General features: G+C 42.1%; 5 protein-coding genes and 1 long non-coding RNA gene across 18 annotated transcripts; 2 read left to right on the top strand and 4 right to left on the bottom strand.

The window, feature by feature from the left end:
- Positions 1–44828: 44828 nt before the first annotated feature.
- On the bottom strand, positions 44829–103424 carry MKX (mohawk homeobox; the record flags this gene model as incomplete). The annotated part of the gene is made up of 6 exons (XM_081229167.1): positions 44829–45078; positions 45184–45217; positions 92176–92511; positions 92939–93092; positions 101360–101519; positions 103237–103424. 6 exons carry the CDS (start codon positions 103422–103424, stop codon positions 44892–44894), a joined length of 1059 nt encoding a protein of 352 aa, XP_081085293.1. The 3' UTR covers positions 44829–44891.
- Positions 103425–180410: 76986 nt separating this feature from the next.
- Positions 180411–428518, bottom strand: ODAD2 (outer dynein arm docking complex subunit 2). 5 transcript variants are annotated; one of them, XM_081226942.1, is made up of 21 exons: positions 428460–428518; positions 363309–363571; positions 361746–361895; positions 358605–358762; positions 356317–356518; positions 355349–355455; positions 355041–355177; positions 352657–352773; positions 331874–332076; positions 330364–330462; positions 324544–324691; positions 306945–307091; positions 306333–306542; positions 302259–302501; positions 301798–301908; positions 298855–299009; positions 297598–297840; positions 279421–279535; positions 253668–253856; positions 252305–252526; positions 180411–180801 (listed from the first exon to the last, which is right to left on the bottom strand). In XM_081226942.1, exons 2-21 carry the CDS (start codon positions 363530–363532, stop codon positions 180688–180690), a joined length of 3294 nt encoding a protein of 1097 aa, XP_081083068.1. In that variant the 5' UTR covers positions 363533–363571; positions 428460–428518; the 3' UTR covers positions 180411–180687. The 5 variants fall into 5 exon arrangements, with proteins under 5 accessions (XP_081083068.1, XP_081083069.1, XP_081083070.1 ...); XM_081226943.1 differs by lacking the exon at positions 428460–428518 and adding an exon at positions 367328–367362; XM_081226944.1 differs by lacking the exon at positions 361746–361895.
- MPP7 (MAGUK p55 scaffold protein 7) lies at positions 428460–696936 on the bottom strand. Of its 6 annotated transcripts, none has more exons than XM_081226952.1 (20): positions 696779–696936; positions 679538–679607; positions 635792–635962; positions 599415–599533; positions 540721–540798; positions 538335–538415; positions 526906–527037; positions 518650–518731; positions 518029–518114; positions 514437–514511; positions 514055–514251; positions 513514–513578; positions 483772–483942; positions 451715–451795; positions 436052–436145; positions 434937–435045; positions 433477–433620; positions 431795–431953; positions 428821–428995; positions 428460–428576 (listed from the first exon to the last, which is right to left on the bottom strand). In XM_081226952.1, exons 3-19 carry the CDS (start codon positions 635826–635828, stop codon positions 428852–428854), a joined length of 1854 nt encoding a protein of 617 aa, XP_081083078.1. In that variant the 5' UTR covers positions 635829–635962; positions 679538–679607; positions 696779–696936; the 3' UTR covers positions 428460–428576; positions 428821–428851. The 6 variants fall into 6 exon arrangements, 5 of the variants coding, with proteins under 5 accessions (XP_081083078.1, XP_081083077.1, XP_081083076.1 ...); XM_081226951.1 differs by lacking the exon at positions 679538–679607 and adding an exon at positions 695475–695523; XM_081226950.1 differs by lacking the exon at positions 679538–679607.
- Positions 696937–836290: 139354 nt separating this feature from the next.
- On the bottom strand, positions 836291–854515 carry LOC308613433. Its single transcript, XR_014015251.1, has 3 exons — positions 854381–854515; positions 836895–837049; positions 836291–836378 (listed from the first exon to the last, which is right to left on the bottom strand). It is a non-coding gene; the product is annotated as an uncharacterized lncRNA (long non-coding RNA).
- Positions 854516–854622: 107 nt separating this feature from the next.
- On the top strand, positions 854623–939707 carry WAC (WW domain containing adaptor with coiled-coil). 2 transcript variants are annotated; one of them, XM_081226949.1, is made up of 14 exons: positions 854623–854887; positions 855698–855734; positions 857270–857465; positions 901383–901489; positions 907864–907979; positions 908573–908685; positions 912636–912944; positions 926104–926349; positions 927745–927867; positions 928633–928781; positions 931820–931938; positions 933444–933630; positions 934838–934965; positions 936548–939707. In XM_081226949.1, the coding sequence occupies exons 3-14, from the start codon at positions 857327–857329 to the stop codon at positions 936615–936617; spliced, it is 1806 nt and encodes a 601-aa protein (XP_081083075.1). In that variant the 5' UTR covers positions 854623–854887; positions 855698–855734; positions 857270–857326; the 3' UTR covers positions 936618–939707. The 2 variants fall into 2 exon arrangements, with proteins under 2 accessions (XP_081083075.1, XP_081083074.1); XM_081226948.1 differs by lacking the exon at positions 854623–854887 and adding an exon at positions 855044–855439.
- A 22011-nt stretch (positions 939708–961718) lies between these two features.
- Positions 961719–980711, top strand: BAMBI (BMP and activin membrane bound inhibitor). 3 transcript variants are annotated; one of them, XM_081229186.1, is made up of 4 exons: positions 974799–974867; positions 977833–977933; positions 978029–978316; positions 978744–980711. In XM_081229186.1, exons 3-4 carry the CDS (start codon positions 978079–978081, stop codon positions 979160–979162), a joined length of 657 nt encoding a protein of 218 aa, XP_081085312.1. In that variant the 5' UTR covers positions 974799–974867; positions 977833–977933; positions 978029–978078; the 3' UTR covers positions 979163–980711. The 3 variants fall into 3 exon arrangements, with proteins under 3 accessions (XP_081085313.1, XP_081085311.1, XP_081085312.1); XM_081229187.1 differs by lacking the exons at positions 974799–974867; positions 977833–977933 and adding an exon at positions 961719–961838; XM_081229185.1 differs by lacking the exon at positions 977833–977933 and having other exon boundaries at positions 974758–974867.
- Positions 980712–1153433: the final 172722 nt, after the last annotated feature.

Here is a 1153433-nt window from a genome sequence, read left to right on the forward strand (position 1 = left end):
CCTGTTGCGCAGGGGGAACCCCCACGGGTCCCCAGGCCATGCTTCTCTTAGGCAGTACTGGGAATGGCCCCAAGGGATTTATGCCTTCAAAGCTCTTTACTAAGCTGCGCTAAACCAAGTTAGGCCAGTTAGGGGTTTAAAAACCTCCACCTCTTCTTTTTTTCGCATCTCCCTTCCCAACACTCTCCTTCACCAGCAGCAAGCAGGAGGGTTCATTCATTCATTCATTCATTCACTCAGCAAAGAGCTGTTAAGTTTCTGCCATGTGCCAGCCTAAGGTAGGCACTGGGGATTCAGAGGTGAGCAACACAGCAGAGCTCTGCCCCTGGGAAGTCACCAGTCCAACTAGGAAGATGGGTTTTAAACACAGAAAAATGACAGTGTGAGAAGGAAGTTATGGGAGGGACAAGATCTTACCTCGCTCCAGAGGTCAGGGCAACGATGTGGGAGGTGATAGAGATCACCTAAATGGACCTAAGAGCCCAAGAGAAGCCAGCCGTCCCTGGGGACCATGCCCAGAGTCCTGTGCCCCCAAACCCTTCTGAAGTCCCCCGAGGCTGAGGGCTCCATGTGTGTCTTGGGCAGGGGATCTAATAAGATCTCATTTCACAGTCCCTCTCAATTTAAACTCTGGGGCTGTCACAGCCTTTGTTTATCTGCAGAATATTGACCAACCTGCAGGGTGATTTATTTTTGCAGGAGAAATGTCTGCAGGGTGTCCATCTCGTCTCTGGAGTTGCCAGCTCTCCCCACCATCTCCCCTTCCTCTTCAAAACCCCAGCTATGCCCAGAAGGGCCCCCAGAGTAACCAGTTAGAATTAGAATTCCTGACTGTTTTGTCCCAAGGGCATTGGATTTCAGAAACTAGGGCTGGGAAATGGGTTTTTGACGACTCTAACCATGGCTCCACTTATGTGGCCCCGCGGGATCAGTGGAGGGCCCTGTCTTCTAACACCCTTTTCTGGCGCTTCCGGGTCTCCTGACACGCAGACCCCCTAGACCTGCAGAGTCTGTGAAGAAGGGCAGGTGGATGAGAAGCGTTTTCCCAGCCTTGTCCATCTTGGGAAGGGGCTGCTTCGCCCCTGAACGCCCCCCAGCCCCGCTCCTCGCCTTGCTCCTGCCTCGGTCGCCTCCCGCTGAGACCCCTCAGGCACGTGGTGCTGACTGGGGCCGCACAGCCGCTTTGTCCCTTGCTGGGCGTCCCTTCATTTCCCTTTCCCAGGCCATCCCGGGGCGGGGGGGGCTCCTTCCCTCTAGCATCTCCTTGGATGCGAGTGAGAGGCTTTGCACAGGGACCCGGAGCTGGAGAGCCGTGAAAGGCATGTGCAAACGTGGCAAGTTTCCCTTTTGCGTTCTCCCGAAACATTTGACAAGAATTAAAGTTTCCCCCAGGGGCACCAGCTTCACATATTAAAACCAACCTTTTTTTCCTTCTTATAGTCTCTCTCTCCCTCCCTCAGTCTCGGATTCAAAGGGAAGGATTTCCTCTGAAATAAAGCCCCTCGCGGCCCACGCGCCCCCGAACGGCGGGGGGGATGGGCGGGGGCGCGTCCCGCGCGGCTCCGAGGCCCGGCCAAGGCGGAACCTGTTTTCTCTGGAAAAATAATAAAACGCGGAGTCGGTTTCTTTTAAAATGGCTTCTGTTTCACAGTTCAAGTTGAGCTTTCTGTCAGGAAATGAGTGCCGGTTAGGCCTCTACGGTGGAGGAAGGGGCGGGGACGGGCTCGCAGGGCGGGAGGCTGCTCGGCTGCCCTGGGTGGTCGGGCCCTTGCCTCGCCCCTCGAAGCCCGAGCGGAGCGGTCCAGGCGCCGCAGGGCCTCTGCTCACCGCGGGGCCGCAGCTGTGACCCTTCCCTCTGGCTGGGGTCACTTGGGCCGCTCTGGGCAGGGCTCACTTTAGGAGGCACAGGGTCCAGCATCACCAGGCAGAATATACGTCTGTGATGAAGCCAGGCAGCCACTGGATGTCGGCAGCCCGGGTCATATTAGGACCACGGGGATGGGCCAGTGAAAATCCCAGGCGTTCCTGGACAAGTCTGCTTCCAGGAAAGCAAAAATGGAAATCGGGGGCAGGGGACTGGGAGTGGAGGGGGGCGGGGAGGCTGAAGACAGAGGCGCAGCCATAAATATGCATGTCTGGGCAGTGTGTGTTTCAAATGGAATGTGAGCACGCATATGCAGGGTATACTGGAGGCTGTTTGTGAACATCCCCCAAAGGGCGGAGGGCTCGAACACACATTTGGAATGTTCATTGGAAACACATGCGCCATTAACAAAAATGAAAGCATACCTTAGACACGTTGAACGTGCACCCAGGCAATTAGCAAGCGGTTCCTTTCGATTTGATGGGCTGTGGCGCTCGGTCGCCAAGCCCTAACGCTGCAGCGGTGGTCAGATCCCTTTAAGCCCACGGAAGGCTCTCCAGAGCCGTGCCGTGGCTAGGGGGCAGCATGGAGGCGGGACTTGCTAGAGTCGATGTCCTAAGATTCCCGAGGGATCCCGATTGGAGACGGGATTTAGAAAGTGTTCATCCTACCTGAGAACTTCTTATAAGGTGCGTGCAGGGAAGCGTGTCCCTCAGGTAAGTGCACTTTCTCATGCTGAGCGTGTCTGTGTGATCAGCACCCAGAAGCCTCCCTCAGCTCCCTGCCAGGCACTGCTCTCTTCCTCTCATCATTATATCCTAAATTACAATTTTCTTGTCAGTCCCTAAAGACGATAATGGTTAATTTTGTGCCAGAACTTCAGGGCAGAGTGAGTTGAAGCCAGGGATGTGCTGTGCGCCCAGAGTCTTCCTCAGGCTCCCAGCGCCGCCCGGAGTACAGCGCGAACACCGTGGCCCCAGAATCTCTGCAGACTGCTAGCTCCTCAACTGCAGCGGCCCTTGGAGTTTTATGTGGTGCCTTAGCCTGCTGTAGCAGAACATCAAAGACTAGGTGTCTTGTAAACAATAGAAATTCGTTTCTCACAGTTCTGGAGGCTGTAAGTGCACCATCAAGGCACCAGCAGATTTGGTGTCTGGTGAGGACCTTGATTCTTGGTCTTCTCTCTTTCCTCACATGATGGAAGGAGTGAAAGAGGTCCCTATTATGTGGGCACTAATCCCATTCATGAGGGATCCACTCTCACAGCCTAATCACTTCCCAGAGGCCCCACCTCCTAATACCGTCTACTTGGGGCTTAGGATTTCAGCATAGGAATTTTGGGAGGACACTAACACTCAGTCCATACATATCGAGAGCCAACCAGGATCTCTGCTCTCCAGGAGCTTAGCAATCTACAGGGGGAGAAAGACAAGGAAACAGTAGGGTGTGGTCTCTGCTAAGGCTGTAGTTAGCACAGGGGAAGAGAAGTACCCAAAAGGGAGCACTTGGTCTTCAAAGTTTGAGGAAGGCTTCCTAGAAGAAGAAGAGCCTCCGCAGGGTCCTGGAGGACCACCAGGTGCAGAAGGGGTAGGTGGTAAGGAGAACAGAATTCAACGCAGTGAGAACAGCATGTGCAAAAATAGGAAAAGAGTGGAGCGAGGGAGGAGAGGTTAGCTGGGATCAGCTCATGAAGATCGCTTGTGCTCTGGGTGACCAGACGTCCTCATGTGCCCTGGGGTGGTCTCCACTTACACCTGCTGTCCCAGCATAACAGCCACCCTCTCCCCTCCTTCACTCTCAGTAGTGATTGGTTTGGACCCCAAAATGATACAGTCACCTCATTCAAGCCATGCCAAAGAATTTGAATTCAATCTTGAAGGCCTTTGAGGAGGGAAGAAACACAGTCACATTTGCATTGTAGAAATATGACTTTGGCCTCAGTAGAAGAAAGTTTTGGAGAAAAGAATGATATTTTAGGAGATTATTGCCTTCATCCAAGGTAGAGGTGATGGTGGCCAGGGTTAAGAGATTGATCGTGATGACATGAATTCAGAAGAGGAGTCACAAGAACTTGGTGTTTGTGTTTACTCTGTGTTCATTGGTCATTTATATATTGCCTTCTAAGATTTAACACTGGATTCTGCTGGCAGCCTGGTCCTCGGGTTCCAGGAGCACAGAAGCCTTGGAAGAGCGTGAAGGGAAGAGAATGAGAGCAGGCCCAGCTTGGTGTTTTCTGTCTCTGGAATGAAAAGCTTTCCTGTGCTGCGCCAGGTCCCAGCAGTGGCCTGGGTTGAGGCCAAGGTCGGGGCCGGGGCAGGGTGGTGCTGCTTTGGGGTGGTACAGACAGCTGGGTAGCACTGGGGTGCTTGGCAAAGACTTTGCCCTTTGACTGGGAGGTAGGTTCACATCCCATAAGGTTGAGGAATGTTACAGGCTTGTGAATTACATTTTTAAAAATATTTTATCAATACCTCTGAAGTAGCAAGAACTCCAGTCCATGCCACATGTGTTTTCCATGTGTGTTGCGACTGTAGAAACTAACCAAACAACTCTGTATTGAACTTGTCAGAATATAATCAAAAATTCTGCTAATTACTTCAGCATGAAGCCCACTGAGCTCTCTCCCTTAATCATCAGAAGCAGGTCCGTTAGTGAGCACCGCCACTCGGTAACAGCACTTTATTGTGTTTCTTGGACAACTGCAAAAGCTTATCTTTCACTGCAAGGTTTTCTCATTTTTGGAAACTTCGTCCCCATTACAGTCATCATTACTAGCTCATCAAGAGTGCAGTGCTGGGAAAGGTCCCATGCAAAGAAATTCCTGAAATGGGAATGGACATTCATATTGGAGTGGTGGTTTTTGCCAAAAAGTTAAATCGAGCAAATGAATTGATTATCCTAGGCTGCTGGCTTCATTGCCTGAGAAAGCAGCAAACACAAAAATCCGCCAGTGGGTCCATGCTATTTAGCACATTTGTTTTATCTCTGAAGGCCAATCATAATGACAGAAGAAAGCTGAAGGAGCTTTGAGCCCAGGAAGAAAAATTAAGAGGTTTTTAACGTTTTCAAAGAAAAACATTATTTCTCTCTAATCTTGCTTGTCTCTCAGTTCCCATTAAGCATCTGCACAGTGTGGGTGGGGGGGGAGAAGAAAAAAGAGAAAGTGAAAGCAGTTAAATAGCAAGTTCTCAAATAAAGAGAATGCATAATTATTTATACGAATATGAGAGAGCCTTAGTGCGGAGTCTGTAAATGTTTATATTTGGTTTTTAAATGAAATATGGTAAACCCTATTTACTATTCAGATTCCAAATTTACAAAACAGATTTTTTTGTTGTTATTGTTGTTAGTGGGAAGAGGAGTGGAAATGAGTCGGGATAGGAGTTTATTCACATTACATAAAAATTCTTTACTTTGCAAAATGATTCACTGAAATCTTTCTTTAAATAACAGCTCTGCTAGTGCATTTAATTTACCAAGAAAAATCAATTTTAAACAGAATTTTAGAAATAACGTCTGTGTTATGCAGTAAAAATGCAGTAGGCATTTTAAAATAAAAACAGACTGGGGTGAATAGGAAAATTAATTTGTATTCTTTGAATAAACTCTTACTAGGCAAGTATCAGGATGGTGGCCTAAAAGTGTAAGGGAAGGGTCATTGTGGAAGGAGAAAGTTGAAGGATTAGGTAGGATTAGTGAAGGGAGCGTGAATATAACTTTAAAAATTGGACATGATATCATCTAAGGAATGAGTTTTAGTAGGAGACCTTACTTCAGTAAAAGTAAACAAATGGATTTCTAGTTCAAGATGCAGATAACCTCCCCTGCATTTAAGCATGCAGGTATTGATAATTTTCCCTCCCTTCCAAATTCCCACTGAAATAACCAAATAAATATATAAAAGAGAAATCTGCATCAGTGTTTACGTGGTTTCTGCAAAAGCAAGTATGACGGAAAAGAGTGGTGAATGGAGGGAGAGTTGATCCTAATATTTTTAGACTGCAACTCCTGGGCAGATTAATAAAAGTTACTCGAGGGCTTCCCTGGTGGCGCAGTGGTTGAGAGTCCGCCTGCCGATGCAGGGGACACGGGTTCGTGCCCCGGTCTGGGAGGATCCCACATGCCGCGGAGCGGCTGGGCCCGTGAGCCATGGCCGCTGAGCCTGCGCGTCCGGAGCCTGTGCTCCGCAACGGGAGAGGCCACAACAGTGAGAGGCCCGCGTGCCGCAAAAAAAAAAAAAAAAAAAAAAAAAAAAAGTTACTCGAAAGGTAATATATATAATATAAAAAATTAGTAATTTGGATCAAAAAGCTTAGATTATTTCAACAGCAGTTTGGAGCTGGGACATATGACATAAAAGGCTATTAAGTGTCTTATTTTACACAAGGGAGGGGCAATGAGTAGATGCAATTTCTTTTTGCTTGATGTGACCAAGAATTTTGGCTCAAATATTATTGAAAGGCAACCTCCTATAGAACAAACATAGGAATAGAGAGAGGTAAAAAAAAAATTATAGTGTAAGTCATGTCAAAGGGAAAAATAAGCCTTTCTATTGGTCCTTTCAACATAGAGTGACAATTTGGGGCAAAGGCTGAAACTTAAAATCACAGGCAAATACTTGGGTGCTGGTGAGCATGAGATCCATAAAATGCATGTCCTTTTTCTAACATAGCATGTTAATGAGTTTTGGGATCTACAGATGTGGGCAGGCTTGACTAGGGGTGGAGAGCTCAGATATTACCTATGCAAAAGTAAATGCCCAATGTCAGCTTTACATGGTGAGGGAACAGTCCCCTGTGGGGGAAGGTGGTTTGTAAGGAATCTATAATGTCAGGATGACCAAAGAAGTTTGGTTATCCCTTCATCACCTCAAGTCTTCAGTAAAAGCTTTGTAGAAGGTCTGGAAGTAATTAAAAGTTTAGTATAAAATTTGGAGGGGTGGAGAGGTTGATGGGGGAATAAAGCGAAAGGGAATAGAGAAATATCTGGGCCAGGACAAAGCTGTGGGTATTGCACAGCCAAGGAAAGTGCTCAAGAGATGTCGAACGTGGAAGACACAGACAATCAGAAGCAAAATTTGTCATGAAAATGCAAGTGCCTATAAATTTGCCCAAATCGTGGAGAGGATGTTAGATTTCTCACTGACTGTGGTAGCAAGGGTCAATGGTTTTGTACTGTTTTCAAATATCAAGAAGTCGTGTGATATCTGTATACACAGTGTCTACAGTAGTAGAGTTAAAAAGATAAATCTATCAAAAAGTAAAATGAAAAATAGCCACAAAGCATTAAATAAGATATAAGAAGTTAGAGCAAGTAAAATAGTTATGTGAGTAGTTAAACTTGCTACTAAATGACAAAGACTCAGGACTTGCAGTTTATGGCAGAATAGAGTAGGTCATAGCCACCCAATGTCCTCACTACATTAACTAGAAAAATCCTGAAATTTTCCAAAATTATATATTCAAAGACAAAGGACAGTTGTGGAAACAGAACTAGATGAATTGGAATTCCAGTTCTGAGGTCATCTGGCAATTACCAGCTATATTTTTTGCTGAACCCATTTTCCAATTTGGTTTTTAAAAAAGAAGCTGACTATGTGTTGTTTACAAGAGACACATTTTAAATAGAAGACTGTTTACAAGAGACTTTATTTGTAAGGACACAGGAAGATTGGAAAAATAGGAAGACAAAAGAGAGATTCCATACAAACCCTAACCACAACCAGATTCCATACAAACACTAGTGTTTTGTATTCCATACAAAACACTAACAATTCACTAACACTACATGAATAGATGTAGTTCTAGTAATAGCAAACAATGGGATTTAAGGCAAGAAATGTTAATAAGGATAGACGGACATCCATGATAAAAGAGCCAATTCAGGGCTTCCCTGGTGGCGCAGTGGTTCCGAGTCCGCCTGCCGATGCAGGGGACGTGGGTTCGTGCCCCGGTCTGGGAAGGTCCCACATGCCGCGGAGCGGCTGGGCCCGTGAGCCATGGCCGCTGAGCCTGCGCATCCGGAGCCTGAGCTCCGTAACGGGAGAGGCCACAGCAGTGAGAAGCCCGCGTACCGCAAAAAAAAAAAAAAAAAAAAAAGAGCCAATTCATCAAGAAGGCATAATAATTTAAAGCCTGTATATACCTAATAGCTACAAAAGATATCAAGCAAAAGTTGATAGAACTAAAAGCAGAAATTGATAATCCACAATTATAGTTTGGAGACTTTAATACATCATTCTCAGTAACTGATCATAATTGATATAATACATAGAGAAAAAAACGAATAAAAACATGGAAGATCTGAACCCAATTGACAAATACTGTATAGAGCATCACACCCAACAACTGCAAAACACATTCTTTTCAAGTTTATGTGGAACATTTACCAAAATAGACCATATGCTGGATCATAGAGTAAGTCAGAAAATTTCAAAGGACTGAGAACATAGAGGAAATGCTCTTTGACCACAGTAGAATTAAACTTGAAATCAATAACAGAAACATAAGTAGAAAACCTCCAACTTCAATAACACATGTATCAAAAAAGAAATCACAGTAATAGTTATGAGACATTCTGATCTCAATAATAATAAAAATTTGGCATATCAAAACTTGTGGAATGCAGTTTCTGACCAAAGAGAAATTTCTAGTTTTAAATGAATATATTAGAAAAAGGAAGGTTGGAAATCAATGATTGAAGTCTCCATCTTAGGAAATTACAAAATAAAAAGCAAATTAAATCCTAAGTATATGGAAGGAAAAATAAAGCTGAAGCAGAAATCAATGACATAGATAGCAAAGATATAATGGAAATGAAATCAACAAATTGACAGTACATACCACTTAAGAAAACTAGTTAGCAATATCTATTAAAGGTAAACATGGGTATATCCTATGATCCAACAATTCTGCTCTTGGGATACATGCCAAGAATATTTAGTTTTTATGTCCTCTATAATAGGATGTATATAAGACATGAAATAGACATGTATAAGAATGTTAATAGTAACGTTTTTAATAATAGCCATAATGGAAACAACCCAAACTTCCATTAATGAAAGAGTTGATAAAGAAATTGTAGTATGGGTTTTAAATGGAATACTATATAGCAATGAAAAAGAATGACTATTGCTACATGTAGCAAGATGATGAATCTCACAGACATATTGTTGAACAAAATAAACAAGAATGAAAAGAGTACACGCCCTATGATTCCATTTAAATGAAATTAAAAATTAAGCACAACTAATCTACGGTAATAGAAGTGAGAATGATGTTTTCCTTGGGAGTTACTGACAAGGAGGATATGGCAGACATGAGGAGGTGCTGCCCAGACCCCCTTCAGGGAAGGACTTCTTGCTCCAGCCGCTGGGAGTGCCGTCAGTGAGCAGCCTTCAGCTGTTTATGTAAATCATACCTCAAAAAAAAAAAAAAAAAGAAGGAATAACAGACTCAAAATGAGTTTTAAAATGCAACTATATGCTGTTTTAAAAAGACACATCTCAAAATAAATGATAGGAAAGGTTTAAAAAATACATAACGGAAACATGGTGTATTGAAAGCACGGTATGTTTCCACTCTCTCCTGAAATCTCCCTGAAATGACTGTAAAAGAATATTCGAAAGGTTTAAATCCACAAGGACAAGAAGTACAGGATAGAAAACAATAGCAAACAATATATATATCAACAGTTTGGAAGCAGGAAAATGGTGACTGACTTAACAAAGTAGAGAGAAAGTTGAAATCTAAGCCTATAGGGCAGAGAAACCAACAGGAAGTGAGAGAGTTTCCACACATGGCTCCAGAAAAGCTCAGGAAGACAAGAGTATAGCAAGTGGCTGAGATCAGGAAGACTGTTTAAAAGTCCTTATGTTGAGCAGTTAGACTCCTGGATCCTTTCCCTGACCTCACATTGTCACGTCACTGCTCCCCATTTTCAGTAGAAGTCTGAAAGTTTTCTCTTTGGAGATGGTCCATCTGACAGTTTCCAAACTTGGGGATACCCCACACCGCAGAGAAGTGAGAGTGAGGTGTCATACTGAAAACAGAGGATCAGATGAAAGTTGACATCCTCAGTGGTGAGACCTTGGCCCCTTTCCTTCACTTGGGTCTCAGAAAACTAACAGCCAGCATGAACCGTCTAGCAAAAGATTAGTTAATTCCTTTCTGAGGAAACTGCCCAGCCCAAATGAAAAGACTGCTCTCACCCTTCCTTGCAAGATCCCTGTGTTCCTGAAGCCCAAGCAACTGGCCTTCAGCAGGACCCAACTGAGTCATCCAGTCAGCAGAGGAGTGCAGGCTGTTGGTTCTGAAGATTTTTTACATCACCTGGAGAGCTTTTAACCAATATTCCAACCTGTCCTCGAGGGTCCACCTACTCTGGGTTTTCCACTCCATTTGGGGGAAGGTTTAAGACAATACAATTTGAATGTTTAAAAATGTGTGGAGGGCACGTGACATCTGGATTATACCTATATGTAGAAAACAGCAAAATTTTAAAAGAGAAATATTTTTTAACAAATTGTAATGATGTTAAATGCTCCCTAATTTAATACATAAATCCTAATCGTTTTTAACAAAATAAGTCAGATGATCCTAAATTTCACCTGGAATAATAAATATAAAAGACAATACCTTACTTATCATGTAAGCTATTAAAATTAATCATAAATTTACAGGAATTAAAAGAGTGAGGCTCTGCTGCCAGAAAGGACAGTTCAGTATAACAGAGAAGAATTAAATATGAGACCTCCGCAGATGACAAAAGTGGCATTTTACATCAGTAGAGAAAGAGTAGATTGTCCCATGAATTGTGTTGGTAATCATTAGAAAAAGAAAAGGAAAATGATTTTATTCCTTTTTCAGCGGTTTATTAATGAAGAGTTGGCGAAAGCTGGGCACGCTGTGTCAAAGTTGGTAACCGTGACTGTTCCCAGCTACCTGAGCAAAGAAAACATGATCAAATGAGTTGCCAGCAAAGCCCCTCTCAGCTCAAATGTTCTGTAGTCACTCTAAACTAAGGTCGTTGCTGCTTTTGTCTGTCTTTTTCAAAGCTCAATTGAGTAGTGGCGTTTGGTAAGTCAAAATAGAAAGACAAAAGTAAAAATAAACTTGCCTTTCTCCCTTGAAGGAAGAGGAAAGAGACTGGGATGAGGCCGTTCCAGCCTCGAGGGCCTGAGGGACTTTGGAGCTTCTTGACATGCACTGTTTGTTTTCAATGGGAAATTACTCAAAATGTAATAAGGAAATATTTTGCTGAGTAAATAGATTCGTTTACATCTTGTGGCATGGACGGTTAAGAAGAACCTGGCTTTTTAGCTCACTTGGCTGAAACCCCCAACAAGAGGGATTTTTCTTTATACTAGTATTTCTGTCTTTCCAAGGGCTCTTCCTCCCCCTTCTTTTGAAATCAGATATTTTAAGATACTTGAAATCCAGGGAGGGAAAAGAGACTTTGTTCTACTGTGACAGGGAAGAAAATTATTAATGTTTTGTGGTCACAGCCTTTCCAGAACCCCTCCTGCCTGTCTTGAGAATCTAGCTTTGTCAGCTCAGAGTGCATGATGTGGAATTGAGGCAATGGGTGAGACAGACACACAACTGGACGAGCCAGGATGTGGGGTGTACGTTGGAAAGGACAAGATTATTCATGAGAAAGAAAACTGGAGCTGGAAGGGAGGGTGGACAGAGAGAGGAGGGAGAGGAGCAGGACTGGGGGCCGAGGTGAGGCAACCAGAGGCTTCTGGGCGACGGCGACCTCTGGGGCGAGTACTGAGAGTAGGGGGGACAGAGGAGACGCCACACAACTGGCTGCGCATTAGAAGTGCAGTTCTCTCTACGTCTTGGCAATTCTTCCTTAAGTAAAATTTGGAACTGATTTCATTTATATTTTTCAGCAGAGTGTGGTTCTTTGAATCAAAATGTATGTGCTGAAGCCAAGCCAAGTGGGTTTCAGTTCTATTTGGGTTACACCACAAAAGCCAAAGGTTGGATCACTCCTGGCCCTTTGCTCTCACTTCTCTCTGGGCCTTGCCCCATCTTTTTGCCTCACATAAGCGTTCTCCTGTTTCTTGCTCAGGGCCTTCTCTCTGCTGCAGGCTGCCCATCACTGATTCTTCTAATCCCAATACAGGTAAAAATATATTCAAAAATAGGAATCTTGAATACAACCAATATCACCTCATCTTTGCCCTCACTTGCAGCCTCTGAAGAAAGTTTGAGTTTGGCAATGATTATTCCTTTCAAAATGACTGCTGAATGGTCCCTACCACCTGGCCGGCATGATATTACTTTGAATCACAAAACCCAGGCTACAGTGGAAATGTTCCATGCTGGGTCCAAACACACAAGCACCCACTTAAGGGCAGTTGCCACGTATTACATTTATGCAACAAATAGTTACTGAGCACCAGGTGCCAAGCACTGTTCAAGTGCTAAGGATATAGCGCTACAGAGAGAGAAAGCAAAACAGAGCCCCAAATCCTGCTTTCATGTTGCTTACGATCTAGTGGATGCATACTAGATAGTGAGATAGTGGTGAATGCTAAGACCTAGAACTGAAGCAGGGATAAGGATCGGAAACGTCAGGATGGATGGAGGTGGTTGACATTTTAGACGGGGCGGCCAGGGAGCTCTCACTGAGGAGATACTTGAGATACTTGAGTAAAGACCTGGAGGACATAAGAAGGGAGAATTTCAATAGAGGGGACCACGAGGGGTGGCCGTGAGGCAAGAAGGTGACTGCCAGAGTGGCTGGGGGTGCTGAGTGAGGGGAGGGCAGCACGAGGTGCCTCAGAGAGGCTGCGGGGCTCATGTAGCTTATGATGAAGACTCAAGCTTTTTTCTCATGTGAGATGGGAAGCCACGGGAGGAATCTGTGAAGAGAGGGGACACGACGTGACTTAAACTTTAACAGGATCATTTTGGTTCCATTTTGAGAACAGACAAGGGAAGAAGCAAGGAGACCAGCTATGAAGCTTCTGTAGATGAGACAGGGTGGAGGTTTGCACCAGGGTGCAAACCCAGGGTGCAAACCCTGGTAGCAGTGGAGGTGAGAGAAACTTGATTCTGATTTACTTCCAAGGAAAAGCTGATGTGTTGAGGTAACTTCCTTCCATTCCTAGTATGCTGAGTGTTTTTGTCATTAAAGGGTTGCACTTTTCCAGTTTTTTTCCGCATGAATGGAGATAATCATGTGGATTTTTTCCTCCATTCTGTTAATGTGTTGTATCACACTAATTAATTTCTGTATGTTTTTAAAAAAAGTTTTATTAGAGTATAGTTGCTTTACAATGTTGTGTTAGTGTCTGCTGTACAGCAAAGTGAATCAGCTCTAGGTATACATATATCCCCTCTTTTTTAGATTTCCTTCCCGTTTATGTCCCCACAGAGCATTGAGTAGAGTTCCCTGTGCTATACATTAGGTTCCCACTAGCTCTCTGCTTCATACATAGTAGTGTATATATGTCAATCGCAATCTCCCAATTCATCCCATCCTTCCTTACCCCTTGGTAACCATAAGTTTGTTTTCTATTAATACATCTGTGACTCTATTTCTGCTTTGCAAATAAGTTCATCTGTACCATTTTTTCTAGATTGCACATATAAGCGATATTATATGATATTTGTCTTTCTCTTTCTGACTTACTTCACTCTGTATGATAATCTCTAGGTCCACCCATGTCTGTAAATTATTTCATTCCTTTTTATGGCTGAGTAATATTCCATTTGTATATATGTACCACATCTTCTTTAGCCATTCCTCTGTTGATGGACATTTAGGTTGCTTCCATGTCTTGGCTATTGTAAATAGCACTATTGTAAATAGTGCTGCATCGAACACTGGGGTGCATGCATCCTTTCGAACTATGGTTTTCTCCAGATACATGCCCCAGAGTGGGATTGCTGGGTCATATGGTAGCTCTGTTTTTAGTTTTTTAAGGAACCTCCGTACTGTTTTCCATAGCGGCTGCACCAATTTAGATTCCCACCAACCGTGTAGGAGGGTTCCCTTTTCTCCAAACCCTCTCCAGCATTTATTGTTTGTAGAATTTTTGATGATGGCCATTCTGACCAGTGTGATATTTTTGTATGTTTAAGTACCCTTATGTCTCAGGAATAAATCCCACTTAGTCATGGTGCATAATTTTTTAAATATGTTGTTGGATTTGGTTTGCTAGTATATTTTTGAAGATTGTTGCATTAGTACTCATCAGGGATATAGGTCTGCAGTTTTTTGTTTTGTTTTGTCTGTAGTGTCTTTGTCTGTGTTTGGTATCAGAGTAATGCTGGCCTCATAGAATGAGTTAGGAAGTGTTTCTGCCTCTTCAGTGTTTGGGAAGCATTTGAGAAGGATTGTTGTTCTTCTTTTTTTAATGTTTGGTATAATTCATTAGTGAAGCATCTGGTTCAGGGCTTTTCTATGTTGGGAAGTTTTGATTACTGATTCTGTTTCCATACTTATATGTTATAGGTCTATGCAGATATTCTGTTTGTCCTGAATTAATCTTGTTAGGTTCTGTGTTTTTAAGAATTTGTCCATTTCATCTAGGTTATCCAATTTGTTGGCATACAATTGTTCATAGTACTTTCTTATAATTCTTTTTATTTTTGTAGAATCAGTAGTATTATCCTCACTTTAATTTCTGATTTTAGTATTTTTAGTCTAATCTCCTTGTGTAATTAGTCCTCTAGTTAAAGTTATATCAATTTTGTTGATCTTTTCAATGAAAAAGACATTTGGTTTTGTTAATTTTTTCTATTTTTTTCTAGTCTCTATTTTATCTCTGTTCTAACCTTGATTATTTCCTTCCTTCCATTGGCTTTGGGTTTAGTTTGTTCTTTTCTAGTTGCTTAAGGTATAAAATCAGGTTGTTGATTTGGAATCTTCTTTTTAAATGTAAGTTTTTACAGCTATATATTTCCTTCTTAGCCCTGCTTTTGCTATATCCAATAAGTTTTGATATGTTGTGATTTTGTTTTCATTCATCTCTAAATATTTTCTAATTTCCCTGGTTATTTCATCTTTGGCTCATTAGTTGTTTAAGAGTGTGTTATTTAATTTCCACATATTTGTGAATTTTCCCATTTTCCTTTTGTTAGTGATTTCTAATTTCATCTAATTATGGCTGGAGAAGAAACTTTGTATAATATTTATCTTTTTAAATCTATGAGGATGCCTTGCATGTGACAAGTCACTTCTCTCTTGAATCTTCAAGATTATCTCTTCCTCTTTTCACAGTTTGATTATAATGTGTCTCTCTGGGGGTCTCTTTTAAGTTTATCATACCTGCAATTCATCCAGCTTCAAGTTTCTTGGGTTTGTAGATTCATATCTTGCATCATATTCAGGAAGTTTTTGGCCATTACTTCTTCAAATAATCTCTCTGCCCCTCTCTCTCTCTTCTCCTTATGAGACTCTCACAGTGCATGTGTCAATCTGCTTGATACATCCTGCAGGTCCCTTGGGCTCTGTTCACTTTTCTTCAGTCTCTTTTCTTTGTGTTTCTCAGACTTGATATTTTGGGGTTTTTTCTTTAAATTCACTTATCTTTCTACTGCCTGTTCAAATCCACTTTTGAATCTCTCTAGTGAATTTTTCATTTCAGTTATTGCAATTTTCAGCTCCAGAATCCTTCTTGTTTTGTTTTTTGTTTTCTATGTCTTTGATATTTACATTTTGTTCATACATCAGTTTCTTGAATTTGTCTATATCTTAGTTTATAGCTCTTTGAGAATCTTTAAGACAGTGTTTTAAAGTCTACTTCTGGTAAGTCGGCCATCTGATCTTCCTCATAGGTATTTTCTTTTGATTTTTTTTCCCTTGAATGGGCCATATTTTCCTGTTTCCTTGAGTGTCTTGTAATTTTTTATTTAAAACTGAACATTTGAATTTTATAATGTGGTAACTCTGGAAATAAGATTCTCCTCCTTCCCCAGGGTTTGCTTAAAAACATTCTCATAGGGTATGTCTGCCTGGGAATAGCCTGAAGCATAAACTTAAGACCTCCTCAGATTTTTTTCTGAGCCTGTGTCTTTCCCTTGGGCATGTGTAGTGACTTTATAAATTGCCCCACACATGTGGCTGCTTTTAAGTGTCCTAATCCTTAAATGTCAGCCTCCCAAAAAGGAAAAAGGAGAAAATGAAGGGGAGAGAAATAGGCTCTGTTTCTTAAATCCATTGGAAGACACTGCTGTCAATGGATGTGTCTTGCAATGGTGGTGGCCCACTTCTGGGTCTGCAACTTTATGATCAGAAACAGCAATCAGAGATCAGAACACAGGCCCCCAGTATCTGCGGGACAAGGTCCTTCTTGGCTACTCTGGTTCCCAGGATCTACTTCAGGAATGTTGGCATGGCTGCCTGCTATGGGGCTGGGGGCTGGGACCTTGGTAGCCGTCACCCTACTGAGAGCTGACATTGACTGAAATTAACCTCAGTTTACAAGCCAAGCCTCCCCTGGAAGCTGAAAGCTTTTGAATGGACTCAAGAGCTCCAAAATAGTTACATCAGACAGATTCGGATGGGACAATTGTCGTGGGGTGGAGAAGTGGATTTCTGGAGATTCCTACTCTACCATCCTCCCTGACGTCAGTCCTCCACTCTCTATTTTTATACTATTTCCAGCAATAGTGTCAATAAAATCAGGCTAGGAGTAATGATTGATTACTGTCTGATTCAGCAAAGAAATCACTCACATCATGAATGTCAGTTGATAATTTTGTTTATCTTGATTAAGAAAAAAGTGAAGCAACATAGAGTATGCCAGATCTTTACTTGTTTGGTAAAGATGTGAGAGATTTATTTGTTGAATTGGACAATAGTTTTTGAATACTGAGAGAATATTTTCCCCAATTTTTGTGCTATTCATAACATAACACTAAAAGGCACAACACTCTTGATTTTAACATTTAAGTATCTGCATTCTTAACATTGCCTTCTCGTTTTCTTAAATCTAGACCAGATCAGAAAACTATTTCTGTAAAGAACCACACAGTAAAGGTAAAAATATAAAAAAAGGAAAGTAAAGTGAAAATGGCTCTACAGGCCATACTGTCTCTATTGCAATGACTCGACTTTGCTGTTATAAGCACAAATTAGCAATAGATAACACATAAACATGGCCAAGTTCCACAGAAACTTTATGGATGCTAAATTTTGAACTTTATATAATTTTCACATCATGAAATACTCCCCTCAGTGAAATGCTGACTGCTCTTTCAATTGCACACACGCCCCAGCCCCGGACTTTCTTCTGTACCCCTCGACGCAGGTCTCCATACAACCCAGCACAAGCTGACATTCTCTTGTTCATGTGTAGTTTCTTGCTAACTCTCTTTCTCTCCATATCAGAATGTGAGCTTCTTGAGAACAGACACACCTTACAGTTAACTTCTTATCACCAGCACCCATAACAGTGCCTGGCATCTAGTAAGTGCTCATAATTAATTTTTTAAAGGAAGAATGGAATTTCAGTAGTAAACCCATATTCATCTTACCATTATTTTCATTCTAGTACATGTTTTAATGAAACAGAGCCAAAGAATATTACAAATGACGTGGAGAATTCTCACTGCATCTTCCTCCTAAAAAAGCTGCAAAGGGCCGTGCCCTGGGAGCCTGCCTCTGTCTGCAGGAGGTCCTATAGCTCCTCATGGAACGAAAGCAGTGTTTCAGCCAGGGCAGCTGCATAAGGCAATGCTCTGTTGGAAGTTGGTTAAAAACATTTGGGAGAAATGTTTTCCCTAGTGTTCACAGCTTAATGGAAGGTTGTTATTTTAAATGTGCTGTATGGGCCTCCCTGGTGGCGCAGTGGTTGAGAGTCCGCCTGCCGATGCGGGGGATACGGGTTCGTGCCCCGGTCTGGGAGGATCCCATATGCCGCGGAGCGGCTGGGCCCGTGAGCCATGGCCGCTGGGCCTGCGCATCCGGAGCCTGTGCTCTGCAACGGGAGAGGCCACAAGAGTGAGAGGCCCGCATACCGCAAAAAGAAAAAACAAAACAAATAAATGTGCTGTATGAGGCCAGTCATGTTCCTCGAAAGGGTTCTCCCTGAAACAGTTTGAAATGAGTTTCAGGCTGTCTGGGGACTTTTTTGATAGACACCAAATTTTGCAGTTCCTGACTTGGCCATGTTTGCTCAGAGAGACAGACTTGTGTGTCCTACTTGGTCATTGTGAGCCAGAGCTTCCTGAGAACCAGCCAGTTCCACGAGGGACTTCTGTGCGTGCCGGCCGATGCTTCGGCTGCCCTTTCAACGTGTTTCAAATCGATCTTCTGAGTCTAGATGGATCTGTTGACCTGTAGAACTTTGAATAGGTCACCGCAAGGCATGCTCTAACAAAAATTGTCCTTTTTAAAGCTCTCATACAAATTGTCACTGTCGTGATCTGGAATCATTTCCAAGCAGAGACAGAGCATCTTCAGTATTATTTGCCCCTTGCATCACACATTGCGGTTTATAGAGTAATGAAATATTGTTAGTTGGAACTTCAGAATTATCTAGATCCACAAGCATTCTTACAATTTGTATGTAATGTCTGCACTCCAGAAACATATAGCTTAAGCAGATCTTCCACAAGCGTCTCAACCTCATCAAGTTAAAAAAAAAAAGGGGGGCGGGGTCGGGGAGTCATCAGACCTTCCCTCCTAATCCCACTGACCTGGTTTTCATTCACTGTTCGCTAGCTCAGTCCTTCTTTAATTCTTCCTGTCACCCAAGCCAGAAAGCCCTCAGGATCACCCTCACGGCTTCTCTCCCTGACACCACACCCAGCCAACCAGAGGGTGCTGCCGTTTCTCCTGAACCATCCATTTCTCTCCATCCCCTCTTGCCCCGCCCAGCACAGGATGCCTTGACCTTCCAACTGGTCTCTGGGTCTCTAAACTACTGTATTTACTGTACCCCGAGGGTGTCGTGCTCCACCACTCCTGCGAGGCTGGCCTGCGCCCGCTGGAGGCCCGTTTCCCTCGCGCACTTTCTGAACGTCCTGGTGCCACAGCTCTCAAGGCCTCTCGGGACACCCGCCTGGCTGCTCCTGCCCCGCCATGCAGAGCCGAGGCTGCCCCTGGCGCTCTCCGGATCTCAGGCCTCCACCTTAGAGGCCGGCCATCCCCTGGGCCTCCGTGTCCAGCAGCAGCCTGGCCACACCGCCCGCCTCTGTCCTTACGCGCCCGTCTTCCTAGCGGGGCGGGAACCGTGTCCTCCGAGCCGCCCGGCGTTCCCGGTGGCGGCGGCCTCGCAGGAAGCCAGCGGAGAGACTCTCAAAGTCCACGACTGTCTTCTGGGCCCCCGGGCAAGGGGCGCTGGCCACACGCAGAAGGGGCGCCCCGTCTGGAGTCCTCTGGTCCCGGCCCTGGGCAGAATGGCACACAGCTGCCAGCCCCTCGCCGTCCACCAAGGGGAGAACGGAAACCAGGGCGGCCAAGAACGGGCAGGCGGCGCTCGCAGACCCGCGCCGCCGCGAGCTCCGCCTCCGGCGCTGCTGGGTCTCGGCAGGTGCCGCGGAGAGGCCGGAGGGTGGGAGCGGGGGAAGCACCGCAGGCCCGGAGGGCCCTCAGCACGCAGGACGCCGCTCCCGCCCTCACCCCACGTCCCCCAGCACCGCCCCGCTCCCCGGAGTGTGGCGGCCGAGGCCCCAGTTTCCCCGGACGGCCGGGCTCCGGCCTCCACCCGCCCCGCCGCTCCCGCCTCTCCGTCCTGGTGCCCTCGCAGCCTCCCTGTGTGACCGCTCACCTCCTCCGTCACCTCCGGGCCGAGGATCCGTCGGTAGCTTCCCTGTCCGAAACGTCCAGAGTGCTTATGTTCTCCTGACTGAACTCGGATTCATACGGGCCTAGGAAGAAACTCTCTGATAAGAAAAACACAGCAGTCCAAAGGCAGAGGGAACTTAACTTTATGAAAGCTTTATTGCAGAAAAAGGAAGTCAAGACTCTCAATAAAATTTAAGAAAATGTGGACCCTATGAAATAGGACTGAAATCGGTCCTCAAGCTAAGATTTCCTGAAAAAGCTAAACGGGGTAAGGAAGAATGCTATGAAATACAAGGTTAAATGAAAGATCCGAATTCCTCTCCCGGAATGATATCAAGTTGGTAATACGGAAGACAAGCTTAAAATATTTCTCAAAACGAAGAGAAAAGAAGGAAAAAATATTCTGAGAAAGTAGTTTTAGAGGCCATTTTTGTAAACTTAGTAAAAAGTTCTATATTTTGGTAAATGCAAGATGGAAAATTTATTGTAAAGTGGAGGGACCTTGGTTAAATTGCTGGGTTTTTTTTTTTTTTTTGAAGTTGGATTCCAAGCAAAATGTGAAAGTGTGTCATAGTTTGTGCCAGGAATTCTAAAAAACAATTGTGAATCAGATTCACCTGAGAACAGTTAAACAAACACACAAATTCATGAATCCTGTTCTCAGAGATTTTATTGAGTAGGTCTGGGACAGGGCCTGAGAATCTGTATTATTATTATTATTTTAAATGATCTCAGTTCATTTTTGACATAGCAGGTCAGGACCAGGGTTTTAAAACTACTGGTTTTTGGCTTCCCTGGTGGCGCAGTGGTTGAGAGTTCGCCTGCCGATGCAGGGGACATGGGTTTGTGCCCCGGTCTGGGAGGATCCCACATGCCGCGGAGCGGCTGGGCCCGTGAGCCATGGCTGCTGAGCCTGCGTGTCTGGAGCCTGTGCTCCGCAACGGGAGAGGCCACAGCAGTGAGAGGCCCGCGTACCGCAAACAAACAAACAAACAAACAAACGAAAAAACTACTGGCTTCCAGGAAAAGTTGCAGTACTGCACCACCTAGTGGCAACATACCCTAATTGCAGATTCTGTGGGGCAGAGTTTACTCTACTGCGCAAACATTAGTAACTGGCTGGAAATATCTGGAGAAGGAAGAAGGAGATCATTAAGTGAATTGGACAGGAGAAGGCAAAAGAAACACTAACTTCCATAATGAATCAAGTTACTGTCAGAAGGGGACTCTCATTTTGGCGAGAAACCCCAAGTCTGCCCCTGCCATAGACCTTCCTCTGTAGGGTCGTGCAGTCTCAGTGACTCACTGAATCCTTAAGATATTCAGACCTAAACGGTGGCAAAGAGATTTTTTCCTTGACTCCCTGAGAAAAATTCTCTAATCATGGTTGGGGATAACCAAAGGGAAATAAATGTAGAAAATACTGAAAGCAGTGGTAGTTTGTTCTCACAAGTAGAGCTTGTGACCCAAAGGTCACAGCCACATGTAGGATACCAGAGCATCACATCCAGCCTTGTTTTGAGACTTTCTTTTCTAGGTGTTAGTCTGAAAATGCTATGTTTAGCAACTACCATTTAGGAGCGGTCCTCTAGATACTAGACCCTGTGATACCAGACCAAGAAAAGCTGAGCCCTCTTCTACACCCAACTGGGTCCGCACTCTTAGTTCCAGTTTCCTTTCTGAGGCTCAAGTTCTTTCCCAAAGAAGTTGGCCCAGGAATCGCTCCATCTTTCCAGTGAGACTCCACCTAGCAACGGGGGTGCAGTCTAAGCCCTGTAGATTCAACAGTAAAACCATATTAAAACACAACACGATCCTGTCATTTTCATTCTACAAGATATCCAGATACAGTAAGGCAGAGTTTCCAGAAAGAAGTTTTCACACTTGAGCTGCTGGAGTTTTGCATAGTGTGTGTGTTATGTTTGCTTTTACCACCAGAGCACTGACTTCAACTCCGAGACAAAAATGCCAAGGAAAAAGGAGGAAAAGGAGGAGGAGGATGGGCAAATAATTAAAGAAAAGTGAGAACGTGAAATAGAAGAGTGGCGTCCAGTTAGAGAAACAGCCTGCTGTGTAGGCTATTTTGGGGGACAACAATGGCAGAAAAGAAAGTGAAATTTAATCCCAGGTTCTTTAGTGCTGTTGCGCTTTGAACTGAGAGGGCAGTGCTCTGGTTTAATGTGATCAGGAGCCTTCTGTCTGGGGTGAGATGCTAAAATCCACTGGCTCCTTTCTGAAAGGTCTTAATGAACCAGCTCGAAGCTGAGGCTGTTTCTCCATTGGCCAATGGCAAAAGTCTGGAAAATTCCAGACACTGGATAAACACACCCTTCCAGTGTATTTGGCTTTGGGGTGCGTGATATATGACGGTGGAGCTTTCAGTAGCAGGTCTCCTTCCTAACGATGTTTTTCTTAGGCTAATACACAGCCCCCTTGGTGCTCCTGCACATTTGAGGCTCTGGCGGCCACACTGCCTCAGAAGCTCGGCCGCTTCTTGCCACCTTCACCTGCTCGTGCGAAAGTTCCTCTGATGACCCTTAACAAATGTAAGCAGATGTAAGCAATAAAACTCTACTTCCTGTGTTCCCTGGAACCTATTTGTCATCACTAAGTAAAAGAACTTTAATATTTAATAAATATTTTGGCATATTATTTCTCTCCTGCTGTGGTTATGTGACAAATTCTATTTTTTGAGAAATCTGAAAATCAACTTTATAAGAACCAGCGTTGGTTCTAACTGAGAATTGCTGGGCTAGACACTCCAGTTGCCCAAAAGCAAATTCACTAAGCATCAGTTCACTCAGTGACTACTTTCTTGAATTAATGAGGATTGCCCCCTGATTTCGGTTGTGCCTGGGCTTTTGCACAGGTCTCCCACCCTACCTACCTCTGTCCTTGTCACTGCGGCTTTGAGATGCCTTCCTGTCTTTCCTACTCTGGCAGAGTTGACCGTTGGCCTGGGCTTCTGCAGCAGCATCTGCCGCTGCCTCTATCGTGGTTTAGAAAGAGGAGAGGTCCTTCTTCTTTAAGCACTGTTTGTCTTGGCTGATCCGTGCCCCGCAGCTGCTCCTGAGGCCCTGCCCTTCCATGGGCCTGGACCTGCCCCTGCTTCTGGCAGTGAAACCGCAGCAGACTAGCTCCCCTGGCTTGAAGGATTTAGGGCTGGGGCACAAGTCAAACTGGTCACCAGCCCACTTGGTGATTTGGAACACCAGCTCCAGTGATTTGCCCTGGTCCCCAGGGGGCCGGCAGGGCCGAGGCTGTTGGCTGTTCATGGCCACACTCAGGAGGCGGCCGCTCTGAGTGCCTTTCCGTCTCTCGCGGCGCTCACGAGTGGCTCCAGAGGGACAGGAGCCGTGCTGGCCTCCGCCCAAAGGTCCTTGCTCCCATGCAGAATTGGGTGAGTGCGTTTTGTCAGATCTCGGCTGGCCTTGGTTGGAATTGTCACACCCGCCTTCCCACGGCCCGGAGGACCCCTGCAGGGAGGGTCCCTCAGCCTCGGAAGTGAGCAGAGAGTCTTCAGAGAGGGGGAGGGTGGGAGACAGGAGTCAGGTGGGGCCTCTCCGGGAGGGAGAGCCAGGACGGGAGAAAGGGCAGAGGGCGGTGGAGAGAGAGCCACCAAGACAGAGTCCAGGGGCTTCAGCTCTGACTGAAGAGAAGGGCAGAGCCCTCCCGGTCCCAGCAGAAGGGGTGAGTGTGGAGGAGGTGGGAGTCCTGAAATGACGTCCTCACATCTCATTTTAAAGAAGTATATGTCTTTTTAAAATGTCATGTAAACCATTTTCAAATGCACAGTTGACATTAATTGCGTTCTCAATGTTGTACAACCATCACCACCGTCTATTTCCCCAAAGAGAAACTCCGTAACCGTTAAGCAGTGAATCCCTGTTGCCCTTCCTCCAGCCCCTGGTTAACCTATAATGTACTTTCTGTCCCTATGAATTCACTTATTCTAGGTACCTTAAGGGCAAGTGTACAATATTTGTCCGTTCGTGTTTGGCTTATGTTACTCAATGTCTTCAGAGTTCATCCATGTTGTAGCATGTGTCAGAATTTCACTCCTTTTTATGGCTAAATAATGTTCAATGTCTCTCTTTTTTTTTTTTTTTTTTTTTTTTTGCGGTACACGGGCCTCTCACTGTTGTGGCCTCTCCCGTTGCGGAGCACAGGCTCCGGACGCACAGGCTCAGCGGCCATGGCTCACGGGCCCAGCTGCTCCGCGGCATGTGGGATCTTCCCGGACTGGGGCACGAACCCGCGTCCCCTGCATCAGCAGGCGGACTCTCAACCACCGCACCACCAGGGAAGCCCCAATGTCTCTTTTTTAACCATTGAATTTTTCCCACTTTGGTTACCTTTGCAAAAAACACAGGGTCCTCGATGAGACGTGTGAAGCCACACATGTCATGAAAGCCTTTGCCTTAAGAAAAGACACTGGGGCTGGTGGAGAAGCAGCTGCTTGGAGCTCAGGCTGGGGAAGAAAAGAGTTGCTGGCTTAGGGAACCCACAAAGGTCTCCATCAAGAACTGACCACATTTGACCTTTTCCAGTTGGGCAAACTTGGAAGAGTGACCCAGTAAGGAGTTAATAATATGGAGAAAAGATGATTCAGTAACCATTTTAATCTTTGCCTACACCTTAAAGTAAAGAAATGTTCCTAATTTGTGGTTATTTGCAGCACAGTAAATCAAGCAAATGCCATGAGGTGCCAATAAAAATTTTTAAAAATCAGTCTTAAATAGCTAAACTCTCAACAGCAGCTCATAAAGTGACGCTTGGCAGTTGTTAGGTAGTTATGGTTAAATTGACAGTCCTTTGGGGAGTTAAGATATCCAAAAGCAGAGGTAGTTAAGACTATAGTGATAAATGGTTGGGCTTGTTGGTTAAAGAGATTTTATAGCACACATTTAAGCTTAACTGCCTGTGAGAAAGTGAACAGGAAATAGAGGTTATCACTTCTTCGTAGCCACTCCATTCATATTGACCTCAGGGGGTCTTGTGACATGCTAGGCAAGGCAAGACTGAGGCTATTTAAAGGAAGAAATCATTTGCAGGTAGCATGATACTGTCAGGCAGAAAGCGAGAGTGGGGTGTGGGTAGTGTTGGAGAGTGCTACAAATCTAGCAGAGGTACAAAAAACTTTACCAAAAAAGTAAAACTGAAATATCAGAACAGGAATTTTTAAGACTACAATAAAGAAAAATAATGCGAATGCAATTTCCCCTGAGACTTCTGGTAGAAGACGACAGTGCAGAGTTATGTTGATTTGACTCCTCTGCCAGGGCTCCCACAAGTACCAACAAGAAGAAGAGCAGAGGGCAAAGTTTCACCTTTGATGAAACGTGGCTTGGACCCAGCCACAGAAGATGAAGACTACGCGTTGTGTGCAGTGACACTTGGACCACATTGAGGGGTAATGTAAGAGTTGATGCATGCCTCTCTACGTCTCAAGCGGGCTGTAGATTGCTCTAAAAGTAAGTGAAACAAAATGCAAAAATAGCCAATGAATAATCCCTTACTTAGGAAGACAAGGGCTTGAGTCTTAAGCAGGCCACAGGAAAAGGGGTAAATCCCAAGGGGCATTTAGTTTCCTAACTGCAAGACTTACTTTCTCCTCTCAAGAAATGGACTAGAAGTGAGACAGGCCTGTAAAAAGAGAGAAAACAATGAGCCAGTTTGCAATTGCTGACCTGGGTCATTTGAACAAAGAAGTAATTTGTGAGTAATATTTCACTATGAGCATCTTCAATTCCTGCCCCTCCCGGGGAGAGGAGTTATGCCCTCTCTACAGACATGGAGCAGACTTGGTAAAAGCAGGAGGAGGGTGTTGCTCTGAACACATACGTGGACTGCAGCTGCCAGGGACCCTGTGTCTGCCCTGTCGCAACAGCCCTTCCTGAACAACGAGTAAATCAAAACAGAGAACTCAGGAACGGGGAAGTAGTGTACGAAAGGGCTCCTAGTCAGCACTAGACCCATTTCAGTAACTGGCAAAGAGTAGTAATAAGTATAAAAGACAAAAAGTGGGACCTGAATGTTATTCCCCAAAAGGAAAAAAGCAAACATAATGAGCAAAAAGCAAATGAAGAACCTGCATGAAAATAGATTTTCCAGGAAAAGTAGAACATTTGTGACAAATATTACTTTACATACTCAAAGAGGCTAAAAAGGAAATATGTCCTGGAAAGTAAGTTCAAAAAGATATAAATGAACACGCCAGCAGCACTGCTCCCAGGTTAACGACACTCAATAAAGCACTGCTTTTATTTTTTGCAGTCTTCATTTGAGAAAGGTGAGAAATACTGTTTTAAGTAAATGAGATCCATACCATTGAAAAAAAGATATAAATTATATAACTGTCACAGAGGAGAGAATAATAAGGACATGAAAAGTGAGCCTCTGAGAGCAGGAAAGAAAATAGAAGATAATTATAAAAAAATACAGAGATGTGAAGACAACCAAAGGATAATTTGACACTGTTAATAATAGGTATGAAAGATGGACACAGGGGATTTAACTATAATTCTACTATACTCTGTTAGTATACATTACTGATACTCAACACCTAGGAAAGTACCTGGAATAGCATAGTACATACATTTGAATAAATGTATGAGGCAAAATGGTAATTTTGAAGAAGATAACAGAAAAAGGTAACTTAAGAAACAATTCAGGGGAATTCCCTGGCTGTCCAGTGGTTAGGATTCTGTGCTTTCACAGCTGAGGGCCCGGGTTCAATCCCTGGTTGGAGAACTAAGATCCCACAAGCCAAGCTGTGTTGCCATAAATAAATTAATAAATTAATAAAAATAAAGACAACTATGGGGAGTATACAGAATCTTTCCATATTTTAAAAAAAGTAAAAAAAGAAATAATTCAGATACAAGAATTTTTTTCCTGAAATAAATTTGATTTCAATTTGGAGATTTTTTTTTTTTTTTTTTTTTGTGCGGTACGCAGGCCTCTCACCGCTGTGGCCTCTCCCGTTGCGGAGCACAGGCTCCGGACGCGCAGGCTCAGCAGCCATGGCTCACGGGCCCAGCCGCTCCGCGGCATATGGAATCCTCCCGGACCGGGGCACGAACCCGCATCCCCTGCATCGGCAGGCGGACTCTCAACCACTGCACCACCAGGGAGGCCCTCAATTTGGAGATTTAAAAGACAGAGAATGCTCTAGAATACTTCAGATATTGAATACATTCTAATTAAGTCACTCAACTTTAGGTGTGAACAAAGACTTGTACGGGCATTCAGGCCAAAAAACAAAAACAAAAACAAAAAAAACTACAAGTAATGTATCAGGGGAGATGAGGCTGGGATCAGAGTTCCCCACGATAATATCCAATTTGTCACTTAGTAGTGGAGAAATAACAAGATTTCCAAGGGCAAGAGTAAGACCCCAGACTTGTATTCTTATCTAGGTTATCATGAATGTGTAAGGGAACAGAAGACAGCTTCAACCTGAGGGAATACAGCATTCATGAGCTCATTTTGGAATGAAAAAAAATGACCAAATCCATCCAACCAAATGATAAATCAAAGCAGAGAACTCAGGAAAAGGAAGTAGTATATGAAAGGACTCAGTCAGCATTAAAGCTATTTCGGTAACTGTGGGAGTTAACGGTTTCAGAGAATAATTTAAGTAGCATAGATACTGACAATGTAAACTTAAGAAAATTGTTTAAATGGCATGTGCGAATGAGAGGAAGTTACTTTGTTTTTCATACTGAGGATCCAACAGAGAGTACTTAACGTGTGCAGCTCAAGGAATAGGGATTGGGAAGATGGCAGCCCAAGTGTGCCTCTTGCTGCCAGCTTCAGATGAGCTCCTCATGGAGGCTAAGCTTGAGTTCTCAGTCAGAGGCCGTGGGGTTGAGCAAGGACTTAGCCCTTGGAGGAGAGAGGGGGAGAGGGAGGAGGAGGACAAGGGGAGAGGGAAAGAAAGGAAAGAGGGAGGGAGAGGAGGGGAGGAAGGGAGGGAGGGGGGTAGTTTCTTTGTTTCCTCTGTCCAGAGTAGAACCTGAAGTGTTGGAGAGAAGAACCCCAAGGTGAGCGGCAAGCTCTAGCTCATGGAGAAAGTCTGGCTGGTGAACATACAGAGATCTCCGAGAAGAAGGCAACTAGACAGGGTGAGGTCCTGACCCTCAAAGTGCTGTGCGATTCCTGAGCAATTGGCTGAGTTCTTCCTACTTTTTGCAGAATTATGCAGCCTGGTGAGCAGAAGGGATGCCTCTGGGCGCCTTAGCAAGGGATGACAGTTTGCCACTGGGCAACCTCCTGATCCCAAGGGCTGAAAACGTCTGCCCCACCCCCTATCATAATCTTTCCACTGCTCAAGATGGACCTGGGCTTCTAATTGAAGAAAGTCTTGAGCATGCAATGAAAAATTGGTGATTGAGCAGCCAGATTGAGGAATAATAAAAATAATATCCAGAGCAGGCAGTTTCTACTGAAGCAACTGTTGGATGAGAACTACTAGAGATTGAAGATAAACAAACAAATATGCTCAAGGAGATTCAGTTGTAGCATCATACAACATTTTTTTTCCTGAAAGATATTTGCTACACACACTTATATATCTGATAAAGTATTCACATCCAGAATGTGTTAAAGAACACTTGAAAATTGCTAAGAAAAAACAAGACATTCCAATTTAAAACTGGGCAAAAAACTTGAACAGGCACTCCACAATATCCAAATAGTCAACACATATTGAAACACAAATTAAGTATTAGTGTTATATAATATTGATATGTTTAATATTATTTATTTTCATATTAAAAACACAACTTCAAACCACAATGAGTTGCCTCTGCAACTCTACCCTAATGGCTAAAACACTTAAAACAATTTGCTTCAAAAACTTTGTAGAGAAACTAGGTCTCTGATGTCCTGCTTGTAGAGATGCAGACTGGTATTGCTACTATAGAAAACTGTTTGATAATATCCACTAAAACTGAACATAACTCAACAAGTTCACTCCTACCTAGCAAAAAATATATAAAGTTACCAAAAGAAATGTACAAGAATGCTTATAGTAGCATTATTTGTCATGGCCCTGAAAATGGAAAACAATACAAATGTCTATTATCAGTAGGATATATTAATAATTTGTGGTATATTCACATATTGATGCAATAGTATATAGCAATAAAAAGAATGAACTGCTGCTGTATGCAACAGGATGGATGAATCTCACAAACACAATATTGAGTAAAAGAAGACAGAAACAACTGTGTAATTCTGTGATTCCATTTGTTTAAATTTCAGAAATGGACAAAAGTCAGAAAAATATTTACCTTTAGGGGGGCTTCTGGAATACTTTCTGTTCTTTATCTTGATCTGGGTGTTGGTCATGCAATTATATTCCCTTTGTAAAAGTTTATTGAATTGTACATCTATGGTTTGTAAAGTTTTCGATGCTACAATTTAATTAAAATGCTTAGAAAAACTCAATATCCATTTATAATAAAATCTTTTAGTAAATCAAGAATGAGAGAATATTGTCTTAAAATATGAAAAAGAATAACTATCTCAACCCAGTGTATGTTATTATATACAATATATTTTTTTTAATTTTACTTATTTATTTGTTTGTTTTTGCTGTGTTGAGTCTTCGCTTCTGTGTGAAGGCTTTCTCTAGTTGCGGCGGGCGGGGGCCACTCTTCATCGCGGTGCGCGAGCCTCTCACTATCGCGGCCTCTCCTGTTGCAGAGCACAGGCTCCAGACGCGCAGGCTCAGTAGTTATGGCTCACGGACCCAGTTGCTCCACAGCATGTGGGATCCTCCCAGACCAGGGCTCGAACCCGTGTCCCCTGCACTGGCAGGCAGACTCTCAACCACTGCGCCACCAGGGAAGCCCTATATACAATATTTAAACACTAGAAATGACCCCATTAATGTAAGAAAAAATACACCATGGGGCTGTCACCCCATCATTAAAAATTATTCTGGAGATGTTAGTCAATGCCAGAAGGTTAAGAAAAATAGAGTACAAATATCAGGGTCAGTAAATTTTCATTGTTTGGAAAAATATGATTGTATACCTGGAAATCAAAGTGAAACACCTGGAAAACTTACTTGAAATTTTCTAATTAAGGTGGCTAGCTAACAGAAATAATATTTAAAAATCAATAGTTTGCCTACAAACAAATGATAATTAAGATTACATAAAAATGGAAAAATCCCATTTACACTGCAACACAAAAATAAACACCAGTGAATAAATTAATAAGACATATGAAGAAAAATACAGTTGTTGAGAATCAAATGAAAGAAGAGGGACTTCCTTCTGGTTAAGAATGGTTAAGAATCCACCTGCCAATGCAGGGGACACAGGTTCAAGCCCTTGTCCGGGAAGATCCCACATGCTGCGGAACAACTAAGCCCATGTGCCACAAATATGGAACCTGCACTCTAGAGCCCACAAGCCACAACTACTGAGCCCACATGCCTAGAGCCCATGCTCCACAACAAGAGAAGCCACCTCAATGAGAAGCCCATGCACCGCAATGAAGGGTAGCCCCCTCTCGCCACAACTAGAGAAAGCCTGTGCACAGCAACAAAGACCCAATGCAGCCAAAAATTAATTGATTGATTTTTTTTAAAAAAAAAAGGAAAGAAGAAAATTGGACAATAAAATTCAGTATTGCAAAGTGTAAATTCATCTATATTTTCATGCGATCAACAAATACCAACACAATTTTGGGGGGAGTGGGGATCTGATAAAATAATTAACCATGTATATCTTTAGAAGTTAAGATGGGGCTTCCCTGGTGGCGCAGTGGTTGAGAGTCCACCTGCCGATGTAGGGGACACGGGTTCATGCCCCGGTCCAGGAAGATCCCACATGCTGCGGAGCAGCTAGGCCTGTGAGCCATGGCCGCTGAGCCTGCGTGTCTGGAGCCTGTGCTCTGCAATGGGAGCGGCCACAACAGTGAGAGGCCCGTGTACCGCAAAAAAAAAAAAAAAAAAAAAAAAAAAAAATTTGAGGTAAGAGCCAGGAAAATTCTGAGCAAAAAGAATAGTAATGAAGGATTCTATACTCACTACTGTAGTAAAAGACTGAATAAAGAGTTGAGAAGCAAATATTTAGATTAGTGGATTATCTAGTAAATAGTTTTGAGACACCAGCTAGATTTTCTTTTGCAGGAGTGGGAGTGTTTTTGGGGAGAGCTAGATATCTAGTTCACTTATTTATTTATTTATTTATTTAAATTAAGACTTTATCTTTTTAGAGCACTTCTAAGTTCACAGCAAAACTGAGGGGGAGGTACAGAGATTGCCAGTATTCTCCCTGCCCCGCCCCCACATGCGTAGCCTCCCCTATTTTTAACATCCTCCACCAGAGTGGTACATTGGTTACAACTAATGAACCTACAATTGAAGAACCTACAATGAACCTACATCATTATCACCCAAGGTCCATAGATTACATTAGGGTTCACTCTTGGTGTTGTACATTCTATAGGATTGGACAAATGTATAGTGATATGTATCCATCATTATGGTCTCATGCCCTAAAAAGTCATCTGTGCCCTGCCTGTTCATCCTGCCCTATCCCTGAACCCCTGGCAACCTCTGATCTTTATTCTGTCTCCACAGTCTTGCTTTTCCCTGAGTGTCATACAGTGGGAATCACACAGTGTGCAGCCTTTTCAGGTTGGCTTCTCTCACTTAGTCACACGCATCTAAGGTTCTTCCAGGTCTTTTCGTGGCTTGATGGCTCATTTGCTTTTAGTGCTGAATCATATTCCATTGTCTGGTTATACCACCGGTTATTTATCTATTAAATTGCTAAAAGATGTCTTGGTTGCTTCCAAGTTTGGGCAGTTGTGAATAAAGCTGCTATAAACATCCATGTGTAGGTTTTTGTGTGGACAAGGTTCCAACTCCTTTGGATAAATACCAAGGAGCACAATTACTGGTTCATGTGGTAAGAGTATGTTTATTTTTGCAAGGAACCACCCAGCTATCTTCCAGAGTGGCTGCACCATTTTGCATTCCCGCCAGCAATGGATGAGACTTCCTGTTGCTCCCTATCCGCACCATCATTTGGTGGTGTCAGTGTTCTGGTTTTGGCCATTCTGATAGGTGTGTAGTGGCATCTCATTGTGGTTTTAATTTGCATTTCTCTGATAACATATGATGTGAAGCATCTTTTCATATGCTCATTTGCCATCGGTATATCTTCTTTAGTGAGGTGTCTGTTAAGATCTTTGGCCCATTTTAAAATCAGGTTGTTTTCTTCTTATTATTTATTTATTTATTTTGTGGTACACGGGCCTCTCACTGTTGTGGCCTCTCCCGTTGCGGAGCACAGGCTCCAGATGTGCAGGCTCAGTGGCCATGGCTCACGGGCCTAGCTGCTCCACGGCATGTGGGATATTCCCGGACCAGGGCACGAACCCGTGTCCCCTTCATCGGCAGGCAGACTCTCAACCACTGCGCCACCAGACAAGCCCCCTTGTTTTCTTATTGAATTTAAGAGTTCTCTGTATACTTTGGATAAAAGACCTTTATCACATGTGTTGTTTGCAAATACTTTCTCCCAGTCTGTGGCTTGTCTTCTCATTCTCTTGGCATTGTGTTTCAGAAGTTTTTCATTTTAATGAAGCACAATTTATCAATTGTTTCTTTCACGTATTATGCCTTTGTTGATGTATCTAAAAAGTCATCACCATACCCAAGGTCATCAAGGTTTTCTCCTGTGTTATCTTCTAGGAGTTCTATAGTTTTACGCTTTATGTAAATGGATCTGTGATCCATTTTGAATTAATTTTTGTGAATTAGTGAAAGGACTGTTTCTAGATTCTTTTTTTTTCTTTCGCATGTGGATGTCCAGTTGTTCTAGCACAACTTGTTGAAAAGACTATTTTTTCTCCATTATATTGCCTTTGCTACTTTGTCAAATATCAGTTAACTGTATTTGTGTGAGTCTATTTCTGGGCTCTCTATTCTGGTGCACTGTTGAATTTGTCTATTCCTTCATCAGCACCACACTGCCCTGATGGAGCTTTATAGCAAGTCATGGAGTCAGGTAGTATCAATCTTCCCACTGTGTTCTTCAATATTGTTGGCTATTCTGGCACTTTTGCCTCTACATATAAACTTTAGAATCAGTTTGTCGATATCCACAACTTGGTGGGATTTTGCTGGGGATTGCATTGAATCTATAGATCAAAGTGGGAAGAACTGACATCTTGACAATATTGAGTCTTTCCGACCATTAACGTGGAACAATTTTTTTAGTTCTTCTTTGATCTTTGATTTTGTTCATCAGAGTTTTGTGGTTTTCCTCATAGAGATCTTATACATATTTTGTTAGATTTATACATAAGTATTTAATTTTTAGGAGTGCCCAGCTCAGGTTTAATGCCAAAATAAATTGCCAAGATTTAAACATACAAAAATGAACCAAAAGGACCTGCGCGGAAGGGGAGGGAAGATGCAGCACATCCAAAGGGAAGCTTCCAGAGTATGGGAGTGCGGAGTTCCAGAGTTTGGAGGAAGACACTAGAACTCACCAAAAAGATACCCCACATCCAAAGACAAAGGAGAAGCCACGATGAGATGGTAGGAGGGGCACAATCACAATAAAATCAAATCCCATAAGTGCTGAGTGGGTGACTCACAAACTGGAGAACACTTATACCACAGAAGTCCACCCACTGGAGTGAAGGTTCTGAGCCCGAAGTCAGGCTTCCCAGCCTGGGGGTCTGGCAACGGAAGGAGGAATTCCCAGAGAATCAGACTTTGAAGGCTAGTGGGATTTGATTGCAGGACGTCAACAGGAATGGGGGAAACAGAGACTCCACTAGTGGAGGGCACACACAAAGTAGTGTGCGCATTGGGACCCAGGGGAAGGAGCAGTGACTCCATAGGAGACTGAACCAGACCTGCTGCCTAGTGTTGGAGGGTCTCCTGCAGAGGTGTAGGGTGGCTCTGGCTCACCATTGGGACAAGGACACTGGCAGCAGAAGTTCTGGGAAGTACTCCTTGGCATGAACCCTCCTGGAGTCTGCCATTAGCCCCACCAAAGAGCCTGTAGCCTCCAGTGCTGGGTCACCTCAGGCCAAACAACAGGGAGGGAACACAGCCCCACCCATCAGTAGACAAGTGAATTAAAGTTTTACTGAGCTCTGCCCAGCAGAGCAACACACAGCTTTACCCACCACCAGTCCCTCCCATCAGGAAACTTGCAGAAGCCTCTTAAATAGCCTTATCCACCAGAGGGCAGACAGCAGAAGCAAAGAGAACTACAATCCTGCAGCCTGTGGAACGGAAACCACATTCAGAGAAAGATAGACAAAATGAAAATGCAGAGGACTATGTACCAGATAAACGAACAGGATAAAACACCAGAATAACAACTAAATGAAGTAGAGATAGGCAACCTTCCAAAATAAGAATTCAGAATAATGATACTGAAGGTGGTCCAGGACCTTGGTTAAAGAAGGGAGGCAGAGATCAAGAAGATACGAGAAATGTTTAACAGGAAAACAAATACCATATGCAAACATATATATATGGAATCTAAAAAAAAATGATTCTGATGAACCTATGGGCAGGAGAGGAATAAAGACGCAGACATAGAGAATGAACTTGAGGACACGGGGAGGGGGAAGGGTAAGCTGGGGCAAAGTGAGAGAGTAGCACTGACATATATACACTAGCAAATGTAAAATAGATAGCTAGTGGGAAGCAGCTGCATAGCACAGGGTACTTTGTGACCACCTAGAGGGGTGGGATACGGAGGGTGGGAGGGAGGCGCAAGAGGGAGGGGATATGGGGATATATGTATACATATAACTGATTCACTTTGTTATACAGCAGAAACTAACACAACATTATAAAGCAATTATACTCCAATAAAGATGTTTAAACAAAAAACTACACTTAAAATGTCAAAAAAAATGTTTAACAAAGACCTAGAAAAATTACAGAACAAACACAGAGATGAACAATACAATAAATAAAATGAAAAATACACTAGAAGGAATCAATAGCAGAGTAACTGAGACAGATGGGAAGACAGAATGATGGAAATCACTGCCATGGAACAGAATAAAGAAAAAGGAATGAAAAGAAATGAAGACAGCTAAGAGACCTCTGGACAACATTAAACACACCAACATTTGCATTACAGGGGGCCCAGAAGGAGAAGAGAGAGAGAAAGGACCCCCCCAAAAAATTTGAAGACATTATAGTCGAAAACTTCCCTAACATGGGAAAGGAAATAGCCATCCAAGTCCAGGAAGTGCAGAGAGTGCCAAGCAGGATAATGCCAAGGAGAAACACACCGAGACACATAGTAATCAAATTGACAAGAATTAAAGACACAGAAAAATTATTAAAAGCAACAAGGGAAAAACAACAAATAACATATAAAGGAACTCCCATACGGTTAATAGCTGATTTCTCAGCAGAAACTCTACAAGCCAGAAGGGAATAGCACCATATATGTAAAGTGATGAAAGGGAAGAAGCTAAAACCAAGATTACTCTACCCGGCAAGGATCTCATTCAGATTCGACAGAGAAATCAAAAGCTTTACATACAAGCAAAAGCTAAGAGAAATCAGCACCACCAAACCAGTTCTACAACAAATGCTAAAGGAACTTCTCTAAGTGGGAAACACAAGAGAAGAAAAAGACCTACAAAAAAAACCCCAAAACAATTAAGAAAAGGGTAATAGGAACATACATATCAATAATTACCTTAAGTGTGAATGGATTAAATGCTCCAACCAAAAGACGAAGGCTCGCTGAATGGATACAAAAACAAGACCCATATATATGCTGTCTACAAGAGAGCCACTTCAGACCTAGGGACACATACAGATTGAAAGTGAGGGGATGGAAAAAGATATTCCATGCAAATGGAAATCAAAAGAAAACTGGAGTAGCAATACTCGTATCAGGTAAAACAGACTTTAAAATAATGTTACAAGAGACAAGGAAGGACACTACATAATGACCAAGGGATCAATCCAAGAAGAAGATGTAACAATTATAAGTATATATGCACTCAGCATAGGAGGTCCTCAGTAAATAAGGCAAATGCTAACAGCTATAACAGAAAATTAATAAGGAAACACAAGCTTTAAATGACACAATAGACCAGATAGATTTAATTGATATTTATAGGACACGCCATCCAAAAACAGCAGATTATACTTTCTTCTCAAGTGCACGTGGAACATTCTCCAGGATAGATCACATCATGGGTCACAAGTCAAGCCTCAGTAAATTTAAGAAAATTTAAATCGTATCAAGCCTGTTGACCACCACGCTATGAGATTAGAAATCACAGGGAAAAAAACATAAAAAAACACAAACACATGGGAGCTAAACAATACAGTACTAAATAACCAAGAGATCATTGATGAAATCAAAGAGGAAATCAAAAAATACCTAGAGACAAATGACAATGAAAACACGATGATCCAAAACCTATGGGATGCAGCCAAAGCAGTTCCATGAGGGAAGTTTATAGCAATGCAACCCTACCTCAAGAAACAAGAAAAATCTGAAATAAATCAAAACTTACACCTAAAGGAACTAGAGAAAGAAGAACAAACAAAACCCAAAGTTAGTAGAAGGAAAAAAGTCATAAAGATCAGATAAGAAATAAATGAAATAGAAACAAAACAATACCAAAGATCAATAAATTTAAAACTGGTTCTTTGAGAAGATAAACAAAATTGATAAACCTTTAGCCAGACTCATCAAGAAAGACAGAGGGTAATGAAATCAATAAAATTAGAAATGAAAAAGGAGAAGTTACAATGGACACTGCAGAAATACAAAGCATCCTAAGAGACTACTACAAGCAACTCTATGCCAATAAAATGGACAACCTGGAAGAAATGGACAAATTCTTAGAAAGGCATAACCTTCCAAGACTGAACCAGGAAGAAATAGAAACTATAAACAGACCAATCACAAGTAATGAAATTGAAACTGTGATGAAAAATCTTCCAACAAACAAAAGTACAGGACCAGATGGCTTCACAGATGAATTCTATCAAACATTTAGAGAAGAGCTAACACCTATTCTTCTCAAACTCTTCCAAAAAAAATGCAGAGGGAGGAACAATCCCAAGCTCATTCTATGAGTCCACCATCACCCTGATACCGAAACCAGACAAAGATGTCACAAAGAAAGAAAACTGCAGGCCAATATCACTGATGAACAGAGATGCAAAAATCCTCAACAGAATACTAGCAAACAGAATACAACAGCACATTAAAAGGATCATACACCATGATCAAGTGGGGTTTATCTCAGGAATGCAAGGATTCTTCAATATATGTAAATCAATCGATGTGATAAGCCATATTAACAAATTGAAGAAGAAAAACCATATGATCTTCTCAATAGATGCAGAAAAAACTTTTGACAAAATTCAACACCCATTTATGATAAAAACCCTCCAGAAAGTAGGCATAGAAGGAACTTACCTCAACATAATAAAAGCCATATATGACAAACCCACCACCAACGTCATTCTCAGTGGTGAAAAACTGAAACCATTTTCACTAAGATCAGAGCAAGTCAAGCTTGTCCACTTGCACCAGTGTTATTAAAATAGTTCTGGAAGTTTTAGCCACAGCAATCAGAGGGAAAAAAAGAAAGAAATAAAAGGAATCCAAATCGGAAAAGAATAAGTAAAGCTGTCACTGTTTGCAGAAGACATAATACTATACATAGATAATCCTAAAGTTGCCACCAGAAAACTACTAGAGCTAATCAATGAATTTGGTAAAGTTTCAGGATACAAAATTATTACACAGAAATCTCTTGCATTCCTATACACTAATGATGAAAGATCGGAATGAGAAATGAAGGAAACACTCCCATTTACCATTGCAACAAAAAGAATAAAATACCTAGGAATAAACTTACCTAAGGAGACAAAAGACCTGTATGCAGAAAACTATAAGACACTGATGAAAGAAATTAAAGATGATACAAACAGATGGAGAGATATACCATGTTCTTGGATTGGAAGAATCAACATTGTGAAAATGACTCTACTACCTAAAGCAATCTACAGATTCAATGCAATCCCTATGAAACTACCAATGGCATTTTTCACAGAAGTACAATAAAAAATTTCACAATTTGTATGGAGACACAAAAGACACCAAATAGCCAAAGCAATCTTGAGAAAGAAAAATGGAGCTGGAGGAATCAGGCTCCCGGACTTCAGACTATACTACGAAGCTATAGTAATCAAGACAATATGGTACGGGCACAAAAGCAGAAATATAGATCAATGGAACAGGATAGAAAGCCCAGAGATAAACCCATGCACATATGGTCCCCTTATTTTGGTAAAGGAGGCAAGAATATACAATGGAGAAAAGACAGCCTCTTCAATAAGTGGTGCTGGGAAAACAGGACAGCTACACGTAAAAGAATGAAATTAGAACACTTCCTAACACCATACACAAAAATAAACTCAAAATGGATTAAAGACCTAAATGTAAGGCCAGACACTATCAAACTCTTAGAGGAAAACATAGGCAGAACACTCTATGACATAAACCACAGCAAGATCCTTTTTGACCCATCTCCTAGAGAAATGGAAATAAAAACAAAAATAAACAAATGGGATCAAATGAAACTTACAAGCTTTTGCACAGCAAAGGAAACCATAAACAAGATGAAAAGACAACCCTCAGAATGGGAAAAAAATATTTGCAAATGAAGCAACTGACAAAGGATTAATCTCCAAAATTTACAAGCAGTTCATGCAGCTCAATATCAAAAAAAACAAACAACTCACTCCACAAATGGGCAGAAGACCTAAATAGACATTTCTCCAAACAAGATATACAGATTGCCAACAAACACACGAAAGGATGCTCAACATCACTAATCATTAGAGAAATGCAAATCATAACTACAATGAGGTATCACCTCACACCAGTCACAATGGCCATCATCAAAATAATCTACAAACAGTAAATGCTGGAGAGGGTGCAAGGAAAAGGGAACCCTCCTGCACCATTGGTGGGAATGTAAATTGATACAGCCACCATGGAGAACAGTATGGAGGCTCCTCAAAAAACTAAAAATAGAACTACCATACGACCCAGCAATCCTACTACTGGGCATATACCCTGAGAAAACCATAATCGAAAAGAGTCATGTACCACAATGTTCATTGCAGCTCTATTTACAATAGCCAGGTCATGGAAGGAACGTAAATGCCCATCGACAGACAAATGGATAAAGAAGATGTGGCACATATATACAATGCAATATTACTCAGCCATAGAAAGGAATGAAATTTGCTTATTTGTAGAGATGTGGATGAACCTAGAGACTGTCATACAGAGTGAACTAAGTCAGAAAGAGAAAAGCAAATATCGTATATTAACGCATATATGTGGAATCTAGAAAAATGGTACAGGTGAACTGGTTTGCAAGGCAGAAATAGAGACACAGATGTAGAGAACAAACATATGGACACCGGTGGGGGAAAGCGGGGCGGGTGGTGGTGGTGGTGGGATGAATTGGGAGATTGGGATTGACATGTATACACTAATATGTATAAACTAGATAACTAATAAAAAAAAAAAAGAAAAAAGTGAACCAAAAAACTAATAGCAGAAAATTGGGTGAATCTTTTTACAATCTAGGCACTAACTATGTACCAGGTACTATTGTTGTAAATGCTCTTGTATATAATAACTAATTTAATCTCACAGCACTAGGAAGTATTATTATGATTCATATTAAAGATGAGGAAACTGAGGTTAAGTGTCTTGTCTAAGATTGTAGGGCTAGTAAGCAGAAGAGATAGAATTTGAACCTCAGCATTCTGGCTCTAGAGCTACACTGCTTCTATGATGACCAAATATATGTAGTACCTCTTATACACCCTGTGTATATGCACATGTGATGTTTAAGTTCTGAATTTTAAAAATATTATAAGGGAAGTAAAAAATATACTAAAAACTGGGAAAATATTTGCAACTTGTATTATAGACAAGGTACTGAAGTTTTAAATTTGCAAAGAGCTCATACAAATCACTAACAAATGGAAGAAAGAAAGGAAGGAAGGGAGGAAGGAAGGAAGGAACGAACGAAGGAAGGGAGGGAAACCAGACAGACAGATATAAACAGGCAGTTCACTAATAGAAATATCAAAGGCCAATAAGCTTATGCACAATATCATTCTTTAAAAAGTATAATTTAAAACAACGCTGAGATATCATTTTTTACTTACCACATTGTCAAGTACTGAAAAGTTTAGTAATATTCAGTGTTTTGACCAATTGGAAGAAAACAGACACTCACACCCTACTGTTAAAGTGTAAAATGGTAAAACTTTAAAATGGTAATTTGTCAACATCCATCAAAATGTTTAACGTACCTATCATTCGACACATTACTTCCACAGACATATGTGGCTGAAGACATATACACACAAGAAGGTTTACTGCATCAGTATTTATAACAGTGCTACTGAAACACGGTCTGCACAGCAGTGATAATCTACAGATGGCTTGTTATTAGTCTGCTGGGAGATCAGGGGCCAGAATGTAATCCAACTACACTTCTAAGAGCACTGTGAGTTCAGGTGACAATCTTTTTTCATAGAAATAATTTCTTGATTAAGAAAACAGTATATTGATTTGTATTTTGATGAAAGCTCCTTATCTCGATGTGAAACAGCACTTGGAATAGCACTAGTTTATAATAACTAAAAATTGGAAATAACTCTTAAGTCCATAGGGGTATTTGTTGGATAAATTTAATAACCTGAAACCAAAATCCTATGCATTCATTTAAAATAAGGAAAGCTACATATAGTATATATGTATATATACTGTATATGTATACACACACAGGATGGAGTGTAAAAAATGTTGCAAAGCAGTAGGAATATAGTACCAAGTACAAGATGAAAAAGCACAAGGTTGTATGTACATAGAGTTTCTGGAAGCACACACAAGACGTTGTGAACCATGGTTATCTTTGGGGTGTGGGATTGGGATCGTGGAGAGATAGGGCATGGGGCTTTTTATCTGTTTCCCTCTATACTGCTTCAATGTCTCTACAGCTAGCACAAGCTACATTTATAATGTTTGAAAACATGAATAAAAAATTTTTGTTTAGAAGTCATGAATCAGGTTCACTGCAGATCAAGTTTCCAGAAACTGGAAATTTGGGCTGAGATTTGTTTCAGAGGCTTATTGAGACAATCTTTACATGGGATGAATTTCCATGGAGTCATTTGTGTAAAGATGTAACAACACATCAGCTTGTTTTTCCAAACTCAGAAATCTTTTTCTCACCTTAAAAAAAAAGTTTATTATGGCCAATGCACACACCTCCCAAACCAAATTTTTAGTTCATCTCTAGGATGGGTCTCAAAGCTAGGAAGCAGTGAAGTCAGGACTCTATCCCAGCAGTGTGACAATCAATGACCTAATTCTGATCATAACTGTTATAAAGAAGCACAGGACCAAAAGACTCTGTACTCAAGAAGGCCCAAAGATGGTGGAACATAACAAGTCTTTTCAAAATCTAGGGGTCCTATATGCTTCATGGAAACCACAATTTATTCTGCCAAAAATTATGGGATATTAGGCCTTTCAGAGTCATCTGGAACTCATTAATAATCGTTAACATTTGTACAGTACCTTGCAGTTTGCAAAGCACTTTTCTATCCACTGTCTTACTTAATCCTCATAACAGACCTTTGGAGTAGGTAAATTTCATAGATCAAATTTTATAGATGCAAGCACTGGGTACAGAAGGCTTATGCTTAGTCCCCAAAGTCACTCAGAAGTGAAGAGGCAAAGCCAGGTTGCGCGGGCCCAAGTTCTACCACCACCCCACACTGCCTTCCAAGGCATGGTCGACCTAAGCGGCCCCAGACGGAAGAGTCTGCGCAGCTTGCTCTTATTTTCTGTGTTTATTTGCATGATGTTATGCCTTCGAGCTGGATGAGTTTAAAAGCAGACCGTGGCTGTTGCCACTGTTTGCTAAACATTGCTACTTGGAGCAGGCAGAGAGTACAGACAGCAGCTTGAGTTCTTAGTCATCTTGAACAGGATCAAGCAGGACAAAAAGAGGGGAAAGCAATTCTTGCTGTTCGTAATGAAGGCATTGCACACGCTGCGTTTTCTATGGGCATGTCTGTTCTTCCCTACCTGTGTTCTACTTTAAGCTTTTCTCCAGGAATTTCAAACTAATGACAATAAAATGATCTTTCTTGAAGTTCCAATTCTGATACCAACTTTTACCATTTCACTGCAATCTTTCAAGTCAGACAGCTTTCCTTTCTCAAGGCTCTTTATTAAACTACCCACATCTCATATTCCATTTATATTTCTACTTTCTTGCACATAAACCCTATATAAGGGAATTAAAATTATGTGATAATACCTTCCATTTATTGAGCACCTATTAAATGCCAAGCACTGTGGTAGGCACTTTATATATTGTATATTATCTCTGAACCCTGCAGCAAAGTGTACAGGGTATAACTCATTACTCTCACTTTGCAGATAAAGAAACTGAAGCTGAGAGTGACTGAGTCTGGACCCTACGGTAGTGAGTGGCAGAGCTGGGATGCAAACATACATCTGTTTAGCCTCAAAGCCAAGGTTCTCTCCAGTGCACAGCACCCGGTAATAATGCGTATTGTATTAGCTACTGGAAGAAGGTTTTTAATGAAAATGTTCATTCTAAAGTTATGTATTTTAACAGTTAGCATCATACTTTTCCTCGGCTCTTAAAGGGTGTGTTGGTGGTCTAAGGTGATGAAATTCAACCCTAATACAAATGCAGTGCCCCGATATCATATCCCTGACCAACCTAAGGAGAATTACGGCATATAATGGACCCTTCTGTTCTACTGGTCTTTCCACCTGGTCAACTCTCAAAGGAAAACAAAATTCATAAGATCATTGAGGTGTAGAAATTAACTTTTATTTTAAATCTGTCAAGAACTCCTGGCAGTTATTAAATTTATTAAAATGATTACATATGGCAAAACAAAGAATAGAGGTAATTCTATTTCTCTACAACATAAATTATGAGTTAGAGTCTCAGCAGCTGACTCAGCATTGTTGAAGATGCTTTTAAAGGATCGGGGAGACTTTGATTTCCAGAAAATGTGAAAAGCAGCAAAAGAAAAAATAAAGTAAAAGTAATTGCAATTGGGGCTATTATGCCAGGATGTGCTAATTATCAAATCGCCTTGATGTATTTATAGGCCAGACTCCAAGCTTTGGTATTTAAAAAAAATCATGTGAAGAGCTGTCCTATACTGGCTTGTCATCCATGGTTTATAACATAGAACAAATTTGTTGATTCTTTTTGAAAAGATGGTAAAAATGAATTATGACTAATTCACGTAAAAAAACAACCAGCATCCATTCATCTAGCTGAAATATGTAAAAACAAAAACAATTTTATTAAAATATTTAATACCAGAATAACTTATAATAGTATGAAAAAGAGTGAAGTACTTGTCCATAGTTTTCACTGACATGATCACATTTTCGAAAAATTGTTTTATAAAGATTCCAAAGTTTTATCATGGATCTGTAACTATTTAAGGATCTTGTAAACCAGAAGAACTCATACTTCATCTGATCATACAGTCATAACTTACATATCTTGCTTTGCACTTACTCTTACTGCAAACAGCAATTTAGAAAACAAAGTAAAAATATATATATGTACAAAATATTTTAATATCAAATTATTTTCATTACACTAAATAAACCCAATCCCCAAATGTTATGTTACATGAAAAAGTGTCCTACAATGTATATCAAGACTGATACTGTCCATATGTCAACTAGAGCAGCCTCTGGTTTTAAAAGCATTTTGCAAAATAAAGAAAAATGTCACCACGTGGCTGCACTGTTGGCTGTCATTCACACTCACAAAAACGCTTTCCAGTTTTAAAAAATATATATAAAATAGGTTACATACTCAGAAAAAACATCCCACCATAAAAGAGACAAATCCTTTTTACTTCTCTGAGCACAAATATTCTGTTATATTTGGCATCCCTACTGTTTATTCAAATTTCAAGCCTCCCCAAGCTGATTAGAATATTAACGTTTGATTGAAAAAGATCTTTCTTGATATTGATTATTCTCACTCCATGATAGTCTAATTTAGAAACCAAATGTTCTTTCTTTTAACACATGATTTCACCTTAATGTCCTATTTGGCAAAATTCAGAGACTGTTCAATGTTTTGTTTCCCATATGTTTTAAATTTAAAAATCAATTTTGTGTGTATATGTATATTCACATCGAGATACATTTCTTTTATTACCTTGTTCTCAATGCAATATAAGTTGTCCATCAGCAACTGTAATTTGAAATGGACCAAATAAGAGGTTTTTAGCTATTCCATATGAAAAACAGTTTCCATTACAAAAAACACTGAACTCTAATGCAAACAGGATTATGTTTTTAAACCTAAACTATAGTTTTAGTTTTATACGGGAACATTTCGAGTTATTTAGATAATAAACTTTTTGAAAACTTCGGCAAAACTTGAGAAAAAGAAAATCCAAATCAATTCTGAAGAGCATTGTGGTGTTTTCCAGCAGTGCTTAAAAACTTCTTTTCTGATCACATTCATTACCATTTTTCTTGAATGTACACATTATGTGATCCCCAAACCTTTTATTTTGGAAGTTTGTAACCAACCAGATATGCAGGCAAGATACGTGCATAAAATTCTCACTGTCCCTCTGCAAAGCACACTGAACAATTTTAAATACTTCAGAATTTTTTTTTTAAAGGAACATTTCATTTGGGCTGAACAGATTTGCAAGTTTTAACATGTGAATTAGTGAATACATTTCAAGGGCTTTCAGCAATTATGGTTTCAGTCCTGGCGTGGGTAGGTCCATCTGGAATGGCACTCACAGTCTCATGAGCATTGTGGTGTTGTCATTTTGAGGCACAGCTGCTCTACTATGCCCACGTTGCAGCTTATTTTCGGGAAAGCAAGGCACTTACTGTAATAGCAATGCAGACATTTTATGCATACTTGGAGTAACATAAAATAAGTTAATATTTTTGATTAAAGTGAGGTCTTATAATTTATACGTCTTTTATAGAAGCAACTAAATGATGTATTTAGGATGATTAAAAATAGGAAGAGGTTTGAAAAGGAGTCATTTTCACTCCTGCTCCAGCTCCTAGGGTGAGGGTTTATGAAAAAACACTGATGCGAAGAATAGCCAGCCATCGATCTGAAAAGTGACAAACTCTTAAAACTGCTGAACCAGGGGCACTTTGACTGTCTTCACTTCTGCAATGTGGGACGACTTCTGGATAATGCAGCTGGTGGTCCCCTGCAGCTTGTCTTTTCCCTGTGCGAGATTTGTTAAGGCCATGGCTGCATTGATCTCCTTCCAGTACGTGTCGTCCTTGCTCGGTCCCTTTCTATTAGCTGCACTAGATTTAAGCAGAACAGAAAGAAAATGATCAAACTCACTGCAGCGTACGTAGAGAAGACCACCACTGAAAAGCACAAATGGCAAATAAAAACATACCGCTCACCTGTCACCCTTACTGGATCTATTTTCCAGAGTGTCTGTAAAGAAAAGCAAAAATTTGATTACTTTTCTTTTTTGCTATCTTTTTGAATCTCAGGCCTTTCATCATTAATTACAAGGAATGAAAGTTCGTCAGGAAACATGTTGAAAATTGATTACACTTTTTTTTTTTTTTTTTACAACGAAGGTGTGAAAAAAAGTCTCTTTGCAAAGAAGCAGGAATAAGATGAGAATAGGTAATAAAGAATAAAAAGTGGATCTCATAAACATACTAACATCTGAGGTTAATTTGTTCTGAGACACTGATTGGGCATTTTGGTGAGAAGGGCGATGGCACAGGGAAAGAGTGCTGACTGTTCCGGGGCAGCTTCTTCTGGTCTCACCCCACTGCTCGCCGGCCGTGTGCCTTTGGGCAGATCGTGATGCTGCATGAGGTCTGGGGTACGGCCTCCCGAACTATAAAATAAAGGGGTTCCTAGATGATCTTCAGGGTGCCTGTGGCTCGGCAGTCTATGATTTCATGGAAATCAAACCTTCATCTCAGAAAAAGGACTGGCAGATAGTCCCCTCTGGCGAGTCAGCCGATGAATAACAGACCCAGTGCTGACAGCAACGCAGGATTCCTGGCGGATTGGAATGAGCAGGCACTGGTCTGTGAGCTCCGCACGGACCCCTCATCCTGCAGGACATGAAAGTCAGGCTTGCTGCTTCACTCAGAGCACGAATGTCTATCAAAACCACACCTTATAAAGGAAGACGAAATGGGTTCTTGATCTGGATTAACCCTCTCTGGGGGAGCTCCTCTGGCCAAAAGAACAAGGTATCAGGAACACAAAAACAGACCTGCTGGAGGGAAAGAGGGGCAGTGGCATGGCACGGGAGGTCAGAGCACAGAGTGGGGCTGGAGCTCCCAGCAGCCTGAGAGACACCAGAAACACAGCGGCTAAACCTCCACCACCAGCACCACCATCAACAGCAACAAACACCATTGAGAACCTACAGAACGAAGCCCTGCACCCCATACAAGAAGCACGAGGAACAGGGAGTTTGCTCACAGCATCTTTGAGCTCCACGGCCTGTGGAAAGCTGGCTTTTCCTGCCCTCAGTTCTCTCCCTTTGTTCTCCTCCCCTAACTCCCCGGCAGTGCTCAGAGCTAGTTTGCCGTGGTGCAGCCTGATCTCCAGCCCTGGGCCCCCAGAGGGTCGTGGAACTCGGAGAGACTTGGGGGGGGTTGGTCAGGGACATGATCATAATACAGTCCAACCAGGGCGACATTTCCCAGGGACGCGACCGTGTCGACAAGGCAGCTAAACCTTGATGCCCTCGATGGATGAAAAGAATCATGGAAAGCTGTTAACACACCCCGCGTCAGGCCAGGCAGTGTAGACCGGGAGATGGGAACGGTCACTGTGAGCTCTTTGCACAGCCCTTCACTCAGGGCCACCCTACCTACCCCGCCGAAGAAGACGAGCAAACACAACAAAAGTGCGTAGTGAATAAATGGCAAGGTTGTTACGAAAAGTAAATGAGATGAAGTGTGTCTGGCCCCAAATGGAACAATAAACGTTAGTCCCTTTGGTCTCCTTTCGTTTCAGGGATCTTTGGAAAAATAACTGGATTCCTGAGTCACTGGTCACCCTCTGGAGCCCTGCTAGCCTCTGGATCTTTTGGCCCCTACGAGGTAGGCCTGGATGGTTAGCTACACCTCTGCTGCTTGATAATTTTGGAATTATAATATTGCTTATGTAAACAGAAGAAAAAGAATGACAACTTTGAATTCACAGAACCCTCATAATCCTAGTTTACAGATCACGTCCTACATGTGGGCACAATTCCAAGAACTTTGTGTCTTAGCTTATTCAGCATTAGTGTCTCTGCTGTCTGTCAAGTCTTTCTCCGTTTGGTGCTATTAACTGCAAATCTTTGCTCAAAAATGACAGATACAAGGCACTACCAGAACAGAGAGTAAGTCAGTGCCTTTGTTTAGGACAAGAAAAGCTAACAATATTGGACATTTTACAGAGAGAAAAAAAAAAAATGAGTTAGGCCTTTGCTCAATTTTGCCCACAAATTGCAACAATTCTGTTGCCAAAGTGAAGCAATAGGTTATGGAGATATTTATCCAATGGAAAGACTTGGCAAAAGCAGAATAAGTTCCATGAAGGTTAAATAACATTAGGGAAATAACAAAACATAATTTAGAAAAGACCATGTAACTGATGCTCTGGCTTACGAACGAAGCTGTCTCGCATGTACACAGGGGACCAGCATCCGATTCCCCACCTGGATGGTCAACAGAGTGCAGACAACAGGAAGGAAGCCTGTGGCTGCCGACTCTGTAGGTGGAAGGAAGACACGTAGGTCCCTGGGAACGTCCAGAAGAGCTTGTTTAAGGTGAAGTGTGAACTAGGATGTTCTGCATCCCTGTGGCCGGCCAGACGCTGTGAGCACCAGCCCCCCGTGGCTGCCTGCCAGAATCCTGCTACCAAGAAACAAGTTTACTACGGCCAACCGTGAAGTTATAAAACTCTGCTTACTCTTGGGGTGTATGTGTTTTACAGTTTGGTGCCTATGAAAGTACCTTTGAAGTGTAAACACAGAGACCCCGCTCCCCGTTTGGGTATTCTTAATTAGTTTCACGAATTTCAACAATGTCCTCGCAGCGAAGATGAATCCTGTAATTTATTTCTAAGGCAGAGAGGGCACTTAGTTCAATGTCATTTGGTATGGATTCAGGTTCCTTTCCCAGCAACAGAAGAAAAGGCTTCATAAAAAGGAATGAAGAGAAGACACACTTTGCTTCTCTGTCAGTAGTAAATGTTAAAACAGCATGTAACGAAGTTCGACGTCAAAGATTTCAAACCAACAAGCAAAAGCTGACTACTGGGGGGTCAAAAGCTGCTTTGGGGGCATCTCCATGCCGAGGGTGGTTTTGGTGCACAACATAAATTGGTGCTGGGAGGGCGTGCTTCTGCTGCTACTGCTGGCAAGCTGCCCGCGTCGCTGGGGTTCTGTGCATCCACCTCCTGCAGAGCAGCGGTTCCCAGAAGCACCAGCAGAAGGAAGACAGCAGACAGGGGCCCTTTTACTCTGAAACATTTTTACTTTTGTAAGAAAGCAAAGGACTATAAGCATCTGGCAATCCGGGGAGACTGTTTTCTCTTCCTGATGCTGAGATGAAATCTGGGGAGACGCCCCAGCGGCTTTAGAGAATGGAGGTCGTTTGACGGGGACTCAGACAATTTACAATCCGCTCATTCTATTAAATGTGCTAAATGTGAAATGTTCTTTGTCATGTGTTCTTTTCCTTGGACGTATAAACTCACCGGCACTTATCTGGTTCAAGGATTATGTATCTCTTCGGCCAGTCGTCAGTATCTAAGCAGCGGTGGGTTTCTGGGCCACCACTCGACGCCACTTCAGCAGACAGGAGGTCTCTCACCAGCTCCCTCCAGAAGTGGCGCCCAGTAGCTCAAGAGAGGACGTGACAGGAGCAGGAAGGGGTCTGAGCAGAGGCCCGCCCGCCGTTACTGCCCAGGCACAGACCCGGGTCCGAGGCCAGCTCAGCTGCGTCTCTCACTCTGCAAGTAGCTTGGCTCTGCCGGTCCCACGTCTGAGCTAAAATGCCTTTTTAGATCCCAAGGTTCCAAAAATCAGCTACGCTGTCAATTATCATAAAAGCAACTGGTTGGCAGGAACAACTTACTGAACCAGCCAAAAGAGCGTGTTTTAAGACCAAAAAAGAAAAGGAATGAAAAAAGGAGATGCGTCGTTAGGAAAATCTTGGATGCTGTAAAACCCAAACCATGTTGAAACTTAAAATGGGGCTATCCTCAGTTTGGACATGTGTTTCCTTATAAAGTTAAGTAGAGAAACAATTATAAAGAAAATTCGGTTCTACTGCAACTCGAGATGTGCAAGCACAAAGCCCTGTGGGCAAAGTGTCCCTTCACGTTTGAGAAATGCAGTTGAGAAATATTCATTCTGATATATATTCCTGAGGTAATGATTCTAGTCATAAAAAGAGACAAAAATATGGTCAAATCTTTTGCACCGAGATTTGTTTTCAAATTTAATCAGTAAGTCCTGTTTTAAAATGTTCCACAAAATACTACTCACACCACTGAAAGGTAAATAAAATTAAGAAAACAAGTATTTTTAATTAAATAATCTAAAAATCATATATTATATGTTTCCCTAAATTAAAATGGAAAGAGAGTTCCAGACGCTTGACAAATGTGCCTTCTCACACTTGGTCGGTTTTGGAGCCGATGCTGCAGAGAGCAGATGTGGACAGCCAGGCTTTAGTGTTTCTGGTCTCGGGTCCCGAGAGACCCTGGCGCACAAGACCAGTTTCTGGAGCTATTTACGTACTTGGAACAACTGAGATAAAGCACGAGACTCTGGTGAGTCGGGTAGATATAAAGCCTCACTGAATATTCTGAAATACCGATCGCTCCAGATTTGCAGGAACTCACACCAGACAGCATCGACCCCGTCTCTCTCTACTTCCCCACACTCTGGATCTGGGCTGGGCTCACACACCCCTACACACTGGTTCCACCGCGGCTGGACATTTCTTTACTTTTAAAAATAGCATTTGTTGTTGTTCTCTAATAAGAAAGGCATGCAGGTTCGCTGCAGAAAATCCAGGAAAAAGTGTAAAAGAGAACATAGAGGGCACTGACGGATAACTCAAATTAATATTTGGATGTATCGATTCCCAAAGCAAGTTTATATACATTTTTTAAAAAGGAGTCATTTTGTACGTGTTTTATTTTAAGATTTTTTTTTTTGATGTGGACCATTTTTAAAGTCTTTATTGAATTTGTTACAATATTGCTTCTGTTTTATGTTTTGGTTTTTTGGCCGCGAGGCCTGTAGGATCTTAGCTTCGCCACCAGGGATCGAACCTGCATCCCCTGCATTGCAAGGCGAAGTCTTAACCACTGGACCGCCAGGGAAGTCCCTGTATGCGTTTTAGAACTTGCTTTTTCACTGAACTTCTACTTCTTCCTTACCCTTTTGTTAACAAATAAGATAATAATCTATCATTTGGCTTCCCCTGATGTGGCAATGTTTTTTTTTTTTGTTTTGTTTTTTTGTTTCTTGTTTTTTCGCCTGTGAAAAAGAAACAGCTTGAAAGAATTCAAAATCCAGCTTCGCCCGGTTTAAACTTGAATTTTGAGAGTCTCGAATGTTACAAGAAGGGGTTATCTTTAAAACAACAATTACTAGCATTTCATCATTTAAGCAATCTCAGTTGATAAAGCCACCTTCAAAGACCATGGCAAGGTCTAATGCATTATTTACATAGAAAGCCTATTAAAAACCTATTAAACACCTTTTCTATACCTTTTGCTAGTATTTTAGACCATAGAGATACAAAAAATGACTTTTTTTCCTCCTTATTATTCAATCTGTAACATCAAAAAACCAGTCCAGGGCTTCCCTGGTGGAGCAGTGGTTGAGAGTCCGCCTGCCGATGCAGGGGAAACGGGTTCGTGCCCCGGTCTGGGAAGATCCCACATGCCGCGGAGCGGCTGGGCCCGTGAGCCATGGCCGCTGGGCCTGTGCGTCCGGAGCCTGTGCTCCGCAATGGGAGAGGCCACAACAGTGAGAGGCCCACATACCGCAAAAAAAAAAAAAAAAAAAAAAAAAAAAAAAAAAAAAAAAAAAAAAAAAAAAAAAAAAAACCAGTCCAAATCACAGAATAGGAAATCTAAAGCTCCGTTGAGCTCATCCTCAGACTTTAAATGAGAGAGACATTTTAATAGATTTGATATCCCTAAAATCACTTTTGCATCGCCAGGACTGAATTACTGCTAAGTACCTGCTAGACAGCTGTTGCTGCATCACTTTAGGGGAAATGTCTGTGGTTATCCTCTCTTTGGGGGTAGTTAGAGCTTTTGAATAAGTAAAGATAAATCATCCCAAGTGATTTTGCTCAAAAAGGAAGGAAAAAAAAACCTACCCAACAACCTGTAACACTTATCTGTTGATGATTAAACTGCTTTTTCCAGTGCCATGGACTGAAGGTGAATTACACTTTAAAGCTTCAGCATGACAGGAAGAGATTGCACCAAAACTTGGTGAATATCAAGGCTATCGCTCATGGAAGGATTAGGGAAGCCTTTCGGAAGAGTGAAAATTATAAAATGAAACCCGCCTCATCTTCATGGATGGAGCTGGTATTTCTTTTCCCTTTGCAATATACTAGTTAAATTATTTATCCTGAGGCCTTAAAGAATGAGTGGCTTCCAAAATTATTTCAGAGTTTAAAGAAAATCTTTTCCAAAAATTAAGCCAGTGTTTCCTCCAGCCATGACTTCCACCATCTGGAGAAAGATTCTTTTCCTTCCTGCCACCTCTCACGTGGGCTGGCCTCTCACTATAGCTAATAGTGCCCAGATGTCCTGGATCCGCAGGGTCCCCACCGTCAGCTGCCTTTCTGTCAACGCATCCTCCTCTCTACCTCCTCCCAGGAAATAAAAAAATTAGAAACCACACCCCTCTATTCTGGACCAATAGTGAAGACTGAGGTAGCTGACACCTCAAAGCGTTCAGGATAGGTTATAGTTCCAGTAACAACAGCAGAACATCTTTATTGTTTCGGGAGCACCCATGACCATGGCTAAACCTCTTAAGTATCGATGGGCTCCCTATCAGTCAGGGAGCTCCAGAGCCTTCCTACGGCTCTTCTGATTATGCAGAGGAAAAAAACTTGAGGCTGATGGCTCCTTATTAATTCCCAGCTGAACCTTTGTTCTGGTAAAACGCACAGTTATTCTGACCTCATCAGTCTGGACTGGAGGACTAAAGGCACAGGAAGTGGGACCTGTAATTTGAATGTAACTTTTCAAATAAGCAGAGTACCACCCAATTAGAATGTCTCAACTCCACTTTTCATGTTTTCCACTAAAGATATTAAAGGTCCTCAATGCTAAGTTACTCTGTGCTCCGACTTTCTCACCTAGAAAGCAGGGCTAATCACACTAGACTCAGGTTATGAGGATTTCATGTTTTCTAAAACACTTAGAAGAAAGCTTAAGCATGTATACCAAGAACTATATAAATCCTTGTAAAAATTTCTAAAAATTGGGCTTCCCTGGTGGCGCAGTGGTTGGGAGTCCGCCTGCCGATGCAGGGGACACGGGTTCGTGCCCCGGTCCGGGAAGATCCCACATGTCGCGGAGCGGCTGGGCCCGTGAGCCATGGCCGCTGAGCCTGCGCGTCCGGAGCCTGTGCTGTGCAACGGGAGAGGCCCCAACAGTGAGAGGCCCGTGTACCGCAAAAAAAAAAAAAAAAAAAAAAAAATTAACCTCTCCTCTCACTGTATTTTTACATCTAGAATATGGGGCTGAATGTAGTGATCAGAAAACATAGTATTGTTCAGAGGTTTAATATGAAAACCATTATGTAAGGATGAAATATTTTAACTCTGGCCAAAGCCCATGAGCTCAGATTAATGCATTAATTGTGCAGAATCTATCATCTTCAAAGACAAAATGGCTTTTCTGATGCTACTTTGTGCCAGAGTACTATAACATGCCAAGACAAAGAATACTGGAGCCACATTAAAGAATATCCACTAACTTTAAGTGTCTAATGGATTTTGTTACTGCATTTTCTCAAGGGGAATATTGGAGATGTTACCCCAAATGTTTCATCCATGAAAGCTAGGTTTCTAGCCAAAGTCTCAGAAAATGACTTCCTAACTATACACAAGTAACTTCTGTGTGTGCCCGTGTGCTGCAAGGGGCATTATTGTTTATAGAAGTGCTCCCTTCCACATGCAAGTTGGGCTACTAGTTCTGAAAACAGGGTGGTCTTACTCTGATTCTTAGCTGAACTTTAATTTTGTCCCAGTGTCCCAACACTGACATTCATCCTCTAAGTTGTGCAATAGCACAAGGGCTACATAATAGCTGCCACACCACAGTTCTAGGAGGCTGATGTTTAATAAACATGTAGCTGAATAGTGTTAGGTTACAACGTACTAATACGACTTTCTTCAGCAAAAAAAGGCCTTGTAAATGGAAAAATGTGCATTTGCTCTAATCTAGAAACTGGCTGGAAAGTCTGGCTCCACCCATGTATTTTCAAGCTCTTCAGTATCTCTGAAAAATCATCAAAAAGTACTTTTGCTTTGATATATGAACTGAAGTGTATCTTTGAGTTGGCTCACATTATGGCCATGCTTTTCAAATTCCTTAAATTACCAGAAATGACACTTCAGACTAGGAGATCTTGCTGTTAAACCTGTCTGAACGCATTAACACCAGAAATGACACAACAAGAGAGGTGACGTTCGCCAACCCCTTGGATCTTTCAGAAGAGGTGCAAGTGACAGTTCTCTACTCACAGTTCATCTGCTGTACTTATTAATAGAAAAGAAGCAGATTTTAGACATAAGATGAACAGTATTACCAGTCCTTCTCCTACATTTCAGATACATTCTGATGCTCCTAATACACTTAAAATGTTAAAATTATACTTGGCATGTCAGTGTTCTATGTTCACACATTTCTACATTTAAAGGTTCTGTGATTTTCTGCTTTTAATTTCAGAAACAGTCATTTAACGTCTAAACTAGGGTGGGGAAGGACTTTCAAATGAAAATTGGGAAGATCTTTGTTCATGGTGTTGAAGGTGGGAGAAGCTGAAAAGCAGGGAGAGGCATAAAGATGAGGAAGAAGGCCTTGCAGGCCTGGGCTGTGGCTATGGGTCCGAGTGTCCCTAGTCTAGAAGTCTTCTGATGACCCGATCTGACCAAGAGAAGACCAGGTAATCACTAGGAATCTACACCCCAAACCATTCATTAAATTCCAGTGGTATATAGATCCTATTTCCCTGCTATCACCTAAATGTAGGATACAAGAAATTTCTAGAAGAGAGTAGGGGATAAGTTGCTTTCACCTAACAAGTTGATCTATTTGGGGAGAAAACAAAAACATTTCATAGATCAAACCCACCTTTTTGTACAATAATTTCTCTAAGGCACAGGATGTATCTTAGGACCATAAGAAAATAGCTGGCGGTTTCACTAGGAACAGGGCGTCGGTGAGTCATTTATGTGCGCCGCGTCTCAGGTTCACCTATAAAACAGGGATAACAGTAACCCCTCCTTCCCGGGCTTGCGGTGAGGATTAAATGAGGTGCCCAGTGTAAAGCTCGTGGAACAGAGCCTGGTGCACAGGAAGGGCTTCGGTGTCACGACTTCCTGAGTGAAGTGAAGCTGTCAGTCGACCTTTACCAGCTGAGGGGGCCACCCCAGGTCCCTTGGGGGTGCCGAGGGTCCTATGGCTCAGTAGGATCCGTCGGGGCTGCGTTTAATGAACCAAGTTCCTGATTCTACCTTCGTATCAGTAGCAGATATAACATTTGTATTAGGAAAATGCCATTCAGAAATGGGTGACTCTAGGTTCAAAATGCTTTTGTCTATTTTTGCTTAAACATGAATATAATACCACTTAAAAAATGCCTTTTCTTTGGGGGGGGGATGGTGTAATAAAAGTTTACTTGCATTACTTTCCCCAGGTATTACAGTGTTTGCTATGCTGTGATGTATATAGTTCAGGGAGAGTCATTACAAATACAAGCTGGAGGATAAAGGGACCCAAGATTTTCATTGTAATATATTACACAATACTTCAGGATAATCAAATCACCCTCATTCTCTTCTAACTGGAACAGCTATGGCAATAACAGACTGTTATAAGATCTGTGTTTTCTGTTTTGAAAATAAACACATAGGCCCAGCTCTATATTGCTGTGATGGTGGGGACTTTTATTTTTGGGAGTCTTATATTTTTTTAAATTTTCCTTTGGGAAACAGTAATCCAGATGGGGGTCATCAAAAAGTAATTATTCAACCTAATGTGGATTTTTTTTTCTTTCTAGGGTAGGATGAAAAGCTTTTATAAACTCAAGTAAACTTAGTTCCTGCTGCCCTTAGAAGAATATTTTGTTCAGGCCTGCCTCAAAAAGAACAGAGCGTGGTGTTATTATACATTGTGATGAGGTTTACAAACAGTTTTTGGTTATTTTTAATCTGTTATTTTTAAAGCAGCCCTGAGAGGTACCTGGAGCTAGATGATCTCTAAAGAGGAACAGGGATAGGGGAACAGAACCACCATGCAGACAACGTGGTCACCCCCAGGACCAAAATCACTACAGTAGAGCTCAGTGGTCAGGATGCTGAACTGAGCAGTGACAGGGTCCTGTCTAGGCCTGCTGGTGGCTTTGCTTTTGAACAAGAGCAGAAATGGCAGAGCATCTGGGACCAAAGGGCTGAACAGGATCAAAGTGCTAATGGTCATCACCTCGAAGCCACCCAGAGGTCCAGGGACAGGCTGAGAACTAGGAACGACCCTCGGCCGTGTCTGCTGGAGGGTGAGCTGAGCCCCTTCTTCCTGCAGAGCACGTGGGTCCCTCCTGTGCTGGGACCACCACCCGCCACCGACGACCCAAATTAGACACATAGGCTCCACGCTACAGCCTTAAGCAATGCAGTCTTCAGGAGGGGTGTTTCTATCACAAGATAGTAAAAATACAGTACTTAAACATGAAGCAAAGAAACTAAAGAAAGAAAGAGCAAACACTCTTAGGGTCTTAGATAAAAAGAAAAAATACCAGAGCTTGATGACTATCAGAAAGAAGAATGAGTATAGCATACAGAAAAGTTCTCGTAAAGCCATTTCATGGAAATTTAAATGCAGAAGAATGGCATGTTTGCATGACTTAAATATATTTAAATGCCAAGCAGCTGCCATACATAACGCCCTGTAAATGTCATAGCCTGTTTTAAAAGTAAATAAGATCCCTCAAAAATAAAAGAGGAAACATATTTGTTTTAATCATTAAAAATGACTGATTTAGAGAAATGGACAATGAATCCAATATTATTTTTGGACTAAAAGCAATCCTCCGTAATTCCTGATATTTTCTACCCTTTCACATACTTTCTGATGACTTCAGAGAGAAATATATTTTAGCCATCAGTTGTGTAAACTAATTTTAAACTAAACAAAAGAGAGACAGGGAAAAGCAGAAAGCTGTGCAAAACCAGAGAAGAGGATCAAAAATTACATTTGTAGGACCAACCAGATCCACTTAGTCACACTTTTGGGTTTGGTGATGGGATATATACTATATATACTCAAAAGTGATTTAAATATTAAATTCTCTCTAGACAACCAGAAGTAGGTGATGAATGAGCACTGTGAAGATCACAGTCACTGCCTTGAATCAAAGGACTACACAAAACAGCCTGGCTTTCACACTCGAGGGTAAACAAACTACATACTTTCATCATGAAAGCACAAAAACTTGCCCCTTCTTTGGGTAATGACAGCCAGGAAAATCCTAATTCCTTGCAAGATTCCCAGGCTCTCGCAGGCATATGGTCTCTCCCCTCCCTCGTGGTGACTCCCCACACTCAGAAGGGGAACGCAAAAAGGGCAGAACAGCTACTCACAGAAACTAAAGAGCTGGGAAGGCTCCTGAAACTACAGATGTGCCACAGCGTTGCTCACTGTATCCTCTGTTGTTTTAGGGGTCTGTCCTGTTAGACGCACCCAGTTAACAGCCAGCAGAAGTGAGCCACTCATTACGCATACGGTTTGCAAGTGGGTCCAAAGCCAGGGGAGCTAAAAGCATCTATTGAACAAGGGAGGAGAAACCGTCCTTCCCGGGCCACCACAATGGGAGCTGAACACAGGACGTTACAGACACACCGGAAGAAGTGAGCCATTGTTCCATTCAGGCCTCGGGAGGCATTTAATCACACAGCCTTCAGCACAAGATGGGAATAGGAGTTGGTCGGGCTTTTTAGAAAATATATTTCTCTTATTTTCCAAACTCTAAGTAACTGGATATATTATCCAACTGATTTTCAGCCTACTTTAGGAGACAGATACTGAATGATATCACTTATATGTGGAATCTAAAAAATAAACAAATGTGTACAGCAAGACAGAAGCAGACTCACAGACAGACAGAACAAACTAGTGGTTACCGGGGGAGAGGGAGGGGCAGGGGAAACTGCTGTGTATAAAATAGATAAGCAACAAGGGTCTATCGTACAGCTCAGGGAATGTGGCCATTATCTTGTAATAACTTTTAACGGAGTGCAATCTGTACAAATACTGACTCAGTATGCTGTGCACCTGAAACTAACGTAAATACTGTAAATCAACTATACTTCAATTTTAAAAATTGAATGATCTTCTTAGAAAAAAATAAAATCATGAGATTTAAAAAAATTAAAAAATAAAAGTTATTTTATTAGATAGCTTATTGGATAATAGATGATAGATTCTTACTTGGACAAAAGGATGCACAAAAATCCTTTCTTTCAAAGTGAAAGGCAAAGGAATCTGTATTTGTGCTGATTTATAGGACCCCCTGGAGAAGCATAAAGAAATGAAGGATGTGTAATGATGAAAATGCACCGAATTAATTATTCACGAGTAATCGTCATCATCATAAAAATAATTAGCAGGGCTAGGAAAAGCAGAAAGTGGGCCCAGAAATGAAAAAAAGATGATTATTTTTATACTGGAGAAAAAAAAAAGGAGATAATGGGAGTTGTGTGGGGCAAGTGTTGAAAGCATCTGTCAAAAGGCTGCTTGAGAAATGGGAGTCCCAGTTTATGATTAATTGAAAAATTATTCAAATGGAAATTCCATGCTAATGTTAGCAGTCTTTAAGACAGAGAAAGAGAATAACCCAATTAGTTACTCAAATTCCTACAGCTGCTTTTAATGGGATTAGTGCCCTTTTTTGGTTTATCTTGAATTGAGAAATTGAGTGCACCTGTTCACTGCTAATCAGTGTGAACTGTGAGGGGTGGAATCCACTTAATCACACTCTCCCCTGCAACAGTAACGTGCAATGGGAAGAGAGTAGATCTGGAACCAGAGAGCTCGGGGGTCTGAATCCCAGCACCGCTGCTTACTAGCATGTGGTTTGGGGAAAGTCGGTTAATATCTCTGCGTCTCATTTTTTTTTCTCATCTGTAAAATAGACACAAAATACGGAACAATGAAGACTGTTGCAGAAATTAGTAATAATCACTGCAAAACACCAGGCAGCCAGGAATTCTCAATAAAGAGCGGCTATAATTATTCCACAATTGCAAACTCTTTTTGTAGTGGCAGCAAACTAGGATGCAATGTTGAAGATTTACCCTGAAATGGAACAGATAATGAATAACACAACAATTCAAAATAGTTCTTTTATTTGAGTTGTCTCCCCTGGGTCACGGGCAGGCATGTTATGTCTCTGACACTCTAGCGTGGAAAATTCCCCAAAGGGCAAGACTGCATATTATGGAGACTTCAGTTTTGCAACGGATTTTGGAGAAGGTCACTTAAGTTGCTTAGTAGCCATAATATGCAAAACATTAGAATGGAGTCCTCGATGAGAGTGAGAACGCGCATACCAAGGCAAATTCCAGGATTATGTCAGCAACTGGTCTTTTGCTGCTCATTTTTGGGGTTGGCGCACGTAGCTGTTATTGGACTGGCAGCTTGCATGTGTTATCCACGCAATCATATAGGTATGCTAGCGTGTTTACTCTTAATTGCTCAGAGAAAGTTTGAAATTGTGAAGATCTTTACTCAAGATAGAATATGGCATTTGGATCTGGGGAAACAGCTTTGGAAAATGCCCAGTTTTTAAAAGACAGGTCTCTAATCTTTGTTATTAAAAAAGTTCTATGAAGAGCTCACTGACTGATACAATTCCACAAGGAAAAAAAGAACTACTTAAAACGTACATCACCTAAAAGACCTTAATTGTATCACTGCTTTATCCTAAGCAGCTGTACTTGGTATCCTTAAATCGGAGTAAGAATATATGGGTCATTTCAGTACTCCCAACATCTTACAAAGAGACCAACATTTATTAAAAAGTTCTTCCCACTGCACAGCAGAATGGGAGACATACTCAACTTCCCTTGGAATTTTTGTGCCATCTTTGGATGCCTGGTGCTCTCATAGAGAATGGATAACAACGCTACAGTGAAGCTGAACTTATCCAAGTGAAAACCAAAATTTTTTGAGTATCAAATGGAAAATTACACTTTGTACACAGCATTTTACCCTCCCCCCCCAGCTTTTGGGGGCATAATTAAGGTCCAGGTCAACTTATCACAATTCACAGTGGTGACAACAATATCTATCAAGCATTTTGCAAGTCATAAATGTGCAATTAATCTCATTTCCTTTTTGTGCACACTTATATCATTTTCCCCATTTTACAACTGAGACCCAGAAAAGCTGACTGACAGGTCCGAGGCTAAACTTACTAAACAATAGGGCTGATACTAGAAGCCCAATCTTTTAATTTTAAGTGCAATAGAATGGGCTCTTCTCCATGGTGTCTTCATTTACCGCTTTACAAGTTCATTGGTTGGTCCAGCAAACATTTACTGAACGCACTCTAAATGTCAGGCACTGTGATAGGCCCTAGAAATACAGTAAGTCCCCTACACACGATAAAGTTCTGTTTCGAGAGCACGTTTGTTAAGTCCAACGAAGTTAGCCTCGGTGCCCAACTAACACAGTCGGCTCTACGGTACTGTGCTGTAATAGGTTTATAATACTTCTCACACAACCCATAAAAATCAAACAAACAAATAAAACATTTTAATCTTACTGTACAGTCCCTTGAAAAGGACAGTAGTCCAGTACAACAGCTGGCATCCAGGGGCTGGCATTGAGTGAACAGGACAGAAGACTTACTGACTGGAGGAGGGAGAGCAGGTGGGAGATGGTGGAGCTGAAGCAGATCGTCAGCAACAGGAGACGCCAGCTACATCACCGCCGCCACGTCTTAGCAGTACCAGCTACATCACCGCCGCCACGTCTTAGCAGTACCAGCTACATCACCGCCGCCACGTCTTAGCAGTACCAGCTACATCACCGCCGCCACGTCTTAGCAGTACCAGCTACATCACCGCCGCCACGTCTTAGCAGTACCAGCTACATCACCGTCGCCACGTCTTAGCAGTACCAGCTACATCACTGCTGCTTTTACACTTGCTTCCAGCCAACCTGGGCTTGAAATAAAGATACTGCACTACTGTGGTCTACACAGTCCTGTACAGTGAAGTACACAAAAGCACGACCACTTGCAGAGGATGCACGCACGTGACAACTAACTCATGTGACCGGACACGTGAACACACGTTCGCATCTTTGAAAGCTCGCGACTTGAAGGTTCGTATGCAGGGGACATACTGTACGAATTACAGGTGGGTCTCACCCCAAGCAACTCACTGAGTAAATGACAAGGGCTCAGTGTGACTAGTGCTCTGGGGGCCCTGAGTGGAGCTCTGAGGTGGCACCCTCTGGGGCGGCAGAGAAGAGGACGTGGGCAGGTGCGTCCAGCAAGCACCCTCCTCCATTCATGCCTGCACCCAGCCAGCGTCACCACCATCTGAGCACCAGGACACAGTAAAGACGGGAAAGCACCGGCCAAGGTACAGATGAGTGGGGGCCACTGAGGCGAAGATGGGGAGCAGTGTTCCAGGTGAAGGGGCAAGCTGTATGAAATGGCAGGGCGATGCCGGCACCTGACCTCTGTGTCACATCTTTCTGTGCAGCTGAAACGAATGAGGCGTGCGAAGGGGCAGGTGGGAGATCAGCAAAGGCCGGGTGCTGCGGGGTTCCTGGGTTTGGGTGCCAGGAGGAGGAAGGTGAGTGCCACCCTGAAAGGATGTGTAACAGTGACGTGATCGGACATGGATTTCAGAACCATCCCCCTTGCCTTCGTGGAAGGTGAGATCAAGGCAGGAACTCAGGAGAGGAGTGGGGATGGAGGACGCAGCAGTGAGGACGCTCGCTCGGGGGCAGCCCTGCTGAAGGGTAGATGGGGTCTGGGAGCACGAGGCCGGAGCCTCTACCGCCTCTGGGTCTGCCTCCAGTGACTGGGTGGGTGGGGATTCTCTGAGTCCGGAAGGAAGGAGGGAGAGCACGTTTCAGCTTGGAGGGCACGGCCTTCGGGAGTCTGACGGTGACACGCTGAGAGTAGGAAGTGCTTTGAGGGCCTTCGAATGTGGATGCTGATGTGCTCAGGGATGCAGGACGTCGCCCTGAACAGAAAGGACTCAGCGTGGCCGCATTACATAGCAAGGTATTTAGAAACACTGTGATATTATCTCCTCAAAGTATTCATTGTAACATGGAAATCGATCAGCATATAGGTAAAAGAGGTATACAAATAACTAAATATGGATGGGTCTTACATGAATAATGTTTTAGCACATAGATCTAAGTATCTTCCCATATGCTGGCTAATATCCAGCATGTGATTAAAAAAAGTGTCAAATACCAAAGTCTTGAAAGATGAATTATTTAAAAAACTTTATTAGTCCCACCCTTTATCCATACTGCATTTGCTCTCAGAAGGAAATGTACACCCGAAGGGTGAGAAGGAAAGACAGAGTTTTCATAAGTGAAGGGACAGAAAGAGCAGAGCATGTAGCTGGCTCCCTGCCAGCGAGAGAACCCTGAAAAGCTAGAAGTTTCAAGGCAAGTCTCGACTAATCCACCTTTTACCAAAGTTCTCACTTAAAGTCCACTTTTGACATGAAATATTTAATAGGAACTTTATTTTAACCACGAAGTGCCCTTAAAAAAATGTAACATCAGATTCCATACTAGGCTAAAAGAACGTATTAGGTAAGTGAAAAGAAACATGTATTTTTTTTTAAAAAAAAGAAAGAAGAAAAAAAGGACTTGTGAAAAGCATAAAGCAGTTAATGAGGATTTCCACTGAAGACCGAACGGTAATGACAATGCAAAGTTTTTTTCCTATTGAGGACACGTGCTTCTTAAAGAATGGTAAGTCAGTAAAGTCCATTTTCTAGTGGCATATTTGGAGCCACAATTTTAATCTGTTGAAATGGCACAGAGACAAAAACCAAAATACAAATAAACAACAACAAAGAAACGTTTTCTTTTAGAAAGAAACTCCAGTTAATTGGCTTCCACTCTCGCGGTTTAAATTCAGCTCCTTAAGGGGGGAATAACTCCCTCAGGAAGGCAGCTTTTTGTTGGGTATGTGCATGATGTTCATTTGTCTTGCATCTAAAAATTAGAACATAACAAGCTTCTAATCATCACTTGTTAATTTGAAACAAAAAGAATTCTTCTTTTCCATTGAAAGCAGACTGTACTAAAAAAAAAAAAAGCAGCATTCTCCAAGGTCATATGCTGTTGGCAAAGCTCAAAAAACCCTTATAGTCCAACTTGCTTATGTTCAGCTGTGTTTACTTAGACTAAACTTGACAAAGTCTGCGTCTGATTATCCTGAGCAGTCATCTGCCCACAGATAAATAGATATTACACAAACTTCTGGAGGGAATGACATTTGGCCTCCATAATTTTGGAATAATTTACTACGTACCCTCAACTTAAAACACCAAAACTATCCGCAATATGTTTGGGGGATCGGAACATAAATATTTCATCTCACAGAGGGAGCAGTCTCCATGACCTTCATGGATTTTAGGGGATTTACTAACGAAGTGGGGAACTGCTCTGGGAGGTGTGGAGCTGTTCTGGAACAGGCAATTTCGAGGCAACATTTATTTCAGACTTTTCAATAACATCGAGATTTCAAGGGATTTCTGTAAACAAACTGTCACTTAAAGAAAAAACTTTCCATCAGTATTTCTGCATCAAGTCTCCAGAACAGAACATGCGTATAAAAATAAGAGTTAACTAAATTATTTCCAGAGACTACATGTTAGAGTAATGTTTACACTATTGGTAGAAAGCAAAAGCTCGGTGTTTTACCACTATTTCTTACACTAAATGCAAAATTTTGCTTTTGGAGTAATGTAAACCATTTCCGTGGCAGAGAGTCTGTTCCTGATTACCTTAAGAACGGATTCTGGCCCATCTTATTTACTTTGCTTGCTGTTATATTTACATAACAAAAGATAGACATACTTTCCTCTCCAAACTAAGATTGTTTCAAAGGTGGAAGTACTCATTATATCCCCCAGCGATCAATCAATGAACCAATCAATCAACAGATATTTACTGCATTGTGCTAACAGCCGGTAACACAGTAGTGAGCAAGGAGGAGATGCTTTCTGTCCTCTGAAGTTTGTCTAATGAGAAAAGTGATACGTTGAACACATACTGTCATTTTCTAGGTTGTTCATTTTACTTTATACAATTAGGAAGCACATTCCCCCACTGAAACTAACACATTTTTCCCCTGACTCCTGTCTTATTATTGAATTAAACTAGGGATGGGGTCCTTCATTTGGAATTGGTGGGTGTTTTGTATTGAGGGAGCCTCAGATACTCTGCTGTGCCAGCTCCCTCTAGCAGTTCTGGCTCTGTCTGTAATGGGGTTAGTTTCTGAGTGATTCATTTAACGCTCTCTATTTTGGCTTTTATTCTAATGTACTAAATTTGCTTTGATAAGCACTTTGTGAAGTGAAATAATGTAAACGACGGTACTGCTGCTATTGGAGCAGCTGCCACTCACGCCTAATAAGCAGGGGTTTCCAAATCTCCCTGAAAGGACTGAATCCACTGATAGACCTTATGGCACATTCTCCCATTGTTTTCTCTCATGATGCGTTTGCTTTGTCGGTTCACAAAAGTTGATTTTGCATATATAAATAAGGAAGGAATATGTTTTCAAATGTGCATGCCTTTAAAGATCATCTAACAAATCCAGAACACGTGCTGGAGACGGGAGTGTCTTCAGACTAGTATTTGTGAGAGAATACATTAAGGCCTCATTCGCTTTTAAGGCAAAACTGCATCCACAATCATTCTAGAAGGGGCAGGTTCCTCAAATTCAACATGTAGTCAGAGAAGGGAATCCAGGAAAATGAGGGAGTACGAAGTTCTCTTCCGAAGCCCAGCCACGTGACAAAGCCAGAAGCATCTCCAAAGCCACAGATGTACCAGCAAACCAGGTGAAGAAGGCTGCTGCAGCTTGAAAAAGTAACTTTACCACCTTAATATCTAGGTACCCTGAGAGCTGTCTAAAAGAGGAAGGTAAGTGGTGTTAGAAAACAAAAGGGACATTCAAATGACCACACATTTTACTTTTCAAGCATGGAGGGAAGGAGCAGTTGATAGACTTCAAGGAACAAAGACCCTTTGAGGAAGGGAGCTACTTGTGGGTGGCTTCTTAAAAAGGAAAAGTACATTTGCAAATCTTATCAGATTGGACCAAGACACAACTCTGCATAGAAACTAATACGGAAGCTCATTTTAAAAGGATACAAAACGCCTCCACACGCCAGTTACTGTACACGTGGGCAAGGCTATCGGGAGACCTTGTTACGTCTGACAAAGGAGCACGGCCACCAGTATCTCTGGATGTTCAGTTCATTCTCTAAAACGCAGACTTCCACACAGAAGCAACATTTATAGTTACGGATCACTGGCCGCAATCAGTTTGCAGAAGAGCTGCAGTTGAATCAAATTTATACGGCCCTCTCAATGTTAACCAAAGTAGACAAAAAAGGAAAGCTTTCACAACCAAAAATCTTGAAAAATGTCCTATATTTTTTGGTTTCATTTTTCCCAGAACTGAAACACCACAAAATAACACCACCTCAGTGCACTCACTCCAGCTCAGTCAGGAAGGGCTGAGGTACATAAACATTTTTTATTTCACTTTTTTACAAGACGGTGACCAACATTTTCTTAGCCTTCCAAAAAGCTTCAGGTTTGGAATACATTTTGGTTAAATGTCAGCAAAGGAATTTGCTCATCATTCAAGCAGCACTATTTCTTTCCAACCTTGGAGTATATGTAGGAACTGTGTTGTGAATGGAATTACAAAACAGCTCGGAGCCACAAAGGGAAATCCAGTTCTACAATTCTCAAGTGTTCTGTAGGGAAGCATTCTGTACAGGAGAAAACAGGAATAACAAGGGACATTTATCCCCACAATTTATCAAGTGCTTTCACAATTATTCTCAATAGCTGTGTGAGGTAGGGATTTTTTCTTTCCCTCATTTTATAAATACTGATATAAATCAGATAAGTTAGATGATTTACCTGATGTTTCTTAGTTACTGGTAGAGAAGAAAATCTGAACCCAGATCTTTAAAGCCTGAAACCATAATCTGAAGGTACTATAATTGAAGCCCAAAAGCCAGCATCACAAGTAATGGGAAAACACTAGAAGTATTGCCAGGAAGGTCAGAAACAAGACAAGAATGTGTACCACATTACTTGTGATATACAATTCAAGCAATAAGCCAGAGAAAAAATTCATGGCAAAAATTTCAGAAAGCAGGTAGAATCATTACTCTTTGAAAATAACATAATTGTATTACTGGAAAACACAAGAAAGTCAACTGAAAAAACTACCAAAAATGATAAGCAAATTCATGGTGGTAGCAGAGTACAATATTAACATACAGAAAGGAATGGCATTCTCATGTAAAAACAACAGTTAAAAAAAGTGATGGAAGAAAGGACCCTAATTAGGGTCTAGGACTAAACAAGAAATGTTCAAGACCTATTTGGAACATTTTAAACACGACTAATGGCCACAAAAGGAGACATGAACAGACATACCAAGCTTCTGCATAAGATGATTCTATATCTTAAAAAAATCAAATTTTCTATAATTAATTCATAAATGTAACACAATCCCAATAAAAATAACAAAACTTGGGCCTCCCTGGTGGCGCAGTGGTTGAGAGTCCGCCTGCCGATGCAGGGGATACGGGTTCGTGCCCCGGTCTGGGAGGATCCCATATGCCGCGGAGCGGCTGGGCCCGTGAGCCATGGCCGCTGGGCCTGCGCATCCGGAGCCTGTGCTCCGCAACGGGAGAGGCCACAACAGTGAGAGGCCCGCATACCGCAAAAAGAAAAAAAAAAAAAAACAAAAAAAAAAACAAAACTTTTTTTTCGAGGAGACAAGTTGATCCTAAAGTTAATAGTGGAAAACAAACAAGCAACAATAGCTAGAAAAACTATGAAAAAAGAAGATGGAGGAAGAAGAAGCATAGCCAGATTTTAAACATATTCTAGAGCCTCAATAGTTAAAACAGTGTGGGATTGTAGCCTGAGGAGAAACAAAAATCGAGACCAGAAAGATAAGAGAGACTCAACTTAAAATGTAGTATTTCCAACCAGGGAAGGAGGAGAAAGATCAATAAACAGTATTAGAATAACTGGGTAGCTCTACGGAAAAAAATAAAATGGGACATTTTCTTCACACTATATTATACCATTTCTCAAGCTAAGACACATTCCAAAGAAATAAAATATTTAAGGTACAAATTGAGACAGAGATACCAGAAGAAAACCTGGGATACTCCCTTTAGGGTTTTGAAGTGAGGAAGTTCTATCACTTAAAATCTAGCAGCCTAAGAAATATCAGTAAATGTAATTACATTTTTTTCAAAGGCTACATGGGGAAAAATCAAAAGGAGAATCAGTTTTTCCACATCCTCACCAACACTTGTTAATTTCTGTTTTTTGACAACAGCCATCTTAATTGGTGGGAAGTGGCATCTCTTCTTGGGTTTGTTTTTTTTAACTGAAGTCTAGTTGATTTATAATGTTGTGTTAGTTTCTGATGTACAGCAAAGTGATTCAGTTATACACATATATTTTTCATATTATTTTCCATTATGGTGTATTACAGGATATTGAATACAGTTCCCTGGGCTATACAGTAGGACCTTGTTGTTTATCTATTTTGTATACAGTAGTTTGCATCTGCTCATCCCAAACTCCTCATTTATCCCTCCCCCACCCCCTTTCCCATTGGTAGCCATAAGTTTGTTTTCTGTGTCTGTGAGTCTGCTTTTGTTTCATAAATAAGTTCATCTGTGTCATATTTTAGATTCCACATATAAGTGATATATGATATTTGTCTTTCTCTTTCTGATTTACTTCACTTAGTATCATAATCTCTAGGTCCATCCATGTGCTGCAAATGGCATGATTGCCTTCTTTTTTATGGCTGAGTAAAAGTATATATTGTGTATATATACATACCACATTTTCTTTATCTATTCGTCTGTCAATGGACATTTAGGTTGTTTCCATGTCTTGGCTATTGTAAATAGTGCTGGTATGAACACAAGGGTGCATGTATCTTTTTGAGTTTTCTGGAAGAAAACTCGAGTTTTCTCCAGATATAACCCCAGGAGTGGGATTGCCAGGATCATATGGCAACACTATTTTTAGATTTTTAAGGAACCTCCATACTGTTCTCCGTAGTGGTTGCAACAACTTACATTCCCACCAACAGTGTAGGAAGGTTCCCTTTTCTCCACACCCTTTCCAGCATTTGTTATTTGTAGACTTTTTAATAATAGCATTCTGACTGGTTTGAGGTGGTACCTCAACGTAGTTTTGATTTGCATTTCTCTAATAATTAGTGATGTTGAGCATCTTTTCATGTTCTTATTGGCCATTTGTATAACGTCTTTGGAGAAATGTCTAATTAGTAAGTCTTTTTTCCATTTTTAAAAACATTTTAATTTTATTTTTATTTTTTATTTTTTAAATTTTTATACAATTTTCAAAGGTTACTTATTAATAGTTATTACAAAATATTGGCTGTATTCCTGTGTTGTACAATATACACTTGAGCCTATCTTACACTTAATAGTTTGCCCACACCCCCCTCTACTGCCCCTCCCCCCTCCCTTCTCCCCACTGGTAACCACTAGTTTGTTCTCTATATCTGTGACTCTGCTTCTTTTCTGTTATATTCATCAGTGTGTTGTATTTTTTAGATTCCACATATAAGTGATATCATACAGTATCTGTGTTTCTCTGTCTAGCTTATTTACACTGCATAATACCTCCCAAGTCCATCCATGTGCTACAAATGCCAAATTCTGTTCTTTTTTATGGCTGAGTAATATTCTATTGTATACATGTACCACATCTTCTTTATCCATTCATCTGTTGATAAGACACTTGCTTCCATATCTTGGCAATTGTAAATAATGCTGCTATGAACACTGGGGTGCATGTATCTTTTCCAATTAGTGGTTTTGGTGTTTGGGGGATATGTACCCAGGAATGGAATTGTTGGGTTATATGGTAGTTCTAGTTTTAGTTTTTTTGAGAAACCTCCATACTGTTTTCCACAGTGGCTGCACCAATTTACATTCCCACCAACACTGTCAAAGGGTTCCCTTTTCTCCACATCCTCACCGACATTTGTTATTTGTGTTCTTTTTGATGAATAAAAGCCATATGATCATCTCAGTAGATGCAGAAAAAGCTTTCGATAAAATTCAATATCCAGTTAAGATAAAAACTCTCCTGAAAGTGGCACAGAAGGAACTACCTCAACATAATAAAGGCCATATATGACAAACCCACAGCTCACATCATACTCAACGGTGAAAAGCTGAAAGCATTTCCTCTAAGATCAGGAACAAGACAAGGATGCCCACTCGCACCACTATTATTCAACATAGTTTTGGAAGTCCTAGCCACAGCTATCAGAGAGGAAAAGAAATAAAAAGAATCCAAATTGGAAAGGAAAAAGTAGAACTGTCACTGTTTGCAGACAGCATGATACTATACATAAAAAATCCTAAAGATACCTTTTTCCATTTTTTAATTGAGTTTTTTTGTTGTTGTTGAGTTGAATAGTCTATATTTTATATAAAAATGGGGGAAAGAAAGAATTCACATTCATATTTGCTCTGAAATATATAAAGATTCTCTGTAAGGATACATTAAAAAAATACTTTAACAGTGTACTTGGACAAAATCCCTCTGTTACATGTTATATGGTACCCTGTATTTCTTCGTAGCATCTGGCACGCTTCTTTGTTCAATACTTGCCTTCCACAACATGCTGTCTGTGATGTTCACTGTTTTACATGCAATATGTAGCAGAAAGGGTTCTCAGCGGTTTTTGGTGAACAGACTGACTGACTGACGGGGAGAGAGGAATGTATCACATCAGAATGTTATCAGGATGCTAAACTGTCAGATCATCATAGCAGTCCCACTGGAAAGCAGGAAGAAAGATCCTGGTGAGTTAAGGGGTGGGCTCAGGGCTGCGTTATGACTTGTGGGCTCTATGGACTTCTGCCTTTGTGGACTCCTTCCTCCCTAAAAAACTCATCATACGTTCACTGTGATTGTACTCCCTTTTCTATTGATTTTAAAAGAAATGAAAATGGAAGCATTAAATTAAAGTGGGCTGCGCTACTGTGTGCAATGTGCAGCTGACCCTGGATGAGGAAAGAGCAGAGGAATGGGGGGGATTCCTCGAAGAAAGCAGGCCTAGGATGCCCAAGGCTGTGGTCCTGGGGATGAGAAAGCAACGTGAAGCATGCGTGAAGAGACGCAGAAGGAGCAGAGACCCAGCCGTCTGGAGCTCACCTCCCCGCTTCCGCACCACGTTTCTCTGCCGTCTCTGACAATTACACCACCGCAACCTGGCGACCACCGCATTAAATATGGGCTAGACCTGCAAAACTAACTTAGGTTTTGAATTTCAAAAAAAAATGAAAACAGAACTTTCTTCCCGCCCTACCCTAAATGTTCCTCTAGTTAATCCACTTGTTTTTCAAGGGAAATTAATTTTTTAAAAAACCATGTTTTTCTAAATGAAAGCTTGTCTCCCATTTTTAAAAAATTCGTTTGAAAGCACAGTGACTCATGTCATATGTGTACAGATTAAATTAAACTGGCCTCTGCATCATTCTATCAGAAATGAGCAGGTTAAACCAATGGCAACTTTGTGCCCTTAAAAAAATGGGTAAGTGGATGATGCCAGCCTTTATAAAATTTTTAAATCATGTTTTCCTACATTCTTTCCCTGAAGAGGGAAACTAGTACCTGTCTTCATTGATTTAAAGAAAAATTTTTTTAAAGCTTAAGAAATACTTCCAACCAGAGAATATTAAAGAATTTAACAGCTGGTATGGCATGTACACCAACCAATTCGAAGACACGTTGGCTGTAAAGACGGAGACACTGGTGCGCACTGTCGAATACTTAACACCTGCTGTAGGAAAAGCTTTGCTCCCAACTTCACATGCTTTCTCCCCTGATTCAGTTCACTGACCGTCACAAGGTCTTCGATTATCTACCTGAACCTACAGAACCTATATTTTTCTTGTGCACCATTCAGCTATGCATTTCTGTACTTCTTTAACACACACATGAAACCAACTCTACACCAGGTATGTTGGGAGCTGGAGATGAATGAGACAGAATCTATATTGTAGGGAAGTCAGAATCTAAGGAGAGTAGCAAACTACTTCTGTTCTTCACACTGATTTCTGAGGTCTGGTAACTATAATAAAACAAAGGTGAGCAGGCACATGAATATGGCTCTAGGCCACATGCATGAAGGACCCTGAAGACAGCAGGGTTTCCTGAAGGTCAACTCCACACCTTCGAGCTGTAACGAGGAGGCCTTTCACCCACTTGCCTCCTGCCACCACTAAGGCACTGTTTTCCAACAGGATTATACTGCACGCCACACATGCAAACCGCATAAGCAATGTTAAACTGTCTAGTAGACACGTGTGAAAAAGGAAAAAGAAAACACAGATTTAATAAAATATCTTCTTTAACTCAATACAGCCAAAATATTATCATTTCAGCATGGAAACAATATAAAAATTACCAATGAGATATTTCCCATGCTTTTCCCGCCATACATGTTAACACATCTTACTTTGGACTAGTCACATTTCAAGGGCTCTGTCACCTCACGTGGCCAGTGGCTGTCTTATCGGACAGCACACTTCTAAGCGACTCTACGTAGAATGGACACCTGAGCTGTTCCCTAAATCTCACAGTGATAGAGTGAATTCTGAGGAATCTTCAAAAGTACAGAAATGTCCGCAGTTTCCTATAGAATTCCTGTGAAAGCAGAGATTCCTAGAATCGTCCTACAATGAAAAAGTTGAAGATACGGTAGGGCTTGATTTGTCACCATGTATTTTGCTTCCTATTCTTAAACTCTGGCTTAAAGGAACCTCTTCTTCTGGATTCACTACTAATTGGTCACGAAGACCAGATGAGATTCCCCTCTTGCCAGTTTCCCTTAGTCTCTGTATTAGGGTGAGAGGGGCTACTTCTTGATGCTGCTGGCTCCACACACTTCAATACGTTCTTCTTCCCTTAAAGGCCCATCTTGTTCATGGGCCCCTGGGAGAAGGCTGGACAAACGTATAAAAGACTTAAACTAAATCCCACAGTAATCAATAAGTAAAGAATACTAGTTGAAAGACTCACCAGCACTACTCAACATGGGATCCACAGATCCCTTCAAGAGCCCATTCAGGCCTAACTGGTCAATAACCCCTGGCGTCTGACGACCCTTTGACCCTTAGTAGGCAGACCCTGATCCAGAAATAAGAGTCATTGCCCTGACACTCTCCGAGTTTCCCCTCTTCCCCCAGCTCTCTCCTTTTCAATTCCATCAACTTTCAAAGGTCCTTTCCCCCACAGCACTATGACGTTTTCTTGGATCTTTCTCCTCTCGATTTTCTTTGCTATTGTTCATTGTTTCTTTTATCTTTCTATCTCTGGCATCATTACTTCTTATACCTGGCATGTAATCGTATTTATACTTAATATCATTGTTCTGGATTATTCTTTCTCAAAATCAGATTCTCTAACTCTTTATCAAAATATATTTATCTGATACACAGTCAAATATTAAGATAGCCCTTCCTTCCCAGGAGAGAAATTTATATATAAATTGTCCCAAGTACCCAAATTTAAATGTCAGTGGTTAAAATAAAGCGGTGGACCCAGTGCCTTTTAACCCTGGCTGAGTCTTTTTATGAAGGCAGGAAGGACTTGCAGAGGCCAGTCGAATCGTGATAAGCTGGTTAGACAAGACAAAATGTGTCTGAAGCTGCTTCTTTGGTTTAACACTCTGACACTGCTTCCTCCCAGGCTTCCTCTAATTGATCAGGGAGTGGACTGAGGCATCAGGGACCACAGGCGGTGCCCACTGCTGGAAGGAAGCATGGACAGGGCGCCATGTCCAGTTTTAGGGTTTCTGCCTCTGCAATGCAACTTCAGAACTGCAGTGGGTACAACAACATCTCTGGTCTATCCCTAGCTCCAGGTCTCTTGTCAGTTTCTTAACATTTGTGTTCACCAGTGATATTTCCAAGTCCTATCACGGTACTGAAGAGGGAGTTTCCTTCAGAAATATGATAAATTCTAGCCCAATCATATCACTGCTTTCAAGTAGGATGAAAATCTTTTGCGACTGCTCAATCACAACTAAGAACAAGACCATACAGGCCAGAATACCCTGAAATAGAGGGAGACCTCAAGCAGTGGTACTTTGAAATCATGGACCAAGGAGGGGAGCTCCACCACTAGGGAAAAGAATTCATCTCTCAGAATAACATAGCTTCAAATTTAAATCAAATGAAAGAAATGATCTAAAAAGACTCCTAAAATCACTATGTACTTTATTATACAATTTTATGCCGTTTTCTACTCCTATACCATGTTTTCCACTTTTCCTGGGAGGGCTCCACACCGTCTCCCCAACTAGATACGACCCTGCAGCGGTCGTGAGCGTGCTCTGTGCCTAATCACTCCCTCTGCCCCAGAGAGCAACCCCAATTAAGTCCTCAACTCACACAGCCCCAGAAACCCCAGAGCTACCTCCAAATAGGGGGATTTTAGGAAATCTCTGAAACCCCTAAATAACAGGTGTAACGGAAGAAAGTAAGTTGCCATTTAATGACACAGATGTCTTATAAAGTGAAGGTTATGAACTGCGAGGCCCTTCTGATTTGCTTAGCACCTCAGGAGTGGGTCGAGCGCACCAAGTAGGGACAGAGGTTTGTAGCTGAAGCAGGAGGGAGCTGGATTACACAGCACTACATGGGGAGAACTTGGAGATTCTGGAGCAACTGGGGAATGAGGTGCTAAGCAGGAAAGGATCAAGGGGGAAGCCCGGAGCTGGGAGATTCTGTGCTGCCGTGGGGACCACGTGGTCCCGAGCAGGCAGGGAAGAGTCCCACGCGAAATGGCCAAGGCACGCTTAAGAACAAGGAAACGCAGTGCTCTCTAGGAAGCTGTGTGAACCGCTGGGATGCAGAGCCCTCCTTCATTGCCTCCCAATCCTCCATACAGCCCAGTACACGCACACACCTTCTGAGAGTGGGTGGGGATCTTCTGGCATTTGAGGAAGGGAGCACAGTGCACCTCTGAATCAACGTGATACAGAACAGGGACCACACGTGTGGGATGGCAGTGTGACCACAAACTGAACGCACTTTGGAAACTAAATGTTCCCGACATGCTTCAAAGACAGAACTCTTAGGCATCTTCAGAAATCTTCAGAAGGGTGTGAGCTTCCACAGCAGGAACCGTGTCCAAGAGAATCCGATTTAGATCCAAAGGATCAGAGTTACCCCTGCTGCCATCCCAGTTACAGAGAACTGTGGGGTGGGCAAGTGCTTGTTTGTTTCTCTGGAGAAGGATCCAAAGCTTTTTATCCAATTGTCAAAGCAGTCCATGTGCAAAACGAGGAACAGCTCCAAATAAGTTAAGAGTCACTGTTTTGGAGAGGCCGACTCCATAAATGATTATTTTTTTAAAAATCGGAGTACACCTAATGAGGATGGAAAACCCCGTAAACTCGAGTGGAAAGCGTCTGAACGAGAAGCTGAGAGACTCAGCTTCTCTTTCCGGCTCTGCCATTAGGTAGCTGTGCACCAGTGGGTCCCTCCCTCCCATCCTGCGAGAAAGCCGAGATCATCCTCCTTATCTGTACCTCACAGCGTTGTAGTGAGGACCCGGTAAAATGACAGATGCCCGCGCACTTGCTACAGTACACAGAGCAACACACTATATTATTAGATCTCATCTGGCATTAGATTCGCTAACCAAATACCAGAATAGCAAAAGTACAAAAATGACCTTAGTGAAAATATTTTTACAGTTCCATCATGGATATTATCCCCTTTTCTTGCCATAATAAATAATGGCATTCAGCTTTAAAGGATATTTTTATCATTGACCCAACTCTGGGAGTTTCACCGTGTCCCAGCCTCACTTTCCAACTTATTTTGTGACTCTTCCTTCCTCCTGCCACCTCCCCCTGCAGGTGCTCGCTGAACTTGTGCAGTCGCAAAGGAAGCTTTCCTGGTTTCTTCTGCGCATGGCAACACGCATGACATTGGATCTTACATAGGGATTAAATCATTCATGAGCAGAGCCCAAAGGGAGGAACAGCTCCAAACTAACAACCAGCCTTGCTGGTACTGCAACGTCCAGAAATTCAGAGTCACTTCTGCTACAGTTATAATTTGCAGTCTGTCTGGCACTGAGAAATTTAACTGCAGTCTCTGTGGTTTAAATAAAATGTATCTACAGTAACTTGGAGCCATGTTTTAAAATGTTCCATGTTATTTTAGTTCAAGGACAAGCTTTTAAAATTAAAAGAAAACTTGGGCTTTAATTATAGATTAAAAGTGAAAGGTTGTTTTTTTTTAAGGAATGCTATTGAGTCCCAATTCTGGAGAAAGCATTTGAAATAAAAAAAATTAGTTCTCCTAAAGTAACAATCTTTATTAATATAGGAAGATCAAAAACTGAGAGCATACACTCACACATAAAGACAACATTTTTGTGGTTTTTAAACTATGATAGTCACAGTTCATCTACTCAGTATTATATTTTCCAGTGATTTCAGTTGTATTTTATGACCAGGATGCAATATTTTAACAGGCAGTACTGCTGAAACAATGACAGACCTAATAAAAGGCAGTTGATAGTGTTGTTTACCCTTAAATGTTAGAAAAGCCTAAAGGAATCTAAATTTATGAAACACAGGAGTTGAGTTCTATTGTTCATACAACAAAAGGATTCACTGCAGGATTGTTTTAAAATACCAAGTGTCTGCGCTATCCTTAAAACTTGATTCAATTTAAATCTAATATTTTTAGAATGTATCTATTTAAAAATTCAACACACAAGTTTATTATATTCTGTGGATTTATACACAGTGGCCTAAAATAGCAACTTTAAGTCAAGTGCACCAGCAAGAGCAGTCAGCACAGGCCTAGACCCCAGGCTCCAGGCAAGGGCTGCGGCTCACGCCCTCGGTGCTCCGGGACCACTCAGGATGCTGCAGGAAGGAATCTGACTGCCGCCTGCTTGTTTGCTCAACAGACTTGCTGCCCCTTCCAAAGTCACAGCTCCCCCTACCCCATCAACCTTGTTCTGTGTGATTGTTTTATCTCGTTTCACCACATTTTTGGACTCCACAGCTCTCAGGAGGGTTGCTTCAGGCAGACGCTTGTCTCCCTCTGGCCACTTTTATGTCCCTGGATTCCCTCTCCTCTCTACAGAGACGGTCTATGCTCCTTCCTGGGATTCGAAGGCCTGAATGGCATCGCCTGCCCTACAGAGACGGTTCCATCCTAATGGCACCATCCACAGCCTCAAATGCCCATAGTGGGACTCGGAAAGAAAGAATCTGCAGTAAGACAAAGGAAGAGGTGAAATAAATTCTGGACTGAAAGTTGTAACCAAAGATGAAGGAGCCCCATGGCTGGTCCTACTCTTTGGAGTGGAGAAAGCATGAGGATGGCCCAGAGTATCCAAGGAGGCTCCCTTAAAACTCTCTCACGCATTCAGTCACTTGGTGATTTACAAGTTCTGCATGCAAAATACCCTGTGGGAAATGGTAATAATAATGGTATTTGCCTCACGAGGCGGTTATGAGGATTAAGTAAGAACATGCACGCCGAGGGCTCAGGGCAGGGCCTTACTGGTAAGTGCTCAGGAATCACCAGCCATTGTTACTATGATTATTATTATGGTCTTTATTGTGCCCTGGTGTAAGCTATTTTGACCATGCTCTTTTCATAGCGTCACAGGTATCAGCTGTCCTGAGATGAAGGCCTGCAGTGTTCGACGGAGACACGGATACCCACTAACTCTGGAGGACTGGAGGGGCAGCAGAGTACCTGTGTGATGGGCTGGGGCTTGAGCACAGCAAAAGGACACAGGCTCCTCTGGAGAGAGGTGAAAGGAGCCAGGAGGTAGAAGACCTCTCAAAGGTGAACCACCATCTGTGTAACTTTCCCCAGGTTTGGGAAAAGGTAAAAGACGGTGGTCAAGAGCAAAGTTTTAGCGTCAAACAGATCTGAGTCTGAATCCGGGCTCTGCAACACATGTGGGCAAATTCTGCTATTTAAGTGTGTTCTCTCATCCTCAAACACATATACCACGGAATCATTGAAGGGACTAAATAAATAACACATGTAGGTACAGGACAGTGCAGGCATATAGTGAGTGCTCAGTAAATAGCAGCTGTTGTTAGTAAGTGCAGTAAACATCCATCAGACCACTGTCTAGTCAGCTACCTTAGAAATACACTGTCAGCTGCCTGATGCCTGCCTGCATGTTACAGATAAAAGGTACGTACCCTTCAGAGAAGCAGGACTAACCAAATGTATAAAGAGAATAAATATGTGTGGGGTTTTTTGTGTGTGCTCACATGTAAATAAGTATTTAAATTTCAACTAATTTACTTAGACAAGATTTGATTACTCAGTTTACAGATTATCCATACCCAAAGCATTTACAGCAGTATCTTACTTACACTTTATAACTGACAGATCACACTAACGACCACGCTTATCATCTAAACATTTGAGGTTGAACGGGCAAAACCACATCCAAATCCTCCTGCTGTGTGATCTCTGCTGGGATAAGCAGAATTTTGCCCCCATAACTTTCCCCCCTAGTGTCACATCTGTGAATGTGTTATGTTACATGTTAAAAGGGACTTTGCAGATGGAACTAAGATTACCCATCAGTTGACCTTAAATGAAGGGTGGGCTCAATGTAATCATGTGAGCCCCTTAAACACAGAGCTTTTTCCTGGTTGGGGCCACAGGGGGAAGGAAGGCAGAGAAATTCAAGCCCAGAAGGACTGGACGTGCTGTTGCTGGACCAGAGAGAAGGAACGGGGCAGCTACTAGAAGCTGAGACGTTGTGGGGGGAGGGGGGAGGGGGACGGGGGGACCTCAGTCCTGTGACCACAAGGCAACGGGTTCCGCCGACAGCCTCAATACGCTTGTGAGTGGGTTCTTTCCCAGTACCACCAGGTAAGAAGCCAGTGTGACCAGCACCTTGATGTCAGCCTAGTGAGGCTCTGGGCAGAGTGTGCAGCTGTGCTGTGTCGGACTGCTGACCTGAGGTAATATTGATAATATTTACTGTTGTTTTAAGTTGCTAAGTTTGTGGTGATTTGTTATGCAGCAATAGAAAACCAAAATATAAGCATAAAACCAGTCTTTGATTTATAACCACAGTCATCACTTTTGAACCTGTCATGGTTAATTAATTAAAAAACAGCATACTCCATTCCTGACTGTGACATACAAGCTGCCGTTCCTGGCAATGGATGCGCCATGATCTCAAGCTAGTCTTCTGGCATCTGTCTTAGTTTCAGGGGCTTCACTTAATATTTTCTTAAAATAAGTGCTTGGATCTGTTGCTGCTCATTTAGCATCTCTAACAGAGGGTGTGCAGGATCACTGGAAGAGAAAACCCTTCAAATCCCTATATTCCAGGAAAAGCCTTGTGAAGGGATATGATGTCATGCCTAGCTAAGAACTGTGTTTGGATATTTCCTGCTTATGCAGCTGCCCGATGGCGAGATCAACTAGCGATACTATGTGAAGCTCTTGACCTCATCCTCATCAGAAGGATTCTAGTGCCTCAAAGGATATGCCAAAGCATTAGCTACGTGATCCAGGGAAAGAACCCCTCCTCCCCAGATTAACAGATACTGATATCTGTTATAGAAAGCAGATAAAAGTCGCTGTAAGCAGAGGACTCTGGGAATATTAGGTGCTCCAGCAAGAGAGGGTGCTGCTCTAGAAATGATAATGCGAACAGTGGCCCATTTTAAATTTATTAATGTTTAATCAGCACAGTGTCCACATGCTGACAGCTAGACAATCAAGCATATCCCTGAGGGAAAAAGAAAACTCATAGAAAAGTATTCTGTGGTCAGTCTACCACTGCCCAGAGACAGAAATATGGTGAAATATCAGTCAATTGAGCCACAGTCAAACAAACCGAGAAAGAATCTGGACAGCAGAGCCCTGAACAAAGACAAGGGACTTTATTGTTAAGAGACAGAAAAAGGGAAGGAGGGAGAGAGGGAGGATGGAAGGAAGGAGAGAAGAAAGAAGAAAGAGAGAAAAAGAAGGAAGAAAGATATTAGGGGGAAGACAAGATATTTTGACATTTTCAAAATAACTTGAATTTCAAATTTTAATATGTACTTTATTAATATATTTTTGAAACATAATAACCCTTTCCTTCCCATGTCATTATTTTATTTTGATGCATAACTTTAATTAAATACATCTGTAGCACTAGCTAAAAATTATTAAAATAATCCAGGTATGAAAGGGTAAGAATAATAATATGAAGCAAATGATTATTTAATGCTCCATTACTTGATAATTTTGCTAGAAGGAAAGATTGGCAAAAAAGAATGGAATTCTTAGCTTCTTGTTTTTACTTAAAAATTCCCAACAGTACTCACTCAAACAAAGAAGTTCAGTTTTCCACTGGAAAGACAAAAAGAAAAGTCACTGCTAGCGTGTCCTGCCACATGCCTCACTGCAGAGTAAAACCCACTTGGATTCTAATCACATTTCAAAAGTGTCGTATTTATTAGGTGCATGGCTGCCAAGTACCACTATATCATAGTGGTACAATTAGAGGCATTTTTTATTTAACTAAATTATATTTAGCTCCCTATTTCAAGCACTACTGTTTGGAAAGTCTTACCCATCATAACGTGTCATGTTTATGTACATGACACCCATCAGAAATTTTCCAGGAGTTCCCACATCCCACTCTGTACACAACAGCTCTATTTTTATTATTCCTTTGATACTCAGAATCTATGCCTAATTCTGAATGTGTGCAAATTCCCAGTGAAAACGGCCAGAAACAAAGGAAACATCTTTTATGATAAAATTATTTGCTAAAAGTCTGTACTATAGAGTACCCTTTAAGATGGTATACTGAATAAGCTTTATTTACTTCTCTCTCAAAATACCATTAAAATCACAGACTGTAAACTAAAAACAAATAAATGCCTAGCAGTCCTCGAAAATAATAATGGGTACCATCACCAAATCAGAAGAGTTGAGAAATTCATGGAAGATGAAATGCATATAGCATCAAGTTGGTGGGCAAATCCAAACAGAGAACCACAACTCAAAACAGGAGGAGGGTGAGACCACGGCACATGGTGAGCTGCCGCTCCCAGCAGGCACAGAAGATATTCCAGTTGAGAACAAGTGGGCCAGCAGGGGACTCCTGCTGGCCCACTTGTTGCCAGTCAAGGGACAGACATCGGAAGAGCTAGGCCATGCTTCCTTCCTGAGTCAATGAGGTGTCTCTGGGTCATCTGGCCCCAGGACACAGCTTCTGCGAATGTTCTTTAAACAGTTTAGGAAACCTCTCTAAAGAGGGCTCCTAGCATGAAGGCCATGAAGACGTGCAGAGTGGAGATTCAGGTAACTTCTGATCTCCACAGGCATCATGGCTGCTATGAAAAAGGAGCAGTAAGAAAAAAAGATGTTCTTGGAAAATAAAAACAAGACACCACAATTAAAACTGCAATAGAAAGGCTGATTAACAGAATGGGAGTGGCACAGTTGAAGACTAAGTTGGTGACCCGGGAGAAGAAGTTGAGGAAACCGTTCATAAAATAAAGAAGAAAGATGAAAAATGTGAGAGGAAAAGGAGAGGACCTGGGAACCCCGGGCCAAGATAATTTTACATGTGAATTCTTTTAAACCTTCAGGTATCGGGAAGAGCTGATCCATACTTCACTTAAACTTTTCTAGAGCAGAAAAAGATGAAATACTTTCCAGCTCATTCCACAAGACCAATATAACTTTAACATCAAAACTGTGCAAGCAGAACATGAGAAAAAAAAAAAAGGAATAGAACTTTTCCCAAGAATTCAAGGCCAGTTGAACACTAAGAAATTTACTCTAGATAGATTAAAAGAGGACAACAAGATGATGCTCTTAAAAACTGTGGAAGCAGCATTTGATAAATGCAACAACTCTATTTAGTTGTGTGTGTTTGGGGGTGGAGGGAACCCCTTATTAAATAATCTAGGAGTGGAAAGAGAATCCCTTAACTCGACAAAGTGTTTATACCAGAAGCTTTCCGTGAAAATTATACTTGATGGTAAAATATGAGGAAAATTCCCTTTAATGTCTGTCATCACTGCTATCACTCAACATTGTTTTGGAAAACTTGGTCAGTGCAGTGCGATAGCCGGAAACAAAGAGGGAGGGAAAGAGAGAGGAGAATAAATGCCTAAAACAGTTACTATTTGAAGTTAATATGCTTGTGCGTCCTTTGACAATCCAACTGGATATAAGGAAAATATACAAAACCCAACAGATTTCTATATATTAGTGATGGCTGTTACAAAATGTAATAGACAAGTCATCCACAATAGAAACAATAAGAACAGAATAAAAGATGTAGTTAACTTATGAGAAATATGCAGACCCTATGTAAAGAAAAACTACAAAAATTTGTTGAATATCATGAGAGGTGATCATAATAAAGGGAGAAATAAACGTTGTTTCTGAGTGGGAAGATCTTGATATAATAAGGATATTAAATTCAGTGCTATCCTAAATTAACTTCCAATGGAGTTTTTAAAACAATTTGTCAAACTTATTCGAAACTCCAACTAGAGAAGTACACTCAATTGTCTAGATGTGAGTATTTTGAAAAAAGTGAAAATAAAGTAGACACAGCCTGCCAGATGTCAACACGCACAACAAAGCTACAGTCCTGAAAACAGCGTGCTACTGACAAAGGAGTATCTTTTAAGCTGGATGGTATACAGTACAGTCTAGAAACGGACACACACACAAAGGGAAGCATTTCAAACCAGTAAGGAAAGGGGGAAGTACTCAGGACTCTGTGTGAGGACAGCTGGCTACCAGTCTGGAAAAAAAATCAGATCACTACCTCATACAATTTATAAAAGCATTTCAGGTAGATTCTGAGCATATAAGTGCACAATTAAAATAATAAGAGCAGTAGAAGAAAATGCAGAATCACGACACAGGACAGAAAGACCCCATGCAGATTTAACCCAAGGTCTCCTTCCTGGCCTCCTTCCCCACCTCAGGGCCCAGCACCCCAGACAGGTCCTCTACCTGCCACCAGGGGCTCCTGACACTCCTGAGAGCTGTTCCTCCCGTTGCTCAGAGCCCAAGTTCTGCTTCTAACAGAGGTAACACGGTCTGTATTTAACTCTGATGTTCAGTACGCTGTGGGCTTCCTTCTCTCCCTAGAAATCTCACAGAATCTCAGATTATCAGAGGTATTAAGGTACTCATGCATCATCTTATCACAGCCCTCATGTGATGGCTAATGGAGCCAAGGCCCTGGTTAATAAAGGTACTTGCCTTAGAACACATACCCAATTGCCAGCAGTTCTGGCTGAATTCAGAGCTCCTGATTTATAAGGCAATGCTCTCTGCTCTTTCCATGTTACAACTTCCTGGGGCTTAATCTACAAGTGGGTAATTTCAGGTCAGGTAGGAGGGAGGATGGAAAGAAAATCTGGATACAGAAAGTCCTTTTCCAAACCACAGATGAAGCAGCAGATACTTAACTATAGTAAAATATACATTAAACTTGTCACGCTTCCACTGGGCCTCCACCCAGACCATTACACTATCATTTTAATTAAAGCACCTGAGAGAATGAGGTCAAATATAGATGATTCCCTTTTCTGGGTCTCCTCTGAGCTTCCTACTAGCATTTCACCGAGTGTGTGTAAGGGGGCAGGGGTTAGGAACAGTATTTGGGGGTTGGTAATATGTCATGAAATCATAAAGTTGAGCTTTTTCATATTTTCCTAATGAGAGGAAAGTTACTGTAACTATAAACTAAAATTTTACTGCTTCAATCATAGCAACCATGAAATAGTCCTCAAACACCTTTCAAGATAGTTGAGAATTACTATTCCAGATGATTTATGTTTATACTTTTAAAAACACATTTTAAGACCAAATATAAATTTAAAAAAAATCTTCTGGAAGAAAAAAGTACACAGGTTAGATAAACGGGAGGTCCCACGGGTTGGGAGTAAATCTGAACTGGTACCATGATTTCCGAATAGGTCTAAAGTAAAGGAACCCAGGAGACACAGTAAAAACTAAAGACCAACTGCACTACTGACAAAGTTGTAAAAATACTCCTTGATCCATCTGGATAGAGTTAGCAGCCCAGAAGAGGAGTAAAGAAGGAAAAAATACAGCGAGACTAAATGCAACCAAGACGATAAAAGAAAATGCAAAACAATGATAACACTCAGCCTGGGCTGCAAACTAGAGAAGGCTGGTGGATTCTCAAGCAGCCGTTTAGCTCTGTGCTGGGAGAAGACATCACAGCAAAGGCACTTGGCACCAAGCAACTTCTGGTCAGGGATTTTACGTTTAGAAATGTAAGACCCAGTCACATTTAAGGGTTCTTGTTCTTGCCAGATACCCATCCTCTTGCCCTGAAGCCATGTGACAAGTGATCCTGAATACCACTCTGCCTTTTACACATCTGCTGTCTAAATCAGTGCAGAAACTGGAAGCAGCAACTCTGAATTCTGGCCTCAGCAAAAGGGTACGTTTTAGTGTCATAATGACAGTCCTGGCAGAACAGGGTATTCTTACTTCAAATGTCTCTGCCATACTGAGAGCTCTGTCCATCGTAACCTGAGTCTGGCTCGAGCAAGGGACTATCAGTTCTAAATTTTAAATACAGGGGCAACCATGTGAAAGCTTAAACAGCAACTGTTTCTTGGAAATCCCACTTTGTGAATGGTTGTCTCTGACTACTTTTCAGCACTTTAAAAGGTTTCCTTTTCATTTGCGTTGTTTTTCCATTTTAATTTCATCTCACTAAACTGGTCCTCTCAAAACCACTATTCTAAAAAACATTCTTCTCTTCATTTAAATGAAGCCTGATCAAAGGCAAAATTGCTTTATATAATGATACCAAAAAGGGAACACAGTCTTTCTGTCAAAGATGTCCATCTTGGTCACTATATCAAAGCACTGAGTCAGTGGGCAAGAGGCTGTTTCTAACCCCATCTGCAGTCCAGTGACTGTGGAAGACACCACACAAACCCACAGTGCCATCTGGCCACACAGCAAGGTGCTGCCCAATCTGTGGTATGGTGACATCTACAGTGCAATTTAGCTTTTCCTATGTGAAATTCAGTGAAGTGTCTGATCTGAGGAAATGCTACAGGTGAATCTGACCCCAGAGCACCTCAGTGTTATCTGGCACTGCAGCACCTTACTGGCCTGAGAAAAAGACTCAACACTGTGAGAAGTTGATGAGTGGTGTCGGTGCTTAAAGCTGAGTCCAATCTATCTTCCCCAAACCACTTTCCAATTGGGTTGTTAGTATCACTCACATTTTTTCAGACCACTTTCAGGTAATGACTCAAGGTCTCCAGGGTAGACCCAAGGTCTCCAGGGTAGACCCAAGGTAGGGGGAAGATACCACTGGTCGTTTTCAAAAGCCACTTTCTTTTCCCAACTATGTTCAATTCTACTACTACTACTGCTACACACAGACACACACACACACACCAAGACACTTTTGCCCAGCAGCAGTTAACTGTTAGAGATCTTCTACAAACAATTCCTCTTTCCCTTAGTAACACAGGTAAGACCAGATGTCTATTACAATCTATAATCTACCAACATGTGTGAAGACTTTTCCACTGCAGCCATTAAAATAGATTAGTTTTTGTAAAAAATGCACACACACACCTATCCTAAATTCTGAAAAGTTCAACACTAATGACAAGCTTTTTAAAATAAAAGTCAATTAAGTACCTGAAATTGCCAAAAGCCGTAGACTTACTGTACCAATGATCAGGATTGCATTTCCAAGCAACCCAGTAAACTTGCATACAAAAAAACCAACAATTTCAATGCCCAGTGTAGAACCCAAAGCAATTTCCTAATCTGCAAATTAAGGGATTGAACTGGAAGATCCTTTAGTGTTTAATGCTGAATTTATAAAAATCCTTGCCTGTTTTCCTCTTTAGTACAATGAAAATAAGATAAATTAGGTAACACAGAGAGGAAAGGTTCATTATGCAGCTGCTATTTAAACATGCCATCCTTCATTTAGACTGAAAACCATGAAAAAATTCAAATGTGAAAAAAACCGAAGTGAAAATTATTATTATTATTTTGCTTCCTCAAAACTCACAATTATAAATGATATAATTTCTAACAGAAAACAAGAACACAAGCTTCCAAAATTTAAAAGTACCAAACTTCAGGACTAGAAAAAAACACATATTTATTCTGAGTAAAAATTCTGTTACATCAACAAGACGAATTTTGACATAGAAAAATACCTGTTTAATTTTAGAAACAAAGTTGGGAGGCAGAAGGGAAAAACTAACAGTGACGCACCAAAAAAGAAAGAAAGAAAAGAAACCACTTCCACACTCATTAAATAGAATGTCTTGTTATTTCCACAGACAGTAACAACTTTTTGACATTCACTTCAGGCCCAGGCTGGAGAGGCGTCAACGGGTCTTATTTGGTCTTGTCAGTGTGTAAAGAGTTTACAAACCTGACTGAAGTTAGAATTAGTGGGAATTAGGCACTTATATTCCTTATACACAGGAGAAGGGGGAAAAAGGTCCTTTTATGCCAGCTTTGAGTTTGGCTTGAGCTTTTGACTTATTTAGAAGCCCTAGGGAATGAAAAGTCTCTTAATGGAAATACTGACACAGTCTTCAATACAGTGACATGAACCGGCACTTCTACGAAACTGCACCAGGTGTGACTGACCACTCCAGCCAGTCGAAATGCAGTGTCGGAAAATCAGTTACAACAGACGGAATGCCAGGAGACAGTCCTGCCAAAATATAGGGGATACCCCTGCACCATCAGATAAAATGTATGGGATCTTTACTCTTACATGTGGAGGAGAGAGAAAATGTAAAATTTCTGCATCGATGTTCTCCAATTCTATCATAGGATTAAAAATAGTCATTCTTAAAAAGCCAAAGTAGTCATGTCAACCCCGAGAGTGAATGGGGCAGAAGAGGGTAAATCATTGGATCTAAATCTGTGCTTTGTTTCTTAAATCTCACCCACAAGGCAGGGACCTAGATAAGTAGACAATAGATATATCATTACTTAGTGAAGTCAAATTCAGAAAAGTTCCCTTTCTTTTTATTTGCCTGTCTGCTATACTTTTTATTCCTCAGTGGATTTTCTTTAAACCCACTAAACTTTTCCATTTATCATCCTTGCATTTTCCTGAAAGTCACTCTTTTAACTTGAAAATTGGTTTAGTTTCATTTTATACTTTCTAAGTTTTTATTTCAACTCTCTTAAACATCTCAGTTTTAAGCTTCTGTTTACTTTTTTCTACCGGTTTTAACTTTTTTTGCATTTGCCTTTTTTTTTTCACCCATTTACTTATTCAGGACCATTTTCTTTCCCTTGTCATGTTCGCAGACACAGATCAACATATACATATGTACATTAAAATGTCTTTCATGATTTAAGAGGCAGACTAAATCATGAAAACACTAACTCGTTGACTTGAGAAACAGTTCCGGAGCAAATACATGAAAGACACTACTAGGTGCTAGGAGGACGATAAAAATGAATAAAATACCATTTCAGGGCCCCGGAGAGCTTTTAATACACACAAGGCAGCAAGTATCAACACGAAAGAAGAGACAGGATGCAGCTGCATTTCAGAGGCAATCTGTCTATATTCACACAAATTTGAAACGTGTTGCTGTCATTCTAAGGCACCACATGGAGGGAACACAATATAAAGGGACAAAAAACTCAGGATCAAGCACAGCCCTAAAAGTGCATACTTCTTCTAAGCTAGGCTGCCGTATATTTTTGATTTGTTTGTAAGCCAGGTTGTTGAATAGGGCTGTTAAGTCTCAGCTTCTACGTATAGACTTTCTCAGGCTCTCACATGATACCAAATAACAAACAAAGAAAAGTGAATGAAAAACTAACGCCTGAAGGAGCCAGCAAACTGCTTATGCCAACATGTGTTCTCTTTTTCTATTTCTGTCTGCCATGAATCTCTCAGTTTTTAACAGTAGGTGGAACACTTACACTTACACAGTTTCATTTAAATTTTGCAAGTGAATCCATAAAGAAAATTTACTTTCAAAGATCAAGCTGATATGCATTTCAGAAATCATCCATGTGAATGTGTTTCGCCATCATCATCACTGATAAACATTTAATAATCTATAGTGTTCAGAATATCATGCTTAAGTTTTTATAATTCTACCCCAAGCCTCCCCAAACCTCAGAATTTCTGTAAGTCTCATTTTGAAGGTTACTGCTTTGGAATAAGCCATTAGGAAAGATCCCTTTTAGAACGGCTATCAGAAAGTCATCGTCCTTCATTCAAAGGCATCAGGAGCAAGTTCAGAGTTGTGGTGAATCCTAAAATTACTGATTTGAAGGGTGGAAACATATAAAAAGCAACAGGAGGAGGGAGTTTAGAGAAGAGAGAGGATGCGGAGGCACACCTCACATGCTGTGTTTCATACTGTAAGTCTAGGAGAGCAGAAAATTCTATCTTTTAAAAATCGGTCCTTAAATTTCTATCTGGAAATTTCACTTAGGTGGAAAACCTCATTTCCAGATGGTATCTGATAGGTGAGGTATTATTGCAGTAAAGACACGGGACAAAAAATTGGATAACCTTTCAAGTATCCTTTAAATGTCACAAACTGGGCTGGTGATAGAGGGTTTTATTATTCTCTGCTGGAGTACATCAACAGTCATTTGCATGCCAGGAAAAGAATGTCTGGAATCATCCAACAGGGCTAAGCTTAATCTTTCACTAAAAACAAGGAAGTGACAAGCACAAAAAGGGAAATAAAAGAAGATGAAAGTATCCAAAGTCGACTTACTGGTCAACAAAATTCCAAAGAGAAACTAGCATGTACACAGAAACCCATGCTATCCTTAGCAGCTGGGTCTTGACAAAGCCTTCTGTCAACTACCATGAGGCTTTCTTTAAGCTACCCCCAAACACCTAAAACTGGTGAAAACAAATTAGGAATGATTATTCACCGTTCAAAAGGATCTGACAAGGCAGTTCTTTAAATCTTTCCTCTGCTTCACTTAAACTACGATTTCTTTGATGAGTAAGGCCCAGGGCTCCAGCGAGCCTAGAACGTTTTTGTTTGCGGTATGAAGGCATGAAAGGGCACCTCGCACATGAAGGACTTGTGCCCCAGAAGTTTACTGTGAAGTCAGCAGTTTAGAATGGAGAGCGCCATTTCGCCAAAGAAACTGTGCTATAAATTAGGGTTAAATCCCAGGCTAATGCAATGGTTTATTGAACTCACGAGCAACCCTGGCTTTCACTACTTACTGATAGTACCAGCTTAAATTCTAAAGTACACAAGTGTGCAGGAAGAGAACGAAAAAAGAACATCTCCACCACCCACCGGGGTCATCATTAGCCAAGAAAAAACATTTGGAAATGGCACTTAGCTTTTTGTCATTCTCCCAGATTTACTTTCTACTGCCTTGTTTGTCTTTCCCCAGTAACTAAAATCCCTAGTTCCCTCATTTTGCCCCATTTTGCAGGCCATTCAAATGGACTCCACCTCCCAAAGAGTCCTGTACACCACATAAATGACTTTTTTCTGTCCATCAAAATCTCCATTTCTGGGGCTTCCCTGGTGGCGCAGTGGTTGAGAGTCCACCTGCCGATGCAGGGGACATGGGTTCGTGCCCCGGTCCGGGAGGATCCCATATGCCGCGGAGCGGCTGGGCCCGTGAGCCATGGCCACTGAGCCTGCGCATCCGGAGCCTGTGCTCCGCAACGGGAGAGGCCACAACAGTGAGAGGCCCGCGTACCACACACACACAAAAAATCTCCATTTCTTCAGGGATATTCACCTCAGTCAAGTGGAGGGGAAGCTAATCTGATTAATTCACACTAACATAGAAAAGAGTTCTATCCGCCAATATGTTTTTTCTATACCAGATGTGTATAATTAAGAGGGATTTTAGGCAGTTTAATAAGATGAAGTTGAAACATTCAGCCCTGTGGGAGCAGAGTAAATTTATGAATTATATAAATTCATAAGCAGTGGGGAAGCAGTGGGGCTCAGAGAGCAAGCATTAGAGTGCACTAGCCATTTATAAGTCGGTCATTTGTGAGCTGCGAAAAGAAAGAACAGAATAGCAACTTGTCCTCGTGCCAGCAACAGAGCAGGGAAGTTCACACGTTTTATTTCAAGACTTGCCTGACAGTCCCCTCACCAAGTATACTTCTTAGAAATGTCTCCTTTCTCCCTCACTGAAGAAGGAAATTTAGTAGGCTTGGTTTAGGGTAAATTAAACTCAAGTCCAAGTTAGGAAAGCCTCTAGCGAGGATTCACTCTGGAAGATGCTACAGATGGCGGCTGGCTCCTTCATGGAGGGCCCCATCCGGGGAACATGAGCACTGAGTCAACAGGAGTGGAGGTACGTACGATGCTAGAGTCCTCATCCTGACACCTCAGAGAGCAGACCCACTCCATCGAATATCTGAAAATTACCATCCATTAACCTAACATGACGAAGAGGATTGTAATTTTAATTTAGGTGACTTCATTCAAAAGATGACACTCTGTGACTAGGTTTTCTTGTGTAATACTTAACTGTATTTAGAAGCAATAACCTTAATAATTCTGATCAATTCTAATGTTATAATTGCTGCTGTCAGAATACGTATTGAGAGCCTACCATGCCCCTGAAAAAAGAACATCTTTTCTTTTTTTTCCTGCATGTTGTGGGAGACTGCAGATTAGAGAGAAATATTTAACGTCTATGTAAAATCAATAAAAACATGTTTGTGTCTACTTGGATCGTGTCTAATAATATCTTCGAATAGGATTACTGCTTTATAATCTACCCTCCCTGCTAGAGTTTAACAAGTGAAATGAAATTCAGTGATACATTACCCTTCCAAACACCAACTCTTTCTTTCACTTGGCTTTTTGACTCCCTATATTTAGAGAAATGCATCATGGGATAGCAGCTGTCTTACAAAAATGGGTGGAAAAACGGATACGATTTCTCAGCACAGATAAACCAATAACTTGTATTTAAAGGTGATCTCTTCTGAAAAAAAAAAATTTAAAAGCCGAAATCTTTGTACTACTATAGAACTAGGGTGGTGGAGGGGATGGTGTTTGAGAGCAGACTTAGAAGGTTGCTGTTTGGATGAGGAAGGAAAGATACAACCAGAAGGAACTGAAGGGATTCAGAATAGCCTGTATGCCAGAGAAAACCAAAGCAGTTGTTCAGAAAGTATTTACTGAAATTCTCTGTTCCACCACTTATGCATGACTGCTAACCCAGATACAACTGCAGCAGCACTGTCACTCAATTTCCACAGAAGACAGCCATTTACTGTCTTCGTCTGAAATTTAGTAGACCAGTTTGAGACCAACCAGTCTTTCCTCATTCTCCATCCACAAACCCCAAAATTGTATTCTGTTCTTTTTAAGCTTATACATATGCACGAAAATCCAGATGTTTACGTGTCTAGGCTGCCATCTCATTGCTTGCATAACTAAAAGATAGGTTTGATTTAAAACTAGAATTTGGCAAATGAATAGTCCATGACACGGACCAAGTGCATTTGGAATGCTTTAATAAAAATACATGGCCAAGCTATTTCCCTTCGAAAAGCATCAACTATACAGGCATGCTAGTCCCTCTTTGACTTTACATTTACCTTGGAAAAGAGCATGGATTTTCAGAAGACCCAACACACTGGGGAAATTTCATAGGCACGTGACCTTGTTTTTACTGGGCAACATAAATTTACAAGAAAAAAATTTTTAAACAACGGTCCTTCAATTACACCCCCTCATCAAATTGTAACTTTCATTGTTTTTATCTTTCTTGTTTTTGTCCATACACACTTGTCATAATTATACTCAGTGTATCCACAATTAAAATTTTTTCACTTAACATTACAATATTTCCCATGTTGTTTCATAGTGAGTATCAGTATTACAAATAAAATTTTTGACTTGTATGCTATCTTAATCTGGTTTGGGATTAGGATAACATTTACATTTTTAAAAGTTGGGATACTTCCCATGTTTTTATATGTTCCAGAAAAATGTATAGAGCATAGGAATTAATTATTTCTTCAAAGTTTGAAAAAAAATCCAGTGGATCTATCAAGTTATCTATCAAGTGTTTTGGGAACTGAGTTTACTAAAAACCTTAATTTTTCCTGCATTAGTGGTCATTTAAACCTTTTCTTATTATGAATTAATAATTTAATTTGTGTGGATAATAGCAATTCACTTCATCCATACATTTGCATAGAGTATACTGTCAAACAATTGTGCATAGTACTTTATCATAATTTTTAAAAATATTTTTTAATAACTATATAATGATTGCTATATCCTTTATTTCCAACTTTAATTTGTGTCCATTTTTGCTTGAGTTTTTTACTACTGACTTCAAAGAGCCAACTCCTGATTTATTTATCTATTTTTCAGCCTTCCATTTTACCACTTTTTGTCTTCTGTTTATTCTTTTTCAATTATCTGTACTTGAATGACTTGGTTTATTTTCCTTTTTCTCAAACATTCTGAATTACTTACAAGTTCTGTCAGGTATTAGTAGATAGTTTTAAATTTTTCATGATTGGCTAACTTATCTTTTATTGCATCTTTTACTTCTTCCTAGACCCAATTTATTATTTACAAGGCTATGTATTTCTGAGTGTTTGGAGTTGTTTTCATTGTTGGAGTTGGAGATACAAACAAAATGAGATTAAGTCAAAAATGTATTGAGATTTCCTCTGAATCCTCATAGATCTTGTACGTATTTGTAGACACTTAAAAATCAGATATCTGGCTAAATAACCTTAAGGATATATTAAACAGACCAACTTTAAATTTCTTTATAAAGCTCTGTTCACATATCAAGCTCCTTGATGTTATAAGGACTAAATGTAGTAGTACTTGTGTAGTATTTAGCATAGAACCTAGCATATCACAACTACTCAATAAATGACTGGTGGCAATATGTGTAACAGTAGCGGTAACAGTCGTCTAGCAGTAGTTACGCTCCTCCAACCTCTTGTGCAGGCTCAGCTACACCACTGATCTGGAGAAGAGTAACTCGCTGTGTGTCCTTGGTTGGGGCTTTCTTATCTGTGACATAATGTGGCTGGGCTGCATGCCCCCTGAAGTTATTAATTCCAGGGGTAACATTTCTAAATCTCACTGCCTGGCATTTTCAGGCCCTGGAGTCTGCCTACACCAGAGGTAGGGCACACAGTCCTTTGTAATGAAGTCAAGACAGAATTTTACCAAACTTGCCACTCCATCTGAAAGCTGTGGACAGGTAGAAATTGATTCCTTATTTCTAGACTAAAAGCAAAAATTTCAAAGCTACTTATAGCCCTACTTGTGCATTTCAGGAATAAAAGTAAAATTTCCAAAGCAATTTAAGCCACGTTTCCTTCACAAATGTCTTGGCACCCATGCTAGTTTGTGTTCATTTTCCATCACTATAAGCAATCAAAGAATTTAAGAGAAAAGATGAAGTACAGAGTATTTGCATGGCTGGTTATAATCTGGGATATTCCTCCATTATAATTTATTCATAAAGCCAATACATATCTCCTCTAAGAATGTTTATCACTAAGATTAGAAAATTTTATTAAGGATGAAAACTTCCCAGTAAACCATCATCTACTAATGAGCGTATCTGCTAATTAAGAACAAAATGAAAGCTTTCAAACTGAATTATAGGCCATATGTACATAATCTGATGCACAAGCAATAAAAATTATGCCTTTACACCTGTCAAAAGAAAGCCCTCTGCTGCAGCTTTAATTCTGTTTTAAACAAGGTATCACAAAAAGCACAGACTTACCTGTGCGATAGACGAAATTGCCTTCGGTTTCTGACGATGAGGGAGATACCAACTCCTCCTCAAATTCATTGGAACTAAAAGATCCTGAATGGTTTCTCTGCCTTGTCTTTCCCATCATGGCAGCATTTGTGACCATGACGTGTCTCAAAGAGTCGTTAAGGTAACGATTCAACAAGCTGCTCTTGTATTTTGGGGGCGATACGTAGTCCTCATTGGCCCGTGACTCTGGCCTCACTCCAGCTTTTATGACTGAGCTCTCACTTTTAATCACAGGATGGTGAACTGGATTATTATAGCCTTCTTCATTCATGTGGTTTCGTGGAGGATTTTCTCCATCTAAGGGGGAAAAATATCAGGTAGTACTTACACATACTTTTCCCCAGCCACACAATTGTTACATTTAATGATTTAAAATATATATAGGAAGAATATTTAAAGTGTATAAAATTATCTTTGATATTTAAGATTAATTTTTAGGCAAAGGAAAGCAGGAATCTATATAATCTCTCCCCTTGGTATGTTAATTTTAATGAACTTCACAAAAAATGTTATTCTGGCACATGATAAATCTGTGAACAAGAGGAAGCAGCCATAATTTGGCTGGTCATTTACAGTATTGTAAAAGTAAAGTTACCTCATGCAATAAAAAAGAACCATTATGGCACCACCATGTTTTGTGGGATCAACCTTAAAAACAGCAATTGAAGTGAATGTCCCCTTACAAAGGCAGAGCAAAGAAAGCAAGATAAAAACACTAACAAACCTTCAGAACATGAGTCATCACTGCTTACACTCAGCCGCTCAGCGTTTCCTTGAACATACTTATTGTACAACTTTATTCTTAAGGCCCAGCTTAAATCTGGCTGTCGAACAGTATTCTTAAGCCGACGTCTTGCATTAGCAAACCAATTTGACACCTAAAAAAGTTTTATTTCTCAATTAACACAAAATAAAAACATTACCCATCACACAATTACTTTCCCAGAAAGGACCTAAGCCTCTCTCATAATCTCTGATCATTACATATTCTCATGACCTAACAGTATTGGACATTTATATCCATTCATTCATTCATTCAACAAATGTGCTGAGCACTTACTACACAGAATGAGCACTAACTGTATTCTGGGAATAAAAAAAATACTGAATTGCTTTGCCATAAAATGTTCAGTCTAGTAAGAAAGGTAGGAGAGTACACAAATAACTCTAGTATCTATTCACAACAGCCAAGACATGAAAGTAACCTAAATGTCCATCAACAGATGAATGGATAAAGATGTGGTACATATATACAATGGAATATCACTCAGCCATAAAAAAGAATGAAATAATGCCATTTGCAGCAACATGATGGACCTAGAGATTATCATACTAAGTGAAGTACGTCAGAAAAAGAAAGACAAATACCATATGATATCATTTACATGTGGAATCCAAAATATGACACAAATGAACCTAACTATGAAACAGAAACAGAATCACAGACATGGGGAAGAGACTGGTGGTTGCCGGGGGGAGGGGTCTGCGGGAGGGATGGACTGGGAGTGTGGGATGAGCAGATGTGAGCTTTTATATACAGGATGGATAAAACAAGGTCCTACTGTATAGCACAGGGAACTATATGCAATATCCTGTGATAAACCATAATGGAAAAGAATATAACAAAAAAGAATATGTGTGTGTGTATATATATATATATGTATAACTGAATCACTTTGATGTACAGCAGTAATTAACACATTGTAAACCAACTTCAATAAACAAATAACTAATATAGGAAAGAATGTGATAAATGGCTTAAGACGCATTAAAATATAATGTTACAGGAGTGCAACGGAAGGAGGGGTTACTTTGATGTCACTCAAGACTTCATGAAGAATTTAAGCTAGATTTTGAAGGAACAGGTCAGGGATAATGGGTAGGGAAGTGTGTTTCCAACAAAGAAGACACGGGAACAAATATAAGTCAAATTCCAGAGACACTGTGGTAGGTAACGAAGAAGGAAGAAAGAGATGCCCTTGAGTTATCAAACTTGTGTAAGAAGAGAAGATAGTGCCAATTTGAGAAAGTAGAATTGTTTGAGGGTGAAATGATGCGTTTGGTTTGGGAATGTCTAGTTTGAGGTACTAGAAAAGCATACAGGTGAAACGTGCAGCAAGAAAATAAAAATGGCATCTGAGATCTAAGGGCAAGGAAGATCAGATTTAGGTCAAATGCACAGAGGTGAGAGCTGAAGCTGTGAGAGCAGACAGAATGAAAAGAGGGTCAAGGACCAAACCCTGGAAACCTCCAGCAATTAAGGAGGTAGGAGCTGGCAATACAGTCAGAGACAGAGCAATCAGACAAGCAGAGAGAGAGAAAAAGGCCAAATAATACCCAGCTTTAAGCTAAAAACCTAGTGCTTCCAAATAGGTGATGGCAAAGAAATGAACACTGCAAAACAAGGTTAGTTCCATTGTTTTTGTTTAAGGTGCTACTGGATTTCTAGAGGCTAAAATGGCACTTGACATTTCTTTTTAAACATCAAGCTATCATCAGAATATATATATTAGGGCTTCCCTGGTGGCGCAGTGGTTGAGAGTCCGCCTACTGATGCACGGGACACGGGTTCGTGCCCCGGTCCGGGAAGATCCCACATGCCGCAGAGCGGCTAGGCCCATGAGCCATGGCCGCGGAGCCTGCGCGTCCGGAGCCTGTGCTCCGCAACGGGAGAGGCCACAACAGTGAGAGGCCCGTGTACCGCAAAAAAAAAAAAAAAAAAAAAAAAAAAAAAAAAAGAATATATATATTAAAAACATGGAAGGCCAATACTTGCCTTTAAAAGGATGAAAAGTGGAAAGAGGATTATGTTTTTCTACCCATTTGTTCTATAACATGACTCCACAGTATATTAATGGTTTGTGTGGTGATGCTTGCACTGGAATTTTTTTTTCTTTTTTAAATTTATACTATAAATACACAACTTTTGTACATTACTCAAGCCTTAATTATTGAATGAACCTGTGGTGAATCCTACATTAAAAATAAAAAAAACTATAATTTTTTTCTTTTTTCCCCATGGGTAAAACATGGTAGTCTTCCCCAGTTTATATACGCACAAACCATATCGTCTATAATATAATATATATTGAGTGTTACCTCCCTTTGTGTCTTAAGCAATGATAACTGTCCTCAAATTTATGTGCAGTGGTGTAATATCTTACCACGGCACTTCAGAAGCCTTAGACTCCACCAACGCCTCTTCCTGCCAAGCTGTGCTATTATTAGTATGCTTTAGTCTGAGGTCCTCCAACCTCTACAGACAGACAACTTCTGGGACTATTCATTCAACAAACACATACTGAGCAGCTCCTGTGCTTTAGCCCTGATATTAAGCGCTAGGAACAAATAAACTTTGTCCCCTGCACATACAGAAGGACTAGAAGTGAAGAGCTACACGTGATTAACTATGATCCATGGGTGAGCCTGCACTATGGAAGCATGAGAGGCCTGGTCCATTTCCTCTCAAACCTCCCTCTGTTCTCCAAGTCATGGCCAAAATGTTCGTCCATGTCCCATCAGTACCAACTGGGAGTTTTAGAACAGTATTTTTTCAAACTTCCCTATCTTCCATTCCATCCACTTGAACGGATCTTAACAACCATCATCAAATTCAAGTGCTGATGCACCGTTATGATTTAATTACTTACTTAACGTCTTCAAATCCTCATGTATGTCCTGTCATCCTCTAACCGTGGTATAATGGAAAGAGACCTGGTTTCCTGTTCTGACTTAGCCAAAGACAGGCTGTGTGAGTTTAGATACCTCATTCATCTTTTCAGAACTGCATACTTCCTGACATCCTTGCGAACTCTGAAAATTAAGATCTGTGAATGTCGTCCACGCTCTCCTATAAAAGTGTTCATTCATCTCCTTTATGGTTGGTACCAACCTGTCTTCTGCTCTTGACCGCTACTCTCCTCAGCAATCAGAGGTGTTTTATGTCCCTCTCTGTTCCTCTTGCACACAGAGGACAGCCTGCAACTTCCCCCATGCCTATGTCACTTATGTTTATTAGAATCCAACTCCCAAACTTTTTTTGTTACTTTCTTTACTAAACATCATATAATCCAGAGGCTAATCTTAAATCTTAACTGACCTTAACGCTTTTTTTTAAAGTCTTTATTGAATTTGTTACAACATTGCTTCTGTTTTATGTTTCGATTTTGTGGCCCCAAGGCCTGTGGGATCTTAGCTCCGCCACCAGGTATCGAACCCGCACCCCCTGCATTGGAAGGCAAAGTCTTAACCACTGTACCGCCAGGGAAGTCCCTGACCTTAACTCTTAATACAACCAACACACAGTACCGCATAGTGTAAAATCCAATTCTTATGAAACTCTTCATATTTTTATTAAAACGCGATGGACTTCAAATAAAAAAATCAATATACTTATAATTCTAACATACAAAAATAAGGACCTTTAAATGTCATGGTGGCATTAACTAGCTTTTCATATATTGGAGTCATATCGTTTTTTATGTTTTGTATACTCATAGCTCTTAACAGAGTATATTAATTATACATCAGAAGATTTTCCATAAAGGTTTGGTGGGGTCTAACAGGCTATTTCTAAACTCATTTCGTAAGTTTGACTGGCACCCAATCTACTAATAACATTTACTCTGCCAGTGTTTTATTATCAGCAATTTACAGTACAACCTAAGGGCTGGACATAGTCTGGGGTGTTGAATATCTTCTTGTGTTAAGTCATGCAAACAGCAGACAATAGTTGGTGAACAAATCTGCACGAGTATCATCTCACAAGTTTTTTTCTGATGAATTGATGCAAACGCCATCTGTTTCACTGAAGGTAAAGGCACCAGTTCAAATCTTCTACCTTTAACTTACTATGGATTCCTTCAGGTTATCATTCAAATCCTTTTGAAATTCTATTTTACATGAAACAGGCCTCCTTACCAAGGACAGGTTCTGCAACAGCATTTTAACGTCAAACTCAGAGCTTTAAAAACACTGCATTTTATAGCGAAAGCTTAGAGAACAAAATATCTAGAAGCTGGAAGAGAAAGCTAAGTAGTTTTCATCCTACGCAGCAGTGTTTATATTCATCACACTGGCAGAGCAATCATTATAGTAAACCCAAGGGGATACTCTGGCATCTGTCCCCCTTTGAACACACAGAATTAACAACGCAGATTCAGTCATTCAACTGAAATATCGAACACCTCACTTCTACCCCATGTAGTATGACACTGAGAATAACGTAGAAGGACCAATCTGAGATTTTGTTGAATATTTAACAGTAGCCATAATTCCTGCAGTTGATAAGTACACACACATCTCAGCAGAAGCAATCCATAGCAAGCAAAAGCTATGTCAACACAGGGGCAAAATCTTGCAACACAGATTTAACCAAATGGTACATGGCTGTAGCACAGGAATTGGAAACTTCTACTGTAAGAAAAGGGAGCATTAACATCCAATTGCTAAAATGTAGTCTCAAACTCCACTTGCATTGCACTCTGTAATGTGATCATAAAAAAAATCATCATTTCACTATTATAATCCAGAAAAAAGCATAAATATATTTTAAATATATACACATAAACAATGGGAAATATTGAAACCAGGTAAAGCCCCCATCTGCCCTTCTTTTAAAAAACTTCTTCAGGGGCAATTATTCCCTGGGTAAGCTCCATATCCTACAGTAATACAAAACCCCAATCGCGTATCTGTTATTCCACAATGAAGTTGGTTATATTTTGAGAGTAGAGAGTATATTTTTATAATGTTTGAACAACGGTCATAGGAACCAAGCAAAATGGAGTATTTCAGTTGGTTACAGTGAAAACACACACACACACAAATCATCTTCCTGTTAATTTTATAAAAATGCTTATATCTTAGTAGGAAGATGGCAGATTAATAATGCAAACAGTTATATAGTAAATTAAGACAAGTTCTAAGTCTAGTGAGTAGAAAAAAAATGAAAGCTGCATAAATACCTCTCTCTGCCTCATCTTTCAGGAATGAACAAAATGTAGTGTTGATTAATGTCCTTAGAGCTTCTGTTTATCAGAAAAAGTTACTTCTGTGGTCCTAAAAAAATTCCCTCATTAAAGTTTCAGCATTGTTTCTAGGCTTAATGGAGATTGCTGACCAAGTTTTACACCCTTCAGAGTAGCAAAATAAGGCAAAAGTACTGCTTATGAAAGGTCTGATAGCTTGACATACACCCAAAAGGGAAATATTTTTGAACATTTATTTTACCCTTCATAAGACACTCTTGTAGTTAAGGAATAATTATGCTGACAACTTAATATAAATTATGAGAAGCAGAGACAGGAGGTATTGTAATAAGCAAGAAATAGAGACTGGAGATAGAAATAAGGGGAACACTCCATATTTGTCTATTGACATAAAATATGACATATTTCCAGATATACTGAAAATAATAAGGTGAGTTATATGCTTGTTCTGTAGAACTAACATGTACCATTAAAGTTAATGAGCTGCCCTCTGTGTGTTCCCTACAATGAGATGGATTTTAAAACTAGAATATCTTAGTCTGATTTCAAGACATTCTCCAGTTTTCCACAATATGTTTGGGGAAGTCACATGGTGATTACAGTAGTATTCCCCAGTGAGAACCTATTCAGTCTGCAAACATGTATGAAGAGTTTACTATATGGAAAGTACTGGGCTGGGGTGAAATGGGAGGATGAAGATGAATAAGACATGATCACTCTTCTCAAGAAGGCTGACTCCACAGGAGGAATTTATTCACTGGGAGAACCTGATTCATGAAACAGGGGTCTAAATTGCAGGGCTCAAAAGCTTTATTCAGATCACAGCTTGATATTTTTCCCCCAGAAGTGAAATGTATTGACATAATTTATTTGGTTTCCACAGAGTCAGAATTTGCTTTGGATGTTTAATAAATGTCTGACTCATACAAACCCCTTATATTCATAAATATATATATATTTTCTTACACAGACATTCCATTGTGCCTAATGGAGAATAGGTGGGCCCAACCTGAATGGTATATAAGGGTCCCTTGGTTATTCTATACGTTTGATTTTTTCCATTTATCACTTTAAAGTTCCAGAAACCAACTTCATTTATTATAAAACTTGGAAATCATTAAATAGGTATCAATTATAATTATAAATAATTACCTTTCTTTGCCCCATTTAAAAATTACATATTTGCATGCATTTTTATTTGCTGAAGACTAGTGTGAGAGAAAATATAATGGGAAAGATTTTCATTACATGAACAAAAACTTCATGTAAATTAGAAAAATGCAATAGTCTTACCAAGATCTTAACGCAAAAAGAATTATTTGTATTTGAACTATCATTACAGGTAGAGAATAACTTGACTCTGTATTAGAATGACAGCTACTTGTATTGCAACTCAGAAAAACTACTACAGGTGAAAATTTAAATGTCTCTGCTAATGACAATACTTTTCGTAGCTAAAAACGTCCTAAATTTGTCATAAACATTTGTTGCTTTCTGTCTGAAAGAATGGCAAGTATTCAACATGGAACTATGTAATCAATAAGTTAATATTTTACTGTTGACATCAGAGTGAACTATTCAAATAGCTCTATAAATTAGTGTATTTTGAAAATAAATAGCATACCAGTTTAAAGTGAAATTTGAATATATGCATTTATTTTCTTAAGTTTTTCTGGCTGGAATTATTTATTTAAAAACTACTTTTGAAAATCACTGAAAGTTCATAGTTTTGTGTTAAACAGATATTAAGCCAAGAACACTAAATTAATTTTCCCCTCCAGTGCTGCAGCAAATCACTATTAATACTATTGCCTGTTAATATAAAGCAGAAGAGATGTTTGTTTTTCTCTACAACTGTATTCTTAAAATAAGCAGAAAAATGCATATTATAGTTTTAATAAGTCTGAGTACAAGTCAATTTTCATGCTTCATCCAACTTTCTAGTAATTCCTAAAATGATAATCTTAAATACTCTGGAAAGCAATTTTTATGTTATCTAGTAGTTAAACGTTCCCTGTTACTTCGGGGTTCTCACTTACTATACCTTTCATGGAACGACCAAAGTTTCACGAATGCAGCGGTGCAGTGCTGCGACAACGGACGAGATCTCTCAGCTCAGGTAGCTCCCCCTCTCCTCTTTCTGAGTGAATCTGCCCTGCCTGAGCGCATAAAAGTTCACGTCACTGCATTTATGAAAGGAAACTGGTGTGCCGGCCAGAGCACGTGGTATGGACCCGCGGCGTTTCCAGGCCCACCTCCACCCCTCAACACAGCCTTCTCCTGCCTTGGTTACATCACCTGCGAAAGGCTGACAGCATGTGCTCTACCTCACCGGGTTTTGCGAGCATCAGATGCCGCCACGGAGGGAAACCTGTGCACAGCAGTACTGCTCGCTAGAGATGCAGCAAGCTTAGGCCGCCCCTCTGCACTTGACCAGGTACCCGCCATCTGAGATCTGCCCCTTAACCCAAGGACAAAGACACCGCCAGCAAAGCCGCGTGGAGTCTAGCTAAGGCCCAGGGTGCCTCTTATTAAAAAAGAAAAACCTCCCAAACCCGCTTCTGGCCCTTCCAGCCCACCTACTAGCTCTGTCAGGAGCGGTCAACTTGAAAGGTATCCTGTAACTTGACCTTTAACATGGGGCCCCAATGTGGGGTGCCCTTCTGCCTGGTTTTCAAAGTGTGGTGCGGCCAGCAGCTTACGCATCACCCCAAGAACGTGTTAGAAATACAAAGCACCGTCCCCGGCCAGGACCTCCTGTGAACTCCGGGCTGGGTGGGGGGCGGCGGCAGCGTGTGTTTTAACGAGCCCTCGGGCGACCCCGACGCAAATCACTGCGGGGTAGTGCCCGCTTGGAGTCACGGCCGCGTGCATGGCCCGCACACCTTCTCAGAGCTCCGCGCTCGCCTTTGCCCTGCCCTCCTTAGCGAGCGCCACACGACCCCTGCTGCGCCAAGCCTCCGGGAGTCGGTCGGAGACGCAGAAACTCCCCAGACCACCGCTCCGGCCCTGGGCCCGCCCCGCACCAGCCTCAGGCAGAGCGGCGGCAGCGTCCGGACGGCCGGTCTCGGGCCCACCCGTGCCCAGTGGCGGGAGAAGCAGAGCCGCCGCTCAGCCTCGCCGAGGGAGGGCCGGGGCTCGTGGGCCCCGATTACCTGCACTAGCGTCATCTGCGAGCCCAGCGCCAGGAGAATCTTCTCCGTCTTGGTGGGGTACGGATTGTCGCGGTGCTTGTACAGCCACTGCTTGAGGGGCCGCGCCATGTCCTGCAGGGCCTGCCGCTTGTGCCTCACCTTCCCGCCATTCTGCCGGACCCTGGGACACCGGGAGAGGAGGGGTTCCCAGTGAGCCGCGCCGGCCGAGCGCCGCCCGCCGGGCCCCCGGGTTCGCACGCGCTTCAGCCCGCGCGCCCGGACGCGGAGGCCAGGCAGGGGTGGGAGCCGCACAGGGTCAGGGCGCGCGGGGCCGGCCCGGGTGGCACAGGACGGGCGTGGGGCGGCGAAGGCCACCAGGTTTATACGGAAAAGGGGGTAATCCTGAAGCCAGAGGTTAGAGGTTTAGGTGATCTGAAGGAAGCTCTTTTGTTATTCAAGCCACAGACCTGAGCAGCAGGGCCGGCACCGCCCCTCGCCCGCCTGCACCGCGCCCTCCAGGGGCCCTGGCCTCAGGGGATAAGTAGTGGCTGAGGCCAGCTCTCGAATGTTCTTTCAGGGGCTTCCCGTCGCCCACTGGACGTTGGGAACAAAGCAAGGAGTGATGGCCGCCCCGCTGCCCTGGTTCTCTTCAAGCTCTCCCCTGTACCCTTTGATCCTCGTGTAAAGGGGAAGCTTTCCAAGGAGGGGTTTGTGGAGGAAAGATGCAGAACCGAAAACAAAAACACACACGAAAAAGCGAAAAGACAAAACTCAAAACACTGTAGGGGGCTTTTCACAACAAAAGGGCGAGCTTAAAAGTATGGAAGGTCTGTCCCACCGGGTAACGTAAAAGGACCTCGGGAAAATCATATTCCAAGGAGGAAGAGCGGGAAGCAGCCTGGAGCCGGGCCTCGGCGCTGCGCTCCCCAGCGGCTCCGCGAGGGGTCGCCGCGCCGCCGCCCGCGCGCCCAGCCGCTCCGCGAGGCTTGCGCGCCTGCGCCGCAGCCTCCGGGACTTCTGCCTCTTTAAACACTTTGAAATGCAATTCCATCCATGAGGACTGGTAGTAACATTTTGACGAAACCTAATCTTTATTTCCTTAACCAGCAACGCCGCACAACAAGCAGCTGATGCAATCTTCCAGGTGGACCGGCCAGGACGGCCGCCCCTCCCCCCGCGGGGCGCTCCCGGAGCCGCGGGACGTGGCGGGGCTACAGACGGCCCTCCCCCGCAGCCGGAGCCGCCGGTGGCCCGCGAGCTCTCGCCCCCGCCCACCCCACCCCACCCCCGCAGCCCCTCAGGCCGCTAAACCGAAACCCGGCCCGGCAGGCCCGCGGCCCCCCCCACCCTCCGGGCTCGCGGCGGGCCCCGCCGAGCCGCGCGCGCGTCCGCGGCATCCTGCGGAGGGGCGACCTTCCCAACACCTTGGCCGATGCAAGGCCCTGTCGTGACACCAGGGGGTAAGCCCACGGGGCTGGCCTGACCTGGGGGGCGGGGGGGACCCCCAGGGGAGCCCCGACTGCTTGGCCCTGCTCTGCGCCCGGGCATCCCGCTCAGCCCTTTCTGCCTCCCCAGCGGCCGCGCCTCCGTACCCGCGGTCGGGAGAGAGGCACGTAACCCCCGCCCCCAGGTCCGGGCATCTGAGGACTAAGAGGAGGTTTCAGGTGTCCTCAGTTTCCAACGAGCCTCTTTGGAGCCCTTCTGACGAATCGACCCCCCACACTTAGAGCAACTACTCCCTTAAAATGAGAATGCTCGAACCCAGGAGGCGGAGACCACTCCTCCCGGAAAACTCGGGGGCCCTAAGGCGCAGGCCCCGGGTGTCACAAGCACGCCCAAGCCTCTCACCGCCCCCACCTCTCGCGGAGCGGGCGGGGGCCCCGGGAGGGTGCGCATACCCGGTCCTCCGGTGCCTCAGGCCCAGGTTGTCCTTGAGGGGCGCGCCGTCCGTAATGCCCACCTCGGGGCGAGCGTGCGTACTGTCCAGGACGCCGCCGTAGGGCCTGCCGCCCCGCTCCCGCTCCGGAGCCCCGCGGTCCTCAAAAAGCACGGCGCCGCTGAGCTTGTTGAAGACGATGGTGTTCATGGCGCGCGCAGGCAGGGCCGCGCGGCGCGGCCGCAGCGCCTTGGGGCCGGGCCGCCGGGAGCTCCGCAGGGCTCGGGTTCTAGGAGATCAAGATGCAGCACATTACTCGCCGAGAGCACTCACCCTCCTGAGCGTCCCGAGCCCCGAACCTGGCCGCGGCGCGGGGCTGCGGAGCCCAGGGGAGGAGCGGCGCCGCCGCACCTGAACGGGGGAACCCCCGCCTCCCCCTGGCTGGTTACACCGCTCCGCCGCAACGCCCGTCACCCGCACCCGAACGCTCCCGGGGCAGGTACCCATCCTCCTCTTAGCCCTGGCCACCCAGCCCCCAAAGAATCTCAACCGGCAACAGTTAACACGCGGGGGCGAAGCAAAGTGACTCCTCAAGGAGCCTTGCCTGAGGTGGTTTTAATCTGGATGAAGCCCGCTCCGGAAAGCGGAGGGCAGGCGCGGGGCCGCGCGGGGTTCTTCAGTCAAAACGGAAGACTAAAGCCTCTCAGAGCTCCCACTCGGGGTCGTAAGGAGGGGTTGGAAGAAAGGAAAAATTGGGGGGAACATGAACAACCGCTTTCGCAAGCCCCAGTCAATGAGTCCCAGGCCGCACTGGGATTTCGGGGATTTGCATGTTTTCTAGGTCCTGGATGGTTGTTTGGCTGAAACCCCTGCGTCCCTTTTCCGGCTACAGCCCCTGGCGTGGGGGTGAGGGCAGGATAGTTAGCAGATTCCAGAGCTAGAAAGTGAACTGGCCTCAGGGACAAATGCACCATGCCCTCCCCTCCCTCCGAGTCTCCTACCACCCTGCAGCCCGCTGCGGACGCGCTGGGTCCGGCCCCCCGCCCCCCACCGGGGCCGGTGGCCAGTGCTGTCCTCTTCCGCAGCGCGGGTGCGAGCCGCGAGCTCGGAGTCCTTCCACACCCACCCCTCTCTGGGGTCTCGGGGAACCATTTCAGAAGTTGCTAAGGCGTTAAAGAGCGGGAAGAGGCGCCGCGGTCCGCACACCGCCGGGCCTGCGGCTGCCCCCGTCGGGAAAAGCCGCCAGCTCACCTCCCGGGTCGTGGCGGCCCGGAGCCTCTGCCCGCCGCGCGTGAGCGTCGGGGGCCGGTCCGCGCCGCCGCGGAGCAGCCGGGTGACCGCCCGGAGGCGCGCAGCAGCCCCAGCCCACCCTACCTCCCCGCCTCGCGCCTGGGGGCAGCTCGCTTTGCTTCCGAGCTGCCCCCCGCCGCTCGGCCGGAGACCCCTCACCGAGCCCCGCCCAGGCGAGGGGCGCCACGCCCACGCGCCCACGCCGGACGCCCACGCGCCCACGCCGGACGCCCACGCTCGCTAAGGCCCCCCCCGCGCCCCGCCCTCCGGCCATCGCAGCAGCGGTCGCGCGCGACGTGTAGGGCTGTGACCGCAGAGATTAGACGACGGCCACCGTCAGTGCTCGCGGGGAGGTGAAGTCAGACCTCTGCTAGCTGCCCCCCGCAGACAGGTACGTGTCTGGGCAGTCCGTGCAGCCTCCGCGGCCGTGTGAGAGCAAAGGTCCGTGTTCGCAGCCCTCGTTCGAGGCGTCAGGAGGCGCCTTGTTTTTCCTTTTAAATCCGTGCGCTCGGTGATTTGCGCTCAGGCTGTTCTATTTGTGAAGCAACCCGTTCCCAGCCGCGCTGTTTGTCCCCACCTCAGCCCTGTCCTCCTGTCGGCCACGGCGTGTTTTCCCGGCCATTGCGCCGCGAAGCTTGCCACGCGGACCCTCCCCGCTGTCCCAAGCACACGCCGAGGTCGCAACCACAGACCCTGGCGCGGCTGCGTCTGCAGGCGGCAGGCGCGGCCAAGGGCCGAGAGCTGGGTCCCCGCGCGGTCCCCAACGCCGCCTCTCGGCTCCCGTGCTCCCCACTTACCCGGATTCACTCCACACTGTGGCTTGGGGAGCTCCCTCCCTGCGGAACCGCCCCGCCCCACGCCCGCGAACCAGGTGGGCTCCCCGGCTCCTCGCAGACCCTCGGGCCAGCCTCGGCCGCCGCCCCCACCCCCGCTTCGGGCGCGTCCCCAAGGGCCTCGGAGGGAGGTGGGGGAAGGGCGGGGAGAGCCCAGGCGCGCGGAGCAGAGGGAAGGAGCGGCTCGGGAGCCGTAGCGCGCCTCCCTTCCCGCGGCCCCGCGCCGGGACGCGGCGACCGCGGGCTGTACCGGTGGCGGGGGGGCCCGCGGCCGGCGGCAGGGCGGCTGGCTCTCCCGCGTCGAGGCTAGGCGCGCTCCCATCCCCGCCGCATGTTCTCCGCGCGGGCTCCAGCGCGCTCACCGCGGCCACCGCCGGCGTCGCGGCTTTATTTACCCAGACGGGCGCGCGCGGCCCGGGAACAGGAATAGCGAGGCCTTCTCATGTTTCCTGACTGCCCGGCCCAGCCGGCGAACATCCTGCGGTCGCGGTATCCATGTTCCCGGGCCGGCGAGAGGAATCCTCCGCGGGGACCGCTGTTAACCCTTGCGGAGGAGCCGCCGCCGCCGCCGCCGGGCAGCCCCCGGCCCGCTCCCGGCCCGCCGAGTGCTCCGCAGCCGGGCGCGGCTCCTGGAGCCGCCGGCCTCGCAGGCGCGCAGCGAAAGGGGCGATGGCCTTCGCACTTCGGGGAGCGACTGGAGGAGCCGCAGCAGCGCCCGGCGCGGGCTCTGGGAGCTGAGCGGCTGCGGTGCAGATCCCGTGTCTTAGCCGGCCCGAGCGCCTGAAATTTCACCACGCGTGGCTAGGCTGGAGGGGGCACTGCGACGCGCCCTTTTCCCCCCTCGCGGTTAGCTGGAGGGAGGTTAGTTAGAGCTCGGTTTGTACCCGTAACGCGTGAGAACTGGTTGCAGAAGGTGCTTGCGCCCCTTTTCTCGTGTCACTGGGCTTCTGCGTGTCACCAAGCCAGGCACGCAGTCACCTTCCAGAGCCAGCGCTAGAGAGGAGGGAGGCAAGGCGGGGTCGAGGCGGGCCCAGGTACTCAACCCACGGCGACCCAGGTGTGGGAGAGACGGCGAGTGCAGGCAGGGCCAGGATCTGCATGGAGCAAAGGGGAGGGAACTTGGAAGAATCCCGAGCCTGGACACAGTGCAAGGGGTAAGAATCCTATCAGATTCTCTTAGAGGTGATACTTGCCTTCCCACTATCACCCCAAATATGAGAGTAGCGAAAGCTGTGGTTTAGGTGTCACTGGAAGCTCGGAGCTTCTCGCAGCCTAGGTGATCGATCTTCTCGGCGCCGAGCGCACCAAGCCGTCCGCGTTCTCGCCGCGGGCCTCACTGCGGCAGTGACACCTTTCATCTCTTTTTAAAGAGCAAAAGTAGATTTCCCCCAAACCTGAAAGTTATGACATCATTTGTTCTTTTCTCCCCTAAGGGTGGCTGGCCATCCTGGCGCGGTGGTCCATCTAAGCCGCCTCCTTTTATTTGGCCTGGAAGTGGTTAAAATGTACAGTAAATCTGTTATTTCCAACACTAATCGCCCCCGAATTTTCCAGTATGTTATACCCCCAAAACGTGACTGCACACCGGGCAGGGGCACAGTCTAAAGCAGAAGGAGGCGTGGGTTTAAATTTTTGCGCATCTGGCAGATAAATACTGTCGTTTGATCCTGTTTCCAGATGTCCTTGGTTCTATTTTATCGTACGGTTGGTTTGCGGTTGTGGCGCTGCCGCATCTTGCCCTTGGCGCTGCTGCACTTAACTTCTGCAGGGTGGGTTCAGGGCAGACGTGCGTCTACAGACGTCGCCGTGGGGACTTAAAGTCAGGGATACATCATAAAATTTCAGCCACCGACTTGCAGCGAATAAGTTTCACAACAAAAGCAGATCTAAATTATAATTCAGAGGAGGAAAGAGATTGGTTCTCATCTAAAGACTGTGACTGATGGTGGTCACCAGACGTTATAATGAAACCAACTGTAACACGCCCCTCTGACATTTATTTTGCTCAGCTGTGCTGGATAAAGCGCCAGACATGTTTGCCGTTGCTAGCAATTTCACAGCATTCTACTGGCGTACCTAGCTGTTTGCTGTAGTATATAGGCCAATAGAGGACAAGTGAATTTTGTTGTTTTAGTCTTAACTGTATTTACTCAACTTTAAAATGCATTTTGAGGACTTTGATTTAAGGCATTTTTACATGTAATATCATTACAAATCTGATATATACAGCAAAAAGTCTCTGCAAAATATTTTAAATTTGTTATAGGAATAACATACACCTTAGTCTCAAATTAAGTCCCTGAAAAATTAATACATTTTAATTCATTTAGACTATAGTTTAATAATTAGAGTCCATTTTAAAAAATGAAAGAACAATGGAGGGTCCATTTTAAAATGAAATAGTGTGGGGCTTCCCTGGTGGCGCAGTGGTTGGGAGTCCGCCTGCCGATGCAGGGGACGTGGGTTCGTGCCCCGATCTGGGAAGATCCCACATGCCGTGGAGCGGCTGGGCCCGTGAGCCATGGCCGGTGAGCCTGTGCGTCCGGAGCCTGTGCTCCGCAAGGGGAGAGGCCACAGCAGTGGAAGGCCCAAGTAACGGCAAAAAAAAAAAAAAAAAAAGAAATAGTGTGGAGAATCTCTCTCTAATATACAAATGAGCATCTATTGTGTGATAGACCAGAATTTTATTTTTGCAAGTGTCACCCTCTATGCAAGAGAGAAATTCCTTCTTCCTTTTAATGCACAATACAGATCCATTTATCATTATCTTAAATTTCATCTCTTCCTAAAATGAATTTTACTCAGCTTCTTCTGCTATATTCCAGTCTCAGTATGTGAAATACCGTATTATAAGCCTCAGAAGTAAAGCTTTCAGTTTTAGAAAGCACTATCAGAAGATTTAAGAAAGTGTATGTAGTTTGTGGGCATCGGCCACATATGGGGGAAAAAACCCAAAACTTAGGTTACAAGTCACAAGACTTGAGCCCTGATCTTAATTCTGATTAATTTGATGTTGGTTTAGGCTGAATCTACTCAAGTGTAAAATGAAGATATTTAGTTTTCCACAAACTTGCCTTATGCTACTAAGATATTGTTTTTTCAATGTGAAAGTAACAATTGCTGTTGCTAAAACTCGAAAAATGTTAAGTAAGAGCATTTGGCAGAAATCTTAATCCAGTCTATTGGACTTTGAGTGTAGTTATAAATGTAAGTAATGTTAACTTTCTAATAAAGAAAAAAATAAGAAGCCTACATTTTAAGCCTTTTGATATTTTACCAAGGAACCTGACATTTCAGAACAAATATTGGTCAAAGTTTTTGAAAATAATGATTGCTTTTAAACTCTCTTTTCCAGTTATTACTTATAAGCAATGAAATGAATTACAAAGCCAGGGAATGAGTGTTGCTTCCCCTCCAAATGGTATAAAGTAGTAAATTTATGAACAAATAGCCGTTCCACCTCACACTCGGCCAGTTTGCCTTGTAAAGCTACACACTGGAGTGTGTAAGTGGACCAACAGAACAAGCAGTGAGAGACTCCGCTGCAGAAACATCCTGAGTGAACTAGGAAGATGGATGGCCCCGAAGTATCTCACTTTTGCTTTGTTTATAATTTAACTTTAATTGCATACATAGTACAGAATAAATGCTCTCAGCGAGGGCCTTCTCCATAAATGCGCCCTCAAACGTCAAAGAACAGAGCACAAGTGAGACTTCCTGTCCAGCCGGCTGCCACTCCTGAGAGGCAACGACCAGGAGGTGGGCATCCTTTCGACTTTTTTCCACACAGTCACGGACATGAATACAAACAGATCATTATCATTTTGTTGTGTGAGTTTTTGAAATCAGTGAGACCGTACTTTACATACGTGTACACACACACACAATATTAAATTGAAACTTGATTTTTCACTCCCTGATTTCATAGAGCACTTTCATATTGGTCCATATAAATGGAACTCCATCTTTTAAACTGGTACATAATGCTCCATAATCTGTTTATCCATTCCCTTATGAACGTTTCTGTCTTTTCAGTTTTCACTATGATAAACATTAAATACTCTTGTATATGATTCTTTCTGTACGTGTGTAAGTATTTCTCAAGGCATAACTACATAGAAATAGAATTGCTCAACTGAAGAAAACAGGATTTTAAAATTTGGATAGGTCCTTACAAACTTCCCCCCCAACCTCCAGCCCCACAAAGTCCCCGTTTCCTTACATGCTGTGTAGCATTTCATGTGTTTGGTCTTCATTATGTTTCCCTATATGATGAGTAAAGTAATGTCTCATTGTTTGAGAAACTTTTCATTTATTTATAAGCATTTGCATTTCTTAATTGAAGAAATTTGCTTATATCCTTTGCTTATATCCTTATTAGATGCCTTATTCATTTATAAAAGTTTCTTTAAAAAACACTTTTCCATGAAATATATACTTTATGTATTGACAATATGCATTGAGAAGACTGCCTTTTATCTAGTTTGTCTTTTGCCTTACAGAAGGCTTAAACATGAGTAAAGGTCAATAGATCTGTCTTTTTCTGTATGGAGTCTGGGTTTTGTGCCTTCCTCACAAAGGCTTTTTCTATATTTTCTTCTAATACTTTAAAAAATTGTTTTCACTCAGCTCCTTAATCCTTTTGGAATGAATTTGTGTATGTTGTAAGGGAGAAGTCGAATTTGATTTTTTTCTTCTCCAACTGAATGGTCAATTATTCCTATGGAATTTATTAAAGAGTTTCCCCCATCAATTTGAAATAACTTTCCTCATATATGTGGTGAATTCCTTTCCATATGTAGGTTGGTCTAACAAGGCTTTGAGAGATGTTGCACCCAATAGACTGTAATAAATTTAATCTTCACATTTTTAAAACCATCTTGCGCTCCAAAGACTTCCAATATTATTCTGTTTCTAATTTCAGAACATGTCAAGTATAGGAATAGTAATGTGCGTGGCCTGGTTATGTTTCCAATTTAGAAGGCTAATTCAATCTGTTCTAGGATGAAGGTGCCGTTTTTTCTGTTGTGGTCCTGCTCAGAAACAGGAGAGTAGTTTCAGGCAGCCATGTTCTTCAGAATAGAGTACACTGATTAGAGCTCTTCAAACACACCATGTAACCAAGTGACAACCAACCACCAGTAACATAAGGTTATTTGTAAAAGTGATGATTCCCTGCCATCCGTGATTTGAAAACGGAAATTCATCTTTCTTCTTGCTCAATTCCTTATGGAATATGAATTAATTTTTTTTCACAAAGCAGCCAGTCAAGATGAGAACCTTCGATATGATTGCAAATTAGGCAAACTCACTCTGGACAAAAATGCAAAAACTTTATCACTGAAATTTCTAGAAAACATTAGCTACGTATAAGTGCAGAAAGTACAGGTAATAAGCAGTCAGCAGAGCTGAGATCCAGGTGGGTTAATGTCTTTTTCTACTTCATAGAGCTTGAGACAGGGCTTGAAGTAGAAGACAGACCCTGCAGTCCTAACTAAGACTCCATCTTTTCTATTGATTCCAAAATATCTTCAGTAACTGCCAGCGAATACTGAGTCTTCACTACATGGGTCCTAAGGGGAACCTGGACAACATTTTGTCCTCAACATGTTCATTGAAATACAAGAATTTCTTGCAGAAGTTTATTCTAGCTTGAAAATCAATTTGACTTCACATCAAAAAGTGGCCATTTTAATAAATATAGTGAAGACTTTTCATCATAGGCTAGCATGACTCTGTATTTGGAACCTAAGGGACTTAAGGTACTCAATAGACTTTTGAGATTTAGTTACTGTATGTACTCCATGCTGTATCAGGCTTTTGGTTGAACCTCACCCCCTCCTGTCTCCATCCTCCCTGCTTTCATTTTCAGCCTCATTGCCTTCATCTCTGTGTAAGATTTTTTTTTTATTTTTATTGGAGTATAGTTGATTTACAATGCTGTGTTAGTTTCTGCTGTCCAGCAAACTGTGTAGGATATTTGAATAAGTTCACCAAAAGAATGCACGTGAACAAAAGTGATGTGTGCCACTTCTGCTTACTATACTTAAAAAGCAATTGCTTGCCCTTCTTTTTAGCCGCTCCCTGTTACCCTGTTACAGAGGGCTGGAACATGGATGTGGGAGTGGCCCAATCTGCCAATCAGATAGCAACCTGGAGAACAGCAGAGCCAGCGCAGGATGAAAAGAACCTGGGGCCTTGGATGGACCACTTGAGTGAGATCTCCTTGGCCTGGGCTCAGCAGATTATTTCTGTAAAGCGCCAGGTAGTAAATGCTTTAGGCTTTGCATGTCATAAAGTCTCTGTTCAGCTTTGCCATTTGTAGTGAAAAGTAGCTGTAGATAATCCTTGACTCTGAGTTGTGGGGAAGTTCCAGTAAAATTTTATTTAATGGACACTGAAGATTGAATTTTATGAAGTTTTCATGTGCCACAGAATATGCTACCTTCGATCTTTTTTCAGCCATTTAACGATATAGAAACTACTCTTACCTTACAAACAGGCAGCAAGCTAGATTTGACCCCAGGCTGCGTTGTTGTCTCCTACCCACACCCCCTGCACCGCCCTAGGCTACTGAGCCCTGGACTGTAGGGAGACAAGTAAACTTCCTTTCCTTTAAGTCACTGTATTTTGGGGTTTCTGGATAAAAGAACTTAGCCGGTACCCTATGTAATACACACCTGTGCAAAGATGGTCTCAGTCACCATGGGTGGACTTGGGTAAGTGCTTTTTACATGGCTCGAGGCTGCCATAAACAAGAACTGGAAGGAGATGGAGTGACAAACTGCCTTCCCCTCTCTTCCCCTTCGAGCATGCTGCGTATGTTTAGAGAATCAGTCTGACTATTTTTGCAGTAGTTTATGCCAGGTACTTTTCAAATTTTAACCACTTGTTTTTAAGGTATTGATATACCTTTAGACCCAGTATTGATATTTGGGTTTTGATACCTGCATTTTTTGTAGTCATGGAAAATAGTGATTTCCTGATAAGAATTGCTATTTTCTGGCTTAGCCTCCCCCCCCCAAGAAAAAACCCCACGAAATTTGAACCATTTTTTTCATTGTTTTCTTTTTTAATAATCAACAATAAATATTTATGGGGCAACTGCATGCAAAATCCTGCCAAGAACTGCATCAAATTTGATTTAAAAGACATGATCCTTGCCTAGTTTACAGACTGGTTAAGAAAACACAGGGAAACAAATATACCTCATCTAAAAAGTTGTAGGGTGTCTGATGTAAAGGTTGCTTGAATCCAGTAACCTGCAAATCATCTGTAGAAACGCACGAGGACCTTGAAAATGATAGAAGGGCCATTTGGTGTGTCTGCTAAAAATTTTGGAACTGTATTACAGACAGTCCTTCCCCAAAACGTGCAAAAAGAGATCATTATTTCAGAAATTTGAGCCTGTTTGAAAAACGGCATCTTCACCTCTTACATCAGACTTTTTCCAGTTTTATGCCTAAAACCTCTGGGTTTCAAGAGAGATTTTTAGAGCTTCTGTTGGAAAAAAACACAGTAAGAGTAAATAAATATCCTGAGGTTAGTGCACCATCTTTCTTTCTTCCCTTGTCCAGGCCTCCTCAAACCTTCCTCCACTTTTACACTTTTTGGAAAAGTATTGAAAGGAGAGAGAGGTGGAGGGGACAAGTTGTGGGTAACTCTGGCCCATGTATCTGGGCCACAGAGCCACGGGCAGGCAGCTGCACCTTGGACTACATTGTGATCCTAAGTAATTCACCTCCTCTTTGTTTTGGTATTCATTGAACTTTGTGAAGTGGGCTTTGGTGTTGTAGGCTACCACAAATATTGTTTAGAGGGGAGCTTGGACTATGAGAATGGGAAAAGGAGAAAGGTGCTATGCCACTTAATTGTTCCATTTAAATGACCCAGATTCTAGGGTAAGGGGAGCCATACAATAGCCAAGTAGCACAAATTCTTTTTCCCTGGACCTGCAGTAGTGGTCAGCTCAAAACATACGACCTCATTTTGCAACAACATGGATGGACTTGGAGGGCATTATGCTGAGTGAAATAAGTCACACAGAGAAAGACCAGTACTGTATGTTTTCACGTATATGTGGACTCTAAAAAATAAAACGAATGAATGAAAATAACAGAACAGAAATAGACTCACAGATATAGAGAACAAACGAGTGGTTACCATGGGGAGAGGGGTGAGACAGGGGTAGAGCCTTAAAAGAGGGACAAACTACCATGTATAAAATAAGACATAAGGATGTAATGTACAGCACAGGGAATATAACTTTATATAATAACTTTAGATGGAGTATAGTCTATAAAAATATCAAATCACTGTGTTGTACACCAGAACCTAATATAATATTGTAAATCAACTATAATTAAAAAAAAGACATATGTCCTAATACTACTCTTGCAGACTCTTATAAATGGGGGCATAATTAAGGATACTTTTATTTGCATAATACACATGTAGCAGTTACTACAGGCTCACACACTATTCTAGGAACTTAGCCCATATAATCCTTGCAGCCACCCTTTGGGGTAAGTACCCCTTAGAAACCATTCTGTAGAAGAGGACACCTAGGCATAGAATTGCCCCAAGTCACAGGTTGGTAACTGTGGAGCCAGGATCTAAATGGAATCAGGCAGATGCCAGAGCTTGTTTGCTGAGTTGCCTGACTCACTGCCTCTGTGCAGGTGCATAGGAAGGACAGAGAGAGCGAACTTTAAACACGTGCCGGCATAATTGTGGGCACAGCTGACTGTGTAGCTGCACCTTTTGGCTTCTCACTTAAGAGCAGGGCATTCAGTGCCAATGTGTTCATTTCCCTTCCGTACGTGCCCTTCATCCTGGGCGGGGAGAAAGTGGACTCTTAGGGTCACCTTCAAAATGACGTCCCTGACGTCCCTTGGCTCTGACATCGTGGTGAAAAGGCTATACTTCACGTGGACCTTCCTGTGTGAGCTCACACTCAAAAGCCAGTGACTTCTGAATCTTCTGCGGGTTCTCTAAATCTGGAGAGCATCCTTCCCACTGGGAATGAAGTGGTTCAGCAATGAAAAACAGCAGGCTGTAGACCAGCCAAGGCAGGCTGAAATAGTTGCTCTGTTGCAGGAGTGGACACAGCATGGTTTAAGCAGTGTATCTTGAGTGCAGTAAAAAGCAGCAGCTTTGATTAAGATGGCAGTGGCCCCTACAACTTCCTAATCCTGTCTTGCCGCTTTGTCTCTGTTATGTTTTGTTTCCTCTTGTTTTCCTTTGTCAGGCCTGCCTCTTACATTTGCATAGCCCAAGGCAAGAGTGCAAGTGAATGACCACATACCATATGTCTAAATATTTAAAAGTTATAAAATCAGCTAAAACACAGTTAAATAAAATATGTTCCATCCTACTACCTTGACAAATATACCATCAGAAGGAAGAATGGAAAACTATGTAAAGTTATGGGTTTTGGTGGAAAAATATCAAAGAGAAATCAGTGTAATTTTTATTGCATGTCCCAGTGTTTTGTTGTTGGACTGCAGATGTTTAGAAGAGTAATAAAATGAAAGAGACATAATTCATAATTTACTATATATTCCATTAAATTGATTTTTTTGTCTTCATTTCAGCAGAAATCATTAATGTGTCATTATAATCAATATTCCATCATAATTTGTGTTCTGAAGGATTACAAATAAAATGTAATTCTACTAAAAGTGTCCAAAATTTGAATATATTTTTTATCAATAATGTACATTAATATAAATATAGAAAAATTTAACGTTAAATTTATTTAATACATATTATTTATAAAATGCTATTTTTATTCTAAAATACTCAAAGTTACACATACAAATAGAAAAGAAAAATTATAAGTAATATAAGATTTTAAATAAAGCTGAAATTTTATTTAATTTTTTGGAAAATAAATTTGAAATATTTTATGCAAATAAAAGTATTTGCTAATGCATCTGGTCTTCAAGGTGAAGTATTAGTGTTAGATTCATAAATTATTTGTGTAGATCTATAGACTTACCAACCTAGGAGTGATATGAATTGTTTAATATTGCAAAATATCCCTCTGCTACCAGGTGCAGCTGTTGCAGAGAGTCGCTAAATATTCAATACCTGCAGAGCCACGCAGTGGCGAAGCAAGAAAACAATGCCAGGCCTCCTGGGAAACGATAGTGCATGAGGAAAGGCTACATTGCATTCGCGTGATCTGCCAGGTTGATTAATGGTCTTTTCTGCCTGCTCTTGGAAGCAGTGTTCTTATCAGCACAGCCAGAGCCTTTATGCCTTTTGGGTGTGATCACCTTTGACTTTGAGGACATACAGCAAGTGATGTGTGGAAGCATTTCCGTGGGTCCTCAGTGGCGCTGGTCACAAGAGCAGATGTTTGAGTTTAAGGTTGCACTGTATCCTGTTGAGCCCTAAATCCCAGATGACAGAGACATCATATGTTCTTTAAGTTCCGTGTGTGTGCGCGCGTGCACCCGTGTGTGATGTAGGACCTTTAAAAGAAGGGCTCAGGGCAGTGGCCCTTTGCCTTGGTTTAAGAGTAGTACTGGTTTGGGGAATGTTTTAAAATAAGTATTATTTATTGTCATACTTTTTACTTATTTTTTTAAAGTATTAAACTTGGACCCTCTGATGCAACAAAATGAAATCACTCTAACGGGAGCCTTTCCGTGAGTTTTCCCTCTGATGATCCTGCAGTCGTTAATACAAACCACAACTTCTGAAGTTACAGAAAGCAGAGTTATTTTTAAAGCCCTTCTGGGGGCGACATATATTTTTAACAGGGGCAATTATTTAAAAATCATCCTTTAGAAAATAATGTCTTCACTGAGGGTCAGAGGTTTATACACTTGGGAGAGGTCAGTTTTGCAAAGTCTTTCCTTCAACTTTCAACAGGACGAACAAGGAGACAGCTGGTTGGGGCCACTGCCTGTGGCGCATGGCTGCTACTTAACCACCTTGCTCACAGGCACTGTGGTCCCCATAGAAGGCTTTTTATTTCCTTCAGGGCCATTTTTTTCAGCATGTAGCCTATGAACCACCTTAAGTAGGAGTGCTTGTTAAAAATACATGTTCCAGATCTCAACTATACATGCTCCAAGTGAGGTTTTCTGAGCTTAGACCCTATAGCGATACTTACACAGATGCTTCTCAAACCAGGATTTGAGAAAAATTAGTCTAAATCAATGACCCTTAAGCTTTTTTTTATTATACTCCCTTATCATTAAAATATTTTTGGCAGGCGGATCTAATATATAGTCATTTATGTATAAACAGTATACATGTACTATTATGCTAATATATCATGTAAATAGTAAAACACAAAACAAAGTCTTCTAAAAGGCAAAAATAAAATGAACACTATTTTTAAATAATTTTGTTTTATCTCAATGATACAAAGTATTTTTTGCTCCCACCAAAATGTCACTGTTAATGAATAAATAATTAATAATATGATCAACAGGCTATTTTTAGTGAGAGCAATATAATTTGAATTGCTTTATACTTTAAAAACTCTTGATTTAATAATGACATAAAGATTGGGATTCAAGTTCAGGTGAATTAGAGACTTGTTTTTAATGTCATCTTTGAAAGAGATGCTTCAGGACAAGCCAGGTTCACACAGCAGAGGTGGATTTCTGACTGTATTTGTACCTGTTTTCAGTCTTATCCACAAAATTATATAAAGGGTTTGTCTTTATAAGTCTTCCTTGAGATCCATCAGTTCTTATAAATTTTTCACAAAGTATTACATTTTTACTTTCAAAAATTGACTTTAATAATTTGCTGAAACTCTTTGAGAGATTTTTAAATAGATTTGAAAATTCTGTTTCCAAGTTTTTTAAATGTGGTGAGTTTCAATAGGCAATACAGTCATTTTCAGGAACAAAATCACACGGTGATGGGTACATTTTTAATCATGTGTGTTTTGGAAAGCAGTAACTTTCTCATTGTTGTTAAATGTCATCTTTACCTGAAGGGGGCAGATAAAGAGTGTTTTATGGGTTTTGTTTTTAAATAAAGTGGATGCTCATAGAAAGTCACATTTCCCAAAAGATGAACAAATTACTGTGGTTTAAGGCAGAAGTTGAGGAGATATTAAGGAAATAGTGAAAATCATGAGACTGCCGAGAAATGGGCAAAAGCTAGATAATGTGAGGCCTGTATTTTATGCCCACGGCTTTCATTTCTATCCTAGAAAAACGGAGCAATCATAAATGGCAGTCATGGACACCCCCTTCACTGTGGGAGGGGAACAGGGCCTGTGGGATGTTTCTCAGCCCTAAGTGGGTAGATGGTGGAATCCACGCTGTGAGAGAGAATACTAACAGTGACCAGAGCTAATTGTAATGGGGCCCTTAGGGGCAGGCACGGTTCTAGGGCTTTCATGTGTTGCAGCACATCATTCAATACTCACACCAAAGTATCAGCCTTTTTATGGATGAGGACTCTGAGCTCAAGGTCACACAGCTGCTGAGAAGTGGATTCAGGAGTCCAGCAAGTCTGGGGATGACAGTCGTGGGTAATGAGGAATTACTGTGCTGTCTGGCCTTAGACCTACTCATCACGATTCAACTCTGCCTTCCCAGTCAGATGGAAGGGGTACTCGAGGGTACCTGGGGGCTGAATGCTACACACTCAGGAAGCAGACCTCCCTCCCACTGAAGGTGCCCTCTGCGGTCTTCAGTCTGCAAACAGTGTAGAGGCTAGAGTATCTAAAACCATCAGCTGAGCTTGTGGGGCATGGATTTCCTGAGGTCTACAAACTTCTTGGCAAGAATTCTCTGTCTGGTTGTTTAGGATATCATTTGCTTCAGAATGTGTTTCTTTAATTTCTGTGACATATATAGAGATGTAATATTAGTGACAGGGGCATTTTCTTTGATTGTTATAAATATTAGTTTGTGTTTTCTTGGACTGCTTCCTCCAAATGAGTCAATGTATAAGCATCCATTCTGTTCCAGGCGTTGTGTTGAGTCTTGAGATACAGCGGTTTCAAAGATCTGTCCCTTACTCTCAGGAAAATTGCAGTCTAGAGAGAAACAGGTTACGTGGGTATGTAGTTCATATAGCATGTTGAGGTTGTTTATAGGGACAAGTGGCTGTGCACAGACTTGGGAAGACAGAGAAGCCTTCCAGAAAGAATGGTTTGCAGTCGGCTGGGTGGAGTGGTGGCCTTCTTTCATTTGTTTATCACAGTACCTGAAAACGGATATCAAGTGCTCTCCCTTGTCACTCCCCACTTTCCGTCCCCATTGCCTCTTCGCAAATTTCCTCCTAGCCACACTTCTGTTTATTTTTTTCTTCCTTTCAGTAAGACAGAATTCCTTTCTTATCATCATCAGATGTATTATTAGCAGGAAACAGGATGGGAGGAGCAGATCTTCACCGACAGTCCTTACCTAGGGTGAAAAGTTCTCTGTTTGAATCCATGCAAATTTACTACAGTAATCAGTGCCAGGTGATAGAAAGGTCTAAAACGTTAAGGTCATTGAATCAAGGCACTCCTACCCTCAGCACACAATGTTTTTGTTCTTTGTTTTTTTAAAATAAAGAAATATGTGTTATTGTTACAAAAGCTGTATATGTGCCTTGAGAAAGCTAGAAAATAAGATAAAAATAAGAAAATAAAAGCACTGGATTCCTACCACTGGAGATTTTTTAATATCTTTTTTTTTTTTTTTTTTTTTTTGCGGTACGCAGGCCTCTCACTGCTGTGGCCTCTCCCGTTGCGGAGCACAGTCTCCAGATGCTCAGACTCAGCGGCCATGGCTCATGGGCCCAGCTGCTCCGCGGCATGTGGAATTTTCCCGGACCGGGGCACAAACCCGTGTCCCCTGCATCGGCAGGTGGACTCTCAACCACTGTGCCACCAGGTAAGCCCCTTTAATATCTTTTTGATTACATTTTCAGGTACCACATATATGTGTGTGTGTATGTATTTATTAAGATGAGATAATACTTTGCAAGTTGTTTTATACCCTGATTTTACAGGTTAATGATCTTTACCTCTAGAATTCAAAATTTTTGTTTGTCTGATAGTCTATCCATATTTAAATTTCCTCAGTTAACCCCAGAATACCCTTTAGAGCTAGTTTTTGCCCAAATTTGAGTCTAATTCAGGCCCACATATTGAACCTAGTTGTTATGTCCCTCGGTTTTCTTCTAATGTAGAATCATCCCTGATTTTTCTTCCCGTTACACACTTGACTTGGTGGATAGACCAGACCAAGGATCCCAGAGGATGATTAACCATCTTCATTTGTCTGGGTTCCTTCTGGTGCTGTCATTGAACTTTCCCTATTCCCTCTGTTTTCTTATGGTGAAAATTAAGTCTAAACTCTTGCTGGACTCACGTTAAACATTTTGACTAGACTATGCCACAGCCGATGGTTTGTACTTTATTATGTAGCACGACAGGAGGCACGGCAGCTGATGGTTCCACCATTCACGGGGCTAAATTTGACCACTGCATTAGGGTGATGAAAATCTGATTCCTCCATGAACTTACACTTAGGTTTTACTCCTGTGGCTAAAAGGAAATCTTCGCAGGGTTACTTTGGCACCCTGGGAATGTCAGATTCCCCATAAACCATGCACTTAATGCTTTTAACACCAGTTGACTACCCTTGCCTGGGTCAGTAATTTCATTAGGGATTGACAATGATTAAACTCTTTTCTCTTAATAGGTAGCATACTTCTGTAAAATAAAGCTTTCTCTCATTACGTGAAGTTTTTTTGTTTTTTGTTTTTTTTTGGTTACTATGAAATATAGTCTTACTGGAAACGTAGGATAAATGTTTCATTTTTCCCACTAGATACATGTTATCAAAGGAAGGAGGTGACCTAATAACTGCTTCAAATGATTACATATAAGTTGGAGGCTGCTTTCTTTTTTTTGAGTAGCATTATCTATTCATGGATTTTCAGTGATTCAATCAGTGCCCCTACATCCCTGTAACATTTTTGGCCTAAGAAGTTGTGAGTTGAATAATTCAGTATCAGTTGTTTTACTCTTTAGTGTTATTGAGGTACCGCCGAATCTACAATTTTATGAACATTTTGAAAAAATGAGATTGACCGAACAGTGAACATCGCCTTCATTACACATGACGGGTCACTCAGCCCAGAAAATGCCCTCCACCAGGTGTGGTGTCTAATGTTCAGTCTGTCAGCCTCAAGTGATTAAAGTGAATTTACTCTTGGAAAATGGGTTCACTGAGACTTAAAGAGAAACACCATTTCAAGAACTGTTCACCTGTACCACAGGCCAGACAAGAACTTTCTATTTGGGGAATTTTTTAAAAATTTAACACTGCGGCTATTGAACTTTATACTTTTTTCTTTCCTTTTTTAAAAAATGAGTTGCTGAATAGCCAACTGTTGGCTTAATTGCGCAGTTCATTACATAGCACATCCGTTGAAAAGAGCTTTATATTTGGCTATTATTCTGCTCTCTAAAGTGACGTTAAACCCACAAGAAAACGATAATGATAAACGTGTGAGTATGCACACAGACACAGACAGACTCACACGTGCATTGAGAGGTGTATTACTAAATTATAGAGTGACCAGTTGTCTCGGTTTTAGCGCTGAGAGTCACGTGTCCCAGTAAACCCTCCAGTCCCAGGCAAAATGGGATGGTTGGTCACCCTAAAGTTGTCAGAATGAGAAACAGCCTGGCATTCAAGCAACAGATCTCTGATGGATCTTCCTGGTCTTAACTCAAATGTTTAATGAAGTCTTTAATTCAAAAACAAATTGATATGTCAAACTGGCAGGAAAATTACCTTTTAAGTACATATGAATTGTTAGAAATATCAGGAATGCACTAAAAGTGTCTAAAACTGCCAGTATAAAAAGGGTCCGAGTATCTAACTACTTTAGAAGAGGTAAAATAGTTGCCAATGTTTTGAATATTTCAGCCAAAGCTTAGAAAATGGAATGGTGTGAGGTAAAATGTGCTTGAGCTGATTTTCGCTATGGAATTTTATTTATAGTAAGTACTATTCTATAGAGACTATTCATTGAATGTTAGATTGAAAGGGACCTTGAGAAGTTATAGAGTCTGTTTTCCACATCTAGTCAAGGCCACAATTAGACCATGATGGGATTCTACCCAATATATTTTTTAAATACCCTCAAAGAAGAGAATATTCTATTTTTAATTTTATATCTTACCTAAAATTCTCATGCTTTACAGGAGACTAATCTTTTTCTCTGGTTGATGCTAGTAATTGTGAACAGTAGGGCATCATTCTTTAACAAAAGTTTAGAGATTATTTTTCAATTCTCTTTCAGTATTTTAATTCTAGAAGGTTTTAATTTTTTTTCAAAATGTACTTTCAAACCCTTAGTTACACTTGTGGCTCTCCTCTAAATTCCTGAAGCATAGATATGGGTGTATTAACCAAGCAGGGCTGCAAGCAGAGGTTTTTCTTTGGGAGAAAACAATTTCTATTTTGTAATACAAGTTTTTATATTTGAATTATAGCACTCATGAAACTGACATTGTTTAAAACCCTTAATAAATTCATGTCTCAAGGAATAAAACTATTAGTTTAATTTATCAGAGTTTAATAGATTTTGTGGGATCTCCAAATGGTTCTACAGGTAGGACATCTGATTCTTAGGATTTATCACTAAAATCCCATTCTTCATCTCAGGACCAGAGAGGAACCCAATCCTGGATGCTTTCTAGTAAAAAAAGAAATTTTTTAAAGTATTTTGAGCCCATAAAAGGGAAAGAATATGATGCTATGAGACATACGTTTTAATTTTAGTCCCTTTTCTGGTTTCCAGATCTTTGACCTGAGTTATTGCATTTTGTGGGTGGTTTAGGGATCAGAAGAATTTTATTTAGGTGGTTAGTATTTTTGAGATGGAAAGCGCTAACTGAAGTTAAAGGGCATTTGCCACTTGATGTTAGTGTAGAAGAATTGAAAAACAGTTTTCCCAAACTTTAACATGCATGCAGAATCACCCGGAGGATCTTACTAAAATCCAGTTCTGGTGCAAGGTTGCCCAAGTTCTGTATTCCTAGCAAACTCCTAGGTGGTGCTGATGGTCCAAGGACTACACTTTGAACAGCAAGATTGTAAAGAATTTACCTACAGCCTAATTCAGCCTTTCTTTTCTTAACCTAGAAAAACAAATAGCATACAATGAGAAACTATCATTATAGAGAGAGGTGTGGACATGGGTAGGGATGAGAAAAAATACCTTTCTAGTACTATTGGTATAGTGAAATATTTGAATTTCTAATTAAAACTAATTAATAAAGCTACTGGTAAACTAATGAACAAAACTAGTAAAACTAATTAAGAAAGCTCTTTCTGTAGCGCAGTGACTAGAATGTGGATATAAATCTGAACACTATCTATAATGGCAGCTTAGCCCATAATTGCTTAGTGTTTTAGTTTGAATTTTTTTTTTTTAAATGTTGGGTGTAGGAGTTTATTAATTAATTTATTTTTTTGCAGTGCTGGGTCTTCGTTTCTGTGCGAGGGCTTTCTCTAGTTGTGGGAAGTGGGGGCCACTCTTCATTGTGGTGCGTGGGCCTCTCACTATTGCGGCCTCTCTTGTTGCGGAGCACAAGCTCCAGACGCACAGGATCAGTAGTTGTAGCTCACGGGCCTAGTTGCTCCGCGGCATGTAGGATCCTCCCAGACCAGGGCTCGAACCCATGTCCCCTGCGTTAGCAGGCAGATTCTCAACCACTGCGCCACCAGGGAAGCCCTAGTTTGAATTTTTAATCCACACTTTATAAGTAGAGTTAGACTTGTTTTATTCCCCTTTAAGGAAATGTATTTTTCTCTATTTTCTATCATGAAAATACCAAATCACTTTCTACAAAGAAACTTCACATACAGAAGTTTGGTATTGCAAATACTGTAAACCAAATAAAATTATATATTTTATACCCAAAGTTGGCATTTAGATCTTTTGAGCCAAGCCCCAATAGCCTTATTTCATGTAGTGCTTACTTCAATTCATGGTCATTTATTAATCCAGCGAAACTTATTTACTGAGCAGCTCTTTATTCATTTATTATACTTTTGGAATTTTTTCCTATTCTGTTAGGATTATTTGGTTGTGAGTGACAGAAAAAAAAACAAATCAAAATAGCTTAAACAAGATAGTAGTTTACGTCTTTCTTATAGCCAGGAGTCCACCTGGCATTCCAAGATGTCAGGGGTGTAGTAACCTTCTGCCTTGTTGCTTCCCAGTGCATGGCTTTTGGTCCTGAGATTATTATCTGGTCCAGAATGGCTGCTGGGGTCTCACCCATTACCACCACATCCCATCCAGAGGGCAGGGAGAACAGGAGAGAAAAATGCCTGCTTCCTCCACTCCCACACTACCTTTCTTTGGCTCCCATAGATGGTGTCTAATCGCATGGCCATACTTAGCAGAGGCAGGCTGGGAACTGTAGTCTTTATTCCAGACGGCCATGTGCCCATCTACAAAATGAGGAGGACAAGGGATGGAGGGATCCGAAGGCTGAATCTTGTGAATGACGTTTGATTAGGACATTGCCACGCCCATTCATTTACATAATGTCCACTGTTTATCTCTGTGCAGCGGTGGAGCTGAGTAGTTGAGAAAGAGATCATATGGGCCACAAAGTCTAAATCTTTTCTGCTGGCGCTTTACAGAAAATGTTTGCTGATTCCTGCTGTGAGAGAAAAGAGGGATAACTTGTAGCCCCTGTTACATTTCTTAAGTGATTGCCCTCTCTTCTCTCATCTTTAGCCAAGTTTAGCTCATTTACAAAATCCAGCAGCCTTTACAAAGTGCTAAGAAGTAGGGTCTGAGTTGCACTTACATTGGTACCGGATGTTAGGAGTAAGGTACCAAGACGTTCCCCCATATTACTGTCTTTATTTTATCAAGGTAAGATTTATAATTGTTAGACATTTGGGTCTTGTATCAGTCTGGCCAAAATGGATGCAAACAGAATCCACTTTAGCTAGGATAATCAGGAAGGGATTTATTACAGGACACTAAATGACACACAAAATCACTAAGAGCTTAGTTAGGGTGGCGAGAAGGGAGGTGCCAAATAAGTAAACTCTAGGTAGATTTTTCAGAAATGACTCTTAAGTACACCACAGAGCAGGACCACCAGAAGGGCTTCTCTCTTGTCCCTGATCCACCACCACTTCTGTGGCACAGTCAGGAAGCGCCGTGATTACGAGCCACCACTTCTGCTGGCTCCAGAACTAAGACTCACACAAGGAGTATCAGTGGCCTGCTCGGGGCCTCTGACACCCGTGGACCTTGTGTGTGGGCCTTGGAACATCTGCTGATGCTGGCACAAAACACTTCAGATGTCTCTGGGAGGAGGTCTGCAAGAAGAAACAGCAAAACTGCACAGGCAGGGCCTCTACCTTACTTCCAAATGCCAAATCTCACACAGGATGCATCTAATTTGTCAAATCTAAATTGCATTTAGAGAATTCAAGCTGCAAGGCAGTCTGGGAAATGTACGTCTTAGTTTTCCAGTTTCTGCAGCATGTGAAGGCCGACTAGAGAAAGGGTGGCGTGGCTGTTGGTCACCAGTACTTCATGCCTGTTCTGGAACTAGAACGGAAGCTCAGCATTTATGTGGGACGGTGTCCTTTTTCCTTGATTCTGACAAGTCAGTATGTTAATCTATCAACAGTCTCCCTCAACTTGATCAAACCATGAAAGTTTTATATTTTCAGAAGTATACCAAAATCAGGTGATCTTAGATTTGACATAATCATTTTTATCATTGAATTGGTGCCTTCATACATTTTTTTTTTTAGCCAGAGAACTTTCTTCATATAAAATATCCCTTGGAAACATTGTATACAAGTAAATAAATAAATAGCTACTCTCATTGAGGCAGCCACAGGGCCTTGTGGCAGAAGTATTTTGTGTTCCTCATATATTCCAGATGCTTGCTTATGTCTCCCAGATTTCCTTGCAGTTAGATTGGGACCATGTGACTACACTGGTTGTTTGTGGGATGAGAAGTAACTGTCTGTGGTATGACGCCGCTGAGACCCTGTGTTGTCACAACAGAGCCTGTCTCTCTTGACACAGTGGGCCTGGAGTCCTGCAGTCACCGCCTGTCTCTGCTGCTTCTCTCCCTGGGCCTACCCAACTCCTAAGGCAACTCCACCCAGCTGTTTCTGGGAAGCACAGTTTGTAAACCATTGGCTTTTTTTTATATATATAAATTTATTTTTTATTTATTTTTGGCTGCGTTGGGTCTTTGTTGCTGCTTTCTCTAGTTGCGGCAAGCGGGGGCTACTCTTTGTTGCTGTGCGCAGGCTTCTCATTGCAGTGGCTTCTCGTTGCGGAGCACAGGCTGTAGAGTGCAGGCTCATTAGTTGTGGCTCGTGGGCTCTTGAGCGCAGGCTCAGTAATTGTGGTGCACGGGGTTAGTTGCTCCGTGGCATGTGGGATCTTCCCGGACCAGGGGCTTGAACCCGTGTCCCCTACCTTGGCAGGTGGATTCTTTTTTTTTTTTTTTTGCGGTATGCAGGCCTCTCGTTGTGGCCTCTCCCGTTGCGGAGCACAGGCTCCGGACGCGCAGGCCCAGCGGCCATGGCTCACGGGCCCAGCCGCTCCGCGACACGTCGGATCTTCCCAGACCGGGGCATGAACCCGTGTCCCCTGCATCGGCAGGTGGACTCTCAACCACTGCGCCACCAGGGAAGCCCAGCAGGTGGATTCTTAACCACTGCACCACCAGGGAAGTCCCAACCATAGGCTTTTAACATGCCCTCTCCTCTGGTTTTGGGATGTAAAAAGCTATAAAAAATGAATATTACAAGTAGAGATAAATCCTGGAACAACAGAAGGGGGGTGGGGAGGGCAGGTTCTGATTCTCTACTGCACTTCGTAGAGAATTTATGTTTTACATATGGAACTTCCACTGCTCAGAAAGAGTGTAAAAACCATTGTTTTCACATTTTTAATGTATTATATATGGAATCCAGTTTCTTTTTCTGGAGAGAACATTGTTTGTCAAAGTGATATAATTTGCACTCATTTGAGTCCGGCTTTTCCATAGAAACAATGTTAATATAGAGACTAAGCTTGCTGAGTAAAAGCCCAATTTCTGAAATAAAAATTACTACAGGTACAATGTTTAACCAGATAGAAACAGTACAATTGATTAGCATATCAAAATAAAGTCATATTATTCAAATAAATGGGAAGATGTATTAGCCAAATCACAGCACATTTTATTTAATAAGGAACATGATTCTGGAACTAACCCATCAGCCCATGAGAAACAATCTCAACAAATAGGTCGCAAAAGTCAGAAGGGCTTCTCTGAAAGACTGACAGACCTTTGGATTGGAAGCTTAGGTCACAGACCCACTACTTGACTCATCCAGGGATCTGATGACTTTCTTCTCCTCATGAAACAAAACCCTGTAATACCCTTAGGCATCAGGGATCAAGCAGTTGATCTTCCTGATACATCAGAGGTCGGGCTGTGTCTCCGTCCGCTTCCTGGGGACTCGTGGTGGTCTCGCACGCCTGGAGGGTCAGGAGCAAAGGTGTGAGTGGACCGAGTGCAGCTCTCTCTGCTGTAACGGTGCGAGCTTCTGATCCATTCAGGCCTCAGCTCAGAGAGGTCCTCCCCGGCCACCTGGGCCAAAACACTATGCGCTTCTCCCCAGCACTTCCCAGGCCCCCGCTGTACCTTATTTTCTTCATATCGCTTATACCACTGACTGAAGTTAGGTTGTCTTTGTCCTACTTTCCCAGGAGCGTGTGAGCTCCAGGACGGAGAGCTTTCACTTAACGTAAGTGTGTCTCCAACAGAGACACGGCCTGGTACCTAGTAATGCACTCGGTGTTGTGTAGGTTTCCCTGGAGACTCGTTCTCAAATATCATCTGAGACGCACAGTTCTCTCAGTTGTATTCCTCCGTTATTTCACAGGGGCCCTGTTGATGGGCAGGGCCGTGTGGAGGGAGGGAAGCATCCTTGACCTTCTGGGATCAGGTCTCCGTCTTCAGTAGCCGGTGCCCCTGGGCTGTGACCTCCGCACGTGCTGCTGCATGTCCTCCCCCGACCACATCTCCCTGCCTTAGGTCGGACAGGATTTCTGAAATGGAAGAGAGTTGGGTGTTTCCCTTCCTCGAGGTCAGTCAGGCTCCGATATAACCTCTGTAGATAAGGCTCTTGAAAAGTAGTTTCTCTTGAGGGCAGGACAGATGCGCTGGGCATATTTAGAATGGCTGTTCTCTCCTCCCCCTGCCAGAAACAGGAGGGGAACTCCCTCTGGTATTTACTGTGAGAACCTGTAGGTAAAACCCAAGGCCCAACCCCACAAGGCAGGACCCCGCCCCCTCTGCCCCCTAACCCGCAGAGTTTTTAATTTTCAAACTTGTCCACATGGAGCCTCCAGCAACTTGTCAGTTACAGTTTAGGTTTCCTGCCATTGCACTGGTTCCCAAGGACATTTCCCCTGGTGGGATCCACCCATCTGTCTGCAGTTTTGGAGGTTTGCCCCGTGACCTCAGTTCTCTGATAGATTCTGTTTGTTCAGCTTTTTTCTTTTGAGTCGATGGGAGAGATGACTTCCAAGCTCCTTACATGCTGGGCTGGAAGCTGGAAATCCTTCGATATTTTTTTTTACAAATGAGTTGAATAAATGCTGTAGGAATGGACAGCTGTTGGTTGCTTCACTACACTTTGCTCTAGTTTTGCAAATCTGAACTGTATTTTAATCAATCACAACGTAATTGTACAGGAAGAGATGCACTTTCATACCAGTGAAAGGTGCTTCTTAAACATGATGATGATCCCCTATGATTGACTGTTTTACTACACCAGATTGTTTGCATACTACAGAAAGCAGCATGTGTAAGTTATATTACCCATTTTAGTCAATAACTCCCTAAACTAAAAGCGACATATTCGACATGTATTGATCATGGTATGGCTAAGCTACAGTAACAAATACTTCTTACGTATTAGAGGTGTACTCCTCTCTCACGGGCACAGTTTGGGAGGAGGTACTTGACCAGCACGGACGGCAAAAGAGCCTGTAGAGGCCTGCGTTCCTCCTGTGTTTGGCTGCGGCAGTGCTGTTCTGTCCACGTGCTTGAAATGGGCTCAGCTCCTTGTCCGCACTTCAGCCTCAAGAAAGGGAAAATCTAGAGAACAGGCAGTCTTCTTGTAAGTGATGCAGAACTTGCACAATCGCCTCTGCTCACCTCCACTGATGCACACTTAGTCCAGTGGCCAACTAACCGTGAGGGAGGCTGGGAAATGTAGTCTCTAGCTGTGTAGCTAGATATCGGGAGGATGGACTGAGGATCAGTTAGCCATCTGCTCGAGCACTGCGTGACTCTGTGCCTGGGGAGAACATAGCCTTGCTTAGAAGTTTTAAAATGCATTTTGAAGTCCAACAAAAGTCACTGTGTTTATAGGTGATATCAATATTAGTAACTTTCTCTTCTTAAAAGTAGGTTCAAATGAAAACCTTACACTAAATACACAGAAGACACTCTGGAAAATGCACTTTAGTGATTTTGTGGAGTTTCAAAGACTAATCAGTATGTAATGTGGATGCTTGCTGTTTAGTTAGGAAATACTGCAGGTGATCGAAATGTGAAGTGTGTGTGTGTGTGTGTGTGTGTGTGTGTGTGTGTGTTGTTGGGGCATGGTTTCAGATGAATCAGTTTTAACATAGTGTTCCATCTGAAGAAATACATACTGCAGTGGCCCAAAGTAACTTAAAAGGAATTTTAATATTTTATGTGCATTTCTAAAGAAATGTTCAGGAGATCTGTGTTATAACCCACACAATTATTTTTAAGATATTATCTGTCTTCCACACTTCTTTCGTTCTCCGCACGTTCCCAACGCCCACCTTTTATGGCTTCTGTCTTCTACCTCCTGCCCGCACCTCTGGCTCCTCCTTATTTAGATCAGTTTAGAATTGAGCTGCTTTTCATAGTTTCATTTCTGCTTTGCTCATCACCAGGACTGTCCTCAAGAAAGAACCCAGGGCTGACCCAGGAAGCAAAACCCCTTCCCTGTTCTTCATGCATCCCCCGTCTCCTAATTTTGCATCACAGAAATACCAAGAACTAGACTGGCACAGAAAGGGTGCCTGAGATGGGGGGTGGGGAGGAAGTCTGCACAGACGGAACAAGCAGGCTGTGAACGCTTATGCGTTAAAACGCCTTGTTTCCACCATACACGTGTTATTAGGAGCTCTCGTGAGGATAACGTGGACTGCTGTAACTCCAAAACAGATGGAAAGTCTCTCAGTTTAAAAATAGTCTCAAAGCTGGGTTTATACAGGTGTCCCACCTGAAGGCAGAGCTGAACAAATTAATGCTCACAGTGGACTGCAAAAGGCTAATCTGTAAAGTGCAAAGGGAAGGGAAGGGAACTAAAATTATTGAGCACTTACTCAAGTATTGTGTTAAGCTCTTTAAACAATGTCATGTCATTTACAACCCCCATTAACCCTTTAAACAATGTCATGTCATTTAAACCCCCATTAACCCTTCGGATCAGTGCTCTCAGCTTGGAGATCTACAGACCATATTGTTGCTAGTCCATGAGTGGTGAGATTTCAAAACGCTTGTGTGCTCACATCAAAAATAATATTAAAATGATTCACACGACATAGTGCAAATGCCTGACAATCAGCTCTTTGAATGTAAGTGCCTGACATTAAGCTTTTGATCACAGAAGCATCCATTTCAAAGACATCATCTCCTGTAAATAGATTGCCAGCTGTGTGACACGGTTAGTAGCTAAACAGCTAGATAAGGAACTAGGCTGACCCCCTTCCCATGAAATTCCCCTTTAGAAACTCCTGGGTAATCTCGATAACTGACTGCTGGAGTGATCCCACTTTTCCCTCCTGCACCCTAATTCCCACCTCATGTTTTAAATTTGCCAATAAAGAGTGAACCCATAAAACCCTAGGCACCCACCCTGAGACCCCAGTAAAGGCAGAGCCCCAGGTGCACGCTGCCTCTCTCTCTCTCTACCTGTGACCTTGCTGTGTGGTTCCGTACCCACCAGAACCTGTGAGTAATAAACCTTGTTTTTTCCAGTGCCCTGATGCTTGTTGCTGAGGTACATCTTGCAATCATAATAAGAATGACAAGGGCTGGTCCAGTCACTACATTGGCTCTCATTGGTAAATGTCTGGGGACCTTGCCATAGGTAACATGGGCCCTGGTGAATGCCCTCTGGCATTCCTGGGGATAGCATCACTGTCAACAGGATGAGACCAACACAAAACCCATGAGCATATTCTGGATCATCAGGAGGATTTATTTCATCATCAAATACTTGTAGCCAAAGAGTCACACAGTATCTCAGTGTGCTACTTTGATTGAGGTAGACTGGTGAGAAAGGCACAAAGGCAGACTTAATAAATGACACAAGTACGCCAAGTAGAGGGCAAAATATCTCATATTGTATGAGATGAATGATGGCTTTGCAGGAGTTTAGATTCAGAATAGGGCTAAGAGATTTGAGTCATCACCTGGCATGTGGTAGCAAAGTCATATTCTAAAGGACATGCATCATGGCAGTATCATGTTAATAACTGGGTACAAGCAAGACAGTATCATCACACTGTTAATGCTGTTTCTTTGAGTTTTGTTGTTTTTATGAGTATTGTAATAAATTTACAAATTTGTGTTGATTTATATCAGTGTGGTAAATTGGATTATTCTTCCCAATTTTTCAGTCCTTCTCTATTATGTTATTATACAGCCAAGCTTATGTCCTGTGCCTTTGCAGTACCTTCCACCAGAGAAGACAGAATGTTATAGGAGGCTGGGGAAAAAGCAACCTGTATTATGTGGCAGTGAAACATTGGCAAAACTGTCACTTTCTTATTTTTTTTAAGATATTTTTTAAAAATGAAATCTTTTATTCATAGGTTTTATTTATATAGCTTAATGCTATATAGTAGGGCATAAGAGTTTATAACTGTTATATCTTTTTTGGGGGGGGCTGTGTTGGGTCTTTGTTGCTGCATGTGGCTTTCTCTAGTTGCGGCGAGCGGGGGCTACTCTTCCTTGCGGTGTGCGGGCTTCTCATTGCGGTGGCTTCTCTTGTTGCAGAGCATGGGCTCTAGCCGCGCAGGTTCAGTGGTTGTGGCACATGGGCTTCAGTAGTTGTGGCTCGCGGGCTCTAGAGCGCAGGCTTAGTAGTTGTGGCGCACGGGCTTAGCTGCTCCGGGGCATGTGGGATCTTCCCGGACCAGGGCTTGAACTCGTGTCCCCTGCATTGGCAAGCGGATTCTTAACCGCTGCGCCACCAGGGAAGCTCCAAAACTGTCCCTTTCAATAACGTAAAGGCCAAAAAAATCATGTACCTAATGAACTTATAGCACTGGACAAGCAGGTTCTGAATCAGAATGTAGACCGTCTGGGCGGGCTGCAATTCACTGCGTTTGGTAAGGTACAACAAGAAAATGATGAGCTCAGAAAAGAATTGGCCAGTTTGTAAGCAAACTTGAGAGGGAATGTAGGAGGCTAGAAGTTCCAGCAGCTGTAGGGTTGATAAATAAAATTGTTCCTTGTTTCCAATCAGTAGAAGATAAAATTTTTAAATACCTTGTATTTGAAAGACCTACTAAAATAGCCTCAGGGAAATGACAAAATCCAGGTATAACCCCATTAAGACAAACCTCAGGGCAATGTCCGACAGTAGATACTTTTACCTGGACAAAACAACTTTGAGAAAAGTGGCTAAGTGCTCTTGATCAATATCTGGATTAAGAAGAGCCACATCTGCCCCCAATGTAGAGCACAGATTCTGAACTTGGAGCCTGACGCCGTGATTGGATGAGGCTTATGGCATGTTTTGAGAGGTGGGGAAGAGTGCACTGCATACGGGTGCAAAGTGAGAAATTACCGTGAGCGAGACTGTGGAACCATGCAGTGGCCCGGAGAGAGTACACAGAGGGTATTCCACTGCCCCATGGAAGCAGAACTTGGGTGGAATGTTAATGAACATGACACAAGATGAGGCTTTAAATATGTATGCATGATTTGGTTTGGTCTTTGCAGTCCCATGATACATCATTAAAAGAAACACTCAAAGCCAAACCAACCAAACAAACCCTAAAACCCATGCCTCGTGTTGCCTCTGGTCTCAGAATGAAGACGCAGGTGTGGGGAGCAGAATCCTTATCCAGTCCAGCTGAGATGAGCCCAACCCTACTGTGAATTGAAAACAAACTCAGGGTTTCCCTGGTGGCGCAGTGGTTGAGAGTCCGCCTGCTGATGCGGGGGACACGGGTTCATGCCCCGGTCCAGGAAGATCCCACATGCCGCAGAGCGGCTGGGCCCGTGAGCCATGGCTGCTGAGCCTGCGCGTCCGGAGCCTGTGCTCCACAACAGTGAGAGGCCCACGTACCGAACAAAAAAAAAAAAGAAAAAAAGAAAACAAACTCATTCATCAGTTGCTGAGACTTGGGGGTTGTCAGCTCTGCTGCATTTTTATAGTCGACCAACGCAAAAGGCATAAGAAGCATGAAAAACTTCATACCTAGTTTTATATTTACACATAACTCAGTAGCATTAAGTTAGAAAACATTTTGAATCAACACTAAGGTTCTATTTTTTAAAAGGTCTCCATATATTAAGTCTTAGAAACCCTGCCTTGGAGAGTCCTGTTTAACCCCATTTTATGGATGAGGAAACTGAGGCAACTCAAAGAGGTCACAGGGTCTGAACAGGGCCTGCCTGACTTCATCATGAAGATTTTTCTTTCTTTTCTTTTTTTAAAAATATATTTATTTATTTATTTTTGGCTGCGTTGGGTCTTCGCTGCTGTGCGCGGGCTTTCTCTAGTTGCGGCGAGCGGGGGATACTCTTCGATGCGGTGCGCGGGCTTCTCTTTGCGATAGCTTCTCTTGTTGCGGAGCATGGGCTCTAGGTGCACGGGCTTCAGTAGTTGTGGCTCACAGGCTTCTGTAGTTGTGGCTCGCAGGCTCAGTAGTTGTGGCTCATGGGCTCTAGAGCACAGGCTCAGTAGTTGTGGCACACGGGCTTAGTTGCTCTGCGGCATGTGGGATCTTCCTGGACCAGGGCTCAAACCCATGTCCCCTGCATTAGCAGGCGGATTCTTAACCACTGCGCCACCAGGGAAGTCCCAAAGGTTTTTCTGCTATATGCCTTACTGCTGCTTTTTATTAGCTTTAAGTAACTTCCCTTTTGTTTAGGTGATTATTAAATTAAAATTTGACATAAGAGCATACAGAGATCAAAGGAAAGACAAAAAAATGTCTCCCAAAAGGAAAGATAGAAAGGACAAAGATGAACTGCCAGATTCAAATGATGAGACCCGGCAGAATAGCTATGAGCAAACCCTAGAGTTATCCAAGCCCTGTCAGATCTTTTCACCGTCAGAGGACTGTGTCTCATGTGTCTCTACTCTTAGCAGCTAAGAACTGCTTTCAAAATACTTCAAAACCTGTGACCATTCACCAGTTTCGACGCTTATATCAGAGTGTGCAGCCTGAGAAAGGCCGCGCTGCGGGCAGTGTGGAGTGAGGCCTGGAAACCAAAGGGCAGACTCCAAAACAAGCAGGTTCTTTTCACGTTCAAGAGAGATTTTCTTGTTTAAGTTTTCCTCATTGGAGCATAATTTGAGTAGTTGCAGATGTGAATCGCATCAGGAAGTGGGGGAAACCCCTCTAGAGTATTATTTTTTCACATGGCTTGGTGTTAACAGGCCCTTTTAAACGTGGAAGAAACTCATAAGCTCCTTGGGATAGTTTTTCACACACTGTCTGTTTGGAACCCTGGCGTCAGTCAGGCCGTGGTGAGAATGTTTGCTTCCTTAAATCATTGCCTCTTTGGATGAGGAGAGACCCTAAACGCCACAGATGTGTCAGCAGCCCCAGGTCCGCCCTGTCTGTCTTGGAGGACCTGTGGTGAGTACACGGAGGTGAGTTGATAACAAGAATGTGTTGTTGATGAGCATTGCTTCCTCAAGGAAAGCTGGGGGAGTGCTCAGCAGTGGAAAGAAGAAATGGGAAAACTCATAAGAAAAGGGGAAGGTTAAATCTCTCCCCCAACCACTGATACCCAATTTCCATCACTTTAGAAAACTCCTTCTTTATTTCTGAGACATCTCAAAAGATGCCCACTTCTTAATTTACTGATCGTCTCTTGGGAAAAGGAATCCCCACTTTCATAGGACACCCTGGGACACAGTTGCTCTGGAAGCAGTTTTCAATCAGAAGGACAGTTACCCCATGGATTGGGGGTCTCTTTCAGGAGAAAAAGCACAAGCACCGTGGCTCAGGCTTGGGAGGTGGAACTCCTTCCAAAGGCCGTGCTTTGCAGCTCACTCACTGTCCTGGGAAGGTCCTGCTGAAGTTTGGAGTTTCTCTCCGTGAGTCCCCTGTCCTGGCTCTTTGTCACTGATGGCCTCTGGGACAGAGAGCAAGGGCAGGCTTTGTTCTGCAACATCCTCAGGAAATTAACACTTCAGTCACTCAAACCAACATCGATAAAAATCAAGGATTTTTTTTTGACACTACTGAGACTCCCACAGATACTTTAATTATTGATTAATGGATCGATTGCTCTTTCCACAATTGTAGATGTGGCCACTGCTCCATCTCTGCCTCTTCTACCTTCCCCCACTCTTTTCTCCGAGTGCTAGTTCAGTTCTTCGTGTCATGGGAATAAAGACGCAGAAAAGGAGGGTCGCTGGGAGTTTTGGAAGGAGGGAGGTATCAATCATCTTCTCAGTGTAGTTTTTGCAGTAGACTTTCTTTAAAACCCACGTCACATTGAGCTTCTAAGATGTTTGAAACAAACTGATAGGAGCAAAATGGATGTAAACATGCATTTTGACAATTTTAAAACATATTTGAGTGAAATATCACAATATTCTCAAAAGCTTCAAAATATATGTCTAATATTTTTTATTGAATTAGGCTTTGTTTTCTCTGATCTAAAGTTAGATGTGAATTGATTATAATAACTGTTAGATACTTGACAAAATGTGGCATATTTCTGTGGCATAAATCTGAAATTAACACTGAAACCGGATATAGTTATGTCTTATATGAGACACTGTACAGATCTTTGTCTTTAGTAATTCATTTTGGGTAGATATATTAGGTTCTTTTTGTTTTAAAATGCTTTCAAAATTATTCTTTACCAAGTATTTTAACTAATTTATTTATTTATTTATTTATTTATTTATTTTTTTTTTTTTTTTTTGCGGTATGCGGGCCTCTCACTGTTGTGGCCTCTCCCGTTGCGGAGCACAGGCTCCGGACGCGCAGGCTCAGCGGCCACGGCTCACGGGCCCAGCCGCTCCGCGGCATATGGGATCCTCCCAGACCAGGGCACGAACCCGTGTCCCCTGCATCGGCAGGCGGACTCTCAACCACTGCGCCACCAGGGAGGCCCAACTAATTTATTTTTATTAAAAATAAACTTTGTTGGAAAAAGGACAAGAAAATTCCCCACACAACCAGGTAGGATGAAAGAAAGAAAGAAGAAGAAAAGAGGAAGTAGGAAGGGACCGTGCGGCACCCCTGGTGGGGAGCTGAAGGGAAGGAGAGGTCGCCACATCAGAGAAGCCCCTCTCAGTGTGGAGATCAGCTGGGGCAGAAAAGGGCCTTTGGGGGATCAGAGGAGAACCCAGCAGGCGGTCTGTGGAAGGCAGGACAGAGTCAGGGCTGCATGCAAGGGCCCTGCCACAGCCCTGCGCTCCCCGGCCTGAGTCGTGTGTCTCCTGGTGCAGAGGGGCCAGGTGCTACAAAGTGGGGTTCGGAGAGCGAGCCCAGGGAGGGGACAGCTGCTGGCTGTGAAGAGACAGCCTGGGGAGTAAGGAGCCCCATGACCGGGAACGTTCTTGGAAGAAGCCCGGGACCACAGAACCAAGGCGCCATTGTTGAGTGGTGTGCAAGGAGCGGGGCGGCCGTAGCAAACCCCTGCCAGCCCACTGGCCTCTGTGTCCACGGGCACTGGAGGGCGTCCCACCAGAGCGAGCAGGTCCCAGTCTGCTGCAGCTTCCTGCCGGGATCTGCTGCTACAGGCACTTTGCTTACGCCCCAGTCATGGCCGCCTTATCCCTCCCCAGCCTGAGCAGGTACGTGCCCCCGTCAGCCGCAGCTTCCACCCCCTCTCACCTGAGGATGGCCCGCACGAAAAGGAGGGGCAAGACTAAAGCTGAGCCCCAGGGGCTGTGCAACTAGGGAAGAGGAATGGAAATCTCTCTGTGAAGCTGCACAAGCCACAGATTAAATCCCCATGGTCAGCTTGGTAAATCCTGGGTTTGTGGAATATCTGAATGGACAACGAGTGTTCCCACAACTGAAACCGGCCTAGCTTTAGCAGCAGTGGATGCTGGGGGCAAGTACATGAAGGAGTTGGGCTAGGTCAGAGCCTGAGCTGCCGCCATAGTGCCCACAGTGGGTCCAGAGACCAGCCTAGAGGTATCGGAGGGCCTCCTGGGCAGGCGGGGATTGACTGTGGCTCACTGTGGGAGCAAGAACACTGACAGAGGAGGCGCCAGGAAAATATCATTATTCAATTTTTTTTGTTGTTTTTTTATTTCATTTTGTTCTGTTGTTTTGGGGGGTTTTATTATTATTTATTTTTTATTTTCTTTTTTAAAATTATTAATATATTTTTATTCTATTTTTTATGATTTTGTGGGTTTTTTCTTTTTTTTGTTTTTGTTCTTTTGCTTTTTGTTTGTTTTTGATTTTTGTGTTTGTTTTATGCTTTCTTTGCTTTTTTTAGTTTGCCGCCTATTTTTGTTTTGTTTTTGCTACTTTTGTTTTTATTGTTTGTTTTTGTTTTTGGATTCTTTTGTTTGGTTCTCTTGTTTTTTGTTTTCTTTATTTCTTTTTTTGTTGTTTTTGTTTTTTTGGTTTGGTTTTGCTTTTATCATTTGCCTTGGCTTTTGTTTGTTGGTTTGTTTTTTTTTGTTTTCTCTCTCTCTCTTTTTTATTTAGTGGCCACACAGCTTGTAGGGTCTTGGCTCCCCAGCCAGGGGTCGGGCCTGAGCCTCTGGGGTAAAAACACCAAGTCTGAGACACTAGACCACCAGAGAATTCCTGGGCGCAGGGAATATTCATTGGCATGAGCTCTCCTGGAGATATCCATCTCAACACCAAGACCTAGCTTCACCCAACTGCCTGCAGGCTGCAGTGCTGGACACCTCATGCCAAACAACCAGTAAGACAGGAACACAGCTCCACCCATCAGCAGACAGGCTGCCTAAAGTCATAATAAGCTCACAGATACCCCAAAACACACCACCTGACACAGCCCTGCCCATCAAAGGGACAAGACTCAGCTCCACCCACCAGAGTGTAGGCACCAGTCCCTCCCACCAGGAAGCCTACACAAGCCCCTGGACCAACCTCACCCACCAGGGGGCAGACACCAGAAGCAAGAGGAACTATGACCGTGCAGCCTGTTGAAAGAAAACTACAAGCACAGTAAGTTAAACAAAATGAGAAGACAGAGAAATACATTGCCGATGAAGGAGCAAGGTAAAAATGCACAAGACCAAATAAATGAAGAGGAAATAGGCAACCTACCTGAAAAACAATTCAGAGTAATGATAGTAAAGATGATCCAAGATCTCAGAAATAGAATGGAGGCACGTATCAAGAAGATAAAAGAAATGTTTAGCAAGGACCTAGAAGAACTAAAGAACCAACAAACAGTGATGAATAACACAATAACTGAAATGGAAAATACACTAGAAGGAATCATTAGCAGAATCACTGAGGCAGAAGAACAGATAAGTGAGCTGGAAGATAGAATGGTGGAAATAACTGCAAAGGAGGATAAAGAGAAAAGAATGAAAAGAAATGAGGACAGTCTCAGAGACCTCTGGGACAACATTAAATGCACCAACATTTGAACTTTGGGGTCCCAGAAGAACAAGAGAAAAAGAAAGGATCTGAGAAAATATTGGAAGAGATTATAGTCCAAAATTTCCCTAATATGGGAAAGGAAATAGTCACCCAAGTCCAGGAAGTGCAGAGAGTGTGCACTTCAGGATAACCCAAGGAGAAACACGCCAAGACACACATTAATCAAAACAACAAAAATTAAATACAAAGAAAAAATATTAAAAAGCAGCAAGGGAAAAGCAACAAATAACATACAAGGGAATTCCCATAAGGTTATCAGCTGATTTTTCAGCAGAAACACTGCAGGTCAGAAGGGAGTAACAGGATATACTTAAAGTGATAAAAGGGAAGAACCTACAACCAAGATTACTCTACCCAGCATGGATCTCATTCAGATTCGACGGAGAAATCAAAAGGTTTACAGACAAGCAAAAGTTAAGAGGATTCAGCACCAACCAAACCAGCTTTTTAACAAATGCTAAAGGAACTTTTCTAGGCAGGAAACCCAAGAGAAGAAAAAGCCCTGCAAAAACAAACTCAAAACAATAAAGAAAATGGTAATAGGAACATGCATATCAGTAATTACCTTAAATGTAAATGGATTAAATGCTCCAACCAAGACACAGACTGACTGCATGGATACAAAAACAAGACCCACATATATGCTTTCTACAAGAGACCCACTTCAGACCTAGGGACACATTCAGACTGAAAGTGAGGGGATGGAAAAAGATACTCCATACAAATGGAAATCAAAAGAAAGCTGTAGTAACAATACTCATATTAGACAAAGTAGACTTTAAAATAAAGACTATTACAAGAGACAAGGAAGGACACTACATAATGATCAAGGGATCAATCCAAGAAGAAGATAAAACAATTGCAAATATTTATGCACCCAACATGCAAGTACCTCAATACATAAGGCAAATGCTAACAGCTATAAAAGGGGAAATCGACAGTAACACAATATTAGTAGGGGACTTTAACACCCCACTTACACCAATGGACAGATCATCCAGACAGAAAATAAGGAAACAGAAACCTTAGATTACACATTAGACCACATAGATTTAATTGATATTTATAGGACATTCCATCTGAAAGCAACAAATACACTTTCTTCTCAAGTGTACATGGAACATTCCCCAGGCTACATCCCATCTTGGGTCCCAAATCAAGCCTTGCTAAATTTAAGAAAATTGAAATTGTATCAAGCATCTTTTCCAACCACAACGCTATAAGATTAGAAATCAGTTACAGGGGAAAGAACTGTAAAAAACACAAACACATGGAGGCTAAACAAAATGCTACCAAATAACCAATGGATCACTGAAGAAATCAAAGAGGAAATCAAAAAATACCTAGAAACAAATGACAACGAAAACACGACGACCCAAAACCTATGGGATTCAGCAAAAGCAGTTTTAAGAGTTTGAATTTATAGCAATTCAAACTCACCTCAAGAAATAAGAAAAATCTTAAATAAACAACCTAACCTTACATCTAAAACAACTAGAGAAAGAAGAACAAATAAAACCCAAAGTTAGTAGAAGAAAAGAAATCATAAAGATCAGAGCAGAAATAAATAAAATAGAAATGAAGAAAACAATAGCAAAGATCAATGAAACTAAAAGCTGGTTCTTTGAGAAGATAAACAAAATTGATAAATCTTTAACCAGACTATCAAGTAAAAAAGGGAGAGGGCTCAAATCAATAAAATCAGAAATGAAAAAGAAGTTACGAATGACACTGCAGAAATAGAAAGGATCATAAGAGACTACTAGAAGCAACTATATGCCAATAAAATCGGCACCCTGGAAGAAATGGGCAAATTCTTAGAAAGGTACAACCTTCCAAGACTGAACCAGGAAGAAATAGAAACTATGAGAAGACCAATCACAAGTAATGAAATTGAAACTGTGATTAAAAATCTTCCAACAAACAAAAGTCCAAGACCAGATATCTTCACAGGTGAATTCTATCAAACATTTAGAGAAGTGCTAACACGTATTCTTCTCAAACTCTTCCAAAAAAATGTGGAGGGAGGAACACTCCCAAGCTCATTCTACGAGGCCACCATCACCCTGATACCAAAACGAGACAAAGATATCACAAAAAAAGAAAATTACAGGCCAATATCACTGATGAACACAGACGCAAAAATCCTCAACAAAATACGAGCAAACTGAATCTGACAGCACATTAAAAGGATGATACACTATGATCAAGTAGGATTTATGCCAGGGATGCAAGGATTCTTCAATATATGCAAATCAATCAAGTGATACACCATATTAACAAATGGAAGAATAAAAACCATATGATCATCTCCATAGAAGCAGAAAAAAGCTTTTGACAAAATTCAACACCCATTTATGGTAAAAACTCTCCAGAAAGTGGGCAGAGAGGGAAGCTACCTCAACATAGTAAAGGACATATATGACAAACCCACAACAAACATTATTCTCAGTGGTGAAAAACTGAAAAGATTTCCTCTAAGATCAGAAACAAGACAAGGATGTCCACTCTCACCACTTTCATTCAACATAGTTTTGGAAGTTCTAGCTACCGTAGTCAGCGAAGAAAAAGAAATAAAAGGAATCCAAATTGGAAAAGAAGAAGTAAAACTCTCACTGTTTGCAGATGACATGATACTATACACAGAAAATCCTAAAGATGCCACCAGAAAACTACTAGAGGTAATCAGTGAATTCAGCAAAGTTGTAGGATACAAAATTAATACACAGAAATCTTTTGCATTCCTATACACTAAAAACAAAAAATCACAAAGAGAATTAACTGAACAGTCCATTTACCACTGCAACAAAAAGAATAACATACCTAGGAATAAACCTACCTAAGGAGGCAAATGACCTGTATTCAGAAAACTATAAGATACTGATGAAGGAAATCAATGACTACACAAACAGATGGAGAGATATACCATGTTCTTGGACTGGAAGAATCAATATTGTGAAAATGATTGCACTACCCAAAGGAATCCCTATCAAATTACCAATGGCATTTTTCACAGAATTAGAGCAAAACATGTTACAATTTGTATGGAAACACAGAAGACCCCAAATAGCCAAAGCAATCTTGAGAAAGAAGAACGGAGCTGGAGGCATCAGACTCCCTGACTTCAGACTATACTACAAAACTACAGTAATCAAGACAGTATGGTACTGGCACAAAAACAAATATAGATCAATGGAGCAGGATAGAAAGCCCAGAGATAAACCCAGACACCTATGGTCACCTAATCTATGACAAAGAAAGCAAGAGTATACAGTGGAGAAAAGACAGTCTCTTCAGTAAGTGGTGCTGGGAAAACTGGACAGCTACATGTAAAAGAATGAAATTAAAACACTCCCTAACACCATACACAAAATTAAACTCAAAATGGACTAAAGACATAAATGTAAGGCTGGACACTATAAAACTCTTAGAGGAAAACATAGAGCAATTTTTGTCATAAATTGCAGCAAGATCTTTTGTGACCTACCTTCTAAAGTAATGAAAATAAAAACACAAATAAACAAATGGGACCTAATGAAACTTAAAAGCTTTTGCACAGAAAAGGAAACCATAAACAAGACAAAAAGGCAACCATCAGAATGGGAGAAAATGTTTGCAGATGAAGCAACTGACAGGGGATTCATCTCCAAAATATACAAACAGCTCATGCAGCTCAATATCTAAAAAACAAACAATGCAATCAAAAAACAGGCAGAAGACTTAAATAGACATTTATCCAAAGAAGACATACAGATGGCCAAAAAGCACAGGAAAAGATGCTCAGCATCACTAATTACTAGAGAAATGCAAATCAAAACTACAATGAGGTATCACCTCACACTAGTCAGAATGGCCATCATCAAAATACCTACAAACAATAAATACTGGAAAGAGTGTGGAGAAAAGGGAACCCTCTCACACTGTTGGTGGGAATGTAAATTGGTGCAGCCAGTATGGAGAACAGTATGGAGCTTGGTTAAAAAACTGAAAACAGAACTACCACATGACCCAGCAATCCCACTCCTGGGCATATAACTGGAGGAAACCATAATTTAAAAAGATACATGCGGGCTTCCCTGGTGGCGCAGTGGTTGAGAGTCCGCCTGCCGATGCAGGGGACACGGGTTCGTGCCCCGGTTCGGGAAGATCCCACATGCTGTGGAGCGGCTGGGCCCGTGAGCCATGGCCGCTGAGCCTGGTGTCCGGAGCCTGTGCTCCACAAGGGGAGAGGCCACAACAGTGAGAGGCCCACATACAGCCAAAAAAAAAAAAAAAAAAAAAAGATACATGCACCCCGGTGTTCTTTGCAGCACTATTTACAATACCCAGGGCATGGAAACCACCTAAACGTCCATCAACAGAGGAATGGATAAAGAAGATGTGGTACATATATACAATGGAATATTACTCAGCCATAAAAAGGAATGAAATTGTGTCATTTGCAGAGATGTGGATGGACCTAGAGACCATGATACAGAGTGAAGTAAGTCAAAGGAAAAAACAAAATCATATAATATCACTTACATGTGGAATCTAGAAAAATGATACAGATGAACTTATTTGCAAAGCAGAAACAGACACAGACATATGGATAGCAAGGAGGGAAGGAGGGGATGAACTGGGAGATTGGGATTGACATATATACACTACCATGTATAAAATAGGTAACTAATGAGAACCTACTGTATAGCACAGGGAACTCTACTCAATGCTCTGTGGTGACCTAAACAGGAAGGAAATCCAAAAAAGATGGGATATATTTATATGTGGAGCTGCTTCACTTTGCTGTACAGCAGAAACTAATACAACATTGTAAAGCAACTAGACTCCAACAAAAATTAATTTAAAACAAATCTTTCTCATTGAAAAATTTCAAATAACTCAGAGGTACATACGAAATATTCAGATCTCCCTGGTAACTATTTAACACTTTGGTGTATAGTTTTACAGGTGCATTTGTACACACATGGATCTTTAACAAGCTTTTCTCCCCTACTTTTCATTGGTACATAAAATTGACATCATTTTTCCAAACAATTACATAGTATTGTATGTACTAAAATTTATTTAGCTGTCTTCTATCAATTGGGTGTTTAGGTTATTTCCAGTTAATTTTCTATTGCAAACAGTGTTAAAACAAACAAGTGTATATGTATACATTTTTACACACCTTGAGAAATTTTTGCAGGAAAGAGTCCTAGAATCAAGTGATATACTAGATTAGATGTTATGCATTTAAAATTTTAGTAGATGTTTTCTAATTATTCTCCAAAACAATGTTACCAGTTTACAATTACATCAAAAATAGATTTAAAATTTTTCTGAAATACCTTTGGATTTTGGTACAATCATAGCCATTTACCATAAAAAGGACACCTTTAACACTTTCCAAGTCATATACTTTTTTTTTCTCCTTCCATTTACTAGGACTTTCAAGTGCATGTTCAATGAAAGTGGTGATATCAAGCATCCTTGTCTCGATCTTATTTTTAGTGGGACTGTTTCTGTAGTTTTACCAGCAAATGTAATATTTACTGTGGGTTTTGATAGATATCCTTTGTCAGATTAAAAGAGTCATATGGACTCAATGCTTGTGTCCCCCCGAATTTCATATGTTGAAGCCCTAAGCCCCAGTGTGCTGATGTTTGGAGGTGGGGCCTTTGGGAGGTCATTGGGTTTACATGAGGTCATAGGGCGAGGCACCCGTGATGGGATTAGTGTCCTCATAAGAAGAAGGGGTTTTGTCACGTGGGGACACGTGAGACAGTGGCCATCTGCAAGCCAGGAGGTGGGTCCTCACCAGAACCAGAGCATGCTGGCACCTTGATCCCAGACTTTTACCCTCAGGAACGCTGAGAAACAGATTTCTGTTGCTTAAGTCACCCAGTCAGTAATGTTCTGCTATGGCAGCCCTGCTGACTAATACAAGAGGCTTCTTTTGGCTCAGTCGGGGTGCTGTCAGCTGCAAGTAAGCAGAAAGCCCAGTTAAAACAGGCTGAACCTCTAAAGGCATCTGTTCCCTCCCTTAAGAACGTCAGCATTTCCAGGAATTCAGGGCTGGGTTCCTGTCTCTTTCCGCTCTCCAGCTCTCAGCTCGTTTTGTTCCCATCTAGGTGCTCCTGCCGTTCCTCACGGTCTAGACACTGCTGCCGCTGTTCCATGTGTCTGACTCAGAGAGCAACTTCCGAGGCAGAAGTGGGAGTATTTGTGACTTTTTCAGAGTGAGGAAGCCTTTCCAACCCCCTGAAGCATACTTACACTAATGTGTCACCATCCAAACTTGACTCATAAACCAAAGGCCACCATGATGAGCTTGCTTCAGTGAAGGCCTGCCCTTGGGTCTGGGGGAGTCCAGCCTTCCTGGAAGAATGATTGCATTAGTTACCTATTGCTGCCTAACAAATTACTCGCCAAATTTAGCAGGTTAAAACAGCAACCCTTCATCATTTCACACAGTCTGTGACAGTTGGACTCTGGGGTGCTTAGCTGGTGGTTATGGCTGAGGGGTCTTTGGTGAGGTTACATAAGGCTGTCAGACAGAGGCCCTCTTCCAGAACGGCTCACCACCGTGGCCTCCGGGGGCCTCTGTTCATGCCCTGGAGCCTCTCCATAGGGCTGCTCAGACGAGGCAATGGCAGGGAAGAAGCTGCACTGCTGTTTATGACATAATCTCTCAAGCCAGTCCCACTTCAGTCACTAGGTAGGCTCCACTTCTGAGAGAGAACAATCAGCTCTTGTGGACATATTTGAACACCACCAGGACTGCCATGAGAGGACAGTGAGTAAAGGTGGCCGTTCTTTTAGGAGGGAAGAAGTGCAGGTGACTGATGGCACAGCTAATTATTTTTTCTACCTTCCAGGCCTAGTTTGCTAGGGTTTTATCTTTTTTAATGATGCACACTCAAATTTTATCAAACATTTTTTCAATTATGGAAATAAGTCAGTTTTTTCTACTTTAATCTTTTGATGTGTTAGATTATGTTGATTTTTCTACAGTTGAAACACCTTGTTGCTAATAGGGTACAATCTTTTTTTTTTTTTTTTTGCGGTACACAGGCTTCTCACTGCTGTGGCCTCTGCCGTCGCGGAGCACAGGCTCCGGACGCGCAGGCCCAGCGGCCATGGCGCACGGACCCAGCCGCTCCGCGGCATGTGGGATCTTCCCAGACCGGGGCACGAACCCGTGTCCCCTGCATCAGCAGGCAGACTCTCAACCACTGCGCCACCAGGGAAGCCCAGGGTACAATCTTTAATGTCATTCTGTATTATTATTTTTTGTACAGTGCTGACTTGATTTTGCATCTGTATCCAAGGTGAGATCAATTTCTTCTTTAGGCCTCTATTGTCCTTATCTAGTTCTGGTGTCAAGGATAAACTAGCCTCATAAAATAATTTGGTTTTTTTTTTTTCTCTTTCTGTTCTCTGAGAAACAGGCTACGTCTAGCCGTCTGTCTTGCCCTTTGTTACCTTTGCTCAGCCCATTTTGCCTTGGGGATATCTTTCAATCTGAAAATTTGTCTTTCTTAAGTGTATGGGGCTTCTTTCACTGCTTTTCTTCTTTTAATAGCCAAATTTAGCCTCTGGCTCCATAAGGGTCCCACAGTTATAGTTTCCCTGCTTTATTTAGAGAACAGTTTTTCAGGCTTTATTCAGGTGAAAATGGCACAGTGTCTGTGGGGTCCTAGCTCAGTACTTCTGCAAGATTTGAAGTGAGTACCTGTCTAAGAGCGCATGGCTCACTTTAACCTTCAACCAAGGTTGCTGAGAGTGTTCTTGATGGGAAGATGGTAACTCACTCTCTGACAGTCCTCACCTACACCTGCTTGGGTTATGGACACTTACCTCTGGCTTCTTAAATACAATTTCATTTGCTTTCTGTCCTACAGACATTCTTCAGCATATGTGGTTTGATGATAATACTTGTCCTTGGTTTCTAGCACTGTTATGGACTCATTCCTTTTAGTGTTTATTCCCTTTGAAATTTCCATGAGATTCGGGGAGGAAAAACTACCTAAACCTCCACGTAGTTTTAGTCAGTCTGCCATTAAATGGTGAGTCTGTTGCTGCCACACAGTGTTCACATAGCACTTGTGTGCACAAGCATGTCTTCCGACGTGCCACTCAGAAACCAGTATCTTTTAAGATATGCGGTATAAAGGTAATATATGCATATTAGAGAAAACTTGGAAAATGCAAAAGCATGAAAGGAAGGAAAAAAGATCCAATCACCTCAAAACAGTGACTTTTATCAGGCTTGGGAATTTTCTTGTAATCCTATTAAATAAATATTTGTAATCATAATATATATATATATATATATATATTTGTATCTTTTAAATTTAGCCTTATACCAGAAGTGTCTTTTACTGTAATTGCTTGTTTTGTAATGATTATATTATTTTTTAAACCACAACTTCCATGGTTCTAAAGTCTTATTTTTAAAATTTATGTCCTTTCATGTTCTTTAGAACATGTTGTTCTATTATTTTACATGGATTTTTCTTTTAGTCCTTGAGTGGTGTTTCCTATGACCAAAGATTGCTCACCTTTTATCTTTCTATGATGCTTTCCATTATTTTCTTTGCTGTTAACTTGTTATTTCTTTACCATAGGCAACTCTACCAAGGTGTTCTCTTTCATCTGTTAGTGAGTCATCTTGATTCCCTTCTGACTTTTCCGAAATCTCAGAATGTCGAAGTGGGGTGTTGCTGTTCTGGCTGCTTTTTGGAAGCCTGAGGGTCTGGATAAAGAGGGAAAGTGCAGTGAATACCCAATCAACCATATTTAGTGAATGAGTTTGGGTCTCTCTTCTACAATTTAACATGAAGCCCTGTCATGGATTACTTCCATCCAGGCAGTGGCATTTCCTAGGCTCTTAGACAGGATGTAGCCCTTCAGCTAAGTCACTCCCTTCACTCCCACCAGCTTGCCCCAGGAGCTGTCCGTCCTCTTCTTTGGCTTCTTCTATAAAATAATAGTTTTATTAAAATATAATTCACATGCCATAAAATCCATTCTTTTAAAGTGTACAGCTCAGTGTTTTGGGTATATTCACAGAGTGGTACAACCATCACCACTGATTTTAGAACAGTTCCATTATCTCCAAAAGAAACGCTCGCCCCTTAGCAGTCCCTCCCCACTGCTCCTTCTTCCCCTCCTGCACCCTACTTTCCTGGGAATCACTCATCTACTTTCTATGGATTTGCACTTTCAGGACATTGTACGTAGATGCACTCGTGCAGTATATGACCTTTTGTGATTGGCTTCTTCCACTCAGCATGATGTCTTCAAGGTTCACCCATGTTTTCTGTTGCTGTTTTTACCTGTGACAGGAACTCTTAATGTGAGAGCTCTCCTCTTAGCAGATTCCTACGCGTGTACTGCGGTACTGTTGTCTGCAAGCGCAGTGCTGTACAGAAGCTCTCTAGAACTTACTTGTCTTGCATAACTGAAATTTATACACGCCGATGAGCAGCACTGCAGTTCTCCCACCCCAACCCCTGGGGCCCACTGTTCTATTATTTGATTTTATGGATTTGACTCTTTTAGACTCCTAATGTAAGTGGAATCATGTAGTACTTGTCCTTTTGTGACTGGTTTATTTAACTTGGCATGAGGTCCTCAGGGTCCATCCATGTTGTCACATATGGCAGGATCTCCTTCATTTTAAGGCTGAATAATATTCCATTGTATGTATACACCACATTTTCTTTATCCACATTGTAGCATGTAGCATGTGGATGTCCTTCATCTCTTTTTTAAAAAGATTTATTTATTTATTTATTTATGGCTGCGTTGGGTCTTTGTTACTGCGTGCGGGCTTTCTCTAGTTGTGGCGAGCAACAGCTACTCTTTGTTGCAGTGCACAGGCTTCTTATTGCAGTGGCTCCTCTTGTTGCAGAGCATGGGCTCTAGGTGCGTGGGCTGCAGCAGTTGTGGCTCGCTGGCTCAGTAGCTGTGGCTCGAAGGCTCTAGAGCACAGGCTCAGTAGTTGTGGCACGTGGGCTCAGTAGTTGTGGCTCATGGGCTCTAGAGCGAGGCTCAGTAGTTGTGGTGCACGGGCTTAGTTGCTCCGCGGCATATGGGGTCTTCCCAGACCAGGGCTCGAACCCGTGTCCCCTGCATTGGCAGGCAGATTCTTAACCACTGCACCACCAGGGAAGTTCCATCTTTTTTTATTTCCAAATACTATTCTGTTCTATAGCTATAGCACATTTTGTTTATTCAACATCAGTTAATGGGCATTTGGGTTGTTTCCACTTTTTACCTTTTTCTAATAATGCTGGGATGTCTCAGGGGTTTTAAGAGGGGGAAATCCCAAGGATTTTGGTCCAGGAATTATTAGACGGGCTGTAGGAGGTTCCCCTGGGTCTCTCCACTCCGTCTTCCTGCTCCTGCAAGTGGACTTGCCTTGTTCTCCATCCTCCTTTGCTTTCTGTCCTGGTAAATCCTCGTTTACTGCTCCCCGTCCCTCATGTTGACTGCTCGCAGTGTCTGCCGTGTCTTCTCCTGGTCAAGAAAATCGAGAACAGAGGGCCGAACACTTTCCCCTGTCACTGGCGAGATGCTGACAAAGGGCTCTTGCTTCTACAAGACTTTGCTGCTTTTCTTGTCTACACGCCTCTCCTCTATCCCAAACGAGCCTCTCCCCAAACTGAGTAGGATTCACAAGAATGTTTAGGATGCCATCAGCGCTCCTTTTTTGCTTCCCCACTGTCTGGAGAGCTAGGAACTCATCCAAATGACATAATTTATTGGTCTCTCTCTTGCCCTGACTACCACTTTTCAAGTACTATTATAAGAAGTTGACCTTCTGAGTGCTGGCTTTTTCCTTCTGTTTTTACCTAGTTTTGCTCATTTCATTAGTTTTAAAGGGAAGGACATTTTGCAAGTTGGCTTCACTTTTTCTGGGCAAGTCTTCAGGTGATTCTCCAAAAAAATTACAAATTATTTAATTGCTAGGTAATAGTCCAGTGAGTGAATGTAACATGATTTATTAAAGAACTCCCCCTATTTTTGGACCTTAAATTTGTTTCCATTTTTGGCTATTGTAAATAATGCTTGGAGGAGCAATCTTTGCAAAAATCTTTCTGTTTTGAGGTAATTTTCTTTGGCTAAACTGCCAAATGTGTAATTATCAGACCAAAAACTAGGATAGTTTTTAAGATCCTTGGAACATCTATGCCAAATTGTGTCCCAAAAAGATTGTTCTAATTTGCACTCCCACCAGCATGGGTTAAGCATGCCTCTCCGATCGAATCCTTGCTTTTACTAAAACAAAGCAAATCAACAAAATGCACAACTAACTTTTGTTAGAATTTATAGTGTTATGGGGGCTTAGAAAGAGTAGAGATAATTGCAGTTGCCTTAAAAGGCATAAAAGTGTGACAGTGCTATTGTTATTATTATTGTTGTTTTTTATATGTGTACTTTTAAATTATTTATTTCAACCAAAAAAGTAGAAAGTCGTTTGTTGGATCGGTGCGAGCTAGCAAGTTTGAGTATAATTAAGTAGATTTTTCAGAATCTTGACTTCATCCGGGCCACTTTTTAACAACTTTATCAAGGTAGACATATATACTGAAACATAGCATATTGCATATTTTAAAGTGTACAATTTGATGAATTTTGACATGTATACACTCGTGAAAGCATCACCAAATACAATCACCAAATACATCACCAAATACAATAATGAACTTTTCCATCACCCTCATTTTGGTTTTTTTAAAATTTTATTTATTTAATTAATTTAATTTATTTAATTAATTTAATTAATTTATTTTTGGCTGCGTTGGGTCTTCTTTCACGACGGTGGCCTCTCCCGCTGAGGAGCACAGGCTCCAGGCGCGTGGGCCTCAACAGCCCGCCACGGCTCAGCAGCTGTGGCACACAGGCTTTGTTGCTCCGTGGCATGTGGAATCCTCCCGGACCAGGACTCAAACCCGTGTCCCCTGCATTGGCAGGCGGACTCTCAACCACTGTGCCACCAGGGAAGCCCCACCCTTGGGTTTTCTTTTGGCCCTTTGTATTCTTTGCAGATCCTTCCTGCCCTCCCATTACCCCATTGGCTTTTTGTCACTAAAGATTAGTTGGAATTTTAGAATGTTTTAAGTACGTGGAATCATAGATCAGCTACTCGTTTTTGTCTGGCTTGTCTTCCAATCACCATAATTATTCTGAGAGTCATCTATGTCCTGTTTCCAGTTCAGAGCTATTCCAGAAAAGTTGCTGTGAGCATTTGTGCTATGCAGCTTGTGTAGGACATGTGCTTTCTCTTCTCTTGGGTAAATACCTAAGGTGGAAAGAGTCGGCCACAGGTGGGTGTATGCTTAACTTTTAAAGAAGCTGCCAAACTGCTATCCACAGTGGCTGCAGTGCGTCACATCCCACCAGCAAAGTATGAGTCCCCTGCCCCCTGCATCCTTACCAACACTTGGTGCAGTCAGTCTTTTGAGTCTAGAAATTCTAATTCTCACGGGTGTGTAGTGGATCTCACTGTGGTTTTAGCTTGCCAACTGGGTTACTTTGGTGCTGTAATGAAGCAGAGTTTTATAAGGGCTGTTCTGTCCCTTTGTAGTTTGGTGACATTGGGTAAATTATTTAATATCTCTGTGCCTTGGTTTAGGTCATCTAAAAAATAAAGATGATGAAAACTGTACTGCATACTTTAACAGAGTTGTTATTAAAATTAGTGGATGTAGTGAATGTAAAATGCTTTGTAGACTACATAAGTATTAGATATTATGATGATGGTTAAATTGCTGCATGATTTTAGGCAAATCACTTCAACTTATTTGACAATTACTTTCCAGCCCTATAAATTGAGGGGCTAAATAGGGTGACCTCTAAGTTTGCTTCAAGTACAAAAATGTTCTTGTCTAAAAAGTATACTGATGTTCCAATACCACATGTATGTAACACATTTATGGAAAGTACTCTTTAATGTGGAAAAAATGATAGCTAAACATTAAAAAACCATGTGTACTTTGTAATTTCTTGTTATCTTAACTATGCCAGATGTTAAAAGTCTACCACAGATTTCCATTCTTCTGTGTCCTATGTGGGGATAGTTAGTAATAAGTTATTCCTTTATTTCTGTAATTAATCTGATCCAAACAGAAAGCAATTTTAGCGTTTATGCAGAAACTCATCTCTTGTATTCAAAATCTTCAAAATAATGTGATAATTTCACTAAAAATCATGCAGTCAGTTCAAAATATTTTTGAAAAGTTTAAAAAACTGTATCTGTTTATTCAGATAAAGAGCTAGGCCAAATTTGGGGATGAGAAAAGGTCTAAGAACCACATTTATTTGGATTTGTATATAAATGAAATCACTTAAAGAAATACCTAACTGAAATTGAGAAGACCAAATGAACTGTAGTCTAAGCTATTAGGAAGATGCCAGGCTCCTTATTTTAATAATATCTGCCAAGCATCTGTTTTATTACTTAAAGTCAGGTAAACAAATAATATGAAATTTGATAGAATAGCAACTCAAACTTGACTGTCAAATTATTAAGAGATTTAAGAATATAGTGTCTTGTACCTAATTCATGTATGTCTTAGTAGTTGACTCAAATACATGTTTATTTCCTGATAATTTCAGTGTCTTCACTGATATATTATGATACAGTTTAATTGTGTGCTTGGATATATACTCACAGTATCATTTTTTCTTCACATTTCCTTGAATGTGTTATAATTTATCCATATTTCATAGGGTTTAACAGTCATATTTAGACAGATGATGGATGGTAGAAAGAAGGAGCCGAGTCCTTCCTTCCTATTCTCTGGTGTTTAACAAAATTACAACCATTGGTCTCTATTTCTGTTTAAAAATTCTATCTTTCCAACATTTTTTTTCATTTTTATTTATTTGTTTACTTATTTATTTTTGGCTGCATTGGGTCTTTGTTGCTGTGTGCGGGCTTTCTCTAGTTGCCGCGAGCGAGGACTACTCTTTGTTGTGGTGTGCAGGCTTTTCATTGCCGTGGCTTCTCTTGTTGCTGAGCACGGGCTCTAGGAACGCGGGCTTCAGTATTTGTGGCGTGTGGGCTTCAGTAGTTGTGGCTCGCGAGCTCTAGAACGCAGGCTCAGTAGTTGTGGCGCACAGGCTTAGTTGCTCCATGGCATGTGGGATCTTCCCGGACCAGGGCTCGAATCCGTGTCCCCTGCATCGATTGGCAGGCGGATTCTTAACCACTGCGCCACCAGGGAAGTCCCCAACATTTTTTAATTGAATATGTTTGGCATATAACATTGTGTACATTTAAGGTGTACAATTTGTTGCTTTGATACATTTGTATAATGTAATATGATTGCCATTGTAGTGATATTTATCACATTACATAATTATAATACAATATTGTTGTCTATATTTATTATACTGTACATAGATCTCTGTGGCTTATTTACTGCTCATTGCAGGTTCGTACCCTTAAACAATATTAGTCTTATCCCCCCACCCCCATCCCCTGGTAACTGCTATTTTGCTCTCTGATTTTTACAAGTTTGACATTTTTAGATTCTGTGTATATGGTTAATCATACAGTACTTGTCTTTCCCTGTCTCACTTATCTCACTTAGCATAATGTACTTAAAGTCCACCTGTGTTGTCACTAATGGCGGGGTATCTTCTTTCCTCATGGCTGAATAAAATCCCACTGTTTATATATACCAGATCTTTTTAAAATTTATTCATCTGCTGATGGGCAGTTAGGTTGTCTCCATATCTTGGCTATTGTGTATAATGCTGCAGTAAATATGGGAGTGCATATATCTCTTTAAAATACTGTTTTCATTTCCTTTGGGTATATACCCAGTAGTGGAATTGCTGGATCATATGGTAGATATATTTTTAAATTTTTGAGGAACCTCCATATTTTTTCCATGGTGATTGGACCAATTTACATTCCCACCAACAGTGTATAATTGTTCCCTTTTCACCATCCTCATCAGCATCTGTTGTCTCTTGTTTTCTTGATGATGGCCATTATAACAGGTGTGTGGTGATATCTCGTGGTGGGTTCAACTTGAATTTACCTGATGCTTAGTGATGTTGAGCATCTTTTCATGTGCCTATTGGCCATTTTGATATCCTCTTTGGAAAAATGTCTATTTAGTTCTTCTGCCTATTCTTTAATTGGATCGTTGGGTTTTTTGTTATTAAGTTATATGAGTTCTTTATATATTTTGAATATTAACCCCTTATCTGATATATGGTTTGCAAAAATATTCTCCTATTCCTTTTATTTTGTTAATTGTTTCTTTTGCTATGTGGGAGCTTTTGAGTTTGATCGTAGTTCAGTTTATTGATTTTTTTTTTTTTTTTTTTTTTTGCGGTACGCGGGCCTCTCACTGTTGCGGCCTCTCCCGTTGCGGAGCACAGGCTCCCGATGCGCAGGCTCAGCGGCCATGGCTCACGGGCCCAGCCGCTCCGCGGCATGTGGGATCCTCCCAGACCGGGGCACGAACCCGTGTCCCCTGCACCAGCAGGCGGACTCCCAACCACTGCGCCACCAGGGAAGCCCCAGTTTATTGATTTTTGTTCGTATTGTTTGAGCTTTTGGTGTCATTTCAAAAAAATCGTTGTCAAGACCAATACTGAGGACTTTTTCCCTACATTTTCTTCTAGGAGTTTTATGGTATCAGGTCTGTGTTTAAGTCTTTGATCCGTTTTGAGTTCATCTTTGTGACTGGTGTTGAGATTGGGGTCAAATTCCATTGTTCTGCATGTGTCTCTCCAGTGTTCCCAGCCTATTTATTGAAGAGACTATCCTTTCCCCATTGGGTGTTCTTGACTCCCTTGCTTAATATTAGTTAATCGTGTATGCTGAGATTTAATTCTGGGCTCTCTATTCTGTTCAGTTGGTCTATGTATCTATTTTTGTGCCAATATCATACTGTTTTTACTACTACAGCTTTGTAGTGTCATTTGAAATTGGGAAATTTTGTCCTTTTTTCTCAGGATTGTTTTGGCTATTCAGTTCCATGAAAATTTTAGGATTGTTTCTTCTATTTCTGTAAAGAATGCCTTTGGTATTTTTTGTGGGGGGGCGGGGGGGGCGTGTTGAATTTGTAGATGGCTTTGAGTAGTATGGACATTTTAACGGTATTATTTCTTCTAATCCATGAGTGTGAGATGTCTTTCCATGTGTTTGTCATCTTCAGTTTCTTTCAGTGAAGTCTTGTACTTTCCATTGTATAGAGCTTTCACTTCCTTGATTAAATTTATTCCTAAGTATTTTATTGTTTTTGATGCTATTGTTAATGGGATAGTTCTCTTTATTTCTTTTTCAAATGTTTCATCATTCATGTAAAGGAATACAACTAAGCAACTGATTTCTGTATGTTGATTTTATATCCTGCAACTTTACTGAAACTGTTGATTAGTTCCAACAGTTTTTTGGTTCACTCTTTGGGGTTTTCTATATATAAAATTGTATCATCAGCAAATAGCAGCAGTTGTACTTCTTCCTTTCTGATCTTGATGTCTTTTATTTCTTTGTCTTGCTAACTGCCCTAGTTAGGACGAGCAAACATATTGGATAGGAGTGTTGAGAGAGGGCATCTTTTTCTTCTTCCTTGATCTCAGGAAAAGTTTTCAATTTTCCTCCATTGAGTATAATGTTATCTGTGGGTTTATCATATATAACCTTTATTGTGTTGAGGTATTTCCAACATTGTATTTCACCATATCGTCATCTTTTTCTAGTCGCTGTCCTCTGTCACAGGGCTTGATGTTATGGGATTTGTTTTTTTCCAACAGTTGTAGAATTACAACGATGGCTCCAATTCTTTCTCCCTCCCTGTATTCACACCTTTTGCCCTCTCATTGCAAGTGGGCGGAGTGACTGCCTGCCCCTTAGGGCAGGTGAATGGGCTCAGGTGAATGCCTTGGTTAATGGGTGTTAGCTGACTTGACACAAGCCAAGTCTTGAAAAGGGATTGCATCTGTGGCTTCCTCTTAACACCTGTGCCATCACCATGAGAATATCTTTAGGCTAACCTGCTGGAGCATGTGAGAAATGTGAGCACAGCCAAGTCACCCCGGTCATGCCCAGTCAGCTGGATCAGCCAATGGCCACCTGACCCTCAGCTGTGTGAACTAGTCCAGCCAAGATCAGCAGGACCACTGAGCTAATCCTTAAGTCACCCCGGATGCATGAGCAGTGAACATTTCATGTTTTCTGCCAGTGAGGGTTTGTGGCTGTTTTTTATTGCAGTAGATAAGAACACATTAACTTAAGTCCCATTTCTAGGTAACTTCCCTTCATGTACATAAAAAAAAAATTTTAACTAAGCAGAATATGAAAATGTAATAATCTAGAACAAAAAATATATAGGTATCTTTTGGTGAAAATTTGCACCTATGTCAGGAATCTCCTGCACCATTGATAGTGAACAAGAAAAAGTTTCAGACTCATGTTGTTTGACAGGATGGATTTACTAATACCATCAGATCTTTTATCAGGTAGTATAAAAGCCAGAGTCAGAGTTTGATGCTTTTCTGACTTAAAAAAAATCAGGTAGGTTACTTAAAGAAAAATGGAGTTTCATTTTTAGTTCTAGGTGCAGTTAGATTATATAGTTCTTAGGCAGTGGTTCTCAACCCTGGTTGCATATTATAAGCAATGGGGGAGCATTCCAAAAATATCCATGCCCAGGCCCAACTCCAGGCCAACTGAGTTACCATTTCTGGGAATGAAGCCCAGGCTTATATATTGTTTAGCAGCTTTCCCAGGTTTGTTGATGCACAGCCTAGGCTGGCAGATGCAGCCCTAATTGGAATGATTGCATTATGTAGGCGAGAGTGCTAAACATTTCAGTCTGATCTCCAAAAGTAGACTTCTTACAAAAAACTTAGCGTTGGGTCACTTCTAGGCTTACAAGATACAGAACAGAATGTTTTTAAGATATGAAACATATAAACATCTAACTTGGGGGCCTTTTCTCCTGACATAGGTAGGAGTTAAATATCTTGTGAATATTCCCAACATTTGTTTTACTCTAACAATTTTGACCTGGTTTAAAGAGTACAGCACAATATTCAACAATCTCTTAACTTTCCAGAGCTTTTCACTGACAACTGCTTTTTAAGCATCTGAGTCTCTGCTTCTCTCAAGAACATACTAACCAGAGCTGAAACAAAGACAAGTACAGAGCCTCTAGAAATCAAGGACTGAAGGAAAGATCACAGGTTTGGAAAATGACAATGATAATTTCCCCTTCCACAGCAGGTTGAACTACTATTTGAATACTTTTAGTGTTAGTATTGCTTGCTAGGGTAAGAATTCTAGCTCCCAGTTAAGTTAGGCCTGGGTTCAAAGTCTGGTTGTATCACTTACTGATTTTAGTTTCATTAGTTTTAAAATGGAGGTATAGTAATGGTCACTTGCTCATGAGGTTCTTAGTTGAATCAAATAACGTAATGTGGGAAAGTATCCCGCCCAGTTCTCGGCACATAGTAGCACTCAGTAAATGTTGCCTATGATAATGATAGTAATTGCTTTAATTTCTGTTATAATACAAGGCAGTTGGTTCTGTTCTATTCTATTGGGCAGCTCTTTATTACAGTTAGGTAATTGTATATTTTCTTAGAACTTCCAATTACACTAATTTTCTTTTATGGAGTAACATGGAATAAATTTAATATCTCTTCCAACTGGGAGCCTTCAACTGTTTGGAAGAAATGTACAATGTTTTGTACTTTGGACGTTCCCTCCCCCCTTCTACTTTCTCCCTTCCTTTGGCAGATTGCCTCTGCTTCAGTACATGCAAAATCTTAAGAAAAAGATAAGCCAAATGGATTTGTTTGCTCAGTCTGCCCTAACAAAGCACCACAGACTGAGTGGCTTAAACAATAGAAATTTATTTTCTAACAGTTCTGGAGGCTACAAGTCCAAGATCAAGATGTCAGCAGGGCTGGTTTCTTCTGAGGCCTCTCTCCTTGGCTTGTAGACGGCCACCTTCATGCTCACATGGAATTCTCCCTCTATAGGTATCTCTGTCTAAATTTCCTCTTCTTATAAGGACACCAGTAATATTGGATTAGGGCCACTCTGATGACCTCATTATAACTTAATTACCTCTTTTAAGACCCTCTCTTCATATATAGTCATCACCTTCTGAGGTACTAGGAGTTACGACTTCAACATAGGAATGGGGGCAGGGAGGGCACAATTCAGCCCATAACACCAAGCTCCAGACTCTTCTTCCAGGACTTGGAATCTAGAGCACAATGACCAGGGAAAAACATGACAAGAGCTGATTCACTAGGACAGAAGTGTCCTGGAGGGTCTTTTTTGCATTAGATCCCCATGGCTGCCCTGTCTTGATTTCTGTCCTTCATGACATATCTTTCTCTTCTTTTCTATGAGTAACCCTGATACCATTGTGATAAAATCTTTTCTTTTCCCTTTAAAGCTAGCCAGAGTCTGTTGCTATTGTTCGCAATAAAAAGACTATAACTAATACCTACCCCTAAGTCCGTTCCCCAAATGTGTTTTCTAGACAACGGGTGCTGGAAACCAGGCTCATCCCTTGGAGGATCCTGTTACCAGAGCCAACAAGTTCCCAATTTCAGATGGAACTAAAGAAAACTCTCTAATTGAGTATGTGTGCCTGCAGATGTTTCACTTTACAATTGGATTAAATTATGTATATGTTTAATATTAATATGTGCTGTGAAAATATCAGGATAAAGTGCTCAATGATTTTTTTTAAAAAATTCTGTTTATCGGGCTTCCCTGGTGGCGCAGTGGTTGAGAGTCCGCCTGCCGATGCAGGGGACACGGGTTCGTGCCCCGGTCTGGGAGGATCCCACATGCCGCGGAGCGGCTGGGCCCGTGAGCCATGGCTGTTGAGCCTGCGCGTCCGGAGCCTGTGCTCCGCAACGGGAGAGGCCACAACAGTGAGAGGCCCGCATACCTCAAAAAATAAATAAATAAAAAATAAAAAAAATTCTGTTTATCATTGAAAACCCTTATTATAGACAAATAATCTGTTTTTGTTTGTTTAGTTTACAATTGTGATCCATGATGAAGACCAGAAAAAAAGCTGAGTTAGAAGCAGTTTTGTTGGAGCACAAGTTCTGTGTGCAAAGACAGGTGTTGCTTGGGAATAAAAGGTTACAATGAAAGGTCAAAGCCATAATGCTTGATTCACAGGGACTAGTTGGCGGTTCTGGCAGAGACTGCTAAACGTGTCTGATATCCATTTGCTCTCTTTTTTATGGTGTTAGACTGTTAGCTGTGCGCATGGCACCCAGAGTAAAGGTGGCATTTTCCAGCCTCTCCTGCCGTAGGGGTGGCTGTATGGCTGTGCTCACCCGGATGAGATACATGCACAAATCACATGTACAACCTCTGAGGTTTGTACCTTGCCCTTCTTTTTTCTAATTTTGAATCTGGTGGACTCCCCTGAGTTACACCTACAAGGGCAACACTCCAGAAGAGCACTAAGCTAAGAGAGAGAAAGAGCATGGACATCTGACGATTGTATGGGCCAGAGCTTTGGTACCAGCTTGGATATTTGTGTGATGCAGAAAATTAAGCATCTCTCTTCTTCCAGACTCTGTGTTTTTGTTTGACCTGCAACATATTTATGTCCTAAGTGTTATAGTGGCCATTAATATGCTTCCTATTCTTGATTAAGTATTGGGGTAATAAAGACCATTTCTATGACTTCCAGTGGTTTGCTAAAGAAACATGTGTTGCAGTCTAGTTGTTTTTGTTAATAGCCTGATTCTGTCAGTTCAGAGCCAAAATTAACTTAATATTTAATGTGGGAGATAAGAGAATTTCTTAAGAAAACCAAACTCTGGTGCAAACAGCTCTATCACTGTGTGTATGACTTTTCAAACACCAAATATTCAATTTTCTTCCATCTTGAGAGGAAAAAAATAATGACATCATATTGGGCACATTATAAAACCACATACATATGCTGTAACAGTGGGAATGCTTTCCAGAGTCAAATGCAACCAAAGAATGGAAACCATTTGCCCCTAACTCCCAAGTGGAAGCATACAACAGTCCAGCTTTTGAGTGTGTTATATTCCTTGATTTTGTCTTTGACAGAATGCTGAAAGTAGTCCTCAGTTGGAAATTTCTCTATAATTTCAATCCAGATATCCAGATCCATTTGTCAGAGCCAGAAAACATTTTCTGCCAGTTCTGACGATCTGTAATTGTGAGTTAGAGTTTTCTTATCTAGTAGAATAAAGAAGAAAAAAACAACACCATTTGGACCTGGACCCTGACCTAACACTTTATCTATTCATTTGTGATATTGATGTGGATTTTTGGTGAAAAGATTGCAAATGTTAAAATCCCTCAACAATTATATACTTCTTTTTTTTTAATCCTTATGAATCTTTTTAAAAAATTTACCTAAAAATGGATGGCCCCTATATACATCCAATGTTCAATTAGAGGATCTTGTATTCCAAAAGTTAAAGAAAAACTCAAAATCCTCTTTTTTTCCCAGAGTTTTCATTCTCAGATTCCTTAGGATGCAGATTCTTAACTGGGATCCATGAGTGGATTTCTGGGTCTGTAATGTGGATAGAAATGACAGGCAAAATTTCGAGAATACAGATCCATAGCTTTCATCAGATGTACACAAGTGTCTATGGCCTCCAAATAGGTTAAGAAGCTGTAAGGTATTGAATAATAAGTACTAAATAAGCGTCTAATATAAGCCTGGCTCTATAGCATTAGAAGATTAAAGCAGCTTAATCCTATTGGAATGACAAAAGCAGAACATCTGTTGCAGGAGTCCATGGTTTTCAAAACCTTGCTATTTTCCCTCAAGTGTACAAAATTCTGCTTGCTGTCTGTGATACTGAAGCCAGAGCCTCACAGAGGCTTAATGGAGACTATAACCCAAGATTGGGGTAAGAGTTTGATGTTTACTGCATCAGCTTCAAAGTCCAGCTGTAAATATACTATAGTTGAGAGATGGAGCAATATAATCTTTTCAAGCTTGAAAAAACAGTGATGCATAGCCAAATACTTTGAACTGTTTGCTTGTTTAAGAAGAAATCTATTTCAAGATTTGATTACCCTAACTCAGACAACTTTTTCATCACTAAGTCCTTTCAATTCCATATCATGTGTTTCAAATTTAGTCTGCATAACTTATTTTTGTTCTACTTTTCTGTCAAAAACAATGTGGAAATCCCAGGTTATATAATTGAGGTCTTGGAGAGGCAATATACATCTAGCCAACCAAAATAAAATGAAAGCTATTATCATGAAACATGCTTAAGGAAGTCTATCCTTTGTTCGGTTAAGAGTGCCAACATTTGTGATCTTAGGATGAAGTCAAAGGAAACTAAAATGGGTTTTCCTTAATGCAACCATGTGCAAAATCACTCTTTATCATAGCAGATGATCTGTAAAAATATTTGTGGATTTTTAAATACCCATGAGAAGAAATCAATTTAAAATATAACAAGAATGTATTGTTTTTATAATGTACGTGGAAGCTGAAGTCATTATATTCATCTTCCTTATTTGAGTTTATTATCAGCCCTATTAGACAAGCCAAGTGAAAGACTCTTCTGCAAACCCTCTCTCTCTAGGGCAGACACTGAAATGTTAATTTTTTCCTCTTTCCTTGCATCAGGTTGGTCACGCAGTTCATTTGAGTTACTGCTAGAAGGGAAATGCTGCATGGCTTTGGACTAATAGAATAACTAAAATCCATAGATTTTTAAATACACATATGAGGATATTCCAGGAAGAGGAGGTCACCACTGTGCAGAGTTGTGAAGCTAATGATAAGTTGAGTCGACTCGGAGATGTTTGGTTTGGCAATACCCGGGTCAATTTCGCTTTCCTGGTAGCGTGGTCCAGGAAGGGAGTGAGAGGCTCTTCTGATGACCACCTGATAGGATAAAGAAAACATTCCTCTGCGGGGGCATTGGGGGCAGTACAGAAGGGCTGACCTTTACTGGACTGGCTAATTCTGTAAAATTGCTACAACAATGCTAAATAAAATGAACAGCCTACAGACTCTAGCTGAGACTTCATGGAAACACCCAGGGAAAGAAAGAACAGAGGGCAGTCTTCCCAGTGTGCATGGAAGAAGTAAAATGTTTCCCTGAATTCTTCTATCATTGTCAACGTTTTGGATGGAAATATGCTATTAAAAAAAGATTAGCTCCGGTTTGCTTAGAAAGAATTCTCCCTGCAAATAATCCTGTGTGAGTTTTTAATATGTAGGGTTTACATTGTCAATCAGTTCTATTTGGCTGTTTTCAATATGATTTCTTTTTGACCCATGAATTATTTAGAAGTGGGTTTTAAAATTTCTGAATAGATTGATTTCTTGGCTATCTTTAGCTGTTGGTTGTATTTCTGATTTTAATGCATTGGGGTTTTTTTGTTAATAGTGCCTTAGAGTCAAGAATGTGATCAATTTTTTAAGATGTTCAATGTGTACTTGAAAATAATATGTATTTACTATATTTTTGTGGGACTAGCTACATATACAGTGTATATACATACATATCAGTTATGTCGAGCTTAATTCTGTTGTTCATATTTTCTCATTTCTTTCTAAATTTTGGTCTGCTCAATCCACTATGATCTATAATTGTAAATTGTTAATTTCCCCTTTGTGCTTCTGCTTGCTTTTTGCTGCATATATTTTGAGGCTGCATCTTTTTTGTGGGGGGAGGATAGGGAATCAGAATAATTATGTCTTCCTGGTGAATTTATCATTAAGTAAAGCAACTCTTGGTCTTTAATAATGCTTTTTTGCCCTTAAGTCTGTTGAGTATATATCAGCTTTCCTTTGATCTACATTTATCTGGTGTTGTGATCATCACTGGTTGCCTAATCAAAATCCATTTATCCCTTTTCCTTCCAATAGAAGCTCAGTTTTGCTCAGGTAGCCACCTGTTTCTCTTTCACACAGCTAAGTATCTCAGATTGGTTGGTCTACGGGTGAGCGCATTCTATTTTCCAGTTGGTTGGTTGTTGGGCATGAGATTCAGTGTCGGCCAAAATGCAGTGTGCTGACAGGCGGGGAGCCTCGGAAAGTGTCCTTCTTCTGAGTAGAGCCATGGTTTCCCCCGCCACCTGACGATGGCTGTTCCTCGTGTCACCCTGGGTTTGCTGCAGCCGTCTTGCTACAAGCCTAAAAGCCAACACAGAGCAGAGAGAAGGAAAGAACCCAGGTCCTTCATACAAACGTTTGCATAATTTCTTGTTGAGTATCCTTCTAATTTTTATGTGTAACTTCTCTTTTAGCGCCTTATATAAACTGAACAAACTGAATTTGCTCTGGACACAAACACAGAGGGCTTTTTTCTAAACTTCTTACGAGGTACATTCATCCACTTACATTTAGTAGTATATTTGCTCTTCTGTCATCTTATTTTGCTGTTTTAAACTTCTTTGCAATTCCTTTTGCTTTTTAATCTTCTGTTATATGTACTTGGTTTTATTTGCTTTTTTCCTTATATTTTTTGAAAATTCTGTTTTTTTCATTCTGCAAGAAGTTGCCTTTAAAAATAAGGCAAATTCTTGATGTTCCATGCCAGTTTGGTAAAAGCAAAACTTGATGCAGTCTAAATGTTACTAAGAATTAAATAAATTATCATACATACAAAGAATGGGTTGTTTATAAGCAATTGAAGTGGTAATTCACCTAGAAAAAATTTTAAGATATACTGCTAGATGATAAAAGTTGTTTGGAAACTGCACACTTGACCTTCCGTGACTTCCTTTAGTCTGTTCCTATTCCAATTGCATTTAGCAGAAATTCTGTTATGTTTCTGACATGTAATGCCCCCTTTTCCTAGTTTCCACAGCTAGTTCAGGCTGTCTCCCATTTTTGTATTCCTTTAGTCTTATCATTGGCCCAAGTGGTGGTGTAAGAATTAGGGTTTCTATTTTTCTAGGAAGCCTATTTTTTCCTTTAAAAACCAATGTCATGCTTTCTTTATTCATTCCTTCGATCAATATTAATGACCATTTACTAAGTGCCACATATTTAAATGTAATTGTAAGGCTAGATGTTTAAGCTTAACTATAAGATTATGTAATCTTTAAACTAAAAACCACCAAAGGAAGATACCGGAAGATAGAAGCTGCATAGACAATAAAAGCCCACAAGGGTAGCTTTGGCCAGGGATGAGTAACAGAGACAGTGTCTCCTTCATGCATTTGCTGTGTTTCAGCTGAGTGCTAAGTACCCTATTTGGTGGGTACTTAGTACTCAGTTGAAACACAGAAGAATGTTCAAGGAAAGTAAAAGAGACGAGTAAGTGTGAAGTTATGACGCATGACTTTTACTCAGTAACTTACCAAGGAAAAACTTCTGCCACTTCAAACGCCTTCAAAAACCAATAGCCTTAGTATCTGTGCCTCAGTTTCCTCCTCTGTAAAATGGGGTAATAAATATTACCAATCCCCCTAGGTCTAGTCTGAGGACTGAGTGAACACAGGTAAAATGGGATAACAATGATACCACTATTCTATAATGATATCATATATAACATATATTAATATACTATATAATGATTTTTTTGTTTCTTATAAGCACATCAACTTTAACTTCTTGAAATTAGGAAATTGATAACAGAGTTATTTTCTACTAATCAACACAAGTTGGTCTACAGACAAATCACAGGATGGAGCTTGATCTTACTGAAATTAAGGAGGTGATACACTGAGATTAAACTGAGGGGTTAAATCAGTGCACTTAAAGATAATCCGATGACATAGCCTTTAAATTTGTCAATATTTTCCTTGTTATGATGCTGGGAAAGAGAAAGCAGAAAGCATGAAACTGAAACTTCAGGATTGGGTCAGCAGCCTGAATTTGTACACCACAAACCACAGGGCAGTTATCGATGTGGAAAATCTGATGATCTTCAACAGGCCTGTCACAGGAAGCAGGTTCCTCTCCCAGAAGGTGTGGGTGGTGTCTACAGCTGCAGCATCCTCTGATTCAGGTTCTTGGACTCATATGTCTTTCTTTGCCACCTTCCCCAAAGCATTCAAGACCTCTCTGGCTGCCCGTTCTCTGCTTCACTGTGTGGCAGTCTCCGTGCCAGGAAAGCAAATGCTGCCTACGGGCTGGCGAATCGCCCTTCTGTGCTGTCCTGAGCCCTGAGCCCAGGGGGAAGGAGTGTGCCGGCCCCCGGAGCACTGCTCCTCATACCCCTTCCTCTTGTCATAGCGCACCGGCTGTAAAGCTTCTGGGGATCCATCCTAGCCCTTTGGCGTAGAACGCACAGATTTTCCTTATTTCTTTATGGACCTCAGCAAGGTGGTCAGCTTTTCAGGCAAGGATGAAGCCATGATGGCGGGCAGCGATCCATCTGGCTTGGTGTCATCCAGGGTTATTGAAATCGGAGCGTCCTCACCTTCGATGATCACACAGCCACGGTAATCCTTCTTCCAAAAGGCCTCCTATGGTGCCAGGCAACAGGCTTGCACGGAAAAATGTGAAATCCAGGGGTGGTTATTCAACCAAATGATAACATAGTCAATAATAACTTGGTTTTTATTAGTGCAGCCGATTAACTACTTTCTGATGTCTTTTATGTCTACCTACACTGTATTATCTGTCTCACTTTTGATGTGGTCCCTACACATTTGTTCATCCTTGGTGATCTGGCTGGACATCCTTTCTTAGTTCCCTAATTTGCCTTTCAGAACTTTGCATAGTTCCGTTTTGCCAATTTGGCAGGCTGTTCCCTGTCCTTCATGTCCCATACAGTTTGTTCACCTGCCAAAATTGTTTGTTTAAAGGCCATCCAGCTCTTTGGACTCCTTTCTTCCCAAGTCTTTTTTTTGCCAGTGCCCTAAACTTGCTGAAATTTGCTTTCCCAGAACTGATTATTTTTTTCCTCATCAGCTTCTTTCCTTTTCCTTAGGAAAGGAATTTTATGCCTTTTTTTATTATTACTTTCACAGAAGTTTCAGTTCTCTTTTAGTTCTTTATGAACTCTGCCATTATTGAAAATTGAATTAGAAAGGATCTTTGCCTTCTGATGCATTTTGTAACAATTAATTATCCCCAGTGGACTTTAAATCTATTTCGCAGTTTGTGTGTGACCTATTTTCTACAGCAAGTATCAGGATAGTTAGAAACCTGTCTGATCACTACACTGGAGTATTAGGATGCATGTCCTCATTGTACTTCTGTGTTGAATAAAACAAAATAAAGCAGCTGTAAATATGTATTTATACTGTTGGCTTATCTTAAAGACACTATAATAGCATGTCTTGAAAATTAAAAATTAAATTATCATCATAATCCCAGGAGCCAAAACAATGACTTATTTTTAACAGCCCCCTGCATGTTGACACACACACACACACACACACACACACACAGGCACTATTTCTACGTGTTCTTGGGAAGAAACAACCCAGAAATTTAAGAGGTGGCCACAAAATTCCTCTGAGGGGGAAAATGTAATTTTTGTAAAAACAATTTAAGGACTATTGATTCTGGAGAGATAGCCCTGAGGATTTGTCGTGGACGGGTTCAGAGTGAGGCACAGAGAATTAAATCCCTCTCTATCAGAGAAGGAAGAAACCTGTAGTAAGTAGCCTGCTATAGGCACACCTGCTGTAGTGTGACTTGTAGCTCACGCCATTGAGTGGAGACCTTTGACTTGTTCTGACCGATAGAATGCAGTGAAGCATTGGTGGACCAGTTGTTCCTAAGTTTCAAGAAGCCTTGGGTGCTTTTGGTTTTCCTCACGGAACCCACCCCAACCTCCGTTCACAAGGAGGGTGAGAGACTGCATTGGGCAGATTCAAGTCAGCCCATCTGTCCCGCTGAGGCCCTAGACATACGAGAGCCCAGCCTCTAAAAACAAAGCCAGTCTGCCACTGCCAGCAGACGCCTGAGGTGCCCAGCTGGGTCCAGTCCAAATTGCTGCCCAGCAGACTCACGAGCTAAATGCATAGTTGTTTGGAACGGGGGTGGGGGGTGAAGCAATAAAAGCTAATTGATACAGAAACCTTTAAATCTCTGAAGATAGCATCACTAGGGCCAGGAGTTGCTGCTGGGAATAGGCGAGACTCTGGGAAGAGACATAGGTGGTGAGGGAGAAAGAGCCCAACAAGGCAGGTGATGTCAGTGACAGGTTTTTGTTTTTTTTTTTAAATTGAAATATAGTTGATTTACAATATTGTGTTAGTTTCTGGTGTACAGCAAAGTAATTCAGTTATGTGTGTATATATATGTATTTTTTCAGATTATTTTCCATTATAGGTTATTAGAAGAGGTTGAATATAGTTCCTTGGGCTATACAGTAAATCCTTGTTGCTTTTTTATTTTATGTGCAGTAGTTTGTATCTGTTAACCCCATACTTCTTATTTATCCCTCCCCCCTTTCCCTTTGGTCTGTTTTCTTTGTGAGTTTCTGTTTTGTATAGATTCATTTGTATTATTTTTAATTCAACATGTAAGCAAAATCATATTTTGTCTTTCTCTGCTGACTTATTTCACTTAGTATGATAATCTCTAGGTCCATACATGTTGCTGCAAATGACAAGATTTCATTCTTTTTTATGCTTGAGTAATACTCCATTATATATAGAATGGCATATATACATATGAGACATTATATATATATATATATATATAATTTTTTTGATTATTCATCTGTTGATATGCACTTGGGTTTGTTTCTGCATCTTGGCTATTGTAAATAGTGCTGCTATGAACATTGGGGTGCATGTATTTTTTCAAATTATAGAGTTTTCTCTGGATAGATGCCCAGGAGTGGGAGGTTCTTGATGGAGAGAAGGGCTAGGAGACAGCGCTGAGGCTGCTCTCACAGAGGGACGCTTTCTTCAGTGCTGCTCGAACCCCAGAATCTTCCACAAATGGCTCCCACTCATACTTGTCTTGGATGGGTGGCATTTTTCAGAAATCAGAGAAAAGGAGTTGTGTTACATATCTGTGCTCACAAGGGCAGGAAGGGAGGAAGGAGAGGGGAGCAGCAGCCAGAGGTGAGGCTGGGAAGAACTGAACACTGAGAGGAAGCAAGCAATGACCAGAATCGTGAGGTGACTTGGAAGAATATGTCCTGCTCAGGAATTCCTGGAAATACTCAAAGAGTGTTGGGTTTGTCACTCTCTAGAGGTTCAAGCCAGTCTTGTCTAAATCTTAGTGGGTAAAATCACCCTCACAAACCAGAGGACTTTCAGCCACTAGGAGATGGCGTCGGGTTATACAGTTTCCCCGCCGTACATAACGTTTTGTGTTTCATTCATTTTGAAACTGTGTGGCGTATAAGTTCAGCTCCAGAATCAGTAAGAAGTAGTTTTCATCGCTTCATTGCTAACTTGCTTTTAATACATCAGGAATCAAAGGAAAAATTTCTCACCAACCAATGTGAAAAGCCACACAACAGCAAAGCAAGTGTGAAGTCAAAACTGAATTCTTGGATGTATTTGAAGGGAAGGGAGCAACACAGGCAAGATGTGGAAGCAGGGCCGTCCGGCATATGTGGGGGAAGAGAAACAGTTTAGCTTGGCCAATTACAGTGGGCAAGATTTTGAAATGCCGTACAATGTGTCTTTCCTCCTTAGTAGTTCCAGAACTGGTTTCTGTGTTGGTTGGTTTGGTCGGTTAGTTGGTTGTTTTTAAAACCCTGCAGCTTCCCCTCCATTGAGCCAAGAAGCTGAAGACAGTTTTTTTACAGGGAAGGGGAGACAGAACGCCACCCAGAACAAAAGAAACCCTTGCTCAGCTTTGAGTTTCAAACTGGACTTTTAATATAAAGTTGGTAGGTGCATCGTAGTCTCAAGAAATCAGACTTTCGGGCAGGAGTAGGGTGTTTTCTCAGACCTTTCCCAGCAGACTTCCTACATCACAAGCTTGCAGGCTTGGCTTCAGGGAGGACGAAGGCGAACATGTGTCCAGAAGTGCAGCCACACAGGGGAGAGTAAGCGCCTCTGTTCTGGGAGGGCTGAGCGCCGGGCAGAGGCGGGAAAGAGGCGCCCCCAATGCTGGGCCTACTTGGGAGCCTGTGGGACCTAAGAAGCCGGTAGAGGGCCGGGCGGGGTCCGGAGCCCGCCCAGCAGCAGGTGCGGCTCGGCGGCCGGAGCCCGGGCAGCCCCCGAGTCCCCGGCCGCAGCCCCGGGGTGCGGGGGAGGCAGCGCTGGACCGGGCGTCGCGCTGCCTGCAGGGGCCCTGGCGCCCGGGACCGGGGCGGGGACAGCCCCAAGAATGCGGCGTCCGCGCAGAGGCGCCGTTTTACGCTACTCGGGCCTTTAAAAGTCGTCTTTCCGCTTTCCTGACGTGTGATGGGCAACGATCGCATCTCTTTAAGGCGTGCAGCGCGACTCCTCCTGTAAATGTGCGCTGTGAGAAGATGGCCGCCGCCCAGCCGGAGGGGCTGTTTTCACCCCGGAGACCCGCCCCCCCCCGCCCCCCAGCTGGCAAGGTCACGTTCGGCCTCCGTCGGGGGAGGCGGGTAAAACTTGAAGCTACGCACGCTTTTGCACGTCGGAGTCAGCGCTGGCGGCTTTTCTGAGCGGAGTCCCAGCAGAGTATACGTGGAGGAGTGAGCGGGCCGAGACGAGGGCACGGAGGTCGTCCGTGAGGAGGCCGGGCTGCAGCTGACGGGGCGACAGCGGATGGAGGGCTTTCTCCCGGGGGACGCGATGCTCGGCGAAATGAGCCAGTCCCAAAGGCCGAACGCGGTCCGATCCCACTGCCGTGAGGCTGCGAAAGCGGGCGGAGTCGCAGAAGCAGAGCGCACGGCAGCGGCTGCCGGGGGCGGGGGTCCGAGTTCCGCCGCAGGACCAAGTGCTGAGATGGGCCGTGCGGTCCCGGCGGCGTGCGGTTCAGACGCGCTCACGGCAAGTGCCCCTCCGCTGCCATCACACACACACACGCACGCACGCACACACGCGACAGGCAGACTCCGGGAGGCGCTTTCGGTTTTCTGCTTTAACACCTTTGCTGGATCCTAGCTGCTGGGCGAGGGCGTCCTAGTTTCTGCTCTGCAACAAAGTGAGTCGGGCCTACGTGTGCATCTGCTCTGGGAGGTGTTGGTGCTTCTCCTGCCTGAACTGTGGTGCTCGCGAGACTGCTGTTTGGCATGACCAGACTCCTCAAGTCGCGCATGTTAAAAGCGTGCAGTTCTTTATGTATCAATCAAACCTCAACAACAAAGCTGTTTTAAAAAAAGAAAAAAGAATCGAGGGTTGTCTACAGCTCCTAAGGAATTCTTTCAGCCTAACTCTGAAACGTCAGTGCTCCGCCCAGAGGGCGTGAGTAAATACCCTTCCTGAGGAAGGCGCTCACATCGTTACCCTCCCGGGTGAAAGGGCCACGCAGCCAGAGTGGGCGCACGGGAGCGCACAGAGCACCCCTGGGCCCCGTGCAGGGTCTGCCCGTGTCCGAGGGGCGCACGTGTCCCCAGTGTCACGACGCTCCAGGCGGGAAGGAAGACCCGCCTTCCCTCCAGGCCTTCACCTCTGTTGTCGGAGCTCATGGTCAGTTCAGTTTCAGAGAATAATCCAAATAAACTAACATCGGATATTACAGTGGGGTCACTTGTCTTCTGTTTTAAATCAGCGTCAGCAGCTGTCTATTGCTTCAAACGGGACAAAATAATTAAGGTGCTGCCTTAATGTTTTACACCTTGCGAGTGCAGATTAGGAAGGACCATCAGAGCTGAAAAAAACAACACATTCCCTTCAAAGCAAAACCGGGGGCCAACCGTGACATCCTCCCCATGTGTCCACAAGGTTCAAGCAGTACACGGGTTGGTTGGGGCCAGCGTTTTTCTGCAGCGGAGGGGACGCATTTGCAAGCGGTCAGGGACCACGCTCGCCATCTTTATGTGCCTGGACCACATCCGCAGTGCAAACTGAGCAGATTCTTAGGGCAGCTCCCAGCCTAGAAATATTTCTCACAGCCCCAGCACAAACTTTTCAGAGCCCTTCAGCCTCTTTTTCTCTCTAAAAGTGCTGAATTGTACATGGGAGTTGCAGAAAACTCACATTTGCTTTTTAGCACAACCTAAACACCTCACAGTGGAACTTTTGAGAGTTGGGTTCATTTTTTAGGCCATTTTGGTAGATTTAGTGGCACCATTAAGAGACCTTACTGTTTTTCCAAAAGTATGACTGTATCTTCTTAAATGCCTAATTTGCACCCACTGAATCACACACTGGGAGAACTTGGCTCATTCAGAATTAAAAATATACTGTACTGGCTGAGGTAACTTGAGAGGATTCTTTGTCCATGAGTCAGTGACTGTGAAACTGTTGGGATGCTTAAAAAATAGAGTCCCTGCTAGAGACGCTGTGGAGTGTATCTCAAGTCCACTGACTCTGCTGGTAAGGATGCCCCGAACCACCTTTTCTTATTATAGGTTTGACTAGGTAGGCTTTAAAAATAATTTTATCCAAATCCAGCTATTCCACTCCTGGGTGTATACCCAAGAGAACTGAAAGCAAGGACTTGAACAGATGTTTGTGCATTCATGCTTATGTCAGCATTATTCACAATAGCCAAGTGATGGAAACAACCCAAGCGACCACCAGTGGATGGATGGATAAACAAAATGTTGTATGTGCACAGAATGAAATATTATTGCCCTGTAAAATGGAAGGAAATTCTGACATACGCTACAGCATGGATAAACCTTGAAGACAATGTGCTGAATGAAATAAACCAGACACAAAAAGACAAATATTGTATGGGTCCGCTTACATGAGGTAGCTAGGGAGGTCAGATTTATAGAGACAGAAAGTGGTTTCTAGGGGCTGGAGGAGGGGAGGTTAGGAGCTGGTGTTTAAAGGGTGCAAAGTTTCAGTTTGGGAAGATGAAAGCATTCTGGAGATGGATGGTGGTGATGGTTACACAGCAATGTGAATGCACTTAATCTGTTGCACTGTACAATTTAAAAAACGGTTGAAATGGTATATTTTATGTTGTGTATATTTTACCACAATAAAAAAACTAAAAATAACTGTACACAAAATATAATGTTGACCATGGTCTTCTAGATGAGTTGCCTTTGAAATTCATATCAATTTGAATTTAAAAAGGCATCACGCCAACAGAAATAGCATGACCTGGGAGGTCTGTCAGAAGGAGAAAAAGCACTAAGACACGATGCCTGATGATCTGGCATAACCCAAAGAAATAGTGAAAACTCACATAAATTGGAACAGTGTTGGTAAAAGAAACCCCTTAACCTAACCAAGTGTATAAGACTAAGACATACCAACATGGTACCCAGTGGCCACATAAATGTGGCTAGCCTGAATTGAACTGTGCTATAACTGTAAAATACCAACCTCAAAGATTTAGTGAAAAACAATGTAATATATTTCATTAGTAATTTTTATTCATTAAATGTTTAAATGATAATATTTGAGATACATTTGGTTAAATTAAGCATATTAAAATTAATTTCACCTGTTTTATTTTTACTTTTTTTTACTACAGCTACTAGAAAATTTTATTTTATATATGTATGCAATGTATGTACTTTATTGAAGTATAATTGACATATAACATTATATTAGTTTCAGGTTTACAACATAATGATTTGATATTTGTATATATTGTGAAATGATCACCACAATAAGTCTAGCTAACATCTGTCACCACACATAGTTACAAAAATTTTTTCTTGTGATGAAAACTTTTAAGATGAACTCTCTTAGTAACTTTCAAATATGCAGTGCAGTGTGATGAACTATAGTCACCATGCTGTACACTACATCCTGATGACTTATTTATTTTATAACACCCCACATCCCCACCTCTGGCAACCACTGAACTGTCCTCTGTATCTGTAAGTTCAGTTTTGTGGGGTTTTTTGGGGTTTTTTTAGATTCCACATATATGGATCATATGGTATTTGTCTTTCTGTCTGATTACACTTAGTGTAATGCCCTCAAGGCCCATCCATATTGTAACAAGTGGCACTACTTCATTCTTCAGTATGGCTGAATAACATTCCATTGTATATATTTACGGCACACTTTCTTTACCCGTCCATCAATTGATGGACACTTAGGTTGTTTACATATCTTGGCTATTGTAAATAACGCTGCAGTGAACAACGGGATGCATATATCTTTGAAAATTAGCATTTTAATTTTCTTCAGATAAACAGCCAGAAGTGGAATTGCTGGATCACGTGGTAGTTCTATTTTTAATTTTTTGAGGAACCTCCACACTGTTCTCCATGGCGGCTGCCCCAATTTACATTCCCACCAACAGTGCAGGAGGGCTCCCTTTTCTCTATATCCTTGCCAACACTTGTTATTTCTTGTCTTTTTGTTGATAGCTATTCTGATGGCTCTGAGATGATAATCTCATTGTGGTTTTGATTTGTGTTCCCTGATGGTCAGTGATGTTGAGCAGAAAATTTTAAATTACACAGTGGCTTGTCTTATATTTCTGCTCTAGAGGTATGTGGGGTAGTTCATGGTATAACAGCATAGAGGTAGAGTTCGTTTCATGACTATGGGCTCCTTCTCTAAGGTATAAGAGACCAACTTCTAAGACTTTGTCAGTTCTGATACCTTTCTATTCCTATTCCCTAGTCTTAGCCATCTACTTTACGGTAGGCCCAGTACAACAAACTGTTCATTGATCTCATTGCCTCTCTGTACTCTATTCATTGTACCCCTACCAGATTAACTTTTAGAAAACCCTTGTATACATTTTTTTGCCATGCCCAAAATCCAGTAACTACATCTGGGAAGTCTGCAGATTCCGGGTTTCCCAGAGATTCTGAATCAGTAGGATGGGGACAGGACCAAGACTTTGCATTTCAATGGATACCCCAGACTAGTATCATGCAAGAGGCTTGGGGGACACTGGCCTGTGGGATTAAGCTGATTCCTCAAAGTATTTCTCAAGGCTCTTTTTTTTTTTTTGCGGTACGCGGGCCTCTCACTGTTGAGGCCTCTCCCGTCGCGGAGCACAGGCTCCAGACGCGCAGGCTCAGCGGCCATGGCTCACGGGCCCAGCCGCTCCGCGGCATGTGGGATCCTCCCGGACCGGGGCACAAATCCTCGTCCCCTGCATCGGCAGGCGGACTCTCAACCACTGCGCCACCAGGGAAGCCCTCAAGGCTCTTTTTATCTTCATAAGCTGGTTAGTCCAATCTGTCTGAGGGGGAATGGGAAGCAAATACCTGGAGAACCTTTGGAAGAGAAAAGGCCTTTGTCCTGAGCAGCCTTCATACTTGCCTGATAGAGGGCAGGGAGTTGTCCCTAAAGGTGTCTCCAGCTCTGCTATTCTTTGACCCTAAACTTAATTATGATTATCTACATCCTCAGAGTAATTTTTCTAAGCTTCAGTCAGTTTGAGGAAGTCAACCTGTTGAATGCTGCATTTTGTAGTGCTGACATCATAATATGAATCTACATGAACCAAGATGGTTTTGACATGTGCTCTTTTTCATAAATTACTTTCCTTTTCTATTGATTAGCTCCAGGCATCTTTAGGGATGTTAATATCAGGACTTAAACTCTCATTCTAATAGATGAAGGTGATGACATTGCAGACTGATGAGCTGAAGACCATATCTGGCTCACAGTGTCTTTTTGATTTTTCCGCATGGTTGCTGTTATGGAACTGCATCCCCCACGCCCAAATTCATATGTTGAAGTCCTAACCTTCAATGTGACAATATTTGGAGATAGATAGGCCTATTAAAGAGATAAGTAAAATTAAATGACGTGTAAGAGTGGGGCCCTAATTCCATAGGACTAGTGTCCTTGTAGGAGGAAAAGACACCAGAGATGAATCTCTTTGTGAGCACATGACAAGAAGGTGTCTGTCTGCAAGCCAGGAAAGAGGTCTCATCATAAACCAACCTGTCAGCCCCTTGGTCTTAGACTTCCAGCCTCTAGCACTGTGAGAAAATAAATGTCTGTTGTTTAAGCCACCCAGTCTGTTGTATTCTGCTATGGCAATGAAATTGCCAATACTTAAAATTTGGGTGATTGCCTATAAAAATCTGAATTTCTCTTGAAAATGATAAGATCTGGCTACAATTAGCTAGAGATGAGTAGTAATTTGTCTGCACTCTCCACTTCTCCACAGTCTCCACCACTCCCTTATGTCTCCCAGACATGGAGGATAAAGGTCAATTGGCAGTTGTCTCAGTATTATTCTTAATCCAGCTCTTTTCACTCATTTACATTACTTGCCTTACCATTGTGGATTTAGGTTTGTAACTGATAATGTAACTAATCTATTGACAAAGGTCAATTTTCTTCCAATAATGAAATAGGATTTGCATTTAACTATCCACACTATCTTGTCTGAACTCGCTTTTGATATATAGTCATTTTTTTTTTTAAAGAAGATGTTGGGGGTAGGAGTTTTTTTTGTTTGTTTGCTTTTTTTAGATGTTGGGGGTAGGAGTTTATTAATTATTTATTTTTGCTGTGTTGGGTCTTCGTTTCTGTGCGAGGGCTTTCTCTAGCTGTGGCAAGCAGGGGCCACTCTTCATCGCGGTGCGCGGGCCTCTCACTGTCGTGGCCTCTCTTGTTGCGGAGCACAGGCTCCAGACACGCAGGCTCAGTAGTTGTGGCTCACGGGCCTAGATGCTCCCCTGCACGCGGGATCCTCCCAGACCAGGGCTCGAACGCGTGTCCCCTGCATTAGCAGGCAGATTCTCAACCACTGCGTCACCAGAGAAGCCCCAGGAGTTTATTAATTAATTAATTTATTTTGCTATGTTGGGTCTTCGTTTCTCTGCGAGGGCTTTCTCTAGTTGTGGCAAGCAGGGGCCACTCTTCATCGCAGTGCACGGGCCTCTCACTGTTGAGACCTCTCTTGTTGCGGAGCACAGGCTCCAGATGCGCAGGCTCAGTAGTTGTGGCTCACAGGCCTAGTTGCTCCACGGCATGTGGGATCTTCCCATACCAGGGCTCGAACCCGTGTCCCCTGCATTAGCAGGCAGATTCTCAACCACTGCGCCACCAGGGAAGCCCGATATATAGTCTTTCTTTATGAGCAAGCTAACCAGCTGTAGATTCTGAATATGTATGAACCATGCTGATATACACTAATATACCTTTCAATCATGAAAATAAATTAGGACATAAATCTAAACTGAAATGACAAATCTTAACTCCGAACATCATGGGCCAATTATGTATATGTAATCTGCAAAGGATGTCTTTTATCAACTAATGAATCAGGGTGGCATGAACTGGCAAAAGAAAAGCTCCCTTTTGTCTTGATAGATGCAAATAAAGAATAATTACTTTTACTTGAAATTTTGAAAAAACAATGGATTGGGAGTATAAAGATTCCATCTGTTACATAATTTCAAGTCAGCCATGAGAGCTGTGCATCAGAAACATTGAAATATTAACTTTACATCTTGCATTTATGGAAATTAAAGCATAAGGCATTTTAAGAGCCAGAAATGTAACAACCATTTATCAGAGAAAATGGGAGCAGAAGCTGGAGATACGGAAAGTAAAATGGAGGAAAAAAAGAAGGAAAACAATTGCTGGAATGATGGGAAATTAATGTAACAGAGCAGAAAAAAAAAGAGCACAAAGGAGAAAAACACGATGCTTTAAAGGAGAACAGAAGTCTATGAAACTGTACTATATTTATTTATTGGTTGGAAGTGTATTTCTATTAGACTAATTCAGGCAAAATATATAAAGAAACAGTAAATCCCAATATTGTTTGTCTTAGGCATCTACAACAATAAACGAATGGATCAAATTCATTCTTTTCAAAAAAACAGTGTGTAAAAAGCAATCTATCAATGACTTTTTGAGCTATTTCATTTGTCTGCTTTTGGTGCTCTTGGAATAGAATTCAGCTGCTTAGACAAAAAAAAGTTTTCAGAATTTACTTATGGGCCATTTCAGCATGCTTCAAGTACGCTGTACTACTATTAGTTGTAGTTGAAAGCTATTACAAATGTGCATTTTGTAGGTTAAAGTATATTATAGTGTTTTAGATGTTGAAGCGACCATTCTTTTGTCAAAAAAAAAATTATGTATGGGTTGTGTCTCCCATTTGTAAACTGAGGATCTCTCTCTTTTTTTTAAAACATCTTTATTGGAGTATAATTGCTTTACAATGATGTGTTAGTTTCTGCTTTATAACAAAGTGTATCAGTTATACGTATACATATGTTCCCATATCTCTTCCCTCTTGCATCTCCCTCCCTCCCTCCCTCCCTCCCTATCCCACCCCTCTAGGTGGTCACAAAGAACCGAGCTGATCTCCCTGTGCTATGCGGCTGCTTCCCACTAGCTATCTGTTTTACGTTTGGTAGTGTATATATGTCCATGCCACTCTCTCACTTCGTCCCAGCTTACCCTTCCCCCTCCCCATATCCTCAAGTCCATTCTCTAGTAGGTCTGTGTCTTTATTCCTGTCTTACCCCTAGGTTCTTCATAACATTTTTTTATTCTTAAATTCCATATATATGTGTCAGCATACGGTATTTGTCTTTCTCCTTCTGACTTACTTCACTCTGTATGACAGACTCTAGGTCCATCCACCTCATTACAAATAGCTCAATTTCGTTTCTTTTTATGGCTGAGTAATAATATTCCATTGTATATATGTGCCACATCTTCTTTATCCATTCATCCGATGATGGACACTTAGGTTGTTGCCATCTCCTCAGAATGGGAGAAAATATTTGCAAATGAAGCAACTGACAAAGGATTAATTTCCAAACTTTATAAGCAGCTCATGCAGCTCAATAACAAAAAAACAACCCAATCCAAAAATGGGCAGAAGACCTAAATAGACATTCCTCCAAAGAAGATATACAGACTGCCAACAAACACATGAAAGAATGCTCAACATCATTAATCATTAGAGAAATGCAAATCAAAACTACAATGAGATATCATCTCACACCAGTCAGAATGGCCATCATCAAAAAATCTAGAAACAGTAAATGCTGGAGAGGGTGTGGAAAAAAGGGAACGCTCTTTCACTGCCGGTGGGAATGTGAATTGGTACAGCCACTATGGAGAACAGTATAGAGGTTCCTTAAAAAACGACAAATAGAACTACCATATGACCCAGCAATCCCACTACTGGGCATATACCCTGAGAAAACCATAATTCGAAAAGAGTCATGTACCACAATGTTCATTGCAGCCCTATATATAATAGCCCAGAGAGGATCTCTCTTTTAAAGTATTAAAGTTATTAAAGTTAGTTATTAAAGTTAGTTAACTATTATTCTACAACATGTTTTCATGGTGAGGTTGCACCATAATTGAATTAACCAATTTTTCCCTAACATTTTTACCATTATAAATAATGACGTGGTGAAACACCCTTGTACATAAACCCTTGGGCATAATCCAAAGGGCACAAAAAATTAAAAAGCTTCTGGTGTGCGTTGCCAAATTGTCCTTGCAGAATAACTGTGCCCACTTAGATAGACCCTAGTATGATACGAGATTAGCTCTTTTACCAATTCTCCTGTATTTTAAATGAGATCACAAGTAGGAAGTACCTACTACAGTGACAGCATTAGGTAGCATCATATAAAATGCTGTTCTCTTTCTAATCCTTTCTCACTGAGGAAGAGAATCCCACATTTTACACTTAAGTACAGGAGGTACATAGGTGTTTTTTGGGCACTTAATGCATTTGAGGCAGTGAGGTTCTTAAATAAGTGGGTGTTCTTACTGTTCTCACTGAATTATAAGAATGGACATGGCCTATTCCATTCTTGTCTTTTATGGAATGTGATTACACACCTTCAGTTATTTGGACTATGAAATTTTCTTTATTATTTTTAACCTAATCTTGTTAGATGGCTGTCTGTTTATCAACAACTGAATTTCTCATTTTCCTAAGTGGAAATAAATTTTCCAAATATTTTGAATCATTGACTTTCGAGTCCATGCAAATGCCTTAGAGATACATAGTGGTAATTCCAAAATCTATCAAAATAATAGGATTTGCAATATCATTCCCTAAGACATCTAACCTTCCACTCACTTTCAGAACCTAAAGAAGTTTTAAAAAGAAAACTATTTTCACACAAGTCATCCTGAGAGGCAAAATAATAGTGACTACAAACAGCAGAATGATGACCAGGATTTCTAAAAGGAAACTTTCCAAGCTAAAGACAGTAGAAGATCAGAGAGTATCTATTTAAAATTCCTTCCACCTTAAACTCCTTTCAGACTGAAATAGCCAGCTATCATGAAGAACATATTGGATTCCCAGGATGTCCAGGGGAAGAATAAAACCTAAAACAGAACTCTGTCGCTGAAAACTTAGAATTAATGTCGTCAGCTTTAAAGCAGAAAACAACTATAAAACAAAACATCTTATACAAAAACTAAAGCAAAAAAAAAGTAAGTGCTCTCCCATGGAGAGAGAAAAGATGGTCTCTTTGCATGGAGTAGCAAAGAAATAGCGTGATCCTCGGCATGTTTGTTCTCTGACATCTCTGAGTGCTTTCACTCACTGCCTTTGACATTTTTCTAGTAAGGTCAGAATTTTCTGTTATGCCATCTCACACACACACACACACACACACAGCCAAAAATTGACCTTGAAATTCAGTTTCTCTTTTGTTTACTTTAAAGGTACTGCATTCCTGGTGCTCAAGAATTAAAAGACACAATTCTTAGCAATACACAAGATGATTTTCATGTTAGCTTACTGTATCTGTTTCCACAAGCTTAGTTTCCTTTAAAATGGTACTTTGCTCTTATTTTATGCATTTAGTAATCATGCAAACAAAAGCCCCAAGCTTGCATATGGTAAAGGAACAATCCTTCCCAACCATTCATCCAGTTCTTTGTGCTGCTTCTGTTTTTTGTTTGTTTTCGGCTGCTTCCCTCCACTCTCAGGAGCCCCTAATTCCAAGAATATTTAAAAATCTTAAAATGATGGTGAAATCTTCCTTTAATAATAGTGTAACAATAATATATTTATTAATTTTCTATAGCTGTCATAATCCATGATTTCTAGATGTGTTTTTAATGTTAGTAAAACACAGCTAACCAGTGACTTTAACATTAGAAATAACTACTGTTGAAAGCTAAAGGATTTACACTATTATTTAAATTCTATTCTTTGTTAGCACTGATACCATTTCCTTGTTTCTATTATCCTCTTTTATAACATCCTTTGAAAAGCAGTGAAGATGAATTGGTGTTTTACAAAACCTTAAAGTTCTCAGAAATGCCTTACCTTTTTATCGGAGAATCTATCACTGGTATAATTTTCATCCTGTACAGGCTTTTCATTTCATACAAATTATTTACATTTAATTCAGTTAAGTTTATGATCTTCTCCAAATTATGAAAAACATACACAGTACTTAATGTTTTTCAATAAAACCTTGCCTGCTCTTTAAAGCATTAAGTGAGGTTGCTGGTTTACTGAGTGGATGCATACAAAGCTATTTTCCTAGCTCGTTTTAGATGCTGGGGACGGTTAGTTCCCAAACATTGCAGCACACCAAGGTTACATATGTGATTCTTTTAAGTGGCTTCTAATGTTTCTATAACCTGATAAAATGCCATTAATCCTTTGTAGCCACTTTTTAAAAAGTATTGTTTGTGCTGAAAACAAGTTCAGAAATTCAAAGCAATTTTCTGTGAAGTAATATTACCCTTAAATCAGCATAAACTAATTCTTTCAATAAAAGTGTTGGTGAATCCTGTGAGGGAAATAAAACATCTAATTGTTTATACTTTGGAAATCCAAAAGTGAAAATCTCACTCATCGCTTATGTTTTTGTGATTTGCATTATCTGGTACAGTGACAGTTATACGTTGTCTTCTCAGATGTTTGATAGTTTTAGGAGAAACTTGGAATGACCTCGGGATGCTCTCTCTCAGCCCAGCTGCTTAACTCTGAATTATATTCCATAACAGTTTGTGAAATCAGCACATCTCCTCAGAGCTCTCTCGTGGGTTGCAAGCGATCAAACAAACAAAACCATAGTGTCAAGACAGTTAGATTGGTTTAACAGAAAGGGAATTCTAAAGACATTCATGAATGAATGCACAACGGGAAGGCCATGTCTTTATTAAAATCACCACAAATACAAAAGCATCGCCGACACACACACACACACACACACACACACACACACACACACACACACACACACACACACACACACACACACACACACACACACACACACACACACACACACACACACACACACACACACACACACGCTGTATACATATATTCCCAAATTCCTGGAAAATTATCACAAATATATTGGCTTTATATGTCATTACATGGCATATCCCTAAAATAGAACAAAAATACCCATACAATTTTTGGATGAACAGCATCCTTTGCATTTCTAAATTCCTGTGTTTTCAGACATTTGTTTGTAAAGGATTTGCTATGAAATGTTTCCCAGTTGAGGCCTCCTGGCCCTGGGAGTGACATGGCCTGTGTCGTGTAACATTTGGTAGCTATAATGTCCGTTCAAGTGTATCTCGCCTTTTCTATAGCAAGAGCCAACCTGCGAATGTTGGATATACAGCCAGCTGCGGCTTCCTGGAGATCCTGGTCAGGTGACCCCACCATATGCAGTAGAAGCTGCCACACACGGAGCATGGGGAGAAGGGAAATAAGAATAAAACCGTTAATCTAAACACGTAAAGTTAGACTATAAGAATGATGTTAAATATGAAATGCTTTTTAAGTCACCAAAAAAAAAAAGGCCGAGAAATTCCCCTGTGGCAAATGCAAATATAAATGGTACTTAATCAGATGCAGGAATTTCTCATGAAATTCTTACCTTTTTATTTAATGGAGCTGAGCTAGACCTGTTTCTCCCTCCTTTCTTCGGTCATCTAACTGCTCGAAATTTCTGCTTTGAAATTTCTCTTGCATCCTTTGTGGCTCTTCCACCTCCGGAGACAAGCCAGCAGTGTATCACGCCTAGACTGTTGGTGCATCCTCCGAGGCTTAATCTCTCTGCATTCCAGTCTACCCCATCATGTCACAACCTAATTATATCGGTCCCTTAATAGAGACTTTCCTTGACTCCCAATGCCAGCTAACTAGAGCCCAGTCTCTTAACCTGTCCTTGAAGGATTTCTGTGCTCTGGCCTCAGTTTACCTTTCTAGCCATTCATCTTTCTCCTGTTCCATCCTGTACTCCAAGGTCCCGCTTCCCCACTTCTTTTGCCTTGATTGGTGCCATTGCTCTACCTAAAATGCCCTCCCATCTCCTTCTCTGACTCTCTGTTATCCACCTTTCATGACCCAGCTAACTTTTCTACAAAGCCTCCACTGACTTCTGTCAAACAAAATGCCATTTCTCCCTCATCAGAACTCTCATAGTTGTTTACTCAAATGTCTGTTGCTATACTTGTATTCTTCCCTTTTTCACCGACTTGTATTAATGCTTTTTGTCCTACTTTAGATTGTAAACTCTGGAAGAATCTTGTAAAATCATACAGTGCCTGATACACAGTAGATGCCAAAAAAATTAATTAGAACTTTTAAAATCTATCAATTATAATTCTAACTAATAGTTCTGATGAAAGATTTAAAATGTAATTTGAATTGAACATTTTTCATACAGTAGCCTTTGAGTACAAATGTGGATAATGTCATAGAATGAGGATGTCTTGATAAGGAAAGAAATATTGTAAAGAAAAATATTGTGAAACATCTTAAATATGGCAGGCTTAGGAGTTTGGCTTTTATTCTGCAGGTAATAAAAGGAAGTTGTTGAAGCACATTCATCAGGAGAGTGACATGGTCATATTTGTATTTTAGAAAGATAAATTTTATGGCAACTTAATAGAATAAGGACTGTGGAGAGAGGGGACTGGTGGGAACTGCAACACATCAGGCCAGAGGTGATAAGAACTGAGTAAAGCAGAACCACGAACAGCATGGAAGGAATGAGTTCAAGGGATATTTAGGGACTAAACTATTCAACAGACGGCCCAAGGACAGCTGGTTATCCAAATAGAAGAAAATGAAAATGGTAATCTCATACATAAACACCCCTTCCAGGTAGATTGATGACTTAAATAAGAAAGCAAAACGTGAAACGTTTAGGAGGTTGTACAAGAGAGACCTTGATCACACTGGGGTATTGAAGGGTGTCTGGCCTCTCCGTTTCTTGACCTCCTCCTGTCAATGATCTTCACTACACTTTAGCCCCTGCTTCCAGGGTCACACCCTGGTTCTTGTTTTTCATCAACAGTCCAACCTCCAGACTCTGATAACAATTACTTCTCTTCCGATTTGGCCGTTGAACTTACTTGTTTGTTCTCAGCACGACCTCTAGTCCACTGGCCTGTGTACTTTTTCTTAAACCATCTCCTGTCTTCACTTCCTCCATAACCAGTTTAGATTCTACAGTCCATCTTTTCATTCATTATCTTACCGGTTTCTTAAGCCTCCTTATGACACCCATCCATTAAAACCATAACCTACTCTGTCTTCCCCGTGCCCTCACCTCTAACTGAGTCCTGCTGGAGACAATATGTGTGCAACATGGCAAATGAACCCTTCGTAAATCCAGCCCCAACGGGATCCTCTCACTGGATCCTCAAACCACTAACTTGTAGTTTGACTTGTGGCTTTTGAGTGACAAGCAGCCAGACCCCACTTTTGGGGTCTATAAAAACCACCCCCTGGCTCCTGTTGGTGGAGCCCTCCTAACCATTTTCAATTTGGTGCCGCCTGATGTGAATCAATGTTTGCTCAAATAGACTCTTGTAAATGCCTCCGTTTATCTTTTAAGAGTGTTACTGAGAGTTTTTCTCCAGCATCATTCAATAACCCAGGCACAGGATGTAGGACAGAGGACATATATTATAGGATTGTAATTCATTTGCACAGCCATGCGGTCTGGGCTGGGCTGGAAGGGAAGTGAAACAGAAGTGTACTGATAATCTGGGAGAATTAGGAAGAGAGACCTCAGTGAAGGAGGAAAACAGTGTGAGTGGGAATGAAGCATAGGAAGAAGTTGAAAAACAGGACATTATAGTCTGAGAATGGATTATTTGGAGTTTAAGATTTATAGATAAGGTTGTCTTGAGAATGGACAAAGTCCAGGATGTAGCTATGGGAATATAGGTCAGTATAAGATTGTTACACAGTTTTATACATACACACACACACACACACACACACACACACACACACACGACCACAATTTATATTCTCATTCTGTCTCTGTCTCTCTCTCTGCAGGAAGAGGAAATAGTGGAAAAGGAAGAACGGAGCAGTAGCAGCTCTCCTTGGCTACTGCAGCACGTAGCTTAAAAGTCCTTTTATAGCAGCTCACACTTGAACCCCTTTCCTAGCTTGCAACTTTCAACTCTTGATCTACAGTTTGGTATTTTTACCAATCTACTTATTTGTTTATGCCTCACCTTACTATTATATGAAAGTTTTTAAAGCAGATATGACGATATGAAATTTAGACGGTCTCTTCTGAATGCGCATTTAGCACAGACGTTCATCCACCACTTTTTTTCACGCCCCCACCTCATCACTGTAACCTTCCATCATCTTCACATGTGGAGCGCTCGCTGTAAACGTGGGGAGTTCACGCTGCCGCGCCATTACTAAACCATTAGCTGAGAGCATCCCAGCGTGACGTCGAGGGAGCCTGGATGCTCCTCTCTCCACAGAGGGGCCTGTTGTCCCCTTCATTCTACTTTCCAATCTTCAGATTAGTTATTTTATCAAAAACAGACGTTCCAATCAGTTTCTCGGCAAATTATATAATAACTTGAGGGTTTTCTCCCTCCTTTTCCCAAGTATAATAGATGATTAATATGGGTTCATGAGTTCCCTCGTTGATCCCACTGTCTTATAAGATATAGCATTAACATTCTCCCACCAGTCTAAATCACTTTAATAGACAATATTTATTACTGTATTATTTTTTTAAATTATAGTCATGTCATCATAATGAATAATGTCAGTTACCTATAGATGTTTCTGGGCCCTGGATTAGGGGGCCTGATGCCACCTTAAAAGCCTGATTTCTACAAGCAGATGGGATGTAGAAATGGTCCAGTGTCCAACTGCCCTGCATATGCTATTCAGAAAACTGGAGGACAACAGGGGCAGAGACTTGGTACGGAGAACTCACCTAAACTTGCCTTGCGGGGACAGCCTGCCTCACTCTGCTCTAGTCTTGGGCCTCTCCTGCAGCAATTTTTGTTGTTGTTTTTTTAAATCCAGGGAGAAGTGAAATGAAGCTCTAGCTGTGAACCCCAACTACCTGAGTGAGGAACCAGACGGCTCCTTACGCTGTCCAGCTCCTCTGGAGAAAAGGCAGTGTCAAGTAGTAGTCAAGGCCATGGTCTTTGAGGTTGCAGCTGCTTGGATTTGTATCCTGACTTCTCCACTTACTGGGTAAGTTACGGAACCTTTCAGCTCTGCCTTGTCATGTGTTTAATGGGATCACCTACCTCTGAGGGTCATCGTGAAGATGGGTGAGACGGTGCACACCTTTTAAAGGGCTTGACCACCTGTGTTCACAGGCTCTCTCGGTCTCTCTATCTTGTGACCTTTGTATGCCCCCCGCCCCCGCTTCCAGTTTTGTCTGATTGTTCCCTGAGGCCGTGTGTGAGGGGGAAACTGGAGAAGCACAGGCAGGGAGACTTTACACCAGAAAGGGCAGAGGATTCCTTGCGGAGAGAAGCAACAACAGATGGGGAGGAAGGGGGAAAGGCAGAGAGGGCAGAGGGTCCACCCGGTTTTGAAGAGAGGGTTTGGAGAGCTTGGAGTAGGGGGCTTATTTGGGAGAAGCTTCAGAGAGAGAGAGACTAAGTGGAACAAAGGTAGGAGATTTTAAAGAGCTTAACGGTGCTCTGGCTTCAGGAGAGAGGGAAACCAGGATAACAGTTAACTTTCAATTGCTCCTTGGCGGCCAGTCTTGTGTGTCTCGGACTGCATGTCCCAGTCACGAATGGACCATGAGGGGCTTGGCTTCATACAGGTTACGCACTCGAATCTCGTAAACCAAGGGCCCAGGACAAAGTAAGTGCTCCATAATTGCCATCCATGATCATGGTGATTTCTTCACCAGTTCCAAAGTCTGGTTCTGGCATTTATTCTTTGGAGCCCAGCCCTGGTTAGTTTGAGAAGAACAAGGAAGCAGGCATTTTGGCCCTGTGGTCCGTCTGCCCCTTTCAGCACTCGCTCCAGGCCCTACCTCGTCTCTGGTTGACGCCATGGGTACCAATGGTCCAGGCTTCACTTGGCCTCAGCCACTGCCACCGCTGCCTGGCACAGCTCCCTAAGAAAGCAGCCCATTGGCTGATGCCTGCCAAAAATGGGCCGGTGTTTTGCCCATGCTCCCCCTCAGACCTGGGTGTTGTTCTGTGGTTCCCTCTCCAGCTTTCCAAGAGTCGGGTGCATTTATTCCCAAGCCCTTGATGCCAGTTACATAATTTCAAATTATGTAAACCAGTGAACAGTGAGTGTGAGATGTCTGGCATGCTGTTGGCACCTGTGTCTGTGACAGAGCCTGTGGCGTGCTGGCGGCCACTGGAGTCTACTGGACAGGGCTGCTGGGAGGGCATGCCCTGTGCCGTCACACATGCTCCGTTAGAATACAGTGTTCAGTCGATGCCAGTACCGTTTTATGACCCAACTGCATAAATGACTCTGTCTGTTACCGAACTTCTACTCCTGAGTGCATCAGAAGGACTACTTCTCTTTGGGGAATTGATTTTGCCTCAGTTTCTTGCTCTCACCATGAGGTTTCCTTCCATATCCAGTATGGTGGTGAGTGAATGTTTAGCCTAAAAACTTGACCAGGGGAGCCCAGCAGTCCAGTGTTTTAAGTGACTGAAGTGTAGACAAGGGTGAAAGGTTTAAAAATAGATGAAAGGAGAAAAGCATGGCTTAGAAAGGTACATGTGGTAGAGGTGACAGCTGCCCCCTTAAACATAGCTTCAGTGACTCACTGGCCTCAGGCCACAGGCCACCTGATGTTTGTACAGCGTGAAATGGTTTTATTAGCTACCAAGCTTACGGGGTGCCAGGCACTGGGATTTTTTCTTTGTTGGTTAATCGTATCCTGCTCTGGCCCTTTTCCTTACCCAGGAACATTCTCAATCCAGGGTACAGAGTTGGAAGTGTAACGTTCTCTGCCTGATAAAGGTATGAAGGGCTTGATAGCTGAGAGGCATTCCTAGGACCCTCTTTGGGTGATGCTGCGCTCTGAATTTATTTTCCCTGAACTTTATTTGGCCGTTAATGAATGCTACTCATTGCATTGTTAATACATCCAGAGGCTATGTAGCTAATGCTGCTTTACAAATTGAGTAAGGATGTGCGACTTTCCCAAACCATTATCTGAACAACATGTGCTGTGTATGTGTCTTGGTTTTGAATTAGGCTCAGGAATATCTGTTTTTCTTAAGAGCTTCACAAGCAAACGAGGGCACCCAGGGCAATGCTTTAAAACAAATATAAACAGCCACATAATGGAAACTTAGCACAAAATCCTGCATTTGAGGGGCAGCTAACAGAAAGTAAAGAGCAGCATGTTTTCAGATCACTAACACACATGGCAAGGGGAAGGTGCTATGTGATACTTTGCGATCATTACTTAAAAGGAGTGCTCTCCTTAGGAAGGTGAGACGCAAACTGGGTACAAGTGATTATGGAATTGGTATGCATTTTTTTCCCAGTATATATTTTTTTGATTTGTAGACTTTTTCCAACTATAAAGACATTTTAAAATCTGATAAGGAGGAAAAACACCTCAGATTTACCTTTTTGAAGTGTTTGTTCCTTTCGAAAACTTTCCTCTTTCTCATCCTCCCCCTCCCCCAAACATACCCAGAGACCTTAAATTTATTGGGAGTTTCATATATACACTGAAGGAAAACCGGCTCCCTTGCTTTAGAACTTAATTGCACAGAGCACTTTAAAACATCGTTCAAACACATAACTTTTCACAGCGTTGGTGTGAACGAGGACACTGGGAGGTGCACCGAGAGTGGTCTGTGGACTGGGCGCACGAGTACTTCTTCCAGTGGCAAAGGCTTTGATCACAAGGCACATGCCCTCAGAATGCAGCTGTGACCGGAGCTTCACATCTCTGGGAAGGTGAGACGAAGGTAGCAAGGGAATCGGAGTCTGCGTCCAATTTCTACTTTTACAACTAACAGTTCATGACTTTATGTAATATTTCAGTTGTATGAAAAGTATGTATGAAAAGTACCAATTTGAGTGATAACAGATTTTCTTGTGGTTTGACTTGACACTGTTCGGGCGAACCCAGGCTGGGAATAGTTGTTCTCATTAGAGCCGGAGGAGCGCTGAAATACCTGCATGCACGCTGAGCTCAGCGGGTTTTCCAGAAAACTCTGGCGTTCCCAGAGCTGATCTGAACCCTTCTTCTGCTGTCAGTTTCCCGGGCACTGAGGTGAGGTTTGCGCGACCCAGGAACACACGATGCCTCTGGACCCTGTCCTCCGGGCCGGTGGCCTCCTGGCTGTCCGGCGGGCTGGGCTCTGCTGCAGAGGCTCTTGGTGGGTCCCGACCCCAACTCTGAGCCTTGGTAACTCATTTCACGTGGCAGCTCCCCAGAGCCATGGGCCTCAAAACCCATTTTACATTTGCTGGTTGGGGCAAAACTCTTGATTCTGCTTTTCGGTGAAGTGAAGCAAGGAGCTTGCCTTTGCATGGTGTCTGCTTGCCTCTGGGTGACAGGAGCACATGCCCTGTGATCCAAGGGCCATGTCCACAGATCTTGGGAGGGGTCTGCTGCTTCCATCCACTGCCCTTTCTATGTAGACGTTCCTTCACACTGGAGTAGGTTTGTCCTCTGGTTTTCCCTCAAGTTGTCTTTACATGAGCCTTCCACTAGAGTGCTGTTACACACACACACACACACACACACACACACACACACACACACACACACACACACACACACACACACACACACACACACACACACACACACACACACACACACACACACACACACACACACACACACACACACACACACACACACACACACACACACACGGGTCCGGTGTCCTGGGCGGGAGAAATAGGTCACATAACAAAGAGTGCCCTAACAGCCCTCTTCTACAGAATGCTAGAAATGGAGAATGACTTGGTTTCTGGCTGGATCAGGAGTTCATGGGACCCTGCTCTCTACTAGAGGAAAAGGAAGCGACAAGTCTCTGCACACCCTGGGCAGAAGTTCACAGTGTCACTTGGAACAGCTTCAAGTCACTCTTCCATTTTGCTTCCTATCCAATATAAAGAACATTTGTGTCTACGGAGGTTTCCCGGATAAGAATGCCAAAGAAAAGATAAGGTAAGGATGGATAAAAACACACACATGGACACGGTTGTTTAGAATTGCATTTTGCTATTGGGTAGATCAAAGTGACAAAGATAATTCTCTCGAGTAAAAAAGAAAAAAGAACATGCTCATAGATTATGGAATGTAGTGGCTGTGAGTTCACACCTTGGGTTCAGACAGTCTGGTTTTCAGTCTTATATTCTCCTCACTGTGTATGACCTGGGGTAACTTTCCCTGAGCCTCAGGTTTATTTCTTTTCTTTTTTTTTTTCATTTGTGTAAGTACATGTTTTTGCTTTATTGTGGCATACTATTCCAAGTAGGATTTCTACTGATACTTTTTTTTGAATTTTTTTACTTATTTTTTTATATAGCAGGTTCTTATTAGTCATCCATTTTATACATATTAGTGTATACACGTCAATCTCCCAGTTCATCCCACCACCACCCCACCCTGCCACTTTCCCCCCTCGGTGTCCATACGTTTGTTCTCTGTATCTGTGTCTCAAATTCTGCCCTGCAAACTGGTTCATCTCTACCATTTTTCTAGGTTCCACATATATGCATTAATATACGATATTTGTTTTTCTCTTTCTGACTTACTTCACTCTGTATGGCAGTCTCTAGGTCCATCCACGTCTCTACAAATGACCCGATTTCATTCCTTTTTATGGCTGAGTAATATTCCATTGTATATATGTACCATATCTTCTTTATCCATTCATCTGTTGATGGGCATTTAGGATGCTTCCAAGTCCTGGCTATTGTACATAGTGCTGCAATGAATATTGGGGTGCATGTGTCTTTTTGAATTATGGTTTTCTCTGGGTATATGCCCAGTAGTGGGATTGCTGGGTCATATGGTAGTTCTATTTGTAGTTTTTTAAGGAACCTCCATACTGTTCTCCATAGTGGCTGTATCAGTTTACATTCGACCAACAGTGCAAGAGGGTTCCCTTTTCTCCACACCCTCTCCAGCATTTGTTGTTCGTAGATTTTCTGATGATGCCCATTCTAACTGGTGTGAGGTGATGATACCTCATTGTAGTTTTGATTTGCATTTCTCTAATAATTAGTGATGTTGAGCAGCTTTTCATGTGCCTCTTGGCCACCTGTATGTCTTCTTTGGAGAAATGTTTATTTAGGTCTTCTGCCCATTTTTGGATTGGGTGGTTTGTTTTTCTAATATTGAGCTGCATGAGCTGTTTATATGTTTTGGAGATTAATCCTTTGTCCATTGATGCATTTGCAAATATTTTCTTCCATTCTGAGGGTTGTCTTTTTGTCTTGTTTGTAGTTTCCCTTGCTGTGCAAAAACTTTTAAGTTTCATTACGTCCCATTTGTTTATTTTTGTTTTTATTTTCATTACTGTAGGAGGTGGATCAAAAAAGATCTTGCTGTGATTTATGTCAAAGAGTGTTCTGCCTATGTTTTCCTCTAAGAGTTTTATAATGTCCAGTCTTACATTTAGGTCTTTCATCCATTTTGAGTTTATTTTTGTGTATGGTGTTAGGGAGTGTTCTAATTTCATTCTTTTACATGTAGCTGTCCGGTTTTCCCAGCACCGCTTATTGAAGAGACTGTCTTTTCTCCATTGTATATTCTTCTCTCCTTTATCAAAGATAAGGTGACCATAGGTGCGTGGGTTTACCTCTGGGCTTTCTATCCTGTTCCATTGATCTATATTTCTGTTTTTGTGCCAGTACCCTATTGTCTTGATTACTGCAGCTTTGTAGTATAGTCTGAAGTCTGAGAGCCTGATATCTCCAGCTCCATTTTTTTCCCTCAAGATTGCTTTGGCTATTTGGGGTCTTTTGTGTCTCCATAAAATTTTTAAGATTTTTTGTTCTAGTTCTGTAAAAAAACATGGCATTGGTAATTTGATAGGGATTGCATTGAATCTGTAGATTACTTTGGGTAGTATAGTCATTTTCACAATATTGATTTTTCCAATCCAAGAACATGGCATATCTCTCCATCTGTTTGTTTCATCTTTAATTTCTTTAACAGTGTCTTATAGGTTTCTGGGTACAGGTCTTTTACCTCCTTAGGGTAGGTTTATTCCTAGGTATTTTATTCTTTTTGTTGCAATGGTAAATGGGAATGTCTCCTTAATTTCTCTTTCAGATTTTTCATCATTAGTGTATAGGAATGCAAGACATTTCTGCATTAATTTCGTATCCTGCTACTTTACCAAATTCATTGATTAGCTCTAGTAATTTTCTGGTGGCATCTTTAGGATTTTCTATGTATAGTACCATGTCATCTGCAAACAGTGACAGTTTTACTTTTTCTTTTCCAATTTGTATTCCTTTTATATCTTTTCCTTCTTTGACTGCCGTGGCTAAAACTTCCAAAACTATGTTGAATAATTGTGTTGAGAGTGGACCTCCTTGTCTTGCTCCTGATCTTAGAGGAAATGTTTTCTGTTTTTCACCATTGAGAATGATGTTTGCTGTGGGTCTGTCGTATATGGCCTTTATTATGTTGAGGTGGGTTCTCTCTATGCCAACTTTCTGGAGAGTTTTTATCATAAATGGGTGTTGGATTTTGTCAAAAGCTTTTTCTGCATCTATTGAGATGATCATATGATTTTTCTTCTTCAATTTGTTAATATGGTTTATCACATTGATTGATTTGCATATATCGAAGAATCCTTGCATTCCTGGGATAAATCCCACTTGATCATGGTGTATGATCCTTTTAATGTGTTGTTGAATTCTTTTTGCTAGTATTTTGTTGAGGATTTTTGCGTCTATATTCATGAGTGATACTGGTCTGTAATTTCTTTTTTTGTAGTATCTTTGTCTGGTTTTGGTATCAGGGTGACCGTGGCCTCATAAAATGAGTTTGGGATTGTTCCTTCCTCTGCCATTTTTTGGAAGAGTTTGAGAAGGATGGGTGTTAGCTCTTCTCCAAATGTTTGATAGAATGCACCTGTGAAGCCGCATGGTCCTGTACTTTTGTTTGTTGGAAGATTTTTAATCACAGTTTCAATTTCATTACTTGTGATTGGTCTGTTCATATTTTCTATTTCTTCCTGGTTCAGTCTTGGAAGGTGATACCTTTCTAAGAATTTGTCCATTTCTTCCCGGTTGTCCATTTTATTGACATAGAGTTGCTTGTAGTAGTCTCTTAGGATGCTTTGTATTTCTTTTTTTTTTTTTTTTTTTTTTTTTAGTGGTATGCGGGCCTCTCAATCTCACTGTTGTGGCCTCTCCCATTGCAGAGCACAGGCTCCGGATGCACAGGCTCAGCGGCCATGGCTCAGCGGCCATGGCTCACCAGCCCAGCTGCTCCGTGGCATGTGGGCTCTTCCCGGACCAGGGCACGAACGCGTGTCCCCTGCATCGGCAGGCAGACTCTCAACCACTGCGCCACGAGGGAAGCCCAGGATGCTTTGTATTTCTGCGGTGTCTGTTGTAACTTCTCCTTTTTCATTTCTAATTTTATTGATTTGAGTCCTCTCCCTCTTTTTCTTGATGAGTCTGGCTAATGGTTTATCAATTTTGTTTATCTTCTCAAAGAAACAACTTTTAGTTTTATTGATCTTTGCTACTGTTTTCTTTGTTTCTATTTCATTTATTTCTGCTCTGACCTTCATGATTTCTTTCCTTCTACTAACTTTGAGTTTTGTTTGTTCTTCTTTCTCTAGTTCTTTAAGTGGCAGGTTAGATTGTTTAATTGAGATGTTTGTTGTTTCTTGAGGTAGGATTGTATTGCTATAAACTTCCCTCGTAGAACTGCTTTTGCTGCATCCCATAGGTTTTGGATCATCGTGTTTTCACTGTCATTTGTCTCTATGTATTTTTTGAGTTCCTCTTTGATTTCTTCAGTGATCTCTTGGTTATTTAGTAACATATTGTTTAGCCTGCATGTGTTTGTGTTTTTTACGTTTTTTTCTCTGTAACTGATTTCTAATCTCATAGCACTGTGGTCAGAAATGATGCTTGATATGATTTCAATATTCTTAAATTTACTGAGGCTTGATTTGTGACCCAAGATGTGATCCATCCTGGAGAATGCTCCGTGCGCACTTGAGAAGAAAGTGTAATCTGCTGGTTTTGGATGGAATGTCCTATAAATATCAATTAAATCTATCTGGTCTATTGTGTCATTTAAAGCTTGTGTTTCCTTATTAATTTTCTTTTTGGATGATCTGTCCATTGGTGTAAGTGAGGTGTTAAAGTCCCCCACTATTATTGTGTTAGTGTCAATTTCCTCTTTTATAACAGTTAGCAGTTGCCTTATGTATTGAGGTGATCCTATGTCGGGTGCATATATAATTGTTATATCTTCTTCTTGGATTTATCCCTTGATCATTATGTAGTGTCCTTCCTTGTCTCTTGTTAACATTCTTTATTTTAAAGTCTATTTTATTTGATATGAGTATTGCTCCTCCAGCTTTCTTTTGATTTCCATTTGCATGAAATATCTTTTCCATCCCCTCACTTTCAGTCTGTATGTGTCCCTAGGTCTGAAGTGGGTCTCTTGTGGACAGCATATATATATGGGTCTTGTTTTTGTATCCATTCAGCGAGCCTGTGTCTTTTGGTTGGAGCATTTAATCCATTCACGTTTAAGGTAATTATCGATATGTATGTTCCTATTACCATTTTCTTAACTGTTTTGGGTTTGTTACTGTAGGTCCTTTTCTTCTCTTGTGAAGTTCCTTTAGCATTTGTTGTAGAGCTGGTTTGGTGGTGCTGAATTCTCTTAGCTTTTGCTCATCTGTAAAGCTTTTGATTTCTCCATCAAATCTGAGTGAGATCCTTGCTGGGTAGAGTAATCTTGGTTGTAGGTTCTTCCCTTTCATCACTTTAAATATGTCATGTCACTCCCTTCTGGCCTGTAGAGTTTCTGCTGAGAAATCAGCTGTAAATCTTATGGGAGTTCTCTTGTATGTTATTTGTCATTTTTCCCTTGCTGCTTTCAATAATTTTTCTTTGTCTTTAATTTTTGCCAACTTGATTACTATGTGTCTTGGCATGTTTCTCCTTGGGTTTATCCTGTATGGGACTGTCTGCGCTACCTGCGTTTGGGTGGCTATTTCTTTTCCCATGTTAGGGAAGTTTTTGACTATAATCTCTTCAAATATTTTCTCGGGTCCTTTCTCTCTCTCTTCTCCTTCTGGGATCCCTATAATGCAAATGTTGCTGCATTTAATGTTGTCCCAGAGGTCTCAGGCTGTCTTCATTTCTTTTCATTCTTTTTTCTTTATTCTGTTCTGCAGCAGTGAATTCCACCATTCTGTCTTCCCAGGTCACTTATCCGTTCTTCTGCCGCAGTTATCCTGCTATTGATTCCTTCTAGTGTATTTTTCATTTCAGTTACTGTAGTGTTCATCTCTGTTTGTTTGTTCTTTAATTCTTCTATGTCTTTGTTAAACATTTCCTGCATCTTCTCGATCTTTGCCTCCACTCTTTTTCTGAGGTCCTGGATCATCTTCACTATCGTTATTCTGAATTCTTTTTTCTGGAAGGTTGCCTATCTCCACTTCATTTAGTTGTTTTTCTGGGGTTTTATCTTGTTCCTCCATCTGGTACATAGTCCTCTGCCTTTTCATTCTGTCTATCTTTCTGTGAATGTGGTTTTTGTTCCACAGGCTGCAGGACTGTAGTGCTTCTTGCTTCTGCTGTCTGCCCTCTGGTGGATTAGGCTATCTAAGAGGCTTGTGCCAGTTTCCTGATGGGAGGGACTGGTGGTGGGTAGAGCTGGCTGTTGCTCTGGTCGGCAGAGCTCAGTAAAACGTTAATCCGCTTGTCTACCGATGGGTGGGGCTGGGTTCCCTCCCTGTTAGTTGTTTGGCCAGAGGCAGCCCAACACTGGTGCCTACCTGGGGTCTTTGGTGGGGCCAATGACAGACTCTGGGAGGGCTCACGCCAAGGAGTACTTCCGAGAACTTCTGCTGCCAGTGTCCTTGTCCTCACGGTGAGACAGAGCCACCCCCCGCCTCTGCAGGAGACCCTCCAACACCAGCAGGTAGGTCTGGTCAGTGTCCCCTGGGGTCACTGCTCCTTCCCCTGGGTCCCGATGCACACAGTACTTTGTGTGCGTCCTCCAAGAGTGGAGTCTCTGTTTCCCCCAGTCCTCTTGAAGTCCTGTAATCAAATCCCGCTAGTCTTCAAAGTCTGATTCTCTGGGAATTCCTCCTCCCATTGCCAGACCCCCTGGTTGGGAAGCCTGACGTGGGGCTCAGGACCTTCACTCCAGTGGGTGGACTTCTGTGGTATAAGTGTTCTCCAGTTTGTGAGTCACCCACGCAGCAGTTATGGGGTTTGATTTTATTGTGATTGCGCCCCTCCTACCATCTCATTGTAGCTTCTCCTTTGTCTTTGGATGTGGGGTATCTTTTTTGGTGAGTTCCAGTGTCTTCCTGTCCATGGTTGTTCAGTAGTTAGGTGTGATTCCGGTGCTCTTACAAGAGGGAGTGAGAGCACGTCCTTCTACTCCGCCATCTTCGAGCCTCAGTTTTCTCATCAGTAAAATTAGGATTTGCAGTAATGCCATTTTCATGGGATAGATGTGGGGATTCAATGAGATGATGATGTAATGACGTGCTTATACTACATGCTCACAACGGATGACCCTTTCATTACTGCTGCTGTCGTGAACTGGAGGCTGGTTGCTGTTGGGTAGAGACGGGCAGATGAAATTTTCTGTCAGCTCACTGTCTCTGCTGGAGTTCCAGCTGGACTGATCCAAATAAGCAAGTTTATCTAATTACCTTGGAAATTAGTGGTAACAGGAGGTTCGTGGTGTCCTGTTAAGTGAAGAAAAACATAAGGCAAGGAAGTTGCACTAACACAAGTCTGTGTTCATTCTAATACATGATGAGTTCTGTTCAGATCAGAGTCCCCCCCTGAGTCAGTCTCTAGTCCACAAGGACATCAGACCCCCACGGGTGAACAAAGGCATATAGTAGATAATTAAAATGGGACAAATGCCTTGGATCTGGAATATATTCGCAATGGGAACTAGGAGAAGTTGGACGAATATGGAAATGGTCAGTGGAATTTTAAATATTCATGGAAAGGTAAGGCTAAACTATATAACTTATTAATTTATATTATAAAAAAACAGAGCTCACCCACACCTCTTGTGTTATTAGAATAATTGAATAAAACTTCTCTACCTCCTTCCCGCAAAAGACTATCCTAGAAACTCAGTTGCAAGGCTGGCCAGAACTCAAATGCATTTTCACTCAAGTGTTTTCCTTCCTATTGGGTTGGAAAATGTTAAGGGTAACTCAGTCTAAGTGAAGGAAGGTGGAGAAGATGGTAGAGAAGGGAAATAAACGGATAATTCAATATTTTAAATTATTACTATTAATCTCTTCCCCTGCCTGACCGTTACAAGATGTGATAAGAAAAAGATAAGTGCCCAGCCTGCAACTGCTCTCAGAGGAAGGCAGGGATGAGCTAGGAGAAGGTGCAATCTAGGATAAGGTCATGGGGAATGGGCATGGGAGGCCACCTGTGATGACCCCAAGTTTACTATTATCTGTAAGTTATATTTTTAAGGTTCTAGGGCCAAGGCCTGGCTCACAGTAACTGCTCTCCGGTTGTTATTAGCCCTTAGTACTCTAGTAGAAAACACACGTCAGGAGCTGTACACCCATCCCAACGCTAGTAACAAGTGACAGCGATGAAAAGTGTCTACAATTGGCTGGAGCAACTGACCCTCTCGAGAAGAGGTCAGGCTGCTCCTGGGCAGTGGAGGTTGGGTCATGTGCATGAGCACCTCTGTAGAAGAGAGGGCAGAGTTTCTCAGGAATAGGTCGGTGGGATAGAGTCTCTGAGTCCCTGTCAAGTTCTGCTTCTGTGATAGGTTCCAAGAGTCCTTTCTGGAGAAATCAGGGAGACCTGAGAGAGGGCTCACAGTCCTTGGGGGCTCTGGTGGCCAGAATATAGGCCAGGTGATGCAGAAGAAGGAAGAGACTGCTCTGTATTTTTGCTTTGAGTTTCACTATGGCTTTCCTCTGGTTCTTAGTAGCTCAAAGAACACTTTTGTGGGGTAAAATGACCTTGAAATAGAGCAGTCAGGAACTTCACCAATATGTGTTCAAACAAGACCAAGTATGATAGAATATGAGCTGGGCTTGTCAATATTCTATTTGAAGGTCTAGAAGACATTTGGAAGATATTTAAAAGGATAATCATACCCTCCAGTAGCTTCTTGAAAAATGTGCAAAGGAGGTGAACCTCTTAAGACTTACATGACTTCTTTCATACGTAATTTAACAGTTTGCTTTGGTATAGAATTCTAGATTGGAAGTAATTTTTGAGGAGTTGGAAGAGTTTTGAAGGCAATGCTCCATTTTCTTCTTGCTTCTGGTGTTACTGTTGAGAAGTCCAAAGTGATTCTTGATGTTGTGATCTCTGTCTCTCTCCTTCTTTCTCTTTTGAAGATTACAAAATCGTGCGTGTGTGTGTGTGTAAACTTAACGTCCTGAAATTTTACAATGCCGTATCTCATCGTAGGCCTGTTTTATCCACTGTATACAGGCACCTGATAGGCCCTTTCAATCTAGTGGTTCATGCACTTCAGTTCTGGGAAATTCTCCAATTACTTCATTCCATTTCCTCCTCTCCGTTTTCTCGATTATCTCCTTCTGAAGCCAGTCTTCCAAAGTTACGTCTTTTACATGGTTCTCTTTTTCTTAATCTTTTCCTATTTTCATTTCTTTATCTTTTTGCTTCACTTTCTAGGAGGTTTCTTTACCTTTATTTTCCAACTATTCTATTGAATTTGTGCTTCCTGAATGCTTTTTTTTAAATAGAGTCCTATTCTGGTTTCATGGATGTGATACCTTTTATATCACCTGAGGATGTTAAATTTTTTTCTTCTCTGTGCTACACTTTGTTTCTTCCAAGGATTGATTTGTTTGTTTCTGTTTGTTTCAGATTCTATCTTACAGGTTCAAGACATCCTTTAGATGCAGTTACTCATTGGATGATTGGAGATTTTGAGTATGTAGGTGGGGCTTGCTGACTTTGTGCTTTACTACAGGTTGATCGGGGTGGTCTCAGGGCCACTTACAATGGTGCTCTCTATGAAGACACCAGATTGAAGGGGGCTGAAATGCAGCCCTCACTTACTTACCAGTTCATGAACCCTGGTCAGAGGCTATGTCTTCCTGAAAGAAGGGATGCCTTTTTCCTCCCACAAAACTGTGATCTGCTTTTCAAGTCTGACATTAGCAAAGCTTCATCTACCCAGAGAAAATAACGTTTTCCAATCCACACAACAGTTTCCCACAGGCCAGCAGAGGCCCTGGGAAGGCTGGCTGAAGTTCTCCCCAGGTCAATATCTTGAGAGCTTTTGTGTTGAGCTGGTCAAATTATGCAAGAAAGAGCACTTCAAACTCTAGCCAGCAGAGTAAAGGATTGGCTTCGAGAGATCTTTGAGTGAGTAAGACAGAGAGCTCCATTCAGTGGAGCTTAATCTCCATCTTGGGTAGAGTAGCCACACCTCACAGTGGCTGCTGTCCTCCAGACCAGAGACACTGTTTTACCCTCTGTAGACAGATGTTGGGCTGGGGACAGCAGTGACTCTGTGGGGTGGAGTTGGACAGGGGGCTCTAGCTTTCACCCAGTCTTCCTTATTGGAGCCTGCACCCTCAACCCTACCAAACAGTTCCAGAGGTACTTAGTACTACTAGTTCCTGATATTTTGAGGCTTCCACGTTGTAAATTGGGTTTGGTCTCAGTTTTCCCCACTTTTGACTTTGCATTCTGATTCCTCAAATCTGCTGGGCAGTTGCCACTCTCCCACTGAATTTCAACATCTACAAATTTATTATCTTCTCCTCTGCAATTCTCCAATTTTCCTTGTCCCTGTTGGTTTTTTTTTTTAAGTTTCTTGAATATAATGTTGTTTGTTAGTAGATTTCAGAAGGAAGAAAAATTAAACTCAGGAGTTTAATTTGCTATCTTACTTGGAATAGTCCATAGGTTTCCTCCAGACTCTAAGAAAAATGCCCTCTTGTTATCAATTCTGGATACAGTGCCTGCATTTAACTTGTGTTTCTCCCTTTGGGAAGAGATTGAAAGTCCATGTGGCTGTCTGTGTCCTATTGTTAAATCACTTTTGTGAGAGAATATTTAGAAGTAGGTTTTTTTGGAGACAAGTTATATGTGTGTATATATGTGTGTATGTAAATTATATACATGTACGCAGTCATCCTTCAGTGTCCATAGGGTGTTGGTTCCAGGACCTGCCACAGATACCATAAATCCACAGATGCTCAAGTCCCGTAGTTGGTCCCCTGTAACTGTAGTTCCACATCCATGGATTTAACCAACTATTGAAAAAAATCTGCAAATAAGTGGACGCACAGAGTTCAAACTCATGTTGTTCAAAGTCAACTGTGTGTGTATACATATATATCATGAATATAAGTTGTACATAGGATGTATATTATATCAAGGAGTGGAATGATAAAATTTAAGTCTCCAGCTCTGACCTGAACTCTGACCATTTGACTGCCTAGTTGACATCTCCACTTGGATATAAAAATACACATTAAATTTTACATAGACAAAGCTGAACTGCTGATTCTCCCATCTGAAACCCGTTTTCTCACAGCCTCCCCATCTCAACTCATGTCAACTCATCTCTCCAGTTGCTTGGGCCAAAGACATTGCAGTGTCCTCAGCTTCCTCTTTTCTCATGGCCCTCATCCAAGACATGAACAAATCTGTTGGCTCCACCTTCAAAATGTGCCCAGAGTTGGACCTCTTTTGACTACCTCCACGGAGTGGTCTGAGTCACTATTCTCTGTTGCCTGAACGTAATAATTAGGCCAACTTTTTGATATGCAAAAAAGATCTGGGGCTGACTTTGAAGGTATAGCCTAGAGAAAACTAAATCACTCAGATTGGTAACTTAGGAGAATCTTTCCTTCTTTTAAGAAGAAAAGGCAGAGAAGAGAAAAAAAGGCAATTTAAGTGATCTGCTGGGAGAATGAGAACCTAGGTCAGAAATGTTAAAGGGACTTCCTTAAGCTGAAAAGAAATGGTACTAATTAATAACAAGAAAACATACCAAATAAAAAAAAAATCTCACTGGGAAAGGCAAATATATAGTAAAGGTAATGAATCAGTCACTTATAAAGCAAGCATGAAGGTTAAAGACAAAAGTAAGGGCTTCCCTGGTGGCGCAGTGGTTGAGAGTCCGCCTGCCGATGCAGGGGACACGGGTTCGTGCCCCGGTCTGGGAAGATCCCACATGCCGCAGAGCGGCTAGGCCCGTGAGCCATGGCTGCTGAGCCTGCGCATCCGGAGCCTGTGCTCTGCAAGGGGAGAGGCCACAACAGTGAGAGGCCCGCCTACCGCAAAAAAAAAAAAAAAAAAAAAAAAAAAAAAAAAAGACAAAAGTAAAATTAAATAAAACTACAATAATTAGTCAAGGGGTGCATACAATTAAAAGATATAAAAAGTGACATAAGTGATATATCACTTTTTATATCATATAAAAAGTGATATAAGACATGATGGGGGGAATAAAAAGTAGAGTTCTAGGGTGTGTTCAAATTTAAGTTGTTATCAACTTAAAACAGACCATTACATTATATGTCAACCTCACGGTAACCATGAAGCAAAAATTTATAGTAAATACACAAAAAGAAAAATGACAAAAGAACCTGAACATAACACTAAAGAAATGCATGTAACCACAGAGGAAGAGAGAGAAGAAGAAAGGAACAGAACTACAAACCAGAAACTACAAGCCAGAAAACAGCTAACAAAATGGCAGTAAATACATACCTATCAATAATTACTTCAAGTGTAAATGGACTAAATGCTCCTATTGAGGGGACTTCCCTGGCAGTCCAGTGATTCAGACTTCACCTTCCAATGCAGGGGGTGTGAGTTCAATCCCTGGACAGGGAGCTGAGAGCCCACATACCTCATGGTCAAGAAACCAAAACATAAAACAGAAGCAATATTGTAACAAATTCAATAAGGACTTGAAAAATAGTCCAATATAAAAAATTTAAAACATAAAAATAAATGCTCCTATTGAAAGACACAGAGTGGCTGAATGGATGAAAAAAACAAGACCCAACTATATGCTGTTTACAAGAGGCTCACTTTAGAAGTAAGGACACACACAGTGAAGCAAAGGGATGGAGAAAGATATTCCATGCAAATGGAAATGAAAAGAAAGTTGGAGTAGCTATACTCATATCAGATAAAATAGACTTTAAAATAAAGACTGTAATAAAAGACAAAGAGAACATTATATAATGATAAAAGGGTTACTCTAGCAAGAAGATCTAAACATTTATAAATATACACCCAACAGAGGAGCACCAAAATATTTAAAGTGAATATTAATGAGCCTAAAGGGACAAAGTGACAGCAATACAATAAGAGTGGGGGGACTTCCACACCCCACTTCCATAGATGGATAGATCATCCAGACAGAAAGCCAATAAGGAAACATCAGCCACAAATGACATAGGAGACCAGAGATTTAATAGGTTTATACAGAATATTCCATCCAAAAGCAGCAGAGTATACATTCTCAGGGCACATAGAGCATTCTCCAGGGTTGATCACATGTTAGGCCAGAAAACAAGTCTCAAGAAATTCAAGGAGCAACTCCTACAGAACACCTACTGAACGCTGGCAGAAGACCTCAGACCTCCCAAAAGGCAAGAAATTCCCCACGTACCTGGGTAGGGCAAAAGAAAAAAGAATAAACAGAGACAAAAGGATAGGGCCGGGGCCTGCACCAGTGGGAGGGAGCCGTGAAGGCGGAAAAGCTTCCACACACTAGGAAGCCGCTTCGCGGTCGGAGGCTGTGGGTGGCGGTGGGGGGGGAGCTTCGGAGCCACGGAGGAGACCGCAGCCACAGGGGTGCGGAGGGCAAAGCGGAGAGATTCCCGCACAGAGGACCAGTGCTGACTGGCACTCACCAGCCCAAGAGGCTTGTCTGCACGGCCGCTGGGGAGGCCAGGGCTGGGAGCTGAGGCTCGGGCTTCAGTCAGATCACAGTGAGAGGAGTGGGGTTGGCGGCGTGAACACAGCCTGAAGGGGGTTAGTGTGCCACGGCTGGCCGGGAGGAAGTCTGAGAAAAAGTCTGGAGCTGCTGAAGAGGCAAGAGACTTTTTCTTCCCTCTTTGTTTCCTGGTGCGCAAGGAGAGGGGATTAAGAGCGCCGCCTAAAGGAGCTCCAGAGACGAGCGCAAGCTGCGGCTGAAAGCGCGGACCCCAGAGATGGGCGTGGGACGCTGGGGCTGCTGCTGCTGCCGCCGCCAAGACACCTGTGTGCGAGCACAGGTCACTGTCCACGCCCCCTTTCCAGGGAGACTGTGCAGCCCACCACTGCCAGGGTCCGGGGATCCAGGGACGGCTTCCCCGGGAGAGTGCACGGCGCGCCTCGGGCTGGTGCAACGTCACGCCGGCCTCTGCCACCGCAGGCTCGCCCCGCACTCCGTGCCCCTCCCTCCCCCCGGCCTGAGTGAGCCAGAGCCCCCGAATCAGTGGCTCCTTTAACCCCGTCCTGTCTGAGCGAAGAACACATGTCCTCCGGCGACCTACACGCAGAGGCGGGGCCGAATCCAAAGGTGAGCCCCGGGAGCTGTGCGAACAAAGAAGAGAAAGGGGAATCTCTTCCAGCAGCCTCAGAAGCAGCGGATTAAAGGTCCACAATCAACTTGATGTACCTGCATCTGTGGAATACCTGAATAGACAACGAATCATCCCAAATTGAGGAGCCGTGTGGATGAATGGCTCTTGGTGCTGCAGCCAGGAGTCAGTGCTGTGCCTCTGAGGTGGAAGAGCCACCTTCAGGACACTGGTCCACAAGAGACCTCCCAGCTCCACATATATCAAACGGCGAAAATCTCCCAGAGATCTCCATCTCAACACCTTCACCCAGCTTCAGTCAACGACCAGCAAGCTACAGTGCTGGACACCCTATGCCAAACAACTAGCAAGACAGGAACACAACGCCACCCATTAGCAGAGAGACTGCCTAAAATCATAAAAAGTCCACAGACACCCCAAAACACACCACCAGACGTGGACCTGCCCACCAGAAAGACAAGATCCAGCCACATCCACCAGAACACAGGCACTAGTCCTCTCCACCAGGAAGCCTACACAACCCACTGAACCAACCTTAGCCACTGGGGACAGACACCAAAAACAACAGGAACTACGAACCTGCAGCCTGCAAAAAGGAGACCCCAAACAGTAAGATAAGCAAAATGAGAAGACAGAAAAACACACAGCAGGTGAAGGAGCAAGATAAAAACCTACCAGACCTAACAAATGAAGAGGAAATAGGCAGTCTACCTGAAAAATAATTCAGAATAATAATAGTAAAGATGATCCAAAATCTTGGAAATAGAATAGACAAAATGCAAGAAACAGTTAACAAGGACCTAGAAGAACTAAAGGTGAAACAAGCAACGATGAACAACACAATAAATGAAATTAAAAATACTCTAGATGGGATCAGTAGCAGAATAACTGAGGCAGAAGAACGGGTAAGTGACCTGGAAGATAAAATAGTGGAAATAACTACTGCAGAGCAGAATAGAGAAAAAAGAATGAAAAGAACTGAGCACAGTCTCAGAGACCTCTGGGACAACATTAAACGCACCAACATTCGAATTATAGAGGTTCCAGACGAAGAAGAGAAAAAGGGACTGAGAAAATATTTGAAGAGATTATAGTTGAAAACTTCCCTGATATGGGAAAGGAAATAGTTAATCAAGTCCAGGAGGGACAGAGAGTCCCATACAGGATAAATCCAAGGAGAAATAAGCCAAGACACATATTAATCAAACTGTCAAAAATTAAATACAAAGAAAACATATTAAAAGCAGCAAGGGATAAACAACAAATAACACACAAGGGAATCCACATAAGGTTAACAGCTGATCTCTCAGCAGAAACTCTGCAAGCCAGAAGGGACTGGCAAGACATATTTAAAGTGATGAAGGAGAAAAACATGCAACCAAAATTACTCTACCCAGCAAGGATCTCATTCAGAGTTGATGGAGAAATTAAAACCTTTAGAGACAAGCAAAAGCTGAGAGAGTTCAGCACCACCAAACCAGCTTTACAACAAATGCTAAAGGAACTTCTCTAGGCAGGAAACACAACAGAAGGGAAATACCTATAATAATGTACCCAAAACAATTAAGAATATGGGAATAGGAACATACATATCGATAATTACCTTAAATGTAAATGGACTAAATGCTCCCACCAAAAGACACAGATTGGCTGAATGGCTACAAAAACAAGACCCATATATATGCTGTCTACAAGAGACACACTTCAGACCTAGAGACACATACAGACTGGAAGTAAGGGGATGGAAAAAGATATTCCATGCAAATGGAAACCAAAAGAAAGCTGGAGTAGCAATACTCATATCAGACAAAATAGACTTTAAAATAAAGACTACTAGAAGAGAAAGAAGGATACTACATAATGATCAAGGGATCGATCCAAGAAGAAGATATAACAATTGTAAATATTTATGCACCCAACATAGGAGCACCTCAATACATAAGGCAAATACTAACAGCCATAAAAGGGGAAATCGACAGTAACACAATCATAGTAGGGGACTTTAACATGCCACTTTCACCAATGGACAGATCATCCAAAATGAAAATAAATAAGGAGACACAAGCTTTAAATGATACATTAAACAAGATGGACTTAATTGATATTTATAGGACATTCCATCCAAAAACAACAGAATACACATTTTTCTCAAGTGCTCATGGAACATTCTCCAGGAGAGATCATATCTAGGGTCACAAATCAAGCCTTGGTAAATTTAAGAAAACTGAAATTGTATCAAGTATCTTTTCCCACCACAACGCTATGAGACTAGATATCAATTACAGGAAAAGATCTGTAAAAAACAGAAACACATGGAGGCTAAACAATAAACTACTTAATAACGAAGTGATCACTGAAGAAATCAAAGAGGAAATTAAAAAATACCTAGAAACAAATGACAATGGAGACACGACGACCCAAAACCTATGGGATGCAGCAAAAGCAGTTCTAAGAGGGAAGTATACAGCAAAACAATCCCACCTTAAGAAACAGGAAACATCTCAAGTAAACAACCTGACCTTGCACCTAAAGCAATTAGAGAAAGAAGAACAAAAACCCCCCAAAGTTCGCAGAAGGAAAGAAATCATAAAAATCAGATCAGAAATAAATGAAAAAGAAATGAAGGAAACCATAGTAAAGATCAATAAAACTAAAAGCTGGTTCTTGGAGAAGATAAACAAAATTGACAAACCATTAGCCAGACTCATCAAGAAAAAAAGGGAGAAGACTCAAACCAATAGAATTAGAGATGAAAAAGGTGAAGTAAAAACTGACACTGCAGAAATACAAAGGATCGTGAGAGATGACTACAAGCAACTCTATGCCAATAAAATGGACAACCTGGAAGAAATGGACAAATTCTTAGAAATGCACAACCTGCCAAGACTGAATCAGGAAGAAATAGAAAATATGAACAGACCAATCACAAGCACTGAAATTGGAACTGTGATAAAAAATCTTCCAACAAACAAAAGCCCAGGACCAGATGGCTTCACAGGCAAATTCTATCAGACATTTAGAGAAGAGCTAACACCTATCCCTCTCAAACTCTTCCAAAATATAGCAGAGGGAGGAACACTCCCAAACTCATTCTACGAGGCCACCATCACCTTGATACCAAAACCAGAGAAGGATGTCACAAAGACAGAAAACTACAGGCCAATATCACTGATGAACATAGATGCAAAAATCCTCAACAAAATACTAGCAAGCAGAATCCAACAGCACATTAAAAGGATCATACACCATGATCAAGTGGGGTTTATTCCAGGAATGCAAGGATTCTTCAATATATGCAAATCAATCAACGTGATACACCATATTAACAAATTGAAGGAGAAAAACCACATGATCATCTCAATAGATGCAGAGAAAGCTTTCGACAATATTCAACACCCATTTATGATAAAAACCCTGCAGAAAGTAGGCATAGAGGGAACTTTCCTCAACATAATAAAGGCCATATATGACAAACCCACCGCCAACATCGTCCTCAATGGTGAAAAACTGAAACCATTTCCACTAAGATCAGGAACAAGACAAGGTTGCCCACTCTCACCACTCTTATTCAACATAGTTTTGGAAGTTCTAGCCACAGCAATCAGAGAAGAAAAGGAAATATAAGGAATCCAAATCGAAAAGAAGAAGTATAGCTGTCACTGTTTGCAGATGACATGATACTATACATAGAGAATCCTAAAGATGCTACCAGAAAACTACTAGAACTAATCAATGAATTTGGTAAAGTAGCAGGATACAAAATTAATGATGTGCAGGATACAAAATTAATGAAATCTCTGGCATTCCTATATACTAATGATGAAAAATCTGAAAGTGAAATCAAGAAAACACTCCCATTTACCATTGCAACAAAAAGAATAAAATATCTAGGAATAAACCTACCTAAGGAGACAAAAGACCTGTTTGCAGAAAATTATAAGACACTGATGAAAGAAATGAAAGATCATACCAACAGATGGAGAGATATACCATGTTCTTGGATTGGAAGGATCAACATTGTGAAAATGACTCTACTACCCAAAGCAATCTACAGATTCAATGCAATTCCTATCAAACTACCACTGGCATTTTTCACAGAACTAGAACAAAACATTTCACAATTTGTATGGAAACACAAAAGACCCCGAATAGCCAAAGCAATCTTGAGAACGAAAAACGGAGCTGGAGGAATCAGGCTCCCTGACTTCAGACTATACTACAGAGCTACAGTAATCAAGACAGTATGGTACTGGCACAAAAACAGAAAGATAGATCAGTGGAACAGGATAGAAAGCCCAGAGATAAACCCACGCACATATGGTCACCTTATCTTTGATAAAGGAGGCAGGAATGTACAGTGGAGAAAGGACAGCCTCTTCAATAAGTGGTGCTGGGAATACTGGACAGGGACATGTAAAAGTATGACATTAGATCACTCCCTAACACCATACACAAAAATAAGCTCAAAATGGATTAAAGACCTAAATGTAAGGCCAGAAACTGTCAAACTCTTAGAGGAAAACTTAGGCAGAATACTGTATGACATACATCACAGCAAGATCCTTTTTGACCCACCACCTAGAGAAATGGAAATAAAGACAAAAATAAACAAATGGGACCTAATGAAACTTCAAAGCTTTTGCACAGCAAAGGAAACCATAAACACGATGAAAAGACAACCCTCAGAATGGGAGAAAATATTTGCAAATGAAGCAACTGACAAAGGATTAATCTCCAAAATTTACAAGCAGCTCATGCAGCTCAATAACAAAACAAACAACCCAATCCAAAAATGGGCAGAAGACCTAAATAGACATTTTTCCAAAGAAGGTATACAGACTGCCAACAAACACATGGAAGAATGCTCAACATCTTTAATCATTAGAGAAATGCAAATCAAAACTACAATGAGATATCATCTCACACCAGTCAGAATGGCCATCATCAAGAAATCTAGAAACAATAAATGCTGGAGAGGGTGTGGAAAAAAGGGAACAACACTCTCTCACTGCTGGTGGGAATGTGAATTGGTACAGCCACTATGGAGAACAGTATAGAGGTTCCTTAAAAAACGACAAATAGAACTACCATATGACCCAGAAATGCCACTACTGGGCATATACCCTGAGAAAACCATAATTCAAAAAGAGTCACGTACCAAAATGTTCATTGCAGCCCTATTTATAATAGCCCAGAGATGGAAACAACCTAAGTGTCCATCATCGGATGAATGGATAAAGAAGATGTGGCACATATATACAATGGAATATTACTCAGCCATAAAAAGAAAGGAAATTGAGCTATTTGTAATGAGGTGGATGGAGCTAGAGTCTGTCATACAGAGTGAAATAAGTCAGAAAGAGAAAGACAAATACGATATGCTAACACATATATATGGAATTTAAGAAGAAAAATAAATGTCATGAAGAACCTAGGGGTAAGACAGGAATAAAGACACAGACCTACTAGAGAATGGATTTGAGGATATGGGGAGGGGGAAGGGTAAGCTGTGACAAAGCGAAAGAGAGGCATGGACATATATACACTACCAAACGTAAGGTAGATAGCTAGTGGGAAGCAGCCGCATAGCACAGGGAGATCAGCTCGGTGCTTTGTGACCTCCTGGAGGGGTGGGATAGGGAGGGTGGGAGGGAGACGCAAGAGGGAGGGGATATGGGAACATATGTATATGTATAACTGATTCACTTTGTTTATAAAGCAGAAAGTAACACACCATTGTTAAGCAATTATACTCCAATAAAGATGTAAAAAAAAAATTCAAGAAGGCTGAAGTCATATCAAGCATTTTTCTCTGACCACAATGGTATAAAACTAGAAATCAGTTATAGGAAGAAAATTTGAAAACCATACACATGGAGATTAAATAATATGCTACTGATCAATCAATGGGTCATTGAAGAAATCAAAGGAAAACATTTAAAAATACCTACAGACAAATGAAAACAGAAATATGATATACCAAAGTCTACGGGATGCAGCAAAAGCAGTTTTAAGAGGAAAGTTCATAATGATACAGGCCTACTTCAAGAAAGAAGACAAATTTTCAATAACTAATCCAACTTTGCATCCAGAGGAACTGGAAAAAGAAGAACAAATGAAGCCCAAGGTTAGTAGAAGGAAGGAAATAATAAAGATCAAAGCAAAAATAAATGAAATAGGGACTAAAAAGACAATAGAAAATATCAATGAAACTAAGAGCTGGTTCTTTGAAAAGATAAACAAAACTGACAAACCATTAGCTAGATTCACCAAGAAAAAAAAAGTGGGCTTAAATAAATGAAATCAGAAATGAAAGAGGAGTAACAACTAATAGTAAAGAAATAAAGAAGATCATAAGAGACAACTATGGACAATTATACACCAACGATTGAACAACCTAGAAGAAATGGATAAATTTCTAGAAACACACAATCTTCCAAGACTAAATCATGAAGAAATAGAAAATCTGAATAGCTTGATTACTAGTGAGAAGATTGAATCAGCAATCAAAAACCTCCCAACAAATAGAAGTCTAGGACCAGGTGGCTTACTAGTAAATTCTACCAAACATCCAAAGAAGATTTAACACCAATCCTTCTCAAACTATTTCCAAAAAAATAAAGAGGAAGAAATACCTCCAAACTCATTTTAAGAGGCCAACATTACCCTGATACCAAAACCAGAGAAGAATACCAGAAAAAAATTACCAGCCAGTATCCTTAATGAACATAGATGCAAAAATCCCCAACAAAATATTAGCAAACCGAATCCATCAACACATGAAAGGATCATACACCATGATCAAGTGGGATTTATTCCAGGGATGCAGGAATGGTTCAACATCCACAAATCAATGTGATTAACACATTAACAAAGCGAAGGATAAAAAATATCACCTCAATAGATGCAGAAAAAGCATTTAACAAAATTCAATACCCATTTATGGTAAAATGCTCAACAATGTGAATACTGAGGGAATGTACCTCAGCATAAATAAAGGCCATATATGACAAACCCACAGCTAACATCATACTCAATGGTGAAAAGCTCAAAGCTTTTCCTCCAAGATCAGGAAAAAGACAAGGATACCCACTCTCATCACTTTTATCAACATAATAGTATTGCAAGTCCTAGCCACATCAGTTAGGCATGAAAAAGAAATAGAAGCCATCCAAATTGGAAAGGAAGAAGTAAAATTGTCACTATTTGCAGATGACATACCACCATATATAGAAAACCCTAAAGAGTCCAGCAAAAAAAAATTTGTTAGAATAAATGAATTCAGTAAAGTTGCCAGATATAAAATCAATATACAGAAATCTGTTGTATTTCTATACACTAATAATGAACTATCAGAAAGAGAGATTAAGAAAACAATCCCAGTTACAACTGTGTCAAAAAGAATAAAATACCCAGGGATAACTTCAAACAAGGTGAAAGACCTATATACTGAAAACTATAAGACACTGATGAAAGAAACTGAAGAATAAACAAATAAGTGGAGGGGGCAAAGTCAAGATGGCGGTGTGGGATAACACTGAGTTAGCCTCTCCCCATAACTAGGGTGCCTGCCTGCTGCTGGTGGGGGACCCTCATGCCCAAGGAGATGGGAGGGACCCCCAGGTGAACCGGTAGGAAGTGGGGTACAGAGCGGGGAGGAGAAGTGGAGACCAGACTGCAGCGGCACCCCTGAGGCAGGGGAGATCAGGAGAGGCAGGCAGGAGGGACCCTCTGGGAGGAGCAGGAGAGGAGGGCATTTGCCCCACCCACTCGAGCCCAGGAAGCCAGCTGGGCTCCCAGGTGAGGTCCCCTGCCCTCTGAGACCAGGGGTGGGGGGCACACCTGGGCCCCTTCTGTTCCTTGAGCCTAAGCCCTGGCCCCCACAGCCCCCGGGCCTTTTCCAGCCCTGTGGGTCCTGAGCATTGGCCCTACCCACTGCCCAAACCTCACCCTTGCTCAGGCCCTGCCCTCCACAGCCAAGGCCTTTCCCCCTTTTTTTCCTTTCCTTTTTTTTTTTTTGTTTCTCTTTTCCCTCCTCCTCTCTTTTACTATTGTGGTACGGTTGTACCTTCCAGTTGCTGATTCATCTATATTTTAATCTTTATATTCTTTGTAATGTATCTGTTGGTTTCCTAGTCTAATTTTATTTTTTACTTTGTTATTTTCTCTCTCTCTCTCTCTCTCTTTTTTTTTTTTTTGCCACCCCACATGGCTTGCAGGATCTTGGTTCATAGGCGGGGGTCAGGCCAAAGCTCCTGCAGTGGGAGCGCTGTGTCAGAACCACTGGACTAACAGAGAACCTCAGACCCCAGGGAATATTTATCAGAGTGAGGTCTCATGGAGGTCCTCATAGCAGCACCAAGACCCAGCTCTACCCAGCAGCCTACAAACTCCAGTGATGGAAGCCTCAGGCCAAACAACCACTAAGACAGGAACACAATCCCACTCATAAAAAAAATAAGATGGCAAAAAATATGTCACAGATGAAGGAGCAACGTAAAAACCTACAGGACCAAATACATGAAGAGGAAATAGGAAGTCTACCTGAAAAATAATTCAGAGTAATGATAGTAAAGATGATCCAGAATCTTAGAAATAGAATGGGGGCACAGATTGAGAAAATACAAGAAATGATTAACAAAGATCTAGAAGAAGTAAAGAACAAACAGAGATGAACAACATAATAACTGAAATGAAAACTACACTAGAAGGAAACAATAACAGAATAACAGAGGCAGAAAGACGAATAACTGAGCTGGAAGACAAAATGGTGGAAATAACTGCCGAGGAGCAAAATAAAGAAAAAAGAATGAAAAGAATTGAAGACAATCTCAGAGACCTCTGGGACAACACTAAATGCACCAACATTCAAATTATAGGGGTCCCAGAAGAAGAAGAGAAAACGAAAGGGTCTGAGAAAACATTTGAAGAGATTATAGTCAAAAAATTCCCTAAGATGGAAAAGGATATAGTCACCCAAGTCTAGGAAGCACAGAGAGTCCCATACAGGGTAAACCCTAGGAAAAACACACCAAGACACACATTAATCAAACTAACAAAGATTAAATTCAAAGAAAAAATATTAAAAGCAGCAAGGGACGAACAACAAATAACATAAAAAGTAATCTCCATAAGGTTATCAGCTGATTTTTCAGCAGAAAATCTGCAGGCCAGAAGGGAGTCGTAGGATATACTTAAAGTGATGAAAGAGAAAAAGCTACAACCAAGATTACTCTACCCAGCAAGGATCTCATTCAGATTCGACAGAGAAATCGGGAGCTTTTCAGACAAGCAAAGGCTAACAGCACCACCAAACCAGCTTTACAACAAATGCTAAAGAAACTTCTCTAGGTGGGAAACACAAGAGAAGAAAAAGACCCACAAAAGCGAACCCAAAACAACTAAGAAAATAGTAATAGGAACAAACATATGGATAATAACCTTGAATGTAAATGGATTAAATGCCCCAACTAAAAGACACAGACTGGCTGAATGGATAAATACAAGACCCATATACATGCTGTCTGCAAGAGACCTACTTCAGACCTAGGGACACATACAGACTGAAGGTGAAGGGACGGAAAAAGATATTCCATGCAAATGGAAATCAGAAGAAAGCTGGAGTAGCAATACTCGTATCTGATAAAATAGACTTTAAAATAAAGACTGTTATAAGAGATGAGGGACACTACATAATGATCAAGAGATCAATCCAAGAAGAAAATATAACAATTATAAATGTTTATGCACCCAACATAGGAGCACCTCAGTACATAAGGAAAATGCTAACAACCATGAAAGGAGAAATCACAGTAACACAATAATAGTAGGGGACTTTAACACACCACTTACAACAATGGACAGATCATCCAAGCAGAAAATAAATAAGGAAACACAAGCTTTAAATGACACAATAGACCAGATAGATTTAATTGATATTGATAGAACATTCCACCCAAAAGAGGCAGAATACACTTTCTTCTCAAGTGCACCTGGAACATTCGCCAGGATAGATCACATCTTGGGTCACAAATCAAGCCTTGGAAAATTTAAGAATATTGAAATCGTATCAAGCATCTTTTCTGACCACAATGCTATGAGATTGGAAATCAATTACAGGAAAAAAAAAACTGTAAAAACTACAAATACATGGAGGCTAAACAGTGCACTACTAAATAACCAAGAGATCATTCAAGAAATCAAAAAGAAAATTAAAAATACATAGAAACAAATGACAACAAAAACATGACGACCCAAAACCTATGGGATGCAGCAAAAGCAGTTCTAAGAGGGAAGTTTATAGCAATTCAATTTCACCTCAAGAAACAAGAAAACTCTCAATCTATCCCTACACTTAAAACAACTAGAGAAAGAAGAACAAAGAAAATCTAAAGTCAGTAGAAGGAAAGAAATCATAAAAATCAGAGCAGAAGGGCTTCCCTGGTGGCTCAGTGGTTGAGAGTCCGCCTGCCGATGCAGGGGACACGGGTTCGTGCCCCGGTCTGGGAAGATCCCACATGCCGCGGAGCGGCTGGGCCCATGAGCCATGGCTGCTGAGCCTGCGCGTCCAGAGCCTGTGCTCTGCAACGGGAAAGGCCACAACAGTGAGAGGCCCGCATACCGCAAAAAAAAAAAAATTTACAATTCATATGGAAACACAAAAGACCCCGAATAGCCAAAGCAATCTTGAGAAAGAAAAACAGAGTTCGAGAAATCAGGCTCCCTGACTTCAAACTATACCACAGAGCTACAGTAATCAAGACAGTATGGTACTGGCACAAAAACAGAAATATAGATCAATGGTACAGGATAGAATGCCCAGAATGCCCAGAGATAAACCCATGTACATATGGTCACCTAATTTATGACAAAGGAGGCAAGAACATACAATGGAGAAAAGACAGCCTCTTCAATAAGTGGTGCTGGGAAAACTGGACAGCTACACGTAGAAGAATGAAATTAGAACACTACCTAATACCATACACAAAAATAAACTTGAAATAGATTAAAGACCTAAATGTAAGACCAGACACTATAAAACTCTTAGAGAAAAACATAGGAAAAACACTCTTTTGACATAAACCACAGCAAGATTTTTTTTGACCCACCTCCTAGAGTAACGGAAATAAAAACCAAAAATAAACAAATGGGACTTAATTAAACTTAAAACCTTTTGCACAGCAAAGGAAACCATAAACAAGACAAGAAGACAACCCTCAGAATGGGAGAAAATATTTGCAAATGAAACAACAGTCAAAGGATAATCTCCAAAATATACAAACAGCTAATGGAGCTCAATATCAAAAAAAGAACAATCCAATTAAAAAATGGGCAGAAGACCTAAATAGACGTTTCACCAAGGAATACATACAAATGGCCAAGAGGCACATGAAAAGTTGATCAACATCACTAATGATTAGAGAAATGCAAATCAAAACTACAATGAGGTATCACCTCACACCAGTCACAATGGCCATCATCAAAAAAATCTACAAACAATAAATGCTGGAGAGGGTGCGGAGAAAAGGGAACCCTCTTGCACTGTTGGTGGGAATGTAAATTGATACAACCACTACGGGAAACAGTATGAAGTTTCCTTAAAAAACTAAAAATAGAACTACCATATGACCCAGCAATCCCACTACTGGGCATATACCCTGAGAAAACCATAATTCAAAAAGAGACATGTACCACAATGTTCATTGCAGCACTATTTACAATAGCCAGGACACAGAAGCAACCTAAGTGTCCATCGACAGATGAATGGATAAAGAAGATGTGGCACATATATACAATGGAATATTACTCAGCCATAAAAAGAAACAAAATTGAGTTATTTGTAGTGAGGTGGATGGACCTAGTGTCTGTCATACAAGAGTGAAGTAAGTCAGAAAGACCAAACCAAATACCGTATTCTAATGTGTACATATGGAATCTAAAAATATATATATGTATATATATATATATATATATATATATGGTACCGATGAACCTAGTTGCAGGGCAGGAATAAAGATGTAGATGTAGAGGATGGACTTGAGGATACGGGGTGGGAGAGGGAAGCTGGGGCAAAGTGAGAGTAGCATCGACATATATACACTACCAAATGTAAAATAGTTGGCTGGTGGGAAGCAGCAGCATAGCACAGCGAGATCAGCTCAGTGATTTGCGATGACCTAGCGGGGTGGGATAGGGAGGATGGGAGGGAGACTTAAGGAGGAGGGGATATAGGGACATATGTATGCGTATGGCTGATTCACTTTGGTGTACAACAGAAACTATAACACAGTATTGTGAAGCAATTATACTCCAGTAAAGATCTATTTAAAAAAACAAATAAATGGAAAGATATTCTGTGATCATGGATTGGAAGAATTAATATTGTTAAAATGTCCATACTGTACAAAGCAGTCTACAGATTTAATGCAATCCCCCTCAAAATTCAAAGGGCAGTTTTGATGGGAATAGAACATTAATTCTAAAATTTGTATGGAACCACAAAAGACCCCAAATAGCCAGAGCAGTCTTGAGAAAGGAGGACAAAGCTGGAGGGGTCACACTCCTTGATTTCAAAGTATGCTATAAAGCTACAGTAATCAAAACAGTATGGTTTTGCATAAAAACAGACACAGATCAATGAAACAGAATAGAGAGCCTAGAAACAAATCTACACATATATGAACAATTAATTTACAACAGAAGAGTCAACAACATATACATGGAGAAAGAATGGTCTCTTCAATAAATGGTGTTGTGAACACTGGACAGCCATAGGCAAAAGAATGAAACTAGACTATTATCTTATACCGTACACAGAAATTAATTCAAAATGGATTAAATACTTGAATGTAAGGCCTGAAACTATAAAATTGCTAGAAGAAAACATAGGCAGTGAGGTCTTTGACAGTAATCTTAGTGATGCTTTTGTGGATTTGACTCCAAAGGCAAAGGAAACAAAAGCAAAAATAACCAAATGGAACTGCGTCAAACTAAAAAGCCTCTGCAGAGCAAATGAAGCCATCATCAAAATGAAAAAGCAATGTACTGAATATAAGCAGATACTTGCAAATCATATATCCAGTAAGTGGCTAATATCCAAAATATACAAAGAACCCATACAACTCAACAACATAAAAGCAACCTGATTAAAAAATGGGCAGAGGACCTAAATAGACATTATTCCAAAGAAGACATACAGATGGCCAACCGGCACATGAAAAGATGTTCAATATCTCTAATTATTAGAGAAATGCAGATCAAAACCACAATGAGATATCACCTCACACCTGTTAGAGTTAGAATGGATATTATCAAAAATACAACAAATAAGTGTTGGCGAGGAGGTGGAGAAAAGGGAACCCTCGTGCACTGTTGGTGGGATGTAAATTCGTGCAGTCACTGTGAAAAACAGTATGGAGATTCCTCAAAAAATTGATAGAACTACCATATGATCCAGCAATTCCACTTCTGCAATTTATCTAAAGAATGCAGAAACAGTAATTCGAAAAGATATATGCACCCCTATGTTCATTATAGATCATTTACAATAGTCAAGATATGGAAACAACCTAAGTGTCCATCAATGGATGAATGGATAAATAAGATATTTTATGTATACACACACACACACACACACACGCACACAATGGAATACTACTCAGCCATAATAAAGAATGAAATCTTGCCATTTGTGACAACATAGATGGACCTTGAAGGTATTATGTCCAGTGAAATAAGTCAGAGAAAGACAAAGACCACATGATGTCACTCATGTGAAATGTAAAAAACAAACAAACAAACAAAACCCCCCAAACGAACAAACAAAAACAAAAACTCATAGATACAGAGAAGAGATTGGTGGTTACCAGAGGGGAAGGGGGTTAGGAGGCAGGCAAAATGGATGAAGTGGGTCAACTGCATGATGATGGATAGCAACTAGACCTTTGGTAGTGATCACTTTGTAGTGTATACAGATGTTGAATTATAATGTACACCTGAAACTTATATAATGTTATATATATACCAATTTTACTTCGATAAAAATTTATGAAGATTCAATATGCAGCAGTTAGAAGAAATAGCTAATGTCAGAACTTCCAGCTTCTGAAGGAGACAAAATGGGATCATGAGTGCAGTGGGTGGAAACAGCCTGGAGAAGAAATGCTGAGATACCAGAGAGAATATGTTTCTACTGAATGTCGCTACAGGTAAGTTCGTAGGGACTGGAAGTTGAGGTATTCTCTGCTTATGACTTCCATTTTCTTTTTAATATAGAAGGCAAGTTCATGTGAGAAGTACCCCTACTTAACACATAGGCTTATAATGGGTAATTTCACATAAAAGTATTTTAAAACAATAAGAGACATGAACTCTTTATTAGAAAACAATTGCCTTAATTATAGAAAGGCATTTTCCATGGAAGGATTTTGTTTTGGTTTACAACTGGCTCTAGGAAATGCTAAGAATTTATAAAATCTGAGGTAAATCTATAGAATTGAATTATATCAAGCTAAGCAAGAATTCTGAATTGTTTAAAAATAAGGCCAGGCCAAGAATCATCTAAATATGGATATATTAAAATAGATAAAAATGTCCCCAGCATATCTGCACTACCAAATGTAAACTAGATAGCTAGTGGGAAGCAGACACATAGCACAGGGAGATCAGCTCGGTGCTTCGTGACCACCTAGAGGGGTGGGATAGGGAGGGTGGGAGGGAGACACAAGAGGGAGGGGATATGGGGATATACGTATACGTATAGCTGATTCACTTTGTTATACAGCAGCAACTAACACACCATTGTAAAGCAATTACACGCCAAGAAAGATGTTAAAAAGAAAAAAATGTCCACAGTATTCCTTAATTTTAGTCAGTCTAAATTCTTAATGTTATCTTGTCTGCATTTATATTTATCTCTAAAAATTGGCACATTATTAGAAGGAATTCAAAACCAAAAACATGTTAATATTTAAAATACCTCATTGGATAGAGAATTCATTCCCCATAGGAGTAAACATGGAAAGATATCCAGAGGAGACAAAGCCAAAGAGTTGAAAAGGAAAAAAAAAAACCTTTAGTTAAACCATTTTCCCAACTTTATTTTGATTTCTTTTTAGCTTTCAAAAGCAGATTAATATGGAAAAATAAAGCACAAGGCTGGAGAAAAGAGCCACAATTTTTCTTCTTCAGTGTCAAAGAAATAGCTTTCCCTGCTCCTACTAAATTGGAACTAAGCTCATAAGGTTGAAAATAAATGACTAATTTCTTGGGAAATAACCTTAAGTGAAAGATTCTTTTGGCCCAGTGATTGCTTTTCTGAAACTCCAGTTGACTTAACCTCATTCTCAAGGCCTCTTCTGCCCTCCCTTCCATCACACCCTACTGGTATCAAGTGTACCTAAAAGGCAGTCTCGGCATTTGCTACCCATCTCGGGAATGTTTTCCTTCTCTGATACAATTTGTGGGCAGGAATAAGTCAAAAGCGTGCTTCCTTCATTTCTTTTAAAAACTTCTCTCTGACGTCTAAGATCTTTAAAAATGGGACCTAAAAAATATTACCACAAAATTTCACAAAGTAATGTTTCTACCAACTTTGAAAAAAACTGTGATAACCCTCTAAAAAGTTTTAATATATAACTAACATGTTAATTTTCATCTTCTCGTTTTGCTAAAATTGTATAAAATGATACTCCTTAGTCTCATCTATATAAGAACTTCAAATTTCAGTGAAAGAAATGGAATGAGTTTTATAACAGAATGATCCTTCCCCTTCTGGCAAAGACCATGTTCATTTCAGAGCCCATCTTGCATTATTTTTACCAAGTTAGCTGTTCAGAACTGCAGGGTTGGCTCTAAGCATGGTATCTAGGCCAGCGATTAAATAAAAAAATTTTTTTCAGCAGTGGAACTCTTTTCCTTTCTTTAAAAAAAAAAAAAAATTTACCAAGTATTTATCACTATGAATTGATGTAAGAATTAACAATATAAAATCTCATTTCCAGGCATAAGCATATTCAGAAGCAAAATTTACACACATTTATCATAAAATAGTAAGTAGCAAGAGAAATATAATTTTATTAATCCTGGAGCTATCTTGCAATATTAATAAGAATATTAAGGACTGAAAGCTAATAGTACAAATTGGAATGATGAAATATGTCTCTACCAAATGCAGATGCATTTTTTGTATCAGGTATATTTCCTCTAATTTTTATTACCAGTGTCCTGAGTTGGAAGAACATTTAATTTAACATCTAGATGTACTATGTACAAGTAATACCTATATAATTTTTTGAAAACTGTTTGTTTCAATTTAAGTGGAAGCATTCCTTAGCTATGCAGTGATTCTTAGCATCTTTCTTTTAAATGTAGTTCTCAAAAACGGATAAATCCATTAAACTCTGAAAAGTTTTGATATATTTTCTTGCACATCTGAAATTGGTCATCAAACTTTATATGATTTAGTAATTTCTTTCTTAATACATAAATTCATATAATCTTTCTCAAGTTCTAGGAAGACTTAGCAATAGAAAGTCCCAGAAACTTTTAAAGAGTGGAAGAACTCTCTTCCTTTTTTCCCCTAAACAAAAACTCAACTTTTCTATGAAATTCACATAGATTGATACATAAACATCCTGTGTAAGGCAAAACGGAACGTTGGAAGGGAAAGCAGGGCATGGGTTCCTAGAGCTCTGCCTGTCCCTCTTGTCCCCCATACGGACCCTCAGGGTACTGTCTCCAGTTTTGTGATACACAACAAACCACTCATCTTCATAACCTTTGACCTCCTCACCTCTTTATTTCCGTTCTCACAACAGATCAGCTCCCTTTGCTGCTCCTTCCACACAGGTCTGCTCTGTCCACATTCGCTCCTCCAACAATTGCCTCACAATCCTAAAAACTGCCGTTCCCTCAGTTTTGATAGTCTCAGCTAGACATTTGGAAAGGAACAGTTTAAACACATGCCTGCTCAGTTTTAAATGAGTGATAGCTTTGCTTATGCTTCCTGGATTTCAAAATTTGTGTTTTTAGGCTAAATTTTTAGCTTACAAAATTTCAAATTATATAGCAAAGCGATACATTTTAGGCAGCACATTAGGATTTAGGAAGTTCTTCCTTAGGATTTAGGAAGGTCTCTGGGGCCCCCCTGAAATGATACGTGTAGAACCTTGTTTCTCTGTGGCCTGTTTCCGAATTCTCCTGAGGGAACTGGATGGGTCATATTCCTGAGCCTGTCCCAGGACCAACCCAGAGCTCCTGGTCAAACATGTTAATAAAGTCATCCTTTCGACCTTACTTTAATGTCAGTTTGGATCCAAGGTACTAAAGTAGCTTATTGTGTCAATACTTATTTTGTGTTAATCTAGCTTTCTTCAACGTTTATCTTACACTTTGGGCAAGATTTTCCTTTTTTTTTTTTTTTTTTTTTGCGTTACATGGGCCTCTCACTGTTGTGGCCTCTCCCGTTGCGGAGCACAGGCTCCGGACGCACAGGCTCAGCGGCCATGGCTCACGGGCCCAGCTGCTCCGCGGCATGTGGGATCTTCCCAGACCGGGGCACGAACCCGTGTCCCCTGCATCGGCAGGCGGACTCTCAACCACTGCGCCACCAGGGAAGCCCAAGAGTTTCCTTTTAAATTAATATCTTCTCTGTCACATCTCTTTGGATGACAGGTGGGCAGGTCTTTGTTTCCCTGTCTACCAGGAAAAGATGTTGCTGGTCACCTGCCATGTGATGTGGAAGGCACTGTGAGGAAGTCATGGCCCAGCCCTCGAGGCGGGTGGAGGGTGAGGAGTGAGGCGTGTGGCAGGCAGCCCAGCGCACAGCCCTCCCTCCGCCTCGGGCCAGAGGACCTAGCTTTCTGGGTTGTTACAAGCCCCGTGTCCCCAGACGCAAGGAACAGGTGGTGGGGAGGCCTCTCTCCCTTTTCACAAAGCAGAGCCTAGGCAGGACACAAGCTAAAGCTCAGGCGGGCTTTCCTCAGTTCATCACCACCCAACCTCCACCAGAGATGACGTTCCCCACCCACTCCACCATTACGGATCCAGGGAAGGCAGGGAGGGCGGGTACCCCGCAAGAAGGAAGGGGACCGTGACCAACATTCCAACCGGCGGTTAGTGCTTCACCGCGTGTGAGACACTATCAAAGCGCCATGTATGCACTAATTCACTTAATGCTCCCGACAAACCCGGAGTTATATATTATTAATTTCCTAGTGTTACAGATGAGGAAACTGCCGCATAGAGAGACTGAGTCACTTGCCCAAAGTCCCAGAGCTTGGGAAAGCCAGGATTTGAACGTCAGCTCTAGGTCCCACGCTCTCACCCGTCCCGAACACGGCCGCCCTTTTGTCAGAAGTGTGCGTGCAGAAGGAGCCGGTCTGGCCCGGACCCTGGGCCCCTGGCGCTGCACCCCCTCAGGCCGTCACGCCCACGCTCAGTGCCGAAATCTGCGGCCACAGTCAACTGGCTCCACTTGCAATGATTCCACTCAAAGGGCCTCTCTGTTTCTGCAAATGCTCCCCGTGGGTCCGCTGCAGACCAAGTGCAATCTGTGGGGAGCAGGCCCCGGCCGGGGCTGACCTGTTAGACATCCACCTCCACCGGCGATGCCCCGCTGTCCCCGCACCACTGTGGACGTGCAGTCCAGCACACTCAGAGCTTCTCCTGAAGGCTGAGTCCCTTCCTTTCTCTGCGAACCCTCAGAGGTTGGGCCAATCAACACCATCCTGACGCTAAGATGCTCTGCCTTTCAGCGCTGGCAACAAACAAGGCTGAGAAGGTTTTGAAATCGCTCGTCTGACCCTTCCACTCGTTCCCACTCAGACCCCTTTTTCAATACCCTTTTTAAATGTACTTGAGTCATTTTCTCTGGTACAAGATAAAGCTCACCAGTCCTTCTTTCCACTCTTCGGGGCACAATGACTGGATCTCTCTGGTTTAATATTCCTAACAGCTCATACTGTGTTCACAGACTGCACTCCACTGTGTACGTTGTTTTTCACATTGTTCCATAAGGTTCTTCCTAGTACTGACCCTGGAAGAGTGTTGCCAAGGAACAGCTGCTTCCTGTCTCTACTCTGTCTCCTGTCCCTGCCCCCTTGTCAGGTTCCCCAACCATCAACCATAACAAAGCGTCCCCGTCCCCGCCCATGTTATCGTGCCTCACACTCTCACACACACACAAACACACTTCTTTTGAATTGCTTTGGTGTAGAACTTTGTCACCAATGTCCTAGAAATCTACATAATGACCAGTTTGCTCCTTTTGGGGCAATCAAGGAGCCCATAAGTTTATCTGTGAGCACATTTCATGGATTACCCAAATATAGGTAACCAGCAATGCTAATTTTTCCCCTCCAGCTTTACTGCTTCATACGTAAGGCAAAACGACTTAATGATGCATTTCAAGAGGATGCGCTAACGGTGTGAATCTTACTCTCCACAGCCAGTGGTATGTTAAAGCTCTCGTGCAGTAAAACTAAACATCTCTTCTTCAGCCTGTCAGTTTACTCTGACATAGGCAGTTGCTGTGAAAATTATCCTAATGAGCATTAGAGGAATAAATAATAGAAATAATTTTTAAAATTATTTCAATAAAGTTGGAGGGCATAAGAAGAAAGTGTCAGTGCAAAATGGCTTTGCCAACTTGGCAATGGCAGGTGGAATCTGTGATGAAATTTTTACCTTAAATGCAACAGACTAGCTTTCTCCATTGCCCAGCCATGCAGGCTTTTCGCAGTTTTTTATGTACCACAAAATACATAATAGAGGGCAGTTAAATTCACTCCGAACCCCCAGCTACATGACCATGACGTATTTGGAGGTGACTCAGGTTCATTCCCAAACATGGTGCAATGACTTCTAAATTCACAGTCTGAGTTCCTGCTGCCAGTTATGACTGCCAAATGCTTCTGACAGTGCGGCCAGTTTGTGGTGTCCCTAAAAATCATCAGCAATTTGAAAACATTAGCACCCAGCCAATAGTCATACTTTGCAATGATTGCCTGTATTTATCACCTCAGTTTTCCAGGGTACAAACTGAAAAAAAAAATCAAAGAGAAAAATTAAACTTCTCTAGCGGCGGGGAAAATATAGACTTGAAAACCAACTGCATCAGAGGAACTCGGCCCTTTTCTATATTGTTCACAACTTAAACCATTTGAGCTCTGTGGCCGTGTAGAAGGAAAATATTGTAACACGTTTCCCTCTGTCAAATACTTTTGATTTGGTCTTCACATTTGCAGAATATTTTGATATTTGGATATTATGGTATGTGGCAGGACTGAAAATGGGGAGAGGTTCGTTGCTTCATTCGACAACTATTTACCATGTTCTGCTTCGTGGCACAAACTGTGCCTGGGAGTGCCGAAGTGGACGAGACAGGACGGCTCCTGTCATCAGGAGCCACAGTCTCCTGAAACCAACAATTCCATCACGACAGGGGGAAGAAGAGACGTACAAGTCTTCGGAGCGCACAGACGGGGCAGGACTAGAAGCAGACGTCCCCGAGGAAGCAGCGTGCATCTGAAACCTGGAAGACGGACGTGGACAACACGGTGTGGCGCGGGGATCTGAGTAGCATCCGAGGCAGAGGAGGAGCAGCGGGACCACCTGACAGGGACCTGCCGAGTGCAGAGGTGCCCGCGGAGAAGCGGCGCCGGCCCCGCACCCCCGCCCTGCCCTCCACTCGTACATCCTGGCTGGTGGCTGGCCCCAGGAGCAGGCTTTACTTCACACAACAGTAGACGATGCTTGCCACCAAGCCATGTCCCATGAGTATATTCATTTGAGTCCAAGATAAACAGTTTTCACACAAAGACCCTCAAACCCTAACCCTAACCCTAACCCAAATTTAGCGGTTTAAACAACCTAGAAGTTTGTCTTCCCTTGTGTAACGCCGTAGATGGTCCAGGGCTGGTAGCACGGCCCTGCCATCTTCAACGTGTTGGCTAAACTCTGAGTCCAAAGCTGCCCCAGTGGCCTCTATCCCTCAGCCTTCGAGTTAGGAGAGGGACCCAGGGATACGCTTGCATCCTTGACGGGGGGCAAGAAACAAAGTCGCCCACGTCACAGCTTCACACGTCCCATCCCGGAGAACTTAGCCCCATGGTCACAGCGAGAGTCAGGGAAGGCTGAGAACCGTATTCTGTGCTGTGCTGAAACCGTCCTTAGCCGTCCGTGCCCCAAGGTAGGCTGGGAGAGGGGCCAGATGGTGGCAGAGAGGCAGGCAGGACTCGGGTTCTGGGATTACACAAGGTCTTGCTCAAAGCAAAGGAAACCACGTTAGCGTTGTAGAAGGTGCAAGGGCAGATTGAGGAGAATCTGCTCGCAGAAAAGGCTGGATCAGGGGGACACCAGACAAGGCTTCCCAGTGGGTCTCCCATTTAATTACCCAGACAATCCAAATTCTGCATTCAGAGGACACACAGCTGAGTCATAAGGCCTCTGAAGAAATTGCCTGAGAGCTTAGGTTTCAACAGAAAGGTTTTGGTGGCTATAGACAGAAACCTGGAGTATCCTGTATCATTCAGCCTTCCCCCACAGTGACGCTCGGATGTGCTCTGAGTTTACGACGGTCACAGGTCCCAACAAAGAACACAGCCTGGGGTGCAGAGGTGGCCACACCAGCACAATCACAGATGTAGATACGAGTGTGGCCTGCGCCCTGGCCAAGCTGCAGGAGGACCGAGCCACTCTCGAGGGTGGCACGGACCCGCCAGCAGCCTCTCTGCAGAGCGTCAGATCCTGCCAAGGATGCAGGGCCCATCCACGTGGCACTCAGCCCCTCAGGAGAAATGCTGCTGGAAGCCAGCACCTCAGATTCTTGTCTACACTGAAAACGTGGAGGCCGAGGCCTTGAGCGCTGCTGTCTGAGTCGGTTCAGCACACAGAAAGGGGACTTGGCTCCAGGGAGGAGCACTTTAGAAAGACGCCTACCCCAGGCTCACAGCCTCCACCCGGCTTGGCAGGACTCTGCTCCTGATGAAAACAGCAGCTGCATTTGGATCCACCCCCAGCAGTCAGGCTCTTTATATATATGAATCTCTCTCCATACATTTCATTTTTCTTCTCCTCTCATCCTCTTTGTGTTATCATCCTTATACAAGTGGTGAAGACACAGCTAGGGAAGCTGGGTGGCTTGAAGCTGTACCCACAGCCAGGACTCAAACCCAGGTCTAGTCTGGCACCAGACACAGGCTCATTTCTCTGTACCCTGTGTTATTTATTTAATGAGTAGGTTTCTCCCTCAGATTTATCCATTTTCTGAATTGCATTACTGAACTAACTTTGGGATATCTGTCTAAATTATACTTGTATGTATTATATTATGTGTCTATGCCACCTAAAATGATTTCAAAACCTATCTAAATTTGCATACAAATCACTGGCTATATCCCGTAAAAAGTACGTCAGAAAATTCTGATGTTCTCCTTCTTGCAGAATGGCTTGCGGTAGGTAGCTTGGGTGCCTACGTGCTGTCAGGACCCTTGTTTTCATGGCTCGCTACCAAATCACGCGTTTTATAACAGCACATCACTTCTCTTAGGATTTCAATGAACATGAAACATACGGGTAAGCCGTACTAGTGGTTTTGATTTAATTATTAATGATAAGGGTTATCGATTGATTGATAATAATTAAGTTCTGATTAATCTATTAGTAATTTAATTGAACAGTTAGCAGAGCTAAAACTTGAAATGGTGCTGAAGCATGGAGGACCAATTTAATAAAAGTCACACCTAATGAGGATAGTTTAGTGAGTCACGACTCAGCCTGGGGCTTCTTTCACTTAGCCCACTGTTTTTGAGACTTGTTCGTGCTGTGGCACGTGTCACTGGTTTGTTCCTTCTTGTTGCTGAGTAGTATTCCACGGTACGAAGGCACCTACGGTTGTTGATCCACTCACCTGTTGAGGGGCATTTTGACTGTTTCTACGTTTGGGTGACTATGAATAATGCTGCTGAAAGTATTCACAAAGAGATCTTTGTGTGTATACACATTTTCGTGTTTCTCTTGGACAGGCACCTGGGAGTGGAGGGGCAAGGCTGTGTGGCATGCTTAACTTTCTGAGAAGCTGGCAAACTGTTTTCGGGGGGTGGGTGCCTGTATCATTTTGCATTTTTGTCAGCAGTGTGGGAGGGTTCTGGCGCCTCCACATCCTTGTCAGCACTTAACTATTGTCAGTCTTTTCAATTTTAGCCATTCTGGTAAGTATGTGGTTGTGTCTCATGAAGTTTTGGTTTGCATTTCCCTGATGGCTAGTGGTATTGAGCATCTTTTCATGTACTTGTGTTTGCCATCCATATATCTCTGCTGAAGTGTCCAGATATTTTGTGAATTTTTAATTGAGTTGTTTATCTTCTTTATTGAGTTGTAAGAATTCTTTATGTAATCTGAATAGTACAAGTCCTTTGTCAGATATGTAAAATATATATATGTATATATGTATACACATATACGTACATGGGGACTTGCCTTGGTTTTCCAGAAAAAAGTTGGACCCAGTGTGGCTTCAGTCAGGCTCTTGAGTGCCCCCTTCCAGGTCCCAAACAGTCCCACTGTGAGGATTTCCAGGACTTGTACAATCAAAGCTGAGGGCATATTCTGGCACAAGAAAGGTGTATGTCCAGATAGACACAGGATAATTTGTTGTCAATACACAATTTCACTTTAAGCAAGCCAGCAACTTTGTTGCCTCTCCCGGTCACAGGGAGAACACCACATTTCCACCTGTGCTGCCCTCTGACCACATGTCGGCGGCTCTCCCAGACCTGTCTCTAGGTGACCAGCAACACGTCCCAGATGGGTGTTGCTACCCTTCTTTGGCAAAGATGACAAGATTCAAAGAGGCTTTCATTTTTACTTCTCTTCATGCAAATTGGAATGAAAAATATTGGGTCAACATTCTGACAAGTGTAGTTTCATTGGCAAGTGACCATCTAAGAAAAAATACCTTGGCAAAAATACCTTCACAAAAACTTGATCAGATTTCCCCCCAATCAGAAAATCATGGTCTAGTGAAAAATATCAACATTTCCAGTAGTTTGTGTGCACATTTTAAGTTAGCTCTTATGATAAGCAGAGGTATAAATACTAAGCCACACATTGTAAAGAGATGCCCTCAAACTGCACGTCGGTTTTCCTTGCTGTAAATGGAGCATTAGAGGTGCTTTTCTGATTTTTTTTTCCTCCTCAGGGATTCAAACTTTAAACTTGGGTTATAAAGAATGTTAGCTTAAACTTTAGAAATATTTTTCTTACTTTTACTCACAGGTAAACAAAGACCTAGAGAATGAAGTGATTGAAACACTGAAAGCATATTGCAAACTAGGATATTATAAACAAGTCCAGACTTGTTAACCAGAAGCATAAGCCATTATGTTTGATCACTCCTTAACCACAGAAATCGTTGTTCTAATTTAAATACGCATACACTATAATTAAGCTGATTTCAAAAACATAACTTTTGTTGAGCACCTATACTTTTAAATTTGTGTCCAAAGACATTTCAAAGGGAGACATCTTACACCATGGCAATCAGTGGGTTGGAAAGTACAGAGATCACACCCTCTATGAACTGAAGAGTTTTGTAAATTTTTTAAATAAAAAACAAAAAACAAAAAAACAACGATTGATCCTGAAGGAGGTGAAAAAAAAGGAGCCTTAGAAGGGAATGTTAATGCATGCATATTTTTGGTACCTTAAAGACTTCAACGTGTTAATTCAAGCACTGTTTACTTTTTGTATATAACAGGATTGCTGTTTTCAAGGGTAAAACAGAAGATATTTTCTGAGTGCCAAAAACTACTTATTCATGAAGTCTGAAATACCATTATTATTATTAATTCTTATGTCTAGCATCTGTGAATAGCTTCTTATACGAGAAAACTATTTTGGGTCAGCTGGAGGCCAAAAATAATGAGCTGGCCTCCTGCCTTTGTGTATTGAGTCCAGTAGCTGCCAATTAATACAATTGATTTTTTTCTTTTTTGCTCCCAAGATAAATTTCAGAAAATGGAAACAAACATTTGTTGGTGCTTTTTATAAATTTCCAATGGAAACAATCTATTTCTCACAAGTTTAAAGACTGACAGCACCCGTAAGTAACCAAACAATTACAAGAAGCTGCCCGGTGTATTTCTGTGGTTTCAAAAAGGGGCCAAGTCGGAAGGAAAAAACATTCCCAGCATTTTCTGAAGCTAGATAAATACAGAGAAGAAATACAGATGAAACATGGAACTGCACTCTAGAACCCCTGCCAGATTCCTCGACTTTTTGGCAGGCTGATTGAATTTGGCAAATGTAACCAGTAGCAATCTTTTCCATTAAAAGGAGCAGCATATACTTTATTTTACCATACTGTTTGTGCATTTTTGACCCTCCCAAACTGGCTCTCTTTTTTTAGAAGGTGATTATTTCTGCAGAGTTGGCTGCAATTTCATTTATTTGAAACAGATCATTTATCACCACAAAAGCTGTGGGGCAGGGCTCCTGTTGAAGGGCTCCAACGGACCTACAGCTCGGCAGGAAAAGGGTCTTTTTCTGAGACCAAGAGATGCTTTAACGTGTTCCAAGAGCATCTTATGCCAACCTAGTGCCTTGATAGCCAAACCTATTTAAATTTGAGGAGTCCTGGACTGTACAGTTTAGACAAGATAAACTACCCAGTCCTGTCATTTTCTTTTATTTGTGATCAGAAAAACTGTAATGTTACCCTGATGTTCCTAATTTTGGTGACATGATTAGGTTAAGAGAAAGACTAATTCTCCAGCCTCGAATCTAAATTCTGTGGACTCCAACACCCCTTAACCCTACATTTTTTCTTATCTGGCAGTCATTCTATTGTAAAGTTATTAGGATATATGAGTAACAAGCTCTAAATATGTCAAGGTCATGGTTTCCGGCTTCACCCAACTCAGGAAGGGAGGCTCACACCTGAGAGGTCTTTCATGCTCTCAGATGGAAATGACTTCTTGTTTTTACCTTTCATTGATTTCCTCTAAACTAAACAAAAATTAAAAAACATTAGTGTATTCACCTTTCGCTGTGAAGTTTTTGAACACAACATGATGGACAGGTGTTTGGTTTTTAAACGGCCAAAAATTCAAGCAGCCTTTCTATAGTTGACAGTGACTTGGATATATTATTGTTCTGATGTTATCTGCCATCTTGTGCATCTTTCTTAATCATAAAGTAGCAGCTAATTTAAAGCAAAGGAAAAGCATTAGCTTGGTGTGAGTGCCAGATAAACCCTGTGGTTTCAATTTACAGTTTGGAGCCATCAGTGACAGATATAAAAATAAGAATCTGTAATTTGCCAAGTTTAAAATCCCAAAACCAACATGTGAATGCTTCACAGGTTTATATGTGCATAAAATGAAGACTGTTTTGCATAGGTTTTTAAATGGTGAAGGAGTGTCTTTTCTTAAACTTAGGTTGACAGTTTAATAGTTTAATCACAAAGTATCTGACAAAAAAAAAGCCAAAAGTTACTGTTTAAATTTCGGAATGCTAAATCCATACCAGCAGTTGGCAATAGCTAGATCTGGAATATTTTCAATAAAAATTATAAATAATTACCTCTCACATTTTATAATTTACATCCATTTAACTCACAGAGCTTGCCTTGTGAAAGAGTTCTTTAATAAAAATAAAATAATAATAATAAATAAAGCTGGCCAAAGCTGTTAGCAGGAATTTATAATTTTAACAAACAAGGCACAACATTTTAGAAGTGTTGGGTAAAATGCCCTCTATATGTCTTTGAAAGCCTTGCCATGATAATGTCATAACAAAAGTATATATAACTCTAAACACCGCCAATAATAACATGATAATACAGTGACTGTCCACTGAGCCAACAACTTCTCATGTTAGTTGGTCCGGAAATCTAAACCATGGCTTGACACATTCGTGTGCACCTTACACCGCCTTCCCAGCTCACCAAGAATGCCCTGAACTGTCCCTGTCCCTCACCCCCAGGGGCCGCCTTGGGAGCCATTTGTTAAGATACCACACTGTTTTCTTGTCCACAGTTGACTGGACTAAGGGTGGGTACTTTTCCCAAACTGGGCCAGTCAGATTCCTTTCCCTGAGATTTTTGAATTGAAAGTGAAAATAATATGTGACCTCTCTGGGTGACTGGAGAGGAAACCTACCAGAAACAGTGGAGACACATGTGGAGAAACACAGCCAGCTCACAGAGAAAGAATAAAACGGAACAGATACAGAAAGGAAGTGAGATGACAGATGAAAGAAAAGATTCTAAAAAGCATCTTTAGCTGGTCCTTTCTCCAGCGTCTTCCTAGGACTCTGCTGTTTTCTGGCCCGTGAACTCTGTCAAATGCCCGCATATCCCCTTTGGTGCCTTAGGTTATTTGAGTTGTGCTACTTGTAATCTATTGAATCCTAATGGATCCTGCATTCTATCTGTGGGACACGGGGCACATCACTGAGACTGTTGAACTAAAGCTTCCCCATCTTTAAAATGGGGACAGTAATGCCTGTGTCACAGGGTGACTGTGAATACAGTGAGGGTACCTAGCCCAGCAGAAAACACTAAGTAATTGGTTTCTGTTTTAAGAAGAGATTATGCTGTAATATACGTTTTATAAAAATATATACAGTTATTCATATTAACTGTTAGTCTAAGAAAAGCACTGCAATCTCATATTATTGTCTAATAGTCTAATATTTGCTAACTTTTCATTTAAGGGGTGACTCCAAATTATTTGGTGAAGTTTAAAATGAAAATGGGAAAAATAAATGCTGGAGAGGGTGTGGAGAAAAGGGAACCCTCTTGCACTGTTAGTGGGAATGTAAATTGATACAGCCACTATAGAGAACAGTATGGAGGTTCCTTAAAAAACTAATAGAACTACCATATGATCCAGCAATCCCACTACTGGGCATATACCCTGAGAAAACCATAACTCAAAAAGAGTCATGTACCAAAATGTTCATTGCAGCACTATTTACAATAACCAGGACATGGAAGCAACCTACGTGTCCATCAACAGATGAATGGATAAAGAAGATGTGGCACACAGATACAATGGAATATTACTCAGCCATAAAAAGAAACGAAATTGAGTTATTTGTAGTGAGGTGGATAGACCTAGAGTCTACAGAGTATGACAGTAAGTCAGAAAGAGCAAAACAAATGCCACATGCTAACACATATATATGGAATCTAAGGAAAAAAAAAAAGGTCATGAAGAACCTAGGGGTAAGATGGGAATAAAGACACAGACCTACTAGAGCATGGACTTGAGGATATGGTGGGGGGGAGGGTAAGCTGTGACTAAGTGAGAGAGTGGCATGGACATATATACACTACCAAACGTAAAATAGATAGCTAGTGGGAAGCAGCCGCATAGCACAGGGAGATCAGCTCGGTGCTTTGTGACCACCTAGAGGGGTGGGATAGGGAGAGTGGGAGGGAGACGCAAGAGGGAGGAGATATGGGGATATATGTATAACTGATTCACTTTGTTATAAAGCAGAAACTAACACATTATTGTAAAGCAATTATACTCCAATAAAGATGTTTTAAAAATAAATAAATAAACAGGAAAAAAAAGATAGAATGAAGGCCAGGGACCTTGAAATCATATTTTTAAGAAAGGAAAAAATCAAGCATTTGCCACATGATACAGTTAATTTGTAACTGTGTTCACTAAGGCTCAATTTCTGGAACATATGTATTAGCTATAAGCTATCATAAATCTCTCCTAGAAGTGAATTATTTGACTTGTAAACACCATTTCTCTGAAACCTACTGTAAGATCGAGTCATGAGGTGTTAAAAGATTTTGAACATTATATTCTGGTGGAGTTTTTTCAAAATCAGTCAGTGACTACTGGACTTTCTTTACCAGCACTAGCTAACACATCTATGCAAAATGCCCTTGTGAATTATTGTAATCAGACTTTCATAAAGGCCAAAACTTCCAAAACATTTTAGATTAAAAACTTATCAGTCAAACTATACATAAGCAGGTGTACATATTATATATATGCATGTACTTTCTGTGTATTCAAGTTAAAGCCATTATGAAATGTAGTATGACATACTGGCAAATCCTCAAAGATCAGAATTCAAGTCCGTTAATACACTGCTTTACCTTAGGTAATGGGCTTAATCTTTCTGAGCCTCTCTTTCCTCAGCTGTAAAAATGGGAATAATGCTGAGTATCTTATAGGATTGCTGTGAAGAATAAATGTGAGGTTTGGTTAAAAATAAAAAAATTTAAAAATAAAATGAAAATGGGCTGTGAGCAACTGTTATCACTATGATTATTTCCTTCTTTATAGTAGGGAAAAAAAGGTTTGTGAATGGACCCCTAATTCTTCCTGTTCCCTTAATCTCTCATCCAATCTGTAGCCAAGTCCTGTTTTGGGCGCCATGTTCTTGGGCACTGACTGCTTACCAGCCCCTAGAGGGCTTTTTGCTTCCACTCTTTCTGACCCACTTTCTACACCCCTCCAAGACAGATCTTCTAAAAACACAAATGGGATCATGTCACTGTTCTAATTAAACACTTTCAATGGCTTCTCAGTACACGAGAATAAAACCGCAATTCCTTTCTGTGTCCTGGCAGTCCCCGCGGAGTCCAGCCCCATCCAGCTCTCCAAACACATCTTGTGTCACTCTCCCTTCCCCCACTCAGCCTCAGCCACCCCGCTCTTCTTGCAGGTCCTTGCACACGCTAAGCACATTCCCACCTTATGTCCTCTGCACATTCTTGCTGTCTGTAAACTCTTCTCTCTTTATCCTGCATATCTTAGTTTAGATGCACCTGCTCCAAGATGCTTTCTCTGACTTCCTGGTCTAAAGTAGGTTAGCCCTCTCTACTCTTCATTCAACCCTATTTGTTTCCTTCATAGCATCAGCACACTGGTAAGTGTTTTGTCCATTTACTTGTTGTTGACCAGGTCCTTCCTATAGAGCCTAAGAGGGGTATGGAGCTCTTGGTGCTACCCTCTCCTCCTGAATTCTGGGAGTGGGAAGTAGAAGGCCAGGTCCTGCCTGTGTGTAGAATCGGTATACTCTATCTTTATTCTATTCCTTTGAAAAAAGGGGTACCCCTTCAAAGGTGGAGTCATTTCCTAAATCAGCACTAAACATATGCGGTCATTCTTGACTACACTTTTTAAGAGGTTTTGCCCCCAATGAGCAATGCATATTTTCCTTTGATTTCAATAAATTAATAACCAATATATCAGGACGAAGTAGGATGGAATCACCTCTTTTCACAAATAGTTATCCATCTTCTACCATTTGAAGGATTAATTTGTTAAAAGGAGAATTCAAAAGCATATAAAATTCTCTTTTAAAAGATTCTGTAAAACCATGGACCATTTCCAGACAGATTAACTTCAAGTAGAAATCAATTTCTCACAGTAAAATCTTTAAATAAATGTTAAATGATAAACTGAAAGTCAGACAATTGATCAGAATTCTGAATAAAAAATATTTATCCAAGTTTTATATTTGAACTTTCATCTGGCATGATATCACTGGAGTAAAAGTAATCACTTAATAATAATTATAAAACCAATTATACATATACTCTTTGAGCCAGCATTTCTTCTCCTCAGCATACACTCAATCAGTGCTGTGTCCACCAAAAACTCACGTCAAGGATGCTCATAGAAGCACCATTTGTAATAGATCCAACTCATTTTCACTCTAATAGGTAGAGGATTCTTAAAAAAAATGTTTCATGTTCAAATTATCCATTCACAAGTTTTTCAGAAGTTGGATAAATACTGTATAATTTGTAACTAAATGTCTGAAATTATATATAAAATAATATATATTCCCTAGAATAAATCAGAAACTAGTGTCTAAAATAAATTAGAAAAACATTTCTGGAATAAATTAGAAACTAGTGTCATAGTTAAAAAAAAAATAGGCTGAAGCCACTTGTGGAGTATAAAGTCTTAAAAATAAAATAGAAACAGCCTATCTGCACACAAATCTGTGCGTGAAAATCCTGAGGGTTAGGAAAAGATTCAGCTGAATAAATAATAATAATAATTTGTTTCCTTGGAAACCACTGCAGTGGATGAATACCATTATAGTAGTGCATGCTGTGGTGTGCTACCCAGTGTAACTGAGTGGAAAAGTAACTGACTGGCTGATGTGAAGTGGCTCTCCATATATATGATTACTTGAGAGGTAACTATAAACCTTAGCATTTAAACTTAATAAATTAATTAAGAATACTAGTAGGCTAAATGTGGACTAGTTCATCAAATTCCAGGATATTAGAACAAAAGGGTGTCCTTTTCAACTACGGTGTTAGCAACCTTAGGGAAAATAAAAGGCTGTTTTATACTGAGAGGAGAAGATTTAACGATTTTCTTGTTTAAAGGGGGGTCGGGATGAATAGGTGAAATACCTAAGAAGGGCTTAGAAAAGTTCTAGTGACCACATGTTCTGATCCCAAGTCAGGAATTTTAGCAATTTATATAAAAAGTTTTATACTCGCATAAAAATTACACCTAAGTCAACTTTTAGAAAATGTTTGAACTATATCAAATTTGAATAGCTAGTAAAGGCAACCAATCTGCAATATTTTCTGCAATCCTTTTTCTAAGTCTGCCGGAGAGGGTGTGCCTTATCCAGCGCTGCTCAAACTTTACCGTGGATATGAATCATCTGGGAATCTTGTTAAAATGCAGATTCTCATCCCGTAGGTCTGGTATAGGGTCTGAGGTTGTGCATTTCTAAGAAGCACCTCTGTGCTGCTCTGTGTCTGGGACCACACTTTGAATAGCAAGCCCTCAGTCCTCACGGCGCCAGGAGAGGCAGGCCCCAGACCAGTTGCCTCCAGGCCACAAATAGCTTTGTCCATTAACAAACATTGAATGTTTTCCTGATGACAGGAAAAAAGTTTAGGAAGCACTGTTCTATAGGACAATCATACAGCATATACTTTGATATCCTTTCAAAGGCAATTAAATTAACTGGATTGGCCAAGGGTCTGGCATACTGTGTCAGATCTTATATTCCTAGTTTCAAAGCTTATAGCTTTGAAGATAGTATTGTAAAGTAGGTAACAAATAAATTCAGGCCTCTCTCAGTTAGAGGAAATTATATTTTTATAGTATTAGCTGAAAGTCCTCCTTGTCTTGTCTTTGAGGAGCAAATAAAGTGTACTAGACAGACTGTCTTCACACTTGCAGAGGTGCTGCAAAGCCGAGTTCCACAACTACCTGCCCACCCTAATTCCATACGGACTGGAGCCACACTCTTCCTGTTCAGCATGATGTCACACACCGGTGCATTCCAAGTGTACAATCAGTATTTGTTGGGTGGGTTAAGCTTCCATGCAATGGATTCATCACCATCAGGTTTCTCTAACCTTTTTCTTTGAACAGGTTGACTTTTGAGCGTCAGAGGATGACAAATGTCACTGATTGTCTGGCACCCTTGCCATTGAAACTCATGGGGATCAGTGGTCCTCAAACTTCCCTGTGCTTCCCCATCACCTTAGGAACTTGGTTAAAACACAGTTTCCTGGTATGGCTCACGGAGACCTTGTGTCAGTCGATTTAGGGTGTGGCCAAGTCATGTACGTGTTTTCAAACAAGCCCCATATTGCTTTGAGACAAGTAGACTGTGGAGCATGCTTTGGGAAAGACTGCTGTAATGGACCACAGTGCACTCATGTGGCCCAGGAGTCACTGGTGGGGTTGCTCCCTGATGCTCAGGATATTGGGTGAGGAGATAGGAGAGTTCTGACTCATAAGAAGTCATATGACTTTAAGAATGGACACTCTTATTCATGATATACTAAGAGGCCTGAGACTTTTGCCCCAAATTTCCAGGTTCAGCTTAGATTTTCAATTTGATTTTTTTGATTAGGGATTTCTCCTTTTATAATGTCATAATTAGTGGCATTTATAATAATACCTAGAAGTATGCCCCTTGGTGGTAGGAGATGTTTTTAAAAGTAAAAATAATATAAAGATCTTGGACTTTTGGAATACAGCTCATGTAGACCTAAAAACTTGCTATAGATTCGTGAAAAGGTTTAAATTTAGCCCAAAACTTAATGGAACCGTATTTTATTTCCAATTTTCCTAATTCTAAAAATGTCAAGTATACACATACACACACAGAGCATAAAATGCCATTCATATTAGCTAAATTAAGCAATATGAACTAATATTACCTTTGGAAAATACAGCTACCCTTGTTAAAATCTATGTAAAGATTAGCAATGTAATTTTTTAATCACAAAATCCTCTGGTTTTACCTTTACATACTATAACTCTTTCTAGTAATAATGTTTAATTGGGATACACGAAGAATATGCAGGAGCCTCCAGGGCAGTACGAGAGGCTGGAAAATCATGAAGACGAAGGAGGAAAAGTACAGCACTGGGGACGTAATTCAAGAGAGGGTGTGAGGGCTGTGACCGGAGGGATGGGCGCCAGTCCACCACAAGACAAGCGTGCCCTCTGCCACATCCCGGCCCTGCCTGTGCATCCCAGACAGGGACGCTGCCTCGTAAAGCAGCTCCCCAGCCAGACTCAGCCCTTCGAACACAGCCTTCAGCACAGGCGCCCATGCCCACATGTGCCCCCGGGGACTTCACCTTGACCTTGCAATGGGAGTGAAGAGAACAGACCCTGGAACCAGATTTCTTGGGTCCTTTCCTTATGACCTGGATGATGTGGGGCAAGTTACTTAACCTCTGTGAGACCCCGTTTCTTCATCTGTAAAACGGAGAAAATGACAATTCCCATCTCATTGGATAATGGAGAAGATTGAAAGAATATATGTTTATGTGCTTTTAGAATAGAATCTGCACATAAGAAGCTGAATAAATGAAAATGATATCGCTTCCATTATTACCCAGCGCTTTTGCTTTACATGCAGCTGTCTTTCTCATCTTTTCCCACCTTTAGCTTTCAGGAAGGGGGGATCTGTTGTGCTCGGGGTCGGGTGGGAGTGAGGTAGCAGAAGCAGGGTGGATTCACTCTAGTGAAGCGGAGCTGGCACGGAAGAATACAAGCATCCTGTTAGCTCAGACCCTCCTAGGCACAGTCAATTTTCCAAAGTGCTCCGTGAATATTTCAGAAGACCACTGAATCACCTCAAGGGCAAAAGCATTGCCTAGAGCTCTCCAAGGAAAACTGAGACTCAAAAAAAGTCATTTTTAAGAGTCATTCTCATATCAGATTTTTATATGCACTAAACTTGTCAGAGTACAAAGAATTAAGATTTGAATTCTTAATTCCTACTGGAGAGATTCTTGTTTTGTAAACCTTTCTATCAAAGAAAAGCAAAGTGCTAAATAAATACGACAAGGATGGCTCCTACTGGGCTTCATAAACAACTATTAAAGGGCAGCATGGCCTAGCGCAGTAATTTTCAATTCTTTTTAAAGCAGCCAAAAGCTTTTTTGAAGCAATCTCATGCATAATTTCAATATACAAAATGGAAAAAATAACCACTCTAACTGAAGTAGGTGACTTCAGGGACTACTCCCTGCCCCCCTTCCCCAGGGCCTTGAGTACTAGGCGCTGATCTCTCCCTGGGGAAAACCCTAAGGGTCCATGAGGCGCGGTTTGAAATTCACTCATCTAGTGGAAACAGCACTAAACTATATATCACAATCATAAATGATGTTATGCCCTATAATGATTGTGTGGTTTTAGGAACTTCACCTACCTGGCCCTTTGTTTCCTCATCTTCAAAATGTGTGTTTAAAATGGATAACTCACCTCTACCAGCTATCACTTTCCATGAATTTATTATATCAGAGAAAATCTAAAAGGGAAATAAGAATTCTGCTTCATGCCAAGATAGGGTAACAGAGACTGGATATACCTTCCTGTCTCAAGTAATTTAAGAATAGAAAAAAGTAAAAAAACAATGGCTTTCAAGTCATCGGACATCAGACAACAAACAAAGCACAGTGATCATCGAGAAAAGGAAAACAAAAATGGTTAGCCCTAAGGGTGTCCCAGCCTGCTGCCTGGGGAAAGTCTGCTGCCTGGAGAGAGTTTACAGGTTGCAGTGCAGGAAGAGAGAACTCACACAAAGTGTGGCCACCTCCCTGAGTTGGGAGCCAGAGCTGGGAGTCTGGGGGACCATGATGACTAGAGTCCTCCAGGGAGATTACTGGAGAGGAAGGGCAGACTTCTGGAGCCCTGCATCAGTGCCCCTGGGTCTCCATTGCAGCACTGACCATGCCCTGTGTGTAAGGAGCCTACCTGAGGACAGGAAAAGGACACATGAAAGACGGAACAATCTCTGAAGGTCACACACAGTGAGGAATAGTGCCTAATCCCCCTACTCAGAGTGGAAGACTTCATAATTTACAGGGTGTCCGGTAGAATAAACATAAGGGTCTTACCTCAGAAGTGGGGAAGAATTAGCCCTACTCTAGTCCTGCCAACAAAGTATAAAGGCAAGAACTGAAAAGATCAACTTGTTTCACAGTAACATAACTGCATCCCAGAATGAAACTCAAGAATATTTATAGAAACACACACACACACACAAAAAGATATCCAACACTCAACACACTAAAATTCACTGTCTGATGTCCAATGATCCATGCAGCAATGATATTAGAACTGTAATTAGAACTGGATTTTGTATGTGCAAGAAGCCAGAGGAATGAATCACCATGTTAAGTAGGGACATGAGAGATGAACAAAAAGACACAGATTGAATTTTGAGAGGTGAAAATTATAGTATCTGAAATGTAAAACACACTGAGTGCAAATAAAGGCAAATAAAACATTGCAAAAAATTACTCTCCTTGAGGACATGGAAATATCCCAAATTAAAACACAGAGAAGAAAAAGGACTAAAAAAAACTAACGGCAGCTGTGGGAAAACCTGAAGTAGCCCAAATATCAGTGAAAATGTAGTTTCCAAGGACAGTAGAAAGAGAAGGGGAAAAGGAAAGTATTTGAAGAAATAATGGCTCGAAATTTTCCCAATTTGGTGAAAACTATGAGCCCACAGATCCAAGAAGCTCATCAAACCTCAAGCACAAGACACATGAAGAAAACGGCACCAAGGCACATCATAATCAAGTTGCACAAAATCAGTGAAAATAATGAAGTTTAAAAACCAGCCAAAGAAAAAAGACACGACATACAGGTGAACCAACATAAAGATGATAGCAGATTCTTCTCAGAAACAATGTGAGTGAGAATAAAATGGGGCAACATGTTTAAAGTTCTGAAAGGAAAAAAAAAGTTAATGTAAAATTCTACACCAAGCAAAAATATTTTTCAAAAACAAGGACAAAATAAAGTCTTTTCTAAATGTAACAAAAGCTGGAAGAATTTATCATCAATAGAAGTGTACTATAAGAATTATTAAAAGTGGAAATAAAAGGAACCCAAATCAGAAAAGAAGAAATAAAACTGTCACTGTTTGCAGATGACATGATACTATACATAGAGAATCCTAAAGATGCTACCAGAAAACTACTAGAGCTAATCAATGAATTTGGTAAAGTAGCAGCATATAAAATTAATGCATGGAAATCTCTTGCATTCCTATACAGTAATGATGAAAAACCTGAAAGAGAAATTAAGGAAACACTCCCATTTACCATTGCAACAAAAAGAATAAAATACCTAGGCATAAACCTACCTAAGGAGACAAAAGACCTGTATGCAGAAAGTTATAAGACACTGATGAAAGAAATCAAAGATGATACAAACAGAAGGAGAGATATACCATGTTCTTGGATTGGAAGAATCAACATTGTGAAAATGACTCTACTACCCAAAGCAATCTACATTCAATGCAATCCCTATCAAACTACCAATGGTATTTTTCACAGAACTAGAACAAAAAATTTCACAACTTGTATGGAAACACAAAAGACCCCGAATGGCAAAAGCAATCTTGAGAAAGAAAAACGAGGCTGGAGGAATCAGGCTCCCGGACTTCAGACTATACTACAAAGCTACAATAATCAAGACAGTATGGGACTGGCACAAAAACAGAAACATAGATCAATGGAACAGGATAGAAAGCCCAGAGATAAACCCACACACATATGATCACCTTATCTTTGATAAAGGAGAGAAGAATAAACAATGGAGAAAAGACAGCCTTTTCAATAAGTGGTGATGGGAAAACTGGACAGCTACATGTAAAAGAATGAAATTAGAACACTCTCTAACACCATACACAAAAATAAACTCAAAATGGATGAAAGACCTAAATGTAAGGCCAGAAACTATCAAACTCTTAGGGGAAAAACATAGGCAGAACACTCTATGACATAAATCACAGCAAGATCCTTTCTGACCCACCACCTAGAGAAATGGAAATAAAACCAAAAATAAACAAATGGGACCTAAGGAAACTTCAAAGCTTTTGCACAGCAAAGGAAACCATAAACAAGACCAAAAGACAACCCTCAGAATGGGAGAAGATATTTGCAAATGAAGCAACTGACAAAGGATTAATCTCCAAAATTTACAAGCAGCTCATGCAGCTCAATAACAAAAAAACAAACAACCCAATCCAAAAATGGGCAGAAGATCTAAATAGACATTCCTCCAAAGAAGATACACTGATTGCCAACAAACACATGAAAGGATGCTCAGCATCACTAATCAGTAGAGAAATGCAAATCAAAACTACAATGAGATATCACCTCACACCAGTCAGAATGGCCATCATCTAAAAATCTACAAACAGTAAATGCTGGAGAGGGTATGCAGAAAAGGGAACCTTCTTGCACTGTTGGTGGAAATGTAAACTGATACAGCCATTATGGAGAACAGTATGGAGGTTCCTTAAAAACCTACAAATAGAACTACCATACGACCCAGCAATCCCACTACTGGGCATATACCCTGAGAAAACCATAATTCAAAAAGAGTCATGTACCACAATGTTCATTGCAGCTCTATTTACAATAGCCAGGACATGGAAGCAACCTAAGTGTCCATTGACAGATGAATGGATAAGGAAGGTGTGGCACATATATACAATGGAATATCAGTCAGCCACAAAAAGAAATGAAATTGAGTTATTTTTAGTGAGGTGGATGGACCTAGAGACTGTCATACAGAGTGAAGTAAGTCAGAAAGAGGAAAACAAATACTGTATGCTAACACATATATATGTAATCTAAAAAAAAAAAATGGTTCTGAAGCACCTAGGGGCAGGACAGGAATAAAGATGCAGACGCAGAGAATGGACTTGAGGACACGGGGAGGGGGAAGCGTAAGCTGCGTTGAAGTGAGAGAGTGGCGTGGACATAGACACACTACCAAATGTAAAATAGGTATCTACTGGGAAGCAGCCACATAGCACAGGGAGATCAGCTCCGTGCTTTGTGACTACTTAAAGGGGTGGGATAGGGAGGCTGGGAGGGAGATGCAAGAGGGAGGGGATATGGGGATATACGTATGCATATAGCTGATTCACTTTGTTATACCGAAGAAACTAACACACCATTGTGAAGCAATTATACTCCAATAAAGATGTTAAAAAAATTAAAAAAGAAACATTAAAAGTCCTTTGGGCAGAAAGAACAGGACAGCAGATGAAAGTACGCATTACAGAAAAGAATAAATACTACTTTTTCCTATTTATTAAAATCTCTGTAAAGGATAACTATTTACAGCCGAAAGTAAGCACAATGTATTGTTGATTTTTTTTTAACATATGTAGGAGTCAAGTACATGGCAACAACAGCACAAAAGCTGAGAGGACAGAAATGGAAGTATGTTATATGATTCTTAAGCTATATGTTTCTAAGTATGCTATAACTTGAAGGTACACTATTGTGCTGAATAAAATATGTATACTGCAAAGTCTAAAACAACCACTGAAATACAGCAGAGAATCATAACTAATAAAGTGACAAAAGAGATAAAATGGAATAATAAAAAATTTAATTAACCCAAGAGGAGACAGAAGAAGAAAAGAAAGAATAGATGGGAAAAATAGAAAACGAGTAAGTTGATATATTGAAAGCCAGTCATGTCAATAGCACATTAAATGTAAACAGTATAAGTCCCCCCTCATACTTCCCCCTCAAAGGCAGAGATTGTGATTTGAATAAAAAAGCAAGCCCCAAATATACATTGCCTATAAATAGCCACTTTAAATAAAGATATACAAATAGGTAAATGGATATAAAAAGCTATCAAATTTAGCATACTAATACTAACCAAAGAAAAAGTAGTAGGTTTTCTATTAGTAGCAGAGATGGCAGATTCCAAAATAAAGAATATGATGAGGGATAAAGATCATGTCATAGTGATGAAGGATCACTGACAGGACATACTATTCTTAAATATTTATACACCTAATAAGAGAGCTTCAAAATATGTGAAGGAAAAAAGAGCTGATAGAACTGCAAGTAGGAATTGGCAAATCCACAATAATTGATGGAACAAGTAATGATAAAATCAATAAAGGTGTAGAATACCTGAACAACAATATTAACCAACTTTGTATTAAACTTTATAGGACACTTTACCCCAACCACATCAGAATACTCATTTTTTTTCAAGTGCACATGGAACATTAACAAGATAAACCATGTTCTGGGTCATAGAACAAGTCTCAAATGTTTTTAAAATATTCAAGTAATACAATGTGTGTTCTCTGACTACAGTGGAATTCAATTATAAACCAATAACAGAAAGGCCACTGGAAAATCCTCAAATACTTGGAAACTAAATATCACATCTCTAAATAATCCATAGATCAAAGAGGAAATCAAAAGGAAAATTAGAAAGTATTTTTAACTTAATAAAAATGAAGACACAGTTTATCAAAATTTCTGGGATGCAGTATTAGAGGAAAATTTGGACAACTAAGCACATTTATTAGAAAACAATAAAGGTATCAAACCAATTACCTTTGTTTCCACTTTAAGAAACTAGACAAAGAAGAGAAAAGGAAACCCCAAAGTAATCAGAAGAGAGGAAATAATAAAGATCACAAAAGAAATCAATGAAATAAAAATCAATAGAGAAAAATCAATGAAACAAAACTGGTTGTTTGAGAAGATCAATAAAATTGATAGACCTCTAGCCAGACTGATCAGGATAAAAAAGAAGACAAAAATTACCAATATCAGGAATGAAACTGGTGCCAAAACTACAGATTCTATATATATTAAAAGGATAAGGGAATATTTTAAACAACTTTAGGCCACTACGTTTGACAATTTAGATGAAATGAACTAATTCCTTGAAAGACACAAGATATCAGAAGAAATAGAAGAAATCTTCTCTCTCAAGAAGAAATAACCTGAACAACCCTATATTGATTAAAGAAATTGGATTTGTAGTTTTAAAACTTACAAAAATGAAAACTTTAGGTCCAGATGGCTTCACTTGTGAATTCTACCAAATATTTAAGGAAGAAATAATACAAGGGCTATTAAAACTCTTCAGGAAGATTGAATAGGAAAGAATACTTCCCAACTCACTCATTGAAGCCAACATTGCCCTGATAGCAAAACAGAGAAAGACATTGTAAGAAAAAAAAATACTATAAAAATGAATATAGATGCAAAACTCTAAGCAAAAATTCAGCAAATTAAGTTCAACAATGTATGAAAAGGACAATACATCATGACAGAGTGGGTTTACCTCAAGAATGCTGGGTTGGTTTAACATCTGAAAATGAATATAACTCTCCATAATAATAAACTGAAAAAGAATAAGATGATATCAATAGATATAGAAAAAGCACCTGACAAAACCAGCATCTATTCCTGATAAAAAATTCTCATCAAAGTAGTAATAGGAGAGAACTTCCCTAACCTGATAAAGGTTACCCATGAAAGATCTGTTGCTAACATTAAACTTAATAGTGAAAGACTGAATGCATTACCCTAAGATAAAGAATAAGACTAAGACATATGCTCTTACTGCTTCTTTCCAACACTGTACACAGCTTCTGGCCAATGCAATCAGGAAAGAAAGATAAATAAATGCATCTAAGTTGGAAAAGAAGAAAGTCTTTACTTGCAGATGACATGATTGTTTATGTGAGAGGCTGGCAAACCACAATCTGTCCTTGTATGGCTCACAGAAGGAAGAGTGGCTTTTGCATTTTCGTATGGTGGTAAACAACAACAATGGCAACAATAAAAGAAAGAAGAATCTGCAACATAGACTATATGCCACCCATAAAGCTTAAAATATTTAGTATCTGACCTTTTACAGAAAAAGTTTGCCTACCCCGGTCTATATAGAAAATATGATAGAATCTCCAAAAACCTACTAGAGTAAATAAGTGAGTTTAGCAAGGTTGTAGAATACAAGATCAGTATACAAAATCAATCACATTTCTTTATAACATCAATTAACAATCAGAAATTGAAATTTTAAAAGTACTATTTACAGTAGCATCAAAACATATTGATTACATAGGGAATAATCTGTACTGATTACATAGCGATTATGTGAAAAACCCATATGATGACACTACAGAATGTAGCTGAGAGATATGAAATAAGATCTAATTCAATGGAAAGATAGTCCTTTTTAATGGGTCACAAGATTCAATATTGTTAAGATACCAATTTTCCCCAAAAGATCTATAGATTTAATGTCATTCCAATCAAAAATGTTAGGAAGCATTTAATGTAGAGAATGACAAACTGATTTTAAGGTTCATATGGAAATGTAAAAGAACTAGAATAGCCAAAACAACTTTTAAAAGACAGTGAGGTAGGAATACTTATACTATCTAACTTTAAGGCTTATTTATTACAAAGCTACAGTAATTAAGACAGTGTGGTATTGGCATAAATATAGACAAATAGAACAAGGGAACAAAACAGATATGTATTCATTGATTTTCTTTCCAAAACTACAAAAGAAATTCAGTGGAGAAAGGGCAATCTTTTCAACAAATGATGCCCTTATGCCCCCCAAAATTAGCTTCAATTCCTACCTAGCATAATAAACAAAAATTTACCCAAAATGGATCATAGACTTAAATGTAAAACCCAAAGTTTTAAAACTTCCAGAAGAAAACATAGAAAATCCTTGTGACCATGTGTTAGACAAATATTTCTTAGATATAGCACCAAAAGCATGATCCATTTTTTAAAAAGATCAGTTAGATTTCATCAAAGCTAAGAATGTCTGCTCTTTAAAAGACACTGTTAAGAGAATAAAAAGACCAGCTACAAAGTGGGAGAAAATATTTGCAAATTATACATCTGGTAAAGAACTTACATCCAGACTATATACAGAACTCTCAAAACTCAATAATAAGGAAACAAATAATGAAATTTTAAGATGGTCAAAAAATGTGAACATTTTCCCAAAGTAGTTATAGAGCTAGCATATAAACACATTAAAAGATGTTCTACATTATTAGTCATTAGGAAAATTGAAATTGAAGTCATGAGATACCATTACATACCTATTCAGATGCCTCAAATAAAAAAGACTGAACACACCAAGTGTGACAAGGGCACCCCCATACACTGCTGGTGGAAATGCAAAATGGTACAGCCGCTTTGGAGAGCAGATTTGGCAATTTCTTCAAACGTTAAACACACACATACCATATGATCCAGCCACTCAATGGTAGGCATTTACCCAAGAGGGGTGAAAGCGCATGTCCACACAAGACTTGTACATGAATATCCACAGCAGCTTTGTTTGTAATAACCCCAAATGGGAAATAACTCACAAGTCCATCAACAAGTGAAAGGATAGCCAAATTGTGGTATATCCATACAATGGAATACTACTCAGCAATAAAAGAGTGAACTATTGATACATGTAAGAACAGAGATGAATATGAAAGCAATTAAGCTGAGTGAAAGAAGCCAAACAAAGAAATCAAGCACATACTGTATGATCCTATTTATGTTAAACTCTAGAAAATGCTAATCTATAAAAACTAAATCTATATAGATAGAAAGCAGATCAGTGGTTGCCCCAAGACAGAGAGGGGCAGGAAAGAAGCTTTACCAAAGGGTAGCAGGAAACTTGGTGGGATCATTATACTGATTTGGTACTGATTTCATGTGAGTATGTGTATGTACAATATATAAATATGTCAAAACTTACCAAATTGTATACTTCAATTATGTGCATGCATATGTCAATTACACTTTACTAAAGCTAGTATATTTTTAAGTTAAAAAACAAAAATGAAATAAGGAAAATGTTTGGCATATGAATAATATTAAGATTAAACAGGATAAACTAAAATCTAACTTACTGGAAACCTTAAGTAATCATAAAGTTCTTTCTCACTTTAAAGGAAAAGTTCAAATACTGTAATAAGAAAAAAGTCAATCAGAAACAAATCTGTATATGACTCTATGTGTGGTATTGTAATATATTCAGTGATATCTAATAGTCCTAACTAAGTAATTTAATTGCATATCATCAAGTGAACTAGATATTCCCAGCACTCCAGGGAATATCTGAAATGTGAGGAAAGTACTCAAAACCATAAAGTTACATGAAGCGTTTTAATTAACCAAAAATATTATAGTTCAATCAAACATTATGGAGACTTGCATATGGACAATGAGAGTTCCTGAGTAATCTGAGTACCTAAAGTCCATTTACTGGACTCAAAAGCATTAGTGATATTTTTCTTTCCCTGTGCCAGGCTTCAAAAACCAAGGGGTGTGTTAGCTTCTGGGTTCATCTTCTGGTACTGTGGGTGCCACTATGCACGATGAGTCTGGGAACAGCCAAGACCACCCTTTTAGCTCTACTCAAATTGAACCACTCTTCCGTCACTCTGCCACTGCTGGGAGTACTCCAGGTTGCATTTTCTGCAGTCTCTTCAATTCCCTGCCTTCCAGAAAGTTATGGTAGTTTTTACCTGCTTGGTATAGACATTTGCAAAACAAATCCAGTGTCACGATGGGGAAGGGAGTTTCATGATTCTTAAAGGTGCTCATCTTCTTTCTATTTGATCAGTTTTTCTGTCTTAGGAAAGGGCTTGTCTTGCTCAGTTTTTCTGCAACTTCTTCTATCACTCATTCTATCACTTTCCTATGTTACAGTTTTGTTATAATTAGCAAATGACTTTGGAATATCTCCTAGATGTCTCATATTTTCGATACAGCTGTCAACAGCTCTGCTTCCATGTTCGCAAGGTTTTGTAATGACACAGACCCTGGGCTGATACTTTGGAGAAGGAAGTCTGTGTGAAACCATAAAGAGGGTAAGGACTGGATTATTCCTACCCATTATATGCATCAGACCAGGGGGTTTATTAGTTCCTATAGAAGAGATGCTTGCCGGGAGAGCCTCTACCACAAGGATTGTTTTTCATAACTGACGGCTTAGCAGTATTCAAACACAAACCCTTTGGAAACCTACTCTTCCTTTGGCTTCTAGGGCTCCTGGTTAACGGGCTGACTTCCTGAGTTTGCTTTGACAGTTCTTCTTCCTGGTTTACATGCTCCGTGAGTAAAAATGTAGACATTTCCCAGGCTTCTCTAAACTCTCAGCCAAAAACGTCTTAACCACCCTCATTCACGGCTTAATACTGCTCCAATGACACTTCCGGAATCTGCCCTCTCTCCTGTCTCTAGACTATGCTGTGGAACAAGAAAACCACTAACCACCTGCTGAGAACTTGAACTGTGGCCAGTCCAAATTGAGATGTATCGTAAGTATAAAAACACACACCAGATTTTGAAGATTTAGTACCAAAAAAAGCTAATGTAAACTATTAGTATTTTATTATATTGATTCATGTTGAAATAATATCTTGGGTGTACTGGGTTAAATATATTACTAAAATTAATTTTTCCTGTTTATCTTTTCTTAAACTGGGGCTACTAAAAAATATAATATTACATATGCGGCTCACATTACATTTCTATTGGATAGCATTTGCTCTAGACCTAAAATTCAAACTGGCTGTTTAAACGGAACACATTCTGACTGCTGTGAGGTGATGCCTCACTGTGGTTTTGATTTGCATTTCTCTAATGATTAGTGATGTGGAGCATCCTTTCATGTGTTTGTTGGTAATCTGTATATCTTCTTTGGAGAAATGTCTATTTAGGTCTTCCACCCATTTTTGGATTTGGGTTGTTTGGGGTTTTTTTGATATCGAGCTGCATGAGCTGCCTGTATATTTTGGAGATTAATCCTTTGTCAGTTGCTTCGTTTGCAAATATTTTCTCCCATTCTGAGGGTTGTCTTTTTGTCTTGCTTCTGGTTTCCTTTGCTGTGCAAAAGCTTTGAAGTTTCATTAGGTCCCATTTGTTAATTTTTGTTTTTATTTCCATCACTCTAGGAGGCGGGTCAAAAAGGATCTTGCTGTGGTTTATGTCATGGAGTGTTCTGCCTATGTTTTCCTCTAAGAGTTTGATAGTGTCTGGCCTTACATTTAGGTCTTTCATCCATTTTGAGTTTATTTTTGTGTATGGTGTTAGGAAGTGTCCTAATTTCATTCTTTTACATGTAGCTGTCCAGTTTTCCCATCACCACTTATTGAAGAGGCTGTCTTTTCTCCATTGTATATTCTTGCCTCCTTTATCAAAGATAAGGTGGCCATATGTGTGTGGGTTTTGATGTAAAAAATAAATAAATAAAATTTAAAAAAATAATAAATGGAACACATTAGAAACTGAACTTAATTTATTCCAGACCCTCAAACCTGCTCCTTCTCTGTTACTACAGAATAAACACCAGTTGGCATTCACAGATACACTGCATAATGTCAGCTGCTACTGTTGAGGAAATTGTACAGGGAAAGAGCTAACTCTAGAATAAATTACTTATGAACAGGGTGATAGGATGACTCTGGTAATTGTCAAAGAACCTGTCCACATTGCTCATGGGCAGCTGCTGCAGGAATGTTTGCAGGACTAGGAAATAACTCTATACAGCTGTGCCTCAGTGTCCAAGGGGGAATGATTGGTCCCAGGACCCCCACGGATACCAAAATCCACGGATGTTCAAGTCCCTCATATAAAATGATGTAGTATTTACATATAACCTACACACATTGTTCTGTGTACTTTAATTTTTAAAATTTTTTATTGAGGTATAGCTGATTTACAATATTATATTAGCTTCAGATGTGTGACACAGTGATTCACAATTTTTAAAGATTATACTCCATTATAGTTATTATAAAATATTGGCTCTATTCCCTGTGCTGTACAGTAGATCCTTGTAGCTTATCTATTTTATACCTAGTAGTTTTGCCCCTTTTAAATCCCCACACCTATCTTGCCCCTCCCCCCTTCTTTCTCCCCTCCACTTACCACTAGTGTATTCTCTGTTACCTGTGAGTCTGTTTCTTGTCATATTCACTAGTTTGTTGCATTTTTCAGATTCCATATATAAGTGACAACATACAGTATTTGTCTTTCTCTGTCTTATTTCACTCAGCATAATGCCCTCCAAGTCCATCCATGTTGTTGCAAATGGCAGAGTTTCATTCTTTTTTATGGCTGAGTAATATTCCATTGTTTATATGTACATTGTGTAGATAAATATATCACATCCTCTTTATCCATTCACCTGTTGATGGACATTTAGGGTGCATCCATATCTTGGCAATTGCAAATAATGCTGCTATGAACATTGGGGTGCATGTATCTTTTCAAATTAGTGTTTTCATTTTCTTTAGATATATACCCAGGAGTGGAATTGCTGGGTCGTATGGTAGTTCTATTTTTAGTTTTTTGAGGAACCTCCATTCTGTTTTCCATAGTGGCTGCAACAATTTACATTCCCACCAACAGTGCAAGAGGGTTCCCTTTTCTCCACGTCCTCACCAACATTTGATATTTGTGGTCTTTTTGATGATAGCCATTCTGACAGGTGTGAGGTGATATCACATTGTGGTTTTGATTTGCATTTCTCTGATGATTAATGATGTTGAGCATCTTTTCATGTGCCTGTTGGCCATTTGTATGTATGTATGTATTTATTTATATTTATTTATTTATTTTTGCTTTTAAAAAAAATTTTTATTTTTTTACAAGTTTATTGGAGTATAATTGCTTTACAATGCTGTGTTAGTTTCTGCTGTACAACAAAGTGAATCAGCTATACGTATACATCTATCCCCATATCCCCTCCCTCTTGCGTCTCCCTCCCTCCCACCCTCCCTATCCCACCCCTCTAGGTGGTCACAAAGCACCGAGCTGCTCTCCCTGTGCTATGCGGCTGCTTCCCACTAGCTATCTACCTTACGTTTGGTAGTGTATATATGTTCATGCCTCTCTCTCGCTTTGTCGCAGCTTACCCTTCCCCCTCCCCATGTCCTCATAGACCTAGAGTCTGTTATACAGAGTGAAGTAAGTCAGAAAGAGAAAGACAAATACCGTATGCTAACACATATATATATGGAATTTAAGAAAAAAAAATGTCATGAAGAACCTAGGGGTAAAACAGGAATAAAGACACAGACCTACTTGAGAATGGACTTGAGCATTTGTATGTCTTTAAATCATCTCTGGATTATTTATAATACTGAATACAATGTAAATGCTATGTAAATAGCTGTAAATACAATGTAAATGCTATGTAAATAGTTGTAAATACAATGTAAATGATATGTAAATAGTTGCCAGCACATGTGGCAAATTCCAGTTTTGCTTTTAGGAACTTGCTGGAATTTTTTTTTCTGAATATTTTCGATCTGTGGTTGGTTGAATCTGCAGATGTGGAACCCATCAATATGAAGGGCAGTCTAAGCATTTGCCTAGAGAGGTGCTGTAGCATTTAGGAACAAAACAGTCAGGGATTTGCCAAAATAGTGGATAAAGTTCACATGCATTTGAAGTCAGAAATGTTAGCAGTTACACAACGTGACACATTCACTGCAGGGACCTTAACCACCCTGATGCGCCACATATTTTCTTGCCTTGTCTTGGCTACTGTTATCTTCCTCTTCACCTAGCCTGAAGTCTGGAGTAATTTTTGACTAAACACTTTCCTTTATTCCCCATATCCAAGCAACTACCAAACTGCACTGGCTTCTACCAACACCCACTACACTACATCCACATTTTTTACCTCAAAACCAAAGAAGGGACACAGGTCCTTATGCTTCCCCGACAGCCGCCTGAGGGAGAGCCCACCACGAGGCCAGCCTCTGTTCGTGACAGAGTAGCCTACAGTAAACTTACAAGAATCAGTTCTTTACACTTACCCTACAGTAGAAATAGCAGGTAGTCAGGAATGCGGATAGGCAAGACAGAGAGGCCCTTAACACACCCTTAGATGACCCGGGAAAGTGTCTCAAGGGCAACAGACCCAACTCCCTCTGTTTTCCTCTATCCTGTCCCCTCACCCTAATTGTTTTTATTGCTTTATTTTTTTATTTATATAAGCTGTGTGGGTGGGTGAACACAGTTTCAACATTTTTCATAGCAGAATACAATTCATAAATGATTTTGGATTACCTACTGACTTGTATTAGGAGAAATAATTGAGAGTTGCATATATACCTGGCATATATGTCAATTGAATGGTAACACGTAAACCTATTAAATTTGAAAACTTTCTGAGTAGTCTAGAAATTCTGCTTTTAAACTGACAATTGTCTAAGCATGTTACGTCAGACACTTTTATCAAGCTACTTAAATTTATAGCTGCATTTCTTTAAAAGTCTTTAGGTTGTGCATATTAGATTGTCCTTGTTCAATAACAGAATGTATAATTTTAAATTATAAAATCTTCTTTTTTGAAGTGTGAACATAATCACATAGAAGTGATGACATTTTTACCATTCTTTAGTAACTTGAAGTAAACATTCCAGTATATTTTTTATAATTAACTTTAAAAAATTAGTGCTTAGTTTAAAAGGTGCTTTTTATGCCAGTTTTTTGCTTGAAAAAATTAATATGGCCTATCTTTTGTGCCGTAAAAATGGATTTATAATGGAAAAGTTGACACATTTAAATGTAAACTGGGTTTAATTTCAGAAAAATTAACATCGTATTCTTCAGCTCTAATAGGTTTAAAGGATAAATTAAAATAATGGCCTCAAAAAATTACCAACTGGGGCTTCCCTGGTGGCGCAGTAGTTGGGAGTCTGCCTGCCAATGCAGGGGACGCGGGTTCGCGCCCTGGTCTGGGAAGATCCCACATGCTGTGGAGCAACTGGGCCCATGAGCCACAACTACTGAGCCTGCACGTCTGGAGCTAGTGCTCCGCAACAAGAGAGGCCGCGATAGTGAGAGGCCCGCGCACCGCGATGAAGAGTGGCCCCCGCTTGCCACAACTAGAGAAAGCCCTCACACAGAAACAAAGACCCAACACAGCCATAAATAAATAAATTAATTTAAAAAATTACCAACTGGCATTCTAAGAGTCTTATTCCTCCAAAGATGTTTCATATTTAGCATATATAAGTTTGACAAGATATGATTAACTTAAGATTTTATTAGCTTTTGTCTAAAAGACCAAGCTAACTTTGGGTATACATTTCAAAATGTAAATGCAGCTGGCTGTCAGAGGCTCCAAACTGAGGTAACAGACAGTAAAATTACATTGTACAAGGAAACAAGCCATAGAAGAGAACTAGAATTTGAAATCAATTTTTCCTAATACTTGTAAGCTGTTCACGTACTCTTAAGTATTTTTCTATCTGTTGTCATCAAAATATTCCACTCAGAATAAGCTCTAGGTGGTTTCCAATGTATAGATATATCAAAGTCTACATGCAGAAACTTTCCCACCTGGATATTAGTTAAAGGCAAAGAAAATTTGATGCACAGTTTTTTTTTTTTAAAAAAAAACATGTCTTTGAATTGGTTCTTTGCTTGTGGTTAAGACTGGCAACACTGTCTAGTTGCTGTTTGTCAGCTCCTTTGTTGTGCAGTTGGTGCCTATATTTTATTATTTAAGTGCTAAGTAAATAAAATATTAAACAGAATTATGAATACCACTGATTATTCCTGCACTATACATTTTCTTTAATCCAATTCAGATTATGGAACTTGTACTTATTTAACTGAGTACATTTTATAGTTTCCAATTTAGAAAAACTCTGTCTCCACGCAACTTTTCTGCAGCACAAATCATGATAATGATAACACACGGCTCATTTGCAGCCATGATGCAACAAGTGGGCAGTTTTGTGTGTTCAAATACCCCTTTCAGTAAAACCTTAACATCACTTAAGTTTCTTTCCAACCTACACTGACGTAACTTGAACTAAACCACAAAGTTGGTCAACAGTACCTTCACTGCGCCATTCTCGTGCATGGTGATGCAGTTGTCGGCATCTTCTGAAAGCTGGTACAAGGCTTGGGCCGTCGCTCTGTGCACGTTGGTGTCATTTGATTTCAGGTACCGCACTAATGGAGCCACTGCCTTGTGCTCGCCAAAGGCCACTCTGTTTCTGCCCCACGTAGAGCAACGTGAAATGGCTTCTGCTAGATGACGTCTCAGTTTATCATTATTCTGCACACGGAGAACAGATTACGGTAAGTGCATCATAATGACCCTGTGACGCTTATGCTCTAGGTGTTTATTACCCACTGGCTGCTCAGCTGGTGTCTTGATGGGAACTAGTATTCTGGCGGGTCACCAATGCATCAAGGTTCAATCCTGCATTTTCCTTTTATGAACTGAGTGGAGTGCATGCAGGTAAAGGCTATCAGGTGTCTGGTATTAGTTATTTGCTCAAGGCTCAATTTCCTTTTGAGTAAGTCTACTCACAACACAGAGCTACAGATCAGCGAGTGGCCAAGTAATAAAAACAACTAAGGAATACTGGACACTCTTAAGGGAGCCTGCCAGATAACTGGGGGAAGTGCATTAATTCTACTTCTTCACCTTAGGAATTCTTCCACATCAGGAATACACCTTGGTTCCCAAGAGGGAGAAGACAATGCAGCAAACGAGGACAGGTTTTGAGTCTGCCATTTTCCTTTCTGTATTGTTTACGCAGACCACATACTTCTTTTTGGATGTAATTACCTCATATAGGTATAATACAACTGAATAACACTAAAATTTTCTGTCTATTAATTGTACTGTTCTCTTGATTCAGGTCACAACTTGGTGTCCTTAACTGAAACTGGCAGATATTCTCAGGAATTTAGTATTAGACTGGCCCAAAAGTCTTCTAGACCAAGCAGGCTTCCAATCATTGAATTTCTGCTCCACGACTTTTCTGCCAAGTTCAAGCTATGCTCAAATACCTCTGGTCATGGTGAAGTCATTATCTCTCAGGGCTGCTTGTTCTATCTGGCACAACTCTGGGTAAACAATACAGCGATTGCCAAAATCTTCTAGCTCAAGAATGCCATCGACCCAAGCTTGCTAAGCTGGGAGAGGAGCGTTTAACTTCTAAAGCTGGCATGAACAATTATCTTAAGGCTCGTAATAACGACGATGGTGATGATTTCAGTTTGAAATACACTTTCACATTTATTAGCCTCAGAGAAACTAAAATGAATTCACTAAAACCTCATACCTCACCAGTGATAGATATTAAACTTGAATCCAGGTCTCTGGATTTTAAGCTCATTGTTTTTGCTACTACACCGTGATATCTTATGACAATATGCATTTTGAAATAAAAAGATACATTACTTACTGTATATGCTAGTTTGGACAGTAAAGGGACAACTCCATGATCTGTGATAAGAGCTAAATTTTCTTGATCTTTTGCTATATTGGTAATAGCAGCACATACACTCGCCAAAACTTCTTCATTATCTGATTTCAGTAAATTGACAACAAGTCCCAAACCACCGATAAAGGAACGAACCATCTCTCCAGCATCCTAGATAACAATAAAAATAAAGATGATATCAAAAATAAACCTACGTTTAGCATTTTTTAAAAAAGCACAAAGTAATGATAAGGCTGTGAGGTATACCTTCAGCATGAAAAAAATTCAGTTTATTTATAGGTTATATAAATATTTACATGTTATGTTATACACACATACATACATGTATGTATGTATGTATGTATGTATAACACATACACAGAGACAGTTCCGTTTCCACAAATGTGTACTGAACAACTATATCGTGAGAGTCGCTGTGATGACTACTGGGGATGTAGAAGTTAACAAAACACACTGAGTCTTATTATTGCAGTAGTTATGTTCTATTAAATCATCACAGAAACAGAATTAGCTAATACTGAACCATTGCTACTAGGGGAGATACAGGGCTAGCTTCCTGCAAGCCTCTGGTCACACTGTCATGAACTGATCAAAATATAACCTTGTTTTATGTGTGCTTCTGTGTAAAGACATCTCATTTCATATACGTTAACTCATTAACACTGAACCCATAGACAATACACTATATAACTCATGCCTGAAGGAAGCTTATCTAGCACATGTATTTTCTCCATAAGGCACATCACAGCTTTCTTGCACTTAGGAACACTAGACTGCACTTCAGTGCTATGCATGGGGGCCATTTTCAACAGTGAAACCAACAAAAAACACAAAAACGTGGAAAACGTGGCACTAAGCAGACTGCACAACGGAGGCTTATTGATGGTCCAAGGGCTGAGACGAGGGCAGAGCGTCAGCTTTGCTCAACCTCCACTGAGAGTGAGCGTGTCGGGCAACTTAAAATTTTACTTTTCTGTGCGTGTCCAAGAATGACTGAGAAAGTGCCCTGAGTGCTTATCTGGGAGTTACAAAAAACGTGAGCAAGGAGGTGACGCCCCAAATAGAATCCGCGAACAACATGGACTGTGAATCCCTCTTTAGCCACCATGTTGCTACAATCTAGTGGGGAAGACGGGCGTTAGGAAGCTACAAGTAGACCGAGTAGCATTGATGGGGAAGAGGGAAAGACACTACAAATACGTGTGACAAGGGACTCTCGGCTGGTGTAAAGATTCAAGGAGTGCCCCTCCACCATGATGTTTGCCAGCTGAGACCTCAGGGGTGAGGCGTTATCCAGCGTGAAGGGGATTCTGGGAGAGGAACCGAGAGTGGGAGACTAGGTACTTTCTTCTAGGTCAGGATGGTTAGAGCATAAAATAGGAGAGGGAGAACGGGAGAGCATGAGACTCGCTTCGGTGGCATTCGAAAGCCGCTGAAGAGGCTTATTAACTGTGTGTGGGGAAGCAGGAGAGGCGATTTTCTCCATTTTGCCTCATGGAAGGTCCCTCAAGATGGCAGGGTTGGGGCAAAGAATGGCGCTGGGAACTCAGGCTGTTTCACAAGTTCAGGTAACAGGTGGTAGTAGTTTGGAGGAGGTGATGGTCTGGCCTGGAGAGAAGGGTGTGGACTTCTGAGGATTAACTGGAGAAGATAAGGACGAGTGATTCAATTCCCATGCTTCTGACTTGACCTAGTGGTGTTGATAATGTTGGAAAGTGGGGTTTGGTTTTGTTTTCTTGGTGTGGGAACGGGTGGCGTTAGGTAACAGAAGAAGTCCCCACAAGACATTGAAGTGGAGGAATCCACTGAAGGAGTCAGTTGGCTTCGCGGGTCTGGGGCTCAGGAGTGAACCCCAGGCTAGAGGCAGAGACTTGGAAGTTATCAGCATAAAGGCCGTAACCGAGGTAGTAAGTGCGAAAGAGCGGGCTTTCTGTCCCGGTATGGCCGTGTGGGCAGAGACAAGGAATTCGTCAGAGGAGCCTGGAGATCGATGGCGCAACAGGAGCCACACCTCCCCTGGTGTTGGACAGCGGCTGCGTGGTGTCCACCAATTATTTGGCACCATGGTTTTCTCAAATGATAGACATTCACATCTTTTTGAGTACCAGTTACATGTCAGGCACTTTGTGCATGAATTATCTCAGTTAAACCTCCAAATAACCATGCAAAGTAGATACTGTTTTTCCATTTTTGATTTTAAAAACTGAGGTTCAAAGATGTTGAACCTCATAAACTAGATTTTATCACTCACGACGGCAGGGGCCGTGCCTCAGCAAACTCCGTGATCCTTGTACATCACGAGTCTGATCTCCTCATCCCCATACCTCCTCAGTCCTTCCATAGCTCCCCCACCCTGAGGATAACATCCCAACTCCACACATGCTTTACAGCCCTTCCCAGTGCACCCCTGGGTTCCCTGCCTCGCCCTCCCTAACTTGAGCCCCCTTCCCCAGCCCTACACACCCCCTAAGCCAGTGGCTCCCCAGAGGAGCTAATAGCCAGAATCTTGAAATGTTCTCTGAGAATGTACTTCAGCCAGTCTGTGCTGCAGCCTAGAAAAAAAAATCTGATTCTTTAAAAACTCTCCTGGTGAGTCTGAACTTCAACCAGTATTGGAAGCACTGTTTATGCATTAGTCCTTTGTTTCACGTCCTCAGATGTGCTGCCTGCGTGCCTCCATGCCTTTGCACATGCCCTTTTGTCTGCTTTCCCACTGGCTTGGGGATTCCTACACATCCTCAGCTACTAGCTAATGTGCCATTTTCTTTGGGAAGCCTTTCCTGAACCTCAAGTCTGAGTTAAGCCGCTCCTCCTATAATACCTGGTTCTTCTCTGTTTACTTTTTTATTTTTTAATTAATTTATTTTATTTATTATTTATTTTGGGGTCTCAGTTGCTGTGTGTGGGCTTTCTCTAAGTTGCGGCGAGCAGGGGCCACTCTTAGCTGGGGTGCCCAGGCCTCTCATTGTGGTGGCTTCTCCCATAGAGGAGCATGGGCCCTAGGCGCGTGGGCTTCAGTAGTTGCAGCACACAGGCTCAGTAGTTGTGGTGCACAGGCCTCGCTGCTCCGTGGCATGTGGGATCTTCCCAGACCAGGGCCCAAACCCGCGTCCCCTGCATTGGCAGGCGGACTCTCAACTACTGTGCCACCAGGGAAGTCCCTCTTCTCTGTTTATAATACGCTATGCAGTATTAGCTTATCTGTTTGCCTTTGACCTTGAACTGTAAGTTCCAGGAGGGCAGGGACTCTGTCTAGCTCAGTGTTATACGTCCAGTGCCTAAGCCAGTTTCTAGCAGTGAGTACATGCTCAATTAACATTTATTGAATTTGATTATATGCAAACTTGAAGCTATGGAAGGAAAATTTTCACTCCTAAGCTTCTAGGCGATGATGAAGGAAGGGCCTAAGTCAGGTTCTTCCCAATTTTAAGGGCAAAGCATCTTTGTCCACAACATGTTGCCTCTCCTGATTGCTAGGTGAGATGGTATCAGCAATATTGGTGGGCTTGTTCTCCATGTCAAATTTAAATATAATTTCTGATAGTTAGGACACACTTCCTAATTCTGATGTATCAATAAAATTATTTTGAAAATATTTAATTGCCATTTTTTCTAAAATTCTACAATAAAGGTTTTTAAGTAATACAAAAGAAATTATCTTTCTACATTGTCACCTTATTACACTTCTGTGCTTTAGGATGCAATCAAATCAAAAGATTATAAATGTGAATTTATTAACCTCTGGTCAAACATCCAACTTAATTTAATCCAAATTACTCTTTGAGGTAGTACTTGGTAGTGGTAGTTGTAGTAGTATTTCCACCTTATAGATGAGAAAAACCTCACAGAAATGAATATGTGAAAAGAAAATGGATAAGTGGCAGAAGTGGGGTTTGAATCCAGATACGCCCAACCTTTTCTAAGGGATGTTATATGCATCAATAATCGAATAAATTTATCAATTATATAATTAGCTAACAATTGTTTTCTTGAGAAAAAACTGGAGGAATTCCTGAAAGATGATGTTGGGCATAGTTTTTGAATCTCCCTATGGAAACAGAGCAAGTATTATAGCAAAACAAAAAAGGGATAACACATACAACAATATTCAGTGACTAGATATCTACACCAACCCCCAAATACAAGCTGATCAGGACAAGTTACCAAGCGCTACAAAGCCCACATGCTCTAAGAAACTCTGAAATCTGCAGGGGAAAAGCAAAGGGAAACCAAATTGCCTTTAGGTCTCATTGGAAAGCTCAGGAACAGCAACAGAAGCTGGGAGCTGACTTTTCAGGCTCTGATGGATGGAAAGACTAAAAGGACACACAGGTATGGTGGTGCTAGAATATTCTGTAGATCTGAGTCCCATGAATTCTTAAAACTGAAGCCCTGTCACAGGACAAAGCCAGCACTGAGGAGAAACTACTGGGGTTGCATCCTAATTGAGCAAGGCAAGGATAACAGGAAGAAGAGAAGAGAAAGTCCAGATAAAAAGAGGGCAAGAGAGCACAGAAGCCTGAACCTACTCTCCATCACTGTGAAAATAGCAGAAATGGCATCTTAAGAACCATGAACTTAAAAATGCTACCCTGGCCCACATCTCTCTCCTAAAAGACCATGAATACTCATTTCAATTAAAAATGCACAATATATTCGTGCCCCAGTCTGGGAAGATCCCACATGCCGCGGAGCGGCTGGGCCAGTGAGCCATGGCCGCTGAGCCTGTGCGTCCGGAGCCTGTGCTCTGCAACGGGAGAAGCCACAACAGTGAGAGGCCCGCGTACTGCAAAAAAAAAAAAAGCACAATATAAAAAAACCACAGTCAATTTCCATTTAGAGTTACTACAAGAAAAAAATGAAAAAACAAAAAAAAGAAAATCATAGAAAGTATGATTAGAATTATTAAAGCTCACAAATTAAAAACCCATTTTTAAAGATCCATAAAAAGTTAGAAATAAAATAAAAATTCATTTTGGAAATAAAGAGTAAACTAGAAGTAACACAAGAATGAATAAACAAAATGGGAAACATCTTTAAATATAGCAGCGGAAGAGTAACGAGAGTGATCGCATCTGCCTGCGACTCAAGAATTTCCTGAGGTGCGCAGGAGGAGACCCAGCGAGCCGGTGTCAGCGAGGTTGTGGGCGCGGCTCGCCAAGGTCTCCTAACGTTTATCATCTGTGGGACCGTGAAGTGTTACACTCAAGCCTACAGGCCCCTCCAAAGTTTATTTGTTTTGAAGGTGAGACTTCTTTTTCTTTTTTCCTTTTTAGCTTTAAAGATTTTAGAGGGCTTCCCTGGTGGCGCAGTGGTTGAGAGTCCGCCTGCCGATGCAGGGGACACGGGTTCGTGCCCCGGTCTGGGAAGATCCCACATGCCGCGGAGCGGCTGGGCCCGTGAGCCATGGCCGCTGAGCCTGCGCATCCGGAGCCTGTGCTCCGCAACGGGAGAGGCCACAACAGTGAGAGGCCCGCATACCGCAAAAAAAAAAAAAAAAGATTTTAGACACATGACTTCTTGCCTCACATAGTTTCTCTGGAAAGGAAGACAGTATATTTGAGGATGGAAAAAGTAATTATTCCACCAAGACTGTCTTTCACTAAATGCTAAGCAGCTGGGAAATCCACCACGTTTCCCACCTTCTCATGTGTCTTAATATCTAGTCTTTGCCAACTTCACCACTGGTACAATATGGGTTATAGACAATTCAAATACTAACCTGTAATGGAAAAATCTTTAATAATAATAATGATAATAGTAATAATAGTAATAGTAAAACAAAGAAAGAGAAAGACAAATACCATATGATATCACTTATATGTGGAATCTAAAATACGACACAAATGAACTCATCTATGAAACAAAAACAGAATCACGGACATAGAGAACAGACTGGTGGTTGCCAGGGGGAAGAGGTTGGGGGAAGGAGGAGTGGGAGGATGGGGTTAGAAGATGTGAGCTTTTATATACAGAATGGATAAACAACAAGGTCCTACTGTAGAGCACAGGGAACTATATGCAATATCCTGTGATAAACCCTAATGGAAAAGAATATAACAAAAAGAATGTATATATATATAACTGAATCACTTTACTGTGCAGCAGTAATTAACATAACATTGTAAATCATACTTAAATAAAAATAAATAAATAAATAATAGTAATACCATAACAACAGCCTAATTCTTTTACAGTTTACAAAGGACTCCTGCATACATTATCTCATCTGATGCTCACAGCTCTGCCTTAAGAAGACATGACATCCTCATTTTATAGACAGGAAGGCTAAAGGTTCATGCATAATGCATGACAAAACCAAAAAGCAACTTTGGATCTCCTGATTTCTCATTTAGTGTCTTTTCACTACACACTGTGTGCTTGGACTTGGAAGTGCCAACAGTTGAAGTTGTCACATTACAGTTAGTTTATAAACAGTCAGAAGAAGTTTCCCAATTTAGAGAGTTAATAATTCCAAAAGAGATGAAGCTACTTTGCCAATGACATTTCCCAAGACAAACAAAAACCATAATTGAAAAAGAGAATATGAAACACCTTCATGCTGCTATCAAAGTAAAGCTTGAATGATTGAATAAGTAGGAAAAGATGTCAAGTTCAAATTAAACAAAATTAAGTCAAATACACAAATGTGATGAAAATATAAAGTAGCAAAATATTTTTGTTTACAATTCAACTAATAGGAAAATATTAGGACAGATTATTATTTACGGATTAATGAATAAAACAGGAACCCGGATGTTTGGCACAGAGCAGGTAAAATAACAGACTTGAAACTCCCTCTCTTGCCTCCAGCAAAAAAGAACCGGCAGCTTTCTGAGGCAGTGAGGTACACAGAATGCAACTTTAAAGCACATGCAAGACAAGTGTAACATGACTTCAGAAAGAAAGTTTTGACCAGAAGGCTATAAAAACACTGCTCTGTGCCACACAGAGCCCATACAATGCATAATATAATATTTGAAAGAGATTTTAAAAGAGTACATTGCATATAAAAAATTTCAAAAATGCTACATTCACATTAGAATAGCATGTCAGAGAAACCAAAACTGAACAGGCAGATCTTGTCCTAAAGGTATATTCAATAAATTGCTTTTCAAATTCTAAATATACCTCTATATACTCAAGGAGAGCAGACAGTTTGTGTGGCTTTCACAATAAGACCCTTGTTCTGTTCCTGGTAGTTAACAAGTCCTACAGCTTAAATATATATATATATATATATATATATATATATATATATATATATATATATATATATATGATCTAGAATTACTTTACACTTTCAAATGTAGTTCTTCAAAAATCAAAAATAGAACATCACTGATCATTCCTTTCCTTCTGAACTGAAGGAACAATAAATTAACTTCCAGTGAAATAAATGACATGGTGGCTCACAGTCTAGATTTAGGTAGCAGAAAACGTATTAAACATTGAAGTTGGCTTTATCCAATTAATTCACAAGATAATTTTTTTTATTTTAATGGTTCTGATTTTTTTCTACTTCCTTAGCCTAATTTAAGATAATCTTTTAAAATATCAAGGTCAACTGTGATTTTCCGGTTTTACTATGTCCTGTGTTGATTCTGCTTTAGATGCCATATTCTGTTAATGAGGAGGTCTAATTTGTGAAGCACCATTGTGTATTCAGAGGCTTATGGAGGTAATTAAGTGACCTTCTTACCCAATGATGTATTTGAAAGAAGTCTGTAAGTACAAGGTGCTAAACAAATATAAGACATATTATCATAAAGTACCTATTGCATGTAAATCTGTACATATACATATGCATATCTATATTTAGAATTTTTCCCACTTGTAGTCAATAACCCACAGATTAAGATGGGTAAACCAGTTTCTGGTTAAGATCCAATCAGTGAGTTGTGCAGATCAGGCTAAGAATAATACTTGAAACCATAATCTTGACTGAAAAACATTAACTGTATGAAATACTACACCTCAAAAAACAAAAACAAAAAACAGGGAGTCTCTAATTTATCAAGAGGTTCTTTTCCAAAAGTTTACTTGTTGGGTCTGTTACATCATATATTTTTTTTTATAAATATGTGATTAGCTTCCCAGTTCATCAGATGAATCTCTTTAACTCATAATGAACATTATACTACCTGCAACATAATTTTCATGAATGTTCTTCTAACATTTGAAGCCAGCTACCTGGTCTCCCTAATTTTCTGTGTGTACCTTTAACTAATTTTCATAGTAAATGGTTTTCATCGGTCTTGCCTCTCATTTATCAAAGTTCCTCTGAGGACACACCGAGTTTAACACAGCTCCAGATGTGGTCTGACTAGAACAGAGACTGGCGGACTTCTTACCTCCTGAGATATCCGTGTGGAACCTCAGAAACGTAAGGTACTATTTTACGTTATGGGATTCAAAATAAATAAGATCTAGATCAGTGGTTCTCAGCCTTGGTTTCACATCATAACCACCTGGGGTGATTTTTTAGAAATCTGTATGCCAAGGTCTCAATCTCAATATACAGAACAAGGGTTAAGGCTCTTGCATGAGGATATTTTTTTTAAAGCTCCGAAGATGATGCGTATCTAGACTGGAGAATAACCAATCTGGATAATTATCAAATTGTGTTGCTATTACTTCCAAAATCATAGCATCAGTGCAAAAATGATTAACTTAAATGCCCAAGTGCTTGTGGAATGGTAGGGTAAGGATCCGATCGTCTATAACAACAGTGAGTACACTGGCAAAAAAGGGCAAAATCAACATTTTTGGAACTCTCCAACTTAATGAAAGGCTTGTAACTGGGGTGTTTATTCAAGAAAAACAGCTGAACTTCAGTAAGAACAGTGAGCTTTGTGGCATCTTGACTTTACCACCTTCCTCTCCCCAGCTCTGCAGTAGCCTTGAAAACCAATGGCCTGGAAACCATGGTATCTGTGAAAAACCTGCAGCCTGGCAGCCACAGGAGGGGGAAGAATGGGTTTGGAGCTCCCCCAAAAGCCTCATTACAAAAGAATGGTCACTGTTTGACCTGAATGGCAACTTTTAGGAAAAGCTCCAAAGGCTTGTCTTTACCTCAGGACTCATTTAACGAGGAAAGTCCCATCCTCAGGGTGTGTCTTAAAAAAAAAAAAAATCAGTGGCAATTATTGAACATAAAAGCTGTTTGAGATGGCAATATCAGTTGGGACAAACAAGAGGTTGGACCAAAACAAAATTTTAAAGGAAAATCTTGGAAATGTGAGGTCTATAGAGGGCTGCGCAAAACTCCACCATATTCCTGGGGCTTTAAAATGCCACAAGCAAGTGTAGGGATATGCACGTGCTCAGAAAAGACCTGAGGCAGCTGCGATCGCTTGTCTCTGCCTGACCGTGAGGCCCTACACGAGAAGCGAAGGGTAAGACAGATGTGTGAGCTGCTAGTGTTCAATGTCCGCCGTAGGATGTACACAGGGCCCCACACCAAACGGTAAGAAATCTAACGAGGCCGAGTGTTTGAGGAAACCTCCATCAACTCATTAGCTGTCCAATGAGCTAACTGAGAAGAAACCTCAGTGGTCAAACTGAGAAGGAACACAGATGGTACAGAATTAGTCACAGAAAGTCGATGACAAACAATAGCAAAAACAACAACAAACAGCAAGAACACAACCCCTGAAAAGGGGGGAATCTGATTTCCAGAGTTCCTAAATTATATTATTTTAAATATAAGGTTTCCAATAAGAAGTTATAAGACATAACAACAACAAAAAAAGTATGCCACAAAGTATGCCCCAGGGAAAGAAAGCAGTCAATAAAATCTGACTGTAAGGAAGCCTGTGCCATGTTGGACTTATTAGATAAAGACGTTAAATCAGCTATTATAAATATGTACAAGGAACTAAAGGAAACCATGCCTAAACAATTAAAGTTTGAGAACAATGTGTCAGGAAGTAGAGAACATTAATAAAGAGATTTAACTTATTAAAAAAAAAAGTCAATTAGAAATTCTGGAGTTGAAATGTTCAATAACCGAAATGGGAAGTTTACTATATGGGCCCAAAATCAGATGTGAGTGGGCAGAAAAGAAACTTGGTGAATTTGAAGATAGGTCAGTTCAGATTATCTAGTCTGAGAAGCCAAACAAAAAATGGAGAAAAATGAACACATCCTCAGAGACCTACAGGATACCATCAAGCATACCAACCTATGTATATGAGAGATCTGGAAGAAGAGAAAGGGACAGAAAGAATATTTGAAGAAATAATGGCAAAAGCTTCACAAATTTGAGAAAAAAAAATTTAACCTATATATTCAAGTATCTTAAGGAATTCCAACTATAATAAACTCAGATACACACCTAGACACATTATAATTAAAGTGCTGAAAGACAAAGAGAGAATCTTGAAAGTTGCAGGCTGCACTTGAAAGTTGTATGTGGCTATCATGTACAAGGGAACTTCATTAATACCAGTATCTGACTTCTCATCAGAAAGCATGGAGACATTTCCAAGATGGTGGACTTAGAAGCACCAGACACTTGTTCCCCCATGGAAACATTAAATAAACAACTAACAGACTGGCTAAAGTAACTTTATAGGAGCTCTGGAAACCAATTCAGAGATCTATAGTAAATAAACAAACACTGAACCAAGATAAAGTCACATTCACAACTTCAGGAAATTTCCTGGCAGTTTTACTTGCCCATGTCCCATCCCCTTCCTGGCAATGCTACAGGTCAGGAGGAAGCGGGCCAATTCCCAGTCCCCTCCCTTGACCAGAACAAGAGGAATAGAAACGACTTGCAACGCTCTGGCCTGTGGATGAGCTACCTGAGAGACTGGTCCCTGTCTCATGTGACTAAGAACTAAATGTGAAATTGTGGTGTATGCTGGACCTCAGGTGGCAGAAGCTGTGGAAGACAATGGTACTCATTGTGGGGTGTGAAAACTGCAGGGGGACTGCAGACTCACAGACACCTCAGGGCAAGAAGTTATAAGAAGAGGAATAAAATAGAACATTTAAGGCCCCAAGAAAAAACTGGGGTGAGACTCTTTGGGAAATTAAGACATTTAAAAGCAGCTATGAATATGGGGGAAATTTTAAGTAGATAGACACACTGGCCCAGATAAAACACATGCCCAGAAAAGATCTGAGAAGACTTTACACCTTTACCCTAGGTGATTCCAATAGGAATGACAAGAATGACTAGTGAAAGTCTTCCAAGCCAATCTGAAACGAGTAGCGGCTGTTTTTTCAAATGCCCGATTTTCAACAAAAAAACCACAAGATACACCAAGAAAAAGGAAAACATGGCTCACTCAAAGGAACAAAGTAAATCTCCAGAAACCAACCCTGAAGAAACAAATGCATCAGACTTACAGATGTATCAGGCAACGACTGTAAAACATCTATCTTAAGTATGCTCAAAATGCTCAAGGAATACACAAAGAATTAAACAAAATAAGGAAAATGATATAGAAATAACATGAGAATATCAGCAAAAAGATAGAATTTTTTTTAAAGAACCAAATACAGATTGTAGCACTGAAAAATATAATAACTGAATTGAAAAATTAACTAGAGGTATAAAATAACAGACTCAAATTGGCAGAAGAAAGAATCAGTGAACCTGAAGACAGGACATTTGAAATTACTAAATGTAAGGAGAAAAACAAAAAAGAGAGAGAGAGAGAGAGGGGCAGAGAGATTATTTGAAGAAATAGTGGCTGAGAACATTCCAAATTTGAGTAAATACATGGATATACAAACCCAAGAGGTTCAATATACTTTAGGATAAACTTAAAGAGACCTGATAAAGGTAAATAGAAAAATACAAATAGCAGTGTTGTAGTAATTTGGTTTGTAACCCTACTTTTTATTTTCTATTAAGATTTAAAAGACAAATTCATAAAAATTGTTATAAATCTATGTTACTGGGTACACAACATGTAAAGATGTAATTTGTGGCACTGGGAACATCAAGGGGGAGTGGGAAAGCGGAATTGTAAAGAAGTAGAGTGCCTGCATGCACCTGAAGTTGTTTGTGTCAATTTAAGGTGAACGGTCGTAACTTGAGGATAACATATGTAATCCCCATGGTAACCACAAAGAAAATATCTATAGAATACGCACAGAGGGAAAGGAGAAGGGAATAAAAATATGGCACTACAAAAAATCAACTAAACACAAAGGAGAGCATTAATGAATGAGGGGGAAAAGCCACAAAACATACAGAAAACAAATATTAAAATAGCGAAAGTAAGTGCTTCCCTATCAGTAATTACTCTAAATATAAATGGATTAAACTCCCCAATCAAAATACACAGATGGGCTGAATGGAAATTTAAAAAAAGATCCAGTATGATGTCTACAGAGATTCACTGTAGGTCTAAGGACACACATAGATTGAAAGTAAAAATATGGGAAGGTATTCCATGAAAAGTCAAAAACTACTTAAAAAGAGAAAGAAGGATGTATAATGGTAAGAGGGTAAATTCAACTAGATATAATACAATAATTATAAGCATTTGTATAAATCCCAAAAACATATGAAGCAAACATTGACAGAACTGAAGGAAGAAACAGACAGCTCCTTAAAAACAAGAGTGGGATACTTCAATACCCCATTTTCAATCATGGATAGGACAATCAGACAGAAGATCAATAAGGAAATAGAGGAATTAACCAACACTATAGACCAATTGGATCTAACGGACATATATAAAACACTTTACCCAACAACAGCAGAATATACATTTTTCTCAGTGAGCACAGAACATCATTCTCCAGGAAGACTATATTTTAGGCCACAAAATCAGTCTAACTTAAAAAAAAAAAAAGATTGAAATCATACAAAGTAACTTTCCTGAACACAATGATTGAATGAAAATAGAATTCCACAACAGAAGGAAAACTGGAAACTACACAAATATGTGATAATTAAGCAATACACTTGTAAATAACTATTGGGTTAAAGAAGACATCACTCTATTTCCTAAAGAAAAAAATAGAAAAACAGTAGAGAAAAGTCAATGAAACCAAGAGTTGGCTATTCAAAACAAAATTGACAAATCCTTAGCTAGATTAATGAAGAAAAAAAGAGAAGACTCAACTCAAATCCAAAATTAAAGAAGGGACATAACAATTTAGAGAAATAAAAAGGATTGTAAGAGAATACTATCAACAGTTGTATGCCAACAAATTGGATAACCTAGAAGAAATGGATAAATTTCTAGAAACACATAACCTACCAAGACTGGACCATGAAGAAACAGAAAATATGAACAGATCTATATAAGTTATAAGTAAGGAAATTGAATCAGTAATCAAAAACCTTCCAACAAAGAAAAGCCCAGGACAGGATGGTTTCACTGGTGAATTCTACTGAACATTTAAATAAAAATTAACAACAGGGCTTCCCTGGTGGTGCAGTGGTTGAGAGTCCGCCTGCCGATGCAGGGGACACGGGTTCGTGCCCCTATCCCGGAAGATCCCACATGCCGCGCAGCGGCTGGGCCCGCGAGCCATGGCCGCGGAGCCTGTGTGTCCGGAGCCTGTGCTCCGCAACGGGAGAGGCCACAGCAGTGAGAGGCCCGCGTACAGCAAAAAAAAAAAAATTAACAACAATCCTCAAACTCTTCCAAAGAATTGAAGAGGAGATAACACTCCCAAATGCAGTGTATGAGGCTAGCATTACTCTGATACCAAAGCCAAATAAGGACAGTATAAAAAATGAAAACTGCAGTCCTCAACAAAACAGTAGCAAACCAGATTCAATAGGATTACACATCATGACAAAGTGGAATTTATTCCTAGAAAGTATGGGTGGTTCAATACAAGAAAATCAATCAGTATACTACCCTGCATTAACAGAATAAAGGTTAAACCCACAAGAGCACATCAATTGATGCAGAAAAAGTATTTGACAAAATTCAACATCCTCATATGATTAAAAAAACAAGCTCAACAAACTAGGAATAGAAGAAAACAATCTCAACATAATAAAGGCCAAGGAGGAAAAACCCACAGCTGAGATCATACTCCATGGTGAAAGACTGAAAGTTTCTCTCCAAGATCAGGAACAAGACAAGTGTGCCTGCTTTCAGGGAATACAGCCAATATCTTATAGTAACTATAAATAGAATATAACTTTTAAAAATTGTGAATCACTGTGCTGTACACCTGAAACTTATATGATACTGTAAACAATTCTACATCAATTTAGAAAAATTAAAAACAAAACAAAACAAGCAAAAAAAGCTCTGTGCCCAGAAAGACAGAGGGACATAACGTTGCATCAGAAACTGGGGTCCAAACCCATGAACTGTGAGATGACACAGTTTCTGATGGTGAACAAGGGCAGTGTGTGGTCCTGGGAGTTCCTGGCTGAGGTGGAGATAATGATATGATTCACTCAATGGATGAGATTATTAGTTTAATAAAGTAACTGGAAACTGATCAACTGTACTTCCAAATAAAATGGTTACATGGTTTCATGAGCAGCTTATGGTTGGCACGCCTGTTTAGAACAGGCTATACCTTTTAGTCATTACTTTCCATTTTGTATATTACACCTCTGTCAACCTACCCCTTCCTAAACTAGCAACCTCCATTGTAGCCCCCTTTGGGGCTGAGAAGCATGGAATGGGAAACTGTAGCAGGACAGGAGGGGAATCCAGGTGAAAGCAACAAATGTGACCCACAGATACTGAAGACAACTTTGTCACACCCTCAGTTGTGTTTGGGCCTTCAAGTTCCCACTTGAAAATCCGGCACACAGAAAAAATACCTGTAATACAGTTCACTTTAGTTTATAGGATTTTAGAAACTGGGGGCCAGATGAGGAGCCTACTTTGAACTATTTGGTGACTTATTAAAAATAGGTGGGCTGCCAAACACGGATTACATTTTAAACAGGTTTTCAATGTTTTAAAAACCTACGCAGCCTTTTTGGCACACCGTGGACAGCTATACATTCTTTGGCCCAAGCGTGACCATGACCAAATCCAAGCTCCTAAGCCGTGTCCATGGCAGTCTTCTCAGTATAAAGTTACAGCCCTACACGCTCCTTTCCCAGGTTCTCTCTGGCTTCCAGATTGGGCATGGCTCATTGGGCAGCAGAAATTAAACAGAGTGTGATGTCAAATTCCTGCCTGGTTTGATCAGCTGTGTTTTGTCACACCTGTAGTGAGGAAGCTAAAATTGCCCAAGCTTGTATTTCAGCCTCACAGAAATTAACTTTTTCCTCGTCTCTTTTGGGGGATCATTCTCATACATCTTCTAACTGGCTTCTCTGTTTGGGGCAGACCCTCAGGTTGCTGGTTTTGAAATTACTAGAGATTTTTGTTTTTCCCTCTGAGATGAAAATTCACAACCAGACATTATTTTCTAAACAAGTAGCAAAATTAGGTTTAAGAAGGTTACAAGGCCAAGAGATCTCATGGATATATTACTGATTTGGAAGACAGATTGAGTTTTCTTCCTAATGCTACAGCTGACTTATTACACAGAGTATTTATTCTAAAATAAAATACCTGTTTCCCAACTAATTCAGAAGGAAGTGGTGACTACAAATTAGTATGAATTATGTGAATCACTTCTTATAAAAAGGCCAATATAAAAAGGCCAATAAATATATGTAAACTTCTACTTTTTTCTTAATAAAAACTTTTAAAAGTCATTAATGAAAAGAAATAGGATTAAATACTATCTTACAGCATTCATAAAAAGAAAATATTAAAAAACGCAGTGATATTTTAAGAAAGAAACATGATTCTTATAAATGCTGGCAAAAAGCTTGAAAGTAAGTGATGTAACACAATTATACATTCTTTATGTGAATTCTGTAATTTTTCAATATCTTATTTTTCATGGAGCACAAATGTGAGTTGATTTTCTGCAGCAGGAAATTTTGGTTCTTAAGAACAAAGAATTTAATACGTGGATCTTTGCCAGATTTAGTTGTTGCATTCTTTACATCACAAGTTCATAATACTGAACACCTGTTCAACCACTGTTTTCCTCCAAAAATGTGTTTGATCATTCAGCTGGAAAGGAGCAGCTTTTCACTTCCATTTACAAATCTCTCACACTTTTTACAAAGCAGCTTTTCATCTGCAGCCAGACTTGCAGCTCATGAATTTTACCAAAGAACAGAGGTCACATCTTAGGATCTCTGTCCTTTTTAGTAATCTTAACAGGAAAACAACAACAAACTTTCCTTAAGCCTTAAATAAAACCTTTTAAATAAAGCTACTTAGAAAAATATGCAGTGAATTTTTCGTAATTACTTCAGTTTTATTTCAGCCTCTGTAGTTTAGTTCTTGATAGACTGAAGAATACTGAGTAGTTTTTAAACTGAAGATGCTTATTTCCTATCTTAAATATTCTTTCAGGTTTAATATAAGACCATAAAACAGACTTACATTTCACACCCTGATTTTCGAATCATATAAGGAATGGACAGATATTATCAAGCAGGCAAAACATTTCTTTTTCACTTAGTACATCTTCTGTATCACTGATAAGTGACCAAAAACTATAATATACTGACTTTCTCCAGAATGAAGGAAAATTTTAAGTTTTCTAGTTGAGACACTGGCCTCCTGGTAAAAAAGTCAGTATTTCTTACTACAAAAATCCCACTGTCCATTTGTTCAATACATCTAATTACAACGCAAATACAATGCCAACTTATTTTGTGACTCTTCGTCACAATTATTCCACAATTCATTACTGAAATACTTTGCTGTCTCACTCATTCACTGATAGGTAGCTTTAAATATTTCCCAGCAAGAAAAGAGGCAATCCATCCAACACAAGTAATTTCCACATCTCATTTTCTTAACAGATCTGAAAACGTGTTCTAATGTATATGCTGCTAACAGTATAAAAAATGGGTAACATCTGTCTCGAACAGTTGACACCTCATCACATCCATTCCACATGGACACACACAGAGCGTGCTCAGATTGGCACAGCCCTTAGCTATCATTGACAGTGGCTGGTTTCTGCAGCATGACTGTCAGTGCCATCAATCCAGATAAAGAAATGGTTTATTTCTAAATGATGCCAACTCCTATGATTCATAAGTTAATAATTCTAAAGTGACTTGCGAAAGCATCTTACATGAAAAATGTGGAAATGCTTTCTTATAAAATAAAAGGAAATTTTCCCTAGAAAGCTGAGTCATTAACTTACCTGAAGCAGAGGGCGGGAGGGAGCGGAGAAGAGGGAAGAATGGGCCAAAATATCTGGCAAGATCTTTTCTGGTTCTGTTACTTTACTGCGAGCTGGATGCCCAGAATATTCAAAAAATGTTTCCTGCCTCTAGTCTCCCATAGAACATATACTCTTATTTGAAAACAATGTAAATTTACCTAAAACAGTAGAATATACAAAGTATATTCTTGAGGATGCTCAAGCATGAGGATGGGATGCTCATCTACTTGAGGATGCTAACTGAATATAACCAAGTGGGTTAAGTTTTGGATAGTGATGTAATATAAGACACGTGAGACCCTAAAGGAGTCCCAAGCATACATAACTTCAGTGCATACAGACATTTATAAGTATCTTTACCTATATTACTTTAGCTTATCAAAAAGGAAGTTGACTGTAAAATGTGCTAGTATTTTACATTTACCACCAAGGAAGAGAAAACACTGCCTGTTAACCTAGGGACACAATGTCAATTATAAAACATATCCCTAGGGAACTGTGCTCAAATTTCTACCAATAGGTCATAGGTAACTTTATTTTCTCTCCCTATATGAAGGAGCATTCTAGAAAGGCTCAAATGATGGAAGTTTTGCTTCATTTAACCTCACTCTTTTTTTTTTAACACTAGAAACTTAATTGCATAAATATTATGCATTTATGTTAAGATGCAAAACAATGGGCATACAGAATGTAATGAGCACCTGCACAGGGTCTGGCAAACAGTTAGTGCGAAACCAATGTTGTTGAAGTAATGACATTATCTGACATGCCTGGAGATTGAGTTAAATCATTATTAACTTTTAATCTTATGATATTCATGTACTGTCATGAAGCTCAAGGCAAAATGAAAATTTAAATGTAAATGCTTATGAAGTAGAAACCCAGTCTAACTACTAATTATTAAAACTATAACATGTTCTTCACCAGCATCATTTTATATTCTGGGGCTGTCTTTCGCAATTACTAAGAAGTAACAGAAGTTGTATCTCCTTGGGTATAATACATGGGTGAAAATGAGATAAAATCTCATTTAACCCCCAGATTACTATGTTTAGGTTAAAATTTGAATGAAAAACAAAACAAAACAAAACCCTATTCTATTCCTGATTTGTGATTAATTTTTGGTACGAGTATTGAAAAAACAAACCAACATTTTATGGATTTTAATTATTAATTTGGGTTAGTATGGAAAGGATTAATCAATAACATGTAAAATCTTTTCCAACCACAATGCTATAAGACTGTAAATCAACTACAAGAAAAAAACTGCAAAAAACACAAACGTGTGGAGGCTAAACAATATGCTACTAAACAACAAATGGATCACTGAAGAAATCAAAGAGGAAATCAAAAATACCTAGAGACAAGTGAAAATGAAAACATGACAATCCAAAATCTATGGGATGAAGCAAAAGCAGTTCTAAGAGGGAAGTTTATAGCAATACAATCCCACCTCAGAAAACAAGAAACATCTCAAATAAACAACCTAACCTTACACCTAAAGCAACTAGAGAAAGAATAACAAGCGAAACCCAAAGTTGGTAGAAGGAAAAATCACAAAGATCAGAGCAGAAATAAATGAAATAGAAATAAAGAAAACAATAGAAAAGATCAATGAAGCTAAAAGCTGGTTCTCTGAAAAGATAAGCAAAATTGATAAACCTTTAGCTAGACTCATCAGGAAAAAAAGGGAGAGATCTCAAATCAATAAAATTAAAAATGAAAAAGGAGAAGTTACAACTGACACCACAGAAACACAAAGGATCATAAGAGACTACTACAAGCACTATATGCCAATAAAATGGACAACCTGGAAGCAATGTACAAATTCTTAGAAATGTACAACCTTCCAAGACTGACCCAGGATGAAATAGAAAATATGAATCGACCAATCACAAGTACTGAAATTGAAACTGTAATTTAAAAACTTCCAAAAACAAACGTTCAGGACCAGATGGCTTTACAGGAGAATTCTATCAAACATTTAGAGAAGAGTTAGCACCTATCCTTCTGAAATTATTCCCAAAAATTGCAGAGGAAGGAACACTTCCAAACTCATTCTACGAGGCCACCATCACCCTGATATCAAAACCAGACAGAGATACCACAAAAACGAAAATTACAGGCCAGTATCACTGATTAACATAGACCCAAAGATCCTCAACAAAATACTAGCAAACCGAGTCCAACAACACATTAAAAGGATCATACACCATGATCAAGTGGGGTTTAGGGATGCAAGGATTCTTCAACATATGCAAATCAATCAATGTGATACACCATATTAACAAATTACAGAATAAAAACCATATGATCATCTCAATAGATGCAGAAAAAGCTTTTGACAAAATTCAACACCCATTTATGATAAAAACTCTCCAGAAAGTGGGCATAGAGGGAATCTACCTCCACATAATAAAGGCCATATATGACAAACCCACAGCTAACATCATTCTCAATGGTGAAAAACTGAAAGCGCTTCTTCTAAGATCAGGAGTAGGACAAAGATGTCCATTCTTGCCACTTTTATTCAACACAGTTTTGGAAGTCCTATCCACAGCAATCAGAGAAGAAAAAGAAATAAAAGGAATACAAACTGGAAAAGAAGAAGTAAAAGTGTCACTGTTTGCAGATGACATGATACCATACATAGAAAATCCTAAAGACACTACCAGAAAACTACTAAAGCTCATCAATGAATTCGGTAAATTGCAGGATACAAAATTAATACACAGGAATCTGTTTCATTTCTATACACTAACAACAAATGATCAGAAAGAGAAATTAAGGAAACACACATCAAAAAGAATAAAATACCTAGGAATAAACCTACCTAAGGAGGCAAAAGACCTGTACTTGGAAAACTATAAGACACTGATGAAAGTAACTGAAGATGACACAAACAGATGAAATGTTCTCGGATTGGAAGAATCAATACTGTCAAAATGACCATACTACACAAGGCAAGCTACAGATTCAATGCAATCCCTATCAAATTACCAATGGCATTTTTCACAGAACTAGGACAAAAAATATTTTAAATTTATATGGAAACACAAAAGACACTTTCCTTTGTGTTTTTCTTTACTTTTAAAATTGGCATAGTGAATATATAACCATATGCCAACTTATATAATTCTTGAGGTTTAGAACTTTTTGTAGAAGTTGCTTTTTCAAAAACAACTCTCCATTATTTGCATATCTTAGACTTGGAATATTCAAAACAATAGCCACTAGCTACATGTGGCTACTTAAATTAATTAAAACTTAATATAATTAAAAGTTTAGTTCCTCAGTCAGACTAGTCACATTTCAAAACCCACACATGGCTACTGGTTGCAATATCTGAAGAGTACATTTCCATTATCACAGAAATTTCTATTAGATAGAACTGTCTGAAACCACGGTTTGATTGGGATCTATATGAATAATGAGATACTATTTTTTAATATAAATGTGCTTTCTTTCCTCTTGCCTTTCTGAGCACATGACCTCTTTTGCACTTGACCCCTGAGGTATCCTTCTGCCTTGGGAAGATGAGTTTTGTTCTAGAAGTATGCAAGGAAGGAAACCAGTATAATATTCACCTCCTGGTCCTAGAAAATAGGAGTTTTCAAAAGGACAAGAATCTTGCAAATTAGGGTATTTTCTTGAGGAAAGATGTTTTAAATTTCCTTCTCTCCCATTTCAAGGGCCAGACCTGAAATACTAGACCAATAGTCTTCAAAATTCTTGCTTACATATCTCAATACATTTTTGAAAAGGTATGCATCCTCCTCATCTATTTCGAATTGACATCTAAAAATGTTCATCATAAATTTAGTCATAAAAGATGAATTTTGTGATATATTTGACATCAACTTTTGACTCTGCATATTTAATTAATTCAATTTATGGAAATGTCTTCTATACTATGTAATCAGAAAAGCCAGTCCTCCTTGTTGAAATAATCAGCCAAATTATACTTACTGTCAGCTAAGAAATGTGTGACTTCAAGTCTTTAAATTCACAGAAGGGTATTAATTCAGATCCCTTTGATAACTTTGTCACTTCTGAATTGGATGACAGAAAGATTGATAGATAGATAGAAAGAGAGAGAGAGAGATAAATAGATAGGTAAGTAGATAACAGATAGATAGATGATAGATAGATAGATAGATAGATAGACAGACAGACAGACAGGGAGACAGGAGATTGGGCATGTGTTTGTTGCCTGGATGAAGTAAGAAGTTGCCTTTTTCAGTGTTTCTTACCAGAAGTCCTTCCTCTCACAGGGCTCACCCTCAGGAGTTACGTATTCTAGAACTGTCCTTCTGCGTGGTGCTCCAGAAGTTTTTTACTCTACTTAGAGCAATGTGCTTATAAGGTTTAGGAACAGTGAGAGCTATGCTTTCTTCCTTCCTTCCATGCATCCTTTCTTCCTTTCTCCATCTACTACCTATACATACCCTCTCCATCTCTCTCATGCCTTTCCCATATTAGTCATTCCCTCGGCCTAAACTGTCTTCCGGATTTCATATTGGCTCCTTCTATTGATATTAACAGCTCAGCTTCCAGAAAGAACTATTAATCTTCTTTGTATCTATTTCTCCCCTTAATTCATTTCTCACCCCAGTACCATGGACTTAAACTCCCACCTCTCAACTGAAATGTCTATGACCGATGATCTCTTAATTTCCATATTTAATGTACTCTTTTCAGTTTTCAAAGGCAAATGACATCTTAGGGGCAAATGATACTGTTGAACACTCCTCCTTTCTTGGCTTTGCTTCCTTTCTTGTCTTTCTTGAAATTGCCCTCTCCTGGTGATCTCATCACACGTCGGTCTTCCTCTGTGACTGTTCTTTGTCACTGGTCTTCTCTTGTCGCCCACACCCTCTGCCATTCATCTTTGCTCAAGACTTCAACCACCTCCTACATACTGATGGCTCCCATATCTCCAGTCCAGAATCTCTCCTGACACCCAGATTCATATATTCAAATGACTGGACATCTATACCTGGATGAAAGCAAATCCCCCATCTTTTCCCCAAATTGTGTTCTTCCCATGTTTGGTAAAGGTTACTAACAAGGTTAGCAATTAAGGTTACTTGGTTGTCAAAGTTAAAACACTGAAACAAAAACAAAAATTCATACTCTCTCTCACCTCTTTATCATAGCCAACATCCAATAACTCACGAATTTCTGATTCTATTTCCCAATCATTTCTTGTATTTGCTCTTCCTCTTCACCCACACTGCCCCGTATTAGGTCAAACTCCAATTACCTTCCTCTGAATCATGGTAATAGCCTAATCAATCACCCACTCACACATTTTCTAGTGAGCCAATCTGCTTATGTCTCTTCCTTGTTCAAAACTCTTCAGATGTTCATGTTACCCAAATGAAAATGCATTCAGAAGTTCTTGGTAAGAGAAGTGAACAAGCAGAGATCCTCACGGGTCTGTCCTTCCCTCAGGAGTGGTAGGAAGGGAGCTGAGAAGAGTTCAAAGATGCTGAGTTGGTGGGAGTGGAGAGCAGTGGAAGGCAGGAGAGGTTCAGGAGAAATGGAGCTCTTTATGAGGGCTTGGGTGTAGACTGGCCTTGGGGCCAAGGGCTTAAACACAGACAAGATGGGTTGTTCTTAAAGTCTGAGTGTGGCTCAGTTTGGGTCGCTAGCAAAGGAGACCAGTTGGATATTTGGGACAGAAATCTGGGGCAAGAATAATGAATGTGGGAATGCTGGAATACCTTTTAAAGCCAATAATAGATAAATAGGCAGATTGGGAGTTGAAGTCCATACGAATACAGGACGCAGTTTACATGTAATAACAGCACTGACAGAAATGTTATCTATACAAAATGGTAACTCACCAATGATAATATTAAATTCATCATATTTTCAATGAAGATTGAGATTTAACCAGTATCTCTAACACCCTTCTCCAGGAAAAGGAAAGACTTTTGGCATGTTTTTACCTATTACCTTCCACTCCCTAACTTGCTTTCCGAATCATCTGGTAGTTTAGATTCAGATTGTTACTGTGACAACACCATCTGCTTTCATTTTACTTTATGCCATTACTTTTAAAGAAATTCTTTCTTAATAACCTGACAAAATTTGAAAGCCATATTACCAACACAAATTCATATTTAGCTATAAATTCTAATGATTTATTTGTTCATTATTGTTTCTATAACTCATGTTATTCTCTTCCTTAGAATCTTCTGTTTTGCTGGAAAACACTGTAATTTTTTTTCAAAGAAGACTCCTGGGGGATAACTTTCCTGAGTGCTGACATTTCTAAAGGCTCAATGTCTTTATTCTGTCCTTAGTCTACTCTCACTGGAATGCTAGTTTTGCAGGGTATAGAATTCCAGCATAAAAAGTGTTTCCCTCTAAAGACAGTAAAGGCTTTGTTCCTTTTTCTTGTAGAATTTATTGTGAATGATGTTAAGCCTAATACTGGTGTGATTCTTACTCTTATGTAACTTTTTCCTTTCCTTTAATTTCTGGAAACACCAAATTTGTATTTGTGTCTAGGCGTAGATAAATTCTTTTTCCCTACTTGGCACTAAATGGATCTTTTCAATCTGAAGACTAGAGTCTTTCTTCAACTCTTCAGCTTACTGAAACCACTCCCTCCCCCTTTAAAATAAAAATGACTGTTTCTTCTTTTCAATTGCTCTCTTTCTTTTTGTGTGCTTGCGATTCCTATTTAGTTTTTACTTTTACTTTACATTTTTAGCTATTTACTAGACCTTATCATCCAGATAATTACGTAGTCATATCCCAGCATCACACATAACCTAGTATTTATCTCTTTTATTAAATCTATCATTTTGTCAACTATATTTTTAATTTCCAAAAGTTCTTTCTTAATCTATGAATATTTCTTTTTTATTCAGGCTTTTTGGGCCTAGTAGTATCCCTTGGGTCATTCAGAGGATATTAATTTTAAAAATTTAAGGTTGTCTTCTGTTCTTTACATTATCTCTTTCCTCTGAAGTTAGTTCTGCTTATTAATCTTGGCTTGCCTCTGATACCATTAACCTTCCTTAAAGATAATTAAGATCCTTAAAGATATTAAAGATTCCTTAAGGAAGATTAAGGTCTTTCTTAAAGAATATCCTTGGGCTTCCCTGGTGGCGCAGTGGTTGAGAGTCCGCCTGCCGATGCAGGGGACACGGGTTCGTGCCCCGGTCTGGGAGGATCCCACATGCCGCGGAGCGACTGGGCCCGCGAGCCATGGCTGCTGGGCCTGCGCGTCCGGAGCCTGTGATCTGCAACGGGAGAGGCCACAGCAGTGAGAGGCCCGCGTACCACAAAAAAAAAAAAAAAAAAAAAAAAGAATATCCTTAAAGATATTCTTTAAGGATGTGTAGCAATCTTTCTCCAGTAGGCTTCTTTCTTGCTGCCTAAATAATATCATTTATATTTTGCATTTAAAAAATTTCTTTCGACCTTATATAATAGGATTATATTTTATGTCTGCTTCTGAAACTTGTTTTTATTTTGCTCAATATGTTTATGTGATGTATCGATATTGATGAACACATTGCTGAAATACATTCATTTTTCACTGTTGCATTGTATGACATGTTATGACTGTACTATCACCCTGTTGTCCATTTTCCTGTAGGTTGACATCTGAGGTGTTTTTATTTTTCCTTTTTTGTTGTTATAAAAAAATGGTTCCATTAACCAGTTTGTAATAAGTCTTTTCTACCATTGCTACATATCACAATTCACTTTTTACAAAAGATTACTTCTAGTCACAAATATTTAGGAAGATAGAGGCATGTTAAATTTATTACAGGAATTAAATGCTTTAAATAAAAATACTTTAGATAAAAATACTCAACAGAGAGAAATATCTCTAGCAACTAGGATCTTAAAGGGAAATCCCTAAACCTATAGGAAAAGAAATTTAAGTGAAGATAACAGAAATGGGCTGAAAAGAGATCCTCAAAGAAAATAATAAAATTTACAAATGAAGAGCTAAAAGACTTCAGAAACTTCCAGTTCACTCTTTTTTCATATAAAAATTTTATCCATAGGTTTTATATCTAGTCTTTATTGACAGATAAGAAAAGTGCGATTCATGAAATCATGTGACTTTTTCAAGGTAACAAAGAACTTAGTGATTTTTCACTGTAGTAATTCAGACAATAAATAACACAGAAGTCATCTTGAGCTTCTGAAAGTAGCAGTAATGCACTTTCTTTTCACCCAAGAGATAAGAACAGTCAACTTTCCTCCCCCTAATTTACCTGGGGTAGTGGTTTTGATTGCACCAGCCATGTAGAACATGGTAATAAGCACTGCCATCTTAGCCCAGTTTCGTTTTACATATCAAAACTGACCAGGAGAAGGTATTGCTCAAAAATTAGTTTGGCACAAACGTTCAGCACATTTTTACCCCAGATAAATCGGACCAAAAAGAAGTGAAAAGCAATTAGCGACCTGTGGTGACATTATTCCATATGGTATTAGAGACTCTAGAATGGACTGATTTGCAGTCTCTTCTCACCTTTGCATTCTGGATGCAGGGACAAAGGGCCCAGGCTGCACTGGCCTTCACGTCTGGGTGAGGACTGTTTAGTAGGGACCACAACAGACGAACTCCATCTAAGTGATCAATTATCCTAGTGTGAAACAAAAAAACAGAGGCAGAGACTGTAATTAGTACGTGAAAATAAAAATTTAAATGGCCTATCTAGTCACACAATTATAATTATTTTTTCTCCTTTTGACATTTTGCTCAGCTATTTTTTTTCAAAACTTTAACAACAGCAGGGACATAACATGCTGTTGAGTTGTCAGCTCTCTGATTTCAGTTTTAAACTCGTTGACACAGAAAGCAAGCTCCATGATAGTTACGATTCACATAAACTGAAAATCAAGCCATGTAATTCTTTAATTAGCTGTATACAGACTGTTACCTAAATGTAAAAATACTGGTTTCTTTCATATAGTAACATCTAAATACTTTCCAAGACAAATATTTATGGCTCAAAGCTGTGCAGTTACCTTTTCTATTTGGTCTGTGTTTAACTGACTTACCGTACTGCATGACACAGTTTAACCTCTTCCAGTACTAATCTAGCACTAGGAATTAAAATCAGTACAACACACTGCATCCTTTGTGGGGCACGAATAACACATAACTTGTTTTCCATGTGCTCTCTTCCCAGCAAGACCAACATTGCAGACTGTGTTATAGTTACTTAAACACACTGTAATCAAAATATCTTCTTGACTCGCTGAAAAATGAATTATCATCAGAGTCATCTCCACACCATCTGTCTTCTGTTTATATATCAATCAGTCCAGTGAGCATAACCCTGCATTAAGGTCCATCAAGTACTTGCAGTTGAGACGAAGGTCAAACAAAACTTAATATCCCTTACAAACATGGCTTTGTTCAGAAAGATAAACTCAGAGCATATGAAAAAAGATAAAGAACATCAAAATTCCTTTGATTTTGAACCTCAAGTTGAGTTAAATACATGTAGTACTTAGCCACAGATAGAATAAATACTACTAGCTTGGCACCATTCAAATTTTTTCCTGAAAATTGACATGAAAAAACTACATTTCTTGATTATCTGAGTATGCCAGGAAAAAAAAATGTATTATTCCAAAGGTTCCAAGTTGGATATGTTTTCCATAACCTTATAAAACAGTTGGTAATGCAAATAGCTTATAGTAAGATATAAACTCTCTCTTTAAAAGATAATCTTTAATAAGAAAAAAGCACACTGAGAAAGTATTTTAACCCAAAGTTTAACTAAATAGCTTTCTAAAACTAAAGCTTTCTGTCTGTATCATGCTGAGGGAAAATAAAGTTTTATTTCTTAATTTATAGAAACTATAAAGAAAGATACTGAACACACTGTACTTCACAATGAAGGAATTACTTTGCAAACTTAAAAAAGCTCACTGGTTCACATACGCCACTGAAAATGTAACTAGTGGAGATCCTTGGGTCTCTAGTTTTTCACAGGCAATTTCTCAAAGGACAATAGTGAATGTCAATCCACCCTACTCTCTCACTAATGTAGTAGTAATAGTTGCATTAGGAATATTGATCCATACAATGAGGGACATAGCTTGTCATCAGAGTGGAAGTCATCTGGCTGGCACATATTTTCAGTTAAAAAGAGGCATAATTCAACTCTGGATCCCCCCAGGAAAAATCTCACAATTAGCAATAAAAATTCACCATTCATTCTAAAACCACATATACTGTCCTTGACCGTCACCCCAAACCCTAGGCAATTCATCAGCTGCTTAGTTACAACAGATGAGGACTGTGACCCCATTACAGATGTCTTAAAAGACAGCACAGCACAGAGTAATTACCTTAGATGAGGAAAACATTAAAAAAAAACATTTGCAAACACAGGAACTAACGAAGTCATGGGTAGCAAACTTCAGTGTTTAATTTTGTCCCCCCATCTCCCTCATCCTCTGTATGGAGTCATATGCTGTGGATTTTCTTCAAATAACTCAAGTATCTCCCCCTACTTCTCTGTTCTCCCTGCCAGCACCCTAATCCTGGTCTCTACTACCTCATATCAGGATTGCTACAGTAGTTGCCTAACTTGGTTTTATGTCTCCAGTTTCTCTCAATTCCAATCCATCCCATAAATCCCTGGGAAATTAATCTTGCTGAAGGAGTTCTGAGAGCTTCTGCAGTATCTCCTTGCCAGCAGGGCCCCGGGGATATTCATTCTGTCCATCACACCACCCAGCACGTTCAGTCAATGCTTGGTGAACAGTTCACAACTGAGCGGTCACTCCCAGGAGACAGTCTCTGACAGCTTCCCGCTGCCTGCACGGTATTCACACCCCAGTTCCTGAATTCAGTATTTAACATTTCCAATGAGCTGGTTTATTCCTCCAAACTCCCTACATTCAGGTGTTTGCTCATAAAACTCTTTGGCCATCTACTAAACACTAAGTGCTAAGCATACGGAAGTAACAGATACAGTCAATTCTTATTACTCAGGGTAGTTCGCTGTATAAAGTCACTGAAAACAGTGACTTGGTAGATACCAAATCACTGCTCCTGGGGGAATATAAAGTTTTGTTCCTAAGAGCCTCTGGTGAGAATATTTTCGTTAACTGATCAATACATAATCTTGTTTTATGTGTGTTTCTGTTTAAAGACACCTTACTTAATACACATTGTTGATTCATTCATTAACACATTCATTAACACTGAACCCACGGGCAATCCAATACACACATTTTCTCCGTAAGGCATATCACAGCCCTCTTGCATTTTGGCACCATGCTTGGGGGCCATTTTAAACGGGAAGATCACCAGCTCAAAGGACGAAAATGCGAAAAACGTGGCACTAAATCTGTGAAGATGACACTTGTTTACAAAATGGGAGCGGAAACAAGAAGGCAGAGTATGGTCCTGTTCAACCCCAGCTGGAAACACGTGCACCAGGCAACTCAAATTTTTCTTGGCTCCACACGTGTCCGTGAATAACTGCAAAAGTGCTATAAGGATTAACGGGGGATTACAAATACATGTTAGCAAGGATGTGAATACACAAATACAGAATCTGCAGATAGTGAGGATTTTAATTGTCCTTTAGGAAACTGCAGCCTAGCGAGTGTGTTAAAGAGACCATAATAATCTATTCTGGTAAATGCTATAATACATGCGGGCATGGGGGTCCATGTGAACACAGAGGGGAGACACTGTTAACTCACAAGCCACAGAAATTCTCCCAGGACTAAGCCTTTGCCCTGCCATCTCCATCTTTTGCTGCAACAATCCACACTTTAAGGTCTACCATAAGACCTCTCCCCAAGTCCTCTGGCTTCTCCCTCCTCTGAGATTCTTTTGAGTTTTGCTGCCCTCGTTTCTAGCACTCATAACACACTGCTTTGCATTGTAGGCAGGTGCGTATGCTTCTTATCTCCCCAAGTACTGTGTAATCTCCTTGACAGCAGGAATCTGCTATTGCCCGCCATGCTCAGGGCAGCTCCCGCAGACAGTGAGGATTGGTTAAATGGACCTGAAACAAGACAGCCTTTGCCTACTCCTTTTTTGATGAATCAAAAATCTCTCCCAAAGAGATAGCTAGTGGGAAGCAGCCGCATAGCACAGGGAGATCAGCTCGGTGCTTTGTGACCACCTGGAGGGGTGGGATAGGGAGGGTGGGAGGGAGGGAGACGCAAGAGGGAAGAGATATGGGAACATATGTATATGTATAACTGATTCACTTTGTTATAAAGCAGAAACTAACACACCATTGTAAAGCAATTCTACTCCAATAAAGATGTAAAAAAAAAACTAAAAAAAAAAAAAATCTCTCCCAACACAAATAACATTCATTTTTAACCTCATACTTGGAAAGTGTATGTTCAAATTCAAAATCTAACCAGTAAACTTTTACTTGGAGTTGCCTCTAAGTTGAAAGTGCATTTTCATAGACCTTCTTTACAACTTTATTGCTTTTTGAATATACAATGCTGGGCTTGTAGGTGGTATTCATTACATCACTGCCCATTTTCAATGGGTCTATCTCCTTTTGTATAGTTCTTTAATTTGATTAGAATCTTGCTCTGAATTCACTTCCAGCAGTATGTTAACTCTTCCTGTTTTTATTGTCAATAGAATTTTACATTAATACTTTGATATTATAAAAACAAAATTGAACTATATGCTTCCAAAATCTTCAACTTTATTCAAAGAAATCAAACTGTGTGGCTGACAAAACAACAGTTCTTGAAAGATGACTACATATTCATATTCTGGCTCTTAAAAACAAACAAACAAAAAAGACACAGCTGCTTGTTATGGTTCTCAGTGTCTTTTGTTCTATTAACTCTTGTCAGGATTGTTAGCAAGGCTGGCTGGCTGGCCTGCCCACTGAGGCCACATATATGAACAAATGTGAACAGTTTGCACCCACATAGCCAGCACGGCTGAGGTTGCAGAGTTTCTTTCTGGCAATGCCAATATATCTATTTTGAAACCATAATTTTGCATCTTTTCTAAAAATTTCACGATATTTGCTGAAAATTATGCTGATAAATACTATATAGCTCAGCCTAAACGTGGTTATAGCCTAAAGGAACATGATGTTCTCAAGCCACATTATAAGATGCAACTGAAATCTATAGGTTTTAAAACCAAGTTGGCAACTCCACAAAAATGGAAACATAAATGGATGTCAGAATTAATGATTGCTGTGAAAAACTATGATTAGAAAAGAATTTTACATTTTCATTGAAATTCTCAGAGTTTTAATGTTTATATCTCTGGGTATTGAGACCAAATTGGGAGAAACGATGTGAATGTAGGAGACTCTGGAAACGCATGTCCAGTGTGTCCCGGAATTCCTTGCCTTTGGTAGAGTAGAAGGATAGTCTATCCTTTTATAGTTGTGCAAGCACTATAAGAGAAAAGCTTTCAAAACTTAGTTATTCATTCATACGAAAAGTTATGCATTCACAGAATAATATTAAGAGAGCCCAACAATTTTTGAGGTCCAGCTCATATTCAAATATTCCCATTTCTTTGCAAAACTTTCTTTAGAGCTTTTTAAAAAACAAACAAAACCTAGATTCAAAAGGGATCATACTCTGTATTTTTGATATATCTTTTTAGTCTCTTTTAATCTAGAACATTTTTATGACACTGACTCTTTTAAGAGATCAGGACTGTTGTAGAAAGTCCCACAGTTTGAGTTTGGCTGACTGCTTCCTCAAGGTGTCGTCTGACTTTCCCCTCTTTTCTCTGTACAGACCTTCCTTGACTTATCCATGTGGCTGCGTCCTAATAAACCCAGCACGAGTGGAAAACACATTTAACACACCTAAGCTACCGACCATCACAGCTTAGCCCAGCCGACCTGAAACATGCTCAAAACACTTACATTGGCCTAGAGCTGGGCAGAATCATCTAACACACAGCCTATTTTATAATAAAGGGCTGAATATCTCTTGTAATGTATTGACTACTGTACTGAAAGTGAAAACCAGAATGGCTGATGGGTAGAGAATGGTTGTGAGTGTTTGAGTTGTTTACCCTCCTGATCACATGGCTGACTGGGGGCTGCAGCTCACTGCCACCGCCCAGCATCATGAGAGAGTATTGGACTGCATATCCTACTAGAATTAAAACAGACCCAAATAAATGGAGATATACACCATATTAGTAGACTGGCGATCTCAACATTGTTAAGATTTCTACTCTTTCTAAATTGATCTATAGATTCTTAACAATTATTAAAATTCCGTAAAGCTTTAAGAAAAGATTTAGACAAGATGACTCTAAAATTTATATATAAATGCAAAACATCTAAGATAGCCCAAAGCATCTTAAAAAGTTGGAGGACTTAACACTCTTATTACAAAGCTATAGTAATCAAGATGGTGTGGGACTGACATGAGGACAGAAAAATAGATCAATGGAAAAAGGAGTTCTGAAATAGATCTGCTAATATACCGTCAACTGAATTTCAACCAAGGGACCAAAGCTAATCAACTGAGAAAGTGTTTTCAATAAATGATGCTAGATCAATTGAATATCATATGAAAAAATTAACTTGGACTCCCCTTTCCACACCACACTTAGAAACTCGTTTGAGGTATATCATATAATACACTAGCCATGAAAGTAAAATTGATAACTTTAACTTCATCAAATTAAAACTTTCTGCTGAAAAGACAGCCTTAATACTGACTGGGAAAAATCATTCCACAGCACATAAATCGAACAATGGATTTGTATCCAGAATATGTGAAGAACTTCTTCAAATTGCCAAAAAAGATAAACAATCCAAATTTAAAATGGACAAAAAACTTGAATAGACTACAAAATAACATATATACACATGAAGTAAGCACATGGAAAGTTATTCAACATCATTAGTTATCAGGGGAATGCAAATGAAATCTACAGTGACATACACTTTTACTGTTAGAAGGGCTAAATTAAAAAAAAAAGAGCAACATTAAATGCTGGCACCAATGGGAATGTAAAATTGTACAACCACTTCTGTATACTATTTGGATGTTTCTAATAAAGTTAAACTTCTACCCTATGACTCAGAAATTCCAATCCCAAAACAGGGCAAAACTAATCTATAGTGATGGAAATCAGAAAGTGGTTGCTTGGGGTGGGAGTGGGGACTGACTGGAAAATAGCATGAGTGCACTTTCTTGGGTGAAGGACATGTTTTATATCTTCTTTTGGCTGGTGGTTATATGAGTGTATACAATTGCTAAAACGCATCAAACTGAGCAATTAAGTGTTAAAATAACCTATAATTTTGAACAAAAAATTCAGACAAAAACCAACACATATTATATGCTTCCACTTGTTTCCAAATAGAAATAAAACTATTTAGGGAGGCATTCTCAAATATAAAATGATGAAAACAGAGTATGAATTACCATAAAAGGCAAGAGAGGGGCTCTCCCCAGACTGCAGGGCAGTGGGCACTGGGGGGCCGTGATAGGACAGGGAGCCCGGGTGTTTGTAGGGTGATGATGGTATTCTGCTTCTTGGCTTGGGTGGCAGGTACATGAGTCCTCCCTTTTCAAGGATTCACTAATGTGTACCTTTACATCATGCACCTTCCTTTATGTATATTATATTTCACAAATTAAAAGTTTTAAAAATGTATTTTAACTTCATTATAAACACACACACATACTCTCACACACAGGATATAGTACTGAAAAGCCAATTCATTCAGCTATGGAACTAAGCACACATCGCAACTGGATGGATGGGATATATAATGTGGATAAATAAAATCCGAATAATCCTCAAATTAAACATCCCCAGAGCTTGTTTTAAAATGAGAAAACTAAGATTCAGAAGATTAAATTATTCACATAATTAATTTTCATTTGGCATTTCAGTATCTCAGTTAAATCCATACGCTTTTAAAAGTATACAGATGAAAAACAAATAACAAAAAAATGTAAAAGGAAGGAATAATGCTCTTATTGATACAAACATATAAAACACATATTCTATTTTATATCTTGCATAAACCCTAAAATGTCACAAGGACTGGTTTTGTGGTAAATGAAATTTCCGGGCAGCCACAAAGAGATTAAATCTCTTTTGTATGCAAACAAGCATAGCTTTATTTTTTCCCCCTTTTTAAAAAGAACAAATAAACCCAATGTAAAAAAAAACTATGTAAATGCAACATAATTATGTTTAAACCACAGAAGACAGGAAATTTAGAGTTACAGATTCCATGGTAAGTTTTAATTCTATCCTTGTGTATATGTTTTATAAAAGAGTCTTTCATTACATGATCACATAACACTGGACTATGTAACAGTCAGTTCAGCAAATGTTTGTTTTACAATGTGTGGAAGGAAAATATTTTACAGGATAAATTGTAGGAAATTAGTATATTATTTAGGTAAACTGCCATGTAAAACTTCTTAGAATCATGGGCATTTACAGAATATTAATAGAAACATTTTTTCTTGATTATTTTCTAAAGAACATGAAATTTAACTCTTTTGTAGTCAGGCACTTATATCTGAAAGCTGACCTTTAGGTTTAAGGTTATTCTGAAGTAATGAAAAACTTAGGACATTAGAATTTTAGCATGTTTTGAATCATGTATGCCAGGAATTTTGTATTAAAGGCACAGCAGAGACTGAAATAAATCATGAGGATCTACAAGTTCCTAAAAAGTCTGAAAAACAGCCCTTATTATCACTCTTGGCATTTGCTAGGGTTCCTGACAACTCATATATCTGAAATTTGACTTTTTCAAAAGGAAAAGAAAAGCATTTATCCTGATTTTCCTGTATTAACTATATTTCAGGTTAACCAAATGGTTAGCAATCAACTCTAAGATAAACCTAGTAAAAGTATTAGATTATAAAGGTAAAGAAAAAATTCTCATGCCCTCCAAATGAAAAGATCAAATAACTCACAAAGAAACATGAATTCGACTAACATCAGACTTTTCCCAAAAAAGGTATGAAGTAAGACAACAATGGAGCAGCATTTTTTTAATTCAAGAAAGAAAGTGGGAACCAAGAATTTTATATCTAGCAAAGCTGTCCTCTGAGTATTTATAGGAAAATAGCTTCACTAGATATAAACATGTGCTTCTGCACAGCAAAAGAAACAATCAACAAAATGAAAAGGCAATCTATGGAACAGGAGAAAATATATGCAAGCCATACATCTGATACGAAGTTAATATTCAAAATACATAAGGAATTCATACAACTCAATGGCAAAATAAATAAATAAATAACTCAATTTAAAAATGGGCAAAGGAACTGAACAGACATTTCTCCAAAGAAGACATGCAAATGGCCAACAGGTATATGAAAAAATGCTCAAAAGCACAAATCATCAGGGAAATCCAAATCAAAACTACAGTGAGATATTGCCTTACTCCTCATTGGAAAGGCTGTTATTGAAAAGACAAGAGATAAAAAATATTGGCAAGAAGTGGAGAAAAGGAAATCCTTGCACACTGTTGGTGGGAGTGTAAATTGGTATAGTCATTATGGAAAACAGTATGGAGGTTCCTCAAAAAGTTGAAAATATAACTCTCATTTGATCTAGCAATCCCATTTTTATGGGTATATATCCAAAGGAAATGAATTCAGTAGCTAGAAAAGATATCTGTGCTCTTATGTTTATTATAGAATTATTTACAATAGCCAAGATATGGAAACAACCTAAGTGTCCATTGACAGATGAATGGATAAAGAAGTTGTGGTATATTTATACAATGAAATATTATTCAGCCTTAAAACAGAAAGAAATCCTGCCACTTGTAACACGGGTGAACTTGAAAGACATCATGCTAAATGAAATAAGCCAGACACAGAAAGTCAAATATTGCGTGAAATCACTTACATGTAGAGTCTAAAACAGTTGAACTTAGAGAAACAGTGATTCGAAGGGTGAAGGGGCTGGGAGTGGAGGAGATGGGGAGATGCTGGTCAAAGGGTACGAAGTTTCAGTTATAAGATGGATAAGCTGCAGAGACCTAGTGCCCAGCATGGTGACTGTATTAATAATAATGTATTGTATACTTGAAATTTGCTAACAGAGTAGATTTTAAGTGTGTTTGCCATACACCAAAAAAATAAAGTATCTTTGTGAGATGAGGTTGATTAGCTTGGTTGTTGTAATCATCCCACAAAGTATACTTATATCAGAACACCATGTCATACACCTTAAATATACATAATGTTTAAATTTGTCAATTATACCTATATAAAGCTGAAAAAAAGAAAGGTACTTTAAACATATAAAAACTTAGGGAATTCTGTACCCATGAGCCCTTTTTGAAGATTCTACTAGGGGATGAGCTCCAAAAATTAAACTATGACTGTAAAACTGCAGCAAAAACTGATAATAAGTATATGTGTATATCTGTTTGTTGGTCTAAGATTAAAACAGGGGCAGGGTCAAGGGTAGAATAATAATGTTCAAATTTTGCATGTTATGACAAAGTAGAAACAATGCACTTTACAGTGGAGAGGATAAGGAAGAGGGAAAGAGAAAAATGAAATAAGCCCACTGATTACTGTATAGACAATGGGTGGGAGTTAAAAGATACCAGCAAGAACTGAGAAACTAAATATCAAATAACTACATAACAGAAAGGAGAAAGCAAGCATTAGAAAAATGTACAGGTACAAAGACAGTGACTAGAATGAAACAAAAATGTAAACTTTTCTAAATAACACCAAAAAAAAATTAAAGAGCAAAGATTACAAATCTTACAGAGAAGAGCAAATATAAAAGAATATGAATAATTATAAAATATTATGACATTGTTGAGACCAAACATCAGTGAGTGTGAATGGGTTTAGCTCACTTATTAAAAATATTTTTAGCTTGGCACACAAAGCAAGACCCATCTATATACTGTATGAAAGGGCACACCTAAAAGAAAGTGGTTCAACAAAGACTAAAAATAAAAGGTAGACCAAGATATTCCAGGAAAATGGAAAAAATATGAAAGCAGGGGTAAAGATCCTTATATCAAAGTAGAAATATCAAGCCAAAACTCATTAAACATGACAAAGAAGAGCTCTTAAAAAATTAAAATCCACAATGCACAATGATTAGAAACATTTATGCACCCAGTAATATAGTGCCTGCCTTTAAGAAGCAAAAACTACATGAGTTGTAAGAAGACATAGGTAGAAGCGCACTAATAATTTTAATACACCATTTTCAGTATGAGACAGATCAAATGCATGAAAAATAGTAAGTAGAGATAGAAGGCTTACATAACTTAATAAAACAGATCTTAAGAATATACATCAGGACTTTCCTGGTGGCGCAGTGGTTAAGAATCCACCTGCCAGTGCAGGGGACACGGGTCCAAGCCCTGGTCCGGGAAGGTCCCACATGCCGCAGAGCAACTAAGCCCGTGTGCCACAACAACTGAGCCTGCGCTCTAGAGCCCACGAGCCACAACTACTGAGCCCACGTGCCACAGCTACTGAAGCCCTCACGCCTACAGCCTGTGCTCTGCAACAAGAGAAGCCACTGCAATGAGAAGGCCACGCACCGCAATGAAGAGTAGCCCCTGCTCGCCACAACTAGAGAAAGCCCATGTGCAGCAATGAAGACCCAACACAGCCAGAAAAAGAAAGAAATTTATTAAAAAAAAAAATATATATATATATATATATACATGAAACTCTACACTCTGTTGAAAGAGGATACATCTTCACCCCAAGCACCTATAGATGCTTTGTAAAAATTCATCATATATTGAGTCATAAAGAAAACACCAGTGAGTTCCATAAAAAGTGGAAATAAAACACTGACTAAACTGCAACATAGTAAGAAATATCTAACAAAAACAGAAAATAAAAAGGTTCCTCTTTGTGGAATTAAAAAAAAAATTCTATTAAACAACACCTGGCCTAAAGGGAAAATATAAACTGAAATTAAAGAACTTCTTAAAAATAATGATAATGAAATCACTATGTATCAGAATGTACAAGGGACATTTAAAGAAGTGCCAAAGAAAAACTCATAGGACAAAATATTTTTATTATTAAAAAAAGAGGGAATTCCCAGGCAGTCCAGTGGTTAGGACTCCATGCTTCCACTGCAGGGGGCCCGGGTTCGATCCCTGGTCAGGGAATTAGGATCCCACAAGCTGCATGGCACAGCCAAAAAAAGAAAGAAAAAAAAAAGAATAAAAATAAATATCTTCTCAGTTCAAAAAAATTAGAAAAATAGTTACAAAATAACCCCAAAAAAGGCAACATGGAATAAATATAAAAGAAATTTATGAGGTAGAGAATAAAAGAACAGTATATCTAATTAATAAAATTTTTTCAGAAAAAAATCAAAGTAGAGAAACTATACTAGATAACTTGATCATGGAAAAAACAGGAGAAAGCTCACATACACAAATATAAAATGACAAGTGGAAAACAACCATTGAAACGAGACAAAATTTAAAAATCATAAGACATTGTTTTGCAGATCATTATTTAAATAAATCTGATGACCTAAATGAAATTGATCATTTTATAAGGAAATGCAGATTGCCAAAACTGACCCCATTAGAGTAGAATGCATAAATAGATTAGATTTCATAGAAGAACTAGAGAAAACCAGTAAAGAACTAACAGAACACACACACACAGAGTAGGCCCAGATGACTGCACAGTATAATTCTATCAAAACTTTAAAGCCTAGATGGTCCTACTGCTCAATAAATTATTCCACAGTATTGAAATGAAAGAAAACTTCCTAATTCCTTTCGTGAAGCAGGTATAACATTGATACCTAAATCTGATAAAGATAGTTGTAAAAAAAAAAAAAAAAAGCAAGGAAGGAAAAGAAAACTACAGACCAATATAATTCAAGGATATCATTACAAAACTACTAAATAAGATTAGCAAACAGAATCCTACACCACATTAAGAAAATAGTACATCATGACCAAGTGAAACTTGTTCCCAGAATGCAAGGTTGGTCCAGTGTTTGGAAACCCATTAATATTATGCAACATATTGATAGATATAAGGGAAAAAATCATAATGGAGTATACGGAGCATAATCTCCATAAATGCTTAAAGAGAGATTTGACAAAATTCAATACCTATTTCTGATTTTAAAAACACTCTTTAAAAATAGAAATTGAGGGCTTCCCTGGTGGTGCAGTGGTTGAGAATCCGCCTGCCGATGCAGGGGACACGGGTTCGTGCCCCGGTCCGGGAAGATCCCACATGCTGCGGAGCGGCTGGGCCCGTGAGCCATGGCCACTGAGCCTGCGCGTCCGGAGCCTGTGCTCTGCAACGGGAGAGGCCACAACAGTGAGAAGCCCACGTACCACAAAAAAAAAAGAAATTGAGAGATTTTTTAAAGTATGATAAAACATATATACTTTAGTCCTCAAGACATTATTTTACATAATAGAACACCACTAGAGGCATTTCTACTAAAATCAGGAACAAGGCAAAGAAGCTATCTCCATTACTATTCAACACTGCAGTAGGGAATTAGCTAATGAAATTAGACAAGAGAAATCAATCTAAAGAATAAGAATTTATAAAGAAGAAATACAACTTTCTTGGGAATATCCTGGAGCAGAGTTCAGCAATTTTTTGGGTAAAGGGCCAGGTAGTAAGTATGTCTTTGTGGGTTATTTGGTCTCTGTAGCAACTATCGACTCTGCCATTGTAACACAAAAGCCACCAAAGACAATATATAAATCAATGAGTGTGAGTATGTTCCAATAAAACCTTATTTACAAAAACAGGATTTGGCCCATGTGCTGTAGTCTGTCAACAACTGTGCTAGAGAATCAACAATAAAGTGAACTCAAACAATAAGAGAATTCCATTAGGTAGCAGCATAGAGAATTAATATACAAAATTCAATAGTGTTCATAGAGACAATCAACTGAAGCACATAATGGCAGTAAAAAAACATTTATACCACCAGCGAGGAAGATTAAATACTTAGGAATGAACTGAACAAAAATGCACGAAATCCACATACAACAATCTTCAAATTAAAAAAACTAGACTTCAACAAATGAAAAGTTTCTATAATTTCACTGTGGTTATGTAGGGTGTTAAGGGAAGCTGGGTGAAGGGTATATGGGAACTCTCTGTCCCGTGCACTCTATACTTTTGCAACTTTTCTGTAAGTCTTACGCTATTTCAAAATAAAAGTTAAGTTGGTGGGAATGTAAATTGGTGCAGCCACTGTGGAGAACAGGATGGAGGTTCCTTAAAAAACTAAAAATAGAGCTAGCATATGATCCAGCAATTCCACTCCTGGGTATACACCCAGAGAAAACTCTAATTTGAAAAGATACATGCACCCCTATGTTCATAGTAGCACTATTTACAATAGCCAGGACATGGAAGCAACCTAAATATCCATCAATGGATGAATAGATAAAGAAGATGTGGTACATGTATACGATGGACTGCTACTCAGCCATAAAAAAGAATGAAATCATGCCATTTGCAGCAACATGGATGGACCTAGACATTGTCATACTGAGTGAAGTAAGTCAGACAAAGACAAATATCATATGATATTGCTTATATGTGGAATCTAAAAAAAAATGATACAAATGAACTTATTTTTACAAAACAGAAACAGTCTCACAGACTTAGAGAACAAACTTGTGATTACCAAAGGGGAAAGGAGGGGAGGGATAAATTAGGAGTTTGGGATTAACATCCACACACGACTACATATAAAACAGATCATCAGCAAGGACCTACTGTACAGCACAGGGAACTATACTCGATATTTTGTAATAACCTATATGGGAAAAGAATCTGGAAAAGAATATACATATATGACTCACTTTGCTGTACACCTGAAACTAACACAACATTGTAAATCAATGATACTTCAATTAAAAAATAAAAATTAAAAAAATTTTAAAAGAAAGTAAAGATCCTGAGGTGTGGAAAAGAAATTCTAGATATTTAAGTTTTCAGCATCAATACTTTTTAATTGTTTGAAATGTTATAGTATTTTATGAGAAAGTGACACTCCTCAAAACACAAGCGTTAACTGTTTTTTGCAAAGTTGATGTGATTTTTATATACTTGAAGGCCAAATTACCTCCAGATGAATTCTGTACGTATCAAATAGACATTAAAAAGTCAACAAGAAAAGAAAATTCAGCATGAATAAATCTACTTTTTCATGAACCTACTACGTTGGGATACCTGTTGCTCCATGTTAGTTCCTCAGGAAGGGTATAATTAATATGAAACTGTTTATACTGAGTCTTTAAAAGCAGTAGTCTGATGTACTGAGAAAAGTCAGTAGAATTTTTCTGAAATCATTGTTGTCTTAAAAATCATTTTTGACTCAGTAGCCAAACTGTTATTATTACGATGTTTCTTATTCTCACTGAGAAACAGATACAGGAAGAAAACTGTGCATACGAGCACACGGAGTTAATAAAACTCTGCTCTGAGTCTGTATGTTCATCCTCACATGCAACCTACATTTTAGCCATAGCCACAGACATATCATTAAAACATAACACTGCTAATCATTAAAACAAGTTCCTAACCTATGAATTATTTAAGCCTTACACAAGGCAAAGTTATTTCTCATTTCCTTACCATTTAACTTAAAAGCCTGAAGACTCAATAAATCCTGCAAATCTAGCAATAATAGCCATGTCTGATATATGATGCCAAATGTAATGTTGTTTGGATTCTTACCAACCTCAAAACACTGTTTTCTAAAACTGACTTTGTGTGTTTCTAAAACCATCTGTGGGAAAACCATATTCGCAAGTACAAAAGGAATCATCAACCTCCGTGTTACACAAGAAAGAACAGTTTAGTCTTCATCTTATGAGGCTTTGTCATAGAATTTGACACTTTTGATCACTTTCTCTCCTTAAACACTGTCTTCCCTTTGTTTCTTCAGTAACTCACTCTTCTGGCTTCCCTCACAACTCTGGCTGTTCCTTCTGCATTTCTTTATAGGCACCTCTTCTCTGGTCCATTCATTCTCCTTAAAGGATTGGATGCAATAGAATTCTGTTTTTGTCCTTCTCTTTTCCCTTTCTTTCTCTTCCTCACAATCTCACATATATTCATCACTTAAGTTACCAAATACTCGTAATGCTATATGCCCAGCCCACACTCTAACCTAAGCTTTAGACATGAATGAATATCCAATTGACTAGTTGCCATCACCACAGAGATGTCCCATGAGAACCTCAACGTGTACCCAACGTAACTGAACTCATCATTCATTTAGTGTACAATAAATGTTTGCTGAGTGCCTACCCTGAGCCTGGGACTGGGTTAGACAATGAATATATCATGACGAACAAACTGACTTTGTTTCTCCCCTAGTGAAGTTCATTCTGCCTTCACCAGTCCTCCAGCTATCATCTTCCCTATAACAGCAAGTACTACAATTATCCATCTAGCCACCCAAGTCAGAAAGCTAAATATCACTCATGACTCCCCCCACTTCTTCACAACTCGTGTTCATTCACTCACCTGGTCTTATCCATTCTCTCCCTTTATTTCTCTTTACTCTGTCATTTTTTTGTTCTTTGTATAATATATTCCACAGGCTTAGTTTAAACCACCTTTACCTCTGGCCGGCAGTGATCTCCTAAACAAGCTTCTCTGTTTCAGGTTATGCTTAAAACCCTTTAAAAACCTTCAATTGACTTTAAAGCAAAATTCAAATTTAGCATGATGCACAAAGGCCTGAATTATAATTGCCTATTGACATGCCTGTGCCACACCCTCAAAGCTCCTTGACTGCAGCTGAGAGGACCCCATTTAGGGTCCTCTTGTTCTCGATTTATAGCAAGTTAAATAACATGATTAATTTGATATAAGAGAAACACAGGGGACTTCCCTGGTGGCACAGTGGTTAAGAATCCGCCTGCCAATGCAGGGGACACGGGTTCGAGCCCTGGTCCAGGAAGATCCCACATGCCACCGAGCAACTAGGCCCGCGCGCCACAACTACTGAGCCTGCGCTCTAGAGCTCATGAGCCACAATTACTGAGCCCATGTGCCACAACTACTGAAGCCCGTGTGCCTAGAGCCTGTGTTCCGCAACAAGAGAAGCTACTGCAATGAGAAGCCCACGCACCGCAATGAAGAATAGCCCCTGCTCACTGCAACTAGAGAAAGCCTGTGTGCAGCAAAAAAGACCCAACACAGCCAAAAATTAATTAATTATTTTAGAAAAGAGAGAAACACAGAATGAAGGGACTCATCTATAGATGAGTACAGATACTGGACCCTCTGACTTTTTTCTGTATTTATGTATCATTGGTTTAAATTGTTATTCATTAAAGCTATTGCTATGTGAACGACACTAGCCAACATTTACCTAGCACTATCATGTATCGAGCATTTTACATATATTAATTCACTCAATCATTACAACAATCCAGTGAGATTGGTACCATGACTGTCCCCATTTTATATATTTGGTAGCCAAGGCACCAAGTAGTTTAATGATTTCCTGAAGGAAACATAGTTGGTAAGTGGTGAGACTGGCATTCCAGGCAATGGTTCCAGAATCTATACTCTTAACCATTATGCACTACTGTTCAGAATAAAATGATATTGTGCAAGGTACTAAACAAGAACTTTAATTTTTTTAAAGATGATACTTTTTTTTTTTTTTTTTTTTTGCGGTACGCGGGCCTCTCTCACTGTTGTGGCCTCTCCCATTGCAGAGCACAGGCTCCGGACGCGCAGGCTCAGCGGCCATGGCTCACGGGCCCAGCCACTCCGCGGCATGTGGGATCTCCCCGGACCGGGGCACGAACCTGTGTCCCCTGCATCGGCAGGCGGACTCTCAACCACTGTGCCACCAGGGAAGCCCAAAGATGATACATATTCATCATACAAATTGTATAGAAAATACAAAAAAGAAAGTAGAAAATATCCCAAATCCTACCATCCAGAAATAATAATTGTTAACAGCTAATATAAATTATTCTAGATATCTCTTTATGCCTACAGCTAGATAAAAGGATGTATGGATAGGTAAGAGAGATCGATAAATGGGACTTCCCTGGTGGTCCGGTGGGTAAGACTCCATGCTCCCAATGCAGGGGACCCAGGTTCAATCCCTGGTCAGGGAACTAGATCCCTCATGCATGCTGCAACTAAGAAGCCCGTGTGCTGCGACTAAAAATCTCACACGTTGCAACAGAGATCCCGTGTGCCACAACTAAGACCCAGTGCAGCCAAAATAAATAGATAAATATTTTTTTAAAAAGAGAGAGAGAGATAGAGATAGATAAATGGATGGATGGATGGATGGATGGATAGATAAAATTATGTTTTAAATACTATCTATTGATTTATTTATTGCAAGATAAAATTTGCACACCTACTCATCCACCCTTCACTTTGTCAGTTGTATTATTATATTATTGTTATCAATATCTGTAAAGTATAGATGATTCCCCTAATGATAATTCCCCCACTGTTTTGATTGATTACTGGCTATTTTAATCAAAACCCTCCAGCTCACCCGAGGGAACAATGTGCCTCTGTAATTCATGATTTGGTCACCCTGTGTTATTTATATGTAGGCACATTTCACTCTTCCGTCACTTGTGCACACCAGTTCTAAGAGATGACACCATTCCATACTCTCCAGTGTTCCCCTAACCCTCCCCAATAAAAGCTTTCAGCCTTCAGGGCCACTTACATCATACTCTCGGGCTCTACTGCACAAGCACCGACCGCTTTTGTGACATTGACAAGTAGAGCTCGGTTTCTTCCCACGAGGAGGTCCACGAGTGGCTGGATGCCACCACATTTGCGCACGGTGACTCTGCCCTCAGGCTCTCGGCAACACTCTCCCAACGCACCAGCTGCGTTCACGAGCACTTCTTCCGGCTGGTCAGTTAAAAGTCCCACCAAGGCTTCAATGGCTTTGTATTCCCGAAATCTAAGTTCACCACAAGCAGAAGAGGGTGGGAAGGGAGGGAAAGAGGCGAACAGCATTATTTTGGGTATAAAGTTAGCTGATAATAATGTTAGTGATAATACTGGTAGCTAAAATCTACTAAATGCTGACTGTATGCTCATTCCATCTTTATAGCCACCCTGTGATATGGATGCTGTTACAACCCTGTTGTCAAAAGGCTAATCTGAACCTTGGTAAACAGTGAAGTCAACATCCACACCCGACCTTCTGTGCCCTTAAGTGCTACACTGTACAACCCCTAAGACACTACAACTGCTTCCAGATCTGAGCGTCGACAATCCCACTGTGCTAAGGGTTTTCCCTCAGGTTACAGGAATTATTTTACACGAACAAAGCAAAACAAACCTTTTTGTGTGTCAAATAGAACATGTGAATTTCTTGTTAAAGAAAGTCATCACCCTGAAATGGGAAAGAGTTGCCCCAGAACAAACATCATAGAGTGTGTAAACTCTAAAAATATATAAAATATAAATTCAAAGATTAAAATCAATCAAATGGTCATAAAGTTTACAAATACTTTAAAATTCAATGAAATCGTATTTGAAAATGACTACACTTTAAGACTAACGTGGTTAGTTGGCATTTAGTTGACTAATTTATCTTTAGCAAAAGAAAAAGAATAAAACCACTTCCATTTCTAAAGATTCTGTGGGAAATTCATTCCCTCACCTTGATAGGTCTCTGCAGGAAATATCAGGGATACTTCTCATTTACATGGCTGCCCACATGCAAAACAGTCCATTGGCACTGGGAGCTTATGTCAGCGCCCCCTTTCTCCTACTGAGGCACAAAAACCATTGTCGGATGGTGGGATGGGAAGAATCCCTTAATTCTGCCAACTTAGTCCAGAATGTACAGCTTTGAAAACTATAGGAGTACCATTAGAATCAGCTCTTTATATAAAATAGCATGAAAATAGAAGAATGTGTTTTGATGGCCATATTTTAATACGGAACATTGAATGCCTTCGCTTACTTGGTCACATTCTCTTTGCTGATGGAACATTTCCATATTGCCCCTGTGACAGCGGCCAACCGTTCCTTATCGTCAGTGTTACTGAGCAGAGAAGCCAGGGGTCTGAGTCCTCCACACAGCCTAACCAGGTCACGGGTTTCGTCATCTTCTGCACACTACACAAAAGCCAAATTAGATGCAGTCACTGATCAAGGCGTATCAAGCTTTCAGTGACTGCTAAAGAGGCTGCCATTCTAGTAGCTATGAAACTTCTTTTCAGAGAGTATAATTTTCTGCAGGAGACATCAAATAAAATATAACTCGTCTATACTGGCAGCTATCTGACAGTGTCACTCTTCCTTTACGTGGTTTTGACGATGTCTAGAGGTTTCTACATACTTGGCAATCCTCCCAAGCCAGTTCTGGGGTAGCCTGGGCTTCCACCAAGACAGATGCAGAGGTTGGTAAGGAACCCAGAATACCACATGCATGGATGGGGGATTTCTGCAGTGCTGTAACCCAGAGCCTTGGGAAAACATAGTAGAGAAGATAGGTGAGTGATGGGGATTCAGTCAGATCTTTAATGACCCCCAAAATCTAAGAAGTGAGGAATTTCCCCAAAAGAGTTTCTATGCCCAGAGCAGTGGGTTATATCAACAGCAACTGACATGTTATTCAGACATGTTTATCCACATGCTTGTGTCAACCTTTGAAATAAATACAGGCTGCAGAGATGTTCCCAACAGATGATCCTTCCCAGTTTATAGAGCCAAAAGATGACAAGTTTAGCATAGGTTTGATATTATTCTAAGTGTACATTTGTTCTCTAAGGCCATGAACTGCATATCATGCATCATCCATGAGGGCCCCTACAAGAAATCCTCATCACAATGCATCACACAGCACCTGCCATGTTTACCTTCTATTAGTGACTTTCAGTTCTGCCTCAACTGCAACTTTAAAAAATGAATCACTATTTCTAACAGACCCTTAAAATATACTCATATGAGGCATATATACAAATCAAAGGGAACTCTTGTACGGTGTTGGTGGGAATGTAAATTAGTGCAGCCACTGTGGAAAACGGTACGGAGGTCTCTCAATAAACTAAAAAGAGAACTACCATATGACCCAGCATTTCCACTCCTGGGCATATATCCAAAAAATATAAAAATACTAATTCAAAAAGATACATGCACCCCAATGTTCACAGCAGCACTATTTATAATTGCCAAGAAATGGAAACAACCTAAGTGTCCATCAATAGATGAACAGAGTGGGAGGGAGACGCAAAAGGGAGGGGATATGGAAACATATGTATATGTGTAACTGATTAAATTTGTTATAAAGCAAAAAAATTAAATAAATAAATAAATAAATAAATAAATAATAATTTAAAAAAAAAACTAGGACTGAAAATCAGAGGGCCTTGTTGGAAGCATACAAAGAATATCTCATCTCCTCCAAAGGCAGGAGAGAAAAAAAAATATAGATGAACAGATATAGAAGAAGTGGCACATGTATATATAATACGTAGTGGAATACTACTCAGCCATAAGAAAGAACACAATTCTGCCATCTGCAGCACATGGATGGACTTGGAGGGCATTGTACTGAGTGAAATAAGTCAGAGAAAGATAAATATTGTATGCTATTGCTTACATGTGGAATCTAAAAACTACAGCAAACTAGTGAATGTAACATAAAAGAAGCAGACTCACAGATACAGAGAACAAACTAGTGATTACAGTGTGGAGAGAGGGGAGGGGCACCATGGGGTAGGGGAGTGGGAGGCACAGACTACTGGGTGTGAGACAGGCTCGGGGACGTATGTACAACACGGGGAAGACAACCAATATTTTGTAATAACTGTAAATGGAAAAGTAACCGTTAAAATTATATACAAATTAAAAATAAAAAAAGACTATTACATATCCCTGTTATGAGTGAGCTGTGTCCCTCAAAGCTCAGACGCTGAGGTCCTCACCCCTGTGCGTCCGAATGTGACAGAGGTAATCACGGTTAAAGTGATCTCCACTGCAGTGGGCTCGAATCCAGAACTCCTGGTGTCCTTCTAAGAAGAGGGTATTAGGGCACAGAGGAAGGACCGTGTGAAGACAGAGGGAGAATGACAGGGGAACATGAAGACATCCATCTACAAGCCACAGAGAGATTCCTCAGAAGGAACCAACCCTGCTGACACCTGATCTCAGACTTCCAGCTTCCAGAACTGTGAAGAAACAGATTGCTGTTGTTTAGGCCACCCAGTGTGTACAGTTATGGCCGCCCCAGAGAACTCATGCGACCCTCTGCTGACTGACCCGAACCCCTCTCTGACTCCATCCTTCTGGCACATTCTCTCACTCTGCACATTTTGAGATGCATTCTTCCAGGAGATCTACTCTAACTAGGCAGAAACTAGTGCTGTCAGTAGCCAGCCAAGTATGAATTTGTCAAAGCCATCTTTTCTTCCCCTTTACCATTCTATTTTTTTTGTATACTATGAAACTTGTAACCCACAAAAAGTTAATGAAGATTAAAATAAGCAAATTAATAAAAAGATAAAACAGGAATACGCACACAACACACACACACTCATGCATCTATCTTGTCTTGGTGGGAGATATATTTCCCGAGACCACTGTGTTTGGATAGGATATATGAAAGGCAATATAGAGGCACCATGTACATATCTGGCTATTTTACACCGAAGTACATCATCTTAGCAGACAGAGACATGTAACTGTCTTACAGAACTGTAAGTAATCAGACATGCCAGAGCAGATTTCTCTGTGACATTTAAAGGCATCTGCCATTACCACAGGACAGTGGTTCTCAGACCTATGTGTGCGTGAAAATCCCTAGGGGGTTCTTGTTAAAAATGCAGATTCCTGAGTCCCATCCCCAGAGAATGGAACCTCATGAAACAGCACCTTAAGCTCCACGAAGAAGAGACCGCCGTACCTGGTAGATGGCCCTGGCGCAATGCTTCTGCAGCTGCTCATTTTCACTATTGAGGTTCTTTACCAGATTTTCAATTATCCTTTCAGCTTTGATTGCAGCTCGGCAGTTTTCCTAGGAAAGTAAACTTTAATAGTTACATATTGCATAAATATGCATAAATATAAGTGTCTATTCACACATTTCTTAATAACTACACCAAAAAAACTTTCTCAGTAAATAAACACCCTAGTCCAAGTTTAACACACCGTTATAACAGTAAGAGAATTTAGTCAACATTTTCAAAACTATATCATCCAGGTATCAATGTAAGTAATTTTCCATTAGTTTGATCTTCTCTTTCAAACAGAAGGGTGACTTCTTAAAAAAAGTCCCTTAGCAGTCATGTTAACCTTAAAAGTTATGTTTCCGCTATAGAAAGTCAAGGTGAATGAGAGCAAGGCAAGCAGAGCTGGCGTGCACACCTCGGAGGCACATTCCTGCAAGGTCCCCACTACCGGGATGAGCATGTTTTCATGAGAGGTCTTCAGTAACCGAGCCAACAAAGGGATGCCCCCAGCTCTACGAATGGCTTCCTTATTTGCGGAGCTCCTGCTGCAGCTCCACAGCGCCAGGGCCCCGCAGCGGGCCACCTCCTCATTGCTGGCGTCGTACAGGCTCGGCTGAGCAGGTCCTCTGGCACGCTGCCTCCAGTCAAGCAGAGCGACCTACAAGAACAGATCAATACAACGTAAGCGGGAACCTTCGAGATAAGACTTAACCCACCCCGCAATCGCTGCAGGGTTGCTACCAAGCTCACCTCCCTCAGAAGTAAGAATCCTTTAAGAAATTTAACTTTTGTACCACACAGCAGTCAAAGAAACAAACAGAACCTTCGAAACACCTTCCTCCGGACTTGGGAGCTTTTACATTTCCTTCCCACAAGGAATTTAATCCCCCCCAAGAGAGTATTTTCTTAATACAGCTCTAACATTTACATTAGTAAGATTTGTAAAGCACACCCTCATCCCTGGTATCTCAGAAAAGTAGGCTCCCTAAAGCCAGGAGAACTTTGCAGTGAGAGCTGAATGGCCTGAACGCTCTTAAAACCACGAGGCCTCTTTGGAGGACATGGCCCTCCCCCTGCACTGTCGAAACCAACTAAACCAAACGCACAGCAGCCAGGATCCTTTCTCTTCTCTGCAGTAACCAGAGTCACCGAAGCCCCTGAGGGAGAGGCAATTTTCATGCATACAGCAGGGTGGCCGGGGAGGAAGTGAAGCCAGGCTTCCCAGAGCTGTCTTAATCCCACGCATAACCAGAGACCAGATCCCATGGATACTGCCCACTTAACCACGGCCACCATTTAGAAGGCAGTAGCCCGGACTGAGTCACTGATTCCTAACTCCAAACGCCTGGAGAGAGGACACTGATGTGCATCAGGAAGACACTCATGGTCTAATTAGTTATGGCTCAAGGACGGGGGTGAAGACGATTTACATGGCTTCCAGGTAACTACCGGGCCCAGGACAGCAAGACAATGGGCTTAGACACAGGGAAGACAGTCTTAAAGTACCTGTCTATGTACTAGTTACTCCCTCATTATCTGTACAAAGTCCAAACTCCGTAGCTCTTGGACAAGACTGTGTGTGATGCCCATGGTCCTCAATCTTCGTCTCTCACGACTCAGCCCACCTCACCCAAGGCCTGGCCACGTTACACCACTTAGTTTCCAAACATTCAGTGTTGTTTCCCAGCTCTGGGCCTTTACCAACATGGCTTCATCTTCTTTAAATGCTTTTGCCTGATGTGTCTGCCTGATAAATACCTACTCACCTTTCAAGACTCAAGAAAGGTGACATCTCTCTCCAGCCTCTCTTTATTTAAAAAAAAATTTTTTTTTTAAAATTTCTATCCTAGTTAATTAACTAATTCATTTAAATTTTTAAATTTTTCATTGAAGTATAGTTGATTTACAATATTATATTAGTGTCAGTTGTACAACATTCAGTAATTCTATAGATTATACTCCATTTTAAAGTTATTGTAAAATAATAGCTATATTTCCCTGTGCCGTACAATATATCCTTGTTGCTTAATTATTTCATATATAGTAGTTTGTACCTTTTAATCCCCTGTATGGTCCCCACCCCCTCCACTCTCCCCAGTGGTAACCACTAGTCTGTTCTCTGCATCTGTGTGTTTGTGTTTTGTTATATTCATTTGTTTCTTCACCCTTCTTCTCCAAGTAGAGTTTGTTGATCACCCCCCCTTAGTTCCTCCACTATTCCCAGTACTGACTTCCTCGAAATACCTAATATACTCACCATTATGCTTATATTTTTGCCCATATCCCCACGACCATGAGGCTGTGACATCACTGTGGTCGGGGACATACATTTATTTACATTTATATTTATACTTGTATTCCCACCACCTTGTTCTGTGGATCTACACCTCTAGAGGTATTTGAAATGGTTTTCAGTGAAAGGACTGAGGATACTCTACATACAGAGCAGCACATAAACTGGCCTCGGGACTGAACGGCCCTGGACGTGCAGTGCTCCCTGCCTGGGTGCACCCTCCCTGCTTGCTCAGGCGTCACACCTTCTGCCCAGTCTCATCGAGCTGCCCCTCCGGAGCCTGAATGCCATCTAGGTGCCCAGACCCCACTGTGGCCAGTGCCCTCCTGCCTGCTCTGATGCTGCTCTTGGTTCCCTTGCTCTGGGGCCATAATCAGCCCACGGCTTCATCTCTGTACTGTGTGATGTCCCTCATTTCCAGTCTTTGCTGGGGATTCTTGCCTGCGTGTCACATACTCCCCCCCCCGCCACATGTACCCAACCAAAAGTGGATCCCCAATCCTGGTTGAGAAGTCAGATGTGTTCCCAACCCAGCAATTTCAAGTTTACCCATTAATCGTCTTTCCTGTTCCTAATTTTGCTATTATTTAAAATTAAATTAAAATGTATGTCATTATTTTGATTACGTGACTGTAACTGTCCAAACTCCAGGCCCCTAAACATGACACGTAAGATGTCCATAAAAACATATGTTATGTTCTGTCTTTCATTCTTATGGGAGTAGTTTCAGTGGACTGCCACGTCAGCCTACCATACGATTTCATTATTTAAACAGGACAATGATAATCATAGTAATAACTACCTTTGCCCCCAGCGTTTCGTTATGAAAATTTTCAAACACACACACAAAGGCTGAAAGAATACAGCAACATCCACATACCCACCACCTGGATCCTATCATTAACATTCTTCCACATCTGTTTTACCGCATAGCTAACCATCTATTCACCCACCTATCCAGCCATGAGTCCACCTTGTTCTTGAGGCAAACGATGACAAGGTATGGTGCTCTACGGAGTACACGTGGAGAAAGTGAACACACGGAACCTCTGTCAGTACATTTCTGAACATGTTTCAGTGCGCACTTATTCACATTAAATCCATATTAATTCGGTAGATACTTATTAACTGTTTATATGTGTGAGGTTCTGGGCGAGGTGCTGAGGATGACACTAAGATGAGTAAGACACGTCTCTCATCTTCAGGACCTTAAAGTAGGGAAGTGGTGACAATCCAGCGTGATAAAAGCCGTGGTAGCGACTCAAGATCCAGTGAGGATACAAATGCACTTCCATACTGCACTTCATAAAGATCCCTCCTGCTGTGGCAGGGGCACTGAGCCTACTTTTTTCTTTCAGCGATAGTTATTGAAATAATCATTTTTTCTGAATATAAAAGTAATACAAAACAAACTGGCAAATGTAGAAAAGTAGGAAGGAAATTTGGTGGTCATTTCAGAGAAAACCCCTGATGAACAATTTTCTGTATTTATTTCAAGTGATTTTTCTATACTTGTTAGCTCTGGTCTTTAAAAGTTGGGATCATGGGTATCATCAGTTTTCAATCCTGTTATGATTTTATATAATATTAAACATTCCATGTTACTATATAAACTTCCAAAACACAATACTGACAACTGACAGCGGATGCTTCTTATGGATATGATGCATATTATTTTACTAACCTCATACTGTAAAACATGCTGTTTTCAATTGTCACTCCTCTAAGTAGCAATGAGATGAGTAAGTGCCTGCAGCTCTGACTGTCTCCATGGAGGACACTTCCTCATAGTGAGGTCACCACAGCAGAGGACATGGGCTACCAGACAAGTGTTCACCACACTTTTTTTTTTTTTAACTTTTTATTTTATACTGGAGTACAGTTGATTAACCATGTTCTGATAGTTTCAGACTGAGTGAAGTAAGTCACCACCCTCTAACCGACGCTGCGCACACACATGTATGTATCCCTACCTTTGGGACACGTAAAAATTACTTCTATTTGTTTAAATTTGTATTTCTTTGAAATATGAGGTTGAACATGTTTTTTGGCTACTTGCTAATGTAAATACACAAAAATAATTTTCAAGGACACGTTACACAAAAAGAAGATTCCCAGAGCACGCCCAGTGGTTATGTCCAGGAGGAGCCGGGAAGGACAGCGGGGTGCCCGCTGCCATGAATGGCACTTACTCACCAGTTTGGTGATGCCCCCGTGGCATCTCACCGCCTGCCAGGCTCTCTTAAACTTGGCGACGTTCGCAATTGTCTCAGCTGCCAAACATTTCAGGCTCTTATGTGGAGAGTCAAGAATATTAACCATGACTGGCAAGCCCCCAAGGTCAACGATATTACGTCTGATTTGAGGATTATGACTGATTTCCTTCAGGATTTTTAACGAACCAATCTAAACGAGAAGAAAAAGTTATAGATGAATGGGTGCTTAATGCATAACCAGTGCTATATTTTTTAAAAATTCCAAGCCTCCCTAAAATCTTTCCCCAATTAAGTTTTTTTAAGGGAACAGTTTCTATTCCCAGGTGTTGTACATATCCCCCCCGCATTTTCCTTCAATTAAGTAAACAAACGTTCATCATGTAAGAAGCACATGCTAATGGAAAAGAGCCAGAAAAGAGGGAAGAAAAGCGGAGAGTTGACAAGAGCAGCTAATAGCTAATAGCAGAAGCGGGTTGTCAGTAATAATAAAGACAAGGAACAAGCAGCAGGAAGGGCAGGCGCCCAGCACTGAGAAGAGAAGCTGGTGAAGGCGCGAACGAGGCTCCTCATCCACTGCGAGCCAGCCACTCACCTTACATTTGACTTCATCTGTCTCAAGTAAATTTATTAAAACGTTAAGGCCTCCAAAATCCCTGATCGCCAACTGGCAGGTCTCCTGCGCTAAGTTGTAGTCCTTCAATGCACACAATGCAATCACTGTAGCCGTCTGATTTCCTCGCTGCAAAGACGCAAGGCCACAGGAAGGTTAAATAAGCTCACACTCCCAAGGAAATTTGCTAAAGGGTGATGAATCCATGAACCGGGAAGTGTGTGTCCCCATACACAGCATGTTCAATTCTTTTAAGTTCTCTGAGTAGATTATAATTTGTTAAATGAATCATGCAGAGCTGAAGCACAAGAAAGCTGCGCAGGGCGTCATAAAATATTGCTCTGTCCGAGAGTCACCATGTAAAGGTGGTCTGTCTGCTTCAAACAGCTGAGACATTAGGTGGTATTAGGATATTAAATAGAGCCAGGGGGTGAGCCTTGAGAGGTGGTCTGAGGAACGTGAGTTTTACGTGGAGGTAATAGGCAGTCCCTGAACTGTGTACTCTGCAATGCAAACCGCGTCTGAAAATTATTCTTACACACGTACACAGAACAGTCTGGGACAGAGGAAACCTGGGGAAAGCAGAGCCACGTGGGAAGCAGCACAGCCATCCACACTGGGACCAAGAGTAAGTGGAGCGAGGGCGTGGGGCTGAGAAAGAGACGGTAGTTCCACTAAACCCGGGCCCGACCGGTGGGTGGACTGAGGAGAAAGACAGTGTCACTGTCGTGAACGAAACACTGGCCCACCAACATGCAAATCAGGGTCTGTTTAGCTAATCACCACAAGTGAAGAGTAGTGGGGAACTGCTTTTTTAAAAAACCCATGAGATTCAAAAATTTTTAATGATTGATCGGTGAATCAGGCCTGCCAGGAAATTAAATCAGAATTCATTGCAGGAATTCTTAAGCAATGTCCACTGATCATTAATGCTTTGAAAATCTTTGAAGAACACAGCATAGTACATATTACTTCTACTGCTATCGAGGGTGGTTGGTAAATAAGAGTCCCCAAAATAGTTCATAAGACACAAAAGCAACATTTCTAATGGAGCCAAGAATAAACTATTTTTGTAAAAGGTGTTCATAAACGACAGCCCTGGATTTCTACCTCAAAACATAGTAGCAATGGCCTCAAATAAATCTCTCTTTTTTGAGGGAAGACACCTTCAAATTATATTTATTATCATTTGCAAATCATTACTTTATATTGCTATATATTACATACATGTGTATGTACATAGATAGACTTAGCACAGAAAAATGGAAATTATCTTCAAGCTACCCACCCCCTCCTTCATATCACACAAAACATGCCAATCCTTTTGTGAATTCAACACAATATGTTTCTTTTAACGTAAGAAACTAAAGTGGGATCAGTAGAGGGTGAGCATCAGAAAGTGAAGAAGGAAACGCTTAGGCTCAGACTTCCTACTAACTCCTTTCCAGAACATTCCTTCCACTTCTCTCAAAATGCTATGAATGCCGTTTCTGCTTTCATTCTAACTTACCCTCTGGGTACTCCAGGCTGTTCTCCATATTCAAGATTAAGTTTAGAATGACAAGAGCCTTAATTTTGTTACTTACATTTAAAATAATAAGTTTGGTTCTTACAGCTTTTAGCATCTTTTTCTCGATATCAACAGCAATTTCAACACCACCGATTTCCCCATAGTGGGTTTTAAAACATAACGCAATACACCCTCTGTCACTGCTGTCAGACACAGGATCCCACACACCAGCACCTCTTAGAAAAAGGTAGCTCTTTTGTAAACCATAAGGAAGCATCTAAGTGCCAACCATAATTAAGGAAAATAATGCAGAAAAAAGAAAAGCAAAGAAAATAAGGGAAACAAGTCATTAAACAAGGCTCTTCTTCTGAATTTAAATGGAGAAAGGAAGCAGAAGGATCCTCCCAGGGCACCTGCAGGAACAGAGGTGGGCTCCTACAATAAAGGTTTGAAATGGAAGCCGAGGGCCTCAGGTCGAGAGGGCTCTTGAGACAGTGGCTCCAGACTCAAGCACAAGTAGGAGGCGAGAAGTCGTCCAACGGCCCTTCCGCCCCCCAGGCCCCTCCCTGGACAGGGATGTTCTGTCCTGACGTTCTCAGTCGCACGTGGTGGAGGACCTTCTTGACCCCTGCGCCTGCATTCTAGTTTCTGTGATGACAGCACTTTTCTACTTAGACGCTCAGCACAAGCTTTGCTCCTAGTTCAAGGGCTTCTCATTTGTCTCTTGTAGACTATTTCCACCGTTTGAGTTTTATTTCATTATTGACACTACAACTGACGACTTACATTTTTAAAAGTCATGTAACTGCAGCTGATGCCCGAAAGGTAAGGCCCTGTATTTTGCTGAATTATCTCTAGGCCAATTTTGAAGCCAAATGATGGAAAATTTACATTTATCATTAAGAAGTTAGATCCTTATAGAAAAAAATATTTTTTTCTGTAAATCATCAGCTTTTTCTGAAAATCTGGAAACATATTCATAGGCTTGAGGGATTTTTTTAGAACAGTTTTTTATGAGGGAAAGTTAGTTTTTCCACATTTCAGGATTTACTTCTACTCTTGTCACTGACCACACTCCCCAAAGGATTATAAATCTTTTAGAATGAATACCAGCGGATGGGAGCCAAAATATTCAATGTACAGAGCCGCAAATGTTAGCCAATTGCTATTCTTTAAATACCAGCTATGTCAAAGGGTTTTCAAATGTCCGTTCCACTTTGACCAGATGCCATAAACATCTTACTGAAGAGAAGTAGTGCAAATATGCGAATATGCTCCTTTTCAATTAAATCTCCCGAGAATGTAATTAGTTGCCAATACTTATTTTCACATTTTATCACGCATTTGCATTTGTGAGGTTTTAAGAGCTGGAGAAAAACGCAGTAAAATATTATTTTACTAGCTTCTGAAGGGTTTTGAAGAATGCTTCCAATAAGCTTTTCTACGTCTTGAATTAATGCAATTCTTTTGCTAGTTGTCCTCCATCCCCTGATGCTTCTCAGACATCTCCAGGCTCCACCGGCCTTTGGATATTTTACCAGCTCAGGTTCCTTTCCACGACCAGGAGGCCGACGTTCATGGTTGTGATCACGCTTCAAACATGCCGAGATCAGACGAATGTTGCTTTCTCTCACTTTCCTCAAAATTTCTTCTTAAAAGATGAATAGAGGACATTTTAAAAAATAATGTTTTTCCTGGATTTAAATAAAATCTTTGAAATAAAGAAGTATTACCCTATCCAGTATATAGAGTAATCCTCTCCCCTTACTGCTGATAAGGAAGAAATAAACATGACTAAGCTGAGATGAAGCATGTATTCAAGAGTAAAACAGGGAGAAAGCTGCCTGAAATCACTTCTGTATTCTTTCATTCAACAAATTTGCTTCCTATTTACTTAACTATTTGCCGAGTCCGATGCCAGGCTCTAGAGACATCCTGGTAAACAAAAACAGACGTGGTCTTTGCTTTTATGGAGCTCACAGTTCAGTGGAGAAGAATGATTTTAATTTTTTAAAGCCCATCCCAATAAATGGAAATTTTAAGTCCAAGAGGTACCATAAGGGAGAGGGGCAGACGGCCAGGGAAACCCACAACGGGGGCTTTAACCGGGCCAGGGCATCAGGGAAGTTTCGCCTGAGGAGAGAAGCCTGGGCAGAGGTCCGGACAGGAGGAGGCGCCGGCGTGACTGAAGGCCGCAGTCAAAGGAGTGGGTGCGGCCACGTGGGTGAGGCTAGGAGGAGGCCGGCGGCCCAGGTGAGCGGACAGGCCAGGCGGGCCACACGACCTGCTGGGCCAAAGGCCAGGCTGAGCACTTTTGCCTTTAGTTCACAACCGACAGAAAATATTCAAGGTGGCTGGTCTGGGGGTAAGGAGAGGGCTAACGGGAGCTGACTACATTCTTACACATCCCTCTGGCTGCAGAGGCCCCTGGCTGGAGCCGGCCAGCGTGGACAAGTGAGACCACTCCGATTACTGCAGGAATCGGAGCAGGGGACAAGGGGCTGGCAGGCCGAGGTGACCCATCGTGTGTTGAGTAACTCGGTTCCGAAAAGGGTGCCAGAAGCTAGGAGGTGGCAGTGCGATGGCCAGCACGCTCACAGGGCCATCCTTCCGGGCGTCCTGTCGGACCCAGTGAGACAGGATGGCAGGCAGAGGTGCGATGGGGAACAGAGGTCTCCTTCTCCTGTTCCCCACTGTCTGCAGTCAGGGGGCAGCGGGTGAGACCCGGTGAGGTGACACAGCCATCACAGCCGTCCAGCTGGCTTTCAATGTTCTCAGCATTTTTTCCTCCAAACATGCCACTCATAGAGCAAGAGCCGTGAACCCTGCCAACGACTGTTTATTAATGATGACAGAGCGGCTGGCGCCCGGCGCAGAGCTTGGCTCAGAGATGCTCTTCATCTCTCAGGAGTAGAAATGGTAAAGGGTCAGAGCTCCAAGTGAGTGGCATAGAACCACGTAAGTCAAGCTAGTAAAATATATTGCTTTGCCTTTGGTTTATTTGCAAGCCAATTTTATGCTGATAATTCAGCACTCATAAACCTAGGGCTCAAGAGATGAGACCAGAAGCAAACTCCAAGGAAAAAGAGAAGATGCTGTTCCAGAAGAAAAAAGAAATTAGACTCAGATTGTTGGATTGCAGGCTTGCTAAGAATTTTTTTTTTTTAAATCAGGAACGGGTAAGGAACAATTCAAGGATTCCCTACACATTCTTTTTAAACCACCACGGAACATTTACAGAAATTGATGATCTACTGGAATGTTGCTGCAATGATGAAAAATTTGTAGGAAATATAATAGTCTTTCTAAAAAGATTCAGAAGAATGAACTGAATAATTATGATAATTAATAAAAATATCTCAGTAAAGTGACTGGATACGAGGGTACCTGGATATTCAAAAATGAGTAACTCACCATACACTAAGAATAACAAATCAAAATATGTAATTTGAGAAAAGTTCCCATCCCATTATTGGCAAAATAATACTAGTAAAAATATCTATGAGTGAATCTCACAAGAAATGTGTTGTAAATATATGGGGGAAAAGCTATTAAGTTTTACTGAAGTATATAAAAGATTAAATAAATGAATGGTCATACCATGTTCCTGAATAGGATAATTCAATGTTGTTAAAATTGCAATTTATCCAGAAATAATTTACAAATTCATGTAAGCCAACCAAAATCCAAACAGCATTTTTTAGATTTTTTAAAAAATTTGATTCTCAAGATGATCGGGAATGGAAAATATGTAAAAAGTAATTTAAAATATTTTAAGAAAACTCTCTGACCAATCAAATATTAAAATATACCAAAGCTATAGTAATTAAACAGCATGGGGACATCCAAATAAATCAATGTAACAGAGAAAGATCTGGAAACAAGCTCTTAAAAGTGAAATGACAATATTTGATAAAAGTAGCATCTCCAATCACTGGAGGAAAGAATGGGGGAGCCAGTCATCTGGCTTTGACATATGACAAGCAGAGAGGAATTATTTGCACATAAAAAACAAAGGATTAATTTGCACCAAGAATCAAAAGACAACCACATAGGAAAATAGGCAAGGTATACAATACAATGGCTACTTGACGTATGAAAAAATTTATGAACCTCACTAGCAATGAGGAATAGGTAAATCCATATAAGATACATTTTCCCCCTATTAAACAAACAAACAAACAAAGACTGCAGATTAGAATTTAGAACAGTTAATCTCAATCCTAGGTGAGCAACTTTAACACCCTGGAGAGATTTTAAAGACCATCAATGCCCAGACCCCATTCCAAACCAATTCAATTAAAACTTCCATGAATGGTACCTGGGCACCAAGGTCTTTGTTTTGTTTTTAAGAGCTGGGCTGATTTCACTCTGTATCCGAGGTTAAAACCTTTGGTGTGTTACTGATAAGAGTGTAAACTGATGCTTGCTTTCTGTAGGGAGTATCATAAAAATTTTTACATAAACCAAGCTTGGTTGATCACTTTTCACTATTTCTGTCTGAAATAAAAAAAAATTAATGCAGTAATTAGACTTTACTGTGCATATATTCTTTTTCTTTTTTAACACAGCTCTACTGAGGTATAATTGATTACAAAAATACTGCACATATTTGATGTACACAATTTGATGAGTGTGAACATATGCATATACCTGTGAAACCAAGACCACAATCAAGACAATAAACATACCCCTCACCTCCCGAAGTTTCTTTATACCTCCCCCTTTTTGTCTGTTAATAACACTTAACGTGAGACCTGCCCTCTTAAATTTTTTAAGTGCACAAACAGCATTATTAACTATAGGTACTGTGTTGTATGGCAGATCTAGAGCTTATTCATCTTGCATGACTGAACTTTTATACCCACTGAACAACTGCCCGTTACAACTATCAACATTCGAAATGTGCATACTCTTTGATCCAAGCAATTCCACTTCAAAGAATCCATCCTACGGAAATAGTGTACATATCCAAAGCATATGTAAAAATATTTGCTGCAGCACTGTTGTAATTACATGATTTGGGGAGACAACCTAAAAACTTATCAATAAGGGAACTGTTAAATAAATTACTGATTTATGTATAATGAAATACTATGGAGCAACTAAAAGGAGTAAGGCTGATATGAAAGATCACCAAGACATAGCATTAAATACAAAAGGTACAATGTAGAATCACAGTCTGACTTCATTTTATGTATAAAAATCACATATGTGTATGTATACAAACAAACATGTGGAAGGGGGCTTTCACTTTTATTCCTCTGCATGGCTTGAATAATTACAATGAGCATATGTTAACGCATTATGTTATAATACTTTAATATTTTAAATACAGAAGAGAGTAAAGGATGGACCAGAAGAGGAACATAAGCTTCCGCTACGCTCTGTGTATCACAGAAATATCAGGAGGCCACAGCCAGCCAGGCCAAGAGCTGGGTTAGGATCCACAGCCCTTGTCAGCAGGAATCTCAAAGGTCAGCGGACCAAAAAGGGACAAAAGATTTATAGATATATATAAAATGAAACATCATTTATACCAAATCTGGTACCTCTTACTCCTTGACCCTTATACTTAGAAATTCTTCAGCATGCAAACTTCTGTAACAGGACTTGAATATGTGTTTTTAAAACAAAAAGTAAAGCAGCCTAGTGCATTATATAAATTGGGAACTAGGCAAAGCTTCTTTTCTCTATTTAGCCTCTCAAATAAATTTGGGGGGAAAGCATGCTTCGAGGAATAAAAACTATTTTTGTTGCAAATACATCAGGCGACAAGTTCCCTGAAAAGATCTATTACATTTTCAGATAATTACATTAAATTGCCTTAGATACCAACACTCCTTAGAGTCAGAAATCTTAATGAGTAGCTAGACAGCAGTGAGAAGGCTCTAATTATGCTCTAGCTGGACTAGTTAATAGTATGTGTCCATGAATAAGTGAATGGAGTTAAAGCTTAACAGCCCTTCCCAGAGATTTTTCATATTGTCATTTTTCAGTAGTTAAGTTGATGTGGTCGTATAATGCTGGCTAGGGGAGGTATACACTGTTACGATTCGATAGTGTATTTATCATAATCATCTAATTATCTTTGCTTTTTCTCTACTTCTCTTTATTTATGATAGCCAAGAGGCAAAGTGAGTTTAAAGCTCAGAACTGAAAACAAGTTACCGTTTTATTTGTAGAGCATGGATTCCCCTTTGGAGATGAGGCCCTCCATCACTCCCACCATCTCCTCTGTAATAAAAATAAAAGAGGACTAACCCTTTCTTAGTGGGCATTATAAACATACAAGTCACACACATCTGAATAAGTAAAATTCTTCTTTAAGAAAATGTAAGTGCAGACTCTACTGAGTAGAAATTTCATTAGAAGATGGAATTTAAATATCTTCTGATTAGTAACAGGTAATTTTTTTTCAGTACAAAAGTCCTTCTACTCTTTTTGTCTTAGAGACTATTTTTAAAATTAACTACATCACTACAGTAATCAAGACAGTATGGTACTGGCACAAAAACAGAAATATAGATCAATGGAACAGAATAGAAAGCCCAGAGATAAACCCTCGCACATATGGTCACCTTATCTTTGATAAAGGAGGCAGGAATGTACAGTGGAGAAAGGACAGCCTCTTCAGTAAGTGGTGCTGGGAAAACTGGACAGGGACATGTAAAAGTAGGAGATTAGATCACTCCCTAACACCATACACAAAAATAAGCTCAAAATGGACTAAAGACCTAAATGTAAGGCCAGACACTATCAAACTCTTAGAGGAAAACATAGGCAGAACATTCTATGACATAAATCACAGCAAGATCCTTTTTGACCCACCTCCTAGAGAAATGGAAATAAAGACAAAAATAAACAAATGGGACCTAATGAAACTTCAAAGCTTTTGCACAGCAAAGGAAACCATAAACAAGATGAAAAGACAACCCTCAGAATGGGAGAAAATATTTGCAAATGAAGCAACTGACAAAGGATTAATCTCCAAAATTTACAAGCAGCTCATGCAGCTCAATAACAAAAAAACAAACGACCCAATCCAAAAATGGGCAGAAGACCTAAATAGACATTTCTCCAAAGAAGATATACAGACTGCCAACAAACACATGAAAGAATGCTCAACATCATTAATCATTAGAGAAATGCAAATCAAAACTACAATGAGATATCATCTCACACCAGTCAGAATGGCCATCATCAAAAAAATCTAAAAACAATAAATGCGGAGAGGGTGTGGAGAAAAGGGAACACTCTTTCACTGCTGGTGGGAATGTGAATTGGTACAGCCACTATGGAGAACAGTATGGAGGTTCCTTAAAAAACTACAGATAGAACTACCATATGACCCACTACTGGGCATATACCCTGAGAAAACCATAATTGAAAAAGAGTCATGTGCCAAAATGTTCATTGCAGCTCTGTTTACAATAGCCAGGACATTAGGAAGCAACCTAAGTGTCCATCATCAGATGAATCGATAAAGAAGATGCGGCACACAGATACAATGGAATATTACTCAGCCATAAAAAGAAGCGAAATTGAGTTGTTTGTAGTGAGGTGGATGGACCTAGAGTCTGTCATACAGAGTGAAGTAAGTCAGAAAGAGAAAGACAAACACCGTATGCTAACACATATATATGGAATCTAAGAAAAAAAAGGTCATGAAGAACCTAGGGGTAAGACGGGAATAAAGACAGAACTACTAGAGAATGGATTTGAGGATATGTGGAGGGTGAAGGGTAAGCTGTGACAAAGTGACAGAGTGGCATGGACATCTATACACTACGAAACGTATAATAGATAGCTAGTGGGAAGCAGCCGCGTAGCACAGGGAGATCAGCTTGGTGCTTTGTGACCCCCTAGAGGGGTGGGATAGGGAGGGTGGGAGGGAGGGAGACGCAAGAGGGAAGAGATATGGGGACATATGTATATGTATAACTGATTCACTCTGTTATAAAGCAGAGACTAACACACCACTGTAAAAAAAAATTAACTACATCAGTGTGACAACGTATGTATTAACTTAAAGGCTGTTTCTCAGGAAAGTGGTTCTAATTCTTCTTCTTAACTACTGGAGTCCCTCTGGCTGCACAAGCAGTGACCAGTGTTTTCCATGTTGGAAGGGCTCTTCTTCACCATCACGGCACTACCACACGTTTCTCCGTCTCGTTACGTAAACGCCCAGCGCACTCTGCTACCGCCTCCCCAGACTGAACGCTGACGTCCTGTGTGGAGAAGTGCTCCATGTGTAACGAGCCTCTGACTCAAACAGGAGAGAAAATAGGAATGTTCAGCAGTGAGGCCTTCAGGCCCCCTGGGCACTGAATTTCTGGACAGAGGGACAAGCAATAAGCAGAGGCCCCTGGATGCCTTCCCGGCGCACAGCCACCTTCTGTGTGGCCTGGAGCGAAGTATTTCTCAGCTTTCCCACCAACGGAACAGGGATCACACGACCTGCCACTCCACACCCCAAACCCACGTAATGGGAAAGCAATTAACTGTAGTTGATTGCAAAGTACATCAAATTCCTCTGATGAAAAACCATATAACTCCCAACTGCCACTTAGAAGAACCCCTTAACCAATTAAGGTCGTGTGCGAGTGTGCGTGTGCGTTTTAATCAGTTCGTGGAAGATCATGAAGGAACAGAGCCCCACAAAAGCAGTCTTTTTTTTTTTTGCGGTACGCGGGCCTCTCACTGTTGTGGCCTCTCCCGTTGCAGAGCACAGACTCTGGACGCACAGGCTCAGCGGCCATGGCTCACGGGCCCAGTTGCTCCACAGCATGTGGGATCTTCCCGGACCGGGGCACGAACTCGTGTCCCCTGCATCGGCAGGCGGACTCTCAACCACTGCGCCACCAGGGAAGCCCCAAAAGCAGTCTTAAACAAAGGTTTTCAAGTCTGAAAATGTCTTTGCCAAGACTGCCCTTCCAGAGAGGAAATCCAAAACATTTCAGAAAGGGAGCCTGGAAAGTCTCTTCAGAAGCCTCCGGGGATTCCTGATGTGACTGTCTTCTAGACGTCACTCTGAAGTACAGCCCTGTCACTGCTGAGCTGGGGGCACCATCAAACACCTTCACTTCTCATGGCCTGAGATTCTGAGTTTGTGGATACATAACAGAAGAAGTACTAGCAAGGTCCCTGGCTCACGTGAAAGGTGAAATCAACACAGGTTTGATCACACAGTATAAATTAGTGAGGCACCACCCCTCACCAACACATGGTGGATGGGGGGGAGAGGATTAATATGTGATGCCCCTGCCACCGTGATCATAAGCTGTCACTCAGCAGTCCACGCCCACCACTCTCCACTGACTGACCTGTGTTCAGATGACATCATCACTCATCTAGAACTTGAAAACAAAGTTTGCCCAAGTATCATACTCCAGGCTGATACCACATTTCCGAACTTACATTAAAAACCCCATCTTGGGCTTCCCTGGTGGCGCAGTGGTTGAGAGTCCGCCTGCCGATGCAGGGGACACGGGTTCGTGCCCCGATCCAGGAAGATCCCACATACCGCGGAGCAGCTGGGCCCGTGAGCCATGGCCCCTGAGCCTGTGTGTCCGGAGCCTGTGCTCCACAACAGGAGAGGCCACAATAGTGAGAGAGAGGCCCGCGTACTGCAAAAAAAAAAAAAAAAAAAAAGCCCATCTTTCCCCAGTCTTCATACCTGGCCTTCCCAGCGCTAGCATGTAGGAACATTCAGTTGGAGGGAAAATTACTTTAAAAGTAAACGTTTTTCTCTTTTTGCTTCCAACTTCCCTATTTATCTTCCTTTAATTAATCTTTTTAATCCATTAACTGGTTGCATAAAATTACCAAATAAGATGTTACTTTCTTTAAGATTAAGAAAAAAAAGGCGAATGAAACAATCTACTTATAAGATGGCAAAATAATATTTAAAGAAAGACTGCCCATTTAACATAAATATTTTGATCCATAAACACTGCCTTAGTTGTATGTGTTAACTCAAGTGAGAGACAGCTACTTTCTGATTAGCTTTTAAGAGGTCACATTCAATCATGAATTAAAAAAACACGAACATGCCCACCTGCTCCACACTCGTTCCTAAGCCTTTCATTCCTCTGGGTCCCAAAATGATAGCCCCATTTCTAATGAATAATTGGAGCTTCAATCCTTTATTTCCAACTATTGTACAGGCCTTTCTATTTGGACATTTCACTGTCTTCAAACTTAAGCTGCCCCAAACCAGACCGCCCTCGCAAACTGGCCCGTCTTCTCTCTTGGCCATTTCTTGGCTGCTCCCAAGGACACTTGCCCTATTCCAAGTCCCCAACACACTCTATCAGGGCAACATGTCACTGGCTTCTGGTCTTCTCACTGGGATTCATTTGGCAAACCACCTGCTGCTGAACTCAGCTTTCTAAATGAATGCTTTCACCTTCCTGCTTCCCCAGGTGAGGTGGTGGTACACCTGGGGAAGTGGTCCCAGGGATGAACCCTGGATTCCTCCATTACTGCAGCAAATACTCAGGAATAAGCCCAGCCGAACGAGGCACTTGTGAGTAGGGGCAGACGTCTCCAAACCCACTTGCTGACATTATCCCAGCTGAGCCTGGAGCCGACGGTGCAGATAGCTTATCCTCAAGTAACAGCCCTAAGAAATGCCTAGAGGGGAGATAAAGCATGATTCTAGCCTCAGCCTCTGAGATCCCTTCGGACTGCCTGAAAACTCACCAACCATTTTCTAGTCTCCTCAATTTTCTCTTGGATTTCCTGATCCTATAGTATTAAATTCCATACGCAATCTACCTTCAAACCACATAGAAATGGATTCCAGCAGACTTTCAACTATGGGTCCAGAAATTCATTCTTCAGTTTAAGGATACTTACACTAAGGCACATGAAATGCAGATCTACTTATAATTATGACCTTTCAACATTTTATCTTGTGTTACTAAGGAGTACCTAGTTACATTAATATTAGAATACTTGTGATGAAGAAAGCCACCATTTCCAAACAACAAAAAATCCTCCAACTCTCCTATTTCACAAAGGGGTTCTCTACATTTCTGATTCAGAAGTGAGTGAAACTTACTGTATTTTTAGAGAGACTCACAGTATTAGTGTGGGGTGCACGCCTTAACAACTGTGTTGCCCAATCGCTGGGATGGATACAAAGCTAAATATTTTCATTGCAAGATTTTGAAGCAACCATGGACAGGGGAGAAAATAATATTCACATGAAGCAGGCAAATGCAGCAAGGAAACAGTATGTCTACAAGGAGAAGGGGGGCAGGAGAAGGAGGGGAAAGGGGAGGAAGAGAAGGTGGGGAAAGACATCAGCAGCAGAGGGAACAGAACGACTCAGGCTCAGAGGAAGGAAAAGCTGTTCGGAAGGACCTGAGAGCGAAGGGCAGCCTGGCCCCTCGGGAGCCTCGTTCTGTCACCGTCCCTCCTGAGCGGAGGATGGACAGTCCTGTGTTTACTAGGAAGACACCCTGCAAGACACAGAAATGAGTTTAGTACGGTCTCTCCACTCAGGGAGTAGCTGATAAGACATACAAGCTGTACTGTGAAAAGGAGCAGAAGGTAAGCGCAGAGGGCAGCAGAGTAAGGAGTTTAATACTTCATTCAGAATTAGGGTACGGAGTCACCGGCTGTGTGGGGAAACAGAGGTTGGAAGGTTGGTGAGTAAAAAGGCAGAGTGCCCATTAGTTTAAAAATTAAATTGTGTTCTATGACTCCAGATTAAAAGCATATATACAGATGCAAAACTTGCAGGTTGAAATGAACGTATGTCCAAGCCAAATAATTGAAGACTAAGTCCCTTTATGGCATGCCAAGACCTGAGCTCATAGCTCTGGATAAATACTAAGCTGTGTCATTCATTGACTTGTTTGGGTATTAATGAACGCATCAAAATTTTTCAACAATCACAGACATTGCTGCACTTGGAAAATGGTAAGTGGAGAGTCAGGTCAACGTGGACATTTCTCTGCTGGTTGAAATCTACATTTAAGGCATAATTTTGTAAATTACAACGTCAGGTGTATTACTTTGAGATTACCTAGAGACATTCAATTTTGCATTTCATAGACTTTCCGTATCCTTTTGTGTCTCCAGAGAAAAACATTTATCTGTGTTGAAAATCCTGAAATCATTTGTAGATATACTTTTTCTTTCATTGGCTATGTTAAGAATATTTACCTGTGGGAACTATAATAATTCCAAGCGATTTGCTGTCTGGCCCAAAGTATCACATTTGCACAAGATTTACTGATGGGTAAACTTGTGCAAGCTTGAGTAGCACTTCATCAATACATGCTTTCCTCAGCTGTTTTGGGACAGCAACAGTGCAGCCCTTTTTGACCCACTATCATACAGATTTATCCTAAATAGCTGAAAAACGCAAGCCCGTGATTCAATAATGAGACTACCACGAGACACTCTTAGCCGTGTCCACCGAGAGGGTATTGTGGAGAACGCTGCGTGCCACCTACTCACTGTCTGCCCCATTAAGTCCTCGGGGAGGAAATTCTTCCTGCTCGTAGCACCACGATCAGTTACACTCACTGGCAAGTGGGCTGTGTTTACCTTACGGTGGAAAGAGTCCCTCACTGTATTAACTCGCTGTCTTTCTGCCTTTTACCGCTTGCTAGAATCTTAAAGCAAAAGCTGAGGACCACCTTTGTGGGTGGTAAAGACTCCCCACCTTACCTGTCTATAATAACAATAGCAACAGAAACAATTACCACTGCCAACAGGTGCTGAGCCCCTGGTGCTACAGCACTTACGTGTGTCAGGTTTCATTGAATATTCATAATAATCCTAAAATGCGGGCTCTTTTATTTTGCCATCTTGACCAATGAGGAAACCAAAGCTTACAGAGGTCCGCCAGCACCCCAAGACCGCTGAGCCAGCGGGTGGCAGAAACCTGACTCAGCTGAAGTCTTTCTGACATTGAAGGTTGTGCCTCTAACTGCTCCATTATTCTGCCTTCTGGCCTGGCTGATGCCTCTGCCCCCTTTGGCTCTTTATTTCCTTTTACTAATGAAATAAAGTTAATAGACCAAAATTCTTTGCGTCAACACCAGGGCTCTTCCAAATCTTCTTCCAAAGGCCATGTCTGAGCCCCAGTGCCTGTCTGGCTCAAGTACTGGATGACAGAGATCTCTGCTGCCAGTTTTTCCCCAGAGGACATGCTCTTCATGAGTAGAGGCTATGGGCAGCCCTGTGGCTCGGGAAAGGTCAGGTGGGTCTCCTGAGTCTGGACATTGCTGCCGTGTGTGCTGGGCTGGCTGCTGCGCTGACTGGGTGGTTTGTGCACAAGGACTCCTGCCAAGGCAGGGGCAGGATCACAGGGATGGAATGCCAGCCTATACTCTACACGAGTGTTTCCAAATTCTGGCAGATATGAATCTTCCAGATTCCAGAATGAGAAACTGGAATTCCCAGAAATTCTCAGGAATTCCTGAAATCATGTTATTTCATATTTGTTCCTAAATTTTATTTACATGTTACTAAATAATAATGATGACCATAACAGTAAATTATGTCCATAATAAACAACAAACCATTTATTTATGGTAGACATGCTAAAAATTTCAGAGGTTTTCTGTAAAAAAAAAAAAACAAACTATATATTGCAATAACATGTAAAAATGATCTCCACCTGTTATCTGGTAACAGAAAACATTAGGAGAACATTAACACAAAATAAATGCTAGGGGCTTCCCTGGTGGCGCAGTGGTTCAGAGCCCACCTGCCGATGCAGGGGACACGGGTTCGTGCCCCAGTCCGGGAAGATCCCACATGCCGCAGAGCGGCTGGGCCCGTGAGCCATGGCCGCTGAGCCTGCGCGTCCGGAGCCTGTGCTCCGCAACGGGAGAGGCCACAACAGTGAGAGGCCCACGTAATGCAAAAAAAAAAAAAAAGCTAAATAAAAGCCATTTCAAAAATTGAAAGATGACATTAAAATATTTATCATTTATAAGATATTCTTAAAATACAATTTTAAAATACACAAAGCATTAATTGTCCTATCCAATAGTCTTGATTTTTGTTTCAGGACAAATATGCCAGATGTTAAAATTTTTTTCTTTCATTTTACATTGACATTGGTCAAATTGTTGACAGGCTTCCAAAAGCATATCCAAGTTAGGCGTTAGAGTTTGCATCATATATGCTCATTTCCTTTTTTAATGATGAAAATATTTTATCTGCCTGCCCTGATTCTGGTTGGGCCATTGAGGTCTATGCTGTTTTTGCTAATTAAGATTTTAGATCACTTTCTGGTTTCATGATGCAGTGTTGCACAACCCACATTCACATCTTCCTCTCTTTGCATTTCTTATGTTAAATTACTTGGAAAGAACAAATTGTAATACATAATATATACAATATAGTGAATATTCAAACACAAAACAATGCCCGGGTACATCCAAATGACATACCATTCAGATCTCCTAGCAAGCTCACCAAGGCTACAGAGAATCTACAGGTCAAAATTTCAAATCTAACGACTTACTCTGCTTTACAAATTGGTTATTTCTTAGAACACCACTAATAGGACTTGTATGAAGTATATGATGCATATTAGCAGATCATTTATTTTTGCAAGAATGACTTGCACATACACATTACTTAGAGCACGGCAACAGCTACAAGTGAGGCTGACCACCTAGGCTGTGACCACTTTACTCTTACTGGGTCCCGTCCTGATGCCTGGAAATGTCTACCTTCATCTTTGATTCTGCTGCCAGAATTTTCTTTTTTTAAAAACTTTATTGAGGGATAACTGGCAAATATAATTGTATCTGATGTGTACAATGTGCGGATTTGATACCCACGTACACTGTGGAATGATTACCGAGATAATCAACTGGTCTTGCTCTCCATGATGTCAGTAGATTCCTCTGAACCGGTAATGTCTTCAGGAAGATTATTAAATTTGAATTGTCAAATTTTAATTCTAACTTCCCGTTTTCCCAATTTCTTGACTAATTTTTCTTGGGATTCAGGATTCAGGAAAACATAAAAAACTTTTTCTGAGAAGTGCTGAGAATTGCCACTGAGACTGTGTCCACCAGGCAAGCAGGCATATTTTTCTTTTAGGAAAAGCTTTTTTGGCTTACTTATACCTGCCAGACTGTCCACGCAGAGGGCCTTTGTTGAATTCACCAAAATGTGCATATAGGCTAGTTCACCTGTCAGCTTGGGATGACCTCAGAGGCACAGGAAAAGCACCCTTTAGCAATTTAGGAGTCACATAAATATCTTGAACTATGCAAAGCTTAGCAAATGCAGGAGGACAAGATGAGGTAAGTCAAAATGTTGTTTTCACAAGTACTTCTGGGCTATCGCTTTAGACCTGGCCTCGCCATTTATCAATATCCACTATCCAATATCAGAAATGAATATTAATCTGGGCTTGGGTAAATCATTTTCCTTGCCCCACCCCACATTCAAGGACTTAAATACTGATACCCTGTTATATGGGCCATTTATTTATTTATGATTATAAAATGTTTTCACACATGGGCTATTACTTGAGAGTAATGGAAATGGACCAGTACATATTTTAAGCACCTACAATGTATCAGACACCACACCACATGCTTCAAATGTGCTTTCTCAGTCCTTAAAATAATCCTGTAGTGGGTATTACTAATTTCACTCCACGGGTTGGGAAAATAAAGGCTCAAAACCATAACTTTTCAACAGTCACATTGCTAGTAAGTGACACAACCTAGAATTTAGTCTAAGTCCAACTCCAAGACTCCTTGCTCCTTCCACCGCATCATACTGCAGATCATAAAATGGTGGCAAGTCACAATATCTGACAGCTGCCATGGCCCGCTGCCCGCTCCGCAGCTAGGGGAGAGGGCTGGTACCTGGCAGCCCAGCTGCTCCATGAGGACTAACCTCACTGTCCTCAGGGTAATAGGACCTTCCCCTGTGCACACTTAAGTAGTAACAGGGATACTTACTACCCTTACTTGAAAGAAATATACAGTCAACTTGGAAGCAGAACATACATTTTTAGGAAAACATTTTAAATAAACATTGCAAACAGAGTACAAAAGGTTTCTCTCTCACCTTCAAATATTTCACCAGGTTCTGAATTTGCCAGTATTCTGACGGCAAATCTCCATTTGCTTCCTGAAGGTAGTCAGGTGGTTCTTCATCGTCCTCACTCTCGGAGGAGCTCTCACTAATAATTTCCTCAATCTTTTCAGCACTCTTACTAAGAACAACAACAATGTATAATAAGTATGCTTATGCTACAGTATGGACATGGTTATAATGTTACTATTTCAGCAACATGTACATAAGCAATGGATAAGGTACCAACACCTTCTGAGTTCTGGAAGATCTTTGTTAATATCTATATGAGGAGGTGAGTAAACACGTCTCTGTAGCAGATGCATTTCAGAATTTTTGCTATGGGTGCAATAATAATAAAGAACATAGCAAGAAATGGCAAGGGTATTAGGTAAATGACTGAAGACTGCAACTTGTCATAGCAGTTGAATAACTTAACATGTGGTTATTTCTATGTACATTTCTTTTATTTACTTACTTAAAATTGAATACTATTAAAAATTCAGTGCTCCAGCCACACTGGCCACATTGCAAGTGCTCAATAATCATAGCTAGCTAGTGGCTACCGTACAGGACAGCTCAGAAATAAACCATTTCTATTACTGCAGAAAGTTCAGTTGGGCAGTGCTGCCAGTGCCCCAAAGGGAAGGCATTTATTCCCTTACCAAAAAGAGTTCACTTTATTCCTCACTGCTCTAGGGGCTTCTAACTCAAAATCAAGGTCACAGACACAGGCTAGTTCACTCAAGCCCTTGGGAACATAGTGAATCCATCCTTATCTTCTTTCTTTCTCTCCCTCCTTTTCTCTCTCCATCCCCCCAGGTGCTCTCTTCCATACAACTCTTTCCTAGTCTTTTCCATTTGGAAGCATAGTAGGAGGATGGGTAATTGTCAAGTTTCATTATTTTTAAGGTTCTACCATTCTCTTAATTTCTCAAAGGTTTTTCAGCACAGAGAGCTCCAACTCTTGTACTTTCACAAGTGCAGAATGGGGTTTCCCTGGTGGCGCAGTGGTTGAGAGTCTGCCTGCCAATGCAGGGGACACGGGTTCGTGCCCCGGTCTGGGAAGATCCCACATGCCGTGGAGCGGCTGGGCCCGTGAGCCATGGCCGCTGAGCCTGTGCATCCGGAGCCTGTGCTCCGCAACAGGAGAGGCCACAACAGTGAGAGGCCCGTGTACCACAAAAAAAAAAAAAAAAAAAAAGTGCAGAATGGTGCACCTGTGCTCTCTGGACCACAGTGTGGGGAAACCCTGAACTGAAGTGCCTGGAGCTGAGTTTCAGTCTTATGTAGCCTCTTGCCCAAAAGATGTCAGGAAACCTGCATTGGTTAAAGAGGAAAATCTGGTAGATCAGGTCTACCTAAAAATGAAGTAAAGCCCAATGTTCACTGCAGCATTATTTACAATAGCCAAGACATGGAAGCAACCTAAGTGTCCATGGACAGATGAATGGATAAAGAAGACATGATACATACATACAATGGAATATTAGTCATAAAAATAGAAGGAAATCCTGCCATTGGTGACAACCTGGGTGGACCTGGAGGGTATTATGCTAAGTGAAATCAGTCAGAGAAAGACAAATACTGTATGATTTCATTTATACGTGGAATCTAAAAATAAAAAACAAAAACAAAACAACAAGCAAACTCATACAAATCAGACTCGTGGTTACCAGAGGTGGAGGGAGGGAAATTGGGGGAAGGTGGTCAAACGCTACACACAGGTATCTGATAAGTAAGTGCTGGGGATGTGGTGTACAAAGAGATGACTACGCTAACACTGCTGTGTGGTGTATCTGAAAGTCGCTTAGAGAGTAAGTCTGAGGGTCCTCATCACAAGAAACAGAGTTATTTGCAACAACATAAGGGGATGTAAATTAACTGAGCCTATTGCAGTCATTTCACAATACACGTATGTCAAGTCATAGGGTGCACCATAAGCTTATACAGAGCTGTATGTCAATTACATCTCAATAAAACTGAAAAAAGCCACACACATACACACAAAGATATATCAGTTTTTTTGTACATAGCTAAAGCAATGCAGAAAGAGAACTACATGGCACTAAAGGCCTACATAAGAAAAGAGAAGTCTCAATTCAGTCATCTAAACTCACATCTAAAGAAACTAGAAAAAGAAGAGCAGGGCTTCCCTGGTGGCGCAGTGGTTGAGAGTCCGCCTGCCAATGCAGGGGACGCGGGTTCGTGCCCCGGTCTGGGAGGATCCCACATGCTGCGGAGCGGCTGGGCCCGTGAGCCATGGCCGCTGAGCCTGCGCGTCCGGAGCCTGTGCTCCGCAATGGGAGAGGCCACAACAGTGAGAGGCCCACATACTGAAAAAAAAAAAAAAAAAAGAAGAGCAAAACAACCCCAAAGAAAACAGAGAAAAGGAAATAATAAAGAGAATAAATCAATAAAATTGAAAACAGAAAAACAACTTGAAAAATCTGTAAAAAACAAAAAACTGCTCGATGAAAAGATCAGTAAAACTGACAAAGCTCTAGCAAGACTGACAAAAAAAGAGAAGACACAAATTTCCAGTACCAGAAATGAATGAAACGTAGCATATCACTACAGATCCTGCTGACAACAAAAGGATAATAACAGAAAACTATGAACAACTGAACATTAATTTGACAATTTAGATAAAATGGACCAACTCCTTTAAAGGTACAAACTACCGTAACTTAACCAATATGAAGCACATAATTTGAACAGCACTACAACTATTAATGGAATTAATTCATAATTTAAAAACTCACAGCCAAAGTCTCCAGTTCCAGATGATTTCACTGGAGAATTTTAACAGGCACAGAAGTACTAACACCAATTTTATACAATCTCTTCTAGAAAACAGAAGAGAAGGGAACTCATGTTATGAAGCCTGATATCAAAACCAAAGTGCAAACAAAAACAAAACACTGTTACTGAACATCCCTCATGAGTGTAGATGCACATATTCTTAACATACTATTAAGCACACATAATTCAGCTACATATAAAGAGAATGAACCCACCATGACCAAGTGGGGGTTATTCCAGGAATGCAAGGCTGTTTCAGTACTCAAAAATCAGCCGTTGTAATCCACCACAGTAACAGCCTAAAGAAGAAAAATGACATGACCATACCAATTGATGTAGAAAAAACATGTGACAAAATTCAACACCCAATGGTGATTAAAACTCTCAGAAAACCAAGAATAGAGGGGAACTTCCTCAACTTGATAAAGAATATCTGTACAAAAACTATCATCATACTTTCTGGTGAAAGACTAATGCTTTCCTCCTAAGATTGAGAAAAAGCAAGGACTTTGATCACTGATAGTCAACATAGTACTGGTGTTTCTACTTCTAGATGTAAATCTAACAAAACATGTACAGGACTTATATGCTGAAAACTATTACAAACTGCTGGTGAAAGAAATCAAAGGCTTAAATAAATAGACATACAGTGTTCATGGATTGGCAGAGACTACATAGTAAAGATATCAATTTTCTCAAAATTGATACAGAGTTTTAATGCAATTTCTATCAAAATCTTCAGTAAGTTTTTTCTATTAGATATAGCAAGGTCATTCTAAAATTTATGTGGAAAGGAAAAAAGCTAGAATAGGTCAAAACGATTTTGGGAAGAAAAATAATAAAGTGAGAGGAATCACTTTACCAGATTTCAATATTTACTACAGAGCTACAGTAATCAAGAACGTATGGTGTTGGCAAAGGGCTGGACATAAAAGTCAGCTGCACAGAATAAAGACCCAGAAATAGCCCCACACGAGTACACCCACCTGATTTTTGATTAAGGTGAAAAAGCAAGTCAAAGGTGGAAAGATAGCCTTTTCATCAAATGGTGCTGGAGAAATGACCTAGGTCAATGAATCTTGACTTAGGTCTGATACTTTATATAAAATTAACTCAAAATGGATCCCAGTCTTTAATATAAAATGTAGAATTATTGAACTTTTAGGAAGAAAACATTGGAGATAATCTTCAGGACCAAGGGCTTCGTGACATCAAGGCACAATCCATGAAAGAAAAAACTGATAAGTCAGACTTCATCAAAATTAAAAATTGTTCTCTGAGAGGCCCTATTAAGAGGATGAAAAGACAAGTTACAGAAAGGGAGAAAATATTTGCCAACTACATATACAACCAAGGATATCCTGGATAGATGAAGAACTCTCAAAACTCAACATTTAAAAAACAAATGATTCAACTAGAAAATGAGCAAAAGACATAAAGAGACATTTCACTGATGAGCATAAAGGGATGGCAATAAGCTCATGACAAGATGTTAACACCATGAGCCATTAGGGGAATGCTCAGACCACAATGAGCTATCACTACACAGCTTTTAGAACAGCTGAAATACAACACGCAACAATACCTAATGCTGGCGAGGATGAGGGGAAACTGAGTCTCTCATACGTCACTGGTGGGAACATAAAATGGTGCAGCCCGTCTGGAAAAGGTAGGCAGTTTCTTAAAAAAGCTAAATACTCAATTACTATCTATGTCAGCAACTGGGCATTTATCCTAGAGGAATGAAAACTTACATCTATACAAAAACCTGTATGTGACTGTTCATAGCAGCTTTATTTTTTAATAGCCAAAAACTGCAAACAACTAAAAGGTGCCTTAATATGTGAATAATTTAAAAAACTACCATTGCATGGTATATCCATACAATGGAATGCCACCCAGCAATTAAAAGGGACAAACTATTAATACATGCAACAACTTAGGTGGATCTCAAGGGTATTATGGTGTTGAAAAAAAGTCAATATAAAAAAATGTGTGAATCTATTTATATGATGGTCCAAAATGACAAAATTATGAAAATAGCCAACAGATGAATGGTTTCTAGGAAGTGGGAATGACAGGGGTTGTGGCTATAATAGGGCAGCAGGGGGACGTCTGTGTGGGGTGAACAGTGCTCTAGCCTGGTCGCCATGGTCATCACACAAACCTGCACGGGGTAAAATGACATTGAACTATACCTATACATTGTACCAGTATTAATCTCCTGGTTTTGATCTTGTACCACAGTTACATAGGATGTAGGATTTAAGCATTGGGAGAGGCTAGGTGAAGGGTCTATGGGACCTCTCTGCACTATCTCCACAACTTTCTGTGAATCTACAATTATTTCAAAATAAAAAGTTTTAAAAAGTTGTCAAAAAATTAATAGTTTATTATGTCTAACTCCCCAAAATGGCATACATGTTGTAGAGTGTCTTAAAGTTTGTTTTTTCCAAGTGTGCAAATTTAAAATGTGAAATTTCTGCCATTTCTGCCATTTCTTCCCACCACCACCTTAGAGTAAAAATGGCTGAACCTTCTCCCCAGATATGTCACTTCTGTCATCAAACTGAAAACTGGGTAAGAAGCTTATTAGTTGGCCTTCTATTAATGGCTGTTTTAATGAGAAATAACATTTATCACTTTAGAATTGGCAGTGACCAGTAAAGTAAGGCTAAGAAGGATGACAATTTTGTATGACATGATTATTCAGAGGCCAGAGATCAGGTAAGAGCCCAGTTTTGCTACCACTTTTTGCATTAAATATATTCATTTACAAAGAGTTAACTAATACCAGTAGATCACTGATTAAAGTAACGCCACATTAAAAGGATATTCTGTAAGTATACTTAAAGAAATCCAGTATTACCATTTTTACAGCATTCCTACTAACTGTCAATATAGATACCTTAGGACCCTAATGTGAAAGTAAAACACCATTAACCAGCATTAACTAGCCTGTTGCATAGGGGTGGCTTTAAAGAACTGGTCATGTTAACAGAAACTCACCGAATTAACTGTGCTTTTCCAGGTGAAGTAGATGGTCTGGACTTTTCAAGTCTTCCTCCATGTTTTTCTTCTTGGGTGTCTCTTAGTGAGCTTTTGCTCCTAAAGAAATATTAATTTTATTAATTACTTTATGCTAACAGGAAATTAAAATAGAAATGTATACAAATATTCCATCATTTTCATGCATCCAAATGATGTGTTTTCCTAACACAGAGAATGACTGTGAGCTCCAGTCTCATCTGACACCTGAGAGGTCCCTTTTGTCCTTCAAGCACAGCCATGCATTTTATGTAATGGAGAAACACTTTGTCCAGTATTTCTTTGTGCTAGAAACAGGTCTTCATAGGCTGCCATCATTGGGAAGGTCCTTCAGTCTGTCCTGGATCACTGTTGCCTGTTTTTCCACCTTGCCCACCTGACATTGCAGCAGGTCCTATGCCTGATTTTCTGGATATTCTCAAGCTTAGTCTACACCTTGGCATGTACTGGGTTTGCATTAAATACCTGTTTAGTGAATTCTTAATTGAAGAAAATAAGCACACGCAAAAAGCAGTATTTTATAATTCACTGCCCCATTAACAGAGTAGCCCATACATTTGTCATTTTCAGACTCACTCTTTCAAACAGGGCCACAAAGGTCAAACGCCCCAAAATCAGTGAGACTCAGAGGACCAAGCATGTCTCCTCCTTCCACAGGACTCCCCTGCCAGCTCTCTGAGTTTGCACCCAAAATACAATCACCTGTGGTTCTGAGAATCCCTGCAGGTGAGGGTCCCATGTGAGCAGCAGGGACCCAGTTCTTAACCCAATAAGGGGATGACATGGAATAAAAATAGGCTGTAATGTTTAACCTATTTGCTAAACTTTAAAAAGTGCTCTAGGTGCTTCTGACTGCTTACGTGTTGGTAACATTGGCCCTTCATCTTTGCTTTGGCACCAATTTACAGAGGGTCCTAAGTGGAACTAGGCTTGTATATTTCAGACATTCATCAAACCAGTGTCCACTTTACTCAGACCATTCATTCATATGTTTGTGGTTCTATCCTTTTTTATAGTATTTACTCAAAGTTCTGTTAATATACAAGATACCACGTCTATGAAGTTTTCCCTAATTAACTACACAGAATGGTACACTTAATCACATAATTTAAATCGGAATTCTTCTAACACTTACTTACTCAGGTCCCTACCACAATATTGACATTTCCCATGGGATTCCTCCATGTGTTTTTACCATCTTTTTCGCGTGTCATTTGCCCTGACTCACCGACCACATGGAAGTGAGTTGGGCTCTCCCCCCGTGGTGCTCTGCACACAAATGCTGTTAGACGTCCAAGCTTTCTGCCTGGAACATGAAGAGGGCAGGAAGGAACCAACGTGTATTATGGAGGAAGGTGTGAGTTATCTCCTCTGTAGTTTTCTCTGATGAAACTAAGTTATGTGAAAAGTAGGGCAACTGTGTGGTTAGCAAGGATGTATCAGAAAACCCATCATGTAAGTGTCTACATACTCTTTGGTATCAACAGTGGTCTTCCAGATTAATGTTGGCTCTAATCTCTTGGTCATCTGACTCCTTCCCAAACTGAGTTGCTTCTTCTCCAGTGCAATCCTGCGGGAAGCAGTGCTAGCTTTATGTAAAGCGGCTGCTTTCTCCTCAGGTGCCTCATTAGGCTGATCCTTTTCCTTTCGCTGTTCTTCATTGAATCTAACCTCCTTTAATTAAAAAAAAGAGCATATATTTACAGTGATATCACTTCTGAACTACCTCATGTTATCTGAAAATTAACCCTGGCGATAAATTCAGACAGGAAGTCTCAAGATGCTCTAACTTGTGTTCCTTAGCAACACAAATTGAATCTGGGCAACTTCAAGACCAAGGCCTCTATTGGAGTTAGGCTGACAGTAATGGGATGATCCTAAACTCACACCCCTGCTGCAGCCCACACGGATACAGCAGCAGGACTGGACCAACTCGCTCCCCACCACCACCAGAAAAAAATTACACTTAAACCCTGTAAAGACTGGGACACATCTTAGTCAAACTGCTGAGACCAAGGATAAAGAGACCACCTTGCAGACAGCCAGAAATAAAAGACAGATTATAGAGAGAGGAAGAAACATAACAATTAAAAGAGACTTCTCATCAGAGACAATGCAATCCACAAGACAAGGGAGTGATATAGTTAAAGTGATGAAAGGGAAAAAAAACCCATATCCTGCCAACCCAAAATTCTATACAGAGAAAAAAAATCTTTTGAAAATGAGGGTAAAATAAAGACTTCACAGATGAAAAAAAGCTGAGAGAATTCACTGCCAGAAGATCCAGGCTAAAAAAATTGTTCATGAAGCTCTTCAATCAGAAGGGATCTCATACGAGACAGAACATACATCTACACAAAAGAATGGAGAAATGGTAAAAATAAATATAAAAGCTTCTTTGTGATAAGGGGTTGATAGCATGTCAAAGTAAAATGTATGACAACAATAGTACAAATACAGGGAGAGGCATTCGAAGCACACTCTTGTAAGGCTCTTAGACTACTTATGAAACTGTATAATACTGTTCAAAGGCAGACAAGGTAAATTAGAGACATATATTATAAGCCCAACTGAGATGTTTTTTAAAAAGTATAACTGATGAACTAATTGCATATACAAAATGGAATCATTTCTAAAACTTCAGTTAAGTCAAAGGGGGAAGAAAAAGAGGAGAAAAAGAACAAAGAACAAATGGGACTAATAAAAGCAACAAGCAAAATAGTAAATTTAATTCAACTCTATCAGTAGGCACATTAAATGAAAATGATTTAAAAACGTCAATTAAAAGAAATCATCAGAGTGGATGAAAAAGGAAAACCCAATTATCTGTGGTCTAAAAGAAACCATTTTATATATAAAGATATAAATACACTATAAGTAAAAAGCTGGAGAAAAATATTCCATGAAACCAATAATCAAAAAAAGCAGGAAAGGCTACATTAAAATCAGACAAAATGGACTTCAAAACAAATAATATTATCAGAGAGAGAGAGACATATAATGATCAAGAGCCAATTACACCCAATTCTAACTGTGTGTTCACCGAACAATAGAATTTCAAAAGATTAAAGCAACAATAGAACTGGAAAAACAGATAAATCCACAATTAGGAGACTTCAAAACCCCCCTCAGTAATCAACAGAATGAACAAAACAAAACTTAATAAGAATATAGGGCTTCCCTGGTGGCACAGTGGTTCAGAGTGCGCCTGCCGATGCAGGGGACATGGGTTCGTGCCCTGGTCTGGGAAGATCCCACATGCCGCAGAGCGGCTGGGCCCGTGAGCCATGGCCGCTGAGCCTGCGCGTCCAGAGCCTGTGCTCCGCAATGGGAGAGGCCACAACAGTGAGAGGCCCGCATGCCGCAAAAAAAAAAAGAAAAAAGAACATAAAATACCTGAGGAAGGCTATCAATCACCTGGACGTAATTGACATTTATAGAACACACCACACACAGCAGCAGAATACACATCCTTCTCAAATGCACAAGGAAAAATTTACCAAAACAGACCATATTTTAAGCCATAAAACAAACATCCACAAATTTAAAAGAACTAAAATCATATACAACATTGTCTCATAATAAAATGGAAGTAAGCTACAAATCCCTAAGAAGATATATGGAAAATCCTCAGATATATTAATTTGCATGAAAACATACCAAAGTCTATGGGACACAGTTCATATGCTGCTTATAAAGAAATTTACAGCATAAAACTTTATATTACAAAATAAAGGTCTCAAATCGATGCCTAAGCTTCCAACTAAGAAATTAAATAAGAAAAGCAAATTAAACCCAGAGAGCAGAAGAAAAATTTAAAGAGCAGAAACAAAATAAAATAGAAAGCAAACAATAGAGAAAATCAATGAAACAAATAGCTATTCTTGGAAAAAGATCAATAAAATTTATCACTTCTTTCCAGACTAGTCAAGAATAAAAAGAAGATATAAATGACCAATATTACGCATGAAAGAGGGGTCATCACAGCAGAGCCTCCAGACATCAGAAAATAATAGTGGAGTGTTATACTTGATGCCAATATATGAAGTAAGTTAAATAAAATGTGCAAATTCATTGAAAGACATGAACCACCAAAGCTCAGTAAGAGAAAGAAATCTGAATAGTTCTATATCTACTAAAGAAATAAAATTCTCAACATAAAACCTTTCAACAAAGAAACGTAGAGATGGATTCCTTGGTGAATTCTACCAAACATTTAACAAAGAAATAAGATTTAACCTACATAAAGAATTCCAGAAAAAAGAAAAGAGTAGTGCATACTTCCCAATTCATTCTGAGGCCACATTACCCAGATACCAAAAACAGACAAAAACATTAAAAGATAACTACTAACCCATATCTTTCATGACCACAGATGCAAAAATCCTCAGCAAAATATTATCAAATTACATCTAGCAATGTCAAATAGGGTAAGACATCATGACCAATCCCAATCCCAGGATTAATATTAGTTCAATATTCAAAAATGAATGACCATATCAACAGACTAAAGAAGAAAAATCACGTGATCATCTCAAGATACAGTAAAATCACCACCCCCAAGTAGTAATAGGCTCATCTCCCATGGTTTAAGTTGAGGCCCCATGGGAAGCATGTAATAAAGCACCCTCCCCCTCCTAGCCAGGTGAGTGTCAGCAGAGGCCCAGTGGGGAGACCGAACTACCACCCCCTGCCCAGTGGTAACGAGGCACCCTACACCACCAGGTTCTCAATGGAGTCTAAGTGGGGAACTTGGATTTTTACATGCACCGTGTAGTACCCAGACCTACACCATGAGACCTACACTTAGAGAAGTCCTGCTAAAACAAAAGATTTAAATAAAATCCAAAGTTTCATAACGTAATCCAAAAATGTCCAAGACAACACAAAAAATCACTCATCATACCAAGAACAAGGAATGTCACAACCTAAATGAGAAAGGACGATGAATGGATGCTTATACCAAAGTAAAACGGATGATGAAATAATCTCAAATAGATGTTGGAATAAGATTTTAAAGTAACCATCATGAGGCTTCCCTGGTGGCACAGTGGTTAAGAATCCGCCTGCCAGTGCAGGGGATACAGGTTCAAGCCCTGGTCCGGGAAGATCCCACTTGCCACAGAGCAACTAAGCCCGTGTGCCACAACTACTGAAGCCCACACACCTAGAGCCCATACTCTGCAACAAGAGAAGCCACCGCAATGAGAAGCCTGTGCACCACAACAAAGAGGAGCCCCCGCTTGCCGCAACTAGAGAAAGCCCGCGCACAGCAATGAAGACCCAACACAGCCAAAAATAAATAAATAAAATAAATAGATTTATTAAAAAAAAAAAGTAGCCATCATAAAAATGCTTCGCTCATCAATTACGAAGACTTGAAACAAATGAAAAATCAGAAAGTCTCAGCAAATAAATAGATGATATACAGAACCAAATAGAAATTCTGAAAATGAAATTTACAAACCAAAATAACTCACTGGATAGCTCAGCAACAGGATGGAGAAGACATAGGAGAGAAACCACGAACCTGAAGACAAACAACAGAAATTACCCAATCTGAACAACAAAGAGGAAATATATTGAAAAAAAAATTTTTTTAATAAATAAACAGGGCCTCCAGATCTGTGGGACCATAGCAAAAAATCCAACCATCATGTAATCAGAGCACCAGAAGGAGAGGAGAAAGAAGGTCAGACTGAAAATGCATTCTAAGAATGTCTGAAATTTTCCCAAACTTGGAAAAAGACATAAATCTAAGATTCAAGAAGTTGAGCAAACCCTAAACAGAATAAACCCAAAGAAATTCCTGCCAAGACACATAATAATCAAACTCCATAAAACTAAGGTCAAAGAAAATTCTTAACAGCAATGAGAGAGAAACAATATTTTACCTATAAAGGAAAAACAATTAAAATAACAGCAGATTTCTCAGGAGAAACCATGGAGTCCAGAAAGACTGCAACAACATTTTTCAAGTGCTGAAAATAAAAAACTGTCAGCCCAGAATACCATATCCAGTGGAAATATTCTTCAGGAATAAAGGGGAATTCAAGATGTTCTCAGATAAAGGAAAACTAAGAGAATGTGTCACCAACAGACATACCTCAAAGAATAGAAGTTCTTAAACAGAAAGGATATGATAAAAGAAGGAAATTAGCAACACCAGAAAGAAAAGAACAGAAAGAATAAAAGCATGGGTACATACAAAAGACTTTCATTCTCCTCTTGAGTTTTCTAAATGATGTTTGATGGTTGAGGCACAAATTATAACATTGTCTCATACAGTTATCAATATGAAGGAAATAAAGGCAAATATAAATGAGAGAGGGTAAAGGGACTTAAAGGGAGATATGGTTTCTATACTTCACTCACGTGGTAAAATGTCACACCAGTAGATTATGATAAATTATGTACAATACAATATCTATAACAACCACCAAAAACTCTACACAAAGAGATACACTCAAAACACTATGGAAAAATCAAAATGGAATTCAAAAAAAAATGTTCAAGTAATCCAAAGAAAACCAGGAAAAAAAAAAGTGAAAGAAAACAGAAAACAGAAGGAAAAAGCAGAAAATGAAACTAAGCTGGCAGACTTAAGCTCTCACATATCAATAATTAAAAGTAAACAACTTAAACACACCAATGGATACATCAATATATAGAGTTTCAGAAAATGGATTTTACAAATGACTCAACTATATGCTGTCTACAAGAAACTCACTACAAATATAATGATATAGGTAGCTTGAAAGTCAAAGAAGGGAAAAAGATACACCATGCAAACGTTAGTTTAAAAAAAAGGTAGGAGTGGCTATATGAATAGCAGATTAAGTACCCTTCAGAAAAAAGAAAACCACCAAAGACAGAGAGGGACATTACATAATGATAAAATGGTCAATCAAGAAGACATAATCCTAAATGTGTATGCAGAGCTGCAAACACAAAAACAGATAGAACTAAGAGGAGAAACAGACAAATCTACAATTATTGTTGGAGGATTTCAAATCCTTCTCTCAACACTGATAGAAAATCAGCAAGGATATGAAGAACTCAACCACACCAAAAACCAAATTTATAAAGATTTAAGTTATTTAGAGTGTGCTCTCTGACTACAGTGGAATCAAACTAACAATGAATCACGTAATAGAAAAATCTAATGCTAAACAACAAACTTCTAAATAATCATGGATCAAAGAGGAAGTCTCAAGGAAAAAAATTTTTATTGAGGTACAGTGGATTTAAGGGAATTTTAAAAAATAAAACTGAATGAAAATGAAAACAGTGATAATATAACATCAAAATGTGTGACAGGTAGGTGAAGTTCTGTAAGGGCAATTTATAGCGCTAAATACTTACATTAGAAATGAATCAAACTCTCAAATCAAGAGTCTAAGCTGCCACCTTAAGAAACTAGCAAAAGAAGAGCAACATAAACTCAAAACAGGCAGAAGGATGTAAAAATAGATGCATCTCTGAACTGTCAGCGCTACGGTGAGAGCAGGACAGTGGAGACTGCCTTCCATCTTACTGCTGTCCTGCCCCAGAGAGGTGCTCACTTGTTTCTGAATGTCTTTGTCCAAAAGACAAATTCTCTATAGATGAATGTAGACTTAAGAGAATTCTTTCTTAATATTCACCCCTGAAATCACCAAAATCCCTTTCAATGCAAACATAACTAGATTAAATTAAATGTATGATTAAAATATCTAGAGAAATAAGAGTAAATGAAACTCTAAGTAAAAAGAAAAGAATAAATATCAAAGTGAAGAAGAAAAAAGAAAAATGGAGAAAAATCAATGAAACCAAAAGCGAATTCTGAGAACTGAGAAAACTGATGGACTTCTAGCCAGATGGATCAAGAAAAAATAAAACACAATGATTAATACCAGGCACGAAAGAGGTAACAATAGCTACAGATTCTACAGTTGTTAAAAGGTTAATAAAAGAATAAACAAGTTTATACCAATCAGTTCAACAACTTAGATGAAAGGGATGCATTCCTTTAAAGACAACCTAGCAAGCTCCCTCAAGAAGAAACAGGTAACCTGCATGGTCCTAGAACTAGTAAGGACATAGAATTTGTAGTTAAAAACCTTCCCACAGGGCTTCCCTGGTGGCGCAGTGGTTGAGAGTCCGCCTGCCGATGCAGGGGACACGGGTTCGTGCCCCGGTCTGGGAAGATCCCACATGCCGCAGAGCGGCTAGGCCCGTGAGCCATGGCTGCTGAGCCTGCGCGTCCGGAGCCTGTGCTCTGCAAGGGGAGAGGCCACAACAGTGAGAGGCCCGCCTACCGCAAAAAAAAAAAAAAAAAAAAAAAAAAAACCTTCCCACAAAGAACACTCCAGGCACGGATTGCTTCACTGGTGAATTCTACCAAACAGTTAAGACAGAAAGAATAGCAATTCTACACAAACTCTTCCAGAAAATTGAATGGGAGATAAAACTTTCCAACTCATTCTATAAGGCCAGTATTACTCTGATACCCAAACCAGACAAAGCTATTAAAGAAAAAAAACTACACATTGATAATCTTACATAGATGCAAAACGTCTTAATAAAATCTTAGCAAATTAAAATTTTAAAGTATATAAAAAGGAAAATACACTCTGAACAAATGAATTTTGTCCCAGAAATGTAAGGTTGGTTTATCATTTGAAAATCAATGTAATTCACCATGTTAAACTAAAAAAGGAAAAAAAGAACATGATAAATGCAATAGGTACAGAAATATCATTTGATAAAATCCAATATCCAATCCTAATAAAGTTCTCAACAACTTGGAATAGAGGGGAACTTCCTCAACCTTATAAATTTCACCTATGAAAAACCGACAGCTAACAATAATTAGAAACTGAAAGTTTTCCCTTTACCATCAGGAACAAGAAACCACGTCTATTCAATTCCGTACTGGAGGTTCCAGCTAGTGCATTAAGGAAAGAAAAATAAATAAAATCACTGAAATTGTAAAGGAAGAGGTAAAATGATCTTTATTTATAGACAATATGACTATCTACATAGAAGACCTTTTGAAATCTACAAATAAGGGACTTTAGCAAGGTTTCAGCGTATGAAATCAATATACAAAAATCAAGTGTATTTTTATATAGTAGCAACAAATAACCAGAAATTGACGTTTTAAACCTATGTTAAAAATAGCTCCCGGACGAGCGAGGAAGCTGGCGGAAGGGGAAGATGGCGGAAGAGCAAGACGCGGAGGTCACCCTCTTCCCCACAGATACACCAGAAATACATCTACACGTGGAACAACTCCAACAGAACACCTACTGAACGCTGGTGGAAGACCTCAGACCTCCCAAAAGGCAAGACACTCCCCCACGTACCTGGGTAGGGCAAAAGAAAAAAGGAAAAACAGAGACAAAAGAATAGGGACGGGACCTGCAGGGAGGTCTTCCTGCAGGGAGGGAGGGAGCCGTGAAGGAGGAAAGGTCTCCACTCACTAGGAGCCCCTTCGCGGACGGAGACTGCGGGTGGCGGAGGGGGAAGGCTTCGGAGTAGCGGAGGAGAGCACAGCAACAGGGATGCGGAGGGCAAAGCGGAGAGATTCCCGCACAGAGTATCGGTGTCGACCGGCACTCACCAGCCCGAGAGGCTTGTCTGCTCCAGCCGCCGGGGCGGCTGGGGCTGGGAGCTGAGGCTCGGGTTTCGGGTTTCGGTTGGAGCGCAGGGAAAGGACTGGGGTTGGCGGCGTGAACACAGCCTGAAGGGGTTAGTGCGCCACGGCTGGCCGGGAGGGAGTCCGGGGAAAAGTCTGGACCTGCCGAAGAGGCAAGAGACTTCTTCTTACCTCTTTGTTTCTTGGTGCGCGAGGAGAGGGGATTCAGAGCGCTGCTTAAAGGAGCTACAGAGACGGGCGCGAGCGAAAGCGCGGACCCCAGAGACGGGCATGAGACACTAAGGCTGCTGCTGCTGCTGCCGCCACCAAGAAGCCTGTGTGCAAGCGCAGGTCACTCTCCACACCTCCCCTCCCGGGAGCCTGTGCTGCCCGCCACTGCCACGGTCCCGGGCTCCACAGACCACATCCCCGGGCGAACGCACGGGCGCGCCTCGTGCTGACACAACGTCACGCCGACGCAGGCTCGCCCCGCCCCATGCCCCTCCCTCCCCTCGGCCTGAGTGAGCCAGAGCCCCCGAATCAGCGGCTCCTTTAACCCCGTCCTGTCTGAGCGAAGAACAGACGTCCTCCGGCGACCTACACGCAGAGGCGGGGCCGAATCCAAAGCTGAGCCCCGGGAGCTGTGCGAACGAAGAAGAGAAAGGGAAATCTCTCCCAGCAGCCACAGGAGCAGCGGATTAAATCTCCACAATCAACGTGATGTACCTGCATCTGTGGAATACCTGAATAGACAACGAACCATCCCAAGTTGAGGAGGTGGACTTTGAGAGCAAGATTTATGATTTTTTCCCCTTTTCCTCTTTTTGTGTGTATGTGTATGCTTCTGTGTGAGATTCTGTCTCTATAGCTTTGCTTCCACCATTTGTACTAGGGTTCTATCTGTCCGTTTTTTTGGTTTTGTTTTTCTGTTTAAAAAATTTTTTTTTCTTAATAATTATTTTTTATTTTAATAACTTTATTTTATCTTACTCTATTTTATCTTCTTTCTTTTTTTCCTACCTTCCTCCCTCCCTATCTCCTTCCTTTCTTTCTTCCTTCCTTCCTTTCTTTTAATTCTTTATTTCTACTTTTTCTCCCTTTTATTCTTCTGAGCCGTGTGGATGAAAGCCTCTGGGTGCTGCAGCCAGGAGTCACTGCTGTGCCTCTGAGGTGGGAGAGCCAACTTCAGGACATTGGTCCACAAGAGACCTCCCAGCTCCACATAATATCAAACGGCGAAAATCTCCCAGAGATCTCCATCTCAACACCAGCACCCAGCTTCACTCAACGACCAGCAAGCTACAGTGCTGGACACCCTATGCCAAACAACTAGCAAGACAGGAACACAACACCACCTATTAGCAGAGAGGCTGCCTAAAATCATAATAAGTCCACAGACACCCCAAAACACACCACCAGACGTGGACCTGCCCACCAGAAAGACAAGATCCAGCTTCATCCACCAGGACACAGGCACTAGTCCCCTCCACCAGGAAGCCTACACAACCCACTGAACCAACCTTAGCCACTGGGGACAGAGACCAAAAACAACGGGAACTACGAACCTGCAGCCTGCAAAAAGGAGACCCCAAACACAGTAAGATAAGCAAAATGAGAAGACAGAAAAACACACAGCAGGAGAAGGAGCAAGATAAAAACCCACCAGACCTAACAAATGAGAAGAAATAGGCAGTCTCCCTGAAAAAGAATTCAGAATAATGATAGTAAAGATGATCTAAAATCTTGGAAATAGAATAGAGAAAATGCAAGAAACATTTAACAAGGACCTAGAAGAACTAAAGATGAAATAAGCAACAACGAACAACCCAATAAATGAAATTAAAAATACTCTAGATGGGATCAATAGCAGAATAACTGAGGCAGAAGAACGGGTAAGTGACCTGGAAGATAAAATAGTGGAAATAACTACTGCAGAGCAGAATAAAGAAAAAAGAATGAAAAGAACTGAGGACAGTCTCAGAGACCTCTGGGACAACATTAAATGCACCAACATTCGAATTATAGGGGTTCCAGAAGAAGAAGAGAAAAAGAAAGGGACTGAGAAAATATTTGAAGAGATTATAGTTAAGAACTTCCCTAATATGGGAAAGGAAATAGTTAATCAAGTCCAGGAGGCACAGAGAGTCCCATACACAATAAAACCAAGGAGAAATATGCCAAGACACATATTAATCAAACTGTCAAAAATTAAACACAAAGAAAACATATTAAAAGCAGCAAGGGAAAAACAACAAATAACACACAAGGGAATCCCCATAAGGTTAACAGCTGATCTTTCAGCAGAAACTCTGCAAGCCAGAAGGGACTGGCAGGACATATTTAAAGTGATGAAGGAGAACAACCTGCAACCAAGATTACTCTACCCAGCAAGGATCTCGTTCAGATTGGATGGAGAAATTAAAACCTTTAGAGACAAGCAAAAGCTGAGAGAGTTCAGCACCACCAAACCAGCTTTACAACAAATTTTAAAGGAACGTCTCTAGGCAAGAAACACAAGAGAAGGAAAACACCTACCATAATGAACCCAAAACAATTAAGAAAATGGGAATAGGAACATACATATCGATAATTACCTTCAATGTAAATGGACTAAATGCTCCCACCAAAAGACACAGATTGGCTGAATGGATACAAAAATAAGACCCATATATATGCTGTCTACAAGAGACCCACTTCAGACCTAGAGACACATACAGACTGATAGTAAGGGGATGGAAAAAGATATTCCATGCAAATGGAAACCAAAAGAAAGCTGGAGTAGCAATTCTCATATCAGACAAAATAGACTTTAAAATAAAGACTATTACAAGAGACAAAGAAGGACACTACATAACGATCAAGGGATCAATCCAAGATGAAGATGTAACAATTGTAAATATTTATGCACCTAACACAGGAGAACCTCAAGACATAAGGCAAATACTAACAGCCATAAAAGGGGAAATCAACAGTAACACATTCACAGTAGGGGACTTTAACACCCTACTATCACCAATGGACAGATCATCCAAAATGAAAATAAATAAGGAAACACAAGCTTTAAATGATACATTAAACAAGATGGATATTTAATTGATATTTATAGGACATTCCATCCAAAAACAACAGAATACACATTTTCCTCAAGTGCTCATGGAACATTCTCCAGGATAGATCATACCTTGGGCCACAAATCAAGCCTTGCTAAATTTAAGAAAATTGAAATTGTATCAAGTATCTTTCCCACCACAACGCTATGAGACTAGATATCAATTACAGGAAAAGATCTGAAAAAAAATACAAACACATGGAGGCTAAACAATACACTACTTAATAACGAAGTGATCACTGAAGAAATCAAAGAGGAAATAAAAAAATACCTAGAAACAAAAGACAATGGAGACACAACGACCCAAACCTATGGGATGCAGCAAAATCAGTTCTAAGAGGGAAGTTTATAGCAATACAATCCTACCTTAAGAAACAGGAAACATCTTGAATAAACAACCTAACCTTGCACCTAAAGCAATTAGAGAGAGAAGAACAAAAAAACCCCAAAGTTAGCGGAAAGAAAGAAAGAAAGAAAAATCAGATCAGAAATAAATGAAAAAGAAATGAAGGAAACGATAGCAAAGATCAATAAAACTAAAAGCTGGTTCTTTGAGAAGATAAACAAAATTGACAAACCATTAGCCAGACTCATCAAGAAAAAAAGGGAGAAGACTCAAATCAATAGAATTAGAAATGAAAAAGGAGAAGTAACAACTGACACTGCAGAAATACAAAAGATCGTGAGAGATTACTACAAGCAACTCTATGCCAATAAAATGGACAACCTGGAAGAAATGGACAAAGTCTTAGAAATGCACAACCTGCCAAGACTGACTCAGGAAGAAATAGAAAATATGAACAGACCAATCACAAGCACTGAAATTGAAACTGTGATAAAAAAATCTTCCAACAAACAAAAGCCCAGGACCAGACAGCTTCACAGGCAAATTCTATCAAACATTTAGAGAAGAGCTAACACCTATCCTTCTCAAACTCTTCCAAAATATAGCAGAGGGAGGAGCACTCCCAAACTCATTCTACGAGGCCACCATCACCTTGATACCAAAACCAGACAAGGATGTCACAAAGAAAGAAAACTACAGGCCAATATCACTGATAAACATAGATGCAAAAATCCTCAACAAAATACTACCAAACAGAATCCAACAGCACATTAAAAGGATCATACACCACGATCAAGTGGGGTTTTATCCCAGGAATGCATGGATTCTTCAATATAAGCAACTCAATCAATGTGATACACCATATTAACAAATTGAAGGAGAAAAACCATATGATCATCTCAACAGACGCAGAGAAAGCTTTCGACAAAATTCAACACACATTTATGATAAACACCTGCAGAAAGTAGGCATAGAGGGAACTTTCCTCAACATCATAGAGGCCATATATGACAAACCCACAGCCAACATCGTCCTCAATGGTGAAAAACTGAAACCATTTCCACGAAGATCAGGAACAAGACAAGGTTGCCCACTCTCACCACTCTTATTCAACATAGTTTTGGAAGTTTTAGCCACAGCAATCAGAGAAGAAAAGGAAATAAAAGGAATCCAAATCGGAAAAGAAGAAGTAAAGCTGTCACTGTTTGCAGATGACATGATACTATACATAGAGAATCCTAAAGATGCTACCAGAAAACTACTAGAGCTAATCAATGAATTTGGTAAAGTAGCAGGATACTAAATTAATGCACAGAAATCTCTTGCATTCCTATACACTAATGATCGAAAAGCTGAACGTGAAATTAAGAAAGCATTCCCATTTACCATTGCAAAAAAAAGAATAAAATACCTAGGAATGAACCTACCTAAGGAGACAAAAGACCTGTATGCAGAAAATTATAAGACACTGATGAAAGAAATTAAAGATGATACAAATAGATGGAGAGATATACCATGTTATTGGATTGGAAGAATCAACATTGTGAAAATGACTATACTACCCAAAGCAATCTACAGATTCAATGCAATCCCTATCAAACTACCACTGGCATTTTTCACAGAACTAGAAAAAAAATTTTCACAATTTGTATGGAAACACAAAAGACCCCGAATAGCCAAAGCAATCTTTTTTTTTTTTTTTTTTTTTTTTTTGCTGTACGCGGGCCTCTCACTGCTGTGGCCTCTCCCGTTGAGGAGCACAGGCTCCGGATACACAGGCTCCGCGGCCATGGCTCGCGGGCCCAGCCGCTCCGCCGCATGTGGGATCTTCCGGGATAGGGGCACGAACCCGTGTCCCCTGCATCGGCAGGTGGACTCTCAACCACTGCGCCACCAGGGAAGCCCAACCAAAGCAATCTTGAGAACGAAAAATGGAGCTGGAGGAATCAGGCTCCCTGACTTCATACTATACTACAAAGCTACAGTAATCAAGACAATAGGGTACTGGCACAAAAACAGAAAGATAGATCAATGGAACAGGATAGAAAGCCTAGAGATAAACCTACGCACATATGGTCAGCTTATCTTTGATAAAGGAGGCAGGAATGTACAGTGGAGAAAGGACAGCCTCTTCAATAAGTGGTGCTGGGAAAACTGGACAGGGACAGGTAAAAGTATGAGATAAGATCACTCCCTAACACCATACACAAAAATAAGCTCAAAATGGATTAAAGACCTAAATGTAAGGCCAGAAACTATCAAACTCTTAGGGGAAAACATAGGTAGAACACTCTATGACATACATCACAGCAAGATACTTTTTGACCCACCTCCTAGAGAAATGGAAATAAAAACAAATGGGATCAAATGAAACTTCAAAGCTTTTGCACAGCAAAGGAAACCATAAACAAGACCAAAAGACAACCCTCAGAATGGGAGAAAATATTTGCAAATGAAGCAACTGACAAAGGGTTAATCTCCAAAATTTATAAGCAGCTCATGCAGCTCAATAACAAAAAAACAAACAACCCAATCCAAAAATGGGCAGAAGACCTAAATAGACATTTCTCCAAAGAAGATATACAGACTGCCAACAAACACATGAAAGAATGCTCAACATCATTAATCATTAGAGAAATGCAAATCAAAACTACAATGAGATATCATCTCACACCAGTCAGAATGGCCATCACCAAAAAATTTAGAAACAATAAACACTGGAGAGGGTGTGGAGAAAAGGGAACACTCTTGAACTGCTGGTGGGAATGTGAATTGGTACAGCCACTATGGAGAACAGTAATGGAGGTTCCTTAGAAAACTACGAATAGAACTACCATATGACCCAGCAATCCCACTACTAGGCATATACCCTGAGAAAACCATAATTCAAAAAGAGACATGTACCAAAATGTTCGTTGCAGCTCTATTCACAATAGCCCAGAGATCGAAACAACCTAAGTGTCCATCATCGGATGAATGGATAAAGAAGATGTGGCACATATATACAATGGAATATTATTCAGCCATAAAAAGAAATGAAACTGAGCTATTTGTAATGAGGTGGATAGATCTAAAGTTTGTCATACAGAGTGAAGTAAGTAAGAAAGAGAAAGACAAATACCATATGCTGACACATATATATGGAATTTAAGAAAAAAAAAAGTCATGAAGAACCTAGGGTTAAGACAGGGATAAAGACACAGACCTATTTGAGAATGGACTTGAGGATATGGGGAGGGGGAAGGGTAAGCTGTGACAAAGCGAGAGAGAGGCATGGACATATATACACTACCAAATGTAAGGTAGATAGATAGTAGGAAGCAGCCGCATAGCACAGGGAGATCAGCTCGGTGCTTTGTGACCTCCGGGAGGGGTGGGACAGGGAGAGTGAGAGGGCGGGAGACGCAAGAGGAAGGGATATGGGAACAGATGTATATGTATAACTGATTCACTTTGTTATAAGGCAGAAACTAATAATAAATAAATAAATAAATAAATAAAATAGATGAACAACAAGGTCCTACTGTATAGCACAGGGAACTATATTCAGTACACTGTAATTATGCATAATGGAAAAGAATATGAAAAAGAATATATATATATATATATATAAAACTGAATCACGATGTTGCACACCAGAAACTAACACAACACTGTAAATCAACTATACTTTGATTAAAAATTTTTTAAAAAAATTCGGCGATCTTAAAAAAAAGAAACGAAATTGAGCTATTTGTAAGGAGGTGGATAGACCTAGAGTCTGTCATACAGAGTGAAGTAAGTCAGAAAGAGAGAAACAAATACTGTATGCTAACACATATATATGGAATTTAAGGAAAAAAAATGTCATGAAGAACCTAGGGGTAAGACAGGAATAAAGATACAGACCTACTAGAGAATGGACTTGAGGATATGGGGAGGGGGAAGGGTAAGCTGTGACAAAGCAGGGGAGAGGCATGGACATATATACACTACTGAGCGTGAAGTGGATAGTTAGTGGGAAGCAGCCACATAGCACAGGGAGATCAGCTCGGTGCTTTGTGACCATCTGGAGGGGTGGGATAGGGAGGGTGGGAGGGAGGGAGACGCACAAGGGAGGAGATGTGGGAACATATGTATATGTATAGCTGATTCACTTTGTTATAGAGCAGAAACTAACACACCATTGTAAAGCAATTATACTCCAATAAAGATTTTTCTTTTAAAAAAAGCTCCCAAATAGGAAATATTTACAGATAAGTTTCACAAGAGATGTGTAAGACATGTGGACCGAAAGTTACAAAGCAATGCTGAGAGAAATTAAATAAGATGGAGAGACATGCTAAGTAATACTAAACAAATGGAGGGATATACTATGTTCCAGGGATTGGAAACCCCAATATTGTTAAGATGTCAGTTCTTAAATTGATCTATAGATTCAACACAAGATCAGTCATAATTCCTTCGGGGTTTTATGAAGAAATTGACAAGCTGACTATAAAATTCGAACGGACATGCAAACGATATAGAATAGCCAGCAACTCCAAAGAACAACAGCAACATCAGAGTATTGACACTACCTGACCCAAGACTTAATGCAAGTAAGTTGGTAATCAAGACAGTGTGGTTCTGGTATAAAAATAGACAAATAAATCAATGGAACAGAAATACACCCAGATAAATGGACAACTGTGCAAAGAAAGGACATTCTTTTTCAACAAATGATGCTGCAACAACTAGATATCTACATGGAAAAGAAAAAAATGAACTTTGATCCATACCTCATATCATGTACAAAAAATACATTAAATTGGATCATAGGCCTAAATATAAAACCTAACATTTAAAATCTTCTATAACAAAGCACTGGAGGGCTTCCCTGGTGGCGCAGTGGTTGAGAGTCTGCCTGCCGATGTGGGGCACATGGGTTCGTGCCCCGGTCCGGGAGGATCCCACATGCCGCGGAGCGTCTGGGCCAGTGAGCCATGGCCGCTGAGCCTGTGTATCCGGAGCCTGTGCTCCACAACGGGAGAGGCCACAACAGTGAGAGGCCCGCATACCGAGAAAAAAAAAAAAAAAAAGCACTGGAGAAAATCTTTGTAACACTGGGTTTGGTAAAGCTTTATTAGGTACAACACTATAAAAGAATAATAAGTTGGACTTCATCAAAATTGAGGACATTTGCTCTTTGAAAGACTCTTTTTGGAGAATGAAATAACAAGCTACAAACTGGGAGAAAATATTTATTTATAAATCCTGTACCTGAAAGAATATATAAGTCTATATGTATGTATGTATATCTAACAACTCAGTAATAAGAAACCAAACAACCCAATAAAAAATGGGCAAAAGATCTGAATATACACTTTACCACTTAAGATATATAAATGGCAAATAAGCATACGAAAGGATACATTCAAGTAATGCAAATTAAAACTCAGTGAGATATCCGTACACACCTATTAGAACATCTAAAATAAAGGACTGACTGTACCACTTATTGATGAGTATGTGGCACAGCTGTCAATCTCATGCACTGCCAGAGCGGATGGAGATGGTTATAACCCCTTTGGAAAGCAGTTTACGGATTGCTTAAAAAGTTAAACATATAACCACCATATAACCTTGCCATTTCAGTCTGAGGTTTTACCCAAGAGAAATGAAAGCATGTGGTCTGTAAAAATAAACACCCCAAAACAAAACATTAAAAACATAAGAGCCTAAATTTTAAAGATTTGTACAATGTTTGGAAGACTAAGTAAAGGAATATTTGCAGAAAGTGTGGTGGGGTGTATGAGAGAAAAGAAAATCAGCGGATCAGTCTCAGAGGCCCCAAGATCCAACCAGAAGTTTCAAAAAAAGAACAAAAAGATCAGAGAGGAAAAAAACGATTAAAGATATAATACAAAAATATTTTTCCAGTTCTGAAGGACATATGTCATCATTAATGAAAAACAAACAAAAACCAGCACCAACCACATCATCATGAAAATTACAGAACATCAGGGATAAGAGAAAATCCTAAAGCCTCATTATATGGGAAAAGCCAAAACAAACAGGTCACATAGGAAAAATGCCTTTAAAATTCTAAGTAAAAATTATTTTCAAACTGTCATTATAGAAACATCAACTGAGAGAGAAGAATAAAGATATTTTCAAACATGCTAACCCTCAATTTTTTTCCCTCCTATGTGCCTCTTTTACTCAGGAAGCACTACCAAAATGATGGTGTGGACCAACAAAAAGAAAACTGATGAGAAGGGCACTTCCTCAACAAGATAAAGGCCATGTATGGAAAGCCCACAGCTAACATCATATTCAGTAGCAAAAGCCTGAAAGCATTTCCCCTAAGGAGTAAGGAGTAAGACAAGAAATCTACTTTCACCACTTCTATTCAACATAGTCATGAAAGTTCTAGCCATGGAATTTTGCAAGAGAAATTTAAAACATCCAAATTGGAAAGGAAAAAGTAAACTATCTCTGGTCACAGGTGACTTGATCTAATATATAGAAAAACCTAAAGATTCAAAAGAAACTGAATTAAATAAATTCAGCAAAGTTGCAGGATTCAATTTTGAACTTCACATTCAAAAATCAAATCTGATTGTAACACTCAAAAATCAGTTGTATTTCTATACACTAGCAGTGGACAATCAAAAAGGAAACGAAGAAAACAATTCCATTTACAATAGCATCAAAGAGAATAAAATACTTAGGAATAATTTAACCAAGGAGTCAAAAGACTTATACAAATGAAAACTATAAAACATTGCTGAAAGAAGTTAAAGAAGACACAAACAAACGGAAAAACTTCCCATGCTCATGGATTAGAAGATAATATTGTTAAGATGACAGTGCTATACAAAGCAATCTACAGATTCAATACAATCCCTATCAAAATCTCAATGGTGTTTTTTGTGGAAATGGTAAAACCAAGCCTAAAATTCATATAGAAAATCAAGGCACCCCAAATAACCAAAGCAGTCTTGAAAAAACAAGGACAAAGTTTGAGGACTCACTTTGATTTTAAAACTAGTACAAAGCTATAGTAATCAAAATAGTATGGTACTGGTACACAGATAGACATACAGACCAATGGAACAGAATTGAGAGCCCAAGAATAAACCTTGAAATCTGTGGTCAGTTGACTTTTAACAAGGATGACAAGACCATTCAGTGGGGAAAGAACAGTGTCTTCAACAAATGGTGCTAGGAAAACTGAACATCCATGTGCTAAGGAATGAAGGTTGTCCCTTACACCATGTACAAAACCTAACTCAAGATGAATCAAAGACCTAAACTTGAGAGGACTAAAACTAAAAAATTCTTAGTGGAAAACTTAAGGGCAAATCTTTATTACCTTGGATTTAGCAATGTTCCCTTAAATATGATACCAAAAGCACAGGTAACAAAAGAAAAAATATATTAATTAGACTTTATCAAAATTTAAAATGTTTGTATACCAAAGGACACTATCAAGATGAGTAAAAAGATAACTCATACAATAGGGGGAAATATCTGCAAATCTTCTACCTGATAAGGAATTAATACCCCCAATATATAAAGAACTCTAGCTCAACAACAAGACAACTTAATTTTTTTAATGGACAAAGGACTTGAATAGACATTTCTTCAAAGAAGATATACAAATGACCAATAAGCACATGAAAATACGCTCAACATCACTAATTATCAGGGAAATGCAAATCAAAACCACAATGCAACACCATGTTCACCCTTATTAGGATGTCTATAATGAACACAAACATACACAGAAAATATCAAGTGTTGGTGAGTATGTGAAGAAACTGGAATCTTCATACATTGCATTGGGAATGTAAAATGGTTCAGCTGCTGTGGAAACAGCTTGGAAGTTCCTCCAAAAGTTAAACGGAGAATTACCCCCATATGACTGAGAAATGCCACCCCGATGTGTACACCCAAAAGAATTGAAAACAGGGACTCAGATATTTGTACATCAATATTCATAATATTTTTCACAATAACCAAAGGTGGAAAAACCCAGTGTCCATCAATAGATGAACAGATAAAATTTGGTATATACATATATGGAATATCATTCAGCCATAGAAAGGAATGAAGTTCGGATACAGGCACGTCACGGATGAACCTTGAAAACATTACGGTACGTGAAATAGGCCAAAAGAAAAGGACAAAATATTGTATGAGTCCACTTATATGAAATACCTAGAATAGGTAAATTCATGGGGACAGAAAGTAGATTAGAGGTTACCAAGAGCTGGGGGAGGAGGAATGAAGAGCTGTTGCTCAGTTTCAGAGGATGAAAAAGGTTTGGAAACAGTAGTAACGGTTGCACGACTTTGTGAATGTACTTCATGCCCCTGAATGATACACTTAAATAAATGGTTAACGTGGCAAGTTTTGTATTTTATGTATATATGTACTTTATGACAATAACAGCAGTGCAACAACGGAAAACTGGGGACCAGGAAACAAGGGATCAAACACCAGGAAACAAAAAGAATTCACAAAAGGATGACAAAGTGCCAGGATAAGAGCGACAGCGGTCTGACAAGAAACCAGAGCGCTCCACAAGCAGCGACATCAGAGAGACAATGGGCCTCATCAGTGAGCTCTGTGGGCTCTGTGGGAGTGCCCTCGGCCTGAGGATCAGCCCGGAGCATACGTGAACCACACTAGTGTTCCTTGCATATCATTTCTTACCTACATCAGCTTCAACCAAACTTTTTTTCACAAAATAGTATACTGACTGATGTTTTGTCCAGCACTATTTCACAAACCAAGGGAGACACAAAAGCACAGTTCTTATACACACGCAGTGGACACACTTATTAAGACAATCCAACTAGGTAGTAGTCATGGGATTCCCAGAAAGGATAAAAAGCATCAAAACATCCAGGCTTCATTAACAGACCTGAGTCCCTTGTTCTTAGTGTAATTAATTCAAAACGGAAAATGAAGAAGTCCTATTTAGAAAGCACTTTGAAATAGTACACCTGTCACCTAAAGAAAACCAGAAACATTCTTAAATTGCTACATTTACAGTATTTATTACTTTATATTGTGAGAAATACTCCAATAATTGAAAGTACTGTCCAAAACAAGGCAGAATTACTCTCCAATTTTTTATGCTATAGAAAGTTGTAGCCAAAAAGTATAATGCTATGAGAGCTCAAAAGAGACTGTAAAACTTACCTGTTGAGACATATTTTCGGAAAATATTGCTGATTTTTCTCTTAAAAGTGTGACAAGGTCTTTATAAATTTCTCCTTTTCTCTCATAATTAATTTCCTCCTCATTATCTGTTTTGCCCTTTGGAAGAAAAAGTTTGGTGCTATAGTTAATGGATGAGCAATGTAAGAACCTGATCAATACATCACAACCCAAGCACAAGTATTGTTTTCTTCTCTAAAGGATCCATGTGGTAGTCTTTATACACGAAATGTACAGGCACACCCTTCCCTTTTAATGTTACCTATTCATTCATTCGTTCATTCATTCATTCGTTCGTTCATTCCTTCATTCGTTCAGCAAGCCTTTACCAAGTGCCCCCTAGATGCACAGGGCACGCTGCTATCCAGCAGAGACCTGAAAGCTCCCTTCCCACTTCTCTCCTGTGAAAATGCATTATGACTTCAAGAGCTTTTGACGAAGTCATAGAAGGCCTCGAGGTTAGAATGTCACCACATAAAAGGCTGTTTCTGTTGGTCTCACCCTACCCCTGCTGTGTGTGGAGCAAGATTGCTATGGGCTCATTTTCTAGGGGTGGGACCTCTATGTGACCACCTGTCCCTCCACCCTCAGCCTCTGTCTCTCCTCTTCTTTCCGGTCCTCATTTCACTTTGCTTTCCTACTATTACTCTCCCTGCACCCTATATTTGTGTGTTTGCACATACATATACACATAAAAACTGTAGTGTTACATGTATAACTGTATATATATGTAAAACATACAGATACATGTAAACTGTAGTGTGTTACACATTTTCTTGTAATGACTGAACAGCTTCAGGTCCTTGTCTTTCATTCTTTAAACTGAGAGGAACACTCAGATGTTTCCATGTCAAATAAAGTTGTACGTGCGTCCATAGCCTTCTACAGAAACAAAGGGTCCTTGCCCCACTCTGGAAGGCCCAAGAGAACCATTCCTTTTTTTCTCTAAGCTCTTATTTTCCGGTTAGAGATTTCGCTTTTCTAAGTATCAAAGCAAACTGAAAGCAAATCATAGTTAAGCTGTCTGGCTCCTCCGTGCAGAAATAAGCCCAGGACCACGCTAATGGGACAAGCATGAAAGGCAGGTCGGAAGACAAGCCCCGCCGCCGAGAACACGGCCGCATGTCGAGAGCAGCCCAGGCCAAGGCTCCAATGGCGCCCTGCGATAGCTGGGCCCCCATTAAGGATCTGGACCCTCCCTGCAGAATTCTGCTGCGAGTCCCAGTTTTACATGGAAGACAGCAAGAGCCAGGTTTGCAGAGGAGGAAGCTGAGCTCCTTCTAGCCAAGTTCAGTCAGCAGACGTGAGGCTCAGTGCCAAGGTTTTAATCCAGAGGATCCAGAAGGCCATGTACCGTCTCTCTCAGGTCGAGGCCCACCGCCCACACTCTGCTTTGCGACCCTCGGGCCGGAAGCCTGCAGAGCTGTGTTTCTCCGCTGCCAGGCCGGCTGAGTCTCGGGCAGCAGGCGGGGAGAGGCCGGCAGGGGAGAGGCCAGCGGGGAGGCTGGACGAGGCAGAAGGGACGTCTCCCTCCCACGTCCTGTCAGAGCCACCCAGCAACGGCCCCTCACTCGGCAGTGGCAGTTGCTCCCAGTAGCGACAGTTGGTTCTCATTTCCTCTGGAAGAACCCAGAGGCCCAGAACCAGGCTCACCACGACCCCTCAGATATCCCACTAACAGCCGCCCCGGGCCCAGCCTCAGAGGCCCGGGCCAGGCGCTGCCCCATCCTGCCCCAGCCCCTGCACCACCGGCACGAACCGGGCGCTGCTCACTCCTCAGGGCCCCGGGGCCGGTTTCATGGAGACACCTGGGCTCCGAGGGGACCAGCAGGGCCTGGAGGTGATCATTCTCCAGATGTGTGAACCCCAGTTCTGTGGCGGAGCCCTGCCCACGCAAGCAGGGTACGCGCCTCAGGGGTCTGAGTCCCAGTCTGCGCGGGCCCTGCCCGGAGCCGCTTAGGCCCCAGACCGCGGAGGCCCCAACTCAGGGGGCACGTCCTCCAGGCTCCCGCATTTGGGGCCCCTCCCTGCTCTCCCGTCTGTCCCCTCAACTCTTCCAACTGCTTCCACATTACCTTGGTGCTCCTTTATCGACTTGTCTTTCCTTAAATACCTGTGTCATTAATCAGCAAACGGATTATGTTAAAGAGGCTGTAGTTAGTGGAACGGGTCACTTTGAAGGCCATTTCCTAGAATACTGACTTAAGGACCTACAAGTGGACACAGAGACAGCAAACACACAGCAAAGGGATCTGCATGAATCCCACAGAACATACTTCATTTTCTGTGGTTTTGGGATTCAATCCTGGAGACATGCCTGCACTGACGGAGACCAAAGTCAATGCGGTTTTTAAAAAATTACTTACACCATTTAAAAACACTCCTTCTTTGCTACAGGTAAGGCACAAAGTTTCAGCATCGTGTGGTTTCACCAGCACATAACAAATTTCCCCTTGAATTTGTCTCCAAGGTGGGGCTCGACATCCATTTGAAAATTCGTAATCTGAAACCAATTATCAATCAATTAAAAGGAGCTCCTTAACCTCAACTTGTAAAATAGGTGGGCTTCAAAAAAAAACAGGATTGAAATTTTAAGTTTTCATTTCTTATTTAATGTAGCTACTGAAGCATTTTGAAAATATAATTATGAAAATATATATAATATAAAGTGAACCTGAGGTGTACTCGATAGATTCCAAGACTGTCTGTTCTCCCTTTCCTGAGAACCGTTTAAGCAGCTCTATATCATTCTTAACAGTCCCTGGATTTAATCGTATTTCTCTGAAATAAATGTTTAGAAATTCATTTTAAATACTTTAAAACAGAATCTACAGAAAACACCATGAAAACATTTCATTATATCAGGGGGAATATCTTTTTTTTTTTTTTTCTGTACGCGGGCCTCTCGCTGTTGTGGCCTCTCACTGTTGTGGCCTCTCCCATTGCGGAGCACAGGCTCCGGATGCGCAGGCTCAGCAGCCATGGCTCACGGGCCCAGCCGCTCCGCAGCATGTGGGATCTTCCCAGACCGGGGCACGAACCCGTGTCCTCTGCATCGGCAGGCGGACTCTCAACCACTGCGCCACCAGGGAAGCCCGGGAATATCTTTTTTGTAATTAAAATATCAGTTAAATTATACAACAACAAAATTACAGTGAATTTTAACCAGGTTACAGTGTTATAACACTGTCAAAACAACAAAGAATCAGTGATTCGTATTGAATGCAACATTAAATATACTCATTTCAATATTCACTTCATTTCTTAATGAAAATTCCAAAGTACTAGGAAAGACAGGACAAATGAAGTTTTAAACTTGATAAACTCTACACGATAATTGCATTATAATTTTTAAATTTATCTAATAGCTTAAGAGACTTTGAAAGTAACAAGACCACTTAATGTCTTCAGAATTAGATGAAACTCCACTACAATGTTTTAGCCACGTTAACCGAAAATTGTACTGTTTAGAATTAGAAATCTTCATGCAATAACTAAAATTTTATTCCAAAAAATGTAATGTTAAATCAATAGCAACCACTTCCAAACTTTATTTTTCTTGTGTCTTTTCCCTAAAGCTCTGAAAGTACTTTTTATAACCAATTTTTAGAGGTTTCTTTTTGGAAAAAAAAAAAGACTCACAAGGAAATATTTTTCAGAGAACGATTGAGTAGGTGCAGACCCAGCTGCTTGAGTAGCAGGGCGATCTTCATCTTAATCTCACGTTCAGGATCATCATCTTTGGTAATTTTATCAAGAATAGTTAATACAGATGAGTCTTCATTTATTTCATTTATCATATTATAATCCAAGCCCAGGATTTTTGCTATGGGGCTTCTGTTTGCTGACCAAAAAAGTGAATTAAAAAAAAGTTATCCTCTTGTCTTCTATTGCAAGAACCATAAAGACTATCAAATCCTTTGCAGCCCACTCAAATGTGTTTCTATCATTAAGCTTTCTCTGATTGACCCAATTTGAATTAATCTCTACTTCTCAGATTTTACTGTACTTAGGAACTTTCTCACACCTCTTGAGATGTTTACCTTGTACTGTAATATCATCTCTATATGCTATCACCCTAATAGGACAGAAGCTCAGAGGTCTATTTTTTTTAAGTTGACTGTGGGGCATTGTTCAGAATATGCATTCAATCAATACATTCAGAATTGATTTGAAGATAGAGAAATACTGGTCTCCTTAGAAGAATGATCACTAGAACTGTGTGTGTGTGTGTGTGTGTATACCAGTGAACAGTATTCACAAATGCTTTCTCTCCAAAATAGCATGTTTTTCTCAGTCTACAGATCTACTGCCAATCTTTTCCACCTGTTTGAACTGCTTATATTTTCAATGTCTTTTGACATTCGTTGGGAAAACAAATCTAAGCAGTATTTACATACATGCCAGAATCACAGTGAAAATTTTAAATATCAACTTGTGATCAAGGCTGAAAGTTGAACCTAGAGATGTTGAAAACAGAATTTAATAAAGGCCAAAAAACTATATGGTTGAAAATGAGGGAGAAATGGGCAAAACCGTGTTTAGAAAGGAGGAATTCAACTCAGATGAAAATATATATGCATTTGCATGGGTTGGGGGATGCCTGTGGGACTAATTCAGAAAGCTTGACCTGATGGAAAGGAAGAGAAGCACAGCGATGGCACTAACGTTCCCCCAGGAAGCCAACGACCAGCAGGAAAGTCTCGGGGGAGCCCAGGAAGGAGGCCTGGGAACCAAGCACTTAGTGAACATCTCCACTCATCACCTTACAGCTGTCGTCTCTAAAGATTATGAAGATACTAGGTGAATTCTGGGGAAAGACACAAAGCTGACTTCCAAATTGCCAGGTACCACGCAATTTGGACCAAAAACTAAGAGCTGTACCTAGAACTCTTACAGAAAGGGCAAAATGCAGCAAAGGATACATATTTAGCCAGATTGGGCGTACAACACTCTATGTATTAAGTTTACATATTAAGTTGAATTTAATGAACAGCCGTGCGTCTATTGACTCTTCTTAAATTCACTTTTATTCTCAAGAGTTCAGCCCTCTCAGAAAAGTAACTTTGATGTACAGGGAGAGCAGTCAAGATGTAAAAAGAAGCTGCTGTTCTAAGGTTCACATCTTTAAAAAAAAAGGACTAACTTTCCACCTCACAGCCACGGACAGTGGCAAAGAATGATGACAGATGATGGACCTTATGCCTGGGACCCACTGGTCACATGATTCCAAAGAAGCAGAACACATATATGACATAATTACCTATTGTCAGGTATTTCTACTCGTAAGAAATACTTACAGCCCAATTATGGCAGGTGATCAATCACATTCATTTTTGCATGTTAGATGATTAGACAATAAGAACATTATATAACTTTAGTGAAGAGGAAAAATACTTCCCACTGAATGAATGTAGCTATTCACAGAAAGCTGTGTATTTCCACAATGCAAAGGGCTGAGACAAGAGGAAAGTGAGATTATTATGGGCTGTATGCTAAAGGAAGAGGCTACATTCATTTTAAAGGAAACAAATCACCATCCATCACAGCAGAATGCAAGAGGAGAGGGTGGATTCTGGTGCTGGCCCTGGACATCTGTTTTTTCCCCGAACATGAACCTTAAAGGCGTCAGGTCTCTCCAGGAGCTAAGAAGCCTCTCTTTAAACCACACACTAAAATTAGAAATCTCGAAGCTTACTAATGGTAAAGCATTAGGCTTTTCATTTAAAGTAGAAATCCGATATGAGCATAACATTTCAGCCAAAATCAATCCATGACATTTTAAAATCAATAAATCAAGTTGAACATAGTACTTTTTACCTTTTAGGTTAGAGAACTTTTTTCAAGAGACTGTAAGAAATGATTCCCTCCCCCGCCCCCAAGATTAAGTTTCTGAAAGTGCAAATCACAGACTAGAGTGTAAATATCACCTTCAATACATGCTTGTGCTTCCTTCAGCTTTGTATTTTTGGCAATATATAACACACATGACAGCTGCCCAAAGCTCCTAATTTTAATCTGTGGTACAGAGAGAAATAGCAAAGGCTGTCCATTTTTATCAGCTTCTTCTGACTTGACTGTTGTTTCACTAAAAAACGAAAACAAAAAAAATTTTTTTGAAAGCTTAAGGTTAACCTGGATGCCAGTAGAAGTTAAATTTAAGACATTTCAACAAATTATTTCCATGTCTCATGATAAAGCACAGAGAATATAAATACCTCGTTAGAAGCTCATCTATTTTCCCACTTTCATCCACACACAGGCCCTTAAATCCCCAGACTTATTAGCAACGTGATATACCCAGGAAGAAAATTTTTAAACAATTTCTTGACTACCTATGTGAACTCAGTCACAGTTTTTGGTTTTGTTTTTCTAATAATGCATTGGACATGTTTTTAAAAATCACTGGTTCTACAGAACCTTTCATGTTTTGTGGATTTCTAATGTTATTTAATTTATAAAATTTTTATACCACAGTAATTAGTGGTTAGGAATTTTCTTGGCTACTCTGTTTATGAGCAAAAAAGCTATGAAAAAAGACAAACTAGATCCCCTCAATGGATTATTTTCCCACTCCAAACCTCCAATTTGGTTTACTTTAGGATAACAAGCAATCTTTCTAACAAGGCTTTTTCCTGATCAGAAATTATTAGCTCTCCTAGATTGGTGTTTCTGCCCATTTTAACTTTTTTAGGTTGGCATTTCTAAAAGACTAAGATGTTTTTATGGCAGTGATACATCTCTAGATTTCTACCATTTACAACATTACCTAAACTGCCTAGCTTTTCACTGCATACTGATATCTCTGGCAAAACTGTCCACATCTTAAGACCTGATATTTTAAATTGTAACACAGATAAATAGCTGTGAAATGTTGACACTCGAGACAATCTACTACTATTTCATAAATGAAGGAGCAAAATGTTTTTAGGCTTGCCAGGGACGTGCATCATTTACAAAATGTATACCTTCCCAGGAATAAAGCTTTTGGAAGAACGCCCTAAGGATCAAGGAGCTTTCTTAGAGGGTTGCTCTGGGGCTGGCCGCTGGTTCTGAGCGGAGGAGGACAGGACAAAGTCACAGGCAGACTGAATGCCCACAGGACTAAGCTCCTGAACTTGAGAAGGTGAAACTCTTGGGGAGACCAGGAGAACAGCAGGGCATAGGACATTCTCATTGCTTCTGCCAGCGGAAGCCTGCAGCTGAACAGACACCAGGAGGAACTAAAACGCCAGTGATGGAGAGGATTGTCGAAAAGCAGCCTCCCGTTTCAGGCTCGTGGTCTGCCGGCCCTGAGGAAAGAGCTCTTTGGAAGAAAACTGCTGTAGCCACCTTGATAAGGCTAAGAAGAATGAAAGAAAGAATAAATGAAATCCACCGACCTGATCAAGAGACTTTTAAACTGGAACTGCAGGAGGGAGCTAAAAATACTCAGCTTATGCTATAGAGGGCAGGAAAAAAGGTCTGATTTATTTAAACCCCAATGTCAGGTTCCATGTCCAGAACATAGTAATTACTCCACAAATAAGTCTACAGGTGAGAAACTATTTAGTAATGCTCAGGGATGACAAAGAGTTCAATGACAGAACTTGGGGCCACTGACCTTAATACTGTGACTGTGAAATTTTACCAAAATACGATAATTATTGTCTCATAAAACAATACCATTTTAAGGCTGGAGATCACGTAATTCAGCCTTAGTGATACTGATCAGAAAACCAAGGACCAAAAAGGTATGAACTGTGTGTGAGGTGTGCATCACTAGAGGAGGACCCCTCGCTCAGGCGCCCTGTTGGCTCATCCACACAGAACTCGAACCGGCATATAAATTGGTCCTGACTCAAGTACGTAACTGAGACACAGCAGACTGCAGTTCACAACTGACATACAGCGATATTAAAGCAGACATGATGCAAAAATCATAGTTCTACCAAAGGAGAGAACAGGTAACATTTTCACAAAGCAATTCTGAACGCTCACCCAAGCTACATTCTAGAGACTCAAGCACCTCAGTTCTGTGCACCCCTCACACATGGTGTCACCACTGAGTGGTGTCACTTGTCCCTAATTTACAGTGACTTGGGCTTCCTTCAGAGGTGTTTTAGGAAGACTGTTAATCTCATCCTGTGTGAGAAGAACAAAAGCAATTGGAAATGGTGATAAGAGACCTCTGATTTCCATTCAAATGAAAGTAGAGATCTTTTCCGCTCAAAATCGAACGTGGAGAGGTGATACTACAGGATGAGCAGCTGCACATCGGGAACGAGTCTAAAGGAAATGAGTGAAGCAGGCCGTGCGGAAAGTCCTGTGTTTATCTAGTCAATTAATAACCATCTGCACAAAAGGAAAGAAGGTGGTGGGTGGGACGTACAACCTCCTCATTGTGTGACTAAAGGGTGGATTTCAACGTCATATGCGACAAGCCTAAATCAGAAGAAGGCTGATCACAACTGTGCCGACGGCTACAGAGACCGCGTTTGGAGATGCACAACATCCGCTGAGAAGTGAGGCCACAAGTATAAACACAGTCCCCAAAATATCTGCAGAGATCAACAAAAATTGTACCAGTATAGATACAACTGACTTGTTTTGGAACAAGAGGGCTGAGAGAATGTATATCCCCAAGAAGAATCTGCCCCTATTCTAAGCCATGCAAGGATATTACTGTTTGGTAGCAATGCGTCCAGAGCCTCTAGGCTTAAACTCCTCATGATGACTCGGCTGTCCACATGGACTTACAGACATGAATCCTGACAGTCGGCTTCCCCCACTTTACATGAACGAATACATGTGTTCTACGGTCCACCAGCTAAGCACACAGAGTGCATGAACCAAAGGGCGATGGGTGTGGCAGTGGGGCTGGTCCACAACACACTCCTCTTGCCTTCGAGGGCACCCCTGGGTCACCTCACTTCTCATGTTGCTGGACGTAGCAGACACCAAGTGGCTATGGGCTGCCGACAGTTCCTTGGGGTACGGTCAAGACCTGGATATGAAAGCATTTGGTATTCTCCATTATTACCAAAATCTCAGCTGTATCCTTTGCCTTCTTCGGGGCAGTCGGTGCCTACCTGGTTTTCATCAAGACACACAGGCATGGCTTCCTTCCTATGCAACAGGCGCCTGTTATCACACCCCTCTCATCCCTCCCAGCATCAAAGGTATCATCAACACAGGTCAGGAACAAGAATGACGGATAGAAAAGTTGGCCCACAGAAAAGCTGCGTATGGTAAATTTGACAGAAGGAAGACAATCAAGGGGTAGTTGGTTCAAAATATACATGGTGTCAAAATGTCAAAACATCCTGCTTGAGGGAACACTGTATCTAGAGACTGTATGCAGAGATACAAAAATAGAAATAAAGCAAAGAAAACTGGACAGGGATAGAGAAATAGTGATACATTATATGTATGTCAGCCCCCCTCACTAGGGCACAGATGTGATCACGTCTGCACTCGTACACAAAATTAGTACAGAGGCGAGATACAACAACAATCTTGATCTCTTCTGACATTTGCTTTAAATCCATCTTTGCACCAAGTAGTTCACATGTTTTTAATTGATTTTACAGATGAGTTCATCTTTCAAAAATTAGAAAAAACAATGTGTGATGCTACATTGAACTTAGGTGGGAGGAATGAAGCACTTTGGGAGAAAGTGACCATAAGCACCGTTAAAAATAGGATTAAAGAAAAAAGATTTCAGAAAATTCAGAGAGAAAATAGATCATGATACCAGAACTAAAGAGCTTTTGAAATACAGTTCAAGAATGGTTTTACAGTTCTAAAAATTAAATTCTGAGTTTATTCTCACAAATAATCCCAAAGGGAAAAAATGGAAAAGGCATCTATAGGAAACTTTGGCTAGTTAGAGAACTGTTTTTGAAAAGATCAGACTTTAAAAGTTCATAGGCAAAACCAAAGAGGGACAGAGATACAGAAAAGAGGATCAGAATGCCTGGAGTGACACATAAACTGAGGATGACCAAAAAAAAAGTATATATGAATTTATATAAATTTATCATTTACAATTGTAATTTATACTTATATATCAGTATTTCATATAAGTATAATATAGTTATATAAAACATATGTAATTTACATAAGATATACATTTAGCTATGTTCAAAAGACATAAACTGATAGCCCATTGTTTGAGGTGGAGGTAGGATTTTTTTTTTTAAATCTCAGATTGGAAAGTTCTCATTTGAGGACAGTGCTAATTGTTAAGAAGTTTCTCCCTTATATTAAGCAAAATGTACCACTCTCCCTCTGCCACCCCACAGATTTTACAGATTTAAATATCAGAAGGGATTTTGTCTATATCTGAGATCACAAAATCAATGCCTAGTGGCATCTGGCAGTTCATAGGAGTGGAAAGGCCAGTCACAAGGCAACAGCAAATGTTGGGAGTGTGGTGACCTGGAGAACACATCCCCTATGGAAAGAAAATTCAAATTTAAAAATTAGTGTGTTGGCCAAACAAAATATCCTCAGATTTCACCAGAGCGTCTCCGGTTTTCTGAGATTTCTGAGATTCACAGAGGTTAAGCGACTTGCCCCAAACCTACAACCAATCAATAAAAAACGTGCAACTGAAGATATTAAACTCTAGAAGCAATTCACTGGCTTACCTGACAACATAACCTGATCCAAAGGCTGAGGGGTCCAAATTGGTTTTCCATTCCAGTGGTTCTACAAAAACATAGTTTGCCTCTTGGGGATGTTTATAGATAAAACTCTCCACAAACGCAATAATTTCCTTCAGTATCGCCTCATTGAGAGGGGTAGTTTCCAGGGCCCTAGCCCCGTGCCCCGCAGCCGTCCACTGCGCGGACCTTGTCAGTGCCGCGCCCATGGGATCCCACGATGCTCAGACCGGAGCTCAGCGCGCACACTGCGTCAAGGCAGAGAGAGAGACAATAGCACCCACCTTTCCCCCAGAACATTTCTCACTTTCAAGATTTTAAGCTAGCACTTATCCACCCCGCATTCTGCTTATTCATCTTAGAGGTGGATTTTTAAAATTATCCAGTTGCTCTTCAATTCAATAAAATAGTTAACTTTCCCTGAACCAGCACTAAGTGAAACTGACGAGGACGTAAGGATTTTCCAATATCTGCCTGCCCTGGAATGAGTAACTTCTTTCTCATTTTCCTGGGCCTAAGAGAGAGAATTCAAATAGCTGGGCAGAAATTGGAAACAGGAAAGTCCAAGAGCGGAACAAAAAGAATTGGAGGAGGTTGGCATCAAGGCCTTTGGTTTGCAGCTCTGCTGGGGCCAGAGGTGAAGGGAGCGATGCTCTTTTGATCTGGGTCACACATTGTTTAGAATTATGCTATTAAACTGACTTCTGTTATTCTTTGTCATCATCGTACATCTGCATCAGTGCAATGATGGCTGATGAAAATGATCCCGAGAGCTCTGGATGTCCCCCAAGTGCCTTCTGAATTCATAAGAAACAGAATAAAAACATTAAGTGACACAGAATTTTAATTTTTTTCTGAAAATTGGTAAAGTACATATTGACCCTATTAATCAAAATATTTGAGCAGTTCAAATTCCATACTCCCTGCCCATATATCCTGCCCAGAATATTTTATTATAATTCATAACTTTCTTAAGAGCAAATGTGAGAACAAATGAGAATCTCTTTACCCTGTTTATCTAAATTACCAAGAGTCTAGCATTAAAATGTAAAACAGAAATTGAAATAAATTTTACTTTAGCTAAATAGAAATTAGCCTTTAAAAGAAGATCTTTGAAAAGATAATATTATCTGTAAACTTAAATAAGAGCCAAGCTAATAAATAAGTTCTGACATTAATACATAATGGACATTTAAGACTTTTTTTTCCAAATAATCTATACTTGTTTATTTTCTCATTTGTAATAACACTGATCATTAAAACCTTTCTTCTGGAATATTAGAGAATGGTTAAAAAAGTTAAATAAAGAATGTAATTAGCTTCCCCCTCGACCCATCATTATTACAAAAGCTCAGTACCAATATTCTACAGAAATGATTTGGAGATTTTACTTTCCATCCTGTACTAAATCCTGAAATACAGTAACAGGGACATCTAGATCAGAGGTGCTCAAATGGGCAGTGCTGGCCGCTGAGAAGCAGAGGAGAAGCACTGTCCAGATGTTTCATTATCAAAATGATAAGAATGGAACATTGTTAGCATTTAGTCACGAGGACCAAGAATGCCAGATGTCCTGCAATGTGCAGGACAGCCCAGAAGGAAGAATTATGCTGCGATCTCCAGCATCTAGTACGTAAACACTTCAGATAATTAATACCTGAGCCTACAACCTATCACTATTTTACAAATAATCATGAAGGATTTTTTCACAGTTTTAATATGCACTGAATTTTCCAGAACTGAAACTATTATATAAATCAAAGGACAGTTGTATATACTTCATTTTACACAGAACTTTACCAAGAGGTCAGCAGTTGGTAAAATCATGTCATTGACTGAAATGTTAGTCACACAATTTAAGTTTCAGTGACACGTCTGTATTTGGAGCTACTGCATACACAGTAATTCTGTGTAAGGCTAGAACAACTGATTACTTCATTATATATTCTGAAGATATATATATATATATATATATATATATATATATATATACTTGAGCATTTACATGCTGATACTTTATTACAATTATCTTCCTTTATTTTATATTTAGAGCACCATTGAGATTTAAAACTATGATTTTGATTTCAGAAGAGCAAAGTGGGCATTACAAACTATTTGTTATAAAAAGCAAGTATTGGATCAGATAAGGTTGAGAACAACTTATACATACACATACATATGTACATATATATGTCTGAAAAAGTGCTAGTGAAATAAAATGTACACCAAAAAATGTACGAATTTGTTGTGTGCAGTCATTTTAGTATTTCAGTGTTTTGTTTCTACTGCTAGATTCTGAACACATAAGCAGGTACTGATGTTTATGTGTGATACTGCTGAGTTTCCCAGTATTACGAGAATAAATGCAAATAGATTTATCTTATATGGAAAGGCTCAGGAGGACAGTTCTATTTGTTTTTAATCTTAAGTACAAACTTGTTTTGGTTTATAAAGCTGTATTGTATGCATCATTTCCTTCTTGCACCTTTTAAAAGAAAAATGTGAAATTACGCAAGGCTGTGGCAGTCAACATGCCATAGAGTAACTTCCTGGAAGACACTTACAAAGGAGCTACGACAGGCAAAAAGTCTTTTCATCATGATACATTTTTCTAGGAATGTGTGTAACATATTTGACTCTATTCAAATTGTTTTTCTGAGTATAATAAACCAGGATCTGCAGCGATGGACAGGCTTGATTTAAGAAGGCCTAAGAAAATCTTTGGGGGCCTATGAGCATCCAGAAGGCAAGTACAATATTATTTGAATATTATTCCAAAAATAAAAAGTGGAACAAAATCCCAAAGAAGAGAACACCATGTATAAAAGGTCTTTAACAACAACAACAAAAAGACTTCGGAGGCCCAACTGACTGAGTTTTTAAAAGAAAAAATAAGTAGTCTTGTATTTTTTTTCTTCTTAAGTATGAGAAATTTCTAATGGCCTCTTAATTTACCAAGAGGACCAAAGCTACAGCATTTACTCCACTAATTCCAGTGATGTTCCAAAATGGTCAGTATAACTCGGGTGAAAATTCAAACACTAACATTTTTTATCAAGACAGGCTGATGGGACGTTTCCACCCAGTGCCAATCCATCAGTTCTTTGGGCCTGAGAAACATGGTTACAATGAACACATGTGCATACATAGTACATACCTTTGAATTAACTGAAGATTTTAAAGTTTAACAATTACAGGGAAAAAAAGGTTTAGTGCATGTGTTTGTTGCCATAAATTAAGAATCACTTTACACTCATGTTCTCTACTCATCCAATGGATACAATTTGTTTTTCTTTTTTAAGGGTCCGTTGCAAGCCTCCAGGATCATTAATAAAATGAAACCCATTCGTGAATAATTTCTGTAACACCTGAGCAGAAGCAAAACCAAATTCTTTACGAGACTACAGGAATAAAAACGTCCACCCTAAGACCCAGAACCGTGGCTGGTGAAGCGGGTTAGGAGACAGTGCCTACACTGGCATCCCGAGAACGAGGAAGCTAGGCGGTGAGACCTACATAAAAATCAGTTTCCGAACTGCCCGGAACCGAACCTTGAATCCAGGCAAACTCAGCCCACGTGAAGACACGCGGCGACGGCAGCAAGCGGCCCCCTGACGGGCGGAACGCGCCGGTGCGGGAGGTTGGCTTCCCGGGCTGAGCGGGGAGGGGAGGCGGGAGGGCGGCAGCGAGCACGGCGCCGGGACGGAGGCAGAGCTGCAAAGGCGGAGGGGGAAGGGACAGGGGACGGGAGACGAGGGTGCGGCCCGGGCGGGCGCGCGGGCCGCGGCGACGGCGGCGGAGCGGGAGGCCCGGGCAGGAGCAGGGTGTCCGCGGGGAGGCAGGGCCGGACGGGCGCGGGAGAGGCAAGGGAGGGGGCGCACCTGGGGCCCGAGGAGAGAAGGGGAAGCCGGGGAGAAGGCCAGAAGCGGGGCCCGAGCGCGACTCCCGTTTCCACACCCGCGCGGACGGCGGCAAAGACACCGGCGTCCCCGGGCCGCACTGACCTGCAGCGCCCGGCTCGGCGCCCGCACCGCGCCCCACGCTCCGCCCGTGCGCCCGCCGGTTGCTAGGACGCCGGGTAAACAAGGCGCCGGGCCGCGCGCACGGCGTCCCGCCCCCAGCCGGCCCGCGCGCCCCCGCCCACGCCTCCCTGGAAACACGCCGTCCTCCTCCTCCCCTCCTCCTCCATCCCCTCCCTCCCCCTCCTTCCCCTCCCCCTCTTGGAGGGTGAGTCCCCGCTCAGGCCACAGGTAGGAAACGTTCACCTTCCCTAAGGCACAGTGAGAGGTTTTAGCAGATACTTCATGGTAGAACCGATAGCAAATGGAAAAGAGTCGTTAGAAACACCGTTTTGCTTCCCCACAGGCTTCCAGACAGGAGCCCTGTAGCGTTCCAGGAGGGCTTCTGTGTACCTGAAAGCTTCACTGGGTTCTCAAAAATAGCACAAGGCCTCTCACAGGATATTTGAGGTGCACATTTTTCTCTCCAGAAGGCAAATAAGCTAGAATTTTCGAACACTCACTGGAAAAGCAGAAACTGCCCTTGGATATAGTTCAGAGAACTGGAATGAAGTGAGAACACTTGCCCGTGCTTTTAAATGCCTTTTTTTACGTTTGTGGGTTAAGATGACCTTGATCCCACCAGCAGACACTGTACCAACAAGAGACCAACCTTGAAAAGCCAGAGGGGAATGAGGGAATGGGAAAAAAGAAAATATTTGGTTGAGAAAAAAGAGGGAATGAGCAGTGTACTGTCTTGGGGGTTGGAGTGTTTGGGGACAGTGCTGGACAACCCAGGGGGGAGAGTGTTTAGGAACTAGAACTGGATTGTTTTTCCTTAAAGCCAGGGAGGCAGATGTGTGAGGATGTTAGGTGTCACATGTCAGGGTAGTAGGCTGTCCCTGCTCAAAAACAGAGCCTTTCTGCAGACACATAAAGAAACAAGATCGATTTGTTTGGGGTTTTCTTCTCTTCTTGAGAGTGTGAAAGTTGTTAGGAGTGGAGTCGTTTTGCCCGAAGGGGACTCTACCTCCAGAGAAGCCTAGAGTTGCGAACACCAGAAAGGAAGATTACGTGCCAATAGGTATAAGGGCCCATTCAAAAAAACAAAAAAAAAAAGTAGAGAGATTACACTCGAAGACAGTCACAGCATCCTAGCTGTAGAGTTGATGCACATCACAAACTGGTGAAGGTAAACAAGCTGGTGAGGGTCCACCTTTCAGAGGCATTCTGGAGTGGTCCCGGAAGGAGGGAAACTTCTTTGGGTAATTTATTTCACTTGTGCATTTTAATCAGCTGTATAATATTGAGAGAGCGTTACTGAGGGCCCTATGTAGAAACTGGCCAGAGATCTACAAAGTTCTGGACAACTGACCTTGGTTTGCAAAGGAGGGAAAAGCCAGCACCAACCAAGATCTGAGCATTTGTGTCCTCATGTGCCAAATTCATGCCAAGGGGCAGAATCTCCCATTGCTTAATCTGATTGCAAAATTGGAACTTACTGGAATTTATTAACCTTGAGATTTTCCAAGAAAAAAAGCTTCTAATAATATTTAAATTTGTAGAATTCCCAGCTGGCTTCTTCCAGTTTTTTCTTGCCATGTGGAAGCACTGACGTGGCTGTCCCTCAGCTCTCAGTTTAACTGACCACTTCTCAGAGTGCTGATCACCCCACCAAAAGAAGCCTCCTGGGAGGACTTAACTAGTCTTTGTCTCTTTGCCTGTCCCCTACCACTGCAGTGAGCACCATGAAATAGGGACCTTTTCTGTCTCCTTCAAGTCTGTACCCCTAAGAGCTAGAAGAGACACTGACCCACGGAAGGAGCACAATTGAGGAATTATCTGGTCAAAGATGGCTTGCCACCTGACATTCTTTGTTGACCAGGTGCCAGAAAGGTGAGGCCCACATCTCCCTGGACACAACTGATGAACCAGTTTGATGATTCTGAGTGGCTGTGTTACAGGAAAGAACCTTCAACACAGAGACCACCCAGCCGTTTGCTGAGGCAGAGGTCTCTCCCCGCACTGCCTGCAGCTAGAACATGACCCAGTTCCGTCCAGTGGGACTTTAGAGAAGGTCTGCCACGGGCAGCTGAGACAAGCTTGAACATGTCTGACTCCCCCCACCGCTTTCTGTCAGCTGAATGTGCTCTCTGTGAGACCAGCCACCCTGGCTCAGGGCAGCTCAGCGCTCCTGGGGCACAGTGGAGGAGGCACGGATGCTGTGGCAGTATTTGCTATGGTTGCCTAACAATAGAAGTATACCGTCTCACAGCTCTAGAAGCTAGGAGTCCAAAATCAAGGTGTCAGCAGCGTCCGTTCCTTCTGGGGCTGTGAGGGAAGGATCTGTTCCAGGCCTCTCTTGGCTTGTGATGGCCACCTTCATGGTCCTGGGATGTCCTCCCCATATATCTGTCTCTGTGTGTAAATGTCCCCCTTTTCTAAAGACAACCGTTATATTGGACTAGGGCCTATCCTCATTAGCTCATTTTAATTTGCATTACCTCTGTAAGACCCTTTCTCCTCCAAGGTTTCATTCTGAGGAACTGGGACTTCAACATACGAATGGGAGTGGGGGACACAATAGCAAACATAACATTCTGTAAACGGGGGGCTCAGTGGGTTTCAGGGGCCCATTCATCGGTACTAGAGTGAGGCCCAGGGGTGTGAGGCAGCCAACAGGAGTATTTACAGGCCATAACCAGAAGAAGGTGACAGGCAAGGTTGGTCTGAGTGTCCAATACCTCCTCAATCAGGAAAGGACTGACAGTGGAACATCATAAACCAGGAAAGTACAATCACTGTATTGTGCAATCATGGAGTTAAGTCTCATTATGGGACCAGATTGCCTCTTAATGGAATTTTTCAGATTTCAACAGAATTCTGGTGATAGGAAAATTTGCACGAGGTCTGATGAAGTCCTAACAGCCAAATTCCCCAGGTCCAACCTTTCCTTACAGATCGAGACAATCAAAGAAGTTCAGCCTCAGCGGCCTTCTCAGTGATCTACTATGGACCAAGACCACGGGCAGAAATGAAATGGCTTTTTCTTTTTAGATTCTAACTTCCTAGATATTCATTTATTTGATAAGTGCTTTTTTGGATACCGGTGTGTGCTAGGCACTCTGTTGTTAGAACTGGGTTTTCCAATTCGAGTGCTGGCAAAAAAAAGAGTCCATTCAACTCTATGGAAAATCCCTGGAATAGAAGGCAGGCCAGCGACGGGGAGCATAGGAAGCAGAGAGAGAGAAGAGAATGGTGAGGTGGGCAGGATCGCAGAAGGCAGGGCCTTGAAGTCATGACAAAGAGTCATGCATCTGGAATTCTGTGCCTCTGAATCTCCCTCACCTATTTCTGTCCTCCTCTCACCCTGCTCCCCTCTGGCAACCACCTGTTTGTTCTCTGTATCTATAACTCTCTGTTGTGTTATGTTTTTCCATTTGTTTTGTTTTTTAGAGTCCACATATAAGTGAAATCATAAGTATTTGTCTTTCTCTGACTTATTTCACTCAGCATAATTCCCTCTAGGTCCATCCATGTTGCTGCAAATGGCAAGATTTCATTTTTTTTATGGCTGAGTAATATTCTATTGTGTGTGTGGTATATATACATCTTCTTTATCCATTCACCTATTGATGGGCATTTAGGCTGCTTCCATATCTTGGCTATTGTTGATCATTCTACAGTGAACACAGGCATGCATATTGTTTTTGTTTTCTTCAGATAAATATCTAGGAGTGGAACTGCTGGATCGTCTAAGTCTATTTTTACTTTTTTAAGGAGCCTCCATACTGTTCTCCGCAGTGGCTGCACCAATTTACATTCCCACCAACAGTGCACAAGGGTTCCCTTTTCCCCACATCTTCACCACACTTGTTGTCTTTTTGGTAATAGACCTTCTGACAGGTGTGAAGTGGTATCTCATTGTGGACTTGATTTGCATTTTCCTGATGATTAGTCATGTCGAGCATCTTTTCAGGTGCCTGTTGGCCGTATGTATGCCTTCTCTGGAAAAATGTCTATTCAAATCCTCTGCTCATCTTTTCACTAGGTTGTTTTTTTTTTGATGTCGAGTTGTATGAGTTCTTTGCATATTTTGGATATTAACTTATCAGATATATCATTTGCAAATATCTCCTCCCATTCAGTAGGTGGCCTTTTCATGTTGTTGATAGTTTCCTTTACTGTGCAAAAGCTTTTTAGTTCAATGTAGTCCCATTTGTTTAATTTTGCTTTTGTGTCCCTTGCCTGAGGAGACAGATTCAAAACAATTTTGCAGACTGATGTCAAAGTTTTCTTCTAGAAACTGCCTATGTTTTCTTCTAGAAGATTTATGGTTTCAGGTCTTAACATTTAAATCTTTAATTCAGTTTGAATTTTTGTGTGAGAGTATAGTCCAGTTTTCCCAGCACCACTTACTGAAGAGACTGTCTTTTCCTCATTGTATATCCTTGCCTCCTTCATCATAGATTAATTGCCCAGGTAAGTGTGGGTTCATTTCTGGATTCTCTATTCTGTTCCATTGATCCGTGTCTGTTTTTGTGCCAGTACCACATTGTTTTGATTACTGTAGCTTTCTTTGTAGTATAGTTTGAAATCAAGGAGTGTGATACCTCCAGCTTTGTTCTTCTTTCTCAAGATTGTTTTGGCTATTCAGGATCTTTTGTTTCCATACAGATTTTAGAATTATTTGTTCTAGTTCTGTGAAAAATGCCATTGATATTTTGATAGGGATTGCATTGAATCTGTAGATTTCCTTGGATAGTATGGTCATTTTAACAATATTACTTCTTCCAGTTCATGTACACAGTATATCTTTCCATCTGTTTGGGTCATCTTCAATTTCTTTCATCAGCATTTTATAGTTTTTTGTGTACAAGTCTTTTACCTCTGCAGGTAGGTTTATTCCTAGGTATCTTATTCTTTTTGATGTGATGGTAACTGAGATTGTTTTCTTAGTTTTTCTTTCTGATAGTTTGTCATTAGTGTATAGAAATGCAACAGATTTCTGTATATTAATTTTATATCCTGAAACTTTACCGAATTTGTCGATGAGTTCTAGTAGTTTTTTGTTGCTGTCTTTAGGATTTTCTATGTATAGTATTATGTCATCTGCAAACAGTGACAGTTTTACTTCTTGCTTTCCAATTTGTATTCCTTTTATTTCTTTTTCTTCTCTGATTGCCATGGCTAGGACTTCCAATACTATGTTGAATAAAAGTGGTGAGAGTAGGCAACCTTGGCTTGTTCCTGATCTTAGAGGAAATGCTTTCAGCTTTTCACCATTGAGTATGATGTTAGCAATGGGCTTGGCATGTACAGCCTTTGTTATGTTGAGATATGTTCCCTCTATACCCACTTTCTGGAGAGTTTTAATCATAAATGGATGCTGAAAGCTTTTTCTGCATCTATTGAGATGATCATATGATTTATTCTTCAAATTGTTAATATGGTGTATCACATTCATAGATTTGCAGATATTGAACCATGCTTGCATCCTTGGGATAAATCCCACTTGATGATGGTGTATGATCTTTTTAATGTATTGTTGAGTTTGGTTTGCTAATACTTTGCTGAGGATTTTTGCACCTATTCACCTATATTGGCCTGTAATTTCTTTTTTTGTGATACCATTGTCTGGTTTTGGTATCAGGATGATACTGGCCTCATAGAATAAGCTTGGTCAGCTTCTTGTTTGGACTTTGTCTTCACTATTTCCTTTCTGTAGTCTCAGTCTAGCCCTTTTGGTGAGAAAGGAGAGTGAAAGAAGAAGTAAAAGGACAAGAAATCTTCTAAATTGTCTGCCCTGTCATAAACTACCTTTGCATTTGTTGCATTAAGCCTAATCTGGCTCATTCTCTTGTGAATGTTTTTTCTTAGAATTTCAAAAATCTTGCAGTGTTGGTGCCCTTCCCACTATATTTTGCTCCATCCCAAAACAGCCTTCTTCCTTCTGACTACATTCTTGGGAATGTACAGTTCATACATTTACTTTCTGCTAAGGTCTTATAGCTGCCATCCCACCTCCTCCAACCCCCAGTGTATTTTTCACCCACAGCCAAAATCTGGCCCATGGAAAGCACTCACACATCATTTGCTCAGCAAACTCTATGGCACAGGTCAGTCCTATCGCAATAGATGCTTTCCTCCACTTTGCTGCCAGAGCCACTCTACTCTGTCTCTCACCCCCCAGGCTCGCCCACCATCTCCTCCCCCATTCACAACTGCACAGGATAAAGGACACATATTAAGCTTTCTGAGTAGTCTCCTTAAAGTCCTTCTTCTTCCTTCTGAACTGAGGTTGGGGGGCAGGTGAGTAGAAAAAAGATGGCTAGCACAGCTCTCTCCAAAAAGCTCTTCCCTGGAAATCCACTCATTTCCCTTCTATAACTTCAATATGGGTGAGTCAGGAAATTGACTTTCCAGTTATAACCTTTACAATTTTATATCTCAGCCTAGTGCCTTACTCTGGAATAAACTGTCTACTGTATCTTGAATCCCAATGTTCTGAATTAGTGAAACAACTTTAACACATTATTTCTTAGATATATGTACAAATTGTGGATGATTTCAGAGCAAATCAAGAATATACACTGCCTTAGAAAGTGAATGGATGGGGAAGAATTATTAGTGTTTTTATTTATATACCTCCTTATCTTCTGATGTGTTACAATGAGCCTGTGTTCCTATAGTAAATGATTAGGACTGTGTAAGAAACAACAGACATAGAACATATGAGTAATTTATATATATACAGATTATTCAAAATTAGGCCATATATCAAACATCAAAGGTCATTTCATATGCATTAATCAAAATGATTTTGATTCTAAAGTAAAAGTGGTGTAGGATTGCCTTAAACATTTTGACTTGAAGGAAACACAGAAGTGTTTTCATGGATCTTTTTCTCGTATATACATGTAGTACAATTGACTGGCCTTTTGATTGGAAAATCTGAGTGAGAAGATAATCAAAATGACAGAATCTCAAACTGAATTTGGGGAGGACTAAGGCAGGCATGTTGTGTGCTTCATTTCTGTATAAATGAAAAACTAAAAAATAAACCCATAGAGGTACATTCTCTTATCAGTTTGAGCCACACCTATAGAAATGATAAAAACTGGCCTAATTAAACCTGTATGCTACATCACTAAAATGACAGTGGGGAAAGAGAATGGGAGGGAAGATGAAATGGGTGAAACACGTCAACAAAATGTGGGTAATAGAAAACAGAAGGGTTGAAATGGCTTAGCCGAGAGGAGAAAGCTGAAACCTAAAAGCTTGAAGGGATCAAAGCCAATAAAAATAAAACATTTGCAGAAAAATAGACCCTGGAAAGACTCAGAACTTGGAGGCATCTCTAAAGGTGAAGAGTAGACCGAAAACAGAAAAAGAGCCTGAAAGCCTTGTTCAAGGAGGAGCTGGACTTATAAACCTTTTCCCCGACAGAGAGGTTTATCAGGGCGCCAGGAGCAGCTGAAAACACTGTACGGAAATCATGGAACTAAGTAAATATGGGCTCCCGGAATGCTGACCATCCCCGCCGCCCCTTCTCCTGGACCCTTCCTCGCACTGGCAACCCGACTTCCATCTTCAGGCAGAAGATCTGACACTGACCAGCATGAATGCAAAGATCTACAGGTGCTGACATCTGACAGTTCTTCCAGTCAAATAGACAGGTGTTGGAAGAGGGGACGTGTATGGGTAGCATGGGGCAGGAGTGGTGGCCACAGAATTATACCCTCTACTTCCAGAATAAAGAGTCAACAATAAACTCTAAAAAGAAAAACCAAGCCATAGCAGTTTAAGCATGTCATTTAGAAATTTGGAAATGTTGAGCCATACCAAAGACAAGTAAGAGTCTTGCCCATCACTGTGATTTTTAAGAAAAGAAAAAAAAAAAAAACAGGATCCAATCAACTGCTCAAGAAAAACCAGGGCCAACCACCTTGTGGAAAGGCTGTGCTCCATCATCCAGGCCTGGCTAATCATACACAGACTTAAGAGACCCAGTCCTGATGAACTCAGATATTGGAGAGGGCAAAGCTTCTGTGACAAGTAGCCAGTGCTGCAAGAATGCTGCAAGACACAGAGCCCCTAACTCAGTGGTACGCATGGCTCTGTACTCACAGACCTTCAGGTCGGTTGCAGTTCTTGTAGCCTGGCTCACCGAGGCGAGCCCTGCGTTAAGTGCTGTGCTTCAGGCTCTGCTTCTGGGCTTGGTTCCAGGCCTTATTCTGAACTCAGGCTCAGGGGCAGTGGCTACCTGTGGGATGTACTTGTTGTGGTGAGTCACTTTCATGGACATTCCAAGCCTCTGACTGCATCATGTCAACTGACATCCCATGGATCCAAAAAGTCACATGGCCAAACGCAAAGCCAAAGGTTGGGAGCTGTTATTTTGCCCACCATGAAATCATGGCAAGGGTGTGGATAATCTGACACCACTTCAACAGAGTGAAGAAATCACTGGAACTAATAATCTACTGAAGCACCCTTCTGCATGTATCATTCATCAGGTGGGTTCTAATTGTGGTCTTCATTCCCAGTGCATTATCATGGTGGTTCTGGCACCTTATCATATTCTCTATCCTCTAGCAGGAATATCTAAGGTTGTTTGCAAATAATTTAAACACATTGTAATCGTAAGTTAAAAAAAAAAAAGAATATCTAGGATGAATAGCCTAGTTAAGTGTTCTGATTTGCTTCTTTATTTTTATGCAATTATTCTGAGTCTTTAAAAAATCTTTTTATAAATTATTTTATTCAAAGTCTCTCTTTTTGGTTCTAAACTCTCTCTTTTATCTAAGTAAGAAGACAGAATACCATAAAAAAATGTTTAACCCCATTTTATGTCAAGTAGCACTTGGTCCCTGTTCTGGATTTTTTTAAAAGTAGAAACTCAGGGCAAATACACTGGAATGCAGGGAAAGTTATTTGATATAGAAAATGTGTAGTCTAGCCAAGAAGTGATTACTCCAGAAATCCTCATGGAGAATAAAGGATTTAATGTGAGACTTGATATTTTGGAAAAACAAACTGAGGATTAATAATATCCGGGTGATGTCTCCCAAAAACACCAAAGGAAACAGTGAAGACGTCTTAAAAGAATGGCTTCCAGATGCCTAGTAAATCATGTGTCTCTACCAAATGAGAACATGGCTTAAGGAGGATATTACTTATTTTGAGAAAAGAAGCATTGTTTGGGTGGCTAGTCGTCTTTTGCCGTTCAACTCTGTAATATTATTAAAGATATAGAAGCCAAGAGCGTTATCCTTTTTGAATAATGGAATGATGGATACCATTATTTGCAATGAAAATTAGTTCTACTGTTCAGTGTGATTTTTGTAAGAAAATAAATAAATTAGGGTTTTACGGTGAGATGATTTGTCTTCTTTGGTGACTGGAGTATATCTCGGAGTCTTGTAAAGTGGAAGAAGGATGATTGTAAAAAGGTAGGATGAGAAAACCGGGCTGAGGCTTAGTGCATAGGAACGTTTTTAGATACATAAATTTCAGAAACAATTTGGAATCTGGAAATTGATTTCCTATAAAGCATCTACACCCACAGACCCTTTGGCAAGAGTCCACGTGTTCCCAGTTTGGAAACCACTCATTGGTTCATTGATGGAGTGTCTCGTGCCCCATATTCCTCTGCCCTTTGCGGTCTTAGGTCACACCTTCCAATACATTCCAGTGTGGATTTGCACCAATCACAATGTGCCAGAACTTATTACCTATCAGAGTTGGGGTCCCGAAGAGCATTTATTGAGGTCGCTGGCATTGGTTTTCCATATTGAAATCTTCCTTTGACTTTCTCGGTGATTCATATTCTCATCCCTGTAATATTACCTGGCAAGTGTTTGGGCTTGAGCAATTCTGCTCTGGGTTTTGTCACTGGATTAGAAAACAACAGCAGCAGCAATAGCAGCAGGAACAAAACTAGTCTCTAGGGATCGCAAACAGATTGTAATCAGGTATCACAGAACAGAAATTAGAATGTGTGCATTCTCTCTGAGAGATATTGCATTTACTCAATTAAATTTCCTATAGAGGATTTTAAGCACAAATGGGCCATTTTGCAATTTCCATGAACTTTAAGTTCTTAAGGTTAAAAAAAAAAAAAAAAAGTCTAAATGAACCCGATTAATCTTCTGTTTCCTTCCTAACTGGCAAATCAGCTGAAGGAGGCAGAAGCGCAGATTAATAAACCATATGCAATATATTGCCAGCTGTCATTTGAGGAAACTATTTTTTCTTCTGTCTTATTGATTACCTAAGTGTTATGGTAACATCACAGGAGCTCTTTGGGATTAGGAAAGCCATGATGATTTTTCTCCCTCCTTTGCAAAATTGTCTACTTCCTTAGTTTCTGTAAACTCACTTTGTATTAGTTAAGATTAGGTTCTGGTGTGAGAAACAGACTCCAAAAACAGTGGCTTACGGAGGACAGAAGTTTATTACAACAAGAGTCTGCAGCAGTAGTTCAGCTCCGCAAAGTCCTAAGGGACCCAGGCTGCTCCTCCCCTGGGCAGGACCCCCATTTCCATGGTCTGCTCTATCTCCAGACATCAGGACCACATTCCTGCCAACAGGAGGTTGGAAAGCATGAAAAGGGGCAAAGGTCATGTACTGGCTTACTTTGAAGGAAACTGCCATACCACAATTCTACTTATATCTCAATGGCCAAAATTAATCACCTGGAACATTTTTGCTTTGTACATTTTGAAGCTATCGTAATAGGTACAAAGAAATTAAAATTTTTTTTTTTTTGGCCATGCTGCACCAAGTGGCATGTGGGATCTTAGTTCCTTGACCAGGGATAGAACCTGCACCCCCTGCACTAGAAGCACGGAGTATTAACCACGGAACCACCAGGGAAGTCTCTTGTTATCTTTTCTAAGGATCCGACCCTTTTATCATTATAAAGTTAACCTGTTTTTCTCTAGTAATGATTTATGCCTGAAAGTATATTTTTTATGATTTTAATAGAGGTACACCAACTTTCTGTTTGGTGTTTTCCTGGGATATCTTTTCCATCCTTTTACTTTCAACTTTTCTGGAAACTAACATTTTAGATATGTTCATTGTAACAGAATATAGTTGATTTTTAAAAAATACATCTGACAGTTTTTGGGATTGACATGTACACACTGCTATATTTAAAATAGATAACCACCAAGGATGTACTGTATAGCACGCAGAACCCTACTCAATAATCTGTAATAACCTAAACGGGAAAAGAATTTGAAAAAGAATAGATATATGTATATGTATAACTGAATCACTTTGCTGTACACCTGAAACTAACACAACATTGTTAATCAACTATACACCAATATAAAATAAAAAAAATTTTAATAAAATAAAGTAAAAAAATAAAAATATAGTCTGACAATCTTTGCATTGGATGAAGGCATTTAATTTATTTACATTATGTGAAATCTTATTTTGTGCTTTCCATTTGTCCCATCTTTCCTATGATTCTTTTTCTCTCCTCTGTTTCCTTCTATTTGAATTGATTAATTTTTTTTCTAACTCTGTTTTATCTACTATTATTTGGAAGTTGTGCACTCTGATACTGTTCCCCAAAAATAACAGGCATCATTAACTTATCAAAGTCTCAAGTTGATCAATGTCTTTGTCCACCTGCTGAGCCCTCATCCCTGTCAGAGTTGTGTCCCTTCTGGGATAACATGCTGTTGTGCTCATGAGTTTAAATTCTTTTAACCCCTTAAAACTGTGATATTGCTGCTTTATACAGTCATCATTTCATATTGTTTGTTTCTGTGCATATATTTACCAATTTCTCTGCTTTCCATTTCTTTTAAAAATAGAATCATTGAGGTATGATTGACATACAATAAACTGTACATATTAAAAGTGTACAGTTTGAAAAGTTTCAACGTACGTGAAACAATCACTACAGCCAGGAGAATGAATATATCGTCACCTCCAAAAGGTTTCTCAGGCCCCTTTTAATCCTTCACTCCTACCTCTTTATTTTATTGTTGTCGGTGGTATTTCAGGCAGGAGCCTAAATCCAAATCCTATTACTCTGTCATAGATATTAGTGAACATCTTTCTCCATATGTGTTTGTATCTCAGACTTTGGGTTTGTTTTTTTATTTAATATATATTTATTTATTTACCTGTTGTGCTGGATCTTCGTTGTGGCACGTGGGATCTGTTTTTAGTTGCGGCATGCAAACTCTTAGTTGCAGCAGGTAGGATCTAGTTCCCTGACCAGAGATCGAACCTGGGCCCCCTGCACTGGGAGCTCAGCGTCTTACCCACTGGACCACCAGGTAAGTCCCTGTATCTCAGACTTTGAATATGAGATCACTTTCCTTCTCTCTCTTTTACGCTCTTTAGATTTTCCCTTAGTGAAGGTCTACTAATGGCAAATATCCCTCAGTTTTTGATGGCCTGAGAATATCATCAGTTTGGCTTCATGCAGAAAAGATACTTTTTTCTAAGAATAGAGGTCTAGGTTAAAAGTAGTTTTCCCTTTGTACATTGAATGTATCACTTCACAGTCTCCTGGCTTCCGTTTTGCCATCAGGAAAGCCGCTGTTTGTTACTTCTTTAAAGATCTGCTCTTTTCTTTGGGGCTCTACACTTTCACTATGAATTTTCTAGTTGTGGGTTTCCTTCGTATTTATCTGCCTGATTTTCTCTGTGCCCTTGAATCTGACAGAAGACGCTTTTCAACAGTTCTGGAAAATTCTCAGCAACTTTAGTCTCACATAATACCTCTGCTCCCCTTCTCTCTTTTCTTCCTGAAGCTCCAATTAGGCACATATGTACTCTATCCACAAATTGTTTTACCTATTCTTCCATATATTGCATGTCATTTCTGTGCAACCTTCTGGATAATTTCCTCATGACTATTTATCTCTGAGAGCACTCTCTCCTCAGCTGTGTCTAATCTACTGTTAAGCCCGTCCATTGAGGGTTTATTTTGTTCATTTCAGTTATTAGGTTTTTCATTTCCAGGTGCTCTATTTGGTTCTTGCTCTAATTTGGTCATTTTATATAGTTTATTCTCTGTACAGATTTTCAAACTTTTATTTCTTTATACATGCTGAACATAATTATTTAATATTCTTATAATAACAATATCTGAAGTCTTGTATTCTTGCTGCTTCACAATCATGGTACCTTGTTTCCCTGTGTGTTGAATGGTTTTTTGCTGTGAGCTGCTCATTTCCCTTGGAAATTTGTTTTTCAAGGAATTCTTTGGGAACTGGGAAAAAAAGCTTCCACCAGAGAAGATTGACCTTTGCTTCTGCCGGATACCTAGGGTACTATATGTTTAAGACTACTTTAAACTACTGGTATCATCTTATATATTTGATCTGTAATTTTTCATTTAACAGTAAATCATGCAATGTCTGTCATTCTATACAAATTCACCTACTCACTATTTTTAATGTTGTATAGCATTCTATAATAAGGCTATATTATAATTTATTTAATCCTTCAACTGTTGACTTTTAAGTAGATATCACTGAAAATGTGTATCTTTATATACATAGCTTTACATGCTTGCATAATCATCTCTAATTTTATATATATGTTTATCCTCTAATCATATATGTTCACTTATTATTCAATAATATATATTGAATGTATTCATTTCAAATATATATAATATATACATCATATGTATATATATTCATTCCAGAAAGTTGGACTGCTATGGCAAAGAAAATGTGTATTTTAAAAATGTTTCATACATACTACCCATGACCTTCCAGAAAGATTCTATCAATTTACAGCCCACCAATATATACCCGTGCCCCTGACAATACTAGATGTTATCAATCTTTAAATTTTGCTGATCTGATGAGAGAATATTATTGTTTTAATCTGCTGATATCTTACTACTAATGAGGCTGAACATAATTTTGCTTACTTCTATTGACCACTTTTTTTTTTTTTTTTTTTTTGCGGCACGCGGGCCTTTCACTGTTGTGGCCTCTCCCGTTGCAGAGCACAGGCTCCGGACGCGCCGGCTCAGCGGCCATGGCTCACGGGCCCAGCCGCCCCGTGGCACGTGGGATCTTCCCAGACCGGGGCACGAACCTGCGTCCCCTGCATCAGCAGGCGGACTCCCAACCACTGCGCCACCAGGGAAGCCCTGACCATTTGCTTTTCTCTTCTGTATGATTGCTGTTCATTTATTTTGCCCATTTTTATAATTTTTTCTGAGTCATTTTCTTATTTGTAGATAGTCTCTGAACCTTACAAATTTTAACATCTTTCTTTTAAACATATGATCCAGGAATAACTCTTACAATGTAAATATGAACTACTATAAATTAGAATTGAAATGCTTTCATAATAGATACTGTTCTTGGGGCAAAGATATGCAGTGAATAATTGTTGTAAACAGTGTACATGGTGAGAGTCCCCTCCATCCATTCTTTGGTATTCTCAAATTTTACACCATGAATATTAGAGTGCTCTTTGTGACTACTTTTAGAATCTGTATTTTTTCATTTCCTGTTTCTGGTCATTACCTAAAGTGAGTGCTTTAGTTGAAGTGAGTGGGTATTTGAATTGAGGCAAAAGAGCCTACCAGTGGGTAGTGATTGTATATTTTACTGTTGAGAAAATTTAATCTGATTGCCTCCTCAATCTTTTAAAAAAGGGTTGGAGATTCATGTACAATAGTCATACTTACGGAGCTATTTCTAGTCAGGTTTCTAATGCTTTAGTAGAGATATACTTATTTTCAGAGACCCTAATTTTTTTTTTTAACTTCAAGTGTTTAGCATGTAACTAATTTTCACCAGATGGTTCCATCTTCATTATTTATCTAAAGCAGTAATATTTATATTTAAAAACTATTGTTGGAGAGAGATTATAGCATTGTTGGAATTTGAAGTTTTACTAATGCATATTTTACTGTTTTGGAAAATGTCTACTATTTCTAATGACTGTTCAAATCTCTGTTTCTTATGAAACTCATACTTGGCTTCTTCAGTTAATTCTTTCGGGCTATGAATTTTTTGAAAAGTTATTGGGAAAGCCATTTTCTGACAATTATAAAACAGTGACTACAGCTACTGATAATTTTTATAGATTTCTATGATGTGAGAGAAATTTGACTTTGCATAATGAAATAAACTGAAAATTATAGAAAGTTTTTTATTCTTCCATAGGAATGCTTTCCTTAATGATAGAATACATATGAAATGATATAACATCAAAGATATTTTTTAACTGCTTTGAATTCATAGTTTATATAGTGCATTTAAACCAGGAGCATTTACAACTTCTCCAACTCAAACTGGGTAAGTATTTAGAGGAGGAATGTGTAAATTTTTTAAAAAATAAAATCTATATGTTAAGAAATAAAATTGGTTAAGAATCATCAGGGCGGGCTTCCCTGGTGGCACAGTGGTTGAGAGTCCGCCTGCCGATGCAGGGGACACGGGTTCGTGCCCCGGTCCGGGAGGATACCACATGCCGCAGAGCGGCTAGGCCCGTGAGCCATGGCTGCTGAGCCTGCGCGTCCGGAGCCTGTGCTCTGCAACGGGAGAGGCCACAGCAGTGAGAGGCCAGCGTACCAGAAAAAAAAAAAAAAAGAATCATCAGGGCTTAGAAATTATATTTTTCAGAATTTTCCCAAGCAACTTACTGATAAACATGCTGAACAAACATATAAATTCATCTGATTCAGGATTGATCCAAAAGTTAAAAAGATGACAAAGTCTTAGCAAATTCTGTATTTCACTGACTATCTGATTTAAATAGTTTAAACATTCTTTGGCATTTAAATAAAGTCAAGTATTCTTTCTTTTTATTATTTTCAGAACATATAATTTAAGATTACAAAAGTTTAAAATATATTTTTAAAAACTCAGATCCATTTGATCATTCAAAATTAATAAAAGGAGACAGGGTGGTAGGGGAGGATGATACTGAATTGCCATCCATGCTTCAGTATGAAAATGGCCTGAAAGAATAAATGACTGCATATAATTGGCTTTCTCTAAATAAGTTACTAATAAGAACTATAAGCCTTGGACTTCCTCAGTTCAATGAAAGCATATTTAACTGCTGTGTTGTAAGAGATGCTGGTCCTTGTAATTGCTATAATCAGACTATTTGGAACCTGATGCATCCAAGTCAAAGTTACCTACCTAAATTATCAAGCAACTTCTGGAATTCTCTGGATTTAGGGGTAGTGTATCAGCCAGGGCCAGAAGAGATCAAGCTCAAAAGGGAGCCAACACAGTAAACAGAAGAAGAATTCAGAAATTCTGGTGTAGGAATCAGGTCAAATCAAAAGTAGGAACTTGGGCCTCTGGAATTACACCAATACAACCAAGATTACAGGGAAGGTGAGTAGGCAGAATTCAATGGGTTACACTTTTACCCCAGCCCACTATCAGAGAGATACTATCACAGAAAGAGGAGAGAAGAGGGCCTTACCTTGTAATGTGCCCCAAGGTGATATCTTCAGCTACCCTAAAGAGTCTTGAAAATATGTCCTAGTCTTAGTAAAACTGGAAAGCTAGCTTGTATAACTGACCCTAAACTTTATAACAATAAATGTGTCAGTCACATTAAGTATTGTGTTTGGCATACATAACTATTTACTATTATTTACATATCATGAAGACAATCATATACTTTTCTTTTTAAAATCTTTTCATGGTCTATGCTAAATATTTATTAGAAGCAACTTCTGTGACTATTTACAAACTAAATACCGTAATTTGTGTATTATTTGGCAGTGTGTAAGCAAAGAATCTTGTCAATTCTACATTTTGCTTTACAAAAATATTTAATTAACTTAGCTCTGTACTTAAATCAGTACATGCAAAGTTCAACAAGGCATGAAAATCAATAAGTAAAACTACATTTTAGGAAAACACTACCTTGGGGAGAAAATGTTGTAGTCTTCCATTTTCAAGCTGGCATTTACAACCAATTGAATTAACTTTCAATTGTCGATTTAAAATTAATTCAATCTGATCTAGAACCAAAATACTAACAAACTGCTTACATCTGCACAAGTTGAAGGAGCGGATGTTTCAGTCAATACCATTTTCTATATTTAAAACCAGAAAGTGACATCAACAGCCCTCAACAACTTACTCATTGTCGTAGTTTTGGTCTCCAAACACATCCGTTTAACATGTGCACTGAACTTTCAGCCCTGAGAATAGAATCCCAAACATTCACTACATACATATGTCTATGATTACTTCTGACCACAACAAAACTTTCAAGTGAAAGTGAAAAATAAGAATGTAAAAGGTTTGCTTCTCCATCTTGCTATTTTGTTTATAAGTACACACATACACATTAATATTAAATTCACAAAACAGGATACAAAAATTATATGTAAACTATGATTGCAACTATGTAAAAAATGCATATAAAAAAATGGGAGGCCAGGAATCCACTAAAATTGTAATAGTAGTTATGCTAGGGTTATAGAGCCACGGTGTTTTGCTTGCCTTTCTCTTGACTTTCCAAATGCTCTGCAATGTGGTGATACTACTGTAATTCAAAACTCCCTTGTCTTCTTTATTGAACACCCCTAAAGACTTTACTCAAAACAATACGTAGTGGGAGTTTGGAGGGGTAAGATGGCGGAAGAGTAAGACGCGGAGATCACCTTCCTCCCCACGGATACACCAGAAATACAGCTACACGTGGAACAACTCCTACAGAACACCTACTGAATGCTGGCAGAAGACCCCAGACCTCCCAAAAGGCAAGAAACTCCCCACATACCTGGGTAGGGCAAAGCGGAGAGATTCCCGCACAGAGGATCGGTGCCGAGCGGCACTCACCCGCCCGAGAGGCTTGTCTGCTCGCCCGCCAGGGCGGGCGGCGCTGGAAGCTGAGGCTCAGGCTTCGGTCAGAGCGCAGGGAAAGGACTGGGGCTGGCGGCGAGAACTCAGCCTGAAGGGGTCTAATGTGCCACAGCTAGCCGGCAGGGAGTCCGGGAAAACTCTGGAGCTGCCGAAGAGGCAAGAGACTTTTTCTTCCCTCTTGGTTTCCTGGTGCGCAAGGAGAGGGGATTAAGAGCGCTGCTTAAAGGGGCTCCACAGATGGGCGCGAGTCACGACTGAAAGCGCGGAGCCCAGTGACGGGCGTGGGACGCTGGGGCTGCTGCTGCCGCCGCCAAGAAGCCTGTGTGCGAGCGCAGGTCACTGTCCACACCGCCCTTCCGGGAGCCTGTGCAGAACGCCACTGCCGAGGTCCAGGGGCGGCTTCCCTGGGAGAGCGCACGGCGCGCCTCGGGCTGGTGCAACGTCACGCCGAACTCTGCCGCTGCAGCCTCGCCCCGCACTCCGTGCCCCTCCCTCCCGCCCGGCTTGAGTGAGCCAGAGTCCCCGAAGAGGCTGCTCCTTTAACCCTGTCCTGTCTGAGCGAAGAACAGACGCCCTCCGGCGACCTACACGCAGAGGCGGGGCCAAATCCAAAGCTGAGACCCAGGAGCTGTGAGAACAAAGAAGAGAAAGGGAAACCTCTCCCAGCAGCCTCAGAAGCAGCGGATTAAAGCTCCACAGTCAACTTGATGTACCCTGCATCTGTGGAATACATGAATAGACAACAAATCATCCCAAATTGAGGAGCCAGGAGTCAGTGCTGTGCCTCTGAGGTGGAAGAGCCAACTTCAGGACACTGGTCCACAAGAGACCTCCCAGCTCCACATAATATCAAACGGCGAAAATCTTCCAGAGATCTCCATCTCAACACCAGCACCCAGCTTCACTCAACGACCAGCAAGCTACAGTGCTGGACACCCTATGCCAAACAACTAGCAAGACAGAAACACAACGCCACCCATTAGCAGAGAGGTGGCCTAAAATCATAAAAAGTCCGCAGACACCCCAAAACACACCACCAGACGTGGACCTGCCCACCAGAAAGACAAGATCCAGCCTCATTCACCAGAACACAGGCACTAGTACCTTCCACCAGGAAGCCTACACAACCCACTAAACCAACCTTAGCCACTGGGGACAGACACCAAAAACAACGGGAACTACGAACCTGCAGCCTGCAAAAAGGAGACCCCAAACACAGTAACATAAGCAAAATGAGAAGACAGAAAAACACACAGCAGGAGAAGGAACAAGATAAAAACCCACCAGACCTAACAAATGAAGAGGTAATAGGCAGTCTACCTGAAAAATAATTCAGAATAATGATGGTAAAGATGATCCAAGATTCTATTTCCCAGATCCAAAATCTTGGAAATAGAATAGACAAAATGCAAGAAACAGTTAACAAGGACCTAGAAGAACTAAAGATGAATCAAGCATCGATTAAAAACACAATACATGAAATAAAAAATACTCTAGATGGGATCAATAGCAGAATAACTGAGGCAGAAGAACGGATAAGTGAGGTGGAAGATAAAATAGTGGAAATAACTGCTGCAGAGCAAAATAAAGAAAAAAGAATGAAAAGAACAGAGGACAGTCTCAGAGACCTCTGGGACAACATTAAACGCACCAACATTCGAATTATAGGGGTTCCAGAAGAAGAAGAGAAAAAGAAAGGGACTGAGAAAATATTTGAAGAGATTATAGTTGAAAACTTCCCTAATATGGGAAAGGAAATAGTTAATCAAGTCCAGGAAGCACAGAGAGTCCCATACAGGATAAATCCAAGGAGAAATACGCCAAGACACATATTAATCAAACTGTCAAAAATTAAACACAAAGAAATCATATTAAAAGCAGCAAGGCAAAAACAACAGATAACACACAAGGGAATCCCCATCAGGATAACAGCTGATCTATCAGCAGAAACTCTACAAGCCAGAAGGGAGTGGCAGGACATAATTAAAGTGATGAAGGAGAAAAACCTGCAACCAAGATTACTCTACCCAGCAAGGATCTCATTCAGATTTGATGGAGAAATTAAAACGTTTACAGACAAGCAAAAGCTGAGAGAGTTCAGCACCACCAAACCAGCTTTACAACAAATGCTAAAGGAACTTCTCTAGGCAAGAAACACAACAGAAGGAAAAGACCTACAATAACGAACCCAAAACAATTAAGAAAATAGGAATAGGAACATACATATCGATAATTACCTTAAATGTAAATGGACTAAATGCTCCCACCAAAAGACACAGATTGGCTGAATGGATACAAAAACAAGACCCATATATATGCTGTCTACAAGAGACCCACTTCAGACCTAGAGACACATACAGACTGAAAGTAAGGGGATGGAAAAAGATATTCCATGCAAATGGAAACCAAAAGAAAGCTGGAGTAGCAATTCTCATATCAGACAAAATAGACTTTAAAATAAAGACTACTAGAAGAGACAAAGAAGGACACTACATAATGATCAAGGGATCGATCCAAGAAGAAGATATAACAATTGTAAATACTTATGCACCAACCATAGGAGCACCTCAATACATAAGGCAAATACTAACAGCCATAAAAGGAGAAATCGACAGTAACACAATCATAGTAGGGGACTTTAACACCCCACTTTCACCAATGGACAGATCTTCCAAAATGAAAATAAATAAGGAAACACAAGCTTTAAATGATACATTAAACAAGATGGACTTAATTGATATTTATAGGACATTCCATCCAAAAACAACAGAAAACACATTTTTCTCAAGTGCTCATGGAACATTCTCCAGGATAGATCATATCTTGGGTCACAAATCAAGCCTTGGTAAATTTAAGAAAATTGAAATTGTATCAAGTGTCTTTTCTGACCACAATGCTATGAGACTAGATATCAATTACAGGAAAAGATCTGTAAAAAATACAAACACATGGAGGCTAAACAATACACTACTTAATAACGAAGTGATCACTGAAGAAATCAAAGAGGAAATTAAAAAATACCTAGAAACAAATGACAATGGAGACACGACGACCCAAAACCTATGGGATGCAACAAAAGCAGTTCTAAGAGGGAAGTTTATAGCAATACAATCCCACCTTAAGAAACAGGAAACATCTCGAATAAACAACCTAACCTTGCACCTAAAGCAATTAGAGAAAGAAGAACAAAAACACCCCAAAGTTAGCAGAAGGAAAGAAATCATAAAAATCAGATCAGAAATAAATGAAAAAGAAATGAAGGAAACGATAGCAAAGATCAATAAAACTAAAAGCTGGTTCTTTGAGAAGATAAACAAAATTGATAAACCATTAGCCAGACTCATCAAGAAAAGAAGGGAGAAGACTCAAATCAATAGAATTAGAAATGAAAAGGGAGAAGTAACAACTGACACTGCAGAAATACAAAAGATCATGAGAGATTACTACAAGCAACTCTATGCCCATAAAATGGACAACCTGGAAGAGATGGACAAATTCTTAGAAATGCACAACCTGCCAAGACTGACTCAGGAAGAAATAGAAAATATGAATAGACCAATCACAAGCACTGAAATTGAAACTGTGATTAAAAATCTTCCATCAAACAAAAGCCCAGGACCAGATGGCTTCACAGGCGAATTCTATCAAACATTTAGAGAAGAGCTAACACCCATCCTTCTCAAACTCGTCCAAACAATATCAGAGGAAGGAACACTCCCAAACTCATTCTACGAGGCCACCATCACCTTGATACCAAAACCAGGCAAGGATGTCACAAAGAAAGAAAACTACAGGCCAATATCACTGATGAACATAGATGCAAAAATCCTCAACAAAATACTAGCAAACAGAATCCAACAGCACATTAAAAGGATCATACACCATGATCAAGTGGGGTTTATTCCAGGAATGCAAGGATTCTTCAATATACGCAAATCAATCAATGTGATACATCATATTAACAAGTTGAAGGAGAAAAACCATATGATCATCTCAATAGATGCAGAGAAAGCTTTCGACAAAATTCAACACCCATTTATGATAAAAACCCTGCAGAAAGTAGGCATAGAGGGAACTTTCCTCAACATCATAGAGGCCATATATGACAAACCCACAGCCAACATCGTCCTCAATGGTGAAAAACTAAAACCATTTCCACTAAGATCAGGAACAAGACAAGGCTGCCCACTCTCACCACTCTTATTCAACATAGTTTTGGAAGTTTTAGCCACAGCAATCAGAGAAGAAAAGGAAATAAAAGGAATCCAAATTGGAAAAGAAGAAGTAAAGCTGTCACTGTTTGCAGATGACATGATACTATACATAGAGAATCCTAAAGATGCTACCGAAAAACTACTAGAACTAATCAATGAATTTGGTAAAGTAGCAGGATACAAAATTAATGTACAGAAATCTCTGGCATTCCTGTACACTAATGATGAAAAATCTGAAAGTGATATCAAGGAAACACTCCCATTTACCATTGCAACAAAAAGAATAAAATATCTAGGAATAAACCTACCTAAGGAGACAAAAGACCTGTATGCAGAAAATTAAAAGACACTGATGAAAGAAATTAAAGATGATACAAATAGATGGAGAGATATACCATGCTCCTGGATTGGAAGAATCAATATTGTGAAAATGACTCTACTACCCAAAGCAATCTACAGATTCAATGCAATCCCTATCAAACTACCACTGGCATTTTTCACAGAACTAGAACAAAAAATTTCAAAATTTGTTTGGAAAAACAAAAGACCCCGAATAGCCAAAGCAATCTTGAGAACGAAAAATGGAGCTGGAGGAATCAGGCTCCCTGACTTCAGACTATACTACAAAGCTACAGTAATCAAGACAGTGTGGTACTGGCATAAAAACAGAAAGATAGATCAGTGGATCAGGATAGAAAGCCCAGAGATAAACCCACGCACATATGGCCAACTTATCTTTGATAAAGGAGGCAGGAATGTACAGTGGAGAAAGGACAGCCTCTTCAATAAGTGGTGCTGGGAAAACTGGACAGGGACATGTAAAAGTTTGAGATTAGATCATTCCCTAACACCATACACAAAAATAAGCTCAAAATGGATTAAAGACTTAAATGTAAGGCCAGAAACTATCAAACTCTTAGAGGAAAACATAGGTAGAACACTCTATGACATAAATCACAGCAAGATCCTTTTGGACCCACCTCCTAGAGAAATGGAAATAAAAACAAAGATAAACAAATGGGACCTAATGAAACTTCAAAGCTTTTGCACAGCAAAGGAAACCATAAACAAGACCAAAAGACAACCCTCAGAATGGGAGAAAATATTTGCAAATGAAGCAACTGACAAAGGATTAATCTCCAAAATTTATAAACAGCTCATGCAGCTCAATAGCAAAAAAACAAACAACCCAATCCAAAAATGGGCAGAAGACTTAAATAGGCATTTCTCCAAAGAAGATATACAGACTGCCAACAAACACATGAAAGAATGCTCAACATCATTAATCATTAGAGAAATGCAAATCAAAACTACAATGAGATATCATCTCACACCAGTCAGAATGGCCATCATCAAGAAATCTAGAAACAATAAATGCTGTAGAGGGTGTGGAGAAAAGGGAACACTCTTGCACTGCTGGTGGGAATGTGAATTGGTACAGCCACTATGGAGAACAGTATGGAGGTTCCTTAAAAAACTAAAAATAGAACTACCATATGACCCAGCAATCCCACTACTAGGCATATACCCTGAGAAAACCATAATTCCAAAAGAGACATGTACCAAAATGTTCATTGCAGCTCTATTCACAATAGCCCGGAGCTGGAAACAACCTAAGTGTCCATCATCGGATGAATGGATAAAGAAGATGTGGCACATATATACAATGGAATATTACTCAGCCATAAAAAGAAACGAAACTGAGCTATTTGTAATGAGGTGGATAGACCTAGAGTCTGTCATACAGAGTGAAGTAAGTCAGAAAGAGAAAGACAAATACCGTATGCTAACACATATATACGGAATTAAAAAAAAAAAAAAGTCATGAAGGACCTAGGGGCAAAACGGGAATAAAGACACAGACCTACTTGAGAATGGACTTGAGGATATGGGGAGGGGGAAGGGTAAGCTGTGACAAAGCGAAAGAGAGGCATGGACATATATACACTACCAAACGTAAGGTAGATAGATAGTGGGAAGCAGCCGCAGAGCACAGGGAGATCAGCTCGGTGCTTTGTGACCACCTGGAGGGGTGGGATGGGGAGGGTGGGAGGGAGGGAGATGCATGAGGGAAGGGATGTGGGAACAGATGTATATGTATGACTGATTCACTTTGTTATAAAGCAGAAACTAATTAAAAAATTAAAAAAAAAAAAAAGAAAAGAAAAAAAAATACGTAGTGATCAATGTGCAGTTTTTTGGCAATTTAGTAGGAAAGGAAAAGAGACGTTCACCGCTCATCCCACATCGGAATTTCAAAGTCCCTTTGAATGCTCTTCTCCAGAATCCCTTCTGGGCTTTAGTACCAGGAAGGCTCTTCTTCCTTCCTTCCCTCTTCACAGCACCACATCCCTGCCACCTTACTGCTCAGCCTTTGACCTCCAGAATGCCACACCTTCCCTGTCAAGTTTCTTTCTCTTGAGATTATCTAGGAAGGTTTAACTATGCCTTACCTTCCGCCTCTACATTTGCTTATCAAACCCATCCCATCAAGGTGCTCAGAAAACAAAAGGATTTTGCAGTCACCAGGAACCCCCCTCATTATGTTTCTGAGTGTAAACTGGCCCGGTTTTTCCAAGAAGAGAATACAGCAATCTCTCTGAAAATGCAAAATATACGTACCTTTTGGCCTAAAATCCCACAGTTAGAAATCATCCTATAGGATTAGTCAAGAAAGTTCACCAATGGAAAATGTACACGAATGTTTACTGCAACAGCGTTTGTCGTAGCAAAAAACTGGAAATATCTCAAGTATCCACTGATACGGTACTGGTTTAAACAAATACAGTATATCCACGGGAAGGACTATTACACGGCTATTTTAAAAGAGTGAATGAAATCACACTAATCTAGAAAGCTCTCAAAATATATTGTTTTTTCTTTTAAGTCAAGATATTAAATAATCTTTAAGTATTTTTCAGAGGGTAAAGTGCAAGCTATCTACTAAACCAAAGACCCTAAGAAGTAAAAACAAGACTATGGAGGAGGACAGTTGGCCCAGCAATGAAGTCTCTTGGCCTTTATCAGCATACAGACTGAAGAGAAGGCAGGGGGCTTCCCTGGTGGCGCAGTGGTTAGTAATCTGCCTGCCAATGCAGGGGACATGGGTTCGAGCCCTGGTCTAGGAAGATCCCACATGCCGCGGAGCGACTGGGCCCGTGAGCCACAACTACTGAGCCTGCGCGTCTGGAGCTTGTGCTCCGCAACAAGAGAGGCCACGATAGTGAGAGGCCCGTGCACCACGATGAAGAGTGGTCTCCGCTTGCCACAACTAGGGGAAGCCCTCGCACAGAAACGAAGACCCAACACAGCAAAAATAAATACATTAATTAATAAACTCCTACCCCCAACATCTTCTAAAAAAAAAAAAAGAGGGGAGCAAGGCTTGAGAGGTCTTGCTAACTCTTCCAGCCCAAGTGCTGTGGCCATGTGATCTTCTTTCGGGAGATGGCGTTAGTGGTGCAAGTGGCTGATGGGACCACCACAGCAGGCAGTCACAAAAGCCAGCAGATCCCACCTCCACAGCTGCCCACAGGTTGCCCTGCTATGACCCACACGGGGCAGTACCTTGGCCAGGATGGGGGCAGGCTGAGACCTGCCACACGGGAGTGTCTGGTGAATTCGGCCACACTGTGCACTTTTCACTGCTTTGGCCTCATGTATTCCTGTTTCTTGGGGAGAAGCCAGATGGACCTGATTTTTCTGGTGAGTTACCATCACATATGACCTATGTTCTTTAGTTTCTTTCATTATATCCCTTTGAGATGCTGAAACATCAAACCTGTACTTTAACAAATAGCACCTGGACGTTCTCATCTCATTTCTTTGTGAAACAATCGCAAAACACTTTAGTAAAAAAGATTTATGACAACGCTTCTATTTTTTTGCATTTTATATGTCTGCTAAATTCCATTTTTTAAACATAGAGAAAGCCACTGGTCGAATTGCAATGTCTAGAAACGTTAACTTCTCCGTAAATATAAGGCCACTCAAATCTTGTTAAACTGATATTGTATTCATTGTGCCTTTTAATGCCCACGTTCCTTCCAAAGGACTTATAAAATGAAATCATCAAAAAGTTCCCAGCTGCACAAGTCTTTTGAAACTTTTCTGTTGTAACAGAGTCTGCGTTACACATTACAAAAACATGCAAGGGGGCTTAAAGATAGTTTAACAAAAAGACTAGAAAGGGAGACTCTCCAGGTGGCTTTTTAAGTGTGGAACATAATAAAACAGTGTTTGGAAAGTATTATGCCAAGACGTAATAACTAGAAAACAAGAAAGTCCATTTATAAGCTGAAGTGTAACTTTCAGTCATAAATAGAAGAAATGTTGAGAATGCAAGGGGGAAAAAAACCATGAGCACTTAATAAATGTGTAACAACTAGACTAAAAGCCTTCAGATGTAGAAGAGCAACATGACGGTATATTCTGGACCATCCTTCTGAAACTCTGCCTAAGGCTTTGAGTTATATGCTATATCAGTCAGGACCTCCTCAAGGAAGAGAAATCACTTGAGTATTTAAAACAGAGAGCCTGATGCAGGAAACTGGTTCCCCGGGGAAGGCAGAGCTGAAATGCCCAACAGCAGACAGGGAGACACCCCAAGCTTAACCCTAGCAGGAAGCCACCACCATCCCTGGGCCAGAGTGAGGATGCAAAGGGCATGGGTAACCCGAGGGGAGCTGGACGCGGCCCACCATTGCATCAGATGTTCCCAGGGACAGAAGGGAACAGGAGAGATACTGGCTTCTCCCTCCTTCCTCCCCGACCTCCTGCTAGTGTTTGCCCCGCCAGCCCCAGCTGGGGAACTAGCTCACAGGGTTCATCGTCCCGCAGTGCAGGGCAGCAGATAGATCCCAGGGCAAACGGGCCCAGGACCAGCACAAATGCTGTCTGCGTGAGCAGATGCACAACCTTCCTCCTTTATGTTCAGGGGAGAACCTCCCACGGGGAGGGACGTGCACAGCGCTAGGATGACCAGGGACTCTATCCTGCTGTGTGACACTTGGCTCAAAGCAAGTAGATTCACCCCTGACTGCTCCTTGTGTCTTGACAGTGTTTCTCTGCTGCATTACTTAAAGTAATATTTCAGTTTGGTCGTACACGTTTTTTAAAGGGCTCATTTGGCTTGTATTCTGGGTGACCTGCTGTAATTCATCCACTGACCTTTGGGCAGAGCACACTTTACAACCACACCAGAGGCAGGTTAAGAGGAAGCCCAGCTGAACAGCTGTCCATGACACCAACCAATGAGACATGCTAAGAGATCAATGGGGCATTAAAACATCGCTGGAAATGTCACTACCTGGGGGGAGAAAAAAAACCCCAAAAACCAAAAAAGGCCTTGCATTTCCCAAAATTCCTCCAAAGGAGATAGAACGCACTTTATCTGGTAGAACGCTTGAATCCACTTTCAGACACTGCCTCGTCCATGCCCTTAGCCAAAAAGTGCTCTTGGGAACAAATCGAAAACTAAATCCCAACAGCAAAGGAAATACGTTGACTCATATAATTTAAAAAAAGACGAGTCAAGGTGACCTTCAGGCGAGACTGGATCTGCAGCCCAGTGACATCCCCAGGCCCACGCCTTCCTCACTGTTGGCTCATGGCTGTTGAAGGACTGCCAGCGGCCTGTCTGCGAGGAGAGAGAAGACCTCTTCCCTCAACACAAGACCTTTGGGCCACCAACAATTACTGGCCAGGCTTGGGCTTCTTGGGAAGTACGTTTTCCTTAAAAATTTACTGTTTCATTCCCATTCATCTGGTCGCTACTGCATAACTTAAGGTGTTTGAAATGGACACAGGGGTGGGAGGGGTCAGGACTAAGCTTACTCACATTTCTGAGAAGTTCCTGCCTTCCTGCTTTCTCTGGCACCACCTCAGCTTGTGAAGGAGAATTAGCTCTTCCAGCTTTGAGAGGCTCCAAATGTTTGGGCCCCCCAGACACCACAGACAGCCAGTTCCCTAGGAAAGTATCTCTTAGCAAAGCCAGACCATGGAAACCTCTTAACCATTGTGGTAAGGACTGCTTATCGGTCAATTTAAATTCAAAAGGAAACATAAAAGGATACAAATAGATTATAAACATTTTATTTTATTCATCCATTCATCAGTAGTTTGGCACGAGGCCAAGGCTTTTTCTTCAAGTGTGGGTCTTTTCTCACATTAAACTTTAGACGTAATGCATTGAAGCATAAGATTTACAGTTTCTTTTATTCTGTTTTCTTTTGATGTGGAGTGAGAATTTAAAGGAACTTGTGATGTAGAGGAGAGAAAAATCCTTTTAAATTTTTACAATTTCCCCCAATTTTTATAGTTTGGAGCAATTTTTAAGCAGTTGACTTTTATCAAGTCTTTCCAAAGCATTTAATCTAGTTTTCCTAGGGAAAAAAAAAAAAAAACCCTCTACTGTCATACTCATAGTTCACTGGTTTCTGTAATCCTTTATTACTTACTAAATTATTATGTTACAATAAACATAACTGGCATAAATAAATTTAGGAAAAGACACAAGTAAGTTGGGCGGCCATAAAACTCAGTTGGTGGGAACAGGTGTGCTTGGTGGGTTAAGGGCAACACCTATACCCATGAACATTCTGAGGACCATGGGCTTCAGTCAAGATGTTTTACAGGAGAATGGAGCATATTAAGTGGCCAAACAATCAATTCAGCAGATTCTAGTTAAGACAGCAACTGCATTACATTCCCTTTCTGCTTTCAGAAAAGCCACCTGCAGCCTACGTTTGCTTGTACTGTTCACGTAAGACCTAACTCAAGGTCACTATATTCAAAATCTCCAAAATCCTGATTTTTTTTTTTTTTCCTACCAGATGTTAGTGTAACAGCCTTGGTAGAAATGTACTCAGAGTCCCAAAGCACAGTAGGAAGTATTTTAACCCACTCTTTGCTGCCATACACAAAGGTGTCCAAATTCCCTGCTTGGGATCTGTATGATTATCCTCATCACCTTCTAGCCTACCTTCTCAGCTCACACAGTTCCACATTTTTAAATCTTCTCTTTGTAACACCTCATTTTATGTTAATAAATTCCATATGCATTGTAAATATAATAGAAAAGACTTAAACTGGCTTAATCAACAAAGGAAGTATATTGACTCAAACCTCAGAGGAAGAGCAGGTTTTAGGCGAGGCTCAGAGATCCAGTGTATATCTGAGTAGATTGTGCATTGCTCAGAGGTGCCTGGGCAAGGGGGCAAGTGGGAGCTGGATCCAGCTCACCATCCATATGCCCAGACATGGATCTGGGTCTACCTGGAGGAAGGGGTGCCATTTTATTCACACAAAGGAACCTCTAATAGCAAAGCCATCTCCTGCAGGCTGGACTTTTCCAGTTCATCCACCCAGAAGTACCTTATGTCCTAACAGTGGGACCCCTGCCATCCCAACAATGTCAGCCAAGAATCAGTTTCTTTTTCCCTATCTGTTCTGCATTTTCCTTATGTCAGCAACATCCATAGGTTGGCTCCACTCATACTGAAGGCCAGCATCAACTCAGTCATCCTTTTTCTTGTCCAGCAGGAGACTGATTTCCCTAATCACTGACTAGGCTAACCTCATATTGGACCAATCTGGATCGTGTATCCATTGCTAAACCAATCACTGTGGCAGGCGGCTGAAATACACTGGTTGGCTAAGGTAGGCTTTACATCTGCCATTTTACTATTTTTCTTTCGTATGTCTTAATAATTTTTATTTCTCTGTTTCTTTAGTAGTACCTTCTTTTGTGTTAAATGACTATTTTCTAGTATACTATTTTAATTTCCGTGTTCTTTTAATATATTTTGTTGTTTTTTTGTTTTTGTCTTTTTAGTGTATTTCTTTTAGTGGAATTGCTTGTTTATCCATTCACCTACTGAAGGATATCCATTGTGATGTTAATTTCCATTTCCTTAACAACATATGATGTTGAGCATCTTTTCATATAATTATTTGCCATCTGTGATCTTCTTTGGTGAGGTGTCCAGCCCTTTTGCCTATTTTTCAATAAGGTGGTTTATTTTCTTATTTTTAAGAGTTTCTTGCATATTTTAGGTAACAGTCCATTACCAGGTATGTCTTTTGTAAATATTTTCTCCCAGTCTGTGGCTTGTCTTCTCATTCTCTTGAAAGTATCTTTTGCACTGCAGAAGTTTTTAATTTAATTAATTCTACTTTATGAACTACATTTTCCATAACCTGTGCCTTTGGTGTTATAGGTTGGTTTTTTACTGTTGAGTTTGAGAATTCTTTATATATTCAAGACTAGTCATTTGTCATATACGTGGCTTGCAAATATCTTCTCCCACTCTGTAACTTTTTAAAAAATCTTAACAGGGTCTTACACAGAGCAAAGACTTTAAAATTTTTAAGTTCAATTTGTCCATTTTTTCTTTTGGGGATCAAGGTTTTGGTATCAAATCTAAGAACTCTTCAGAGATGCTGAAGATTATCTCTTTTTATTTCCTAAAAGTATTTGTAGTTTCATGTTTTACATTAGAGACTATGATCTATTTTGAACCAATTTTTGTATAAGGTGTAAGACATAGGTCAAGATCTTTTTCTCTGGCCTATGGATGTCCTATTGCTCAAGCACCAATTGTTGAAATGCTCTCTCTCCTCAATGGAATTGCTTTTGCAACTTCCTCAAAAATCAGTTGAGCATACTTTTTTTTTTAGAAAGGACGATTTATTTTTTTAATTAATTAATTTATTTATTTTATTGTTATTATTATTATTATTTTTTTTTGCGGTACGCCGGCCTCTCACTGTTGTGGCCTCTCCCCTTGCGGAGCACAGGCTCCAGATGCGCAGGCTCAGCAGCCATGGCTCACGGGCCTAGCCGCTCCGCGGCATGTGGGATCTTCCCAGACCGGGGCACGAACCTGTGTCCCCTGCATCTGCAGGCGGACTCTTAACCACTGTGCCACCAGGGAAGCCCTTCTTATTTATTTATTTATATTTGGCTGTGTAGGTCTCCGGCTGCACATGGGCTTTCTCTAGTTGCGTTGAGTGGGGGCTACTCTTTTTGCGGTGCACAGGCTTCTCATTGTGGTGGCTTCTCTTGTTGTGGAGCACGGGCTGTAGGTGCACGGGCTTCAGTAGTTGTGGCTCATAGGCTCTAGAGTGCAGGCTCAGTACTTGTGGTGCACGGGCTTAGTTGCTCCGTGGCATGTGGGACCTTCCCGGACCAGGGCTCAAACCCATGTCGCCTGCATTGGCAGGTGGATTCTTAACCACTGCGCCACCAGGGAAGCCTGAGAAAAGGAAACTCTTGTACAGTGCTGGTGGGAATGTAAATTGGCGCAGCAACTATGGAAAACATTATGGAAATTCCTCAGAAAAAGGAATTTTTTCTACTATTCTAGAAATGCATCTCTGCAGTGTTATTTTAACACTATTCAATCTACTCCATCCTCAGCCCTTCCTAAGTCCCTTTTAGAAGTTGACCTCTGCTCCTAGCTCAGAAGACCCTGAATGGGAATTCATGTCAACCTTTTTCCTCTAACCTGTAAACTCTCCATCCTCTTCCTGTCATGATAGAAGAGGTATCCTTACTCCCAAATCAAATCCACCACTTCTCTGCTACACTTTCCAACGGCTTCCCATCTTACTCAGGGCAAAATCTAAAGCCCTGACCATTGCCTAAGAGGCCTTCCAAAATCTGCCCCCACTGCCTGTCTAACGTCTGACCCTAACACTCTCCCCTTGCTCATACTGCTCCAGGTATGCTCTTCCTCTTTCTCTTCTTCTTCTTCTTTTTGAAGTATGGCTGATTTACAATATTATATTAGCTTCAGCTGTACAGCACAGTGATTAGGTATTTTTATAGTTTATACTCCATTAAAAGTTATTATAAAATAATGGCTACAATTTCCTGTGCTTTATAATATATCCTTGTCACTTATCTACTTTATACATAATACTTTGTGTATTTTAATCCCATACCCCTAATGCGTCCCTCCCCCTTTCCTCTTGCCACTAGTAAACACTGGTTTATTTTCCGTACCTGTGAGTCTATTTCTGTTTTGCTATATATAATTTTTATTATTTATTAGATTTCATGTATAAGTGATTCAATACAGTATTTGTCTTTCTCTGTCTGGCTTATTTCACTAAGCATACTATTTCCTAGGTCCATCCACATTGTTGCAAATGGCAGAATTTCATTCTTATTTATGGCTGAGTAATATTTCGTTATATATACATATACATATATATAATGAAATATATATATTACGTCTTTTTTTTTTCCATTTGTCTATTGATGGACACTAGAGTTGTTGCTTCCATATCTTGGCTATTGTAAATACTGCTGCTATGAACATTGGGGTTCATGTATCTTTTCGAATTTGTGTTTTTGTTTTTTTCCAGATATATACCCAAGAGTGGAATTGCTGGGTCATATGGTAGTTCTACTTTTAGTTTTTCTGAGGAATTTCCATAATGTTTTCCATAGTTGCTGCGCTAATTTACATTCCCACCAACACTGTACAAGACTTCCCTTTTCTCAGGCTTCCCTGGCAGCGCAGTGGCTAAGAACCCACCTGCCAATGCAGGCGACACAGGTTTGAGCCCTGGTCTGGTCCAGGAAGATCCCACATGCCGCAGAGCAACTGAGCCCGTGCACAACTACTGAGCCTGCACTCTAGAGCCCACGAGCCACAGCTACTGAAGCCTGTGCACCTACAGCCCGTGCTCCGCAACAAGAGAAGCCACCACAATGAGAAGCCTGTGCACCACAAAAAGAGTAGCCCCCACTCAACGCAACTAGAGAAAGCCCGTGTGCAGCTGCAGACCTAACATAGCCAAATAAAAATAAATAAATAAATTTATTTTTTAAAAAAGAGTTCCTTTTCCTCCACATCCTCACCAACATCTGTTGTTGTGTTCTTTTTAATGTTAACCATTCTGACAGGTGTGAGGTGATATCTCACTGTTGTTTTGATTTTCATTTCTCTAACAATTAGTGATGTTGAGCATCTTTTCATGTACCTGTTAGCTATCTGTATATCTTCTTTGAAAAAATGTCTGTTCAGGTTTTCTGTCCATTTTTATTGTTTTTTGCTTAATGGAGTTGTATGAGTTGTTTATATATTTTGGATACTGACACCTTGTTAGTCATATCATTTGAAAATATATTCTCCAATTCTGTAGGTTGTCTTTTCATTTTGTCCATGGTTTCCTTTGCTATTCAAGTGCTTTAAAGTTCTATTAGGTACCTTCTTTTTTTTCTTTTAAAATTTATTTATTTTTATTTTTGCTGTGTTGGGTCTTCATTTCTGTGCGAGGGCTTTCTCTAGTTGTGGCAAGCAGGGGTCCACTCATCGCGGTGCGCGGGCCTCTCACTATCGTGGCCTCTCTTGTTGTGGTGCACAGGCTCCAGACACGCAGGCTCAGTAGTTGTGGCTCACGGGCCTAGTTGCTCCACGGCATGGGAGATCCTCCCAGACCAGGGCTTGAACCCGTGTCCCCTGTATTAGCAGGCAGATTCTCTACCACTGCACCACCAGGGAAGCCCTGGTCCCATTTTTTAATTTTAGTTTTTACTTCGTCTTAGAAGACAGATCCAAAAAAATATTCCTTTGATTTATGTCAAAGAGTGTTCTGCCCATGTTCTCTTCTAGGAATTTTATGGTTTCAGGTCTTACGTTTAGGTCTTCATTCCATTTTCAGTTTGTTTTTGTACATGGTGTGAAGAAATGCTCTAATCTCATTGTTTTACATGTAGCTGTCAGTATTCCCAATTCCATTTATTGAAGATTATCCTTTCTCCATTGTATATTCTTGCCTCCGTTGTCATATATTAATTGGCCATATGTGTGTGGGTTTACTTCTCGGCTCTTTCTCTTTTTTTAAAAAATAATTTTAGATTTATTTATTTTTGTACAATTATTTTTTTATTTTATTTTATTTTTAAAATATTTATTTATTTATTATTTATTTATTTTGGCCGTGCTGTGTCTTAGTTGTGGCATGCGGGATCTTTAGTTGCAGCATGCAGACTGTTAGTCACAGCATGCAAACTCTCAGTTGTGGCATGCATGCGGGGTCTAATTCCCTGACCAGGGACTGAACCCAGGCCCCCTGCATTGGGAGTTCAGAGTCTTACCCACTGGACCACCAGGGAAGTCCCTCTTTCTCTTTCTGAGAGTACATTATTAGTATTAGAAGAGCAACAGATTTCTGTATATTAATCTTGTATTCTGCAACTTTATTGAATTCATTTATTAGTTCTAAGAGTTATAAGGTGTAGTTACAGTTGCTTTTACAATTGTTTTCTTTGAATCCTCATACTGGCTTATGTAACGGGTTGATCCTCAGTCCTTACTATATATTTGCCTTCCCTGGTGAGATTTTTCCCTCTCCTACAGATTCTTATTTCCCACTTAGAGAACACCCTTTAACATTTCTTTTAGGGTAGGTTTTACTATTGATCAACTCTTTTAGAGTTTGCTTATCTGAGAAGTTTTTTGTCTCTCTTTCTCTTCTAAATGATAATCTTGCTGGGTAGATTATCATAGGTAGCATGTTTTTCCCTTTCAGCATTTTGAATACATAATACCACTCCCTTTGGGCCTGCAAAGTTTCTGCAGAGAAATCAGGTTGTAGCCTTATGGGGGTTCCCTTGTATATTGACTCTGTTTTTCTCTTGCTGCCTTTAGAATTCTCTTGTTAACTTTTGTCAGTTTAGTTATGATATGTCTTGGTGTGGGTCTGTTTCAGTTCATCTTGTTTGGGACCCTCTATGCTTTCTGTACATGGATCTCTCTTTCTTCAGGTTTGAATTTTTCAGCCATAATTTCCTCAAATACATTTTCAATCCCCTTTTCTCTCTCTCTCTCCTTCTGGGATCATATAATGTGAATGTTGGTATGCTTAATGTTATGTTAGAGATCTCTTAAATTGTTTTCATTTTTAAATTTGTTTTTTCTTTTTGATGTTCTGGTTGGGTGATTCCCATTATTCCAACTTTCCAGATCAGTTATGCATTCTTCTGTGCCACTTGTCTGCTACTCATTCCTTCTAGTGTGTTTTCTATTTCATCTATTAAAATCTTCATTTCTGTTTGGGTCTTTTTATATTTTCTAGTTCCTTACTAAAGTGTTCACTGTGTATATTAATTCTTTTCCCTAATTCAGTTAATATTTTTATTGCCTACTTTTAAAATTCTTCATCTGGTAGATTGTTTATTTCTCTTTCATTGTTTACACTTTCAGGGATTTTTCTCTTGCTCTTTCAATTGAGAGTAGTTCTTCGCCTTTTTATTTTGCATATCATTCCCCATCTCTATCAATTTAGGTGAAACAATTACCTATTGCAGTCTTGAAGGAGTGATCTTATGTGGGAGCATCCCTGTACAGACTGCATATGCCCAGTGCTTTTGGTGGGAGAGCTGGATTTGACATGGACAAAAGTCACATCTTTCCTCAGGGTGTGGGGCAGCTCTCACCTTGGTAGGGAGTGGAGATGGAAGTCGTGGGGTAAAGCTGGAGCCGGGTGTGAGGCAGGACTTCTCCTCGGCTCAGTGGCCATCACCACCCTATCAGGGACAGGGTCTGATCCCAAGTTGCTGGAGCAGAAGCCCTGAGTGAGGGTTGAGCCCGAGCTGGCTCTGTTCTCTTCAAGTGTTTGTGGCACCTGAGATCCAGAGCACGTGGGCTCGGTAGCTGCAGCGCACTGGCTTCTCTCTAGTTGTGGCATATGAGCTCCAGACACACTGGATCATTCGTTGCAGCACGCGACTTCTCTCTCGTTGTGGCACGAGCTCCAGAGCATGTGGGATCAGTAGCTCCGGCACGCAGGCTTCCCTCTAGTTGTGGCACATGAGCTCCAGCACACGCAGGATCTTTTGTTGCAGCACACAGACTTCTCTCTAGTTGTGGCTCATGAGCTCCAGAGCACGTGGGTTCAGTAGTTGTGGCGTGCAAGTTTCTCTCTAGTTGTGGCACAAAAACTCCAGAGCACACGGGATCTTTCATTGCGGTGTGTGGACTTCTCTCTAGTTGTGGCACATGAGCTCCAGAGCACACAGGCTCGGTAGCTGCAGCATGCGGGCTTCTCTGTAGTTGTGGCACATGAGCTCCAGAGCATGTGGGTTCAGTAGCTGTAGCATGAAGGCTTCTCTCTAGTTGTGGCACGTGAGTTCCAGAGCACGCGGGCTTGGTAGCTGCGGCGCGCGGGCTTCTGTCTAGTTGTGGCACATGAGCTCCAGAGCACGCGGGCTCGGTAGCTGTGGCGTGCGGGCTTCTGTCTAGTTGTGGAACGTGAGCTCCAGAGCACGCAGGCTCGGTAGCTGTGGCGTGCGGGCTTCTGTCTAGTTGTGGAACATGAGCTCCAGAGCACTCAGGCTTGGTAGCTGCAGCTTGCGGGCTTCTCTCTAGTTGTGGCACATGAGCTCCAGAGCATGTGGGTTCAGTAGTTCTGGCGCATGGGATTCTCTCTAGTTGTGGCACGAGCTCCAGATCACGTGGGCTCAGAAGCTGTGCCGTGCACACTTCTCTCTAGTTGTGGCACATGAGCGCCAGAGCACACAGGCTCAGTAGTTGCAGCCGCAGGCTTAGTTGCCCCCATGGCATGTGGAATCTTAGTTCCCTGCCCAAGGATTGAACCTGTGCCCCTGCATTGGAAGGTAGATTCTTAACCACTGGACCACCAGGGAAGTCCTAGTTCTAGGCACTTTTGATTTGAAATTTGGGGCAAGTAAATCTCCCAGGTTTCTGTAAGGAGCTGGATCTCCACAATCACAAAAATCAAATCAAACTGCAGTTTCTGTACCCAACTTTGTCCTCATTCTTAGAGATGACAGTCCAACTCATGTCCTGTGCATGAAACGGTGTCTGTGGGTGCCCAGCTCTGTCTCCCCACAAAGGCCTTGCGAGCTCTTGGTGCACTCCTGACGGGAGGACCACACTGACCTCAGCCCTACAGAAAGTACTCTGACCACCATGGACTGGAGGGCTGGCTTAGAGTCCATTCAACATCCACTGTGATAACCCCATTTAAAGATGACTTACATAAGCTTCACTTATATTTGAAGATTAGAGATTAAAAATTATTCTTAGGATGGAAGAAAATCTATTCAAATATGAGCAAGAAATCTGGAGTTTAAATTTGTATTAATTCACCTGAGGGGTGTGCGTGTGTTTGTGTAGGGGAAAGGGCTTGAAAATACACACAAATAGGACATCAGCTTCTGGAAGTCATTCTCCCAGCCAGTATATTTTACTTTATACTGTTAAATTAACTTGATGAAAATGTGTTTGGGTAAAAATAAGAGAACAAGAGTAGAGGATATTATTTATGAGTGTCAAAATTCACTATCTAGACAGACTTTTTCATTTGACTAAAGGAGCAGAAACCCACACGTCAGGAATAAAAATTTTTTTCACTGTGCTGCCGGCAACAGCCTGGAAGAATTCTGCAAAAACTCCGACTGTGAAGAAAGGTACTCCGACTGTGTCATGTCATTTGAGTCCCTGCCACTGTGCTTTGTGCCTTGGCATTATTTACCAGGCTGGTTCTAATTGCCTGAGCAGGGCTTCCATTCTATGTGGAAGAAATGATGTTTCTCTAGCCTCATTTTGCAGAACAAGCCAGATGTAGAATAGATACAGGCTCCGGAGGTCAGAGAACGGGTGCAGCATACACTTCCTCTTCTTGGGCAGCTGCACCCCAATTTCCTGTGTGCAGATCAGTGCTTCTGCAGTGTGGTCCCTGGACCAGCAGTACCAGCCTCACTTGGGCATGAGTTAGAAATGAAGATTCTCAGGCTCCACCCCAGACCTCCTTAATCAGACATTCCAGGGCAGGGCCCAGAAACCAGTATTTTAACAGGCTCTCTAGGTAATTCTGATGCTGCTACCATGGGGAACCCCTCCCTTCCCTAATCTCAGGCACCCCAAATCAGGGGTAGTACACAGAACCTGTGCTTGCCCAGTTAATGTCAGGACTTTATCCGAAGCTCCCAGAAGACTCCTGTTCTCCCAGCTGCCTTGGACTCAGTTCCTTGTACAGCTGGCTTGTAATCCCAAGTGGAGAACCTGTCTGAGAATCAAGCCAGTGAGTGGAAGAAAGCCGAGTGAGCTGCGCCAAGCCCTGTGCCTCGGGCAGAGAGAACCAGCTCCTGATAATACCGCTGGAGCCCAACATCAAGACCACTTCAAGCCAGCTCTGCCGTGGGCTATCCAGATACAAACGTGGATTACCTTTTTACTGAAGCCAGTTTGGCCTGGGTATCATGACACTTAAGACTGAAGGAATTCTAAGGAATAAAACATGCAAACACTATTCTAAGCCAGTCAGTGAAGTTAAGTGTTTTTAAAAACCACTAACCTAATGAGAACTCAGTCTTAGCAGAGAAGCTTGCCTCCTGATTTATGAAGAAAATTAAGGACACTTGACACTCTTATCAACGTGGCCCTTCTCTTCCTCCACTCTGGGATAAGGTGATGACTCCTGCGGCGGGCTTCCTCACCCCCTGTGCTGTTGACCCTATGCCTTCCCACGTCTCCCAGGACCTCGCTTCTTACGTCACTCTTTTCCCTACTGTATCCTCACCTCTCTGTCTCTGAAGCCTCCTTGCCTTCAGTCCATAAATATGCTCAAATCTCCCATCCTCTACGTACAGTCCAGCTTAACTGCCACTCTCATTCAAACCCTGCAAGTAAAGTAGCATCAATTTACTATTTCCATTGCCTCACCTCCTAACGCACTTCAGTGTGACTTCTCCCATCACCACTTACCTGCAAATGTCTCCACTAGGGTTACCGGTGCCTGCACCATGCTGAATCCAGTGGACATTTCTTGAGTCCTCTCTTGGGTCTGACATCATTAGTCATCCCTCTCTTCCTGGTATTTTCTACTTCCTTGGCTTCTCCAATATCACTCTCTCCTAACTCTCTTCACAGTTTTAGCTTTTCCCTCACCACCTCCTTTATACCTCCTCCTCTGTGTACCTGGTGGAAGTTGGCATTATCTGGGATGCGTTCTCAGCACATTGTTCCTCTCCATGGACAATCCCATCCATTCTCATGTCTCCACTAGCCCTGTGCTCCATGGATTCCAGAGTCTGGATACCTACCCCATTTCCCCCTAAGCTTCTGCCTCTGACAGCTGTCTACTCATCTCATAACCAACACATCCAAAACTGACCCAGTCATACTCCCTCAGCCCCATCAGATCTTCTTGCTACATTTTCTCATTCAGTTGGCAACACCACCACCACCCAGCCACTCAGGTTAGAAACTCGGTTCCTCCCTCTTCCTGACCCCGCACTTCTAATCCAGCGTGTGCATCCTACAGATTTTGCCCACCAAAGACTTCCGGAATCATGTTGCTTCTCTCCATCTCCACCGACTCTCCACATCGAAACAATAGTTTGGATTATGGTCAGTTTCCCCATGGATTAGGTCTTTCTTTTTCCCTTCAAATTAAGCATTTTACAAGCCTCCAGAAGGCCTAGTATGGAGACACAGACAAGCAAACTCCACTGCCTCCCATCCTGCTCAGTCCCCTTCATTGCCCCCCTATTGCTGACAACAGTGTTTCTCAAGTTGTCAACCCGAGAATGTCCTCACCAGGCTCACCTGGGGTACTTGTGACAGTGCTGATTCCGGAACCTTGCAACAGTCCTACCAAATCATACTCGCCAGCAGGTGCCTAGAAATTCTGAATTTTCACACGTGTCTCAGTGATATACACATTTAAAATTTGGAACCTTTGGCCCAGTGATACACCAGGACCCTCCTGACCCTGGCCCTTGCTCCTCCCATTTTCTTTCTTTCTCACTATTCCCTGACTTTAGCTCCATGCTTTTATAATCCCGAATGCCTGTATTACACTACACTGTCTCATTCCATGATTTTGCTCGTGCCGCTACTGAAATACCCAGACCCTGTCACTCACTCCACACCCCCACTGCCTGGTTCTCATATTTATCCACCGAGATCTTCAGCTCCTGTCTCCTCTCTTGCAGCAAGCCTTAAGGTCTTACCCTCCAAATCCTCTTCTCTCCCACATCTTTTCCCCTTCTGTTCAGCAGGCCAGATCCTCTCTTGAGCTTCCACATGTGTATCTCTATTATTGCTCTTATGCCAGTTCTCAAAATTCCTAATTTGTGTGCTTCATTCTCCCTCTACAACGTGAGCACCTTAAAGTCAGGGACTCTATGCTATTCAACCCACTAGTCATCATCCCAAGCACAGTCTGGGTAGATAGCAGGCACTCAAATGTTTCTTCCATAAATGAAGTGTGCATACTTGTTCTCCCTATCCTTGCTAGCTGTTTCTCTGCTACAGCTGTTTCTCTGCAGAGGGGCAAATGGTAAGAGAGCAGGGAGGAGGTGGAAGGTAAGATTAATAGTGACAGTGTTAAGGATGAACAGAAGGGAAGATGCTCATGGAAAAGGGGCCATTAAGGCCATTATAATGGTGGCGAAAGGAGATCATGAGCTTCTGAACAAAGAAGGTGGCAGAGAAGGTAGAGGTAATTTCCTTCTTTTCCTAGTTTGTTGAGAGTTTTTGTTATGAAAAGGTGTTGAATTTTATCAGATGCTTTCTTTGCATTTATTGAGACGTTCATGTGGCTTCTATCCTTCATTCTGTTAATATGGTTTATCACATTAATTGATTTTCATATGTTGAACCATCTTTGCATTCCAGCCATAAATCCCACGTGATCATGGTGTACGATCCTCTTCATCTGCTGCTGAATTCATTTGGCTAATATTTTTTTGAGGATTTTTGCATCTATATTCATTAGGGATATTGGTCTGTAATTTTCTTGTAGCATCCTTGTCTGGCATTGATACTGGGGTAATTCAGGTCTTATAAAATGAGTCTGGGGATTTCCCTGGTGGCACAGTGGTTAAGAATCCACCTGCCAGGCTTCCCTGGTGGCGCAGTGGTTGAGGGTCTGCCTGCCGATGCAGGGGACATGGGTTCGTGCCCTGTTCCGGGAGGATCCAACATGCCGCGGGGCGGCTGGGTCCGTGAGCCATGGCTGCTGAGCCTGCACGTCCAGAGCCTGTGCTCCGCAATGGGAGAGGCCACAACAGTGAGAGGCCCACGTACCACAAAAAAAAAAAAAAAAGAATCCACTTGCCAATGCAGGGGACACGGGTTCAAGCGCTGGTCCGGGAAGGTCCCACATGCTGCGGAGCAACTAAGTCCGTGCGCCCCAACTACTCAGCCTGCACTCTAGAGCCAGTGAGCCACAACTACTGAGCCCGTGTGCCACAATTACTGAAGCCCGCGTGCCTAGAGCCTGTGCTCTGCAACAAGAGAAGCCACCGCAATGAGAAGCCCGTGCACCACAGCAAAGAGTAGCCCCTGCTTGCCACAACTAGAGAAAGCCCACGCATAGCAACGAAGACCCAATGCAGCCAAAAATAAATTTATTTAAAAAATAATAATAAAATAAAATAATTTTAAAAAATAAAATGAGTCTGGAAGTGTTCCCTCCTCTTCAGTTTTTTGGGAAGAGTTTGAGAAGGATTGGCATTAATTCTTCTTTACATGTTTGGTAGAATTCGCCAGTGAAACCATCTGGTCCTGGGCTTTTTTCTACTGGGAAGCTTTTGACTATTGATTCAATCTCCTTGCTAGTTATAGGTCTGTTCAGACTTCCTATTTCTTCATGATTCAGTCTTGGTAGGTTACATATTTCTAGGAATTTATCCATTTCTTCTAGATTTTGTAGTTTTTTGGTATATGTAAAGGCCATGTAAGAAAAACCCACAGCTAATATCATAATCAATGGTGAAAAACTGAAAGCTTTTCTATTAAGATCACAAACAGGATAAGGATGCCCACTCTCACCACTTCTATTAAACATAGCATTGGAAGTCCTAGCTAGAACAATTAGATAATAAACAAACAAAAACAGAAACATAAAGGTGTCTTAGTCTGTTTCAGGCTGCTATAACAAACTAGCACAGACTGGGTGGCTTATAAACAGCAGAAATTTTTTGTTCACAGTTCTAGGGGCTGAAGTCCAAGATCAGGGTGACAATGTGATCAGGTAAGGGCCCTCTTTGGGGTTGCAGACTTCTCATTGTTATTCTCACATGATGGAAGGGGCTAGAGAACTCTGTGGGATCTCTTTTTTAAGAGACCTAATACCAGTCATGAGATTTCCAACCACACTTATGACCCAATCACCTCCCAAAGGGCCTACATTTGGGGTTAGGATTTCAACACACGAACTTTGAGGAGATACAAACTTTCAGACCATAGCAAAAAGGCATCCAAATTGGAAAGGAAGAAGTAAAATTGGTCCTGTATGCAGGTGATATGATCTTATATGTAGAAAACCTAAAGACTCCACACAGAAAAACTGGTAGAACTAGTAAATGGATTCAGTAAAGTTGCATACAACATACAAAAATCAGTTGCATTTCTATACACTAACAGCAAACTGAAAAGGAAATTAGGAAAACAATCTTTTTTACAGTAGCATCAAAAAGAATAAAATACTTAGGAATAAACTTAATTAAGACAGTGAAAGACTTGTACACTGTAAACTATAAAACACTGATGAAAGAAATTAAGGAAGACACAAACAAATGGAAAGACATCCTGTGTTCATGGATTGGAAGATTTAGTATTGTTAAAATGTCCATACTACACAAAGAGACCTACAGATTCAATGCAATCCCTATTAAAATACCAATGGTAATTTTTTTTCAGAAAAAAATTCTATAATTCATATAAAACTGAAAGAGACCCAAATAGACAAAACAATCTTTAAAAAGAAGAACAAAGCTGGAGGCATCACACTTCCTGATTTCAAAATGTATTACAAAGTTTTAGTAATTAAAACAGTATAAATACTAGCATAATGACAGACTTATAGATCAATGGAACAGAAGAGAGAACCCAGAGATAAATCCACACAAATATATGGTCAACTGATCTTTAACAAGTGTGCCAAAAATGCACAGTAGGGAAAGGATAATCTTTTCAACAAATGGTGTTTGGAAAACTGGATATCCACATGTAAAAGAATGAAATTGGACCCTTATCTAACACCTTACATAAAAATCAATTCAAAATGGATTAAAGATCTAAGCATAAAACCAGAAACTATAAAACTCCTAGAAGAAAACATAGGGGGAAAGCTTCATGACATTGGTCTTCACAATGATTTCTTGGATATGACACCAAAAGCACAGATAAGTGTGACTGCATCAAACTTAAAAGCACAGCAAAAGAAATCCAAGAGGGTGAAAGGCAATCAGTGGAATGGGAGAAAATATTTGCAAACCATATATCTGATAAGAGATTAAGTTCCAAAATACGAAAGGAACTCCCACAACTCAATAGCAAAAAAAAAAAAAAAAAATCCTGATTTAAAAATGGTCTCAGGACTTGAATTGACATTTCACCAAAGATTTACAAATGGCCAAGAGTATATGAAAAGATGTTCAATGTCACTAATTATCAGGGAAATGCAAATCAAAACAAAAGGGACAACTGCTGTGGATGTGGAGAAATCAGAACTCCCGAACTCCTTTGCTAGGAACGCAAATGGTGCAGCCACTATGGCAAACAGTATGGAGGTTCCTCAAAAAACTAATTATAGAACTACCTTATGACTCAGCAATCCACTTAGGGCTACTTATCCAAAAGAACTGAAATGAGGATCTTAAAGAGATTTCTTCCCTCCCACGTTTATAGCAGCACTATTCACAATAGCTAAGATGTGGAAACAACCTAAATGTCCATCGATGGAAGAATGGAGTTTTTTAAATGTGCTATATACGTACAACAGAATGTTATTCAGCTTTAAAGAAGATGGAAATCCTGCAATATATGACAACAGAAGTGAACCTTGAGGAAGCTATGCTAAGTTAAGCCAGTCGCAGAAGGACATATACTGCATGATTCTGCTTCTTTAGGGTATCTAAAATAGTCAATCTCTTAGAAGCAAAGAATAGAATGGTGGTTGTCAGGGGCTGCGGGGAGGTGGAAATGGGGAGTTGCTGATCAACAGGTATAATATTTCTGTTTTGCAAGATGAGTAATTTTAGAGATCTGTTTACAACATTGTGCCTATAGATAACAACAGTGTATTGTAAACTTTAAAATTTGTTAAGAGGGTAGATCTTAAGTGTTCTTACCACAATAAAATAAAAGAGGGAGGGAGAGAGTAGAGAGGATGGAGCTAAGAGATAGGATCCAGTGGCTGAATGTCTGTAGTGGGTGAACATACAAGTTTTCTATTCCTGTGTAACACTTACGACAAACTTAGTAGTTTAAAACAACACCCATTTTTAGCTCACAGTTCTGCAGGTCAGAAGTCCAGGCATGGCTGAGTTCTCTGCTCAGGTCTCCCAAGTCTAACATCAAGGTTTTAGCAGGACTTACTGCTCATCTCACTTGGAGCTCAGGGTCCATTTCCAGGCTCAGCTGGTTGTAGGCAGCATTCAGTTTTTGCAGTTGTAGGACCAAGGTCCTAGCTTTCTTGCTGTCAGCTGGGGACGGCTCTCAGGTCCTAGGGGCTAATCGTATTCATTGCTGTGTGGTCCCCTCCATCCTCAAAACCAGCAACAGAGAATCTCCTCATATCAAATCCTTCTCACACTTCAAACCTTTTTTATTTTATTTTTTCTGTCAGGAAAAGCCCAGTCACTTTTTAGGGGCATACTTGATTAGACCAGGGTAAATCCCTTTTTTTAAAGGCACCTGATTTGAAACCCTTAATTCCATCGGCCAAATCCCTTTATAGGAACACCTAAATTAGTATTTGATTGAACAATTGGGAGAAGGTGTAGTAGGTACACACCAGAGGGTGGGGATTCTGGGGGTCATCTCCAAATTTTGCCTAACACAGTAGAGAAGTGAGGGTAGACTGGGAGAGACCTAGCTGGAGACATTGGAGGGTCAGTGAAGCCTGACTAAGGCTGAAAACACAGAAGGTGGGAGAGTTTTGGTGGGAAGGTGAGCTCAGATTTAGAATACATGAGATAAAGAGTTTAAAAGAAAAAAATCTCAACGAAGCAATTTTTTGTATATAAGAATATCTCCTGCCAGCCTGCCTTACAAGGGCTGAGCCCCAACAGTATTTTCTTTCAGAGGAACAGAAAACTATTGGTGAAAAAATAAGCTATTAAAAGGAACTGATCTTTAGGGAATATGGGGATAAAATAATTATACTTTATAGAAATATTTTGCTCCTCTCAGCTCTCTGAAAGTTCTAAAGAATATTCTCTAACTCATAATGGGTATAAAATGTGCCTGAAGATGTTTTATTCTCTAATTCTTGAGAGAACCTGGCCCCAAGTTTTCATTACAGTTGGTATTTCCACCCCATGGCAGGAAATGGCAGTCTGCTGGATAACGGTGCTGTACCAGTGGAAGACCTCAGTGTGAGAGGTTGCAAGGTAATGTTCCTCCTTCCTCCAAAACCTATCCATAAGTCTAAACTATCAACTACCCAGGGCAGCACTTCCAGAGACTGAAACAGCCTTCCACTGTCTAGTTATATACTTTTCCATTATTCCTCCTACCTTCCCACGAATTCTTGAGATGCCAGGCATTGCAGGTGGGGGAGAAGCACAGTGTAACCAACCCTCTTCTCTCATCCTGCAGAGATGAGGACATAGGAGGCGACACACTTAAGGATAAATAACTGCACGGTAACTGGCCCATTGCTGATAGACATGTGCATGAGGTGCTGGAGAGATCAAGGATGGAAATGAAGGTCAAAATCCAGCCAGGGGACGGATCATGAAAGCCTTTTCATACGAGGACTGGCTTGTTTTATCTTGCTTTGTATTATAGATGCCTGGGAGCCAGTTCTCTATCTGTGGGGTTTCTTTTAATTTCAGAATTTGTCTCTCTTATTTTTTGTACAACTTTATTGAGGTAACATTTAGGTACAAGAAGCTGCATGATGCTTAAAGTGTATAGTTTGATCAGTTTTGAAGTCATTACCATAATGAAAATAACAAACGTAGTCATTATCCCCTGAAGTTTCCTCGCAGCCCCTGGTAATTCCTCTCTTCCTTCCCCTCATCCTGGCAATCACTGATCTGCTTTCTGTCATTATGGATTACCCTGAATTTTCTAAAGTTTTCTATAAATGAAACCATACAGTATGTTCTCTTGTCTAGCTTCTTTTATTCACCATAACCATCTTGAGATTCATCCATATTGTTGCATGTCTCATTAGCTTGTTCTTTCTTATTGTGGAGCTCTAGTCCATTGAGTGGATAAACCATAATTTGCTTATCCTTTTTGCCTGTTGATAGGTGTTTAGGTTATTTCCAGTTTGGGGCTATTTCAAATCATGCTGACATGGACATTTGTGTACAAGTTTTTATGTGAACTTATGCTTTTGTTTTTCTTTGATGAATATCTAGGAGTAGAATAGCTGCGTTGTGTGACAGAAGTATGTTTCACTTAAGAAACTGCAAACTTGCTTTCCAAAGTGGCTGTGCCATTTTGTCCTTCCCTCCAGCAATGTATGAGAGTCCCAGATGCGCCACATCCTTGCCACCACTTGGGATGGTCAGTCTTTTTCATTTCAGCCAACCTAAAGTCTGAATAGTGGTGTCTCATTATGGTTTCAATTTGCATTTCCCTGTTGACTAATGACATTGAGCATATTTTTATATACTTATTGGCCATATATATATATATTTTTTTTTTTCTTTTCTGAGGTATCTGTTCAAATCTTTTGCTCATTTTTTATTATTGAGTTGTAGACACTGAGGGGATGTAAGCAAGAGACTGCCATAATCAAATTTATGTTTTAGAAAAATCACTCAAGCAGGAAATATTGAGGATGAGTCACACCAGGGCCGGACTGCAGAAGAGAGGCCAGTGGGGTTATTGGAATAGGTCCAGCAACAGATGCTAAGATAGTGGCATTGGGTTAAGGAGAGACATCTCTGAGGTAGAACTGAGAGGTGCTTGTGACCATTTTTGCACATGAAAGTTAATCAAGGGAATCAAATTCAGTTGGAAATGAGGGTCTAGAATTCAAGAAAAATAATACCTATATAACACTCACTATGTGCCAAGCATAGCTCTGGGCATCATCACAGGTATTAACTCAGTTAACTAGTTATTTACACCTAAATTTGTCTGCTTCCTGCCTCCTCATCTCTGCAAGATGACCAAAGAAAAGGTTTAGTTATACTGGGTTCCTCTCCCCCTCATAACAATCCTAGTCAGGTGGGCGCTATTATTATTAACCCACATTTTACAGATGAGGAGACCGAGACACAGAGTGAATATTAAATGTATAGAAGACAGTACGGTTTAAAGGCTAGCAAAATGTGGTTTAGGCAGCAGGCGACTCGGACTTTAAAAGCTATATCTATCATATACTGGCTGCATAACCTTGGGCAAGTGTTTTAGACTATATGCAACTCCTTTTCAGATTGTTGTGAACAGTGAATGAGGATACATGTTAGCAGTTCCTAGAACAAAATATGTGCCCAACATGCTTTCCAGTAGATGCAGCCACAGGGAAGAATGAGATTGTCCAGGGAAAAGAACAAAGATGGGAAAAGATGGAACTGAAGAAGCATCACCTTGGTGGACAGAGTGTGAGGAATAAAGAAAAGGGAACTGGGAGAACACATGTTCGTAATACATCAGGACTACACAGTAGGACACAGATTAACCTCCTAGCTTTCTAACGAGGGCAAACGGGTACACATCTTGTACACTAGACTCTATGTCAAGACACACTTTCTACAAAATAAAGAACTTCTGGAATATATTGTAACCAAAGTTGAGGTGTGATATTTGTGAGGCATTCATTCATTTTTTAAAAAATTGAACTACAAGGCTTCCCTGGTGGCACAGTGGTTGAGAGTCCGCCTGCTGATGCAGGGGACACGGGTTCATGCCCTGGTCCGGGAAGATCCCACATGCCGCAGAGTGGCTGGGCCCGTGAGCCACGGCTGCTGAGCCTGCGTGTCTGGAGCCTGTGGTCCGCAACGGGAGAGGCCACAGCAGTGAGAGGCCCGCGTACCCCAAAAAAATAAAAACCTGAACTACAAAAGCACCATGTGCTAAATAAAAAACAATTCAAATAATACAAAAAGGTACGTACTAAAAAGCAAGACTTCTCAGTACCGCCACTCTCCCTAGGTGGACCACATTAACAGTTGGTTTGGCACCTTCATACCATTTTTTATATACCTTTACATACAAGAATGTAACATCCTTTCAGGTCTATACACATTATTAATATGTACATTATAATAAAATAATACAGAAAGAACCACCTCATATTTTACAATGGTAGCATCGTGGTCAAAACTATATTTTACAATTGTATATCATTCTCTCACTGCTAATACTAAGACTGATTATAATTTTTCCAAAATAAATTCTACCGCATTTGACATTCCTGTACAAATATGAGTTTGCAAATGAAACTGGTCTAGGGCCAAGTGTATTTTAAATTTTCAGGGAACTGCAAAATTGCCCTGCAAAAATGTTTTAGCAACTTGAAGCCCACCACTATAAAATAATAGCTAATATCTATTTAACATTAACCAGATACAAATACTGTACTGGGGGCTTTATGTAAAACATCTCAACAAACCCTACTGTGTTGTCCTGTTACTACTACTTCTGCTTTATAGATAAGGAAATGAAGGTGCAGGGAGGATGAGTAATTTGAATGAGGTAACATAGCTAAGAAGTGATATAGGAGTGATTTAAATCCAAATACTTTAAATGTATTATTGTCTGTAAGTTTTGCTGATTCTTTTACCTACCACTCTTGGTTTTATTCATAACTTCCTCTTTCATAAATTCATTTTCATTGCTGGAGTACATCTTTGAGTCTTTTCTTCCAGGAAGAATATAAGGGTGACAAAACTGGCTATGTCCTTGTACGCCTAAGTGAGTCTGTTTTATTGCCACTCTTGAATGATAGTCTAGCTGGTTACAGAATTCTAGACTTATACTCATTTCCCCACAGTACTTGCTGTGCCTTTGTTATCTAATATCCTATTGCACATGAGGCATTGGATGCCCAGCAGGTTTTTCATTTCCTTCTAGGTAATCTCACTCTCTCTCTTTCCCCCATTCTATCATGCTATGGGACTCTTTCTATTGCTGAGGTTCACAAATTTATGAAAGAATTACTTAGAACTTTAAAGTGATTCTATCTTCAATTTAGGTAAATATATTGTTTATTTCATGTTTTTAGCTTAATTTTCTCCTAATGAGAAACTGTACTACATGGATACTGGATCTCCTGGATCTACTTTCTTTTTTTTAAATTAAAATATAGTTGATTTACAACATCATATTAGTTTCAGGTGTACAACATAGCAGCTCAACATTTTTATAGCTATACTCCATTTAAAGTCACTACAAAATAATGGTTATATTTCCCTGTTCTGTACAATACAACCCTGTAGCCTATCCACTTTGTACATAGCAGTTTGTACCTTTCAATCCCCTCCTGCCTCTCACTCCCTCCATCTCCCCACTAGTAACAACCAGCCTGTTCTCTATACCTGTGAGTTTACTTCTGTTTTGCTGTAGTCATTCATTTTAATTTTTAGATTCCACATACAAGTGATAACATACAGTATTTGACTTTCTCTTTCTGACTTATTTCACTAAGTGTAACACCCTCTAGGTCCATCTATGTTGTTACCAATGGCAGAATTTCATTCTTTTTATTTATCTGTTGATGGTCATGAAGGTTGCTTCCATATCTTGGTTATTGTAAATAATGCTGCTATGAAAATTGGGGTGCCTATATTTTTTTGAATTAGTGTTTTCATTTTCTTCAGATATATACTTAAGAGTGCAATTGCTGGATCATATGGTAGTTCTATTTTCAGTTTTTTGAATCTCTATACTGTTCCCCATAGTGGCTACTACACTAACTTACATTCCCACCAACTGTGTACTAGGGTTCCCTTTTCTCCATATTCTCGCCAACATTTGTTATTTGTGTTCTTTTGGATGACAACTATTCTGACAGATATGAGATGATATCTAATTGTGATTCTGATTTGCCTTTCTCCGATGATTAGCAATGTTGAGCATCTTTTCATATGCCTATTGGCCGTCTGTATATCTTCTTTGTAAGACTGTCTATTCAGCTCTTCTGCCCATCTTTTAATTGGATTGTTTGTTTTTTTGATATTGAGTTTTATGAGCTGTTTATATATTTTGGATATTAACCCCTTATCAGTCATATCATTTGCAAATATTTTTTCTCATTCAGTAGGTTGTCTATTTGTTTTGTTGATAACTTCCTTTGCTGTGCAGAAGCTTTTAATTAGGTCCTATTTGTTTATTTTTGCTTTTGTTTCTTTTACCTTAGGAGAGAGATCCAAAAAAATATTGCTATGATTTATGTTATACAGTGTCTCCCTATGTTTTCTTGTAGGAGTTTTAGGGTTTCAGGTCTTACATTTAGCTCTTTAATCCATTTTGAGTTTGTTTTTGTATATGGTGTGAGGAAATGTTCTAATTTCACTCTTTTACATGTAGCTGTCCAGTTTTCCCAGAACTGCTTATTGGAGAGACTATCTTTTCTCCATTATATATCTCCTTTGTTGTGGATTAGTTGACTGTAAGTGCATAGGTTTATTTCTGGGCTCTCTATTCTGTTCCATTGATCTACGTGCCCATTTTTGTGCTAGTACCATGCTGTTTTGATTACTGTAGCTTTATGGTATAGTCAGACAGCATGATACCTGAAGCTTTGTTCTTTCTTCTGAAGATTGTTTTGACTCGTTGGGGTTTTTTGTGGTTCCATAAAAATTTTAGAATTATTTGTTCTAGTTCTAGTGAAAAATGTAACGGGTATTTTGATAGGGTTTGTATAAATTTGTAGATTCCTTTGGGTAATATGGACATTTTAACTATATTAATTCTTCCAATCCATGAACACAGGATATCTTTCCATTTCTTTGTATTATCTTCAGTTTCCTTCATCAATGGTTTATAATTTTCAGAGTATAGGTCTTTCACCTCCTTGGTTAAGTTTATTTCTAGATACTTTATTCTTTTTGATGCAATTTTAAATGGGACTTTTCTTGTTTTCTCTTTCTGGTAGTTCATTAATAGTGTATAGAATATAGCATATGTCTATATATTAAACTTGTAATCTGCAACTTTATTGAATTCATTGATTAGTTCTAATATTTTTTTGGTGGAGACTTTAGGGTTTTCTATATATAGTATCATGTCATCTGCAAACAGTGATGGTTTTTCATCTTCCCTTCCAATCTGGATGTCTTTTATTTCTTTTTCTTGTCTGATGTCCATGGCTAGGACTTGCAGTACTATGTTAAACAAAAGTGGTGAGAGTGGGCATCCTTGTCTTGTTCCTGATCTTAGAGGAAATACTTTCGAGTTTTCACCATTGAGTATGATGTTAGCAATGGGCTTGCCATATATGGCCTTTATTCTGTTGGGTTATGTTCCTCTATACTCACTTTCTTGAGAGTTTTAATCATAAATGGATGTTGAATTTTGTCAAAAGCTTTTTCTGCATCTATTAAGATGAACATATGATTTTATTCTTCACTTTAATGAGGTGTATCACATTGATTTACAGATATTGAACTATCGTTGCATGCCTGAATAAATCCCAATCATGACGTATGATCCTTTTTATATATTGTTGAATTTGTTTTGCTAATATTTTCTTGAGGATTTTTTGTATCTATATTTATTAGAGATACTGGCCTGTAATAATTTTCTTTAATCTTTTTTCTTTCTTCCTTTCTTTCTTCCATGTCTTTGTCTGGTTTTGGTATCAGGGTAATGGTGGCCTCGTAGAATAAATTAGGGAGTGTTCCGCTCTATTTTTTTGGGAATAGTTTCAGAAGGATAGGTATTAGGTGTTTATATGTTTGGTCGAATTCTCCTGTGAAGCCATCTGGTCCTGGACTTTTGTTTGCTGAGAGGTTTTTTTTAATACAAATTCAATCTCACTACTAGTGATCAGTCTGCTCAGATTGTCTTTTTTCCTTTTTCAGTCTGGGAGTTTGTATGTTTCTAGGAATTTTTCCATTTCTTCTAGGTTGTCCAATTTTTTTGGCATATAACTGTTCATAGTATTCTCTTATGCTTTTTTTGAATCTTTGTGGTATCAGTTGTTATTTCTCTTCTTTCATTTCTTATTTCATTTGTTTGGGTCCTCTCTTTTTTTTTCTTGATGAGCATGGATAAAGTCTTATCAATTTTTTCTTGTTTATTTTTTCAAAAAAAACAGCTCATGATTTCTTTGATCTTTTTTATTGTATTTTTGTTGTTCTCTATTTTTAAATTTCCTCTCTGATGTTTATTATTTCCTTCCTTCTGCTGACTTTGAGCTTTGCTTGTTCTTTTTCTACTTCCTTTAACTGGCAGATCAGCTTATTTGAGATTTTTCTTGTTTCTTGATGTTGGCTTATGTGGCTATAAACTTCCCTCTTAGAACTGCTTTTGCTGCATCCCATAGATTTTGGAGTGTTGTGTTTCCATTTTCATTTGTCTCAAGGTATTTTCTGATTTTCTGCTTTCTCTCTTCATTGACCCATTGTTTTTTGTTTTTTTTTTTTTTTTTTTTTTGCGGTAGGCGGGCCTCTCACTGTTGTGGCCTCTCCCCCTGCAGAGCAAGCACAGGCTCCGGATGCGCAGGCTCAGCAGCCATGGCTCACGGGCCCAGCCGCTCCGCGGCATGTGGGATCTTCCCAGACCGGGGCACGAACCCGCGTCCCCTGCATCGGCAGGCGGACTCTCAACCACTGCGCCACCAGGGAAGCCCGACCCATTGGTTTTTTAGTAGCATGTTTTTAGTCCCCACATGTTTGTTTTTCTCATTTTTCTTTCTGTAGTTGATTTCTAGCTTCATACCACTGAGGTTAGAAAAAATGCTTGATGTAATTTCTATCTTCTTACATTTGTTGAGACTTATTTTATGGCCTAGCAGGTGGTCTATCATGGAGAACTTTCTATGTGCACTTGAAAAGAATGTGTAATCTGCTGTTTTGGGATGAGATGTCCTGTAGATATCTATAAAGTCCAACTGGTCTATTGTGTCATTTAAGACAAATTTTGCCTTATTGATTTTGTGTCTGGATGATCTGTCCACTGATGTAAGTGGGGTGTTACAGTCCCCTACTATTATTGTTTTATTGTCAATTTCTCCCTTTATGTCTGTTAATATTTTCTTAATGTATTTAGGTACTCCTGTATTGGGTGCATATATGTTAATGACTGTGATATCCTCTTTTTGTATTGATACTTTTATAATTATATAGTGCCTTTCTTTGGCTTTTGTTATAGACTTTGAGGTGTATTTTGTATAATAGGAGTATAGCTATCCCTGCTTTCCTTCTGTTTCCATTTCCATTAAATATCTTTTTCCTTCCCCCTCACTTTCAGTGTGCGTGTCTTTAGCTCTAAAGTGAGACTTTTGTAAGCAGTATATGGGTCTTTTATTTAATCCAATCTGCCACCCTATGTCTTTTAACTGGAGCATTTTAATTGATACTTAAAGTGATTATTGATAAGTATGTACTTATTCCCATTTTGTTATTTGTTTTCTTGTTGCTTTTGGAGTTCTCTGTTCTTTTCTTCTTTTTGTTTCTTCCCTCATGGTTTGATGATTTTCTTTGGTGGCATGCTTGTGTTCTTTTTTTCCCGTAGTTTTTGTGTATCTATTATGGGTTTTTGATTAATGGTTACCAAGGAGTTCATATATGTTGACTGGAACTATATCTACTTGTTTTAAACTGGTAGTCACTTAAGTTCAAACACATTCTAAAAGATCTTCATTTTTTACTCCCTTTCCCCCCATTTTGTGTTTTTGATGTCATATTTTACATCTTCATGTTTATCCCTTCACTATTTATTGTAGTTTTAGATGATGTTACACTTTTTTCTTTTAATCTTTGTACTAGATTATTTAAGTGGTTGATTCTTTGCCTTTACTCCTGGGATTTTTCCTTTTCTACAGATACTTACTTCTTCTTGTAACCTTTTCTTTTCTACACAGAGAAGAACCTTTAACATTTCTTTTAGGGTAGGTTTAGTATTTATGAACTCTTTTAGTTTTTGCTTGTCTGAGAAATTCTTTCTCTCTCCTATTCTAAGTGACTATCTTGCTCTGTAGGGTATCCTAGGTTGCAGGTTTTTCCCTTTCAGCACTTTAAATATATCTTGCCACTCCCTTCTGGCCTGCAAAGTTTCTGCAGAAAAAGCTGATAGCCTATGGGGGTTCCACTGCATATAACTCTTTGTTTTTCTCTTGGTGATTTTAGAATCTCTCTTTAACTTTTGCCACTTTAATTATGACATGTCTTGGTGTGAATGTGTTTGCAGTCACCTTGTTTGGTACCCTCTGTGCTTCCTGTACCTGGATATCTGTTTCCTTCTTCAGGTTTGGGACGTTTTCAACCTAATTTCATCAAATACATTTTTGACCCCTTTCTCTCTCTCTCTTCTCCTTCTGGGACCCCTGTAATGTGAATGTTGGTACACTTGATGGTGTCCCAGAGGTCCCTTAAACTGTTCTCATTTTTAAAATTTTTTTACTTTTGCTGTTCTGATTGGATAATCTCCATTACTTTGTCTTCCAGATCACTTGTGCATTCTTCTCTATCACCTAGTCTCCTGTTAATTCCTTCTAGTGTGTTTTTCATTTGTTACTATATTCTTCATTTACGACTGGTTCTTTTTTACATTTTCTAGCACCTTGTTAAAGTTCTCACTGTGTTCATCTATCCTTTTCCTTAATTTAGTTAGCATTCTTACTGCTAATGCTTTGAACTCTTTATCTGGTAAATTTTATTGTTTCATTCGTTTTTTTTTTTTCAGGGGTTTTCTCTTTTTCTTTCAACTGAAACAAATTCCTCTGTCTTCTCATTTTGCTCATCTTTCTCTGAGTCTATGAATTTAGGGGAAATAGTTACCTATTCCAGCCTTGAAGGGATGTCCCCATATGGGAGCATCCCTGTACAGTTGCATATGCCCTGTAGCTTTGGTGGGAGAGCTGGATCTGATGTGAGCACCAGTCATGCTTCCTCCAGGGTGTGCTGGCACCTGTCATCTTGGTAAGAGTTGGGACTGGAGATGGACAGGCTAGAGCCATGGCCAGGTGTTTGTGCCAGGGCTTCTCCTCTGGTCAGTAGCCAACATCACTCTATTGCAGGGTTGGTTGTTCAGGTCCCAAGTTGCTGAAACAGAAGTCCTGAGGCTCAGGTCCAAGCTGACTCTCTTCTGTCAAGTGTGTATTCTCCTGTCTCTTAGCACCAGCACCCTCGCCCTAGAGGGGAGCAGCACTGGAGCAAGAGGGGCTGCAGTGGGTGCCTGGTGTGGATCAGGGTATGGACTGTGGCAGTCCTGGCCCCAGAGTCCTGGACCTCTCTGTAAGCACCTGTAATGGCTGTCCCTGCCCCATTCAGAGGCCATTCCAGGTCCAAGCCAGTTCCGTCCCTCACAACTGAGCACTCCTCTCCTCCATGGCTGCTGTCATCCTAGTGTGGAGCTGTGTCACAGAGCAAATGGCGCCTGAGTGGGCGCTCGGCTCAGGCTGGGGTATGCTGCAGGGTGGTTGGGGGAAACCGGCCAGAGTCCCGTGCAGTTTCAATCTGCTCTCTCTGCTTTGTTTCAGGAGTAAGCAAGTCTGTGCACTCTCCTCACAAGCGGAGTCTAGGTTTCTTACAGCCCTCCGGTTAGTCCCACTGATTTTCAAACCAGCTAAGGTGACTCGTCTTTTCAGTGTCAGACCCCAGGGCTGGGGTGCAGAATATGTGGCTCGAAGCCCTCATTCCCCAGGGGGAATCTTCGCCCACGTATCCCCCTCTTCTTCTGGGTCCCCTTCCAGGGGCACAAGTTCCGATCTGATCGCTTCTCTTTCCTTCCTACCCAATTCCGTGTGGATCTTTCTTACAGCCTTGGTTGCACAGGAGTCTTTCTGCCAGCCTCTAGTTAGTTTTCAGTGAGAATTGCACCACATGTAACTGCACTTTGATGTGTTCATGGGGAGAGGTTAGCTCTGTGTCCTCCTACTCTGCCATCTTGATCTCCTCCCTTTGGATTTACTTGCCATGTCTCACAATTTTTCTCAGTTTTCATCCTTATGCTATTAAAATTATGTTCTGGGAGAGTCTGTGATCTTTCAACTTAGTATTTGGGTCTGTAGTAATGTCTACTCTCATATAATCTCATTATATGTTTTTGGAAAATATTATCAACTTTAAAGCTATTTTCTTCTGCAGCAGTATCCCCAAGGATAGTACTTGATGCTCAGTCACATATTAATCATATCAAAGCATAATATTAAAACAGGATGAGTACAGCTCAAAGGGTGCAAAATAGATGGGATTTGAATAGCCATCCATCTGAAGCAGCAATAATCACTCCTATCATACTCAATGGTCTCTTTCTATAAGAGAGATTTTTGTGACATCCCTTCTGTTATCCTGAAAAAATTTCATTTCAGGATAACAGATATAGTGTAGTCTGCATAGTTAAAAAGAAACCCCAGGGACTTCCCTGGCAGTCCAGTGGTTGATAATCCACGCTTCCACTGCAGGGGGCACAGGTTCAATCCCTGGTTGGGGAACTAAGATCCCGCATGCCACGCAGTGCAGCAAAATAAAATAAAATAATAAAATGGAACCCCAGTGTAATATAAGGGAGAAGGAAAAGGAGAGCAATGGAAAGTAAAATAGCTCACATTGTGAGATGTAAATGCTCAAGCAGCAGTTCCCCAAAGACAGCAGTGATCACGTGCATGGGGAAGGTTCACACATCGTGGCATGGGTGTGTCCTGACATGCAATGTTGGAGACTGACAGCATGAGTGGTATTGCCATTAGTGACATGATGTTCCAAAATAGTGAAAAACTCTTGGTAAACTTCTGAAAAAATGAAATACTATCTTCCTTTGATTTACATGGTAGCGCATTCCTGGAAAAGTCAGTGTATATTACAACCTAGCCAAAATACCACTCATGTTATTCTTTCCGGAGTTGCTTGAGCCAGTGTTTATTTTTATTTTTTTTTCCTTTGGAAAAGCTTTTAAGGCAACAAGTTTTCCTGAGCTCAGTCTTTTAGTCCTAGTCCATAGATTCTGAAAGTTACATTGTTATTTTCTGAATAATCTACAATTTTATTTTTAGTTAGTCCATGATCAGAATACTTTTTTAAATTTTGAGTTTTTCTAAGAGGTCTTTTATTGGTGTTTACTTGTTATTCATCCTTAGTTCTGTTGGACTGTGGTCACTAGATGTAGTTTGAAGTATTTAAACATTTTGGAATTTAATGAGGTTTTTCTTGTAGCTTACTTGAGGACTGGGTTTTATAAGTGCTCAGTGTGGCTCTTGAATAGAAGGTATAATCTCAGTTTGCAGGAATAAGCATTCTTTCCATGGCTATGAGATTGGCTGAGGAACTGTGATACATGGACCTTCTATAACAATTTTCTTCAAGGTCTAAGAGAAGTATTTTAAAGATTATCAAATAACATGGTTTTATTGACTGCACTTCTCAAGGTTTTACCCTTTGTCTTCGATGCTCCTCCTTTTGTGGCTTATACCACTGATTACTAAAGAATTACTTTTTGACCCAACTGATAAACATTGAACTCAATTTTGATATTATTATTGTGCTTTCTGTTTTCTTATTTTTTTTTTTTGCTTTCTTTTTGTTTGCATCTGCCTGGCTTATTTTTGTCAATCCTCTTACTTTAAATCTTTCTCTCCTTGAAGAATATGGTTGATGTCCATTTTTGATGTAGTTGAAAAATGGTCTCAATACATGAGTTCATGGCATTTAAATCTGTAATAAGAGACCCATTTGGCCTTGTTTCTGTCATCTCATTTAATGGAGTCTCTTTCTGATTCCTCTTTGTATTTACTTTCAATTCCACAGATGATTGCCTTCAAATACTTTTTAAAAATTTAACTAATATTTAAGCACGTTTATATTTCTTCCTTCTTTCTTTCATCCTCAGTTGTTTTCGTATCTTCTAGATTCCTAAGAGCAATGTATTTCCCTAAGTTATTACTTTATGTTATATAGCTCTTCATTGACATGTACAATAATTACATTTTGTAGCCATTGTTATTTAAACATATTGCTATTTATGTCTTTTCTCTGTTTAAGTGGAGCCAGTGATAACAAACAGCTCACCTACTACTAACTAGCAAAGTGCCAGGCACAGAGCAGGGGCCCAATGAATGGAGCCTTTAGGTATTACTAATGCCCAGGTCAGATTAAACAGTTAAAGAGGTATTACTTTGTCCAAAATGGTAGACTCACAACCATGATAAATTTGGAAGCCCAAAAACATATGAACAACTTTCCCCAAACTTAAATTTTATCCATATTGTGGAGGAAAAAACGTGGAACCCAAGAAAAATAAAATTTAAATGGGATCTCTTGCTTTAGTTTTCACTACAAGTTCCAGAATGTTTTAAAACTCAATGCATCATTGCAGGGCACGTGACATCTTTGGAAAGTGAACGTAGATACTGGGAGTGGCCTAGGTTGTCATGGATACTGCTTTCCATTAGGAACGCTTCCAGCAGCAAGTAAACAACAGCTTAATATTAACACTTTTTAATAGAACATCTTTTCCAGTCTTACTGATATAATTAACATTGTGTAAGTTTTGTTTTGTTTTTTTTTTTTTTTCCCCGGTACGTGGGCCTCTCACTGTTGTGGCCTCTCCCGTGGTGGAGCACAGGCTCCGGACGCGCAGGCTCAGCGGCCATGGCTCACGGGCTTAGCCGCTCCGCGGCATGTGTGATCTTCCCAGACTGGGGCACGAACCTGTGTCCCCTGCATTGGCAGGTGGACTCCCAACCACTGCGCCACCAGGGAAGCCCAACATTGTGTAAGTTTAAGGTGTACGGTGTGATTTGATGCATGTATATATGATGAAATGATTACCACAATAAGGTTATTTAACACTTCCATCACCTCACATAATTACCCTGTGTGTCTGTTGATAACTCTTTTAGCTACTTTCAAGCATGTTACACACTGTGGTTAACTAAAGTCACCATGCTGTACATCACATCCCCAGAACTTATTCATCTCATAACTGGAAGCTTGTATCTTTTGACCAACCTCCCCCTTTTCCCTCCAAACCCTGGTAACTACCATTCTATTTTCTATTTCTGAGTTCAGCTTCTGTAGATGCCATATATAAGTGATAACATATAGTTATTTGTCTTTCTCTGACTTACTTTAGTTAGAATAATGCCCTCAAGACACATCCATGTTGTCACAAAAGGCAGAATTTCCTTATTTTTAACTGTTGAATAATCTTCATGTATGTGTGTGTGAGTGCATCCTCCCATTCTTCATTCATCTGTTGAGGGACACTTGCTGTTTCCTTGTCTCAGCTGTTGTGAATAATGTTGCAGTGAACATGGAACGTGGGAGTGCAGATCTCTTTTCAAAATAGTGATTTCATTTTCTTCAGATATGTACCCAGAAGTGGAATTGCTGGGTCATATGGCAGCTCTATTTTTAGTTTTTTTTTTTTTTTTTTTTTTTTTTTTCTTTTTGCGGTATGCGGGCCTCTCACTGTTGTGGCCTCTCCCGTTGCGGAGCACAGGCTCCAGACACGCAGGCTCAGCGGCCATGGCTCACGGGCCCAGCCGCTCCACGGCACGTGGGATCCTCCCAGACCGGGGCACGAACCCGTATCCCCTGCATCGGCAGGCGGACTCTCAACCACTGCGCCACCAGGGAGGCCCTATTTTTAGTTTTTTTAAGGAACTGCCACACTGTTTTCCATAGCGGCTGCCCCAATTTACATTCTCACCAACAGAGTGTAAAAGAACATTGCTTTTTCAGTAATTAGAGGAAGGAGGTCCCAGGATTTTTTTCAGCAGCTCAGTGATGTTATGGATTTAGGATCTTTTCCTTTTTCTACTCATTCATCTATAGATTGGCCTCAGTCGTCCACTGGTTTAGGGTTAGGGTTATGGCTGTCATCTTTGCAAGCACCTCAATATAACTGAAGCATCTCAAACAGGAAGCATGGGGGCAGGAGCATAAAAGGTTTTCACCTCATGCAGTTGTTTAAATCAGGGAAACAACTCTTACTCATGGCTCCTATGACAGACATTACCTCGAATTGGGTGGCATGACCAACTCAGATCCATCCTTGTGAAGAGGGGATTGTCATGATTGATTAGACCAATCATGATTCATCACTAAGGACTGGTACTCAGACAAAATAGAAACGTTGCATATTATGCTAAGTTTTTTGTATGTTTTTGATAATAGCCACTGTTTGAAGATCAGCCCACTATACAGGCATAGATAAATCAAGTTATATCTGACTAAAGCAACAGTGTTCTGAGAAAACTCCTTGTAAACTGCTGTGCATCAAAAGGATGAACAATCACTCCCCTAATGACCAAATCTCTCCTGTTTCCAGAACTGGCTCAAGTTCTAGAACCACCAGGAAGCACAACGCAGTGAAACAGTGTGGGATTGGAGGAAGCCTGACCACTGTTCAAGCCCCGATTCCTTACTCGTCCCCTGTTACCTTGGGCCAGGTACGGAAGCCAGCACCTTGGTTTTCTCAACTGTAAAATATGAAGCTACCACTCCCATACAAGGCAGCTATAAGGATTAAATGAAATCACAGACAAATCATACAGATGTCTGACGTTAGTAAGGACAGTTTGGTCTGGCGGTGAGCAGGCCCACGTAGGTGTATGTGAATAAGACAGCTGTTATAAAAGTAAAAATATTCCCTGCCCCCCAGAAGCTGAAGTGTAAGTGAGCACGCATTTGGAAAGGAAGTGCGGTAGCAGAAGGAAGGGCTGGGATACAATTAAGGGACATTTCTTTCAGCTGATATCAGTTATATTCTATACTAGTGGTTGCAAATAGAAATTGCTTCACTTTCCTGTTGAGAATCACCCAGTGAATTGTGGATGTATCATTTGGAAGTAACGGTATTTTTATAAAACAATAAAGCTGGTCATAGAAATTATTTAGGAAGCTTCCTGTGAATTTACTAACAGGAGAACTGTCTGTGTGGAGTAATTAAGAATATTTATGCAGCTACTCTTAAACTGTGGGGTGTGAGAGTGATCGCTGTGAAGCGAACTTACCATCAGCGAGCACGTCTAGCCCAGGTTTTGTTCCAAGCACATTACACGAATCAATTCTTTCATTTCATGCCCACAACAATCCTATGAGGTAAGCACTCTTATTATCTCCATTATTTTCTGGTGAGAAAACGACAGTGAGATTAAATGAGGTTATAAAACTCGTAATAGGCAGCATCTGAACTCAACACTCCAGATCCAGATCCCACGCCCCTAACTGCTACATCCTACAGCCTCTCAGTGGAAGCAGAGCTGGGCTAACTTGTTCAGCGGCTTAAGCAAGGCCAGTGCCACTTAGCCTGTCTGTATAAGCAGGTGGCAGTCTGTCCTCACATGCAGAGCTGGAAAAGTCGACTTTGCCTACCTGGAACAGGGGCAGAGGCTGTGGGTGACGCTTAATGCCTGATGGAGAGAGGCGGGGCGGGGTGTCCCCATCGTGGACGGGCTGGGACCAACCATCCCATTCTTTGCTCCACAGCTTGAAATGGCTGGACCGTGTGGGTAAGAGCAAGGCTAGTGAAGTCCACCTCTCCAACAACCTGGATGAAACCGATTAATGTTTGAAACAAATATGAAATTTAATTTTAGACAGAGCCAGTTCAAATATATCACTTGGTGTCATTTAAAAAACAATTTTTTCCACCATTGGAAACAGTGAAGTAGATACCAAGTGCAAGAGCCATCTTCAAGAGAGTACACACATAATTTGAAGATACTTTATTAAGCTCAAAGGTTTTCCATTACTTTTATAAACTCTTACTAGTCAAAAAGAAAATAAATAATAAAAATCTGTATCTTCAGGAAACTTTTAACAACATAATTTCGTTTTACATGTTTGTCAATTTTAAATTATTACAATTTAGATACATTAAATCATTACACAATACCAGGAAGGTCAGCCTTAAAGATATTGATAATGTCTATATTGGTAAGTAAAATAATGGTTAAAAAAAAAAGAAGATTCCAGCATGTTAGTAATGGGAATATAGAATTATCTTCTTGATCTTGGATTTTAAATATATGGACTTAAAAAAACCAATATTCCTGTTCTCTCAAATAGTGGCTGACACTGTCTCAGAAGCAAGCTGCCTAAAGAACTAGTCTGTCCTTGCTAGAGAGGGAGCTGAGGATGCATAAAGTACAGAATCAAGGGCCCTTTGCAACATTAATCAGAGGCCATGGAGTTGGCCCTGCCACATTAAATTTTAACCGAATCTCTTTCTAAGCATCAAGGTGGCCATGTAAACGTCACTTGCAAGACCACGTATGTATATTACCTGATAAAAGATTTTTCAAATTGCTGAAGTGCCTCTTTTCATTATTCAAAAAAATACTGCCCAGCTCTCGTGTAAAAAGGGAGACAGGCTGGACAAATATATTTCTATAACACCTCCACCACCACCACCAAAAAGGACTCCGTTTCTACCACGTTACACTATCTCTACCTCCGCAGGAAAGAATTGAGGCAATTGTCTGTAAATGAAAAAAAAAACAAAACCAAAAACAAACCATGTACTATTTCTGAACAAAGAATTTGGACTGCCTAAATTATAATTCATTTCCTAGGAAGTCCTGATTTTTCGGAAATTTCAGTCAATGTTCAAAGAGAATATTCTACCCAAACCACCTAAGGAAGATTTGTACTTTCTTAGACCAGCCACACAACTATAAAGTATGGCTTCAGTATTAGATCTGGCAACCCACCAACCCCTTTTTAAACTAAATTGCTTACTATTTAGTTAATTAACTTAGAACTTGCTGTTTGGATTATGCTGTCAAGTAACAATGTCTGGTTATCTAACTATTTAGCTGTGAGTGTGTATTAAGGTATGAAATTTGACACGTCTGAAGGAAACTCAGTGAGTGATGTTATCAAATGTGCACACAGAACACACCTGTGGATCTGCATATGAATAAAGGTCAAATATTTACATGGAATGTTGACCCTGACTTACAAAACTACTATCTTAAATTATGATGTCTTTACATACAATTTATTTAATGAATAGCCTCATTTGATAATTAAAAAAATATGCCTTTCAAATATTTCATAAATATATAAAATTTCACTACACTCTTCTTCTTTAAACAGGACATCTAAACTCTCTTTACAAATCAACAAAAAAGATTGTTTTTTCTGTTTGAAAGTCACAGATGCAATGATTTCTGATTGACAGGGTCTTACGGCATGCAAGAATGGGAGGACATGTTCTCTTATACAACTATGGACATTTCTGGTAGTTTGAGCTATATAATTTACTTGCTGAAGATGAGTAGCATCAAAGAAAAATGAGAGATCCCATCTAAATATTTACAACAAAAGAGTCTTTCTTAAACTTCTTTAAAAATGGCAAGATTAGGATGGTATCTGGCCAGTGTTAAGAAATATTTTGATGACAAAGAAATAAGTCAACATTACATGAAAAGTTTTCTAAAATATATCTTATAGTGCAATTTAAATATATTGTGATCAATTGCACACATTTGAAACATGATCACATTTTCTTTAACTGTAGCAGTAACATGTAAAACCTACTTTTAGAATAGGAATCATTCTTATAATTTATTGGGAAATCCAAAGCCAGATAACTGGCTCCAGAGTTTCTGGTGAGTCCAGAAATGTTGTCTGAGGATTTACAAATAAAAATGTCCTTTGTAATCTTACTTGCCCCAGAATATCACCATTCTTAAGCCACAAAGAAAGGTTTTTAGTTTCATAAATAATCATTTTTAAAAGCCCATCTTCCCTTATTAAACATTTGTTGAGTCACTGATATATGCACTCATAAGGCCTTCTCAAACTGCAACTGTGAATATATTGTGTATACGTAAGAAAAAGGGTGCACTTGCAGAATAGTAAGAGGACTCAGCCTTACTGCCAGCCCAGGCGCCTCTATGATGACGTCTGGAACTCCTGAAGACCGCGAACTGAACGCATTCAGCGGCTGACATGCAAACTCCAAGGCAGTGACGACGTCGGAGACCAGCTGAAGCACTGAACTCCCGTGTACATTCTCCAGCTATGTCTCTCTAAAAAGTTCAACCCCATTTTGGAGATAGAGCTACACAGTCAAGACAACCAGAAGGCTCAAAGCTTTGCTCAGAATATGGTACTGTGCAGATTTTGACTTTGGACCTTAAACTCAAACACTGTGCTTGAAATAAGGCTGTAAAAAGATACAAACAAAACCAACATTCAATTTTCACCAAGATTGCACATCTTAACAGTGATATAGATTAAAAAACCCTACCACCAAAATGGTAACTGATTTAATCATGCACTCTACAGAAAAGATAATTATGGAAATTTCCCTTAGTTATGAATGCAACCAGCTCACTGGAACCCAGTGGGTGTCTGTCTCCAGTTTGTCAAAAGTTGTTTTAAGCTCACTGAAGGCCATGGTGAGATCATCATTTACTATAGTTTTGTCAAAAAGATGACCATATTGACTTTCCATTATCTGGGCAGATTTAATCATTTCTTGAAAGTCTTCTTCCTACAAAAAGAAGTATTTTAAAAAATTGGTTAACCAGGCAATTTTATCACATCACGTCAATACAAATATTGCACAACTGGTTTATCTAATGTTGTTCTGTGTTCACTATTTCACCTCAGCCACGAAAGAAAATTATCCTCTTTAACTATAAATTCTTCAGAAGCCATAATTTCTAATACCCTCCTTCTCTATTTGCTTGTAACTAAACTGCCCTGACAAAAGTCAAAACTCCTGCCTTACCTAAATTTCAGGATAATTAGTCACTCTCTTATTACTACAGGGATATTTCAGTATTAAAGTAGAATTGTTTACCCTGAGGCTTTGCCTGCCTTGTTCACATTTATTCATAGCAAGGAATGTATAACAAACTAGTTTTTCAGAGTTGGATACATTTATGAAAGGACACTATGTCCTTCTACGTCTCAGTAAAAGTGGGAAGTGGGTCAGGGGCCCTTCATACTCACATTTTTGAAACCAGTAAGAATTTTAGTTGATTACAAAACAAGACTATATACATAAATGTGAGTTAAATCTTATGTTATCATTTATTATCTTCATTGAGAAATCTTCACATAGTATAATACTTTAATAAACAGTACAATAACTCTTTATACTGTGACATCCTGGAGTCTTTTCAGAGTCTACATTTCAATGTCATAGAAGATTTTCACAACAACAGAAATTTTAATTTTAGTGTTAATCCAGAGCCCTGAGTAATTAACCTCATATAACAGTACCTGTTCATTATGGTTATGTATTGTCAGTACTTTAGAAAAAACATATTTTCAAATACTGGGAATCAAAAACATTATCTGTACTTGGTACCCACAATTAATAGTTTACAAATTAATACAGACTAAAGTTAAAGATGAGTTAGTTAAGAGAGGGAGGGGAAAAAGCCTTCTGCCATTAAATTTCTCTGCTTTTTATTTTTGATCCTAAAGTAGAATACATCGTCTTACGGTTAAAAACAAAAAACAATGAAAGGCCCTACCAGAGTCATTCTAGTCACTAACAAACCACAGCTGCCATTTCTAATAACAGTCAAAGGAAATACAAATACAGATTGAATAATACAAGTCTACTTGTCCTACACCCGAAATGATGCTTTTTCTTTCACTATGCTAAATATGATGTTGATACAAACAGACAAGGTAAATTATTAAATTTTCATCTAGACTATTAATGAGTAATAGTAACTGACTTTGGTATTTTTCCCTTTAAAAATAAGGCTAGTTGAAAACTTAGTGGTCTAACTTTTTACATGTGCCTTCAAAAATTTTATAAGTACACATAATGGCATACAAAATAGCTCTGAGTCAGTGTAATATGAAGATCATTCACAGAAGCGCAGAAAGCAGTTACAGTGCAATCACTAAATACGTGCACCTAAATACAGTTCTGTCTCGCATGGGTGTTTGGATCACACCTTCATCTACTGCAGTCTCCCTAATGGAGTCACCACTGCACATATGATTTTAAGTCCTGCTTGTGTATTTTCAGTAAAGTATCCTCATACTCACCGTAAAGGGCTTTGCAGCACCTTGGTCATCTCTGCTTGAAATAATCTTTGCATTTTTTCTTGTCTCCCTCAAACGCTCTATTGATGGAGGCTTTATAAATATCACATAGGGCTTAAATTCTAGTGTCCTTAAGTGCTTCACTGTCTGCAATGAAGAAAATAAGTTTTCTTACACTTCTTCATAATGTTATGAGTAAGTTTTAAAACAAAACTGAATTCTCTAAGGAGAAAATTCCTTAAAATTATTTCCTAATTAAGGTTAGCAGGTCTTTCAATATATTGTTATTCAATCAGTTGTTGATAATTAAATGTAATAGACGCCTCTCAAAAGATGGAGAATGTAACTTGTCTTTAAAAATGCTTTGGGGCTTCCCTGGTGGCGCAGTGGTTGAGAGTCCGCCTGCCGATGCAGGGAACACGGGTTCGTGCCCCGGTCCGGGAGGATCCCACATGCCGCGGAGCGGCTGGGCCCGTGAGCCATGGCCGCTGAGCCTGCGCGTCCGGAGGCTGTGCTCCGCAACGGGAGAGGCCACAACAGTGAGAGGCCCGCGTAACGCCAAAAAAATAAAAAATAAAAAATAAAAAAATAAAAATGCTTTGAAATATGCCATAATTAACATTGAAGAGAAGCAGCTAAAAATACCAGAAAACTAGTTTTTAGATCTAATACCCAAAAGATGCTATGAGTTAACTTTCTTTACACGAGAGTCTTCCAACCATCCTGTTTAAGCCTCTTCCTGATCTCAGGTTGAGGTCTCCCTCCTCTTTCGTTCTGCCCTTCAGAGTCCCCTACAAAGGGCAAGCCCCCTGCTTTTCACGAAGCTCGTCAGCACTGCCTCTGGGTAACGAGGAGAATGCCGTGGGCTCTGGCTCTGCTGGGGGTCTGTGGTGAGACAGGGAAGTGAACTGCTTCACCCACTGGCACTCAGTCCACGTGACATGAGTTCCCAGGGTGCCAGGCAAGCTCTACCTGGCGACGCATACCTGGTAAAGTTCCTGTGAGATGCCCGCGGCTCTTGCCGGGCAGTTTACACTTCTAGAATATTTACAGAACCAAAATCAATGAAAGAGGACTGAGAACCAAAATGTCCATTGTCAAAAATTATGAACACTTATAACAATGCATACATGAAACACATTATACATATAATGCAACATATTTTTAAATACAAAATACACAGAAGAAATATCTAAGAGACATTATACTTGGCAAACACTGACTCTAAATATTAAGAGTTACAAACACAAATGTCGAGGCTTCCCCGACCCGTTTCCTAGTAACAACATGGGCTTTTCTTCCAGCAGAAACTTCTCAACTTACATTTAAATGCTTTTGTCACCTTAGGAAAGCCACCTATATGCCTAAAGTGAGTAGATTTCAGATTTACCCCATACTGAAATGCTCAAATGTGGTAGATTACATGGGCTTGAAGGGTGTTGAATAGGTCACTGTTCACTTACATGAGGCTGAACGTCCAACAAACAAACTTTGTTTTTAGCTAGAACAGACCGAACTGAGTCTATGCTTGTGCCGTAATAGTTGTTTTTATATTCACCATATTCAATAAACCTGTAGAAATTAGAATCATTTGTGAATTATATATACATATATATGGCAGACATAATTCATATATAAAAGATGTTTTTGCTGAACATGTAATTTTTAAAACTGTTTTTAATAAAATAACTAGGTCCAAGTACTCCAGAATGTCAATTTTAAAAAATCTTCTATTTTATTTTTTCAAATCAGTAACACTTGCTTGTATTACACTTAAGCAGAAAAAAAGTACTTTAGTCCAGCAGGACTCTAATGTTTTCCATCACCTCTTTTTCAGAACTAATGCAATGCAGTAAAACAGTGAATAAGCCAAACAATAAAAACTACTGAAATTTCACTGCACACGAAAGAACAACCAAGCTCAGCTTTAGAATTCAAGGAGGACTGGCTGGTGGCTAACGCGAGCAGGACAGCTGAGAATGTGCTATAAAAACTCAATCACTCTGCCAAACACGAAAAAAGCATTTCAATGTTTCAATAAAATCCCACAATCCCGCATTAGAACACACATTGCTCCCTGATACCCTAAAATATCCATGCATCAGCAAATGGAAAACTGGGGGCTGGGAGACTTAGCACTTGCTAGAGGATATGGTACAAGCAAGATGATTAACATTATTTTGGTTTTTTGAAGAGCCAATGAGAGAGAGGGAGGTACGTGGAAAAGACTGAACTAGGGATCTATTACACAGTTATTAGTTACTAAAATAAAGTTCTATCTAAATTCTACGTTAAGATTCAATTACTGGGGTAGGACAATCTCACAATAGTACACTAGCAAAATAATCCCGACACATTCAATTTACCAGATACACAACAGCTCTAGGTTATTAAAAAATTATAGGCAAAGATGGGTAAGAACCACTAACTGAATTATCTTTTTATCAGTTTCAAATATTATTATAAAAATGAAAATTCATTTCAAACGGAAGGAAATCCTCAGTTGTCTACAACTAGACATATGGGCACATGTTTAAAAACAATAGTTCCACAAAGATTCTAAAAGAAGTCCACATACTTGTTATTTTGTACATCGGTCTCAAACAAATGCTTGGAAATGAAGACATATTCAACACCATCACTCTCCTGGCTTCTTCTTGGTCTCGTGGTGTCTGTGATTTAATTAAAAAGAGTTCAGAAAAGTCTGCATCAGCCACATTAAGGAAAATACTAAAAAAAAATTATCATATATTTGATTAAAGGACTTTTCTTAAACAAGATTTTAAAACTTAAAAAGCAAATTAGGTAATAAAATATAGGAATCCCATTAATTCAGTTTTTCCACTGATATTAAAGTTATATTGATTTGAAGATGGATTCAAAATTAAGTTGCATTATGTTTATGCTATTAATTATTCTGAAGGGGCTTTAATATGTTAATTAAACAAAAATGGTATTTCAACCCTTGAGGAAAAACTCCTTTCTTTTGCAAATAATATGCTTATTATTGTCATTTATTGATTCCTTATTCATTGTAAGCAAGTCTACTGCCCACTAGGTTGAAAGGTAAACTCTAAAATTATTTTACTATTTTCTGCACAGGGCACATGGTGTATGCCATCAATGCTTTGTTTTCCCAATCAAAGTCAAAGACTTCTATGTGCTATTCATTCCTCCTTTGCAAAATCATAAACATCTTCTTGAAATACAAGTGAACTTCTAAACTTTCAGCAATTTTGCCTAATTATTTGCTACTGAATTATAATGGAACAGAAAATAACTTTAAAAACAAAAACAAAACCCTAAGGAACTGCAGCACTAATATGGCACGTGAAAAACGGACTACAGTCCATCCTTCCTGCTGATTACAACGAAAACTTCTGGACCCAAAACACCTACCTTTGTTTTGAGCACTTTGACAATAAAAAAAGCAGGTAGACTGTGGAAGAGAGTCAACCGCCCTGGGGAAGGGTTTAACTTTTATTTCCTTTTAGCTTTGCCCTAGGGGTGGGCTCATTCACAGAGCAGCATGGAGGAATGTGTGTCTAAATTACAATAGAAGCCCTGACTACCTGGTGAAAAGGACCAGGAAGAAAAACACCCCTGTGAGCTGAAGAGTGTGCAAGGAATCCAGGAAGGGAGAGAGCTAGAGAAAGAAATACTCTAATTCTGTGCACAAACCAACACTAGCCTAAGAATAACCCCTAAGCTGTACACATGCAGTCCAGACTCAAACCAGCACAGCAAAGTTTTAAGAAGTGAATTAAGATTAGAATACCCAAGTCTCAGCCTAATCCGTCAGTAGTGGAAGTACCGAACACACCCAAACCAACGGACAGAAGGCTTAGAGAACGGAGCTGACATCTGAACTATGCACACAAGTTGCAAACTAATCCCTGAACTACACATGACAGGGCAGACCCAAACCTACACAGCAGAAGTTTAGAGAATTGAAGTGAGATTTAAACCATAACTTACAGAAAATGAGTTAAAACTTGCAGTCTAAACATAAACTAGTCGGTTACTAGCTAAAATAAAACATCACTGTTCTCCAGAATATTATAACAGGACCTGGGGTCAATAGAACGTTGCATTCGTAATATTGGGATGCAGTGTTGTATTATTCAACAGAAAAGAACCGAGAAAAGGAGGAGCTTCAAGATGGCGGAAGAGTAAAGACGTGGAGATCACCGTCCTCCCCACAGATACATCAGAAATACATCTACATGTGGAACAACCCCTACAGAACACCTACTGAACGCTGGCAGAAGACCTCAGACCTCCCAGAAGGCAAGGAACTCCCCACGTCCCTGGGTAGGGCAAAAGAAAAAAGAAAAAACAGAGACAAAAGAACAGGGCCGGGACCTGCACCAGTGGGAGGGAGCCGTGAAGGAGGAAAGGTTTCCACACACTAGGAGCCCCTTCGCGGGCGGAGACTGCGGGTGGCGGAGGGGGAAGCTTCGAGGCCGCGGAGGAGAGCGCAGCCACAGGGGTGCGGAGGGCAAAGCAGAGAGATTCCCGCACAGAGGATCGGTGCCGACCGCCACTCACCAGCCCGAGAGGCTTGTCTGCTCCCCCACCTGGGCGGGCGGGGCTGGGAGCGCAGGGAGAGGACTGGGGTTGGTGGCGTGAAGACAGCCTGCAGGGGGTTAGTGCACCACGGCTGGCCGGGAGGGAGTCCAGGGAAAAGGTCTGGACCTGCTGAAGAGGCAAGAGACTTTTCCTTTCCTCTTTGTTTCCTGGTGCGCGAGGAGAGGGGATTCAGACCGCTGCTTAAAGAAGCTCCAGAGATGGGCGTGAGCCGCGGCTAACAACGCAGACCACAGAGACGGGCGTGGGACACTGGGGCTACTGCTGCCGCCACCAAGAGGCCTGTGTGCGAGCGCAGCTCACTATCCACACCTCCCCGCCCGGGAGCCTGTGCAGCCCGCCACTGCCGGGGTCCCGGGATCCAGGGACAACTTCCCCGAGAGAACGCACGGCGCGCCTCGGGCTGGTGCAACGTCATGCCGGCCTCTTCCGCCGCCGCAGGCTCGCCCCGCCTCCGTGCCCCTCCCTCCCCCCCGGCCTGAGTGAGCCAGAGCCCCCGAATCAGCGGCTCCTTTAACCCTGTCCTGTCTGAGCGAAGAACAGACGCCTTCCGGTGACCTACACGCAGAGGCGGGACCAAATCCAAAGCTGAACCCCCGGGAGCTGTGCAAACAAAGAAGAGAGGGAAATCTCTCCCAGCAGCCTCAGGAGCAGCGGATTAAATCTCCACAGTCAACTTAATGTACCCTGCATCTGTGGACTACCTGAATAGACAACGAACCATCCCAAATTGAGGAGGTGGACTTCGGGAGCAACGATATATATATATTTTTTCTCTTTTTCTCTTTTGTGAGTATGTATGTGTATGCTTCTGTGTGTGATTTTGTCTGTTTAGCTTTGCTTTTACCATTTGTCCTAGGGTTCTGTCTGTCCGGTTTCTTTTTTAACGTAAAAAAATTTTTTTAATAATTATTTTTTATTTTAATAACTTTATTTTATTTTACTTTATCTTCTTCCTTCCTTCCTTCCTTCCTCCCTCCCTCCCTTTCATTCTAAGCCATGTGGAGGACAGGCTCTTGGTGCTCCAGCCAGGCATCAGGGCTGTGCCACTGAGGTGGGATAGCCAACTTCAGGACACTGGTCCACAAGAGACCTCCCAGCTCCACATAATATCAAACAGTGAAAATCTCCCAGAGATCTCCATCTCAACACCAGCACCCAGCTTCACTCAACGACCAGCAAGCTACAGTGCTGGACACCCTATGCCAAACAACTAGCAAGACAGGAACACAACCCCACCCATTAGCAGAGAGGCTGCCTAAAATCATAAGGCCACAGACACCCCAAAACACACCACCAGACGTGGACCTGCCCACCAGAAAGACAAGATCCAGCCTCATACACCAGGACACAGGTACTAGTCCCCGCTCCACCAGGAAGCCTGCACAACCCACTGAAACAACCTTAGCCACTGGGGACAGACACCAAAAACAACGGAAATACGAACCTGCAGCCTGAGAAAAGGAGACCCCAAACACAGTAAGTTAAGCAAAATGAGAAGACAGAGAAACACACAGCAGATGAAGGAGCAAGGCAAAAACCTACAAGACCTAACAAATGGAGAAGAAATAGGCAGTCTACGTGAAAAAGAATTCAGAATAATGAGAGTAAAGATAATCCAATATATTGGAAATAGAATGGAGAAAATACAAGAAATGTTTAACAAGGAACTAGAAGAACTAAAGAGCAAACAGAGATGAACAACACAATAAATGAAATTAAAAATTCTCTAGAAGGGATCAATAGCAGAATAACTGAGGCAGAAGAACAGATAAGTGACCTGGAAGATAAAATAGTGGAAACAACTACTGCAGAGCAGAATAAAGAAAAAAGAAAGCAAAGATTTGAGGACAGTCTCAGAGACCTCTGGGACAACATTAAACGCACCAACATTTGAATTATAGGGGTTCCAGAAGAAGAAGAGAACAAGAAAGGGACTGAGAAAATATTTGAAGAGATTATAGCTGAAACTTCCCTAATATGGGAAAGGAAATAGTTAATCAAGTCCAGGAAGCACAGAGAGTACCATACAGGATAAATCCAAGGAGAAACATGCCAAGACACATATTAATCAAACTATCAAAAAGTAAATACAAAGAACAAATATTAAAAGCAGCAAGGGAAAAACAACAAGTAACACATAAGGGAATCCCCATAAGGTTAACAGCTGATCTTTCAGCAGAAACTCTGCAAGCCAGAAGGGACTGGCAGGATATATTGAAAGTGATGAAAGAGAAAAACCTACAACCAAGATTACTCTACCCAGCAAGGATCTCATTCAGATTTGACAGAGAAATTAAAATCTTTACACACAAGCAGAAGCTAAGAGAATTCAGCACCACCAAACGAGCTTTACAACAAATGCTAAAGGAACTTCTCTAGGCAGGAAACACAAGAGAAGGAAAAGACCTACAATAATAAACCCAAAACAATTAAGAAAACGGTAATAGGAACATACATATCAATAATCACCTTAAATGTAAATGGATTAAATGCTCCAACCAAAAGACATAGACTGGATGAATGGATATAAGAAAAAGACCCATATATATACTGTCTACAAGAGACCCACTTCAGACCTAGGGACACATACAGACTGAAAGTGAGGGGATGGAAAAAGATATTCCAAGCAAATGGAAACCAAAAGAAAGCTGGAGTAGCAATACTCATATCAGACAAAATAGACTTTAAAACAAAGACTATTACAAGAGACAAAGAAGGACACTACATAATGATCAAGGGATCAATCCAAGAAGAAGATGTAACAATTGTAAATATTTACGCACCCAACATAGGAGCACCTCAATACATAAGGCAAATACTAACAGCCAAAAAAGGGGAAATAGACAGTAACACAATCATAGTAGGGCACTTTAACACACCACTTTCACCAATGGACAGATCATCAAAAATGAAAATAAATAAGGAAACACAGCTTTAAATGATACATTAAACAAGATAGGCTTAATTGATATTTAAAGGACATTCCATCCAAAACCAACAGAATACACATTCTTCTCAAGTGCTCATGGAACATTCTCCAGGATAGATCATATCTTGGGTCACAAATCAAGCCTTGGTAAGTTTAAGAAAATTGAAATTGTGTCAAGTATCTTTTTCGACCACAACACTATGAGACTAGATATCAATTACAGGAAAAAAATCTGTAAGAAATACAAACACATGGAGGCAAAACAACACACTACTTAATAACCAAGAGATCACTGAAGAAATCAAAGAGGAAATCAAAAAATACCTAGAAACAAATGACAATGAAAACACAATGACCCAAAACCTATGGGATTCAACAAAAGCAGTTCTAAGAGGGAAGTTTATAGCTATACAAGCCTACTTTAAGAAATAAGAAACATCTCAAATAAACAACTTAACCTTACACATAAAGCAATTACAGAAAGGAGAACAAATAAACCCCAAAGTAGCAGAAGGAAAGAAATCATAAAGATCAGAGCAGAAATAAATGAAAAAGAAATGAAGGAAATGATAGCAAAGATCAATAAAACTAAAAGCTGGTTCTTTGAGAAGATAAACAAAACTGATAAAGCATTAGCCAGACTTATCAAGAAAACAAGGGAGAAGACTCAGATCAATAGAAAAAGAAATGAAAAAGGAGAAGTAACAACTGACACTGCAGAAATACAAAGGATCATGAGAGATTACTACAAGCAACTCTATGCCAATAAAATGGACAACCTGGAAGAAATGGACAAATTCTTAGAAATGCACAACCTCCCGAGACTGAACCAGGAAGAAATAGAAAATATGAACAGACCAATCACAAGCACTGATACTGAAACTGTGATTAAAAAATCTTCCAACAAACAAAAGTCCAGGACCAGATGGCTTCACAGGCGAATTCTATCAAACATTTAGAGAAGAGCTAACACCTATCCTTCTCAAACTCTTCCAAAATATAGCAGAGGGAGGAACACTCCCAAACTCATTCCACGAGGCCACCATCACTCTGATACCAAAACCAGACAAAGATGTCACAAAGACAGAAAACTACAGGCCAATATCACTGATGAACATAGATGCAAAAATCTTCAACAAAATACTAGCAAACAGAATCCAATAGTACATTAAAAGGATCAAACACCACAATCAAGTGGGGTTTATCCCAGGAATGCAAGGATTCTTCAGTATACGCAAATCAGGGCTTCCCTGGTGGTGCCGTGGTTGAGAGTCCGCCTGCCGAGCAGGGAACACAGGTTCGTGCCCCGCTCTGGGAAGATCCCACATGCCGCAGAGCGGCTGGGCCCGTGAGCCATGGCCACGGACCCTGCACGTCTGGAGCCTGTGCTCCACAACGGGAGAGGCCACAACAGTGAGAGGCCCACGTACAGCAAAACAAAACAAACAAACAAAAAAATATATATATATGCAAATCGATCAATGTGAAAAATCATATGATCATCTCAATAGATGCAGAGAAAGCTTTCAACACCCATTTATGATAAAAATCCTCCAGAAAGTAGGCATAGAGGGAACTTTCCTCAACATAATAAAGGCCATATATGACAAACCCACAGCCAACATTGTCCTCACTGGTGAAAAACTGAAACCATTTCCACTAAGATCAGGAACAAGACAAGGTTGCCCACTCTCACCACTATTATTCAACATAGTTTTGGCAGTTTTAGCCACAGCAATCAGGAAAGAAAAAGAAATAAACAGAATCCAAATCGGAAAAGAAGAAGTAAAGCTGTCACTGTTTGCTGGTGACATGATACTATACATAGAGAATCCTAAAGATGCTTACCAGAAAACTACTACAGCTACTCTATGAATTTGGTAAAGTAGCAGGATACAAAATTAATGCACAGAATCTCTTGCATTCCACTATACTAACGATGAAAAATATGAAAGTGAAATTAATAAATCACTCCCATTTACCATTGCAACAAAAAGAATAAAATATCTAGGAATAAACCTATCTAAGGAGAGAAAAGACCTGTATTCAGAAAATTAAAAGACAGTGATGAAAGAAATTAAAGATGATACAAATAGATGGAGAGATATACCATGTTCTTGGATTGGAAGAATCAACATTGTGAAAATGACTCTACTACCCAAAGCAATCTACAGATTAGATGCAAACCCTATCAAACTACCACTGGCATTTTTCACAGACCTAGAACAAAAACTTTCACAATTTGTATGGAAACACAAAAGACCCCGAATAGCCAAAGCAATCTTGACAAAGAAAAACGGAGTTGGGGCAATCAGGCTCCTGGACTTCAGACTACACTACAAAGCTACAGTAATGAAGACAGTATGTTACTGGCATAAAAACAGAAATATGGAACAGGACAGAAAGCCCAGAGATAAACCCACGCACATATGGTCACCTTATCTTTGATAAAGGAGGCAAGAATGTACAATGTAGAAAAGACAGCCTCTTCAATAAGTGCTGCTGGGAAAACTGGATAGCTACATGTAAAAGAATGAAATTAGAGCACTCCCTAACACCATACACAAAAATAAACTCAAAATGGATGAAAGACCTAAATGTAAGGCCAGACACTATAAAACTCTTAGAAGAAAAAATAGGCAGAATACTCTATGTCATACATCACAGCAAGATACTTTTTGACCCACCTTCTAGAGAAATGGAAATAAAAACAAAAATAAACAAATGGGGCCTAATGAAACTTAAAAGCTTTTGCGCAGCAAAGGAAACTGTAAACAAGACGAAAAGACAACCCTCAGAATGGGAGAAAATATTTGCAAATGAAGCAAGTGACAAAGAATTAATCTCCAAATTATACAAGCAGCTCATGCATCTCAATATCAAAAAAACAAACAACCCAATCCAAAATGGGCAGAAGACCTAAATAGACATTTCTCCAAAGAAGATATACAGATTGCCAACAAACACATGAAAGGATGCTCAACGTCACTAATCATTAGAGAAATACAAATCAAAACTACAGTGAGGTATCACCTCACACCGGTCAGAATGGCCATCATCAAAAAATCTACAAACAATAAATGCTGGCGAGGGTGTGGAGAAAAGGGAACCCTCTTGCACTGTTGCTGGGAATGTAAACTGATACAGCCACTATGGAGAACAGTATGGAGGTTCCTTAAAAAAGTAAAAATAGAACTACCATATGACCCAGCAATCCCACTATTGGGTATATACCCTGAGAAAACCATAATTCAAAAAGAGACATATACCATAATGTTCATTGCAGCTCTGTTTACAGTAGCCAGGACATTAGGAGGCAACCTAAGTGTCCACCGACAGATGAATGGATAAAGAAGATGTGGCAAAGATATAGAATGGAATATTACTCAGCCATAAAAAGAAACGAAATTGAGTTATTTGTAGTGAGGTGGATGGACCTAGAGTGTGTCATACAGAGTGAAGTAAGTCAGAAAGAGAAAAACAAATACCGTATCCTAACACATATATGGAATCTAAAAAAAAAAAAGGTTCTGACGAACCTAGGGGCAGGACAGGAATAAAGACGCAGACGTAGAGAATGGACTTGAGGACACGGGGAGGGGGAAGGGTAAGCTGGGACGAAGTGAGAGAGTGACATGGACATATATACACTACCAAATGTAAAATAGATAGCTAGTGGGAAGCAGCCACGTAGCACAGGGAGCTCAGCTCAGTGTTTTGCGACCACCTAGAGGGGTGGGATAGGCAGGGTGGTAGGGAGGCTCAAGAGGGAGGGAATATGGGGATATATGTATACGTATAGCTGATTCACTTTGTTATACAGCAGAAACTAACACACCATTGTAGAGCAATTATATTCCAATAAAGATGTTAAAAAAAAAAAGAAAAAGAGATCAGACATGATTATCAGAAGTGGTGGGAGGGTTTGGAGGTAGGTAGGGGGGGCAGGATGAAGGTGGTCAAAAGGGACAAACTTCCAGTTATAAGATAAATAAGTACTGGGCATGTAATGTACACCATGATGATTATACTTAACACTGATGCACTGTATAATTGAAAGTTGCTAACAGAATGGATCCTAAAATTTCTCATCACAAGGAAGAAAACTTTTCTTTCTTTGTCTTTTTTTTTTTGGTATCTGTATGAGATGATTCATTAACTGAACTTATGTTGGTGATCACTGTGCAGGATATGTAAGTAAACACCTTATGCTGTACACCTTAAACTTACACAGTGTTATATATCAGTTATATCTCAATAAAACTGAAAGACAAAAAATATAATTTTATCAGAAAAAGAATTAACAAAAATAGAAAAAAAGACAATAAAGAAAAACAAACAAAAATTTAAAATCTAATTACACTGATCAAGAAAAAAGAGAAAATCACCTATATAAAGAATGAAAACGGGGTTATTACCACAGAGCCTATGGATATTAAAAAGGATAAGAGAACATTATGTTCTTTTTAATGCCAACATATTTGATAATTTAGATGAAATGGACAAATTTCTTGAAAAATATAATGAATCAAAGTTGAAATAAGAGGAGACCAAAAAAATCTAAATGTCCCTGCATCTATTACATAAATCATATTTATTTTTTAAAACCTTCCCCAAAAGAAAGCTTCAGGCCTAGATGACAGATGATACCTGTCAATCATTCAAGGATGAAATAACACTCATCTTACATAAACATTTTTTGCAGGTAGGAGGAGGAATCACTGCTTAATTCATTTTTTGACATTAGTACAATCATAATAGCAAAATCTAACACATTAGAAAGTAAAAGTATAGACAAATATGCATCACATTTAGGCACAAAACTCCTTACCAATTTTAACACGTCAAATTCTATTTGTGTATATATATATATATAAAGATTCCAGATCATAAGAAAGGTTGGCTTAACATTGGAAAGTCAATGGAATTCATCCTATTAACAGAATGAAAGATAAGACACAATCATTCCAATATATGCAGGAAAAGAATTAGAAAAAAATTCAACACGCATCTGTGATAAAAGGTCTTGGCAAACAAAGGGCATCAATGAGTCAACATCACACTTAATGGTAATAGACTGAATTTCTCCTGAGGTCAGGAACATGGCAAGCCTGCTAAACAATAACACAACAAAATAACTTGAAATGGATCAAGACCCTAATGTAAAACCTAAAGCTATAAAACTTGTAGGAAAAACAGGAGGATGTCTTTGTGACCTTGAGATAGTAAAGCATTTTTAGATAGAACACAAAAAGCACAAAACATAAAAGAAAATATATGTGATAATTTATAGACTCTGTCAAAATTTAAAACTTTTGCTTTTTGAACAACACCATTAAGAACTGAAAAGGCAAGCCACACAGACTGGAAGGAAACATCTGTAACCCATTTATCAGATAAAGAACACTTTCAGAATATACAAAGAACTCTCAAAAGTCAGTAACAATCCAAATGGTAACATCACAGTCACGAGTTAAGTGCAAACTGAAGTGCAATGAGACATCACTACACACGTTGCACTGACAAAAATTTAAGACTGACTATACCAAGTGTCGACAAGGACATGGAGCAACTGGATCTTATATACACTGCTAGTCGGTTGTAAAAGGGCATAACCACTTTGGAAAACAGTTTCTTAAAAAACTGAACGTACAGTTACCATATGACTCAGCCATTCTACTTCTACTTATTTACCCAGGAGAAACAAATCAATATGTCCATCAAAAGACTTGAATACAATGCTCATAGCACGTTTACTTGTAATAGTCAGAAATGTGGGGAAACCCCCAAGTATCCATCAACAGGTGACTGGATGGATAGACAAACTGTGGTATTTCCATGCAGCAGACTACTCGGCAATTCAAAGGGATCAATTACTGATCTATGAAACAACATGGGTGAATCTCAAACTCATCACGGTGAGTGAAATAAGCCAGGTGAAAAAGAAAAGAATGGAGGAACATACTGTATAATTCTATTCATAAGAAATGCTAGATATTCAAACTAATCTTAGTTACAGAATGCAGATCAGTGGTTGCCTGGGGACAGGAGTGGAGGGATGGATTACAAAGGGCCCAGGGACGTTTTCTGAGATGGAAATTTCATTATGTTGACTGTGGTGATGATTTCATGTGTGTGTATATAGGTGATCTAATTGTACATTTTAAGTATGTGCAGTTTATTTATTTTAATTATATGTCAATAATGTTATAAAAGGAAAAATAAGGGAAGTGGGAAAAAAGTAACCGAACACAAAAAGGAATAGATTTATAAAACCAAATATATGTACAGTACCAAACGTAAGGTAGATAGATAGTGGGAAGCAGCCGCATAGCACAGGGAGATCAGCTCGGTGCTTTGTGACCACCTGGAGGGGTGGGATAGGGAGGGTGGGAGGGAGGGAGACGCAAGAGGGAAGGGATGTGGGAACAGATGTATATGTATGACTGATTCACCTTGTTATAAAGCACAAACTAATAAAAAAAAACCAAATTAGTTTAAATTACATTCAAAATTTAAATTCCCTTCTATTTAGTTAGCAAGCTTATTTTAACACAACACTCAGAGCTGCTGGAGGGGCATCAAGAGGTGGTGCTGTCCTTTACGGAATGTCACTTGCTTTGCTGAACAGCATGGAATACTGATAAATTTAATTCTACCATAAAAGCTGAGAATGAATTTCACAGCAGAAAAACAGACTCTATTAAAGTGTATATAACATAATACGCATCCAAGAATATACAAGATATTAAAGTTAGTACAAGACCCTACTTCTGAGCTTAGGGTTGATATTCATTTATTACTTAATTGTTATTGCTGTTGCTGGTATTCCCTTAGCAAATAGTAGGCTTAAGAAAAATGTACTGTTGACAATCAAAACCGAGGATTTTGTGTGCAGTAATCTGTCTCTCATGAACTGAGAAAAGGTTGAATAAAACTATTCGATTTTAATGGCAGAACACTGAAAATCTGGAACACACAGTTTAAGGATTACTGCACGGACACACGGAATCCCCTTGGGAGGGTTAAAAAGATTATTAGACCCAAATCAAGTGAATAAGACATTTATGACACCGCTAAACACAGTTATAAGGTAACACATCTACAACCAAATTGCTTATCATGATCAACCTGAACTATCCAGGTCTGATGTGGTTTTACTGGTGAAGAATTTTACTGCCTAATTGTACTGAGGCACCATAGGAATCTCATAAGCTCATTAACGTGAGCAATCCTGAATCAGGGGTCAGAAAACTCTTATAAGAAGGAATTAGAAGGCAAAGATGGGCATCAAACCACAACACAGGCCACTACCTCGCCATGATTCACTGTTTAGGTGCCATGTTTATCGTTTAAGAGAAACATCAAACAAACATGAAACGAACTCCACTGTCTTCCTGTGCTCCCAACAAAACCCCAGAATAACCACCATGGTGAGAGAAGAAGAAAAAAAAAAGTTTTAACTGGTCCCCTAACTTGCAATATACATATATATTTTTAGAAATCTCAACAGAGATATCCTATCTACAAAGAAGTGTTCTAGAGCATGAGGACTTTGAAACCTCTGACAACACATAACTGTAACAATATACCTTCACGAGAAGCCACAGAGAGTGATTAACAGGTGTGGCTGGCTGAGACAGCCCCCAAATGCCAGACTATAAACACTCTGGAGTCCATCAAGTATTTGATATCCACTCTAATACACTTTGTTAACTATTTTAATTTACTGAAAAAGCCTTTTGAAAGACTAAGTATGTTAACAGCCATATAGACTTGTTAGGATAAACTATGGCCTTAAAACAATGTTGATGCTGCTTAGCAAGGATGAAATTTCCCACACAGAAGCATTTTTGGGCAGAAATCAGGGGTTCTGACCACTTTCTTTAAAAGCAACCTGGCATGTTTAATATGGCTATATGGGTCATTTAAAAAGTTCATATAGTTTGTTCATCCACTTTAGCACAAAAGAAATAGCATTTACCTAATTTAGCATCCCTTCAGAAAGTTTTTTTTAATTGAAATAATCACAGATTCACAATAAGTTGCAAAAAGAGCACATAAAGGCCTCATGTAACCATCACAGCTTCTTCCAAGGGTAACACCTTCCATAACTATAGTACATATCAAACCAGGAAATCAACTAAATCAACAATTAACTTAACTACCAAGTGTTTCTTTTTATGTTTAAAAACCTGAAGTATAATATACAGAGCAGTTCCCATGTAAGCCTGAAGAATTTTCACACATCAAATACACCCGTGTAACCAGCACTCGGAAGAAGAAGAAAATTGCCAGGACGCAGAATCCCCCTTCAACCCACCTCCTGAAGATTTCTAACAGCACGTACTAGCACTGCCTTTCCTGCATTTATAAAAAGGGAGTCATAAGCACATTCTCTTTGGCGTCTGTCTACCTCTTTTCACTCAGCATAAATGTTTGTGGGAGTCATGTGTACTTTTGCATGCGGTAGCAGATTATCACTGCATTACAACATCCCTCTCTGTGAATATACCACCATTTGCTTATCCAGTCTACTACTGATGGGCACTGGGGTAGCTTCCAGTTTTGAGCTCTTCTGAATACTGTTTCTATGCATATCTGAGTACATACTGTATGCGTTTCTGGGAGGAGTGTCCTAGGAGCGGAGCGGCTGGGTCACAGGGTATCGGCTTTGCTCAGCCTCAACAGATACGTGGTTTTCCAAAGTGGCTGAATTCCTCTGCTTCCCCACCCCAGCAATGTGTAAGAGCTCCACTGCTCCAAATCTTTTCCATTTACCCATTCTGGTGGATATCTGGTACATTTTATGGAACAGAGAATTTAAACATCAAACAGAATACTGGTGGTATAATCAAAGCAATAATTTTTCTCCAGATAATCACGACTCTACCTAAAAGTCTTCTACAAAGCAAAGCAAAATCTAAAATCCCAAAACTGCTCTTAAAATAGCTTCTTAACTAATTAAATCATCCTCATTTGATGCTATGGCTGTATTTCTCACACATGACTGACACAGTGAATCACCTGGGATACTTGCTGTAAACACAGATTTTCAGGAATTCTGTCATGTCTCCAGAAGGAGACTCTCTTTGGAAAGGCCTTGGAATCTTTTCATAAGAACCTCAAGAGACTCTTATTATCAGGCAAGTATGGAAAACACTGCGTTCTGGGGATCTTTTGACATTAACACCTGTTTGAAAAGGAAAATTACTCCTTTAGGGATTTCTTTGGAGAGTCTCAGCCCCAGAACATGTCTGGATGTTGTTAACTTCTGTAACAACTTCAGATACAAACAGTATTTTAATAGTTGGGTTAACTGAGTCCAAAGTGCCCTGAGTAATACCAAAATTATCATGGAGGGTTACATTTGATAGGCAGCCTAATTTATTAACCTTGATGCTCTTCAAAAGAAATTAGTTTTTACTATGAATTGGGCTACAGTAAAGAGAATCTGGAGTTGGAAAGGGTTGTGCAGCATTATATGGTAGGGAGAACGTGAGACCTGGCTTCAAATCCAAGTGTAGCTATTGCCTACGGAACCTGAGTCAATCAAAGCATCCTTTCACCCGTTTCCTCCTCTGTGACATGGAGATATTGCCCATCTTACACCGCTGTTGGGAGGGCAAAATAAGACAAATAAGGGCAATGAAGACACAGTAGGAAATTAATTTGTTTTTTTCCCTTTGTAATCCGTTTTCCACCTTCTAGGTTTCTTCTGTAATAGCTCACCTGTAAGCTTAACAGTTGTTTTGTAAAATGTTCTAATGACTTGTGTATTGCAATTCAGCTTTTGTGGGAGAAGTACATAATTAAAGTAGAAATAAAAAGAAACTGTTTAATTCCATATTTCCAGTTTCCTTTACTTTCATCTCTGTTGGAAGAAACCAGCAGCCCTATAACTTACGGCTGAAAATGATTACAAACAATAACTTGGAAAAATGCAGTAACAAGGTGTAACAAGGTAACAGAAAACTATAATTTTAAAATAAAGTTCAACCAGTCCAAAACTAGAGAACATTGCTAAGGGCGTTATACAAATGACTTTTTGATAACATTACTAAAACCACTTAAAAAGCCAACATTTAATCTAGTCTTTTAGATGGTCCCCTAACATCAACCTATTAAGTAGTCAAATGGCATTTATTCTGGGTATCAAAATGCTTCCAGGATCACATTTCACTTGTACGAATGCCTGTGAAAACCACTTTTATAAAAACAGACCTAATTCTGTATACTGAAAAGAAGCCTACCACATTTGGATTATATGGCCATGAAAAATTACTATATGCCAATTACTACAATATGAAAAGTAATTAAACGTTTATAAGAAGCCTCCTTCACTCTCTGCAGTTTGGCCCTTCTAATCTTAAAGCTCATTGAAAACTCTGGAAATTGAAGAAACAGAATAAACTTCTATTGAGCAGAAAACTTGTAAGTAATAATTTGATGTCATACCTCTATTAAAATCCACCATAAAAAATGCGAGTAGGGAAGCTGAAAGCAACAAACACCTTGCCAATGACCTGTGTCATCTGGGGCAAACCCCTTAACTCCTGTGCCTCAGTTTCCTCCTCTGTAAAATGTGGACACGGTCACTCCCTACTCCCCAGGGCTGTGGTGAGGTCTACATGTGAGTGCGGACAGCAGGGCTGTGCAGCACACATGCTGCGTGTGTGCTGGGCCGGCAGTAGGAGCAGCAAAGAGCACAGAACTTACGGGGCACCGTCACGCCGTAGTGCTGTGTGTCACTGATGAGCAGCTTTCGTTTCAGTTCATTCAAACCCACCCCTACGGGACCTGAAAAACAGGAAAACAGAAATTCACTCCTGAACAGAACACCATATAAACATTGCTATGATTGACATGATCCGTAAGACAGACTGAAAACGTGCATCCAACTTCACGTGCATCCCAAGTCAAGAGATTATCTCTAGTTAAGTTGTACGTAAGAAAAAACTAGGAGTTATTTGCTTGCTTTTCTACTTTTTATTTCTTTATTTTTCCTGTTTTTTTGTATTTCGCTTTTCTACTTTTTAAATTTAAATCCCCATCCTTCCATTAAAAAGATTAGAAATCTTTGTTTTAAATGAAACATATTTTAGAGTATCTGAGTACATTAACAGGTAATGGTATCCAGAAGAGCTTAAAGAATAGGTGCACCTAAAAAAACGGAATTACACAGTCTGGACAGGGATCATTTCCATTTTAAACACTTTTAGATCGTAATAAAAGAAAATCTTTGAACCTTGATTTTATGTTAGGTGCAAAAACCTAATCATGCATTTTAAACTTGCAAAACCATCAGTGCAAAGTCAAGCTCCCCTGCAACACTGTTTATTCTCAGTTGGTCCTTAAGCCTTTGAAAACTTACATAGACCTGATGTATTTCAATCAGTGTGCACATACTAAACACCTGTCGTGAACAAGGCATATAGTAAATGCTGTGAAGATTAAAAGATAAGTGAAGTCCGCCTTCAGAGAAAGTAACTGGGTTGGGAGAGTCACAAAAAATGATGAACAGACTGGGGCCAGAAAACGAAGAGTGGTTTCAAATACGAGTCCGAAATCAAGAGTTAGAAGAGCATGAGCCCCAGATGGCTAGCCTCTCACAGCCCTGCCATCGAGGTCTATTTAGTGACGGTGTCATGCCTTGAGCAGAACACAAGCTGCAGGGCCAGGCTGCCCTCCGTTAGATCCCCATCCTCATTACTCCCTCACCGGGTGACACCGATGCTGTGGTCTGAATGTCTGTGTCCCCCCCCAGATTCACATGTTGGAACCCAAACGCCAACGTGATGCTGTTAGAAGCAAAGGTCTTTGGGGGGTTCTGAGGTCACGAGGGTGGAGCCCCCATAACCGGGCTTAGTGCTCTTATAGGAGATGCCACAGAGCCCCCTAGCGCCTGGCCATGTGAGGACACAAGGAGAGAAGAGAGCCCTCGCCCCTACTGCTGGCATCCTGATCTCCGACTTCCAGCCTCCGGAACTGTGAGAAATCAAATGTCTGTCGTCTATAAGCCACCTGGGTTGTGATATTTCGCTGTGTTGGCCTGAAACGACTAAGACACTGGACAAGTTCTCTTCCTTGAGCCTTGGCTGGACTTCACTCTAATCATAAAAGGAATCATGCTGCCTTTCTTGGGAGGAATAATGAAAACCCATGTCTAGTAACTAGCACCGCACCCAGGTATTCAAGGGTTCATTCCCTTGCCTACTTACTCTTGCAGGCTTTGACAAGCATGGGGTTTTATGCTGGACAACGAACAGCAGCCAGGAGGACAGAGCAGAGCGGCTGGGGGTCTGGGTGAGGGCGAGCTGGGAGCAAGACGAAGAGGCTGCGGCGGCGACCGTGCCTCCCTCTGCTCCAGTGCTACTCCGGGGTCTCCGCCTGCACAAACTGACCTGTCACCCTGCTGGCCATTCACCAGCACCTTCCACCTTCCCACACACTGCTGTTGGGTGCCAGTTCTCTGCCCCAAGACAGTGGTTCTCACGTCTCTCTTTTTAAAATGAATACTCTGGGGCTTCCCTGGTGGCGCAGTGGTTGAGAGTCCGCCCGCCGATTCAGGGGACACGGGTTCGTGCCCCGGTCTGGGAAGATCCCACATGCTGCGGAGCGGCTGGGCCCGTGAGCCATGGCCGCTGAGCCTGCGCGTCCGGAGCCTGCGCTCCGCAACGGGAGAGGCCACAACAGTGAGAGGCCCGCGTAACGCAAAAAAAAAAAAAAAAAAAAAAAAAAAGAACACTGTAATATCCCAGTTTTATCCTGAAATGGCACTCACAGCTGATATAACTTGCCAGTGCATATACTTTCTCCCTCCAAATTAATATAACGCCCTAGCTGTAATATATGAAGGATCAAAAAGTAATTGACAATAAAACCATGTGTATTTCAATATGTAAATGCTCGGGCATGACTGGAGAAAATGAAGTCAGACGTCTGCACCTACTTATTCTAAATAAGTTTGGACTTCAACGTAATAAAAAGATCAGGAGCCATTCTGTACAAGAAAGTACAGGAGAATGAAAGCCCAAGGGTACAGGTAAACATCAGAATAGTCTAGCAACTAGATGGAAACCATGGATGGGTCTTATTGGAATATGATAAGGAAAGAGGAAAAAACAGCCTTAATAAGGAAATAGGGATACAATACATCAAGGCTATCAAAGTGAAGAAAATAAAACTTTTACAAAGAACGTGCAGTGTATGTGCAAGTGTAGCGTAAAAATAATTCCCCTGAGATGGGACAGGTGCGTCATCTATGAGTCCCTCAGTGTCTAGCGTGACACTGGGAAGTCGTGTGGGATGCAGGACAGGTTTCTGTTCCATAGAAATGTCAGGTGTACATCCTCGGCGTCCTCAGCCATTTGCATAAAGAAAAGGTGCCCTCACAAAAGTCCAGGATGCTCCGCGGTAGGCGGTCCTGCCCCGCCTGGGACCACTGCTCTCGTCCCCTCTGCACCCCAACCCTGCCGTCCTCGGGGGCGACTTCAACACCCCTGCGGAGAGCCTACCTCCTCCCCACGTCACTCCAACCACAGACCACACAAACCCTGACTCTACCTCTCTAGAAGCTATTTCATCACGACGATATTAAATTCAGGCTTTCCTGTGTGACCCCAATCCCCGGTCATTAGCCCTCCCACTCCGTTGTTCCTCCTCTTATCAAAAGGACCGCCAGTGTTTTCTTTCTTTCCTTTCTTTCTGTCTAACAGCCCTTCGGGTCTTCGCTTCCTTGGGCTGTGGTATCTCCCACTATCTTGCTAATACCCTCAAAGCTCTTACGCGCTGGCCTTTATCACACTTGTCGCGGAAACTTCCAGGCCAAGGTCAATCTCATGGCTGCTCTACACGTCTGCGCCTGGACTGAGAAAGCCCGTACAACGGGAGCAGGGATGCACACACACTGTGCTCCCCACAGAGCTCAGACCCCTGGGCTCTCCAGCAGGTGCCCGGTTGTCCTGACTGTATTTCCCGGGTCACCATGTGGTCATCCCAACCCTCCAATGTCCTCTCTCCTCACACCTAGAACCTCCCCTCTAATCTAACAATTGCCAAAGGCTGTCGATCTTCCCTCCTGAAGATCCTCAGAGCTGCGACGTGCCGCTGCCACCTCTGCCACCCGAGACCGGACACCTCATCGGTGCCCCTCTCCTGAGCCAGCCTCCGAGCAGCTCGCACACCTCTGCTCAGCAGCCAGCACTGTCTTTCTGAGGATGCCAGCACGCGCACCTCCTCCGTCCCCTGCACCAAGCGGCGCGCCTACACCCAGCCACCAGCTGCAGCCCCTCGCAGGGGGCCTCCTCCCGCGTCTTCACCTCTCCTGCGCTGTTTCGCGCTCCTTCCCGTCAGTACTGGAAGTTCACACTGTCTCCCACCTTAAAACAGCCGGAATGGCCAAGAAAATGAAGGAACACCTTCCTTAACCTTGCACTGTGCACGCCTGTCCCCAGCATCCCGGCCAGGCTCCCATCACTTCTCACCAGCACCTCCCACTCCTGCACTGCGAAGAGAACCCGACGTGACTCTGACAGGTCTGCCTGGATCGCACGTTGGGAGCTGCGCCTCCCTCCCTAACCTTCATTCTCGCCACACCGCACACCTTGGCTGCGTGAGACCCCTGCGCCCTGTGACGTGGCGGAGTCTTCTCTGTGCTGCTGGGTCCTCGTCACATGCCGCTCACCTGTGCAAAAACACTGCTGTTCTTTCCTGGCTAATTCAGGCTTCGTCTTAGATACGCCCTAGGGATTCTTCCCTGACACTTTAAAGGCCGGTCGGGTGCCGAGTGCTTGTGTCCCCTGCCCTTGCGTGTCAGAGGGCCGATCACACTCCGTCATGATCGTCTGCACACTTGTCTTTACCCTCGAAAAGACTTGAAAACAGCGATGTCATCTATCTGCTCACCAACCGTTTCCCTAGCTGGCAAACTGGAGGCACTCATTAGGTTGTTTTATTTATTTAAGTTATGCTCAGTGACTACGCTGTCCTGGAGGTAAAGCTATTTGCCGAATGAACCAAAGGCACGGGAGTTAAAGCAAGAAGCATCTGCACCTGGAATGTCTGGACGCGATGGTTAGAGAACGTGCTCAAAGTCGTAGCAGAAGGTGGTGGGGCTCACATTTGAACCTGGCTCCTTGATCTAAAGATACAGAGAAGCAGAAGGGAAGGGGATGACTTTGGCTCTGGAACAGTGAGTTTAAGGGACGGAAATCCATCTGCCTAAACTCAGACAAGGACCGCGGTGTGCTTCAGACGCAGGCTGGGGTCTCCCTGTGAATGGAATCACATCAAGGTAAAGCGAGAATGCGAGATGAGGGGCGGGGGAGTGATAAGCATTTACTGGGTGTCTCCAAAGCGCCAGGCACCATGCAAGGGCTCATGTGTCTTATCTACTCTGTAGGGACAAACAAGATTTGAGTAAGTTCTAAAACTTACTCTTTAAAATAAACAGAAAACAAACCAGAAAAACAAGGGGCTTTACAATGGTTTGCAGATGATGCAAACCCAATTATATATGCTCAAGAAAAAGAAGCACACAAAACACTACAACTTAAATAGCAGGCCCTGGCCCGCCACGCCCGCTCCCCACGAAGGCGCCGAGGACGAAGGGGGGATGTGAAGTCACTGTCCCTTCAGGAGGTCTGGGCTCTGGAGTACTTCCCAGAGTGTGAGCTAATTTGCCGAGTGAAAGTCTAGCATTTTTTTCTTTCTTCTTCCACCCACGCCAAAAAACCACAGTGATTTATTTTAGCTCTGGAGGAAAAAAGTAGGTATGTTTGAATTAGCGGGGGAAGGTATGCTGTTGCTCACGTGATACCCTTAAACTTGGACTGTTTTCAATTTGAGCCCTTACATAAGCTAACCCTTACCAGGGACCCTGCTTCACCGCACACCCACAGACCATGCCAAGAATGTGCAGTGGCAAATACTTCGATTTTAAAAATTTCCCCTAGGTTAGGTTATTTGAAGCCGTCATCTTCAAGGTGGGATACTGTCACCAAAAGATTAAAACAGGGACACAATTTTAATTATTCTTACTACAAAATTGCCTGGCAGACCACTTAACAGCATTTTCCCAGCCAGGCCCTTGGATCAATTCTGCCATCCACACAGGTGAAGTTATAGACTTTTTCCTCTTTTAGATCTTGACCTTAAGATCACATCTTACATCCACACTCCTGTCCTGTGTCCTTCTTCTATGGTGGGGCCTAAGTTCACATTTTTAGTTGGCTGGTTTGTGTTTAGACTACTTACACCGCAGGGGGTTTAGGGATGCACACTGACTTAGGTTTATTCATGTCTCTGTAACGGGACACATTCATCTCCTCTTCAATGTATAAATTTTTACCACAATTGGTGACACACATTTACACATAAGTATACAAATTAGTTTCTCTAGAGTTTGTTTCCAGCTGTGCTTGTTCATGCTAAAGGAAAGCAGAGAAGATAACCTCAATAGCATGTATTTAAATCACAGACTGCAAGCTTCGCAAAAGTAAGGACAATGATGACACAATGAGGTCTTTTTATGCAGCAGGCTTGTGTCCCATGGTTTACATACACCATGACTAATCCTCAAAACATCCCTGCAAGAAAGGTATAATTATCCTCGTTCTACAGATGAGAAAACCAAGACAATGAAAGGGTAATTTTCCCAAGATCGCACGTTTGGACTATGGCTTCACTGGTATTCAGAAGCCAGTGTGCCTGCATTCCTTCCATTCGATCCATCATCTTATCAAAAGAATGCCAAGGACAGGACACAGGCTCAGGTAGCCGGCTGCTCAGCTGTTTGCGGCTGAGACCCACAACTTCACAAAGTCTCTCACCCCATTCCAAGCTGTCCCACACTTTAAACAGAGATGAAAGTTATGCTTGTGGAATACAAGACTCAGGCTACAAAAAGTGGCAGAAGTCAAATCTGGTGAACTCAAAACTCATCCTGTGCAGAGCCTCTGAGAAATCTAAACGAAACCTAAGGAAGATGGCAGGCATCCCAGGCCTGGGCAGCACACACAGGGCGTCTATCAGGATTCTTGATTCAGGACTAAGGAAACCCAAACAGAATGATGATATCAAAGGAAAAGCCAAAAAAGCACATTAAAAAATCATTTTGGAGTTCACTAATGTGGAATTCATGCAGTGCACTAAAGTGGATGGGCTTGCTGGCTTTAAAAATAAAAGAATGTTTCTATTTGAAGCAGAAATGTAACTATGTTTCTTTCTTTTTTTAATTTCATAAGAATTCAGAAAATCACTTTGTGTGCAAATTCTGGAAAGAAAGAATAAAGCCATGAGCATCAATCAGCATTAGTTGAAATTCTTGTGAACAGTACATCAAATGGATAAGATAATTAGAAAGGCACATTACTTCTAATTATTTGTGTGCACTTAATTAGTAACTCCTTCCTTACAGTAGGCAAATGTGTTGTGTGTGATTTTATATAAAGGCTCATTCATTTCAGCCACAGAAATACAGCCCATTTGGGGGTTAATAAAATGATGCTAGAAAGTTTCTATTTATTTATTTATTTATTTTTATTTTTTTTTTTTGCGGTACACGGGCCTCTCACTGTTGTGGCCTCTCCCGTTGCAGAGCACAGGCTCCGGACGCGCAGGCCCAGCGGCCATGGCTCACGGGCCCAGCCGCTCCACGGCATGTGGGATCTTCCCAGACCGGAGCACGAACCCACGTCCCCTGCAACGGCAGGCGGACTCTCAACGACTGCGCCACCAGGGAAGCCCGAAAGTTTCTATTTAAAGCTTTACATTTACGTAAATATTCCCACTAACTAGCTGTAAAAATGCCTTTATTTTTATATTACAGAGATTTTGGAGGGTGTGGCCAAGATGGTGGAGAAGGGCCACCCTGAGCCCACCTGCCCCCACGGGCACAGCAAAGTTACAAGTATTCACAGAGCAACTATCAATGAGAATAACGTGAAGACCAGCAGAAAAGATCTTACACAGCTGAAGATACAAAGAAGGAACCACAATGAGATGGGTAGGAGGTGTGGAGGCAAGGTATAGTCAAGACCCATACCCCACAAACAGGAGGAAAATTACAATTGCAGAGGTTCTCCCCAAGAATTGAGAGATCTGGGTCCCACACTGGGCTCCCCAGCCTGGGGGTCCTGCGCCGAGAAGATGAGCCCCCAGAAATTCTGGCTTTACAGACCAGTGGGACTTGCTTTCGGGAGAGCCAGGGGACCATGGGAAATAGGGACTCCACCCTTTTAAAAAAATAATTAATTAATTAATTACTTTATTTATTTTATTTCTGCAGAGGTGGGTCTCTGTTGCTGTTCATGGGCCTTCTCCAGTTGCGGTGAGCAGGGGCCACTCCTCACTGCAGTGCGGCCTCCCACTGCGGTGGCCTCTCCTGTTGGGGAGCATGGGCTCCAGGCGTGTGGGCCTCAGTAGCCATGGCTCACAGGCTCTAGAGCTCAGGCTCAGTAGTTGTGGCTCGTGGGCTCAGTAGTTGTGGCTCACGGGCTCCAGAGTGCAGGCTCAGTAGTTGTGGTGCACAAGCTCTAGAGCTCAGACTCAGTAGTTGTGGCTTGAAGGCTCTAGAGCACAGGCTCAGTAGTTGTGGTGCACAGGCTCTAGAGCGCGGGCTCAGTAGTTGTGGCTCGCGGGCTGTAGAGCACAGGCTCAGTAGTTGTGGCATACGGGCTTGGTTGCTCCACGGCATGTGGGATCTTCCCAGACCAGGGCTCAAACCCGTGTCCCCTGCATTGGCAGGTGGATTCTCAACAACTGCGCCACCAGTGAAGCCCAAGACTCCACTCTTAAAGGGCAAATACAAAATCTCCTGCACTCCAAATCCCAGCACAGAGGCAGTAATTTGAAAGGAGCCTGGATGAGACCCTCTTGCTGGTCTTAGAGAGCCTCCTGGAGAGGCAGGAGACAGCTGGCACACCCCTGGGGACAGAGGTGCAGGCAGAAGCCACTTGGGGAGCTCACTCTACCATAGTGACGTGCGTGCTGCAAGTGCCGTTTTGGAGTCCTTCCTCCTGCCTATTAGCACCAAGCACTGACCTGCCCAGCGGCGGGCTGGCACCAGCCATGCTGGGACATAGCGCCGCACAACAGTGGGCTGACAGCCACCTCATGAGGCAGGGCCGGGCAGCCCACTGGACTGGGGTCAGCCCCGCCTATCAGCGTGCCCACAGGAGTCAGCCCCACCACGACAGAAGGGCCCCCGCAGCACACACCTAGAAGTGGCACCCCTAGAGCGTGCAGCTCTGGTGACCAGAGAGGAGTGTGCTGCAGGGTCCCAATGGAGTCTCCTACAAACAAACAGTAAAGGCAGTAGATCAACCTCTTATAAAGTTAGTAGGAAGATTAAAGAACAAAGTAGTAAAACCATCTTTATCCACAATAAGTAGTTAGAGGATACACAAAAAGATGTAAAATATGCTGTCAAAAACATTAAACATGGGAGGAGGTGGAGTAAAAACGCAGAGTTGTTAAAATGCATTAGAACTTAAGATCATCCAGTTAAAATAATCATGCATATACACAGGTGGTTACATATGAACCTCATTATAACCATAAATCAAAAATCTATAATAGATACATATACACAAAATAGAGAGAAATCCAAACATAACAGTAAAGATAGTCATCAAATCAAAAGGGAAGAGAACAAAGGTAAAGAAAGGAAGAAAAAAGAATGACAAAAACAACCAGAAAACAATTCACAGAATGGTAATAAGTACATACTTATCAATCAAAAGACATACAATTATTACTGGATAAAAAAACAAGACCCATATATATGCTGCCTACCAGATTCTCACTTCAGATCTAAAGACACACACAGACTGACAGTGAGGGGGTGGAAAAATATATTCCATGCAAATGCAAACAAAAATAAAGTTGGGGTAGCAATACCTATATGAGACAAAACAGACTTTAAAACAAGCACTGCAACAAGAAACAAAGAAGGATATTACATAATGATAGAAGGATCAATTCAACAAGAAGATATAACAATTGTAAATATATATGCACCCAACATTATAGCACCTAAATACATAAAGCAAATATTAACATACATAAGGGAGAAACTGACAGTAACTGAATAATAGTAGGGGACTTTAACACCCCTTAACATTAATGGACAGATTATCTGGACAGAAAATCAATAAAGAAACAGTGGCCTTAAATGACATGTAAGATCCAACGGCTTAATAGATATACAGAGGACATTCCATCCACAAAGCAGCAGAACATTCCTTTCAAGTGCACATGGAACATTCTCCAGGATAGATCAGATGCTAGGCCACAAAAGAACTCTCAATAAATGTAAAAAGACTGAAATTATGTCAAGTATCTTTTCCAACCACTAGACTAGAAATCAACTACAAGAAAAAACTTTTATTTGCCACTTTTATTCAACATAGTATTGGAAGTCCTAGTCACAGAAATCAGACAAGAAAAAGAAATAAAAGGAATCCAAATTGGAAAGGAAGAATACAACTATCACTGCTTGCAGATGACATGATACTATACATAGAAAATCCTAAAGATGCCACCAAAAAAACTACTAGAATTCATCAATGAATTCAGTAAAGTTGCAGGATATAAAATTAATATACAGAAATCTGTTGCATTTCTATACACTAATGACAAATTATCAGAAAGAGAAATTAAGAAAACAATCCTGTTTACCATCACATCAAAAGAATAAAATACCTAGGAATAAACCTACCTAAGGAGGTAAAAGACCTGTTCTTACAGAACTAGAAGTCACTGATGAAAGAAACTGAAGATGGCACAAACAGGTGGAAAGATAAACTATGTTCATGGACTGGAAAAAGTTAATATTGTTAAAATGACCATAATACTCAAGGGAATTACAGATTCAGTACAATCCCTATTAAAATACCAATGGCATTTTTCACAGAACTAGAACAAATAATTCTAAAATTTGTATGGAGGGACTTCCCTGGTGGTGCAGTGGTTAAGAATCCACCTGCCAATGCAGGGGACACAGGTTTGAGCCCTGGTCCAGGAAGATCCCACATGCTGCAGAGCAACTAAGCCTGTGCACCACAACTACTGAGCCTGCGCTCTAGAGCCCGTGAGCCACAACTACTGAGCCTGCATGGCGCAACTACCGAAGCCCATGTGCCTAGAGCCTGTGCTCCACAGCAAGAGAAGCCACACAACGAGAAGCCCATGCACCGCAACGAAGAGTAGCCCCTGCTCACCGCAACTAGAGAAAGCCCACGTGCAGCAACAAAGACCCAATGCAGCAAAAAAATTAATTAAAAAAAAAAAGAAAAAAATTCGTATGGAAACACAGAAGACCTCAAATAGCCAAAACAATCTTGAGAAAGGAGAACAAAGCTGGAGGTATTATGCTTCCTGATTTTAAACTATACTACAAACCTATGGTAATCTAAACAGAATGGTACTGGCACAAAAACAGACATATACATCAGTGGAACAGAACAGATTTTTTTTCCAAAGAAGACATACAGATGGCCAACAAACACATGAAAGGATGCTCAACATCACTAATCATCAGGGAAATGCAAATCAAACCCACAATGAGATACTACGTCACACCTGTCAGAATGGCCATCATCAAAAAGAGCACAAATAACAGCTGTTGGCAAGGATGTGGTGCACAATTGGTGGGATGTGAACTGGTGCAGCTGCTGCGGAAAACAGAATGGAGGGTCCTTAAAAAACTAAAAATAGAACTACCATACGACCCAGCAATCCCACGTCTGGATAGTTTTCCAAAGAAAACAAAAATATTAATTCAAGAAGATATATGCATCCCTGTGTTCACTGCAGCCTTATTTCCAATACCCAAGATATGGAAGCAACCTGTGTCCATTGATAGGTGAACGGATAAAGAAGGTGTGGTCCATACATACAATGGAGTATTACTCAGCCATAAGAAAGAATGAAACCTTACCATTTGCTACAACAATGATGGACCTAGAGAGTTAAATGCTAAAGTGAAATAAGTCAGATGGAGAAAAACATATACCATATTATTTAACTTATATGTGAAATCTAAAAATCAAAACGAATGAACAGAAACAGACTCAAAGATACAGAGAACAAACTGGTGGTTGCCAGAAGGAAGGGAGCCAGGCGGATAAGTGAAATAAGTGAGGGAGATTAAGAGGTACAAAATTCCAGTTATAAAATAGATAAGTCAAGGGGATGTAATATATAGCATAGGGAAAATAGTCAATAATATTGTAACAACTTTGCATGGTGACGGATAGTAACTAGACTTATCTTGGTGATCATTTTGAAATGAAAAATATGGAATCAAAAAATTTATAATTTTTAAAAAGATTTGAAAACAAATCTTTATGTAAATTCTCAGTCTTTATGTAGGAGAATTAAGACATATGCCAACTTTGACCCAAATGACCCCAAAGTCTGTTGAAATTACTGACTCATTTTCTATGAAATTATGAGAGATTGAGGTTTTTTCCATTGTTCTCTTTTCAGATTTTTTTTCTTTTTATTTCATGAATATTTTTAGGGATTTATGATTTGTTTATGTGTAGAAAATAAGAAATAAGTTTGTATTAGAATGCTAGCACAGTATCCTTTCAAAATTAATTCATAGTTAGTTGAGCATAAAAGTTTTTCATTCTGTAAACATGGCCCCCCAAAAGATCTACTTCCTGAATCTGAAATAGACATGTACAATTAAAAATTTTTAAAGGCTAAGTGAGTTAAGAAAGCATTGAGGCAGTAAAACCAGTGCCTACAATAGCACTTTGAAACTGTAAGAACACCAGAAGAATGCTTTAAACTACTGGTATGATATTCTTACTCAATAAAAAAAAAAAGGCCCAGCTCTATGACATTGTACTTTGAATCTTCAGCCATCTACTTATTTATGCGTTAGCACAGATCCTGAGTCACTGAATAATTATTTACTAGAACAAAAATATATTACTATTGTGAAAATAATGTATGAAACGTATTTTTTTAAATGACACTCATGTAGTCCTACAAAGAATTAACATAAAGTAATTTCTAATTTCTAAATATCCAGCACAGAATTTAATTGTAGTTTTTCTTAAGGCTGATGAGCATCAAACTGAATTTAATAATGTAAATAAGGATGGGTGGTACCTTACACATAAAAGGTCAATATGCTAAAAATTATAGTATTAATTTGTTAGGAAACAAACTTCTCAGCAAGAGACACAGGTAGGTGGAGATTAGCCCAATTAGTTTTAACATACTATATATTCATGTAACAGACATAGTGTATTAATAATAAAATCGATGTTTATTTATGTCTAATATTAAATTATATATTGGAAAGAAATCTGTTGCTCTGACCAAGTACTATTCACTTTTGCTACTGATCTTTGAACATGTTGGCACAAACATAAAGGTGGTCTATCGTGTGCGAAGCTACTGACACAGATGCAGCTTTTACTATGTTTGCCTCCAGTGTACCTGCACTACTTAACATGACAATTCTTCCACATTTTCCCCCAGACATTTTATGCTATTGGCCAGACTTGTTACTCTTACTATCCAGTGAAAAATATCAGAATTACTGGAGACTGCAATAAATATCCAAACTGCTTTTGTGATCTAAAAAAAACACACTTACTCATTTGATTTATTGCAAAACAAATCAAATGAAATCTCTAGGTATCCCTTAGATCAGACACATGTTATAAAAAATCTACTTACCATATTGCAGCACTATATACTATATTTGCTGCTCTAGGCATAAAATAAAAACAATCATGCTATTATATTTGACTCATAATCTTATAATGATCGCTTAGTGTGTGGCTGGATTTTTGTGTTGGAGAGTGACAAATCTGTTTATAAAACCCTGGGAATCAAACTACATAGAAAACGCAGCAACTTCACAGTTCGTAACAAACCTTGTTAGAGATTCTGATTTTCTTTCCTCTGTTGCTTTCATAATAGAAGAAAAATGCAATTAACAAAGCATCAGTTTTTATGTTGATGTCAGAAGAAGGAGGAGGAGAAGAGGAAAGAAAAGAAAAAGGAAGTAGGAGGCTTGTTGAAAGGGCATTATTTTTTCCAAAGCAGCTATTTACACCAGACTTCGACTTAAGTACCTGTCTCTCACCTCTAACTCAGGGCTATGACAAGAGTGCAGTAAAATTAAAAGGCAACATAAAACCATCCTTGGGTCTTCCTTAGCTAAGTAGAAGAGAGATGGATAATTCCCTTATCCATTTCTTTCCAGTTTGTTCAAAACTGCGACTTTTTCAATGAGGCTCCCATGATCTCTATTCAAAATGGCCATCACCCAAGTCCCCTGATTCTGCTCTGCTTTTACTTTCTTCTACACCATTTATCACCCTCTAAGTACAATACAATTGACTTTACTATTTATTGCTAATCTATTATGAGTATGTTTTCTGTCTATATATCCTTTCATTAGAATGTAAACACCCCAAGGGAAAAAAATGTTGTGTTCTTCAGTGATGAATTCACAAGTCTAGAACAGTACCTGGCACAGTCCGTGCCCCAAACAAATCTGTGCCCCAAACGAACATAACTGTGATTTATGCCCAGGAAGTCAGCCAGAGTGTAAACATTTAAGATAGACCAACAGCCAACTGTGATTGTAATAAAGATCATATTTATCTCTTATATACAAGGATTATCATTTTAAATCTATCACACACTCATAGATTCAATGATAACTTTTGGATTTATAGTTGTCTATCTAAAATCCTGCAGAGCAGACTCTAATTCCCACAAACCTTCAATCAACGTTCAACAAAAGTTATGGGAATCCTAATAAACAAATTAACATTTACATCTAGTCACGATTGCTTTCTTTTCTTTCTGCTTTATGTGGGAGACTTTTTGCTCTGCCAGTTTTATGGGAAAATGGCGACAGTCTTACAAATGCTGATTTATTCAAACTACTTCCACAAGGCAGTCTTTAAGGAGGCAGAATAGGGCTTCATGCTAAAACGTGCAAGGTGAAACATACAGATTCATTGTCAGTTTCCTCTTTTGTCTCCTAACCAGACAGAACAAGTCACAGATTGTCCGACCATCCTCGAGATAAGCCTCACTATTTACTGCCTTAAGCCGTGAAGGGTTTTAGTAGCTGTCCCGCAAACACACACACATTATTTGGTTTCATTACTTGACTTTTTAAAAAGTCAGGTTTCACCAAAGATAAAACTTATGTAGAAAAATGTCCTGGGCTTCCCTGGTGGCGTAGTGGTTGAGAGTCCGCCTGCCGATGCAGGGAACACGGGTTCGTGCCCCGGTCCGGGAAGATCCCACATGCCGCGGAGCGGCTGGGCCCGTGAGCCATGGCCGCTGGGCCTGCGCGTCTGGAGCCTGTGCTCCGCAACGGGACAGAACACAGCAGTGAGAGGCCCGCGTACCGCAAAAAAAAAAAAGAAGAAAAATGTCCTAAATGCTTGTCATTTGGTTTTAACATACTTTTTGGAAAATACTTTTAAATGCAGAAGGAAATATAACAGAAACCATCATTGAGATGTTTTAGTTGCTAAAATGTGGCTGGGAATAGCATCTTTCCAAAATGAAGAGAAAATTAAATACTTCCGATCAAGGCTCAAAGTCCTTCCCTGTCGTATTTTTGCCATGTTAACAACTTGGATAGTTTTAAGTTCTTGAACATTAAGTCTGAGAATTAAAGTCATGCAATATTATGGTAAAAATGTAGAGATAATAATTCTGGGTAGTTCCTTAATGATATTTATCTAACAGTTTCAGGGCAAATACCGCTATTCCTGATGGCTTTGTGAACACTGAGAGAAAACAAATGAGCCTGGGGACCACGATGCTTATACTCTTTCCGTCTTCTGTACACGTTACAGGATCCAAGAACTAGTTTTTAAATATATAATTTTCACAATCAAGAAAAGTAAACAGTTAATGCAGGAACAATGAGAATTTCCAAAACTGGAGTCCACTGCTTGGCTACCTCTTTTAGATGATAAACTGCTAAATAATCTAATTTATTAAGCATTTTGAACACTGAGCTTCAAAATCAGCAGAGGCCTATTCATGTTTGAACACTTCATGTTTATGTTGTTAGTATTTTTAGCTAATATATAAGAGCTACATTTTATTAAAACTTTAGTAGGGCCAGGAATTGGCCTAAACCCTTTGCAGATATTTCATTTAGCTCTCAAACAAACCTAGAAAGCAGGTGATTCTATTATTTTCATTTTTTAGATGAAGAAACTGAAGCCAGAGAAAATGTGAAATGTGCAGGTGTCACCAGCTACTGAAGCGCAGAACTGGATGGGGACTCAGCCTGTCCTGCCCCAGAAGCCTGTTTCTTACCATCCACGCTATCCTGCACTGTATCATGGGATCTAGTAGATGGAGATTTCTCAATAAACTCTAAACTTCTGATACCTCAAATTGTGCCATACGGGACAAGCAGGAAGGCTTTCTGAGTGGTGACCACATAGAAGAAAGTGAATAATGGGAAATTCTTTAGAAGGCCAGTCTATAGAAGGCCACAGTGCAGGCAGAAGACAGAAGACATCCTCATGTTCAGTCAGTGACACCAGCTTAATGCAATTTCCAGGCCCCCATCTGTGCAGGCTTTCCTGATTTTGAAAAGTTTATAAACCCTTCCTTTAGTAGAAACAGAATAAGCAGTTTGTGTGAATTTAATACTTTTACGTGATTTTCCTTCTCTATTTTTCATGTAGAGATACAGGATCTACTATTTGCCTGGGTATAATATGTACTCTAACATCACACAAAAATAAGACCAATATTCTTCATTAAGTCTGTTCTGTTGTAATGCAATAGTAAAAAGTTCTGCATTATTAAAAATTACCTTTTACCAGCACTTGCTCCAAAATAGGGAAATAAAGTGTTAAGAGCTAAAGAGTTTCAAATAAACTTATCTTTCTAACAGGAATTTCAGAATAAAGGCTAAAAGATAATAAATCAGTTGCTCTAAACAGATAGACCAAACCTCAAATATTCCAGAATAGCAGATTAAGAAAAATCAGAAGTGTTAAAACCATCATTATAACACATGCATGCAAAAGTATAAAATGAAAGTGTGATACTAAGAAAAGCAGAAAATCAAAATAAATTGCAGCCAGCTGTCAACCACCAACAAAGAACGTAACAGCAACTGAACCCAACCAAAGGGAGCCACGGGCTTCCCCAGGGTGCACAGCGCCAGCACCTCAGTATAACCAGGAACAGCAGGCAAAAAGCAAAATGCAGACTCTCTGGCCTCGTCCCAGGGCATGAGCTCAGAACCTGCAGATGAACAAGATCCCCAGGTGAGTCAAATGCCTTTTAAAGTTTGGGAAGTGCCGGAGCAGGGGCTGCAGGCTACCCCGCTGGGGTAGCAGACGCATCTGTCTCCACCATCACAACATGGCTGGGGGCTACGGCTGAAGCCTGAAGACAGAGGAGACGGTAAAAGCAAGCCCGGAGCTCTTCCTTGGTGGCCGGGAGAGCTACCCAGGTGGGTTGCCGAACATGTGAAGAGATTGAAGAGGGAAAGAGCCGGCAGATCTGCTAGGATCCTTCAGGGAAGAGCTGGCAAAGGTTAAGGAGCAGGAAAGCAGACCAGTAAAGTAAGCGGACCAGTGACGCTGCGTGCAACGCAGGGCCCTTTGTGGACGGCTCAGGGAGGGAAGGCAGGGCGGGCCTGACCCCGAGGCCCCGAGTGGAAACGTGACTCCTGCACGAGAGACACTCTTGGTAGACTCAGATCTAAACTTCCACAAAACATGGAGCTGTGTGTCAGGAAAATGAATGGATGGGCCCTAAATCAAAGAAAAAAAGTAGCCATTATGTATCAAGCGCCCTGCGTAACCGGCAAACAATGTCAGCTCAGCCCTGATTTTACAGATTAGAAGCAATATTCCACAATGAGATAAGGAACAAGGCTCTGGTCCTGAACTGTCTGGGTCTGAATTGGCTGCACAGCTTAGTAGATGGATCTTGGGCAAGTAACCTCTCTCCTCTTCGTGCTTGAGTTTCTTCTGTAAAATGGGGATATGAAAAGTATTTTCCTCATAGTCATGGTGGGGGCTGAATGAAATAATATAAGCACAGAACTGAGTACAGCGCCTGGCACTCAATACATATTGGCCACTGTTATTACGCAGGGCGCTCGATATGTGTTGGCTGTTATTACACAGGGCACTCGATACGTGTTGGCTGTTATTACACAGGGCACTCGATACGTGTTGCCTGTTATTACACAGGGCACTCGATATGTGTTGGCTGTTATTACGCAGGGCGCCCGATACATAATGGTTACTGTTATTACGCAGGGCACTCGATACATATTAGCTACTGTCATTACACAGGGCGCTCGATACATAATGGCTACTGTTATTACGCAGGGCGCTCGATACGTGTTGGCTGTTGTTACGCAGGGCACTCGATACATATTGGCTACTGTTACTACGCAGGGCGCTCGATACATAATGGCTACTGTTATTACGCAGGGCGCTCGATACGTGCTGCCTGTTATTACACAGGGCACTCGATACGTGTTGGCTGTTATTACGCAGGGCGCTCGATACATATTGGCTACTGTTATTACGTAGGGCGCCGATACATAATGGCTACTGTTATTACGCAGGGCGCTCGATACGTGTTGGCTGTTATTACGCAGGGCGCTCGATACATATTGGCTACTGTTACTACGCAGGGCGCTCGATACATAATGGCTACTGTTATTACGCAGGGCGCTCAATATGTGTTGGCTACTGTTATTATGCAGGGCGCTCGATACATATTAGCTACTGTTATTACACAGGGCAGAGGAAGGTCAAGGCCCACTTAAGAAACAAGTTAAAATTGAAAAACAGTTGGGACACTTTGAACGCAGTTGGGAACAGCAGAGAGTAATAAAACGTTATAGTTAGATCTTAGTACATAATAGAGAAATCTAAGTCACAAAAAAGGACATTTTGCTTGTTGTTGAAGTAAAGCAATTAATTATTCATTCCAGGCCTGGAAAACTCCAAAGAGTAAGGAAATGCTAGTGGGGGAGAAGCACATAGCACAGGAAATAAGAATCTTCACTGACTGTACCACTATGAAGCATCAACATTTAGCACCTCCAGTGTAGGAGTTGCTTGAGGGTAGCACTCCTCTGAGTAGATAAAAGGGAAATTTCCTCTGAAAATGAGGCCTCAGAAACCTAAGGAATTCCAAGAAGGAGACAGAGACAGACCAGTTCCTGCAGTCTGAGTGATGTCACATGCTAAACAACTAAAATTAAAATGAAGAAAGCTCTAGGATCTTGTTGGGAATGTAAATATACAGTGACAAGAGCAAGCAGTGTGCTTGTTCGAAAACTAAGACACCTGGCCCACAAGACAGGGTCCACATTCAATTTAGAGACAGGTGCCAGGAACCTGAAGATCAAGAGGCAAAGGGGATTTAGGGCAAGATAAGTGCCTACAATTCAACTAAGCTCTTCAGTAAAGTTCTCTCTCAGATACATTTTAGTTCAATGACTGTGGATCTAGACAATCAATACTCGTGTAAAGCAGAAGCCAAAACACTGCAGATCACTCTGTGATTTGGGGCTTACAGTGGAACGCTGTGATACGTATTTCTGGGACCATTAATTTACCTTAAAAAGCAGCTGGGATGATGCTGTGTTTTTCTTCTGTCCTGGTGACCCTTTGAAACTGTGAGCAGGAGACACGAAATTTAGGGCTGTGTTACCCAATTCTGAGGAGGCTGACTGCGGAGTGCCAGTCTGCACAGCTGTATACGCTGGGAGTTCTAGCTCCACTCCAGTGGGGTAAGCTCAATACAGCCTACCTGGCCCACCGATTACAACTAAAACCTCTGGATGGCACACAAAAAGCAACAATCTGGGGCTCTGGAAAAGCAAACAAAAGCAGACAGAGAGTAAAAGGAAGTCAGGTCTGGAGAGGTGACCCCCAAGGGGGTGAAGTTTCCCATTTTATTTTTTTTTATCTCTTCTTGGGCTTTGCCCAGAGGGTGAGTCTCTCTCAGAGCTGAACTGTGGAGCAGCAGGCCGCACAGCTAAGACCCCACAAAGATGTGGGTTTACCCCGAAGCTGTGCATAAGTGAGATGAACCCAAAGCAGCATAACAGAGGCTTGGAAAAATGAACTAAGATTCAAACCAATGCCTCTGACTACCCCAAGTGTCACACGCATGGCACAGACCCAAAACAGCAGAGCAAAGACTTGAAAACTGAACTGAGGCTTGCAGAGGGAGCCTAGCCAGGTTGACAGCCTGTGAAAAAACTCAGCATCTTCCAGTGGAATATAATAAGACCCAACATCTGTATGAAATAATGTTCACAACGTCCAGGGTACAGGACAAATGATTCAACATACAAAGAACAAGGTAAAGGTGACGAATTTTCAAGGAAAAACGCAACAGATGCTGACCCCAAGATGACCCTGATGTTGGCATTTTCCAAGACAAGAAAGCAGCTAAGCTTCAGGAGGTAAAAGTAAACACACTTGAAATGAATGGAAAAATGAAATTCTTACTAGATAAACAAAAACTATGAAAAAGAACTGGTAATTTCCCAATTGAAGAACATACAATACCTGAAAGAAAAAAAAATTGCTCAGTGGGCTAAACAGCAAAACAGAGATGGTGAGGGAAAGAGTCAAAGACCTTGAAGATAAACCAATACAAATCATCAACCGTGAGACACAGAGAAACACTTGGAAACCTTGTGAGATAACAGTACAGGGTCTAACACATGAGCCATTGGAGCCCCAGCAGGAGAGGGGGAAGAGGCTGGGGCAAAGACGTCGGTGGAAAAAAACGGCCAAAATGTCTGAAATTCGGTGAATGTCATAAATGTTCAGATTCGAGAAGTCCAGGAAATCCTGACAGGTTAAACTCAAAATAAAAGATACATCATAATCCAACAGCTAAAAAGCAAAGATAAGGAAAAAACCTGAGAACAACTAGGGAATAATGACACATAGAGATAAAGCCAAAAAGTCATCAAATTTATTAAAATTAAATAAGAAAAAACAGTCACATAACCCAAAAGAAGGCAGAAATGGGAACAAAGAAAAAATTTTAAAAATACAAATGGCCAAACAGAAAACAAATAATAAAACAGTAGACTTAAATCCAACCATTATTTAATATATATATATAAACATATATGTTAAAGTTTAAACATATCAATTAAAGACACTGATGGTGAGATTGGATAACTAAAATGAGACCCAATACTATGCTGTCTGGGAAAAAAAAACTCAAAAAATAAACATATAGATGGCTTAAAGTAAAAAGACAGAAAGTGATGTACCAGGCAAACAATAAGCAAAAGAAAGCTTCAGTGGCTACGTTATATATCATACAAAGTAGACTTCAGAGCAATGAATATTACCTGGGGTAAAAAAGAGTATTACATAATAAGAGTGAATTCATTAAGAAAACATAATACTCCTAAATGTGTATCTACCTAGCAACAGAGCTTCTAAATCTATTAAACAAAAGTGGACTGACATAAAAAGAGAAACAGACACAGCTACAGTTACAGAGAATTTAATTCTTCTTCCAACAATTAACAGAACAAATGGAAAAATAATTAGTAAGAATATAGAAGACCTGAATAACATTATCAGCCAAGTTGACTTAAATAATATTTATAAAATACTCTATTCAACAACAACAGAAGACATTCTTTTTAAATACACACAGAACATTCAACAACACAGACCATATTCTGGGCCAGAAAAAAAAAATTCTGACAAACTTAACTGAAATCATACAAAGCATATTCTCTGACTATAATGAAATTAAATAAGAAATCAATAACCAAAAGATATTTGGATGATCCCCAAGTATTTGGAAATTAAATAACATGTTTGTAAACAATTCACTGGTCAAAGAAGTTACAAAAGAATTTAGAAAATATTCTGATCTGAATGATATGTTATAAAAACACAATAGATCAGAATTCGTAGGATGCAGTGCTAAGAGGAAAATTTAAATTTAAATGTATGCACAATTAACTATGCTCAACGATCTAAGATTCAACTTGATAAAACTAGAAAAACTTGATAAAACTAGAAAAAGAGAAAATTAAATAAATCCGAAGTAGGCAGAGAAGGGAAATTATAATAAAGAGCAGAAATCAATGAAGTTGTGAAAAGTTGTTAAAATTTTAAATGTAAATTTGGTGCTATAAAAGACCAATAAATTGGACAAAGAGCTAGGCAGGTGGACTCCAAGAAGGCCAGCAATGACCCTCACCTCCTGCTCTTCACACCCTTGTGTAAACTCCCTCTCTGTGAATGTGAGCAAAACCTGTGATCTGCTTCTAACCAACAGAAGGTAGGATGTGTTGCCAGGCTGTGTGAGGCTGTGGCCTCCAGCTCCGGGCTGACTCTCGATGACCTTCTCAGTTCACACACTTTGATGAAGCAGCTCCCGAGTGGGAAGGAACTGGGGGTGGCCTGTGAATCCTGCCGACACCACATGGTCTTGGAAGCAGATCCCTCATCGGTCTAGAATTCAAATGAGACCCTTGCCTCTGCCCAGATACGTCTGCAGCCCTGTTGGGGCCATGGAACAGAGGACCGGCTAAGTCATGACATAACTCCCTAATCCTGACCCCCAGAAACCTTCCTACAATACACAGTTTGCTGTTTGAAAGTCACTAAGTTTGCAGTAACTTATTATACAACAATAGATAATTGAGGTAAGAGTGAAGACACAAATTATGATATCAGGAATGAAAGTGGGGACACTACCAGAGGACACTACAGCCCATTCAATGATAATAAAGGAATATCATGAACAACTTTATGCTTATATAATTGGCACCTTAGATGAAATGGACAAATTCCTTCAGACACACTGGCAAAGCTCACTCAAGAAGATAACCTAGGGAGGACCTTCAAGATGGCACAGGAGTAAGACATAGGGATCACCTTCCTACCCACAAATACATCAGAAATACACCTACATGTGGAACACCTCCTACAGAACACCTACTGAACGCTGGCAGAAGACCTCAGACCCCCCAAAAGGCAAGAAACTCCCCACGTACCTGGGTAGGGCAAAAGAAAAAAGAAAAAACAGAGACAAAAGAATAGGGACGGGACCTGCACCTCAGGGAGGGAGCTGTGAAGGCAGAAAAGCTTCCAAACGCTAGGAAGCCCCTTCACTGGTGGAGACTGCGGGTGGTGGAGGGGGAAGCTATGGAGCCGTGGAGGAGAGCGCAGCCATAGGGGTGGAGAGGGCAAAGCAGAGAGATTCCCGCACAGAGGATCGGTGCTGACTGGCACTTACCAGCCCGAGAGGCTTGTCTGTTCACCCGCCGGGGCGGGTGGGGCTGGGACCTGAGGCTCTGGCTTCGGAGGTTGGATCCCAGGGAGAAGACTGGGGTTGGCGGCGTGAACACAGCTTGAAGGGGGCTAGTGCACCACGGCTAGCAAGGAGGGAGTCTGGGGAAAGTCTGGACCTGCCTGAGAGGCAAGAGACCACTGTTTCCTGGTGCGCGAGGAGAGGGGATTCAGAGCACTGCCTAAATGAGCTCCGGAGACGGGCGCGAGCCGTGGCTAACAGCGCAGACCCCAAAGACGGGCGTGGGACGCTGGGGCTGCTGCTGCCGCCACCAAGAGGCCTGTGTGCGAGCGCAGGTCACCCTCCACACCACCCCTCCCAGGAGCCTGTGCAGCCCGCCACTGCCGGGGTCCCGGGATCCAGGGACAACTTCCCCAGGAGAGCGCACGGCGTGCCTCAGGCTGGTGCAACGTCACACCGGCCTCTGCCGCCGCAGGCTCACCCCACATCCGTGCCCCTCCCTCCTACCGGCCTGAGTGAGCCAGAGCCCCCAAATCAGCTGCTCGTTTAACCCCGTTCTGTCTGGGCAGGGAACAGACGCCCTCAGGTGACCTACACACAGAGGCGGGGCCGAATCCAAAGCTGAGCCCCGGGAGCTGTGCGAACAAAGAAGAGAAAGGGGAATCTCTCCCAGCAGCCTCAGGAGCAGCGGATTAAAGCTCCACAATCAACTTGATGTACCCTGCGTCTGTGGAATACCTGAATAGACAACGAATCATCCCAAAATTGAGGAGGTGGACTTTGGGAGGAACTGCAGACTTGGGGTTTGTTTTCTGCCTCTAATTTATTTCTGGTTTTATGTTTATCTTAGTTTAGTATTTAGAGTTTATTATCATTGGTAGATTTGTTTATTGATTTGGTTGCTCTCTTCCTTTTTATATATATATATTTTTCCTTTTTCTCTTTTGGTGAGTGTGTACGTGTATGCGTCTTTCTGTGATTTTGTCTGTATAGCTTTGCTTTTACCATATGTCCTAGGGTTCTGTCTGTCCGTTTTTTTTTAAGTATACTTTTTAGTGCTTGTTATCATTGGTGGATTTGTTTTTTTATTTGGTTGCTCTCTTCTTTCTTTTTTTTATTTTTAATGGTTTAAAAATTTTTTATTTTAATAACTTTGTCTTACTTTCTTTCTCTCTCCCTCTCTCCCTCCCTCCCTCTCTCTCTCCCTCCGGCCCTCCCTCCCTCTCTGCCTCCCTCCCTCCCTTCTCTCTCGCGCTCTCCCTCTCTCTCTTTCTTTTTTTCCCCCTTTTCTTCTGAGCCATGTGGCTGACAGGGTCTTGGTGCTCCAGCCAGGTGTCAGGCCTGTGCCTCTGAGTTGGGAGAGCCGAGTTCAGGACACTGGTCCATAAGAGACCTCCCAGGTCCATATAATATCAAACGTTGAAAGCTCTCCCAGAGATCTCCATCTTCCCACTAAGACCCAGCTCCATTCAACAACCAGCAAGCTACAGTGCTGGATACCCTATGACAAACAACTACCAAGACAGGAACGCAACCCCACCCATTAGCAGAGAGGCTGCCTAAAATCATAATAAGATCACAGACACCCCAAAACACACCACCAGACGTGGACCTGCCCACCAGAAAGACAAGATCCAGCCTCATCCACCAGAACACAGGCAATAGTCCCCTCCACCAGGAAGCCTACAAAACCCACTGAACCAACCTTAGCCACTGGAGGCAGACACCAAAAACAACGGGAACTATGAAGCTGCAGCCTGTGAAAAGGAGACCGCAAACACACAGCTTTTCATTAACCGAAATGAAAAGACAGAGAAACACACAGCAGGTGAAGGAGCAAGGTAAGAACCCACCAGACCAAACAAATGAAGAAGAAATAGGCAGTCTACCTGAAAGAGAATTCAAAGTAATGATAGTAAAGATGAACCAAAATCTTGGAAACAGAATGGAGAAAACACAAGAAACGTTTAACAAGGACCTAAAAGAACTAAACAGCAAACAAACAATGATGAACAGCACAATAAATGAAATTAAAAATTCTCTAGAAGGAATCAATAGCAGAATAACTGAGACAGAAGAACGGATAAGTGACCTGGAAGATAAAATAGTGGAAATAACTACTGCAGAGCAGAATAAAGAAAAAAGAATGAAAAGAACTGAGGACAGTCTCAGAGACCTCTGGGACAACATGAAATGCACCAACATTCGAATTATAGGGGTTCCAGAAGAAGAGAAAAAGAAAGGGACTGAGAAAATATTTGAAGAGATTATAGTTGAAAACTTCCCTAATACGGGAAAGGAAATAGTCAATCAAGTCCAGTAAGCGCAGAGAGTCCTATACAGGATAAATCCAAGGAGAAACACACCAAGACACACATTAATCGAACTATCGAAAACTAAATACACAGAAAAAATATTAAAAGCAGCAAGGGGAAAACAACAAATAACATACAGGGAATCCCCATAAGGTTAACAGCTGATCTATCAGCAGAAACTCTACAAGCCAGAAGGCAGTGGCAGGACATATTGCAAGTGATGAAAGGGAAGCACCTACAACCAAGATTACTCTACCCAGCAAGGATCTCATTCAGATTCAATGGAGAAATTAAAAACCTTAGAGACAAGCAAAAGCTAAGAGACTTCAGAACCACCAAACCAGCTCTACAACAAATGCTAAAGGAACTTCTCTAGGCAGGAAGCACAAGAGAAGGAAAAGACCTACAATAACAAACCCAAAACAATTAAGAAAATGGGAATAGGAACATACATATCGATAATTACCTTAAATGTAAATGGATTAAATGCTCCAACCAAAAGACACAGACTGGATGAATGGATACAAAAACAAGACCCATATATATATTGTCTACAAGAGACCCACTTCAGACCTAGGAACACATACAGACTGAAAGTGAGGGGATGGAAAAAGATATGCCATGCAAATGGAAATCAAAAGAAGCTGGAGTAGCAATTCTCCTACCAGACAAAATAGACTTTAAAATAAAGACTATTACAAGAGACAAAGAAGGACACTATATAATGATCAAGGGATCAATCCAAGAAGATATAACAATTGTAAATATGCCCGCAACAAAGGAGCACCTCAATACATAAGGCAAATGCTAAGAGCAACAAAAGGGGAAACTGACAGTAATACAATCATAGTAGGGGACTTTTAACACCCCACTTTCACCAATGGACAGATCATCCAAAATGAAAATAAATAAGGAATCACAAGCTTTAAATGATATATTAAACAAGATGGACTTAACTGATATTTACAGGACGTTCCACTCAAAAACAACAGAATACATTTTCTTCTCAAGTGCTCATAGAACATTTTCCAGGATAGATCATATCTTGGGTAAGGTCACAAATCAAGCCTTGGTAAATTTAAGAAAACTGAAATTATATAAAGTATCTTTTCCGACCACAACGCTATGAGACTAGATATCAATTACAGGAAAAAACCTTTAAAAAATACAAACGAGTGGAGGCTAAACAGTACACTACTAAATAACCAAGAGATCACTGAGGAAATCAAAGAAGAAATCAAAAAATACCTAGAAACAAATGACAATGAAAACACGACCACGCAAAACTTATGGGATGCAGCAAAAGCAATTCTAAGAGGGAATTTTATAGCAATACAATCCTACCCCAGGAAACAACAAAAAATCTGAAATAAACAATATAACCTTACACCTAAAGCAATTAGAGAAAGAAGAACAAAAAACCCCACAAAGTTAGCAGACGGAAAGAAATCATAAAGATACAATCAGAAATAAATGAAAAAGAAATGAAGGAAAAAATAGCAAAGATCAATAAAACTAAAAGCTGGTTCTTTGAGAAGATAAACAAAATTGATAAATCATTAGCCAGACTCATCAAGAAAAAAAGGGAGAAGACTCATATCAATAGAATTAGAAATGAAGAAGGAGTAGTAACAACTGACACTGTAGAGATACAAAGGATCATGAGAGATTACTACAAGCAACTCTATGCCAATAAAATGGACAACCTGGAAGAAATGGACAGATTCTAAGAAAAGCAGAACCTTCCGAGACTGAACAAGGAAAAACAGAAAATATGAACAGACCAATCACAAGCAATGAAACTGAAACTGTGATTAAAAATTTTCTAGCAAACAAAACCCCAGGACCAGATGGCTTCACAGGCGAATTCTATCAAACATTTAGAGAAGAGCTAACACCTATCCTTCTCAAACTCTTCCAAAATATAGCAGAGGGAGAAACACTCCAAAACTCATTCTACAAGGCCACCATCACCCTGATACCAAAACCAGACAAACATGTCACAAAGAAAGAAAACTACAGGCCAATATCACTGATGAACATAGATGCAAAAATTCTCAACAAAATACTAGCAAACAGAATCCAACAGCACATTAAAAGGATCATACACCACGATCAGGTGGGGCGTATCCCAGGAATGCAAGGATTCTTCAGTATATACGAGTCAATCACAGTGATACACCATATTAACAAACTGAAGGCGAAAAACCATATGATCATCTCAATAGATGCAAAAAAAACTTTTGACAAAATTCAACACCCATTTATGATAAAATCTCTCCAGAAAGTTGGCATAGAGGGAACTTACCTCAACATAATAAAGGTCATATATGACAGACTCACAGCCAACATTGTTCTTAATGGTGAAAAACTGAAACCATTTCTCTAAGATCAGGAACAAGATAAGGTTGTCCACTCTCACAACTATTATTCAACATAGTTTTGGAAGTTTTAGCCACAGCAATCAGAGAAGAAAAAGAAATAAACAGAATCCAAATCAGAAAAGAAGAAGTAAAGCTGTCACTGTTTGCAGACAACATAATACTATACATAGAGAATCCTAAAGATGCTAACAGAAAACTACTAGAACTGATCAATGAATTTGGTAAAGTAGCAGGATACAAAATTAATGCAGAGAAATCTCTTGCATTCCTATACAGTAATGATGAAAAATTTGAAAGAGTAATTAAGGAAACACTCCCATTTACCATTGCAACAAAAAGAATAAAATACCTAGGAATAAACCTATCTAAGGAGACAAATGACTTGTATGCAGAAAACTATAAGACACTGATGAAAGAAATTGAAGATGATACACACAGATGGAGAGATATACCAAGTTCTTGGATTGAAGAATCAACATTGTTAAAATGACTATACTACCCAAAGCAAACTACAGATTCAGGGCAATCCCTATCAAACTACCACTGGCATTTTTCACAGAACTAGAACAAAAAATTTCACAATTTGTATGGAAACACAAAAGACCCCGAATAGCCAAATCAATCTTGAGAAAGAAAAATGGAGTTGGAGGAATCAGGCTCCTGGACTTCAGACTATACTACAAAGCTACAGTAATCAAGAGAGTACAGTACCGGCACAAAAACAGAAATATAGATCAATGGAACAGGATAGAAAGCCCAGAGATAAACCCACACACATATGGTCACCTTATCTTTGATAAAGGAGGCAAGAATATGTAATGGAGAAAAGACAGCCACCTCAATAAGTGGTGCTGGGAAAACTGGACAGCTACATGTAAAAGAATGAAATTAGAACACTCCCTAACACCATACACAAAAATAAACTCAAAATGGACTAAAGACCTAAATGTAAGGCCAGAAACTATCAAACTCTGAGAGGAAAACATAGGCAGAACACTCTATGACATAAATCACAGCAAGATCCTTTCTGACCCACCGCCTAGAGAAATGGAAATAAAAACAAAAACAAACAAATGGGACCTAATGAAACTTCAAAGCTTTTGCACAGCAAAGGAAACCATAAACAAGACCAAAAGACAACCCTCAGAATGGGAGAAAATATGTGCAAGTGAAGCAACTGACAAAGGATTAATCTCCAAAATATACAAGCAGCTCATGCAGCTCAGTATCAAAAAGACAAACAACCCAATCCAAAAATGGGCAGAAGACCCAAACAGACATTTCCCCAAACAAGATATACAGATTGCCAACAAACACATGAAAGGATGCTCAACATCACTAATCATTAGAGAAATGCAAATCATAACTACAATGAGGTATCATCTCACACCGATCGAATGGCCATTATCAAAATATCTACAAAGAATAAATGCTGGAGAGGGTGTGGAGAAAAGGGAACCCTCTTGCACTGTTGGTGGGAATGTAAATTGATACAGCCACTATAGAGAACAGTATGGAGGTTCCTTAAAAAACTAAAAATAGAATTACCGTATGACCCAGAAATCCCACTACTGGGTATATACCCAGAGAAAACCATAATTCCAAAAGATACATGCACCCCAATGTTCAATGCAGCACTATTTACAATAGCCAGGACATGGAAGCAACCTAAGTGTCCATCGATAGATGAATGGATAAAGAAGATGTAGCACAGATATAGAATGGAATATTACTCAGCCATAAAAAGAAACGAAATTGAGTTATCTATAGTGAGGTGGATGGACCTAGAGCCTGTCATATAGAGTGAAATAAGTCAGAAAGAGAAAAACAAATACCGTAACCTAACACATATATATGGCATCTTAAAAAAAAAATGCTTCTGAAGAACCTAGGGGCAGGACAGGAATAAAGACGCAGACGTAGGGAATGGACTTGAGGACACGGGGAGGGGGAAGGGTAAGCTGGGACGAAGTGAGAGAGTGGCATGGACATATATACACTACCAAATGTAAAACAGATGGCTAGTGGGAAGCAGCCGCATAGCACAGGGCGATCTGCTCGGTGCTCTGTGACCACCTAGAGGGGTGGGATAGGGAGGGTGGAAGCGAGACACAAGAGGGAAGGGATATGGGGATATATGTATACATATAGCTGATTCACTTTGTTATAAAGCAGAAACTAACACACCATTGTAAAGCATTTATACTCCAGTAAAGATGTTAAAAATAAAAAAGAAGAAAACCTAACAGTCGCGCGCGCACGCGCGCGCTTGTGTGTGTGTGTACAGATGAACTCTCTGGCATGCTTGCTCGCCATCTCTCCACCCCTTCTGTCTCTCTCCCCCCTCCCTTTTTTTTTTTTTTAAGAAATTAAATTTGTAGTTAAAAACCTCCCCCCAAAGATGGCTCCAAGCCCAAATGTGCTTTCACTGGGGAATTTTACCAAACATTTTAAAAAATAATAATAATAATTCTACAGAAACTCCCCAGAGAAATGAAGAGAAGAGAAGGAAACAGCTCCCAACATGTTTTATGAATATAGCATTACCTTGATACAAAAGCAGACAAAAACATCGTAAGAAAACTGCAGGCCCGATAACTGAATGGAGTGTTATACAAAAGACTAATACGTCACGACTTAGTGGAGTTTGTGCTGGGAATGGAGAGGCTCATTCAACATTCAAAAATCAATCCATATGAGTCAGCATTTCAACAGATCAAATGACAGAAAACATAAAATCATCTCAACTGATGCAGACAAAACCACTTGACAAAATTCAACATCAGTTCATGACAAATACTTTCAGCAAACTAATAATAGAATGGAATTTTCTGAATTTGCTAAAGGTATCTATTAAAAAACCTATAGCTAGTATCATACTTCCTGGTGAAGGACTGAATACTGTCTCAGTAAGAAGGAGGACAAAGCACCACTGCCACATTCGCCATCACTCTGGGGAGCCTGGAGTGAGGAGGAGATACAATAAGGCAAGAAGTAAAAAATGCCTGCAAAGAAGGAACAAAACTGTCTCTATTCACAGATAACAGGATTAACTATTCCTGAAAAGTGTCAAGGAATCTACAAAATAGATACTAGGAATTTCCTTCAGCACTGGGGAATGACATCTGCATACAGTACCATTTCACAGAAACCCATGATTAATTCTATCTGCATGAGGCCAAGCTTTCCCCACCCTCTTTTCCTTTGGAAGATTCTAGGGAGTGGCTATTTCCTTTCCATAATCACCAACTATCATTAGTTGCTTCTGTGATTAATTTTTCTTCTTCCCTGGATTAGTATTCAGACTCATAACTTATCCTCATCTATCTCCCCTTCCTCAGCCCCAAGGAAAGGGTTTTTTTTTTTTTTTTTATTGTTAGCACCTATAGGAAAGAAAAAAAGGCAGGGTTTATCCTACTTTTTCCTTTCAATTAGATCCCATAGAGAAAACCAAAAGTTACACAGTTGTAATAATAACTCCTGGACTAGAGAGGGTCATCTAGATTTAAGGGGACGTACGAAATCACACTATCTCTGCCCTTTTATCACAAAGTACACCTCACCTCGGGTGCAGGGCAGGTATGCGACAGGGATGGGAGAGACTCTGCAGGGCCCGGTGCTGCTGAGGGGCGGCTCGGGGCAGGGGTGGGCGAGGACAGGGACAGGAGGTCCAAGCAGCCCGAGAACGAGGCAACAGGACTTGGAACTGGGGAAGGCTTGGGCTTTCGCTCGCTCAGCTACACAAGGAGGGAGGCTGGCGCGTTGTAAGCTCTCCAGTCAACAAAAAGACCTACGGAGAACATTCTTCCAGGTGGGGTTGGAGAGGGGGTGAGGGTCCAGTATACACAGACTAGAAGAAGAGGGCACGGTCAATAAAGGAAACCTTGGAGTGTGTGAATATGTATTTCTAAATAGTGCAAACAGTGGGGATATCTGACGATGCCATGATCCCCTCCAGAGCCACTGGATGTGAGAAACTCCATCATTTCCTACTGGTCACCTACCGTCTGTTACGAACATGCTGTTACCTTCAGAGGACCCCATCTTAATAAAAAGGGTGATTCTTCAGCTTTTCCACCTATTCTCATCCCCGTAACTGTCATCTTCAGTTTATAAAGGCACAATTAACAAGAGATAGACTCTAGGCTCCAAATTTTCCCCCCAAATCACTGGATTTGATCCTTGGAGCCTATACACCTGTCACCACACTTTTAAAGAAACACAAACAAGGGTGGGGTGGGGACACGGAGGTTGTGTCTGCTCCTATCTTAAAGGCTGGACAAGACGTCTGCTAGGATGTTAATGCAAATCAGACCAATATTTATGGAAATCCCCGCATATACTTACTTTTCGCAGTTTTGCTAACTCTCTAGCTTTAAACGCCCTAGAACTTCATCAAAGATCTAAACCCGTAGGAAGTGTATACCATGACTACCGTCTCCAAACGAATCAAAAGAAACGCGATTACATTAAATTGTTTCATTTCTATTACTTAGTTGCCCCGAAATGCTGAATACATTGTGATGGTGTTTGCCCTTTCCTCTCCCACGGAGGGTCCAGTAAGTTGCCAACGCCGTGGCCCAGAGGTCTTGAAAGTCTCCTCGATGTCACAGGTACAAAAAGACTAAAGGTTTCATTTTAGAGGCCGAACAAAAGGTGTTAAGATGAGATTTTTTGAGCTTGAAAATTTCCAGCATTCTTCTCTTTGAAGTTAAATTCCCACCGTCTCACTTATTTCTTCAGCATCACACGCAAAACAATCACTTACCAACCAAGACAACGAGTCTGTAGTTCTCATTCATCTGCCGTCGATAGGGTATCACCTCCTCGTAAGTGGGCACATCCGCTGTGTCGTACTGGTCACTCTTCTTGCACTCATACATGGATTTATTTGTTTTCTTATCTTTTCTACTAAGACGGAAACTTCTTCTAAAACCAGCTGCAAATACAAAAAACTATTTTTAGCAATTAGAACTAAAAAAAGAGACCCCACCACAATACGGAAAGAAAACACCCTCCAAGTTGGGCTGGATGTTATTCACCACAATATCATTACAAGTGCACTTAGTAATAAAGGTAAATAGATGTTCCACTATTTCATTAAAACAACTGATAAGAGAATCATCTAACATTTAATTATATAGTTATAATATCATAAATTTTATTTGGTTCCAAATCATAAAGAATTCTTTTCCGAAATCAGGAACCAAAATAACTACGTTACAAAACAAAATAAGGAGGTCAGACACCATAAAGAAAATTTTTCACAGACTGATTGATGAACACATTTGATAAGAAAAAGTTATAAGCACTAAAAACACTTTAAATATAAATGCTGAATTTTCCCACTCAGAAATACTAGAATCTTTTATGCTATATTCTGAGCACAGCCTAACAACATACCTGTGCCACAGACAGCATCTATTGTTAAATAGAAAGAAAACTAAAGTTACAGAGACCACAGTGTCAAACAGGCCCCTGCACAGATCAGGCAGATAGAACCTACCTGTCACTAAGAGCAAGTGACTTAACTGCTATGAGACCCCAGGGGGTGGAGTAAATGACCAAGCCCCAAGTTCTTTTTCTCCTACGGAAATTCTATGCTTTTATAATTTGAAGGCTACTGAAATTTGGAAATAAGTTTCAGAGCCACAAGTGTGCACTCTTATGAATAGGCCATGTCATCTTTTATTAAACAGCTTTTCAAGTATTTAAATAAATTTCCTGTCTGCTTAAACGGTCCCCTCCAGCTCACCACTGTCACTTGAAATGTTGGCTTAGAAAAGCAGCTGCAAAAGTTCCTTTTCTCAGTCAACTCCCATTTCATTCTGCTTCTGCTTCATGTTGTTATATCATTCTGGTTTTATGCCTTTTCTAGAATAGTGATATTTACCACACACACCATTCAAGAATTCTTGGCCTAACCAACACTCTCAAAATACAGACTTTAGGGCTTCCCTGGTGGCGCAGTGGTTGAGAGTCCGCCTGCCGATGCAGGGGACACGGGTTCGTGCCCCTATCCCGGAAGATCCCACATGCCGCGCAGCGGCTGGGCCCGCGAGCCATGGCCGCGGAGCCTGTGTGTCCGGAGCCTGTGCTCCGCAACGGGAGAGGCCACAGCAGTGAGAGGCCCGCGTACAGCAAAAAAAAAAAAAAAAAAAAAAAAAAAAAAAAAAAAATACAGACTTTAAAGGGAGGGAAAACAGCCTGCTTATTAAAATATGATATATATTCTGTATCAGCTCCGTAGTACAAAACAAGACCCAAGTGTATTATAAAACGTATAAAAATAGATTCTCTTTACAAAGAATACTGATCAAATTTGATAAACAGGAAAAAACTTTAATAAAGGTATTTTATAATAAAACATAATAATGTAATAACTGATTTGTGTGAATTTTAGGGTACATGAAAAATAAATATTACTATTGGATTTAAAAATTAATAATATTCAAAATAAAGGCAATATGAAAAAATAACTATCAATGACCATGGAGTTATATCACTCACCTTATGGACTCACAGTTTAATAAAAATCAATCAAGATATTAAGAATGGAGCGATAAAAGTTCATCTGATAGTATGTTCCTGGGACCCACCAAGAATCACTCTCATCTTGAGAAGATGAATTATTTGAGGGAAAAGATTTACAAAGAATGTGAAACAAGGAAGACAACTGCTCTAAAGCTCTCTTATCAAAGACAAAAGGAAAAAGCAAACAGACTAAATGATGAAACGCATTATCATCTTACAAAGAAAGATGCGATTCGAGGGACCGGAAAGGGGAACTGTGCCACCCTGGTCCTGTGATGAAGAGAAGGTGTGTGGATTCTAGGATGTCACCTGCAGAGACAAGTCACACTTGTATGACAAGGGCCAGAGGACAGGCTGTCTTTATGTTTTGTCTCTTTGGTATCCTAGGGTGCTGGGATGCACTCATGAGAACCTGGGAAAAGGACCCTCAGGTCTGAGTCCTCCAGCACCACACCAGCAGTTGCCGAGATTCTACAACCGCCCGGATGCTTACGGGGTCCTCAGACAATCACATCTTCCTAATCTGCAGATTAGTAACACCATCCCAGCCCCTCCCCACCACTGTCGCCTGCGACCTCTGGCCCGGACTGGGATCCAGTATAAGGCCGTTTCCAGTTTGGCACAGAAATTACATGTTAGCTGTTCTAACTTTGCGATTCTGGCCTGTCAGGGTTCTAATTCCATGTTCCCACAGACCTTGTAGGACTTGCAGGTAAAACTAAAAATTCCTTCACAATTACTCCTTGTATGGAGGGAGGGCTTTCCTCAAGTCACTACAAATGTCTGGCACAGAAATGGATCTAAGACATAAATGCCTCATCCACAATGAACCTAAAAGTGAAAACCGGGAAAATCCCTGATCCACGAATCTCAGCTAAATCCTGAACTTCAGTGAACGTGCTTACCTAATGGCGTCTTTATGATTAACTGAAGTTTTCACTTCATCATAAACAATAATGAGATAGTGGGAGAAAGAGAGAAGGGAACCAGATTTCTAATGTGAGATCTCGATGGACATCAGGGATGGAGGACCCTGGTCTACAGGATGGCTTGGTGATGCGAGCTGTACAGCGCTTGGTACAGAATAGGTGCTTGATCAAAGTAAAAAGTAAATTTTCAAAACAGAATTTTAAAAAGGCAACCCCCAAAACTCTACTATCATTCCTGCTTCATTTTCTTAACATAAATTTCAACAAAGAAAGCAGGACGCATATGGTATTTTCACAAGAGAAATGTAAGAGGCAGACAAAAGGACAAAACACTGCATCCATGGAGGCTCAGAGCTGGAAGCAGCCCTGGGGAGCGTCAGAGCTGCTCGGCCCCTGCGCTCGGGCCAGCGCATCAGGGATGTCACCACGTGCGCCCACGCACCACGACACGGCCCTGACCTCGCTCACATGTTTTCCAGGTGGCCACGACCAGGCAAGTGGAATTCCCACAGGTTCTGAGGCTTGAGTACCTTGGCCCTGTGCCTCATTTACAAAACAAAGGGAAAAGTCAGCCAGGTCCATACGGATCCAATCGGAGCTCCCTGAGTGTTAAAGGCTCAGACTGGAGGGGGACAGGCCTGGGTCACTGGCTTACTTACTAACTGGGTGACTTGCCAACTGTTTAAAAACTTCTCTAAGGCTCATTTCTCAGCTTTAACATAAGGATACTGTCAACCCCTCACAGGGTTATTAAGGTTAAACTATCCATGTGAAGCATTCGCTCAGTGCCTAGCATATGGCAAATGCCTTACAGACTAGACAGAGATCAGTACCTGACCACGTCCCACCTGAACTTAAAGTCCTCGAAGGCAGGAACATGCTGTGTCCCCTGTGTTCCCACAGCACATGTCTAGCAAGAACGGGAAAAACAAATTAAGGGGCTTATATGTTTTTAATTGGGTAATGCTACAAAAGACACAAAATAGTAAAGCCAGATTTAAATATGATAAATATTAAAAGTACCTTATTAAAGTGGTAAGGCATTTTTAAAGAAATAAAACAAAGACTTAAGTGTACATTAACTATCCTTTCATTTTGTTTTAGATACTCCTTCTAGGGCTGTGCTACTTCTGTTCCTATATTTAAATCTAGAAAGCATCCCTCCGTCCTGTCCTCCTTACCCATGATCCCTCACTTCCTCAACACACACACCTATATATGGTCCATATTTACACCACACATTTACACACACACATATGCATACATATGCACACACGCATATACACATGTACACACATATATGTGCATACACAAAAACAGAGTCAGAAAACAAGAAAAGAAAAATCCCCAACCCAGGACAACAGAGGATATGACAAAAGGTATGAAATCCAGAATACTTAACTTGCCTCTCAGATAAAAGCAAAACCAAACCAGGTGGCCAGAGGTAATGGCACACTGGGCCTGCCGTTCAAGGCAGCAAAGAGACTGTAACTTTCAAACTTCAGTGACACAGGGAGTGACGCGTCAGCACACCTTGGTTAAGTCTAAGCCTGAAGGAGAGTGACCTTTATGTCAGGAAAAGGGGTTCATAATTTCTGGCCTTCAGGTCTTAGGCGGTTCTCCTATTAAAAGGATGACCAAGAACGTGCACTTAAGCTGGAAGCGAGCAGAAGGTTCTTTCCAATGAATGTGAATAAATAACCTAGAACGTATTTAATTCTAGTTCGTTTTCTGTGCACAAGTCTTAGCAAAAGCTGGCTTTTAAAAAGAAGGAGCAGGAAAGGAGCAGTAACAAGGAATTTGGAGTAAGGGAACAGTTTCGTACGAAATGTATTTTTCCTTATATCTCACATTTTTGTAATTTATAATTGGCTCAACATTTTTACGGACAGGCTTTTTCCAGGGCTCTTACCCACAGCTGCTAAAGATTTGTGTTTTTAAAGGAACAGCGTGTTTACTTTATTACAATAGGAAAGTGGCTTCACAGTGAGACTGCAGCTGCAGGTCAGCCCTTCATCACACGGAGACGCTTCTTATCTAATAGTTTCCAGCAGGAATAATTTAGGATGACTTGTTAACTTATTTAGTTGTATGGTTCTGTTTTAAAGTAAATTTACTTTTTATTATAAAAGATGACATTTAAGTTGCTTGTTATTTGCTCCTTATTTCAACAAGACAGCAATAAACATCCCTGTACATTCCTGTTACTCTATGTCACTGATGACTTCATTAGGGCAAATTGCAAGAAGCTTGACAGATCTTGTCCAAATGCTTCTCAGACTGGTTAATAACAGTGTACATTTCCAAGTACAACTGGAAGTCCTTTCATTAAAGGACTTCTAACCATTTAAAAATCTTTAGTGATTTGACAAGTGAAAAACTGTGTATCATTTCATTTTAACTGTTAGTAAAGCTGAACTCTGCTTCACGTTTATTACTCATTTGCATTTATTTCTTCTGTAAATTGTTGGTTAATACATGTTGATCACTTTTTGATTGGGGTCTCCATAAATATACATACACATACATGTATCTTTTAAGGTCACAGCCCTTGGCCCTATTTGTTGCAAAGACTTTTTAAGATCTTCAGTTTTCCTTTTCAAAGAAATTTTAAAGGTTTATGTGTTTGAATCTGTGAACTTCTTTTGTTTGTCATTTCTTCCACTGCTTTTATGACTTTCCTACCCTTTAGTCTGATAAATACCCAAATTTTCTTAAATTAAAAAAAATAGGTTACATGGCTTTACACTTAATTTTTAAAATCCATCTGGAATTACTCAGCTGTGATTATGAGATCAAGCTTGTGAGGTGAGGCTGTAACTTTATAGTTTTCTAAGTAATTAACCAGTGGTCCCAGAAATACTTACTGAACAATCCTTTTCCTACTTTATATGAATACATACTTTGTACTGAAGCACCAGATAGTTAATTATGATGTCATGACCAGAAAAAGGTGATTCTTGGTCTGAGTTTAGATCATTCCCTTATTAGTAATATTAATACCAAAACAACAGAAGAAGTGGTGGTGCTAGTGGGTTATTTGTTGAGAACTTACTGGATGACAGACACCATCTGAAGCACTTACATGCGTTAGTTCATTTAACTCTCACAGCAACATATGAGGCAGGTGTAACAATCTACAGGTTTAAGTAACTCTTCTTTTAGTGTCAGAAAAAGAAAACAATTGCCAAAGCCTTGGCTCAAATATTAAAAGATGAAAGAAAGTCAAGAAGAAAGTCTGAAATGTTATTCCACACACATAGATGTATGAGAGAAAAACTGGTGAGCCTTCAGTGACTTTATGAAATAACTTAACAGGAAAAAATTATCAAAGAGAAGCAGCAGTTTAATTTAGGGATTAAAAATTATAAAAGCTCTTTTTTTGTTAGAAGATATTTTTCAAATTAAATATATTTTTGATACTCCTCCGTACTTAAGATGATGTGTAAAATACAAAATATATAAAACAGTGTCACTGTCCTCAAAGAGTTCCTGATCTACTGGGAGAACAGAAATTATTCCAAATACTTGTAATTTAAGGGTTTTCACAACATAGGCTCAGGAGTAGAAACTAAGGTTTTTTAGCAAGTACTTCTAATCTGATTTGACTTTGACATTTCTCTTAAGTAAGAAAAAAAAAAGTTAAACTCAGGCAGTTGTGATTTGGTTATTTTCAAAGTTACTTCACTATATTTATTGATATAACACCATTCATCAAAAGGGTATTAAATTTAATGCTTACATATGTGAATTAAGACTCATTTGGTATTAAAATTAGCTTCAAATTGTAGATAAATATTATGCCTAACCATCCTATAACTTCAAATGTTAGTGATATTTTTAATAGTAAAAAAAAAAACTTGAAGCATCCAAAATATACAAAGTATGGGAATGATTAATTATGAAACACCTTTTCAAAGAAATGGGGCTGAAGACACTGCTATATTTAAAATACATAACCAACAAAAATCTGCTGTATAGGACAGGGAACGCTGCTCAATGTTCTGTAATAATCTAAATGGGAAAGAACTTGAAAGGAATAGATACATGTATATATATAACTGAATCACTTTGCTGTACACCTGAAACTAACACAACAGTGTTAATCAACTATGCCCCAATATAGAATAAAATATTTAAAAAAACCTATACGGCACCATTAGAATTGCATTTGATATACTAATAAATGGAAAAAACTGGACATATACAACAGTCATAGTTATACTATGAGTTTTACTTTTACTAATATAAAAATTGGTATGGATACAGAAAAAAGTATAAAAGCAGACAATGACTGTATTAGGGAAAGAGGGCTGTAGGCAACTATTTTGTCCTATTTTTTTTACAGTTTCCATAATATTACGTAATTTTACAATTAAAAAAAAAAACACAGACAAAAACACCAAACAAATGAAATCCGCTACTGGTAGTTGTATTTGTGTGGTTATACCAACATATAACAGAAAATACGTTTTGCCTGTGTCTCAGAGGCAGGTTCCAATCATCTGTATTTTGAAATGATTATGGTAATAGATCAAAGTTTTATATTCTTAAAGGTTAGAAATAGCCAATAAACTAAAATACTTAAAAAGCAATGAAAGTAAAAACAATGGAAAAATTTTTTAATGAGAATACGGTATAAAAACTAAAGATCAAAGGTCAAGGAAAATAAATAGAGAACCAGCAGTCTCACCTAAGAAGTGAAAATGGTAAAAGAGAAGCAGTCTGGGTTTTGAAAACTTACAACTAATCAAATTGATAGGAAAATTTTTTTAAATCACAAATTTTTATCATATTCTTTGGCTCCCATAAATAACTTCAGTGTAAATTTTTATAAATAGTTATCATTTTAATGATCTTACTTTTTCATAAAATTTTGACATTTATGATGACATTTTATGAAAAAAAATACACGATCATCTTATGGGCAGTCATCTCCATTACCACAAAAGCCCCCCACCCCCATCAGAGCCAAGGTAACTCACCACCAACACCAAGAGCCTCAAAAATCACAGGTGTGAACGAGAGTGCGACCTGCCTTTCTGTTAACTACAAGAAAATAAATCCTACTGTGTGACCGCTTGGACTTTTCAAATGGCACAGTTTCCATCTTTGGTTACATTTCTGTAACCAATCTGATATAATAACATCAGATATTATGCATCCCCAATGTTTTAAAGAATATAAGCTCTTAATATGTTAAATGTTACAGATGTTGGTAGATTGGGAAAAGAAGAGTTTCAGTGAAAGCTGCTTGAATTATAACAGAGCAATATCGGTCACAGGCACCGCAAAAATTAAGGATCTTTAGAAGGGTCCACTCTAAACTTCCTGATTTTTTGAAGAAATACATTTATTTTAACACAATCAAGAAAAGTGCTTAGTTTCTTAAAAGAAGGTAAAAATAATCATTTTAATTATTTTTTTCTCACCTTAAATATACTAAAATGTGCTTTTCAAAAAAAAAATTTGGGAGAACTGCCAAAAATGTTGGATGAAAGTTATTCTCTTAAAACAATGGATTAATTTGACCAATAAAATATTTAATGAGTTCAACAGGCACCTTAACAAGGAAGAGGGACTCCCCTGGTGGCGCAGTGGTTAAGAACCTGCCTGCCAATGCTAGTGACAAGGGTTTGAGCCCTGGTCCGGGAAGATCCCACATGCTGTGGAGCAACTAAGCCCATGCACCACAACTACTGAGCCTGCACACTAGAGCCTGTGAGCCACAACTACTGAGCCCATGCACCACAACTACTGAAGCCCGCGTGCCTAGAAGCCCGTGCTCCACAACAAGAGAAGCCACCGAAATGAGAAGCCCGCGCACCGCCGCAAAGAGTAGCCTCCGCTCACCACAACTAGAGAAAGCCCCGTGTGCAGCAACGAAAACCCAATGCAGACAAAAATAAATAAATAAAATAAATAAATAAATTTATCAAAAAAAAGGAAGAGAAAAATATTACTATGAATGAACTTTCAAAGAAGACTTTAAAAAAACTCATGTAGACATTAATAAAAACTAAGCGGCTGGGAATTATTATACAACAAGAGGCTCCTGACAACAAAATGTTGGAAATTTCCATTAAAATAAACATTTTGAATATAATGCCCATCTTGTTATAATGATATAAATCATAAGAGACATAAAAAGACTATGTAGTAACATTATCCTAAGACAAACTTATTGTTGAAGTGATGCTCCCATAGTATGTCCATCATAAAATTATCCCAAAGACAAAGAAAGATAATTAAGAACATCTTAAAACAACAAACAAGTAAAAATCCTGGGAGGAAGTTTAAATTGAAAAGCAACGCGAACAGTAAACTATAAAAGTTACTGAGATCTGGAGTGGCTGGATTAGTCACCTTCTACATCCATCTTATAAAACAGTGGGTGGGGGGAGAAACCTAAATGTTATTATGGATTATATTAACTAGCCATACATATGCTAATTTTGTATATAAAGGGAGAAATGGCTTTCAAACAAGGAAAATTCACCTCTGGAATGTCACAGATACAAAAGTTGCTTTCAGTATAAAGAAATGTTCAAATACCATAATTACCCTTGAATCATTCAACTCATCTCCAGCTAAAAATAAAAATAGAAATCAAAGTACCTAATGAAATCATGGAAGCTAATATAAAATATCAATTTGCAATTTCCAAGAAAAAAAAATTACCTAGGTCTTAAAAAGTTTTCCTGGGCCTCCCTGGTGGCGCAGTGGTTGAGAGTCCGCCTGCCGATGCAGGGGATACGGGTTCGTGCCCCGGTCCGGGAGGATCCCATATGCCGCGGAGCGGCTGGGCCCGTGAGCCATGGCCGCTGAGCCTGCGCGTCCGGAGCCTGTGCTCCGCAACGGGAGAGGCCACAACAGTGAGAGGCCCGCATACCGCAAAAAAAAAAAAAAAAAAAAAGTTTTCCTGATACCATCAACAATGTATTTTTAAAGCACAGCACAGCATTACCATTAAAAAAAAAAAGAAAAACCACATGAGAATTTAATCTTCTTCCAGCCAGCTAATAAAGAAATGAGTTCTAACTTACTCTTTCAAAATTATGAGAAAATACAGTATGCACACATAAAAATTAATATAAAAATATAATTCTGAAAGGGGTAAAATTGGATTTGAAATTTTAATGTATTTTCTTAAGTTGAGTCTATGCAACCTAAAATTCTCCAAGCAGAAATGGTTTCTTTCTGTCCGAGAAAATATTTCCAAGTAGTATTCCAGACATGTCAAGATTACGGAGAGTTCTTTCTTGTTCAAGAAATAACCTGTACCACTTTTGAAAGAATGCTTCTAAATGTTCTCTTTGTATAAATTTTATTTTTTTTGGAAAAAATATTAAGGCAGTAAATTTTGACATAGCTGAAGTTACCTACATAACATTCGTTAATAAAATGACTGAATATTGGAACAAATGGGAATTTTTGCTAGATTTATAAAATAGGCAATGTAACTAGAGGCTCACTGGTGTTTAAACACTGGACAAATAAGAGACAGGATTAGGAAGAAACACAGAAGTAGAGATGGATAAATAATAGCTTTTAAAAGAAATAACAGCAAATGGATGGTTTACTTTTTATTGAACTTTATGGTAAACACTTTAGTTAAACAGAAAGAACAGTTTTAACTTATAGAAGTCCCCAAACTGATCTTGTTTTAAAAAAATGCATGACATGCTCCAGCAGTGGCAGAAGGGGAGAAAAACTGATGATTTTTCAGGAGATCATTTGCAACAAATTATGTTTGAAGACAGATGCATGATAAGCAGTGCTTTGTGAATTGTTTATAACACAATTTCTATAATGAACTACACAAAGCAAAAACATTCTGCAATTCTTACCAATTAAAGAAAAAACCAATTACTCTTCACATGGACTATTTTGTATTGTAGTAGGAAAAAGGAGAGAGAATCTTTTTTTTTTTTTTTTTTTTTCTTTTTGCGGTATGCGGGCCTCTCACTGCTGTGGCCTCTCCCGTTGCGGAGCACAGGCTCCCGACGCGCAGGCCCAGCGGCCATGGCTCACGGGCCCAGCCGCTCCGCGGCACATGGGATCCTCCCAGACCGGGGCACGAACCCGCATCCCCTGCATCGGCAGGCGGACTCTCAACCACTGCGCCACCAGGGAGGCCCGGAGAGAGAATCTTTAAAGCTTGCGCTTCTACCACCGAGAAGGAATTACCCTTTGGAAGCCAGCATATGCGCGCGTGCACAGACACACAGACCAAAAACACTAACTTTCACACCATCCACCAAAGTGCACAGACACACAGACCAAAAACACTAACTTTCACACCATCCACCAAAGCTAAAGGAAGTTGTCGAGAGCTTATAGCAGGAAATGAATTACTTCAAATAATTCATGTGTGTGGGTATATATACATGTGCATATACCTTATGTATATGGTATATGTGTGCATATACACACACACACACACTTTCAAAGGTGCAACTTCTGCAATTCATATTTACAGCATATTATCAATTTACCTTCACTTTATTAATTTTATGCAAACAATACACAACTTACACTGCCTAGTCAGTGAGCTTTTTCCTTCCTTCCACTAGTAACAGCCAAACCTCTTTTATTGATAAATATGCTGAACTTTAAGAAATCCAGCGTGTTACGCTACAAACTGGTGCACATTCATATTAGTGATGGCTCACTAAATATGGTTTTAAGATATAATTCTTATACAAACATTCATTCAATTATTGGAGTGTTACAATGTTACTTTTTCAAAAGAGTCAACTTTGATCATTTTGACATGGAATGTATTTTTCAAAAATGTAACCAGTCATCAGGGAAAGGCTACTTATATATGCTGTTTTGTGTTTGATTTTACGCACATCAGAGAAAGTGAAAATAATCAAATGTATTCACTGCGTATAGGCCTCATTTAGATCAACAGGGACCCTGGGCATTCCCATTTTGGGGTCCAAGGGTATTCTGTCTGCACGGTAATCCCTCCTGCTTCTCTTCTCCTCCTGTGGACTCAGGAGATACAGTGTAGAGGCAGATGAGGGGCAAGGCGAAGGGTCTCAGAAACTCCTCTATTTAAATAGTCCTTGGAAAAGACCTCATGAGATGGCAGCATTTCTCGGAACTCCCATGGCTATGTTCCAGAGTGGTCCTAGAACCAGAGAAGGTGCCCTGTGCTGAAGGTGGGTGCAGGCGCATCCTGTGCACATATGTGTTCTGTCAGATGAGGTGCGCTACCGCCTATCTGTGAACGTAGTGGCACAGGCTGGGATCTGATGTCACCAGAATACTATGGGTGTTCCGTAGGACAGGCAGTAATTGACTGAAACATCACAAATCCATTCCATGTTGTTGACTTGTACGGTTTAAAATACTTCTTTTAGTGAGGGAAACATTTGATGTGGAAGACATATTAAATCTCCAAAGGGTAAATTTTTCCTCATTGCAATAATTACCACAGATATAGGTAAAGTAGAATAACAGAATGGAGAATGTGACGGTTAATCTTATGTGTCAGCTTGGCTGGGCCACAGTGCCCAGACGGTCAAACATTATTCTGGATGCTCCTCTAAAGGTGTTTCTTGGATAAGGTTAGCATTTAGATCAAGAGACTTGGAAAAAAGCAGCTTACTTTCCATTATGTGGGTGGGCCTTATCCAATCAGCTGAAGGCCTTAACAGAAAAGAGACTAACCTCTCCCTGAGCAAGAAGGATTTCTGCAACTGTAACAGGGAGGAGATAAATCGGACTCCACATTGGATCTGTTTCTTTTACTTTAACCTTTGCTTTTCGTTGCTTTTGTTGTTATAATCATACACAATGGCCTGCCTCAGGGAACCCTGCCCACCTGTTAATGGCTGCAAGAAAAAAGAAACTAACACCTCCCCTCCCCGAGGCTGGTCATTTCAGGAGATGTTTGAAAGCCTGATGGCCCTTTTACTTTACTCCCTCACCACCTCGCCCTCTGATTCTATGAAAGGAACTGGCAACCAGACCCCTATAAGATGGTTTTTCAGAGACACTTGTCTGCCATCTTCTCCATCTGCGGGCTTTCCAAATGAAGTCGTCTTCCTTGCCTCAGCACCTCGTCTCCGATTCGCTGGCCTGTCGTGCAGTGAGCAGAGCGAGCTTGGACTCGGTAACACCAGCAGACGCCTTTGGGCTCAAACTGCAACTCTTCCCTGGGTCTCCAGTCTGCCCCCTACCCTGCAGACTTTGATTTATCAAGCCTCCACAATCACAGGACCCAATTCCTTAAAATCTCTATGTGTACGTGCGTGTGTGTTTGTGTGTGTGTGTATGTACACACAGTCTGTTGCCCGACTAATACAAACGATTAGGAGGGAAATATTAAAATTTTAGAATATCGCTTCCTAGTTAGTGGAGAAATCAATTGCAACATTTCAGCATCCCTTAAAATAGAAAAAAGCAATAAAATCAAAATTTGGTTCTTTGAAAGGATCAATAAAACTGACAAACTGTTACCTATCCAAATTACTAAAATTAGGAATGAACATTACTACTGACCTTGAAGAAATAAAAAATATTATAAAAACAAATTAGATAATCTAGATGAAATGGACAAATTATTAGAGAGACACAAACAAAATCTGAACAGATTCTTACAAGCAAAGAGACTGAATTAGTAATCAAAAACCTTCCCACAAAGAAAAGCCCAGGACCAGATGGCTTCACTGGTGAATTCAATCAAATGTTTAGAGAACAATTAACACAACACTTTACAAATATTTTGAAAAAATATGAGTAGGCAACACTTCACACCTCATTGTGTGAGGCCAGTATCATCCTGATACCAAAATCAGACAAAGATATCACAAGAAAAAAAAAATCTACCGGCCAATATCCTTTATGAACATGCATGCAAAATCCTCAAAATACGAGCAACTCAAGTTCAACAACATATTGAAAAGGATTATATACACCATAAGCAAGTGGGATCTACCCTAGGAATGCAAGGTCAACGTATGAAATCAATCAATGTTTACACTACATTAGTAGAGTGAAGGAAAAAAGCTACATGGTCATCCCAGTTGGTGCAGAAAAAGGGATGTCTATATACAAAATGAAGTAATCTTCACACAGAGATAGTTTTACGACTTCTTTTCCAGTCTGGGGGCCTTTTCTTTCTTTTCCTTGCCTAAGTGCTGTAGAACCTCCAGTATCACGTCAAGTAAAGGGGCAAGAATGGACATCCTTGTCTAGTTTCTGCTCACAGGGGGAGAAGAGTCCACCTTTCACCATGAAGTATGCTGTTAGCAGATGCCCTTTATCAGGTTGGGGAAATCCCCTTCCATTCTTAGTTTGTTCAGTTTTTATCACAAAAGGGCGCTGGATTTTGTCAAATGCCTTTTGACCCAACCAAGCTAGCAAAACTGCTCACCAAGGCTGCTGCTAACTCCCACACTGCAAAGTCAATGGTCAGTTCTCTTTTTCTCTTCTTTGACTTATCAGCAACATTTGTCAGAGGTGATCGCTTCTTCCTCCCTGAAGTGTTATTTTTACTTTGCTCCTAAAAAGTCCCACTCCCGGTTTTTCTTCTACTTACCTCACTTTGGGTTCTCTTCTTGCCCGTATCCCCACTCACTCCTTGGTGATCTCATCTGGCTTCACAGCTTTCAATTTGATCTAATATCGACAACTCCAAAATCAAGAGCCTCAGTGCAAGAGCCGCCCCTGCAATCACCTATCCGACATCTCTATTTGACGTCTTAAACGCAACCTATCCCAAGGCAATTCCGGAGACTCTCCCCATCCCAATACCCTCCTCTGCTGTCTGGACCAGCTCAGCAAACGGTCACTCCATCCTTGCAGTCACTCAGCTCATCCCTGATCCTCCCACTGGTCTGAAAATCCTGTCAGTTCTACACCTGAAGGTACATCCAGAGTCTGCTGGATTCTCCCCACCCCACCTATGGCATCTTGGTTCGAGCTGCGGTCACTTCTTGCCTGGATGACACACAGCTGCCCGCTTCTGCCCTTGCTCTCAGCAGATCAGCCCGGGTGACCCTGAAGTCCAGGTCAGGGCAGGTCACTGCTGTGCTCCAACCCCTCCGTGATTTCCCATCTCACACAGACTAAGGGTGAAGAAGCGGGCTCAGCGCCCCTCGCACCAGCATCCTGTTACCTCGCCAGCCTCGGTTCCTGTCGCCGTCTCCTTTCTTCACTCCGCTCCGGCCACACTGCTCTCCTCCCTGCTTCACAGACGTTTCAGGGCCCTGTCTGAACGGTCGAGCTCCTTCCGTGACCACCCTGGTGAAACAGGCGTGTCCTCGCCTGCCCCGGCGCCCATTCCTGCTTCACTTTTCTTCATGGCACTTCTCACCATCGGATGCATCGTATAAGTTATTTAGCTACCTGTCTCCACCCCACCCCCTTACAGAAGCGCTATGAAAGGGGGTCTGTTTGGATCTCTGTTGAAACGCCAGCACCCAGAACAGTCCGGAACATAACAGGCGCTCAATAAATATTAGGAAAAAACGCTAGGAATAGCCTTATAAGAAAGTTTTATTCTGCAAATACCAGAAGAAACTGTTAACCAGAGCTAAAGTGGGCGTCTCTTGATGGAGGACACAGCACTAAGCACGAAGAGGGAAGGGGGCTCCTGTCTGCGGCCGCAACACTTCTGATGCTACTTGACTCTGCAAACAACTTATTAAATAGAGCCGTGGGAAACTGCTGACATTCTAATGCCTTTTGACCTACAAAAAACAGCAATTTCACACGCTTCAACCTAACGTACATATTACTTTGATAAAAATATAAATTAAAAATTTTTAATAATTTTAATAATTTTGGTGTGGGGAATACAAACGAAAACTCAGAAGACAAAGGAAAGAATTCACAGATTTGACTATGCAAAAATTAAAATGTCTACATGATGATAAACTTGGCCTTAAAAAAAGGTAAAATGCAACCAAAAGACCAGAAGAAAATACAGACAGCAGAGAGAGGGTTAATATTCATGCTACAGAAAGGGCTCGTCACATTAACAGGAGACTGATAAAGAACCTGATAGAAAAAGATAGGTAGAGATAGGATTATTCAAGGGGAAAAAAGAAGAAAAGCTAATAAAAAGCCACAGTATTGCATTAAGTCACTATATTTAAAGGTGTTTAACAAATAATACTTTTACCAAAAAACAGCTTTGCCATAAATGTTAGCATGCTGCTTATGACATTGCTTTTAAAAATGCATAAAGATCTGCAGCATTTTGAGGGTTTGACTTTTGAGGGGGAAAAACAATTCCACAAAACAGTCAATTTGCTCAGTCTATTTGTAACAAAGTAACTCTTTAATACTACAAAAAATAACCAGAGAACTACCATCAAACTTGTGTATTCTGAAAAAGAAACAATTTCCGATCTGTGGTCATTAGTTGAAGGGCTTCCTTAAAAGAAAAACTTTCATCAGAAACACTATTAATTTCTGTATCCTATTATGTCATATCTTTTTTTAAAATAAACTTTTTTAAAAAATTTATTTATTTATTTATGGCTGCATTAAGTCTTCATTGCTGCACACGTGCTTTCTCTAGTTGCAGCGAGCGGGGGCTACTCTTGGTTGCAGTGGGGGGCTTCTCATTGCGGTGGCTTCTCTTGTTGAGGCGCACGTGCTTCAGTAGTTGAGGCGCGCGGGCTCAGTAGTTGTGGCTTGCGGGCTCTAGAGTGCAGGCTCAGTAGTTGTGGTGCGTGGGCTTAGTTGATCCACGGCCTGTGGGATCTTCCCGGACCAGGGCTCGAACACATGTCCCCTGCACTGGCAGGCTGATTCTTAACCACTGCACCACCAGTGAAGCCCCATATCCTTTTTTTAATACAAAGTCATCTTACTGTATGCTTCTCTTCTCAGATATCTGCCCTCAGCTGTAGCTAAATGAACTTCTAGGTGCCTTGAATCTGCGGATCTCTTGCTGCACATGCATCAGAACAAGCATTTAGACCAGAAAGAAAAGATGGCATAATGCACATCTACTAAAACATGTCGACCATGCTTTCCTCTTGGCCACAGTCAGGTATGGAAAGGAAAACTCGTTTCCAAGACCAGGAGCTGAATGGAGTCGACAGCGAGGCTCTATAATCAGAGTTTGTAAAATCCAAAAGCCAACAGAAGCTAGACGGCAGAAGAATCTTCGACTGCATTCTGTCAATGCATTTTGTACGTTACTCCTCCGAAGAACTAGGTGGTTCCATTTTCCCTTAACTGCTCTTTGGTTATTTTTTTTTCGCCACGTTTGAGGACAGGGATACAAAGAAATACTTCACTATTATAGTACAAGCATCGACATGACTGCTGGGGAGTGTTGGGGGACCCGTCTCAGTGCTGGCCAGCCCACAGAGCGGCAGGGCCGTGTTCATTTAAGGGGTCCCTTGTAACTCAGCCCCAGCTAATTCTTAACACTGTGAAATGAAGGCTTAGTTTGGTCAAATCTTTTGTCAAAGGAGCCAGAAACTTTTACATGAAATTTATCATATTTGTGGGTCTAACAAAAATATATCCTTTGCCTAAACACAGCCTGAAGACTGCCTGTGAGCTCCCCAGGTTGACACCAAGTGTTACATGATTTATGATATTCCCATTTTACCTGGATGGTGCCCTAGTTTCATCCGTAATTGGGGAGTGCAGAGTGGTGTCTTGGAAGGACGAAGCCCTCTAGGTTTTCCAAAGAAATCTTTTCCTGGGACCTGGGGTATCTGCATGGTTCACTTCACCCCCTAACGCCAAACTCCTTAATCTAAGTGATTAAGATCCCATGGTCTTAATTATACTCAATCTCATCTGCTTTGGGGCTTTGCCCAACGAACTACTTCCTATCTCAGAATTTCAATCCTTTATCATCAGTCCCTCATCTCTGTGACAGAAGTGCTCGATTATCCTCTCCCACTAAACACTCCTAACCCTCGACAACACAAACCACCACGGACTCAGCTGACCTCTGCCTTCCCCGTCTACTCTTACTTGCAAGGCTTTGGCTCCCAGTAAAGTCATTGCTCAGACGCAGCCAGCAGCTACGAGTTTCCAGATGCAGTGGCATTTTATCAGAACTCATTCCCTTTGAAGCCCATCATGCTGGCCAACTTCGCTTTTGTACTTCAATGCATATTTACTGATTAAATATTAATTTTATAAAACTCTACATTCTATAAGAGAGATGTAAATTAAAACCCAGATTTCATTCCTCGGATAAAATTTTATCCAAAGAATAAGTGCAGAAACCAGGCAAAACGTTCATAAAATGTGTGAAGTTACTTGGCCCGTCACTGAGGATCTCACGTTATCGAGCGCCGTGATTTTGCAGTGCTATCGTCTACGTGGCACCCAAACTTAAATGCGCCCTGTGCTCTACAACAGTCTCCTCCGTCCATGCTCCTGCCTCTACCCTCGTCCTCTGGTCTAACTGTAATTCCACCTAACCCCCGGCGCCAGTTCTAGCATCACCTCTTGTGGGGCTGAGTCCTCACCGCCACAGGCGGCCACAATCACTCCTTCTGAATTACAGCACTTTATGTGACGTTCATCAAATAACGCTGCCTTACGCCACAGTTCTTCCCTGGATGGATATATACTTACCATCTAACAGACCAAAGATAAGCCCTGAAATTTGGGGAGAATAGGTGTCCCTCTTTCTATTTTGGAGAGAGGCAGAAGCTTGCAGTGACGGCCTCTCCCAGTCTGCCAACTCCTGGCCAGCCCCTCCCACGCCGACCGTGGCCTGGCCACGAGACTTGTTCTGCCCAGTGGCCCATCAGAGGATGTGATGTGAGCAGAGGCTTCACAGCACTTACACAATGGAGATGGTTTTCTCTGCTGTTCTCCAGAACCCTGAGACCAACACGTGGGTAGCTTACTGGAGGCTGAAGAGCTACGTGGAACAGAAACAAGTTCGCCCAGCGAGCACTCCTGTCCACCAGGCCAACCAGACCCCAGCCAGACAGCCAGACTGCAGCAATCCACCATGCTGACACAGAGCAGAACCACCCAGCTGACCACAGAAACAGGAGAATAATAAATGCTTGCTGTTTGAAAAGCCATTAAGGTTTCCAAAATTGTAAGGGCGGGGATCAATCGATACAGAGTATGTGGCACACTGTATTGTACTGAAATGAGAGAAGAACTATTGAAATTGTAACCTCTTTCTGATCATCCAGTTCTCTCCGTAAATTATAGTTTTTCTAGCCTAAAAATTAGAATACCCTATATTCTACATGGTTTTTTGCGTGTGTTTTTTTTTTTAATTTGTTTTGTAGAATGAAAAGCTATGGGGCAGGGGCTTCCCTGGTGACGTAGTGGTTGGGAATCCGCCTGCCGATGCAGGGGACACGGGTTCGTGCCCCGGTCCGGGAAGATCCCACATGCCGCGGAGCAGCTGGGCCTGTGAGCCATGGCTACTGAGCCTGCGCGTCTGGAGCCTGTGCTCCGCATCGGGAGAGGCCACAGCAGTGAGAGGCCCGCATACCACACACACAAAAAAAAAACACAAAAAACGCTATGGGGCAGCATACTGTAAAAGATACAGTAGGTATTATATCTACATAGATGTACACAGGTATACATAGATATAGATACAGTAGGTATTATATCAACATAGATATACATAGATATAGATAGAGTAGGTATTATATTGACATAGATGTGGACTTGAAACCAGGATGCACCATTTACTGTCTTTCGTAAATCCTTTAAGCTTTCTGTGCCTCAGTTTCCTTTTTGTAAAGTGGATAAAATACTCCAATCTCACCATATAAGAGATAAGATGCACTAAATACCAAATACAGTATCTGGCACATTTCTTCAATAACCAAGAGACACTATCATCATGTACATAATATTAATCTGAAAATAAGGAGGTTGAAGGCTTTCTCTCTCAAACTGAGTTTCCACACCACTACCTCTCACTACCGCAAGTGGAGAATTTGTCAGTGTTCGAACACACGGCAGAGCGGGGAAAGGTCTGAATGGAGATGAAGATGAAGATGATTCTGATGCCTTTAACAATCTCTGGATATCATGAATTTTGTTTATAACATGCTTGGCATCTCCAAACTGGAAAGTTTCCTTCCAAAACAGATGAGCAAGTTAATCATAAGGCTTAATTGTACTGGAAACTGGTCAGTTGATGGTTATTTGGGGAGTGTTATGGGAATAACAAATCATTAGAAAACAGAACCAAGAAGTTGAAGACATAAGTTATTCAGAAGCTTTGAATAATTCACAGCTAACCAGATAATTTAGAAGAGTCCAGATACAACTAATTCAGTAAACGTACTTAGCATATATAGATGCTTTTTCACCCTCTATCAAAAAATATATGAGGGTTTACAAAATAGAGCATCTGGGAAGCTTCCTGAATAATAAACCAAAGCACACACTGACTTCCTTTATGTCCAACCAATTGAGCCAGTTTAAAATAAAGATTCATGCTACCCCCGCTGATAACAGAGCATGCTAATGAAAATATGCTAATTTAAGACAAAACAGTATAATGGCTTTAAAGAAAGCAACAGAAAGAAAGAAATCCTCTTCCATGACCAATTGCTCACCTAGATAGGTTCCACTGCTGATACCACCATATTCAGCATCTTCTGGATGGAGTGTAAAAGCAGACAGAACAAACGCCAAGAAACAAAGCAGAACAGTTAGAAGCCCAGCCACAGACGCAAAAAAACAAATCACTTCAAACAATCATAAAGCACAGCATAGAACAGACCTCACAATGCTACTCTTAAACATAAAACGTTGTGTTTTATATTTAAGTTTACAGTAACATTTGAAACATCATGCAATTCTTTTTTCAAGCTTCTTTGGAAGTGCCTTTACTGCAGTTCCAAGAAAATTATAACAGACTTGCCTGATACATTTATACTTTCACAGTCAAGAAAATTACAACACTTGATCCCCAAAGTAAATTTATTTTTGTAAATCAGGCTCTTTGATAATATGTAAAATATAGCTCTTATTTTGGCTCACTGGAGTAGACAGAAAGGTTAAAGTGAAAATACAGCCTTTCTTTTGATAAAAAGAGAGTCCAGGCAGGGAAGGAATAAAGGCACAGTACTTCTATTTTTATTTTGTTTTAAAAAGATGAACAGATGAAAACATTTTAAAATAAACAATGTGCTATTAATTATTTCCAGGAATTAAATGAATACTGGGTTATGCATATCTTAAAATTTTAATTTAAGTCATGGAGTCCTACTTATTTTAGGCTTCTAATCTTTATATAAATATACTTCTAAAACTAACAGCACAGACTGTGCAGAAATCAAATAGTTGAGAAGACTCTCCTCACATCCTTATGTAATAATAAGTCTGTCAGTGTATCTGAGTAACATTGCTTTCTTCATTCATCTTTATTCGAGACTACTGATAGATAAAAACAATGTACTACATTAGAATACTGTGTATATTTCTGCTATATGAAGCAAAAAAAAGTGTACATTTCTTTCAAAAACAAAGTCCAACCACAACTGCTGGTACTGTAATGTTACAATGAAAGTTGGGATATACCATGATCTTTTACAAACTGCTTGCTATGGTCAACTTAATCCTCTACATATGTGTGCTAAACAAAGTTACTAGACTACGCAGGGAAACTTTTATACATGTACCTTTTATTTCCTCTGAGAAGCACAAAAAAAAAAGAGGATATGATTAAATGTGTAGAAAACACAATTAAAGTAGGAAGATGTTACATCCAAGGGACAAAAAAAATCCACCTACCACACTCAACTGTTTCCTCATCTTAGAAAAGCCAAAGGAAAAAAACAAACGCATTTTAAATATTTCAAAGTAGTTAGTCAATGAATAAATAGAATTTGTGAAAAACTACATTTTAGACTACACGGTAGTTATGGTCTAAAAATAATGTATACACTTAAGCAGTAAAAACACAAAGTCTTCATATAGCTTATTAAATACCCCAAAGGGGAAAATAACCAGGAAAAAATATCAGTATTTTTTTCAAAATAATACCTTCAATAAGGGGATTATTTTTATTTTCATGGAACTGCTCTGTTTCTAAACTAATCTGTTTAGAACTGAGGATATTTCATGATGGAAACAGTGAAAAGAAGTAAACATTTTAGAAACAACAAATTTCGCCTTTAAAATGTCTATATATGCTGTAAATTTAACAATATCTTGACAATTGTCAACTTATTACACATATGAAATGAATCAGACAGAACCCTTTCTTTTCATTCTGTCTATATTACTTGATGAAAAGTATCTTAAGAAGTAATCTGAAATAATTCTTAAGTTACTAATAAGACAGCATTTTATGAGTTAGGTTTGACCTAGGAGACACATCTTCAGTTGAGGGAGGAGAAAGAACTGGAAATTTAACAGAAGCAAATTGTAACCACAAGTCAAGGTAGGAGATATTTTGCTACACGACCTTACAGAGTGAACAGGACCGATAAGAACAGTTCTCTGCTCACTCCTCTCTTCACGTACAGCACGACAGCCAAAGAAAACACTTAGGAGAAAGTGTGCACAACAACCTATTTTTACTTTTCAAATACCTATGGTCCTTCAAACTGCGTTAGCTCTATCTGGATAGTATTTGCCAAAATGACAAGCAAATCATTATTACTCAGGCTCACAGTATGAGTCACTCAAGTTGTGAGTTTATTTATCCTCATTTCTTAGTAGCTCTGAAATGTCCTGTGCATCTAAAACAAATTAGTAGAAAACAAACAATGAATGATGTGACACAGGATAGCCAAGCCAGGCATCTAGGTAGAAATAACACAAGCTGTGTCTAAGACTGATCAACCTGTGATCTCAGACATTTCTGCTGTAAAGTTGATTGTTAAACAGAGTGTATTTTCTGATAGAAACAGCAGGATAGATTGAGTACTGCACTCTTTTTTTTTTTTTTTTTTTTTTGCAGTACGCAGGCCTCTCACTGCTGTGGCCTCTCCCGTTGTGGAGCACAGGCTCCGGACGTGCAGGCTCAGCGGCCATGGCTCACGGGCCTAGCCGCTCCGCGGCATGTGGGATCTTCCCGGACCGGGGCACGAACCCATGTCCCCTGCATCAGCAGGCGGACTCTCAACCACTGTGGCACCAGGGACGCCCGAATATTGCACTCTTGCTTAAAGACTCAATGTCACATAAATCAGATGATAAAAGCCATGTCACACACACACACACCAAAGCCAATCCACAAAATAAAATCTGTAAGTTAAATTGCATGTAGTATATGTATATTTCATGTTCTAATAAGAGGTCCTAAATAGGCTCCATAAATATTCAAAAGAATATTTCCTCCTTGCAGTTCTTAAGTAGGAAGAGAATGGTATTTTTAGCATAATACAACACACGCGTAAATATCCAATAGCAAGTATCATGCTTCATAGACATCCAGTAGGAAAAACAAAGGGGGAAAATATACAGAAGGTAAGACCTCAGAAGACAGTTGGGGTATGTGGCAGGCCTTTTCCTTTGGTAAGGCACTGCTGCATGGGTGTCAAACGCATAAACTTAATTTTCCAACAACTCTATGAGGTCGGAAGTATTATCCCCATCTTACGGATGGGGAATCAGAGGCAGAGACGGATGGAGCACTCGTACGTGGCAAAGCTGGGTTGTGGACCCACGCGGTCTGGCTCCAGAGTCTGAGTGTGGAACTACCATGCGACGCCATCACATCAAAAGTCACTTTTTAATACCTGGAGCTTCAAGCCAGAAAATGCACGTCAGGGGAAAGGTCATCGGAAGTAACAAATTTCTGTCAAGTTTCCCGACTACTGCCGTCCACCTTCTGCTGCTCCAGCCTCTGGCCTGCCCCGAAAGAAACATCAACCTCTCAGGTGTTTCTCTGCCAGGAGAGCTGGGGAGGGGCCCTCTCCTCTCCCGGCCGCAGCAAGAGTCCACGCTACGTCATCAAGCACTGACGTGCAGGATGTGACAATTATAAAATGCACAGAGAGAGGCCAAGGTCACGAAGAGAGAGACTTGCCGGCCTCAGAGAAAGGAGTGTGGAGGCTCGCATGAAAAGCATTTGATGAGCTCTGCGCACCAGGCAGGAGGGACCTTCTCGGTCACTGGAGGTCACCCCGTGTGGGACATGTCTGATACTCCTGACAAGTGGATAAACTGGTCTCTATCAGTGGGACAGTCTTGGGGCAAAGTTAGAGCCCCACTCTAGAAACTGCTTTCTCAGAACCCTCACCCCTCAATGCCATCTACCCTAAAAGGCTGCAGTGATCCATGACCAAAGACCAGACCCCTAACCGCTGATCAACCCTCTTACCTGCATGACGTCGGGTCCCCAGAGACCATATGGCTTAAAACCTCTCAGTTGGAAAAGCTCAACACACACCCTGACAGTGTTATCTTTGTATATGTAAGGATATCACAGACGAAAAATAAGCAGCAAGAAAAGCCTTTACCTCAACCACCTCATGGTGTAAACTATCAGATGTGCAATTTACAATTTAATTCATCTACACCTCTTTCTCCGTGAGCTGTGATCTCCGGCATCTCCCAAAGAGCATCAGGGGAAAAAAATATTTCCAGTATTTTTAAAACCCCGTATGTTTCTGTTACACATGATCCCACCAATATTAAGAAAATGTTTGACAAAGTTTTAGATGATACAGAAATTTAAGAACATAAGCAAGCTATTTGTTCGTTTCTGAATTAAATTTATGTGTGAACACAGTAAATAAACATTATCTAAGATGCCAGGAAGGTGCTTATTCAACTTGGAAAGTAGTATTACAACAACCTGCAGAGCAATGATATATATAGTATTCTCAAAAGTTTGGTCTTGGGCTTCCCTGGTGGCGCAGTGGTTGAGAGTCCGCCTGCCGATTCAGGGGACACGGGTTCGTGCCCCGGTTCGGGAAGATTCCACATACCGTGGAGTGGCTGGGCCCGTGAGCCATGGCCGCTGAGCCTGCGCGTCCGGAGCCTGTGCTTCGCGGCGGGAGAGGCCACAGCGGTGAGAGGCCCGCGTGCCGCAAAAAAAAAAAAAAAAAAAAAAAAAAAAGTTTGGTCTTCCACACCACTGGTACCATGAAGAATGAATTCACTCTTTTCCTCAACGTTTAAATTCTGTTGTTGGTAGCTTGAGATCTGCAATCCGCAAAATACTTGTCTTTGAGTGAATCTGGTGACAGCCTGTTTGAATGGACACCTTTTGCCTGCAGTCAAATATTTTCTTTTTTACCCCCATGATAACCATCAAAATCGGTTAAAACAAATTCTAAACTATTTTGTGTCTTTACCTTCTAATTTTTAAAAAGTCAATAAATTGTACATTTTTGATTTCTGGTTTATTTATTACTAGAATTCTATTAGAGCTATTTTGTAAAAGAAAATGTCTTCATTAATATTATTCAATCAGCATTATTAGAAATGTTCAGCTATTTATACTTTGATAACTAAAAAAAGGAAACCAAGCACTGTAAGTATCATACTTGAACATTCTGCAGTAAAATATAGTACGTGAATAAGAACTCGATTTAAATATAAGTTACATCGGATTGAAGTTAATGTTTATGCTACTAAGAAGCTAATTCCTAACTTACATACTTATGTTTCAATAGAAAGGGAACAAACAATATTTCAAGTAATCAAAGAAATTCGTATTTCTTTTTAAAGGTTAGGTGCTATCATATGGCTTTATATATGCAACTGAACTGTAGAAATACGTTTTGGCAGGAAAGTCGTAGGGTAAATTCTATCGACACAAGAACTGCAAGCTACTAAGTGTCTGTCAGGAGAACTGCCCCTACGTGCTACTTGAGACATGAGATAGGCGTTTACTTGGACCCCAAACACGCACCCCGTGTCCTTCTGATAACAGTCTAAACGTTGGTCACAGCAAGGAACACCTGTCAGCCTGCCGGGTCTGTTCCTCTGTCTGTATTACTAACATCAACCCGTTATGTGAGAACCTAGCATCAGATGAAGGGGGAGGGCGGGAAGATAAAATTCTGTCATTAATCTCTTTGTTGGATAAGCTATTCCTCCAAAAAATGGGAGGAGCAGCAGGAAGAAAGAGGAGGAGATGAGTTCCCACATCAAGCTTCTAAGATCTAGGAATGTTTTAGTTTTTGTGTTTTGTTTTTTTGCAGTACGCGGGCCTCTCACTGCTGTGGCCCTCCCATTGCGGAGTGCAGACTCCGGACGCGCAGGCTCAGCGGCCATGGCTCACGGGCCCAGCCGCTCCACGGCATGTGGGATCTTCCCAGATCGGGGCTCGAACCCATGACCCCTGCATCGGCAGGTGGACTCTCAACCACTGCACCACCAGGGAAGCCCAGAATGTTTTAGTTTTAAGAGTTCACGTTTTAGTTTTTAGGAATGTGTTAAGAGGCAAATTACTTCGTTTGAGGAGCCTGTTTTCTATATATGCATTAGATACGCCAAGATTCCTAAGGAGTGGAAATAACCAAGCACCAAGGATGAACACCACCCACACTCAGAGTTTTGCATAAGGGCGCCAGTTTAAAAGCCTGAGGAGGTCGGTACTACCACGGCTTCTGATTTTTTAACCATGGAGCCTGGACCCGGAGTTCTAGCACAAGTATAAAGGCAGAGATCACAGTACTGGGATGCTCAGTCCCTTCTGACCTCTGTGAGCACACTAGCTGAAGCCCTACAGCGCCAGAGCCATCTCCCATGAACTTTTCCTCCATGCAGACTTCAGTTATGATGATACGCTGTGAATCAAATAAAGAGTAAAACCCTACTAATACAAAAGCAATCAGTTTGTCAAAAAAGTTAACTGGCTAATGACCTTTAAGTCATTATTGTAAACTCAATGCTTAACCAATATCTTCCTAGGTTTAAAGAGCACTTGTGAAATTTAGTGCAGAAAATTTTTATCAACATGAGTATTTTTCATAAATTTATAAACACCAACATGAGAGAATTATTCTTCTTTTAGAAATTTTATATTAAATCAGAAATTTTCTTAAAACCTATTCCATGACTATTCAATGTAATTAAATAGATCGATTATAAAATATATACAGATTTTTTTCAATAAAATAAAATATAAAAATAAAGGATTTTATATCAACTTTCTGCTTTTCTTCATAGTATTATTCTATAATTTAGCAAAGGGCATGATAACGAATGTCCTATTCCAAAAATCTAAATACCAAAGGTTGAAGCCCAGGAAGGGTTAAGATGGTCTTTACAAGATTTAGTTACATTAAAAAAAAAAAATCACTTTCAAATACAAAACAAAGTGCTCTTAAATGCTTTTAAAAATATTCAGATCCAGGGACTTCCTTGGCAGTCCAGTGGTTAAGACTCCGCGCTTCCAATGCAACGGGTGCGGGTTTCATCCCTGGTCAGGGAACTAAGATCCCCCCACATGCCGTGCAGTGAGGCCAAATGAATAAATTTAAAAATAAATAAATAATTAAATGTTCAGATCCAGTTGAATGATTTTTGTATAACTTTTGAGTTCAGGGGTTTATGAGACAACATTCAAAGAAATTTCAAATGGAATTTCAATTATTTGAGAATAAAGACAGTAGCCTTCTATTTAATTTTCACGGAAGTATATGGTCTCTCTGAACGAGGCTGTATTGACTACATGCTGTATTTACTTTGGATAATATTGATCAGATTTATTTTTTTATTTAAAAGTAAAGAACATCTACCTGTGAGAACAAACAATGTATCTCTCAGTGAATCAAAATCTAGGTTAAAAATAAAAGACAGAGAGACAAAAAAAGGAAGAAAGGGTGAAAGGACGACCACATTCCATAAAGACAAGTCCTGAAGCTCAAACACTAGAGTATTAACATATAAAAGAAATTATGTAAATTCATATTAGGGAAATGCAAATCAAAAGTACAATGAGGTATCACTTCACCCTGGTTAGAATGGACATCATCAGAAAATCTACAAACAACAAATGCTGGAGAGGGTACGGAGATAAGGGAACCCTCTTGTACTGTTGGAGGGAATGCATATTGATACAGCCACTGCAGAGAACAGTATGGAGGTTCCTTAAAAAACTAAAAATAGAATTACTATATGACCCAGCAATCCCACTACTGGGCATATACCCTGAGAAAATCATAATTCAAAAAGACACATGCACCCCAATGTTCACTGCAGCACTATTTACAATAGCCAGGTCATGGAAGCAACCTACATGCCCATCAACAGACGAACGGATAAAGAAGATGCAGCACGTATATACAATGGAATATTACTCAGCCATGAAAAGAAACAAAACTGGGTCATTTGTAGAGACGTGGATGGACCTAGAGACTGTCATACAGAGTGAAGTATGTCAGAAAGAGAAAAACAAATATCATGTATTAACTCATATACATGGAACCTAGGAAGATGGTACAGATGATCCGGTTTGCAGGGCAGAAATAGAGACACAGATGTAGAGAACAAACGTATGGACACCGGTGGTGGGGGGAAAGAGGGGTTCGGTGGTGGGGCAGTGGGATGAATTGGGAGATTGGGACTGACGTGTAGACACTGATGTGTATAAAATAGATCACTAGTAAGAACCTGCTGTATAATAACATAAATAAAATTAAATTAAAAAAAAGAAATTATGTAAATCCAAAGACAAAACAGCCTCCATTACAATTAGTGTTCTACACACACACACACACACACACACACACACACACACATACACACACACTCACACACATTTATCCTGAAACCAGTTTGGGGAGAGCTATTAAGAAGACAATCTCTCTACTTTGCACAGTTCTTTAAAACAAAAAAAATACATCAAAAATTTTAAGTAAGTGAAAATTCATAATTATAACCAATTACACATTTCTAAGTGGCCTAAAACTCAAGCAAACTAGAGTATGGATTCAGATTCGAGTAGAATCACATTTATTTCATTTTCAAGTTAGACACATTTTATCCCACATGCACCAAATGTATAAGAAATGTGCAGGCCCCCAAATTTAAAAAACCCTCGAAGAGCAAGTCAGGCAGAGGCCTCAGAGCTCCTTTCCACGGGATGAGCTGCCAGTGAAAATTCATCACACTTAAGAACAATGCAACATTCTGGTTAAACTTGAAGCTTTCGATGTCACGGGACATGTGGCATTCTATGACAAGTGTTTTTTCCTTCTGCCCAGACTTAACAGAGCAAGAACAAGCAGGCTTTTGAATCAGCGCTCGACCTGAAGCTTGCTTGTGAGATTTATACTCGACTGTAGTCTGGCTCCCTTATAACGTGATTCCTGGGCTCTAGGCTTCTACAAACTGACAGAAATAACAGGAGATGGGAAAAAATGCAACGATACTAAAAACAGATGTTGGTGTGAAATTCCAGGACCATTTATTTGCTCATTTCACCTTTTAACGTACAATTTCTATGCTGAAAACAAAAGGGCTTTTTTTAAAACTCTTAAAATATCTAGAACCATGAAGCAGAGAAGATAAAGTAGGATGGGGACTTACAAGAGGTGGGAGGTGAGAAGTAAAGAGAATCTGAGAGAAGCGTAGGTTAAAAGAAAAAGCATTCTTTTCCAGTAATCCTACATCATTGTTTCTCTTATTCTTATTTTCTTTTAATCTAGTTCGGTAATAACTCTGAACAGACGGGTTGAAGGTCAGAGTTACTGTGATGTCAAAATAAGCAAGGAAGAAAGGAGAACAGGAACGACTGTTTTAGGCACAATTGCTTCTGTGCCCAAGAAAGTGACGGATTTTTTTCCTCCAATCTTTACCAAGAAATATCTTATCCAAACCTCCTAGCTTTAGAGAAATAAGAGTTGCATTTTGGGTTACATTATAAAATACCTAAACTCAGAATCAAAGAGAGTCGTAGTTATTAGTTTTTTCCTTAACGAGTGAGTCATGGGTTTATTATAAACAACCCCAAACACCCCTTTCTTCAAAAGATTCACTTTACTATCCCCACTATGAATTTCTTACGTGTTGGTTCTTGGGAAATGATGATCCAAATGCTATCACAGGTAACGGGATCTCTTATTCTACCACAAACACCTGCTGTAATAGCCAAAAGTAAACAGCAAGACTTAGTTACTCTGCATTCTGATTAACAAACTTACATGATTTCCTGTTGGAAACTTTCAGGGGCTGGACTAATATTTCTGGTCGTCTCAGAGCCAATCTCCTGGGGGAAAAGAAGGTCAATATGCCTGTCAATTTTCAGTACAGATCCAAGATTAACATAACACCAAAACATTAAAAGCCTTAAGAAAAAAAATGGAACGTTGGAGGAAAAAATGAACACAATGCAATCTACTCAAATTAAGAAATAAGTCCTCTACTTTCAAATTTTTATAAATTCTCCCCACTCTGAAATCACTCTTCTTTATTTTTCCATCTTTCACATCAATACAGTTTCAGATATTAATGTGCTGTTTTCCATTTGTTTCGTAACAAAAACTGAATACGACCTGAGACTGTCATATTATTCTTGGTCATTATTCATACTTCGTTAGACAAAACAGAAATCCAAACCTGAGGGATAAGGAATTCTAAGGCAAGGTTTTAGTGCTTATTTTATCACAACTATGCTGGAATGGTATTTTGCAGAGAACAAAAGGTCAGCTGAAGACAGGCCATGATTCCGTGCCAGGAACTCACCTTTCCTGGAAATGCTTTGAGGGAATCAAGCCTGCTCTGGGATTGGCATCTCCTTCGTGCTTCGCCTGCCACCATGTTGCATCATCCTGGCTCATAATCTGAAGAATATCTCCCTTTTTGAAAGAAAGCCCAGCTTCCTTACATGGAATTGCTTTATCCTCATTAGGGTCATAGTCAAAGAGGGCTTTGATAAACATCTGGAAGAAAGTTCAGTTTCAGATGAATAAAGATAAAAAATAAATGTGAAGTGGCCAACATTCTTCGAACTCTTGATTTATTTAAGAAACAGAATATTAAGATAAACTTGTTGTGACAAAGAGGATATTTAGTAAATGGAAAAACATTGGTTCCCACAAAAAAAGGGTTTCTGAGGAATGGTTACCTTGCCCTCCTTTGATGGTGTGTCCTCCTTGATGCTGGGTATAATCTTGAATGTGATTGCGCCCTGAGACTGAGCCTGATGTCAGAGGAAAGAAAGAGTTACAAGAAAACCTCTGGAGCCAAGGAGGAAGAAAGTCAAATAGGTAGAAAATGAAACGATGCTAAAAATTTACAAGCTTGGGGTTTCTACTCTTAGACAGAACAAACCGAGGAAACTATTTTTGTAGAAATTCCTGTAACGTGAGAAGGCACTAAAGTTTGTCAAATAAGTTAAAAAACATTAACCACTAAAACCACTTTTACCTCCTGTGCACTTTAAAAATGCCGATGAATGTATTACCATCCATGTTGCGTTACCTCAAAATAGAAAGACAGAATATGCACAGTGCCTTAAACAGGATTAAATGGCAAGAACAGACCATGTGAGAGGCTCAGACCACTGCACCCAAGGCTCAGCAGCCAGGTTTCAGGGACAAAATTCCTACAACTGCCAGTAATGGGGCTATAAATACATGATTCAATTAGTTGCGATGCTCATCAGAAAAATAATGGAAAACACTCATCTCTATTATATTCTGGTTAGTAAGCAAAGTACCAAATGTAGCAGATTAATTAAAAGATGAAAAGACTGTATTCTAATTTAATTAAAGCAAGCAACAATACCCAAAATTCTTTGCTGACTACCTCAGACAAGGGTAGGTCTTCCTATTAGGGATCTGCTGTGTAGCACAGGGAACTCTACTCGATATTTTGTAATAACCTACAATGGAAAAGAAGCTGAAAAAGAATATACATATGTATATACGTGTGTGTGTGTGTGTGTAACTGAATCACTTTGCTGTACAGCTGAAACTAACATGACATTGCAAAGTAACTGTACTTCAAAAAAATTTTTTTAAAGAGTAGGTCTGCCTTTAACACACTCTTACGTCATTCTTTCTCTCTTTTTAGCATTCGTCATAACCATATCTATGTAATTATTTACACAATTATTTCTTAATGTCTGTTACCCTCACTAAATTGTAAGCTCTGTGAAAGCACTAAGTACATATTTAGGAGGACAGGCAGACAGGGAGGAAAGGCGGGAGGGGGAGGGGTGGTGGACCTCCCTGAGGCTCTACTATCAGTGTGTGCTGGTGACCAGAACTCCATTTTGTTAAAAAGGCCCTGATTGATGTTTGCCAATTTCCATGGTGTGAATACTCCCATCACAGCCAGTTTCAATTTATCGGCATGAAGTCACTGAAAGCCAGGATGGGAAAAGTTGCACTGAATCAGCTTTTATCAGCATATGGAAGCAGCTCCAATTCTGATATTTATACTATTAAACCCCCATTTTATGTGAGTCTCTTGGGGTTTAATAGTATAAATATCAGAATTTTATAAAGGAGTGGTTTCAAAATGGTAATATCACTGTTATTGCTTATCATAAAGGTAACTCACTAACCTTATTAAGAATTTATATAATACTAAATTGCATAAGTAGAAAGAAAGCAAGTCTTCTCTATAATCCCTTCCCCTTCTTCTAGTTTGTGTGTGTGTGTTTTAATGCAGGTGTCCCCGACCCCTGGGCCACGGACTGGTACTGGTCCGTGGCCTGTTAGGAACCGGGTCACACAGCAGGAGGCGAGTGGCGGTTGAGCGAGCGAAGCTTCATCCGTATTTGCAGCCGCTCCCCATCGCCTGCGTTACCACCCGAGCTCCGCCTCCTGTCAGATCAGCGGTGGCATTAGATGCTCATAGGAGCGCGGACCCTACTGTGAACCGCGCACGCGAGGGATCTAGGCTGTGTGTTCCTTATGAGCATCTAATGCCTGATGATCCGAGGTGGAGCTGAGGCAGTGACACTGGCGCTGGGGAGCGGCTGCAAATACAGATCATCATTAGCAGAGAGGTCTGACTGCACAGAAACCGTAATAAGTCAACTGCTTACAGACTCATAACAAAACCCTATCGGTGAGTGGCAAGTGAAAACAAGCTCAGGGCTCCCATTGATTCTGCATTATGGTGAGTTGTGTAATTATTTCATTATATATCACAATGTAATAATAGCAGAAATAAAGTGCACAATAAATGTAATGCACTCGAATCATCCCGAAACCTTCCCCCACCCCTGCGGTCCATGGAAAAACTGTCTTCCACGAAACCAGTCCCTGGTGCCGAAAAGGCTGGGGACTGCTGTTTTAATGTATGTAAAGCCCTTAGAACAGTATCATTAAGGGTTCAATCAGTGTAAGCAATTACTAGTATTACTATTATTACTAAGTCATATAGGTCTATCAGCCACTGTGAATGCTTCACAGTAATCCACCACGTGAATGAATGATAATCAATTCAACCTTCTTGATAGTTTCTAAATATTTTTAAAATATCTTGTTTATACACATTTGAAATTATTTCCTTTGGGTTAATTTGCAACAGTTGAATTTCTTGATTAAGGGGTATGCAAATTTAAAATGGATAGTTTCAGATAGCCATCTCAAAAGGTTCTATTAGTTTACCCTACCAAAAAAGCATATAAACATATCTATTTCCTTATAATCTGGCTAACTCTGGGCATTGCCAAGCTTTTAAATAACTACCAATCCAATATTTTTCAGACATCATGTCTTCTTTTGTAATTCTCTGTACATACACTTTGCTGATTTTTCTGTAACCGTTTCTTTCTTAATGATTAAGAACTCTCTATATACATTAAAATATGAGCCTTCTATCATATAAATTGAAAATATTTTGCCTATGATCTCATTTGTCTTTTAAATTTTATGTACAGCATCTTTTACTGTAGAAAAAGTTTTCAATTCTAGTCATCAGTTATTTTTCTATTTGAATTTCACATCAAGGTTAAAAAAACCTTTCTCTACTTTTTATGACTTTTTAAAAAACTTACTTGATTTGAGGGGATTTATTTTTGTGTGAGTTATAAAATAAGGACTATTTTTTCTAACTGAATAATCAATTAATCCAATACCATTTATGAAATGATCTCACTGCTTTCACACTGATTTAAAATGCCATCTTAATCATACACTAAATTTTCATATATACTGAGGTCTATTTTGAGATACTAAACTCTTTATAGGTTAATAACATGTTTTCATATGTAACAGGGACAGCCTCCCTTTATTCTATCCTTACAAATGAACTTGAGAATTTATATTGCCAAGGCTTATAATAATTTCATTTTGTTTTAGATTTCATAAGACATCTAAGTTAGTTTCACTTTTTTATATGCCCGGAAAGCATAGCCCCTAGAGACAGAGATAAATGCATTCTCAACAACAGAGTAGGTGCCATGTATTAAGGACCTAATCTGAGATGGGCCCTGTCAAACTCTTGATCTACATTGGCTCATTTAACGCTCCAGACACTCCAGTGAGAGAGTTACCACTTCTTATTCTCATTCTGTAGATGAAAACAGGGAGGAAATAAAAAGATTAAGGTGTTTTCCAAGGACATAAGGGGGATTAAGTAACAGCGCTGGGATCCAAACCCTGTACTATTAAATCCAAATCCTGTGTTCACAACCAGGTCTGAAATACACTGATTCAACCTCATTTTCACTGCAGTTTTTAAGTAAATTTTCAGCTTACCAAGATCTGAATGATTTCCTCAGGGCTTTTATCCTTGACAGGTATCCCATTCACTTCCCTGAGTTCATCGCCAACGTGAATAAGACCTGAAAAATCGCAAATTCAGAAAGTAAGCAGTGTTACGTACAAAAGAAACCGTGGTTTGCAGTGCACCCGTCCTGAAAGCACCGTGTGGTGCCCTCAGTGCGTGCAAGGGCACGCATCTCAGGCCTCTGAGGTTTCAGAGGCTGAGGCTCCAGCCTCGCCAAGGCCATAACATCACAACGCTGCCAAAGGAACAGCAGAGGCGTCTCAGTCTTTTTCTAGAGATGCACATGACTTTCATCTTAAAGATAATTTTTTAAAAGGCTGCATGCTTTCAGTAGTACTTTTCAAATCAGAAACATTGAAATAAGTCTTAACATAACCTTGGAAGCCCATATAAGCTAAGACCGTAAAGTATTCTAGAATGAAATTTACCATTTATTTAAATAGGTTCCCACATTTTAACAGAGTACAATATCTTATTACTGTTTTGCTGTATTGTATCAAAAGACAGTTATCCTCTTAGTTACATCCTGGACATGTGACACATAAAATCCACACGACCTGTCCACACCCGCCCAACATTTAAACTCTCACCACTTCTGTCTGCAGCTCCTCCTCTCATGATTCTGGCCACAGCGATGGCGCCGGTGTGTTCATCTTTCTTAATGGTAGCTCCCTTTTAAGGAAAAAAAAATAGTATTTGTGGGTAAATGTGTGTACTGGGTGGTAGGAAAGAGGGCAGAAATAAGGACATTCATCTGGAAAAAGTAAAAACGCTACAAAAAGTAAAGGAAGGAGGAACAGACGTCGTGCCATTTGCTCACAGATACTTATCACTAGACACACAACTTTCTACCACACAGATCGTCTAAGGTTTTCAGCACAAAGATTTTTGAAATCTTTAATCTCTTCAGTACTATGCAAAGTGTACAAATATCTTCCTTCCATTATAATACCTCGTATCTGACTACTATTTGTTTTTACCCTTTTACAGAGTTTCCTCGTTTCACTTTATCTTTACAATACCCTATGAGAAGGTAGACTAACCAGAGAAGGTGAAGTGAATAGAAAAAAGATTATATAAACTAGAAAACTAAAACCCAGATCACCTGACCTTTAGTTCAGTGATCCTTCTGTTACACTATTACATTACAGTAAAGGAACTCAGCAATGATAATAAAGAAAGTGGCGGGGGGGGAAAGACCTGTTACTCCAAGGTTTTTATGTACTAGGACTGCACCTAGGTACAAACAGAACTAACATTTTGGCATGAGATTAGGAAACGATTTCAAAAAGAACCCAGAAATTCTTTACTTATGGATGTTCAGAAGCAAATTAACTGCATGCTCTTTGTCAGAACATCAGGTACACACGGCTCCTCTGAATGCCTTTTCATGACTTTGCTTCCGAGAAACTGGCAGTGGTTTAGACGAGCCATCCACATCACACCACGCGCTGAAGAGGTGCACGTTAGGTGGAGGTGGAGCGCACCCCCAAGAAGGTGGAATTCTTCTCGTGTTTGCCAATAAACACATGTGCAGCATTGCCAAACAGATATGGAAACAAAATTAGGAATCCATTTGTAGTAAGTGCTTTCTATATGACGTTTTATTTTGTATATGACAGCTATCAAATACATATCTAATAATAGCAAAAAAATTAAATAATTGTTAGGATGATTTTGTGGCATTTTTCCTCACCTACGCATGCATTCAAGGCTGAAGACTTGAATGAGTATCTCTCCGTGGTCATAAACCGTAGACTCTCCAATTACTGGTATCTTCTGCTTTTAAACAGATAACTTGTAGCCAAGATGACTGGAAATGTAATATCCTTAATATAACTAATTAGTGTAATTAGATCAACTTTCACTTTCTTTAACAATGTGTCTCAAACTCTCCCACCAAAGTATGTCTAATGTCATAAGCGTCTAGTTATCTAATTTAAGATTACTTATCTATATTTTATAGATGAGAAATTGAATGCCAAATGGTTATAATTTGCCTGAGATCAGACAACTAGTATGCAGTAAAGTCAGAACCTGTCTAAGGCAAACTGATGAGAACTGCTTTCTTAACCACTGCTTTTGCAGATGCAGAGCATCAATTCTCCCCTCTTGGTGTGTGCCTGCTGTATCCCCACGTCAAGTGGTGAAATGGTTCTGGGGCACCTAAGGCTGTGAGAAGACTTGCAGCTAACCTTCTGGAACTCTTCTGGCTCTGTGGGAAGTCAGCCACCATGTAAGAAATCACATGTACAGCCATGCTGTGAGGAGGCCCAAGCCAGCCAGGTGGAGATGCCACTTGTTAAAAGAGAGGCCCGACCAGCCCCCAGCTTTCCAGCCACCCAGCCCAGGCACCAGTCCTGGGGATGAAGTAACCCTCAGGTGACTCCAGTCTCAGCCCCTGTCTAACTACACAGGAGGGACTCTAAGGAAAAACTGTCCAACTGAGCCTGTCAACCTCCAAAACTGTGAGAGATATTATTGTTTTAGCTACAAACGTTGGGTGGTGGTTTGTAACACAAAATTAGGTAACTGCAACAAATCTCTTGCTCCACTACGGATTACAGTTTTTCAGTATGGAAACATCCAGTCTGCTGTGCTCAATGAAGTTGATAAAATGTTTACTGAGAACCTACAATGTGCCAGCTTCTGGTCTAAGGGTTTCTGACACATTGCTGAAAAAAAAGAAACCCAAATGTTTCTTCCCCCTTATGGAGCTTACATTCTCACAGGGGAGACAGACAACAGACAGAGGATGAAACAATTAGATCTGTCCTACAGTATGTTAGAAGGTGGTAAACACTCTGGCGACCTGGCGGGGGTAGGGCAGGAAGAGGGAGCAGGAGTGCCAGGGCAGGGAGAGGGAAGACGGTATGCAAAGACGCCGCTCTCAACGAGAAGGCTGGAAGGAGATGAAGGAGTTACCCAAAGGGAAAGAACAGTGCAAAGAGCCACAGGGCAAAGTGGAACGATCAGAGAAGCACAGAGAAGCCACTGCGTCCGGGGCAACGTGAAAGGGGAGAAGCAGCAGCCGGTGGGTCAGAAGGGGCAGGGAGTCGGGCCGTGCAGCGCTCTGTAGGCCCCTGGGAGGACTCTGGACTGCGCTGCGGAACAAACAGGGAGAACCTGCACAGAGCCAGTGACATGATCCAGAAGGACCCCTCCACCTGCCGTTAAGAAGAGACTTAAGGAGGGCTTCCCCGGTGGTGCAGTGGTTGAGAGTCCGCCTGCCGATGCAGGGGACATGGGTTCGTGCCCCGGTCCGGGAAGATCCCACATGCCGTGGAGCGGTTGGGCCCGTGAGCCATGGCCGCTGAGCCTGCGCGTCCGGAGCCTGTGCCCCGCAATGGGAGAGGCCACAGCAGTGAGAGGCCCGCGAACCACACAAAAAAAAAAGAAGCCACTGAAGGAATGCAGGGGCTAAAGCAAGCAAACAAGGAGGAGACTGTCACAACAATCGAGGGCACAGGTGATGGAGGCCTGGATCTGACTGGCAGGAAGAGCAGCGATGAAAAGTGGTCCAGACGTGCTGGAATGTATCGGGAGGGCTGAAAGGACTTCCCAGTGCACTGGAAATGGGATGTGAAAGAAAGAGAGGTATCAAAGGTAGACGCTATGGCTCTTGGCTGAATACCTGGAGAGATGGGATTGTCCATCAACTGAGAGGGGGAACCACAGGGCGGGAACAGACTGGGGACAAAGATCAGTCTACTTTCAGACACGTGAAGACTGAGATGCCTGCTACATCCAAACTGAGCCACTAGGCAGACTGATGGACGTCCAAATTTAAAGATCAGAAGAAAGGTCCGGAAGAGAAAGGGGCCTGAGGGTCACTGGCACACAAATGGGTTTTAAAGCCAGGGGCTGAAAGAAATCACTTCCAGGATGTGTGGAGGGAGAAAAGCATTCCCACTTACAGGACTTGTTATAGGCCCTGAAATACACTTACCTATGGCTACAGACAGGACCTTGAAATAGACATGCCTGCTCTCTGCTGATTCCACCTCCCCTTGCAGGGTAAACTACGGCCCTGAGGAACGGTCTCTCACTTTCTACAGGACACTAGCACTTGACTCAATCTTCTTTTGGATCCCTACGTTCTCGAACACTTTCTATTTCCATATTGCTTTCCACACCCTTATTATCACAGTTCCTTGATGTATTCCTAGGGCAATGTACTAGGAATAAGATCAAAACCCAATAACAGGGCTTCCCTGGTGGCCCAGCGGTTGAGAGTCCGCCTGCCAATGCAGGGGACACGGGTTCGTGCCCCGGTCTGGGAAGATCCCCCATGCCGCGGAGCGGCTGGGCCCGTGAGCCGTGGCCGCTGAGCCTGTGCGTCCAGAGCCTGTGCTCCGCAACGAGAGAGGCCACAACAGTGAGAGGCCCGCGTACCGCAAAAAAAAAAAAAAACAAACAACAACCCAGTAACATAGAGCACGTTTCATGTGATACTGTACAAAAGTCGACATTCTGACGGTATAGTCTGAAATGAAATATAAATTAAAACGGAATCTAATGTTTTAATACTTACATATTTTCTTACATAATTATTTTTAATTTATTCTGTGTGATTCTGATGACAGAGTGTAGACAGCTTTAGGTTAGATTGAGAAGTTAACATTCTGGTTAGACTTTTCTTGTTACTTCTGTAAAATGGTTTAGAAACGAGGAGTACTAAGACACAAATAAAAACCATCCCTCGGAGACCACTGCCAATGCCCTAAGACCTCCTTAAAGAGGTGGCACAGTCAATTTCAGGTTGGACTTCTGAAACAAGGGCTTTCATGTACGGTTGACCAAACACTGGCATCAAGAAGACCTGCGACACATTTTACAATCTATGTGATTCCCAGGCCCGACCTGAAGCTAATGACATGGACTCCTGAGGGCAGAGGCCCTACAGTCTGCATCTGAAGTAAGCGTCTCAGGTAACCCTGGTAATACCAGAGCCTGAGAGCCCCTGTTCTAAAAGAAGTAAAAGGAAAATCCATGCAAGAAACACTGAAAATTAAGGCTCATAATCCACACATTCACTAAGACAATTTCATTTTCTTCAGCCGGTCTAAAAATTAATCTTCTGGATAAAATAGGTATAAATTGCTCCAAACTCACAGGGAGGGAGAAGAGCCCTGTTCCTTGCGACCTGACCAGTGTCCTTCTCCCCTTCTCGCAATTCTTTCATCCATCCCTCCCCCACAGACTATCACCCCTTCGCCTTTCCATTCCCAAATACCTACATGATCTGTGTTCACTGCCTCTCCCCCAGGAAACCATCCTCTCTGTAAATCTAGTTGTCAACTAGCTTCTACCTGATCGTTCTATGTCACGTTCATTTGATGCTGGCATAATGCAAAGAACTTAACACAGCATTTTGAACACGTTAGATGTCAGCTGATATTCAAAACACTCACAAAAGAGGCTTATCTCCTGATTTTCTGATCTGGAGCCTGAGGCTGCAATAAATGACTTGCTGCTCTAAGGATACAGAGCAAACCTCCCACTGAGGTCACCTAATGCAAGCTCAGGGCTTCTTTCAGCACATTATACCTCAGTCTAACAACAAAATTACATTCTTAAATAACACTGATAAGCTAACCTCTTGATTGCTAATCTTATGGACTTTCCTCCTGAATCATTTGCCAAACAGCTCCTGACCACCCAGCCACGTGCTAGAATTTCATGTCAGCCTGGCTTCCCTCACCTTGACGATCTCTGAGTCTTACTACTCAGACCCATTCTTCCAAAGATGCCTTAGACTCTATATTTTCTCTTGGTCTTTTCTTCCCCTGGACCCCCTTCGGCAGCTGTGGCTTTTCCAATGACCTCCCCAAAATGACAGAAGACAATTGACAAATATAAAATGACGAGTTTGTTAAAAATAAATACTTTCCATTTTTCTGGGCCGTGCATTTTTTAAACTATAAATTTATTCACCCAATAATCTTTCTTCACTTTCACAGTAATTGTCAAACTAACGAAAATACAGTAATTACGCATTTGGATGAAGAAAAGTTCAAGGCAAGTAATTCTCACTTGATTCCATATTCCAGTGTTAAAACAATATTTAAAATCTTAATACTTTTTTTCAGGATTCCCAACAAATAATTTTGGGAATTTCTTCATCCCAGTTAGAGGTTCTGTTTTCTACATGAAGTTCTTACTTATTTTTAATACATCCCCTTGAACAAAAATCATGCAATCAAATTGTGGCTCACCAGGAAGGCAAAGAGCCAGTGACTAAAATAATTTTTTAAAGTACTCAAAATTACTTTAAATTGCATTAAATACAGAAAACGAAACCTAGAGTTTAAAGAAGTTAACTGCATATGTTGGCAAAAAAAACCTTTGGCTAATTTACTTTTTTCAAAAAATAAATTTATTTATTTGTTTGTTTGTTTGTGGCTGTGTTGGGTCTTCGTTGCCATGTGCAGGCTTCTCATTGCGGTGGCTTCTCTTGTTGCCAAGCACGGGCTCTAGGCTCGTAGGCTTCAGTAGTTGCGGCTCACGGGCTCTAGAGCGCAGGCTCAGTAGTTGTGGTGCATGGTCTTAGTTGCTCTATGGCATGTGGGATCTTCCCGTACCAGGGCTCGAACCCGTGTTCCCTGCATTGGCAGGTGGATTCCTAACCACTGGACCACCAGGGAAGTTCCCCAGTTTCTCATTTTTAAACTATGAATTTAATGTATTATATAAACTATAACAAAAGAGAGCTAATGACAGAGAATTATCACCTCAAAGTTAGGTCTAATTATTTCAGTTGTTACATGCTTGTTATGAGCTAAAGGGTGTGATTTATTCAGTAACAGACTGTGAAAACACAACTTTACATTATTTTACATACTTCATTCAATTTCTTTTTAAATTGAAATTAATTTACAGCAGGTCCAGTTAAAACTTTTGAGAAATCCCCATGCAGTACATGCCTAAATTCTCTGATTAACATTTGAAGATCTTCTTCGATCAGGAAGCATGGAACTTAAATGTTGCTGATGACTGTTTAAATGTCAGCTCACCAAAGCAACACACCAAAAACCACCACCTCTGGAAAACTATGACTGAGCAAAGAAATTGTTAGTAATGAATTACTGATCTCCTCAAGATGGCCAGTCTGAATTCTCTCTCTAAGAGAGTGAATTTGTCAAAACAGAAACATACTTCTTATTGGTAGATACACAGAACCCACCAAGGATTAGTCACTTTATGGTGACAGGTCCCAGGAGAGCTCTTTATCCATCTAGTCTGCGTACCATCCACCCTTACCTGCATCACCTGCGTGATAAAGACCAAGACATACTTAGGTTACCAGCACAGAGTTATAACCATAGGCGAAAAGCATTAGTGTATAATCTAAACCAAACAATCTTAACCAGGGCTACAGGGAGCCTTAGAACACCCACAGATGAGCTTCGGGGGCTCAATTATCCTTCTGTAATAAGCAAAGTTATCTGTATATTGTTCTGGGTAAGAGTGTCCAATGTATTTATTAACATACCACAGTTGCCTTTAAACAAAAGAAGAAGATAAAAACTACCAAAAAGTATAAAGACAGAATGTGGTATAGAAGAAAAAACTAGTGTCTGAAGAAAAAGAGTCAAGTTTAGATCCTGGTCCTATTACTCAATAGCTGTGCTACTTTGGGTTAAGTTGCTTTAGTTCTTTGAACATCAGTTTCTTAGTCTGTAAAAACAGAAAAATGGTACCAACTGTGAGGATTAAATATAATCAGTATGTAAAGTATATAACACGGTGCCCAGCAACTATTGTATTATCAACCGCCCTTTGCTTTAAGAACAAAAAAACGTTTTAATCAGAATAAATGGGCCACAACGCATTTAAAGTCAACGGCTAGGCTGTGACATTTATTTTCCTTTTGAATATAGTTTCATATGGATACACTCTGTACTCATTTCCTATTGCTGCTGTCAACAAATGTCCACAAATTTAGTGGCTTACTAGAACACAAATTTATTATCTGACAGGTCTGGAGGTATCGATAGGAAGACAAAAATGGGTATTACAGGCCCAAATCAAGGTGCCAGCAGGGCTGCACTCGTCCTGGAGGATCTAGGAAAGAATCCGGTCCTTGCCCGTCCCAGTTTCTAGACGCTTCTGGCATCCCTGGGCTCTTGGCCTCGTCACTCCCACCCTTGCTTTCACCACCACATCTCTTTCTGTACCTCTGACCCTCCTGCTTCCCTCTTTCCCATTAAAGAGAACCCTCGTGACTACCTTGGTGCCACCTGATGATCCAAGAGACTCTCCCCGTCTCAAGATCCTTAACTAATCATGAAAAGCTCCCTGTGTCTTTTAAGGTAACATATCCACAGGTTCTGAAGATTAGGACATGACATCACTGTGGGCTGGTGCGAGGCATCAGTTGGCCTACCCCAGACTTTGACATGATCCAGCACTGTATAAATTCTGGGGCTAAAACAAATGGTTACATCTACATTTTGAAATATCGGATACCTGATTAATTTCTCCTCGTCACTTTAAAATCAATCAGCTTTCTAGAAAAGCCATAAGCAATTATTTTTAGTTGCACTTTTAAATTTCAAATCAGCTCTAACTGGTGCACGTTATGTTGTCTTTTATAAATGTCAACAAGTCACATTTTAAACACGATTGCTATTTATAACCAAAAGAATGCTTGCCATTTTATTTGGCTCCATTTTAATTTTTCTAAATCATACGCTTTAGGTGTGAATGCTCCACTTATTTCAAAGTTGAGGACACAGAGGAAGTACATTTTAAAGAGAGGAATCAATGGTATGTGCCCATCAGATTTGGCTTTATCATGATATCTACTCATAGCTGAGCATAAAATGTAGACCAGAACTCACCAGCGGTTCTCTGTTTTTGACCAGACGGATGATTTTCACCGAGTCTTCCTCATCATCAATATCGTCAGGCATAGGAGGCAACACGGGATCATAGTTCTTCAGAGCCACAGTATCGTGTACAGAGAGCAAAGCCTACCAAAGTCCAAGGTGAAAAGTGTTACAGCAGTTGGACGTGTTTAGCGTTTTATATTTGACTACAGTATAAGGAAAATCAAACTGATGTTCCAATTCTGCCCCAGCAACGGTAAGAAGCCAACTACTTGGGAAGGAGCCTCTTGCAAACGGGGCGAGGGGAAGCTGTAGAACAGAGGCGACCCTACTCAGCCACAGGGTGCGGCAAGCATCAGCGTAAAGCACCTGCTAACCTGAGCGCCCTCCGGTTCATCCGTATAGAGGTGGCAGCTGGGGGGGGGGGGTTGGTGAGGGAGTGTTACTTTTGAAAGGAGGGAGAAAAATGAGGCTACAGATAGACTGCCAACGGGCTGGCAGGTGTCAGGCAACGACGCATGTCATGTTTTTTTTTCCTTCTGTTAGCAGAAAGCACAAAAAGAACTGCTCAATACGACTGACTAGCTTTCATTCTTCTGTGATTTTTCTTTTTAATTTTTGATGTAATAGCCGACTATGTGTATAAAAGAATAAAATAAAAGTATTTCTAGTCATGATGGTTGTGGTGGTGAAACTCCACAAAATGGTCATATTGTCATTGGAGGCCAAAGATGAGAAAAACGTGACATGTCACTATACTGGGGGTGGCAGGGTCTAGACCTTTAACTAATTTGTTCCCTAATCAGCAGCACCATGATCCACCGATTACTCCAGCCAGAGCCTAGGAATCATCCTTGAAACCCCCCTTACCTACACTCCCAACATCCAACCCCCACCCTGTGAAATCTGCTTCCACAATGTAAGATAACATTTGTTATCTTCTCTCCAGTCCAGAGCAGATGGTGGCCAACTGTGCCACCTGTTTTCGTAAGTGAAGCTTTCCTGGAACACAGCCATGCCTGTTCACTGATGTGTGCTTTATGGCGCCTGCCATGCTACAATGAGAAACTGAGTAGAAGCAACAGGCATTTTTCCATAAAAAAGTTGGCAGACCCTTGGTCTAGACCATTGATCATCATCTTTTACCTGGAGCATTTTTACCTGGAGCCTTTCAATGGTCCACCTGCATTCACCTTTAGCTCATTTTCAAATTCCTGATTCACAGTGTGTCCAGAGTAACTACTTTGAAACTGAGAGTAAGTCACGTCAGTGGTCTACTGAGAACTCTCCTACCCACCCACTGGTTTGGGATTAAGAGCAAGTCCTGGTCTTGTATTTGCCCTCCAACTCTGCCTCATACCCACTGTCCTCACTCAGTTTAAATACCTGGCTTCATGCTCACAGAGGCGTGGCCAAAACATCCAATATAAATGTAGACCCCGGGGTTACGTGCTCTCATAGCACCATCTTCTTTGCCCTCATACATGCTCATAATTTTTAACCATGTTTCCATTTTTATGTACACATATTTAATATCTGCTATCTACTGAAACAGAAGCTCCAAGATGGAGAAGAAATGGTGTCTAAACTAAGCTTTCTTATGGACTATAACATATATATGGAAAAGCACACAATTCATAAGCATACTGCATGAAGAATCTTCAAAATGAGTATGTCCCTGTAAATATCACCCAAACAAGAAACACAACATTAACTGAGCCCCAGGGGCCCCTAAATATGCTCCTTCCTAGTCACCGTGGCCTCTATTCCGCTGAAGGTGGTAGTTTTGCCTCTATTTAAATACCACATAATGGGATCTTCCTTTTTTCCCTGACATTAATTTAGTGAGATTCATCCATCCTGTTACTGGTAGCCATTCCTTTTTCATGGTTGTATAGTACTCCAACATGTACATATTTCACAGTTCCTTTATCCATTATGCCTTTGAGGGGCATTTAGGCTGTTTTCAGCTCTTGGCTATCATAAACAGTGCTGCTGTAAATATTTCATATCAGTTGATGCATAGACACACAAATTTGGGTTAAGTATATTTAAGGGTGGAAGTCTAGGTCATTCAACACAGGCAGACGACACAAAGTGGTCATTCCAGCTACTCTCCCACCAACAGCTTATGTGAGTTCTAGCTGCATCACGGGATCCAACAGTTTACAGTAGTAGTTTAAATTTGGCCATTCTGAGTATACAGTGTTATCTTCTTGTGGTTGAAATTTCATCTTTCTTATAACTCATGATATCTTTCTTCTTTGCTGTTCAAATGAAAGTATTTCTTTTTATAAACGTTTTCTCCAGCCAGTTGCACTTAAGAAACAGAATTTTTAAAAAAAATCTGTATTTCATCTTATGCCAAGTTAAAAGAATATCCAGTAGCTTCCACTTCCTGTTTTAGACTGTTATTACCATTACTTTATATTCTCTTGGTATAAAAATATGCTTTAAAAAACCCCAAACTAACACATAAGCAACACAGCTACCAGCATATCCTTATACACATAAACACGACCGATGCTCACAAGTCAGGCAAGACAGGAATGGCATCTTGGATGCTTGATTCATGGATGGCGGCAAGCAGTGCAAGAAAGTTTCTGGAAGACCGTCAGTCCCGGTTTTCAGCACAGGACAACCTCTCATTTCACGGTGCACGTTTCACAATATTACAAAACCACCACCTTGTTTACTTGATTAAAACCAGGGGAAAGAGACAATGTTCTTGGGAAGCAACAGGGCACAGAAGCACCCTGGGGGCACCACACGGCCAGTGGGCCCAGCCCCGCAGTCTGACCAGAGGCCTGGGACCCGCTGCCAGATGCTGACCTCTGCACACGCAGCGAGGGTTTCCATGGACTTCAGGAGCGCACGTCCCCGGCGTGGATGATACACTCTAACGATGATCAAGTGGGGGAAGTGAGCTCCTCTGAATCATGCATGGGATCGGTTCCAGACTCAGTGGAACGGCCATCCTCTCCAGGGCCTGGACTTCAGGTGACCAGCTGAACAGCGGAGGGTCTTCCTCTCTTGTCGGTGCAGTTTCTCAGCCTCCTGCTGCTCCTTCTGCTGTTCTAACTTCTTTAATGTAAATGTCAATTGTTTGCTGCCAACCGTGGTGTCCGATACACCCAATGTCCCATTTTTCGGTTCGAGTTTCAACCGGTCTTCAAGGGTTTTATTCATCATGATACCTTCTTTTGTGAAATGCCTGTTCAAGATCCTTGCACATTTTTCCATTCCATCTGTCTTTTTCTTCTTGATTTGTAAGAGTTCTTTATAACACACTGGATCCAAGCCTTTGTCAGTTACAGATGCCACAAATGCATTCTCCCATTTGGTAGCTTGTCCTTTCACTTTCTTATTAGTGTTCTTTGATCAAAAAAGGATCCCAATGAATGAACCCAGTAATATTTTTTTCCTTTATTGTTGGTGCTTTTTTTGGTATCCAACAAAAGTTTCAAAGGGAAAGAATGAAGAGCCTCATCAAGATGATAAAATATTATCTGAAGACATAATAGCTGCAAATTTTTGACAATTGATGAGAAACACAGTCTGACGATTCAGGAACTCCAATGTATCCTTTAGGAAGCAGGAACAATAAAAATTAACCCATGCTTACATACATCATAGTGAAATGACAGAATGCCAGAGACAGAAAGTAGTTCTTAAAAATATCAGAGAGAAAAACACAGATCATTAGGAAGGAAAGAAAAAAAAAGTAATTGAGAACTGACTGATCAAGCAGCAAGATCACTAGAAGATAGTTAAAACACCTTGAAAGTGCTTAGAAAAAAAATAACAGTCAGCCCAGAACTGTGTATCCAGCAAAAGTACAGTTCAAGAATGAGGATGAGAACCAAGGTGAAGTTAACAGGGACCCACTGGAGAAAACTTTAAAAAAAAAAATGAAGCAATGGTTTTTGAAGACACTGGACATGAGACAAGGAAGGACAGAGATGACTGAGAGACAGGAAACAACTGCGAACCCTGAGACTGCCCCAGCTTCCTGTCTAGAGCGAACGTCCCGCTATGTCAGGGGGAGAAGGAACCCAGGACAACAGAGCTGGGAACCTAGGGAGATCAAGGGGCGAACGTTCTCAGGGAAGGGATGAGAATGGAGAGAGCTGCACAGACACAGAGCTCCTTGAGTCCTTAGCCAAGGCTCGCATACGGAACAACTGCCAGGAAGGATTAGAGTGGTAGTGCGCAACTGAGGGCAATTTTACTCCCCGGGACCCATATGGCTGGGGACGTTTTTGGTTTGTAACAATTCAAGGGATGCTACTGCTGTCTAGTGCAGAGAGGCAAGAGATGCTCCGAGGCATCTGATACCACAGTGGACAATCCCCTCCCCACCGCCAAGTAAGTATCCAGTCCTCAAAGTTAAATAGTTCCAAGGTTGAGAAACCCTGCATTACAGGAAACAATCCCCGAGGCTTGCACAGGGCAGGAATAGCTCCTGTTCCCACCAGTTACAAGGAAAAGCCTGACAATTCACAAGGCATTGAGGAGAGTGAACAGAGGGGTACTGTCTTAATAGCAGGAAATAATTAGCCCAAGATTAAATGCTGCTAAGATCTCACTTAACAAAGCTTAAAAGCAAGCCTCCAAATAACTTAATTGTGTAATTTAAACTCAAGAATATTATCTATAAATATACAAAAATATCCAGCATCAAAAAAAGTAAAGTCACAATGACTGACAATCAAAAATTACTAGGCATGTAAAAAATCAGAAACTACTATGCATAGTGATGAAAAATATAAAGCTATAAAACTAAACCCTGAAAAATTAGATGATAGAATTATATAGAACCAAATCCTGAAATTACAGAAAGATCACAGAAAAGGAAATTAACAGTTACTACTAATTCCAAATGTTCAAAAAGCTAGAAGAAGGGCTGAACAGGAGACGTGGAATATATAAAAAAGATTCAAACCAAGCTTCTACAGATAAAAGGTGAAAATACATTTCATTCATACACTGAATAAGATTAACACTTGTAGGCAAAGCAATAAAACTATTGAAACACATGAAACACAAAGAGAAAATATAATGAAAAATTATGAACAGACATTTATTAAGCTGTGGGACTTCAATGGTCTATTTATATGCACCTAACTGGCATCTCCAAAGACAGGAGAGGTGTTAAAAAAAATTCTGAAGAAATATGGCAGAAAATATTCCAAATTTGATGGAAACAAAAAAGCCCATATGTTTAAGAAGCTCAATGTATCCAAGCACAATAAACAGAAAAGACATAACACCAAACTGCTTAAAACCAGTGAAAAGGGGACTATCTTAAAATCAGCCAAAAAAAAAAAAAAAGGCACACCACACTACATACAAAAGAAAAAAGATGAAAATGACTCCACATTTCCATTTAGAAACAATGTGAGCCACAAGACAATGGAGCAACATCTTTAAAATACTCAAAGAAAACTACTGTCAGCCTAAAATTCTATACCCAGCAAAAATACCTTTTAAAAAGAAGGAATACTGAAGACTTTTTAAAGACATACAAAAGCTGAAGGAATTAATCACCAGCAGACTTGCATTACCAAAAATGTTATAAGAAGTTCTTTCAGACAAGAGGAATGACTGCAGATGGGAACACAGACCTATAAAGAGGAACAAAGAGCACCAGAAATGGCTGTTACCTGTTTATCTAGGGTAACTATCTTGCAGACGATAAGAATAACAGGGAATGCTAATGAATATGTTTCATCATAAAGTGAATATTATAGTTGATAGGCATTGTTAAAACACCAGCTATTATTTTTCCTCCTTAGCTCTGTACTTTCATATCTGGATTCCAAAAAAAACACTTTAATTTACAGATAACAAGTTCATTATTTTTAACAGCTTTGCTTTATAAATAGTTTTGGTTAGCAACATTTTAATTTTGGACAACTACAAGTAACTCCGTATTCCATTTTCCTGTTTTAACTGCAGCGACTTTATTCTTCACTATACAGACATTCTTTTCAGGAGGCAGTACCTAAATGAAAATTGTGTTTCCATATGCCACCGATCACAGCTGATGGGTTTACCTGTCGCTTAGAGGAATCTGCAGGAAATTGGACACTGGGCTTTGTAACTCATCGGTCTCCCAAGCTCTCCCTGCCTTAGACCCCCTGGAGTCAATTCTATGCTCTAAATATCTGTCAGACCCTTAGAATTAAGTGTCTGACTCATAAGGATGAGTAACGCTGATTTATTCTTCCAGAAGGAGGCTTAACTTTGCCATTTATTATGCTTTAATGAAATCTCATCCATTCCGCATGCCTGGGCAGTGAGTAATTTCTGGTAAGTGAATGTTTTGGAAAGCAGAAAAATTACAACACATCTTTCTATTTTATTGCCTTTTTAAAAATCTACCAAATTCTCCCTGACTTCCCAAATTATAATACCATGTTCTAGAGATGATGTCACCTCACTTTCATCAAAAATGAGCCACTGAATGACAACTCAGAGCGAATGATTTGCCTTTAATGTGGCAGTGTGATGCCTAGGAGTGTTTTTTATTTATTGATGACTCTCTCTGCTTTCCCTGGAAACAAAGACTCTGTAGAGACCAACGTCCCTTCCGCAGTGCCCCCTAAATGGCCCGTGCTCCTCCTCCACTGCAGCAAGCTGTAGAGTCTGTAACATCTACGCAGGCCTCTAGTGACTCTATCATTACCTTTTCCTCACCATGTGATTTCTTTTATACTTTGTTATTTTTCCTGGACTGTAAGATTTAGACAGTAAGACTGGATTTTGTAGACACTGTTGAGTCATAATAATTATTTTTTTTTGTATATGGCGACTGACCAATTCCAAGTTTTAAAGACTGGGTGTATTCCAATACAGTAAGTAGTGCATCCTATTACCCTACTTATAATGGAAAAAAATGTATATGTAATAGTTCTGTACACAAAAAGGAATGAAAGGTAATGCAGCCAATTAAGAGTAGTTATCCGTAAAGATATATGAACACACAATTCACAGAAGAAATAAAAAGCCATTAAGCATATGAAACGATGCTCATCTTCACTAATAAAGCAACAAGGATAGGGACTTCTATTTTAAAATTTAGATTCAAAACACAGTTATGTATTATCCAAAATTCTTTTCTGTTTAATTTCAAAAGTTTTTATCAAGTCACTTTGTAAAAGGTAAAAATTAAAGTCAGAGTAATAAGCCATCCCATCTTATTAAAGACAATATCATAAATCAGTTATAAAGATGTTACTCCTTCCAACCTCATGTATGGATTGTTTTTTTTAACTTTTCATGTGTGTGTGTGTCCATCTGCCCCTGAGGCTGTAAATGCTTTTTTACCCTATCCCATGATTATGGTTCAATTTTTACACTTCCATCTTTAATCTACTTGGAATTCATTCTAGTAGAGGTCTTTCTTATTTTTCCCCAAATAATTAACCAGCTGTCCCAACACCTCATACTCAATTTACATCCAATTCCACCCATCCCCCACTTCCTTGTCTCCATCCTCACATCCTTCGTTAGGACCACAGTCATGCTGCACCCAGATTATTTCTACAGGCTCTCAGCTGGCCTTCCCACCCGGGGAACTGCTGTGCATACTACACACACAGTGATGGCATCGCTTGCTTATTTAAATCCTTCCAATGACTTTCCACTGCTCTTAGGATGGAATTCAAACTGTTTCATATGCTCGCAATTAGAGTGGCCATATAATTTATCATCTAAATAAGGAAACCACTGAAATTAAAAGGGAGACTATTAATATTAACAACACTGGAACTACAGGCGAACACCAGGCTGGCCTGGGTAACCAGGAGGTCGGCCCCGACTCACAGCTCTACTGTCCAGCTCCTGCCCCCCACTTCTTTCACATGCTGTTGCTCAGCCACATGAAGTCTACTTTATGCCCTCAAACGTGACAAGTTATTTCCTTTGTAGAACTTCATACCGGAAACCTTCATTTCTCACCTCCCCCGCCGGCTCATCCCTCACTCCTCTGCCGCTCTGGTCACTTCACACCAGCCTTCAGGCGTCACCTGGCACAGACCATGTCCTCTGCAGTCCTCTTCAACCCGCCCGCACCCACCCTCAGCACCGGCTCCACTCCTATGTGCTCCACACTATTTCTGGGTGTTCCCTCTCTTTATCTCCTACTTCTATCACCTTTATTAATCTTCATGTATCTTCATACATCTTCCACAAGTTCTAGCTATAGGGACTGGCAGAGTAGATGCTGAATTTATGTAGGAATGAATGAATGAAGATCCAACTCTGGTGACATTTACAAATTACCAAACAAAGTTTTAATGCTTTTCAAAACGAGTTGTCTATAGAAAGCGCGTATTATCATTTCATAGTTGGCTACACACTTGGTTGTATATACCTATGTGTGTTTTTAAAAAATCATTATTACTTTGGAGGTACATTTCAGGTTTCCTTTCAGTATTGTGAATTAAATATTTTAAATGGAAGAGCAGTCTTCAAAAAGTAAATAATTAGTTCCCTTATCCACTAAAATTTAAGGGCAATATTCAAGTTAACACCTTGGAATTACGTTTTCCATATTTTAACTGTCAGTTCAACGAACAATTCATGTATACATGTTATATTCTACTGTACCTTGCTTCTGCTCTTAAAAAAAAGAAAAAAAGCAAATATTTTCATTTATTCCCAAGACAAAAAGGAGTATTTGATCAAATTCTGAAATAGCTTAAAACTTATTTGGGGACTGCACTTCTTAAAGTAATTACCTTCAAAAGTGAGATTCAAAGTGATGGTTGTTAACATAAATGATTTCAAGGAAAGCAATGTTCAATGTTAGGTCAAACTGGGAAGAAAAGTATTTTGTTCCCAAGACTGGTGAACTAGAAATTGCCATTGTCGACTATACCGTCAAGTGTCTGCAATGTCACCCACTTTCTACACGTTATTTCCTGAACATACACATTTCATGCTGACTTCTCACCATTCCTTAGTCACACTGCTACGTAAATGTGAAAACAGACAAAATTGTTCGTCTGAGGTATTTTTGCCATAACGAAGTTTAAGTACTCAATTAAAAGCTGCATCCTATGGTGCTGCATGATGCCACTGTAAAGGGAAGAAAACCCACATTTCTCTTCCTTCTGGAGGAGTTTCTCCTTCCTTGCTGGGTTTCTCTTCCTGTGTGCTTCCTTTACTGCTCACACAAAACAAAATTCTGATCACCAAACACGTGAGGGGTTTTCTCAACACCAAGCAATTCTCTGTGACACCAACTGGGCATCCTACAGTTCAACCCAGTTCTGAGGTCATCTTCCCAGAGAGAGCGTCAGCTCCCACAGGTTGAGGGCTCAATCCTTTAAGACTGCCCCGCCCCACCAGCCACACTTCAGACACCAGTCACCACTCCAGGCTGCCACCTGTGCTTCTGACCAACCAGCTGCAGATGTGAGGTTCCAACAACCCCCTGCTTGGGTTCAATTAATTTGCTAGAGCAGGTTACAGGATGCAGGGAAACACATGTACCGGTTTATTAAAGGTTATGATAAAGGACATAGATGAACAGTCAGATGAAGAGATACACACGGGGTGTGGTCTGGAGGGTAGGAGCGTCTGTCCCCATGGAGGTGGGTGCATCGCCCTCCTGGTACATGGATGTGTTCCCAAGCCTAGAAGCTCTCTGAACGCCACACTTCGAGGATTTTAGGGAGGCTTCCTCAAGTGGGCATAATCAATTCTGAACTCCATTTCCAGCCCCTCTTCCCTCTCTGGAGGATGGTGGCAGGGGTGGGGTGAGGCTGAAAATTCCAAACTTCTAATCCTGGCGTGGTCTTGCCAGGGGCACACCCAGAGTCACCTCATGAGGACAAAGGGTGCTCCCGGTGCTCTTAGCACTTAAAAATTTACAAGGGCTGGAGGGGACCTGTGTCAGGGACAGGGTCAAAGACAAAGAAATACAAGTGCAATAGATGGTCCCAGTGTTCTTATCACTTAGGAGATTAACTAGGGTTTTATGAGCTTTGCCAGGAACCTGGGCTGACACCAAAATGTACATATCTTCTCTTACCTCATAACCACCTAAGATCACACCCCCCCTCCCACCACATACCAGTTTCCATCCAGTATAAACACTCTTGAACAGAATACCAAAATCAGATTTTTTGTTTCTGGGGAGTCAGAAACATTCCTGTTTAATTTGTAAAATTCAAACCAAGGTAACGCTGTCAAAAAGGAGCTTACCAAGCGCCTCATGGGTACCCTTTTGCCATGCTCTGATTAACATCAACTTCCCAAGTGCAGTATAAGGAAAGTGAAGAAATTTTCAGAGCATTCACAAATCTCCTCCAAGCTGCTCACTTCCTGTGCACTCCGTCTTCAGCATCAAGCGACCTTTCTGCACTAACCAGATCCTTATTCTTCTAGAACTAAAGTATAATCAATTTCCTCTGCACCAGTCAATTCCTCTCATATTACTAATCATAGTTCATTTACCCTTTACAGAAATACATTCATGTACTTTATATTTACTTACATGGTTTAGAAATCATGGTCCATACATGTTCTCTCTTTATCTTTTATTTAATACTTTTTTGAATATCAGTTTAAGACCATATATAGCATAGTTCCAAAGGAGATTTTTCAAAGAAGGTAGAAATAAATCATCAGTTTTTGCATCTAGATGGACATTTTCATTCAACCGTCTATATATGCCTAACATAAATCATGACATAACTGATCATTTTGATTACATAATTACTAATCTATAGGTAATTCTGACTCCTGGACAATATTTCCCATACAAGTGCAGCAGTATCAAGTACAAAATGTATGGGTTATAGAATTTAATACATTAATGACCTTAGAATTAACAGGAAAATTTCTAAATCACATCGTTGACTAATCACACCTGGAGGAAAAATAACTGATAAACTTGTAAGAAAAACAGAGACTCGAAATGGATCTGCCAATATTCTACTGGTATTTACACTGGAAAAATGCTTTGCTCTGTAAAATGGTATGACGCATTAAAACACATTGGCAGAAGGGGGGCAGGAAATAGGGAGAGGAAGAGGAATGCTAAGACAGTCCCCCAGAAAAATAGATACTATTGTCAAATACACTGGCACACCATTAACTAGCCAAGCAAAATGAACCTAAACAAAATCACTAATAGGTTCTGTATCCTGGACTCTTAACTTCATTTAAAAGAAAAACGACCTTGAAGCTCCATTATATTTGCCAACTTAAATCCTGAGCTTACCATTTAAGTATTTTATAGATTGTCACAACATTATCATCAAAAGCTCAACTCTTTTTCCTTAACGGGATTTAGATGATTAAAATACTGTGCACTATTTGAAAATACATTTACTTGAAAATTGATGCTCGAAACAAAATTCATCTGCAGTCCCAGAAAGTGGCCCTTTTCGGATATATTTACTACAGGTGTCACACGTCCTCACCTTCACATTGGGTTTTGACAGTAGTTTCAACAGCTCTCTGATCTCGCTGTTTAGTGGCTTGTTCTGAAGCTCCTCCGCCAGCTGCACAGGAGATCACATTGACACGAAGAACAGTTAGTAAGAGCAGGGGGAGCTCCACGTGCGACAACTGAGAATCTCTCTTGCTACTTGTTCAGTGATTAAGCACAAGTCAGCAGGAAAGAAAACAGACTATCAATCTCTGCTCTTCTTTTGAGGCTCTTAGTAGCCCCGGTCCCAGCCCAGGCTCTCAGCTGAGTACAACTCAAGAAATCACATCAGCTAGATCACCTTCTGATTTACTGCACAGGGGGCAAATCCCAGCACTTCATCCACGAAATGGTCTTTTGCATGCAGACAAAGGACCACTTGTAAAAAGGACTGGATCAAGCTTTGACATTGTAAAAAAGAAAGAAAGAAAAAAACAGAAAAAAAGAACTTCTGAATGAAGTGGTGAAATCCACAGGGTTTCTAAAAACCCACAGTAGCTTGCTGTTTCGAGTTGGGGTAAAAAGAACTAGAATGCCTCTAGAAGAGCAAATGATCTGAAACTTTTATTATGTTTACCTACACAGTCTGTTAAATATAAAATAGGTTAATCATAAAATGACTTATAATAGGTTGATAACTATGCGGCTACCTCAGATGCTGACTGTTCTCTACCACCAGGATTATAAATTCCCATTGCCCGTTCCAGCTGAAGCTGAAGAAGAAAGGGGTGGAGCTTGGAACCTGCCTTGTGTTCTGCATTAAGAGGCCTCTATCAAAACCTCTACTCAATCTTAGGCTATAAGAAGGATCATATCATTTTCATAAGAAGAAAAGCAAGATTCAAATAGAAAAAAAAATAGAACTATGAAAAAATGCAGCACAGAATGCAAAATATGTACATATACTTTCATTTAAAAACCCTTCTCAAAACACTGCATGAAAGTTCCATTTGCCCCTATAGTTTCTAACAAACAAAAAATAATTGCTCTTATCTCTGGAAAGGACTTTTCTCTAAATGAGGGGTGTAATATAAATTATACACAAAAAATAAAATCAGATAAAATTGATATATTCACGGACTACACTTCAAAAAGTGCTTTTCCTTTTTGAAGGTAACATTTTTTACAGAATTTTAAACTTACAAAAAGACACAAAAGGTTCTTTGCACTCTTGAATCAAACATTTAAATATATTGCTCTGATGAATTACAAAATGCTAAGTTTATATTTACATAAAATCTCTAATTTAAAAAAAATGCAATATTTTGTTGTAACATGACTGGGCCTTAATTACATTGGTTTATAAATAAATATTTCCCCAAACCCTCAACAATAAATGTTTTAAAACTGGTTTTCAAGGCTCTCTCAATTGTCAAGTGTTTTGGTTGTGCAACACAGAGGTAAGCTTCTTCACAAAACATGTATACTGCAACATCCTTTTAGTTTGTAATCTCTGTAGAAATGGAAGAAAAAAATGGGGACTAAACAGGTAACACACAACTTGGAGATTCATTATACATGCTTTATTTTCTAAACTAGAATACACGGTATTATCAAAGAAAATCAACCCTTGAAGATGTCAGTTTTTTTCATTATACCTACAGCCCTAATATCTTACTAAAAGGAACTATAGTTTGTTTTATTGTAATAACGTAAAAGATTAAAAAACAACAGATAGGCTGTAGGGTGTCACTAAAAGCAGCCTCCACGCCAGCTTAGTGTCCCCTGTAGTTCATCCAGGTCTGTGCTCAGTTCAGCTGAGTCCAGAAGTTAATAGTAAGAAACAGCAAGTTAGTTCCCTGACCCAGATTTAAAATAAAATTATAGCTACGGGAAATTAACTACTCCATCAATGCCAACTGCTGCTCAAATTTATTTTTCGGTTATGAAGGTAATTTGGAAAGGTCTAATATCCATAAATCACTACTATGCTTTACAATCCATTTAAAAAACAACCCTGACTTTTTACGTATTTCGTCTGCCTCATTCCTATGCTAGCGTCTGTCAGTTTCAGGACTGCCAAGGATACAGCCGTCTTGTCTCTATTTCTCCAAAGCTTTTCTCTTGCCTGTGACTTTCTCGGACTCTAACAGCTGATAGCATCTCTCCCCACAGAGGCACAGACTAAAATTTCTATTTCGTAGTTACCAAGGCAGGACAAGAGGGTTATCTCCATGCAAAATCTTTAGGACAGGAAAGTGAACGAAAATCAGCCTAGTGTCAGCGTAAACTCAGGGATGACAGGCCTTTTGGAGATATTTGCAACTTCTTTCGGTTTTCACTCCTAGGATCACACGCCTCTGTCTGCACTAGGGTGAATCCTGTACCCAAGGGGCCGCGGAAGATGAGTCCCCCTGAGCTCAGAAAGGCACACTTACGTCACCAGCTAAGGCTGCCGCACCCTGGAGGATGGGCGTGGGATTCTGCTTCTCGTAGTAGTGAAGTTTCTCGTGAATCTGGAAGGAAAGCAAATGCACATAAGCTCACCTGCCAGCAAGCAACCTGAGACATTCAACTACTTGGATCATTTCAACAGCAACTGATCTACTGAACATTCTAAACATGTTTCTGTAAACCTACAGATGACACATAGGCGTGCCTAATTCATCTATTACTGTGCTTCAGTGTTTGTAACATGAAGTCAAACTGGGGGGGGGATCATCATTAAATAGAACTCACGCCAAAGCTAAACTGTGTTCCCCAAACAAACATTAGCTTTATAAAATCTTTGATTTCTAAAACATAATTGCTTCAATACTTCGAGCAGTGGCTGTAGGTTATATACCTGCTAAAAACATAAATTATGCTTAAAGCAAAGCAAGAAGCTGGCAGCCATATTCTGACAATTTGGTGTGTAATAACCACCCAGAGCAAAGAACCAGGCGTCGTGCAGACCGAGGGCCAGCGCTCCCGGAAGACCTCACGGAGCACACAGTTCCCTTCGCTTCTTCTTCTCCTCGCTATTTTTTCTTCCAAATAGTCAGCTTCCCCCCACCCATTCAAATTTCTACAAAACAAAGGGATTTCTCATAACTATAGACATCTCTCATAACTATTCAGCTTCAGTTTTTCATTTTGTAAAATCAGTAAAATTCTATTAATACAAGATAATTTTGTCCATTTCCCATCACCATGACCAAAGAAACACAAAGGCAAGAATACATTTTAATGCATTAGAAGACTGAGTTCCTTTAAAAAACCTAGAATGATAGCGAAGAATGAGGCGAGCTTTGACAAATTTGTAACTGTTGGCACCTAAGTTTAATCTATTTCAGCTCTTACACAGGGGCCCTTAAATTTTTTTTTGAATTTTATATTTTTATACAGCAGGTTCTTATTAGTTATCTATTTTATACAAATTAGTGTATATATGTCAAGCCCAATCTCCCAGTTCATCCCACCACCACCCCCCACCCCTGCTTTCCCCTCTTAGGGACCATATGTTTGTTTTCTACATCTGTCTCTCTATCTCTGCCTTGCAAACCGGTTCATCAGCACCATTTTTCTACATTCCACATAAATGTGTTAATATACGATATTTGTTTTTCTCTTTCTTACTTCACTCTGTATGACAGTCTCTAGGTCCATCCACCTCACTACAAATAACTCAATTTCGTTTCTTTTTATGGCTGAGTAATATTCCATTGTAAAGATGTGCCACATGTTCTTTATCCATTCGTCTGTCGATGGGCACGTAGGTTGCTTCTGTGACCTGGCTGTTGTAAATAGTGCCGCAATGAACATGGGGATGCATGTGTATTTTTGAATTATGGTTTTCTCTGGGTATATGCCCAGTAGTGGGATTGCTGGGTCATATGGTAATTCTATTTTTAGTTTTTTAAGGAACCTCCATACTGTTCTCCATAGGAGCTTTATCAATTTACATTCCCACCAACAGTGCAAGAGGGTTCCCTTTTCTCCCTACCCTCTCCAGCATTTGTTGTTTGTAGATTTTCTGATGATGCCCATTCTAACAGGTGTGAGGTGATACCTCATTGTAGTTTTGATTTGCATTTCTCTAACGATTAGTGATGTTGAGCAGCTTTTTAGGTGGTTCTTGGCCATCTGTATGTCTTCTCTGGAGATCTGGAGATTAATCCTTTGTCCACTGATTCATTTGCAAATATTTTCTCCCATTCTAAGAGTTGTCTTTCGTCTCGTTTATAGTTTCCTTTGCTGTGCAAAAGCTTTTAAGTTTCATTAGGTCCCATTTGTTTATTTTTGCTTTTATTTCCATTACTCTAGGAGGGGGGTTAAAAAAGATCTTGCTGTGATTTATGTCAAAGAGTGTTCTTCCTATGGTTTCCTCTAACAGTTTTATAGGGTCCGGTCTTACATTTAGGTCTTTAATCCATTTTCAGTTTATTTTTGTGTATGGTGTTAGGTAGTGTTCTAATTTCATTCTTTTACATGTAGCTGTCCAGTTTTCCCAGAACCATTTATTGAAGAGGCTGTCTTTTCTGCATTGTATATTCTTGCCTCCTTTATCAAAAATAAGGTGACCAGGGCTTCCCTGGTGGCGCAGTGGTTGAGAATCTGCCTGCTAATGCAGGAGACACAGGTTTGAGCCCTGGTCTGGGAAGATCCCACATGCCGCGGAGCAGCCAGGCCCGTGAGCCACAACTGCTGAGCCTGTGCGTCTGGAGCTTGTGCTTCACAACAAGAGAGGCCGCGATAGTGAGAGGCCCGCGCACCGCGATGAAGAGTGGCCCCCGCTTGCCAGAACTAGAGAAAGCCCTCGCACAGAAACGATGACCCAACACAGCAAAAATAAATTAATTAATTAATAAACTCCTATCCCCAACATCTTCTTTAAAAAAAAAAAAAAAAAAAAAAAAATAAGGTGACCATATGTGCGTGGGGTTACCTCTGGGCTCTCTCTCTTGTTCCATTGATCTATATTTCTGTTTTTGTGCCAGTACCATACTGTCTTGATTACTGTAGCTTTGTAGTATTGTCTGAAGTCAGGGAGTCTGATTCCCTGCATCTACTGAGATGATTATATCATTTTTATTCTTCAACTTGTTAATATGGTGTATCACATTGATTGATTTGCACATATTGAAGAATCCGTGCATCCCTGGGATAAATCCCACTTGATTGTGTATGATGCTTTTAATGTGTTGTGGGATTCTGTTTGTTAGTATTTTGTTGAGGATTTTTGCACTTATATTCATCAGTGATAATGGCCTGTAATTTTCTTTTTTTTTTTGTAGTATTTTTGTCTGGTTTTGGTATCAGGGCGATGGTGGCCTCATAGAATGAGTTTGGGAGTGTTCCTTCCTCTGCAACTTTTTGGAAGAGTTTGAGAAAGATGGGTGTTAGCTCTTCTCCAAATGTTTGATAGAATTCACCTGTGAAGCCATCTGGTCCTGGACTTTTGTTTCTTGGAAGATTTTTAATCACAGTTTCAATTTCATTACTTGTGATTAGTCTGTTCATATTTTCTATTTCTTCCTGGTTCAGACTTGGAAGGTTCTAAGAATTTGTCCATTTCTTCCAGGTTGTCCATTTTATTGGCATAGAGTTGCTTGTAGTAGTCTCTTAGGATTCTCTGTATTTCTGTGGTATCTGTTGTAACTTCCCCTTTTTCATTTCTAATTTTATTGATTTGAGTCTTCTCCCTCTGTTTCTTGATGAGTCTGGCTAAAGGTTTATCAATTTTGTTTATCTTCTCAAAGAAACAGTTTTTAGTTTTATTGATCTTTGCTATTGTTTTGTTTCTATTTCATTTATTTCTGCTCTCATCTTTACGATTTCTATCCTTCTACTAACTTTGGGTTTTGTTTGTTCTTTCTCTTGTTCCTTTAGGCGTAAGCTTACATTGTTTATTTGACATTTTTCTTGGTTCTTGACATAGGATTGTATTGTTATAAACTTCCCTCTTAGAACTGCTTTTGCTGCATCCCACAGGTTTTGGATCATCGTGTTTTTGTTGTCATTTCCCTCTAGGTATTTTTTGATTTCCTCTTTGATTTCTTCAGTGATCCCTTGGTTATTTAGTAATGTATTCTTTAGCCTCCATGTGTTTGTGTTTTTACGTTTTTTTTCCCCGTAAATTTCAAATCTCATAGCATTGTGGTCTGAAAAATGCTTGATATGATTTCAATTCTCTTAAATTTACCGGCTTGATTTGTGACCCAAGATGTGATCTATCCTGAAGAATATTCCGTGTGCACTTGGGAAGAAGTGTAATCTGTTGTTTTCAGACGGAATATCCTACAAATACCAATTAAATCTATCTGGTCTATTGTGCCATTTAAAGCTTGTGTTTCCTTATTAATTTTCTGTCTGGATGATCTGTCCATTGGTGTGAGTGAGGTGTTAAAGTCCCCCACTATTACTGTGTTACTGTTGATTTCCTCCTTTATAGCTGTTAGCAGTTGCCTTATGTATTGAGGTGCTCCTATGTTGTGTGCATATATATTTATAATTGTTATATCTTCTTCTTGGATTGATCCCTTGATCATTACGTCCTTCCTTGTTTCTTGTAACATTCTTTATTTTAAAGTCTACTTTATCTGATAGGAGTACTGCTACTCCAGCTTTCTTTTGATTTCCCTTTGAATGGAATATCTTTTTCCATCCTCTCACTTTCAGTCTGTATGTGTCCCTAGGTCTGAAGTGGGTCTCTTGTGGACAGCATATATATGGGTCTTGCTTTTGTATCCATTCAGCGAGACTGTGTCATTTGGTTGGAGCATTTAATCCATTCACATTTAAGATAATTATTAATATGTATGCTCCTATTACCATTTTCTTAACTGTTTTGGGTTTGTTTTTGTAGGTCCTTTTCTTCTCTTGTGTTTCCCACTTAAAGAAGTTCCTTTAGCATTTCTTGTAGAGCTGGTTTGGAGGTGCTGAATTCTCTTAGCTTTTGCTTGTTTGTAAAGCTTCTGATTTCTCTATTGAATCTGAATGAGATCCTTGCTGGGTAGAGTAATCTTGGTTGTAGGTTCTTCCCTTTCATCACTTTAAATATATCCTGCCACTCCCTTCTGGCTTGTAGAGTTTCTGCTGACAAATCAGCTGTTTACCTTATGGGAGTTCCCTTGTATGTTGTTTGTCATTTTTCCCTTGTTGCTTTTAACAATTTTCCTTTGTCTTTAATTTTTGTCAATTTGATTACTATGTGTTTCGGTGTCTCGGCGTGTTTCTCCTTGGGTTTATCCTGCCTGGGACTCTCTGCACTTTCTGGACTTGGGTGGCTATTTCCTTTCCCATGTTAGGGAAGTTTTCGACTATAATCTCTTCAAATATTTTCTCGGGTCCTCTCTCTCTCTCTTCTCTTTCTGGGACCCCTATAATAAAAATGTTGGTGCATTTAATGTTGTCCCAGAGGTCTCTTAGGTTGTCTGCATTTCCTTTCATTCTTTTTTCTTTATTCTGTTCCATGGCAGTGAATTCCACCATTCTGTCTTCCTGGTCACTTATCCGTTTTTCTGCCTCAGTTATTCTGCTATTGATTCCTTCTAATATATTTTTCATTTCAGATATTGTATTATTCATCTGTTTTTTTTTCTTTAATTCTTCTAGGTCTCTGTTCCTTAATTCTTCTAGGTCTTTGTTAAACACTTCTTGCATCTTCTTGATCTTTGCCTCCATTGTTTTTCCGAGGTCCTGGCTCATCTTCACTATCATTATTCTGAATTCATTTTCTGGAAGGTTGCCTATCTCCACCTCATTTAGGTTTTTCTCTGGGGTTTTATCTTGTTCCTTCATCTGGTACTTAGTCCTTTGCCTTTTCATTTTGTCTATCTTTCTGTGAATGTGTTTTTCGTTCCACAGGCTGCAGGATTGTAGTTCTTCTTGCTTCTGCTGTCTTCCCTCTGGTGGATGAGGCTATCTAAGAGGCTTGTGCAAGTTTCCTGATGGGAGGGACTGGTGGTGGGTAGAGCTGTGTGTTGCTCTGGTGGGCAGAGCTCAGTAAAACTTTAATCCACTTGTCTGCTGATGGGTGGGGCTGGGTTCCCTCCCTGTTGGTTGTTTGGCCTGAGGCGACCCAACACTGGAGCCTACCTGGGCTCTTTGGTGGGGCTAATGACAGATTCTGGGAGGGCTCACACCAAGGAGTACTTCCCAGAACTTCTGCTGCCAATGTCCTTGTCCCCATGGTGAGCCACAGCCACCCCCCGCCTCTGCAGGAGACCCTCCAACACTAGCAGGTAGGTCTGGTCAGTCTCCCCTGGGGTCACTGCTCCTTCCCCTGGGCCCCAACACGCACACTACTTTGTGTGTGCCCTCCAAGAGTGGAGTCTCTGTTTTCCCCAGTCCTGTCAAAGTCCTGCAATCAAATCCCGCTAGCCTTCAAGGTCTGATTCTCTGGGAATTCCTCCTCCCGTTGCTGGACCCCCAGTTTGGGAAGCCTGACGTGGGGCTCAGAACCTTCACTCCAGTGGGTGGACCTCTGTGGTATAAGTGTTCTCCAGTTTGTGAGTCACCCACCCAGTGATTATGGGATTTGATTTTATTGTGATTGTGCCCCTCCTACCATCCCACTGTGGCTTCTCCTTTGTCTTTGGATGTGGGGTATCTTTTTTGGTGAGTTCCAGTGTCTTCCTGTTGATGACTGTTCAGCAGGTAGTTGTGATTCTGGTGTTCTCACAAGAGGGAGTGAGCACACGTCCTTCTACTCCGCCACCTTGAACCAGTCTCGGTGCCCTTAGATTTTTATGCTTGAAAACTTACTTTAGCCTATTCTTATTTCCAGTTGAGGAGATTGCCCCCCACTATATATGAAAAACAGTTGTACCTCATGGTTTCCTGTTTTTAACAGGTATCAAGTAAAATACTCTTTTAGTTATGCTCAAAGCTAACCAAACTCTCTTGTAAAAAGTCTGGAAGATAGATTTTATTTTGATTAGGCATATGCTATTGCTAAGAGAGGATTCTATTACCTTTTTGGCAACCTGGTACCTAACATAAAGCTTCAGAGAAAGAGTTTTGACACTTATGACATTACCAGAATTATCAGGGCAACATTTTTACTTAATATCTTGGAAGCTTTAAACATTTATCGTATTATGGAAATAAACAATTTTTATGGAATACAAGCCATGAAACAAGTAACAGTTGACTTGAAGAAACTAACAAAATATAATCTAAAATGAAACTGTCCTAAAAGCTAAATTAATTTTGCTTAAATAATTATCAAGAATTAAAAAAAAGAAAAAAAAAGAATTAGGTCACCTGAACATATACTATCATCGAATACTAAACTTACCCGCTCATAAAACTTATCTAACTTTATTGCAACTACCTGTTTAAGTGTCTGCCTTCCTGCAACAATAAGCCCCGAAGCTCATGTGCCTGTATTACCTCAGCCTAGTTATCAGGACTCTTCATAACATGGTCTTCAATGAGTTTAGCATTTTAATTCCGTGACCCTCACAAGAACACTAAAAGGTAGATAGCACTGCCGTTGTCCCAGTTTTACAGATAAACAGATACACAGTTAAATAACTGGCTATGGTCCCACAAATGGCAGAACTGGGATTTAAAACTCAGGCCATGTGGCTTAGCTTCAGGGCACTTAATCACCCCACTGGCCTCTCAGATCTCGTCTGCGTTCTCCACTGACCTCATTCACTGTTGAATGAATATGACAGAAAAGAGGCTGGATAGAGAGATGATAAATCACAACGGCTGTTGCCATTGACAACAGGATGATTGACGGTTCCTGTTCACCCCTCCCCCCCTTGGTTTTTTTCCCTTCCTATGGCTTCTAATTTTTCTAGATTTATCAAACTACTGTAATTATAACCTAAAACTACATGCCCCAAATAAATACATTATTTCTCCATTTAATTTGCTTCTTCTGAGTGTCTTTTAAAAACAGCTTCCTCTTTCTCCATCATCCTTCCAAGACCCTCACTCAAGGATACAAGAGCCCACCCTCCCCTGCTCGTCCCTGGACTTTGTACTAAATCAAGAATATTTTAAATGTTCTCCTAGAATTTCAAGATGCTGGCAACCCTTTGTCCAGATGTGTTTTACTTCAGTACATAATTTTAAAATTTAAGTTGGTTAGCAAAGTAAAAATTACTTTAAATAATTTTGAACTGTTCACTGTTTCCAAACATCTTGTAATTCTGCTTTTTACTAGTATTTATAATACTAGGAACAAAAATTTAAAACCAAACTGATGTAAAAACTCTAATATAAAAACAGGTAACATGTACAGCCATGACCCCAAGGTTGCCCAACAGCACGTTCTGATGCTGGACCCATACTCTGCTTGTTCGCTATGCTGAGTCACCAGCTGCGTGGCTCCTGGACTGAGTGATTGGACTGTGGCTAGTGGGCCTGAGGAACTGAATTTTTAAGTTTAATTAATTTAAATTTAAACATCCATGTGTGGCTAGTGCCTTCTATATTGGATGACATGGCATCACTTCATGTTATCCACTATGTCATTTCCCTTTACACCCCAGAAAAGTTCACTCTGATATACAGTTTGGCAAGTTTCCCTGAGGGGTAACATTCTGGAATCCAATAGACAAATATATAACCAAAGTCGTGGCTTTAGCAATAAGGCAAACAGCATCCCTTACTAAATATTATGGATCACCAAATGTGCAAAATCTCATTTATTTTAAAAAAACATTTCCTCTGCAGATTCAACCGCATAATAAAAGTGTACTTCATTTTTTCTCCCTTGAAGAACAAGAAGAGAGCAAAACTGGAAGGAATTGAGGAGAGAAAGGACCTAGGGGTAAAAAAAAAAAAAAAAAAAAGAGTCTGGGGAGAAGGGGAGACTCTGGTTACATTAATTTCATATGATAGAAAAATATGCAACTATTCAAAACCAAGATCCTAAAAAAGAATGGCATGTGCTAAAATGTTTAAAATACACTATTAAGAAAAAAAGGGACAACTCAAAATGTATATACGTTTATGCTCTATTAAATAGTGTCCATAATGGTTTGTTTTCTGTAATTACATTTCTAATCAGAAGAAGTCAGTTAAAATGAAAATCATTTGTATATGTAACCAAAGCTTATACGAAAGCTATAGGTACCTTCATTTACATTCACATCTTGAAAATAAATGTTCAATTTCTATAAGGAAATCTGGGGTCAGTAATCTAATTTCGGTACATGTACAGTAGAAACTGCCTTAAATGAAGGTTCAAAAACAAAAGTATAAATAAAGCTTGACCAATCTCAATGCAATCATTTGTTTTAAACCTCTCAATGATGTGTAAACTGAAAACCACAATCAAGGTTACCTAAATGATGATATTAAATAAACCAAAGCTGTAAAATCCTTTTGCCTTCTATTATGAGTATTAAAAAGCACAGTGGTTTGAATATCTGCTGTGTTTATCATAGTACCCAATCTAGAAATGGCACGTGTGCACAAACACTACACACACACACACGCACACACACTGCTATCTCCCTCCTTTATTTAAAAACATGAAGAGGAGGGAATTCGGTATTAAAAGAAGATCCATGCATCACAATGACAACCTAGAAGAGCTGAAAATTACACACTGTATTGTGTAAAGATTACAAAAGTGAAAGTATTCTAATGGCTGGGACTGTCTTTTAAAAAGAATAATTTAATCTTTCTCCAAAAGGAAAAAAAAAAACACTAGCTCAAGAGAAAAAAAGGGACAAGAAAGAGAAGGGTAAATTTAAAACTGAAAAACAAGAAAACAACAAAGAGCAGAGGTAGCAGTGCTAACTGTATGTCCTCCTCTCCATTTTCTACTACTAACCTCCCTCTTGGGGCTAATTTTCTTGGCTGACACCTCCAGAAAACAATTTTATAAAACTGATGAGAGCTGACATTCTTGTTTTGTTCCTGTTTTTAACGTGATAAATTCTGGCTTCACATCGCCACAGATAAGTATTATCTCGTGAAATCAGGACCCACGCATTCTAAATTTATCAAGAGTACTTTTAAAGAATGAATGCTCCACTTCACAAAATGTTTTTCGGTATATACATATTGTTTTTCCTATCTGACCCGTTACTATGAGTGCTCTTTATAAATTTCCAAATAGTAACCCATCCAACCCACAATGAACTTCATGTGTTACGATGCACTGTTCTTCTAATGTGCGGGGAATTCCACTGGCCAATACTTTATTTAGAATTTCTGCATCAATATTCATAATTAAGACTGACATTTCTTTTGATCCTGCCTTTACTGGGTCTTTTTTTTTTTTTTTTAGTTTCTGCTTTATAACAAAGTGAATCAGTCATACATATACATCTGTTCCCACTTCCCTTCCCTCATGCATCTCCCTCCCTCCCACCCTCCCTATCCCACCCCTCCAGGCGGTCACAAAGCACCAAGCTGATCTCCCTGAGCTGATCTCCCTGTGCTCTGCGGCTGCTTCCCACTATCTATCTACCTTACATTTGGTAGTGTATATATGTCCATGCCTCTCTTTCGCTTTGTCACAGCTTACCCTTCCCCCTCCCCATATCCTCAAGTCCATTCTCAAGTAGGTCTGTGTCTTTATTCCCGTTTTACCCCTAGGTCTTTACTGGGTCTTGATATCAATGTTATACTCATTTCGTTATTTTAAAATTATGGAAGCTTTCTACCTTTTATATGCTCTGGGGACATCTAAATACCACTGGAGTGATCTCTTCTTTAAATATTTGATGGCATTCTCCTGAGAAACCAGCTGTCTCTGATATATTTTGGTATTTTATTTCTTCTGGTTTGTTTACAGCAATTTCTCCAATTAGGTGTTTCTATCTCTCCTAGTATCAGCTGCAGAAAATACTATTTCCTAGAAAATTATCCATTTTTGTCTGGCTTTAAAAAAAAAAGCTACCTGAAGCTACTTAAGCAAAATAGTCTCTTAGAAGTCTTTGAATTTACTCCATATTTTTTTCTTCATTACCATCTCTTATTTGGTGTTTGTAACTTTATTTTCACCCCTCATCCCTACGTTAGTTAACTAATACTGATTTTACCGTGTTTTCAAAGAAACACCTTTTAGATTCATTAGTTTTTACCATTTTTGTTTTCTAATATTTTTCTGTTCTTATCTTACTTTATTCCTTCTTTCTTTAGGTGACCCAGCCCCACACGTACATCATACAAACGACTGGGGACAAAAGAAAAGGTACGCTACTCTAATCGGAGTTTTACTCATTCATAAAATATTAAATGAAATAAACACCCATCCCAGAAGAAAGATACTCAGAGGCAATTTGGAAACAAAATATGGCAAGAGTAAGTGCTTCTAACCTTTCTATTTAGAAAGGTAACGGGGGAAAGAGCTAAGAGGGCATCATCACACAAAGGGGAGATTCAGGAGATCTGTTTAAGTTAAAATATGATTTGTCCCTCTTCATTATTCATTAATTGAAGAGATGAGAAGGAAGACATTTTTGTCCATTTCTGCTGCCGCGCACTTTAGCGCTCACTTCACAGTGCTCAGTACAGGCTGGCACATCAGACCACCTGCACTGCTGGTGGCGTGAAGGTGACAGAGGACTCGCTGTCCATTCACTCCGTCCACTAGGAAATTGGAAGTGAGGGCATGTGCCTGCCCCTCCCTCTTTCCATCTCTGCCCTCCTTTCAGGTGATGCTTCTAATGATAGGGAATGCCAAAAGTGGTTTTCATGTGTGTTTTTAAAAAATTTTAGTCATTGTGTACAGTGCACTATTGTTTACTCTGAATATTTTCCTTTTTTTTACTGAAGTGTAATTGATGTACAATATTGTATAAGTTATAGGTGTACAATATAGTGATTCACGATTTTTAAAGGTCATACTCCATTTAGTTATTATGAAATATGGGCTACATTCCCTTGTTGTACAATATCCTTGTAGCTTATTTTATACCTAATAGTTTGTACCTCTTAACCCCTCCCCCTCCCCCATTCCCTCTGCCCACTGGTAACCACTAGTTTGTTCTCTATATTTGCGAGGCTGTTTCTTATTTGTTATATTCACTAGTTTGTTGTGTTTTTTAGATTCCACACACAAGTGATATCATACAGCTTGTCTTTCTCTGACTTATTTCACTCAGCATAATGCCCTCCAAGTCCATCCATGTTGTTGCAAATGGCAAAAATTGAATTCCTTTTTAATGGCTGAGTAATATTCCACTGTGTATATGTACCACATCCTCTTTATCCATTCCTCTGCTGATGGACAATTAGGTTGTTTCCATGTCTTGGCAACTGTGAACAGAATAGCACGTACTGTTTATGGATGTATATATGTTTAAAAATATGAAAGTGTGTATGGGAATATATCCAGCAGTTTCAGCATGGGCCTTTAGTCACACCTCTTATGATTTACTTCATACGGTATCTGAAGCAAATATACGAGGTTAATATCGCTTTAATTTTGATGCTGGGTATGCAGCTTATTTATTATATTTTCTTACTTTTTATATGTCTGAAGTGTTTTAAAATGGAACATTAATAATGAAACCATTTTCAAAAATTTTAGCTGTTAAAAATAAACAAATGGGACAAATATATATGTGTATGTATAACCGAATCACTTTGCTGTACACCTGAAACCCTGTCAATCAACTATACTTCAATTAAAAAAACAACACGTTCTATTATCATTTTAAATGTACATAAGTGGCACTGTTTCTGCTACGACTGGAGCTTTCATTCAATACAATCTGCCATATCTGTGTTGATACATGTGGATCCAGTTCATTCATTCTGACAGCTGAACAATATTCCATCATATTAATCAACAGTAGTTTATATATCCACTTTTCAATTGAGGAACACTCTGGCCCTTAGCAGATTTTGCTATTAAATATCCGTTCACGTGACTCCTTCCTGTCCTGCCTGGGTGCCTGAAAGTGTGTGCGTGTTCCCCAGCGTGTTCCCCGTGGTCCCAAAACCCTTGCTAATACTTGGCATCAGCAGACATTTTGCCAGTGACACGGATGTGAAATGCAGTCCCCCTAAGGTTTCCCTGTTCATGATAGTTTCTGCGGCAGGCAGCTGCCCTCCGACACCAACCCTCTCCCTCCACGGGGACTCCCTGCGGCCGGACAGCAGCGACGGGTCAAGGGCCGCACTTCCGAGGCCGTCCACTCCCCCGTCGCCCTGCAGCCTGGTGAACGCGTGTGATCAGCTGTCAAGCGAGGACGGTAAGTGTAAGTTCTCAGTGAGGAAACCGCCTGGTTTCCCCCACCAGGATGTGGGTTAAGAGCAGGGCTTAAGAGACAGCAAAGGCACCAGATGGAAGGAAGCTGGGTCCCCAAACGCCTCAGGAAGGAGAGTCGCGCATCCCTAAGGCAAATTCCTGCAAGTGATGAGTAAGTGAGAAATAACCTACTGCACCAAAACCGGTCCAGCTTTTGGACTATCAGTCCATTGCTGATCCTACCTTAAATAAATAACTGGTGGCCCTAGGCAAACAGAAGTCATTTGAATGCAGCCAACATCTAGCTTTCTTTATGGCTGTGCATTTTCTTTCTTAATAAAACATTCCCTATCCTAATGTAATAACGAGATTCTCCCGTGACTTCTTTAAAGTTCTACTGCTTTACTTTGAACAGTGAAGTCTGAACCCACACCCATGAGGAGCTCTCGACCTTTATCTTTTTCCAAAAGGACACAACATTTAATCCTTTCATACTGACAGGTAATATTACTACCTGTTACTTATGACACTCTCACATACAAGCGTCTGCATCTGAGCTCTCTATTCTGTTCCCTGATTTGTCTTTCTAAGCCGATGCCGTAACTATAGTTTTATCTACACGTTTGATATTTAGTAAGGCAAAAGTTCTTAGCCCTTTATTCTTATGCAAAGCATTATGGATCCCATATTCCATGAAAAACTGAGCTGGCATGTCTTAACCTCTTCTCTCTCTGCATTCTGGGAATTTTCCCGAAATCTATCTTATTTACTCGCTGTCTTAGGCTGTGTCTAATCTCTGAGGAACCTAGCCACAGAGTTTTCTGGGTGTTTTTTTTAATGACTGTACTTTTTATTCCTATAGTTCAAAGACTTTGACAAATCTTTCTGTTCTGTTTTCCTAGCACCTAGTGCTCTTATGATTGAGGCCTTCCTTCACGCTAATACCACTTTAAGCGTACTTACTTCATAAGCCGTAAGACATGTATGTATTATATAGAGTGCCTAGGTTTTAATCTTGCTATTGGTGGTGTCTGCTGACTGCAGGCTGAAGGGAAGCTCTTTTCTCAAATGCTCTGTAGCCTGGGGCGTTATGTGAGGGAGTCCTGGGTGAGAGATATACCTCTTCAGAAATACTTTTTTATTTGCTTCCGAGGGCACTAGAGCTCCTTGGCTAATTTCACAGCTCAGGACTCTTGGATTTTGCAGATAAAAAACTCAAACCCCAAGCCATGGACCAACAGATTCGTGGTTACAAATTCTTAGAGTAGATTTTCTTCTGTTCCTACCTAATCCCAGGATGAGGCCGACCAGATTCTTCACCATCTCCCTAGAAAGCGACTTGGCGTCTTCCACTCCTTCCCAGTCGCTAACAGAGTAACCCCAGGAGAGTAGCTGTCGTCTGTGTTTTGTGTTTCCCAGCCGTTCGTGCAGCTGGAATGTCAGGACAGTGACCCGCAACCCCAGCTCTGGCCAACGGCTCCAGCACAGACACAGCAGAAGCTCAAGCAGGCAGTTACCTGCAGAGCGTCTGGTTTCCACTTCACTTCTAAAACAAGTGATTTCCCTTTCTTTCTTACAAGCTCAGAAACGCATTTAAAACAATGTTTGCAATGACTGACCTAGAACTTCTAAGAATTTCTTGTAGGAACTAGAAGGCTGAGTTGGTCAGTTAATGTAAATTAATTCTGGCCTCTAACAAGGTAGCATCCAGTTCCCTTGGGCAATACTATTATAAAAGGAAAAAAAAATCACTTTTTACCTCCAGGAGGAGAGTCTAAGAACCTTTATATTTGAATTTTCATGAGTAATTATGCTCATGTGGCTGGCGAGATCCATTTTGGTCAGTGTTTCTACCTGATCTTAATTTTTTTTGAAGTTCTAAAGAACAGCTCATCTAATTTGCAATTACTTTTTCATGGTTAAAGGAGAGATCCTTATAATGTCTTTGCCTCTGGACCCTCCTTCCCTACGGCGTGAGTTTATGGGTATACTTGTGCTTGTAAGCACAGTCAAAAACAGAGCTCTGAGGCTGTAACTCTACTCCAGGGATACAGCCAGAAGCGGGGTGGGGGGAGCCTTTCCACAGGAGGCCACTGGGAGCCCCCGGTACTTTGCCTGCAAGTCAGGCCAGGGTGCTTGCAGCATTACTACAAAGATTCTTATAACGGACATGGGATAAAGAGGTTATAAGCACCAAAAACAGTTTTTAGGCTTAAGATAAATTATAAAAAGCAACAAACCATCAACCTTTTGATTCTGGTTGACTGTGTACTGATTCTATTTGAAATCACTTCCCAGAACTTTCTCCACAGATCAGATTCCTTTAGTTCCCAGAACAATATTCTAGAGGGAGTAGCCACGGCATTAAAGTTTCTTTGGAATGTGTTAGTGATTCAACAAAAATTGAACTTGAATTATTCACTCCAGAAGTATATAAACTGTCCAATATTTGTACATACCTCTTTCACTCCTGCCCTCATAAGTGAAATGATCAGATTTGCCATTAAAAAAAATTTTGTATTTCAATACTAATTGAAAAGCTGGGAACTGCTCAATTTTTATCAGAGTGATGGTGGATGTTACCACGAATGGCAGATGGGGTGGTGTGAGATCATGGAACTTGGGCAGGTCTCAGCGTACAGGGAGCAGTCCACTGCGTTCTAGGCTTGCTTGTATTGGGTTGGCCAAAAGTTTCGTTCAGTTTTTTCCGTAAGATGGCTCTAGTGGCACTTAGTTGTCTTTAACTTCATTCAAAACAATTTTGTTAGATTGTATGTGACAGCTATCGTATCAGCGTGCATTTAAAAAAAGACTTATCAAAACTGGTGAATTTTTGTGTAGCTATTTTAACATTGAAGATGGAAGAAAAAGAGCAACATTTTCAGCACATTATGCTTTATTATTTCAAGGAAGGTAAAAATGCAACTGAAACGCAAAAAAAAAGGTTTGTGCAGTGTATGCAGAAGGTGCCGTGACTGATCGAATGTGTCAAAAGTGCTTTGTGAAGTTTTGTGCTGGAATTTCTCGCTGGATGATGCTCCACAGTCAGGTAGACCAGTTGAAGTTGATAGCAATCAAATAGAAACAATAATTGAGAACAATCAACGTTATACCATGCAGCAGATAGCCAACATACTCAAAATATCCAAATCAAGCGTTGAAAATCATTTGCATCAGCTTGGTTATGTCAATCGCTTTGATGTTTGGGTTCCATATAAGTTAAGCGTAGAAAACCTTCTCGATCATATTTCTGCATGCGATTCTCTACTGAAAGGTAATGAAAACATTCCATTTTTAAAACAAATTGTGACGGGTGATGAAAAGTGGACACTGTACAACAATGTGGAACAGAAGAGATCGTGGGGCAAGCGCAATGAACCACCACCAACCACAGCAAAGGCCGGTCTTCATCCAAAGAAGGTGATGCTGTCTATATGGTGGGATTGGAAGGGAGTCCTCTATTATGAGCTCCTTCTGGAAAACCAAACAATTAATTCCAACAAGTACCGCTCCCAATTAGACCAACTGAAAGCTGCACTCGACGAAAAGCGTCCAGAATTAGTCACAGTAAACGCATAACCTTCCATCAGGATAATGCAAGACCGCGTGTTTCTTTGATGATCAGGCAAAAACTGTTACAGCTTGGCTGGGAAGTTCAGATTTACCAGACATTGCACCTTCAGATTTCCATTTATTCTGGCCTTTACAAAATTCTCTTAATGAAAAAAAATTCAATCCCCTGGAAGACTGTAAAAGGCACCTGGAACAGTTCTTTGCTCAAAAAGATGAAAAGTTTTGGGAAGATGGAATTATGAAGTTGCCTGAAAAATGGCAGAAGGTAGTGGAGCAAAAGGGTGAATACGTTGCTCAATAAAGTTCTTGGTGGAAATGAAAAACGCATCTTTTAGTTTTACTTAAAAACCGAAGGCATTTTTGGCCAACCCAACAGTTTACATTTTAACAAGCAAGCACTGTAATTACAGCTTTAAAAAGAAAGTCTTTTAGGAACAAAATATGGCATCAGCTGTCTTTAAAAAGTGGCAAACTGCATGTCTAGGGTCCACGTTATGGGGTGGATAGCTCTCAGCAGATTGCAGCCTCCTGGAAGCCCTATGCAAATTGTTTGCATGTATTTTTCTAGGAAAGTAATCCAAAACTTTCACCAAAAACTCAAAGGGACCTATGATCCCAAGAAGGTTAAAAATTCTTATTTTAGGTTCCCAAATACAGACAGATGATTCATGCTAAGAGGCTTAGACCTCACCCTTCCCAAAAAGCCATTAAAGAGGAAATCCAAGGCCGGATTTGTGCTTCCCTCCATTTTCCTTGTAGAGATGGGGGGCGGGGGGTAGGAGTTGCTCTGGAAACAGGAAACCAGTTAGGAGGGCACCGCTCTAGTGCTAAGAAATCCCCGCAGACCTGGCACTGCTCCGTGCAGGTTACTTTGTTGCCTCCTCGGGCCCAAAAGACTCCATCCCTTCCCAGTAGCCACCACTACTGCCCCTACCCCCAAGCCTGCTATAGGATGGGATAGACAGTCACCCCTCGGTAGCTGCAGGGGATTGGTTCCAGGAGCCCCTGTGGGTACCAACGTCTGCAGATGCGCAAATCCCTTATATAAACTGGGGGTGGGGTGGGGAGCAGGGAATACAGCTGGCCCTCCGTATCCACAAGCTCCCCTTCTGTGGGTTCAATCAAAACTTCCCAGCTGTTGTTTTTCTTGCTGACCCCAAAGAGAAGCATTCAGGTCCACGATGTTTTAGGGATTTTATGGCTATTCACATGGGGGCAAAGGACAAGGGCAAAGAAAAATAAACATGAAGAATTTACAACATTCTCACAGTTGTTAAAAATGAAGCATCAATTTAATTTATTAAGAGCCTTGGATCCAAATACATCTGAGTTTAAATCCCAGTTCTGCACCTTACTTGCCAGTTAGACAATTTACTTAACTTTTGCAATGGACTGAATGTTTATGTTTCTCCTCAAATTCATATGTTGAAATTTACTCCCCCAATGTGACGTTGTTACCAGGAGGTGGGTCTTTGGGAAGTGATTAGGTCATGAGGGCAGAGACCTCCTGGATGAGGTTAGTGCTCTTATAAAAGAAAACCCAGAGGGCCCCTTTCCCCCTTCCACTACGTGAGGACACAGAACAAAAAGAGGGGTGTTTATGAACCAGGAAAAAGGCCCTCACCAGACCTCCAATCCGCTGGTGCCTTGATCTTGGACTTCCCAGCCTCCAGAACTATGAGAAATACATTTCTGCTGTTTATAAGTCCCCAGTCTTTGTATTCTGTTAAGGCAGCCTAAAGGAAGTAATATAACTTCCTAAACCTCAGTTCCTTCATCTTTAGACTAGGATAATAATAGTACCTACTACATAGGGTTATTGTGAAAATTAAAGTAACCATTAAAAGACCTTCACGCTATCTCTGGAAAACAGAAAATAGTCCATAAATGGTAGTTTATGTCCTGATTCTCCTTCAGACCCTCCACTGACATTCCAGGGAGAGGACACGTTAGTTTCTCCTTGACGACAGACATCACATCGCACACACGTAAGATCTAACTGATGCCTAAAGATAACACCAAAGTAGAATTACCACCTCTGCTCAAGTAGAGAATACACATTTCTGACTAAATGCCACCCCCTTTGGCATTTCTTCAAAAACAGTCAAAGTAAAAGAAGAAAAGGACTTGAACGGAGGCAGTGGCCACAGGGTTAAGAAAGCCTGGGTGGATGCAGAAAAGGCAGAAGTTAATTCTGAGCACGGCAAGCAGCGAACAAGGGACGAGAGCGCAAACTCAGTGAGGTTTCCAGGCACAGTGTGGTTTGTGATGAAAAATGTGGATCGACACGTTTGTTAACATGTGCAAAAAGGACCTGTCTTAAAGCAGCCATCACCCTAGTTGCCCTGTTCCCAAAGGAGAAAGTTCTGTCTTTGGGGAGAAGAAAGGACAAACTCCTCGCACAGGAAAAAGTTTAACAGCTGGATGCAAGGGGTCCTGGAAAAAACAGTAACCATCAGAATTACTTCCGAGACCAGACCAAGCTGGCCATCACTGTCAGCCATCACCTCCCCGTGGGAATTTAAAGACCCTTTGCCCACAATCTCAAGTTCTGCCGAAGTTGATGAGGAAACGCATAGTTTTGAGATGAGGTAGGATCTGGTGGGGAAAGCAGAGTACATTCCACTGTGACTGTATGGAAAATGAGTGTTAGACAGGAACCAGACTCCACTCACAGTGGAAATCTCTAGCAAACATAAATTAGTTGTCACTTCCCTACTCAAATCTGTCAATGCCTTGCCACTGCACTTGAGATTAAGGGTTTGCCTGTCAATGCACTTCAAAATTCAAGATAGCTGGGGTCCTGCAGGACCCACAGCCCCTGCGGGGGTCCAGCTCAAGCTACTCTCCCCCACGTGCCAACCACAGGGACCTTCAAGGCTTTCGCTCTGCCTGCAGTGCTGCTGAGGGGTGCCGGGTGCGCATACTCACCTTTGGGTCCCAGCTGGAATGTCACTTACACAAAGACACAGTCCCTAACAGCCCCACCCAATCACAGTGGCACGCCACCATTATTCGTCCTGATAGCTCCCTATTCTTTTTTTTTTTTTTTTTTGCGGTATGTGGGCCTCTCACTGTTGTGGCCTCTCCCGTTGTGGAGCACAGGCTCCGGACGCACAGGCTCAGCAGCCATGGCTCACGGGCCCAGCCGCTCCGCGGCATGTGGGATCTTCCCGGACCGGGGCACGAACCCGTGTCCCCTGCATCGGCAGGCGGACTCTCAACCACTGCGCCACCAGGGAAGCCCCTCCCTATTCTTTTTGATCATCACCCTTATCAGATTTCGGATTTGCGGATCCATTTCTTTACCTGCTCGCGCCAGTCCCCACTCAATAATGAAATTAATACACTAGGGACCGTGTCCCTAGAGTTCTCACTATATCCCTTGCTCCTAGCCCAATACCTCTCATAAAACAGAAGCTCAAAAGTTATAATTATGATTAATTAATGATAAATGGATCTATGAATCTTGCAATCCCAGCCGGCCAGCAACATTCTGAGATCACAGTTTAAGAGGATGGTGGGTGTGATTTGTTTCTTCTTGCCTCCAACTGACGTCTAGTGCCCAAAGCTGAAGAAAAAGTATGAAGTCCGCATTCTAAGGAAAACTTCCAACAACTGGAAATGTATCTGTCTAGAGCTTAAGAGGTGGCCGAAATAGAGCCATCAGCCATCCCTACTGTCCCATCTGCCCCTCCCTGTGTGTGCGCATGTATAGTATATGTGTATGTGTAATATTATATAAAAGAGGACAAAAGAAAGAAAAATTGTCTTATCAAGACAGAAGAGAAAAACAGGAGTAGGGAGTCTACAGCCTAGTGAAGCAAGCCTCTCAGAGAATCAAGTGCAGATACGGACACTGAAAAGATACCCTCCAGCTCAGGCAGCTGACTGGCTGGTTTAGCTTTCGTGTCGATCTAATCAGGGAATGAACAGCAATGAGGAGAGATGGCAGAACACAGCAAGGGGGCAGTCGGGGGGCAGTCAGGGGGCAGCCGCTGCAGAGCCCCCACTGCCTGGTCTGCAAGGAGTGTGAGTTTCCTAGGGGGCAAGTGGCCCTCACTGCAGGTAGCTGGGCTTCAGCTGCCTCGCTGGTAATCCAGCCGACCGCACGGTAAAGGCTGTGGGTCACACCAACTGTGCCCCTGGAGACACGCAACATCTGTGTGCTTAACCCAAAGAGGTAAGGATGCCAGCAAGTGTCTGCCTGAGAAGCAGCAACAATATGGACAATCGAGCAAAAAACATTGCCCCTTTCCCTTTTTTTTTTTTTTTGCTCCCAGCCGCAACACACTGGAAAAGCTGGATCTCCCCCCAGAAGTAAACCAGTCCATGTCCCAAGGTGGGGGGGGGGGCGGAGAGGGGGAGAGAGAGAGAGAGAGAGAGAGAGACAGACAGACAGACAGACAGACGGAGAGGGAGAGAGGGAGGGAAGGAGGGAGGGAGGGAGGGAGGGAGGGGATGAAAGAACACACTGCCCATCCCCACATCAACTCAGCTACCCCTGGCTGGCACTAGGGAAGGAAAAAGGTGAGATTCAAATCTGATATGACAAAGGAGTCTTAAACTGGTCTTTTAATAACTGAAAAGGTCTTGGGAGTTACAGACTTGGCAAGAAATTCTGTTTAACAGACAGAAAAGCTAGTTGCAATGTATCACACTACGGCGCAGTGATTGGAGAAAATTAAAACTGACTTTTATTTGCACGGAGCTGTTCGCTGTGCTGACTACAGTAATACCGACCAATAGCAATCTAACACCTTTGGTGTCAGAACCCCTTCATCCTCTTAAAAGTCACTGAGGACCTCAAAGAGTTCTTATGCGACTCCTTTTAATTGATGTCTGTAGCAGTGAAATTAAAACTAAGAAACTTGGGCTTCCCTGGTGGCGCAGTGGTTGAGAGTCCGCCTGACGATGCAGGGGACATGGGTTCATGCCCCACTCCAGGAAGATCCCACATGCCGCGGAGCGGCTGGGCCCGTGAGTCATGGCCGCTGAGCCTGTGCATCCGGAGCCTGTGCTCCGCAACAGGAGGGGCCACAACAGTGAGAGGCCTGCGTACCGCAAAAAAAAAAAAAAAAAAAAAAAAAAAAAATTAAAAAATTTGAAAATTTTATTTATTAATTTAAAATAACCAATATGTTAAAATAACATTTTTCATAAAATGAAAAATATAGTTTCCAGAATAATAATTTTAGAGGGAAGAGTTATATTGTTTTACAAATTTGTTGATATCTTTCAGTTCTGGCTGTAGTAGGCACACTCTCCAGTGTGCCTCTGTGTTCAGCCTGTTGGGATACGTTTCTTTGGTTGAACTAAAGGAAGAAAATCAGGCCTCACATAAACTGGGAAGAGGGAGTCATATTTTTTCAGCCAATTGTGGAGACTCATCGACTCAACACCAGATAGCTACAGGTGGTAGCTGTTTAGAGGCGAGTTGCAATGTGTACTCTGAGGCCTTATGCATGAGCCTTCCAGACTCTATTACACCACAATCACGGGCCTCCTCTGCACTCCATGTGGCCCTTTGCCCAGTATGATTTTGTAGTTCCAGGCACTGGTCACGTGGAAAATTGTGCTTCAATGAGTTATGCGGGTTTTCCAAATGTTTACACATTTCACGGTACAACAACAAAATCATGTTTGTTAGTAACACCACTGATGTCATCCAAAAGGGAAAGTGGCTACCTCACAGTGGCAGATACAAGGTCTTCAAGATTCTAGTAACTGCTTGAAGGCTTGGATTTTATCACTGGCAACACTATGGTTGCTTGCTGTCCTTGAAGTGACAGGCTCACTTCAATTATTTGAGAAGATGTTTTCCAAACATCACCTAATCTGGATTAACACTGTTTCTGTGTCAGTCATTCTTAGAAGTACAAAAGGTACCCTATGAAAAAAAGGCAGCTGGTTTAGTTCTCGAAACACATAATCCTGCAATTGCTCTGATACCTGGCAAAGTGCTGAGTACATCCCACATCTTCTATGTTACAAGGACTTGAGAGCAGAAAGACATGCCCTCAATGGTTACGATTTAATGCAATGAATCGTCTTCTCTGCTTCATCAAGCACAGTCTTAATTAAATCTGGCGTTTGTTTTTCACTGTGAGTGCACAGTGGTAAGAACATAGTGACGACCAACTAGTACCATTTGGGGCCACTGCCCTGACTTGTTGTGGACGCACCAGCTGTCTTACCCACTGTTGCTTTTCTCCATCAGTGCAAATGCCAATCCAGTGATAAAAGCAAATAAGATCATAATATTATTATGAAAATAGTTTTGACCTTGTGGACCCCTGAAATAGTCTGCAGAACCCTCAGGGTTTCCATGGACCACGCTTTGAGAGTTGCCACCATTTAAAATTCTGAGTGCATGTAATAAGTGAAGCAAAGCTAATACTTCTTTGTGGCGGCACCCACACGGCGAATTATACGACTCTAGCATAGGAATGTTAATGTTTTCTACCTTATGCACACTTTCTTTGGGACCTAGCATTTGACCTAAAACCACAGGTCCAAGTTCATCATACCTGTTACTCTCAGAACCAGGTGGTACTTTTCTATAAAGCCACGTGTTCCAGGTCTGCAGAGTGGTGACGGGAAGCTTTAAGTAAAAGACTAGCATACTTTAAAGAGTTAACTTAAACACAGACACACAGGTTTCAGCATTCCATGAAACTTAAGTTTGCTCGATCCCTTAATGTTTCATTATTCACATTTTTTCAAAGTTCTGACTTTGATGTCTTTCACTCTGGCTTGTTGCTGCAACTGTTAGTACATTTAAACCTAAGCGATTTACAACAGTGTCCCAGACCAAGTGCCTCTGGCGTCAGCCCAAGACTGCTTTTATCATCTTCTTTTATTTATTGCACCGTTTCAAAACCGTCCTTTCTCTCACACATTTGTATAAATTTTTCAATTTTATATTTTTTCTTTTACGTATCTTTATGTTCTAAAATGCTATTCTATTTTTCTGCTTTGTATAATAACATAAAAAGGCATTTGCTTGTTCTACTACCATCACAGCTGGGATACTTTAACTCACTTAAATAATTGTAATTGCAGCAAAGCTAATCGCAACTGTACCACAACTTAAAAAATGGCATTCTTTTCTTCCCCTCTAAGTTTTATATAAAAACACAGCTCACCACTCCCCTCCTGTTCCTGGCAGAGTTACCGAAAATGTTTATCTTTCTATGAAAAAGCATTTTTAAATAGAAAAACAAAGCTGCTATTATATGAGACTGTGCAGACAGGAGTAATCAAATATAACTCTTGGTCAGTAAGAAACAAAAACTTATAATGACTTTGCTTATACAGGAAGATGGCCCCTAGGTGGGCAGGAGAAACTCAGACCAAAATTAACCATTTTAATCTTGGTCCAAAACAAAATTTTCCTACCACCTCAAAGCCAACGTCCTAGGCTTCTAAAGTGTAAGTTTAAGTATTTATAATGTATTTCTAGTAAAAAAAAAAAAAAAAAGAAACCTCAATTTCCCAAGATTATTTTCCCAACTTTTCACTCAATTAAGTCCTTAGCATTGTAAGGGTATATGTGAAACACCTTCATAGAAATGAAACTGTAAAAACTGTATGCCTTTCTACTAGCTTTAAAACTATCTCAGATACCGAAAGGTAAATAAAATCTATTTTTAAATGGTAGAGGTTAAAACATAATTACTGGTTTAGTTTAGGACTCCAAAATTCCACGTCACAATTCACAGTGCAATTGAATTCCATCTTTAGGGCTGAAACTGTCAAATCTTACTACTCTTGAGATCAAGCTGAACTTCCCCCCCAGATCAATTAAAACAAAGTATTGTTTAAAACCTGAACGGAAGAAGCTTTGGATCTCAAGAGATGAAAGATTAACTCTTTGAAGGAGCAAAAGAACAGTTTTTCCATCAACTTAACATTTTACCTGTGGAAATACCAACAATTCCACCCCAGGACACAAGAGCTTCCTTGAAAACACAGAACGAGGCCTTCCAGTTCTGAGAGCGTGAATTGTGTCCATAAATGTATCAACCTTATTACTCAGGATCCCACTGAAATGACCAAATAATGTACAAAAAAATGTTTAATGCATATGGTGGCAGAGAAAAATGCCATCCAGAGATCAGGCACCACTGGAACATTTCTAGAAAATATAAAGATAAAATAGTAGGAAAAGCCTATCTGTATCATCATGTCCTACACTCACAGGCTAAGAGGGCCCCGAGAAGGGAGTGGGCTTGTTGCTATCAGAGGTCCGAGGAACCCCGAGCTCTGGGAAGCAGGAGTTCGGGAAAAGAGTGAGGAGGAGATTATCCTATTCGTTAATGTTACTCAACAATAACGCATTAAAGGCTGCAGGAGGTTGCTTATGAAGTGACTCGCAAAGATCCTTCCCTCCCTGTGTGGACTCTGTCGTGGAATCAGTTCCCCTCGTGTGTGTGCTGCACCCAAGGATGTAGCTCCAATGAACAGAAACAGGAAAAAGGGACGGGGCGTCACCACTGAGGCTACGTTATATGAGACCGTGACTTCTGTCTTGCTGGCCACGTGCACACGCATGCGCACACACACACACACACTCTCACACACTCACACACACACGCACTCTCCCCATCTCCCTCCATCCTTACAGCTCCTTCTTCACTGACCCTCCTGCTTCCCTGTCACGAGGATCTTGGGGCTACACTGGACCCCCGACGTAATCTAGGATTATCTCCGTATCTCAGAATCCATAATTCAATCACAGCCGAGTCCCTTTTGCCTTGTGAAGGGACACATCCGGAGGTTCTGGGGGTGAGGACGCGGACAGCCTGAGGCGAGCAAGCAGCATCTGCCCACCACACCGGGCTCCGCTGCTCCCCGTGGCCTGGCCCCAGCTCCTGTGCAGGCAGCTGCCCGCCGGCCCCCGCCGGCCCCCGCCGGCCCTCCGCCGCTCAGGGCTCTGCACCTGACTCCCTGTGTCTACAGAGCGCTCTGCAGTCCCTGTCACTACGGACTTAACGAAAACATCACCCCTTAACCTCGGGTCTGCAGCGTGACGACTCCAGTGAGCGACACCGTATCACAGACGTGAAAGCTGCTAAGACAGTAAATCTGGAATGTTCTCACCACCGCAAAAAATTGTAATCGTGTGAGGCAACGGAGGTGTTAAGTAACCTTGCTGGAATATATACGGATGTCAACATTCTTAATTAAATAAATGAAAACAATACCGCCTCTTCGAAGAGGTCTTCCACGATCCTGTATCCCCATTTCTCACATCGCCCTGCGTTACTGCTTTCCAGGCACTTTTCACTACTGGAAATTACCTTTCTCATTTACTTGTTACTTCTTTAATGTGTGTCCTATGAGAAAGGGATGCCCAGGGCCTGGAGCTGTGCAAGAGCCTCAGCCCAGGCAAATATTCACCAGACAAATAAATCACGCAGAATAAAAAGCACCCGGGGTCCGGCTGCCTGCAGGAGTTGCCCAGGACGAGCCCCGCGCTTCCGTAAGAACGGGCGCAGCCGCCGTCAGGCCCTGGAGCACAGAACTGCCAGCCCAGAGGCAACCAAGCCAAGAAGGAACACAGCCGTGGGACTCCACGGGCCCAGCTTTCTAAGCAAAGACTGACGCTGAGCACAAGGATCGGAAGGGTCAGGGGACGGACGTGGTAGCTGCAAGGACCCCAAGTGAGGAAGTGCCCCCAGGGGAAGGGGCACGGCTGGCCACAGGCAGTGGCCCCGGGTCAGGTCGGCGGGGAGGGGGAGCCCGGAGAATCCCGGGGTCCCCGAGTCCCCGGGAAGAGGAGTTCAAGGCTATTTATCAAGAGACACGATGAAGGAACTCCGGAACTGAGCCGGCACCCCCTCGCCGTGGGCTCTGCTCGGCGACTAAGCAGAGTGTGGCAGCCAGGCTCCAAGCCCAGGAAGACAGGCTCCCATTCCCGGGGGGGCAGAGGCGGGGGCGGGCGGGGTGAGCAAACACTTGTCTACCTGGTGATGCTCCCACCGACGCCCAGGGTCCCCAACAAACACAGGGGCATAGGCCAGAGGAGAAAATGCACTGGGACAGCTAACCTCAAGGGTCCGTACGAGAGGGACACAGGAAATTAGACAGGAGGAGACTATGTGGTGATGGAAGAGGAGAGAAAACACAGTGGGACACAGGCCACAGGCACGAGGACGGCATCCAAAAGCTGGAAAAGGCAATGGATCCTCCCCCAGGGGGTCGAGAAGGAAGCACACCGTGGACACCTTAATCTTAGCCCAGTGAGACTTCTGGCCTCCAGACTGCAAAAGAATAAATCTGTGTTCTTTTAAGCCAACGAGATGGTTGTAATTTGTTACAGCAGCAACAGGAAAGTAGTATAGGGCACAGATTAAGGAAGCTTAGGAAGCGCACCAGTGTAGCAGACTATGGCGTTTGCTCAGAATATTTACCTGGTACAGACAACAAAGCATCCTAGGTCTCAGAAAACCCTCCTGTTCCCACCACCCACCTTGACTGGATGACCTCCCAGGCCCATTTGCCCTAGGAAGCCTACACCCACCATGCTTACAAGGGAGATGTGGCCAAACCAAATGTCTACACTTGTCAGACTGGACCCCCATATTTATAAACGAAGACTCACCAAATAAAAAAGTAAAATCAAAGAAGGAGAGTCACTGGAAGACATGGTTCCAGTGGGTTACATTAAAAATGAGCCCCCTTCTACAGTATAAGGACCGGATGACTTGGGCCTCAAAAATGTTTAAGGCAGCCATTATCAGTTCATCACCTCAAACACGAAAGGACAAGGGCATGACATCTTCCAAAAATCATTTTGGTAATAAGCACTGACCCTGTCAGACCGATCAAAATAAAATCAGACCTGGAATTTAGTTTCCCACATGGTCCTGAAGGTCTTTATCTTCCAGGCAAACCAACACAATCTTTCCACTTAAAAAAAACCCCAACTTTATAACTTGTATGTGAATGTTCCAGTGATACAGCATTCACAAAAATAACATCAACCTGTAAGCAGTTTTCTGGGACTTGCTTTCCTCCCACACCCAACGTTATGTTTTGAAATTACCTGTTTTGTTGCACGTCTTATAGATTTTTTTTTCACTGCTGCATATTACTTCATTGTACAAAAAAGCCCAAATTATTATCCATTTTCCTGTGAGTGGGCATCTGAGTTACTTCCAGTTGTTCCGCTGTCAAGAACTCTGCTGCTATAAACATTCTTGCAAACATTCCCTGGTACACATTTGTAAGAGACTCCCTAAGGTATATTCTTATGAGGAGAATTGCTGGGTCAAGGAGTATAATTATCTTTAACTTGATGAGTTAATGTCAAATTGTTTTCTAAAATAGTGGTATTACATGTAAAATAGATAGCTAGTGGGAAGCAGCCACATAGCACAGGGAGATCAGCTCGGTGCTCTGTGACCACCTAGAGGGGTGGGATAGGGAGGGTGGGAAGGAGACGCAAGAGTGAGGAGATATGGGGATCTATGTATGCATATGGCTGATTCCCTCTGTTATACAGCAGCAACTAACACAACAATGTAAAGCAATTTTACTCCAATAAAGATGTTAAAAAATGAAATAAAAAAAATTAAATGGTGGTATTTATTTACACCCCGATTAGCAAAAGAGCAAAGCTGGTCCACATACTCAACCAATACTTGCTTTTAACAGATTCTTAATTTTTGCCCATCTAGTAGGGGTAAACAAATAGCTAGTTCATTGTGTTATTAACTTGCATCCCATGGTTACTGATGAGATTACCTTTTCTATGTCTCTTGGCCCAACGAACTTCTGTTGTTTTATATTTTCAGGAAATGAAACCTTTGTCAATTTTAAGTTTTATAACTCCTCTCCCAATTTATGGCTTGTCTTCTCACATATATATGGGATAATTTGACAAACTGAAGTTCTTAGTTTTACTGTAGTTAAAATTTTCACACTACTTTTATGATAAAATAGAGTGATATTCTCCCATCTTCCAAAAATTCTGAAGTTTTACTGTTCATGTTTGGATCTATAATCCACTGAAAGCCGATTTTCATTATGAAGTGAGACGAGACCCAAACCCATGCTTTCTTATACGGATAAACTACTTTGACCCTGTAACTGCAGGTCTGTAACCAGGAGCTCCTGCATCCTGTGTTCTACTCCACACCTGTGCCCATACCAGGCCATCTTCACGACGCAGACTTTATGATAAACCTTGACCCCTGGTAGAGAAAGCCTCCCCACCCCCGGCCCTTACAATCTGCATCCTGTTTTCTACTCCACACCTGTGCCCATACCAGGCCATCTTCACGACGCAGACTTTATGATAAACCTTGACCCCTGGTAGAGAAAGCCTCCCCACCCCCAGCCCTTACCATCTGCATCAGGAGATGCTGGCTCCTGTTGGCACTTCGCTGGTCTACATAAACTGAAGCTCTAGAACACTTTGGAGACAGGTGGCATCTTTACAATCCTGAGTCTTCCTACCCATGAACAGGGCATCACTCTCTACTTACTGAGTCTTCTCTAAAATAGTTCAGTAAAGGCTCATAATCTCTCGTGTACAAGTCCAACATTCTTGCTCCATTTATTCTGAGGAATGCTGCAATTATTAACAGAGCTAAAAAATTCCTTTGTTTCATTTTCTGTTGGTAGCTGGAGACTATAAACAACTGATTTTTGCATCGACCTTGCAGGCAGCCACCTGTGCTAACCTCTCTATTAACAGTCTGTAGATTCTTCTGAGGTTGTCTCTGTGGGGACAATCATATCATTGGTGAATGATGACAGCTTTGTGTCTTTTTTTTAATATTATGTTTTAGAATTTTTATTTATTTATTTAGTTAGTTAGTTATGGCTCTTTGTTGTGGCGCAGGGGCTTCTCTCTAGTTGTGGGGTGCGGGTTTTCTCTTCTCTACTTGTGGCCCGCAGGCTCCAGGGCGCACAAGTTCCAGAGCACGTGGGCTCTGTAGTTTGCGGCACACGGGCTCTAGCTGAGGCGCACAAGCTCAGCAGTTGTGGCCCGCGGGCTTAGTTGCCCCATGGCATGTGGGATCCTAGTTCCCTGACCAGGGATGGAACCCCCGTCCCCTGCACTGTAAGGCAGATTCTTTACCACCGGACCACCAGGGAAGTCCCGGCTTTGTGTCTTTTTCCCACTCCGTCTTCCCCTTCTCTTATGTTACAGCTTTGATTAGGATCTCCACTATAAAAAAAGTCTTTTAAGTGATGATAGAAAATATTTTTTATTTATTCCTGACTTTAAAAGAATGGTTTTAATTTTTCCACATGAAGAGCATGAATTACTTGTAAACTTCGATAGATATCTATAAGAAAGTTTCCTGCCATTTCTATTTCTCAAGAGTACAGTCATCCCTCAGTATCCATGGGGGGGATTAGATCCGGACCCCCGCAGATACCAAAATCTTCAGATGCTCAAGTCCCTTATATAAAAAGGCAGAGTATTTGCATATAACGTATGCATATCCTCCCACATGCTTTAAATCACCTCTAGATGACTTACAATACCTAATACAATGTAAATGCTATGAAAATAACTGCCTGCCCACAGCATATTCAAGTTTTGTTTTTCATAACTTTCTGGATCTTTTCTTTCCTGAATTTTTTTTTTTTTTTTTTTTTTTGGCGGTACACGGGCCTCTCACTGTTGTGGCCTCTCCCATTGTGGAGCACAGGCTCTGGACGCGCAGGCTCAGCGGCCACGGCTCACGGGCCCAGCCGCTCCGCGGTATGTGGGATCTTCCCGGACCGGGGCACGAACCCACGCCCCCTGCATCAGCAGGCGGACTCTCAACCACTGTGCCACCAGGGAGGCCCTCCTGAACATTTTTTGATTTCCAGTTGGTTGAATTGTGGATGCAAGTCCCATGGATATGAAGAGCGACTGTATCTTTCCTTATTTACTTCATAAATGAAGGTTATGTTGTTGCCTTTCCCTCATCCATCAAAATAATTATATGCAATAATTACATTTATAAATTTTCTAGTGATATATCCCATTCGATCGCAGTATATTATTTTTCAGGTTCACTACTGGTTTCCAGCTTGCTAACATTTTTGCCTCTATTTCACGAATTGAGGTTGGCCTATAACTTTCCTTCATTGTACTGATATTGTCTGGTCTGATGTCAAGGTCGTATCAAGTCCCATGGGAGGAGAGAGGTGTACTCCCTTTATTTTCTGGAGGCATCTGCAGAGGCTTGGAATGACCTGCTCCTTGACACTTCAGTAGAGCCATCTGAGCCTGGTCATTTCTTACCTCATTTTGACTTCCTATTTCTTCCTGACAATTCTGTAAGTTGTGCTTTTCTAGAACTTCTTACATTTCATCTCATTTTTCAAATTAATTGCCCTGAACTTGTTCATAGTGCTCTCCATCATTGTAATCTCTGCTGGATCTGTAGCTGCAGCCCTCTTTCATTCCTAATACTGTTTTTTTGTACCTGTTTCCTTCTCCCCCTCCATCATTCTAGCCATAAGACTGTCTATTCCATTAGTCTTTAAAAAGAACAGCAACAACAAGTTTTGGTCTCATCGGTCATCTCTATTTTGTCTTTCACTGATAACTACTCTTTACGATTTCCTCGTGAAGGGATTATTCTGTTGCTCTTTTAAAAGTTCTTAGGCTGACTGTTCAGTTCATTATTTTTATCCTTTCTTCTCTCCTAATATAAGCATTTAAGGGATTTTATGAATGTCTCCTTAAAAACAGTTCACCTTTTACTGCATCCCCCAAGTGTTGATATATAAACATCAGCATTCAGTTCTAAGTATTTTTTAACTCTCATTATGGTCACTTGTGTGGCCCATGAGTTCCAGAACCTCATTGTATGCATTTTTAAGTTTGAAATATATGGGGATTCCGTCTTCGTACTCATGGCTAACTTCTACCTTCCATGCTTGGGTCTGTGTCAGCTATTTATCTTTTCTCAGCTCTTTGGTCCCCAGACCCCCTGCCTACTGCCTTCCTGTTAGGACTTGGCCAGTGGAGCCAATGTTTGCTGTCACCCCTTCACTTCTTTCTAACACGGACGTAACCGTCCCCTCTATCAAATCACCTCAGTCTGAAGTTCTTATCATGGTTTCTGTTTTCCTAAAAAGACCCTGACTGATAAAGGGCCAGAGAATACAGTCTGTAGCACACCTAGTATGTGACAATTGTTGAGACTCACTTTATGGACTTATATCTGATCAATTTATCTATGTGACCCATGTGTTGCAATCCTACTATAATGAACCCGTTGAATTATCTCTCCTTAATCAATTTTTGCTTATTTATTTTGAGGTAACTTTGTTGCATGTACACAAGTTCCGAAGTGAATGGCTGGACTTCCCTAGTGGTCCAGTGGTTACGACACCACGTTTTCACTGCAGGGGGCATGGGTTCAATCCCTGGTCAGGGAAGTTCCGGCATGCCACGTAGTATGGCCAAAAAAAAGAGAAGTGACTGGTTTTCATCATTTTATAATAACCTTCTCCATCTCTAATACTGTAATGATATTTATTTCAAACTCTACTTTGTATGACATCATTATAGCTCTCTTCACTTTCTTTTGGTTTAATATCTGCCCTAATAATAATTTTCTACCTTTTTACTTTAACCTGCTTCATGGCCTTATGTTTTAGGTATGTTTCTTACAAATAGCGTATAACTAAATTATATTAACAGTCTATATGTGGGCTTTTTTAACTCTCAAGTTTATATCTATTGTGACTACTGATACATGTGTACTTCACATCTACATCTCACTTTTTGTTTCTTTTTGTAATACTTTTTCTTTTCTTTTTCTTGCATTTACTTTTGTATCGACTGCCTCATTTTGTGTGTGTTGTTGTTGTTTTTCCTTTTGTTTTTCTTCTTTTCCCCCTCTCCTAATGGTTTAAAACTTATGATCGCTGACTATTACCTACAAAGTCACCTTACATTTTTCCATGCATGTTTAACATAAAGGTAAACACCATCTATCACAAACATTACATGGCCTTTAGAACACTTTTAACTCCTATCATTTCCCTCCCAACTCAAATGCTATTGTGTCCAAAAGTGGTGCTCACAGTATCCTTGCTCTGCCTTTATTTTAGACCACCAAATTTGACCTGTTAGAAGTCATTTTACATAACCAATGTGGTTTAGATGGACACATATGACTATTTTTATTTGATCATCACTCCTTCTTGCATCTCAGGTCATCCATTTCCATTTGGGATTCCGCCTGCCCCTAAATTCATCCCTTAGAAGTTCCTTCAGTGTGAGCCTCAGGTCGTAAACTCTTTCAGTTCCCCTTATCCCATTGACCCCTGAACAACGAAGGGGTTAATCCATATATAACTTACACTGTGCCCTCGGCATCCTTGGATTAAACCAACCATGGACTGTGCAGGATTGTAGTATCTGCTATTGAAAAACAGTAAATATAAGTGGACCCGGGCAGTTCAAAGCTGCACTGTTCAAACGTCAACTGCACAGCACTTTTACTCACTTCGGTTCTTGAAAACAGTTCTGCCTAGGTATGTCCAGACTAACAGTACTTTTCTTTCAGCACTTTGAAGATTTTTACTACCTTCTGGCTCGTATTTTCGTTTTTGAGAAGTCTACTAACGCTCGAATTGTCATTCTTTGTCCTTTCTCTCTGGATCTTTTTAAGACCTTCTCTTTTCCTTTAGTGCTCAGTGTTTTCACAACAATGCATCTAGACACAGACATATTTTAAAATTTATTTTATGTACATTTTTGGATACACTGTGCTTCCTGAATCTGTGAAGTCATGGTTTCCTTTGGTTCTGGAAAACCTGTAGCCATTCACTCTCAAATATCTCCTCTTTCTTCAGATCTACTTTAAAGTTCACTATTTCTCTTTAGCTGTATCTAATTCACAATTTAAGCCATTAAATCCACTGAGGTTTTTAATTCAACAATTACCTTTTTAGAAGTTTCATTTTCTACCCAAATCTGCCTGTTAATTCCCAATAATCTCTCACTGTAGCTCATCTTTGGGACAGCATCTTTTATATCTTTGTTTTCTCCCTTTCAGTTTCTAGCTCAAGTAGTGGCTTAGGAAGGTGTTCTCTGACATCATTATGTAATAGTCATGTAATAAAATCACTCCGAAATGATTTAAACAACTTCAGCATTCCACAATGGCTGCAAAAGATAAACTGTTACAAAAATTCTGAGAATGTCATACTAAATATAAAAATACAAATAAATAAGTATGTACTAGGTGTCAAGTAATGTGACACATCACGATCAAGGATATTCAAGGGATGTAAGATAAATACGATACCTTCTTGAAGTTTATAGCATACTGTCTGGAGGGACTGACAAGCAACTAACTACAATTAACTACAGTTGTTTTAAAATGGTTTTGAATCGATTTTCTCCTAAAGGCAAAAAAAGAAACAGATATAGACCAAAAAAAAAAGAAATTAATGAAGTTAATAAAAATCAGAAGCAGGAAAGTCAGGGAAATTTCTGTCCATGCTAACCTCTAACTTGTCTTGTTTTTATTTTTAACCTCAGAATCCTATGCTGTGGGAAAAGACTATTTTCCTTTTGGTTTTGTATTTTAATAGCTGAAGAAAAAAAGTTTCTGGTTAGGCTTGGTGGCAAAAAGTGAAGGAGGCCAAACTTTGGAGTCAAGTTAAAAAGTAAAATATGTCATCTCAATGGAAAGAGCAACGAACATTTATTTAGCTGGGTCTTCTCTACGCATACACTGAAGCTTTCTAACAGGCTGTGGTTAAAAGAGTATGCTTGGGGGCTTCCCTGGTGGCGCAGTGGTTGAGAGTCCGCCTGCCGATGCAGGGGACACAGGTTCGTGCCCTGGTCTGGGAAGATCCCACATGCCGCGGAGTGGCTGGGCCCGTGAGCCATGGCCGCTGAGCCTGTGCGTCCGGAGCCTGTGCTCCACAACGGGAGAGGCCACAACAGTGAGAGGCCCACATACCGCAAAAAAAAAAAAAAAAAAAAAAAAAAGAGTATGCTTGGGACCAAACTTTTTAAGTATCCCATAATTTCAACTTGGCAGGTGAAGTAAAAATTTTATGGAACCCTCAGACAAACAAATCATCGGTAATGCTTGCACACCATCCATGTAAATCGATTATGGTATCCTATGCTTGCATTGCAATTCTGTAGTTTTATTCAGTCTTTCTACACAGTAGACTTTCTATAGTTTTGTAACATCTTTCCTTTCTGGCTCGCTTACGTCTTGCTCATGTCCTGTTCCAGAGAGGGTCTCATGAGAAACAGAAAAGAGGGGAGAATGGCTGGCCACCCTGTCTCATGCAGTCCGTCAAGAACCAAACATCTTTCCATCCCAGTGGCTCCACCATCCCCAAGACCCTTACAGTCCTTCCCTGGACGCGCTCAGTAACTTGGCCAAAGCAGCAGTCATCACTATCCCGCAGCACGAGGGAGCATGTGCAGGCTGCCAGACCGAGATGATGCAATGGACTTTCACTGGCCTACAGAGAGGGTGATGTCATGGACCTCAGGCAGCACAGTTTCACCATTTGCAAGATACCAAATCAAACTGTCCTAATGAATTTCAAGAGTATATTTTACTAAAATGTAAGTTAGGACCTCAACACACCATGGATAATTTTTTTAATATAGTAGAAATAAATACATCACCAGGTAAAATTTGTGATTTAGAAATAGATACTGTTGGAACTGTATGAAAAATCTTAAAAGAAAAAATAAAAGCGAGACATTATTCAATCCTCTCCCACTTCTGATTTATGTAGGAAGACTAAAAAGCTCTGTGTAGCACGTGTACAAATCTTATTTCATTCCAGACCCTTGTTCTGCCCTAGACATACATGTATTATATTTCTGCTTCTGCCAAAGCAGCTACTGTTCACGTATCAAGGGTCTGTGACACCAAGATAATGTGGGTGTAACACATATTTGCCAATGAGAGGTGGCAGAAAATTGCTTTTCTAGCTGAGATGAAATAATGCTTTTCATCAAGTTTCAAAGAAGAAAAATAAATCTAATAAAATATTAAGGAATGCAGTATTCCCCCCAAAGAGGGCTTTCTGAATTATAGAAATAATACCAATTATACTGATTGCTCCTCATATATCTAATTACACATGTTCGCCAAACGAGTCAGACTGGTAATAAATTAGCCTTATTCTCTTCATTTTTCTTTTAATCACTACCAACTTTAACACTGTATTCAAATAGTTACTTATTTTGTTGAATGTATGAATATGGCATTTACTAATTGTTACTAATAATTATAAGACCAAGAAACACTGAGTGCTTACGACAGCCTGATACTGTTCTAGGTGCTTCAGGGGATTAGCTCCTCTAATGTTTCCAATAATTGTATAAGCATTATGATTTCCTACATTATGGATTGTCTGCATATCATTAGGTTTGGTTGAGAGGACATAACATTTTTTGAATGATTTTTTTAAAATAAATATAAGCCAAGGGGAGGCAAGATGGTGGCAGAAATTCCTATGCAAAAAGAGAGACCACCAACAGAAAGATGCTGGAAACAGAAGTGATGTGAGCAGGACAGGAAGCCTGGAGGTGTGGGTCAGAGACGGTGCAGAGTCCATGCAGGAGGGACCAGAGAAGGCAGACTGTACAAAGAATAAAATGGTACCTGCACCGAGAGAACCTTTTTTTTTTTTTTAATATTTACATTTTAAATACCTAGAAAAAACTAATGAAAGATATGCAAGACATATAAAATAAAATTATAAAGTACTACTGAGAGAAATTAAAAACCTAAATAAATGGAAACATAGGCCGTATCTGTGAATTATAAGACCCAATATTGTAAAGATATCTATTCTACTCAAATTGAACTATGAATCCAATGCAATAACAATAAAAACCCCAACAGATTTTTCTGTAATTAAGATAGTATGGGGCTTCCCTGGTGGCGCAGTGGTTGAGAGTCCGCCTGCCAATGCAGGGGACATGGGTTCGTGCCCCAGTTCGGGAAGATCCCACATGCCGTGGAGCAGCTGGGCCCGTGAGCCATGGCTGCTGAGCATGCACGTCCAGAGCCTGTGCTCCGCAACGGGAGAGGCCACAACAGTGAGAGACCCGCGTACCACAAAAAAAAAAAAAAAAAAGATAGTATGACACATAAGGACAGAAAGACAGAAAAGAAGAGAGAGCCCAGACCCATGCATATCTGGACACATGATTAATGAGGAAGTTAGTGCTGCAGAGCCGGTGGGAAAGGCTGGCCCTTCCTCAAAGAGATTCCTACCTCACACCATATACCAAAATCAACTCAAGAGAGACGGTAGATGTAAACGTGGAAGGTAAAATAATAAAGCAACCAGAAGTTATACAGGAAAATATTTCCATGATCTGAAGTACATATGGCTTTCCTAAACAGGACACAGAAAGCACCAACCGCCATGGGAAAGATTAATAAACTCTGCTGTGTTACAGCTGGGGGCTTCTGTTCATCAAGACCCTGTTTAGAAGAAAAGCCACAGAGGGATAGGAGATATCTGTAATACCCAAAAGCAGAAGAGAACCGGGCCGAAGACCCGAACAACCACCTCATTAGAAAGGATGCCCAAATGGCCAACAAACCCATGAAAAAGTGCCCAAGCCTACCAGTCATCTGGGAATCCAAATTTAAAACCCACTGAAATACCATCACAATCCACCAACGTGAGTTTAAAAACAAAATGAAACAGAACCCCTTCAACAGCAAGGGCTGCTGAGGGTGCGGGTAGAGCCCTGAGCTGTGGTGGGGATGTGAACAGGAGCAAACGCTTTGAACAAGACCCTACTGCCTGCTGCTGCCGTCGCTAAGCACACACACTCCAGAAGAATGTACATAAATAGTTCAATGAAAACACTATGTTCCAACAAATTCCTTACTATGCTTCCAAAAGAAACACATCCAGGTATGAACCAAAGACCCGTAAGCAGCATTATCCACAATGGTCTAAAACAGAAAAAGTCAAAATGTCCATCAACAGCTCAATAAACTGTGGTGTGCTTACAGAATGGAATATCCTTCAGCAACAGAATGAACTATCTACTGACAATATAAGTGAACCACACAACCATCATTTGAGTAAGAGAAGAGAGATGCAGACACACAATTACATACTGTGAAGTTCCATTAAAACTTCCAAGAATGGGCAAAACAATCCATAAAAGTTTAAAGTGAGAATAGCGGTTTACCCTTAGGAAGGAGAGATGGGCATGAGGGGTATTTGGGGGGAACTTAAAAAACTACCATAAGATTAAAAAGCATGTGAACACGTGATTAAAAGGGCAAACTGAATACTTGGGAAAACTAACACAGAATAGTTAACACTGAGAACGATTCTCTAAGGACTTGAAAATGAAAAGAAAAATATCCTTTAATCATCAAGACAAAAACACATATAAAGGAAAGAAGTTATACTGGCAGCAGACTCAGGCAGGAAGGGGAAACATACTTAAGATACTCAAAAAAGAAACTGAAACCCAGCATTTCAATTTCAGACAAACTGACCCTCAAATATTAATACAAAGACCAGAAGAAGAACTTTTAGAACTTTTAGGAAAATTGTTCCCATGAGCCCTACCCACGAGAAAGCTATGAGAGGATGAATTTCTGAAACAATTACAGAAGCTTCAGGATCAAGATGGTTACAAGCAACTTATTTAACCAGGCTAAGGGTAAAAAACAGATCTGGAAATGCAGTCCAGTACATGCACCAAAAATGAGAAAGAGAAGGGAGAGAATATATGGAAAATAAAGAAGCACACTGATCACCTAACAGGCATTAACTGGAAGTAACAATCAGGATAAAGTAAATTAGAAGTTGGGAAGACCTACTGGTCACTGCTAGGAACCAACAGACAGTATCTGAAAAAAAGAGAGTCTCATTTCTGTGAATCTCTCTTAAAACACACCAGGCAGGAAATGTGTAAAATAAGCCTGAGACACCCCGTCAGGCCGAAAAGCAAAAGGGCACAATCAAAGTCCAGTGGGGCTGTGTCAAAAGCCCCAGCAGCCAACTTGAAGGGGCGCCCACGGGTCAAAGACGCGACCACCAAAAAGAATCACTATGATGGACTGACACCTCCCAGATAGAAAAAATCCTTGAGTTCATGATGATACTTAAAATTTTAAAAAAGAGATTCCTGACTAACTTTGGAGACTGTTAGGGCACGGAAACAATATTCTGCACATTTTAAGTTAAAGGAAAAACTCCAGCATTTAGCCTATGGCTCCACCATAAGCTATATTTCAGAGTAACCTACGAATTGATAAGAAAAACTTCTAACTCTAAGAAAATGATTAAATAAATGCTGGTGTAAGTAGCTGACAGATTACAGCAATAATGCCTCTGAAATTTATGGTTACGAAGTTTAGTGATTTACAACAGACACGGATCTCTTCCTCAACCTCAGATGCACTAAATGATGTTTTTTTAAAACAATGAAAAACCGTGGATATGTGTCCGTCAGAAGACTAGACAACTAATTTCTAGAGAAGGGAAGCCAGAGCACAGAGTCAGAGCAAACTGGGAGACGGCCCAGGAGCACTGTGATGCTCAGAGCGCCAGGCACAGGGGTGCCAACACCCAGACCCTGGCAGGGCCCACCTCCTCAGAGCACCGTGCAGCCAGCCACGTAGGTGCCAGGGAGCAGACCCCAGGTTTCTATGACGGAAAACTGGAAAGCCGCAGGGGAAAAGGCCTCTACATTCTGTACTCTGCAACCTCCTACGACCAACAGTAGCTGATTTTTCATCCCTTCACTCCAAAGCTGGGTTTCTCCATCTTGACACTACTCATATTTTAAGCCAGATAATGCTTTCTTGTGGGAGCCTGTCCTGGCATTTGAGCAGCATCCCTGGCCTCTATCCACTAAATGCCAGCAGAAACCCTCCCTTCAAACCTTGACAATCAAAAATGTCTTCAAGTATTGCAAAATCCTCCCCAATCAAAAATGTCTTCAAGTATTGCAAAATCCTCCCCAATTCCCTCCAGATCCTCTCTCAATTTGAAAACCACTGTTCTAAAGAGAAGTCTGCCAGTCACCAGGCCCTGCCGAGGCCAAGGAGCTTCCCATCAGCCTCTTACACCTCACTAGTAAATACAGGCAGATAACCAAGAATTAACAGACATTGGACAGAAGCCTTCAACAGGACAAACACCAAGCAGACTAACAGAAAAAAGTCCCAGAGGAAATAAGGATTTATTAACGAAACAGCAGAGAATTGAAAACGAAATCAAAACCATTTTACTGGGGCTTCCCTGGTGGCGCAGTGGTTGAGAGTCCGCCTGCCGATGCAGGGGACACTGGTTCGTGCCCTGGTCCGGGAGGATCCCACATGCCGCGGAGCGGCTGGGCCCGTGAGCCATGGCCGCTGAGCCTGCGCGTCCGGAGCCTGTGCTCCACAACGGGAGAGGCCACAGCAGTGAGAGGCCCGCGTACCGAAAAAAAAAAAAACCATTTTACTGAGTAACCATCAACCGGCAGAATAGCTTGTTTTTTTTTTTATTGAACTATAATTGATTTACAATATTGTGTTAGTTTCAGGTGTACAGCAAAGTGATTCAGTTTTAGATATGTGTGTGTGTGTGTATTCTTTTTCAGATTCTCTTCCATTATAGGTTATTACAAGATACTGAATATAGTTCCCTGTGCTGTACAGTAGGACCCTGTTGTTTACCTTTTTTTTTTTTTTTTTTTTTTTTGCGGTACGCGGGCCTCTCACTGCTGTGGCCTCTCCTGTTGCGGAGCACAGGCTCCGGACGCGCAGGCTCAGCGGCCATGGCTCACGGGCCCAGCCGCTCCGCGGCATGTGGGATCCTCCCGGACCGGGGCACGAACCCGTGTCCCCTGCATCGGCAGGTGGACTCTCAACCACTGCGCCACCAGGGAAGCCCTGTTTACCTATTTTATACATAGTAGTGTGTATCTGTTTGTCCCAAACTCCTCATTTATCCCTCTCTCCACCCCTTACCCTTTGGTAACCGTAAGTTTGTTTTCTATGTCTGTGAGTCTGTTTCTGGTTTGTAAATAAGCTGATTTGTATCATTTTTAGATTCCACATATAAGTGATATCATATGATATTTGTCTTTGACTTATTTCACTTAGTATGATAATCTCTAGGTCCATCCATGTGGCTGCAAATGGCAATATTTCACTCTTTTTTATGGTTGAGTAATATTCCATTGTATATATGTACTACATCTTCTTTATCCATTCATCTGTCAGTGGACATTTAGGTTGCTTCTATGTCCTGGCTATTGTAAATAGTGCTGCTATGAACACTGGGGTGCAGCTATCTTTTCGTGTTAGAGTTTTCATCTTTTCCAGATATATGCCCAGAAGTGGGATCACTGGATCACAAGGCAACCCTATTCTTAGCTTTTTAAGGAGCCTCCATACTGTTCTCCATAGTGGTTGCACCAATTTACATTCCCACCAACAGTGTAGGAGGGTTCCCTTTTCTCCACACCTTTTCCAGAACTTCTTTGTAGGCTTTTTGATGACAGACATTCTGACTGGTGTGAGGTAGTAACTCATTATGGTTTTGATTTGCCTTTCTCTAATTAGCGATGTCGAGCATCTTTTCATGGCCAAGTGTATGTCTTCTTTGGAGAAATATCTGTTTAGGTCTGCAGAATAGCTACATGTTAAAGCCACAGAACTAACCTGGGTTCCAGGCCAGCTCCACCACTTAACTGCTTGTGTAACCTTAGTCAAAGCAGTACCTTGCTCTCCTAATCTTCACAATGGGGATAAAGACTAGTACACATATCTCAGAGTTGCTAGCAGAAGTAAACAAGGTATTTAAAACTTTGAAAAGCACATGGCACACAGTAAGGAATCAATACATAAGAGATGGGGCTTATTTTGGTTTGCTTTAATTATTCTTAGACTCTACAGTATATCCATGGGAAAAGACTAGGATGTTATGAAAAAGGAACAGTAACACACACACACACACACACACACACACACACACACACAAACTTACTGGAATCACAATTTTGACAGCATATTCTTTAAAAATTAAATAGAAAGATGGAAAGCAAAAGTTGAGGATATCTCTCCAAAAGCAAGAGCAGAAGAAAAAAAATTAGACTACTGATCCAGAAAGACCAATACACACCTAAAATAACTTCCAGAAAGATGGAGAAGAAAAGAGCTGAGGGAAGGAAATTATCAAAGAAATAAGAGCAGAAGAACAAAAGTCTCCAACCTGAAAAGGCCCATGGGATCCAACCACTGCAACACTGGGGTGCAGACAGAGAACGCCCAACACAATAACGCTCATTGTGAAATTCCTGCCCCAACCCACTCTTACCTGGTTAGTTCTCAGGTAGCGCTCAGACCTCATTAACTAGCTCAGTAGTCACTTCTCCAACAAAACATTCCCAAAATGTGAGCAAACACTCCCACCACCCCCATTACATGCTCTAAGTACCAAAAACCTGTCTGTATCTCAGTGTTAATGTTAACCTTATTTAAGTGATGGTCTGAGTATTGATTTCAAGAGTCACAGAGCTAAAGAACAGACCACCATGTCTATTTTTTGCCATTGTATCCCAATCACCTAACATAAGGTACGATAAGCATTTAGGTACTTTTTGTATGAATGAGCCATATAATAAAATCACTGCTTCCTTGTAAATATAATACACTATTAATCACAACTACCTCTACCACAACGTTCTATGGCTCTTTACATGACATAAGGAAATTTCACAAGTTTCTCATACTGTTTTGGCCTGCATTTGCTTCTTTTTATTTGTAATCCTTCAGTGACATAACTGACAAGTTCTTTGAACTAAATCTCAGATTTCCTAAAGGAATGAGTGTCACCTGGTGGAAGGACATAAGACTAAAAAGCAACTCGAGGCAATTATCTAAAGTTTACTAGGCACAAAAGAGAGACCTAGCAAATATTTACTCAAATTAGAAACGAAAGATGTATATCAACATTGTCAAGTAATGAAAATCAAATTTTTATCATCTGCATAATGTGAAACATACCAGTTTAAATAAATGAAATTTATAAATAAAATGTATTTTTAAAGTTGGCAGTTAACACCATTTAATTTAGCTTCTAACTGAACTAAACACAGAAATGAAAATGAGGAAAAAAGCACTTATAGCTTCTACTCTCCCAAGGTGCAAAAGAAAAAGAAGTTACAATTGAAACACTAATTGCATATGAAATATATGATTTGATGTATTAAAGGCCACTTTTTTTTAATTAGGAAAGCTCTCTTTATCAGAAGGTGTGTGTGTGTGCATGTGTTTTATACTTTGGTCTTGAAAGCCTGCGCTTGTTAAGCCAAAATAACCTCATGAAATTTAGTAAGAAACAAGGGGACTATGAGAATACCATAGACATAGCCGTCGTGATGAGAAAGAACGTGAAATTAGAGGTGGACGATCAAGGATGGAACACCCCACTGCACTGGGAAGATCACAAAAAACAGTGAGACTAAAATACACGTCCACGTTTCTCCAGCGGGAGGTGCGTGTGTATCAAGAAAGAAAACATTACTACGTTTTGACAAGAAAACAAACCCTAACTGTTCACACTGCAACTGCCAGATCAACAGCAACCACTTCAAGTAACGGACTTCATGGATGTTAATACGCATTTATCTTCACCGCTACATCACTGAGCTGTATATGAAAAACATACCACACGGTGAAGGTACCTGTTGGGAGTCAGTGGGGTAAACTGGGTGATAACCACCCCCAAGTCTTTAGTGGCTTCTAACAGGGAAGGCCTGTTGTCACCTGATACCGCAGGTCCTGGGGACTCTGCTCACACGCCCACGTACCGGACCGGGGAGATGGTGCCCCCAGCATCTCACACCCCGTCACCAAGCGGCCGGAGACCAGGCCAACCCCCTACCTGCTCCTCAGGGCTTCTGCCCTGCAGCCACGCCTCACTCCCACTCACAAGTTATCGACTCCCCAAGTTTCATGGCCACAACTAACGACTCAGTCAAGGGGCACAGCTAAGGTGACTTCACAGGTGCCTGCGAACTGTATTACCATAGGAGAGAAGCAGGATGGCAGGATGGATGCTTTTGTGATTCAGAATGAAATCCCTTCAAATTGATTAACTCCATTTTATATTCACAAAAGCCTACAATTTCACTCTGAGGGTTTTTTTAATAATAAATTTGCATTAAAGTCTTGGTTTATAAAATTCCAATAGAGCGTTTTAAACAACATTTTGAAACTTTTAAAAGTACTTAATCTGAAAATGTTAAGGATTTTCTAAGTATTTTACGTGAAAATGGAAAGAATTATAAAACCAACAGTACACGATTTCCAAATCATGACCAAAGAACACCCCTCATTCCTACTATCTTTTTTTTTTTTTTTTTTTTTTTTTGCGTTACATGGGCCTCTCACTGTTGTGGCCTCTCCCGTTGCGGAGCACAGGCTCCGGACGCACAGGCTCAACAGCCATGGCTCACAGGCCCAGCTGCTCCGCGGCATGTGGGATCTTCCCAGACCGGGGCACGAACCCGTGTCCCCTGCATCGGCAGGCGGACTCTCAACCACTGCGCCACCAGGGAAGCCCTTTTCCTACTATCTTTACTGACATATAAAAAACATTAACATTCATTTTCAAACAGGTGGATTAAAAATCTTTCTTTACTGTCACCTACCTGTAATAAAGACGACACAACTTAGGCAACAACTTGAGTTAACTGCAAGTGATTTCAAAAAACAAACTACATCTTCAATTATTTACGAAGGACCATAGTATTTCAATAAACAAAGCCAGTGGGATGTGAGCAGCTCTTCCTATGCCCTCAGCAAGCACTCAAGTATTTGTGAAATAAATGGAAACCAAACTGGGAAAGACGAAGCCTGGAAGGGAAGGTGCCCCGTCGCCCTTAATAGCCACCTCCCTTGAACACCTACATCACTTGTAAGCCATGTGGAATATGCAGGGATGAACTACACACAGCTGCTGCCCAAAAAGGACTGGCTTCAACAAACAACTATACCCGTAATTACAGTAGGTGCCAAAAATACGCTACATGGATGCTCACAACCAAATGGGAATATTAGATCAGTGCAAACAGCCATGGAGAACCTCTCTGGAACCAGCATATAAAAATAAATCAGACCTCAGACTTGGCTGGGGGCTACATACACCTCACACCCTAACACATGTTCTCCATAAGATCTATGAGCTAAGGGTTTTGTATTGGACAGTGGGTCTGTCCAAGATGCTTCTGTCTTCTGCATTTAAGACAAAAAGAATCTGTGTGTGCATATGCTTTAACACAATAAACTATCAGAAAAAGTAGATGGGACACAGACCAGAAGATACTTAAAATGCATATAAACAAAGATCCGGTATCAGATATATAAAGTAATTCCCACAAATCAACCAGAAAAAGACAAATAACCAAAGAGAAAAAGCAGGCAAAGGATATAAAAAGGCATAAAAAGGAAATTGGAAAAGCTCAATCTCTAATATTCAAATAAACAGAAACTAAAATAAATGGACAGTATTTCAAATTGATCCTGTTGGCAAAAATTAATTCCAAGCGTTAACACAGATGTAAAGCAATTGGGACTCTCCTTCTGTTGGTGGGAGTGTGAAAGGAAACAATCTTAGAAGCGCAATCTGGTAATACCTAAAAAAGTGTGAGATGCACCCCAGTCTTGGTGCATTAACAACATGTTAAGCAAAAAAAAAAAAAATGCAAAAAGATGTTAAGTATGATTCTAATTATAAAAAGTTTTCAAAGAGAAAATATAATACTTCATATTTTTTAGGAACAGAAGTTCAAGATAAGGTGACAGAAGTTCTGGCAGGTGAGGGAAAGGAATGGAAACAAGAAGGGACACTCGGGCGTCAACCGAATCTGCAGTATTTTCTTTCTTATGCTGCGTGCTGAATATGTGGGTATTCAAGCTATGGTTCTGCCTTTTTTAATGCCCAAAATATTCTATGACATTTTTAAAGTGAAGGAAAAGTTAGAAAACACATTTAGCCAACTCAAGAACTTTTTCAAGAATTTCAAATCATAGACTGTATTAATTTCCATTGCCATTTTACAGAGAGAAAGGAAATAAAAAGGCAAGAAGAAAAGTTTATTAAGGCAAGAAAACATCATCCTGAAAAAGAAGGAATGTAGCCAAAGGGATAATGAGAAGAAGAGCGAAATCCTGGGATAAAGCTCTGAACACAGCTAACAAAGAGAAAGAAATGGAGGAGGTTTATGGTGATAAGAATAACAACAGTGGCTCAGGTACCAGGCCCATTTAAAGCATGTTTCATCTGTTAATCCCTTCACTCCCCGTCAGCAGCAAATACAAGGTAGGTACTACTACTGTCCCCATTTAACATATAAGGAAAAGGAGACACGGTGAAGTAAAATGCTATGATTTCTACTATCATCTTACTGCTGGCCCAGTGTTCCTGGCACAGCGAGCATCTGAGACCAAGCAATACGGCTCCACAGTCCCAGCTCTAAACCCTGCTTCAGATGTGTATTCACAAGAAGGGCCAGCTGGGTACCTGGACACACAGAATATGCCTCAATATCCGCAAGGCAACTAGACAAATACAATGAGAATGAAATGACTGCAAGAGTGAGAGCAAAAGGAAAAAAGAAGGAAAAGAGAAGGAACACAAGGTCCGAAGTGAATCTGAAGGATGAAGGTCGTCCTGGAGGTGACAAGCTTCCTCCCTCTAGAGACTATCTCGGTCTCCTTCAGCCACATATGGAAACCTTCACTCGTGCACCTAATGACTCTGAGCGGAGCGCCTAACGTACCAAAATACACTTCAGGGAACGTTCTCCAGTCCCTCCCCCCAAATCAAATGGAGTTTACACCCAAAGTTTACTTGTGATTCTAATTTTTTTAGATTTGGGTACACATACCCTAGAAATACTGTTTAAAATGGCAGCTAGGTCTCCAAGCCAGCCCACAAAAGCGTGTGAAATCTCACCTGAACCCGGAGTTTTCTGTGAACAGCTGTGTGTTCCTGTACACCTTCCGACACAGCCTAGAGAAGTGCGGACCTAGCTCTGCGTGACGCTGCCCCGTCACGTTGCGTCAGGGCCCTGCGGAACAGCCTGCTCCCTTCTTCTCTCTGGGTCCACAACCATCTTTGGTCAATGTACTCTGAGAACCGATTCAGAGCATCAGGACCACGCTCACGGCTCAACAGCATCCCGGCAAGAGGACGTGAACTGCTGCCCGCCCTCGCATTAAGGAAAGGCCTCCAGAAACAGCAGAGTCCAGAGCTGGGGCGATAGAGAGGGACAATCCAGGACACTAGGACCGCAAACACACAATTCACTAAGCCAGTCAACCACTCCCCAGCCGGGTATGTCCAATCACCTGCAGGACAATCCTGCAAAACCTAAGGAAGCGGGGAGAGGCACATCTCTGTGCCCAGCAACGCCACTGTTAGGTAGAAAAACCCAGAGAAGCTGGATGTTTCCCTTCTGGAATTAAGTCTCTGAAACTGGAGAATCACGGAATCGCCTCCACAAGGGAAGTGAGACGGTTACGGACCTCCTGACCCCATCCATTCTAGGGAATGAACTGTTCTTAAGTCAGGTAGGATACCCTGGACATTCATGTTTGTGGAGAATGTACGTTCTGTCAGTCAAATATGAATAAATGCAAATTCAGATGACTGTTCTAAAGCTAAGCATATTCAAATAAATATATAAATCTCAGAGTAACTTTTTTTTTTTTTTTTTTTTTTTTTGCGGTACGCGGGCCTCTCACTGTTGTGGCCTCTCCCGGTGCGGAGCACAGGCTCCGGTCGCGCAGGCTCAGCGGCCATGGCTCACGGGCCCAGCCGCTCCACGGCATGTGCGATCTTCCCGGACCGGGGCACAAACCCGTGTCCCCTGCATCGGCAGGCGGACTCTCAACCATTGCGCCACCAGGGAAGCCCCTCACAGTAACTTTTTAAAAGATGCTCTTCCATTATATTAAACACAGACCCGGCAGGAGGGAACAGCCCCATGGAGTATCCACGGTCCTTGCACCTATTCACCCATCCCCAGTCCCAAGCAAATCTCTTAAAAGGGTTACATATGGCCTCTGTTTTGAGAGAGTGAATTACAAGGGCAACAATTTACTCAGGGTCTCAGGAATTCATATCTTCGGCAGAACTTACATATTTCTGTGCCTGAAAAAATGTAAGCTATAACGTAAGAAATAACTTCGTCTGGCTGCTCCAACAGAGCTGGCCGAACAGCTACCTTTGATTGGCCAAGGAGCGTTACCAGCTGCTGATACCCAATTCTCCGCTCTGTCAGACCAGGTGGCCAGGGATCATTTGCAATGTCGGCTGCCTCGTCCTCTTCCTCCCACCCAAGGCAAATGGTATTGCAGAGGCAAGTAACATAACCTCCCCAACGGGTTTCCTCTCTGAACCTAACACCCCCCTCCCCTCCAAAACAGCACAATTTGTTTCTGCAGAGTCCGGGACCAGTGTCTTGTTAAATAGCCTTTCAGCCTTGAATCTGATTTACTACTGTGTAAATATCACCTTTCCCCCCTATATGATGCTTTTCATTGCTTCTAGATTAAAGGAAGAGAAAAACATGGAGTGTCTGCATGATTATAAAACCACAGCTCAATAGAACTCTCTCTTTCTCTTTATAGCTTGACTATATCAATTATCCTGGAAATAACTACTTTCCAAGCAAGTCTCATGGTGCTAATGATTAAGAAAACTGGAATTAGTGAAAGATTAAGATCAAGCATTACCTTCAAGCTGGTTTTTCGTTTCCTCAAGTTTCCAGGTTGGAGATATAAAATTTTTAAAGTACATTCTCATTCACAGGTTGCTTTCTGAGCATCTGCTCAAGACTTATTTTCAGACTCAAGATTAAGATTTTCACTTTTAAAATTCTACCTAAATTCACGAGCATAAAAACTTCACAAATTCATATTAATATGGAGATTGAAAATAAACCCCCGCTGAGTTATCCCTCACACCTTGCTTGCACTTCTCAACTACTCTGCCCACGGTGTCATGTGTTTCATTAAAAACAAAATTGCAAGACATCTTTCAGAAGAGAAATTGAACATTTCCAATTACAAATGTAATTTGGTAAGGAGCTATTATCCAAAATACATAAAGAACTCTTACACATCAGTAATCAAATGACAGCCAAATAAAAAAGAGGGCAAAAGGAGATTTCTAGTTTCAGCTCAGACATGTAAGGAGAATGGAAGTTGCAGGACACAATGCCACTCTGAAATCAGGACAGACAGGAATGCAGAGAGTCATGGCTGAAATCAGCTTAGCAGGGGCAGATGTTACTGGAGCCAGAAACTTGTAGGGACCCTTAACTGATGATTTTGACAAACTGATGGTGGGCAAATGTGACTAGTCCGAGGGTTAAAAATTCCTGGGGACCCGGTCTTGGAGGAGACCCTTGCACTTCCCTCCGGGAGCCCCACCAAGTTCTCATGGTGACAGGAGAAAAATCCCCTTTTATTTCAAGCAGGGGAAGGAGAAAGGTACTCATTTTGAAATACAAAGGCCAAGAGCTTTCTCCATAACAAAGTCCACCCCTCTAATGGAGGGGCTTTATTTACCAGAGCTTTATTTGACCTGGGGAAAGGGCACTAAAATAACTCTAGCCCCCTCTGGCCTTCCTGTCTCAAATAAGGGGAGAAAGGAAAGAGAAAAAAAAAAAAAAAAAAAGAGGCTAAGAAATGTTTCTGAAGGCCCTCAGAGCCCAGAAGCTGACATTTAATCAGAAGATTATATAACAATTCCTCTCCCCTACAACTCACCACCATCAACAGGGCTCCAGTAAAATAACAGTGGATTATAACTGAGAGAGCCGTACGACACAGACTCCAAGAGAGTCCTTAAGGAAAGACAAAGGGGAGGGGAGACACTGAGAGCTAGAGCAAACACTGAACACAGCCAGGTCAACATAAAAACTCACATGAAAAGCCTAATTACCTCAGTACCTATTACCCAATACATCATGTCCAACTTTCAATAGAAAATCACAAAGCATGATAAAAGGCAATAAAAACACGGTCTGAAGAGATAAAGCAAGCATCAGAACTAGACTCAACTCTGACACAGATTTTGGAACTATGAAACAGAGAACTTAAAATACGTACGATAAACAGGCTAATGGCTCTAATGGAAAAAGTGGACAACATGCAAGAACAGACGGAAAATGTAAGCAGAGAGATGGAAACTCTAAGAGAGAATCAAAGTGAAATGCTAGAAATGAAGAACACCATAACAGAAATGAAGAATGCTTTTGATGTGCTCATCAGTAGATTGGACATGGCCAAGGAAAGAATCGGTAAGATTGCAAATATGTTAATGGAAATTCCCCAAACTGAAACACAAAGAGAAATAGGATGAAATTTTAAAAAGGAACAGAATACCCAAGAACTACAGGACAATTACAAAAGGTGTTACATACACATAATGGGAACATCAGAAGGAGAACAGAGAGAGAAAGAAGAAATATTCAAAGTAATAATGGCTGAAATTTCTCCAAAATTAATGACAAAACACCAAACCACAGATACAGGAAGCTCAGAATACATCCAACAGAATAAATCCCCAGTAATCTACACTTTGGTATACCATACTCAAACTGCAAGATCCAAAAATGAAGAGAAAATCTTGAAAGAAGTTCAAGTGAAAAAACACCTTACCTATATAAGAAAAAGACAAGAATTACATCAGACACCTCATCAGAAACTATGCAAGCAAGAAGAAACTGGAGTAAAATATTTAAAGTGTTGAAAGGAAAAAACATCACCCTAGAATTCTGTATCCAGTGAAGCTGTACTTACAAAGTAAAGGAGAAATAAACAAACGAACTTAAGTTTAAGAAATCTGCTGTCAGTAGACCTGCCTTGCAACAAGTGTTAAAAGAAGTTCTTCAAGAGACAAGGAAAGTGATGTAGGTCAGGCACTCGGAAATACATTAAGAAGAGAAGAGCATCAGAGTAGGAGTAAATAAAGGTAAAACAAAACTTTTATTTTTATTATTCTTAATTGATCTGATAACTGTTTGTTCAAATAATAGCAGCAATGTGTTGGGTGACTACAGTATATGGATAAGTGAAATGAATGACAGCAATGTTATAAAGGATGGGGAAAAAGGAATTAAGAATATTCTTTATAAGGTACCTGCAACTACCTGTGAAATGGTACAGTGTTACTTGAAAGTAGACCTAGATTAGTTGTAATGTATGCAGCAAACTCTAGGGCAAGCACTAAGAAATCTTTGGTATGTTAAGAAAGAATAAATGGAATCATATAAGGTGTTCTACTAAAAGCAGAGAAGGAAGAAAGAGGGTGATAAAAATGTAAAAAAAAAAACAAGTGTTATGAATAGAAATCAGTGGCAAATATGGCAAATATAACTCAGCTATGTCAACAATCACTTTAAATATGAACGGTCTAAATATACCAATTAAAAGACAAAGACTGTGAGAGTAGATTAAATAAGGAAGAACCTACTGCCTACAAGAAACCCACCTTAAATATAAAGACACAGATTGATTAAAAGTAAAGGAATGGAGAAAGATAAACCACGCAAAGAAAGCTGGAGTACCTGCATCTATTTCAGACAAAGCGAGAGCAGAACAGGGAAAATTATAAGGGATAAAGGAGGGCATTACATAATGAAAACAGGGTTATTTCTCTGAGAAAACATAACAATCCTTAATGTGTATGCACCTAACAAGACAGTGTCAAAATACATGAGGCAAAACTGGTAAAACTGCAAGGAGAGGACTTCCCTGGTGGCACAGTGGTTAAGAATCCACCTGCCAATGCAGGGGACATGGGTCAAGCCCTGGTCTGGGAAGATCCCACATGCCATGGAGCAACTAAGCCTGTGTGCCACAACTACTGAGCCTGTACTCTGGAGCCCACAAGCCACAATTACTGAGCCCGTGAGCCACAATTACTGAAGCCCGTGTACCTAGAGCCCGTGCTCCGCAACAAGAGAAGCCACTGCAATGAGAAGCCCACGCACCGCAACGAAAAGTAGCCCCCTCTCGCTGCAACTAGAGAAAGCCCACGCTCAGAAACAAAGACCCAACGCAGCCAAAAATAAATAAAAACATTTATTAAAAAAAAAATTACAAGGAGAAATGAACAAAGCCACTATTATGCTCAGAAACTTCAACACTCTTCTATCAGTAATTGACAGATCCAGCAGGCAGAAAGTCAGTAAGGATACGGTTGAACCAAATAGCATCATCAAGCAACTGAATCTAATACTTCATCTAACAATAGCAGTATACACATTCTTCTCAAGCTCACATAGAACAAGACAGACCACATTCTGAGCCATAACACACCTTAGCAAATTTAAAAGAATGGAAATCATACAGCATATGCTCTCTGATCACATGGAGTTAAAACAGAAATCAACAGAAAGACAGCAGTAAAATCTCCACATATTTGGGAATTAACCAAGAATTCTAAATAACACATGGGTCAATGAAGAAGTCTCAAGAAAAATTTTTTAAATACTTTGCAATAAATGAAAATATAACATCAAAATCTGTGGGATGCTGCAAAAGTAGTGGTTAGAGGGAAAGTATAGCATTGAAGGTAAGAAAAACAGAAAGAATTAAAATCAGTAACCTAAGTGTCTACCTTAGGAAACTGGAGAAAAAAAAAGAATAAAATATAAGCAAAAAGCAATAGAACTGAAACAAGAAACAGGAAAACTCAATGAAACCAAAAGCTGGTTCTTTGAAAAGATTAACTGATAAACCTACAGCCAGGCTAATCAAGAAAAAAAATGAGAGAAGACACAAATTACTACTAATATCAGAAATGAAAGAGTCATCATCATTATGAATCCCATGGATGTTAAAAAGATAACAAAAGATTATAGGCCGTGATAGTGAGAGGCCCGCATACCGCGATGATGAGTGGTCCCTGCTTGCCACAACTAGAGAAAGCCCTCGCACAGAAACGATGACCCAACACAGCCATAAATTTAAAAAAATTTAAAAAAGATTATAAATAATTCTACGCCCTCAAATTTGATAACTTACATGATTCCACCAATTCCTTGAAAGATATAAGTGACAAAAACTCTCACACAAAGATGAATAGGTGATCTAAGTAAGCTTGTATCTATTAAAGAAATTGAATCGATAATTAATAACCTTCCAAAACAGCAAGCACTAGGCCCAGATGGTTCCACTGGTGAATTTAAGGGAAAAATCATACCAATTCTCTACAAGCTCTTCCAGAAAAAATAAAAGCAGAGAGTGCACTTCCTAACTATATACCTAACCATATACCAAGCATTATTGCTCTACTACCAAAACCAGATAAAGACATTACAAGAAAGGAAAACTGCAGACTAGAATCTCTTATGAACAGAGATGTAAAAATCCTCAACAAGACATTAGCAAATCAAATCCAACAATGTATAACATGAATTATATACCAAAACCAAGGGGGATTTTTCCCAGGAATGCAAAGGCTGGTTCAATATTCAGAAGTAATAATGTAATCCACCACATCAACAGGATAAAAAAAGTCATATGATCATATCAAGAGATGCAAAAAATCATTAAAAAAAAATCTAACATCCATTTATGATAAAAACTCTCAACAAACTAGGAATAGAGAGGACTTCCTCAACTTGATAAAGAATATGTATAAAAATACCTACAGCTAACATCATACTTAATAGTGAAAAACTAGATTCTTTCCCCCTAAGATCAATAACAAGGCAAGGAGGTCCCCTCCCTCTCACCACGCATATTCAATACTTTACTGAAATTCCTAACTAATGCTGTAAGAAAAGGAAACAAAAGGTATACAGATTAGGAAGGAAGAAATAAAACTGCCTTCGTTCATAGATGACATGATTATCTATGTATTAACAGAAAATGCCAAAGAATCAACAAAAAAACTCTGAAACCTACTAAGTGACTACAGCAAGGATTCAGGATACAAATTTAATATACAAAAATCAATTACTTTTCTATACACCAGCAATGAACAATTGGAATTTGAAATTAAATTAGTATCCAAAAATTAGGTATAAATCTAACAAAATATGTACAGAATATAAATAAGTACAAAAACTCTGATGAAAGAAACCAAAGATGATCTCAATAAATGAGAGATATTCCATGCTCACGGGCAAGAATACATAATATTAAGATGTCAATTATTCCAAGTTTGATCTATATATTCAACATAATCCCAATCAAAATTCAAGCAAGTTATTTTGTTGATATGACAAACTGATCCTAAAGTTTGTATGAGTAGGCGAAAGACCCAGAATACCTGAAACAATACTGAGAAGAGTGAGAGGATGGACACTACCCAACCTCAAGACTTACCATAAAGCTACAGTAATCAAGCTTCCCTGGCGGCACAGTGGCTAAGAATCTGCCTGCCAATGCAGGGGACACAGGTTCAAGCCCTGGTCCGGGAGGATCCCACATGCCATGGAGCAACTAAGTCCGTGCGCCACAACTACTGAGCCTGCGCTCTGGAGCCCACGAGCCACAACTAATGAGCCCACATGCCACAACTACTGAAGCCCATGCACCTACAGCCCATGCCTGGCAACAAGAGAAGCCACCGCAATGAGAAGCCCGCGCACCGCAACAAAGAGTAGCCCCCACTTGCTGCAACTAGAGAAAGCCCACACACAGCAACGAAGACCCAACACAGCCAAAAAAATTTAAAAAAAGAAAATAAAAGCTATAGTAATCAAGAAGGTAGTATTGGTGAAAAAAGAGACAAATAGATCAGTGGAACACAACAGAGAGCCCAGAAATAGACCCACACAATAAAAATCAACTGATCTTTGACAGAGGAGCAAAGGCAATTCAATGGAGACAGGATGGTCTTTTCAACAACTGATGCTAGAAAAACTGGATATTCAATATGCAAAAATTTGAACGTAGACAGAGAAGTTACACCTTTCACAAAAATTAACTCAAAATCAATCACAGAGCTAAATGTAAAAATTGTAGAGGATAACAGAAGAGAAAATCTAGGTGACCCTGGGTATGGCAATGAGTTTCTGATACATCTCCAAAAGCACGATCCATGAACGAAAACTTAAGATGAACGTTATTAAATTTAAAAACTTCTGCTCTGTGAAGACACCATTATGAAAATGAAGACAAGTCACATACTGGGAGAAAATATTTGCAAAACACATATCTGATAAAAGACTTGTATCCAAGAAAGACAAAGACATGATAAAACTCAACAGTAAGGGGAAAACAACTCATTTAAAAAAACAGACAAAAGATCTGAAGAGACACTTCAACAAAGAAGACATACAGATGACAAATAAGCATATGAAAAGATGCTTAACATCATGACATAAGAGAACTGCAAATTAAAACAGTAATGAGATACCATTACACACTTATTAGAATGGCTAACATCCACAAAACTGACAACACCAGATGCTGACAAGGATGCAGAACAACAGGAACTCTCAGGCACTGCGGGTGGGAATGCAAAATAGTGCAGCCACTTTGAAAGGCAGATTGGCAGTTTCTCAGAAAGCTAAACACTCTTACCATATGATCCAGGAATCACGCTGCTAGGTATTTACCCAAATGACCGGAAAACTTAACGCCCACACAAAAACCTGCACACAAAATGGTTATCAAAGTTTTATTCATAACTGCCCAAGGCTAGAAGCAACCAAGACTTCCTTGACTTGGGTGAGGAGAGAACCTGCAGCCGAGAGAAGCTGGCAGCCTCCATCCTGAAGACATGAGGTTCACACTTGCCTCCTGGTGCCTGTACAATACAGTTATTTCTTCTGCCTGACCTCCCCCTCCTCCCGCATAAATTCTTACCTGAGCAACTCTGATTCAACACGCAGGTTTTAGCTTAAACTACCGAATCCTCCTCGAGCACCTCTCAGAGGCCAGCACTGAGGGAGACACCTCGCATGTCCCATAACAGCTGTAAACGCGGGCAGCCCCGGGATGCTGCAACTGCCCATCGCTGCATCTACAAGCCCTCTGGGGGGCTGGAGACGCCTGAAAACAAGGGGCTGCACCCGCTCTGCCGGAAAGCTTAGCCCTGGGGACCTACACGGTGTCTGGCACATAGTAGGACGTCAACAAAGACAGCACCAACAAAGCAATCAATCATCGGAAATTAAAACTACGTAACGCAATGTTATAAGGGTCTAGTGAGTTTTATCATTACTCCTGTAAGACTGAAATCACAGAAATACACACAGTAATTCAATCACATCAGGAAATTTTTCTTGAAAATAATCTGTGTTTTGTTGAAATACTTCAGATCCCAAAAGGATAAAATTCAGATTGCTACCTTTTTTTCCTCCTGTCCCCATACATGTATGCAACTATTTGAAAGGGGAGAAAAAGCATACACAGCTATTTAAAAGGTACTAAAAGTCTGATATTCTTATCCTAGAAATCCAACACAATTGTGAAATAAGAACAAAAATTTCTTGAAGAAACAAAACTACCAGGCTTCTTTAATAAATATAATACAGTTATGGAAGTCTTTAAGCCACATCTTGTTCTAAAGTGAACTTAAACTAGATTATAAAAATACATACAACACCAGTGAATAAAATAAAATTTAAAGTAAGTAAAGGAATCACGGTAGGAAAAAACACAAGGATAGGAGATAAATTTAGAAATGAGGTTCAGACACAAACTACATGCTTCATGGTTCTGTATATTTGCAAAACATGGATCCAAAATGTGGCTCTATGCTGACTGATGATCTATCAGCTTCACTAGGTCATGTGAAAATGGATATCCTTGTCTTGCCTCACATTATATATGATATTTCCTGGGTCTTCTACCAGTACCATCTTTCTTCTGACCTCACCCTCAGCCTAACCCTTTCTTCGGGATCTCGTGCTCACAGTTTTTATTGTTCAACTTTTCTATTTAGAGTTTTTCTTTAAAAAAAGAAATCCGCAGCTAACACAGTATAGGATCATCACAGCTCTTTTCCAGTGACAATCTCACAACCTCCAGTAACTCCCCCAGAGTGGAGCTCAAAATCCTACGGTGGCACGTGCCATACCTGCCACAGACCCTGACACCAAACCTACCTCTTCTTAAGTATATTTTACATCAGACCAGCAAGTTGTCTGCATTCAAAACTGTGTGCTGATTTAACAATCACTTTCTTTTTTACCTCAAATAAGATGAGAACTGTGAAAATTTGGGGCTAGAATAAAATCAGGTTTTACATTCACCCAGTTCTAACCCATATACCAACAGCGTCAACTGCAGGCAAAAGAGCGTAACATCAGAGCACATTTTGATTCAGTCTAAAAACAACTCTCTTCAAACAAATTCCTTTTGCTCTGCTGAGATTTACGTACAGAAGCCGAAGCCTTCTCTCCTCCACCCTTCAGTAGAGGCACTTGGAAGACAGCTAAGCAGGCTGTCCCGGCTGTTTAAACTACTGTCCCATGAGACCTACCTCCTGCAGGGCATCCTAGGCTTTCCTACTTGAAAACTAACATAATGGGTCAGTCAGAGGACACCCTGGAGTCCGCAGTGGGGAGTGGGGAGCTGTTAAGAAAGGGAGGATGTACTAGAGTTACAAACTAAAGCTGATTTAAAAAATACACTTTACGGCAACTACTGAAAAACATTTGGAACAGTACACATGTTGTTATGCAATTTAAAATACTAGCAATATCAATTCATTTGCTGCACTGTTTTTATAAACCAGATATCGATAACAGTTTGCTTCCTAGCCACTTAATTATGGACACATACTCGGAATAACAACCTATGCTTAAAACTCAACAGCTAGTGTAACGAAGAAATTTTTTACACATTAGTTTTATTCTATTAATAAAAATAACAACCATCTCTGTCAATTCTTTTTGGTCCTTCACATGCTATGATAATTCATTTTTTTCTTAATAATTATATTTGCCTAACTTATATAACTACAAAGAGAACTAAGACCTTCACTATCTTATTTGAAACTCACAAGCAACCTTGTCAATAGGTATTATAATTTCCATTTTATAGGCGAGGAAACTGAGATGGTAGCCACGTTATAAATAAATACCAACACATATACATCCATTGTTTGGGGGGCATGTTTGTTTACTGATTAAGGAGTGATGATGCCATCTGAAATGTGTTTTATTCCTTCTCTCAAGAGATCAAATCTATCTAATCAAATCCATAACTATCCAACTTCCAAACATTTAATACAGGAATATTTTCATGACTGCCTCAGTAAGTGATAAACTTCATCAATTATAAGCCCAAAACCATTTCTAACACATCCCAAGAGAGCAACTAAAAGACCTAAAATTATTCAGAATACAAAGATATCTTGGCAATTATAGAAAAACTAAATAAATCAATAAAGCACTCTTTAAATGTATTGCTAGGAGACTGCCACATATCAACACGCTAACTTCTTGAGAACTGCCACTTCTTGAAGCACACAAATTTCAGCAAATTTGACAAGAAAAAAATGCAGTAAGAATTCTCCTGTCCTGTGAAGCAACCATACCTCAGAAGTCACTCATTTCCAAATACTATACATCTGTCAAAAAGCCTCTTATCACAACAGACAACCATAACAGGTTGAGCTGAACGGAGGACAGGATCAGGTACTGTTGAGGCACACGTGTCCGTCTCGTCCAGACTCAAGTAAGACTCTAAATTTCTTTCAGCTTGAGTTAAAAGAGAGAAAATGCAACTCATATTTCCAGAAGCAAGAGTGGCATATTTTCCAGTAAGTTCCTTGTTCTCGTCTTACTATTTTAAGAGTTCTGATCACTCCCAGCATTGCTGTGTGGCAAGATCTGGTTTCTGGTGGCTGATCATTTCCACGGCGTGACGCTTGGCTAAAACGGTCTCCCACACACTGTTTTTTATTCCTATTTAGCGTCCCTGTATTTATATACAAAATTCCACTTCAGTGGCACTGTGCCAGGAGAAGAAACAGCTTTGCTAGAATTTCACTTGACTTTATTAGAGGAAATTATTTTAAATTAATGTAGCTGCTGAATAGCTGTCATCCTGAACCTCAGAAAATATATTCCTTCTAATTTTTGCTGCGAACATTTATTTATTTAAGTTAAATTCCAGCTCATGAATGTGACCGTGAGGAGTCTAACCCTTCCTGCTACTATTTCACATTCCTTTTCTAAACAAGGGCAAGCACGGGCATGCTCCATCAGTATGCACAGCCAGATCACCACCATTAAGTGAAATCATCTATGTATTTTTGGTGGAATCCTTTTAACAACTTCCACGCCTGGCAGTGACATGGAACAAGGCTGTTTTGTTTTCAGAGGGCAACAATGTGATCTCTCGTTTACTAGATGGCACTCAAAATATTTTTCCATGTGTTTTTCCGCGAAGATCATCTGACAACAGCATGGTTTACCTTGACTAGTGAATGCAGGCTTTTTTCACCAAACACATCCCAGAGGAAGGTCAGGTCTTCCTGGCTGTCCACGTGTGGCTGCAGCTGGGCCGGCAGCGCCGCCAGCAGCTCATACAGACCTATAAAATGGAAAGAAAACACAGAGCGTCACCGTACAGTGGTCTCATTAATTTCGCGTAAGGTGTGTGAAACTGACAGCTGGAACATGTCGCTTTTACTGGATCTGTATTCTGGGCCATCAAGCAAAACTCTTCTCCAAAGAAGCAAGGGAAGCTTTTGGATTTTTAAATTCCAAAGATGTATGTATGAACAGGCCTGTTTTTACCTTAGGCGGTGGTCATTGTACAGTCCTCCAAGTTTACATAACCCAAGACAGAAAATGTGTACAAGCTTTCAAAAAAAGAAGAAGAAGAAAATGCATACATTCCTTTCCTTAATCGTTATTACATTTCCCTCAATGTTAGCCAAAAAGTGAAGTGAGTCATGAATAGGAAAAACTTCTTGAGAAGAGAAAATTGATAGCGTGGTCCACTAAAATGGTTTTGTGGTTTCCAAAGAGTTCCTAATAATATATAGCTTCAAAAACATTTGCGTTACTGAACGTCCAAAATCAAGTTCCCAAAAGTAAGCCAGAATAAACCATACTTGGTGTGGCATTATTTGTAGTCACGCTTTTTTTTTTTTTAAACAATGACAACAACAAACTGCGTAGCACTTAGGCTAAATGCGACTCTAATTTGGAGGCATGTGATACCCCTGGAAAGAGTCAAGGCAACAGATGCAGGTCGCGTGTGCTCTCACTGGAAGCTTCCTGCAAGCAGACAGTAGCGCAGTGTCCCAGGAGCAGCCTGCACAGACCATCCGTCTCGTCCCGGGGCCGGCAGACTCCTGTCCAAGAAATGCTGCAGCAGCGCTTGCCCGGGACTCTTCAGGGAGGTGACCTGGCAGAAGTCAGCATCAACTCAGAGCTCATGTTTCATTTTCCAGCGGGATTCCATGAGGTAAAAAGGACAAACTTCTTTTTATTTCTGTCTGCTGTCTACAAAAACACCGAGACCTCCTGGGGTCTGCAACACATGGGACTGTTGCTATTTCTGGTCTGAATAAGAGCTGCTGTTCATTAGAAAGACAGCTTTACAAGATATTTAACCAGCGAAGACTCATAAATTACGGACTTCTGATGAGCGCGTCTGTTATCTTTCCAAAGCCTTATAATATTCTGATAACCAGTGAGAATTCACAACCACATGCATGGGTACCACTTTGGAAGTCAGATACGAAACTTGAGAGAGTCGATTAAATTGAAACATTCCTAGGGCTGTATTTGGCCAAAAAGATCCAAAATACTCCAGGCAGGAAAAAAGAAAAAAAAAAACCTTCTCCCAACTGCATTCTTAAGTATTCTTGGTGGTTTACATTTATTCTCATAAAAACCTGGCATCCTGCCTAAACTAGCTCTTATTTACAAGTCAGCAAAAATATTTTTACGGTAGCTCAACCTAAGTCAATGTATAATGATACAGGCCTCACTTTATACAAATATATACACACACACACAAATGTAAAGTAATCACAATTGCCAAGATCACAGATTCAAAACATGAAATTATGTAAAAAGAAGGTAGAATTTCACTATTTTATTATTGATTTCAGGAGTAGTAAAAATGATTCCTTAGTAATATCATTAGAGTTGAATGATACTAATTCAACTATGATATAATTATGTGGTACAGTTCTTGGGGGATTCAATAAGTTTAAATAAGTTAATACACTTGAACAGTCCTGCACGTGGTAAGTACTCAATGTTTCATATGTAACTTGAGTTTCAGCCATTGGGTTATTGATTTCGACTGTTACTCATCATTATCATTACTAAAAATGCAAAAGTTCGGATCAAACAGACAGACCTAGATTCAAACCCCATGTCTATACTTTATGCATTTCACATTACTTATCTGAACCTCGTTTCCCTCACGTGTTGAAAAAGAAATGGTAATGTACACGTGTTAAAACTGCACAGAATAAATACACACACACACACACACACACTCACGAGCACGTGTGAAACCGAGGACGTCTGAAAAACGTCAACCGATGGCATGGATGACGATCTCCCAGTTGTGACACGCTACTACAGTTACGCAAGATGTTACCACGGCGGAACGGGTGAAAGTACACAGGATTTCTTTGTACTATGTCTTACAACGAGTGACTCTGTAATTATCTCGAAATAAAGCTGAAACACAACAGTTGCTGTAAGAATTCAATGGAACAATTCACAGGGCAGGCACTTGATTAAAATAACGATGCTCTTCTTTCCTTAGTGTGTCTCCTTGCAATGAAAATCTCAGTGCATTGCTTCCAAGGGAAAACAACAGCTTAGAGACACCTGCCAACTGGACATAACACCATACTCAGAAATGAAACCACCCGTGTCTTTTACATGTGGGAATTGTTCACTTTACCCACATACACCTTAGCTTTTTGTGGGAATAAGCCATGTTGGGTTTAATTTTCAAATAGTAATAATTTCTCTGTTAGTCAGAGCTCAGAAGGCTGAGTTTTCTGTGTTTTTCCTGCTTTGTACGGTCCTCGAGTGGCAGTAACACTTGCTTTTATTCACCTCCCACATCTGGTGCCAGAGGACAAAGCCAGAAGAGACAGGACAAGGCCAATCAGAAATTTAAAAGACGGTTAAAAGAGCTCCTAGGCCGGGGCTGTATGTAGTGTCAACGCAGGCAACGAGGAAACCATCACTTCCACTCAAATCAGTAATCCAGGCCCCAGAAAGCACGTCGGTCCACGTCTAAAACTGGGTCTGTGCTCCTACATGTGCTTTAAAGTCCTATATTCAGTTCCTAGAGTCCCAGTCATGAGGAATACTGTGAAATCCAAATAGTTTTGGTCCTTGAGGTTCAGAGGGCAAGTAAAGAGAGCTGAGACAGCTCGGCATGTCTTTAAAATTTTTACCTAAATCCACTCGTTCCCTGCGCCATGAAACTTATCCTGTGCTCCTCTGTCGTCAGCCCAGCTCATTCTAATAAACGTCTACGGCACCTCTGAACCCAGCGAATCCCTAGCTCTGAAGCTCTAGGACACATCGGACGTGATTCCTGTCTGCAGGTGTCTACAGCGCAGATGACACCACAGGCTATTAGCAAAGTGAGTGCCAGACAGGGTCAGGCTGTGGAGGCAAGGGAAGGGGCCGGTCCCTCCAGGGGAGGGGACAACATCAGGGGACCCTTCAGCAGGAACAATGCCCGAGTCAGGGCTGCAAGGGCTGCAGGCCCAAGAATCAATATGCGTGAGCTCTCAGAGTTGGAGCCCTGGGGACAGCACCAAGCGTCACCCTCTCCCCAGGGATCTTACAGTCTTGGATGACACAGAATGCACCTCATATATGAGCAAACATCAAGCAATCCTATTTGCCCAGGTAAACAGCCAAAACATTTTCTCTTCCAAGTAAAATCAACAGATGTTTAGGCAGCTGATGAAATAAATGATTAATTTTCAGGGATGTTAATAAGATGCTCATGACTGCCTCTAGTATTTAAATTGTAATTTAGTTAGAAACATACACTTTGAATTACCTATTAAGTAAAATACATTAACTCAGATACTTAGTTTTTGCCCCACTTGCACATTTCACGCAACCATTTTATTTAAATTCTTCAGAGTGAAGTTCTTCCTCATCGTGAGATCATTCTCGCTTCTAGGTCAGTTGAGATACAGCACTGTTTTGAATATGGGAGATGCCTTCACTGAGAATCTGGGTAAAGCTGATTGGTTTTTCATTTGTTCTGTGGCTCTACATTTTTCATCAACAAAACCACTTACCCACTCTTTAAAATTCTATCGAATGCAAATGTGAGGTTTTTAACCCTTCTCCAAGGAATGATTAAATCTGGTTTAAACCAGATTGTCTCCTTTTTAAAAAAACAATTCTGCCAAGGGAGCTCTCAATAATCCCCCAAATTATGAATTTCGGTTATATGTGAGTAATTTTGGCTTCTCCATTCAACACATATTTTTGTGCACGTGAAGACACAGAGAACGTTCTAAGAGATTCTGTAAGGACTTGAATATATGCCAGCTCTCTCTTCTCTAAGAGATCCTTTTACAGAGGGAAAAAAAACTCACCTTATATTTGGGCACATACGATAAAAGACACTGTCAAGGATGCCTGTGGAGAGGGCTTCCCTGGTGGCGCAGTGGTTGAGAGTCCGCCTGCCGATGCAGGGAACACGGGTTCGTGCCCCGGTCCGGGAAGATTCCACATGCTGCGGAGTGGCTGGGCCCGTGAGCCATGGCTGCTGAGCCTGAGCATCCGGAGCCTGTGCTCCACAACGGGAGAGGCCCCAACAGTGAGAGGCCCGTGTACCACAAAATAAATAAATAAATAAATAAAAGGATGCCTGTGGATTTCAATAAACTTATTTCATAAAAATATTCCAACAGAAAAAAGCAGTATTTTTAAATTAGTGTATTTTACATACTGAGAGAAAAGAAATCAACAAGAGTAAAACTAAAATAGGTCGAGGGTGACTCGATTAATATGTGCAATAATTATTCTAGCAATTTTAAGAAGAGAGCAATCAATGAAGGTCAGAGAAGCCTCTAATGGAGCTGGCAGGATACTGGCTGGGATCTGAAGGGGGGAAAACAGGGCCCAGGAGGGTGATTCTAAACTGGGGGCTAATGAAGGTGTTCACAATAATAGAAGCCAATCGCAGAGAGATGCAAAGATGCTTTTAAGATCTCTGAGTTGGTTCCTGAAGCCTGCTGTCTAGGAACGAAGTACTGTAATTTCTTCTCCCCTTTCCAGAGGAAGGTTAGATGGCAAATGCTGGCTGTCTGACGCCACGGAGAATAATATCCTAAGGAGAATGCTTTCCGTACAGTATAAACTGCCCACCCTGCGAGCCAGGTCATTAAGTCAGCACACGAGTGGACCACGATCTTAATTTAACGTCAATCACTTACATACTTGATTGGAGTTCCATGTGCTACAGCTGGCTTCTCTGCAGCCTTGCTGCACTGAAGGGTAAAATACTTGTCATTTTCCTTAAAGATAAAAAAACTACGGTCGTCCCTTGGTATCCGTGGCTCACTGGCCCCAGGACCCACCTAGGATCCCCAAATCCACAGAAGCTCAAGTCCCACAGCCATCCTCTGTATCTGTGGTGCCACAACAGCAGATTCAACCAAACGCTGACCATGTAGTACTGTATTTACTGAAACCATCTGCAGATTACTGGACCTGGGCAGTTCAAACCCACGTTGTTCAAGGGCCAAGTGTAAGTGCTTTTTCTCCCTCAAAAAAACCTATGGTCAGAATATGTTCTTGATGCCTTCTGAGGCAACACAAGTGACAGAGGGTCAGCAGTAGTATTTTACATACAGATATAAATACTTAATACTTTGGTGCTTTAGCAACTTCAAGTAAGTTCTCCTGCAATTTTTTTTTTTTTTTTTGCAATATCTAGATAAGAGTAGTACTGTAAAGCTACAGTCACACTTCCTATCAGGATCTTGTATGTGAGTAATAGGCAGGCGATTTGATCAAGGACTGTGGAAGGCAGGTAACACAGACCCAACCGTGTTGAATAAACAATTCACCCGAAGTCATAATACATTCATCAGAAGATAAAGTGTCATCATCTTGCATTAAAATTTCATGACTTTATAACATTCATCAATTTACTTAAATATATGATAGCAATTTTAACTGTGGGTAAAGCTTCCTATCATCGTAGTCAGACCCCTAGCGATTTTCACCCTGCCTAATAAAACTAGCTATTGGGGCTTCCCTGGTGGCGCAGTGGTTGAGAGTCTGCCTGCCGATGCAGGGGACACGGGTTCGTGCCCCGGTCCAGGAGGATCCCGTGTGCCGCGGAGCGGCTGGGCCCGTGAGCCATGGCCGCTAAGCCTGTGCATCCGGAGCCTGCGCTCTGCAGCAGGAGGGGCCACAGCAGTGAGAGGCCCGCGTACCGCAAAAAAAAAAAAACAAAGAAGTTTGCAGAGAAACTGCTAAAAATTATTTGCAACAAGCAAGTGATTGGTATTAAGCCTAATAAAAGATCAGTAAACCAAGAGAAAAATGGGCAATGGCACATGAACAGGCATATACGGTGGCAGAAGAAATAGATGATCCCCCCCAAAAAAAATCAATACATAAAGCAGTGTTCAATCTAAGAAATAATATAAAATGATTCTTAAGAGCCAAAGCATATCACTTTTCTTTCATCAATTTAGGAGACAATTACGTTTGCAAATACCCAGTCTTAGGAAGGGCATGAGAACAGGCACCCAGCAGGCATTTGGTAGAATACACACTCATCCAGTCAGTCGGCATCCACTGCCCACTGTAAGTTCTCTGGGCCACATGCTGTGCCAGGCGTTCGGCTAGATCAGTGAACCCACAAAGATCCCGACTCCAGGGGGAAGACAAATAATAAACATAAGTCAGTAAATTATACAGCGTGTATAAGACACTGATAGAAAAAGAGAAAACGCAGCAGTGTAAGGCAGACCCAGTGCTGGACCACCACACAGGCCACGACAGGTGAGGTGGCCGGGCAACCCCGAGACAGGAGGAGGGCGAGGGAGCTAATGGGCACGCGAGGGACAAGCAATCCAGGCAGAGGGTCGGACGGCACAGAAAGCCCACCTCTGAGTCCGGGGCGCCCACAGCGTCTGAGGAGGGCAAGGTGCCCAGGCTGACTGGGGTAGAGGGAGGGAGGGATGGCCCAAGGGGAGAAACGAGGACCAGGTCGCGCTGGATCCTGTAGGACAAATACTGCAAAGAACTTAACTTTTATCTTATAGGGACAGAGCCACTGCCGGGTTTTTGAGGAAAGGAGTAAAGCGATTTGAGTTACATCTTAAAAGCATTGCTCTGGCTGCTGAATTGAGAAGAGAGGGCAGGGGAGCAAGAGCAGAGGCAGAGAACGAGTCAGAGGGTCAGGCAGTGACCCAGGCGACGGAGGACGGCGGCCTGCACCCAGCAGCAGCGGGCGGGAGCTGTGAGGAGCGTTCAAACTCTGGAGAGATTCTGAAGGAAGAGCCAGTTATTAATTTCTGTCGGAGTGAATGGGGGGGATGAGGAGAAGAAAAGAAACAAGCATGACCGCAAAATTGAAGCTGCCATCAAGGCAGACGGGGACGTTCGGTTTGGGGCCCGGGGAGGTGAAGATGTGGACGGGACGACCAGGTGGAGATGAGGTGGGCAGCTGGACGGAGAAGCCAGGAGCTCTGCAGAGAGGCTGAGCTGAAGATGCACACTTAGGTGCCCTGGGCACGAGCCTGGGTGAGACCTGGGGACACGCGTGTGCACACAGAAGAAGGAGAGGCCGAGGACCGAGCCCCGGGGTCTCCACGGTGACCAGTTACACAGGAGCGCAGGGGCCTGCTGTCCCCAAGGTCTGGTGTGGCGGGGAAGGGTGACAGCTGGGGTGTGAGAGGCCACCGTCAGGGGGGTACACCAAGGCCCGAGAACTGCCCCTCGGATCCAGCCGCGTGGAGGTTACCGACTCTGGCAGCGTGACGGGTGATGACCGCAGAGCATTAACGACATCGAGTGACACGTTGGAAACAGCAAATATCGATGACGCTTAGGAGGAGGGTTGGTACACAAGAGAATCAATGTCTGTCAGATGCCAGGGAAGGGAGGGGTAAAGAAGTTGCTTTAAGATGAGAAACACAGCCCGTGTGTGCGCTAAGGGCATCGATCGGCGCCCCCCCCCCTTGAGGAGGTGAGAAGGAACAGCGTCAGGCACACGTGGAGGGACGGCTGCGACGGCTGCACGCACGGTCGTCCGTGGCTCCAGGGAGGACGGCAGAGAAGGGGGGGCGGGGCAGAGGGGCCGGGAGGACCCTCCCACGATCACAGCGGTGTGTTCACTATAAACTAGGAAACCGTGGGGGTGACGGCAGGGAATCCAGTGTCTGCGTTCGGAAGAAAAGGTTGGAAAGAGTCACCTGGGAGGATGGAAACGTGAATGAAGCAGGCGAATCCTAAGTCGGCACTGCACTGGCAACGCGAGAATTTCAAGCCTCCATGCGCTCCCTTTCGACCAGCTCCTTCCTTCACTCATCCATTCCATTTCTAGGGAGCCTGGATCCACATCCAACTCCACCAGCGTTTAATCCAGGAAGAGAGACCAGAACGAACAGGAAATAATTACTTTCATTTTCACTATATGTGTGTGTGTGTGTATTTCATATTACATATATATATATATGTATATATTTCCGCATCGCTTGAGTTTTTACAAACTAGACGTTACTTTCACAATTTCAAAAATTTCACTTCTGGGTACTATTCTGACATAAACCTTTTCCCAGCACGAGGGCTCACAACCTCCCCCTGATTCCGTTCCAGCCCCGGTGGACCGCTATTTGCTATCCCCTGAAAGCATGACGGTTGCCATGCAATCGTACACCAACTCGCTAGAGAAGTAACTTCCTGGTGACCACTACTGCTGTCCCAGTCCCCTCCGCCAGGACCCTCGAGATTATCTGGAAGACAGAACAAGCGTGGTAACAGTCTGACCTCAAACTTTCACGAACAGGTTTGGCATGACACACTGGACGACGTCTCAAGCGCGTGGAGGAAGCTGGGAAACTCCCTCTGCGCTTCAAAATTCCTCTGGATCCTTTCCTGACCCCACTCCACACATACCGAGTGCCACCATGTGCCAGACTGCTTAAAGCTGGGGATACAAGGCTGAGGGAGAGAAAGGAAAGTCATCCCCCAGTGCAGTGTGGGAGACCGTGAGGATAAAGGCAGAGCTGTAACTGAGAACAGGCTGCACGGGAGGGAGGGAGTCGTGGCTGGGGAAAGCGCAGCCGTGGGATGTGAACAGCCTCAGGGAAAGCTTCCCGGGGAAGTGACGCTTGCGCTGAGATGGTCCAAGTACAGACGCAAGCTGGGGATGACGAAGTGGGGAGCAGAAAGACCCATAGGAAAAAGAAATGCACGTACGAAGGCCCAGGGGTAGACGCTTAGACTCCACAGCCGATGACATAAATACAAATCTCAACTCTGCAACTGTTAATTGGTTAACAACTCTGTGCATCCAGTTTTTAAACTGTATAAAGGCATAGTTGGCCTAGCCTTACTAGGATTGTAATAAGGTTTAAACGAGTCATCTGTAAAGCTCAGAATGATGCCTCATTTAACTGTATATCCTATGTATTTAAAATAAAAGTAAATTCCAAATTAAACCTAAAACATATGCGTATGCCGGGGCATCAAGGAGACAGAATAGAAAATGTAAGTTTATGCTGCTGGAGAAAAGCTTTCCAAGATAGGCAATACAGACGGACAGTGATGGACCCCATGTACTGGGCAAAGTGTGAACTAGCGAGAAGAGAAATGAAGAAAGTGATCACGTACCCCTGACTCAGGTCAGTCTCGGCATCTGCATAGTAGATAAAGAAAAGTGGAAAGAGAGATGACAAATGGTCCCAGCTCTAGAACGGCATTAAAACCTTCAAGATGAACATAATGCAACAAATACTTGCAAGAAGTGGCACTAACTCTAATTCTGGTGATATCAATGTCACGTATTCACTGACAAAGTCCTTACAACACTGGCTTGTGTAAATTGTGTTAATGCACGGTCCTAATTCAAAATCCAAACTGAAGCTCCTAGGAGACAATCATTTGTCATTCACACCAACGTGCTGAACAACCGGACTCATCTTCCAATGCTTCAAGTGACCACAGGAAAGTAACAGTAATCCCTTTACTGAGATAATTCTATACACTCCCCACTCTCTCCAGCCTGCCAGGGTCAGACACAACACGGAAACACTCTGCAGATGAAGAGCTACACCACGCCGCAGTAGCCTTGTGAAAACAAATGACTCAGAGCAGATCTGACCACAAATGTTCATTCCAATTATTCGATCATTCTGGATCTCTGGGCCGCTGCCTCTTGAAGTGACAATGGAAAACGGTGCATCTCATACAGGATCAGCTTTGTCATAAAATCACTCATATCCTCCTTCTTTTGGCAAAACTAAGCATCAGGGAATCCTGGCTGCATGCAGAGAAAGTGCAAAACCAGCCAGCAGTATAATTTCACCTCAAGAGGTAGTAGTTGGTTTTTTTAAAAACAGATCTTGTTTTTGAGCCTTTCAACAATGGGTCTCGCAGCAATTTTCCCAAGAATTCTTGACATAATTAACATCTTCGTAAGAAAAAAGCCAAGAATTCCTGTTTAGAGTTTCAGTGCTGAAACATTTTTGAGAGACTTTTATCTTCCATTTCAAAGCTACACAGTTCTATCGAAATACAAAAGATTCTGGAATTTGAAACTTCACAAGGACATCCTTCACAGAGAATACAACATTCTCAGAAGTCAGAAAAACTGCATCGGTCAAGAACTTATACCAAAAAGTCACAAAAAGACTTTACCACTTGGTACAGATCACTTCACCAAACTGATCTTTATTATAAAAACTTTCTTCTGAATCATTAAAATAGGGTGGTGGACAGGGAACACGAATAATGGATTGAAAGAGAAATCAGGCAACATATTTATGTCCTGCACAGCTGAGAAAAAGTCATAATGCTCTGTAAAAGAGGAAAATGACCAGGGTTGTCACATTTGTCAAACAACAGAGAAGTTTCTTTTTAACAAGGAGACTATAAAGTGTAGACACACCATCTAGACTACATCAAAAGCAATCCAAGGGCAAAGCAAAAAACAGAAGCCTCTAACCTACTCAAGCGAGGGGTTCAGAAAGTCTAAAGAGAAGTGGGCAAGGGACGGGAGCTATGACTGCACTAACTCATCAGATGGAAGATGGTTCATAGCTGCTGGGCAGACTTGAAGCCTAAATGAAACTAAAGTCCCTGGGGGGCCAGATCAACGTGACGAGTAGATAACCACTCAAAACAGCAGCGATGACTAACCTCACATCATTGGGGACAGGACCCACAGTCTGACTGCGAAGTGGCCATGGGGCACCTGAGACAGTGATGGAATGGGAGCATCGCTGGGCAGCGCGAGGCTTGGTTAGAACAGGAAGCATCGTGATTTAGGGGAGGGGGAAGGAGTCTTGGGAGTAAAGGACAGACAGGACACTAAGGCTATTCGCCCGCTGGGAAACCCGTGCCCCCAGCGAGTGACAGGCTGTGGGTGCGAGGCAAAGCCACAGCCCCATCGGCTCCGTGTTTAGGCTGAGCTGATGACGGACAGCAGGTGAGGCAGACACACACCGACCGGACACCGCTAAACTGAGGAGAAGAACATCTCATCTAAGTGAACCAACTACCGAGTTGTACACCTGTAGCAGGGATCACAGAAGTCGAAGACGAAGCGTTCTAATCAGAGGTTCTGGACTTCCCTGGTGGCGCAGTGGTTGAGAGTCCGCCTGCCGATGCAAGGGACGCGGGTTCGTGCCCTGGTCTGGGAAGATCCCACGTGCCGCGGAGCGGCTGGGCCCGTGAGCCATGGCCGCTGAGCCTGCACGTCCAGAGCCTGTGCTCCGCAACGGGAGAAGCCACAACAGTGAGAGGCCCGCATACCGCAAAAAAAAAAAAAAATAACCAGAGGTTCTGGCTCACGTCTTAGGCAATCACACCCACCTGCTGTAGTGATCAAACCAGCCTCAGCAGTACTACCTTCAAACACAAGGACAATAAAACACCAAGACTCAGGAGTCTAACTCAGAGTAAAAATTTACTAAACAGAGAAAAAGGTTTTGCTGTCCTAAACACACACACACTAAGAAACTTCTACCAGCTTAAACTTGCTGTAAATACCCAGCATGATCCAGGGCTAATTAGAATCTTAAATCCTGATTTGAGAAATGTTTTCACCAAAACCAACAGAGAATTTCGCACATTCCTTCCCTCCTCCACAGCAAGTTTGTAGAACTACAGCTATGCCGTAATCTAGGGAGAAGGTATCACTATACATATTGTAGATATTCTGAAAATTCAAGAACGTAGATGACAACGTATGTATCATAGATTTACCTATATATACTGTAAAGAAATCTTTGTTTAGGACAATTTATTTTCTATTGCTATTTTACTGTACTTCGACAAATAGAAATAATCATTAAATCAAAGGAAATTAATGATAAAATGTGACATTTTATCACAAATAAAACTCTCAAAACAATAACATCTAAAAAAAATACAGAAGCATGAAGAAGTGAAGACATTTTTCCAGTTCTAGCAAAGTGCTTCTATAAAAATATAACATTCTGTACAGGACAGTAGTTCCTAGGAGAATACATGGCTCAGAATTTGATGACAGTCTTCCCACAGCAAACAATTCACTCTTCTCGCAGATTCCAGATGCTCGGCATTCCTGCCATCAGGATGGAAAAATTTACTGTGAGTCTAGAGAAATTTAATATCACCATTCTTGTCATTTCCCTCATAGCTTCATTATTAGAACAAGTCTGGGGAAGCTATAAACCTATGTTAAATGATAAAAAAGATGTACTCTGTGTCCAATCATATTAGATGCCATATGTGACCAAAATACTGAGAAATCATATAGAAAAAGACTTGGTAAAGAGAAATATATGTATTTGATTTTTTTCTTAGTTTTGATATTTGTGTCCTATACAGTATGGCCAGGCACAGGACTAAAACGTTTTACTATAACCATGGGCTAATAAACACTAAAGAACATACATCGACACCCAGAACAACACTATAAAACTTTATTATATTAATAAAATGGGATACACCAAGCTTTAAATTTTCCACTTTGTCAAAGGTAAAATAATCAGCACAATTCAGTGCCATTCATAACAGGCTTCAATTTTTCTCCTTTAAACTATGCTTTATTTCCAAAACTACCTATACTACTAAAATATTTTAATTCAACCCTGATACAGGCATTCTCTTTTTTACACTCTCCCTCAACTGCAAATAACTTATTAAAGCATTCAGCAGGCTGAGTTTTTAAATATGCAAAATAATTTTAATAATTATAAAACGGCAGATTGCTTAGTTCCAGCTTACACAATTACAAGCCTACCTCAGAGACACAACGGTTCAGTTCCAGACCACTACAAGACAGCGAATATCGCAATAAACTGAGTCACACGAATTTTTTGGTTTCTCAGTGCATATAAAAATTATGTTTACACTACACTGCGGCCTATTAAGTGTGCAATAGCATTATGTCCAAAAACCTAATGTACATATCTTAATTTAAAAATACTTTATTGCTAAAAAACGCTAACCATCATCTGACAATGCAGGGTTGCCACAAACCTTTAATTTGTAAAAACAGTATCTGCGAAGCGCACTGAAACGAGGTATCGGGTGCCTTAAAGTCTATAAATCAGGGTGAGTTAACAGAGGTAAGCACACACACCTGCACAGAACTCCCGTGTTTAGCTGCCACCTCTCAACCTAGGTCGGGTCCAATTCCTAACTAAGTGCACGCTGGCCGTGGTGGCCTCACAGACGGTGTCTTCCACACCAGTCAATTTAACAAGACTTTGATTCCAGAAGATGAAGGCATAGCAAAGTGAAAATTACTTGTAAAACTCTTATAAAGTACGGCCGAGAGCTGTCTTCTAGAAAACTGGATACACACTTATACTGTATTTATCCAGTTATAGGGCCTCCTGGCCTGGAACAGTTGGCTACAAAAGCTAAAGCACTGTATTTGTTTTATTGCAGTTAATAGTACAATAGGATTTATTTCCATTTATTTCAATATTTATAATATATTTAAAATTTAGCATAACATATAGTGAGACCAAGCCAAATAGTATACCTGGGTTTTTAACTTATACTGCAGGATGGCAACCTAATCTTAACTTAATATTAACTCTAACTTCTGTAGCTACTATTCGGTGTATGAAATGGTAAACAGTGAACACACCAGTAGGTAGCAACATCCATCAGGAGGATAAGGAACTGCAAGAGAAACCAAGCCAACAGGAGGCAGTTCACTGACTGTACAGAAGGAGAGGGGAGGACTTCTCCCGGGACTACTGTAGTAATCGGCAGAGATAAAGAACGAGACCTAGAGTCTGTCATACAGAGTGAAGTAAGTCAGAAAGAGAAAGACAAATACCGTATGCTAACACATATATATGGAATTTAAGAAAAAAAATGTCATGAAGAACCTAGGGGTAAGACAGGAATAAAGACACAGACCTACTAGAGAATGGACTTGAGGATATGGGGAGGGGGAAGGGTAAGCTGTGACAAAGCAAAAGAGAGGTATGGACATATATACACTACCAAACGTAAGGTAGATAGCTAGTGGGAAGCAGCCGCATGGCACAGGGAGATCAGCTCGGTGTTTTGTGACCACCTAGAGGGGTGGGATAGGGAGGGTGGGAGGGAGGGAGACGCAAGAGGGAAGAGATATGGGGACATATGTATATGTATAACTGATTCATTTTGTTATAAAGCAGAAACTAACACACCATTGTAAAGCAATTAGACTCCAATAAAGATGTTAAAAAAAAAAAGAACGACTGCTCAGCACCTCACTTAACACCTCCCTGTTTTACAACGGAAGCAACACAAAAAACACCTGGCACCTGGGCCACCTTTAGTAGCTACACAGTAGATGCCATCACCTTTTTTAATCATTTCCTCTTGGAGGCTTGTTAGTTGAATTTAATAAGCAATTAAGTGAAAGGGAAGCAGAGTTCAAGAGACAGAATCACTTCAATGGCTTTCTTTTCAAGGATTCTCCTGAAATATCCTTCATGACATCCCCAAGAACAATCTGCTCCAAGAAATGCAACAGCCGCGCTCCTAAGAAAACCGGTGTTATCAAAAACATATAAAAACCCTGCTTCCGGGCTTCCCTGGTGGCGCAGCGGTTCAGAGCCCACCTTGCTGATGCAGGGGACGTGGGTTTGTGCCCCGGTCCGGGAGGATCTCACATGCCACGGAGTGGCTGGGCCCATGAGCCATGGCCGCTGAGCCTGCGCGTCCGGAGCCTGTGCTCCGCAACAGGAGAGGCCACAACAGTGAGAGGCCCGTGTACCGCAAAACAAAAAAACAAAAAAAAAAACCTGTTTCCATGGGGAAAAGATGTGGTAGGTGAGACAGTTTTCAAACAGTGATGACAATGTACTTCCATGCATGAATCTTATAATAAATGGAATAATGTACAGTGTAACTACATTTTATTTTAAGCCAAAAATAATAAATTGGTGGTTCAAAACTGATAACCACCAACGTAAATGCTTCCCACCCTCCCAGTCTACGCAAATCTTCTTTACACTGCTTGAAATTTTGCCTGTAACAGAAATCATAATCATCAGGGATAAACCACACCCTCAAAACTCCAAGAGTGGCCAGTTTAAAGCTGCTGAAATGTAAGAGAATATCCAGAAAGAGACCTAGTACACGTAAAGCATTTAGTATAAGATAAAGGTAGCATTTCAAACCAGAGAAGTAGTGAGAAATTATTCTACTAAGAGTGCTGCATCCCTGGATTACCTTTTCAGGAAAAAATGAAATCAAATACTAAACTAGATCCCTACATAATGAAGGCAATCCCAAATAACATCTTTGCATCCAAATTGTGTCATAAAAATTCAGTCTAAGAAATATCTGCTATCACAAAAATCCTTTCACAATAATTACAAGAGTGATTTTTTTTCACAATCCTCACTTGTCAAGAAGCCTTACAGACTTTAGCTACTGTGTCCCGTACCTTAAGACACGTTCACATGCACTTCTTGGACAGTATTTAAAAATGTAGGAGGTTCAACTGCACTACATCAGAAAGAGAAGTTTAACATTTAATGTGAGTTTTGGCAAATAAAATATTTTTTAAATTGTATTGATTTCAATAGCCCTATAATAGCAGTTCAGTTACATCTTAACAGCATAAAACCATCTTCTTGGTTTTGTTACCAAGGCTGTTGCCCCAGAATCATGCCCCCGTCCCTCCTCAAAGGCAAACCAACTGCTCTTATCTAAGTTTCAGGGGGAAGCTGCGAGAGAAAAACAAGAACTGGCTGGAACCAACCAAACCCAAGATGGCGGAAGATGTGACCTCCCGTAGACTTGGAGCCTCATTACCTGGTCATTGTAATTCATTAGCTAAATGACACAGCCACCAGCCCATGACAGCTGACAGTTGCCATGACAACCAGAAAAGCCCTTACGAGGACTGAAAAGGAGAGTTCCCTCAGTTCTGGGTCCAAACCACACCCCTGTTCTCGAATAACTCATGAATATTCCTCCCTCTCTTCCCAATTCCCTCCCTTTCACCTCGACCCTCCTAGGTATGTGGTGTCTCCACCTGAATTGGGTTGAGAAGTTGATTTGCAAACTAGGTTCCCGCTTCTCCATCCTTTGAATAAAGATGGTGCTGTTCCAGTATCAGCACCGGTTTCGTTACTGGCTGCATGAATCCAATTGGAAAAAGAACCTCCCTGGCTGGGATGGGGGTGTGGCCCAGGCTAGGACCCTGACTGGGTCCAGTCAACCAATACAGTAACAGTTTGGTCTCCATTTTTACTATAACTGCTCACTGTGTATCTCTCAAGGTCTCTTGTAAAAGGAAAAAAGAGTCACATCTTTTGGATGCCAAGTTCCAAGAGCAATATAAACCCACTAAATAAAGTTCTTACTACCAAAGAGAAAAGAATATTTTGTAATGAACAATTCCACAGCAACAGGGATCTAAAATCTACCAAGATCACCCAAACTGCCAATAACCCCCTTTTAAAACTAAACCCTAAGATCATATTAAGAATTTTTTTAAAAGGCAAAATCTCTTGCCAATGCAGGGGACACGGGTTCGTGCCCCGGTGCGGGAAGATCCCACATGCCGCGGAGCGGCTGGGCTCGTGAGCCATGGCCGCTGAGCCTGCGCGTCCGGAGCCTGTGCTCCGCAACGGGAGAGGCCACAACAGTGAGAGGCCCGCGTACCACAAAAAAAAAAAAAAATAAAAAAAAAAAATAAAAAAATAAAAGGCAAAATCTCTTTTGTGATAAGGAAGAACATTGCAAAATAAAGCCTAGTGATTTGGCTAATTTTAGTTAGCATGTATACACACAAGCACATATGGAATTTGGGTTATAAAAACAGACTCTTGATATAACAATTCTCATTTATTTCATAGGAAGAACACCCAAAAATGCCCCCTTTAATTTATATGTCACTTAGCACAACAGCATGTTCTACCAATCAAGAGATTGCCAGGGGGCAAGGAAGGGACTTTTCCAAATTTGGAACTGGGCTTCAAGCCTCTGAGGAAACAGTGCAAGAGAGCAGATTCTTTTTTATTAGTTACTGAGATAAAATTGACATACAACATATATAACATGGCATTCGTTTTATGTGTACAACATAATGAAAGAGTAGATCAATTCTTGATTCTTAAGTCGCCACCTGCTGACAATTACAGGGTCCAATGGTCCCTTACACGGTCAACAGGCACTTGTTCCCACTGGGAATTTAGCACTGTCCAAGGGGAAAAAAATCAAAATTCTGTTGACCTATGTTCAAATTTGCAACAAGGTGACGATTTTTGCAGAAATCTAGTGCTGTCACTGTTACCTGGGCCACACAGGTGCTGCAGCAGTTATGCCTGTCAGAACCCTTGTTCCTTCTCATCAACCTTCATGGCATCTCCTTATTGCCATCTGTGTTTGGAAAATTATACAACTATAACTATATCGAGTCATTTGTTCAAATTCGCTGACGGAAGCATAAAACAGTGACAGAAAACAGTAATACAAACACAGAGGTTCCCAATCTTCTGAGCATGATCTGAGTACCAAACGTTACAAGGCTACAAAGGCAAGTGAACATGACGATATTCACTAATAAACTGACAACGCACAACATTAGCCCTCATTCAATATCCCTTCCTATCAAACACATGCCCGCTACACTAATGTCACTGGGTTTTATCTTGGATACCATAAACATCACTGCAAAGCTATAGGATTTCACAGGGCTGACAAAGGTAAAGGTGAAAACGTGCTTCAAACACCAGAAACGATGGTGATGAATGAGTTTCCGAAAGAGGTCTGTCTACCAGTTACCGACCAAGGAGGAAAAAACTAACAGGCCTGACACTGCATTGCACCTCAAGAGGGAACAATCTGAATACCAAACTTTAAAAAAAAAAAAAAAAAACTTCAGTAGAAACGGAAGACTCCAAATATTTTTGTTAAAGTGCACTTTTTATTATCCTGCTGGAAAAGTTAAACAGTGTTGTTATAAAATGTTGTCAGCCATTTTATGGCAACAAAGAAAATTTCAGCAGGCTCCATTCTTCGTTCATGCTAAGACTAGCACAGAGTTGCAATTATACCCTAAAGTGTTGTTAATTAAAATGTGGTCACAATGGGGCTCACGCCCATGAGATCTACCAGGCTGTGGGAAGCTGAGAAACAGTCCTTAAAGGGCCCCTACACAGACTCACCCACCACGGGGCCCAGTGCAGAGGCAGCCCTTTGAAAAATCACCCAGACTTTAAGTGAAAAAGGCTCATTTGCTAACTTTAAAGTGTTGGTCTGGGTGGCAGGGGCCGACTCGAATTCTCTGCAAGGACAGTGGCTGGTGGGGAGCCATATCCCTGCTCTCCTTCTTCCCTGTGTGGATGGAGAATGTCACCTGCCATGTCAGTAAACAAAGGATGCTGTGGCCATCAAGCCCTCAGCCACTGCAGCCGCCCTGACCGTGCACCGAGGGGATTCAGGATGGAGAAAAGCAGGATCCTGGCCCTAGACAGTTAAAGTGCACATCAACGGAATGGCTGCAATGAGCCCAGACTCTTACATCCTCCCGTACATAGAAAAGTGCTAAATTCCTTAACTTGAGGTGTCTGCTTTTCTTTAATTAACAGTAATCTTTTGAAGTTTTGACAACCTGGTCTTTGTTGCAGAAACTCCTACAGATCCTGGCTCCCCCTCACCTCTTCAGAGCAGTTCCTCAGCTATCTGAGAGGTTGCCTCCTGGGCTTAAGTCCTCAGAAAGTTTGCCAAATAAAACATAATTCTCAACTTTTAGGTTGTGCGTTTTTTTCAGTTGACAATTGCTAAAGCCAGCAGGTGCTGCTTTTTTTTCCTTTTCTTCTGGTGGGTGTCATCTTCCACACTCTCCCTCCGCCTTGCTAAAACCAGTGGACGCCCTCTATTTTTTTCTCTTTACTTTTTTCCTTTTTTCGGCAGATGCCAACTTTGTCCACCTCCTCTGCCTCGTTCCAGGCAGCGTGTGACATCTTCACGCTCTCCCTCTGCGCTGCGCCAGAGTGCCAGCATCCCCCTGAGGGAAGCTTCTATGTACACCTGGTGACCCAGTTTTTGTGCCTGGCTCTAGAGGCCAGGGGAGCTTCCATTCCTGGGTCCCATGACGTAACAGTCATAGAGTTCTTGGCCAACTCCCGCCCCAAGGGCACTGCACGGCCAGCACACTGAAAACACACTCCTTGCCCTTCTGGGAACGAGGCCAACCTGCATGTTCTGAAGCTTCAGCCTTGGGCGCAGGCTTCAGGTGTGTCACACATCTAGAGGCAATGGAGGTGTAGGCCAGACACAGACATCTGTTTGTTTTCCCTCTCCCTCACTACAGCTCACCAGTAACTCCCAGAAAGGAGCTTATACACTCATCTGGAGCCCTGACTTTTTGGCTGCCACCCAGAGGACTCCTCCAGATCCTCTGGTCTGTGGACAGCAGGGCTTACACTCACAAGACTAGATATGTATTTGTCTTCTTTAAAAGCTGCTGCTTGAGGGTCTGGCTTCCAATCAGCCTGAATCTAGGTGCTGAGATCCTCTCCTTTGGGACAATGACTGGTCTTAGCACACCCTCAACTACTGGGAGCCACTAAAAATAAAATAGGATGGCTGGAAAATCACAAAGGTTTGAGAGACAACAGTTAGGGCAGGGTTGAAAAATAAGGTTCATCTCCTACAGAAGGCCAACCCTTCACGACTTGGAAAGGCAGCTATTTCATCTAATACACAGAAACCAACACAGAGTCAAGCACATGAAGATACAGAGGAATACATCCCAAAGGAAAGAACAAGGGAAAACCTAAGGAAAGAACCTTAAGGAACAGTGGTATGTAATGTACCTCATAAAGGGGAAAACGTAGTGGTGATAAAGGTGCTCACTTGACTCAGGAAGAGAACTAATGAACACAGTGAGAACTGCAACAAAGAAATAGAAAATACAAAAAAATACCATAGAGAAGTAACAGAGCTGAAGGATAAAATAACTGAACTAAAAACGACACTAGAGGGATTCAACAGCAGACTACACGAACCAGAAAAAAAAAGGATCAGTGAACTCAAAGACAGAGAAGAGGAACTCAAAGAAGAAGAAAATCAAAAAAAGAAGAAAAAAAGTAAAGACAGCTCAGTAACTTATGGGACAACATCAAGCAGACTAACATTCACAATATAGGGATCCCAGAAGAAGAGAGAGAGAAATGGCAGAAAAGTTACTTGAAGAAATACTGACTGAAAACTTCCCTAACCTGGGGAAGGAAACAGCACCCAGGTCCAGGAAGCCCAGATAAGTCCAAATAAGGTGAACCCAAAGAGAACCACACCAAGACACATTACAATTAAAACATCAAAAGTTAAAGACGAGGAGAGACTCTGAAAAGCAGCAAGAGAAAAACAACTTCTTTCATAAAAGAGAACCCCCATAATACTATAAGCAGGTTTTTCAGCAGAAACTTTGCAGGCCAGAGGGAGTGGCATGATATATTCAAAGCTCTAAAAGAATAAACCTTCCAACCATGAATATTCTACCAGGCAAAGTTATCATTCAGAAATGAAGTAGAGGTAAAGAGTTTTCCAGACAAGCAAGAGAAGTAGTTCATCACCACTAAACGGGCCTTAAAAGAAATGTTAAAGGGACTTCTTTAAGCTGAAAAGAAATGATGCTCCTTAGTAAAAGGAAAATATATAAAAGTAGCAATCTCACTGGTAAAGGTAAATACATAGAAAAGGTAGTGGATTAATCACTTATAAAAGCCAGTGTGAAGTTTAAAAGACAAAAGCAGTAAACATAACTGTAACCACAATAACTAGTTAAGGGATACACAAGATAAGAAGATATAAAATGTAACACCAAAAACATAAGAGTGGTGGAGGAAGTAAAAATGTAGAGCCTTAGAATGCATTCAAACGTAACTTGCTATTAACTTAAAATACTGTCATAGGGCTTCCCTGGTGGCGCAGTGGTTGAGAATCCGCCTGCTGATGCAGGGGACACGGGTTCGTGCCCCTGTCTGGGAAGATTCCACATGCCGCGGAGCGGCTGGGCCCATGAGCCATGGCCGCTGAGCCTGCTCATCCGGAGCCTGTGCTCCGCAACGGGAGAGGCCACAACAGTGAGAGGCCCACATACCACAAAAAAAAAAAAAAAAAAAAAAAAAAAAAATACTGTCATAAATGTAAGTTGTTATAGGTAAGCCTCACAGTTATCACAAAGGAAAAAAATTATAGGAGATACACAAAAGACAGTGAGAAAGGAATCTAAACATACCACTAAAGATAGTTATAAAACCACAAAAGAAGAGAGCAAGAGAAGAAGAACGGAAGAGAGGAACTACAAAACAGCCCTAAAAACAATTAACAAAATGGCAGTAAGTACATTTATACCAATAACTACTTTGAATATACATAGACTAAATTATCCAATCAAAAAACACAGACTGCCTGAATGGATAAAAATACAAGACCTATCAATAGCTATTTGCTACCTACAAGAGACTCACTTCATACATAAGGACACACCCAAACTGAAAGTGAACGGATGGAAAAGATATCCCATACACATGGAAACCAAAAAAGAAATCTGGGGTAGCTACACTTACATCAGGCAAAATAGACCTTAAAACAAAGACTGTAATAAGAGACAAAAAAGGTCATTATATAATGATAAAGGTGTCAATCCAACAAGAGGACATAACATTTGTAAATATTTATGCACCCAATATAGGAGAAAGCAAATATTAACAGACCTAAAGGAGAAAACAGACAGCAACACAATAATAGTAGGGGACTTTAATACCCCACTTACATCAGTGAATAGCTCATCCAAACAGAAAACCAATAAATAAGGAAACACTGGCCTTCAGTGACACACTGGAGCAGAAGAACTTAACAGATATATACAGAACATGCCATCCAAACCAAACCAAACCAAGTATACACATTCTTCTTAAGTGCAAACAGAACACTTCCCAGAAGTATATGTTAAGTCACAGATAAGTCTTAGCAAATTTAAGAAGACGGAAATCATATCAAGCACCTTTTCTGACTGCAGTAGTATGCAACTAGAAATCAATTAACTAGAGAAAAACGTGGAAAATTCACAAATATGTGGAGATTAAATATGTTACTGAACTAATGGGTCAATGAAGAAATCAACAGAGAAATCAAAAAACAAATGAAAATACAACATACCAAAACTTAGGTAATGTAGCAAAAGCATTTCTAAGAGGGAATTTCATAGATATAAATGCCTAAAACTCAAGAAACAAGAAAAATCTCAGAAAAACAAACTTTATAACTCAAGGACTAGAAAAAGAACAAAGCCCAGAGTTAGTAGAAGGAAGGAAATTTTGAAAAGATTACAGCAGAAGTAAATGAATTAGAGACTTAAAGACAAGAGAAAAAAAATCAATAAAACCAAGAGCTGGTTCTTTGAAAAGATAAAACTGAAAAACTCACCAAGAAAAAAAAAGGACAGAACTCAAATAAATCAAGAATGAAAGAGGAGCTGTTAGAACTGATACTACAAAAACAAAAGGATCATTAAAAGACTGCTTCAAACACAATATGCACAACAAACTGGACAACCTAGAAGAAATGGGTAAATTCCTCAGAAACATACAACTTACCAAGAGTGAATCATAAACAAACAGAAAATGTGAACAGACATTACTAATAAGGAGATTGAATTAGTAATCAAAAACCTCCCAACAAACAAAAGCCCAGGACCAGATGGCAGCACCGACGAATTATAGCAAACATTCAAAGAAGAATCAATGCCAATCCTGCTCAAGTCTTCCAAAAAATAGAAGAGGGACCACTTCCAAACTCATTTTACAAGGCCTGCATTACCCTAATATCAAAACCAGGCAAGGGGGCTTCCCTGGTGGCGCAGTGGTTGAGAATCTGCCTGCCAATGCAGGGAACACGGGTTCAAGCCCTGGTCTGGGAAGATCCCACATGCTGTGGAGCAACTAGGCCCGTGAGCCACAATTACTGAGCCTGCGCGTCTGGAGCCTGTGCTCCGCAACAAGAAAGGCCGTGATAGTGAGAGGCCGGCGCACCATGATGAGGAGTGGCCTCCACTCGCCGCAACTAGAGAAGGCCCTCGCACAGAAACGAAGACCCAACACAGCCATAAATAAATAAATAAATAAATAAATAAATATTTAAAAAAAAAAAAAAAAAAACCAGGCAAGGACAACACAAGAAAAGAAAACCACAAGCTAATATCCCTGATGAACATAGCTGTAAAAATCCTCAACAAAATATTAACAAACCAAATTCAACAATACATTAAAAAGGTGGGGCTTCCCTGGTGGCGCAGTGGTTGAGAGTCCGCCTGCCGATGCAGGGGACGCGGGTTCGTGCCCCGGTCTGGGAAGATCCCACATGCTGCGGAGCAGCTGGGCCCGTGAGCCATGGCCGCTGAGCCTGCGCATCCGGAGCCTGTGCTCCGCAACGGGAGAGGCCACAACAGTGAGAGGCCCGCGTACCGCAAAAAAAAAAAAAAAAAAGTGATACACGATAATCAAGTGGGATTTATTCCAGGAATGCAAGGATAGTTCAGCATCCGCAAATCAATCAGTTTGTGATACACCACATTTACAGAATGAATAATAAAAATCATATGATCATCTCAATAGATGCAGAAAAAGCATGTGACAAGATTCAACATTCCTTCATGATAAAAAGTCTCAACAAAGTGGGTATAAAGGGAACATACCTCAATATAATAATGGCCATTTAAGACAAACCCACAGCTAACAGCATAGTCAAAGGTGAAAAGCTGAAAGCATTTCTTCTAAGATCAGGAGCAGGACAAGGATGCTCACTCTCACCACTTTTATTCAACAAAGTATTGGAAGCCCTAGCCATGGCAATCAAACAAGGAAAAGAAATAAAAGGTATCCAAATCAAAAAGGAAGAAGTAAAACTGTAACTCTTTGCAGATGATGTGATATTATATATAGAAAACCATAACGAATCCACCAAAAAAGTTACAATAAATAAATGAATTTATTAAAGCTGCAGGATACAAAATCATGTACAGAAATCTACTGTGTTTCCATACACTAAACTATCAGAAAGAGAAATTAAGAAAGTAATCCTATTTACAATTGCATCAAAAAGAATAAAATACTTAGAAACAGATTTTACCAATGACGTGAAAGACCTGTTCACTGAAAACTTTAAGACACTGATGGAAGAAACTGAAAAAGGCAAATAAATGGAAAGATATTCCACACTTAAGGATTGGAAGAATTAATATTGTTAAAATGTCCATACTACCCAAAGAAATCTATGGATTCAGTGCAATCCCTATGAAAATTCCAAAGGCATTTTTCACAGAAATAGAACAAACAGTCCTAAAATTTGTATGGAACCACAAAGACTGCAACAGCCAAAGCAAACTTGAGAAAGAAAAAGGTGGAGGCATAATGCTCCCTGATTTCAAACTATATTACAAAACTATAGTAAGCAAAACAGTATGGTAAGGATATAAAAACAGACACATAGATCAACTGAACAGAATAGAGAGCCCAGAAACATGCATCTGTGGTCATTCAATTTATGACAAAGGAGCTAAGAATATACAATGGGGAAAGGAAAGTCTCTTCAATAACTGGTGCTGGAAAAACTGGACAGCCACAGGCCAAAAAAAAAAAAAAAATGAAACTAGACCACTATCTTACACCTTACACAAAAAATTAACTCAAAATGGATTAAAGATGTGAATGTAAGACCTGAAACCATAAAACTCCTAGAAGAAAGCATAGGCAGGAAGCTCCTTTGACACTGGTCTTGGCAATGATTATTTGGATTTGACACCAGAAGCAAAGGCAACAAAAGCAAAAGTAAACAAGCAGGACTACATAAAACTAAAGAGCTTTTGCACAGCAAAGGAAACCATCAACAAAATCAAAAGGCAACCTATAAAGTAAAAATATTTGCAAATTATGGGGCTTCCCTGGTGGCGCAGTGGTTGCGAGTCCACCTGCTGATGCAGGGGATGCAGGTTTGTGCCCCGGTCCGGGAGGATCCTGAGTGCCACGGAGCGGCTGGGCCCGTGAGCCGTGGCCACCGAGCCTGCGTGTCAGGAGCCTGTGCTCCGCAGCGGGAGAGGCCAAAGCGGTGAGAGGCTCACGTACCACACACACAAAAAAAAATTGTAAATTATATATATCATAAGGGGTTAAAAAGAAGGCAGATTATCTGAATAGACATTTTTCCAAAGAAGACATACAGAGGGCCAACAGGCACATGAAAAGATGTTCAACGCTCCTAATTATTAGAGAAATGTAAATCAAAGCCAAATGAGATACCACCTCACATCTGTTAAGTGGCTACTATCAAAAAGATAAGAAATAACAAGTTCTGGTAAGGATGTGGAGAAAAGGGAACACTCGTGCACTGTTGGTGGAATTGTAAATTGGTGCACCCGCTATGGAGAACAGTAAGGAGGTGCTTCAAAAAAATTAAAAATAGAATTACCATATGATCCAGCATTTCCACTTCTGGGTATTTACCCAAGGCAAACAAAAAACACTTAACTCAAAAAGATATATGCACCCCAATGTTCATTACAGTATTATTTACAATAGCCAAGATATGGAAACAACCTAAACGTCCATCGACAGATGAATAGATAAAATGTCACACACACACACACAATGGCATATTATTCAGCCATTGAAAAAAGAATGAAATCTTGCCATTTGTGACAATACGGATGGACCTTGAGGGTATTATGCTAAGTGCAATGTCAGACAGAGAAAGACAAATACCGTATGATCTCACTTATATGTGGAAGCTAAACACAGCAACAAGCAGCAGCAGCTCACAGGTACAGAGAACAGACTGGTGATTGCCAGAGGCAGGGGTGGAGGGCAGGCAAAATGAGTGAAGGGAGTAAAAAGGTACAAATTTCCAGTTATAAAAAGACATGGGGATGTAATATACAAAAGCATAAGCAATGTAAGAAAAAACTGACCTGTGTCACTCAAGGGTCAACTGATCATGGCCAACAAGCCATGAAAAGATGCTCGACATCATTAGTCGTTAGGAAAATGCACACAAAAACCACCATGAGCTATATCACTTCACCCCTACTAGGATGACTATAATTTTAAAAGTACGTAAAATAACAAGTATGGATGAGGATATAAACTCTCATACATTGCTGGTGAAAATATAAAATGGTGCAGACCAGAAAACAGTCCGCTGGCTCCTCAGAAAGCTAAACACAGAATCCGACCAGGAAACTCTGTTCCTAGGCACAGACCTAAAAGAACTGAAATCAGGGGTTCAAACAGATACTTGAACAACAATTTACATTGCAGCATTATTCACAATGGTCAAAAGGTAGAAACATCTCTAGTGTCCACCAGCAGAAAAATGGATAAACAAAATTCAGTATGTACATACAGAAGAATATTCTTCAACCATAAAAGGGAATGTAGTTTTGATACATGGATCAGAACATGGATGTACCTTGTAAACATTATGTTAAGTAGTGTTAAGACAGTCACAAAAGGACAAATATTACATGACTCCATGTATAGGAAATATCTGAAATAGGCAAAATCGAGAGACAGAAAGTAGAATGGTGACTGTCAAAAGATGGCAGTCGGGGGCAAGTGGAGTTATTGCTAAACGGATACAGAGTTTCTGTTTGGGGTGATGAAAATGTTTTGGAAATAGATAGTGGTGATGTCTGCACAACATATATATATATTTTTTTTGGCAGTACACAGGCCTCTCACTGTGGTGGCCTCTCCCGTTGTGGAGCACAGGCTCCGGACACGCAGGCTCAGCGGCCATGGCTCATGGGCCCAGCTGCTCCGCGGCATGTGGGATCCTCCTGGACTGGGGCACGAACCCGTGTCCCCTGCATCGGCAGGTGGACTCTCAACCACTGCGCCACCAGGGAGGCCCTGCACAACATTTTGAATATAATTAATGCCACTAAATTGTATATTTAAAATGGTTAATATGGCAAATTTTATATTATATACATTTTACCTCAATTTAAAAAAACTTAGAAGTGAAAAAAAAAACCAAAACTATATAGACATCACTAAATACTGCATTCCTTACAGCTAAAACAGAGGTCACACTATTGCCATAAAGATTATAAGATGAGCCTCAGAATGAAAGACAAATATTATGCAATGAATGAAAATTACTGGCAAAATTCCTACACGAGATGACTCTGTGGGACTCTCTGTAGCAGCAAAGGTATGCACTGGGGAAGAGTTACTGCTATCATGGAGGCGTGCTGGCACATGCTGACTGTATGTACCCTTTGGAGGAAACTACCGGCAGGACAGAAGCTGAGACACAGTCTCCACCTGTCAGCCACTGGGAGAAAATGCCACGTAGTGACTTTTCTGTTAAACACTGAAAACCCCATACTACCTGGAGAGAAACTTCTTCACTTAGTTCATAAACATTTTGTAAGCAGAGACGAGGATGGACGTAAGTATACTGATTCAGTTTAAAGGGGGCACAAGCTCTATGCACAAAGAAGTACACTACCACCAAAAAGAAAAAAACTTGTACCCAAATGTGGGTTCACACACTGCTTTCTGTTCACACATAACAGCTACCCGTCAACCACATGCCTAATGAGCTCAACTTGCTGAGGAAGAGAACTGTGAAAATATGAACGTGGTCAGCGCAAAGCTACAGAGTATACTTCTTTTGGGGAACTATCAGAAGAAAAGAGCAGCAAGGTCAACAATGAAATGTACAATCAAGGGGGGGAAATGATCACATTAGCCTTTTAAGTGAAAGATGAGACCAAAACGCCTTCATGACAGACAATGCTAATAAAGTCCATTTTGTTATTTCAAATGGCTTCCTTTAGTGGTGTATCTCAGTGATATACTCAGTATCTCCAAGAACATGAATCTATCACTTTAAAGGTAAAAACATCATGATTTTGATGTGCGAAATAAGGTTAGCCAGATTTCCTAACAAGACTGATCTATGGTGCAAACAACATTTTCAAGAACTAAACAACTTATTTTTTTAAACTTTTTAATTAATTAAAAACAATGCAGGGATGTAAAGGGGATCATATATAGCTCCAGAAAGAATTATTAAAAATGGAAGACAGGTGAGAGTTACTCAGAGAAAAGAATGAGAGTGCCAAGAGAGGTAAATCCAGAAGAGTGACATGAGAAATAAGGGACACAGAAAAAGTCTCACACATATTCAACTGACACACAGAAAGAGAAATGAGAGAAAGAATGGAGTACAGGTAATATCTGAAGTGATAACAACCGAAAATTTTCCAGAATTCATGAAATACATTAACACATACATCCAAAAAGCCAAAAGAATTCTAAAAAAATAGAAAAAAAAGAAATTCTACCTAGACACAGAGCAAGAATAGAACTATAGATACCCAAATCAAAAAAGAAAATCTTAGAGAAAGAAGATAGATTACTTTAAAACAGAGAGTCTGACAGCTGATTTCTAAATAGCAACTTTAAAGATATTGTTTCTTCATCTTCTCGTTCTTAGTACACTGAAAAAATAATAATGCCAACCTAGAATTCTATGCTTAGTAAGAATACCTTTCAAAATGAAGGCAAATGAAAGCATATCCGACAGGACAACAGACACCGTTGGACATCAGTAGACCTTCAATAGTGGAAATTCTAAAGATTTTTACATTAAGCAGATGAAAAGTCATCTTGGATGAAAATGCCAAGTTGTAAGATGCTATGAAGCTGACATCTTCAAGGTCTGGGTTTTGTTTTTTAATAGAGAACTAAAATACATGACACAATAGCATATAAACGGGGAGGGAAGCATACAGGGTAAAAGTGTTCTAAGTAAGGTCTTTGGATGGTCCAGGATGACAATAAAGGTACAGATTAACGGGGGATTTTATAATAAAGGATGCATGTTGTAATTTCTAAGGTAGCCACTAAAAATAGAGAAAGAGAGTGTATAACTTAAAAATAATTAAGGGGAAATCTAAAATGATAAAAAGAAGTATTCTAATGAACCCACAAGAACAGAAGAGAACAGGAGTGAAGACTTTCCAACACACTACATGACTGTGAAAATCTGACGAGAGAATGAGAAAGGAAAATTACAGGCTAAAATCACTCATAAACACAGATATTAAAACTGTAGATAAAATGTGAGCAAGCCAAATCCAGCAGGCTATATGAAAGGGATAATAAATCAGGAGCAAATTGGGCTTATCCCTAAAATGCCAGTTAGCTTAACATTCAAAAATCAGTGATATTTGCTATATTGAGATTTACAGGAAACAAATCATATGATTACAATGAACAAATAAAATGCACTTGACAAAATTCAATGGTTAGTGATTTTTTAAAAGTTTTCTGCAAACTAAGAATAAAAGGAAACTTCCTTAATCTAATAAAGGGCATATATGAAAAAAACCTAGAGCAAGCGTGACAAAGAAGAAATGCTGAAGTGACTCCTTTTGAGATCTAGAACTAAAAACGAGGATGCTGAGAGTCACAATGACAGTCAACACTGTAATCAAGGTCCCATATGGCAGCTCTGCCCACACGGGAGAAAGGACAGTCTTTACAACGTCACGGTGGGACAGCTGGACATCCACGCGGGAAAAATTAATCTGTAGCCTACTTCACACCTTACACAAAATCTATTCTAGAGTATTAAAATCAAAATGTAAAAGGAAAAAGGAATAACTTCCTGACCATAGGCTAAGGAACAGTTCATGAATAAAATACAGAAATCAATCACCATAAAGGACGTGGTGATGAGCTGCACTGAAATGTGTGACTTCTGCATGTGGACTAGGGTAGGCAGCAAGAAGAGTGAGAAGACAGGCCACGGAACAAGAGAAGACGGCTGTCAGCTGGCAAAGCTGACAAAGGACGGAATCCAGAACACAGAAAACTGTCCTACACAGAAGACCAGGCAATTGAAAAGTAAGCAAAAGATTTAAATCGGTACCTCACGAAAGAGAAAATCGAAATGGCCAATGTGAAAATGTGTTCAACCTCATAAATAACCAAGAAGTGCAGATTAAAACTACCATGAGCTACCACTACATATGGACCACCATGAGCAACAGATACAGATATGGACTGACAGGGTCTTTCCCACATCCTGGACGAGGAAAGGGGCTGAATGTGGAGTGAATAAATGGGTCACGCCCACGTGATGAAGCCACCATAAACATCCCAGTACTGTGGCGTTCAGCGAGCTTCTGTGTTGGTGAACACTCTACACACAGGAGGGTGATGGACCCCAACTCCCACAGGGACGGAGTCTCCTGATCTCTGGACCCTTCCAGACCTCACCCTACGTATCTCCTCATCTGTATCCTTTATCCTGTCTTTCATTACACAGTCACCTGACAAGGATGAGTTAAATCTTTCCCGTAGTTCTGTGAGCTGTTCTAGCAAAGGACAGAATGCAAGGAGGCGGCTGTGGGACCCCACTCTGCAGCCACGCCAGACAGAGCTGTGGGCAACCTGGGGGCCTATTACTTGTAACTGGTATCCAAAGTTGGGGCGTCTTATGGGGACCGAGCCTGTGAGGTCTGCGCGACCGCCAGCGTGTGTCAGAACCGAGCCCTGGGACACCCAGCTGGTGTCGCAGAGAACTGCTCGGTGTCAGGGAAACCCACACACCTGGAGTGAGAGCTCCTGTGTGTCAGGAGTACTGTCTACACAAGTATCCTGCACTTCTCCTTTGCAGGCTGGACCGCCTTTCTCTTCTCTTAAAGTAAATATTGCAAAATCACTGTCGTAGGAAGAGGCAATCAAAAAGTAGACAGCCAAAAAATAAAGAAGAAAACCAAGTATAGAGGTATGTCAGGCAGCTCACTAAAATATTATGCTTTTCCCCTGGATTTTGTAATATTTATTTTATGCATCCACTTTTAAAAATTCATAATTTGTTATTTTTTCCTCTTTCTAAATAGTCACCACTAACCTAAAAAAAGTTCATGTGGTAAAATTCCATTTATAAAGCTCAACAATGGGCAAAATTAAACCAAAGTGCCCAGGGATGCTTAAAACATACGTCTTACGTACACTGTGAGGCAGGATATTCTTCTTTGCGGTCCGTCGCCATGGCGGCTGGGGAGACAGTGAGTGCAAGAAGCGCACGGGATGCTCTCAGGGGTTCAGTTTCTTTCCTCAGGTGGTGGCCACGTAGATGTTGGCATTATAATCACTCTTAAAACTGTACTATGGGGCTTCCCTGGTGGCGCAGTGGTTGAGAGTCCGCCTGCCGATGCAGGGGACACAGGTTCGTGCCCCGGTCCGGGAGGATCCCACATGCCACGGAGCGGCTGGGCCCGTGAGCCATGGCCGCTGAGCCTGCACGTCCGGAGCCTGTGCTCCGCAACGGGAGAGGCCACAACAGTGAGAGGCCCGCGTACCGGGAAAAAAAAAAAAAAAAACTGTACTATGAAAGTTTTATATGCATTTCTGTATATATATTATATTCCACATTATATGATATTTGTGAAATTCAGACCTAATGAATTTGTAAAACTAAAACTAACACAGGTACTATGCAGGGAAAGAACGATTCCATAAGATTAAAAACAGAACGGAACTATCACAGGAACGGAAACAAGATCAGCTCTCTAGTTGATAAAAGCTGTGTCCCAAGGAGGGACAGGTAACAGTTTGGACACTACGACACACGCACACTGGGCTGAATAATTCAGTAGATAGATGGTGCGTGGTGGGTGGTGGTAGCCAGCGGGAATTTACAGACAAGGGAAGGAGGCTAAAATGATCCATTTCCTATGGATTAGAGTTGGAGACACCAGTAAGAACTCATATGTAGCTTAATATACTTACAGATGATTGCACATAGAAATGTTCATATATGTGCATATATACACAGGTCAGTATACACACATGTATTTCTTTGCTCTGCCAGATGAGAGGGCCTAAAAGAAAAAACACTGTGCAAACCTATCATCCAGATCTTGGTTTCTAATCCCATTCCCTAATAAAAGGAGCTGGTGGTCCTTTGAGAAATGGCTCATTCTAGATGGGGCACTGCAAGATTAACCTGAAGCATCCCGTCATGCCCAAAGTAAGGAAGCGTTTAAAACAAGCCCCTGTGGATAGGGATACGTCAAAGAAACCAACTGAAAAAGCTCCCAGTGGCCCCAAAGCTGGGACAATTTGAACAACAAAATAAGTGAAGTAGAATTGAATTATGTCCCGAAGTGTCAATAAACATCCAAGAGTCCACACGGATATGAAAAAGGATTGAATAAATTCATGGGAGAGAAGAGAGAAAGTATTCCAAATACGTTACAGGGATACGTCACCCTGAAGGAGAGCAGGACACACCCCCTTCGAATGTGAGAGGCACGCAGACGTCCTTCCCCAGAGCACAGCGGGACAGGGTGGGCAGACAGAGTCACTTTCCAGTGGGGACGTGCGGCGAACGTCACGTCAGCCACTTAATCAGCATCAACAGTCATAAACCAAGTCGACAGCACGTCCCCTTAATATACAATATGACGACAGTGGCACTTTACATCAGACAAATTCCAACAGAGGGAATTCCACTACATATCTGACCAGCACTACACTCGAAAAAGGTCAAGGTCGTCAAACACAAGGAAAGTCTAAGGAAACTTCACAGCCAAGAGGAGCCTAATGAGACAAGGTCAACTAAATATAATGTGAGACCCTGGACCCAAAAAAGGATATTAACGGAAACTAAGAAAATCTGAATAAAGTATAGATTTTAGCTAATAATAATGTATCAGTACTGATTTTCTAATTGAAATGAATGTACCAAACTAAGGTAAGATGTTCATAATCAGGGCAACAAGTATAAAGGATATTGGAACTCTGTCTTATCTTCATAATCGTTCTCTAAAATTAAAATTACTCTAAAAATAAAGTTCATTTAAAAAAAATTATTTTAATAAGATCACCAGAGCATAATAGCCAAGAAAGAAAACCCAGAACATATGTACACACGAGAGGGGCTAACACACATTTATGTAAAAAGGCTGGGCTACTGAGTGAGTGATTTGGGGACTACTGGCTCTTCACGTGGGAAATATGTTAAGATTTGATTACTGTCTCATTCCACATGCAAACTAGTTGGAAGGAAATTCCAAATGTGTAAAATCAAATTTTTTAAATTATTATTATTATTTTGTTTTAGGCCACGCCGTGCGGCATGCGGGATCTTAGTTCCCCGACCAGGGAGCGAACCTGCGCCCGCTAAGTTGGGAGCATGGAGTCTTAACCACTGGACCGCCAGGGAAGTCCCCAAAATTTTTTAATTATTAAAAGAAGATCTTAGAGACTATCTTCTCAATCCTGCCTTAGGTTGGAAAGATCTTCTTAAGCAGAAGGAAAAAAGCATTCACCACACAGAAAATATTGATTTGTCCATATAAAAGTTTTCAACTTCCATTTTAAAAATGATACTATTTAAGGAAGAAAAAAAGGACAAATGACTGGCCAGAAGAAATGGTGTTCAACCTAAAATGACCCAAAGGGTTCATACACAAAATACAAATAATACTGCAAATAAATAAGAAAATGATAAACCAATAGAATAACGGGGAAAGGATAAGAACAAATCACAGAGGAATCATGGCCATTAAACAAAGGGAAACGTGCTCAATGTTCGTAGTCATGCACATTTCACGCTTAAGATACCGTATTTTCCCCATCAGGTTGGTAAAAATTATACGGACATAATATTGAATATTGCCAAGAACATGGGGGAAACGATTTTTAAGGTACCGTCCATGGATTGTTAAGTGGTTTAACACCTCTGGAGGACAATTTGACAACATCCACTAAATGTGTACATCTTTTCTCCTAAAATATTACAAAAGGAACAAAACCAGGGCTTTCATTAAGAGTAGTCTGGTTCATTACACAATGTAATGTGACACAATGGAAAACTATGCGTTAGTTGAAGAGAATTTGGAGGATCTATGTTTATCTATACATACAGATGTATGCACACACACATATCATAGAAATACCTCTTTTGAGACATTAATTGGTGTAGAAAGAAAGTCACAGAACAATCCATAGAGTATGACAGAATCTGTGATTTAAAAATAAGAAAAAAAGACAAAACAATATACTTATGTACACACACATTTACTTACAAAGGCACATAAGTGCTTAATGTACAGAAAATTCTTGCAGGGTACTCATCAAACTGAGAAAGAAAAGGAGACTGGGGGAAGGGGAACAGCGGGTAGGAAGGGTTTCTTTCCTTTTTTCATCTGTGTAGTTTTATGTATTACTTGTGTTACTAACTGTTTGCTCTCAGAGGAAGAGGAAGTGGTGGAAGTTTACACAGCAAGCACTTCCCCACGTGAGCACCATGCGTGCACTGGGGACACTCTGAGTCACACCCTCTCCCACTGCGTGAGAACCGCCCTTCAGCTATGCTAACGCTGTTCCCCTGGAGACCATTGCTAAGCAATGCTGCTGACAGTAACAATGACCCTTGACGGATCAATGGCATCTGGTCTACAAGGAAGGACAAGGGAACGTAGCATCTGATGGGTGCCCACACCCTGGGGCCCCCCTGAATGCAGTGACTCTTAAAACAATCTCCTCTGCCCAACTCAAACCTTATTGGGACACACTGGTCAAAAACTATCGCAAAGCCGGGAGTGAGTCGCACCAGTATTTTAGATTTGCACCAAGCGGGCCAGCTATGCGTGCTAGAGTCCTTTTTCCATTCTAAACAGCCTATGGTATTTTTCACGACTGACGCCTAAACTGCCACTTTAATCATTCCCCATGTTAGGTGTAATCAACAATATTTTGCATTCAATTAAACTAAGGCATTTTCTGGTGAACGGCAAGGCAGAAAACTTATTTACTACATAAAATGTAGTAAATTTATGGTTCAAATAAATTTTATCTATAATTTCCCAAACCACGACGGAAACTTAAATCATTCATTTTATATAGTGGAACACAATGTGGGACTATATAAAAACTGAAAGAAAAAAAATTTTGTCCAAAGGAGCTGCTTCCAAGTTCACGTCTTGAGAAAAAAAAGATTTTTATGTAATTTAAAAATCAAAATCACTTCCTAAGAAAAACTAATCCTTAGTGTAAATCACAGTAGAAAAACATTATTCTTGATGGATAAAGACAAGAAAAAACTTGCCAAAGTGTAAGTATGGCTCTGCTTGAAACAGCAAAGAATGATACGGGCAAATAGTGCACATGAGAAAGCCAGGGTCACCGAACACAACGCAAAATCACATTTGTGATTTGGCTCTTTAAAAATTAGGGTGCCAGTGACTGTCCAGGACAAGACATATCTCAGCTGGTTACAGGAGGGTGTTAATGGGACCAACTCAGTGTGGTTAGTGTAACAAAGCCCATCCCTTTGGCCACATTCTGTGCCACCCCCTCTTCTGAGCGGTCTGAAAAATGCAAGCTACAGCTCCCCAACCCCACTCGCATTCTGTTTTAATAATTCTGAGGAGGGTCGAGGAATCTACATTTTTCTAAAGTTCTGATTCCGGGGAACCCCAGAAAGGGCTTCAAAGGGGCACTGACCACCCCCATCCCACCTTCTAAATCAGGTCAGAAAGAGGGGAATTCACACATACATACATGCATGAGTTTTTTTCCCTTTCTTGTAAATCTTTAAGTATCACTAAGTCTTACAACTGATAACAATGTGCTTGTTTTAGTTGAGTTCTTTAATGACATATATCAACTTCAGAACAGTGTTCACCTCTGGACAGAAAAAAAGAAAATAGAAAAATGGGGGGAAAAAATGAGAGGTCTGAGCAAATACGGCCAAAAAAATTCATAGCTATGATTAAAGTAGAGTGACAGGTAATATGAGTACCATGATATTTTCCACACTTTTCTGTATCTTTAAAATACTTAATCTTTAAAAGAGAAATGTAAATGTATGGCATTATTCCATAATGCAAACCAGCACAAGGGCATCAGCACGGAGCCCTCAGGACCCGAGAAAGCGGTCCGCCCACGCCCTCCAGTCACGTTTATCCTGAGGCCATGATGGCCCTCACTTTGGTTTCAGAAAGACAAGCCTGTCTGCAGTCGCTTAAAGCAATGCTGGTTTTCACTGTGAACTGGACGATTTGTAAGGATGGGAGGAAAAGTGCCCCTCACGAGCTCCATACCTGTGTCGCTCCCCGAGCCTGCGGACAGCGCGGGCATGATGCAGGATGCGGGATGCAGGCTGAGCTGGGCCCTGAACTGCCAACACGCTCTGTTCAAAGGCGGCAGGGATGCCAACCCCAAGGCCTGCAGCCACGCTGTCTACCCAGATCTATGTCTTCTGCAGTCCGTTTCTACAAAGAAAAGGAACACATTAAAAATAGAAGAGGCAAGATTACTAAATTGCAACTTTCTGTAACTAATTCAAAATGCTGATTCCAACACTTTATTAGGGAGATCACAATCTGCACAATTTCTTCTACAGACCACAGACAAATATGAAGTGGGAGAGTTTTTTATTTCGACGTGGGATTTCTAATTAAAAACATGAAAGCTCTTCGTGAATGTGTCAAGGTTTCCTTAAAGATTTTTACAGTTGGTTTGAGAACCACTGACTGCATAGATGGAGAACTTGAGGAAGCTTTTGTAAGCCAACGTCATCCTAAAATTCCTCCCTTCTGTTAGAATTCAAAACTGTATTCCTAAACGTAGAGCAGAGATTCTCTAAATTGTCAGCAACTTATAACTAATTGTAATTTTTTTAAGTAACTCATCCTAATATGACAACTGCAAAGTTCTCTAACTGAAGATTACAAACAACCTTGAAAGAATACTAGAATTGAAGCAAGATATTATTATAGATTTACAGAACTGTTGATAATCTATGCTAAACCTAACAATCCAAGCTAATATATGAAAATAAATTGTTTTAGTAAAAACTAAGCTTTGATGTATCCTGGAAAATATCAATTTTTTAAATAACTATTTTAAGTTACGTTTATCCCAAAACAAGCAGTAAAGGCACTATTGTATAGTAACTAAAAGCAAGGGCTCTAGTGTTTGCTTAATCTCTAATCCTGCTAGCTCTGTGATCTTGGACAAGTTATTTAATCTTATTAAGCCTTAATTTCCTTATATGCAAATGAAGAGAACAGCAATTTAGAACTGCTGGATAATCCAATGAACACCCTTCAAACAATGAATGCTAACTATTACAATTGGGTTTCTAAAATTCAGGTAATGAGATTATAAAATGAAAACATAAAAGTAGCAAGATTAAAATTTACATTGGCCTACACCTAGGAGGACGCCATGTGGTTTAAATTTGGACCACGGCTGTCTAATAACGGAAAATGCACCGCATTTACATTTTTCAGAAATCAGAAGAACCACACAACGTGTTTAAATTTGCTTTTTAATGCATTTCCCCCAGTTCTCTATAAAGCAAGTTCGTTCAGTGATTTAAAAGCATATTTTAACATATATTAACAAGAAAAACAGATACTGTAAACATCTGAAAAACTGGCTCACTTCAATTCTTAAAGCCTTTAAATTGCTGATTCATATTACAGAATAAAGAAAATGAGCTTGCCAAATTCCTCATGAAAAAATTCAAACTATAAGATTCTATTAAAGCCTTCTAAATTAGCTTTTTAATTATCAAAGTAAACGTTAGCATAAAAATATTCACCATCAAATAGACTATCTTGGACCAGGCAACCCGGTGCAATGTCTTGAGTTTTGTTTTACATTACAAAGGTTGACGTAGTTAAAAATACACATACAAATTCATACAGAGATCCTCTGTGTTAATTAAAAATATGAAGGCAGTTATTTTAAATACCAAGTGAAAATATAAATCACTAAGCTAAAAATAAGACAGAAAAAGGTAAAGCAAGGCTTCATTAGTGCCCGTCTCTAAAGCTGTTTTCCCTAATAATTCTAAAAGGCAACTCTGCTTTGTTTTCATAAGTTATCCTAACAATCAGGATTAAGATTCAACTACATAAAGTGCTCCTCAACTCAAACGCAAAGAAAATAAAAAACAGACCATACATAATTTAAAAAACGCATTCAATTAGTAAACATTTGTTTTGCTGCTTAGAAAAAAGGGAAAAACGGTTATAACTTGTAAAGTATATGCACGCATATTTCTACCATTAGGACAAAAGGCATATACGTAGGTATGTAGGTAGGTATTTATTATAGTGTGTATGTATGTAATTTAAGCACTTTATGCCATAAATCATAATTTGTACAGTACAGATTACCTAACTACAGAAATACACATACTATATAATCTGTACCATGCAAACTACAACTTTCTTCAAGCCTTAAAGAACTTACTATGTTTCAATTTCATAAACCACATACAACATATAAGCCAATTTATGCTTAAAACAAACATCCTATTAATACTAAAACCACCTTACATTTCACATCAAAATATCCTCCTGAGTTGATGCTGCAGCTTTCCACGTATGCCATATACAAAAGATTTTATTACAGTATTTCTCATCTTTTATTTCACAATAAACACTCAAGGTTAAGTTTTTTCCAAAGTTATATTATTTAAGAAATATATGCTACAAGATAATTATCTTCTCAGAACACACACAAGTACATTAATAAAAAAAATGGTTTGATAAAATCCCAACCAGGAAAATGGTTAATATTCTGTGGAACGAAGCAGAGTTGCTGGGTTTAACTTTCAAACTGAGCTAAATTTCTGTAGTAATCATGTTATTTTCTTTGGCTAAACTTATTTAAAATGCTTTGGAATTTGTCAGAATCCAGCCATGATTATTACTGACTGTTGTATGGAATCGATTTACTACAACACAAAAATACCAGCTGTTACAGTACGTCCTGAGAGAGATTACCGAATATTCTTAAATTGAAGTTCAATCCATCTTTCCATAAAAAAGAGAGCGACCCAAACGCCAGGAACGAAACTGCAGTGTCAAGTGCACCTGAAGCATTTACGATCCCCAATAGAACCATTACAACCCTACTTTAAAAGGGCTTATTTTTGAACTTTCATTATTCCAGTCATACCGTGCTTCTATGTATCACACTGTATCAGGTTCTTCTGGCATCCGTCATATGGAAACAGTGAACTATGCAAAGGTCTAGAACCTACAATGTTCAGTTTCTACCCGTCCTGGGCAATGCTTAGGGCTCCCGGGGCACTCATGACATCTAGTGGTCAACCACAGAAGTGCAAGTGTCTGTAGCAGAAAGTTTTTTGAGTTTCCCCTAAAAAAAGTCTTAATTGCACCCAGTGAAATGACCATCTGCAAAAACTTTTATTAATGTGTGCGCATGCGCGCGCACACACACACACACACTCCTCCTGTGTATCTCCTCCACTATCAATACTTCACTTCTGACAGCAGATGTGGTTTTCCACACCCCACGCAGATCTGTGACACCAGCTGGGCGACCTACAATAAAACTCAGTTCTGACACTGTCTACCTGGAATAGGGCCAGACACCACAAGGTAAGGGCTCAGCCCCACAAGACTGGCCCCCTTCTGATGTCACCTGCAAACCCAGGTTGTCAACTGTGCTTCTCATCGACTGACTAGACATCAGTTTCCCCCAGCTCCCTCAGGTTCACTGAATTTGCCCCAGGGGCTCACAGAACTCAGGAAAACATTTACTTTTTAGGTTACTGGTTAACTGTAAAAGGAAATGATGAGGAACAGCCAGACAGAAGAGTTGCACAGGGCGAGGTGGAGCTTCCACCCCTTCCCTGGGAGCCGCCCTCTTCCAAATCTCCACGTGTCCGCAACCTGGAAGCTCTCCAGACCCTAGGCTTTTGGGGTTTTATGGAGGCTTCGTCACACAGGCATGGTTGATTAAATCACTGGCCCACTGGTGCCTGAACTCAACCTCCAGCCCCTCTCCCCTCCTTGGAGGTTGTGGGGTGGGACTGAAAGCTCCAACCCGCCAATCAAGGTTGGTTGCCCTCGCCACCAGCCCCGGTCCATAAGGGCTTCCCAAAAGTCACCTCGTTAACATAAACAAAGGTATGGCTGAAAGTAGTTAGGAAAAACGGAAGACACCTTTGTCACTCTTATCACTTAGGAAATTCCAAGGGTTTTAGAAGCAGAAAGGGTTACACAGAACACCAAATATGTATTTATTATATAAATCACAATATTTCACACACACGCACGAGGTTAACACAGATGAATGAGAAATCAGGTACTGGACCTAATTTTCCAAACTCACGCCCTCTCTATTTGGAAGAGTATTCAAGAATATGAAAACTTTTAATTAACTGTCATCATAAATAAACTAATAATCATAGTAACATCCCATCATTTCAAGAGACAGTAACTGTGCCCAGTAATCCAACTGTAGATTACTTCATGAGTTACAAATACTCTCAACTTACACTTTCAAAACCTAACAGAGCAATAACACACACAAAAAGGGTAAACCCTTTTTTAACAAATCTGACATTAAAAAAAAAAAACTCTACCTGAAAGATGCATGAGTTGTATTAGCCAATGCAAGCAGCAAATCTTCATAAATTATAATTGTTAGAAAATACAGGAAGCAATGCAGGTAGGTGGCATCAATCTGCTTATAGAAAATGGTATTTAAACCTTTTATACCATCAGTTCTCAAAGTTTGGTCTGCAGACACCAGTGGTCTCTGCAATCCTTTGAGAGGCGCCCCTGAAGTCAAACTATTTTCATAAAACCATCAAGATGGTATTTGCCTTTTGCAATGTGTGGACATTTGCACCAATGATGAAAAGTACTGGTGGACAAAACCATGGGTACCTTAGCACAAATCAAGGTAACAGTACCAAATGGAAACTATTCGCCCTAGTTAATTACTTCACTACCAAGCAGTCTCATTAAAAAAAAAAAAAAAAAAAAAAAGACGGAAGGGCATTGACTTTAGAATGTCCTTAATAAAGTAGTAAAATTAATAATAACTGACTCTTGAGGCGTTGCTAATGATAAAGCATAAACACTCAAGCAAAAAAATAGAATTTTATAAAACCTGTGTCCACTAGAGGCGGTCCTCGCTTTGCAAGGCACCGTGTTAACCGAAATGCAAGCATCCTGAAACCAGTTCCCGCTCTGCGCAGGTCCACCAGCTTCCCAAAACCCACAGGCTCTTCCAAGATCAGTGGTGATATGAGCAAATGTGATTTTTTTTATATTGTGTCAACCTGTGGATAGTGAACCAATATTTTTGAAATTATCAATGCATAATATTTTAAAAAATAATGTGTGAATAAAAGATCCAGTCAAAACGCAGGACAGACTAACAGATTTGAAAGTTCCAATATGATATGTCTGTTGATGTATTTTCAGATTCCATACTGCAACACTGAAACTACCATATGTCGAGTTTTGAGGTACAGTTGACCCCTGAACAACAACGGGCTTCATCTGCATGGCTCCACTTATACACAGATTTAACAGGACTACAGGATCCACAGCTGACTGAATCCATGGATACAGAAGGCCAACTACAAGTTATAAGAGGATTTTCAACTTCATGAACAGTTATCGCCCCTAATCCTCACATTGTTCAAGGGTCAACTGCAGTAACAAAGAACATCTACAATTACCTAAACAGGTTACTGAAATACTCCTCCCTTTTCCAACTACAGATATGTATAAGACTGGTTTTTCTTCATATCCTTCAACTAAAAGATAGAGCAACAAATAAAAAGTATACACATCTGAGAATGTAACTGTCTTCTATTCAGGCAGGCATCAGAGGAATTCCCAACTCACTCATGTTTCTGTTTTTTTGGAGAACGGTTATTTTTCACAAAAACATGATTTATGCTAACATACAACAAGTTTAATATTGTTCTTTTTAAGTGAATTGAAACGACTTTTTAAAATTTCTGTTTTAGTTTCCAATACAGTAAATATCAATATAACACACATAAACAAAACACTTCGCAGTCTTCAATAATTTTTAAGAGTCTATAACACTCCAGGGGGCTTCCCTGGTGGCGCAGTGGTTGAGAGTCCGCCTGCCGATGCAGGGGACACGGGTTCGTACCCCGGTTCGGGAAGATCCCACATGCTGCGGAGGGGCTGGGCCCATGAGCCATGGCTGCTGAGCCTGTGCGTCCGGAGCCTGTGCTCTGCAACGGGAGAGGCCACAACGGTGAGAGGCCCGCGTACCGCAAAAAAAAAAAAAAAAAAAACGGTCCAGAGACCCCAAAGTTTGAGAACTGCTGTCTGTGGCCAGAGCAGGCACAAATGTTCTACAAAAGGCAGACAGTAAACATTTTAGGCTTTGTGGTCTCCAGGCTCAACCCAGACAATACGCAAATGAGTGGGTGTGACCCTGTTCCCACAGTATTTTACTTCCAGGAAAGCAGAGGGTCAGATTTGCTGACACCATCCTGTACATTATACCCTATCTGCCAGTGACTTAAGGGTCCAACAGTAGCATGCTTTCCAGCAACTTCTTTATTGGTTATTCTTTAAATATTCAAAGAAAGTTCAAATTTTTGTCAGTTTTCTATTATGCAGAAATGTATGCAAAATAATAGATACGGAATTTTAACCTATGCAATTCCTAACCATAAACAAAATCACATTTCAATTTTGTCTATTCCAAGAATCTTAGACTCTGTGAGACAATAAAAAAACTGTCTACAATTTCTGTCTACACACAGACAATAAAAAAATATGCTTACAACTGGCAATGCATTAGGGTGCCATATGTACAAAAATATGCTTTATACAACCAAACACAGAAAGTCCTGGATTTCAAAAAGGGGACAATTACAAAAAATTAAAACATCTCACATTTTACAAACTCACCAGGGTTCAATTATTATGTAATACATAACTTACATGTCACAAATGGAAAGGAAAAAACCAAAGCGACAGAAAAGAGGACTCCAGTTGAACGAATTTTATAAACCTTTGAAGACTTGAGAGGAAATGAGAGAAACAATGCTTTATAACCCCCAGGTTAGGAGACTCAGGCTTCAAGGCTGCCAGGAAAGTCGCAGGAGCCCCGGGACCCCAGGACTCCACCTGCCGGGAAGGGGCACTGACCCCCGTGCATCAGCATCAGGGCTTGCGCGGCACGCGCAACATCACTCCTCACCTGCCCCTCGTCGGGAAGCCCAGGTGTAAGGAATGACCCGGCGCTCACCAGCCATGACCCCACGCCAGACGACCTGAACCACCGACCGCAAGCAGCACACCGCAACCCTGTGCTTGTTCTCAGACGTCCTCAGGAAACTCAGCGGCCTCTCCAGGGCCGTGCACAGCCTCGGCCTCACAGTGAGACGGCTCTTCTGACAACGACCTTTTCTCGCTATATTTATCTTCTACCACCCACTGCTGAAAAGTCCTGGGCAGTCTTCAAGATTACACTACCAACCATGAACGCACCACTTGTTTGCTGTATTAAACTCTCTCCTCTATTTGATGGGGGCAGGGGAGGATGATAACTTCCACACTGCATTTCCTTGACTACTTCTCAGTTCCAGATCCTCCCCAGCAATCCATCAGCATTCCCCGAAGTCCTCTCCAGTGAAGAAACCGATCATTTTTGATCATTAAGATACATCGATGTCATTTTGCATCTTTGTTGGGCTTACAATCCCCCACTAGATCTCCTTGAGGTTGGAGCCTGTATCATCATATGTCCTCAAAACTGCATCACAGCTCCCCAGTCAGAAGTGCTTCTGTATGTGACCAACTCCAACCTGCCAAGAGCTCTGACCTGATCCTTCAAGGTCAGCGTAACTGCATTATCTTACTTACGGGGAGACAGCACAGCCTAATGAAGAGAGCGCAGATTTGGACACAGGACAGACCTCGGATGAGAGCCCAGCCCTGCCTTCCTGACTCCATGGTCTTGGCCAGACGATTTAATGAAATGAGAGTACATGCAATGGCGTAAGTAGAACACCTAACCCATAGGAGCCAATCAACAGATGACAGCTTTTATGAATACTTCTCAACCACGTTTTCATCACTCTACTTCTCACGTCCTCTAATCTAGCAAACATTTAAAGGTCCTATAATGAAAAGAATACAGGCTTTGGTGGGAGACAGTCCAGTCTCCTGATTCTATCACTTATTACACACACAACTTACAAGATATGAGACCTTGGGAAACCAAAGAAAACAATTAAAAGAAAAAGTACACACACACACACAAATGTGAGCAACAGATAACACTGAACGCACCCAATTTCCCAGACATTAGGTTAAAAACTCAACGTCTCATTTAATTCTCATAATAATCTCATCACATAAGGACTATTATCATCGTCTTACAGATGAGGAAACTGAATTCTAAGCAACTTGCTCTAAGCCACAGCTTGAAGGGATTCTCACATCAGCGTGCGTGAATCCAGCACCCACGCTGGCAACCACACTTCACAGGACTGCCTCTTCACTCTGAATTTAATCCTGCCCATCCAGTTCCCTCTGGTGTCAGATGGAAATCACTTCTATGATTCATTACGTCTTGTGATGACCAAATGAGACATATCTGAAGCACTGGGGACATGACAGATGCTCAAGTATTGGCTTCCCCACGCTCTCAGTCTTTTGCTTGACATCCTTCTTTTATTTTATCCTCTTTATTTACAAGTAAGAAAACTGCGCATTTCAGATCCACATCCTCTAGCTCGCTCTTGGGCCACCAGACTTCACGCCTTCTCTGGCAGACCCCTGATGCCTTGACCAGTAACACGAAGGAAACAGGTTTGTTACTTCCAGAAAGGTGCATTTAAGAGCCACCGTGAGATTCGACACCTCGCCTTTCACAGTTGTCCAGGGTTCCAGCTGTCTTGACAGAGGACGTCGTGGAACAGTGTCCCCTGCCAACACGTGATGGACACACTGCAAGAGCGAGAGATGAGAGTGGCACTGGAGCCGTTTGCTACTGAAGCTCAACCTAGCCCTTCCTGACGGATAAACTGATCATGTACGGAAATCAGTGGTGTAATTTTTAAATAACATGAATCATGTAAGCATTTACACACTGTTATTTACTGGGTACTAATAAATATTGTGTGGTTCAACACAATAGTTGCTTAAAATGTAGCCTACTAAAAACAACTGTAATGAATCTGGCCATTTATAAACAGGATTTCGTTTACTGACAACAGAAATCATGCAAACTGTCTACTTTCATCAGTTTCTCAGGCCCTACAACAGAACCATCAAAAAATAAGCTTCCCAAATATCAATTCTTATTTGCAAAACATTAATTATGTCATGCTACCAACATTAACTGTATCTTCTAAGTAAGGACAGGACCAAAGAGTGAAACTAAATGTAATACACAATAGTTAGTGCATATTTACATATGTATTTTTTAAAGCTATCATAGATAGTGACAAAAGCAAATATCTAATTCAAAAGCCCTGTTCATTTATAATACAGACAACTTTGTACTAAATTCTCCTCCACGGTGGTCTTAATACTCTTAAAGGAAATCCTCACCTTCTTGCACATGAGATTTTATTCAAGTCCCTATGTGTCCTATTTTCTTACATACGCATCTACTTTATTTATTTATTTATTTATTTATTTATTTGGGCGGGGGGTGCATTTCCACAAATGAAGTGATTTTATTCACTCAGGTTGTAACTAAATGCTTCAGGAAACAATGTCAGTTTCAATGTACTGAAAAATAAATAGTAAACAGCATGAATTTCAGTTTTTAAACAAGGACATTAGTTAATTTTATTTACTAATAAAAATAAAAGAAGCCTCTAACCTAAAGTATAGCCTGATCAGTTATTTCTCTGTAAAGAAACACAAACTGGATTTTTTTTTTTTTAACATAAAAAGGACAAGACCCACAGAAAGATAAACTCCTCTACCTGCTGGCGCTAGAGATTTCCCCAGTTACTGACTGATTTTGGTAGATCTGCATCACCACTGCAAGCCTGACGTCATCTACTTTAATGACATCCAAAGCTGAAAGCAAAGAGAATAACCCCCGTAAGAATAATCCAAACCCCTAACGTTACATTGTAACGGTGAATCCTACATTGATGAAGAGTATCTGTTCTGTACTGGCCCCTCAGGTATTAAGTAGCAGAGAATCTCACACTCAGAGTCAGTTATACCCAAGGGTCATTAACTTTGAGTATTTCGTTGTTCATATACCTTTTAATGTTATTTTCTTCAACTACCTCAATGTTTAAACCATTAATATTAGTTGCTGGAATCTACTGACTATACTTTGTAAATTTTTCATCTGCATATCATAGCTCTGAAAAGGATTATTTTCATTTCCAGAATGAAATGAATGAACAGAAAAAAGGCTAACATTTCCAAAGTTTCACGTGAAGAAGGAACAAAAATTAAGTTGCTAAGGGAAGTAACATGCCAGTCATTGTTCAGAAACCATGGGAAACATTTACACAAAAGAACATTCCACAGAACTCTGCAAAGCCTTTGAGGGGACTTGTAGGCACACTGCCTTGTACTAACACACTCTAGGGGACAGGCCCAGGCAGAAAGAGCAAATGACACAGATTCTGGGCACACGGGCACAGCTCCCGGGCAGCCTTCGTGGGTCTTTCCCCAAACGGCATCTCAGTGGACTCCCTGGATGGCCCCTTTGCAGAATCTCCCCACAAACCCCAAGCCGACTTGATGTTTCTTCTTCACACTCGGCACAGTCTAATCACTATGTGTGTTTCATTTATCTAGTCGACTGTTTGTCTTTCCTGCTAGAATGTCAGCTGTGAGAGGCAGGGACTTCTGCCTGTATTGCTCCCTGAATTCCTGAGAATAGAGCTTGCTGTACACAGTAAGAGGCAGCTCCCTAGTGTTTGTTGAATGAATGAAAGAATGAATGAGTCAACAGTGAACCCGTTACCAATTCCTAGCATGATATTTTGTTGGTTTGTTTACTTTTTATTTTTTATTGGAGTCTAGTTGACTTACAATGTTGTGTCTGTTTCAGGTGTACAGACAGTGACTCAGCTATACGTATACATATATCCACTCTTTGTTAGATTCTTTCCCCATATAGGTCATTACTGAGCAGAGTTCCCTGAGCCACACAGCAGGGCCTTAGTAGCTATCTATTTTATATACAGTAGGGCGGGTATTATATGCCTCTGCCCACCCCCTTGCTACTTCTCCTGCCCAAAGGAGGGAGAGCTGCAAAGCCCACTAATCACGATGTAAAACACTTACTAGATCAGGGTACGCAGATTCCCTACCAACAAATGTACTAAGAGGTCAGCATCTATGCCCAGTGCCCACGGGCACTTCCGGCTCCCCGCTTGCCCCAGCGTCCCTACCCCGAGGCAGGCAGGCCCTGCAGGTGCCAGGGCCCTTCCAGGGTGCACTGTCTCCCCACCCTCGCACCAGGCACACACCTGCTCCCTCACACAGACTTCCACTGATGTGGGCCTTCAGCACAATGCAAGGGCCTGGCCCCCCTGCCTCCCTGAGGGGCAGGCTGGCCAGCTTGTCTGCAGTGACCTCTCTCTCCCCCCAGGGAGAAGCTACCTCACCCAAGAAAGCTGGCCTCTTCAACCACTGAGCACGCTTGAAACTTCTTCTGATAAAGAAGAAAACTTAGAAAACCTTTTTTCAAGTTTCTATTTAAAATGTAGCAGTATTCACCATATACCCATCTCCCAGAGTCTCAAAAGGAGAGGTGGAGAATGCCAGAGGGCCTCAAATGAAGTATAGTAAACCAAGCCTTTGTGCCTCTGTGCCATCTCTCACAGGATATAACAGGACCTCATATCTGTGCCCCCAATCCTAAGCTTTCCAGATTGTATCCCCCTGAGCACCTCTCCCCTGAGGCCACTTTGGAGAGATGCTTGCTGATGTACCTACGGACGCACAGTAAAGACATCTGCAACCTACTCCCAAGTACTTCAGAGCAGGGGCCGGGGCATGCAGGGCAAAATGTTACCAACTGTTGGGCCTAAGGTAGGCTTATGGGTAGTCATTGTACTATTCTTTCTACTTTTCTGTATGTTTGAAGTTTTTTGGTAAAGTTCTGTTTGTTTTCACAAACCAACCCACCGTGTAACCAGCTTCCCAGAGCTCGGTCTCTCTCCCTCTGGGACCCCACTCAGCAAATGCACTGATGGGCGAACTGCCCTGTCCCCACCTCCAACCCACAGCATCATCTTTCTAAGATACTCCAAGGATCGTGTTACTGCTCTAAAAAAACTATCTGATGACTCAACGGCACGTTCATGATAAAGTTTAAATTCCAAAAATGATACCTTCCCTCTGTTCTTACTAGTTTCTTTCACTGCAGAAGTCACATGGACACCCTTTCTCAAATTTTCTATGAAACAACCCTGAACACACCTGGCCTCTGTTATTTCCTGCCTCTGTGGACTTGTTCACTCGAGGTCTTCTGCCCGCTTCAAAATATGGGTTTAATCAAATATCCGTCATCACACGGCCTAGTGGTGACCAGTGTGAACAAAAAGGGCCACCGTATAAGGGACAAAAAAGTCTAAAGTACATTTATACATTCTCTTATTCAAACCTGTACATTCCTATTCAGCAATTCCTCTCAAATTCAGCAGAGGGTGCCATAATTTCACTTTTAAAAAAGAAAATTTAATTCATATTAACAAAAGCAACTTGCATGACTTAAGCTCTGTTGCAAGCCCTAAAAATTCTATTTCCAATAAATTAGAAATTTTAAAATGAAAATAAACATCCAACACTGATGTAATGTGAACAAATGTCTTTCTTTCCCATTTAAGAAAGAAACCGCATGATAATCCACCAAAATTCTAAGTGTTTATACCCTCTGAACCAACAACTCAACTTGTTAGTAGGAATTTATCCGAAAAAATAAACAAGTATGCAACAGCGGATCAATCAATTTACAGTACAATACACTGGGGAAGAGGTCCAGGTTTCCAAGGACAGTATCTTCACTGTAGTCACTGCTTCACTCACAGCATCAACGTGGGTCTGACTCTATTGCACAGGGTCCTGGCTCCAGTGTGTTTGCACTGACACGTGGGGCACTACGCCCACCACCTCTTCATTCACACCCTGGTGGTTTGTTTCACTTCGGGTCTTCCGGTCTACAGTTTCCTAAACTAGTTCCTAATCCATTTTTAGTTTTGGTTTTGCAATTCCAGCACTTTTGCAACAGTTACACAAAGTAGACCAGGCAACTGTGTCCACTTGACTGTTCAAGACATCATTTCCCTATTACTAAAAAGAGATACTTTTGCTATGTCCACTCCTGTGTGGATTGCCCTCAATTGCATTGCAATCTCTTTGGATTAAAAAAATGTGACAATGTCTCAGAAAGATTCTTTTTACTCTACCCTAAACCACTTGTGAACATTTCTAAAACCATTGATTTCACAAAGGAGCCAAGATTTCTAACAGAAACATCGCAGCTGCATAGATTCTGAAAATCTTGCTAAACACAACTTGCAGTTCAAGGGCGGTCTTTCCTGCTTGTCTTGTGGTTCAACGGCTGTGTTTCTTTGCCCTAATCCCTGAAGAGTAAATTGGTATAGACTGGAAAGAGGGAAGGAACCGGCCCAATAAAATAAAAAGTTACCATTTGGAATGCAATGACATTGTTGTAATAGACATTTCAGGGAGGGAGGGAGGGATTACCTAAAACCATTGGGCATCTGCTCTTAAGTACTTATTTTGCAAGGCTATGACGAATACAACTAGCAAAACAGTACTGAATCATCCTGAGCAAATATCTGATCTTATCTTTTTAAATACCAAGGATTCCTAGATTTATTATACCTTAACTAGTAAATAAAAAGAGAGACTAGAGATAATTACTTAATACCTACCCAACAGAATGACCCTGGGTGGAAATAATGAGTATTATGCAAAGAACCATAAAAAACATTTATCTCAAAAGAAAACTGAGGCAGACTGTATTTGACTGAGTCATTCTGCTGCCCATACTCTCACCGGGTCTCCCAACCACGGCAGGAATGGCCGAGGAAGAACGAGGTGAAACCTGCTGTCAAGGTCATCAACAGCAGAGTGCTGGCTGGGGACCTTGGTGTCCCGCCCTGGCACACAGCCAGCTCGGGAGGGCCTTGGGGAGCACTGCGGGATGTACACAGAGAAGCCTGCACAAAAGTAAGGGGTCCACACCTGAAGCCCCCATAAACTGCTACGTATCGCAGGTTGGAAAACAACTGAATGATGGTGGGAGACGGGGACGGGCGGGGTGGGGGGTGGGTTCCAGCGGGAATCTGCAACCAAACAACAAACATGAACTTGTTGCAACAGGGAATCCAGAGAGTACTGAACTTTTAGCACTTCCCCCTTTTATTTGCAAATTATGGTGCTCATTCGAATGCAGTGCAAAGGTTACTTTGAAAAAAATGTATAGGAAAGAGGTAGGAACTCATTTTTTCCTAATGCTACAAATTATTACTGAAATGTTTGTTCCTGGTCGATTTTAATCAGCTAACAAAATTCTGATCACAGAGCATCCCGACCCAGAGAAATACCTCATACCTCATCAACAACCAGAAACATTTCTGGGTGTCACTAACTATATCCCAAAAAGTTTGTAGAGAAGCACTGGAAGTAGGAGAAGAGAGGGAAGAGACAGGAAATGGGACATTCCAGCCCAGGAATGTCACCTCTTTTAGGACGAGGGAAACGTCACCCTGTACACACTCTGGCATTGACAGAAGAACCCGGCCTGACCAAGGTCCAAAGGGCACGAGGACTGCAAACAATTTGGGGAAGAGCATGTCTAGACGGGGACAGGAGGGCAGTGGTGGCTCCCGGGGCAGGAGAAGAAGGTGAGGGCCCAGGTGGGCAGCTGAAGATGAACCAGGGACAAGTGCAGACACCCCGCAACTCCAGACCTCTGCAGATGCTGCCACCAAACCACGGGGACTGCGGTCCTCCCGACGATTTCTGCAACTAAAACGCCCACAGCGTCCTGAGTTCTTCGTTTTCTTTAAAAGAAAAGCCTACTGACTCTAAGGGTTCCAGTAACAAACACACCAGAGAAATACTCTTCAGCCAGGATTCTACTCCTAAGAATTTTCACTAGCAACATAATTCACACGTGTGCAAATATATAAGTACGAGGGAACTTACTAAGCATCACTGATGACCAAAAAAAAAGAAAAAACCTAAAATGTCCATCGATCAGGCAATGGTTTAAAAAAATGAATGAAAAGTGGAACCAGGAGGGCGGGTGGGGTGTAAAATGGGAATAAATCTTTAGACTATGTTTTTTTATTTTTTTAAATTTCACAAGTACTTATTCAATTCTTGTATAATTAAAAACAGAAAAAAATCATACATACTATGGCAATCTTTCAAAATTTCACAATTCCATTGTGGGTCTCAAGGCCTACTTAATCTATCACCGTACTTAAACATTTATGTCAGTATCTGTGTGACTTTCTCCTCCATGAAATTATAAATTTCTTAAGAAATATAAATTATATTCCACAATGGCTAGCACAGAGATGCTCATTAAATGTTTGCTGAGTGGACAAATGAGCAAGTACATGTGTGCCCTAAGGTTACCGGGGCAACCACAGCCAGCTAAGGTGATGACTGGAAGTTCTCCGAGCTATGTCAGCCTGACCAGCAGGAAGGATACAGATGGTTCTCAAGAAATTGTACACATTTCAAAAAGCTCCACAATCCTGTAGGAGGTTCTAGGTTCCCTAGATGGAATTTATCCCTCACCAAGACCACCCACTTAGATTAAAAACTAAGTGGCTCCATGGTGTTAAAAAGCAGCAAATACAGTTCAGTGTTTCATGTCATGGCACGGATTGGAAATATTTTTCTGATGCCTGGAAGTCTGCTCTTGGTGAAACAAATCAATTATACTTTCTTTATATCCTATAATTATGATCAGGAAACTTAAATACAAAGTATTAGGGAAGATATTAAATCCAGAATTTATATAAAACTCCCAAAGAAAACATGCTCAGATTATTTTCATGAGAAACCTAAGCTTGTTTCTATGAACAAACTTTTTTTACACTGAGTTCTGTGCTTGTTGATGATGCCCAGATGAGCTCTTCAAATTTCAGATGGAGCCCCATCAACAATAAACTTGGTTCACACAAGGTAATACATTTAAAATCACTTTTACTGTCATTCAAAAGTTTTAATTGGATTGCACATTTCCTATTCTTTCATGCATTTGTGACTTTAATGGACTTTAAACCCAATCAAGCTTCCCTAATATAGACCACAGACTCTGGTTGATAATGATGCTGTGTCAGTGTGGGTTCCTCGACTGTAACAAACATACCATCCTGGTAGCGGTGTGGACATGGCGGAGGCTGTGCATGTGGGGGGCAAATATCTGTACCTTCCACTCAATTCTTCTCTAAACAGAACTGGACTGAAGAATAAAGTCAATTTTCAAACATTCTTCTCCTCAAACAGGAAAAAACTCTTTTATATTCACTGAACATCATAAGGTGGCCATTTTAATCTTATTTTTACTAAGCTGAATTTTTACTCTGAAGTGTCACTAAAAAGTAATACATAACTACACAGTTCTTGCAATTTTCTATTAAGTTGATTAAGATGTTCAATGATATATTTTTACTTAAGTAAACCATCTTTCAACTTAACAACTGTCTTTCTACAAATCCACAAAGTGAGAACCATTCACACACACACACAAAAGTTAAGTTAGTTCTTCTTATACACAAACTCTTGACCAAACCTTTCTTTTGGTCTTCTAACACTTGAAGTATGAAAGAGCAGAAACTGCACACGGATCCCATTTCTTTGTATAAAGTCAAGGAAAGGGGATGGGGGGAGATGGAGGACCAGAATTAAACTTTAAGGGCTAAGATGTTGTTAGATTCACTATCTTTTATAACATCAGTTAATAAGGAATTCAGATTTATAGCAAACTTTTATATAAAAGCTTCTCTGTGAATAAAATAATACATAACTTGAATCAGATTTCTTTTTTCAGGGCTTCCCTGGTGGCACAGTGGTTGAGAGTCCGCCTGCCGATGCAGGGGACACGGGTTCGTGCCCCGGTCCGGGAAGATCCCACATGCCACTGAACGGCTAGGCCCGTGAGCCATGGCCGCTGAGCCTGCGCGTCCGGGGCCTGTGCTCCGCAACGGGAGAGGCCACAACAGTGAGAGGCCTGCGTACGGCAAAAAAAAAAAAAAATTTTTTTCAAAAAAACTTTACAGTTTTGATCAGGACCACTACACTATCAGTAAACAAACATGTGATTGTTTCTATAGCATCTTATTTGCTTTGACTTGTTCACTGATCATTAAGAATATTTCAAGCCCAGTAGTGTGCTAGTAGTAGTGTGCAAATAATGTTCTTCCAGGTGTGTGTCTCCAAGGATTCTATGGAGTGCTACTAGTAAATCTTAGTTAATAACTTGTGTTGATTCATCTTGAAATTTCTTGTGATTTCATAATCTTCTGGGTAAATACTGTCTCCATGTAATCTTATCATCAAAAAGTCTACTAAAAATATTATCCAGAAGTAAAATGTTTTAAATTTCTTCACTAGTTCCTGACCCAGTGTTCAAAGTTTCCTTGACAGGCCAACAAATTAAGCAATTCTGCGCTCTGTAATAATGATGTATTTGAGCTTTAGTGACAAATTGTGTAACTAGCTTTATGAGTCAATCTAAGGGTTATACTGAATTCAAAAAAGAATTCTCCTTATTTTGCCTTTCCAGATGTTTGAAAAATTACCCATCTATGCAGCATAAGAAAGACACTTTGTTTTAAGGTACCAGAACAGTCTGCTTAGTACCACTGCTTCATGTAATAACATTCCATGCAAAGAGGTATTTAGGTAGAGAAAGAGAAGAATTATCAAGGTATGCAAGTTCAAATGTGAGATCATCTTTTATTACGTTACCTAATTAATGCCAAACTCTTAATTTTAGGCTTCTATATTTATCTTGTTAATTACTTTCAGGCTTTAATTCAAAAGCTTTTCGTTATGATGGAAAAACAAGTATCTTTAAATCATTTACAATATGAAGTACTTAAAGGAATTTTCAGTCTTTACAGTTTCTGGATATCAATTTTTCAAAATACTTTTAGGTAACTTTCAATCTAAGAATGTTTAAAATAGTCTCGCAGTAAGCAAAACAGAAAGAGATAAAATGTTCATTTTCATTTAACTGAATTAAAATTCTGGGAAAGTAGTAAATTATAAAATTATACTCATATATAATCAAGACTTTGGGAAAATTACTTTTATAAAGCTTTAAAGCTAATGGTCCCTTTAATGAAATCTAATTAAGTTCGCTTATTTATTTTTAGAAATAAACATTTTTATTTCTTTAAAAAAGTCATAAAATTCCATCAAAATCAGACCTTGGCTAATTGTTAACTTCAAAAGGCAAGTACAAATAAATGTAGCAATTATAGAAATTAATAAAAACCATTTTATGCTCTACCTAACAACTAATTCCAGATGACAATGATGGTAAGAATAAAAAAAAAAAAGTAGAAAGCATGGATAAACTTTTTTTTAATCTGTTTGAAAGCTAAAAAAAATATATATATATATATATATCTCCCAAAGTAGGACTTGAATGGCCAAGATCCTGGAGAAAAAGGATCTTAAGATGTACCCAACGCTGCTTTCTCCCACTTCCCAGTTCATAAGCAGTGTAGACGGAGAGGTTACGAAGACAGGAGAAGACGACTGTTAAAAAGAGGAGTTAAGGGAGCCTCGGTCACTCTGACAGGCCTGGGAAGACAAAAAATGGAGTTCAGGCCTAGTAAGGCAGCTAGGACTTGAGAGGCCAGAAGTCCTGCAAGAAGAAAAGCACAAGCACAAAGAAGTGAGTCCAGCAGTCTGAGCTGCTTTTCTTCTCAAAGCATTCACTGGTTCATTAGCAAACCAAACCACAGGATAGAGAAGTCAAACAATGCAGCTGCTGAGTGACTGAGAAGTTGAGCAGAGATACAGTCTATCTCACCAGGCTGGAAAGATAAAAGTTGGAGTTTGGGGCTCAGCAAGGTAGAAGAACATTACTAAATCCCACCAGCTTTCAGCTGGGACCCCAAAGGGACCGCACCACTACAATTTTCTATAACGTCCAGTATTCAACCAAAAATTACTAGACATATCAAGAGACAGAGCCAACAGAAAAAGACAACAAATTAACAGGTAATTCAGATACTGGAATCATCAGACATGAACGTTATTAATCACAATTAGTTTATATTGAAGAAAATGTAAACCATGAAGGAGAACTGCACCAGCACCAGTAAGGTTCCCCAGTGAATCAAGTGCACAGCCAGGGTGAACAACCACTGGGCTTTTGAGTCCATCAAACCTAGACTCAAACCCAAGCCCTGCCACTTATCAGCTTTCTTTTCCCCCTAAACAGAAATAATAATATCTTAAAGTGTTAAATGTAATATCAAATGCCTTTCACAGTACATATAACAGTCAGTAAACATTAAGTCATGTATCATGGTCAATAAATGGTCCATCAGAATGACCTTATCCCAGGACCAAGTAAGTTTCTTGCATACTTTCTTTCAATGTCACAGAAAATAATACACCAATATCAACTCCTAACAAAAATCTCTTTCAAAGATGAAAAGAATTATGTTTATTTTTGTTTTGTTTTTAAGTCACCAATAATGTATTCTGGAACTACCAATGCTCTTCAGAAAAAAATATTATATAAACAGTAAAGAAAAAAAAAAAGTATTTATGAATTCATACTCTGACTCCTTCCCCCAAAAAGATCTGAGGTAGCTTAGAGAGATGCCGATAAACCAGGAGGTGGGCTTCTGTCTGTGGATGGGGGCTTTGTTTCTGTTTTTCAACAAGGAAAGGGCAGACCAGTTATGTGTGGGAGGGGTGGATACAAAATTTCTAGGGAAGGTATTTATAGTCATGTGCTGACACTTAAGAGTAAAAATAAAAACACACACTCCTGTGGGTCCTGGCAATACTGAATATTTATGCAGCCATGATTTCATCTGACCCACGACCCTCTGCGGCAGGTTATACCTCACCTCACCATTCCTGTCCCAGATCCACATAACGGGATGAGGACAGACCCAGTGCTCCTTCCACTCTACCACGCTGGTGCTGTCTTTCCAAGCAGAGTCAAGGTGATATCACGAGGAAGACAGAGAAGTAAAACAATTTTACGGTGTGGGGGGATTTTTTTCTTTTTCTTTTTGAGCTACTAGTACCAGAAGTCTGCAGCTTGCCTATTCACAAAACCATCTGGTAATTGGGGGATGGGGGAGGGGCTGTTGTTTTAACTTAGGACTAATTAAATATCTGGCTTTACACCTCTTAGTTTTATTGAACAATAGCCACGTCTTAGTCAGCAACTACCAGGCACTGTATCATCACAGATGAAGATGGTATAATCCCCTCTCTGAGAGCACGCTGCGTATTGGGAGAGAGAGTTCCACGTAAAGCAGAAAAGTGGAACAGAGGCTGTGGACATACCAGGTTACTGCTACACTAAACAGCTAAGGGGAAATAAGAAAGAGCCTGCATCAGACAAGGAAAAGGCTCAGGGCTCAATTTCAACAGGTGACATTGCTCCTCAAATGTAACACCCCATCCTACTCCCCAGTTCATTATTACTCTTTAAAATATATCAACTCAAAGTTAAACAGAAAGCTGTGTATCAACAATTAAAATCAGTAGTTCCCAAACTTCGCTCATTCATATACCACCCTGACAATATTTACATCACATAAAAAACAACTCAACATTTTTCTTCAATCAAGTCTTTCTTAAATACCTACTTTGGACCCTTTTAAAACAAATAGCAGTGAAACCCTGAGTTTGATGAGCTAGTTATGTTTTCTAATACACATGAAAATAAAGGCATAATGTTTAAACAAAAATTGTTCATTAGAATACTGCTAAAATTTCCCTGCATGCCCACACCTAGGAAAGACCAATTAAAAAAAAAAATTTACCAGCTACTTATAAATTCCTTATTTGTAAAAAACAGTAAATGTTTATGGCGTTATTAGATGACTACATCAGTGTCAATTCTTTTTTCTACTTGTTAGTATATGTTTTAACCTAAAAAGTAATCAATTATTTCCAGTTGGAAATCCCTTCTATTTCAGTCTCCCAAGCTACCAATGAATGTATTGTCTATATCTAGTTATTAATGATCTGAAATAGTTACAGCAATCTTCCTCATACCTATAGACAGACGGTCTTTCCTTCAATCGCCTGTCAAGATAGAGAAATTACTGAATAAAAACATTTGAAAACAACTAGATAACATATTTAACTATTTTAACCAAACAGTATCTCTCTTCTAATGTACTTAAAATAAAAATGCTGTTGTCTATGTGATATATTTTAACTCAGTGTTGAGACTTATTCTATACCCAATTCCTATTAAAGAAAGAATTTAAATAATTTTTGCAATTATAGTTGCCTAAAAAAGTTACACTGTGAAATTATTCTTTTTTTTTTTTTAAGATGTTGGGGGTAGGAGTTTATTAATTAATTTATTTATTTTTGCTGTGTTGGATCTTTGTTTCTGTGCGAGGGCTTTCTCTAGTTGTGGCAAGCGGGGGCCACTCTTCATCGCGGTGCGTGGGCCTCTCACTATCGCGGCCTCTCCTGTTGAGGAGCACAGGCTCCAGACGCGCAGGCTCAGTAGTTGTGGCTCACGGGCCTAGTTGCTCCGCGGCATGTGGGATCCTCCCAGACCAGGGCTCGAACCCGTGTCCCCTGCATTAGCAGGCAGACTCTCAACCACTGCACCACCAGGGAAGCCCCTGAAATTATTCTTTAAGTAGCTTAGTTCCTTACCAAAGCAAATTCGTTTTCTTAAGTCAATTCAGCAAATTGCAAAGCCAGATGGATCTTCAATTCAACTAAGAGTCCTTAACCTTCCAACGAAGAAAGAAAAATTGCTCTTATCTACTTTCTCACTAGTTCCCTGTCCAGAATTGACCATTTTAAGTCAGAATGATTTACGCTCATTAGCAAAAGCAGGTCTGACACACAAGTGAGAAAACAAAGAATTAACTGAGAGCTATTACACTGAACCATGATTTATATAAGATTCTGCAAGTCACTCGCTGGGGTTGGAACTCTACGGTGTTTATCACAAACGCACCTGCCCATCAGCACAGCAGCTCTGCATCCCCGAGCAGGGCTTTTTATCCTAGAACAAGTAATAGACCAGATCCAAGGCACAAACCTACACAAGGACTTCAGTAAGGCAAACCACTGTCCCTACCACTAGATCCTAAAAATGGTCATACCAGCATAGAAATAACCAGACTGGGCCCAAGATGGAGTCGCTTGTGCAAAGCCCCACATCAGAAAACCAAAATTTAAGATCCTGTGCTCAGCTCTCCCAGGAAAGGAAGGCCTGGGCCAAGCAGTCAGCTCCAAGCCTTCCCTCTGCTCCACCCAAGGAAAGTAACCCTGCTTTAATCACTCAGCAAACACCCAGGGTCACTTCTGTGCTCCTGCTAAGTAACTGTGGTCCGTAAAACCTGTTGCCTTGCACAGCTCTTCAGAGCTCACTTCTGTCTGCCAGGTGGATGCTGCCTGTTCCATGAATCACTGAATAAATCCAAAGAGGTCTTTAAAATTTACTCCATTGAATTTTGTTCTTTAACACGAGGAACCAGTAGAAAGTCACAGTACTTGTTCAATGTCAACACCACCTCCATTCTTCCTCTGACCTCCAAATACATGAGAAGCGCTCCAGCGACGGTGACATGGAACATCCTCCAACTGGTGAGGTGGTAACGTCTGGTCCTGTGATAATCAACATGCTTCCGGACCCTGAGAGACTAGTTTATCTTTCTATTCATAATTTTTGACTGAACTAGTAAACTAGGGTGAAACAGCATAGCTCAAAAATTGGCACAATGCACTCACTACGCTAGGTACCCACCATCACAGGTCCTAAATCAGGCACTTTTAAAAACAGTCATCTGTGTTTTATGTTACCATTTCAGTTACATAAATAATACTGTAGTACAATGGCCTTTGGCATTTCAGGAGCCATGGATATTTTTGGATCAGATGAAAACCATGGACCTTCTCTGTCCTCAGAAACGTTCACAAGATACACAGAAAGCTGCACCTAATCCAGGCAGATTGTGGAGCCAGAAGACTCTAAAGTCTGTCCGTGTATACAGGTCGAGGACCTGCTGGATCTCACAGGTGAGACGAGATGCCTCAGGCTGCTGCTTCTCTGCATATCTAAGTACCTGATCACATCTAAGTCAGATGCAATTATAAAATATTGTCAAGAAAAACTGAAATTCTTTGGTGGCAGCATATTCAAATTGCTTTTTATCTAAATACACTGAAAAGGCCACCAGGGGCTCTTGGATTTAAGGAATTAGGGGTGTGATGTGATGCGGAGGGGGAGGGGCGGAGTCACAAGTACTGAGACTGAGCTTGCACAGCTCTCCAAACAAATATTAAGAAAACGGCAATTGTTCACATCCAATAATGGGGGCACCTCTCCTGTCTTGGGTCACCACTGGCAGTGGGATCTTACAATACTACAATGCTACATTTTTCCATCACTGTTTATTATGATGAAAAATTAGATCTGCTCATGGGACGTACACAGAAGACCTTTAAAGTCAACACTGGAGAGTATTTTCCTCCTCAGGACTTGGCTGTGAAGCATAACCCAAGCAGCCAGGAGTGCAGGGGAGGGCTCTTGGAGCCGCCCCTCCTCAGCAGTGGGGAGGGAGGGGGAGGGAGGGGGAGCGGGGCAGGGAGATGAGAAGGCCCCCCAGCTCAGACTTCCAGGAGCTGCAGCTGAGAACATAAGGAAGATTTTCTCATTAACTGAACTCACCTCAGGACCCCCTGAAGTCTTTCTCAACCAGGCCTGACTCCTGGGCTTCCTGCACTGCACAATTCTGGCAAGAATCCCTATCAGCCAGTTTAACCAGAACCCCCCACCCTCAGTATCTGCTCGGGCTCCTCATTTCCCTCCACCCACCAGGGGAGGCCCGATCGCCCTGGCCCGCCTGCAACGGGAATCCTATTAGGTTGCTTTAGACAGAATCCCCCATACCCCAGATATTCCTTTTAGTAAATCTCCGCACAAGGACATCCATGCTGACCCGTGACTTTGGCTATGAGTTCCCATGTGCCCAAGCTGTCTGCGGACTTGAGCCCAATCCTCCCCAACTCCAAGCCCCCCACCACAGTGGTCTCTCCACTCATCACAATGGCCTCTCTTGAATAAAGTCTGCCTTACTTTCATGAGCGTCAGAAATTTTTCAACACTTCAAATACTATTTTTTCTTTAACAGGAGCAAGGCAAAACATCTGACAAATGTGGGAAGCCTAGTCCTACCTAATTCAGGGGCTGTAATCTTCAAGAGGGGGCATGTGACACTATGACTTATCATCAACATATATTTCATCTTCCTCCCTTACCTGGCACAGAGCTCCCAAAACCCTTGAAATTTCCTAAGTGATAAGAGCAATAAAAGTGTCTTTTGTTACTGATCAAACAAAAACTCTTTTCAACCACACCTGAGCTTATGGGAATAAGGTGACTTCCTGAAAGCCCCTAAGGATGGGGGCTGGTGGCCAGGGGACCAACCTCAATTGGAGGGTGGGAACCTTCAGTCCTGCCCCGACCTCCAGGGATGGGAGAGGGGCTGGAGACTGAGTTCAGTCACCAACGGCCAATGAGATTAATCAACCACGCCTGTGTCACGAGGCCTCCATAAAACCCCAAAAGGACAGAGTTAGGCGAGCTCGCGGGCTGGTGCAGGGCAAGTGGAGCCTGGACAGGGCACGCCAGCCCTGCCCTTCCCCAGACCTCGCCCTGTGCATCTCTTCCATCGGGCTGTTCCTGGGTTGTATCCTTTTCTAGTGGGTGATCTAGTCAGTAAAATGTTCCTCTGACTCCTGTGAGCCACTCTAGTAAATTAATTGAACCCAAGGAGGGGGTCGTGGGAACCTCCAATTTATTTATATATATATATATATTTTTTTTACATCTTTATTGGAGTATAATTGCTCTACAATGGTGTGTTAGTTTCTGCTGTATAAAAAACTGAATCAGCTATATGTATACATAGATCCCCATACCTCCTCCCTCTTGCGTCTCCCTCCCACCCTCCCTCTCCCACACCTCTAGGTGGTCACAAAGCACCGAGCTGAGATCTCCCTGTGCTATGTGGCTGCTTCCCACTAGCTATCTGTTTTACGTTTGGTAGTGTATGTATGTCCATGCCACTCTCTCGCTTTGTCCCAGCTTACCCTTCCCCCTCCCCGTGTCCTCAAATCCATTCTCTATGTTTGCGTCTTTATTCCTGTCCTGCCCCTAGGTTCTTCAGAACCTTTTTTTTTTTTTAGATTCCATATATATATGTTAGTATATGGTATTTGTTTTTCTCTTTCTGACTTACTTCACTCTGTATGACAGACTCTAGGTCCATCCATCTCACTGCAAATAACTCAATTTCGTTTCTTTTTATGGCTGAGTAATATTCCATTGTATATATGTGCCACATCTTCTTTATCCATTCATCTGTTGATGGGCACTTAGGTTGCTTCCACGTCCTGGCTATTGTAAATAGTGCTGCAATGAACATTGTGGTACATGACTCTTTTAGAATTATGGTTTTCTCAGCGTATATGCCCAGAAGTGGGATTGCTGGGTCGTATGGTAATTCTATTTTTGGTTTTTTAAGGAACCTCCATACTGTTCTCCATAGTGGCTATATCAACTTACATTCTCACCAACAGTGCAAGAGGGTTCCCTTTTCTCCACACCCTCTCCACCATTTATTGTTTGCAGATTTTTTGATGATGGCCATTCTGACCGGTGTAAGGTGATACTTCATTGTAGTTTTGATTTGCATTTCTCTAATAATTAGTGATGCTGAGCATCCTTTCATGTGTTTCTTGGCAATCTGTATATCTCCTTTGGAGAAATGTCTATTTAGGTCTTCAGCCCATTTTTTGATTGGGGGTTGTTTGCTTTTTTGATATCGTGCTGCATGAGCTGCCTGTATATTTTGGAGGTTAATCCTTTGTCAGGTGCTTCATTTGCAAATAATTTCTCCCATTCTGAGAGTTCTCTTTTCATCTTGTTTATGGTTTTCTTTGCTTAGCAAAAGCTTTTAAGTTTCATTAGGTCCCATGTGTTTATTTTTGTTTTTATTTCCATTTCTCTAGGAGGTGGGTCAAAAAGGATCTTGCTGTGATTTATGTCATGGAGTGTTCTGCCTATGTTTTCCTCTAAGAGTTTGATAGTTTCTGGCCTTACATTTAGGTCTTTAATCCATTTTGAGTTTATTTTTGTGTATGGTGCTAGGCAGTGTTCTTTTCATTCTTTTACATGTAGCTGTCCAGTTTTCCGAGCACCATTTATTGAAGAGGTTGTCTTTTCTCCACTGTATATTCTTGCCTCCTTTATCAAAAATAAGGTTACCATATGTGCATGGGTTTATCTCTGGGCTTTCTATCCTGTTCCATTGATCTATATTTCTGTTTCTGTGCCAGTACCATACTGTCTTGATTACTGTAGCTTTGTAGTATAGTCTGAAGTCCAGGAGCCTGACTCCTCCAGCTTCATTTTTCTTTCTCAAGACTGCTTTGGCTATTTGGGGTCTTTTGTGTTTCCACACAGATTGTGAAATTTTTTGTTCTAGTTTTGAAAAATGTCATTGGTAGCTTGATAGGGATTGCACTGAATCTGTAGATTGCTTTGGGTAGTATAGTCATTTTCACAATGTTGATTCTTCCAATCCAAGAACATGGTATATCTCTCCGTTTGTATCATCTTTAATTTCTTTCATCAGTGTCTTACAGTTTTCTGCATACAGATCTTTTGTTGTCTCCTTAGATAGGTTTATTCCTAGGTATTTTATTCTTTCTGTTGCAATGGTAAATGGGAGTGTTTCCTTAACTTCTCTTTCGGATTTTTCATCACTAGTGTATAGGAATGCAAGAGATTGCTGTGCATTTATTTTGTATCCTGCTACTTTACCAAATTCAGTGATTAGCTGTAGTAGTTTTCTGGTAGCATCTTAAGGATTCTCTATGTATAGTATCATGTCATCTGCAAACAGTGACGGCTTTACTTCTTCTTTTCCGATTTGGATTCCTTTTATTTCTTTTTCTTCTCTGATTGCTGTGGCTAAAACTTTCAAAATTATGTTGAATAATAGTGGTGAGACTAGGCAACCTTGTCTTGTTCCTGATCTTAGAGGAAATGGTTTCAGTGTTTTACCATTGAGAATGATGTTGGCTGTGGGTTTGCCAAATATGGCCTTTATTATGTTGAGGTAAGTTCCCTGTATGCCTACTTTTTGGAGGGTTTTTATCATAAAGGGGTGTTGAATTTTGTCAAAAGCTTTTTCTGCATCTATCGAGATGCTTATATGGGAACCTCCCATTTATTGCTGGCGAGTCAGAAGCCCAGGTGGCTGCCTGGACGTGCGCCCGGTGTGAGGGGGAGGGCGGTCCTGTGGGAGTGATCTGATGCTGCCTCCAAGTAGATAGTGTCAGACCTGAGTGAAAATGCAACACCCCTCGGGTGCCACAGGACAGAGCCCACGCATCTGGTGCTGGAAGTGAAGTGGTGTCGTAGTGAGACACTGAGACTAGAGGACACACAGCAGGGAGCGGGTCTTCCTGGGCCAGGTAACCATCTCCAGTCACGCAGATGCTCTAAAGCACCTGGGCAACAGGTGTGTGTGTACACCCTCCAGGAAGGCAGCTCCACGGAGCCCCGAGCCCCAGACTCCACCAGAGCTTCCATCCCCAGAAAAGGAGGGTTGAGTAAGGAAGAAGCCCCATCCTAACAGGGACTGGCTCTCAAGAGCAGCAACTGAGCCGGACGAGCCCCCATCCTGATCTGGTCAGCAATCAAGTAAGTACGTGCAGGAAACCTACGCCCAGACCTGAAATCAACCACCAGAGCCAAAGGACAGCCCAGAGGGCAGGCGAGGGGGCTCAGCTTTTAATTCTGCCTCCCTGGTGCCTGCTGGGACCACCGAATTAGAGTGGAGACAAGTGAGACAGACACCAATCCTGGCCTCAGAGCGTTCCTTAGAAATAAAATTCCATTTCTGAGTGTTAAAGAAAAGCAAGGAGAGTCTGTGGCGCCCCGGCATGAATCTCCGCCGTCTCCCAACAGCTTGAGCAAACATATGGGAGTGGGAAGCAGGAGACACGTTTGGGAAACTGTTTATTACAGTTGGGATAAAACACAAGGTAAGTGTTGGAATGAAAGTGGGAGATAAGATTAGGGCAGAGGATCCTGAATGCCAGCCCAAGGAGTTCACAGGGGGCGAGGGCACGCAGGATGGAAGGGACGTGCTCAGAACCGGGTCTAAAAGAGGAATTCACTGCCACCGCTGTAGATGTCAAGGGGGAGGGAGCTGCAGGAAGAAGGCATCACTTCATCTCCAAAGGCTGTCGGTACTCAGAGATACAAAAATACGGCTTAGAAGACACTACCTGTGTCAGTTTTATTAGAGTGGACGGTGGGGGAAGGCAGGTCGAGGGCAGAACCCAGTAGGGACACAGCTGCAAATAGTAGTAATGGTCAGGAAGGAAGAAAACAAGTTGTTTTCACACACTGTGAACATGTCCTGAGGAAACAGCAGCGCTCAGCACACACAGCCCGTCGGGAAGTCGGGCATGAAAAGAGAAGAGAGAGTTCCCCGAGTTCCCATAGAGACACTGGGTTTTTAAAGACAGGTAGACCTGAGCCAATAGATTGAAGATGTAAAAAATGACACTGGGTAAGTGACAAAACAAGGAGCACTGAAAGGAATGAGATTATGAGTCCAGTTCACGTCAAAATGCCTTTACACCTAAGAAGGTGAATCCTACTTTGAATCTTTTCCTCGTGGATAGTTTCCCAGTGTAAAATCCCTATAAATTTCTCAGTGTGTTAATGTGCCTGTTCCATTGTTCAACCACCAAGAAATAGATTCCATAGCTTTTTTAACTTTATCAAGTCAATTAATAAATTTTAACACAAATTGAACTTTTTTTTTAAGTGAAGGGTAATGCGCAGAGTAAGTGCAGTACCCGGGAGAGAATGGGTTTTTAAATTGTCCACACCTGTGTTTCAAAGGCATTTTTAGCACATCAACACAAGCACCTCATCGCCTGGAAATTTACAAGCATAAGTGCTTCTGTGTCAAGTGATTTCCAAGAGTCATCTGATCTTCACAGTAACCCTCTGAGTTCTACGGTTCAACAACTGGCCCAAGTTGAGAGAAAGAGGGAGGGCAGGACCTGAACCTGAGTCTGACGCCAAAATAACCCTTCACTGGACCCCCGATCCCCTGAGCTTCTCATCCTCATAACACCTTCTCCAGCGTTTTCCTGTGGAGAAGTAAAACAGGTACCGCGCGGACAGCCCTCAGCACACGGCACCCACCCTATCGTCTCGCGGCCTCGACGTCCCCGAGACCCACAGGCAGCCCTGAGGCCTGTACCCCTCGCAGCCCTGAGGCCTCGCTGCGTCACAGCCGGCTCGCCTGCCTGCTTCCCCGAGTCGGGAAGCTGGGTTTCTGTGTCCCTAGTTCCCAGGGTGTCTGGCACACAGTCAGCGCTCAAGAAATGGTTCTTTTTTCAGTTCATTCTGGTCAACATGCGGCTCAAGTGTGCCACGTGCTCAGGTTGCCTTCAGTGTAAGACCTGAGTCAGAAGGAACCTAAGCAGATAATGTAGCCACAACTCGCTAGCTGTTCTGAGCCAGCAGACTTCAGCAAGCTGGCCGTTTCTACAATAAGCTTCTACCCGTGCACAGCCTCATCGCCCACACGGCCGACGGCCACTTGCGGGTTGTGACGGCAGACCCGAGGAGTCGCAACGGAGGTCACAGAGCCTGCAAAGCCTAGTGCGATGCCTACCGGGCCCTTTACACGGAATCTCTGCTGAGGTCTGCATCGGCTGGATCCACTCAGTGAGTCAACAAACATTAGAAGGTTTCCTAGGAGGCCGTCCCTGCCTTTCGGTGCTGGGTATACTGTGGTGAATAAAAGACATGGCCCGCCTGTGTCTGCACGGAGCTGCCAGCCTAGCAAGCAGAAAAGACAAAGCAGGTACAAGCAGTCAAGTGAATAAATGAGCAATAAACGAACTACTCAGGGTGATAAGCACTGGAAAGGAAAGAGTATAATTTGAGAGAAGAATGAGCGCAGGAGGGAGACACAACTTCCAGCGGGTGAAGGGCACATTCCTCTAAGGATGTGAAACTGAACAGAACTGAATCATGCGGGGCGGGGGGTGAGCACATCCCAGCAGGGGATCCAGCACAGGCTTAGGTTCCGGGAAGAAAAGACCCCAACGCGTTCAAAGGAAGCTGTGGCTGGAACATACAGAGCCAGAGTGCAGTTCTGATAAAACCAGGAAGGAAATGCAGGCAGGAGCAGATCACACAGCACCTCTGAACCGCACCACAGAACCAGGGCCCTTTAGCAGAGAAGTCACGCCGCCACCATCCTGAACTACACATAAGATCCATCATGAACTATCCAGAGCAATTGGTCTTCAACATCTGAATATTTTAAACCGAAAATTATTAAGCAGGGCTTCAAACTACATAAAATCAGATCTTTGAACTTGATTAACTTTGAACTTGATTAACTTACTGGGCACAGGATTGCGGAGTTCAACAAGGAAAGGATACCAACGTCGACTGAAAACAGTGCATGGACTGGAAGGCGGAGCTACGCTTCGCTCGGCAGACCTGCTGGGGACTCAAGCCCAGGAGGCAGCCTCTCAGGTAGCCCCGAGGGACTAAAGACGCTGGGGGGTGGTGGGGGACAGGATAGGTGGGAGTTTCAACAACAAAGAGGCCGTGGGAACATCAAAAAATGGCTGTTAATGAAAGAAAACCAGGTATCAAGTTAATGAAGTCAGCACTTTTCTGTGTACGGGAAGATGCCAGAGTCTGGGCTCGCTGAAATGATTCCTTTGATGTGCACCTCAGCTCTCTGGGGCCGGCGTCCTGCTTCTCTCCATCCTGAATCCCCTCGGGGCGCACCACTGGGGGCTGCCGTGATGGCCACAGCATCCTTTGTTTACTGACATGGCAGCAGGCATTCTTAGCCCAGGAGAGAGACCTGAGCTGGAGCCACGGAGAGGGCTCTAGTCCTGGTCCTGAGGTTCTCCCAGTAACAGTGATGCATGCTCAGGCCTCCGGTGGGGTCTCCCATCCGAAGGGCTAACTAGATGAATCCCAGTATCTCCAAGACCCGTTAAGGCTGCTCCATCCGATGACTCAAGGCCGGGAGGCACCGCTGGACTCTGACACGACCAGGTAAGAGGGTGAAAAGCTTCGAAGATCAAGGCATGTGTGAGCTCGTCTGTGCGGGGTGTGCAGACTCCAGCGTGTACAAGGATGAAGTTGCAGCCAATCCAGCTGACAGCAGCAGGACTGCACTTTCCTTCAGCACAGTCTGTGCTTCTCCTCTAGGGCCACTGCAGTCCCAAGACACGGGCACCCGGCAGTTCAGAGGCTTTAAGGGACATTTAAAGCCGTCGTTTTAACAACAAGGGGAAGGAGGGAGGGAGGGTGGGAGGGAAAACAGACAGGCAAAGAGTTCGGGAAGGGGCACACGTGTCCACCTCGCAACTCCGTTCCCAGGCACTGCCACTGTGCAGCGTGAATACCCCCCATCTTATTTTCTTACATGCTCAGTAGGAAATGAAAGTGTTTATTGTAAAAGATGTATAAAAATACCAAGTGACCGCAAGTTAAACACGTCTCTGAGGAAGCGGCTGGACTGGAGCTTATCAGACACCAGCAGCTGTACTGCTTGGGCTGCTGGTTTTGAGAAGGAGAGCACTGTTTGGAGACGCAAGTTCTCTGAAATAAGCACAAGCTACTTTTCCCTGAATAACACGAAACGACGCCGAGGATGGGCTGCCCCCAGCCATCTGCTCTTTGGATGTTTTAGTACAACAGTAAACAGCCGGCAGGACCAGGAGAAGCAGATTCACAGCAACTAAGGCAGAACTGTTCTACCTTGTCACGAACAGCAACCAGTGTGCTTTAATCTTTTAAAAAATTATATTCAAGAGCCAACATTTTGTAATAACTGTAAATGAGAAGAGTACCCTTTAGCGCTTCCCCGGTGGCGCAGTGGTTGAGCGTCCGCCTGCCGATGCAGGCGACACAGGTTCGTGCCCCAGTCCGGGAAGATCCCACATGCCGCGGAGCGGCTGAGCCTGCGCGTCCGGAGCCTGTGCTCCGCAACGGGAGAGGCCACAGCAGTGAGAGGCCCGCGTACCGCAAAAAAAAAAGAAAGAAAGAAAAGAGAGAAGTACCCTTTAAACATTGTATGAAAAACTTTTTAATTTTTAAAAACATTATGTTGAGCAGAAGCAACGAGTCACAAAAAGAATATATATTGTATTATATCATCTACATGGAACTAGAGAAGACAAATCTAATATAAAGTGACGGAAAGCAGATGAGTAGTTGCCAGAGCCGTGGTGGCAGGACTCACTGGGGAAGGTCTTTGTGATGAAACGTCCTATGTCTTGATTGATGGTCTAAAGTTGTCGAAATTCACAGAGAGGTTCACTTAAAACATGCATTTTATTGTAGATAAATAGTACCTCAATGAAGTTGATTTAGAAAAAAAGCTCTTGTTTGGGGGGAAAAATGATAAACACTCATTATAAACACTCATGTAAGCAATAAGGAAAAGTACAAAAGGAGAGAAGTAAACATCACCCCAAATACTAATTTAAAGTGGGATGCTATTAATGTTCAAATAAAATCACGAATCTCTAAAGAAAAATTATGTTAGTCAAAATGTTTCACAAAGTGGGTCACAGACCTCAGTGTAAAATGCAAAATTATAAAACCCCTAAAAGATAACACAGAATAAAATCTGGATGACCTTGGGTATGACAATGACTTTCAGATACAATCCCAAAGGCACAATCCGTGAAAGAAATAGTTGACAAGCTGCGCTTCATTAAATACTCCTGCTCTACAAAAGACAACGTCAAGAGAATCCGAAGACAAGCCATAAGCCAAATATCCACAGCATATGTCATCAAGGAAATGCAACTAACAATGAGACACCACTACACAACTACCAGAATGGCCAAAACCAGAGCACTGACGCCACCCAATGCTGGCGAGGGTGTGGAGCAACAGGAATTCTCAGCATTGCTGGTGGGAGTGCAAAATGGTGCAGCCACTCTGGAAGACAGTTTGGCAGTTCCTTACAAAACTAAACATACTCTTACCGTAAGATCCAACAATTACACTCCTTGGTATTTACCCAAAGGAGCTGAAAATTTATGTCCACACAAAAACCTGCACACTGATGTTTCCAGCAGCTTTATTCATAACGGCCAAAATCTGGAAGCAACGAAGATGCCCTTCAGTAGGTGAACAGATTTATGAACTATGGTCCATCCAGACAAGTCAATATTATTCAGAGCTAAAAAGAAATGAGCTGTCAAGCCACGAAAAGACATGGAAGAAGTTTAAATGCATATTACTAAATGAAAGACGCCACTATACTGTATGACTCCAACTACATGACATTCTGGAAAAGGAAAAACTACGAAGACGGTAAAGAAAAATCAGTGGTTGGACTTGTGGGGAAGATGGAGGAAGACTAAGACGCGGAGATCACCTTCCTCCCCACAGATACACCAGAAATACAGCTACACGTGGAACAACTCCTAAAGGACACCTACTGAACGCTGGCAGAAGACCCCAGACCTCCCAAAAGGCAAGACACTCCCCCACGTACCTGGGTAGGGCAAACCGGAGAGATTCCCGCACAGAGAATCAGTGCCGACCGCCACTCACCAGCCCCGAGAGGCTTGTTCTCCTCACCCGCCGGGGCGGGCGGGGCTGGGAGCTGAGGCTCGGGCTTCAGTCAGAGCGCTGGCGGCGTGAACACAGCCTGAAGGGGGTTAGTGCGCCACGGCCGGCCGGGAGGGAGTCCGGGGAAAAGTCTGGAGCTGCCGAAGAGGCAAGAGACTTTTCCTTCCCTCTTTGTTTCCTGGTGCGTGAGGAGAGGGGATTCAGAGCGCTGCTGAAAGGAGGCTCCAGAGACGGGCGCGAGGCGCGGCTGAAAGCGCGGACCCCAGAGACGGGCGTGGGACGCTGGGGCTGCTGCTGCCGCCACCAAGAAGCCTGTGTGCGAGCGCAGGTCACTCTCCACACCTCCCCTCCCGGGAGCCTGGGCTGCCCGCCACTGCCACGGTCCCCGGCTCCACAGACCACATCCCCGGGCGAACGCACGGGCGCGCCTCGGGCTGACGCAACGTCACGCCGGCCTCCGCCGACGCACGCTCGCCCCGCCTCCGTGCCCCTCCCTCCCCCGCGGCCTGAGGGAGCCAGAGCCCCCGAATCAGCGGCTCCTTTAACCCCGTCCTGTCTGAGCGAAGAACAGACGTCCTCTGGCGACCTACACGGAGAGGCGGGGCCAAATCCAAAGCTGAGACCCAGGAGCTGTGAGAACAAAGAAGAGAAAGGGGAATCTCTCCCAGCAGCCTCAGAAGCAGCGGATTAAAGCTCCGCAATCAACTTGATGTACCCTGCATCTGTGGAATACCTGAATAGACAACAAATCATCCCAAATTGAGGAGCCAGGAATCAGTGCTGTGCCTCTGAGGTGGGAGAGCCAACTTCAGGACACTGGTCCACAAGAGACCTCCCAACTCCACATAATATCAAACGGCGAAAATCTTCCAGAGATCTCCATCTCAACACCAGCACCCAGCTTCACTCAACGACCAGCAAGCTACAGTGCTAGACACCCTATGCCAAACAACTAGCAAGACAGGAACACAACCCCACCCATTAGCAGAGAGGCTGCCTAAAATCATAAAAAGTCCACAGACACCCCAAAACACACCACCAGACGTGGACCTGCCCACCAGAAAGACAAGATCCAGCCTCATCCACCAGAACACAGGCACTAGTCCCCTCCACCAGGAAGCCTACACAACCCACTGAACCAACCTTAGCCACTGGGGACAGACACCAAAAACAACGGGAACTACGAACCTGCAGCCTGCAAAAAGGAGACCCCAAACACAGTAAGATAAGCAAAATGAGAAGACAGAAAAACACACAGCAGGAGAAGGAGCAAGATAAAAACCCACCAGACCTAACAAATGAAGAGGAAATAGGCAGTCTACCTGAAAAAGAATGCAGAATAATGATAGTAAAGATGATCCAAAATCTTGGAAATAGAATAGAGAAAATGCAAGAAACAGTTAACAAGGACCTAGAAGAACTAAAGATGAATCAAGCAATGAGTAAAAACACAGTAAGTGAAATGAAAAATACTCTAGATGGGATCAATAGCAGAATAACTGAGGCAGAAGAACGGATAAGTGAGGTGGAAGATAAAATAGTGGAAATAACTACTGCAGAGCAGAATAGAGAAAAAAGAATGAAAAGAACTGAGGACAGTCTCAGAGACCTCTGGGACAACATTAAACGCACCAACATTCGTATTATAAGGGTTCCGGAAGAAGAAGAGAAAAAGAAAGGGACTGAGAAAATATTTGAAGAGATTATAGTTGAAAACTTCCCTAATATGGGAAAGGAAATAGTTAATCAAGTCCAGGAAGCACAGAGAGTCCCATACAGAATAAATCCAAGGAGAAATACGCCAAGACACATATTAATCAAACTGTCAAAAATTAAACACAAAGAAATCATATTAAAAGCAGCAAGGGAAAAACAGCAAATAACACACAAGGGAATCCCCATAAGGTTAACAGTCGACCTTTCAGCAGAAACTCTGCAAGCCAGAAGGGACTGGCAGGACATATTTAAAGTGATGAAGGAGAAAAACCTGCAACCAAGATTACTCTACCCAGCAAGGATCTCATTCAGATTTGATGGAGAAATTAAAACCTTTACAGACAAGCAAAAGCTGAGAGAGTTCAGCACCACCAAACCAGCTTTACAACAAATGCTAAAGGAACTTCTCTAGGCAAGAAACACAACAGAAGGAAAAGACCTACAATAACGAACCCAAAACAATTAAGAAAATGGGAATAGGAACATACATATTGATAATTACCTTCAATGTAAATGGACTAAATGCTCCCACCAAAAGACACAGATTGGCTGAATGGATACAAAAACAAGACCCAAATATATGCTGTCTACAAGAGACCCACTTCAGACCTAGAGACACATACAGACTGAAAGTAAGGATATGGAAAAAGATATTCCATGCAAATGGAAATCAAAAGAAAGCTGGAGTAGCAATTCTCATATCAGACAAAATAGACTTTAAAATAAAGACTACTAGAAGAGACAAAGAAGGACACTACATAATGATCAAGGGATCGATCCAAGAAGAAGATATAACAATTGTAAATATTTATGCACCCAACACAGGAGCACCTCAATACATAAGGCAAATACTAACAGCCATAAAAGGGGAAATCAACAGTAACACATTCATAGTAGGGGACTTTAACACCCCACTTTCATCAATGGACAGATCATCCAAAATGAAAATAAATAAGGAAACACAAGCTTTAAATGATACATTAAACAAGATGGACTTAATTGATATTTATAGGACATTCCATCCAAAAACAACAGAATACACATTTTTCTCAAGTGCTCATGGAACATTCTCCAGGATCATATCTTGGGTCACAAATCAAGCCTTGGTAAATTTAAGAAAACTGAAATTGTATCAAGTATCTTTTCCGACCACAATGCTATGAGACTAGATATCAATTACAGGAAAAGAGCTATAAAAAATACAAACACATGGAGGCTAAACAATACACTACTTAATAACGAAGTGATCACTGAAGAAATCAAAGAGGAAATTAAAAAATACCTAGAAACAAATGACAATGGAGACACGACGACCCAAAACCTATGGGATGCAACAAAAGCAGTTCTAAGAGGGAAGTTTATAGCAATACAATCCCACCTTAAGAAACAGGAAACATCTCGAATAAACAACCTAAACTTGCACCTAAAGCAATTAGAGAAAGAAGAACAAAAACATCCCAAAGTTAGCAGAAGGAAAGAAATGATAAAAATCAGATCAGAAATAAATGAAAAAGAAATGAAGGAAACGATAGCAAAGATCAATAAAACTAAAAGCTGGTTCTTTGAGAAGATAAACAAAATTGATAAACCATTAGCCAGACTCATCAAGAAAAAAAGAGAGAAGACTCAAATCAATAGAATTAGAAATGAAAAAGGAGAAGTAACAACTGACACTGCAGAAATACAAAAGATCATGAGAGATTACTACAAGCAACTCTATGCCAGTAAAATGGACAACCTGGAAGAAATGGACAAAGTCTTAGAAATGCCCAACCTGCCAAGACTGAATCAGGAAGAAATAGAAAATGTGAACAGACCAATCACAAGCACTGAAATTGACGCTGTGATAAAAAATCTTCCAACAAACAAAAGCCCAGGACCAGATGGCTTCACAGGCGAATTCTATCAAGCATTTAGAGAAGGGCTAACACCTATTCTTCTCAAACTCTTTCAAAATATAGCAGAGGGAGGAACACTCCCAAACTCATTCTACGAGGCCACCATCACCTTGATACCAAAACCAGGCAAGGATGTCACAAAGAAAGAAAACTACAGGCCAATATCACTGATGAACATAGATGCAAAAATCCTCAACAAAATACTAGCAAACAGAATCCAAGAGCACATTAAAAGGATCATACACCATGATCAAGTGGGGTTTATTCCAGGAATGCAAGGATTCTTCAATATACGCAAATCAATCAACGTGATACACCATATTAACAAATTGAAGGAGAGAAACCATATGATCATCTCAATAGATGCAGAGAAAGCTTTCGACAAAATTCAACACCCATTTATGATAAAAACCCTGCAGAAAGTAGGCATAGAGGGAACTTTCCTCAACATAATAAAGGCCATATATGACAAACCCACAGCCAGCATCGTCCTCAATGGTGAAAAACTGAAACCATTTCCACTAAGATCAGGAACAAGACAAGGTTGCCCACTCTCACCACTCTTATTCAACATAGTTTTGGAAGTTTTAGCCACAGCAATCAGAGAAGAAAAGGAAATAAAAGGAATCCAAATCGGAAAAGAAGAAGTAAAGCTGTCACTGTTTGCAGATGACATGATAATATACATAGAGGATCCTAAAGATGCTACCAGAAAACTACTAGAGCTAATCAATGAATCTGGTAAAGTAGCAGGATACAGAATTAATGGACAGAAATCTCTGGCATTCCTATATACTAATGATGAAAAATCTGAACGTGAAATCAAGGAAACACTCCCATTTACCATTGCAACAAAAAGAATAAAATATCTAGGAATAAACCTACCTAAGGAGACAAAAGACCTGTATGCAGAAAACTATAAGACACTGATGAAAGAAATTAAAGATGATACAAATAGATGGAGAGATATACTATGTTCTTGGATTGGAAGAATCAACATTGTGAAAATGACTCTACTACCCAAAGCAATCTACAGATTCAGTGCAATCCCTATCAAACTACCACTGGCATTTTTCACAGAACTAGAACAAAAAATTTCACAATTTGTATGGAAACACAAAAGACCCCGAATAGCCAAAGCAATCTTGAGAACGAAAAATGGAGCTGGAGTAATTAGGCTCCCTGACTTCAGACTATACAACAAAGCTACAGTAATCAAGACAGTATGGTACTGGCACAAAAACAGAAAGATAGATCAATGGAACAGGATAGAAAGCCCAGAGATAAACCCATGCACATATGGTCACCTTATCTTTGATAAAGGAGGCAGGAATGTACAGTGGAGAAAGGACAGTCTCTTCAATAAGTGGTGCTGGGAAAACTGGACAGGGATATGTAAAAGTATGAGATTAGATCACTCCCTAACACCATACACAAAAATAAGCTCAAAATGGATTAAAGACCTAAATGTAAGGCCAGACACTATCAAACTCTTAGAGGAAAACATAGGCAGAACACTCTGTGACATAAATCACAGCAAGATCCTTTCTGACCCACCTCCTAGAGAAATGGAAATAAAGACAAAAATAAACACATGGGACCTAATGAAACTTAAAAGCTTTTGCACAGCAAAGGAAACCATAAATAAGACCAAAAGACAACCCTTAGAATGGGAGAAAATATTTGCAAATGAAGCAACTGACAAAGGATTAATCTCCAAAATTTATAAGCAGCTCATGCAGCTCAAAAACAAAAAAACAAACAACCCAATCCAAATATGGGCAGAAGACCTAAATAGACATTTCTCCACAGAAGATATACAGACTGCCAACAAACACATGAAAGGATGCTCAACATCTTTAACTCATTAGAGAAATGCAAATCAAAACTACAATGAGATATCATCTCACACCAGTCAGAATGGCCATCATCAAAAAATCTAGAAACAATAAATGCTGGAGAGGGTGTTGAAAAAAGGGAACACTCTTTCACTGCTGGTGGGAATGTGAATTGGTACAGCCACTATGGAGAACAGTATGGAGGTTCCTTAAAAAACTACAAATAGAACTACCATATGACCCAGCAATCACACTACTGGGCATTTACCCTGAGAAAACCATAATTCAAAAAGAGTCATGTACCAAAATGTTCATAGCAGCCCTATTTACAATAGCCCAGAGATGGAAACAACTTAAGTGTCCATCATCCGATGAATGGATAAAGAAGATGTGGCACATATATACAATGGAATATTACTCAGTCATAAAAAGAAACGAAATTGAGTTATTTGTAGTGAGGTGGCTGGACCTAGAGTCTGTCATACAGAGTGAAGTAAGTCAGAAAGAGAAAAACAAATACCATATGCTAACACATATATATGGAATCTAAGAAAAAAAAAAGATGTCATGAAGAACCTAGGGGCAAGACAGGAATAAAGACACAGACCTACTTGAGAATGGACTTGAGGATATGGGGAGGGGGAAGGGTAAGCTGTGACAAAGTGAAAGAGAGGTATGGACATATATACACTACCAAACGTAAGGTAGATAGCTAGTGGGAAGCAGCCGCAGAGCACAGGGACATCAGCTCGGTGCTTTGTGACCGCCTGGAGGGGTGGGATAGGGAGGGTGGGAGGGAGACACAAGAGGGAGGGGATATGGGAACATATGTATAACTGATTAAATTTGTTATAAAGCAGAAACTAAATAAAAAAATTTAAAAATTAAAAAAAAAATCAGTGGTTGCCAGGGGTTGAGATGTGGAGAGGAATGATAAGACAGAGCACAGAGGACTTTTAGGGCAGTGAATATACTCTGTACGATATTCATAATGATGGATTCATGTCACTGTACATTCGTCCCAACCCAGAGAATGCACACCACCAAGCGTGGACCGTAATGTAAACTACTTGAGTGATTACGACGTGTCAGTGTAGGGTCTTTGACTGTAACAGATGTACCTTCTGGTGGGGAGGCTGTGCATGTAGGGGTGGGGGGTACAGGAGAAATCTCTGTAGCTTCCCCTCGGTCTTGCTGTGAAACTAAAAGTGATCTAAAAAAATTAAGTTTGAAGAAAAAATTAAATGTGCTTAATTCAGAAAGACACAAAGGTGCTCACAAACAATTTCTAAGCAAAGGGGATTCAAGCCATACCTCCCAGGTGCTCCCTGCAGATATGCAGCCTACCCTTTCCCCGCGGAATATTTCACTTAAGTACAGACAACGGTCATAGACTCTGAAACCCATTTGCTTTATCTGAGAAGGTAAACTAACAGGTGATGTGGCCAGAGAATCTGTAACATGTCTAGGGGACTTCCTGACAACACCCGCCAACATCACACCAACGAACAAGCCAGTAAAACTTGGTCTGTCCATAAAACATGATACAACGATGCTGTGCTCAGGCTAATCTGGCTTGATCCAGGAGTGTATTTTAAAATAGCTAGTGGGACTTCCCTGGTGGCGCAGTGGGTAAGACTCCACGCTCCCAACGCAGGGGTCCAAGTTTGACCCCTGGTCAGGGAACTAGATCCCACGTGCATGCCGCAACTAAGGAGTTCACAAGCCTCAACTAAGGAGATCACAAGCCGCAACTAAGACCCGGCACAGCCAAATAAATAAATAACAAAAAGATTTTAAAAAATAAAATAAAATAGCTAGTATAATGTATGATCTACATATCCTTTAAGACGCCTCCCTAAATACTGCTTCTTTCAAACAAGACTTTAACAAGAACTTTGTGAGACATACACAAATCCATCTGCCCTGACAGAAGTCTGAGGGCAGGGCTAAGATTCTCCCATAGAGCTTGGGAGCAAGAACAATGCCCTTGTGAATAAAAAGCCCAGGCACCTCAGCTTCAGGGCAGCTGAAGGAGGCGTGGTTAAGACTCACCTCTGACACTCAGGCCGACTAACGAATGAGCAAGGTTCTCACCCACGTAGCTTGACTCTGAGCATTTGAGTCAGAAAAACACCCAAGATATGAATAACCAGACATCTTCAGCCAAACTAAAATGCACCTCTAGATTCATGGCTTAATCAACGCTTCTTCCTGTTACACAAACCAAAGAAAATTATTTGTAAAGTATACTCAAATATACTCAAATACACCTGCTATTTACACAGGTGTGTCCAACTTGTGAAAACTCATGGGCACTTTTCTCTATGTGGCCTACTTGTAAAATTTTTATCTATATCTGTACATACATTAAATATGTATGATGGAAATTCACATACATATATGTGCATATATATATATAAAATAATTAACAGAGGTAATGTCAGGTACTGATAGGTCCTCAAATAATGCAAAGTGGTGACATTTCAAGGAATTGCTATTTGCAACCATCTAACAGCTGGAAACACCTTCCAGAAAATAATTTAGTTCCAGTAGCAACTGCTGATGAGTCATCAAATACAGGGAAAGGCTTCCCTCCACTAGATTTCATCTTCTCATTAACTGAATCTTCATGAAGATTTGCTTGGATTTTAATGTTGTATATACTTTTACTTTTAGGAACACATGGACATTTTTTTAAAAAGAAAGAAAGAAAGAGAATTGCAAGGCGAAAGGCTACCAGGACACTGATGCCTGGAGGTGCCGGAGCAGTTTCAGGTGTTTCACACACTTGTTAAATCTTACTACCTACCACTGCCTCCTATGAAAAATAATGGTTTTGTCGTCAGCCAAGTGAAACAACCCACAGTGTCATTTTATGAACAAAACTACCTGGTGTAAATGGTTCTAACGTTACCTGGAGCAGCCTGAAAGAGACTGGTAAGTCAGTGCCACCTAAATTAACCAGGAGTCTTTTCTATATCATCTGGCACAATCACAGAAGAATTCTATCAATTCTATCAATCATTCAGATCGATGCATCTGTCCAGATTTCTTAGGTGGACCCTTTACTGGTACAGCTTATAAGGTAACAGGAAACATCCATAAGCAGTTACCCAGCACAGTAGGAAGAGCAACCTCAATGAGATACAAAAGCCCACCCACCTTCACACCCAGTTCACTCACCCACACCCACCTTGGCGCTTAAGGGATCAGCATGAGGCGCCTACGAAAGCTCAGAGTCTAAAAGTCTTCTGTCTCCTTAAAGACAAACGGCATCCAGAGGGCGAAGGCAAAATGCAAACGCAGTGAAAGCAGCTCCTCTCCACCAGAACACAGCACTCTCTGCATTCACAGCTAAAGCTCTGCACTTGTTAGACCTCACAGATCTTTATTCCCATCCCCCGCACAAATACCAGAAGCCATAGAGATACAGATCTCAGAACTCCGGTGAGAAAGCGCGACATCTGGAGTCACCAAGGCTCCCTAAGCTCTGCCGCATACTCTTCAACAATCAAAAGCCTTTCACACAACATTAACACCATGGAAACAAAATAATACAGTTACATACAATAGGCCAGTTTTCTAATGGCCTCTCAATGGACCCGAACTCTTCAGCTCTACAACCAGTGATAAAACCGGTTGACAGCACCATCACAGCCATGCATCGCATCCAGTGCTCATGCAGGGTCCACGCCACACGGACCCAAGGGTCACCGCTCTGCCCCAGAGCCTGCCTGGACAACCTCGTCCCTGCTTCCTGCTTCCAAAAGGGAAAGAGACCTGCCTTCCTGTAAAACTCAACCGTCTTCCTCACCACGCCCTGCCAGTTTCTGCACGCCTTCAAATCCTACACCATAAATAGTCAGCCAACACGGCTACCCTCGCTATTTGCCTTTCTAATCATGCTCCACTGTGCTTTGCTCAATTTTTAGGTAGTTTATCCTTAGACATTAAAGTCCCAAGAGGAAAACTGGATATTCTTCTTCTTTGCATCTGCCCAGAGCTTAACGTTGTAACTTTTAAATAACAGGTACTCAACAAATCTCTGCGAAACAGTCAGCCAAAATCGTTAAGTTCCATACCTAAAAGGTATCGTTGAACCTGAAAACGCGGCCACTAAAGAATAACAAGTTTGGCTGCAACTGTCACCTGTAAGCGGAATCTCTAGTCCTCCCCCCGGCCTCCCCCAGCCCAGGACCCAGAGTGTGACCAAGAGCCACCCTCGCTTCACGCGCAGAGGCCCCCTCCGAGTCAACACGTTTAAAACTGAACGTCTTTCCGCTACTTCCCAAACCTGCCCTGACCCCTGCACCCTGGCATCCACGCAGATGCCCACGCCAGACCCTCAGAGTGGCTCCCTGCCCTCCTACGTCGAGCCAATCACCGCGTCCCGTCATCTTCCTGATGCCTCTGGGATCAGCCCACCTCCCGCCCTGCGCCACTGCAACCGGCCTCACTGTGGACCTACAGCTGCCCCCCAGCAACGCACTGGCTACGGGCAACTAAGGGGCGATCGCTGAACAAAAAGTATGTGCGCGCACGTACACACCCACACACATCTGTCCTAAAAACTCATTAGCTCCCTCCCTACCTGAAAACTGGCTCTTAAAATCTAATCTAAAAATCCAGAATGTGGCTTGAGAAGACCGTGGACAATGTGGCCCCTCCTCCCTACCTCGCCAGCTCGCCTGGGACCGCGCGCCCCTTCACGTTCAGAGCTCCAGTCTCGGATAAACAGCAGGGTCCTACGGTAGAGCACAGGGAACTATACTCAGTATCCTGTGATAAACGGTACTGGAAAACAATATGAAAAAGAATGTGTGTGTAAATATATATATGTGTGTGTGTAACCGGGTCACTTTGCTCTACAGCAGAAACTAACACAACACTGTAAATCAACTAGACTTCCATCAAAAAGATTGAGAAAACAACAAAACAGAGCTCCAGTCTTAAGCACTTCTAGTCTACACCGCGCCAAGCTCTCCCACGTGCACTGTCCCCTCTGCCCGAAACACTGTTCCAGGTCCTGCAGGTGGCCGCGCTCGGCCTCTGTTCAACCACCACTTCTGCAGGGTGAGCCCTGGACTAGTTCCGCTTCCTCTGCTCCAGCTACGACCTGTACCTCCTGTGCCCTGCTGAGCTCACTTTCCGCCCAGCTCGTGTCTGACGGCAGCCTTCCCTTCAAACAAGAGCAGAAACCCCGTCCATCATACACGCCACCATACTCCTGCAGCACAGCTCTGCTGAGTCCACACATATCAACACTCATTCACGTGTGAAGCAGTCCTGGCTAAAAAGAGTGCCACGATTTTTACCCCGAGCATGAATGTTACCAAGTAGCAAGTGTCGCCAAGACGTTATCAAGTACTCAGCAATGGTTAGGCTGCAAGACTAGTTCAAAATAGGGGCCCAGCCCAGAAGGGACTTACAACCGAGACAGGGAAATAGCTTCTACATAAAGGTACTAAACTAACAAGAAGGTATTATATAAAGATAAACAAAATAATCCATTGCTGTAAGCTAGTGTTAAACAAAAGGGGGAAATAAAAACAAAAGAGGGTCTTTGAGTTCGATTATTAAAGAATGGACAGAATATAAACAAAAAGAAAGACATTACAGGTGGAAAACACTGAGGCACCCAATCCTGCGGGTGTATTTACAGGATCCCAGGTTTACAGCATGCAAAGGTCTGGTTGGAAGGAAAGGGGTTAAAGTTCAACGAGACTGAACTGATCACACAACCAGTTTATGGTTTTAGAAGGTGAAAGCTGGATACTTAGAGAGCAGCACAATATGAAAAACAATGAAATCTGGGTAAAGGGATTAAAAACTTGATCTGATTGGGAATAAGTGCTCGAACACTGGACCGTGCCAGCTACCGTACTTCCCAGTGTGTTCTCTGACTTCAAGCCCTTGACAGCCCTCTACCCTAAACACTATTGTTACTGCCTCAGGTTACACATGAGGAAACTGAGTCTCAGAATATTGACAACAGATTCAAGGTCATATGGCTGGCAAGTGATAGAACTGGGGCTTGATCATAGCAACTTCAGAGCCCGTAAGGGTCCACGGGGGAGAAGTCCTCCTTGAAAACAGTGTAATGTGGGCAGTGTTTTTAAATCTGATAACTGGGTACAGGGGACACCGAAGGCTGCATATTCAGCAAAGCAGCAGCCGCAGTGAGCTAAGTCAGAGGTGAGCAGACTTAGACCAGAAGGACAGTAGTGCCATTAGAACACAAGAGATCAGTGCAGTAGAATGTCGGGGGGGGGGGGGGGGAGGGGGGAGGGGAAAGCGGATCTAAAAATGAAAAATAGAGACGTTGGAATTCAAAGATGACTCTACAGTTCCTAATCTTAGATATGAAAAGGACAGTGATGCCATAAACAGGAATTGGGTACATTTAAAAGTGGACCTGCTTTTCCACTTTAGTCTTTGCATGAGGTCAAGATGAGCGATTCACGTGCAACGTCCACCAGACAGTGGGGACAGTGACATCGGAGCTTGTTGAGAAGAACAGGCGAGATTCATATTATAAGTACTAATGTTATATTTAGGTATACTTCTCAAACCAAAGGAAACATGTTCTAATATTAAAAAAACTAACAACTGTTAGCCAAAAAAAGGGAAAAAACATTTAATAACACACTTCCCCACACAATCCCACCTTCCCTAAGCGGCCCTAGCAACAGCGGTTCTACATGTGTCAGCTCAAGACAAAACTCCCAGCCACCCACTCATCCCCTACTAACGATTCCACACCCAGTGCAGTATCTTTGCAGCATCTTTTTGAAACACAGAATATTGAGACCATCTGCTGAAGTACATGTGGAAATTTTAGCCACAAATTAGGCTTTCAACTTACTAATGGTAGCAATTTTTTAAAATTCTAATCAATTTAAGGCATTACAAACAAATAAGGATTTCTATTAAATATCAGGGAACCAATGATGGATTTCCATTAGCAATTTTAGGTACAAACAGAAGACATCTGCAGACAATACAAAAAATTAGAATTGAAAATGTCATCTGATCTCCGTGTCTCCATGCTCCGTGTCTCAAAACAGACAATTTTTTAAAAACAAGTAACAGAACAAAACATGCAGTATATCTTTTCTGCTGATGATCATTTTAACATCGTATACGCCCTTAAAAGGATAGAAACATCCATATGTAAAAGCACATTTAGAAAAAGATGGAAGGATACAAATTCATATTAGCAATTGCTTGTGGGGAAGAAAAGGCAAGAGAACCGGGAAGGGCAACAAATTATGCTTCAACTTTATCTACACTGTTTCCTTTCTTTCATTTAAAACAAATCTGAAACAAATATGCCAAAATGTTAACATCTGTTAATCTGGGGTGAAGGTCATATGGTATTTACCTGGTCTCTCCGCCATTCAGTATTTCTGAAATTTTACCCAAATTATTCCAAAGAAAAAAAGGATCCAACCTCTCACCTAATGAAAATACCACACAGAGCACATCTGACCTGTCTTGCCTGGATGACCCAGCTCCACTGGGTGAAACTCACTTCACCAAGCAGCCAGCTTCTATTTGGGACGTATTTCTTGAAACACAAGGGACTAATTAGCAGGTCTGAACCCTGGGCTCGGTACCCTGAAATTCCTCTATCTGGTGGGCCTTAATCACGGCTGAGTCCTCAGCGGCGACAGCTAGGAAAGAGCACTGGCCTCCGTGTCTCCTCGGGGAGCTGAGCGGAAGATTCCAGAAGGAAGAAGAGGCTGCTGGAGACAACTCTGGATAAATGCCCTCCCCACCCTCCCCCCTCCCTCCCCCGTCCTCCTCCCTCCTCCAAGGCCCCGCCAGGTGCCTGGCAGCACAGGGGCAAACCTCTGGAGCAACGTCCTCATTTGCTCACTATGAGACAACACAGCGCATTCCAGAGGAGAGCCATGCATTCGCTCCGCCCTCCCTCAACCCCAATGGCAGCAGCGAAGCAAGGCGAGGGCGAAGCCCCGCCCTCAAGGACACATTGCCTCCTTTCAGTCTCTTACTCTTAGAATGCCTCCCCCATCAAAGCCAAGGAAATTCAATCCTACCCGTAGCAAAACGATCCCGTAAGACTATCATGACGTAGGATGTGGTGCAGGTCAGGCCACCTGAATGGACAAAGGCCCGGGAGCCCCGGCTTCCCCACTGCGCCCAGAACACAACAGGGGCTGGCACGGCTGCGTCCAGGTCAGCAGGGATTCCAGACAACAAGGAACAGATGAACTCGTGCATCTTACAATTCCCCCCACTTTTTTTTTTTTAACCAACAAGGGATTCAGTTTAGCCACTGCCAAGATCCCTTAAACTAAGAGAACAAAAATACATCAAAAGGAAACACTACTGTGCACCCACTCAACACTTGTGAGTTTTCGGAAGACTAAGACACAAAGAGGCAATACAGTGATGCTGCAGCTCACATCTCCGGGAGCGAAATTCCTTTTAACAGGGTTTAGGCATAAAGGAGACAGGTGGGGTGTCTAGTGCTCTGGCCTCTAGATTAATAACAGCAACAGAGTAATGCAGCTTCTTAGACTCTGGACCTCTAAAGGCAGGCCAGGGCCCAGCCAAGACAGGGGCTGAGGCCCGAGGCCTGAGCACCTCCGACCAGGGAGCCCTGCACGCAGCAAGGTCACGATTGTCCGTGACAGACGGGGGGCACTTGCAGCAAATCCAGGATGTCAGCACAGACAGCACAGAGGACGATGCACGTCCCGGGACACGGTCCTACATGTGACCAGAGTAGGGGGCGGGTGAGAAAGAATAACACGTGGGCCTAAATACGACAGGCTTTGAAAGTCCCAGTGTGGGAGAGCCAAAGGATGGATGGCAGACCGTGCGGGCGCCGCAGCTCAGAACATGGGGAGACCGTGAAGGGCAGGGCAAGCCGTCACAGCCACCCGCACGGGACACCAGGCGGATGAGCCCTCCGAGGCGGCGGTGGCAGCAACAGTGCCACGCAACACCGGGAAGGAAGACGTGAGGGCATCTGCTCGCTGACAGAGGGCAGAGACGGGAAACCTGCCCTGCAGGGTCTCCGACCACACTGCTGATTAACAAGGAATAGCAACTGCCGCTTGTGGACCTTCGACTGGTGCCAGACGCGACACCAAGGGCTTTCGCCACCCTCGCTTGAGGCAGGCACTGCCGCCAGCCGGCTTCAGGTAAGAAAACGGAGGCTTCGAGTAAATAATGTGCCTTCGCTCATAAGACCAGCAACGAGCAGAGCTGGAATTTGAATCCAAAAATGTTTAGAATATTATTCAGCCTTAAAGAAGAAGGAAATCTGGCCACGACGATGTGGATGAACCTGGAGGATCTTGTGGTACGTGAAACAGGCCAGTCACAGGCAGAGATGCTCCATGGCACTGCTTCTGTGATCAATCTAAATAGGTAGACTCACAGGGCAAAGAGTGGGGCGGGGGCTCCGGGGGCTGGGGGCAGGGTGACGCGGGAGGCGTGAGACAAAGCGTACAGAGTTTCAGTTGTACGAGATGAAAGTCCCAGAGCTTTGCACAGCACAGCGCCTACAGATACAGCACCACGAGGTATTCTTAATCTGCTCAGAGGGCAGATCTTTGTCAATATTCTCACCACAAAATAATAATACAGAGGGCAGGAAGAAGCTTTTGGAGGTGCTGGATAGGTCATGACACAGAGTGCACCAATGATTCCTCAGATGTGCACTTCTCTCAAAATGTACACTCATTAAATTGCAGACATCCAGTACGTTCAGCTTTCTGTCAGTCACACCTCAACCAAGTGGTCTACAAAAAAATGTTTCTGTTTTACAGTCTACATCCTTAACCATTAAGATATATGTATATGGCCTTAAGGTTTTCAGTGACCAGGACAATAAATATCAACTAAACTAGGAAGCGAGTTGGAGAAACAGACTCTCCAGGACACAGGAGGCTGGAGGTATATTCACCATCCAGAACATCAGCCCGGCAGCCTCCCGAGGAGGCTTCTGGCCTTGAAGAAGCTACATTTAGTTTAAAAAATCGTAGAACCCAGTGTTTATGCACATTCTCGTAAAAGGAAGTACTCGATTGTCCCCGCAGATCTGCTGGAAATGCGACGTAAGCCCTGACGTTGTCGCGGGCAGATGCGTGCTTCACTGGGAACCACAGGCCAGAGAAAGGAATTCCAGCTCGTGCTGCCTCGGCTCAACCTTCTAGTGAGTTCTGCCCCCTTGGCTGATTAAACAGGGATCTGAGGGGAACCCACAGTGGACATGCAAATGCTCTCTTCCTGCCCATGTGTAGACGGCCTGAAAATGTCACAGTCGGTTTCAGAGGGAAGAGCAGCTGAAATCAACGCTAACTCTGAGACATTCAAACATCCAGGGGATGCCACGAAGCAGCTGCAAACCGACTCCCGCAAACGAGGCTCCGGTGGGCTCAGTGGACCCGAGCTCGCTGGAACCCCGGCAGTTTGGAGTCGCTCACACAGAAAGCACGGCCGGAACCCAGACGATGGGCAAAGCCACGCTGTGTGTATGTGTGCGCGTGCGTGTGCGCGCGGGTGTATGTGTGTGCGTGTGCGCGTACGGGGGCAGGGTCTGAAGACAGATCGAGGACTGAAGCCGCTCCCACAACTGAGGAACAGGAGCAAGAAGAAGAGCCAGCAGCAGGAACAGAGAAGAGATGACACCACCTGAGAAGCAGGAGAACTAAGCGCCCCACCCGGCCATTGGCTCACTCAGTCTCCGCCCGAATCCGCATCCAGCCCAGCCCTGCCGCGGCTGCCCCCCAAGTCGCCCCCTCACCAGTGTCCCCCCGCACCGCGTCGGGGCCCTCCCGACCTCACCACGCCAACAGAGAGAATTACCCAGAGCCCACATCCGGCCAGGGCATCTCCACACGGTCCCACAGACTTGCTCTCAAACTGAGGTCTCTTGTGGAGGATGAAGGGTGGGCATAAAAATGACACATCTTCCCGGAATGTCCAGGGTGGCAAGTGACGTTTAACCTATCAGATCCAACATAAACTTCAGAACAATTTTATGCTTGTGGTGGGCTACTCTTTGAAGAGCCCTCAGACTTCTCCCCGGCAAACTTCTGTCACCGAGGGGTGCACTTTGGTGGAAAGTGTAGACTTGTGCTTGTCCAGATTAAGATGAGGAGCCAGAGAAAGAAAGACTGAAGATGTATAAAGGAGAGAAAAATGCCGGTACGAGTTCAGATCACATGATACTCTCACACTATCTGGTCTCTGCTGTTTAGAACAACAGGTGACGTGGGTCTGAATCCAAGCTTTTACCACTTCCCAGTCATGAGACTCAGGGCAAATTATTTAACTTCTCCGTGACTTGGTTTTTTCCCATTTGCAAAATAAAAATGACAATAACTTAAAGGGCTGCTGTAAGAATTAGGCATAAATATCTAAGGAGAGCTAGCTCAGCACTGCCTGGCTTACAGCAAGGGACTGACAAATGGCAGAGATTATTTGTAAACTCCAAGCCTGTCCCAGTCTGCTAAAGCATTCCAAAGCTTTTATTAAGTCCACAACTATTCTCAGACAGGAAACTGTCTATTCTGATAAGCAGTCCCGCCCTACCAGTCACAGTCTGTCCCTGAGGGATATCTTAGGGTCCAAATGCAAAAGAGTGTATTTAATCACCCAGTTCTGTAGTCCTCTGGAGATCAGAAACACGGAGGACACCAGAAGCCAAATCAAAATCACTTTGGTTGTCGTCTACAAAGTGTAAGACACTGCACTGAAAACAAGTTGACAAATCTTAGTCCCGAAACTATGTGCCTCAGTAATGCAATAAAGCACTTTGCTGAGGATACCAATCTGAAACACACACGAGAGGACAAACCAGTGAATGAAGAACATCCCACTGCTGATCATGGGTGTGAATCAGTGCCCGGGGAGGTTTCACAAAGGTACAAATATTTATATAACCTTTTGTCATCTAGGTACTAAGTAGCGTGCATTCAGCAATCACTCAAATGATGAGAAGGAATGCAGGGAGGAAAGAGCAGCTAAGAACCAGCCTGACCTGAAGGAGAAGGACCTGTTCCAAGCCACAGTCGGCACCCGCAGGAATCTGGGTGAAAGCCTGCAGGTCAGGACTGGAGGCATCTGCCTCTCCTTTTTTTCTCACCCGAATCCAACAGATACTGTAGTTCCATTTAACTTGCTCCTCAGATAATCAGTTTTACCTACTGCTTTGGTTTTTCCAAAGAAAACTTTATCTTCTATCATCCATTTCTCAGCATTATAAGTTTTTAAGGGGGAAATACTGTAACCCACAGAATGCCAGTGACAAATGTATATAAACGGTCAACTTTTCACCTATTTTACTGCACCAGCAGCACCTTCAAGGCAGGATGCCTTATACACTTTCAAGTCTGCTCTCAGAACACGATGTAAGATACGTAAAAGGATAATTACATGCAATAAGTACATTATTCTAGAGGCAAGAAAAATCTTGGTTTAACTCAAAAAAATTCCAGTTCCTTTAACAGCACCAAGATGTGTCTACTATTATAGTTCATTTCAAATGAGTTAAGCTATTTTAAGAATACAACAAAAGGACATTTCTGTTAATAGTTTCCTTTGGATTTACTTACTTCTACAAACCAGTGCAATTTAGCTTGGTGTTCCAAAGAAAAATGACAGACCAATTTCTTCATCCTGAGCATACTTGAAAACTAATTTTTTCTAATCGAACATTTAAGCTGCCTTTTCTCTACTAACTACATCTCAAATAATATACTTTCCCTTTATTAAAATATCCTAATAAATCAAAAAGGAAGACAGAATGTAAATATCACGGTTTTGCAAACCCCTTTTACTAAAATAATGGATCTAGGCCATGATTAGCAATCACCGTGAACATCACAGAGACAACCAACACTGCCCGAATCCAGCTACCAGTACACTCAACCACCTGTGAAGCAATTTTGGCAAAAAAAAATAGAAACGGAACCAAATCAAGATCAGATTAGCATTTACAGGAAATAAAAGTACAGAAGAACAGGTTAAACCACACATTAAATTGAGAGCATCACAACAGGTTACTACCTGTTCTAATTCTTAATTATGATGTTACCAAGCAAATATATATATTTATTTTTTTTTAAACTTCTGATTTTATTTATTTATTTATTTATTTATTTTGCAGTACACGGGCCTCTCACTGTTGTGGCCTCTCCCGTTGCGGAGCACAGGCTCCGGACGCGCAGGCTCAGCGGCCATGGCTCACACGTCTAGCCGCTCTGCGGCATGTGGGATCTTCCCGGACTGGGGCACGAACCCATGTCCCCTGCATCGGCAGGCAGACTCTCAACCACTGCGCCACCAGGGAAGCTCCCTAAGCAAATATTTTTTGATACACGCACAGGACATTTCTTCCAGGTCTCTTTGTGATCATCTCCATCTAAAAAGATGAGAAAAATCAACCAAGTAATGGCATGTTTGTGGGTGTGTTTACTGCGTTAAGACAGCAAAATGCACAGCTTCGTATACGTCTAGAGTTGCTGATCTCAGAAATACTTGCTTTCCTAGCGTTACTAAATTTTCGTTCACTGGGAAAAGTATAGCCGAGCTGAGCCAAGAAGTGGCAAGGCCCTGCTTCTAAGAAGATCGCTTCAGGAGTAAGTAGGCAAAGAAGCTGGGTCTGGTTCAGCACCGTCAGGGAGACATCAGAACGAGGGGCCGGGCCTCGGCTGCACTGGAGGAGATGCCAGGTGCCAGCTCTTTGCTCTCAGGGTCCAGGAAATCCTGGGACTTCTCAAGAACCTTTCAGGACATAAAAACTATTTGTGTAACAACGCTGAGAGGTTGTGCTTTTCACTACACTGACATTTGCACTGATGATACTCAAGCCAGGGCATGTAAAAACGCTGGCACCTTAGCACCAAGCAGGGCAGGGGCACCAACTGTGCAGGTCAACACTGCAGTCCTCACCAAGAGGAACTCAGGGGGAAAAAAGCACCATTTCACCTAAGAATATCCTTGAAGAAACGGTGAAAACTAACAACTGGGTGAAATCCTGACCCCTGAATGCATGTCTTTTTAATATTCTGTGTGACAAAATAGGAAGTGCACATAAGAACCTGAGCTGTCCACTGCAGAATGACGGTCATCTCGAGGAAAAGAAATTGTGCCAGTTGCTCTATGTGTAAGCTGAACTAGCAGCTTTTTTTATTCCCCATAGAGTAGTATTCTTATATAAATAACTGGAAGACAAAGCTGGGCATCTGGTAAACATTTTCTCAAAACAGAACCCAGTGAGCCAGACGCTTCAAGGAAAACACCTGAAATGTTTGTTGCCAATAATAAAATTCAAGCTTTCAAGCAGAAATTCAGTTTTTGGAAAAATTATACCACCCGCCAGGAACTTTCATGAAAGCTTTCTCCGTACTCACAGATTCTTCTGATGGGCTCACTGGTGATCCTACAAATGGTTGCTGTTGTTTTTTTCAAATGGTATCATAACACATGCCAATATTTGGCAGATTTATGTAATTCCATGAATGAACATTTCCTCAATCATGTATGGGTAAAAAGATTCAAAGTACAAGAAAGACCGATAGATTTAAATGTAACAGAGCGAGAAAACGTTATTGATTGGGGTTCAGCTTCTACTCTGCAACCCAACTCTAAGGAACTACCACTTACAGAGTTTTAGTGTAGGATCAAAGAAAGATTACCTAAAAAGAATACGAAAATAGTCCTCTCTTTCCCAACTGCAGGTCTGTATAAGGTGGGATTATCTTCATATATTTCAGCCAAACAATAAATCACAACAGACTGAATACAGAAACAGATATGAAAATGCAGCTGTCTTTACTAAGCCAGACGTTAAAAGGAGCTGCAAAAATGTAAAACGATGTCACACTTCTCAATTATTTTAATAAAGTTATTTTTCATAAAGAAGTTATTTATGTTAACATATAATGGGGTTATTATTTTTTAATGAATTTTTAAATAAAATTTCTTGTTTGAAGTTCTAACCCAGTAAATATAAACAGATACAACCCACACAGACAAAACATCCTTAATAATTTTTAAGAGTATGAAGTGGTACTGTGACCAAAGGTTAGAAAACAACAGCTGTGAGAACTGGAGTCGAGGTCGTGCTTCTTCAAAGCTCTCAGACGTGACTTTGATTTCTCCTTCGAACAAAGATGGGAGCCCAGCAGGAGCCGGGTGACAGGGAACCCAAACTACTCCCCAGTTACAAGTCAGGATCAGGAAAATGAGTAGGAGGATGGCCTCTGGGGTCCTGCAATGTTCTGTTTCTTCACCTGAATGCTGCTTACACAAGTGTGTTTGCTCTGTGAAAATTCAGTGAGCCTCACACTTAGGACAGATGCATTATATATTTCTAGGTATACGGTGTACGCATTTTTCTAGGTATATCTTACACTGGAATAAAGTTTTTAAAATTCACAGTATAAGATGCATAATGACTTCTGCTTTGTTTTTCCAAACCCACGATGGCTTTCAACTAACCAGGGTCATCACATACAACTTACTTTGGAAAAGCCTGATGAAAATAATTCAAATATTTAATTTAAAAACCTCAGAACAGACAACTGTAACTTCTCAGGGTTAAGAGCTAAATACCATCTAGGTCAGTTTCCTTACGGAGATCAGGAAGAGAGTTCTCTGCTTTTACTTCTCCAGCTTTTCAAACGACAGTGAAGTCACAACGAATTTTTAAAAAATGAAATCAAATACAATTTTAAGAAATGAAATCTCCCAATTAAAGGCAAAACTAAGAATGAATTCCCTTTAGGGTATTAAAGTGATCAAGCGGCCACTATCTCTGCTAATCTTCAACCTATCAGCGCAAGTCTAGACAAACACAGTGAGGCAAGAACACACAGAGAGCAAGAACTGGAAGGAAGTGACAAATGGCCATTATGTAAAGATGAAATCATCATCTTCATGGAACACCCAAAAGACAAGCTAGCCTTTAAAATACCACAGATTGCTCCCCCTGCAAGAAAATTAAATACAGATAAATATGTCAGTGCCAGTTCACAGAAAGGGAAACTCACACACTTAATAAGCATCTGATAAGATACTTAACTGCACTAGTAATCAGAGAATTGCAAATAAGAACAGTAACATATGTGCCCAGACGCTCCATCTGTGGCATCAGGTTAGAAAAAAATTATAAGGTCAGAAATTATCAAGTGCCAGCAAAAATGTTGGGAGTGTAACCGAGCCCAGCCAGCCCAGCTAATAACCCCGCAGGACTCAAGGAAATTACATCTATGCCTGAGAGAGGGTGCTGTGAGGAGAAAAGGGGGAAACGCAGTAAAATAACACGAGAGGCTCTGTAAGGACCAGTAGTGACAGAGGACCACTAACTCAGGTCTGCACACCTGATCTGGGAGAGGGGTCCCCATCTCACACGCCCCTTCACTGAACCAGCAGGTCCCTGTTCACCAGGCACTGCGCCCCTGTGCTGGGGACACAGTAAGGAAGATCAGGTCCCTGCCCTCAGGGTTGACATTCCAGTGAAGGAAACAATAAAGGGGAAACAGATAAAGCTATGGTTAAGCGTGTGATAACTGCTACAATGGAAATAAAATGGGTGACTGTGACAGGAAGTGATGGGAAGGGAGGGGCTACTATCCAGGGGATGGCCAGAGAGAAGAAAGCTCTCAGAGATCCGTGGGAAGAAAGTGAACCAGGCATCCGGCAAGCTTCGGAAAGATTTCCAGGAAATGCACCCAGGGCATCCAGCTCGGTCACCGTTCTCCAGGGGAGACTGCAGATGTTCTGAAGAACATCCAGGTGCTGCCTGGTAACTGAACCCCAAGGAACCCCCTTTAAGATTCCTGTTCTATAAAGTACGGACTACAGTGATTACAGCTAGCGTCCAATATATTTTGACCAAAGAGTTCAAGCTTTTTCGAGGGGGAAAAAGACACCAGCGATGTAAATGTTCTATGTCTCTAAAAATGTTTCTGGAAAATTGTTAGGATCCACAGACTTTCCCTTCACTCATTAAATAGAAGCTGAGTACTCATGTATCCTTCCCATAGCACACGGCAGGGAGATGGGGATAAAGATGAAAGTTTCTGTCCTTAAGGGACATACCTCAACTTCACAAGGTTCAGGATTCTAGGTATTTCATTCACTAGTTGACTCTTATGATTAAAAGCCAGCATTGACTGCACGCTTGCAACCCTCCAGGCCATGTCCAGTTGACTTTTATGATTAAAAGCCAGCATTGATTTCATGCTTGCAACCCTCCAGGCAATGTCCTATGAGTTTTTATACACATTTGAGGTCACATAATACCCCCAACAACATACTAGTACATTATTTCCACTTTAGAAATGAAAAACCAGAGGTAAGAAAGTTGCCTGATGTCAAAGAAGGAATAACGGGCGGAGCAGGGATTCAAAGCCTGGGTTCTTAACCACCACGTTTATATTCCCCCCTGGAATCTTGTCAGTGGTCTTCCCCGGACCAGAAGCATCGCCAACCGTCACCCTGGAACTTATTAGCAATGCATATTCTCAGGGCCCATCCCCAGACCTGAGGAATCAGAAACTGTGGGAGTGAACCAGCCACCTGAGTTTTAACAAGCCCTCCAGGTGATTTTGAGGAATGATAAAGTTTGAGAACCTCAGCCTAAAGTTTTCATACTCAGCTGTATGTATGTTAAAGGTGAAATGACTACCATTTTGAAAATTCCAAAATGCGAAATTGTGACCCTATTTTAAAAAGATCTAAATGATATTAATTCATTTCCTCATTACCCAAAGCACGGCATCTCCTCCCCGCTGGACTCTGTACCCTGATTAGACCGTCTAAAAAATAGTCAACTTTGACGGGCCTTACTGGGAACTGAGCTACATTCCAAACATGAAAGGGAGCACAGAGGTCCAAACAGAATCTTCACAATTTAAATCCCAAGCCACATTAGGAAGAGGAAAAAAAAATATTTTGAATGTCAGCTACAGAAGCTTGGCAAATCTTGGTCCACGGCTCCACAATCCTTTTCATCCCTAGCTCCACTCCAAACTTTTACAATCTCATTTCCACAAACTTCCAAGCGCCAAAAAAAGAAGTTTACAACCCTCAGAAATGTTTGATTCTCATGATTCAAATTGCTGTAAGTATACATAAAGAGGCACTGTCTTGCAAAGAGCAAGTTTTTAATCACGAGTAAAGCTAATCAGAGGCTTTTACTGTACAGACTACAGCAATAAGTGCTAAAGTTTTCCCTGCCCCTTAGCTGGGCCAGCCCTCTAGGGCACCCTACCTGACCCTTCTCTTCTCAAAGTAGTATTTAGACCAGTGCCTTCTTTTGTCGCCAAATCAACTGCCCAATATGAACACCCCAGCTCCATGCGTATTCAAGGTTTCCTATTTCTAATAACGCCTTTTTCCAAAGGGAATGGAAGACCGAGTATCAGAGGTAAGTAGGTTCAAGCACCTACCATAATTCGAGAACCTAACACATGCCCAGTAACTCTCTTAAGCCATTCACTTGCAAACACAAGTCATTCATTTTACCAAGTTCAGGATTCTACTTATTTTACATAAATTTGAAGCCGGCAGCATTAAGCAGCCCGAGGCTGGACCACGGGGCGTCTGTAAAGCTGACTCAGTGCTCCCTGACTCTGAGAAGCCCACACGCAGGCAGCGTTTCCATCCGCCAGGAGGCTTACACAGCCCACCGCCCGGCCACGCTCCCCCAAGGGCGGGCAGCCCCGCCAGGAGCTTCCTTCCAGGAAGGAGCAGCACCTACTTACTTTCCCCTCCCAAACCACCATCAACTCCCCTGAGGACCAGAGCTGGTTCCAAGAAGCAAACTACCAAGGCTCTCCTGCCCACACAAAGCTCAGCGGAACTGGATCATACAGACACACACCAACCGCCTACAGACCTTCTCACCTGAGTGCTTGCGCTGCTTTTTAAAAGTCCAGTGTTTTCCGCAAAACATCTCACAAAATGCAGTCACCCTAACTAGTCCTTACTCTGCACTAACCCTGCCATTTCTAACCCTAAAACGGCACGGCATTCTACCAAAGCCGCGGCTGTGTTTTCTCATTTCCTTTCTGTAACCGCCAGTGACAAGCAATTTAACCAGTAACCAGGCCAGTAACAAGCAAGCTCCCGCCACCCAAGGGAGAAAGAAAGCTCCCCGCTCTTTCCTAAGTGAAGCTGACAACCGTGCTTTCCCAAAAGAATAGAAAGATTTACGAAGTGAGCATTCAAGGAATAAAAACTGTTTTATGTGCCTGGAAAAAAAGATGTTTAACTTAAGTATTCGTTCATAGCAGATATCAAATAATCTTACTATATATAGCCACTTTATCCTACCTCTTCGTTCAAAGAATCAGTAATCTAGGAAGGCAAAGCATAAAGCACGCTCAAACAGCTCATCAGAGTTCACGTAAGATTTCAACAAAACACAAACCATCAAACACAAACCAGTTCAAGGGTACATAAATAAGGACCAATAAATTCACACTCTGTTCTAGGTTCCTGAGCACAGCAAGAACCAGAGAGTTTTTTAGCTGTTGTTTCTAAAATTACTAACAACTTTCCTCACTTTAAATTAAGCTGCCATGTCCTTGCAAATAATCTCATTTAATAAACCTGACTTAAATCACTGATTGCAATTCTGTTTGAATGTCAGTGATGACAGCTGCAGCACATTTGTATCTTTGTCAGTGAAATACTTTTAATAAAAACAAAAAACATCTGATTGAAATCTCCAGTAAACAGCACCCAGTGCACCATCTAGTGGAAGCTGTGTAATGTCCTAATTAAATCTTTTTTGAAGGGTAGAAACCCTGAAAATCACATGGGGGCTACAGGCCCTAGCTAAGAATACAGGTAAATACCCTACAAGCAGCCTAAACTCTTTCCAACTTCCCACACTGCAACAGGTGCTCATCAGAAGAGATCTCACTTTCTGTACAAATTAGCAGATGATAAAGGTTTCTTTATGGAATGTTCTGCTTGGGTGCTAGAAATTTTAATTTGACCAGAGGAGTAAAAATTAAGTAAAGACATTAATGCAAAAACAAAAAATGAGTAAACAGAATCAGAGCCGAACGGAAAAGCCCTATGTAAGGGATGCCTTACATGACAGATAAGTTATGTCAAAATGTACATGTTCCACCCAGCAGAACACCTGCCATGAAAACAAGATGTTGCTTCATGACTAAACAGCTCCATTCAGTAATAAATAAGACATTTCTATGTTCCTGAGGACTACTAAATTTAACATAACCTAATACTCCCTAGGTTCCCCAAGGCTTCACATCATTCAAGGGGACCATCTCAACTACCCATCTAACCCCACTTGCCGTTAACCCCCAAACTCCCTTGAGTTACTCTCATCAAGGAAGAGATGATTTTTACATGTTCGACACTTCTAAATTTATAGTAAAAACTTCCTGAAACAAAATCATAACCAAAATGTGTTACGCTTCAGTTTTACTTACCTTATGAATATTAACTAGTTCAATTCAGAAAGCAGTACTCAAGTCCAATGCTAAGCCAGAGATGCAAACAAAGAAGATAAGATTTTCTAACATGGAAAACCTCCCAAAACTTAAAATAGACATTTTTCACAGAGCACCGCTAGGTTTTCTTACCTGTGTGAAAAAATCACCTTTCTGGTGAAATTCAAACTATCTTAGCAACCTAGGAGGGGGAAAAAAAAAAAGCCTAAGAATATTTTACTTGGAAATAACCATCTCCACCTCTGACTGGTGTACATGGGAATCAAATCGGTATGCAGAAGCTTGCTTGACGGTGGGAACCTTACTGGATCGTGCATTAAACCCATAACAGGTATAAAATAGCAGGAGTCTACAGACCTGGGGCAGAATTCCCTTCATCTCTAGGGCTCTGAGTTTACACACCTGCAAAATGGGCGTGAGGTGCACTACCTGCTTCTGGAGAGTAAGAGGATACCAATATTGATGCAGTGCAGTGAGCTTCTCAATTAAAAGACCCAAATGCAGTGCACCTGGAAGGGAGGCCCTGCTCCAAGAGTCCTCACCATGCCATTTCCGCTAAAACTCGTGACCTTCATTTCACTTGTGAACAAATGGGGAATGAGAAAAAGCTATTACGCAAATCAAAGAAAAGGTAACAGCAATTCAAGGTGCTTTATTACAGGTAAATCACATCACTGTAGTTAACTGCCTAGGACTTGTCTGCAAAGTATTACTGCGTGGGTAGCAGGTGCATCCCTAAAACCTAAAGCCCGGAGGCTGTGCTTAGAAAGGCTTTTTTTTTAATTCGAACGCTAATGTTTAAAAAATAAGAAAAAGAAAACAAATCTCAAGTCTACACCCACCCACGAGGAGAGACAAGGTGCCACCCCCAGACTCTTGCACACTAGCTCGGCATCGCCATCCACGTTCCTCCCCTCGTCCCCACCGCACGGCCCGCATTGCAGCCCAGGCAAAGGTGAGTCACACTGCTGGGTCTACTTGTCACGGAAGAAAAAAAACCCGATAAGTTCACGTTAAAGGCTCTTTCGAATTTTAAAATAATAAGTAATAAGTAAATCATGTTCCTGTCTAAACGCACTGCAAAGCGCCCGTGTCCACGAAGGCTGTAACTCACACCACCTAAGTAAAGACACCTTTCCCGCTTTTAAAAAAAAAAGAAAAAAAAAAAAAAAAAGCCACTCGGCTTATTGCTCCTTATCAGCAGGTCCCCTGCGCCGCGAGCCGGACTGACTCAACTCCGCGTCTCCCCTCCACCTGCAGGGCTCCCCGCCCCCGCGCCCCGCCAGGTGCAGCGACCGCGCGCTCCCGGCGGAGGCGCCCCGAGGCGGGCGGGAGGCTCCGAGAGACGCGGACCTGCCGGCCGCGGCTGAGGGAGAGCCAGGGAGCCCGCCCCGCGCCCGGGCTTGGACTGGCGCTGCAGCCCCGGCGCCCCTTACCTGCTCCGGGCGGCCGTGGCCGCGGGAGGCGCGCTCGGTCCGGCGCAGGCAGCCCCGGCCGAGGCAAGGAGGCTGCGACCGCAGCCGCCGCGAAGGACAATCAGCAGCCTGCGGGCTCGGCACCGCCGCGGCGGGCGCAGGGAGCAGGACACACGAGCCCGGGAGCCCGGCCCCCGCTCCAGCCCCGCAGCCCCGCGGCGGGGCGGGGCCGCGGCTGGAGGGGAGGGGCGGGGCGGGGCCGCTCCGCCCGCGGGGCGAGAACGCGGTGGACGCTGTGTAAGAGGCGCCTGCTGATTGGCTGCGATAGGGGTGCACGTCTCCGATTTGAAGACAGGCTCGCCAGCAGCGCTCCCTCATTGGTCAGTACGTGAAAACAAAGCAGAGCCCTGATTGGGGGCAGCCCTGTAGCTCCTCTCCCCCTACCCCAATCATCGAAGCCCCGCCTCCGCCCGCTCCGCCCCCGGGTGGCTGCAGAACCAGCTGTTTCGTGGACTAGCTAACTGCCTTCCTTAAGGGAACCCCGGATGCCCAGGTTCCTTTGCTAGAAGCGAGCTTCCTTATTCCAAGAGTCTTTGATTTCCGTATGAACTTGTTGAATAGCAGCTAATCCTTAACATCGCTTAGATTTAGAGCGACCTCTTGGGTGTTTTTTAAAATGCTGCCTAAGATTCACAGGGAAATTGGCATATGCAAAAAGAAGGTGTGAAATGTTTTCACCCCTAGCGAGATTATGCTGTTTTTTTTTTTTTTACCTTTCCGTGTTCCATATTGAACGTGTATTACTTGTATAATTAGAAAAAAAATGTTTAATAGGAAATGAATAAGGTACACAGAATGGTAAAGGCAAACTTTGAGGATATCCGTGGGAACTTCCACAACAGAAGAAAATACAGTAATAAACGCAACACCTGAGGGCCATCAAAAAAGTACATTCTGGTATCAGCCCCCTTCAGCTGTCTTAAAGAACTTTATAAATATGACTGAGCTGTCTTAAAGAACTTTATACTCTTTCCATATAACTACTATTTACCCCACATATAGTGTACAGTGAACTGCCCAGTAAGCAGATTCATAGCAAGAAGTGAGAATACAAAATACACAATAAAGCTTTAACCAAAAAAGTAGACTACAGAAAGAAATTTAGAAGATAAACTAGAAAATTCAGCTAATGGAGGGAATTTTAAGAAACAAAGGAAAGTGACAGCCCTCGGAGATGAGACTTAGGTTTTGAAGATTGAAGCAGAGGGAGGAGGAGGGAGTGGAGATGAAGACCTAGAGTCATCTGAGCTCTCAGACCACGCCAGCCAGTCTAGAAAGGGGGCGAAGTATATCTCACCTGGGGACCACACTCGCTTAACCCTCTCTAGCTGCTTTCCTCTTCTTTTTTTTTTTTTTTTTTTTGCGGTACGCGGGCCTCTCACTGTTGTGGCCTCTCCCATTGCGGAGCACAGGCTCCGGACGCGCAGGTTCAGCGGCAATGGCTCACGGGCCCAGCCGCTCCGCGGCATGTGGGATCTTCCCGGACCGGGGCACGAACCCGTGTCCCCTGCATCGGCAGGCGGACTCTCAACCACTGCACCACCAGGGAAGCCCTGCTTTCCTCTTCTATTTGTTCTTTTTGTCATTCCCACGAGGTTCTGAAATAGGCTATTTGAAGTGAAGCACTTCACCCAACAGCTCCATAAATTTTATAGTGTTGAGAAAAAAATGGAGATCGACAAAAGTCAAACGTAAGGAAGGAAAGGAATGTTAAGGTAAACATGAACTTGAAGTGATGTAAGGACAAGAAACCTAATACAAAGAAGGAGACAAATCTTTTTTTCTCTCATTTCTGGAGAATAAGGTAAAGCTCTTTGGAGGACAGAGTAACCTCATTACCTAACAAAGACTTTTTATAGAACCCTTGTAAGAAATGGAATTCTAAACGATAGTCTGAAAATATGTGTCCCAGAGTATTCTGAGAAAGAAACTTAGTGTTGAGATCTAGTTATGTTTAAAAGAAGAAGAAGGGGGTGCGGAGGAGGGAGGGATGAGAAGTGCTTAGCACTCCTGGTAAAGTTTATTCCACAATAACGCCTAAGACTCTGTCACTAACATTCTTTCTTTGAGATTAAGTAATTTATATCAAAGATTATTCTTTTATTCACTTACTCACCAAACATGTAATCAATATTAATTACCAAGTACTACTAGTTCCTGCCATGAACTAGGCACTCTACTAAGTATAGTCTTGAACAAGACAGACTGGAAGCTATTTATCAGTTGGAGAAGACAGATAATGAACCAGTGAACAGATAAAGTTACAGAAAGGGATCAGGGAAAAGAAGGAAACAGTGACCTGAGAGATGGGGGAGTGACTTTAAATTGGGAAAAGAGAGAGGAACACTCTAAGGAGAAATGCTCTAAAAGAAATGCTAAGATTTGAGGTGCCACCTAAGTGAGAAACCACAGCTCTACAAAACTGCAAGGCTATGACATTCCCGGTAGAGGAAACAGCAGGGCGAAGGCCCTGAAGGAGGAAGAAAGGTGACGTGTTAGAGGGACAGAGAGAGGGCCAGGTGGCTAGGCTGGTGTGGGAGGGTGGTCCCCGACGGGGCAGAGAGGACGGTGGGGCCTGGCAGGCAATGGCGAGAAGTCTGAATTCTATCGCATGGATTCCTGATGTGTTGATCAGTACTTCAAGCATCAGTGAAGTGTAGGCCTTCTCTCCACTTCCCCAGGTGGGCCGTTTTTTCCAGAAAGGGGCAAAGGAGATTTCTTTCTCTTAAGTTGCTAATATTGCAATAAAATCATTAACGTTTTAAATGGGCATTCACTGACTAAGTCAGTCTATCAAGCATAGATCTATGAAGAGCATACTATTTGCCAAGGACAGGCTGGGTGTGAGACACAGACCCGGGTGGAGCTATAGGCAAACTAGCTCCGCACAGGTGATGGGAGAACTCAAGGGAGCTATGGGGACACAGTCCTGAAGGGGAGGAGGAATCGCTAAATCAGGAGTCATCCCAGTGACCGGGGACAAGGTTTCAGATCCAGGGGCAACAGCAGGTGAACACTGGGCAGCAGGCAGGAGGAAGGGACTCTGACGCGAAGCCTTAGAGACCATGGCACAAAAAAAATCAACTCTCCGCACATCCCAAGCTTGCCTTGCACGGGTGGACCCAGGAGGTGGAAACAAAAACCCAGTGAGTGGCAACGTTCCGAAGGCCTGGGGGCTGACAAAGTACGAGAATTAATAAGCTGATCGCTGTTTCACATCATCATCTCCTTCATTTCTTCAACAAAAGTCACTAAAATTAGTAGATACCCACTTTTCACTATGACATTCTTTTTTTGGATAACAATGGGTTAAGAGTGTTAATCCTCTTTGACTAGAATTAGGACAGCGCTAAAGCCCCTGGGGTAGAGATCTGTGCTGCTAGTTCCAGCCTTTCCCAGTGCTTGTTGGTGCGCTCTTTCTCAGTTGAAGTTACAATTAGCAGATATCCATAAGGGAAGAGAGCCAGCCCCTGCCAATCAGAGGAAAGGCTGGGAAATGTCATAGAATCTCAGGACATCTGGCTGATGGTGCGTCAGAAGATACAGCAACTAAGAAATTTAAAAATGCAGTCTTTGCAATCTCTGACACAGTGCTTCAAAGCCACTGAAAAGTAATTCCTCTACCCTAATAATAGAGTTCAAAAATTAATTATAAAGATAGAGGGGTGTGTTATAGAAGCCAAAGATTGGGCTGGCCAAAAAGTTCGTTCGGGTGATATTGTGGGAAAGCCCGAATGAACTTTTTGGCCAAAGCCAATATAAGCAAAAGTAAGCCAGTCTTCAGGAAGGCTGGGAGCCAGAGACTGAAAACCCATGAGAAACTCAGCTGAAGTTTTCTCTGTCTTCAGACCTGCCTCTCTCTACACTTCTGCTCTATTCTTCTCCAGAAAACAGCTTTCCAGGCTCCTGTGTCCATAAGTAAGAGTAAAAGCTACCCCAGACACACACACACACACACATACATGCACACAGATACACACACGACTGAATCAACTCCCCTGACCCAATCCCAAGTTCTATGGAGAGAAGATATAACTGGCCCAGCTTGGTCTCCCCCTCCCCCCCCATCACCTATGCTGTGGGGAGGATGGAGGTCACTGGCATGGCTGCTAAGCACCTTCCCTGTTGATGGGCAGAGACGTCCAGGTGTACAGGCACTGGGCAGATGACCAGAGAGGCCTTCATCATGTCCCCCAGTCAATGAGACTCCATTCTCTACTCAGTGACAGTCTTCCCCCATCCTTTCACACTGACATAGAGGCCCCCAGGCCAAGGCCAGTGTCCTCAGTGGTGATTGCAAGTTTTTTTGATACCTCCCTACTCCAGGTGGCTTCCCGGCACCAAGGACCCTTGTCTCTTCCAGTTTCAAGTTGCCTTTAGCCTTCTACTGATTCCAACTCCCCCTGTCTGGAGGATCCGTCTTGACCTCAGTGCATTCAAAGAGCAAAAGCACTTGCCAAGTTGGTGACCTTGCTCCCGGCTCTGCTGAGACCAGCGTGTAGGGCAAGCAGGACCTTAGGGCTGGAGGGAAGCGGAAGGCGGCACTTTGCCCAGCACTGTCCCATCAGCATGCCCGCGGAGGGGCGACACTTTGCCCAGCACTCTCCCTTCAGCGTGCCCACGGAGGGGCGACACTTTGCCCAGATGAAAACCTGGATGGTTTCATCACTGTGCTGATGGCTGTTCATATTAAAAATCCTTTGATCAGTTTAAGCCACAAGATACAGTTTTAATTCAGAAATTTTAATACAAATGCCAATAATTTGATCAACACTTCGAGCTTCATTGATCTGAACTGGAAACATCCGACTGTGCCTCTCATGACTCAGACAATGCAGTCTTCTCTGGCTGCCACTCCCTCAGTTTCTGGTCCCTGAAGCCCCCTTCCATAGGTGCTCCCACTGGAGAAGCCCTCTCCAGGCATTCTGATTCCAGCATCTGCAGCGCAGCTCCCTCCTCTGGTCCACAGGACACGCTCATACATGCTTTGCTGGCAACAGTGGTGGGCGTGCAGCTGCTCCCAGAGCACACAGGCCCTCCTTTCCCCTGCCCTCCCTCTCTCTGAACCGCTGCCTCGAGCTGCTACCTTCAGCCTCTCCACTCTGGGGACCTCGGGTGAAAGTCAGGCATTCCGAATACCGGAGGACACAACTCAAGTTGCCCTCGTGGTACTTTTGACGCCCCCTCTCTTGTGAGATAAACAGGAAGAGCTTGGACAAGTGGTTCTGTGGGACTCAGCATCGCTTCCCTCGAAGAAAACCTTCATAGATTCTTCCCTAAACTCGACCTCTGCCCTGTTATCCGATTTTGAGTGAGGGATTTTGAAGAGTCCTCAAAGGGCCAAGATATTTCCTTTGAGATTTGCTTCTGGCTCTGGCAACTTTTAGAATTTTACATCTATCGTCTCTTGGTGCCTCAGTGAAAATTTTACAGCTGCATCTTGTCATACTAGTGTGAGTCTCCAAAAACTGCTTTCTTAACACCAAGGACATAGAGCGATGCAAACTTGTTCTCTAAAATCACAGGCTGTCAGAAACTCAGCTGTTTGAGTATCAGTGAGAATGGAAGAGTCACTCCTTCCTGGATGATGGGAGCCTGTGTGTCCCTTTGACACAAGGATGCAGCCTTGATTTCCTCAGGTGCAGGCCTTCGGATAAGAAATCTGGGGAAACAGCATTCCATGTTTATCTTAACTTTATGGTTACCAAGGAAATAGGACTCTGAATCCACCTTTCAGCACATACTTAATGTCAGCAAAAATATTACTAAATGTTAATAAAATAAGACTGACAGGCTTGCTCTGCTTTGAGTCCATCACAACACAGTTTCACTTAAATCTGACCTAAACTCCACCCCCCCCACACCCCCTGCAATAACTCCGCTCTTCCTTTGTCTGGGGAGGTCCTCTCCGGGCTCCCCTGTTACAAGATCAGAAGCCCAACTAAGCGAGACTTCAGGTTTGTCTCTGATGGTGTTTGACTGCTGGGCTTTATTATCAATGACCAATTCTTCCCAGATCAGGTCACTAGCTCCTAGGTCCCCAGGTTCTGTTTTCATGTCTGCATCTCCTTTCACTGCACCAAGCCCCACACACTCACTGCCACCATTGTGCCATTACCGGTCAGCCCAAATCCTGCAACTACAATTATATAACACACAAAACACCATAAACACAAGCATCTGCAGATACTCATGTCTGCTTGCTCCAGAAGAAGAGCCAGTGAAGAGTATTAAAATTACCTGAAGGGCTTTTGAAAGTTACAGAAGCCCTGAGATACTGATCCGATCTTGCCTGCTGTTCTCTCCCCAAATACGCATACTTGACTAACTCATTCCAGCAGTGACCCTGTTGGTGAGGGGAGAGTACCTGCAGGTATGTTTGGGAGGTGGAGAAACTCTGCTGTATCCTGCACTAATCCGGTAGGCCCTTCGTCAAGATTCTAGGTCTATAAATTTGGGGGAAAAGTTTTCCTCTGAGCTCAGAGCACCAGCTTGATGTTGCTTATGAGTGAAAGGAAAGGAACTGTCCCCATGGTGACAGGGACTTTGCCTGACATTCACCAAGTCTGGCACAGGGTCAGTGCCCAGTGAACGTTTGCTAAATGAATTAATCTGGAACTCATTTTAAGATGGGAGGGTTTCAATCCACCAGTTGTACCTGAGCAAGAAGCACTCATCTAAACGACTAGCAGTGACTGTGGTCTGTCTGGCAACTTTTCAAGATTGGATTCTGATGCAGCTGGCAATTGACTTTTTCCTCAAGGACTTCTAGGTGTGAACTGAAAGCTGTCTAATAACTCTTAGGAAGAGGGGTGAGGAATGACAGCATAATATGTGGGTGAATGAACCTTGACTACCAATGATCCCATGAACACAAGGCTGTATGTGGGCCTCAGCACAGTTGTCACCAAGTGTGTTACAGTAAGACAGTCAAGGACCTCTGGGCTAATGAGACACATTAAAGAGACTGATAATTGCTTAAATGCCCATGTGCTCACCTGAGGAGCCTCAGCCTGTGTGTGGTCTCAGGTGTGCCTGTAAGACATGCCTATCTGATGGTCACACACACACGCGCGGACACACACACACACACACATGTAAGTTCCTCGTACTAAATCAAATATGCCTCCATCCTCTCAAGTTTGGAAAGCTGTTAATTTGAAGGAGTTTGGAGTAGTTTTGAAACACTCTTCAGGGACTTCTCTGGTGGCGCAGTGGTTAAGAATCCACCTGTCAATGCAGGGAACATGGGTTCGAGCCCTGATCCAGGAAGATCCCACATGCTGCGGAGCAACTAAGCCCGCGCGCCTAGAGCCTGTGCTCCGCGACAAGAGAAGCCACTTCAATGAGAAGCCTGTGCACCGCAACGAAGAGCAGCCCCCGCTGACCACTAGAGAAAGCCCGCGTGCAGCAACGAAGACCCAACACAGCCAAATATAAATAAATAAATAAATAAATTTATAAAAAAGAAAAAAACACTCTTCAATCCATGACATTTGAGGTGAAGATAAGACAAAAATTTTTTAATTGCATTTGGCATTTTTGAGAAAGACCAAAACTCTTTTCACCATGATTATAAAGTGAGAACAATGATAACATACCCCAAATGAGTCCTATCTCTATTTAGCCACACTCGTTGTGCAAGAACAGCCCCAAGGAACAAAGAATACCTTCACTTTGTAATGCTTATGATTGGATTAAGTGTTTTACATTGAGAAAGAAAGACATTGATAGAAAAGTTTAGAAAAAATAGAGAGAGAGTGAAATGAGTTACTCAGAACTTTTAATTAATAGTCATCTTTGTACTTACCTTGTTGAGCTCACAAGGGAGAGAGTCACAAGCAAAATCACTCTTGTTCTACTTATGTTCCCCAGAGCCTACGATCCACCATCCTTCATTAACTAGTGCTGCCCTGGAAATGAGAAGCTTCCTCATCAAGCCACTTGGAAACTGAGTGACTCCTTCTTGTACACAGAAGATTAAGAAACGTGTAAGGAGGAGCCATCGCAGAATGGAAAGCCTTAGTGCTGCGGCAGAAGAAACAATCTGAGGGTGTGCACACACAGATGGTGCACTGCCAACAAAGACGGCGCTTTAGGAGACGGCACTCTCGTTTCGTTGCCTCTATTTTCTTAACTCATGTAGTTTTCTCATGACTACACCTTTATCCCCAAATTCCCTCTCCCTGGTAAATGAGCAGGAAACAAAGGAACTTAATAGATAAGTCTCTGAGATCTGAGTTTAAATTCTAAGGTTAAAAAAAAAAGAAACCACGTAAGCAAAAAAGATAGAGAGGGACACACTAAATAATAATAAATTTGAGATTACAGACCTGACTGATACCACCTCAGGCAGGTGATCAAGGCCAATGTCAAGAGTGAATGCAAGTCATGTTGACAGTGTGTGTGGTCTTCCTTCCCAGAACCCAGAACCCCAAACCCCAGTCTAAGCATGGGAAAAACAGAAGACAAACCCTAACAGAGGAGCATCCTACAAAATAGTTAACCAGTACTACTCAAAACTGTCAAGGTCATCAACAACAAGACAAGTCTGAGCCCGTCACAGCCAAGAGCAGGTCAAGGAGACATAACAAGTAAAGGTAATATGGTAGCTTAGATGGGATCCTGGAAGACAGAAGGAACACCATGTAAAACTAAGGAAATCTGAATAAAGTATGGGCTTTGGTTAATCACATGTATCAATATTGGTTCATTAATTGTGATAAATGTGCTATGTTCCTAAAAGGGAAAACTAGGTGTGTGGTATATGAGAACTCTCTGTACTATCTTTGTCATTTTTTAATAAAGGTAAAACTGGTTTAAAAATTAAGTTGACTTTCAGGGCCTCCCTGGTGGCGCAGTGGTTGAGAGTCCGCCTGCCGATGCAGGGGACGCGGGTTCGTGCCCCGGTCTGGGAGGATCCCACATGCCGCGGAGCGGCTGGGCCCGTGAGCCATGGCCGCTGGGCCTGCGCGTCCGGAGCCTGTGCTCCGCAACGGGAGAGGCCACAGCAGTGAGAGGCCCACATACCGCAAAAAGAAAAAAAAAAAAAAAAAAATTAAGTTGACTTTTAAGAGATTATATATATGTATGTGTACGTGTATATATGTATATACGAAGGATACTGAAGTAGCTCAAGAGCTCAGTGGGAGATTTGGACACCCGAGGTTGGGAAGAAGAAGAAGTCAGGTCCGCAGCAGCCTCTCTCAACTGTGGCACTGCATTCAGTGCGACTCAGCTCTGTCCTCCCTCAGGCACTGTGTCCCTCAGTCCCACATTTCAGTCCCCAAAGAGAAAAGCCCATTACCTGCACCTGGCTGTCTTCACCCTGCCTAGGTTTTGGTGCTAGAATCACGGCTGCTGTCCCCATGCCTGTGTCCAGGCGACCAGTTCATAAAAGGGGAAGTGTGACCCAGGCAGGTCCCTTTCTGGAAATACTGAGTAAGATGCTGTAAGTTAAGAAGAGGCTTAGCTGATAAAGTCAATATCCTAAAACTTCAAGGCCAGATGTCCCAAAACAAAGGACAAAGGAGCATCCTTGTCATTTGCATTTGCCATTTTACATGCTAGAAAAGCTCTTCTGTTGATTACTAAATTTTATGAAATCAAGATTCATAAAAACTGATTTCTAAAAAAAATTGGTTTAGCCCCCAAGTACTCACGCCAACTCTCCTGACTTCTAAATACAATTCCTTAACTTTTTAAAAAACTATTTTCAGGAACGTCTACAAAGGTTCACGGTGATGGAAACCATGGAAGTTTTGCCACATTGATGTAGAGGCAGGGACACCAATGCAATGGAGACCCCCTAGGAGAGGCCTGGGAGGGTCAACAACTGAAGGGCTGCCACCCCCCAGCCTCTGCCAGGCCACGTGGTTGGCGCCTTGGCAGAAATTAGGAAAAGAAACCACTCTTCAAGATACTTCACTTCCGTTTGCTGGAAATTTGCTGTAATATGCTGCTTTTGGTAGAACAAGACATTTCACTGCCACCTGCCAGGAATAATAAAACTACAAACGTGTGATACCTATGACGTAACCACGGCTGCCTTGTGCTGCCCAAGCTACGTGACCCTATGCTGTCACTCTGGGTGCCACTGTCTGTTACGAGCAAGTGTCATTTATTTAGAGCTTGGCAAGCTTGAGCTCACTTTCATGCCTCCTTGTATATGATTCTCCAAACAGAGTGGGCGTTCCATCTGTCACAGGTAATCGTTATTTTGTTTACCTTGGATTGAAATAAAGAACGCAACTCTTGCACTGATCCTGTAATTGCAATGCCTTTAACCGTAACAATGGTGTAACAGCAGTTGTGGTGCTGAGGTGTGATGATCTTTAAGTGGGAAAACACATCAAAGCACTGTGCAGGGGACCTCACAGACCACGAGGTCTCCCTGGATTCCTGGTTCCTCCTTCCCTACATAAAAATATCGCATGGCTCACCAGACCAGGTTGGGATTCTCTGATGAAAAGCCGTAGGATTGCTCTCCCAAAAGTGCTCTCAGATACACAGTCCTCCATCTCTGTGCACTGGGACACAGAACGGTGTTTCACCTGCCCAAATCCAAATAAACACCATCAGTAGACATTGTGTGTTTGTTTTTTCCTCGAAAATTGTATTGCAAGAAGCAGGTTATGACTTCTGTTTATTCACTAAAGAACCAATTTCTACACGTAATGTAATGAAGCTTTAGAAATCCCTTTCAAAGACATTGTTTCCTTGAAAAAGATTTGCTTGCTTCGTTTATTTACTCAGAATGGGACTGTGGGTCTTAAATTAGCTGAATTTTGAGTTATGTTTGGCTACACTGAAGTAATCAAGGACATAAATTCAAAGGGGGTATCTAAATACTGAAAATTGAAAATGCCATTCATAAAAATACACATTTATCCACACAAATGAACCTGCTGGTGCCCTCCATTGCCTCCAGAAGGGAAACTGCTCTGTTTAAGGCACTGTGGGTATCATTTGTTTACTTCTCCCAGTCACACCTGGGACTTCTCCACGTAAAGGAATGAGTTAGTGTCTCTGGAGGGGAAAAGTCTGAGAGATGAACATGAATTGAAGGAAAAGAAATGAGTTGAGGAAGAGAAATGCCTTGGAGAAGGGACTTCCTTTGGGGTTCAGCATGGTTAAACCTTCTGAAGCAGCAACGAGCGATGTTATGTTTGGAGAAAAATGAGGATCCCAGCTGGGATGGAAGATTTCTGTAGGGAAGGGTTGGACAATGATGGGATGACCTAGATTTCCAGGCTGAGAAAGTTGGATCAGGTCTGAAAGCCAGTAGGAATTGCTAAAGCTTTTTAGCTTGTGAGGAAAATGGTATTTAAGGAACATTAATCTGGCACGGGGAAAAAGACTGTTTCAAAGTAAAATCATTGAAATTATTTTTTATTTTGTACAATACTAGTGAGAAAGAGGACCCTTACAATAAGCCTACTTAAAAAAATAGACTATTGAAGTTACCAATTACTTAAGGATAGTGGAGCTGGTTATATTGAAATTATTGCATATTCTTTTCATACCCTACTTGCCTTACATGCTCTTAATATTCAGGGTGAGTGCCAAATCTGTGTTTCACCTTTGTTGATGTATAGTTGTATTTTTTTCAGTAATTTAAAATTATTATTTAACTTCTATTCATTTCTTTTCAAATCATCTATTTCCACATGTTCAAGTTCTAATGTGTTTTTTGGTGTGTGTGTGTGTGTGTGTGTGTGTGTGTTTTACAGTGGTTTGTTGCAAATGGAGGCCCTGAGAAAGGCCCGTGATGCAGCTTGCCCCCCTCACTGTAACCGGAAGTGATCTTGGGAAAACAGGGCTCTCCCTGAGCTCAGCATTCTGGGAGGAAGAGGCCTGCCCTGGGATCCCCTCAGGGCCCAGAGCCCATTTTGAAACACTCTGATCAAGAAGCTTCCTTCCAGGGCACCCAGGAAGCTCACCAGTCCCACATCTATACCTCACCCGAACTTGGATCTGGAAGGTTTCAAACCTTAATGATGCTGCTAGAAGCCAGAAAGAAGAGCTGGCATTTCACATATGTAAGCAGTTTTTTATCCTGCAAAAGAGAGAGACCAGAATATATCTTTGGGGCAGTCTGTTTTGGAAAACCAGAAAGAGGTTAATTACAGATCTGTAAATAGACACCAAATGAGAAAGACCTTTTCATGCTATTGCTCTGTACATCTAAATTGCTGTTAAATATCTTACCTGGATTCTGGCATTCAGTCCTCACAGTAAACACCATGGGATAAATATTATTATCTCTATTTTACGGATGAGAAAAATGAGGTTAGTGTGATTATGTTAATTGCCCCCCTTTTTTTTTGGTCACACCATGTAACTTGTGAGATCTTAGTTCCCCAACCAGGGACTGAACCCATGCCCTCGGCAGTGAAACCGTGGCGTCCTAACCACTGGACCACCAGGCAATTCCCAATTGCCCAAATTTAGATGATTAATAATAATTGGCAGAGCTGGGGATTCAACCTGTCTGCCTCACGTCAAAGTCAAAACCCTCAACTGTCACTCTTTTTTTTTTTTTTTTTTTTGTGGTACGCGGGCCTATCACTCTTGTGGCCTCTCCCGTTGCGGAGCACAGGCTCCGGACGCACAGGCTCAGCGGCCATGGCTCACGGGCCCAGCCGCTCCACGGCATGTGGGATCCTCCCGGACTGGGGCACGAACCCGTGTCCCCTGCATTGGCAGGCGGATTCTCAACCACTGCGCCACCAGGGAAGCCCTCAACTGTCACTCTTAATCCTTCAGATTACATTTTCTTTATAGAATTGTTTTTTAAAGAATTTATTTAGACTGCACTACGTTTGCAAGCCATTACTTGTTTTCGGAGATGTGTGTGTTTAACTTTGCAGATACTCATGGAAGATAAAAAAAACCCTGCTTTTCTGAGAAATTTAGAGAAACACTGGATACATTTTGGGCCACTTCTGGGCCACATGATGAAATGAATCACACAGCCAAGGAAAAAGCCAATCTTCCAACTCATGTCAGGAGTCCTGGGCTCCAGGACCTGGGAGAAACGAGCAGCATTGACCCTGACAAGGAGAAGTAGAGTAGGAGGAAGCCAGTGGAGACCCTGCATTCACTGACCATATGAAAGCTGGAGTGTAGGTGGTCCCTGTCCTGAAGAAGTAAGATTGAGCTAACCATTAGTTCAGAGGCCTAGAAGTTCACGTTTGTACTACGTGTCTAAAGGAAGTGCTCATGACTCAAGAGTAGGGAGAGAGAGGAAGGCAAGAAGGTTTGTGTGACAAAACTTTGAAAAATCCTCCCACGCCCACCTCTGACCTCCATTATCCACCAACACAGCGGGCAGTCCCCAAACCTCTCTCTGTCACCCTCAGCTCTCCCTGGCACCCAGGCCTGGTGGCTCTTGTCTCTCCTTGACGCAGTCTCTTCCCTTTGATTTCTACTCACCATCCTCTCCCGTGGGTGAAATTCCATCCTTGCTGGAGTACATCCCTGATGTCACTTTTCCATTTTCTCTAAACCCAAATCCAGCACCATAAAAGCCCAGGAACTAAGCTGAGAAAGACAAAATTCCCTTTAGCAGGTGTAAAAGGGGAAAAGCCATGAACACTCACATGTTAATGGGACGTTACTTTTGCCATCTTATCGGGTGAGGACCAGGTGAAACTTGGGTCCCCCAGTTCTGCATGAGTATCTCCTGCTTCTGCTAAGAAGTCTCAGCCAAAACTAGGCACTGCTTTTCCCAAATACAAGCCCTATGCTGGGGAAAGATTGCCACTTGAAGAATTATGAAATGAATAGGAAACAGCAGATGAGGAAGTTCGGTCTCCAGCCCTGGAGCCATATGGATGGGGCTTGATGACATAGGTGCTGGTTGACCACGGACGTGTTATTTCACCTCTCAACGCCCTGGTGTCCTCATCTGCAAAACTGGGATCTGGACATTCATTAAACCAATATTTAGTGAATGTCTACTATGTGCCATGCCCATGTTAGGTTCTGGAGATACACAATGAACAACATAGAAAAACAATCCCTGCCCTCATAAGCATACCTTCCAGTGGGATGATAATAGCCATATTTACCTCTTAGTAGTTACTGTGAGAATTAAATGAGATAATAATAATAACACTGAACACCTATGTCATGATTATTATGTTCAGAATGACTGTAAGTACTTGGCATCTTTATTGATTCAAGGAGACTTTACTTTTCCTTGGCCGACGGGACACAAGAGAAACAAAATATACTGAGATGGTTGCCAAAACAATGAAAAGTTATATGATAATCAAAGTACTTCTTTTTTTCTTAACACATTAAATAATAAGATCCAGCGACACATTTAATGATACCAAAACTTTGAAAAACTAACGAGCCCAGATGTAACTAATTTCCGCATTCAAGTTCACAGGCATCCACTGGCTTGTAGACCCCAGGGTTAATTCAACCATCATCATAACCCTATGAAGTAGGTATTATCATTCTTATTCCTTCCTATGGATGAGGACACTGCAACACCGAGAGGTGACGTGGCTTGTCCTCGGCTCCTAAGTGATGGAGCTGCGATCCGCTCCACAGCCAGTGTTCTTAAAACAGTGTAAGGGGGCTTCCCTGGTGGCGCAGTGGTTGAGAGTCCGCCTGCCGATGCAGGGGACACGGGTTCGTGCCCCGGTCTGGGAAGATCCCACATGCCGCGGAGTGGCTGGGCCCGTGAACCATGGCCGCTGAGCCTGCGCGTCCGGAGCCTGTGCTCCGCAACGGGAGAGGCCACAACAGTGAGAGGCCCGCGTACCGCAAAAAAAAAAAAAAAAAAAAAAACACAGTGTAAGGTTGAGGTCGGGGCTTGCGTCGTGGTCAGGGTCAATACCACTGGCTGGTAGTTGAAAGGAGTAATTGAATACGTAGTAGAAGCGTTAGTAAGAGAATGTATCTAGGGGATGAGGGATAGTCTGTACCAATATTAAGAAAACCCTTAAAGGGAAAAACTCCACTGTGTAGCAGTGAAGTCAAGGTAGGACACGGTGCCTACCTTGATCCTGAGACTCGGAGGCTTGTCCAAACCCAGTGCTGCCTGGCTGTGAGCATCCATTCCGGAGCTGAACACCAAAGACTCTGGGGTATGTGATGATGCAGAGAAATGTTCTTGGGTTGATGAAAACCTCTTATTTTTATTTGTATAGTCCCACATTAATTATTGGGATTTTTCTGTGCTTCTAGTAGGTACTGTCACCAAAAGACCCTAGCACCTAAATCATCGTGGCAGAATAAAAAGAACACTTTTCACCTTGCAGAGAAGGGTGGCTGCTTTTCTCCCTGCTGTCATCTGGAAACATGAGAGGTCAGAGGTGCAGGGATGGAGGAGGTCCCCCAGGCCCCCTATAAATAGTCATTGAATTGAAAGGTGTTGAAAAGGTAAAGAAGCTTACACTTCTCCAAATGGTGACAAGCCACACTTCAGCTGCAGTTTTTTAAAAGAAAAAGACCAACAAAAGGAGTCCAGATCATTAGTGTGGGGTGACAGCCAGCACAGCTCCCAGGCAGCTTGCTGCCCAAGAGGAGTGCGAGCGTCCTGCTCGAGGCCGATGGAGCAGCGTGCGACGATTTCTTCTTTCCCGTAAGTCTGCCTTGGAAGGCATTTTTCTAATTTCTGTCCACAGCATACTTTTACTGTGACAAGGCACTTGGTTCCTTAACATTCACCTGGCACACTGCTCCCATCAGCAAGGCAGAAAACGTGGCAGGGTGTTCCCTGTCCCACCAGGAAGGTAAATGCCAGTCGATTCACCAGACGGTTCGTGAACCCCTGTCCCAGGCTCTACCCACAAACCTCAGGACTAACGTGCAAAAGGGAGTTGAAGTGCTGGTGGCCACCAAGCCCAGTGCTCAGCCTTGATGACCCAGAGTATCAGCTAACGGCAGAGGGTACGATGACGTCGAAGATGCCGGAGCGTCTGCACACATTCCTCTCCAGGTCATCAGCCTTGACTTGGGAAAAGAGCACATGTGACCAGCTGCACTGAAAAAACACCATCGTGAACCTTCGCAGAGAAACCAGATGGCTCCAAGCCGACGGTAAAAATAGCCCGTCACACAGCACAGCCCAAACTAGGAGCAAGGCAGTGCTTTAGGGCCTCCCAGGTTTAGATTTCAACTGGCCAAAAAGGTTAAAAAGTGTTTTAACTCAACTGAGAGAAGCTGCCTTGGAAAGAGAGATTAAAAATACAAGTGTTCTACGTTTTACCTGGCTTATTTCATATTCATTTGACGGTCATCAGCAAAAGAATGAAAAATATCTCCAGTTAGAAAAAAAAAGTGTGTCTTTCTTCTTGTTTGGCCATAATAAGAAAAACTGGCAGGTCAGCGTGTAACTCAGTAAAGAACTTCTTCGATACGTGTGCTAATGGGAAGAGTGGAAATGAAAACCTGTGCTTTATATTTAATGATTTTTAAAGACTCAGATTTACAGATTTATTGGGGCTCTAATTTGTTTACTTTGTTATTTATTTCACAGAAACTGTTTAATCCATCTCCCATTGTTCCAGTGAGGTTTCTGTTTTTACCAATGGGGGTGAATCACCCTTGACCATTTAGGGATACGTTTAGAACATGATTTTTCAAGTCAAGACCCAAGTGAAATTTTGATTCCCAAACCAGAGCCTAGAAGCTCAGCACACTAGCAGCCATTGTGCTCTGGCTTGGTGTTGGCCTTCATGCACTGATTGTATTACACAGAATAGAGGTGATTGGAAGAGTTCCACAGACCAAAAATAGCTCAGATAATAAGTCCTTACAGGACAAGAGGAAGTAAGTGGCATTTGACTTGGGGTTCCCTTGGTCCCCTGACCTGGTGAACAAGAACACGCTTTTGTATCTTTCAGTTGTTGAAGTTGATGTGGTCTGGGTCCACATTCAATCAGCAAAGAAGTGCTTGTCCTCACACACAGTGCTGTTCTGTCCCGGGAACTGTGAATGCTTTTCTTATTCGACTTAAACTTCTAGTGCCTCATTAATAGAATAGACCCTTGATGCCTGGTTACTAAAAAATCTCAGCTCTGTTGGGATTTACTTTTGAGTTTTTAATAAAAGATAAAAATAAGTAAAACTGAATCTAATTAGAACTTTTACCTACATGCAATAAATAGTTTCAGTGTTCAATTTCACATCTTCAAAAGTATAGAATAATTGTTCTTGAAGGTCTATTTTATAGTTTTTAAAGTGTGAATCCCTTGAAACTGAGCATTATCCCTAGCGTTCCTTTTTTTCAGTAGGGCAGAATTTTAATATGACAAGGATGAGGTTTGTGAATTTATAACAGCCCTGGTAGGATTCTCAGCTTTTTCTCTCTGAGTGTCAGAAGTTAGCTCAGAGTCATTTCTGAGAAAAGAAAAGTAAAATCCTTCCACCCACCTTGAGACTTTTCCTTAACTATTTTTTTGATTAAAAGTTGATTTCCATTCCAAAGAGAGAAACTCATAGTTCTGATCTTATTTTTCTACATAACAGAAGAAAAGTTTACATGCTTTTCTCCTCCATTGGAAGACTTCCATAATTATAAATATTTTGACCCATGTTTTCGTGTAATACCTCGTAGTTCTATTTTTAGCATTTACATTTTCTATAGAGCTGGAATTTATTTTGGTGTAAAGAATAAAGTAGGGCTTCCCTGGTGGCGCAGTGGTTGAGAATCTGCCTGTTAATGCAGGGGACGCGGGTCCAAGCCCTGGTCTGGGAGGATTCCACATGCCGCGGAGCAACTGGGCCCGTGAGCCACAACTACTGAGCCTGCGCGTCTGGAGCCTGTGCTCCGCCACGAGAGAGGCCGCGATAGTGAGAGGCCCGCGCACCGCGACGAAGAGTGGCTCCCACTTGCCACAACTAGGGAAAGCCCTCAGAAACGAAGACGCAACACAGCAAAAATAAATAAATTAATGAACTCCTACTCCCAACATCTTCTTAAAAAAAAAAAAAGAATAAAGTATAAACCCAGTTCTGTATAATGGCTTTCCATTTGTCCAAATGCAACGTGGCACTGACTTGAAACACTTTTATTACATACTAAGATTTATGTATACCGGCCTCTCTGTTCTTCTTTTCCATTGCCATATCTATTTTAATTACCACAGTTTCAACCAGTGTATTTTTTATGTTGCCACATTGTTTTAACCACTGTATTATATCATAACACATTTTATATTTATTATACCATATATTAAAATGTATTATAAAGAGATACTGTTCATCTTTTCTCTTCTTTTCCAAAATGGCCCTGGCTACTCCTTGAACCTCTTAATAATCTGTGACCTAATTGATCAAGTCTTCTGGCCGGCTCCCTCTCCTCCAATTGATTGGGATATCTATTATTAATTTAGATAGTACAAATATTTCAAAATGTTCCTTGTGCTGAAGCATAAAAATATTCGGTATTCCTTGAATAGTTCCTCCTGAAGTTTATTCCTAAGTGCTTAAGGTTTTTGGTTTGTGGTTGTGACTGAGTGAATGCTCTCTCTCTTACTTGATATTTTCATTTTCTTTTTTGAGTTTAGGAAAGTATTGATTTTTTTTTTTTTTTTTTTTTGCGGTACGCGGGCCTCTCACTGTTGTGGCCTCTCCCGTTGCGGAGCACAGGCTCCGGACGCGCAGGCTCAGCGGCCATGGCTCACGGGCCCAGCCGCTCCGCAGCATGTGGGATCCTCCCGGACCGGGGCACAAACCCGTGTGCCCTGCATAGGCAGGCAGACTCTCAACCACTGTGCCACCAGGGAAGCCCCTAAAAGTATTGATTTTTTGCACATGACTTTTAAAACTAACAGCTTTGCTATATTCTTTTAATATTTCTAATTGTTTTTCAGTTGTGAAACTTTCTTTAGTAGATAATGCAAAACTGAGTCACATTTGTACTTTAAATCATCAAAATATGGAGTCTGAAATAATGAAGTTTTGCTGTAACTGAGGACATGCACATTTCTATACATCTTTTTAGCTTTCGTATCTTTACAGATTTGAACCTTGTCCAACAGGAACAAAATAATAATGAAGGTGTGGGGCCCACTCTCAACCCATTGGCTAAAATACTCTGATCGTAAGCGCTTTATTCCCATTCTCTTTAGTACAGGTTTTCACTTATGTTCAATGGAAAGAGTGATAATTCCTCTTTTCTCCTTACTTTGAGGTGATATGAGGATGAATGAGACAATGAAGCCAGGTGCTGTGAATAGCTTCCCAACAGACACCACACTGCATCCACCAAACACACCTGCCAGTGCTCACCAACAAGACTGCTACCTGCAGGTTTTAGTGTTGGGAAGAGTGGAGTAGCGTGTATTGTACTTGCCTTACTTTTGATATAGCAACTATAAACTCTGAAAAAATTTTTTGATGATTTGAAGGCACTGGGGAGAAATTGGTTGAAAGCGTCAGGCAGTGTGGGGTGGCTGGGAGTCAAGAAGAAAGCCGAGACTTACTGGACTGAGGGGTAGAAGATGGAGAATGGGGCAGGGGATACTGGTGGACACTGAGGGTGGAAATCCTGGAACAGAGGGAGCTGCAAAGTCGGAATATAAACTCTCAAACCCTCTACTGACACAAACTGTGCATATGCTGGGTGGACTGCAAAACATCTAGCAGAAAACAAAAGGCACAAGACAAAGAGATGAGGAGAGATTCTAGCTGTTCCCTCCACAAAGCAAACAAAGTTTAGAGTTTTGAAACCTACCAAGTTAGAGGGGTTCGGTAAACATCTCAGAGTTATTCTGAAACCATAAAAGGGCCCTCCCTTACGGTAAACGTTATGTCCCAGGACTACAGGGTTCACCCCAGGAGTAAGGGCGAAACCAAAACAGACCTGCCCTCAATACATGTTAAACCAAGACTCCACAAGTTAAAGTAGGTCATTCAGTAATTTAACCGCCTGCTATTACAAAAATCAACACTCTTCAAGGAATATAAGAGATTCTGAAGTGTCTACAATGTATCATCTACAATGTCCTGTATACCATTTAAAAATTACTATATATGTGAAGAAACAGGGGAATGTAATCCATAGTTAAGAGAAAAATCAGTCAGTAGAAATATATTCTGAATGACGAAGATGTTGGAATTAGCGGATATGAATTTTTAAAGCAGATGTTATAAATAAGTTCCAAAAAATAAATGAGAAGATGGCCATAATGGGTGAGCAGATGAAAAATCTCAGAAAAGAAATGGAAACTATATTTTAAAGAGGAGGAGAAGGGGGAGGGAAGGAGAAGGAAGAAGAACCAAAATGAAACTCTAGAGCTGACAAGTACAATATCTGGAATGAAAAAAACTTCCTGGATGGGCTTCACAGTGAATGAAGAAGCAGAGAAAGGGTCTGTGAATTTGAATACAAATCCGTAGTACTTATCCAATCTTAAAAAACAAAAACAAACAAACAAACAAAAAGAAAACACCTGAAGAAAAAAAGGATCCAGAAAAGCTCAAAGAAAAAGGTGTAACTGGGTATCTTTTGAGGACTCCATCCAAATCAAGATTTGATCAGTTCATGGCTCAGTGAGCTCTCTTAGAACTGCTTCCAAAAGACCTCACTTCCTGGATGAACAGCTTAACTTAGGCCACCTCTCCACTTCTTCCCAGCCCCGTGAATCTCAGCATCATCCTTGTTGATCCAGTGGAAACTATCCTAACTGAAGGGGAAAGTGCCTGGAAGCATCTGTCTGTTTTTCGGAGGTGGCCTCCTAATTGTAACAATGAAATGATCCTTTACTTCCCCAGTAAGGGAGAGCACTGTACAAAAATTAGTTGAATGAACGATTGTACAACCTGCAGGAAAAAGAACATGGGAGACTGAGAAGGCTCCTGAGAAAGTGGCTCATGTTAGTGACCTGCTGACTCTATAGGAGCCAAAGCATGGCCAGAAGAAGATGGAGGAACTGAGCCAAAAAACCAAAGGCTTAGAAAGGGGAGGTTTCAGAGAGATCAGAAACAGACGTAGCTGGAATAAGGCAGTAAAGGAACGGGAGGGGAAAAAAGGCTCTGCTCAAAGAGTGAGCACAAGATTCAAGAGGCAGTGTACTTACAGGAGATGGCAAGGCGCAGAACTGCCTAGCCAGTCCAGATCCTTCAGATGAAATTTGCACATCCCTGCAGACCCAGCAGGGGAGCTCACACAATCAGCAGAAGCATTGGTTCTTCATCTTCTCCAGAACTGGACTCTTGATTTCCTCCCCAAAACTTCTCCTCCCCCATCTTAGCAAATGGCACCCCCAACTGCCTAGTTATGTCCTATCAGAAACCTGGGAGTCATTTTTTATGCTTCCCTTTCCTCGCTCCCACATTCAACCTCTCGAGGACTATTGGTTCTTCTGTCTCCACTGTCATCCCTCTTGTTTCAGGCTGTTATTATCTTTGTGCCAAACTATTGAAATAGATGTTTATTTGATTTCTCTGCTTCCCACTCTTGCCCACCTTCATCTTTTCTCTACACATCAACCACCGTGAAAGAATATAAATTGGATCATTACTTCCCTACTTAAATCAATAGCTTCCATCACACCTAATACAAAATCCACGTTTTACTGCACAATCGAAACCCTATTTCTCCAATCTCATTGCTCACAACTCTTCACCTAGATTATTATATTCCAGTCTCACCAATACTGTACAAACTAACACTAGTATGGCAAACTCCTTCCTCTTCTAGCTGGACACCTTCATGGAATATGTTCTTCCTCTCTTTGTGATCTCCTACCTTTATCAAATGTCTGACTCCTTCTTTTCCTGCGGATCTCCACTGAGAAGGCCACTTCCTCACAAACGCCTTCCCTTACTTCCTTGTCTGAACTTGGTCTTGGCTATTCTCCCACTCAGCACCCTATTCATTTTGTGAGACTTATGCCAATTTGGAATTAAGCATTTTTTACTTGTTTATTTACCATCTTCCTGCTAGAATATAAATTCAGTGAGGGCAGAGTCACAGCCATTTTGCTCAGCTCAGGACCCAGCACACTGTAGGTGCCCCACAAATATTTGATAAATGACTGAATGGAGGGAGACATCTTCAGAGTTCATGTAGACCCCCTCCTACTTCCCAGCTCCTCAAGGAGTGGACCTGCCTTCAATCTCTTCCCCACACTAATCTCACGGAGAACAGGGGCCTCAACCAAGTAAAGCTATAAGTTCCTGATGTAAAGTTCTGGGGAGGTCGTTAGAAACAATTTTAAGTAAATTTAGCTAAAAATCATGATAGGAATTGTAAGGCAAGAAACCACATAGTCAATACCATAGTGCACTCACTATTCAATCCCAATAATTGGTCTTCTTCACCCATATTTTAGCAAATCAGCCTGAGATAAAAATGATCATACAAACAAAAGATGCTATCCCAAAAAGTGATTTTCAGTTTGTAGTTTTAAAAATATTATCTTTACCTAGAAAATTAGAACAATTTTTATTCTCACATTTCATCTCTTGGTGTTACTGAGGTCATGGACACAGGCTTTAGACATTTAGAAATTATATATGTTCTACCCTCGACATGGGAGTATGGTGCCACTGACTCACTGTTCATTGAGCAGCCATTTGCTCTGTTTATTCAGCTGTGGTACTGGCTTGGGTTACCCCATCTACCCTTCCCTTGAGTTCTCTTTCCAGATACCCTAAGACACTGGGGAGTTTTTATTCTTATAGAAATTAAGTGACCTGCAAATCTTGGTTTCATTAGCACCATGTTTTAAGAAACTTAGGTAATATTTGAGACACGTGCACTGCCAGTGTGTCAAACGTGTGTCTCTGTGTGTGTGTCTGCATGTGATTAATAAATTACAGGTGGCTTATCTGGATACAGTATTTCTACTTCCCATCCATTCTCTGAGGACTGTCCTAACCCTATCCTGCCCTCACTCCATTTAAATGATTTATGATGTAAATTAAAATTGAAAGGACATCATTAAAATATTTTTGAAGCATGGGAGTTTTAAAGTTACTGTTTTACAGTTTTGTTTTGTTTGGCAGTTTAGACACATTTTATAACCTAAATAGTAATTTAGAATATGAATAGTATAAGCCTGTTAGAATTATTATAGCTAGAAAACTTTATCATAGAATATCGTGTGTATGTACAAAATCAACATTATCGAGCTCTTAAATTGTAGCACATATTTTATAACATGTTACCACATTTAACCCTCAAATTATTCTGCAAGGTACATATTATCATTTGCTTTTTACAGAGGAGGAAACTGGGGCAGAGAGAGATTAAGCACCACACCAAATGTCTGACAGCTGATACATACATCCAGGATTTGAACTCATTCAAAGTGTCTGGCTGCAAAGGTTGTGCTTATAGCACTGTGAGAATTCTACTAATTTAGCAGAATGTGTTAAAATTCCAGTATTCTGCAATGTGTTGTTCTAATTCCTGAGTTATGCAGTTATATGGCCCTGTTTAGCACACGGGTCATAAATTTTCAACTGGAGTAAATCTTTCACTCAGAAGAAACAGGAAACAGTTACACGCAGTTCTGTGATGCTCTGTTTTGCAACATTATACATTTGTGAAACTACCATCACACAGGAAATAATATAACTAAAGTCTGCTAAAAATATGGCAGTACAAACAACTTTAATCTCCTTTCTTAGAATGTAATTTTTTCAAGCATTTTCAAAGAAACAGTTTCCATTTGAAGAGAGGCCCATGTAGACACGTTTTAAAGAGACTTGGAAAGCACCTGGAATTGATTTTTGTTAAGTCTATCTAGAAACGAAGGAAAAGCAGAGGGTTCCTCCCAAACATCTCAACTCAGATATATACATAAAATATCTTTGGGCTGGGAGAAACGTGTGTGTGTTGGCAAGTTGGGGGGCCCTGAGGGGAGCAGGGTGGGGCGGTTATGGGGGTCACCAGGAAGGAGTGAAGGAGGAATTCTAAGAACAAAGTTTTAGAACAACTTAGGAAGAGGAGTTTGAGTGAAAGTTCCAGTTCAAAATACTAAACATAAGAAAAACTTAATCTAGATAAAACAGAAGAAAACATACCTGGCTGTGTTTTTCCCTCTAAACCCTCAACTGTTCACCACAACTGAATCCAGGGTCAGATGATGGCATGGTGTCTGCTTGAAGCTGAGGTTTTGTTTCTTTTTCTTTAGTTGCCAAGCAACATGTTTGCTTAGATGTCCTATCCCATTACGTTTATGTTCATATGCTGGATGTTTATTTGTTCTGATACAAACCGCATACAAACTTACAGGGGTTAAAATATTTTGTGCAATTCTAATATTGATATTTTCCCTTTATGGACCTCTATTTCTCTCAACCTTTTTCTCTTTATGAATATACATGTTTTGTCCAAATAGCTAGGGAATATTTTAAGTGAAAGAGAAAGTGGGATTATGGTTCAAGACAGATGGAACACATGCATTTTCTTTTGCCCCTTTCCAAAATCTATCTATGAGATGAAATGTATTTCAAAATTATATTATTTACGGTTGTGGAGCAAACTTGGGGGCTTAAAGCAACAAACATTTTTTTGGTGCCCCATAGTCTGGTGGGGATTAGGGAGCATTTTACCTGGGAATTTCCAGCTGAGGGTCTCTCACAAGGCCGTAATCAAGGTGTTGGGTGGGCCGGGGGTTGGGCTGCAGCCATCTGAAGGCGGTACGGACCTGGGGTTTGTTGCCGAGCTCCCTCCCGTGGCTGTTGGCAGGAGGCCTCAGCTTCTTACCATGGGGCCTCTGCACAGGGCTGCTTGAGTGATCTCCTGACATGGCACTTGGCTTCCCTCGGCTCGAGCGACCCCAGAGATGGAGGGCAAGGCGGAAGCCAGCGTGTCTTTCCTGACCTAGCCTCAGAAGTCCAGCTTCTATTAGTCACACAGACTAACTTTTTTTTAAAGTGGGGCGTAGTTGTTTTACAATGTTGTGTTAGTTTCTACTGTACAGCAAAGTGAAGCAGAGTTCCCTGGGCTCTACAGCAGGTTCTCATTAGTTATCTATTTTGTACATATTAGTGTGTATACACGTCAATCCCAACCTCCCAGTCCATCCCACCACCACCCCCACCACCCGCCTGCTTTCCCCCCTGGTGTCCATACGTTTGTTCTCTACATCTGTGTCTCTGTTTCTGTCTTGCAAACTGGTTCATTGGTACAATTTTTCTAGATTCCACATACATGCGTTAATATACGATATTTGTTTTTCTCTTTCTGACATACTTCACTCTGTATGACAGTTTCTAGGTCCATCCATGTCTCTACAAATGACCCAATTTCATTCCTTTTCATGGCTGAGTAATATTCCATTGTGTATATATGCCACATCTTCTTTATCCATTCATCTGTCGATGGACACTTAGGTTGCTTCCATGAGCTGGCTATTGTAAACAGTGCTGCAATGAACATTGGGGTGCATGTGTCTTTTTGAATTATGGTTTTCTCAGGGTATATGCCCAATAGTGGGATTGCTGGGTCATATGGTAGTTCTATTTTTAGTTTTTTAAGGAATCTCCATACTGTTCTCCATAGTGGCTGTATCAATTTACATTCCCACCAACAGTGCAAGAGGGTTCCCTTTTCTCCACACCCTCTCCACCATTTGTTGTTTGTAGATTTTCTGATGATGCCCATTCTAACTGGTGTGAGGTGTTACCTCATTGTACTTTTGATTTGCATTTCTCTAATAATTAGTGATGTTGAGCATCTTTTCATCACACAGACTAATTTTGATACAAAGTAGGGAGGAGTTCGAAGGGATGTTAATACAAGGACAAGGAGATCACTGGGGGCTTATCTCGGAGGCTGGACACCACAAAAAGGAAAATCCAAATCAGCACAGTAAAAGGCACATGGTAGCTTTTACTGTGAAGACCAGAAAATAAGAGGACTTTTGGAAGGGTAGAAAGCAAATGGAACTATAGAATATTGATAGATAAATAAAAACAAGAATCCTGGATACAACAACCTATGGATGTTGTCAAATTAATAGTCAGAGGAAAATTTATAGCCTTAATTCATTATTAGAAAATCCAGAATATGGAAAATATACTAGCTAAACATTTAACTCAAATAATTATAAAAACTCATTAATTTCAGCTTTTGTTTGACATAAGAGTTTTTTAAAGTACTTATGAACAATAAAACCAAAAGCTGTTTCTTTAAAAAGACCAAAAAGTAGCAAAGCTTTTTGAAAGTCTGATCAAGAACAAAAGAGAAAAGATATATATAAAAACTAAAACTCAAATAAAAACTAAAGTGAACCAACTCACAAATCATGAGAAATAATAAATCACTGCTTTAAGCCACAAAGTGTGGTGGTGGTTTAATACACAGCAATGGATAACAGAGACACACAGCTCATAACCTCGTCCGTCCAGGGGTTGTGGTTGGGTCAGTGACATTCTGGCCAATTCGAAGAAAGAGTGGCACACGTTTTCCATCGTGGGCGCCAGATGTAAGTATTTCAGCCTTTAGGGGCCAAATGATCTCTGTTCAAATACTCAGCTCTGCCATTGTAGCACAAAAACAGCTATAGACAAAATATATTGAATTGTGTGGTGTTTTCCAACAAAACTTTATTTACAAAAACAGAACGCAGACTGGATTTGGCCCATGGGTTGCCATTGCCAACCCCTCAATTAGAGCAGCACGTTTCTTGGCCATGGGTTTTGGTTCAGGGAAGGGCACATGGTGCAGTCAGATCCAGTGAGACTCAGAACTAGGACTCTGTGACTCTGTTAGGAAGAGAAAATCACTGTTTTCTCCTGTGATTGTCAGCTAGAAGAGGGAAACATGGAGATGTTGCCGGTGCCTTGAGGCCATGAAGAGACCACAGTCTAACACGGAGGAATACATGGCCAATAGCTGGAGAGAGGAGGACCTATGACAGTATTTGAACTCCTGGATCCAGGTGAGCCTGAAGCTACATTTACCTTTGGACTTTGCAAGTACTTGAACCTATATATTCTTTTATTTACTTAAGCATATTTCAGTTATTTGTAATCAAATGAGTCATTTATTTCCTTATTCCTTCCTTCATTCAACACACCTGGATTGAGTCCTGTATATAAGGCACTGTTCTAGGATCTGGGAATATACCAGGGCGTGAGGCAAACGAGTACCCTAATTTTATGGAGCTTATATTCCAATGGAAAAAGTCAGGCAATAAACATGTTAAATAAATAAATAAATACTGTAATTTCAGATACTGTTCAGTAAGGATGAGGAAATAAGCCAAGGGTGATGGACTGTAGTGATCTGGATCCGGCAGTTAGGAGAGACCTCTCTGAGGAGAGGCTAGAATGATGAGAAGGAGCCAGACACGTGAATACTCTGTAGGAAGAGGACTCCAGGGAAGTTTAAAGCCCGGACGCAGGGAAAAGCTCATTCTGTTTCAGGACACCTAGTGCAGAGAAAGCATGACGAACGGGGCAGAGGGGATGCAGTACGAGATTGGAGGGGCAGACAGGAGACTCAGCAGGCCGTCAGAGAGTGTGGAATTGTTTCTCCTAAGTATAATAGGATGCCACAGAAGATTTTTTTTTTTTTTTTTGCACAAGGAATGGCATGAACTGTATATATATTAAGTTGCTAAGGGAATAGATCTTGAAAGTTTCATCACAAGAAGAAAAAATTGTAACTATGTGTTGTGATGGATGTTAATTAGACTTAGTGGGGTGATCACTTTGCAGTATACATAAATAGCAAATCATGAACTAATGGAATGTCTTATGTCAGTTACAGCCCCAATATATATCCACTCTGTGGTTGCCGTGGACAGAGGAAGAATGAAAGCAGAGACAATTCAGAGGCTACTGTAGCACCCAGAGAAGAAATGGGAGCGGGGTCTGGACTGAATGTGAAGTGATGCTGCTGGTGAGCAGTGGCTGGAATTGGGGTGTATATTAAAAAGAAAAGAACGCGGTACTTACTGAAGGTTGTGTTGCGAAGTCTTAGGTTGTGGTATGAACAACTAATAATACCACTCATTGAGAAAGTAATGGTTACAATGGAGTGGATGAGGGGGAGGGGCTGAGGACTGGGTGTATGGTCTGGGCTTTGTTAAGGTGGAAATGCCGATGAAATACCCACATGGATCTAAGAGTAAGTATTTGAATACTCTAGACAGGAGTTCACCGAAGACCTCAATGTGGTAATCATCAGCAAACATTTTGCTCTCAAAGCCATGGAAATAGATGGAGAAGAGGGCTGAGGACTGAGCCCCGGGTCGAGGAAGAGGAGCAAGTAAAGAAAACTGAAAAGTGGGTAATGAGGTGGGAATAAGACCAGAAGAGCATGGTGTCCAGATGCCGAGAAGAGACAGGGATTCAAAGAGAGGTGGTCAAGGGCACAATAATACTACTGCTGACAGGAGGACAGAGCATTGCCCTTGGAGTTGGCAAAGTGGAGCCTCTGTGACTTTGGCAAGAGGGGTTTCAGTGGCGCAGGGTTTGGCGGGAGGACAAAAGCACAAAGGCAGCGGGCAGAAGAGACGCGGCAGGCTGGGAGGTAGAAACAATGAGCCTAAGCGAGTTTTTGGAGGAGCCATAAAGAGGTGTTGTGTTTAACGGTGGGACTGTGCCGAATGCTGCAAGGGCTCTGGAATCCATATGGCCATAAAATTTTGGAAAGAAAATAGAGATTCGTAGAAATGGAAGAATTCTTTTCAAACAGGAAATTTTACTAAGAACAGGCTGCAGAAGTTTCCTATTAGTGTGTAGGAAAGTATTCAAATGAAATTCCAGAATTCTAACTAGTATCTACCAGAAACCGGAGTAAACATCATTCTCAATGAGAAAATAGAAATCTTGATATAGGGATCAAATCAACAAAGCCAAGTAACACCTCTGTTATTCCACATTGTACCCTGCAGTAGGTGCAAAAAAATGAATGAGATGTAATTTTTGAAAGGAAGAGAGACTTTCATTATTTACATTCTTTAACATCAGGATTGTGGTGATATGTGTGAGAAGGTTCTCTGAGTGTAGTTCCTATAGATGTTTTTGTTTACATCAATGGGTAAGACACCTTGGGAGAGATAAATTGGGAGTTTGGGATTGACATACACACACTACTATATTTAAAATAGATGAGATAACCAACAAGGACCCACTGTATAGCACAGGGAATTCTGCCTAAATAACCTAAATGGGAAAAGAACTTGAAAAAGAATAGATGTATGTATATGTGTAACTGAATCACTTTGCTGTACACCTGAAACTAACACGACGTTATAAATCAACTATAGTCCAATAAAAATTTTAAAAAAATAGTAAGACAACTTGTCCTAACTACACTTGTTGGCCCACAATGTGAGCTTCTTCTTGATGAAACTGAAAAATAGTTTTTAAATACTGCAAGAGTATTTCCCCAATTTTTTGGTACTATTCACAATGTAATGATAACAGATGTGACACATTTTAAAATTTAATCTCCATTATTAACATTTTCTCCATGACTTTGTTAAGGCTGGACAATTAACAAAACGATTAGTGAAGAACTGGTTTGTAGTGTTTGCTGATTTTCATGCTGTCAATACTCTCGTCGTGGTTCCTTTCAAGCTACCGATGTGAACTCACTGAACGTGAGGTTGGAAGAGGTCCGCAGTAGCACACACAAAGAATTCCCATTGTACAGAAACACTAGAAAAAATTAGGAGGTTGGGACTAACATTTAACACTACTATATATAAAATAGATAATCAACAAGGACCTACTGTAAAGCACAGGGAACTCTACTCAGTATTCTGTAACTACCTATAAGGGAAAAGAATCTGAAAAGGAATAGATGTATGTATATGTATAACTGAATCGCTTTGCTGAGCACCCGAAACTAACACAACATTGTTAATCAACTATACTCCAGTATAAAATAAACGTTTTTTAACTAAAAAAATTTTTTAAGATATTACAGAAAAATAACTTTCAGCACATAGATAAGAGGCGGGTGAGAGCTGCACGGAAGGACAAGTCGCTGGTGGCGCCCAGCCGAGCAGAAGAGGGGAGAGCGCGGGGCTGGAGGGAGGGATCGTCAGGGAAGCGCTCCGAGCCCTTGTGCCCTTGACCCCAGGTGGCTTGGAGGAGGTCATCTTTTCCTGGTGCTCCGGGTCCTGAGGACCTGCACCCCTCGGGGCCATCGGAAGGGAACTCGGATATGGAAGCCTTCACTGAGATGATGCGGGCCAACGTGCCAGGCTTCGCCCACATCCCAAGGGGGACCCTAGGGGACGCAGTGCTGAAGCTTCAGGGCGGTTGAGCGGTGCCAGGAACAAAGAGAAGCTGCAGCCGCAGGGCTCTGAGGTCCCAGGTCAGGTACCCATCTCTCCAGGGCCCCCGCAAAGCTCCGAGAAGAGACTAGGTCTTCTCCTGCTGCTGCCGGGGACCCCAGGGGCAGGCAGCCGGGCTGCGGAGGAGCGCCCCCGGGCGGGCATCCCCCGGGGCTGTTCACCAGCTGTTGGCTGGCGCAGGCCCAGGCGCGCTGGCCGAAGCCTGGGGGCTGCGGAAGACGCCGCGCGGACTCTGGGAACGGGGAAGGAGGAGGGCCCGCAGCCTGGGGTGGCCCCAGCCAGGAGCCCCCCGAAGGACGAGCCGCTGCCTTCCGCCTACAGGAGCAGCGGTGCTGGGGGCCAGAGGGCCAGAGCACTCCCCGGCCCCCAAGGAGGCCCCCGAGCAGCCGCTCCCATGCGTGGACGAGCCGGCTGTGAGCTCGAAGGGGAGCGGTTCACAGATGCGCGGGGCCCTGAGGCCGAGAGACGAAGGCCAGAAAGCACGGATTCCGCGGAGCACCGGCCAGAGCCGGCCGGCCTTCTGGGCTCGGGGCCCTACGCCCCACGCGGTGGGTTGGGCCCAGGCCCAACCCTGACTCCGCCCCCTTCTTCACCTGCCCCTCGGCCCCGTGTCCACCTCGTCCCGGAGCTGCCAGGGCACAGGAAAGGGGGCGGGGGAATAGCGTAGGTAAGCGAAGTAATTCGGACATGATGAGTTTTGCGCGTTTATTATCTTTGTTTTTAATATGATCTGTTTAACTGTACACTTATATAATTTAATTTTTATTAATGACTGTATTTACCAATCACCTCACCAGATTCCTGAAAACTTAACAATTGGCCCTCTTGAGCTAGTAGGATGAGCCAGCCCTACTACTGTATATCAGATAATCGTGTATTTAGAAAAGCAAAGAGAATTAAGTGAAAAACTAACAGATCCAAAGAAGGTTAAGTTGTTGGATACAAAATCAACATAATTATAAAATGCAGAGAAAAAATAGCAACATTGATTCACGATGGCAACGAGAACAATAATTAACAAAAAGCCTGAAACATAATGAGCAAAAGGTGTATATTAAGGGAGGTGTAAAACTCTACTGATGCACTTTTTGAAAGACATGAATAAATGGAGAAATGTATCTTGTTCCTGCTTAGATGTATTTAATATTGTAAAGGTGCAAGTTCTCTCCTAAAGTAATCTATACACTCAACACAATCTCAATCAAAATTCGAACAGGATTTTAAGTCAACATTGGCAAGCTGATTCTGAAGTTTGTTGGGAAAGAACATGCCCATGAATGAATTCTTGAAAAAGCTTAGTCTCCTAAATATAGAAACAATCTCTAAGATGTCGGTATTTAAAATAGTGAGATTCTGGTGCAGGAATAATCAAATATATTGGTGAGATGGAAGAAAGAGTTCAAAATGTTTCACCTGTTACAGCAATATTGAATTACATGGAAGGAAGCAATTCATTGACATCAGTGAGGAAAGGAAGGGGTGCAATTCTCTATCCTGTGATTTAATAAAAAGTTTTAAAACTTGCTATCTCACATCGAACAAAAAAAATTATTCCAGATGCCTGAAAGAGGCAACCATTAAAGAAAGAAGTGACTTTACAGAAATACAGGAAGTTATTTTTGTAATCTGGACATGGTGAAAGATTTCCTTAGCAAGACACAAAACCTGGAGGCGATAAAGGAAACAATGGACAGATTCTTAAAAACAATTTTTGTATGGCAAGAAACTCCATAATTCAAGTTAAAAATGAAGTTACAGACTGAGAAGAAATATTTGCTGCACATATAGTGGTCAATGGATAGGTAGTAACAATATATGAAGAGCTTCTATAAATCACTAAGCAAAAGATAATAACCGACCTAAATGAAAAATCTAAACCATCTCTGTCCAGCAGGAATATCATGTGAGCTACATATGTAATTTAAAAATTTTCAGTAGCCCTATGAAAATTATCGAAAGCAGCATGTGTATAATATTATTTTAACATGTTATCAATATAAAAATATTAATGCAGTGTTTTATACCCTTAGACTAACTCTTGGAAAGCTCTTGTGTATTTTGTGCTGATAGCACACCTCTGTTCAGGCCGGCACATGTCAAGTGTTCGAGGGCCACACTTGACTCGTGGCGATCATGTTGGATTTCACCCATCTAAACAGTTCACAGAAGAAGCATGAATGGCCAACAGACTAAAATATGCTCCACCTCATTCATCGGAAGGAAATGCAAGTGAAAGAAACAAGGAGACTGCACATTTCACCCATCACATTGACAAACCTTGAAAGAAGGAAAACTGTTAGAAAAGAAACTTGGGTACAAAGAAGTTTATTATAGAATTGGTTGTAACAGCAAAAGGAAAAGAAGGAAAGGGAAAAAATGGGGAGGAGGGGAAAATAAGAGCTCAGGGGGCAGACTGAGTTATGCACATTAGATGCCTTCATGCGGTAGAAACTGTAGTGACTAAAGGGAATTAGCTAAACCGCACATGCTGGCACGGAAGCGTCTCTAAAAAATAATAGAAAGAAACGAACTTGTGGAAAATTTTATGTGATACGATTTATATAACATAAATTATTTTCTAGTTTGGTTTGTAGGTACACACATGTTTCTGAATGCATTGAAAACTCTGAAAGGATTTAACTGGAATATTACCAACAATACTCTGGTGGGAAGTGTGCTGGAGAGGCTTATTGACGTTGGGGAGGGAGAGTTCTCATTGAACAACGTGTAAATTTCTGCACTAGGCACATGTTAGATTTGAAATTGGCAAAAGGCTTCTTTTTAAACATGGGGTCTCCGGAAGCCACCACTGAGAATTCGAAGTTCTCCAGCATCCAGATTCCACGGAACTGGTTCTCTCAACTATTGTAGTCCTTATAACTGCACCGAGGCCATCCCAGGGAGGGCTAGCTTAGGATATATATTTTTATAGTTGCTGCAAGTACTGGGGGAGTCAGTAGTTATTTTTGACAATTCCAATCTAAAGAGCTCCACATTGAAGGTATTTCACTCCATGCAAATTTTCTAGGTCATTCAACCATCTTTTTCTGAACATATACTTGAGGCAAGTCCTCACATTAGGCCCTGAGACACAATCAGGATAAGAAGATAGGAGTCTGACTTAGGAGGACACATCCCGCTCTGAGGGTCATTTTATGGAACAAAGGAAACCAGTTCAGTTTTCCTCACAGCAGGGTGGTCCTGCAGCCCTCACTTTTCAGCAATCCAAGTTGTTAATAAAAGGTAGGATTTTATTGGCACGTGCTTTTTACCCTTTACCCTTCCCCATTTCTTTGAACCTGGAATAAAAATATGTTATCTCTGAATAGAGGACAGAAGCCACAAGCTAAGGAAGGTATTGAAATCCCCCAGATATCACCAGGCAACCTGTTAATAAAGCAACATTCAGGTGATCACAACTCTTTGCAGGAAGGGAGCAGCCCCCTTGACAGTCTCAGCAGAGTCTTGATAAGAAAACTGTTGCTGAAAGTGACCTGTTTGCCCAAGTGAGCAGACTGTGGCCTCAGATACACTGACAGGCAGAACTTTCCTGAAGCAACAGGGATATTACATATGGGTTAGTTACTTCCTTGGGCGAGGTTTTCTAGAACCAACAACTAAGCCGTGCTTGGTGGAGCATTTCCACATCCAGTCTTTGTTCCCAAATTCTCATTTTTTTAACCCAGCAGCTGACACGGGTGGTCCCCGTTCTGAGTCCTACTCACTCTACTGTAGGTGGTTGCAGTTCTCAGTGGTGAGTGGAGCCCAAGAAGAAACCTGAGTCCATTGCAAATCGACAGCTCAGCAAGCTATGCCCACTTCTAGATTCCTTGTTATGTGAGAGGAAGAAGACTATTTAAGCCAATGCAAGTAGGTTTGTGTTTTCGGCCGCAAAATTCAATTCCTAATCAATGTACCTTGAGGAGGAAGAATTGTCTTGTGTTAAGGAGCCCCAAGCTCTGAAGGGATTTTCTGAAAAGAGAAGTAAACGTGGGCCAAAGATGAAAGTCTTTCTAAGCCATGCTAAGGAGAGTGGGTTTTATCTGTGGTGGGATGGCGAGCCTCTTCAAAACTAGGCAAAAAATGATGTTACCAGATTTGTGTTTTAGAAAACTCTGGGGGCATTTTGGAGACTAAATTAGAGGTGACATTGGAGCCAAGAAGACCTACGAGAAGGTTGCTGTGACAAACCAAAACAAAGGTTAAGGACCTGAGCCGTGATGGTGGTGTAAAAAGTCGTTCCTTTATTCCTCCATTGCACCTATGTATGTTGAACGCCCACTGTTTGCCAGGCACTGTGCTAGGTATTGGAGAGTCAATGGTAAATAACCAAAACAGTCCCTGTGGGCTTACAGTCTAATCCATATCAAGGTCCTACTATGTGCTGGTTGCTTTATGTTCATGATCCCATCTGCTTTTCAAAAACACTGTGGGGTGTGTGTGTGTGTGTGTGTGTGTGTGTGATGGGACGATGGGCACTACTGTTATCTTTCATCACAGATGAAACCCTGAGGACACCAGGGAAGTGGGAGAAAGGACAGATATGAAGGAGGCTGAGCAACTTGATTTCTTCTAACACAGAGTGTTGCTGACCTAAGCTAGTGGACTTTGCCACACCTGAGGATTCTCAGACACTTGTACATTTTCAGCGAGTGGTTCCTACAACCCTTGCCCTGCTGGGTGGTCAGCAAACATTGAGTGGCTTCATTTCCAAACCCAGGCCCAGGTTGATTCCACCCCTGCTCTCGTCCTCAAAGCAGCAGTTTTGTGCTGCTTAACGCTTAAGTTTTTTGCAACTTAACGCTTGCTTTTCTCAGGATGGATATCGATGGAGACATATTAGTTTTTAATCTATCCCCAGTCTCTCTCTACCCCAGGTGATGCATCCCAGAAGAATCCCACTTCTACCCATCATGGTTCTTCTGCACAGGTACGTTCCCCTCTTCACCCTGCTCCTGTTCATTCTCGCACTCCACTGAGGGAACTCCGCAATTCATTTTAGCTACTTAACCACGAAATCTTCAGCAACCATTTCACATCTCAGTGATAAGAGGAGAGACTTTGTCCTCGGGAGTCCCCTGGCATTGTGACAGCCTTCTGCCAAGAGTCTTCCTCTTTTCTCTTAGAGACTCCTTGAGTAATAGATTGTAATGATCAACTCCTGAAATTCTTCCCCTTTCATACGTGGCATTTTGGGCCTTGTGAAACTGCCTCTTGGAATCAGCCCATAGATCTTATGATTAAGATTCTACAACCGACCTCTTGGGAGCTCATTAGAAACAATGAATTGTCCTTTGAGTCGTCCCACGGTCTGTCCCCTTTCCCTCCCTCCTCCCCCTCTTCCTCACATCTGTTGAATTCCTTTCATCCACTTGGAACAACAATGGAAGCAGCGGACAGCAGACCGTACTACTTCCTCTAGCTTTCTCTGCTCCCTGCTCATGCAGCCATCTGTGCATCATTTCCTCCGCGATGGCCTCATTCTCAGCACTGTCCCTCCCCAGCGCGAGCCTGTGCCTGCTTTCCCACACTCCATAGCCGCTGCCCGCCCCAAGCTTCCAGATCTTTCTTCCCAGCGTCACCCCAATTCCTCCGCCATCCTCAGTCCTCTCAGAACAGACGTGAGCTCTTTCAGATCACCCCTCTCTTCCCCAAATAGGCAACACATTTTACTTTTATAAAAATAGAATACAAAAGAATATGGTCACAATGATTATAACATGATGTCACATTACCTTTTAAACAAACAGTTTAAATCATTTTCTGCTATTATTCATAAGTCTATAGAATTTAACAGAGGAAAATACTCACACAGACATATGCCTTACATTATAATAAATTATACTGAATACCTGGACACTTATTTCTCAATTGTTACTTTCATTATTCTAATCTTTCAATCACCTTTAGAAGTCATGAAATGGAGTTATTGATTCCCACCTGCCTACCTTGTTGGTAAGTGGGAGATTGAAATTGTCAAAATGATTGTTCAAGTTCTTTAAAAACAGCCAAACTCTGTAGAAATGTGACGCATTACTGCATAATTTCTCCCACCTGTCATGTGACAGGCCTTGTAATCTCACAATATCTCTGTATTACCAGTAGAATCATTCCCACTTTATAGATGAGAAAACAGGCAGAGATTATCCATAATCAAAAGTTGGACAATTATATAAGTGGAAAAAGACCTCCTACTTCTACTCTTTCCTGTTTTATAAACTTCCTGTTTTGAAATGTGGAGCTGTAGCAAAATCATACATGGAAAATGCATGTGGTCTAATTTGTTCAAATCAACTTCTTTCAGTGCAGCATACGTGTTACAGTGCTACCATTTAAACTCTCAGCAGCTGGATAAAATATCTACACATACGCAAATTAAGTGATAGAAAGCACTAACCAAATACAAGGGCAATTTTGTCGTACATCCTGTGATTATTGGCTGCCAGGACCCAAATCAGCCCCCTTATTCTGAAGAGCCAGAGATATGCCACTATAGGGCATCCACTCTTACAAAGCAGAAAAACACTATTTAAAATATTGATATCCATTAATATGATACATTTGAGCATTTATTTAGTAATTTGTGGAATGATGTGCTTCTATGAACACAGATTGAAATGTAAGGGAAATTAAGGAAATTTAAAATCTTTGAAGCCCCAACTAAAATATACTTTATTGATTAACTCATTCATTCATCTTTCAGTGAACCAGTAAGAGAAAACCATTTCCTCCAGTTAAAAACAGCAGAGTCACTATTCACACTATTTTTTTTAACATCTCTATTGGAGTAAAATTGCTTTACAATGGTGTGTTAGTTGCTGCTGTATAACAAAGTGAATCAGCTATACATATACATATATCCCCATATCTCCTCCCTCTTGTGTCTCCCTCCCACCCTCCCTACCCCACCCCTTTAGGTGGTCACAAAGCACCGAGCTGATCTCCCTGTGCTATGAGGCTGCTTCCCACTAGCTATCTATTTTACGTTTGGTAGTGTATATATGTCCATGCCACTCTCTCACTTTGTCACAGCTTACCCTTCCCCCTCCCGATATCCTCAAGTCTATTCTCTAGTAGGTCTGTGTGTTTATTCCTGTCTTGCCCCTAGGTTCTTCATGACATCTTTTTTTTTTTCTTAGATTCCATATATATGTGTTAGCATACGGTATTTGTTTTTCTCTTTCTGACTTACTTCACTCTGTATGACAGTCTCTAGGTCCAGCCACCTTACTACAAATAACTCAATTTCATTTCTTTTTATGGCTGAGTAAGTAATATTCCATTGTATATATGTGCCACATCTTCTTTATCCATTCATCTCTCGATGGACACTTAGGTTGCTTCCACGTCCTGGCTATTGTAAATAGTGCTGCAATGAACATTGTGGTACATGATTCTTTTTTAATTATGGTTTTCTCAGGGTATATGCCCAGTAGTGGGATTGCTGGGTCATAGTAGCTCTATTTTTACTTTTTTAAGGTAGTTTTATTTTTAGTTTTTTAAGGAACCTCCATACTGTTCTCCATAGGCTGTATCAATTTACATTCCCACCAACAGTGCAAGAGGGTTCCCTTTTCTGCAAACCCTGTCCAGCATTTATTGTTTGTACACTTTTTGATGATGGCCATTCTGACAGGTGTGAGGTGATACCTCACTGTAGTCTTAATTTGCATTTCTCTAATGATTAGTGATGTGGAGCATCCTTTCATGTGTTTGTTGGCAATCTGTATATCTTCTTTGGAGAAATGTCTGTTTAGGTCTTCTGCCCATTTTTGGATTGGGTTGTTTGCTTTTTGATATTGAGCTGCATGAGCTCCTTGTAAATTTTGGAGATTAATCCTTTGTCAGTTGCTTCATTTGCAAATATTTTCTCCCATTCTGAGGGTGGTCTTTTCATCTTGTTTATGTTTTCCTTTGCTGTGCAAAAGCTTTGAAGTTTCCTTAGGTCCCATTTGTTTATTTTTGTTTTTATTTCCATTTCTCTAGGAGGTGGGTCAAAAAGGATCTTGCTGTGATTTATGTCATACAGTGTTCTGCTTATGTTTTCCTCTAAGAGTTTTATAGTGTCTGGCCTTACATTTAGGTCTTTAATCCATTTTGAGTTTATTTTTGTGTGTGGTGTTTGGAAGTGTTCTAACTTCATTCTTTTACAGGTAGCTGTCCAGGTTTCCCAGCACGACTTATTGAAGAGGCTGTCTTTTCTCCACTGTACATTCTTGCCTCCTTTATCAAAGATAAGGTGACCATATGTGCGTGGGTTTATCTCTGGGCTTTCCATCCTGCTCCATTGATCTATATTTCTGTTTTTGTGCCAATACTATTTGTTTTATGTAATATTTTTCTTTTCAGGATTGCAAAGGTTGCTTTACCTTCCCCCTCCAAGAAAGCCCCACTAATCTTTTTGAGACATTTGGTAGATAGATTATCAAATATTGATTAGATTATTTAAAAACAACGCCCAATAAAACCAAACATCAATCTCTATTAAAAATTTCTCTAATAATGATCGATTAATCTCCAATAATGGTTTGTCCAATAGTGTGAGTGATAATCTCTTTAAAAAGCCTTCTATTTTTAAAATTATTTATTTATTTATTTATTTATTTATTTGGTTGTGTCAGGTCTTAGTTGTGGCATGCAAACTTTTAGTTTCAGCACGCATGTGGGATCTAGTTCCTGACCAGGGATCGAACCCGGGCCCCCTGCATTGGGAGCACGGAGTCTTATCCGCTGTGCCACCAGGGAAGTCCCCTATTTTTTTGTTGAACTAGCAAACAAAACCCATTAAGTTCCAGAATAAAAACAGAACACAATCTGACAAATTATTAGAACTGAGTAGGAAGCCCATAAATGAAGCCAGACATCCAGGGTCAACTGATATTTAACAAATCACAATGGTAAATTAGTGCAAAAATGATTTTTTTTCAACGAAAAGTGCAGGAATAATTGGATAATCATATGCCAAAAAAAACACAAAGAACTTTGATTTGCATCTCATGCCATTAAAAAATATTCCCTCAAACAGATCACTGGCCTAAATGTAAGACATAAGACTATAAAACTTCTAAAAGAAAACTTCCATGAGAAAATATTAGTGACTTTAGATTGGGCAAACATTTCTTAGATATGATCATAAGAGAAAAAATGATAAGTTGGACTTGGTTACAATTAGGAACTTCTGCCCTTTGAAAGACATCATTACAAAATTGAACCACAAACTGGGAGAAAACATTTGCAAATCACATGTCTGATAAAGGTTTTGGATCCAGAAAACATAAAGAACTCTCAAAACTCAATAAGAAAATAAACAATCCAATTTTTTTAAATGGGCAAAAGAGTTGAACAGACATGTCATCAAAGATAAATGAATGCTGAACAAATATGTGAAAGACATTCAAATCATGAGTCACTGGCAAAATGGAAATTAAAACCACTGTGTGGCCATGAGAATAGCTAAAATTAACAATTCTGACCACAGCAAGTGTTGGAGAGGATGTGGATTAAATGCAACTCTCATACACTGCTAGTGAGGATGCAAAATGGTACCGTATGGTTCCACTTATATAAAATTCTAGGAAATGCAAATTAATCTATAGTGACTCAAAAGCAGATCAGTGGTTGCCTGGGGATGGGAAGTGAAGAGACAGGGTGGGAGGGAGGGATCATAAGAGGATGCGAGGGAACTTTTGAGGGTAATGGATATATTCATTATCTTAATTGTGGTGATGGTTTCATGGATGGATACATATGTCAGAAGTTATCAGATTTCCTAGAATTTTATATTACTGGAACCATACAGTATATACTCTTGTTTGCTGGCTTCTTTCATTCAACTTAAGTATTTTGAGATTCATCCATGTTGCTGTGTGTATCAATAGTTCATTCCTTTGAAATGTACACTCTGAAATGCGTTGTTTATTGTATATTGATTCTACCTCAATTAAACTGTTAATTTTTAAAAAGCCAGAGTACTTTTTAACATCATCCTATTTAATTCATCTGAGAAAAGAGTGTCTGCTCTTGAACTGTAATTTGCAATTTGTTTAATAGTCTTTAGTGAAAGTTTGTATATTCCTGATTTATTTGACGTATTTTTGTTCATATGTAGTAAATGATGTCTTTAATCAGTATAAATAATTAATTGATGCTGAAATATCACTGATTTCCCTGTACTCTTTTGTATCTCTCTCTTGTATTCTTGAATAAAGTAAATCTTTATTCCATATATTCATTCATAATTTATGAAGAGCCTGTTATGTGCTGGATTCTAGCAATGCCTGAGAATACAAAGGTAAGTGAGGGCCTCCCTGGTGGCGCAGTGGTTGAGAGTCCGCCTGCCGATGCAGGGGATACGGGTTCGTGCCCCGGTCTGGGAGGATCCCATATGCCGCGGAGCGGCTGGGCCCGTGAGCCATGGCCGCTGGGCCTGCGCATCCGGAGCCTGTGCTCCGCAACGGGAGAGGCCACAACAGTGAGAGGCCCGCATACCGCAAAAAGAAAAAAAAAAAAAAAGGTAAGTGAGTCCAACGATGATTCTAAGGATTTATTGCCGGCATTACGTCATGCAAATATCTGCTAATTTCAAACTATTTTATTTAGGTATTTTCTTGGAAGATGACACCATATATTATTTTATTTTTATACTTTCCCTAGTCTAGAGACATTCCTATGAAGGTGAGGAATGTATTAGGCTTTCCACTGCAGGCAAAAGGACAATTGTGCAAAGAGAATTTGGGGACTTCCCTGGTGGCGCAGTGGTTAAGAATCTGCCTGCCAATGTAGGGGACACTGGTTGGATCCCTGGTCCGGGAAGATCCCACATGCCGCAGAGCAACTAAGCCTGTGAGCCACAACTACTGAGCCCACGTGCCACAACTACTGAAGCCTGCACACCTAGAGCCTGTGCTCCGCAACAAGAGGAGCCAACGCAATCAGAAGCCCACGCACCGCTACGAAGAGTAGCCCCCGCTCGCCGCAACTAGAGGAAGCCTGCGTGCAGCAACAAAAACCCAACACAGCCAAAAATAAATAAAATTAGAAAGGAAAAAAAAAAGAGGGAGAATTAGGAATGTTTACCTGGACCAACAGAATGCTAAGGGCCTTCAAGATTCACAGTTAGCCTGTGGCCTCACTGGATCCTGCACTGCTAGGGCCCAGTACAGACAGGCCCCGTGAGTAAATGAAGAAGAGTGGTGGTCCCATCTGTATCAGTCAGGGCTCTCCAGAGAACCAACAGGATAAGGTATGCATACAGTTACAGATTCGACAGAGTATAATATATATTACCTATCATACATATGTATAAGGAGCATTATTATAGGAATTGGCTCATGTAATTATGGAGGCCAAGAAGTCCCACCATCTGCTGTCTGCAGCCTGGAGAACCAGGAAAGCTGCGGTATAATTCAGTCTGAGTCCAAAGGCCTGAGAACCAAGAGCACCCATGTCCAAGGGCAGGAGAAGATGATGTCCCAAGCCCAACAGAGAGCAAATTTGCCCTTCCTCCATCTTTCTGTTCTACTCAGGCCCTCAAGGGCTTGGCTGTCTACCCACATTGGGAAGGGCCATCTGTTTTACTCACCAATTCAAAGGCTAATCTCTTCTGGAAACACCCTCACAGACACACCCAGAAGTCATGCTTTATCCGCTCTCTGGGCATCCCTTAGCCCGGCCATGCTGACACATGAAATGAACCATCACACGATCCAAGGCAGGAATATGGAGGACTGTAAACAAGACATGGGCAAGGGGCTACTCAGGCAGCCACAAAAAGATTAGGGAACATTGTACTCAGGACCAGCATTTCCTATAGGCAAAGGAGTGGGCTGTCCCAGAATTTGGGTGAGAGGGCACTGCCACAAGAGTAATAACATATTCCAAAAGAATAAAATAAAATATGCTGTCATTCAACTACTAACATCATCAAATAATTTTTTAAAATTATGACTAATTAGCCAACTTAATGATTAGAATTAAGAATTTTTTTCTAATACAGAGGCTGCTGTGATGGTCTATTATACCAATTATTTTGAAAAACTTTTAAAAAACCTAATGATAACCTATAAGGGAAAAGAATCTGAAAAAGAATATGTATATATATGTGTAACCAAATCACTTTGCTGTAACCTGCAACTAACACAATATTGTAAACCAAGTATACTTCAATTAAAAAAAAGAAAAAAAAACTAATGAAAAAAATGTTAAAGGTAGGGTAAAACCTAAATCTACCCATAAGTGTGAAGCTACCATGCATATGTGTAATCTTAGCCTCGCTTTTGAAATAATACTGAAATACTTATAAGCCAAAAATTCTTAAATTATTTTTAATAACTGTTAGGACAGTGTAATTTTTCTAAAAAATTCTAATGCAAGAAGATTATATGGAGACATTAAAATAGGTTTTATCCTACGCATTTCCTCGGGCCCCTGTAAATGTTTAGAAAGACTCAGTTGTTGCTACCACATGAACCAAAGTGGCTTCATATCTCTTTCCAGTCTCAGGTTGTATGACATGAAATCCAGAACTTTCTCTTACTATCTACAGCTGGGGGGTGGGAGTGGAGGGTGGAATTTTGGAAGAAAGGGAGTCTAAAGGAGAAAATAAGGAAAGAGAATAATAAGAAGAAAGATACACAAGGAAGGGGTTGGAGAAGAAAAGAAAACAAAACAGGATGAGGAAAATAGAAGAGAAAAAAAAATTGGATGAAGGAGAGAGGGATGAAAACAGTGTAAAAGGGAACCGAAGAATGAGCTGCTTACGCAGATAGACTGTTCACAACATAATCTGCTTCTATCTTTACAGATCAGGGCACGCAGCCCGGTGGTTTTCAAGGTGTGCTTTTACGTTATCGCTAAAAAGCGAGAAACTCTTATTTTCTTTTACTTCCCAGCCTCTTCTCACCCATCCACGATGCTGATGTAGAAAAAGGGGAAAGAGAGAAAGAAGCAGATGGGCATCTAGTCATGAACGGCTTGTGGTTGTTACAGAGGACACTTGCTGGAGAACATCTGCCTGGAAAAGGAGAGCCTGATGGAACCCCCCCATGATGGACGCAGCTGAGACCACTGCCAGCTTCTAAAGTGTGGGGCAAAGGGACAGAGACGTGGCCTCTTCTGTACTCGCTTTCTGGGCAGTTGTCACCTATCTGCTCCTGACAGATAGGGTTTCCTTTGGAGAGTCAAACCTCTTGCCAAGCCGTATTTCAGCCAAAACTCCTGTTCCTCTAATTTACAGGAAAAAGAGGAAGGCAGCATCCCACCCATCCTTTTCTGAGCTGATTATTTTCCATTTGAAATTAATGAACTTCCCACAGTGAGGCCAAGTTGCTTTGCCCAGATAACGAAGTTGGACTTTTGCTTCACACGAAGCCGTTCAAGCTGGCGTGGATCTCAGCCATTAAGGGACAGAGTCCTTCCCATGGCTGAAAGGAAGGAATGCAGCTGTTTGATGGATGGAGATCAAAGTTAGACTCAGGTTTCTCTCCAAATTTATCTGCCCCTTGTTAACAGGCGAGTTTACAGTGAAAAGGTTAATATTCAGTCAGGGTATTTCACATGGGGATCTATAGTTTATGTGTCTTCCAGGGGTGGCTGGTGTTTCCGAATATGAGCTGAAGACGGTAAAGAGTGGTGATCCTGGACCGGGAATCCAACACCATCCCGTATCACACAGAACACTAACCTCGCAGGAAGAGCCACATCCCTGTGATGCGGCATCAAGGAGCCTGATTGTTAAAGACTCACAGCTTCTCACAAGGAGCAACTGACAGAAAAATATACAGCGAGAGTCTCCATGGTATAAATTCTTCTACAGACCTCCCACCTCCTGGGCGTCCTTAAAGTCAGGAGACTTCAAAGGCAGAGCTACAAGTTACTCCTGTGCACAAATAGAAACTATCGAGTTGGGAGAATCAGAAGATGGGGCGATTTGTCTACTCAGGTTCACATTTAATGTAAATACCCAAACCATAGGGACTAGAATGGCTTTAGCTTCTTGAGAAAAGAAAGGAGATGGTGAGCGTCTGCTTCTTGCCCACCTGCAGGGCCCCCCAGACCTGGGCTGAAGGGCAGGGGTTTGTCAAGAAGGTTCAGAGAGACGGGAATAGGGCCAGTGGGGGAAAGATCGTGGCGGGTCAAGGTCAGGGGCGAGAGTGGCTCTTTTCCACATATTGACTTGGGCTCTTGGAATGAAAACTTAGAGATTAGTTTTCAGATGATTGAATTAATGCAAAATGTCAGCATTTTTCATTGCTAAGCATGAGTTTTAATCTGAAGAATTTGTCTTTTTGCGAGTGAAGATGAACAAGGCAGGATGTAGACATTTTTACACTGATGAATTTTAAGCGAAAGGGTTTTTTTAAATAAATTTATTTTATTTATTTATTTTTGGCTGTGTTGTGTCTTCTTTGCTGCACACGGGCTTTCTCTAGTTGTGGTGAACGGGGACTACTCTTTGGTGAGCGGTCTCCTCATTGCGGTGGCTTCTCTTGTTGCGGAGCACGGGCTCTAGGCGCACAGGCTCAGTAGTTGTGGCACACGGGCTTAGTTGCTCCGTGGCATGTGGTATCTTCCCGGACCAGGGCTCGAACCTGTGTCCCTTGCATTGGCAGGCGGATTCTTAACCACTGCGCCACCAGGGAAGCCCAAAAGATTTCATTTTTTTTATATGCCTCACTATGCCCTGGTCATGTCCTTAAAGATGGTGACACCAGGAAGAAGGGGACCAGGACAAATTCTGAAGTGACACACTAGTCACCCTCACCTTCACCTCCATGAAGGCCAGGGAGTATAATTACAAAAAAAACACGAAAAACAAAAAACCATGAAACACCTAAGCACCTTATTGTGGAAGGCATCTTTAACATGAAGAGAGAAGTTCATTCATTCAACAAATATTTATTGAACACCTACTATGTGCTTTAGGCAGTGGGTACCGAAGGTGCAGCAGCTAACGACACAATGTTCTTGTACTTCCAGGCCTTTGTTCTAGTCAGGGAGACAGAGAGCAAACAAACAGTACGGTGTTGGTAAGAAGTAACAGGAATAAAATTAAGCAGAGTGGATATGAAAGTATAAGGGTGATGGTCTTATATAGAATGGTCAGTGAAGGAAGCCCTCTCTGAATAAGTGCCTTTCCAGCCGAGACCTGCAAGAGAAGATAGATGTGTGCGGGTGAAGGAAACAGTGCGTGCAAAGGCCCTGAGGTGGCAGATATAGGCTTGAGGGGAGAAGCGTATGCAGGATACAATATGCTCGTGCAGGGCTGGAGAGGAGCTGGTGAGGGTGAGTTCATTCATCTGAGGTCCCCCTTCTGTACTGAAGGAATTGAATGGTAAAGAGCTTAATTCCCTAATTAATTGTCGCTTCTATCCAAAAGGATTACTGGTAACAAACCTGGAGAGTGAAGTGGCTTATGTGAGTTCACCTCGTTGGTCCTTGGCAGAATCAGGATCAGTCTTCTAGAACTGCTGCTGGTCTGTCTGGGACCTTTGGGCAAATTCGGAAAAAGTGTCTCTTCCTCTCGGAAATGCCACCCATGCCAGGGTGAGCTCCCTGGCAGGTGCGGCCTGGCCAGGATTGCAGCTCTCACTCACCTCCTTGGGTGTTGTGTAACTGGGCCCAATCTGCACAAGGACACACTATGGTCCAGGATCAATAGTTTCTTCCTATCCCACAATACCTCACCTACTAATGATCCTACAGGCTCCAGGTCATTGGTTTCGTGTTTGAACTTGAGTTAATTCTGATTACACAGCTCACTCTGCAGTAGCTGTGCAGCATGACACTCCTTTGAGCCCCTGGGTCTGTGCTGGAAATGGTGGGCTGGCGGGAGAGACCAGGAAGCTTGGCCACAGACGGAGTGTGAGATGGGTATTAGTTTCCTGTTGCTGCTATAACAGATTACCACAAACCTGGTGGCTTAAGGCAACACAGACGCACTGTCCTCCAGTTCTGGAGGTCAGAGCCCTAAAATCGAGGTGTGGGCAGAGCCACATCCCTTCTGGAGGCTCCAGGGCAGAATCCACTTCCTTGGCCTCTCCAGCTTTCAGAGGCCGCCGGCATTCCTCGGCTTGTGGCTCCTTCCTACCCTCAAAGCAGTAGGATGGTGTCGTCAAATCCCTCTCTTTCTGTCCCCTCACCTCTGCTTCCATTGTCACCACTCCTCCACTGACTCTGACCCTCTTCCAAGGGCCCTCGTGACTGCACTGGGTCAGCCTGGAAAATCCAGCATAATCTCCCCATCTCGGGATCCTACATTTAACCACATTTACAAGATTCCTTTTGCCGCGTTAAGTGACACGGCAGCTTCCAGGGATGTGAACATGCTTGCAGGGGCGTCACTCCATCTACCACCCGATGTAATAAGAAAGTGCACTCGTGGAAAAGGCCCTTGCTCAGCACTGTTCCTGGCCTTGAAATTTCTTTCAGAGACTCATTCTTCACCCCTTGAAGACTTCCTGATTTTTCAAGAAGTCACTGATGAAATATCAATGCCTGCTGGGAGATAGGACATGTTAACCTTACCTGGAGGATAAAGACCCTGGGAAATAATTAGAGAACGTGAGGAGGGGCGTTTGTGAAGTATAAGCTGGAAAACCCATATTTCCCAGTTTTTGCTAAGAGCTGGGTTACTCTTTAGAAAAAGCACATGACTAGGAATCTCACATTCTAGTCCTTATGAGCTATAAACCACAGAAATTGCCTTTAATGTGTTTGTGTCTCATTTTCCTCATGATATGGAGGAATAATAGCTGCCCTACCTAAACCACAGGGCAGTGTGGATGACACCAAGTGTAACAGACTAGATCAGCTAATATTCCTCCAGTGATAAGTCTTTGACATGCATCACCTCCTTTCATGCTCACAATGCTCTATGAGGAGGTGCTTTGATTACCCGCAGTTAACAGGTGAGGAGACTGAGGCTTGGGTCACATAAGCTGACCTCGATCCACGGTGAGGCGGCGGCAGGGCTGGGAAGTGAACCCTGATCCCTGGGGCCCAGGGTCTCTGCCTGCAGAACGTCAGTGGGAAAAGTGCACACCAGCCCAGGGTCAGTACTGGGCACAGCATCAGCATGAGGGCATAGAAAGGAGGCAGGGAAATAAAGCCAGGCTGCCTTTAAAAGTACGAAAGGCAGTCATTTCAAGGCAAGTGAGGTCTGTGAAGGAAATGATCATAGTTTCGGGGTTGACATTAGAAGCCACTTTAAAATTCCGGCAACTGAGATGCAAATGAGCAAAGGCCGGCCCTTCATTCTGTCCCTCTGACCCTCCCTGGCCCTGAACGTCCAGCTCAGGCAGACCCAAACAAGGCCGGTTTCAGGAACCACACAGCTACTTTGTTCTTAAAGTATTAAACACTAACCTCAAGACTTTAGAAAAAGAAGGAAAGAAAATCATAACATCCTAACGACATGAGAAGGAAAAAAGCAAGGTGATTTAAGAATGAACAAGTTAGAAACGAGGGGGTAACTTGGGTTTATAACCCCATTCCAGTGGGGTTCCTTTAATAAGAAAACTGCCCACCAAAACAGATGAATCCCGAAATGTTCTTTGAGAAAAACAAATGAAAGAATAAAAGCAATAATAAAGAATAAGAAAAGCTACGGAATAGATGAAATAAATGAGACCATTATAAACACTTGAATATATATTTTCACTTAGACAAATGTTCTTTCCCAAAAATTGACAACAGAAGTGATGCAAAATGGGAACAGACCGAATAGGAATGCACGTCCCTGGCCTGGGTCCCATTAAGTCCTCCCGTGAACACTGGAGAACGCTGTTTGCGTCTCTGCACCCTGAACTCCTACCCTCTGCTTCCTCCTTCCTTTCATCTGCCCCGTTCCCCGCCCAGACCCCTTCCTGGGTCACCACCCCTGTTCCATCCGCTCCTCCCCGGCCACTCCTGTGCCTTGAGGAGTCAGGCTCAGTTCTGAACAAGCTTCCCTACAAGCTAATGTATTTCTCATTAGTTAGTTACTTATGCAATTATTGTGTTCATTGTGAACAAAACAGACCAAAATCCCTGTTCTCTGAGAACTGGTGTTTTTAGTGGAGGAAGGCTGACGGTCCTGATCCCTGCAGAGGCAACAAGGGGAACAAAGAAGAGTGAAGCAGGCCCCGAACCTCCCGGTCCAGAGTGTCTGCCTTGATCGCCGTCCTCACTTGCAAGACGGGTTTTCTTCCGCCCCCTTCACTAGATTTTCCCAAGATTATCTGACGCACCTTGGTCCGATTATCTAGACCAAAAAGAGTTAACACATAGCCTCAGCCATGCATTTAATCCTCAGAGCAAGGCTACCAGGTAATACACAATATCATCATCACTATTTTTTTTTTTTTTACAGATACAGAAACTGAGATGCAGAGAGATCAGGGGACTATCTCCCAGCTCAGAAGGGGCTGAGCTGGGATCTGAACCAGAGCGTCTGTCCCCGGAGCTCATGCCTTTATCGCTACAGGTCTGTCTACACTTCAGACCAAAGTCGTCTCACAGGGACTCCTTCCAGGATCCTTCTTGACGATTCCAAATTTCTATGTGTTTGCAGTCTTCTCCATATTTGCTCAAAAACTGTCCGTCCTCTTGCCAAGCCCCCCCACTGCGGCTGCCCCTTTCTTGCACCTTCAGAGACCTTTCACACCTCCAGTGGTACCCCCCTGCCCCGTGACCTTTGTAAAACAAGGAACAGAGCATGAGTGTGAATGAACACGCTTTCTTTCTGTCCTGCTCAGGACACAGACCTACTCAATGTTGTTCGGAGGCATCAGTGGACCAGGAAGGAGATTATGACTGTTATCAGAGGAAGGGCAGCAGTCCCTAAAGGGGCGGTGTGATCATCTGATGACACACAACATAGTAGCGTTCTTCCTTGATTCCTCCTCACCCCATCACTGCCTTTAACCAGCGGGGCTCCACGGGGTCAGCTCTTCAAGTTCTCCTGTTGTGCGGGGGGCACCCCAGTCGGAGGAGGCTTGGCAGGGCTCCAGGGAAGCAGAGTCAGAGAATGACATCACCATTCTTTGTGGATTTCCCTGGTTTCCATTTTGAGGGAAAATCCTCAGAACATCTCGCACATGTTTGCAGTAACTTTGTTTAGTCCCTAACACATGTAATGATTACTGTGTGCTGGGTATTAAGGGCTTCCCATCAGCCAACTCATTTAATCCTCCCAACAACCCTATGAAATTGCTATTATTATCACTACATTTTATGGCTATGGACACTGAGGCAGAGAGGTTAAGGTCACACAGCTAGTATATAGCAGATATTGGGATTTGAACCCAAGCAGCCAGCTCTGGAGTCTGTACTCTTAACCACTATCCTATATAAAACTTCTCACTAGACAGTAAGTGAAAAACTGATATGAAGCTGTCTGTATCACATAATCACGTGTCAAACGGGATGTCAAACAAACAAGCAAACAAACAATCTAAGTAACTAGGTAGAGAAAAAAGACTAGAAGGAAATACACCAAGATATCACTAGCGATTATTCTGGGTGCAGAAAGGGCCGAGCAATTTTATTTTCTACCCTCTACTGTTTTGATTTTCCACATTTCCTCTTATAATGTTTATAATGAAAACTAATACATTTCACGTTTCAGTTTTAAATGGCTGCAATCCATTGAAACATGGAAAATACAACTGCAGTGTACTTCCTTGGCCCCGGCAGAAAGATAATTTACACAAATAAATCTTCCATCCCATTTCCCCATCCTGGCCCCCTATCTCCCACCTACATATTGACTTTTATTTGTATAACCATCCTACATGCCAGATCAATCTTCTTACGACAATATTTTCTTTATATCACTTCCCTATTAAGAGGATTCTGTCTTCCTATTACTCATGGAATTCAATTAAACTCTTTAGCCTGGACTTAAATTTGTCCACGATCTGGCCCTAACCTTCTCTGGAGGCTTTTCTTCCATTTTTTCCCCCTGTGTGTTCCCTGTGACTCATGCAGTCCCATTTCAATCCTCTACCTGGCTCTTTCCTCATTCCAGGAGGCTCCAACGGGTGCCTGACAGAGTGGGTCAGCAGCCTGAGCCCAGCTTCTGGACCGGTTTGCAGTCAGCTCCCGCCTCCTACAGACGACGTCCGCTGGCCTGGCCAGACGTCCCGGGCTGCTGAGTGCTGCCCTGCCCGGGATCCTAGAGCACTGGCAGCCAGGGAGCCCGAGGATGTCTCAGCAGCCCAGCCCTCCCTCTGGGTGAGCACTCAGCCTAGTGCGTGGCCTCTTCTGCTCTGCGTCTGCCTCTGTCCGCCGATGACCCGGTGTTCTGTAAGCTGGACCCCACCCAGCCCTCTTGACTTCTTATTGGACTGACAGCTAGATTTCCCAGAACACTACTCTGCTCGCTGAATTAGGCCTCCTTGAATCACCTGACCCCCCGCCTGAGTACCCTGGGTCCTGGAGGTGGCCAGCTCCTTGGCTGCCCACACTGACCCCAGCCTCTACCGCCTCACCGTCTCCTCCAGACCCGCTCTGTCATCAGCTGTGAGCCCTGTGCTGCCAAGTGTCACATGAGGTACCCGGGAGTCTTTGAGATTTGACAGTTTCTGCCCAAGAAAAATCTCCCTCAATCTCTTCTGTCCTTTAGCCTTTGGTTATACTGTTCCTTTTGCCCAGAACCTCTGGTGAACACAAAGTTCCTACCCATCTTTTTTTTTTTTTTTAGTGTGATGAAATATTTATAACATAAAATTGACCATTTTAACCATTTTTTAAGTGTCCAATTCAGTGGCATTTAGTACATTCACAGTGTTGGACAACCATCCCTTTACCCATCACCCCAAACTGAAACTCTGTCCCCAGTAAACACGGACTCCCTGTCCCTCCTTCCTCCCAGCCCTGGAAACCAACAGTCTACTTTCTGACTATGAATTTGCCTTTTCTAGGCTCCCCGTACCAGTGCAATTGATGGGGATAGAGTACGATAATTAGTTCATTTAGAAATCCCACTAGGCGGTTAAAAACAGAAGAGGAATTTTAAGGGAGTCTGGGAGACTGTTGTAAGCTCATGACCACGCAGGAAAGGAATCCAGTAACCTAGCAACAATCTACTCTACCTTGAAGGAGGACCAGGTACATCCAACTGCCAGGCACACTCAAGCCACAAGTCCTGATAGTTAAAACACAAGACGATAGATATGGGCTCTGAATCTTGTTACATGAAGTCAGGGAGTTAATGGTCCTTGACAAGTAGCATATCTGCACGTAGCCAACAGCAATATAGGTGAAAGGGGACATTATACAGAAATCTGAGACAAATTACCATATTTTAGTATATGTTACCACCCTTTTGCTAATATAAATACGATTTAAATAGCACCATGACAGTCCCAGTTAAACCAATTAGGGTCAAAGGAGGAACCAGTGCTGTAAGCTTTGATGTCTGCCCAAGAATGAGGAAGAAGGTGGTCTTCTCCCCTCTCCACTCTTTCTTTGGTTATAAAAATGTAGCCCTCTTTGTTCTCGGAGCTGCGCTCCCTTGCTGGCCCACTTGTATCTCTCACCAGCGTCCTATGCTAATAAACTCACTCTGCCTACCGCTTTGCCTCACACTGAATTCTTTCTGTGACAAGAAAAAAGAAACTGGGCTTCCCTAGTGGCGCAGTGGTCGAGAGTCCGCCTGCCGATGCAGGGGACACGGGTTCGTGCCCTGGTCTGGGAAGATCCCACGTGCTGCGGAGCGGCTGGGCCCGTGAGCCATGGCCGCTGAGCCTGCGTGTCCGGAGCCTGTGCTCCACAGCGGGAGAGGCCACAGCAGTGAGAGGCCCGCATACCGCAAAAAAAAAAAAGAAACTGAGCTTCAGTAAGTCCTGAGACCAGGCAAGCAGTTTTAATCAAAAGACATTGGATTTGAGTCTCAGCCCGAGGGTTCAAGTCCCAGTCTGAGTTTTGGCTGGGTTCAAGTCCCATCCAAGCAGGAGTGCAGTTTCAGAATCATATAATATTTGTCTTTTTGTGTCTTGCTTCTTTCACTTAGCAGAATGTTTTCAAGGTTCATCCATTTCATAGCAGACTCTCCTTCCTTTTTATGGCTGAATAATATTCCTTTTAGTGGATCTACTACATTTTATTTATCCATTTGTCTATTAATGGATTTCAAAGATCCATTTTTAAAATTGTTATTGAAGTATAGTTGATTTACAATATTGTGTTAGTTTCAGGTGTACTGAATAGTGATTCAGTATTTTGCAGATTATATTCCATTATAGGTTATTACAAGATAATGGGCATAGTTCCCTGTGCTTGTTATATACTTGCTGCTTACATATTTTATATATAGTAGTACATATCTATTAACCACATACCCCTAATTTGTCCCTTCCCCCCTTTTCCCCCCTTGGATGACCACAAGTTTGTTTTCTATAAAGATCCATTCTAAACGCCACATCCTCCAGTGGACCCCACTACACAGGAAGCATCTGAGAAAGGACCATCTTCCTATCCCCACAATACCCAGCACAGTGCCTTTCACCTAATAGATACCCAGCAGATACTTAATGTGTTGAATGCAAGAATGAGAAGTTAATAAGTGACTATAGTAAACACAACTAAGAATCCTTCATTTTTTTCTACGTTTCTGTTGAAACTAACTAGTGTTTACTTACCATTTCCACAATTTTATTACTTAAAGAAAAACTCTTTAAGGAAGCACACATACACTATCTGTATATCATCTTACCAAAAATAATGATCCCTTGTAATCATCTAATTATCTAACTATTATCTAAATGGTCTATTAAGTTGAAATAAGCCAATGATTTTGACAGAAGAGAGAACTGATCCCTGCAAGTATTTATTTCCAGAGTGTTACTTGACTGGGTGATCAGATATCTGATCTTTGATAAGGGGTGGCTTTAATTCTCAGACAGCCTCCTGAAAAGTCACACTCTCGGCAAAGTTATTTAATTATGGAAAAAGAAGCAGCCACGGGTTTACTGCATGGAATTCAAAACCTTGCCTGATGTGAATGCTGCTCTATAAAGTTTCAGATTTCACAGAGCAAGTGTTCCCCAGAAACACCCAACTACACACATTAAACATTTTTTAAAAGCTTATCAGAGAGCAAATGGTGTGGAAGAAAGAGGAAAAAGACTGACTATTTCAGCTGGAAATAGACAACATTCCCTATGCATTTGAACCCCATGATTCAAATTATGTAAATTGTCTTTTGAGCTGAAAAAGTAAATGTGAAAAAGAATCCCAAAAGCAGTTTAAAAGATCTTAAGAGAAAAAAAATCTTAAGTGAAGACAGAGAAGAGAGAATTATGTTGGAATGTCCACCTCTGCTTTAACTGTAACGTCACAATCCTGTAATTATCTCAGGAACTCCAGGCAAAGACCAAGTACGGACCACTGCCTGTCTCAGCAGACACAGGGGACTGATGTTTTCTGCACCTCTTCCCTGGGCGGAAACTGACTGTATACGGTACTAGGCTGCCATCTGCTGGTTTCCCACCAATACTGATGGGAAAGAAAGGGCGAAATTTGCAGAGGCCCCCTTCACTTTCTACCTCCTTCTCTTTGGTGGACCATTTCCCAGAAGAGACCACGGTGGCCCTGAAGAAGGAAGTGAAGAGCCCTTTTCTCTCGGTACCCGGCAGTGGACTTCAGGCTCTGAATTCTAGAAGGGCTCCTGAGTGAACAAACAGGACACTTTAATTCTACTGAGGGGCAACAAAAGTCCTCTGCGGCCTAGAGAATTCAGAAAACAAACAAATCCCGTTCTGGTTTCACAGCCCTGACAGTAGAGTTTCCAGGGAGGGGCCGTGGAGCATGAGGCACAGGAGTCAAAGCAGACAATTGCTTCGCCCTTGAGTTCAGCCGTGTTTCACAGGCTGCGGTTCTGTGAAATGGGACCAGCAGCAGGACACGGACAGGCGTTTCCGGCTGGAATCGGGAACGTGTGCCGCCGAACAGGAGTTGTGTGCCGTTCCGTCTGGGTCATTCTCTGGGATTCAGGCCCGGCAGCTGGACCTGCACTGGGCAATGCAGTGGCCACCAGCCATGGATGGAGACTATGCTCTTGAAATACGGTCCGTTTGAACTGACTTTTGCTGTAGGTATAAAATACTCACTGAATTTCAGAGACTTAGTATGAAAAAAAGAATGTAAAATATCTTGCTAATTATCTATATTGATTATATATTGAAGTGATAACATTTTGGATATACTGAATTAAATATTAAAATGAATTTCATCTGTTTAATTTTTTCAATGTGGCTACTAGAAAAAATTTAAATTACACACGTGGCTCATGTTATTTTTCTCCTGGACAGTGCCGAGCTCGGCCAACAATTATGGCCAATGTTTTCTGAGAGCTTACTGGGTCCTAAGCGTTACTTCACATGTGTATTATGCTAAGGGTTTTATGGACTCTAGTTTTTCATCTATTCTTCATAATAGCAGTATTAGAAATTTTACAGGTTAGGAAACTGAGACTCAGAGACAATTAGGAACAAAGCTACATAGTTGGTGTGACTGTCTCTGGACTTGAAGCCGGATGATTAAGAAGCCAAATCCAGACTGGTCTTACCCACAAGGCACAGACCCTGCAGCTGGGCTCTCCTTGGTCTTGGCTCTGATGAAGTCCATTCCTTGCTCTCATACCCTGATCTGTCCTGTGCCTTTTGTCATAAAGCTTCTTCTCCCCTCTGTCGGACCACCTTACTATAAATTTTGTAGTCAGGTAAGGAGAGGTTTCCCTCCTTAACATGTTTTCCTAGCCCCATGTTAAATAACAAATTTAGAGGTGGAATGGTATATAAAGGTAAATTCTTTCCACCGACTCCTAATTTTTGACCATCTTGGCTTTCCATGTCTCGAGGTATAACATTTCTCAGACATTATAAATCCTTGAGAAAGTGCTCTAAGAGGTTTGAGATGCAAACAGATTTTCCAGATTTGCCTGGAATTCTTCTAGCTTTTTGCAAAGAGAGAAAATTCTGTTTATGCCAAAGCACTAGGCAGAATTTCTGTAAGCCTCAAATCCTTCCGTTACTTGTGTACATAGAGGCTACACACACACACACACACACATACACACACACACACAAACATGCACACACACCTGCAGGTCATTTATAATCTCTCCTACACTGAAATTAGGCTTTGATTTTTTGTTTTTGTAAAGCAAATCTGAAATTGCTGAGATAAGTAAGAGCTATTATTTCTGGAGTAATTATTCAGGAATGGATAAATGTAACTTCTTCCCCTTGTCCAAATACTTCTTGCACTGTCTCTAATTGTTTTGCTTCTTTCTGACTGTGAAGTGCCAAGAACTTTTTAGCAGCGCCCAGTGGAGAAAAATCCAATCAAATCCGACATTAAGTAAGATAGTTTTCAAGTGCAAGCAGAGAGAGCAAAAACCAGATTTTGTAACTTATCCATCCACCCATCCACCCATCCACCCATCCATCCATGCATCCACCCACCCATCCATTCATCCATCCATCCGTCCATCCATCCATCCATCCACCAATCCACTCACCCATCCATCCATGCACCAATCCACCCACCCATCCATTCATCCATCCACTCACCCATCCATCCATCCATCCACCCACCCATGCCAGGCATGGAGAATAGAGATTCAACAATAAACAAAACAGAACTCAACCCTGACCTCATGGAGCTTATACTCTTATGGGAAAGGCAGACCATAAACAAGTAAACAAGCTAATAAAAACTACAGACTGAGACAGGCCCTAGGAAGGAAGCAAATAAGGAGCACAGGTAGAGGGCAGCTGGTCAAGGGAGGCCCCTGCCCTGTGGGAGCTAGTGGGGGAAACGGTGCAGCGTCCTGGCAGAAAGGAACTCCAAGTGCTGTCAAGAGTGTGCAGTTTTAGGAAAGTGGTGTGAATGCTGACGATGCAATGAGTGAAGGCCAGTGATAGGCGCTAAGGTAGCAGCAGCAGGCGTGGGAGAGCTCACCCAGGGAATTCAGAGCGAGTGAGGAGGTCGGGTTTTATTCAAAGCCCTGCGGGAAGCTACTGAGAGTTGCCAAGTACTTGAGAGACACTATCAGATGTGCAGTCTTTCAAGAGTGCTCTTTAAAGTAGTGGCGGACACTGAACAGAAGAGGCGGGAAGGGCAGTGCCTCTGACCTGGAGCATCCTTTTCCCTCCTGACGTCACTCTTCCCGAGTGTGCACTGGTAACAATTGTGTTCCACCAGATTCTCAAATTGTGCCACTTTTTTTTCCAGGTTAAAGCCTTTTCATTTTCCTTCTTGCTGTTTTTGCTTGCTTTCTGTCTGCATATCTAGAATCTCTGAACTCCTAAAAGAATACTGTTTCTTTCCTGGGGCCCAGTAAACATCTGGATGTGATGTAACGGAGAATACAGCCCTGGTCCCAGGTGTGCCCAGTGTACCGAGGACCGGGCACTGGCCCAGCATCCACTTGGAGCCTTGGAAACTCTCCCTGAAGCATTTCAGGTCTTCTTACTGCTAAGCACTCTAGCTTGTCAGCAAAGGTCTTTTCATGATGATGACGAAATAGCGCTGTGATCCTGACAGAAGCTTTGGAGGACACCCCATCTCCGGCACAGGTTCTGCCCCAGGGGGACCCGTCAAGACACAAGACCCGTCAACTGTCCCAGTGTGCTCCCCGCTAGTCATCCCCAGGATTGTCACTCTTCCACCACCTCCTTAGGGTGCTGGTTCACAGGGTGGACGGCGGTGACACCTTTCTCAAGGACCGGAAATACTTCTCACCCTGGAGATCTTCCACTCACCCATCTCAGCCCTGCTCTGAGCCCCAGGGGCTGCTCTGCAGGCACCACCCGGGGCTCCTCTGGCTTCCAGCTGGGTTTGGCCAGCGAGAAGCCCAGCAGGAGGGGAGAGGGAGGAGAATGGGGTCAGCGTTCTTCCTCAGCCACTTCCTCCCAGGAGGGGGCCCAGAGCAGACTGCTCCCCACCCTGCCCCCAACCCAGCCCATGGCCGCTTGCTTTCTGCTCCCCGCCACGCCCCTCAGCCTGAAGGACAGTCATGGCAGCCCTGCTGCTACGGGTCCTAGGACCCTCTACCTGCTCACTTTTGTCCCTTTATTAAATGCTCCTAAAATTACCCCAGGTGGAATGCGCTGCCTCTTTCCTGACAGATACGACGTTCTCCTTGAGGGTCCCTCTTGCCCTCCTACTGACAGGGTGTAATGGCTCTGACCTCTGACCTTCAAGGGAGTGACCAACGTCTCACGCCACCCTCTCCCTCCTTTCAGCTGAACAGCCCTTCTCAGCAGGACCGCACCCTACCCTCCTGGCCTGTGAGACATCCAAAGTCATCCCCGCTGAGCACCAGTGCCACAGAGAAACGAAGTAGCCCCACCAGAAACCACAGGCTACACGTGCTGTTCGTTCTCCTTCACTCTTAGTGAAGACAGAAATTGGGGTGTGTACATTAACCCCTAAGAGCACAGCAATAATACACAAAGAGATGCAAATATGGTGAAAACATCATCGTTCAAGGATAGTAATGAAGCTAATCAGCAGGTGCTGGTCTAAGTGCTTCACACGTATTAATTCCTGCAATCCTCACAATGGTCTTAAGAGACAGGGACTCCTGTCATCCTCGTTTTATAGGAGAGAAAATCCAGACACAGAGAGGTTACATAGCTTATCCAAGGTTATACAGCCTGTAAGTGGCCGACCTGGAATTTGCACCAAGGCTAGTTGGCTACAGAGTTGATGCTCTTAACCACAATATTGTAAACAATTAAAGTCTGCTGTGAAATCTTAGCAGGGAACCCTGCATCCCATCGCTTTATCCCTTGTTAAAATACTGGTAAAGAGAAAATAAAATAGGGACTTCCCTGGTGGTCCAGTGGTGAAGAATCTGCCTTGCCATGCTGGGGATGCAGTTTCAATCCCTGGTCAGGGAACTAAGATCCCACATGCCGTGGCACGGGCAACTAAGCCCGCGTGCTGCAACTACTGAGCCCTTGAGCTCTGGAGCCCGCCTGCCACCACTAGAGAGAAGCCTGAGCGCTGCAATGAAATATCGCACGTGCAGTAACTAAGACCTGACATAGCCAAAAATAAATAAATAAATAAATAAATAAATAAATAAATTTTAAAAAGAAAAGAAATACAAGAAGCCTATATAAGAAGAAAAGGTAGAAGATAGACTGCTTAGAGTGTTGAAAACAAAGTAAGAGATTTTAAAATACTGTCAAATAATCTGACATTAGAACACAGGGTTAAGGCAAAAGGCATACTTTAAGTCCCTTTAATTGTTCACTTTGATAGAACAAATTTAGATTTAAAATAGGTTGCTGAGGAAGGTAATTAGACCCCCTCAGATGCTTGCTTTTTATAAAAGGGGGTGTATTCATTTATAGTAACGGTTCTCCAACTATAGTGTAACCACAGCTGGGGGGCTGTCAGACATGAAGACTCTTGGGGCCCACATCAAACTTCTGAAGAGGAATCCCCGAGGCATCCTCGTAGGCAGGATGATGGCCTCCCAAAGGCATCCACATCCGAATCCCCTGAAACCCGTGAATACGCTTCCTTACATAACAAAGGGGACTTTGCAGATGTCATTGAACTAAGGTTCTTGAGATCAGAAGATTATCCTGGATTGTCTGAGGGGCCCAACCTGCTCGCAAGGGTCCTTATAAGTGAAAGAGGGAGGCCAAGAAGGAGCTGCGACAACAGAAGCAGAGGCCAGAAACGAGGGACGCCAGTGGCCTCTAGAAGTTGGAAAAGGCAAGGAGACATCTTCTCCCCTAGAACGTCCGCAAGTCACGCGCCTGCCTGACCCCTCCTTGACTCCTGACCTTCAGACCTGTAAGACGATACAGTTGTGTCCCGTTACGTCTCGAGGCGTGCGGTCGTCCGCGACAGCAGCAGCAGGCGGTTCCTGCCTCACCATGGTCCCACAAACGAAGCGACTCAGGACGGTGTGGCAGCAATACGTGCTCAGCAGACACCGGAGCACTTCCAGGTTTGAATTCTGCGCTTCTCCCGGGCGAGCGATACGCGGTAGGACACACCCTCAGGATCGGAGCTCCCAGTCAGCCACGTGACCAGACGGCGAACCACCCTTACACTTAGAGCCATTCTGCTTTTCACCCTCAGTACAGCAGTAAGTTACGCGCGACATTCAACACTTTACTGTAAAGCAGGCTTGGTGTTAGATGATTTTGCCCAACTGTAGGCTAATATAAATGTTCTGAGCACGTTTACGGTAGGCAAGGCGAAGCCATGACGTAGGTTAGGTGTTTAAAGGCGTTTTCAACCTAATGGTATTTTCAAATTACGATGCGTTTATCGGGATGTAACCCCATTGTAAGTCAAGGAAAAGCCGTACAAGGGTTAGCTCAGGAATCTGCATTCGTAACAAGTTCTGGGTGATTCTATTGTAGATGTTCTTTGAGGAACACTGCCTTATAGGAAGAGCCTAGGCACAGGTCTCTGGCAACAGGAGAGAAGAGATCAATAGTTATCCAGCTTTTCCTTTTTAAAAGGAGCACTCCCCCCACCTTTAAACATTTAAAATAATATTCTGGTCTTTTATTTTAAAAATATAGATTGTTGGTTTACCGCATGTATTAGTAACTGATCATGATATAGTCATGAAAGGGAGCGTGGTTACAGCAGAAAAACGACGGCCCTTAGAGCTGGCCACACCCGGGACTTCTGAGCTGCACAGTGGTGTGCAAGTCCCTTCGCCTCCCTGAGCCCCTGTGGGAAACTCTAAGGCATAACATTATATGGTACCGATACAAGTCACACAGAGACAAAACCAGCCTCTCTCTTCTCCTTTTTCTCCCCCTCCTCCTCCCTTTCCTTCTCCCTCTCTATCCCCAACCCCCCAATTCAAACTGTTGACATGAGAGACCCTGGCAGGCCCATTTGAGTTAAGGACCCACCCAGTCCAATAATCACCAGGATGCCATAAGCTCCCCTGCTGAATTGTGAGGGGATAGGCAGGTGGGAGCGTTTAATTTGGGAAAGGGCAGACATTCTAGAAGCTGTCTGCTATAAGAGCAGAGTGACCTGATTCTCTTGCTGTTCAATATTTTTTTATTGAATTGGACCAAGAAGAGAGCTTTCAAGAGTTTAATAATTCTTGCAATGATCTATTTTTGGGGTAAATGTCTTCTTGGACAGCTCTGTAACAGGAGTACCAATAACCAACATCCAGTGCAATTTAATCAGGTCATCATTTCGCCAGTCGTCATTCCAAGTTGTAACTAAATACTAATACAGTGATAAGTGAAAGTCCACGTGTTTCCTTAAGAAAAATATTCAGAATTTTGGACGAACAAAAGTAAATTTCTCAGTCTTTGGGGCAAAAAAACACAAAGGCTTCAGAGTTTGTTAGGAAACTTGCAAGATTCTTGGCATTCAAATCACTTTTACAAAGCAATACTGGGATGAGTCAAGTGTAATTGAATCAGGAACATATGGATTAAATTCTCCCGTAAATACACATGGGTATAAATACGAAGGGGAAGAGAATTTGCCAGATGGGTTACCAAAACAAAACACTTTCAAAATAACTCAAGATCGTCAACAGACCCCAAACACAGCTGTGTTCTCTTATGTCTAAAAAATGCATTTTCCCTTGGATGTCTTGATAGGTTAATTTAATTTTTGCTGAGTACCTACAGCACATTGGATACCCTAGAAAGCGCACCATGTCTGCAGGAAGCGCTTCCTATTTGGAAACACGGACTTTTCATGAAATGATCAGCGTAATTCTCTTCCTGCTTTTCCACATCTATTTGAATAATTGTTTACGTCTGTGCAGTAATGGACATCACTGACAGTGCTGTCTCTGCGATGGATTTTTATGGCTTTGAACCACTTAACAGGAGTAAACTTCTTGGAGAGGGTGAACTTTGATTAGGTTTTTACTAGGGAAGTGCTGGATGGCAAGAGGTGGTGCCCTCAGGGCCAGAGGAAGGGCCAACACCAGTTCTTACAGACACCAAGTTGGCTGCGCTGTTTACTGCTGTGGCTCAGTGATCAGAGCTTAGTTTGTGAGTGCTGACTGTACTTTTTCTAAGACTAGAGTTTTCTCAGTGAGTCAGCAATTTTCTGAGATTCGGAATTTTCCCATCATTTCCACGTTTGTCTTTCAACACAGTGAATTATAATTTGGGTCGTATCACACACAAGAACTCTCCAGCTCTCCTGAATTCTACACTGGCGACGTGCAGCCCGCCAGGCAGAGATTAGCCTGCTAAAGCAGGCTTCCAGAAGGTGTTGCTTACTTCACTCACCAGATTCCTGTGGCAACCAGTCATCCGGGTCCATCCAGAGGCCAGAGAAGTTTCAATAACAATATCTCAAGGTGTTCATTACTCCACGATTTACAAAGGCAACAAAAGATAGGTTGATCACAACTGATGATATTCCATTATGTCGTAAAAATTGATGTAATTTTTACTATGCAAGAATGACAAGTTCACATATCTAACTAGACCTAGCAGGCAGTGAGACTACGATGTGAATTCCCAGCTCCACCTCACCAGGAATCCTCTGGAAACCTGTCAGTATGGCTAAGAGAACTGTCTCTCCTCTAGACCAAAATCCTTGGCCTGCTTTTTCCAGGTTCTACTGATGTCTGCATGTTCCTGAGTGAATCTGCGCAGGGTGTTATACTCCCTGGTATCAGAGCCCTTACTACCACTGGCACAAAACATCGGCCTCTGCCTGTACAATTCCTCAAAAACTGCAGTTGACATAGACTTTGATCAGCGATGTTCCAGTGCTGACCTGAGAATTTTGCTTTCTAGAAAGTGATCTACCGAAATCATTTAGGTGACCATATTCCTCCAGGACAGTCTCTCTTTCCATTGGCGAGGTCCTCCCCCTCCCCCTGGCTGTTTGTGATCTGCCTGCTCTTTTCCGCCCAACTTGTCCTGCTCTGTTGGGCTCTTCCATCCTCGTGCTGCCGGCCAAATGGTGCAGCAGAGACGAGTTTACCCATGAGGCAGCCCTGCAAGAAGATGGGAGAACAAATCTCAAATCCACCTCCCCTGAGGGCAGGGGCTCAGAGTATTTATGGGGTGAAGCTGAGGCATGGAGAGTGTGGAGAAAGGTGACTGGAAGTAAGAAAACGGTGAGGTTATCGTCGTTCCACGCAGATGCACCTAAGCTGTGGCTTCTTCACAGGTCACGTGCTCAGAAAATGGTGGCGTTCGCAGGTTTTGAGGGTGGAGTTTGGGACCCTCTGATGTCAAATGTCACCGAGCGGACACTAGCTATGCCCAACTAGAGGATCAGGGGTCCGAACCAGTCTTAACCGGCTGGAGCTTGAACTGGACACAGCTGACTACAAGTTCCTGAAAAACAACTGGGCAAACATCTTACTGTTTAGGCTACGTGCCACTTGGAGTTCACAAAGTTTTCTGCAGCAACAACTAAAGGCGCCCGATCAGTGAAGGCAGGTTACAGGTGTGACGGATCTAAGGGATGATTACGCTTGGTGTCACGAGAGCGATGAAAACTGTGAGCACAGGAAGAGTAACTTCTCCAGCTGAAAGTAGACTGTTCTCCCCATCCCTCGCCTTGCTTTGCTTTTCACCCTGTGGGGAAGTTCAACTCAGTTAAGATTTATGGGGTGCCTGTTATGTCCCAGACACTAGGCTGGGTGCCAGGGTTATAGCGAGGAACAGGACATGGTCCCTGCTTTCTGAGAACACGTGTCCCAGTGGGGAATTTAGAAATGGGGGGCGGGGTGTAGGGAAGGGCACTGAGCCCTGGCGGGGCTGGTGGGAGCTGTGCTGGTTCTCTGTGGGTGCTGTAACAAATAACCACAAGCTTGGCAGCTGAAAGTGCTATGCATTTGTCCTCTTACAGTTCCGAGGTCAGAAGTCTGAGACAGGTCCCGTTGGGTGGAAACCCAGGCATGGAGAAGGCTGGCCTACGGGGCTCTCCTTGCTTCGCCAGCTTCTAGGGCTGGCCCCGTTGCGTTCCTTGGCTCGTGGACCCCTCCTCTATCCCCAAGGACAGCATCGTAGCATCTTCAAGTCTCCGTCTGCTCCATCTTCACCTCACCTCCTCGTCTGTGTAGTAAAACCTTCTACTCCCTTCTCATCCAACTGTATTTAGGGACCACCCAGCTAATTCAGGATAATCTCTCTATCTCAAGACCCAGAACTTAGTCACATCTGCAAAGTCTCAGAACCTGGATATCTTTGGGGGTCACCCTGCAGCCAGCCTCAGGAGGTAACCTCAGGAAGCTGGGAAAAGTATTCTGACAGCAGGAATGGCCTAAGAGGGCACGTGGCCTGGCTCAGCTCGGAGCCGTGGGAGCCGTTCACAGCGTGCTGTTATTGCAGCCTCAGATGTAAGGTAGGAGGGAAGCGCCAGCTTGCGGAGAATGACAGGGGCCATGTGAAGTCACCTGGGTTTAATTTTGTAGGTTCTAGGAAGTCTTTGAAGGTTCTTAAATAGGGCGATGATGTGGTCGGATTAGCAATTTAGAGAGATCATTCAGGCAGGCAGATACAGTGAGAAGTCATGAGAGTCTGAAACAGCAGAGGGATTAGGACGGGAAGATCTACTGAAAAGGAGAGTTTTCCGCGTAACATCAAGAGCAACAGTCACTAACTGAAAGGTGGGCTGAGGGAGACAGAGAGATCTGGGATAAGCCCCAGGTTTTTTGCCCAGGTAGACAGTGGCACCATTAAATATGATAAGTAAGTATACAAGGAAAAAATATGTCCAAGGAAGGAAAAATTGGCATTTATCAATAGTTTGACAGTGTATAATTTGAAAATAACCCGTGAGTGGGACCAGTTTCAGGGGCTTGTGACCTGTGTGGTCACTCAGGGTCCCATACGTAGAGGAGCCTCATGCTTGGTTTAATGCCCGGCTGTTGCCATCTTGAAAGTCTTAAACACTAAAACAAAGGGCACCATATTTTTATTTTACACTGGGTCCCACAAATTACTTAGCGAGTTCTTTTTTTTTTTTTTGCCACACCACACACGGCTTGCGGGATCTTAGTTCCCCGACCAGGGATCAAACCCAGGCCGCCATAGTGAAAGCACCAAGTCCTAACCACTGGACCACCAAGGAATGCCCTAGCCAATTCTTCTTGTGTGCTAAGAGCCCAGTGTTAGGGCCACTGTCTGCAGGGAAAGGTGTGAACAAGGGCAGAAACGTGTATTCCAGGAGCACGATCAGAACTTCTCATTCCCAGTTAACCACTTCAAGCCCAAGAGTATGCTCCCTGAGAGAAAGCCAAGTAATCCAAAATAAAGGGCTCTTGAGTCAAAACCCAGTGAATAAAACCGGCCCTCATCTGGGCTCTCTCTTCTCCACCAGCCTCAGCCCAGAGGCTCAGGGAAGTTACATGTGGGAGGTTTTATGTGAGTAAAGCTGGTGAGCAGGAGAAATAACTCTCATGGAGCTTGTTAAGCCCTCTCCACCAAGTAAGTGCTTATGACACCCTCCTCAGTGACGGCAGGGCAGAAATTAACATGCAGGGAAGAAGAGGCCTAGATGAATTCTGGTGTCGCTGGAAAGCTCCAGAATCCGGGGAAGGGGTGCTGCCCCCCACCCCCCAGCTCTGCCCCCTCGGCCCTCCTTCCGCCCCAGCTGGTGGGGCCCAGCTCACCTGGCCCTGCAGAGTCGGGCTTCCCCACAGTCTCAGAGTCAGCTCTAGCGTGGGAGAAGCCTTTGCTTTAAAAGGCAGCTGCCTAAATGTCTTCGCTTTCCCGAGGCAGTGAAATCATGTCAGCCTCTTTTTCCAGCTTTCAGATCTCCGGTTCCTGGCTTTAGTTCTGATCCTGCCTTAATTGATTTTCTGGGCTTAATCCTTTGCCTCCTGCAGGGCTCGGGCCTGCCCCACTCTGAGCTTCACTTTGCTTTTTTTTTTAATTCCGTATCTTTATTTGTTTATTTATTTTCAGCAATGCCTTTTTTTAAACTTTTTATTTTATACTGGAGTATAGTTGATTAACAATGTTGTGTTAGTTTCAGGTGTACAGCAAAGTAATTCAGTTATACATACACATGTATCTATTCTTTTTAAAATTCTTTTCCCATTTAGGTTGTTACATAATATTGAGAAGAGTCACTTTGCATTTTGAGTAGGTGACACCGAGAGGTCAGACAGAGACTCATGGGACAGCAAAAGAGTCACCTGGTCACCGTGTTTCAGGTCCCACTGGCTTCCAGGTCCAGAAACTCTATTTTGAGAGGAAACTCCATCTCAAAATTTACAGATGTGTGAACCAGAAAGAGAACTTACTTAAACAGTAGTGGCGAGAGAGGGAAGTAACCAATTCCTTTCCAGTGATAGGAGTGCTGGCAGCGTCTGACTCCTTTTGGATAACAAGGTAGGTAGGACATTAAATTATTTATTAGAAAGTTGTTTAGAGCAATGGGAGATAGATTTTCCTGAGGGATATTTTATCCTCCAGGACATGGTGAAGCTAAGATCCAACCTCGAACCATAAGCGAGTAAAAGACGGGCATCTGCCAGATTCAGTGTATTTCTTCCCTGGACAGTTGGCAGACATGGTGCTGTGGGGTTCCCTAACCAGCTAAGCTTCCTTATGGAAGATTCTGCAGAGACCCTGGGCTGGAACCACTTTTGGGAAGCTTGGATCCCTCAATGACCACATGGGGAACCACCCCCACTCCCAACAGACTCCCAATGGGACAGGGAGATCAAGCTTTATTGTATTCAGTCACTATTTCAAGACTGTTGGTTACAACAGTTAACCTCTCTTGACTCAGACAGAAAATATCCAATAAGCTCAACGAAACATTTACTTTTGGGGGATCTGCTTTGAAGACTGTGCCAGCAATTTCCATTTTATGAATATGTTCTTTTTCCAGACAAAGTAAAAAGCAACTGGATCATTTTATACTTTAGCCAATTTCCCATTTATTTACTACTAATAAAATTGATTGATGACTCCCTCTTGCGAGAGCACTGGAATCACAACTAACTACTTTTCTCGATGACTGTTTAATCATCGAGAGGAAGACACTGGAACTCACCAAAAAAGATACCCTCATCCAAAGACAAAGGAGAAGCCACAATGAGATGGTAGGAGGGACGCAGTCACAGTAAAATCAAATCCCATAACTGCTGGGTGGGTGACTCACAGACTGGAGAACACTTACACCACAGAAGTCCACCCACTGGAGTGAAGGTTCTGAGCCTCACGTCAGGCTGCCCAACCTGGGGGTCTGGCAATGGGGGGAGGAATTCCCACAGAATTAGACTTTGAAGGCTAGTGGGACTTGATTTCAGGACGTCAACAGGATTGGGGGAAACAGAGACTCCACTCTTGGAGGGCACACACAAAGTAGTGTGCGCATCGGGACTCAGGGGAAGGAGCAGTGACCCCATAGGAGACTGAACCAGACCTACCTGCTGGTGTTGGAGGGTCTCCTACAGAGGCAGGGGGTGGCTGTGTCTCATCATGGGAACAAGGACACTGGCAGCAGAAGTTCTGGGAAGTACTCCTTGGCGTGAGCCCTCCCAGAGTCCACCATTAGCCCCACCAAAGAGCCTGTGGGCTCCAGTGCTGGGTCACCTCAGGCCAAACAACCAACAGGGAGGAAACCCAGCCCCACCCATCAGCAGACAAGTGGATTAAAGTTTTACTGAGCTCTGTCCACCAGAGCAACACACAGCTCTACCCACCACCAGTCCCTCCCATCAGGAAACTTGCACAAGCCTCTTAGATAACCTCATCCACCAGAGGGCAGACAGCAGAAGCAAGAAGAACTACAATCCTGCAGCTTGTGGAACAAAAACCACATTCACAGAAAGATAGACAAAATGAAAAGGCAGAGGGCTATGAACCAGATGAAGGAACAAGATAAAACCCCAGAAAAACAACTAAATGAAGTGGAGATAGGCAGCCTTCCAGAAAAAGATTTCAGAATAATGATAGTGAAGATGATCCAGGACCTCGGAAAAAGAATGGAGGCAATGATCGAGAAGATACAATAAATGTTTAACAAAAGCCTAGAAGAATTCAAAAACAAATACCTAGAAGAATTAAAGAAAAAACAAACAGAGATGAACAGTACAATAACTGAAATGAAAAATACACGAGAAGGAATCAATAGCAGAAAAACTGAGGCAGAAGAAAGGATAAGTGACCTGGAAGACAGACTGGTGGAATTCACTGTCATGGAACAGAATAAAAAAAAAAGAATGAAAAGAAATGAAGACAGCCCAAGAGACCTCTGGGACAACATTTGCATTATAGGGGTTCCAGAAAGAGAAGAGAGAGAGAAAGGACCCAAGAAAATATTTGAAGACATTATTGTCAAAAACTTCCCTAACATGGGAAAGGAAATAGCCACCCAAGTCTAGGAAGTGCAGAGAGTCCCATACAGGATAAACCCAAGGAGAAACATGCTGAGACACATAGTAATCAAAATGGCAAAAATTAAAGACAAAGAAAAATTATTAAAAGCAACAAGGGAAATAACATACAAGGGAACACAAATAACATACACATACAAATAACATACAAATAACATACACATGACATATACACATACAAGGGAAAACAAATAACATACAAGGGAACACCCATAAGGTTAACAGCTGGTTTGTCAGCAGAAACTCTACAAGCCAGAAGGGAATGGCAGGGTATATTTAAAGTGATGAAAGGGAAGAAACTACAACGAAGATTGCTCTACCTGGCAAGGATCTCATTCAGATTTGACGGAGAAATCAAAAGCTTTACAGACAAGCAAAAGCTAAGAGAATTCAGCACCACCAAACCAGCTTTACAACAAATGCTAAAGGAACTTCTCTAAGTGGGAAACACAAGAGAAGAAAAGGACCTACAATAACAAACCCAAAACAATTAAGAAAATGGTAATAGGAACATACATATTGATAATTACCTTAAACGTGAATGGATTAAATACTCCAACCAAAAGACACAGACTCGCTGAATGGATACAAAAACAAGACCAATATATATGCTTTCTATAAGAAACCCACTTCAGACCTAGGGACACATACAGACCGAAAGTGAGGAGATGGAAAAAGATATTCCATGCAAACGGAAATCAAAAGAAAGCTGGAGTAGCAATACTCATATCAGATAAAATAGCCTTTAAAATAAAGAATGTTATAAGAGACAAATAAGGAGATTACATAGTGATCAAGGGGTAAATCCAAGAAGAAAATATAACAATTATAAATATAAATGCCCCAACATAGGAGCACCTCAATACATAAGGCAAATGCTAACAACTATAAAAGAGGAAATCAACAGTAACAAAATAATAGTGGGGGACTTTAACACCTCACCTACACCAATGGACAGATCATCCAGACAGAAAATTAATAAGGAAACACAAGCTTTAAATGACACAACAGACCAGATAGGTTTAATTGATATTTATAGGACATTCTATCTAAAAACAGCAGAACACACTTTCTTCTCAAGTGCACATGGAACATTCTCCAGAATAGTTCACATCTTGGGTCACAAATCAAGCCAGTAAATTTAAGAAAATTGAAATCATATCAAGCATCCTTTCTGACCACAACACTATAAGATTAGAAATAAATTACAGGGAAAAAAATGTATAAAACACAAACACATGGAGGCTAAACAATATGTTACTAAATAACCAAGAGATCACTGAAGAAATCTAAGAGGAAATAAAGAAAATACCTACAGACAAATGACAATGAAAACACTGTGATCCAAAACCTATGGGATGCAGCAAAAGCAATTCTAAGAGGGAATTTTATAGCAATACAATCCTACCTCAAGAAACAACAAAAAAATCTCAAAAAAACAATATAACCTTACACCTAAAGAAACTAGAGAAAGAAGAACAAACAAAACCCAGAGTTAGTAGAGGGAAAGAAATCACAAAGATCAGAGCAGAAATAAATGACAGAGAAGCAAAGAAAACAATAGCAAAGATCCATAAAACTAAAAGCTGGTTCTTTGAGAAGATAAACAAAATGGATAAACCTTTAGTCAGACTCATCAAGAAAAAGAGGAAGAAGACTGAAATCAATAAAATCAGAAACAAAAAAGGAGAAGTTACAGTGGACACCGCAGAAATACAAAGCATCCTAAGAGACTACTACAAGCAAGTCTATGCCAATAAAATGGACAACCTGGAAGAAATGGACAAATTCTTAGAAAGGTATAAGCTTCCAAGACTGAACCAGGGAGAAATAGAAAATATGAACAGACCAGTCACAAGTAATGAAATTGAAACTGTGATTAAAAATCTCCCAACAGGGCTTCCCTGGTGGCGCAGTGGTTGAGAGTCCACCTGCTGGTGCAGGGGATGTGGGTTCGTGCCCCGGTCTGGGAAGATCCCACATGCCGCAGAGTGGCTGGGCCCATGAGCCATGGCCGTTGAGCCTGCGTGTCTGAAGCCTGTGCTCCGCAATGGGAGAGGCCACAGCAGTGAGAGGCCCGCGTACCGCATTAAAAAAAAAAAAAAAAAAAAAAATCTCCCAACAAATGAAAGGCCAGGACCAGATGGCTTCACAGGTGAATTCTATCAAACATATAGAGAAGAGCTAACACCTATCCTTCTCAAACTCTTCCAAAAAATTGCAGAGGAAGGAACACTCCCAAACTCATTCTACGAGGCCACCATCACCCTGATACCAAAACCAGACAAAGATACTACAAAAAAAAAAGAAAATTACAGACCAATATCACTGATGAATATAGATGCAAAAATCCTCAACAAAATACTAGCAAATAGAATCCAACAACACATTAAAAAGATCATACACCATGATCAAGTGGAATTTATCCCAGGGATGCAAGGATTCTTCAATATATGCAAATCAATCAGTGTGATAAACCATATTAACAAACTGAAGAATAAAAACCATATGATCATCTCAATAGATGCAGAAAAAACTTTTGACAAAATTCAACACCCATTTATGATAAAAATTCTCCAGAAAGTGGACATAGAGGGAACCTACCTAAACAAAATTAAGGCCAAATACGACAAACCCACAGCAAACATCATTCTCAATGTTGAAAAACTGAAAGCATTTCCTCTAAGATCAGGAACAAGACAAGGATGTCCACTCTTGCCACTATTATTCAACATAGTTTTGGAAGTCCTAGCCACAGCAATCAGAGAAGAAAAAGAAATAAAAAGAATACAAACTGGAAAAGAAGAAGTAAAACTGTCACTGTTTGCAAATGACATGACACTATACATAGATAATCCTAAAGATGCTACCAGAAAACTGCTAGAGCTAATCAATGAATTTCGTAAAGTAGCAGGATACAAAATGAATGCACAGAAATCTCTTGCATTCCTATACACTAATGATGAAAAATCTGAAAGAGAAATTAAAGAAACACTCCCACTTACCACTGCAACAAAAAGAATAAAATACCTAGGAATAAACCTACCTAGGGAGACAAAAGACCTGTATGCAGAAAACTATAAGACACTGATGAAAGAAATTAAAGATGACACCAACAGATGGAGAGATATACCATGTTCTTGGATTGGAAGAATCAATACTGTGAAAATGACTACGCTACCCAAAGCAATCTACAGATTCAGTGCAATCCCTATCAAACTACCAATGGCATTTTTTTTACAGAACTAGAACAAAATATCTTAAAATTTGTATGGAGACACAAAAGACCCCAAATAGCCAAAGCAATCTTGAGGGGAAAAAAAGGAGCTGGAGGAATCAGACTCCCTAACTTCAGACTATACTACAAAGCTATAGTCATCAGGACAATATGGTACTGGCACAAAAACAGAAATATAGATCAACGGAACAGGATAGAAAGCCCAGAGATAAACCCACGCACCTATGGTCAACTAATCTATGACAAAGGAGGCAAGGGTATACAATGGAGAAAAGACAGTCTCTTCAATAAGTGGTGCTGGGAAAACTGGGCAGCTACATGTCAAAGAATGAAATTAGAACACTCCCTAACACCATACACAAAAACAAGCTCAAAATGGATTAGAGACCTAAATGTAAGACCGGACACTATAAAACTCTTAGAGGAAAACATAGGAAGAACACTCTTTGATATACATCACGGCAAGATCTTTTTTGACCCACCTCCTAGAGTAACAGAAATAAAAACAAAAATAAACAAATGGGACGTAATGAAACTTAAAAGCTTTTGCAGAGCAATGGAAACTATAAACATGATGAAAAGACAACCCTCAGAATGGGATAAAATATTTGCAAACAAATCAATGGACAAAGGATTAATCTCCAAAATATATAAACAGCTCATGCAGCTCAATATTAAAAAAACAAACAACCCAATCAAAAAATGGGCAGAAGATCTACATAGACATTTCTCCAAAGAAGACATACAGATGGTCATGAGGCACACGAAAAGTTGCTCAGCATCACTAATTATTAGAGAAATGCAAATCAAAACTGCAATGGGGTATCACCTCACACGGGTCAGAATGGCCATCATCAAAAAATCTACAAACAGGGCTTCCCTGGTGGCGCACTGGTTGAGAGTCCGCCTGCCGATGCAGGGGACACGGGTTCGTGCCCTGGTCCGGGAGGATCCCACATGGCATGGAGCAGCTGGGCCGGTGAGCCATGGCCGCTGAGCTTGCGCGTCCGGAGCCTGTGCTCCGCAACGGGAGAGGCCACAACAGTGAGAGGCCCACGTACCGCAAAAAAAAAAAAAAAAAATCTACAAACAACAAATGCTGGAGAGGGTGTGGAGAAAAGGGAAACCTCTTGCACTGTTGGTGGGAATGTAAATTGACACAGCCATTATGGAGAACAGTATGGAGGTTCCTTATAAAACTAAAAGTAGAATTACCATATGACCCAGCAATCCCACTACTGGGCATATACCCAGAGAAAACTGTAATTCAAAAAGAATCATGTACCACAATGTTCACTGCAGCTCTATTTACAATAGCCAGGACATGGAAGCAACCTATGTGTCCATCGACAGACGAATGGATAAAGATGTGGTACATATATACAATGGATTACTCAGCCATAAAAAGGAAGGAAATTGGGTCATTTGTAGAGACATGGATGGACTTAGAAACTGTCATACAGAGTGAAGTAAGTCAGAAGGAGAAAAACAAATATTGTATATTAACGCATATATGCAGAATCTAGAAAAATAGTACAGATGAACTGGTTTGCAAGGCAGAAATAGAGACACAGATGTAGAGAAGAAACAAGGAGAGAAAGCGGGGTGGTGGTGGTGTGATGAATTGGGAGATTGGGATTGACATATATACACTAATATGTATAAAATAGATACCTAATAAGAACCTGCTATATTAAAAAATAATAATAATAAAATTCAAAACAAAAATTGATTGAGCTGAGGCTTTGTGCTTATTGGTACAGCCCCTTAGTCACCCACTGGGAATCTTAGCTCTGGAATTAGCTCAGCTCTCTGGTCTCTGGAATTTCAAGGTTTTTTTCCCCAAAATTAAAAAAAATTAAATAACTTCTTTTTGAAATTAAATAACTTTTTAAGGAATAGAATATATAAAAACATGAAGAAAATTAAAGTCATTCATAAATCCATAACCCAATATTTTAGTGAATATTTTCTTTCTCCTTCACATACATGCATGCATACCAATGGATATATATGAATACATACACATATCTACATACATATATTTACATATATACATACACACAAATATGGTGACTATGTATTGTGTGTATGTGTGTGTAGTTTTATTTTTTAAATAAAGTGGGCTCTTACTACTGCTTTATAACCTGCTCTGCCATGACTGCTGCCCTGAACATTGCCCTGTGGATATGCACGTGGGTATCTTTCCTTGTAGTGAACACTACTCTATATCCTATTTCTCCAAGGGTGAATAATATTTTATTTTATGTGCCTGTCATTTATTTAACAATTTAACATTTAAACTATTTTTGTTTGTTTGTTTTCATTCTGCTATTGCAAACAATACTACACTGAATATCCTTATACTTCACCTTTGCATAACTGTGGGGTTATCTTCTAGTGATAACTTTCTAAAAGTGAGAATGATGTATCAGAGGATATGCATGTTTTATATTTTGATAGATATTGCCAAACTGCCCTATAAAAATGTAACAGTTTGTAGTACCATCAATATTTTATGGTACTGTACATTTTACCACACATTTGCCAACAATGGGTTTTATCAAAAATATCATGACAAATCTGATAGGGAAATGCTGTCCTGACTTCATTTTCATTTCTTTGATATTCCGGGAGTTTGAACATTTTTTCATATTTTTGTTGGTAAATTTCCTATTCATATCCTTTGCCTATATTGCTCTTGTTCTGTCTTATTTAATTTGAAAGAGCTCTTTGTATGGAAGAGAGAGTAACCCTTTGTCTCACATATCTGTTGCAGGTATTTTTTCCCATTTTGTTATTTTTTAACTTTGTGGGTTTTTTCCATATTAAAGATGGAACAAATATATTAAAGATGCAAATAAATGTATCACTTTTCTTGGGCTTCTGGATATAATGTGATGCTTTCAACCTCAACTCTGTGCTTTTTTCTTAATTCTTTTATTTTCATGTTTTACGTATGATTTAATCTCTTTGAAATTTTTTCTGGTGTAAAGTAAGACAACTAGGTTGATTTTTCCCACAAGTCATCATTAATTAATGTTACTACCATTTGTTGGGCATATACTCTGAGCCCAGCACTGTTCTAAGTGCTTTGAATGAAACAGATTATTCAATCCTCATAAACAATACTGTGAGAGAGGCTTTACTATTATCTCCATTTTAGATGTGAGGAAACGGAGTCAAAATACAGTTAGTAACTGGGTCACTTCTAGTGACAGTAGAGCCATGATTCAAATCTAACTGCCTCCAGGGCCTCGTGGTCTTAACCCACGTCCCCATCCCACAGTTCTAGTGCCAAAGCCCGTTAAAAAAAAATATATATATATATATATATATATAATACTTTTTTCTAGTTTGTCCATTTGCTTATTAATGTTTGTATTGGGGTAATTGACAGGGAAGTTTAAATATTTTTTATTAAAAAATAGATTGATAGCAAACTCTATAATCTATTTCCTTTATAATTTCTTCTTTCTATTTCTGATGGAAAACAAACAAACAAAAAAACTCAAATAAAGGGAATGATTAAGAGTGAACATTTTTGTAAAAAAAAAAAAAACCAAAAATCAACTTGAAGAATTCTATCAGAATTCTGATCAAAACACAAAGAGAGAGAAATTATCAGAGAATTACCATGGAAAAGAAAAGAGGATATGGGACTTCCCTGGCAGTCCAGTGGTTACAACTCCACGCTTCCACTGCAGGGGGCACAAGTTCGATCCCTGGCTGGGGAACTAAGATCCCCCGCGCCAAAAGGCAAGGTCAAAAAAAAAGAGAGAGAGAGAAGAGGATATATGCTTAGTGAGAGGAGAGGTTGTCGGGGGTTGGCGAAGACCTGGGCTGAGCCCCCAGAAGCCCACACCTCTCTACAGCGGCCACGGTCAGGGTCAGGGCACGTCTGAGTGGCCGGGGGCTAGCTGAGGGCAGGTGGTCCCAGTGGGTGACGGCCCTCCATGGGTACACGGCCTGCCCTCCACCCTTGCTGGGACCAGCTCCGCAAAGCCTAAACTTTTATCTCCAGGAGAAGGACAGTTTTTCTGGGATAGAGTTGTGACAGGTTTTTTCCTGGCTACCTGGATTGAGCTGTATCAGTGGGGAACTAGGAGAGAGAAACAAAAGTATTAATACCTTTTTAGAATTCTTTATCACTTTTTGACCCTCCCTGAAAATTCTGGAGGCATCTTTCTGTCCTCTCCACTTAAAAAATTTATGGAAATTGCACAGTACAGACATACAGACCCATAATTACTACTGATACTTTAGAAACATCCATATTTGCTGACTATACTTCCCAAGTCTTGCTCAACATCATCTGCTTTATTCCTCCAATGCTTGTCACTTTGAGGAAAGGAAAAAAATACAAAAATAAAGAATACAAGGGAAATATAAAGGAAAGTCATCAGAAGTCAGGGCCAGAAGAAGACGAGCCGTTTTTCTCCTCCTGCATATGCCCCCTGCCCCCTGCCCCCTCTGAGGCTCCAGCCCTCCTGATAAGCTGGGTGTGTCTCTGATACTGAACAGGTACAAAGAGAGGGCAAAGGGCAGGGTTCAGGGTTCAGAGTGAGCGCGGTCTGTGCCTGATCCCACATCAGTTTTCTTTGGGAAAGAACACTGTAGGAGCAAATTATGATGTGGGGAAAGCTGGCGCTGTCTCTGTCTCTGTCTCTTATCTCTCACCTCCCAACCTGTCCCCTTCCTGCAGCAACTTGTTCTCAGCTAGCTGCTATGAAACAACGCCCAAGAATTCCTCTGGTAACAGCTTGAGCATGTATTCTCTCTTTGGAGGTACTTTCAGAATTAAAAATACACATCAGGACCGACTGGTGAGAGACGCTGAGCAGTGCAGCCTGCTCTGTGCCTATAACATCACTCACCTTGAGAGCCACTTTCTCCAAGGGGAAAACATAGCTAGAAAAATCACTGTATAAAGTTTTATGTCCAGCATGATTGGTGCAAGGAGAATTAATCTTTACTAAAAGAATTATGCCCAGAAACTGGGGCTTGGATATTTATCATTTTCTGAATATGATATCCCAGTAGTGGTAACGAAGGTTTCCTGGTTATGTCGATGGGGAGAGGGAAATGAATTTGGGCAAAAGCTAGGAGTTTGCGGGGGCAGGGGTACTGTGGATTCTAAAAAGCAGAAAGTAGAACATAACAGAGTTATGAAGACACCAGCAGGTGTATTGATGGAAATTATGGGGTCTGTTTTGCAGAGGTAAAAACAGAAAGAGAAAAAAAGATAATGGAGAAATTTCTCTGTGGGATTTCAAGTGGCTGGCTGGGTTATATTTAACTGAAGCTAAAGGTTGGGTCTTGGATTAAAAGAGAGGAGGAAAGGGTGACCCACCCAGAGAGGTTAAGATCAGAGCAGGGCCCAAGGAAGGGGACTGGGCGTTTGGGATGAGCCGATGCAAACTAGTATACATAGAATGGATAAACAACAAGGTCCTACTGGGTAGCACAGGGAACTATATTCAATGTCTATGATAAACCATAGTGGAAAAGAATATGAAAAAGAATATGAAAAAGAATATATATATATATATACGTATAACTGAGTCACTTTGCTGTACAGCAGAAATTAACAGAACATTGTAAATCAACTAGACTTCAATAAAAATTTAAAAAAAAAAGACCCGAGCAGGGCCGAGGCTCCCAGGCCTCAAAGTTTGTACTTACAGGACAAGTCCACATTGCTTAACACAGCTGGCAGGGGCCATCAGAATTTGGTCCCTGGTTGATTTCCACCCCACTCACCGAATTTCAGCTGCATCTACCTTTTCAAAGATTTCTAAACACAGCACGTGGCTATGCCTCATTGTCTGCATAACCCATTCTCCTGCCGCAGCAGGTCTAAGCACCCTTCGGGACGTAACCGAAACATCTCCACCACTGAGGCTCCTCCGTGACTGCACCTTCCTGCAGGGATTCGCCCTGGGCCGTGCTTATGAAATACTGGGTGTGTGGGTTGATTAATATTTACCACTTTTTATTACACTCGTTTGATATGAACCCCTCAAGGGCAGGGAGCACACCTGCTGTATCTGAGTGCCCAGCCCTGCTACAATGCCTGGAAAGCAGTAGGTGTCAATACAGTCAAGATAAATGAGGGGGCTTGGGGACAGCAAGATTCCAGAAGAGGAAGGGGAATATCCCGTGACATGCTTTGATGAAAATTGTGATACATACCTTTGACTTAATTTTCTTTTTCTCTTCTTCGAGGTGGTGACAGTGAGAAGCGACTTAAGGGAAGGATTGGCCAGTGGGTGACATGGCTTTGGCGGGGGGACACGCGCACGCTGGCACCTGGCGCGGGCGCGGCACCAAGAGCGTGGCCTGGCTTCCTGGGACCTTCCCTCCCTCTGCGCGGGCAGGCAGGGCGCCCGGGAGCAGGGCCTCCAGACCTGTCCTGAGAAGCGCCAAGCTTGTGGGCACGACGTCTAGCTCGAAATCGGTGGTTCTGACCCAGAGGAGATCTTGCTCCCTTTCCCCAAGAGATATTTGAAAATGTCTGAAGATGCTGTTGGTTGAAGTAACTGGTTTGGGTGGTGTTCCCGGCGCCCAGTGGGTGGAGGCCAGGAGGGATGCTGTTAAACATCACAGCGCACAGGCCAGCGCCCAGCATGGGAGTTCTCTGACCCCAGGTGTTAGTGATACTGAGCCTGAGAAGCCTGCTTTCCTGATGATGTCATGGGAGAGGTCTGTCATCCTCGGAAACACCAGGCCTACCTCTTGGCTCGAGGGCACACCGCCGGGTGACTCGGGCTCCCCACGCCCTGAGACGCGCAGCAGCCTCTTCGGCAGGTGCCGCTCAGGCAAAGAGGCGCAGTGGCCGCACCGCACACTGCCCCTCACTCTCAGGGGGCCTGACGCCCTGTCACCGGCCACCCAGCCCAGTCCCTCTGGGCTTTCTTCCCCCCCACCCAACCTGCAGCAGCACCTGCTCTGGCCCGGGCGCCCTCCATCTCCACGGCTGAGGTCCCCGCCTGGACCTGCAGCCCAGCCCCTCCAGACTCCACCAAGATCTTCCCCCACGTCCCAGCCCCCTTATGTCCAACCTCTTCAGAATTTTTGGCTCCTTCCCCGAGTCCATAAATATATGCAAGATTCTGCATCCTTTAAAAAAAAGTTAAAGAAAGTTTTCTTAATCCAAACTCTCTCAAGTTTTTACCTTATGTTCCTCCATCCTTTTACTGCCTGTTATTTCATTTACCTAAATACATACTCTCATTGTAAAAAATTACCAAAAATTTGAATAAAACTCATCTGCCCGGCTTCCCTGATGGCGCAGTGGTTGAGTCCGCCTGCCGATGCAGGGGACACGGGTTCGTGCCCTGGTCCGGGAAGATCCCACGTGCCGCGGAGTGGCTGGGCCCGTGAGCCATGGCCGCTGAGCCTGTGCGTCCGGAGCCTGTGCTCCGCAACGGGAGAGGCCACAGCAGTGAGAGGCCCGCGTACCGGAAAAAAAAATAAAAATAAAAACCCTCATCTGCCTGTGGTTCAACCCATACCAGCCAACCACAAAGTAAGTTTGCTGCTTCCCTCTAGACTCTGTGTATTTCTTCAGCTTTATAATTAGATTTATTTTGTGAAGATTTTATTCTCCCCTAAATGGCATTATTTTGTGCATATTGTTCCACGACTGTTTTTTTGTTGGTTTGGTTTTTTTCCTTTTCTGTAGATTGACTGTTATCTCAGCACCACCATTCCTTTTCTGTAGATTGACTGTTATCTCAGTTCCTTCCTATGCTCTTCCGGCATTGCGGGGGCTGGAAACCTGCAAAGTGTGCTTCCCAGGCTCCCTTGCCCCATGTTTCCAGTTTAGCTTCCATTAATTTCCAGCCCTTGCTTGAGATTTGGAAGGTGGAAGAGAAGCAGAGGCCATTACTGCTTTAGAAACAAGGCTGGACTAGCGGGCCTCTGCGGATGCAAGCAGAGTTTCTGGACACGATGCGGTTCCTCCTGGGAATCACCTGTCTGGACACTGCAGGCAGCTGGGATCATCACTGCCATTTTCCCGTGATTCCTGAACTTCCTGATTCCCCAAGTGCTAGCATTGCCTCTCCTGACTTTTGCTCCTGTAGTCCTGTCAGCAGTTGTGTGAGCCCCGAATCCCCTGAGTTAAGTGTTTTCTGGTTTAAATCACTTGAATGATGTGTTTTCCTGACTGAACCCTGACTGGTAGAGTGTTTTGTCCAGAAATGGTATTGGGAAAGAGATCCACAGGGATGGGGCTCCAGGATTAGGTTTGATCTGGTAGATTCGAAGGCTGTGGAAAGTGGAATACTATAGTCCATGGCTTGGAGTAGCAAGTGCATTTTAAAATTATCACCTGAATTTGTTTGGAATGAAGAGCATCTTGAAAGGGAGGCTGCTGTGATACAGCAATGATGGAAGTGAAGACTAAGGCACTGAAAGTGGGCTGGTCCCTTGGACTGCCCTGCAGAGGAAAAGAAAGGACAAGGCAAGCTCAGGGCTTGGAACTGTCAACTAACGTCTGGTCAGAGGACCAGGGAGCTTCTGTGATGGACCTAAGGGGTCTCTGGTCTCTCACAGCCGTGAAGCCAGGGTGTGTGAAAAACAGACCCAATGTCTGAGACTAGAGATTGCAAAATTACAACCTCCGCTGAATTCACAGCTTCTCTGGGTCTTTTTTATGCTAAAATTATGGACCTGGTTTGGAAAGAGTGGGATCCTAGTGATTACAGGGAATCTGAACAGAGTTGACACCCCTTGACAAGGCAGCTGCTCCTTCCTCTGTCTGAAGAGAAACTTCCTCTTGCTTGAAGACCTGGCAGAGCCCTCATCTGAGATAGTTTTCTTACAGAGAGATGCCACATTATCCTTGAAATGCACCCTTCCACCTCTTATGACCTCTAGACCCAAACTAGAATCAGATCCTCACAAAGCTTGGAGGGCAAGTGCAGACAGTAAGCATGGAAAAGGCAAGCAACACTCCGGAGGAATCAGACTTCAGCAACAAATATCCAGGGAAGCTGGGGGTAAGGGTGTGGGCATGGATTCTAACAGCCTTTGGGCACAGACTGTTCACCAAGCTCATTGCTCAGTCTCCTTCCTCACAACTAGACTGCATTCCCAGCTACCCTTGCAACTAGATGAGGCTGTGTGACTGAATTCTGGCCAATGAAATATGGGCAGAAGTGATGGGTGTCAATTCTAGGACTGATACCATAAAAAGTCCCTCCAAGGATTTCTTCTGTTTTCCTCCAACTGTTGGCTGGACAAATGCCCAGGGAGACCTGAGAAACTCTGGGTGGAGGTTGAGACAGTCTGTCAGCCTGAGGCCCTGAATGACTGCATGGGGCAGACCCACCCTCTGCTCTGCTGTTCACTGTAGTTTGTATGAGGAAAGAAAACAACTTCCATTGTTAAGCCACTGAGATTTGGGAATTTACCTCTAAGAGAATTTAGCATTTCTTGAACTAACACATTCACTTGAGAATATATCTTGGAGATATTTCCTAGCCAGTACAAATAGATTTACCTCATTTTTTTAACTACTACCTAATATTCCACAATACAGGCATACCATAATATACATTATTATTTTTCTATTTTCAATTTTTTTGCTATTAAAATGTCGCAACGAACACCTTGTGTATGCCTCTTTGAACTCACGTGTTTCTTCATATCATGAACTGATACAAAGAAACGGAATTGCTTAGACAAAGTGTAGATTCATGGTTGTGTTTTTTTTTTGGTCAGTGCTGCCAATGTGCCTTCCAAAATGTCCACATAATCTATTCTACCATCAGCAGTGCATGAGAGTGACTATTCCCCTGGCTTCTTGCAAACTTCAGTAATAGGGATAATATTTTGAAAATATCAAGCAAATGTTTTTTGTCAAATTTCTTCCTTAAATCATATTCCCTTGCAGACTTCCACCTCTAAGGCTGATGCATGGGGCTTAATGCCCTAGGAAAGGAAGGCAGGTGTGCTGGACAAAAGGTTTTTTTTTTTTTTTTTTTTTTCTTTTTGCGGTATGCGGGCCTCCCACTGTTGTGGCCTCTCCCGTTGCGGAGCACAGGCTCCGGATGCGCAGGCCCAGCGGCCATGGCTCACGGGCCCAGCCGCTCCGCGGCATATGGGATCCTCCCAGACCGGGGCACGAACCCGTATCCCCTGCATCGGCAGGCGGACTCTCAACCACTGCGCCACCAGGGAGGCCCTGGACAAAAGGTTTTAATCAAGTCCAAATCTCATATCTGACTTTCTGATTCAGAATCAAGTCCCAAAGCCAGTCTTTGGCAAGAGAGTTCCTTAAATCCTATTAATAGATTAGGAGCAAAGCCTAGAAAGCTGCGTTATCAGTTAGCTTTTACTGCTCCAGCACTTACTGGTTTCAAACAACAAGCATTCATTTGCTCTTGATTCTAAAGGTTGGGGATTTGGGCCTCAGCTGGGACGGCTTGCCTCTGTTCCATGTCATGTCAGTGGGGCTCACTCGTGCATTTGGACCTTGGCTGACGGCAGCGGGCTGGTGGCGGTTCTCTCCATGTGCTCTCATCCTCCAAGAGACTGGGCCAAGCTTCTCCCATAAGTGGCAGAAGAGTTCCTAGAAGCAAGAGAGGGCAAGCCCCAATGCCCCGGCATGTTTGAAGCCTATACTTGCATCCTTTTGCTGTTGTTCTATTGGCCACAGTCACATGGCCTAACCCAGATTTAAGAGTTGGAGAGACAGACCCACCTCTTGATGGCAGGAACTGCAAGGACACATAGGAAGGTCATCACACTTGCCTCGAATGTCCTTTCCCAGGCCTCCAGCCCATGCTTCTTTGTCTCCCATCTGTCAGTCCTTTTCTTTCAGGCTCTTGATCAGCCAGTCGGGCTATTCACCACTGCCTATGAGCTCATATAAATTCTCACCTTGGACTGCTTTCTTTCTACATAAAGTGGATAAAAAGGTGATGACTCAAAGTTCTACCCATTGGAAAGATTTTTCCCTCAACACTCTCTTTTAAGGTTACCCTTGAGTGAGTGTAATGCATCTGCTATCCATTTTAAGCTTGCACCCACTTAACAAGACAATCCAATTCAATCCATCCATAAACCAAATTCAAGCTTTCCTCCTCTTTCACCATCTCTTACTTTGCCCTATATGTTCAAATGTGCCATATAGGAAATATGCTTTTATAACTCCGGTGGGGAGAAGGGGAGTCTGGGCTTAAGAGTGCCTCTTTTTTTTCTTTTTTTAAAAAAATATTTATTTATTTATTTAGCTGTGCTGGGTCTCAGTTGCAGCATGCGGGACCTTCTTTTTTGCAGTACACGGGCCTCTCACTGCTGTGGCCTCTATCATCGTGGAGCACAAGCTCCAGACGCGCAGGCTCAGCGGCCATGGCTCACGGGCCCAGCAGCTCTGTGGCATGTGGGATCCTCCTGGACCGGGGCACGAACCCGTGTCCCCTGCATCGGCAGGCAGACTCTCGAACACTGCGCCACCAGGGAAGCCCAGCATGTGGGATCTTCATTGGGGCACGCAGGATCTTTTAGTTGCGGCATGCGAACACTTAGTTGCGGCATGTGGAATCAAGTTCCCTGACCAGGGATCGAACCTGGGCCCCCTGCCTTGGAAGCATGGAGTCTTAGCCACTGGACCACCAGGGAAGTCCCAAGAGTACATCTTAATAGTACTGGTCAAACTCAATCACTGAGATGATACAGCACTTCCACCTTATTATGGATGGTTGCTGGGACCCCCAGACCTAATGATTGGTAGATTCAAGAGAACCCAGCCCACAGTGAGCAGTTTCAGACATATGGGCCTCTCAGTACTCCGTGGTAAAGCATTCTGCCTCTACCGGGATCCTGTGACACACCAGGAATTATTTCTAGGAAGACAAAAGAGATATTCCTCTTGAACTTGCCTTAAACTCGTTATAGCATCTTTTCTCCCCACCCATCCTTCCAACACTGCAGGGTCTGCCATATTGAATGGCCAAATGTCAGGACTCCTGTGGTGCAGCCTGGACCTGCTACAGAGCCCTTTCCTGCTGCGGAGTTGACTCAAAGCTGCCAGAATTTCAGACCACTCAGTACATGACTGGGAGCTGTGTGCCTAGGCATGGAATGTGAAGAGTCCTAAGAGGGGCAGTATTTTCTTCTTTGTGGGAAGAGATGCAAGACGTAACAATTTGTCTTTTAACCCTGAAGGGATGTCCCGGTTTGCCTCAACCCCCAGGCACTCAAATTTTTTACCAAAGTGGCAGGTTTGTGGATCTTCATAGCAATTATCTCCTGTTCCATGGAGCGCATGGGTCTTGCCAAGGTCTCTGCTGCCAGCATCTCTTGTTCACCCTGTCCAGTGAGCAGATATCATCAGTGTAATAGGTCAGAATGTTCCACGGGATGTCCAGGTGATCCAGATATCTTCTGATTGTATTATGACAGTCAGCGGGTAAGTTAAGTTAGCCCCAGGGAAAAACTGTAAATGTATCGCTATATGGTTGAGTCCACATAACTGCAAACTGTTTCAGATCCTCTTTTCTGATTGGGATGGAAGAGACATTTGCCAAACCAATGGCTGCATAACATGAGCCATATTAATCTTCTCTAACAAAGATACGATAGGAGCCCCCCCCAGCTATACGCTTAAGGTCTTTAAAGGGGCACTAATGTATCTTAGCTAATATATTGATTGTATCAATAATATGCTGATATGCACATAAGAGAATGCAATTAATAATGTGACATAACATATAACAGATCTATATATTGTTAATAATAGTGTACAGGTGGATTATTTAATGATGGTTATGTATAATAGTGTGATTATTAATTTGTATTAATATTTACAAAAATATCAGTTGATACTTTAATATATTTTATTTAATATAACTAATAATAACCTATTAATGTGTTATTTTAAGTAGAATTATAGATATATTATTAATATATTAACGTCGTGAATATTTATTGATTTTCTGTTGTATATGTTGTTAAACTTTTTTAAAATAAATTTTAATTAATTAATTTATTTATTTATTTTTGGCTGCGTTGGGTCTTCATTACTGCACAGGGGCTTTCTCTAGTTAAGTGAGCGGGGGCTACTCTTTGTTGCAGTGTGCGGGTTTCTCACTGCGGTGGCTTTTCTTGCTGTAGAGCACAGGCTCTAGGCATGCAGGCTCCAGTAGTTGCAGCGTGTGGGCTCTAGAGCGCAGGCTCAGTAGTTGTGGCACATGAGCTCAGTTGCTCCGCGGCATGTGGGATCTTCCCGGACCAGGGCTCAAACCCGTGTCCCCTGCGTTGGCAGGCGGATTCCTAACCACTGTGCCACCAGGAAAGTCCCTAAACTTCTTTCAATAGAAGTGAATGTTGAATTACAATGTTGTACACCTGAAACTTATATAAAAAAATGAAGTCAATGTTCATTGCTTTTATTACCTAACTTCTCAATATTTGAATAAACCTCTTATGATCTGGCTTCTAACTCTAATATCCTACAGAAATTCCTTTCGCTAAAGTCTTAAATGATCTTCAGTTAAAGCCAAAGATTCATTTTCAGTCTTGGTCTGACTTACGTGCAGCATCTTGCTCGCCCTGAAACACTCCTTTCTCGGTGTCGAGCGCCTGCTCTTCAGGTTCTCCTCCCACGTCTCCAGCAATCACTCATCAGTCTCTTAGACTCCGCCTCCTTTGACTTCCCCTAAGTGTCTGCATTCTTCTCGGTTCTTTGTTTCTGTCCCTGTGCTTGTCCCTCACAGTCTTCCTTGGTGGTCTCATCTAGCCTCAGGTTTCAACAACCACTGAAAGATGGTTGCAAACCAAACATATTTTTTGCATTCAAGACATGCCCTTCCAGCTACCCCTTTTTGTATCTGATTCTTCTGGAAATCTCCACTTCAACACCACACAGGCGTACCCAGTTCAATCTGTCCAAAATGGAAATCTCACCCCTTCTCGGCGAATCTTCTTGAATTGCCTACTTTCACAATTAAAGTTGTGATGAACATAACAGTTCATTGTCGTTGTGACGAGTGTGATAAAGGCCACGCTAACTGGCGCCAGGAGACCATGTACTGGTGGAGCCCTAACCTGGCCGAGAGAGTGGCAGTGGCTCTCCTGAAGAAAGGGACTTCTAAAGTGAGCTCTGAAGAATGAGCAGAAATTTTCTACACAATGACAGAGGGGAGAGTATTCCAAGCACAGGAAAGAGCATGTGTGAAAGCCACAAAGCAGCAGAGAACTTAGTGGGATAAATGGACTGAAAGGAGTTGAGTGAGTAAAAGGGAGAAGGTATGAGAAGAGGATGGGGCGGTGGGCAGGTGGTGAGGGTCACACACAGCACGGAAGGACTAAAACACGGGTCTTCCCAAAGCCAAAGTCAATCCTTCCCAAAGTTAATTCTCATCATTTGCAGATTCTGTTTTTGCAAATTTGCCTACTTGCTGAAATGTATTTGTGACCATGATACCGATACTGACGGCACTTTTGCCATCATTTGAGGACACGTACAGTCATCCTGTGCACACGTTTCCAGCTGAGACTGAACGAGGCAACACTGCCTTCTTGTTTCAGCTCACGCTGAACAAGTGTCCTTTCTGCAGCCTTTTTAGTGCCATGTCTTTCACACTTCTGTGCTTTTGCTTGGTGATTGTTCTGTTTGAAATGGCCCCCAAGTAGAGTGCTGTCTGATGTTCTGAGCACAAGAAGGTTGTGATGTGCTTTTTGAAGAAAATGCATGTGTTTAATAAGCTTTGTTCAGGCATTAGTTACAGTGCTGTGTCTGTAGGTTTAAAGTTAAGGAATCAATCATATGGGACATCCAGGAAAAGGAAGAAGAAATTCTCTGATCTGTGCATCGGGCCACTCCAGGAAGTGCTAACATAACATCTGTAATGTGTGATGAACCCATGGAAGAGATGGAAAAGGGGCTAACCTTGCGAATTTGTAGCAGAGGAAGAACAGAACTATCACCATGCTGGAAGTGCCTCCCTCGTACTTCAGCCTATGTATTCTATTACTTTAGCTCTGCACATAAAGAGTTAAATATTAGAGAAACGTTGCCTGTGCTCAAATAGCTCATTAAGATCCCTGAAGAAAGTTCCCATAACACGGGCCAGGGTTAGTTATGGCTGCTACATGTAGATAAGTTTGTTTTCAGCCTAGAAGCCTTGCTAATAAGCAGAGATAAGAGTGTAAAGTAAAAATAAATGCTGACAACTTGAAGTTTTTGTGGGAGCCTTGTGATCCAGCCTATATGAGCAAGCGGAAGAACAGAGAAATGTTATGCTTCCCTTGAAGGCCAGGTGTCTCCAGGAAGTCTGCAATCTGCTTTTACCCTTTAATCTTGAACCCTCCTGCTTCCCCTTTTCCCTTAGCATAAAAGAAGCCTGGATGCTATTGAGAGCTAAGATGGTTCTTTAGGACATCAGTCCACCATCTTCTCAGCTTGCTGTCTTTCTAAATAAAGTCACTATTCCTTGCCCCAACAGCTAATCTCTTGACTTTCTGGCCTGTTGTGGGGCAAGCAGTACGAGCTTAGATTTGATAAGATTCAAAAATGAGGACTGATTAAAAAAAAAAAAAAAGCATAGTGCACACCATTGCTGTGAGGCTGAAAGCTGAAGAAATTTACAATCACACTACCCAGGGTCAGGAGAACGTTAATTAAACTCTTCTGGGCCAGTGCTGGCTCACACATTTCAAAAGCCAGTACAGCATGAAGAATGTGAAACTTGCACAGGCAGGTTCTGCAGGTCAGGAGGCTGTGGAAGTAGTTTTTAAATGCCTGCTAAGTGTTCTGTGGATGAGAAGGTTTTCAGGACTGATGAGATGGGCTTGTTTTACAAGGAGGTTGGCAAATATAGAACAAGCGTGGTATATACTGATGACAACACAGGCCAGAAGCTTGCAGGAACCTAACCCTGTGCTCCTCCCTGGAGCAGCAGCTCAGTATTAGTGGATTCAGTGTTAGTGGTGACTTTATAGAACATTATTACTCCGAAGAATGAAGCATGTGTAGATGGGAGAAGTGAGATTAGTGTCTCCATTTTTATACCTAAGAATCCCCTCAATATTTTTGCTACAATCTTCATGATTCTAGGTACTGATGGTTTAGGAGTCAAACACCCAAGGGATGAATTTTTCTGCCAGGAGATACAATGACGGTCTCTCAAATTTTTTTAAAATACTTTATCAGTCACTGCTACGGATACTGTGGCGAGTGTGTGTGTGTGTGTGTGTGTGCAGTGAGGGTAGGGAGTCTCCCATGAACTCACAAGGTCATCCACACTGCTGGTCACTGCCTCCTAACCTCTGAACTAGTGTTCACACCTCTTACTCCACTGAAAATGCTTGTCAACTTCACCAACGCGCTCCTTATTGCCAAACCCAATGTGTCTCTGACTTCAAATTTCTCCAGTTCTCAGTAGCTTTTGACTTAGCTGACCACTATCCTCTTTTGAAACTCTTCTTTCCAATTAATTCTATGATACCTTATTCTCACTGTGCTCTACCAGCCTCTCCTTTTAGGTCTCATTTGTTAAGTTCTCCTTCTCTACTCAATCATTGAAGTTTGAACCTCCTCAAAACTTGGTCCTGGGCCTTCTTCTCTTCACAGTCTTCTATACCTAATATTCTCATCCACTACAATATCTTCCCTTACATTATACACATCACAACTCCTAAACTGATACCTTCAGCTAAATCTCTCTCCCCAGCTCCGAAGTCACACATCCAACTGCACACGTAGCATCTCCACTTGGTGTCCCACAGATGCCTCCAGGCCCATGGACTCCTGTCACCCCACAGCTCTGATTTCTTTTCCAATCCCCCTCCTGGTTCTCCCCCTATGTTAACAAATGCTAACACGTTCATCCAGGAACCAAAATTAGAAATCGAGAAGTTATTCTGGGCTCTCCTCTTGCTCATCTCTTACCCCCAGCTCAATCTTTCAGAGATTCTACTTCCAAATATATTTCAGCTCCATCTCTCTCCCTCCACATTTACTCTCCTGGGTGTCTACCATGATACGGGTGGCAGAGAAAGGATTGTGGAGAGGGTCAGGCTTCTTAATCCCTAGAGGAAGTAGAGAGCTTCTCTCTCCCAGAATTAACACATAAAATCCCAGGGAAGTGGCCAGGTTTGGGTCATCTGCCAATCATTTTGACCGGGGAGGTGTGATATGGTGATTTTTCAGGCCTTGCTTCTGTGTCCAACCCTGTGGCCAGGGATCCAAGGTACATGATTAGAAACCCCTGGAATCACATGGAGGAGAAAGGGCAGTTTCCCAAAGGGATAGTGGTGCTGTTATCAGAAGAAGACAAAGAAGATGATGTCTGTGAAGAGTGGAGGCTAGTGGTGGAGATGGTCACCTCCCTTGTTAGTGCTCCGCTGTCCTGTCTACATCTCCCAGGTGCGCCAGAACACTAGAAGTACTTGGCTCTTAAATGAATTGGTATCACTGTAATGCCTACGAGTTGGAGGATTTCCTGGAATGCTGTTGTGCAGAGCTTACAAGTCAAACGGACGCTTTGGGACTCTGAAAGCACTCTACAACGTTTTGTTGAGTGAATGGGTCTGGTAATAAGTGGAAACTGTCTGCTTCTGTGTTCTTTTTTAGTCTCTCAGGATGCTTACAGCTCTGGGTTCCCCAGATTGGCAGAAGACATCCATGTCCATTCTACTCCTTGAATTTGTGATGTAACTACAATTATACATGTGAGAAAATCCATAGCTGAAGAGCCAAACAGTAAAACAAATATAAAAACAGGTCAAGCTGCTTTTCTTCCACCCTCAAGCCTTACATCCAAACACCCTCAGTAATTAAAATTAACCTAACCCACTAAAACGCACATCTTCTTTTAACATTTTTAGAATTAGGGAGTGCAACTGGAATTTTGATTTCCCAAGACAGAAACAAGTTAAGAGAAATCTCGCAGGGTCAGAGAGGGTAGTTCTAACCATTCATGTTCTTCTTCCAAACAACCAGCAGAGGGCGAACAAGATGACAAATAAAACGAGAAATGGACAAGGCTGACAAGGGCTTTTTGCGAGTTTATTAAGTTCACACAGAACCCAAATGCAAACACGATCCCTAACTCAAGAACTGAGAAAAGAGTAAACACAGTCTTGAACAGTAATCTGACTTAACCCTGGCATTTTCAAGTTGTTTCTAGATTTATCTGTGGTAAAGACTAAATCCTTTGCAGCCGGGACCCACTCAGATCACAGTCTCCTGGAGACCAGTTTGGGGAAGATGTATCATGTGGAGAATACCAACATGTTTCTATTCTAATGATAGGACTTTACATGCTTGTAGCAACTAGAACCTAACCTCCCCTGAACGCTTGAGTAATCACAGTGTCCTCAGATTTGAAAAGGAAAGAAATTGATTTTCATATACCCTAGGTTCCAAATGAAGGCACATAGAAGCATTATGGAAAGAAAAGATAAGAATTTCATAAATCTTGATGTTAGATAAAGGTGAGAACATTCTACTAAAAAAATTAAGTGTATAATGCACGGCGTCTGCTCAGTTTGGTTGCCTTGTGGGTTTTTTGGGTAAAGTATTCATTATACTGTAATCCAGTGTGTTAAAGATCAGTTATATTCACCTATTAGAAGAAAAATTTTTTATTATAAAATCCAGTTTGGGGACTTCCCTGGTGGCACAGTGGTTAAGAATCCACCTGCCAATGCAGGGGACATAGGTTCAAGCCCTGGTCCCCGAAGATCCCACATGCCGCAGAACAACTAAGCCTGTGCACCACAACTACTGAGCCTGCACTCTATGGAGCCCACAAGCCACAACTACTGAGCCCATGTGCTACAACTACTGAAGCCCGCACGCCTACAGCTGGTGCTCCACAACAAGAGAAGCCACCGCAACGAGAAGCCCGCGCACCACAACGAAGAGTGGCCCCTGCTCACCGCAACTAGAGAAAAGCCCGCACGCAGCAATGAAGACCCAACACAGCCAAAAAGTAAATTTAAAAAAAGAAAATCCAGTTTGGGCAAAAGTCTGGAGAAATAAGTCGTCCTATGTACACTGTTGGCTGGAGTGTAAAATTGGTACAACTTTTGAAGAGCAGTTAGGCAAACATAACTGTGTGGACTTCCTACATAATCCCTCATTCTCACTTCTGTAAAAACACTAGTAAGTGTTCAAACATACGTGTGCAAGAATGTTGGTCATAGCACTCCTTGTACTAGTCACACTTTAGGAAGGCTGACAGCACTCTGCTGAGGACGTACGGGGGAGGTGACGGGTACAGCGTACTTGCTGGCGGGTCTTCTTGTCTCGTCTGCATTAATTCAGTTAATCCCCACTGAAAGCGTTTTAGGACAACACACTTTACATCGGTTCATGCTCTTACTCCCTGCACTCTACTGCTCCTCTCACTGTGCTGTTGTAAAAATAATGAGGAAAATGTGTATTTGCTGATGTGAAAAGATATCCACAGTATACTGTTAAGATTTTTTAAAAATCAGCTGTTGACTGATTTGAGCCAAAGCTCATTTCCATGGAAGTGCAGTGGGTCAACTGAAATTTTTACTTAGTTACTCTTCAGATCTGGATTTGAATTAGCAACACAGAGTGACTAATTGACCTGACACTCCCTTGAATCAACTAATTTTATATCAAATGCTGATTCTAAATCAGATAGTTGGGAAGGGGTGTGTCCACATATAATTGCCAAGAAATGAAAACAGTATAACCCCGATCTGATCGAGTACATTATGCAACCCATGAAGCTTGATTTCTAAATGGCATTGGAATTCCTTAATTAATATAAATGTGGAAGAAATATTGTACATTCATAACTGACCTTTTCTTTTTTCCTTTTCCCATTCATGTGGCCACTGTGATGATGACAATTGCCATTTGAAAAACTGTCTTTGAAAGACAAATAACATGATATCACTGATATGTGGCATCTGAAGTATGACACAAATGAACCTAACTATGAAACAGAAATACAATCATGGACACAGAGAATGGATACACAACAAGGTCCTACTGTAGAGCACAGAGAACTATATTCAATATCCTGTGATAAACCAGAATGGAAAATATTTCAAAAAGAAAACAATGCATATATATGTATAACTGAATCACTCTGCTGCACAACAGTAATTAACACAACATTGTACATCAACTAGAGTTCAATTTTTTAAAATTGATGGGAAAAGAGCATTAAAAAAAGAAAAAGAAAAGAAAGATTCTCTTTGCTACAGCATGAAAAATGGCAGCTTTCATGAGCTGACTAGTTACGGTCCATCCTTGGCCCTTGAAAGGGGTCATTCTCAGGGGAAGTTCTGGTCGGCCCTCTTGTTGGCAGCCCTCACAACACATCTTCCTTCTGCTTCTGTGGGATGCTTTGAAGTAAAAGTCTTTCTCTTTCTACATATTCATCTCCTGGAAGTGGGGCATGTGCTGTGTGCCAGGTACTGGGTGAGGTGCTTGTCATACATTTGTCACCTCGTTCTAATGACACTTCAAGACAGGTCCTAGGACCCTCCTTCTCCCAGTGAAAGAACAGATTCAGAGAAGCTGAAAGCTGGCCTCGGGTCACGCCACCTGTGAGTGGGTTTGGCCCTGGGTCTGCTGGCCTCCAAAGTCTACACCTTTTCCAAGAATCCACACTTCAGCCAAAAATGTATTTTCTGTTTATATCACTCACTGTCTGAATCTTTCCATAGCAAATGCTTAGAATTTACAGAGCAATGAAGTCCTGTGGGCAAATGTTAATCTAACCCCACTGCCTTTTCCTCAGCTTCTGTCCAAACAGAAAGCTGAAAAGTTTCCTGAAGTGGAGGACTTTCCAATATGAAGACCACAGGTTTATCCTGTTCCAGTAAAAGAACATTCGTGCCACAGGATGAATTCTAAAGCAAAGACATTTGGGGACTTCCCTGGTGGCCCAGTGGTTAAGACTCCATGCTTCCAATGCAGGGGAAGTGGGTTCCATCCCTGGTCCGGGAACTAAGATCCCGCATGCCCCAGGGCACTGCCAAAAATATATAAGTAAATAAAGCAGGAACATTGAAGGCCGTGGTGGCTGAAGGCAGAAGGGGAGGGGCACTGACTTCTCAGCACCAACCTGGTAGCTAACCTTCCAGAAACTCTCACTGGTCCTTCCACTTCCTTGGAATGCGAATGATTTTTAACCTGAGGCTGGAATTCTGTCTCAGGAAGGGAAGAGCCACCAACACATTCTTAACCAGGATGCGATAATATAAACAGAAGGAAAGCAGGGGGGTTTTTTTTGTTTGTTTTGTTTTGTTTTGTTTTTGCGGTACGAGGGCCTCTCACTGCTGTGGCCTCTCCCGTTGCGGAGCACAGGCTCCAGATGCGCAGGCTCAGCGGCCATGGCTCACGGGCCCAGCCGCTCTGCGGCATGTGGGATCTTCCCGGACCGGGGCACAAACCCGCGTCCCCTGCATCGGCAGGCGGACTCTCAACCACTGCGCCACCAGGGAAGCCCAGAAAGCAGTGTTTTGATGCTGCTGACACTGCGATACTTACACTACTAGATTTGCCTGAGTTTAGCACTGAAGCCCAAGAAAGGAGTAGTGTATTTCCCAAGTTTAACAGGAGCGTACAGGCATGCTTAAATGGAAAGCAAGTACAGCTCTTGAAAATACCAACTCTCAGTAAAATCACCGTGTTTTTCAAGGTCTGGATTAAACACTCACGACTTCATTCAACCACAAATACAAGACCGTTGCTTGCAGCTTTGATTTCATTGATGAATTCAACGATCCCCAGTTTTCTGCTGGGGTATAACCTTGACCGAGAACTCACAGTAATGATGAGTGAAGAGACTAGAGTGTATTATTCCAAGACATTTTTTCTTTGTCTTTTCCTTAAAAATAACTTCTACTGCCTTTGTTGTTGTTAATCTGGAGATGGTGCATGTCCACTGAGAAGAGTTTGAAAAATATCAAAGAGAATAAAGACAAACACAAACATCGCACTCACTAGTACCCACAAGTGAGTTCTCAGCATTTTGGTGTCATCTTCCTAGGTCACTGTGTATATAAATATACTCATGGCTTGCTTTTTAAAATCTGGATTATGCTGAGAATGCTATTTTATTAGTAGCCCTTTCCACCTAATTTGTTTTGAAAGGTTTCTTATGTTATTAAGTACTCTCTCTTCCATACTAAGATCAATGAAAAACTGGAGAAATAAAACAAAATGTTTCATTTTTATGATGTAAACATCACTCATACAGAAACGAACCTTTTTCTGAAGCAGCATCTCAGGTCCATCCATCCTGAGTGCTACAGTTTTGACCACAAGCCACAAAGTAACTGAGCTGTGTCCCGTATCACTGGCCTCAGGTCCAAGAGGAGGGCGAATCTCTCTCAATGGTCTCATCGAATGTCTCTGAAGACCCATCTCACCAGCTGAAGACTTTTTTCTCCTCTTCGGGGGTCCTCTCTCTCCCATGATAACACAAAGAGCCCAAGGACGCTCTAGGCAGGCGGTCAGGCTTAGCTACAGCTGCCTCAAGCAATGAAAAGCGGAAAGCTCGGCATCAGCCAGGGCTTGGCACCTGCCGTAATAAACCCACCATCTCAGTGGCTGAACCCAATACAAGGTTATTTCTCATTCACTTAGGAGTTCAAATGTGTCTTCCTTGTTCGGGGGTCAGGTGAGGGAGAGCTGCTCTGCCTTCGGTCACGTCCCAAGGTGACCTTGACATCCAGCCAGCAGAAGGGGAAATGCTCTCAAGGGAGACCCTCAGTCAGAAGTCGTGACATGGTCACAGCTCGCTGCCAGGCAGGCTGGGAAATGTGGTCTGACCGTGTGCCCGGAGAGAAGAGAACAGGGTTTTGTTGAGCGCTGCCAGTCTCTGCCACCTTCTCCGCTTGGCACCAAATAATCACTTGTAGCCCCCTTCCTACGCCATAGAGCTCACCCTCCTGTCGGGCGCCCCAGAGCTGTTAGTGGAAAGCGTCACCCAGCTCCCCCATGCAGCCCGTGCTCCAGAACCTCTCTCTGATGCACAGCTTCCTCCCTCGGATTCGGGTGCGGCTCTCTGAGGTCTGGTGAGCCATGAACTAAAATAAAATGATCCCACCCCCTCCCTCCCATATACACACTGGATGTACAGCGCTAGAGTAGGGTCATGTCAGCCACCATAAAAGCTCCCACTTGGAAGTGGGCAGGATGGCAGACACCCGTGAGTCACTGATACACAGCGATGATGACGTGCGTTGGGCAAGTCCCCCGTGCTGGCGGTGGAGGAAGTTCCCTGCCTCGGCCCGCGGCTGCCAGTGGGAGGAGCTGCCTTAGCCCTCATTCTCCACCTGAGGGGCACAGGGGTGCACATCTCCTTCAGAGGCTGCAACAGTGACGGCCCTTCCACTTCAGGCCAGCCAAGGGTCATTTTAAAGCGCAAGGCTCTGCTTCGGTGAGGCTCTTGGTGTGCTTGAATCTGTAATTTCCTCGGAAAATGGAGCAAACCTCTGGTCTGTTTCTTTCTCAAGACTTAACCCTCAGGACTCTTACTGATTTCCTTCCTTGTGTCCATGTCTTCTCCAGCCCTGCCCGCACCTAACAGGGGCTACCTTGAAAATATGAAATAATAACCGGATCTTCACAGCAGGGTTGAGTCTCTCTGTTCAATTAGGAAGTCTTAGGGCCTTTGTCTCTCAAAATCTTTTTCTGTCTTATTTCCTCCTCTTGGGGTCCAGAGACAGGTGGCTTTTCAGTCGATATCCTCCTTTTGCTGTCATCAAAGCTTTCCTCCACCCTCAATGTTCAAACTCCCTCGACTGTGGTGTCTTCTTCGTTCTTGTCTCACACAGGCAAGTGCACTGGGATGGGGCGTCTTTCTGTAATCACATTTTCATTTATTTGGCCAAAATACTTTAAGCAACCACTCTGTGCCAGGCACTGGACACGAAGACAAACACAATACAGTGCCTGACTAAGAGGCCCGAGAACACACCGTCCTCCTAAACGCATGTGAAGGGCTGAATGAGAGCCCGGGGAAGGAAACACAGGGGTCTGGGAAGGTCAGAGAAGGTTTTCTGGAGGAAATGATGTCGAAGTTAAGTTGAAGACTGAGTCAAGGTTTTCCAGAGGTTCACAGATGCAAAGGATTTTTCAGTCTAAATAAACAGTACGTACAAGGTAGCACCAGCTAATTACACACAGCTTTTCTCTCTCTCTCGGCAACTGCTCAAAGCTCAGATTTTAGGTACTGAGGGTCTATAAATTATCCTTCGACAGGGAGGCCACCTCAGTTCAGACTAGTCGTGTCTAATACCTTAGAAGCTTTCCCCACTCACACTCTTTCGTGCAGGCACCGCTAGAGTATACCTGAAGGTCCTGGCAGGGGCACAGACACCGATGCACGTCGGTGGAGAAGCGTCTGCCTGTCTGGGAAGGTCCGCCCGCTCCTTCAAGCAGCCATGTGGGGAAGGAGGCACGTGCCCTGGGGGCATGGAGAGGGTGCCCACCCCGATGGGCAGCACCAGCCCTGGCCATAAGCGGAGAGACGGACGTTGAAGTCACATCACCCTTCCACCAGCGCCCCGCTCTGGCTCTAGCTGTTCCCACTCTTAATGGCACAAAAGTTGAGGAGGCCTGTCTTCTAGAATGTTCTGCAAAATGCCTGTTGCCTGGTAGGTTAGCTATCGCTGCCCTCGGTGGAAGACCTTTCGCACCCGTCTCTGTCCCTATCCTGGTATTGCAGTGAGAACGGTGCTGTGCGGCGCTTTGTTAAGAGACACGATCCTGCAGACTGGGGACTCTCCCAATGTCTGCCCCTCCTGCTGATGTCGGCTGAGGTTTGACTCCTAAGCTTTCACTTGTGAATGTTGCCAGTGCACATCACCCCATGGATGTCTGCTTATTCTTTAATTGACAGATGGGAAAACTAGAGGGTTAATGTTCACCTAGCGTTACCAAAGTATCTTATTCATTTTTCAATGGATCTGGACAAATTCTTAGAAGCAAGTAAATTATTGAGCTGAAGTCAGGATCATTTGGGTACAAAGAACAGAGACTAAGTTACCTCAGGAATAGGGGGGGCTTAATGAGGGGCCCCAGATCTCAGGGCCCTGGGGACAGTCTCAGGGGTGGGAAGGAGGAGTCCCCTTATCTCCCCAAATCAACGTCCGTTTCCCCGTTCCAAGTTCCCAGGAGAGGAACTAGGTCGGCTCAATTCACTTTTCCCACCAGGTCACAGGCCTGCCCTGCCAGGCCTCCTCCCCTGGACAATTAGCTGAGGCCGGGGGCATGGGAGCCAAAGGCCACCCCCCCACACACACAAGGGGAGCTGGGGGAGCCACCCCCAGACACATCTAATGCAGCACAGGACTGAGGGAAGCCGTTAGGAGCTGTATACTGGACCCAGAGGGCCTGGTTTGAGGTTGGCTCCACCTCTTACCAGCTGTGTGACCTTGAGCAAGTTACTTAATCTCTCTGTTCCTCAGTTTCCTTATCCTTAAAAGAGGGCATATAGGGGCTTCCCTGGTGGCGCAGTGGTTGAGAATCTGCCTGCTAATGCAGGGGACACGGGTTCGGGCCCTGGTCTGGGAGGATCCCACGTGCCGCGGAGCAACTAGGCCCGCGAGCCACGACTACTGATCCTGCGCCTCTGGAGCCTGTGCTCTGCAACAAGAGAGGCCGCGATAGTGAGAGGCCCGCGCACCGCGATGAAGAGTGGCCCCCGCTTGCCACAACTAGAGAAAGCCCTCGCACAGAAATGAAGACCCAACACAGCAAAAATAAATTAATTAATTAATAAAAATAGGGATAGTCTTTAAAAAAAAAAAGAGGGCATATAAATGGTACGTCCTCATGGGATTATGGTAAAGGACTAAGTGAGACAAAGCAAAAAAATGCATTCGAATCTGTACACGGCACACAGGGAATATTCAGTGAGTATCGCTAGGATCTTGTTTTCCCCCAAACAAGTGCCCCTTCCTCAGTTTTCTGTTAATGGCATCATCATTTTCCCACACATCAAGACGACAGTCACATGTCCACCTCCAGGTCCTGTGCCTTCTTCCTACGCTAAGCTCTTTATTTTATTTGCTGATTCATTTATTTATCCAATTTTTAGTTTCTGAGCGTCTGTTTGCTACATAACAATAATTTTTCCTTCCCAGTCTTGCTGGCATCTCTCCATCTTAAGCCCTCAATACCTCTCATGTGGACCGTTACAGTTAGTGTTCTAACTGGTCCTGCATCCCACAGCCAGATTCACTTTGCTAATCTGCATTCTGATCCTCTTATTTCCCCTCTTGACACTCTCCCTCTTGCTGGGACACAGTTCACATTTTAAAACTCAAAACATTCAAAACGCTCTACAGTTTGCAACAGACTTGTGGTTGCCAAGGGGGAGGGGGTGTGGGGGAGGGATGGACTGGGAGTGTGGGATTAGCAGATGCAAACTATTACATATACGATGGATAAACAACAAGGTCCTACTGCAGAGCACAGGGAACTATAGTCAGTATCCTGAAATAAACCACAATGGAAAAGAATATGAAAAAGAATTTATGTGTGTGTAACTGAGTCACTTTGCTGTACAGCAGAAATTAACACAACACTGTAAGTCAACTATACTTCAATTTAAAAAAGAAAACACTCTACGGTTTGGATCTGACCTGCCTTGTAGCTTTACTTCACATAGCTTCCCAAATACAATCACACTCTGGTTAACTGGGCTGTTCTTGCTTCTGGGAAAGTGTTACTCTTTCCCGTCTCAGAGCCTCACCTGTGCGGCTCCATCCACCTGCAAAGCCTAACCCCTTGCTCCATGGACCAGAGCTTCAGCATCACCTGCCAGCTTGGTAGAAATGTCACACCCAAAACCTACTGAATCAGTATCTATATTTTAACAGGAGCTCCAGATGGTTCATACACCTGTATTTTTCTTATATTTTACAAGACAAAATATCTTATTTATTAATTTACTAATATCTTGTAAGTTATAGGTTGATCCATTCCATCTCTCTTCCTGTTAAAATGGTACCCCTGTCTCAAAGCCTGGCTCAAATAATGTTGCCTCATCCAGACATTTCTAACTGCTAGAGCTGAAAATCATCTCTTTCTTCTCTGAATTCCCATTGCTGCTTTCTGAATTCTCTGAATTTCCCACAACTGAATTTTTTATACCTGCTTATGGGAATCAGCACATACTTTTTTTTGAGTATGGGTTAATGATCCTGTAATGTCTTTTTTAAGTTGAGATATAATTGACAGATAAGTTTCAGGTGTACAGCATAATGATTTCACATTTGGATGTATTGTGAAATGATCACCACAATAATTCTAGTTAACATCCACGCACAAATTTTTTTCTTGTGATGAGAACTTTTTTTTTTAACATCTTTATTGGAGTGTAATTGCTTTACAATGTTGTGTTAGTTTCTGCTGTATAACAAAGTGAATCAGCTACACGTATACATCTATCCCCATATCCCCTCCCTCGTGTCTCCCTCCCACCCTCCCTATCGCACCCCTCTAGGTGGTCACAAAGCACCGAGCTGATCTCCCTGTGCTATGCAGCTGCTTCCCACTAGCTATCTCTTTTACGTTTGGTAGTGTATATATGTCCATGCCACTCTCTTATGTTGTCCCACCCAGCTTACCCTTCCCCCTCCCCGATGAGAACTTTTAAGGTCTACTCTCTTAGTAGCTTTCAAACGTACAGTTCGATCTTAGTACATCCCTAGAACTTACTCATTTTAGAATGGAAATTTGTACCTTGGACCTCTTTGCCCATTTCACTCACACTCCATCCCCTGACTCTGGCAGCTGCCTATCTGTTCTCTGTATCAAGGAGTTTTATTTTTTTATTTTTCTAGATGCCACATGTGTATGTGCATATGTATATATGTACGTATATGTGTATGTGTATACATATACCTGTATGTACAGTCTTACACATGAGACCATACAGTTTTTATCTTTCTAACCTATTTTATGTATGCCCTCAAAGCCCATCCATGTTGTCACAATTGGCAAGATTTCATTTTTATGGCTGAACAATATTCCATTGATATATACATATATATACCACAACTTCCTTATCCATTCATCCATGGATGGACACTTAGATTGCTTCCATGTCTTGGCTATTGTAAATAGTGCTGCAGTGAACATGGGGGTATGTTTATCTTTGAGTCAGTGTTTTTGTTTCCTTCAGATACATACTCAGAGGTGGAATTGCTGGATCATACGGTAGTTCTATTTTTAATTTTTTGAGAAAACTTCATACTGTTTTCCGTAATGGCTGCACCAATTTACATTCCACCAACAGTGCAGGAGGGTTCTCTTTTCTCCACATCCTCACAAACACTTGTTATTTCTTGTTTTTTCGATAATGGCCATTCTAACAGGTGTGAGGTGATATTGTGGTTTTGATTTGCATTTCCTGATGATTAGTGATGTTGAGTACCTTTTAATGTACATGTTGACCATCTGTATGTCTTCTTTGGAAAAATGTCTATTCAGATCCTTTGCCAATTTTAAAATCAGATCTTTTTTTGATATTGAGTTTTGTGTGTTCTTTGTATATTTTGGATATTAACTCCTTAACAGATAAATGATTTGCAAATATTTTCTCCCATTTTTTTTTTGCCTTTTCATATAGTTGATGGTTTCCTTTGCTGTGCAGAAGCTTTTTAGTTTGAGGTAGTCCCATTTGTTTATTTTCACTTTTGTTGCCTTTGTTTTTGGTGTCAGATCCAAAAAACCATCGCCAAGACCTATTATCAAGGAGCTTGTGATTTTAGGTTTCAGGTCTTACATCAAGTCTTTAATCCATTTTGAGCAAATTTTCATGTATGATATTAGATAGGGGTCCAGTTTTCCCAACACCATTTATTGGAGAGACTGTCCCTTTCCCTATTGTATATTCTTGGGTCCTTTAATTGACCATATGTGCGTGGATTTATTTCTGAGCTCTCTATGTTGTTCCATTGATCTATGTACCTGCTTTTATGACAATGCCATACTGGTTTTTTTTAGTGTTAAGTTTCAGGTGTATAGCAAATTGACTCAGTTATACATATACATATATCCATTCTTTTCCAGATTCTTTTCCCATATAGGTTATCACAGAATATTGAGTTGAGTTCCCTGTGCTATACAGTAGGTCTTTGTTGATTATCTATTTTATATATAGTAGTGTGTGTATGTTAATCTCAAACTCCTAATTTATCCCTCCCACATTTCCCCTTTGGTAACCATAAGTTTGTTTTCTATGTCTGTGAGTCTGTTTCTATTTTGTAAATAAGTTCATTTGTATCATCTTTTTAGATTCCACATATAAGTGATATCATATATTTGTCTTGCTCTGTCTGACTTGTTTCACTTAGTATGATAATCTCTAGGTCCATCCATGTTGCTGCAAATGGCATTATTTCATTCTTTTTTATGGCTGAATAATATTCCATTGTATACATGTACCACATCTTTTTTTTTTTTTTGCAGTACATGGGGCTCTCACTGTTGTGGCCTCTCCCGTCGCGGAGCACAGGCTCTGGACATGCAGGCTCAGTGGCCATGGCTCACAGGCCCAGCCTCTCTGCGGCATGTGGGATCCTCCCGGACCGGGGCACGAACCCATGTCCCCTGCATCGGCAGGCAGACTCTCAACCACTGCACCACCAGGGAAGCTCCCCACATCTTCTTTATTCATCTGTTGATAGACATTTAGGTTGCTTCCATGTCTCAGCTATTATAAATAGTGATGCAATGAACATTGGGGTGCATGTACCTTTCTGAATTATGGTTTTGTCTGGATATATGCCCAGTAGTGGGATTGCTGGATCATATGGTAGCTCTATTTTTAGTTTTTTAAGGAACCTCCATACTGTTCTCCATAGTGCCTGTACCAATTTACATTCCCGCCAACAGTGTAGGAGGGTTCCTTTATCTCCACAATAATGCCATACTGTTTTGATTACTCTAGCTTTGTAACATAGTTTGAAATCAGGGAGTATGGTGCCTCCAGCTTTGTTCTTATTTTTCAAGATTGCTTTGGCTCTTTAGGGTTTTTTTGTGTGTATGTGTGGTTTCATACACATTTTAAAATTGTTTGTTCTATTTCTGTGAAAAAATGTCATTGGAATTTTGATAGGGTTTGCAATGAATTTGTAGATTGATTTGGTAGAATGGACATTTTAACAATATTAATTCTTATTTTCTTGACTAATTGCTTTGACTTGGAGTCCCAATACTATGTCCAATAAAAGTGGTGAGAGTGGGCATCCTTGTCTTGTTCCTGATCTCAGAGGAAAAGCTTTCAGCTTTTCACTGTTGATTATGATGTTAGCTGTGTGCTTGTCATGTATGGCCTGTATTATGTTCAGGTACGTTTCTTCTACACTTACTTTGTTGAGAGTGTTTATCATAAATGGATGTTGAATGTTGTCAAATGCTTTTTCTGCATCTATTGAGATGATCATATGATTTTTATTCATTTGTTGATGTGGTGTATAATGGTTGACTGATTAGCAGATAATGAATCATTCTTGCATTCCTGGAATAAATCCTGCTTGATCATGGTTTTATGATCCTTTTTACATAGTGTTGAATTTGGCTTACTGATATTTGAGGATTTTTGCATCTATGTTTTATCAGGAACATTGGATGGTACTTTTCTTGTGGCGTCCTTGTCTGGTTTTGGTATTAGAATGCTGGCCTCATGAGTTTGGAGGTGCTCTCTCCTTTTGGGGGGGAAGATATTGAGAAGTACTGGTATTAATTCTTCTCTGAATGTCTGGTAGAACTCACCAGTGAAGCCATCAGGTCCTGGACTTTTGTTTCCTGGCAGGTGTTTGATTCTAATTCAATATCCTTACTAGTAACTGCTCTGTTCAGATTTTCTATTTCTTCATCATCCAGTCTTGTTAGGTTGAATGCTTCTAAGAATTTACCCATTTCTTCTAGCTTACCCAATTTGTTAGTGTATAACTGTTCATAGTAGTCATTTATGATTCTTTGTATTTCTGTGTTATCAGTTGTAATGTCTCCTCTTTCATTTCTAATTTTGTGTCTTGTCTTGGTGAGTCTGGTTAAAAGTTTAGTCAATTTTGTTTATCTTTTCAAAAAACCATATCTTAATTTTATTTTTTCTATTGTCTTTTTAGTATCTATTTATTTCTGCTGTGGTCTTTGTTATTTCCTTCCGGCCACTAACTTTGGGCTCCACTTGTTCTTTACTAGTTCCTTGTGGTGTAAAGTTAGGTTGTTTGAGATTTGTCATGTTTCTTGAATTGGGGATTTATCTCTATGAACTTCTTTCTTACATCTGCATTTGCTACATTCCATATGGTTTGGTATGTTACATTTCCATTTTCTTTTTTATCTCAAGGTATTTCAAAAATTTTTTTTCTTTGACCCATTGGTTGTTCAGTAACATGCTGTTTTATCCACATGTTTGTGAATTTTCCAGTTTTCTTGTAATTGATTTCTAGTTTCATACCACTGCAGTCAGAAAAAACCGCTTGATATGATTTCAATCTTCTTAAATTTATCAAGACTTGTTTTGTGGCTTAACATACAATCTGTCCTAGAGGATGCTCCTTGTGCACTTTAAAATGTATAGTTTGTTGTTTTTGAATGGATTGTTCTATATATGTCTGTTAAGTTAATCTGATCTAATGTGTCATTTAAAGCTGATGTTTCCTTATTGATTTTTGATTCCTGACACGTTACAACATGGACGAACCTTGAGGACATTAGGCTAAGTGAAATAAGCCAGTCACACAAAAAAAGTGGAATATATGATTCCACTTATATGAGTCATGCAATCAAATTCATTGAGAAGGAATGGTGGTTTCCAGGGACTGGGGGGAGGGGAAATGGGATGCTGTTTAATGGGTATAGAGTTTCAATTTTGCAAGATCAAAGAGTCTGGAGATTGGTTGCACAAAAATGTAAATGTACTTATTAACACTACTGAAATGCACACTTAAAATTTTACTATTTTAACCATTTTTATGTTACGTATATTTTATCACAATTTAAAAAAATTTAATCACTGTGTGGAGAACAGTTTGTAGACAAGAAAAATTAGAAGCAAGCTGGCCAGCTGGGATGCTATTGCAGTGGTCCAGGTGAGACAATAATGGCCTGGATTAGAGTGACAGAGGCAGAGGTGGATGAGAAGAAATCAGATTTGGTGGCCATTTTAAAAGTAGAAACAGTAGTACCTGCTGGCAGACTGGATGTTGAGTGTGAAGGAAAATGACAGAGAACTCTGAGGATTTTAACCTGATCGACTGAGTGACCAGCGGTGCCGTTTAGTGCAGTGAGGAACTCTGGGGCAGAGGCCAGCTGCCAGGTGGCAGGCTGACTGCATTGGCCACTTTCCATCAGGGAAAGGGTGACTGTTCCCTTTGGAACAGGCACTTGTTCCTGATTTGGGTTTGGTTCCCTGGCTGTCATCATGCTGCTGCCAGCACTCTCTCTACGGACTTGCTGAATGGCTTATACTCTGTCATATTCTTCCACATGACATCACTTCTGACCACGAAACTCATTTTATAGAGAAAAAGCAGGCCATAGGCTAATGCCCATGAGATTCCCTAACCTTATTATGCAGCCCAACACCAGAAGCAGACAGCTCAGTACTACAGAGGGATGGTCTGTTGGCAGCCAGTCCCCACACCAGCTGGAGAAACACCCTGCAGGGATGCAGCATATGCTCTCCCCAGTGTTGCTGTTTCTCCCTTTAGGGACACTCCCAGAATACATTTGGCCAGGGACCCAGGGAGTGGAAGTGGTGACTGTTAAAATTATACCTACTGACTTACCCAAAACCATTTGCCTCCTTTACTCAAAGATTCTCTCTGGCAGATTTTGGTACCTGGAGTAGAAATGCTTTTGCCTGGAGACAGTCTTCCAAAAATGACTGACTGGGACATCCTGTCAGCCAAGCCAATGAACTCTGAGCCAGATTTGATTTTCTGTAGAAAAGTAAAGAAAAGGATATTCTTATACCTAAGTATCACGGAGCTCTTCACACTCATCATACGTAACCTGCATTTCCAGGTTCCAGGTCTACCCAGAGTCCTTGAAACGTTACCCTCCACGGCACCCATGGCCGAGCCTTCCTGCTGCTGCGCCCCTCCTTCCCAGCCCCTTGCTCCTGTCTGATATCTACGGCCCACCAGGCGGCCCAGAGGAGCCCGTCTGCTGCCCTTGCGCAAGGTCACCAGTATCCCTGCTGGCTGCCCTTTAACACAACACCCCAAGGGACCGGGGGGGGGGCTGGGACCCACCCTTGCACTGTCACCTGGGCCACTGCAACACTGCACGTCCCTACCACTCTCCCAAAGTCTCTCTCAAAGCAGACACTTCTGTATTTTATTTTGTTTCTTGCCTGCAAACAGCAATCAAAACGCTAATAAAAACCCTTTTCCACAGGAACTTGCACCAACTTCCTTCCCACAGAGCCAAGCCTCCCCACCCTCACACTCCAAATCAAGACAAACGCCACTCGCCCAAATGCACCAGACATCACCAAACCAGAGTACTTTTCATCACCTTCCAGGGAATGGTGACGTCCCTGTTTCTTCAAGTGTAACAGGGCTCCTTTCGTAGTAGGAATGTTTTACACTTCCTAAAGTTTACACTTCCTAAAACAGAGTGGGTACCAGTTACTCAGGCCTTAAACTCAGGTGTACAGGAAATGTAAAATTTTATAGCAATGATGTTTTTCTCTCAAACAGTTGCCACTGAACACCACTCTTCATTCCGTAGGGTGCCAGGCATGAGGTCTTAGCCAATTCAGATCATGATTTCTCAACAGTTCATGTACGCCCACCCCTCCTGGGGCTGCATCTCAATTCTGGGAACTGGGGAGGGCTGGAACTTGCAATCCGCTGTAGGAGAAGCCTGATCCCCCCGGAGCCTCGTCCGAGGCGTCCCCAGTCCTCCGGGCTGGGTCGCAGCACCCTCTCGCTGGCCTCTGGCCCTCCCGGCTGCAGGCACACTGCCCTCAGCCACACAGGGCAAGGCTCAGCTGCTCCTGCATCCTTTGGGACCCTCTCCCTTTCACCGCTCCCGAGCCACACTGCGTGGAGGATCCCGAGCCACGCCGCGTGGAGGCTCCCAAGGCTGCCGCCCCTCGCCACCCCCAGATCCACGGCGTCCCGGCCAGGTCTCCTCACTTACCTGGGAGTTACTGTGGGCGAGTTTGGACTGTGGAGCTGCGAGTGACTGCCTTTCTTGAAGGGGAGCACTGATGCACGTGGATTCCTCAGCCTGATGCCCAGCAGTGCCTTCTCCCCTCCCCCTCCTTCTGGGCCTCGGCTGTCGCAGGACAGGGAGAGGGGGCTGAGCCTGGACCCCTGCAGTCTTCGGGGTTCCTTCCAGTTTGCGGAAGTCCCCACACCCACCTTCGTTACTGTATGACAGTCCACCGCCCGAGGTTCCGTTTGCCACTGACAAAATCAAGAGAAGCAGAGAAAGCATTTGTTCTGGAAACTTTTAAAGGCTGTCTCAAAACAAAAAGAAAAACCTCATCCCCTTTAGGATGGAGAATGCTTTTCCCTTCTGGTGTTGGAAACTGGGATCGTGCTTCAAAGCACAGCTTGTCTGCAGTGGCTTCATGGCAGGTTAAAGGGGGCCAGTGTGCCTGCAGTCTGGGGTCCTCTACCTGGGTGGTCGGAGCTGGGGTCCTGGAGGTGGAACTATGAGCTACAAGATACAAAACTCATCCCTTTCTGGAACAAAGTTCAGTTCAGTTCACTTAGGAATTCACAGAAGAGCCCTTATAGGCTCCTTTTCTCACCTCTAAATTTCTTTTTGCCGACCATACCGCAGAGACTCAGAAACAATAGCACTTTTTTCAAAAGCGTGCTCACCCTGGCCCACTAATACTCTAAGTCAACAAACTTCTGAGAAGTTCGCCTCATCTCCGCACAGCAGTTTTCTCATGTGCTGGGGTGACCTGTCCCAAATTCCATTCCAGGGTTTGTCACCAGTCCTTTGATCTTGGACAATCTCCTACGTGACTCACTTGTCTTCTGTAAAATGGGGTGAATCGTATCTATACATCACATGTAAAGCCCTTAGGACAGAGCTTGGTACATAGTAAGCCATTGATAAATGCTACTATTATTATGACTATATCAATCCCACATGAATCCCGACATGCAGCGGGGTGAATCTCAGGCCACAGTTCAGATATGCAAAAAATGTAACTGGCTTTATTTTCCCCTAAGTGTACTTATATTTTAATGTTTTGTGCCCATTGCACTAGGTAGCAGAAACTTCCTTCCAATTAATTCAGGGTGATCTCACTCAGTGTAGAGTCCCCCTCTTTCCAGGAGTGTCCAACTCCTGGACCCTTGCAGGGCACTAATGATCTGGCATCTGGCCAGCTGCTGGCTGAAGTCATCCTAGATGGTCCTGGCCCAGTGCCCCAACCGGGTCCCTGCAGTGGAACTGACTCCCCAGGGAAGCCAGCTTCACACAGGTTACTTCCTGGGGAGGGGGTAGCAGAGAAGAGCTCTGAGAGCAGTCAGCTTCCTCTAGGGGTTCGGGAGGAGTGACACAAGGGAGGGTGTCACAAGGGGACACAAGGGGAATGACGCAAGGGTGGGTATGTGTCTAGATTCCTATACCACATGTTTCTCATTACCGTAGTTTATTTTTACCCGATGCCCTTTACCAGTCAGAGTCCACTGTGAGGTGACCGTCATACATCCCAGGGAAGGGTTATTACATCAGAGAAGCAGAGGAAATGCTTTTTGGAGGTTCATACATCTTGGCTTTTCAGTATCAAAAGCCTGGCCTTGAAAGAGTCACGGCATCAGTTTTAGGCCAAAAACACTAGACTGGAAAGAATACGAGGTGATGGTGAAAATCAGGGTCTCCAAGCTGAGATGAGACACACATTCTCTAGGTTGGGGGAGGAGAGAGAGGCAAGATAGAAAGGAAACAGGGAAATGAGATTCTGGGGTTGGGGGTGGGGATGGTGACCCTATAGATCAACAGCCAAACTGGGACACTTGGGAAAGTGAGAGAGAGTGCTACAGATAGTGATGCTCGGACCGCAGGCACCAACCAGGACTGTCCCAGGGAAGCCGCAAGACAGACCTGTATTCACCCTACAACGGGTCCAGCTCCCCGCTTGGAGCCCAGGACCAAGCCGAGAAACCACAGATGTGCTGGGGGAGCTGGGGGGACCCTCCTCTTCCTCCTTGCTTTGAAGAAAGCGCCCAGGCGCCCACTACGACCCTGCCTACGCTGCCAGGCAGAGGGGACCTGACAGAGAAGTGAAATGGTTGTGAAGATGGTGACAGATCTTGCACACCTGAGACGGTGAGCTGAGGTGAGCGCCCGCCTTACAGTGAATCAGAGGACCCAAGTCAGAGTTCCAGGTTCTTGCAACTCGTAACTAAAAGTCCCTCTTTTTGAAAAGACTGCCTTGTGGCTAGTCTTCCAGGGTGTCCATCATATATACATGTGTATCTACACGCAGGGCAAGGGGGAGACACTTCTTTTTTTTTTTTTTTTTTTTTTTTGCGGTACGCGGGCCTCTCACTGTTGTGGCCTCTCCCGTTGCGGAGCACAGGCTCCGGACGCGCAGGCTCAGCGGCCATGGCTCACGGGCCCAGCCGCTCCGCGGCATGTGGGATCCTCCCAGACCGGGGCACGAACCCGTATCCCCTGCATTGGCAGGCGGACTCTCAACCACTGCGCCACCAGGGAGGCCCGGAGACACTTCTATGGTGTACATTAGAACAATACCCAGAAATGTGCTGAAGCTTCTCCAGGGTTTGAATTCGCAGCATCTGTCTAATGGTCCATGCACATTAAAAGGGGTGTATACAGATTTTTAGTTATGTTGTTTATGAGAGTGGAAATTTGGAAATACCCTGAATGTCAGTCAATGGGGAGGGGTTAAATAAACAGTTGCATCTCCACACTACAAAATACTAGGCGGCAAGTTTTTTTAAATGTGTTACAGTTTACATTGCTCTGAAGCAGAAAAATCCTCGTACATCAATTTTAAATAGCAAAATATGGAAAAATATATACAGTATGATATCACTTATGTAAGCACACATATACTCACACACCCCAAATCTATGCATGAAAACCTGTATTTGTCCATATATTCTTTTTTTTTTTGGTATGCGGGCCTCTCACTTTTGTGGCCTCTCCCGTTGCGGAGCACAGGCTCTGGACGCGCAGGCTCAGCGGCCATGGCTCACGGGCCTAGCTGCCCCGCAGCATGTGGGATCTTCCCGGACCGGGGCACAAACCCGTGTCCCCTGCATCGGCAGGCGGACTCTCAACCACTGCGCCACCAGGGAAGCCCTGTCCATATATTCTGATGCGTAAGTAAATGCAAGAAATAAAAATCTGGAAAGATATTCACCAAATTAAAAACAATAGTTACCTCTGAGGCAAGGATTCCAATTAGGAGACTGAAAGTTAAGATAGATGTTTTCACTTCATGGGTATTGTTCAATTTTTTTTTTTTTCTTACAGCACGAATATATTCAGGTATTACTTGTGTTACCCGTTTTTAAAAATTGCCCCCCTTGTGGCAGCCAGGAAACGGATGGTATGACCCAGGATGATTTGAGGAGGGTTTAATGAGGGGACAGTTATAAAGTTACGGGTTCAGGAGGACCACTTAGGACAGTGAGGTTACCACCCCAAACCCAAAGGGACGAGGGGGAGGGAGTCCTGGGGACCCAGATGGAGAGAGTCACGCAGAGAGGTTTCCCGGAGGAGCACTTGGGACGCAACGAATCTGGGGAGTTAGGAATCCATTTCCCTGACCTCATTCCCTCCCCGCTCCCGCCAGTCATCTGCTGGAGTCCCCACTGGCCAAATCCAACAGGAAGCCCGAGAGTAAGGGAACTTGCTGTCGTTCATACAAGGGGGCTCCTGGGGCAGAGACTTGAGAGCACAGTGGACTGGCAGACAGTGGATTTGGAGGAGTAAAAGGGAGATAACAGGCATAAAGCCATCCTCCCTGGACTCCTGTTGAAAAAAGCGGGGGATGTCTACAATGATATACACCACAAGGTCATCTCTGAGTTTGGGGATAATGAATGTTTTCAACTTCTTCCTCTTGCTTATTTGTATTTTCTAATTTTTCTATATTAAACACTTAACTGCTTTAAGTTTTTTAAAGTTATCTGAGACATTGCTAGTAGTCCGGTGATGGTGCAAACATGAAAGACAAACATGAAGGTGGAGGTACCTCTGATTAACTGAAGAATGTAGGAGCAGGAAGAGTGAATTAGTACCTCAAATTTGAGGCTCCTCTTGGGTATTAGAAAAAGATCTTTGATAAAAGAAAGGTTGGGGACTTCGCTGGTAGCACAGTGGTTGAGAATGCGCCTGCCAATGCAGGGGACACGGGTTTGAGCCCTGGTCCAGGAAGATCCCACATGCCGTGGAGCAACTAACCCCGTGCACCACAACTACTGCAGCCCGCGCTCTAGAGCCCGTGAGCCACAACTACTGAGCCTGCAAGCCACAACTACTGAGCCCGTGTGCCACAACTACTGAAGCCCGTGCACCTAGAGCCCGTGCTCTGTAACAAGAGAGGACACCGTGGTGAGAAGCCCGCGCACCGCAATGAATAGTAGCCCCCGCTCGCCACAACTGGAGAAAGACCAAGCCATGCAACAAAGACCCAATGCAGCCAAAAATAAATAAATACATTTATTTAAAAAAAAAAAAAAAGGAAAGGTTGGTTTTTAAAGTAAACAGTGCTGGCATAATTGACTAGTCATCTGGAAAAACTAAAAAACTGGACCCCCTACTTCAAACTATGTGCAAAAATAAGCTTCAGATATATTAAAGATCAAAATATAAACATTGAAATGATAAAAGAAAATTTAGGAGAATATGTAACTTTTGTGTGGGAGGGGCCAAAAAAGAAAAGGCCAACATATCTGACTACACAGCAATCAGACACTTATGTAAAGGGAGAAAAACCATTAACAAAGTCATGACAAATAATATACTCTGAGGTACATGAGATAGAATTATACCTAATAGAATTATACCTAATATACATAGGGCTACCCTCACTGATTAAAAAAAGGACAATTCATTAATGTAGAAATGTGTAAAATAAAGTTCACATTTTATAGCAAGAAAAATTTAAACATAAAACAATTCTTCTCTGCCCTTTGGCCTCCTCTCTGCCCCCACTGTGCATTTTGTATCTGCCTTATGCATCGAAAAAGCTCCCTCACTGGCAGAAATACCTGCTCGCAACAAGACAACTCCTTAAAGATAACATTCCTTCCTGATCTTGTCAGGGGGTCAGGATGACCCAACACTTTGTACTTACAGATCTGGATTGTGTAAACTGGCAATAATACGTCATCTAATGTCGTCTCTGTCTCAAAAAATTTATGTAACTGTGTTTTGACTTCTAACAGACAGAACAGCTCTTGGAGGTTTCTGAGGGGCTGTTCCCCAGTTATAATCTCCAATTTGTCTCAAATAAAAGTTTCCTTTTCTTTCATAGATTGACTATTAATTTTTCATTAACATACGTCTGAATAAGTGTTATCTCACCCCCTTTCTGACTTGAATTCTGAGCAAATTGAGATATATGACAAACAGGGAGGCCGAAGGGCGCCAAACACCACCTTTAGGCTGGACCAGCAGCTCTGGTGGAAGACGTGGTCCAGCGTGAGAGAAGAATGTCCTCCTAATACTGGATATGCGAATCCTACAAAACGTGACCTGTCAGGGCAGTGCTGCCCCAGAGCAGACCCCTCCCCACCAGAGAAGGGGAGAGAAGATGAGCAAGGACCAGCTAAGTCTCTTCATTCGGTCAGACAGGTCACGTGGGCAGAGAAGCCACGGGAAAGAGATAGAGAAGGTTCCCACCCCTCGCACGGACTGAACCATCCATCGGCAGGGGGAGGACGCGTTCCCCGCTAACCACTCAGAGGAACAATAAACTGACCTCTAATGAAAGGAAGCTGACAAAGGGAGGGAGGGAGGAGGAGAAACCCTCTCACTGCGTGCGTTTATGCGGGCGGAGACAACGCGGAAGCTTCCTCACACGGAAAGCTTCACACCGGGCGAGCGAGAACGCTCACTTTTTCCTCATCAATTTGTGCATCGTTTAATGTGTTCTGGATAGAGTGGCTGTAATTTTTAAAAATCCCAAGAAGTGGGCTTCCCTGGTGGCGCAGTGGTTGAGAATCTGCCTGACAATGCAGGGGACACGGGTTCGAGCCCTGGTCCGGGAAGATCCCACATGCCGCAGAACGGCTGGGCCCGTGAGCCATGGCCGCTGAGCCTGCGCGTCTGGAGCCTGTGCTCTGCAACGGGAGAGGCCGCGATAGTGAGAGGCCCGTGTACCGCGATGAGGAGTGGCCCCCGCTCGCCGCAACTAGAGAAAGCCCTCGCACAGAAACGAAGACCCAACAGATCCAAAAATAAATAAATACATTTTTTAAAAAAGGCAAAATTCCTTTAAAAAAAATCCCAAGAAGTGAAAATGCTGGAGTTCCTTTTCTAGAAAGATGGGGAGCGTTACCTTGGTCGAACGCCAAAGGCACGGAGTGCTCAGGATGGCAGGACAGCCTTGCCCGCCCCGCGGACCGTGGACCGGCGGTGCCAGCCTCAGCCTCAGCCTCAGCCTCAGCAGGGCGGCGAGCTCTCGTGGCCCCCAGCCCGGGGTCGCCGAGGCCAGGAACTCGGTAGGGAGGGAACACGACGCTTTCCAGCAGCTGGCAACCGAAAGGGAAGCTGGCCTGGTATCTGGAGAGAAACAAGGCGTGTGCACAGGTTTTGCTTTACTTCGGAGACGTGAGCCTATTCGCGTGCAGTTGACGAGGCGATGACCTAGGGAGAGAGCGGAGCCCACAGACGAGGGCTCCCGTGAGGCACGCAGGGACTCGCGGCCTCCGAATCGGTGGGAAGGAAACCAGGTGTGCGCAGGCGCAGGCGAGCGTGTGGGCGGGACGGGAAGACGGCTTCCGGTCAGGCGGAACGTGAGGGCGTCTCCTGCTCGAGAGGTGGGGAGCTTGGCGGTCTCGTTGAAGGTGGAGACTCCATTTCTCCATTTCGGTGGTACCCAAGGTAAGGTTTACACCTAACTGTCTCCGTTCGGTGGTTTGCAAGGCAAGTGGGTAAGATATGAGGAGATGTGAGAGTCCAGAAGCCTTGGCAGAAGGCGATTCAAGTGGAATCTAATCTGGATAGAAAAAAAAAAAAAGCCTCTTCGGGCTTCCCTGGTGGCGTAGTGGTTGAGAGTCGGCCTGCGAATGCAGGGGACGCGGGTTCGTGCCTCAGTCCGGGAAGGTCCCACATGCCGCGGAGCGGCTGGACCCGTGAGCCATGGCCGCTGAGCCTGCGCGTCTGGAGCCTGTGCTCCGCAACGGGAGAGGCCACAGCAGTGAGAGGCCCGCGTACCGCAAAAAAAAAAAAAAAAAAAAAAAAGCCTCTTCATATATAGAGTGGTCTATACTATTGTAACAACTGCTTGCCTATTTTCCACCACCAACCCCATTAAAGTGTAAAGAATCACTTGCATCCTCCGTCTCTGAGAGCAGGACTATACGGCATGTGGTTATTATTTGGTAAATAACTGTCCGCTGTAACCAAGGGAAAAAAAAGAAGGGTTGAGGGAATAGATCTCTCTCATGAGATAAAGAAGAAAGCACACTGGGCTTCAATTTAATTAGATCCAACAAATATGGGCATCTCTTCTACGCCCTGGGCACTAGGCAAACCACAGTACATAGGCAGCTGCGGTCCTGACCCTCCAGAGCCTGGTCTGGAGGAAGACAGTGGGCATGGAGTCTCTGATCAGAGGTTGACGTATGAACTTTAAGATGTGGACTCTAGGACCTCTAGGACATTGTGTTGCTGTAGGACAACTCTGTCCAATTATCTCTTCATTAGTGATAACTGCCCCAGCCAGATGGGGAAAGGAAGAAAATTCCAGATTATGGCAGGGAGAAGAGTACGATGTATTTGGGGGCGGGTGGAGCAATGCCAGTGGTGAAGGTGGGAAAAACAATGCAGCACATCATGGCTACAAGCATAAGCTTTGGTTCAGACTGGAATTCAAAATCAGACTCCTCCTCTGCAATGAGACTTGGGTACGTTAACCCCCAAGGCAGTGATGCTCGCTGAGGGTGACTTTGCCCCACAGGGAATCCTTGGCAATGTCTGGAGAGTTTTGGTTGTCCCAGCTGGGTGGGAGGAGAGTGGGATGCTACTGACATCTAGTGGGTTGAGGCCAGGGATGCTGCTCAACATCCTACAAGGCACAGGACAGCCCCCGACAAGGAATTGTCCAGTCCCAAATACCAGTAGTGCCTGTGAAACTCTGCTTCAAGACTTATCTGTAAATAGTTTCAATGATACCAACCTCACAGAGGTTTTATAAGAGTGAAATGATTTAATGTCTATCAAATACCCGTGTCACAAAACCAGGTTCATTTGCCCGTGGTGCAACACACCGGAATGCTGAGACCCTGAGGTTTGCAGCAAAGAGAGAGGTCTTCATAAGGCAGACAAGTCTCAAATCGCCCCTCCCCGCCCCCCCAGGGCAAGGGGCTGGGATGCTTATGGGAGGAAGAGTAAAGCAGGGCAGGGCGGTCTGAGGCCTGGGGAACCCCGGGAAAGGTGATTGGAAACAGCTGTGACGGCGGCCTTTCTGCACGGGCGTAGCGCCACTACTGGCCTCAGAAGGTGGCGGAGCAGATGCTCTCACGTGCCCAGGTGGAAGGTCAGGGGTCCCATCCAGTGTTAACCAGCTCAGCTCCCACTAGACACAGCTGACGCCAAGTTCCTAGAAAACAACTCAGGCAAACCTCTTACTGTTTAGACGTGCTGCTTCGAGGACCCAAGTCTTTTGTAGCAACAATTAAAACAACTGTGATTATCTTACAGTTGAAATGGATTTAACTAGTGATTATGCACGGTTTCACCTGCCATAGAGTATGAGAATGAGAATAAGGGAAAAAATGAGGAGTAATATTAAAATGAAGAGAGGAAGATGCTAAAGACAATTTCTCATTGCAATTTTGGATCAAACATTTGTTTGCAGGGCATGGAAAGCCCTCTTTGCTTTAATTGCTTTAATTGCTGATCCTATGACCAGACACTGGATTTACTGTAGATCTGAAGCTGAACCCCCACAGGGCAAACTGATATCAGCTAAGACCCAAAAACCACCAGTGTTGGGAAGCCTCACCCCCATGAGAAGAGAGAGGAAACATTTTCAGTGTCCACTCGGAAGAGCTGTGAAGGTGGAGGGGAGCCAGCGATACCTGCGTCCAACAAGAGGGTGGAGTCTGCTTGTGTTTAATGCTGGGGTTGGGAGAGGAGGAGGTGCCTCCAGTTTTTTCCCCCGCTTTCATTTTAGTAGTTGCAAAATATTATAAACTCAAATCTGAAAGGATATAAAACTAAGACTATTTGTTGGCCAAATCAAAGTGTTTCACTTTTTATTTAAAATTTTATTTATCTTTTAAACCTTTATGTACCTTTATGTAAGTCATTCCATGTTCATTGGTAAAAAAGAAAAAAAGAAAACGAATAAAGAAAAAAGGAAAGGAAGGAGGGATGGAAGGAAAGAGGGAAGGAACCCGACAAAAAGAAAAAAGTCACATATAATCCAACTACTCAAAAATAATTGCAATTTTTTCAATATGCATTCCTTTAGATTTTTTCTATGCATATATAACATTATGTATACCTCTAAAAATAAAATTGGATCATCTCAATCGAAAACTTTGTAACCTACTTTTTAAATTTACATCTTTAAATAATACATCTTAAAGAGTTTTCAGTATCTTTGTTTCCATCTGTATTAACTTGTCAAAATATAAACAGCTTTTCCCCTAATTACAGAAAGAATAACCACTGAATGTAAAAGAAATGCAAGCAATATGGAAGCATATAGAAAAAAAAAAAGGAAAAAAACCAAAGTATTTGAGTTAGGACACCATGACTTCAGTTGGCATAAACATGTAAACAACCAAAAGCTTAGAGCTAGGATGAGCTCAAAGATGTCATCAAGATCCCAGGGCTTTCTATCTGTCTCCTCTGCTGTTTACTGACCTCATCTACAAGGTCATTCTCCTCACAGTCACAAGATGGCTGCCAGTGGCAACCAAGGCTGCACAGTCCCTTCTTTATGTCCCCCTGCCATGGAATGTAAGCTGGTTCTTTCAGCCTCATTGCGTCAACCTGTGTCACATGCTCTCCCCAACCCATAGCGATCAGCAGGGCAATCCTATTTGCTGATGAACCTGGACTGGGGGGTATGTGGAGGAGCCACATGCATGGCTGAATACATGGCGGAGTCTTCAGCCACCGCATACACTGTAAGTCCTGCGTCTCCGCGAGGCGCGCAGTCTTTTCCGTTCTGTTATTTATTTTATTTTATTTATTTATTTTTTGAAGTACGCGGGCCTCTCACTGTTGTGGCCTCTCCCGTTGCGGAGCACAGGCTCCGGACGTGCAGGCTCAGCGACCATGGCTCACGGGCCCAGCCACTCCACGGCATGTGGGATCCTCCCGGACTGGGGCATGAACCCATGTCCCCTGCATCGGCAGGCGGGCTCTCAACCACTGCGCCATCAGGGAAGCCCCGTTCTGTTATTTTGATCAAATGTTTCTTTTTAACTTACTTAAGCGTAGAAGCAATTTTCTGAAGCTTTCTTCCAAAGTGAGCTTTTGCTTGTTCTTACGCATTTTGACCTCCCGAAACAGAGAAGAGCAAACCTGACTCCGTACTGGATCTATTCCTTTAGCTCTAACCCTGTGCTCTGCTGCCTGTGCTTAGTCATGCTGGCTCTGCACCTTTTGTAAAAGAATGGTGCCTGTAGCCTGAAATATACAGGAGAGCCCATTCTCAAGGCTCTGACCTTTAAAGGAATAACACTTTCCCATTCATACAGAGATAAAAAGCTGCAGAACAGGAAAAAAAATTGTCTTGTTGGCTTATAGGAACATCTTGACCAGACCTACATGGACAGCTGCAAAAACAAAGGATTCCAGCACTAAGAAGTTTGCAGCAGCCAGCCATACCTCCTTCCCTTTTCGTGTAAAAGAAGCCTGAATTCTAACTCAGGTAAGGTGGCTCTTTGGGACACTAGTCCACCATCTTCTTGGTCTTCTGGCTTTCCAAATAAAGTCGCTATTCCTTGCGCCAGCAACTTTTCTCTTGACTTATTGACTTGTTGTGTGGTGAGCAGTACGAGCGTAACACACTCCTTTCCTCTTCTTCCTTTTTTTTTTTTTTTAAGGGGATGAGGGATAGAATTATTGCACAGACCCCAAGCTGGGTTTCTTCTTGTTTAGTCATTTTGAAATAGTGCCCATTCCACATGGGCTGCTTTTCACCCCAAAACAGTATCTACCTGGTCTTTTTACTCCCTGTTTACCTGAGCACAATCTGCATCTTCCCAGTAGAGGGTGAGTGAGCTGGGGCTTGGATCAGCATCATTTTTATCTGTTGGTCCCAAGCTGCCCAAGAAGAGTGGGGAGGGGCGTGTTTCTACGAGCCCTCAAAGCTGGGAACTGTTTTCACATTCATCTTATTTTTGATTCTGTTGAAACCCTTGTCTGGAGGCCCGGCCCAGTGAATAGAGCCTGCCCTGTCCCATGGGTGGTGGTGGGTCTGGAGGTCTGGGTTTGTCTCCCCTCTCTGGCTGCTGGAAGCTGTGGTCAGAGCCCAGCCGAGTGGTGTGAACACCTTGCCTGGTGTGGCCTCAGGCACGCCCCCCGCCCAGCTTGCCCTGTCCACAGCTGCTGGCCCCTCAGAGAGAATTGCTGCTGGAAGCTCATTTCTGGCCTCTCTCCCACCACTGTGACCTTTGGCTGATGTTTGGCTTTCACTTAGGAAAAAGGGCCCCGGGTGGAACATTCCAGATCTTTTCTCTCGCCAACTCAAGCCCCCATTTCCTGTCCCTCCAAAGTGAGAAAACTTTTTAGTGGGCCTCTTCTCACCACATCGTGCAGCTCACTCCAAAAAGGGAGCTGTGGGTTGGTTCCCAGATTTTATATCCATTTGGGCTTGATTGTTTTGTATTTTGGATATATCAGATGTTTTGTATTTAGATTTGTATTTCCTGAAGTCTGTGGTATGAGGTTGGGAAATTTTCCTAGATTTGTTGTTGGATGGTGTTTTCTTTGGTGTATCTTGTTTTATTCATTCCAGTATTGGAAGGAGATTTTTGTAAGCCTGCTAATACAACCCAGTCTTTCCTGATTGCCCCAGAGCATTTTATTTTATTTATTTATTTATTTACATTTATTTAGTTTTTGGCTGTGTTGGGTCTTCGTCGCTGTGCATGGGCTTTCTCTTGTTGTGGCGAGCAGGGGCTACTCTCTGTTGCGGTGCACGGGCTTCTCACTGCAGTGGCTTCTCTTGTTGCGGAGCACAGCCTCTAGGCGTGCGGGCTTCAGTAGTTGTGGCACGTGGGCTCAGTAGTTGTGGCTCACGGGCTCTAGAGCACAGGCTCAGTAGTTGTGGTGCACGGGCTCTAGAGCGCAGGCTCAGTAGTTGTGGCGCACGGGCTTAGTTGCTCCGCGGCATGTGGGATCTTCCCGGACCAGGGCTCAAACCCATGTCCCCTGCATTGGCAGGCGGATCCTTAACCACTGCGCCACCAGGGAAGTCCCGCCCCAGGAGCATTTTAATGGTTACATAGCATCCCAACCCCATGGTTAAAGCCAAATGTTCTTAACTAATTTCCAACTGGCAAACAGGTGATTTCCAATTTTTTATCATTATAAAAATGTTGCAAAAACTATGTGTGTAATATATGTACACATCTCTGGTGATTTCTTTAGTGAGTGATCACATTTTCAATAATGATAAGTTCAACCGTACTTTGCCCCTTCTCGGCGTTGTCTTAGTTCTGCAGTTTAGTGGTTCTAAATAAAACCATCATGAAAACCCTTTGCCATATTGTGGAACAGTCTCGGCACCTTCTCTTTCCGCCAAACCATATGTTGACCCAGATACACTAATCCCTCAATCGAGCGACATGATTGGTCCACCAGGGATGTGCATTATCCTCATTTCCTCTCTTCCTTTACACCCCTTCATGGTCCATGCATCCTCCACAGCTTCTCACAAGACACTTTCTATTTATTCTCTTTCATTTTGGGCTGTTTTTTTTTCCACACACTTCTGAAGTTTGGGGATCCATTTCTACCAAGGCTTTTGTCTTGTAGAGATCAAAGATAAGTAATAGCCACCTGCTGCCTAGTGTTGTACTCCTCAAAATCTCTCTCTGTCTCTCTGTCTCTCTCTCATGCATGCTGAAACCCTGATGCATCAATGTCAGAAGGCAGAAACCAATCATCTTGTGTTCATCACACTACGAAGACCACCTGCAGAAAAACACTCAGGGGTGCTTGTTAAAATCCAAATTCCTGGACTGCACCTCAGGTTTGCTGGATTAAAAATTTCTAGAGATAGGGACAAGGAATCTCTGTTTTATTGAGCTGTCTAATGATTCTGGTACTTGTTAAAATGTATATCATTTTAAATGCTATATCAAAGCGCAACTCTGTGTAAACTGACACAGTAACTGCCTTCCTATCATGCCTTTTAAATAAAGATTCTGTTAATCGTGTTTCCAGATTGATGGGAACGCGGACACACTCTGCACCGATCCGAAAACCACAGCGTGGTAGAGATGACAAGAGCACCACTTCTGGTCCTCCTCTCCTTCCTAGTTGCTTACTGTTGGGTTGGGGCCACATGACCAGTTCTGGGCTCTGAGTAGGGTTTAGCTGAGTCCTCCACACCGTGCCTTTGCTGTGGTGCCCTTGAAGCCACGTGCTGAGATGCAGTGTCATGAGCGTGGAGCCAATGTCAGCTTGAGTCTCTGATGGTCTGTGGAGCAAAACTCTTGTCACCCTTCACTGGATGTGCCACGTAGGCTAGGACTAAGTCATGGAGATTTTAAGGTTACTTGTCACTGCAGCAAGACCTAGTGTTGTTCTGAATAATAAAACTAAAACCTCGATTTCTTGTTCAGGCACCAATGTATCTGAGTGTCTTCTGTTCATTTTAAGTTATAAAAAGAATTCTCCAGTTCTATAAATCTGAGCTTTATTAGAACATTGACTTCCTAAAATCGACTCCTGTCTTCATAACTAATTTTACCACATTGTAATCTGTGCAAATGGGAGAAAAAAAATTCTGTGGGTGAAAAAAGGAAATTAAATGCCCTGGGAAAAGTAAATGAGGTAAAACAAGTCAGTCAGTGGTTGACCTAGAGAAAGAACCGAGAACTTGCTCTGCTACCTGGTTGACAAACCTCTACCACTAAACCATGACAGGAAACCAAATTTCTCTTAAATCCAAAATGCATATGTACTATAGACAATATCTACAGTTGGCCCTCCACATCCGCGAGTTCAGTGTCAATTCTATTCAAACGGGATCTGAGGTTGGTTGAAGCCGCTGATGTGGACCCGCGGATACAGAGGACAGACCGTGTACCACACCATCTACACAAAGCACTTGAGCATCCAGAGGACTGTGGTTTCCGCAGGGGTCACAGATACCGAGGGAGGACTGTATTTAACCTGCCACATCATTTCTTGTTGAGTCCCAATGTCTTTTTAACTTCTGATGATCTTACTCAACTCTAGTTGTGGTTCAGTTCAGTCGTATCTGCCATTTCAACTTAGGCCCAGCCTTAAAAACAGTGCCAGCCCTCCCTCACCTCCTACCCCTACCCCCAGCTGTGGAGGACAGGGGAATGCGGACTGTATACACATACAGCTGTATTTAATTCTAGCCAGACTAAAATGGCAGGGGTATATTGTTATTCAGTACCCCGAACCCCAAATTTCAAATAACATATAAAGTAAAATGCTATTCTGTAAATATCAACAAGTCACATATAATGTATCGTAATATACCTCTTCACGAAGCTCACCTCCAAAGGAAAACTTTGAAGGGAAATGGGAATGCACACTCTGTTTCTGTAAAGGAGTGACTTCTCATGGTTTTGAAGAGGTTCTGCCTTGTTCTTCCACTTACGTTTGTGAGTTTAACACAAGTGACTCCAGAGGGTCAGGGAGTGGTGTGCACTTTCCGTCACCCCTCCCCCACGACAGCACTGGGGGTGTCCGCCAGGGCCTGCTGGGCGGGGACCAGAAGCCTGAGGGCCCCAGCCCGCTGGGAGGGCGTCCAGCACGGGGTTAACTGGACACAGCAAAGAAGGGAAGAGCAGAGCAGGGGACGTATCGTTCCAGAAAGATCACCACTTCCTCACCCTGGGCCATGTTTCCAGGTTTTCACAAAAGGACAGGAAATGGGACTTTGGTCCAGGAAAGGTGAAGGATTTGTGTGGCTGGAACTTGAGGCAGGTTTGAGAATTCAGGCACAAGGCCGGCTGTGCCTTAGTCCAGCTGGAAAGCCAGTCCTCCTCTGCCCTGGGCGGGCGGCAGCCGAGGGTCACCGAGTCGCCATCGGAGACATCGGAAGGATGGAGAAGATGCGGGGCAGGAGGTGAAGGTGAGCGTGGCTTCCTTCGCTGCTCTTCTCTCCCTGCAGCCTGTGCAAGCGCTCGCCTGGCAGCGGGGGACCAGCCCCGCGGCACGGCGCCCCCTGTGTGCAGCACAGAGAACACCTCAGGACAGGGCCAGGTGAACCACCTTCAGGCTCGTGGTGTGGCGCGTGCTTCTAGCTGTAGCGAGTGCCACCGGCCACCGCCAGAGCCCCTGCAGGAGTGAAGACCTCTGTTCCCCAGTGGCCGGTGGGAAGCAGCCTCGTCCAAGGTGACACACTGTTCCCTGCGTGGCCCACATCCAGTGACGGGCTGAGCAAACCTCCCTGTCAGACGGGACAGCTCCGGAGGCACCCTGACCCTAGAGCCCGACTTCCGCCCAGTCCTGTGTCCTTCTCCGGGTGCGGTGCGGGGAGCACCCCGCACGAATGCACGCTCGTCTCCAGCTCGGAGTCGGCTTCCTGGGGACACAAGTCTCAGCACTGGCGTTTGTTTCACCGTCCAGAAAACAATAGCACACACTTTCAGAATTCTGTACAAAACTCTCTCTTAGGTATGGTACAACTTCTGATCGTTGACGGTTCCTGTTGAGCTCATGTTAGAAGATAAACGATGAAACTGGAAATTATTGTTTAGTTTTGTTTCGAAAATGACAACTTTTAAGAATTGAAGCCTTCGTAATCCGGGGACACGACCTTGGAGTCTGAGGGGTTCAGCTGACTAGGACAAGACGCTCACGTGCTGAGAAAGATGTGATGTTGGGGAACAAACAACCCCGGTCAAATGAGCCCCAGTTCATGGCCAGTAACTTAAATTTTTCAGTTGTTGCTTAGTTGAACCCCTGTCTTCTCCTCCACTAGCTAGGGGGTGGAGAATACACGTCAGCAAATCTCCCCCAAATGAAGCCCCCCAGCAAAGACAGAAGGAAGAGGCCTCCTGACCCAAGACGCCTGCGCTTGTATAGAAATTGGGTAGTTACTGAGCAGCGGGGGTGGCCTTTAGGGGCGGACTGTGGGTGGGCACCGGAAATGGAAATGGCAGGATGGATCCCTTTACCTCCAGGAGAGAAAGGGAGGGAGGGAGAGGGAGGGGGGAGAAATGGGGAGAAAGGGAGGGGGGGAGGGATTCGGAGAAAAAAAAAAGATCTGGGGAAAGGCGATAGCAGGAAGCCCCTGGCACATCAAAATCCCCGTTTTGGTTTAAAATGGCCATAGTGTATGTATAACTCTTTTGATAAAGATCTGTGGTCTCCTGAAGGAGCTGTAACCACGGGCATGTCAAATGACAAAATAATAAGAAGCTAGAGAGAGGTGCTGAGTTTTTTTTTTAAGTTTATTCTCTTCCTGATTTTTTCCCCCAGAAAGCAACTGTTTAAAATTAAGAAATAGGGGCTTCCCTGGTGGCGCAGCGGTTGAGAATCTGCCTGCTAATGCAGGGGACACGGGTTCGGGCCCTGGTCTGGGAAGATCCCACATGCCGCAGAGCGGCTAGGCCCGTGAGCCACAACTACTGAGCCTGCGCGTCTGGAGCCTGTGCTCCGCAACAAGAGAGGCCACGACAGCGAGAGGCCCGCGCACCGCGATGAAGAGTGGATCCCACTTGCCACAACTAGAGAAAGCCCTCGCACAGAAACGAAGACCCAACACAGCCAAAAATAAAAAAATAAAAATAAAAATAAAATTAAGAAATAGCTGCAACCCTTCTGTAATACGCTCTGGGGAAAGAAAAGAGAAGAGGAAGGAAAGCAGCTACAATATCGCAAAAAAGCCTGTGCGGTGTCAGCTTAAGTTGGAAATGGTTTGGAAGCTCATCAGAAGGGAAAAAGAAACGTAGGGAGAAAAAGATGAATAATCGGAAACAAAAACAATAAAATTCTCATTATATACAGAAAAAATTAAGCTATTTGAGAGAACTTATTAAAAGCACATTTGTTAGCATATTCCTTTGGGAAGAAGTGGGAAATGCTGCCTTGTGAGTGTTCTCCATCTGATTTCTACCATGAGAAGAATTTTAAAGGCCTTAGTACAGGAATCAGCAGAGGCATGTGTTTCTCTCCAGCCACGCCCCCTCCTGTGACCACCCCCCCATTGACCTATGATCACCCCCATTCCATTCTATGACTGAGAGGCCCAGGGTGATCATGGGGGAATCTATTAAGAAGCCTCTAGAATATGTTTTTATATACTCCTCTAACAATTCAACAAAATCGCAGATTGAAAATTTTGAATGTTGTCCTTGCAAATATTGTACCACTTCAAGTGTAGTCCTTTAGGTAATTACTTTTGATTTGAAATCATAAAAGGTAGAATTTTCTTTCTTTCTTTTTATTTTTAAAAGGTTGCTTTTAAAAAAAATTTAATTGAAATATAGTTGATTTACAATGTTGTGTTAGTTTCAGGTGTACAACAAAGTGATTCAGTTATATATATATAAAGTTTTTATATACTGAATGAAGTCAGACAGAGAAAAAGAAATATTGCATGATATCGTTTATATGCAGAATCTAAAAAAAATGATACAAATGAACTCATCTACAAAACAGAAACAGACTCACAGACTTAAGAGAACAAACTTATGGTTACCAGGGTGGGGAAGGAGAGTTTGGGAGTTTGGGACTAACATGTACATGCTACTATATTTTAAATGGGTAACCAACAAGGACCTACTACTGTATAGCACAGTGAACTATACTCAATATTATGTAACAACCTAATTGGAAAAAGAATTTGAAAAAGAATAGATACATGTTTATGTATAACTGAATCACTTTGTTGTACACCTGAAACTAACACAACATTGTTAATCAACTATACTCCAGTATAAAATAAAAAGTTTAAAAAAAGTTCCTATGTATATAAATCTTTATGTAAAACTTTATATATATAAAGTTTATATAAATCTAAAATATAGAGATAGATTCTTTTCCATTATAGATTATTACAAGATACTGAGTATAGTTCCCTGTGTTAAAGGTTTCTTTTCTTAGTGTTAACATTATATCAGCCAGAATAGGCCTTTAGCCTGATTGCCTGACAGTCTTGGGAGGTAGGGGTGGCACGTAATAGAGAAGAAAATGATTTATAGAGTTTTCTTTCTAAAAGAATCTTAACTCACTGAGTTTGGATACTAATCTCCTAATCAGTATTTTATTCTCAGTTTAGATGTCAAGCCCCACATGTGTGAAGAGATAATCTAAGTACAAGCCAAGGATGAACACTTATCCTTGACTTCTAGGCCAGTCTTTGCATGAAGTCCACCCCCTGAAGTAGTTTGTGATGCATACTTTAAGTAGCTGGTGTGTCTTTCTGCTTTTCTACCAATTATGCCTGTTTGGGAATGGAAGCTTTTCATAAGTGTGGGGTTTTAAATATATACCCACAAATCCTTTGTTGCTTCTCCCTCAGGAGGTGGCACTTAATTCCTCTCCCCTTGAGTGTCGGCCAGATCTAGTCTTTCACTTCTAGCCAGTAGAATTTGGGAGGAATGATGAGCTGTCATTCCTTTCTTATTTTTTATTTCTTTTTTTAAATTGTGGTAAAATATACATAAAATTGACCATTTTAACCATTTTCAGTATACAGCTCAGTGTACAGTTCAGCCTTGTGAGAGACCCTGACCAAGAACCGCCTAGCTAAGCTGTTCCCAGATTCCTGGCCCACAGGAGCTGTGCGTGGGTGTCTTCAGTGCAAGGTTCAGTCCAGTGATATTCACATTGCTGTATAACCATCACCACCGTCTACCTCCAGAACAGTTTCTTCATCCCAGACTGACACTCAGCACCCATTAAACAACTCCCGGTTCCCCCTGCCCCACCCTCTGGCAGCCACCATTCTTTTTTCTCTATGAGTTTGGTTATCCTAGGTACTTCCTGTAAGAGGAATCGTACAGTATTTGTCTTTTGTGACTGGCTTGTTTCACTTAGCATAATATCCTCAGGGTTCATCCATGTTGTAGTGTGTGTGTCCGTATTTCCTTCCTTTTTAAGGCTGAGTAATACTCCATTGTGTGTATGTACCATATCTTGTTTATCCACTCATCTGTGGATGAACACTTGGGCCATTATGAATAATGCAGCTATGAACATGGGTGTACAAGTCCCACTTTCAGTTCTTTGGGGTATATATACCTGTGAGTGGAATTGCTCAATCATATGGTAAAGCAAAGCTTCATTTTTTGGATGAATTGTCAACCAGTCTTACATGGCAGCTGAACCATCTTACATGCCCATCAGCAGTGCACGAGGTTCCAATTTCTCTACATCCTTGCCCATGCCTGTTGCTTACTGTTTGTTGATAATAGTCACCTTAATAGGTGGGAGATGAGATGTCATCTCTAAGACTAGGTTCTTCAAAGATTGTGGCTTTGGTCTCTGATGTGTGTGGTTCTCCTTCTCTGTCTTTCCCTCCCTTAAATCACTCACACTGGGGAAAATCAACTGCCCTCTTGCAGGGAAGATATGGGGGAGAATCAGGCTGCCTGGCTCTGAGTACACTCTGGCAACTGGAGCCACCTGCCCAGTGAAGAATGAGGACTCCTGCCAACAGCCTGGGGGGCAGGGGACTTGGCAGGAGACCCTCCTTCAGGCCTTGAGATGGCCGCAGCCTGGGGAGACCCCAGCCCAGAAGCATCCAGCCACACCGATCCCAGAGTCCTGACCCATAGAAACTGCGAGGCAACAAATGTTTGTTGTTCTCTGCCATTAAATGTGGGGTAATTTGTTATGCAGCAACAGATAACTAATACGGGATCCATAACTAATAAAGGGGAAATGTTACCAGTTTGTTCAACAGTTTCACAGGTATTTCCTGGGCAGTTGTGCTGGGCTGTTCTGGGCAATGGGGAGACCACAGTGAGCAGAGAGGAAACATTAGGAGATAAATCCGACGGAGCTTATAGCCTCAGGTACCACGTGACTTTTAGCTCTGAGCATGTGTGTGAGCCAGTTTCTGTCTTAAGTGGTAATGACTCCAGCACATTCAAGCAGAAAGGGATTCCACAGGGAATTGCGTCGACAAAAATCACTGCAAAGGCTGGATGAGAAGACCCTGGTGGAACTTTCAGAACTAACCCCAAGACCAACACCGCAGAACGGCCCTCAGGGAGGAACTGCCTTCTCAGTTACTGTGTAAATCTGGAGAGCCCTGGGTGAGCTCTGAGAGCGCAGGGCTTCCGCTGTGACCCCACTGCTAGGCGGGCGCCTTCAGCCCAGCCCTCTGCTGCTCCTGCCTCGTCCTCTGTCCCCGCCTTCCACAAATGGCACGTGTGCGGCTGCTGGGTGGAAGCGGGGTGGGTGCGTGTGGGACCCAAGCTGTACACACAGTGGGACACATGGTCTCCACCTGGCTGGTCTGTAGAGTGAAGCTCATTCAGAGAGGCAGAGTGGGCCAGGCTCCGGCATCTCCTCCAACGTGACCCACGTGGTGAACAAATACTCTCGGATGAGAATCCCGCTGTAAAAGTAGAACTAGGATGGATCCACTGTATCGATGACCATCATTTGAAGAGACCTGAAAACAGGGAGCTCAGGTATATTGAGTAGCTGCTATGTGGCTGGGACTAGATTATGAATTTGTGTTGTTATTTTATTTAATAATCACAACAACCCTGCAGGATAGGTATTATTAGCCCTATTTTCAGGTGGAGAAAGCAAGGCTCAGCCAGATTGGATAACTTGGGCAAGGTTCCATGATAAAGAGAGGTTAAAAACAGAAGATAAAAAAAGAGAATTTAACCAGGCATTTCCTTCAAAGCCCAGGGCACTGCATTCTTAGTGCCATACAACATAATGATAGTAGTGATGGGAGACGTTTTCACATATTGACGTGTGGGGAAGTCATTTTGGCCTATTAAACGTGCATTGTATATCTGCTTTAACCGTTAAAGGAAAGAATGCATTTAAAAATCAAAATGGAGTAACTGTGGTTCAGGCATTAGAAATGGAGCGGGTGGCCACTGAGGATGTGGTTTCAGACACCTTCCTGCATCCCTGGGAACTTGAATTTTCTGAACTGTATCAGACTCAAGGACACCACCAGCTGTTCTCAAACCAGTATCTGCTGGCAGCTGCCGGCTGCAATCTATGGTCTCAGGGTCTCCCCTGGTAACTACACAACCATTTCAGACCACAACCAATCCTTGCTTAGCAAGCACCCTTACTTCTTCCAGCTCCAATCCTAATTCTTGACAAACAACTTATGTGATTTTGCAGTTTTTGCCTTTATAAGCCTCCCCCATTTTGTAGTCCAGAGGAATACAATTCAAGCGCTTTTCGAATCTGAGTCTCTCCAGCCATTGTCCTAGGACAATGTGGGCGCCCCAGTAATTGTGTTAGTACATTATAAGCCATTGGGAAAGTAGTAATGCACAAGTCCATAGTAATAGTAATAATAATAACCAATAATAAGTGATAAGTATCTGGGAATGAGAAGACCCTTGATGAGGGCTCACTCACAGTGTGAAGGGTGTGCTGGAGATAGACTCTCACAGTAAAGCCTGGATCAGGCAAGAATCATCAGGGTGCTCAATCCAGGTCCTTTGATGAGGAGCTTGGTGGCTCCCCCGAGACTACTTATTGGTTGTAAGAGGGGAGAAAACAGCAAATTATATGATCTAAATCAACATCACCAGGGAGGAACGGAGGACTGTCAACGTGCCTCCAGAAGTGATCCTGAGAAGGGTATATTACCTGTGTAGTATTTTGGTCAAGAATGTACACCTGCATCTCATCATGAGGAAACTAGGCAAAAGCAAACTGAGGAATATTCTATTTTAAAAAGGGGGTGGGGAGCTGTATTTTTCAAACATTTCAAGGAAAGCTATAGAAATGTTCTAAATTAAAAGGAGACTGGGGGCTTCCCTGGTGGCGCAGTGGTTGAGAGTCCGCCTGCCGATGCAGGGGACGCGAGTTCGTGCCCCGGTCCGGGAGGATCCCACATGCCACGGAGCGGCTGGGCCCCTGAGCCATGGCTGTTGAGCCTGCGCGTCTGGAGCCTGTGCTCCGCAACGGGAGAGGCCACAACAGTGAGAGGCCCGTGTACCGCAAAAAAAAAAGAGAGAGACTGAAAGAGACGTGACAACTAAAATTGTGTACTGGAGGGAAAAAAATTTCTGTAAGGGACATTATTGATTTAAATGACAAAAGTGGAATACTGTTACCGATGATAGATTAGATTAGGTAAAAGCATTGCATGGTGTTAAATTTAGTAACTGTGCAATTGTTAGGAAATAAACAGTGAAGTATATGGAGATAAAGAGCCTTAATGTATGTAACTTACTCTCATATAATTCAGGAAAAAATATTTGGAAGAGATAGGGCAAATGATAAAGTGAATGAGGTAAAGTGTTAATAATACGGGAACAATGTGGATGTTCTTAGTACTATACTTTTTCTTTTTTAATAGATCTTTATTGGAGTATAATTGCTTCACAATACTGTGTTACTTTCTGTTGTACAACAACGTGCATCAGCCATATGCATACACATGTCCCCATATCCCCTCCCTCTTGAGCCTCCCTATCCCACCCCCCCATCCCACCCCTCTAGGTGGTCGAAAAGCACTGAGCTGATCTCCCTGTGCTATGTGGCTACTTCCCACCAGCCAACTATTTTACATTTGGTAGTGTATATACGTCCATGCCACTCTCTCACTTCGTCCCAGCTTCCCCCTCCCACCCCATGTCCTCAAGTCCATTCTTTATGTCTGCCTCTTTATTCCTGCCCTACAACTAGATTCATCAATACCATATATATATATATATATTTAGATTCCATATATATGCGTTTGCATACGGTGTTTTTCTCTTTCTGACTTACTTCACTTTGTATGACAGACTCTAGTTCCATCCACCTCACTACAAATAACTCAATTTCGTTTCTTTTTATGGCTGAGTAATATTCCATTGTATATATGTGCCACGTCTTCTTTATCCATTCATATGTCGACAGACACTTAGGTTGTTTCCATGTCCTGGCTATTCTAAACAGAGCTGCAATGAACATTGTGGTACACGTCTTTTTGAATTATGGTTTTCTCAGGGTATACAGCCAGGAGTGGGATTGCTGGGTCATATGGTAGTTCTATTTTTAGTTTTTTAAGGAACTGCCATACTGTTCTCCATAGTGGCTGTATCAATTTACATTCCCACTAACAGTGCGAGAAGGTTCCCTTTTCTCCACAGCCTCTCCAGCATGTATTGTTTCTAGGTTTTTTGATAATGGCCATTCTGACCAGCGTGAGGTGATACCTCATTGTAGTTTTGATTTTCATTTCTCTAATAATTAGTGATGTTGAGCATCTTTTCATGTGCCTCTTGGCCATCTGTATGTCTTCCTTGGTGAAATGTCTATTTAGGTCTTCTGCTCATTTTTTAACTGGATTGTTTGTGTTTTTGATATTGAGCTCCATGAGCTTTTTGTATACTTTGGAGATTAATCCTTTGTTGTTTCATTTGCAAATATTTTCTCCCATTCTGAGGGTTGTCTTTTTGTCTTGTTTATGGTTTCCTTTGCTGTGCAAAAGCTTTTAAGTTTAATTAAGTCCCATTTGTTTATTTTTGTTTTTATTTCTGTTACTCTAGGAGGTGGGTCAAAACGATCTTGCTGTGGTGTATGTCATAGAATGTTCTGCCTATGTTTTCCTCTAAGAGTTTTATAGTGTCTGGCCTTACATTTAGGTCTTTCATCCATTTTGAGTTTATTTTTGTGTATGGTGTTAGGGAGTGTTCTAATTTCATTCTTTTACATGTAGCTGTTCAGTTTTCCCAGCACCACTTATTGAAGAGGCTGTCTTTTCTCCATTGTATATACTCTTGCCTCCTTCATCAAAGATAAGGTGACCATACGTGTGTGGGTTTATCTCTGGGCTTTCTAGCCTGTTCCATTGATCTATATTTCTGTTTTTGTGCCGGTACTGTACTATCTTCATTACTGTAGCTTTGTAGTATAGTCTGAAGTCCAGGAGCCTGATTCCTCCAACTCCATTTTTCTTTCTCAAGATTGCTTTGTCTGTGCCACTAAGATCAGGAACAAGACAAGGGTGTCCACTCTCACCACTCTTATTCAACACAGTTTTGGAAGTCCTAGCCATGGCAATCAGAGAAGAGAAAGAAATAAAAGGAATACAAATTGGAAAAGAAGAAGTAAAACTGTCACTGTTTGAAGATGACATGATACTATACATAGAAAATCCTAAAGATGCCACCAGGAAACTACTAGACCTAATCAAAAAATTTGGTAAAGTAGCAGGATACAAAATTAATGCACAGAAATCTCTTGCATTCCTATACACTAACAACAAAAGATCAGAAAGTATTATTCTTTCAACTTTTCTGTAAGTGTGAAATTATTTCCACATAAAAAAGGGAAAACATTTTTTCAGTCTATGAGATCACTTTTCACTTTTACTTAATTTTAATATGACAAATTTAAAACAAATAGAAAAATATAAAGCAAACTATAACCAAATCCCGTATACTTACTTTTTACAAAGAAACTTTAACAACAGATAAAGGTCAAGTAGATTCCTGAATACTGTCTGAAAACTCAGGCATTCAGAAGGTAGACACATGGATGGACACCTGTGTTCCTAGTATTGACCAGATATTTCTCCTGCAAAGATGGGTTTATTTGAGATCAGCAGAGAATTGCAATTCAAGATCTGTAACCATGGGCAACCACGTGCAAGGCCCTGCAAAGCAAGGGGAGGAGACCTCTTTTATAGAGGGGAAGAGAAGATTTACTAGGGCCGAAGTAAACAGGGTCCAGGGCTTGTTGTTGGCTGAGCCCTTGCCAGGAAAGAGGGAGAGTCTGTCTTCTTCCTGCTGGCTTCTGCTGCTGTCACAGTGCGTGGGAGTGCCCCCTGCTGGTCTCCTAACTCTGTTTAATTGAGGTTTCTGATTATTGATTTTTTTTTACACCAGCAAAAGGGAAATGGCAAAGTGATGAGTTGGAAAGGCCTGCCTCTGTCATCCTTGAAGGCAAGCTCGTTGTGGAGCGGGTGCTGAGTGGACTTTGTTGTGTGGATGAGTGACTGGGTAATGAGGGACAGTGTGTCCCTCAGAGCTCCGTCCACCCCCAGCCAAGCCTTGAGGCAGTCTGAGCTTTCTCAGTTGTTACAGCACCTCCTCTACAAGCTCATTCCAGTGAACGTAGGACGGGGAGACTGCCTGGCCTCACCTCTTTCCTTGTGGCTCCTATGATAGCTCTTCAAGTCTAGAGCGCCTTGCTCTAAACATTTTAAGTTAATCAGAACTGAAATGCTTTCTACATGTTTAGGTCAACAGAGTTAATTGGTCAATATATGTAATTCACATTCACATTCTTTCATTACTAAGTCTTTCTCCTTCTAATGAATGAGATCTGAATTCAGAAAGTATGTTTGGTTCCAAATTGCACATGCAAAACAAAATAGCTAAATAATGATTTAGTCCCGGTCCTCTGAGAAGCAGATGCCAAGAAGGGATTAGATGTATTCATAAGAGATGTACTGGCGCAAACACCTGTGAGGGGCGGTGGGGAGGGAGCAGAAGGGGGTGGGAAGAGCCAGCAGACTTGATGCAGGTCTGACACCCGTGAAGGGGGGCGGGAAGGAGGGATGGAGGGGAAGTGGACGGCGTGGGAGGAAAGGACGGGGAGTAAAGGTGCGGAGGAGAGCTGTAGACTGCTGTGCGGTTCTAAGAAAATCCCGCAAGGTTGAAAGGGTCTTTGAGCCAGAGTCACCCATGGGAGGAGGCCCTGCCTCCCAATTGTGGGCCCCCTTGGCATCCCTGCCGTGCCCGGACACCGCCCAGAGCAGCCCTTGGGAAGCTTGGCCTGGCTGCCAGCATGCCAGGGTCCGGGGCTGGAGGCCGGTGACACCTCCTGCACTAGGAGGTCTGAGAGGCTCATTCTTATGGCCGCAACACACAATACTTTGCATTATTTAGGCAGGGCAACCCCAGATTTTACCTGAAACAGCGGCTTGACCCAAGGCAGGTTTGGGGCTTAGTTTCTGGACCCTGGTCTCAGTTCCCCTTCACTGTGAACAGGACTTGCAGTCAGAGCATCGTTGAGTGGAGAGCAAATAAAGGATCCACGTCTTGCTGAAAACGTTACGCTATAGCTCGGCCACAGAGTAACTTCTGCTTTCATTTCAAAATGCCGTGGGTGCATCACTTCCTTTCTGCCTCGGAAAGACACCGATTCAGGATGTTGGGTGTTGGATGCCAGTTTGACTCTTCAGAGCTAATGGCTGTTGCTCTGAAGGCTTATTTAATTATTTGTATAGACTGGTTTATAGGCTGAGAGTGCTTCAAGTTGGCCTTTGCTGTTGCATGAGAAGGTCACCTTCTGATGGGCCATCTTTGCCCCCATGCCCCACGCGTCTCGGGACCTCTGCCTCCACTGGACTAGGGAGCTGGCTTTTGTCCATATGGTGACATTCCAGAAGCCTGTGTTCTTAGGAGGGCTTCTCTGCAGAGCCCCCACTGCCAGGTCTCTCATTTGGGGAACGCTGTAAACATGTCAGGATAGAAAGTGGTCGGGTCCACTGCAGACAAGCACAGTCCTTGGAGGTGATGAACCTTAGCTCTGCCAGGCTGTGGTCAGTGAGGCAGGTGGGTGTCCAAATCCCAGGCCGTTGGAAAAGCTCCAAAAGAAAGAGGAGGTCTAGGGATATTAGTCACTGAACAGTGATGTTCAGAGGCGGAAACCATTCACTCGGCTGGATGCGATGGGGACGGGGGACCAGTGTGCAGGGGGTGAGGCAGTGAAGCACAGGGAGAAAAGCAGCAATCAAGCTTCCCACCTTCGAAGAAGAAGGTGAGCTGTAAATGAGGAAGCGATCTCCTGGAAATATTGGGGTAAATGGTCAGACACTATCAGCAGTTAGAGTCTGATCCGATGTTGGGCTGGTGATGTGTGGACTTAGGGTTCTTTGTCTACCACTTACAGAGGGTCTGAATTATTCCAGAGTCTGAGCTGGAACTTTCCTGCTTTGCAGAAAGGGGCTAAGCAGCCCTGGAAGCAAACTCCTAAGGTTCAGAAGACCATACCCTCAAGAAGCTAAGGGTACAATTTTATGTGTTCACACTTTCAGATGATAATTTCTTTAATAACACTACATCTAGAAATAGACGTATCACACGTTGAATGTCAACTTACTCAAAAGTATGAGATTTTTAAAAGAAACAACACGGCGGGGACTCCATTATCAACAGGGGACTAAAATAGGATCATGGAATAACTGTAAATTGGCCTGTACTCATGTGCCATCAAAACCACTGAGAAATTCTCAGTTTTCATTACCTTTTGACAATGTGATGAGAGTAAACAGTCCTTTCATATCATTGACGTGTCGGTTGCCACCGCCAGGCACAGTCCAAGCGCTAAGTTAATGCTCCATCAAGGCAGAATATTACATATTTAGAGGAGAGTACATGTCAGAAGAAGAAAAAAAAATTAGAGAGTAGGCTTCTGCTATTTTCTTACAGGTTTACAGGTACTTAAACCTCCATCTGATAAATTTCACAGTAGAGGCACTTCTTTAAAGATTATTTCTTTAAAGGTACTTAATCCTCTAATTAGCAAGATTCACAGAAAGAGATACTTCCAGTCTTATAAATGTATGGTAAGTTTAATAATCTTTATTTTTCTTTAAATTTTTTTTCCAAAATATGGATCATGAGGTGCATAATGCAGCAACCTTATAATTCTTTTAAAGGGAAAAAATAAAACTTTTTTTTTTTTTTTTTTTTTTTTTTTTTGCAGTACATGGGCCTCTCACTGTTGTGGCCTCTCCCATTGCAGAGCACAGGCTCCGGACGCACAGGCTCAGCGGCCATGGCTCACGGGCCCAGCCACTCCGCAGCATGTGGGATCTTCCCGGACTGGGGCACGAACCCGTGTCCCCTGCATCGGCAGGCGGACTCTCAACCACTGCGCCACCAGGGAAGCCCAAAGCTTTATTTTTAAAGCTTTAAACTTTACCCTTAAATTAAATATATAGGGAAAATTATTAAATTACATAGCTAAGATCAAGTTTAAGGAATTCAGGACTTAGGGGAAATTACACTGCATATGTGTTGTATACTTTTTACCCTCTCCCCTGCCACTTAAAAAAAAATACTGATGGAAATATAATCTAGTTAAAATTAGATTTCGAGGGACTTCCCTTGTGGTCCAGTGGTTAAGACTCCGTGCTCCCAATGCAGGGGGCCGGGTTCCATCCCGGGTCAGGGAACTAGATCCTACATGCATGCCGCAACTAAGAGCCTGCATGCCTCAGCAAAGATCTTGCACGTGGCAACGAAGATCCCACCTGCTGCAACTAAGGCCCAGGTACAGCCAAAGAAATAAATATTTTTAAAAAATTAGATTTCGAGGGAGTAGTGATGGGGAAGGGAGACAGAAGAGAAAGAGGCCTTGAGAGAGAAGTGAGTAGAGAAAAGTAGGTGTGGGCTTGGCACAGAGATTGTAGGGCCACATTATAGATTGATTTTATTTATGTGTATCTGAGGGTGCCTAGAGTCCGTTTTAGTAACAGCTCACTATGTTACATCCCTTTCTCTGATTTACTACCTTCATGAGTTTGGTGCCTGGCGTCTCTAATAGCCTGGGTTCTGCAGAGTTCCCATGATTATTTTGGTGTGGTTTACCCAGAAGCAGCTCTGTGCACAGCATTTTCTTTTCTAATAAGTCTGGCTTGGTCCCAAGGCACATCTCACTGTCACCAAGACCAGTCATGCTGATGGTTAAGACAATGGACTGTTTATGAATGAGGTAGGAATCAAGAAGCCGTGTTTCTCACTGTTATCTTAGACAAACCATTTAATCCTTGTGATTCAGATTCCTCATTGTTAAAACGAAGAGGGGGCGTCCCTGGTGGCAGTGGTTAAGAATCCACCTGCTAATCAAGGGGACACGGGTTCGAGCCCTGGTCCGGGAAGATCCCACATGCCTCGGAGCAAGTAAGCCTGTGCGCCACAGCTACTGAGCCTGCGCTCTAGAGCCCGTGAGCCACAACTTATGAGCCCGTAAGCCACAACTGCTGAAGCCCGCACACCTAGAGCCCGTGCTCCGCAACAAGAGAAGCCACCGCAGTGAGAAGCCTGCGCGCTGCAACGAAGAGTAGCCCCCACTCGCCGCAACTAGAGAAAGCCCACACGCAGCAACGAAGACCCAACACAGCAGTATAAGCATAGCCTCGGTAACAGGCAGAGTCCCCAACAGCAAGAGAGGGCAAGGCCTTGCACACAGGAGTCCCATGGTCAAGGCCAGATTTAAGGACTGTCTCCTGATGGGAGGCACAGCAAAGTCACGTTGCAAAGAGACATACAGTTACGCCAGAAAGAAGTGAGAGTCCCCGAGATGGTCTGGGATGTCCTTGGGGTCGTGTTGCATGTGCTCTTGCTCCAGACCCACTTCGCCATCAGCCATTTAGGGTGTATAAACTAGTTTACTCTAGTCCAGGCATATCGTTAGTCACAATTTACGTACAAAAGAGGCGAATAAGCATATGTTGCTTAAAGCCATTTAACTCATGTTCCATGCAGAGTTGCCATTTAAACTGTTTCCAGTTTTCATTCTAGTCCACGTCTTTCCATGACCAGGCCAAGACCAGAGCCATTTATTTAGTTAGTTAGTTGAGATACATACCCTGACTGCTACTAAGAGGATTTAAAGCAGCTGCTCAGTTTCTTTTTTCTCAGTTCCCCTGGGTATTAGGGAAGCACACTCCTTTTCATCTGAGCCTGAAGCCTGGCCTCCAGCCCAAGTAAAAAAAATGCACTCTTGATAGCCAAATACACCCCTACCCAGTTTAACACTGAATCTTACAAAATGTTTTTAACTCCAGTTCCATTTTTCTGGGAATACAGAGCCAGGTTTATCTCTCCTAAATGTTCCCTGCTTTCAGGCTCTTACATCCATGCAGGAAGCATGGTTGCTCTAAAAACTTAAGGTATTTTGATTCTTCTCTATGTTCACCAGCCCATCTCAGTGACTCAAGGCTAATATTCTGGTTTTCTTAGAAACCATTGTCTTCTGCATTCAGTATTGTCGTGTGCCTACCACCCAATTATCAGGATATACTGCCAAACCTATATTCATTTTCAAATAGAATTTGCAGTCTACAGCTCTCCTTTTTAAGATTTTGACTCTTCCTAATAAATGTCAAAATGTTTATCAAACAATTTTCCAAATATAGAACCTCCTCTACATTTTTGCTGTTCTGTAACAAAAATATATGCTAAATTTAAGAAAAATACATATTATAAAAAGCATATACAGTAAAGTGAAGCCTAAATTGACCTATTTTTATTCTTCCTCAAGTCTTAGTCCTGATACAGTCATTCCTCTTTAAAAGTTTCTGTGCTTGCTATTTTTGATAGGAAAAAAATAGGTGATTTACAAAATATAGCAAAACTTGGCCGCAGTTGAGACACACTGTTAATGTGGAATGGGAGTTAATAGGGTAACTCCCAAAGAAAGGGACAAGAAAAATCCTCTTTTGAGAAAACAGAGTGGAAAGATTTTATCACCATCTATTTTTTTCTCTCTACCTCTTCCTACTTTGGACTTCCTACTTTAGACAAATATCTAGGAGTATCCCACTCTTAGACTTTTTGTATTTGTCTAATACAGCTATTCATTTTCAAAGTAGACTATAATTTAGGGGTTGTGAGGACTTTCCAGGACTTCGTAACCAGTGATCATGTGGCTGTAAGTTTCTGGTCAAGAGCAGTCCTGGAACCAAGCAGGACCCTGTGGGCTCTTCCTGGGATAGACCCCACCCCACCCCATGTCCTCCGCCTGCCTCTTGTTTATGAAAAGCTTTAGCCTTCTAGGCCTTCCCTGAGTTCCAAAGAAGACATTTAATCAGAGAAGTGAGGAAATGCAGAAACAAGGAAAACAGTCAAGCAAGACAAGATAATAATAGTTTAGCCATTAAACAAAGTCAAGGACATTTAGTTCCTCCTCAAGGGCTGTAGATACTATTCTAAGCCATGTCCTTGAGCCACTGTGCGTTACCTGCATGCTGCCCACCCACACAGAGACCCCAGACCGGTTGGAACCAGAAGGCTGATGATGTTGACTCCCAATTACCTCACCACCAGCCAATCAGAAGAGTGTCCGTGAGATGATCACACACCCCAAAGCCCTCTCCTTCACTCTGTCCTTAAAAACCTTTCCCTGAAAGCCATTGGGGAGTTTGGGCCCTTTGAGCATGAGCTGCCCGGGCTCCTTGCTTGGCCCAACACTGGGCGCCGTGTGAAAAGTGCTGCGCTTTCCTTCACCACGACCCAGTGTCAGTAGATTGTCTTTACTGCCTGTGGGTGAGTGGGCCCAAGTTTGGTTCTGTAACAGTCCCTTATACTTAAGCTCATGGAAGAAAAACTTGAAAACCAAAGAGGTAAACCTAAGATTCTTTTTTAGCTGAATTTGAGGGAGAATGTGAAGGCTAGCGCTTGGGTGAATTTCCTTTTGGGTGAAGGCCAGAGGGGTGGGTTAGCCCTGGTTTGTTTCACTGGGCTCCGCTAGTGAAGGGTTCTCCCTTCTTTTGGAAGAGACTTGTTCGGAAGGGCTCTAAAGAAGAGAAAGGAGGAACAGGTTCTGATGGCTGTTGTCATCTCTGCCTGCCAGGCTTCTGCCGGAGACCCCAGGGCTGCTGTGGCCAGCACTGTGGCTTTCTGAGCTCCTGTTCTGATAGTGCAAGGAAGCTGCTCTTGGTAGGAATCTGAACGAGCCCTAAATCTCTGTAGGGCGTATGTTTGTCTCTAGGTGCAGGGAACTCACTGGGACTGATGGAAGTCATGGTGACCGGAAGGGAAGGGTGATGAGGAATACACGTTAGCAGAAGGGGCGGGGCTGCAAGAAGAGGTTGCTGAAGACTTGCACCGATGTGTCCCTCTACAGCCTCCCTCCCTTTTCCTCTGCAGGGTCTGTCTCTTCATCCCTTACTTCTGTTTTCTATCTACCTCTTACTTTTGTTATTAACTATTCACAAGTTCTTTTCCTTATTGTACTTCCTTTGGTATAATCAATCCTATTCTTTTTTTTGGCCATGCTGCGTGGCTTGTGGGGTCTTAATTCCCGGACCAGGGCCACAGCAGTGGAAGCACCGAGTCCTAACCACTGGACCGCCAGGGAATTCCTACACTATTCTTTTAAAAGACCTCTCTCGGGCTTCCCTGGTGGCGCAGTGGTTGAGAGTCCGCCTGCCGATGCAGGGGACACGGGTTCGTGCCCCGGTCTGGGAAGATCCCACATGCCGCGGAGCGGCTGGGCCCGTGAGCCATGGCCGCTGAGCCTGCGCAGCCGGAGCCTGTGCTCCGCAATGGGAGAGGCCACAACAGTGAGAGGCCCACGTACAGCAAAAAAAAAAAAAAGACCTCTCTCTACTCAGCTTTTGTTCCTCTGATAAGTATTGGGAAAGAAACAGCAGTGATTAAGAGATGAGTGGTATTTCCAAATTAATATATTATTTTATAGAATACATTTATTATATTTTCATTTAGCATAGGTAACTACGAAATTTGACTACAACATTTCACTTTTTAATTTCCTTTTCTAAAATTTGTACACAAAGAGGCTTGTGTCAGTGAGCTGGGGATGGCTGGTTGTAGTGGGGGCAGTTAGTTATTGTTTGGCTGTCCTATTTGGCATCCCAGTCTCTTTTTTGAGAACCCTTTATCGTGTGTCATTTTTGGAGGAAGTGGCTTCTTTCCCTTATAGGAAAAAAAGGCTGCAGGGGTGGGGAAATAGCAGGGAGAGGGGTATTGAGCCTATGATGGAGGATTGGATATTTAGACTTCTTTGAGACTTTGAAGCAGTGAAGCATGGGTATGAGAACAGTTACAAGTTGACAAAATGTTACTGCTGCAAAACCTTCGCTTCCTGACCCTCGACCCTGGGGAGCAACTTGCTTCCTGACCCTGGAGATCAACTTGGTTCCTATTCTTTGTCCAAGCTGGGGGACCCAGCTTTCCAGGAATTCTCTAAGCTCTTCCAATAAATTCCATTTTGCTTATTATAGCCAGAGTTGGTTTTTGTTGTTTGCAAGAAAAAAAAAAAAATCCAGATTCTATTGCCAAAAATGCTCCAGGGTGCCAACTCTACAATGCTCTCAGAAGTGGCTGAGTGGATCATGAGTCACTCTAGATACTTCAGGGACATGTTTAATATTTCTAAATGACTTTTTATATTTAAAATGAAAATTTAGAAAATTCAGAAAAAAATCTAGAAAGAATAAAAAAAGTTCTCATCAACTAAATGCAACTACTGAAAATTATTTGCAAAGTTATCTCAAAATCAGGGACTTCCTTGGTGGTCCAGTGGCTAAGACTCTGTGCTCCCAATGCAGGGGGCCAGGGTTTGATCCCTGGTCAGGAAACTAGATCCTACATGCCGCAACTAAGAGTTTGAATGCTACAACTAAAAGATTCCGCATGCTGCCACTAAGACCCAGCACAGCTAAATAAATAAATAAATTTTAAAAAATAATAAAAGTTATCTAAAAATCAGAAAAGCATTAAGCACATATTTCTATTTATCTGTCCATCTCTCTATTTAAATATGAATCAGGTAGAAATTCTTTCACTCTTCTTTGCTATTTTATCTTTTTCTATCTGTAGTCAGTTGTGTACACAACAGATCTTCATCAATGTTGGAGTCTTGTCAATTCAACCACAGAAATTTCTATGACATTTCTGCTAAAGACTGGTATTTTGTCTGGTTTGTTCAGTTTGCAGGAAAATAAAATTATGAATATGTTCAGGCCATATTGTCTTTTATGTCTCATTCACAATGGATGATAAACACCTAAATTGCCCAGTGTGATATGAGGACTTTGAAGCTAAACAGTCCTGGGTTCACACACATGCCTTGCATTTACTAGCTATGTGATCTGAGGCATATTATGTGATCTTTATGCTTCTTAGTTTTGTTACTGAAAGCTCAGCCTCTCTGCACACGGGTGCAGAATCAAATCTCGGAGACAGAGTTTTGGGTGAAGTAGAAAAGGACAGCTTTATTACTTTGCCAGGCAAAGGGGGCCACACCGGCTTCTGCCTTGAAAACCTGTGTGTCCCCGCCCCAGAGGATTTGATGAGGGTCTTTATAACCATGACTCAGGGTGGGAAGTGCGCAGGGCGTGTGCTCCCTTAACCTCATCTCAGGTGGTCTCCTCGTCTTGATGAGCTTCTCTGGCCCCTTCAGTCTTGCCTCAGGTGGTTTCTTGGCTGCTCCCCCCTGATTAGCAACTGTTCCATAATCTGCCCTTTGGAACTCAGGGGAGGTCATGGAGGCTGGAGTCTTGCCTACAAGAAATGGGGGGCAAGAGGGTCTCGGTGCCTGGGAACCTCACAGGGCCCCGCTCAGCTTCAGTTTCCCTATTTGCACAAAGGGGATGAGAATATCTGCCTTCGAGGTGAATGTGAAGATTAAAGGTAGCATATGAAAAATGCCTGGTGTAACAACTAGCCATCCACTGTGCGTGGAACCTCTACTGTCCGTGTGTCTTCTATACTAAGTAGGCAGTAAACTGTAGGCAATATTAAATTTAAAAGAAAGGATAGCAGCCGATTCCACAGTTTTCTCCCCTTACCTATTGCCTTAAATCAGTAATTCTTTACTTTTTTTTTGAGACCAAAGAAAGAGATGGATCCTCTTCCTAGGAAAATAAACATCACAACACAAGTCCAGATTTTTGTGTAAAATCTAATGGGATTCTCAGACCCCTTAAAGCCATTCCATGGACTTGATATTAAGAATCCTGGCTTTAAATCAAGTAGCTTCCTTGTAAGTTGCTTCTTGTGAGAGAGTGTTTTAAGTACCTGTGGTCCCCTGCAGCTGGGATGGGGCTACAGAAACAGTTCTGGCCTGAGGACTCTGGGGGGAAGGACACATGACTCTTTCAGTCCAGAACCATAATGGGCAGGTGTGAGTTCTCCATCTTCTCTTTCCCATCAGTAGAGCTGGAAGTAAAGGACTTTAAGACGGCAGAGTTGTGAAATGTAAGCATCCCACGTCCCACAATTGTAGGAGAGCCACCACAGAGACCCTCCTGACTCACACTGGATTAGGATGATGGAGGAGTACATCTGTGTAGTGCTAATTCCCTGAGAAGTCAGAATGCCTGCGAAGGCAGCTAGTATTGCTTAACTCAACTAACACATCCCCTCTGCTGGCACATAAAGCCTCAGAGAACTTGGATCAATCTGGGCCATAACCATGTTAAATCAAATCTGTATGTTAATAATAACAGGTTTATAAAATGCTTGTTCAGTAGTCTTTCATACATCTAGGAGGGCAGGGATTATCATACCTCTTTTATAGATAGAGCGAACTAAAACTCAAAAACTTAAGTGCCTTGTCCAAACACACTAGTGGAGACCAATGCTCTTTTACTATGCTATATTTTTTTTACAGAAATATGTCTTAGAATGCTCCTGGAAGTTTAAAAAATCTAATCTAGCCATTCATTCATTCTAGGTTTGTTCTACTAAAGATGTGAGATGGTTATCTTTCAGCTAGATCCTATTTATTAAAGGGTTTGGCTAAAGTGGATGTTATATACAGAAAGTGATAATTTTCTGGAATTATCCTTAGTTAAACTACTGGATGGTTTCAATGAAAATACCACATATATTTGATAAAAATTGTTAATCAAAGCAATACATTTTTATTGGGAAATTTGCTGACAATAATATGAATTTTATATTTTACATTGTTTCATCAAAAACAAAGTATTTGTGGGACTTCCCTGGTGGCCCAGTGGCTAAGACTCTGCGCTCCCAATGCAGGGGCCCCAGGTTCAATCCCTGGTCAGGGAACTAGATCCCACATGCAGGCTGCAACCAAGAGTTCTTATGCCACAACTAAAAAGATCCCGCGTGCCACAACTAAGACCCGGTGCGGCCAAAGTAAGTAAATAAATATTAAACAAAACAAAACATTTGCTTCAAAACAAGTGAAAGGTGTATTTTTAAAAGAAATCACAACATTCACGTCTTTAATCCTTTATTATTATGAAATATATAACACAGAACAGTACATAAACATATGTACAGTTTAATGGATAAATATAAAGCAAATATGTAAGCAACCACCGTCTAGGTCAAGAAATAAATTAGCAGCACTCTAGAAGCAACCCATCCTCAGTACAAAATTCACTTACTATTAATTCAACATTAATCTTCTGAATTCATTGCAACATAAATTTTCCACAATTGCTTTAGACACAGGAATTGAAAATGAATACAGTTTGTTTTTTAGCAGATTTAAAGTAGCAAGGTATTTGCTTTAGATAACCAATTTCCACTTGTCAGAACATGTTATTCTTTCAGAGGAAGTGAACATCACAGTGAAGGTACTGACACCCTCAGAGAGAGAAATCAAAGTGAGCTGTATTGTTATTAATTTTTTTTTACTACGGGGACCTCATTCAGATTTGAATTCCTCCATCAAATGAAGATGCCACCATCAGCCTAAATTAAACAACTTAGAGCACATTATGATATATTCTCAAAAGAAGAGAATTTCTTTCCATATTCGAGAGTTGAGTTAGACTTTAGCTATGAGCAACAAGGAATGCAGAATTACAGTGGCTTACCAAAATAGCAGATTACTTTCTCTCCCATGTAAAAATCTGGCGGTAGTCTCTCCTGGGCTGATATGCCTGTCCACGGTGCCAGGAAACCAGGCTGCTTCTTTTTGCTCTGTCATCCTTAGCACGTGGCTTCCACTTCATAGTTCAAGATGGCTGTTCAAGCTCCGGCCATCACATTCATGTTGTGCCAGAGGAAGGAGAGAGGGAGAATAGCCCCTTCTCTTTAAGGATTTCCTGTAAGTTCCTTGCACAGCTTCTGCTTATTTCCTATTCGACAGACGGTCACATGACCACATCAAGCTACAGGGAAGTGAGGAAATACAGTCTTCTGGACAGAGATGGGTTCCACTACAAACCAAGGGTTCTACTGAGTAAGAAAAGGAGAAAAGATACTGGCAGAAAGCCTCTTTGCCACAGAGGGCTATTCTATTTGTAGGGTTCCATAGGTAAATCTATTCAGTATATAAACAGGTCAATATTCCTTCGAACAGGAAAGTAGCTTTCATGTAGAAAACATCAAAAATCTGTTTTAGAATTTTGCAAACAAAATTTAATCTTTTTAGATGTTGATTTAAGATGGCCTGTCTTTTTTGATATAGCTGATGAATATTCCTTTTTCTAGAAGTATACTTTTGTGATGCAAGAAAGGATGAAAGCCAGATGGGAAAACAACCTTTTTAAAGGAGAGAATTTGGTGCTATACCACCTGGCAAACAGTCAACACTGATAGAAGTTTGGAGCCGTGCCGATGGAGTCATATGTCCCTCCTGGGCTGGGCTGCAAGGACAGAGACCCGCTCGTGTGTGCCAAGGGTGCTCCCTGCTGCCGTGTGTTTACTGCAGTGGCCTAAATGCACATAACACAGGTCAACGGTGAGCTTTAAAGGATATTCCTACAGAAGTCATACAGCCTTGAAATGAAGCTTGATTCATTAGGAAATATTGGACATTGACATGAGTGATATCATCATAACATTTCCTTAAACACTGCATGAAAAGCTGGGTACCATGTTAACTCTATCCTAAGTTGGATTACACTGTATGCCTGTGACTCCCTTAATCTACCAATATCCCAGGAATTCAAATTCTGAACAAAATACCTGTATATGCATATTTGGAAGGTTTTGCAGAAGGTTTTGCAGAAGTGATGTCCTGTCGGGAGAGTGTTGACAGGGGTGGTGCTTGCTTGCTGCAGGATCTGTAGAAACCCTACTTTAACAAGAAATCATTGCACAATCTATCAGAGGCCTCTAGAGTTCACCAGAGTCTTATAAGCAAATCTTGCTTCACTAAAGACCCCGAAATGGTGTAATCTCTCTAAAATTTAAGAGACTAAAAGGGCCCCAAGAAACCACTTTTAGGCTTTCCCTCTGCTTTGTCTCAAAGGCAGATAATAACTGAAGGGCAAAACAGAAGGCTTAGGGGCAGCAATAAGCTCTCCTTTTTTGGAGAAATGTTGCTAGATTATGTAGTTCCTAACATTTTTTAAAAATTTAAAAATAAATACCATTTGTTCATAAGAAAAGAGTAATTGGTAAAAAGTAGATAAAATGATGAATTTTTCAAAATATGAATCAGCTTTCTCTTAAGGTTTTATACTGTTATGCAAAAAGAAGTTGGCAAAGTTTGCATTGCAGAACGATCTGGATAAACCAGGTACCTGAACAGGTTAAGTCCTGAGCGCTGTCACCACAGTACTTTCACTCCCTCACCAAGAGGTGTTGCCCCGTATACTGGTTGGATAACTGTTTGCTTCTGTGTTGGGGTAACTTCCCGGTAAAACAGAGTGCTTCCTTTTTGGATCCAGCCTGCTTTACTGTAATCTTACCAGGGCTGCAGAAGAAAAGTCAAGTCTAAAATGTGAACCCAGAAGCAATGTTCCGTCAGACTACAATTTTAGTCTGTGAGTAAACGGGCTTACATATGAGTAGACAATACCATGCAAATTACATTGAATATTGTGGTTTTGTGAGCAGGGATGGGTTGGTATATTGGGGTCACTTGTGCTATATGTCTGATTATCCATTTCACATGAGATGCATAGTATTATGATTCAGATTGTACTTTAAGTTCTGTGGGTAATAATTCCTCACATTGTGTTTTTTAAAGATTGTGGTGAAATAAGCATAGCATAAATTTTATCGTTCAAACCATTTTAAAGTGTACAATTCTGTGGCATTAAGTAAATTCACACTGTTGCACAAGCATCACCACCACCCACCTCCAGAAGTTTTTCATTGTCCCATACTGAAAGTCGGTACCCATAAAAACACAGCTCTCCCTTACCCCCTCTCCTCAGCCACTGGTATCCTCTATTCTACCTTCTTTCGCTATGAATTTGACTACAATAGCTGCTTCATCTAACTGGAATCATACATTTGTCCTTTGGTGACTGGCTTATTTCTCTTAGCATAATGTCTTCAAGGTCCATCCATGTTGTAGTGTGTGTCAGAAGTGCCTTCCTTTTTAAGTGCCTTCCTCTGTGTGTGTGTGTATCGTTCTTAAAAATCCATATATATGAATAGACACTGGGTTGCTTCCATCCTTTGCCTTTGCAGACATTGTTTCTGTGAATATTGATGAACAAATATCTGTCTGAGTTCCTGCTTTCGTTGGGGCATAAACCCAGAAGTGGAATTGCTGGATCATATGGTAATTCTATTTTTAATTTTTTGCAGAATCTCCATAGTGGCTGCACAATTTTACATTCCCACAAGCAAGGCACAAGGCCTCCAGTTTCTCCATATCCTCATCAATGCTTTTTATTTTCTGTTTTCTTGTTTTTTTTTAATAATTTTTTAATAATAGACATCCTGCTGGGTGTGAGATAGTATCTTGCTGTTGTTTTGACTTGCATTTCCTAATGCTTAGTCATGTTGCCTACCTTTTCATGTGCTTATTGGCAGTGTGTATATTTCCTTCAAGTCCTTAATCCATTTTAAAATCAGATTTCTTTGCTGTTGAGTTGTAGAAAACTCCCTATATATTCTGGATATCAATCCTTATCAGATATGATATGACGTGGCCCTTTAAGGGGTAATTAAGTCTGCACCATGGCTGAGTAGTGGTAGACTCAGGGGATGAACACAAGCTTTGTGTAAGTGAACGAAACATACTGATAAGCAGGTGTCGTTGGGGGAAGGAATAACTAGAGGCTAGAAATCCCCACAAACGCCAAAGTAAAGGGCTTTGATCTTTCACTGTTAGCGCAGAGCTCTCTTCCTTCGGTATCTCCCCTAGAGTACGGGTGTGAAGGTACCTCAAGTCTTGCCCTATTTTTCTCAGATCCCAACAACTATCTAAAGACCCACCCCCGACAGATCAGTGATTCGCTTTAGAGCAGCGTTTCTCAAACTTCCCTCACTTAACAAATTTTGCCATATTCACAGAATATCTAATTTTCTTTACTGTCATATTCACATAATATATAACATTTTTCCCTAACACTTTTCTTTAAATCAACTCAGTTTTTAAACTTAAATTGATCTCAAAAGGAAACTTTAAAAATCAGTATTGTAAATGGAAAACCAGAATCAGGTGCCCTTCTGGCCACAGCAGATTACAAACATCAGTTACTCCGTCATCCTGGACTTGCCCTGATGGCGCATGGGCCCTAGAGAAGCATGCGCTCTGCCTACAGGGAGCCCCGTCACATCTGCTGGCACCCTGGGGGGCTATTTACTGAACAGAGGGGGCTGTACACAGATTTGTGCACAGGGAGTAGAAATGGGCTGACGGTGGGATAGTAGCATCTCAAATAACTTTCTATACGTACCACATTTTGGAAAATACTGCTCTAGTCTAGAAAAGAGTTCTCAAGATTTTAGTCTTGAGGGAGAAGCCACAGATTCCCCCATGGAATCTCTTCTGTTTATGTGAGGAACACAGAAAGGGGGATGGAGGCCCAAGTGACATGACTGTCTCTTGTCTGAAAGTAATTCTTTTTTTTTTCTTTTTAATTAATTAATTTTTATTTATCTATTTAATTTTTGGCTGCATTGGGTCTTTGTTGCTGCACGTGGGCTTTCTCTAGTTGCAGCGAGCGGGGGCTACTCTTCATCACGGTGTGCAGGCTTCTCATTGTGGTGGCTTCTCTTGCTGTGGAGCACGAGCTCTAGGCATGCGGGTTTCAGTAGTTGTGGCATGTGGGCTCAGTAGTTGTGGCTCGTGGACTTAGTGGCTCTGTGGCATGTGGCATCTTCTTGGACCAGGGCTTGAACCTGTGTCCCCTGCATTGGCAGGCGGGTTCTTAACCACTGTGCCACCAGGGAAGTCCCTGAAAGTAATTCTTTAGTTTGGTAGTTCTCAAACTTTGTGGTCTCAAGACTCCTTTACATCCTTAAAAATTATTGAGGACTCCAAAGAACTTTCGTTTATGTGGGTTTTATCTGTTGAGATTTACCATGTTAGAAATTAAAACTAAGAACATTCTAAAATGTTTATTAATTCATTTAAAATAATAAACTACATGTTAACATAAATATTTTTAGGAAAATAACTGTATTTTTCAAAACACAGAGTGGCTTTGTCTACACCTTTGTGAGTCTCATTAATATCTGCCTCCGTGGAACTCAGCTGTATTCTCACATCTGCTTTGCACTCAGTCTTTTGCAATAACACTTGTCATGTAGCCTCAGGAAAACTGTACTGTACACTCAGAAAAGAGAGTGAAAAAGTCAAATAATGCTTTATTAGTATGACAAGTTTTGACTTCAGAGATCTTTTGAAAGGGTCTTGACTACTCCCAGCTCACACTTGAAAATTCTGCTTTAATTCATTTCGAGGTAGCATGGTGTAGTGGATGAGAGGGTATTTTCTAGGGCCCAAATGCCACAGCCCTCCTGCTTTTATTATCTCTGTGACTTTAGCCAACTATTTGCCCTAGTTTAAGAACATAGACTTTGAGCAGCCAGGATGGGACTTCCCTGGTGGCACAGTGGTTAAGAATCCGCCTGCCAATGCAGGGGACACGGGTTCAATCCCTGGTCCTGGAAGATCCCACATGCCGCAGAGCAACTAAGCTCGTGCGCCACAACTACTGAGCCTACACTCTAGAGCCTGCGAGCCACAACTACTGAGCCCGAGTGCCTAGAGCCTGAGCTCCACGAGGAGAAGCCACCGCAATGAGAAGCCCGTGCACCACAACGAAAAGTAGCTCCTGCTCACCACAACTAGAGAAAGGCCGCATGCAGCAGTGAAGACCCAACACAGCAAAAAAAAAAATAAATAAGTTAATTAAAAAAAAAAAAGAGAGAAGTCAGGATGCCTTTGCTCAAAGTTAGCTTTACTTGCACGGTGTGTTATATCCACAAGTTATTTGACCTCTCAATTTTCTCTGTATGAAAAGCAGATAACATATGAGGTTCTTATGAGGACTGAATGAACTGATGGATGTAAAGCACTTATTTCAGCCCTAACACGAGGTGAACCCTCAATGAGTGTGAGCTATTTTTAACCTTTACTGATAGGGAACATTCAAAGATGACCCAGTTTGAAAGGCCAGGGAATGATCTCGGTTTTCTACATTTCAACGATGCATTTGAAGCTTTCATGTGGTGGTGTTAGGTAAGTAAGTAGTTGGATATTCAGGCCTGGAACTTAGAAAAAAGATCTGAGCTAGAGATACAAATTCGTGAGCCATCTGTGTATAGGTGGTAACTATACACAGAGGCCATGGGAGTAGACAGAGTGCTTGGAAAGAAAATAGAGAGGGGAGGCACCAATTCTTTGTTTCTGTTTTTTTAAATTGAGGTAAAATTTACAACATAAAATTCACCATTTTAATATACAATTCAGTGACTTCCAGTACATTCACATCTGAAACCATCAGCACTGTATAAATTTGGACATTTCATCACTCAACAAAGAAACTCCCTATCAAGCAGTAACTCCCCAATCCTATGTCTCCCTAGTCCCTGGTGACTACTGATCTATCTCTATGGATTTGCTTATTCTAGACATTTCACACCAACGGAATCAGAATCTTATGTGGTTTTTTTTGTGTGTGTCTGGCTTCTTTCATTTGGCAGGTTTTTCAGGGTTGATCCATGTTGTACGCTGTATCAGTACATCACTCCTATTTATGGCTCAATAATATTCCATTGTATGTATATACCACAATTTATCCATTCACATGTTGATGGACACTTTGGATGTTTCCACTTTTGGTCATTATTTGGCTACATTCAAGTATAAGCTTTTGTTTGAATACCTGTTTTCCTTTCTCTGGAGTATATATTTACGAGTAGAAACTGCTGAGTCATAAGGTAATCCTACGTTTAAACTTCTGAAGAACCACCAAACAGTTTTCCATAGCAGCTGCACCATTTTACTTTCCCACTAGCAATTTATGAGGCTTCCAATTTCTCCACATCCTTGTCAACACCGGTTTGATTTTTAATTATAGTCATTCTAGTGGGTGTGATGTGGTATCTCATTGTAGGTTTTATTTATTTATTTATTTATTTATTTATTTAGGGCTGTGTTGGGTCTTCGTTTCTGTGCGAGGGCTTTCTCTAGTTGTGGCAAGTGGGGGCCACTCTTCATCGCGGTGCGCGGGCCTCTCACTATCGCGGCCTCTCTTGTTGCGGAGCACAGGCTCCAGACGCGTAGGCTCAGCAGTTGTTCACGGGCCTAGTTGCTCCACGGCATGTGGGATCTTCCCAGACCAGGGCTCGAACATGTGTCCCCTGCGTTAGCAGGCAGATTCTCAACCACTGTGCCACCAGGGAAGCCCTCATTGTGGTTTTGATTTGTATTAATATTTCCTTAATAGCATGATATTGAGCATCTTTTCATATACTGTTGGCCATTAAAATATCTTCCTTGGAGAAATGTCTATTCAAGTACTTTGATCATTTTAAAGTTGGGTTGTTGTTTTGTTTTGTTTTTTTTTCAGTACGCGGGCCTCTCACTGTTGTGGCCTCTCCCATTGTGGAGCACAGGCTCCGGATGTGCAGGCTCAGTGGCCATGGCTCACGGGCCTAGCCGCTCTGCGGCATGTGGGATCTTCCCGGACCGGGGCACGAACCCGTGTCCCCTGCATCGGCAGGCGGACTCTCAACCACTGCGCCACCAGGGAAGCCCAGTTGGGTGGTTTTTTATTGATGACTTTATGAGAGTTATTTATATATTTAAGGTAATAGACTCTCATCATGTATATGAGTTGCAAATATTTCTCCCACTCAGTGGGCTTTTTCTTGATAGTGTCATTTGATGCACAGAAGTTTTAAATTTTGATGAAATCCATTTATCTACTTTTCATTTTGTTACTCGTGCTTCTGATGTCATATCTAAGAATAACATTGCCAAATCCAAAGTCATGTAGATATACCCCCGATATTTTAAGACTTGTATAGTTGCCCTCTTACATTTTGAGTTAATGTTTTTATATGGTGTAAGGGTTCAAACGGATTAATTTGCATGTGGATATACAATTTTCTCAGCAGCATTTACTGAAAATACTAGTCTTCCACCAGTGATTTTTTTTATTCGTTAAGTGAAAAAGGATGCAAAATTGCTATATAAACTTCAGTTGCTTTGAAATTATCTTTTCTTTTAAACTTTATTGGAGTATAATTGCTTCACAATGGTGTGTTAGTTTCTGCTTTATAACTAAATGAATCAGTTATACATCTACATCTGTTCCCATATCCCTTCCATCTTGCACCAGTGATGTTTTGACATCTTTGTCAAATATCAATTTAACACACATGTATGGGTTTATTTCTGGGCTCTCAATTCTATTATACTGACTTATCAATCTAACCTTCCACCAATACCACACTGTGCTGATGACTGTAGCTTTGTAGTAAGCTTTGAAATCAGAAAGTATGAGTCCTCCAACTTTCTTCTTTTTGAAGATTGTTTTGGGGTCCCTTGTAACTCTATACAAATTTTAGGATCAACTTGTCAATTTCTGCAAAAAAAAACCATAGTTGGAACTTTGATAGGGATTGCAATGAATCTGTAGATCAGTTTGGCATCCAAACAATATTAAGTCTTCCAAAATATGAACAGGGAATGTCTTTCCATTAATTAGGTCTTTAGTATTTTGTAAGTAGTTTTCAATGTTTTGTAGCTTTCTTTCAACAATGTTTTGTAGTTTTCAATGTAGTTTATGTCTCATTTAAACTTATTTCATAGTATTTTAATCGATGCTATTGTAAATGGAATTGTGTTATTTTTTGGAATGTTAATTGCAAGTGTATAGAAAGAAAACTGGTTTTTGTTGATCCTGTACCTTGTGACTTTGCTAAATTTATTAGCACTCATAATTTTGTGGATTCCAGTCGGTCATGGTATGTAATCATTTAAACATGCTGCTGGGTTACTTTTGTTGAGGACTTTTGTATTATATTCATTAGGGACACTTTGTATCTATATTCATTAGGGACTACGTTGGTAGTTTTATTTTCTTGTGATGTCTTTGTCTGGCTTTGTTATCAAGGTAATGCTGGCCTAGAGGAAGAGGTTCTCTCTTCCTCTATTTTTTCTAAGAGTTTGAGGACCGGTGGTGTTTTTTCAAATGTTTGATAGAAGTCACCAGTGAAGCCATATGATTCTGAGCTTTTCTTTGTTGGAAGTTTTTTGATTACTCATTGAATATTCTTACTTGTAACGTTGTTAAGTCTATTCTATTTCTTCTTGAGTCAGTTGTGGTACTTTGTTTCTGGGAATCTGTACACTTCATCTAGGTCATCAAATTGGTTGGCATACAAATGTTAATAGTATTTTTTTTTTTTTTCTTTTTGTGGTATGCGGGCCTCTCACTGTTGTGGCCTCTCCCGTTGCGGAGCACAGGCTCCGGACGCGCAGGCCCAGAGGCCATGGCTCACGGGCCCAGCCGCTCCGCGGCATATGGGATCCTCCCAGACCGGGGCACGAACCCGTATCCCCTGCATCGGCAGGCGGACTCTCAACCACTGCGCCACCAGGGAGGCCCAATAGTATTTTCTTATAATTCTTTTTATTTCTATATGGTTGGTAATAATATCCCCATTTTTTCCTAATTTTAGTAATTTGGATCTTCTTTTTTTCTTGGTCATTCTATTTAAAGGTTTGTTAATTTTATTGATCTTTTCAAAGAACCAACTTCTGGTTTCATTGACTGTACTGTTTTCTATTGTCTATATCGTTTATCTCTCCTGTAACCTTCATTGTTTCCTTCCTTCTGCTATTGCTGGATTTACTTTTCTCTTCTTGTTCTAGTTCCTTAAAGTGGAAGGCTGGAAAGCATATGTGAAGGAAATGGTCTTACGAGATGAGGCTTAACTCCTGTTTTGAAACAGTGACCTTTGGACAATGCAGTAGCATCCTAACTAGTTTCTCTGCATACTTCCTTGTCATAAAGACTATTCTCAACACAGTAGCCAGTGTCACTTCTCTGCTCAACTCCCCAATGGCTTCTCATCTGTCTCAGAATAAAAGCCAGTCTTCTCATAATGGCTTATTTGATCCTTCATCACCTACTCCCCCATCCCTTCCTTTAAACTATTTGACTTCATTTCCTCAAATTTTCCCCTTGGTCAATACACACAGCTTTCCTTATTGCTCTCGAACACGCCAGACACAGTCCTGCTTCAGGACATTTGCTCTCACCGTTTCCTTTTCCAGGAACACTCCTCTCTCTCATCACCTTTAAGTCTTTGCTTAAATGTCACCTCAATGACCACTCTAAAATATTATTCCTAATCTAGTTCTCCCTATCATTCTCCACTCTTCTCCATAGGACTTACTATTTTCCAAATTACCATATCACTTATTTGTTTTTTCCCACTCGAATATAAGCCCCAGGGGAGTAGATTTTTGTCTGTATTGTTCATTGATGTATTCCCAGCACTAGTGGGTTCTTAGTAAATTGCTGAGTAAGTAGAAGGAAGGTAAATTTGGCTATCTTGAGGCAGGAAGACATTTCCATTTGGGGGCTTCAGTTTGGGAGGAAGGAGGTGCTGTCTTCTGAAAGTGAAGGGGAGGCAGCACAGTGAGAGGAGCGTGGAAGTTCGAGAAACTTTTGGAGTAGATGAGGGGGTTGGAGAGAGAAATGTCTAAGACTGCCTGGCTGTACTGAGGGTCCGTCTATTTGGTGATCGTGAGAGTTTAGTGGAATCAGTCTATTCAGAAGTTCACTCAACAGCCTTCAGCAGCATGCAACTGCTTTCAGGTACTGAGAAAGTGAATAGTTGGCTTAATCGAGGCTCAAGTTTTCCCAGAGGCAAAGGGTTTAGGGTATAGTTCTCAATCTTGGCTGCACTTTGTTATCTATCACTGGGAGAAACTTTAAAAAAAAAAACCCCAAACGGGCAAGTTGTAAATCCAGAACTTAGCTCAACTGTGAATACATGAGTCAATAAGGATCCTGGGGGGGAGGGTGTGGGGAGGGTGGGAATCCCAGGACCTGCTGATTCCATTATTTACACTATTACCCCAGCTTAGAAGGATATACCATATACTGATATGGTGCTGTCCTGGAAGTTTTTACTCCCCTTTCCTAAATCATAATTTTTGTTGCACTTTTGCTATTTTTCAACATAGTTGAATGAAAGCCTCACATCACAAATCTGAGAACACAAAGGGTCTCCTTTTAGTTATGTACTGCACTTAGTTAAAACATAAACTCCATAGGAGCAGAGACCAAGTGAATTTGCTTAATACTAATGTTCCCAAGACATGATACACAGAAACTCAGTAACGCTTTTTTTTTGAATGAATGAATGATATCCACCAGCAGTGGAGTTATGTATGTGCCACGTGCTGCTAAATTATTTATGGAAGTTCATTAACTTTTTACAAACAGCCCTATACCCTATCAAGTCAATTTTAGGGATGAGGAAGCATAACCTCTGAGACTCTGGCAATCTGCCCAAGGTTACACTGCTCGTCAGTCAATAATGTAGCCAGAGCTCCACATTATGTCATTATGATTCCAAAACCCATGCTTTTAAACACTAAACTGTGCCAAGTTGAGAGAAGGGCAAGGACAGAGAAAAAAGATAGAAAGTAAAAGCACTTGGTAAAAATTTCAGAGAATGTATTCTTATTTTGTGACCCTTTAAAAATTTTAGCAAATCTTTTAAAGTCTCTTTTACAACTAGAGGCCTGATGATGTGACTTTCTGATTCTGCTTCCACCAATAGGGTCACACTAAAATCAGGGTCACCTATGGCCTTTTGGCTGATAGATCTCCCCCATAATGGTTGATACGTGTTAATTTATTGGCTGAATTATGGATCTTGCTGCTCATTCACAAATTTGAGATCTCCCATTCAATAGAAATGCAAGTAGTTTGCATAAGATTTGCTATATATGCAAATTTATATAAATTTTCAAATGTTACCTTTTACAATATTTTACGAGTATTAGGAATAATCCAGCTTTACTCCCATTTAATTTGTGACAACAGGACTCAATTTATAATTCTATTCTTTAAGAGAGCAAGCAGAAATAAACCCACGTATCTTTTTCTTCGTGAGAATTATAATATTTTGCTATTTTCTTTGTATATATTTTTGTAGGTAAATATTCTTTTTTGTTGTTGTTTTTTTTTTTTTTTGCGGTACACGGGCCTCTCACTGTTGTGGCCTCTCCCGTTGCGGAGCACAGGCTCCGGACACGCAGGCTCAGCGGCCATAGCTCACAGGCCCAGCTGCTCCACGGCATGTGGGATCCTCCCGGACTGGGGCACGAACCCGTGTCCCCTGCATCGGCAGGCGGACTCTCAACCACTGCGCCACCAGGGAAGCCTGGGTAAATATTCTTCCACTCACCAAATATTTATCTGATTATGTCACACAGAACCTTCATTCTAGTGGGAGACAACCAATAAACAAAATACACAACATATTACGTGGCAAGTGGTACAGGAAGAACAGAGCAAGGTAAGGGAGAGAGATGGTGGTGGGGTGCTGTTTACAAAGTTCTCAGAGCTCAGACCTTTCTGATGAGAGACTTGAGCAGAGACCTGAAGAAGTGACAGTGTGAGCCAAGTGGGTGCCAAGGGGAAGAGCATTCAGGCAGGAGGGTACTCGTGCAGAGGCCCTGAGACAGAGACGTGCTTGGTACAGTGGAGGGAAGTGAAGGGTGGAGTGGTGGGAAAAGACCGAGCACGCAAAAATGTCATACTGGATGTGAAACCAGAGGTAATGTGGGCGGCAGCGGCTTACGCAGGGCCCTGCAGACCACGGTAAGAATGGAAGACCATGGCTTTTGTTCTGAGATGGGAAGCCATCAGTGGGCTTTAAGAGAGGAATGATGTTGACTTTCAAAGGGATCACCCTGACAGCTGCCATGAGTGAGTAGATGACGTGGAAGCAAGTGTAGAAGTGGGAGATCAGCTCGGTGGCCTTTGCTATTGTCCAGGTATAAGAAGACGGCGGTTTGGATCAGAGTGGCTGTGATGGAGGTGGTGAGCTGAGATCAGACTCTGGGTATATCTATCTATCTACATATATATATATATATATATATATATATATATATATTGCGGTACACGGGCCTCTCACTGCTGTGGCCTCTCCCGTTGCGGAGCACAGGCTCCGGACGCGCAGGCTCAGCGGCCATGGCTCACGGGCCCAGTCGCTCCACGGCATGTGGGATCTTCCCGGACTGGGGCACGAACCCGTGTCCCCTGCATCGGCAGGCGGACTCTCAACCACTGCGCCACCAGGGAAGCCCTGGGTATATTTTTAAGATAGCGCTGGTGGGATTTGCTGATGGAGTGGATGTGAGGTGTGAAAGAATCAAGGACGACTCCAAAGTTTTTAATCTGGAAGAATGGAGTTGTCATTTCATGAAATAGGGAACACTAAATCACAGTTCTTTGGGGGGTGGGGTGGGAGGAGTGTTAACAGTCTGGTTTAGACTATATTAAATCTGCCATGCCTATTAGACATTCAAGCAGTGCTGTAAAGTAGGCAGTTAAGTGCAAGTCTGGTGTTTAGGGGAAAGGTGTGGGTGGAGATTCAAACATGGGTTTCATTTGGCCAGAGATCTGGATGGGGCTGCTGAGGGAGAAAGAACAGAGAGGAGAAGCAGTCCAAGTTGTGAGATCTGAATCCTGGGGTACTCCAGCATTTAGAGTCTGGAAAAAGAGGGAACCAGCAAGGGTACTAAGTAACAGTCATTTAGGAAGCAAGAGAGAAATACAGAATGGAATTCTGGCAGGCAAGAAAACGGGCTTCAGGAGGAAGACAGTAAGTCATCAGCTGTGTCAAATGTTGCTGACAGGTGGAGTGAGATGAAGACTGAGAAACGAAAGTCGGATTTGAGAACGTGGAGGCTCCCGAGGATCCGGAGCCTTAGTTTCAGTGGAGTCTGGGGATCAAGTCTGACTTGTGGGTTCAAGATAGAGTAGCAGATGCGCAGATGAAGTTCTTCTGTATAGGAGAACAGATCAGAGCAATGGGGTAGTACTTGGAGGGAGATATGATCAAGATTTTAGCTATTAAAATCTTTACACGTTGACAAAAACAAGTTGAGAGGGGAAAATTTGCTAAGGAACGAGGACAATTCCAAGAGTAAAATGGAACTCAATGCAAAAGTGGCAATTTTGGTCTTGGACAGGAATTTGGACAATCCATCCAGTTATGGAGGCTAGCAGTGTATTCAGATGGAGGAAGGTTAGTATATGCAAAGTGGGCATGGGCCAAAGCTGTTACAGATTTCTGATTCCATCTATCATCTCAAGAAGCAACACAGCAAGGACTGGGGATGTACTGTCAGGTTTAGAAGAGGTGAAACAGCTGTTGAAGAGGGCAGGGTGAACAGATCAGGGAAGTTAGTGCGAGGGGGGTGAGGAACCCAGGGAGCTCTTTTCAGAGTTAGCAAGGTGTTATGTTTTCCTCATGCATGCAGTGAATTGAGCACGGCTGTGGGTTAGATATGTAAAGTGGAGGGAGAAGGCAAGGATGGAAGGTATTTCCAAAGGACGACTCACAACAACAGATAATGGAATCTAAAGCAGGCGACGAGATGAGATTTTAAAAAATGCGGGTAACATTTAGACGTGTCCTTTAGTACAGTCGATTCTTATTATCTGAGGCAGCTGTGTTCTATAAAGTCACCGGGAACGCTAAACTTCTCCTGGAGGAGCGCAGGGTTAGGTTCCTAAGATCCTGCGGTCACATTTTCGTCAACTGACCGATACCTCACTTTGTTTATGTGAGTTCCAGTTTAGACATCTTATTTAATGTACTGTTGATTTATCAGCACTGACCTCATCACGGCCCAGAGCACTAATGATAACCCTAAACCAACCCGATGCAGGACACACGTCTTCTCCACAAAGAACACAGCCTTCTTCTGCTTAGGAATACTAGACAGCAGCTCTACGCCTGGGGTGGGGGTGTGGAGGCACTTAAAACACGAAAGCCACCAGTAAAAAGCACAAAATTGCTAAAAACATGACACTGTATGTACTGTGGAAAGCACATCTGTTTACAGCGCAAGAGCTGATATAACAAGGCGGAGTGTCGTCTCCTTTCACCTCAGTAGTGCCTGTCAGGCAAGTCACATTTTTCACTGTGCACGTCCACGAACCCTTGGATACTGATTCAGGGATTACAAATACATTGCAGTGAGCAGGTGAATTCGCTGACATGGAATGTGCAAATAACGAGGACCGACTGTACACTGCCTAGAGCTGTTTGCTGCGTGTCTCAGCCCGGTTTGCTGCTTTTGATCAAACGGTATATAACAAGTTCAGCAGACGTCTGATCATCAAACAAGAAATTAGTAATAAATTTTGCTGCCAGCTTTCAAAAAGTTTCTGCATGAGATTTATGTATTACTTTCTGTACTCCTCCAATCTGAGCAGTTGTCACAAAAGTGTTTAGAAACCACACTTAGAAGACTCCGGTTTTTTTCTTTTTTTCCTCATTTCAGTCACTGGCAGTTTTTTTCTTAGTTACTGACAGCTTCGGTGGGCCTTAAGTGGACTTTACGAGTCCTCCCAAACGGCAATAATCTTAGCTTTTGGCAGGTAGATTTGACAAATAAGGCTACGTAATTATTTTTTATTTCTCTTTCCATCAGCTGTGATTTCTGGGCCTTCTTCCCCGCATCGTTCCACCTCTTCATTAGACCAACCATAATTAACTGGTTGGATACCAATTAAATCAGTTCTTCGGAAGGGCCTTGTTTCTCCTGATTTGGTTCCTACCTTACCTCTTTCTTCCATGTAAACTGTTGTATGTTTAGTGTATGTTTATTACACTTCTCTTCACTCAGTGTTGCCTTACAAGAAGTTTAGAACAGAAGGAGAAATAAAACCACCTGGATACCACCGCCGTCCAGGAAAGCCTAGCAGGGGGAACAGAGTTGATTTTCTCCCTCCCAACGTGCCTGGAGCGCGCTACCAAATTCCCTTGACAGCATCTCTCTTAGCACTCCCCAGGCCTCCATTCACATGCAGAATCTCCAAGCGACCGCACGTGAGCAAAGAGGAGCCAGAAGAGAGAAAAATGGGAAACGAAGAAAGGAGACAGAGGGGAGGGCGCGGCTAGGGGTGGAAAACAGTAAACAACACTTTTTCCAAGGTCCCCCCTCCCCCACGCATGCAGGCGCATCGCGCGTTTCCAATCAGCGACCCGAGCGGCGCTCGCTCTTCCCCCGCGGACCCCCCACCTGGGGGGCGCAGGCCCACGGGCTCCGGGCGCTCCGCGCAGTGACCCGGAACGCACGCCGCTCTCGCCCCGCGCTTCCGGCGGTAACTTACTTCTAAGACACCGACGGCCCAGCGGCGCGCCCTGCCCGCCCCAGGCCGCCGCGCAGGCCCCGGGTCCGGCTCTGAAGAGCGGGCCTCCGGGGCAGCTCGCGTCCCCGCGCGCCGAGCGGGCGCCTGGGCCAGCGTCCGCCCGCCGCCCAACCAGGGGCTTCCCGGCCGGAGCCCGCAGGGGCGGGGGCGGCGGCCCGCGCGCTCCTCCGGGACGCCTCCCCGCCCCGCGCCGCCGGGCGCACGCGCAGCAGCGCAGCCGCCCTTATTAAGTCCGCGATGGCTCCTCGCGCGCCCCACCGGCCTCTTCCCGAAGGCACCGCCCGCCCCGCGCGCCCCGGGGCCCCCGGGACCAGCCTCGGGCGGCTCCCCGAGCCGGACTACCCCTAAAGTGGAAGGGCGGCGGCCGGACGCGCGCGTGCGGGCCCGCAGCGGCAACCGGAAAGAGCGGACGGGTCGCGAGGAGGCGAGCCAGGCCGCGGAGGAAGAGGAGGGCCGCGGCAAGCCGAGGTTTGCCGAAGGCGGCGTTCCGGAGCGCGCGAGGGTGGGAGAGGAGGGGCGCGGCGGAAAGTGCCGAGGGTTTCCGAAGGCCGCAGCGGCCGAGTTGCCCGGATGTAGTTGGTGGAGCGGCAGCGGCGGCACCAGCGGCGGCGGCGGCGGCGGCAGGAGGAGGAGGAGGAGGAGGCGGCGGCGGCGGAGGAGGACCCGGCGGCGGCGGCGGCGGGGGGAGGAGGGGAGGTGAAAGCGGAGGAGGCAGTCGCTGCGCGCGGGGCCGAGCCGGACGCGTCTTGGTGCCCCCTTCCCCGGTTCGCCGCTGCCCGGCCTGAGCCGAGCCGAGCTGAGCGTGAGCGTGGTGCGGACGGAGGGGATGGCCCGGGAGCGCCGGCGCCAGTGACGGGGAGGTGCTGAGCGTCGCCGAGGGCGCGCCGGGCCCTGCACCGCCCGCCGCCTGCGCGCCCGCCCGCCGCCCGGCTCCGCGGCCGCTCCCCGTCCCCGACACACGCTCACAGGCCGGGCATTGATGGTAATGTATGCGAGGAAACAGCAGAGACTCAGTGATGGGTAAATCGTCTTTTCGTTTTGGGGGCGGCGGGGCGGGCGGCGGGGGGGCGGCTGCTCCTTATCTGGGCCGGCCGCGCCGCCATTTTTGTTGTTAACCCTGATCCGGAGCAGCCGGGAGGGGGAGCGGCCGCGCGGGCGGGCGGGCGGCGGGCGGCGGCGGGCGCGAGTGTGCGTGTGCGCGCGGGCGGGCTCCGCGGGCTCCGCGGGGGGGGGCGCTGGGGCCCCCGGCCTCAGGCCGCCTCTCTTCCTGTTTTCCAGCTGTCACGACCGGCGGGGGGACGCGCAGCCTTACCAGGTACCCGCGGGTCGGGCGCGGGCCGGAGGGGCCGGCAGGGCCGGCGGGGCGGCGGGGCCGGCGGGGAGGGAGGAGCCGCTACTCGAGCGCAGGCTTCGCGAGCCGCTGCAGGCCCTTCGGGGCCAAGGCTCCGCGGCGCCCGCAGCCTGCGCTTGGCCCCCGCGGCGCTCGCCGGCGAGGTGTGGGCGCTCATCTTGACAGGTGACTGGAGGAAGCGCAGCTCCGCGTGGCGAGCGGAGCCCTTCTCGGCCGGGCGGGGCCGGACTCGGGCCTCTGGGCGGGAGGACTCGGTGGGGCGAGGCGCGGGGGCCTCTGGAGCCACACTCCTTTGTAGCGGGGCGACAGGAAGTTGCCGGAAAGGTGTCCAGAGTAGACGCGAGGCCGGGGTGAGGCTGCCGAGGGGTTTGCGACTCCTGGGCGCGCGGTGGAGCGCTCTCCCTTCGCAGTTTGTTTTCGGGGCGGCTAAGTGCATTGCTAGTGGAAGATGGCGCTTTTGTTCCTGCCGGAGTTGAGGTCTTTGGGTGCTGGGGCAGCCACTCTAAGTAAGGAAGGTGCTTCTAGTGTGTGCCTGTGGCGGCTGCACGTAAACCTGTAATTAAAAAAAAAAAAAAAAAAAAAAAGTCCTGGTAGAAGTGGCCCCTGGTTCCGGCGGTGGGGCGGGTCTCAGACATGGTTGGCAGCGCTCAGATGACACTAGAAGGAAATACTTTCTGAGTGTGATCCCTTACCGGGTAGGAGAGCAGGTTTCTAAGCTGACGGTAGTGTTACTGGCCAGCATGATTTGTTAAAAGCCCAAGTTAAAAACCCTAGGTCCCCTGATGTGAAAAACAGTGTTCATTAGTTTGCATAAGTCAGAGGTCAAACCCTGTTGAGCCGGGCCCTCCAAAGCATAATTGATGATGCACTTTGAAAGACTGCCATGTCGTGGTTGTCTCAGATACGTTATTCGAGGGAGTTCCATTAAGTTCCGCCGTGATAGGTCGGAAGTATCAGCCAGCGTTTCTTTATGCCTCTTAAAATTATTTCCCGCACCTGCAAGAGCAGTGAAGTCAGGTCTCAAATGCCTTACATGCGTGAATCCAAGAATTGGAGAAAGTGATGCTTTTGTTTTGTTGGATTGCAGAAACCTGTGCATGCTTGCTTATATTTTGTGTCTAGCCTAGCGGTTGCAGAGCAGAAACGGGATGACGGTAGTACTCTCCTTTAGATTAAACTTTCTAATTCCAAGAAAAATTTATTGAGTTAATTTACCAAAGTGTCTGATTTCTTGTCTTTACAAGATAATTGGTGGAGTGGATCTTTTTTTTTTGAACGTGGTATTTTGATTTGTGTGAGGAGCCTTGCAGTAACTCTTAGTCATTTAGGTCTTGTCTGAATAACTTAAAGGCAGAATTGGAAAAGGAAATTTTAATTTTCTTGATACAAATTCATAAAACTGAAAGAAGTTAACATGCCAAGTTTTACGATACAAGTAACCCAGAAAGTTGAGCTCAATGTTTTAACTCTCTTCTTTTTTGGGGGGTGATGTTTTACAGGCACTTAAGTATTCATCGAAGAGTCACCCCAGTAGCGGTGATCACAGACATGAAAAAATGCGAGACGCCGCAGATCCTTCACCGCCAAATAAAATGCTGCGGAGATCTGACAGCCCTGAAAACAGATACAGCGACGGCACGGGTCACAGTAAGGCCAGAAGTGCGCATATTCACAGGGTCAGAGAGAGGGACGGCGGTGAGTAGCTTCGTTGTGGAAACTTGCGCATGTTTGTTTTCCATGACAATTCTGTATAAAACAAAAGGTGTCAGTCATGTTTCCAGCTTGCAGACGTTACTGTATGGGTATGTCCTCAGAATACTTCATTTGTATTACTTTATTTGACTCCCAAACAAGTGATGTGGAGATACCAGATGCTGACCTGAGCGTCCAACACTGGACTCCAGTGGCCGATAATCAGAGAATGCATTTATGAATGTAGCCTACCAGTACTTTATTAATGGTGAGGGAGATGCAGGACGTTTTTCCAGGAAAGGAACTTTCACCTCTTCAAGTAAAGATTTCGGCTTATTTGGCTCGGTTTATCTTGAGGTCCTTGTTTCTGCTTGAATTTTTTTTTTTTTAAGGAGTTCAGCCGTGTCTCCTAATGGTAAAGTACGAATTTAAAAATTTAGTAGGTATTTTGAGACAGTTCACAGCTTAAAAAAATCATTTGTGATTCAGAAAATTTTTCTTAAGTTTTTGCTGTGAACATTTAAATGAGATTTCTCCTGTTTCCTAGGATCTTATTAATGTAATTTCTATATTTATTCATATATTCACCTTGTTAAAAGTTAGCCTCAGTGGTGTTACCCTTCAGCTGTTCCTTTGCCTCAAGTTCTTTGTGGTAGGTGGAAGGCTGAGAAAAAAAGTTAAACTCTTCACTGTTTTCAGATTTAATGTGGCCAGAATTTACCAAAACAATCAGATTTCATGTCTAAGGGATGCATTGAGGGATAAACCAATTTCGCTGAGGCAGTTAATCTCTATTTTTCCCTGCTATAAGATCTTAAATTGCTTAATAGATAACGTGTTTGAAATAAATATACCCTATTGATTGTGCTTTTATAAACTTCTAAGGAAACTCGGTAGAGTCTCACATGGCTTTCTGTCTGATTTTCAACTAGCTTCTCAATATTTTGCTTAAAAAAAAAAATCCTGCATCTTTTGGTTCTCTTTTTTGCCTCCTAGGGTAGAAGTCAGCTATACTCAGTACGATGAGATACAGAGAAACATTGGCTTCCTCTGTATATAATTACTGGGTTGAGGAAGTTAATAATGATCAGAAGATTGCATTGAGATGGAATATTTGTATGGTTATTGAACAGGAGGGGAATATAGTTCTCCATTAAATATAGTATAGCTTTGTGCTACTTACACAGATAACCTATATATTTGTTTGTAAGTAACAGCAGATGGGTTTGGTTATTTAGTGTTACAAGTTCTTGGACAGAATTACTTAAACTATTAACGTTTTTAATTTTGTGGGTAAATTTTCATACTGTATGTGTAGTCAAGATGATTCTATTACCAACCACTCTTCTGTAGTGGATTTCATTTCAAATGTTAGCTCTTAGAAGGCAGTACTGTTTGCACTGTATTTTGCTTTATCTTTAAAATTTTAGTGACTGTGACTAAGTAGGATGTGACACCTCATCTCCTTATGGATAAGTATCCCAGGTTCTCTTTTAGTGATTATGATCTGATTAATCTGTCATGTATCCCCAGATCCAGGAAGGAGGTCATTTTAAGTACTCTAGGAAACTTCTTTAAATGCTTTCATACATTTACAGTGAACCATGCCTGGTAAATTCTTTTACAGGTGAAATAATCCCAAGAACATTTTGTTGCTCATTCATTCAGCAAACATTGGGCATCTGCTGTGTGTCAGCAGTTGTGTGGTATTCCTGGAAGTAATGCTAAGATGTGATCCTGGCCTTGCAGCTATTCTTAAAAGGCGCTGACTCTGGAGTGCTGGTGGTGGTGGTCTAGCTGCTTGCTTTTTCTGTACTTTTTCTTTCTTCATTTTGATTTTAGTTTTCCTTCCTGCGTGTAGTCCAGATATTTCTTGTTTGCTTTTAGTTTCCTTTTTATTTGTATCTGCTTGCTGATGGTTCTTTAGCTCCATTTGTAAAGAAACTTATTTTTCTGATCTAGTCACTTGCTCAGTTAAACCCCACTTTCTGATTTGCTTTTGTAGCTGTTTGCTCTTCTTTCTCTGGAGCCTTTTAACTAATACTAACTTCATCCCTGACTGTATCGTCTCTCATATACCTGGCTACCATATTACTTTACACTAGGTAGGAATAATAATGAATATCATAAAATCAGATCTACATTCTTGAGCTCAGAGTGCATCTCTACATTCTTGAGCTCAGAGTGCATCTTTGATGTTAATTCTGTGGTTTTTTGTCTTTTTTTTTTTTTTTTTTGCGGTACGCGGGCCTCTCACTGCTGTGGCCTCTCCCGTTGCGGAGCACAGGCTCCGGACGCACAGGCTCAGCGGCCATGGCTCACGGGCCCAGCCGCCCCGCGGCATGTGGGATCTTCCCGGACCGGGGCACGAACCCGTGTCCCCTGTATCGGCAGGCGGACTCTCAACCACTGCGCCACCAGGGAAGCCCTAATTCTGTGTTTTAAAGATGTGAAGTGGTGATTCTTCCCTCAGTTAACACTGATATATTTAGTCATTATACTTTGACTCCAGGTGTGTTTTTTTTTTCCTTGCTAATGAGAGTTTGAAACAGATTTTAAAGGGAATATGTAGTTTTATTACAGGCGTTTTTATTCCCTGAGATTTTTATCTTTAAATAAATATGAATTCAGGGCTTCCCTGGTGGCGCAGTGGTTGAGAGTCTGCCTGCCGATGCAGGGGACGCGGCTTTGTGCCCCGGTCCGGGAAGATCCCACATGCTGTGGAGCGGCTGGGCCGTGAGCCATGGCCGCTGAGCCTGCGTGTCCGGAGCCTGTGCTCCGCAGCGGGAGAGGCCACAACAGTGAGAGAGAGGCCCGCGTACCGCAAAAAAAAAAAAAAAAAAAAAAAATTCAAATATATTTAGATAAGTGTCCACATAACAGTCAAAATCATTATCCAAAGTGAAATGCAAGTGAGTTGGATTATCTGTGCACTCACCATTTGTAAGTAACAACTTAATGTAAGAACCGGTTACTATATTTATTTAACTAATTTCAAATTGATATTTATTTTAGGATTTAAAAAATCTAATAATTTTTATAAGTACCTAGTTTAAGGATGTGTGTATCCTCCCCCCCGCAAAATGGGGCTTTACTGGCATCTGTCCACATCACAGCATATTTTTCTTTCAGTAATTCACTAGATTTCTTCCGTGGCACCTTGGATTTCCTTGAAAAGTGCCAATTCAGAGTAATATATAAAATGACTTTAAGGTATATCATAAATCAGAAAGCAGGGATTGAGGAGGATCGTCACTCTCAGAAATCTGCAGCTAAAAAGGATTTATTCCAGCTTAGTATGTGCAGTTAAAAGAATTAGAGGTTTTTATCCCGTAGGATTTATGAAAGGGAATGTAGATTATCTGTCGTAATTAAGGGAAATTATGTGACATTACAACTTACCTAGAAGGTTGTTTAACTTGGTGGAATAAGTTATTTTTATATATCCCCTGATCTGTCTGCAAAATATCTTTTGTTTAAAAATAACCAAAAACAAGAATCTTAAGGTACACTGGATTTGTTTTTATAGCTTAGACATGTCTTTAAAGGTGCAGCTGACATTCCCCCACCTCAGAAGTATGACATACAATACTGGTTGAACTTGTACTTCTGTGGAATTCTAAAACTCTTTCCATTTCGATAAAGTATGTTTTTCTTTAACGAAACTAGTTCTGAGGATAATTTTACCAAGTAACTTTAAGAATGTTGATAGTACAAATGAGTTTAGGAATGAAGGGTATCTTTTCAAGGATTCTGTAAAGCTGTTCCACAAAACTTCAGCCTCTTGGGTAGGGGTTGTCCCATTTTTCTCATCATCCCTCTAAGAATTAACTGTCAGAAACATACTTGTTAGAAACATCTTTTGGGGGGATATAACTTAGCTCAGTTGGTTAATTGAAAAATATTCTTTATTGGTTCCCTGATTTGTGGGACTTAGCAGTGATCTTGCATAGCTTTTTAGTTAGCATTCAAATACCTTTGAGTACAAAGGAAAAATTGCCCTTAGTGGTTACATTTCTAAAGATTTTAAAGTTTTTAGCTGCATAATGAAAGCTTTTATTTATTTATGTTTTGTCATTTAGCTATATCTGGAGAAATTTGGAAATGTATTTAATACAATTGTCAAATGACAGTTACTGTAACATTTGAAGGAATTGTTCAGTAGGGAGTAGTTGGGGATAATTGGTGTTTTTATAGTTTTTAAAGTATAATTTAGTAATGTTTTAGTATGTTCCCATTAAATAATAGACTGATAACTGCACAGTATGGTCTTACAGTTATTCATATAACTTTACATTTGGAATAAAACAAAATATGCTGTGCGTTTGTAATGTTAGAAAGTACTATAAAAATGAACAGTCTCATTTGATCCTCATTGACCTTGGAAGGTAGATAGTACAGATAGTATCCCTGTATTACAGTTTATAGATGAGTGAAGATTTACTTTTATGAAAGGAACCCATAGTGACAGATTAGTCTAGAAATTAGTCCTCTCTACTCTGGTAACTTGTGTACACTGTTGGAGATGAAACATTCAGGCATATTTGAACTTTATTTGGTGGGTGTTTACTGTATTACAAATTAGTATAAAGATGACATTACTTGTATCTTAATGCTCCAGATACATCTTAACGAATTATAGTAGGGTATCAACATCAGGGCATTGAGTGTGTGTGTGTGTGTGGGGGGGGTTCTAGACCAGATGATCATGTTAGTGTACTTTTAAAAATAAGTTTTAATGGAAAAGCTTGCCAATTTTACTAGGAAGAAGCCATTTTTCTCAAGTTAAGCCCTCGTATACGGAGACTTGTTTTCAGAGCAACTTGGAAATTTCGTACAGAATCTAAAATTTACTGATACTTGAATTGTTTTTCTGTCTAGTGAAAATAGATAACTATTACCTATTTTTATTGGTCCAGTGTATATATAGTAAGGTAATAAAGTAGGCAGATAGGTTTGCATTGGGTTTCCATAGGTTAGTTAAAAAAGACCACAGGAAATAGGTATTCCATTTCAAGAAGAACAGAGTAGGGTTGGTGGATAAACAGTTGTAATATTTCAACTCTTCAGTATTCCTTAATTTTAGGAGATACATGCTCTAAACATTTGTGTGTGTGTTTGAACACATACCATGTCATTTGTCTCGTCATGACATTTTAACCTGTTGTTATTCTTAAAAAAGTGGTTATTATGTATTTATGATATAATGGATTTCAATTTCACAATCAAATATTTTGGAATGGTTTACTTTGATCTTTTAAGGCAGTCTCAGTTGAACTGTTTTAGTTGTGCAAGATGTATTTAAAGTTCTTGGTGTAACACACTTAGGATTTCTGGTCCATAATTCACAGAAAATTTATATATTCTAGGTTGTCTTCCTGTTGAGGCTCTGTTTGTCTTATTCTGTTGTGCAGAATGGTTTTGATTTACGTAGTGAACCATTTTGTTTTGATGCTGGAAAGAGTGGAGCTAGCAATGAGCTGGGGTATCTTGGTAGAGATTCTGTACCTGGGACCACATCTGTACCTGGACTCTGCTTCTGCGACCCTGTGCTAAAAACTGGAGATATTGTTCGTCAGTCATTTCAAAACCAGTTATTTAGGGCTTGAAAATATATCCTATGAAGACTCTCCTTTTTATGATTTACATGATGCTTCGTAATCTTGAAAGACCTTTTACATTGTTTTTCACCTGGTCCCATAACCCATTGAATTAGGCTGGTCAGGATTATTCCTGTTTTACTGATGACATATAATCTAATTATTTAGCCTACAATTAATTGTTGAAAGTAGAAAGCAAGTCTTTTTGCTACACATAAAACCTTATCTCTACCTTAAAGTTGTACTCCAGCTGTAACCACTTAGTACAGATCTTCCTGGACTTACAGTGGGGTTACATCTCGATAAACCCATCAAAAGTTGAAAATATCGTAAGTTGGAAATGCATTTAATACGTGTAACCTACCTTAAATGTGCTCAGAACACTTAAATGAGCAAAATCATTTTGGGTAAAATCGTCTAACAAAGCCTGCTTTACAGTAAAGTGTTGAATGTCGCGTGTAACTTACTGACTGCTGTACTGAGGGTGAAAAGCAGAATGGCTCTAAGCGTAAGGGTGGTTTGCCTTCTGGTCACGTGGCTGACTGGGAGCTCCGATCCTGAAGGCTTGTCCTACTGCATGTCGCTCGCCTGGGAGAAGAGCAGAATTCACAATTACAAGTGTGGTTCCCACTGCCTGCCTGTTGGCTTCCACACCATTGTAAGGTCAGCAGATCCTAAGTCGAAACATGGTGATTCTGGGACTGTCTGTACTTAAAGTAAAACTGTTGTTCCCTCCTCCTCCTATCTGGGCTCTGCAGGACCTCTTGAATGGTGTCCCACATCTTTTATGCTTCACACAGCACGTAGCCAGACTAGTCCAGTTAAAATGACAGCTTACATCACTGTCACGCTCGAGACCCACCCTTGACTGTGTTACTTAGCGAGGCCTGTAATAAGCCCTGTGTAACCTGGTGTCTGGGTACTTTTTTGGCCTCTTCCCCTCGTTTGTGCTGCTCTGTCCATATTGGCCCTGCGGCGGGTTTGTTCTTGTCTCGAGCTCTGCACATCATGCTCCTCGCTTCTGGGATGTTCATCTTTCTGTATGTCCCCCTGGTGCCGTCTCTCCAGTAGGGTGTCCGCTGAAGTGCCACCCTCTCCCAGAGGCCTTACCTGCCATTCCAGTCACTCAGACAACCGTCCTATCATCGCCTATCCTTCCCACTGCTTTGTTCCTTCTTTGTACTTAGGTGACCTGATGTTACCGCCTTCTTGTCATTGTGTTACAGCACGTGTTCCTGGAAGTTACCGTGCCATGCAGAGTGCACCCCAGGGTTTATGGGGGGGACGTGGGTGGGGCACAGGACTCCAAGAACACTGTCGGCGGCATGTTAGGAAGAGGGGGAGCCTTGCAAAGATCTTGCACAACTTTGTTAAACGGTCATGGAGTACACTAACGATGCAGTAGATACGGCATTTTACTTTGACGAAGACCTGAAGTTAGCAGCTTGTGGAAGGGCTGCAGTTTGTGAGTTACTGTGAAGTGATGGAAGGAGGGTTATCTGAAATAACCCTTTGAACATTGTCACCGACTGTGAATGGATGTGACCCGTGACTCGGACGCTGAGCTGGGGTAGCTGGCAGGTATTAGAGGCGTCTGTGTCTGTGCCGTGAATCCCCGTGTAGCTTGGTCCAGCTGGGTGCAGCTCGTGTTTCTCCCAGGTGAAGTTGCTTGTAGGTAAGTGGGGAAATCTTGTGTCATGCTCAGGTAGTTTCCTGATAAACCAATAGTGCTCAAACAAATTTGCATTTTTTGAAAAAGAATGTTATAGCAGGACTGACAGTTTTGCTTGTCCTCTGGAACATCCTCCACCAGAACAGGGAGTAAATTTGTGGGTGATTTTATCCCCTTGTATCCCTGTTGCCTGGAACAGTGCCTGACACCTTGGCAGGTTTTAGTAAATGGGTGGATGAAACACTATTGGGATTGTTAAGATTGAAAGGGAAATGAAACTGGTTTTCTGGAATAGGGCTCCTCAAACGTGCTTGTGTATGCTGAGCATCTGGGGGTCTTGCTGAAATGCACTTTCTAGTTCAGCAGTTCTGGGGTAGGGCCCGAGGGTCTGCCTTCTTAACAAGATCCCAGATGTTGCCATGTTGTTGGCTGCACGGGAGTGACAGGGTCTTAGAGCAGCACTGCCCAGTAGAAACAAAGTGAGCCACAAAGGCGAGTTTTCTAGTAGCGCCATTGAAGTAGAAGTGAGCTTTAGTATATTTTATATAACCTGACGTATCCAAAATATTCTCATTTCAGCATGCACTGGATGTTTTAAAAACTATTAAGATTTTTTTTTATAATCCTTTTTTTGGGCAAAGTCTTTGAAATCTGGTATTTTACGCTTATAGCATATTTCAGTTGGGACTGGCCACATTTCTTGTGCCTACTTGCCACATGTGGTTAGTGGCTACTGAATTGGACAGTACAGTTCTGGAGGATATGATCACCCTGTTGACCTATTTAGCTTAACATGTTTTCTTGTTTTTCTAAAGAAATTTTTTATCCGCTTGATTTCTGAAACAGCATCTTTATGCCAGGCAGAGTTGGAGTTAATGGGCCCTTGAACAGTATAGTGCTGCTTGTACTACAATTTTTCTTTGTTAATACGAATTTGTTATAGAAAAACTAGAAAATGTAGAGAAGGGGGAAAATGAAATCGCCTCAGATCCTGTCGGTAGTTTTCATAGGACTTATTTTTGTGCCATAACATATGAGAAGGATCCTATACATAGCCTTTGCAGTTTTTATTAAAAATGGTTTCATATTATGGGGTTATTTGCCTCATCTTTAGTATATTTTCACAGTGGATTCAGTAGACACTTGGTGTTGGCAGTATCAATCTGAGAGGACTGACCAGGCATACTTTTAGTTAGTGCTCAGAGAATGTGAATACTTATCTCTTACCCTTAACCAGTGGGTGGAGCCATCTTTCAGTTAGATTTGTGTTTTAGTCCAGTCGCTGAAAACGTGTAGCTGGGTGCTGACTTCAGGCATGTCACTCGCTCTGTGTTTTTGTGTCCACTCCCTAGGATTGTTGTGGGATTGAATGAAAATTACAAACCTTGGAACACTTGTGAAGCATCTAGCCAAGTGCTCAGCCTGTGACATAGTACATTATTATGTTTATTCTTATTCCTGTGACTGATGAGGAGTTGGTGTCAGACCAGCAGCCCCAGTCTCAAGCTACTGCTTCTTTCTTCCTTCTTCCTTAGGAAGGACCATCCTGGGTATTTCACTTGCCAGGTGAGGAGTCTGATCGGTGAGAGTTACGTGCAGGGGCTGCAGGGCCGTGCTAGCTTGTTACCTGCTCATCCAGAGCTCTGCAGTGGAGAGGGTTTTAGGATTGATGGACGGGTAAACCAAAACACACATTTCGGGTAATTACCCCAAATTTGGCTGTCTATTCAAATCACCTAGGAAGCTTTTAGAGCTACAAGTTCCTGACTCCATCTGAATTATCATCAGTTAGAGCAGTGGGGGGCGGGTGGGGAGGGGAGACTAGAAAACTGAATTTTTAAATAAACACTGGTTTAATTTAGATACATGCAGACTGTAGACCTAGGGGGGAGTACGCACAAGAGGAGGAGCGCTGAGATGGACATGAAGGGGTGTGAATTTTCTTGTTAGGGGTCTAGAAGTCAGAGTGGTGGTTTGCCAGATCATACTGTGTGCTTTCTTGAGTTTCAGAGAACTTTCTTCTCTGTCACCTTCTTTTCTGATGCACAGATAATAGTATAATTTGTATACAGTTACGCATTAAATAGCTCAGTTAGCTGGGAAGGAGAGGAGTTTTTCACCAGTATGAGCAGCTGGCCAGGCCAGCAGGACATGTTTGGGTCGTATCTGAAGCTGCCGCTCTTACTTAGATCAAGTGTTTCTGGCACACACACCCCCATTCCCGTGCAGTCCGGCTTTCCTGAGACAGCCCAGTGCTAGGCTTCATTTGGTTTTTGTTTCTTCGGAACACAGGGCCTTGACCCGAGTTGGCGCGCTCAGGCCGACCTCAGGTGCTAGCAAACCGTCTTCTTGCAGCTGGCCCTGAGAAGTAGAGCGGGCCGTCGGACGATGTGGGGTTAGGGTGCCAGCCAGCCCCCTCCCCCGTCGCCGTTCTGTGTATGACTTTACAGTCAAGCGTCCTTACCCGCCGTTCTGCGCTTCAGATTCAACTAACTTCAGCTCATGTAGTGCTGTGAAATGTGTATATTGGGGAAGAAATCTGCCTGTAAGTGGACCAATGCAATTCCAACCTGTGTTGGTCAAGGGTCAACTGTAATTGCATTTTGAAGGAAACTTAGGATGAGCGTGTTTGATGTATTTAGATAGTGCTAGTCTTTTGGTTTAATCTCTGATTACTTCTGAATTGTATGGCGGTGTGCCCGAAGAGCATGGCATTGTGTTGGCATCTTCTGAAGGGTTTTGACCTGTACTGTACCCGTAGAACTAGTCCTTTGTGGTAGCCAAAAAGCAATACGAGTAATAGATGTTATTTTGGAATATTTTGGCTCAGATGAGAAGATCATGGTAAATATTTCTGCATTTAATAATGCATTTGTGAAGAATAAGTTTCCAGCCTCTTCCAACTTCATAAAAGTATGTGCTGGTGGTTTATGAAAACATTTATTGAAGCCCTGGGGAAAACATGGGAGTTGGAACACAGTAAGATAGGCTGTTAGAAGTGGTGTTCTCTCCTGTCCCACAGCCTTTTCTGTGACGATGTGTTCCTGCTGCCTGTTGGCTCCTATCAGTGTTTTAAAGTATTTATATTTAATACTCTATGCATAGAGATGAGTCTCATTTATCATGGGACATTTAAGTTATAAAGAATATTCTTAAGGGTTAAGTCACAAGGCTGTAGTGTCTAAAGCTGTAGACCAGCCTCAGTTTTGTATTTTTGTGTAATTATGGTAGTTCCTTTGTAACGTAACTTAAATGTCAGTGTTGATTATTTTGCAGAAGTAGACCCAAGGCACTCGGTCCCTCCAGATTCCCTCGTCAATTTGATTTGGGCTAGATTGTTTTATTATTACCTTGACAAGGAGTTGGGTGAGTCCCTGATACTGACTCTCATAATTTAGGGGTGTTCTTGATTCTTGGGAAGAACAGGTTTTAAAATGTAGCACTCATTTTAGTATTTAAATGTCAAACTGTTATTTTTAGTGCAGAGATAAGGAATTACTGTTTAGTTTATGTATTAGTTGATTTTCGTTTTCATTAAGTAAGGTCTCCTTAGAGCAGGAGAACTACTGGTGGGGTCTTCCTGCTTGCTGTTGAGTTGGACTTTTGCGGGCACCATGTCGTGATTAGCTCAGGGGATGACACACTATTCATGACTTCCCCTTGTGTCCTTGCACATGGGCACGCTGTATAGTTGGGCTTTGAGGTTGTCCTTTTGTGTGCTGATGTGGGGCACGTTAGCCAACCTTTGATTATATAAAGCCGTGTATTGTTAGCACTGCTTGTTGTACTATAGATTTGAGGTGATGAGGATTTGGATTAAGATGGTAGAAGTAGAATTTAAAGAGGATTGCAGTTGATATGCATATTTTGAGGGAAAAACAGATTTCTGGTGTCAAATCTAGATAGATAGGTTTGGACATGTATTTGTCATTGGGTGACCTCTTTATTGCTCTTACAATCTTGTTTGGGAACCGTATCAAAATTTCACTAATATAGAAACTTCTGGTTCCTACTTTGATAATGTAGAATGGATTGACATGTAAATTTTCTGAACTTTGCTGCTTTGGTCATATTACATAGATTTTAATGTAGACTTATAGAGTGATTTCATTTTAATTCAGGCCTAAAGGTGATTTCAGTTTTGATTTTCCTTTTTTTTTTTTTTGTAAGTCCAGGAGTATTTAGAAGTGTCTCCAAATTTCTAAATGAATGTTGTAAATTGGCATTTTAAAAATTATTATTTGGTTTTTTGTTATTCTAATTTTATTGGCCTTTTGGAATTAAGATTTTTTTCTCATTATCTCAGAATACTTTAATTACAGCACATATTTTTGAGGTGTTTGAAAATAATGTATTTTTCTCTTCGGTACAAAGAACTGTTTAGATCAAGTTCTTTAATTCTGTCATACATTACTGTGTAATAGAAATCCTTTTATTCTTAATGTTTACTTGATCTGTTTTCTGACAGGTGAGAAAGTTTTCCAATATGATAGTTGATTTCACTTATTTATTATTAATTAATTAATTTATTTATTTGCGGTACGTGGGCCTCTCACTGTTGTGGCCTCTCCCGTTGCGGAGCACAGGCTCCGGACGCGCAGGCTCAGCGGCCATGGCTCACGGGCCCAGCCGCTCCGCGGCATGTGGGATCCTCCTGGACCAGGGCACGAACCCACGTCCCCTGCATCGGCAGGCGGACTCTCAACCACTGCGCCACCAGGGAAGCCCTCCCTCTCTTTTTTAAAAATTGTTTCTGACTCTTCTCCTTTTGGGGTTTGTGTTAGATGTGTTTTGGTTCTGTTCTTGTCTCTTACTTGAAGAGATAAAAAGGTGTTTGGATACTTTTTGAATGAGAGTACGTTGTACTCTAGGGAGAAGAATCCCATGGCAGGTTCTCCTGGTGCCATATAATTATAGTGAAAGCTGTGTTCATTTTGTCCACCTGTTGAAAGTTTTATTTTGGATGATTTAATTTTTAAATAACTTATTGTAATTTGATGACTGATTCAGTAGAAATACTCTTGAGATTTTATATTATGTTCTAGTTTTTCCCATGTCAAATATGTGTCCTCAGAAAGTTTTCTGTCTGGGTTTGGTTTATCTCTTCCATGTTACTGGTTTTCTCATACGTTTGCTGTTTGAAGTTGTCCGTTCATATTTGGGGAGGAGAGTCTAGGTTAGGTAGCCACTGTCCAAAAGAACGTTTGTGTAGTTGAAAATGTTCAGTGTCTGAGCTCTCCAGTATGGTAGCCACTAGCCACGTGTGCCTGTTGAATGCTTGAAATGTGGCTCATGCAACTAAGACGTTTTAGGGGTTTAAAATTTAAATTTAGCCCATCGGTGTTATGGCATCTTCTTTCTATAATATTGAGATTTCTCTTTTCGCAGTTGCTAGTAATCTCTTGGTTGCCAAGTCCACTGAAAACCTTCCAGTCGTTCTTTCACTTGAGTCCTTTGAAGTGATTTCTCCCTCCTTATCGGTAGTTTTTTGATTCTTCATTACGCTGTCTTTGCTTTCCATGCTGCTGTTACAAGCTCGTCCTGAGCTCTGAGTCTCATTGGTCTGCACTGACTCGTTAGTGTTTTCTGCGTCGTTCTGTCCTTGCTGTGCACCCTCTCCTTGGATTTCTGGGTCCACATACCTTTTGGTCATTAGGCATGTTTCATGGGACGTTCCTAACTTGAGTATTCTCTGTCTTGGTTAATACTTGGGAAGTTATCCTTGATTCCTTTTCCTTTCCTTTCCTCCTGTGTTTAGGAGGAATCCTAGACCTCGTGGAGGCTCTAAATCTAAGCACGTTACATACGAGCCACATGACTGTGCAGATCTGGGAGTTTTGCTCCCTGCTTCCTCATATGCCTACCTGGGTGGTCTTCCTGCTTGGTATACGTAGGGGACACTGAGGTGAAAAGAAACTGCTGTTATGTTCACGCTGGAAAGTTGGCATCTCAGAATAGAGTTTCTGCTTGTAAACATAGCTAGAGGGCTTCCCTGGTGGTGCAGTGGTTGAGAGTCCGCCTGCCGATGCGGGGGACGCGGGTTCGTGCCCCGGTCTGGGAGGATCCCACGTGCCGCGGAGCGGCTTGGCCCGTGAGCCATGGCCGCTGAGCCTGCACATCCGGAGGCTGTGCTCCACAACGGGAGAGGCCACAGCAGTGAGAGGCCCGCGTACCGCAAAAACAAAACAAAACAAAACAAAAACCATAGCTAGAAAATTTGAAGAATTGAAAAGCTTCCGAGTCACCGTGGCCAAGAGTCCAAACTTTTCTCAGCCCCCCTCTCCTTTCTCTCTACTACAGTCGCGTAGAAACTACTTGCCCAGTCCTAGAATATCAGATACTTTTCTCCCCCTTGTATGTGTTTTTCACAGCCAAAACTGTCCTCTCACTACTCCTACCCCACCTTGTTTTTCTTGGCAAACCTCTTAATCCTTCAGGATCCCAGTTCTTTTATTGTATGAAGCTTTCCTTGAACCTATTTCTCTTACAGTTCCTGTCCAGTGAATTGTAATTGTTCACATATGTGGTTTGCCTACTCTAAGCTCCTAGAAGGCAGAGACTGTGTTTTAATTTTAATTGTATCAGGGCCTGGCGTATAAATGTAGGTGCTCAGCACTGTTAAACTTACATGCCATTTTACATATCTAGTACATGTGAGAAACGGGTGAGTGGTAGTAAACCTCGGAGAGTTTTCAGGTGCATTTACTATTCTAGAATTCTTAGGTTGGATTGAAGTTGCTTTTTTACTGTTAGTGAAGGAAGCAAGCAGTTTATTCACATTTTCAGGAAACTATCTAAATAAACTTTTTAAAAAATTGTGTATAGTAATTGGTATGTTAATTCCAACACATTATTACCAGTTCTTTTTTTTTTTTTTTGCCGTACGTGGGCCTCTCACTGTTGTGGCCTCTCCCGTTGCGGAGCACAGGCTCCGGACGCGCAGGCTCAGCGGCCATGGCTCACGGGCCCAGCCGCTCCGCGGCATGTGGGATCCTCCCGGACCGGGGCACGAACCCGTGTCCCCTGCATCGGCAGGCGGACTGTCAACCACTGCGCCACCAGGGAAGCCCTACCAGTTCTTTTAAGTCACCTTGATAGTTAGACTGCTATCAGTTGCCTTATGATAAACTATAATATACTATATTTAATTTGAATAGTGACATTTAAAACTTTACAGACTCTTTTACTAATTTTTTTACTGTTCCTTTTGTAAATCGTTTCTCAAATCCTTTTAAATTCATGCACCACCCACTATTTAAGGAGATCTTACAGTTGTACTTTCTGTGATATATTTAGGCAGGACAATAAGGTGAGTTTTTGTTGTTTTGTGGGGCTTTTTTTTTTTTTTGGTTGTTGGTCTTTTTTTTCCCCAAATTTCCTTATATTTGAATATTCAATAAGGTTTTTCAAGCTTACTGAAATTAAGAATTTCCCAGAAATTCTCACATGTGGTGCTCCATTTCTTTCACCCTTGAGAATTACTGCTCTAATTATTTTTAATTAGTGATTCATTGTGTTGTGATTTTATTCCTAAAAGTGACTAAAATGTTAACTGAAGATCATTTTTTATCAGCAAAAAAAAAATACAACTATAACATAGCATACTTTGGCTCTTGACAGTAAAATTTTGACAGTAAAATTATGACTTCTAAAAGTAAACTCATTTAAAGAACATAGACTATTTCAGTCCAGCAGTGGCTCGGTTGAAATCTTTTGGGGTTGAATTCACATCTTGTTGAAAATCAAGAGCCATAGTAACATATCAATCTTAATTTCTCTTAAGTCCCATTTTGTTTTTGATCTGAAACAGTGTTAACCAAACAATATTAGCCAACTTTTCTCCTACCTTAGTTACCAGTATTTTCACTGAATTATTAGTTATTTTTAATAGTAAAATACATCTTCAGTGATTAAAGAATTGGCCTCAGATATTTGAGTGCATGTACTGTAGGCTCTCAGAGGAGGAGTACTTAAGTGCGTGTAAGTTTCCATCATTGGAGACTCCTTAAGGTGAGTGCTTTAAAGGCTACTGTCTACTGTTCTGTATGTGTGTATTCTAATGTTTATTATCTTTTTAAAGATCATCACATAATTTATCACCTTTCCAATTTTTTCTCTCAATGTTTATTAAGGATATGTGTGGTTTTTAAAAAGCTGTCTTCTGGCTTAAAAGCACTAATTTATTTTTGCGATGTTGGAATAGTGTATCATCATGCTTTATCCTCTGTCAGGTGGAGAAAATCAGGCTTGTTGGTCAGAGTGGTACCTAAGTTGGGTTTGTTAGCCGTCTCTTCTTGGACATACTAGATATTCCCTCTATGTAACCTTTCAGTATCACTAAGACTGCTGTCAGTGGAGGAAGGCCAGGAAGCATATGGGGACCTTCTGTTTTGTGTTCTGCAGTGTTATTTCAGAAGACGCTTATTGGGTGGCATTTGGGTTTTTAATACACATGTCAAAGCATCGTGTTAAAGAACTACTACCAAGTAAAATTTGAAACGTAAAAAAAAGAAAACGTTGAATCATAGAGCCAGAACTCTTTGAATATTGACTGGATTCTAATTGTAAGGAAGTTCCTTTTTTTGGGTTTGGATATATGTATCTTTTAGGATGGCATGATGTTAGGAGAGAGAGAGAGAGCATTGTTAACTTGGTAACAAGGATTAGGTGAGAAAATTGTAAGGTGAAAGAGCACCAGTCTTGAGGTCTGGATGTTGTAGTTTTTGTTTGCTGGTTCTCAGCTTTTTGACTATGGGCAAATCATTTAATTTTTTGACTGCTTTCTTTTTCCTTCCCCTTTTTTAAACAAGGTTGAATTTGATAATCTCCAAGGTCCTTTCCAAATAAATGGCTTGAAATGTGTGCAGGAGAACCTTCTGAATTTTTGTGCTTTACTTTGTGCTTTCACATGTTTGCTGTGTGTCTGTCCTGCCGTTGCATGGTAACCAAAGCTCTCTCCCTGCCACAAGTGTAGCATGTATGGCTTTTTTGTGTGTGTGTGGGAACCTTTGGAATATTTCTCTCCAGTGTTCGTGTAGTATTTTCATCGCTGTATATAGAGAAGGATAGAACAGCATGATGGTTTCCTCTGCCTTCATGAAGTTTAAGTTGAGAAATAAGGCCGAGACTTTTCAAGACTATTATAAACAGAAGCCCTGAAGTTTTCACTGTATGGTATATACTTTAAAAATCATTTTTGTTTATGTAAAAAAGTGATTTAGTTTGTGACCTTGTCAGTACAGCTTCCAATTTAAGTCTTAAGTTGCCTACTAAATATAGTATTTTGCTTTGTCGGGAAATAATCATTTTGACTCTCAAGATGCTGAGTATTAAATATTTTAAACTTACTCTATTGGTCAAATACCATTTTCTGGTGGATTTACTTTTAAAAAGGGAAGAAATAATAATTTCATATTTCAGAAATTCTTGTGTATTCTTTATTCTTTGTATTCTTTGTTCTATGTATTCTAGTGTATGTTCTTTTGAACATACAGTCTTTACTGGTTTTTACTTAATAGATGAGATACTTACAAAATTATAAAACAAAGGTGTCATGAAATCATATAGAGCGCCATTTAAGGTTAAGGGAAGAGTCATTACTGGTCTTTTAAGTTTAAAGTATGTAAGTAGAGTGTACATGTTAATACTTAAATTTGATGATTTGTTTTTGGTGAAAATGAATTTTTCAAAATGAAAATAATATGGCATGGGTTAGTATGTTTTTGTAATGCTGTGTTAGGTTAACTGTGTCATGGAATAAGCATTGAGGTGTAGGTGAAGTATCCTGGCTGCCCATTTAACTGCATCTTGGTTTCCTTTCCTTTGCTTCGCTCTTGACTTTCTTAGTGCTGTTACCCTCCCTTACCCCCAGTATCCACTTGCGGACTCGCTTAGATCTTGCCTCTGAAATAGCTCTTGAACCTTACTCATTTTTTTCTAGCTGGGATCGTGATCCCCTCTTGCCTGAATTAAAGCAGTAGTCTACTGTCCCCTCCTCTCCCCAGTTCATTCTCCACACTGCAGCCAGAATCACCTTATAAGAAAAGCACATTTGCTCATTCTTTATGAAAAAATCTTTTGTCTCCCCAGCGCCCTTCAGGTAAAGCACAAATGTTTCAGTGAACATCTTGCTGCATCTCTCTGTGTCTAGCCCTCCTGTAGTTCTCTGAAGCTAATTGAGATCTGTCACACATGGGTAACTTACACGTGCTGTTTCTTTCTAGAATACTGTCTCTCCTCCACTCCCCTTTGCCTCGTTAATTCCTTCCTGTTTTTCAGGCTTCAATTTAGAGGTCGCTTCTCTGACCTCCCAATCTCCAGTCTAGGTTAGTTAGCACATCTGTTATCCCAGGAAACACTTTATTTATGATGGTTACATTGTAGTGTCCAAAACTGAGCTGCTCATTTTCCCCTCTCAAACCTGCTTTTCCCAGTCGTCTGCATTTTGATAAGCAGAGACTATGGCCTCTCAGTTGCTCAGAGCAATAATCTTGAGCCTCCTAACCGGTTTTTCTGCTTTCCTGCCTTCTGACTCCTCAGTTTATTCTCAGGGCAGCAGACCCTCTCGAAGGTTCTTAACAATGGCCCGCAGGTCCCCTGTGTGCTTTGTGGCCGCAGCGTTGTCACCTCCCTGACATTCTGTCTCTAGACCCTCCTGTCGACTTGCGGAGATGAGAGCACTGACTTCCTTGACTCTCCTCGAGCGCGTTCGGCACCTGCCTGCCGCACGATCTGTCTGCCTTCCCACTGGGCATCTCGGGTAGCTGCGGTCGGCCACTTAGCTGGTTTGAAAATGATACTTTAAAATGTGCCATTCAGAGTCAGTGCTAAGGAGTAATGATATTGAGTGAATTGAAATGGGATAGTCGGAAAGATGACAGTGACATCTGTGGTTCTCACCCAGGGCAGCAGCAGACTGTTCAAATGCTTGGTTTCTCATGAATCTTCTCCCCTCAGGGGACTAAATATCTAACCTTAGACTAAATCCAGTGCATTTATTTAGGTCTGCAGAGGGTTTTTTGAACAAAAAGTGAACATATACTATGAAATATACTGCCAGTAGTTTTAAGTCTTGTCAGTTTTTCTGTGTTCTTCAGAATATACTTCAGTATGTTTCAGAGAAATCTATGTTTATCATATTTTAGAGAAGCGTTCTGTTTTTTGTTTTTTGTTTTTTCCATGGTCAGAAACATGTACCATTGTTTTTCAGAGTGTGGTCCAGGGACCATTTACCCCAGAATCACTTGGGGTGTTTAAAATACCACTCAGTTCCACCTGAGTCAGAACCTCTGGGTGCTGAGACCTGAATGTCAGCAAATTTAACTTGCAGGTTGGTGCACATAAAAGTTGGACAACCACTGCTCTGTGCTGTATGAATGATGGAGTCCCATGGTGAATCCCACGGTATGGTAGTGGCAGAAAGTCTGGGAGAAGCTTTAGCTTGAAGTCTTTTAACACTTAAAAATGTTTTAATTTAAATATATTTAAAACTTTAAAGAACTATAAGTTAAAACTTGGATACTAAGCGAACATGAACCCTTTAAGTCTGCGGAAGGTATCCTTCATTTTCTCCTGGAAGCAAGTGTGACAAACTTTGGGGCTGAATAGGATCCAGTTGGAGTTGTCAGCACTCACACGCCTTCTAATTCTTAATGACATTTTGTCTCTAGTGTCTCACACTAGAGAACTTTGGAATAACCTGTGATTCAAACACTGTGTTTGAGTCATATGTACAGTGTGTAAAGATTTTTACAAACCTCTGCTTTCTAGGCAAATGTCTCTTCTGTCTTAGTGCTTTCAAAAAATTTCAGGTATTTGTTACAGTAATTGTGGACTGTTTTACACTAGCACTCAGCTTTTGGCCTGGATGTGAATGGGTTATTTTTGGTTGTAGAAGACTGTGTCTCCTGCCTGCCAGCAGTGGTTTCCTTAAATGGAAACTTCTCATTTTTGTCATAAAATGTATAACAGTTTTAAGATGGAGATTGTCCTAAACATTTGAGACTGGTAATGCATAAGTCAAGATTACTTAACTTGAAACAGTCTATTTCTAATAAAAATAGGTGGTTATCTATACCCTGAGGTGTTCAGAAATTAACTTGAGTACCTGTGTTATCAGTTAATAAACTGTTGGGTAGCGGTCCTCAACCTTTGCGGCACCAGGGACTGGTTTCGTGGAAGACAGTTTTTCCACAGGGCAGGGGAGTGGGGTGATGGGGGTGCAGATGAGGCTCCGCTCCCTCACCAGCCGCCCACCTCCTGCTGTGCGGCCCCGTTCCTAACAGCAGCCCACGGACCGGTACTGGTCCGTGGCCTGGGGGTTGGGGACCCCGCTCTGAGGCATAATTTAATGCATTTTCAGTGCCAGTAAAAATCACATATTGAGGCAGTGTAACAACAGTATTATAAAACTGTATTAATGGTATACATTATCATTACCTATACTAAGGATATGAGATGTAGCAAGCTCGGGTCTTTAGAGAGGAAACTTTACTTCTGTGAAATTATTTTTCCTGCTGCCGCTTACCTTGTTCTCCAGTGTTACGCACGACAAACTACCTTGATAAACATTTATTTATTTGGCTGTGTCGGATCTTAGTTGCGGCACGTGGGATCTTCACTGATGCACACGGGGTCTTTAGTTGTGGCATGCAGCCTCTTAGTTGCAGCATGCATGTGGGATCTAGTTCCCTGATCAGGGTTCATACGTGGGCCCCCTGCATTGGGAGTGCAGAGCCTTAGCCACTGGACCACCAGGGAGGTCCCTATAAATAGAAATTGTAAGAAGTTTTCTGTAAGTGAACCAACCGAGGTAAGTTCACAGTTCTCCATTTTCCTTGGCTCACATTACTGCACTTTGCTGTGTCAAGGACTGCAATTGCTGGTGATTAGTGACGGCGGCAAGTAAGATGATGAGTTTGCTTCAGAATCAGTAAAATCTGGTGCCCTCGAGGAGTTCAGGGAATCCCAGGGTGGGGCTGTCCTGGGGAGTAAAGACACTCTACAAAGAGTAGAACATAATTTTTATACACTGTAGGCCTTTTAGTTGATATGATAGGCAGGCACCTAGAAGTCAAAGGTTGATTAGAAGTGAAAGGTGAGAAGATAACAGAAAACTGTAGAGTGAAGAATGTATAGTAGTACAAGTCCACCAAGGTGAATTTATTGATAGAACAGGTGGAATGTGTAAGGTAGAAAACCATTGGGGGAGCATGATATTTCCCTGAGACACTGGTAGAGTACACGTAAATTATATGACCACCTCCTGTGTGCCAGGCACTGTGGATATTGCAGGTAGTTAAATCTGCCCTCACGAAGCTCACACTCTCTTGAGAGAGAGAGAGAATAAACTGATAATATATGAGTTAGAGAAAAGCACTGGCTTGCAGAAACACAGAGCTGAGTAAGAGGAAATAAGATAATCTTGGGAAGTGGGGCGGCTCGATGGAACTGTTGGCAGTAGGGGAGGTAGGCATGTGAATATAGGCTGAAGGAAGTACATTCTAGAAGGGTGGGTGTCACGGCCTTCTGGTGAGAGCATGTTTGCTGTGTTGGGGAAACCAGACAACCGCCAGCTTCTGAGAGGGAGGTGGCAGGAGCCGGCCTCAGAAAGGCGGCAGGCCCCCACTGTGCAGGCCGTGCGGGGGTGGGGTGGGGGGGTGCCGGCTTGGGCCCCGAAACAGGTGAAGAGCCATCGGAGGACATGGAGGCGCTCCGTGCGAATAGGAGAAGCAGGAGCACGTGGAGTGCAAAGGAGAGGGCGGCCTTAGGTTGGGCGCTAACAGTCCATTGGTAGTGCGTAGGGGTGTATGTATATGTACTGCTGTACTATATACAGATTTTTATGTACCGTTGACTTAATTCGAGCTGGAGAGAGCACTGCGGTACCACCTTTTAAGTTAAACATGGGAAGGATTAGTTTCATATAATTGTCCTCGTTTTGATGTTTGTTATTCCCATGAATTGGACTGTTTTGATTTTAATTTAATTTTGAATAAATAAAATTTAATGTTTTTTGAATTTTAATTTTATTTATTTTTATACAGCAGGTTCTTATTAGTGATCTGTTTTATACATATTAGTGTCTACATGTCAAGTCCAATCGCCCAGTTCATCATCCCCCACCACACCCCCCTGCACCCTGCTTTCCCCCCCAGTGTCCATACGTTTGTTCTCTACATCTGTGTCTCTGTTTCTGCCTTGCAAACCGGTTCATCTGTACCGTTTTTCTAGATTCCACATATATGTGTTAATAATATACGATATTTGCTTTTCTCTTTCTGACTGACTGCACTCTGTATGACAGCCTTTAGGTCCATCCATGTCTGTACAAATGACCCAATTTCGTTCCTTTTTATGGCTGAGTAATATTCCATTGTAGATATGTACCACATCTTCTGTATCCATTCCTCTGTGGATGGGCATTTAGGTTGCTTCCATGTCCTGGCTATTGTAAATAGAGCTGCAGTGAACATTGGGGTGCATGTGTTTTTTTGAGCTATGGTTTTCTCTGGGTATATGCCCAGGAGAGGGATTGCTGGGTCATATGGTAGTTCTTAAAGTCACCTTTGTAGATTTTCCTTTGACAGAAACTACCAGAGAAGTTCACTTTTAACTGGTGTTTTTAAAAAGAGTAGTTTAAAACAGTTTACATTAGGGTATGTGGATGTGTGTGTGTTTTGACCCTAAGGGGGCGGGAACAGGGATCACAGAACTTCTAAACGTTTTTCATTAGGTGGGATGGTGGGTGAGATATTATGGCTTCAGTGGAGTAAGGGTGGGCGTTAAGGGTGAGAGGGTAGGAGGGCAGAAAACCGGGAGCTGGGAACTGACTGCGATACATGATATGCTGCAGACATTTCAGATGAGTTCTGTTTTCTCATAGGTTTTCTAAATGTTTTTTCCCCCAGTTCCTTAAGGGCAGTGACATTAATTGAAAATCTGATGCAGATAGAGTGATCTGACCATTTCCAGCCTGCTTTTTGGTCTGGTACATGTTCTCCTTGAACACAGTAGTTGCTGAATAATAATGGTGATTTAATGAGCAAATAGTTATGGTTAATAGTTGTTTCTGAATTTGAATATAATTTAAGAATATACTTTTAGGATATCAGAAAGGTGAGAAAAATTAATAAAATTAACAGTATTTGGGCATTTCATTCCATCCCTTATTTGAAGGGGTTAAACTAATTCAGTATTGGCTCTCCTGTACCAGCTGTCACTTATGTAGATAGTGGAGCATTGGCGGCATTGTGGTGCAAAGAAAATACTGTAAAAGGAGCATCAGGGCCAGGGGTCTGTTTGTCTTCCACACAGTAACTCTGTAGTCTGGGGTTCATTGTTTAAAACTTCTCTCTTTTTTGAATTGTAACACAGGCATTTTTACTATCCTCTGAAAGATTTGCTTGAGGATTAAATAGAATAATATGCTTGAAATCTGTAACAATTCCTACAAAAAATGGTAATCAAAAAATGTTACTTTGTTTTTCTGTTTTATGATACTGTTTAGGCACAAAGAACCATATTCTTTCAGCATTACTCTTTTCAAGTAATCCGATTCTTCTGCCCTACGTAGGGTGTTTAGTAATGCCTAATATTTCTGTTTTTCCTTCATTTTGGCTTATAGCCAAACCATAGTGATTGTGCTCTAGGAGATAAGGACAAGTGAGACTTTGGAGTTGAAGGAAGGGCGAAGGTTAAATGTGGCACTTTTGAAAGTGTTTCTTAAAGTGCTATATTTTATAGCACTAAACAGGTTTGGGAATTTTTCAGACCTATGGCAATTTAATGATAGCAACACAAGACTTGTATTTTTTTTTTTTTTTTTTTTCGGTACACGGGCCTCTCGCTGTTGTGGCCTCTCCCGTTGCGGAGCGCAGGCTCAGCGGCCATGGCTCACGGGCCCAGCCGCTCCGCGGCATGTGGGATCTTCCCGGACCGGGGCACGAACCCGTGTCCCCTGCATTGGCAGGCGGACTCTCAACCACTGCGCCACCAGGGAAGCCCCAAGACTTGTATTTCTAAGGAGAATTATAGTAAAACATTATTTGAACAGAGATTTTCTTTCTGAAATGGCATCAAATCTAGAAGTGTTTAAAAAAAAAAACTTGAAAGAAAAATGAAGGAACAAGAACAGTGGGAAAGTGTTGTTGTGTGGAGTTCATTGACATGATTGGCTGATACTGGAGCTTCTCTAGAAGGCGAATGATGTATCTGGAGGATGTTTTGATGCGCATGGATTCCATGGCAGTGAAATGAGAGAAAAGCCATGGAGGTTAGATGAGCGAACGGGAGTGATTAAACACGCGTTGGTGGAGGTTAGGGAGTCCAGTGGGGAGAGTGCAGAGCAGTGATGGAAGAGCACCTCCAGCAAGAATGACTCTTACTCAGGGCGGTGAGAGCAAAACCACACCACCTGTACTTGTTAGCAGGCAGGAGAATCGGAGCCTTCACACCCCAGCTGTTTGGTTTTGGCTGGCTACTTAAAAAAACAAACAAACAAAACACTTTTGCATAACTATAGTGCACTGTCACAGTCAGGAAATTGATGTTGACACCATCACTAACTGTTCAGATTTTACCAGTTTTACATGCTGTGTGTGTGTGTGTGTGTGTGTGCGCGCGCACGCGCATTCCTTGCAGTTGTATCACATGAGTAGATTAATGTGACTCCCGCCCAGGTCTGGGTATAGAACGGTTCAGCACGGTTTCTTGTGCTATTCACTGTGTAGCCACAGTTACCTCCCTCCTTCCACGCTTCCCTAAGCCCCAGCAACCACTAATCTGTGCTCAATCTGTATAGTTTTGTCATTTCAAGAATGTTATATAAATGGAATCACAGTAGGTAACTCCTTGGGATTGACTTCTTTTTCACTTGGCATGATTCCCTTTGAGAACCAAGGGACTGTGTGTCAATGGCGTGTTTCTCTTTTATTACTGAGTAGTGTTTTGTGGTATAACGTACTTCAGTTTGTTTAACCACTCACTGTTGAAGGACATTTAGGTTGTTGCCAGTTTTTGGCTATTAGCGATATAGCTGTGCATTCACGTACAGATTTTTGTGTGAAATAACTTCATTTCCCTGTTACGAATGCTGGAGTATAATTGCTGCTTAGCTCTCCAGTCACGGTTGCAAGTGGGAAAATCTTCGCTCATTGTCATCAGTTATCAAACTGTTACTGTTGCCAGAATTTAATTTTCGTCTGTTGTCGTCTCTCTAATCACGTTCTTCTGTTAAGTCGTTACCCAAATACCTGAATTTTTTGTAAAGGAAAGGTGCTAATTTAATGTTTAATGTTTGTATCTAACGTGGAGTGATAGTAAATGTACCAGATTTGCTTCTCATTTTTCTCAGGTCTTACTATAGGTGACTCTTCTAGGTAACCTGTACATTCATATTTGGTCAGTGTATTCCGTGGAACAAATATACTTTGTTCACATTTAATTTGTTTATATTGTGTTTATTTATACTTAAGTATGTATTTAAGGTAATTTATTTTTAACTTATCAAACTCTTGAGCTGTTACATATTTTCACAGAAGTCAGTTTTGCTGTCACTCTGTTTTTAAGACATTTAAAAACTGTTCAAGAGCAGTGGCACAACCTAGACTCTGACATTTATAGCAAAGTGCCATCCTGACTGTACTGCTATTGTCAAAAAACTTAGAATAAAATACAGTCAACAGTAAGATTACTGGATGTTATTTAATCTGCCTTTGAGGATTCAGGAGACCTGGAGAGGTTGCCGTACATTTGATCCTTGAACAGCACAGGGGTTCAGTGTGGCTTAGAGGTGGCCCTCCGTAGCCTCAGTTCCTCCAAGTCCTTGGACTCAACCGACCACAGACTCTGGAGGACCGTAGTATTTACTACTGAAAAATATCCGAGTATAAGTGGATCCGTGCAGTTCAAACCTGCCTTGTTCAATCAGTGGTCAGCCGTATACGTTGTAACTGTGGCAGACCTGCAGCTCCTCAACCTGGCTATCAGAATCACCCGAGAAATTCAAACAAACCTAAAAGTCCTAAATTATTAAAAGTGGTGAATGGGACTAGGAATCTTAACTGTTTAAAAAGCACCTCAGTTTCTTTCAATACGTAGTTAAGTTTGGGAAGCTATACTGAGCTTCAGGGAAGAACGGCTTCTGTCCTGTTAGGGTCTTGCAGTGTCTCTGGCATGTAGTAAATATTCAGTAAATGAAGCATTTGTTCAATGAGTGCTGTGTGTGTGTTTGTGTGGGGGGGTGACTTCACTGACAGCGTTGATAAAAGAGTAACAAAGGAAAAGTTTAGAGAGTGTATTTTGACAGTGATTTGCTGTATAATGTCAGTTGTTTGGCACAAGGCAGGTATCAGAATAAACGCTTGGTAACAATGCGTGGCTGTTGATCCCAGATGTTAAGGAGATGCATTTAGCTTCATTCGGTGCACGCTGCCTGTCCTGAAAGCACAGCTTCTCCATTGGCAGATGGCTGTTTCGATTTTTCTTAGGATTATCTACTAACCCCATCACCTCCCAGATTATGAGTACTTTAAGTTTTGAGTTCTTGAATATTTGAGAATGTCTTCTTTCTGTTGTTACTCATGAATGACATCCTAGTTGGAAAAATAATTCTCTGGGTCACATCCATTTTTTTTCTCTTAGCAGAAGACATTACTTCATTGTCTTTTGGCGTTTAGTGTTTTCTGTGGAGAGGTCTGTGGTGAACCCTTCTTTGTTTCATAAGTGACATGCTTCTGCTGCCTGGATGCTTTAAGAATTCTGTCTTTATGTTTAAGATTCAGCAGCTTCACCAGAATGTGAGGATATGTGACAGTTTTTATTGGTTCTTTGTTACTTTTCCTTGCTACGTGGTGAGCCCCTTCAGTCTCCGGATTGGGATCTCCCTTTATTTCAGGGAAGCTTTCGTTTCTCTTGGGTGCCCCCCGCCCCCGTTCTCTGTCCTCCTCTTCAGGACCTCCAGTTCTACATATGCTGGCTTCATCTTTCATGTCTGGCATCTTATCTCTAAAGGCTGTCATCTCTGTCTTCTGTCCCATGTATTTTGTGATGTTTCTCAGGTCTGTGTTCCGTGTGGTTGATGTTGCTGCAGCAGTACTGATGCTTTCATTACTTCTGAGGTCGTGTTTGTTTCTTTGATTTCATCTTTTCACTGAGTTCCTCTTATTTATGCCAGCCCCCTCCTCTGTATCCTTTTATCTCTTGCTTTGTTTTGTAGAATTCATGTTCTCTTTATTTCTTGAGATAAAAGAGAATTTGTTTAAGAGGTTACTGGTTTCCTGAGATTTCTTTCGAAGTATTCTTCTGTTTAGGTTATATACTGCCACTTTGGTCTCTGCACAGGCTCTGTGTGGAGTGGTTTCTGTGTACTTGAGTGAAGTCATTCTGTTGGGCTTTAAATATATATATATATATATATATACAGGTAAAGTGTGATTAGATTCTCTTTGTTTCTTACTCTCCTGGACACTATCTTAATTGTAGCCTTAGAAGTTGGTGGTTTCTAAACTGAGTCCAGATCAGGGAAGGAGGTGAGGGAGGTTTCTATTAGGAGGAGAGTGATCATGTGGGAAAGTAGCAGTTCATACTGACTTCTCCGAACTTCCACTGTCTTTTAAAAAAAATAATAAATAAATAAATAAATAATTTTATTGGTTGATTGATTTGATTTTTGGCTGTGTTGGTTCTTCATTGCTGCACACGTGCTTTCTCTAGTTGTGGCGAGCAGGGGCTACTCTTCATTGCGGTGCACAGGCTTCTCATTGCGGTGGCTTCTCTTGTTGTGGAGCACAGGCTCTAGGCATGTGGGCTTCAGTAGATGTGGCATGCGGGCTCAGTAGTTGTGGCACACGAGCTCTAGAGCGCAGGCTTGGTAGTTGTGGCGCACGGGCTTAGTTGCTCTGCGGCCTGTGGGATCTTCCTGGACCAGGGCTCGGTGGATTCTTAACCACTGAGCCACCAGGGAAGCCCTGAACTTCCACTGTCTTTAATTCTCTTTCCAGGAGTCACATCTGTGGATCCAGGCAGGGTTTTAGAGTGGCAGGGCTCTCTTCTGATTCAGGTAGTTCTCTACTCAGTTGGGCTGAGTGACCCTCTCTCCCCACTCTTCTGTCTGCCATTTAAGTAGAAAAATACACATATAAAGTAGTGTGATTCTATCTTTGGGTATTAGATGTGTGTGCAGAAATAAAGCCTGTGAGGATACCGTTATCCTTCCTAATGTTTTTCTATAGCTTCCAATTATAATATTAATACCTGTTCTTTATTTTAGAAAATCAAATAATAGTTACTGCAATTTAAAAAACAGTAAAAGACTCAATTGCGGACGTGGTTCTTGGTATTAAAAAGGTATTGCCTGGTGATAAGATGATCATTATGTAAAGATCATTCCTCATTAGACGCTTTTTTCATATTAAGGAAACGTCCAGCTATTTCTACAGTTGTTTAATGCTTTGAAATTTATCAAATGCTCTTCATTATCTGTTGACAGCATATTTTAAAAAGTTAACATTCAAGGTGTATATTCATGCAAGACTTTAAATATTCAACTGTTGCTCTGCAATTCTTGTTAATGTTTGCCAGGATTTTCCAGTTGGTTACTTTTATGATTGAGTCTGATTCTGGAACAGATTATATACTTTTTCCATGAAAGTTTGAAACAGCTCCTCAGTAAATCTATATAATCTACGTCTGGCTAGAGCTGTGATTGGACAAGGAGGGTGGTGAGCAACAGAAAGATTGGGACTGAAGGGAGAGTGAAGAGACAATGAAGTAATATTCTTTGTCCAAAGCATGTTGTCATAAAATCAGTATGTAGGTTAAACAGTATCAGCACATGTCATCTATCTGTTGCAGCTTCTCTTCCCCCTTATCATTCTGAGCTTCTGTTTTTATTTTTTAAATACTTCATAGTATTTTGCATATGCCACTTAAATGTTTATAAAACTGGTTTAGGTGATATGGCAGTGTTGACTTTTCCCTTTAACAGACAACCATTTCATAGTTGGAGCACACCTAGGTACAAAGTGTCCAGTGTTATTAGTTCACCAGTACCTTATCCCAAACTGTAGACCTGTCTTGGTACAAAGCAGGATGACTGCCCAGCAAAAACAGATGGAGTAAATGCTGTTTGTTTGCATATGTCTCTGTTAAGGGACACACAAGAGCAATATTAAAAGTGTCTTATCTGTAAGAGGAAACTTACTGTTTTCCTTGAGGTAACTCTGCTAGAATATGCTGCCTTTTTTCTTTCATATACCTTAAAATTTTGGGAAAAGTGCTTTTCCAGTTTATATTATGTTGTACAGGTAATAAAATGGAGGGTAAGTTTTTTTTTTAAAGCCTAAGGCTCTGTTTCAGTGATCTTAATTTATTTTTTTGGCTGCGTTGGGTCTTCGTTGCTGTGCTTTCTCTAGTTGCGGCGAGCGGGGGCTACTCCTCGTTGCGGTGGCTCCTCTTGTTGCGGAGCCCGGGCTCTAGACCCGCGGGCTTCAGTAGTTGTGGCTCACAGGCTCAGTAGTTGTGGCTCGTGGGCTCCAGAGCGCAGGCTCAGTAGTTGTGGTGCACAGGCTTAGCTGCTCCGTGGCAAGTGGGATCTTCCCAGACCAGGGCTCGAACCCGTGTCCCCTGCATTGTCAGGCGGATTCTTAACCGCTGTGCCACCAGGGAGGTCGAGAGAATTTTCAATTTCAGTGGGTGTTTCAGGTCATGAGTGTCTTGTTAAAACTTTTTTGCTGTGTCATATTATTTATATTTAACAGGTGAAGTTTATATACCTGCTTATGATACATAGAACTTGTTACTACTACCCAGCCTTTTGACAACTAATCTCTGGAGATTATCTATGTCATTTCTTGTTAAATGATACTGTATGGAGCCCAGAGGTTCCAAGAATATGACTGGGCTAATTATTGTCCTTAATCCGCCACTACCACCATTGCAGGAAGAGCGGCTCCTGTTGAGGTATTGGGCTTCCATTCATGTGTCTATTTTAGAGTCTGTTGAGAAGCTCAAGCACCGTTGTAACTACGTGCGGGGTTTATAGCGTGGCATGACAGGCAAGGCTCCCTGTGCTCAGGGAGCTTCCCTCCTAGGGGAAGAGACACGATCTAAAGTAGATGAACAGGATGATTTCATACTGAGATCTGTGCTGTAAAGGAAATGAATTATGATTTGAAAATGGTAATGGCAGGAGAGAGGGAGGTAGGTGTAGGAGGTGGTCAGGGAAAGGCTTTTTTAGGGGCAGCTTGTGAATTGACACCTGAAGGATGAGCAGCCAGCCATGTAAGCAAGAAATTTGGTGGCTTGAAGTTGGGGGGAGAATATTAGGTAACGATTTCTCTAGAGAGAATCCTCTTAAACCTCTTCTTTAGTCTTTTATGTTACCCTCAGAGATGCCTACTTTTAATCTGCTTTTTCATGATGCACCCAGTACTGTGCAAAAGCACCAAAAAAAAAAAAAAAAGAACCTCAAAAGCAAAAAATAGGTTTTTAATTATTTATTTTGACAGTCCTTTGTCCAGAAGATAAAAATCTGTTTTTCCCCCCAGCCCCCGTAGTTTGATTTCCAAGGCCCTTGATGTCTTTAGCTTAACTTAGCTTTATTCCCTTTTATCTCATTTGGGAACCGCATGTTCCTGTCAAACTAGTTTTACTCATTGCCCTCTGAACCCTTGCCATTCTGTGTTTACCTCTTTTTATGCCAGTTGCTCATATTGTTTCCTGTGACTGAAGTTTATTCTCCATTTCATTGTACCCAGTTAAATCTCTTAGATCTGTATAGTTTCTCACAATCTTAGTGTAACTGAGAGTTTTAAGTGTATGAAACATTTAGGACATGGCACATACTTGAAGATTCCTTTGGTCATTTTTCATCCTTTCATAGATTGAGTGAGGGGTTACCATGACCATGAGGCTTCCAAAGTTGAACTCTGCCACTTCTTGCTCAGTCAATTAGAGTCAGGAGGTGAAAATACTTGGAGAGAGACCTTTAGGCATGCCAGCACCTGTGCCTCTTTCTCTGTCTCTAAAGACATCAGCTTGGGAGGATACTTAGTTTTTCAGTTGCATCGTTTCCTACTCTCCCTTTTAGAATCTTACGATAATTTCATAAATTAACTAAAAGTGCTCATTGTTTTCCATACTAACTTATATTTTTCTCTTAAAGGAATGCATTCTGTCCTTAGGCTAGCCAGTCAGCTAATTTAAAAACAAGAAAACATAGGGAGCAATGTGAGATGTAGTCTTAATTACACTGCATAAAAATAGCTATTAAGGACAGATGTGTGCTGTGATGGGGGCTTGTTTTTAGACTGAGGGATCAGGGAGGGCTTTTCTAAGGATTTGGCATTTAAGATGAAACCTGCAGGATGACCTGAAGAAATAGGCAGACAGAGAGTGGGAGATAAGCAGTGAGGGGGTAGAATGTGTGAGGGATCATCGAGGGGAGGAAAGAACCGGGCATGTATTCAAAGAACTGAAAGAGGCCAGTGTAGCCAAAGTGGAGTGAATGGCTTCCTTCTGTACTCATTAAAATTCAGAACACATGTCATGATCTGAGATACATGTTTAAAAGATGACTTTGACTATTTTGTAGAGAGTGTTTTGAAATGGAGATAGGAATGACGGTGGGAGAGCAGTTAGAATATTGTGGTGAATGGTGAGCCCAGCGAACTTCTGCTGGAGTCAGTGAGAAGGGGGAGGTCGTTCGTCCAGGATTAAGTCTGCATAGCCGTGTGGTGCTCACTGCCTGTTTGCTCTGTGTGTTAGCAGACCAAGGGCCTGAGATCACTGAAGAGTTGAGAGTCATGTGTTGATAATTTTTTTAGGCAAGTAGAAGTATAAGACGCTGAATGTTGAGGGCATAGGCAGTTTGAAGGCTGTAGGCTTTTATTGTTACTTTGTTAATACAGCCCTCGTGAAGAGCTAACAGAAAGGAGGATAAAAATCTTACTCTAAAATCTTCATTAATCCCATAGTGAGAAGTCAGATGTCAGAGGTCAAAAGAGGTTGTTAACGTTGATAAGTATGGCATTTCAGATTTAGTTGTGACTTTTTTGCAGCCCTGCACACTGTAAACCAGTACCTTATTTGACAAGTGGAGGTAACTGTGGAAGTTGGATGACCTCTTCATTTTTTCGTAAAGTAGAGGCAAAATCTTGACTGAAGCCCAGGTTGCCTGATTGTGGCCTGATTGAGTACTCTTCACTAAATGAGCGGTTCTCAACTTGGTTAGACCCAACCTCCCCATCCTGTGAAAAAACAAAATATTTTAAACGTTATTTTTAAAAATTGAGATATAATTCACATACCACGCAATTAATCCCCGCCACCCCTCCACCCACCCACCCACAGAAAAAACCTCCTGTACCTGTTAGCAGTCATTCTCCATTTTCTTCCCCTCCCTGCCCACGCCCAGACCACTCATCTACTTTCTGTCTTGATAGATTGTCCTGTTATGGACATTTCATAGAAATGGATTCTGTGCAGTCTTTTGTGATTGGCTTTTTCCACCTAGCATGGTGTTTTTGAGGTTCGTTCATATTGTATCATGTACTTAATTCCCTCCCCCCTCCCCCAGGTTAAAGTTTATTCACTGACGATAATTCTCAGAGCCTTTAAAACACATTTAAGTTTTCCGTAAGACTGTATCATATACAGCTTTTTCCAGGTTCACATGACCATGCAAGATTGTTTATTCAAAGCATCTCATAGGATTAGAATTTGAGAAATGATGATGGACTCCTGTATAAGCTAGACAAATAAAAGTCACATGTAAGGTATGGTAGACTTTTTTTTTCTTTCGTAACATTTTTATTGATGTGTAATTCACGTCCCGTACAGTTCACCCATTTACAGTGAACTGTACGGGAGTTCAGTTGTGCAGCCATCACCACAGCCAGTTTCAGAATGTTTTTGTCATCCAGAAAGAAACCCTGTACCTCTTACTGTTCCCCCTCTCCCCTGTGCCCGCAGTCCTAGGCAGCCATTCATCTCCTTTCTGTCTCTATAGTTGGGCTATTAAGGACGCTTTATATAAGTGAGATCCTACAATATGTTGTAGTCTTGTTACTGGCTTATTTCACTTAGCATACTATTTTCAAGGTTCATCATGTTATAACATGTAGCAATACTTGTTCCTTTTTGTTATATAATACTCCATAGTGTAGATATACCATGTTTTATTCATTTGTTAATCATTTGCGGGACATTTGGTTTGTTTCCGTGTCTTGGCTGTTCCGAATAGTGTGCAATGAACATTTGTGGACACACGCCTTCATTTCTGTTGGACATGTACCTAGAGGTAGAATTGCTGGGTTATATGATAACTCTGTGTATAACCTTTTCAGGAACTGCCAGACTGTTTTCCAAAGCAACTGAGTGCTTAGATGCACAGCAGAGTGTGCAGGAGGGTTCCAGCTTCTCTACATCCTCATCAACACTTGTTAAGTCTGTCATTTTTCTTTTCTTTTTTTTTTTTTTTTGCGGTACGCGGGCCTCTCACTGTTGCGGCCTCTCCCGTTGCGGAGCACAGGCTCCGGACGCGCAGGCTCAGCGGCCATGGCTCACGGGCCCAGCCGCTCCGCGGCATGTGGGATCTTCCCGGACTGGGGCACGATCCCGTGTCCCCTGCATCGGCAGGTGGACTCTCAACCACTGCGCCAGCAGGGAAGCCCAAGTCTGTCTTTTTGACGGTAGCTATCCTGATGGATGTGAAGTTGTATCTCATTGCAGGTTTAATTTGCATTTCCCCAACGGCTAATGTTGTTGAGCATCTTTTCATGTGCCTTTTGGCCATTTGTACGTCTTTGGGGAAATTTGGGATGTTTCCCTTTTTTTTTGGCCGCACCATGTGGCATGCGGAACTTCCCTGACCAGGGATCGAACCTGTGCCCCCTGCAGGTGGACGCGGGAGGTCTTACCTACTGGACCACCAAGAAAGCCTGTTTCACTCTTTTAAAGTCTGGTTTTTCTTTTTTATTGAGTTGTGAGAGTTCCTACTGGTAGAACCAGATAAAAGTCCTTCGCATAAGATTTGCAAATGTGTTCTCCCATTCTGTGGATTGTCTTCTTATTGACACAGAGTTTGAAGCACAGAGTTGTTAATTTTGACAAAGTCTAATTTGTTTTTCTTTTCGCTTGTTTTTTTGGCAGTATTTTACACCTGTATTTTAAGAGTTTTACAGTTTTTGCTCTTACATTAATTTCTGTGATTCATTTTGAATATTTGTGTATGATATGAGGAAGGGAGCCAACTCAGTTTTCTTTGTTGCATGTGCACCTTCTCAAGTATTTTGTAAATTCCCCGTTTCTAGCCTGTAGACAAGTGTGAATAATACACGCTACCTGCACAGATAAGAGTAGGAAAGATATGGGCAGCTTCAAAGGAAATAATGTTAAATGTAATTTTCAAAAAGTAGTTTGTATCACCTTGCTGAAAATATTTAGCATATTCATTTGGGATAAACATACAGGATAGCAGTACTATTTTTTTTTAAATAAATTTATTTCATTTATTTCTGGCTCCGTTGGGTCTGGCTGCGTTGCACGCGGGCTTTCTCTAGCTGCGGTGAGCGGGGGCTACTCCTCATTGCAGTGCGTGGGCGTCTCATCGCGGTGGCTTCTCTTGTTGTGGAGCACGGGCTCTAGGCACGTGGGCTCAGTAGTTGTGGCGCACGGGCTTAGTTGCTCCGTGGCATGTGGGATCTTCCTGGATCATGGCTCGAACCCGTGTCCCCTGCATTGGCAGGAGGACTCTTAACCACTGCGCCACCAGGGAAGCCCAGCAGTACTATTTTTAAAATAGTCTTTTTTAATGAAAGTCATTGAGAGCTGTTATCTTTCATTTATCTCTACTAGTTTAACTATTTTTGGTCCTAACGCTCTTAACAAGGGTGTCTCCTTGGTACCATTTGTTTGTAATAAATACAAGTGCAGGTGTATTGTATGGCATTATTGGTGATGAGATTTTTCAAAGTGGTGAACATTTTGGTAAAAGTTCAAAACAAAACTAAGTGTAATACAATTTGTGCAACAGTTACATTCCTAGAAAATTCAGCAGGTTGTATTAAGCAGAATCAGGCTCTAGGCTCAGCTGATTAGAAACTGATTTTTCAGATACTCAGCAGTTCTTTGAGAAGTGTCCTGTGCACAGTAGTCACCCCGGGCCCCCCCCACTAAGTGTCAGTGGGCATCTTCATCTAGAGCAGTGCTGTCCAGCAAGCCACGTATGCAATTTTAAATTTTCTAGTAGCCAATGTGTGGAATTAATTTTACTAATACACTATTTAACCCAATATATTACATAATATAAGAGTATTAATGTGCTATTTTACACTTTTTTTGTACTAAGTCTCTGAAGCCAGTGTGTATTTTACACATAATTGGCAAATCTCAGTTTAGAGGAGCTGCATGTCATGTGCTCACTAGCTGCATGTAGGCTAGTGGCTGTCATTTGGATAGTGCAGATCTGTAGGGAGTAACTCAACTACAGGGGACGGTCAGGTGCCAGCCCACTGTTGACACGTCATCTTATCTGTATCCCCTTTCCCCAGGAGAAAGTCTGGTTAGCTACAGCTTTTGCTTTTCACCACCAGTTAGCTCATATGCAGTTGGTAAATGGCATCAGTATAAACTGAAGTTGTGTGCTGGTTCATACGTGAAATTTTTTTTTTCTAGGCAGTGCTAATCAAAATAGTAGGAGTAAGGTTATAACCTTCAAATAGAAAGAAAAAGCCCTCAACCAGCTGTACAGGCAGGACCCCTAAAGAACATTTCAAGTTTGCTCCCCTTGTCCTCCATGGCTCCCCCTCTGTGGCAAGTTGCACTTTTCTTCTCTGTCCATTTGCATTGTAGCCTCAACGCTCAGAATTTCACTTCCATGTTCTCAAGCCCAGCAATTTAATATCCCCTGAAGCAATCTGCAACCATGCTGAGCTGCTTGCCTGTGCTGTTCAAGTTTTTGTTAGTGCTCTGGTTGTGGTAAAGTTGCATGGTTTCGAGTGATTTGGTCCTACCCTATTTCTTCCCATAAAACTTTTAGTGTGCAATTTTTCAGAGTTAAAGGTTTTTCGGGAAAGCATTTATTATGTTATGGCAGAAATACCCATTACAGATACATGACATCCTTTGTGAAATCCCTTTATTTTTAAATATTTGTGGTCTCTGGTTTGAAGTGATGAGAGGAGGACATTTGGAATAAAGTGCAGTCTGGATACGGACCACCAAAGCCATCTGGACAGAGGGAGTGCCTGTTAATACTTCAGGTCTTGAGGTCCGGTCTCACATAGTGTGAATCACAGTCTCTGTGAAATTCAACTTTGAATTCGACACTTTTTAATAGACTGAAGTTTGAGGTCCACTACTGAACCTTGCTCAGTCATGCCTGCTATCTGCTTGTGTTATTTGAATAGCAGTTCGGGGTGGTGGATGTACTTGAAATCTTTCATTATCATTATAGGTGTGCCTTACGTGTTCCTTCCAGTTTCTTGGAGAAGGCATTAAGACTTGATTTCTAAGTCTGAGGATGTAGTAGGGAATTCTGGTGGTTGTCTTGTTCTGAGTAAGGACACAAATGCCATAATATTTTGCCCCTGAGTAGAGTGGAAACTAGTTTCACCTTTAGAAAAGATGGTTGCATTTCCCAGCCTTGTTTGTTTATATAGAATTGTATATACTTCCACTTGCCACCTAATATCCAGGTTCCCTTTTTCTAAATGTGAGGGCAGTCTAATTGCTTAACGCCCATTTCTTGCTGAGTTAGGTGAGTTTTGCTACATTTTTTGGGTCCATTTCCCGTAGTGCTCTCTTAGGGCTCCATCTTTCTCAGACTGTAGGTTATAGCCTTCTCACCCTTAAGATCTACCTTCTGAAGTTTAGAGGATGACAAGTAGGAGGGATTATTCTGCCTTTTAAATAGTGAAAATTCTGTCAGGGAAGAAGTCAGCATCTTACATCGTTATGTTAACTATCTTAGATGAATATTGTCCAGTCCAGGAGTCAGCAAACTTTTTCTTAAAGGGCTGGATAGTAAAAATTCTAGTCTTGCAGTCCACATAGTCATTGCCACAATGAAAAGAGCAAAAGGAGCCGTAGACAGTACTTAAATGGCTGGCTGCACCGCACACCCAGCAGGTGGTAGTTTGCTGGTCCGTGTGTTCTAGTCTAACGCTAGCATCCAGTCAGGTTGCCACATCCCCTTTTCGTGTCTGCCTTGGGTTGGAGCTCCGGACAGGAGAACTTGGCCCACTCCGGTAGGTTGGTCAAGTTGCAAGGATAAACATAAACCGCCCCCCGCCACCCCGCCTTTTGCCCCCTCCCAAAAGCAAGGCCCCAAGTAATTCTCAGTAGTATCCCTTTCTTAGAAGTCTTGAATACTTGCTTCATCAGTCTTAACTTTAATTTTTTAAGGTTGGTTTAAATGTGTATTACTTAAAACCAATTTTATCCCACTTAGCCACAAATTCTACTTTTCTCAAGGAGATAATTTCTGTTTCTTTAAAGTAGCAAGCCTTTTTCTTGGTAATGTAAAGAAAGCGTAAAGGACACCAGATGTATAAACAGTTTTTGCTTCCATTACTTTGTTGGACCAAACAGCATCTATGAGATGATCTCTCACCAGCATGTATGTATGTAAATCTCTGGATTTAGCATTGAAAATCTGAGTTCAAGTTTTATGCATGGCTCTACTTTTCTTTGGATATGTTACCATCCTGAAATCACTTATTCTTTCTCTCAGCTTTAGACTCTACATTATATTACTACTACTACTACTACTTAAAAAAAAAAAAACACTTCTGCCTTATCCTGAAACATACAAATATAAAAATTTATGTGAGTTTTTAAGATAAAATAGGAGTTTTCAAAGAAATACTGTTTTGTAGTACTTTAAGGTATGGCTGTAGAAAATCATAACTATAATCATTGCTCTGACCTTGTTTTCCTGCTTGCATGTTACTTCATTTTGGAAAGAACTACATGGAGAAATTAAAAGCCTCAGTGCTTTTAATGCATCCCTTTCCCCCCAGTGCTTTGGAAGATAATATAAACTGTAGCTTTTTAAACAGAGAGTTACCGTTGTTCAGCTTATCATGGTCTTGATACTCAGAGGCAAAGCTGCCCTGCCTTCAGTTCTTAAGTGCATCCTTCTGGCCCTGATCGAAAGCTCTGTTGCCTGCTTTATCATGCTTCCTATAAAGTCTTTCACTTAGTTTTGGATCCTTAGGAACGTGAGTTTATTCCTAGTCTTGCAGTAAAATATCTGTATCTCACTCTCGCTCCTCACTTCTTTTTTTTTGGCCACACCTCGTGGCTTCTGGGATCTCAGTTCCCTGACCAGGGATAGAACCTGCGCCTTCAGCAGTGAAGGCACAGGGTCCTAACCACTGGACTGCCAGGGAAGGAAGTCCTCCTCACTTCTTTCTTAAGTTAACAGTTGTTAGTTTTGCGAAGTGTTCTAGATAAATCTGTTTCGTAGAATGTGGAGTCTAGTCCCCATTCAGAAAGCTCCTGTTTCTGAAAATGACTTTCCTCTTAACAGCTGATTCAGTTTTTCTCTTGATTATAAAGTCTTATGCTAGTGTGCCTTGATGCTTATGGTTTTGTTTTTTTTTTTTGCGTTACGTGGGCCTCTCACTGTTGTGGCCTCTCCCGTTGTGGAGCACAGGCTCCGGACGCGCAGGCTCAGCGGCCACGGCTCACGGGCCCAGCCGCTCCGCAGCATGTGGGATCCTCCCGGACCAGGGCACGAACCCATGTCCCCTGCATCGGCAGGCGGACTCCCAACCACTGCGCCACCAGGGAGGCCCGATGCTTATGGTTTTTAATTGTTACGTCATGCCCTCTGAAAACACTGAGAGTAGACCTAAAAACTATCTGATAACATCTGTCAAGCTGGTGGAAGACATGTCATTTCTTCAGAGGTTAAGAGCTTAATTAATTGGGTGCTTGGCAGTTTTTTGAATTTTCATGGATATGAAAAATAACACTAAAGTGAATTCCTGTGTCTTAACCTCATGAGAGATCAATAGATTTCATTTCTAATAAATCTTAGGCTTATAGAGTACTCTCCCCATCATGTCTTCTAAGAAATCTTTTGTGTGGCACTTTATCTCATAGACTTACATCTTGTTCAAGAACGTATGCAAATAAATGTCAGGGCATCTAACTCAGGCTTCTTAGTGAACTACTGTGGGGATCATTTCAGTCAGTAATATCAGCCTTTTCTTCAACATTGCCAACATATTTATGGAAATTTCCATGGAAATCCCAACTGGTAGTGTATAAGTATGGTGTTCTAGTAGTCCATATTACTGTTTCTTTTTTATTTGCATGCAGCTGTAAAGCTTGATTTCTTGAAAAAAAATTCATGAGTTACATCTGAAAAGTGCAAATTTTGGCATAGAGCAGAGGTTTTCTTTAAAGTCTAATTTGGAGTATTGATTTTTCTTTGTAACTGAACGTGTTGGGGTCCTCATACCACCCCCCAGGTTTGGTGATCCTCTTAAGAGGAGTCATAGGACCTTGATTAACATGGCTATGACTTACAAACCATGAAAGAATACAAAATGTAGTCGGCAAAGGGAAAAGGCATCTGGGGCAAAACCTGGAAGACACCAGGTGCAAGCTTCTAAGAATCTTGCCCCAGTGGAGTCACACAGCAGACGCTTCATTCCTCCAGCAGCGAATTGTGACAACACTGGTGAAATGTTGTCTACCAGGGAAGCTTATTAGAGATTTAGTACTCAAGATTTTTATTGGATTTGGGTTCTTAGGTAGGCATCTCTGCCTAGTTTTTCCCAAAAGTCTGGATTCCCAGTAGGAAAGCAGGTGTTCAGCATAAACCATATTGTCTGCACAACAGCTTAGCCACAGTCAGCCCCTCTTGCCAGTTATTGTTGTGGCAGTCCTCCTGAAGAGCCGCTGTGCCAGCCCTCCTGAAGAGCGGCTGTGCCAGCCGAGGACCAGCTCTGCAAGCAGGCTTTTCCAAGGACTGCAGTCTCAGGCTCCATGTTAACCTTCCTGTATGCTTGAGCTTATCCTTGACTGATTTCTTTTAGTCGTGTTCATTCTTACAGTGTTTATTGAAGAATTCATTGACTACTGTATTAAAAAAAAAAAGTTTAGGGTGTTTTACATAAATACATATCATCCAGCAAGATAAATTTAAAAGTAAGTAGATGAAGAAACCGTCAGGCATCTCAAGCAGTGGTCTTGCTGGGAAATTTCCTCTCTTCTATCACCTACATTTTGCTGGGCACTTAACCCCCTTTTGTCTTTTGTCATATCACTCGCTTTTTTGGGTCTGAATTTGCTTCTAGTTTCCCCAGTAATCTGGGTCCTATCCAGGATTAAGTCTTGGTCATTGCCTTTTCTCTTGCCATGCCGTTACTTCATTCTGAGCCCATAGTGCTTGTTTATTATATTCTATGTGCGTCCCCTAACTTTCATCTTTTTTTTTTTTAATTTATTTTATTTATTTATTTTTGGCTGTGTTGGGTCTTCGTCGCTGCGCGTGGGCCTTCTGTAGTTGGCGGAGAGCGGGGGCTACTCTTCGTTGCGGTGTGCGGGCTTCTCATTGCGGTGGCTTCTCTTGTTGTGGAGCACCAGCTCTAGGTGCATGGGCTTCAGTAGTTGTGGCACGTGGGCTCAGTAGTTGTGGCTCGCGGGCTCTAGAGTGCAGGCTCAGTAGTTATGGCACACAGGCTTAGTTGCTCCGCAGCATGTGGGATCCTCCCGGACCAGGGATCGAAGCCATGTCCCCTGCATTGGCAGGTGGATTCTTAACCATGGCGCCACCAGGGAAGCCCCCATCTTTTTAATGGAAGAGACTTCTTGATCCACTTCTAAATTCCTTTTTCTCCTCATTTCTTTTTTTAAGTTAAGTTACAGTTGTTAGTTTTGCTAAGTGTTCTAGATAAATCTGTTTCATAGAATGTGAAATATAGTCCCTATTCAAAAAGCCCCTGGCAGAAGACCTAAATAGACATTTCTCCAAAGAAGATATACAGATTGCCCACAAACACATGAAAAATGCTCAACATCACTAATCATTAGAGAAATGCAAATCAAAACTACAGTGAGTTATCACCTCACACCTGTCAGAATGGCCATCATCAAAAAATCTAGAAACAATAAATGCTGGAGAGGGTGTGGAGAAAAGGGAACCCTCTTGCACTGTTGGTGGGAATGTAAACTAACTGATACAGCCACTATGGAGAACAACAGTATGGAGGTTCCTTAAGAAACTCAAAATAGAACTACCATGTGACCCAGCAATCCCACTCCTGGCCATATACCATGAGAAAACCATAATTCTAAAAGAGTCATGTACCACAATGTTCATTGCAGCTCTATTTACAATAGCCAGGACATTAGGAAGCAACCTAAGTGTCCACCGACAGATGAATGGATAAAGAAGATGTGGCACATATACACAATGGAATATTACTCAGCCATAAAAAGAAACGAAATTGAGCTATTTGTAGTGAGGTGGATGGACCCAGAGTCTGTCATACAGAGTGAAGTAAGTCAGAAAGAGAAAGACAAACACCGTATGCTGACACATATATATGGAATCTTAAAAAAAAAAAAGTTCTGATGAACCTAGGGGCAGGACAGGAATAAAGATGCAGGTGTAGAGCATGGACTTGAGGACACGGGGAGGGGGAAGGGTGAGCTGGGATGAAGTGAGTGAGTGGCGTGGACATATATACACTACCAAACGTAAAACAGATAGCTAGTGGGAAGCAGCCGCAGAGCACAGGGAGATCAGCTCGGTGCTCTGTGACCACCTAGAGGGGTGGGATAGGGAGGGTGGGAGGGAGACGCAAGAGGGAGGGGATATGGGGATATATGTATACATGTAGCTGATTCACTTTGTTATACAGCAGCAACTAACACACCACTGTAAAGCAGTTATACTCCAAGAAAGATGTTAAAAAAAAAAAAAAACCTGTTTCTGAAAATTGGAATCCATGATCTCAAACCCTGCTGCTGCTTTATCAACTAAGTCTATTGAATATTCTAAATCCTTTGTTTTCATTTCAAACAATCTTCACCAGGAGTAGATTTGCTCTCAGGAAACCACCTTTTTTGCTTGTCCATGAGAAGCAACTCCTCATCCATTCAGGTTTTATCATGAGATTGCAGTAATTCCGTCCCATCTTCAGCTCCACTTCTAGTTCTCTTGCTGTTTCCACCACGTCTGCAGTTCCTTCCTCCACCGAAGCCTTGAACCCCTCAAAGTCATCCGCGAGGGTTGGAATCAGCTTCTTCCCAACTCCTGTGAATGTTGATATTTTGACCTCTTACCGTGAATCATGAATGTTCTTAATGGCGTCTACAATGGTGAATCCTTTCCAGGGGGTTTTCAATTCCCTTTACCTAGATCAGTCAGAAGACTCACTGTCTGTGGTAACTATAGCCTTATGAAATGTATCTCTCAAAAAAGAACAGGAAGTTGAAATGAGCCTTGATCCATGGGGTGCAGAATAGGTGTTGTGTTAACAGGCATGGAAACAAAAATCTTGTCCATCTCCAGAGTTCTTGGGTGACCAGATACCTTGTCAGTGAGCTGTAATATTTTGAAGGAATCTTTTTTTCTGAGCAGCAGGTCTCAGCAGTGGGCTGAACGTATTCAGGAAACCATGTTGTAAACTGATGTGCTGTCATCCAGGCTTTGCTGTTCCATTTACAGAGCACAGGCAGAGTACAGAGATTTAGCATAGCGTTCTTAAGGGCCCTGGGATTTTCAGATGGTGAATGAGCATTGGCTTCAACTTCAAGTCACCAGCTGCCTTAGCCCCTGAGAGAGATAGCCTGTGCTTTGAAGCTTTGAAGCCAGGCATTGACTTCTCCTCTCTAGCTATGAAAACCCTAGATGACATCTTCTTCCAATAGGAGGCTCTTTCATCTACATTGGAAATCTGTTGAGTGTAGGTACCTTCATGAATGATCTTAGCTAGATCTCCTGGGTGACTTGCTGCAGCTTCTACATCAGCACTTGTGGCTCCACCTTGCACTTTGATGTTATGGAGACCGTTTTTTTCCTTCAGCCTCACGATCCAACCTCTGCTAGCTTCAGACTTTTCTCTGCAGCTTCCTCACCTCTCTCAGCCTTCACAGAATTGAAGAGAGTCGGGGGCTTGCTCTGGACTAGGCTTTGGCTTAGGGGGATGTTGTGGCTGGTTTGATCTTCTGTCCAGCTTACTAAAACTTTCTCCACGTCAGCAGTTAAGGCTGTTGCTCTTTCTTCCGTGTGTCCACTGGAGCAGCACTTTTAATTCTCCTTCAAGAACTTTTCCTCGCATTCACAGCTTGGCTGTTTGGTGCAAGAGGCCCAGCTTGCTTCCCGTCTTGGCTTTCGATCTGCCTTCCTCACTCAGCTTCACCATGTCTGGCTTTTCACTCAGAGTGAGAGACGTGTGACCCTTCGTGTCACTGAGCACTGAGAGGCCATTGCAGGGTGATTAACTGGCCTCATTGCAGCGTTGCTGTGTCTCAGGGAAGAGTGTGGCCCGAGGCGGGGCAGGCGGGGGCGGTCAGGGCACACAGCCTTTGTCAGTGAGGTCTGCTGTCCCGTGGAGGTGGTAGGTGGTGCTTCAGAACAGTTACAGTAGCAACTCAAAGGTCACTTGCCACGGATCGCTATAACAAGTAGAGTCACAGGAACAAGTTTGAAGTACCACGAGAATTACAAACTGTGACACAGAGATGCAGGGTGAGCCAGTGCTGTTGGAAAAATGGTGCCGATAGATGTCAGGTTGCCGCAGACCTTCGATTTGTAAGAAACCCAGTAACTGAAGCACAATAAAGCAAAGCCCAGTAAAACAGAGGTAGGCCTGTAGTTGTTCCTGTTGATTGAAATGGTTAATTCTTATTCATTTCTTCTCATAACAGCTCTGGTTCTGACTGCTAATTAATTTCCAGGACCACTGGACCATCTGAATTGCTCTTACCACTTGCAGTTTTTGTTCATTGTCTTGTAGCCTCCATACCACTTGCCAGCTCATTTTTGGGGGTGGGGAGTTGAATTATATTACCTTGATGCTGAAAAATAAATACGTGGAATGAAATTGAAGTACTAACAATTAGACTTTTGTAGTGGACCTTTTTGTATCATTAATCAAGTGTGGATATTTGTATCTTGGTTTTTCTTAAGACAGTAGAAACCGTCATCCCTGATGGTCTCTGAGATGTGTAGATTTTTCATAAAACTCATGAATTACTTTTAAGCAGTTTTTAGGAAGAGTTGGTCCTGTGGTGAGGAGATAGGATGCCATCTTCATCATCTTGAAAGCAGGCACCTTCCCTGAAACTTAACTTTTTGAAAACTTCATACTGTGTTAGTGGAAATTCGGCAAAACTTAAAAGGGCAAGTGTGGAAACTGTTTAAGAAGTTGAAAAATAATTGCAAAAACGTACTGGATAATTGTGACTTCTAGTTCTCTGTCAGTTGAATTTTTTTGCCTTTTTCTCTATGTACGTTATGTATTAGAACTTTTATTTTATAAAAAGCTACAAGTTGCTAGAAATGATAAAAATGAGGTTTTGCAGTGATGAGTTAGTGATATACAATGATCTGTAGTATGATGGGAACCAGTGCAGACATGAAATATGACTTGTAATTCACTTTGCTTTTTATTTTTTAAGGGACCAGTTACTCTCCCCAAGAAAATTCACACAACCACAGTGCTCTTCATAGTTCAAATTCACATTCTTCTAATCCAAGCAGTAATCCAAGCAAAACTTCAGATGCAGTAAGTATATAAACATGCCCAATTTTGTGTTTTTGGAATATATTGCAAAAAAAGTTTTTTTTAATCTAAGTTGATCTTAACGCACTTGAACTAATGAGCTGGCCTTATTATTCGAACTGAGCGTGATCCAAATATGCCATCTTGGTATTGTTTCACCAAGAAATAATATTGTTTGCATTCCTCTATGGAGCAGAATTTACCATTGTGATATTTGAGATACAAAGAACTTTATTTTAGATTGTGAAACTTGTGGCTTAACTTGAGCTTCTTCTTTTCATAATCTATAAACTTCTGTTAAAAAAATTCTATAAATTTATTGAGTGTCTACTTGTATTATACTCTATAAGACACTAGTGATATAGAGGTCCCTCTCCTGAAAGGCACGAAACCCAGTGAGGAATTGTAGGTATTTCTAAAAATGAAGTAATTGTTAATGAAGTAACTGTTACTCAGGTTGAACTTTTTAGAGTCAAGGTTCAAACAAAAGTTTTAATACATTCATTCAAAAATAAGGTTTCAATTTCCCAGGCATATGCTAGGTTGTTGATGTATAGAACTAAGAAAATGTAGCCCATCTTAAAGGAACTTTTGGACCTGTGGTGGAGACTGAAAAGTAAACCATTAAAATGATGCATGTTAATGTTGCTGGGGAGCCCTCCAGAGGGGGCTGTGGCCTGGATGAGGACGGTGTGCTGGCCAGCAGACTGACTGTAACCCACGCAGTGGAAGAGGTTGGAATTTGTGTAGCATGAAAAGGAACAGCACCTACAAAGACGAAGAAGTATGAAATAACACCACATGTTTGCAGAACACGGATTTCGATGGTGTGGAAGAATGGCAGGGACTCAGGTTACAGAGAGAAATGGGGCCGGATTACAAAGCATTCTCTGCCTTTCCAGGGAATATGAACTATACGTAAAGGCAGGAGAGAGCTACTAAAGGGTATAATCAGTGAAGTACCATATTTGCAATTTAAAAAACATGGAAAATACATTATAGGAAGGAAGAACAACTAGAAGGCTATAGAAGTGTATGTTGAATCCAGCAGACGTTGCCTTGGTTATTCAGGTGATCATCATACCTTAATCGGTATTGAAAACCCTCGGGGTTTATTATTATTTGTCTCTTGTTGAATCAGTGTAGATAGTACATTTCCATAGAAAATTGAGACATCAGTGATGTTCATAAAAATTTTAGAGTAGTTTTAAATATTAGGGTCCAATTAGGAAAACAGACCGGTTATTTTAGCATAGAGAATTTCAAATACAGGAAAGGAAAAGGAACATATAGTGATTACCCCTGACGGCTGGGAGCAAAAGGAAGAGGTTGGGGTCATCAGAGCCCAGGTGCTCAGAGGAGGAGCCTTGCACAGTTGGTGATGGTACCTCTGCGAGGTACGATGAAGCTGGTTCTGGTTCTGGGTTGAGAGCTGAAAACTGGAACCCGCTGCGCTGCCAGGCTTCTTCCTCCTGCCTTTCAGCCCTCCTCTAATGCCTGGTACTGGCAGAATCTAAGAGGAAGCCAGCTGGCTAAACAGAATGTAATTGGCGTTGTCCCAGCCTTAGCATCACAGAGTAGAGAAAGGGTGGTATCGGGACTGAGACCGCAGCTTGCTGGACCTTCACAGGTGTTACCATCGCACCACTTGTGCTGATCACTTTCACTAAGGCGTATACTCAGGATTCTGCAATGCGTGTCTCTAGTTGTGTGAAAAATGGCCCCATTAAATGAACAGGCTAGCACTAACCTAATGTTTCCTTTATTACGGACAATTTAGATTTGGTATTTGCTATTAGGACAGAGGCGGGCCACGTGGACATTGTTTCGGTGGAAAAAATTCCTTATTCAGGGAAAACAGTTTCTGATTATTTTGATTTTCAGGAAGTGGATTGACATAATGAAATCAGAAAGAATAAATAATGGGCATCAGATAAGTTGGAAAGATCCAAATTCTAAAGGGTGTCAGGGGACTGCACTGTGTGAATGGAAACTGAAGACGGATTAAATGTCATGTGTTTTCAGAATCAGGGTTCCCCTTTCTGTAGATTTCAGCTCTAGGTATATAATTAACCTCAAGTAGTGGTCTTTTTCACCATAATGTACCCAGGGGGAATGACATTTTTACAAACTATAATTTAATGTTACCTGAGAGCCTGGGTTTTGAACATTTCTGAAGGTTACTTGTAAACTGACTTTGTCCTAAAATCACTTCCAGTGGAAGGTTTTTGAGTAGTAAAGTAAAACATAAAGTCACCTTTCATTAATACTTTCATAATGAAAGAAGAGATGAACAAGAATGTAAGGTAACCCAGGTCAACACATTATTTTAAACCAGGTTAAAATATGGAGTAGCTTTTTTTTTTAAAGTGGGTTTTTATTTTGTGCTTTCTGAGCTTTAAATCTGTCTTTGAAAATCAGTAGCAGTATTCTTTGGAGTTATGCACACAGATATGTGTTTGTATGGATGATTTATATTATCAAGTTAACTGTTGGAAGTCGAGTTGCAATTACCTTGTTTTGTTAGTATGGAGATACTCACAGGTAGGCCTCGTTGAATTTACATATGTAGCCTGTGGAACGCCTCCTGCTTCCTAAGGTAAATCATGGTAGGATTTACAGACATCACGTAGGCTGCCTTAGATTATGTTGTGCATATTCCTGATTTTTTTTTTTGAGATCTCTTTATTCAGAAAATCTGTTTATTTAGGAAGAGAAATTTATTTCCATTTAAAGACATTATAATTGGAATCTTCCCTTAAGTATGGTTTACCAATTTTGATTTGCTGCAGGTGCTTTAAATCCAGTCCTAGGTTACTTTGCATTTATACTCCAGCTCCCCTTGTTATGAATTAAATATCTTCTGTTATCAATTAAATATCTTCTGGAGGTTTTAAGTTGGAGGCGCTTCTTCAGATCTGTTCTCTGTAACCAGTCTTGACTGAAGATATTCTACTTAACCATAGAACTCTTAGGACTCCATGAAATTCTGTTACAGTGAGTGCCATCTTCGATGTTATTTAATGAACCATTCTTTAGTAACAGTGCATAATTAAATTCCAAGATTAACACTTTATTTTCCATAGTTTAACTTTGAGAAGAAATGGTGGAACTCTGTATTTTGGAGAGTAAATAGGGAGGTGCTTTTTTATTTAAGAAGAGAAAAGCAGTGTTGATATAAGCTCTAAAAGGCATTTTGAACTGAAGAGTAGACGGGTGCTACAGTAACTGTTGAGTGCCGTTCTTATAGAGCAGCCATTCCATGCTTCGTAGTCTCAGGGCCTCTATATTCATGAAAGTTGAGAGCTTCTGTTTATGTGGACTCCATTGTGAGTAACCATATTAAAAATTAAAACTGATAAATTTGAAAGATAATTTAAAAATTGTAAAGCTATTACATGTCAACACATGTAATATGTTTTTTTGAAAAATAACTTTCGCAGAGCACAGGGAGATCAGCTCGGTGCTTTGTGACCGCCTGGAGGGGTGGGATGGGGAGGGTGGGAGGGAGGGAGATGCATGAGGGAAGGGATGTGGGAACAGATGTATATGTATGACTGATTCACTTTGTTATAAAGCAGAAACTAATTAAAAAAAAAAAAAAAACTAAAAGTAGAAATGGCCATGGACAAAGAAGTCTGTTTGGTTTTGTTTTTTCCTTCTACAATAAAAAGAAAACTATGTTTTCAAGTTGGATTCATAATCTGGATTCTCAAAGTTCTGGATACCAATAGGGAAAAATAAATCATCCTTTAAAAATGAAAAAAAAAAAAAATAACTTTCTAGTTTTTTGAAAAATAGACATTGAGTATCTCTTTAAATCCCTGAGTAGGGAGAAGAAACAGAAGTTCATAGTTGTTCTACCTTCAGTCTTTTGTGATAATCAGATCTCCCGTAAAGCCTCTGAGAAAACTCCCCTGTGTTCTTGTGATAGAATGAGGAGGAAAAAGGCAAAATTATCTTAGTATTCTTTATGAAACTATTTATGAAAATAGTTGTGATTTTGTGAATGATCTCGGGGTCCCTCAAGGGTTCCTGGGCAGCACTTGGCCACTACAGCAAGCCTAAATTAGAAAACTTGAAATGTTTGCAAAACGTTTGTTTAATTCTTAATTTTAGATACCTTTTTTAAATCGAGGAACTTGAGAATCTAATATACAACATGATGACTATAGTTGGGGACACTGTGTTGTGTGATGGACATTTGCTAAGATAGCAGAGCGTCAGCATTCTAACCAAAAGAAGTGCCTGTGACTGACGTGATCAGTAACTAGATGAGCAAACCCTTCCGGTGAATGTGGGTGTCGAGTCGTTACCTGTGTGCGCTTCACGTGTCTTACAATTTTATTTGTCAGTTATGCCTTAGGAAGGCTGAAAAAAAAATTCCCACCGCCCCCAGTTACACAACGGGGCGGGGGGGAACTTAACACTTGCTGTTGCATATCAGCGTTTAAGAACATGACCCTGTTCCTTAAAGGTTTTTTCCTTAACCTTTTTTTGAGGATAGAAGTAGGGTGGAGAAGATAGCTTAAGTTACTAGTATGTGAGGGCAGTGCTATACCTGGAGCACATTCTGTGACGTAAGACACGAACTAGTACTAACCTGGAGTCTGGTGAACCCATGCTCTTCAAGGTTCTGGTCTGTGACCTTTGAACCGTCCTGGAGGCTGTGCCGGAGTGCAGATTAGCTGCCGTCAAACACACTGCCTAGTTGAGCGGTGGCAGTGTCTGTCCTGAAAGTGGACCTTTGGCTCGGGAAGCAGTGTGTCAGCGTGCGCTCTGCCGCGGGCTCCTCTTCCCTCCAGACAGGCCACAGCCGGCACAAGCACTGCTGTGAGGGGCACGGGCTTAGACCCTGTGCTCCGCTCTGCTGGCCTCTGTTCCCCTGCCTCACATCTCCTTCTGCCTCTCCAGACCAAACTAGTAACCCCACGTGGCCACTTGCCCAGCAAACCAAATCTTCCAGATGCATCCGTAGAGGGGCTCAGTTGGCATACTAATTTAGGTCTGGGGAGTGGTAGGTGGTGGAGAAGAACCTTTTGAATTTGGCCTTCTGTGATTGGGTTTCCTGCAGCCTGGCAAAGCCTCCTGGAAGCTAGAGGGCTTGAGAGTTAACTCTCCACTGATCTTTAGAGGTTTGGAAGCACAGGGCTGATTTCCAGCAGCTTCATGATTTTGAGACACCAGCCTTAGAGCATAATCTGCATCGTTTCTTCAACTGTCCTCAAAATTCTTATTCTTAACGACATTTCCAAAATTGGTATTGACTTAGTGGAAATAATAGATGTCCAGAAACCTGAGTTTTGATCCTTTCTTCTGCCACTGATTACTTTTGTGACCTGTGGACAACTTGTAAGTTCTTTCAGCTTGTTCCTATGTGGTATATTAAAGAAAGCTGGGTAGACAGTGCATAAGATTCCCTTTCCTTAATTTTTAAAATTGTGTTCCTCTGTACTGTGGTGAGCCCAGTAGAAGGATGGGCTGCCAGAGTATAACCTTATTTCATTTTAGCCTCAAAGCTCCTTTGAAAACAGTTAAATTCATGTACAAGTGTACTTGGGGTTCTACCAGATTTCCTGGAGCTGGTGCAGGCACTTAAACATTACTTTTGTTGAGATTAATTCCATGAGAACTGGGCCTTTCAGATATTTCTAACTTCATTATAATTTTACAGTGCCTATGAAATTACTAGCAAGAGACTGTATCTGAGAACTTTCGGAATACAGACCAGTTTTAGTTATGGGAAAAAGAGCAACACTGCCGACCCTATATACTGTGTGAGACAAGTTTAGTTAATACTTGACCCACCTCATGGATTTTGAAGTTGAAACAAATCCGTAGCTTTTAATTAGCTTTGTGTTTACATTAAAGTTCTTTTGTGTGTGCTTTTTTCCCACTAAGTAACAGTGAATACAGGCAGGCTGTTCTCTGTCACACTATTTGTGATTACTGTTGTGCCTTAGAGTGTTTAGAACTGATGTACTCTCACGCCATCAGATCCGTCCGTTGAGAGTGGCTTCTCCATGTGACTAGATTTCAGCAGTTAAAACTGTGGTAACGGGGAGCTTTGTAATGCTTTCCTAAAGTCACTATGATGTTAGTTTTGTGTCATTCTTCCTGTGCCCAGTGAACCTGCTAATCTGTTTAATTTGATATTTTATAGAGTTTTCCATTGTTACCCTTGAAGGTTTTCATAGACTAGGGTCTCCTAAGATATATATGCAGGTAATTACATCTTAGACATCTTAGATCAGGGGACTTTTATCTCAAGTCTTTTTCCATATGTATGCCTTGAAAACCATTGACATTCTTGATATTTCATACCAAGTGATTAAATTGTATTAACGTTTTCTAATTTTCTGAAATGTGTTTTTAAGCCTTATGATTCTGCCGATGACTGGTCTGAGCATATTAGCTCCTCTGGGAAAAAATACTACTACAATTGTCGAACAGAAGTCTCACAGTGGGAAAAACCAAAAGAGTGGCTTGAAAGGTATTTGCTCATTTAATTGAACAGTATTTCTCATTCTTCATTCTACGGGCTAATGTCTTAGGGTGCTAAACGTTCTGAGTTCAGGTTTCTCAGTGTGATGCTCGTCACTCCTTAACTGCAGTGGTTGACCCATGTCTGTGTTTTCCATAATTTCTCTTTACCTTAAAAAGCAAAACCAAAAAAACGAGGACAGATGAGCAGCTGTCCACAAGGGCCTTGTGAACAGTCAGTGTATTTATGTAATTTAAAAATTTATATTAATCTGTAATCTATCATACATCTTCCCTATAATTTGTATTAGAAAACTTTATCATTCTTGTAGGACAATAATATATTTCCTTCATATATGTAGAATTATCATTACAGAGTTTTGGTTGTAGGGTTAATGGCATGTAAATAATTGGTATAATATTGCCATCGGTGAGAAACATTAATGTTGTTTGCTGTATCCCATGTCCCACAGCAGTTGGATGATATTACTGCCTTGTTCTTTTATGTTCCATATACAGTTTCGTTGAGCATTTGACCAGAAGTGTTAAATGTAGATTCATTGTATCTCTTGTAATTTTTATGGGTGTATCTTTTATTTTTAGAGAACAGAGACAAAAAGAAGCAAACAAGATGGCAGTTAATAGCTTCCCAAAGGATAGGGATTACAGAAGAGAGGTGATGCAAGCAACAGCCACTAGTGGGTTTGCCAGTGGAAGTAAGTATTCATTTCTTTCTTTGAACCAATATAATGTTTGATTCATTCCTGTAGTTTGTTTACTTTACAGATTTATGTGCATATCCGTTTATATAGGTAAACTAAAAGAAATAGAAACATAAAAGGTTTTCTGTGTTGGGTCTGTCCTCGTAACGTGCATCGTTTTGTTCTTGAAACGGTGCACGTGGAGGTGTCCATCACTACCCGTGGTGGCTCTGATGCCGTAGAGTTGGTGAAGAAGTCAGATTTCATGCTGTGGATTGACAAGAGGCCCCACCCCCATTTACACTGGTCACTGAGAAACCCGCTGGGTTTCAGTCCAGTAACTGAACGATAGCCGCACACAGAGAGTGACGTGAAGTGCCTGTCTTTGTGTTATCAGCGAGAAGCTTGCCCATCCTTGTATTTGGAAATGGGTTTCACCACGATCGTAGATCTGTGTGCCGTCTCCATTCTATGGGCACCTTCAGGTTCTTTTGAGGTCAGATTTTGTCCGAGTTGGACAATATGGGTAACATACATTTAATTTTAAGTTCAAATAAAATTTGAATTTGAAGATTTTACTAAATATATTCTATTCCCAGTGGCTTGTCTTGCCCAGAATAAAATTTAAATGCCACATAGAATTCTTAGACTCGTCATCAAATTTTGAAGTTTTGAGAATTTTTAGATGTGTTTTGGGAATTCTTAGACTTAAGTGTTTGAATTCTCCTTCTGTAACTCAAGACAAAAAGTAGGGTTATTTACATTTGGTCCCAGTGGAGGATATTGAATTTTTGATGGGAGAAATTACTTAAGATGAAACAAATAATATAGTTCTGTAGGGCTGAATGTTTAAAGTATGTTCCCTGGAACATTTAACTTTTTATATTAGTGAAATTGTACTGAATTCTAAGAAAAAAACAATGGTTTAAAGCACTGAAGTTAGGAAATTTAAGAATATTGTATTTTGAGACAGAAGACTTGGGTTGTAATCCCATTTCACTTAATATCTTAAGTAACTGTGACTTTTTGGCGAATAACTAAAAATGAGAGGTTTTCCTTTCCAGGTTAAAAAAAATACAGTGCCCAGCTTGTGGTCCTCCTGAACAAATTGTGGGTATCCAGGAAGAGTGGCTAGATGAGTGTAAAAGTAATGTTTTTTAGTTATTGGGCCAGGCCTCTCCACGTAGTGGCTGGTGGTTCCCAGAGAAGAAAAGATCAGAGCCTAGTACGTTTGTTCTTTCCAGAATAACCTAGTCACTCGTCCTCTCTTGGGGTAATTAGAGGTCTGATAGAAAAGTTGATGGAAGTGAAAATACTACGTCTGGCTGCTTAATAAAAATTTTTAAGGAAATAAAATCACAGTTCTGGTTTCAAATTATCTGTGTGCATCTTTTTCTTTCAAAAGGGAAATCAGTTTTTTCTTCTTTATGATTTCAGAAGTTAGGCATGTTTGTTATTAAAAGTAGAGAGAGGGAAAGTATTTTAATCTCATGACTCAGGAACACTTGGAGACATACACTTTTTTCTAGCTGAATGTGAAAGTATATAAAAACTACATATGCATGTATTTTACACCAAAAATAGGACTGTATGTTACTGTTCTTAACCTTTTTCTTCTGTTCAATAATGTTTCAAGGATATGGAACTTCCCTGGCGATCCAGTGGTTAAGACTCTTGTGCTTCTACTGCACGGAGCGCGGGTTCAATCCCTGGTTGAGGAATTAAGATCCCGCGTGCCGCGCGGCGCGGCCAAAAAAAATTAAGAAAAAAATGTTTTCCAAGGATTTGTTTCCTTTTGCCATTTTATAGTTCAACATATGTTAACTGCATGGTGTTCCGGTTTTGGACGTGCCCCCATTCATAAATAATCCTCTCTCCGTGGATACCCGCGTGGCTTTTAGCTTCTTCCTGCAGTAAACAATGCTGTTGTTCCTATTTCTGCCCGCTTCCCTGATTACTTCCTTAGCTAAATTCCTAGAAGTGCAGATGAGGAGTCGGTGGGTCTTTGTGCTGAGTACTCCTTTATCACACTTCTTGAGTTTTAAGTAACGTTTGAGAAAGGGCTGCAGCTGTATTGCTGCTACTTTTTTTTTAAATTGGTCAGCTGACTGTTCTTGGCGGGACAGTAATAATGGTCACCAGGCGCTGAAGTGCTTAACTTTGTCCATATCCAGAAAATGCTGGCAGCGCCTCCCGTACGTCTGCTACGTTGCTGTTCACTTAGGGTAGGGCCTGAAGCTCTGTTGTCCCGAACAGCCAGCGAAAGAGGTGTGCGTGTGGAGGGGACAGGGAGGGGTGGGAACATTTCATACGTAAAGAGGTAAAGGTAGGAAAAAAGATTCTTAAAGAGCGTTTTTGTGTTTCGGGAGTTTTGGCAACGTAGCAAATAATATACACAGTTTGACAGTGACGTTGTGGGGGTAAAATTTTAAATTTGGTATTACTGCTGCTGTAATTGTACTGGCGTAGTTGTATTGTTGATTATTTTTATTACCTTTAATCGGTGCCTCACAGACTGATTGCTCTGTGGTTAGAGAAACTTTAACTTGGGTTCTTCAGCAGTGGCATGGATGGCGCTTGGGGTCAGGGAATGCATGTGGATTCCGTCCTGTGTTGTAGGATGTAGAGCGTTACACCTGGCCTCTCCGTGCCAGCCCCGGTAGCACACCTCTCCTCGCCCAGTGGTGGCACCCAGAAGTGTCTGCAGATGTTTGCTGAGTGTTCTTGTCGTGTGGCTGTGCGGATGGAGTCTCTGCTGAATTCACAGCGTTGCGTCTCGAGCCCTGAGCAGGAGAAAGCTGTTGGCGCCATAGCGCCCTCGTGTGCTGTAATGCTCTGCAGTGTCTCTGCTGCAGGTGTGCATTGACAATTTGAAAACTGCTTTGCGGTCGGTGTAAGCCTACTGCCTTCTTTGTGCTGTGTCATGCTCTCTAGTCTTGGAGGAACCTTGAACTGGAAAAAACGACACAGTATTCAACAGGGAGGGCATCCTTTGGTAATATCATTACATATCATGTGCTTGAATCTTAAGGTGGTTTTCTCCTTGGAAGTTGCTTTAATCCTTCAGTTACTGATGAGATTATTGTAATTTAGGCTGGAGATTTTTTGACAAATACAAATTTTGTTACTGTGATTGTTGAAATTTTCCTTCTTTTGTACTCTTTTTGCGGAAGCAGAAGTACTTTTGAGTTTAAAATAATTTTGTGGCTTTAAATTGGAAGAGGATCTGTTTTTAACATGACTGATAATACCAAGTATATTTTTCTGACTTTGCTGCAGATGTAGGGCTCCTGTTGTCAGATAGCATTATCTATAACTTGATTTTATAACTAACTCTGGTATTTGTTAGCATCATTAAAAATATGAATTGATTTACTTACTCAGTGCAGAGTTCTTTATAAAATTCAGCCATCCCAAAATGAGGTCATTTAAGCCCTAGTACCAGCTACTTTAGAGCCCACTAATTAGCCACTTCAGTATTCAGAAAAATCAGGCTAACAACAAAGTAGTATTCCTTTGTAGCTGAACCACTGTGGATAATTCAGTCAGTTATTAGAACCAAGATCCATATTTTAAAAGAATGGACCGTTTACCTTCTCTATTTTGAAAATAATTTTTTTTATTTGAGTAAAATGTTATACCTCTCCATATATTGATCTTTTAAAAGATGTTTTGTTTGAGCTATGGTGTGTGGTTCTAAAGAATCCCCCAAACTAGCAGCCTGCTTGAAATCTCAGTGTAGATGAAGTGCGTACAGTTGAGCTAAAACTCCTCTTCCAGTATTTGAATATCTATACGCTAGTGGTAAAACTGCAGACGCTAACTGGGCTCGCAGTTTTATAAAAAGATGTCAAATACAAGTGTGTTGCTAAAGTAGCTGATGTTAAAGACAGGTTTCTAACGTAATCTTTTTTCTTCCCCTTCCGTCATTTCCAACATCTCTTTTTCCGAACTCTGAACTAAAGTGGAAGACAAGCATTCCAGTGATGCCAGTAGTTTGCTCCCACAGAATATTTTGTCTCAGACAAGCAGACACAATGACAGAGACTACAGACTGCCAAGAGCAGAGACTCACAGTAGTTCTACGCCAGTACAGCACCCCATCAAACCAGTGGTTCATCCAACTGCTGCCCCAAGCACTGTTCCTTCTAGTCCATTTACGCTACAGTCTGATCACCAGCCAAAGAAATCATTTGATGCTAATGGAGCATCTACTTTATCAAAACTGCCTACACCCACATCTTCTGTCCCTGCACAGAAAACAGAGAGAAAAGGTATGCCATTATTGCGAGATGCTGCACGTTGAACTATAGTTTCTTGAGTTTCTGATTATATTACATTATTTCCGGTAGCTTAAATAAGACGCTTAATTATGAATTCTTTTAAAAAGTCTTCTAGAATGTTACTGCATAGATTTAGATCTAGAGTTAGCCATATTTAGCTTTTTTCTTTTTCTTTTTAATTATGAAGGCTCAGAACTGTTTTTTGCCTTTGACACTTTGAAGTCAAGTGCTTAATTTATAACAGTTAATAATGGATAAAATAACTTTTCACAGCTAAATGACTGTCCCATCATACTTGGATAAAGTAATTTTTGGTTTTTGTGATAATTGTCTTCATGATATACTTTAGAAATTGTCTCAATTTTCTATTAAAATTTAATATGAATAGAGACATTTAAAAACTTGTCATTTCCGCATACATGCAACTATTGGTTTCAGTTTGTGAATTAGAAAACTGAGTTGTGGGACATAAGATAAGGAGTCTTAATGTCTGAATTATGAGTTAAGTCTGAAGAGTAGAAGTTGAACTTTGCAACCCAAATTGTGTTTATCCGACTCGGTGCTAGTAACCATAGAAGGTTCAGGAAAACTGTGGTAACCACCACTTGGGGGGGCAATGCATAATGGAAGCAGCAGGATGATAGGATAAGCCTATTTCATAGACCAGCCACAGTCCCAGACTTAACCCAGTTTTAAGGAACTAAGGAAATTTGAAAAGCATTAAGTAAATAAATCACCTTGGGTAGACCCCTTAGCAGATGAATTAGCAGATTAGCATCAGTAAATGTTGAGGAAGTTTTATGTCCTTTGGGTTTAGGAGATGCTATGTGGACCTAATGAGTCTTGAAGCTTTTACTCTATTGTCTGACTCATTATTTCACATTGATTTGATTTGTTGACAAAGGATTTAAGTAATTGGGTTTCTTTTGCTTCTAGTTTGCTCTCCTTTTATGTATGTTGTTTGAATTTCCCCTGTAGCAGTTGTTACACATTACTAAACATACTTTCATCATAGAGTGCATCATACATAAACAGGTTATTCCAAATGTTGTCAGATTCCCCAAAGATGGCTTGTACCAAGATTCATACGTACAAGTCATATTTGCCCTGATGCAGAATTAAATTTACAAAAGAGAATTCCTGAGAGAGAAAATCTGAATTAATGCATTAATTGTTAGTGTAGTAATACTTTCTAAAGGATGTTTTGGTTTTTCAGTTTTACCAGTTTTAGTTTGGTTACAGAAAAAGTTTATTTAAAAAACACTTCTCAGTTTGAAAAACTACCTTTGGCCTTCAGAAAGATCTTTGGTCTTTCTCTCATTTTACCTGTTGTTAGCTCTTACCTCCTTTTTGGAGTGTTTTTCTTCCCTGACTTCTGGGACGCTGCGCTCGTCAGCTTCCTGCCCTCTCCTCTCCTGAAATAGCAACAGAGCTCAGTCTTCACTCTGGTTTGTTCTTTTTTTTTTTTTTTTTTTTTGCGGTACGCGGGCCTCTCACCGCTGTGGCCTCTCCTGTTGCGGAGCACAGGCTCCGGACACGCAGGCTCAGCGGCCATGGCTCACGGGCCCAGCCGCTCTGTGGCATGTGGGATCCTCCCGGACCGGGGCACGAACCCGCGTCCCCTGCATCGGCAGGCGGACTCTCAACCACTGCGCCACCAGGGAAGCCCTTGTTCTTTTTTCCTGCCCAGCATGTCGTTTGCTGGGTAGCAATTCTCATGACTACCTTGTCTACATAAGTGACTCCCAGATCTTTACTTCTAACTCACACATGTCTGCTTCCTTCTCCAAGCAGTTGGTATTTGTTAACATCTCCCCAGAATATAGTGTGTCCCAACTTCCTCCCTTTTCCCACAGTTTTTAGGTTCTCAGTGACAACACTGTCCTCCCAACCATCCCATGTTCTTCAACATTCTTGCCCATTCATCCATCAACAAATCTTGGATTCTTCCTCCTGTGTCTTATTGGTGTGTATCGTTTCTCTCTCTTGTTATTGCCACTGCCATTATTGGGACTCAGGTCATTGCTCTTGAAATAACCTTCTGATAACTGCTGTGCTTCCTTCTACCCAGTCTGTCCACTTACAGTGACATCATTGTAAAATTTAGATTGGATTGTGTTATTTCCTTGCTTAAAATTTTCTAATGGTTTTATCCAAAGGAAAAGTCCATACTTCTCAGTAAGATGATAGCAAGTCCTTGACAGTCTGGTTGCAGCCTGTCGTACTAGCTTATCTCCAGTATTTCGCTCTTAAACACTCCCTGTATAATTCATCTGCTGCAAACTTGTACAAAGTTTTTTAGATCGTGTTACGCTCTTTCGTGTTTTGATCCTTTGCTGAAAAGGACGTATTCTTTCCTCCATTTCCATTCTGTTGAACTCAGTACTCTTTCTTTAAGGGCCAGCGTTGGTGTCCTTGGGTTCTCAGTGTCAGTTAACCTCTCAAACACTTTGTTTTTTTGTCTGTTTCTGCACTTACCACTTCATAATTTTAGTTCCTTCGATTAGACTATCCTGTGTAGGGTCGGACGTTATGATTTATTGCATTTTGTACTTTTTTCACTCCCTAACCTCTCCCTCGAAGCTTCAAGCACCATTCCTGACAAACTTAACGTAATTAAAGATTCACTGTGTACCAGCTTTGGTGCTAAATGTTTTGTACATATTTTAGGTTATTCCTTAAAACATTGTGAGGGAAAGAATTGTCTTCTTAGATATGAAGAGCCTGCACACTGCTGAAGTTCAAACATATGGTGTAAGAGGCTGCTTCTCCAAAATCCATGTTCTTTCCATACAACTGTACGTAATGAAAGACATCACCAGTCTATATTCGTTTGGACTCCAGTAATTCAAAACTCCTCACAAATCTTAGGTGATTCATGTTTAAATTCTACAAAGTGTGTTTGCTGATCACAAACTTTATATGAAAATTTTATAATATAGTAATTTTAAACTTACAGGAAGAAACTTGATCACCTTGGAATTGCCTAGGTGTATAGGGAAAGTAGTACAGTCTTACCAAGTATGTCCCCTTGCATGTGAATTGAAGACAGTATTATTTCCTTAAAGAAATTGTATAACAATTTGGATCTTTTCAGATTGTTTTCCAGTTAGTCTAAGTTTGTGAAAGGTCCATTAATGTGCGGTATATTTGTTTCCTCAGTGGAGACGTACATGTTATTTAAGTTAAGCTTCCTATTGACCGTTCTCATCAACCTGTCTGGATTTTCCTTAACAACTAATTCATATGAAGAGGTTGGTGGTTCCAGTAAGATAGGTCTCTCGGTCTTCAGTGCTAATGGTGTAGCTACGCTGTAGGTACGGTGACAGCAGTAGGATGCTCTGATGAACAACAGAAGAGCAGGGCTGGGTCCTGACCACTGCTGGACCCTCAGCACTCGACAGGCAGGAGGCAGGCAGGCGGCACTCGTGGGTTATGGACACATAACTGAAAGGATGTAATGCGTGTGCTGAGAGTTGGGGAAGCACCTACATTGGTCATGGTTTAAAAAATGTATTTGGAGAAAAAGAAGAGTGTTACACGTGTGCTGTGTCTAATGAAAGAACTAGATTTAGATCTGTTTAATGCCAGTGTGTCTTTCGTTAAAAAGAACCTGAGATAAATCAGTCTGTGCTTGCCTGAGGGACAGAAGTGTGGAGGAGCTGTGAAGCTCTTTGGTTCTGCAGAGAATAATCCTAGAGTTAGGTAGGGTGAAACAAGGGCATCAGGTACCTCCTTTTAGATTTATATCTGTTTCTTACGGTAACATTTGAACATCTCTTGACAAGACTCCTTTATTGGACAGCCATATAACAAAGTACAGGGAAACTCTGATGTGCTTAAAAAAAAAAAAGTCTAAAACTGAATTTTATAGGCTGGCAACCCATTGACCATTCTAAACTGGTCCTGACCCCAGCCTCTTTTCCAGATTTGTGAAACGACAAAATAGTCAGGAGACGTGGGTCCTTGTTTTTTGATTTAGCCATATAAGTGCCAGGGTCAGAAGAGTTACGACTTTTAAGTTTCTTATTTAATAATTTAGAGTTATGGTTTATTAACAGAGATAAGTTTGAAAAGTAAACAGAGCAGCCACAGAAGCAGACCTACTCAGTGACCTCAAGGCAGCTCTCAGAAAATTAGCCTGTCTAAAGAGTCACATAGTTACATGCTGTTCTGTAGTCTTAATCTAATGGAAGGGGATTAGTCATCCTTTAATGTGAGATGTGAGTTAGTCACTTGGAATAAACTTCCTTTTTGTGTTTTGATGATATTTGTAGACTGGGTGAAGTTAAAATGAACCTGAAGACTTTTCCCAGTGTGTTAACAGCAGTAATCTTTTATAGCCCACATAGGAGGTCATAGCTGGCTGTAAGTGGGACACATTTAGCCCTTCCTTGCTTTGCTTTAAACTACTTTTCAAACTACTTTTAGGATTACTAAATGTTCATGTAAAATTAGACCAATTAGACCAATTGGCCATAGAAGTACTTCAGTATTTGTTGAATAGCTGAAGACGTTAACGGGGTGGGGGTGGGGGGTTGGTGTTAGTCTGATTTAGTCAGTAAGTTTCACTAAAATTACATTATGTAATAAAGATGGCATTTTGAGCAGGAGGGCAGGGGGAATACCTGTGATGAAAGAATGTTAGAAAATACTGTTTATAACTGGAGGGGCAAGGAGGACCTTTTAAATGAGGACCCAAAACACATTTGCCTTAAAAAGTTGGTAAATTCGGCTATGTAAGACATTTAAAACTTCTCTGTGACAGAGATACAATGAACAATAAATAAAAGGTTGAAAAAAATACAAAATTGGGAGAAAATATTTGCAACAAATGTGAATAGCAGTACATTAAGGATACATTAAGGATTCATCAAAGCAGATGAAAAACACAATCCAACAGAAAAATGAGCAAAGTACATGAACAGGCAGTTACAGAAGAGGAGTTCTAAATTGCCGGTCTTGCTTTAGAACAGTTAGAAAAATTAGCTCAACATGGAACAAGGACCTTAACTTAGGAGCTAAAAACTATAAAACTGTAAGAAAGCAAGGGAAAATCTCTGCCACAGGATTTGGTAGTGATTTCTTGGATATGACACCAAAAGCATTGGCAACGGAAGAAAAATATATATATATTGGACCCCATCAAAATTAAAACCTTTTGTGCATCAAAGGACACTCTAGAGTGAGAAGACTGAACCCATGGAATGGGAGGAAATATTTATGTCATGTCTGATTAGGGATTAATAGCCAGAATATATGAATACAAAGTCCTGGAACTCAGCAGTAAACTGAAACAGCTCAGTCCAAACATGGGCAAAGGAGTTGATGGGACGTTTTCCCAAGAACAGAGTCTGATGGCCACAGTAAGCACATAAAAGGGTGCTCGGCATCACCGGTCAAGAGGGAGAGAAAGTCAAACCACAGTGAACCGTCGCGTCACACCCCTCAGAACGACTGCTGCTGCGTACATATGGAAAACGACAGTAGAAGACAACAGGTGTCTTTGAGGCTGTGGAGATTGAAACCCTTGTGTACTGCTGGTGGGAACGTAAAATGACACAGCTGCTGTGGAATACAGTTTGGCAGTTCCTCAAAAAGTGAAACATAAAATTACCATAGGATCCAGTGATTCCATGCCTAAGTATGTAATCAAAAGAATTGAAAACCAAGGAATCAAATGGGTCTTTATACCCCAGTGTTCGCAGTAGCACTATTCACAATAGCCAAATGGTGGAAACAACCCTAGCGTCCACCAGCAGATAAAGGTAAACAAAATGTGATATGTGTGTGTGTGTGTATATGTATACACACACACACACACACACACACGCAGTATTACTCAGCCTTAGAAAGGAGTGGAATTACGATAAATGCTGCAACATGGATGAACTGTGAAGACCTTATGCTAAGTGACACTAAAGGACAAATATTGTGTGATTCCACTTATGGGGTACCTCGAATGGGCAAATTCATAGAGAGACAGACTAGAATAGTGCTCACTTTGGTCTTGTGAGATGGGGAGCTATAGTTTAATTGGGTAGAAAGTTTCTGTTTGGAAAGATGAAAAAGTTCTGGAGGTGAATTGTGGTGATGGTTGCTTGACAGTGTGAATGTACTTAATGCTAATGAATTGTAAACCCAGAAATGGTTAAAACGGTAAATTGTATGTTGTATATTTTACCAGCATAAAAGAATTCAAGAGAAAGATTACCAATACAATATTGGAAATTAAAGTGAGATTTTTCACTCTTAAAGTTGGTGACAATTAACAGTTGAATGTAGGGAAACAAAACTGGTAGGAGTGTAGAAGATGGTTATTATGGAGGTCACTTAAGTAAAACCTGTTAAAAGTTTTAAAATAGGCTTATCCTGGGCCTCCCTGGTGGCGCAGTGGTTGAGAGTCCGCCTGCCGATGCAGGGGATACGGGTTCGTGCCCCGGTCTGGGAGGATCCCATATGCCGCGGAGCGGCTGGGCCCGTGAGCCATGGCCTCTGGGCCTGCGCGTCCGGAGCCTGTGCTCCGCAACGGGAGAGGCCACAACAGTGAGAGGCCCGCGTACCGAAAAAAAAAAAAAAAAAAAAAAAAAAAAAAATAGGCTTATCCTTTGTATGTATGAGCATAAAGATTTTCTCGGTTGAATAAAAGAGCAAGTTGCAAAAACATAATTGTTATAAAACATCAATGCTATACTTATTTTTATGTACATTTTAAATGCATAGAAAAGTTCTGGACAGACACATTTAAAATTATGAATTATAGAGTAAAAAATAAATTAAAATGAAAGTCACAGATTATATACCCGGTGTTGTCACCTAGTTATTTTATGGTTTTTTCTACTACACTTGTATACTTTGTGATTCCTCCATGTTGTAACACCATTACTACACAGTGGAACAAGCAGGCTGCCCTTGTTGCATCAGTAGTTTGAGCTTTGTTCCCATATCCTGCTTAGTATTATGACGGCAACTGTCAGAACATTGTGGGACATTAATGTTTAGAAATGCAGTCGGTACCTTTTACTCTTTACGTGCAGTATCTCGTCAGATCTTGTTGCAGATTGAGGAGGAGTTATTTAGCATACCAGAAAAATGTACGTCAGAAAATTTTGACTTTGGTCTGTGTTGTCTTGGGTATTTTGAAAGGGTGCCTATAATTAGAAGAGGTGAGTGGTTATTACCTTAAGCCTTAAAAAGTTAGATTATAGTACATTTCTCTGTGAAGTCTAGTCTTTGGTAGCTTACTCCTCCTACTGGTAAAAATTGGAAGTATAAATGAATAATTCATAATTACAAGCATAAAGTGAGAGAAAAAGGTTTTATCAAAGCTAATATACAAAATTTAAATTAAAATCAAAGAGTAACATTTATTTCATGGCTTACAATAAGAATTGGTTAGAGATCTACAAATGATAGAAAAACATCAGGTAGGAAAGTGACCTTAAAGCTCATTTTAAATTTAAAATACCGTAGGACGACATCGCCACATATCCTTAAAAAAATCATAGGCGCGCACACACGCACACACACGCACACACACGCACACACACAAAATAAAAAAATAAACATGCTAGAGCTAAACTTGGATACCGTTGTTTTGCCAAAAGCTGAAAAAATAGGCTTAAAGCAACCTAGGTTTCTTTAATGCTTGGAAAAGTGTGCGTTTAAAGAATGAGACTAGAGGCTGATGTTAAAAAGCAGAAGAGCCTTTTGAAATGGCTTTGTAATGTAAAACACTACATTAATTTTCTTAAATTCATTTGTCTTTATTTTCAAAGATCAAGATTTTTAATTTTAGTCTGATACAAAACTGTTTAAACGTGAAGTATGTTAACCTAACATTGTAACAGATTCCGGATTAAAAAGACAAATAGAAATGTTAATTAAAATTAAATATCTGTGTAGAAAAAGCACACTTAATGACTATGAATTTGTTCCAAATAGTTGCCTTTGAGTGTTTTTTTTTTTTTTTTTTTTTTTTTTTTTTTTTTTTTTGGTACGCGGGCCTCTCACTGCTGTGGCCTCTCCCGTTGCGGAGCACAGGCTCCGGACGCGCAGGCTCAGCGGCCATGGCTCACGGGCCCAGCCGCTCCACGGCATATGGGATCCTCCCGGACCGGGGCACGAACCCGTATCCCCTGCATCGGCAGGCGGACTCTCAACCACTGCGCCACCAGGGAGGCCCCTCTTTGAGTGTTTAAAAAAAAGAAGAAGGGGGTTGAGGATTTTATGATTATTAAAATAAATCTAAATAAGTTAAGTTTGTCTCTAAGACTATGTAGTATTACTTAGCTTTATGAAAAAATAGCATAAGGTGAGCTGTTCATTGCCTGCTCAATGAATTATTTTTGGAGACCTTAGGCTTTTCCTCCCCATTATAAGTTTTGAACCTAGAGCTTAAGAAAAACGGCATAGACACAGGCACCTGAGCCTTTCTTGCCAAATCAGGCATCCAGTCAACAAGTACATACAGATGCCATCTTGGTGCCAGATCCCATTTTGCACCAGAGCTAGAGTTAAATACAACAGAATTCTTCTCCTGAAAGAGTTCGTTTTCTGATAGAAGGGAGAGAGATAATAAGCTATATAATAGGAGATGCTCGGTAATGTCTGTGGTAGGGTGCTCTGAACACAGAGGAGTGGCACCCAACCAATAGCTTTCGTTTATTTATCTATCTATCTATCTATCTATCTATCTATCTATCTAATCTACCTATCTACCTATCTATCTACCTACCTACCTACCTACCTATCTATCTATCTATCTATCTATACGCGGGCCTCTCACCGCTGTGGCCTCTCCCGTTGCGGAGCACAGGCTCCGGATGCGCAGGCTCAGCGGCCATGGCTCACGGGCCCAGCCGCTCCGCGGCATGTGGGATCTTCCCGGACTGGGGCACGAACCCGTGTCCCCTGCATCGGCAGGCGGACTCTCAACCACTGCGCCACCAGGGAACCCCTTTTGTTTATATTTTAATGATGAAACCAAGACTGCCTTTCAGGGTTGCATTTTACATTTTTATCACAATCATTTTTCTCAATTATACTTCTAGATGGAGGCAAGTAGTATTAAAAATGTTTAAGATGTAACATACTTCCAGAGGGCATTTGTATGGGTGTGTCCTTTAGGAAGAAGGGGGTGAGTGGAGCTGTTTTTAAAAATGAATAACTAGTGTGAAAATAGCATGCTGAAGACCTACCTGGAAAAGCAGTTTAGCTTTGCTGTCTTTGATCTTGCCCTTTCTCCACTAGTTCTCTGTGTTTGTGCTATATATATATATATACACATATATATATATATATATATATATATATATTTTTTTTTTTTTTTTTTTTTTTTGCCGTACACGGGCCTCTCACTGTTGTGGTCTCTCCCGTTGCAGAGCACAGGCTCCAGACGCGCAGGCTCAGCGGCCATGGCACATGGGCCCAGCTGCTCCGTGGCATGTGGGATCTTCCCGGAACGGGGCACGAACCCGTGTCCCCTGCATTGTCAGGCGGGCTCTCAACCACTGTGCCACCAGGGAAGCCCTGTGCTATATTTTTTAAAATTTTGTTTTTGTTTCCTTTTGTTTTTTAAAGTTAAATGGAATCTGGGAAGTTCTCTGTTTTTTCATAACCAACAAGGTGTGCCAGAATCACCCATAGAACTCTTGGAAGTTCACCATATGCTTGGACACCTCACCCCCGCCCCATTCGTTAGAGCTGGGGTGGAGCCCTGGTATCTGTTTTTTGTTTTTAAACTTTGTTAAGTCCTATCAAAGTCAGACCTTTTAAAAAGAGAAATTCTGGCCTTCAGAGATGTTGTTTGCTCAAGGTTCCCATAAATATTGAGTAGTAGTAACTGGTTTCCATACTGTTCATTAATAATCTCTCACAAAACTGCAAACGAAATTCCTCCTCAGGATACACGTATGTATTTACATTGTTACTTTATTTCTTTGTGGTGATATGGATCTTCTGTTTTGGAGTGTTTTCCTTTTCCTGGATTGAATGGCAACACTGAAGAATTTTCAAGCCTTTGTTAATTTTTCAAATCTGTGGATAGATTTAGCAGCATTGAAACAAATTTGGAAACAACTTACACCTTCTCCAACTCCTATAATTAAAGGCAGAGGAAAAGCATAGTAAACGTAACAAAAGGGTCATTTCAGAGGGATATAAGTACTAATTTGATTGTTCATGCAGGAAGTAAAAACAGAGAACTTGTTTAATTCTAAACATCATTAAGATGCCCCTAAACTGTTTATTCCTTAAGCTGAACCTTAAGGTATATGATCTGGAGAGAACTGCTGCTATAGTCTATAATTGCCTCATAAAATGTAATAACTGACACAAGGAAGTAATAAACTTTTCACAAGGAAGATCTTATTTTCTTCAAGTTTCTTTATACTTGTTTATGATTCCAAAACAGCAAAGCTGAACACGGTAGGCAATCTGCTAGACTTAAAATGAACATATTGGCCTTACAAAAATGAATATGTCTTAGACCTTCTGAGTGGATCATACGAGATCAACACATCCGTGAAAGCAGCTATTGTCCCTAGGTCTTTTGACCATTACAGTAGTGTAAAAAGGCCATGGAGGAGGGGTTTTTTTGGCAGTGAACTTGCTATTCAGTAGTAATTCCTGGCTTCTTTGGGGCCATGATGATTAATGAATGTTTAGTTCCTAGAATTGGGAGTGAAGATTTATACTTATTAGGTAGCAGTGTAATATTCAAATGTAGTGTTCCTGAAACTTTTCTACATCATAGTAGCAGTCTTAATTCAGTTATATAATGTATATATGAGCTTGAAAATCTCCAAGAAATGGGTATATATGGGAGATTCAAGAGCCTTTCAGCCAAGATTTTAAGAGACTGTGTATGAATATCTTGACTGATCTAGTCTTAATGTCATTCCCCATGGGACCTCGGTTTCTCATTCTTTCCTCCATTACAGTGACTGTATTCGTAAAATTTCATGGTGTAAAAATACCAGTTTATGTTCTTTTTCCTGTTGGTGGACATGTGTTTTGTTTCTAGTTTTGTGCTAAAATAAAAAGAGAAGCATAACAATGTTATGAGAATTGTTGAATATTTCTCCAAATTTATGTACATTAGAGTTTCTCTAAGGGTGTATACCTAAGGGGAATTACTGGGTCGTGAAGTGCATGTAGCTCCAGTTTTTCTAGATAGTGTCAGGTTGTTTTCCAGTGTGATTATGAGTTTAGTCTCCACCTGAGATGTTAGGTGTTTCCATTACTACTTGAGGACATTCGGTATTGTTAGACTTTGGACATTTTTGTCAGTCTGGTGAACATAAAAGAATATTCTGTTGCTTTTTTATTTGCATTTCCTGATTATCAGTGAAATTGAGCATCCTTTGTGTTTTTTAAGCCAATTCACGTTTCTTCTGTGAATTGTCTCTTCATGTCTTCTGTTCACCTTTCTATTGTTTAGTTTGTCTTTTTTGATTTATAGGAGTTCCTTAAAGTATTTTGGTTACCAGTACTTTGGGTGGAATTGTTTTGCTCTTTGTTATTTTCTGCATCCTCACATCAAAGTTATTTTCCTGTGTTTTCATCTACTAGTTCTAAAGACTTAGATATATATACAGAAGTCTAACCTGCCTTAAATTGGTTTTGTTTTAAATGTTAAAGTTTTTATGTCTGGCAAGGCATGTCAGTAGCTGTGTTTTGTTTGTTTGTTTGTTTGTTTGCGGTACGCGGGCCTCACACCGCTGTGGCCTCTCCCGTTGCGGAGCACAGGCTCCGGACGCGCAGGCTCAGTGGCCATGGCTCATGGGCCCAGCCGCTCCGCAGCATGTGGGATCTTCCCGGACTGGGGCACGAACCCGTGTCCCCTGAATCGGCAGGCGGACTCTCAACCACTGCGCCACCGGGGAAGCCCAGCTGTGTTCTTTTTATTAAAGAATTTTGTGGCTCTTACTAGCCCATACGTCTTAAAAATAAGTTATAGAATTGGCTTGTCAAATGCTACCAAAATGCTATTGGGCTTTTAATTTCAGTTACGTTGAATCTATATAAGTAATTTGCAGGGGTGGCTTTCAAAGGATAATTTTTTATGCATGTTTAATACTTTTTAAACACTGAGGTTGGGGTCTTGTGGGAGTTTCTTGCTTTTAAAAGTATCTTTTTTAGTGCTAATAATCATTAAGTGATACAAATAGAGGTAGTTCATTACTTTACATATTTAATTCCGAAAGAGGAGTATGTAATTCTAAAACTCAGTTGTAAGGACGAAAGTTCAAAGTAGGAGTCTCCTCTTAGGCATCACATCCTGAGTCCACTCTGGGGTTGCTCACCACCATGACTCTCCTGGATTGACACTAAGGCTGTTGTCATGTTTAAGTAGACTGTCTTTGTGCTCATGAGCATTTTCACCTTATTTTATGATGCATAGAAATTAAGTCTTGGAGAATTGTATTTTCCCTTTATATCCTAATGGAAGCCTATTTGAAAGTGTAGTTAATACAGGACAATACCATGGAGATGTTGTGGGTTCAATTCCAGACCACCACAGTGAAGCAGGTCTCACAATAAAACAAGTCAAACGAATTTTTTGGTCTCCCAGTGTAATATAAAAGTTGTGTTTACAGTATACTGTAGTCAATTAAGTGTGCCATAACATTATATCTAAAAAACAGAGTATACCTTAATTTAAAAAGAATGCTGTTGGAAAAATGGCATGGAGAGACTTGCCCAATACAGGGTTGCTGCAGAACCTTCCATTTGTTGGCTGGGCGGGGGGGAAGAAAAAGGCAGCAACTGCAAAATGCAATAAAGGCAAAACGCAATACAAGAAGGTGTGCTTGTGCGTGTGTTTGAGACAGCATTACTAATAGAGTGTGGTACTGTGAGACTCAGACGTGGGTATGGTAGAGTCGCTGCCTTGCCAGGTTTTGTGACTTCAAGCAAGTTATGTAATCTTTTTCAGTGTTCTCATCTATGAAATCAGGATATGAAATGTCTGCCTCATATCTAGTCAGCCAGATATTTACTGAGCCCCCTCTGTGCTACCTTGTAAATATTAAATGAGGTTACTTGAGTTAGGTGCCTGCCACATGGGTGTTGCTTGTTTGAGGTTGGTTCCAGTTTCCTCTATTGAAGTAATGTTTTTCAGCTTTATTATCTCCTTTTTATTTAGAATCTACATCAGGAGACAAATCGGTGTCACACTCTTGCACAACTCCTTCCACGTCTTCTGCCTCTGGACTGAACCCCACGCCTGCCCCTCCAGCCTCTGCTTCAGCAATGCCTGTCTCTCCTGTCCCACAGTCACCAATACCTCCATTACTGCAGGACCCAAACCTGCTCAGACAGTTGCTTCCTGCTTTGCAAGCCACGCTGCAACTCAATAATTCTAATGTGGACATATCCAAGATAAATGAAGGTAAGTTTTCATTGTGATAACTTCTACCAAGTTCAGCTGCATTGTGCAAAATTATGTAATTAGTAAAATCCCCAATATAGGAATGGTCTTTGTTTTGTTTTGAAATTCCCATTTGAACTTCATGCTTTGGAGTTTATATCCCCCATAGCTGAAGGTCTTTGTGACTGTAATTGAATTAGCAATACTTGGATTTTCTGTATATTTTTCAAGACTTGCTGTGTACCTGGTAGTTACTGGAGATAACTCTTCCATCAGCTTAATGTATACGGCGAATTTTTTTTTTCTTTCAAAGTGAAAACAGAAAAAACAATATTTGCAAAAACTGATATGAAAACACCTGGTTTCAAACATATTTCAAGAATTCTCATGTATATCGGTAAATGATTATTTGGAATATTTAAAATATGCTAATTACTAAGAGTAGGAATTCAGGAAGTTCTTAAACTACTTAAACACTTTTGAGAAGGGAAGTAATGGATAACATTATGCTATTTTTCCTAGTTAATTGCATTGTTAATTCCAACTTTACTTTTCAGTGTACTACTAAAGTATTTGGGCAGCCACATCAAAGAAGTCTGAATAAAAGTGGATGTAGTTTTTAATTCATAAACCATTCAGATTGAAACATTAAGCCTTATGAACATTGCAAAATTTTCTGTTTGTGTACACTTCCACATAAGTGGTTAAATTCTTCCTTTACCCTAAAAATGGAGCTATCTTAGGCTAGTTGGTCATTAACCTTCCATTCTTATTCTCTTCAGCATTTCTGTATTTTCTTGTTTGATAGGTAAACATTTTACTGGGCAAAGTGGGGCTTTTAAACATTTTGAAGAAATGATAGCCTAAGCAAATGTCAATAATAAAAGATCTTATGCTTCAAAAATACATGGTATTCCAAAGTACCCAGCTTTTTAATATCCATTTTTGAAAGCTTGTTGTGGGTGAGTGTTGATGCAGGGTTTGAGTGCTCAGCTGGTCTAATAATACAATCGTATGAAATAACTGCTGTTTATCCAGTTAATTCCAAGTAATGTACTAAGTACCTTGCCTATGTATGGATAGGTTTCTGGTATAATCAGAAGTTCGGTGAATACTCTTTGCTGTTTTAAAAGTCTCATAGAGGAGTTTCCTTTAACTGGACACCTAAACTTTACTGTAAAGGAAACTCTACTGTTTTATTGTATAAACCCATTAAACTTCTTTGCCTTTTGTCTCGGGTCACCTCACCTCTCTAGGCTCGTTGTATTACTCCTGTCTTCTAGGCTTTTATTTTGGGAGTTCTAGTATGGAAACACTCCAGACTTTTTCTGGGTTCCTTTTGAGTTTTCAAGTTGTAACTAATACCACATATGCCACTGTGTTTTTATTTGAATTTAAGATGTAATATGTTTATAGTTCTTACAGCAGCTGTGACCCAAGCCTCATTGCAGTCTATCATTCATAAGTTTCTCACTGCTGGACCATCTGCTTTCAACATGACTTCTCTGATCTCTCAAGCTGCTCAGCTCTCTACACAAGGTACTTATACTCTTAGATGCCTCTAGAATTGTGTCTTGGTGGGGGCGGGTGGGATTTGTAGCAGATTTTTCTTTAGTCTTACACTGTTGCCATCATATCTGCAATATAGTCTATATTTAATTCAGCATTTAAGTCGTTAGTGAGATATTTTACTCCAAAGCTAAAATAAACTATGATATACCCTCAATCTTTGCGAATCGCTGGATCTGTTTTAAGAGTTGAAGTTTGCTTCAAGTTGGTGTTAGATGGGTTTTGACCAGAGGATGCAGAAACGCGCAAGCCCTGCCTTGAGTTAGCCAGCCCTCTTCCCCGTGCAGGTGCCCAGCGGGGACGGGGCACGAAGGAGCACGCGGGAAATGAAAGGGTTGCCTGGCTTGCCCCTCAGCCCCGGCGCAGAAAGCCGCTGAAGCGAGCAGGAGTATCTGGCCTACTGGCGCAGCGCGCAGTGAGGGCCGCCAGCCCTTGGGCGGCCTCCTGGGGTGGGGACCTGAGGGGGGGACGGTCAGGCCTCCTTGTAGGGTGAGAAGGAGGCAGTGAGGGTGAGGTGAGGCCTTCCAGGTGAGCGTGTTCTCAGACGTAGTGGGGGCTGCACTGGGTGTGCCCGTCTCGCTCAGCAGCTCATTTGGTCAGTGTGACCCCAGCGAGTGCTTAGGTGCTGACTTCTTCAGATAGCTGTTCTCTTTGGGGCTGTGGGGCATGTGGAGAGATGTGCAGATCTCCTGCACATAAACTACAGCGGCTTTTGGTTTATTTCACTCTTCACAGCCCAGCCGTCTAATCAGTCTCCGATGTCTTTGACGTCTGACGCATCATCCCCGAGATCCTATGTGTCTCCAAGAATAAGCACACCTCAGACTAACGCAGTCCCTGTCAAGCCTTTGGCTAGTACTCCTCCTGTTTCATCACAGCCAAAGGTATGTCGCCCTTGGGGGAAATTGGGAAAGAAACCACTTCTGGTTAAAGCAAGTTTCATAATGTTTTAGAATATGTATTAGAGAAAAAGCCCTCTTTTGGGAATGAGGTAGTGGTGGGATGGATGACAGGTGAGTGAGAATAGGTTCAGGTTAGACTCTCAGTTGATGACTTGGAGGGGAGGGAATTGCATCTGTGCCACTTTTATACACTGGTTCTCTTCTCTTCATTGGCTTTGTGGATAAAGAAAGTATACTAATTGAGTCTTAATATTTGTAGAATTTTTAGACGGAGATATCAGAGAACATGTTTTCCAGTGATTTTCTCCATACTTTTTTTTTTAACATCTTTATTGGACTATAATTGCTTCACAGTGGTGTGTTAGTTTCTGCTTTATAACAAAGTGAATCAGCTTTACGTACACATATATCCCCATATCCCCTCCCTCTTGCGTCTCCCTCCCACCCTCCCTATCCCACCCCTCTAGGTGGTCACAAAGCACCGAGCTGATCTCCCTGTGCTGTGCGGCTGCTTCCCACTAGCCATCTGTTTTACATTTGGTAGTGTATATATGTCCATGCCACTCTCTCACTTCGTCCCAGCTCACCCTTCCCCCTCCCCGTGTCCTCAAGTCCATTCTCTAGTAGGTCTGTGTCTTTATTCCTGTCCTGCCCCTAGGTTCTTCAGAACCATTTTTTTAAATATTACGTATATATGCATTAGCATACGGTATTTGTTTTTCTCTTTCTGACTGACTTCACTCTGTATGACAGACTCTAGGTCCATCCACCTCTCTACAAATTACAGAAATGAGTCAGTTTCTGTGCTAAGAGCTTTATATGTATTATATTAATTTTCACATCAGCTACTGTTTGCTTCATTTAATAGAAAATGAAATCTTCCGTTAAGTCTGATGTTTGTGGTCAAGTCAGATTTTGAGACCTAGGCCTTTCTGGGCACAGAACCCTTTTCATTAATACTAAGCTACACTGCCTGGTTGTCCCAGCGAAATCGTGCATGGCTGGCTCTTCAGAGCACGGTTAGAAAGTTGCTGGTTTCTATTCTTACTGGACTGTGAGCAGGACCTTGCCATGCTACTGCCAATTTTGTATTACGTTCTTTGAATCTTACACACAGATTCATAAGCGGTTCCCAGTCACACTCATTCTTTGCTTTGTAGCGTACCACCAGTAAAACTTGAGCTATTTGGAAGTTGGAATGTACAGGTTTAATTTTTTTCTTTTTTTAACTCTTACTGGTAACTATAGGAGGAAATTCTTTTTAGTTGTAAAACAGTGGGCTGTTTCAAACTTCCATGCCAAAGAACTATTTATTCAAATAAAATCATAAGGGCTTCCCTGGTGGCTCAGTGGTTGAGAGTCCGCCTGCCGATGCAGGGGACACGGGTTCGTGCCCCAGTCCGGGAAGATCCCACATGCCGCAGAGCGGCTGGGCCCGTGAGCCATGGCCGCTGAGCCTGCGTGTCCGGAGCCTGTGCTCCGCAACGGGAGAGGCCACAACAGTGAGAGGCCCGCTTACCACAAATAAATAAATAAATAAATAAATAAAATCATAAGCAGAAGCTTAAAAATAAAAATGTATTGAAACAGCTTGAAATTGATGGTGGGCCGGCTCTTAGGTCTTCTATTGGCTCATCTTCCCTACCAGCCATTTGTCTATGTGTGTTTTGGGCTCAGTCTAGATTAAGTTTTTAAATTTTGAGTTACAATTGTTAGTTTTTTGTGCAGTTCCTTATTGTTTGCCTGTATTTTGATGGGAGAAGAATTAAAAGGTGAGTTTTAGCAAAAGCGACCTTATTCTTAGAGCTTACAGCTCATCCGGCGGTGGTGTTCTAAGCGTACGTGGCGTGGGCGGCAGTGTTGGGTTTACCGTCAGTGCTAACGTTGTCACCTCAGATCCTTTAAGCAGGTGGCTCTGAGTTTTTTGCATTAAAAACTTACAAGTTGTTTTTAAAAGTAAGTGGACATTTGATCTCACAAAAATATTCTTTATAAAAGAACATGCTCTTCTATATTCAGAAGTAGCAGTGCCAACCAGAGTTGTTTGGGGCGATATTAATCCCCCCCCCTCCACCCCCCCCCGGAACAGCCTCTGCTGCTGACCAGCGTGACTTCATCCCAGGTGCCTCCGTCTGCATTTGTGCCTTAATTTCAGGCTTCCGTTTTTGACTCCTTGTTTTCTCTCTGTCGTATTTGAATGCGAATGATACTGGGTTGGCCAAAGAGTTCGTTCGGGTTTCTCATAACATCTTACGGAAAAACCCAAACGAACTTTTTGGCCACCCTAATATATGTGTCCCCACTGCAGTCATGGACCTCTTGGTCTGCCTGTGTAGGGTGACATCTCTTTGAAGCCCACTCCAGTTGAATTGTGTATGGGCCGTAGCTCATTCTCTGATAGACCGGTGTATACATTCTCTTCGTATGTGGTTGAAATTTGAGCAGCTGTATTTGTATGATGTGGTAACGAATTTATTTTTATTGATACAGGAATAACAGTAAATCAGAAGAGGTATTATAGTGTACTGGAAAGAAAACTGGGCTCAAAATCAGGAGAAGTAGCTTCTTATGCTGGTTTGCTAAGTAATTTTTTGGCCCAGGGCTGTTTTATGAAATTAGATCTAAGTCTCAAAACTTGACTTTCTTCTAACTACATGATCTTTGGAAACTCATTTGATTCTACTTCTTTAAACCTCTAGATTATAAAGTGTTTAAGATTACTAACTAGACTTAGAGGAGTATGTGGATTTCGGCCTTAAATGACAATAGTTTACACAGTTAAATGTGGCTGTATCACTTATACTGATCTTACTAGGTAAGGACTACTAATACTAATCTTATTAGGTAAGGACAGTTAGGACTACTCTTGTTACCTTAAAAATCACTGAATAGAAATAATTGGGAAGATAATAGAATAATACTAGAAATAATTTCATTGGTAGAACTTTCGTTCTTATTTAGTTTTCATGCTTTTCGTCTCTGTGGCAGAAGCCTTGTCTCACCAGATTTTGATATTTCAGGTTAGTACTCCAGTAGTTAAGCAAGGACCAGTTTCACAATCAGCCACACAACAGCCTGTAACTGCTGACAAGCAGCAGGGTCATGAGCCTGCCTCTCCTCGAAGCCTTCAGCGCTCAAAGTAAGTTGACGTGGTGTGTTGAGGCCACGTTGTTTTTTCCTTAATATGGCATATTGCCATATTGTTTGGATATTATTATATGCATATATGTCGTAGAACTTGATCTTGGAAGAATCCATGAATAGCTTAACCATAGTTTTGTGTATTATAAAATTTACAAAGGCAAACCTTAACTACAATAAGTAAATTGTCTCTAGTAATGAATCCTGGGTTAATTTGAAGAAAGTGGCTCTTTCTTTAGAATTTTACTTGGTGAACTATGATGGGAGTAATAATATGTGATACTTGTAGAAGGCACATGATTTTATACTACTTCATTAGTTGGAAATGATACCATTTTTAACTTCCTAATAGCAGTTTTAGATTTGAATGTATTGATAAAGCCAAATATCTCATCTAAAACTTGGGCCAGTATTTTACAACTGGTGTGTGTGTGTGTCTGCGTGCGTGTGTCCTTCCTAATAATAGCCTCAACTCTGACCCTATATGGATTGCTTGTCAGATATAGAGCTGTATTGTGTAGAACTGTACTGTGTTGTCGGTTTTCTTTGTTTATTAACTTTAAATGATTTTAATTTGATTGATTTTCCTATTTTTATTTCTTGCTATGAGGTGGCAACGTAATTCAGCTGTTGTTTTTATTGTTGTTTTCTAACCAACCATTTCAGAGCATGTACATCCACTTGAGAGTTGTTCCCTTCAAAATGATCACTTTGGGAAGCTATCTACTTCAGCAGTGTTGCCATTGCTCAGAACATTTTGGGGAAATTCTTTTTTTAAATTGGCATTAGAGGCTGCAGTATAATTATAAATATCCTCAGTGGTGAAAATGCTTCATTCATCCTTTGGGAGACTTAGTTTTTGGAAATAACTGATGTGAAGCAGGTAGGAAATCAACTTGGGTGATTATTTATATCCCCGAATCCTAGCCCAAGCCATACAGTTTTAGAAGAAGAAGATAAGCAACCTCAGAGTGTTGCTTTTTTTGGTCTTATTTTGCCATTAAACTCTTCCATTGTTTTGCAATTAAAAGTTTTTTGCTTCACATTATTTCACCCTCTGATTCAGCACTTTATTCTGACATTAAACAGTCAAAGGCAGTGTACTTTTTCCCCCTCCATATCTTCATGTACTTAAGATAGAATAATGTGCCTTATATCTACAACTGTTCAAATGTGACCATTGCTTAGTTACATTCTTGTTAGTGTTTGTAGTATACAAAGTCAACAGGTTCTGCTGTCACATTTGGGAGAGTACTGATACTTTAAATTCAACTCTGACGTTAATGTTAAAGGGGCTGTTTTAACTCCCCAAAAGTGTATTAGGAATACACGATATAAGTATACTTCGGAGTTTAAGTTCTCTTTATTTGATGTTAAAATAATAAATTTTTGTTAGGAATTTGTGTACCTTTAAATGAATGAAAGGTATTGACAGACAGTGTCTAGGATACCCAGAGACCACTTGTAAACATACTACACTTTCAATTGTGTTTTCTCTTGTAGCAGCCAGAGAAGTCCGTCACCTGGTCCAAATCATACTTCTAGTAGTAATGCATCAAATGCAACAGTTGTACCACAGAATTCATCTGCCCGTCCTACGTGTTCATTAACACCTACGCTAGCAGCACACTTCAATGAAAATCTCATCAAACATGTTCAAGGATGGCCTGCAGATCATGCAGAGAAGCAGGTATGTTACATGATCACAGCAGATGTTTAACCTTTGGATGACTGGCAGCTTAATTCTACTTTGAGAAAATCTAATCTGGACCAGTGGATTCAAGCTGTATTTAAAACAAGTAATTTCTAATTAGATTGTCTGTGGTCACTTTATAAAATATTTGATGTGGATATTTGTGAGGTAACTTTTTGTGGTTTCACATAAAATATTTTAATTATCAGTATAGCTCCCATTATCAAGTGCTCAGCATTTAGCTCTGTGCTAAGTGCTTTATGTTTGTTTTCTCCACTTTCTAAAACTACTAACCAGTGCAGATAATGAGTTTTCCATTTTACTAATGAGGCCTTTAAGACCAAATAGATCTATACTAGGGTCACCCAGTTACTGCAGTGTTATGACTCAAAGCCGTTGTGCTTTTTCTACTCAGCCGGCCACTCTGATAGTTTTAGAATCTGTTAGTGCAGTTGACCCTTGAACAACTCAGGGGTTGGGAGGCAGACCCTCCACATAGTCGAAAATCCGAGTATGGTTTATAGTCAGCCCTCCATATCCGGAGTCCGTCATCCTCAGGTTCAAACAAGTGTGGATCGTGTAGTACAGTGGTGTTTATTGAAAAAAATCCACGTGTAAGTGGACCTGCACAGTTCAGATCTGTTGTTCAAGGTTCAGCTGTACTATTAATCTTACGACTCTCACTCCAGACTAGCTACTGGAGTTAGGGAACACTTTTGCTGTGGGATGAGGGACCTTAGGACATTGCAGTTACTGCCATTGGCTTTTCCCTTTTATCAAATGACTGACCATCTGAAATGTTCTTTAAGTTCATGGAAATATATTGTGTATCTCTTGATACAGGGATACAGTAGGCCCTTTTATCAGTGTTAATACCTGAACTTTACTTTGGCTGATCCAGCATCTTTATTTAACCACAAATCATGAGTCCTTCTATCCTAGCACTAAACTACTGTGAGATGGGAAATACTATCCTCCCAAGGAAACCTGAAGGGGAAATCTTAAAATGAACACTTTCCACCATTAGAGACCGTTTTTTAAAAGAAAATCATTTTCCCCCTTAGATTCATGAGCATTTTTGTGGATTTAAAGGAAAAGATTTATTCTGTAATCTTGGTATAAAGTTACACTCAAATTTAATGTTTCATTTTTTGTATGTGAATATAACTTATATTTCATGAGATTTTCATTTCTTTAATTATAGGCATCGAGATTGCGAGAGGAAGCCCATAACATGGGAAGCGTTCATATGTCAGAAATCTGTACTGAATTAAAAAATTTAAGATCTTTAGTCCGAGTATGTGAAATTCAAGCAACTTTGCGAGAGCAGAGGTAAGCTTTTCACTGAAATGAATTTTTTTCTGGTTTTTTTAGGTAATGCTAAAAATTATATATCTTAAAATAATTAGATGTTAAATTGGACTAAAGGACGTAAGTTGAATTTCATTTCTGAAATTTAAAGTTCTCTGATATATCACATTCCATGATACTGTAAACTGTGTTTTCATAATTTAATAACATTCCTGGTGAATGGTAGTGGCATCTAGATTTTATTTCTCTTAACCCATGGTAAATGCTTCATTATTAGACTTTTTTTCTTGCGTTATGACAGTATACGGTACCAGTAATGTTTTATTTAAAAAGCGGGGTGCTGACAGCAGCCAGTTACCAGGAGTCCCCTGTTGTGTTGAGAGCAGCGTTCTCTTGCTGAGGGTACATATTTCAGTTGAAATTCAAATCATTGTTTACCTTGTCCTCGCAGCATCAGTAGATTCCCTTGGCAATTACATTAAGAATTCAGTTGTCCGGGAAGTTTAATGATAATATATCTGCTTTCTTTAATTGTTTTCACTTAAACTCTGTCTCATATTTCTTAATCTAGTATCTTACTCAAGTAGGATTTCTAGACCGTGTTAAATAAATAGTATAGATATATTTTTTAATGCCTATTACAAACTCGAGGGCTTAGCTTTCAGTGGCTTCACCTCCTGTCTATACTGAGTGACTGGGTCAATAAGTAGAGCTTAATCTTGTCATGAAATCACAAAAATTTAATAAATGCCACGTTGGGATTTATAGTAAACTTGGAAAAGTGAGTTTTTATCTAACCTTTCAACTACGAAAATGTCTGGAGGTACTTGTTGAATATCAGTTGGGAATTCCCTGCTCTAGGATTGCCCTGACAGTAGTTCTGACGTGCATAAAACTTAGCTTCATTTTGGCTTTGCTAGGCAGGCGATACTCGTTACGGCAGCTTACTGAAACCGTCACGGATCGTATCAGTCCCATGCCACGTGTCATGTTTGACCGTACACAGATACCCTGCTAGAGCAAAGCAGTAACCGTCATAGTTCGCAGAAGAAAGGGGTCAGAAGAGGAACAGTGTTAACAGAGTTCATGGAAATCGAGTTAGCTGTGGGATTTGTGTTTTAGTTTTTGTTGTAGATATACATGTCAGTTGGACTTTGCTCCATTTTTATGAACCTACATTTATGTTGAGAATTGTTCTTCAGAAACGATTAGCCTCTTGCCGCTCGTTAATTCTAGGCTTATTATATTGTGGTCCAGAAAACATGCAGTGTAAGTTTATCTCATGTTATCTGCTGCCTTTTGTGTCTGGTGATGATACAGTGAACAGTTACTTTTAAGTCAGTCATTATATTCAAACTAATTATTGAGAACGGGTTTTAGAAAACTAGGAAACCTTCTAACTTTTGTCATCCTGATACTTTAATATATGTAATATTTTCAGATGGTGATTTTGTCCTAACTAGACTAATCAGTTTTAAATTACTTCATCTTAACTAGTAGTTACTCATTTTCTTTGTAAAGTTATTTTTATAGTTAAAAGTCTGGTTTTTCTGTAACATTTGTAATGACCACATGGGTTCTATTGCCCTCTTTTATTTTTCAGGATACTATTTTTGAGACAACAAATTAAGGAACTCGAAAAGCTAAAAAATCAGAATTCCTTCATGGTGTGAAGATGTGAATAATTGCACATGGTGTTGAGAACAGAACTGTAAATCTGTTGCCCAGTCTTAACATTTTTGAGCTGCATTTAAGTAGACTTTGGACCGTTAAGCTGGGCAAAGGAAATGACAAGGGGTGGGGGTCTGTGAGATTCAATTCAGGGGAAAGATACAAGACTGATTTGTAAAACCCTTGAAATGTAGATTTCTTGTAGATGTATTCTTCACGTTGTAAATATGTTTTGTAGAGTGAAGCCATGGGAAGCCATGTGTAACAGAGCTTAGACATCCAAAACTAATCGATGCTGAGGTGGCTAAATACCTAGCCTTTTACATGTAAACCTGTCTGCAAAATTAGCTTTTTTAAAGAAAAATTTGGGGGGTTAATTTATCATTCAGAAATCTTGCATTTTCAAAAAATTCAGTGCAAGCGCCAGGCGATCTGTGTCTAAGGATACAATTTTGAACCATATGGGCAGTGTACAAAATACCATGAAACAACCGTTTCCACACTTGCACCTGATCAAGAGCAGTGCTTCTCCATTTGTTTTGCAGAGAAATGTTTTTCATTTCCCGTGTGTTCCATTTCCCTCTGAAATCCTTGATCTGATTTTATCCATTTTTTAAGGCTCCTCTTTTTCTCCTTTCTTAAGGCACTGTTGCTATGGCACTTTTCTATAACCTTTTCATTCCTGTGTACAGTAGCTTAAAATTGCAGTGATTGAGCATAACCCACTTGTTTGTGTAAATTATTGAAATCCATTTGCACCCTGTAAGAATGGACTTAAAAGTACTGCTGGGCATGTGTGCTGAAAGTACATCGATGGCTCAATATACGGAAATGGCCCAATGAACATGGTTGTGGGGGAAGAGGAAACAGCTAGTCAGATGTGAATTGTATCTGTTATAATAAACATGTTAAAACAAACAAAAATTGTTATTTTTCTTTACCTTCGGTCAATGCATATTAGAATTTGAACTACCTGGGGATTCTTTGTCAGAACTATTCTTGTTGAACATTTATACTTAATTGAAGTAATTCCTTAAGGGAGGTTTTGTTTAAAGCAATTAACAGGAAATTATGTATAAGAATATTTAACGAAATATGAAATTCAACAAGAATGATTAAGTCACTTCCCAAGTGGTTGTCATTTGTTAAACCCTGGTTTACCTGTCTTGCTATTAATGACATTTCATTTTGAAGGATGTTTGTGTTGTAGCTAACTGTTCAAGTCTGGTGCTGACTGCTGTTCTTAGCCATCACAAAACGCTAAATTTGTGTAATTGGAGCTTCCTGCTGTTACCTGGAAATGGTGGGAAAGCTCAGCTTTGTATATTGTTTCCTAAAGTATATTAAAATAAAAAAAGAAACTATTGCTACTATAAAATTACCTTGGCTTTTTTTTTTCTTTGCTAAAATATTGGTCACATGGCCTTAGCATGACACTGCCAGTATTAAATCAGATCACAAGGGTTTCTTTATGCTGAAAGACCTCCTGATTTCAAAATCTTAACTTACCCAATTTAGAGGCTTTTTTTCCTCTTGAGGCAGATGTTTTCATGTGCTTTCAGAACTGCCAGCACCAAGGGCTTATTTGTGATGTTAGACGTCGTTTACACTCTGGGGGCTAAGATCCCAGACTGCTCTTGTGCTTTAAGCAAGTCTTTAAGGCTTAGAAAGATAATGCTCAGATTTTTCAGTAAATTTAAAAAAGGTAAACTCTAAGCAATAGTATGGATGGTACTTTCTAAAATACAAAAATGTTCCAGTGTAATTAAGAATTAAAGTGATACTGGAAACTGATTTTTTTTTTAAATTGCAACTTGAGGATACTTATAAAATGTAAGAAAAAGCAAATGTTATAAATTATATCGCCATGAAATGTTAATACCTGTGAGATTGTTGATATTTGCTGGACTTGACTAGTGCATGTAGATGAAACTCCGGAGAACTGTGTTAAGTTAGAACCCTTACTGATGTAGTCCTATATCTTTTCTGGAGAGATGATGTAGTAGGCAGATGTTTCCTAATCAGATGGCAACTTGTGATTTAAGCTAACTTTGAACTTGGTTTGCCAGTTGTTTATTGATCTATGTCACCTTATTTTGACTTTTAAAAATGTTTATATCCCTAAAGGAACTGCTCACATACACATATGTGATGCCTAATTTGAAATTTTCCTGGTGAATTTTTAAACAGAATTAAAAATTTTGTGGAAATATTTTTATAATATTTGATTCACTTATTCTGTAGTGAATTACTTTAAATACTGCACTTTAATACACACATGGTGTCCAGCTACTAACCTTCTTGAGGTAACCAGGGAATATTTATTAAAATAGGCATAGTATCCCAGAATCTTCTTTATCTAGTTCTCCTGTTGCCATGGCTTTGAGCATGTATCTCATTTTGGTGGACACCTTGGTTCAGATAGTTTGCGAATAGAAATACAAATAGCCCCTGGGAAACCTCAGGGTTTTTATTTTTCTGTTTTGAAAGGGACATGAGTGGTGTTACACTCAAACCTTAAAAACTGATGTTGTAATAAAATGTATTTTGTGAAGGTGGGTCTGTTAGAGTCTTACCCTAAGGAGCCAGCCTCCCTACCTTTTTCCCCTTTGTTTTCTGTTTAACTAGTTTGACTAACTTTTAATTTTAAAACTTGGGCTATATCTCCAGATTTTAAGCACACTGAAAACTCTGTCAGCCCTTTTTAAAGACATTATGCTGCTTTTAATAGCCCAAATGAGTGATTTTATCTTCCAGATTTTATGTATCTGCTTCACAGTTGTAAAATCTTGGAAAGGAGGTGCTTAAAAGTTTTTGAAGAATTAATTGTGAACCCATTTCAGAAACAATCTATTGTTGTCTTTAAACACAACCTTAACTTCAAGGGATTGTTTCAAAGGGGAGGGGGCAGGGCGTGAAGTAATTCACTGCAAACCGGAACTATTGTAGTTCAGGACTTAGAGCTACTGTGTTTAGATGTGGGGTTTGAATATACGGATTTCTTTTCAATACTGTAAATACGGCTATATTCTTGTATTTGTACTGGAGTGTACAAAATGACACTGAAAAGTAATAAATATGTTTTGACTACATTGTGCAGTTATTTCAGAACAGTCTGTTTTGAAAGAGTGCATAATTTTATGCGTTTGAAGAAGAAAACTTAAAATACCAGGTTACTACAAAATTTTTAAATAGTTGTGTTCCAGGCACGTTTCATAGAATTTCTTAATTGCACTGTTTTAGTGAAAAACTTGGCTTAGAGTTGGGATTCTTTAGATCCTGTTATGATTTGCTGTACCCATTTCCCCTGATTCCGAGCTTGGGGAGTGCCCTCAAAGTGCATCCTGCTGAGGTGAGCTCGGCCAGGCCCTCGGCTTTCAGAATCCCACTCTTAGGTCGGTTTCACCCAGGTTATCTGCAGCCCTGGTCTCTTCCTTGAGCTCCCAACCAGTTAGTTTAACACTGGCCTTACCACGCGTGGCAAATTCTCTTAAGAAAAAGAGGAGCTCTTGCGCTTAAGACTTTTATCCTCCCCCTGTTCCCCGTCTTCAGGGGCCGACCCCGCGGTTCCCCCAGTTGCTCAAGACCCAGACGTTTTGTTCCCACACGTGCTTTGCCTTCCCGAGGTGCTTCGGGCCTGAGAGCCGCTGCCCACGTTTACCCCTCCAACCCAGCCCTCGCTCCTCTTTGAACCCGGCGCTGCCACGGCCTCCTGCCTTCCTGTCCGCACGCGCATACACGTGCACAGCCTGCTCTCCGTGGCGTCACGCTCAGAACAAAACCCAGAGCTCCCCCGTGGCTTCTGTGTTCAAGCCCCGAACGTTAGCGCTGTCTCACGTCTGGTTCCTCCCTTGCTCGCTGCAGTCAGTCCCCCAGGGTCCTCCGTTCTCTTGCCTGGAAAGCCCTGTTCCCAGAGGCCTGCACAGCTAGCTGGCTGCCCATTCAGTCTCTTCTCAGAGGCCTTCCCCGACCTCCCATCCAAATCAGAGCACCACTCTCTATGCCTGCGCGCTGGTATTCTTCAGAAGATAGTTACTGAATGAATTACGAGTGTTAAAGGGCTATGGACAGAATCAATTTAAGAGGATTGATTGACAAAGATTACGGAGCTTTTCAAGTTGTAATTTTGGTCCTCTCACCTTGGGAGATGGGCACGGAACAGCAGCTAGTTTAATTGGTTATCAAAACGGAACTCCAAACCCATTTTAATTGCTAGCATTGTGAAATGTGTGCTCGCTCACTCCCTCTCTCTCTCTCCCTCTCTCTCCTCTCTCTCTCTCTCTCTCAGGCAAGGTTAGTCAACTTGAACACATTTTAAGATTAAGCCACTGAGAAGCAAGATGCTACTTCTGCTGGGAGAAGCCTGGGGAGATGGACCAGCAGAAGAGGGGGGTTGGAGACTGGGTCCAGGATTCACAGGGAGGGAAGGTTTGCTAGGCCCATGTCTTCAGTTCAGATGATGCCTTGACATCCAACCAGATCCTTCTTTCAGGATGGGTGTTTTAGGCAGAAGACACATACTATGCTCTGAGATGTGTCACTGACGGAGGAGCATCTTTATTACATCCACCCTAGAGGAGAACAGCTGGGGTGTGAGAATTCCCTGCTTTTGCGACTGGGTGCACTTCATAAACAGGTGTCTTTTTCCTTTTTGTGTGTGCCTACTGTTTAATTGCCCAGTTTGACCAGTCTATGCGGGTGTGTTGTGGCCTCAAGTTTTCTCATCCTGTTGAGGTAGTCCCAGGGTTATTACCTTGGAAGAAAAAGGCAGAATGCAAGGACAATGTTTGTTTCTTTACTGTATTATGTATTCCCATCACCTAGAAAAATCAGCACCTAGTGTATGCTCAAATATTTTTGCATGAATGAGTGAAGTAAACATTTTAACTATTTGCTTTGTAGGATTGCTCAAATTTGTATTTAATATTTAAATGTAATGCATTCAAACTTTTTTATTTAAAAAATAATTCATGATTAAAGAGGAGAGCTTGAACAGAGTCATTGTGAAATATCAACAGGCCACTCCCTTAAATTTCACTTTTTTTTTCCATTCTGATACCTTGACATTTTATCATCTTTTTGAGCTAAAACTGTTAAAAGTGATAAGCAGGAGATAGTTCCATGGTTGGAGAGGCTCTAATTTTTGAAATGCCAATGCAGAATCTCAGGCTCCATCTCTCTTTACCTGTTTGACAAGCACAAGGGTTGCAAAGATATTATGTAAAATACTGATGATGGAATTACAGCATAAGATAGCTGGTGAAATATCCCCCAATGCTTAACAAAAGTATTTGAAGAGCCAAAATATTCCTCCAGAAACGTCAAAACAATGAAAAAAGTACAAACCTGTCCTGTAATCTGTGAAAGGTGACGGCTGGAGAGAAAACCGGACAGAAAATTTTGGTGGAGTTTAGCACATCCAGTCACCCCTGACTTAGGGCCCAGCCAGAAGGTAGAAGTCACCCTGGGTGTTTCCAAAGGAGGGAAATTGAAGCTGGCGGAGGGTAAACCAAGGCAGGCCTGACTGGAGGGAACAGCGGGGCAGCTCCCACCCAGGGAGCCGGGTCCAAGGCAAAGGCGAGCCCACTGAGGAAGATGCCAGCTGCGCAGAGAGGGAGAAGGCCCACCTCCCCACCTCTGCTTCGGCCCAGTTCGGCAGAGCTTACCCAGAAGCAGGACGGCAAGAGAGCCCGGCACGTGCTCTGCAGCCCTGAGCTGGGAAGAAACGGGAGGAAAACGGACCTAAGAGCAAGCAAGCAAATAACCAGCTCGAGCAGAACAAGGGACGAAAGTGTGCCAGTTTCAGCAATGCTTCCTGGCAGGACTTGATGCAGCACCGTCTGTGAAGTCCTAACAGATGTCTGAGAAACTGTATTGTGACCCAAACATTACAGTTAGCAAGTTCAAATATAACGACAGCAGACACTCCCAAACATAAAAGGGTCAGAGACCTTGAAGAAAGCAATAACTGACGAAATCTAACCAAGAGATGAAGGGAGAAGGTGGTGAAAGCACCATTGGTGACGTGGAAGCAACCTAGACCTGCGACCCCAGAAGACGGGGCACGAGGCTCATGATGTAGGAAAGCGTGGCAAGGTTGGGATAAGGAAATGGGAGGAGATCCAAGTGCAGTCATTGGCTTCTTAGCAGGGAGAAAACAGGAGGCTGATCAATAGGAAGATGCTCTGTATGGGCAGGTCAAGCGCTTGCTCCAGCCGAGGCAAAACAATCATAAACAATTTGAAAACGTAAACGCACAAAAAATTCAGAACTCAATACAAAATGCCTAAAACAGAAATAGTTGCTGTGAAGAAAACAAAACATGGTAATAAATTAGAGACCCACAAGGGAGGGAGGTGAGGGGTTTATCACGGAGCCTGGAAAAGCCTCGCCTAAGACGTGACCTTTGGGCTGAGCCCTGAGGAGGGGGAACGAGGCAGCATGTCAAGTTCCACGTCACATGAGGCTCGGCCGCACGTCACGTGAGGCTCCGCGGCACGACAGGGGAAGCTGTCCCGGGAACCTCGCGAACAGAAAGACGCCTTTATCACCTCTGTTACTTCCAAGACTCCTTGGGAAATACTACTGTGGTTTTCAGTGATGCGAGGAAGCCAAGCTCAAGGGCGCTGGCTGTGCAACTGTGTGCGTTTATTCCCAACTCTGTGTTTAATGACTGCACGTTGGCAGCTCGAAATTGGCCACGGTGGTGATATGGACACCATGGAAATGGACTAACCCTCAAACCAGGCTTTACCCCACCCCCCGGGCCTGTTGTTAAGTATTCATCAGCACACTTCTGCATCTCTGACTAGCATTATCGCCCTACCAAATGTCTAGTTAATAAAAACGTGGACAAGTCCCCGGGCCAGTCTCTCCTGCCCCGGACACGACTAGAAGGAAAGGCAGCGGGCAGGCCGCTCGCCAGACCCTCTCTCGGCCAGGACCGGCCCCCTGCGCCCTGTTATTTAGCACTTTCACAGGCTCCATCCATGACCTCAGGGGAACCGCGCCGCAGGCCTGGAGGGAAAGGATGGGGATCGGGGCATGAAGCTCGCAAAGGGCCCTCTTCCTGCCTCTGTGTCCCCCCTCAGCGTGGCACACTTTTTTTAACACTTTACTTTAGCTCAGGGTTTTCCACAGCAAGAATGTTTGGGTGACAGGCACGATTAACTTCAGGGGTGACGCAACCTCTGGCTCACGTGGTCCCGTCAGGAGCCTGGAGGATTCTCCTCTCCCACATGCGCTGTGTCCTCTGCCCTAAATCCCACCGGAGAAGGGGTCAGCCTACCCTTCGGGGCCCTTCCCTGAGTCCCTTCAACTATTGTTACTTTCCATTTTGTTTCTGACTCCTCTCCTGCTTTAGTGTAGAAATAGAAAAGGAATGTCAGCTGATCAAGAAAAAAAAGGGAGCATCTACAAGGAAAACTGTCCAGCATTGAGAGGGGATGGAGCGGCACCTGTGTACCAACCGGGAGAGAGAGAAACTGAGCTCAAGAGACAGTCAAGTCTGAGACTTCCCTGGTGGCCCAGTGGTAAAGAATCTGCCTTCCAATGCGGGGGAAGCGGGTTCGATCCCCGGTCAGGGAACTAGGATCCCACATGCCGCGGGTCAACTAAGCCCGCGCGCCACAACTGCTGAGCTCACGCGCGCCTCAACAAGAGAGCCTGCATGCCGCAAACTACAGAGCTGAGCTCACGCGCGCCTCAACAAGAGAGCCTGCATGCCGCAAACTACAGAGCCCACGCGCCACAACTAGAGGAGGGAAAACCGGCACGCCACAGCTGGAGAGAAGCCCGTGTGCCTCCATGAAGACCCTGCGTGCTGCAACTAAGACCCAGCGCAGCCAAATATAAATAAATAATAGATCTTAAAAAAAAAAAAGATGAGCCAACTCAAGCCAGCGCCTGCGCTGCAGGCCAGCAGGAGACCCTCTCCCTGCATCCTCTCTGCTTCCAGTCAGTCAGTCATGTCCATCATCTTCTGTCTAATGCCGTGCAGGGTTAACCATATTTTGTTTGGTTGGCTCCACCGAGCTTACCAAGCAGGGAAAGCCACTGATGTCTAAGAAGGTGCAAAGCTGCCCTTGAGGCTGTTGGCTGGAATCCAGTCCCCCAGGGTCCGATTTGCCCGTAAGCAACACACAGGCCCGAGGAGTCCCACGCAAGGACACACACGGTCCTCATTCCTGAATCTGGATATTGACATTGGGAACATGCTTGCCCTCTCTCCTCGCCTGTCCCAGTGATGCTTGTGACTTTTTATTTTGCAAAATGTCAGACCTATGAGATGTGAAGAGAACCGTCCAACGGACACCTGTGTGCTACCATCCGGAATCGGTCACTAACACTGTCGTAGCCCCGTTCCCTCCCTTCCCCCCAGACCATCTGGAAGTCAGTTGTAGACACTGTAGCACTCACCCTCCACACGCCAGCGTGACTCTCCCACAGGTAAGGATAGCACCTCACATAACCAATAACACTGTATCACAAGAACAGATACCATTGGGTGGAGTTTGGGAGTTAAGGAAAATTAGAGAAACATCCATATGGAGGTCAAATCAGGGCTGCTTTGGCTTTCCACTGTGTAAATTGGCTTTTAGAATCATTCTCTACAAGCATACTTGAACGTTTTACAATAAGCATCTTCTTTTGCAGTCAGGAAAAGAAAAGGGTTTGAAGCGGCATCAGGACCCGCAGATCTCAGCACCGGGCGGGCTGGGCCGTCCCGCTGGTGACACTAGGTGGCGGTGTTGGGCTGCCTTCAGGCAGATCATCCGAACCCGCAGGAAGGTCCCCCAGACACTTTAGGGCTGGGGCGGGAGAGGAGGATGGTGACGCTTTCAGAGAAGTTGCTAGAACTGCGAGCAGACTCTGAAGAGACTGGAAGGGGGGAATGGCGGAGACCTTATTTTAATGAACACCCTTCTTTTGCGGGGATATTGAGTCAGCACCGTCTCCGAGTCTGACCCACTGAAGTCAAATCCAGGCTCTGCCCTTCAAAGCTGACTTGCCATAGACTCAAGGAGGCTCGATGTCGCTGATCGTGTGTAGGACCTGCTGCACGGGACAAACGTTGACGATGCTCGGAAAGTCCTTAGCATGTGCCCGACACAAGGCACGAGCCGTGCCCTGCGGCTGTGGTCACTCATTCCTCCCCAACATCGGGTCCCTGTTGGCTTTATCCTCCTGAAAACCTCGCTGCCTCTGCTCTAGCCCACCTGTTTTCCAGAGCTACCTGTGTGTTGGGCGGACAGTGGACTCCTCTTCAGGTTAGGGAGGTGGACAGCAGCCTCGTGTTCAGAGCAGGACTGCACGTCCTCATGAGGTTTAGACGTTATGTACTTGTGGCTTCTCTCCCACCACTTGAGGAGTAAACCCCACAAAGGCAGGGCCTGTATGTGTCTCGTTTGTTTCCGGCAGCGTCCCCAGCGCCTAGACTAGAATAGGGCCTGGCACGTAAGTGCTTAATAAAGGTCTGTTGAATGCGTAAACCCCCTGCCCCTTAACTGGAAGCAATCCCACCCTCTGCTAAGTTCTCTCCTCCTTCATCTGAACGCTCACCGTCGCATTGGATCTGTTGGTTCTGGAGCTGTCGGGATAGTAAGCAGTGCCCACGAGAGTAGCTCAGATTTGCATCCTATCAGATGCCTGCCTTGGGCACAGCAGTTCCTTGGTTGTTTTTGGCTATTTCTTTGGCTGTAGGTTTACTGTTTGGTGTTTAAATCATAGAGTTGGAGTTTTCAGAGCTGGAAAACATCCTCGAGGGCACTTTTCTGATGTCCTTATGGACAAAACATTTAGTTGTCCATGTGGAGATGAGCAGTCTAGGGCAGCGCCTGGGACAGAGGGAAGGAACCCAGGAGGAAGTCGTCTGAGCAGCACAGAACCTGCAGGAAGGACATGCTGTGCTGTTGCAGGAAGCCGTCCGCCTACCCTCCTCTGTCCACCCGGAAAACTCCAAAGGCTGTGGCTGGCCGGGTTCTACTCACCACCCACTCTCATCATGCGAGTGGGCTCGAGTGTCAGATGTGCCAGGATCGCCGTGCTGGCGACTGGATTGGAGGAGGAACAAACTGGGCTAGGTGGAAACAGGAGACGGGGAAGTGGGCCATTTGATGAGAGCGCCGGCAGGTGGATGGGGCAGGTCAGGAGTCCAGGGGGACAGTAGCCCAAAGTGGACAGTGATTCATTTACACAGGAAGACGCCAGCCAGGGGATGGTAGCAGCAGTGGTCCTTGGGGGTGGGGCCCTGGATGAACTGGGAAAAACGACTAGATCGTGGGCAAGGAGATCAAGGTCTAGTTCAACAACCATGAACACTGATCAGGGGCACGAAGCCCCGGCTTGCAGGAAACTCACAATGTAGTTCAGGGCTGGGATCTCTGTTCTCGGTAGGGTCTGGGCTGGAAGATGAAGAAAATAAGGCGGCCGCACCCCGAGAGGACATTAGGGACGAGCTGAGAGTCAGCTGGCACCTGGGTACCTGGCTTTCCTTACTTGCTAGGTTTACAGCCCAGGGCGAGATGCGATTAATCTCCTCTGGGAACACCGAATGGTCAGCCGGGACAATCAGTGCAAAGGAATTCAGATAGACCTGAGTTCACATCTCAGCCCTGTGGATTTCTAGCTCCGAGACCTTGTGAGAACCAGCTCTGGGGAGTGTGATCTTCCTCGCGGGTAACAAGGGGATTTTGTGACCTACTTTGAAGGGTGATTGTGACAATTAAATGAGAGATGATGGATGTAACGGAAGGTGCTAAATCGATGGTACTTATTATCTATCTAATTTGGGGGAAAGCAGGCATTATTGTTAGTGGGGTTTGTATCTCTTAGGAGTTGGCAAGAATTTAAAAGGGGGAGAAATAAAAATAAAAGGGGGGAAACGTTACATCAGTAGGCGGATGATGGGCTAGACCGGCTTCGATCTGATCTTTGCTTTTCTGCTCAGATCCCAGGGGGAACAGAAGGTAGCAGAACCCAGCCAGGAGAAGCCAAATCTACAGAATGAAACAGATTCCTCTCTTTTCCGAAGAGAGAGGCCGGGGAGTGACGGGGTCCGGTATTTGCAGACCTGTGAGCAGTACCGTGGTGGCTCTAGAAACAAAGCTTGGGACTTTCTCTACCTGAAGAGGAAGGAAGTTGAAAAATCTTCCCGAAGGGGAAGAGAATATGAGTTTGATGTAGCAGTCACCACCTGTGGATGTTTCACTTTAACCAGGAACGTGTGTGTTTGCTTCGCCCTCCATCGGGCCTTCATTTACACCGCCCTGTGGTGAGAAGCCATGAAGGGGGTATTTAGCAAATTGAACTACTTGGCTGCTTTTGTGTGAGTGACTGCTCCACGCACTGCACTTCTCTGATCTGTCAGCTTTCCATTCCAGGCCAGTGCACGTACGAAGCCAGGATGTTACTTTTGTGGGGTAGCTACCAGCCGAGCCGGTGGTGCTCGGACAGCAGTGATGAGCCTCAGAGGTGCCGGACCAACCTGCGAGGCAAATGCAGCCACGCTGCTTGGGCTACAAAGGCAGCCACTGCGTTCAGTCATCGATCAGGTCCCTACTACACACTGGGTTGTCGCACAAGATCATCTCCGTAGCCGCTGTAACGACCCTGCGGGGCGCTTGTCCTCCACCCGCCCAGGTAGCGGTGGAGTGGCTGGGAGTTAGGCCAGGTCTGTGAACCGGACCAAGCCACCTCCCCACCCTCTGCTTCTCTGACAGGGAGCCGCACAGGGGAGGCCACCCGCAGGGGGCTCTGCTGCCCTTTCTTATGCAGTACGGCCCCTGCATATGAAGCTTCAAAATCGCAAGCTCTCAAAGATGCGAACATGCGTTCGCGTGTCCAGTCACGTGTTAGTTCACGTGTCTGGCGTACGTTGTCACGTGTGTGCGTCCTCTGCAAGTGGTCATGCTTTTGTGTACTTTACTGTACAGGACTGTGTAGACCACAGTAGTGCAGCATCTTTATTTCAAGCCCAGGATGTCCAGAAGCGAGCGTGAAAGCAGCGGTATATAGCCGACTGTGTTAGTTGGATACCTAGACTAACTTTGTTGGACTTACAAACAAATCAGACTTACAAATGCGCTCTTGGAATGGAACTCGTTCGGATGTAGGGGACTTACTGTATTTTCTTCCGTCTCTGGCTTAAACCGGTGATGCCAGTTTAATCCCAGTTGTGCAGTCACCGCCAGGTGCAGACACACCTACGAGCTAGCAGGAAGGCGGGTTCGCACCATGGGCTCTGGGGGTCCCGGCAGCACTGGCAGGGCAGCTTCAGGGCCCAGGACGAGCTGCAACGTCTGTTGGTAAAGGGTGACATTCTTTTTGCCCATTCACGCGGCAAACATTGAGCACCTTCTCGTGTGCCAGAAAATTTCCCCGGTGCTTGGGACACATCACTGAACAGAAACGCCCCTGCCTGCTGGAACGCGCACGCTTCCACGGGAAAACAGACAACAAATGGTAAACATCACACTTAAGTAAATTACGTGGTGAGTTAGAAGGTGATAACTCATGATATGAGTTGAATATCATGATATGATATTCGTGATATGAATAAAGCTCAAGAAGAGCAGGGTGAGAAAATCCAGATGTGTAAGTGGTGCAGGAACAGACTGCCGTTTTATTTCATTTTAAAAATTACTTTGTCTTTTGATTTTTTTGGCTGCATCCCACGGCACGCAGGATCCGAGCTCCCCAACCAGGGATCGAACCCGTGTCCCCAGCAGTGGGAGCGCAGAGTGCTAACCACTGGACCCCTGGGGAGCCCCATGTTGCCACTTTGAATAGTGTGTTGGGGGGTCAGCATGGTTGAGCGGTGGCACGGAGCCAAGATTGGGGCAAAGGCCCACCGGGTAGAGCAGGCCTGGCGTGGGGCAGGCGGAGCCATCGGCAGGGGCACCGGCAAGCTTGGATGGGTGGCGGGTCCACATCACGTGGGGCCCCGGAGGCACGTGAGGAGTGAGCCAGGTCCATTGGAGGGTTTTGGTTGGAGCAGATCACGCTTACGTCTTAGAGGGCTGTGTGCCGAGAAGAGACCGAACGGGGGTGCAGTGAGGGGAGAAGCACGGCCCTTAGGAGCTACTGTAGAGGTCCAGGCGCGAGGTGCTGGGGGCTGGGCCATGCCGGGAGCACTGGGAAGGCGGCCGACCTTGCTGCTCGGTGCGCTAGATGCTGGGGGACGGGGAGTGACCCTTCGGTTCTGGGAAGAGTGAAGGAGAGAGGTGGGAGGTGGCCCCGGTTGCTCCCAGGACATGGTTGCGGATGGCGCAGGGCCGCTTGGGCACCTGCAGCGCTGGCACGGTGGGACGTGGCCTCCACGAAGGGCCCGGGATCAGGTGGAAGGACCCCATTTCCACCGCTCCACCAGTCCCTGCGGCCTTCGAGGGGCTCAGGGGGGCACGATGCTGGCGGGTGAGGTGGGTCCGCTGGGGAATGTGGTGTGTGTGCACGTGCGTGCGTACGTGTGTGTGCGCGTGCTGCATGCGTGTGCGTGTTGTGCTGCGTGCGTGCGTGCGTACGTGTGTGCACGCACGTGCGTGTGTGCGTGCTGCGTGTGTGGGTGTGTGCGTGCGTGTGTGCGTGTGCCAGGGAGGGGTCCTGCCTTGGGCAGGTGGGGGCAGGGGCGGGACCACGCGGCGCTGCCTCATCAGGGCCCCAGGCCCTCGGGGAGGCAGGGTCCCCGTACACCTGCCCAACAGGCCCAGCGAGGTTTGTTACGCCAGAGGGAGTAAAAGCCCACCTTGGCACTGTGGGCCCTGCTGGGCCCTGGCTGCGGGACCTTAGCGTCCGGCCGGGCTGGCGGCTCGGGGGCGGCTCGGGGCGGCAGCGGGAGTCAGCGCCCTTCTCTGCGCCGAGGACCAAGGCTCGCCTGGGGCAGCGCGGCTCAGCTCCTCCGCGGGCGCCTCCAGGGACCGCGACCTTCCCTCTCGGAACCGCCCCCGTGTGGGTGACGGGCTGTGGGGCCGCCAACCCGACGCTGCCAGAGCCAGGGGCCCCGCCGCCCGCAAGGAGAGCCGAACGAAGCGGGGCTCAGGGCTCGCTGACGAGGTCAAGGCCTGGTTGTCCACACCGCCCGCAGCCACTTGGCAGAGGCCGAGCAGCCGAGTGCTTCCCGCCGTGAACCCAGCCCGCCTTTCCAGAAGGGTCGGGGCCCGGGGGAAAGGAAGGCCTCTTCTGGGGGATCGTGGACACGGGGCATGCGCACGGAAGCCTCCAGAAGTCCACCCGAAAGGCAGGAAGGGGGACTGCCCTGGGGGCCTGGTGGCTAAGGGTCCGCGCTCCCAGGGCAGGGACCCGGGCTCCATCCGCGGCCGGGGAGCCGGATCTCACTCGCTGCAACTAAGACCCGGCGCAGCCCAACAGACAAACAAATAAATACTATTTAAAGTCACATAGAATAAAATAAAAAGGCCGGAAGGTAGGGAGGCGGGGAGGCGTCCCGCCCGCGCGGCCGGCCGCCCGGCGTGAATAAGCCTCCGTCCCTGAGGAGGGGGACGTTGCCGCCGCGCACGATGGGGAGAGGCCTGACCGCACTCTCGACGTGCGGGAAACTCCTGACCCCTCCGCTCTAGCTGTCCTGCCACGTGCCAGGTAAACATTTGGGAGGAACGCTTTTCCCTCGGGGCCAGGTGGCCCTCAGGGAGGCTGGCAGAGGCGGGCCTGGTCACAGGCTCCGGCCCAACTGCCCAGGGGTCACAAGCGCCCTGCACGCGCCACGGGACGCCTGGGGTCGCGGCCTGTGCAGCCGGGGAGCTGCCCGCTCACCCGCCCTGCGGGCAGGACAGCGGCCCCTGGGCGGCCGGGGGCTGTGCGGGGGAATTCAGGCCTGGGCGGCGGCTCCTGGTAGAGACACGGAGGCCGCCAGCGAGGCCTCTCCGCGCCGGGGCGCCCGGGAGTAACGGCAGCGGCTTCGTGTGGCCAGTCACCCGGAGACCCCCCCCCCCGCCGCCGCCGCCGCCGCCGCCTGCCACCTCTAACCCCAGCTCTGCGACCAGGGGAGGGGGAGCGGGGCCGCGGTCTAGCTGAGTCTGCCGTGTCCCGTCCCTGCCACACCCTCTGCAGCCCGCGTGGGGCCCAGCCCTGGGCTCTGCAAGCCGGGGCCCTGCCCGGCAGGAGTCAGAGCTGCAGAGACCAGGAACGGGTCACGTCCGGAGAGGTTCGGGCCGTGACGTCCAGTGGTCCCCAGACAGGTGAAGGGGCGTCGCCGCAGGGATGGTGCCTCCGCTGAGGATGCTCCGAGGGGACGTGTGATGTTTAAAATCCTGTCAAGTCTGTAGGTCTCGCAAAGGAAGACTTTGCAGGCAGGAGGGTCTCTAAACCCCAGGAGGGCTGCAGAAAGAGGCAGGGTCTGCTTGGGGCAGCCCGAGGGGCCAGGCGGGGGTGCGTGTGGAGGCCTCTTCCAGCCTGGGATGCGCTGGGATCTGAGTTAACGAAGAGATGGGTTCAGGGGGAAGAGCCTGTACGGACCAGCAGGCAGCTGAGAGACGGGCATGTGCGCCATGTGCGAGGTGTGCACAGGGGCGGCAGGGAGTCCGGCGCCGACGCTTTCTGATTCAAAGGAGGAGCGAGACGTATGAGTTTTGTGGCCACACTGTAATTAGACGCTCTCGGTGCCCTGGCCAGCGTTGTCACCGGTGCCACTTGAGCAGACCTGTTGACGGGGCCTGATCTTTCTCCCAGAGGCTCGTAGGCGCCTGATTAAACACTAGCTCCGGCCTCAGCTGTGAAGTCCTGCTCTGGATGCCTTCCACTGACGCCAGACCAGTTCTGCTCGGGCAAAGCTGCAGGATCAGGGCTGGGGAGGGTTTATTTATCTAGAAAACTGAATCAGGCTTGGACCTAAAACCAGAAACTGTGACGTATCTAGACCAGAGCTGGGAAAACATCCTCACAGTGTTCAGAGCCTTCTGGTGGCATCTCCTCATTTACGGTTTATTTTGGGATGATGATGTTTCAAGTTCTTGGACTTTCCAGAAACTTACTGTATTTCATGGGCTTCATTCACCAACCTCCCAGAAATCTGTATCAAAGCAAGCCTGCACTTACGGTGTTGGAGGGTTGCCTTCTGCTCTGAGTTCTCCTGTAGCCCAAGCATCTTTCGTGGAGACACTTGGGCTTTTGGGAGTTGGGGGTAGGACCCTGTGATAAGCTTGCAGACCTTCAGTCATTCAGTGAGAGCTTCTCCCTTGTTGAGGCAGGATTAAAAGGTCAGAAGCACTCAAAATCTAGAATGGGGTGACCTGTGCTGGACTTCTAGATTCTAAATTAAAAGATTGCAGTCTGTATATTTCTCTTTAAGTATTGCTTTGGCTGCCTTCCACAAATTATGATATGTTGTATTTTTATTATCCTTCCGTTTGAAAACTTCTTTGTTTTGTTTTTTGTTTTGTTTGCTTTCATTTTTATTTTATTTTTTATTGAAGTTTACTTGATTTACAGTGTTGTATTAGTGTCAGGTGTACAGCAAAGTGATTAAGTTATATATATATATATGTTATATATAAATATATTAAGTTACATATATATATTCTTTTTCAGATCCTTTTCCACTATAGTTTATTACAAGATACTGAATATAGTTCCCTGTGCTATACAGTAGGTCCTTATTGCTTGTCTATTTTATATATAGATAGTAGTGTGTATCTGTTAATCCCAAACTCCCTTTCCCCTTTGGTAACCATAAGTTTGTTTTCTGTGTCTGTGAGTCTGTTGAAACCTTTTCTAATGTCCCTTTTAACTTCTTCTTCAGTCTGTGGATTGTTCAGAAGTGTGTTGTTTAATTTTCAAATATTTGGGGGTTTCCTAGTTATATTTTTATTATTGATTTCTAATTTAATTTTGTTATAGTCAGAGAGCATACTTTATATGATTTCAATATTTAAAAGTTTATAGAGGCTTTTTTCTAGCCCAGCATATAGTTTATGCTGCTAGAGGTACCATGAGTGAAAAGAACGGTGCTCCGCCCTTGTCAGGTACCTAAAAACGTAGGCGGTGGTGTTCAGATCTTCTTGTGTTTCTTGATTTCTGCCTAGTTATTCTATTAGCAATCTTGTCAATTGCTGAGAGGGGGCTGTTAAAATCTCACACTAGAATTGAGGATAGGTCTCCCTCTCCCTTTAATTATAGCAATATTTGCTTCATGTGTTTTGAATCTCTGTAGTTAGACACACACTCATTTATGGTTGTTATGACTTTGGATGAGCTGATCATTTTATCTCAATGAAATGTCCCCTTTCGTCTCTGGAAGTACTTCCTGTCTTAAGGTCTGTTTTCTCTGTAGTAACACAGCACTGAGCCGTCTCATGCCCGCTCTTTGCTTCATGTATCCTTCTCCATCCGCTTACTTTCAGCTTACATGTGTTGTTATATTTAACCTGCATTTCTTCTGGACAGAGCATATATATAGAATCTCTATTCTGACCATCTCTGCCTTTCAACTGGAGTGTTTAATCCATCAATCTTTAACGTAATTATTGGCATACTTGCGTGTGGATCCACTGAATTTGTTTTCTCTTTGTCTACTCTCTTTTTGTTCCTTTTTCTTCCCCACCTCACAGCCTTTTTGATCTCACTGCCAGGCCTCTCGGACCAGATTTATATCTGCAGCCCGGGCCCCTCCCCTGGACCCCAGGCTTTGAGATTCAAGTCTCTCCTCAACGTCTGTCTTTGGGCACAAAGGCATCTCACACTCATACCAGGCCCAGCCTCCTGACGGCCTCTCCTGCTCCTCTCTCAGTGGTCCCCTCAAGGACGGTGGCGATTCTTCCTGGTGCTTCGCCCGCATCCCCCTTCTACTGCTCGGCATTCACCCCATCCTTCCTGGCCTTCCAGCCAAAACCTGGAGTCAGGCTCGACTCTCCTTCTTTCACCCTCACATTCAATCCATGCGTCTCCTGTCTGTCTCATCTTCAACAGACGCAGAACCCACTGCTTCCCACCACCTCCCCTGGACATCCTAGACGGAGCACCATCACCTGGCACCTGGGCCACAGCGCCCACCCGCGGTGGTCATCCCACAGTCTACTCTCAATGCAGCAGCCAGAGGGCTTCTTTTAAAAGCTAAGTCGCATCACTCCTGTGTGATGCAACGTCTGTCATTTCCTCAGAGTAAAAGCCAGAGGGTTTACAATGACCTATCGGACCATTTCCTGCACCTGCTCTGTTCTCTTCTACGCCTCTTGGTCACTCCATTCTAGCCATCTCGGCCCCTTTACTGTTCCTCAAACTCTGTTTCTTGACGTATTTTCGTTATTGCCTCCGCCGGGAGCAGAAGGGAAATGCCTATTTAGATATTTTTTTCCTATTGACCCTCTTACACCACCCCATGAAATCTTAATGCCATAAATATACTACATTTGATTATCTACCGTCTCTGTGTTTGTGCTTTACACCAGCGGTCCCCAACCTTTCTGGCACCACGGACCGGATTCGTGGAAGACAGTTTTTCCATGGACGGGTTGGGGGGGTTGGTCCAGGCGGTCATGCGAGCGACGGGGAGCGGCAGCAGATGGAGCTTCCCTCGCCTGCCCACCACTCACCTCCTGCTGTGCAGCCTGGTTCCTAACAGGCCGCGGACCAGGACCAGTCCATGGCCTGGAGGTTGGGGACCCCTGCTTTACACATTAAAAGAGTACGTTTTTTTCATCCTCCAAGAGTGAACTTTCTGCCCCTTTGGACGACGTCTCCCTGTTGAGAAAGCATGCTTTCCCTCCTTGCACGTAGTTCTACCTCAGGGCCTTTGCACCTACTGTACCTTCTGTGCACAACACTCTTCCCCCATCGAGCTGTCGAGCTCACTCCCTCACCTCCCCCAGGTCTTACTGAGACGGTCACTTTTCAGAGAGGCGTCCCTCGGTCACTCTGTGGGACAGTGACTCCGTGACTCCAGCTCCCCCCTTCCTGGCTCTGTCCTGTCATCTGAGCACTTGTTACCATCCGCCACGTCCACATGTTACTCACCTATTTTTTGTTGTCTGTCTGCCTTCACGAGAGTGCAGATTCCAGGAGATATTTGCGTTCGTCGATGGCCCCCGGATCTGGCCCGCTTCCTGGCACACGGAACATGCCCTGTTAACACTTGTTGAGTGCACGCATGCCATGCTTACCTGTGCGTACACCTGCCTTCACTGTGTGGCCCCGTGTACCAGCTCATCCTCTTTTCTCCTTTTCATCTACCAAGTCCTGTCTTTGCTTTAAAGCCCAAGTCAGTACCAACTTCTCCCTGATCCCTTTCCTTGTTTTATGTCCTCAAGAATATTATAAAGTTTTGGACTTCCCTGTGATTAAGAATCTGTCTTGCAATGCAGGGGACACCGGTTTGATCCCTGATTGGGGAACTAAGATCCCACATGCCACGGGGCAACTAAGCCCATGCGCCACAACCGCTTAACACCACAACTAGAGAGAAGCCCGTGCACCACACTGAACAGCCTGCGTGCCGCAACGAAAGATGCTGCATGCCACAACTAAGACCCGAGGCATCCAAAATAAATAAATAAGTAAATATTAAAAACAAAAAAAAGGGGCCTCCCTGGTGGCGCAGTGGTTGAGAGTCCGCCTGCCGATGCAGGGGATACGGGTTCGTGCCCCGGTCTGGGAGGATCCCATATGCCGCGGAGCGGCTGGGCCCGTGAGCCATGGCCGCTGGGCCTGTGCATCCGGAGCCTGTGCTCCGCAACGGGAGAGGCCACAACAGTGAGAGGCCCGCATACCGCAAAAAGAAAAAAAAAAGGGCTTCCCTGGTGGCGCAGTGGTTGAGAGTCCGCCTGCCGATGCAGGGGACACGGGTTCGTGCCCCTATCCCGGAAGATCCCACATGCCGCGCAGCGGTTGGGCCCGCGAGCCATGGCCGCGGAGCCTGTGTGTCCGGAGCCTGTGCTCCGCAACGGGAGAGGCCACAGCAGTGAGAGGCCCGCGTACAGCAAAAAAAAAAAAAAAAAAAAAAAAAAAGAATATTACGAAGTTCTTATGCCCCACACTCCTGGCAGGAGTTATAGAATTAGAATTAACTATTGAAGGCTGAACTTCTTTTCTTCTTGGTCTAATATGCCTCAGAACTATTCAGTGACACTACCTTTTAGCTCCAAGAGATGCTGGGTTATTCCTGAAACTGTGAAAGTTTATATACCATCAGAAGACTGAGTGGAATGGGGGGCGGGCTTCTGAGTTGAATGTGTGGACATAAAGAAAGGAGAGAAAACCGTTTCATCTCCAGGCTGATTAACACCGTTGAAGTGTGCTTGGGTGGATTCAATTGGCCTGGTGCTACTGGAAGTAAGGAATATATTTTCTTGCTGGTTTTCATTGCATTAGATCATGTTGTTTTAACCCAAGGACCTCAGGAAGTGCAGAGTAAATTGGAATGCTCAATCAAATAAAAAAAGTCTGCTTAAACGGAGTAATGGTTGGTTGTGCCACAAATGCTGAAGTTCAAGTTGACATTCCAGCCTGAGCTCGTAATGTTATTATGAGGACCCTGTAGCAGGGGGAGGGGGAGAGGGTATCAGACTTCAACACACTGGTGTGACTTTTGTTACTTCAGAAGAGAATGAACCTTGTGATAACCTAACTCTTTTGTGGTTATTCATTTTCTCATGTGTTCAAAGGTCAGTCTGGGCAGGACAGCAAGTGTCCATATACTTTGCCATTTGCTTGGTGGGCCTTGGCTGGTGGAACAGAAGTGCTTTAGGGGAGATTGCAGTCCACGCCGTCCTGGCCATCCCATCTCTCCAGCGCTGGCGGGCGTGGGGAGGGAAGGGTGATCCTGTAGCGGGAGTGAGGGAGGTGCTCGGTAGCCCCAGGGGCCTGCATTCTGCAGGCCGTGGCTTCCGGCGTTATCTGTGTGCTATTGACCCAGGAATATGAGCAGTGAGTCTGGAACCTCTCAATCTAAAAAGTGAGTGATGGTAAACTGTTTGCTTCTGGCACAAGCCCGTTCGTTGCAGCAGCACAACCGTATGTGGGGAGCTGGGCTTCTCAGAGACAGCCGGGGTAGCCTCTGGGTGTGATTGAGGGCGGGAAAAGTCTGTGTTCAGTGTCTTCCTGGTTCTTCCTTCTTCGTCCTCATCCTCCTGGTCACGGTCCCTCCTCACATGTCAGCCCCTTAGAATACTAGGAACCAGTCTTTACAGCTTAGGAGACAGTCCCTTGTGTAGTATTTTAGTTTAACCTCACGATGTTCCCAGGCGGCAGGAATTATCACCGGGACCTCCACTTGGTCAACAAGAAAATGGAGGGAGACATTGAAGCAGGAATCACCTCTGGCATCACTTCTCAGATCACATAACCTGTGCAGCACACGGCTCCTGGCCAGAACCCTAGGGCTGCCGCACCAGATAATCAGATAACGAGGAAGCACGTCCTCCATGACGGGCGTTGTGCTACGTGCGTTGCACGTAACGTGTTGTTTTTCCTCCCCGTATCCTTATGAAATGGTTATTTTATTCCCATTTTAAAAATGAAAAAATAAAGGCTTAGGAAGATGTGAAGACTGCCACCAAGTGTATGACAAACAAACAGCTCCATTAAATCCATCTTTATTAAGAAAAACAAAACACTGGAGGAATCACAGACCTAGTCACGGTGTTGCCAGGGTGCAGGTGGCGTTTGGGGTCCAAGCGTGCCTTCCTCGCCCCAGTCCACTGCCCCCTAAACTCTGGGGGAGGAACACGTAGGGGGCGTGTGAGGCCCGGGAGGTTTACAGGCAGGAAAGCATCCTTGTTGAACCGTTAACTCAGAAGCCAGCGCTTTGTATTCTAAACCAAGGTAATAGTTAAAGAAGAGGCATAACTGCTACCAAATTTAGGTGAGAAGGTAGTTGGTTGAGTTTGTAAAACCCAGGCTAGGAAGACGTCAAGGGAAAGACCAGCTGGCATCTCTGGGTGGCTCTCAGCCAGTTTGCTAGAAATCATTTTGCTGAAACTTCTTTAATAAGCTTTTACTAAACACTTATTTTAATAATTTTTTTGCTCCTTTCCCCATGGCTAGCACTGTTCACACCCCAGTCCACACATCAACCCAGCCTCTGCCCTCCTCTGCTCGGCCACTGCCGTTCTCCCAGGCCCATCTCTTTCCCACTGGTGCTTGGAGACTATCCAAGCTTCATGTCGGCCAGGAGGCCAACGATATTTGTCCTTCCCTCTCTGCTTAGAATCTTGTCTCAGGGCCTCAGGCTTGCTTGGACAGGGATTTGATCGTAAGACAGAAAGCTCAACTCTCTCGGTACCGTGTGACTTGGGAGATCCCACTGGTCAGAACCTAGGCTCCACCCAGCCTTGCCGCATTGCTAATGAGGGATGCAGGACCCTGTGATGGGGTGAGAATCTCAGGAAGAAGGAGAAAGGTTTTTAATCTTTTTCGCAAAAGCTCTATCCCGAGTCAGTGTTTCATAACACGACAAGCACAGTCGAGTCCTTGTAAGACAGTCCATTTGTCCGCACGTAGAAACAATTAAGATGATGGGTGATTTTTTTGGTGTGGTTCCTTTATCCTAATAAATAGGTCCACATTCCCTGTGGCTGCACTGGAGCTTTCAGCATGAAAGACTCATCACAGGCAGTGCTCCCGGAAGGGACGATGGACGTGCTTGGGAAGTTCATTGCCACTGATGGTGAAGGGTGTGTACGGGGGAGGGCGCCTCCATTCCCTCCAGTTGCAGCTGTCACTTTATACCACCCGTCTGCCAACTGTCTCCGAGGACTTGCTGTTCACCAAGTTAAGTGAACACAGAAAGGAATCCAGAAAGCGATAAGAGATTTTAAAAATCAAAACTGAGAACTAAGTATCAAATTTTCCCTCTGGCCGTCTTATCCGGGGAGCACTTCTCTAGCACGTGGGGCAACACAGAAAAACTATTTGATACTAATGATGATTGAAATATGATCTAAATTAACTTACTATTTCACTAGAGTGGCTGACCTTCTAATGCAAGAGTAAGCTTCCCGCTCAGGTTTCTACTGGGTTATGACAGTTGGGCCAGAGAAAAGGGCTTTGTGAATAATAATGCTTTGCCTGTGTTAAGGTGATACCAAGTTAGCACCTCAAAGAAATAATTATTTGGTTAGAAATAGTGCCCCAATTACCCAGAAGAGTATCTGGAAGGGTGGCTTGGTAAAGTGACTCTAAAGCCTTGGGTGGGTCCTGGGTCCCTGCTCCATTGCCTTTTAGCTTTGTGATGCAGATCAAAGACGGGACCACTAGGAACTGCAGTTTCCTCTTCTGAAAATGGGGATAATAATACCTCCCCTCTCTGTATCATAGGATTGTCAGGATGAACCAATGAGGTAAAGCAGAACTCTTCAGAGACCGTAAAGCGTTACATAACTATTAGTTGTCACTACATGCTTTTCCGTGAGGCTAACGCCAGGAGACAGGTCATAGGGTATCTGGCAACCTGGCGGCAGGTGTAGGTCTCAGTGGGGATCTGGAGGAGCCTCCGTCTTGCTGGTGGAGCAGGTGCACAAGCCCTCAACCGTCTCTCGCCACGTCTTCTGGGGCTGGGGGCTGGGGGTGGTACTTGGCGCCTCCCGTGCAGCTCAGGGCGAAGGTCCTCCAAGTGTGGCGGCATCCGGAGCATCAGCAACACCTGGGGGCTTGTCAGGATGCGGGTTCTCAGGCCCCACTCCCGACCCGCCGAACAGAAGCCCTGGGCCTGGGGCCCACCAATCTGTTTTTTGTAATTGTTTTAGAAATATATTTATTTATTTATTTTTGGCTGTGTTGGGTCTTCGTTGCTGTGCGCGGGCTTCTCATTGTGGTGGCTTCTCTTGCTACAGAGCATGGGCTCTAGGTGTGCGGGCTTCAGCAGTTGTGGCTCACAGGCTCCAGAGCGTGGTCTCAGTAGTTGTGGCACACGGGCTTAGTTGCTCCGCGGCATGTGGGATATTCCCGGACCAGGGATCAAACCTCTGTCTCCTTCCTTGGCAGGCGGATTCTTAACCACTGCACCACCAGGTGAGTCCCCAATCAGTCTGTTTTAACAAGCCCTCCAGATGATTCCGACACTTGCTCACATTTGAGAACCGTGAACTAGGTCTTGGAGGCTTTGCAGAGACCAAGAACAAGGGCCCCGCTTTTTTCTTTCTTTTTTTAAAAATTTTATTGGACTCTAGTTGATTTACAATGTTGCATTAGTTTCAGGTGTACAGCAAAGTGATTCAGTTATACATACACATATATCCACTCTTTTTTAGATCCTTTTCTCATATAGGTCATCACAGATGATTGAGTAGAGTTCCCGGTGCTCTATAGCAGGTCCTTGTTGGTGATCTATCTTATACATAGTGGTGCGTGTGTGTTCATCCCAAGCTCCTAATTTATCCCTCTCTGCCAAGTTTCCCCTTTGGTAACTTTGTTTTCAAAATCTGCGAGTCTGTTTCTGTCTTGTAAGTAAGCTCATTTGTGTCATTTGTAAATTAGACTGCACGCGTGAGCGCTACCCCGTGATACCTGTCTTTCTCCACCTGAAGGACCCCACCTTGCCGGCCTGTTACTCACCCTCCGCCACACGAGCGGGCATCACAAGGGAGGCTCTGGATTCTAGAGCCTCAAGGGACTCGAGAAGCCAGTTTTCAGGTTGGCTCATTTTGCAGCTGAGGATTCTGCTACCCCAAGGGGCTCAGTGAGGGCTGATCCAAACCCAGAGCTGGGGTCAAGGTGACGCTCAGCCCCGGGCTCTTCTCCCACTGCCTTTCTTGCATCCAGATCACAAAGTTCCAAGCACTTGCTACTCAGAGGAGGAAGGACCCCGCGGAGCAGCAGGTCAGGTGGGAAGCTGCGTCCCCTGAGGGCGGGGCCCCAGGGGAGGTCGCGGCTACCTTCCTGGTGGCCTGGAAGAGACGTCATCTCCAGGAGTGACTGGTGGGGCTCCCACCATCCTCCTCAAGAGGGAAATCAGGTGTGGGCCTCAGTCAGGAGCCCTGAGGGGTCCCTTCCCTGGAAACCACTTCCCTGGTGGGCGCGGGCATCCTGGCTGGTGTGAAGGCTATGATTCTCGTTGCTTTGGTTTATGTACCTAATGACGCCGAGGTCAGGGTCAGGGTCAGGGAACATTTTCTACAGGAAAAGGCCAAGGTCGGAGCAGAGGGAGATTGCACATTGAATCAAGCATCAGGGAAAACGGTCACTGACAGCTACCTAGGAAGGCTGGTTCCTGCAACGAAAGCTGAAATCCAGGAACGACCCCAAACCCATTCCCAGAAATCCTCACTTCAGGCTCGTAGGAGGTGAGTGAGGTCTGGGTGTGACGGTGATTCAATCAACTTGTAAACAGCCCTATTCTGAGCAGCAAAAGTTCTCTCTTCTCCTTTTCCCCTCTCCCTCAAATTACTCCTTTTGTCAAGAGGTAATTTGGCCTTTCAGTATCGCCAAAATGTTGCTATGGACTTTCAGAAACGCTCACAATTTCTCCCCATACCCTGGTTCAAAGAGAAGCGGACAGGAAATGTGGTGGCCCGTCACAGCTTCTCCCTTTGAGACGGCCAGACAGTGATGCCCTGAGCCTAGAGTCTCCTTAGGAGCCTCAGCCGCTGTAGCCCCCGGGGTGGAGGGTGAACCTCCGCTCAGCTTCCTCAGCTCTAAAGTCAGAGACAGACGCGATCATCTCCATGATTTAATTTAAAAGAGGCTGACGTGGCCTCACGTAGCTCTCACTTAGTACCAGAGGAATTGTTTGATTAATTTGATCAGTCTAGACTGGCAACTCATGTGGAGTTGGAGCCTGAATGATCCTGTTAGCCGCTTGGCTTTGATCTCGACCCCAATGAGAGTCAGGTTCTCGGGTCACGTGAGGGCGGGCCGTGGGGCCCCAGGGCGCGTCCGAGGCGCACTGCCACCCTCAGGGCCGGGGAATGTCAGTCACCTTCCTTCGGTGTTGCGTGGATCAGGACAGGAGGGGATCTCTGTTTAATTCATGTGTTTGGAGGTTTTCTGTTTGCTTTTGAAAGTTGAAATTGGCCAGAAGAGTTTGTGGATTTGTAGGAACAATGCACACGTTTAGGTCTCAGAGGTCTCAGAGGCAATGCCTCTCGGGGGTTCTGTTCAGTAAACGCATTTCCATCAAAAATACAAAAAAACCAAAGAATGAACCAGGGTGGCCCAGGTATGACCTCCTCCTTGGGAGGCGCGCTGGCCTGCCGGCGGGTGACACAGACCCTCACGGGGAAGGGCGCTCTGTTCAGAACGGCGGTCACAGCCGTGGGCCACACCTCACCTGCTGCCACCAGCTTCCCCGGCCTCACGCCCAGAGGAGCTTATTCGTTACTGTCCGAGGCCCTAGGAAGCTTCTGGGAACAGCGCTCACAGCCTCTTACTGAGGTCACCGCATGACACCGAGACACGTTCGTTCGTTGAAACACTGAGTCTCAGTTTCCCCTAGAAGGACCTCGCTTTCTGTGTCAACAGCAAAGGGCAGCCGGCCGTCCTCCCAGGTGGGTGCTGCTTCCCTCTGGTCACTAGAGGGCGAGAAAGACCCAAGCCCAGGCCTGCCCCCTCTGGCCAGAGTGTGTGTCCCCTCCAAGAGGAGAAAGCTCTGGGCTGCAAAGACAATGCGTCTTTATTCTCTGGAAAATAAAACTGATAATGGCTGTGTATGTTCCAGTGTTGGCTTAGGAATAAGGGGTTACCTTGGTGGGTTTTCCACTTCCCTTTTCATTTTTAAACATTTTTTATGTTCTCTAGAGAGTGAACACAATTAAATCGCTTGAATGATGCACAGTTAAGAACCCAAACGTGTGATAAAGGAGCAGCTGGTGGTTTGGGGCAGAGGCCCTGTTCCCGGCGCTGCTACTGTGGCCTCAGGGGCCCGTGACGCATGGGGAGGACGACGCTGGGAGGTCAGGGCTTTCAACAGCAGCAAGGGCACAGCCTGGGCTTGGCGGTTCTGTTCCCGGTTCTGCAGGGCCCGGTCCCAGGAGCATCTCAAGGCAGACTTATCAGGAATTTAAAATAACATGTTCCAAATGAACCTGTCTAGGGAACATAATCAGACTCACAGACATAGAGGACAGACTTGTGGCTGCCAAGGGGGAGGGCGAGTGGGGGAGGGATGGAGTGGGAGCTTGGGGTTAGCAGATGCAAACTAGTATATATAGAGAATGGATAAACAGCGAGGTCCTACTGTAGAGCACAGGGAACTATAGTCAATATCCTGTGATAAACCATCATGGAAAAGAATATGAAAAAGAATGTGTGTATATGTATAAGTGAATCACTTTGCTGTACAGCAGAAATTAACACAACATTGTAAATTACCTCTACTTCAATTTTAAAAAAAGAATGGAAAAAAAAATAACGTGTTAGCAAAAGCTGGGAAAATAAAATACAGCACCACCGTGAAGAAAGATGTGGGATCCCCAACTCACCTCCTCTTCCCCCACCTCTCCTTCCGCCCTCCTCTGCCTCGAATTATGCTATAGATATGAAATGATTTTGGAGGAAGCTTGTTAAGGTCTGCTGAGTCTTTGTCCCCATAGAAAGTTAAATCTGTCCACTTGTCAAGTGAAAGAAGATGGACTCTGTCAGGACAGAGAGAAAGGAAGTGCCTTTCAGTAACACACAATGCAGGTTTGGGAGAATGTCTATGAGTCTGAAATGGTTTTGAGATTTTCTCCTTGGTCTTGTGTGGATCCCAAACTTGACTTAACAGCCCAGTTATCAGCTGTCTTCCTGTGGTCCACCTACCCTTTGCAGCCCATGCTATGATTCCCTGCCGATGAACTAGACCTGCCAGGTTAGTAAGGGCTGGGTCGTACTATGCTTTTTTTGTGAATTAGAAAAAGGCACCTCCTCTCAGGCAGTCAGAGCAAACCCCAGGGTGCACGGTGGTTCTGGGGATGGGAGCTGAACCTCAGCCCTCACTCATCCCCTCAGCGGGACGTCCTTGGTCTGGAGCAGCTTGGCACAGTCTGAGTTGACTGTTCAGTTCTTAATCCTTCATGAGTTCCAGGGCCCAGCATTTTCCCTACTTCTGGAAAATGACACAGCGTTTCATCTATAACCAGAACCTGTGGCTGTAACTCTAGCATCTTAGTGTTGAAAGAGATTTTAAAGGGTCTCTTGCTCCAACCACTGGTTCACATGTCCTTCACCGGACTTCCTCTGGGGAAGCGCTGGGGAACCACCGCCCCTCCCGGCTCCCAAGAGCAATCATGCTAGCAAGGTCTTCCTTACTTTTAAGTGTTCCTGACAGCTTACTGCTGGCACCCACTGATCCTTGGTGCGCCCTCTGCTGTTATACAAGCAAGTCTCCTTTTTTATCATTGAAAGTTTTCCCTTCACATTTATTGTTAAGCGTGGCACTGAGTGCCTTTACCAACTTGATCACTTCTCAGAGACCTTTTAAGGTGCTCCGTCTGCATTAAGCTCATGTTCTAGAATGGTCTGATCAGTGCAGCTTCCAGTAGGACAGTCATAATTTGGCGGTGGACTTTTTTAAACTGGCACTGGCACTAAGTTGCCTTGTCAAATACCTGTGCTATTATCTGCATCTGTTTTTAAGGGACAGAGCTCCTAAGTGATAGAGAGGGTCAGATGGCTGCTTTTTGGGGGCGTTCGTAAAGCATTTCTTGAAAAGTAGTAATTCCACTTTATTTGACTTGATAGAGAAGGTGGCCCTCGCCATTTTGGACCCTGATTTCACTTTTGAGGCTCTTCCACAGAATCTGGAAATGATCTTAGAGATCATTCTACTGGTCGTACCCGATGCATGACAGAACAGGCCTGGGGAGGTTTGTCCACGTTTGGCCCAAACCACACACTGCTGGCCGGAGCCCTATGTACGCAGAGCCCCAGGAGCAGGGAGCACCTCCTCCTCTTCTCTGAGTTGGGAGCTCCTGAGGGACGTGGACCAGGGACAGTGCCCCGCCACCTGCCCTGGCCACAGAAGTTTCACACTTCTTCTTTGTGTTTTCCAAGTTTCCTTCAATGATGCATAACTTTTGCAATCAGGAAAAAATATATATTTTATAACTATATTTATATAAAACAGTGGTTTTTCCAAACACACGTAAACTCCCCTGGCCTCGTCTCTACAGCTGCAGGTGCCAGGCAGGAATGTCTATTCCATCACCCTCCACTGCTTGCAATAATTAAATGATTCCCAGATCCCATTTTGACCAAGAGCTAGACAACAACACAGCCCTTTCCCATCCCATCCACCACCCTCCTCACTCCCCCGCTGCACCAGGCTTGTTCTGAAGACCCACATCTGTTCCCTGCGTTAAAGGGGACAGGGAAGGAGGTTTTGGTGCGGGCAGGACTGAGAACTCCAGCCTGATGGGGCGCCACGGCACAAGGGTCGCATCGCCCATCCCTGCAGACTCTAGCCTGGGGGGATCTGTCCAGACCAGGAGAGTCTGCCCGCCGCTTGTTTACTTCGGGAAGAGCCCGGGGGGGAGGCGGCGGGGAGGGGCGGGGCGGCCGAGGACAGCTGGCCGGAGCCGGCAGGCGAGCGGCCGCGGGGCCGCAGGGGCGCTGCGCTCGAGGCCGCGGGAGGACCGGTGCTGGTGCGGGGCGCCGGGTCCCTGCAGAGCCGCGCGAAGCTGCGGAGCTGCTCGTGGCCTCGGCGCCGGTACCTTGGATGAGGATGCGGGGCTCTCCGCGTTCGCTTCCCCCGGGGATCTCGCGCCCTCCCCGGGCCCACCCGCCCTCCCCAGCCTCGCCCTCCCCTCGTCCATCTTTTCTTGTCCGACCCCCTGCGGCCCGAGACCTCCCTAGAACAGACACTAGCGTCCCACCGACGGGCGCACACGGCGATGCTGCTGCTACTTTTTTCTACTTGCAACGGAAACTCAGAGGAACCTGCATGAGCATTTAGTTTCTGCTCACACTGATATCTGCAGGTACTCCTCCGCTTCCGGTAAACCGGGAGCCAGTACAAGTGTGCAGAGCCTGGGGTTAACGCTCCCGAAACTTCCTGGATCTGTCAAGATGGAAGATGCCCCCCCCCCGCCCCCTCCGCGGCTACCACCCGCCCCCCGCCCCCCGCCCCCTTATCTCCCTTGTCTTGCTGGGCTCCTGGGTGCGTGATGGAAACGAAAAGATTTTAGACCTGAAAGGGCTTTGGTTACATCTCGAGACGAAAATATGAAAACATAGGCTCTTTTCTCTGCATTATCTGCATCTATCAAGGGCCTGAACTCACCTATTTCCAGAAAAGTTGCAGGACTTCCGGGGATGACTTGAAGGATTAGGGAAAAAGGAACGTCAGCATATCAGCACCCCCTCTCCCCTCACCCCCCAGTTTCTCCAAACATTTGTTAGACAGTCACCTAAAAGAAGGATGGCAGGGTTGAAAGCGTTTTGAGGGCAGGAGGCTCTTCAGTAATCTTACTGATCATCCATAAAAAAGAGCGTGTGGCTCGTGAGTCGTTCGTGGCAAGTACATCCGTAATCAATCAGGGTTTTACTGGGAAATGCTTCCTTCTGACAGTGCGGAAGCAGCATCAGACTTTTTTGAAAAATGCGGTTGAACTGGAGACGGGTAATCCAAAGGAGTCCTATGCTAAGGTGGAAGATTCTTCTTGTCTTTCCCAGAAGACCAGAGGCATGAATTGTGGCTCCTGGGAGCAGCTATGTTTCTTGTGTAATGATAAGTTAGCCCACCAATTTGTCTTGTGCCGTGCAGCGTATGGGATCTTCGTTCCCTGACAAGGGATCAAACCCATGCCCCCTGCAGTGGCAGTGCAGAGTCTTAACCACTGGACTGCCAGGGAAGTCCCTTAAGTTTATTTTTGATGAGGGAATTCCCTGGTGGTCCAGTGGTTAGGACTCAGTGCTTTCACTGCCGGGGCCCGGGTTCAGCCCCCGGTCGGGGAACTAAAATCCTGATGACAGCAAACACTCAAGTGATAAACTCACACTAAATTGATAATTTAAAGGAATGATCTTAATTCCACTCACTAATACTTTTCTGATTAAAAAGACGAGTTAATGATGAGGGGAAAGTTTCTCTTTATAGAAGTGTTCCAGCTAATAAATGAACATAAAATAATAGAATATCACGGTTTTGCATTCCCCACTGAAATAATGGATGTAGGCAATGATTATGTATAACTTCACATCACACAAACAGAGGCAAAGAGACAGAATGAACTTCTGAGAGAGGTACAATCATCATCTGGGAGGTAGTCTTACCAACTGAGTCTGAATCTGATGGAGACTTTTGATCTAACAACCAATTCACAGGAAATAATAGCAGGAAGGAGGAACGTGTTAAGTGACACCATGGAGATGCAATCAGCACATTTTAGACCACAGAAAACCCTGTAGGACAAATGATCCGATTGTTTCCATAAGTAACCAGCAGAGAAAAAAGAAAAGACAGAGGGGAGGTGGAACCGATAAATGTAAAGAGTTATAGGGACATATCAATCAATTACAATGTGTGAATCTTTATTTCAAGCCTAATTCTAACAATAACAAAAAATAAATAAAGATAAAAAATAAAAAGTCGAGTTAAATGATAACCTTGTTTTTATGTGTGTATCATATATATGCCATATATATAAATGCCTTATGGTGCTGGCCTGCCCACACCTTCTGGTCTTCCTGGTCCACGACCTTGATGACGGGCAGCAGTCGTGTTTTATATCAGCCAGGACCCTGCCCTAGCGGATCGGACCCTAAACTGAGCATTTTGAGATGATCTCTCCCTAAGCTGAACAGCAACCTGTGTAATGGGGGCTTATGATTGTATAAAAGCAAGCAGAAGTTATGAAGAGCAAAAACTAGAAGTAGGGAAAGTGTGCCAGCTGTTTGGTAGAGAGGTGAGAAGCAAAGAGAACCCTGGGAAAATGAGACCCAAGTGTTCTAGTTTCCGGTTTCAGGGATACTGGCTTCGCGGGAAGATAAGTAATGCTTGTAAATTACCAACTGGCTGTATCCTTACAATAAGCCTATTGTATCCTCCCAAGAAACCCCTCCTAAATGAAGTCATCTCAAGTGGGTCTCTCATTCTTTTAATTAAACAAGTTTGAGTGAGCTATAAATGTGCGTATTTTAAATGATATCTTTGAAATGATAGGCTAAAAATGTAGGTAAGTGACACCAAACTATGAATGGGCCAGTGAAGGGTTACTTGTGTTTAAACAAATTCACAGCAGAAAAGGAGCTTATGTGTTAGGTGACCAAATGGAACAAAGGAAGGTTATCGAATATGGGGGAAAATGCATGTAAGTCCTTCCCTTAATATCAAGGCTAAAAACAAGAACTGTTCAGTGATGATCTCAGTGCAGCCCTGCAGCTCTCTTCATGACTTCTGCCCACAGGAAACATTTCACTGAAGTGCATTAAATATTAGAAGATATGCTCATTTGGATGGCATTTCATTTCATGGGTTGAACACATACATCAAATTGAATGTGCATCTTGATACTTTGTAAACGGCAAAACAAATACTGTATAGCTAATTATTTCCTCAGACACTGTTGCGAAATAAAAACAGTGGCAGGGACAGCAACATGATGGCAAATATCAGTAATTTCAAAGTTCCACTGCAAAAGCCCTCATTCTGTTCCGTTAATGAGATTTCAGTTCGGAAGATCCAGTGTTAGAATAGAATGGATTGAAGAGAAGTCATTACAGCAGCCCCCCTTTTCTGCAATTCTGATATCTGAGGTTTCAGTTACCTGGTGAATTGTCCAAAAATATTAAATGGAAAATTCCAGAAATAAACAATTCATAAGTTTTACATTGCATGCCATTCTGAGCAGTGTGATGAAATCTCGTGGTGTCCAGCGCCGTCCCACCCGGGATGTGAATCATCCCCTTGTTCCCTGTGTCCTATCCCTTAGTTACTTAGTAGCCCTCTCAGTTATCAGATGGGCTGTTGCGGCCGCAGTGCTTGTGTTCAAGTGACCCTTATTTTACTTAATAACGGCCCCAAAGGGCAAGAAGAGTGATCCTGGCAATTCAGATATTCTCTTACGGTGCCTAAATTATACATTAAAACTTTTTGTAGGTATGTATGAATAGGAAGAAAACCCATAGTATATATTGGGTTCAGTGCTACCTGAGGTTTCGGGCATTCACTGAAGGTCTTGGAACATAGACCCCCCGGGTAAGCCTGGATAAAGGTAGAGCAGTGGAAACACAGGCCGGTTTTGGGCGGTGGGCCAGGATGCAAGGTTTCAGCCAGCGTCAAGCAAGAGCCTAAATGTTTGATTGTCTAATGAAAATATCAAAACTTTTAATTTTAATGGTTTGTACATGAACATTAAAAAAAAAATCCAAAAAAAGACAAGTATTGCCAGCTAAGGAGATAGAACGCCAAATACTATTCGTTGCTGGAATCTGAACAGCATTCTGGGTCAAGGATGTTCCTTTAAGCAGGAATTTAAGGTAATTTCTCTGCTTTAAAAGATTAATTTACCATTTTAGTTAAAAGAACAAAAGGAATCAACCTCGTTATTTGATATCAGATAGGCAAAACTAGCAGAAATCATTGAATAATTTCTAAAAGTTCTACTGGCTTAATTGGACGTTACATGAACATAAATCAATAGAACAAAGGCTATATCAAGGATCACACAGAATATATTTGATACTATTTGATTATAAATAGTGTCCATTGTTAAGTTCATGATGTTCTTTTAATCCATTTCTTACTGTATTCTAAACTTAGTTGCTTTAAAAATTCTCAACACAATAGATACTCTGTGGTATTTGTAAAACTCAGTAGCATTTTTGCTGGTCTGTAGGAGGATGGGCATTTGGGAATGTGGGCTTCGGTCTCCCCCTTTTTTTCTTGGTCCTATCACACTACGTCCTGGACTCTGCACTCTGTCCTTTATCTCCTTTTCCATTTTGGAGGAAAAAAGAAAAGAAAAAACTTCACTAGACACTCATTCCTTTGGGCTGGGCTAATCTCTCACCTTTGACCATATTCCAAAGAAAGTAAATTTTAGCTCTGCACTCCTAACTTCTGAGAACAAATGACTTAAAAAAACAAAAACAGGGGCTTCCCTGGTGGCGCAGTGGTTGAGAGTCTGCCTGCCGATGCAGGGGACACGGGTTTGTGCCCCGGTCCGGGAAGATCCCACATGCTGCGGAGCGGCTGGGCCCGTGAGCCATGGCCGCTGAGCCTGCGCGTCCGGAGCGTGTGCTTCACAGTAGGAGAGGCCACAGCAGTGAGAGGCCCGCGTACCGCAAAAACAAAACAAAACAAACCCCACCCCCCCCAAAAAAAACCAAAACTGCTCCTGGGAATTCAAAGTGTTATCTAACCTCTGTGGATTGTTGGTTGGTAGAAGATTTGTATAACAGGGAGAAATGTTAGATTCTATCTCTAGACTGCAATAGTTTGTATGCTAGCCGGGAACTTGAACACAACTGCTTCTGAACAAAAGTACCGAGTTATTTTTCATCTGTGTCGTGGAGAGAGGAATTGCTGAAATGGGGTATCACATATCATTTTGGGGAACAATGTCATTATTTGGGTAAGCAGAGATTGCTGGAGTATTTACAGCTTTGTTAACAAAATGACTTGGGACATAAAAACCCTTGAGGTATTTTTTTATCCTATTTATAAGAAAAATAAAATTTAGAGTTTTTCTGTGTATAGGACAACCATGAAAATGCATCATAGTGGCATGTTGTGATTATATAGTATATATATGTTCATATACATCATATCTAGAACACTGTTCAAAGGTAATAAAATAAAACTATTATAATGTTTAATTATTTCGGGTTTTAGGTCTAAAATCAGCTTTCTGTTCTTGGGTATAGATAGCTGGTTCCCAGCTTATATTTTCACAATTTCCTTCATAAGAGTAAAAAGAAGTTGTTCATTGATTTCATTTGTTGATTTAAATTTAAAAAAAAATCCCACTAGATTTTACTATTTTCCCCTCTACTTATCAACCTACCTGTGGGAAAGTAATAACCAAATTACATACAAAACACAAGTAAAATTCTGTAGAGAAGCAAATTTCCTTGAGCCTTAAATTGAATTAAAATGGTTGCTTATTCTTCCAACTATTGATATGGCCTCATAGTTGACATATTATCCCTAAACCAATTTTGATTTTCCATATTGATTCAAACACTCTTGTTCACTTAGTTGAAAAGTCCATGTCTGCTCCAAAACCCTTAGATAAAGTGCAGACTTGTTTCTCTTAAAATGAATTTTTAGCCATTTAAAATGCCTGCCCATTAAACTAATAACGAAAACAAAAGAGGCGGAATCACTGTCTGATCATGATGTTCTTATTCTGAATTGTATTTGGAACAAAAAAAGTACACATCCTGGAATAACAACAGCTGATGTTAATTCAGTAAAATGTAAGTATCAGAGTATGAACCCTTTGGGTTGAAAGTAAAAGAACCTTAAGTAACAAGAGGACCTTATCGAAGAGCCTGAGTTAACCCTGAGATGGAACTTAAGGACGGGAAGTTAAGCCAAGGACTGGGAATCCATCTGGACTTACATCTTTGCCACCCTGCACATCTCTGTCCTCTTCTTGCTTTACAGACAGGTGGACTCTGAATTTGTTTGTCTCTCGTGAAGTGACCTCTAGAGATTGACCAGCACCTCAGTCTAAAGACCCTGAAGAGAGAACCTAATTGGTCCAACTGGGGTCATGTGACTAGCTGTGGCCAGAGGGGCACAGTGCCCTAGGGGACGTGCCTAGGGGACGAAAGGGGATGTTCTCTGAAGGGAGCTGGGAAGGCATTCAAAGTGTTTACTACAATCCGACTTTCATCAACGCATCCCCCAGACCCTCTTCCATTAAACAGGCATTTTTACCTGCATCACAGGTAGATATGGTTATTTTCTGGTGCATCTCTGCCCACTCTTTGCTTCACATCTATGCTCCAGCAACAGAGAATTGCTTGTAGTCCGAACTACCCATCTCCTACTTACCACCCATATGCCCCCTTGCGATCAATGAATTGCACGCCTAAGTTCCTGTGGTCCTCTGTGGTTGTAATGGTCCCCTCCCAGTTCTTTCATTCTTCAGGCGTCATGGCGGATGTCCCTGCTTCCAGCAGACCTTCTGGACTTGTTTCCATTCCTCGGCTAGTTACCTCTGCTGTCTTTATGCATCATAACTGTGCACATAATCTCTATCATCCCTTGTTTGTGATTTACTATTTAGGTTCTGGCATCTTTTGGACCCCGCAAGCTGTGAGCCTGGCCTACAGTGGGTGCTCCAAAATAGTTGAATGAATATGCTCGAAAAGTTTCCTGTTGGCTAATAATGGACTGTCTAGAGTTAAAAGAGAGAGTGTCATTACAGCACAAGTATTGTCTGCATAAACCCCTTAGAGCTGTTAACTTGTCAAATACTCACGTGTCAGGAAGTACCAAGCGAACCTCCCCTCAGGACCTGCTGGGCAGCCCCCCACTTAAGAAACGCCCGCTGCTGCTTACCTGGTGCCCTAACCAGTTTAACTGCCTCTTAAAACTTCTGCTGGGCTGGCGCTCCTCTCCTTTTAGATGCAATTTTGATCCAGTGAGGTAATGGGCAGAACATCAGTTTATGAAATTATTTTATTTTTTCTGCATATACACGTTATTTTTCAAAGGCAATTTCAATAACTACATCCTGCAGCTCTGTGGACTTAACAACATTAATTTACAAGGTTGGCCTTGATTTTCAGTCGAGACATATATATGTATGTGTGTGTATACATATACACACACAAAAATATATGTATACTATATATATATATATATTTTTTTTTCTTCTTGGTCTTAATTTCTGCACTCTTTAGTGCTCAAGGGTTTGACTGCTTCTCCTGCCTTAGCATTAAATACGCCTTTCCCCCTCGCCCCACCCCTTGACATTTTATCAGGTCGCAAAAAGCTGGCTGATCCTAAAAGGAAATTTTGCAAATGGTTGACTTTTGTTAACCCCAGGTTTGGTGGGGAGGGGAGAAAAGAGCTTCCCTCAGATAAGAGTTTTAAACTGAATTTCCTCTCCACAAAAAATAGAAAAACAACAGCAACCCTCCCAGGACCGCCTTTGGGCACTTTGTGGCGGGCAGCCCCCCAAGTCCTAGTAAGTGAATTAGCATCTCAGAAGGGCGCTCCCCGCGGGGCTGGTACTGATCAGGGTCAGCCGGTGTGTTTGCCTGCGACTGCTCGGGGGTGGGTGGGGGGGTGGTTAATTGAGCGTCAGTCTCGGCCAGTGTCGTCTCGCTGGCGCCGGGCGCTTTTGGATTTGCTAATTCTCGTTAAGTGTCTGTGGCTGGCTACTCGTCCCGTCTACCCGGGAGAACTCGGCGGCCCCTGCAGATCGACAGCCTGTCTGTCTGGGCCTTATTGATCACTCGGCGGGGCGGACGCGCGGAGGGGCCGGGGGGAGGTCTGAACGCGCCCCCTTCCCGCCCCGCCGCCCGGACGCCCTCCCGGGCGCGCGCCGGCCCACGGGGCCCACTCCGGGGGCCGCCCCCGCTCCCCCGAGCGCCCGAGGCGCGCCGCGCGGCTGGAGGGGTCCGAAGGCGGCCACGCGGGTCACTCGCGAGTTTCGGGGAACGAAAAGGAAGCCACGCACTGGCGCACGCCGGCCCGAGGCAGCGCGGTGAGGGTCACGGAGGCGGGGGCCCGAGGCAGGGCCTGAGGCCTGGCTCAACCCGCCGCTCCCGAAGGTCACGGGCGCGCGGCCTCCGCGAGGGGGAGCGCGGGAGACAGCCGGCGCCCTCCGCAGCCCAGACGCCGGCGCGGCTCGGAGCCGCGGGGCAGCGCCCTCAGCCCGCGCCCGGCCCTGCCCCCCGGCTGCGGGAGGAGCGGCTGGAGCCCGGCGACCAATCGGATGGCGCCGGCGCGGCCGGGGCGGGGAGGGGCGGGGCGGGGCGGTGCCGGCCGGCTCCCAGCGCGGGGCGCTATTTACGGCGAGGAGCCGGCCTGATCCGGGCGGGTGCAGGCGGCAGCTCGCGGCGGGCGGTGTCTGCGCGCTCCGGCGCTCGCGCCTTCGCCGAGTGGCCGGCCGAACGCGGGGAGCGGAGCCAGGCGCCCACCCCGACCGTCGCGCCGAGCGGGCGGAGCGGAGGAGCGCGCCCTGCGGAGTCGGACCCTGCCCCGCTCGCCCTCCAGCCGCGCTCCATGCTCCGGCCGCGGCCCGGCCCCGCGCCCCGGGCAGCACCCATGCCCTGCGCGCGCCGGGAGCCGTAGGCTGCAGCTGCGCCGCGGCTCCGGGAGCCGGCGGGGGCACCGCGGCCGTGGGGGGCGTCCATGGATCGCCACTCCAGCTACATCTTCATCTGGCTGCAGCTCGAGCTCTGCGCCATGGCCGTGCTGCTCACCAAAGGTGGGTGCCCGCCGGCCAGCCGGCGGGGCGCGCGCTCCCCGGGGAGGGCCGCGGGGTCCCGGGGCGCCCGCCGCCAGGGCTTTGTTAGCGGCGGGAGAGGTGGCCTCCCGCGCGGGGCCCGCAGGTCGCGACAAGTTGCCCGTCCTTAGAAGTCGCGGCGGTGGCTTCGCGGCCGCCCCCGGGTGTCCCGGGCCCGACGCGCGGAGGTGGAGTGACAGCCTGCGGGCGAGTGGTTGTCAGTGTTTGTGCAGGTCGGCCCGTCGTGAACTTCCGAGCGCTGCAACCGGGGAGCGGGGCCCCAATGTGGGGCGGAGGCGGCCGGGAGGGCCGGCGGACCCCGCCCCCGTCGCCCTGTGCCCGCGTGTGCGCGTCTCCGTCGTGAGTGTGTGTCTCGGTGGTCTGCGCCGCTCTGTATTTGAGTGTGTCTCTGCTGCGAGTGCGTGTCTGTATTGCAGTGTCTCTCTGTCCGTGTGTGTGTCTCCGAGCGAGGGTGCCTGTGAGCCCGCGAGCGTGTGTGCCGTCCGAGGGGTGTGCGTGTGTGCGGGAGTGTGGGCTGTGTTGCTTCTCGGGTTAGGAGGTGTGGGCTCTGTCAGCGGTCGTGTTTCCCACTCACCTCATATTTTATAAACGCTACTCAAAAAAAAAAAAAAAAAAAAGCAGTGGTCAGTTTCTTTTTTTCCCTGCAGGCTTTCGCCGTTTAGGTCGAAATAACCCAAACATCTGCCTCTGGGTTTCAAGGTCCCCCAGCCTCCCTCGCCAGGAACTCTCCCTGCTGTTTGCTCTGCGAACAGATACTTTTTTAGAAAATAGGAAGCATTTTTAGCTTTTTCCACCCCGCATCCCACGCCCCCTTTCCTCTAATTGCCATGTAGCAGGCATGAGGTTGAAGGATAAGCCAGGCCAGCGAGGATGATGTGCTACAGTATTTATTTACTTTGCAAGGAAGGCTGTAATCAACCCTAAATAACAGCCCTCGCGGGGTGCAGAGGGGAGCCTCCTGGCCCTATCAAAGGCCGGCCGAACGGGGCCGGACTGGGGCTGACATAAGTCGCAGATACCGAAACTATGTGCCTGATAATGATATAATTAGGGGATCAGAGGTTTCTGACTGCTGGGGACTTCAAAAGCTTTGGAAGAAGCCCGCAGTCTCTCCTGTAGCCGCCCGGACTGAAGCAGACATTTTTGTTTAATCACCACATACAGTAACTAGAAAGGGGGGCAGACAGAAGAGCATTGTTCCCTGTTTCAAAATACCAGTCCCCTCCTGGCCTTCCACGTGCCACAGGAAGAAACTTTATGAAACGGCAGAAATAGAGTTTTAATACAGTAACACAAAAGTCCATTCAACTTGCTCAAATGTGGCTCCAATTTAAAAAAAAAAGTTGTTAGAGCTTTCCTAGTTACCTGTCAAAATTTTATGAGACTGTTTTAGGTCACTGAAAACGTAGTCTTTCAAATAGGCTCTCGTAAACATTGAAGCAGCACTCTACTTGTATTCAGCTCTTTTTCTGCACGAGGTCTGAAGTGACTGGGATCAAAACTGACTTTTAATCTGTTTTATGTCTACTTTCAATCTGTATGTGGAAATTGTCAGACTTAGGGATCTGCAGTCATCACCACTTAGGACCAGTGAGCTTTATGCGAAAGAGCGAGAAGCTTGGAAAGAGGAGTAAAGAGCTTCTGCGAAGCAGGCTTCTGACTGGAAGGTCCTACTTACTGGGGAAGGGACCTGGGCCCAGACCAGGACGGCAGCAAGACAGGACAGGAGCAAGACCTCCGGCTTTGCGTGGTGGCACTCAGGTTGCCAAAGATCTGTGTTTAGTTGGCTGGGTTTTTAGACCTGAAGCATTAGCAGATGCTGGTGAAAGCTGAGCGTTCGCTCCGGTGGCCTGGAATTTGGACAGATAGTTAAACTAGACCTCTTACTCAGGCATTCCCGGGAGGAGGGAGGAAGAAAGGCGAGGCTGGGAAGAGGTTTGTAAAGCGGTCGTGCCCCGTGTTGCTGTTGGTGTTCAATTTCAGGGCGGCGGTTTCTGTAACCGGGCCGAACTTAAGAGGAGGAAGCTGGGGAGAGGTGTGTACCCGAGTTCAGTTCACAGCAGCTTCAGCCGTGGCAGGTGACAGTGGCTGCGGTCCACCGGGTCACATAGCGTGTGAGCGAGCGCTCCCAGAGCCAGATAATTTCAAGGAGAAGTTGACGTGGAAGCCTCAGATCTTGCGCTGTGACTTGCAACTCACAAACTAAGTTTTATAAAGGAAACTTTTAATCACTTCCTGTAGAAGAATTTGAGGTTTCCTTAAGGATTTTTCATTCAACCAGCAGAGGCTTTTCAGTTTCAATGTTTCCCCTTTTAGATCCCATGTTGAATTACACATAAAACTGGGGAGTCTAGGGTGGGGGGGAGTGAGCCTTGCAGTTTTACCCCCTCCTCCCTGCTCCCAGTTTTATGACTTTCCATTTGGGCTGAAAGAAATTGACTTTGGCAAGCAAACCACTAATTGTAAACTGCCTAGTTCCTGTTTTACAATATACTGACTAAAAGCTCCCCTGCATGCATAGATCTTTATAGGCAAAGTTTGCCTTTTCTAGAGAGGCTGCAAATAGCTACCCAGTTTCATAGTTTTCAGACCCCCTGACCGGAGCAACTTCTAGATTGCTGTGTTTCTAGTTAGTAGCTTTATGAGGTGTTAGCTAAAGCTCTTACATCTAGGTGCAGCCCTTTGAGGTAGTAACCAATTCAGCAGCTGCGATCAAATACTTAACACTGAGAGAATCTAAAAGCGTAGCATTTCATGTTGCACGGTCACGTAGGATTAAATGAGTAAATAATGTAATTTACCTTACGGTAGGAGAAATTATGGGGATGATTATTTTGCTTCAGAAACAAAAGTGTTATGTTTCATTATTTGCTAACTTATCCTAAATTGAACTTTTCTCTGCTACGTGGATTAATACATTTCTAAGATGATGTTTCCCTGGCTTGGGGTTCAAGCACCGGCTTGCACAAAGGGCTTTCCCTGTCCACGTGGACTGCCCTCGAAGCCCTCAGCTGAATATTCTCTAAAGTGAGTGTCTTTGAGATTGGGGGTTTAGCAGTTGCTTAAGTGGATGCCTTATCTGGTCTCTGAAGCAGTTTGATGCAGTTTCCCCTTGTTTTCAGGTGAAATCAGATGCTACTGCGATGCCGCCCACTGCGTGGCTACTGGTTACATGTGTAAATCTGAGCTGAGCGCCTGCTTCTCCAGACTTCTTGATCCTCAGAACACACATTCCCCTCTCACGCATGGCTGCCTGGACTCTCTCTCAAGCACAGCAGATGTCTGCCAAGCCAGACAGGCCCACAACCGCTCTGGCAGCCCTGCGCCCACGCTGGAGTGCTGTCACGAGGACATGTGCAATTACAGGGGGCTGCAGGCCGTCCTCGCCCCTCCGAAGGGGGAGGCCTCAGGTACGGAGAAGCCGTCTGACCCAGCCCTTGCCTGGTCTCTAGGCTGGCGACAGCCATGACTTTGCCTGCCTGCTCCTGAGTTTGCTGTTAATGTAATTAGGGACAGCGGAGGGAGAAGCACGGCTGGGTGCAAAGGGGCATCTCTACTGGGTAGCTTTCGTGTCTGCGTGAGCGTTAGATGTCTGTCTGCATAATAGGTTTTGCCTGTTTTTCCAACATTTTGAAGCCACTAAGAGACCATTACTAATCAGTAATGACAGTTTGTAAACAAATGTTTTTGGAAGCTTCTCCGCCACACTGGCGACATTTCTGTTCTAAATATTGATTGAACTGTAAGCTTCTCTTTAATGGGGTGCCACGCTGAAAACAGAGGGCTGCTCGCGAAGGTCTCCAGGAGGGCTTGATCATTTTGCTTGTGTTCCTTTAGGACAAGGGAACAGGTATCAGCATGACGGGAGCAGAAACCTCATCACCAAGGTGCAGGAGCTGACGTCCTCCCGAGAGCTGTGGTTCCGGGCGGCGGTGATCGCCGTTCCCATCGCTGGGGGGCTGATCCTCGTGTTGCTCATTATGTTGGCCTTGAGGATGCTGCGGAGCGAGAGCAAGAGGCTACAGGACCAGCGGCAGCAGATGCTGTCCCGTTTGCACTACAGCTTTCACGGGCACCACTCCAAAAAGGGGCAGGTGGCAAAGCTAGACTTGGAGTGCATGGTGCCCGTGACCGGCCATGAGAACTGCTGTCTGACCTGCGACAAGACGAGACAGGCTGATCTCAGCCACGACCGGATCCTGTCGCTTGTGCACTGGGGCATGTACAGTGGGCACGGGAAGCTGGAGTTCGTATGACGGGGTCTCACGGAACTGGACTTCTGGGACCCTTTGAGTTCTGCTGGACAGGAGCACTTTATCTAAAGAGAAACAAACTCGTGTCATGACCTTCGAGAGATAGAATGACCTCTGCAAACAGAATCTTGGATATTTCTTCTGAAGGATTATTTGCACAGACTTAAATACAGTCAAAATGTATTATTTGCTTTAAAAGTATAAAAAGCAAAGAGAAGACTCTGTACACTGTTACCAGGGTTATTTGCATCCAGAGGGAGCTGGAATCAAGTACCTAAATAAAAGAAAGTGTGCTCTATGTAAGCTCCTACATCTTGATTTATCATAGAGATTTAAAAATATATATATATATATGTATATATATATATATTTTGTCTGAAATTTAGCGGTGTCTTGTCATAAATTAAAAACTAAGCAGGAAAGGTAAGGAACTACATGTTAATTATACAAATGAAGACCTATCATTGCCCAGAGTAGGATCTCAACTATAGATTTTGGCTTAACTTTTTTATTTTTATTTTTTTTTAAACAAGACCAAAATCTCGTTTTTTCTTACATGGCACGTGTGTCATTTTCTTACAGTGTGGAGAGTTTCTAAATGTGTATTGCCCATCATTCAGTGTCTTACCCACAATGTTTTGTTAGGATAATGCTGTTTTTTTTAACTTTCATCTAATAGAAATCAGAAACTTATTTATACCAGGTCAGATATCACCGATCAATTTCTGAAGTTGCCTTAGCAAAGAGTGGTATTTATCAACTTGATCTAGGTGCTCTGGAATACGTTTTTAAATGTGTCTACCTCCAATCAAAAAAGGAAAAAAAGCTTACTAAATGAAACTTTTTGTTTGGTAAAGTTAGTCACTGTCTATTTTTACTTCTTAATTCATCAGTTTATTCTGTCTCAAACCTAATTAAATATTTTGGACCCCAAATTAGCCAAACATGATTGCACCATGTTCCTAGTTTTTAAGCCTTCCTTCCACACAGTGTTATTTTTTTTTTACTTCTCAATCTTTAGAAAGATTTTCAAGAGTGAACGTTATATATCGAGATTTAAATAACAATTTCCTCCCCAAATGATTCTTTTATTAATATAATCAAATAGACTTGATTTTAGCCACTAACACACTATATAACAGTGTTTCCACTCCTGCAGGACTTCGGCAATATAGCCCAGCCTGAATTTAAGCCCATGCCACATTTGTTTACTTTTCCCCCCCAGATGGGTCTTTGCTATCTTAAATGTGAGAATAATTTGTAGGTTCTTTGCTCAATACTTTTGTATATTTGAAACTTTTGCTTAAAAATTAACCTATAGCCTGCATATTTGAGTACATGTGGGGTTTTCTTTTACGAATGTTAAAGGATTTTTTGCATTTTTTTCTGGGATATTTTATGATCAGTATAATTTGGGTCCCTTAAGAAGACAGGTGCAGTCGCCCAGTTGATGGAAGAATCTGAGTTGAAATGACTAGTCTAAAAATGAAAACCTAGGTTATTTAGTAACTAGTGGACCACAGCCCCAAACAAATTAGGCTATGGAATAAATATGCGTTTTAATAAATGGCATTCGTATTGTGCTTTTTGAGATTGACAATTCTTGCACGCATGACTTACAATTTGTAAAAGGTATTAAGTTTTATGTGTGTCCATTTTTGAGAGAGCCAAAGAATTCTGGGGCCTAACTCTCCAAACCTAAGAGAAGAGAATGGATCAAAATGGCCAGTTGGTGAAATTTCCACCCTCACCGCCTCTTCCAAGCTTTAGATCAAATGACAGTCATTTTGTAGCCTGAAGGTTGAAAGACTTCTTGCCCCTTCTGCTTTCTCATGTCAGGGAGCGCGTCGTGCAAGTCCCATGATTCTGAAGTGGCCTGTTCCCTTGCTTGCCCTCCTCTTATTCTTTATTCACCCCATTTCTTCCAAATACCAGTTAACTAGGAACTCAGGAATTCATTAGGAAATAAATAGAACAGTGAAGGATTGAAATTTATACTCTTGGAAACACTTTGAAATCAGTGAATTCCATCCTCCAGGAAGGCCTGCCTCTGGGCTGGTGCTAAGGTCACGGAAGTTTAGTGGCAGGTGAACACAAAGTGTCTCCACGTTCTGTTTGGGCTGAGCTGCTTCCTGTTCTTTCTTGCGTCAAGGAGGCTGTTTACACCTCCCTGGTGGTGGGACGGTGGCTCTGTGCTCAGGGTGTCCTCAAGTTGTAGCCACGTAATAGGCAGGACCTGTCTCTTTCCGTAATAACGAACCCTGTCCCTTTTTTATCTCCTTGTTTAGTATGTGTACACGTTCCTGCCACCAGTTTTAAAGTCGGATCTGCACGTAATTTGGACTTTTGACGAAAATATTGCAGGTTTCTCCACTTTGATTTTTCTAAGAACTAACTATAGTGTCTACTTTTGGTTCCCTACGAGAGTTTAGAGGTTACCAAGAGCGGAGATAAAGGACCCTTCGTGAAATAATGACCTAGCTGATTCGGTGATGTAAGGGTGGTGATGGATTTGTTTGTCTTTCCCTCATAGAGATGTTTGCCGTTACTCTGAGGTGTCAGGACCCGGCTGGGCTTACCAGGAACGGTCTCTGTTTAATATTGACATAGAACTACCCCCAAAAGTAATTTTCCCTTTCTGAGTGGAAATTTGCCCAAACCAGAGACAAATGGGACCGAATTTGCCATGATGTTTCTGTACGTACACCCCTTAAACATTTCTGCCCCTTTTGAAAAAATTGATCTGTCCGTGGTTACATCTTCCATGTGATTTTTCCTCCCTTATTTTGAATGGCTCAGAGGCTTCCTAGAAATTGACTGGTGTGTCTCTAATTTCTGCTGAACTGATTTTATTAAAAACACTGCACCATAGGGGGTTTGACCTCCCTCCTGAAATACCAAACATGTCTGCTTTAGAAAATCACAAAGCTCTCCTCTGAAGAGCTTGTAAATCTGGTTTCAATATGGCTTGATTATAGACTAAAAGCTTGAAAGCAGTGGCATCTAGTATCATGAGTCTGGAACTAGCCTTTTTGGGGCCAGGACAGCTTTTTTCCCTTAGAGCCTCTAATTGTTCCTCCTCTGTGTCTCTTAGCCCAAATAACTTGAAACATACAAAAGCTACGCGGTGTGATGAGGTTGCCCTCGTCCAAGGCAGCAGTCAAGGGCGCTCAGGGGTCTCTCAGCCTGGGTTCCTGTGCTCCTCTGTTCCCACTAGACGTGTCAACTTGGGCACGGTACCTGGGCTCTTTGGATACCCAGTTCGGTTACCCACACGATGGGGGCTGTAATTACACTTTATGTGACTCTTGTGAGGAGGTGTAGGAGGCGGTATTCCTGCTAATACACGAGTCTTGGATGAACTCAAGTCCCCCCGCCCCACCCGCCACCAAATCCTCAAAATTGGAGAACTGGTACCTGTTATTTATACAGTGGGTATTTGTATTTGACTCTTTAGTATTTCAGATCTTTGCATATTTGAGATTTGCACGCCCTTCAGTTGCCTGCAGACTGGATTTAACTTTTTAAATATTCACTTTCACCTGACCGCTTTTAGCCTCTCCTAGCTACAAATCCTGTTGGTTTGTAATTGTTTCCTTTTGCGATAATCTGGACGGCACTGATAGGACCGTTTTCACCGTGTGCACCTATCCCGTTGGATGTTTGACGGAAGGAAGTTCTCTCCGAGTTTCAGCTGCTCCAGGCGCTTAATCCATTGAGAAACCCACAAAAGCCAAGTTAGGTGACAGAGTGCGTCAGAATTGCTTGAACAGTTTGTGTCTGATGCATTCTGAGCAAGTGGTACTATCAATTACAATTTGCCCCATAGGTGTTCCCGACGAAATACAGCGGTTCCACTGGTTTGGAGGACTTTGTGAATGTTTTTGGGGGGCGCCCTACTTAGTAAACAATCTACTTAATTTCCCTGGATGAAGTTAATTTAGTTATTACTCTGTGGGTCACAGTCATCATGAGAAAAAGAACTGCTGCGACACCAACTCACTCCCTCCCTTCCACCCAGTTCATTCTGTGGATGTTGCCCTCACTCTGCTGACAAAAAAAAACAGACCCTCGATCTGAGAATTTGAGATCCAATGCAATAATGAAATTAAATGCCTTTTCAAGTTTTGACAACTCTTTATTTGAGGTACAGTTTTAGACTAACCACAACCTTAGAGCCTCTGATTGTTAATTTGCTAACACTGCACGGTTCTGCAGTGTGGTGGTAGCGTTCACTTGTTTGCCATTCCAGAAATCTGGAGATAGAATTGGGCAGGGGCACAGAGCTGAGTTTAACCAGATAGGAGGGTTTACTTGCAGCAAGGCAGCAATTTTCCAGTGGTTCTGCTTTGTAACCTTCCGAAGTTGTTGTTACTTGGGGAGGGCTACCAACCTTACAGCTGCACTTTCCCCTTTATGTGAATAGGAATGGGGATAACCAGGTGGGTACTGATGAGCAATCTTGGAGATACTTTGAATGAGCAGTTAGGTAACATCTCAAGGCATTTAAGGAGATTCCTGAAGACTTCAGGGAGATTCCGTCTACCTAGTAGCCAGCGGCCAGATGGCCTCTGGGGGCTATTTCAAATTGCATTTAGTTGCCTGTATCTTGCAGATTAGATTACTATGGGACTAAGCCTGAGCAGAACCCTGGGAAGACAAGTCGATAACTATTTATCACACACCATATGTATACACACAGGCCACGCCAGCCAAATGGTCTTTGTAATCCTGGAATGATTTTACATTTAACAAATTTCAGGGGGGCGTGTAAGTAGATGTTGGAATTTGTCAGCGATTTGTTTTTAGACACTTGAAGACTACGTTAGTTGTGATGAATTAATCAAGTCAGAGGCTGTCGTGTGGGTTTACTCTGAAAGGTCTCACGTTACAAACCTAATGGGACAAAAATTGTGCTAGCGCTCAAAACCAAGAGGAATACAGAAAACTCCTCACCCCTGGTCTCTTCCCCTTGGCATTTCCCTGGGGACTAATGAGGACAGTGGCGAAACGCCACACTTCAAGCCGTTTCTGCCTTTTCAAGCATTAGACATTCAGGTGGAAACCTTTTCTACTAAATGCAGTGGATGTAATTTTGATACCATAGACTTTAACTCACTGTTGCCTTGGCAAATGGGGCATTTCTCACCTGGATTTAGGGATTAAACTGTGACCTGCTAGTGGGGAGGGGGTGGCATCAGTCACCTTTGTAGGTTTCCACAATCCAAGGACAGAGGGAGATGAAGGACAGTCAAGGCTTCTTGTCAACAGGCATCTGAATTTAGACTGTCAGGAAATAAAGAAACATTGTCTTTCTGTTTGTTTCTCTACCCCAGACTACTGTTTCCCACATGTGTAATTTTTTTCTCTGGGAAGCCTAAAGGAAAGCAGGTTGCTAGTGAAGGGAGAAACCACTGAGGCGTGGCCCAGTCTGCTCAGCCACCTTTTCACGTTAGGACAGCCTCCAGGTTAATTGAAGGAAACTGATTCTCACCAAAAAGTATATCCTCCCCCCACCATGAAACCAAGAGCTGTACTTTCATCTTAGTATTTTTAAATATCCAAGATTTTCATCAAATATGGTTTCTCTAAGGAGCCAGGAATAAGTGCCTGAGACTTGGGCTCATAACAAAGCTCAGGGATCTGGAACTTGCCGGCGGATACACTATTTCATCTTCAATGGCCTGTCTCAGCCCCACTGGGGCAACTTTAGCAAATTCTTTCTCTTCTGGAAATGAGCCTCTGACCAGATGCTATCATAAAAGCAAAGAATAGTCTGCTGTGTCTTTTATTCAAGGACACACCAAAAGTTATAAATAAATTACCTGCCCCCTTCAAACGTGTAGCATTTTCATCTGAAAATGCTTTTACTTCAAAAGTCAAGTGGTTCTGGTGCATCCATTTACAGTTTTATAATTTAGACTTTGTATAGCTTTCTTTTATTACATTATTATATAGTTTTTATTATTTTAATATAATTATTATACTATTATATATTATAGTAATATTATCAATATAATATAACATATGATATAATTAATATAGCATTAATAACATTAATTTTATTAATATTATATCATATAAATATATCAATAGTTAATACACTGTAATTAATATAATACATAATATAGTTGATATTTTATATTATTTCATTATTTTCATTATTATATATATATTATTTCTCTTAAGAAACTTAGTCATGCATAGATGACTTAAATAACCAAAGGTAAATTTAAAAATGTATGTGTAGAGGTTTTTCATTCATGCCTTTCCAACCCTTATATTATTCCTAGTTTCCCATATTCCTTTTATTTATTTAAAACCATTTTATATGTACCTGTATTTATATTTTCCATGAGTCCTGGCTCAAAGCAACGTCAGCCCGCTTCCAGCAGTGTTTGTTAGAAATACGAATGAAGTGTGGAAAAGAGGAACGCCATTTCTGCAAAAGCAGCACTGCTGTCGGCCAACGTTTTCAAAGGCAAATTTTCTGCAAAGCCTGCCGTGGCGGCGATCCTGCGGGTCTCCCCTGGGACTCTTCGTGTCCGCTACGATGTCACAGGAGGACAAGGCACGGAGGTGGCAGTGCTGTTGGGGGCCGTCTGAAGGGGGCTGTCCGTCCCTTCGGGATGCTGAATGCCAAGGGTCCTTTCCCGGGCTTGACGCTTGACTGTGAAGCAGGTTAGGAGGTCAGTCTTTGCAGGCGCTGGTTTGTGACAAGCACTAGAGGTGGACCATAAACCCCTGAGGTCCTCACCCACCTTGTTTAACCACAGGAGGCTGTTGGTTGGCATTTGTATGCAAATTGGGGTGTAACCGGTGGCTTTGAAATGTTCAGTTTGTTTATCCCAACGTGGGAAGCCCGGCCTTTTCTTGGTGGGGGAAGATTTATGGGGCTCTTATTCGTGGCCCTCAGCAGAGAATGAAGTCCAGCAGTGACCGACACCCTCGAGTGTTTTCATTCGCTCACGCTGGCCTTCGGGAGTGCAAGCGGCCGCTGGTCCCTGGACTGACCTGGACAGAGGCACCCCCGGGAGCCGCCGGCTCTCCGGTGGTGGAGCTTCTCTCCATGCTCCCGGCTGGGCCTGAGCCACCAAAGCAGCGGGCAACCGAAAGGGGAAAACTCCTGTCTTCAGAATATCCATCACATAAATACTGTGTCTGGAAAAAAATAAAGTGACCACTTCCTTTGGCTTCCTCTCCCCACCTATTCTGGGAAAAGGCCCCTCCTTCCTGGGCTTGAAGAAGATCTGCCATGAAGTCTCTCCCTAGGTGGGTCTTTGTGGGAACTTGCTTTAGTCAAAAGCAGTCGTTCAAAGTGCTCGTCCTGACGTTTTAATCTTCTTTACGGGGGCCATGGTGGTATGGTTTTGGCTTGTGAGGGACCTGGGTTTGCATCCCGACTTGGCTTGTTACCTGTGGTGGGACCTCAGCCTAACTAACCACTGTTTCCTCACTGACACGCAAAGATAATGATATTCTCAGCACTTTGGGCTGTTGGGAGGATTAACTAAGACAATGAAAATAAAGGTTTAGCTCAATCCTTTGCGGAGTTGTAAATGTTAGCCCTTACGACGAGATGTTGTTCCTTCATAAACCCTCACGATGCTTAGAACAGACGCACAGGTGCCCGGGGGTCCACATGCCCACTTTACAGACCAAGAGACAGACTGGATAGATTCAAAGATCCAGTGACGTGCCGTCGTTTTTATATGTGTGTCTTTAATTTGTCCAGGTTAACCTTCCATGTTTATAGTTTGCTCAAGACAGTAGGAAAGTACTTCATTTGAATTGAAAAAAATATGGAAACTACAGTATCCCCTGTAGGAGAAGTTTACTTATTAGGAACCATTATGATGTCTACATCAGCCCAGGGCAGACTGTGTAACACTCTCCACAACCAGGAAGGGCATGTTATCTGCTCCCTGACAACAGATGCCTGTTTTTGCACATTCTGTTAATGAATACACACCTCTCGACTGTGCTAGTTTGCCTGGCTGACCTAGTGACAGAGGGGCCAGCCACAGTCCACAGCTTCGAGCCCAGGTAGCACAAGCACGTGGCCTGGCCCCCTGTTTTGCCACTCGGGGGTCCGTGTGCCGAGCTGGTGAGAGTCACCTCCACAGGAAGGCGAGAGGCATATGAAGATTTTGTTCCGGACCCTTCCTGGGTTCCATAAGCTCAGTGAGTACTGCTCTCATGAGAATTTGTGCTTCTACGAAATCTGTTGGCCTAAAACCACACTGCAGGGACTTCCCTGGTGGCGCAGTGGTTAAGAATCCGCCTGCCAGTTCAGGGGACACGGGTTCGAGCCCTGGTCCGGGAAGATCCCACATGCGGCGAAGCAACTAAGCCCGTGTGCCACAACTACTGCTCCTGAGCTCTAGAGTCCACGAGCCACAACTACTGAGCCCACGAGCCACAACTACTGAAGCCCGCGCACCTAGAGCCCATGCTCCACAACAAGAGAAGCCACCACAATGAGAAGCCCACGCACCGCAATGAAGAGTAGCCCCCGCTTGCCGCAACTAGAGAAAGCTTGCGCTCAGCAACAAAGATCCAACGCAGCCAAAAATAAATAAATAAAATAAATAAATTTATTTTAAAAAAACACGCTGCAGCTTTGGTAATAGGAGAACCAATCATAAATCCACCAGTTTGTCATTTATTGTTCCTTGTGAGGAATGTGGTGACACCTGTCGTTCTGTGTCTCTGAGTGTTCCTGTAGGCCAGCCTCATGGGCAGGTCACTTAAGAAGCTGACAGATCAGCGGGGCTTCCCCAGCCCAGGGCTCTGTCTGTGGGTCCCATGTCCGTCGACACAGCGCCTTCAAGCAGTGCCAGCCTCTTCCTGGACCGCCTGTGCGTGAGAGGCGGCTGGCAGGAGCAGCACGTTTCTCTTTAGCTCTGGAACCATCCCCCCCATCCTAGGTCTTGCCCCTTATTTCTTCAGACCCCCTTGGATGTGGCTTGGATTGTTAATGATTAACATCAGTCCCCCATCTCTCCCCCTAGGCTTGGGGTGTCTTGTCTGTGACACTCCACAGCTCAGGCCATCTCTCTGGGTTCTGCATCAGGCCGGTTTCGAGCCCTTTTGCTCTGACTTAATGTCATGTTTCTCCTGTGAGCATGTCTCTAGGTTTGGCTTTTCTGCCTAGCCTGTTTGTCTTCCAGTAATATGATTAGACACAGACCTTTGACTTCGGCTTTAACTGGGATGCTCTCTGTGTCAGCCCTGGTGCCATGATGTCAAGCTGGCCAACCAGTGCTGGACCAGGCCTGAGTCACCCTGCCTGCCTGGGCCTGGAAACACTGGACTCTTGCTTAGATACAAACTTGGCTTCACACTCAAGAATCACATGTTCATTAACCTCACCTAGACACATCTAACCCTACATTTCCTGGTGGGCGTTCCTTACCCAATGATAATGTAGGATTGGACCCTGTGGACTTAGGGGGTCAGAGGTAAGCTGGAGTCCTCATGGCCAAGACAGTGGTTGAAGGAGGAGACCCGCACCATTGGGAGTGAGGACACGCTGGCAGTTTCTCTGGTGGCCCCTGAGCTCATCACAAAAGGGGATGTCTGTTTTTTCCAGGCCCTGGTCTGACGGCTTGCACTGAAATCTGTTATAATTGCTCTAATTCTTGCTGCAGGCAGAACAATTTAGGCTCATCCACTCTTTGGTTCTCTGCGGTGACATTTCCAGTCCCCTCCAGCCTGTTAAGCTGCCCGTGAGAAGGAGGAATAAGTCTTCCTCCACACCCACCGGGGAGGCCTCTCTAAGGAGCCAAGGGGGCGCGCTCCTGGCAGAGCTGGGAGAAGGGAAGAGACCTGCACCTTCCCAAGAGTGCCTGCTCCCCGTGGCTGGAGGCTACCTGAATTCATAGGCCCAGGAACCACCGGCTGGATCTGGTCGGATGAGATGTTACAGGTTTTCTGGCCAAACTGTTGGCCCACAGAGGCAGCTGGTCAGGCTGTCAGCCCCTGGCTCCCCTGGCAGGGTGGTTCAAGCCCAGGCTGTCAGAGGGGGTGAGCACCCCACCCTGGTCAGGCCTAGTGGGGATGTGCACCCCAGAAAGCCCACGGGCTTCTGCCGCAGGCTCCTTGATGCCCTGTGCCAAGGTGGGGTCTGAGCAGTGCTGGCCTCAGGCTGGTTGAGGACGCACCGCAGCCTTGGCAGCCCGTGGAGAGGAGCTGCAGAGCCTTCCTGCGTGTTCTGGCCCGTTCCTCAGGTAGCACGATGCCCTGCACAGCGCAGGGATCGATAAAAGCTACCACAGCTACAGCTGTTTCTCTGCTAACACCTTTCTCTTGGCCCCTGTTCACTATGGTGCAACTATGATGAAGTCGGTTCTTAGTTTTTGAAAAAGAAGCCATTTGTTCAAAAATTCCACACTGACTAGTGAGACTGAGTCAATCATGCCATCTTTCAGCTTCTTTTTTTTCATTTGTAAAATGAGAGTCACGATAACACTGTTTCCGTCCCACCTTGGAAGTGTGCTATGGGAATTCTGCACGGCTCGCAAGGCCTTTTGAGCTCCTTGGGAAAGGCACTATAAAATAAAAATCACTGTTAAGGTACTATTTTGAAATAAAGAGAAAGATTCTCATGTTTCTGTATTTTTATTTCTTTTATACTTTTTGTTCTATTACTCTTTCAATATCAGTTTTGAATCATTTCTCCTCTCTCTGATATCTATAATGAAACCATAAAATTTGCTTTAAGGAGACAGAACATGGCTTACATAGCAGTCACAAGGTTAGGGCCATCTTTCCTTTTTTCCACCAATACAAGCATTACCTGTTTGGAGTATTGTTTCTAATTGAATTTACATTTACAGAAAACCTCAGGCTTAGAATTTGGGCCAAGGTGGGTAGAGAGAAAAGTCCAAACAGTATAATTATCAAAAGCGGTAGCAGAACTGTTGAGTATAGTTTGAACCAAACACGCTGACTTTTCTTAACGTCCTGAATAAAAATGAAACAAAACAAAACATCAAGTTGAGCAACAACAACAACCAAAAAAAAAAAAGGAAGGAAGGAAAGAAAAAGAAAATGACACAACAAAACAAAAACCTTAGAATTCTGCTTAAAAATCACCTTAACCTTTGTACTTCTCTGCTACTTAAGGCAAATATTATATAGCAATGAAATTGTCTTTTGTTTTTGAAAATTTTCTACAATTAGCTGAAATGTTAAGATTAGTAGACTGTGTCATGGTTAGAACAAGAAATATTTATGTTTCTTTTTCGCCTACACCTAAGTGTTTAATATTTAAATATTGCAAGTTGGGGTCTTTTTCTGCCTACCCCACAGTTGAAAGAAACTGACTAAATGGCTTGCCCAAGGCAAATGCCGTGAACAGGGATTTCTGCTTAGGACTACATTCCCGGGCCACATGCTCCTGATAGGTCCTGAGAGATTGTGAGAAAAATAAAATCAAGTTCACAAAGTTTTATTTCTGAATGGAAACTGGACAGTGGCACTTTGTGTGAAATAGGGTCTCTACGTTTCAGGAAGGCAAAACCACATTAAACCCGAATCACATTATTTCTGCCAAGTCTCACCTCATCCCTCCCAGTGGAGCCAGGAAGGAATTGTCTGCCTGGCTTATTTCTGGGGTTTGGGGGATGAGGAGAAATTTCTTCTCTTCTTTCGAGGTTTAATTCCTTGAGGGAAGAGCCCATGTTTTATATGTCGTTCTGGCAGCAATGGGGAAAGTATTTTCATTCTTCTCTCTGATGACCCCCTCCCTCTGGAGATAAGGAGAGGCCCCTCTTAACTTGCCTTTTTCTGGCCTTTGGGAGGAGCAGAGAGAGGCAGTCAAAGTGAAGTCTCATCCTCTCTCTCTCTTCTGGTTCCCTCTTACAAACCACCCTTCTAGCCCAAAGAGGCAGAAGTCTATTGATTTGAGTGACCTTTGTAGTTTATATTAGTGAACCTTCCTGAAAGATTTTTTTCCCCCTTGGAAACATAGACATACTCGTAGGAAAAAAATGATGTGTCGATTTTATTACTAGTCTTGATTTTTAATTCTTAGCTAAGAACAGGGGGTTCCTGGTACAATTTCAGTGAATAGTATCAGGATATATTTTGCAAAGTCATATAATGTCAGACTTCATGTAAATTGTATTTCTAAAGCCTCAGTAGCACTCAGACACTGTAATTATACCTGGACAGTGTCTTTTTCAGCAAGAGACTCAGCTTTCTTCATGGTCGTGCTTTGACATCTTCATTCACTTTACTTATAACACTATCTGAAAAGTATTTCCTTTCAGATTACAGTCAGTGATCACAACATAGGAAACTTTTTATACAATTCATCTCATGGAAGAGTAGCATTCCGTGCCAGAATAATCAAAAAGTCCAGTGACATTTAGCCTCTCACAGAAAGATGAATATTTGATATTTCAGAACTAAAGTGAAGCAGTATGAAGAGAGTTGTCAGGTGCTGAGAAAATGCTATAGCATCAGAAAGATAGGATGTTAGGTTACATGGGGTCTAGCAGACAAAGGGTCACCAGCATGCTTAGCATGTAAGAGGTCAATGTTTAACTTTTCCAAGTTTTGCTTAAATTAAATGTATAAGAGAGGGAGAGAGAGAAAATTGGTTTGTTATTTCGACACATTCAAAGGTGCTCTGGATGGAGAATAAGAAGAACCATTTTCAAAAAGACTTCATGTGCTCCGTACGCAGACCTGCCTCGTCTTGGTTTTCTGTATTCCATGGTTGCATGTACATCCAGAGAGAGAGAGAGAGAGAGAGAGAAAGAGAGAGAGAGAGATGAAATGAAAACAAACAAACAAAAAGAATGAGGGGGGAGGAGGAAAACATGCAGGAATATTAGAAGACTAGGAGGAAATTAAATTTTTTTCTTGGGCGTGGAAAAAGGAAACAAAAGGAACAGATTAACATTTAATAAAACAAGCCCCAGGGTCCCACGTGGGCTCCCAAGCAGCAATTAAATCTGGCGTCTAGAGCTTTGAGAGATCAGACTTCGGTGTAAAGAGATGCAGGGGTGCCAACAAAGACTCTCTCCCCAGGGTGTGTATTGATTTGCAGCAAAGTTAGACGCCGGCCCTTCTAGACTCTTGGGTTCCTCGCCATTTTTTATAGCTCCTTTCATTTTCCTTGGCTCCACTGGTGAAACTGTAGGACCAGGTGACTTGAAGTGTGGTCCATGGCTGGAGCTGGTCCGTGAAGTATTTTGCATCTTCATGATGAGATGAGCACAGAATGGGAGTAAGCGTCTAGAAACTTCTTTAACAATTTGATGCAGTCATTTTGTGTTTGTTGAATCTAATAAAAAAAACGGGGCTTCATTTTGTATATCTTTGGTTTTAATTTAATTTCAGCCAGTAATTTATTTTGATTATATTTTACAAAATATCAGTCTGTGATATAAGTTGGGGAAACAATGGCTTTATATCACAGATTCTTTGAGAGTCACTGCTCTGGAGAACCAGGAGTTAATTTTTTTTGGAAAAGGTTTCGACCTCTTCCAAATGTGGGTGGAGTTTATGAAGCAGAAGCGGGTCAAACATTTCTCACCCTGAAGAGCGCAGTTAGCAGCGACGACCTCTAGTGAGTGCCTTCTTCAGAGCAGGGATTCTCAAACATATTCGTTTTAGGACTCCTATACACTTAAAAAAGGCAATTTCCGGGCTTCCCTGCTGGCACAGTGGTTGACAGTCTGCTTGCCGATGCAGGGGACATGGGTTCGTGCATCGGTCCGGGAAGATACCACGTGCCGTGGAGCGGCTGGGCCCGTGAGCCACGGCCGCTGAGCCTGCGCGTCCGGAGCCTGTGCTCCGCAACGGGAGAGGCCACAGCAGTGAGAGGCCCTCGTACCGCAAAAAAAAAAAAAAAAAAAAAGCAATTTCCAATTGTTCATTACAAATATACGGAAACAGAGTTGTTTTTTTAAATTGTTATCTTTGTATTCTGTGACCTTATTAGCCTCACGTATTCGGTCTAGTAGTTTTTTAATAGATTCCTTGTGAATTTCTACAGCGATAGTCATGTCACCCCAGAGTAAGGCAGTTTTATTTCTTCTTTTATAATCTGTATTACCTTTTTTCTTTTTCTTGCCTAATTTCCCTAAGACCTCCATTATAATGTTGGGTAGGTGTGATGGAAGCAGACATCCTCGCCCTGTTCCCAATCTTAGGGGGAAAGCATTATTTTTCACTATTAAGTATGATAGTAGCTGTAGTTTTGAAGAATGTACTTTATGAAACCGAGGAAAGTCCCTTCAATCCCTAATTTGCAGCAAGTTTTTATCCTGAATGGATGTTGAATTCTATCAAGGCTTTCTCTGCATCTATAGAGGTAATCATGTGGTTTTTCTTCTTTAGTCTGCTGATATGATGAACTACATTGCTTTTTGAATTTCGAGTCAGCTTTGCATGCTCAGGATAAACTCCACTTATTCAAATATGTTGTCATTTTTATATGTTACTGAATTAAATTTGCTAGTATTTGGCTGGGGATTTTGCATTTATGTTCATAATATTGGTATATTGGTATGTAGTTATTTTTCCGTGCAATGTTTTTGTCTGGTTTGGGTATCTGGGTAATGCTGGGAGATGGGAATGAGTTGGGAAGTGCTGCTTTGAAAGAGTTTGTGTAGAATTGGTGTTTATCTTCCTTAAGAATGTCCTGTAAAATATTCCAGTGAAGCAATTTGGACTTGGAGGTTTTTTGTTTTTAGTTTTTTGTTTTTTTAATTGAAAGGCTAAGAATTCAATTGCTTAAATAGATATGGGACTGTTCAAATCACCCATTTCTTCTTGAGTAATCTTTGGAGTTGATGTCTTTCAAGGAATTTGTCCATTTCATCCAAGTTGAATTTATGGGCATAGGGTTATTTGTAACATTACCTTACTATCCCATTAACTTTTGTAGGATATATGTAGTAAAGTTCTCTCTTATTCTTCATATTAGTAATTTGTGTCTTCCTTCTCTTTTCTCTCATTAAATTTGATTAGAGGTTTATCAGTTTTTTTGATATAAAAATGGCTTTGGCTTCCTTGGTTTTCTCTATTATTTAAAATGTTACATTCCATTAATTCTCTAACTTTTATTATTTCCTTCATTCTGCTTGTGTTGGATTTAGTTTGCTCTCCTTTTCTGTCTTCTTAAGGTGGAAGCCTATGTAATTGATTTAAGACTTCTTTTTCTAATGTAAGCATTTAATGCTAAACACTGCTTTAGCTGTATCTCATGAATTTTTATATATTGTGTTTTCATTTCCATTTAATTAAGACTATTTACTAATTTTTCTTGTGATTTCTTCACTGATCCATAGGTTATACAGAAATGTGTTATTTAATTTCCAAATATTTGGGGATTTTTACCAGTATATATTTTAATTCATTTCTTATTTAATTCCATTATGGTCTAAGAACATATTTTGTGTAATTTTAAAAATTTGTTAAAATTTGTTTTATGGCCCAGAATATGTCCTATATTGGTGAATGTTGGGTGTGTGGACTTGAAAAAATGCAAGATGATGACATAGGAAGCTCCTGAACTCACTTCTTCCTATGGACACACTGAATCTACACCTACCCATGGAACAGTTACCTCTGAAAGAAGTCCAGAAACTAGGTGATTCACACACATCAGGTGAATGAGAAAAGGCCCACAATGAAATGGGTCTTGGCACTTCCCCAACTACGGGGAACAAAGCAGGCAGGTTGGACAATCACAAAGGTTTGAGAGATAACCAAGAGCTCAGGCTGGGCTGAACAATAAGGTTCATCTCCCACATGAGATTACCCTGTCAAGAGAGGGAGACATGGCTGCTTTATCTAATGTGCAGAAACCAACACAGAGAGGCAAGGCAAATGAAGAAACAGAGGAATATGTTCCCCAAAAAGGACAAGATAAAACTCCAGAAACAGACCTTAATGAAATGGTGATAAGTGATTTACCTGATAAAGACTTCAAAATAATGGTCATAAAGACACTCACTGAGGACAGGAGAACAATTCATGAACAAAGTGAGAATTTCAACAAAGAGATAGAAAATGTAAGAAAGTACCAAATAGAAATCACGGAGCTGAAGAGTATAATAACTGAACTGAAAAATTCAATAGAAGGGTTCAACAGCAGACTAGATCAGGCAGAATAAAGGAGCAGTGGATTTCAAGACAGGACAGTAGGATTCATCTAATCAGAGGAGCAGAAAGAAAAAAAAAGAGTGAAATAGGTTAAGGGACGTTGTATTGTGTATTTGTTGTATTGTGTTTGTTAGAAGCAAGTCACCAGGTCCAGTCTACACTCAAGGGGAGGGGATTCCACAAGAATATGGATTTCAGGAGGCAGGGATCACTGGGGCCACCTTGGAGGCTGCATACCACAAAAGGGGAAACAGCATTTGGATTAGCGTCCCACTCTCGGTCACTAACATGCTTTTCTTTATCTTTATTGTTTGTCTACATCAACAAGAGCTCCATGAGGACAGACCTTTATTCAATTTGATCACACTCGTGATCATTCTATGACCTACAGTATTACCTGGCACGTAATTCTCAATAGATCAATATTTGTTGAATGGATACATGGATCTCATTGATTGAAGGCAAGGGAAGACTCATTGTGGAGTTTCTCAGTCCTGCTGTATATCTTATTTTGTTTCTTAATGATTGTTATTTATGACTTAAAAGTGCAGGCCCAGGGAGAATGGTATATTAAATTTGTTCTAACTCTGAACTTTAAAATAAAATTTCTTCTCAGGACAAATTCAGGTGCTTTAACACTTCAGGTAAGTGAGAAATGAAGTGTTCAATGGCCAAGGAGCGCATGAAAAGATGCTCGATGTCACTAACCAACAGGGAAATGCAAATCAAAACCATAATGAGGTATCTCTTCACACTTGTTAGGATGGCTATTATTAAAATAAAAAACAACAAAAAAGTGGAAAGTAACTTTTGGGGAGGATGTGGAGAAACTGGAATCTTAGTGCATGTTTGGTGGGAATGTAAGCTGGTGCGGCCATTGTGGAAAACAGTTTGGTGGTTCTTCAAAAAGTGAAATATAAAATTATGATTTTGGTTTGGGGGGTGGGATCAGGTTTCCAGTCCTTAGAGGGATGGACAGCTAACTTGAGCATGAGAGTCACCTGGGCACCGTTGGCTGGTTTAGGGCACACTTGGATGTATACAGCCTATGGGTCATGTGTGCTGTATAGGTCAGGGTTCTCCAGAGAAACAGGGCCAATAGGAAAAATATTTATACTTATTATAGGAATTGGCTCGCACGATTATGGAGGCTGAGAAGTCCTACAACCTGCTGTCTATAAGGTGGAGAACCAAGGGCAATGATGGTGTGAGTCCCAGTCCAAAGGCAGGAGAAGACCAATGTCCCAGCTCAGCAGTCAGGCAGAGAGAGAGCAAATTCACCTTCCAGATTGAGGAAGATGATCTACTTTACTCAGTCCACCAATTCAAATGCTAATCTCATCTGGAAACACCCTCACAGACACATCCAGGAATAATGTTCAACCAAATAGCTGGACACCCTGTGACCCAGTCAATTGACACATGCAATTAACCATCACTATGGTAGAATAAATTCCAGATTCTAACTGCTGCTGGATCGGGCTCCTAAGGGGGACTTCATTCTGGTCAGACCTGGTGAAGAAATGGCAGGAGGCCAGCAGAGAGAGCCCCAGTGGGACAAATGCAGGACTGACATGGGACACAGTGTGCTTCGCATTCAGTTTAGTTAGATCCCAATTCACCTGGATTACATAAAAGTCATAAAAGAGGCATTTGGGCATGGGATCTTCATGGGTGGCCAAAGGGTACAACTCTTCAAGCAGAAATGCTGCTTGAAAAAGTGAGAAGAAAAACTTAGAAAAGAGAAAATGAATCAGATGGTTGAGTGTGAGCTGGAAGGGCATGGAGCTGTCTTCCTCTTTACAAGCCTAGGATGGAAAGAGCAGTCAGTGTGGGAATAAATCATCCACCACTGGGGCTGGCAGGTGGAGGTCACTTGGCGAGGGGAGACAGCCCAATGCCAGACGCACAAATAATAACATCTTTGCCCTCGATATCATCTAAGTGGCGAATGAGAAAGGATCCAGGGAAACGACAGGGCCCTGCAGGGGGCAGGGGAAGTTAGTGCTGATGTTTCCCATTAAAGCAGTAGTAATAGCGATAACAACTGGACATTTATAGAACGCATTTCATGCCTGGGATTCCACTGGGCTTTAAAACAGGAGGATCTGGTTCACACCTCCTACCAAGAGAATGAATCACCTTCCAGCTCTCAGGGGTGGTGTGAGGGACTTCTCAAAGGATCTTAGATTCATCAAATTGTAGAGCTAAGTAAGGCGAGAGGTAAACCAGTCCAATGCCCTTTTCTCATAGGCCCAGAGAGGTTGAGTGACTGGCCCAGGGTCGCACAGCTACTTAGTGGAATTGCTAGGACTGGAACTCAGTTACATTTCCTTTGAATCTCAGCTGTCACTTTCTATGTGTCTTTGGGAGAGTCACCTAACCTCTCTGAGCTTCCATTTTATCATCTATAAAATGTGGACAATAATAACACCTACACCAAAGGGCTGTTGAGAGGATTAAATGAATTACACATGCTTAGAACAATGCCTGGCACATAGTAAATGTTAACTACATGCTAGACATTATGGACTATTATTCTTTTTAAGGGTACCATTCATTTAAAAAAGGTTGATGTAACCTCTTCTCATTTGCCACTGTTGTAAAACAACCAATTGGGGTGGAAATGGCAGGTAGCATCACTGGTCTGTGTCCCTTTTTGTCCCAAGTCCTGGTCAACAGGGATGCTGGATCACTGTGAGCCTGAAGCAGCCCTGCTCTCTGGTCCCTTCAGTTCCAGGGCAGGTGGAGACGTGGACAGAGCCTGTGGACTGGCTCCTGGCTAGGTCTCTCCTGGAGGTTCTGCATGGCTCCAGGTGTGCTTCCCTAGGCAGATTGCCGGCTGGTACTGCGATGTGCTGTCAGCAGCTGTGCGTCTGGTAATTGCAGAAGCTCTACTGCTCTCTCCGCTCTGTTCCCCTACCCTACGGGCTGTTGATCTTTAGAAATTACTCCTCTAGATTAAGACATTGAACTTGTATTAAAAATTCTGGGGCAAGAGCTAACATTTTGGTCTATTGCCAGTTATTATACTTTAGCGCAAATAGGTTCTCTTCTTTCTTGAAAGTGAGTTTTAAGGGTACTGGAGGGTAGAGGAAGGAGTTGGGGTGGGATAGATATTGGAGATACTGACCTGGGGAGAAACAAGGTCAGAGTTCAAAGGCTGGTGTGTTGGAAGATGGTAGGTACCTCCTTCCCAATTTAGCCTAATGTAGGAGCTCCTGGAAACCAAAATGCTATACAAGTGACAGTAACCTGTGACCATACTGAATTCCGTAACAACCCGGCTGAGCCATTCCTATGCCCTCTGTGCCTGGGTACTCTGTATAAGGGCCACTCAGCCAAACCAATCCCCACCCAAATAATTCATCACCTTGCTTCCACCCTCTCTCTGCTCAAGGTAATTTATCAAATGAAATAGTTTATGAGAAAGAGTTCTTCCACATGTAGAGGACTATAAAGAAGTTTTGGTGACACCACGGTGATACCTGATACTTTTCAAAATGGGCATGAGTGTGGCCTGCTGGTTGTGGACGTGCTTCCTCAAGGTGGAATAAAAAGCCCCATGTTTCAAGTTTTGGGGGCAGGGGACAAGGGTGTGGAGGAAAGTTGCTGTTGGCCATGTTGCCTCTGGAAGGAGCTCTGAAGAATTCTACTTCTTGGCTGACGAATCAATGAAGGAGTGAAAGGATGTCTTCTTTGAACCGCTGCTCAAGGGCAGGTAAGCTAAGCTGGCCCAGGTAGGTGGAGACAACACAGCCCAGGGGCCAGCAGGAGGGGACCCGCGTGGCCTTGTGCACCTGGCAGGCTTAGCTGTGCTCCTTGGACAAGTTGCTTACCCTCCTCAGGGCTCGTACCCACTACCTCAGGAGGTTGAACGAGGAACAGCACAAAGCGCTTGGCCCAGTTCCTTGAACAGAATAGCTACTGGACAAGCAATTATTATTGTTACTACGGAGGCAGAATTTCTTCGTCTTTTCACCGTTAATTCAGATTTCAAGCTCTCACAAAGATACACATTAGCCAACATACTTCTTCAGCCTCTTGCGAAGATGTCCCAATCTCGGATTTATTTTACTTTTTATTTTCCCTTAAGGATTGAGGCTTTGACGGGTAGGAATTTTGGTGAGTGATTCATTCGGGCTCCATTTGGCACAAGGAAATTTCTGACAATGGCTTTGAATCTTGTTTGTATCAAATTCACAGTGGCAGCGACGTGCTGTCATGATAAAAGCCAAGGAGCCTGGTGCATTCCATGAAAGGAAATAGGCATTAACTTTCTTCCCCAGCCTGGTTACTCGGGACATTAATCAGCCCATAAAAATGGGATTAAGTCAACTCTCCATTTATTTTTGTCGTTCACCTTTAAAATGTAACCATTCTTTGTGTTTTCCTATCGGGTGATCACATTTTAGATGTAATGAAAGCAGAGATATTTTCCCACAGATGTGCGGGCGATTCGTGACTACAGATGGAAGCCTTCCTGCGGACATTTAATGAACAATTATTCAATCTGGGGGATGGCTTTGGAGGAGCCATTCCAGCTGAGGGCATATAAAGTGAGTTTCCTAGAAGCTGTATAAATGAGAGGCTGGAGTAACTCTCAAACATATAGTCATCTAGCTTATCCTTTATTGCCTAATGAATACGGTATAATATCATGGGCCCATCAGCTTGAAACTGTGCTCTGGCTCTGAGCCCCCGAAGGCAAACAGATGGATGTTTAAATCCTTCCTCTCAAAGTCTTACTGGATTGCAGAGCCTTTGCTGAAACGGAGAGCCTGAAATTTGCCCGAGCTCTAAAGCATCCTCCTGGGCTTTGAAGGCACTGCTCTGACTCTGCCCTAAAGGTTCTCTTTTTTCTTTTTCATTTTCCTTTCTCTTGGGTACAAAGCTGGAAGGGCCCTCGGGGGTCCTTCCGGGCCAGTGTCTACCTTTCCCAACTAAAGAGCAAAATTCAGGCCGTAGTGGGTTTTCCCAAGCAACTACATTTATTCAATTCAAAGAACCAATCTGGACTCTGAGATTTTGTTCTTCCATCTTTTTGGTATAAAGTACCTTCTTTTATTAGATGATTTTTTTTTTTTTTTTTTGCAGTACGTGGGCCTCTCACTGCTGTGGCCTCTCCCATTGTGGAGCACAGGCGCTCCGGACGTGCAGGCTCAGCGGCCATGGCTCACGGGCCCAGCCACTCCGCAGCACGTGGGATCTTCCCGGACTGGGGCACGAACCTGTGTCCCCTGCGTCGGCAGGCGGACTCTCAACCACTGCGCCACCAGGGAAGCCCTAGATGATTTTTTTTTAAGTATCTTTTTCGACACAAAATAAAAGTTTTCCCAAAAAGCTTTCTTTTTAAAATTTTGCTACAGAAGCCAGGAGTCTGGGGACCCTTTAGCGTCATCCCTCCGTCTTGCGGTGGAGGTCTAGGGTCAAGACCACTGCGCTTCCGCGGGGTCGCTGACTTGGTGCAGAGGCGGGTCAGCGGCAGCCTTCTGCTTCCAGCCTGGTGGCTTTTCCTGCATTGTGCTGTCCCCCGGAGTGGACGGCAAAGGCCTTGCTAAGTGTGCTGTAGCTCCTAGCAGCGAGAAGGGTCCTCAGCGTCCTCTTGGCAACTGGCTTTGCAGCACGAGCGTGAAGTGGCCGTGTCCAGGGCAGGGCACCTCGAGCACCCGCTGTGGCTTGCGTTCAGGGGTCCTGGACCATGCAGGTGGGCAAAAGCTTCCTCCTCCCGCCCGAGATGCCCACACGCACGACCTCAGCCCCTCTTTCTTAGGGTTAGTCCTGGCTCTCTCTAGTTTCCCATTTTTTTCTCCCTCTAAGAGCAAATTTCCCTAGAACAAGTAAACCCGCATTGGTCATTGGCAGTTTCAGAATGCACATGTTCATTACTTTCTTCTTTGAAAGTCAGCTGAGAGCTGGAATTCTGATGAGGGCAAAGAGACCCAGGGGCGTTCAGAAAAGGCAAGAAGAAGCCCTAGATCTAGGGTGTGCAGAGCGGGGAGGGGAGGGCAGAGATGGTGTCAAGGCTCTGGCGCTAGGGACAGAAGGTGTCCAGAGGTGACGAGGTTTGCTGGACGTGTGGACGGATGAGCAAAGCGGGTAAACTTGGTCCTCTTTCTAGAGACCTTTATCCAGCAGGAGGAACTACCCTGAGGATGGGAATCTCTGAGCAACAAGCTTGAGCTGGAGACCTTCAGAGAAGCTTGGTTCCTTCCCCAAAGGGACCCCAAGCCCATCACCTTAGAGCTGGGGGCTCAGGACACGTCTTCGCTAATGTTGTCACACGTTCTTTTTATTGAAAGACACCCTGAAGGCAATCTCAGAGCCCCCAGTGAGTGAATCCTTACAGAAGAAGCCAAGCTCCATACCGGATCCTTGATTCCGGGGGCTGTTTTTGTCATTTGGGACACAGAGACAGACGTGGAAGGGAACGGCCGCCGTGTCTTGTGGACAGGTTGCTTTCATGCTTGATGCGATCACGAAGATGCTCGCGGCAGATCTTCTCTATGAGAAGCTCCCTCCATTACAAAATCTGTTTCTAGAAGTGGATCTTTTGGGGAGTCTCAAATGAGGATTTTTAAGTCTGCCTAGTGGGTGCCGTGTTCCACTTCCCTTTAAGTGTCATGGGGTAGGGATTTAGTGGGCACCAACAGTGAAGTTTTTGCAAACTCTAAAAATTTCACGGTGCCTGTAAACACCTCCAACCTGAGGCGTTTCGCTGGGCAGAAATTCCATGCTAGAGACATTTCTCAATAGATAAAATAACATTTTTCTTGCTATAAAAGTATTACATGAGCATTTGAGCAAAATTAGGAATTACAGATATATAAAAAGAAGAAAATTAGAAAAAAAAACACTGTAATCTCAATACCTAGAGACAATTGCTGTTAACGCTTTGATATTTGTCCTTCCAGATCTTTTTTTTTTTTTTTTTGCGGTACGCGGGCCTCTCACTGTTGTGGCCTCCCCGTTGCGGAGCGCAGGCTCCGGACACTCAGGTCCAGCGGCCATGGCTCACGGGCCCAGCCGCTCTGCGGCATGTGGGATCTTCCCGGACCGGGGCACGAACCCGCGTCCCCTGCATCGGCAGGCGGACTCTCAACCACTGCGCCACCAGGGAAGCCCCTTCCAGATCTTTTTTATGTACACACTGGTACACACACACACACTTAAAAAAAGCAACATGGTTACATGTTGTATAAGCTGTTTGGAAAGCTGTTTTTCAGTGATCAGTGTGTTATGATACATATCTTTCTATGTAAAATATAATAGATCTAGAAGAAATCGATACAAATTTCAATTTACACAGTTGGTAATTATGTGGAAAGGAGATTTGTGCTCCCCCAATTCATATGTTGAAATCCTAACCCTCAAGGTGATTAGGAGGGGGGGCCCTTTGGGAAGTGATTAGGTCACGAGGGCACGGTCCTCACAGACATAATTCATACCCTCATAAAAGAGGCCCGAGAAAGCTCCCCTGCCCCTTTCTGCCACATGAGGTTACAGCAAAAAGACCGCTGGAGTCTGGGAAGTGAGCTCTCCGCAGACACCAAATCTGCTGACACCATGATCTCGGACTTCTCAGCTTCTAGAACCGTGAGAGGTAAATGTTGGTTGTTTCTAAGCCACCTAGTTTATGGTCTTTTCTTATAGCAGCCAGAATAGACTAAGACAGTAAGGTAGTGGGCAACTCTTCACTCTTAAGGAATTTTGTTAGCTGCTGGCACCAGCCCTGGCAGAATGCAATGTTGCTACTCACCTCTCCAGCCTCTGCCAGTGGGTCCGCGTTTGAAGGGTAAGGCTTTGATGCTAGAAGACCTAGTCCTGAGTCCCAGGTCCACCAGACCCCGCTCTGTGACCTTGGGGTTGGTCCCCATCATCAGAGCCACCATTCATTATCATTTATGAACCATGCTGTGCTGGGCCCCTGGCTAAGTTCTTTTTTACATGATCCCTAGTTTGTGTGATAGCCCCATGTTAGAAATCAGGACACAGAGGACACTGGCCACCGTCACCCAGTTAGTAACTGGTAAGTCTGCCCGAGGCCCAGCTGAGGCTGTGGGCCACCACTATGTCCTGTGCCTGCAGGGCCACAGTTTTCTAATCTGAAAATGACAATAATAAAGAAAACAACTGACTTGTAGGGTTGTTGTCAGGTTCAAATGAAATTACACGTGTGAAAGCATCACACCCAACATCAGTGGGTTATAAACAGCAATAGTTACGATGAAGAACGCGCGCGAGATGGGCAGGTGTGAGGCTCCCAGAAAACGCCTCCAGGTTGGAAAGCAAAAGTGAAAAACTGACAGGCCAAGGCCCAGCCGAGGCAGCTTACTGATACCTTTTGTTTGCCTTGCACAGTGCTTGGTATTTTTCAGCCAACATTTAAACTCAGGAGATTTCATGTACAAATTCATATTTCCAGCATTTCTTTGAAATGTGTAAGACCTGCCATCTCTGGGTCCATTTTGCAAGGCCCTGTTCTCTGGAGCTGAGGCGTAGCTTTCCATTCTAAGAGAGGAGTGCGACGTAGGGCTAGCTTCACCCGTTTACACCCCCTGGCAGGAGTCTGCAGGTAGCTGGGTGGGAGATCTGGTTCTAAAGAATGATGTGTGTGTGTGTGTGTGTGTGTGTGTGTGTGTGTGTGTGTGAATGCACCTTCACTAAGAGTGGAAGGTGGGGAAGGTGCTTTCGAGGTGCTATAGGGTGTTCCAGTGCTATACGGTGTCTCATAAAGTATTGTGAGGCTCAAACTTGCACTGGACTGGAATTCTGCTGAGTAGTCCACAGCCCAAGAGAGTCTCTCAGGTCTAAGCAGAATTTCTAAGAGGGCTACAGGCTCCTGAAGGATCTTCTGGTTCCCACTTAAAACCCCAAGGTGTCAGGAAAGGAACCCAGATGAAAGGAAATGATACTGCTTTGCAAGCATGAATTACGAGCCTGGGTGCGCTTCCCATGGCCCAAGCCGCCGAGTGCAATGAAGAGGGACCTGTCCCCTCCATCTCGCCCCTCCAGTCTTTTGCACTGCGCTGCCCAGGACGTCTTTATTTGGGACTGACTGGGAGCTGGCTCTACATAGGTAGGCAAGGTGAACAGGACCCAGAGAAGCGTGCTTCCCACATAAGAGGAATGGCAGAGTCCTCTCGGAGCGGGGAGATGGGCAGTCCCACCCTCCATCCCAGGGTGGAGATGCTACTCAGATTCTGTGTCGGTGGAGTGGGCCATGAGGCGAGAGGAAAACGCTTTTGACCATAAAATTCCGACAGACCCAGAGTGGCTTTTCGGCCAGTACTTTCTTAGAATAATATGAGTGGACAAACTCTGATCTCATTCGATGTTTGTGATTTTTATTGTAAGATTCTTATGCCCCTGGGGCCCATTGCCCATCCAGGAGAGGCAGTGACAGAAGATGCAATACTTATTCCTCTTTGCAGGCTGAAGAAGACTGCAAAGTGCATTTCCCTCAAGATTCTACTGCTCTTATCATCCAGACTTCTAGACCAGCAGTCACCCACTTGTTTATTCTAGACAGAAGGCTATTTTTTGTTTTAAAGGAATGCTTTTCAGAAAGATCATCAAAAGGTCATCAGACCTCTTGTTTATTTACTGGTTTTGAAGATCAGGTTTCCTGTTACTAGATGCGGGGCTTTAAAAGACAGCAGGATGCCAGGTCCTCACCAAAAGGATTGAAATTCACAAGGTAGGTTGAAGGGAAAGTGTAGTTTCTCCTTTAAATGGAAGGAAGCAGAATTTAATCCCTTAGAGTTCCCAAAGTTTTTTTTTTTTTTTTCAAAATTTTTTTATTAGAGCTGAAACCCTTTAGAACTGGTCCGAGATCCAAATAACGTTCTTATCTGTAGTTTTCTTTGGAAACCATTCAGCAGTAGATATAGATGTCCAGACATGTACGCCCCCCATGTTAGGGAGCCATATATGGGGAAGCTGTTGCCAGCTGGTAACACCCACCACTCCTCTGGCTCCCCTTTCATTCTCCAAGTTGAAAACCTTTTTTTGTTCACAAACTTGACCTTAAAAATGCCAAGTTCAAGGATGCCAACTCACATGGGATCTATTTTGAACAAAGCACACCCAGGTTCACTTTGATCATTCTTTATCTTGCCACAGAAGACGGGGGCTTGAGCGTGGAGTCCCGGCAAACGGAAGATCGTCAGGCTTCTCCAGCCTGACTCTGGACACAGCAGCCAAGATAGTGTTTCTCGAAGCCCACTTATCTGAGCAGGGCACATCTAATTGAAGCATTTGGCCTTTGGTATGGACTTGTACTTAACAGCATCCAAATGGTTGTTCTTTCTAGTTGTATTAAAGGAGCCGAATCCGTCTCATAAGTTTTCCATTAATGGGATTATAAATTGACATAATTTTAAGTCCAAGAAGGCAAAACTGGTGTGTGGTAAACATAAACGTGCGTTTGGCGTTAGAGGTAAACTAGCACAACCAAAGTGGGCAAGTGTTGTAAACTTCAAACGTGAAACAGATGGAAGGTAATTAGAGGCATGAAAGTGATGACAACGCAGCGAACTGCAGCAATGCAATGAATTGTTAGTGTAGGAAGGAATCGCTGTGGCCCTGGTGGATTTATCACGTTTCTAGCTGCTGTATGAAGTTGATGTTACCCTCCTCTAGAAGAACACAAGAATTGCTTTTTTTAATTCGAAGACAGGAAGTACAACTCGGAAGCACGCGGACCACAATACTGGTTTTCTACGTCTGAAAAAAAGCGGATTGGCCTTGCCTATCGCAAAATGGGTTCACTGGTGGATGAGCAATTTAAAAATTTTATTTCAACTCATTCTCTAATCTTGGGAGCAAGTTCTTAGACCCCGTCTGGAGACGTTTGGAGCAGAGGTAAAGTCTGTACGACAGGTTCCCTCCCAGCAATGCGGGAGGGTCTGTTTACTCTGTGTGCAGGTGACAATGGCATCTTCTTTTTTTTTTTTTTTTTTACATCTTTATTGGATTCTAATTGCTTTACAATGGTGTGTTAGTTTCTGCTTTGTAACAAAGTGAATCAGTTATACATATACATATGTCCCCATATCTCCTCCCTCTTGCGTCTCCCTCCCTCCCACCCTCCCTATCCCACCCCTCTAGGTAGTCATAAAGCAACGATGGCATCTTTTCATGGCAAAACTTAGCTTTGGAGCAAGTTTCACAGTTCAGTAAAGCTAAAATGAAAGAAACCCTTGCGATAATTTTCTGATGCCCAGAAAGTAAAATTTTAAGCAAAAAGTCTTGGGATTTGGGGAAGAGCGATGGAATTTTCCTCCTGAGGTATCAACTGAGAAGAACAACATTTTTTTGAGCTAGTTTTTTTTTTTTTTGGAACGAGGAATCACTGTTTGACGGCCAAAGGATCATCTTATCAGGTTACTTTTGATTTAGTGGAATCCAGATCAGACCCACTCCGGTGTCACTGGCGTGTGATAAAGGGCTTAATTCATTTTTGCACTGACTGATAAAAAATGTGCACTGTATCTATCTATCCAGCTCTTGAAGGCATTGGATGAGGATGATTAATGAAGAAATGCAGAAGTGCCTGCAGGTGCTGAGGGGGAAGCGAGGGATGGGTAACGTCACCTTGTTATTGGCTGGACTGAGGCCCAAAGCACGAAAGGCACGGACTTAGCACCACCTTTTGTTTCAGAGTGTAGACCCTTCCGGGGAATCCGGGAAGCACAGTGGATGAAGGGGTCCCTCCCTTCCTTTCTGACACCTGGGTATAGACTTAGGCAGCCGTCACATCCAGCCAGAGACCCTGCCCCTGCTACCTGCAGCCATAACATGGTTAAGCCCCACTAACGTGTGAACATTCTCTGTCCCTTCCAGCACTGACACATTCCAACTTTAAAACACTTAAGATGGGCCTCTCAGGAACAACGTTTCCTCCTTCTTATCAGAGGCTCACGTCTATCTTAGAGAAAGGAACACTGCATTGCTGTTCAATGGCTGCTACTACTAATTTTTAGGGAAGTGAAGTGCTATGGCCCTCAACTTCCAACTGTGTAAAATGGGGCATGATAATGTTTGTCCTTCTGACTGCGGCAGTTGCTCAATGAAATGACGAATGTGAGAGTGCTTCGTCAGTATGATTCTCCCTGTGTGCTCATGCTGTGGCCTCCGTTTGGAATGCTCCTCTCTCCTGCTCTACCAGGCCAGCTCTTATAGAGCCTTCTAGACCCTATTAAAATTTCCCCTCCTCTGCCAAGCTTCTTGGTGCAGAGGGGACCCTCTCCTGTACTTTCAGGGCACTCTGTTCGGTCTCTGTCAACCAACTACCTTGTGTCGTCATTGTTCGTCTCTGCCATTGGACTCTGAGTTCCCTGAGCAGAGGATGGTGTCTTATTCATGGTACGTGCCCATCTTCTGATATCATAGCTGCCTTAGTGGATGCTCAAGAAATGTTTGTTTAATTAATGCGTGGAGGATTAATTGAATGAGGCTTCCTTCAATCTATGGGCTCAAGCGGAGGATTCCAGACCACTGGCCTCTAGTAATAACACACAGCCTCTGTTTTGCCTTCTGTGCCGGAAGATGGCCAAGGAGCAAAGCCTCACTGTCATGGTCAGATTCACAGCTTCCTTGGAATTGAAAGAAGGAAAAGCCCTGGAAGCTGCCATGTTCATTCTGCCCGTGGAAATGTCAGCTTACTCTCCAGTACTGAAGTCAGATAATAAAATGTGAAAGGGCTTTGCAAACACTAGAATCATGGCTTAAATGTCTTTGCTTCCCCTTTGATGTGGAAGACGTAGTTGATGATCGATACTTCCATATTGAATAAATAGGTCCTTCCTTTTACCATTATAGTTTCCCTGTATTTTCGGTCACCATAAAATACAAGGGCAACAGCAAATGCCTACTGCTCTCCGCTTTCACCTCTTTCTGCTTTTTTCTCCATGGAAGTCAATGGATTATTAGCATTTCACTTAGAGTGCACGGCCATGGGTGCAAGTTTTGGTAAATACTTGTGACTGAAGTTATTGGATCCCCTCTGTATCACATGTCCCCCCATATCTAAAAGATTATCATCATTTAAGTAAAGAATGATATTTATTTAAGGGCATCTGGCATTGGTTCCAAGTGCGAAAAATGCTGGGAAGTTCTCTTTTTTTTTATTTCTGGGTCTGTTACAATTCCTCGGATGAAAAGAAAATGGTGAGTGTGCCTTCCACTGGCATTCGATGTGTATTTATCAATTTGTTTTGAATTTAATTAACGCACACGCCTACTGCACATGAAGTACCAGGTGTGGGGCTGTGTACCAAGAGGGACAGACGTGACACTGCTCCAGGGGGTCAGACCCGATTTTGGAGATTAAGACACATACAAATAAAACGTGATTCGTAATAAAAAAATCTATGGATGATTTATAGCTGTATAAATCTCTATGTATACGTGCACACACACACGTATATATATGTAATGTGAGAGATAGTAAATGCTCCGTGAGTTCAGAAAAGAGAATTTCTTTGAGGGAAAGTAATAATCCTTAGGTTCCAATGACAACAAGGTTGTTTGTGTGAGGTTTCTCATTTAAAGATGTTTGACATTATACGTATATTTATACATAGGAGATAAGAAAGAGGCAGGATCAGGGAGGGAGAGAAAGAAACAGAGTAATGTTTTGATTTTTCAAAACATTTATTTTATTTTTAAAATTGTATTTATTTATTTTTGGCTGCGTTGGGTCTTCGTTGCTGCGCGCGGCCTTTCTCTAGTTGTGGCTCGTGGGCTCTAGAGCGCAGGCTCAGTAGTTGTGGCGCACGGGCTTAGTTGCTCCGCGGCATGTGGGATCTTCCCGGACCAGGGCTCAAACCCGTGTCCCCTGCATCGGCAGGTGGATTCTTAACCACTGCGCCACCAGGGAAGTCCCTAAAAAAATTTATTTTATTCAGGTATAGTTGTTTACAAAGTTGTGTGGATTTCTGCTGTACAGCAAAGTAATTGTTTTATATATGTATATTCTTTTTCATATTCTTTTCCATTATGGTTTATCCCAGGGTATTGAATATAGCCCCTGTGCTGTACACGAGGACCTTGTTGTTTATCCATCCTATATGTAATAGTTTGCAATAATGTTTTGATTTCATAATAGGCCGCTGAGCCAAGCTTCCTGAGTTCCAATCCCACTTCTAAGTGGACCTTGGCACCTTTTCAAATCTCTCTAAATCTCAGTTTTCTTTTCTGTAAAATGTGAACAAGAATAGAATTTTCTTCATAATATTGTTGTAAATACTAAGTAGAAGACACTGGACACACAACTTAGACTCACTGACCCTGAAGTGTTAACATGGAATGCTTACTAGGGCTCTTAGGAGTGGGCGGTGGTCCGGGTTTCCTGCATCATCCCATCTGGTCTTCCAGCAGCCCCGCCGAGGGACTCCACTTGCGTCCCAGGTGAACTAACATAGATGACTTCTCTGTAGGGTGTTGCCGGGTGAGTAGGTGCTCGGTGCATTATCCATTTGTTCATTGACTGGATGGTGCACACCACTCGTGTTCCACAGCTAAGTCCTTAGAACAGGCCCTTAGCCCAACGTGGGGCTGCGTCTGTGTTTGCTACTCTTGTGCTTCCCTCCGTCCCTGGTCCCTGGTGGCTTCCGCACTTGGGGAGGAAGGCTGGGGTCTGGGGAAAGGTCACCCTTCTTGTCTAGTGACAGTTTCCCCAGTCAGGCCTGCAGACGCTGGGGAGCAGCGCCTCTCTGGTAATTAACCGTTTGGCTGCTGAGCTGAGGGTGGCTTTGAAAGACCCAAGTGACAGTGGGGTGCCTGTGGTCCCAGACTGTGGGATTACACTGAGGCCCCTCACAGCTACTCATTTTCTCCTAAATTACATGTGATAGGAATATAATTACCACTCCTTACTCTTCCCCCGAAAACACTGTTTTCCTTTGCTCATGCAGTGCTTTGGGGGATGGGACGGGGTGGGTCAGAGCACACCAGGGCTGTGAGCGAGAAGAGAAGCAGCCTGGAGGTGGCAGGGGGATGGAGCCCACCCTCTGTGGCCCCGGTGAGCTCTGAAGTTCAAAAACAACAATCCGGGGGCCGGAGTGAGCCTCAGAGAAGGTCTGCAAAGCGCTTTGATGATTGAAATCGTACCTGCCCAGGGTTCTTGGGAGAGCCTGAAATGAGATGTGTGCTTACGTTAGAATTAGAAAGCTCGGCTGCAGATCTTTTTCTTTTTGGAATGTCTCTCCCTCTAATTACTTTACAGTCCAAATGATTAAAACAAGGAGCAGAGAGCAACAGATGCTCCCAAATTGCCGTGTGTAAGGGAAAGGGTTGTCTCTCTGCGTGGGTCTCTCCCTGTAACGAGAGCCGCTGCTGGGAGCTGTGCAGACAAGCCCCCGAAACGGGCCCAGCACCCCGGAGCCGGCCGGGCTTCCCAGGGCCAGGCTGCGTCTGCCGGCGCCGGAGGCCGGCAGCAGCTCGGGGCCGTGTTTTCAGTTAATGGGTTCGCTTCATTCTGAGTACCGGGGGCGGGGCGGGGGAGGGCGAGTTCAGAAGGAAACTTCCCAGGCTGGTCTTCGCAGCATCTGGAAGACACAGCGGGGCCTCCCCTTCCAGGGCGCGACCCCTGCGTCCCCCGCCCTGGGTGAGGTCCCGCCTCGCCCCCAGCCAGGCTGGAGGGAGACGTCCCGTCCCAGCAGCGGGAAGAGGTCTGGGGGGCGGGGCAAGATCCCTCCGTAAACGTGACCGAGCGAACGAGGCCCGGCTTCTCCCCAGCGTCCCAGCCAAGGGCATCCCGCCCCGGGCGCCTTTCTCCAAGCCCCTCCTCCGCGCCGCCGCTCTAGCGCCCGGTGAAAGGCGCCCCGGCGGATGTCCCCGGCTGCAGACGACTCCCCTAGGTGAGCCGTGAGGGGTCAACGTGCATTCCTGCGGAGGGGGGAGGGGCGCTAGGCAAGCCCACCCAGGAGGAGCTCGCTCGCTCAAGGATTTGGGTTATTTATTATTCAAGGTAGCTCAGCCCTCACGCATTTCCCCACGTCGCCTAGCGACTGGGAGAGAAGCTGGACCAAAGGCATTTCGCTGTTGCATCGACTTCTTAATTAAAAAATATCTTTCTTTTCCTTTGGCTCCGGCATTTCCCCTCAAAATGCTGGAGGATTTTTCAGGGTGTGAAATCCCTTTACTTCGGTAGCTTGGAAGAAAGAACACGCCCTCGCATCCCCCGCACCTTCTTGATGACTAAGAGGCTGGATTGGTTCCTTAGCTGCAGAGTCGTTAATGGTTATAACTCGTTCTGGAGGAGGGGCGCAGATGAAGTCAATCCAATCCACCAAACGTTCATTAACTTTTCAAGTTGATGAACTTGGCCACATTTCTACGATTATAGTTTTCCCTTTGATGCTTGAAGAATTAATTTTTTTCCATGTAAAGCATCTTCATATGTTATTAATTCATAATTAAGGGAACCATTTTGACTTAGCGAACTTAATATGCAAACGAGTGATATACTCTTTGTAAGGTACAATGGACTCTACGGAATAGTAATACATATTCTCAACTTTGATGAGGCAATACATAAATCCTTCCACTCTTCTCCATATGGAATAATGTTTTTGGTAGTTACGTGGTATCCTGGTTTGCAAGAAGTCTTAGTTAAGATTTTAGCCTCCTACCTTCCTCTTTAATCTTCTTAAAAAGTTGTTTTGTGGGTTTAATTCCAGTTTATGCGCAGGCAAGAGATGGGTGAGATTGTCTGGGTGCTTGAAAATGAGGTTCGAAACTACCTGTTGATCAAATCTAGTTTGGGGTTTATCTTCACTGACTTGTGTTTCCAACCCTGACACAAGCCAGAACCTGAATTATTCCTGAAACCTGTAGCAGCTATTCAGTGGGAGCTCTTATCGATGGACATTGACAGTCTGTTAATGCCAGATGTAATGGCTAGATGCAGATTCTAGCCAAGAAGGAATTTTGCAGTGCTGTACATTAGGTCATTAAATACTTGGCGTAAGAGAAAGTTAAGATTAGAACGTGGTGGCATTAACGCCTGTGATGAGGCAGAAATTTAAACAAAAGAATTTTTGTAGATTACTAGACAGCAGAAAATTTGAAATTGTATTTTATGTCTATGTCTAATTTTAAGACTGATAGAGTACAACTCTTTTTCTCTCCTTCCCCCTATTGCAAAACAAAATGGACAACAAAAATGCTTTTAAATGATGGTAAGAAAAAAATAGATTCAGACATTAAATTGGGAGTTTTGGACTTTGGACATTTGAGAATTCTACAAAATAGACCAAAAGACGCTTCTGTCACCTGTTCTACTTCAGGCTTGGCCCTATGTGGAGAGGCATGTTCCTTCTGTTTTATGGTAGACTTTGAATCAAAAAAAATCTCTGTAGGCAAACTTGCCCCTGTTTTCGGGGACTGGCTTTTGTCCTCATCTGCATATTTTAGAGGGGACAAGACAGACCCCTCCCTCTCCCCCTCCTCTGCCCCTACACAGAAAGGTCCACCGGCATTTGGCATCTTTTCTGCATAAGGGAACAGAATATATTGTGGTAAAAATGGGCTCAGGTAAAACAATCATAAAAAGCAGTTCAAAGGAAACATCTGTAGACTGTAACTGTTTGCAGGATTTTGGCAATCAAGCAAAGAAAATGCCGGCAAGGATGGTGAAGGATGGTAGTTACCAGTTCTGCAGTCAAAGCAGGCATCAGGGGATAATCGTTACAGGGGTTGATTCCATAGGAAATGATTTTTCTTGTGCCACATATTGTCGTGAGAGGACCATGTCACTTTTGTCTTTTCTTCCCAGGGCGGCAGTCATACAAATATATTTGGAAACCTTCACTCCAGAGCACAATTTCAGAAATAATGAAACAATAAACAAGAATCTGGTATTAATAATCTGTGGGTTTTAAATTTTATGCCTTTAAGAGATGTAGGGATTAGTAATTTCATGTAGCCTACAAAGTAGAACATGCCTTAGGACACATGGATCAATGATTCATGTGGCGCTTTACCATCTGACAGTAAATACTCGGCACATAGACTGGGTTCCTGGCGCTCACTGGTTGGAAGACGATAAAACCTCGTTAATTTAAACCTCCCAAAGCCAGGTTTGGGGATGAATCAGGTTGAAAAGATGTGGCACTGAAGCTTACATTTGCATATCTGACAGCCTTTGCTAAGATAACTATGAGTTGCTCATCGTTGAGGGAAGGATGATCAAAGAGAACACACAGGTTCTGAGAAACACCAAGCACAGGCACAGGATGGCGAGGCTACGCATGATTTATGTCACCTCGACATCAGAACAGGTTTCCCACAGGCCTCGACAGAGCAACTTTTATTAACCTATAGGAGGCTCTAGAAAGGACACGGGACCTGCCTTTCCCGTAAAATGGCTTCTCTCTAGAGCATCTGAATTATCAAAGGTTTCCTCCCTACGCATTTATCTTTCATAAAGGTCACAATTGGGATATTTGGAGAGATATTTTTATAAAGGTGATCAAGGAAAGTGACTTTCTTGTCTTGCTTTGGCAGAGAAGAGGAAGGCCTTTCTTTCCATAAGTGGATTAACCACTTCTGCGAGACACACGCAGGCCACAGCTCTCCACCTGTCATGAGTACAATTTGCAAGCCTGTCTTTCCACAACTGAGGAGGACAAGGATGATGAATGTGGCTGGGATGTTCTGGATCTTGTCCTTTGGTAAATGCACCCATAAGTCAGCCAGAATGTTCTCTGATCCAACCAGAGGGAGGAGGGCAAGAATACCCGGGCCCCAACACCTCAGGACACACCACCTGCTGGCCTGGTGGCCTGGCTTTTGCCATTTGTCACTGTGCTTTTTCTTGTTCTCAAGCACTGTAAGTGCCTTGGTGAAAAGTTGCTACAAAAAGGTACGCAGGTCTGTGTGCTTTCAGTCTGAGGCTGGGAACCACCACGGCCCCTGAGTGTCCTGTGGGATACAAGCGCTCAGTACAGCACAGAGCAGGCCAGGAGCTCTGTCTCTAGCAACACTTGTGCAATTCAGAACGAGTTTCTCTTCCCTCCCATTGCCTCAGTGGGACTCCAAAATGCTTCTCAATTAGTTGGGATCAATTTTACTTTTTTGCTTTGCAATGGCGATATTTCAAGGGGAAGAGTCATAGTGTATCTCAATGTGAATCTCTCCAGTGAATTAATTGCAAATTTCTGCTCTGCAAGAGAAATAAATACTTCTGTAAAACATTTACCTTGCCTAATAGTCTAACATTATGCCAACACAGCGGTAACACCTGCCAAACAGAAAACGCTTGATAATCTAGGATTCAATAACATTAATATTATTTTTTTGGAGGCCGGCAGGATGGCCCAGAAGATCCGTGATAACTGGGATTTTTGTGGGTGGGTAGACCCTGCAGAAGATCACACTAGAATAACAGTCTGTGTTTACATCAAGCGAAGGGGACGCCACACAATTTAGACACGAGCAGAATTCAGAGTGGAAAATATGAATACCTTGTATCTGTAGAGCGCGCTGCAGCTTATGAGATGCTTTCATATACAAAAGCTAGCGTGATCATCGTCCCCATCTGTGAAGATTCCTGTGTGGGTATGATTAGCCCCTTCTTATGGATGAGAAAACTGAGGTTCAGCTATATTAAGTGACTCAGCTGGTAGGTAGGAGAACTGGGCTTAAAAATCTAGATATTTTAATTCCGACTTCAATACAATTTTGGCTACATTTCTAATAATAGGGAATTTTGAATGAGTTGGTGTTGCTTTATGTTTCTGGTTAAGACCTTCAAAATAAAATCTGTATCATAGAATGAAACATGGAGTGAACCTACAAGGAGCCTCCTCCAGGGGGCCTTTTCCTTTAAAGACCCCTGGAATGTTATTTGCCTCAAGAAGGAACTTCTCTGATGTGTGTGCATTAAAAATAAAACGAAAAGAAAAGAGAAAAGTCAAGGCCCAAGGCAAGGTCGGGTGGTAGACAGAGAGCAGAGAGACTGGGGGAGCCAGTGCCTTTGTGAATCTTCCCCAGGCCTCCAGCTGGAGAGGCCAGTGGGGTCGCGCTGTTGAGCAAGGAGGGTCTGAAGCGTGCCAGGGTGTGAGGACTTCTAAGAATGTGGGTTTTGAGTCAAGATAGAAACTTTTCCTTACATTCTGACTCACAGGGGATTAGAAAGTAGTGGATGGATTAGACGAAAATGCTTCAGTTAAGAATTTAATCCTGTTAGGCAACAGTAAGTCACTTTTCTTAAAGGCTCTCTTGCCAAAGAGTAGAAAGAAAAAAATGTGCCTCCACAGTGTGGGAGGTAATTGTTTCTGAAGAGCTGCCTGCCTGAGGCCTCTTCAAGGCCAGTTTTCCTCCCGTTTGCATGATTTTCTCTTCTAAAGAGAACAATGGATTTTGTACCGGGGTGTGAGCTGCTGCGCCCGAGCACAGGGCCTCCCAGCTGGGCTCTTCCTGCTGGTTGTCTGTGTGTGTGTGTGGGAGCAGCGCTGGAATATTCTGGGGAGGGCTGGGGGTGGGCAGGGACTCTGGTTGCCAGTCCTGGGGTCAGAGTTCAGTTATGCAGCGGACTCAGACCCAGAATAAAACCAAATGGTCAAACTGCTCTTTACTCTGCAGGCTTGGAAGCTGATTCAAACTCCTCCAGCCCGCTTCTTGCTTCTCAAGACTCTCCTTAAAGCATGAGAACTTTGCTTAGGATCTGGGTTGTTCTGTTGTATTTAACATGGGGGGAGGGGGCAGATAAATCATTGACATGAAGGAGCCAGTGGAACCCGTATTTCCTCCTTCCTTTCTTCCTTCCTTTTTCTATCTTTTTTTTGTTATAATTCTTTTTTTTAAAATAAATCTATTTATTTATTTACATTTTATTTTTGGCTGCATTGGGTCTTCGTTGCAGCGAATGGGGGCTACTCTTTGTTGCGGTGCGCGGGCTTCTCACTGCGGTGGCTTCTCTTGTTGCGGAGCACGGGCTCTAGGCGCGCGGGCTTCAGTAGTTGCGGCACGTGGGCTTCAGTAGTTGCGGCACGTGGGCTTCAGTAGTTGTGGCTCGTGGGCTCTAGAGCGCAGGCTCAGTGGTTGCGGCACACGGGCTTAGTTGCTCTGTGGCATGTGGGATCTTCCCGGACCAGGGCTTGAACCCGAGTCCCCCGCATTGGCAGGCGGATTCTTAACAACTGCACCACAAGGGAAGTCCTCTTCTTTTTTTTTTTTAAGTTTAAACAGCAACATTTATTTCTCAAAGTTTTGGAGGCAGGAACCCGTACTTCTTGACTTTCAACACCAGAAAACCCGAGAAATTTATATTAAAATTTACATTATGTGGCTATAACCTTTGTATTGCTTGTGGGGTCTCCTACAGCAAGAAGTCTGAGGACAGATTTCAGAGAAAAGCCAATCCAACTTTGAATCCAAAGAAATGCCATGGTTGAATCTCCTGTGATGTCCTGAGACCAATATCAAATCCTAGAGTTTTGCACAAGGTCTGAGATACAATGCCTCTTACCAAGCTGTTCAGAATCTGATTGTAGAGGCAAGACAGAAATGATCCTGCCTCTACCGGCCAAAAAGGCCATATCTGACATCAGCTTATAAAGACACTTCAGGGTAAATAACCAAAAGGACCATTTGTTCTTTTGTCATGTTATCCTATTATTATACTGGACAAGAGATTGGGAGAGGTTTTCCCTGGCATCTACTACTATGGGAAAAATATATTATGATTACTATTCACTTGGTGTGGCAGTGAACTTTATATGTCAGTTTGACTGGCTAAGGGATGCCCATAGACCTGGTACGACATTATTTCTGGGTGTGTCTGTGAGGGTGTTTGAAGAAGAGAAGAGCATTTGAATCAGCAGCCTGAGGAAAGAAGATTGTTCTCACCAATACAGACAGGCATCATCCAATCCCTTGAGGGCCTGAATAGAACAGAAAGACAGAGGAAGGGTGAATTGACTCTCCCTGCTTGAGCTGAGTTGGCAACCTCCTCCGGCTCTCAGATGCTCTTTGGGCTTGGACTGGAACTACACCAGCCGCTTTCCTGGGCTTCCAGAGTGTAGATGGAAGATCACAAGACACCTCAGGCTCCACATTGGCCTGAGCCAAATCCCTCATGACACCGCTCCTGTTGTGAACCTACGTCTATTGTATCGGTTGTGTTTCTCTGGAGAACCCTGACTAGTGTACTCAGTTAACAAGAGGTGGATGGTGCCAAGAGAAAGATTGGTTAGGATGACGATAATCCAGGTGAGAGATGAAGACAGTGGCCCAGCGAGGCTGTGATGGAGGTGGTGGGAAGTGGTCGGATTCTCTTATATTCTGAAAGTACAGAAGAAATGATTTCTTGACAGATTGGATGTGGGTGTGAGAGAAAGAAAGAAGTGGATGGAAGCTGGCCTGGCCGTCCCATTTGTTGGGGCCTCAAGAGACCATTCTCCCTGAAAACATGGGTTTGTGCCAGCAAGCCGAGATGGTAGCAACACGTGTTTAAGAATAATGCAGGACTGTCTCTTCTTTCATTACGGACCTCCTTCAAGGGAGCTAAGCCAGGCTTGGGTCCCAGCTCTACAACTATCCTGTCTGTCTATCTGTCATCTCTCTCTCTCTCTCTCTGTCTATCATCTATCCATATCATCTATCTACCTATCTCTCTTGATTTCATGATAGATAATTTGATGTTTGAATACATAATACATTCATACCCAACAAGTATAGAAAAAAGGGATTTTTCCCCCTATGACCAACTCTTTGATATATTTACTAGTTCCATGACTTTTTCCTTTAAAATTTATGTCTGATTTTATCTTTACTAATTCCTTTTGTCTGCTTTTCCCTGCATCAAACAATGTTTTATTTCATATTTTCTTGTATTTAAGGCTATACATTTCCCTCGGAGCGCTGCTTTGGATGCACTCTGTGGGTTTCATATGGCTTCATTAAAGCTCTTCAGATTCACTCACAGGGCCTCTTATCTAGGCATAAGCCTGTCACCATGGTGGCTGGGTCAGGATGGTGTTTAAGCCTCACAGACCCAGACTGAATGCTCATCATCCTTTCTCTACCCTTGATAAGAGAGAGGCTTACATTTGTAATTCACCTCCTCCTACCCTCGTGAAGCATTCTCAGGGACATTGGTATCCTGTACTCTGTGTAATCAGGCCTTGGTTGGTGCTTTCAAGGCCATTTGACAAACTTTAATGGTTTTGAATTATAAAGGGAAGAGATCTCTTTTTCTTCAAGGGGTCTCCCTGTTTCTATGGGGCAAATGGGTAGATGGACAGAAGCCACCCAACAGCACTCACGGCCCAAATCTCAGTGACTTGGAGGTGTGGTCATTAGGAGCACTCTGCTCCCCACCCACATGCCTTCTTGCACCTGCATTAGTTCATTTAAGCTTCAAGACCATTTTTCAAGGTAGTAATTTCTATCCCCACGTTTATGTATGAGCTTAGGAAAGTAAAATACCTTACCTGAATTTTCAGACTAAGTGACAGAGATGGAATTCAGTTTCAGGTCTGCCTTTGAGTCTAGATCTCTTCCACTGTACTAAGTTGTCTCTTCAAAGTTTCAGCTTTTGAGCTTCAGTTATATAATTGTGTGAAGAAATGATGAATCCTTTCTAAATTGTTTTTCAAGATAATCAAAGCTTAGCCGTTTAAGCACCAACAGTTTGAAAACCATTGTAGATATAGATATTTCTAGAATGTGTTTTCTGCCTTCTTAAACAAAGCACGTTGAACAGATTTTGAATTTTTCTTGGTGGTTCGCATCATCTTTATGAAGAACAATTATTATGTAATGCCATAGTATAGGGAGTTTAAGTATCTTGCCCTGGGGTAGACAGCTGTTAAGTGGGGAAGCCGTTCAGACCCAGGCAGTCTGGTTCCAGAGCCCATGTTCTTAGCCACCAGACTATGATGCCTCACCAAGGTCTCAAAAGAGCCAGAGATCACTGTGGGCTGGAAATGACTTGTCCCACTAGGGTTGGTTGTTCCAGTAAGGCGCAAGGAAGCAGGACCTGAAGGCATCATAGTAATCATATGATTACTCAGGACCTGAGTAATCATAGCAGAGGGAGAGATGAAGGTCTACTTTGCTGATGTTTCAAAACATAAAAATGCCAAGTCAGAGCCCAAGTCTGGAAAAAAGTAGGTCAGAGATTGAGATGTATTTTATTAAAAAATGAAAGGTGGATATCAAAGAATCTATGGCTAGGAGTCTGAGATAAAAGTCATATGTAAGAGTTTCTTAGGGGGACTGAGAAAGAGCCCCCCTCTAACCTGCTCGAGTTCTGAAAAAAAGGAGACATTCAGAGTAGCAGATGGGGCCTCAATAGTCCTTTTTAAAGGCTGAGTTAGAAGGCGTAGATTATCGGGAGAACTAAGTGGACTGAAAAATAATTCCCAAATTCAACATCCTTACTGCACATTCGTGTGGGCAAGGACCAGGTGAGAGAGTGTGGAGGAGCAAGGAACTCCGGGCGCCTGCAGTCAAGTTCAACTCTGGGAGAGAAAAGGTGAAGCTGAGCCAAGCATACCTAGTGCATTCTTCTCAGAAGCCTCCCCACCTTCTCTTGGACAGAGAGAGTAAGAGGTGGAGAGAGGCCAGAAATTACGTGAAAGTCCTTTCACATGGGAGGAAACATCAGAAGTCCCTCAAATGTTACAGCGAGTAGATTTAAATTGTGTATCCTGCAACTTTGCGGCCATACCACGTTCAACTAGAATTGGTAACACGCGTCTACCCTGTGCTGGTGGTAGTGGTCAGGAAATGCTAGTGGAAGAGATAGAAAGTAAACTAGGATTTCAAAGGTGCGTTGGATTTAAGGGAGAAGGGAGAGCAAGAATATTATTCCAGGCCAGAGGAAAGGATCTGACCCAGGAAAAATTTATGCCATGTCTAGGGGACAAATATGTGAGCTGCCTGGTTTGAAGAGGTTTTGAAAAGGTAAGTTTGTACAAGCCATGGCTGCTGAAGAAGTGGCAGGTTTCCCGAGGTCCTGTGTGGAATCAGTCCTGTAACTGAGTTTTCTATCTGGCACACCCCCCGCCCCTCCACAGATGTATGAATGCTCTACATGTCTATGCTAGTCCTTTGCTTGTTTAAATAGTCACATCTACTTTCCACCCTTCCCTTGTGCTCTGCGTTGCAGTGAACTGCATGTCCCAGGTTTCCTTACCTGACTTCTGGCTGTTGTGGCCAATAGGAGGTGCTGGCATGAGCTTGGGGGGAAAGAGTTGGGAGAAGCCAGGATGCTTTCTGTTCTTCCTCTGCTCCAGGCGACACCTCCAGCAGTGACTCTCTCCTCTGGGTTTCTGCCTAAAGATATCCCTTCTGCTGGGTGGCCCTGGATTCTGGGCTTGGGTCACGCTGCCTCCTTGCTAATCCTTTGATTGCCTCGGTGTCTTCTGGACCCCCTAACACTTGCATAACCACTTCTCTGTATTAAATTCCCTCAGCTGGAAATATCTAGAATAGTTTTCATTTTCTTGGCTGGACCCTGATTGATCCCCTACCCCCCTCCTGCTCACATTCAACAAGACTTACGACATCATGACAGATACAGACCCAAGCTTTGCTTCCCGGTGCAGGTCTTGCAGGCGAGCTGAGGAAGAACACATCCAGTCTGCTCCTTAGAATTGCTGCTTTGGTGACCCACGGAGAAGGACAGTGGATGCTGTGTCTAGAGGAGACAGCCTTGTTTGAAGAGCATCGCAGGAGTCTGGACACAGAGGAGGAGGCTGGAGGTCAGGGGGTTGCAGTGTGGATGTAGAGGGAGGAATGGACTTGAAAGACACTGAGGAGCTCGAAGAGGGAGGTCCTCAATGAGGCGTGGGTCCTGGATAGGATGGTGGAGGAGCCCCAAGCAACAGGACGGAACGAGTGCTCTTGGCCGAGCTTGAAGACACAGGGAGGGGCATTCAATCTGGGGGCAGGTTGACTTTGGGGGCACACCACTCTGGTACTCAAGAAGGCAAGAGAGAAATGGTGCGAGTCCTTGGCAGAGGGGATGTGCAGAGCCGTGGCTGTGCGTGAATGGACAAGGGCTCGAGGCAGACCACAAAGAGCATCGGCATGGAAAGGGAAGGCAGAGGGCTGAGTCGGAGCGGCCAGAGAGCCCAGGGGAGAATCAGGAAAGAGTGACCTCATAGAAGCCACAGGTGAGCAAGTTTCAAGAAAGAAATAGTCACTGCTGTCAAACGCCACGCAGTGGTCAAGTGGGACCCGTCAATGGAATGGGAGGATGGGCACAGAAGTGGGTCCGTGGCAGGCATGGGGGCTGAAATTTGAGTAAGTCTGTGCCTGATGGTTCAACAGGTACACACACCCATGAGAATCAGCATCTACTATATGTCATCTGACAGGTCTAAAGGAAGAGAATGAGCCACGGTTGGGCTGCCTTTCCGTTTTCTGCTCTCTGCTACTCTCTCCTACACACACGTATCACAGGGCCCCATCGGGAGACCCCAGGGGTCAGACCTTTGGTGCCAGGCTGCAGAGAACCCTATCAGTCCCAGTGGATGGGCTCAGAGCTGTTTGGCTACAAAACATGCTCTCCCTTTCTGTTGTAGGACCCTTTGCTAATTTGGGGGGCTGTATCCCTGTCTCTACGAGTTCTGAGGGTTGTTTGCTTTAATTTTCAGTCCTCTGCAGCAGCACGGCTGGACACAGGGCCATGCAGCTGACAGCACCCGCTGGGGCTACCTGAGAATATGCTGCTGATGTCCAGACAGACACACCCCCGTTCCCTGGTGTCACTGCTGAGACGGTTTTCTGTGTCTTGACACGCAGGGCTGTGGGCTCACATCCTCCCCGGTGAGGTGGGGTGTGGTGGCAGCTGAGGGGCTTGTGAGGGGCCAGTAAAGGGGCCAAGCAATGAGTAGAATCTCCTGGCTTTGAGTCACGGCCAGTATCTGAAAGGAGGTTGTTCTGAGCCCTTCCCTGCAAATTGCCACCTGGTCCACAGAGCAGAGCTGCCAAGATGCAGAGCTGGGCCCATTTGACGGGTGGGCGGTTCTCTCTGGGGTCATGACTTGACGGGGTGAGGACGCCGTGTCCCCAGGAGGCCCCAGGGGGCCCGTGGTAGCCGTAGCCCAGGTATGCTAAGTTCTACCATAAGAACAACTCTCCTATCCATAAACTTGTGAAGAAGGAAAAAGAAATTTGTGCTGGTTTTGCTGTCACACCTCAAGTTGCAAATGTTACAGCCTCAGTGTGTGGTAAGTGTCTAGTTAAGATGGAAAAAGCATTAAATATGTACAGTAAGATATTGAAAGAGAGAGACCACATTCACATGATTTTCATTATAGTGTATTTTTTATTCTATTTTATTATTAGTTATTTTTGTTAATCTCTTACTGTGCCTGATTTATAAATTAAACTTTATCTTGGGTATGTATGCATAAGAAAAAACATAGCATATATAGGGTCTGGTAGTATCCACAGTTTCAGGAATCCACAGGGGGTCTTGGAATATATCCCTTGAAGAGAGGGAGGGACTACTGTGATCAAAATAGTGTGGTTCTGGCATAAATATAGACATAGAGACCAATGGAACAGAATTAAGAGTCCAGAAATAAACCATACATATATGGCTCATTGATTTCCAACAAGGGTGCCAAGGCCATCCAATGGGGAAAGAATTATCTCCCCTATAAGTGGTGCTGGTACAAGTGGATATCCACATACAAAACAATTCATTTGGAACCCTAACCCACACCATATATAAAAATTAACTCAAAATGGATTCATGACCTAAATATAAGAGTCAAAACTATAAAACTAGTAGAAGAAAACACAGAGGTAAATCTTCCTGATTTTAATTTGGTAATGGATTCTTAGATATGACACCAAAAGCACAAGCAACAAAAGAAAAAAATAGATAAACTTGGATGTAATCAGAATTGAAAACTTTTATGGATCAAAGGATATGATCAAGAAACTGAAAAGTGACAACTCACAGAATGGGAGAAAATATTTGCAAATCATATGCCAGGTAAGGGACATGTATCCAAAATATATAAAAAACTCTTACAACTCAACAGCAAAAAAGACAAACAAGCCACTTAAAAAATGGGCACAGTACTTGAATAGACATTTTTCCAATGAAGATATACAAATGGCCAACAAGCATGTGAAGATGTTCAAAATTATTAGTTATTCAAATGCAAATCAAACCCACAATGAGATACCACCTCTTATTCACTTGGACGTCCATAACTTTAAAAATGAAAAATAAGGATTTGTGAGGATATAACAAAATTGGAATCCTCATACATTTCTGGTGGGAGTGTAAAATGGTCCAGCTGCTATGGAAAATAATTTGGTGATTCCTCAAAAATCTAAACAGAATTATCATAGGTTCCCAGTAATTTAATTCCTAGGTATGTACCCAAAGTAATTAAAGCAGGGGCTCAAACAAGTACACACATGTTCATTGCAGCATTATTCATAATAACCAAAGGTGGAAAAACCCAAATGTCCACCAATGAATGAATAAATTGTGGTATATACATACATACAGGGGAATATAATTCAGCCATAAAAAGGAATGAAGTACTAATACTTGCTACAATGCGGATGAACCTCAAAAAGTTATCCTAAGTGAAAGAAGCCAGACATAAAAGGTTACATACTTTATGTTTCCATTTATATGAAAAATCTAGAATAGATAAATTCATAGAAACAGAAAGCAGATGGTGGTAGCCAGGGAGCAGAGGGAGAGACCAATGCAGAGCAAATGCTGAATGGGTATGGGTTCTGGGATGACAAAAAAGTTCTGGAACCCATAGAAGTGGTGTCTGCACAATATTGTGAATGTACTTGATGCCACTGAACTGTTCATTTAAAAATAGTTAATTTTATGCCCTTTGAATTTTACCTCAAAAAAAGTGAAGAACATATAGTATATTCATATACTTATCTAAAGTTGAAAAACAGGCCCAAATAGTTTTTGGAATCAGAAGTTAGGGTAGTGGTTTCATTTGGAGAGAAGGGAGAGGGCAGTGGCTGGGAAGAGGAGTGAGGAGAGGTCCAGGTGTGTCAGATCAAGGTCAGCTCCTGCTAGAACCGTGAACTTGTCCATTGGGGCTTGGCTGTTGGAGGACACTTGAACCTGTCGAGAGCTGGGTGGGGTGTAATGCCTGCCCACATGACTGACCAATCACATTCTGTAATCAGTTCAAAACTCACATGACTGACCAATCACATTCTGTAATCAGTTCAAAACTATTTTTGAGGAGCCGATGTCCTTTGGAAGGAACTTCTTTCTTTTTGCCTTGTGTCTTCTCCTCACACGCTCAGCTCTCTGATCTCCGTCCAGAGTGACGTGGCTCTTCCTTGCCCCTTCAGCCTCAGTATAGAACCTATGATGGTCTTTGGTTAGCCTTTGAAACTGGTAATGTTCTATTTCTTGACCTGGACGGTACTCAACACAAGTGTATTTCACTGTGCGATACTTCATTGAGCTGTATGAACTTAGGATTTGTGTCCTTTTTTGTGTATGTTAGCCTTCAATATAGATAAAAAACAGAAACAGTAAAACACAAACAAACTTCGGATCTTCTGCAAGCGCGGACAACCAGACTCCCAATCTACTGTTTGTTTCTTAAGAAAATATAACACAATGACCTTTTGTCTTTGGTTCATGGCACTTTCTTCCTTGCCCACCCTACTGATTTTTCTTCTACTGGGTTAACGTGGGCTGTTCTGGTTTTTAGCACTGTTGACTAATAAATTAAATCATTCAACCAATTTTATTTACTACCTACTTTTGTCCTAGGTGTTATGTGGGACCAGAGACTCAAAGAACTTTAAGAATCATACAAGACTGTGATAATTTTAGCACTGATGCTTATTTGGAGCAAGGGGAAAAAACATATGAAGACACTACTAGCTGTAAAATATTTGCCTCAGACGGGCAAGTTGTATTTCCCTTCTGCTTGTCAGTCTTGAGAGTTGTAACTTTGATTTGCATAAGAAGAGCAAGGGCATCGTCTCTAGAAGTTTTGAACATAGCCTGTGGATCAGGCTTTCATTAGAAGAGAAGTTGAGTTAGCTCTAGCTTTCATCTGTAAAACAGTTGACAGGGATTGTGACTTTGCTTGAGAAGATAAGATAAGCAATTGTCATTTTTCAGTAGATGAAGAGCAAACAGAAGTGTGGCAGGGAAGGTTCCTAGTGGTGGGGTGGCAGGACAGCAAGAGCCACCATTGAGGGATGGACATGATAACTATGATGTAAGAACTTAGCCCAGAACTGAGCCACTTAGAACTCTCAGTGAACTTGGCTCAGGAACCACTGAAAAGTTTGAAGAGTAGCAAGGGAGAAATCAAAAAAGAGAGAGAGAAGGAACTGGGAGAAAAAAAGCAGGAAAGGAAGAAAGGGAGAAAAAGTAGATGGAGTGCAGCATTTACCTCTCATACTGCAGACTTTGCTTACTTGAAGGAGCTTTGAACTGGCTGTAGTTCCTGAAAACTTGGTGGTACATGGTGAGGGTTCAGCCTGGGTGTGGTTCAAGCTACGGCAATACCACAAGGGGATCATTTCAATGAATCTGATGATTACAAATTGATGTTTTGGTTTTTTTAATGATTGGAGTTGGTTGAAGAATTGGGGCTTTCCATTTGGGTGGGATCATCTGAATTATGGATGGATATAATGGTAGATTTATTTTGAGTTTTCTGCTGTAGGGAGACACAAGCATAGATACTCAATGTCCACCAGCCAAAGCCCTCCAGGAGCATACCTGTAGTTGAACAAATTGGGTTTGTTGACTTCTAGTAATGGGGGAGAACTCACACAATGGGAAACCATGGAGTATTGGTAGAAGGATGTTAGAAAAGACATTGTAGGATTTGGACTGTGTTAGGTGATTTGGGAAAGGGTTCCAGGAGGTGATGTTTTGGTCTGAACTGGATGCTGTCAGGAAGTGGAATTAATTCTATAATTGGGCATCTTAATAAATGTTATCTAGAAGGCAGGAGAAACGAAGCCATGTTAGGGCTGTGACTGGTAAAGAATAGCATCCCATTAGCCAGGATAGGGGGAGATGTGGAACTTTGAAGCCTGGATGATGTTCATGCTTTGTCTGTGCTCAGACACAATATGGAGTGGTCTTACTCTGTCTTTATCCTTCATGGTCACCGGTAGCCTTGTCTGAGGTTGAATTTTTGTGAAATTGCTTATGTTAATTTCAACACAAGATTTAATTGTGAATTCTGGGGCAGCTTCTAGCAATACCAAGTCCTGGATGATGGTACCAGGCCAGCTCCTAGATGTCAGGGACTGCTTTTCCCTCCCTCAACTAGCAGAATATAGCTATACATATAACCTAACTTTCAATCAGGTGATATGTGAGTTAGGGCTATGCTTTGTCACATGAAACAAACAAACATCCCCAAATAACAGTGGCTTAAACAATAAAGATGTTTAGCTCTCTTTCATATATAAAATAGCTCTGGAAGTAGGTCTTGCATAGCTGGAAATGTAGCTCCATGATTACCAGGGACCCGAGCTTTGGCTATCTCGGTGTTCTGTCTTTCGTAGTTTTTTCCCTTGGACTTATGGTCCAAGATGGCTGCTCAAGTTCCAGCCATCACATTAACATTCCATTCAGAAGAAAGAGGAAGGGAAGAAGCAGGTCCACTGGCTCCCTTTTAGGAAACTTCCTGGAAGTACCCTTCAACACACCTATTTCACATTTTACATGCTAGCATTTGATTACAAAGCAAAGATACTTGTGAAATGCAATCATTTAGTTAGGTGACAATGGATTCATTAGAATAATTGGGGTTCTTTCATTAAAAGAAAAGCCATAATTGGCTATTGGGGGGCTACAACTATCTGGAGTTGGGATAACACAGCTGCCATATTGAGGTCTATGAAAGGCAATTCTATGAGGGCTTTTGTGGTATGCAAATATCCCCATCTTTGGTGAAACAGCAAGCAGTTAATTATTTTAAAGGATGCCTCCTTTTTTGTCTTTCTTTTGTAACAATATCAAGAGTTCAAGTTTCCAAAGTGACCTCTCTTTTCAGTAGTTCGAAGCTTTGTAGGTTGATTGAAAAAAATGTTGTGATCCAGCCGGCCACCGTTGCTAGGCTGCCTAACAATTTACCTCTAGCAGCAGGGAAGAAATATTTGTGTTGTTGGAAATATCTAACTTAAAAATGGATAAAAAATCATCTTGCAAATTTATTTTTAAGAATAACTTAATTCCTTTGTTTGGAAGAGCTATACAATTACTGTGTGTTCTTCTGTTTTTTGTTTTTTTTAAAGGAGGTAATAATTAAGGTGAATACAATTGTAAACAAAAAGTTCATGTTGGCACTCACTATAACTCCATGTAGACATCTGGGCTGGAAATGTGAGAAAATTGTAAAGAATTTGGAAACGTTCAAAGGCTGATGTTATTAAAGTTTTAATAATCTTCTTTTCTGCAGGGCTAACCCCCTGCTATTCTTTCAGTGTAGGAGAAAAACAAAATATGGACAAAATTGTAGTTAATTAGGGCTGAGTCTTCCTTGGAAAACCTATAGAAATTGCTTGGAATTTTTATAGAGGCTAAGAGTTGGGAAGCATGGGTTTGAAATATGCAAATTCATTTTCATTTAAGGAATGTGGAGGATTTTTGTTAGGTTTCAGTGAAATAGAATATTTAAAAATCTTTATCAGTTAGTGAATATAATTGATTGGAAAGCACTATTTTACAAGAATTATCTATGAAAATAATCTCACTTAGCATTTTAACTTTTCCTCATTGATCAGTCAGAGCACAATAAAATATTTATTGCCCATAGCAGTATACTGAGAAACAAATGACATGTCTTTAGTTCATTACCAAATTGTCTTAATTAAAGAAACAGCATCCCCTCATGTTTGAAATATGGTAAAATTGTAAAAGTCTTCTGAATACAACCCATTTTATTTTTGCTGTAGACTTGTAATGTCAGTGTTACTATTTTTCTGTTTGAAATTAACTTGCTTTTAAAGGCCTCTTAAAGGTATATAGTAATATATAATGCAGCATGTATTTTACTATATGTTGTATAAGGCTATACTTAGCGTAGGAAACTTTTATCATAGGTGTGTACATATATAGGTATGAAAGTATGTGCATATGAAGTTACACACGTATATTTGAAATAGGCAGACACACAAGGAATACTTTATTTATTATTATTGTTATTTTTTAATTAATGTTTTTATTGAAGTAGAGTTGATTTACAATGCTGTGCCAATCTCTGCTGTACAGCAAAGTGACTCAGTTATACACAGACAGACAATCTTTTTTACATTCTTTTCCATTATGATTTATCCCAGGATATTGAATATAGTTCCCTGTGCTCTACAGTAAAGGAATACTTTAAATTGTGTTGCACCAAGGATGGTGAAAGAATTTTACTCATTAGGATCCAGCCATGGGCACTGAAATATGATTTGCGAGAGATGAAGCTTGGAGTTGTTTTAATAGGCTAAGTGGTTCCAAATGCAAGTTCAGATCGCAGACTCCCAGGCCCTTTGTGAGACTAATTGACTTTGCTGTAGAGTTTTGGCAAAGCTCTTATTATTTTTACTACATTTTCCTTTTTAATAATGTAAAGTTGAACTAACTTCTAAAATTCAAGTTCTTCTTTATGAGTTTGTTACTCCTTCCTTCGCCAAATTAATGACTGACCAGGCAGGACAGCCAAGAACACTTGCTGCTCTGAGCATTTGTTAATTGGTTCTTCGTTGGGCCATATAGGAGGGGAAATTACTGCTACTATAAACCAAAGAGTGTAAAGGAAAATAGTGATGTAAATATGGAACTGGGATAGCCAGGGAAAGCTAGCGACGCAAAAGTTCTGTTGTTCTGCTGGATGGTTCCCCTAGGATAACTACAAAATACTACAAAATAAATAAAATGCTGTAGCCCAGATCCTAAGGAGGAAATTCGTTTTGGTAACTCTTGGAAAAGAAGATTCATGGTTTTGACTAGTTTGTAAAGCTCTAGTGATAAAATTCTTTTGTTTTTTAAAGGAAAGTTGGGCTCATAGGACAAATAAGAAAGAGTAAAATCGATTTCACCTTAAAAATCGCTGCACAAATAGTTTGACCCTCTGGACTGGGAGTGATTAGGAAGAAATGAAAACTGCAAGACTGGAATTTGGACCATTTAAGAATGCGAGGTGGACGTTCCTTCCATTTCTCTAGGTCTGACAGTCCTTGGAAATTTCCCTTGGAATGTCTTGGGGGAAAACATCAGACTTTAAGGCAGAAACACCTAGTTTATTCTCTCATCGTCCACTTTTGTCCCCGTGCATGGTTCTCTCCTAACTCTCCTTATAAGTGCTCATCAGAGGGAGGAAAATCCAAAAGGGAGGGGATATGTGTATACGTATGGCTGGCTCGCTTCACCGTGCAGCAGTGGGCCAGCACAGCATTGTAAAGCAACTAGACTCCAATAAAAAAATAAATATTAAAAAAAATGCCCATCAGACACTGTCTTAACTCATGTTTTAAGCTGAGGATTGAATCTAGGGGTTTGGCTCGTGTTGCAAAAGTTTCCAGCAGCATCAGGTAATTCTGGCTCCGTTCAGAGTGGTATCAGAGACCTGAAAGTCTGCACGACTCATTACCAATTACCAATTCCCTGGGCCATCCGGTTCCCTGGCAGAAAGGCTTCCGATGAATTTGCGTTGCAAATTGAAAACATGTTGTCAACAGCAGCAAGTCCAAAAGATGTTTACCTTAATTTTTCCAAGGCAGACTTTTTACAATGGGGATGTTTTTTGTTTACAGAGCAGCTTTCCAGATTCCCTCCTGTTTCTGGGGTTGGTAGTGTTGTTACAAAGGGATTGTCATAGTCTCTTGATGGAGAGAAAAGTGAAGTGGTTACGTGAAGACTCGCTCCCAGGTGGTGCCCGTGCCTTTTCAGGGGCGCCTGCCACAAAACTTTGCATCGGGTGTGAGGTGGCAGACGTCAAGGCTGGCACAGAGCCGTTTGATTTCCCTAAGGGTACAGAGACCTAGGAGATCAGCCCGATGAAGGGCTTCTTTTTCAGATAAGTAAACTTGTTATGTCACTTCCCCAGGGACACTTGTATAGTTAGCATCATGGTTGTCTAGAAGTTAGGGTTTCCTGAGTGCCCCATGCTTTCTCATAGTCTATGGCCCCGGACTAAAAAGTTGTTAATGATTGATGTGTATAAAATAAAGTTCAGACAGAAATTAACTTGCACATTTCCATTAAAAATGAGAACATTGGGACACAGGCCTCAAAGGAAAGCTATTTGACCTTTGAACCTTTTTGGATCCTTTTTCCAGGTGATACGCATCCACTTTCGAAAAACACTACTGAAAGAAGCCCATCAGTTCAGCCAGAGTGAAGGTGTCTGTTCATCCTGGGTTAAAGTAATGTCCTGACACCCCGGGTCCATGGGAGGTCCATCCGGGGCCGAACAGAGTCTGGACTCTAGAGTGGTCACAGAGCCTCTGAGCCAAACCCTGGGGATGTCGGGGAACCTCTAGTCTTCCTAGGAGGCTTGTTTTAAATTTGGAGTCTCCCCTAATTAGCGTTCGGTGTATTTACTTAGATTACATGTCATTAACTCACAAGTCCTCCTTAAAGATCAGACAAGAATTTTGAGCAAGTACGAAAAAGAAACTTAACTCACCGTGAGCTTCAGGTAGAAAACAGGGAACCTGGCTTTGGCCGGAGCAGGAGGAAGGAGCCCCATTCAAGGTTGGCTGATTTCACAGAGGGCTTTCCAGAGGCCGTAAACCAGAGGAGTTTGCTAAGCAGGCCTCTCAGCTAGTACATATGTGATGAAACCCAACGCTTGGAGAGTATCCCATGAAGGCTGGGAGGAGTAAGCATCACACAGAATGTTCCCAAGACACAAGAAATGAGAAGGTTCAGAAACGCAGACCCGCCTAGAGACAACCTCCCAGAGACAATGGAACCAGAGTGTAGAGACGGGACGTCACGGAACAATTCAGGGGCATGAAGTGTCAGGACTGGGGCTGGGGCTTCCTTAGTTCCATCAGGGTGGAATGTTCTGGTCACCCTGACTGGCTAAAGTTCAGCCTCCCCAAAGAAGTCCATCTGATCATGACTTCACAGAAACAGAATTCTAGAAACCCCAAGGTTAACTCCAACCAATTCCTTTGGGACCATCACGTAGAAGACATTCTATCTGTTGCCTATTTCGATCATTTCATTTTTTGGATTAAAAAAACTCAAGATTTTTGCTAAAAAAAAAGAGATCAAAATGGGGCAGCAAAATGTTGACCTGAAAGACTTACTTACTTAGGACTAACTTAGAACCACAATTCTACTCTTCTTGTAGGAAAGTGACCCAAAACGTTTTTACTGGAGGTGGCAAAAATGCACGAGTAAGAAATGTGCTGGCCCCGCATGATGTTTACTCCCTCCTGAGTTTGCACGTCATAACATTCGGCCTGGGCCACTTGATGAAGCGTGGCTCTTGGGAAAGAGGAATTCACTAGTTCCATCCTCGGGAGGATATTTGTTATCTAGAACAAACTCTAAAGGAAAATGTATCACCGTAGAGACCTGAGTCTAGGTTTGATGTCTATGTCACCCAGTCAGCTATAACATATCAGTATTAGGTGGTTCAGGACTAACCAAGATTGAGAAACTTGGGAGATTTTTCCTTTTGGGAACGATGGATTTGAAAGTCAGGTTTTAGGCATTGGTTGGAGTTGACCTTGGGGTTTCTAGAATTCTGTTTCCTAGCTTTCATCAGCAAGCTGTGCCTTGGAATCAGGGCCATGGACCTGCTGTCATTGCGGTGCTGGTTGGACCAAGGTCAAACGACAGTAGACGCAGTCATTTGTCAGACCCTGGCACGAAGTCATTTAGGTTGATGACCTTCTCAGAAGAGCCAAGCAGGAAGTAGAGGGTGGGAAGGGGAGTCACGTCAAGGCTGCCTTGAGCAAAGGGAGTCAGACCAGTGTTCAGTAAACACGGGGGCGGCCCAAGGCGGCTTCTGCTTCGTCCTGGCCTTGCTGCCCTTGCTGCCCTTGAGGGTGTACTTTGGCGTAAATCCAGCAGCTAACTGGCATTCAATAATTCTCTGAAGCTACCTAATGATGGCCCTGTCAAGACCCACAGTCAGCAGTTAATTCTGTATAACCTTAATCACAAGTGTTAATTATTTCAGAGTTTATGGAAATGAGCTATCAGACAGCCTTTGGAGTCTGCAGCTGCCTTATGTCTATTTCTGAGAACAGTGACATTGGTAGTTCCCACCTAAGATGGCCTGCGGAAGGCTCATATTAGCACCTGGTGTAGAGCTTTGGGCAAGGCAGAGCTGGGAGGCTGGTGCTCTGAGTCTTTCTTCCTTTTAACTGGGCTCAGAGAGAGTGGCTCACAGGACTTTACTGAGCATTTATATTAGCCTCTTCTAAAGAGCATTCGAAGTGGTAGTAACGTGACATAAAAAGGGCCACATTGAGGACTGTTCCAGTTTTCTGAGGACATAGGAATCTATCTAAGGAGGCGAAAAATGGGGCACTGAAAGCAAACAAGACTCCAGGCTCCTTCCTCATGTTTCTGCCCGCGTTTCTCATAGATCTGCTGGTACGCTTTCTTCTGGGGACAAAGGACAGCACTGTTCAATCCTCCCGTCCACGCCAAACTCCCAAGGGGATAATTACATTCTGCCTCCTGAAATTCCCTTTGCAATTTCATCCCGGGGCACTGCTCTGCACTGCCTGTGTGTTGCTGCATGCCCTCAGGAGCCGTGTTTTTTTCCCCAGGTTGGTATCATCATGGCCAGTGTTAGCGCTGCACAGTTTGATTTCGGTCGCAGTGTATAGATCAGACTGGGGTCTCAGGCTGGGGTTTCTTACAGTAAAAAACATTGAGCAGCAAACACTAGCTCAGTGGAGCGTCGTGTGTCTGAGTGTCTCCTGGGCACAGCTGGCATAATTGTGCCTGAAAAGTACAGTCAATTGTCTAATCTTGTTTTTAAGAAAGGGAGCTCTTTTAGAGTTTTTGGACCGGTTAAAATAGTACAAGGTAATGATTTTGTGTTCAGGTGAAAAAACATAGCTCAGGTATAATGTTTTGACCCCAGTAAAATCATTAAAGCTAATTGAAATTCTATATGTAAGACCCCAAATAATTCAGTTTGGTTTCCTGAAGGTAATTATTCTTTCCTAAATAGCACTGATAGTAATGGTATTGTAAACGGGATTAAAAAAATTCTTAGGGAAAGATAATATATGTTTGCTTAAATTCTTAGACCCGATCTTTGTAATATAAGGAAAACTAACCAAGCTTGTTAGAATGAAATCCAGTTGAAAGCGTAATACTCCTTCCCTGAATTTTTGGAGAAATAGATACTAAGATGATAATTCCAAGTCCCCAAGGGAACTAGGAAAACCTGGGCAAGATGTTGGTTTTAATAACGGTATTTCAAGCTGTTCCTACCCTTAACTGTAGCGCAGAATGCAACTGTAGCCATCGAGCGGTGCACTTAAAACCCACTGAGGGGTTTCAGCATGAAAGAGGGGATCATTAATCACAGCAGTGACTGAAGTGGTTTAGTCATTATGTCATTTCAAGGGAAAAAGGGATCTGCCCAAAGTAAAAGGGGAAACGAAGGACTGGTGAATAGAACTTCTTTCTATCCTAGGTAGTCAGCCAGTGGGACTACTAGTGGGAAAGGTCTATTAACTAATCGATCTAGACTCGGTAGAGAACTCTAGCCGGAGATCAAAGGAAATTCTCTGCCACAAAGGCAGGCGGCAGCCTTGGACCAGATGTTTCCCTTCCAGCTCTGTCATGCTTGATAACTGTGGAGTGTAGCTGAAACTGGCCATAGGCTTTGTCCACCCGACCATCCATATGAAAAGCAAGGGGTATGTGTGTGCCCGCACATGCTGAAAAGAGAGACGAGAACAGCTTCAACGTCCAAAAGGTTCAGAATTTAAGATGGGTTTGAGAGCTAAGAAATTACTTTTCTATTTCTTTGCGAAGGGGACCAAAGAATGTTGTCAACTGCCAACTTTAAAAAAATGTTCCTATACCTTAATCGTGCTACAGTTGCCATTTATAAAAACTTACACGGATGCATGAGAATATACATCTGTTACGATAAAATCAAGGATGTTTTGAATAATGGGTGAAATTACCAAGATTCCACTGTTACTATTAGCTTATGTGTTTTATTTTCTATTCAGAACAAAAGTGAGGGTTCAAACTCCAAAGGTGATTTTTCCTTTAGTCGTTACCCTAGAATTGTTTGTTGGCATCTGTTTGCCACCTTTATCTTTTTCGGTTCTAACTCTGTACCTGGTTCTGGTTTTTTCACATCTGGATAAGGTATTATTTATCATGATGCAAAATATTTGGTTTAGAAGTTTGAAATATATGTAGATTTATCACTATTTCTTTTCTGTGGACTTCTAAAGATTCCTGCAGTATTAGACATTGTGAAAAATGAGATGTCTAGAATTACCTTGATGTGGTTTGGTTTGTTCTATGGCTTTTCTTAAAATATACCTTGCTTCTTTAGTTGATCATAAATATCACCAAAAAGTCATTAGTTCATCTGATTGATAGATGTTCAGAGCGAAACTTCATTGATCTAAGTCAATTAAAGTCACAATAAAAGGTAAATTTCCATAAAATGTTTGAATGTTTGCACTTCCAGGGTGCCTAAAATTCTCAACTGAGAACTCATTTTTTTAAAGCCCAAGACTTTTGTTTCTACTAAATTTTAGTTTCTAAAATTTCCCATTATCTTTGTGTGTGTATGTATTTAAAAGAAGTATTTCTCAGATAATATATTTATTGTATGTGTATTTATCATATAATTTCCTGAAAATATAATTGGACAGGGTGGAAGGAAGGAACGGTAAAGATGGCCCCCCCAAACCAACTCTGTACGCTTTAAACTTTGCTGAGTGCCTGGTTCAAGACCATATGCCTCAAACCTCACCCTTTCTCAAGCTCCCACTGAAAGACTGAAATGATTAATTGCGCATTGTCTGTTTGTCCATCCACAAATCTATCGAATGAAGCCACAACAATCTGGGCATCAATAAAGGAACCACAGAGTGTGAATAAATGCTAGTAAATAGAAAGCAGATGGACTTATATGAAAAGCAAACAAAAGAAAAAAAGAGAGGGGGATTCCAGAGATAAGGGCGGCTGAAGAAGCCCCAGGCTTGGAGCTATCAGACACAAAGGACAAGAAGGGGTGGGGGACAGGGGAGGATGTTCATTCGAGCGTTTACGTAACGTTCTGAATTCCGAACGTTGGGACACCTTTCTTCAACTAGAACGTCCTTTCCCCACTCTTCCTCCCCTACTCCACTCCTCAATTTCACAACAAACATGGACAAACTGTGTCACGTGGATAAAAGCAAATAACTTCTAAAGACTGAACAGTAGGGCAGTGTGGGTGCCGGCCCTAAACAAGAAAGCTGGAGGTAACTCTCGGCTTCTGGAGCAAATGCTGGGATAAGGGCGCTTTGCCCAGACACATGTGCCTACGTTCTTCACGCCCTGAGCAAGCCTGGGGGCTCTCTGATTGCCTGCTCTGCACAATCGGGATCCTGCTGGTCAACACTTCCATTCACCCCGTGTCTGCGTGGAACTCCCTCACGTAACAGAGCCTGAGGAGCAAGGTTTTTGTGCTGGCCCGTTTCACCCTTCAGCCATAGATAAAACACTAGATATTTGGCCATACTGAGTTCTTGAAAGAGAAGGATTAATATGAACACATGGAATAACCAACCAATCCTGAAGAAAACTGATAAAAGTCAGAGAGCTAAAAAGACCTTGAAAAATTCTCTTCAGCATTCTCAGAGCAATTCAGGATGATACTGTATCCTTAAAATAAGAATAACTTGCTATGACACAAGAGGCATCAGAAAATAAGAAGAGCTTCTGATAGTTAAAATAAGGTTGTTAAAATAGGAAATGAACAACTGATTGAAAAATATGTTGGACATGACTAAAGAAATAACTTAGAAGAAAATAAAGGAAATCTAGTGTGTAGAGCAAAAAGACAAATGAGAGAAAAGTTATCAAGCATGAGGATAGGACCAGAGGTTTGACATCCAGCTCATAGGAAAGACATAGCTAACAGAGAAAATGAAGGGGATAAATAAAGAAAAAAAAAATAGTAGAGGAAAGTTGCCTTATGTAAAGGAAGGCATGAATCTTTACTTGGAAAATCCCACTAAATACTAAAAAAGGTAAATTCCAATAAAAATAGGACAAAACCTGGTGATACTTGAGGTATATACAAAGATAAAGGAAAAATCCAAGAGTTTCCAGAGAGAAAAAAGCAAGATTATTCTAGATGCCTAATAATCAGACTGACATCAACATAGGACAATAATGCGGAGCCCACAGAGTTCTCATCAGCAAGAAACAATGAAGCAGCGCCTCAACGTTCTGAGATAAAATGATTTTAAATAAAGGTAGACACACTTTTTCTCTAAGGGGCAAGATAGTAAGGTGGTCTTGGGGGTCAGTTGGTCTCTTTTGCACTGATTCAACTCTGCAATGTAGCATGAAAGCAGCCCTAACAGTACATAGATGAACGAGCATGGCTGTGTTGGATTTGACCCATGGGCCATAGTTTGCCAACCCCTGATTTTGAATGTAGAATTCTGTACCTAGCTAAACTGTCAACCGGAGATGAGGGCAATATAAGGACGTTCTCAGGAGAGCAAAAGTTCAGAAAGTTTCATAACCAGGCACCTTATATGAAAAAAAATACTCAAGAAGTTTTGTTTGAGCAAAACAAAAAAAGACTAAGTGAGGGTGAGACGAGGTAGATGAAACAGAGGCAGCTGAGCATGACCTGGGAGTCTGGAACATTCTCCTTAAAGTGGCCGTGGTTTATGACCTAGGATTGGTTACTTTCCCTTCTCTATGGGCTTAGTCATATTACTTAATTCTTCTTGGAACAATATGTAAATACAGGCAGGCCTCCTTTTCTTGTTCTTCGCTTTATTATGCTCCGTAGTTACCACGATTTTTTTTACAGACTGAAGGTTGGTGGAAGCCCCGCCTCAGGCAAGTCAATGGTGCCATTTTCTCAACAGCGCTGGCTCACTTACTGTCTCTGTATCACACTTTGGTAATTCTTGCAATATTTTAAATGTTTTCATGGTTATATTTGCTATGATGATCTGTGATCAGTGATCTTTGATGTTACTACTATGACTCGGTGAAGGTTTGCATTATTTACCAGTAAAGTATTTTTTAATTAAGGCATGTACATTGTTTTCTTAGACATAATGCACACTTAATAGACTACAGTATAGTGTGAACATAACTTTTATATGTACTGGGATACCAGAAAGTTTGTGTGACTCACTTTATTGTGATATTTGCCTTATTGCAATGGTCTGGAACTGAACCCGCAGTATCTCTGGGGTCTGCCTGTAATCATAATGACATAAGTACTGTATTATGAGACCTGAGACTTTGTTAAAGCCCAGATTGCTGGGCCCCAACTTCAGTGCTTCTGATGAGGTGAGTCTAGGGCAGGAGTGAGAATTTGCATCCCTACAGGTCCCACAGACTGCAGATGCTGTTGGGCAAGGGACCACAGTGAGTAACCACGGTGTAGGCAAGTCTTGGATTTGCATGTTTGCTTTATCCACTGCAGGTCTGTACAAGCTCAGACAAGGTACTCAATTTTCATGTCTCCGGGTTGGTTCATTTGTGACATGAGGGTGATTCCAGTCCCTATCTTGGATTATGGTGAGGATTCAGTGAATTAATGCGTGTAAAGCACTTAGCTTGGTACCTAGCCCACAATGATGAGTCAATGAAATGTTTACTGTCGTGATGATAAAAGCACACTCTGCCGAGGGGCTGATCAGGTATGAGAGATGAGGTTAGAAAGTCAGCTCCTCGGGAAATGGAATCATTTCCCTAAGTCTCTAGATCTCACGCTTTGCATAAAAATTTCCCTAAATGTTGGACCAGCAGAAAAAAATAAGTGAGTGGCTTTAAATCAAGTTCCTTGGAGTGAAGTACAAATGGAAAAGGCTCACCGGCCTCGTATTCATTGCTTTTTCCCATTTGGAGTAATTTCAAGTTTAAAAAGAAATGTACAATTTTCCACATGTGAGGGTACGTGGTAATCATATGAAACGCATATGAAAGAGGTGGCAAATGAACATTTTCATCCTCAAGGAATTTATAACCTAATTTTAGATAAGGTAGACCCTCATGGAGTAGTTACATGAAACACCAGGCGCAGTCTAGCTGGACTCTGAGGGAGATGAGAGATGCAGGTAATGTGTACATCGGGGTGTGGACACCAGGCTGGAAGAGTCAGGGGCTGCTTGAAGATCAGGTGGGATTGTGTGAGGGAATCTCCCCCATGCAGTAGGAGAAATGCCTTTGAAAAGGTATGCAGGTGAGGAAATGAACACAGAATGGTTGAAGTTTAGCTACGAGTTGAGGAAATCAGTCACTGTTGAAAACTATGTAGGCAAGTAACTCTTAGTAGAGCAAATTCCATTTTTCAAATATGCATACTGTGCTTTTTTTTTTTCAGGTGGCGCTACTAAAATAGTCTCAAGTTCAACAACTGTGGTTGATAGGGGCTCTGGCTCAACAAAAAATTCCTGCTCCCTTTGAAAACTCAGTCTGCTCTCTGCAGGATGGAAAATCCTTCTGACCTTGGAGTCGTCTGAGGGGATGGGCTGGAACAGGACGGGGACTGTCCTCATCTTTTCCTCTCCAGGCAGAAAGGCTGAGACAGACCACGTCTGTGGCCAGAGAGCAAGATATGCAGGGAAACTTGGCTTTGGGTCTTGGGTCTTGGAGAGGGCAATTATTCGTCGCTCGGGCTACAGTTACAGGGGACATTCTCTGAGGGTCAACAGGCGGATGAACGAGCGAGAGGGGCACCTGAAAGGACCACCTGCCTCCCTGTGCCAGGTCTGCTTGCAAACATCAGTGCACAATGAAGAAAACTGCTCTTGTGGGCTGGGGGAGCATCCCTGTCTGGAAGCTGGTGTCTGGGGTGGAGTCCAAGCTTGTTCGATTTAGTTCACCTCGGAAGCAGTGTGGGTGTCTTTGTGGGGCCGAGCAAGAGCCGCCACTCCTCATCTCTGCCTGTAAGACAATCATCTGATGCTGCTGCGTCAGGTGATCATACCGGGGAGACTAATGACTGTGACCTCATGAAAAGAGAAAGGAGCCTCCCTCCTCCTGATTGGAGGGACGGTGGCCATGGCTTAGTCACTGCGAAAACAGGCATGGTTGGGTCTGTCACTCATTTATCTCCTTCTGGGTTTTAATTGCCAGAGAGGAGATTTATGTAAAGTCTCGGTAACTCCTTCTCCCTGGGAGAGAATCTGGTCCACAGCCCTCCTTCACAGCCCCCCACCCCGCCCCCATTTAATTGCCTTAGCCGTCAGACTGGATTACTGGAGAATTTGTCTCTTGAAGCTGTCTTTCTTTATAAAAGAAAATATTATACAGTTTCAGTGCATTTTGGTTCTCCCTGTGCTGTGTAAATTAACTTTGATTTCAGACATTTTTGTACGTGGAGGACTGGGATGATTTAGAATAAAAACCGCAGAAGCACTTCAGTGTCGAGTCCCCTTTGGCATGGAACGCTGGCTGAGGGACTTGGACTGACCCTCAAGGGCTTCAACCTGGACAGGAGAGGCTGCTCCAGGAGGGCACACCCAGGACTGTCTCTACACAGGAAGGTGGAGGCTGCAGGCGGCAGGCACTGCTGTGCCCCTGGTCCCACTGTGCCATGCTTCTCCAGTTCAAGGAGGGAGCTCTGTGTAGGGGGATGGTGACCGGCTAAATCTCCGAGGTGACTTTTCTTGGCATGGCGCCAATAAGCCCCAAAGATGCTTCTTTCTCATGGAAGTAAAAAAGAAGATAGAAGAAAACCTAGGCATGGCACTCCCGAGCCTTTGTGGGTATCAGCTTAAGCAATTCTCAGGCAAAGGGAAGCCCCAGAATACGTGAAAACGTGATTTACAGAGAAGGACACCATCGAAACGATGGAATAGGAGTTTTCTCCCATCTTCCCCCAAAGAAGACCGACGTTGACAATCACCTGTAGACAAGAGGGCCTCTGTGGCGGCCTGGGGAGGGCAGTGGAGAAATTCCAGCACGAGACTGGACGCGGTGAAGAGGGTAAGCGTGTCACCGACCAGGGTTCCTGGCCTCCTTGATCAACAAAAATTGATAAAAGGCCAGACAAGAAATGCAGGCGAGGCTTTACTGGGGCCCTGCTGCAGGAGTGGGGGAGCGAGAACAAACACTCCTTTGTCAAGGTGGGGCGAGCTGGTGTCTTATACAGGGTGAGGGTAGGGGTGTGTCCAGGGGTCTGGCTGGAGGGGTAGCTTAGGTGGTCTGCCCACCCCTCAGGTGGTGTTTTGTGCAGGGGGCGTGCGCAGTGCCCTGCTCTGGCTCCCGGCTCTTCGGAAGTGGCAGTTGGGGTTTTGGTCTTTTTGTATCTCGTTGTCCATAATTTAATGCCCCAGTTGTGCACGCACACAGTTATTTTTAGTCCCGTAGAGTTTCTTTGTATCTTGATGCTGGAGGAGACATGTGTCCAGGTGCCAGTGCTGCAGCCAAGGGCCCGGGTCCCAGCCCCCTCAAAAGGAAGCTCCACTTCACCTATGACCCCTACCCCTACCCCAGACAGCACAGCCCTGGGCCAAGAGAGCCCTCCTCCCAGTGATTTCCCCGGAGGGGTGAGTGAGAGCCTGAGAGCGAGCCCTGGTCTCCCCAACTCCACGGGGCACCGCCCACTGCCTTCTCCCCCATCCCGGGTGCCCAGGTGTGATGCACGACTGGGGGAGGAGGCAGAGAGGCTGGGAGAGCTGCAGGCTGGCCTCTGGGGGGGCATCAGAGGGACGCGTATCTCAGGAACTGCTTTTTTTTTTTTTTTTTTTTTTCCCTGTACGTGGGCCTCTCACCACCGTGGCCTCTCCCATTGCGGAGCACAGGCTCCGGACGCGCAGGCCCAGTGGCCACGGCCCACGGGCCCAGCCGCTCCGCGGCATGTGGGATCTTCCCGGACCGGGACACGAACCCGTGTCCCGTGCATCGGCAGGCGGACTCTCAACCGCTGCGCCACCAGGGAAGCCCCAGGAACTGCTTTTTGGACTCCATCAGGACATCCGCCCCCAAACCACTGGGGACACCTTGGCCTTGGATCTCCCCAGCTGGCCCAGGGCACCCTCAACCCTGCACACAACTCACCCGCATGCCCTCACCCGGTGGCTGGCGCTCTGAGTGTGCCCCTGAGGGCGGTGGGTGCGAGCCTCAGCAGATGTCAGTGAGTGGGGTTGGGAGGAAGTGCCCCAGCCGAGCAGGAGCCTAGTGAGCCGGAGGCTGTCAGCTCCCGGCCTGGCTTCACAGGGTCCAAAGAAGGCGCAGAACATTTGCGGTTTCCTCCCAGCAGGGAGCAAGAAGTGTGGAGCTGGCGTATGCAAAGAAAAGTCTGAGAAAGACTCGGCGTCCCTAGTGGGATGGACAGAAGGTATTTCTCCCCTGAAGCCAGAGTGGAGGAGCTGATTTCTTCAACTGCGGAGACTAGCACAAGGCTTCAAGGAACCTGAAAAAAACAAGGAAATGCGACACCAAGTGTTAAAGTAATTCCATTTAGAGAGAGAATGATAAACCTATACATCTCTGAACCTTTTAGCAAAATAAGATGGATGAGAAGCCAAATGCACTCCTGCTTTTCCTGCAAAGTCCCACTCCCACCTCCATCATGCTGTGGGGCTTATTAGTTTAGCAGAGCCAGAAAGCTTTAGTGGTTGGGGGGTCAGAAGCTTAAATAACCTCAAGAATGGTCTCACATAACAAAATTTTGCTGATCTTGATATAAAGTCAGAGTAGAGTCTGTATTAATAACTTTTGCAATGGAAATTAACACACTGAAAAAAAGAAATTATCATGAACTTTTTCAAACTAATTGGTAAAAAAAATGTTCAGAGTGATTTGCATTAGTAGACTAAATTTATTTAGTGTTTTTTTCAAAAACATTTTGAATAAGTCGAAAACGTGTTTTCTTAAATGGAACTTTTCAGTTGGGAAGATAGGTGTAGCCAAAGCTTCTTGTTTTAAGGCTTCTAGTTAAACTAGACTAGTTAGACTAAACCAGGGCCCAGCAAACAATGGCTGGTAAGGTCAAATCTGGCTCACCACCTGATATATACAGCCCCTGAGCTAAGAATGATTTTTACATTTTTAAATGATTGAGAAAAATCAAAAGAATTTTTGTGATGTGAAAATTATATGAAATTCAAATATCCATAAATGAAGTTTTACTGGACACACACTCACACACAAAATGTCATTTATGGAAATATGACAATATTTATTAAAACTTAACCCAGCAACTTCACTTTTTCTTACAAATGTTCTCACATGCATGTGTACATACTTATGTACAGGGATATTCCTTGCAGCAGTATTTGTAATGGCAAACAACCTAAATGTTCTTAAGTTGTGGTTCATTCATACGCATGAACACTATGTAGGCAGTAAAAAGGAGGGGGATGGATCTGTATGCACTGGTATGAGATAATCCTAGGGGTACTAGTTTCCTATTGCTGAGGTAACAAATGACCACAAATTTAGTGGTTTAAGACAAAGGTCAGAAGTCTAATAAACCAGTTTCACTGGGCAGAAAGAAGTCCAGCGTCAGCAGCACTGATTCCTTTGGGAGCTCTCGAGAGGAATCCGTTTCCTGGCCTTTTCCAGCTTCTCGAGGTCACCCGCAGTCCTTGGCTTGTGGCCCCTCCCCATCTTCAAAGCCGGCGGTGGAGCATCTTCAGATCGCTGACTCTGCTCTGTGACTCTCCATAATCGTGTCTTTCTCTGCCTCCCCCTGCAAGGCCCCCTTGACCACACTGGCCCACCTGGATGATCCAGGAGGGTCCAGAATAATCTCTCCTCAAGACCCTTCATTCAATCACATCAACTAAGTCCCACTTGCCGTGTAAGGCTTGCAGGTTCTTGGAATGAGCATGTGGATGTCTGGAGGGATATTCTTCAGTATTCTAAACTAGAATATACTTTTAGGCAAACATAGCAAAGTACCTTATGTTGTGAACAGAATGCCACCATTTGTGTAAAAAAATGGGATAGGCATTTTTTTGTTTGTTTTTGTTTTTCATTCTTTTTAAAAATAAAAAAATGTATTGAAGTACAGTTGATGTATAATATTACATAAGTTACAGGTGTACAATATAGTGATACAATATAGTACAATTTTTAAAGGTTATACTCCATTGTTAGTTATTATAAAATATTTGTGATATTCCTGGTGTTACACAACATATCCCTAGCTTATTTTATATATAATAGCTCGTACCTCTCAATCCCCTACTCCTACATTGCCCCCGCTTTCCTTCTCCCCACTGGTAACCACTAGTGTGTTCTCTATATCTGTGAGTCTGCTTCTTTTTTGTTATATTCACTAGTTTGTTGTATTTTTTAGATTCCACATATAAGTGATACCATATAGTATTTGTCTTTCTCTCTCTGACTTATTTCACTTAGCATAATGCCCTCCAAGTCCATCCCTGTTGCTGCAAGTGGCGGAATTTCATTCTTCTATATGGCTGAGTAGTATCCCATTGTGTGTGTGTATGTATGTATGTGTGTGTGTGTGTGTGTGTGTGTGTATATATATATATATATATCACATCTTCTTTATCCATTCATCTGTTCATGGGGACACTTAGGTTGCTTACATATCTTGGCATTTGTACATAATGCTGCTATGAACATTGGGGTTCATATATCTTTTGGAATTAGTGTTTTTGTTTTTTGCAGATATTTACCCAGGAGTGGAATTGCTGGGTCGTATGGTAGTTCTATTTTTAGTCTTTTGAGAAATCTCCATACTGTTTCCCACAGTGGCTGCACCAATTTACATTCCCACCAACAGGGTAGGAGGGTTCCCTTTTCCCCACATCGTTGCCAGGACTTGTTATTTGTGTTCTTTTTGATGATGGACCAAAAAACGGGGGGGGGATAGATATTTAATCTATATTCTTATGTATACATAGAATATCTCTGGAAAGATATCCAGAAACCTCACAACAATGATTTTGGGGCTGGACTCGGGTCATGAATGGGGAGAAAATTTATGCTTTGTTATTTTTTACTTTTTAAACAGAGTAGGCATCTACTATATAAACGTTAAACCACGGTTCTGACCTGTTTCTTACCAAACGTTTACAAGAGTTTTAATTGACAGAGTCTTGCCTGATTTTATCTTTTGGTTACTAGCAAGAAAAAAAAAAAGGATTTTATCTTTTGGTTAAAAAATAAGAGAAAGGTAGAGAAACCAGGCTTAAAGATAATCTGGGAATGGGCTTTTCAGCACCAGGATAGTTGAGCATTGGCTTGGCTTCCACAGCCAAACCTCCATGTAAGATCAACACATGTGCCAGCACACGTGTCCTCTGGCCCTTAACCTAAGTTCTCTTAAAAAAGGCTCTTTGCAAAGATGCACCAGAAAGCAAAGAAAACTCTCTCCCAAGAGCTGGGCTAGCATTCGTTTCTGAAATTCTTTGAGGAGACACAGGCAAGACATTTTTCTCTAGTTCACATTCCATTTTAAAATCTATTCTTCTCATAGAATCATATTATTTCAGAGCTACGAGGGCTTAAAAGTCATTGGTTTCAAACTTTTCCTTTTAAAGATGAGAAAAGGGAGATTGACATGGGTGAGATGAACTCTTCTTTGGTAACAAATACAACAAACGTCCTCCTGTGGTGTGTGGACGACATGCCAAGCCTGGGGTTGGGCTGCAAAGATGGTGCCATGGCCTGCTGTCCAGGGGAGCTGGCGCTCGAGACACAGCTACACGGCGCTGGTGCGAGGACGGACAACGGGACCTGGTTCCAGCGGGCACATCACTGAGCAAGTCAAGGCAGGTCTCACAGGGCTCGGAGTCCGCGAGTGAAGCTTGACAGATGAGTTAGCGTCTGTCAGGAGCTGGCGTTCCAAGACGTGGGGACAGAAAGCAGGAGGACGTAGGTTTCTGCACCTGTGGAGGGTGAAAGCAAGGAGGCAGGTGCCCGAGGAGGTCGAGAAGCAGCAGAGGCAAGATCACGAAAGATACTGTACGTGCTCAGACGTCTGTGCTTTGCCAGAGTTATAAGGGGTGACAAACTTTCTGAAAGGGGTCAGAGAATAAGTATTTCAGGCTTGGCAAGCAACACACATCTCTGTCTCCTATTCCTTTCTTATTTTTATTTTTTTTTTACAGATCTTTAAACACGTAAAAACCATTCGTAACTTGCAGGTCGGATTGGGTGCACTCTGAAGCAGGAAAGGCCGTTGTCAGATGCGGGCATTGGAAGGAGTGCCCTGGTGGCAGGCAGGGTGGCAGAGAGATTGGGCGGTGGAGGGAGAGTGACATCAGGGGCGGGACAGGTAGAAGAAGACCCTAAGCATCACAGTCCAGGGACGAATGGTAAGGGGAGGACCAGGGTGGTGGCAGTGGTGTCACTTGCCTCTTGATAGCTGGGCTGGATCCGCACACATAAGGATGATGTGATGGGGCTGCCTTTCTCTCCTTTCCTTCCCACCAACCCCACAGGACAACTTCTCGTCCACTTGGGGTGTGAGCGACAAGCGGGGGAGGGTGCCACTAGTCCAGGGAGGGCTTCAGCCTGGGGGACACTGCAAACCCCTTTCCCGCTGGCCCGACCTGCCAGGGTCTCTGTCCGGCTGGTGCAGCCCCCGGGGGCAGCTCCTGGGCCTCTGCCCCTGCTCGGGCTTCACACTGGGCTACGTCAGGGACCCCTTCCTTTGGGATCAAAGAGTTTCCTTTTTTCTATAAAATAAGCATTGACAAATATCATATGATAGTACTTATATGTGGAATCTAAAAGAAATGATGCAAAAGAACTTATTTTCAAAACAGAAACAGACGCACAGATTTTGAAAACAAACTTATGGATGCCAAAGGGGAAAGGCTGGGGGAGGGAAAAATTGGGAGATTGGAATTGACATACACACATGACTATAGATAAAACAGATAACCAACAAGGACCTGCTGTAGAGCACAGGGAGCTCTAGTCAGTACTCTGTAATAACCCATATGGGAAAAGAATCTGAAAAAGAATGGATATATGTATATATAACTGAACCGCTTTGCGGTACACCTGAGACTAACACAACGTTGTAAATCACCTCTATTCTAATACAAAATAAAAATTCAATTAGAAACATAAAGTAAAGTCAGCATGTCCCCAGAATGTTTTAGTGCATCTGCCAGCTCCACTTTCTTCTAATTGCTCCAAGTGCCAGCCAGCTCAAGCGTCACACTTTTCACCCCATTTCTGTTGTTTGCTACCAAGACCGGTCTCTAGGTGTGGGAGATGGGACAGGAGCAGGGGGACCCCGGGCAGCGTTGAGTCACGTCTCATCCTGCGCTCGGTGACTCTGCCGGAACAGGGCTGCCTCCCGGCAGACAATTGTGTCCGCGCTCTTTGCCTGTTTTTGTCGCTTAGGTTTCTGAAGCTCCTGACTGACTCAGGCCCTTTTATCCCAGGCCTCCCCCGCCAGCCCGTTATCTTTTAGCTTCGCCTCTCTGGAAGCGCCTCTTCCATCTTCAGGGGCAGTTTCTCCCTCCAGGACGTGAATACGTTGTCTCATGATCTCATTGCCGTTCCCAGGGTAGAACTCCTGCCCTTTTCACTTTTGTTTCCTTCTCAAACACTTTCTGGCAATTTCTTGAATTACGACTTGAATAGCGAGTTACTCCTTCTGATTAGGATGTGTTTTCAAATACTTCAAATATCTGTGACAACAGGCTAAATTTTCTACTTCCCCCCTTTTTTTTCCCTGCGATTTTACTTGATAAAAATTTGTCATTGCCTCTGGAGCTGTAAGTGGCTCCCTTTCAGTTGTGTTTGGTAGGGCGCAGGCCTCCTTGGATCGTGTCTAGCCCTGGTTTACCTAAGTTAGTTTTGAGCGTGTGAGTACCCTCATTTTTATGTGTTTTCTCCAGAAGATGTTTTCTCCTTTTGCCGTGGCTTCTTTAGTCGGTGGCTCTGTTCTCTGGACTTTATTTTTTTTTTAAATTGTTTGTGTGCTTTATTATCACTTCTATCATCTGTTGGTTGTTTTATGAATTTATCCAAATATAGGAGTCAGAGATATATACTTGGACCTTAAACTCTTCACTTGATGCATCGGTGTGGTCACAGACCTCTTACCCAGCCAGGTAAGTTCCAAATTAGAATATTTTCCTCTGTCGTCTCAGTGGGTAGCAGCAGCAATAATGGTTGTGGAGAAGCACTGACAATAATGAGGATGGTGGTCGTCATCGCTTTAGCTGACATTTATCCAGCGTTGACCGTGTGCCAGAGGCCGTGCTAAGCTCCACTTGTATTACTTCATTTGGTCCCCACGGCAACCTTCTGAGCTACAGACGTTTATCATGTCATTTTACAAACAAGAAACCAGAGAGATTAGTGAATTTACCCAAGGCCGGATGATGGCACCAGGATTCAACAGAACTTATCAGGCCATTTGTCACCATGTGGGTCGCCAGAGATACAGACGCACTTTGTTAAGGTACCATCAAAGGATTTGTCAAGGCGTGTGAATATTAGTTACAGTGCTTGGGTTTCTTCCCTTTTGTCTTCTCATTACCCACTGCTCCCAAGGAGCGTATAGCCAGACCTTGGAGATGTTTCCAGTTTGGTTCCAGACCACCACAATAAAGCAGATATCACAATAAATTGAGTCACATGAAGTTTTTGATTTCCCAGTGCATGTAAGAGTTAGGTTTGGACTATACTGTACTCTATTGTGTGCAATAGCATTACGTCTAAAAAACCAAGGGACATACCTTAATTTAAAAATACTTTATTGCTAAGAAATGTTAACCATCGCCTGAGCCTTCAGGGAGTCATAATCTTCTTTGCAGTAATAACATCAAAGATCACTGATCACAGATCACCGTAACAAATGTAACAGTAATGACAAAGTTTGAAATGTTGTGAGAATTACTAAAATGTGACTTGGAGACCCAAGTGAACCAACGCTGTTGGAAAAATGGCACCATTGACTTGCTTGAGGCAGGGTTGCCACCAACCTTCAATTTTGTAAAAAACGCAGAATCGGGCTTCCCTGGTGGCGCAGTGGTTGAGAGTCCGCCTGCCGATGCAGGGGACACAGGTTCGTGCCCCGGTCCGGGAAGATCCCACATGCCGCAGGACGGCTGGGCCGGTGAGCCATGGCCGCGGAGCCTGCGCGTCCGGAGCCTGTGCTCCGCAACGGGAGAGGCCACAACAGTGAGAGGCCCGCGTACCGCAAACAAACAAACAAGTAAACAAACAAAAAACCCGCAGAATCTTCTAAGTGCAATAAAGTGAAGCCCAATAAAACGAGGTCTGCCTGTAGTACAGGATTTCCACTGCTTCTGGAATTAAGCTTCCCTTAAGGTAAGGAGCGCTGTAACGCCCCCCAAATGGATCCCATGTGCAACCAGTAACCAAGGCGGACGTCTTCATCGGGAGGCAAAGTGCTCGGGGCCCACTGTACTTTTAGGGGCCTGCAACAACGTTTACATTTCTTTTAATGTCAGAAGGAAAAAAAAATGACCTTTTAGGCCAAAGAACATGCTTTAATATGTAACATTAATACATTTGTCCTATGTCTATGCAATTGTCAACTATTACCAGAGCCATGCAAATAAAAATGTGCTTTATTTTCAGGCAACACTGAACTCATGGTCCTGAATTTTTGCCTATAATCTTTTAGCTTTAGAGCTGTGTGGGGTAGGAGTTCAGGATTGAGTCAATGGGATTAGAGTCAAGCTGCCTGGGTTTGGATTTTGAGTCAATCCCTTACCAGCTGTGGGACCTTGGGATGTAAGTGGACCTCTTTGGGCTTCAACTTTCTCACCTGTGCAGTGGGAGTATTCACTGTAACTGCCGTTACCGAGTTTTGAGGATTCAATGAGTTAAAGCAAGGAGAGCTTCTAGAATAGAGCCCAGCGTGTGGTGAGAGCTCAGTAAATATTAGTTATATTGTTGCTATTATTATGATTGACCAAGGTTAGGCGCTCAGACCTTTCCCCCTATTTATTTATCTATGGATTCTTGCTTTCTACATCGGGTCATTTCCCCATTGCATGGAGACACCGCTCTCTCTGTTTATTTTTCAATGCTCCCTTTGCAGAGCTTGAGTCTAAAGACGCGTGCCTTTTACCCAGCAGAATGCTGATGCAACATCCATGGACCATCCCCCTGCCGGGCTCTGAGTTGCAGCTGCAGAACAAGATTCTGACTGACACCAGCAAACGGGGATTTCATGGAAGATGCGGCCACGGAGGGTGGGAAACAGCAGGGAACAAAGATCACAGAACCCACGGGAACGATCCTTGGAAATGGATCCACAGGTGCTTCAAAGACCCAAGAAGCAGGAAGACGTGGAAGTATCTCATAACCAGCACAGCGTGGTCAGACTTTGCCCCCTTGGGTCCCCAGCTGTCCTGCTGCGATGACCCAGCAGCAGCCCTCTGTCCTTCCTTGGGTCGTCCCGTCCTCTGCACCTACCAAGTGTGGAAAGTAAGTATCTGTTCTCTGCAGCTTCTGGCTCCAAAGCTACAGCCCCGGCTCACCCGCCTGAAGTCTACTGCCCTTGAGAAGGGGAATGGATGCTCGGGTCCCCAAAGATGCAGGATCCCTCCTGTCTGCCCGCACCAACACGCTGAACTGAGATGGGGAAAGAGGCGTGGGCTTTCTCCTCCTATTCTCTCTGTGGGGCTGGGGGCTGTGCATCTTCTAGCTGTTGGCTGCTTGTCTGCTTCGTGGGCTGGAATTTGGTGGTAAGGAGTTGTGCGTCCCATCCTGGGCCCTCAAACCTCTCCTACATGGGCAGGTCGACCCCCGATTTATAAGGCCTTACGAGACTCGCCCAATCCTTCGTTTGATAATCTCCACCTTCAAGAAGCATAGCCGTACTATTGAACCCAAGTGCTTTCTGTCGTAGCTTAAGACAGTGGTCCCCAACCGTTTTGGCACCAGGGACCGGTTTCGTGGAAGACAATTTTTCCACGGGGTGGGGGAAGGTTTCGGGATGATTCGAGTGCATTACATTTATTGTGCACTTTATTTCTGCTATTATTACATTGTGATATATAATGAAATAATTACACAACTCACCATAATGCAGAATCAGTGGGAGCCCTGAGCTTGTTTTCACTTGCCACTCACCGATAGGGTTTTGTTATGAGTCTGTAAGCAGTTGACTTATTACGGTTTCTGTGCAGTCAGACCTCTCTGCTAATGATGATCTGTATTTGCAGCCGCTCCCCAGCGCCAGTGTCACCGCCTCAGCTCCACCTCGGATCATCAGGCATTAGATGCTCATAAGGAACACGCAGCCTAGATCCCTCGCGTGCGCGGTTCACAGTAGGGTCCGCGCTCCTATGAGCATCTAATGCCACCGCTGATCTGACAGGAGGCGGAGCTCGGGCGGTAACGCAGGCGATGGGGAGCGGCTGCAAATACGGATGAAGCTTCGCTCGCTCAACCGCCACTCGCCTCCTGCTGTGTGACCCGGTTCCTAACAGGCCACGGACTGTTACCGGTCCGTGGCCCGGGGGTTGGGGAACCCTGGCTATAGACATCCCCCTGCTCTGGATTCACTGAATGTCACCCCTCCCCCCCTCCCTTGTTCAGAATCAGTCTCTGTACAAACCACATTTTCTGGTTGCTTCTGAATGGAGACTGGATTTAAGGGCTAGAATCAGGGTAGTTGTGGTTTGTGCAGGGGGATCCAGAATCTGCTTCTCTTTCTCCACTGATGTGAAGTGGGTTGTGGCAGGGAGGCTGTGGGGGGCTGGCATCTCTCCCTCACGACCCCTGGAGCAAGTGCTGGGTGCTGGTGGGCTGGGCATCTCAGGAGTGCAACTCAGGCTCCTCTGAACCTTCCTCATTGTTGCAAAAAGATCTGATTTAGAGCCTGCTGATTCAGGGCTGTTGTTTTGCTGGCGATTTTCCTTTTCCAGGAAAGACCTCCAAGCTAAGAAGAAAGCGTGAATACTCGCTTTGTTGGGATATGGTAATTTTCAGTGAAAATCACAGCATTTCATCTTAGTATTTGCACCCTTCGTTTCTTCAGCTCCAGAGTAGCCCCTGCCTCTAAGTTTTTGGCATTTTCCAGAACAGCCGAGCACCTAGGCAACCTGGCGTGGGAATCTAAGAAACAGCCTGTGGACTCCGGGTGAGAAGGAAGGGAGAAGTCACCCCTCACAGTTCTTTGCAATGCTACGGGGGTTTCCATTTAAAATCCAGTCTTTTATAGAACACTATAAATTTCAAGGAGAAGGGAAATTTTAGAGATCGTTAAATCTAACATCTATTTCATAGAACCCAGAGGTATTAAATTACTTGTTCAAGGTCATATATGGGTTCCAGAGCAGGACTTGAAACCTAGGACCCTTAATGTGGAGACATTCATATAATAACGTTTGCATTGTCCCCTCTTATTTTGTTCATTGGGTAATTCATTTGTCTCTACATTTTTTTTTGAGGAATATTCCCTATGTGTCTATTGCCATTCTAGACATCAGCTATGTCATCTTTAAGATGTCACATGTTACTAGCTATATTTAGTGGTGTTTCTGGTTTTGTAGGTAAATTAAAGCACTAGAACTATAGTCTTTCCCGACTAGAACTTTTTACAACGGGAAAATGTAATTTTTTTAAAGTTTAGGTTTTTAGTTCTAGTTCTGTAACAAACTACCCTATTTATTTATTGAAGTATAGCTGATTTACAATGTTGTGTTAATTACTGCTGTACAGTAAAGTGATTCAGTTTTACATACATAGACATTCTTTTTTTTAATATTCTTTTCCATGATAGTTTATCACAGGATATTGAATAGAGTTCCCTGTGTTATACAGCATGACCCTGTTTATCCATTCTATATATTAAAGCTCACATCTGCTAACCCCAACCTCCCACTACATCCCTCCCTCACTCCCCTCCCCCTTGGCAACCACTAGTCTGTTCTCTATGTCCGTGATTCTGAGCAACTGCCCAATTTTAGATGCATTTCCAGGGGAGTTGCTTTTCCTGTTTACTGTGATACGTTAATGTGTTGGGTGCACGGTGGCCCTTGAGCTGTCAAGGTCTTCGTTGCATACCCTTTGGTTGCAGGAGATGAGCGAGGGTGAGCTGTCTCCAGTGGGTGACCCACTGGCCTGAAACTTCTCCCTCCCGCCTGCCTACTTTCAAGGGCTGTCCCAGATCACAAAAGCGTGTCAGCCGTACGTATGCTGGTCTAATCGGCTTCCATTCTGAGCTTAGGGAAACCAGTAGAAGGTAGAAGGCATAGGACCTGCAGACGAAGGCAATAATTTGGGTGGTGTCATAGTTAGGGCACTGGGTTTATTGTGAGTCAAAAGGTGACATGCAGGGCTAGTTGATGACTGACCATCATGCAGTCTCGGCCTTCCCTTGTCCAGCAGCTGGATCTGAAGGCATTTGATTGTGGAGCATCTGGGACTCGGGTTGGCTAGAGCTGGCTCCTGGGGTGTGGAGGTGTCCGAGAAACTAGCTGAGAACCTAATGAAAGGATTTCAGCAGTTTCCAGGAATACACTTTCAATATGCCACTCTTTGTTGAAAAATGAATAAATATAGTCTGTGGGAATGAATGGAGCACTTAGCGGAGCGTTTCTGCACTGGCGAAGGGTTTGTAGCATGTGTACGCTTGGAGCCTTTGGGAAATTAGGGGAACAAGGAATGCTTTGTTACGAGCTGAGAACGCACTGGGATGCTTTCTGTGTGTCACACAAGCCTCTGCATCATCACTCTGAATTCAATACACAGATTGTTTTATTTCCAGGTTGTTTTTAAACTCGGCAGTCCTTTGACTTGATTTGAGGCCTCAATTCCACGGCCAAAGCATACATGCTGGAGGAATAGTCACCTTTTCTTTCCCTAAAACAAGGACAGCGACAGTATACTGGCTGCATCTTGTGTTTATAAAGTGACATTTCCACATCTGCCCTGTGAAGTTCTTTCTCAGTCAAGTGGTCATAAAGAAGGGGACGATAAAAAACCAAAAGAAACGGGAGTAATTTAAGTAAAGAATAACTTCCTTTTTATTAGGTTTAACTTGAAACCAGGTATCATATTTATATAAATACTGTGGAAAATATTTAACCTATTCATAGAGGTTAAGTAACTAACTGATAAGCTTTGTAGAGAAGGTCTGTTTAAACGTGCCTGTTAAACTCAAACCATGCCAGGCAATTTTTCAAAATTTCAAATACATAACCATTAGGAAACTGGGAAGAAGTCTGAGGGACAGAAAGAATTTCTGGTGAACAAATACAGTTGTTCATTGTAGAAATTGTTGCCACTTTATATATCAGAGAGTGCCAAGCGAGTCAAAAAGTCAAAATAACAGGATTTAGATGAAAGCCTAAATGATACAAGTTAGTCTTTGGTAAAGACTAAAATTCCTTCAGCTGCTGGCTAGAGGAAATCAAAGGGCAGGATATTTTAGCTGGGTCTCCTTCTCCGTAAATAGTACATGAACTGATTAGAGGAGCAAGGTTGGGAGGTCTGGGGATGCAAACGGAACTTTTGGGGGAGACTGGCAAACTGTTTATGAGGATAAAAAGTAGGCGGTGCTACATTTGTAGATTTCTTCTTTGAATAGAATGATCGTATAGTTTATCCTCCAACCAGGAAACGTTGAGAGTGGAAGTGGACAGTTGTCATAACTAGCCAGGACAGCGGGCATAACCCAGGACCAGCACGGGATCCCCAGCACATACGGGCACTTCCTTTGAACCTGTCTTCGTGGCTCACAGTTTGAACACAAAAGAATTAAATAGGTCACTGTCTTTTGGTTTTGTTTCTTTTGGGGGGCTGGGGGAGCTTAAGTACACTTTAAAGGACTTGTGCTATTTCTGCTGCATCGAAGAAAAAAATGTTCATAAAAACCGTCAGACAATAATATGCATAACCAAAAAGTGAGTAGATTATACACATTCACCCAGAAGTGAAAGATCACATACGACCTCATCACCCACAGGCAACAATTATTGCCTTTTTTAATCTACCAATGTAAATTCTGCTATTCTTATTAGATGATCTATCGATCTATCTAACCATCTGTCTATCTATCTTTTAACATAAAAGGGATCCTACTATGCAAGTTGTTCAATAGCCTGATTTTAGTCACTTTAATATGATTAATTTGTTAATATTATTAATAGTGTGAATATCTTTCCATTCAATAAATGTTATTTTTAGTAGCTACATAGTTTTCCATGATTCCAAAAAGTACTGGAATTTACTTAACCATCTTTATTTATGGACATTTGTTTCCAGGGCAATATAAACAATACTATATTAAATATTTGGGGCATGTATCCATTTTTTATATTCATTTTATTATTTCCTTAGAATTTATTCCTAGAAGTGAAATTGCTGGATTAAATAGTATGTATATATATGTAAATATAGCATATATATTTATATACGTTTTTCAAGTGTCAATAATCAATTTTCCATTTAGTAAGGTTTAATAAGTTTATGCATCCACCCAAAAGAGTGTGAGAATTCCTGTTTCATCATATCAGGGCTAACATCAGATATGAATAATTAAAATTTTTTGCTGATCTGAAAAATACAAAAGAGCATTTTGATTTAATACCCATTTCTGTGATTACTAGTGAAATGAAACATCTTTTAAAGTGCTTATGGGACGTTGGTATTTCTTACATAAGTCGTTTGTACCTGTCCTATAGGAATCTCTGATTTTCACAGGTCTCAAGAAGAATGCATGTCACAGCCCTTCCAAGTCAGTTCTTCGCCTTACGTCCTGGTTATTAGCACCACTGTCTTCTCAGAGCTGGCTTGCACTTCTCTCAGCTTTTCCATCCACTCTGACACCCAGTCTGGTTTATTTAATTTCTGAAATGTTTCTCTAATAAGTCCCTCTTTTCCATTTCTTCACCGCGGATCTAGTTCAGGACCTTCTCTTGGTTTACTTTAGTCGGCTCGTCACTGGTAACAAAAGGCCACGGCCACGGCTGCTGCCACTGCTGAAGACTGAAGACGGAGCCCTGAGGCTAGAGGTCGGGTTTTCCCGAGTCCCGTAAACGCCATCGTTATGGGACTAGCTGGACTACCACTTATGCACCTTTGTATCCCTGGTGCCTGACACACGGCAGGTACTTGACAAACAGAGGATGAAATTGCTTTTTCCCATCTCCGGTGACTCTTGTAGGTTGTTACCAGAAATCTCTCTCCAAAACACAAATACGATCATGGTCCTCTGCTCTTAAGAACTATTGCTGGTGCCCCACTGACTGTAGCTGGATTTCTCAACCTCAGTACACGTGGCCCAGATAATTCTTTAACGTAGGGGACCGTCCTGTGCGTCGCAGGGTGTTCAGCAGCGCCCTTGGCCTCCACCTACAGATGTCAGTGGCACCCCCTGCTCTGACCTTGGTTTAACAACCAAAAATGTCTCCAGACCCTGACAAATGTTCCCTGGGAGGCAGCGGTGGTGTGCAAAATCGCCCTTGGGTGAGCACCACTGGCCTGTGCTTTGTGCTCTCCTGCCTTGCCGGCCTGCTTACCACCTCTCCTGAACACCCTTGAACGTGCCCCGCCCCTCAGCACCTGGGGGACTGTCACGTGCTGTGTCTTCAGCACTTCAGCAGCGAGGAGGCCCGACTGCCACAACGCACAGACAGTGCACGTTGGCTCAGACTGACAGAAGTTTATTTTTGCTCACGTAACGCACTGTGGGGTTGAACACGCTGCTGAGGCAGCCTTCCACATGTCAGACCTTCAGATTCTAGCGTGGCTGAGGCTCTGCCATCCTTGATAGACGGCTTCCCAGACGGCCCGGGGGATCAACGCCAATCTACTTGACGAAAGGAGAAAAGAGCCTTGGGCAGGACGCGGAGGAGATGTTCACGGCCAGGATGGAAAATGATGCAGGTCCCTCCCACTCCCATCCTATTGACTGGGACTCAGTCACAGGGCCACCCGGAATTTGCACGGGAGGCTGGGAAATGTAGCCGTGTGCTTGGAAGAAGGGGTCCTGGACTTTCCCATCAGCCAGCACTCTGCCGCCGCCAGCTCCTCCGCTCGGCAAAACTGTGGTTATCCTTGAAGGTCTAGCTCAGCCGTCACTCCTAAAATTATGAGTTCTGGTCTCCCCATTATGACCTCTTTGATACACTGTGCTTATACATTACAGTACGATTGGTATGGCATAAAAATCATGTTTTCTCATTAAACTCTAGGATAGTTGCTGGTACATGGTGGGCATACATCCGTTATAAAAATGAATGGATTATATTTAATTATATATTATAATATATAATATGTGTGTTATATTATATATTATGCATTATATAATGGGAATGGCTCACCAACTCACTGAGCTTTTTTGTCTGTCTGTCTTCTGATCTCTGTTCTAGGAATCTGGAAGACCAGTACAACCGTCTCACTAATACAAAGCTGAGACAAGGTTATTTGTCTCAGGGACAAATAACGGGACACTGAGCATCACCTGAGGCCTAGCAAAAATGGAACGAAGGCTTTCTCTTTCTTGTGGTGCCTCCTCTCTGTCCCCTCCCCCAGCTTCCCGGTGCTGCCCACACATCACCTTCCACCGGTTCTCCCACAGTCTCCCGACCCCGCTTCCACCGAGTTCCTAGGGTTCAGTGACAGTCCTCCCACCAGAGATGTGCATTTAAAAAGGGGTGGTTGTTAATTCTTAGGAATCATTGACTGATTCGTTAATTACATTGGGAAAGAACTTGGGATCCTGATTTTGAAAGGGCTACCATGTTTTTTTGTTTTTTTAATCTATATTCGCAATCTGACATTTTCCTAGGAAACAAAAGTAATAGTTAAAGGGACAAAAATGCTTACCATGTATAAATTCTAGAAAGATTTTTTACAAATGGGAATTTTGTACTTTAGAAATAAACAAGTCTTCTTTTGAATGCTGGCTATATAGTTGCCAAAGTAAACCAGTCAAGGCCTCTGTGCCTTTGATGCCTGGTGATCTTATTAACTAAACTGGGGTAAGAATGAGAGCATTTCTGCAATGAATATTCAAGGGATTTGAGCGCCCGTGTAAGGCTGTAACCAGGCCAGCATTTCCTTTTAGAGGCCAAGCAGAACCTGGTCCAAAAACATGAACACAACCGGAATGTTTCTGGTCATTTTTCTCAAATGCACCAGAGGGTTCCCACTGCGTTTTCTGACACACTTAGCCTATATACTGCAGGACAAGGGAGCATTTATGTAAACTGTCCCCCACCCCGCAAGTTGTTCTGACAATTCCAACCCTCACTTTCTCCCCTGCTCCGGTCATCTGAGAAGGGAGACCACAATTGCATACCACTTTATAGATCCCCCTGATTAAAGCCAGTTCTCCCTATAGGTCACATCATGTATGAGACACACGGTTTTTGTCAAGAGACCAGCTACCAGCAGAAACGGTTTTGATGCTATTGCTAGTAAGAAATTAGTAACTAGATCCCGGGTCTGTTTTAAGCCAACTTTATAATTATACTGTTTCAGTGGTAAACCAGACCTTTGAGCCAAGGGTAATTTAGAAATCCTAGATCTGTATTCTTCCCCCCCTTTCTTTAATGTTCATCTTTGCTGTCGGAGTCTCCATCTTCTGCCTTCAAACATATAATTTTCCTCCATTCCTTCCTCACCCCTGGCTCCTTGTTTCTGTGACCCTCTGTCACAAAAGGACAAAGGCAGCCTGTTCCCCCTTGTCCTGGGAGATCACGCACAGCAGTCATGGCTGCGTGCACACACATCTCATTCTGGACTATGATGCCACTTGGCAAGGGTGTCACCGGCGAGGGCTGCCTGGTTTGCCTCTGGGATTGGAGGTGAACTGGGGCCTTATCCTGTGTGTCCACAAGGTAACCTCTCTCTTCTAAGACTAGGACCACACTGGAGATGACTTTTTCCAACTCCTGAACGCTTCCTGCTTCTGTAAAGTTTTTGTACTCAGAGCTCTTTTTTCTGTGTGTGTGTGTACTTCGATTCTTTGTTTTTAAATTTAAGTTTATTTTTTAAAATTGAAGTATAGTTAATTTACAGTGTTGCATTAGTTTCAAGTGTATAGCAAAATGATTCAGTTATACACACACATATATATTCTTTTTCAGATTCTTTTCCATTATAGATTATTTCAAGATATTGAGTATAGTTCCCTGTGCTATACAGGAGGTCCTCGTTGTTTACCTATTTTATATATAGTAGTGTGTACACGTTAATCCCAAACTCCTAATTTATCAGAGCTCTTTTGATATAGAAAGATTTATTAAATATTACAAATGAAGCCCAGGGCCTCCCCGGGGAAAATTTTGTAGCCTCACTTGTGCTTACCATCGTGTTCTCTCTCCCCATTTTCTCTCTTAACCCTCCTCTGTTTGTTTCCCCTGGTGCAATTGTTTTTCTACTCTTTAAGCTATATTTTGGGATGGTTAAAAAAAAAATCTCTTAAGTAGACCTTGAAAGCCTGAATTTTCATTTCAGCTGAAAATCATCCAAACCATATGCATTTCAGTTGAACACGCCTCCAGCTGGCCTCACCCTGCCAAAGACCCTTTTTTTAAATACCTGACCAAATTTCTTTAGAATCTGGCTGGAATTATATTGATCCCTCCCAGATCTTTAAGGGATCACAGTCACCAAGTTCCAGATTGTTCTTTCACATAGCTAGAGGTTCCGTCGTAAGCAAACGTGAGCGTTTCTTCTCCAGTATTGCTTTCTTCTTTCTTTGTTTCTTCCCTTTACTCTTTCTCGGTCCACCTTTGCTCTCCTCCCAGGAAGCCTGGTTAACCACCCAGTGTCTCTGTGTCTCTCTGTCTCTCTCTCGCCAACCCTAATCCTCGGCCGCCCGTGGTGCGGAGGGGCAGCCAGAGTTTCCTTCAGAGACAGCTGGTTTCCATTTCAGGAGTCTCAACATTGTGGCTCTGTTGATCGTCTTTTCACCTCTAGGTTTGGTCTGACTTGCAGCTAAATCATAACTAACCCTTCTCCCTCGGCCTCCGGGGCCCCTGCCTGAGCCCTGCCAGCTGTAGGCCCTTCCCGGCAGCGTCCTGCCAGGGGCCACCAGAGTCCCCGCCAGACACCCACACCCACACCCAGGGGAGAAATTCAGGCAACTTCACTGAGGCCCACGGGTGAGGAAAATTGGTTGATCGAGTTATTACTAAATGGCTTTTCAAATCTTCTCATTCTGTGGGAAGGGAGGTAGATTGACAGGGCCTGGGTCCTGACCCACAGATAAAGCCAAATCCGCAGGCCTCCTGTGAGCGGAGAGGCTTGGAGACCGTGGAAACAAACCACCACGCCTAAATCAGCAGGGCTGCCCCTGGGTGCCGAATGCAACCAATTCCTGCCTGTTTTAAGTGCAAACATTCCGGGATGGGAAAGCGAATCCTGAGAGCGGAGTGCTTTGTAGTGACTTGTGCTTGGGGCTGGGGGGCGCTCAGAGTGTTAATAAGCGCGATATTAACAATAAACGCGAGGGCCGCTTAAAAGGCCGCCCCTTCCGCTCCCAGGCTATGTCTACACAGGAAGCCCAGCGATAAAGATCATTCATATTTTTTCTGTAAGTCACTGAGTCAAAGGGAAGCTTCCCTATCTGCATTGTCTGGGTGCCAAATTAGGTTGTATACGTATTAACTCTTTGCTAATCTCAGCTACCATAGAACTTTTTGCATACATACACATATATTTATATACGCATACATACACACCTATATATGTGTACATATATACATACATATATATATACACACACACACAAAAGAAGTAGACAGGGAGGTTATAAATATACAATCTCTCCACTTGGTACATACAAAAATGAAATCTCCTTGTGTATGTTCATCTGCCTGCATCTTTAACCTGGCTCTGTAACCTCTGTATGATGGCGAGCATGTCACGTAGTGTCTCTGCATCTGGTCTGTCTGTCTGTGAAATGAAGGAGTTGCACGAGCTGGTGTGTCCTGTGGGAGGTGCGTCCGCTGTGATCCGGCATAGTTCTGGGCACGTGGTGGCCCTCAGTGCAAAGCGACGTGTCACAGGAGCCACCCAATTCCTGAGGCTGTGTTGAGTCCTAAGGTTCCATGATTCTAATATTTTTAGGTGATCCTGTCGGGAAGGTCCTAGCAGTGGGAGAAGGAAAACGATCATCAGATCCGCACATGTATTCTGAGACACGAGATAGGACTCACCTGGCTGCAGAAACAAGACCCGTCAGGTGAACTTTCTGCCTCCCTGGAGACCTAGGTTGGCCTGCTGGGTTCAAGGCAAGGGACAGACTTCATCTAGCTCGACTTTAGCGAGACTTTCGACTCCGTCTTGGGCAACACGCTCATCAACAAACCTTGGCTGGGCCGCCGTCGCCTCACACCCGGATCCCTGTGTCCACTTACCCCAGTGCACCACCGGCCCCTTCAGGCACACGGCTGCCAGCTCAGACATCCTCAGTGTCACTCTCTTCTTCAAAATCCAAGAGCGGCCTCTCAGTTGCCTTTCTGACGATTGCCAAGGCCCTGGGCTTAGCACTGAGCTTCACCGTGTTTTCAGCCATCCTTTCTTTCCAACTTTATTTCTAGGGGTCTCCTACAGACCCAGCTCTCTGGCTGAAAGAGCGTTCTAATTGTTTGTCCCCCTGTGGCACCCCTGCCCTGCCCCACGTTTGTCCTGTCCTAGGGCTGTTGTGCAGCAAACCTGGAAGACTTCTTGTCCAAAGCTGCAGTCTCCTCTCCCCGCTCCCCGTCCTGACCTGCCCTTTGAACCCAAGGTCAGGACCCGCCTCCTCCACTGAGGTCTCCCTGGTGGGCTTGTGGCGAGGGAACCCGCCCTCCTCTGACCTTTCAAGTCACCAGAAGTCTGCACGACACTGTCCTCGTTCCTGCTAGCCTGGGCACTTCACTGCGGTCCTGATGGAGCCTGGTGGGACTTGGAGGGTGTCGGAGGAAGCCAAGGGGTTGAAGGGAGTCTCGAAACCCAGATGGCTGCGCGGGCTTAGAAGAAGCAGGGATAGTTCATTTGAAGGGGGAAAAGTAGAAGGTAATTTCACAAGAATCTAAGTTTCTGATGAAGTACCCAGTCTGCATGGCCACACGTGAGGGTAGAAAAACAGACACGGTATGCCAGGGGACGTGAGGAAATGGCCTTAAGGGCGGGTGTCTTTCAGGTGGGCCATGATGCTGCAGGAGAGGCTCGACCAGAGACAGAAATGGGAAAGCACGCCCCACTCTTGTGGTCAGCTGTAGCCCAAAGACGTAAAGCTTTTTAAATGTCAGACAGATATTTGTCTTGAGAAAGTGAAAATTAAAAAGGTAAATTAAAAACATACTGGCATTTAGAAATCAATTTCATAATCCCATGAACATTCTCCTGTGTTGCTCTTAATCAAGCTGGGAAATGAAAGCAATCTTAAAACTTGCTTTGCTTAACAGACCTTGTGTGAGCGTATAGCTATTTATGGAATTTGTTATAAAAATAGAGAAGGAGAAGTATTTGACAAAGTTAAGAAGGCTGCCCAAAAGAGAGACCTTTTCATTACTGGAAATCACCTTTTTGGACTTGGATTTTTTCTGGTTTAGCCCTCAGGTACCTGACAGTCTGGTAAGTTGGGTGGCGGGTGTCATTTCAAAGTGCGTCCCCCTCCCTCTCTCTCTGCTTATCCCCAGTCGAGACTCCCTGACCCAGAGCTTCCATCTCTGGCAGGGGTCCTTCTAGCTAATCTTACTGGATTCTTGGGTCAAGTTTTCTCCATCTCCGTTCCTTTGCCTCCTTTTTATAGGGAGCTCGCCTCTGAGATCAAAGACAATCTATAGCAATTTATGAGAAATAAAGGAAGCAGGAGAGGATGCTAAGCTATTTAAGGGGCGGGGTCTGAAGTGGTGAATCTATCGGAAGATCTGGCCTCTGCTGTGACTGTAAGAGGTAGGACAGGATGTGAGGGAGGGATGTGAGAACCTGCTCTGTGGAACGCTGGTCTTCATCCAGTCTGATCGGCGGTCCTCAGAGCTGACTGCGTCTCTGAGTCACCTGGGCTCCTTTTGAATGATGCAAATGCCTGGGCTTTAGTCAAATGATTTAATGGGTCCCCAGCGAGTCCTATGAGTCTGTAGTTTAAAGCCTTACAGGTGTCCCGAGGCTCAAACAGCACAGACAACCATGGACCCAGCCCCTGATATTTACTGCAGTTTCCTTAATTTGTTCCTCTTTCCTCTAAATACATTTATACTTTTCCAAGGGCTCCAAGACAAGAACCTGGTTCATCCCAACTCCAGCGCGTTCACTGGTGAAGAACAAAGGGGAAATTCACAAAAATGAGAAAGCTTCAGAAGTAAGACTACGTAAATTATTTTGGAGACAATTTTTCCTTCTTGTACAAATTTCAGAGGGATTTTGGGAGTAACACACACACACACACACACACACAGAGTCAGGGAGATGAGTAAACAGGAAAGAAAAGATTGACTTTTATTAGTTGCTGGTTTAAACTTAAAATATATTTTCTTTATATTTGGACTCCCCCTTTCCTTTTCCCTTAGAACTGTATCAAGCTATTTTCAGGAAGGAGAAGTGGTTGGTTTTGGGGAACGATGAAAAGCATGACATCACCATGCTATTTTGAAAGAGTGAGAGAAATATGCCAGTTTTAGGTCAGCTTAGTTTGGTGCTGTGTATGTAGGAGCTGCATTGCGTCTTTTTCGAATTTGGCTTCACTTGGGGCTGCAGCTCTTCACGGGAAGGATAATATTTATTCAGAGCTAATTTGTAAACATCACTTTCAGTTTAAGGTCTGGAACATAAATGGCTCTTCTTTTCCTGCAGACGGCAGCTCAGACTCTCTGCGTTTTAAAGGGGGTCAGATGTGCAGGCTTCTTCCCATGGGCCCCCAGACTCCCCAACCCCCCACTGCCTGTTTGATTTTAGGTCAACTGGGGGCTATCAGTTTGGAAAGCAAACCCTTAACCTGGACTGTTTGTTGCTGATAAGGGCTCTGTGGACGGCAAAGCGACAACTTACTCATTTCCTTAGACTTTGCAGTGGAATCTTTTTCTGCATGTATGTCGTGTCAGCAGCTCCTATTTTCCCGGAGAGGTTCTGAAAGGTTCTCTCTGAACGTTAATATGTTTATAACATTTTCTCAAATAGAACTCCTCACTCCTCATAAGCATTCAGCTTTTTGAAAGGCGTCAACCCCACCTTTTCCATCCCTGGAGACAAAAGCACACTTGTGTGTATCATGGAAAAGGCGGCCGATTTATGGCTGTAACGCTGTTTTCTAGACAAACTTGGATGTCATCGTTTTATTGTTAAAAGAAGCATTTTACTCCGAGGTCCCTAACCTATTTATGGGTCTGATAGATGGTTCCTTTTTGGCAGCCTGGAGAAAAGCCCGGGTCAAGGAAACAGCTTGCACTTGTCTCTTCAAGTCTAGCTCGGCCTCGCCGTATCATTTCATGATTTCCTTTCTTGTTATCTTCAAACATTCCCTCAAAGCTGAGCCTGACAAGAACAGGAAGGTTGGCAAAGGTCTGGCAAGGAGGTTGTTTTTCTTCGTGTTTGAAAATGGACGCTTTCCTCCCCTCCCCCCAACCCCGGCCTTTCTCGTTTATTCCCGGCTCCCAGGCCCTCTGCAAAGCCGATGGAAAAGAAGTTAAGAACTCCATTCCCTCTTTAAAGTAGGGTCTCTAAGAGCTTTCTAATCAGCTCACTGTCAGCCTGTTTCCTCTGATCAGCTTAAATAGGTCCACTTGAAGTTCACAGCTGCCGAAGCCAGCGTTCAGATGGAAGGCACCGGGCATTGGAGAAGCGTTTATGCACGTCCGCCCACGACTATCCACGGGCCCGAATTCCCGGGGAAAGTGCAGCTTCCACTGAGCCTTTCTTCTTGATTAAATTAGCGCTTCGCACTAAAGGAGAAGGCATTCCCACTCCACAAGCTGGTTTGTGTTTACCGCTCGCCTCCCCACAGTAAAATGTGAGCTCGATTCCTGCGTCCTTAGCGGGAGCCTGGTGGTGACTGAGGTTCCCTGTAAGTAAGCCCTTCCTAAACATCTTGGTACCAATGAACCTTTTTGTTTTTGTTTTTTTTTTGCGGTACTTGGGCCTCTCACTGTTGCGGCCTCTCCCGTTGCGGAGCACAGGCTCCGGACGCGCAGGCTCAGCGGCCATGGCTCCTGGGCCCAGCCGCTCCACGGCATGTGCGATCTTCCCGGGCCGGGGCACGAACCCGTGTCCCCGTGTCCCCTGCATCGGCAGGCGGCCTCTCAACCACTGCGGCACCAGGGAAGCCCCCAATGAACCTTTTATCCTCTCGTGGATGGCTTTGTGTCTAACCTGGTACAGGAACAAAAAACCCAAACAAAAGCAAATCACGTTATCTCAGCCCTACACAGATGCGGGGGGGGCAGGAGTTGCTCTCTGCTCTGTGGCCCCCAGCTCGTTTTCTGAGATTTTCCTGCTCTGTCTTCAGAAAGGAACGGCTTTGTTAACCATTAGCCACTGACAAGAGTATGTCCATTTCAGCAAAATTAATAAGAGATAGCATTTTTCTTCCTTCTAAATGGCCCATGTCGGTAATTAACATCGCCTTTCATTACTCAACTTGAAAGCTGCCTTCCCGGGCCCCCCTGACCTTGCCCTGGCTTTGCTGAACTGTGGCCTCCAGCCTGTGAGAGACCTAAACGCAGAAAAAGCGCCCGGCGCCCCCACCCAGGTGCCTTGAAAGAATCATTCGACAAATATTTATTGGGCGCCTCCTGCGTGGAGCTACCGAGTTGAATCAGACAGGGACTCTTGCGGGAGGGAAAATGCGGGTGGAGTTAAAGAGGGGTTCTTTCAAATCGCCCTGACTCAGCAGAAACTGAAGATTGTCACAAACAAGAGTGGATCCACTGGGGAGTGGGACGGGGTCTGGGCTAAGTCGTGACCCAGGCGGGAGTTTATGGAGGAGGTGCCACTGGAGGGGAACATTCAAATGTTGGAGGTCATTGCATTTAAAAGGGATGTAGACTTTCAAGTGACCTTGACTTGCACTGTTTTAGGGAAAAGAGCACGTTCATAGTGTATATAAGTTGAGGGCTCAAGAAGAATTGTTTTCCTCTTTGGTGGGTTGTTTCCCTGTACATGTAGCCAATGAGCTGTTGACATTTTAATAAGGGTGCCACCTTCTAACTGAGCCAACTCCCCCCAAAGTGTGTAAAATATATTTCTGTCATTTTTTCCTCATCAGGTCTGTGCCCCAGGAGGGTTCTTGGTCACAGAACTGGACGTGTCACTTGGGGGTGAGTTAAGATACACTTTATATGTATTGTTCACATCTTTAACCATGAATTCCATGCTTAAAAGAGCCACCAAGAAAAACCCAAATGCTCCGTAAGAGGGGATGGGTTGAAAAAGTTATGACCCATCAAGGGATGGGATCTAACTGCAGCCATGATGGTGAGTATTTTCAATGGTTTACGAAAAAACAAAAGTGGCACGTTCTCATTTTTGTGAAGAATATGAATATATACATTGAGAAGGACAGGCTAGAAGACTCAACACTAAAATCTTAATAGTGGTTATTGATGGGTGCTGGAAAAAGAAATGATTTAACTTTTTCTTCCCTGTGATTTTCAGTATTTTCCAAAATGTCTACAGTGTATATGCATTACTTCTGTAGTCAGGTGAAATGCTATTAAAGAATAAAAATGCTGAGGGAAAAAAAAGGACTTTATTAAGGTGAGAGGATGGCTAGGAGGTCCTTCTCCCGTCTCATGCCACTTTGGACTTGACATCAGCTGTAGAAAAAAAAAAAAAAAAAAAGGACAGAGCACACCCACCCAGCGGTCAGAACTAAATGCCCAGAGTCCGTTTGAAGTAACACTGCCCGGCATTCAATAAACCCAATGGAAAAGTTCTCCTTTACCTACTTGGGTTGAAAATTTGTCAGTTGATTCTTTTAGAAATTTTTGTAGTGAAAAATTCACTTCTGTCTCTGTCTCTGTCTCTGCTGGAATTTAGCTTCAGTGGACTCTGGGTTCTGAATTATTCAAGGGTTAAAAATCTTTTGCAGCGGTTGTCCTGATCACTTTTTTTGGGGGGGTGGTAAATCCTTTGTTATTGTTCTCTTGTTCAAGCCTAATGATATAAAAGAATCTGAAGGCCAGTTATTCATCTGGTGAGACCCTTCACAAATGCACAGCAATGCACCTCTTTGTTTTTATCTATTATTCTGTAATTTTCTTTTACTCAAATTTCACACATCAGATAAGCTTATTCATTTCACTGTTGGTGGTATAAGCGTGCAGAGTGTCTCAAACCAGGATGCTGTTGTCTGCAGGTCTGGGAGCAGAGGAAATAGCTGGGGCTTTTATTCAAATCCTGTCTCTGATCATTTGCAATAGAAAAGCTTAGTTGGAGGGTGTGGGGTGTGGATGGCAGGGGCTGGAGACGGGGAAGGGAAGGCAGAGAAATGGAAAATATGTAAACCTGTAGTTTAGGTTCACATGGGTTCCCAGCTTCTTTTGGCATTTTGTGTCATCCAAGCCTCATAATTTGAGGATCATCCCCTAAATTACAGCAGCAGCTCCCGCGGGGGCCCCTCCTCCGGAACCAAGTTGTCTTTTGACATCTGAGTCACTCAGAATTGTGGAGTCAAAACATATAAACAGAACAAGAGAAGCTGTTCTTTCTATAGAAGACTCTAGAAATGGGGTTGAAAATGTACTCAAGGAGGTCTTCTAACCATTTTGCTTTTCCTTTAAACTTTCTGGCCTATGTATCCACTTGCTTTGGTTATTAAAGTTTACTCATTAATACTTCATTCTGGAGCTTTTCATAGAGAGATGAACAATGCTGCTAAATGAATTCAACAAAGAGGCTACGAGACTCAGGTGGCAAACCGAGGCCTAAGGCAGTGAGGCCTCAGGGCTGAGAAACGGGAGTCAGAACAGTCGATAGGCTTTTCCAAACAAGGAAGGCACCGCTCCGGGCCAATCACATACTGTGTTCGCTTTGCTGACGCATCTTCTCTGTAAAAGTCTCCGGGCTCCCATTGGTGGAGCACTCCTAACCCTTGATGGATTGGCAGCTCCATTGTAATTGACTTTTGCTTAAATAAACTCTGAAGAGTTTTAATATGCTTCAGTTTATCTTTCAACAATACAAAAATCAATAATTTGTCTGTATACCTACAGTAGAGTTAGGACTGCAGGGTGTCCCCCATAGTGAGCGTTTAACAAATACTTGCTGAATGAATAGATGAAAAATTAGTAATCCAATGTGCTATCAATAAACAATTAGAGGATGCCGTGAAAATATTTTAATTACAAGAGAAAAAATCTAGAAATAAACCTAATATGAAGAAAACCATACGTTGTATTGAAGGACCAAAGAAAACTTGAATAAGCAGACACATACTGCGTTGGTTGGTAGAGTCAGAGTTGTGAAGGTGTCAGTTCTTTTCCCAGATAATCCACTAATTCAGTGCTATGCTAAGAAAAATTGCAAGGGGATATTTTATGAAACTTGACAAGCTGATCTGCAAATTTATATAGACTAGAAAATGCACAGATTAATCAAAAGTTTATTGAAAAAGGGTGAACAGTGATAGGAGATTTATCCTATTTTATATCAAAACATACTTTAAAATGTTAACAATGAAAACAGTGTGTTGTTGACACAAGAGTAGAGAAATAGATCAATGGAACAAAGTCTATAAATAGATCCATGTATGCTTACGTAGGAATTTAGTATTTAATACAAAAGTAACACTTCAAATTATGAATAAATGAGGACCTATTCAATAAACAGTGTCAGGATAATAAGAAGAAAAGGAAATTTCAATCTCACCATAAATACAAAAACATACTTTGCATGGATTAAAGAGCTAAATCTAGAGTAAAACTATAAAAGTATTAGAAAAAATAGGAATTTTGTAATTCTTAGATGGGTAATGTCTTTTTTAAGCAAGATGTAAAACCCAGAACCCACACAGGATACAGGTTTTTTTTAAGGCTATATTAGACATCCTAAGCTTTAATACAGTGAGGTATATAAAACACGAGCCACAGTCTGGGGTAAAATATTTTCAAGTTACATAATAAAGATTAGAATTCATAAAGAGCTCATAAAAATAAATAAGAAAAAGAAAAAAGTAGAAAGGTAGGCAAAAATATAAACAGTCCGGTCACCGATCTAAGTAAAAGTGACCAATTTACATGTGGAAAGATGCTTATTCAGTAAATAATGAACAAAGATCAAAGTAATGATGATAGATCATGTTTTACCCATTAGATTGGAAATTTAAAAAAATTCTGTTGCTTTCAATGTTGAGGGAGTATAAAATGGTATAGTCTTTTTGAGGTCAACTTGAGAGTATATATCAAAAGTAAGAATGTCTGTATTCTTTGAACCACCACTTCTGTGTTTCTGTCCAAGAGGATTCTTTCCACAGGTGTACAGAGAAGCGTTGATAAGGATTTTCAGTGCAGCATGGTTTATAATGATAAAAAATTAGAAACCATTTAAACGTCCATAATTAGGGAAATAAATTGTGATATAGCCAATATTACAGAATAAAATGCAGCAGTAAAAGAGAATAAGGTAGTTATAGTGCTCACATGGAAAGGTTTATAAGATATATGTCTATGTGAAAAAGTATAGATGGAACAATACATACAATTTAATCCTGTGTTGAGACAAACGTTGCAGATGATGTGGGTTCAGTTCCAGACCACTGCAACAAAGCCAATGTCACAATAAAGCAAGTCACATGAAAGTTTTGGTTTCCCAGTGCATATAAAAGTTATGTTTAGACTATACTGTTAAGTGTGCAATAGCATTATGTCTAAAAAAGCAATTACATACCTTAATTAAAAATACTTTATTGCTGAAAAATGCTAACTATCACCTGAGCCGCAGTGAGTCAGAGCAGTAACATCGAAGATCACAGATCACCATAACAAGTTTAATAATAATGAAAATTTTGAAAGGTTTTAGGAATTACGAAAATGTGACACAGAGACAGGAAGTGAGCAAAGGCTGTTGAAAAAATGGTGCCGATAGACTTGCTTTATCAACCTTCAATTAGTAAAAAAAGTAATATTTGTGAAACGCAGTAAAGCAAAGTGCAATAAAACGGAGGTATGCCTGTAATTCGTATTGTATGAACATTTAAAGGAATATATTCTTTCTTAGTTAAGCAATTAAACATTATTTTAAGAAGATAACATTGTTATCTGGTGCACTTTTCAGAAAGAAGACCCTTTATCCAAACTTAAGCAATGTAAAGGGCCTCAGGAACTCTTAGTCGCCAGGGTAATGGAGTCCTCTTTTGCCTTCTTGTCTGGAAGGATTTATTTCCTTTCGACATCACAACCTCTGGCCACCCTTCCCTCCCCACCCCAGGGCCTTCTCCCTTCCTGATAAGGGTGAGGCAGCCTCCCAAGGGATGTCGTTCACAGTCTCTGCAGTAATGGAAGGTCATGGGCCTGAGCAGAGTTTTAAACCCTCTGCCCACAGCTCCCATCTTAGCTGGTGGACTTACTACCTTGATACTGGAGCTGATCTTTTAAAACCTCACATTCTTTCCTCTCCTGTGCTCTCCTCAGGGTGATGTAATTGTACAAAGTGGCCAGTGGGGAAAAGGATTGGGCAACTCATACCGGGACAGTTAGTTCCTGCATGATTGAAAGCTGGCTAGTTGGATTTCATTCTCCTAAAAAAAAAAAAAAAAAATCCCCCAAAGTTACATTTGGTGGTCTGGTGCATAAATCAATATCAGGCAAAGTTCCCCCTCCTTACAATGTGTAATGCTCAAAAAATGAGACACATTTGTAGGCCTCTTGGGTATCTCTGTTTGAATGACCCTCTTTTTTTCTCCTGACCTGTACTCTCCACACTGTATATCAAAATTCAGAGGCGTTTTTATTTTTCCCCCTTTGGGAAATTCATTTGGGTTTCATTCATTCCATGCAAACCTTGCTTCATTCTAAGCAGAAGAAGGAACGTAGTGTCTAAAAAATGGCCCTTGGGCAGGACAGCGGGGAAACCAATTCCATCCCTTCTGCCAGCCCGAGGAGTATTTCTCTTACAGTTTATACGCAGTTGTTAAAAATCAGAATGATCTGCTCTGAGATCCAGTAAAGTCACACTTGATTTACATCCCTGGGAAAATGCTTTTCCAACACCCCTTGAAGTAAATTTTTAAAAAAAATCTTTATTGAATTTGTTATAATATTGCTTCTGTTTTATGTTTTGGATTTTTGGCCATGAAGCATGTGAGATCTTAGCTCCCCGACCAGGGATCGAACACGCACCCCCTGCATTGGAAGGCAAAGTCTTAACCACTGGATCACCAGGGAAGCCCCCAAATAAAGTTTTTTTTTTTTTTTTTTTGCGGTACGCGGGCCTCTCACTGTCGTGGCCTCTCCTGTTGCAGAGCACAGGCTCCGGACGCGCAGGCTCAGCGGCCATGGCTCACGGGCCCAGCTGCTCCGCGGCATGTGGGATCTTCCTGGACCGGGGCACGAACCCGCGTCCCCCGCATCGGCAGGCGGACTCTCAACCACTGTGCCACCAGGGAAGCCCCCAATAAAGTTTTAAGTTAACGCTTTTGCTGGAGCCAATGTGTGTGTGTGTGTGTGTGTGTGTGTGATAGGAAACTGCCTTTAAACACACTGAAATATCTGTCACAGTTTGAGGCAATTTGTGTAGAGACACATTGTGATGCCAGTTGCATATCATAGAGAAAACCATCTTCATTACATGAGAATGAAGACCTGTGCAGTGGATTATCTCTTGCTCTTTTGTCTGATTGTTCTTCTCTTTAGGACCTTTGCATTCTGTACCATTTTGGTGGGTCAGTCAATTAAGTACTTGCAATACCACTCCCACCACAGGGTGACATGGGACCAGTCACACCAGACAGAAACCTTTTTCAGATGGTCTCTGCAAGGGAGATAAAACTCCAGGGCTGCTGGGGGCCAGCTTTCGGACCATGTGGGTAGAATCTGTCTGAGAATGACATCAACACAGAAGGAAGCAGAGCCAGGAGATCCATAGGTGGATGGAGGGAAGGAAGGATGGACAGATGGAGAGAGAGAGAGATAACTACCGGGCGCCACACCTGCTTTCCAGGTGCCAGTGTTTGTCCAGGATTCAGTGACTGAACCAAAGGCTCTAAAGGAGGGAGGCCTATCCTGTAAGGAATTCTGCCCGACAAGATGGGTCCATACTGGATGGAGAAAAAACTGACCTCAGCAGACTTCTCTTGGGCCAGGAAAATCAGGTGACATAGAGCTAGAGCTCAGGGTGTGCTGAGCAGCCCCGAGTGAGCCCCGTCTCAGTAGTCCTGGAAGCCTGAGGAGCACCTCAGACTTGGAGATGCTATAATTCTCATGCCTATGTTGCTGCTGAGATCACTTTCAGGTTGGCTCAGTTCCCATTGTGTTCATTCTTTATTTATTTATTTTTTTTTTGCGGTACGCGGGCCTCTCACTGCCGTGGCCTCTTCCGTTGTGGAGCACAGGCTCCAGATGCGCAGGCTCAGAGGCCATGGCCCACTGGCCCAGCCGCTCCATGGCATGTGGGATCCTCCCAGTCCGGGGCACGAACCCGTGTCCCCTGCATCGGTAGGCGGACTCTCAACCACTGCGCCCCATTGTGTTCATTCTTAAAGTCAAGTCCCATCCCGAAAGACGATCTGTGTATCTTATCCTTGTGACATCAAAGGGTCTAATTCAGATGACCTTTTTCTTTTTTTTTTATGTATTATGAGCTTAGTGATAGTTTGGAGGTGTTGCAGAGTATGGATTTGGGAGAGAGAGACCAGAGATGGACAGCTAGGTACATAAGACAATAGGAGTTATTTGAATGTGGATGGTTGTTGATGGGACACCAGTGAACGCTTCTGCCACCTGCGAGAAGGAACGACAGCTGAGGTTTTGCATGAGGGCTGGGGTCAAGTTGAAAGCGCGCTGGAAGGAAGCCTCAGAGGACCCAAGTTTTCCCAGTAATGAGCTGTGTGACCTCCTGCTTGGCCCGGCGTCGGTTCCATTTGCACTTTATGGAGTCGCTCTATGGACAAGGCGAGTCAGGTGTGGCCCCTTCCCTCCTGAGCCCCGTGGGGTGGGGACGTTGGGCCTTCAGAGATAAGCCTACAACTACATCTGCCTCAGGAAGAGCAGGACAGAGATGCATGCTGTGTTTGGGGTAAATTAAGTGCTGCTGGACGCCCGCGAGGACTGGTGGGTCTGGAAGGGTTTCTCCAGATTCCTGTGAATTGGCAGCTTTTGCTTTTCTCTGCTTGAAGCAAGGGTTATTTCCATCTGCCTCCTGATACAGTTGAGCTACAAGGCCCACCAGGCAGAGGTCCCGGGGCTGGAGGCTGTGAGCTGCGGTGAGTGTCCATTTGCATTCAGGCTAACAGAGCCCGTGAACGATGTATCGATGTACTGATGTACCGGGAGTTGTCACGGGGACAGGAGGAGAGGTGGGCAACGCTGATGCCGCTTTGAGCAGGAGCTGGTCTCAGTCAGGGAAAGAACCCTCAGGGAGAGCACTGGAAGCCTCTGTCCACTTAATGCATTTAAAATGTGTTACAGTTTCTCTCGCCCTCTCCTCTTCCGGTTCCCTTACCTCCTTATCTAGTCTGCCCAGGACTTAAAAAGAGACAAACAAACCTCAAAGGTATAGGGTTTCCTCACCTTTCCTCCCCATGCTGGCTGGGAGCACATTTCTTAACACTCGCTTCATACCAGTCTGTGTGTGTCTGCTTGCCCCCTCTCTCTCCCTCTCTCCCTCCCTGTCTCTGATTCCCTCTATTTTCTCTTTCTCTCCCCCATTAGTCTTTGATTCTCCTTCCATCCCTCCTTCCCTATAAGTCACAAGATCTGAAAACCCAGATGACTTTATCTCTGAAATTTGCAGACAGCAAACTAATTTGAGGCAAGAGAAATGAAATGTTTTCATGTCATTTCAATTTCTATCTTCCACTGTATCTTCTCAGACACACATCGGACAGAGTAAGAGAATGTTCGATTCTAAGTTTGTTTTGATTTTCAACCACAGGCAGCACATGTATAACTTCTTTTTTCCCTGAGGAATCCCTGACAGACAGCTTCATTCAAATTTCAGCCCATCCAAACGCTTTCCTTAAGCAAGAGTGTTAACGTTTCTCCTTAAAATCACCGTTTCTCAAAGGAGGGACAGGATGCTTCTTGCATGGACTAGACTGACGGGATAGATTCTCTTGGTCCTGCTTTTCTAGGTTATAACCTCGCGGTTTTGTTCGAGGATGAAAAAGAAAAACCAAAACAACAGTGGGACTGTAGTTCTTTCCTCTCCAAAAGCTATTACGACTGGGTGTCTGTCCATTAAGGCAGTCAGCTAGCTGGCTGGCTGGCTGGATTCATCCATCCATTCATCGGCTGTTGGAACAATGATTTATTTAGCGACTACGAAAGACAGGCTCTGTGATAAAGAGAGGTCCCCAATCACATGGAGTGTCTCCTAGTAGGTGAGACAAATAATCGAATAAAAAAATGAATGGGGGCTTCCCTGGTGGCACAGTGGTTGAGAGTCCGCCTGCTGATGCAGGGGACACGGGTTCGTGCCCCGGTCCGGGAAGATCCCACATGCCGCGGAGCGGCTGGGCCCGTGAGCCATGGCCGCTGAGCCTGCGCGTCCGGAGCCTGTGCTCCGCAACGGGAGAGGCCACGACAGTTGAGAGGCCCGTGTACCGCAAAAACCAAAAACCAAAAACCAAACAAACAAAAAAAGATGAATGAACAGGATGGCTTTAGAAGTGCCATGAAGGCAGTAAAGGAAGCTGATGTGACCCTGGGTGGAGAGTGGGAGCCTGATTTAGAGGGAGGGGCAGGAGGCCTCGTTCCAGAGGGAGAAGCACGTCCTGAAAGCCTCAGATGAGAAGGAGGACCACTTACACACATTTGTGTGGGTGAGGGATGTATGGTGGAGAAAAGCAGACATCCTGGGAAAACACTGCTAAAAGGAGCTGAGCTGAGTTTGACTCACATTTCTTTGCTTTAGCAAATGTCCTTCTTCTTATCTTCCTCTTCTTCCTCCACCTCTTATGAGGAGGTGACCCAAGCTAATAGTCACCCTCAACCCAGACCCCAAAAGGCCAATTTCTGTTTTACCGCAGGTGGCCAGATAGTCAGTTTCTGTTCAGGGATCATTATCTTTCTGTCTTTTGGTTTCTTCCCCAGCCCCGGTAGCATCACAGTTCATAACTTTGAGGAAGAGACTGCAGCAGGTGCATCTGTCCACTGGGACAAGTTTCCCACCAAGGTCAGGTGGACGTGATTTTCAAGATCACGGAATGGAAAGAACCCCACATGATCTGTCTTGTTGACATCTTGGAGAATTTTTTACATTTCTGTGTCTTTAATTGGCCTGAAAATATGTTGAGTGAAACAAGCTGGCCAATGATTAGCCTGTCCCAAACGACTTCATCTAAGAGGCACTTAAGTAATGGAGAGTGAATAAAAAATAAAAGCAAATTACAGAGCATGGAGATAAGGGGAAAGCTGAAAAAAAAAGTAGCATTTCACCCTTGAAATTTGGTGGAGATTGTGATCAAGCTATAGATTCTGTCTGCCTGACAGATGGCTTTGAGTTCATTTTATTACTTAACTAGGTCAGTACGCTGGAGTCCTCAGTGATCAGGTGGATAGGACCAGATCAGAAAAAAACTAGCCTTAAGGGCAAAATAATTTATTAGAGAGTTTCAACATACTGGTAGAAGTTTCAGTCAAACAGGAAGCTCTGATTCTAAATTTGTAGGCACCTAATCATATATAAAGCCAAAACTGTTTTCAGGAGATGTTTGACATGTTTTAAAATATGCCTCTCAGTAATTGATAGATCCAGTAAAAACATCATCAAAGACATAGGTGATTTGAACAGCACAATATTGTATTTACCTACCGAGACATAAACATACACACATATGTATATATGCACATATGTGTTCATACATATGTATGTATCAACTGCACCTGGCTACTGGAAATTACACATTCTTTTTAAGCACACATGGGCTGATTTAAAAATTTATCTCTTAATAGTCATAAACCAAGCTTACAAATTTCAAAGTCCCTAGCCACAATACAAATAAACTAGAAATTAACAACAAAAAGATAAACTTAAAGGAAACCTCATATACTTGGAAATTAACAACAAAAAAGGACCTATGGCTCAAAGAAGATATCATTATGGAAATTGAAAATAGTTAAAGTTGAATGATAATGAGCACAGGATTACTAGCTATAAAAACGTGACAAACATGGCTGAAGTATATTTTAGAGTGACATTTGTAGCTTTAAATGCTTATGTTAGAAAAGAAGAAAGGCTGACAAGAAATTAGCTATGTGTCCACTTTAGGAAGACAGAAAAAAAGAAATAACTGAATAGGTCCAAAAATAGTAGGAAAAAGAAAAGAAATAAGAGTAGAAATAAATTAAATAAAAAAGAAAATCACAAAATTATCAAGGCCAAATTTGCTTAAAATGACAAACTTCTGACAGGTCAAGAAAAAAAGAGAAGTCACAGACAGTATCAGGATGAATTAAGGTCGTAAGTACTGGTGCAGCAGAGATTAAAATTTAAGGAATATGATGATCAAGTTGATGTCAAATACTTAAAAACGTCTGTGAAGTTGAAAAACTCCTAGAAAAGTGTAAATTATTAAAGCTGACTTAAGAAGTAATAAACACCTGAAGGATCCTATAATTTTGAAAGAATTTGAGTCAGTAGTTAAAAATCTTTCCACAAAATAAATACCAGTTCCAGATGTTCTTATAGGTTGTTTATACTCTATTTTCAAGGAACAGATAGTTCCAGGCTTAGACAAACTCTTTTCAAAGAGTGGAAAAAGAGAGAATACTTCTCACCCACAAGACTAATACAACCTTGATTCCAAAACTAGAAGGAAAATCATGGACCAATCTGGCCGTGAATCTAGAGGCAAGAATCCTAAATGAACTATTCAATAACTAGGGCCAGCAATGATCCAATAGCATTTATTTCTGGAATGATTGACTTTCTATCATAAAATGTATTATGTAAATCATCATATTTATAGTTTAAAGGAGGAAAATCTTGTGATCACAATAGATTCAGATAAACATTTCACGAAATTCATCAACCATGCATGATAAAACCTTAGCAAGCTAAGTTTAGGATGGAACTTCCTTTATTTACAGCAAATAACTTTTTAGTGGAAAATTATGAAAAGCAATGCCTTTAACGTTAGGGATGAAACAAGGGCTGTGGCTGCTCTTACCCCTGCTAATCAACGTTGCTGTGGAGTACAAGCCAGCTCAGTCAAATAAGCAAAGTGCAAGGGTCAAAAAGGAAAAAACAAAGTATCACTATTTGCAGATGATATGATTTTTTCCATATAGAAAAAGCAAAAGAATCTACAAATTATGAGAAATCACACACACACGTGCACACACACACACACACACAGTTGTATCCAGTTGGGATCTCTACAGGAAACTGGTAGCATCCTCAACGTAGAGTCTGATGACTAGAAAGATGTAGTCAGGGTGGAGGGAAGCCAACAAAGACGGTCACCCCCAGGTAAGTAACACTGAGGACTCTCAGTCTGTGGGGTGAGAGTGGAGCGTGGATACCAGAACCTGGAGAGGGAGTTGCAGCTCTAGGCAACTTCTGAAAGTGGGAGGTGAGTTTTGTTTCAGAAGAGCACAGCCCTGCGGCCTGGCTGCCTGAAGGAGAGGGGGTGGGGCACAACACCCCATCTTACTTCTGACCCTCCTGGGAGCCTGGACGCAGGGACTCCTGGATGTAGAGTCTATGGAGTTCATCTCCTGGATGCAGGGCATGACGGGAACGGAAGCCCAGCACACATCTAACAATGCCATGCAGGTCCTTTATGTAGAAACATGCAATTGTATTCAACTATAATAAGGGAAACTAAACAAATGGAGAAAGAGCCATATTCATGGTAGAAAGACATCATAAAAATGTCAATTCTCCACGATGTGATGAGAGATTGAAAACAATTTTAATAAAAATTCCAACAGGATATTTTTTTGCAGGACTTGATTAGCGGATTCTAAATTTTAATGGAAGAGTAAATCGAATAAGCAAGACAGTCTTGAGAAGAACCAGGCAGAACATATGGTCTACAAGATAGCAAGTCTCCTTATAAGGTTTTAGCAATAAAGACATGGTCTGTTAGCACAGTGAGACCAAAGGAATGGAATAGAGAGCCCAGAAAGAAGCCCATCAGACAGAAATCCCATAAATGGCAGAGCTCACAATTGCAGGTCAGTGTGGAAATGATGAGTCATTCAAAAAGTGGTGCTGTTATCGTGTATTAATGCATATATGTGGAATATTGTTTGTGGGAATGCAAAATGTAAGTAGTGGCTAGTTCTATAATAAGTTTGGAAAGTCCTAGAAAATGTATTCTTTGATGTAGTAGGTCTACCTATTAGAACTTATGATCACAAAACCATTAAGATGTGTGTACAAATTTCCATTTAATACAGTACTTTTTGTAATTACATAAAAGGCATATACTTGACAATCAAGTTTAGATAACCTATGGTCCATCTATAATTTAATGGATAGTATATCGCTATTAATATGGTGTAAAGTAGATGATGAAATAAAAAGTTCTTGATATACTATTTAGTACAAATGAGGTTAAAGTCCTATGTAGAATATAATGCCATGTTTTAAAAATATACATATTTATGTATAGATAAAGAATAGAAAGGATGTATATAGTTCCTGGCCTTTAATTGGTGCTAAATAAATAAATGAGTAATAAAGGAATAAAGGAGCGAATGACGTGCAGCAGAATCCTGACACTGGTTACCTCTGTGTGCTAAGAGTAGGGGTGACGGCAATGTTCAACATTTTATATCGTGTTTATATATTCTTGTTGCAATAAGAAAAGTGGCAAATAATTAGAATTAAAATGAAAGACTAGGATCTCTGCATTGCCATCTTGTTTTGCATCACAACCAGCACAGCATTATCACAAATGGGCTTATTGAATACCTTTGAAATTGAGGTTCACGTTCAGATCGGCTTTTTTTCTAATCTTAAATGCCTGTTTATTCAATATCCTACAGGTTTGAAACCTTGAAAAGAAATGGTTATGTGTTCATACCCAGGTTCCAAAAGTGCCCACTCTAAGGTTACTATTTGGCCAAAATTTAACCAGCTGGTCCCACAATGTGCTCGCTTTGTGGGAGTGCCAGCCCATGTCAGCAGAGAGGCAGTTACAGACCCAAAGATCCAGCTCTGGATTTCCACCCAGAGGCTGAAAACGGCCCCTAGGACTGAGAATTTCAACACAGGACCTCCCCACCCAACGCTATTGTTCTCACCTAGCAATTGGGTGCTTAGAAGACTTTGTTTCAAGGTCTACTAAACTTTCTTAAATTCCCTAACCTGGATACCCATACAACAACCTGGGTAGATCTTTCCAGATCTGATTTCTATTAATGTGGCTATCGTTGTTTTCAAATACATTCATGGCAAGACTTGAGAAATGTTTGATTCTTGTTAAGCATCATGTTATTAGAAACATTTCTGTGCTGTTGGACATACAGATTCAGAAAATGTAACCAATCATTCTGGACCGCAAGGTCTGTCCTTTTCAACAATGTCCTGTGCACACCCTTGGGTGCTGCCTTCTTTCTGGAATTTTTGAGGGTTTGATGCAGGACCAAGTGTTTCCACACCACCCACAAGCTTCATGCTCATTAGTTCCACTATAATTGGAGTCTTCCAGCAATTTACTTGGGAAGAGAAAGAAAAGACAGCGGCTCTGCAATACTCAAGATTACGGGTTGTCCTGAGCGACAGGAATTCACAAACCCGGAAGGGCACTATTGTTGTGTGGTTTGCTAACTTAGGCTGAAGGTTGGAGAACGATCAAAACCTTCCATCTTGAGAGGGTTGCACTTGTACTAAAATATCTCAGGAAACCTGACTTTTATGATGCTTTCAGTATATCCTTTCTGGGTCTTAGAAAGAATCCCTAACCTAAAAGCCAAACTCTACTAGATGCTTGGGATCCAGTGATAAATTTAAATTGGTGCCTCACAAACCCCTTTTGGAAGAATCTATGAATTTTCAGTTATTTGCGTAGGCATGGAATTATTTTGGACACTAAGGAAAAAATAGTGCCACTGACAGCCTGGGGTAAAACACTAGCTGAAAACCACATTTGTCTGAAAGGAAATATGAAGAACATTAGCCCCAAATGGCACCCACCAGGGGCTGTGTCCACTGTGATAACGTGCTTTGGTGAGGATTGGAAGATATGCTTGGAGTCTCCCAGGGTCCTGGAGATCCGTGATAATAATTTCCAGGATGAAAACTGCATGGGTGTGGAGAGAGGAGAACTTTCCAGTGGGTTTTATTTAAATAAGCTAACATTTAACAGATTATTTGAGCCTAGTAAAACATGTCGAAATACCGTTCCTACGGCATGGTCTCAGATCTTTGCAGCTGTCTGGGGAATATAATTAAAGCCAGTTCATCAGACCACTGGGTGGGGCCTGCTGAGGACTCTGGATGGGGAAGGCTGGCAATGTGGAAATCCACAGGCAATTAACATTAGACACCCGAAGAAGGTGCTGAGGAATTAACAAATGCATTCCTCTGCTCACAGGAGTCCTGCACAGCAAGCAGTGATGCCTTGAATAGTCCATTTTCCTTTTCTAAATCTGGAGCTGTGTTTTGCTTCTCCTGGCTGCTGATGGTGCATCTGAAAGGTAGGAGTCCAGGTTTTGCCTGCAGGCAGATATTTGCAGTCACATCTGGCTTGGCTTTGCCATGTCGTTAACCCCCCTTTTCCCTGCTACAGTTGTTTTCTTTTTATTAAATTTCCCGTCTGGATCCATGCGTCTGCATTTCCAATGTCAACAACCACTTTTTATCACAGATAATAACTTCCTTTTTACAGAAAGGGCTGTATCATCCTACATGCATTTCAAATTACGTTTTATGGACAAACACTGAAATACAGTATTTGGCGGTATGCGTAATTGAGTATATTTATGGTAATCTAAATCTCAATTTTGCGGGAGCCGAGAAGCAAGTTGGTTGCAGTTTTCTTAATAATCTGTTTCTTGAGAGTGTTGTTGCTTCTCACCAGAACTTAATGCAGTTCACATTGGGATGTTTGTGAAGGAAATTATGCGGTATGCCCAGACACGCCATACCAACAATTATCAAAACACCAGCAATTCCTTAGCACTCCGGAGTGTTCACAACCACGATCATGACATGTTCCCAAATCGGTTGTTTGCTAATGGACAGGCTAGAGTGAAATTATGAAAAAATGGCTGAGGAATGGGAAGGAAAGCTGGCCTTTTGCAGTCATCAGGGACAGGACTAAGCAAGTGCCATGGTGTCTGTCATTTTGCCTGATTTATTATTGTCTCGTGGTGTAGACACACACTGGGCAGGGTGCCAAGTTTGGGTTCTGGGTTCTGCTGCTGACCTGCTATGGGTTATGTAAATGTCCTGGTCCTTGTGGATCACTTGAAGAAAAATAGAGGATGGTTAGGAAGCTATTGGCCAAAATGAGGTTAAAATGAATTTCTTGTTCCTTTTGCTAAAGGTGTTGAGTGTTTATTTACTATGTAGTATACTTAATCTAGTGACTAATCCTTCACAGCCACATAATGCTGCCTGTAGCCCACAATGAAAACTGTGTGAATGATAGAGAATTAGATTCAAAACTTGAGTGATGAGTTTCTGATGTTTCCAGTTTTGAGATGTAGCCTGACAGGATGATGATGGTCATGCAGGAAAGAAGTACACAGGTATGGAAACAGAGTTGGCAGAATGGTTTGCATATTTTAATCTCAGACATATAATAATGTTTCAGGTGCAGACTTCTGTTTTCCTTGCTTTCTTGATGGTGTGCACTTCATGGACGGAATGTCTGGACACACGACACTGGGCGGATGCAGCCTCCAGCAACAGTTTTATTAAAGAGGAAATGTAGCTTGGAAGGACTGCACTGTGGAAACAAGAATTTAAATTTCAGTGGCTGTTACGTTAGTTCTCAGACCTGTCTGAGTGGGATTAGTGTTTGATTTTAAAGCCCAATGATACATTGTTACTTGCCCATCCTCAATCCTGGTGCAACTCAGAATGCAATGGCTGGAGTCTTGATTTCTTTTGTTGATTGTTCTGGGTACATTTTAAGGGTGCAGTCTGGTGGCTACTGAAAAGAGAGTTGTTCTGTGTATATTTTATGTCCATGCTCTTAAAGAAATGAAGCCTTAGAACAGTGATAGAATTTGGATGGGTGTTTCTTTCTTCTGTTCTATGGAACATGTAAGGCACATTCTTATCTCTGTTTAAGTTCTACCGAATTCTAGAAAATAATCTTGTTAAACAGCCTTTCTTTCTTTTTTTTTTTTAATTGGGGTCTAGTTGCTTTACAATGTTGTGTTAGTTTCTGCTGTACAATGAAGTGAATCAGCTATATGTATACATATATCCCCTCCCTTTTGGACCTCTCTCCCACCCCCATCCCACCCATCTAGGTCACCACAGAGCACCAAGCTGAGCTCCCTGTGCTATACAGCAGGTTCCCACTAGCTATCTGTTTTACACATGGTAGTGTATATATGTCAATCCCAATCTCCCAATTCATCCCACCCCCATTTCCCCACCCCCCCATCGTGTCCACATATCCATTCTCTATGTCTGTGTCTCTATTCCTGCCTTGCAAATAGTTTCACCTGTACCATTTTTCTAGATTCCACATATATGCATTAACATACGATATTTGTTTTTCTCTTTCTGAATTACTTCACTCTGTATGACAGACTCTATCTCCATCCACGTCTCTACAAATGACCCAGTTTTGTTCTTTTTTATGGCTGAGTAATATTCCATTGTATATATGTACCACATCTTCTTCTTCTTCTTTTTTTTTTTTTAAAGAAGATGTTGGGGGTAGGAGTTTATTAATTTATTTTTTTTATTTATTTTTACTGTGTTGGGTCTTCATTTCTGTGCGAGGGCTTTCTCTAGTTGTGGCAAGCGGGGGGCCACTCTTCATCGCAGTGCGCGGGCCTGTCACTATCGCGGCCTCTCTTGTTGCGGAGCACAGGCTCCAGATGCGCAGGCTCAGTAGTCGTGGCTCACGGGCCTAGTTGCTCCACGGCATGTGGGATCCTCCCAGACCAGGGCTCGAACCCGTGTCCCCTGCATTAGCAGGCAGATTCTCAACCACTGCGCCACCAGGGAAGCCCTGTACCACATCTTCTTTATCCATTCATCTGCCGATGGACATTTAGGTTGCTTCCTTGTCCTGGCTCTTGTAAATAGTGCTGCAATCAACAGTGGGGTGCATGTGTCTTTTTTTAATCTGGCACAAAAACAGAAATATATATCAATAGAAAAGGATAGAAGGCCCAGAGATAAACCCATGCACCTATGGCCACCTAATCTATGACAACGGAGGCAAGAATATACAATGGAGAAAATGCAGTCTCTTCAATGAGTGGTGCTGGGAAAACTGGACAGCTACACGTAGAAGAATGAAATTAGAACATTCTCTAACACCATACACAAAAATAAACTTAAAATGGATTAAAGACCTAAATGTAAGACCAGACACTATAAAACTCTTAGAGGAAAACATGGGAAGAATACTCTTTGACATACATCACAGCAAGATCATTTTTGACCCACCTCCTAGAGGAATGAAAATAAAGACAAAAATATACAAATGTGACCTAATTAAACTTAAAAGCTTTTGCGCAGCAAAGAAAACTCTAAACGAGACAAAAAGACAACTCTCAGAATGGGAGAAAATATTTGTAAACGAAGCAACTGACAAGGGATTAATCTCCAAAATATACAGACAGCTCATGAAGCTCAATATCAAAAAAACAAACAACCCAATCAAAAAATGGGTGGAAGACCTAAATAGACATTTCTCCAAAGAAGACATACAGATGGCCAAGAGGCACATGAAAAGATGCTCAACATCACTAATTGCTAGAGAAATGCAGATCAAAACTGTAATGAGGTATCACCTCACACTCATCAGCATGGCCATCATCAAAAAGTCTACAAACAATAAATGCTGGAGAGGGTGTGGAGAAAAGGGGACCCTCTTGCACTGTTGGTGGGAATGTAAACTGATACAGCCACTATGGAGAACAGTATGGAGGTTCCTTAGAAAACTAAAAATAGAGCTACCATATGACCCAGAAATCCCACTACTGGGCATATGCCCTGAGTAAACAGCCTGTCTTGAACACTCATTCTACACAAAGTTGGGCGTTGTAAAGGAGATGCAAAAGAAAAAAGGAGGCAGCCCACACCCCCTGCCTTCACGTTATTCACTGCCTAGTGGGAAAAGGCAGAATAGGCATATATGAAATACATAAGAAACACTTCCTATCTACTAAACCACATATGTGAATGTTGGGTGCTGGGTTGGAAAATCTAAGTCAATCAAGTGGATCAGGATAGGAATTTGGTAGAAGCAAAGCACATAGTTGGGGATCAAAATAAAAATACTACAAGGATGATAATGAATGTAGCCTTGGAATACATCAATCACTGAACCAAAGGTTCATTCTGACGATTGGGATTACTGACTGAACTTAGTCTCCCATTAGAAGCTCCAAGTTCAGTAGTGAAAGTAACAGGTGGCAGGTTGCAGGTTGCTGCAGCAACAGTGACTCTCATGTTGGGTGGCTCTGTCTGAGCTTGGAACCAGGACTGGGAATCATGGGGAGATTGAGTATCTAGTCTTGGGGTGGATTTTGGGGGTGGAATAAGAATTTCCAAAGAAGAAGCTGGAATGTTGAGCTACCAGCCTTAGGCTCATGTTGGCCTCCAGCTTGGAAGCCGATAGTCTTAGAAAGACAAAGTGAGGGAGAAAAGTCCCAGGAGTTGGTGGCCTGAAGGCCAGGAATAGAAGGTACGGGTGTCACTCCCTGTGGGTCCCAATGGTTATTTCTCTTAGTGGCACAGGACAATTTTCATAAATTACAAATTAAGGTTTATGCTAATGTGAATAAATATGATTTTTCATACTCCTTGTAATGAGTAAGGAATCCAAACTGTGTCAAGATCAACTCAAATGGACACTGTGTGTTATTCATGTAACATCTTCTGCCCTCAGAGAAATGAGAACGTATGTGGAGACATAAAACACATCCGAGTGAAAATTAATTTTGAGGTTTCAGGGCAACTGACCAGCTAAGTACTAAGTGAAGTCAGGTGCATAGGTGGTGACGTGAGATGAGATTTAGCACCACGTGCCTTTGTCCTCTGTCACTTACCTTGTGTCACACCTTTAGCAGCTACTCACCCCTCCCAGCTCCAGCCTCTTCATCTGCCCACCTCCCAGGCCTGTTGCAAGAATCAAAGGAGATGATTTATTCCATTTTGATAAAGAGTTTTGTTGAAACTCAGGTGTGTGGTTAGAGTGAAGCACTCTTGAGCCAAAGCTTTGCAGGAGAGGCAGACACTTGAAATAAAGGATTTTAGCCCCAGGTTAAGAGCCGAGAGAGGAAATGATGGACTCCATCTGGAGGAGACCGTGTGTATGAAGACACTTTACAGAACCAGGTAGGAAATACTATGAATGCAGGGAGCTGCCAATGTGTGCTGGTTCCATCAGACTATTTTACAATAATAGAATGATTCTTAACATCAGCAAGAAGATGGGAAATTCCCAGCTGGGGTAATGCCTATTTTCTGATAGGTGTTTATGAGGAATCCATGGACACATGTCATGGGGGTAACCCCACTTTCTGGTTATTTTAGATCAGAATCTGACCCTAGCTATTTTTAACTTACGACCAGCCTGAAGAAAGTTTTGGGGAAATCTATCCTTTTAAATTAAATGTGGCACAGCATTTGAGTTTCTTGCTGTGTGCCCTTTAGTTGAGCCTAGTGCTAAAATGAAGAAGTTAAGAATATAAAGGTTGTGTTTTGAATTAGAAGATCTGAAGCAAGACCTGGATCGTAGGTACACACACGCACGCATACACACGCATAGAGTTCTTATCAAGTTATCAACCCATTAATGGAATAGTGTCTCATGATACTACATGGGTCCTTTGGTCAATCGTTCAACAAGATTTATCAGTTTAGAAGATAGGCGATCAGCTATGGGCTTGTTGATTGCCTTTGCTTTCACAGTGGTACCGTGGACTCACTGAGTGCGTTCCCTACGGTGGATTCGAGGTTGAGTTTACGGGGTGTTTAGCCTTATGTTCTAGAGGCCATGTTAGAATACGGGTGAAGGCTCTTCTGGGGGCAGCATGAGGACTGGGACGAGGGTCTCTCACCCGGTGAGGGGACCATGGGGCAGCCGTTGCTGATGTCTGAGGAGAAGTTAAGATACTCTTGCCGACAGAGGGGCACTAAGAGTAAAAGGCTGACTGGGAATTTGATGCTCCTCCCGAGCTCCCCTGCTGGGCCGCGATGTGGGTGAAACCTACTCCCCATATTAATGAAAAAGTGCCAGGGGAGGCTGTGCCTGGGGAGCAGAGAAAGGAACGGGCCTGGAGATTGCGCAGTTTCCTCTGATCTCCCCGCGGCCCTGGACTCATCAGCCTCATTTAATTAGTGAGGAGAAAGGGAGCCACTCTGCCAAAATAAACAGTGCTGGGCACACACGCGCTTCCTGATAAGAGCTCCCTTATCTGCGAGCATAGCTTCTAGAGTAACTTGGAGTCACTGACGGCTCACTGCTGGTACTTGGGGCCTTTGGGAGCCACGACCACTAAATCTGGGGCTGCCCCGTCACAGTCTGTCAGGCCGCATCCCTGGCAGCATCTTTCTTGGTGCAAGTTCTGTTCTGTTTCTCTTCCCAAATGAAGGGATAGGGAGCTGGTCTCCTGCATCCTAGAATCAAAGTTTCTCAAATATACCTGGGCTTAGATGGAGTTGGACTGCCCTTTGTGTTTTCGGAACACTGTAGCCACGGCCCTGCTCTGTATAATGACTTTCCCAGTTTCCCAGATGGGGAGTTTTGACTTGAAGTTAAGAAAAGCCGAGTGAAGAGGGCTCACAATTATTGTTGGTAAGAGTGAGAGTTCAACTTTTACTTGCCTGTTTAATTCCAATTCCACACAAGACTCTCCGAGCCCTTTCTCTGGGCTATGCACCCTGCCACGTGCTGTAGGCATCAAGGAGGGCACCCGGGCCCCTGGAGGGCTCTGTCTTGAGGTGGGAGAGGCAGGAGAGACCATAGGTCCTGGCCAATGTTCCCTCCCCTCAAATATCAATATTTAAAAAATATTCACCATAATGCGCATAATGCATTCATGTGAGATGTATTCCTAAAGATGAATGGACTTGAGAAATACCATCTCCTGATAGATTCTTAATACGCTAAAAAAAAAGATTTTAATACAGATCTGTCAAGAGATGATTTTTGTTCCATAAAGTGAGTTTTAAAGTTATACTTACCAATTCATTCAAAAATTGGAAAGAGTCCATTCCTCCGGCATCCTCTGGGCCCTGGGCAGAGTTCTTTGGGTTAAAATAAGAGTTATTTACTGGCTTTACTTTGTGTGTGTCTGTGTGTGCTTTTTGCTTTAATGATTAAATAATTTTTCATCCCTTGGAAGCTCCACCTTGGTTGACTGTGTAGGGAGGTGTTTATCTTTTGTTGTTTCCAGGTGGTTCTTCCTTCTGCCTTTGTGTGCTATCTGAGCAGTAAAAATAAGACATCATTGTTAGAATCAGATACGAACCCCGTGACTTGCTTGTTTATATGCCTACTGTACCTTTGTTTTGTTTGAATTTCTGAAGTGAGTCAAAGCAAATATATGTACAATCTGGAGATGGTTGTATATAAACTAAAACATCTTTGGTCACAGTTGCTGATAACATATTCCTTCAGATGAAAGCCTTAAAGAAAACTAGCTACTGATATTAATGGAAGGGATTTCTGAAAAGCTTGAGAGGAATGATTGGACTTTTGTTCTACTTCCATTTACCGCTTATCCTGTAACCCGTTGCAGGGGGTGGTCCTTGCCCTGATCCAACTTAAGTGCGTGGCGGGGTCGTTTGCTATGAATAGACACCATTGTATGAAAACAGTGACTGTGCTTTGTGTTTTAACACCTAAAAGCATTTGCTTCATTAATCCACTATGTGTTGGCATGCGGCATCATGAAGTAGAAATATTTGATTTCAAATGAATTCTATTCTCTGTATGTATATGAATTGAATTATTAGACAAAGTTATAGAGAGTTTATTACTATTGGGAATGATATGAGACAAAACTTTAAAAAAAATCACACTAGTATTTTTTCCTACTTAAAAAAAACACTTTAGGCTTGATAACACATTTCCAGAATGGATGTCTCTTGTATTTCCAGAATGGATTGTTCATATTTTAGGGACAGAATTTTTTTTCTTTTTTTCTTTTTGTAAATCTTATTGAAGTATATCAATAAAATGTATTAATTTCTGCTGTTCAGCAAAGTGATTCAGTTATATATATGTATATATATGTGTATATATATATATTCGTTTTCATATTCTTTTCCATTATGGTTTATATCAGGATATTGAATATAGTTCCCTGTGCTATGCAGTAGGACCTTATTGTTTATCCATCCTATACATAATAGTTTGCACCTGCTCATCCCAAACTCTCAATTTAGGGAGAGATTTGATCTACATTAAAAGAAAGGCCAACCATCGACTCTTCTAGAAATCATATAAACAGATTGTTGTTAGTGGTTGGCTTCAGTTATTTGTTTTATTTTTTTATTTTTAAATTTTTTTAATTGAAGTAGAGTTGTACAATATAGTGATTCACAATTTTTAAAGGTTATACTCAATTTTTAGTTATTATGAACTATGCACTACATTCCCTGTGTTGTACAATATATCCTTGTAGCTTATTTTACACATAATAGTTTGTACCTCTTAATCCCCTACCCCCATATTGTCCCTCCCCCCCACCTGGTAACACTACTTTGTTCTCTATATCTATGAGTCTGCTTCTCTTTTGTTGTATTCACTGGTTTGTTGTATTTTTTAGGTTCCACATACAGGCGATATCATACAGTATTGGTCTTTCTCTGTCTGACTTATTTCACTTAGCATAATGCCCTCCAAGTCCATCCATGTTGCTACAAATGGCAAAATTTCATTCTTATTTATGGCTGAGTGGTATTCCATTGTATATATATATATATATATATATATATATATATATATATATATATATATATATACACCACATCTTCTTTATCAATTCATCTGTTGATGGACATTTATGTTGCTTCTATACCGTGGCAATTATAAATAGTGCTGCTGTGAACACTGAGGTGCATATATCTTTTTGATTTAGTATTTTTGTTTTTTTCGGATATATACACAGGAGTGGAATTGCTGGGACATATGGTAGTTCTCCTTTTCCTGTGGAATTGGGTGGCTCTTTATGTGAGGAAGGAGGTCAAGGTGACTGAGTGAGCATGATTGAATGGGGTGGGAGGGTGGAGCCTTGGAAGGATTATTAGCCATGTATGAAAACTCTAGAAGAGACCAGAGTTGTGTTAGAGAGGGTGCCAAGAGCCAGGAGCTGCTGTTGCTGAAAAAGGCGGGGAAGCATGAGGAGCGGGGGTGATGCACGATGACATGACTTAAGGTAGAAGGGAAGGGGAAGGATCTGGACGTAGGAAGAGGTGTGACAAGGACCCCTCCATCACCTCCAGGTCTGGTGTGTGATACCTTCGAATGGAAAACAGCCACCATGTGAGGGGGAGACAGGGCAGCGTCCTCAGGGGGTGTCGGTCCTTGTCAGAGCAAGAAGGAGAAAGGAGCATTGGGGGGTTAGACTGAGGATATGGGGACTTTGCTGTGAACGGTCCACGAATTCCAGGAGGCACAGTGGAAGGGTTCCAGGGGTTGGGAATAGACGGGAGAGCCTTGTGGTCATTGGAATGTGGGAGGAGGGTGGGGTGACCCGGGAGACAGAAAGAAAGGGCAGGGGTACAAAGCCTTTAGCCTGGGGGCTGCAACGTCATGAGCTCTCAATAAATGTTCGCTTCTAATCGTTTTGTCAAGGATCGATGAATTATTGGGGAAAAGGATGTATCAGAAAAGGATCAACAGCAATACTTCTAACTTACAATCCAGACATTCAACCAGTGTTATCCAAAACTGTGTTAGCTCAAAGGATTAGAGAAAACTACCTTCTGATCTAATTGGATAGAGCTCCTAAAAGAGCCGGGAGCTATAAATCTCCGGCAATATTGGTCTTTCCAATAATGCTTAGATACTGACTTGCAAAAACGACGTTATAACATTTAAAATACTCACATTTCCCATCAGAGTAAAGGAAAATGGTTTTATTTTTGCGTTTCCCCTTGAGTGAATGTGACTTATTTTTTTTATAAACTCACAACTTTACAAGGTTTTTGAGGAATATCAAGCAGACACAACACATTTATAATTCTTGGCTTCTAACAGCATCTTCTTTTTGTATGGCGAACTACGTCTTACTGTAGTTAATGTTGTGAGGAGTAGAATATCCCTCCAGAAATCTTTTCATATCCTAGAATCAGTGCCTCTGGGCTCAGAATCTGATCTGGCATATTTTATTTACTACTTGAGTAAACATTTAACCTCAAAATAAATGGGTGAAATCTTTTAGATTTAAAAAATGGATTGAAAGATATTCTGGAGGGGATTAAGCCTGTCTCTATTCAGTAAAATTTCTGACATTTTTAAATCCCTCTGACACTGAGGTATTCTCTCCCCAGTTATGATTTCAGATTGCACAGCTAGTATTTCACAGAAGAGGATGCCTCTCAAGTACAGAGCTCAGGGATGCCAAGGGTACTGTCCTAGGTACAGGAATAGCGTCTCTCTCTGGGGGGGCACCTGACACTTCATCTCACCTGAATTCTCTGCAGCAGGGGTCCCTAACCCCTGGGCCGCAGACTGGTATCTGTTAAGAACCAGGCCGCAGAGCAGGAGGTGAGTGGCAGGAGAGTGAGAGAAGCTTCATCTGTTGCTCCCCATGGCTCCCCACCGCTCCCTATCACTCCTCACCGCTCCCCCTCGCTCCCCGCCGCTCCCCATCACTCCCCACCGCTCCCCATCTCTCCCCACCGCTCCCCATCACTCCCCATCTCTCCCCATCGCTCCCCATCTCTCCCCATCGCTCCCCATCGCTCCCCATCTCTCCCCACTGCTCCCTGCCGCTCCCCATCACTCCCCATCTCTCCCCACCGCTCCCCATCACTCCCCATCTCTCCCCACCGCTCCCCACCGCTCCCCATCGCTCCCCACTGCTCCCCATCTCTCCCCATCTCTCCCCATCGCTCCCCACCTCTCCCCACCGCTCCCCATCACTCCCCATCTCTCCCCATCACTCCCCACCACTCCGCACCGCTCCTCACCACTCCCCCTCACTCCCCACTGCTCCCCATCACTCCCCACTGCTCCCCATCGCACCCCGTTACCGCCTGAACCATGCCCCCAACCCCCATCCGTGGAAAAATTGTCTTCCATGAAGACGGTCCCTGGTGCCAAAAAGATTGGGGACCGCTGCCTGAAGCACTGGGCATGGGGCACCACTTCTTCCTTCTTAGCTTTCGTGACGTCTCGATTCTACTCTTATTTCTTAATCTTCCATCTTCGTTTCCTTTGCTGGGCTTCTTCTTTGTATCTCTGAAATTCTTAATTAACCCATTTAGTCATTGTTATGGGCTGAACTGTGTCCCCCACCAATTTCATACCTTGACGTCCTAACCCCCAGTGCCTCAAAATGTGACTGGATTTGGGGATGGGGTGTTTAAGGAGGGCAGTTAAGTTGAAATGAGGTCATTAGGGTGGGCTTAATCCAATAGGACAGGTGTCTTTACAGGAAAAGGGGACGAGGACGTGACACACACAGAAGGCAGACCGTGTGAGGACACAGAGAGAAGACGGCGTCTACAAGCCTAGGAGAGGGGCCTCCGAGAAACCAAGCCTGCCAACACCCCGATCACAGACTTCCAGCCTCCAGAGCTGTGCGAAAGTCAGTCTCTGTTGTTTAAGCCCCTGGTCGGTGGTACTTTGTGATGGCAGGTCTAGCGAGCGAAAACGGTCATTCATGTGATAAATGTTTGGAAGGCCCTGACAACAAGGCATGGCTCATTGACGGAATAAAGGTGTTATCTCCTGCGGGGGACAGCTGTGTGAGGAGAGGGGCATCACTCAGAGCCGCGTGTCCTGGAGGTCCACCCGCCCCGCTGCTCAATCCAGCGATCAGGAAATCAACTCGCCTCAAATGGTTGAACAATACACCCGAGCGTACCACTTCTCCCGCTTCCCCGACTCTCAGCCTGTGGGGGCCCATCCCCTGCTGCCTGGACCAATGCAGGCGCCTCACTGGTCGCCCGTCCTCTGCATCCTCAGCGTGGCCTCAGCACGCCCACCTGGGCACTTACAAATTCAAGTTCGGTCAGGTGGCCCCTCTACCGAAAGCCCCACAGTGGCTTCCGTTTCACTCCCACTGGCAGCTGTGATTCCGCCCCCAGCCCCCTCCCCTCGAGCCCCCCATCCCCCCAGGGCTGTGCTGAGCCTAAATGCATCAGGCCCGCTCCTGCCTACGGGCCTTTTCTGTAGCTGCTTCTTCTGCCTGGAATTCTCCCACCTTCCTCCCATAGGTATTCGGCCAACTCTCTCGTTTCCCTCACACGTCAGCTTCTCAGCGAGATCCGTCCTGACCACCGATTTCATGGGATGTCCTGACCCCGCCCACTGGCCCTGTTCCCCCTCCTAATCCCCTTCTCCCTCTGGGGGCTCTTACAGTCTAACGTGCTTGGGGTTTTATGTGTTTATCGTCTCCTCCTTCCCCCACCCACTTGAGAATAGGGAGTCCCCAGGGCGCGAGTGCAGGGGTGCTTGTCTGTTTTGACCGTGGAGACCCCGCAAACGCCTGGTGCTGGGGCTGGATGCAGGTCTGTGAATTTGGTGACTAGAGGACCCCATCCCATCTTTCGAGGGGGAACCATGCAGAGGGAGCTGCACCTGCGAAGGTCTGAAGGCCTCGAGGTTGTGGATTGGAAAGGGCTGTTAGAGTCTCTTCAGCATCTTCAGCTTCCCAGGCGCCGGCACACGTTTCCTGGGCAGCTACCAGGCAATGGGCTGAGCAGGGCAGGGACTCGAGGGTCCCGCCCTGTGTACCCAATGAGGGCCTCTAATGGACCATCTTGACTGAGACTTTGTCAGCTCTGCATCGTGGGCTGGGTGCCTCTGGCCCCATCCTGCTCCCACAGGTGTCAGCTCTGCATCAGGACCTGAATGTTTTTCCTGCCCAAGTCTGATCAGGCCCTTTATCTTTCACAAGTGTCCCCCCTGCCCCCAATAAACCTCTTACACTCTTAACTTCATGGGGTCTGCTTCCTGAAGAGCCCGGGTGCTTCTCACTGTGGTCCAGGGAGGAGGCGGTGAGCTGGCCTTTGGGAGTGGCCCTCACTCGACTGGCAGTGAGGACCCCATCCCAGGGGTGCCCAGAGCGTGGGTGATCTCTGGCACAGGATGGTAACCCAATTGCTAAGACTGCCCCTGATGGTGAGTTGGGAGAATGTTCCAGCAGAGGGGGTGTCCCTGGCTGGAGAGAGGATTCAGGAGTTAGGGGAGGTGAGGAGATGCAGGGTACACAAGGACCATGGAGCCTGCTGGTTGTTCCTAAGTTGCCTTGATGCCCTGTGCTGGGCTGAGGGGAAGCTGCAGGCAGGTAGGGGACAATTGAAAACCAGGTGTGAAGGCCAGAAGGCCTCTTGGAGAGACCTGTTACTGCAGTCAGGGTAGAAAAAGTAGAAGACCAAACTCAGGATTTAATAACTTCAATTATTCAAAGATAATTGAACCATTATGCCAAGGTCAGGGCCCTGGTCGGGAAAACATGGGACCCTTACACATGGGATGGGGATACCTGGGTAGGTGTCTCCAAGTATTTTGGCCCCCAGGGCCCTCTGAACCCTTGGGGCCTGCAGAGGTAGTCACCTTTCTCTTTTACGAGCTAGCACTCCACTGGTGTGGGAGGACACTACAGACCCTGTCCCCACGAGGCAAGAAGCGCCTTCTTAGAGCCCCACCTCGTTTTCTGGTTGCCAAGCTGATCGCTGGAGATAAGTCAATGCGTAACCAAGCCAGGGACGTTCTGGTGAGCCTGGTAAGTTAGAAAGAGACGATACTGCCACCCCTTTGAACGGCAAAAATTAGCCAACATACACTGGCAGCATTGGGACTGGATTTTGAGCGTGTTGATCAAGGGGGCTGGATCACAAGACTGAATAAAGGAGAGTTTATGGATTTGGGAGCACTCTCTCAGGATATGGGCAAAAACCTCAGAGGATGGTGTAAACTTGCTGCTTGGCTTGTTCTTAAAAGACTGGAGAGAAGCCTGTGCTGAGCGGAGTTGGAAAGTCTAAAATGTCGTGGCAGAGAGTGTAGGGAGGGGCGAAAAGGCTCAGGGGAGGGGATATGCTGGGGGGGTACACCACGAGCAGAAACCCACCCAAGGATTAATCGCGTGGGCAGGCCAGGCCATTGGGAAATTTGGTGGTGGCTCCCTCTGCAGACACGAGGGATGGGAAGGGCTGTCACTGAGCCGGGTCAATGGACAGCAATGATGACGGGGCGAAACACATGGGAATCTAGTGAGGACACTTCTTACGTGTCTAATCCAAAGGAAGCGGGAATGGACGCCCAGGAAGCCAAGGGTGGTGGCTCTGTATTTGTAATCTCTTGTCTAGTTTTGGACCTCCAGGCAGTTTAGACCGGGAACCCACTGATCTAAAAGGTGACCAGGTTCCCAGGAGGAAAGACCCAGTAACCACAGCAGGTCCGCCCTGGAGTTACCCCTCGTCCTTCCCCAAAGACCATTTATTCAGATGACTCTACTTTGGGGGAAAATCCCCAAACATTTGGAGGACTATTGGACACAGGTTCTGAGCAGGCTTTGATATGCTGGAGGCCTGAAGCATTATTATAACCCCACCATTAGAAGGATGGCGTATGGGGCCCAAGTAATAAATGGAGCTCTGGTCAAAGTCCAGCTTAGAGTTGCTCATGGACCTCCTGCACCAATGATCATTCCTCCAGGTTCTGAATGTACCTGGAGAATGTCTTGACATACTTGGCCATTGGAATAATCCTGCCGTTGGGTTCTTGGTTAATCTTTAGTCATAGTAGGGAAGGCCAAGTGGAAGCTGCTGAGATTGCTCTTTGGGGCCAAAATAGTAAAAAGAAAACAATATTGCATCCTAGGATTATGTTAATCATGGCTTTTATTTTCTGTATTCTGATGCTTTGACATCTTGGGGCCTGAGGGACTGCCCCTCCCAGGGCTCGCTGATTACTAAGGTGATAAACAACTTGTCTGTGAGAACGCTTCTCAAATGCAAACCAGCCAATCCAGAGCCCAATCACCTCCTTTATCAGGTGCTCACATTCCAGGTCACTATTCACCTGCTTAATCACCCCAGAGCCAGTACTACACAGCTAGGCACGACCCCCACATCACAGAACCACTGAAACTCTTCAAACTAGCCAATCCTAAGCTTGCTGACCCTGACTCACCCGCTCCTTCCCAGGGCAGATACAATCAATGCTCTTGCCCACAATTTCCACCCCCCCTGCCTCCTGACTGACCCAGGTGCTTCCCCATGTGACCCCCGTGGTGAGGTGTGCCCACTCTTAGGAATGGTGAGTAACAAACTATTTTTTTCCCAATGGCAATTGTCTCCTGATCTGTTTGTCTTACAGAACCTCAACTTTTCTATTAATACACTATATTTTAAAGTAGAAGTAGAGGATATTGGAGATTAAAGACACCTTAAGGAACCCTCTTGCACAGTTGGTGGGAATGTAAATTGGTACAGCCACCATGGAGAAAAGTATGGAGGTTCCTTAAAAAACTAAAAATAGAACTACCATACGACCCAGCAATCCCACTACTGGGCATATACCCTGAGAAAACCATAATTCAAAGAGGCATGCACCACGATGTTCATTGCAGCACTATTTACAATAGCCAGGACACAGAAGCAACCTAAGTGTCCCTCAACAGATGAATGGATAAAGAAGATGTGGCACATATATACAAAGGAATATTACTTGGCCACAAAAAAGAAATGAAATTGAGTTATTTGTAGTGAGGTGGATGGACCTAGAGACTGTCATACAGAGTGAAGTTAAGTCAGAAAGAGAAAAACAAATACCGTATGCTAACACATATATATGGAATCTAAAAAGAAAGAAAGAAAGAAAGAAAAGGTTCTGATGAACCTAGGGGCAGGACAGGAATAAAGACACAGATGTAGAGAACGGACTTGAGGACATGGGGAAGGGAAAGGGTAAGCTGGGACCAGGTGAGAGAGTGGCATGGACACTTTTTTTTTTTTTTGCGGTATGCGGGCCTCTCACTGCTGTGGCCTCTCCCGTTGTGGAGCACAGGTTCCGGACGTGCAGGCTCAGCGGCCACGGCTCACGGGCCTAGCCACTCCGTGGCATGTGGGATCCTCCCGGACCGGGGCACAAACCCGTGTCCCCTGCATCGGCAGGCAGACTCTTAACCACTGCGCCACCAGGGTGCCTTCCTTGCCAAGAATGCCAAGACCTACTGAATCAGAGATCCTTATCTGGCATTGTGTCCCCAGTAGGAAGAATACATGGGATCTGGAACTGAGTGGGGGTAGATGGAGTGGCTCCCTGTCATCTTTCACAGTGACCCACTGGGCTCCTTTGTGTTTCTTATCCCCAGAAATCTGGACCCCTCCGAGGTAGAGGTCTCTTACTAGGGGACTCAACAATGTTCTCACAAACTATGAGCTATGGCTGCTCCCTGGACAAGAAAAGGAGTTGCCATCTTGGCAGAGATAATTGAGTCTGATCAAAAGGAAGATACCCAAAGGCAGCAGAGAGGAATAAGCGTGAACTCAGGGGAATGACTTGGATGCCTCTTGGTGCTTCTTAGACCACTTGTGACCACAAATGGACAAGAGCAGTGACCCCAGCCTGAGAAGCCTGAGGTCACTAAGGATCCCTCAGGAAACGAGAGCACAGCTCGTATCCCAGGAAGCTCACCAAGATCAGTGGAGGTAAGAGCTAAGGGTGAAGGAATTCAAAATGGATAATGAAGGGGAGGGAAGAAGACTAGCAGTGGCCGTCCTGAGGCCAACGGCAGTGACAGGGGCTGCAATCTGCCCCATGAACTCCCTTTTTTAAGTTTCCCCTCACAAAGGGAGCCCCACTGGACTTGTGGAGGAGCTGCTCCTAACACGTGTGTGGAGAAGTAAATCCATGTGATGCAGGGATGCACTGTGGCAGGCATCGGGTGCGCTGCTCAGATACCGATTCAGGAAAGAACACATCTGGCGGATTCAAGGATGAGGTCAGCTGACCACCTCCAGCTGCGGCATCTTTAGGCTCTGCCTCGGCTTTTGAGCCAAGACCACACTTCCTGGACAGCATCCAGCCAATGACTGAGCACAGTCTGTCCGGTAGGTCATCTTTGCTCCAGGGTCCTCCATCGGGTTGGCCAAAACTTTGTCAGCCCCCCTCCACCGTGATCTGAGTCTCTCTCTTCTCCATCTTGTTTCCTACTCCCTTACCATTTACAGGTGCCAGATCTGAACCATGGTCTGAACCATGGGTCGTCTTCGTCCCTCCTTGGATGTTCTTCACAAACGTCACCCCCATCCGCAATCTCTTGTCCTTCTTACTCAGCCTCACTGTCTGCTTTCCTGGGGACCCATCAACACAATGCTCTAGTCAGCTGGTTGTAGTCTTTTAGCCACAGATAAAGGCAGTGCAATGCAGTAAGTGGCTAGCAGAGGCATGCTTACACATGGAAATACTTATGCCCATTTAAAGCGTTGATTCACAAAGTAGTACCAGATTTTCTTATTACAAGTTTTTTTCATTCAGGGACTTTTACAGTTAAAATATTCTGGAAGTTGAACAGGAAAACTAAATTGAAGATAAATCTAAGTTAATTATAGATGCAAAATTTTTGTTTGAAATGTAAGCACTACCCCGCTTTCTTTACCCAGAGTTAGATTAGTGTTCTATGGATTGCACACACACTTTTCTTGCTTATTATGGAATTTGCTTTATATATTTTTGAAGTAGCTAAATTCAGAGGCAACAAAACTAAACTGGTCTCACATTTAGATTAAACACCTTCTGTGGTTGAGCTACTTCCTCTTGGATGACTGATTGTCACCCAAAATTAAAGATGGTAGTGGATAAACTCTTTGATTTCCATTTCAACCCTCTCTTGCCTTACTGATTTCCTAGTACTATTTGTGACACCATGATCTTAAACATTCAGTGGGCTCAGACAATGGCATTAAAAGTGGCTGCCACTTTTTTGTATATTCAGGGTCCTTGACAATATCTCCCAGAAGACGTCACATGGTTCCTTACGATGCTCCAGACAAGAGTGGTAGAGGACAGCCCTTCTTTCTCTTTCTTCACTCAGACACTTACTGGATGAAATCAGTTTTCCAAAATTACTTTTATACAAAGAATGTAATCTTTTTTCTCAGATCCTTTCGTTGACTTCCCATCACCCATTTTCTTTTTCCTTTTAAACCCTCAAGCCATGATGTCTTAGTCTGTTCAGGCTGCTATAATAAAAGTCCACAGACTGGGTGGCTTATAAATAATAGAAATTTATTTCTCACAGTCTGATGGCTGGAAGTCTGAGATCAGGGTGCCACCAGGGTGGGGACCTCTCCAGGGTCACAGATTCCTTGTTGTGTCCTCACATGGCGGAGGGGTGAGGCAGCTCTCTGGGGCCTCTTTTACAAGGGCACTAATCCCATTCATAAGGGCTCCACCCTCATGACCCAATCATCTCCCAAAGGCCTCACCTCCGAAAACCATCACACTGGGCATTAGGATTTCAACATGTGAGTTTTGCAGGGGACGTAGACAATCAGACGTGGACTTTGAAATTTATTGCATCTTTGTCTGTCACTCTCCTCCTTTTTTCTTTATTATCGTTTTCTCAGACCTTATATTCCAGCCAAGACAACAGCTTCAACATCCCTTGCCCTGTTTCCTCTGATGCTGAAGATTAGCAGCCTGCTTGCCAGCCCTCCTGGATTTACCAATATCTCTTTTAATCTTCAGATTCCTTCTTAAGACCCATTTCCTCCTAAAGGTCTATTCTAGCTGTCTCCAAATGATTTCCCCTTCTTTGGTCATTATCATAATGACTCCTTATCCATGAGCTTGTTTGGACAGGTGTAATGAGACCTGAACTTGGTGGAAGCATAATGCCTGTACTTGAGAGAAGCAACTGGAAAGTTCACCAATATCTGCTGTTTCATACAAATACAGACAAACCACCCTGCCTTCCTCACCTTCCCACGTGTGTGTGAATAAAGGAGAATATGCTTGAAAATCACCACCTTTCATTTGTAGATTGAGGGAATAATTTGGCTTTTTTTGTGAGTATTAGACAGTTATGTGCTGTCAAAACTAAGGGAATGGGCTTCCCTGGTGGTGCAGTGGTTGAGAGTCCACCTGCCGATGCACGGGACACGGGTTCGTGCCCCAGTCCGGGAAGATCCCACATGCCGCGGAGCGGCTAGACCCATGAGCCATGGCCGCTGAGCCTGCGCGTCCGGAGCCTGTGCTCCACAGTAGGAGAGGCCACAGCAGTTAGAGGTCCACATACCATAAAAAATAAAAACAAAAAACAAAAAAAAAAAAACCTGAGGGATTTATTTAAGTTAACAATTATACAGTAAGTAGTCAGAGTGCTGAGTCAAAGTCTGGCCAATACTTTTCTTGTGCTGAAGGGTTAGCTGCTGTTTGTCCTGTAGTTAGAACGTACCTATGAGAATATATATAAGGAAACATAACTTATACCAAGTTGTTTGTATGTACCCACTTACTTATCGTCTCACTAACCCACACCTCTAGCATTCTTTTTTGCCTTTTTGTTCCTAGTTCCCGGTACTGTCTGGCATAGACTGAATATTTGCACCACCACGCGAAAAAATTTAGTGTTAAAATCTAATCCCCAAAGTGATGGTGTTTGGAGGTGGGGCCTCGGGGAGGTAATTAGATCAAGAGGGCAAAGCCTTCAGGAATGGGATTAATGTCCTTACGAAAGAGGCTCCAGGGAGCTCCCTCCCCACTTCCGCCATGTGATGACACAGCAACATTGGTCACCTGTGAATTGGGAAGTGGGCTCTCACCAGTCTCCGAATCTGCCAGTGCCTTGATCTTGGCCTGCCCAGCCTGCAGGACTGTAAGAAATAAATTTATGTTGTTTATAAGCCACTTGGGCTATAAGCCCAAACAGACTTAAGACATTGTCCAAACTCAATAAATGTTTCTAAATTATTTGACTTTTGTTCTGTGTAACGTTCCCTCATTCTTCACACTGGAATTGCCTGAAAGTCAGCTGGAAGTTTCACAGTAATTTACTCACAGTTTTTACTCACAGCCATAACATCTGCATCTCGGGAAGAGAAGGAAAACATTTAAATGTCCTGTGAACTGCGATTGGATGGAAATGATCAGCCATTCATAAGATGGTTAAGTGATGCTCTTTCTAAGGCTGCTTCTGGATGACTGCAACGCACGCGTTTGCTTTCCTGGTTTGTTCTTCTTTCAATAAAGAGGCCACAATCAGAGGGCTTTTGGCTCTGTGCTAAACCGTTCTCTTTGCATTTTGACTATTGTTATAGTCGTTGCATTGGGGGAGGATTAAAGTGGATTTGCATATTGTGACCTATTTCAGAGCAGGAGAGGAAATGTTTCAGTCTTCCGGGGAATCATCACTCTGTGAGCCACTTAAAACCCTAGCTAAGTGCCGGGGAACATTCCGCAGAGGACCGTCCAGAGTATTAAGGGGATCTGTATTTTGCATCCTTTAGGCTCCAGACCTCTTTTAACTCTCAATCCCCAAATCCTAATGAGGCTAAGCAGCCTTTTATTTTTACAAGTATATACAAGTTGTTCCAAAACTTTTAGATTTCATGGACCAGTAAATTTCCAATAAATATTTTGAACACTGGCTTATAACTTTTTTTTTTTTTTTTTTGGCCAGGTTAGAAAAGTTAAAAAAAAATAAAAATCATCAAACCTATATCTTTTTTCTAGAAATATCTATCGTAGCAGATGTTATTTCCTCCTTCCTCGCCGGAAACTCCAGTTTAGTTTGGGTGTCTGCTCCCTCCTGTGTGAGTCATAGTTAAACCTTGACTAGTCTAAGTTCCAAGTCCATGCCCTTGACAGTCATTGGCTTAAGGATGGGCACATGATCCTATTCGGGACAGTGATTGGCTTAGGGCACATGATCCTATTTGAGACAGTGATTGGCTTAAGGATGGGCACATGATCCTCTTCGGGACAGTGATTGGCTTAGGGCACATGATCCTATTTGGGACAGTGATGGGCTTAAGGATGGGCACCGTGATCCCACTGTGGACCACGCTGGGCTTGAAGGGTGCTGTTGGAGGGCATGCTGGTCATTTACCATTTGCCTCTCTCCATCCAGAAGCATCCTTTGCTTTTTCTGCCTTTCTGGCCTCTAAGCACTGCCCCAGGAAGCCTTCCTTGTCCGCTGGTCTCCCCCGGGGCTGGCTAACGGAGGCACTGCTGGGAGCTAAGAGTATTTATGACGCTCCCGCCCCTGCCCCCTTCCTCCTGGGGCGACCCTGCCAGCAGCTTCACTCCTCTGAGGCCCAGGACCTGTCTGGCAACCTCTTCCCCCAGCAACAGCTCTCGTGATGGGGGTGCGAATTTCATGTCCTCCTCTCGCCCCTTCAGAACCAGAAGTAGTAATGGCTTCCTGCGGCTGCTCATCCCGGGCCCATCGCCTCTCTGTCGGTCTGTCCTCTTCACTCTTCTGCTCATGCTCTTTAAATAATCCCCCCACCATATTCACTTCAGGTAAATTCTGTGAGCGCGCCGCGTCTTCCTTGCCCAAACCCTGACTGATACAGAGGCTCTCAGGAACGGTTCCTAAAAAGAGACACAGAGGAGGGCCCAGGCGTCTTGTACTGAAGGTGACTGTGTCAACAGGTGACCTGGGGCCTTTGTGGCTGCCGTCCCGACCAGCGAGGGGAGCCGGGCTGAGGGAAACCAATGCGGCGTGGGTGGCAGAGGGGGCACCCAAAGCGCTGTGTCCTTGAGGATCTTGTGCCTTTGAATGAGCCAGCTCTGGAGGTGCGTTCAGTGGGAAGCATGCTATCAGGTTGAGAGGTTTCCTTGTTGTTGAGGCCACTTTGAGTTGTGGTCTTGGGTTCCTCGAGTCTAAAAATTTCCCAAGTTTGATAAAACAGATCAGTAGGGCGCAATAACCGAATAATGGGGCGGGTGTGGGGAAATCTCTTAAGGTGAACGAGCAGAGATACATTTAACATGACTTGAAGAATGAAAAGGAAAGAGGTGATGGACGGTGTTCGTGAGGGCTCTGCTCTCTGCCTCCCCTGGGTCCCTCTGTTGTGGTCTCTCCTGCCGGGACCTCCAGGCTGGCTGGCTGGCTCTGTGCTCTCTGACCCATAACCTTGGGGTGGGGCTCCCCACTTCTTTCTTCCTACCTCAGGATTCCCTAGAGTGGATCCTCCCACCGTTCTTGAACTTCCGTTGCCATCATTTTCATCTCGTTAAAGCCATTCTTTCAGAAAAATATCATAATTTTTAAAAACCAGTCTTCTCCAATTTATTTAAAACAAGTTTAATCTTAAAAGCTCTTGCCTATGCAGCTATTTGTCCTGAGTTGTGAATGATGTCACAGCTGACGTAATGGGTTCAATTCCCCCTTATTCCAGGCCTCCATATTTTGGTCACACCTTGCTTCTTTTCACTTCTTTGACATTTTGTCTTCTCAACTCTGATTCCCTCCAGCCTTTTTCTACCAACTCTCAGAAGGGAAGTGGGAAGGAAAAACAAGAAATTAAGGGGATGCCAAAAGGTTTATTTTCCAATGAAAGCAAGAGAGACTCGAGAAAAGAGAGAAGGTCTTTGAGGACTGGTGTATTCGTGATCCCATTAGCCTAAGGTTAGATTGGAGGGAGAGTTTGTCATTTCTTCTTGGGTGAGCTATTTGCATGAGTGATGCTGGATTTGGAGGCTATGGATGAAAATTATTCTATGAAAATTATAGAATAATCCCCTGATTTACCCAACCTAGTGGCTAAGTCAGGGAAAATGATCAGTTCATGCCTTGAAAATAAATTCTTTCCTTTGGAAGATAGTAAAAAGCAGAGGAAGACACTGAATAAATGCTTTCTGGTGGTGTGGGTGCCGGCTGGGAGCCACTGAGGTCTGGAGGCCCTTCCAGCTGTACGGTTGGAGGGTTCTTAAGCGAGAACACATGTGCTGAGAATCCACAGAGTCAGATATTTTCACTGTGGGTGGAAGATGTTCAAGGTATGGCTCTAAAATGGAAAATCTCGCTCCTTGCAATGTATAAGGCAAAATAAGGGGTAACACTGAGGCCCCCAGTCAACAAGATCCTGGACTCTGATTTGGGCCCCTCCCTTTTTCCTGGCTTTGGGAAATTAGGGAATTCCCTTAGTCTCACTAAGCTTTCAGTATTTTTATAACATTGGACTAATCAATCCTGTTCTGCCAATGTCTCTGCGTGGACAGGATCAAGAGATGCCAGATGATAGCCTGGTGTGTAACATTCTGCACACACACAGGGCACGACTGGTTTTACTGTTATGTGTGACCCAGTTGCACAGCCACCAGGGACTGTGCACAGCCATCAGCGCCTCCTGCGGGGCTGGGCTGGAACAGGTGCCTTCCTACCCTTGGGAAGCTTAACGTGGCTGGAAGAAATCACTTAACCAAAGCTATGCACCCAGCCGTGTGCAGGAAAGTGGAGGTGGAAGCATCCAGACAGCTCAATCAGCCAGGCCATTTGTAGAGATGCCTGCGTTTACTGTCAGACTTCAGAGAGGACACTACACTGAGTATATTTGATAACACCTGGTGTTTTAAAATCAAACAATGATTGTGGAAATTTTAAGTAGGTATGTTTTTCATCCAAAGTCTGTCGGCCCCTCCTTTGAAGTATTTCTTCAGTCCGTCCACTTCTGTCCATCGTCACCACTGCTCATGCCAGGCCCGCATCCACTCCCACCTTGATCCTCACATCACCCTCTGGCCTTGTCTCTTTCACTTCGGTCCCACCACCCACCCCCAAGCTGCTGCCCACGCCCACCCAGAATCTTCTCTAGGACTTCAGTCTCTTTATGTCACTTCCCAGCTTCACATCCTCCAGAATCTGTCACCTTTGGGATCAAGTCAAGTTTCTTACCGTGTGGCACAGAGACCCAGCTTAGCTTTCCCGTCCCGGCTCACTATCGCCCCGTCCACACTCGGGCAGCCTGGACGCCCTGAGCCCAGCCTTTCCTGCCTGGCTCATCTCTCATGGTCACACAGGCCTCTTTCTCTGCTCTGCTTGTCTTAGCCAGATTTCACTCTTCCCTCCCTGTTGCGTTCGGACGTCCTGTGTCCCCGAGGCTGGGCTCGGTTGTTCCTTTGCGCTGCTGGCCTGGGCTCACCCCAGGTTCCCCCTTCCCTCTCAGCTGACGCCTCACTTCACGCCTCTCCGGGGACGGGGACTCTCTCATCTTCCTACCAGATCTGTGATCCGGCATTCTCGCCCCCTCCTCCTTTCCTGCAGGTGCGATTCTCTAAGTGTCTCTTCCCCGTGAAAGCTGGACTCCGCTGCTTCTGCTCCGGACATCACCCCTCCCCCGCCCCAGGACTCCTGCCTTTATCCCGCCTCCGTCTTCAACTGCACAAGCCCCCCTTTTGTACGGGATCACTCCATCAGCATGCAAGCCTTCTTCATCTTCTCCTTGGTTCTTCCACGGATCTCTAGCTGCCGTTCCCTATCTCTGTTCTCTACGCCTAAAATCCTTCCAGAGCTGTCTGGGCGTTGTCTCACTGTCTCAGTTCTCCTCCTCGCCCACCCATCAGGCTTCCCCCTCTGCTGTCCGGTTGCAGTAGCCCTGCCGGAGGCGGGCAGTGGCCTCTGCTTTGCGCTGCCCCAGTCGGGCCCCTCCCTCTGCTCCACTCACCACCCTGCCTGGGCTGCCTTCGGGCTCTTCCCCATCTACCAGCCCATGTCTTCCCCATTCCTGTGCCCTTGCCTTTCTTGCCACCCTCTCTGTGGGTGGTCTCAACTTGACCCAGATCTTTAAATAACATTTATTTGCCGGTGGTTCCTGAATTTATAGCCTGAGCTCAGACCGCTTCTCTGAACTCCAGACTCTTGTATTCAATGCCTACTCCACGTTCCCACGTAGCTGTTTCACAAGCATCTCACAATGACTAATGTCCCAGAATGAACTCTTCATTCTCCCACTTCAGTCCATGGCTCCCCCGTCTTCCCCATCTCAATAACTCACACCTTCCCCCACTAGTTGCTCCATCCAGAAATGTGGACGACCTACTTGTCTCTTCTTTTCACTCATCCCCGGAGTCTGTCAGACGTTCCTCTCTAGCCCATCTCCAAAGCCTATCTTGATCTGGTCCACTTAGCCCCACCCCTTCTCCTCTCACCATAGCCCAAGCCACGCTCAGCTCCGGGAGTGGTCCCCTGCTTCCACTTGGGGAAGGCAGCTCTAGTCCGTGACCACATAGCATCCAGAGAAAGTGTGATGCCTGCATAAAACCTTCAATGGTTCCCCATTGCACAGCTCCCATGGCCCTATGTGGTCTGGCTCTTGCCTTTTTTCCAGCCCCCCTTTTCGTGTCCGGTCGCCTCCCTTCTTCATCACACAACCCGTGGCTTCTCCCCTCACGTCTGCTCCATTGGTCAATGATGGATACTCAGTCTCCGGTAACTGCCCACGACACAGAGATTGTGTGAACAAATATTTGCTTTGATTGCTAAATTTATTGCTGTGTGCCAGATCCTGGAGTGAACCAAAGAAAGTTCCTGCCAGACAGGAGCTCTCAGTCCGGTGAATGACACAAATGTGTATACAGAGACTATTTACTATTTGATGTGGTAGGTGTGATCCTGAGGGGAAGCCAACTCTGGGGCCAGAGGAAGCTTAGGAAAGGTTCTCAGAGAAGGAAATATTTGAAGTGAGTTGATGAACCTCTACAGAAATCTAAAACAGCATTTAAAAGCAGTAGCTTAGGAAGTAGGATAGTGGAAAAATATGCTGAAATAGTAATATTGGTAATCTCTAGCTTTTAGCTTGGTGAAAGTTTGTTTTTCCCCCCCTATTTTGATATTTCCAAATATTCCATCATGAAGTTATTATTTTTTATAATAAAAAAAATTTAAAAAAACTTGGTGGGAAATAGTTCTTTGACACACACACACAGGTACTGGTATCGTAACACAAGATAGGCTGGGTGTCTCGCTCTGAGTTTTCTCATCTGTTTCCGGAAGCCGGCTACAGGTACTGGAAGTAAAGCTTCTTGAAATAAATTTTCCCCAACCAAGGAAAAAAAATAGTAGAAGAAAAAAAATGAGAAAAAGGATGAAATTTGTTTCCTCCGTTTATGAGTTGAGCGGGTAGCTGGCAAGGAATATAGGAGGAGAAAAGAAAATAGGATTTCCTTGTCATGTTCCACTTGTGAAAGCCAGTGGGTGTTTTTACAGGTACCAGCTAGTCCTTCCTGAAAATCCTCTAATGGGGACAGGCTGTGAAGCAGCAGTCGGAAAGATAAATGCTTTTCTGGAGAGTAATTTTAGTTCAGGGTGGAAAATGTGAAGAGAAAAAAAAAAAGATCAAATGGAAAATCCATCCACAGGCCAACCCACAGCACAGAAGCGCTGAGGACCAAGTGTTCTAATGAGTCCCTGCACCAGGCAGGGACCTCTCTCTGCAAACGCCCCTCCCCTTGTGTCAGGCAGCCTGTGGGGAGCATTTGTTTGTACTGAGCGGCTATCATGCTGGGGGGAGCAGAAGGCTTGGAAAATATAAAAAACCAAGACCACCAAGCTGTGACCTTCCTCTTCCCCTGATTCAACGATGCAAGTGTACTTTTCTCTAACAGGTATTTAGATGCTTCTGACCGGAGCATTCAGAATGCAGGCGCTATTGTGTGTGTGTGTGCGTCTCAGGGGAGCTGCTTTCAGTCTCTGACCTCTTTCCCACTCGGCTACTTTTTCTACCCCAGTCAGCTCTTCTGTAATGACTGTGGAGGGCGCATAGACTCACTAAGACTTGGGTCTTCCCCTCCTGCTTTTTCTCTATGCTGAAATGGTCCCCATTTAGTGCCCTTCTGAAGTTCAGAGTTTTCCATGCTCCTCGTGGCAAGCTTTCGTGTTTCTAGGTGCCCTGACGTGCAACCTCCAGTAACCACTGCACTGTGGGAAGCTGAAAGGGAAACGGTGGGTGATGAGATAAACCAGTCAGGACAAGGGTCTCAGAGCTTCCTCCCATCCCTTCCACTCAGTAGCTACTTCTCTCCCTATAGGGGTTTCAGAGCCAGAGAATCTGAAATGACAGACTGTTCTGAAGGTTTGCTGAGGGCTCTCTATTCTTGGATCTCCTCAATAACCTAAGAGAAATCTGGGAAACTGTGACTTCCTTCCTGGGACCGGCTCACTGCTCCAACAAGGGTGGCCAATGGCTGAAAACAAGAGTCACATCCCATACCCAGAGCTTGGCAATCTTGAGCACTGAGGTATTTTTCTTCCGGTCGTGGAACTTTTCACTCCCACAGAGGCAATCAGTACGTTCTAATGGTTGACTTTTAGGGCGCTAAAACAATAAGATCCGTGGGAGTAATTTCATATTTAATTTAAAACGGAGACAATCCCAAGGGACTAAACATAAAGAAGGTGGCCTCTGGTCTGGTCTTAAGACACCTGCTGTATTGTACCCCAAAGCTCCGCTTTGGTGGAGATTGTCCAGGCAATAACTGGGAGTGTTTACTCCCCTTGCCTTAATCCCAAGCCTAAGGGTATGTCTGCTCCTTTGTTTTAATTGTTATCCTTTGAGAGGTTTAATCAGGTCTGGTTAGATTTAGAATTAAGCTGGAACCTGGCTTGGAGGGGTGTTTTTGTTTTTCACTTTGGCTGTAATTAAAAATGGTACATGGGGGTCAAGGCAAAGCAGATAAGATTGCTATTTTGTCCTCTTGTTGCCAAGAACCTGACTTCATAAAGCAGCGATTTGAGATGATTGCTTTGGAAATCATGAATTCAGGGGAGCTTCCTTACAGAAAGCTGGCATAAGCCTCAAGATGGCCAGAACCCACTCCTGCCCAGCTGACTTAGGGTCACCAATGGTCTTCCTTGGCCTGGGACTGTCTCCGTTTTAAAACTGAAAGTCTTGAGTCCCAGAAAACCCGTCAATCCTGAGAAAATCAAGGTGGTTTGTCACCTACTTGGAATTAAATTTCGAATGAATGAAAACAATGAGACAACCAGGAGACACACTTGATCTCTGGCTTTAGTTTCCCTTTTGTGTGTGAGATGGACCCTGCTCACACTCATTTCCCTAATGGGCATTGGGGTGGAGGCAAGGAGAAAAAGAAGTAGAGAAAGGGAGTGGAGATGAGCTATTTCTTTGCAACGAGACTCTGTGCATTTGAGGCAGCTGATTTTAAATAGTGACCAAGTTTGGATAACCAGTGGGACATGTGATGGCAACAGAGGTTGGGCCTAAGCTAAAGAAAGCAATTTCTGCCCCCAAATAATGGGATGGAGGATGAGTCTCAGTGTAGAGAATCTTCCTGAGTTCTCAGGCAGATGTAGATACTTTTCCCCTGTGTGCCCACTACATTTTGCACCCTGTTCCCTAACAGCTAACCTAAAAATTTCCATTTTTGTTAAAAAAAACCCCCAAATAACCCAATCAAAAACTGGGCAGAAGACCTAAATAGACACTTTTCCAAAGAAGACATACAGATCGCCAACAGGCACATGAAAAGATGCTCAACGGTGCTAATTATGAGAGAAATGCAAATCAAGACTACAGTGCGGTACCATCCCACACCATTCAGGATGGCCATCGTTAAAACCTCTACAAATAACAGATGGTTGGAGAGGGTGTGGAGAAAAGGGAACCCACGATTGGTGGGAATGTAAATTGGTGCAACTACTGTGGAGAACAGTATGGAGGTTCCTTAAAAAAACTAAAAATAGAGTTACCATATGATCCAGCAATCTGACTCTTGAGCATATATCTGGCGAAAACTATAATTCAAAAATATACGTGCATCCCAATGTTCATAGCAGCAGTATTTACAATAACCAACACATGGTCCTGGAGCATCCATCCCCTTCAGGGGGAGGCTCACTGTACCCTGAGCTCATACCCTGTATCCTCAGTGGGACAAGCCTCAGACTCCAACAGAGCCAGCCTAATCACAGCACAAAAGGTGGCCTCCCCATCACAGGAGAGGGTGCTGTGTTGCAATACAACCCTTTTCTAGTTTCCAGAATGCTGAGTGTTGATATTTAAAATGGAAATCCAGAAATAGAGAAATTAAATGGCCATGCGTTTGTGACTCTTTGTTACCTAGAAGTCAGTTTACCCTTTTCTGTGACAAAATGATATGGATGCTATTGCCTTGAAGGGTTACTGTGATTTTCAGACTCTGAGAAGATTGTAGAGTTCTTTCCTGGTGAGGCTCTTTCCCTGCTGATGAAATTCTTTTTAAATTATGAGAACAGGACACCAAGCAATGACCTCAACAATAAAATAAAACGATGAGGCCCCAGCTGCCCTTGACCTGGGAAGTTCCGGGGAGGTCTGTTCTCCTGTTGGCTTGAGATAATAAAAATATATTTGAAAGTATTAGGCTGACGTTGTTTCATGGATGAAAAGGAGAAAGGAGTAGCTTTTCACGTTTAATCTGGTTTACAACACAGCAGTGCCAAGGATCTGCTCAGTCTGGGTATTTGGGAACCTTGGTCCACACTCCAGAAACTGAAAGGGTCTGATGCCTGAGAAGAAAACAACAAGGCCCTCGAAGCTGGAGTGAATCTGACGCCAAAACAGATTGCAGCCAGAATAAGAGAAAAGTTCCCTAAGCCAGACACGTTTGAAACGTGGGGACTCCCTGTGGACCACAATGCAGACAAAAGCATTCAGGGTCACTATTGTAAAATCAGAACTGGAGTTGATGGGGACGTGGAATGCAGCTGAAGGAAAAGGTTCAGTATTCTGGCTAATGCCCACTTTGAGCTGTGAAACAAGTTTACAATGTTAGGATTGTTTGAAGGTATGAATGTACACATATTGAGTTTCCAAGGAATTGTTAGGAACACGTTTTTTTTTCCCTGTTAAAAAATTCAGAAGTTTCTTAAATATGGTCAATCTCAAATTTGTGTTTGCCATAGAAGCAACTGATGATTATAGAGCAATGTCAAACAATTCATTTTAGGAATAAATGCTCTGGCCTCAAAGTAGAGCATAAAGATAACTACAGGATGTATAGTCTAGAGGTGGGAACTACTATGGAATCTCACCTGAGTCAGGTCAGGCGTGACCTAGAGGTGGTCCCCAAGTGAGTGTCATGGAATATTCACTACATCTTGAAATAAAAGTGTTTCTTAAAGCTTATTTGAGAAACTAAAAAATTTGGTAGGTGAATAGTTTTTGTAAGGATTTGGTGGGGGTAAGGCAGGAAACTTTGCCTAATTGGACTTTAGTGTACAAGAATCCACACAATTAAAAGGCTGATAAATGGTAATAATAATGATAATAATGCAACATGTTGGCAGAAAAAAGGTACTTTAAAATGAGCTTGACCAACTTCAAGGAATTTCTTGGTAGTCTTATTATTTTGGACATGGGCTTATTACAAAATCGTTGTTGTGATTATTATGGGGAAAATGAAACCTCAAGTATCAGACATTCTCAAATTTAAGATTTTTTTATGGGTTTCTGGGATAAATTGTTAACATAGCACTATTTAAATAATTGGTTCTTAAATACAGCCCTAGGTTGTACAATAATAATAAATGTAATATCACTTTTAATAGTCTTCAGAGGACTATTACCAAAAATATTTAGTTTTACCCACACAAAACCCTGTAAGACTGGCCATGCAGACATATCCCCTTTTTACAGAAGCTGGAAGAAATTCAAGCTCTTAACTTGCCTAAAGCTGGAAACTGCTGGGACCAGGACCAGTTCTTCTGACCCCTGGAACAGTGCTCACTGTGTTTTGATGATTGAAGAAGACACTTGTGGTTTGGGTTGCTCTTGAATAAGACCTAAAGCATTAAAAAATTCTTAGCTCAGTTCCAGGTTACAAAATAACACATCATTATGCTTCAGCATTTCCCGGTGAATGAATACAATATAATTCTTCATTTTATTCTATAATTCATTTTAACCTTTAAATTCTAGGCACCATTTTGTGTTCTACCTGTGGAATTGTCTGGTTCATTTCATTTGCATTGCATTTCAACCTGAGGGAATTCATATGTTGCTTCTATGAACAAAGAAAAGTGTATCAGTCACCATCATTTAATGAGCATATGCTGAAAACAGGTAAAGCTGGCAAAGAATTGAGAATGAACTTCGTGTATTTAAAAGGCTTTTAGAATAATGAGAATTCTTACTGTGAACAGGCTCTGGGGGAATTATTTTTTCATTTAAGGAGGTTTTGTCTAATAGGCAGTGGGGTATGAGGGAGTATGGAGTTTGGGAGTCGGGTAAGGTGGAGGTGTTAACCTGGCAACCGTCAGCAGGGGATCAGCCATGTAGGGGTGAGTCTGGATGGAGAAGACAGAAGAGCCTGAGAACGTAGGGTGAGCACACGCCCATGTGTACAACAGCGATCTTCTCCCCGGCTGCATCGTAGAATCACCCTCAAGATTGACAAACACGTAGTGGTATCTGGGCTCCTCCCCAGGGCTCCTGGATCCGTTACCTGGTACAGAACCTAAGCATCAGAATGTGGTCGGCACTTCCCAGGTGGTTCTAATGTGCAGGTGGGGATGGAGAACCACTGTTTCAGAAGTCAGGAAGAGGAGGGGAACCCTCAGTGAAGAGCAGGCAACAGGAGGAGAAATAAAGCAGAACGGCGTCTTGCAGAAAGTCAAGCCAAATGCAGAAAGTGTCAGGAAAGGCGGATTGGTCAACTGTGCAAAGCTCTGCTGATAGAACAAATAGGAGGAGAGCGTCTACCGTTCACTTTGTCAACGTGGAGGTCATGGTTGACCGCGATAGGGCGGTCCCTGTGGCGTAGTGGGGATGAAACTTGAAATGGAGTAGATTCCTGACAGCTTGAGAAAGGAGACTATAGACAATTTTTCAGAGAAGTTTTGTTTTAAAGGGGAACAGAAATACGCAGATGTACTTGGAAAGGGTTTGATGTTTAGGGAATTTTAGTTTTTGTTTTTTAAAAATGGCAAAGAACTGCAGCATGTTTGTATGCTGATGGGAATGATCCAGTTGAGAGGGAGGAATAATGAATGAAGAAGAAATAGAGGACAGTTGAAGGAGATCTTGAGTCCAGAGAGAGAAAGGGCAGCCCAGCTGTTGAAACAGGAAGGGAGGCAGCGCAGGTTAAGAACCAGAAGAGCTGAGCCGATGGCGAGGGCCCCAGACTTCTCCGCAGCCAGGCCATTGGTTGAAGGGAGCAAAGGGTGGGAGGAACTGGAGGTTTGAAAAGAGAGAACATTGGAAATAGTCGCCCCTGAGAGATGGGAAATGAGACAGGATTGGCAGGCAGCTTTAAGGACTCATTTGAAGTGTGTGGTCTTGCAAATGAGACCAGTGACCATGGTGGGCTTGTTTTTCTCCATCCGTCCCACTTGTTTGGGCAGAGGCGTAGAGGAGGCTGGGAGTTGAGTTTAATCAGTGAGTTGAATTTGATTTTTATTCCAGCTGAGTGTGCTAAAGGGGGAAAGAAGCTGAGAGTGTATGCAAGGGAATATGTCAAAGGATGGACCACAGAGTCTAAGCTGTAGGAGGAGGCATGTGAGGATACAGGGGAGGCGAAGGATAATGGCGATCGCAGGTCAGTGCACCTGTGACCCCAGTGGGCAGAAGAGCTCTGGGAGTGAGGTAAAAGGGCAGTGGTCTGGAAACATAGGAAGTGGTGTCTAGAAGGTGAAATGCTTGAAATTAAGATTATGGCAGAGGTACAGTCACTTATAGTAACAGTCTAAGATGTGTGATCTCTGGGGGGGCTGGCGGAAGTGGGCTGGAAGGCAAGTTTCAGTGGAGGTGAGAAGGTTGAGGAGATGAGAAAACAAGGTACTGGAGGAGTCGTTTCCCTCCATGTGGGACTCCCCGTGAATTACGACAGAAAAAATGGTGAAGATACAGACAGAGATCCTGGCGCTTGAATCTTCAAGGGGAGGGAGGGGATGAAGGAGGCGCCGTGGAGGACTGTGCCCAGGGCGGTATCACCTGGTGCATTCTCCAGGTCTGGTCTGACGCCGAGCCCTTCAGAGGAGCCGGGACTGTCGTGGAGAAGGGGTCCCCATGGTCTGGAAGCAGCACCAAAGAGGAAGAAAGAGCTTTTGCCGGGCTCAGCCCAGAGTGTAGGAGAGAAAACCAACCATGTAGGCTTGGGTTTGAGCACTAAAGAGAAGAGGTGGAGAATACAGAATTTCTATATCCTCCTAGACCAGGAGTTTCTGAAGGCGAAGTGGAAGCCTTTGTGGGATCTAGCACAGGTGTGACATTGGCCAGAGCAGAAAGTGTACAAGTCTGTATGGGGACAAGAGTCTGGAGGATGAGACATGACCTTGGGCCTTGGTCACCAAGAAAAACAGTGTGTGGGGCATGGTGAGATCTGTTCTGATGTTTCTTCAGGGTAGCTTGGTGTTCAGTTCCACTTAGAGCATATTTCTGGGGCTGGTGTCTTAGATTGTGGTCACGAGCAATAACTACTGGGGAGGGAAGCTTTCCAAGACGGTGCAAAACTCTTCGGTGCTCTGTGCTCCCAAGGGTAAGTATCATGGCTAGAAAAGCTTAATATCACCTTAGAGGTCCATGGACCTTTTGGGAAGACTTAAAAATTGACGTATAGTTCATTTAGAATGTTGTGTTAGTTTGTGGTGTACAGCAAAGTGATTCAGTTATACATATATACATACATATATTCTTTTTCATATTCTTTTCCAGTATAGGTTATTACAAGTTATTGAATATAGTTCCAGTGGGAAGATTTAAAATTCTTTCCTTAGGTAAACTTTCAGAGGTGGAATTGTTAGGTCCAGGTTTTGATATTGTCATGGCTGATGTGGTCACTCCTGATTCTCCATTCTACCTCAAATGATTGGCCTCAGCCAATGACGGTAACTGCAGAGCTCACACCAATGACCGGTTTAGGAACAGGAAAGTGACCTAATACTAGTCAGGGCCAACGGAGATGAGAACAAGTCAAAGGCACGGGTGGGGAGTGGGCCTGAGGGAGATTTCAGGGAAAAATTCCAAATTCCCTAAAAGCCATTTAAGAACTAGATAATTTATCTTCTTTCTCTAGATGCTTTTGGTTGTGAGTGAGCTTCGTGTATTTAACAAACCTTTAGGATTATGAGGATTATTATGAGCCCTGGCACAGCCTGAGCCATCCTATCTCCAGCTGAGGTTGATGCCAATACACAGAGGGGATCCCGGTGGAGAGAATTGCAGAGACCTGGACGGGAGCCCTGACATCACCCCAGGACATGCCCTATCTTGGGACTTCTTGTTATGCGAGATAACACATTTCCTTATTGTTAAAACTACTTTTAGTTCTGCTTTCCTGTTATTCACAGCTGGAAACATCCTACTGATACCAAGAAGTACTGAAATATGGCCCTTCAGAAAGCTGTGTATTCTCTACACCCACTCCTTAACTCAGCCATGTTACAATAAATCTAAACGCCATCTGGTACTGGGTGTGTATGTGAATGAGTCTTTTTGTGAGAATTAGTCTAATCAACATTCAGGGTTGTTGTGGCCTGAATGTTTGTATTCCTCACAATTCATATTCTGAAGTCCTAAACCCCAAGGCGATGGTATTAGACAGCGGGGGCTTTGGGAGGTGATTAGTTCATGAAGGTGGTGCCCTCATGATGGGATTAGTGTCCTTACAAAAGAGGCCCCAGAGAGGTTGCTTGCCTCTTTCTGCCACATGAGGAGACAATCATCAATGAACCGGAAAAAAGGCCCTCACCAAACCCTGAATCTTCTGGCACTTTGATCTTGGACTTGCCAACCTCCAGAACTGGGAGAAATAAGCGTTTGTTCTTTAAGCCACCCAGTTTGCATCCTGGCGTCCCTGGGCTCATTCTTAAAGCTCGGATCCAGTTGGGCACCCCACCCTGGGCCCCCTCCTTTGGTGGACGCCGCTGGACTCCTTTCTCAGCCTCTGTGTCACCTGCTGGGCGTGGTCAGCCCCAGAGCACTCCCAGTGCCCTGCTCTGTTCATGCTCAGGCCCCTTTGTCGGATGCTGGAGGCCACCACTGGCCGAGGCTCGTCACCCCCTGTGCTGCCCAGGTGCCTCTTTGTCTCCCGCAAGGGACAACATTTGGGAACATGGTTCCTGACCTGGGTTCAGCCTTATTTTGAGACCCATCTCCCTCTTCTGGGTGTCAGAGTTTTTATTTATAAAATAAATGGTGTGCACAGATGATCTGTGAGGTTCTCGATGGCCTGCGATTACTGTGATTTTTTTCTGAAACATCTGAGTGTGCTAGTCCTCTAGCTGCATGATCCAGACCGGTGGGGAGGGGACCCGAACGGGAACCTTGTCCGATACGGCATAGTGGCCTGTCAGCTTCCTGTCAAACCCCTGCACCCAGTCAATGGCTTTGTGGTAAAGGGCATTTCTGAAACCCTCGGCTGATGGCTCTGAGCTGTAAAAGGCACACTCAACACTTGATACTTTTCATGAAGATGAAAGAACTCTCAAGTTCAAGTGACAGAGTCAGTTGATATACGCTGATAGTCATAACACCGTGCTTTTTTGTCTTCAGAAGAATTTTTCACAGTCGTGGCTTTAACCTGACATCCAGACAACAAAGCTCCCTGATGACATTTCATAACAAAATTTAATAACCCCCTTATTGAGTATTTTTGCTGCAGACCTGGATTAACCTTTAACAAATGAAGCTTTAGTTGCCACACTGCCTCAAGAATGTTCTTGCTGTGATGAATGTGTCTAAGTCTGTGTGTCTATAAAGATGCTGGGGGCGGGGAGGTCACATGCACTGGAAAGGCCCCCAGGAAGTTGGGGCTCTACCAAATCAATGATGCCAAGATACCAGGAATGACTTCCAGGGCTCAGAAACCCAATCGCCCTCTGCCACTAAACTACAAAATATAGAAGAAACCCGTTTCTTCAGATATAAATACTAGACGCATCTAGACAGCAGAATTGCCCCCTCAAAGATTTATTTTTATTTTATTTATTTATTTATTTATTTTTTTGCGGTACGTGGGCCTCTCACTGTTGTGGCCTCTCCCACTGCGGAGCACAGGCTCCGGACGCGCAGGCTCAGTGGCCATGGCTCACGGGCCTAGCCGCTCCACGGCACGTGGGATCTTCCCAGACCGGGGCACGAACCCGCGTCCCCTGCATTGGCAGACGGACCCTCAACCACTGCGCCACCAGGGAAGCCCCAAAGATTTCTTTTTCAATGCTCATCTATTTAGAAATTGAATGATGACTTATTGTGGGTCATGGCAGTTGGGAAGGGGGAGGGGTGAAGATGTGACTGAGCAGCTGGTGTTGTCATGGAAACGAATCCACATTCTATGGCCGGGAAGAATGGATCCAAAACGTCCCCATTTCCTGTGAATATCTCATAAATGTTACAAAAAAATGTTTAGCTACTATTTAGCAGAGGATAGTCCAGATGTATAAGCTTGAAGGGAATTTGAAAGAAGACCTGCAGAAAGACCAGGATCTTCCCAAACTGGGGCTCATCGCTCTTCCCTCGGGTTTGTTAGATGATATTACAAATCCCCCTGCATGACTTTGCTGCACTGCTCCTGGAGGTCAACAGGAATTTTGATTTCCTATCACTTTATTATGATGGTTTTTAAGCTCTTTTAAGTAAATGAATGTGTAATGCAAATTTGCATTATTTTGTGGTCGTATTGGATAAATACAAAGTTTGAGTTACTTTTTGTCTCTAATTTTTAGAGGTTAACGTTATGACATTTTTTTTTCATTTTCAGGTAAGCCAAGCTTCGAATTTTATGATTGACACAAAATAACAGTAAGTAGTACATGCTTCAGTGCGTGTGCATGGTACATGATGTATTTTTATTAAAAAAAAGGTTGTCTAGTATATATACGCATACCTAGTATATATTATATATATTCTTAACACTTATTTGTTCTAACAAAACCTTATGTCCCTCATTGTGTACTAAATCTTATGTGCTAAAAATTCTTTTTGTACCACTGTGTCTGTTGGAAATCAAGATCTCTGGCTTCCGGATATCTTTTTAATTGGGAACAGATACGCCCCTAGACATCTTGAGGAACTTCTTTTTGACTGTGGTCTGTGCTCTCTAGACTCTGCACCCCGGTGCCTTTTTTTCTGCTCCCCAGGGAAGTGACTGGTGAGCCTTAGAGGGGGCCAACACAAAGGTCCCGAGGCTGGGGGTGAGGGGTGACAAGTTATGATTCAAGCCAACACCGCCCAGGAAGGCCTGTCCTCAGGGCTGAGTGGACGCTGGGCAGAGATGGCCTGGCCCCTGGGGTCCTGTGCACTTGTGTGTCTGTGCCTGGCATGTAAGCGATCGTCTTTGCTGAAACTGGTCAGGCCCTGGAGCGGGGCGTCCCCTGTAGCCTTGGATTCAGCATCCGCATCACCGACTCCAGGAAAACCTGTTCATGTGCTTCTACACGAGTGCAGAGGTGCTGCCCGTACCCCCATGTTTTTCTCCATCCAGCACTGGCACACCCTGTAACAGGAAGGAGAGGAGGACTGGTGGTGCTCTGGGTTAGCCAACTTAGAGGAAAAGGAAGATATGATCAGTGGAGATAAACTATGCGAAAGCGCCTTTGTTTCTTTAACACTCCGTGTTCTGTGGAGGACGGAAGTGAAATGGGCACAGATTCTGGACCCTGGTGTTCCCCTGCCTGGGACTCTGACTATCCCCACGGTGTCTGTGGCCATGTCTGCATCCAGTTAGGGACCACGTAGAGCAACGTCTCCCGACCACAGACGACACGTAGCAAAGTGAGGAGGGCACGGGCGCGGGGCACCCGACGACTCCCTCTTCTCCTACATGGGGTGTCTGCGGGGCGCTGTCCCTGGCCTCCCCAGGGACCGCAGTCTGCCCGGCTCTGCTCGAGCTGTTTCAGGTCACGGACACTTATATCAGTCCCTTCTCTTTCCCCCCTATCAGACTTGAAAAACAACCTCTCCCTCCCTTGTTTAAGGATCTGAAAGGCCAGCTGTCACGAACGAAGAGGGGAAGCTGCACATCCATCCAAGGAAGCGTGTTCTGAAGGAGACTTCCCTTGGCATCTTTGGGACCACAGGGCTGCGGGAGTTGAAGCCCAGACACAGCGGCTATTGAATGAAGCTGCCCTGTCCTCACTGTGACTCAGACGCTTAGCACTTGCTTTCCCGAGGGGCCCGGCCTGGTGCTGCGTCCCTAGAGTGAGTGGGGGCTTTGCAGACCTCCACCCAGGCCGCAGCATCCCATTCTCAGGCTCCATGGGGACGGATCGGGCCAAGGTGAGCAGGGCCCGAGGCCAGCGTGGGGAGGGACACCAGCTCCTCCCGGGCTCACTCCCAGCCACACTGCTTTTTGGTAAACGGCCGGGGAAAGAGATCCCAGGGGAGAGGCGTCCTCTTCTTGAGTGCAAGGTTGCCGCAGTGATCTGGTCGGAGCGCTCGGCTTGAGGAGACTGTGGGAAAAGTAACAGAGTGGAGGTCCAGGTGGACAAGAGACAGTGATGAACACTCATGTTTCTTTGTGTCCGGCTGTCTCACTGTTGGCATGGACGCTCCACTTGACCTTACTCAGCAGTTGAAGGCTAGGGATTCCACTGCTTATGGGCCAGTGCTGCAGTTTTATTTCAATTTTCTTCCACACGACAGACTGCACACGTGAATGAAAATGCTTTACCATTAGGAGTTTATCCACTAATGATGCATGCTTGTAATGCAGTCTGGCTGAAGCAATGGAAATATTAAAATAAAGAAAAAGCCTGTCAATAATTACATATCTATGTATACACACGTACCTATATCTACATATCTATAGATAGATAGATCTCAGAGAGATAGATATTTCTATACCTCCAAAAGCAGCTGCTTTTTTTTTTTTTAAAATAGATTAGCTGTTTAAGTGGTCAAGGGCAGTTAAGCTTAATTAATGTGAACTTGGCCCCTGAAGTTAATAAACTCTCCCATGGGGGCTGTGAATTGGGAGGGTGAAAGGAAGTAGTCTACTTAATAGCTAATCTGATGGTTAATGCTTTCCTACTGTATCGTTTTCTAGATTTTTGCATACTAACAATGAACTGTTGCTTTGAATTCTTTTAAAATTTAGGTTTAAAACATTTTCTGTTTTGTAAAACTAAGAAAGGAATTAACACACCTTTCATGGGAGATGTGAGGGTTTTTCTTTTTTTAACTTAACTATTATAACATTTTTCTTCTTAACCCAGAAAGCAAACGTCTACCTTTTGGATTAGTAACACTTTGACTGAGTCACATACTGATTTTGAGTTATTTCAGCTAAGATGAAGGAAAGCCTCATAAAGTGCAGGGAAAGCCCAGGTTCCCTGGCCCCTAAGGCTGTTTTTAGTAATAAGAGGTTAGAGATCTGTAGCCAGTTTTGGCTTCTGAACCTAATATTTGACAGAATTAAAAAGCTTCTTTAGGTACCTATTTCCTGCCAAGGAGAAAGCTTAAAACTCAAAAACTTAGGGATTTAAATGTATTGATTAAAATTCAGTGGTGGGAAAACAAGGAAGAACGTTTGAGGATTTGCTTCATAATCATGTGCCGGTCATGATAAACATTTTTTACAACACTTTACTGAGGTAAAGTGAACAAGTCTAAGTATAGAACTCAAGGACATCATACGTACGTAGATAGCCACGTGACCGCCACATAGATCAAGACTTAGAACCTTTCTGTCTTTTTCATGTACTTATTTGCCATCCTTACATTTTTTATGATTATATTTTCATTGTTGGTTTGTAGGAATTCTTTACATATTATTCATACAAATCCTTTGTTAAATATATGTATTGTGAATATTTTCTCCCAGTCTGTAGATTGCCTTTTCACTTCTTAGTGATGATTTTGATGTGCAAAAGTTTTACATTTTGATGAAGTCTATTTTATCATGTTTTTTTTACTTTATAATTAGTGCCTTTTGCATCTTAGCCGAGAAATCTTTGCCACAGTTCCCAAACACATCATTCTATGATTTCCTCCAAAAAGCTTTACAGTTTTAGCCCTCACATTTAGATATTAGATTCATGTCCATTGAGAACTAATTTTGTGGGGGTGTGTGTACAGTGTGGGTAACAAAGATATCCAATTATTCTTATACTATATTGAAAAGAGTTTTCTTTCCCCTGCTGAATTTCATTGGTGTCTTCGTTGAAATCAAGTGATCATATTGTGTGGGTATATTTGTGGACTTTCTATTCTGTTCCCTTGACCTACTTGTCTATTCTTATGTCAATACCATCACATTTTTAATTAGTATAGCTTTACAGTATGTTTTGAAATATGGTAGTGTAAATCCTCCTCCTCCTTTTTCTCTTATTCATCTTCTTATTCCTTTTCCTCCTCCTTCTCCTCTTCTTCTTCAAGATTGTTTTGGCTATTTGGATCTTTTGTATTTCATATACATTTTATAATTAGCTTGTTTATTTAAAAAGTAGCTCCAAAGCAAATGCAAAGCTCAAAGGCAAAAAGCAAGGGGTTTAGACAGAGATGGCATTGAATCTATAGACCGACTTGGGCAGACTTGACGTCTTAATAATATTGAGTCTTTCCATTCATAAATATGGTATTTCTCGCCATCTATTTATGTTTTTGTAAAATTCACTCAGCAATTGTAGTGTTCAGAGTGGAGGATTGGCACATCTTTCATTAATTTTATTCCAAGGATTTGATGATACTGTAAATGATATTTTTTATTGTGATCCAATATATATAACATAAAATGTATCATTTTAACCATTTATGAATGTACAGTTCAGTGTCATTAAGTCCCCACACTAACTGCAACCATCACCACTATTCAGCTCCAGAACTTTTTCAACATCTTACACAGAAACTCTGTCCCCATTAAATAATAACTCTTCACTCCCACCCCCAGCCCCTGGCAGCCCTATCTCTACTTCCTGTCTGTGTGAATCTGACTGTTCTAGGGACCTCATATACGTGGAATCATACAGTATTTTTCCTCTTGTGCCTTATTTCACTTAGTATAGTGTCTTTAACGTCCATCCATGTTGCAGCCTGTGTCATGATTTAATTCCTTTTTCTGGCTGAATAATATTCCATCGTATATATTATCACTTACTGTTTATCTGATCATCTATCAATGGACATGAAGATTATTTTCACCTTTTGTCTATTATGAATAAAGCTGCCATGAAGATTGGTGTACATATATCTGTTCAAGTCCCTGTCTTCAATTTTTTTGCTTATATTCCAGAGGTGGAATTACTGGAATGTATGGTAATTTTGTGTTTAATTTTTTGAGGATGTAAATGATATTTTAAAATTTTGTTTTTCAATTTTTTGTTGTTAGTATTTAAAAATAAAAATAATGTAAAAAAGAATGTATATATATATATATATATATATATATATGTATAACTGAATCACTTTGCTGTGCAGCAGAAATTAAGACAACATTGTAAATTAACTATACTTCAATTTAAAAAATGAATTTTGGGGTGTTGACTTTATACCCTGTGACACTGTTAAATTCACTCACCTAGTCCTAAAATTTTGTAGATTCCTTTGGATTTTCTACGTAGACAATCATGTCTTCTTTGAATAAAATAGTCTAACTTCATCCGTAATTATATTAATGCTTTTTTTTTCCTTTTTGCCTTATTTCATTAGCTAAGACCTCCAGTGCCATGTTGACAGAAATGGTGAGATTGGACATCCTTGTTATATGCTCAAGCTTGGGGGGAAGGAATGTAATAGTTCATGATTAAAAGTTATCTGAGCCATAGAATTTTTTTGAGGCAACCCTTTGTTTATTTGAGAGAGTATTCGTATAGTCCCAGTTTGCTGGGGGTTTTTAAAAAATACCATGAATGGGTATTAAATTTAGTAAATTTTTAGGGTTTTCAATTATCTGAATATGATAATTTGAATGTTATTCATTCAACAAATATTTATTGAATATTTACTATATGCCAGTATACAGCAGTCAACAAAGCATACAAAGTCACTGCCCTTTTGGAGCTTACATTATAATGTATGGAGACAAACTATAAACAAACATAAACAGATACAGTATATATTATACTAGAAGGAGGTGATTGTTGTAAGGAAAAATAAAGCAAGGAAAGGGGCTGGGGTGTGATTGTTAGAGGGAGAGGTTGCAATTTTAAATAAGGAGATCGGAGAAGGACTTACTGAGTGGCTATTTGAGGTGAAGGTGTTGAGTGAGGAAGTCTGGCAGATATCTGGGAAAGGTTTGGCCGATATCTGGGAAAAGTCTGGCGGATATCTGGAGAAAGTCTGGCGGATATCTAGGGAAAGTGGCAGATATCTAGGGAAAGTCTGGTGGATATCTGGGAAAAGTCTGGTGGATATCTGGGACAAGTCTGGTGGATATCTGGGGAAAAGGTGTTCTAGTCAAGTGGAAGAGACAAAGCTTGAAGGCAGAGCTCTACTCTGTGTGTTTGGGGACAACAAGAAAGGTGGGGTGGCTGGAGAGGAGCAACTGATGGGTGGGCTAATAGTGGTGGTAGTAGCAGTAGGAGTAATAGAAATAATAATATAACAATTGTAAATACCAGTTGTCTAACAGTTGCTTTTTTAGGCACTGCTCCAAGTTCATTAAACAGTGACAGCAAGAGATGAGGTCAGGGAGGTAAAGTGAGACAAATGGGTTATCAAGTCACATGGTGTTCTTGTTGGCCAGAATAAGAACTCTGGACTCTGAGCGATGTGGAGCCACTTTTTGGTTTTGAGCAGATCAATGACGATCCAACTTAAACGTTAATAGGGGCACCGAGGCTGCTGTGTTGAGAACAGGTGAAGGCTGAAGCGGGAGGGCCAGTGAGGAAGCTGTTGTAATCTGCACAGCGCTTGGTGCCTTGGAGGTGGGGAGCAGTAGTTAGAATCTGGATATGGTTTAAGAAGAGAACTGACTATATTCGCTATTGGATTGGAAACCAGTGAAAGAGAAAGAATATTGCAAGGATGACTCAGAGGATTTTGTTGAGTGGCTAAAATGAGGTTTCCACTGACTGAAGTGGAGAAGAGGTTTATCCGAGTGGGGTGATAACTAGATTTTGATACAGTAAATCTATCCTTTTGCTCAATTTTCAACTCTACTGCAAGAAAGAGCCATGGTAAGTTAGAAAAATAGGTTAAAAGTCATAGTACTTAAATTCAGCACTTTTGAAAATCAGTCTTTAGATTGATCATTTCTCTAGGAATCCAGATGTGACCTTAGGATATTGGCTGCAACTTTTTCCCCTGTTTCTTATGGCACCTGCTTACTCTTCTAATATTAAATTTATGACCTTCAGATCTCTGAATTTCATAAACAAGTATCCTTTAAAAGGGTTTGGAGATTGACATAAGTTTGCCAATTTTAAAATTTTCTTAACTGTGTTTAAACTATAAGTTTTATTTGATCTCAACCTCATTTCGTGAATGGAAGGTTTTTGCGGGTTTTTTTTTTTTCACCAAAAACAAAAAGAAAGAGAGGAACAAAGTGTCCCACAGCCACTTAACTTTTGTGACTTCTCTCCAACTACATACGTTCAAAAGTGAATACTTTAAAGAGTGTGGGAGTCTGTCGGATGTTTCCGTGGTTCTACCTACAGAGTATGTGCTCTGGAGTGATGAGGGTGTGGAAGATGTGACCCTTCCCTTTTCCTGCTAGGGCTGCGTGTACAGTGAATCTTCTGTTCCTCTAAGTCCCGTGTTCCTCAGCATTGTGTCATTCAAGTCTTTAAGAGGTTTGTTTGCTTGTTTTTAATTTATTTTATTTTATTTTATTTTTTCTGTTTTGTAATAGTTCAAGATAAGTTTTTAAAACATCTTTATTGGAATATAATTTCTTTACAATGGTGTGTTAGTTTCTGCTTTAGAACAAAGTGAATCAGCTATACATATACATATATCCCTATATCTCTTCCCTCTTGCGTCTCCCTCCCATCCTCCCTATCCCACCCCTCTAGGTGGTCACAAAGCACCGAGATGGTCTCCCTGTGCTATGTGGCTGCTTCCCACTAGCTATCTATTTTACATTTGGTAGTGTATATATGTCCATGCCACTCTCTCACTTTGTCCCAGCTTACCCTTCCCCTTCCCCGTGTCCTCAAGTCCATTCTCTAGTAGGTCTGCGTCTTTATTCCCGTCTTGCCCCTAGGTTTTTCATGACCATTTTTTTTTTTTAGATTCCATATATATGTGTTAGCATACAGTATTTGTTTTTCTCTTTCTGACTGACTTCACTCTGTATGACAGACTCTAGGTCCATCCACCTCATAACTCAATTTCGTTTCTTTTTATGGCTGAGTAATACTCCATTGTATATATGTGCCAGATCTTCTTTATCCATTCATCTGTCGATGGACACTTAGGTTGCTTCCATGTCCTGGCTATTGTAAATAGAGCTGCAATGAACATTATGGTCCATGATTCTTATTTATTTATTTATTTATTTATTTATTTATTTATTTATTGCAGTACACGGGCCTCTCACTGCCGTGGCCTCTTCTGTTGTGGAGCACAGGCTCCAGACGCGTAGGCTCAGCAGCCATGGCTCACGGGCCCAGCCACTCCGCGGCATGTGGGATCCTCCCAGACCGGGGCACGAACCCGCGTCCCCTGCGTCGGCAGGCAGACTCTCAACCACTGCTCCACCAGGGAAACCCCATGATTCTTTTTGAATTATGATTTTCTCAGAGTATATGCCCAGTAGTGGGATTGCTGGGTCGTATGGTAGTTCTATTTTTAGTGTTTTAAGGAACCTCCATACTGTTCTCCATAGTGGCTGTATCAATTTACATTCCCACCAACAGTGCAAGAGGTTTCCCTTTTCTCCACACCCTCTCCAGCATTTATTGTTTGTAGATTTTTTGATTATGGCCATTCTGACCGGTGTGCGATGATATCTCATTGTAGTTTTGATTTGCATTTCTTAATGATTAATGATGTGGAGCATTCTTTCATGTGTTTGTTGGCAATCTGTATATCTCCTTTGGAGAAATGTCTATTTAGGTCTTCTGCCCATTTTTGGATTGGGTTGTTTGTTTTTTTGTTATTGAGCTGTGTGAGCTGCTTGTAAATTTTGGAGATTAATCCTTTGTCAGTTGCTTCATTTGCAAATATCTTCTCCCATTCTGAGGGTTGTCTTTTCATCTCGTTTCCTTTGCTGTGCAAAAGCTTTTAAGTTTCATTAGGTCCCATTTGTTTTGTTTGTTTGTTTTTTAAAATATTGTGGCACTTAAAGGAAAGCCAAGTATTTCATCAGATATGCTCAGCCACAGAGCTAACAATCTATTCCATGCTATAGGAAAAACAGGCTGTGATTGGCTTGGACTTCATTTTGTACCTTCTTAAGGAATTCTGAAGGGTAATTTTGGCTGGATGTAATTTTTGCAATGAGGAATCACTTTACTCCATCCTAAGATACGGTTCCACTATGGTCTCAGAACAAAGGATAATCCTTTACATAGAATAGTTCAGCCTATGGAAAATACATTTCATTGCCCTTATTTTTCTCATTTTGTTGTAGGTGGGTAAATATTTCATTATGGATATTCCTCCATTCTCAGACCTGCAATTGAAAATCAGTAATTTAAGGGAATTGTTTAGTTTCCACAAATGAAAACATGTGGGATCTTGGTTATCAGGCCGTGGAAAAAGTACCATCTCCTTGCTCCCTGGTGTTCTTTAGAGATAGAATGGAAAGGTCTCACATGTGTCAGGGCTGGGCACAGAGACATACACATCTTTGGGGAAAACAAATGTTAGTACCTACCTCTTGCTTCATCATCCTTCCCTCCTTAATCCCACTTCTAAATGTCACAGCTGGGTATTTGTGGCTGTGGCTAGATCAGGAGATGTCAGTCGGTGGAGACAGCTGAGTCTTGAGTCAGAGCTCAGGTCTCTCTGAGGTGTCAGAGTGGAGAACAGGCAAGTTCAAGTGTGAAAGGAGAGTTGAGCCGGCATCCTAAGACATAAACCTTGTTGGCAAATGTGGGCAAGAGAAGTCCAAGTGACGGCTGGTTGTTGATACTAGGGGTCAATTGGATATCAGGAAACAGGTGAGCAGTGGACACCAGCTGAGAACAGTGATGTCATTCAAGTCAACAAACGTTTATAGAGTCACTGCTACGTGCAGCTAAGTGCGCTCAGATTTCTGAGCTGGGAACAGCCTAGCATGGGAGAAGTATAACTGACGTTTGATTGCTGACCTTGGGCAAGGACAATCAATCTCTGCTCCGGCTTTAGTAACCCAGTTTGGGCAGATAAGACTCAGTGAGAACTGTGATGGGGGTGGGGTGGGGGATGATCAATTTTTGCCTGTGCTGATGATTGTAACCAAAGGCAGGGCCCCTGGGAGACCCACAACTTAAATGCTCCACGTGGGTGGGCCATCCCCATTCTTGTCTGTCCCCCCCACTCCCACCCCAACCCCCGGTGCTAGGTTTCCTTTTTTCTATGTGTTTCCAAAGCAGAATTCTTTCACGCTGACTTTACTCAATAGAGGTCTTAACCTAGAGTCTGGGTTGAAGGGACACGCTGTTATAGTCTGGAGCCATGTGGGCCTTGACAATCAAGTTCTTGACTTGATAAGTGAAGTTCCATTATTTTGATTGTGCACCCCTCCCCGCAACCACCCACCTGTGAAGCAGCCATTGACCTCGAGACATTACAGAATATTAAGCACATGAATGAAAATGAAAGAGAAAGAGGTCGGTTTTCGTTCCTTCTTCTTCTTACTGGGTCAACAATTAACCACTTTGGAAAGAGCAGAGCTGATGTAATCCATCAGAACTTGGCAGTGGGTTTCTGGGAGCCCCAAGTCCAGCAAACCTCTTCACTCGTGTGTTTGTCTAGGAATCGGGAAAAAAGAAGCTTGAGTGTTGGTTTATTTTATGTTTCCAACTAAGAGTAATTACATAAATACTAGAAATTTTGCAGGGGAAAAAACCCTTCATTTTCACTAAATGATCGATCTAATAGTCAAGAGATACTTGAATACATAGAGATTAGAACTGGATATTTTGGACTTTCTGCATGCAGAACCGTTCTTTTCAGAAGTCGTCCCCAAAGTCTGGGAATTTGTTTCTGGTTAGAAGTCTAGTATTCAGACTAAGGTCGCATCCTCCTTAAGAAAAAACCCACAGCTGGGTGCCCGCTGCAAGTAAAGAGTGATGTTCTTCAACCCTATGTAATCAGCCCTCTGTCTCTGCGGTTCCGCGTCCGTGGATTCAACCCAACTGGGATCAAACATATTCGGGAAAAAAAATTCTAGAAAGTTCCAAAAAGCGAAAATTGAATTAGGTTCGGGCCAGCAACTATTTACGTAGCATTTACATTGTATTTGTAACTATTTACACAGCATTTACACTGTTTTTAGGTATTATAAGTAATTTAGAGATGATTTAAAATATACAGGGTGAATAGGTTATAGGCAAATACTGTGTCACTATGTATAAGGGACCTGAGCGTCCCTGGATTATGGTGTCTGCGGGGTTCTGGAACTGACTGTACACACCTGCGCAAGGCCAGTCAACCTCAGAACCGGGCCCAACTGCGTAGGCTCCTCTAGGTGGAGAGGTCTCCTGATAGAAAAGCTGACAGTTGTTTTTTGAGGACGAGGAACTATTGGCAAAATCTGTTTTGTGAACCAATAAGCTACCTTTAAGATTATGAAAATGAAATGGAGAGAAAAGCATTCAGCAACCAACTTTAACTTTTGGGTGGGGAAACCCCTCTCACCCCCAGGGCCTCCCTTGCAGAGGCCCAGCGAGAACCTCTGAGAATCCTCAGGACAGGCCTGGACCCTGGGGGACCTACCCCGACCTGGGGCCTGGGCTGTGGGAGTGCCCATCCCGTCCTGGAAACAGCACCGGGCGGGGTTTGCCCATGGAGCCAGAATTCCCGGAGCTGCATCCCTGTCCTCTCCGAGTGAGGCCTGGAGACGGTTTCCAGGGCCAGTTCCGTTTCAGACTGTTTCTATTTTAAAGCCTGGAGACAATGAAAGACTAGTGTCTGGTGCCAGTGTTTTTTGGTTTTTTTTTTTCCTTTTTTTCCACAGTTCACGCTATTCTTAGAAACATTTGAGCCAGTGGTGGTGGAGGCCGAAGGCTCTGGAACGTTTTCCTTCGTGTGGCAACAACTTCTTTTTCGTGAGGCTGATGCGGCTTGGATTTACTTCTTCCCTGGGAGCACACACACTGAAGACTTTGCACACGAAGCAGGAAGGACAGGCATCAGGGTGGCAGGCACAGGAAAAAGCAGGACTGGCTTTCCGAGGCTGGCCACTTTATTTATAGCTCCTAAAATGGTCTTTGTTCAACTCTCCTGAACTTTTGTGGACGTTCAAATATGGGAACTGTGCTCATAAAAATGCTAATTATATTTCTCAAAGTATTTTTAACCATCTGTGACGCTGAGGCTGCATTTTGGCAAAATAGCCTTTGAATATGGTCCTATGGAATTAAAGAAATTAATCCTCCCAGATTTTGTTGAGCACTTACTATGTATGACACAAGTTTACATAAGGTATAGTTTTTGTCTTCATGGAAAAGAATTACACATGGATTTCTACTATAAAAATAACCAGGGAACATTATTACCTCAAAGCATATATTACAAAGGCCGTTTCCGTGTTGAACTAGGAACATTCCAGAATGATTCAATGTTTGCTTTTGTGTATGTTTGAAATTCTCCACAATAAGAATTAAAAGCTATAAGAGTGAAAGAAAGAATAGTATACATTTTGAAATCATTAAACAGGAAAAACCCTGTAGAGTCACTTAAATGATACTTTAAATGAATATTTAACATCTTAATTGCATATATTAGAAAATGAGAAAGACTAAAAACTCATGAGCTAAGTACTGTCCACGATACAGTAAAAACACAACCACAGAGCAAGCAGATAGAAAGCAGAAGGAAGGAAATCATAAAGATAAGGGTAGCAATTAATGGGCTAAAAAACAAAGTAATAATACAGAAAATCCACCAAACTAAAAGCTAGTTCTTTGGAAAGAGTGATAAAACAGTCTCTGGTGAGAACGACCAAAAGCAGGAGGGAGGAAGGCGTGATAGAGAAATAGGACATAACTACAGAGGCAGATTTCCAAGCCTACCAGAGCATACTATGAATAAGTCCTTGACAGCATGCTGGAAACTTTGAGAAACTGGACAGTTTCCTAGAAAAATGCCAGTTACAAAAAACTGATGACACAAAAAGATGGAATCTACCTATAATCACAAAAGAAGTGAATCAAGTTAATTATCTACAGCTTTCCCCCAGCCCCTTCCTCTGCAGAAAACAAGCCAGACGCAGCCAAGATTACAAAATCTTCAAAGAACAGATAAGCTCGACTTTGCATAAACTTTTTCAAAGAATAGAAAAAGGACAACTCCCCACATCATTTTGGATATATAGCCTTGATAATAAAACTGAACAAGTAAGGTAAAATAAAGCAAAATTGTAAGCCATTGACAATTATGAATATGAAGGCAATGATCTGAAATAAATTATTAGCAAACTAAATCCATCAAAATATTTTTCAAAGACATTTTTGCCCAATGAGTGTTTATCTCAATGTTGCAGGCTAACTTGCATTAGGAAATCTTTTAATGTAATTTACCACATTTGAACATTTAAAGATATGCAAACATTACTATACATTGCTTAAAGTTTTATGTCTATGTAAAATATAAAACACAGTCAAGGGCTTCCCTGGTGGCGCAGTGGTTGAGAGTCCGCCTGCTGATGCAGGGGACACGGGTTCGTGCCCCGGTCTGGGAAGATCCCACATGCCACGGAGCGGCTGGGCCCGTGAGCCATGGCCGCTGAGCCTGCGCGTCCGGAGCCTGTGCCCCGCAACGGGAGAAGGCCACAACAGTGAGAGGCCCGCGTACCGCAAAAAAAAAAAAAAAAAAAAAAACACAGTCAAGTGATTTTTCATCGCTGGTGGTGGTGGTTGAGGACTGAAGTGTGTGCTTCAACTGTCACTAGATGATTTTTTTTCTTAAAAAAGAAAAAGGTAACTGAAGCCAAGCTTCAGTTAAGGCAAACAGTTCTTAGAACCAGTGCATGAGCCCATTTTTTTCTGAAGTGTTGAACGATTACACAAGTAAACATTTTAAATTTAAGACAGAAAGAAAAAAGGTAAAATTCAAAGCTTAAATAAATTAGAACCTGCACTGTTCTACTGATATTTTCCATTCTTCTTCACTGACCTACCAGAAGATGTTCAGTTTATAACTGATTTTGCTTGTTAGACCAAGATTCTGAAGGGAAGGTCTTCCTGGCTTTTCTTCCATAAAGTGTTAATCGTGTCTGTGGTTAACATTTTAGAATTCTTGTTTTCCACCTATGGGAAAAAAGTGATGTATTAAATAGATGTCTGAAACAGAGAAAAGATTAATCTTCTCATCAATAACCATCATAACCCCACTCCAGACACAAACGGTCCACTCCCTCTGTGCCTTTTTACTTCCTCCAAAGCCCGGGGCTCATCGATGTGCTTCTGAGGTGGTAGCTCACTTCTCTCTGCTTTGTGATCCCTTCTCGGGTTTCATCTGCTTTGTCCCTTCATCAGTCCCCACATCCGGTGTCTCCTCTCCTAACTATCCCACCAGGAGGGCCTGACTAGTCACATATATTAGAACATGTTACCTGGTTGTCGAAGTGAAAGCTCTGCCGAGAATATCTGCGCAGAGCAGTAGTTGCACATAGACGAGTGTTCCAGCAAAAGACAAAAGAGCAGCTGAGGGCATGGCAAGTGATGAGGGGGCGTAACGATGACGCATTAAAGGTGTGCAGAGGGGGGAGCGCCCACCTCTGACTGAAGAAGTCACAGAGGAGTACGTGAAGGAAGAGGCATTTGGACTGAAGCATGAAGGGCCTGGAAGAACTTTGCCTGTGGGAGCTGACGGTGGAAATAACAAGAGTTGAGACCAGGAAACAAAACAAAAGAAGGGCTGTAAATGGTTTGGTTCGAATGTCTTCAATCAGGAGATCTCACTCTCCTCCCAGGAAGCCCATTCTACCTCTGTCTCTAGGTTAAATAATTCCTCCTATTGAGCCCAAATCTGTTTTTCTGAAGCTTTCTGGACCTAGCTCTGGAGACAAGAGCCAGCTCCTTCCACGGGCGATGTCTGAAGATCGCCGTCGCCGTCTGGCACTCCTCACACACTAGCTTCTCTTGTCTATACCACACATTCCTTGTAGCTTCAAGGCTTCCTCAGATGCTGTGTTTTCCCATCTTTTCTGGGTGCTTTCCAGTGTGCCATTTCCCTTGGCTGCATCTGCCTTTGAAAATATAACACCATGAAATGAACAGGATACTGTAGGTACCAGAAGGCTGGAGAATGGGATGCCCGCCTCCACCTTTCTAGACTGTAAGTATCTGTAATCATAACTTGAGATGGTTTTGGCTTTTAGGTCCATGACATCACACTGGGAAGCTGAGAGCTTCCTGCGAATGCACCTGTCAATTGTTATTCATTTATTTACATGTGATATCTGTGCTTGGACATAGCTAGCTAATGTGATGTTGGTATGTGAATTAGAAAAAGGCGCCCTCTCTGGGGGAGCTATTAGGAAAAAGTATCCCCTCTGGGATGATGTAGACAATGGTTACAGCTTGGCAAGCAAAGCAGGGCTGGATTTGGACCCCTGCTTGCTCCCTGGCCCTGGTACCTTTATGCAGTTCAAAGCCATGCCAATTAGTGAAGTGCCCTCTTACTGTGTTTGTAAAATTTGTTTCCTCCTTCCCTCCTTCCCTTTCTTCTTCCTTTCTTCCCCCCCTTTCTTTCTTTTTTCCTTCTCTCCCTTTTTGTTTTTGAATGAAAGGCCTTACATTTCTGGTCATTATATTTCATCTTGTTATAGCTTGTCCATTTTTCAGCCTTTCAAGTTTTGCCTTCTCATTTGCATATATTTGCATCTCTTCTTTGTCCTGTTACCAGTAAACTAGATCAACCTTCCTTCTCTATGTGCTTCTGAACTTTCTGCTTCTGACCTTCCCCTCTTTATGTGAATCAAGAGCAAAATAAATATCTTTTGAGCTGAGAACTTTTAAATTCTCTTTAAACTTAGCAAGGTTTAAGGAAGTTGACTTTTCTCATTTAGGTCACCACAGAGCACTGAGTAGAGTTCCCTGAGCTGTTACAGTAGGTTCTCATTAGTTATCTTAAAAAAAAAGAAAGAAAGAAAGTTGACTTTTTAATCTTGTCTATTTCCCTGCAGAGATCAACAGAAATATCTTAAAATGAAAAGATCTAATGGGACGAGGGGCAAAAGTTTAATAAATACGTTGGTGTTTTCATGCATGGTGTGCTAGTCACTAATTCCTGACTGCCTTGCATGGCGGAAGCTCCGCTAGACTTGACCTTTCTCCTTTAACTTTGAAGGTTATTGTCACCCACCTCTCTGTCCACAGTGTGTAGCCCTGGCGGTGTCCACCCATGTCTGTGTGGGCACTGGGGGTTCAGACAAGGCAGTGAGTTAACAAACAGCCTTGAAGGCTGCCGGGAGCAGACACTGGGTTAGATGCATCCACATATGCTCTACCATTTAATATTCAGGTCAACCGTATGGGGTGTTACTCCCATTTTACAGAGAAGTAAACAGTCTCTAAGAAGTGTGTGACCTGTCCAGCCTCTGAGTGGTAGGTCTCCTGGTTACAGACACGAGCTTTTTCACTAACTGAAATATTTGGTCCACTTAAGTTCACTTTTGTTCATTTCTCACCAACTCTTGCGGCTTTCATGTCCAGAACTGGAAAGAAATGGTCATGTTGTCAAAACTAACAATGAGGGTAGACCCTCCATTGTAGATACAGTCTCATAGGTTTTAACAGTTTGTCCTTTATTTCTGACAGGTGATAATACTTTGAGAATAGTGTTAGAAAAATGAGGAAAATGCTTTCTGGTGGGGAAAGCTTGGAGAAGATCCAGGAAGACTGTTACACCTTTACCTCCAGTTTTGAGAAAATCTCTTCTCTTCAGGTGGGATCATGTGAGTCCAATCCTCAGCAGCCACAAGAAGCTGAACTCAGACTCTCACAAGCCCTACTGCTCTATAGGAAGAATCCTCTCCCAATTTCAGAAAAAGAACCCACTGGGTGAGATCAGACTACAGCACAAATGCCCCATGTTCCAGGCGTGTTGGAGGGACAGCTGCTTTCTTTCGTGCTTTTCTTTTTACTTGGGTGAGGGCTCGGGTGAAGGAGCCTTTTATGTTCTTAATTCCTAGTGCTGTGGTTTAGATGGCTCCTGCTTGTAACAGATTGTCTTCTTAATGTAAAAATGTTCCGTAACTAACCTTCTGCCCCAGAGTTATATCTGCCCACCCCTCCCTCAAGAATGTCGCCAGCCAAAGTTTTGCAACTGAGAGGTTTGTTGGGTCAGTGGTATTTTTTCTGGTGGGGCTGGAAGTCCTGGGTCCTCCTCCACTCTGGCTTCTTAGGATGCTGTGGGTAAGAAGCATCTTCCACCTTTGAGCTGATGATGTGATCTTTGCTCACCAGAGGTCATAGAAGGAAGACAGAGGACACTCCTCTAGCCAAGGTCAGAGGTTGGCTGCCCATGTGGGATAAAAGGACAACAGAAAAGGGACACTGTAATTGGATAAATCTGTCAACTTTTCACATTTCCGGTTTCCTACCTGTTCATGTAGATACAATCTGTCCTCTTTCTCAGCTACTTCACATCAGGGTCTCTGAATCACAGCCGGGTCTCTCTGCAGTTTTGGGTCCAACACACATTTCTGGAGTGCTCTGTGGTCCAGATGCTGGGCTGGATTCTGAAGGGGCTGGATTCTGAAGCTGCCGAGGAGATAAGACCATGCCTGGCCCTTGAGGACTTTACACTGTTATCGGGGAGACAGACAAGCATGAAGGTAGAGGCCATCTCAGCTACTACTCATTTTATTCTTAATACATTTTCTGGTTTATGTTTTTCTTACCGCTTAGTGCAGATTCCAGCTTTCTTGGGAAGACTTCCCAGACTTACCTCCCTTGGGTTCAAACATGATGGTCGTCCATGTTGTTACGGGGGGCTAAGAGCTGGCTCTTAATCTGTCCTGCATGGTTTGAGGGGAAACCAGGGATGGGCAAGGGAACCTGAGTCTGCTCCCTGATCCCACATCTTCTTGGCCGTGTGGCCTCGCTTCAACCTTAATCCTCCGTTCCTTCATCGTAAAAGGAAGGGGATACGTGTACCTCACAGAACTCTCACGAGTATCTGGGAGATAATGTATATAAGATAATGTACCATATGTTACCTGTGTCAGTGTAGTCGCTCATTAAATATTAGTTTTCCCCTTCTTTTCTTCATATCTCTATTTCTTCATCTATTAAAGGGTTAGTCTATCATTTCCAATTTCTCGTCTGCCTCCAAGATGCTGAGATTCTGATATATTGATACTTAGTTATTGCAAAAATAGTTATTTCATGTGTCTGTTTTATTTTTCAAGCAGTATCATGAGTTTCTTGAGAGTTGTTATAATTTTGTGCTCCAGGCAGTGGTGGGTTTTCTGTGCATGCAGTGGATAGCATTCATCTACGTGTCGTTACATACCTATCATGTCTGTTTGTCTTGTTTTCTGTTAAAAAACACAGACTCCTGGAGAAAACTTCTTGGCCGTATCCCCTCTGCACTGTTGTACACTGTTGTGCAAAGAGGAGATTAATAAATATCAAGAGTGGATTGGACTACAGGTTATCCTCCACTGAAGATCATGCTTCCTTTAAACATTATCTCTAGAATTGTTTATGTTCACAATAATTAATCTTCCATAGAAACTTTCAGTTAGTGTAAAGCGTTCCTCAGTTAGCCTATCCTAATAATAACGTTTCCGAGTTGTCGTCATTTTGTTCATTTGATATATTCTTTAAGAGTTTGCTCATGAGCTGTTGAAATTCAAGTACTTGCCATAATTGAATTTCAAATCTTATCTCTCTTTTATAATCTGATATGTATTCCTACTGTGCTTTGGCTCCAAATATAATAAAAATCACATTTCAGAAATCCAAATTTTATCTCAAGGGAGATTTGTGCTCTTGTTAATGAACAGTTTGTATACATTGAACACTTCTGAAAAAGTTTAGTCAAATGGTCCTCAAGCCTCTTACTCTTTGGAAGGTCATTACGGTCTATACTAAATACAAAACAAACAGCAAACCCTGTTATTAGAAATTCTCCCTGAGACCGAACAAGTTGAATATTTAAAAAATGACACTCTGCCATTGCTCAGAGAACTGAATTCTCCCGGTAAATACATATTCACTTATTGTTTTCCCAGACAGCAAATACAACCGAGGTATTACAGTGTTTCCTTGTTTGTACTCAAATAGTAAAAGTACTATCTCTTTAAATGAGATCTTATCCTGGTTAACAATTTAGTTAATAATTAGTTAGTTTAAACCCCTTCTAGAACTTAACACTTGATCTAAGTGCATCCTTGGCCCCTGCTAGTCTCAAGGAGTTATCTGGAGACTTTCAAAAAACCTCAAGTTGAGGAACGTCTAGGCGAGAGCTGTCACACGTGAGCCTTTTTTCCCCCTTTCTCTTGAAAAGAATAAAAGTTTGATAGATAAACCATATATTACATTTCCATATTGCCTTTAAATCACTCCGCTTGTGTCAAGGACTAATTCTAAATGCTTTGGTTTCTAATGGCTATACAGCAGTTGATAGCTTGACAGGACTGTGGCTCTTTGTGTGCCTGTGTGTGTGTATCTGTGTGCACCACATATTAAAGTAAATGATTTTGTTACCTAATAGCTTCTGGACTAGCTTGAGATATTAAGGCTTAATTTACTCAGTCTAATTAAGCATGCTTAACTCCAGGTTTCTGGGAAAAAAAGAAGCCTATTTATAAGATAAAAGAAGGAGCGACCCTGGCCTTCCCCCATCTCCCGTGCCTCCCTGCTCTCATGGCCTGACTGCTCTTTTCCAGAGTGGAGCAGGCTCAGGACTTCGGAAGTTCATGCCCCTCGGGTCATGACCTGGTTGTCCTGAGCACCCATGGTTTTGAAGCCTTTGTTTGATCTTATAAGACATATTTTCAGAGTTAAGATATATGTTTTTATATGTATATATAGCTGTTTTAGTCTTATAACAACTCTGTGAGGGAGGAACTATGATTTTCCCCCATATTATAGGTGAGGAAGCTGAGGCTCAAAGAGGTTAAATGATTTGCTTCAGTTACTAAATATTGAAGCTGAAATTTAAAAAAAAATGAATCTTGTCTCAAAGCCCTTGATCTCGACCATTTTGTCGTATGTCACACACATACATTCTAGCTGAAAACATTTTCATAATGTAGTTGAAATTCCTCTTGACCCCCATCTCATACTAGTCCCCCTCCCAGAAACAACTGCTCTTATGAGTTTTCCAAATCTTTGTCTTTATGCATTTGTAATATATGTATATGTAATGTGATTTCCTATTGTGGGATTTAAAAAATACAAAGCATATCACACTGTATGTCTTAATCTATAACTTGTTTATTTTAATGTCACAACATATTTTAGAGATTTTTTTTCCACTTCGGTACAAAGGTTGGGCTTTATTATTTTTTTACTGGTATCATAGTATCCTGTGTTATGGATAAACTCTAAAATATTCTACCACTTCCATAGTGACATTTGGTGATTAGACTCTTTTTTTTTTTTTTTTTTTTGTGGTACGTGGGCCTCTCACTGTTGTGGCCTCTCCCGTTGCGGAACACAGGCTCCGGACGCGCAGGCTCAGTGGCCATGGCTCACAGGCTTAGCCGCTCCACGGCATGTGGGATCTTCCCGGACTGGGGCACGAACCCGTGTCCCCTGCATCGGCAGGCGGACTCTCAACCACTGCACCACCAGGGAAGCCCTAGACTCTTTTTTTTAATAAAACAAAAATGCTGCAATAAACATCCTTGTGTAGCTCCTTATGCATGTTTCTTGTTATTTCTAAGAGGATAAAATCATGCCAACATGCTGTAGTGTGATTCCTAGTGCACCAACTGACTACTTCACTTTATCTTGTCCTCCAGCCTAAGAGAAATTCAGTTAGAACTTTACAAAATTGTCTATACAGGTGGTGTTTAATTTTTTAAAAAATTCTTGCCCCTTAGTGTCCAGGGGTTCATAGGATGAGTGTGTCTGACCGAACATGAGGCCGATCACATGACCACAATGAGGGCGAGTCCCTTGCCTTTGGTCAAAACCTCCCTGGGGGAGAAAATGATCTGAGAAGGCATCCCCCCACGTGTCTGCTGGGGTCTTCCCTGAATGCTGGCCAGTGACCTTTCTCCTGCCCGAATCACTTGAGCTTGGGACAAAGAACCCCTTGTATTTATACCTTGTATATATTTCGTATTATATAAAGACAGCTGGGTTTTGAACTTCTCCCCCCAATTTGTGGATGGTTCCATAGCAGCAGCAGTGGGTTTGGGGCCTGTGATATCACCGAAATGTATGTCCAGATACTTGGCTTCCTGTGGAATCTCATTTCCATGGAGAATCATGTGTTTCTTCTCCGTATCTTCACACCTGAAAATTCTCCAAATTTTCAACTTTCATGGAAATGTTCTCTTATCCAATGAACAACTTTTCACCCTGGTTGGACCACTTACTAAAGCAGTTCCCTAAAGCACTTTTTCTTATATAATAGAAAGGAAACACTGGACTGCTTTATGTTCTAGACCTGAGTTAACTTCAGAGGTTTTTATCTTACTCTTTAATTTATCTAAAAGTCTTTGTTAAAACCCTGACTTTCTTAGGTATTCACTTCTCCAATTATCAGATACTCTAATTATCAGATAACTCTATAAAAACTAGCTAATTTGGCCACTTTTCCTCTTTTAATTAGGACAGTTTTATTTGTTTTTATCCCACAGCTCAGGGCTTTGCCAATCTCTGTAAAATACATTCTGACATCCGAGATTTGGTCATTTTTTTAGAGTCCTAGAATTGGAGAGCTGGACGTTCCCTCAGCTGTCACTGAATCCACATAAAGACGCTGAGTGGTTGAGTGAGTGTCTTTTTTTAAAAAAGTTTATTTATTTTATTTATTTATTTTTGGCTGTGTTGGGTCTTCGTTGCTGTGCACGGGCTTTCTCTAGTTGTGGCGAGCAGGGGCTACTCTTCATTGCAGTGCGTGGGCTTCTCATTGCGGTGGCTTCTCTCGTTGCAGAGCACGGGCTCTAGGCACTCGGGCTTCAGTAGCTGTGGCACGTGGGCTCAGTAGTTGTGGCTCGCAGGCTCTAGAGCACAGGCTCAGTAGTTGTGGAGCATGGGCTTAGTTGCTCTGCGGCATGTGGGATCTTCCCGGACCAGGGCTCGAACCTGTGTCCCCTGCATTGGCAGGCGGATTCTTAACCACTGCACCACCAGGGAAGCCCTGACTGAGTGTCTTAATGATGGGCTAGAACTCAGCTCGTCTCAGTCAAGTTCACTGCTGCTCCATCTGCTGATGGAGACTGGGATTTCTGAGCCAGAACTTGGTGAACAGTTGCCATGCAAGGAGATCCAAGTTCTTTGGCCAGTGGCTCGGGTTTTTTGGGGGAAGGTGTGGGTGAAGGGACGGGAGAGTTTGTGGGGATTATAACACACTGCAAACCCTAAGCAAGAGTAAGGAGCTCCTGTCGGTTTTTGTAGCTGGTGGCTCTTGAGCGTGTCTAGAGCAGGGCTGACGGGGTCTGGATTTCCTGGGCTTTCTCACTCCTCACACCCTTTGGAATCAGGGACTATGAGACTCTTCTGCCCAAGACAACCCAGCAGGGATGCCAGGAGCCCCAACGGACTTTTGTGGGGCATTAGGTGGGGAAGGTGTTTCTCCTGGTGGGGCAGGGGTTCAAGGAAATGTTTGTCACCCCTTTTTTTTTTTTTTTTTTTTTTTTTTGCGGTACGTGGGCCTCTCACTGTTGTGGCCTCTCCCATTGCGGAGCACAGGCTCCCGACGCACAGGCCCAGCAGCCATGGCTCACGGGCCCAGCCGCTCCGCAGCATGTGGGATCTTCCCGGACCGGGGCACGAACCCGTGTCCCCTGCATCGGCAGGCGGACTCTCAACCACTGCGCCACCAGGGAAGCCCTGTCACCCCTTTATTGAACGTCGTGGCTCTGTGGGACGAGAGGCCCTTCCAGCTGTAGTGCTCTGAGCTGGACACGTTCCCAGCCTTTCTGGCCCATGGAGGGAGGTGGCATCCCTGTGACTGTGAGTTTCACATCTTCGTGGACATTTCTGGCAAATAAATCCCCTTGATGGGACCTGCATTGATGACCACGCTCTGAGATGCCTTCTAGGGCAGGTTTGTGGCGTGGGGCTCAGGACGGAGCCCCAACAGGTGAGGGCCTGGGGGTGAACAGGAAAACGCAATCAGGGCTCCTCTGGGGCGTGGAAGTCTCCTCCTGGACTTGCCCTTTCTTTGCCCCGTGTTCTTCCTCTTCTTTCTCTTTTTGCCAAAACGTTAGAAGGGGTGACGTCTCTGGGCCCCTTCTTGCGCCGCCCTCCTCCATTCCACCTGTGCTTGTTGACTCACTTGATGGAAGATTACATCACTGGCTTCCGGGCAACCTGGCTGGCCCAACATGCTGAGGTCGGCCATTCTGAGAGGACATGTCCACTGTTTGGCCACACTGACCCTGACTAGATGCTGCCAGGCAGATCCCGGCAGTTCCCCAGCTGACAAAGGTGGAGTGGGCCATGGGGCGTTGGGCCCAGCAGGCACTTGTGCTCCTACTGGTGGGAAGTCTAGAAGGCAAGGGGTACTGAGAAAAGGAGGTGAGGAAGCAGGATGCAATCCGAGGAGCCCGGCACCACTGCAGATCCTCACTTTAACGTTGTTCCAGCAGCCTTGGGACCCTTCCTGTGCATGGGTCTAAGAAGTGTAACAACTAGGCAGCGTTTTGCTTCCAGCTCTTCCTGCTAAGTGTAGGAGGAAATGCAACAACATGTATACATAGTCTAATAACTTTTGTCTGATCTGTCCTGGGAGTCATATGCATAGGAGTATTTCTACTCAATATTGACAGTATTATAACTGCACGAAAGACTCATTTTCCTCCAGAATGACTACAAAAGGAAACTATTAATGGCATGACGTTGATATGGCATCCTCAGTGTACTTTCCTAGGATTTGTATTTATTCTCCAGGCTATAATTGTCTCCGTTGCTTTTGGGCAGGGAAAGAGGCATTTCCCTAAGCACATAGCAATGCCTGAAGGTACAAATGTGGGCTAAAGTTCAGTATTTCTTTAATTAATGTTAAACCAGTAGTCAGATTGTGCAAAGCATCGCCTTTGAGACTGCTCTGGATTCTTCGCTACTGAGTCTGTTTCCTGCGGCTCTTTGGCCCCAAAGCCCTCTTTTTTGTTTTTCAATTTCTCTTTCCCATTGAGTCCTAATGTGCAGGAAGTAGTGTATCCTGTATTCACCAGTTATGGCTTTTGAGGTAAAATTCAAAAGTGAAACATGGCTTCTCTGAGACTCTAGAAAATTCAGTGTATCGATTTGCCTTTACTGTGTGGTGAAAAGCCTTTGATTTATTTACCTTTTTAATCTTCAAATCTTGACCCCAAATAAAAGTGACAAGAAAAATGAGCTTTGAAAGGATAGTTTTGGTTCTGTAACCAAATGGCCAGGGTGTTTTCCATCCATTTCTGGGCTGTGTGGGGATCAAGGTCTGATGGGAACAGATGTCTTCTGAGTCTCGTGATGACCCTGGGGTTGAGAGCAGGGCCCTGGCGAGGAGACAGACGGGGCTGCTCAGTCCTGGGTGTGGTTTGTGGGAGCACAGGAAGGAGAGCCATTCAGTCTCCCATTTCCTTCTATCAAGTCCCACAGGGGCTGAAATGCTGAAATTTGGGATTAAATCTTCTAGGTTAAGCACCTCTCCCCGCCTGGGTCCTTACCCAAGGGGAAAATCCAGATCTTGTCACTAACACCTTGGTGTGAATTTATTTCTTATCCTTAGTAGCTGGAAACATCATGGAAAGCATTAACGAGTTTGTCAGTGAGTCTAAAGCAGGCCCCCTGGTTTTACAAATCAAGTCTTACTGGATCGCAGTCATGCCTGTTAGTTAACATAGCACTGTGGCTGCTATTGTTTCTCAAGAACAGGGCTGAGTAGCTTCCAGAGAGGCCGCGTGACTCCCAAAGCCTAAAATATTCATTAGCTGACCATTTACAGAGAGCTAGGTGGACCTTTGGTCCAAAGTTGTGATGTCTAATACAGTAGCCACTACTCACATGTGACAATGCAAATGCAAATTTCTTAAAAACTAAATATAATTAAAAATCCAGTTCCCCATTGGCACTAGCCACCTGTGGTTATTAAGGCCACCATGTTGACAGTGCAGATAGACTATTTCCATCCCTGTAGAAAGTTCTTTTGAAACATATATTATTTGATAATTTATATATTAACATATATTAATCCATTTACAACCCAAACATATCAAGTTCTTTGATCTCTATCACTTTTCGGAATCAAAAAAATCATCTCAGGGAATGATTGTTAAACTCATTGCCTGTCTCTGGGAAGTATAGTACTCCCTGTCCTATGAATAATCCTCCATACAGAATTCCCCACAGTATATTCATGATCTAATTTATTAAAGTGACTCTTTTCTTCTCACATTTGAATCTAAAAGCTATAGGCGTGGTAGCAGTTTCCACACATTTCATGACCCCAGATTCACAGTTCCTTGCTGGCCTCTTGGTAGGAGATACAGGCTCCCTGGACTGCAGAGTTGGAAGGAAGTTCACTCCACACCACAGCTTGAGAACCCTTGTCTGCAGCCACAAGATGAGGGCAGCCAACTCTTCCAAAGAAGGTGCTGAAGGCATCGCTGGGGCTCGGAGAGAGCTGCTTCCCTGAGGAAGGATTTTGGAGGCTAGGCGAATCATTGCCCTTGGTCTTGGCAAAGGTTTGCCTTTCTGCAAGATGCTATGTGATACCTTAAGAATGGGTAAAGAAGTGGGGGGGACCTGGGGAATGCTCTTCTGATCTGATCTGAGAATCATTTCCGTTTTAGGGCGAAAGGCTAAGTTGTTCAAAGAGATCCAACCGTGTGGTAGCTTAAAAGACAAAAATGTTTCTTTCTTTCATATGACAATCCAAGGTGAATATTCCAGATGCAGGCTGCTCAGTTCCACAGTTCTTTAAGGATATAGGTTCCTTCCAAGCCTTTGCTCTGTCCTCCCTGGAAGAACTATCATCTGCATGGTTGAAGCTGGTTATAACCATGTCCAAGTGTACACTTGGGGGAAAGGGAACAAGTATGGACGGGGGATGCCTGTCCCCGGCAGTGTAACTTGGCTCTGCTCAGGGGCCACTGGACTGGATCATGACACCTAACCGAAGGGTGGCTGGAAGTGAAGTCTGGACTCGTGCTCGGGAAGACTTTGTGTTCTGGTAGACTGCTGGCACTCTCCACTACACTCTCCTCTGCTCAGTTCTTGATATTTTCTTCCTTTCAAACATCAAGACTCCACCGAGAAGACGTGTTGTTTGTGTCTCTCCTTCTCTTCCCTATGTCCCTCCCTCTCTACCTTCCCCCGCACCAAAAGAAAGAAAGAGAATTAGTTGTTTCAACCTTTTTACTTTTGTTTCAAAAATGTCAAATCTCCAAAACACATACACTGGGTTGAAAACATATTACATTTCCATGACCCTTTTCTATGTAAATGGGAGCTATTGAGCGTTTTCCTGGAGCAGGGGTGGTGCGGGAAGCCAAGCCCTCTCATCATATCTTCAACAGCCGGAAACAGAGATACAACCAGAATGTTCTTACAGCCAATCAGCTGTGTGCCGGCCCCACAGATCCTCATTACTTTGGCCTCTTCATTCCACTAGAGCAGCTCCAAGTCCTGACAGCCAGTGGGGGTCATTGACATGGAAATGCTCAACCCCAAGTGCCCCAGCTTCCCCCAAACAATTGCTGGATTGTTCCGGGGACCTGCTGATGCAAAAGCTCTCCCGCCGAGAAGTTGGCCCCGTAATTAGCAAGCAGCAGCTGTCAAGCCCATCAAATGGTTTTATATGATGAAGTGAATGAGACAAAGCAGTTTCTTCTCCTTCTCTGGCGGGGAAGACAGTGGGTTTTTGAGTGGAACTGACACTTCTGTAAAGGAAACTAAGCGAATTTGGCTTCCATTTCACACTCGTGCTTTCCAGACTGATATCAAATCTACGAGGCTCATGTCTCGAGCCTGGTCCCCTGGAACTTGGCTGATGGGGCAGCGAAGTCTTGATGGAGCTCAGGGAGGGGAATAAAGGCAGCCCCATCTGTTCTGCACCTGAACAACCCTTAATAACCTCTGGGAATTCTCAAAACGGAGACAGTTCTGCACTCCCTCAACATGGAAAGGAAGTTCAATATGTGATAGTTTGAACCTGGACATTGATTTTTTTGTAGTTGAGGAAATTTACAGTGAAGTAGGATGAGACCAAAGTTACTCAGTGCTAGAGGAACACCATTACCTGTAGACCTGTGATTAAATAAATAGGAATTTCTTCTTATCTTTTATCTGCGTTGAATGAAAACATACAGTTGTAGAGAGATATTGTGTGTGGTGGGAGGAGCAGCAGAGGGGGAGGAGGCCTCAGCAGCCTCGCCTGTAAATTGGGAACATTCATTCAATAATCTTCAGAATCTTATCTAACTCCAAATCTATATGGATACATGGATGGTGTCCTTTACCAAATATTGTAATAATGTAATGTTCTTAAAGTGGTTTTAGGCAAAATCTCTCTCTGTCTCTTTATATACTTATATTAATATTTATACATTGATATATATTCACATGAGATATGATGAAGCTTTATGGACACTGCTGCATTAGCTATTTTTCCCTTATACTCATACCAGTTAGAAATACATACGAGTTCAAAATGTGATTCTCATGCTCCTGAATGAGAATGGAAATACATAGTTACTTGGCATTTTAGCTATCTCAAAATTGATACATTGTTATTAATATCATCATGCTTATAACCATGATGAAGATTATAGCACTATGAATGATATATCTAAAAAAGCAGAAATTCTACTGATACTTTCTGTATGCTGATGATGGGAAATCTTTTAAAATGGAAACATTCTCATTTGCAGTAACTCTCACTGTAGATTTAATTCTTAAAAGGCCTTCAGCCAATTGTGTCGTTATAGAATTGGGGAAAAATATACAGTGCATAATTATACATTGCTTATTTTATTTTCCAAACCATGCCATCTTTTTGTGGGCTTTAAATTGTAACCAGGTAACGAAATTAAAATGCTGGCATCAAGAGCACGTGGTCACCTGTGAAATGAATAGAATATGAATATGTATTTGGGAATTTTGTTCCATTTCAGATTATCCAATAGCACAAAAGAGCAGCTGCGACATGGCCTCTGAGATAATATAGTGAAGGAAAACAAGTTATTTAACTTAGAGGATGATGCAATTTGCAGGTTAAAGGAATTAAGTTTTATTTTTCAATTACTGTACATTTTATAATCTAGATCATTAAGAGTCTTAATGACAGAGATGAGACAAGTTAATGAAGATAGTTAGGAAATAAGCCCTTCTATTATTTCTTTGCCTCTATTTTTCCCCATTGTATTCACAGCTTACATCACTGCACACAGAAAGAATTCAATAAATATTTGTTCCATGAATGAATGAATGAATGAATGAATGAATAAGTGAGCTTCGGAAGAAGTTCCTACAATGTCTTTGTGAGCCTCAGAGCTACATAAAGCTCTCCGAGACCAAAAAGATGAAGAACTTCTAATCTGTCTGGGACTAAGATAGATGTTTTAGTTATTTTTATTGTCATCTGAGCATAGCCCACGGTTGCTTTCAGTCATGGAGGAATTTCAGCTTCACCTACTTGGACTTCGTAGAGGTGGTCAGCAGGACTGAGCTGGAACCTGGGTTTCAATCCTTTTTCTCTCTGAGCTGCAGAGTTTACTATGTTTATTGTGATTAAACAACATTTGTTTGTCAATTATTTTCAAATGTATGCTGAATACCCTCCTGGGCTGGGCACAGTGCTAAGTTCTAGAGACTCAGAAATGAATGATTTCTGCACTTCTGTGGAGGAGCCCTAAGTTTGTCAGGGGAAAGAAATGTGTAAAGAGAGCCAGTGGTGAGCAGAAAATTTGGAACCTGGATCTGGCCTTTTCTAACCAGGTGGCCATCGCTGAGTGCTAGTTCAGTTTCTTCACGTGGGTATCTTCAGTACATGGGTATTGCTGGCATACATGGGGATTGCTAGTAAATGACACACTTGAACTCTGACCTCTTGGAGTCCTGTGTTTGCTGTGTCCTTGCTATTGGGTGGGGCTGTTTCAGGTGGGCTGAGGTGGGAGGTGTCTTTTACCACAAGTTTAGGTCCCTTCGCGGTGCAGTCTGGCCTCCAGGGCCGCCTGTGTCCCAAGGATTCCAGGCTGTCTGTTCATTGATTGCTACTTCTTGTTGTTTACACTCTCTTTCTCATCTCGCTGTGAAAATAGAGCATAATCTTGGTACTACTTCTATAACCTTCTGTACCTGAAGCAAATTTACAGCTCGAAAGTTTCCAAGATTCTTTTCTATAGTTGCTGGAAACAAAATGAGGGCTTCTGTGCACGTGTTTGTGTTTAAAATTTGGGTGTGAGACGAGGCTTCCTTTTTGGTTCCTGGCTTGGTCTTTCCCTACAGGTTCAATTTTTTTTTTTTTTTTAAAGATGTTGGGGGTGGGAGTTTATTAATTAATTAATTTATTTTTGCTGTGTTGGGTCTTCATTTCTGTGCGAGGGCTTTCCCTAGTTGTGGCAAGCGGGGGCCACTCTTCATCGCGGTGCGCGGGCCTCTCACCATCGCGGCCTCTCTTGTTGCGGAGCACAGGCTCCAGACGCGCAGGCTCAGCAGTTGTGGCTCACGGACCCAGTTGCTCCGTGGCATGTGGGATCCTCCCAGACCAGGGCTCGAACCCGTGTCCCCTGCATTAGCAGGCAGATTCTCAACCACTGCGCCACGAGGGAAGCCCCCAGGTTCAATTTTTTGAAGCCGTAATTTTTTGGGTTAATTTGTACAAAAGAGAAAACTTCAGATATATTTCAGAGAAAAATAAGACATGAAGTGAGCATCCTGGGTGAAGAGGATTATAGGGAGTGTGTGTGTGTGAGGACTTATGAAGAGGTGGATTTGAAAGCACTAAGAATATTGCCTTTAAGGGATGATGCTGGTGAGTGTGGTAGTTAAAAAAAGACTGAAAATTTCTTGACACAACTCCCTTGAGAGTTTGGGGGTCTACGTCCTCTCCTTAAATCTGGGTGGGCCTGTGACTTGCTTGTAACCAGTGGAATGCTGCATGACAGTTTCATGGCTTGGATGGAAAGATGATACAGCTTTTGCTCTATTGACGGGGACACTCACTATCGGGGTCCTGAGCGGCCATGCAGTGAGGAAGCCCACGCCACTGGGGAGAGGGCGCACGGAAGTGCTCCAGTTGAGGTCCCAGCTGACAGCCAGCATCAACCACCAGACCTGCAAGTGAAGGTGACTCCAGAAGATTCCAGTCTCCAGCTGTTGCGTCAGCTCCAGCTGTAGAGTTTTTCCAGTTGAGGTTCTAGATATTGCTGAGCAGACATAAGCAACTGTCCCTGTACTCTGACCAAATTCCTGACCCACACAATTTGTGAGCATAAAGAAAGAGTTGTTTTGAGCTGTTATGTTTTGGGGTAATTTGTTAGGCAGCAGTAGTAGCCGGGGGCATGGGACTAAGGATGGGGGGAGGGAGGGACAGCGTCACCCTCCCTTTTCCTTTGGCACCATGTGTTCTGCCGCAGATGATTTTGCCCTGAACCAAGACCAGGGCAAAGTAAGAAGACTGGGCATAAGGATCCAGAAGAGACCTTAGCATCAGTTTCCAGGGAAAAGAGAAGGAGATAGGAAGGTATTTCTCATGGCCAACAGCTCTAGGCAGCCATTTTCAGGCAACCCAACCTCAATCCAGTATAAACACATCAGTGAGTACTTCTGCAAAAGATCCTTTATAAGAACCAGCATTTTAGGGAGGAGGATTCTCTTTTTGCAAACTCAGAGATATACACCTGTTTCCTAGTCAAGATTTTTCCAAGGGAATATTTCTATATGGACTGTGGGAATGGTTACGTTCTTGAGTGTCTGAGAGTGGAGAGGAAAAGCACAGGTGAACTAATGGGCAGGATGGCTCTGTCGAGGCCAAGTTAGGTCCATGGAACCACAGTAGGGAGAGGACCATTGTCCCGACCAGAGCAGGGCTCAGCCACTGAGAGTCAGGGACTCTGCTCCAGAAGCCCCGCCCCAAGGTACAGTGTGGTTCTCACAAGGCGTCCAGATACCCTGCTACAAAAATAAAGAATCCGTAGAGATCTTGTGCTCACTAGCCCCAGTATGAAGTTTTCCCCTAGGATATAATTTATAGATTAATCTATTTTTAAAAATAAGTAAAAAGATCTCAGCTAGGGTAGAAAAGGTTTCCAACTCAGAAGGTTTCTTAAAATGTTCTTATGAATAGACTGTTTTTCTAATTTCTGCCCTAAGTTTGTATATGATATATTATTACACCAGAATGTGAAACCAGCCAAATGAGCCCCAGGAAAGAAATATTGCTCCAAAGTAAATATAGGAACTTGGTTAATACCACATGATCAGATATCTTGCAAATAAGACACACAATTAAAATATCATCGTATATGAGATTGGGAGTTACAGATTGTACGAGATAGTCCCACCAAGCTGAAGTGGAAATATGATACACTTTCTGAGCCTTGAGAAGAATTCTGGGAAAATGAAACTTTGAACCTGTACAGGGAGGCAAAAGCATGATTATAGAGAAATATGGCTGAAAAGTAGGGGACACACAGGAACAAAAGCAGATCATAAATCTTTAATGTAGAGCAAATGTTTAGCAAACCATTGTAGCTGCAGGAAGGGATAAAACATCTGGGGATGCGAGGCCATTCTCAAATTTTAGTAAGCACCCGACAGAACAACACTAGCGGGTTAAATGCTATTAAAGCATATACATATTTAAAAGAATCTTCTCACAGAAAAGAAATTCAAAGTGAAACAAGGGAACTACTTATGTTAAGCAAAACAGTGAAAAGCCACTAAATGAAAGAATTAAGGATGGGGTGGCATTTAAAAAAACTCATTAGAGTGTGATTTTACCTTGCCACATACATAATTTAAAAGTTTACTTTAAGTAAAGGGTAGGAAAATGGAAACTACAAACCAAGAGACAATAAAACAAACTCTAAGAAAAAACCTTCTTACTGCATAGCTTAAAATAAGTTATTGTTTGGAACTGCAGACATTTTTTATTGTAAAAATTTTTTACATTGTGATATCACTTTATTTTAATGAGGCAGCTCAGACAGCTTGGGATATATGTTTAGATAAAGGTTAGGAAGAGACACAGTGTCTTCAAATAAATAAGAATTATTAGGTACAAAAGAAGATTCAAAGATGTCCCTAGAAAACCAGTCTGACTTTTTTTTTCCTTTTTGCTGGGGGAAAGTCAGTGTAAATACCTTTTATAGGTAATGCACAACTGTTCTTTGCTTAATATAGATGGCACCCTGCTCTCCTGACATTGTGTGTTTTTACATTTTTAAGCGTTTTCCTTCTCTCGGGTCTTACAAATGATTGACACGAGTCTGGCAGAGTTGCAGACCCTGGTTTTAAAGGATCAAAGACTGAAATGGAGCTAATTTTCGACAGTGATTCTACAGCCTGGAGAGTTAATTCAGTAGGAGAAGATGGCCTATCGCCATTTATTGAACTAATTAAAAATAAAAACAATAAAAAGCATATCTCAGAGCATGATACAAATTATTATTTTTCTCTTTTGCCTTGAAAAATATTTAACCTGACTCTTCTCTTTTGAAGGTTAACCAAGGCTCAGTACATTTTGTTAATTGGCTTATTAACTTTTCCGATCCTGGGATAATTCATATTCAGACTTTCTTATGTAGGCTCACGTTCATATCCTTGTGTAACCCATGGTCTCAGATTGGGTTTTCTTACTAAAAAGAAGAGAGTTGGTGTTGGAAGAGAGCTTGAAAGGTCAGCTGGTCTTGCCTTCAAGAAGCTGTATTCTAAGTCAATAAATGAAGACATGTAGCCTCCAGACTGGGAGGAGGTTGTAGACCATGGGCTGCCAGTGAGGTCATCACGGGGCAGAAGCTCATTGCCCAACTTCACAATCGAGCAATCCGGCCTTTGTCTGCTTCAACAGTAATCATGCCGTGGGGAAGAGGGCATGGACCCATGATGCAATTTCCATGAGAATGACAATTACAAGAATTGCATTAATCTGGAGAGTGCATTTTTAACGAACTTTGATCATAAGCTCCTTCTCTACAACAGCTCTCCTTTGAGGTCTTGCAGGCCTTCTCCTTACCTTTTACAGGAATTTTTAGAAGATGCTTGAGTTAGGAGATGCCCCAGCCGACCAGATCTGTCCAAACCTTCTTATATTCTATCTCTCGACCTGTTTGAATGGCTTTATTGGTCATGTTGAGTGTACGGCCTACGTAATGAAAGTGTCAGCCTTTGAGTAAAGAGCCTTCTAATTTTGATTCAGTCAAGGTTCCTAAGTGGAACACTTTTTCATGAATATTTTTAGTTCTAATCAAGTACCCCTGGACTCAGAAGTGAGGTTTTCCTAAATATTTGTACAGGAGAGAAAAAACCCTGGGACAGATTTTATCTGGCTCACTGAATACTTTTGAAGTCTTGAGTAAGACTGGACATTTTGTAGGCTTTCCTTTCTGGTCAGAGAAAGTTTCAACAAGGCAGGCAGTTAGATAAAAGAGAAATCCCGGCCTATTTGGAGATGAAAGTTTTCAAACTAGGGAATGCCAAATTCATCAGAGAATACTGCCTCAAAGGGAATGTTTGCTTTCCTTTGAAAATTCATTGTTATAAAGCTCATTGTGTCATTAGACTAGACGTGTGATTATTGAGAAGCAACTAAAAATAATAAGGGGACACTTCATCAAAGGCATCCTTTTACTATAAATATAAAATCACATAATGCTAGGTGATTTTTTTGTATTGAAATTGTGAGATGTATATATTCTAGGTGTCTGGCTTCCCCATGAAAAGACAATCTGTACCCATCAGTATGTCTAACCAGGAAAGCTCCCATGCAACTACGGCATGGAGAAAAGTGGAGGGTTTTTTTTTTTTTTTTTTTAATTTTTGGAAACATGGAGAATAGTTTACACGGGAACTTCAGGAGAAAGACCTATTCTTCTGCTCCATTTTTGGCCAGGTTGGTCCTGTTCTTTGATAAATGGCAAACTCACTTCATTAACCAGCCCTGAGCAGGTCCAGCCACTGACCCTGCTTGGGCTCTGCTCTGGGCAGGAAGCAGTTTTCCCTGAGGCCAGATCTCATTTTCAAGACTGAACCCTGTTGAGATATTGAGGCACTAAATCAATAGCTGGTATTCAGTCAACCCTGGAAGGAAGGCAGTTATCAACAGGAGCTCAGGTGAAGGCGGGTGAGAGCAGATGCAACTGTGGTTATTTTCCAAAGGACCAGCGGCCTCTGAAGTATGATGGTGCTTCTCTGACACACCCAAGATCTTCCTCTTCAAGTCTAGTTTTGTGTCAAGCTGGGCCTGTCCTCAGAATATGGTGAACAATTTTGTTCTTGAAACAAGAAAATGTGAAAATATTCACGTGTGTAGTCAAAATGCATATTAAACCAAAAATAGTTGCCTACATTAAGAGGGAAAAAAACTCAGCTCAGGAAGACATAACTATCATGTACCACGGAGCAATAGAACATCTCTGACCAGTCATGGCTTTCTTCAAGAAATGTGTTCCCCCTTCTCCCCGTACCCCATAGCCCACGATGTAAAACGAGGAAGTCAAACACGGACATGGAGTTTTTAAAACATAGAAAGGATCCTTTGATAAAACATGCAAAGGAAGGCATTGTCCTAATAAGAATAAGGGATTGAAAATGAAAAGACCATTTCCTCCAAGAAGTCATCCTGGATTTGGCAAGAATAGTATTGGATTTCCCCCTTACCACCACGTGTCTTCCACTTAATGCTGAAAGTTATAACAAAGCCTAAGTAAATATATTATATGGGCCTTGATTTCAAAGCTCCGGGAAGCCCATATCCTAAAATAGCAGAGAGGCAGGAGAATAGAAGCATTTTTAAAAGTCAGATAACGATCAGACCCAACATATCTACATATGCGATCAAATTTCCCTATGAAAAAGAGGCTAAGGTTCCCCTGCCCCGTACAGAAATACTTTTCCGAATGTAACAGAAAAATTTGCAAAAAAATTGTATGTAAATCAAGTTTTTGTAAATAATCGCAATCACATTTTAAATGTCTTTGCTTTTTAAAAAGAATTCTGATAGCACAGGGAACTATATTCAGTAACTTCTAATAACCTATAATGGAAAAGAATCTTAAAAAGAATATATATATATGCACATATATATATATATATATATATATGAATCACTGTGCTGTATACCAGAAACTAACACAACGTTGTCAATCAACTATACTTCAATTAAAAAAAAGAAAGGGAATTCTGTGATGACTCCTTCCTACAGAGAATACTTACTTTAAAATATGGAAATCTACCTTTAAAATATATAAGTATTGGGTTTTCTATGTTCAAAAGAAGGCTCCTCTGTACCAAAGCTTTACCAGATGGGTAACTGTCTCCCTGACATGTGGTAATTATTTTCTGTTAAGTCCTTTCATTTAATTTAGTGCTGGTTGCAGTTTTGACTGTGTTTAAGGTACATCTATGCTGTGGAGGTGAGATGGTGGAGGCCCTCTTCACGTATAGGTTTCTACCTGTCTGTGACAGATTCACACCCCTTTAGGGACCAAAGTTTAATCTAGAAACTATTATGGAAGAAAAGACCAACACACATGATTCAATCATCAGAACAAATGTATCCAGATGAATTAATCGCGTTTGGACTGAGAACCCTAGTGCTATGTACTTTGGAGATCAGGATAATTAGTTCAAAAGCTAGTGAATCTCAGATCACTGGGAACCAGAAGACATCTGTGCATATTTCTCAAACCTACAATTAAAACTTGCAGCTTGGTAAAGGGCTCTTGGAAACATGTCCTTTAAAAGCCAGTAGACTGTGTTTCCCCAAATGTACTAGGACAAAGGTGGGGAGAACAGAAAGCAGGGCCTTCTCCGCTTTGGAGACTCCACCACCCACTCCCCACCACACACACTGAGCCTCCCAAGTGCGTGAGCCATGGAAGCTCCAGGTCTGAGGCCCAGAGTCCTGACTCGGTGGATCCATAAGTGGAAGCCATTGCTCATTTCTCCCTGCAGACTCACAACTGAAACAGAGGGGAGTGTGTCCTTTCAAGGGGTTCTGGGTAGAACGCATTCTGTTCAGTGGAATCTTTAAAAAAAAAAATTCAAGATCCCTGTGGTAGGTATCAGTCATTGGTTTCCAGTTACTCAAGTTTTTACAAGTCTTAAGGATCCTATAAACTTTGAGAGTTGTAGTAAAATATTTATAGAGCAAGTCAAAGAAAAGCATAAAACAGTAGTCTAGGTGAAATTCTGACGTGACCAAAATTCCTTTCTACCTCTCTTGCTTTTTGATTCGTGAGGGTCTAGGTACCCAGCTTGGTGAAATATCAACTCGTTTCACCCCGTGTGCCTGGACTGGTGTGATTTCCACAGCTGCTATATTATTTCATTTCTTTTCTTCCAGGTCTTAAGAAATCCAAGAGATGATTTTGATGAGGAAGCATGGCCCAAACTCACACCAGGTGCCACAGCTGAAATCTCTCAGGTCGCTACCCTTCTGAATTTTCCCGGGAAAGGGCTTTGGAGTCACCTTTCCCCTGTGCACGAGAAACCCTAGGGTAGTCATTGGTGTTTCAGGTTTTTAGGCAGGTATAAGACAGAGGCCTGACTTGTAAAACCTGCCACCCAATGCCTCCAGATGCTCTTTAGTGAAGCTGTCATCAGATCCTGGTGCAGCTCCATCTGGAAAAGTCACATTGTGCCTTTGTACCTTTACATTCCCCACCAATACTTAGGTCCTTCCTTCCCTGGTTGGGGCCCGGGGCCTTTAATGACAGGGTGCTGTCCATCAGCTGTGGCCCTGCCATTGGGCAGTGGGGACTGGTGTTCAGCAAAGTGACACAGGGTCCATAAACATGCACGGGGCAGGAAAATTCTATCGCATGTAAATGTGTGCAGTATTATTCCAGGAAAAACATGAATCTTTTGGAAGTCATAAGGGATTTCCTAAATGACTGTGGTGCACAGCAGCCAAGAGGGTTTTGCTCAAAGAAAGCCCCAGATCATAACTGAACGTGTGTTTAGGAGGCAAGGAAAGGTCAAGAACCACAGGCAAAAGTCATGTCTTGTTTGGTCCTGCTACCATAACTCTGGGGGGTGAAATGAAGTTCATGACCCTGTATGCAAAAGTATGATTATATAGTAGTGGGGTGGGTGCCTCAAAGAACATATGTGAATGAATACATCTAAATAAACATGACCTTCAAATTAGCCATGGTAAAAACTCTAATTACTACGATATGCGTTTGCTTAAACCGTTTTTTTTCTTATATATTTTTTGAAATTCTTTACTCAACCCTTCTTATCCCCTAGAATGTTTATTTTTTTTATTTAAAACATTTTTTTTTCTCTAGATTGTGATATGCACTCCTCCTCCGAGCCTCTTGGGGTTTTGCATACATTACTAGTGTAACTATTCCCATTTAACACTGTAATTAGTTAT

This window comes from Mesoplodon bidens (assembly GCF_964165515.1).
Source record: "Mesoplodon bidens genome assembly, chromosome: 3".
NCBI lineage: Eukaryota > Metazoa > Chordata > Mammalia > Artiodactyla > Ziphiidae > Mesoplodon > Mesoplodon bidens.

Coding starts and splice junctions, on each gene's coding strand:
- WAC (XM_081226948.1), top strand. CDS start 855,399: ATGGTAATGTATGCGAGGAAACAGCAGAGACTCAGTGATGG. Junction 907,980..908,572: donor CCAAAAGAGTGGCTTGAAAG/GTATTTGCTCAT, acceptor TTTTATTTTTAG/AGAACAGAGACAAAAAGAAG. Junction 926,350..927,744: donor CATATCCAAGATAAATGAAG/GTAAGTTTTCAT, acceptor ATATGTTTATAG/TTCTTACAGCAGCTGTGACC.
- BAMBI (XM_081229185.1), top strand. CDS start 974,792: ATGGATCGCCACTCCAGCTACATCTTCATCTGGCTGCAGCTCGAGCTC. Junction 974,868..978,028: donor GGCCGTGCTGCTCACCAAAG/GTGGGTGCCCGC, acceptor CCTTGTTTTCAG/GTGAAATCAGATGCTACTGC. Junction 978,317..978,743: donor TCCGAAGGGGGAGGCCTCAG/GTACGGAGAAGC, acceptor GTGTTCCTTTAG/GACAAGGGAACAGGTATCAG.
- ODAD2 (XM_081226942.1), bottom strand. CDS start 363,532: ATGGGCGCGGCACTGACAAGGTCCGCGCAGTGGACGGCTGCGGGGCAC. Junction 356,519..358,604: donor AGCACAAGCATGTATTGAAG/GTGATATTTACA, acceptor TTTTTTGGTCAG/CAAACAGAAGCCCCATAGCA. Junction 355,456..356,316: donor TCTCTGAAAAATATTTCCTT/GTGAGTCTTTTT, acceptor CATTTATTTCAG/AGAAATACGATTAAATCCAG.
- MPP7 (XM_081226950.1), bottom strand. CDS start 635,828: ATGCCCGCGCTGTCCGCAGGCTCGGGGAGCGACACAG. Junction 433,621..434,936: donor TGTTGGACGTTCAGCCTCAT/GTAAGTGAACAG, acceptor TCTTCATTGCAG/ACAGTGAAGCACTTAAGGAC. Junction 431,954..433,476: donor GTGCTGCAAAGCCCTTTACG/GTGAGTATGAGG, acceptor TTCTTTTTGTAG/GAAGAAGACTTTCAAGAAAT.